The sequence below is a fragment of the Rhinatrema bivittatum genome, chromosome 2, assembly GCF_901001135.1.
Source record: "Rhinatrema bivittatum chromosome 2, aRhiBiv1.1, whole genome shotgun sequence".
In the NCBI taxonomy this organism is placed as follows: domain Eukaryota; kingdom Metazoa; phylum Chordata; class Amphibia; order Gymnophiona; family Rhinatrematidae; genus Rhinatrema; species Rhinatrema bivittatum.
Window position 1 is genome coordinate 727,452,349 of NC_042616.1, and position 1,003,284 is coordinate 728,455,632.

A 1,003,284-nucleotide genomic window follows, 5' to 3' on the forward strand; every position below is an offset into this window, starting at 1 on the left:
CTTTATTATTTATTATTATAAAATGAAGCGCGCATCTCTGAACGGGTACCAGATTTTGTAACATGTGCGTGTCGATGCGCGCATGTTATAAAATTGCCGCGTCCATGTGCACGTGCTGGGAACTGCGCACACATGGACACCCGCACATGGGTTATAAAATTTACCTTTTAGTTTCCTAAATACTTCCACTCCTATAATGTTAACTATGAAAGAGCTATTACATTCGTCAGAATTGCTGGCTGTATATGAGCACAGTTAGCAGATATTAGTTGTAAAAGTAGAAACTAATAAAATATGAACACTGAGCTATCCATTATGATGGGCAATTTCTTCCATAATATTGTAGAAACTTGTATAGCAAGCCACTGATGGTTGATAACAGTATTTTGGATTTTTTCATAAGTCCATGACTTGCAGAATGATTTAACACCAGCTCCGGAGCTGAAATTAAATCTGCTGTGTTAAAAAGTATGCTTTGGGTGCCCAAGGATTTACTGCATCAGGGTTTAATACCTAATAGCCTTATTACATGAAATTTCCATGTGATGACCACCCTCAGTTATGCAGTTGTTTGGGTACGTATTTTGGACGTGCTAACCCCCTTATTGCAACGGGTGTTAGTCTAGCATCCAACCATTTGTTAACCTGTGCACTAGGCTGGGTGCACTTTATTGCATCGGCCCCATAGCTCCTAAATAGACTGGTTTACAACAGTTGTTATTCCGCAAAATTTTAATCTTCTCAAATGTTTACCCTCTGGCACCCTAAATTGCCATCCTGAATTGACCAATCTAGTTTTATACAGATTTAAAAATCCAGAGTATTTTCCATGGTTCCCATTACTGATAATGGGGCTATTTACTAATAACACACAATAATATGCGTTAACACAGTTTACATGGATCATAATTGAGTAATTACAGTATTTGAAATTCAAACTATACTTTTTAGAATATCTGAAAAATGCAAAAGAACTTCTTAGCACACCTCACGTATCTATTTCTTTTCAATTACATATCTCACACACCTGAGCTACAAAAATATTCTTGGTCTGAAGAAGAATCATGCAGTTAACAAAGCCAGTTCTTAGTAATGGTGTATGGCACTATTATAATGTTCTAATTATTTTTGCCTCCTATATGAAGGGAAAAAAAACTTTTAAGTTAAAACATAGATATGTATTATTCTCTGTGGTTCCTCCACAGAGAACAGTATATCTACAGGTTTCGGTGATTGACAATAAAAAATTAATGAAATGGATCGATTACAAAAAATATTTCTGGACACACGCTCCAGTCCGATTTCACCTCTTGCTATTGTTCGTGTATATTGTGCGTCCAGCAAAGTTTTTTTGTAATTGATCCATTACAGGAATTCTTTCTTGATCACTCGTAGCGATTGTACTGAGTGCCTGTAGCGATATGTAAGTGCACAGCCATGTCTTCTGGAACCCCGATATATTTGAGTGCTAGGGACACACAATTTCTCCCTGGTGCATCCCTTTTAAAATACCAGCTCATTTAAATATAGCATTGGGCACCCAGGAGAGGTGACTGTGCGCGCATTAGGAAAACGGGTGCTCAGTACAAGCGCCCATATTACCGCATTTTTTTATTGCATCGGCCTGCATGTGAGGTATCACAAAAGCATTTGACATAGCTCAAAGAAATTTAGGATGATAGTAATAGGAGGAGCATTCATTGACTCTTTTTTAATGCCCTCTTTTCTACCCTGTTTTATGTGCCTTACAGAGCCCTCAACATTGAATATGTTTATTCTTGATTACAAAAAAATGAAGTGCTGGATAAGAATCTGAAAAATTGCCCTACAACCTTAATAAAGTAATATGAAATAAAGAGCTATCATAAATGAATGACCATTATCCAAACAAATCTTTGCTTTGTTATTTGTTCAGAGGCCTCCTTAAACAACTTTACAGGGTCAGTCATCAAAGTGCGTTATGGCATTAACTCCCCTGATGATGCCATAATGCCAGCGATATTTATCACAGCGTGAGGTGTGAATGCAAATTTGGGAAATTTATTCAAAGGGGTGAGATTGGGGAGGGATTTGGATGGGATTAATGAAAATGAGGGGCATTATCGCACTGTAATGCACACTATCACGCACTTTTAATGCCAGAAATAACTATACCTCTCTCTCTCTCATGCAATAATAGCCTGAAGTACAAGTATTGTGGGGTGTGAAAACTTTACCTATGTGAAACGCTAACATAGCACGTGGTGCGGTAATTCTAAAATTATCATAACCATGCCTCTTTTTCTTATCGCAGGCATTATCCAAGCCAAAATTATAGTATTTTGATGAATCTAGGCCTTAGTTTGACCAATTTGAAGGGGATTAGGCTAAATTAATTAATGAAAATAATGTCCATGTATTATCAAATAAAATATTATTATAAATTGTTTTCAAATGGCCTTAGATGCATAGATGAAATCATTAATTTTTCCAGTAAAGCATATGATATTATATGTGTAATAAACTCCCAAAACAATATTCCTTAATTTTACAAATTTTTGATTCAATACAGCACAAAGATGCATACCAACTTGAATACATTTCATTCTCATTAATTTAGCTTAATGTATGCTGTTATATTTGATTACAACTCTAGGCAATATTTGTACATGTAACCCCTTGTTAGGTTGAAGTCTTGTATACAGAGGTCACACAGATCCAGGGCCACACTCATATTCAAACAGAGCCGGTTAGGTTTTCCGTTGTCTGATTATATGTAGCCAGATAACTGTAGGCAAGCATATTCAGTAGGAACTTGTTCAATTGCTGAATATGACCCTCAGCAATTGAAAACCAGAGTTCACTATCCCTCTCTTAATTAATATTAGAAAATTAAATAGATTTGAAGAATGCAGTACTACAGCAATATATAGTGGGCAATTTTATAACAGTCTTGTATGCATACACTTTGAAAATTTGCAGGTGTCCCCAGTATGTACACTAATATGTACATTAAGTTACATGTACTCCTGAGCAGGTGTAAATTTGTGTGTGGAGATTTATGTACATACTTTTGAAAATCTAAAGCATTCATATAAATTCTTTTTCCTGCCCCCAACTCTGCTCCTCAGAACGCTTCTTTCTACGGTTGGTAAAAGTACATTTGAAGAGAGCTTTGCATGGACTTCTACCTGGATTGATTTTTAAGGCATGATTTACATGCATAAAAAAGTGTTTTGAAAAATAAGCTCTTAAAGATCAGTATAGCATATAAATTGATCCAGTTCATATTTACTGATTTATATATATATATATACATTCTAAAATAAAACAATTTACGGTATGAAAAAATAATTCTCTTTTTCCTAATTATATTTTTAATTTGGATTTAAGAAAATAAATACAAGAATACTCTTATATAGAAAAAACTTTTTATAGTATACCATCATAAAAAAAAGCATTATTAAAACAAAAGAAACAGTTTAGACACTATCAAACATTTATCAAGCCCTCTGTAACTTGCAGAATCCAATCTCAGATATGAAAAGAAATTATATTGTTGTAAAGAATGCTTCCACACTGCAATTAATTTAATATAAGATGCTGATCTATAAGTCCCAAACTCCCTCTGGGACGCTTAAGAGATGCTGCTAGATTCTACTTGGGATACTACATTTAGTCTTCAAGAAGACTAGAAGTTATTTCAGCATGATAAAAATAAATTGATTCTCCTCATAAGTAATTAGGCACTTACAAGGGGATTATAAAAAAACCAACCTCCTCTTTTCATAGCAACTTTGGACTCAGAGCCAAAATTCTCTTGCACCTAGCTTGTGTTGTGTAGGAAAAATCCATTCTCTACAAACAAGGAAAGTACTAACCCTTACATTGAAAAAACACTAGAATCAATACTTTATCAGATTCCATTGCCAGTGTCACTAGAAAAGTAGCCTTACTGGAGCTTTCTTCTAATGATGACTCTAACTAAAAATAAGGTGAGCTCCAGTCTATCAACTGTTTGATAGATTCTGCTTGTTGATTTTTTACTTTGACGCTTGGCAACAAGGAGATAACTTTTAGTCAATGATGACATCCCTTTTTCGAGGAAGTCTGTGGTCTTACAATGATAACATCTAAACATCTCCCATGGTGAAATAATAGGGGATTTGGGAATGTTTATCAAACACAGGGGGTCATTTATCAAAGTGCTATATGGCATTTTCACATGCAAAAATCACCTTTAAACGCATGCGAAAATGCCATTAACTCATGCGAAAGCACCATAACGTTTGGTGAGATGCACATGAAAAAAGGGGAGGGAATTTTGGCTGGGCTCATTGTTTTGTGAAGCTGTATTGCATGGCTTTAATATGAATTTTAATTATACCTTTTTCATATGTGTAAAGCTTTGTGATAGGGCTTTATTGTGGTTGTGATGTTTTATTCACATCCTGTTTTAAGTTCCTAGAAAGCCAGCCAAGCTATCAGGGGGGAGAAAGAGCAAGTGCCTGACTATAATGCCTGTACACTAGACAGGTATTTATTTCTCTATGGGAGGCCCACCTAGTCACTTGAGGTGAGGTTTAGGTATTAGTGTAGGGGGTTAGGGGCCACTTTCACATTCAACATGAGACGTACGAACAGAACAGCGCTCTCTTGTGAAGATTTGATGACTTTCGGAGTGAGGAAACTCACCCAAAGATGAGATTTGTGCAGTGTTCTCTCAACCTAGCTTGATGTTACTTAGGTAGGGAGAACATTGCACAAATCTCATCTTTGGGTGAGTTTCCTCACTCTGAAGGTCCCTGAACCCAATAGGAAAACTCCATGAAATGTTTTGTTAGGTTCTCTTATTGTTTTGGATGGGGGGGGGGGAAGAAAGGGCACTTAAAAATAAACCCCAAACCCACCTCAATCCTTTAAATTTAATTATTTCGTATCCCCCACCCTCCCGACTCCCCCCCCCAAAAAAATTTTTTAAGTACCTGGTGGTCCAGCGGGGGTCCTGGGAGCAATTTCCCGCTCTTGGACCGTCGGCTGCCACTAATCAAAATGGCGCTGATGGCCCTTTGCCCTTGCCATGTAACAGGGGCTATCGGTGCCATTGGCCAGCCCCTGTCACATGGTAGGAGCACTGGATGGCCCGAGCCATTTTTAAAGATGGCGCCGGCCGTCCATTGCTCTTACCATGTTACATGGACCGGCCAATGGCACAGATACCCTGTCACATCCTAAGGGCAAAGGGCCAACGGTGCTATTTTGTTTACTGGCAGCTGACAGGGGGGTCGGGAGGGTGGGGGGTGCAAAAGAATTAAATTTAGAGGGTCGGGTGGTTTTTTTTTTTCGGCATGATACAGCCGATTAAAACATGTAAGAACTGCTGGAACAAAGATTTCCCGCAGTTTTTACCTGAACTAGATACCGGAAATGAGTCCGGTACTGATTCACATCCCTACTATCTAGTGTGAGGGCATTATAGCTAGGTGCTCTTTCTCTCTCTCTCTCTCTCTCTCTCTCCCTGATAGCTTGGCTGGCTCCCCAGAAGCTTAAAACTACTAAACATGATCCCCCCCCAGTGGTTGTATGTAGTAAATACAACAATTCTGGCACTTGTCACAAAGTGTGAAAAAGTTATCACAATTTGCACTAAGATAGTGTTTCACATAGGTATTATTGCAATAAACTGCCTATTACCAAAAAAACACACCCCTTTTCCTATTGCATTCCTTATTTAGTGCATTTTGATAAATCCAGGCCACAGATTGTTCTTGTTACTGGTGTTTTCCAATTAATCTACTTTGGCAGGAAGGACTGTATTATCACGTATGAGGAAATATTCTGGGCTTTAATTGTCCACCATTTGGTCTTTGAAAGCCTCACAAGGTCTAATATTTCTAAAGTCATTTTTTGACATCTTTTTAGCTCAGGAAGAAAAAGAGTATACACTCTCCTGACTTATTGAGGCAGGATTGTATGGTGACATGATTTCATGTATTTGCCCATTGAAAATAAGCCTTGACTGCTAATTATGGCAGATGATGGCAGGCTGCAGCAGCATTTATCTTGGACAGTTGTTTAGGAAACCATGATGCAGACTAACTTTCAAGAGCTAATACTCTCTTTGTCTGTTCAGAATTCAAATGAAAAAAAGATGACCTTTACCAGGAAATATAAAGTACACACTGATAGCAAAACAGTACAGATCTCATTTAAAGAAATCTACTAACACATAAAGCATCTGCATGTTGAAAATATATGTCTCAACTAGAACCTGACTGCATAGAACGCCTCTTTTTTATTTTCAGTCATCTACAAACAAATATGTTTTCATTTTAAGTAATGCTTCTGGGAAATTTGAGAGTTTATATAATTTTTTTAAAAATCAGAAAACTGCTTTGGAGCTTCAAGGAGGATATTACATAGAATTGATCTGTTTTCATAGACAATTCTAGTATTTGACATTCGTGAGCTCCATATATGTACATTTCAAATCATCTGGATGCTTTGTTGCTATTTTAAAAAAGCTCTATTGTAACCTGCAGACTCATACAGTTGATACCAATTGATGTTTCCATAACTATAAGCAAGTTTGATCTGTTTTATGAAAACTAGCGATTGCTTTTGGTCACAGGTAGACCATGCCTTCTATATACTGTGGATACAGTAGATTGGCTTCTGTGTTAGTCCACTTGAATGCACAAAAATAAAGGTTAACAAACAAATACAAAGAAAAATATAAGGTGATACTTTTTTTATTGGACTAACTTAATGCATTTCTTGACTAGCTGTTGAGAACTAATTGCTCTCTTCTTCAGATCTGAATTCAAATGGTAATATTTTTTTAAAAAGCACCTATTAGTTATCGAATGCTAGTCAAGAAATGTACTCACCTACAAGTGCATTTACTCTGCAGTTCCTTATTACCTTTCTTCTCTTATCTCTCGCTACACCTCCCCTCCTGAACTCCATTCATCGGGTAAGTTGTGCTTCTCTGTGTCTTTCTTCATCATTGCTGACTCTGCTTTTCACGTCACTGCATTTTATGCCTAGAACAGCCTTCCTGAGTTGGTGTGTCATGTTCCTTCTATGACAATATTCAAATCTCACTTTTTTGAGGTTGCTCCCTTTTAATGACCTTATTCATTGTAACTATTTCTCCATAATGAAAAGTTAGCCTGGGATAGCGTTCTTGGGGCTGGCTGGTATTATGTGCTTTCCAAGCCATGGGCTCATGCACCCTATTTTCCATGCCATTTCTTCTCCCTTCCCCTCTTGCAGGCCCATTGGCATTGAGGTTGAGATGGGGTGAGGAGGAAGGGAATATTTCCTTTGGTCCATGTGTTTTTTTGAACCATGCAGTAGGAACATTGCCTGCAAGTTAGCTCAGAGAGGGGGCAATCAAGGGAATTGGGAGGTGCAGAATGGGGTCTATAAAGGGGGAGGGGAGCATTCTCCCCCCTTCCTTTTACCACCCCAAGGGTTGCTTCCTCGCACCCACTCTTTCTTTCAGCCTTTGTATTGTATTTGTTCATTTATTGACATGATTGTGTTTATTGCAGTGGGGGGTACCCAAGCATTGGATCTTTGTAAAGTCGTGGGAATGGTTCTGTCCCTAGAGGTTGGGGGTATTCAGGTTGATTGGGTGCAATCAACCCGAGTATGGGACACCTTGTTGTCTGTGGCGGGTGCCCTGTTCATGATGCACTATTCTATGCCTTCAGGTTGGGTGATCTGGGAGTAGGATATCCTGCTAAAGCATGACAGATAGACTGGGGCAATCCATGGTGGAGAGTAAAGCAATGGGATGTTACTGTTGCCAGTGTTTGCTCAGGTATATCATGTTGTTAATAAAGCTGAGACCTTTGACCTCCAAATCTTATCTTGTATTCTGTTAACAGTGGTGTTTTGGTGAATGTATGAGAGGATAAGTGCGAAGTAAGGCAGATGGTCCACAATACCCATATTATAAATAAAGTTCCTGAAATCTATTTGTTTTGGTTATATACATTATCTTCACTAGATTGTAAGCATCACTGGGATTTTTTCTTATACATTTAATGTCTGTATAGCACTGCATATATCTCGTGCATTATAGAAAAAAGGAATAGTTACAGTATATATTAAAAGAGATGCACATTTTAATAGTTTGTGTGTTTACTCTAAAAATGGTATTTCTTTCCTGTTTTGATTAACATGTAGTTGCAGACATTATAACTTTTGACCTTGATTCATGAAATATCTGTTTGTTACACTATGCCAAAGTTACTGCCTCAACCAGCTAAAAAAAAAATGGTTTGAAGCATTTGCTAGAGAGTCAGGACATGTAATTCCAAACTTTACCAGAGGCATCTGATTAATAGAGTCATTATTGTTTTATTACTTATGAGTCCTCTGTTAGTGTTACTCCTTTGGCCAATAATACTTAAGGAATGAATAGAAATCACTAGATAACCTAAGTCCAAAAACATGAGCAACACTTTTTTGTGTGTAAAATCTAGACTTGATTTGCTATTTAAATATCCCATTTTGAACTATTTTTGGTTGACTAGAATCTAGTGATGAAGGGTTCAATAATTAATGAACCAGCTACTAGTTTACACAGGTTTTTATTGAGGTGTCAAAGTGATGGAAAGTCCTCTTGCAGTGAACTTTCCTGCTGCCACTCCAGTTTACTGAATCAGCAGATGGAGGGCATGATGCCTGGGGGTATACGTGGAGTGCACATTGTCAGGGATTGATGATATTGGGGATTTACTGCACTGATGCGTTTTCTAGTCCTCAAAGCACAACATTTCAGCAGAGGAGTGAGTCTATTTTGTGATTGCTGCAGTTTATAAGCCATATCTTGAGGAAGATGTTAGTTCTTGTTAATTAAACGTTATATGCTTTATATGTGGACAATAGTCTTCATAGAAAAAGAAAAGAGTTGTTGAAAATTACTGTGATTTCTTATCAGAGCTCATATTTTCTCATAATAAATAACATCAAGTTGGATAGACGATGATTATAATTAATCTCTTCTCTCCCTTACTTATTTAATAGTAATGTAAAATATGTAGGATTTTCTGTACAAAGCTGCAAAGTATAGGAAAGAAAAAAAAAAAAGAGACATCAGCATGGTAAAGAATATACCATAGATGGAGAATGGAGTTAACTCTTTCAATTTAAATTAGAGAATGTTACATTTATTTTCCATTATCTATATACTTATTTGCATATATAAATATATTTCTTATATTTAGGATAGGTTTATTAACTTTTCTCAGAATGCTTTAGAACTTTTATGAATATCTATTTATAATGAAGTATGAAAGCTGAAAAATTATTGTTGTGATTATCTCTGTATATAGTCACCATAAATTCTTAATTCATTAAGTAGTGTTCTATACAAAGAGTCCAGCTAAGAGGATATTATCTCTCTTTATGTTAGAAATGAGAGAGCATGGACAGAAAAATGCTTGCACTTTGTCAAAAAGGAGAAAACCAGAACTGATGGATAATATAACTAGCTGGTCTCCAATTACCATATATAGATTAACCATTAGTTTCCAGATGGGAATTGATTCCAGATGATGAGTTTCCTATAGTAATGGGCATCTATATGAGCAGTGTTTCCTTGCAGCAGAATTAACTCGCTCATTCATAAGGAATCTAGTGAAGTAAATTAGAATCAGATATAGGCTACCAATGACCAAACAAAATCTTTCTGCTACTTCTTACTGATGAGAAACTGAAAATCTCAAAGTTATGGCTGCATAAAGTGTTGAAGGCATTTGGGTTCAACTAACATGTTTTTACATTACAGGAAGTCCTCAACTTAAGGTGTTTCAAGTTATACTGATTCAGTTACCCAGGGATTATTGGCAAGCCTTGGGGGGGTCAGGAGGCCCCCCCAAGCTGGCCAGAAGTCCCTGGGGGTCCAGCGGGGGTCCGGGAGTGATCTCCTGCACTCGTGCCGTTGGATGCCAGGAATTAAAATGGCGCCGATAGCCTTTGCCCATACTATGTCACAGGGGCTACCGGCGCCATTGGTCAGCCCCTGTCACATGGTATGAGCACAAGATGGTGCCGATGGCCATGTGACAGGGGCTGACCAATGGCGCCGGTAGCCCCTGTGACATAGTAGTTCAGAGGCTATTCGGCACCATTTTGAGCACGGCTGGCAGTGGCACACCGGGCACGGAGGGACAAATGGAACCCGGAATCCCGCTGGACCCCCAGGGATGTTAGTAAGTCTTCGGGAGGGATCGGGATGGGGACAGGGTGGTTGTATTATAGTTAATCTTAATGTTTGGGGTGGTTTTTAATTTAAAAAAAAAATGTGCCCCTCTCCCCACACAAACCCGAAAAACGAATTTTCCCCGAAGTTCGGGGAAAATTCTTTTCGGATTTCGGGGCCCCCGAACCACGACGAATTAGGCAATTTTGTTGCAATTGCCTAATTCGTGATAAACATCTATACATGGGTAGAGCCCAATGGAGCCTGAGGTTGCAATGGTTCAAGGCCACTCAGAGCCTCCAAGATTGCATCTGAGTCATCTAGTCTCTCTGAGACTCATTGTCCTGGTGGCGGGTACTTTCAGATCTGGAAAGGTGGATCTTTTTTTGAAGTTCCCCTACCCAAATTGCCCTAACCAGGGATGCATCTACCCTGGGGTGGGGAGCTCCTGTAGATGGATTCAGCACCTAGGGTCTCTGATTCGCTCAGGAACGCTCTTGTCAAATCAACTTTCTGGAGCTTTGGGCCACCAGGTACTTGCTATGGGCTTTCAGAGATTGGCTGTCCAACAAAGTTTTCCTGATCTAAACTGACAACCAGGTAGTCATGTGGTATGTCATCAATCACGGAGGCATGGGATTGTATGTCCTGTGTCAGGGAGCAGTCCAGTTCTGGTTATGGGCCCTGTCCCATGGGATGGTACTCAGGGCCATGTACCTGGATGGGATGGAGAACATGGTACCGACAGGCTGAGTTGAGCCTTAAGACCCCACGAGTGATCCCTGGACCAGAGGGTAGTGAATTGGATATTCAGCCACTGGAGGAGCCCAGATGTAGATCTGTTCGCATCTCTTTGCAACAGAAAGATGCCTCAGTTCTGCTCCCTGTACAGGTCAGACTGCAAAGCAACCTTGATTGCCCTTGCCCGTCATTGGGGCAAGGGTCTTCTGTACGCATAACCTCTGATTCCCTTAGTGGTGAAGACTCTCTTGAAGCTTCACGCGAACAAGGGGACTATGATTCTCCTTGGCTGAGACAGGTCTGGTTTCCTCTCCTACGGGAGTTGTCCATCCAGAGACCAATCAAATCTCATAACGCATGATCGAGGCAGGTTGCGGCATCCCAACCCCCAGGCCCTGACACTCACAACCTGGATGTTGAGAGGTTAATCCTGCAACCGCTCAATCTCTCAGAGATGTGTCTCAGGTCCTGCTGGCTTCTAGAATGGTTTACACTAAAATGTCCTATGGATTAAAGTGGAGGAGGTTTCCCATGTGTTGTGAGCAGAAGGCCTTAGATCCGTTCTCCTGCTCCGCACAAAAACTGCTTGATTACCTTCTACACCTATCGGAAGTTGGCTTAAAAACCAATTCCGTTAGAGTCCATCACAGTGCAATTGGTGCATATCACCAAGGTGTAGATGGTACGCCCATATGTATACGGCTTGTAGTTGTTCAATTCATGCAGGGTATGCTTCAATTGAATCCTACCCTAAGGCCTCCCACTGTGACTTGGGACCTCAACGTAGTGTTAGCTCAGCTGATGAAAGCTCCTTTTGAGCAACTGCACACCTGGGACCTGAAGTACCTGACTTGGAAGGTCATATTTTTGGTGGAGGTCACCTCATTGCGCAGTATCAGCGAGCTCCAGGCCTTAGTGACTTATCCAACTTACACTAAGTTATACTTATACTACATGTCACAAGGCTGTGACGTGGAGTTCTCTTTACACATTCACATGTCATTATTGTCTGGATAGGGATGGCTGACACAATAGTAGTTTCAGCCAGTTTGCCCTTCGGAACTTGTTTGAGGTGTAGAACCCAACTCTCCCTACCTAGGGCCCGTTGATGGGTTCAGGCTTTCTCCCCCATCTGTCACCAACAGCACTGTGGTTGTGTTGATTGGCACTTGGTTGGATATCTGTTGGTCCCCTTTTGTGTTGGGAAGCAGCCTGTAGCTAGGGATTCACCCATGTGTGAGGACTACCATCCTGCTTGTCCTAGGAGAAAGCAGAGTTGCTTACCTGTAACAGGCGTTCTTCTAGGATAGCAGGATGTTAGTCCTCACAAAACCCACCTGCCTCCCCTGAGAGTTGGTTTCTCCATATATTAGCTATTTCATGGACTGAGGGACTCTGCCTTGGGGCCAGGGTGATAACTATAGCTGCACATTCTCACTAGGGCATGTTTGAAAGTTCTAGAATCTTTGTGATCAAAGTTCCTTGCCGGGCTCCATCCGATGATGTCACCCATGTGTAAGACTAACATCCTGCTGCCCTAGGAGAACACCTGTTACTGGTAAGCAATTCTGTTAATCACATGCTGTTATGATCAGGGGTGTGGACCCTTGGTCCGGCGATGTCTGATTAGGCCACCGCTGGTAGGCGAGGCTGATCCTCGGGATTGCAGGTAGGACGGAAGAAGATCTGGATGCAGGCGCCTCCTGCTGGTCATGTAATCCAGATGCTGGCGCCTCCAGCAGGTCGAAGAGCCAACCCCGAGGATCCCTCAGAAGTCCAGTCCACAAGTCGAGAGCCAGAGAGGTCCACAGCCAGTCCAGGGGTTGAGAGCCAGAAATGTCCACAGCCAGTCCAGGGATCGAGAGCCAGACATGTCCACAGCCAGTCCAGGGGTCGAGAGCCAGAGATGTCCGCAGCCAGTCCAGGGATCGAGAGCCAGAAATGTCCACAGCCAGTCCAGGGGTCGAGAGCCAGAGATGTCCGCAGCCAGTCCAGGGATCGAGAGCCAGAGAGTATCGTCGCCAAGCCAGGGATCGAAAACCAGGAGAAACGTCAGCCGGTCCAGGAATCAAACACAGGGAAGCCAAACAGGAACCAGGAACAGAACAAACTCAGGAGCCAAGAAGTCAAGGCAAGGTCTGAGGGTACAGACCTTGCTTAAATAGTCTCCAGCCAATTAGAGTGCAGCAGGAAGGAACCAGCTCACATCCTGTGAGTGTTCCTTTAATTCAGGGTCAGAGCCGCCTGCGTGGCCCTAGCAAAAGTCAGGGGGCGGAGCTTAGCCGCACGGGGAGAAACGCCGTGGCCATCTTGGAACGGCAGCGGCTGCTGCCGCTGAGGGAACACATGAGGTCCGCCTCAGTGCCGACGGTCCGTCCGGCCCCTGGGGACAGTGGTAAGTCCCGGTTGCGGCTTGCCGCGGCTAATATTCATAACAGTACCCCGTCCTTTAGGCCTCCCCCTAGAAGGCTTGGGTTTTTCCGGGTGGCTGTTATGAAAATTCTTGAGAAGATCCTTGTCCAGGATATTAGTAGCAGGTTCCCAGGAGTTCTCCTCAGGCCCAAATCCTTCCCACGCCAGGAGATACTCCCATCTACGGCCTCGTCTCCGAACATCGAGGACCTCTCGGACTTGATACGTCGTGTCTTCCTCCAGCCGAACGTGTGGTGACACAGAAACCTTCCGAGATGGCCATTTGAGGAGCAACGGTTTCAACAGGGATACATGAAAAACCTGTTTAGTCACAGGAAAAGGACCGATATACCAAGGAGCCAATCTCATAGAGGGAACCCTCAAATGAATGTTCCTGGTGCTCAGCCACACCTTATCACCTTATCACCCGGATGAAATTGAGGTGCAGGTCTCCAATGTCCATCCGCAATCTTCTTAGCCGTTAGAGCTGCTTTACAGAGCAACGGTTTCAACAGGGATACATGAAAAACCTTGTGAATGCGAAGGGAGGTAGGTAAGCGTAGTTGGTAAGTTACAGGACCTATCTGTTTAGTCACAGGAAAAGGACCGATATACCAAGGAGCCAATCTCATAGAGGGAACCCTCAAACGAATGTTCCTGGTGCTCAGCCACACCTTATCACCCGGATGAAATTGAGGTGCAGGTCTCCGATGTCCATCCGCAATCTTCTTAGCCGTTAGAGCTGCTTTACAGAGCATGCGTCGAGTGTGCACCCATAACTGCTTGAACTGTGTGGCAGTGAGTTGAGCTGCCGGAGAGGGCACCGCCAGGGGTAGAGGCACCGGTGGTGTAGGTTGATAGCCAAAAACAACTTGAAACGGGGAGGATCCGGTCGATGTACATGTGTGTTAGTTATGGGAAACTCCGCCCATAGCAACAACGCCGCCCAGTCATCCTGTCGAGTATTAATATAAGACCGTAGGAACTGTTTGAGAGTACGATTGGTTCGTTCTACTTGACCATTGGCTTGCGGATGGAAGGCGGTAGTGAAATCTAATGCAATGTGAAATTTGGCACAAAGATTCCACCAGTATCGGGCGGTGAATTGTGAACCTCGATCGGAAGTAATGTGCAGAGGTAGGCCATGAAGCCGGAATATATGTGACATAAATAGTTGAGCCAAACGAGGAGCAGAGGGGAGGGCGGGCAGGGGTGTAAAATGAGCCATTTTTGAGAAACGATCAATCACCACCCAGATAACTGTGTGTCCTTCAGAAGCAGGTAAATCAACCACAAAGTCGGTGGAGATATGAGTCCAAGGTTTGGTCGGTGCCGGCAATGGTTGTAGTCGTCCCCACGGCCTCCCCACCAGATTCTTATGTTGGGCACAAACGGGACAGGAGTCTACGTACGCACGAATGTCTTTGCACATCCCTGGCCACCAGTAGAATCGTTGAAGGAGGTCCTGTGTTCTCTTACATCCAGGATGTCCAGCGAATTGGGAATCATGTCCCCATTTCAGTACCCTGTTGCGGAGTCTGCTGGGAACCACGGTTTTCCCCTTCGGAACAGAGACGGTAGCTGCAAGGATGATACGGGCTGGATTGATGATATTCTGCAAAGTCTCTTCTTCATCCTCGCAGACAAAGGACGGGATAGTGCATCCGCCTTGATATTCTTACTTGCTGGTTGATACCGGAGTTCAAAATCAAAACGTGAAAAAAATAATGCCCAGCGAGCTTGCAGCAGGTTAAGACGTTGAGCTTGTTGTAGGTAAATCAGATTCTTGTGATCTGTAAAGATAGTGATTCTGTGCTGGGCCCCCTCCAGCCATTGATGCCATTCTTCCAATGCGAGTTTAATGGCCAATAATTCTTTGTCGCCAATAGCATAGTTGCGCTCAGCAGAAGAAAATTTTCTTGAAAAATATGAACAGGGATGAGACGTACCTTTATCATCATTCTGACTTAATATTGCTCCTACTCCCTCGGTGGATGCATCGACTTCAACAGTAAATGGGCGACTTGGGTCAAGATGGCGGAGACAGGGCTGTTGTAAAAATGAGTCCTTAAGAGCCTGAAATGCTTCCTGTGCGGCTGTGGACCAACTGGTGATATTAGCTCCTTTACGTGTAAGCGCGGTGAGTGGTGCAGATAATTTGGAAAAGTCCTTAATGAAATGACGGTAGTAATTGGCAAAACCAAGAAATCTCTGCAAAGCCTTTAGACCCTTCGGTTGTGACCACTCTTGTATGCTTTTTATTTTTGTTGGGTCCATTTGGAAACCTCGTTTAGAAATAATGTAACCCAGGAATGGCAAAGACTGTTTCAAAAACGCATTTTTCCAGTTTAGCATACAATCGATGGTCCCTGAGTCGTTGTAATACTTGTAGCACATGTTGGCGATGAGTTAGTAGGTCCTTAGAAAAAATCAGAATGTCATCAAGATATACCACAACACAGGTATATAACAGGTCTCTAAAGATTTCATTAATAAAATTTTGAAAAACCGCAGGAGCATTAGTTAAACCAAACGGCATTACCAAGTATTCATAGTGTCCATCTCTGGTGTTGAAAGCAGTTTTCCATTCATCCCCTTCTTGAATTCGTACCAAATTGTACGTACCACGGAGATCCAACTTGGAAAAAATTTGCGATCCTTGCAGACGGTCAAATAATTCCGCAGTCAGAGGCAAGGGATATCGATCCTTGATGGTAATAGCATTGAGTCCTCGATAGTTGATGCAAGGGCGTAAAGTCCCGTCCTTTTTCTCCACAAAGAAAAATCCAGCCCCTGCAGGCGAGGTGGATTGCCGGATAAATCCTTTTTGTAGATTGTCCTGAATATATTCAGACATAGCTCGAGATTCAGCAGCAGACAAGGGGTAAACTCGCCCACGCGGAGGTGTGGAGCCAGGAACCAACTTGATTGCGCAGTCGAATGCTCGATGAGGCGGCAAGACATCGGCCACTTTCTTAGAGAATACGTCTGCAAATTGTTTATAAGGAGTGGGTAATTCCCCCAGAATTGAAGCACATATGAAATTGGAAGCGGAACCTGTGTCCTTCAGACAAGACCCAGAACATTCAGGACCCCATTGTGTCAGCCATAAGGAAGCCCAATCGAATTGGGGGTTATGACGTTGCAACCAAGGTATGCCCAACACCATAGGGTGAATGGCTCTCTCGAGGACATAGAAAGTAATTAGTTCATAATGGTCCGGTGCAATATAACAGTCCAGGGGTTCCGTCTGATGCGTAATCCTTCCGGGTAGAGGTTCCCCGTGGATGGAGGAAATGACTAGGGGTTTTTGACAAAGTCAGACTGGGATGTGGAGTTTATCCACAAGTTTTTGCAAGATGAAATCTCCTCCGGCTCCTGAATCCACCAATGCCAGGGTGGTAAACTCCCGTCCGTACATGCAAAGAGTTACTGGTAGCGTGAGTGGGGGTTTTGGAGAAGAAAGGCCCAGGGAAACGCCCCCCAAAGTTCCTAGGCTTTGAAGTTTCCCGGACGAATAGGGCAGTTTGCTAAACGATGTCCGGAACCATCACAGTATAAACAAAGACCAGATCTGCGCCGTCTCAAGCGTTCCTCCGGTATCAACGGACCTCTTCCGAGCTGCATAGGTTCGTCCCTCGGACCCTCACCGGTAGGGGTTTCCCTACCGGTGGAGGTGCCAGCATCTGGATTACACGACCAGAAGGAGGCGCCTGCATCCAGATCTTCTTCCGTCCTAACTGCACCATTGAATTGGCGGAGGGGCCTGGGAAAACGTAGACCGTCTCCTCCAGTTACCACCCTCTCGTGCTCTCTCTTGTAACCGGGGGGTCGATCCTGGTGGCCAATTCAATGGTGCCATTTAAGGAAGATGGAAGTTCTCGAGCCGCCAGCTCGTCTTTGATTTTTGCAGTAAGTCCTACTAAATAAATGGTCCGAAGAACGCTTTCCTCCCAATGGAGTTCGTTGGCTAAAGTACGGAAATTGATATTACAATCCGTGAGAGAACGTCCCCCTTGACGGAGATGAAGTAAGACAGTAGCGGCAGCAGCTTGTTTCTCAGGTTCCTCGAAGGTAGTCCGAAATAGTTCAATAAACTGAGAATAGTTCTGCAACACTGGATCCAACCGCTGCCATAATGGAGAGGCCCAGGTGAGAACTTTGCCTTCCAACAAGGACAGAATGTATGTGGTTTTGGTGACGTCATCTGGAAAGAAGGGTGATTGTAGTCGGAAATGCATCGTGCATTGATCCAAGAAACCCAGGCAGAGACGGGGATCTCCGGCGTATCGTGGTGGTGCTAGGAGTGGAAGAACTGGACGAAGGCTGCTCTGTGCTGGGAGTGGAACCGGTGCCACCGGTGGAGCTGTGGCGGACATACCAGGCTGGTTGGCCACTACCGCATCTAGCCGAGCGTTGAGCCATTCCATGGAGGCAGCCATGGATTCGAGCATACTCTGTTGCTCAATGATTTTCTGGGCCAGGCCTAGAATGGCTCGTAAAGCTGAGGCCTCTGCCGGGTCCATGGCCTTGACTTGCTATTATGATCAGGGGTGTGGACCCTTGGTCCGGCGATGTCTGATTAGGTCACCGCCGGTAGGCGAGGCCGATCCTCGGGATTGCAGTTAGGACGGAAGAAGATCTGGATGCAGGCGCCTCCTTCTGGTCGTGTAATCCAGATGCTGGCACCTCCAGCGGGTCGAAGAGCCAACCCCAAGGATCCTTCAAAAGTCCAGTCCACAAGTCGAGAGCCAGAGAGGTCTGCAGCCAGTCCAGGGGTTGAGAGCCAGAAATGTCCACAGCCAGTCCAGGGGTCGAGAGCCAGAGATGTCTGCAGCCATTCCAGGGATCGAGAGCCAGAAATGTCCACAGCCAGTCCAGGGGTCGAGAGCCAGAGATGTCCGCAGCCAGTCCATGGATCGAGAGCCAGAGAGTATCGTTGCCAAGCCAGGGATCGAAAACCAGGAGAAACGTCAGCCGGTCCAGGAATCAAACACAGGGAAGCCAAACAGGAACCAGGAACAGAACAAACTCAGGAGCCAAGAAGTCAAGGCAAGGTCTGAGGGTACAGACCTTGCTTAAATAGTCTCCAGCCAATTAGAGTGCAGCAGGAAGGAATCAGCTCACATCCTGTGAGTGTTCCTTTAATTCAGGGTCAGAGCCGTCCGCGCGGCCCTAGCAGAAGTCAGGGGGCGGAGCTTAGCTGCGCGGGGAGAAACGCCACGGCCATCTTGGAACGGCAGCGGCTGCTGCCGCTGAGGGAACACATGAGGTCCGCCTCAGTGCCGACGGTCCGTCCAGCCCCTGGGGACAGCGGTAAGTCCCGGTCGCGGCTTGCCGCGGCTGATATTCATAATATATGCTGCCTTGTGGAATACTTTTAGTCCTGGAGAGAACTGGATGCATTTCTCCCATTTTCCTGCATTGAGAAAAAATGTATTTCCTTTTTTTTGTGTGATGGCATCTTTAAAGTTGGCTTCTTTAACTCTTTATTAATACAGTTAATACCACTAGTCATATTTTTCTTGCCATTTTTAAAGTTTTCATTGTTTTTTCTGCATGGTCTCGTGGTCCCAAGGTGTTTGTTTTAATGTTTCTTCTAAGGAGCAGCATTCTAGGGTGGGCGCAGTCGGTCTCAGTTGGTCTACCTTTTTTTCCAATGGAAACATTTTTAGTTTTGATTCTGCTTTGACTGTTTTCTCACAATAGCCGAAAAGAAAATCAGCAGCTTCAGTGTTGCCCTTTCTGCTACTTCAAGATGTCCGTCACTGATCATCACAAAGTCTGTATGCATTGCCTGGGGCTAGAGCATGATGTCCCTGGTTGTGGAATCTGTTGAATGATGTCATCTATTATTAGAAAGTTCACTGGCAATGTATTGGGATCAAGGGAATTTTACAGTCCTCTATACCAAAATCAAAGCATAAGCCCAGGAACAGGGAACTTTCCCTTTCTTGCTGTTCTTACCATGTGACATCCAAAAAAGGTTCTTAGGATTTGGGCTTATATTCAAGAGTAATGGCACCAAAAATTGAGTGAGTTCCTAGCACTGCTTTCCTTTAGTGGATGGACCCATGAGCAGGTACATTTATTTATTTAAAATCATATATTTCTCGCTTTATTCACAGTTCAAGGCAGGGTACATAAAAGACAATCATAATTTATTTATTTTATTACAAATCTGCATATAATACAAACATAAGCAGAGACAAGAAGTACGGTAAAGTGGCTTTTTGCATCTGCTGGCTCATAATGGCAGGTTGGTGGTGATAAGGTTCCATCTGGAAAGGCCATGGGGACATTCCAAACAAGATATTCAGGCAACAGGTACACTGGTATTACTAGCTGTTTAGATTATTAGAAAGCTTTGTGGTTAGACATGGGAAGGGTGGGGACTAATTAGGGGAGTTTGCCTGTTCGTATGCCCAAGAAGTTGGATTATAAAGGAGAAAAATGAGAAATACTGTTATAGATAAGAAATAATATCTCATAAGTGGTCTGATTAGTAGCTAGTACAGGAATAACTAGACAAGCTAGGTTTGGCCAGTGCTTTTTTTTAATCTGCCATCTAGTATGTTGCTATGGACATGTGGAAATTTTTTATATGTATAAATAGGAATAGAGTTATTGTGTAATGCTACTAAAAAGGCTACAAGGTGAGATTGTGATGGAGTTCTGAATGTATAGTGTAAGCTCTGGGTTAATAATCTCAGATAAGGTCCAGGAGCCACACCTCAAATACAGTCTCCAAAAGTTTAACTCTTCCCATGTTGTTATTTCAGTCTGAGTGTCTAAGATTCCCTGAGCGGGGAGAAAATAATCTTTTAAGCCTTGTGCATTGTATTGACTCAATTCCCACTATAACATTCTTGTAAACAGCACTAATGATCACAGCAGCAGTAATCACACTGGAAGCATTGGAAGGTTTCCAACATAACTGTTACTGATAAATGATGTAGTTGATGGAAAATGTTCTTTACAGCTTTAGTCGTTTCAATATACGTTACAAATTTAGTTCTTGAATAAATTTGTGCTTTGGCTTTTATTAAATGAATTTAAGTGATAAAACCCATTTTAATCGTATTTTGGCAATTCTTCCCTTTCTTATGGTTTAGGGCAAGTGAAAACTTCCTTCCCATATGGCTAGTAAGCATAGTCTCTTTCTCAAATTTGAAAGTTACTTAAAGTATAGGTCCACTTCTCATACCTCTCTTGTACATATGAACATAAGAACATAAGATATGCCTTACTGGGTCAGACCAAAGGTTCGTCAAGCCAGTATCCTGTTTCCAACAGAGGCCAATCCAAGTCACAAGTACTTGGCAAGTACCCAAACATTAACTGGATCCCATGCTACTAATGCCAGCAACAAGCAGTGGCTATTCCTGATTGATTAATAGCAATTTATGGACTTCTCCAGAAACTTATTCAAACTTTTTTTAAACCTAGTTACACTAACTGCCCTAACCACATCCTCTGGCAACGAATTCCAGAGCTTAATTGTGCATTGCATGAAAAAGAATTATCTCTGATTTGTTTTAAATGTGCTACTTGCTAAATCACGGAGTGCCCACTAGTCCTTGTATTAGCTGAAAGAGTAAATATCCAATTCACATTTACCTATTCAAGTCCTTTCATGATTTTGTAGTTTTTCTTCCTTTGCCTTACTCTTCACATGATACCTGATGGGTACCTGGTTTACTCCTCTTCTCCTGTCATCATCTTGAGATGATAGTGAACTTAAAGATGGGTCCACATAGTCTCCTTCTCTCTCCTTTACTCCTTTCTCCAGAAATGGGTGAAAACCTATTTCTTCTCCAGGACTCCTTACAGTCTACCCATGCTCTCGGAGTGAGACACACTGCTTTTCTAGTTGGCACTCAGCCCCTGGGTGAGCCTCAGGCATGTTAGAAAAATACATTTTTCAAAAAGGGAAACAAAAACTATGAGATGAGAAGGGTGGAAAAACTCATCTCTCAAGGAATAAAAAGGGTCTTTAAATGAGTAAATGCACTCTGTCTTCTTTCTCAAACTAAGAGACCTCAGAGGCCTTCCTCCTTGAAAATAACAAAAACTCCAGGGATGAGCCATGAACATGCTGTCCTTGGAAGGGTCAAGTAAAATTCCACGCCTTAAAATGGTGGTTTATATATTCTAAGAGCATACAATTCTAGGCTCCCACAAGGGGGAGCTATAATCAAACCTAATTTATTTTTTGTTTCCCCTATTCCAATAATATAATCCTTTGGGTTTCTGTTAGAGATCTGCTAGGATTTCTACATACAGAACAGTGATGTGTGGCTGCAGTGAATGTATGCTTTGCTGTGCACAAGGTCAGAAATTAATTTGAGTCAAATGACTGTGTCTGTGCTTGAATTATGGGTGCCAGTACAAAGCATTTATGCTTGTATACAGCATGAGTAGAAGTAGTATTTGTATGTGAGAATTGTGTGATGATTAGCTGAGATTGTCACGTGTAGTAAGTGGGTGTGTATTAGCTGTGTTACAGGTAGTGCCTGACAAAGCGCTTTAAAACACAAATGTCATGATCTGCTGTGGAGAAAGTGGTACTGTTTCTTTAAAAATGTCCTTTTCAATAAGAAAGTTCAGCCAATGTTTTGCTGGCACATTAGTAGGTTGTGTCACCTTTCTTTCTCAAGTCATGTCACAGGTTATATGGCATGGCATATTTAAACTAGATTTTCTGAATAGGTTATGAAAGGAAATGAAAAGAATAATGACAAAATTATTTCCATAGAGAAATGGTTCTCATCCCAGTCCTCAAGGCACACCCAGCCAGTCTGGTTTTTCAGAATATCAAAAAATGAATTTTCATGAGATGGATTGTTATGCACTGCTCCCATTGTTATGCACTGCTTCCAAAACCCTCCTCAACATCCCAAACATCATCACCAAACCTATCTCAAATATAATCAACAAATCCATCACCCTTGGCATTGTTCCCAAAAACCTGAAACATGCCATTATTAAACCCATATTGAAGAAACCTACACTTGATCCTTACGACCTCGCAAACTTTCGCCCCATATCCAACCGTCAATTAACCGATTACCTAGATGATCACAACATTCTATCGCAGTCACAATACGACTTCTGACGTCATCACAGCACGGAGACCTTACTCATCTCTTTATCTGATTTCCTCCTCAGAAGTCTTGACAAAGGTCTTTCACATATCCTGGTACTGCTTGATATTTCAGCTGCTTTAGACACTGTCAATCATAAAATATTAATACAGCGCCTCAATGATATTGGCATTACAGGAACAGCCCTCCAATGGTTCCAATCATACCTGCAGGACAGGCAATACAGTGTCCAAATAGGCGATTGTACTTCCAAACCCATCCCCCTCACACATGGTGTTCCCCAAGGCTCCTCACTATCTTCCACATTATTCAACATCTACCTCCTCCCCCTATGCAACCTTCTATCTACTCTAGGCCTCCCGCACTTCATCTATGCTGACGACGTGCAAATCCTTATACCTGTAAATGACACATTTATCAAAGCCACCGAGACTTTGCATTCCACCTTAGCCCTCATTAATACACTACTGACAAGCAACTACCTCGCACTGAACACCGCCAAAACTGAGTTGCTCCATATCACACCGCAAAACATACCTGCACCCCTGCAGCTAGGCAGCACTTCTCACACCCTCACTGCCTCCAACCAACCGGTGCGCAGCCTTGGCATTACTATTGACAATCACCTTACATTCAAAAAATGTATTAACAACACTCTCAAAGACTGTTACTTCAAACTACACTGCCTTAAGAAACTTAAACCCCTTCTACACCTCAGCGATTTTCGCACCATTCTTCAAGCTTTCATTCTATCGAAAATCGACTACTGTAACGCCTTACTCATAGGCCTACCCAAAAGCACGCTGCAACCGCTACAATTGCTACAAAATGCAGCTGCACAGATCCTTACAAACGCCCACAGGAACGACCACATAACTCTAGTACTGAGACACCTACATTGGATACCAGTCACTGTGAGAATAGCATACAAAACTCTTACGCTAATCTACAAAGCCCTACTCAACCAAAATATGCAATGGTTCACAGAACACCTGAGCTTTCACAACACAAGTAGACCCACAAGACATCAACATAGAGCAACAGTATTCACTCCATCACCTAAACAATTTAAACTATGCTCCACCAAAGCTCGGGCCATATCATTAGCGGGGCCTATGCTATGGAACATCCTACCATCCTCCCTTCGGCAAGAATCTTGCTCCAAAAAATTTAAACAAAACTTGAAAACCCACCTCTTCAAGCACGCATACACCTAAAACCTCACTCTGACTCATATGACTCTCTGACTTTATTCTTGTAAATACTTATACTGTTAGTAGTATCCTTCGTACCATTTTATTGTTATTATGCACTTTATTTTAATTTTATGTAATTTTATGCATATTGTTCTCTATTTCACTGTAAAGCTCTTTTAGCTGCATTTTGTTTATTGTGAACCGATGAGATGTTCCCAACGTTCATCGGTATATAAAAGCTTCTAAATAAATAAAAAATAAATAAGTGGTATGCAAACCTATTTCTTGCATATTTATTATGAATATCCTGAAAACCAGACTAACTGGGTATGTCCCAAGGACTGGATTGAGAATCGCTTTCTTAGAATACAATGGGAGCAATACAGTTGCAACAGAGGCATCCTGCCTTGATTTGGATTAAATATATTTGGATTTTAGGGATCTGGAAAGAAAATAAAAAAGTTCCAGGCATGTGGGTAAAGAACTATTTTTTTTTTTTGGGACAGTCTGCACGGGTGACAAAGAGTATTGATGGAGTGTCTGTGCTGCTCCTCTTCCTATGTGCCGTGAATTTTTCTTTTTTGAGCTTTCTCAAAAACACTCCAAATACTACCTGAATACATTATTTTTTTTGATAGTTATTTAGCAAAACCCAATTTCTCCCAAAATTTGGAAAATAAAACAAAAACACTCCAAGCACGTGGGTAAATAAATGTTTTTTGGGACAGTCTGGAAGGGCAGCAAAGGGTAATGGGCTGCTCCCCAGCACGGATGTGTGGGTGCCGCAAATAATTGGGCACTTGAAGCACCCATGTGGGTGGCCACCCCATGCCCCCACCCTGCCATACTTAGCTAGGTCATGGCGATAGTCCAGGGTCCTCCATAATGTCACTGGCAGCGTGGAGGAGATTGGAATCTTGGGCATTGTGTTGCGTGCATCAGGGGCAGTTGGCTATGGTGTGGCCCCTCCTGATTGGTCCAGCATCGAGCGCAGTGAGATCATCTAGATGTGACCCGGCGCTGGACCACCTCTTTGGGTGGGAGGGACGGCATGATGATGTCGAATTAAGGGCAGGCCGGCGGGAGATTTAAATCCTGACGGCTTTTGCTGCATGTTCTCTTCCTCCTTGTCACAGCAAAGTGGCGATACCCATCTAACCCACATGCACAGTAGTTAGGAGAAAGCGTTAGTTAACATGCATTTCTCCTAGGACAAGCAGGATAGTAGTCCTCACACACAGGTGACATCATCAGATGGTGGCATGCACTATACCACGTGTCCATGAGGGGTCCCTTTTCAGTCTCACTAAGGATGATCAAGACAGGGAATTTCAGGCCCAGGGTTGGGCCTTGACATGTTGATGGCTGGGTATGACCAGGAGGAGCTCTGGTAGGCCTGCTGTGTGATGACCCGCACGGGACCCTCCGGGGAGAGGGTCCCGATGCATGTTGGGGCTTGTGGGAGCGAGACCCTACATTATCCACTTGGGCATAGGAGAATTGGACTATATCAGCACCTGCCCTGAAGGGCAAGAGGAGGAAGAAGTGACAGGACACCGCGACTAAATTAGACTCCCCTGTTAGGGTCATCTAATAAATTACTTTGCTTTCAGTGTTAATTGGTTTAACTGGTTTACCCCTCCTAGTTTATTGTAAACCGGTACGATAAGACCTTGTCTTGAGCATCGGCATATTAAAAGAATTTAAATAAATAAATAAATAAATAAATAAATAAAATACTTCCAAAAATTATTACGTTATTTTTTGTTTATTTGTGGTGTTTCATGGGGCGTTACGCGAGAGGGAGGGGGAGGCGCCACAGGTGTCTAGGCTGCCTTCTCAAAAACACCCCAAATAGCTCCTGAATAGATCCTTTTTTGATAGTTATTTAGCAAAATCTAAATTTCACCCAAAATAGGGAATGTGAATTGAGCTCCATGAAAATGTTTCCCTTAGAAGCATTTGCTGTAATACTATATTCTTGAATCAGCTAACATTTTTGTATTGAAGATCCCATTCAAAGCCTATAGCAAAGTCATCAGACCAAAATCTCAGGTGATTTCCAGATTCAAAGCTACTAACTAGTTTTCTCAATCATGTTCTAAATTGTTTATTTCAAGGTTGAAATATTGCATTCTGCTTATCCTTCATTTCCCTATGTATTTTTCTAATGGAATTCTATCTTCTGATTCATTTACAAGTTTTGTCTAACATGCATAAATAACAAAGATAAATAACAAGATAAATAACAAAGAGTCTCACGCCATCGAATCCAAGAGGGGGGTACCGCAAGGATCATCCCTCTCTCCGACTCTTTTCAATATATATCTTCTCCCGCTCGGTCACTTACTCACCAACCTCAAGCTAATACACTTCCTATATGCGGATGACTTACAAATTCTCATCCCTATAGAAGACTCACTAAACAAAACCATGTCATACTGGAATAAATGCCTTTCAGCTATCAACAACCTACTCACCAGCCTCAACCTGGTCTTAAACACAAACAAAACCGAAATCCTCATTATAGCACCGGAAAACTTTGTCCCACCCACACCTCCTATCGCTAGCCAACGTCCGGATACCTCCGTGCACTCCACCTCGCAACAAGTAAAAGACCTGGGGGTCATCATAGACAGCTGATTCAGCCTCAACAAATTCGTTAATAACACAACAAAAGAATGTTTCTTTAAACTACAAACCTTAAAGAAACTAAAGCCACTCCTTCTATACAGAGACTTCCGCATGGTGCTACAAGCCATCATACTCCCGAAACTGGACTACTGTAACTCTCTCCTCCTAGGCCTACCAGCATGCACCACCAAACCACTTCAGATGGTCCTGAATGCCTCAGCAAGAATTCTCTCAAACGCCAAAAATAGAGATCATATCACCCCAATCCTTCATCATCTCCACTGGCTTCCGATTAAATACAGGATCCAATTCAAGTCCATAATGCTGATACACAAGGCCTTATATAACATCGCTCCTCTCAAACTTAACGTTTCAAATTCAGCTACACACATCCGTGAAACCGACTAGAAGTGCGTATCAGAACAGACTAATCACCCAACCGGCGAAATCCTCTCTGAGGAAACGCGCACTATCCACAGCGGGCCCTTCACTCTGGAACTCGCTACCTCCAGACCTTCGCCTTGAACCTTGCCACGCTACATTTAAAAAGAAACTTAAGGACTTGGTTGTTCAAACAAGCATTCCCTTAGAGCTAAGAGCAGGAAGAAAGACATTTTCAAATTATTCGTTCTTTCCCCAGCCCCTAGCATATAACTTCCCGAAGAGATCATTATTGAATTGTACTTAATCATATAATCATGTTATTTATTTATTATATAATCATATATACATATAATCATGTTGATAATCATATAACCATTTTATTTATTAACTCGCATGCTATTTATTAACTGTTTAGCAATATATACTAATTTGTTAATTTGATTAATCTGTTCAATGTAAACCGCTAAATGAAGCGATAGTTCTTGTTCCTTGTAAACCGGGGTGATATGTATATTATACAGGAACTTCCGGTATATAAATCCTTTAAATAAATAAATAAATAAATGTATGCAGAATAGTGGTTAGAGCACAGAGGATGAACCTGTAAACCTCAGTTTGAATTCTTAGTCCAACACTTTAGTGCAGGGCTGGCTGTAGGCTAATCAGCACCTTCTGCGAAAACTGAAGTTGATGCTTCTCTCTTCCCCTCTTTGGTAATGGCAGATCTGGCATAGCCCTTCCTCCTTTCATAATGGCAGTGGCTTCAGCACAGTTATAACCCTTTCTCTCTCTCCTATTCAGCATCCTCTTTTCTCCTGCCCCCTTCCTCCCACCCTGTACCCAGCTCTGTTGTCCCCCTGACCCCCCCCCCCGTTCTCCTTCTGCCAACATGATGTGGAAGGGTATGGGGTGGGGCGGGGTGCCAGCACTTTGGCACCCCCTCATATATGTCACCTTGTGCAGCTGCACAAGTCACAGATGCCAAAGTCCACCCTGGTTTAGTGTCACTATGTCATACGACCCGTATGACATAGTGAGGGCAAAAGTAGCGCCGGCGCCATTTTGAATATTGGCAATATGGCCCGAGTGCAGGAGGTTGCTCCTGGACCCCCGCTGGACTTTTGGCAAGTCTTGTGGGGGTCAGGAGGCCCCCCCAAGCTGGCCAAAAGTCCCTGGGGGTCCAGCGGGGGTCCGGGAGCGATCTCCTGCACTTGTGACGTCGGGTGACAGGAACCAAAATGGCGCTGGCGCTACATTTGCCCTGTCATATGGTAAGGGCAAAGGGCCACTGGCGCCATTTCTATTAACGCAGCCGTGGCCCGAGAGTGGGAGATCGCGCCGGGACCCCCCCTACTGGACCCCAGGTAATTTAAAACATTTTGGGGGGGTTCGGGAGGGTGGGGGATTTGTTTTAAAGGGTTGGGGTGGGTTTTAGGGTTGTTTTGGTGTGCCGGTTTTCCCGCCCTCCCCCGATTTACGATTTTTTTGACTATAAATCGGGGGAATTGCTATTGTATCGTGGCTGTAACGATTTTTGACGATTTAAAATATATCTGATGATTGTTTTAAATCGTCAAAAAATGATTCACATCCCTATTAATTATTTTATATAATGTTCACTCTGTACTGTGCAATGGTGCTATAGAAACAATACATGCTGTTATTGTTATAGGTCATCGTTTTTATTTGTGATACAAGCATCTGAAGAATAGGTCTATTATGTCTTTAAAGCTCATATATTACAAAATCATTTTTGTTGTTTTATTTTTTTATAAAGGTATCACAACCTACAAAAACACCTTCATGCAAAAAGAGATGTTTTTGTTAAATTCTCTCCAATCTGTCTGCGTTTCATGTCTGCTGCTGTAAGACCAACACTACTTGATCTCTTGCTTTTTACCCTCACTTTCCAACTGATAGCTTGTTGTATGTCTATGTGAGTTTTTGATTGTCATTATGACCCTATTAAGAGGCTGTTCCATGTAGGTGAGGAAAACATGCTTAAACTGAAAATTATAAACCAAGACATGATTGCTTTTCTTTGCACCTAAGGTAACTCTAAGATGGCTGGTATCTTTTATTTATTTCTTTGTTTTTTATTTTCTGTTTTGTTTACAACATGAAGCTTTCAGTTGTAAAGGCACTAGTACTGAAGATGAATTTTAATATTGTTTTCCATGCTCAGGCTTAATTCCATTTATTGTTGTTACTATATAATGCATTTGCCACCTGAAATTGTTATCACAAAATATTACAACCTATTTATTTTGTTTGCATACACTAATACCTTGTTTTATAGCACTGTGAAAAGAACATGTTTTTTTGGTAAAGCCAGTAAGATGAACATTATTTACAATATTGCAGAAAATGATTGAATAATGTTTATTTACAGTAATACTAATTGGTTACATTGTTTGCTTCAAAAAGTTTATTTGGTTTTATATTTTAATTGCTTTGAAAAAAATATAATTTATGCCAAAATCTTTTTAAATTATATTTTGCAAAGATGAATGTTTGTAAATGGAAACTTTAATGATTACATATTTTGAGTGCTTGTCAAACTATATTGTCTTATTTGGGGGGGGGGGGGGGGGGAACCAACCTTGTTAGCTAGAGCAGAAAGAAAGACAACAAATTTAAGCTAGAAGTAGAATTATTTCTCTCTCTTCTGTCAAACAATATTTTTAATGTACTATCTTTCTACTTTTTTCCTGGTCTTTTTTTTTCATTTGATAATTAAAGGCTCTTCTCCTATGAAATATTAGCCAAGTCTTAATTTGCTCAAACACAATCTGCCTCTGTGCACCTTTAATATCTGATAGAAAATCAGTCATCCCTTTTAACATTATTTCTATTTCCAGTAATATAGTTCTGTATTTAACCGTCCTCATAGCCTATTATGGGATTCTGAATTTTTCCCCTTTTATTTTCAGATGTTATATCTGTAACCTCTGACTGGCATCTTATTGTGTGGTCACACACTTAATACTGGAGCTATTATTTTCACTACCTCCCGTATATTTCTAATAGCTCCAAGCCTACAGGATTCCCCATGGGGTGGGTGGGGGGGAGATAACCTCCTAGATCACAAGCATTATCTTCTCCATAGTGATGGTGAAATTCACACTGGAAAAAATGTGGTGTTCCAACACAACTTTACTGAAAAATGTCTTTAAAGATAAAGCATATTACTTCTTACAAATCTCTTTCCTCTCACCACATTCATAAAACCAATTTACTTTTCAGAAATCTCTGAGTGGAGTTTCTTCAGTAATAAGTTCTCAACCAAATCCCTCTCTACCCTATTGGTAATTGAGATAACTATACTGGTAGGGTAGCTGACCACAAGTTAACTCCCCATTTACCATTCCTTGAATCAGATGTTCTGGTCCCAACATCTTACTCCTCTTCTACCTGAGGGGTTTCTCTTTTCTCCAGTCCCTTGGTACTGAGTAGGTATTTGCAGGGATATGCACCAGGTGGCTGCTGCTTCTCTTTTTTTTTCTTACTTCTTTTACTCCCCTCAGACTTTGGATGAATATCCAGGCTTCCTCTGAGATTTAAGTTAGGTGGGTGCTGAATCTCTCTGGTGAGAAGAAACAGATAAACAAGGAAACAGAAATCCCAATGTTCAAAAGGGAAGGAAGGGTGAAAAAATGTCCTTCAAAGAAATTCCAACTTGAAAAATCCTCTTCTCCTTAAAATAGAAAACTAAAAAAAAATGAAACCCCAAAAAACCCAGAAAGTCTCTTAGCTCTTTTCCAAATCCAGGGCCTACGATTTCTTCTTGATAAGAACCAGGAATTCAAGAGAAACACTCCTCACTCTCTGACTTACAACTATGAAATCCACCCATTCCACCAGGGGTCTTGACCTATATCTGGGAAGAGGCAGCAGGCAGCAGGAGCTGTAAACGCCTGTGCAAGGGGATTCTGTGGCCACTGCTACTCTAGCAAACTATGCATTAGTAGGGTCCAATGAGGTTCTACATATCATTTGTCTTCCATTGCAGGTGACAGGAACCTTATTTTGCCTCTTATCCATATTTCAAACACAAACTTTTGTTAAAAGAGGGGCTTCCCCTCTATCTAATTACAGAATGAATACCAAGCTTCAAACAATAATAAAGAAAGAGGTTATTGATAAAGATAATTAATAGAGGAAGGCGGACTGTTCCTCTATGGAGCATAAAAAGATACAGAGAAGGCAATACAAGCAAAGGTGTAACAAAGTCTGTTCAGAATCTGCTCAGAGTTCTAAGATGTGTGCTTCAGCTTATAAGGGGTCTTGGGTCTGCTATTATCAATCATCTGCATAATCCACACCCATTACCTTTAATAGCCAATCGATATATATTTTAACATGTGTACAGCAGCTTGCTCTTACTTATAGGCCACAGGCCTCTTCTTATCAGTTAGAATAACAAACTTAGTTCCATCCTTCCAGGAATGATGTCATCCGTGCTGGATGATTCTCTGGTAAGTTCAGTGATCATAGTGCTTCACAGTGCTATAACTACATGTGTGCAGGATATATGCAGTTCACTATTCTACACTTGCATTGGAGCTCTTTTTGTAGAAACAAAACATGTGCAATTGGTGTACTAAATTAATCTCATTGCTCTTGTTTTTCAACTGCCCATAGGATACCTTTTGATATATTTTATTTTACAAAGACCTCCCCCATCCCACATGAGATACACTATGTAACTGCACATGCTCTTTCTGGGTCTCATAAATGCTCTTCTTCAGATGTCTCTGCAGCAGTGCAAAGCAAAGCATCTGGAGAAGGGCACCTAGAAGGTTTTGAAAAGGTCAAATGCAGTAATATTTGTATGTTCAGTTTTTGTTTATATGTTAAAAAATATAAGACCAACATCATGACATCCAAAGTATCCTATTGTGTCTGTTATCAAAGTGGCAACAGAACATTTTTATTCACGGTTTGACAATCTTCCATGTTTGAAATGTTTCCATACATAGTTATATAGTGGATGTTGGCAAATAAAGACCACTTGGTTCATTCAGTCTGCCCAGTTGTTCCAGTCTGAACTGCTAAGAATAAATCCCAACCATCAGCCATATAAGCTCAACTGACCATAGATATATTGCTTCAATTTTAAGTCAGTTTTTTTTGTCTTCCGCTTTGGTTCTCTACCAGTTTGAGTAGATGAACACAGAGGCTCCATATTATATCTAACACCTAGGTTCACACACGCCCATATCTTATTATTAAGTTTTTTAGTAATATAAACAGCTGCCAAAACTATTGAGGCTATATGTTACCTAAACATCTGACAGCCTAGGTCCAGCAAACTTGCTGGACTGTAGCTGGCTACCACCAGCTTGCCACATCAATCTGGGTGTTTTCTGAATTGTTTTAGCCTGTTGGTACCAACCCAGCTAATCCTTTACTAGGTTATGCCCCTTATTTTCTTTTTATTATCTTCTTGGATGATACTGCCAGCATTAACCTGTTTGCATTAATTTGGTTGTTTTTGGGGGAGTTATATTAGCCTGCTGCTTCCAACCTGACTACCATGGCATGCGGTATCATCCTGTTACTGCCCCTTATTTTCTTCCTATCACATTTTCCCATGCCTCTGCTCTCAAGTGAGAGAAGGGTGAGTTGTTTGCAATACCATAGTCTCCCAATTTTGGGAACAGTAAAATCCCACTGGCATAAGGCTCAGTGGGGTGCTCTCCCAGAGCCAATACTGCCAAAGAAAGAAGCCACTGCTGCCGCTAGGAGGGAGCGCTGTACTGGAGCTGCTGCCAACAGATAGTGGAGGTGAGTGCATGACCAAAGGTTCACCTAGTATTCTCCAAATACTCTTGCACTAGCTCTGAAATTCAGCCAATTAATGTATTGGATTTGGATTTTCAGAAGGCATTTGACAAAGTTCTTCCAGAGGGATTCCTCAGGAAATTCAAAAGTCATGGGATAGGAGGCAGTGTACTGATGTCAAGTGGTAAATGGTTTAAAATGCAGGAAACATGGGATAGGACTAAATGATCAACTTTCCAAATGGAGAAAGTCATTAGCAGAGTACCACAGGGATCAGAACTGGGATCTGTGCTGTTTATCATATTCAGAAATGATCTGGAAATGGGAACAATGAGTGAGGTGATTACATTTGCAGATGACACAAAATTATTCAAAGTTGGTAAGGCAGCAGTGGATTGTTTTATTTATTTTGCTTTTCGTGAATGGTCTGCTACTTCAGAGTGGATTACATTCATTATTTATCCCTGGGTGTTAGCAGCATGGGATCTACCTACTGTTTGGGATGCTGCCAGGTACATGTGACCTGGATTAGCTACTGTTGGATACAGGATACTGGGCTTCATGGATCCTTGGTCTGACCCAGTATGGCAATTCTTATGTTTTTATGTACCATCGGTATTTCCCTGACCCCAGAGGGCTTGCAGTCTGAGGGCCTGATTCATCAAAGTCTTTTCCCATAGACACAGAATGGGAGAAAAGCTTTAGTGAATCAAGCCCTGAGTTTGTACCTGAGGCAGCGGAAGATGAATTGAGTTGCCCAAGATTACAAGGAACAGCAGTAGGATTTGGCTTCTGTAGTTCGCAGTTTGTTGCTTTAGCAACTAGGCTATTGTGAGGAAATGCAGAAGGATCTTGTAAGACCTGGCATCTGAATGGCAGCTGAAATTTAATGTGAAAAAAATGCACAGTGATGCACATAGGGAAAAATAATTCCAACAACAGGTACATAATGATGGGTTCCTGGTGGGTTCACTACCCAGGAGAAGAACCTTAGAATCCTTGTGGACAATATATAGAAATCCTCAGCTCAGTATGAGGCTGCAGTCAAAAAAGCAAAAATAAAATGTTAGGAATGATCCAAAAAGGAATGGAGAATAAAATGGAAATATTATATTGCTATTGTACCATATATATCTATCAATCCATGGCACAATAGCACTTTAAGTATTGTGTGCAGTTCTGGACAACCCATTTCAAAGAAGACACTGTGGAACAGGAAAGGTGCAGAGAAGGACAACAAAAATGATACAGGGCATGAAATGGCTCTCTTATTAAAAAAGGCCACGCAGCTTTCAGCTTGGAAAAGAGATGACTGTGTACAATTCTGGTCGCCGCATCTCAAAAAAGATAGAGTTGCGATAGAGAAGGTACAGAGAAGGGCTACCAAAATGATAAGGGGAATGGAACAGCTCCCCTATGAGGAAAGGCTGAAGAGGTTAGGGCTGTTCAGCTTGGAGAAGAGACAGCTGAGGGGGGATATGATAGAGGTGTTTAAGATCATGAGAGGTCTTGAACGAGTAGATGTGAATCGGTTATTTACACTTTCGAATAATAGAAGGACTAGGGGACATTCCATGAAGTTAGCAAGTAACACATTTAAGACTAATCGGAGAAAATTCTTTTTCACTCAACGCACAATAAAGCTCTGGAATTTGTTGCCAGAGGAGGTGGTTAGTGCAGTTAGTGTAGCTGGGTTCAAAAAGGTTTGGATAAGGTTCTTGGAGGAGGTCCATTAATGGCTATTAATCAATTATACTTAGGGAATAGCCACTGCTATTAATTGCATCAGTAGCATGGGATCTTCTTAGTGTTTGGGTAATTGCCAGGTTCTTGTGGCCTGGTTTTGGCCTCTGTTGGAAACAGGATGCTGGGCTTGATGGACCCTTGGTCTGACCCAGCATGGCAATTTCTTATGTTCTTATGTTCTTAGATATGATAGAAGTTTATAAAATCATAAGTGAAATAGAATGGGTAAATAGGGGACACATAGTTAACCTTTCAAATAATACCAAAACAAGGTGACATGCCATGAAATTAACAATCAGCAAATTTAAAGCAAACTATAGAAAGTACTTTTTCACTCAATGTACAATCAAACTGTGGATTCTGTTGCCAGAGGATGGGGTGAAAGTCAGTAGCACAGCGGGGTTTTTAAAAGGAATGGACAAGTTCTTGGAGGAAAGGTCATAAAACATTATTAACCAAGTAGACTGGGTATAAACTTAGGCCCTGATTTACTAAGATTTTCTCTCATTGGCCTAGATTTACAAAAATACCACAGCATCGTGAATCTGCGGTGACGGGAGGCAGGGGTGGGTCCTGCGATAGCCGGGAGCGATCGTAACTCCATGCGTGTAGTTATTTGGAGTGAAACTGGCAGCGATAAAGAGAAAGAAGCGTACCTTTCACTGTCGGCAAAGTCTTCGCGGCGTCAGCCCCAGTGCTACCCCGACTCCTCCTCTTCCGGGGCTGACGCCACCCCCAAACTCCGCCCCGATCTCCGTGCAATCCACATAGAAAATGACCCCCATTATGTGTCTATTGGAAAATTGCTTCGTGAATTGGTCCCTTAGATTGTGAGCCTTCTGGGCACAGGGAAATACCTCAAGTACCTGATTGTAATCTCCTTTAATTGCCTGTAAAGCGGAATATAAATCAAATAAATAAATAAGTAGGGAAACCCATCTCTGTCTCTGGGAGTGATAAACAGGAAATAGATTTACGTTTGGGATTTGCTGGGTACTTGTGACACAGACTGGCCAGTGTTGTAGACAGGATGCTGAGCTCAATGGACCTTAGGGAATCATTTTCTAAACCATGCTATTTTACCTTGGGGGGGGGGGGAGAAATATCTGTATATGTATGGGGGGGCATTTCTTTGATATTTCTACCCTCCTCAGTAAAATATTGCAGTTGTTTCTCTAATATTTTTTCTCAAGCAATAATTATGCGAGAAAAAATATCACAGAAAAAGGTAAAAAATGCACAATTTTAGTCCCCTTTGCACAGGGCTGCCATCTTCTAAAAGAGCCATGCAGCCAAAAAAAAACCCCTCCCAATGAACAAAATTTCCCCTAGGGGTCTGGGTAGACTACCACCCACCCCCTAGCACCTCTACAGGCAGCCCAGTAGGGCCAAACGTGTAAAAAATGGAGCAAGTTTCCCATGGTGACACATCGGCCTCATACCGAAACCTTTCCCTTTTTCATCAAAGTTTACTTACCCCCTCCAACCAAATAGCCCCCAATCCAAATACCTCCCCTGCCCCTCCAGTAGCAGGTCCCCCCACCCCCTCAGACCTTCCTCTTACAATCAACCTATTTTCTGGTAATCTAGTGGCATCTCCACCGCCTCATATATAGAATAACCACCTGGGTAGTCTAGTACCCCTGCCCAGGACTCCCCTCACCCCCAGATCCCCCTTACATAGTTAAAGTTTCCTTGGTAGTCTAGTAGCTCTGTGCCTGCGTTAGACTACCAGGGAGACATTTTCTATGTAAAGGGATTCGGGGGGAAGGTGGGGGCCACTAGTCTGCCTGAGTGGGGATTCTTTGTAAGGGTTTATTTGGATTAGGGGTTATTTGATTGAGGGATAGACTTTGGTGAAAAGGGGAGGGATTTGGGTAAGGGATGGGACATAGGCACATGTATATGGCTTTTATTTTTTTAATTGTTTTCACTATTGAGCCTTCTCCACACGCATGGGTCTATCTAGACCCCTGGGGTGATTTTTGCATATTAGAACGTAAGAACATAAGAAATTGCCATGCTGGGTCGGACCAAGGGTCCATCAAGCCAGCATCCTGTTTCCAACAGAGGCCAACCAGGCCACAAGAACTTGGCAAGTATGCAAACACCAAAAAGATCCCGTGCTACTGATGCAATTAATAGCAGTGGCTATTCCCTAAATCAACTTGATTAATAGCAGTTAATGGACTTTTCCTCCAAGAACTTATCCAAACCGTTTTTGAACCCAGCTACACTAACTGCACTAACCACATCCTCTGGCAACAAATTCCTGAGCTTAATTGTGCATTGAGTGAAGAAGAATTTTCTCTGATTAGTCTTAAATGTGCTACTTGCTAACTTCATAGAGGCCCCCTAGTCCTTTTATTATCCGAAAGTGTAAATAACCGATTTACATCTACTCGTTCAAGGCCTCTCATGATTTTAAAGACCTCTATCATATCCCCCCTCGCAGTCTCTTCTTCAAGCTAAACAGCCCTAACCTCTTCAGCCTTTCCTCATGGGGAGCTGTTCCATCCCCTTTATCATTTTGGTTGCACTTCTCTGTACCTTCTCCATCGCAACTATATCTTTTTTGAGATGCGGCGACCAGAATTGTACACAGTATTCAAGGTGCGGTCTCACCATGGAGCAATACATAGGCATTATGCCATTTTCTGTTTTATTAGCCATTCCCTTCCTAATAATTCCTAACATTCTGTTTGGTTTTTTGACTGCTGCAGCACACTGAGCCGATGATTTCAAAGTATTATCCACTATGATGTCTAGATCTTTTTCCTGGGTGGTAGCTCCTAATATGGAACCTAACATCGTGTAACTTCAGCAAGGGTTATTTTTCCCTATATGCAACACCTTGCACTTGTCCACATTAAATTTCATCTGCCATTTGGATGCCCAATCTTCCAGTCTCACAAGGTCCTCCTGTAATGTATCACAATCCACTTGTGATTTAACTACTCTGAATAATTTTGTATCATCCGCAAATTTGATTACCTCACTCATCATATTCCTTTCCAGATCATTTATAAATATGTTGAAAAGCACTGGTCCAAGTACAGAGTGGAGGAGTGGTTGGATTCCAGGCCACGTGACCATTTAAGAAGCAAGCCAGAAGCATCGGGACATGCCTTAAGATCCTAATGCTTCCACGGAAATTTAGCTACAATTCCTGAGTTGTAGCTATCTTTCCAGGAAATAATGCGGCTTTGGCCAGCCGCTTTATTTTATTTGCATAGGATTACCTATGCATTACCTGCTTTGCATGCATTTGAATATTGTATGCGTGCAAAGCAAGTGGTTTCAATAAGGAGTGGTATTTTGGCCTAAATATCAGGTGATATCGCCAAATATGCCAATATCATGTAATAAACAAAATTGCTGTCCTTTGCATGTTACTTACTTATTGTGGCTTAGTGAATGACCCCCTTAGTTAGAACGAACATGGAATATCTTATCTTCTCATTGTAAAATTGTTAGGGCTTCAAGTGAGCATCATGGTGCAGCTGCACATGCATGTGTCTAGAAATGCTCATCAGGAGCTACTGGGGACCCAGTCACTATTGAAGGCTTCTGGCAGTAAGGCAGGAGCACCAGGATCAGCATAAGAACATAAGAACATAAGAAATTGCCATGCTAGGTCAGACCAAGGGTCCATCAAGCCCAGCATCCTGTTTCCAACAGAGGCCAAAACCAGGCCACAAGAACCTGGCAATTACCCAAACACTAAGAAGATCCCATGCTACTGATGCAATTAATAGCAGTGGCTATTCCCTAAGTAAAATTGATTAATAGCCATTAATGGACTTCTCCTCCAAGAACTTATCCAAACCTTTTTTGAACCAGCTACACAATCTGCACTAACCACATCCTCTGGCAACAAATTCCAGAGCTTTATTGTGTTTTGAGTGAAAAAGAATTTTCTCCGATTAGTCTTAAATGTGCTACTTGCTAACTTCATGGAATGCCCCCTAGTCCTTCTATTATTCGAAAGTGAAAATAACCGAGTCACATCTACTCGTTCAAGACCTCTCATGATCTTAAAGACCTCTATCATATCCCCCCTCAGCACCGCAAGGCTGGCAGTGAAAATGATTTTAGGGTTTCCAAGGCACAACTAGCAGGTGGAAGGTGGAAGGGGAGGGGGATTAGGAGAAAGAGGAGAGAAGTGGAGTTAGGGTAGGATCAGCATCATGGCTGGGGGCTGACATCAGAAAGTCTGATGGGGTTTCCCAAGCCCCATGAGCAGCAGGAAATAGTTTGACATGGGAGTGAGAGTGTGTGTGGGGTAGGGAGTGTGACAGGAAAAGAGAGGTTTGTCTTGGGAGGAAGGAAAGGAGGAAGAGAGAGACAAAGGAAAATGGTGAGGCAGTAATGAGTGCCAAGGTGTAAAGGGAAGGGAGAGGAGGGGAATCCCTAGTGGGAGGTGATTGATAGCAGCAGAGTGATGGAGAGGAAGGAAGGGAAAAGAGAGAAATGAAAACAGGAGGGAGGGGAAGAAATGTGCATGCACCCACACATACCTCAAACCCCACCCTACAACCTACCCCTCTCCATATACACCCCTGTCACCTCTCCTCCTCAAGCACAAATCCCATGCACCCCATCACTACTACCCACATATACACATGCCTCCCCACATACCCCACACACATAACTCACACATTCATAACCCACCACCGCCTCCATTCCCCCCACTCCTAACACACATATGGGGAGAAGAGCGGAAGAAATTGAAGTGTGCAAGGTGGAAAGGGTGCTCCCAGCCATATACTCATTCACCTTGACATTCTTGCCCCTCCATATCACTCACACCCACACTCCCCAAAACACCCACACATGGGAGGAGAAGGAGAGAGCTACAAAGTGGAGAGTGCAAAGGGGACAGAGTGCACATATATACACACACACACACACACACACACACACACACACACACACACACACACCTCCTTCTGCTCACTCCTGGACCACCACCTACGTACACCCCAACTCCACACATATACAGGGACGAGGGACGTGGAAAAAATGTACCCATCCACACTCCCCATCCTCCCCATGAGAGGGGGGCTACAAACCAGAGAGTGCAAGGGAAGATTGCATGTGTCAGTAGGGGAAGAGGAGGTGTTGAATTAGGAGTAGGAGAGGAGGGGAGGGAGAGATGAACAAAATGGTCAATGAAAATGGAAGGGACGTGGAAAAGAAGAGTGTACACACACACACCTATACCCTCACTCACACTCACCTACACCATCACCTTCCTCTGTTTACACCCCTCACACACATAGAGCCCCCTTCTCTCCCCCCATAAACATAGAGGTGAGTAGTAGGAGAGATAGGATTTTCACCCATACATCCCCCATGATACATCATACTCCCTCCCCTACACCCAGGGATGAAGAGATGGGGACAAAATGAAGAGTGTGAGGATAAGAGATTGTGATTAGAAAAGAGTGCCCTCACCCATATACACACAAATGCCTCTCACACATACTCCATATACACTACTATCCTCCCCTCCACTGAAACATACACATGGAGGAGGAGGGGGAGACGGACAGTGCACATACACACACATCCCAGCACAGACATCCCACCAACACTACCAACTCCCCCCCCCTCAAACAAAACAGGGGTGAGAAAATAGTGTCCCCAATGTAACGCACCTACCCACCCCCACCACACACACAAATCTCATCTGTACCACAAGGTGGATATTATGAGGGGAAAGAGAGTGTGCCTACCCTGTCTCACACCCCTACTTATCCCCTTTCACACCACCTCATATCCATTCTCTGTCTCAAAACCCCGACCCACTACATAGATGAGGAGATGGGGAAAAGAATGCCCCCACCCATATACACACATACACAGCTACACAACTAACCCCTCCTCTGCATACACATGGGGAGAGGGGTACAAATTGGCGAGTGGGAGGGGCAAAGTGGAGAATGTGAAGGGACCTGCACACATCACCTGCATCCTCCTCTTCAACACACACACAATGCGGTGAGGAGACAGGGAGAAAGTGCAAAGGGGAAAGAGTGCCCCCAGCTATACATATACATACTCCCCACTCACGTCATACACACTATGGGCTCAGTTTTAAAACCCGTATGTGCATGTCCATGTGCATGCGGTTCCTGATATGCACACATGGACGCGATGATTTTATAACATACATGCACTGGCACACACATATTACAAAATATGATTCCCACGTGCTCACATGCACTGGATTTTAATATCCACATGCACATGTGTGGGCGGGTGTTGTTGAGTGCGCAAGGGGGGAGAATTAAAAAAAAAATACATGCAGCGACACAAGTAGGCCTTTTCCAGTTCCCACCCAGTCCGCTCCCAATGTTTTGGTTTTATATCTTACTGCTCCTTTGGAGCAGAAGTAACTTCCGGCCGGCGCACACTTCCCTGGCCCGCCCATGCCCCGCCCCTTTTGATCTGCCAGCACTTCTGGGCGTACTGGCAGATACGCGCATGGCCAGGCCGTTTATAAAATGTGCTCGGCGCATGCACATCCCGGCCATGCGTGTATTTCTAGGATTTTATGAGCGCCGGTGTTTGAAAATTTGGGTGTTACCACACACATTCCCCCAAAACCCTTAATAGATATATATATATCTTCATTTATAGATTAAATATATAATAATAAGAAAACAATAAAAGAACCTGTCCAAAAAAGGTTTAACCAGAACTTTCAAAAATTTCCTAGCAGATCCAGAGAATATCTTTATCTAATGTTATCCTCTCCCTTTCTTTCTCTACTCCCAGTTCTAGTACCTTGTTATTTGTAACTGCTTCCTCCTCACTAAAAGGTTACTCATTGTTCTTTGTACACCCCTGTTCTATGTAAACCGGCATGATGTGATTGTATCATGAATGCCGGTATATAAAAATTTTAAATAAATAAATAAATAAATAAATATTCATTTAACAGAAGATTTTAACTCTAAGAAATCTAACTATGGGAGGTCATTTATCAAAGTGCTATATGGCGTTTTCGCATGCGTTAAGGCGTTTTACACATGAAAAAAATGTCTTTAACACATGTGAAAACACTATTTAACGCATGCGAAAACGCCATAATGCATAGTGCGATGCAAATTAGAAAAAGGGGAGGAGTTTGGGGTGGGATTGTGGCCAAGCTTCATTAATTTGCGAAGCCATATCGCACGGCTTTAATGTGTATTTTAACTACACCTTTTTCTGTTGGCGCAAATGCTGTTTTTAGTTTAGTTTAGTTTATTGTTATTTATATACTGTTACATCAGACAAGCCTTCACAACGGTTTACAAAAGCAGAGCTCATACAGAATACAAAATTTTTGATAATATAGTAATAACAGCTAAATTACAAAGAAAAGATGAATAAATAAGCTGTTATGAGAAAAGATAAATAAAATAAAATACACATACTAATTAAATTTAAAATAGCATTACCAGAAAGCCTAAAATTAAAAATAATAATAAAATAAAACAATTCATAGAAGTTAGCACATAATATTAACTGAAGTTTTGCGGCTCATATCTATTGATTCCTGTTCAGTTCAGAGGTTTCATACTCTGCAAATGCACATTTAAATAACCAAGTTTTTAGATTTAAATTTCTTTTTTCTGATAACAATCTCAAGTAAGTGTGGTAAAGAGTTCCAGACTTTTGTTCCTGCAAGGATAAACATGATCTCTAACATGGCTGAGTCTTGCTGATTTAATAGTAGGTACTGATAGTAGACCCTTTTAGTAGTTTTAAGCTGCTGGAGATCCAGCCTAGCTGTCAGGGCCTTTCTACAACCAGTGAGAGAGAGAGAGAGAGAGAGAGAAAGAGAGATAAGGAGTGAGTGAGAGAGAGAAAGAGAGAGAGAGAGAGAGAGCCCTAGCCATAATGCCCTCATACTAGGTAGGTATTTATACCTCTATATGAGGCCTTACCTAGTCATTCGAGATGAGGTTTAGGTATTAGTGTAGGGGTTAGGGGAAACTTTGACATTCGAAGTGAGACGTACGAACAGAACAGTGAACATAAGAACATAAGAAATTGCCATGCTGGGTCAGACCAAGGGTCCATCAAGCCCAGCATCCTGTTTCCAACAGAGGCCAAAACCAGGTCACAAGAACCTGGCGAGTACCCAAACACCAAGAAGGTCCCATGCTACTAATTCAGTTAATAGCAGTGGTTATTAGCTAAGTAAACTTGATTAATAACAGTTAATGGACTTCTTCTACAAGAACTTATCCAAACCTTTTTTGAACTCAGCTACACTAACTACACTAACCACCTCCTCTGGCAACAAATTCCAGAGCTTAATTGTACGTTGAGTGAAAAAGAATTTTCTCCGATTAGTCTTACATGTGCTACTTGCTAATTTCATGTAATGCCCCCTAGTCCTTCTATTATCTGAAAGTGTAAATAACCGATTCACTTCTACTCGTTCAAGACCTCTCATTATCTTAAAGACCTCTATCATATCCCTCCTTAGCGTCTCTTCTCCAAGCTGAACAGCCCCAACTTCTTCAGCCTTTCCTCATAGAGGAGGTGTTCCATTCCCTTTATAATTTTGTTTGCCCTTCTCTGTACTTTCTCCATCGCAACTATATCTTCTTTGAGATGCGACGACCAGAATTGTACACAGTATTCAAGGTGCGGTCTCAGCATGGAGCGATATAGAGGCATTATGACATTAACCATCACCTTCCTAATAATTCCTAACATTCTGTTTGCTTTTTTGACTGCTGCAGCACACTGAGCTGATGATTTCAGAGTATTATCCACTATGATGCCTAGATCTTTTTCCTGGGTGGTAACTCCTAATATGGAACCTAACATCGTGTAACTACAGTAAGGGTTATTTTTCCCTATATGCAACACCTTGCACTTGTCCACATTAAATTTCATCTGCCATTTGGATGCCCAATCTTCCAGTCTTGCAAGGTCCTGTAATATATCACAATCCTCTTGTGATTTAACTACTCTGAATAATTTTGTATCATCCGCAAATTTGATAACCTCATTCATCGTATTCCTTTCCAGATCATTTATAAATACATTGAAAAGCACCGGTCCAATACAGATCCCTGAGGCACTCCACTGTTTACCCTTTTCCACTGAGAAAATTGACCATTTAATCCTACTCTCTGTTTCCTGTCTTTTAACCAGTTTGTAATCCACAAAAGTACATCGCCTCCTATCCCATGACCTTTTAGTTTTCTTAGAAGCCTCTCATGAGGGATTTTGTCAAAAGCCTTCTGAAAATCCAAATACACTACATCTACCAGTTCACCTTTATCCACATGTTTATTAACCCTTTCAAAAAAATGAAGCAGATTTGTTATGCAAGACTTCCCTTGGGTAAATTCATGTTGACTGTGTTCCATTAAACCATGTCTTTCTATATGCTCTCTTGTGAAGATTTGATGACCTTCAGAGTGAGGAAACTCACACAAAGATGAGATTTGTGCAGTGTTCTCTCAACCTAGCTTGATGTTACCCGAGTAGAGACTCCATCAAGCTAGGTTGCGAAAACATTGCACAAATCTCATCTTTGTGTGAGTTTCCTCACGCCGAAGATCATCAAATCTTCACAAGAGAGCACTGTTCTGTTCGTATTTCTCACTTTGATTTTCAAAGTGGCCCCTAACCCCTACAGTAATACCTAAACCTCACCTCGAGTGACTAGGTAAGCCTCATATAGAGGTATAAATACCTACCTAGTATGAGGGCATTATGGTTAGTCTCTCTCTCTCTCTCTCTCTCTCTCTCTCTCTCTCTCTCTCTCTCTCTCTCTGGGCCCTGATAGCTAGGCTGGATTTCCAGCAGCTTAAATGGTCCCCCTAGCAGCTGTATGTATGAAATACAACAATTCTGGCACTTATCACAAAAACAGTTTGTGCTAATACCTATGCAGAGCACTTTGCAATAAACTGCCTATTACCATAAAACACACCCCTTTTCCTATCACATGCAATATTTAGTGCATTTTGATAAAGCCAGGCCTATATTTGGTCAAAAAAGATAAAGCTGTTACCCTTAAGCATAACAATACATTTACAGGGTATTTTACATAATACTCAGCACCAATTTCTATAACATGAGAATGCAATTACAGCCCTGCAAAGGCTTCCTTCTAAGTTGGGTAACTCTAGAAAATCCAGGAATAATCTAACTTTATGTCCAAAGTTAAGCTTTCTTTTGGAAAAAAAAACCCCAAACATTTTAACCCATTATGTCCCCAGTGTCCTATTTAGAGGACAGCTTCTTAAAAATTTGCGATATAATGAGTTAAATGCCCTATCTCTTTCCAGCTTTGGGGCTAGATAAAAAACAACTCAACTGCTCTGTACATAATTACCTAATAGCCTATGTACATAATTTACTCATAAGACAATTTCTTCGTTCTCTTTCATATCTACGTTATAGGTAAAGAGACATTTATTATCTTAGCAGTTTTATATGCATCAGTTTTATTAAGTTACTTGTCAACTGCATCCTAACCGCAGTGTATCATTATTCTGTTAATTGTTAATTGTCAAGCGCACCTTCTGGCGCAGTTTCTCGTTTTTGTGAACCGATGTGCTATCCCTGATGAACGTTGGTATATAAAAGCACTAAATAAGTAGATAAATAAATAAATACATAAATAAATAAATAAATAGAGTGACCAATAAGTTGGCCCATGTAGAAATCTCCTTCTTGGTTGTTTCCAGTATAGTTGACAAGTCCAAATTTCAACTTAACTCAATTACATCCATACTACCCCTTATAACTAACTAGTCCTGACATTGGCAAGTTATAGAATCTATCAGTATGGGAAGAGATTCTGCTGGAAAGTTTACTCAATTAAGTACTTCTTGAACCTCTCATAAAGAGAATAAAGTGGAGATTTTGGAAAGTTCGAAAATAAATTATTTCTATTTCTAACTCTATTTTCTAGATGTTTCATCTTTGAAAGAAGTACTCAGTTGTCCTTAATTTCAAGCACTTTTGCTTATTGTAATGTTTTTTTTAATCATAATCTCCCAGTCTCTGTTCCTGGATTTCAAATTTAGGGGCTGCTTCTTTAGTAAAATTACACAATTGTCTTAAACATTTAGAGCAAATTCCTAGAGTTTTACACATGCTTTGCAAGACCTCCTCTAAGGTGGGGATCCCTGGGGGAAGAAACACACTTACACATCCCCCACTCCAGGGTAAACTTCTGGTGACATGATTGAAATCCTCCTGCTGACTGGATTTGGAGGGCTGCTCACATCCACCATTGTCCCCCCTTCATTGACAAAGAAGCAGAATCTTCAACCTGAATGCCAGATTAAAAATCTTCCTACCAAGAGCATGCATGCTAGAGGAGCCAGCTGTTTTCTCCCACTGAGACTGTTTTTCAGCTTTGCTACCTCCAGGTCTGTGGGTGTTGGGAATGATGGCATGATTCCACCACTATGCATGAAAAGAGGCATTCTGCTAGGTGGACTTAAGGACACTGCCAAGGCATTAGGATCAGCATCTTTTTGGTTTTCCTGCAGCCCCAATCCTTCTTCCTGATTTCCATTCTGACCTGGTATGATAAGACATATCCATTGGACCTCAAGTAGATGTTGAGGGATCCATCTGGTAAGATTTCACCTTACTTTTTCTCTTCCTAATTCTGAATTTTAAAAAGAGCAATTCTTTGCAGAAAACATGAGGAATTAATTTAGGTCAAAGAGCTAAAATGCCTTTTTTGGGCAGCTGTTATTTTTTGTCCATCATCCTCTAATGAATCTATGGCCGTCTTCTTTCTAGTGGTTATGCCTCTCCCCGTGTACACTAACTGTTTTCTAGTTCTGACTACTGCCTTTGCACAATATTTCATTATCTTAAGATTATCAGATATGGTCACCCCAAAATCTATCTCTTGTGTAAAACAGTACCTCATGACTCATTCCAAAGTGCTGTCTTGAATTTCTGTTTCTCAGATGCATTACTCTGCTCTTTTTAGCATTGAAACATAGCTGGCATGCACTCAATCACTCCTTGATCTTTTTTATATTGTTCCTCCTCTTTTCTACTCCCTCAAGGGTGTGAACTCTTGCAGATCTCAGTGTCATCAGCAAAAAGCCCAACTTTTCTAATAACCCCCTTTGTAATACCACTCATGAAGATATTGAACAGACAAGTGAAGGGTAACCAGCAAAAAGCAGACATCCTAAAAAAATATTTTAGTTCAGTAATCACTGAAGAAGGGAGAGGAGAAGAACCACCATTTCTTTTGAACCAGAGCCCTTAATTATCATTGTTGATATCAATTCATTGTTAATTGGCCAATCACTTATGTCTGATTAGTATGTATGTCTCCCAAATCAGTAAAGCATTAGGTTTTCCATATTATGTGTTAATGAGTACAAAAGCTGAAGGTTTTGAATCAGACAGGAGTACCAACATAAAGGAAAATGTGTATTATATCTTTGTCTGTCCTTTCTTCACCTTTCCTTTACTGCGCTATCTTGTCTGTCTGATTCTCACAGGGGACATGGATTACAACTGGTTGGACCATACGTCTTGGCATAGCAGTGAGGCATCCCCAATGTCTTTGGTGAGACATGTGGAGCCTTACCATTCAATTTCCTTTATCATTCCACTTTTCCTTTGTTTTATTTACACCTCTGCATGTTTTCTTTTTTGTATCCTTTTTTTATCCCACACCTGTAGGGGGCAGTCAAAGGGGAAAAAGAAAAAACTAGTGAGCAGGCAGTTTTGTCGGACTCTAACACCTTGTCTGAGAAACAAAAAGAAAATGGTGTGCTTTGGTGGCCACTCTTTGGAAGAGGACTTGGAATGGTCTGAGCCTCAGATTAAAGGACTCTGGGGTAAGATACGTGTAGTAGCACGACCCTTAACGAGGAGCATAGCCTATAGCGGACAAGGTACTGAGATTGTGGAGCCTGCATTTTAACTTGCTCATTTGGTCTTCGTTTGCTATCTGTCACTCATTAAAACAGTATTTACCATGAAGATGGGGTATTTCCTAGACAATGTAGCATTTCTTAAGGTGCAGAAAAGAAAAACAAAACCAAAAACTTCTGTTTACTTTGCTGTTTTTACTCTCTTCAGCAGCATAAGAATCAAAATTAATCATAAGGCACAAAGGAATGTTTTTGGTCTTACATTGCATGGTAATATTTTATGTTGCCCCTAATTATAAGTTATTAGTACTTTGGAGATTCCATTGGATTGGCTTGTTGCTTGCATACATGTCCCTGGGGAATGGAATATGAAATTAAATTTAAAATAGTTGAATCCCAGGTTAAAAGGAAGAAAATCTGGGTCTGATTGCACAGAAAAGTTGTTTTTCTTTTTTTCCATTTCACTGACATGTTTCTTTTTTGATTTTGTTGTTATGGCATTTTGGCGCAGTTTTGTATAGTCAAATAGTCTTTGCCATCTGCTTTATGTGCTTTTGTGCTTTCTGTGTGGTGGGATGGGTTATTTTTTTCAGTGGGGAAAACAGGAAAAAATAATTGCCTGTTATCTGATACTTTTGCTATGAATTTGAGCATGGAACTATATTATAACCTGTATATGGATTTGCTATGATACACAATGTATGCGTAATACATTTTAAAGCATGTAGTTCTACGATGATAAATAAATATAAGATTGTATATTTATGAGTGGTACGAATATTAAATATAGTTACATTTGGTAATGTAGGCTATTTTCCTGTAACTTTAATTTTGTATCCTTAATAATTGCACTTTTGGTTCTTCATGTGTGAGGATTAGCAACCCATGTTCTATAAGAAATATGTTGCTCTAAGCATTAGTTTGCTGTATAGCATTTTTTTCGAGCAATGAGAAACTTGAAATATCCACACAAAGACAATTTTTTAGGGCCTAATGATTTCTGCAGGATAAAATACTATAATAGATTAGAACCTTTTTGAATCTTTACGACAGACTTTTCTTAATAAATGGTTTGTTGTGTAGGATATCTCACTCATTCTGTTGCTTCTGGTAAGATCTGCTTAAATTAGATCCCTGTAAGTGTTACTCTTTAAAATAAATATGAATAGATTTCTTGAAATAATGCCAGAAAAACTATAACAATTGTGTAATCATAGTATTTCATAGTACATTCTGAATTTTGTAAAGTAGAAATTTATAACTGTTTTTATAGATATTTCATAGACAAAGATAACTTTTATTTTTACATTAACACCATAGCATCCTGTGACTTGGCAGCCATCCAAAGATGGAGACCGTCTAATTGGCCGGATTTTGTTAAACAAACGATTAAAAGACGGAAGTGTTCCTAGAGATTCAGGCACAATGCTTGGGTTAAAGGTTAGTACTATTTTTAGAACATTTTTTATATTTAACTGTTGATTCTTTGTTTGTTCATCAAAAGTAAAATGTACAGTATGTTAGAAATGTAAAAAGTATTTGGATTTTTAGTCTACCTTTCCAAATAATGCTTAAGGTGGCTTACAACATTAGTAGTATTCAGGTAAAGTAATTCCCTGCCCCAAAAAGCTTATAACCTAAGGAATGTTCAAAGAGGTTGTACACGTAAAAATAGCATATGTGTATGTAAGTAGCATGTGCACACATATATGCCATTTTTATAAATGTCGAGAGTATGCATATATTTTTTATTGTACATGTAATTTTACCAGAGAGAAAAAAGGGACGATCTAGGGATGTTCCAGGGCAGGATTCTGAAGATCTCACAGTAGTTATTTTGTAAGAAACATACTCAAATATAGTTTCTTACTAACTGTGGAGTTTATAAAGTATTTATATATATATATATATATATATATATATCACTGAACTTATTTGTACATTTTTACACTTGCTATGTGGATGGGAGATCTGGGTCAAATAGTGGAGGTCCAGTATGCAGTGGAGAAGGACTAGGTGACCTGGCAGAGGTATCAATGAACTAGAGGTTCCAAGTATGTGCATAAGTATTTTCAAAACAATATAAAATTCTGGAAGTTTATTCAGTGTCATAATTATTTTGCACATAAAATATAGAAGGTGAATTTTAAAAGCCTGGTACTTATATCAATTAGGGGATGCATCTCAAAAATGTCCAAAAAGGGGTGGGATGTGGGCATTTCGGGGCCTAGCCAAGAGATGACTGTGTAAATACTTGTGCACCCTGGCGCACAGAGGTTCCCTGCCATGTAATGGATGACCTGTAGCTCATAAAATAAAAGAATCAAGCCATTTCTGAGGGGTTTAAAGGGTCTGCGATAATGGGGATTGGTGGTTGGAGGACCTGTTAACTGGGTGAACTGGTGGATGAACTGCTAAACTGGAAATGGCATGGGCACATGTTCCTTTAAAATCCCCCATCTTATGCGGTAGAATTGGTGTTTGCACACCCATGCTTATGGCCAGGCTGTTTTAAAACGTGCACATATACACACATGTTATAAAATAGATACATCTCTGGATGAGGGCCAATGCACGCACACAAATATGCACCCGCCTGTTGGTTTGAAAGCTACCATCCCTTGTGCGTATGTTTATAAAATGGGTAGAGAAAATATGTGTTTTCTTGCACTGGAAATATACACATGTACTTTCAGGGCAGAAATTCGCTCCAGCTGCACAGTTTATAAAATACTAGTATTAATCTCCATTTAGGTGTGCAAATGCTGTATTACTGATAGGTTTGCAAGTTAGGTCCTAATTGGGTATATGAGGTAACAGGAGATAAAGTGACTAACCCAAGATCACAAGAACTGTCAGTGAGATAAGTGGGATTTGAAACTTAAGTTTCTTGGTTTTTAACCCATTGTTCTAACCACTCATCCAGGGTAGGCAATTTAAGCTCTTGAGTACTCAAGTCAGTTGAATTTTCAAGATATCCACATTTGTTTGCAGTGGAGACAATGCATGCAAATGTATCTCATTACATATATAGTATGGATAACTTGAAAACCCAACCTGTTTTCAGTACTTGAGGACATGAGTTTCCTACCTCTGCCTTAGGCTGTGTAATTAAGAAAAAATGTTTCTTACATTTACTATAATTGTATCCAGTAATATAAGTTTGTTAAAATCATATGCAAAGTTTACAAGGTGACTGCTTTAAATATTCTAAGCATATTTTGTATAATGCATTTTATATTACATCATCATATATTTATTTATGTAGCTTTATTAATTGCCTTCTATATATTCAATTCAAAATGACTTAAAACAACCCCCCCCCCCCCCCCCCAAAAAAAAGGCATCATCATATAACCACCATAGAAGAGAGCATAGCGCTATAAAGGTTCATGGATCCAATTTTTAGGATTCAATAAATCAAACTTGAGAGATTGATGAAATCAGCATATCCTTCATTTATTAAGTAATATACGTGCAAAGAAATCTTTAGGTCCCCCGAAACGGACAGTGTTTCGTCACAAGAGATGCGTCGGGAGGGACAAAGCCCAATGGTAAAGCGGTGGGATAGGTGACTTGAAATATGTTGAATGTTGAGCGTTGGAGATAATGAAAATGTAGAGGGAATCCAAAACAACTTGCAGTTATTAGCAGCAGCATCTCCTTAAGGAAGAGTTTCAGAAAGGAACATACAATTTTTACCGATTCTCCACCATACTTTTTCATCGAATCGGTAAAAATTGTATGTTCCTTTCTGAAACTCTTCCTTAAGGAGACACTGCTGCTAATAACTTCAAGTTGTTTTGGATTCCCTCCATAGGGCTCTACATTTTCATTATCTCCGAAGCTCAACATTCAACATATTTCAAGTCACATATCCCACCACTTTACCATTGGGCTTTGTCCCTCCCGATGCAGCCCTTGTGGCGAAACACGGTCCGTGTTGGGGGACCTAAAGACTTCTTCGCAAGTATATCACTTAATAAATAAAGGATAAGTTGATTTCATCAATCTCTCGTTTGGTTTATTGAATCCTAAAAATTGGATCCAATAATCTTTATAGCGCTATACTCTCTTCTATGGTGTTTACCTAACTGTATACCGCTCAACATCTCCACTCCTTATTAGCCATCATCATATAACCACCATAGAATAGTCTTTAGATACAAAATATGAGTTTGTTAACATGCAATTATATTGTTTATTCAATTGCGGGTAGATTTTGAAAGGTGCACACACATGAATGCGCCGATGCAGGCATGTTATAAAATCGTTGGGCCATGCGCATATGCGCGCCGGATTTTGTAATCAGCGCGCGCATGTGCACGCGGTGCGCGCAAGGGGGGGTACAGTTTTGCAAATTTTGCTCGGCGACACATCCCGGCCTTCCCCAATTCCCTCTCAGTCCACTCCAAATAAGGAGCAAACTGGAAGGGAACTTCCCTACTCCCTACCCTAACCTCCCTTCCCCTTCCCCTTCCCCTTCCCCCCAACCCCTAATTCCTACCTTTTTGGGTTTATTTTTTTTTCCCAACTTACTTCAGGGCCCGACCTGAAGTAAGTTGCACGCACCGGAAGCCGGGACAGCGATCAATGCTGCTTTCCTGGGTCCGGGAAACTTCAGGATGACCTGCAGTTAAAGAGTCGTGAGCCCACGACAATACTTTCTTGCGCAGGCGAGCAGGCACTACCGTCTTGCCTAGGGCAACTACCTCTGAAGGTGCAAGGACGATCTTGGCAGGGTCTAAGATGTATTGAGGCGTATTGGGGGTATCTTCAGTCTCCGCGGTGTGAGAGAGGGCATCTGCCCGAACATTCTTAAATGCTGGTCTGTAGTGGAGGAGAAAGTTGAAGTGGCTGAAAAATAGAGACCAGCGAGCTTGCCAGGGATTGAGGCACTGGGCCCGGTACAGAAACTCTAGGTTCTTATGATCCGTATAAACAATTACAAGGTGTTGGGCCCCTTCCAGCCACTGATGCCACTCTTCCAGTGCCAGCTTAATAACCAGCAGCTCCTTGTCCCAGATACCGTAATTCTTTTCGGTGGGTGAGAACTTCTGAGAGAAGTAGGAGCATGGCAACAATTTACCTTTATTGAATATTTGGCTTAGGACCGCTCCTACCGCAAGGTTAGATGCGTCCACCTCTATGACAAACTGACATTGAGGATCTTGATGATGGAGACATACGTCCCGAAGAAAGGCTCTTTTTAGCTCCTGGAAGGCTTCTTGCGCCACCTGAGACCAATTTCTGGCGTCTCTCCTTTTTTGGTTAGGGCAGTGAGCGGGGCCACTATCTGGGAGTAATGTGGTATAAACTGGCGGTAAAAGTTGGGAACCCTAAGAAGCGTTGAAGAGCCTTCATCCCCATTGGGCGAGGCCAATCCTTAATAGCTGCTACTTTATCCGGATCCATGTGGAAGCCCGTGGAGGATACAATGTACCTAAGGAACAGCAGGGATTCTTGTTCGAACTGGCACTTCTCCAGTTTGGCAAAGAGACGGTTGTCTCGTTGTTTTTGTAGCACTTGTCGAACGTGCAAGCGATGCGTGGCCAGATCCTTGGAGTAAATCAGGACATCATCTAGATATAAGATGACGGAAGTATGCAACATATCTCTCAACACTTCATTCATAAGGTTTTGAAAAACCGCCGGGGCATTACCCAAGCCGAAGGGCATGACCAAATATTCATAATGTCTGTCTCTCGTGTTGAAGGCGGTTTGCCACTCATCGCCTGGTTGTATCCTTACCAGATTGTACGCACCCCGAAGGTCCAATTTGGAGAAAATCTGGGCTCCTTGCAGTCGGTCTAGGAGTTCCGGAATTAGCAGCAATGAATACCTGTCTCGTCTCGTAATGGTGTTGAGGCCACAATAGTCGATACAGGGCCTAAGGGATCCATCCTTCTTCACTATTAAAAAGAACCCGACTCCAGCTGGAGATTTGGAGGGTCGGATGAAACCACAATCTAAGTTTTCCTGAATGTAGCTAGACATAGCCTGGGTCTCCGGAAGTGATAAAGGGTATACGTGCCCCCCTGGGGGGTGTGGTACCTGGCGACAAGTCTATGGCACAATCAAAGGGCAAGTGTTCTGGAAGGAGTTCAGCTTTTTCTTTAGAGAAGATGTCCTTGTAGTTCTGGTAGGCTTGGGGTATAGACACCGAGGTGGTCAACAGCAGAACACATGGCCGTGGGACTATGGCCAAGCAGGAATTAAAACAGGAAGGACTCCAAGATGCAATTTGAAGAGTATCCCAGTGGATAACCGGGGAATGCTTCTGGAGCTAGGGCAGACCCAAAATGATCAGATGAATGGCTCTCTCCAATATAAGAAACAATATTTCTTTGGTGTGCAGGAGGCCTGTGCAGAGAGTTAAGAGCTTGATGATGGTGGAAATACTCCCTGGAAGAGGGGTTCCCTGAATAGAAGAAACTCAGAGTGGAGGGTGAAGTGGCTGTACGGCAAGCTGTAATTGCTGGAAGGATCATAGAGAATAAAGTTCCCTCCGGCTTCGGAGTCCACAAATGCTAATGTAGCGAAGGAACCGCCAGGGTATTCTAAAGTCACCGGTACAGTGCATTGGGGAGCGATATTTGTAGTACCTAGGGTCAGCTCCCCGATGAGACCTAGGACCTGGCGTTTCCCAGCCGTTCACCACACTGAGCCAAGAAGTGCCCCTTGTTGCCGCAATATAAACAGAGGCCTAGGGAGCGTCGGCGTCTTTTTTCCTCCTGGAGAGGGGACCTCGCCCCAACTGCATGGGTTCCGCCCCTTGGCTACCTGAAGGCTTTGGAGGGGATGCCATCGGCCGAGAAAAATGCAGGTGCTAAGTTAGTCAGTCTTCGGGTAGATCTTTCCTCATGGAAGCATAGTTGGAATCGACGGTCAATCCATCCAGCCAGGTCAATCATCCCATCTAAATCGTCGGGAAGATCTCTTGCCGCTAGCTCGTCTTTGAGGCGTGGGGACAGACCTTCCAAGAATATCCCGTGAAGGCTGTCCTCCCTCCAGTCTAGCTCGGTAGCCAATGTGCGGAATTCAACCGCGTATTTGGCTAGCGAACAGGTACCCTGGCTTAACCGTAGTAATTCCGCAACTGCCGTAGACTGTGAGTGGACTCATCAAAAATCTGTCTAAAGATAGTCACGAATTGTTCCAGTCTCCCAGGATGGGATCCTTTCATTCCCATAACGGCGAGGCCCAGGCTAGGGCCCTGCCCTCCAACAGGGAAATGATATAGCTGGTCTTCACTAGATCTGACGGGAACTGTGATGGAAGCAGGATTAAGCGTACGAAGCATTGGTTGAGGAAACCACGGCACTGTTTTGGCCTCCCCCGAGTACCTGGGCAGGACCGGCACCTGTGTGGAGGTCGCAGGTCCGAGGCTTGGCATCAGAACAGGAGCAGGGGTTGTTACCGGGGATGTAGCATCCAGACGGTTTGCCAGTCTCTCTACTGTGGCCGTCAGTACATCTAAGCAGTATTGCTGCTGTGTAGCCGCTGAGCGATACCAGGAATGGCCTGGAGGCCAGCAAGGTCCACCGGGTCCATGGCCTTGCAAAACTGTTACATTCATGGACCCTTGGGCCAGCTAGAAGGTGATGATGCAGTGCTAGGAGAAACCCACAGTGGAGTTGTAGCCGGGAGGCGGACTTGCAGAAGAGATCTGAGAGTTGAAGTAGAGATCCTAGGGAGTCTTCACCATGGAAGCCCGCGATCCCCCCAGGAGGAGCCCGTGAGGACCTGAGCCACTTGGACTTAGGCGCGAAGAAGAAGTTGGAGCTGGGAGACCAACAGGAAGTTCACACCACTGGAAAGCCCACGGTTCCTCCGGGAGGAGCCCGTGAGAACCCGAGCCACTTGGACTTAGGAGCAGTCTCCGAAGGATGACAAGAGAGAAGTACTCTCCAAATCAAGACAAACTGTAGAGATGCTAGAAGCAGGGTCAGGCAAGCGTCAGGGCAGGCGGCAGACAGCAGTAGCCAAGGACGAGCCGAAGTCAGGAACCAGGGAGATGATCCGAAGTCAAAACCAGGAGACAAGCCGAGGTCAGGAGCCAGGAAGACGATCCGAAGTCAAAGCCAGGAGACAAGCTGAGGTCATGAGCCAGAAGATGATCCGAAATCAAAGCCAGGAGGAAAGCCAAGGTCAGGAGCCAGGAAGACGCCGAAATGGTGACTAGACAGCAACTAGAGAACTCAGAAAGTGGAACCTCGCTGCAAGGCAAAGAAGAAGAGTGTGAGCAGGATTTAAATAGTTTTGTCAGCGTCTGACATCAGTTCAGAGGAGGAGTAGGTTTTCCTCACGCTGGTCCCTTTAAATTTGCAGCCCTTGTGCGCGCTCGCTTAGTGGGCGGAATCTGGGCCGAAGCAGGAAGTGCCGGGGCTTGGCTGCGGAGAGGCTTGGCTGCGGAGGGCTTGGCTGTGGAGAGGCCAGGCTGCAGGCCGCGAAAGAGCGGGGGAACTCCGGGAGACACTTCGGAGCTGGACTGGAGGGAGATAGGAGCCTGGCCGCGGCACTCCGCGGGCCCAAAACGCAACAACCAGTGTGGGCAATTATATGGGAAATAACAACACCTTTTCCCAGGGTGCTATGGAGGCGATAATGACTAGTGCAGCCGATATCGCTGCGTATGATAACCCGGCACCGTGTGCGTTACCATACACTGTGATGCGGCCAGGTGCTCATTTGCCTCCCCATGCCCATTTTTCCTACTGTGGGTGATCATTTCGCTATAGTATAGCAAAATGATGAATCTAGGCCTTAGTTTGGAACCTCAGTTATCATCAATGAAATCACATCAGATCAGTTTCCTCTCATAGACAGAGGGAGGTCACTCCATAATTTAGGTGCTGTCATGGAAAATGATCAGTTTTGGAATCTGACATTTTGAAATCTTCTAACCGAATAGCATTGTAGTTGAAAATCATATTTTAAACATATATTTCTGATTGGAGATTTCCATGATATTTTATTGGACATATGTGGTGGACCCAGACATTGAATTATACTGTAACCCCACTGGCAAACAGTGCAATTTCACAAGAAGAGGTGCAGCTGATTCCTATTATGAACAACCCAAAACTAATCCCATAGCCATGTTTTTACTACTTGAAGCTCCCGAAGTAAATTACCATGAAGTCCCCAGTAAATTAGGTTACAATAATCTAATATCACAATAACTAGGACATAGACAACAGATTTTAACATTTGAAAATTCAAAAGAGATTTCAATTGCCACACTAATATCAGTTGTCCATATGCAGTGCAGAGCACAGCATTAATTTGACTTTCCAGTGACCAACTAGAATTTAACATGACCTCAAGAAATCTCTATCATCGCTAGCTGTGACTGACTGCCCCTCAATTTGGAGTTGATATTTTTCCAAATTGGTTCCCACTTGTAGAATTTCAATTTTCTTAATGTTCAAAAACAGATAGTTTATACCTTAAACCAATTACCAACTACTTTGATACAATTGTGAAATTGGAAAGATCCTGTCTCAAATCAGCTCCCAGGGATACTGAATTTGAACGTCATCAGTGTATATGAACAGGTAAACCAAATGAATGAATAATGTCTCTCAATGAGATTAAACTGACATTCAACAACAAAGGAGATAATGAAGATCCTTGTGGAACTCCCCAATTTACAGAACACAAATGAGTATATTGCCCAGAAATATATAATTGCTTCCTATTTGTTAAAACACTGGAAATCCAGCTCAAAACACTTCCTTCCAATACCAACACAACTGACAATGAGTCTCCAAGAATATCATGATCAACCAAGTCAAAATGCTTGATAAATCCAGTAAAATCTATCAGTACTGTGAATCAGCTATGTAACTGTGGCAGTACGGAGTCCATCAACGCCACCATAATGGTCTCCATACTATAGCCCTTATGAAAGCCAGCTTGGGCTAAATCCAATCTATTATTATTTTCCTAAAATTCAGAAATCTCAGAGGTCATCACCCTTTCCAGAACTTTAGCTACAAAGGTAAATTAGCAACAGGTCTATAAGAACAGACTCTAGGATCTACTTTAGCATTTTTTAAAATAGGAGACATCACAAACTTTTTCAACTGATCAGGGACCAACCCTTCAGACAGAGAAGAATTGATCACCATCCACATCCCTTCAATTCTGGTACAGCTAATAAGTCAATTAAATATGATGGGCAAGGATTGAAAATATTTCAATTTCTTTACCCAGTTTACCACCAATTTAATTTCCATAAGAGAAACTGATTCAAATTGTCTAAAACCTTCAGAACTCTCCAGATCGGCCAAATTAGGTTCAGGAATAACATCAGAAACTTCTTCCTGTAATAATAATCCATTCACATCCTCAGTGATAACTGATGTTTAAAAGTCAAGTGAGTCCACAGTTCCAGTTACCTTTTCCCCACCTCTATTGATAGATTTTCTCAAATGTGATACTTTTTCCTCAATAAAGGAATGAAGTGAGTTTACAGTCAGGAACATCTTCATAAACAAGATTCTTTATTATCCTCCCCTAACATAGTACCTATAATCTAAAAATTGTTCTTGAGTCATTATTGGGCTTTCTCAATAGTTTCTGACTAAAACTGTACACCACTGTTATACTCTACTATTCATACATGGAATTTCTGTCCATAAGATTCCACAGTGTATTTTGTTTCCTGTGGGATTTGTATCATGCTTCACTCAATGCCATCATTTACATATAGTTCCACCCCATCCACGAATTTGATCTACTCTGTCAAGTTGATATAAAGTATACTCTAGCATTACAGTGTCCCACTAGTTATCCTCCTTGCTCCACATCTCTGAAATTCCTATTTATTTATTTATTTATTGGTTTTTATATACCGGAAGTTCCTGTATACAATACATATCACTCCGGTTCACATTTAACAGAGATAACTATCGCCGGGTAGGCGGTTTACATGGAACATGTATGTCTATATAGGAATATTGTTATGTATTCTAAATCTCTAGTCCTACTATTCTAATTTCTGGCATTTGCATGCATGCATTTTATAATATGTTTTTTATTTGAACTTTCATTTGTATTCACCATCTGCTTATTAGCAGATGATACAGGCAGAGTAGAGTCATTCACATCTAGGTGTCCTTTATCCACATCCATCTGGGCTACTTCAACCCTAACCACAACCTCTTTACTAGGATATTCCAACTTCCCTGTTTTGCAAGTATCTTTGGAAAATACCTCCCTCCAAATTATAAACTGCTGAGAGACTTTCAACATTTTCCATGTTCTAATTTAAAAACTGTTTTTTCTCCTTTTTAAACATTACTGCCTGCAACTGTTTTCCACCTTGATTAAGGTAGAGCCCATCCTTTCAGAATAGTCTCATTCCCCCAGAATGTTGCCCAGATCTATCAAATCTAAAGCCTTCTTCTATGTAGCATCATCTTATCTATGTCTTCAGACTCTGAAGCTTTGCCTGCCTCTGGGGCATTGTGCTTGTAACGAGGAGCATTACCAAGAATGCAGCCCTGGAGAGATACTAGATTTCAATTTCTTTCCTAAAAGCCCAAATTTTGCCTCCAGAATCTTCTTCCCACTCCTTCCTATTTTATTAGTACCCACATGTACCACGACAGGGGGCTCCTCCCCAGCACTCTCTAAAATCTTATCTAGGTGATTTGTAAGGTCTACCATTTTTGCATCAGACAGTCAAGTTAATAAGAAATCCTCATTTCTACCAAGATCTACATTCCTAATGATTGAATTGTCAACTTCAGTGGCTGTCCTTACCCTTTCCTCCTGGCCACAAGCCCTTGGATACCCAATCTTGATGCAAGAGGATACTGCATCAACTAGAGAGTAGGACCTAGCTACAAGATCACTTCATGCTACACCACAGTGATGCTATCCTTCCAGGTGATCTTACTCCTCTAAGGTAATACAAGGCTGCCAGACTAGAGTTGGTACTTTACTAGTCTTCTCTATTAATCTCTCTGTCTGTCTCAGCTCATCCATGTCTACCACTCTAGGCGCCAAAGATCAGACTTGTTCTCTGAGAGCCAGGAACTCTTTGGATGAAAAACACCTATATAACGTCTTGCCTGCTGGTAGATAATCAGATATGTGGCATTCAGTGTGAAGGACTGGATAGCCTGCATCTTGTTACTGGACTGTTGTCTGCATTCTAATATTGTTGAGTTCATTTATTTATTTATTTAGAAGTGTTTCTATACCGCTTTTACAAACAGAGTTTAGTCAAAACAGTTTACATAAATGTAAAAAACATAAAAATAATACAATAACTAAAAAATTACATAGACCACAGTTGTTAGATATGTAAATTTACGAAGGGAATAGGGATGTCTAATCTATTGTAAAGTCCTACAAATTTATTTTATATATTTTATATTGGTTAGTCAAAGATTTGCATGGGGACTGCATCTAATCTATTTGTTAGGTCAGGGTTATAATTCTTATTGTCTATAATTCAAAGAATGTGCCTGGGATGGGTGGGAGTTGGGGAGGGAGGCAAGAAATTAATATATATAAAAACTAAAGTCTAGGGTTTTTTTTTTAAGTACTCCAACACAAAGAGAAAATAAAGTCTTGGGCTTTTTTTAAGTATACAGACAGACAAGGAAACAAAAATTTAGGGCTTTTTAAAGCATTCAAACACACATGGAAACTAAAGTATATGTTTTTTTTAAAGTGTACAAACAGGGAAACTAAAGTCTAGAGATTGTTTACATGTACCAATACTCATGGAAACTAAAGTGCAAAGTTTTATTACGTGTACAAACAAATAGGACTTATTAAAATGTGCAAACATAGGGCAAATGAAGTCTAGAAATTTTAAAATGCACATACAGCGAAATCAAAGTCTTAAGGATTTTAAATATTCTAAGACACAGGGAACCTAAGAATTCAACCCTCTATGTCTATCTCCTCACACAGGCTTTAAGTTATAATTTCCCAAACAGCAATACTTAAAATTTGTGCAGCAGAGTCAGCTCTTTCTCTTAGTAGTCCCTCCGGATTAAGGCAGCTGAGCTTCTACCTTGCTATATTTTTTCAAACAAACTCCTTTGAAGACTCACATTGCAATTGGTTTGACAGTGATTCCCTTGGCTAATGTTCCTTCCAAACAATACTTTAGTTAATAGCTATTGAAGTGAACATCACACTTCAAACAGTTGTTCACTCAGCAAGCACACAGAGAAACTAAAATATAGGGCTTTTTTTTAAAGTGTGCAAACATTCAGGGAAACTAAAGTCTAGGGCTTTTTTAATGTGTGCAGACATACAGGGAAACTAAAGTCTAGGGCAGAGATGGTCAACTTTGGTGCTCAAGAGCCACAAACAGACCACATTTTCAGTATATCCACAATGAATAAGCATGAGATATATTTGCATACAATGGAGACAATGTGTGCAAATCTATTCATGCACATACATTGTGGCTCAACTGAAACCTGGCCTGTTTTTGGCTCTTGAGGACTGGAGTTGGCCACCCCGGTCTAGGGCTTCTTTGGCCTGCCCAGATAACAGCACTACATAGCCAGCAGAGGATGAAGCCAAAGGAATGCTGGGAGACCATTTAAGGTAGAAATGGCACAATTTGGCTGGCTTTGTCTGATTGTGCGGGATGAGAATGGCCAGGATTTGGAGCCAGGAAAAGAGGAGTGCATCTGTCAGCTCTTTACTCATTTCTTCTCCTGAAGAGTTAGTTATCAAGAGAGAGACAGAAATCGGCACTGTGAGGAAATAGAAAGTCAGACAGCTGTTCTTGCCTCATAACTGAGATACATGTAAAATCCCATTAAGGGACAGAGGAACCAGGAGCTAAACTTAAGAAAACTGCAAGTTTCTATTATACTTCACTACATTAAATTTTCCCATTTAATGTTCTGCTTGGATTTGTCTACTTACATAATACTAGTAAAAGGGTTAATTACTGTTTTTTTCTGGTGTGATGATTTTTATCTGGTCTATGGTGCAGAGAGGTTGTTTGGGATGGCACAGAATTGTGGTATCGAGGTGATGGGGAACCTGTGTCATCCCCCACTCAGGCTACAAGCCTGAAGATAAATCATATTAATGAATATAATCTCTCATGTGGTACTCCCCACCCCAAGCATAGGGGTAATTCATAGTCCAGACCAAGGAGGCCACATCCAATTGCCAGTTTCAACTACGGGGGCCCTGATGAGTGTCAGGTTGTACTGCAACTGAATTTAAATACTCTACCCTCATGTCATAACTTATCAAAGAACTTGAACAGCCTTTCATACACAAATAAAACTTCTAACATACGTTAGCCACAAAAACCACATGCAATAAAATGTCACTAACACCAAAAAGAAATACATCATTTACACTTGTTATCACTTATGCACTCGTAAACATGTACCCACACAAACTTTTCATTCTGTCACTATGCACTTCAGTATGCTTTTCATCCCATAATTTTTGATTGGCTATTCCACTAGTTATGGAATAAAGACCAAATATATATTCTTCAAATGATTTAATATAAAAGAAAGCTATAACTATTAAGTCTTAGATCATCATTTGTTGAGTCACTATTGTGAAAAGTTGACAAGAAGTTTCATTAATCCAGTGTTCTGAGATCAATAAAATACTGGCTTCATCTCAAATACACAACTTAGGCTGTGATAATATATAGTAAATAGGGGTTATACAAATACAATTCATTTTGTTGAATAATTAAAACATGGTTTCATGTTGAAATGACAAGGTCAGTGAAAATGGAAACTTGAAGCATTGTGTTTAAGGAATGAGCCTTATTGTGGGAAATCGACAGCAATATACATGCTCTATCTATTAATTATGTTAATTTAGTCACCACAGAGATCAGACTAACCAGCTTGTAGTTCCCAGCGTCCTCCTTACTAACACTTTTGTGAAGAAGAATGATATCCCCCTGTCTCCAGTCCTCTGGAACTACTCCTGACTCTAAAAAGAATAATTGAAAAGGTTATTCAGTGTAGCTGACAGAACCTTTCTTAAGTTCATTTAAAACCCTTGTATGCATCCCCTCTAGTCCCATCCCTTTATCACATTAAGTTTAGCTAGCTCCTTAGAAAAATGGATACATTTATCCTATAAACTTTGGCAGTATATTCAGCAGTGCAGTCACACCATTGAATATACCCAATTATCTTAAAGTTATCTGATAACTTTATCCAGCTAACTTTAGGACTACTCTCCAGTATAAGATATACAGCTAATTGAATATTGGAGTAAGCCAGATAACTTATCTGGCTAACTTAACTCCGTCTCAGAATGCCTTGGAACATTCCTATCTTATCCAGCTAAATTTTATTCAGATCATGAGTTATACAGTTAAATTTCAGTTGGATAGGAGGCTGGAATATTTAAAAGGTGGAATTTAGGAAGATTAACTCACAATCCAGTGGGAGCACTGAGAGGAGAGGATCACCTTGCTGGTGGCTGGAAAGAATCAGTAAGTACTGCTTGGAGAAATTTTTAAAACTTAAAAGTAATGTAGATAAGTAAACTATTGGGGTATATTATTTAATGTGTTCATGTGTTTGGTTTTAAATAGGTAGTTAGAAAGTCAGGTAACAAACAGAAGTTTGTGTGTTTTGTTTTAAATAGGTAGTCAGACAGATAAGCAACAAACAGAAGTTTGTGTGTTTGGTTTTAAATAGGTAGTCAGAAAAGCAGGCAACAAACAGAGGTTTATGTGTTTATATTTTCCAACCCATCCACCCCTAGCTCATCCTTTAATTTATAGGCAATTGCCACTTTCACACTTAAAAAAAGAAAAAACAGCCTTTTAACTTAGACTCAGAAATTCTCCACAACTTATCAAGAGTTTGTTCATTCCTTTGTAGGTGACTACCAAATATATAGGGGTAGATTTTCAGAGAATCTCGCAGGTGTAGATTTGTTCGCGCAACCCGTGCGCAAACAAATCTATGCCCGATTTTATAACATGCATGCGCAGCCGCGCGCATGTTATAAAATCCAAGGTCGGCACGCGCAAGGGGGTGCACAATTGTGCAACTTGCACGCAACGAGCCGCGTAGCCTTCCTCTGTTCCCTCCACCTCCCCCCACCTTCCCCTCCCTTCCCCTACCTAACCCGCCCCCCAGCCCTATCTAACCCCCCCTGACCTTTATCGTCAAAGTTACGCCTGCCTCTTGGCAGGCGTAACTTGTGCACGCCGGCTGGCTGCCGGCGTGCCATCCCTCAGCAAGGCCGCAACGGAGGAGGCCTCGGCCCCGCCCCCGGAATGCCCCCAGACAGGCGCCTCACCCACGGCCCAGACCCAGGACCAGCGCCCTGCCCACAGCCCCGCCCCCGGAACGCCCCTTTTTCGAAGCCCTATGCAAGATAGGCTCGGCGCGCGCAGGGGCAAGCAGGGGCAGGTTTTCGGGGGTTACGAGCGTAACCCTTTGAAAATCTGCCTCATAGTGAATACACTAATACATTTAAAGGACCCTCATTGTACATATTCCTACTCCCATAGCTACCTAAAACTTAACTAGGAACTGAACAAATTTAAGATTAAGGCAGCAGTCCAGTAGCAAGAGAGGGGCTGCCCAGTCTTTTTCATCGAGTGTCACATGTATGATTTTTTTACCTGCCGTGAGAAATTTTACATGTGCATCCGATGCAAAGAGCTCCTGTCTCTCAGAGAACAAGTCTGATCTCTGGAGGCTAGAGTAGCAGAACTGGAGGAGCCGAGGCAGACAAAGAGGTATATAGATGTGACCTTCAGGGTCATAGTAGCCAAGTCCCAACTCCAGTCTGGCAGCCCTTGGAGGAGAAAGGTCTCATGATCAGAGAGCATCAACCTGGTGCAGGAGGAAATGATCCTGTAGTAAGAAGCTGCTCTCCAGGTGGTGCATTGTCCTTTCGCACCGAGGATGTGTCTCCCAGGGCTACTGCCCAGGAGGGAAAGGTTAGGTTGGCCGTCATAGTTAGTGATTTGATTATTAGAAATGTAGACAGCTTGGTGGCTGCTGGGCATGAGGATCACCTGGTAACATGCCTACCTGGTGTGAAGGTGGCAGACTTCACGAGTCACCTAGTTAGGATTTTAGATAGTGCTGGGGAGGAGCTGGCTGTCATGGTACATGTGGGCACTAATGACATAGGAAAATGTGGGAAGGAGGTTATGGAAGCCAAATTTAGGCTGTTAGGTAGAAATCTGAAATCCAGAACTTCCAAGGTAGCATTCTCTGAAATGCTTCCTTTTCCACACACAGGTCCCCAGAGGCAAGCAGAGCTCCAGAGTCTCAATGCGTGGATGAGATAATGGTGCAAGAAAAAGGTATTCAGTTTTGTAAGGAATTGGGGAACCTTTTGGGGAAGGGTGAGTCTTTTCCGAAGGGATGGGCTCCACCTTCATCAGGGTGGAACCAGGTTGCTAGTGCTAACCTTTAAAAAGTAGATAGAGCAGCTTTTAAACTAGAGCAAAGATGAAAGCCAACTGTCGCTCAGCAGTACATGGTTTGGAGGGAGGTATCTTCAAAGGATACTAATGAAGCATTAGAGTTAGGGCATCCCAACAGAGAGGTTCCAATAATAAGAAAATTAGTCCAAGTTCCTATATTTAAAAACTCACCTGAGCTAAAAGATTCTAATTTATCCCTGTCAACTGAAAAGCAGAATGTAAATACAAAGAAAAAACACACTTTGAAATGTTTGTATGCTAATGCAAGAAGTCTAAGAAGTAAGATGGGAGAATTAGAGTGTATAGCAGTAAATGATAATATAAACTTAACTGGTATATCAGAGACTTGGTAGAAAGAGGATAACCAATGGGATTGTGCTATAGTGGGGTACAAATTATATCACAATGATAGAGAGGAACATCTTGGTGGCAGGGTAGTGCTTTATGTCCGGAATGGCATAGAGTCCAACAGGATAAAGATCCTGCCTGAGACTAAGTGCACAATTGAATCTTCATGGGCAGAAATCCCTTGTGTGTTGGAGAAGAGTATAGTGATAGGTGTATACTACCGACCACCTGTTTAAATTGATGAGAAGGGCAGTGAAATGCTAAGAGAAATTAGAAAAGTTATCCAAAGTGGTAATACAGTAATAATGGGAGATTTCAATTACCCCAATATTGACTGGATAAGTGAAACATCAGGGCATGCTAGAGGGATAAAGTTCCTGAACAGAATAAATGACAGTTTTATGGAGCAATTGGTTCTATAACCAACGAGAGCGGGAGCAATTTTGGATCTAATTCTCAGTAGAGTTTAGGATTTGGTGAGAGAGTTAACGGTGGTGAGGTTGCTTGGCAATAATGATCATAATGTGATCGAATTTGAATTAATAACTGGAAGGGGGATAGTAAATAAATCCACAGCTCTAGTGCTAAACTTTCAAAAGGGAAACATTGATAAAATGAGAAAAATATTTAGAAAAAAATTGAAAAGTGCATCTACAAAGGTAAAAAGTGTGCAACAGGCATGGACATTGTTAAAAAATACCATCCTAGAAGCATAGTCCAGATGTATTCCACGCATTAAGAAAGGTGGGAAGAAGGCAAAATAATTACCAGTATGGTTAAAAGGTGAGGTGAAAGATGCTATTATAGCCAAAAGATCTTCATTCAAAAATTGGAAGAAGGGTCCATCAGAAGAAAATAGGATAAAGCATAAGCATTGGCAAGTTAAATGTAAGACATTGGTAAGACAGGCTAAGAGAGAATTTGAAAATAAATTGGCCATAGAGGCAAAAATTCACAATAAAAACTTTTTAAAATATATCCGAAGCAGAAAGCCTACGAGGGAGTTGGTTGGACCATTGGATGATCAAGGAGTTAAAGGGGCACCTAGAAAAGATAATGCCATCATGGAAAGATTAAATGATTTCTTTGCTTCGGTGTTAGAGAGATACCCATTCTGGAGAAGGTTTTCATGGGTGATGATTCAGATCAACTAAACAAAATCATGGTGAACCTTGAAGATGTGGTACACCTGATTGAGCAACTGAAGAGTAGTAAATCACCTGGACCAAATAGTATACATCCCAGAGTTCTGAAATAACTAAAAAATGAAATTTCAGACCTATTTCAATTAATTTGTACCTATCATTTAAAACATCCAATGTACCTGAAGATTGGAAGATGGCTAATGTAACCCCTATATTTAAAAAAGGATCCAGGGGTGGTCCAGGAAACTATAGACTGGTGAGTCTGACTTCAGTGCCAGGAAAAATCATGGAAATTGTTATAAAGAATAAAATCATAAAACATTTAGATAGACATGATTTGATGGGGCACAGTCAGCATGGATTTACCCAATGGAAGTCTTGCTCACAAATCTCCTACATTTTTTTTAAGGGGTGGACAAAGGTGAACCAGTAGATGTGGTATATTTGAATTTTCAGAAGGAGTTCGACAAAGTCCCACATGAGACGCTTCTAAGAAAACTAAAAAGTCATGGGATAGGAGGTGATATCCTTTTGTGGATTGCAAGCTGGTTAAAAGACAGGAAACAGAGAGTAGGATAACATGGTAAGGTTTCACAGTGGAAAAATGTAAACAGTGGAATACCTCAGGAATCTGTACTTGGACCGATGCTTTTTAATATGGTAAATAACTTAATGACGGTATATAAAAACCTCTTGTATATAAAAACCTCTTAAATAAATAAATAATATATTTATAAATCATCTGGAAAGGGGTGCAATGAGTGAGGTGATCAGATTTGTGGATGACACAAAATTATGCAGAGTAGTTAAATCTCAAGTGAATTGTGATGAATTTGAGGAGGACCTTGCGAGATTGGAAGATTGGGCTTCCAAATGGCAGATGAAATTTAACGTGGACAAGTGCAAAGTGATGCATATAGGGAAAAATAACCTTTGCTAGAGTTACACAATATTAGGTTCTATCTTAGGAGTTACCACCCAGGAAAGTGATCTAGGTGTCATAGTGGATAGTACATTGAAATCGTCGGCCCAGTGTTCTGGGGCGATCAAACAAGCAAACAGAATGTTAGTAATTTATTAGGAAGGGAATGGCAAATAAAAGAGAGGTTGTCATAATGCCTGTGTATCCCTCCATGGTGAGACAGCATCTTGAATACTGTGTGCAATTTTGGTCACCACATCTCAAAAAGGATATGGCTGAACTGGAGAAAGGGCAGAGAAAGGCGACCAAAATGATAAAGGGCATGGAATGGTTGCCCTATGAGGAACGGCTAAAGAAGCTAGGGCTGTTCAGTTTGAGAAGAGACAACTGATAGAAGTCTACAAAAACCATGAAAGGACTTGAACAAGTTAATTAAATCTTTTAATTACCATGTCTGATAATAGAAGGACCAGGGGGTTCTCCATGAAGTTAGCAATTAGCTCATTTAAAACAAATCAAAGAAAATTCTTTTTCACTCAGCTCATAGTTAAGCTCTGGAATTCATTGCCAGAGGATGTGGTTACAGCAGTTAATATAACTGGGTTTAAAAAAGGTTTGGATAAGTTCCTAGAGGAAGAATCCATAAACCGCTATTATGGTAATTAATAAGCAATAGTAGCTTGTGATTTAGGTAATGTTTGGGTACTTGCCAGGTGCTTGTGACTTGGATTGGCCACTATTGGATACTGGGCTTGATGGACCCTTGGTCTGACCCAGTATGACATATTTATTTTCTTATGTAAATGCTGCTGAATATGGATCCCAAAGTAAATCAAGCAATGATGCTGGATTTAAGGAAATTTAAGGAAATTTTGAGAATTTCTGGCAGTTACACTGGGTTACCTTTTCAATGCTTTTTTAGTGTCAGGATTTGTCCGGAGAACTGGAGACAAACAGAAGTAGTTCCTCTTCACAAAAGAAGTAAGCCAGAAGCTAGGAACTATGGGCCAGTTTGTCTGACATTAGTGGTGTATAAATGTATTTATTTATAAAAATACTATCTCACCCATATCAGAAAAGCAGTATTGGGTGGATTACATAAAAACATATAACAATTTAAATCAAATAACATTAATAGCAATCATCACTCAGAGAAATGAATAACATGCTTGACTATACTCCAAATGACTAAAAGATCCCTCATCATAACAAATCAGGCCTTAAAAACATGTTTCCTGAAATAACGGTGCCTTAAACATTTTCCTAAAGATTGTAGGTCCTTTGGCCAAAATTCCACATTGTGGGCCCAACCACAGAGAAGGCACAACTTTGTGTCTCCTTTAGATGGGCCTGGTTAACTGATAAAATAGTTAATAAAATACCTCTGAGAGGACTGCTGCTAAAACAGAGAATAATGCAACTTCTGGAATTCAGTGGATTACAAGATTTGAGGAAACATGATTTCACCAGAGATAGGTCTTATCCAATGAAATTGATCTATTTCTTTGGGTGACTTGTGAGTTGGAGCAGGAGGGCCTTTGTCACAGTTCTGCATAGGTGACTTGTAAATAAACTGAGCACCTTTGGTAAGTGCCCTGAAGTGACTGACTGTGTTAGAAACTGATTGAGTGGGAGGAGACAAAGGATGGTGGTAAATGGAGTTCACTCTGAGGAAAGGGGCATTACTAATGGTGTGCCACAGAGATTTTAGTTTTTGGACCGGTTCTATTCAACATTTCCTAAATGATTTTGCAGAAAGACTATCAGAAGGGTGTGCCTTTTTGCCATTTATATCAAAATCTGCAACAGGGTAGACTGCCAGAAAGGTTTGGAAACCCTGATAAGGAGTCTAGCAAAGCTTGAGGAATGGTCTAAGATTTTATGCTAATAATGCAAATTCATGCATTTGCGCTGCAAAAACACAAGGGAGTGGAACAGTATAGGATAAGAAATTATTCTATGAATATAATAGGAGCGAGATCGGGAGGTGATCATATCTGATGTTTTTAAGGTGACCAGACAGGTGGATAAAGTGATGGTAAAATCGAGAATGATATGTATGTGCAATAGGAGAGTAGTGATAAGCAGAAAAAAGTAGGTGATATGTCATTTGGAATACAGTATACAATTCTGAAGACTGCTTCTACATAGGGATATAAACCAAATGGAATTGGTCCAGAGCAGTGGTTCTCCACCCTGTCCTGGGGACCCCCCCAGCCAGTCGGGTTTTCATGATATCCACAATGAATATGCATGAGAGAAAATTTGCATACACTGCCTCCATAACATGCAAATTTTCTCTCATGCATATTCATTGTAGATATCATGAAAACCTGACTGGCTGGGGGGTCCCCAGGACAGGGTTGAGAACCACTGGTCCAGAGGATGGGCTACTTAAATGGTCAGTGGTCTTCATTGTTAAGCATATAGTGTGACTTAAGGATCTAAATGTATATCCTAGAGGAAAGGTGAGATAAGGAAGATATGCTAGAAACATTTAAATATCTCAGAGGTATCAGTGTACAGGAGGCATGATCAAGTTTTTCCAAAGATATTGAAGAAATACTAAAAAAAAAACAGGTGGGGAATAAGCTTGATGTTTCTCCACATGAATTAGTATTCATCTGTTTCTTTCTTTTGCCTCTCACAAACATTATAATTATCTGGAGTTTGTACATACAATGCAAGAAACATTTGTTAAACATTTGAGCCATGTAAATTAGCCATGTCCTTTTGGCTGTCTTGTTATGTCTATTTGCTTAAAATATATTTTTAAAATATACACATTAGTACAGCTTTGACCCAGTTCCTTGTAGATTCCAAGACATTTTCAGTATATTATCTTTTTGGAACTATTGATTTAATCTCCAATTACGCTCCTTCTTCTTCTGCAGGGGTGGCCAACTCCAGTCCTGAAGAGCACAAACAGGCCAGGTTTTCAGGATATTCACACTGAATATGCATGAGATAGATCTGCATGCACTGCCTCCATTTTATGCAGCTCTATTTCATGCACATTCAGGGCCAGATTTTTAAAGGGGTACGCGCATAAGATACGTGCATACCCCCCGAAAACCTGGCCCAAACACCCCCTGCACGTGCCGAGCCTATGTTGCATAGGCTTCCGGCGTGCACAAGTCCCGGGGCTTTCCTGGGGGGGGGTGTTTCGGAGGGCGTGTTGTGATCTGCGCGTCATCGGGGGGCATGTCGAGGGGGCATGACACGTTCAGCTCGTCATCCGGGGGCGGCGCCGTGGGCATGGTTTCGGCCCGGGGGCGTTCTGGGGGCATGGCTGTGGCCTCCGTACCAGCCCCTGGACCGGAACATGGAGCGCGGCAGCTGGCCTGGCGCACGCAAAGTTACATCTGCTTCGAACAGGCGTAACTTTCATGATAGAGGTGGGGGGGGGGGTTAGATAGGGCCGGGGGGGGTGGGTTAGGGAGGGGAAGGTGGGGGGAGGGTGAATGAAAGTTACTCCCGAGGCCGCTCCGATTTCGGAGTGGCCTCAGAGGGAACAGAGGCAGGCTGCGCGGCGCGCACAGGCTGCCGATTTTGGGCAGCCTTGTGCGCGACAAACCCGGATTTTAATGGATACGCGCGGCTACACGCGTATCTATTGAAATCCCGTGTACTTTTGTTCGCGCCTGGTGCGCGAACAAAAGTACGCGTGTGCGCAGATTTATAAAATCTGCCCCTCAGTGTGGATATCCTGAAAACCTGGCCTGTTTATGGCTCTTGAGGACTGGAGTTGGGCACTCCTGCTCTACAGTTTTGTTAGGGGCCTTCGTTTTCAATTTTTACTTTATTTTTCCTGTGAATTTATCATTATTTATTATAATGAAAAAGGGAGAAAATCAGTGGATAGAAATGTCATTTTCCACTGATTTTTTCCCCATTTTTATTCTGTATAATAAGCATTGCTAAATTCCCCAAAAAAATAAAATAAAGATTGAAAATGAAGGTCCCTAAGTATTGGGTAATCTCTTGTGTAACACCATGCCACTCACTAGAAGGTTATAGAAATCCTTTACAAATTCTCCACCAATATTTAATCAATGTTACTATGTGGATAACCAATAAGATCTGTGATTTTACTTTTTATTGAGCCTTAGTTCTTTACTGAGATGTGTTTTGGGGCCTCAGACATTTGAATGCAGTAATAATGATGCTTGTCCATTGTACCTGAAGCCTTCTGTTACAAAACGTATATACTTATCTGCCCTGTCTTAATTTAGAAATGTAGACTATTCTGGCTTTAAAAAAAAGATAGTCAGCATTCCTTTTTCAGAGCTACATTGGTAAATTACATCTTGTTGTCACATAAATATTAGTTATGCTATTTTTACTACTAAACAGTTTTATGTATTAAAAATTGTTTTGCTGAAAGTGCATTTTAACTGCTTTTGCTGAAGTCATGTCCCTATCAACATAGGTGCTTTCCTGTGAAGCTCTAGATTTGCAGATAAAATATTTTTGATACAGTTCAAGCACATTAATTTGAAAAAATACCCCAAAAAATAAATTAAAGTAGCAGTTGTCAACGTGGGCAGTGTTGGTGCTACAAAAGCTCTGTAGAAGACATGTAAACTTTAATAATTAATAATTATATTAATAATTATTTAATAATTAATAATATTAATAATATTAATAATATTAATATTAATATTAATAATATTTAATCATTTCCATTTCTTCTCTTCTCCCAGTTCTATTACCTTGTTATTTGTAACTGCTTCCTTCCACACCAATAGGTTACTCAATTGTTCATTGTACACCCCTGTTATATGTAAACCGGCATGATGTGTTTGTAACATGAATACCGGTATATAAAAATTTTAAATAAATTTTTAAATAAATAAATTATAGATTTACTCAGACACAAGCTTTACCATTTAAAAAATCTGTTGAGGAATTGACTGTGTTTCCTTTCCTATCTGGTTCCTTCCCATACATGGGAAAATGTTTGCACTTTCACCATGTTGAGCTAATTCCTACAATATATGAGAATGCATCAAGAGAATGATAATAGAGATTTTGTCTCCAGGATCTGGTCTCTCAACAATGCCCTGTTTGTTCCCTGCATGTACTTCAAAGTTTCTCTTTTCATAAACAACATTTACTTATTTGTAAAACAGTCTTATTGTGGCCAGTATCATATACTATCGGCAAAAAGCCATATTTAAACACTGAAATTGATGCTTGTATTTTTTTTTTTAGTTATTCTGAGCTTTTCAAATTTCACTGATATAATTCCATTGTATGCCCTAGGGTGAGGGGAATATCAAGGAAACATGATCTTATATTTTTAGCTTTTATCCAGCTTTGGAAAAAGTTTATGTTCTACATTATCTAGGTCATTATCATTATGAAATAAGAACTGAGTCTTTCTATATTTGATATAAATTCAGATTTATTTGGTTGAACTTTAAAAAAATTTATAAACATTATTAAAAATCTGTCTTATGACAGAAAAAAAACAGTGAGCATTTTACTGATAGAATAGAATCCCTAGGGCATTTTGATTTATTGTTTGTCACTGTTAAGTAATATAATTTTTATTTTTGTTGCTGTTTCTGTTGTCAAAATATTTCAAGAGAGAATATGTAATACTTTAAAGCAAAGATCACAAGTTTACTGTCCCTATAGGATGCAAATTATTTCTCAGGAGTAATCTTAACAAATATTTCTTTACAGAGAGGGTGGTTGATATGTTGGACAGCCTCTGAGTGGAAGTGGTGGAGACAAAAACAATATCTGAATGAAAAAATACAGGAAATCACTAAGGAAGTGATGAGAATTATAATGCTAAATTAATTGGACGAGTGGGCAGACTGGATGGGTCAAATGCACTTTTTCTGCCATCATGTTTCTATGTTTATTTGGCTGCACATAAAAAGTAAGTTCACTAACTTTTGCTTGAAAATTGAGACTTAACTGATAATCGTGTATGTTTCAAACAGGTTGTAGGAGGAAAAATGACAGAATCAGGTCGACTCTGTGCTTTTATCACCAAAGTGAAAAAAGGAAGCTTGGCTGATACAGTGGGTCACCTAAGACCAGGTATGTTTTAATTTTGAGAAACAATTTGAATTTCTGCTGTTGTAATTTGGATCAGCCGGAAACCTGTGACCTGAATTTCTGACAATTATAGTTTTGAATTCTCTGACTACATTAGGAAAGTAGAATCAACTGCAGTCATTTAGGGCTCCATTCATTTATTGTGAGATAATCAACCAAAATAAATGATCTTAGCTTGAGAAAAAGATATGTGTGCAGGAGGAGGCTCCAAGTATGCTGTCTATCCTGCCCAGAGATGCTCATGAACCAAATGCAATCACATCTTTTATTCAGATCCTTCAGACCTGAATATTTTTATTACTGTGGAAGGCTGCTCGGACCAGACCATTGCCGCAGCTGCACAGTTTCCGTTACTTCCTGTGGGAAACATTTTGATACTCTTAGAAATTTTTTGTTCTTTGGGCAAAATAGAAAGGTAAATAACAACAATCTATTTTAACTCAATAATCTAACACTGAAAATGCAGTTTCAATAATGATCTCCATCTTTTTAAACACAGGTTAAATTTTCTCATACAAGACCAGTGCCACTTTTCCCCAAAGAATTACATCTCATCTTTTAAATATTGTTTGGCCTACACTAATGACTATTACGTTCTTATAAAAAAAACCCATACATATTCTTCTCCTAATTTAAACTTACTTTTCCTTAAATTCACATCTTTGCTTCCTTGTCTTTTACACATATTCATTTAGTCAAATATTACATATTTTCTAAATGCGTGCATATACATATTATACTGGTATACAAAATTTTAGAAGTTATCTGCCTTAGCAGTAATATGTGCTATTTATTATAGCTGTTGATATGTTGAATTCAGATATGAAAATTAAACCAGATGATTGGCTACTGTTTGCATGATATTTAAGTTTTTACATTTTATGTCTATTGTATAGATAAGGGCAGATTTTAAAAGCCCTACACGTGTAAATCCAGCTGGATTTACACGCATAGGAGGGTTACGCAAGCCGAGCCTATTTTGCATAGGCCCGGCGATGCGCGCTGAGCCCCGGGACGCGCATATTATTATATTTGTGATATTTGTGGGTGGATCCTTGGGCTGGTGGCAGATGATCATGCCCTCGGGGGAAGATACCAAGAGGGACCACCGGTCAGGCTCAGAGTTGGGAGACAGACACACACAAGTTCTTTTATTAAACAGTTTTTGAGAAACACCAGAGGTGGCAGTAGTGAGCTGGAATAGCCTGGCTGGGCTGTAGTCCCTCAGGCACTGGAACCGCGATCCCAGGAAGGCTGAGCTGTAGAGAAACTGAGATAGTGAGTAGGCAGAGTATGCAGAGTTTCAGGAACAGAACCTTGATGTAACACTCACACTGTAGTCTCTTAGAACAGCCCAGGATGCTGGAATGAAGTAGGCCCTCGAGGAGCAAGTACCTGGTTCCAGGGAAAGCTCTGAGAGAGAGATGGTAACTCACTGTGTTGTAGGCAAGGGTGACTTCCTGGCAGAAAGTTATATTCAGTAGCAAGTCCGGGAACGTGGGCCCTTGAGGAGCGAGCACTGGTTCCAGACTGCGACCTGAAAAGTAAAAGAGAGAACGAGGCCTCCGAGGAGCGGTGTACCCCTGGTAAAGTCCGAGGAGACAGAGTAGCAAGGTATGCGGAGAGCGAATCCCATCTGCCAGCAATACCTGGAGGCAGCTACATAGGAAACCCTTTGCTAACTCGATTAGTTAGCAAAATGAAAGACCTTAAAATATCCCGAAGATGATGACGTCATCTCAGGGGGATTGCCCCTGAGGTTCACACCACTGCTGGTGCTTGAGTCGGGGCCACGCCGCGCGCCCCCTAGGCCTCAGGAGAAACATGGCGGAAGGCAGTGTCTAGCCGGTCTGGGAATGCGGAGGAGGTTGGCAAGATGACGCCGTGGCAGCCAAACTTCCATCAACCCAGGAGGGAGTCGCCAAGAGGTATAAGGAGGGCGGAGTGGAGACGTCGGGCAGCGACGGTTCGCAAAACACATATGTCCCGGGGCTTGAAAAGGAGCATGGGCGGTCCGGGGCAGGCGAGGGCGAGGGCATGGCGAGAGGCTTCCATAGGGCTGCTAGGTCAGGGATCATGCTTCGGCACTTGGCCGGGGCACGCAACCTAAGCCTACCCAGAGGCAGGCACAACTTGTCAAACAAAGGTTGGGGGGGTTTTAGGTAGGGCTGGGGGGTGGTTAGGTAGGGGAAGGGAGGGGAAGGTGGGGGGGCGGAGGCAATGGAGAAAGCCATCGGGGCTCTCCTAGGGCTTGGCGCACGGAAGTGGGTTGAGAATCAGAGAAGCCAGGGTACAAATCTCACTTCTCACACTGACCTCCATTGTGACTGTGAGCAAGTCACATCACCCTCCACTATTTCAGAGTACAAAATTTATTGTAAGCCCCACTGGGGACAGGGAAATACCTCTCCTGTATCTAACTTGTATTGAGCTGCCAATGAAAAACGCATGAGCTAAATATAAATAAATTTATATATTCAATGCCATCTCAAGTCACATGACCAGATAAAAATACAAAGGCAGAGAAGAGCCATCTACAATGCTTACAAGGCCTTAGAACATACAGAAAACGGAATTCTTTCAAACTTATAATAATACAGTACAATTCAAATTTAGTTTTATCTTCTTCTTCCTCTTAATTAAAAAAAAAAAATTATGGAGTTGGTCACAGCTTTTCTATCTTCTATCTATCTACAATACATTTAGCCCTCTAGATGGTGTCCGGATTAGCAACTGATGGAGTGCACAAGTAAGTGACAGCATCCACCATCCAGTGAGGAGCGTAGGCGTGTATACCTACACATGTGCATAGTTTAGGGGCTGGCATGGAGAAGATATGCACAAAAGCATTCATGCACTCCCCGCTGCTGTGCATGTAGCACAAGATGTTGGCATAGGATTGCCCAGGGCCAAGGGGACCAGAGGGAGGAAGAGAAACCTCCAGGCCACAAGAGTGGAGGAGGCAGAGTGGAACTCCCAGACATTAGCAGATAGGATGAGAAAGAGAGAACAAGTGCTTGGATTGGGCTGGGGAAAGAATAAGAATTCTCTGGTTAGAGAAGGGGATAGCATGTGTCAGCATGCTGGGGCTGAGCAGTGATGGGAGTGGTGTTTGTCACTGCCCCACACATTTTTTTTTTTTTTTTACTGGCATCTACTAGTAAGACAAAACATGTTCTTGCAAGAAAATTTTTAAAAAGTTGCCAATTAATATTTCAGACTATTGACAGCCATCAACAAACCATCCCAGCAACACTGGCCCGAGAGTACCCAAAGTCAATAGATCTTGGAAGTTAAGCAGGACTGGCAAATACCTGGATTCAGGGGGGGGGAGCCACTAGGGAAGACCGGGTGCTAGGGACTGTAGATAGCTACGGTAAGCCTCTGCAATATCCTGGCAAGAAAACCAACAACAACAACAACAACAAAATCACAGGCACTGGAGGTGGGGGAGCTGTGATCATCGACTTACTCAACACCCAGAAACAGATAGAAAGAGGAAGGAGGAAAAAAAAACAGTTTAGTGGCTCAAAGAGAATAAGTTGATTCTTTACAGGAAATAAAAAGACCCTCTGAAAAAGAGGAAGTATGACATGAAAACCAGATCCCTGCTTGTTACAAAATTGAAAAATCACAAAACAAACATTGGGGGACTTAGAATAAAACAGAAACCTCAATTTATTATGAAACACTTCCAAAGGACCCTAGTATTAATAATTACTCGGTTTCACCGAAACGTGTTAACGTTATTTTTAAAGTTCTTAAACAGCTCACTGACATTTCATTTGATCCTCTAACAGTAGCCAAAGGAAGAAAGCATAAATGATCTCAAACTGGATTCCATTAGGTAACATTAGCTATGATGTCACAAATGACATCACACACTGCTTGTGCGAGCATGCTGGGGATAGGAGGTGGTGTCCTTGCATGGATTACAAACTGGTTGAAAGACAGGAAACAGAGAGTAGGATTAAATGGTCAATTTTCTCAGTGGAAAAGGGTAAACAGTGGAGTGCCTCAGGGAGCTGTACTTAGGACCAGTGCTTTTCAATATATTTATAAATGATCTGGAAAGGAATAAGATGAGTGAGGTTATCAAATTTGCAGATGATACAAAATTATTCAGAGCAGTAAATCACAGGCAGATTGTGATAATTGCAGGAGGACTTTGCGAGACTAGAAGACTGGGCATCCAAATGGCAGATGAAATTTAATGTGGACAAGTGCAAGGTGTTGCATATAGGGAAAAATAACCCTTGCTGTAGTTACACGATGTTAGGTTCCATATTAAGAGCTCCCACCCAGGAAAGAGATGTAGGCATCATAGTAGATAATACATTGAAATCATCAGCTCAGTGTGCTGCAGCAGTCAAAAAAGCAAACAATGTTAGGAATTATTAGGAAGAGAATGGTGAATAAAACAGAGAATGTCATAATGCCTCTATATCGCTCCGTGGTGAGACCGCACCTTGAGAAACATGTACAATTCTGGTCGCCGCACCTCAAAAAAGATATAGTGTGATGGAGAAGGTTTCAAAAAAGGTTTGGATAAGTTCTTGGAGGAGAAGTCCATTAACGGCTATTAATCAAGTTGACTTAGAGAATAGCCACTGCTATTAATTACATCAGTAGCATGGGCTCTTCTTAGTGTTTGGGTAATTGCCAGGTTCTTGTGGCCTGGTTTGGCCTCTGTTGGAAACAGGATGCTGGGCTTGATGGACCCTTGGTCTGAACCAGCATGGCAATTTCTTATGTTCTTAAGGTGCACTAGTGTGCACCCACTTTTGCGCGCCGACCCTGGATTTTATAACATGCGCGCGGCTGCGTGTGCATGCTGCATGTTATAAAAACAGGCGTACATTTGTGCGTGCCGGGTTGCACGCACAAATGTATGCACGCGTGTATGTCTTAAAATCCGGCCCGTAGTGCTTAGGTAATAGAATTTTAATCAAAAATTGTAATCTTACCTCTTTTCATGTATGCCATAACACACTTAAACTAGATGATGGGGGAGGCAGAAGGAAATTAGAATGTTTCCTTCAAATACAAATACAAAGGAAATGGGTGAAGTGGATTACAAAACTCAGCTGAATAAGGTACAGAAGAAGTCCAAGAAAATCAGTAACCTGAATGAAAAAAGCTGGAAAGCTATGAGCACAAATGCTCTTAGGCCTGTATTTATCAAAATGCACTAAATATCGCTTATGATAGAAAAAGGGGTGTTTTATGGTAATAGGCAGTTTATTGTGCTAATACCTATGTGAAGCACTAAGGTGCTGCAAATTGTGATAACTTTTTTGCACTTTGAGATAAGTGCCAGAATTGTGGAATTTCCTTCATACAACCACTGGGGGGACCATATTTACTATCAGGTCAATACAGTAAAGTGCGACCGTTGTTACCCTGCTCCTAACCCGCTTTCTACTCACTTTCCGGCCGCGTTAGCCCTTCCTGCGATGCACAATCCCCTTTAACCGATTCTTACCGCCTCTTTAAATCACCGGGTAACCCCTTCCGACCGTGGCATGTATATTTGATGTAAACGATTGAATTAGCTATTCCCTCCCATACAGTAACGCGCGCCCCGACTATCGCTTTTTTACCCCTGCCGTTTTGCCATGCGTTTTAACCTGCTAACTTACCGCCTACCCTTACCCCTGCATTAGAGGCAGGGGTAAGGGTAGGCGGCAAACTTACCCCCAGCTCCCGCTCACCTGCCCTGGCCGCGTCAATGGGTGCTGGTCTCCGGGGCAGCCCCAGTCCTCTCCTCCCTCCTCCTGAAGCAACGAAAGCGGAAAAAATCTAAAAAAGCCAAAAAAAAAAAAAAGTAGCTACGAAGTGGACGGTTCTCCTACGCTCGGGATTGCCAGTCCTCTCACCCCTCCTCCCGAAGCAAGGCGCGTAAAGCAGCCTTGCTTCGGGAGGAGGGGAGAGAGGACTGGCAGTGTAAAGCAACGACTTACTTTTTTTCCAGCCCTCCTCCGGAGACGGATCGCAGCTCCCCTGCCTCCAGCTGCCAGCGAAGATGGATGCCTGTACGGGCGAAAGCGGCCCCTGTGCGTGCAATTGGGCCGCTCAAGGCGTGACATCACGATGTTTGGCGTCACGACATGTGACGTTACGTCTTGAGCGGCCCCAATTGCACGCACAGGGGCCGCTTTCGCCCGTGCAGGCATCCATCTTCGCCGGGAGGCAGGGGAACCGTGATCTGTCTCTGCCGATGTCTGTCTCTGGAGGAGGGCTGCGAAAAAAGTAAGTCGTTGCTTTACACTGCCAGTCCTCTCTCCCCTCCTCCCGAAGCAAGGCTGCTTTATGCGCCTTGCTTCGGGAGGAGGGGAGAGAGGACTGGCAATCTCGAGTGTAGGAGAACCGTCCACTTCCTGGTATCTGTCATTTCAAATGACATTTGAAATGACAGATACCAGCGTGTCCAAGAAGCGTTAGGCCAGTGCACCCAGGATACTGAATAGCGCTCTATACAGTAAAATGGGTTGCGTGGGCCTAATGCTTCATGGATGTGGCTTGCATTTGAAGCAGTTTAAATGCAGTATTGAGCAGTAGGTGAGCTGGACTGTGTGTGTGGCAACTGTGGGTGTGCCTGGCACTAACACAGCTCTTCCTACTGCTCCTTACTGTATTGGCCTGTATGAGAGAGAGAGAGAGAGAGAGAGAGAGAGAAAGAGAGAAGGAGAGAGAGGGAACCTAGCCATAATGCCCTAACACGAGATTAGTATTTATATCTCTATGGGAGGCCCACCTAGTAACTCGAGGTGAGGTTTAGGTATTAGTGTAGGGATTAGGGGCCACTTTGACATTTAAAGTGAGACATACGAACAGAACAGTGCTCTCTTGTGAAGATTTTATGTCCTTCAGAGTGAGGAAACTCACTCTAAGATGAGATTTCTGCAATGTTCTCTCAACGTAGCTTGATGTTACCCAGGTAGAGAGTCCATCAAGCTAGGTTGAGAGAACATTGCACAAATCTCATCTTTGAGAGTTCCATCAGGAACTGGCCCCATCTTGAGGGACTCCGAGCTCTACAAAGAATCTTAGGATTTGCTAATTATTATCATCAGTTTATCTGAAACTACTCAACTGTAACAGCATTACTCACTGCCTTTACCCACAAGGGTACCAATACAAAAGACTAGCCATTCAAAGCTCTGGAGGCATTTCAGAAGTTAAGGAATGCCTTCACTGATGAGCCATGTCTGTGTCATTCAGATGCTACATAGGATTTCGTTCTAGAAGTCAATGTCTCATTACTGGGCATGGGCTATCCTTAGCTAACACTCTCCAGAGGGAGTCCTTCAGGAAGGTTCCTTCTTTTCTAAGAAGTTCTCTCCAGTTGAATGTAATTATAGTATCAGAGACCGAGAACTTCTGGCTGTCAAACTAGCTCTCAAGAAATGGCAGGAACTACTCAATGGAGTTCAACATCAAATTACAATATATACAGACCACAAGAACCTCAAACATTTACACCAAACTCAACAGCTTAATGCAATACAAGTCCATTGGTTCTTGTTCTTTGCTCGCTTTGACTTAAATTGCAATAACGACCAGCACTCAAGAACCTATAGGCAGATGCCCTCTCACTACTTTCAGACAGAGGATGTTCTAGAACATCCCATAAACATCATCGACCCCATAAGAATATGTTTAGGCACTATGGTAAACCGTCCCTTCAGGGAAGATTGTCGTACCCTCCAGAATCCATGATAAAGTGTTAAGATGGTTCCATGACTCATATGTCGCAGGTCACCCTGGGAGGGCACAAACTTCTTGAGCGACACTCTTGGTGCCCAATATGAAGCAAGATATCAAGGCCCATGTTGATGCATGTACTACCTGCGCACAGTAAAAATTGCTGCATAGCAAACCCTGGGGGCTGTTACAGCCATTGCCAGCCTCCAGGGAACCCTAGACCCACCTGTCCACAGACTTTATCGTGGAACTCCCACTCTCAGATGGCACCACCGTAATTTGGTTGGTAGCAGACCAATTCTCTAAGATGGAACACTATGTTCCCCTACAGAGCCTTCCATCCACACCACAATTGGCATGCCTATTCACTTTCATCTGCATGGCTGACCCAAGCACATACTGTCGGACAGAAGAGACCAGTTCACTGCATGCTATTGGCACGCCCTCTGCAAGAAATTCAACATTATGCTTAATTACACCACAGTCTATAACCCTCATGGGAACGGAAGAGCAGAGCGCACCAATCACACCCTCAAAATCTTTCCCCGCTCGTGCATTAACTAGTGCCATTATAACTGGGCCACCCTTCTGGCATGGGCCGAGTTTTCTCACAATACCCATAACAACGCAGCCACTGGATCTTCTCCATGCCTTCGCCAATGGCTTAACTCTCTGGCCAAAAATTGCATGAACTATGAGAGTGGACCAATCATCAGATTGAGAGAGTTGCTGACCAAGTAAAGAAGATGGCAGATTCCCATAGCAGACCAGCTCCTCAATTCAGAATTGGAGAAAAATTCTTGCTAAGCACTTAGCATTTATGCTTGAGACTCCCTTCCATGTGCCTGGCCTCATGCTACGTCGGCCCTTTGCCTATACTCTGGCAACTGGGTACTGTCACCTATCAACTAAAATTACCACTGACATTAAAGAGCCACAATGTCTTCCATGTATCACTCCTCAAACCAGTGGTACTCTTATAGTCCTCTAGAGCTCCACCTGAACCACAGAATTTGTCCATCAATGGGAATACAGTATAAGAAGTTGAGGAAGTGTTGGACTCCCTCTGCAGGGGCAAGAGGATCAAAAACAATCTTTCATGGAAGAACTATGGATTGGAAGAAATTTGCTGGGATCCAACCTCCAATATCTTGGATCAGAACCTTTTAAGAGATTTTCACCAGTGGGATTCCAGGAAACCCAAAGTCTCAGGGGGGGGGGGAGCTTAAGAGAGGGGATATTGCTTGGTAGTCTGTGGACTAATTTTGAAAAGCTCCGCCCTCACTTTCAGTTTCAGGCCAGGCACATTGTCCTCCGTTGTGACAGGACCCCTCTGTCCCTTCATGCAGAGGGATGCTTCCTCCGGATTCAGCAAGAAGCCACTGGGCCTTCACGCAGCAGGAGTCTGTTGACTTCAGCGCATCGTGCTTCTCCCTAGGCATGCATGTGTTGTGTCCGTCGGTTCCTGACACACTCTCTCCGCACTCCTTACCTCTTTGGCGCCTCCTTCTTCGCCCGCGGTAAGATTGGCTGCCGCGGCGTTCTTCTGCTAAAGTCCTCCAACGTCCCCGGACTGGCTAGATGCTGCAAACTGCCATGTTTCCTGGAGGCCTAGGGGCGCTCGCTGCGTGGCCCCCATCTGAAGTACCGGCGATTGGCATTCCCCGAAGATGACGTCACCCGTGATGGATATATAAGGTCTTAGAATTTTCTAGCACATCGAATTAGCAAGGGTTACACTACCTAAGCTACTCTGCCTCCTCGGACTTACTAGGGGTACCCGCTCCTCAGGGGCCTCGCTCTCTCCTTTGTTTTTCAGGTGATAGTCTGGAACCGGTACTCGCTCCTCGAGGGCCCTCGTTCCCAGACTTACTCGGTACTCTCTTCTGCCTGGAAGTCATCACTGCCAACTACATCAGTGAGTTACCATCGCTCTCTCAGAGCTTTCCCTGGAACCAGGTACTCGCTCCTCGAGGGCCTATACATTCCAGCTCCTGGGCTTCTATGAGACATTTTGTGAGTATTACCATCTGGTTCAGTACATGAACTCTGCATACCCTGCCTACTCACTATTTCAGTTTCTCTACAGCTCAGCCTCCAGGGATCATTGTTCCAGTATCTGGGGGACTACAGCCCAGCCGGGCATTCCAGCTCATTACTGCCACCTCTGGTGGTTCAGTATACTGTCTAATAAAAGAACTAGTGTGTGTCTGTCTCCGTACTCTGAGCCTGACCGGTGGCCCCTCTCAGGATCTCCCGCCGGGGGCGTGGTCATCTGCCACTGGTCCAAGGATCCACCCACAATTCTCCTAAATAAGAACAGATTGCTAATCCCAAGCAGACTGTTAACGCCGAACTGAACAGCATGTCACACAGAAACATTTAAAGGGACCACAGCAGGAAATCCCCTGCGGCTTCTGGAGATAATGTCACTGGTTTTGACCTATAAAAGACCAGCTTCCCAGCTGCAACACACCTTAGCAACAGGTCCCACTACTCTGAGAAGAGCATGTTACTACATTGTCTTGTCTTCAGCCCAGCCTTGTGTTTAGTGTCTTGACTTCAGAGACTTGTTTTCAGCCTAGCATTGTCTTAAGGGTCTTGTCTTCAGCTCAACCTTGTCTTCAGCATTTTGACTCCAGTTCATGCATTGTCTTCAGTGTTCCTTACCTTCTATGTTTCTCCTTGCCTGACCTCCCTGCCTATCCATCCCTTCTTCCATTTGGACGGATACCTGGATTGACCTCAGCCTGACTTTGGATAACGTTAACTGCTGTCTGCCACTGACCTCTGCCTGCTTCTCGACATGCTTCACCGCTGCCTGCTTTTTGACACACCTGATCGCTGCCCAACTACAACCCTGCTATCTAAGGACCTCAATTTCTGCTCATAGCAGCGACCCTACCTATAACCTGCTGGATCCGGAACCCAAAAGCTCAACTCAAGGAAAACAAGGGCTGTATGGCTAAAGCTCCAGCGAGGTCTCTGCTTTGTCCTGATATACCAGCTGATGGTGGGAACCTGCAGGGCTCATCATTGCAGGCTGCGCCAATCCCACCTCATTCCAAGGATTCACGAATGCAACATTAATTAATTGTCTCATATATAAAGGTTTTCTTGGAATTTGCGGCATTAGCAGCCTTGTGTGTGTTCTAAGAATATTTTTTAGAACTTTATGAGGCAGACCTTTCCAGTTTGGCCATCAGATGTTGCTGTCCTTGTCTTAGAACACATTTTGTAAGGAGTCATCAATACCTCTCAAGCCCTCCCATCTGGAGAGTCTGGATTGAATGCCTGAAGACTATTTAAGCCAGCCATTTTAAATTACTCAGGGTTCAGTTTGAGGAAGCAAGGAAAGAGTAAGGATGTTTAAGTTTTACACTCTGGTGAGGCTCCCAGCTTCACCTAAAAGGAGTTTCTTTTAGAAGTGATACCTCATGTGCACTCCATACTAGAGGGTCCTTCATGTAAATTACAGAAAGACAGATTTTAATACTGATGCTCTTTAGGGGCGAAAGGGCTCTCACCAGGGGACCAAATACCTATGAGCCTACTCTAAACCCTAGGTAGGCAAGCATCAGTGATGGATCCTGCTCCAAGAGACAGTAAAAAAACAAAATCACAACCCCACTAAATCTCAAAAAAAGTTCAAAAAAATATTTTTAATAAACAAAATACTGCACTGTTTTGTTTTTTTACTAAAAAAATACAAAATTTGTGAAGATGGATAATGGTGGTTTCATACATATACACATCTTTCAGGTACCTAACCAGGTTACCCAATGGTTAATCTCATATAATCATTAACTAACCGCCAACCACCAATTTTTTTTTGGAAACAGATACAGTGTTTCAATAAATATGTGATATTCTCAAAAAACAATATATTAAAAGTATCCATACAATGTGTCTGTCTTCCCAATAAACAAGGTGCAAATAAAAAAATATTAATTGCATCGATAAACTTAGCTCAAACAGTATATAGACAATTCATTTTCTATAATTAAACAAAACAAATACAGTCCCAAATGTCATCCCAACATGGCCAAGTTTCGGAGAAATCCTTCTTCAGGGGATGTATGAGTGACAAACAAAGAAGCAAAACTTCATATATAGTAGTTAAGTATAAATCGGACAAATCAAGTGGAAACTTCTCAGTAAATCCTCACATCAAACAGCATCAAAATGGCTGAAGTAACATTCAATTCTAATGCTTATTTAAATAAATGACCATGGGACTTAGAAACAACCAATGGTAACTTCTAAAGTCAAATGAGAGATGACCAATCACATTCCTCATTTAATCCTTTAGGATGCTTTGCTTGTAATGTGAATATCCAAAATTGCTCCCAGTAATCTTTCTCCAAGAGAAAGCAGAAGATGTATCCAGTTTAACTTTTAAAGTTTTTTTTTTAATTTAGCATAGTGGGGAGGTTTTTGAATCCCCCTTCCCCACTGGGATCACAGAGCTGAGAACTTGCCTGATCCACTGACTTTTCCCCAAGAAAGTCCCCAGAAATATTAGTAAATACAGGCTGAAAGAACCACTGAGGAAGAAAGAACAAGAGCAGGAGACCCCAATCGGATCACCAAACATCAAAGGACCAGGATGGTCTTGGTGTCCAAGGAGAAGATGACCAAAGGTAGGATTTTTGCAATAAAGTTGGGGACCCTCCACTAGAATTCCTATACAGCTGCTGGGTATGCTGCATGCATTAAAAATCGCCATGGGGTTACCCAGATGCATGAAAAAAGGACACCTACCTACCTAGACCCACACTTATATCAACATTCAGATGTAACTTCAATATTATAAGATACATTTTAAAAGGAGCGCATGAGAAAATATATGCTCAATTTTATATCGTGCGTGCAAGTACGTGTAACATTTAAAATATCCCTGCCATGTATATATGTGCAGCCTTTACACGTATACTCGCACAAATGACCTTTGGGGGGGGGGGGGGAGAAAGAATCTGACACGCTATATATCTCTCAATGTAACGGGACACTTTCAACTCAGGATGGGTTTTTGGGGGGGGTAGTGTTACAAGGGTCTACAGACCCTTGCACCCTAGGCAAACCAATGCAACATTGCCCCCCCCCCCAAAAAAAAAACAAACAAACAAACAACCTTCAGTTGAAAGTGTCCTTTTACAGTGGGCGATATATAGAGGTCAGATTGTCTCTCTCTCTCTCTTTCTCTCTCTCCCTCCCTCCCCCTCCCAGTGTTCAGGATCCCTCTGGCTCAAAATCTCCAGACTTGCGCCTCATCAGGCCCAGTAGTAAAGTTACACAGGTAATATGGGGCATGTTGCCATGTTCAGCCTTTCAAAATTCGGGGGTTATGTGCATTATTCATGGCCTGATGGCCTTTACCTTTGCAGGGTCCATGCAGAATCCATCACGAGATTTTGATTTTAATGTTTTGCTCTTTGTAATCCACTTAGCATGATTTTATTATATGAGTGGAATATAAATATTTTTCAATAAACAATAAGGGGCGGATTTTAAAAGGCGCGCGAATAGCCTACTTTTGTTTGCGCTCCAGGCGCAAACAAAAGTACGCTGGATTTTAGTAGATACGCGCGGAGCCGCGCGTATCTGCTAAAAACCTGGATCGGCACGCGCAAGGCTATCGATTTTGTATAGCCGGCGCGCGCCGAGCCGCGCAGCCTACCCCCGTTCCCTCCAACGCCCTCCCCTCACCTTCCCCTCCCTTCCTCTACCTAACCCACCCCCCCGGCCCTGTCTACACCCCCCCCTTACCTTTCTCCGGGGATTTACGCCTCCCTCTGGGAGGCGTAAATCCCCGCGGGCCAGCGGGCCTCCTGCGCGCCGGGCCGCGACCTGGGGGCGGGTACGGAGGGCGCGGCCACGCCCCCGGACCGTCCCGGGCCGTAGCCACGCCCTCGTACCCGCCCCCAAAACGCTGCCGACACGCCCCCGAAACGCCGCGACGACCGGGCCCGCCCCCTGACACGCCCCCGACACGCCCCCCCTCGGAGAACCCCAGGACTTACGCAAGTCCCGGGGCTCTGCGCGCGCCGGGAGGCCTATGTAAAATAGGCTTCCCGGCGCGCAGGGCCCTGCTCGCGTAAATCCGCCCGGTTTTGGGCGGATTTACGCGAGCAGGGCTCTGAAAATCCGCCCCTAAGTGAGACATTATGTATCCCAGAAAGGGAAGTTCTTCTTATTTGAAAAGACATTTTTCCAACTTGGCATAGAGGTTGTTTTCTTCCAGATATTGGATTATGAGGCGGACATATCGGTGGTGGGAGTTTTGTTTTTGAGAAAAGACACAGGAATAGAGAAGGTCGCGAAAGATCCCATTGACCATTTCTGAAATCTGTGGAGGTGTTGCAGAGCCAGAATGTCATCACTAAGTATTCCTAGTGTTTGTCACAAGTGTTAAATGCTGTCTTCCACTTGTCACCAGCCTAAATATGTATAAGGTTATATGCTCCCCTACGGTCCAACGTGGTGAATATGTTTGCCCCTTGCAACCAATCAGAGTTCTGTTATTAGTGTAATGGATACCGGTCCTTCTTGGTGATGTTGTTCAGGCTGTGATAATCGATGCAGAGCCTGAGGGAGCCATCTATTTTTTCAATAAAGAAAATGGTCGAATAAATCCACAATTTCCAGATTTTCTCAAATATAGTCGGACATAGCCTGAGCCTCAGGAAGAGATAGTAGGTAGACTTTTCTACGTGGGAGCTTGCTTCCTGGAGGAGTTCAATGTCACAATCATGGAGGTGGTACAGTGGAGGAACTTATGCCTTCTTCTTTGAAAGATGTCTGAAAAATCCATGTACTGTGGAGGGAACCCAGGACATATCATAGCCACGGTCATAGCGTGAGGAGGCTCAATGTCTTCCAAGCATTATTCCGAGCAGTTGCATTCCCAACGGGCAAGTTTCAGGGTAGACCAGTCGAATTGCTGTTGATGCCGCTGGAGCCAATGTAGCCCCAAGATAATAGGATGGATGGCCCTGGAGATTATGTGTAGGCTAAGCTTTTACAGATGTAGGAGGCCTGTGTGTAACATCATGGGTGTCATCGTTAGAGTGACCTGACCAGGAAGCAAGTCTCCGTAAATGGAAGAGATGACTAATCAAGAGGTCATACTGACCGTGGGAATCAAAGTTGCATATAATTTCTTTCAGGATGAAATTTCCCGAAAAGTCAGAATCTATGAAGGCCTGGGTGGAAAAGCATATGGAACCCAGCACCAGGGTCAACTGAACCAGTAGTTTGGGAGCGGGAATGGTGAGACAGGTAACCTCCACAGGACCCTAACCGTGGAATTTTCCCAACCTCACTGGACATTGATCCAGCAAATGTCCCCAACCAGCACAATTTAGACAGAGGCCCTGCTGCCTGTGGTGAAGCCTCTCCTCTGGGGCTAAGTGACATCACCCCAGCTGCATGGGCTATTCTTTAGTAGTCAAGGAGGATGGAGAAGTGGTTGGGGGCGACAGAGGGTTCTGGAACCTAGGTGCCAAAGCAAAGCTCCTTCTTGCTGGATAGGTCTCATGGGCTTTTTGTTATAGCCGGCAATCTATTTTCCCAGTCAGGACAATTAGTTCCTCCAATGAAGAGGGCAGGTCTCAGGCAGTTAGCTTGTCCTTGATTCTGGGCGAGATACATTCAAAGAATCTGGCGATCAGACTATCTTCCAGGCAGTTTAATTCAATGGCTAGTGTCCAAAATTCTATGGTGTACTCCACCAGGGCTCTAGAGTCTTGATGTAGGTGGAGAAGGTCAGATGCCATCGCTGCCACATGGCCAGGCTCCTCAAAGACAACCCTGAATTGTTCTGTAAATTGTTGTAGAATGAGCAGGAGTGGGTCTCCCATCTCTGAGAGGGGATATGCCCAAGTCAAGGCAGAGCCATCTAGCAGGGGCATTATGTAGGTGGTTTTTGCCTGATTGTTCGGGAATAGTGGCACTTGCAGTTGGAAATGAATATGGCACTGATCCAAGAATCCCCAACAACGCTTGAGGACCCTTGGATAGCAGGGTCTTAGGTGGACGTCGATCAGGCAGTGGTTGGTGGCTGGCAGCAGTCAAGCATGTTGAGAAGCAAGCAGAGGTTGGTGACAGGCTAATCCAGATATCCGTATGGAAGGAATAAGGGTGTATAAGTGCGGTGAGGAGAAGTACAAAAAGTAAGAAACAGCCTAAACTGAAGGTAACACGGGTTTGGAGACCAGATGCTGAACACAAGGCTGGGCTTAAGACAAAACTCCGAAGACAAGGCTCTGAAGATAAGACACTGTAGCAACACGCTCTACTTGGAGTAGTGGGACCTGTTGCTGAGGCATGTTGCAGCTGGAAAGCTGCCCTTTTGTAGGCCAGTACTGGTCCCTTTAACTTTTCAGTTATCTGTCTAAATGGCTTTTGAATATCGACCTCTGTATTTTTTCACAGAAGGGGAAAGGCCAAGATAAATATAAGTAAATAAATAAATAAATAGATAAATAAACAAGCTAATAAATAAAATGCATGTAATAAGCATGCTTTCTGATGTACTGTCTTCTATTGTTAGCTTTTTCTGCTACCCTTTATAATATGTATTTGTAACCCTAATGTAGTTTTATCAGGTTTTTGTTTAAATTTTACAAATATGAAGACATGGGATTTGGACTTTGTAGTAGATTTGAAGTTAACTATTAAAGCTCAAATTAAAACCATTTCATAAATCTGTTTTTATTAATAAACATTATTGAGATTTTTAACAATTTAATTCTTATAGAAGAATTCAGAACGGTAGTGCAAACACTGATATGATTAACTTCGGATTACTGTAATTCTTTATGTTTAGGGACACCAAAATAATCCATTCAGGTCTTGCACCTTATTCAAAATGTGGCAGCTATGATAATTATAGGATAGAAAGTAACAGAATTTCATCATAGCTTAAGGAGCTATAATTGTCCGCCAGTCTCTCAACACATTCTATTTTAAAAAATGTCCTCCTTGGTCATTCCTACAGTACCTGTTATGACCCGAAGGCTAGAAGGCCTTCGGATCCTGTTATGAGTGTGGCCTTCTGGAGCCTGTTACGAACCGAGGGCTTGGAGGCCTTCAGCTACTGTTACGAGAGCGGAGGCGCGGTCGTTTCTGAAACGGGTGTTGTGAGCCCTTGGGCCATGACATCACTCAGGGAGGAGCCCCAAGACACACCGCGGGAGATGAACTGGGGCGAGCATGGGTAACGAGTAGCAGGACAAGGCTGAAGCGAAGACAAGGAGACGGAGGTCTGACCCTCTACCGAACCTGCACGCCCCAGGATGACCAACAACGCAATGTTGATCAATGAACAGTCCTCTGATCGTTCCAAGCCCCATTTGGACCTGCCGCTGGATAACGGCAAAAGGCAGCAGGCCGGACAGAGGATGAGGGCAGACGGAGTCCTTAGAACACAGAAGACTGTGGATGAAGACTCAGGCGAGGACACTGTAGACGAAGACTCAGGCAAGGATCAAGGCACTGTAGACGTAGGATCAAGGATCAAAGCACTGGGTTGAGACTGCAATGCAGTGCGCCCTACACAGGCCACCTGCGGGACTGGTCGCAGACCATGCTGGGCTCGAAGCAGACTCTAGGAGAGATAGTGGAAGCTGATACCGGAACATGACGAAGATACTGAAGAGGCCTGCACCGGGGCGCACCCTACACAGTCCACCCGCGGGACTGGTCACGGACCATGCTGATGCGGAGCAGGTTCAAACAGAGTCTTGCCATGGACAGACGCAAATGCAAGGAGCTCCGAAGACCGGGACAAGTTTCAAGCACAGGATTCAAGATTCTCAAGGATTCAAAGACAACTCAGGATTCAAGACTTAGGACTGAAGCAGAAGTCTTTCGGAGGCTAGCACTGCAGAGAAGAAGATGGCCATTGTACCGTGAGGTGCCCTACACAGCCCGCCCGTGGGCTGGTTGCGGACCACGACAACGGCACGCCAGGAAAGTGGACATCAAGGAACCAAGGCATGGAGGCAAAGGCAAAAGGCATCAGAAAGGACCTTGGACATCAGGAAGTACGAACGAAGAACATCAGGAACATAAAGACATCTGAAGTCACGGACGAAGGACATCTGGAACCTGGAGACATCTGGAGGCCCGGGCGAAGGACATCAGGAACATGAAAACGACTGGAGACCTGGACGAAGGACATCAGGAACATAAAGACGAAGCCGTCAAAGCAGGAGAAGACCACGGAGGACCTGGACCTGTCAGAAGACACAGACAACTGTGGAACTCGATCTTAAGGCCAAGAGTGACTGAAGAAGATGCCCTCTTTTAGGGCAGAAGCAGAAGTTGTCATCAAGTGGAGCCCGGGGCATATCTAGCCGCGGGGCATTAAATGAAGTGAAGAGGTGTGTGCCTAAGAGGAAGTAGGAAGAAACAGGAAGCGCAATGGACAGCGGCGCCCAGCCGCACAAAGGAAACAGAGCAGGGAGGAGCAGGCATGCCTCAGGATGGCCTCTGACCATCCGACGAGAACCCCAGGGATGACGTTGCGGCTCCCTGCCATGGGAGGAGCTGGAAGGCATGGCCTCCAGGCTGCATGGAGATAGCGATGGCAGCAACCTGCCGCAGGTCCCGGCAACGGCCCTGCCGCATGGGTCCCGGCGTGAGCGTCGGCAGGAGCGGCACCAGGCCGCAACGAGGGAGGAATCAGGTGACTTGGGCCGCGGAGAAGCGGCAGTCACAGCGGGTCCCAGCTGCGGAAGGCAGCGCAGCGGTCAATAGGTGAGAGGCCTGCTCGCGTTGAGTAGCTCCGCGGGCAGGGATCGTAACAGTATCTGAATGTAATCCACTTTGAAGTGTCTGAAAAGTGTAATATAACTAAATATTAAACTTATGCAGAAGATGCACATTATTTATCAATTTTTTGTACACTTTATTTTCCCTATAGACCCTTGCATTCATCTGCTGCAAATTTGTTTATTGTCCTCTGGATGCCAGAAATAAAATTCCAGGAGACACATTCAAGGGAATTTGTTGTTGCTGCCACTGTCCTGTGGAATGCATTACCAAAGACTCTTCAACTGGAGAATGATTATTTGGCATTCCAAAAGTTATTAAAACTATGAGGCCCATATTCAGACACAGTCTGGATAGCATAGTTAGCCAGAAAAACTTATCCAGCTAACTTGGAAGGTATATTCAATAAAGTTATTAGCCGACTATCTTAAAGTTATTGAATATAGCCAGCTAACCATGCTCTTTGGCATGGCTAAGTCATCTGGCTAACTCTGAATATTGAAGTTAACCAGTTAACTTAGCAGGCTAACTCAACTCCTCCCTGTTACGCCACCAAAATTACTTATCTGGCTAAATTCTAGTCACCTAACTTATTAGCCAGCTAGAATTTATCCAGATATATGCCCAAATATTCATTTAGCCGTCTGTCTTCTCAGTTAGTCAGTTAAATGCTTTTGAATATGAACCTCTATTCTATTTAGTCAAGCGAAAAGTGGAATATAAAAAAATTTAAATAAATAAAGCATTTGATGAGATATTGAAGCCTGTTGTTCTTAGATAACATTAGGGTTGTGCTGTTTTTAATAGTCAATTTAAAAACATGAATGTTTGTTATGTATGGTTTCTTGATTATGAATGTATTAGTTTGTGATCCACATTGTACACTGTATGGATTTTGTGAAATATAAAAAGGTTAAATACATAAATAAAATACAAGAAAATGACAGTTATGTTTTTCTTATATACAATAACTCACTTGTTTATTGTTGGGTTTTAGTTTACTATTTGTAACATTTGCTGCAGTGTTACTACGTGGTTTTTCAATACAAAGTTTTTGTTTTGGAAAAGTATGTGTTTATTTTTATTGCGTGGATCTGGGTGTTTGGGGAAGGGACCTTTCTTCCGTATTTCTCCTTCTCTCAGAAGTCTTTTCGCGGATGACACTAAGATCTGCAACAGAGTGGACACGCCGGAAGGAGTGGAGAGAATGAGACGGGATCTAAGGAAACTGGAAGAGTGGTCGAAGATATGGCAGCTGAGATTCAATGCCAAGAAGTGCAAAGTCATGCATATGGGGAGTGGAAACCCGAATGAACTGTATTCGATGGGGGGGGGGGGAAGGCTGATGTGCATGGAGCAGGAGAGGGACCTTGGGGTGATAGTGTCTAATGATATGAAGTCTGCGAAACAATGCGACAAGGCGATAGCAAAAGCCAGAAGAATGCTGGGCTGCATAGAGAGAGGAATATCGAGTAAGAAAAGGGAAGTGATTATTCCCTTGTACAGGTCTTGGTGAGGCCTCACCTGGAGTACTGTGTTCAGTTCTGGAGACCGTATCTACAAAAAGACAAAGACAAGATGGAAGCGGTACAGAGAAGGGCGACCAGAAGGTGGAGGATCTTCATCGGATGACGTACGAGGAGAGATTGAAGAATCTAAATATGTACACCCTGGAGGAAAGGAGGAGCAGAGGCGATATGATACAGACTTTCAGATACTTGAAAGGTTTTAATGATCCAAAGACAATGACAAACCTTTTCCGTAGGAAAAAAATCAGCAGAACCAGGGGTCACGATTTGAAGCTCCAGGGAGGAAGATTCAGAACCAATGTTAGGAAGTATTTCTTCACGGAGAGGGTGGTGGATGCCTGGAATGCCCTTCCGGAGGATGTGGTGAAGACCAGAACTGTGAAGGACTTCAAAGGGGTGTGGGATAAACACTGTGGATCCATAAAGTCAAGAGGCCGCCAATGAAGAGTGGGTGACTCGCCAGAATGATGGCTACTGCCTGGAGACAATACCCTTATTCAATAAACGTACACATGCTTACTGTGACTCCAACATCGTTCTAGCTTCAACAGCAAGAGGAAATGTGGAATAAAGGATCTGCACTCACAAAGGGGGGAGTAGCTGGCTTGTTACGGCGGTTACTACCCCAAAGCAAATAAGCCTTACTTCAATTTCTATGCATATACAGCATAGTTCTCTGCTTCAACGGCAGGGGAGAAGAAAAAACTGATACTACACACATCCAGCAGAGCTCTCTGCTTCAACGGCAGGGGAGAAGAAAAAAGGGTTCACACTCACAAAGCGGGGAGTAGCTGGCTTGTTACGGCGGTTACTACCCCAAACCAAATGTGCCTGATACTTCACTTTCGATGCATATCCAGCATGGCTCTCTGCTTCAACAGCATGGGAGAAGAATAAACTGATACTTCAAGCATATCCAGCATAGCTCCCTGCTTCAACGGCAGGGGAGAAGAAAAAACAACCAATAAGAGCTGTATAACATAGTCTGAGTAAATAATCATGGGTGTAGCTTGCTTATTGCGGCGGTTACTACCCCTACTGCCCCTAACTAATCAAGCTAGATATTTCACTTGGATGCAGCTCCATCACTGCTCTCTACATTAATGGTGGGGGTGGAAGGGGAATAGAACAAAGAGCTAAAAGAAACAGATAAGTATGAGAGAAAAAAGTGTGTGAAGCTTGCTGGGCAGACTGGATGGGCCATTTGGTCTTCTTCTGCCGTCATTTCTATGTTTCTATGTTTCTATAAGTGATTGAGGATGGATAAGACAGAAGATGTTTGTGACACTTGGGGATATGCAAGGTTTCTTCCCCTCTCTTCTACATGAGGTCCAGCTTCTGATTCCTTGTTGCTCGCTGAGTGGCATGGTAAGTTAGAAAGTATCAATGGAAAGTAAACAGTTAGGACTGGCATTAGAAAGAGGGATGGATGGTATTGTTGCAAGCATCAGGTTGTTCTGGGCCTGAAACTGAGGACACATAGATGGCCTTTTTGTCTTGTCTGCTGTCTCGCCCCTTCTTTTCCCTCTGTTCTTTGTCTTTCCCTTTATTCTCTTCCTGGCTTCTGTCCTCTCTGTCCAGCTCTTCTCTTTTTTTCCTGTAGTAATCAAAACACCTGCATGTTCCTTCTCATACTTCCTTCAGCCAGATGATGGCTTTTATAGCATGTGCGATCAATGCCTAACATGTGGGCTTGGGTGGGTGATAACATTTCCATATTATGAGATTGGTAAACAGCACATGGTTAAGTGAATAGGGTAATGACTTTAGTGTGCTCTTTATGTCATTTTTTTCATGTCTATGATCATTAGCATATGCTTTACATTATGGTTTACCTTCCGCTGCTAAAGCACATGGTGGTTGTCTTAGCATGAATACTTAAGCTTTTGTGAATATGTTGCTATTTATTGTGTATGCTAAACCAATTTAGCATGCATACTTTTAGTGACTTTTCTTGAATCTGCCCCTTAGAACACACCATGTATAATAAGCATTTTAATAAGTTTGGCAGTAGTGTATGTAAATCTCCACAATGAATGTATTACCTACTATTTCCATTATCATAAATCTCAGGGCTGGAAAAACATTGAAAAGTGGATTGCAAATACTTTTCTGAGTTACTCCATGACTTAGAAATAGATATTAATCTCCAAAAAATGACACTAATTTGAAGAAAAAATAACCACATTACAGATTTCTCTGTCAAAGATCTACCAATCTCTCCAGAAGCATAGCTGTAGGATTATCTGTTGTCTGCTCATTAATATTGTTGACATAGTATTTGGATGGATATTTATTTAAAAAATTGTTTAAGGTAGGATATTTTTAACCTTTATTCTGTAATACAGGTTATTTTATTCATTGTGTTTGCTCAGGAGATATATTTTGGCCCATTTTTAAAAATAATTTTCTGTTTTTTGTTAATCCTATTATTTGGTGAGCTGTTAAGCCTGAGCTCCAGTGCTATTGGATGAATCTTTTGCAAGCACAGATAACAGAGGATGAACTTTTACTTTATTTATATTTGCAATTATGATGGCAGAAAAATTACATAGCAGAAGAATTAAGTTGCACATACCTGTCTATACCATTTGCATGCTCCTCCCTGTTTCCCCACCACATCCTGCACAATCCACTTTCTTCCTGTATCCTTAATTGTTCTACTAATTTGTGCTTTATAGGATGGCAATCTGGACTTGTATATAATGCATTCAAAATCATTAAAATAGAGCATTTAGGACCTCTTTATGAAGGCTTTTTCCTCCATAGATAGAGAATGGGAGAAAAGCCTTAATGAATCCGGTCTATAGTATTTCATGTTGAGATATAATTTTTAGGTAGAAAGAGGGTATTATTGAACATAGCCGTAGAAGTCCAACTACAGAGAACATATTTTTTCAAAGGCATAGTCATCTTGCTTTCTAAAAGAGAAAGGTTTGTACTTTATAAAGCAGGGCTTTCCAAGCCTGTCCTGGGGACCCCCACAGCCAGTTGAGTATCAGGATATCCACAATTAATATGCATGAAATAAATTTGCATATCATGGAGACTCAGTATATACAAATTTATCTCATACATATTCATTGTGGATATCCTGAAAAGTGACTAACTGTGGGGTCCCCAGGACATGTTAGGAAGCTCTGGTATAAGAAATGCTAGCAGAACAGATGTCATATAGGTAATGGTTGTATATTAGTTTAGGATTGTTAAAAGTAGAGTGGAAATATTGCTTTCAGCTAAATGCTGACTGAATGATTCTTCTGTGTAGATTACTCATAAATCCATTTAATCATTTCTATAGCTCAGTAAGGGCCCTAGCTACTAAGCATTTTTCCCCACAGTGAGAGAAAATCTTTAGTAAATAGGCCCCAAAATTTGTTGTAGTCCCTGGAAACAAGCACATGAAATTACTCTTTCTCTATAAGAAAGTTATTATTACTTCAATATAGGTGATGAAGTACTAGAATGGAATGGAAGACTATTGCAAGGTGCTACCTTTGAGGAGGTCTACAACATTATTCTAGAGTCCAAGCCAGAACCACAAGTGGAACTTGTAGTGTCAAGACCCATCGGGTAAGTGTACCTTATTCTTGTTTATTTTTTGGAGAGCATGTTTGGAGTCCAGCAGTTTCTTCCTACTCCTTTGGCCTTCTAGTTCAGTAGAACTGAGGCTAGAGTTCATTGCCATGAGCATTCACTGCAACTATTTATGGTTATTTTTAGCCTTATTTTATGTCCCCTCTAACATACTTTGCCCAGTCATTGCCCTAAATTCAGCTCACAATGAGACTCCCCTTGGGTTATAAATGCTACTTTCATAGAATCCCAACCTCTGGCAGGCTTATGGAACAGAAGACCTGCCTCGGGAATTGAACATAAGCATTCTGCACAACTTTACACAACACTGCCAGTGAGCCACAGAGCTGGCCAATTATTGTTTTCTTTATTCTTGTACATAATAAACTTTTGTAATGCTCTCCCATTTTTCATGAACTCAAGCTAGCTTCTAGATTTCTCTGAATTGGTTCTAGCCTATTTATGTCCTTTTAGAGGTAAGGACTCCAGAACTGGGTACAGTAGTCTAGGTGAGGTCTTACCAGTGATTTGCACAAAGGCATTATCACCTCCTGTTTTCTGCTGGTTATGCCTGCTTTTCTACTTTGAGATCATCAGATAAAATCACCCTAAGCTCTCTCTTCTGGCTGATGCTCATCAGGTTTTCACCTCCTCCCCTGAATTTCTGCATCCCAAATGCATGTCTGTACTTTAATATATTGGATCTTGATTAGTTATCTGGCAGTTAAGATTAAAAACAAAAAAGTGCAATGTAATGCATTAGGAGTGCATAAATCTAAGGGAGCACTATACAATGGGAGTTGAAAAAATGATGTTCAACAGCCAGGAGAGAAACCTTGGGATCATGTCTGATGACCTTAAAGTAACAAAACAATATGATTGATGGTGAGCAGATCCAAATGGATGCTAAATTGCATAGGGAGAGATTTAAACAGCAGAAAAAGGTTATAATGTCTTTGTACAGGTTGTTGGCAAGACCTCATCTGGAATATTGTGACCATTTCTGGAGGCCATACCTCTGAACAGACATAGACAAGATGGAGGTGGTTCAGAGAAGGGCTACCTCAATAGCACAGAGAGTATACCAATAGCCATATTAGATGAGACTGAAGGGCCTAAAAAGGTATATCCTGGAGAAGTGGATAGTCAAAAGGATATGTTAGTGACTTTCAACTACCTCAAGCACAAGAAGCAAAAATGTTTCAGTGGAAAGGAGATTCTAGAACAAGAGGTCATGATATGTGGTTTAGAAGGAATAGACTTTTCTCACAGCTACAACCATATGGGACCTCCTCATTATGTTTTTGTCTGTGGAGGCACTGGTTATATTTTTCTTTGCTCTTGGAAGAGAAAATTGTTTTTGCATCAGACTGGTCTCCCAATCCTTTAATAGCCGATTAAATATGTTTTTGGCCCTTCTCAGATTTTGTTCTTCTCATTGCTGATCGCTCTTCCCAAGTGGGTTTCTTTGTATGTATTACCTTGATTCAGCCTCTCATAGCAATTTAAACTGTTTCACAAATATAGCTGAGTTTAATTTCACTTGTCTTTCTATCTTACTATGACCGAGAAGAAGACCAGAGGCTGCAAACACTGCTCCCACTGCTACTTCAAGATATTCTTTACAGATCATCACAAAGTTTGCATGCTCTTCTTGGGGCTAAGGTATGATGTCCTTTTGTGTGGCATCTGCTCATATGTGTTATCTAGGTCCATAAAATCCTGACAGCTGCGACTGCAAAATATCACTGCTGTCAAAGAAAAGTCAGGTTCATTGACTTTGGCACCAAAGGCTATGATTCTGAAGGATCCTTGCCACTGACACATTGAACTTTGTGTCAGTGCCAAGGAAATCTCCTCTTGCCTTGGCTTCAATATCAATGCATGAGCCTAAGAGTAGTGAGCACTCTCATGCTTGGCATTTGGCACCTGAGCTGGGTTCCTCAGATCATATTCAGGTGTTAGAGTACAATACACCAAGCACCAGAGACCCTCTGAAACATTAACATCAATATTCTTCAATTGAAAGACCTGAGAGCAAAGAGGCTGGATCATTGTTCTATATTCTTCTAAAGCAGCTGCATTCAGAGGACAGCTCATCCATTCTTAGTCCAGTCAACCACCATTGATTCTTCCCCTTTGGCCACTAGGATTCTTCACTTTTGGCTTCACCACCTGAGTCCACTTAGGTTTGAGATTTTTGAAAGAAAGTGGACAACAGTATCCTTGGAGGCCCTCGATCATCACCTAGTGGATCTAGATACCAGCACTGCACACCTCAGTGAAAAATGTGCCAATTGAAGTGATCCTTGAGATCTTTGACCTGGTGCCAAGCAGTTTGGCACTGAAATTGGCATTTTAATGCCAGGATTCAATGTTGGCATTTTCTGCACCATGTTGAAGCTGAACTATTTTAGAGATGAAGCCTCATCTGTTGCTCTGCAAAAATCGACCCCAATTCTAAAAAGTCATACAAGGATCATATTACGTCCAAGAATCAAGGATCAGTGCTTTCTGAGACTTCAGCTCCTCTCTTAATATCAGCCTCTACATTTGAACAGTCTTGGAAGTCACCTCATAGATTATGGATCTGAAGAGGAATATTCTCTGTGTCTCTCACTGGCCCAAACAAGAAACAATTTTTTTTTCCATGAACGAGATGGTTTCCTCATTCTACTCACCCTTGTCAGCAATTGAGATACAGATCACACTCTAATGATTGCAGAAGCTCAAGGTCCCAGGGAGTAATGTTGTCAAAAACAGGGATGTGTTCTTGACTAGATCCAGAGGACGTAGAATTCCAGTCTCTATGCCAGGGAATCTACCTGTAGAAAGGCTAAGGTTTTATGAATATTGCTGGTCCTCTGTAACCTCTGACAGTTGGGTTCTCTGAATTGTAAAGGAAGACTACAGATTATATTTACTGGAGATTCCTTCAGGTCATACACCAGCCTCCCTGGGATTTACTGCAAATAGAGCAGTCCTCTCTTATATAGTCCTATGTGGTCAAATCTGTCCTACCACAGGAGAAAGGGCAGGGATTTTGTTATGCCCAGGCAGGCCTGTAACTTGAAAGGCATGTCAAGACTCATAGGTGTCGATTTTAAAAGGAGCGCACATACGTCCATGTGCACATGGTTCCCATCACATGCACATGGACACACCGATTTTATAACATGTGCGTGCCGGCACACGCATGTTATAAAATCTCATAGACTTGTGTGCTGGATTTTTAAAAGCCTTGCGCGCATGCGCGGGTAGTGCACGCGGGGGCGTGAATTGTAGAGCGGACTGGGAGAGAACTTTCGTATCCCTAACCTTTCCTTTCTACCTCTCCTCTCTCCTCCCTGACCCCTAACCTAACCCTAACTAATCCCATTTTTTTTTGTTTTTTGCCTTAATGCTCTGTTAGTGCAGAAGCAACTTCCGTGTGCCAGCCCGGCGTGCACTTCTGCAGGACAGCAGCTAATGGTGCTGTCCCTGCCCGCCCCCTGCCCACCTGGCCCGCATCTTCTGACAGGCTTAGCACTTGTGCACATATCATGGTTCACGTGCATGGCCGGGCCTGTTATAAAATGTGCACAGTGCACGCAAGGCCCTGCTACAAGTTGTAAACTCCGAAATTACGCATGTGGGCCTTTGAAAATTTACCTGATAATGTTAGAGTCTTGGCCAGTGTTGATTGCCCATATGAGACTGGTCTCTTTTGAGGAAATTTGCAGGGATATAATGAGCTCAGGTTACACATTCACATCACATTGCGGCTTGGATGCTACATCTGATACAACAGTAGGTTTGGTAAATCTGTCCTTCAGTCTTTGTGAGGTGTTTAATCAAACTCTATCCCACCTAGGATTTGATTTTATTATTTTAGGTTGTCTTCCAAGAAAAATGATAAAATGCAAAATAGTCAACAAAAAATATGTTCTCTATCAATTGGTGTTTTTTTCTAGACATTTTCCCCTTTTTGGAAAGGTACCTCTTAGACAGCGTGTCATACTTGTGTGACTAATTATGTTTGCTTGTCTTTGGAGAAAACTAATTTGCTTACCTATAGTGGGTGTTCTCCTTGTATAGCAGCATAATCAGTTACACACACGCTCCCTCCTCTCCTTAGAGTTTGCTTTTTCTGAAAAGGTATTCTATAAAACTGAAGAGGTCCTGAGCGATGGCACCTATGCAGGGAGTTTGGCACATGCCCAGAAAAGCCTTCTAAGCTTACCCAGAAGTGCTTAAGAAGATGCTCTATGTCTTTCTTGTTGGATGACATCACTCACTTGTGTGGCTGATTATGCTGTTGTCAATGGAGAACACTTGTTTTAGGTAAGCAACTTAGTTTTCCTGTGATATTTTAGTTGCATTTTGGATACAATATAGATTCACATCAATCTCACAGGACAAGAAGGATGGTAGTCCTCACATATGGGTGACATCACAGGATGGAGCCCTGTATGGAAAACATTTCTTTCAAAGTTTCTGTAAAGCTTTGACTGACACTGGCACACTGAGTGCCCTGAGCATGCTCTGCCTGCAATTATCCCTGTGACCACAGATGTCTCCCTCAGTGGTCTCTGTGAGAAATTCTAATATTTTTTCCTTACGGAAACACTTAAACTTTTACTTCACAAACACTTTTTCCCTGCACGGGTCTCCCTTCGCGTACATTTATTCGACGCTCGGTGAGTACTATGCCCTGTTTTTTGGTCGGTTCCTGTCACCTCTCTGGCCTGCCAACCGAATTGCGGCCTTCCCTCTCCCTGTGTTTTCATAGTTAGCCACACATAGCCTGTGAGCGTCCCTCTGTGACACTATGCCTGGTTATTAGCGCTAGTGGGACAGGGGCTTCCACGGTTTCTATTGTCGCCAGGGCCTCTGTCGAATCCAGGACCTTCGATTTCCTCGGTACCCTCGAGCTGTCGATGCTCCCATCGCTACCGTAGGTATCCCCTTCCCGACCGTCCTGCATTTTTCGATGCCATCGGTACCCCTCCCCCATGGCACATTGATGCCATCGTTCCCTGCATCGATTCTATCAGTGCCATCCATGTTTTCATCCATGGCACTGATTTTTCCCTGGGTTTCATCGATGCCATCATTGCTCGGATGGATGCCATCGATGCACACCCTTGTGTTGTCGATGCAATCGATACCTGGGTCTATGCCATCGTCTCCCAGAGCATTTCCATCGATGCCAGGGTCATTTACATTGATGCCATCATTTATTTTATCGATGTCATCGATGCCAGGACACTTTCATCAATGCCATCGTCGATTCCATTGGTGCCATCGATGCCCAAGTGGATTCTATCAATGCCGTCATTGATTCCATCTATGCCTAGGTCAATTCCTTTGGTGGTGTCAATGCCTGGGTCGATTCCATCGATGCCATTGATGCCTGGGTCGATTCCATCGATGGCATCGATTCCAATGTTGATTCCATCGGTGGCATCAATGCCAATGCCGATTCCATCGATGCCAATGTCGATTCCATCAATGGCATCGATGCCAATGCCGATACCATTGGTGCCCATGTCGGTGCCATCGATGCCTATGCTGATACCATTGATGCCAATGATGCCATTGGTGCCCAAGTCAATCCTATCGATGCCATTGATGCCCATGGCCATGCCGTTGATGCCGTCTGCACCCGCCTCCATACATCGATGCCGTCGACACCCACGTCATTTCCATCGATGTCTTTGATGTTCCTATCGATGCGGTCATTGACTCCATTGATGCCGGCATCATTTTTTCCGATGCAACGATGTTTTTCGATTTCTTGATGCCACATCGTTTCCATAGATACCTACGCTGATGCCATCAGTGCTTTTGTCACTATTATCCTTGCTCTGCCTGGGTCATCGACGTTTTTCATATATATATTTTTGACGATGCCCTCGAGGCCGCTTCGGCCACCATTGACACCGTTAATACCAACATAGCACCTCCACATAATGCCCTTGCCTAAACACAGTGCTCCATGCTTTGGGTTCTTATTAAAGCCCCGTATTAGTCTACGACACTACATAGTGCCAGGAGCAGTGCAAGCATGCTGACAGTCCGTCAACATTCGCCATCCAAGACATCGAGGGCATCCACGTTGGCGCTGGGGAAAGACCGGGCCGAGCACTGTGGCACTCATTGTCACCGGCACAGTGACCGTCCGCCACCGACGTCATCCAGCACATCGGTACTATCCTTCTCGGTGCTGGAGAATGCCCGGGCCGAGCAACATCACCACTGCCATCGTCCCTGTTCTGCACAATGCTGGCAGTCCTTCGTGCTCCAGAAACACCGGAACGAGTTCCGAAGAATTCTGGACTGGTGTCACGACACATCGAGCTGCTGCAACGAGGGCCGGGTTCACGAGTCATAATGACTCCCCTGAACTGAGACGTGCCCCACCGACATTGGTGCGGGATTGTGGCCCTCCACAAATTACTGTGGTAGCACCAGCCATTCTCAGCCTGTCTTCCCTATACCTGCGCTACCATACCAGGTTTCAGAGTTGAGACGGACGTTATGTCTGACAGGCTACCCCTCGATGATTCCTGAAATCCACGGAGCCATCAATCTTCACCGGCTCATCCTTCTATGATCCACGTCGGATGGTAAGTACTCTAATTCTGCTTCAGCAGCATTCCCAATGAGATCTGTTCTCTAATTCGAGCCACATGGTTCGAAAGGTTCTAGGTTGTCTGTCTTCCAAGAACCATATTAGTGTCACATATCCTATTGCCAGCTGTGTTAGACACCATACCAAGAGAACCTCTCTACCAATTATTTGGGATTGCATCAGGATATCCTCCCGTTGTCAGCAACGGGACCCTGTACTGATTAATACTCTGGCTTCTGGTTCCTAATTCAGGACTGAAGTTCCAGATGAATTCGCTGATCTGCTAAACACGAGATCCAGCAAATACTGCCTCAAGTGTAAGTCCACCTCAAAACCTGGCAACAGGTCTCGACGTTTTCTTGTACAGCACACAGAAAGGCGGGTAAGACTTTACTGCTTACGCTCCCTTGGGAGGTTACATGATATCCAGGTTACATCAGCCCCGCCAGTTGGACACCTCCGGGTCTCTCAACTTGCCAGATGTCAGAGCGGCCACCCCACTCTGTACCAAGATTCACGGTACACTCCCCCGGACGCTACAAAGTGCAGGAGGGAGGGGGGTTGGGGAGTTTTAATTTCACTATTCTTTCTTTCAACAGAAAGTAGTTACTCTCCGCCCATCCTGGACCTCAGAAATACCAACTTTCTTCAGAAGGCATAGGTAAAATGGTTTCTCTCGTCACCATGCTTCCATATCGCAGTAAGTAGATTGCCTCTAATCTTTCTATGTGCTTCATGGTGAGTCAACAATATTACAGTCCCAAGCTCTGCCGGTTGCACCAGCTTCGGCAACTGGGGTATTTCATTAAATCACTATCGGTGACTGCTGTTTCTCTACGGAGTACAACATCATTCACATTTTTCCTTGCATGGACAGCTGCATAACCACAGTCAATCCAAGCAAGGAGCTCTAACTTGTTCATGACTCACTATAAATCTACTACCTGGGATTGCTGTCACTGCCATAAATCCCTTATAGAACACTTCTGGACACCACAGTCACAATGACCTTCCTGTCCAGCAACCGCGCAGACATTCTAACAAATTCTATATGTCCCTGCGTGCATATTCCATAACTTTAGCCCCTCAGTTCTTTCATTGTCGGACCATGGGGTTTTTTCACTATGCACTTTCCTCATAGATCCAAAATTGCTATGGGTTAGGTTCAGTGAAATTTTATTATCAGTGGGTCTAAGCTGTTCAACCGCTTTCGTCCCTCATCCATATTGCAGATCTAGAACCAAAACCTAGTCTGCTCCTGCTAATGCTCGCATTTACTCAGGGTTGTGAAGTTTGACCTAACATCTTCTCAACCAAATATGCGTTTATTCCGCTCCAGGCACAGTTTCACATGAACTTCCTGGAGCTTGTAGCCATGAAAATAGGGATGTGAATCGTTTTTTGATGATTTAAAAAAATCGTCAGATATTTTTTAAATCGTCAAAAATCATTAGAGTCGCGATACAATAGAAATTCCCCCGATTTATCGTGAAAAATCGTAAATCGGGGGAGGGCGGGAAAACCGGCACACCAAAACAACCCCTAAATCTACCTCGACCCTTTAAAACAAAACCCCACCCTCCCGAACCCCCCCAAAATGTTTTAAATTACCTGGTGGTCCAGTATGGGGGTCCCGGCGCGATCTCCCCCTCTCGGGCCATCGGGGCCATTTTAGCTGCCACTAATATAAATGACGCCGATGGCCCGATAAAAATAAAACCCAACCAACCCTTTAAAATGACCCCCTTGACCCCCCCAAAACCTTTTAAAATTACCTGGTGGTCCAGCGGGGGCGCGATCTCCCGCTCTCGGGCCATCGGCTGTGTTAATAAAAATGGAGCCGATGGCCCTTTGCCCTTACCCTGTGACAGGGCAAAGATAGCACCGGAGCCATTTTGAATATTGGCAATATGGCCTGAGTGCAGGAGATCGCTCCCGGACCCCCGCTGGACCCCCAGGGACTTTTGGCCAGCTTGGGGGGGGGCCTCCTGACCCCCACAAGACTTGCCAAAAGTGCAGCGGGGGTCCGAGAGCGACCCTCCTGCACTCAGGCCGTATTGCCAATATTCAAAATGGTGCCGGCGCTACCTTTGCCCTGTCACAGGGTAAGGGCAAAGGGCCATCGGCGCCATTTTTATTAACGCAGCCGATGGCCCGAGAGCGGGAGATTGCTCCCTGCGCTCCCGCTGGACCATCAGGTAATTTTAAAACCTTTTTGGGGGGTTCGGGAGGGTGTTTTGATTATCGGATCGGGCGCAGCCGATAATCAGAACTCAAATCGGGCTGGGCGATAAAAATTTTAAGATTTGGATAGGAACCAGAACCGATCAGATTCCGGTTCCGATTCACATCTCTAATGAGTTATGCCCTTATGCCTTCCAATACTGCCTCTACAACAAATCTTTGAGCATACAGACAGACAGCATAGGGACAATGTGCTTTTCCAACACACAAGCATGCATAACCTCTTAGCTGCTCTGCTAGGAAGCTCCGCAGCTCTACCCTTGGCCCTTGCTTGCTCCATGCATCCTCGGGCCACTTATCTAACAGACTTACTGAACGCACTATCAAACCTTCTCCATATAGGTTTCCATCCTCTTGAATGGTCTCGGACTACATGTGTAGTGAGAGAAATCTTCTAGCGCCAAGGTCAACCTAACTTGCCCTCTGCGTCTGCATCGAACCATACAATGCACGGATTCTCCTCCCTACACATGTTTCCAATGCATTCCCATAGGCGCCTTTGTTCCATCAAGGCCCTCTTATAAGTGTCTCTTCCGCTGCCTCTCATAGGCAGCACTCTTCTAATGCTGAAACGGGACAGGGTTCACTGTTCCTCAGACCCACGTCCTGGCCGAGACCAGTATGCTTCCCATACTTCTTGGTCTATCACACCAGTAACCAATTCGCCTTCTCACAAGTCAGTCTCATATCATAGACTCACTGATGTTCTCAGGTACTAGTAGCATCACAAAAACCCTTCCACACCCAAATCCTACCATTCAAAACGGCAGGATTTACCACATGACACTTACAAAAGGGTTTTACTCTTTTTCTTTTTTCTACACCACTCTTTTTTCTTACTCCCTCGGATTCTGCTCCCCAGACATCCTTCACATGGGTACATCTCGGTTCAAATTGGCGTACCACTTGGGAGTGGGGATACCCATTTAACGGTCAACCCCTTCTGAGTCAGCTTACCATGGCTTATCCACTGATCAAGCCGCCTCTGTTTTCACTAGTCATGGAATGGGATATGTAATTCGTGCATACAAGACTCATACGTTCTCCATTCGAGCCTTTCCGTTCCTCTCACTTAACAGTCTGCCATGGGGAACTGTTTCCCTCATAGACATCACTTCTACCAACAGGGTCAGTAAGTTACACACCTTGTTAGATACGCACCCGACCCTGCGTTCCTCCGTGAACGAGTGGTTTTACGTTTTCAACTTCATATCCTTCTTAAGGTAGACGTTGCATCTCACCTTACTCAGAATATACTCTGCCCACTTTCCCAACACCTCTCTCTCACCAAAGCGAGAGGGTTTTTCCACTCCTTGGACTGTAATAGTGCACTTGCATTCTATCTAGACAGCACTACACTCCATAGGAATTCCACCTAACTCTTTCCTTCTGTGGCAAGAGCCAAGCTACGAATTCCAGTAGGCTAACAGACCTATTCCTCCTAATTGACAGTCTGTATCTCTTTTTCCTACCAACAAGCAGGCATTTCACTACAACACTGTGTGTAACCACACTCTGTTCTATCCGTCCCAGCCTCCATAGCTTACCTTCGGCCGATGCTGCTTGTACATATTTATCAGGCTGTGACCTGGAGCTCTCTCCATACCTTCGCAGCCATTATTGCTTAGATACGACTAGCCGGCATGCTCCATGTTTGGCCAGTCCGTCTACTCCTATTCTTTTCGGTTTAACTACCCAACATCCTTCCACCAACCTGTTAAGGATTTCAGGATGCTCTCTGTTCCAAATTCCACCCCCGTCATTGCGCCTTTTTCACATCTTGGGTGCATTTGGTGCATTCTCAGGCATCCTCAGCTCGGTACTCACCTATTTGTGAGGACTACCATCCTGCTTGTCCTGTGAGAAAGCAAATGTTGCTTACCTGTAACAGGTTGTTCTCACAGGACAGCAGAATGTTAGTCCTCACGAAACCCACCCGCCACCCCGCGGAGTTGGGTCTATATACGTTTTTACTTTTATTTTAGTTTCGCTTGCGCTTTTTGCTATAAGACGAGACTGAGGGAGGCACCTGTGGTCACAGGGATAATTGCAGGCTGAGCATGCTCAGTGCACTCAGTGTGCCAGTGTCAGTCAAAGCTTTATAGAAACTTTGACAGAAAAGTTTTCCATACAGGGCTCCATCCTGTGATGTCACCCATATGTGAGGACTAACATCCTGCTGTCCTGTGAGAACACCTGTTACAGGTAAGCAACATTTGCTTTTGTTCAGTTTCTATACCCTTTCTTGGATTACCCAATTATTTTTATTATTTTTTTTCTCATGTTTCTAATTAGATTTTAGTCAGACATGAGGTAGTAGTGAGGAATTTCGTTGATTGGGAGGTGGTTGAGAGCAGTGGGGAGTGTCTAAGTGGTTATTATAATGTTTTTATTGTGTTTTATTGTTTGCATTTTTTTGATTTACACCTAGGATCTGGTTCTGTGGTATATAAGCAATAAATGAAATGTATTTATTATCATTAGGTATTCTTGATTAATTGCAATGTCTTACATTTTTATGTTAATGCAACGTGCATTGAATAAATTTCATACAAACCATTTATAAAAGCATTATAGCAAGTATAATCCTAATACAATTAGAAAAAAGCTAAGAAGCGGAATAGACTTTCTTAATAAGACATGGTCATAATATCAGGTCTAAACCTAAATAAAAGCAAAGCCCTAAATATTAATAATCAATAATAAAACATTATTGTGGATACAATCACAATAAACTAAATAAAACATAACAAACTAGTAACTTTCTAAAAAAGACTATCATAAAACAGGTCTGTTCAAGAAATGGCTTAAACTGAGCTAGACACCAAATGGTTTACTTATGTTACGTATTTTCTATTTTACTATCTGATATTTCATTGATCAAATGCTTGACTTTATCCTTCTATATAGGACTGGCTATTTCCACCAGTAAAACATTGTTTTATCAGTGGAAATGGCTCTTTGATTATTTCTTGCCCTCATCGAATGTACTTTACCTGGGAAAGGAAACTACATGCATAGTTTCCAATGGAAAAATGACCCACAGAACAAGCAGGCACACATTTCTATGAGTAATTTTTCTGGGGTCAGTAATCAAAGCTAAACAACTCCCATAGTTTTACTTTGATTATTGGTACAAACCATGGTGGTAAAAACTATCACTGTATTTTTTAACAAAGGATGTAATCTGATTATTTACCCCTTGTTGGCTTGTGGTTCAGTTGCTCATTCACTTATTAAAATGTTCAAGTGATACCCTATACATTCACTATTGCTTACTATAACAAACATATGCAATACTGTACAGTAATGAAAGACTGTATTTAATGAATGACAAGTAATCAGTCTTCTATGCTTTCTAATATTTCAGAGATATACCTAGAATACCTGATAGCACACATGCACAACTGGAGTCCAGTAAGTTTCATTCTAAGGTTAAATATATTTCTATCTATCCTATATGTATGTTTGATCTGTTATCCCTTAAATGGCCAATATTCAGTCTTTATGTCTGGCTAAGTTCAGGATGGTATTTCAAATTCCCCACATGATGAATACCTTTGGTTTATCCAGCTAAGTAGTTAGTCAAACAAAACTTAGGTGGATAACCTGGAGGTGTTTCAGGAGATGGAGTTAAGTTATCTGGCTAAGACCTAGATTCATCATTTTGCTATAAATTTCACACGAATAGCACCCAAGCTAAAAAAAAGTGGTGTAGTTAGGATAATTTTTGAGCTACTGCAATACATGTTAAATTTATCACACCTATGAAGTGTCCAGACAAGCATTTCCTTGTTTTGGGCTGCTTAGAGAGAGAGAGAGAGAGTCAGACTCTTTTTAAGACTCTCATATTAGTCAACTATTTATACCACTGTAGGACAGGCAACTAATACTCGAGGTGAGTTTTTGCTGGTGTTTTAGGGTTGGGGGGCAGTTTTACATGCACAGTCAGAAGTACGAACAGCACCCCAGACACACTCTCTCTTTCTCTCTCCCTCCCCCCCCCCCCCGAAATGGATTTGCACAGCATAATGCCAGGAAAAAAGGTATAGTTATTTCTGACATTTTAAATGCCCTTCATTTTCATAAACTCCTCACTTTTGACTAAAATTAAAAAATTTGCATATGCATCTTGCGATGCAATAAATAACGCTTGAGTTATGGCATTATCGTGGGCATTAGGGTCCTAACGCCCGTGATAAGGCCCTAATGTAATATGATGAATGACCCCATAAGTTAGCTGGACATCTTTGGGACTACTTGAAATATGCATCTGACAAAGTGGACTCTTTTCTCGAAAGCCCATGCCTCAATTAATTGGTTAGTCTATAAGATGCCACCTGCCGCTTGTCAATTTTAGCCGGATAAGTTTATCTGGCTACTTTATCCACTTTCCAGCCAGCTGAATATTGGCCTGTTAAAGTCTTTTGATATTTTTTTCCTGCATAGACAAACAAAAACAATGATATAGTAATTAAAGAAAGATACATTTGGGTAAATTTTAAAGATATGAAGCATTTTCTTCCATTTATATCTATGGGAAAAATCCTTAATGAATCAGGCCTTCATTTGTTATGAGGTAAAAACAGATTCAATTGTGAAAGTCAACTGTTTTCAGATAAGTGGATTTCAGCCAACTAAAACTATGTAAATACTTTCACAACATGCACAAACTTGCCTGCATAAAACAAGAGGGAACATGGTATACATAGGGTATACATTCATAATTTGTGTAACCTGTCCTAATTTCTGGCAGGGCACAGGTGATTTCTGGTTGGAGGTCATCCCTCCTGTGGGGGTTTTCCTGACAAGGGGGAATGAATCAGTCTTTCAAGGCCCTCAGATATTTTCTTCTGTCCTGAATATCTTCTGCAAACTAGTCCAGGAAAGCTCCCAAAAAACTACAAACCACATGGTTGATGATGTCCAGCAATTAAATCCTTTACACCCATTTTCAGCACCATCTGTCTAATATAGCTGGATAACTTTAGGGCTCCCGAATAGCAGCCCTAAACTTAGCCAGATAAATTTATCTGGCTAACTTTGACAAAGCTGGGTATATTCAGTGGTGTTCCTGCAACGATGAATATCCCCGCAAACTTAGCCAGATAAATTTATCTGGCTAGCTTTGCTAGCCAGCCAGTGTCTGAAAATGAACTTCTTTATATTCATTTTTTTTTATTTTGTCACTCTTTCTTTTTCTGGCCTGTCATAGTAAGGTTGAGGCTGTCAGGCTTCTTTTCCTTTAAATATTTCTACACCTCTCATTTCTTATTTGCTATTATGTCAATAAGAACTTGCAATGAATAATGCAGAAATTGAGGTACAGCTCAAACTGGAAAAACTGGGGAATGCAATAGAAAATATCTTTAAAGTATTTTTTTAAAAACTAGTCTTAAAAACACACTAATTCTGAGAAACATAGGAATAGTCAGCCAGAAGGTTGGATAACTTTGTCCCACTAAAATTTGACCGAAATTCAATATGTAGTAGACACTGCTTCATCTGATGCTATACAATTTTTACTTGTTTGCAATGGAAATAATACTACTACTATTACTACTCCTCATGCATGTTTATCTTAATCTTCTAAGAATGCATGTAGGATTGTACATGGGTTGCAGGGTGCTAGAAGAACATTGTTCCTTCCTTGAAGGTCTGTATTATCAGAGAAAGTCAGGAAAGTGATCTCTTTGGGGAACTCAAAGCAGTCTCATAGAAATTTATTTTTATATCGCTATAAGTAAACTGGATAATCGGTATAAGGCTGCAAATCTAAAAATAATACAATTATTGCATTTATTTTATCTTACTAAGGAAGAAAGGTATATACAATTATTTTTAAGCACCATTAGTTGTTACTGGAATTTCTTAGCTGCTCCAACTCTTGAGTGACAATCTGTATTATTCATGCGTCATTCTTTTCTGCACATTTCATCGCTTTTTCAAGAACATCAGTTTGCAGCTGTAATAAAATGTTCCCCAGGCTCCAATCTTCCTTTTATTATCATCATGCCATGATCATCTCTTAAATCCAGAAATTATGGATTCAAATAATTATGCTCTGTAGCCTAAAAAGGGCCCTATAATTTCTCAAGAGAACATCTATGTGGTATACGTCTTAGTTTTATTGTTTAGCTTAGTCATTGTTCAACAATACACAGTTAATGTACAATCTTTATCCAAACTGAATGAGCCCACAAAGATACATTTAACATACTTTAGATAAATTAAACTGGTGAAATACTGATATAGGAGGGAGGGATGAAATGGTATTTCTGCCCAACTCCTGTTATGACAGTTGATACTTGAAAGAGTGCTAGAGGTACAGTCGAGTGGTTTCCAAGCATTTTTGGATATTGAAATTCTAAACTGCACTTGGAATTTCAAAATGTAACATTTATGTCCAGCCAGTCAATGGGTATTGACAGTATTGTCTGACTTCAACATGCCGGCTGAATTGCTGGGGATGGGGGTGAGGAGTGGATATGTGGATATGTGGATATGTGGAGAGGCTTAGGAAGAGTTTGGGAAGGGTATTTGTGAGATTCTGTGTTGGAATATGAGTGGTAGTAGGTGGGTGTTTTGTGTGGGAGCAGGGGAAAGGCTGTGATGTGTATTTCTGTGGAGGTGCCTTTTGATACCATCCTTTGCCAGTTGCTTCAGTTATTTTCCTTGTCTTTGACTCTTTCTGCCTGTGCTACTCTATCCCAAAGTGCTGGTAGGTTTTTTGTATGTGTGTGTTTTGGGGTGAGGGAAAAGGGAAGAGGGAAGAGGGAAGAGGTGGTGGGCTAGGTGGTGGTGCGAGTGTTTGGAATTGTTGCTACACATGGACCCTTGGCCCAAGGTGGAGTTGGCGCAACCTGTTGGGCAAACCCTGCAGGTCCCCACCGCCAGGAAGCAAGGCCGGTCAGGAAGCAGAGGCAAGCGGATGCTTCACCAGGGCCAGCCCACGTTCCCCGCAGGTTGAGCCATTGGATGCTGGGGCCGGTTGGTCTTAGGTAGCCTTTCTGTATGACTGGTCCCGAGGGCGGCCAAGGAAGTAGGGCGAGGTCAATTCCAGTCCGAGTTCTGGGCAGGTGGCTGAGGGCGAGGTAAGTTCCGTTTCAAAGTCTGGGCAGGTGGCTAAAGGCAAAGTCAGCTCCGTTCCGAGGTCTGGGCAGGTGGCTAAAGGCAAAGTCAGTTCTGGTCTGAGGTCGAAGAGAAGGGAGAGACACAAAGGCTACTTGGAGGGCTAGTCCACACTGGAGGCCAGAAGCACGTAGAAGAACTTGTTGCCAAGTCGTAGGGCAACCGGAGAAGCTCCCTTAAGAAGTCCAGGGTTCCTGACATCAGCTAGGGGCTGGGCCTGGTTTTCCCGCCGTGGCCCTTTTAAGGGGCGGAGTCCTGGCATGTGCGCGAGCTAGGGGAGGATCGGTTTTGGCTGTGTCGGAGGCATTATGTGGCTGAGGGAAAGCCCGGGCAGCCGGGGAACAGCAGAAGCGGCTTGCCGCTGCGGCAAGAGCCCCCGAGGGAGCCAGGACAGCCAGGCCGTGGGTAAGAGGAAGCGCCCATGGTCTGTTGGCACCGGCGGCGCTAACAGGAATGCTGCATTGGTAAGCATTCTAACATATCAACAGCTTCTAACGGTTTCCTGTAGAAGAAATGGGCAGTTTTTGGGGAAGGCTTGGTTCTTTGAAAATACTCAGCTGATATTTCTGGTTTTTGATCTTTTCTGAGATATTTACATTTTCTTCTTGCATTTCAAATGTGTTGAATTTCTGTCCATTTTATGGAGAGTATTTTATGGAGAGTTATTGTGTCTGTGGACAGACAGACTGACTTCCCTTTTATATAATTCTTTTCAACATTCTATATGTTGGAAAGCATAAAAATGCCTGGCAACCATTCTTTCAAGTATGGATACCTGTAGTAGCCAATAGAAGGCAACGTTTGTATCACTGAAGTAGGGCAGAAAGTGCACATGCACATGAACTGTGCAAAAGTACCTGCCAGCATCCAAACCATGATTTGCTGTGTCAATTATCTATTAACCATCCTCTATCCCTTTACAGGTGTCTGAGGCCATAGGAACTTAATAAGTTAAAACAGTTAGAGATCATCATAGCAGCATACTGAATTTTGTTATTTGTTAACTGGGTTGTTACATTTTGTTCAGCATGATCTGGCTAAAAATAGAATACTTAACCATTTGTATAAATTATTCATTATGTCCTTCAGCTCCACTACCTGCATAATTCTTTCTGTATTTACATATTTGTTTAAATGTGCACACTCATAATAATCTTCCTACATTCATAATTCTGTACTTATTTATTCACAGGTTCTAGCTCATTTGAATCTCAGAAAATGGACCGCCCTTCTATATCAGTGACGTCTCCGATGAGTCCCGGAATGTTGCGGGATGTACCCCAGTTTTTATCTGGACAACTTTCAGTATGTACAGATTTGTTAAATGTTCTTATTCCCTTTTTATCTGTAATAGATTAATATTAATTGACAAATTCCTTGCAGAAAAATACAGTTTATATTTAATTTCAGCTATCATTTGGAGAGCTGTATCTTGGAAAAACAAATCTTTTCTCCTTACCTATCCTTCTGCTTCACTATCATTGGGTGTTGCTTTGTGCTGATCAAAGAGAAACTGGAAAACCATCCCAGACTTGCCTCATGAATAAAGGAAAATAAACCCTTTGTTCAAGTTACAGTCTAATTAAAGAATATTTATTTATGAACAATTGATATTCTACTATTTACCAGGTTTGTTCTCAAGGCGGGTTACAGAAATTAGGAATTAGACAGGTATAACTTGGTTAAATGTAGTTAATACTGAGCACTATTGAATGGCATAAGGACCAAGTATGGGGAAATCTTTAATATTCCTAATGAGCCGGCTGAGAAAAGGCCTGGTTGAATAGCCCTGCCTTAGTTTTTTTCCAGAAAGCGAGGTTGTTTGGTTCCTGGTGGATGGGTAAAGGAACCTCAATCCAAATCTTGCCTCTTCATTTGAGAGCTTGCTAGACCAGATATTACTAACAGTTTTCTTATCATATTTTTTTTACTAGATTATGGTTTTTAATAGGTTTATATTCTGAATATCATTAAAAGGTAAGACTCCCACTGTTGATGAGTACACATCCTGTCAGAGTTGTCTGTATCTCTTAACTTTCTTCACTGATAAAAACTCTGTATTACAGTATAACAGAGCAAGTGCAAGGGTATAAGACATCTTATGCAAAACTTCAGTCATGCTCCCCCTACCATGTGTACTTTTGTTCCTCTCTCCACCCCTGCTCAGCCCCTGGAGTATTCCTCTTTTTTCCTTTTGACACTGATGAAAGTCACCATTACAGAAGAGAGCTGGCAATGTGAAGGGTATAGAAGAAGCAGCAGGGTGCACATTGACAACCACCTACCACTATGACAAGGCTCGGGCCGTAATTGTTGCCTGCCTGGTCTAGACTGCTGCTGCTACCCTCATAACTGACTTTTCAGCTCCCGCTTTTTTAACACATACATGGCGTCCGCAAGGGCGACCCGCTGCGGCTGCCGGTTATGAAGACCGACTCCGGTAAACTCTGCCTCGATTTTCATAACCTGCCTATCTGCCGGTAATGAAAACGGCCGTCACACTCGCGTTAAATAGGCGCTAATCCCCCTATTGCTTTAGGGGGTGGATTAGCGCCTATTTATCCCGTGTCCGAATGTGGGTTAACAGTGCATCGGCCCCAATAGCAGCAGTAGGAAAATGTCAGCTATCCCTTTAGCTTTAGGGCCCTTACTTGAAAATATGCAGGACTGACAAGATTCTTTACATTTTCCTCAGCTGCATTTTTTCTATTAGTTCTGACATAGATTTTCTAATGGGGCATTGTCAGGGGATTCTCTAAGATGAGCCATCTCCTTGAACTCAATGAAAAGGAGTTGTTGACTGCTGCCTCAACCTTAACTTTTCCCTTAGTAATTTGCTATTAGATGCTGACGTCCAGTTAAGGTTGAGGCCAGAAATGGTATCTTCAACAGTGCTGATTTGAGTTCTGAGGCTGACATTTAGAATTGACAACAGAGAACTCAGCAACTATGTCATCACCAGAATTGACATAAAATTCACCAGGGAGATTAACTTCAGTAATAGACAACTGCAGAAGAAGTGCCAGGTATCATCATATGATTCTTTACTCTCATTACCTTTTAGCTTGTACAAAGTCAGACACTAAATAATTCTGAAACAACCATCTGTCAAAGTGGTATGAGATATGCTTACCATTTGTTTTCTAAATACAGAAGACTTTTCCTAGATCTTGATGGTAGGGAACTGTTTATGTGTGTGTGGTGGAAGTAGGGGATGGACGGCTAAGACCAGGGACTACGCAGGGTCTATGGTTCTGTAATTAGAATGGGAAATTAGCAGACTAGATGGATTTTTTGGGGGGGGGGTTTCTGCTATCATAGGGCAGATTCATCATTCCTTGCGGAATGATGAATCCTTGCGGAATGATGAATCCCGCGAAAAAGGGAGAAGGGGAAGGAGGGGCGGGACTGTGAAAGGCTGCAGCCGTTCGCACCATGGCAGTGCAATTTCACTGTAAAAGGTGTAGCTATTCGCCGCGCTACTGCTGCGATAATGTTCCTCACATTATCTCCGGCAGCGGTGCTGTGGCCGACTCCTCCCCCTCCCCGCCCTGTCTCCTCCCCTCCAGCTAATTTAAATCCTATCGCACGCGAAAAGACCCTTTTTGCATGCGATAGGGGTTTATCGTGTGTGATAGGGCCTTATTGCGTGTGAAAAGGCCCTAACGCACGCAATAAACCTTTAGTAAATAACCCTCATAGTCTGTTAGCTTTTTTTAAATGTATGAGTAGAGCTATATAGCATTTTGGTAATCCCAGTATATTTTAAGTCATGCCAGTCAAAGATTAAGGTAGATACAAGTCTAAGAAGGCTGAAAGTAAAGACAAGAGAAACTTACTGGGACCATGGTGAATCATTCAACTTCTGGCTTGGTTCAGGAATGTCTGACCTTATGATGTACACAATTGCTTCATAAAGTTGCTGACCATTTGCAGATATTAATGCCTTTGGTCAACTAATTATAACCAAGCCTCACTCGGAGAAGAAACAATTTATTTTCACTAGACAACTACACTCAGTTATATCTTTCAAGCAGTGGTGTGAAGTTAGGGCCTTCAAGCGATTCAGTGAATCCCCATCCCATAAGCTTTGCTATGGATGGCAAGTGCCACTCCAACTTTAAACATCAGATCGGGCAGAAATAAAATAAACCCCTGCCTGATCTGATCAATGGTGACATACCTTCCTACTCTAACCCCCTTCCCCTGGCGGCAGGAGTCACATGTAACCAAATGTCATCTCCTTCTGCCATAGAGCCAGTCTCGCACCTCTTATCACGAGACTAGCTTGGCAGCAGTAGGAGATAACATTTGGATAAATGCGATTCCTGTTGCCATCCAACCCACAAACTGGCGGGGCCATGAGCGGATCCTATCCTGTTCAGGGCCAAAGAAGAAGAAAAAGGCCTGGTGGAGGCGTGAGCCCACCTGCTTGAGGCCGAAGAAAAAAAAACTGCGAGCAGAGCCCACACGCTGGAGGCTGAAGAGAGAAAAAGGCTTGGTTAAGCTGTGAGCAGAACCCATCCTGCTTGCAGCCAAAGATGAACCAGGACCAGCAGGGCCAGGAGAGCTGCTTGTGTGTGTGCCTGTGAGAGAGAGAGAGATTGAGAGCCTGCTTGTCTGTGTGCCTGCGAGAGAGAAAGAGAGACTGGGAGCCTGCTTGTGTGTGTGTGCCTGCGAGAGAGAGAGATGGAGAACCTGCTTGTTTGTGTGCCTGTGTGAGCATGTGTGCCTGTGAAAGCAATGTGTCACATACGGGCGTTCATAGGCACACACACACACATTATGCCTGTGAGGGAGAGAAAGGGAGTGTGTTTGAGAGCATAGGCATCTTTATAAGAGAGGGATTGACTGAGAGAATGAATATGTTATTGTGTGTGTGTGTGTGTGGATTTACCCAAGGGAAGTCTTGCCTCACAAATCTGCTTCTTTGTTTTGAAGGGGTTAATAAACATGTGGATAAAGGTGAACTGCTAGATGAAGTGTATTTGGATTTTTAGAAGGCGTTTGACAAAGTCCCACATGAGAGGCTTATCAGAAAACTAATAAGTCATGGGATAGGAGACAATGTTCTTTTGTGGATTGCAAGCTGGTTAAAAGACAGGAAACATAAGAACATGCCATACTGGGTTAGACCAAGGGTCCATCAAGTCCAGTATCCTGTTTCCAACAGTGGCCAATCCAGGCCATAAGAACCTGCCAAGAACCCAAAAACTAAGTCTATTCCATGTTACTGTTGCTAGTAACAGCAGTGGATATTTTCTAAGTCAACTTAATTAATAGCAGGTAATGGACTTCTCATCCAAGAACTTATCCAATCCTTTTTTTAAAAAAGCTATTCTAACTGCACTAACCACATCCTCTGGCAACAAATTCCAGAGTTTAATTGTGCGCTGAGTGAAAAAGAACTTTTGTCCGATTAGTTTTAAATGTGCCACATGCTAACTTCATGGAGTGCCCCCTAGTCTTTCTATTATCTGAAAGAGTAAATAACCGATTAACATCTACCCGTTCTAGATCTCTCATGATTTTAAACACCTCTATCATATCCCCACTCAGCCGTCTCTTCTCCATGCTGAAAAGTCCTAACCTCTTTAGTCTTTCCTCATAAGGGAGCTGTTCCATTCCCCTTATCATTTTGGTCGCCCTTCTCTATACCTTCTCCATCGCAATTATATCTTTTTTGAGATGCGGCGACCAGAATTGTACACAGTATTCAAGGTACTTTCTCTCCATGGAGCAATACAGAGGCATTATGTCAATTCCAGTTTTATTCACCATTCCCTTTCTAATAATTCCCAACATTCTGTTTGCTTTTTTGACTAACGCAGCACACTGAACTGACAATTTCAATGTGTTATCCACTATGACACCTAGATCTCTTTCTTGGGTGGTAGCACCTAATATGGAACCTAACATTGTATAACTATAGCATGGGTTATTTTTCCCTATATGCATCACCTTGCACTTATCCACGTTAAATTTCATCTGCCATTTCGATGCCCAATTTTCCAGTCTCACAAGGTCTTCCTGCAATTTATCACAATCTGCTTGTGATTTAATTACTCTGAACAATTTTGTATCATCTGCAAATTTTGATTACCTCACTCGTATTTCTTTCCAGATCATTTATAAATATATTGAAAAGTAAGGGTCCCAGTACAGATCCCTGAGGCACTCCACTTCCCACTCCCTTCCACTGAGAAAATTGTCCGTTTAATCCTACTCTCTGTTTCCTGTCTTTTAGCCAGTTTGTAATCCACAAAAGGACATCGCCACCTATCCCATGACTTTTTACTTTTCCTAGAAGCCTCTCTTGAGGAACTTTGTCAAACGCCTTCTGAAAATCCAAGTACACTAAATCTACTGGTTCACCTTTATCCACATGTTTATTAACTCCTTCAAAAAAGTAAAGCAGATTTGTGAGGCAAGACTTGCCTTGGGTAAAGCCATGTTGACTTTGTTCCATTAAATCATGTCTTTCTATATGTTCTGTGATTTTGATGTGCACTTTCCACTATTTTTCCTGGCACTGAAGTCAGGTCTGTAGTTTCCCGGATCACCTCTGGAGCCCTTTTTAAATATTGGGGTTACATTAGCTATCCTCCAGTCTTCAGATACAATGGATGATTTTAATGATAAGTTGCAAATTTTTACTAATAGCTCTGAAATTTCATTTTTGAGTTCCTTCTGAACTCTGGGGTGTATACCATCTGGTCCAGGTGATTTATTACTCTTCAATTTGTCAATCAGGCCTACCACATCTTCTGTTCACCGTGATTTGATTCAGTCCATCTGAATCATTACCCATGAAAACCTTCTCCAGTATGGGTACCTCTCCAATATCCTCTTCAGTAAACACCGAAGCAAAGAAATTATTTAATCTTTCCGCGATGGAAACAGAGAGCAGGATTAAAGGTCAATTTTCTCAGTGGAAAAAGGTAAACAGTGGAGTACCTTAGGGATCTGTACTTGGACCAGTGTTTTTCAATATATTTATAAATGATCTGGAAAGGAATACGACGAGTGAGGTTATCAAATTTGCAGATGATACAAAAGTATTCAGAGTAGTTAAATCACAATTGGATTGTGATAAATTACAGGAGGACATTGCGAGACTGGAAGATTGGGCATCCAAATGGCAGATGAAGTTTAATGTAGAGAAGTGCAAGGTGTTGAATATAGAGAAAAATAACCCTTGCTGTAGTTACACAATGATAGGTTCCATATTAGGAGCTACCACCCAGGAAAAAGATCTAGGCATCATAGTGGATGACACATTGAAATCGTCAGCTCAGTGTACTACAGCAGTCAAAAAAGCAAACAGAATGTTAGGAATTATTAGGAAAGGAATGGTGAATAAACCGGAAAATGTTATAATGCCTCTATATCGCTCCATGGTGAGACCACACCTTGAGTACTGTGTACAGTTCTGGTCAGCACATCTCAAAAGAGATATAGTTGCACTGGAGAAGGTACAGAGAAGGGTGACCAAAATGATAAAGGGGATGGAACAGCTTCCTTATGAGGAAAGGCTAAAGAGGTTAGGGCTGTTCAGCTTGGAGAAGAGATGGCTGAGGGGGGATTTGATAGATGTCTTTAAAATCATGAGAGGTCTAGAATAGGTAGATGTAAATTGGTTATTTACATGTTTGGATAATAGAAGACCTAGGAGGTACTCCAGGAAATTAGCAAGTAGCACATTTAAAACTAATCGGAGAAAATTCTTTTTCACTCAACTCATAATTAAGCTCTGGAATTTGTTGCCAGAAGATATGGTTAGTGCAGTTAGTGTAGCTGAGTTTAAAAAAGGTTTGGATAAGTTCTTGGAGAAGAAGTCCATTAAATGCTATTAATCAAGTTGACTTAGGGAATGGCCTCTGCTACTACTGGCATCAGTAGCATGGGATCTTCTTAGTGTTTGGGTACTTGTAAGGTTCTTGTAGCCTGGTATGGCCACTGTTGAAAACAGGATACTGGGCTTGATGGACCGTTGGTCTGACCCAGTATGGCAAGTTCTTATGTTATTATGTTCTTATGTGTGTGTGTGAGAGAGAGAAGATAATGTTTGTGTGGCCCTTCCTCCCTCAAGTCACAATTTCAGAGTGACTTGAAATAAAAAGATCCTACGTATGAAGAGCAGGAGTTTTTAAAATCCTTTTTATTTTAATTATTGGGTGGTGTTTGATGTTTCTGCTGTTTTGAAATATTTTATTGGTGTTTTAGGAAATGTATATAAGTTTTTTTAATTATTGGATGTTTGTCATCTGTTTTAACATTTATTCTTTTTATTAGTATGATTTTAATATTATGAATATTTTATGTTTTGGTTTTATTGCTTGATGTTTTGTGAGTCATGATAATGTTTCTGTTTTTCCATTGTTGCACTTCCTAATACAGTCGTGCTTGTGGTTTCCAGTTCAGTTTTTGTTCGTGCATTTGTACTTTTACTTTATAGCCTTTCTATTTTGTTTTGGTGAGGGTAAGTCTTATGTAACTTTAATTCTTGCTGTGAAAATGATGGTACATATCATTACTGGCTTTTATGGCATTCTGGTCATCCATTCTTCATTTCTATTTTAACAAAAGTTTGCTCTTTATTAATTTCACCTGCATGTGGAAAGCAGTTTTGAATATTATTGCTGAAAATATTTTTTCATACACATTTTATTTTCACTGCTGTTAGTAGATATTATTTGATTATTTTAAGTAAGGGATGGACTTAGCTAATGTTTCCTTTAAGGATTGGATTGCTGCTAGCATAAAATTGACAGGCTTTTTGCATCAAAGAAAGTAGTGCTCACAGGTAACATGTGAGCAGTAGTGCTCACATGTAACCAAAACGTTTACACACAGCAAACCAATCCTTTAAGGGAACACTGGGCACTGGGGAGAAATGATTGGGAATGGATTTTGAAGGAGGTTGGGATTAGAAAGAAAAGGAATGCTGTTTGGATTGGCCCTTGGGGAGGGGAAGGTAGTGTTGTTTAATTTAGTTAAAAATACATTTTCTGGCATTTTCATAGTCACACGACCAGTGGGTATGAATATATGCGACATTGTAAAATTTGGTTTGGTGCACCACGAGGATCAAGCAAACATGAATGTGTGCCCTGATAGAAAAAAGTTTGAGAAGTTCTGCTGTAGGGGAGAGGAGGTTGAGGGCATGAGATTGCTGTAGACCAGGGAGGGAAGGTAGGGAGAGCGGGCAGCACATGTGGGACGGGAGAGTGAGACTGAATCCCTTGCTATAAATGTCCCTGCACGCCACTGCTTTCAAACCTATAGAGGGTTATTTTCAAAGCTATATCCATGAGTAAAACAGTGTTTGAGCTGTGGAAATGGGATGTTTGAAAACTCTCATTGTAGGTAAAAGTATATAAACTGTTTACAGCATATATACTGTTACCTGTGGCAAAAAGGAGGGGTGGGGTTAGCATGTGGGAGAGAGATTTTATTTTGAAAGCAGGTGTAAAAGTACATGCATGAAAAGAACCTGTTTTTCTGGAGTTGCCTGAATTTTGAAATTTAACTTGCAGACCCATAGGTACAATTTGGGCTATTCAGTTATTATCTTCTCAATTATTAATATTAATATTTGGACACCGGTAAAGAAATCCCCAAATTCAGTGCTCAAGAAAATAACAAGTGTTGAGTTTGTCATATTTGTTCTATTTTTATAACACCTTAAGGAGCCCAGTTCAGGTTTTTAACTCAGATCTCCTTAAGACAGAAGGCTGCAAGGGATTCTGGGTGAAGGGAGGGTTCCTTCATATGAGCCCAGGCCTAGAGAGCTTGAGGAGGCCCTAGGGAACTGGTAGGATCTCACGATATGCTCAGACACTGGAAGTTTGCCAGTTAGTTGTGACTGATGTAAGGTGAGCTACTCTTTTGATTCATTAATCTTTGAAGCACTGTAATTAAATACCTGCACCATAACTAAACTGATCCAGTCTTATTGCATTGCTTAACCATTCCTGAAGCTGTAGCAGACCTGAATATGCTATATGTTGGATCAGTACAAGGATTTTTTTTTTTTGCTTAACCAGGAAGCACAAGTAAAAACCCACAGCTTCCAAGAAGAAAAAAACTTCTTGCAGAGTTTTTTTCCTGGGGCCTTCAGACTTCAATTCCTTCTACAGCAGGCCAATGGGGGCTATCTCTGCCTAATCAGTCAGTGGTCAAGTAGTACGTTAGGGCCAGACAGGCCAGCAGGTGTTTTTTGTTTTCTCTGCCTTGTAGGAGTTATCCATTTGGGAGCTGGCCCCAAAGGGAGATAAAATAGAGCAAGTAGTACAGGTCCTGGCCACAGGACAACAACAGCTGCAAAACACTGTACAAACACAAATAGATAAATAGCAGCAGCTACAAGACCAATTAACGCAATAAGGTTAACTGAGGCCCTGCAATCCACTATTTCCAGAATACCTCAGGTGACTTCACCTTCGCATATCCTGTTTAAGATGATGGGAGGAGAGGACCCTGAGGTCTTTCTTTCTAAAGAACTTTGAATGGACCACTCACCTAACGGTCTGGCCGAAGAGATGCTGTTGGAGATGGAACATGCTGTATCCACTCTGATCCTGGGCGTTTCTCTCAGTCCTGGAGCAGGGACCCTGCTGCCCCTGCCAGTAGGATTTCAGTGTCTCGGTTATGACTCTACGTTGAAACAAGCTAGTTGTGGTGACTATAAGCTGGAAAGACGGCTGAAGCACACACTGGATTGAGGCTTGACATGCAAAAGTTAAATGCATCAGTTCTTCATGATTCAGCATGAAAAAAAACTTTAAAAATTGGCACAGAGGGCAGGGTAGGACAGTCATGGTGAATCATGTGCTGTGATTCCATTTTGAAATCCCCATGCATTCTTTATCCTATGTAAACTGCATCTACAAAGTTCATGGGGTAAAGCATCCATCTTGGGATTTTCATAGGGAAACTCTGTGGGTACATTCAAAATTGTCCTTCCATCCTACCTCATAGGTTTGTGGTACAGACCTGGGGACTACCTTTACTCTGTCTATATCCTGTTAGAGATGATGCTTCCAGACCTGGACACTATGGAAGTAATATTGTAACTTTGTGCATAAGTTAACTGACAAATATGCACATGACTTATACCAGATTTCAAAGCATAAATCCCCTTTGGAAATCATTCCACCAGATCTACTCACATAGTTACACCAGCCAAAATGTATGCAGAAATGTTGTTGGAAAATGTATGTGCATACATTTTAAAATTCCAAAAGTATGCTTCTCCCCAACTCCGCCCCCTGAAATACCTCTGCTCAGTCTGGGTGAACTTACGCATGAATAGAACATACTATATACATGCATAAGTGTACTTGCATGTTGTGTGGGCAATTTTTAAAAAGCCCATTTCTGCATGTACAACACTGGTTTACTAGGGAAATGATTTTCCCTTTCTCCCTAGTCTACATAATGTCTCACTATTGTCATTTGACATATACAGAGTTTTCTGTGGCAGATGCCCAAGTCTAGGCAACCTCACATGGGTTTTCAGGATATCCCTGATGAAAATGCTTGAGATATGTTTCCATACACTCAATGCAGGGTGCATGCAACTCTGTCTCATGCATATTCATTAAGGATTCCTCGAAAGCCCAAGCGGAGTGGTGTCCTTGAGGGCTGGAGATTATCTATATCTGCAGCTGCACCCACTTTCAACTATCTCGATGGCAGATTTTGGCATCTTAGAGATGCTGGCACAATATTAGAGTTAAGTACATTAAATTTAGCCCTCTGGAAAGAAACTTTAAAGCTATTGAGTTTTTCCCTAGGAAAGCTCAGTCTCAAGCTCAGTTGTAGTGGCTGAACAAATTAAGGAATATGTTTCTGACCACAAAGCTAAAGAATGAAGCTTTGTTGTTTTTTACAGTGGTAGTGCACGCTATATTAATCTAATCATCATGAGCAGCAGAGAAAACCAAAGTTATGTATTCCAGAGAAATCCTTGTTTTTTTTCTCAAACAAATTTTATCTTTCTCAGTACTTAAATTGCATCCTCTCATAGTCACATGACATTTTTCATTCTTGTCTTAATTCTGTTGAGCTTAGAGTCAAAGCATCTTCCATGAAGGATATTCTGTTTGCTGAACTATGCAAAGAAATCTATGGTCAGAAAAAGAGATAGATATATCTTTTTTTGTGAAAAACCTCATTTTTTTCCATTGTGAAATATGTTAATATATAGGGATTAGAAGTACCATTTTTAGGAAACACTCTAAAGATGTTGAGTTTGGTTGTCTTTCAGGCAGAAAATGTAGCTTTAATTGTATATTAGATGGGAAAAATGTCCACAAATAACAGAAACTCAATCCAATCACAATAATGATTTAGGGTTGCTTGATGACCATCCTTTTATGGAGGGAGAAAGGAAGTAACTGTATTTTTAAATTGATAATTATTTAGGTTTTTGCCAACTCACTGTTGCGCCGGAGGTGGACCCTTGGGCTGAGGTGGGGTTGACGCTACCCGTAGAAGGAATCCTACGGCTCCCCACTGTCGGCAGGCAGAGAGAGCTGATGGACGGAAGCCGGCTGGCGCTTCACCAATACCAGCCCTCATTCCCCGCGAGTTGAGCCTTTGGGTGCCGGGGCTGACTGGACTTAGGTGGCCTCCATCAGTGGATGTTGATGGGTGGATCGAAGACAGCCCAGAGGCAGCAACCAGTGTAGGTATCAGTCTGTACTGGACGAGGTGAAGTCCCAGAGATCCGGGCGCCAATAGGAACACAGTCTGGCAGAGGGCGCCTGAGCAAGAGCAGGCCAAAACTTGAATGAACCACGTCCAGGACAAAGGCTGAAGAGGCGTCTTTAAGCGAGCTGGGATCAGGGCTGGCGGCAATCTGGGAGCAGTGGCAAGCAAGGCTGAGGTCTAGACGAGGATAGAGTCAAAGGATGGTCAGACGAAGCAGAAGTCCAGGGCTGGAGAGAAGCAACGGAGTAGTCAAGCAATGCAGAGGTCTGGGGCTGGAGAGAGGCAACGGAGGAGTCAGGCGTTGCAGAGGTCCAGGGCTGGAGAGAGACAACGGAGTAGTCAGGCAATGCAGAGGTCCAGGGCTGGAGAGAGGCAATGCAGTAATCAGGTGATGCAGAGGTCCGGGGCTGGAGAGAGGCAACGGAGTAGTCAGGTGATGCAGAGGTCAAACCAGGTCAGCAATTCGAAGGAGAGACGAGGAACTGGAACACAGTAACAAGGAAACAGGAATGAAGGCAATCAGGATCAGGAACCAGGAACTGAAGAGGCTACGAGTACTTGACCAGCCTGTTGCAAAGGCAATTTGAGAGAGCGGAGCCCGGGCTTATATACCAGAGCTCCACCGACGTCATCATCCGGGGCTGCGGCCAGGTTCCCGCTGCGGGCCCTATTTAAAGACTAGCTGTGTGCGTGCGCCTAGGGAGGGGCGCGGCACTGATCGGGACAGCGTCTCTCCACGGGCCACGTGGAGAGGCCCGACATGGAGCATCAGAAGCTGTAGCAGAGCCGGAGGCACCAGGGACTGTCCGAGGATGGAGCTGGCGGTCCACAGCCGCCAGAGACGAGGGACCAGATTCTGGAGTACTTTGAAAGAGGTGAGGGGGCTGAGCCGTGGGTCTGCTGTGGCCGGCACGCGTAACACTCACTTTAAAAAAGTGCATTGTATAAGTTTGCTCACTGACAGGCCAATACAGTAAAGCGCGGCCGCAGTTACCCCGTTTCTAACCCGCTGTGTACTCACAATTTGGCCGCGTAAGTCTAACCCGCGATTCACTATCTGTTTTTACTGATCCTTACCGCTTCTTTTACTCGACACGTATCCCTTTCCGCCCGCGGCATGTATATGTATGTAAATGATCCGATTAGCTATTCCCTCCCATTCAGTAACGTGCGCCCCGACTATCTCCTTTTTAACCTGCTATCTTGCTGCGTCTTTTACCTGCTAATTTACTGTGTTAGAGGCAGGGGTAAGGGTAGGCGGCAAACTTTCCCCCAGGCCCCGCTCACCTGCCCTGGCCGCGTCCATGGGTGCCGGTCTCTGGGACAGCCCCAGTCCTCTCTCCCCTCCTCCCGAAGCAAAAGAAAACTGTCAATTTGGAACGGGCGCTCAAGGCACCGAAAGCGTATGGACGAAAGCCGTGATGTCATGCACGCCCGTTCATGCGCCTTTGCTGGCTTGAGCGCCCAAATTGCACTCCGGGCGTGCGTTCATCCATCTTCGCCGGCGGGGGCTGCTTTCGCCGCCGGCTGCCCCCGGGATGCAGGGGAGCCGCGGTGCGCGCCTCCGGAGGAGGGCAGAGAGGACTGTAAGAAAAGTAAGTTAACTTTTGTTACACTTTATTCCCAATACTTTAATAGCATGTCGAGTCGCTTTTCGCCCTGCGTCTTGCTTCGGGAGGAGGGGAGAGAGGACTGGGGCTGCCGCGGAGACCAGCACCCATGGACGCGGCCAGGGCAGGTGAGCGGGGGCTGGGGGATGGGATTAGTCGCGATCTGAAGAGTGGCTTTCCTGGTGCGTTGGTTTTAGCTTTTTAGGTTTTCTTTTGCTTAAAGTTGGGATCCACTTCCTGGTACCTGTCATTTCAAATGTCATTTGATGACATTTGAAATGACAGGTACCAGCGCACCCAGGATACTGTATAGGCGCTGTATACCACCTATACAGTAAAATGGATTGCACTTCATGGACGCACGTTGGACGCGGTTTGCATTTGCATGCCATTTAAATACAGTATCGAGCGGTATGTGATCTGAACTGTGCGTGTGGCAAACGTGGGTGCACCTGGCACTAACGCACCTCTTTCTACCGCACCTTACTGTATCGGCCCGTGAATTGGTCAATTAATTGGTCAATTAAGCTCTGGAATTTGTTGCCAGAGGATGTGGTTAGTGCAGTTAGTGTAGATGGATTCAAAAAAGGTTTGGATAAGTTATTGGAGGAGAAATCCATTAACTGCTATTAATCAAGTTTACTTAAGGAATAGCCACTGCTATTATTTGCATCAGTAGCATGGGATCTTCTTGGTGTTTGGGTAATTGCCAGGTTCTTGTGGTCTGGTTTGGCCTCTGTTGGAAACAGGATGCTGGGCTTGATGGACCCTTGGTCTGATCCATCATGGCGATTTCTTATGTTCTTATGTTCAGTTTTATTTATGGCAAATGGATGAACAGTATATTTGAGTACATAAGTTGAACTATTATCAGCAGGGAGAAAGTAATATTACCCTTGTATAGGTTACTAGCGACATCCCACATTAAATACTGTGTTCCTTGCTGGAGGCCAAATCTTCATAAAGACAGTGAGTAAAGGGATACCAAAATAGTACTAAACTAGTGCAGGGCCTGCAACATAATTTTTTAATAGAGGGACTTAAGACATTCAAAATGAGCTTTCTAGAAGAAAGAAGGGAAAGTAGGCATATGAAAAAGACATTCAAATATTTAGCAAGCTTTAATAAAGTACACTAAAATGCAATTTTTCATTCAGAGAAAAATTCCCTGGCAAGTGTTCGTATTGTGAAGTTGGAGGGAGTCTTAAAGAAAATATTAAGAAATATTTCTTCACTGAGAGGGTGATATATGCCAGGTAGGAACCAAATGTGATGGAATTTCAGAATGAGTGGGATGAATTTTGAAAGCAGTGAAAAGTACAGGATTGAGTAGTTGGATAACAACAAAAGACATTGCAGGGGCACAGGAGGGTTGGATGTTGGTTTAACTACAGGAGGTTGAATGCACGTCTACCCAGAAAAGTAGAAGACCAAAGAGAGAAGACAAAAAAACTGACTTGCACAGGGCCGGATTTAAAATTTTGGCACCCTAGGGCAGAGTGCAATGTCAGCACTCTTTGAAGCTCCATCGGCAGATGGCCCTAAAACAAGCAAAAACAGATTCCTCTTTGGCCTGGATTTTTGGCATCTTCAAAATCTGGCACCCTAGGCAGTTGCCTGTGCCTAAATCCAGGCCGGGTCTTGCAGTTAGTTCAGGTTGTATGGCTGATAGCTGTAGTATATCATTAGCTAGAGCAGTATAGACAGTAAAAGCTGGGAAGACTATTGGGCCAATTGATAATTTTCTGCTGTCTTTTACTATATTAGAAAACTGGTTATTACTAATCTGTAATATCCAGTTGAACTTTTAAGTCACTTTCTTGAAGGATTTTAAGTAGAGGAAGCTCTACTGGCTCCCAAAACCTGATCGCACATGAAAAGAACCTGCCTGTACTGACTTATTCAATCTCTTTGGACCATCAGGCCTTTCACCATCCTGCCTCTTTAGGGCCTGATTTAAAAAGCATTTACATGCATAAAACTGGGTTTTACTTGAGTAAATGCATTTTATTTAAGTAAGTGGGCTTTTGAAAATTGCTACGATATATGCCATTGAATTGTCCATAGAATTTACTTGCATAGGGAAATACCTACAGTACCTGAATGTAAACCGATGTGATATCTCAATTGAGATTGAATGTCGGTTTATAAAAATAATAAATAATAATATAAATAAATAAATAAATAAGTGTACTTTACGCGAGTAAATGGCTTTTGAAAATTGCTATGATGGTATGTTACATTTACACGCATAACTCCTTTAAAAATTCACCTGTTAGTGAGAGAAACAGCCTTGATTCCAATATTACTTCCCATTGGCTAATCCATCAATGGGCTTCAGCCCTGCACCACTGCTGGTTCTCAGCGGCACAGGTGAGACAAGAGCTAGCTGTCACTACCACAGAGATGATTATTCTGGGAAAAGAACCTGCTTGTACTAACTTATTCAATCTCTCCAGACAATCGGGGCTTTCACTACCTTGCCTACTTAGTGAGAGAAACTGCCTTCATTCCAGTATTATCTTCCTGCTGGCTAATCCATCATCGGGCTTCAGCCCCACCTCCCCCGCTAATAGCCATGCAGGGGGGGTCAAGAGCCAGCTGTCACTAGGGATGTACATTAATTTATCATGAATTAGGCAATTTCAACGAAATTGCCTAGTTCGTCCTGGTTTGGGGGAACCGAATCCTGAAACGGATTTTCCCTGAAATTCGGGGAAAATTCGTTTTTCGGGTCAGCGTGGGGGGGGGGGAAGGGGCACATTTATTTAAAAAAATCCCCCAAACTCAACCCAACCCAGTCCTTCAAATTTACTTAATTACAACCCCCCCTCCACCATCCCGATCCCCCCCAAGATTTACTGAAAGCCCTGGTGGTCCAGCGGGGGTCCCAGGAGCGATCTTCTGCTCTCGGGCTGCCAGGCCTGCCAGGAATCAAAATGGCGCCGGCGGCCTTTTGCCCTTACCATGTGACAGGGGCTACCGATGCCATTGGTCAGCCCCTGTCATATGGTAGGAGCAATGGACGGCCGGCGCCATCTTAGAAAATGGCGCGGGCCATCCATTACTTCTTCCATGTGTTAGGGGCTGACCAATGGCACTGGTAGCCCCTGTCACATGGTAAGGGCAAAGGGCCACTGGCGCCATTTTGATTAGTGGCAGCTGACGGCCCGAGAGGGAGAGATCGCTCCCGAGACCCCTGCTGGACCACCAGGGCTGTCAGTAAGTCTTGGGGGGGATCGGGATGATGGGGGGGGGGGGGGTTGTAATTAAGTAAATTTGAAGGGTTGGGGTGGGGGATTTTTTTTGCGATTTGTTTCGCCGAAAAAAAGTAAAAACGACCTGTTGGAAAATGAAGTTTTCCATGAAGCGCCCGACCTGAAAGCTAAAAATGATGCACATCTCTAGCTGTCACTACCTCAAAGATGCTTGTTCTAAGAAAAGAACCTGCCTGAACTGACATATTCCATCTCTCTGGACCATCAGGCCTTTCACCACCCTGCCTCCTTAGTGAGAGAAACTACCTTGGTTCCATTATTACCTTCCCGTTGGCTAATCCATCATCAGGCTTTCATCCCACACCCTGCTAATGTCAGCCATGTGGGTGGAGGGGGAGGTATCAAGAGCCAATGGTTGATGCCAGAGGTGCTGCGCACCAGTGGTGCGTGCACAAAGGAGCAATGAGCCAGAAATTATACCAATATGGCCATCGCTCAGATTATTGTACTATTTCTCTTATCATGAATCTAGGGAGATATGGCAATCTCCATTGCATTGGCCGCTCACGGAGAACTAGTCGGCCATTTTTCTAATTCCTATTCAATGCTCCAGTATGGTCTCTCCTTCCTATCCAGCGGATGTTTTAGTAATGATGATAAATGATCAGGCTGTTAGAAGAAAATTACATATTATTCATGATTTAATTAGTGAAAACAAACCTGATTTATTTTGCATTACAGAATTCTGACTTTTAAATTCTGCTTTTGTTTTTCTTAATCAAATTAGTCCCCCTAGATATCTAATTGATTCCCAACCAAAGAAGAAAGGGTGAAGCAGTGGTCTGTTGATCATTTACAGGGAGCACTGGAAGATGGCTGTTGAGGACCTGAGTGATGATTCACTTTATGAAATGCTAGTTCTTCATTTTAATTAATTTAGTTTATGCCTGGTATATTGTCCTCCTTCCCTGTTGCAACAAGATATCTCCCCTGTTTTTGAACAGTCGATTTCCTCCAAGGCTAACCTAAATAATATGATTATCTTGGAGATTTCAACTTACATATTGACCTTGATTTTATTTCAGTACACTGTTCTCTGTTTCTTGATATCCTATCTTCTCGAAGATGGGAACAACTTATCCAAGAACGGACTCACTTTGTATTTCTTAATCAAGCCTATATTAACAGATGTAGGAGCTCTGTCACAATTCAGTCAGTGCCATGGTCCAACCATTCCTTTATTATTTTCACAGCCTACTTTTCAAAGCAGCTCATATAGTCAATAGTTTTTCATGTGACTCTGTTCTTTGCAGGGGCCATGTTGATAGCCAAGAATTTTCAGATCTGATAGGAGCAGAAGTCAGCTCTTTTCATCCAGATGATATTTATTCTGGAGTTTCCAGTTTAGCATCCATATTATCTAACACAATTGATAAAATCACTCCTCTTTGGATGAAACATAAGTCCCAGTCAAAATTTCTTCCATGGCTGACTCCTGCAGTTAAGGCACACAGGGGCTGATGCAATATTTGTGCGCAGAAGTTTTTCTAACGCATGCCCAGCTACCTCTCCTGGGCTCATAATGCAATATTTAAATTAAGGGTTGCACAAAAAATGAGGCACTATGGAAAATGTGTGTGTCCTAGTGCCTCCTCAGAATTGTGCACACAGGAGAGGGGGCTGTTAAGCTGTTTGGGAAAGTGGATGCTCAGTCTACGAGGCTACGTTTTCTCCCACTACTGGCATAGGCACATACAAGATACATGCTTGGACCGTGGATCTTGTGTGGGTCTACTGGGCATCCAGAATTTTTTTTTTCAAAACTTTTTTTTTTAATTAAACCTGCTTTATTTGGTTTCTCCTACTTAGTATCGCTACAGTACAACTAGGAGGAATCACAGAAAGCAGGATTTTAATTTTTTTTCAATGTGCCCTTGAGTATGGCATAACTTTACGCCAGCACTGGGCTGGCATAAAATTTACCACATTGCAATGGGTACATTGGCCGAGCAGGAAATGTTTTGCATCATGGGGATTAGTCCAATAGCCTCATTGACTTGGAATTTACATGTGATGACAGCTGTTAGCTATGTAGTGATTTGGACGCGCATTTTGGACACGCTAATCCCTGTATTGCATCGGGGTTTATGGACACGCATCCAAAATGCATGTCCAATCATGTGTTAAACCCTGCACTGGCTGCTTAGCACAGTATTGCATTGGTTTCACAGACAGTTACATCATAGAAGTAAGCGTAAGTGGCGTAAACTACGAAATGACTCATTAGCTCACTACAAGTCATTATTAAAATGTTATCATTCCCTGATAAATGAGACCAAACAAGAATATTTTCTAAACACATTAGAGAAATTGGCTACAACACAACCCCAAACAACTATTTAGAATTGCGATGAAATTGACAACCAATCTGAACAGCTTAACTACGAAATCTACTCCTGCAGCAAACAATATTGATGGCAAGGCCTTCATGTATCATTTAAAATCTAAGGTTTCAAATATCATTGCCAGTTTTGCAGAAGTTCCTGCCTAGTATTTAAATAAGAACATTGATCAAGCTTCTACTTGGAATGAGTTTGACAATATCTCCATTACTGAGATTACTCAAAACATTTCAAAATTAAATTCTTCATACTTCTCATTGAATCCTTGTAGTATACCAATTCTTAAAATAGCTAAGGACATCCTTGCAACAGTTCTGTGACAGTCAATCTATCTGTATCTCAATGTAAACTTCCAGCTTAATTGAAGAGAGCCGCTGGAAGACCTCTTTTAAAAAAGTGTGTAGGATCCTAACAATTACAGATGAATTTCCTCATTGCCATTTTTGGCAAAACTGATTGAAACCGTGGGCTTGACAAAACTTACAGATTTCATAGAAGATAAACAGGTTCTTAACCCCCACCAGCATGAATTTAGAAAATCTCACAGTACTGAATTGTTATTATCTTTGCTAGATACTTTGTGGAGAGGCCATATTGCAGGCAAGAGCTATCTTTAAGTTTCCCTAGATATCTCTGCAGCCTTTGACACAGTTGACCATTACATTTTACTGTACCATTTGAGAGAATGCAGTATAGCTGATTCTGTTTTGCACTTGTTCAGCTCTTTTTTTTTTTCAACATATTCAGTGTGTCAAGCTCAACAATCATTGTTTAAACTGGTCTGATATCATTACAGGGGTTCCTCAAGGTTTGGATTTATCAGCAATGCTTTTCAACCTTTACCTAGCTCTGCTATGTAAAATTCTTGCCAGCTTTTGTGATGGATATAAACGTTATGCTGACAATATCCTGTTCTTTATTCTTGTCTGTTCATCTTGGTCACAAACAGTTGAACTTGTATACATTTGTTTGCCTAGCATCCAGAAATGGCTCTTTTACAATAAACTAACGCTAAATATTTCCAAAACCTAATTTTTACTGATTTAGAGACCTCATTCTAAAGTTCAACATACAACCATTACATTAGAGCAGAGATTTCCAAACTTTTCATGTTGGTGACACACTTTTTAGACAAACATAATTTCGGGACACAGTAATTAGTCTACAAGCAAACCGGAGGTTAAAGGTTAAATGAACGAAATGCATTTCGACAATTTATGTATGTTTCCTTAAATATATACATAATAAAATGTTTCACGACACAACATATCTTGTGAAAACCTTTCGTTTATATTAAAAATATATAATATTCCAAGATTAATGTTATTGTTATAATTTATGAGTAACAATAATAAAACAAAGTTATTGTGTTATTCAATTTACTTCTTTAATGAGATATATGATCTTGATGGGATGAACACAGCTTTTGAATATTTGGTGTTAATAAAAAAGTCCAAAGGGTCTTCTGCATAATTTTAAAAAGCTGGCCAGTTTCACACTATAAAATTATTTGATAGCCTCATTCAACTAATTCTATATGGCTATGAGAGTGAAATCTGGAATTTATAGGAAGGGACAGAATGTCAATATAAATTCTGCACCTCCAGCAACTCTGTGCATCCACTGAAATTCCCCCAAACAATGGAGCTTGGATGTTTCCCTTACAGCTCATCATACTAAAAGATATTTTCAAATGCTGGTGTCACCTCACAGTAACAGCAGCACAAACACCTTCCACTGCCAGGCACATTGTGAACTAACACAAAACCTCGCAAAAAAGACACTCAAAATCTATACTGCAATCCCATTGTAACATAACAGTAATAACACCAAGGACTCAAACAACAATAACCCTACCTGTGAAAAAGCATGGGTAAATATTACACTGGGTCCTAGAATACCAATACACCACCTACTGAGGAAACAAAACAAACCCGATTGCTATAGAATCCTATGCTAGCAGAATCTCTCATCATTGTCACACACACAGAGCAGAGACAGACCCTCACCAAATACAGAATACAAAATAAAGGAGCACAAATTGGACAAAAACTGAAATGGAAACTCCAAGAAGCCAGACTCTGTGTATTAACAATGGAAAAACAGAACCACCATTCCTCATAAAACAAACAAAATCAAGAAACATAAAGCATCAGTTATAACAGTAAAACCATACTAATAAAAAAATATTTTAAAACTACTGATAAATAGAATTTCTATTAATTAAAATCATATACATTTTTTACAGTTTCCCAGAGGTTATCCTCTCTCACACAGACTCACATGTCCATTCTCTCTCACACATACACTGTCACATACATACACATTCATGCTCTTATACCCACCATAACCTCTCGCTCTCACAGACACTGACACACTCTCAGGCTCTAAGACACTCTCTCCCCCTCCACACACACCCCACACACAAACTCTTACTCCCCTGGATTTTCTCATTCACACTCTCTCTGGCTCCCTCACATACAAACACACACACCCAAGCAAGTTCCCAATCATTCTCACACAAACACACACACCCAGGCAAGTTCCCAGTCATTCTCACACAAACACACACAGCCAGGCAAGCTCCCAGTCATTCTCACACACTAAAACTGACCCCCAGGCAGGCTCCCATTCATTTTCACACCACTCCCTCACCATCCCCCAGGCAGGCACCCATCCATTCACACACATACACCCCCAGGCAGGCACCCATTCATACACATGCACACACTAAAGGCAGACCCCCCCTCTCTTTCTTTTGCCAGCAACCTCGGAGCCTCTCTCATTCCTCTGCTGCCACTGATGCCACATGGCTATTGGGGAGGCGCTGATTGCTGCTATTGGCACTGAAGCCCATTCTGCTGCCTCCTCTGTGCAGGCCCCGTGGGTTTCCAGTTCCTCCATGTTGATCTCGTACATTGTGAGATCCGCATAGAGAAAGTGCTACTCTTGACATTAACAAAGATTACATGTGCCAATCAGTAAAAAGTAGTTTCTTTTTTTTTTTTTTACTTTTGCTGTCTGATCTTAGTTTTCTAATCGGTTGTTCCCAGGCTTTTTTGTTCCACCTCCCCTTTCTTATTTTTTTGCCAATTCATTTCATATTGTCTTTTTTTCTATTTCTTTTCTCTCCATCTATCTTCTTCCCTCAAACATACAGTCAGGTTCTCATTCTCACATGCCTTCTCTCTCTCTCACACACACACAGGCTCTCACTCTCACATGCTCTCTCTCTCATACAATCATTCATACACAGTCTCTCTCTTGCACATGCTGTCTGACTCTCACACACCCAGGCTCTCTCTCACTCCCACATGCTGTCTTGCTCATGCACAGGCTCTCACTGGCACATGTTGTCTCTCTCTCACACACACACAGGCTCTCACATGCTGTCTCTGCAAACATTGAGATCCTCACTCCCACACCCAATCTCTCAACTCACACAGGCACCCAATCTCTCAATTCAGCTCATACAGGCACCCAATCTCTCAACTCAGCTCAGCTCATACAGGCACCCAATCTCTCAACTCAGCTAATACACGCACCCAATCTCTCAACTCAGCTCATACACGCACTCTACGGGCCCTCAGCCTCTCTCTTACCTCTGGGCCTCCTCTTCACGGGTCGCTGCAGGATCGGCTCTGCAGCGGCCCTGATCTTCTCGGGCCGATCCAATCCGCGGTGGGGCCCCTGCTACCGGGCCTCTTCTCGCCCGCTGCAACAACGCGGCTCCTCTTCTGCACACGGCTGCTTCATCTCCTTCCTGCCCGTGCGGCTCTGGCAACATTTTTCTTCCGGGGCCGCGTGGGCAGGAAGGAGGCGGAGCACCTGCACGTTTAGACGTGCCCTTTTTCTTCGGCCGTGGTGACGTGAACTCACCACGGCCTTACCGATCTTCCAGCTGCGATTCTTCACTGCTCAGCCGCCAGTGGGATGAGCTCCACCGGCGGCCGCATTGGCTCCCACTTGCCGGTGTGTCACGTGCACCGGGCTTGCGCGACACACCGGCACACCTCAGGCGACACACCAAAGTGTCGCGACACACACTTTGGAAAGCTCTGCATTAGAGAATATGAACTTTCCTTTGAGCCCCAATATAAAAAAATCTAAGTATACTTCTTGACTCCTCTTTAACATTTCATCCGCAAGTGAAAGCAGTTACTAAATTAGGTTTCTGCAAGCTACGAGTATTATGTGTCCTAAAACATCTGCTGGACAAGACTTCCGAACGATTATGCAAGCTTGTATTCTGCCTCTTGTTGATTACTGCAGTTCCATCTACTTAGGTCTCCCTGCAAAGACGCTAAAACCTTTATAGTTACTCTTGAATACAGCAGCTTGCTTAATATCTGGTAACAAGCACAAGGACCATATTACACCAGTTTTAATTGACCTTCACTGGTTACCAATTATCCAATGGATACAGTATAAGATTGGTACTACAGTTTTCAGATTGATTTCTTCCTTAGCCTCTCCTTGGCGCAATGCACTGCTACATGTTTTTTGCCCTTCTTGACAGCTGAGGTCTTCCCAAAGAGGTCTCTTGGATATTCTATCACTACAACATACTTGGCTCAATACAACAAGGGACTGTTCCTTTTCAGTTGCAGCCCCTATTGTCTGGAACTCTTTCCCTAAGGTACTTTGCCTGTCAGACAGTTTAAAAACATTTAAGAATCTGTTAAAAGACACTTTTGTTTAATCAGATCTATTATTAATCTTGCCTGTCAATTCAGTGTATAAGAGCAGAGTAACATAAAATTTGATACAGAGATTTGTTTTATGTGACATTGTTTTGTGAGTCTCCACTTTTATGCTTGTTCTTTTGTATATTGCTTAGAGTTACATTAAGTGATTCACAAATTTTATAAAGATTAAAGCTTAAAGATTATAAGGACTTTTAACTCATGTTATCATATATTGTATTAAGTTTGCTAGAGTTGCAACTCATTTAATATTTGAAAACAGCAAAATTCAGTAACAGCAGAAAGAAAAATGGCAAGAGGATATGAAGGCTTATATTGCTCTCCAAGAACAAACAAGATGAATCTGCCATAAATGTGGATGATGATATCTGACATAATTGAGGTGGAGCATTGTGCAAGGCCCTTTAGTCCTTATGGGAATAATTTTCAATACTTTTTATGTTTGTAAATAAGAGTTAACCTGCATAAAAAGCTGTTGTGAAAATTGCTCCTGCCTCCTAGTGTGAGTAAAAGAATGTGTGCTGTTGATACCACAAATATTTTTATGTTAGTTTTGGGGGGGGGGGGGGGGGCACTGAAAGTAGGCATGGAGATTTCATTTTTAAATCCCTGCATGTACTTTCATATCTGTACTTTGCACTTCAACAAAGTGAAAGTGAAAAGCAAACAAGTACAAAATACCTACATTCACTTACTGGCCCAAATTTTCAAAGGGAAACTCTATGGGGAGTAGTGAAGTAGGTGAAACTTTGTACAAATTTCAAACAACAAAATTATGTGCATAAATCATGTCTGTTTCCCAGCTCAGTCCCCTGGAAGTCTCTTTGTAGTGCATGTAAAATTATGCATAAAATCAACTTTTTGTGTTCTGTTCCATATACAACAATTCTACTTGCCCTCTCTCCCTGTCCCAGCCAGGTCATTTTTGAAAAGTTATTTTCTTGCATAAAACTGGGTTTTATGTGCATACATGGCTTTGAAAATCCCCCACCCAAGGAGTTTTGTTGCTTTTAATCCTCTGTGACGTTTTTGAATCTCTGAGCCTGCTTTGGTTTATGTTCCTACCTACTCAGCCCACTCCCTCCCATCCCACTTCAAAATGATCCTGTATACTTTCTGCAAGTTTTCTCAATTTGCATTAAGTAAGTAGTACCTGTTCTTAATGTTCTCTTGCTTTTTGGGAGGAAGTTCAACATCTATCTGTGCTCGGTTTAAAGAAATCCATGATAATTAGGGTGAACTGCTTGCTAAATGATTCTAAGTGATATTTACTTGTCTTAGAATTTATATTGTTAATGTTTCATACCATTTTATTTGAGTAATATTTTTCTTTCACATTCTAGCTAATATTTCTCTTAATGTTGTTGCTATCTTATTAGTATGTAACTTAATTGGATTAGTATCCAAGTAAGCCTTTTTAAATGTCTGTTTGCCACATAAAATCTTTTACCCCTAATTTTATATATATATATATATATTTCCAAGGGCAGAGGTAGGTTCTTTTTGAGACAGTCCTCACTTAAATCTAACATATTTCAGGGTATTTCTTACAAAATACAAGATTTCATATAGAAATAAAAAATTTGTCACAATAGAATTTATTCACTGCAATAATGGTTGACATTTGGTCCATAGGCGATCTTCTGGAAGCTTATAGCTTGCACCATCTATCAACAACTATCTTCATTGAAAAAAGAGTTAGCTTAAGGAGGAATTGGCTAAAATCAGTGACCTCTGCCAATATACAGCATCCTGAAAATCTGCCTCTACTAACACTAGCAGTAAATGGATTACAATGGGTTCTGATAGTATAAGACTTGTGACACATAGACTGTGCCCCCATCCATAAGTGCCAGCTCTGTGGTTAAGTCCTGGGGGAATTCTGCACTACTGCAGAGTGCAGAATTTGGGCAGAATTCCCATCTTTCACAGCTGCACAGAAATTATGTTTTCTGTGCAGAATTTGGCAGGCCCTGGCATGCTGCGAGCGAAGCCCGTCCCACTCATGGCAAAAATGAAGCAGGCCCCAGCATGCTGTGAATGAAGGCTGTCCCACTCATGATGAAAGAGCAGAATTTGACATGCCACATGCAGAGGCCATCCCGCTCACAGCGAAGAAAGAGCAGGCCCCAGCATGCCATGAGTGGAGCCCATCCCACTTGTGGCAAAGATGAAGCAGGCCCACATGTGCCATGAGCACATGTGGGCCTGCTTCATCCCGTCCCACTCATGGTGAAGAGGTAGCAGACTCCGGTGAGAGTGAGTCTATGTGTGTCTGTGTTTGTGTAAGACTATGAGCCTGGGGGATGTTAGAGAGAGAATGTATGAGGGTGTATAGGTTAGGGTGCTAGAGAGAGAGAGAGAGCCTATGTGAGGAGATTGTGAAAGATTGTGTAATTGTGTGCGAGATTGGGAGCTGATGTGAGTAAAAAGGGGATTGTGCATATGTGAGGGTGCTTGTTTGTTTGTTAGACTGGGAGCCTATGTGAGGGTGTATGTGTGTGTGAGAAAGAGCCTGAGTGAAGGGAATTGTGTGTGTTGTGAGAGAAAGAGGGAGCCTATGTGTAGGGAAAGTGTGAATGAGAGAGGGAGCCAGGGTATAGGGGTATGTGAGAGAGAGAGAGACATAGGTAGCCTGTGTTAGGGTATATGTGTGAGAGAGAAAGGGAGCCTGTGTGGGTGTGTGTGCGAGAGAGAGAGGGGGGGCCTATATGAGGAGATGTGTATGTGCATTAGAGAGAGGGAACCTGTGCATGCGTGTGTGTGTGTGTGTGTGTGTGAGAGAGACAGAGAGAGAGAAGAACAGAGAGAGCCTGTGTGAGGGGGAGTACTGAGAGAGGGGTCAAACTCTTGGAGTGGAGATAGAGTGCAAAGGATTGAGCCTAGAGGGGGAGGGGAGAGATAGTGGCAGGTGGAGGAGTTGGCAAAGTAAAAGGAGACTGGCCAGGGGGGTAGGAGGAAAGGGTGTAAAAACACTTACAGTGAGCATCTAGGGAAATTCTGCTCAAAATATTTAAAATTCTGCATATTTAAATAATAACTTTTTCTGTATTACATTTTAAATTGATTACTAAGACTGTCATGTATATTGCGTTATTGTGACCAAATAAAGGGGGTCATTTATCAAAATGTGATAAGGTGTTAAGGGCTTATCGCATGCGATAGCACCATATCGTATGGTGCGATGCAAATTCAGAAAATAGGGGTGGAGAGTGAGCTGGGATAGCCTGTCTGTGAAGAGCTATTGCACAGCTGTAATGCTGATTTTAACTACACCTCTTTGAATTAGAGATGTGAATCGTGTGCCAGATCGTCTTAACGATCAGATTCGGCTGGGGGGGGGGGGGGGAAATCTGATCGTTAAGATATGTGAATTGGAATTGTTTCCGATTCCAATTCACATCGCTAATTTTTTTTTTAGGGAGGCCCGCGCCGCTAAAAAAAAACTCCACCCGACCCTTTAAATCGACCCCCCTTAGCCTCCCCCACCCTCCTGACCCCCCCCCCCAAAACCTTTTAACATTACCTGGTGGTCCAGGGGGGCCTCGGGGGACGATTTCCCTTTCCCAGGCATCAGCTGCGCTAAAAAAAAATGGTGCCGATGCCCCTTTGCCCTTACCATGTGACAGGGTATCCGTGCCATTGGCCGGCCCCTGTCACATGGTAGGAGCACTGGATGGCCGGCGCCATCTTTAAAGATGGCGCCGGCCATCTTTACTCATCAGCCCCTATTATACTATACTCTGGTGACATCTTTAGCGGCCCAATTGCATGCACAGGGGCCGCTATCGCCCGTGCGATGCGTCCGTCTTTGCGGGCAGCTGGAGGCAGGGGAGCCGCGGTCGTCTTCGCCGATGTCCGTCTCCGGAGGGGGGCTGCAAAAAAAGTAAGTCGCTTCGTTGCTTTACACTGCCAGTCCTCTCTCCCCTCCTCCCGAAGCAAGGCTGCTTTTCGTGCCTTGCTTCGGGAGGAGGGGAGGGAGGACTGGCAATCCCGAGCGTAGGATTGCCCGTCCTCTCTCCCCTCTCTCTCTTGCTATTTTTTTTTTTCGCTTTTTCGATTTTTTCCGCTTTTGTTGCTTGCTTCGGGAGGAGGGGAGAGAGGACTGGCAATCCCGAGCGTCGGAGAACCGTCCACTTCCTGGTACCTGTCATTTCAAATGTCATCTGAAATGACATTTGAAATGACAGATACCAGCGTGTCCGTGAAGCGTTAGGCCAGCACACCCAGGATACTGTATAGCGCTCTATACAGTAAAATGGGTTGCGCGGGCCTAATGCTTCACGGACGCTTCTTAGACGCAGCTTGCATTTGCAAGCTATTTACATACAGTATCGAGCGGTAGGTGAGCTGGACTGTGCGTGCGGCAACCGCGGGTGCGCCCGGCACTAACGCAGCTCTTCCTACCGCTCCTTACTATATCGGCCCGAATGTGGCACAGTCAAGAATATCAGAGGAGGTCTCAAGGAAATCAAACAAATCAGGAAATCCAGAAGCTACTTGATTATTAAGATCTTGAGAAGAAACAGAAGGAAGAAAAATCATTTTAATTATTGACAGAAGACTATCAGTTGGAAATTTCAAAACCTCAAGAAGATATTTTTTAAAGGTAACATCAAGTATTTCCCCAATGACTTTAGGGAAATTCAAGAAACATAGGTTCAAGTGCCTGGTTTGATTTTCTAATTGTTCAATCCTTCTAGATAGTGCATTACGGCCTTTAATAAAGGTGGACTGAAAACCTTGAATAGTCGATTCCATCTGTGAGGTTTTCTGAGAGAGAACAGCAAGCTGATTATCATAAGAAATCCCCCATCTGATCCAATTGAGAAGAAAAAGAATCCATCTTTAAAGGACAGGCATTTAAGGACACTCCAAAACTCACCATGAGTTCCCAAAGAGAATCCAGAGTCATGAATGCAGGTTGACTAACCATTACAGGATAGCTCATTGAAGAAGGGGTTTCCTGAGTCGAATCTGTGGAGGGCACCACCACAGCTGTGTCCACCTTGGCTGAGACTGGAGCATTCAAGGAACGCCAAACCCACTCTAGAGACTCACCCCAATTCATTACAGGCTGCAGATCTACATTCTGTGAGACCGGCTCCGGCATCGCACCGGTCCCCTCTGGAGTAGTTGCACTGAAAGCGTCATCATCAGGCATTATCATGCTGGTAGGGAAGAAAGCCACTGCACCAGTGGAAGCCATTGATCCAGCAGGCTTAAGGAAGCCTTTGCTGTAGACATCCGCAGTGCTCCCTCACCGTGGGTGGTATCAGACTCCTTGGCTCCTTCGGACAAAGTCGACTGGATGGCAAAAGAAGTGCTTAGCTGCTGGCTCATAGGGAAGGATTTTGGATGATAAACCCTCACCCTACCTTTCCTCTTAGAAAGCATTGAGACAGGTAAAAACTGAATAACAATGCAAGGAAGACACCAGGAATAGAGCAGAGCAGCCAACCTTCACTTCTAGCATGCCACCATCTTGGCTTCCCTCGATTTTAAATTTTTTTGCGCAGAATTCACTCAGGAGTTGTGGTTGCTTGATCACCCCAATATTGAATGAATTTTTTCTCTGTATCCAGGGAGGGGTATTTTGTGATGAGTTTAGCACCCTCAATCATTTTGAAAAAGAAGGCCCATGCGGACATCCATGTGCGCGCAGTTTTCGGCACATGCACATGGACGTGGCTATTTTATAACATGCATGTATCAACGCACGCATGTTATAAAATACGATAACTGCATGCACATGTGCGCCAGATTTTAATATCCACGTGCTCACATGTGGGCGGCTGGCCCCTCGCCCGCATTTGGGGGGAATTTTGTAAAGTACATGCGGCAACGTGATCAGGCCTTTGTCCAATTCCCTCTCAGTCCGCATGGGCCTTCAAAAATCGACCCCAATATGCGGAGGAAAATAGCGCCAATTTTAGCGCAGATCTTATTACATCGGCCCCTATGCATGTATGTGCTGAGTTATGCACACTATTGAAAATTACCCTCTTTACCTTTTTGTTTCTCCACTAAATGTACCCCAAGTTAATGCCCTTGATTTTAGAGCCCACTCCAATGAAAGAGCAGACTGGGAGGGAACTTTCCTCTACTACTACCTAACCTTCCTCCCTTTTCCCCTCTCCTCCCTGACCCCTAACCCCTACCTAGCTACTCAAATATTTTTTGTTTTCTACCTTCCTGCTCCTTTGGAGCAGAAGTAACTTTGGCTCACGCCGGCCGGCTGCCGGCGCATGTTTCCTTGCAACAGGGCCAAATGGCCGCTGTCCCAGTCGGCTCCCACCCCACCCCACCCCTCCCCTCCCCACCCAGACTCCACCTCCCAGGCCTGCCCCTTTTCATTGGCCTGGCACTTCTGCACATACCGGGGTTATGCATGTGGCTGGGCCGTTTCTAAAATGTGATCGGCGTGCGCATGGCCTGGGCAATTGGATAACCCCCAGATATTATGCGCCCAATGCTTTGAAAATTTGGGAAATTAATTTTACGCACACAACAAAAGCAGGTGCCTCTGTAGGATGTAATAAGCTGATGGCATGCAAATGAGATACATGCAAAAAGACACGCAGAAATCCTAATATATGTGTCAATACTTGCATAAAAGCCCAGATGCAGAAAGCCATGGGAAAACAGGCACTAAAATAGTTGCTCATGGAAAAATGTAACTGGCTTATTTCTAATGATTTCAAATTACTACTGTTACTACTATTTTTACCTCCTACCAGACCTTTTATTAAAAAATAAATTGTTTAACCTCCTACCATTTTAGAGGTTCACCAAATCTAGGCATAGGGATAGTAGCTAAATTTAATCTAGCAATCCATACACCTAAGTTTGGACAGCTGAGGTATGTGGATAAAGCTGAAAATCAGCACTAGCTGCCTGATTCTGTCCTTTTTTTTACTATTCCCAGGGCCTCAGTTTTTGAGCAGCTACATTTACCAACTCAGACCATCTCAGTTTTCAAAGGTGCCAGTTTAGCTGCCAAAAGAGTCTCCCAAGAGGCTACTGAAGTGCACAGAACTCCACACATTATTTTAGTTTTAGCGAGAGATATTTTACTACAGAGATACATAAACCCAGTAGCAAAATAGCACATAAGGTTTTCCTATGGAAGATTTTGCAAAAGCTTTAACTAGACCTTTTGTTGGAAGAGAAAGGAGAAAGGGGAAATATGACAGTAACATTTAACAGCCTTCAATAAAGTACAAGAAGGAAATAATTTCCATAAAAATATAAATTCAAGGATAAGGGATCATGATAGAGGAGATACTCACTGTAAGGGTGATAACTAACTACAATAGTCTACCAGCAGAGGTAGGAGTACCAAAACCCTGACAGAATGTAAGCATGGTTAGTCGGTGGTAAGATCAGGATGGTAGGTGGTAGGATAAAACAAAAGGGACTCTTGACGTTGGACTAGCTATGGAAACATACAGATATACCCAGAAGAGGAAGGGCCAAAAAGGGGAGCTGACAAAGTCAGCTTCCACAGAGCATCAGGTAAGTTACATCAAGCCCTCATAAAAAGCAGACAAGGTTAATCAACTTGCAGCAACAGGATGGCTTTGGTATGTTGTCAGATGTAATCAGTGGGTGGAAGCAAATGACCTTGCCTAGCAAGTTGGCTGATTTGGCTATATTTCCTAGCTAGTGTCAGAAAGGAGAAATATTGATAGTCATGATCAGAGTTAAAGCAGTATAGGCCATGCAGCTTGTTTGACTGACAGCTGAGAAGTATCACTGGAGCCGGCGTTATGAACAGGCAAAACAGGCATCTGATCTTCGTATCTGGGAACTGCTGTATACTACTCCAGGCCCTCCTCTTCAGACTGCATGCAGGGAACAGGAGGAAAGGGCAAGAAAAGGGAGCAGATCCATTATTTTCTGCTCTGATGCCAGCTTCAGCTTTACCTCTCCATTCCTATATCAGCAGGCAGCATGTGGTGAAAAACAGAAACGGAGGAGCTGGATCAGACGTAGCTCAGATTGCAGCTGCCAGTGATCCCTGAATTTGGAACTCAGCTGATGGAAGGGTAGGGGAGGAGATAAGAGACACCATGAAGCACAGATCAGGGAGCCTTGAATGATTTAATTAGGGGGGGAGATGGAGTAGTGGAGTCAGGGAGGGGTGAAGGGAAAGAGTGCTCTGGTTATGCCTGGGGAAGAGTGTTAGATTATCCCTGTAATGGGGTGGGGGGGGGGGGTGTGAGAGAGAGTGTTTGTATGAGAGTATGTGGATAAGCAGGGGCAGAGAAAGAAGAGTGGGGTGGGAGTTGATGGGCTTAGAAAAGAGAAAGCTGATATGCATTCTACCCCTTCCCCCTTCCTGCTAAAATGAAGAGCAATATCAAGGTGATCACAACTCAAAGGTTTCCAGGTTTGCTGAACCCATCTCAGGTGCTAGCCAAGAACTTGAAGCATGCCAGCAGGGATCTATATAGCACTGTGCCCTTCCTCTGCCCAGCCTATAGCACTAATGGAAATAAATTAGCATGGGTCTATGAGCAGGCATGCAACCCCACCTCCTGCCATACAGATATCCTTAGTAACAAAAAAATCTTGTGAAGAATTGGTGGAGGTCACTAAAGGTCTGTGAGCATACACCACCTTATAGGCACTGCAGTATCTCCTTTGCATTATTTCCACAGGCTGGGCAGAGGAGAGGAGAGGAGAGAAGAGAACTAGGGTTGGGTATGCAAAAGGGGAGGGTTTGGGCAGACTTTTCTCTTTCTGTCCTCTCCCCTCCCCCACTCTCCAGTGTCCAGGTCCCCTCACCATCTCGTTCCAAGAGTGTCTATGGGCAGCAAATTCCCAAATCCTGTCTTGAATATTTTTAGCTAGAGCAGTGTAGGGAGGAGAAACTAGTCAAACTAAATGACAATACATCTACTGTTACTATGTAATTATGCTATGAATATTGAATGTCATTAGGAAAAAAAATGTAATTTATAGAAAACTGACAGTTTTTCAAAGCTGAACTAACTAAAAATAATTTTAAAATTATATTGCAAAATTGAATATTTAATGAATTGGCAGAAGAAAATGCCATTTCTTAATGATGATGTTTGTCAATTCACTTGTAGCGTTGCCTTTTCTCTTTCAGTCATCAGTAGTTTGGTCAACAACAGCAATCAGATAACTGCTAAATTTGCAATACACTATTATGACTATTACATATATCTTTTCAAGTTGTGATTCATTTGATTTGGAAGTAGAAATAAGAAAAGAAGGAAATCAAACTAGATTGGAAAGGTATCCTCCTTAGAGTGCACAGAATGTCCAAAGGCATTCTTTACTTTGAGTGTGAGTGGGGCCGATGTGGCAAAACAGGAGCTAGTTATGAGTGCGGGTTTTAATCACCACGCGCAGCTAAAGCTGGCTCCTCCACGAGATGTGTGTTGGATGTGCCCAATAAATATGCTGGAGCCACTAGATTAGGGTACAAACTCAGGTGAAATATGGCACAATACTTTCTTCCCAGCACCACTGAATTTCTCTCTTGTTATTTATTTATTTATTTATTTAAGAGTATTTATATACCGCTTTTTAAAATAAAATTTTATCAAAACGGTTTACAACAAGTTAAAATAAAGTGAAATAAAATATAAATAAAATAAAAATAATAAAAGTACATAAATTTAGCTAAATAGCTAGATAATTGCTAGCTTAAAACAAAAGTATTAATTAAAAAATAATAATAATAATAATAAAAGTAATGTGCCATGGGTAAACAGAATAGGGAGGGTAAAAGGTGAAGAGGGGGGAAGGGGAGGTGATAAAATTGTCGGATTGAGATATCCTAAGAAGAAAGCAGGTAGGATGATTAAGCGGAAAATGAGGTAATATGTGTCAGGTGGGTGGAGTTGAGGAGATGAGAACTTCATTTTTGATGGGGGGGATGCTTAGATGGAGTATTAAATGCATGTTGAAAAAAGAATGTTTTTAAAGCTTTTTTGAAATGATGAGGATTTGTTATTAACCGGAGATGGTTGGGTAAAGAGTTCCAAAGAGACGGTCCTGCTACTGAAAATGCTCTCTTTCCGGTAATGTCTAATCTAGCCTGTCGTGGTGATGGAATGTCAGGAGATTTTGAGTAAGTGATCTTAAATGTCGGGTGGGTTTGTAAATGCGGAGTAAGGTGCATAGCCAGGTGGAAGAAGAATTATAGATTAGGCTGTGAATAATTGAGAGTACTTTGTATTGTATCCTGTATTTTATGGGTAACCAATGAAGAGATTGTAAGGTAGGAGTTATATGATTGCGAGCGGAGATACCGGATAATAAGCGAGCTGCACTGTTTTGAACTAATTGTAGTGGGTTAGTGGGTTACAGTAGTGGGTTACAGTTCTTGCCCTCTATAACAAGTGTCTCTATTTCCAAGACAAGGGAAACATCCACCCTCTATGGCTTGGCTAAGTGGAGATCCCTGGTGGGTAAGGGATCCTTTAGTTGGGCAGGAAAAACCCCTTCCAAAGATGGTAAAGAGGTAAAATTACTATCTCTGCCCAGAGAGTCAAAAACCTCTCTGTCCCTAGGGTGAAGATCTTCAGTACTCTCTTTATTTCTGATGTATCCCTGATGGGAGGGATCCACTCTAGAACAAGCAGCTCTGGTTCTTCCTTCTAATAGGCAGGAAGAGGGCAGCCAAAACTTCCTCCCAGATCGTCTTAAAGCCATTTCTTCTTCCTTAAAAGCACGGTAAACACCAGAACATCCTGGCACTGGTTCACCATCCACCTCTTGTCTCACCGAGGTGCAGAAAGGCAGGACTTCCCTAGCCTGGGACTCCCAGAGGGAGGCTGCCCCATGCCTTCTCCCCAAGCAGAGTCCAAGGGCCTCACTAGGCTTCTTACAAATAAAAAGTCTCTCCCTGAGCAATCAATGGAAGAGAACCCATTCCTTTTAAGAACTCCTCACAGCCCACCCATATTCTCACACTGAGAACACCACTGTTTTGCTTTACATACAGTGAGCCTCTGGGTGAGTACTCAGGCATGCTGAAAAAAATAAATGTTTCAAAAGGGAAATAAAAAAATACATTTTAAAAGGAACATGCATGCGCCCATAAACGTTCATATTAGGCATGCAAGCAAATATATATTGTGCGTGATCCCTACCATGCGCGGAGCCTTTACGAGAGAGAGAGAATCTGACACTATATGTCTCACCCTGTAAAAGGGGCACTAGGTGGGTTTTGGGGGAGAGGGGGTGGTGTTACAAAGGTCTATAGACCCTTGTGCCTTAGGTAGACCAATGTAACACCACCTCCCCAAAGCTAAAATTGTGCTTTTAATACTCATAAGCTGGCATTTAGCCAAAATAACTATACATTCCCTGTATGTACCTGGATCAGTCCAGACAGTGGGTTATATCCCCCGACCAGCAGATGGAGTCAGATCAGAGTTTGAGAGCGTCAGCATATAGAGTAGTGCACCCTCTGCTGGAGCTCAGTATTCTTCTGACTCCAGCAGATGAGAGTGGGGGGATCCACTAGCTCCCCCAGATTCACAGGGTTTCTTCATTTTTGGTTATTTCTTTCTTTTTCTCCACAGTATTTCCCTGTCTTATGTTTCTCTTCATTTTGGATCCTTAAAAAAAAAAAAAAAAAAAGACTTTTCAATTTTTGAGGAGGCGTGTGTCTGTGGCTCTGCCTTCTCTATTCTGTACTCCTTTCCTCTTCCGTTGGGGTAAGTAGAAGTTTTTTGAGTTTCTTTCTCCACAGGTTTGCTTCTTTTTGGTGGTGCCCCGTGGATGCCGGTGGTTCCGGCCGCTCCACGCGTCGTTTGTGGGTCCCGCGGTTCGCAAGCTCCGCCCGCGGGTGTGTGCTCAACTGAAACGGGGGTTTTCCCCCGCAGTTCCTGGACCCCCTTCGGAGGGTTGTTAGGGCCATTCCAGGCCCCCCCCGCGGCACTAGCTCGTTTTTGCCCCCCCCCCCCCCCGAGGCTTTTTTCCCAGTGCTGACATGCTGCGGTCCTCTAGGTGTGAGGCCTGCGGCGAACCGGGGAATCAATTTCTGAGGGAGGGGCTTTGTGAGCAGTGCTTCCCCGATGGGGAAGGCACCCTGCAGTCCTCCGGTGCGATTTCGGACCTGCCTCCTCCTCAGCCCGGGCGGCGCGGGCCGGCCACGACGCCGCCTTTGGCGGGAATGGCGGCCATTTTAGGGGGACAGCGTGAGACGGACTCGCTCCCAGATGCAGACAGGATTGGTTGCACTGGCTCTCAACAGGCTTTGCCCCCGGCGGGGGGTTTGCCTGACCGGGGCTCCCAGGACGGTCCCCCCCCAGGGATTCCAATCAGCTCCCCGTTTTTCTCACCTGATTTTATTCTGGCAATGCACATGGCTTATTTGCAGGGTATGAGAGCGCAGGCGCCGAATCCCCTGGGGGCCCCTCCCCCCAAGGTTCCTAAACTTGCTGTTGGTCTCACCGCCTCGCCCGTTATGCCTGGATCCCTGCCGGGTCCCTCTCCCGTGCCACCCCGGCGTACCACGGGGGCGGCTTCGCCGGTGAGAGACGACTCCCCGGAACCCCCGGAGGCGCATCCGGATGGACATACGGAGGGCGACGACCCTCTAGCCCTACGGATTTTTCAAAAAGAAGAGCTGGATGAACTCATCCACTATATTATTCAGGAGCTGGACCTCGACCCACCTCCAGATCCGCCGATCCCTGTGGCTCCTGCCGTCGCCACCTCTTCTCGCAAAGGGGATCCAGTACTTGCCACCCTCCGTCCTAGGGCAAGGGCTTTCCCTATCCATGAGTCCTTCCTACAGCTTCTCACCAGGGAGTGGGACACTCCCGAGGCGTCCTTGAAAGTCACACGCGCCATGGAAAAGCTATACCCGCTCCCTGAGGATTTTTTGGATCTTATCAAGGTGCCCAAGGTGGATTCAGCGGTGTCGGCAGTGACCAAGAGGACGACCATCCCGGTCACGGGTGGAACGGCCCTGCGGGATACGCAGGACTGTAAACTAGAAACCTTCCTCAAGAGGGTCTTCGAAGTCTCCGCCCTAGGTATGCGGGCCGTGATGTGCAGTTCGCTCGCGCAAAGGGCCAGCTTACTCTGGGTACAGCAGCTTCTCACCTCTCAGGAGTTGCCCCCCGAAGAGGCCGACCAGGCGGACCGTCTGGAATCTGCCATAGCATACGGGGCGGACGCCTTGTATGACCTCTTTCGCGTAATGGCGCGGTCCATGGTTTCGGTTGTAGCAGCCCGACGGCTCTTGTGGCTTCGCAACTGGGCGGCGGATGCTTCCTCCAAGTCGAGCCTTGGCTCCCTCCCCTTTCGGGGGAAGTTTTTATTTGGAGAGGACCTGGATCAGATCATCAAGTCACTGGGGGAAAATTCGGTGCATCGGCTGCTGGAGGATAGACAGCGTTCCTTCAGGTCATTTTCTTCCGGTAGGGCCAGGGCACAGCGACGTTATAGGTCTTACCGGCAGTCCGGTTCCCAGACACAGCCGACAAGATCCCAGCCTTGGTCTCGTTCCTTTCGTGGGCAGAGGCCCGCGAGAGAGGGTCCAGGGCAGGGAAATCCGCCCACAAAGTCCTCCCAATGATGCCAAAGGAGCCCACTTCTCACCTCCCCAGATCGGAGGCCGCCTCATGGACTTCTACGAGGAGTGGGCAGTTATCTCCACGGACCAGTGGGTGCTGGACACCATAATAGACGGTTACGCCTTGGAGTTTGTCCGCCCCCCGAGGGACCGGTTCATCTTCTACCCGTGCGGTTCGGATCTCAAGAGGATAGTGGTTCAACAAACACTAGACCGACTGCAGGAAATAGGGGCCATCATTCCTGTCCCCTTCGACGTGGGCTTGGGCCACTATTCCATTTACTTCATCGTTCCCAAAAAGGACGGTTCCTTTCGGCCCATCCTGGACTTGAAGGAGGTAAACAAGGCCCTCAGGGTCAGCCGGTTCTGCATGGAGACTCTTCGATCAGTGATTGCCACAGTGCACAAGGGAGAATTCCTCACTTCACTGGATCTCTCGGAAGCATACTTGCACATTCCCATCCTGCCGGCTCACCGGCGGTATCTTCGCTTCAAGATTCTCGGTCAACACTTTCAGTTCAAGGCGCTTCCCTTCGGTTTGGCGACTGCACCTCGGACCTTCACAAAGATCATGGTAGTGGTGGCGGCGGCCCTCCGCAAGGAGGGTATCCTAGTACATCCGTACCTAGACGACTGGCTGATTCGAGCGAAGTCCTTCTCACACGGTCAGACCTCAATTGCCAGAGTAGTACAATTCCTACGCTCTCTGGGCTGGGTGGTGAACCTTCCAAAGAGTTCCCTTGTGCCCTCGCAACACCTGGATTTCTTAGGAGCGAGCTTCGATACCCGGCGGGGTATGGTGTTCCTGCACCAGGACAAGGCGCAAGCCCTGAGGGAGCACGTGTCTCGGTTTTCGGCTTTGGAAGAACCAACCGCCTGGAATTATCTGAGGCTCCTGGGAGTAATGCCCTCCACCATCGACATGGTACTCTGGGCGTTTGCACACCTGTGTCCACTGCAGGCGTCCCTGCTATCCCGTTGAAAACCAGTCTCCCAGGAGTATCAGGTGATCCTGCCGCTTCCACCATTAGCCAGGAAAAGCCTGGATTGGTGGCTTGTCCCCTCGCATCTGGCTTGGGGAGTCTCGCTCGAAGTTCCCAATTGGGTGGTGGTGACCACCGATGCCAGCCTCGCGGGATGGGGCGCCGTCTGTGAAAGAAGCGCCACGCAGGGGACTTGGACGCCAGAGGAGGCAAAGTGGCCGATCAATCGCCTGGAAACAAGAGCCGTGCGTTTCGCTCTCCAGTGTTTCCTTCCCCTGGTGCGACACAGAGAGGTGAGGATCCTCTTGGACAACGCCACCACCGTGGCCTACATCAATCGTCAAGGGGGGACAAGAAGCAAGCATGTCTCCCTCGAGTCAACTCCCCTGATGGAGTGGGCGGAGAGCAATCTCGTCCGGATAGCGGCCTCTCACATCGCCGGGGTGGACAATTTTCAGGCGGACTTCCTGAGTCGTCAACAGTTAGACCCCGGCGAGTGGGCTGTCTCCGACGAGGCAATGCATCTCATCGTCCGTCATTGGGGGACTCCACGCCTCGATCTAATGGCGACCTTTCTCAACGCCAAGGCTCCACGCTTCTTCAGCCGCAGAAGAGAGCGCGGCGCGGAGGGGGTGGATGCCCTCGCCCTTCCGTGACCGTCGGATCAACTGCTCTATGTGTTTCCTCCTTGGCCTCTGGTCGGCAAGGTTCTCCGCAGGTTGGAACATCATCGAGGGACTGTAATTCTCGTCGCCCCGGAATGGCCCCGTCGGCCATGGTTCGCAGATATACTTCAGATGATGGTGGACGGCCCACTTCGCCTGTCCCATCTTCCTCATCTTCTACGTCAGGGGCCGGTATTTTTCGAGCAGGCAGAACTCTTCTGTCTTGTGGCCTGGCTTTTGAACGGCGCCGTCTCCACCACAGAGGCTACCCGGAGACAGTGATCTCAACGATGCTTCGTTCCCGCAAGCCTTCGACCTCCGTCGCTTACGTTCGAGTTTGGAAGGTCTTCGAAGCCTGGTGCTCCGACCGCGGGGTCCAAACCATGGAGGTGACTGTCCAGCTGATCCTTCATTTCCTACAGGATGGTCTGGATAAGGGTCTCACCTATAATTCGCTCCGGGTTCAGGTGGCGGCCTTGAATGTCTTGGTACAGAAGGACTGCTCTCTACCCCTTCAGCCGTATGTCGCACGTTTTCTGAAGGGTGCCAAACACCTACGGCCACCGGTCAGGGATCCTTTCCCTTCTTGGAGCCTCAACTTGGTGCTGCGAACGCTGTCGGGCCCTCCTTTTGAACCCCTGAGGGGGTCCTCCCTCAAGGACCTGACCCTCAAGACGGTTTTCCTGGTAGCCATCTCTTCTGCTCGCCGGATCTGAGCTCCAAGCCTTGTCCTGCCGGGACCCTTATCTGCGTTTCTCCGACTCCGGGGTTTCCCTTCGTACGGTGCCATCCTTCCTACCAAAGGTGGTCTCGGCCTTCCACGTCAATCAAACGGTGGAGCTTCCAGCGTTCGCTCGAGAGGAACCCCGGTCTCTCCGGCTCCTGGACGTCAAGCGTGTGCTGCTCCGTTACCTGGAGGTTACCAATGACTTCCGGGTATCCGATCATTTGTTTGTCCTCTGGTCAGGACCGAGGAGAGGTTCTCAGGCATCCAAGATGACTATTGCGCGCTGGATAAAGGACGCCATCTCATCGGCTTACATTGCAGTGGGGCGGGTGCCGCCTCGCAGCGTGTCGGCTCATTCCACGCGATGCCAAGCGGCGTCCTGGGCGGAATCTCGCTCCGTTTCCCTCCAGGAAATCTGCCATGTGGCGACGTGGAAGTCGTTGCACACTTTTTCCAGACATTACAGACTACACCTGGCGCCTCAGTACACGGGTTCTTTTGGCGATCAAGTTCTCCGAGCAGGTCTCTCAGGACCCCACCCGGTTTAGGGAAGCTTGGGTACATCCCACTGTCTGGACTGATTCAGGTACGTACAGGGAAAAGAAAATTATTCCTTACCTGCTAATTTTCGTTCCTGTAGTACCATGGATCAGTCCAGACGCCCGCCACTAGGGGTTTCATTAGGTCCTGCTCGGATTCTTCCAGGTAACTTTCATTCTGTTTGTCTCTGATTATTGTTACTGTTGACTGTTGGTGGTCCCGTTAACCGTTTGTTTACTTATATCTTTCTCTGTTCCTTTTTGGGGACGGATCTGGATCCAAAATGTTGTGTTTTGCTTTTGGGCTTTGCTATGCGTAATACTGAGCTCCAGCAGAGGGTGCACTACTCTATATGCTGACGCTCTCAAACTCTGTTCTGACTCCATCTGCTGGTCGGGGGATATAACCCACTGTCTGGACTGATCCATGGTACTACAGGAATGAAAATTAGCAGGTAAGGAATAATTTTCTTTTATCTGCCTAAATGCCTTTGAATATCAGCCTCTCCATATATTGTTTAAACATTTCTAACTGAAAAAATTATTTCCCAGCTCTCCTTCTTGGGGCACATACAAAGGGGTTGATGCAATACAGTGTGCTCACACGAGCGCACTGTTTAACCCGTTGTCGGACGTGGGTTAAATAGGCGCTAATCCACCCCCTAATGCAATAGGGGGATTAGCGCCTATTTAACGCATGTCCGACATAGAGTGAATGAGTTAGCGCTCATCGCATGCAAATGCAATTGAATGAGGCTATTACTCATTCACTCCACATTCAAAAAAATAAATGTGTGTCTCAGAGCAGGCATTAATAGCTGAGCGCACGTAGAAGAACTACAGAAAAGCAGAAAAAACTGCTTTTCGATAATTCTTCAATAAAAAAAAATAAATAAATACCTCGGCAGACTGCCGAGTTATAAAGACTGACACCGGTAAACCCGGTGTCAGTTTTCATAACCGGCAGCCACCGCGGGGTCGCGTTAGCAAGGAGGCGCTAAGGTCAACCCTAGCGCCTCCTTGCTAGTGCGACCCACTAATTTGCATATTGCATGGTGCCCCCCCTTGTGGGCGCCAAGCGTGTACTAAGAATGCGGGTGCTGAAAAGTCAGTGCCCACTTTCCGCAAAATTTATTGCATTGGCCCCAAAGAAAGTTCCTGGTCTTTAACTGCCATCCTTGAGTATAGTTTAAAACCCTGGTCCCCCAAATGGCAGTATTAATGATGCAAGTTTGGGCCATTAAAAGTTTGACTTGAATTTTCTGTTGGTTTAGATTGATACCTTTTGCTTGTAGCCCAGTATTAGAAGTTTTCAATTGAGAGTTAAATTTTCACAGATGGAATGGTGTAGTACTATGGTGTACTGAAGTGAAGGTGAGACCCTCACTTACAGAAATAACATACATTATCAAATATACTATAGCAAAATGTATATAAGCTGAGAAAAACATTGAGCATAATGCAAAACTGAGCACTGCACTGTATAAACCATTGAATGATTTCCAAAGAAGATACGTAGTACTGCCATGTGGATATCAATATCATGCTAGGCTTATTTGTGACTGCTGGAAAAAATGGTTGCATTGATGTACATTTCTGTACATAGACACGCTTGCACTGTTCCTAAAGATTTAGCTTTAGCTGTACTCATCTTCCTATTTTATATTTGAATACTGGCAGCACAACAGTGTTCATAAGTGAAAAATGACCATTTTGTATGCATTGGGAGAATACATTTATAACAATCTGTGTAAATTTTGCATTGCCAAAGTGCATTAGTTACACCAATTTTCAAAGTATGCACCACATTCACTTTCAAATGCACACAACTTGTGCAAGTTATTGTATGCATATTCTTTTTAAAATCAAAGGGGCAGATTTTGAAAGGGGTATGTGCATATGCCCCATGCTCTCCCTGCATGCACCGAGTAGCCGGACCGGCGCGCACAAGTAAGGCAGGCGTAACTTTCGCGATAAAGGTGTGGGGGGGGGGGAATTAGTTAGAGCCGGGGGGGCGGGTTAGTTAGGGGAAGGGAGGGGAAGGTGCGGGGGTGGTGGAAGGAAAGTTCCCTCCGAGGCCGCTCCAATTTTGGAGCGGCCTCGGAGGGAACAGAGGCAGGCTGCGCGGCTCAGCGCGCGCAGGCTGCCGATTTTACGCAGCCTTGCGCGCGCCGACCCCGGATTTTAAAAGATATGCGCAGCTACATGCGTATCTATTAAAATCCAGCGTACTTTTGTTTGTGCCTGGTGCATGAACAAAAGTACGCGTGGGCGTACTATTATAAAATCTACCCCAAAGTATGCGTGTAAACCTTAACTTCACCTGAACTCCAACCTCAGGCCTCCTATTTGTTGTATGCATAAAATCTGGCTACTCACATAATTTTTATGTACACAACCCCTACCCAATTTTATAACAAGCCATTTAAGCAAATAGACCCAAGTTTTATGCATGTAAATGGCTCTGGAAATTACCCATTAAATTGCAGCATATGTTGTACTTCAGTTTCTCAAAATATACTTTTATAGATCATCTGATTTATGTTTTTAACATATTTTCTAGACCTCCTTATTTTTGCACTGTAATGACCCAGTTTTCATTTCTCACTGCAGTATTTTAATTACAAGATATGTTTTAAATTAAAGCAATCTTTCATTTTCTCCAATAGGCTTGATGTCTTTTACAAGGTTTTCTGGACAGTATTACAAAAATGTATTCATTTTAGGTGTGCATCAGTGGAGTATACTATGTTTTAAGGTTATAGTGTGTGTCTTTGTTTTTTACTTTTTGTGTTCTTTGAGTTCTATTGTGTTGTCTTTTTTGGTTTTGTTTTATTGCTTTTTTTCTTTGTTTAATTTTGCTTACCAGAGCCAAAGCCTTAGTAGAAGAACACCGCCTTTTGTTCCTAGGGTTCAGGTAAAGGCCTCATCTGCCTGACAGAAACTAAAGTTGTGTTTAATTTTGGTTTTGGAAAATGCACAGTAGGAAAACGTCCCATTTGGTCCGTTTTCCTTTTTTTTTTTTAGTGTGTTGCTTTAAATCATATTAACAAGTTTCATGCCATTGGGTGGATAGCTTGTAAAGTTCTGCATGGGGGGGAGGGTTAGTAACAATATATTACAATTTAAAGAGACAATTATTTTCCAGTTCCTCAGATTTATATTTAAAGTCCCACATGTTTCAGAAGTGATAATGACTATATTTGCTATATATATAAATTCATATTTCTAAAGTTTTCAAATTTCTTTAGAAATCTTTGGGTAGTTTCATTTAAAGCACTGGGGTTTCCTATGGACCTCTACTGCAATATAGTTGCAGTCTGCACATATATTTGGTCTTGATTTCCTAAGGCTTTGCTAGCCCATTCTTTCAGGCCGATACTGTAAAGTGTGCTCAGCTGAGCACACTGTTTAACACGCTTTTGGTTGCGCGTCCACAACACCTTATACAATAAGGGGTTTAGTGTGTCCATACCGCGTGGCCAAACTCCACCGAAATGCATGTTGATGAAGCTATTAGTAATTAATCCCAGATACCAAAAAAATTGTTCACCAAATCCAAACATTTTACGCTCAGAAATTAGAGCTTTCTCAAGGGCAGATGCTAATTTCTAAGCATCCCAAAAAATTGTACAGAAAAGCAGAATATACTGCTTTTTTTGTACATCCTCTGACTTAATCTCCTAACAATATTAAGTCAGAGGAACCAAAAAGGTTAAAAAAAAAATTCCCCAAAAAATGTGCCAGCGGGTTAGGTTAGGAAAATGGACGCTCAGTTTTATGAGCATCCATTTTCCTAACCCATGATGTCAGCGGGTTCAAAAAATGCACACTTTCCAAACCCGCTGACATCCACATCTCCTGGGTTTCTGCTGTTAAAGACGTGCTATTATCCCTAGTGCCTCCTTTTTAGCGCAACCCCTCATTTAAATACAGTATTGCATGCCCAGGAGAGGTGGCTGGGCGTGTGTTGGGAAAGTGGGTGCCCAACACCGAGTGCCCGTTTTCCTATGCACCTTACAGTATCGGCCTGTTTGTCAATTAGAAGAAAAGAATAGTGAATTAGGTACAATGCTAAAGAATTTGATGGATTTATCCAAGGTTGATGTCTCTTTAAATCTTTCATCACCATTCCTTAACACTTATATCCCTTTCTTTGCATTTTCCAGTTGACACTGTTTCCCTAAGTGGGATGATTGGCAAATACATTTGTACCTTGTCTAAAAAGGATTTGCATGCTTTTTATGTGTCTTATCTTACCTTATAAACTTAGTGTGCTGGGCACTCTAAATGTAATCTCGGTTAAAATAAAATTATTTTATCTTTATTGCACTCTTGAACATTTTTATCTTTAAAATCAAATTTAGGTACAAATTATTTGCCTTTTTCATTAGGAAACCTTTATTGTAGAATAACCCATAAGTAGGTTTATCTAGTGCTTAGCCTTCTTTGCTGCATGTTTTCGCAAGTTTTTTTGTATGCAGAATATTTCCTGCCTTCATAAAGATGAATTTTTGACTAAAAGTGTCAATATTTGTGCAAGAAACTTACAAATGCATTTCCTGGTGCTCAAGCTGTGCTGTGGGATGGACAGAAAATTTACACAACAAAGGTCAGAGTAAACTAAATGAAAATACCCAAGAGTTTTGTCTCTGACATCGTACTGGTAAATATACTGACAAATGATAAAACTATTTAGGGCATTACTCAAAAAGTGGCATTTGATTTAAATGTCTGCTTTAAATATGTAAGACAATTGATGAGAGAAAAAGGAAAACATTTCAAACATGTCTTTAAGGAAAATTGCACAGTACACTTTAGTCATGTTCATTAAATTTCTTTCCAAAGTCTCAGGCAGGTTGCTAATGGTGACAGTTTATGCTTCAAAACAAAAATAAGAAAAAAAAAAATCCCAAATGCAGGATAAAAAAATATGCAATGTTGGAATGTCAGTTTTCTTTTTGTTCAGCAGTATATTAAAATATAATCATTATGCTTTAATACTTTTCAGTTGAGATGACCAAATATTTTTCCAAAGTTGAGAGCCAGCTTAAATCATGTGGTTTTGATGAAGTTTTGGTTTAAGGTGGAGAACTAGAGTTTATGAGCTAATAATTCTTAAGGTTATTTACACTTATTTACAAAGATCACTGATAAGTGTCTGGTAAAAGATCAGTTTTGCTATTTTAGTATTTTTATCCATTGTTGACCTCTGTAATTCAGGCACAGAAAATGTAAATTGTTTGAATGCTCAATTGCCTCTGATTAGCTTTCCAAATTTTAAATGTTTCTTATTGATACTGTAGTGGTTAGCATAGTGGGTACAAAATCAGGTTAGGGAACACTATTTTCCCCACTGATTAGTAATTTACTGCTAATTAAGTCCTTCTTTGTGGCCAAGGCTGAGTTTCAGCAGTTTTGTCCACAAAAGCTGTCTAGTTTTCCACAGAGCCTAAATTAGATTCCTATGCTGGTGGTTGTTTTATATAGATAGCACTTCTATCTCATTAACTTGGAGAACAGAAAATTGCACTTCACATGCCTAAACCAATTTACTCATCCAGGTATGCACAGACAACAGTGGTGTCCACAGGAGAGGTGGAGTCACTAAAAAAGGGTAATACTCTCAGATTTGCACATTTAAACATCCTTACAACTTGTTGCTTCTTAAGGGTAATAGACATATTTCTTTGACTCTGTGATTTGCTACCAGAAATTGTCAGATTGTAAGCTATGATGGTTTATTCTCCAGTTGTTGATATATTTCTATGCACAATTTTTTGTCAAAAGGTGACCTACAATCTTTGATTGTATGTACATTTTACAATCAGTGGTATTTCTTTTGCTAAAAACACAAGGGTAATCTCTTGATTTACTTTTGCACATCTTGTGGTTGGCCAGGTCATGGTATTGCCCTTTTCATCTTAACTTGTATCTTGCTGCTTATTGTATTTACTCCTTTGTAGTTCAGGTTTTTTTTTACCAGTACAGTTGGGTGTTCTGGACCTCTCTTGACACACTGTGTTTGTTTACTGTCATTTTGGATAGTGTAAAATTTACATCAGGCTAAAAATATCTATGAACACTTTTTTCATTCATACATTTGTTGAGGTACTCTTTTTTTAAATCAAGGTATAATAAAATGCAGGTAGAGTCAAATATACATATTAAATCCTGAGAGATAGAGAATACTTTGTAGCAGGGATGACACTGTAGAAGGGCTGCAGACTTTATATCTGCACACATTGGGAGTCATTTTCAAAAGGATTTATGTGCTTAAAACTGGTTTTATATGCGTAACTGCATCTTAAGGGCCTGATTTTCAAAAGCATTTATACATTTAAACTGGGTTTTACCTGTGTAAATGCAATTTACCTGTGAAAGTGGGGTTTTGAAAATTGCTGTAATTCCTTTTGAAAATTACCCCATGGTGATAATTGTCAGAAGATATCAGGTTATCTTAATGGATTGGCATGAGCATGAGAACTTAACACATCTTATAATATACATGCATTAAATAGCATGATCATTTGCTCTTAATGTTAAAATGACTGGAGTACATAGTTATAATTGATTTAGTACAAAGTGTTTGGCTCTGCTGAATTCAAGTATAATGTGAAAAGGTTGAAGGATGAAGCCTTTCTGATGAATTCTTTGTGTCTCCTTTGAGGAATACATATTTAGGAATGCATAAACAAATTAGCTGCCATATTTCCTTTTTCCAATACTTTTGGGTAGAAGAAAACACAATGTATTGGTTTTGGGGAACTTCTATCCACAGAAACAATTCAGAGAACTAAATGTGAGCAACCATTTAGCCAAGACTTCCATGTCCTCAATTTGCCTTGTTAAGAGAAGCAAATATAGTGTAAAGTTGTGCTTTACCTTGCATTATATCTTAGTAATATTGAGCCACACTTTCCATAAACTAATATTTATATTCCAAATGGTTCATCACATAAAGCTTACTGAATGCTGTACATGATTTCTGGAAATGAAAAAACTCCTACTAGAAAAGCAAAAACTGCAAAATTAATCTGTACAGTGAAAGCTAGATTAACTCAGACTTAGGTTTAAAATGGTGGAGCTTATTCTTCATTATAAAAACACATCACCTGCTACAGGGTGTATATTCAGTCATCTGAAAACACTTTCTGGTTCAAAAGAACTCTTCGTCCATACCTCTTCATTTATGTTAAAATGTTTTTTTGTTTGCTAAACCAAGATATTGGTCTGAGTACTTTCATTATGGTATATTTATTTTTTACTACAGACTATATTCTTCCAAAATAAATCTCATATATTCTCTGTGCTCTAGAAATCAGTGAAGTGTGTGAGATCTGAAGGATTAAAAAAGCAAAACACTTTTGTGTTCAGAGTATTAGTAGTTTACCTTACGTTAAAGAAATGAAGTAACTAATGAATACTTTTGCTTTCCAGATAAAACTCTGGTATGACAAGGTTGGTCATCAGTTGATAGTAACAATACTTGCAGCAAAGGATCTTCCATCAAGGGAAGATGGGAGACCAAGAAATCCTTATGTTAAAATTTACTTTCTTCCTGATAGAAGGTAGGATAAAAAAATTTAAAAACCCTGATAAATATTAAACACAAATATTTGAATGTATTAGGAACCAAAGAAGAGATATCATACCAAATGATGTCAAAGGCTACAAACCTTTTAATAACTAATATTGGGGCCTATGCACTAAAGTCGTTTAGCAGAAGTATGTGGTATGCACATTAAACCAATCCTGGAAGATGTTAAGTTATAGAGAGCAAGTAGAAAGATCATGTACTCATTATTTAGCTGTCACTTGCTAAGGCTTAAAATTTACACTTGCCTCAGATCAAGTTAAAGTTTAGCCAGTGAGACCTGATATTCAGTTCTACCTGGCAAAAATTAGCCGGATAAGTATAGTCAGTAAAATAACATCCTTAAAGTTACCAGGATAGCATTGTTATGGCCACTGGCCACGGCGGTCCACGACTGGGGCCGGTCACTCACCTGCGGCGTCGGGTTCCCCTTGGAACACCTGCGGGAGCCAGCAGCTGCCACTCATGTCTTCTTCACGGCTGTGGCCGCTTCCAAGATGGTCGCCTGTTCCTCCTTGCTGACTCTGCCCCCGCCGGGTCTCCTAGAGCCATGTGCGCGGCTGCTAGGGTAATTTAAAGGGACCATTACAGGAAATGGTCATGGCTCCTCTCTAGGACTCCTTCCTGGTCTCCTGTATTTAAGGCAAGGTCTGCTCCTCAGACCTTGCCTTGGTATCTTGCCTCTTGGTCCTGTGAGTTCCTGTGCCTCGAGTTCTTGGTCCGCTGCCTGTTCGTCTGGTTCCTGTTCTTCTTGGTCCTAGTTCCTGATTCTCCTCTCATTGGACGGATTCCTCTGGCTTCGACCCCTGGACTGGCTTCCGACCATTCTTCTGGCTTAGACTCTTGGACCAGCTTCCGACCATCCTCCGGATATCTACACTTGAAGTGACTTTGACCTGCTGGAGGCACCAGCTATCTGGATTACACGACCTGCAGGAGGCGCCTGCATCCAGATCTTCGGTCTCCAGGGAGTCTCCTAAGTCCCAGCAGCCGGGTTCCTATGGGCTCCTCCTGGGGGAATCGTGAGCCTCCAGGGTGAAGTCTTCATTTCACGTCTACATCATCAGGCCTTGCCTTCCGACGGTAGGGACCTAAGAGGGTTTACTCTCCTAGGTATCGCTAACTCTACCTCGGACCTAGGGTCCACTGCCAGATCAGTAACAGTATACTAAGGCCATGGATCTGGTAGAGGCCTTTGATCTGCAAGCCATTCCAGGTTTCGCCCAAAAGATGATGGAGCAACAGCGGATATCGGAGTCCTTGGCATTTTCCATAGGTCGACTCCATGCTCGCTTAGATGCAGTGGTTGCAGCTCAAGCCAGTCCTCCACCAGCATTGACAGCATCAGTAATACAGACATACCCTCGTCCTGTAATTCCACTACCTGCTCCGCCACGTTACTTCGGCGAACCTCGTCTGTGTCTGGGGTTTCTCGACAAATGCAACATGCACTTCCGTCTTCAAGCTAACCTCTTTCCAGATGATTTGATGAAGACAACTTACATCTTGTCCCATTTAGAAGGCAAGGCATTGGCTTGGGCCTCTCCGCTGTGGCAGAGTTCAGATCCAGTCCTATAGGAATTTCCTCATTTTTTGGAGTTATTCAGAACTGTGTTTGAGGAACCCGGTAAAGAGGTAGCTGCAGGGGCCAATCTGCTACATATCCTTCAAGGAGGACTTACTCTCACCGACTACATGATTGAATTCAGAACTTTAGCCTCTGAACTCCATTGGGAGGAATGCGCTCTTTGGACCATCTTTCTTGAAGGACTGTCAGATAAGATTAAGGACGAGCTGGCAGCTCGGGAACCTCCTTCTTCATTGAACTCCCTCATTGAACTAGCGACCAAGATGAACTGCCATCTGCAAGAAAGGGCTCGAGAGGCTCTGGGTTCGAGAAGGCATATGACAGCTCCTTGTCCTCCACACTCCTCTTCTTCTTCAGTTCTCTGCACTTCATCAATCTCTGAAGGAACTACAGAATAACCTATGCAGTTAGGATGTGGTCCTCTCTCCCAGAGGAACGACAAAGGCGTCGCAAGGCCGACCTTTGCCTATATTGTGGAAGTTCGGGTCATTTCATTGCTGTCTGTCCTTTACGTTCTGGGAAATTACAAAGTTTAGGGACCACCGGGGGAATAACCCTAGGTATAACTTCACCAGCCCCTCCACTCTCCTTGTCTGTTACCTTTTGCCTCGGAGGTCAGAAATTCATCATGCTGGTTCTAGTAGATTCTGGGGCCAGAGAAAATTTCATCTTGCAAGATATTGTGAAACAACTGCTCATTCCTATCCATCCGTGCCTGAGACCACTGACTATCTCCTCTATCCACGGAGACCCCTTGCCAGGGAGAATTACACACCAAATGGTTCCTCTGCATTGCTTCATTGCATCTAACCACACAGAACAAATTTCTCTTTATGTCATCCAGAAAGCCATCCACCCAGTCGTTCTCGGTATTTCCTGGTTGCAATGCCATAACCCCCAGTTCGACTGGACATCTTTAAAATTAACTCATTGGGGTTCTGCATGTCACGAAACCTGCCTTAAGGGAACTGCCTCTTCCTGTAGCTATTTGTGTACCTCTGTCCTGGAGGGATTGCCGGCTTGCTACAATCAGTTTGCGGATGTATTTTCCAAGAAAGCTGCTGATGTTCTGCCTCCGCATCGAGAATTTAACTGTGCCATTAATTTAGTCCCTGGAATCACTTTGCTTCGTGGAAGAGTTTATCCCTTATCCGTCCCAGAGACTCAGGCTATGACTGAATATATTCAGGACAATCTCAAGAAGGGGTTTATCAGACCGTCCAAGTCCCCAGCTGGGGCTGGTTTTTTCTTTGTTGGGAAAAAGGATGGGACTTTGCGACCCTGTATCAATTTTCGGGGGCTTAATGCTATTACTATTAAGGACTGCTATCCACTGCCATTAATAGCCAAACTCTTTGACCGCTTACAAGGAGCCAGGGTGTTCTCAAAATTAGACCTACGAGGAGCATACAATTTGATCAGGATATGAGAGGGCAATGAGTGGAAGACAGCTTTTAATACCAGGGACGGCCATTATGAATATCTCGTCATGCCGTTCGGTCTAACTAATGCTCCTGCAATCTTCCAGCACTTTATTAATGAAATATTTCGAGACTTGCTCTATGTATGCATGGTAGTCTACTTGGACGACAAATTGATTTTTCTCCCAGGATCTACAGATGCATCGACAACATGTTTTATAGGTTTTGCAATGCTTAAGAGAGAATAGACTTTTTGCCAAATTTGAAAAATGCGTCTCTGAAAAAGAATCTCTAATCTTCTTGGGTACATTATTTCCAATCTTGGCTTTCAAATGGATCCCCCCAAGTTAAAATGTATCCAAGAATGGCCTCAGCCTACTGGGTTACCTACGCTCCAGCGCTTTTTGGGTTTTGCCAACTACTATCGTAGTTTTATCCGGAACTTTTCCAAACCGGCTGCTCCCCTCACTACTCTAACTCGTAAGGGGGCAGACATCAAGGTGTGGCCTGTTGAAGCGGAAGAAGCCTTCTGGGACCTAAAGAAGTCCTTCCTGCAGAAACCTTGCCTTGGGCATCCGGATCCTAGATGTCCATTTACGGTAGAAGTAGATGCCTCTGCTGTTGGAGTAGGAGAAGTGCTCAGCTAAAATGACGCATCTGGAACATCTCACCCATGCTCCTATTTTTTTAGGAAATTCTCTCCGGCTGAACATAGTTACTCTATTGGTGACAAGGAGTTCCTAGCCATTAAGCTTGTGCTAGAAGAATGGTGTCAGTGGCTTGAGGGAGCACAGCATCGTATAACCATTTTCACTGACCATAAGAACTTGATATATCTCCAAGAGGCCCAACGTCTTAACCCGCGCCAAGCTTGATGGGCGCTCTTCTTCTTACGTTTTAATTTCGAACTCCACTATTGACCCGCTAGTAAGAACATTAAGGCAGATGCCCTGTCCCACTCTTTCTCTGCAGAAGACTCGGATGAACCCATTCAGCATATCATCAACCCGGCTCGTGTCATCATCTCTGCTACCTTTACGGTACCAACGGGGAAAACGGTGGTGCCTAAGATGCTCCATAGCAAGGTGCTAGCCTGGGCACATGACTCCCAGTTGGCTGGACATCCAGGACGTGACCGGACTCTGAATCTTCTTAGGCAATATTATTGGTGGCCTGAGATTCGCAAGGATATTCGAGCGCATGTCGATTCTTGCCCAAGCTGCGCCCAACATAAAATTCCAACAGGAAAATCTTGGGGTCTCTTACAACCGCTTCCTACGTCCATGAAGCCATGGACTCACATTTCCACAGACTTCATCCTCTGAGGGCAATACAGTAATATGGGTAGTAGTGGACTGATTCTCTAAAATGGCCCATTTCACCCTGCTTCCCTCCCTCCCATCTGCTCCTCGCCTGTCCCAACTATTCATGTCTCATATTTTCCGCCTCCATGGACTGCCACAGCACATCGCAACTGATCGCGGACCTCAATTCACGGCCCGATATTGGTCCAACCTCTCAAGATGTTTCGTATTTCTCTGGACTTTACCACGGCATTCCATCCACAAGCCAACAGTCAAGCTGAACGGACTAATCATACCTTGAAACAATTTCTACGCTTATATGTTAATTGGGCAGCACTTCTTCCTTGGGCCGAGTTTTCTCATAACTCTCATGCCAGTACTTCGACTGGGGCTTCTCTGTTTCAAATTGTTTTTGGTCGACAACCCAGGCCACCTTTACTCCTGCCATTGCCTGTTCCCTCACCAGCAGCACAGCTAATGGCAACACAATTGAAAGACTCTGGGTGTATACTCAGCAAATGCTACTACGGGCGGCTCGCATCGCAAAACAATTTGCAGACAAACACCGAAGACCAGCTACTCATTTCCATCCAGGAGAAAAGGTGTGGCTTAGCACCAGGCATATTCATCTACAGGTTCCATCCATGCGACTTTCTCCTTGCTACATAGGTCCCTTCCCGGTGCTGCGGCAACTGGGTCCCGTGACCTATCAACTTTGTCTGCCTGCCACATTAAGAATCCACAATTCTTTCCACGTGTCTCTTTTGAAGCCCTTAGTTCTTACTTGGCCTACTCGGAAGGTCCCTAAGCTTCGCAACCCACAGCGGAGGAAGACCCTATATACCAGGTTCGTGAAGTTCTTGATGTCCGGAGACAAGACAGGAAGTGGGAGTATCTCCTAGTTTGGGAGGGATTGGGCCTGAGGAGAATTTCTGGGAGCCTGCCAAGAACATTCTAGATAAGAACCTCATATACAACTTTCACATAGATCACCCAGGAAAGCCCAATCCTTCTAGGGGGAGGCCTAAAGGAGGGGGTACTGTTATGGCCACCGGCTGCAGTGGTCTGCGACCGGGGCCAGTCACTCATCCGCAGTGTCGGGCTCCCCTTGGGACACCCGCGGGAGCCGGCAGCCACCACTGATGTTTATTCATGGCTGTGGCCGCTTCCAAGATGGCCGCCTCTTCCTCCTTGCTGACTCCGCCCCCTCCAGGTCTCCTAGAGCTGCGCGCGTGGCTGCTAGGGTAATTTAAAGGTACCATTACAGGAAATGGTCATGGCTCCTCTCTAGGACTCCTTCCTGGTCTCCTGTATTTAAGGCAAGGTCTGCTCCTCAGACCTTGCCTTGGTAGCTTGGCTCTTGGTCCTGTGAGTTCATGTGCCTCGAGTTCTTGGTCTGCTGCCTGCTTATCTGGTTCCTGTTCTTCTTGGTCCTGGTTCCTGATTCTCCTCTTGTTGGACGGATTTCTCTGGCTTCGACCCCTCGACCGGCTTCCAACCATTCTTCTGGCTTAGACCCTCGGACCGGCTTCGGACCATCCTCCGGATATCTACACTTGAATTGACTTCGACCTGCTGGAGGTGCCAGCTATCTGGATTACACGACCTGCAGGAGGAGCCTGCATCCAGATCTTCTTCGGTCTCCAGGGAGTCTCCTAAGTCCCAGCAGCCGGGTTCCTACGGGCTCCTTCTGGGGGAATCATGAGCCTCCAGGGTGAAGTCTTCATTCCACGTCTACATCATCAGGCCTTGCCTTCCGACGGTAGGGACCTAAGGGGGATTACTCTTCTAGGTAGCGCTAACTCTACCTCGGACCTAGGGCCCACTGCCAGATCAGTAATATGCATTTTACAGAGCAAAACAAAAATATTTCCTGTACAAACCCTGAGCACCTTACCCAGGCAGCTAAAATTTGACTGCCCAGGTTTAGGGAATTTTCGACTGAAAACTTAGGGATCTAAGTTTAGCTGAAAATTCCTCCAAATCTAGACAGTAAAAATATGGTTTAGACCATAGCTAGCATTAGCTAGCATTGAATATCAGCACTAGTTCTTTCCCAAGAAATCCCCCCTCCCCCAATGACAAGCTCCATCAAACCCACCCCATTAGAAATCTTTCAGTCTAATCTCCTCTCCACCTTCCCAACAAATCATCAAAAACCAAACTGCTTCCCCAGATTCTCAATCCCCCTTCCCACTTAGTCCCTTCTAACTAAAGTAGACCTCATGTAATGGCATCCCCCAGTCTTTCCTGCCTTCTACTTAATCTCTTTAAACAGAAGCTTGCCTCAGGTGGCAGCATCTCCTGATCCCTCCCATTTCCTGTTCTCTAAAGCACCAAAAGTTCCCGAAGCCAAGCTAGGAGGAGGACATAGACTTACCTCCTCCCAACCCAGCGTCCAATATTGCTCTGTTAGCTGTTAGGTGTTTGATGTGAAACTGTGAGGAAGTAAGCCTGCGTCTTCTTTCAACTCAACTTGGGGAGCATTTGATAGGGATTAAGGAGCTGATAGGGAGAATCGGGAGAAGTTAGCTCTCAAGGGGGAGTGATTGTTTTGTTTTAAAAAGATCAGGATAGATACTGGTACTCTTGGGGAGAGAGGGTCTTTTGCTTAAAAGGACTAGGATTGTGTAGGCATCAGGCATTAGAACAGGCTGTTATGATGTTTATTTGGGAGCTGGAAAGAAGTGAGATCAGGGGGCCAATGGAGTTTTTTGTGAGCTCAAGGCTTCTAGCACAAATTCTTTGGACAAGTTAGGCATCTAGTGAATGCCAGGTTCCAAACTTGGTTCCCTGCCCTAACTCTACCCCTGGTGCCACTCAGCTTTTGGTTACCTAAATTTAGGTCCTTTTTGAAATTGTGTCTAAATTTAGCAATTCAACCCAATAAAGTTTTCAAAGAGGCTGATTTAGACACTTAACTCACAAATAGACCAATGTACTTAATAGCCTTGTTATTTTATACTCACTTGTTTGATGTAATTTTCCTATTTTCCTATTTTGGTTCTATGTAAACCGGAGCGGTATGTACTAGTACATGAACTCCGGTATATAAAAGCCTTTAAATAAATAAATAAATTTAAATAAACTGTACTGATGTTTACAGTAATGATAATGCACATTAAAAGTTGTGTTAATGTTGTTTACATTGATTACACATTATCAGCACTTTTAACATGGGTTATTTAGCTATCACAATTATTTATTATTTATTTATTTATTTATCTATTTATTTATAGGCATTTATTACCCGCTCTTCCTACGTTCAGAGCAGGGAACAGTAAAATCAAACATAATTAGACATAAAAGGGTAATATGACAGTACATATATCATACAGGTAAAACAGTCTATACAATAGTGTAAGATCCTAAGGTAGGAGGGGAAGGGGAGAAGAATTAAAACATCTGAAGGGAAGTTCATGCAAAGCTGTGCAGGTCCAAAGAGAGGATGGGGGAGGGAGGGAGAACTAAAACATCTGAAGAGAAGTTCATATGTTCGAGAAAGCTAAATTCTGTCCTTGCAAATTAGCTCATTTCCTATGAACATATAGTAAAATAATATGAATAATAAGATACACATGTTAATGCAGACTTATTTCTGCAAGAAACTTAACTTACTTTGAGAAGGTGTATTAAACATTTTTTTTCATTAATGTCAGTATCAATATGCCTACTTTAACGCAGCATATTTTCTGCATAAAGATATTAATCCACATTATGAGTCCTTAGTAAATCAACATCTTAGGCCTGGATTTTCTAAAATTGCAGGCCTTAGTGAATCGCGTGGTACTGAGGGGCGGGGGGGGGGGCGAAGCAGGGGGTGGGCCTGCTATCACTGCCAGCTATCACAAACCAATAGCGCCTGCTATCACTGCCAGCTATCGCAAACCAATAGTGCCACCATGAAAGGTGGCGGCGATAAGGGGCCTTACCTTTTCGCCGTCAGCGATGTCTTCGCCGCGTCTGCCCCAGTGCCGCCCCTATTCCTCCCCTTCCGGTGCCGGCTCTGCCCCGATCTAGCTATCGCGTGCGAAAGCTATAGAAAATGAACCCCTTAGTTAGATGCCAAAACCTTTTGAAAATTAACCACAGTGATTCAACTGTTTCTTATAAAAGGCCATTCAATGAGCTCTTGTATAATTGCATGATTATGATGGTCACTGTTGTCCTTGATGTGGTTCGTCAGTCCAAAGACCACTGCAAGTATTCTCTGTCTTGAAGCAGAACAGCAGTCTGGGCAACAAGGACTTCTTTGAGGTCCTTGTTTGATTGCAGAGCTCCTTTTGGAGAGCTTTGAAATCATTCTGGATTGTGTCCTTCCTGCTGTTACATGCTCGGGAAGGGCAGCAACTGTCCCACTCATACCACTAAATATCTTTAGGTTGCACACATCAGACACCAGTGGGGCTAAGATCAGTTGAGGTCCTCATACTGTGTGGTAAGATGCAGGAATTGGGGCTGGCTTCAATGCATGGATGTGCTGGAGCTGGCCAAGGCGCCTTCTGTTATCAATCCTTCTCTTCCTTGCACATTCTTCTAGCTAGAATTCACGCAAGAGTAAGGGTCAGCTATCCTGGATGTATGGCATACAGATTCAAAGGATGATGCCTCTTCCTCATGGGTAGGCAACTCCGGTTCTGGAGTGCCACAAACAGGTCTGGTATTCATGACATCCACAATGAATATGCATGTGCTATATTTGCATGCATTGCAGGCATATTCGTATGGATATCTTGAAAACCAGACCTAGTGGTGGCATTCCAGGACCAGAGTTGCCTTCCATTGCTGTAATATTCTGCCTCCTCTGCCTCCTCTGGCTCCTTTGCAGATAACTAAGATGTTTGCTTGTGGTTTAGTTTTTCCTCTACTAGAATTCTCTTCTCTTCTTTTACCCCCTCTTCTGGAATCCAAATGTGCTCCTGCTTCTGCTCTCAGCACTGACAGCTAGCCCCATGTGCCAGACTTAATTTTATACAGAATTGCAGCAAGAAAGCTTTTTCTTGAGGAAAAGAGGACTATGCGTGTTCAGTCTAGATTTGTGTTTCATTTTCGTGCTATTTAAAAATCAAGGGGAATTAGCATCAAATACCAAGGGCTGGAATATTCAAAGCGCATTTAGGATTAGATACCCTAGTAAGTATGGCTTATCTGGTTATTTAGCAGCTACTGAATATCCAGTTACATTCAGTGCCTGCTAGATAGCTGGATACGTTACTTATCCACCTGTCTGAATAGCTGGATAGTGAGTAGGTGGGCAGTGGGCGAATTGGGGAGGTGCTACTTATCCAGTTAACTTAACCAGATAGAGCAGGTCTAGCTTAGCCAGATGTACAGTAACTATCCAGCTAAGTACTGACGTCTACACGTATGTTCAGTGACATAGCTTTTCCGCTGAATATCCCTTGAAATTTAGCAAGATAAGTTATATCCGGCTAAGTTACATATCCATACAGATTTCAATATTGATCTTTATGCTTTTTGGGTTAGCATGCACATTAATAGCACGTTTACACTATTGAGACTAATTTTAGTTCAAGTAGTAAAAAATCAAGTATATTACATGTTAAGTGATGTATTAGTATGCATTTGGACATTTTTATTGTGTACATTTAAAAAAATATGTTGTATACATTTTAGTGCATAGGCCTCTATGTGCCAAAAATGCAATTAGGGTTAATTTTATGTTTTTACCAAATTTATAAAAAAAATTGGGTGCAGTATTCTGCAAATAAAGCTTATACTTGTTATAGGTCTGATAAAACTGTGTTTGCAAAAACATTTGGGTTTATGGGTAAGCTTAGTGAATCATGTACCTGACTGGCATACTGTGCTGAGGGATTAAAATTTCAGATGGACTGGCTAGACTTTTCCTTAACTTCTTTTCCGTTAATATAACTTGAAGGCATTTGTTTTAAGGTTTTATTAGACTTAAATCTAATTGTGAAATTCTTCTTTGGACTAATGCTCTATTTTACTCAGTTTAATATTAAAATCAGATGGTGTATTTATAATGTTACATATGACAATCTGAAATGGTATGTATCAATTTTATTCAATCTATTATTATTTTACAGCTCAATTTATTACATAGACCAATAGTTTAGGTGCCTTATTTTGTAAAGAATTTGTACAATTATTTAAGATTTTAGAGGCCTTATTTTATAAGATTGCTGTTCCATTTTATTTTGTTGGTATTTTTACTATTGAGTGTTAGGATAATCATTGAAGGACATATTTTCAGAAGTACATATCTTGTAGTTTGTTTGTTTAAACTGGACTTTTAATACCTTTAATTTCCAGTGGTTACTGGAATGCATTTGTATATAAAATTGAAACAGTAACTTACCTTCTTGGCCTGTTTTGCTTCTGATAGCCAGATTGCTTTTTCTTTCTAGAGAGGAATGGAACTGGTAAGAAGATATGTATCTTGTGTACTGTGTAGACAAAAGGTATTCAACTAAAGTTCCAATTGCAGTTAAAAAGAAGTCAAAATTATAATTAGGTGTATATCAATTGTATTGACAAATCAAATGTCACTGGTTCTCCTTCAACAAGGACGGCTGAATTGGCCATGACACGTGGGTGATGTCATACAATAGCACTAAATGGATCCCTCTCTTCAAGCTTATGGAGCTAGTGCTCTACTAAGCCTGCACAGAAGTTCCTGTTTGGGTGCTACCTCATGAGCCCCTCAGTCTTTTTTCATCCAAGCTCCTGCATGGACATGTACCTTCTCTCTCTAATCTTTTTGTAACTTCTAGTTTTTCAGTATTTAACTCTCTTGCATTGCCTCACTGTCTTGGCAGCTCATTGCCTCACTGTCTTGGCAGCTCCTCACTAGCACTTTTCAGTGCTACCAAAAAAAAAAAAAGATAACTTATCATGTCTGGCTTTAAGAAGACTATACTCACTGGCTTCAAAATCTGCATATGTGGCTGGAAGATATCCAAAACCAATGGTCATGACATTTATTATTGGTGTCTGGGGCCAGACCATGATGCAGCTAACTGTTACAATTGTGTCTGGATGTCACAAAGGCCCCAGACAACATTGTTCTCCGCTTCTATGACAAGAAGAAAAAAGGGGAATTGGATTCAGACAACAACTAATGAGGGCCCCTACTTTTATGGTCTGGGGTACTGATAAGCATCGGGTAACCTGTATGGAGTGGCAGTTACTACCCTTAACAGAAGACATAGGGACCTTAACCAGTAAGCCTTGATACTTTTTACCCAACTGAAATATCACTCTCCGCTTTGAGGGCAGGGGGAAAAAAGGGGAATTGGATTCAGAAAATAACCAACATAACAACCTTTACGGTCTGAGGTACTGATTCGCTGACATAAGGTTAAAAGCACAGGACTGCTTCTAGGCCAAGTCCAAAATCAAAGTACATCAAGCAGCATTGTCTGAATTTTCAAGAAGGCTCCTCATCCAGTAAAAATGTTGGTAGGAGTAATTTTTATGGGTTTGACAGTTGCTTGGTTTTGATTGTAAATATTACTATCCTTATAATAAGGCTTGGGGATAACTGCCCAGAGTGGCAGTTACTACCCATAAGAGAAAAATGGGGGTAACCTTCACAGTACAGCAGATAGTAACTTAAGAAGCTTGCTGGGCAGACTGGATGGATCATTTTGTCATTTTCTGCCATCATTACTATTTTCTGTGTTAGAAGAACAGGGCCTGTAAGATGAAGGAACTCCTCAGGTCGATGAAAAGCCAAAGTCATTCCTCTTCTTGGAGTGGGGCCTCTTCGGGCTCCTTCTGTGCCAAGTTGAGCAGGAGCTCATCAAGCTAAACTCTCCCTTCTGCAGTCCCAGGTCCACTGCTCCACTGAGGTTGAGCAAAGACTGGAAGTGCCATGAGCAAAGGTCTATGATCTCTTCCCAGACCCCACAGAACTCATCAATGCATAAGAAGAAAAAGTGTCATGTGTCAGAGCTGGCAGCACAGTCAACACTGTCAAAGCTGAGAATAGGATCCATTCCATCAATGCACACAGCGCCATCAACGCATCGAACATCAGTGCCATCCTGGAATGGTGCCATTGAGGCATTGGTTGATGACACCATAAACTCACTGAGCTTTGTTGATGCACCACCCCTCAGCACCATTGATGCACCAGCCTTCAGGGCACTAATCTATGGCATCATCAATGCAGTTGGTACATCAGGTTTTGATTTAGCCGATTCAGCTGTTTGCTCCATCAGTGCATTCAAGAACAGATCCTTCCACGCTCCAGGCCCTGGCACAATTGAAGAACAAATTCTCAGCTCTGAAAATGCACTCAATTCATTCAAGAAGGTCAGCTAGAGGCGCCAAAGGGGATTCACTAACTTACCTCCCACCGTCTTGAGAGCCGTATCTCTATCTAAGCTTCTTAAGCAAGGACTTCACCTGGATATGCCTAATCTAATATGCTCTGGGGTGCCTTTAGACTTCATGCATCCACCCGTTCACTTGACTCAAGAGGACCTCTCCCTCCCAGAGTCCAGTGGGTGCTTCACAGGAAGATAAACTTACAGTACATTGATCTTGGAAGAAGAAATCTCTCCTTCAACTCCTGGTCAGAGAACACAGCAGCTCACAAACCAAGTAACAGATTTGGAGAAAAATGTATTTGCCTCACTGGCAGCTAGGAAGAGGGAGGCACCTTTCAAGCTCTCCTGACCAGAGGGTCAGATTTGTTATCTCTAAGGAGAGTCCCTCTTTCCTCCATGCCATGGGAGCTCCCATCAGAAGTCCCAGGGGTGAGATCTAGTCCCCGATTATCCCATGCTGTGGAGTCTAGCCAGTTTGAGGAGGGACCTCAAGGAACCTCAGTCTGTAGCATGCCCCACTAAATTCCCCTCTGAGATGACCAAGGTCCTTGCCCCAATTGTTTTCATTATCATTGGGGTCCTGGGTTAGTGTTCCCTCACCTTTCAGTTCTGAACAAGGCTTTATGGGGACTCCCTCCCACACCCTACCTGATCCACCGAAGCACTCTTTACTACCAGAAGACTTCTCATATTCCAAATTCATGGATAAATTGGGTTAGGCACTGGGAGATAATGACCACAAAAATACAGATCCTTACTCCAAAGTATTTGGTTTCCTCTGGATCCTGTAAACTCCATCTGAGCCTGCCACAGTCCTGGTGCACTTAATGCTATAGGATCTATAAGCAAGAATTTTGGAGATTCTGGCATCCTGCCCCCCCCCCCCCCCCCCCCCCCCATGAAACTGCACCTTAAATATAAAGTTCAGCAAACCCCAAGGTTTGGGATAGTCCAGCTACCACAACAGTCAGTAGTAGTGGAATCAGCTCTGAAACAGGCAAAGAAGTTTAGGATTTTCTCTCAACATCTCACTGGGAAAGGACCCTAGACTACTGGATAAGTTTAGGATAACAGTTTTTCAGTGCTCAATGTTCAGTGCCCTCATCACAGCCCATCAATTCTGCATGGTTCAATAGTTACATGATTGCATTGAGAAGTTAAAACTCAGAATCACTGGACAGAGAACAGTTAGACTATCAGCAGACCCTTTGGAATTCAGAGGAGTGCGAGCATCATCTTCTCCACTCCATAGACAAATCTTTTGATACTGCAGCCAGATCCTTGGTAATAGCCATTGGAGCATGCCAAATGGTTTGGTTGAAAACCAGCAGACTGCCAGAATCAAGAGGCAGCAGCATGTTGCTGTCCAGTCTCTCTCAATTGCATCTTAGTAACAGTCTTCTTCTAAGCATCTTTACTTCACTTTTAAGTGTTTCTACTTCCAGAAATGTCCCTTTCTGCCAATTTCAATGGTTTCATGCACATCTGCACTTCTGAAGTAGCAGCTTCCAGATATTAGTTGTCAGCATGAGAAACAGTTAAAATATCGCAACAAGCCCAATCCAAGCCTGGGCCTATTTTTTGACCAGACTCAACCCTCAATCCTCGACTCCTCTAATGGGGGAGGGGGGATCCACCTTTATCCGGAAGAGTGACAGAAAATCATCATGACCATTGTGTCCTCAAAATTGTGGAGTCTGTTACCACTTAAGATTATCATACCCTCTAGTGTTGCACCGTTGTTTGATTTTCAATCCAGATCTGTCTCAGGCCAGCTCTGTCTCAAGGTGGAGTTACTTCTCAATCAGTGGGTGATAGAACCTGTCCCCACAACTCGCCATGGCAGGGGCTTCTAATTTCACTATTTCCTTATCCACAAGAAATCAGAGAGATTGAGACCCATCCTGGATTTACAAAGACTGAACAGGACCCTGTTATGGGAGACGTTCAAAGTGAACTCCTTCCGACCATCAGCCCTTCATTCGAGCAGGGGACTGCATTTGTGCCCTGGATCTGAAGCATGCATATACTTACATACCCATACATTACTCCCATTGTCAATAATTTAATTTCATGGTGGATTCCTCTCACTATCAATACAAGGTCCTCCCTTTCGGGTTTTTGTCACCCTAAGGATCTTCATCAAATGCCTAGCAGTACCCTTCCCCTTCCTAGATTTTTGGCTAGTGACGGAGCCTCCCTATGCAGTGGTGTGAGATTCCCTACAGAAGACGAAACAGTTTCTTCAGTCATTGGGGCTCATTGTAACCTTTGCCAAATTTAATTTTATTTCTGCCCAAAGAATCAAGTTTGTAGGAACATGGATAGACTCTCTGGAAGAGGGATTGTTCCTTCCGTCAGAACGAGCATGCTTCCTTTGATGCTTAATCCAGAGCCTTATGCAGACAGAAGCACACATGGTTCCCATGACCCACCTGAACATGCAGTTTCTCCAATGGGGCCTTTAGACTCAGTGAAATCAGTTGCTTTAGTCCTTATCATCCCCAGTTAGGGTCATGGCAAAAACAAAGGGTTCTCTCCAGTGGTAACTAGACCCAGAGTTCCTGGAGATGAGAGTCCCCCTTCAGTTTCTACCTTAGATGACAGTAGCAACAAATACATCCATCAAGTGATAGGGTGCACTCACAAGTCCTTTCAGAATCCATGGAGCCTGATTGCAATAGAGTATCTGTTTCAAATCAGTCTTCTGGAGTTATGAGCCATCAGACATGCATTGAGAACTTTTTCATATCTCCTTCAAGGAAAGAGAAGTCTGATCCAAACAGACAACCAGGTAGCAATGTTTCTACATCAACAAGCAAGGGGCACAGAGTCATGGACCCTTTGCCCTCTGAGAATTTTGGAGTGGGCTTGCAGCCACAAAGCCATCCTGCAAACAACCTACCTTCCCAGGATTTCCAACACAGTTGGTGATTCAACTCATCAGAGCGTCTCGTCCTCATGAGTGGTCTCTATATCAGATAGTGGCAGACAGTTTATTTGATCTGTGGAGTCACCTGTTAACCAGTTTGTTTACATCAGAGGACAACAGTAGAGCAGAATGAATCTGATCCATTATTCAAAACAACTTCAAGTCTGCTCCGGATGTTTTTTCTCAGATGGCATGAATATCTATTTTATCCTTTTCCATCACTGCCATTAATGGCCAGAACAGTGCAGAATGCACTTAGAGGATCAGTCACTCTTGATCCTCATTGTTCCAGTGTTGCTATTCAAATATGGTTCCTCATCCAGTTGTCAGTCAGGAGAGTTATCAATGGCATCTGAATCTTTCCTTTCTCAAGTTGATGGCATGGATGTTGAGCATTCACTAATTCATTGCTGTCATTATTCAAGGAAGTTGAGAGTATTATAATCTTCATCAGGAAGCCTTCATCAAAGAGAGACTACAGTTATAGATGGAAAAGCTTTTTATCTTGGTGTCAAGCCAATTAGCTTGCTAGCCAGAGGAGTTACTCCAGTACTTATTCTTCCTCTCCTCAAAGTACATCTCATGCCATTGTGACTTACCATGTTCAAGTGAATGGCAAACTGATCTCCATACATCCTTTAGTGTCAAAATTCACGAAAGACTTTCTGCATATGAGACTTCCAGTCACCAAATTAACAATGCCATGGGACATCAATTTGGTATTAGTACAACTCATGAATCAGTTAGGGTTGGCCTCTTTAAAGTTCCTCACCTGGAAAATAGTGTTTCTAGTCACCATTATATGTGCTAGAAGAGTCAGTGAGCTTCAGGCATTGCTTAATTACTCACCATACATGCAGTTTTTCTTCAACAGAGTGGTACTGCACTCTTACCCCAAGTTTCTGCGAAAACTGTTTTCTGCTTTTCATCTGAATCAAGCCATTGTGTTCCCCATGTTCTACCTAAGGCCTCATGCACATGAAGGGGAGAAAACCTGCCATTCACTGGACTGCAAAACAGCTTTAGCTTATTATATAAAGAGAGCACAACCACATTGTCAAGCTTCTCAACTCATCATCAGATTAGGAATAGCGATTGCCAAGCATACATTGTCCAACTGCTAGCAGACCATATTACATATTGCTATGCTCTAGTTGGCCTCCAGATCAGATTCTGTCAGGGCTCCTCTAGTGAGAGCCATGGTTACCACAGTGGCTCATCTGTGAGCTATGCCTTTTAAAGACAAATGCAAAACTACAACTTGGTCATCAGTTGACACCTTCACGTCCCATTACTCTCTGGACAATCTATCAAGAATTGACAGTAACTTCGGACAAGCATTTTTGCACAGCCTGTTCATCCAGAAGTAGGGATGTGAATCGTTTTTTGACAATTTAAAATATCATCCGATATTTTTTAAATCGTCATTAATCGTTAAAGAGTGCGATACAATAGAAATTCCACCGATTTATCGTGAAAAAATCGTTAATCGGGTTAGTGCACACTAACAGGAGTTAGGACACAACCTAAAAACCCACCCCGACCCTTTAAAACCGCTCCCTTAGCCTCCACCACCTTCCCGACCCCCCCAAAAACGTTTTAAAATTACCTGGTGGTCCAGCGGGGGTCCCGGGAGCGTTCTCTCGCACTCGGGCTGTCGGCCCCAAAAACGTTTTGGGGGGGGGGGGGGGGTCGGGAGGGTGGTGGAGGCTAAGGGAGCGGTTTTAAAGGGTCGGGGTGGGTTTTTGTTTATCGGATCGGGCGCAGCCGATAAAAAAAAACAAACGATCAGGCTGGACGAAAAAAAATGCACGATATGAATTGGAACCGGAACTGAACCGATTCCGGTTCCGATTCACATCTCTATCCAGAAGTCCAGCGTTTCCCAACCAGTGTGCCATGGGTGTAGCTCTGGTGTGCTGCAGACTTTTCTTCCAATTGATAGCCAGCACTAGGGCAGTCTTCATTTTAGCTTTCCCCTATAACTGCTGGCCTGCAAGATATCCTCTGTCAACAAGGGAAGTCAGAAATATTCTTATCTGCTGTTGCTTCTACTTTACCCTCTGCTGGCTCTTTTCTGTAATTGAAACTGCACAGACACTGTAGTCTCCCAAGTCCTGTGCACTCCATGCAATTACAACTGCAGAAGGAAATAGGCAGAGGAAGAAGAAGTAGAACCAGCATGTCCCAGGACATGGCAGAAAATAGAGAGCTGAATGTGCTAGGTGATGGTAGTGTTGCCAGGGGGCTGGAGGAAAGGGAAGGGAGGGGAAGGTCATTGTGAAATAAAGTGAGTGGAGAAATGCAGGGAAAGTATGATGCCAGTAGGTGAAAGGAGAGAAAAAGGAAGGGAAATTGATAACAGGGAGTGGGAAGAGAGGGAAAGGTAAAGTGGTGATGCCAGGGGGTGGGGGAAGAGAAGAGAAGGTGATAATGATACTGGGGATAGTATGGGGAGAAGGAAAGCAGAAAATGGTGATGATGCCTGTGGAGTGGTAATAGAAGGTGATGTTGGTGATGATAGAGGGGAGGTGGAGAGAGGGAAATTAAGAAAAGAGAAGGTGATGATGCTGGGCATGTGTGGGGGACAAGGAAGGGAGGAGAAGGTGGTAAAGCCAGGGGAGAGGGAAGAGAAGGTGATGATTGGAGTGGAGGGAGAGGGAAGAGAGTGAAGACATGGTGATGATGTTAGGGGGTGGGAGATGGGGAGAGGGAAGGAGGAAAGGGGAAAAGAAGATGATCATGCGAGACAAGTGGGGAAAGTGAAGTGAAAGTGATGATGCCAGGAAGTGGGGGGAAGGGAAAAGAAGAGAGAGTGATGATGCCAGAGATGTGGAGGATAGGGAGGGGTATGGTGTGCCACCATGAAATAAGCCCTATGCCAGGTGTGCTGCAACACAAAAAAGATTGGGAACTACTGCAGTAGTCCACTTTCCACAGGGGTGGGGTTGGGGGTTGCTTTTCAGTAAGTGCTACACTGCAGCCTTCAGTTTGGGACTCCCCATGTGTCATTGCTAATTGAGCCCTGCTTGTCGATGGAGTTCTCCGTGGACAACAGGAGGAATTAGCCATTCTTAATATCCACCTGCCTCTCCGGAGAGTAGACTACCAAGCTAAAGTTAAATAAATTCTACAATCAATTGAGGGGCTCATGAAGCAGCACCCATGAAAGAATATCTGTGCATGCTCAGTAGAGCAAACGCTCTGAGCTAGGAGAGAAGGGTCCATTACGTGATATCACTCACATTTCATGGTTAAATCATTCTGCTGTCTACAGAGGACCCCATTTACGGTACACAAACTCGCTATATACTTGTTCAGTGCAATTTGATTAGATTACTGTGTAGAGTGGTACAGTACTTTAAAGGTTTTACTCCATATTCCCTTTGAAAATTGTTCTGGGAAAAAGTACACTTACATTTTCCTTTCAAAACATACTGTCAGTTTGCTAGCCAGGAAATGTTAAACATAGCTCATGCAGGTTCGACTCAGCATTTATTTTCATAACAACTAAACACTTGGATACTTTCACCTCGAACAAGAAATGTTAAACTTCCTCTATGCTTTGAATGCAGCAGTTTCTCTATTTTTAACAGTTAGTTCATTCAGATCTTAGCAGGAAGGTCTAGTTCAAGTCAGAATCTGCATAGCCAGTTCAGGAAGTACACATCCAGGCTGGGGGATGGGGAGCATGGGCATGGGCATGGAGGCGGATCTCCTGATATGGGCTCTATTGTACAGCTCACAGTCTTCAAGGTGCAAGAACAAAGTATTTTTTCCAGCAATCCCATTTTTAATTCCTGAGGATCAATCTGGATCCTCAGAGGTATGACCACAGATTTGGGCTTCAGAGAGTATGCAACCCAGATAAATTACTTTAAAGATTGTCATCTAGGACTTTTAACATATTACAAAATGACCCACTTGTTCAGGGACTATTCTGTGTACAAAGCAGGACTTCTCTTCAGCCAGTAGTGAAGGAGGAAATATAATGTAGAAATTACTGCTTTTGCAATTACTTTTCTAAATACTTTTTTTACCATGTTGTGCAATTTAGCCTCACCCACTGAAATGATAGTTATTCATGTTAGCTGAAGAAATGTGAAGAAAATGGTAAACATAAGGGATAGGCTTTGAAGTTTTTTCTGATTACCCATTGCAGTGATAAAAATAAAAGAAGAACAAAAACAGTGAAAAAGACTTTGGAACCCAAATGGAACCAAACATTCATGTATTCTCCGGTTCATCGGAGAGAATTTCGGGAACGGATGTTGGAAGTTACACTTTGGGATCAAGCCCGAGTTCGGGAAGAAGAAAGTGAATTTTTAGGAGAGGTATCTTAAACTGTTTTCACACTATAATATTTTACAGTGTGTTGTGTTATGGGAAGAAGATGACGTTACAACTGCTGTAACTTTTGTAATTCATTGCACTATGCTTATGAAAAATAGTGAGATTAAATTTAAAAAACATTTTTATAGATAGATTTTACTTTTTAGAATGACTTGCTACTTACATACACTTGTATGAACTTGACACTAATAATATATTACTGTTGTTCTGTGAGCCAAATGCCTGCATTTAAATAAATATTTTCCCAGACAGAAAGTTTGGAGAAACCACTTAGAACTTCTCGCAAAGTGTGTTTTTCCATTAACAGCTCTTAAATGCTGTTAACAGCATATAAATAAAAAAGATTTAACATTTTTTAAGCAGTTCCTCTGAGTAATGTAGTCACAATCATGCTAATATCTGGTGTTTCAGGAAATTACTAGTGGACATGATCTTAAAATATCCCTGAGAATCTCACAGTCTTCTTGCTTTCTGTGAGATTTGCATTCTCACTTCAGCATTTTGTGACTGTGCTGCCCATTCACAAATCAGAGATAACGGGATTTGAGCTTTCAATTCTTTAACTACAAACACAAATTCCAGATTTGAACTGTAAGGAACAGCACTATAAAATATTAAGCTAGAACTCTCACATAAGGTACTAAAGTGGGGATCTTGAGTCAGTCTGCAGAGATATGGTAAGTATTTATCTATCCTCTCCAGTAGTTTGTGGTATAGAGTACGGATGAGCAGGGACATTTTTTTTTTTTTAATTGTTTCTGTTTCCCCCCACAAAGGGTATCATTTCGCTTAACATTTATTTCATTCTCTGGTTTACAGAAATGAAATAAACATTAAAAAGCAAAATACAAAAAACAAAACAAAAAAAGGGGCCTCCCCAGGCCCAACTATACTGCATATCTCTCATCCCCCAAAATTGCAGAGGTCAGGAACCTCCCTGGCCCCCACTTAGCACATCTGTGGCAAGTCCTGTCGAAATAGCCGGCCTGAGGCCTAGAATTAATCCCGGCCCAAGGTACGGCATGTCACTGATGCTTAGACCTGGTGACGGGGCCTGGCCAGAAGCCTAAGCCTAGGCTCAATATTGGGACCTAGTCTAGAGGACAGGTACTGTTGCTGAAGCTGAGACCAAGGCCTAGCCTTAGGCTCGATGCCAGGAACCAGAGGTCATGTGAAATCATTGAAGCCTTTGCCCAGGCCTAGCCCAGAGGCTGGGTCTGGTCACTCAGGTATCCATTTAGACCCACGATCAGGCCCGGTTTCAACACCTAGACCTGGTCTAAAAACTGCAATCGCTAGGACCTAGATCAAGATCCAGAGGCTGGGAACCAGATCTCCAGACGTCTTTTTCCTTCCAATGAAATAAAGAGTCACAACGTATTAATGCACTACAGTAAGCAACCTGGAGAAGATCAGTTAAAATGTATGGCCATACATCAAAACAGCATTCTCTGCTTAGGAGGAAGGCACTCTGGCAATCACCTAAGCAGAGGGCATCATTTCAAGAGAACTTTGAATGGAAGAGGATGTCTGGAGTCCTAATCTTTGGCTCCAGGCCTGGGCCTAGGCTGAGGTTTAAACCCTGGCAACAGGATCTTCCCTCCTGTCTTGGTCCCAGCATCAGACCAGGACCTAAGCCTAGACTGAGGCCTTGACAATGGTACCTGATTTCCAGGCCAGGCCATGGTTCTGGGCCTGGGCCTTGGCCTGGATCTGGCCTTAGGCCTCAGTCTCTCCTTCTGTGATGGAATCCAGCCTGTGGGCCAGGCCCTGGCATTGAGCTTGGGTCTGGGCCTAGATGGAGGTCTTAGCAATGGACCCAACCTCTGGACAGGGCCAAGCATTGGGCTTAGGCCAGGGCCTACACCTGGGCCTAGTCCGAGGCTGCGGCTGTGGAACAAGACCTAGTCTCCAGCCCAGGCTCTGGTGTTTCATTTTGGCCTGTGCTGGGTCTGGGTCTAGGGCAAGGTCTCAGTGCTGTAACCCAAACCCTGGGCCTGGTCCTAGTGTCATGTTTAGGCCCAGGCCTCGGCCTGGGCCCCCAAGCTGGGCATAGGCCTAGGTCTAGGCCTCAGTGACAGGACCAGGCCTAGGGCTGAGACTAGGCCAAGACCTCGGTCCGACCTCATCAACAGGACCCCCCACGGATAAGGTAAGTGGGGCCAGGGAGGTTGCTGGCCTTGGCAGTTTTGAGGGCATGTTTCAAGGTGTTTTGTTTTTTTTTTTCAAAACAAAAGGAAAGAAAACCAATGAAATATCTTCTTTTTCTTTCTTTTCGATTTGAAAACATAAAATGAAATCGGAAATGTCGTTTCTTTTCCTATTTCATTTCAAACAAATGCACATTTCTAATAGATAGGGATATCCTATGAATTCAGTTAGGATTTCTTTATCTTTAGTACAGTGATAGTGTCTCTGCTGAGATGGAAAGATAACCTTTAAGCTGATTTGTGCTGCACTAAGGGTGGAACACTTATTGTGTCTAAATCAATGGTGCTTTAAACTGCGGACATTGCACCAATTCTCAAAGATAAGAATTGCCTAGGGAAAAGTATCCGCAGAGATTCGTGCTCACTTGCATACTTTTGAAAATATAAAACTATATGAGTCGTTGTATTTACTGCCCTAATTTCAACCCTTCCCAGTAGCACCTCTGCTCATTAAGGGTAAAAAATACATGTTGTGGAAAAATGTGCATAAATCTATGCACAGAGAGGGTGGCCAATTTTCTGATAGCTGACCTACAGGCCGATACAGTACAGTGCCCTCCAATCGAGCGCACTGTTAACCGGCATTTGGATGCACGTTTTTGACACACTAGCTTTACCCCTTATTCAGTAAAGGGTAATAGCGCGTCGAAAATGCACGGCCAACCCCCCCCCCCCCCCAAGACTAATAGCGCCCGCAACATGCAAATGCATGTTGATGGCCCTATTAGTCATTCCCACGCGATACAGTAAGTAAAATGTGCAGCCAAGCTGTACATTTTACTTTAAGAAATTAGCGCCTACCCAAAGGTAGGCGTTAATTTCTGCCGGTACCGGGGAAGTGCACAGAAAAGCAGTAAAAACTGCTTTTCTGTGCACCCTCCAACTTAATTTCATGACGATATTAAGTCGGAGGTCCCAAAAGTTAAAAAAAGTTTTAAAAAAAATGTTTTTAATGGGCCCGCGCTCGCGGGTTGAAAACCGGATGCTCGTTTTTGCTGGCGTCCGGTTTCCGAACCTGTGGCATTCAGTGGGTTTGAGAACCGACACCGGCAAAATTGAGCATCGGCTGTCAAACTCGCTGACAGCCGCCGCTCCTGTCAAAAAAGAGGCGCTAGGGACATGCTAGTGTCCCTAGCGCCTCTTTTTACCGCGAGTCCTAATTTAAATAAATTAAGTTACTGAATCGCGCGCACAAGAGAGCGGGCGCTTGCCCACTTTCCCGCGATTTTTACTGTATCGCCCCGTTACATAGGTAAATGGCAATCTACCTGCATAAATGGCTTTTAAAATTGCTCTCTCTTTATATGCAAAGTCTTCAACTGAAGTTTTCAATTTTTCTTTATACCCAATACATTTACTAGTGTTCATTCACCTACTTAAATAATGACAGCATTATGTTGTATATAATCCATGTATGTCTTCATTTTTGCACCTTTAGATTCTTATTGAATTAGAAACAGCACTATTAGATGATGAACCACATTGGTACAAACTACAGACGCATGATGTCTCCTCATTGCCACTTCCTCATCCTTCTCCGTTCATGCCACGCAGGCAACTGCATGGAGAGAGCCCTACAAGGAGGTTGCAAAGTAGGTCTTTGATAATCACTTATGCTATGTACAGTGCAGTCTGTGCTGTTGGAATAGGTACATGTCACCTTTTAGTCTGTGACGTCAGTAGCTGCTGATTGTGTGTAATCTCTAACTGTTAATTTATATTGCTTTATTCTCAATTAGCCATTTGGATTGCAGAACATGGTAAGATTTATTTTAAGTTTTAAATATTCAGTATATTCTGTTTGCAGATATCATACAGAGTCATTCATCAAACTGTGTTATGGTGTTAATGCCCTTGATAGCACATTAACACATGCGTTAACGCCATAACTCATGCGATAGTTATGGTATCGTATAGTGCGAATGCAAATTTTTCAAGGGGGTGGGATTGGGGAGGGATTTGGGTGGGATTCATGAAAATAGGCCATTATCTCACTGTGCGGTAACGTAATGCACACTTTTAACGCAGGAAATAACTACACCTTTTTTCCTGGCATTAAGCTGTGCATCATGCCCAAAACGGCCGTAATGCAATTCACACTAAAGATTGCAAATTGCATTTTGAGCATTTTTGGGCTTGGGGAGAGGGAGGAAAGTAGAGAGAGAGAGAGCCTCTGCGGTGGCACATATACTAGTCACCTCTCGCTCTCTCTCCACTTCGCGAGTAGCAATGTGCAAGTATCGTGCCCCTTTTTCTTATCACGGGTGTTATCCATAAAAGTTATAGCATTTTGATGAATCTAGGGGATAGTTTGTACATGATGTATATATTTAAGCGCTTTATATACCATTGTTCCAAAAGAAGATCACTACGGTTTACATTATCAGCCTTCATATTCTTGATCAACAATCATATACTGTGGGACAACATTTACATTCTAGGTTAGCACCATAACAAATACATATTCTAGATCATAATCATATGTATTCTAGAACATTGCATTAATAAGTATAGAATCTAGGCCATATTTATACTTTTTTTTTTGGTCGACACAAATCCCAATCCTGATTCTGCTAATGTTACACTTCACATGTATGTGTGATGTTTACATAATTCATATAAATTCACCATAGCTTTGTGGTGTCGTGACAGTATGCGTGTTGATTTTAAAGTCATTTGACTTGTATACACATTTATAACTTTTTATCTTAATCCAGTAAAACGTATACTTTGAAGGCAATTTTCAAAACCCATTTACCTGAGTAAAAGAGCTGCCTGAAAATTGCCCATCTAGTATGCAAGCTAGAATATGTGTAAGGATCAACAGCAGGTGTACTTTATCCAGTGATAAGTAAGTGGGATTAGAGGCAGGGCTAGGTCTGGGGAGGCAACAATGCATATAGTTTTGCATTGTGCATATTGTATTTAAGGAAAAAGCATCCACAGAAAATGTAGGTGCAAATCTCTGTGAGTACTTTACCCTAGGCAATTTGCAAAGGGAAAGAGCATGTATATTTTCCCTTTGAGAACTGGTTCAGAGGCGCTGGGAAAAATATCTACAGATTTTATAATAATCTGCAAAGAACAGAGAATTGCACCATAATCTTTGTAGTTACAGTAAAAACTGACCTTTAGTGTATTATATATTATTATATTATATATTACATTCCCAGAATACTCACAAATCCAGTTTGGCACCTGATTCCTTTTACCTAATTACTGATTTGTTTATGTTACCTATTTTATTTTTAAACAATTTATTATTTTATATTAATGAAAAACATTTTTGTAATTTTATATTCACTATAAGTTAATTTACTCTTAATTAACCCTCTGCCTTTTTATTATTACTATTTTTATTATGTAATTTCTATTTTTATTTGAATACATGTAAACCGTTTTTATTAAACATTGTTTGTAAAGACGGTATAGAAATACTTTTAAATAAATAAATAAATAAATATCATCACTTAATTTCATGCTATATGCATATCTGTCAAAGATGGGTGCATGGGGCTTAAAAGAGCTTCACTACAGTGTAATGAATTAATGATAGAATGAAGTTATTAGAAATGATAAAGATTATTATATTCTAAATATTTATGAAAATGACTGATTTTAATACAAGCACCATTAAATTAGTACTCAGTTTAAGGACAACTTAACCCAGAGGAAAGAGATTCTATTAACTGTAATTCCCATCTCTGTATTCCATAAATTGATTCCCAGGTGTTTTGCAATTTTAGCACTTCAGAATATGCATACCACCACTTCTGAAAGTCTAGTCCAGATGTCCACAAGCCTGTTAATGAAAAATATGTAGATTTTATCACATTCCCTTTAATCTTCTTCTTCTCCAGCTTCATATAATGACCTCTAATCTTTGGGTTTATCATTTTTAGAAAATATTTATAATACTTTATTGAAGTCTGCTAAATATTTTATTGTTTCTATCGTATCTCTCTTTTCCTTCCGTTCTTCTAGAATGTGCATATATAGCACCTTAGGTATCTACATATAAAATATACACTGTGTAGACCATACAGTCTATTAATTAGTGACCCTCCTTTGGTAGCCTATGAGCTGGTCACCCTCCTTTGAATTAGCTCTGCCTTCTTAATGTCCTTTTGTAGATGTAGTCTCTTTGTTCCAACTACTGAAGCCTCTTCTGTTATAACCGAGCATACTGTTAGCCTTTGATATGCTTTGATACCGTCTTCAACTCAGAAATGGTGAACCCCATGTTCCTTTCCTATTTGGTGACTGCCAGGTTTTCATCTTTCAAATGATATGTGGCCTTTGAATTTCTAAACCCCAAAAGCATGATGTGTATTATTTTGGATTTACATAGGGTCCCCTAGGGTCACCAAAAGTATTTCAATTTTTAGCATATCAATTCTGTAAACAAATTTCATGTCATTCACAAACAGATATGCATTCACTAATATAGAGATTGAATTGGCTTGGGCCTAATACTGATTCTATATGGCTTAGTCATCTTCCCTTCACCAAAGGGTACTGCATTAACCCTCATTATCAGAGTCCTATTGCTTAACATTTCTCAAAAATTCACTATTTTTGTTACCCCTTCCAGAATGACTAGCTTGCTTATTAGACGTATGTGTGAAATAGTGTCGGTAAACTTGCTGAAAAAAGATAGGTCAGATCTATTGCACCACATGTTCTACTGCTATGATCACTTAATTTGAAATGGCAGTCCTTTTATTGTGAGATCTTTTTGTGAAATCTTGTCTAGGAACTTGCAATTTACTAGCTTCAAGATAGTGCATTGCTCTTACTTCCAGTAACTTTTTCATTACTTTGCTTTCCTCTGATGTCATAACAGATCAGAAGTTTTCTGCTTTCTCTGTGCATCCTTGTAGAGTGATACTTTATCTGATCATCTCCAGTCTCTTGGAAACATGCATGTTTCTAGTGATAAACTAAATATAATTTTGAGGATTGAAGTCAGTATCTCGAGGTCCTTCAATTTCCTCTAATGTATATTATCAAGACGCATAACCTTGTCTGCCTTTAGTTGTGCCAATGTCTAGGATAGTACCTCATATGGAAATTACTATATGTTGACCCTACTTTCCAATACTATCTCTTATTTTTGTTCATCAACCTCAAGATATCTGTTTTCTTCTGATCCTCCTTTTCACTAAAACAGTTCTCTCCTTTAACTTTTAATCTTCACATTTTCAGTTTCCTCCCTTTGCACCTATATATCTAAATAATGGTTCAACCTCCACCCCATGACTGGGTAATATATTCCCTTACTAACGAAAAGTGGCTGGTGTTGCTCGGATTGTCTGTTCCATAACAGATGCAGTATAAATTTTAATCTCTAACAAAAGTGACAATGATATATATTGTTGTATTTTATTAACAGAAAGCATATAGAAACTTAGATAATTTCTCTATAAACTATATTGACAGTATATGAAATGTCTCCTGTTCACCTGGAGACATCCAGAAAATTTGCAGTCTTTGACCAAGACATGCATAATCTTTATGAAGAACAAAAAATTTGAGTCTCATTCCTGAGAAGAGCAAAGGTAACCACAAGAGTGGCCATCATTAGATCCTTGCTTGGAGAAACAACAACATATGAGAAATATCCAGACTATCCATAGACTATCTATCCAAGGACAGATCTTGTAAAACATCTATGCACCTAGCTGATGGTGGAGATTATATTGTGCTGAAAAAAATCTCTCTCAGGACCTTTAGAACTTATTTATTTATTATTTGTATATACCGACATTCGATCTCAATTGAGATATCACAACTTCATGGAAATACCTATGAAAGTTAGTAAACTTCAATGTATTCCTTCTCAAGGAATTCTTCGGCATCTCAGTTTTGTTAAGTTCTTTAGAAATGAAGTTTGAATAATATTTAGGGCTGAGACTTATTTTTTTGTATATTTATTTATATTCTGCATTTTGGTGCTTCAAAGCAGATTACATTCAGGTACTATAGGTATTTCCATATCCCCAGAAGGCATACAGTCTAACTGGGAGATGCATCAAGCCTCAGTAGTGCTCTAACGTGTGTTAAAAAGCGTATATTTATTTATTTATTTATTTATTTATTTACGGATTTTTTATATACCGGGGCACGTAAGTAACATCACCTCGGTTTACATTCAAACATTAATTCAGCATAGTGCTTTACAATATAACATTATAACTGAAAGAGTACAAAACCATGTATAACTTTGTATAAAGAAAATAAATATCAAATTATGAGTGTCTGTGGAAATAAGCTAGAAAGCAAAGAATAGGACTCAGTTCAGGAATAGTAGGCTTTTTTGTATAACCAGGTCTTTAAGTTTCGTTTAAATTTTTTTGTGGCAAAATTCCTGGCGTAATTCTGATGGCATGGTGTTCCATATTGTGGATCCAGCAATGATGAATGAGCGTTCTTTTGTAGTAGAAAGATTAGTCAGATTAGGTGCAGGGATCTTCAGTTTAGCTAAATGCTGGAACCTAGTTGGGCGGATTGATGTTTTGAATTGTAGGTGATCAGAAAACCAGTGCATATCTCTGTTGTGAATGGCTTTATGTATAAGCGTCATGGATTTATATATTATTCTGGATGCCACGGGTAGCCAGTGTAATGATTGAAGTGCTGGAGTGATGTGCTCGTGGCGGCTTGTGTCGGTGATGATGCGGGCAGCTGCGTTTTGTAACATTTGCAAGGGTTGAATTGTAGTTTTAGGTAGACCTAGTAGCAGTGCATTGCAGTAATCAATCTTCGATAAAATAGTCGCCTGTAATACAGTGCGGAAGTCATATTGGTATAAGAGAGGCTTAATACGTTTTAGTGTATGTAGCTTAAAGAATCCACTTTTAACTGTATCCGCAATGAATTTTTTAAACGTGAGATTGCTGTCAATGATGATGCCAAGGCTGCGTACTTGCTGTGTCATAGAAGAAATGTCTTGTGAAGGACCATAGTAGCTCGGGGTTGCATTTTTTGGAGGTGAAATAATGATAAGCTCGGTTTTATTGGTGTTAATAGCCAATTGGTTGTCCATGAGAATTGTTTTAATTTCTAATAAGGCTGCATTCCAAGTGTTCAAGGCATTTGTGATTGTGGTGGTAATTGGTATGAGTATCTGAACATTATCTGCGTAGATGAAGTGTTGAAGACCCAGTTTTGAAAGTAGTCGGCATAGTGGTGTAAGGTAAATATTAAATAATGTAGAGGAAAGAGAGGATCCTTGGGGAACTCCTTGAGAGAGATTTCTTGTTTTGGATTCACTTAGTCCACTTTTAACACTGTAAGTTCTGTTGTTCAGGAATGACTGGAACCATAGTAGTGCTGAGCCCGAAATACCTATTTCAGAGAGGCGGATTATTAGGGTATTGTAATTAACTGTGTTGAAAGCTGCTGATATATCAAGAAGGGTGATGAGATATGAGTTGCCAGCATCTAGAGCTTTTAGAAGCACCTCTGAAAGTGATATCAGAAGCGTTTCCGTGCTGTAGAACTTTCTGAACCCAAATTGAGAAGGGAAAAGTAGTTGATGTTCATCTAGGTAATCAGTTAGTTGTTTGTTGATGACTCTTTCCATGATTTTTGAGAGGAAGGGTAGGTTTGATACTGGGCGATAGTTTGCTGGATCAGATGAATCAAGGTTTGGTTTTTTTATCATAGGGGGTCCAGGAGCGGTCCGGGATCGATCTCCAGGGCGTGGGCCGTCAGCTGCCAGTAATCAAAATGGCACTGACGGCCCTTTGCCCTCACTATGTCACTGGGACCGACCGCTGCTATTGGTCGGTCCCAGTGACATAGTGAGGGCAAAGGGCCGTCGGTGCCATTTTGATTACTGGCAGCTGACGGTCCACGCCCTGGAGATCGATCCCGGACCGCTCCTGGACCCCCGCTGGACCACCAGGGACGTTTGGCAGGTCTTGGGGGGGTCAGGAGGGTGGGGGGTTGCGGTAAATTAAGTCGGCAGGTCTTGGGGGGGATTCAGGAGGGTAGGGGTTGCGGTAAATTAAGTTGGCAGGTCTTGGGGGGGGGGGGGTTGCGGTAAATTAAGTCGGCAGGTCTTGGGGGGGTCAGGAGGGTGGGGGGTTGCGGTAAACTAAGTCGGCAGGTCTTGGGGGAGTCAGGAGGGGGGTTGTTAGATTTTTGTTTGTTTTTTTTTATATTCGCTCCATAAGACGCACATACATTTTCCCCCCACTTTTGGGGGAAAAAAAGTGCATCTTATGGAGCGAAAAATACGGTATTTGTACTTGTATTCTATGGTCATTAGAATGTAAAGCTAGTTGCTGAATTATTGTTTAATGTAAACCAAGGTGATGTTTATAACGTGCCGCGGTATATAAAAAATTTCTAAATAAATAATTAATAAATAAATAGTGATCATAACATTATCAAATTTGATTTAATAACTGAAGGTGTTGCGTGCCCCGGCCGCGCTAAGAACACTGCCGGGCCTGCTCATCTCTCTCTTCCCTCCGGGCGTCCTGGTCCCTCCTCACTGGCTGCCGCGGCAAGTCACCTGAGCCCCAGATGCCCGGCGTCCGCATCTCCGGCTCCTTCCAGCTCCCAGGCCTCACAGTTTGGCTTGTGTTGGGGGTCCGCGGCCTCGGCCTTCTCGGCCCCACCCCATGGCACTCGTGCACGCAATAGGCTGACCTTTAAAAGCGCCGCGGCGGGAAACCGCTCCGTGGCACCCGGCAATGACATCACCTGAGCCCTGCATATGAGGCAGGGCTCAGCCACTCACTCTTCGCCTTGGCAAACAGGTCGTCACCTCGAGTGAAGCTAGTTTCCGTCCTTGCCCCTTTGCTTGTTCCAGTGTTCCTGCATTCCTGTGTTTCTGTGCCTGTTCCAGTGTTCCAGCATCTGTTCCTGAGTTCCTTTGTTCCTGTGTCTTGTTCTACATTCCGCTACCCAGGTAGTACCTCCTCAGACTGACCTCATCCTGCCTCTGAACTCGCTTGGACTGATTATCTGGAACTGACCTCTGCTTGCCTTTAACCACGTTTGGACTGATACCTGGATCTGACCTCTGCTTGCCTTTCACCACGTTTGGACCGATACCCGGAACTGACCTCTGCTTGCCCTGACCACGCTTGGACTGATTCTTGGAACCGACCTTTGCTTTGGCTGACCACTCTCAGATGGATACCCTGGCTTTGACCCTTGCGCTCCATTCGGACACTCTCTTTGCTCCTCCTGCGACCACCAGGTCCACCTGCCTTGAAGCTGTCTGCGGCCTTCCTCGAGCTAGACCACTAGGCACTGCCTACCCTGCCCGTAGGACCTTCAGTTCCTGCCTCGTACCCGTGGTCTCCGGTACTCTATGTTCCGGTCTAGCTCGCCTGTTCACCGACAGCCGCGCACCTCTTCTCTTGGTGAGCACATCTCTCCATCATCTCTCCGGGAGACCCCCAGAGGCCCACCTAATCCCAGGCGGTCTGGGAATCCAAGTGCTCAACCCGCGGAGCCCCCGGACAATTATTGGTGAAGTTCCTGTTAGCCGCTGTCTCCTTGTGTGCTCCACCTCCTGGCGGCAGGCACCCTCTGGGATACCATTCCTGCGCCAGGCCAAGGGTCCACATCCAGTGCACATCCAGTGCAACAGGTTGCCAAGGCCATGGACTTGGCGGAGTCCTCCGCCCTGCAGGCTATTCCGGGCCTGGCTACATGTGTCTGGGAGCAGCAGCAGCAATACCTTGAGGCATTGGCCATCTCGATCGATGAACTATAATCACAACTTGCAGAGTCCGCTATGGCCAACCCTGGGACTCTTGCTAATAGTGCTTCCTCTGGTTCATCGCCCTCACAGGCACTGCTGGCCTTACCAACTACTCCCCAATTCAATAGGGACCCTTGTCTCTGCCGAGGCTTCATTAACCAGTGTTACATGCAATTTGCGCTACAACCTTCTCTGTTTCCAGATGAAGTGACAAAGATCACTTTTATTCTCTCGCTTTTGGAGGGGAGGGCCCTGGCATGGGCCTCCCCGCTTTGGGAGAGTTCTGATTCCCTACTACAGCAGCTCCCTCACTTCATTTCTACGTTCCGACGCACATTTGATGACCCAGGCCGTCAGGAGATTGCCGGACACTTCTCTTCCACCTCCGCCAGGGGTCCCATTCCCTCACAGAGAACACCATGGAATTCCGAACTCTGGTAACGGAATTGGGATGGCAGGAAGACTGCCTGCAGGCACTTTTTCTCGATGGGCTGTCCCCCGCTCTGAAAGATTTACTAGCAGCCCGAGAGGATCCTGCGTCATTGTAGGACCTCATCTCCTTGGTCGGGCGGATTGACCACCGCCTCCAGGAATGGCATCAGGAAGTAAAGGCTATTCGACGAGTGAATCCAGAACACCTCTGTCCACTAGTCCTAGATCAAGAGCACTGCCAACGGTTTCCTCACCTAAAGAAGAACGATGCAGATTAACCGCAGTCGTCTTACTCCCGAGGAACACCTCCGAAAGCGGAAATCCCGTCTCTGTTTATACCGTGGGGGTTCAGGCCACCTTATCCAGACCTGTCCGGTGCGTCAGGGAAACTCCAAAGCCTAAGCCTGGCAGGGGTCCCGAGCTTGGGCACTACAGTTACAGGCCCTCAATTGTTGCTTCCCCTCTCCCTCATCTGGGAAGCACATTCGTTCTCTACCACTGCCCTCATAGACACGGGGGCTGGTGGGAATTTTATTCTTAAAAACTTGGTCACATTACTCCATATTCCTACTCAATCCCTGGAGGTACGTTTAAGAATAGCCTCCATTCATGGAGAACCCTTACCTGATCGTATTACCCATCGCACTCTAGCCATCCGGATGACCATAGGGACTCTCCATGATGAAAAGATTCCTCTCTTGGTCTTGAAACGGTCAGTACATCCCATCATCCTCGGTCTACCCTGGCTACAATTACACTTCCCACACTTCGACTGGGAGTCACTCCAGCTCACCGAGTGGGGTTCTCATTGCCAGACACATTGCTTACAATGGGTGTCCCCATCTGTACCTGTGTTAACTTCCACGACCCTTCCTGGACTACCGGCGCCCTATGCTGACTACCAGGATGTCTTCTCAAAACAACAGGCCGACATCTTGCCACCTTTCCGGAAGTTTAATTGCCCAATTGATTTATTACCTGGTACTACGCCTCCCAAAGGAAGAACATACCCACTCTCGCTTCCCGAGACTCAGGTCATGTCGGCCTACATCAAGGAAAACCTGGCCAAAGGATTCATCAGGCCTTCCACGTCCCCTGCAGGTGCCGGATTTTTTTTTGTAAAAAAGAAAGACGGTACCTTAAAGCCGTGTATTGACTACCATGACCTGAACGCCGTCACCTGCAAAAACCGGTACCCACTCCCGCTCATCAGTGAGTTTTTTGATCGGCTCCAGGAGACCCGGATTTTTACCAAGTTGGACCTGCGTGGGGCCTGTAATTTGGCCCACAATTTGCTGCCAACTATTGGAGGTCACTTTGTCGCAAATTCAACATTACTTTGAATTTAACCTTTGTCTGTCATCCTCAGGCGAACGGCCAGTCTGAATGTACAAACCAGTCCCTAAAGGCCTTCCTTTGATCCTACATGAATGACCAGCAGAACAATTGGACCGATCTCCTTCCATGGACAGAGTTTGCTCATTATACTCACGTTACAGCCACCACAGGAAGCTCCCTGTTTCACATTGTTTTCGGCCAGCAGCCCTGTCTGCCACTTCCAGTTCCTTTGAACTTGCCAGCTCCGGCATCCCAAGCTATGGCCCAGTCGATTCAGCAACTCTGGGAGCAAGTCACTCAGAGACTGGGTCAGGCTGCCAAACGAGCAAGAAAATTTACGGATGCTCATCGCCACACTGCCCCAACGTTCCTTCCAGGCCAGAAACTGTGGCTCAGCACCAGGCACATTCACCTCCATCTGCCCTCACAGTGACTAGGACCAAAATATGTGGGACCCTTCACAGTACTACAACGAGTCGGAGCTGTCACGAACCAACTCCGACTTTCTCCAAACTTGGGGATACATAACACATTCCACGTGTCCCTCCTCAAACCTCTTGTTCTGTCATGGCCTTCTCGACGTCTGCCACCTCCAACCCAAGTTTCCGTTGAACCTGACACCAATCTCCAAGTAAAAGAAATTCTGGACAGCGAAGAAGACGTTAGGAGTACTTCCTATCTTGGGACGTGTTCGGCCCCGAGGAAAATTCTTGGGAGACCTCACATAACATCCTCGACAAGGCTGTCCTACAGGATTTCCATCACTCCCATCCTGAAAAACCTCGACCGAGAAGGGGGAGGCTTGGGGGGGGGGTGGGGTACTGTTGCGCGCCCCAGCCGCGATAAGAACTCTGCTGGACCTGCTCACCTCTCTCTTTCCTCTGGGGGTCCCAGTCCCTGCTCCCGGCTGCCACGGCGAGTCACCTGTGCCCTAGACGCCCGGCGCCCACGTCTCCGACTCCTTTCAGCTCCCAGGCCTCACAGCGTGGCTCACATCGGGGCTCCGCAGCCTCGGCCTCCTCAGCCCTGCCCCTGGGCACGCGCGCACAATAGGCCGACCTTTAAAGGCGCCGCAGTGGGAAACCACTCTGCGGTGCCCGGCAATGACGTCACCTGAGCCCTGCATATAAGTCAGGGCTCAGCCACTCACTCTTCGCCTTGCAAATGGGTCATCACCTTGAGTGAAGCTAGTAGCCGTCCTTGTTCCTGTGCTTGTTCCAATGTTCCTGCGTTCCTTGTTCCTGTGCTTGTTCCAGTGTTCCTGCATTCCTTGTTCCTGTGCTTGTTCCAGTGTTCCTGCATTCCTGTGTTCCTGGCCTGTTCCAGTGTTCCAGTGTCTGTTCCTGAGTTCCTTCGTTCCTGTGTCTTGTTCTACGTTCCGCTCCCAGGTAGTACCTCCTCGGACTGATACCCTGTACTGACCTCAGCCTGCCTCTGACCTCGCTTGGACTGATTACCTGGAACTGACCTCTGCTTGCCTTTGACCACATTTAGACCGATTCCTGGAACTGACCTCTGCTTGCCTCTGACCACGCTTGGACCGATACCTGGAACTGACCTCTGCTTGCCTTTGACCATGCTTGGACTGATTCCTGGAATGAACTCTTGCTTTGGCTGACCACCCTCGGACGGATATCCTGGCTTTGACCCTTGCGCTTCATTCAGACACTCTCTTTGCTCCTCCTGCGACCACCAGGTCCACCTGCCTTGAAGCTGTCTGTGGCCTTCCTCGAGCTAGACCACTAAGCGCTGCCTACCCTGCCCGTAGGACCTTCAGTTCCTGCCTCGTACCCGTGGTCTCTGGTATTCTCTGTTCCGGTCTAGCTCGCCTGTTCACCCACAGCCGCGCACCTCTTCTCTTGGTGGGCACACCTCTCCGTCATCTGTCCGGGAGACCCCAGAGGCCCACCTAAGCTCAGGCGGGCCGGGATTCCAAGGGCTCAACCCGCAGAGCTCCCAGACCGTTATTGGTGAAGTTCCTGTTAGCCTCTGTCTCCTCGTGTGCTCCACCTCCTGGCAGCAGGCGCCCTCTGGGAAATTTCAAGAGGATATTGCAAAATTGGGAGACTGGGCATGCAAATGGCAAATGAGATTTAATGAGATTTAATGTGGACAAGTGAAAAGTGATGCATTTAGGAAAGAGTAACCCAAATTATATCTACATAGTGCAAGGTTCCACATTAAGAGTCACCACTCAGGAAAAGGATCTAGTTGTCATCACTGAAAACATGTTGAAATCTTCTGCTCAGTATGCAGCAGCAGCCAAGAAAGCAAATAGAATGCTAGGGATTATTAAGAAAGGAATAGAGAATTAAACAGAGAATGCCTCTGTATTTTTATTTATTTATTTATTTATCTATTTATTTATTTATTTAAAATTCTTATATACCGCACAAATAAAGCAGGTGTCTGCCCGTCTAGGTGGTTTACAATATTACATTCATAAAAAATTAAGACAAACAATCATTTAAATTCATTTGGGTACTTCAGGTACAGTATGTATGTCTAGTTAGATTTGTTAAATTACTGGATGTTGAACGCTTTGTTAAACAGGTAAGTTTTCAGTTTTTTCTTGAAATCTTTGTGATTTGCTATCAATCTTATATGATCAGATAGGGCGTTCCACTGAATTGGGCCTGCTACAGAAAATGCACGTTTTCAGGTTAAGGCTTAGTTTACTGATTTGACTGAGGGAATTTCTAAGATACACTTGTTCATCGAGCGGAGTTGTCTGGATGGTTTGTATATACGTAATAGAGAACAAAGCCAAACAGTGTTATGGATAATGGTTAAAAGTTTATAGGTAATACGGTGTGTGATCGGAAGCCAATGTAATTGTTGTAATATTGTAGTATTGCTCCAGGATGCAACATCATCTTGAGTATTATATGTATTTCTGGTCACCACATCTCAAGAAAGATATAGCAGAATTAGAAAAGGCATAGAGAAGGACCACCAAGGTGATAAAAGGGATGGATCAATTTCCCTATGAAGAAAGGCTAAAGAGGTTAGGACTCTTCAGCTTGGAGAATAGACAGCCAAGGGGAGTTAAGATAGAAGTCTATAAATTAATGAGTGGAATGGAACGAGGAAATGTTAATCAGTTGTTTAGTCTTTCGAAAAGTACAAAGACCAGGGGACACACAATGAAGTTACTAGATAATATTTTTTTACTCAATGCATAATTACACTCTGGAATTTGTTGCCAGAGGATGTGATGAAACTTATTAGTGTAGCTGCATTTAAAAAAGGTTTGGGCAAGTTCCTGGAGGAAACGTCCATTAACCATTATTATGGTAGAGTTGCAGAAATTCACTGCTTATTCTTGGGATAAGCAGTTTGGAATCTATCTACCCCTTGGGATCCTGCCAGATACTTGTGATCTGGCTTGTCTTCTGTTGGAAACAGGATACTGGGTTTGATAGACCCTTGGTCTAACTCAGTATGTCAAGTCTTATGTTCTTATGACTAATTATGTTGGACAGCCAATTCCAAGGTTCAGGTGGTACCAGGATGGCCCACCAAGCAGGAATGATGAACCTACTGAAGAGCCTTTTGCCGTAGGCACAGAGAAGGCACCATCTTCCCAGGGAGCACTGTGAATGTGGCAGCAACCACAATCTTTGCTGGGTCGATGATATGCCATGGAGACTTTAGAGAGTCTTCAGTATCACAGGAACATGAGGGGTCATCGGCTCTTTGGTCCTTCTCAGCAGATCGGTGCCACAACTCTGTCTAATCAATTAAAAGACAATGACCTGCGGGCTTGCCAGGGATTCAGTCTCCGTGCTTGTGCTAGATGTTCTAGGTATTTATGATCCATATAGATAGTTACTAGATGTTTGGCTTCTTCCAGCAGGTGTCACCATACTTCTAGGGCTAGCTTAACTGCTTGCAGGTCACAATCACCAGTGGTATAGTTCTTCTCTGCTGGAGAGAATTTTTTTGAAAAATAGGAGCAAGTCACAAGTGTACCATTATGGTTATGCTGCAGAAGGACAGCACCTACCCTGAGGGTTGATGCATCTATCTCCAGGATGAATGGCTTAGACGTATCTGGGTGATATAGGCATGGATCAAGAGCGAACTCCTCTTTGACATACTTGAAAGCTTAGATAGCATCCCTGTTCCAGTTTTGGTGTCGGCACCCTTTTTAGTTAGGGCTGTAAGCAGGGCTGCCAAGGAGGAATAATCATGAATAAATTGCCTATATTAATCTGTGAATCCCAGGAAGCACTGCAGCACCTTAAGGCTCACCGGCTGGGGCCACTCCTGTATGGCCTTTAATTTATCTAGGTGCATACGTAGACCTTGGCGAGAGATAATATATCCCAAGAAGCAAAGTTCTTCCTGTTTGAAGGTACACTTCTCTAATTTGACGTACAGGTGGTGCTCATGGAGTCTCTGGAGGTCTTGTTTCACATGACGTTAATGCTTTATCAAGGACTTAGATTAGATTAGGATATCCAGGTAGACTATTCCACAGGAGTAGACTCCTGGAAGATCTCGTTGACCATAAATTGGAAGACTGCTAGGGCATTGCATAACCTGATAGCCATCACTAGGTATTCATAGTGTCCTTTACAGGTGTTAAAGGCTTTCTTATATTTGTCACCTTCTTGGATCATTAAAGGCTAGAGGTTGGAAATAAAGAAAAGAGTACATGGGGGTAACTGGGGTAACTTGCTAGTGTGGCAGTTGCTACACTTAACAAATAAGCCTTGATAATTTTAATGCAACTATATCATTGCTGTCTGCTTCAACGGCAATGGGAAAAGGGGAATTGGATTCAGACAGCAACAAACAACACCCCAACGTTTATGGTTTAGAGACCAAATAAATATGGGGGTAACTTGCTGATGCGGCACATACTACCCTTAATCACTAAGCCTGATATTATTGATACAACTCCAATATTGCTCTCTGCTTTCATGGAAATGGTTAAGTGAAATTGGATGCAAACAGCATGTGAGGGCCTTGACTTTTATGGTTTGGGAAACTGATAAGTATGGGGGTAACCTGCATAGTGCAGCAGATACTGGCATAAGCTTGCTTGGCAGGCTTGGTGGATCATTTGGTCCTTTTCTGCTGTCATTTCTATGTTTCTATGTTAGGTTGTATGCCCCGCAAAGGTCTATCTGCATGCGCCAAAGTGGATGAAGGTCAAAGAGCTTGTAGATCAAGGGAAGAGGATAGCAGTTCTTCTTGGTAATGGAGTTAAGTCCACAATAGTCAGAGATGTAATGATCTGTCCTTTTTCCCTATAAAGAAGAATCTAACTATGGCAGGTAATGAAGTGGGGCAGATTAAACCTCTGTCCAAATTCTCTTTAATATATTTGGTCATAGCCTCTGTTTCCCAGGCAGAGAGCAGGTATACTTTGCTTCTAGGTGGAACCTTGCTGGGTTCAAGTCTATGGCACAATCGTAGGACTGATGAGGCGGCAGGACCTTCGCATACTGTTTACTGAACACATTTGTAAACTTGATATATTAGGACGGCAGTCCCAGGAGCTCTGAAGTAAATGTCCGAGTCAAGAGTACAACAGGTGCATGGATGACCTAGAATGGCCTCTCCCACCAAGCCTATGTTCTTGACCTTCCTGGCTTATTCGGGCAGTGACCTGTGAAATGCCCAGAAGCGGCACAATATAAACAATAGCTTTGGGTACTTGCCAGGTTCTTGTGGCCTGAATTGGCCACTGTTGGAAACAGGATGCTGGGCTTGATAGACCCTTGGTCTGACCCAGTATGGCATGTTCTTATGTTCTTATGTTATGTTCTTATGCTTCTCCTCGGTTGACAGCTTGAGGTGGTCCACCTGCACGGCCTTTACTTGTGCTAGTCCCAGTTGTGGGGGCATGCGGAAGGTTACCAGATGCTGGAAATTTGGGGCAAGGCGGAAGGGATGGCAAGTTGAGCCTCTCTCTCTGGCCCTTTCTGGGAACTTCAGGTCTAGCCATAATGCTAGGCTTATTAAACCCTCTAAGTTATCCGGCAGGTCCTGTGCTGCCAGCTCATCTTTAATGCGATCCGAGAGTCCTTGCCTGAAAATTGAAACCACTGCCCACTTAAATTCAGAGGCCAGGATGCAGAAGTGCACTGCGTATTCCCTCCACAGGCTGAGAGCCTTGTCTCATCTGGAGGAGTCCAAACACCTTAGAAGCCATGTAACTGAGCTTACTGAAAATTTGCCAGAATTCTTGCAGGAAGCAATCAGATCCTTCAAGAGCAAATCATCCCCTTCCCAAAGAGAAGAGGTCCAGGCCAGGGTGAACCCGCCCAACAACAAGAGAATATAAGTCACCTTGACTCGATCTGTCAGAAACAAAGATGCTTGCAATTTGAATTGTATCCGACCTTGATTTAGAAAGCCTCTTCATTTCTGTGGATCTCCATTGTATCTCAGGACAGAGGCAAGTGAAGCATGGGAGAAGTAGGAAGGATGGAAGCTGGAGCAGATTGGGCTGCCATGCTCTGAAGGTATCTGGCGATAGGGTTCAGCTTATCCTGCTGCTGTTGGAGCTGGTGTGCTAAGCCAGTGATAGTGGAGGCTGGAAGCAAGAAGACCAAGCTCATGGCCTCAGCAAACTGCGATGGGTAGTGGAGATGTGAGTCCTTTATGCTGTGGCATAGTTGATGCCGCCTCATAGGCAAACCTACGAAGCCTACGGCAGCAGCTGACGAATATGCCCTGTGGGGGGACAGTCTGGAGCTTCACTTATACCAGCCACCTCATTAGCAGGTTGAGCCCTTGGATTCTGGTGGCCGGCAGGACTTAGGCAGATCCCTAGAGTGGCGAAGAGAGTCACAATCCAAAGACACACCAGGGTCAGGACAGGCAGCAGACTAATGGAGTTGGAGACAGCCAAGGTTGGGGCAGGTGGCTAACAAGGATGGTCAGGTCCATTCAAGCTGTTAGAGCCGGGTGGCATGGAACTGTGGTCAGGTCCAAGCAAGAAGATGAGATACAGAGAGACATGCTAAGAGTGGGCAGACACACAGAAGACACTGGACAAAACAGACAGAAAAAGGCTGGATGAGGCAAGGCTGGAGAGGCAAGAATGGACAAGTCAAGGCTGGATGACGCAAGCTTGGAGAGACAAGGCTGGATAATGCAAGGAATCAGAAACACTGAAACACTGTGGACACATGCACTGCTATTAGGCAGGAGACCCATTTGCTAAGGCAATGACAGGGAGCATGGGCTGCACTTAAGTAGAAAAATAGTGCCGATTTCATCGAGTGCCGCAGTGCCTTTCCCTCCAAAGACTCTTTAAATATAGGCTACGCATGCCTGCCTAAGGGAAGGACCCGTAGGAGCTGGAAGATGGTGGCATCCAGCTGCAGCATCTATGCACGAGCTGTGCGAAATGGTCTCAGTCACAGGAGGCAGTGCCCCAGCCACGGAGTAGCTGGTGCTGTATCGAGGGTGAGTGAGATGGCTCACAGGGTCGTCCCGCGAGCAGCAGATTGTGACACATGCTATTTTATTAACATCAAAGATATGGACATATTTTAGGCTTCTTGCCCACATTTATCTGTTCAAAAAATGGGTGATCTAGAGGCATTTTGGGGCAAGGTCAAGAGGTATGCATGTAAGTTACTATATTATAAGAGAATTACATGAATATATTAGGCAATTTATTTGTGTAATTTTACACCTACTAATAATCTAGCACAATAGATATCAGACTCATCTGTTGTCTGCTATTTTTGGCTGGGAGGTCTGGGTGAACTGGGAAAAGTTCAAGGTAAAGTATTAGGGGGGTTTCAATGAACTGGAGATGGATTGGGTGAACTGGTGGAGGTATCTGGAAACTGGTGATTTCAGTTACATGCATTTTTAAAAATGAACCTACTTCCTGAATAAATCAGGGTTTTACGCAAACAGATAATATTTTTTTCACGCATAAAATATACACATGTATGTTTATAAAATAGGTAGAAAAAGTATGCATTTTCAATGCATTGCTGATATTCGCAAGAATGGACATATTCATATTTTATAATCTGCTAGGTCCAAGTACGCATAAATTATAAAATACTTTAGTAGATCTCCTCGTGCCCATATATGCACGTATATCGGACTGTTTAGAGTTGTTTGAAAATTGTCCTCCTATTTTTTAATAAACATATGGCAGTAAAACAGAGAGGCAGCAAAAGACCATATGGAGCCAAGGATCAATTAATTCTGAAGAAAGCCATCATGACCACCTATAAGAAAGTTTGAAACCTCAGTGTAGCATGGATAGATTACAAAAAAGCTTTTCATAGTATTCCACTCTCTTGGCTTATCCTTTGCCTTGAAATGTACAGAGTGAATCCTGTATTCATTGAGTATATTAAGTTTACAGTGAAAATGTGGCATACTGTACACCCCACCTGAATTATGAGGCTGGACAATATGTTATATCTAACACCAAGATTCTGTGAGGCGTACTTCAGAAAGATTCCCTGTCACCATTCTTATTTTGCTGGTGTTAAATACACTGAGTATTATGAATTCTTTGGGCAATGGATTGCACCTTAATTGCAGAGACACTAATGATCCACAGACAGATAACTGGAAGCTTTATTGCTCCTGTGTTCATGAATTAACAGAACAACTCAAGAGTAGTGACATCAGGATGCAGTTTGCCCTAGATAAATATGCTAAGGTGACTTTTCTGTTAAAGAAACTTAAGTAACACTGAAAAGTTCTCTCTGACAGAGGACTTTAACTTAAAAGAACCTGAATAGGAAGACACATACAAAATCTAAGAGGAATGAAGGTGCACAAATTACTAAGATAAAAGATCGGTAAAGAATACTATAGGACAGTGGTTCTCAACCTTTTTCCCATCGTGACACACCGGACAGGCCACGCTCACATGTGTGACACACTGCTCTTTACAATTCACGGCGGAAATAAAAAGTAAAGGTCTGGCAATTATTTTTATTGTTTAAAATGACACAAGGAAAAGATACATATTCTGTCTGAACAGAAATTGCATAAATAGTGAACATCCCACACCAAAACAGCACCAATTTCCAGCACTTAAACAGTAACCACCTTACCTAAGAAAAGGCAACACTGAAATATTACACCAGGCCTTAAGACACCAATACATCTCTATTAGGAAAACGGATCAAGTCAAGCTGCTATAGAGCCCTACACAGAAACTACACGTCAGTAGAAAACCTCTCCTGAGTCACATGTGCTGACCCTCACCTAACAAAGAATAAAGAGACCAAAACGCATAACTAGAAGCATGCAGACAAAAACTGAATTGGAAACTGAACAAGCCAGAGTCTCTGTATGCAGTGTAATAAAGGAAAAAAAGAAACATCACCCATCCTTATAAAACAAATCAAGAAATATAAAATCAGTAGCAATAAAATCATACTAACAAAAAGAACAGATTATTTCGAAACAGCTGATGAGTGGAATATCCAATAATTAAAAACTCATAAAAAATTTCTAGATACCAATAAAATATTTCAAAATAGCAGACACAAAGACCCAGTAATGAAAAATAAGGATACAAAAATGTTTTTGCTCTGCATACCTGGAAACGTTTGATATCCAGGTGTCCTGAGATTGTTTTGAATTAGCAGGAGGAGGGGTGGTTTGCTTGGAACTTTCTCCGCTCTCTTTCACACTGGCTCTCAATTTCACACCTATACACACATGTTCTCAGTCACTCACATATACACATGCTTTTTCTCTCACTTTCTATCTTTTCACACTTACACACAGACTTTCAATAACACACATATATGCTGTCTTTTTCTCTCACACACAGACTCTCATTCACATGCTTACAAACATGCTCTCTCTCTCTCATTTACACACAGGCTCTCAATCACATACTCACATGCTCTCTCACCTAGACCAGCTCTCAATCTCACACAGACATACATGCTCTCTCTCTTACTTATACACAAAGGCTCTTAATCATACATACACATGATCTCTCTCACACACAAAGGATCTCAATCATACACACATACTCTTTCACCCAAACAGGTTTGCAATCTCAAACTAACACGCACAGGCTTTCAATCACACACATACATGCTGTCTTTTTCTCTCACACACAGACTCTCATTCACATTTATTTTTATTTTTATTTTTTATATTTTTTCTATACCAACATTCCTGTAAAAATATACAAATCATATCGGTTTACAATGTAACATCAACAATCGCTCAGGGGCGGTACAAGGAACATTGGTGACAGTTAACAGTAGAAAACAGGTCAAAAACTCATCTTAACATAACATAAAGTAAACTATAATAAAATGACATGAAGACCTCTCATATCATCTCTGAATGCTTACAAACATGCTCTCTCTCTCTCTCTCATTTACACACAGGCTCTCAATCACATACTCACGTGCTCCCTCACAACATACAGACACACATGCTCTCTCCCTTACTTATACACACAGGCTCTTAATCATACATACACATGATCTCTCTCACACACAAAGGATCTCAATCATACACACATACTCTTTCACCCAAACAGGTTTGCAATCTCAAACTAACACGCACAGGCTTTCAATCACACACATACATGCTGTCTTTTTCTCTCACACACAGACTCTCATTCACATTTATTTTTATTTTTATTTTTTATATTTTTTCTATACCAACATTCCTGTAAAAATATACAAATCATATCGGTTTACAATGTAACATCAACAATCGCTCAGGGGCGGTACAAGGAACATTGGTGACAGTTAACAGTAGAAAACAGGTCAAAAACTCATCTTAACATAACATAAAGTAAACTATAATAAAATGACATGAAGACCTCTCATATCATCTCTGAATGCTTACAAACATGCTCTCTCTCTCTCTCTCATTTACACACAGGCTCTCAATCACATACTCACGTGCTCCCTCACAACATACAGACACACATGCTCTCTCCCTTACTTATACACACAGGCTCTTAATCATACATACACATGATCTCTCTCACACACAAAGGATCTCAATCATACACACATACTCTTTCACACAAACAGGTTTTCAATCACAAACTTACACATATAGGTTCCCAATTGTAAATTTACATTCATGCTCTCTCTCTCAAAGGCAGGCTCTCAATCACAGACATACTCTCTTTCACATATACAGGCTCTCAATCCTTCGCATACATGCTATCTCACTCACACACAAACACACATGCTTGCTTGCTCATTCACTCTCTCTCTCTCCCCCCAGAACTAGCGGCAGCAGCAGCCTCCTCCTAACCCTAACCTCCTTCATTTTCATTTTCAGCCCTCGCGGAGGAGGAGTCCCATCGGCCGCCGGGGTTGATGCTCTTCTTCATTTTCCTCCAGCCGCGCTGCACATTCTTCAGACCGTGCCTCTCTTCTGTTCTTCAGGCCGACGCTGACCACACTCGCATGGTCTCTTCTTCCCGCGCACGCACCCGATGCTCACCTCTTCCTCTTCCGGGCCACGGGGGGACGGGAAGAAGAGACCATGTCGATGCCGCTTACTCCAGCTGTCCTGCTGCGTTCCACCCGGGCTGACAGCATTTTAAGCCTGGGCAGAGGAGGACCGGGGAGCAGCGGGGGACCGGGAAGTGTGGCGACACACCTGCGTGTTCTTGGCGACACACTGGTGTGTCACGACACACCAGTTGAGAACCACTGCTATAGGAGACTGAAATTGATTTTGAAAAGTTCTTTAACAACCCGGAATAAGATATAAGCTATCAATCAATTTGCAATTCCTGTGCCCTTCTATACTTTTGGATTACTAGACTGGCCCAATAACGATTTTAAACAGTTTAATGTAAGAACAAGAAAACTTCTTCATGCACATCAAGTAATCTATAAGAATTAGTGGATGTCGAGATTGTTCATTCCAAGATGGGCCTTAGAGAAAAAGATTTCATATATAGAACTGCTATTGTAGACCTTCAAGCATACCTAATAGCATCAATGAACCTAATGCTCAGAAAGTGATAAACTATGAAAGTAAATGGCCCAAATCACTTTCCATCCTTCATCTTCAATGATCTTTTTGGGGAGTGGAAGAAATGAGTGAGAATCTACCAGCACATGATGAGAAAGAAGTAACATAATTCGCGTAGCCTAGTGGTTAGAGCAGCAGGTTACAAACCAGGAAACCAGGGTCCAAATCCCTCTGTTGCTCCTTGTGATCTTGAGCAAGTCACTTCATACTCCATTGCCTCAGGTGCAAAATTAGATTGTAAGCCTCCTGGGGGAAGGGAAATTCCTACAGTACCTGAATGTAATCCACTTTGCAGTGTGAAAAGTGGAATATAAAAATCTACATAAATAAAAAACAAGAGAAAAAAAAACTCTTTAAAGATTCCGACTAGCAGATAGGAAAATTCAATTGGCAAAAGCATAAATATAGTGGGGAATATAGAGAGTTGCTTCAGAAATCCCTTTACAGAAAGACACTTTAGCATATTTATCCAGGCCAAATATCTTGATGTTACTATTCTGAGCTGTTCTGCTAAATGATGATTTTAGGATCCAGTGTATTGTAAAATGAGTGTAGTGTATGATACTGGCACAGCTTGCAACAGAAGCTGTGCTAGATTGCTGGGAGCAGGTACGTTTGGACCTTGCTTCCATAAGGAACTTTTTTTTGTTTCGGGAGATGAAGGATGTCCCACCACATTTTTCGACTGGGACGGTGGGAGGGTCCAATGGCAGCTCCACATTTTACTATTTATAGAGACAGGAAAGGGGGTGGGGGAGCTAGCAAGGGATCCCAAGACATTTTTTTTTATATTTTGGAGGGGATGTGGGGTTGGGGTGCACAGCTCAATAGGGCATTTAGAGGCCAGGAGAGAGGAAATCAGGCCACAGGCCCCTTAACTTTTTATTTCCATAAGAAATTGCTACTTAACCGGATATCTTTTGAAGATATCCGGGTAACCAATATGATATCAGGCCTATTGCAAAGTGTGTTCGATGTGGGCCTGGCTGTCAGAAAACCATGAATAAACTGTATTACAATTTCAATATAGTAAATCTCTAATACCAAAACAACACTAACTGCCAGCACTGAAACAGTAACAACCCTTCCTAAGAAAAGACAACATTGCAAATATTACACCAGGCCCTAAAATACCAATACACCGCCTATTAGGAAAACTGAACAAGCCAGACTGCTATAGATCCCTACATCAAAACTACATGCCAGCAGAATATCTCACCTCAGTCATACATGCAGCACACAGTCAGATCCTCATCAAATACAGTATAAAGAGGCTATAGTGTATAAACTGAAACATATAGTCAAAAAATGAATAGGAAACTGCAACAAGCCAAACTCTGCATATAATTAAAAAATGAAAAACAGAAACATCATCATTCTTCACAAAACATCATGTTATGATCCTGGAAGTGGATCCCTGTTCCAAGGTAGAGTTAGTGCTACCCGAAAAGGGTAAAACCCTTTAGGTCTCTACCATCAGAGGGCAAGACTGAAGATGCAGATGTTGAAAGAAGACTTCACCCTGGAAGCACGTGGTTCCCCCAGGAGGAGCCCATAGGAACCTAGCTGCTGGGACTTAGGAGACTCACTGAAGAATGATTGTAGGTCTGGATGCAGGTGCCTCCTGCAGGTCGTGGATTCCAGATGGCTGGCGCCTCCAGCAGGTCGTAGACAGTCCAGGAGTCAAAGAATAGTCAAGAGCCAGTCCAAGGGTCGAAGTCCAGAGAAGGGTCGTATGCCGGTCCAGAAGCAAGTCAGGAGAATGGTCCGAAGCAGGTCCAGGATCAAAGCAGGAGAAAGGTCCGAAGCCAGTCCGAAGGTCAAAAGCCGTGGAGCAGGAAGCAGGAACAAGACTTGGAGCGGAACCACGAACATGGAGCGCAGACAAGCTCCATCCAGAGCCTTAATACCAAGGCAAGTTCTGAGGAGCAGACCTTGCCTTAAATACCTACGATGAGGGAGGAGTCCTGGGAAAGAGCCACAACACTTCCTCTCATGGCCCCTTTAAATCATATTTTCAGCCGCACGCGCGGCTTTAATTCAGCCAGCAGGGGGAAGAGTCAACACGGCCATGGCCGCGGGGAGAGCGTCGAGGGAGGCCGCCTGCTCCGTTAGGAGCCTCTGAGCTCACCCGACGCCGTGGGTGAGTAGTAGCTCCCGACCGCAGACTGCCGCGGCCGGCGGCCATGACAATCGGCCCCGGTCGCAGCTTCCTGTGGCCAATGGCCATAACAGTACCCCCTCCTTGTTATGAGTTAGCAATCTGTTAGGGAGTTAGCAAACAGATAGGGATATTTGTGGGTGGATCCTTGGGCCAGTGGCAGATGACCACACCCCTGGGGTAAGATCCCGAGAGGGACCACCGGTCAGGCTCAGAGTTTGGAGACAGATACACACTAGATCTTTTAGTAAACCATATAAGAAACCACCAAAGGTGGCAATAATGAGCTGGAGTGCCCGGCAGGGCCGTAGTCCCTCAGGTACAGGAACAGTGATCCCTGGATGGCTGAGCTGTTGAGAAACTGAATATAGTGAGTAGGCAGGGTATGCAGAGTTCAGGTAAGGAACTTTGACAGAACACTCACACAATGGTCTCATAGAAGCCCAGGAGCTGGAATGTATAGGCACTTGAGGAGCGAGTACCTGGTTCCAGGGAAAGCTCTGAGAGAGCAATGGTAACTTACTGGTGAAGTTGGCAGTGATGACATCCAGGCAGAAAAGAATACAGAGCAAGTCTGGGAACAAGGCCCTCGAAGAGAGAGTACTGGTTCCAGACTGTCACCTGAAAAACAAAGGAGAGAGCGAGGACAGAGGAGAGAGCTAGGCCCCTGAGGAGCGGGTGCCCCAAGTAAGTCCGAGGAGGCAGAGTAGCTTGGAATCCGAATCCTTGCTAACTCAATGTGTTAGAAAATTCTAAGACCTTATATATCCGTCGCAGGTGATGTCATCTCAGGGGGACGGCCCTGAGGTTTGCGCCATCGCCGGTACTTACATCGGGGCCATGCCGCGCGCGTGCCCCTAGGCCTCCAGGAAACATGGCGGGTTGCGACATCTAGCTGTTCCGGGGATGCCGGGGGACTTCGGCAGAAGGACGCCGCAACAGCCAATCTTCCCGCAGTCGAAGAGGGAGTCACCAAAGAGGTAAGGAGGGCAGAGAGAGGGCGTCGGGAACCGACGGATACAACAGTATCCCCCTTGAAAGGGCGATTTCCTCTTCGGGTACCAGGTTTAGGTTTTGAAGGATGCGCGCGGTGGAATTGACGAAGCATCTCTTTGTCCAGGATATTGGTCTGAGGCTCCCAAGAGTTTTTTTTGGGGCCGAAACCTTCCCATTTTAGAAGGTATTCAAAAGTATTGCCTCTTTTACCAATGTCCAGGATCTCTTTGATCTTGAGTTCTAAGTTGTCTTCTGCATTAATGATAGGTGGATCTTGAAATATTGAAGAACATTCACTGAATAGTGTATCGTCTTCGTCTTGAGATATTGAAGAATATTCACTGGTTAGTGTGTCGTCTTCGTCTTGAGATATTGCAGAACATTCACTGAATATTGTATCGTCTACCTTTCCCCCCAAGCAAATGTCCGCACCAGCTGGCGACTCAGATGGTCAGATAAAGTCCTTCTGGAGATTTTCTTCAGTGTCTTCCGACATTGCTTTATTCTCAAATGCTGAGAGAAAGTGCACCTGTCCTTTCTGAGGCTCAGTTTTAGACTTCTGTCGTATGGCACAGTCATAGGGCTCCAGGGGAGGAAGAATATCAACTACTTCTTTGGAAAATATATCCCTGAAGGGGTGTACTGGAGCGGCAGTTCCGGTACTGCTGGAGTCGCAGGCATGCCTATAATAAGCGATATCTCCTTAAGGCATTTCCCATGACATTCTGGGCCCCAGTGGGAGAGATCTAAAGATGCCCAGTCGAATTGGGGTTGGTGTACTTGCAACCAGGGTAACCCCAGGACGATAGGGTACACAGCCTTTTCCAGTACAAAGAAGGAGAGCGATTCCATATGAAGAGCTCTGGTGCGGAGAGTAACTGGTTCAGTTTGGCAAGTCACATCTCCCGGTAAGGGCTCTCCATGAATGGAGGACAACTATAGTGGATCTTTCAACTTGAGGGGGATCCTTAAATATTTCACTAATCGTCTGAGAATGAAGTTACCTCCTGCCCCCGAGTCCACCAGGGCAGGAGTCCGAACCGTGACTGGTCCGTAGGTCAAGGAGACTGGGAGTGAGAGCGTACAAGAGGGTGCAGTAAGACCTAAGAATAGTCCTCCAGTAGGACTTTGGCCCGTCCGTCCTTTCGGACGAATCGAGCATGTAGAGACATCATAGCCGGGCTGACCACAGTACATGCAAAGGCCGTGCTTCTTCCGAAATCTTCTCTCCTTGGAGGTCACGAGTCCATGACCAAGTTGCATTGGTTCATCTTTATCAGCAGCAGGGGTTACTGGAACCATCCGAGGTGCATAGACAGCACTAGCCTGTTTTAACCCGGGTGACACCTTGTCACGGAGTCGAATTGGTGTCACCCGGGTTAAAGCAGGCTAGTGCTGTCTATGTACCTCGGATGGTTCCAGTAACCCCTGTTGCTGATAAAGATGAACCAATGCAACTTGGTCACCATTTTAGAAGGTATTCAAAAGTCTTGCCTCTTTTACCAATGTCCAGGATCTCTTTGATCTTGAGTTCTAAGTTGTCTTCTGCATTAATGATAGGTGGATCTTGAAAATAGTGAAGAACATTTACTGAACAGTGTATCGTCTTTGTCTTGAGATATTGAAGAATATTCACTGGTTAGTGTGTCATCTTTGTCTTGAGATATTGCAGAACATTCACTGAGTATTGTATTGTCTACCTTTCCCCCCAAACAAATGTCCGCACCAGCTGGCGACTTCACCGTGTCCCGGAGTCGGTGATCAATCCGAGTGGCCAAGGCTATTAATTTGTCCAGCGAGTCAGATGTTTGGCGGGCAGCCAGCTCGTCCCTCAAACAATTATCCAGGCCTCTGCAAAAGAGAGTCTTGAGACATTTGGGGCCCCAGCGGAGTTCTGCCACAAGAGTTTTGAACTCTATGGCAAATTCAGCCAATGATCTGTTGCCTTGCTTCAAATCCACTAAAGCAGAACTGGCTACAGACGTTCGTGCAGGGTCATCGAAAACAGATTTAAACAAGTCCATAAATCTTTCTATGTCCTGCAAAATGGAGTCCTTGCGTTACCACAAGGTGGATGCCCAAGACAAGGCTCTACGATCCAGGTATGAAAGGATGTAGGTAGTCTTGGAGAGAGCTGTAGGAAATAGAGACAGCTGTAAGGCAAAATGCATGCAGCACAGATTCAAAAAGCCCTGGGTCTTCTGGATTTCTCTGGAAAAGCGGATTGGAGCCGACAGTGGTACAGCAGACTTTAAAGTTACCTCCTGTAACTGTGTGTGTAGCTGATGAAACGCTGAAGTAAGTTTCTCCAAGGCTTCTTGCTGCTCCGTAATGCGCTGGGCCAGGCCCGGAATGGCCCGCAAGGTATTAAGTTGTACCAGATCCATGGAGTTAGGAACCTGTTAGGAGTTAGCAATCTGTTAGGGAGTTAGCAAATAGATAGGGATATTTGTGGGTGGATCCTTGGGCCAGTGGCAGATGACCACGCCCCCGGGGGAAGATCCCGAGAGGGACCACTGGTCAGGCTCAGAGTTTGGAGACAGACACACACTAAATCTTTTATTAAACCATATAAGAAACCACCAAAGGTGGCAGTAGTGAGCTGGAGTGCCCGGCAGGGCCTTAGTCCCTCAGGTACTGGAACAGCGATCCCTGGATGGCTGAGCTGTTGAGAAACTGAATATAGTAGGTAGGCAGGGTTGCAGAGTTCAGGTAAGGAACCTTGATCGAACACTCACACAATGGTCTCATAGAAGCCCAGGAGCTGGAATGAATAGGCTCTCGAGGAGCGAGTACCTGGTTCCAGGGAAAGCTCTGAGAGAGCGATGGTAACTCACTGGTGTAGTTGGCAGTGATGACTTCCAGGAAGAAGAGAATACAGAGCAAGTCTGGGAACAAGGCCCTCGAGGAGGGAGTACCGGTTTCAGACTGTCACCTGAAAACAAAGGAGAGAGCAAGGCCCCCGAGGAGCGGGTACCCCTGGTAAGTCCGAGGAGGCAGAGTAGCTTGGAATCCGAATCCTTGCTAACTCGATGTGTTAGCAAATTCTAAGACCTTATATATCCGTCACGGGTGACGTCATCTCAGGGGGACGCCCCTGAGGTTCATGCCATTGCCGGTACTTACATCGAGGCCACGCGCGCTCCCCTAGGCCTCCAGGAAACATGGCGGGTTGCAGCATCTTGCCGGTCTGGGGACGCTGGGGGACTTCTGCAGAAGGACGCCGCAGCAGCCAATCTTCCCGCGGTCGAAGAGGGAGTCGCCAAAGAGGTAAGGAGGGCGGAGAGAGGGTGTCGGGAACCGACAGACACAACATTCCTTTAGGCCTCCCTCTAGAAGGCTTGGGTTTACCTGGTTGTTCCAGGTGAAAGTTCCTGAGAAGAGTCTTATCCAGGATGTTTTTAGCAGGCTCCCAAGAATTCTCCTCAGGTCCGAATCCTTCCCACTAGAACAATAGGGACCCCTCTTATAAGAAAGGGATTCCGGGCCTTAACTGTCTACCAATGTCTTGGGCGGCCCAATAAAAGAAGGCGGGCTCCAGAATGCATCACGGACCCACAGATGGGTGCCGGAACGAGTCACAGCCCCATTTGCACCACTCCTGGGTGCTGCTTACCGACTCCAAACATGCCCGAAGCGTTGGGACCGAAGGTAGCGATGGATAGCCGCTGCCTGTCCAGTACCAGAGACAGACCACCCGTAGAGGCTTGCGCAGGGCCCCACGGGGAGGGTCACGAGTCACGGCACCATATGAAAAACCTCGGACTAGTAAGACCAATAAAGACCAGCTTTAAAAGTCAAAACAGTGAAAAGTTTATTATGAAGAAGTGCATGAGGTTCTTCACAAGTAGCAAGCAATACAAAGCAAGTGTCATATGCTCAAGCCTACTCAGTGCTCTTCTGCTAGTGCACAGTGTTATAAAGGGTTACCTTCAGCCAATGAACAGGTGTCTACGTTTGCCCAGCCCTTATCCCTTGTCCAATTAATTATTTGTGCATGTATACCTACTTTGTCACTAGGGATAGCTGTATTTGCCCTGTTTTCCAGGAAATCAGTCCATTTTAACTTTCGTTTTTGTCTGGTCTGACGTCACTTCAGTCCACTAGGTTTCGTTTTGTGCTGGCTATTCATATACCATGCTAGGAGGTATTTCCATGTGTTGCTTCGTTTCCGGACATCTAGTACTTCATGCACTTGATATATATTATCCTCCTCTGCCCTGAACTGATGTGCTTCAGGAACCTTCTGAGTAGGCCAGGTGAGGACCAAAGGCTTCAAAAGAGACATGTGGAAGGAATTGTGGATCTTTAATGTGGCCGGCAGACGAAGTTGATAAGTCACAGGTCCTAGTTGTTGAAGAACCAAAAAGGGTCCAATATAACGAGGAGCTAATCACATGGACGGAACTCTCAGGCAGATGTGCCAGGTGCTCAGCCATACTTTTTCACCCGGACGTAACCGGGGGGCTGGTCATCGCTGCCTATCGGCAAAGTGTTTGGCGGTTAGAGCCGCTTTCCATAGCATCTGCTGAGTATGGACCCATAGCTGTCTTAATTGTGTAGCCGTGAGCTGGGCTGCTGGGGATGGAACTGGTAACGGCAAAAGCAAGGGTAGCCTGGGTTGCCGTCCAAATATGATTTGAAAAGGTGAAGCCCTTATAGAAATTCAGGCGTGAGAATTATGGGAAAATTGAGCCCAAGAGAGAAGAGTTGCCCAGTCGTCTTGACGAGAATTGACATATATTCACAGAAATTGTTTTAATGTATGATTTGTACATTCAGCCTGTCCATTGGCTTGCGGGTGAAATGCTGTAGTAAAGTCCAAGGAAATGTGACATTTTTTGCAGAGATTACGCCAGTAATGTGCTGTGAACTGAGGACCACGGTCAGAAACAATGTACTGCTGCAGACCGTGAAGTCGGAAGATATGGAGCATAAACAGTTGAGCCAACTGAGGAGCAGACGGGAGGGAGGGTAGTTGGGTAAAGTGGGCCATTTTAGAAAACCGATCCACCACTACCCATATTACCGTGTTGCCCTCCAAGGTCGGAAGGTACACAATGAAATATGTGGAGATGTGTGTCCAAGGTTTCGAGGGTGCCGGTAACGGTTGTAACAGTCCTTGCATTTTTCCAGTAGGAGTCTTATGTTGGGCACAGATTGGACAGGAAGCCAAATATGCTTTTATGTCCTTGCACATTCCAGGCCACCAATAGTACTGTTGTAGAAGTGTCTGAGTCCGGGCTTGCCCTGGGTGCCCTGCTAGCTGAGAATTGTGCCCCCAGACCAACACCTTATTACGTAGTCTCATGGGTACCACCGTTTTACCAGGTGGAACCGTGAAGGTTGCAGTTAGGGTGATACAGGCCGGATCTATAATATGCTGAATAGGTTCCTCTATGTCATCAGTGGAAAACGATCGGGATAAGGCATCACCTTAACATTCTTGTTGGCTGGGCGATATCGCATTTCGAAGTGAAAACGTGTAAAAAAAGAGTGCCCAACGGGCTTGGCACGGGTTCAAACATTGATCCTGCTGTAGATACACCAAATTCTTGTGATCCGTATATACCGTTATACGGTGCTGAGCTCCTTCCAGCCATTGCCGCCATTCTTCAAAAGCAAGTTTTATGGCAAGCAATTCTTTGTCCCCGATGGAGTAGATATGTTCCACTGATGAAAATTTCTTAGAAAAATAGGAGCAAGGATGAGAGGTCCCCGATATGTCATTCTGGCTTAACACCGCTCTTACTCCTTCAGCAGAAGCGTCCACCTCCACAATAAATGGATGTTTAGGATCGGGATGTCGAAGACAGGTTTTTGGAGAAAAGAGCTTTTAAGCGCTTGAAAATCCTGTTCAGCCTCAATAGGTCATTCCTTGATATTCGCCCCTTTACGGGTAAGAGCGGTAAGAGGTGCAGCCAGTTTGGAAAGGTTCTTGATAAAAGTATGATAGTAGTTTGCGAATCCAAGGAAACGCTGAAGTGCACGTAATCCTTTTAGCTGGGTCCACTCTTGGATACATTTTAATTTGGAAGGATCCATCTGGAAACCATGTTTGGAAATAATGTACCCCAGAAAGGGTAAGGATTCCTGTTCAAAGATGCATTTTTTTATTTTGGCATATAAACCGTTCTCTCTTAAGCGTTGTTAACACCTGAACAACATGTTGCCGATATGCCTGTAAATTAGAGGAAAAATTCAAAATGTCATCGAGGTAGACCACTACGCACACATAAAGTTGATCTCGGAATATTTCATTAATGAGATGCTGAAATACTGCAGGTGCATTAGTCAATCTGAAGGGCATAACAAGATATTCATAATGACCGTCTCTGGTGTTAAAAGCGGCCTTCCATTCATCACCCTCCCGAATCCTGATTAAATTATACACTTCACGAAGATCCAATCTAGAGAACACTCTGGCTCCCTGAAGGCAGTCAAAGAGTTCCGCTATCAGTGGTAGTGGGTACTGATCCTTGATGGTGATTGCATTAAGTCCACGGTAATCAATACAAGGGCGTAATGTACCATCCTTTTTTCCAACAAAGAAAATCCCAGTCCCTGCTGGGGATTTGTATTGTCAAATGATTCCCTTCTGTAGATTGTCTTGGATATATTCTTTCATGGCACGAGTTTCCAAGGCGGATAGCAGATAGACCCTACCACGCAGTGGGGTAGTCCCAGGAACCAAATTAATGGTACAATCAAACTCTCGGTGCAGGGGCAACGTATCCGTGGCCTTCTTAGAAAAAACATCAGTGAATTGTCCATACTGGGAAGGGAGGCCCACCAGACCAGTGGTGCAGATATGAGTACTAGAGGCATCTGATCCTTTAATACAAGTTTCATGACATGTAGGACCCCAATGAACCAGTCTAAGAGATGTCCAGTCGAACTGTGGATTGTGACATTGCAACCAAGGAATCCCAAGAACAACTGGGTGAATGGCTTTCTGAATAATATCGAAAGTGATACTTCCGGTATGATTCAGTGCAATATGGCAATCCAGGAGAATCGTGTGATGAGTTATTCTCCCTGGCAAAGGGTCTCCGTGGATGGATGAAATGATTAATGGCCTAGGGCATGGCCGGGTAGGAATATGTAGTTGTTCTACCACATCTTGCAGGATGAAACTTCATCCAGCCCCGGAATCTACTAACGCCAGCGTAGAAAATTTGTAGTCTCCAAGGAGCAGAGTGATCTGAAGCGTGAGTGGGGGAGCCAGAGTAGTGGTGCCTAGGGTTACTCCCCCAATAGGACCTAGGCTTGCCAGTTTCCCGGATGCATAGGACAACGTGCAATGAGATGGCCCGATCCTCCGCAATATAAACAGAGGCCTGCCTTACGTCTCCTTTGCCTTTCTTCTGGAGAGAGAGGTCATCGACCCAACTGCATGGGTTCTTCGCCCGACCCTTCCGTGGTGGGCGTAAGTCGAGCTGCTGGAGTAGAGGACTGCAAAGGACTAGGCACAGTTACGTGTCGTCCGGTACTACGTCCTTCGTGGGCTCTTTCCTGTATACGGCGATCAATTCTGGTGACTAAGTCAATCAAAGAATCCAAGGAGTGAGGTAACTCACGAGCCGCCATTTCGTCCTTGATCCTGGACGACAATCCTTCCAAGAATATGGTCCTGAGACAGCTCTTCTCCCAATGGAGTTCTGAGGCAAGAGTTCTGAATTCTATAGTGTAATCTGCCAATGGCCGAACTCCTTGGCGAAGTTGTAGAAGTTTGGAACCAGAAACTACTTGTTTTCCTGGATCGTCAAATACAGTTTGGAACACTTTCAAGAACTGAGGTAGATTTTGCAGGATTGGATCTGACCGTCTCCAGTAGGGGGAGGCCCATGCTAGGGCTTTGCCTTCCAACAAGGACAAAATATATGTAGTCTTAGTCAAATCATCCGGAAATAATGAAGCTTGTAAATGGAAATGCATACTGCATTGATCGAGGAATCCTTGGCATAAACGAGGTTCACCAGCGTAACGTGGAGGAATAGGCAAAGGAATCATAGAACAGGTATTACCCTGTCCCACGGATGGTAGTGGTAAGGATGGAGGAGCTGTCTGAACTGCCGTAATAGAATCCAGACGGGTGTTGAGTCGCTCCAGGGAGGCTGCCAGAGATTCTAGGATCCGTTGTTGCTCCATGACTTTCTGGGCCAGTTCAGGGATAGCCTGACGAGCTGAAGCCTCTGCCGGGTCCATGGCCTTGGTATTCTGTTACGATCCTGGAAGTGGACCCCTGTTCCGAGGTAGAGTTAGTGCTACCCCAAAAGGGTACAACCCTTTAGATCTCTACCGTCGGAGGGCAAGGCCTGAAGATGCAGATGTTGAAAGAAGACTTTATTTATTTATTTATTTAAAGGCTTTTATATACCGGAGTTCATGCACTTGTGCATACCACTTCGGTTTACACAGAACAAGGAACAGAAAATTACATCAAACAGATTGAACAATTAAACAAATATACAAATTACATCCAACAATTGGGTATAAATAACATGGCTAACTTAGTAGGAACTTAGAGTTTGAGGTAAAGGAGAGAAATAGTACCAAGTGGTAACAGAACAATGTTAATGGCTAAATAATAAATATAAATAGTAAATACAAATTCTTATAATAAATACAGGTGTTTACAGATTACAGTCTTCATGAAAAGTTTACGTCTACAGAATAGGGTTAAGTAAATAAGAACTGGCGGTTATTTCTATAGGAGTGAAGACTTCAAAAACTGAGGTTACATCTGGATTAAGAGGTATTGGAGTAGCATGCTCAAATATTTAATGATTTGGAATTGTGAGACCAAGGATAAAATTAGGAGTTGTTTGATATGATTATAAAAGCGAGAATGATTCAAGTTCTGGGATGTGGTTCTGAGCTAGACCTTTAAGTGTAGGCTTTTGTAAAGAGCCAGGTCTTGAGTTTCTTTTTGAATGTTCGAGTACACGTTTCGAGGCGAATGTCCGTGGGGAGGGCATTCCAATGAAGGGGGCTGGCAGTCGAGAATGCACGTTTCTTGAGTGAGGACTTGGCTGAAGGTACGTGTAAGGTGCCTAAGAATCTGTTTCTGATTGGTCTTGAAGACTCGTGTAGGCGAAGTGGAAGGCTTAGATCTAGCGACGTTTGTGAATGGATGTTCTTGTGTGTTATAGTTAGCACTTTGAAGATGATTCTGGATCTGATGGGGAGCCAGTGTAAGTGTTTTAGTATGGGTGTTATGTGTTCACTTCTGCTGGTGTTAGTAAGAATCCTTGCGGCGGAGTTCTGCAACATTTGTAGAGGTTTTGTGGTTATGGTTGGAAGGTCTATAAGCAGAGAGTTGCAGTAATCGATCTTGGAAAATAGTATTGTTTGGAGGACTGTTCTGAAGTCCTGAAAATGCAGGAGAGGTTTCAGCTTTTTCAGAATATGTAGTTTATAATAGCATTCTTTCGTTGTGTTCTTGACAAATTCTTTGAGGTTCAGCCTTTTGTCTAAGGTGACCCCCAGGTCTCTTACTTGAGTGGAATTGATCATTGGTGGTAAGGTTAGGTTGTTGGTAGGCTGAAGGTTTTCATCTGGAGTGATAAGCAAAAGTTCTGTTTTTGACGTATTAAGTACTAGGTTAAGGCTAGATAGGAGTGAGTTTATGGACTGTAGACAATTGTTCCAGAAGTTGATGGTGCTGGAGATGGAGTCAGTGATTGGCAGCAGAATCTGAACATCGTCTGCGTATATGAAGTGTGTGACCTTAAGACTTGAGAGTAGATGACATAGGGGGAGAAGATAGATGTTAAAGAGGGTGGGGGAGAGAGAGGATCCTTGGGGAACTCCGAAAGAGGATTTGACCGGGAGGGAATCCTTGTTGCTGATTCTGACCTTGAAAGTCCTATTGTGTAGGAAGGATCTGAACCATTCCAGGGCTGATCCTGAGATGCCTATGTCTGAGAGCCGGTCGATCAGGATAGAGTGTTTTACGGTATCAAACGCAGCTGATAGGTCGAGGAGAATCAGGAGGTATGGGGTCTTTTTCTCCAGACCTACGAGGACTCTGTCAGTTAGAGAGGTTAGGAGGGATTCCGTACTAAGGGATTTGCGGAATCCGAATTGGGCTGTTGTGAGTATTTTATGCTCTTCTAGGTATTCAGATAACTGTTTGTTGACTATTCTCTCCATAAGTTTGGCTACAAATGGAAGGTTAGCTATGGGGCAAAAATTAGCTGGGTCTGTAGGGTCCAAGTTGGGTTTTTTGAGGAGAGGTTTGAGGGTGGCTAGTTTCAGGATGTCTGGTACTAGTCCTTGGGTTAGCGAGCTATTAATTATCTCTGCTAAGGGCTTCGCTATGATGTTCGGGATGGTGAGTAGGAGTTTAGAAGGGATGGAATCTGTCGGGTGAGTGGAGGGTTTCATCTTTTTGAGAGTCATTTCGATTTCAAGTGAGGAGATAGGCTCGAATGAATCAAGGTTTATGTTCTGGTTGCGTGAAGGAGTGATGATAGAAGGAGGTACTGTGTTACTGGTTGCCAGAGGGGCCATTAGCTTGAGAATTTTGTTTTCAAAAAATTGAGCAAGCTCTGTGCATCTTGATTGTGCTTGATCATCTGGGATAGTTAGTGAGGTGGGTTTTGTGAGCTCTGAGACATATGTGAACAGTGCTTTGGGATCAAAGGAAAAATTGTGAATTTTGTGTGCATAAAAATCTCTCTTTGTGCGAAGGATGTTGTTTCTGTAGTTGTGCATGAGGGTTTTGTACTCATTCAGTGTAGTGTTGGAAGGATTCCTCCGCCATGCGTGTTCTTTTTTTCTCAATTCTAATTTGATGGTTTTTAGTTCCTGCGTGAACCATGGTTTTTTGGTTTTGCAGGCTGGGTTGATCTCTTTGGTTTTTTGAGGGCAAAGTTTTTCTGCCACCTTGTTCGTAATGTTGTGCCATGACGAGGTGGCTGTTTCTGCGTCTGAAAGGTCAAGATTGGTGAGTTCCGAAGATAGGAGAGAGGTGAGGTCCTCTCTAGAGCATGAGTTCCTGTAGTGAATTGTGGTTTTGGTGTTTGGAGATATGGGGTTGTCCTTGATACAGAGATTAGTTGTTATCATCAGGTGATCTGACCATGGGATAGGGGAGCATTGTGGTGGGGAAGATTGTGAAAGGCCTGAGTTGATGAATATAAGGTCCAGAGTGTGCCCTGCTTTGTGCGTGGGACCTTTAACAATTTGAGAGAAGCCCATAGCCTTAAAAGAAGATAGAGGCATATCGCAATTTGCGGATAAAGGGATCACGTCTGTGTGAATGTTAAAGTCTCCTAGGATGACAGCTGGGGTGTCATTTTTTAGGTGTTTGGCGATTAGTTCAATGAGTGGTGATGGATCTGAATCCAGGAGACCGGGAGGGGCATATATTAAACAAATTTGGAGCTGTTTAGAGCTGAAGAGGGCAAATTCCAGTCGAGAGGAGTGAATAGTGGTCTGTAGGGTTAGTCTGAGCTCCTTCTTTGCAGCTAAGCAAAGTCCTCCCCCTCTTTTTTTGGGTCTGGGTATGGAGTAGATGTCGTAGATGTGAATGGGTAGTTGGTTAATTAGAGGTAGGTCTGTGGGTTTCAACCATGTTTCTGTCATAGCACATATATCCGGTTGTGTGTCCTGGAGATAGTCATTGATTATGTGAGTTTTTTTTGAGATTGATTGAGTGTTAAAGAGTGTTAGAGAGAATAAGGATAGTCCGAGGAATTGGGTGAGAGGGGTTGTCATTATTGGTATCAGACGTTTGTGTTGGAAGACTGAATGGTTGGCTGGTTTTATCCGGTTGTTGTAGAGGTTTTTGATGATTGGGATAGGGAAAATGAGCATGGCTGAGGTCCCAGAAAATTGAGGCTGTACAAGCGGGTGTGTGCACAGTGGTTGAGATGAGGGCACTTGGAATGCTGTTTGGACGCAATGCTGGGGTTGAGTGCTGGAGTTGAGTGCTGGATTTGAATGCTGGATTAGGGTGTTGGAATTGAATGCTGGAATTTAATGCAGGAGTTGAATGCAGTTGAGTGCAGGAGTTGAATGCTGGAGCTGAGTGCAGGAGTTGAATGCTGGAGCTGAGTGCTGGAGCTGACTGCAGAAGCTGAGTGCTGGAGCTGAATGCTGGAGCTGAGTGCTGGAGCTGACTGACTGCAGGAGTTGACTGCTGAAGCTGAGTGCTGGAGCTGACTGACTGCAGGAGTTGACTGCTGGAGCTGACTGCAGGAGCTGAGTGCTGGAGCTGACTGCAGAAGCTGAGTGCTGGAGCTGAGTGCTGGAGTTAGATGCGTGCTGGAGATTGCAGTGAAGAGTGCAAAATTAGGGTAAAGGTGATTGCTTGGGCTTTGTAAGAGATGTACTTGGCATTCTAATGACACGGCTGTGGGGTGTCCGATTGTGTCTGGGGGCGGCGTCCTGACCTAGAAGGATTTTGAAAGAGCTCTGGAGGTACTGGTGTGAATTTTCACTTGGCTCTGGGACGCTCCAAGGGGCGCTCTAAGGGGCAGGCCCCTTAGATCGCGCTCCTTCGTCTCGCGCGACGCCCGGCGCGAGACGCCGGAGGACGGCGTGTCTATTTAAGTCTGAGGGCACTTCCTGTCTACGTGTTGGTGCGTTTCCGGCCGACGTGAGACGCAGTGATTTAAAGGCCTTTTAGCTGCCTTCTGATGGGCTGCTTCGTTCACTTCGCCCTGCTTCGCAGGGTCCCACGTGGTCAGCTGGTTCTGGGCTCAGGGCTGCGATCGGAGGTCGGCGGGGCTTGGTCCCAGGACGGGGCGGCGCCGACTAGGCTGGCTGGAGGGCAGGTGAGGCGCAGCAGAAAAGGATCGCCGGAAGGGAGAGCCGCAATTTATAGGGCTCTTACCTTGCTTTTTTTTAATTTTTTCTCCGTCAGTTCCTGCTTTGAGCTGCTTTCTGTTTTCTGCCTGCTGATTGGTGGCAGCGGGGAGTAGGCCGGCTTAGGGTCCCACGTTCACTTCACCTTGGAAGCTCGTGCTTCCCCCAGGAGGAGCCCGTAGGAATCCGACCGCTGGGACTTAGGAGACTCACCAAAGACTGATTGCAGGTCTGGATGCAGGCGCCTCCTGTGGGTCGTGGATTCCAGACGGCTGGCACCTCCAGCAGGTCGTAGACAGTCTGTGTCAAAGAATAGTCAAGAGCCGGTCCAAGGGTCGAAATCCAGAGAAGGGTCGTATGCCGGTCCAGAAGCAAGTCAGGAGAATGGTCCGAAGCCAGTCCAGGATCAAAGCAGGAGAAAGGTCTGAAGCCAGTCCGAAGGTAAAAGCCATGGAGATAGGAAGCAGGAACAAGACGTGGAACGGAACCAGGAACACGGAGCGCAGACAAGCTCCCAACAGAGCCTCAATACCAAGGCAAGTTCTGAGGAGCAGACCTTGCCTTAAATACCTAAGATGAGGGAGGAGTCCCGGGAAGAAGCCACGACACTTCCTCTCATTGCCCCTTTAAATGCTATCTTCAACCGCATGCGTGGCTTTAATTCAGCCAGCAGGGGGAGGAGTCAACCCGGCCGAGCAGAGACCTGCGGCCGCCCTCAGCAGCGGCCATGGCCGCAGGGAGAGCGTCGAGGGAGGCTGCCTGCTCTGGCAGGAGCCTCTGAGCTCACCCGACGCTGTGGCTGAGTAGCAGGTCCCGACCGCAGACTGCCGCGGCCGGCGGCCATGACAGTCGGCCCCGGTCGCGGCTTCCTGCGGCCGACGGCCATAACACATCAAACAATAAAGCCAAGAAATATTAATCAAATTACTGAAACCATACTAATAAAAATAATATTTCAAATCATAATGAATAGAATAACATCCTATAATTAATAACTCTTTTTAAAAAGTTTTTAAAATTACAAAATCAAGAACATATTTCAAAACAGCAGCAGACACATCAAATAAAGACCAATAATTAAAACAAGGAGGGACACAAAATATCTCTCACTCAGTATAACTGGGAACTTTGGATTTCTAGTCACCCTGAGATTGTTGTGGATTAGTCGGGGAGATTGAAGGTACACACTTTATCCTCTCTCTCTCATATACATAAACTCTCTAATAAACACATATTCATTCTGTCACCCACAAACACACAGGATATCTCACACTCACTGGTATCTCACTCACAGGCTCTCTCTCCCTTCCTCCCTTCCTCCCTCACACACACATACACACAGACATTCACAGGAGCTCTCTCAATCACTGTCTCACTCACTCTCTCCCTCACATACACACACAAGCTCCCACCCTCACACACACAAACAGGCTATCTCTCACTCACTGGCTTTCCCTCTCTGTCACACACATACCTGCTCTCTCACTCTCACTGGCTCTCCCTCTCTCACATACACACAAGCTCTCACATTCACTAGTCCTCCCTCCCTTCCTTACACAGACACACATATGCTCTGTCATCAACTCTCTCTCCCTCCTTCACACATACACACAGGCTGTCTCACAATCATTGGCTCAAATTTCCTCACACACCCATACTCTAAATTCACTGGCTTTCCCTCAGATACACAGGATCTCTCACATTCACTGGCTCTCACTCTCTCTCATATACACAGGCTCTCTTGCATTCACTGGCTCTCTCTCTCTCACATACACACACACAAACAGGCTCTCTCACCCTCACTGGCTCTCCCTTCCTCATACAGATACATAAAGGCTGTCTCACCATTTCTCTCTCCCACCTTCACGGACTCTCACACCCTTGCTGACTCTTTCCCTCTTACACACATAGGCAGGCGCTTTCACACTCATTGACTTTCTTCTCCTTACACACACACACACACACACACACACACACACACACATATACGCAGGCTGACTCATATTCACTGGCTCTCGCTCCCTCACAAAAACACACATTGGCTCACTCACCCTCCCTAACTCACAAATATGCACACACACGGACACACTATCCCATATTCACTGGGTTTCTCACCCTCCCTCACATACAGACTCTCTCACCCTTCCTCACACTCTCTAGCTCTCTCCCCTTTACACACATAGGCTCTGTAACACTCACCGGCTTTCTCTCCCTCACACATATATACAGGCTCTCTCACAATCAATATCTCGCTCTCTCCTTCATACACAGGCTCTCTCACATTCACTGACTCTCTTGCCCTCTCTCTCTATAACACACACACTGTCTCTCTTATCCTCACAGACTCTCTCACCTGCCATCACACACTCACAGGCTCTTTCACACACCCTGGCTCTTTCCCACTCAATTGCTCTCCCCTTCTCATACACATTCATGGGCTCTCTCACATATAGGCTGTCTCACACTTATTGACTCTCTCTCCCTCACACATAGACACAGACGTTCTCATGCTCCCTGGATCTCTCTCTCTCACACACACACACACATACACACACACACACACACGCTATCTCATACTTATTGTCTCTCACACATATACACACGTCAGGCCTCTGTTTCAATAGCCAAAGATGTTGAAAGCCTGGTTAGGTCTCTTGCTGTTGCACTGCAGATGGATGGGGAAGTGCTGAAGCCATACAGCCCCCAAGCCTCTTTATATTGTGCCACTGGCAGGAGGGAGGAGAACCCAGTGGCTTTGCCAAGCTTCTTTCTCTTGCACCACGAGCAGGAAGGAGAAAATGCCGACAGACCCTCCTGGCCTCTTTCAGTTGCGCAGCCTTATTAGTGGCAGTGGGATGGTGCATCATTTAATTAATGCACTCATCCTCCCTGATCCTGAAGAATAGAAGGATCGTGGCCTTGCAGTGTGGGCTGCTTCCCCTCTCCTGGCTGTCAGTGCCAGAGTGATAAGAACATAAGAAATTGCCATGCGGGATCAGACCAAGGGTCCATCAAGCCCAGCATCCTGTTTCCAGCAGAGGCCAAACCAGGTCACAAGAACCTGGCAAGTACCCAAACACCAAGAAGATCCCATGCTACTGATGCAATTAATAGCAGTGGCTATTAGCTAAGCAAACTTGATCAATAGTAGTTAATGGACTTCTCCTGCAAGAACTTATCCAAACCTTTTTTGAACCCAGCTATACTAACTGCACTAACCACGGCCTCTGGCAACAAATTCCAGAGCTTAATTGTGCGTTGAGTGAAAAATAATTTTCTCCGATTAGTCTTAAATGTGCTACTTGCTAATTTCATAGAATGCCCCCTGGTCCTTCTATTATCTGAAAGTATAAATAACTGATTCACATCTACTTGTTCAAGACCTCTCATGATCTTAAAGACCTCTATCATATCCCCCATCAGCCGTCTCTTCTCCAAGCTGAACAGCCCCATCTTCTTCAGCCTTTCCTCATAGGGGAGCTGTTCCATTCCCTTTATCATTTTGGTTGCCCTTCTCTGTACTTTCTCCATCGCAACTCTATCTTTTTTGAGATGCGGTGACCAGAATTGTACACAGTATTCAAGGTGCGATCTCACCTTGGAGCGATATAGAGGCATTATGACATTTTCCGTTCTATTAACCATTCCCTTCCTAATAATTCCTAACATTCTGTTTGCTTTTTTGACTGCTGCAGCACACTGAGCCGACGATCTTTTTCCTGAGTGGTAGCTCCTAATATGGAAGTTAACATTAGGGGTCAACAACCAAGGTAGAGACCGCATTGTACAAATCAACTCCTCTTGTTGTGCTTTCCATCAATTCAAATGATAGAAATTCTTCAGTGATTTCAAATTTGCAGTTAATTCCTCTGACTGTGTATGTAACACCACCCCCCAAACTCACCCTGAGTTGAATGTGCGCATCTACAGTGCTAGATATATATAGAGTCCTATTCTTCCTATTATAGTGCCCTTTCTCTCTCTTTCTGATGTGAGCAATAAAATCAATTTTCTCCTCTACCATACAAAAAAAAAGGTGTAGTTATTTCTGATGTTAAATCCCACATTAATCTACCACATTCCATGATAGAGGATCCCAATTTGCATGGTCCCACTTGCATAACAAATTTAACTTGCATTGTGATATTTATCATTTGTGTTAGACACATTTGACATGCATTTTGGTCTTAACTGTTTTGATGAATGACCTGATAAATTAGGTCCCTAGTTCTGAAAATCAGTTTTAAGCTCCTTTGTTTTTCCATCATATTCCACCCCATAGCCACCCCTTTTTAAGAACCTAATTTTAGGAGCCTAATGAAATTAGGAATGTAAATTTAGGTACTTAATTCTATTACTTTTTATAAGGATCAATTTAGGAAGTTAACTCCAAAAGTTAGGAGTTTTGTTGTGTACGGTGTTTTTCGTGTGCCCATGGGCCTCAGCCCGACCCAGACCTTCCGGACTGAGCCAAGGGTTGACGGTGGCTCCGCATGGCTGAACAATCTTGCCCTCGGCCAGGCCGGCAAGCTCCCTAGGCCAACATCCAAAGATGTTGGAAGGTGAATGGTCCTCCGACCATTCCGGCCCTTTCGGACCTGCTGCAAGCAGCATGGAGCAGCAGGCCTGGCCTGAGGTTGAGGTTGAGGGCAGATGGGCCTTGACACGAAGACACTGAGGTTGATGCAACGGCATCATATGGCACGAAGACACTTGGGCAGAAGACATGACACCAGGATTATGAATATGTGACACCAGGATCGATGCAGACAGCATCGCAGACGAGACACTTGGGATTGATGCGGACGACATTGCAAACGAGACACTGGGGATCGATGCGGACGGCATCGCAGACGAGACACTTGGGACTTGACTAAGGCTGGGAAGACGTTTGCATTGTCTCTCAGGGTGCCCTACTCAGCCCACCTTCACGGGCTCACCCAATGGGCTGGTCGCGGACCTCCATGTCCGCTATGCGCCCCACACAGCCCCAAGAGGCTGGTCACGGACCACGAGAGGAACGGGACAGATGCAGGAAAGAGTCAAGTCACGGCCGAGCCACAACGACGGAGCCATAAGTCGCCCGGAGCTCCGCAATGGCTGGCGGGGCATGACGGCTCAGGAGCACAGGACAGATGTCCACCAGCAGGCTAGTCCACTCAGGCACACAACATCCGAGGGACCCTCGGCCTACCGGACTAGAAGGCTCGGGAGCGAAGACGAGACACAGGAACAGGACATCAGGATGAGACACCAGGATATGAAGATCAGAACACCTGGACGAGGACCTCAGGCCCGAAGACTGGACATGGAACAATTGGACAAGACAAGGAGCTCCTTGAAGACTGGAAGACCTTACACAGGCTCTGGCAGGCAGGAGCCTCCAGAGCGCAGTCACCACGATGCAAGGCCTGAACAAATGACGGAGCAGCCCTTTATAGGGCTGAAACAGGAAACAGTCACCAAGGTGGGGCCAAGACACTTCCTGTGTCTGGCCCTTTAAATGTTGAGAGAAGACGCGGCCGCGCGCCTAGGACGAGAGCAGGAAGCTGTGCAGGACTGCGGACAGCGGCCTGCACCGACGTCATCACGGCAAACGCAGGGCAGGGCCTGAGGAACAGGCCCCAAGGTCGGCAGCGGCTCCAGCTGCTGCGAGGAGCCCCGGGGCAGCTCCAGCCGCCGGGCCAGCCCGGGGATACGGCCTTAAACGCCGCGAGATGGCAAACAGTGTCGGGGGCGGTGCCAGCCCCGAAGAAGGAGAAACAAAGCCGCGGCTCCGACCACGGAGCACAGGAGAGACGCAGGCAGCCTCCAGGCCGCGTGGGCAGGCCGGCGGCGTCCTGCCGCGTCGGCGAAGAAAAGAACCGCATGGTGAGTCAGCAGAGCCTGCTCGCGGGGGAACCCGCGGGCAGCGTGGTTAATAACAAGTTTAAACCCTTTGAAAAATGGCTCCTAATTCCCCAAGTCAGATATCTAAATTCTTTGAAAATTAACCTGTTATAAATGACAGTAGATAAAGACCAAATTGGTCATCTAGACTGCCCAGCAAGTTGTTTAAAATTGTTGCTGCCATTCCATGCAGATTACCCTCATGTTTTCATGGAAGCACAGTGCAGTCATTTCAATGCTTTTAGGTCTGAACCATCACTCCGTGCATTACCTCAGTGCTTCATTATCATCCTGCTGGCACTAGGGATATCCTGTGTATCCCATGCCTTTTAGTATTCTGTTACTGTTTTTGTCCCCTCTACTTCTTCATGTAAGGCATTCTAGGCATCAACCACCATTTACATGAAAAGTGTTATGTCTTCTCTTTTTTTTTTCCTCTTCCAAGGTGTCTATTCTGTTACATATTTTCCCTCAGGACCTTCCACAATGTCACTAATAAAAATTATGAAAAGAATTGTTCTCAGTTCTAAGCCCCGGGCTACCATTCTGTTTACTTTACCTTAACTAGCCTGGATTTCATTGACCACCACTCTTCATACCTCAGAACTTTTGAGTTGTGGTCATCCTGAGATTTCTGTTTAGCTGGAGTAAGGATTTGGAAATAATGTGCAACATCTTTCCCTCTTCCATCCCTATCCCTCCCCGTCCCCCAAATCCACACTATCTCTCTCTTCCCTCCTCCTCTTCCATCACACCACTTTTCCCCCTTCCAGGGATGGTCTCAACTTCCTTCTTCTTCCTTTCTTCCTGACCACAGCAATCTTTATTCCCATCCCCCATATAAGTCAAGCTCCCTGTCCTGTAAATCCTTACTCTAGCCTCTTTTTAAGTGAGTCACAAGTCCTGAAATCACAACTGCAGACTGAGCTGTATCTGTTGCAGCCCTTTTCCAGTTTCTCCCCATGTATTGCCTGCAGTGTCTTCTCTAGGCTTACCTCTCCTTTCCTTCCCCTGTTTAGTTTCCTGAGGGTGCATGGTTCGAGCTGTAAACAAGAGAGGTCCAGAGTTTTCTGGTGTTTCCCTAGAGCTGGTAATTGATACAATTTCCCCGAGTCGTGGAATGCGATCTAGAGTGTCCCCAAATATGTCACTCCCTCCATTCTGCTAACTAGTTCTTCATCCACGTGGAGTGGAGAGTACAATTTTCAAAGTCTTTTACACATGCAGATTGACCTTCTGAAAATGTACCTATCTCAATATAGCAAAAACATGCATGGGGATCTACAACACATGTACATTTAGTGACAATTATAGGAAGCATTTCTAGGTGGGAGAATGTTGAGATTTGGAAGGAAAATAACAATCTTAGGCCTGGATTTATCAATTTGCAATAGGTGACAGACCTGTTGTATTTCCTGCATATGACCATGAGAGAGAGAGAGAGAGAGAGAGAGAGAGAGAGCAAGCCTGGCCATAATGTCATTCCCATAGGTAGGTATTTGTATCCCTATGGTAGGCCCATCTAGTAACTTGAGGTGGGGTTTAGGTATGAGTGTAGGGGGTTAGGGGCCACTTTGACATTCTATGTGACACATACGAACAGAACAGTGGTCTCTTGTGAACATTTGATGACCCTTGGAGTGAGGAAACTCACTCCAAGATTAGATTTGGGCAATGTTCTCTCCACCTAGCTTGATGTTACCCAGGTAGAGAGTCCATCAAGCTAGGTTGAGGGAACACTGCACAAATCTCATCTTGGAGTGAGTTTCCTCACTCCGAAGGTCATCAAGTCTTCACAAGAGACCACTGTTCTGTTCGTATGTGTCACATAGAATGTCAAAGTGGCACCTAACCCCTACACTCATACCTAAATCCCACCCCGAGTTACTAGGTGGGCGTACCATAGGGATACAAATACCTACCTATGGGGATGGCATTATTGCCAGGCTCACTGTCTCTCACTCTCTCTCTCTACATCACAATTGGCAATGAAATCTTACCACACAGTCACAGCAGCCATCACACAGCCTAACACAATTCAAAGAGGTGTAGTTAAAATTGGCATTACAGCTGTGCAATAGCTCCCAAGTGGTAAACTGCCATGCCATACTGTATTTAAAATATTGTGTGTTATTCTTCCCTTGGCTCCACAAGCATGCTAATGAGCTGATTATCACACAAATCCTAAGTATTGGTCTTGTAAGAATCAAACTTGAAGAAGAGAAGGCCTGAAATGGCCTTCTAGCAAAGGTGGTTGTTATGTCCATTCTCCTCCCAGCTAAGTTGCGGCCACTGATATCAGTCAAATGTTTATGTGCTATTTTGCCAGATAAGTCAGAATTTATCCAGCAGTGGCACTAAATATGGACTCTTATAAGTTCATCTACCCAAAGTGGAAAAATCTTAACTGAACAGACTGAATGGACCAGTTTGTTCTTTATCTACTGCCATCATCTATATTAATATGGGATTTGAGGAACTAAATATCTGTATGTTAGAGAAGACGAAAGAAAGTGGAAATATGATAAAGATATTCAAATACCTGAAAAGTATTAATGCATACAAAGCAAACTTTTTTCAATGAAAAGAAATTCTAAAACTAATTGCCTGGTTAGAATTTAGCCAGATAAGATGGGAGCATTCTGTGGGCAAGCAAGTAGCGTTCCGAGGAGGAGCGGAGTTACCACATAACTTAAGCAGCCAACTCTAATATTCACAGTTAGCCACTTAACTTATGTGGCTAATTCTGGTGGGCTGTAGGGCTGTCCTAAAGTTAGCCAGTTAGACATAATCGGCTTACTTTAAGACAACTGGGTATATTCAGTGGCGCGACCGCATCGCTAAATATATCCTGCTATTTAGCCGAACTAAACACCAAATCTATTCTACCCCAAAATCTCGACTTTTACCTAACCTCTCAACCCTATTCCCACTTCCACCCTCCATATCTGTCCCAAACATGCACAAAATCCACTAAAACAGTTGTTCACTACCACCTTTGCTAGAAGGCCATTTCAGGCCTTCTCTTCTTCAAGTTTGATTCTTACAAGACTAATACTTAGGATATGTTTATCCGGCTAACTAATCGAGCCACACAGCAACTGAAAATGAACCCCTTAGTTAGAGGTTCTACAGAGGAACAGATTTGAGAGGAACAGAATTGAAAGGAAAAAAAATGAGAAGATTCTTCCTCCACAAAAGATACTGGGAGGGCCCAGGGAGAAAGGGTACCGGCTGTAGGAGTTCACCTGTTTAGGAGAGATGTGAAGACATGAAAAGACTGAAACCTGTTTTGATGTTTTTGGTCTTTCTGTTCCTGCCCCCAGTTTGCAGTAAAGACCTTTATTTTGAACAACAACTTTGGCATGGAGTGTGCTTTTTGGTATAATTGGATTAATGCACAGAAAAGCCCTAAAGTATGAGTAAAACCCTAAGGGCCTTGAAAAGTTTGTATTTCCCTCCTATGTAGGAAAACCAGGATGTCAGGGAGCCTTGCATAATCCATGAGCCCAAGAGCTGGTCAAGTTGGGGTCTACAACCAGAAGGTAGTGTTTTTCATGAAGCTAAAAGCTCCAGGACAGGAAAGTCATCATTTGAAGCTGAAAGGGTGGAAGTTCAAAAGGAAAATGAAATGTTCAAAAGAAATGTTTTCACTGAGAGGGTGATAATTTAAGAAATTCAAGCAGTGGCATTATGCAATGGCATAGTTGCAAAGAGACCTTAGTGGCAGAGGAAGGGAGAAGACCACAGATCAAGTAACACCTTTGACAGTGCAATAGGTAGGCACACATGGACAGATTGGGTGGACGAAGTGGTCCTTTTCTGAAGTCATCTTTTTTGTTTCTATGATGACTTAGAGACAGGCTGGCAACTCTAAAAATATCTACAGTAGCCTGTTGGCAGTTTTGTTGAAGAAATCTCATGAACGTTCATTCATAGAGTACTGTCTTGCTAAACAGTGAATTATTTTCTTTATAGGTTGTTTCTGAGATTAGAACCTACCTAATCAAAGTGATGCTTTATTAATTATTCAGAAATTAATGTCTTACAAAATCTAGATCTTGACTGTTCTACTTTGAGTTTGCATGTACTCAGTATGTGGTTCATAAGCCATGATTATAAATATCTTAATACTTGGATACTTATTTAAATTCCTTTTCCAAAAGATATTTAACATGAAATAGGGATGTTTAAAAGGCATTATAAATTATTGAATTGCTTATTTACCGCATCATACATTTTAACCTAGGAATTATCTTCTATAACATGAATTATTCATATTACAGCAAGTTAAAAGAGTAACATTGGTTTATAAACTGTAAACATCCCTCTTTCATGTATTGTTTTCATATGTGTTGTCCCCTGACATCAGTTCATTTTTAAATTTGTTTTCCAGATAAAGGCTCATATTCTTATAATTCAGGTAAATTTCCAGCATGCCAGAATTTATTATGCATGTATACATATGCACAGTTTGTGTGATATCATGAATAGTATGTTTATGCTGCATAATGTGCATATGTTGAATTTTTAGAGAATCTCTCAGCTTTCCCTGCTTGCTTTTGCTAAACGTTTCCATTTTAATGGCTTCATGCTTTCATTTTCAGCATTCTAGTCTTTAAAACCATCTGAAAGTCACTTGTTGCTTAAATACTGACGACAATGAATTGAACATTATTTAGAGGTCCATGAGTATGCTGTTGAGTAGCAACATTATCTTGGTAAAATTGCCTGGTTGACTTTAGCTGAATATTCAGCATAATGTGTCTTCCATTCAATACAGTCAGCTAAAGTTACTTAGATAAATTTATCAGGGTAACGTTACCACTCGCTAACAATGAATATTTTTAAAAATAAACATTATGAGCCTTAGCAATCCAATCTTCCCTGACTGGTCAGCTGTCAGTGAACTGACTAGTCCTGAAAAGAGTGCAGTGGTATTGGTACTTGTCAACTATACCAGTGATTAGATATTCACCCCTGGAAGGAGGTAAGAACTTCTCTTCTCCTGCTAGGTTACAAGAATAATTTCTGGAGGTTTGGGGTTTGGGTGAGGTCAATTGATGAAAGACTTTAAGAAGCAGAAAGGAGACTGAGGCCCCAGCAGCCACCTTTATGTTTGAAACTTGGGGGGGGGGGGGGGCTTTGGCGCCTGGGCCGACATTTTTCTAATTATTTTGGGAGGGTGGGGGAAGGATAAAATCAAGCTTTTTTTTTTTTTTTACTTACCCAGCTATATGCTGAATATAACTGGTTAGGTTGTAAGTTATCTGGGTAAAATTATCAGGATAACTGTAAATCTGCTGTCCACCATGACCAGACTTACTCAGCAGGGTAGAGTTGACAGTCAAACAACACTGCTAAGTTTAATCCTTGCCCATGGAATTCCCATGCTCTGCCTCTGTTTTATCTTGGTAAGTTTTAGCCAGATAACGATTTACCCACCTAAAAATCTTACCCATCTAATGGAGCAGAAAATTCAAAACTCAGAGTTTGTCCAGCTAAATCTGAATTTAGCCAGATGAACCCCTTTGAATATGGATTTCATGGGATTTAGTCAGTTTCAGTTTGAGTATACCTAAATTTCTGGTAGAGAAGCTATAATCAACACTGTAGAAATACAGGTAATTGTAGCGCTATAAACCAAACATCCTTAGATTTAGAGATAGTTGCACTATGATTTAAGGCAGATTTATGTAAATTAAAATACAGGGCCTGATTTACAAAATCTTTTCTCCTAGTCTGTGACTATGTTCATAAAGCTCAGTTATTCAGACCCTTACAAAAACATCTGCAAGTAATACTTGCACAGCTCAAAGGGGGTGAGTATTTCAGAAAAGAATCATAACACACCTTTACATGACATTTTATGTGGGTTCTTACTCATTTTAATATGCTTGAAGTTGTACACATTTGTACAGGGGCACTGGAACCTCATGAAGCAACCTGATGTTAACTTGGAAGAAAGATCTGAAGCCAAAAACAAACACCCGTACCCCATACATTGAACAAACGCTTTTTAACTTTTCTTCCCCACCATTTTTGGACCCTTTTCCCTAGATAGCATTCACAGGCACTCTGGGCCTTTGCCATTTGAGGGCTAGAGGCATCTTAGTGGCAGTCATCTTCTCTTCCTCCCTGGCCTGAGGATGCCACCTCCACACTGCATCCACCTTTTAACTCTTTAAGAGCCAGATTTACTAAAGCTTTAATCCCATTCTAGGTCTAACAGAAAAATGCTTAGTAAATCAGGACCTAAATGCAGTTGTAGGCATCTAGATTCATAGGAATCCATGGGAAAAGGAGACATTTAAAATTATAAAGTAAACAGGTTTTCCATCTATCACAAATCATAATTTTCTAAATATTACAGTACAGAGCATTCTGTAAGTTCATGTACTTATATTAAAATCTTTCAGTGAAATAGTTATTTATTCTTTTTTCCCATGAGGCACTTTGCATTGTTTCTCACTTCTGACGAGACAAGCACATTTTACATGACCATAACATCACAAATCTTCATTTCCCAACTCAGAAGCTACATTCTCCACTTTATTGCTCCTGTGCTAGAATGCACTGATATCCCTCTATGCCGAAAAAAAATATAGAACAAGCTATTATAAGGGGGATGGGGGAAAAGATCAGTATTTGGTTTGTTGACCACAGCCATCCTTATGCTCACACCCAATTGCATCTGAAATAGAAAAGCACAGAAAATAAAACACATTAGGAACTATAGAGCAACAATACCTACATACATTTATGTCTAAATAGAATTACCATCTTTCTGGGAGAGAATGATTCAATCCTGGTTTTATGCCACTGTATAAGCATAGGCCCATGGGTACAGTGGGCAACACAAGAGCAAGACCAACCTGTCCTGAAAAAAATAGAGCCATTTGGCAACACTATACACAACCATGATTTTAAAGACCACTGCTTGTAGTTTGGAGAACTTTAGAATTTTCTTTTAGAATTCAGCTAAAGTACTGAGTCACAAACTGGAGTCTTGAAGATACTTCTGGGTTACTTGAAGTCTCTCCCTCTTAATCTTCCTTTTTATGGTCCTCTGCCTCCACACCTGCATACTCTGGCAAAGATAACTGGTACTGAGTGCAACAGACATTTTTTTAGGTCAGAGTAATAGAGTAATATGTTTCAGGTAACTAAACCAAATGTATAGCAGCCCATATTTGGATTGATGAGTTGAATTTTATTGCTGTTCAGAAGCATTCCCTTAGTGCAGGAAAAAGGTCTACATGCTATGCAGCAGACAATAATCATAATCACCTATAAACACACAATAATAACTAATCTCTGGTAATGCTTCCTTTATATAAGAAGTTTGAGGTGATTCTCTAAAAAAAATAAAAAAGACACCGAGCCAAGGCCAGGGCAGCCTTCATCTTCCACTCTGGCTTCAATGGAGAAAAAGCAATTTGCCACAGGTCAGAAAGGTTCCAGGTCAATGATATGGCAGAAAATCAGTACTGGGGCAGTGATAGTGAGAGGGAAGGGTTTCTGCTATACTTGGTAAATGAGATAGTATCAAAATGTGTCTCCCCATTTAATTATGATTAATTGATTATGCAGAAATAATGAAAGCTAACTATTAATTATTTTGAAAATACAAAGAAAGTTACTGATTTGTGACAAAGACTTTGTTGTCATAACTAGTTAAGATCAGCTGAGAGTAGAAGATATAAAAAATTGTGGTGCTGGATTAAAAGGCACTTCCAGTTTGATCCAAAGCCTATGTAGTGTCTTTCCAGTGCAGAATCCCTAAGAGACATTTTCTTTCTTAGAATTGCTCAGGTTTATAGAAAATTAGATTTTCCTGCAGATGAGTAGGCTGAATTAGCCATGTTGTCTAGGATGTCCCTCCGGGATGGCCGAGGCGGAGCTTCCAAACATGACAGAGCTTTGCTCTGTGTGCTGCTGCATGTCCTTTCCCGTGCTGATCCATTTTCTCTTCAGTCTATTTTTCCACGTTGCAGGCTGCACACAGAGCTTCACATCTCCTTAGAGATCACCTTTCATTTCTACGGTGATCGCTTCACATGACTTCAAGATGCTTCCCAGACCGCCTGGCTTTAAATTCTGCCAGTGTGGAAAAATTATGTCCGTCACTGGTGGACATTATTACTGTTATCCTTGCCTGGGACCGAATTATGACCAGGCCTCCTGTAGAAACTACGACCACAGGTCCCCCCTGGCTTAGCGCCAATGGGCTGCAAAAATAGCCCAAGAGGCTTCGAGAAGAAGAATCAGAGTCCCATGCCCCCAGCATGTAATGCCTATCTGCCCATTCTTCTTCAGGGCTGTGTCAGGATTGCTCCAAGAAATCGAAGAAGACCACCTCGTTAGGACCGCTGGATAGGCGGCCTATGCAGGTATCCGTGCCTCAGCTTTCCCATGACTCCAAGGTGCGTGGAACGTTGGGTGATGTGCTGCCACCTGCAACGAAGTCAGTGGCTTTGAGTTTCGAGGCTTCAACGCAGCCGATGCAGTCACTGGCCCTGCAACACAGAGGCTGAAACACCGCGCACGGGATGTGCCAATAATGCACTCCTCGAAGCCTAAGCCTCCATGCAAGGAGGAGTCGGGGCCCAATGCGTCAATGCGTCATCACCCTGCATCATCCATCTTGATGCATGTTCCGGTCTCAATGCAAAAACCGATGCAAGGGAAGAGGACGTCGACACACTTGGTGCAAAAGACATCGAGGAGTCACCAGCATCAGTCAAACTCCTCAAAGAAATCCACTAAGAAAATACACCTGCAGGTGGTCTTTACACTGGACAAATTGATCGAGCTGGGATTTTCCGATGTGGAACGGGTATGAGAATCCCCATCAGGCTCTTCTGAGTCCTTGGAGAGAGTATTCTTAGACTTTTCATCTGTATCTAGGAAGAAATATTCTTTGCCTCAACTCCAGGAACCCCTTCACAAGAGGCAGAGGCAGAACAGTAGCATGGGATCTTCTTGGTGTTTGGGTAATTGCCAGGTTCTTGTGGCCTGGTTTTGACCTCTGTTGGAAACAGGATGCTGGGCTTGATGGACCCTTGGTCTGACCCAGCATGGCAATTTCTTATGTTCTTATGTTCTTAAGTCTCAGCCAGGATAGAGCAGTCGCAACTTCGTCCCAGGGGCCCAGACTCTAACAGCCTTGCCCCCGAGGACTTCCACAGGATTGACACCTCGTCATGGGACGAGAGACCTCACCTCACAGGCAGTGTCTCAAATATCTCAGATTCTATCTCAATTCTTCACCTCAGTAGAGGATCAAGGAATTGACCAGCCTCACTTTACTTGGCGTGAGGCTTCCCCTCAGAGAGGTGCCTCTTCACCTTTACATGAACACTGCAGTCCGGAGCTTAGGCCCAACAGTCCGACCCTGCAGCCTTCTCCACAGCTGGACATTTCCCCAGAGTTTTTGCCAACTGACTTCAAGGAAAACAGATCTCAAGTTTTGAATGTGCCAGCCTCCATATTTCAGTACACTCCAGCTCTCACACGCCTCGATAGTGGTCTCCATAAGGAGAGCCAAAAAGTCCTGCCTTCACTCCAACACCACTCCGGGCCATGATTGCAAATATCTTGACAACTTTGGCAAGTGAGTGTTTCAGGCTGGTATGCTAAATGCAAAAATACAGCATCACCAGTTCTACATCACTCAGTACCTGTACAAGTGCTTGCAGTCATTGAAGCCGCTTCTAACATCTATGGCCCCGGGTGAAGTCCCACCTCAGCAGTTCCACGACTTCAAGGAGGGGCTGAGATATGGGTTATGGACAATATAAGAGGCCTTTGAGAAGTCTGCCTGAACCACCATGGGAGCCATAGCGGCCTGAATGATGGCGTGGCTCCAAGCCAGCACCATTTGGGAAGATGTTTATGAGAAATTGGCAGACCTCCCCTGTCTACCAGACAACTTGTTTGGAGACAAATTATGGGAAATAGTAGCATGGTCCTATCCCTGGTGTCCAGGTCCTATCCCTGGGGTCTCCAATGGACCAACAATCATCGGCAAGGAAGTACTACCCTATTTTTTTGATAGCCTATTACCAGCGGCACCCATACAGACTATATCCAGCCTTTCGACCGCCGGCCTACCCACAGCTTAAGACCACCAGTATTAAAGCCACCTGTACCGTTGGACCTCAACATGGTGCTGGAGCAGCTCATGCTCTCCCCCCCTTCGAGCCTTTGAAAAGTAGCCATATGAGATATCTCATGTGGAAAGTGCTGTTCTTTGTAGCCCTAACCTCAGCAAGGAGAGTCAGAGAGCTGCAAGCTTTAGTTCATACCTCCTTACTTACAGTTCTACCATGACAAAGTGACTTTATGAACTCATCTCTCCTTCTTACCCAAGGTTGTATCGACATTCCACATTAATCAGACCACCACATTGCCCACCTTCTTTCCAAAACCTCACAAGAATGAAGGTAAGTGTTAGCTGCACACGCTAGATTGCAAGAGAGCCTTTGGGTACTATAAACGTAGGATGCATTTGGAGGCTAGAGATTCACAGCTGTTTATTTCCTTCAACTCAAATGCCCTAGTACTTCAAATATCCAAAATAACTCTCTCCAATTGGATTTCACAGTGCATTCACTTTTTCTACAGTAAAAAATCAGAGACCCTGACTAGTTCGGCAATGACATCTTCGGTGGCTCACCTCTGCTGGGTCCCTTTGTTGGACATCTGCAAAGCAGCCACTTGGTCCTTCATGCACACCTTTATGTTGCACTACTGACTTCAGCAGCAAGCCACGTTGGATGCAACAATGGGCAGGACCATACTCCAGTCAGTTAACCATTCATGAGACTGTCCACCTGTAACAGGGATCAGGTTATGCGCAAGTATTGTACCCAGTCTTGATAAGAAAACTACGTTCCTGTGATGAATTCTCAGTCTGCACTCTCAATCTTCTGCTGAGGACTCCCAGACAGCATGGCTAATTCAGCCTGTTTATCTGCAGGAAAAAGCAAATTTGCTTTCTGAAAACTGTGTTTTCCATAGATAGCAGGATGAATTAGCCATGCTGACCCGGCCACCTCCCCGGACATTCTCCACTTACAGCTTCACTGATACGCTTTGAAATAGACTGAGGAGAAAATGGAGCTGCACGGGAAAGGACACTCAGCCACACACAGAGTAAAGATCTGTCATCTTTGGAAGCTCCACTTCGGCCGCCCCAGAGGGATGTCCCAGACAGCAGGGATTAATTCATCCTGCTATCTACTGAAAACACCATTTTTGGTAAGAAAACTTGCTTTTTCTTGATGTTGCTACCATTACTCAGTTAAGTTGGAAATTTTTTTTGATGAAAAGACAGAGTATGGTAGCACATGATGCCTCCTTTGTATTGCATTTTCCTTGCATTTGTCAGGTTAGATTGGCTAATACCAAGTTTGTGTTTTTTGATCTAAATCAAGCAGATGGTCTTCTTCATAATAGGGAGCTGCCTGTGGTAAGTTCTCCCCAGATGGTTCATTAATAGCCTAGTCAATGGTGATCATGAACACTAGTTTATATTTGTTTTACCAATATGTTTAATTTATTAGTTGTTTTTTCTTGAGTCTCTTTAATTGATGTAATTTACTAGAGATCTTTATATATTTTTTATTGTTTTATTTTTCTTCTCTTTGAAGTTAAACTATCTTGATGTAATATTGCTTTAAGTAAGTAAGTAAATAAATAAATATAAATGTAGCAAGCTACTATAAACCAGGTTCCTGACCCCCATGAGCTTATCATGTATTGGAGCCTTAGAATGTGGACCAAGCTTTGTCTGGATCTGAGTGATGTGTTTTGGATCTGTCAAAAAAGGGTTTTCAACCTTGCAGAGACTGCAAGCTGCCACAGCCAGGGTGAAAGAATATAAAAATACATTTAAAAACCCTGTATGCCTCCTGGAAATGACAAATGTTCTGCAAGAACCAGCATCCACCACTTACAGTGTTAACAAGTTGGGAAAAGGGCTGTACTGTTTAGCCTGCCCAGAGAATAGCACTACATAGCCAGCAGAGAATGGAGCCAAAGGAATGCTGGGAGACCATTTAAGGTAGAAAAGGCACAATTTGGCTGGCTCTGTCTGTGTGCAGGATGAGGATGGCCAGGATTTGAAGCCAGGAGCCAGGAAGAGAGGAGTGCATCTCGCAGCCCTGCAATCAGTTCATCTCCTGAAGAACTAATTATCGAGAGGGAGAGATAGAGGTCTGCACTCTGAAGAAATAGAGAGACAGATAGCTGTTCTTGCTTCATAGCCAAGCTATATATAAAAATCCCAACAAGGGACAGAGGAGCCAGCAGCTGAGACACTGAGAGACTTCTTTCAAGAGATATCCAGCCCCAGGTGCATATGGCTGGATCACCTCCTAAGAGACTGAGTTAATTAATTTAAACATTTGCACAGAGAGTATTTTAGTAGACGAGGGCAAATGTATATTTCCTTGCCTTTTGTCATCTAGCCAGCTCCACCATCAAGAGTCATTTCTTCATTTTCTTGATTGTTTTTTTTTCTTTTTTCCACACAATTTTGTGTTTGGGACAGGGTGCAACCTATACAAACTGGTGACATTGGGGTGGACTGTTTCTCCCACCCCTTTTTTTGAGTACTCAGAAGTAAAGACAATTTTTGAAAGCTATGTACTTCCTTTTTTTTTTTTACTATCCATATGAGTAATGTTGGTTGCCCCAGTTAATGGGCCATACCCAGTGTTATTTTTGCATTGCTTGATTTAAAATAAGAAAACTGCAATTTTATATTATACTTCACTACTGTATTTTTCCCGTTTAATGTTCTAGTTGGATTTACGGTCTACTTACCCAGTACTAATAAAAGAGTTAATTACTGTTTTATTCTGGTCTGTGGTGCCATAAGCAACACATTGAGAAGGATACAGAATTCTGGTATCGGGGTGACTGGGACCCTGTCTCATCCCCCATTCAGGCTACGAACCCGAAGATAAATCATATTAGTAAATATAATTTCTCATGTGGTACTCCCCACGTTAAGCATAGGGATAATTCATAGTCCAGAACAAGGGGGTTCTCATAAAGTTAGAAAAAAAGTAGTTTAGTTTTGGTCCCGTGACTCATTACATAGTAATATAGTAATGACAGCAGAAGAGGACCATATGGTTCATCCAGTCTGCCCAGCAACCTTCTTATAGCATCTGCCTGGCTGGGCTGAAACTCAAGCGAGTTGGGTTTGTTATAACATAACTTGATAGGTTGTATTCAGTAAAAATCTTTTGTCATTTTAATGGATTATATACCATATAATAGTTTTTTGGGCTCTGATTTTCAAAGCCATTTACGCACATAAAACACAGGAATGTTGGAAAGAATTATATAAAAGGGGTCTGTGGCCGTTTGTCTATCTATCTAGGGCAAAATAGTGTTGCAGGAATAAAATAGGAATATAGTGGACCGATTTGAAAATCAGAAACATTGCGTCAGTGTTTTAGCAATTAAAACTTCCCAAGAAATCTCCATTGCTTTATTATGGTAGGCAGTTAGAGGCTTTGGAATGTAGACAGATTGTTAAAAAAAAAAAATTGCAAAGGCTGGTGAAGGATTGCACATTAAGCCAACTCCCCCACATCACCTACTCACACCCTATCCCCACACAGATGCCTATAATATATCATACATGCCCTCAACATACCACACATGCCCTCACACCCACCTCTACTCATATATATCAACACATAGACCCTCATACCCACCCATACTACTTAACACCCCCCCTTCACACAGGACTGGTACTAGCATTTTTGTTGGCCTGTGCAATTAGTTACTGTGCTTCCCCCTCACCCCACCCCCCTGCCCCACCATTCTGTTTCTTTTTTTTACACAAAAGTTTTGTTTTCCAAATCACCAACATAGAATACAAAATATCAGATTCATGCTCTGTCCCAGAACCCCGTTCCCCACCTAAAACAATCCTTGCTCCCTCCAGTGATTCAAACTTTCAAAATTGACATACTTCAGGAATATATCTTGCTCCATCTGCATGTCCAAAATTCCTAACTTTTGCAGGAGTGATCCCCAGATGCTCTTTCCCCACCTACTGGTATGTAAAAATGTCACTGATGTGCCCTGCAGCCGGTACCATTTTGTTATTCAGAAAAACATGCACTGCTGTGGTACCTCCCAGAAAGTTCTGCAAAAAAGATACTTGGAACCCATATATGGTATTAGGCCTATTATAACACGTTAGGTGTGGGTTTGGCTCTTGAGTAAACTGAATTATAACAATATAGTAAACTTCCCATACAAACAGTACTAACTGCAAGCATGCAAACATGAACAACCCTATTGATGAAAAGGCAATACTGCAAATATTATACCAGGCTCTAAAATACTTCCTATTAGAAAAGCAGAACAAACCAGTTAGCTATAAATCCCTAAGCAGAAACATGCTAGCAGAATACCCCAACTTTGTCACACGTGCAGAACATAGGCATGCCCTCACCAAATATGGAATAAAATATAAATAGAAGCATATACCTTAAATAAAACTGAACTAGAAAATGCAACATGCCAGACCTTGCATGCAATGCAGCAGTGGAAAAACAGAAACATCACCTGTCCTCATAAATAAAAAAATAAAATCAATAGAAATCAATCATAACAAACCATACTAATAAAAATAATATTGATAAAGAGCTGATGAACAGAATAACATTCAATAATTAAGAACACATATAAAAAGTTTTAAAAATTTTCCAAACAGCAATAAAATATTTCAAAATAGAAGACATAAATGCCCAGTAATTAAAACTAATAAGGATGGAAAAATACCAAGCTCCCCATACCTGAAAACTTTTCATTTCCAGTTACCCTTAGGTTGTTGTGGATTACTGGCATAGCATAAACTTTCACCACACACACATACTCAGGCTGGCTGGCTGCTATTCACAAACACACACACAAAACCCAGGATGCTATTCACACACACACACACACACACACACACACACACACATACACACATATACATATACACAGAAAACCCAGGCTATCATTCACACACACACACAAGATCCAGGCTGCCATTTACACACATAATCGAGGCTGCTATTCACTCACATACAGACAATCCAGGCTGCCAATCACAGGCACATATACACAATTCAGACTGCCATTCACACATATACACAAAATAAATGGGTGGCATTCTCACATACACACACAAAATCCAGGCTTCCATTCAAACACACATACACACACACACATACATGCACACAAAATCCTGGCTGCCACTCATACACACACACAAACACACACATACAATTCAGGCTACCATTCACACAATACATACACAACCCAGGCTGCCAGCTGTACATACACACACACACACACACACACAAGCCAGGCTGCCATTCACACACACACAAAAGCCAGGCTGGTAGGCAGGCTGTTTCCCATTTTCACACATCCCCCCCCCCCCCTTGCGGTTGACAACAGGATGCACAAGTCTTACACTGCTTCCCTTGCTCATCTCACTAGGCTCCCTATGTTGCTCAGAGCCTTCTGTTGCTACTCCTGTACTTTCTTTTGGGTGGACCCATGCAGCTTAAGCACTTTCAGCAGTCCCTGGCCTGAGGCAATTATACCTCCCCCTTCTGATGCAGGAACTGGCTGGCTAGGAAGAAAAAAAAAAGCTGCTGAAAGGGTTCAGCGTCTCCTAAGTTTCAGCAGGAAGCAATCATTGAAATCCAATCTTGTAAAAAAAAAAAAAATACTGGCTTCAATGACTGGTGTAGTGAGGGAGGAGGTGGTGAAGCAAGGACGTAGAGTCTACAACATTTGCTCTGGTTGCCATTGCACTGGACCACTGGGACTTGGGAAGACAAGGTCACATTAACTCCCCCTGCTGCTGCACCTGTCCCCCTCCCAGGTGTGCTGCCCCCATGCAATTGCAGGGTATGCACACCCAGTTGCACCGAGCCTGCCCTCATTGTCAGTCCAGTTCATCCAGGCAGAGTTTGCTGGTCTAGACATGGGACTGCATGCAAGTCTGTCTTATTTGCTCAGCTTCCTTTATCAGAGCCACATGGTAGCTCCAAGGCAGAATTCCAGTCTCTCATCCCACTAAACCACTGATTCAAGGTTCGCTAAAGCGCTTTTGCCTTGACAGAAATGAAGGGAAAACCAGAGCTCAACTAATATCTTTAACATTGCACCAGAAATGAAATTGGTCTAATGGTCTGTCTGCCATCATATTCTTTGTTTCTAGGTGGGAGGTAAGTGCCTCTACCAGACTATACAAACAAGCAATGCAGGTAACACGTTAAGCATATGCACTGTGTTTCAAAAAGAAATAAAAGGTGATGCACAAATCTTTAGAAAAATATAAATAAGCTTTTTATTCCAGCCGCTTACATGAGCTAATTATAAGAGTTGCCAGTAGCAATCCTAGACCTAAAAAAGTGTTAGTTATGTTTCATACTTCCTTTCCTTTCTTCTGAATTTGCTGGAATTGAAGGTTCTTCTTACTCTTCCCTACTTCCTCATCTCACTTTTATTGGAAGAGTATGTTATCATGTTTCTGCAAAATAAGAGAAACAATATAACAGTGCATATGCTTAAAGTGTTACCTAAACCATGTTTAACCCCTGTCACCTGCTATCATTAATACCATGTCTGCACGTGAAGAGAGGAAACAAATAGACAAAATGAATGGCCAAAAAAGGTAACAATAACCCAGTCAAGATTCCTAAAAGAATAACATAAAGTACAAACACAGGGGTAGATTTTAAGAACTTGCGCGCATGCAGCCATATGCACATGCTACCCGGTGCACACCCATGGACACGCGATTTTATAACATGCATGCGCCGGTGCGTGCATGTTATAAAATCGGGGGTTGGTGCACACAATGGGTGCACATTTGTGCAACCTGTGTGCGCCGATGCCCGCGGTCTTCCACAGTTCCCTCCCAGTCCGCTCCAATTTAGGAGCAGCCTGGGAGGAAACTTCCCTACCCCCTATTCTAACCTTCCTACCCCTTCCCCTAACCTTCCCACCCCCTAGCCCTATCCTAAACCCCCCCAATAGCTTTAATCTACCTTTTGTGCCTGCTTCGCTGTGCCGCTGTGCCGGGTGCCTCTAGCCCCACCCCCCAGACCGCCCCTTTCAGCAACCCCGGGACTTACATGTGTCCCGGGGGTTTATGCACATGGCCGGGCCTTTGAAAATTGGCCCGGCGCGCGTAGGTGTTTTACAATCTTGCCCACAGTGTGCTAGCACTGTTACCACTGATAGATATCCCACCATCTTTCCAACAGAGAGAGGACAGCTTGCAGCATTCCATATGTGACAAGAGTAAACTTTCTTGGAAAAAACTAGATGCTTTATATTTTGGATCTACATAAGAATTACTGTAAGATGTTCTAGTACAGAATCTTTTGAAACCACTGAGGTCTGTCTTCAGATGTGATTATGCCATATATAGAAAAACTCAAAATAAATAAAATAAAATAAAAAATAATCTCTCTGGATTATTCTTATATTGGTTTAATATTATAGCCTACAATGAATCTAGCTTTTTCTTTCACAAAGACACATATTTAAAATGTTTTAACATTGACAATGTTTAGCAGTGACTTTGATTGAACAGGGAGCACATTTTATGCTTTTTCTTTGGAAGGCATGATCTAATATAAAATTGGTATAGTTTTGATAAATATAATGTACATGTAACCCCTGGGCTGCTAGTCTTGGATAAAGGCTCTAGGAACCACACCTCAAAAGCATTCTTATAAATTCAAGTCTTCCTATTTCTGTTAATTCACCTGATTGTCCAAGATTCCCTAAGTGGGGGAAGGAATTATTTTCTAGGCCCTGTGCATTGCATGTGGTCAAATCCCAACTTTAAAGTTCATTGTAAACAACACAAATGATCACAGAAGCAATAATCCTGCTGGAAGCAGAGATGGTTTCTAACATAACTTTTACTGATGAATGATCTAATTGATGAAAATTCTTTACAGCTCTAGTTGTTTCAATAGTTGACATCACAATTTTAAAGTCTTTAGGTAGATTTGTGACTTTCTTTTTTTCCCAATAAATTTAGATAAATGGTTCAAATAATTTCCAATTAATAAATCAAATTTATCTTCCTCTGCAATCAATTATGGGGTAGTTTATATTCTCCATCCCTACTGAAAGGGGAAATTTAGATTTAGATTTTAGATTCTTTTATATACCGAGGTTTAGCAGACTGCCTTCACTCTGGTTTACAATGTAAACAACATAATACATACAACAAATTCATTATGAACATATTGAAACGTGTATAGACAACTATTAACAATCTGGCGTAAGTCAGAAGTGTGAAAATAGGTATAACAGAGTACAACTTACCAATAGGAATTGCAGTAGGAAAGCATGAATAGGTAAGCATTTAGATACATAACTTAAATGGAAACATGCTTGGATGTGTGAAAGAGGCTCATATAAGTGGTGAAATAGGAGAGGGAAGGAAAGGAGGGAAAGGGACTTAGGAGCCATGGGAGGAAAAAGGGTACCAAATCAGCAATTGAATAAGGGGTTAAAGAGGAAATGGCAAGGGAAGAAGGAAGAAATAGGGCCATAGCTAGAAGAGGAAGTAATTCTGAGCAGATGTGATTAAATTAACCAACTTCGTCTGGGAAAGTTTGTCTGAATAACCAAGTTTTCAGTTCTTTTTTGAAAGATTTGGAGTCTCTGATCGATCTTATAGGCTGGTAATGAATTCCATGCTTTTGGACCAGCAATCGAAAAGGCTCTATTCCTAGTGTTGGATAATTTAGCAGAGGGAAGGGAGGGAATGACTAGGAGTAATTTGCTGGTGTTTCTTGTCGTACGTGGTGTTTTGTGCAGTTGAATCATGTGGTCGAGGGCGGTGTTATCTTCTTTGTAGATTTCGTTGTGTAGAGTAGTTAACATTTTGTAATTTATCCTTTGAAGTATCGGTAGCCAGTGAAGAATCTTCAGTACTGGGGTGATGTGTTCAGATTTCTTCTTGCCAGTAAGTACCCTGGCCGCGGCGTTTTGTAATAATTGGAGTGGTTTTAGTGTAGATTTGGGCAGGCCAATGAACAGTGCGTTACAATAGTCGAGGCTTGAAAAAATGAGTGATTGTAAGACTGTTCTGAAATCATGCAGGTGTAAAAGCGGTTTAAGGTGCTTGAGTATAAGGAGTTTGTGAAAGCCTTCTTTTGTTTTCATTGTGATGCATTTTTTGAGGTTCAGATCATTGTCTATCCAGAAACCAAGGTCTTTCACAAAAGTTTTCAATTGGATATTACTGTTGTCGATTTTTATGGAAGGCGTAAGGGTTGTTTGATCTGGGTTGATTCTTTTTATGAGGATGCATTCAGATTTGTTCATATTGAGGCATAATTTTAGCTGGTTCAGTAAGCTTCTGATTGAGATTAGGTGGTTTATTGTGAGGTTGATTGCTTCGTCAATAGATGAAATTATTAGGATAAGTAATTGTATGTCATCAGCGTACAAAAAGAAAGAAATGCCTAGATTTGAGATGAATTGACAGAGTGGGAGTAGGTATATATTAAAGAGGGTGGCCGAGAGGGCAGAACCTTGTGGAACTCCGGTTTGTAGGGGAAATGGATCTGATGATATGTTATTAAAGGTGACTTTGAAGAACCTGAACCAGTCTAGAGTTTTTCCTGATAAACCTATGTTGGAAAGACTAGATATTAGTTTTTTGTGGTCAACAGTGTCAAAGGCCGCAGATATATCGAGTAGGATTAATAAGTGGTTTAAATTGTTGTCAAAACCTCTTATTATTTTGTTAGATAAGTTGATCAGAAGGGTTTCAGTGCTGCGGTTCTTTCTGAAGCCGTGTTGTGAGGGGTGGAGAATATTATTTGTTTCAAGGTGTTCGTTGAGTTGTTTTAAAGCAGCTTTTTCAGTCATCTTGGCGAGTAAGGGGAGGTTGGAGATAGGGCGATAGTTGTTCAGATCTTTTGGGTCCATGTTCTTTTTTTTCAAAATGGGGGTGATTATAGCGGTTTTCAGATTAGAAGGAAGTTGACCTTCTTCCAGAGATTTGTTAATAATGGCAGCTAGGGTTGGTGCGATAAAATGAGCCATTTCTTTTAATACGCGGGTTGGAATAGTGTCGAGATCATGACGCGCTGGATTTATTTTTTGTAGTATTTTTTCTGTTTCCGTAATTGAGATTGGTTCAAAGTTTGACCATGTTGATATAGATGATGTGTTGGAAGGTCTTTCATCATAAGAAGAGTTAATGAAGGTTTTAGTTATTTTTTCGATTAGGTTTTTAAAGAACATGGCAAGGTCTTGGCTTATGTTATTTGCTTCGGAAGAAGGGGTGACTTTGTTGTTCTCGTCTATTAGGTTTTTAACTATGTTGAAGATGGTGTTCGATTTATTTGAGGAGTTTTTTATCTTCATACTATAGTAGTCACGTTTGGCGTTCAGAATCGTTTTCTTATAATTGGAAAGTTGCATGCGGTATCTTTGAAGAGAAGCTTGGCATTTGTCTTTTCGCCATTCTTTTTCCAACTTCCTGAGGTTGGATTTCATGGATCTGAGTTGTGGATTGAACCAGGGGTTGTTTTTCTCTCTGTTTTGTTTTATTAATTTCATTTTTTCAGGATTAATATTGTTAGCAGATTGCTTTGTTAGTTGGAACCAGGATTGGGTGGCGTTATGTATATTGGATAGCTCCAAATTCATTAGTTGTCTCTCAAGTTCTTGTTTGATAGAGTCAGTTTGGAAGGGGGGTCTGTATCTGAATGAAATTTGTTTATTTGTTCTTGTCATTTTGTTGGAAATAATTTGTGTGCAGCATTGAATTAGGTAGTGATCTGACCAGGGAACAGGGTTGAGAGATATTTTAGTATCAATGAAGAGTTGGTTTGTGAAGATTAGATCTAGCGTATGACCTGCTTTGTGAGTGGGGTTGTTTATAAGTTGGTTCAGATTTAGGCAGGAGAGCATGTCAAGCATTGTTTGGCAGTTTTGAGATCTAGGGTTAGCATCAGGGTGAAGATTGAAGTCACCAAGAATAATGGATGTTTTTTTTGTGCTGATGTTTGTTACTAAGAATTCAAGTAGAGGGGAGATATCATTGTCAAGAAGTTTTGGAGGGCAATATACTAGAATTAATTGTAGGAATTCGGAGTCGAGCAAGGCAATTTCGTATTTCTCCGGGAGGTTGAGTGGGATCAGCTTCATAGAGAAATGTTTTTTTATTATGAGGAGTAGTCCACCTCCTCTGCGTGACTTTCGTGGAATTGAGAATATGTCATAAGCATTGTTGGTTAGGTGATTTGTAAGTACTTGGTCGGTATCTTTGAACCATGTTTCTGTTATGGCGAAGAAGTCAGGGGTTTTTTCTTGGATTAAGTCTGAAATTAACATAAGTTTCTTGGTCAGAGATTGGGCATTAATCAAGAAAAAAGTGAGGTAAAGTAGGTTTCTAGCTTGTTTTAGAAGAGGGATGTTGATCAGATGTTTTTTTCTCATCTGTTGGGTCGCTGAGGGAGGATCCATGATGGAGATGGTTTAATACTTCTTGATGAGTTTTCGTGTTCAACTTGTCAGGGTGATAGATATTGAAGGAGGTTGTGGTAGAGAAGAAGTGGTCCGATGAAAGGGTCGAGAAGGAGGTGATTGCAAAATTGACTCAAACAAGGACAGGTAGCGAAGAGGAGTAAGAATGAGACTTGTGATCTGATCTGTAGAATGATGTTGATGAGGGGAGTGTTTGGGAGATAGTTCAATTAAAGTTGTAGGTATGTGTGATTGGGAGCAAACTGGATGAATGCTGGTTGAGGATGGGTGTCTGTTGGGAAGAATGTTTAGTTGAATGAGGTTCTATGAGATTGAATTGTTGGAGGATATGAGTGCAACTGGATGTTTCCTAGATGCAAGAGTAGAAAATTCTCGTTGGGGGTGACAGAATAAGAGATGTATATTAGTGCAGTTGTGGGTTAGGGAGTGGGGGAGGGCAATATTGTAGAATCAGAGGATAAAATCCTGAGGAATTGTTGATGCGTAAGAAGATTTTGAGGGTGAGTTATCAGGGTTTGTTTGAAGTTGAATGGTCTTCTGTAGTAATGCTGGACTAGGCGTGATGACTCGTTTGAAGTTTGAGGTTGTGAGGAGCAGGTAGCGGTAATCAGAAACGTGGGATCCTGAAGAGAGCTGGATACAAAGATGAGAGCGGTATATGAGAGGTGGTAGAATTGAAGAGGATGGTAAGTTTGAGGAAGGAGCTATGAGTATCTATTGTGGTTGTTGTTATATGAAGACAGGCTGTTTCCAGTGATGGGGGGTTTAGCAGGAGTATATTTGTTGTTCGGGGTTTATAGTAGAGAATTTTGAGTAGATGAGAGTTGGAAGGGGGATGCCCTGGTCCTGGGGCACTCCAAGGGGCGCGCTAAGGGGCAGGCCCCTTCGGTCGCGCTCCTTTGGGCAATTTAGTGACTTCATAAACAAAGTCCAATTATTCATATGTTTCCTGAAGTTCTTCTTCCTTCTTTTTACTCATGGTCCTTGATAAGCACCTTTCTATTCCTCTTCTCCTTGAATCTCCTTGAGATGACAGTGAACCTTCTACTAGGTCCAAACAGACTCCTGTCATCTTCACCTTTTATCATCCAGGAATGGATGAGAACCCACTCCTCTTCAGAATGCCTTACATTTCACCTGTGTTCTCTGGCTAAGAAACACCACACCTATAGTTTACATACACTGAGCCTCTGGTTGAGTACTCATGCGTGTGGAAAAACACAAAAAGACTCAGAAAGGTGAAAACAAAACATGAGATGGCCAATCCAGGTCACAAGTACCTAGCATTGCCATAGCAATGGAATATTCCTTATAATTAGTAGTAGAAATCTGGTTCTGCTAGAGATCTGGAAGGATTTCTACATGGCATATTTCAAAATAGGATTTCCATATTAAAACAAATCTGCTCTTGCATTGAATATGAGTTTGAAACCATTTCAGTATAGATTACTAAATCAGTTTCAGTATTTTGCTTCCATTTTATTGTGAAAATGGATTTTGCCTTACATTTATCATGCTTTGCCTGCCTAAGATGCAGACCTTATGGTTCCTATAATAACAAGCCGTTAAGCCCGTTAAAACGGGCTACATTAACATTTTTTTTGGATCATTTCCTTCCCCCTCATTCTCCCTCCCACCTCCCCCACTCTCTCCCCTCAGTCACTCCTCTCTCTCCCTCCCTCCCTCCTCCCCTCAGTCACTCCCCCCTCCTCCCTCCCTCAGTCACTCCCCTCAGTCACTTCCCCCTCCTCCCCTCAGTCACTCCCCCCTCCCCCCAGTTACTCCTCTCTCCCCCCTCCCTCCTCCCCTGAGTCACTCCCCCCTCCCCTCAGTCACTCCCCCCTCCCCTCCCTCCCTCCCTCCTCCCCTGAGTCACTCCTCTCTCCCCCCTCCCCTGAGTCACTCCTCCCTCCTCCCTCCTCCCAGTCACTCCTCTCTCCCTCCTCCCTTCAGTCGATCTCCGCCGAAGACCCGGAGCGGCGGCGGCATGCGCGCGAGGGAGGGACAGACTTCCTGGAAGTCTGTCCCTCCCTCGCGCGCATGCCGCCGCCGCTCCGGGTCTTCGGGCTGCCGCTCCAGGCCGCCGCTGCCGCCGCTCCTGCCCGGGTCTTCGGGCCGCCGCTCCGGGCCGCCGCTGCCGCTCCCGCCGCTCCGGGTCTTCGGGCCGCCGCCGCTCCGGGTCTTCGGACCGCCGCTCCTGCCGCCACTCCGGGTCTTCGGGCCAGTGCCGCCACCGCCGCTCCCGCCGCTCCGTGTCTTCGGGCCACCGCTCCTGCCGCTCCGGGTCTTCGGGCCGCCGCTCCGGGTCGGTGCCGCCGCCGCTCCGGGTCTTCGGGCCGCCGCCGCCGCTCCGGGTCTTCGGCCGGTGCCGCCGCCGCCGCTCCCGCCGCTCCGGGTCTTCGGGCCGCCGCTCCTACAGCGCCATTTTTATTTTTAAGAGGCACACTGTGACCGACGTGCTCGCATGCGCGGTAGAGCTGCTCTCTACTGCGCATTTGCGGCACGTCGGTCAAGCTTCGTTTATTAGGTAGGATATTAGTGCACATATCTGCTACTTAAGCACCTGTTAGTGAGTTTGTTTTCTTAGGGGCTAAATATACACATATTCCACTCAGCAATAATCATCATCATTTTTAATGAGCTCAATAAATGTATAATTCAATAAAGATAGCAAATCTTTTAATACTGCATTTTGCATGATTACAGCACAAAGCCTATCTTCATTGTGCAGCATATCTTAGCCCTTTCACATTAAGGCAACAATTAAAGCATTTGTTCAGTGCCGCACTAACTTCCCCTCATTCCAACATTGAATTGAGGCCTTGCAATAAAGAAATCAGTTAATGAATCTCTGCTTAGTGACTTTTCTGTTCTACTAACCTTATAATGGCTTACCCTTTCCTGTGCTTTTCTGATGTTCTAGTTTCATAGTTTTATAATGCTTTGGCTTATATACAGTATATAGAAGTATTCATCCTTAATAACAGTGATTGTTTTGTGATTTTTTGTTGCAGGATCGAAGCGAATCAGTGATAGTGAAGTTTCAGACTATGACTGTGATGATGGAATTGGTGTAATTTCAGGTATGACTTTTAGAAAAAAATATGCTGTTCTCAATTTATTACTATTACTAGGGCTGATACAATACAGTGCGCTCAGCCGAACGCACTGTTTAACTGGCAGTTGGACGCGTCTAAGACATACATTTTTGCGCTCAGAAATTAATGCCTGCCCAGAGCAGGCTTTAATTGCTGAGCGCTCCCAAACGTTGTACAGAAAAGCAGAAAAAAATACTTTTCTGTACATCCTCCTATCTATTTATTTATTTAATTATTTATTTAATTATTTAAAAATTCCTATATACCACCTATACAATCACGTTGTAGATCTAAGCGGTTTACAATAGCGGTTTACATACATAAATAAAATTTCAATTACAAATCAAAAACAATAAAAACAAATTAGTACAAAAAGATAAACAAAGAACACAGGATACATTGAAAGGATTATGGTAAGTAGTTGATGAAATAAATGGATTTGTTAAGTAATATTGTAAGTGAGGGTGCAAAAATGTGTTTTGAGAACTTTTTTGAATTCTTTGGTATTTGATATAAGATGGATGTATTCTGGAAGTGAATTCCACAAAGTCAGACCAGTGACTGAGAATTCACGTTTGTGAGTTAACTCTAGTCTTGCCATCTTTATAGTAGGAATTTCAAGAATACGTTTGTCCATAGATCTTAGTTGACGGGATTGTTGGTAAAGCCTTAACATTGAACAAAGCCAGACTGCCAATGGGTTATGTATTAGTCAAGAAGTTCAGGTTGAAAGAATCCACAGTGGTGCTTAATTTTACATACATATGGGCTACAGTACAGTAAACACAGACAAATATTAAATACTGAGAAAAAAAAACCAGAAGACTAAAAATCTTTTTCCTGAAATGCAGTCATAACAAGGCTGATTACGGAAACACAACTTATCAAATTTCTCTCTTTCCCTATCCTTCCTGCTGCTGTCCTCTCTCCTCTTTCATTTCTGCTCCCCTTTCCCCATCCCTGTTTATTGTATTTCACTCGCTTGTTATTTTTGTTACAATGTAAACCGGTATGATATTCTGACGAATGTCGGTATATAAAAATCAATCAATAAATAAATAAATATAGCATAATCATCGTCCCCAAAATTAAAACAACTTAAATGTTTCAGTGCAGATAAAAGAGTCATGCTTCACAATTAGTGGATACAAAAACAGGGTTATTTAATTCATCAATCCCTGGAAAGTACAAAATTCCTTAGTAGCACAGGAAAGAACATGTCATCAACAAAGAAGAGCTGCCACTGGTATGCTCCAAATAGAGTGCTGCTCATTTACTCTGGTGCAGTATCTCTGATTACAGCTGAGAAAACTTTTTATGAAGGATTTCTTTCTAACTTCTTAAAGAACTCATTTATAACTCACATGTTCACTATCTCCAGGCATGGACGTGTTATCATAGGGCCCTTCCATTTGAACAAAACATCTTAGCAGTTCAAATTCCTTAGTAGCCTAATAGAGCAGCAAGCTGTGAACCAGGAAAGCCAGGGTTCAAATCTCACTAATGCTGCTTGTGATCTTGGGCAAATCACATTACCTTCTATTGCCTCAGGTTCAAATTCAGAGCCTCATTTCCTAAGCATTTTCCCCATACTCACAGAATGGAAGAAGAGCCTTAGTAAACCAGACTCTTAGATTGTAAGTCTTCTGGGGACAGATACATATCTACTGTACCTAAATATAATCTGCTTTGAAATGGCTGACCAGTCACAAAAAATACCCCCAGTGCATCCATGTAGACATCTTGTTCTCCATCCAAAAAAAAGGAGGAAGAGGTTCACATGGTGCAAACTCACCAATCGTTGATGTACATTTCAGTCCATTTAAGAAGTCCACTGCTATTAGTTGCAAACAAACAGCCATTAAATGGCCTAGTTACAATACCGTGCTCTTGCTGCATAATCATAATATATGGGGGTCTCAAAACTGCCTCTTTTTAGAGTGCATCAATAGGCTTAACAGACCCTGCATATAGTAGTGAGTGACTTCAGAGCAGAGTAGGAGTTTTTAGAAGAGGTTTGACTCTCCTCAGTGGGAGGTATCATGAGTTTAAAAAAACTCCTGTGCGCATGTGGTTCAGGGTAATTGCCAGGTTCTTGTGGCTTGGTTTGGCCTCTGTTGGAAACAGGATGCTGGGCTTGATGGACCCTTGGTCTGACCCAGCATGGCAATTTCTTATGTACTTATGTTCTTAGGATGTCTCTCTGGACAGAAGAAGTGCTGGTGGGGCAGTCTCTAGAAGGGGAGGGAAATGCCAGTCCTCTCTTCTATCCTGGGAAAGTGGCTGGGGCCCAGTTTTGGGGTGCCCAAATGTTCAGGATTAGGGAGGTCTTATCTTGGGGGCTCTAAGAGTAATTTCTGAGATTTTGTTGAAGAGTTCTAAGTTTCCTGAAGAGCCACAGCAGATGTATTTCCCCAGAGTTTGGAGGAAGACTATTTGCCTTTGGAGGAGTACAGAGGGAAGACTGCCTAACAAGGGAAGGTCCTAGACGTTGCTGATTGAAAAAAAGGAATCAACCAGAGTCTTATCTGCTTGTGAATATTGGAAGAGAAATAGAAAGAAAGCTGCACCCAGAGGAGCAGGCACCAGGGGAAGCTGACCCAGAGGACTATCTGCCACGGTGTGCAGCAGTTGCTACTGTTTGAGATTATGGTTTTTTTGTGTTAATGGATTTTATTTTTCTATAGTTATTGATGGACTTTGTTTTATCCCAGGACAAGCAGGATGCTAGTCCTCACATATGGGTGACGTCATCCACGGAGCCCTTAAGCGGGAAAAACTTCTGGCAAGTTTCTAGAAGCTTTTAACTGGCTGCCTGAGGCTACTGAGCATGCCCGGCATGCCATGATATTCCTTGCCACAGGGGTCTCACTCCAGTCTTCTTTTTTCCGCGCTGCTAGCTGCATCGCGGTTTCCAGGAGCCCCGTGAGTTACCTCACAACGATTAACTTAAATTCTCAACTTTTTACCCTTTACGGGTCTCGCTCGGTTTGTCACCGGCTGGTGACAAACACCATACTCTTTTTTCGAAAAAAGGAATCCGAATTCATCGACGGATGTCGACGGAGAAAACTTCCGGATTCAAAAAATGTCCGGCCTGCAACCGGACTATGTCGATCACAGACCCGCACGTCGAGTGCGTACGCTGTTTGGGTGGAGACCATGACATCGCCTCTTGTGCCCAGTGTCAAGAAATGACGGCGAAAGGTAGGAAACTTCGCCATGAAAAGATGGCTCAGATTTTTCAAATCCGAGCATCGCCGTCGCCTTCGTCATCGACTAAATCTTCACCGGTAGGCTTATCGAAGAAAATACTTCTCAAAACAAGAACCCCAGAAGGTTCGGGAGACGCTTCATCGCCAACACCATCCGTGGCATCGTCAAAGTCCGTAACTGAACTTCGCACAAAGCATAAGCACCGTAGACATCACTCGATTCCTCCATTGCCACCGCCGGAGGAACCGGTATCCAAACAGCGGAAATTGTCATCGACCTCCGTTACACCTACAGAGGAACCGATACCAACGACTTCGGTGACAGACTTAACAGCATTGATTAAGAAAATTGTCACTGATGCCCTAAAGGAAAGCATTCCGGCAACACTGCCGATGCCGACCTCCGGGTCGATGCCAACTTCTCAGTCGATGCCGGCCATCGGGCCGATGCCGATAATTCCATCGATGCCGACTATCGAGTCGATGCCCTCCTCGATATCGATGCCGGTGCCACCATCGGTGCCACCGTCGATCTCCATGCCGATATCGATGTCGGTGCCACCATCGGTGCCACCATCGATACCGATGCCGGTGCCATCGTCCATCTCGATGGCGAGGACGACTGCAGCGTCTCCGCCAACAACGCTCTCTATGCCGATGGAGGCGGCCTGCTGTTCTTCAGTGATACCGACTGATCCAACGATACAACTGTCACAGCCATCGATGGAATCGACTATTTTACAAACCTCGATCTCCACGATGGCTTCCAGGCCTATCTCCTCATTGATTCCCATTTCAATGTTCTCTTTTCTAACCACAGCACTTCCTACTGCTGCACAAACAACACCACATTACACCCTAGCTCCATCCAGAGCTCCAGGACAGGGAAAGAAGGCATCAAGAAAGTCTAAGCACACATCTTTGCAGGCTCCAGAAGTTTCTTCTGAGAGAAGACTACATGCAATGCTAACAAAAAGATATCAGGATCTTTTAGCTTCTTTGCCTTCACAACCTGAGGAGGAAAGTGATGCCAGTGAGAATGAACAAGACACCCAAGATCCCTTACAAGGGCCATCTGGGATATCACCATCGCAAGGGCTGGACCATCATGCATACCAGCCACCTACTGATACTTGGTCGGATACACAATCGGAGCATTCTTCAGAGGATTTTTTATCAGAAGGTACTCCGCCTCAGGCCAAGAAACAATCCCCTCCTGAGGATTTATCCTTTGCTTCTTTCATTCAAGAGATGTCAGAATCCATCCCTTTTCAGCTCCAAGCGGAGAAGGATGAAAGGCAGCAGACATTAGAGATACTACAGTTCGTAGCTCCCCCAAAACATAACCTAGCTATCCCAGTGCATGAAGTGCTACTACAACTTCAACAAAGGATTTGGGAGCACCCGTGTACAACTCCTGCAGTAAATCGTAGGGTGGACTCCACTTATTTAGTCCAAGCAGCCCCAGGGTTCGAGAAACCACAACTACCACACACCTCGTTAGTAGTGGAATCTGCACAAAAGAAGTCACGTAGGTCTAGAACGCACGCCTCTATCCCTCCAGGGAAAGATAACAGATTTCTAGACCTTATGGGACGGAAGATTTATCAGGGAGCGATGCTGAATTCTAAAATAGCAGCTTACCAGCTGTATATGACACAGCATCAAAGAAATCTGTGGAAGCAGATTGAGGAGTTCCTCCCATCTCTACCTCAACAACAACAGGAGGCAGCTCAACAGATTGTGCAGAAAGGTCTGGATTCGGGAAAACATGAGGTGCGAGCGGCATATGATGCGTTTGAGACTTCCTCCAGAACGGCAGCATCTGGCATCAGTGCCCGTAGATGGGCCTGGTTGAAGGCTTCGGACTTACGTCCAGAAATTCAAGATAAACTGGTGGACTTGCCTTGCCAAGGTGACAACTTGTTCGGAACAAAGGTGCAGGATGCTGTAACGCAACTTAGAGAGCACTCTGAAACATTAAAACAGCTCTCCACTCTGTCCCATGACCCTTCAACTCACCCTGCTCGCAGGCCGCCGCGTAGAGACACCAGACGACCTTTCTACCGGCCGAGGAGATATTACCCTCAAACCTCTAGACCACGCCCTACAAGGCCTCAACAACGGCCTCAACAGAGACAGCAGAGAGCTGCAAGGCCGCAGCCTCCGCCCCAAACAGCTTCCACCTCTGGCTTTTGAAAGCAGTCCCGGAGAACAAAGACCAAACCCCTTTCCAGAGTTACCAGTAGGGGGAAGGATTTCCCAGTTTTACAACGAATGGGAAAGTATCACCACAGATCAATGGGTATTATCCATAGTTCAACAAGGTTACCACTTGGACTTCACAGCTTCCCCGCAGGAGTTCCCTCCACAAAACTCCTATCTCGAACACATTCCTCAATTACAGATGGAATTATCTACTCTTCTGAAAGCAAACGCTGTGGAACACGTACCACACTCCCAGAAGGGAAGAGGATTCTATTCCCGGTATTTCCTCATTCCAAAGAAAACAGGAGGACTTCGTCCCATTCTAGATCTCAGAAATCTCAACAAATTTCTAAAGAAAGAAAAATTCAGAATGGTATCATTAGGCACCATGCTTCCTCTCATACAAAGGGGGGATTGGCTTTGTTCTCTGGATCTCCAAGATGCTTATACTCACATACCTATTTTCCCACCTCATCGCAAGTACCTAAGATTCAAGGTGGGACACCAGCATTTTCAATACAGAGTTCTACCATTCGGCCTCGCCTCAGCTCCCAGAGTATTCACCAAATGCCTAGCAGTAATAGCAGGACATTTGCACAAACAAGGGGTTCATGTCTTCCCTTACCTAGACGATTGGCTAATAAAAAGCCATTCGCACCAAGGAGCACTAACTTCTCTACGTTACACAATACAGTTACTTCACAAGCTGGGGTTTCTCATAAACTATCAAAAATCCCACCTTCAACCGTCTCATCTGCTACAATACATAGGAGCAGAATTAGACACAAACCTAGCACAGGCTTTTCTTCCAGAAGATCGTGCTCAAACACTGTCCCGGTTGGCGTACTCCATGTCCATACAACCACAAGTGACAGCTCATCAGTTTCTCATCTTACTAGGCCACATGGCGTCAACGGTTCACGTCACTCCTATGGCAAGACTTGCCATGCGACTAACCCAATGGACTCTTCGATCACAATGGATCCAAGCAATTCAACCACTTCACTCTCGCATCCAAGTAACCCACCAACTACGCTCATCACTACAATGGTGGATACTCAAGGACAATTTGCGCAAGGGCCTACCCTTCCAAAAACCGGTCCCTCAGATAACATTAACTACAGATGCATCCACCTTGGGCTGGGGAGCTCATGTGAACTCTTTCCAAACACAAGGAACTTGGACAAAACTCGAAGCCACTTATCAAATCAATTTTTTGGAACTTCGAGCTATACGTTATGCGCTGCATGCGTTCAAGGACTGCCTTTCACACAAGACTGTGCTAATCCAGACAGACAATACTGTAGCCATGTGGTACATCAACAAACAGGGAGGTACGGGCTCGTATCTCCTTTGTCAGGAAGCGGCACAAATTTGGGACTGGGCCTTAAACCACTCAATGTTCCTACAGGCCACTTATCTAGCAGGGATTCACAATGTACTAGCAGACCGACTCAGTCGCCAGTTCCAACCTCACGAGTGGTCTCTGAATCCCTCGATAGCGACAAAGATATTCCAACGTTGGGGACAACCAACAACAGACCTCTTTGCGTCGCAGCTGAACCACAAAGTGGACAACTTCTGTTCTCTGCACAAACAGAAGAACCAGCCAGCCAAGGACGCCTTTGCTCGCCCTTGGAATTCAGGCCTACTATACGCATATCCTCCAATACCGCTTATCACCAAGACGCTGGTGAAACTACAGCAGGACAAGGGGTCCATGATTCTCATAGCCCCCTATTGGCCTCGACAAGTATGGTTTCCCACACTGCTAGACCTGTCAATCAAGGATCCAATACGCCTGGGAGTGGCTCCCACTCTCATCACTCAGGATCAGGGCCGGTTGCGCCATCCCAACCTTCAATCCCTATCCCTGACAGCATGGATGTTGAAAGCTTGATCTTGCAATCACTTAATCTCTCATCTAATGTTTCTCAAGTGCTTATAGCTTCCCGCAAACCGTCCACAAGAAAGAATTATTCTTTCAAATGGAAACGATTTACTTCCTGGTGCAAGCAAAACAATACAGATCCTTTCACTTGCCCCACAACTACTCTTCTAGATTATCTGTACTATCTCTCAGACTCTGGTCTTCAGACATCATCAATCAGAGTACATTTGAGTGCAATCTCAGCTTATCATAACAAGATAGGAGACGCTCCTATCTCCACACAACCTCTCGTCAGTAGATTCATGAGAGGTCTAACTCAACTTAAACCACCAATTCGGGCCCCAGCTCCACAATGGGACCTAAATCTGGTCTTAACAGGTTTAATGCGTTCTCCCTTTGAACCTATAGATACCTGTGAACTTAAATTTCTCACATGGAAAACTATTTTCCTCATAGCCATTACATCAGCTAGGAGGGTTAGTGAATTACAAGCACTTGTCACATATGAACCTTATACAAAGTTTCTCCATGACAGAGTGGTTCTCCGAACACATCCAAAATTCCTTCCTAAGGTAGTTACGGAATTCCACTTAAATCAAACTATAGTTCTACCCACATTCTTCCCAAAGCCTCACTCTCATCAAGGCGAAAGAGCTTTACACACTTTGGACTGTAAACGTGCGTTGTCCTATTACTTAAATCGCACTACGTCCCTCAGAAAATCCAATCAGCTTTTTGTCTCTTATGACCCTAATAAGCCAGGTAAAGCAGTGGGAAAGCATACTCTATCAAATTGGCTAGCAGACTGCATACAATTTTGCTATACAAAAGCAGGCCTTCCTCTCCAAGGGCGAGTAAAAGCACATTCAGTAAGAGCAATGTCAACCTCAGTAGCACATTTTCGTTCAGTGCCACTCATTGACATTTGTAAAGCAGCAACATGGAGTTCTCTCCACACCTTTGCAGCTCATTACTGTTTGGACAAGGAAGGGCGACAGGATTCAGCCTATGGACAATCTGTCTTAAAGAACTTGTTTCCAGTTTAATCCCAACTCCTTCTACATCCAACCTGCTGTGATCCTCGGCTGACTCATTCAACAGAAACATTGCACTACACAATGACTCAGCCTCTAGCTTGCTAATCACCCATATGTGAGGACTAGCATCCTGCTTGTCCTGGGATAAAGCAAAATTGCTTACCTTGTAATAGGTGTTATCCCAGGACAGCAGGATGTAGTCCTCACGAAACCCACCCGCCACCCCGCGGAGTTGGGCATCAGACTTTATTATATCATTTTTAGCTAACGCTTATTGCTACATACAAGACTGGAGTGAGACCCCTGTGGCAAGGAATATCATGGCATGCCGGGCATGCTCAGTAGCCTCAGGCAGCCAGTTAAAAGCTTCTAGAAACTTGCCAGAAGTTTTTCCCGCTTAAGGGCTCCGTGGATGACGTCACCCATATGTGAGGACTACATCCTGCTGTCCTGGGATAACACCTATTACAAGGTAAGCAATTTTGCTTTCCTGTAACACTGGTAAACAAAGTTTGTTTCCTTCAGGCTTTTTGGTGTTCCAAATAGATTTTTTGATGCTGATCACAGATATTACTTTGAAATTTGTACATCACATAAGGTTTTTGAAAAACGGCCAATTTTGTGTTACAATAATTGTGACATTTTAAAACATAATCTCGTGTACATATATTTTCTTGCTGGACAGTAGGTGTTTTCGTTGGCCCACAAATCCGAGCTGTGATGAAGGACAGCCACTTTGATGGTCTTCTGCAAGGTATAGAACGGTTTGCATGGACAGCCTTCAAGAATGTCATTTGTAACTTTCTAGGCAACTATAAGGCAGCAGACTATGTCAAATAGGTCCTTCAGCCTCTCTATGAGGAGAGGCTGAAGGACCTAAATATGTACAATCTGGAAGAGAGGAGGTGCAGGGGAGATATGATATAGACCTTCAGATACCTGAAAGATTTTAATGTTTCATGAACCTTTTTCATTGGAAAGGAAACAGTAGAACTAGGGTTTATGAAATGAAACTTCAGTGGGGACGACTCGGAACCAACATCAGGAAATATTTCTTCATGGAAAGGGTGGTAGATGCCCTTCCAGAGGAGGCGGTAAAGACAAAAACAGTCAAAGCATTCAAAGGGGCATGGGATAAGCACTATGGATTACTAAAGGCTTAGAGGACAGAAATGAAGAAAACAGTGCATGGGGGTAACCCTCTTGGTGTGACAGTTACTACGCTTAGCAGAAGTATGGAGATTACTACCCTCAATCAATAAGCCTTGATACTTTTGACGCAACTGCAACATCACTATCTACTTTGATTGGGGGGTGGGGGAGGGCAGGAGGTAAAAAAAGGGAATTGGATTCAGATGGCAACAATATGGGCTCTGACTTTTACCATCCTGGGTACTGATACGCAGACATAAGGGGAAAAGCACAGGACTGCTTCTACGGCCAAATCCAAAAGCAAAGCAAGTCAGCATTGCTGGAATATTCAGGAAGCCTCCTCAGCCAGTAAAAATGTTGCTAGCAATAATGTTTTATGGGTTTGACAGTTGCTTGGTTTTTAATTGTATATATTGCTACCTTTATCATAAAGATTGGGGGTAAAGGCATGGACTACCCTTGAGAGAAACTTGAGAAACACGGCACAGTAGATATTACCATAAGAAGCTTAATGGGCAGACTGGATGGATCATTTGGTCCTTTTCTGCTGTCATTATTATGTTACTATGTTACTAGCTTGATTGTGATAAATACAGTAAAGATAATATTAAAACATATCAGTTTTGTGATATTTTTAAAAATATACTTTTTTAAATTGCTTGAAGACATATTTTGGTTTTTGATAACTAAAAAATTAGTGGAACTGAAATGCTTCTGTTTTTGTATAGTACTAAAATATAATTAAGGACCTTTGTTTTCAGTTTTTATTTTATTTTTCCTCAGAATTAATCAGTGTTTATTATAGCAAAAACAAAAATGAGAGAAATCAGAGGAAAAAATGACATTTTTTTTTCTTGGTAAATAAATTCCCAGGAGAAATGAAATAAAAACTGAAAACAAAGGTCCCTAAATATAACACTATATATTCTCTAAGGGAGATGATAGCTTATAATGAAAAGTTATTTCCTTTACTGTTTTTGATTGCTCTCATGGAGCCTATCAAGGAACTGCCACCGCTGCTGCAGCAGAGGCTTTTCCTGATAGCATATGCAGAGGGTTGGGAGCACACCAGAGAGGAAATAAGACTTCCTGTGGTTTGCAACAAACCCTGAGCCATGGAGAAACTTTTCTGGTGGCTTTTCAAGGTTGCCAAGATATTGAATTGTCAGAATTGAAATATCTCTTTGACATTTTAGAACTTGCCTTATTGCGTCCACTGTGTGTTCATCCAAAAATAAATGTGTGTGTTTTAGTACGTACACTCAGGGGTACATTTTAAAACACAGCGCGCGCGCGTACTTTTGTTCGCGCACCAGGCGCGAACAAAAGTACACCGGATTTTATAAGATAAGCACGTAGTCATGCGTATCTTATAAAATCCGGGGTCGGCGCGTGCAAGGGGATGCACATTTGTGCAACTTGTGCGCGCCAAGCCCTGCGCGTGCTGCCCATTCCCTCCGAGGTCACTCCGAAATCGGAGCGGCCTCGGAGGGAACTTTCCTTCTGCCTCCCCCACCTTCCCCTCCCTTCCCCTCCCTTCCCCTAACTAACCCACACCCCCCCCCCCCGGCCCTATCTAACCCCCCCTACCTCTGTCGCACAAGTTACGCCTGCTCAAGGCAGGCGTAACTTTGTGCGCGCCAGGCCGGCTGCCACGCACCATGTTCCGGTTCGGGGGCTGGTCCGGAGGCCACGGCCTCGCCCCCGTAACGCCCCCGGGCTGAAACCACGCCCGTGGCACCGCCCCCGGGTGACGCACCGACCACGTCACACCCCCCGACACCCCCCCGATGACGCGCCGACCGTGTCTAAATGGTCAATTTTTCCAGTACATAAATGACCAAGTGAACAAGGGAGCTAAACTGGGACCACTGCTATTTAACTTATTAATTAAGTATCTGAAAAGGAAGGAATGAGAGACGTGATCAAATTTGCCACTGACACAAGAATATTCAAAGCAGTTAAAACACAAGCAGTCTGTAAGAAACTGAAATTAGGGTTCCAGGCATCTAAATGTAGTTGAACGTTAATGTGGACAAGTGTAAAGTGATGCAGATAGGAAAAAAATAATTATAACTAGTACACAATGCTGTAATAGGAGTATTCACTCAGGAAAAAGATCGTGGAATCATTGTGGACAATACATTGAAATCCTCAGCAGTTTATGACAATGTTCAAAAAAAGCAAATAGAATGTTAGGAATTATTCAGTAAGAAATGGAGAATAAAAATGAGAATATCATAATGTCTCTGTATACTATGGCACCTGGAGTATTGTATGCATTCTGGTTTACTCATTGTAAGAATGATATAGCAGAATTAGAAAAGAGAGAAGAATAGGGCAGCAAAAATGACAAAATGGATGAAATGGATCTCTTATGAAGAAAGGCTAAACCAATTGGTGCTCTCCAGCTTGGAAAAGAGATGAACGAGGGAGAATTTGATAGAGGCTTATAAAATCATGAGTGGGGTAGAACAATTAATAGGAGATGGTTATTTACCCACTTAAATAGTACTAAGTCTAGAGGGACACTCTCTGAAGCCAGGAGTGCTGTTTTCCTGGAAGATCCCAGTAGACCCCACAGCCTACAGAATTGGGGAAACAAGGACAGTACTCTTAATAGAGCATCTATGGACCTAGAGGGACCTTTTCCTTGAGAGATAAGAAGAGAAGAGTTTTTTTTCTCACTTTTTGAGAGCATTGGATTTTTTTTTCTTGACCTGCTGCTAGCTCAGGAGGAACATCAGCCATGCCTAAGGGGAAAGGGATAGAATGCTACTTTGCCCTGCATCCAACTTAAGTAGGGATTGTAGTTGCCCGGGCATGAGAACTGATTGCAGAAGTTTCTTGTTTTTCCTATTTCAATAGAGAAAGCATTTTTAACACAGCTTTCCTATCCAATTTATGAGGAGAAAATTTGTCTTACTTTCCTGTTACGAGAAAGGTACAGTGATTCAGATGTTTTTGGCAGTGAGAAGATGAAGGCACTTGAAACTTTGTTAATATTGTACCAAGAGATTGCAAGATTCTTTTTTTATAATTTTATTTGAACACCACATCAAGTGTCCAGGCTTCTATTTTCAAGTTCAAGAACAAACCTGCTGAGACGACAAGGAGTAAGTATCATTGTGAGAAATATCAAGTGGACCTTGTGGGACCGGAGAGACTGTATAAGGATCCAGACTTTTGACCGCCTAGATCCCTGGAAGCTTATCATCCTCCTCCCTGCCAGTACAGCCTCGGCATCCAAGTGGCAGAGATTGCAAGCCCTGCAGCCAAGGTGAAGGAATATAAAAATATGTTAAAATCCCTGTGTGCTGTCCTGTGAATTTCAGATATTCTGCAAGAACCAACATCCAGCACTCACAATGTTAACAAGTTGAGAAAAGAGTTGTACTGTTTAGCCTGTGCAGAGAAAAGCACTATATAGCTAGCAGATGAAAAAGCCAAAGGAATGCTGGGAGACCATTTTAGGAAGAAAAGGCACAATTTGGCTGGTTCTGTCTGTGTGAAAGGGGCAGAGGCACAGGAGTTGCAGTTAGGAGCCAAGACGAGAAGAAATGTATCTGGCAGCTCTGCAATCAGTTTTTCTCCTAAAGACATATTTTTTAAGAGGTAAAGACAGAGGTCTGTGCTGAGAGGAAATAGAGAGACAGACAGCTGTTCTTCATAGCCGAGCTGCAAGGGACAGAAGAGTCAGCAACTGAGAGACTGAGATATTTCCTTTCCAGAGATCTCCTGGCCCAAGAGAACATAGCTAGATCACCCGCCTAAAAGATTGAGTTAAGTAATCTAATCTTTGCACAGAGAGTATCTTAGCAGAGGCAGGAGATGGGTTATTGCTTTTGTCACAAATTCAGTATCTCATCTTAACTGCTTCAGCCTTTCAGCCGAAGTCAAGCATAAACCCTTGCCATACCCACATGAGATAGGGCAGGGAAATAGAAGCTGATGGACAGTGGTTGTTGCGATTCCTCCTGTGTCCGGAGCCACGGGAGGCCTCTTACCTCTCCAGCCAGCCAGCCCTGACACCATCTTGCCCAGGACCCACAGCATGGTGCTGCCGTGGCTCCCTTGTGGGCGTGGCCCAGAGGCTGCTGAAGCCACGCTCACCAGGACTCTCTCGCGGCAGGAGTGCCACCGACGCCTCTCTCCTCTCAGCATTGTCAGCGGCGGGATGCCACTGTCCAGGGTCCTGCTTCCTGTTCCTGCTCCTCCTAGGGAGCAGGCCCGCAGCTCTCTCCCCATCTTAAAGGGATAGCAGAGGCGGGGGTCCTCCTGGCCCTTCTGTGGACTCCTCCCTGGGCATTGTCCTTCTCTGCCCTATAAAAGCGCTCCTTGTTCATTCACTTGAAGCCTTGGCAAGGAGCTAGTCATCTGGGACTAGTCCTCCCTAGGACTCCTCCGCTTCCTGTTCCTGCCTGGCATTCCTGGTCTCTGGATTCCATGTCTCGTCTTCCAAGTGGTCCTGATGTTTTTTCTTCCAAGTGGTCCTTATGCTTCGTCTTCCAAGTGGTCCTGATGTTCCGTCTTCCAAGTGTTCCTGACATCCTTGTCTCCTTGGCTGCTCAAGTCTCTTGTTGATCCCGGCTTTTTACCTCCCTTCCACTGAGTCCCGCCTCAGTGCTGCGGCTCAGAGTCCCGTCTCTGGGTACCTGGCTCCGAGTCCCATCTCCGAGCTTCTTCCTTGAACTATATCCGGGTCTTCGGAGCTCCTTGCTCTTGCCTCCGTCTCCTCAATGTGTGAGTTCCAAGTCCTCATCTTCATTCCAAAATCCAAGCTCCAGTGCTTTTGGCCTTCGTCTACCTTGCACCCTGCCTCATGACCGGCCTACCGCCTCTGCTGCTTCCTGTGGCAGGTCCGAAAGAGCTTGGAGTAGTTGGAGGACCACTCATAGGCCAACCTTGCGTGGTTGGTCTCACCAAGGCATACAGGCAGGCAGGGGCCTGGCCGTCTCCACTCCCAGACGAAGTACGTCTTACTGCAGGGGCACACACCTCTCGCCTCCTAGCGCTCTTCCCGTCCCAGCACAACGGTTTGCCAAGATCATGTGCCCGGTGGGACTGCCTTGTCCCGGGTTTTTTACATAAGAACATAAGAAATTGCCATGCTGGGTCAGACCAAGTGTCCATCAAGCCCAGCATCCTGTTTCCAACAGAGGCCAAACCAGGCCACAAGAACATGGCAATTACCCAAACACTAAGAAGATCCCATGCTACTGATGCAATTAATAGCAGTGGCTATTCCCTAAATAAACTTAATTAATAGTCGTTAATGGACTTGTATCCGAACCCCAGAATTTGTTTTGGGACTTCCTTCCTTCGACCTGCTGGAGGCGCCAGCTGTCTGGATTCTTTGACCTGCAGGAGGTGCCTGCATCCAGACCTCCTTCCTACATCATTCCCAGGTTGGAGCTCCACGACCTGCAGGAGGTGCCTGCACCCCACCTGGTGTTACCAGGATTGCCTGTTCCCACCCTAAATTCCCTCCCGTGTCTCCTTGAAGTCCCCAAGTTCCTTTGTTCCTATTGCGATCTAGGAGGAGCTAGCAGATCTATTACAGATCTTGCTAGGGTTTTAGCAATCTGATATGCTTCTGCTCCTGAAGAAGGAGGAATCAGCAATCTATTGTCACTCACCCTGCCAGGAGGGCAGAGTTAGCTATCTATTGTACTATGCTACGAAGATAGCAATCTATCATGCTTCCGCTACAGAGTAGCAATCTGTTATACATAAGGCTGCTGGCAATTTCCACAGAAAGAGGCGTTAGCGATCTGTTACAGAGTTGCTCCTCTAGGGGTAGATTTTCAAAAACCGCGAATAGGCGTACTTTTGTTGGCGCTCCAGGCGCCAACAAAAGTACGCTGGATTTCAGTAGATATGCGCGTAGCCGCTGAAATCCGGGATCGGCGCGCGCAAGGCTATCGATTTCGTATAGCCGGCGCGCGCCGAGCCGCGCAGCCTACCCCCGTTCCCTCCGAGGCAGCTCCGAAATCGGAGCTGCCTCGGAGGGAACTTTCTTTTGCCCTCCCCTCACCTTCCCCTCCCTTCCCCTACCTAACCCACCCGCCCAGCCCTGTCTAACCCCCCCCCTTACCTTTGTTGGGGGATTTACGCCTCCCGGAGGGAGAAGTAAATCCCCGCGCGCCAGCGGGCCGCTAGCGCGCCGGGACGCGATCTGGGGGCGGGTCCGGAGGGCGTGGCCACGCCCCCGGGCCGCCCCGGGCCCGCCCCGGAACGCTCCCGACACGCCCCAAAAACACTGCGCGGTTCGGGCCCGCCCCCCGACACGCCCCCTCCGAAAACCCCGGGACTTACGCGAGTCCCGGGGCTCTGCGCGCACCGGTAGGCCTATGTAAAATAGGCTTACCGGCGCACAGGGCCCTGCTCGCCTAAATCCGCCCGGTTTTGGGCGGATTTAGGCGAGCAGGGCTCTGAAAATCCGCCCCCTAGAGGGTAGGAGTTAGTAGTCTGATAGATATCTGCTATGGAGTTAACAATCTGTTCAATGCTGTTCCTCCAAGGGACAGAGCTAGCAATATATAATACTCCGTAAGCGGGGTTCATGATCTGAAGTGGTTGTCTCCCACGAAGTGGCAGTCTGTCTGATACTGCTAGTAGTGTAAGGAATAACCACTTAGAGGAAATAGGAATCCCTGGGCCGATGGCAGATGACAGCACCCCCAGCAGGAGATCCTGAGAGGGATCACCGGCTAGGCTGGAATATGAAACAAAACACAGAAGGTTCTTTATTAGACTGGAAGTTGAACCACCAGAGGTGGCAGTAGTGAGTCGATTTGCCCGGCAGGGCTGAAGTCCTTCTGATACTGAAATTATAATCTCTGGGTTGCTGAGCTGTAGAGAGAGACTATAAATAGTGAGTAGACAGGGTATGCTGGATACATAACCAATAGAAGATGGAACACTCACAATGGTAGATATCTGTAATGGTCTCCTATGCAACAGAGAGTCTTCAGTACATTCAGGAACAGGAGCTGTAGGCGAGCACTGGTTCCTATAGGCAGTCTGTAATAAGAACTCTCAATAGCTGTATATGGAATGGATTCTAGAATAGAAGAGAGTCTGTAAAGGATTCTAGGAACATGGGCCCTTGTGGAGCGAGTACCAGTTCCTAGCTGCAATCTGCAAATATAACTCACGATCTCCGTACCTGCGATAACATCTTAGACAGAAGGAAGCTTCAGAGATATAGGAATATAGGCCCTACTGGAGCGAGTACCGATTCCTATCTTCAATAGAACTCACAGTGTTCACATCTGCGATCACTTCCAAACAGTGAGGAGTCTTCTGAATATTCAGGGACGTAGGCCCTCGAGGAGCGAGTACCGGATCCCGTCTTAGCAATCTGAAATCAAGAGAAAAGAGAACGGAGCCCCCAAGGAGCGGGTACTCCTGGTGAGTTTGAAAAGGCCGAGCAGTGGAGAAAGATTTCCCCTTGCTGACTCGAATTGTTATTGCAAGTAGCGTGGACTGCCGAATCAAGTCCTGTTGGAGTTCCTTGCTAACTCATTTGAGGTTAGCAAACAAAGACCTTTTAAATGGAAAATGAATGACGTCATTATGGGGGGTGCCCCCGAGGTTCGCAACCTTGCTGGTACAAGTCTGGAGTACGCACGCATGCGCGCCCTTACGTCAACAGGAACATGACGGATCCATATTGTCAAGTCAGCCTGGGGATACTGGGACCAAGAGGCAGGGAGAAGCCGCAGCAGCATCTGTCCATCAGAGCCGAAGGGAGTCGCCACCAAAGTAGAGAGGGTGGAGCGAGGGCGAGAAGAGGCACGAACGCAACAGTTCCTTGTTTGTTCCTTGTTCCTTGTTTGTTTCTTGTTCTCCATTTGTTTCTTGTTCTCCATTTGTTCCTCATTCTTGTTCTGTTCCTTGTGCTTCGCCGTTCTTTGCCCCGCCATTCCTTGTTCTTTGCTGTTCCTTGTTCTTTGCTCCGCTGTTTCTTGTTCTTGGCTCCGCTGTTTCCTTGCTCTGTTCCCGTGTTTCCTTGCCTTGTTTCCTGTTTCTATGCTTATTTCTTGTTTCCTTGCTTGTTTCCTTTCTTGTTCTATTGTTTCCTTGTTGCCTTGTTCGGTGTTTGTCCATTGTTTCCGTGTTGCCCCTTCGTTCTTGTTTTTGCCAATGTTTCCTTGCTCACTCTTGTGTTCTCTGTCTTTTTCCATTGTTGTTCCCTGTCTTGTTCCATTGTTGTTCCCTGTCTTGTTCCATTATTTGTCCTGGTGTCCCTGTCCCAATTCCAGGCTCCACCTCCCTGGACTATGTCTGAAACCCTCCAAGTCTTCTTCCATTGGCTTTGGGAGGGCCCTTGAGGGGGGGTGCTGTTGAGAATCCTCCCGTGGCCAGAGCCACGGGAGGCCACTTACCTCTCCAGCCAACCAGCCCTGCCGCCATCTTGCCCATGGCCCACCGCATGATGCCACCGCCACTCCCTCATGGACACGGCCCAGAGGCCGCCGAAGCCGGGGTCTCTCCTGCGGCATGGAGCCGCGCTCACTGGGACTCTCTCACGGCAGGAGTGCCGCCGACGCCTCTCTCCTCTTCAGTGGCAGGGAGGCCGCTTCCAGTGTTGGGGCCTGCCTGTGGCCCAGCTTTCCTCTCAGCATCGTCGGTAGTGGGACGCCGCTGTCCAGGGTCCTGCTTCCTGTTCCTGATCCTCTTAGGGGGCAGGCCCATGGCTCTCTCCCCTTCTTAAAGGGATTGCAGTTGTGGGGGTCCTCATGTCCCTTCTGTGGACTCCTCCCTGGATGTTATCCTTCTCTGCCCTATAAAAGGGCTCCTTGTTTATTCACTCAGTGCCTTGGCAAGGAGCTATTCATCTAGGACTAGTCCTCCCTGGAATTTGTTGCCAGAGGATGTGGTTAGTGCAGTTAGTATAGCTGTGTTTAAAAAAGGATTGGATAGGTTCTTGGAGGAGAAGTCCATTACCTGCTATTAATTAAGTTGACTTAGAAAATAGCCACTGCTATTACTAGCAATGGTAACATGGAATAGACTTAGTTTTTGGGTACTTGCCAGGTTCTTATGGCCTGGATTGGCCACTGTTGGAAACAGGATGCTGGATTTGATGGACCCTTGGTCTGACCCAGTATGGCATGTTCTTATGTTCTTATGGACTCCTCCGCTTCCTGTTCCTGCCTGACATTCCTGGTCTCTGGATTCTATGTCTCGTCTTATAGAAACATAGAAACATAGAAATGATGGCAGAAGAAGACCAAATGGCCCATCCAGTCTGCCCAGCAAGCTTCACACATTTTTTCTCTCATACTTATCTGTTTCTCTTAGCTCTTGGTTCTATTTCCCTTCCACCCCCACCATTAACGTAGAGAGCAGTGATGGAGCTGCATCCAAGTGAAATATCTAGCTTGATTAGTTAGGGGTAGTAGGGGTAGTAACCACCGCAATAAGCAAGCTACACCCATGCTTATTTGTTTTACCCAGACTATGTTATACAGCCCTTATTGGTTGTTTTTCTTCTCCCCTGCCGTTGAAGCAGGGAGCTATGCTGGATATGCGTGAAGTATCAGTTTTTTTTTCTCCCCTGCCATTGAAGCAGAGAGCTATGCTGGATATGCGTGAAGTATCAGTTTTTCTTCTCCCCTGCCATTGAAGCAGAGAGCTATGCTGGATATGCGTGAAGTATCAGTTTTTCTTCTCCCCTGCCGTTGAAGCAGAGAGCTATGCTGGAAATGCGTGATGTATCAGTCTTCTCCCATGCCGTTGAAGCAGAGAGCCATGCTGGATATGCATCGAAAGTGAAGTATCAGGCACATTTGGTTTGGGGTAGTAACCGCCGTAACAAGCCAGCTACTCCCCGCTTTGTGAGTGCAAATCCTTTTTTTTCTCCCCTGCCGTTGAAGCTATGCTGGATATGTGTGAGGCATCAGTTTTTCTTCTCCCCTGCCGTTGAAGCAGAGAGCCATGCTGGATATGCATCGAAAGTGAAGTATCAGGCACATTTGGTTTGGGGTAGTAACCGCCGTAACAAGCCAGCTACTCCCCGCTTTGTGAGTGCGAACCCTTTTTTCTTCTCCCCTGCCGTTGCAGCAGAGAGCTCTGCTGTATGTGTGAAGTATCAGTTTTTTCTTCTCCCCTGCCGTTGAAGCAGAGAACTATGCTGTATATGCATTGAAAGTGAAGTATCAGGCTTATTTGGTTTGGGGTAGTAACCGCCGTAACAAGCCAGCTACTCCCCTCTTTGTGAGTGCAAATCCTTTTTTCCACGTTTCCTCCTGCTGTTGAAGCTTAGAGCGATGTTGGAGTCACAGTAAGCATGTATATGTTTATTGAATAAGGGTATTGTCTCCAGGCAGTAGCCATCATTCTGGTGAGTCACCCACTCTTCATTGGCGGCCTCTTGACTTTATGGATCCACAGTGTTTATCCCACGCCCCTTTGAAGTCCTTCACAGTTCTGGTCTTCACCACATCCTCCGGAAGGGCATTCCAGGCATCCACCACCCTCTCCGTGAAGAAATACTTCCTGACATTAGTTCTGAATCTTCCTCCCTGGAGCTTCAAATTGTGACCCCTGGTTCTGCTGATTTTTTTCCTACGGAAAAGGTTTGTCGTTGTCTTTGGATCATTAAAACCCAAGTATCTGAAAGTCTATATCATATCACCTCTACTCCTCCTTTCCTCCAGGGTGTACATATTTAGATTCTTCAATCTCTCCTCGTACGTCATCCGATGAAGATCCTCCACCTTCCTGGTCGCCCTTCTCTGTACCGCTTCCATCTTGTCTTTGTCATTTTGTAGATATGGTCTCCAGAACTGAACACAGTACTCCAGGTGAGGCCTCACCAAGGACCTGTACAAGGGGATAATCACTTCCCTTTTCTTACTCGATATTCCTCTCTCTATACAGCCCAGCATTCTTCTGGCTTTTGCTATCGCCTTGTCGCATTGTTTCGCAGTCTTCCAGGTGGTCCTGATGTTTCGTCTTCCAAGTGGTCCTGATGTTTCACCTTCCAAGTAGTCCTGATGCTTCATCTTGCAAGTAGTCCTGAAGTTTCGTTTTCCAAGTGTTCCTGACGTCCTTGTCTCCTTGGCTGCACAAGTCTCCTGTTGATCCTGGCTTTTAACCTCCCTTCCACTGAGTCCCACCTCAGTGCTCCAGCTCAGAGTCTCGTCTCTGGGTACCTGGCTCCAAGTCCCGTCTCCGAGCTTCTTCCTTGAACTGAGTCCGGGTCTTCGGAGCTCCTTGCTCTTGCCTCATCTCCTCAATGTGTGAGTTCCAAGTCCTTGTCTTCATTCCAAGATCCAAGGTCTAGTGCCTTTGGCTTTCGTCTACCTTGCACCCTGCCTCATGTCTGGCCTGCCGCCTCTGCTGCTTTCTGTGACAGGTCTGAAAAGGCTTGGAGTAGTTAGAGGACCACTCAGAGGCCAACCTTGCATGGTTGGTCTCACCAAGGTGTGCAGGTCGGCAGGGGCCTGGTCTTCTCCACTCCCAGACAAGGTACTTCTTACCGCAGGGGCACACACCTCTCGCCCCCTAGTGCTCTTCCTGTCCCAGCACAACAGTAGTCTTTCTATAAGAGACTGAAACCAGGCCTGCTTTCTGTTTAGTACCAAGTAAATCATTTGGGGAAGCTCCGCAGGAGAGAGAGAGAGAGAGAGACCTTCCACTCACTGCAGTACTCATCTACTGTATTTGGTTTGTCATCTAGCCATTTCCACCATTAAGAGGAATGACTTCATTTTCTTGATTATTTTTTTCCACACAATGTTTTGTTTAGGACAGGGTACACCCTTTAAAAACTGGTTGATCTGTATCTCCTACCCCCTTTTTTGAGTACTCAGAGTTAAAGACAATTTTTGAAAGCTGTGTACTTCTTTGCTTTCCCCTTTACCTTTCTCTATTAGCATTCCTTATTTTTTTTAACATCCATATTAGTATGTCGGTTGCCCTGGCAAACAGGCCGTACCCAGTGTTATTTTTATATTGCTTGATGTAAAATAAGAAAACTACAAGTTTATATTATACTTCACTACTGTACTTTTCAAATTTAATGTTCTGATTGGATTTACTATCTATTTATATAATAGTAATACAAAGGTTAATTACTGTTTTATGCTGATGTGATGATTTTATCTGGTCTGTTGTGCCACCCTGCGAGAGCACCATTGGATAGTGGGTCAACAATTGCCATCATTTTTGTTTACTGGTATGAAGCTCATCTAAGACACTTATCTGTATCCCATAGAGGCGTTTACCCTCTGGGGATTGAGTGAGTCAGACTACCCCTATCGAAGATATGTAGTAGTGGATGTAGAATTCCCATAAAATGTGATGGGGATCCAAGAAACTGTTATGGCATTGTCATTGGTGTGTCCTGAGGCTAAAAATCAAGACAATACTCCTTTCATCATTGGAACCAATGCCAATTTGTTCCAGTAGCTGGCTAAGAGATGTCAAGAGCTGGCAGGGCCCGACTATGCCAATGTATTAACCATCCACCCATTGTGATTAGCAGCCTATCAACAGGGAACACCATCAAACCCCCTATTGATTGAAGAGGATTTGGTACAATTTAGGGTGCTTAACCCAACCAGTTAAGTTACCTCCTGGAGCTTCCCCCAGAGACAAAGACACAAATTGTAATGGTGGAAGCCTTCCCAAATATACGACTGCCTGGAAAACTGCTAATTCAATGAGGGGTTATACCAGCCCAAAGTTTGAAGAGTGACCAACTGCAGGACCTAGGTGCAAAATGAGTCCAAAAAAGAAATCAACTTGGACATGGGCTCCAAGAAAGTCCGAGCTTACATTGTGGACACTGTAGGAGGTTCCCCACAGACGGGCCCCACCCCACTAATTGACTCCTCGCTGTTTAACATCCAGGACTCCACGATCTTCCCCGAGTGGAAAGAATGATTAATTCAGCAACTATCCAAGTGTGGCAATGTGTTTCCACCATGAGTGGGATGTGGGACTGGCCAAAGGATTAGAGCAACCTATCCACCTGTACAATACTCATCCTTTCTGTGAAAGGTCATGGTGACTAGCCCCAGGTGACACTGAGGATGTCTGAAAGCATCTACAGGACCTGTTGGCTGTTGGAATAATACAGGAATGAAGAAGCCTGTAATCCTCCCCTTAGTAGTGGCTAGGATGAATGGTACAGTTCAGAAGTTCATAGACATTGAACAAGAGAACTATTCAAGACCAGTACATCCTGCTGAGGATATATGATGTATTAGATTGTCTGACAAGAAGAAAATGTTTTTGTGTGTTAGATCTAAGATGTGGGTATTACCAGATCCCCATGAAAGAAAATGACGAGGAAAAAACTGCCTGCCTTCATCTCTTCGCTGGGTTTCTGCCAGTTCAAGTGGATGCCCCAAGGAGTTATAGTGTACCGAGTACATTCCAGTTACTTATGGGAAAAACTGTGGGAGACCTGAACCTCATGGAAGTGCTGGTGTACCTAGAAGACCTCATTGTCTTTGGAAAGACCTTAGAAGAGCATGACGCCAGGCTGATGAAGACTCTGGATTGATTGAATCCTGAGGGGCTCAAACTGTCTCTGGACAAGTGTCACTTCTGCATGCCTCAGGTGAATTACCTGAGGTATATTGTGATAGAGAAGGACATCGCTACTGACCCTGACAAGATTGCAGCAGTGGCTATGTGGTCGAAGCCCACAGATTTGAAGGTCCCAGAATCCATTTTAGGATTTTATGGCTACTATAGGAGATTTATTCAGAATTATTCTTTGATAATACGACCCTTGATAGATCTCACTAGGGGTTATCCCCCAGAAAGAAAAGATAAGACCAATGCCTCCGCCTCAGGAGTGAAGTATTTCAGCCCTCTGAACCTTTCCGTTCCAGGTAGACACAGACTGTGAAGAGGCTTTCAAAGAAATAATTTATTGAATACCGCTTGCCTTTGTGTTGGCTTTTGCTGACAACCATCTGCTGTATATCCTGCACACTGATACTAGCCTGGAGAGCACTCCAATTTCATCCGGCCTATTGCTTTTGCTAGTAGGAAGCTGACTGAATCTGAGAAAAAGTACCCAACATATCCACTAGAATTCTTAGCATTAAAATGAGCTGTAGTGGATAAATTCTATGATTACCTATATGGTGCCAAGTTGACTGTGTGCACAGACAATAATCCACTGACCTATGTACTCACCACTGCTAAGCTCAATGCAACAGGGCACTGATGGCTAGATGCGTTAGCCATATATAACTTTGACTTAATATCATCCTGATAAGGCCAACATTGATGCTGATGCTCTGTCATGAAGGATCTACAGTAAGGAGGAGTCAGACCAATGGATACATGTGCCAGAGGATGGCATAAAAACCTTGGTCAACCCCCAGATGAGGTAGAGGCAATAGCTTCACTGGTCGCTTCTGTCACTGCCTTGCCAGTTGCCTACACCAGTCTGAAAAGGGAAGGGTTACCCTCACTATGGAAAGCTGATCTTCAACAGGCTCAGAAATGTGATCCTTTTCTTGGGGTTGTCTGGTGAGCTAAGAAGTACCTCAGACTAACTACGTGTTACGTGAGGTACCCAGATGTTCGTGAGGTACCCAGATGTACGTGAGGTACCCAGATGTTCCCCTGTTGCATAGTGATGACTGATGACTGAATCACAGCATCTAAAGTAAAGAAACAGCTAAAATTGCCTCCGAAGTTCTGGAGGTGTACTGAGGTGCTTGCATGATGATACTAGACACATGGAGATAGATCATACTACTGAGTTAGTAAGGGGAAAATTCAACTGGCCCTGGCAGTCAGCAGATGTGGAAGCATATGTAAAGACCGATGGGAATTATATGGAAGACCCTGCCCGCTTGAGCTGCCCCCTTGATTAACATCAATAGCAAGGGCCCCCTTTATCTGGTTTGCATTGATTTCCTATGCTTAGAAAATGACAGCCACACTAGTGACAACATCCTGATAGTTACTAATCACTTCACTAGGTACGCCCAGGCATTCCCTGCCTAAGATCAGCGTGCAGCTACTATGGTCAAGGCTCCATGGGAGAAATATTTTGTCCATTATGGATTTCCTAATTGTATCCACTCAGATCAAGGATAAGGCTTTGAGAGCTGCCTAATTAAAGAATTGTGTCAGATTTGTGGTATCAAGAAATGACATGCCATCCCTTAGCACCCTCAATGTGATCCCCAGCCTGAGCAATTCAATTGAACCCTGTTAAACATGCTGGGTACTCTAGATCCACAGCAGAAATGTTAATGGAGCCAGCATGTAAGCAGGCTAAACAGTACAGCCCTTTTCTCAATTTTTAAAAAGATATCCAAAGGTGATCTAGGAAACCTTAGAATGGTGAACCTAATGACAATGCCAGATAAAAAGGTAGAAGCTATGCTTAAAAAACAAAATTGCTGGCCATAGAGATAGATTGGGCTTAATAGGGAAAGTCAAAATAGTTTTATCAAAGTAAAGTCTTGCCATACAAATCTATTATATTATTTCAAATTTGTAAATAAACATGTAGATAAAGATGAGCCAGTTGATATAGGGTATTTGAATTTTCAGAAAGCATTTGAGAAAGTCCCCCATGAAAGACAACTCAGGAAACTAAAAAATAATGTAATAGGAGACAGTGTCCTATTGTGGATTTGTAACTGGTTGAAACACAGGAAATGCATGTTTTTGCAGAAGGGATAGTCATATAAGATCATTAAATGGGATTTTAAAAGAGCTTTATATGCTAATGGAGAACTGCTTCTATCTTCTTCAAAGAAGGAATCCCTTGATCGATTGGGCCAATGCAATGTAAGATATAACAACTGAATTTATGAGCACTAACAGACAACATCATGAGAGGTTTTGACAATGGCAAACATTATATTTTATTGATGCTGGACGTGTCAGCAGCATTTGACACCGTAAATCACGACATACTTTTAAATAGACTAGAGGAAATAGGATTGAGCAACATAACTATCAAATGGTTCAGATCATATCTAAGTAACAGATATTTCCAAGTCCAAATCAAAGACATAATGTCAGAAAAAATACACCTACAAACAGGAGTACCACAGGGGTCAGTTCTATCCGCTACACTCTTTAACATATACCTGTTACCTTTATGCCACCTACTAGCCGGGCTAGGCATAACACACTATATATACGCTGACGATATACAGCTAATACTTCCCAGAGATGAAACTATTGAAAAAACATTAAATATCGCTAACATGTACCTTTATTTAAGGGTTTCTTATATACCGAGGCACGTTTGCAAAACATCACCTCGGTTCACAATGTAACAAATTCTGGTCTTCACCACATCCTTCCGGAGGATGTGGTGAAGACCAGAACTGTGAAGGACTTCAAAGGGGCGTGGGATAAACATTGTGGATCCATAAAGTCAAGAGGCCGCCAATGAAGAGTGGGTGACTCGCCAGAATGATGGCTACTGCCTGGAGACAATACCCTTATTAAATAAACATACACATGCTTACTGTGACTCCAACATCGCTCTAAGCTTCAACAGCAAGAGGAAATGTGGTAAAAAGGATTCACACTCACAAAGAGGGGAGTAGCTGGTTTGTTACGGCGGTTACTACCCCAAATCAAATAAGCCTGATACTTCACTTTCAATGTATATACAGCATAGTTCTCTGCTTCAATGGCAGGGGAGAAGAAAAACTGATACTTCACACATCCAGCAGAGCTCTCTGCTTCAACGGCAGGGGAGAAGAAATGAGGGTTCGCACTCACAAAGCGGGGAGTAGCTGGCTTGTTACGACGGTTACTACCCCAAACCAAATGTGCCTGATACTTCACTTTCGATGCATATCCAGCATGGCTCTCTGCTTCAACATCATGGGAGAAGAAAAACAATCAATAAGGGCTGTATAACATAGTCTGGGTAAAACAAATAAGCATGGGTGTAGCTTGCTTATTGCGGCGGCTACTACCCCTAACTAATCAAGCTAGATATTTCACTTGGATGCAGCTCCATCACTGCTCTCTACATTAAAGGTGGGGGTGGAAGGGAAATAGAACCAAGAGCTAAGAGAAACAGATAAGTATGAGAGAAAAAAATGTGTGAAGCTTGCTGGGCAGACTGGATGGGCCATTTGGTCTTCTTCTGCCGTCATTTCTATGTTTCTATGTTTCTATAACATAACTTAGCAACAAGCTTTACAATAATAATAATAATAATAATAATAACTTAGCAACAAGCTTTACAATAATAACATTAACAGGTAGCGGTTAATAGGGCAGGGGATGATAATACGAGAAATATATACAAATGTACATGTTAGTTTTAACAATAAAGTTATATAAAGCAATCAGGATAGTTAGCAGGGTGAAGTAATAGATGGAAGGGGAAGACGAGGAGAAGACCTATAGAGGTTGGGAGGAGGGGAGAGGAGATAGAAGGGGCGACATCATAAAACAATTACTAAAGCAAATGGAGCTAGTAATCAACATTGAGAAAACAGAATTCCTACATCTAGAATGCAAAAAGACAGAGATCATTCAAAACACTATCACACTCAAAAACAACCAAAAGATTGAACTAGCGGAGAAAGTACGGAACCTAGGAGTTATAATTGACACCGAATTAAGCTTAAAACAACATATATCCTTAAAAGTTAGAGAAGGATACACTAAACTTATGGTACTCAGAAGACTCAAACCACTTCTTTTTTTTTTAAATTCTTTATTTATCAACATTTCAAATAATACAAAGTAATTTTGTATAGAATCACAAGAGATGTAAGAAATTGTTCTTTACATGAAATACTTTAAATTAAATTAGATCCATTATTTAGGAAGCATGACAAAATCTTACAATCTCTATACTTCGTAGGAAACTTGGGAGGAAGAGAATACATAAGGAGAACGTAAGAACAATTTTAGAAGTAAGGCTGGGTTAGACATCAGATTCATTTACTGGATCCTGCTCTATAGGCTGCGGGTTCTGCTCTCGTGCCTCTAGGAAGGCTTGAAGTTGTTCCGGACTGAAGAACACGTAAGTATTCCCTAAAAGTTTTACTATGCACCTACAGGGGTACCGTAAAACATAGGTTCCCCCTAGTGCAAGAACTTTAGGGCGTAATGAAATAAACTTTTTCCTTCGCATCTGTGTTGGTTTTGCCAAATCTGGAAAGATACGAACTTGGCCACCCAGAAAGGAAACATTTAAATTTTTGAAATAATTCTTCATTATCATTCCAACGTCATTTTCTGAATAAAGAGTCACAAACAAGGCAGACCTCTCTATAATTTCCTCCGTTGATGTTTCTAGGAAATTGGATAGATTCTCCATGTCTATCCCTATACCAGGCAATCTTGAGGTACTCCTTTGTCTTAAGAAGAATATTTTTTTAACTGGCGGGACATTCTCAGGTAGTATCTTTAATATATCAATAGCAAATTTCTTAAAAGTCTGCAAAGGCAACTCTCCCATAACTTTGGGGAAATTTTAGAGTCTTAAATTTAAGTTCCTTAAATAATTCTCTACTGACTCCAATCTTCTTAAAGACAATAGTCTCTCATTAACAGAAACTGCACTTAAATCTTGCAACTTTTTCACGTCAACAGTTACCTTTGTTAAGACTTTTTCTAGATTCGTGTGGTCAGTTTCAATCTTATTCATTCTCTTGGAAACTTCCTCCAGTTTACAAGCCTGTCCATCGAGCTTTGCAGCATTCCCCGCAACCAAATCCCAAAAGGCATCGAGCATTACAACCACTGGTTTTGTGATTCTCTGTGGGGTAAATAGAGGAACCGGCTCTGATGTTCCTTCTCCACTGGCTACACTCCCTTCCACTCTCACAGCCTCAGCGGAGGCAAGAGCGCAAGTTGCCCCCCCCCCCTGCATCGTCTCTGGGCTTGCCTCCCAACTGAGCATGCCCGAAGGAAGTTCCCGACGGCGTCTCAGCAGGCACAGAGTCAAGCAGTAGAGCTGCCTGAACCAGCGTTTTAGGGTCCGGAGGCGTCAGCGATAGTTCCCCGGGTGAGTACTGGGCTCCTTTCCCTGCTTCACCAATAGGGGTAGACGTCTTCATTTCTTATGTCAGAGTCGCATATTGGTAAATCAGCCGCTGCCCTTCCAAATTCTCTGGTAAGGGAGGAAATATCCGGATTTTCCCCTTCCTCTTGTGTGGCATTATAAACTTCAAAGAAAAAAGACTTTGCAGAAAAATTGGGGACGAGGGCTTCGGAGCTACTCAATGTGCGTCTGCTCCTGCGGCCATCTTGGTTCCTCCTCTCCTTCTCAAACCACTTCTGACATCAAATAACTTTCGTTCAGTCCTACAAGCATTGATTTTTACAAGCACTGACTACTGTAATGCGCTACTACTAGGCTTACCATACACCTCACTCAGACCACTACAAATTTTACAAAACACTGCTGCAAGAATTTTGATCGGAAAAAAGTAAAAGAGACCACATCACTGAAAACCTAGCCGAATTACACTGGTTACCTGTTGAGCAGAGAATACAATACAAAACACTTTGCATCATACATAAATTAATACATAACGAAAATGCGGAATGGCTTAACACAGCCCTTCACGTACACGTACCAAACAGAAACCTAAGATCAGCGAATAAAGCACTCCTTACTATCCCATCAATAAAGACAGCAAGACTAACTCAAGTAAGAGAGAGAGCACTATCCTTGGCAGGACCCATACTGTGGAACACCATGCCACTAGAGTTAAGGTTGCAAAAAGACAACAAAACCTTCAGAAAAGGCTTAAAAACTTGGCTATTCAAGCAAGCCTACCAAACAGAGAAGGGAAAACAGTGAGGCAGGAGAAGTGAGAGGTATGAACAAATAAGGTGTGTAGCTGTATTTCTATCTGTTTTTACTTTACCTTCTCGTTCTTCACCAGAAGAGAAATTGACACTTATAAAGTTAGAATTGTTTTTAAACTGATAATTCCTGGACAGTAATGTATCACAAACCAATTATAGCATCTAGAAAACTATGTACCGAATCATTACGGCACTTGTGTAAATTAATATATCTCAGCATCCTTATGTTATGTGCCCTATTGTAAACCGTTGTGACGGATCCTTCTTAACGACGGTGCAGAAAAGATTTAAATAAATAAAAAAATAAATGCTAGGGTGGAACTATAGAATAGAAGAAGTAAATATCTGTTGACAGTTCTCAGAAGTCCATACACCAAAAACACTTCTAGCCAGATGCTCTTCATTAGAACTGGTTGTTCAGTTTTTTTTTTTCTTGAACTGGATTCATAAGCAATGTGACAATTAACCCCTGAAGAAGCCTTTCATAGGGCAAAACAAAGGCCTTTGTTGGGGTCTTGTAGATTCTTACAGGCTGTATTGTGTTTCAATTTCTTGAATTTAGTTTTCATTGTCTTTCAACTGTGGATTTTCTTACATTTTTCACAAAGATAGACCAACAGTAGATATACATATTGCTTATCTTTGGATATTTAGTGAAGCATGATGATATATTTAAATCATGATGGTAGCTTCAATGATCTGTTTATAAATGAGTGTCATTTTGGATTTTATATATGTATTCATGTGAATGGTGAACTGAATGGAGTGTTTGTTTTTTGTTTTATTTGATGATTATAATGTGTGGTATATTATGTGATTTAAGGGTATCATTTAATAATTTGTGTCAATAAGAATAAATAAATTCATATACAGTCGCTTAGAGTACCTTTATATTCTATCATTAAGGAAATTAGGTGGGATAATAATAGAAATTATAATTTTAAAAGAGGGGGATCTTCTGTTTAATTTTCATGTATTATACTTCATTGGAGTCCCCTAGCTCTAGAGGTAGTAGTGCAATATCTATATTTTTTTACTACATATATATACACACACAAACAGGACCACTTATGAGAATGGCCCTGAAAGAAAAGGATATTTACAGGAGACACTTCCCTCATCAGTTATTCTCGTATACCATCAGCCGTGTCTGATGAAAAAAAGTCATCTGAGAGGATAGTCAGTGCTGGGACACAGGACTTATCTGAACAGAAATAGAGGTCAATGTTCAAGCTGTGCCAATGTTCTCACTGTCTGTCTTAGCTTTATAACATTTTTCAGAACTGAATCTTGGCTGATTGCCTGGAGGCTTTCCATTTGTCTTATCAAAGAAGCTGCAGGTGTCTTGCCTCAGCAGCCACATAGTGTTACTCTCTCTAACTGCCTGTGTGTTTGCTTTTACATCTATAATGGTAGTGTGGTTATTGTTCTTTGATCAGGTTAGGTCTCCAGTTTATTATTATTTATATTCTGCTTTGTAGCACTTCAAAGCAGATTACATTCAGATATTGTAGGTATTTCCCTGTCCCCATAAGGCTCACAGTCTAAATTTATACATGAGGCAACAGAGGGTAAAGTGACCTACCTAAGGTCACAAGGAACAGCAGTGGGATTTGAAACCTTTTTTCCCTGGCTTGCTGCCCACTGCTCTAACTAATAAACTATTCCACTTTCTCTTATGGGGCTAAGCTATTCATGCTCCATCAAAATGCCTTCCACAAACCTGTCCTTTATCACTAATACACTCCTTCCCCTGGATCTTGAGAGAGAAATACAAGGAAACACACAAGAATAAGCTTCTGCAAGAGCATCTGAATACAGATAACAAGGAGCTCTAAAACAATAATAATGCCAAGACCAATAGCAAAGCTAATAACTAATTAAATATGAATCTTAAGGCTTTAATTCTAAAAGTGCATTAGGAAAATGTACTAACACTGAGTAAATGATCAACAGAGTCATGTGGGATTACAGAGTACACAGTGCAGCTCTTACTAATATTCTGGAAGCGAACATAAGTGAAAGAAAGATTTTGAAAAGAGTTCAGCCATAAGTCCCACATCAGACAACAAGATCCATATGAAAAAGCCTGACATTTATCAGTAAAAAGGCTAAAGCATTAGGCCAAATACAATGAATATAACAGTAACCATAGTCCCAAAAGAAAAGTTAAGACAAACACAATTGGGCATAAGAAGCAGGCATTCCAATCTGGTGGAACAAGTCACGGTCACCGATCCAGGCCAGAAGAATGAAGCCTCACTCTTGACTGCCTCAGTGGGATTTTTGCAGGCAGCTCCATTTCTTACCAGGCACACAGAGTAATAACATAGTGTACCCCTGACCCTCATTAATCACTTCCCCTGGCTGCAGAGATGAAAAGGGTAAGCAAAACACACAAGACAGATTATTCTCTCTCCTCCTGATCAAAATCCCTTAAATTTCTTGGGGTGAGATTCCACGTCTGGTCCCCTATCCTCATTCCCCACTAGAAGCTCTATGAGTGCTTGAAAGGAACATAGTAACTATGGCATAAAGAGACCAAATGATCCGTCCAGGCTGCCTAGCAAGTTTCATATGGTATTAGCTGCTGCTCCATGCAAGTTATCCCTGTGTCTCTGTTTAGAGTAGTAACTACCGCTTCGTGCTGGTTACCCGGAAGCCTTATGTTAAGGGTCACAATATTTAAAATCGGATATGCTGCTTGAACATGCTTGCTTTTGGTCTTGGCCTTAGAAATAGTCCTGTGCTTTTCCCCTGATGTTTGCATATCAGTACCCTGGACCGTAAAAATCAGAGTCCAGCATTGACTGTCATCTGAATCCAATTCCCTTCCATCCCTCCCCACCCGCCTAAGGATGCTAAGAGTATGCTAGCTAAGAGTATGCTCTCTGGAGAAGGCAACACGAGCCACTTGTGAAGCTCCACAGTAAGGATTTTCCTGTTTTGCTCTTGCTCTCTTCCTTGGGAGCATACAATGAGCTTTCAGTTTTAGGGCCTTAGCCATATGGTCTTGCATATGAGAATTGTGCCTAGTTGGAATAGCCAATGGCACTGTAGCATGCAAGGTCATATGGGTCCCAAACCTTTTACCTAGTGAACCCTTAAGTCAAAAACCACACAATAAAAGACACAACCAGAAAATTAAGTTTCAAAGCATGTGACCATTTTATTAACCAAAAATTGTATTCACTAGATACAAAGCAAGTCAATGGCTTTAGTAATCATATTCTGCAAGGACAAGACATCAAATAGCACATGACATTGTAACTGAAATGATCAGCACATTTTGTGGACACATGCATATATTGTTACAAATGTCAACATGAAATATACGGTATTATGCTCTTATCCTTTCAAAAATTATGATTACAGCAAAGAACAGCAAAGTCCAATCTTACCAAGCTGCCCTTCAAAAATTTGCTTTTATTTGGCAGTGAATTTGAGAAAATGGTGAGTAAATGGGGAACAACCCAGGTCCCTCGCTTAGCAAAGGTTAAGAAGCCGTTTTCCCGGACTTTTTCAGGATTAGCTTTGGATCAAAGTGTGTTCCAGTCAAAACCGCTTGCAAAAATGTGGCATCCTCCCTAACCTGAACATCTAAGCGGTAATGCTTGGAAAAGTTGTGCAAAGATGACCACATCGCTGCTAGCCAAATCTTGGCAGGAGACAACAAACAAAGTTCCGCCCATGATACCACCTGTGCCTTTTCCCTATGAGGAAAGACTAAAGAGGTTAGGACTTTTCAGCTTGGAGAAGAGACGGCTGAGGGAGGATATGATAGAGGTGTTTAAAATCATGAGAGGTATAGAACGGGTAGATGTGAATCAGTTATTTACTCTTTCAGATAATAGAAAGACTAGGGGGCACTCCATGAAGTTAGCATGTCGCACATTTAAAACTAATTGTAGAAATTTCTTTTTCACTCAACACACAATTAAACTCTGGAATTTGTTACCAGAGGACGTGGTTAGTGCAGTTAGTATAGCTGTGTTTAAAAAAGGATTGGATAAGTTCTTGGAGGAGAAGTCCATTACCTGCTATTAATTAAGTTGACTTAGAAAATAGCCACTGCTATTACTAGCAACAGTAACATGGTATAGACTTAGTTTTTGGGTACTTACCAGGTTCTTATGGCCTAGATTGGCCACTGTTGGAAACAGGATCCTGGGCTTGATGGACCCTTGGTCTGACCCAGCATGGCATGTTCTTAGGTTCTAACATAGAACGTGGAAGTGGCAACCCAATAGCAACAGCACAGCTCTAAAGTTAGAGCTGATGGCAGCCCAATTGTGTAATGACAAGCGAAGGCCCAGTCAGTCCATGTTGAAAGATTACACTCAAGGGGGACAGCTTAAGGGCCACAGCAGCAAAGTTCAAGTAGCAGGCAGCAGGACCAGGACTGGAGAGGGCAGTATGGAGGCAGCAGGACCAGGAGATGATACAGCAGCATGGAGGCAGGAGCCCCAGGAGATGAGACACCAGCATTTAGGCAGGAGCCCCAAGAAATGAGGTGAAGCATAGAGGCAGCAGCAGGATGAGTCAAGAAGTGACACCAGCAGGATGAAATGAGAAATTACACCATCATGGAGGTAGCAGCGGGATGAGATGAGATGACACAACAGAATGGAGGCAGCAGCAGGATGAAATGAGATGAGATAGTAGCATGGAAGCAGAAACAGGACCAAAAAATGAGATATGATGAGAAGAGTCACCAGCAGGACTGTGACTGGAGACCACATCAAGGAGGCAGGACTACAGGCAGAGTATAAAAGGAAGCAGCAGGACAACACTGGCAGACAGTAGACCATCCACATCAGCAATCTGGCACAGGAACTCTGTAGATAGAAAGGCCCAGCAGGTTTCTTTCATCTAGCCGGCACAGGAACTCTGAAGAGAGGCCCAGCCTGGCTTGTTTGGACAAGTCATCTTTCAGTGAAATGTTTTACCCTTTACAATCTTTCCAACTTGGAGGGCCTCATGGGCCTTTTCCTTGCCTGGGCTTTTTGGTTGGGGTGGCATCTGTTTGGTGGGCCTACCCCTGGCTCATCCTTCTAGTCAGAACTTCTGTATGGACTGAAGTAATGGGAAGCTGGGGAGGGCATGGGTGCAGACTGGCAATCTTTGAATGATTTATGTCACTACAGTCATCATATTATTTATAGATGTGGCAAGGGTGGTTAAGCCCTGGATAAGGGCTGCTGTCTAATCCTGCAGTGCTTGGATGTGGCTGATCTAAGCCCTTTTCAAGCACACCAGCTCTGCTGTATGTGGTGGAGGTGGAGCCCATACCTCCTTTCCATGTGGTTGAGCAACTTATGCATTTTTGGCTCCAGTGCCGTGGTTGGTGTTTGATCTGCTGTCTAGAGCTCCAAAGCTGGAATGTCCAGGCTGGTGGGCTAATCTTGCTAAGTGTGTGCTGCATCCTGCTTGTGATGTGGCAAGCTGGAGGCAGATGGGGACAAGTCAGCTTGCTCCATGACAGGGATGACTGAAGTCAGAGAGATTAAGATTCATGCTGAGTGGTGATACCAGGAGTACCAGTATCTGGAAGTGTTGTGTTGGTGGCTGCTGCCACTACTGATGTTCCTCCTCATCCTCTTCTTCACTCCACTAGGTTTGTGCATTCAGTTGTAAAGTTGCTGGGATCACTGGGGCTGTGTTGCTGGTTCCTGGAGCTGAGCTGCTGATTCTTGGGGCATTAAGGCTGGGACCATTCCTGAGTGAAAGCTGTGGAAACAAAGAAGATGGCATAAATATGAATGCTAAGAAATATACATGTACTGTTTGGCATAAGATGTAAACTTTGCATCAATCAATATGAGAATCTTATGCCAAAATATGTGGACTTCTGTAGCAGTCTTTAAATTTAAAGGTGAGGTGAACTTACCAGTCCTGGATCGCATGATGTCCAGCATCTCATCCATTCATGTCTAGTCTCAGCCGTTCAATCAGGTGCTGCTTCATGGGGCTCAGAACTATAGGACAAGGGGCTCCTCCTCCTGTCTGTTGGAGATACTTATTACGGCTCACCACCTTGTTCTTCAGCTGCACCTTTATGTCACAGTAGTGGTAGGCCACCTGCTCTCCAGTCCTTTTTATTCAGCTGTACAGGGATATGGCCTGGGCGATGTTGCTACACTGTCCAAAGAGCCTAGACTCTCCAAATGATTAGATCAAATGTTATGAGGAAACTCTCAATACCAAACAAATTATCGGTGATCTTGACTTGCATCGATAATAATCTTTAAATACTGCATCAGCAAGCCAGACAGTGTGCCCTGCAATGCATGGGCCACCAGACAGCTCAATCATGTGTGGAACAACTCAAAACCTTTTTTTTTTTTTTAGATTGCAATGTAAAATATTTTCTTGCTTGACAAAAATCAGTTATTTCATTATATTGTTATACCTGCTGATATAATTATAATTCAATCACAAATTAATTGTGATCAAAGCCCAAAAGCGGCCATTGTTTCACACCAAGCTTTATCAGCAGTATTATATGTCCACTTATCAATCCACGCTTAGTCAAGTGGACCTCCACTGCTTATAGATCCTTATTCGTTCATGTATTCATTCATTTAATGCTCCTGATAAAGCTTGGTGTGAAACAATGGACACTGTTGGGCTTTGATCACAATTAATTCGTGCTTGGATTATAATTATTATAGCAAGTATAACAATATAAAGAAATAATATATTTTTGTCAAGCAAGAAAATCTTTTTAAATTGCAACCCAAAATAAAAAACTTTAAAAAATTAGAAATTTTGAGTTGTTCCATACATGATTGAGCTGGCAGGGCACACTGTCTTGCTTGCTGATGTGGTATTTAAAGATTATTATAGATGCAAGACAAGATCACAGATAATTTGTTTGGTATTGAGAGTTTCCTCATAACATTTCATCTAATCACTGGGTGATGTTGCACCATATCTGGCCCTTGGCTGCCCCGGACATCTTCGCTGCACAGTTCCTGAACAGCATGCTTTAGTTTCAAGGACCCCGTCGATGATCTTGTTGTTGTCCTCAATGCTGAACTTTTACGCACAAAGACGAGTCCCACCTGCTGCTGCCTGGCTGCCAGATGAATGGGCTACCACTTCCTCTTCTGGAGAAGTGTCATTTTACTCACTCTCGCTCCCACTCCCTGCTCCCCTCCCTTTTGACACACCCCCAAACCTGCTCTGCCAGTAAAGTGACTTCCCAGGTCACAAGGAGTAGCAGTGGGATTTAAACCCTCATTTCCCTGATTTGTAACCCATTGCCCTAATCACTAGGCTACTCCTTCACTCCCATGCCTTCTGATTAAGGACAGTAACTGCTATTCCATGAAGGTTACCCCATGCACACTTTTCTTCATTTCCAACCTCTAACCTTTAGGGATCTACAGTGTTTGTCCCATGTCCTCTAGAATTCATTTACTGTATTCATCCTCACCACATACTCCAGAGGGGTATTTTAGGCATCCACCACCCTCTCCATGAAGAAATATTTCCTGACGTAGAATCTGAGTCATCCTCCTTGGAGTTTCTTTTCGTAAACTGTTGTTCTGTAGTTTCCTTTCCAATGGAAAAGGTTCAAAGTTCATGCATCATTAAAACCTTTCAGGTATCTGAAGTTCTGTTTCATATTTCCACTGCACCTCCTCTCTTCCAGGGTATTGTTGATGTTTTCAGTATACATATTCAGATCCTTTAGCCTCACCTCATAAGTTTTACGATAAAGACCCTACATCGTTTTGGTTGCCCTTCTCTAGACCGCCTCCATCCTGTCTCTATCCTTTTTAAGATAAAGGCTCCAGAACTAAACACAGTACTTCAGGTGAGGCCTCATCAAAGACCTGTAAAAAGGCATTATTATCTCCTTTTTCAGGCTGGTTATTCCTCTATCTATACAGCCTAGCATTTTTCTGGGTTTAGCTATGACCTTGTCACATTTCTTCGCTGCATTCAGATTGCCAGACATTATCATCCCAAGATCCCTTTATCAGACCGTGAGTATTAGTCTTTTCACCCCCCATCACATACAAGAAATTAAGTCAGCATCATCTGAGTCTTGATTGTCACTCTGGGGTGTGGTGGCTAACGCTGTCCATATCAGCAGGCCAATCTCAGTCATGTTGGACCCAGCCCTAGTCACCCATCATATAAAGTAACCAGCTGTCATTTTCCTCTCTAACATTCCCTGTATGGGACAGCGCATAATAATAGCAGAGAGTAGGGCCAGCAGCTGCAAGGCTTTAATGCTGTCAGCCAAGGTGTTCCATTCCCTTAACAGTTTCTCTAAAAGAAGTGAGCCCTCATCAGAGTACAGTTTCTGCAAGGATACCATGATTGCGCCCCCAAAGATAGGCAAGTCTCCCTCCCTGTCATCTTGATTAATTGTGGATCTCCGAATTGTAATGTCCAGACAGAGCTGGAGGTACATAGGAGGCCCAATAAACCTAGTTCATGGGGGTAAAAGAAAGTTGGGTTGCCACACATTCCCACAGTTTTAACAACCATTTGAGGAGAGACTCCCCCGCCAGTAAGTTTTTGCTTGGGACATTGACTTTTTTAAAAGTATTGGCAAAGTTTACTATTTGGGAATATTATTTAGTGTGTTTGTGTGTTTGTGCCTTTAATAGTCAGGCAGTGAATAAACAAGTTAGACTGTTTGCATTTTTAAATAGTCAGTCAATAAGGTAGCAGTAGGTAGGCAGTGAATAAACAAGTTAGACTGTTTGTGTTTTTAGTCAGTCAATAAGGTAGCAGTAGATAGTGTGTTTATTTTTAAAAGTCTGCAGAACTGAGTGTTCTCCAGACTTTTAAAGAGCTGACTGTTTGTTTTTAATACTAACTGAGTGCATTGTATTGAAAAAAAAAAAACCACAAAAAAAGAACCCCACAAAAAAGTAGCCAGAAGCTAGAAATAAGCTAGGAGCAGTATATACCAAAGTAAAAAAGTTGAATAGTTCAGCTCAGTTACTCACCTTGGAAAGGTGTTGAGGTAGTGTGATTGGGTTTGAATAGGGACCAACATTTGTTAATCAAGGGAGCAGTGAGTCACTCAGGCTGACTAACTGAAGTTAGACTGTTTGTATTTCCCAACCCTCCCACCCCTCGCCCACCCACCCCTAACTCATCCCTTAATTTATAGGCAGGTGCCACTTTCACAAAAAAAAAAAACAAAAAACCATCAACAAAAACTTTATTGAGAATTCGATCAGACCCCGGTAGGCCACTACCAGACACATAGTGAATTCACTAATACATTTAAAGGAAGTTAGACACATTCCTACTCCCATAGCAACCTAAAACTTAACTGGGAACTGACCAAAATTGAGATGAAGGCAGCAGTCCAGCAGCAAGAGGGGGGCTTCCCAGTCTTTTGCATCGAGTGTCACATGTATGATTTTTTACCCACCGGTGAGAAGTTGTACATGTGCATGCGATGCAAAGAGCTCCTGGCTCTCAGAGAGCGAGTCCGATCTCTGGAGGCTAGAGTGGCAGACCTGGAGGAGCTGAGACAGACCGAGAGGAATATAGATGAGACCTTCAGGGACATAGTAGTCAAGTCCCAACTTCAGACTGGCAGCCCTGGTGCTGCCTTGGAGGAAGAAGGTCTCATAATGGGAGAGCACCAACCAGGTGTAGCAGGAAAGGATCCTGTAGCAAGGACCTGCTCTCTAGGTGATGCATTGTCCTTTCGCACTGAGGATATCTCCCCAAGGCCTACTGCCCAGGAGGGAAGGGTTAGGTCGGCCGTCATAGTTGGTGATTCGATTATTAGGAATGTAGATAGCTGGGTGGCTGGTGGGCGTGAGGATCGCCTGGTAACATGCCTACCTGGTGCGAAGGTGGCGGACCTCACGCGTCACCTAGATAGGATTTTAGACAGTGCTGGGGAGGAGCCGGCTGTCGTGGTACACGTGGGCACCAACGACATAGGAAAATGTGGGAGGGAGGTTCTGGAAGCCAAATTTAGGCTCTTAGGTAGAAAGATTAAATCCAGAACCTCCAGGGTAGCTTTCTCTGAAATGCTCCCTGTTCCACACGCAGGTCACCAGAGGCAGGCAGAGCTCCGGAGTCTCAATGCGTGGATGAGACGATGGTGCAAGGAAGAGGGATTCAGTTTTGTTAGGAACTGGGGAACCTTTTGGGGAAGGGGGAGTCTCTTCCGAAGGGATGGGCTCCACCTTAACCAGGGTGGAACCAGACTGCTGGCACTAACCTTTAAAAAGGAGATAGAGCAGCTTTTAAACTAGAACAAAGGGGAAAGCCGACAGTCGCTCAGCAGCGCATGGTTCGGAGAGAGGTATCTTTAAAGGATACTAATGATGCATTAGAATTAGGGCATCCCAACAGTGAGGTTCCAATAATTAGAAAAGTAGTCCAAGTGCCTATAACTAAAAACTCACCTGACCTAAAAAATTCTAACTTATCCCTTTCAATTAAAAAGCAGAATAAAAATACAAACAAAAAACAAACTTTGAAATGTCTGTATGCTAATGCCAGAAGTCTAAGAAGTAAGATGGGAGAATTAGAATGTATAGCAGTAAATGATAATTTAAAACCTCAAAACGAATCCCTCATAGTAACTATAACCATTTATATTTGAACTCCTAAATACTCATGAAAAGAGTGAAAAAATTTTTAAACTGTTAGCAAGAAAATTTTTTTTATGGAAGGAGAGGAACGTTTCATATGCATGATCATAAATCCCCACCAGGGGTAATATGAATATCAATTGTAATCATAAACATCCCTCCTCCGACCAGTGTGTACAATTCATGTGCAAACAGTGCTACTATCAAAAAACTTTTTTTTAAATAATTTTGTATCGTATTGCTCTAAAACATTTTACATTTCAAAAATAGTGAAAAAAAATCACTCCACATATTCAAAATGCTGTCAATTCAACGCTCCACCCAGCCTTGTAAACTAATCCCAACAAAGGGTATGAATCTTGAAAAGCCGCTGATGGCGCGACCTAGATAGGCTTAACCGGCAGTCTCTTATGGCTTAGAATAAGCTCATGCAACACCCCGACTTATCTGATGGTTTGGCGGGTCACCGACGTAGCCACGTTTCAGGTCCACACTGGGACCTTTCCTCAGGGAATTAATCTTCTTACGATGTCTCGTCGGTCAGTGTTGAGCCATTGCCTGCTAGGTTCATAGCATGGGTCTTGCGACTCTATCCAAGGCTGACAACGCTGTAGGCTAACGGAAGCGTCAATTTAAACTGCCTATCGGGCTAGCTGTGCGACCAATCTCCATCAAGCTCTGAACAGATGACGTGTGCAAAAAAATTCACCCAATCAAAAAGTAGAAGTGGAAATGAAAACAGACTCCGTTCGGTGCGCAATCGTTCTGGATTGCATGATCACAAAATTGAATTCCAGTCTAACAGTTCATTCTCAGTGGAGCACAGGACTTGGTTAGAGAGGTAACGGTGGTGGGGCCGCTTGGCAATAGTGATCATAATATGATCAAATTTGATTTAATGACTGGAAAAGGAACAGTGTGCAAATCCAAGGCTCTCGTGCTAAACTTTCAAAAGGGAAACTTTGATAAAATGAGAAAAATTGTTAGAAAAAAACTGAAAGGAGCAGCTACAAAAGTAAAAAATAAGAACATAAGAGCATAAGAAAATGCCATACTGGGTCAGACCAAGGATCCATCAAGCCCAGCATCCTGTTTCCAACAGTGGTCAATCCAGGCCATAAGAACCTGGCAAGTACCCAAAAACTAAGTCTATTCCATGTAACCATTGCTAATGGCAGTGGCTATTCTCTAAGTGAACTTAATAGCAGGTAATGGACTTCTCCTCCAAGAACTTATCCAATCCTTTTTTAAACACAGCTATACTAACTGCACGAACCACATTCTCTGGCAACAAATTCCAGAGTTTAATTGTGCGTTGAGTAAAAAAGAACTTTCTCCGATTAGTTTTAAATGTGCCGCATGCTAACTTCATGGAGTGTCCCCTAGTCTTTCTACTATCCGAAAGAGTAAATAACCAATTCACATCTACCCGTTCTAGACCTCTCATGATTTTAAACACCTCTATCATATCCTCCCTCAGTCGTCTCTTCTCCAAGCTGAAAAGTCCTAACCTCTTTAGTCTTTCCTCATAGGGGAGTTGTTCCATTCCCCTTATCATTTTGGTAGCCCTTCTCTGTACCTTCTCCATCGCAATTATATCTTTTTTGAGATGCGGCGACCAGAATTGTACACAGTATTCAAGGTGCGGTCTCACCATGGAGCGATACAGAGGCATTATGACATTTTCCGTTTTATTCATCATTCCTTTTCTAATAATTCCCAACATTCTGTTTGCTTTTTTGACTGCCGCAGCTCACTGAACCGACGATTTCAATGTGTTATCCACTATGTGTTATCCACTATGACACCTAGATCTCTTTCTTGGGTTGTAGCACCTAATATGGAACCCAACATCGTGTAATTATAGCATGGGTTATTTTTCCCTATATGCATCACCTTGCACTTATCCACATTAAATTTCATCTGCCATTTGGATGCCCAGTTTTCCAGTCTCACAAGGTCTTCCTGCAATTTATCACAATCTGCTTGTGATTTAACTACTCTGAACAATTTTGTGTCATGGGATAGGTGGTGATGTCCTTTCGTGGATTGCAAACTGGCTAAAAGACAGGAAAAAGAGAGTAGGATTAAATGGGCAATTTTCTCAGTGGAAGGGAGTGGACAGTGGAGTGCCTCAGGGATCTGTATTGGGACCCTTACTGTTCAATATATTTATAAATGATCTGGAAATAAATACGACGAGTGAGATAATCAAATTTGCAGATGACAGAAAATTGTTCAGAGTAGTTAAATCACAAGCAGATTGTGATAAATTGCAGGAAGACCTTGTGAGACTGGAAAATTGGGCATCCAAATGGCAGATGAAATTTAATGTGGATAAGTGCAAGGTGATGCATATAGGAAAAAATAACCCATGCTATAATTACACAATGTTGGGTTCCATATTAGGTGCTACAACCCAAGAAAGAGATCTAGGTGTCATAGTGGATAACACATTGGAATCGTCGGTGCAGTGTGCTGCGGCAGTCAAAAAAGCAAACAGAATGTTGGGAATTATTAGAAAAGGAATGATGAATAAATCGGAAAATGTCATAATGCCTCTGTATCGCTCCATGGTGAGACCGCACCTTGAATACTGTGTACAATTCTGGTCGCCGCATCTCAGAAAAGATATAATTGCGATGGAGAAGGTACAGAGAAAGGCTACCAAAATGATAAAGGGAATGGAACAACTCCCCTATGAGGAAAGACTAAAGAGGTTAGGACTTTTCAGCTTGGAGAAGAGACGACTGAGAGGGGATATGATAGAGGTGTTTAAAATCATGAGAGGTCTAGAACGGGTAGATGGGAATCGGTTATTTACTCTTTCGGATAGTAGAAAGACTAGGGGGCACTCCATGAAGTTAGCATGGGGCACATTTAAAACTAATCGGCGAAAGTTCTTTTTTACTCAATGCACAATTAAACTCTGGAATTTGTTGCCAGAGAATGTGGTTCGTGCAGTTAGTATAGCTGTGTTTAAAAAAGAATTGGATAAGTTCTTAGAGGAGAAGTCCATTACCTGCTATTAAGTTCACTTAGAGAATAGCCACTGCCATTAGCAATAGTTACATGGAATAGACTTAGTTTTTGGGTACTTGCCAGGTTCTTATGGCCTGGATTGGCCACTGTTGGAAACAGGATGCTGGGCTTGATGGACCCTTGGTCTGACCCAGTATGGCATTTTCTTATGTTCTTATGTTCTTAGCCATGTAAATGCTTTGGAAAATTTCCTTACCTATGCATAGTACTTAGTGTTACAATAGCTTGTTTTTTATAAGGGCAATTATGATAGACTATATGACAGAAAGCCTCAGACTGCCTTAACGGACCGGCTCCAGCTATCTGGCCCAATCTGCCTTAAGACAGACAGGAAAGGGATCCTCGGGTGGAGGTGTTTCCCTGAGGTAAGGGATACAAAGGTGAGGCCCTGAGAGAGTTAGAAAGGCCCCAGGAAGAAGAAGGAAGCTGTAATTCAATGCTGTGTTTGTTCTGAACATTTTCTTTGCTTGTCAGTCAGCTGATGTAAGCAGCCATTTGCTTCTCTTCTGTTATATAATTTTGTAAATAAACCAATGAAAAGCAGACCATTCTCCAGCCTGGTCTGTTCTGCAGCCTACCGCAGTCCTAGACTGCTCCAAGGGCATCACATATGGTGGCAGACGCGGGATTACCTGTTCTAAGCGACAGCACAGACAGGGACCCACACTAGCAGAAAAAAAATAAAAATAAAAAAAAATTTGGGGGGCCTGGCTGCAACAGCAGCTACACAGGATTTTTTTTTTTAATTGTTTATTTGTACTGGCTAAGGAGAGAAGCTCCACCAGAGGGAGGGAACAGAAGAAGTGAGTCAGAGCTGGAGAAGCAGGCTTTTCTTTTGTTTGGTTATTTTCTTGAAAGAAGGGGAAAGGTTCCGGCCTTTGCAGGAATCTCCCTGAGAAATGGAACAGTTAACTGCAAGCCCTGATGGAGGGACAGCAACAGCTCCGGGCAGCCGCTCAGACCCAGTATGCACAGCACCAGCAGCTACAGCAACAATTACAACAACACCTGGAAGCCCAAGCACAGCTTAACGGCCAATTATTGCGAAGGACACAGCGCTAGGGACCGCTGGGGTACACACCGGATTGGAACAGAGTCCACCCCCACCAACACTGGAAATCCAGCTAACAAAGATGGGGCCCTAAGATGATACTGAAGCATTCCTGGTCACCTTTGAGAGGGTGGTGGAGGCCATGGCCTGGCCTAGGTCCCAGTGGGCCATGAGAGTGGCCCCACATTTAACTGGTGAGGCCCAGGCCGCATACCAGGCCCTTGACAACCAGCAAGCCCAAGACTATCAGGAGGTCAAGGCTGCCATACTCGATAGACTGGGGCTGTCTAAGGAGTCGTATTGGAAAAGTTTCCGGGGCTTAACTTTTACACCAGGAGAGAGACCCCGGGTTCTGGCTCAGAAATTAAAGGACCGGTTCTGGTGGTGGCTTGAACCTGATAATAAAAGGGGAGTTGAAGTTGCAGAGACTGTTGTGGCAGAACAGTTTGTGGACATTCTCCCCTCCCGAGTGCGTGAATGGGTGCGGCGACAGACAACGGTGACTCTGAAGGATGTGGTTTCCCTAGTAGAGCGTTATTTGGATGCGGCAGACACAGGCCGTGGGCTTACTCCAGCAGAGAAGAATTCCTGAATAAAGGGCTTGTAGAAAGAAAGGAGAGAATCGAGGGGTGGAACCCTAAGCCGCTATATCGGCCAAGAAGTTAAGAGTCTCCCTTCCTCACAAGACCCCGATAATATATTAGAGGGACCTGAGGGAAGAACAAGTAAATACCCAGAAGCAGTAATGCCCAAAGGGTCCTGCTTCAACTGTGGAGAGAGGGGGCACTTTGCTCTGGACTGCTATCGAGTGGAAGATGAATTTATGGACGTCAATTTGGTGGCCCTTCATTCCTGCTCGTTTGTGGACATTCCCTGTTCGGGGTTTACAACCTTCGTGGTTCTGGTGGAGCTAGATGGCGACCCGACCCAAGCCTTAGTAGACTCGGGAAGTGTAAAAACTCTCATTCGGAGGGATCTGGTCAAAAGAACACAGATTGATTATGAACAGACAGTGAAACTCGCTTGCATACATGGAGACCAGAGACAATACCCGACCAGTCAGGTCCTGTTGAAGACTCCAGTGGGACAAACTACAGTAGAAGTGGGAGTGCTCCCCTGGATACCATATCCTGTGATACTGGGATGAGATTATCCAGACTTTGGGACTCTTTGGGCCCGGCTCATGAGGGACCCAGATGACTTCAGCGAGGAAGAGACTCATTTCCAGAGGTCTTTCTGTTAGAAGACCTGGACTTGTATATTAATAATCCTAAGACACCCAAGCCTCATAGACAATGTAGGATAGAAAAGTATAATTATTCCCAAGGTTTAGAGGCAGTCGTGGAGTTAGAGGGGGCTCCCCAGTCCATAGAGGTTCCCTCAGACTGGATAGGCGAAGGAAACCCTGGGAATTTTAGGTGGGCCCAAGAAGAAGGTGGGACACTAAAAGGGGCCCAGGAGAATATACAGATGATTGATAGGGAATTAGTCTCTGGGGTGGAGGGTCAAAAGCCAACCTCCCCCCACCTTTTTTGTACTCAAGAAAAATTTAGTATACAGAGTAGCAAAGGGGAATCTAGACGGCAAAATGGTTGAGCAGCTTTTGGTTCCCCAGTAGTATCATCAGCAAGTGTTGCAGCTCACCCATAGTCATCTTTTGGGGGGTCACCTAGGGGAAGAGAAAACACGAGAAAAGATTTTAGCCCAGTTCTATTGGCCTGGCTTGTATCGACACGTTCAGGACTACTGTCAGTCCTGCCCTACCTGTCAGCTGACCAGACCAGCAGCAACACACGTAGCTCCCCTAGTGCCCATGCCAATTATAGAGACACCTTTTGAGAGGGTCGCTATGGACTTGGTAGGCCCCTTAGAGAGGTCTAGCCGCAGAAACAAATATATCCTGGTCATTCTCGACTATGCAACCAGGTATCCAGAAGCTATTCCCCTACGAGATATGAAGACTCAAACAATAGCCACGGACTTGGTGGAGGTGATTTCCCGGGTAGCGTTACCCAAAGAGATATTAACCGACCAAGGGACTCCGTTTGTCTCTAAAGTGATGAAACAAGTTTGCACATTATTGCAGGTAAAAACCCTGCGGACATCAGTTTACCATCCACAAACTGATGGGCTCATGGAACGTTTTAACAAAACACTCAAGCAGATATTGAGGAAGTTTATCGAGGAAGATGGCAAGAATTGGGACTTACTCTTGCCATATATATTGTTCGCCATTTGGGAAGTCCCTCAAAGTTCGACCGGGTTTTCCCCATTCGACTTATTGTATGGTAGAAGACCACGGGGAATCCAGGATTTATTTATTTATTTTTATTTATTTGTGTTTTTCTATACCGGCATTCACGGCAGTTCGTATCATGTCGGTTTACATAAAACAAGGGGTGAGCAATACATTATAACGTACATAGCTAAAACGTAAGAGTATACATTACAAAAGTATAACAAGTGCGTAGAAGAAAAAGTTACAATAAAACAGGGGTTATTCTAACTGGGATTAGAGTTAGAGGGGAGATAAAAAGTTTAACAAGAAGTAAAACATTGTAGTGATTGGTTGGTATTGTCTGTTTCAGTTTAATAGAAGATGCTCAGTGTTGCTGCATTTGATGGAAGTGAATCATTAAGGGTCCGGAAATGCTTTCATGAACAGCCATGTTTTAAGTCTCTTCCTGAAGGTTGGAAGACATGGTTCCTGTCGTAATTCTAAGGGGATTGAGTTCCATAGTGGGGGACCTGCTGTGGAGAAGGCCCGATCTCTCAATGTTATATGTTGGGTGGTATTGTTGTGAGGTACTTGTAGATATTCTCTATATGCTTCTCTGATGGGTCTGTTGGAGGAATGTTTTTTGAGAGCTATTTGTAGATGGAGTGGAGCCAGTCCATGGATATTTTTGTAGATTGTGGTGAGGGACTTATGAATTATTCTGTAGTGGATTGGTAACCAGTGAAGGTCTTTGAGGACTGGTGTAATGTGATCTCTTCTCCTTTTGTTTGTTAGAATTCTTGCTGCCGTGTTCTGTATCATTTGGAGAGGTTTAGTGTGGGATGATGGGAGGCCTAGAAGGATAGAGTTGCAGTAATCAATTTTCGCAAATATTATTGCTTGGAGCACTGTTCTATAATCATGGAAATGAAATAGGGGTTTTATTCTTTTTAATACGTGCAGTTTGTGGAAGCAGTCTTTGGTTGTTTGGTTGATAAACGATTTTAAATTTAGCCGGTTGTCTATAGAATCTCCTAAATCTCTTACTTTTGAGATTTGCAAGTTGGCTGGCGGGTTTGTAGTGATTTTGCAATTATCTGGAGAGATTAGCATGAATTAGGATGTAGTACGAGAGACCTGGGCGGAGGAACCTGGGAGGAGGAGGAACCCAACTCTGGACGGAATTTGGCCAACTATGTGATCCAGATGCAGGACCGACTGGGCAGGGCAGGAGAAGCTGCCTGACTATGCCTGGAAAAGGCCCAAGCTACCCAAGCCCGGCAATATAACCAGTCCGCTGTTCATCGGGTCTTCCAGCCAGGAGACCGCGTACTAGTGTTACTACCGACTTTAAAAAGAAAATTGCTATCCCATTGTCAAGGTCCATATGAGGTACTGGAGAAGATGGGCCCGGTGGATTATAAAGTGGTCCAACCTGACAAACGGAAGAAGGCCCAGATCTTCCACGTGAATCTACTAAAAAAATGGGTTGCTCCAACTTGCAGTCTGGTCCAAGAAGAAGACTTTGGTCCAGACATTTCACAAACTTCCGGGCCCCAGATGATCCCATATGGGGACCAACTCTCCACAATGCAGAAAGTGGACCTAGATAAACTGGTGACTCGGAATAAAGATGTCTTCTCGATTATGCCCGGGAGAACTCACTTAACTTGTCACGACATTATTACAAACCCAGGAGTAATAGTTAAACAACGGCCCTACTGGATTCCCGAAGCCAGGAGGCAGGTTGTAGAAGCTGAGGTGAAAGAAATGCTTCGACTTGGAGTAATAGAGGAATCCAATAGCGATTGGTCCTCGCCCATTGTACTAGTACCTAAACCGGACGGTAGTATTTGATTCTGTATTGACTTCCGGAAGGTCAATGAGGCTTCAAAGCTGGACGCAAACCCAATGCCCCGCGTGGATGAACTCATTGAACGGTTGGGAACTGCCCAGTTCATCTCCACGCTTGATTTGACAAAGGGATTCTGGCAAGTTCCCCTGGCGCCAACTGCGAAGGAGAAGATGGCTTTCTCAACATCAGAAGGACACTTCCAGTTTAATGTCCTGCCATTCGGACTTCATGGGGCTCCAGCTACCTTCCAGCACTTGGTAGACCATTTGCTACGCCCACATCAGAGTTATGCAGCGACCTATCTTGACGACATCGTCATTTACAGTGGAGACTGGGAGACACACCTAAGGCAATTACAGGCAGTACTTACAAGTCTACGAAGAGCTGGACTGACAGCCAACCCCAAGAAATGTAAATTAGGGGGTTAAGAAGTACAATATCTGGGATACTCCCTTGGGAGAGGAAAAGTCCACCCACAAGCGCAGAAAGTAGAAGCAATTACCTGAGTTCCGGTTCCACAGACAAAGAGTAAGGTGAGAGCCTTTTTAGGTCTCATCGGTTACTGTCGATGGTTCATACCAAACTTTTCAGAAAAAGCAGAGCCCTCACATGCCTTTTACAAAAGAGAGCCCCAGAGAATGTTAGATGGTCTGCAGAGGCGGAGGGAGCCTTCCTGGGTTTAAAGAAAGACATATGCTCGGAACCTGTTCTGCTAAGTCTGGACTTTACTACGCCGTTTATAGTAAAGACAGACGCATCAGAGGTGGGGCTAGGAGCCGGCCTCACACAAGAGAGAGAAGATGAAGAACACCTAGTAGCCTTCATTAGCAGGAAGCTACTACCCCGAGAGAGACGCTATTCAATGATAGAGAAAGTGGCCTTAGCTGTCAAATTGGCCTTGGAGGCTTTTCGTTATTATCTACTGGGCTGCCAGATCACCAACCCCTTGTCTGGGTCGCTCGGAATAAGGAGTCCAATAGAAAAGTAATGAGGTGGTTTCTGGAACTCCAACCATTTGACTTTAAAGTCCGACACAGAGCAGAGAAGGCAAATATAAATGCAGACTTCCTTTGTAGGGAAGTCTCTCTTGTAAAGGCAGGTGCTCAACTAAGGAAGATTGAGCTGAGGGGGAGGGAATGTGATAGAGTATATGACAGAAAGCCTCAGACTACCTTAACGGACTGGCTCCAGCTATCTGGCCCGGTCCACCTTAAGACAGACAGGAAAGGGATCTTCGGTTGGGGGCGTTTCCCTGAGGTAACGGATACAAAGGTGAGGCCCTGAGAGAGTTAGAAAGGCCCCAAGAAGAAGAAGAAAGCTGTAATCCAATGCTGTGTTTGTTCTGGACATTTTCTTTTGCTTGTCAGTCTGCTGAGGTAAGCAGCCATTTGCTTCTCTTCTGTTTTATAATTTTGTAAATAAACCGATGAAAAGCAGACCATTCTCCAGCCTGTTCTGTTCTGCAGCCTACCCTAATCATAAACCGCTCCAAGGGCATCACAGCAATTTTGAAATGGACTTCTGCGGGTAAAATACTGCTTTATCCGCAGACATGGCTCTGTAGAAAACTGTGCAACTGCTATCTGCATAAAATTACCCACACGCATACTTGTACATGTATGTGTGCACTGTTATGTACCTCGGGAGAGGCAAACCGGGGGTGGAATTTGGATGTGGTTGAGACTCATGCGCATGGGGTAGATTTTACAAATCTACGCGCACACGAACAAAAGTACGCGGGATTTTATAAGATATACGCGTAGCTGCGCGTATCTTATAAAATCCGGGGTCGGCGCGCGCAAGGGGGTGCACATTTGTGCACCTTGCGCGCGCCGAGCCCTATGCGTGCTGCCCGTTCTCTCCGAGGCCGCTCTGAAATTGGAGCAACCTCGGAGGGAACTTTCCATTCACCCCCCCCCCCCCCGCACCTTCCCCTCCCTTCCCCTACCTAACCCACCCCCCCGGCCCTATCTAAACCCCCTCCCTGCCTTTATCTTAAAAGTTACTACTGCCTCCGGGCAGTAGTAACTTACGCGCGCTGGCGCAGCAGGACCCGACACAGGCCGCTGTGTCGGGGCACTCGGCCACGCCCCCAAAATGCCCCGAGCCGGAAACACACCCCCGGATAAGCCCCAAAAATGCCGCATCACTCCCGACACGCCCCCGACACGCCCCCCAGGCAAGCCCCGGGACTTACGCGCGTCCCGGGTCTTGTGCACTCCGCCGAGCCTATGCAAAATAGGCTCGGTGCACGCAGGGGGGTTTTAAAAGGGTTACGCACGTACCTTATGCGCGTAACCCTTTTAAAATATGGCCCTTAGCTTTAGATTTTCAAATGTGCGTGAGTAAATTCTCTCCGCAAAACTACTTGCACCAACACTTACCTACAGTAACTGAATGTAATCCACTTTGAAGCGCTGAAAAAAAAAAGTGCAAAAAGCGAAATATAAATTAATAAAAAAAAAAATTGAAAAAAACTACTGATGGAATTGTGTGCACACATTTTTGCTGGGATAATTTTCAAGATGGACTTAAATGCGTAAGTCTGATTTGAAAATCGATGCAACTTATTCACATACTTACCAGCTAATTTGTGCACGATGTTACAGAAAATTATCCTCTATGTGTACAATGATATGACTTTCTTCAAAATTCATACACATCTGTTTTATTTAAACTTCACTTTTCTTGAGCGTTCTAATATTGTAAAATACATTGTTATTCTGGAATATGCTGATTTTAAGTTTACCGTAGTAATGCCTTATGTACTTATGGAGTCTGCAGTTATGTAGATTAATGAAAGCAACCATAAGAGTCAATTTCTTGCCAGTCATTTTGATCTCCAGGAGGCAAATAGCAGTCATAAACTGAATTTTCCCAAATGTCTACTGTTTAAAACAGGTGTAACTATCTGCTATTTGGATATTTTCATGTTTCAAAAGTTATTTGAGAGGCTCTGAAAAATTATATTGGAGTACAATGAAGGGGTGCCAAGCCTGTATTCTTTATTGTTGGACTCCTCTTTGCCTCTGTTCCTGGCTGGAAATGACTATTTGATTACCTAGATATGCAGTCTTTATTTGTCGTTCCCAGGCTTCTATCCCGAGTAATATGGTCAGCCTCAATTTTACCCATGTAGCTCCCTTTACTCTCTGAGGGAGGGGAATGTATTTTTTTATTTTATTTTATTCCCATGGAGGGTGAGAGGCAACAACTAGATAATCATCTTGCAAATATCTGAAGTACTCAACTTCTTAGTACTATATCCAAGGAGACATGTTTCCAGATGCTGAATGAAAGGCTAAAGAAAATAGCTAAGAAATATGAAATGAACATTCCAGCAAATAAGCCCCTGCTACCTGAGATTGATTTACTGTGGCACAGATGGAGATGGTGCATCTGTCTATGCATTGGAGTGGGACACTTCAAAGAACTAATGATAAACTTTATCACTCGTTCAACCATTAGCGACTGTGGCATTGAACCTTTGCTGTGGTGCTCCCTGCTTAAAGAAAAATGTATGGTGAAAGATTTCGTATAGTAGAGAAAACAAGCCCAGGCATTTGTGACAACATGTTCAGTTGTGATGTGAAGAAAAAGCTAGGCAAAACTCTGCTTTGCTTCTTTTTAGAGGATCAGAATCCAAAGTTGTATGACTCCAGATAATTCTATTTGGTTTATCTTGTTAACTCCACAATGAAAGTGGAGAAAGGCCAACCTCACAAGTAACCATATAATCAGAACAAGGTGAGGTCTGAAAAGTTCAATAAAATATACTCAATCTGGGAATAGAGAAACTGCAGAGTTCCGTTTATTAATAGTCAAGCAGTCTGAAGGAGAGCAATCATTTTTAATATAGACAGTCGGTCCCCCAACTCAACCATATTTCACAATTATGCTGCATCAGGAGGGACACTTTCCTTGACTGGCTTAACACACAAGACCCGCATTTACAATGTATCCAAACCATTAGCCGCACCTATTTCCTTTTTAGATATTCTTGTCACAGTTTGAGCATTTTCTCTGTTTACCTCTATATACCACAAAACCAGAGATAAAAACACATTGCTTGCATATAAGAGCCACCATCTGCAATCTTTGTGCAATAATATACCCTCTGATCAGTTTTTAAGACTCTGTTGTTTATGTAATCATGACGATTACATCCAGCACTCTGCTGTCATGGCTCAGCAATTTCTTGACTGGTTACCCCCTCCGTATTATTCAAAAAGTCTTCAAGCATTCTCTTTATATTCAATTGTTTCTTCCCTGGGCCCCCCTGACCTTGACACTTTTACATGCATTTTACCCTTTTTGGGATGGGTCCATTCTATTTGAAATATTATCAAGCAGCACTGGAATATTCTGTCCCTTCACTCAGTTTTTTCCTCTCCCCAGGAGAGGACTCCCTTGTTTCATCAGAATTCCATCCCCCACTTTCAATGACACCCCCGTCTGAACATCAACCCTGCGGCGCTTGCAACATGTGACCCCATTCCCTCACCATAAGCACATTCAGTCACCCCCATCACACACCACACGTGCAGTCTCTACTGCTTGACAGATTGCAGTGCTTCTGGTGCCATATACATTGTCTCATGCCCATGTTCCCTGCTTTATGCTGTGAAAATTATTCATAGAATTTGCACTCTCATTCTTGAACATTACAGCTGCTTACAGCATTCCTGTGAAGAAACTCCCCTGGTGTCACACTGGCAGCTTGCCAGTCATTCTGTCAAGATCCTCCATTTTTTGTCATCGACCAAATTACTGCCTCAGAGACAGTAATTTTGATACCCTGCTTTTACAGAGTGAACTGTGCTGGATCTTCTTCTTGAATTCCCTGCAGCTGCAGGGCCAAACCGATAGGTTCCTTTTTTTACTGATCTTTTTGACAATTTCTGACTCTTTAGTAGCCAGGACTCCTCTGTCTCCATACATGACCCTCTAGCCCATAATCTTTCCCAGACTGCTACCTTTACCCTTTCATGTTTATTGAAGCTGTTGTTAGCTCCGTATCATATATCCTTTGTCAGTAATTCTTAGATATGTTATTCGGTGCACTATAGACTATTTAGTTGCTATGATCCCTTTGTGTCTGCTTATAATTTTTTCCAGACTTCCATTTTGACGTTTATTGTTCAAGTCAATGTTAGAATCATATTGTACTCTCTTTGACAGTATTGTTTCTTCCCCCGTTTTTCTATCGCCTCCTATTACCATCCCTCTTTCTTCCCTACCCCACCCTTTATCCTTCTTTTTCCCTATCCCCATTCCTCTTGGTCCTTATGACTAGGTGATTATTTTGGCCCCTTTTTCAATCTTTTTAGCATCTACAGTTCTCATCATTGCTCCTGTCAGCAGTCTGATACAACTTGAAGTGATACTTGCTCCGGTGTATCCTTATTTTCTTTTTGGGTGGGTTATGGTTTCATTACTGTTTAAAAATATCTCTTTATGGCATCTTTTTGATGATATGACCTGTGTATTTTAACTTGCAGTTCCATGTCCCTCTTGATACAGCCTAAATGTAAAACACGGTCATGTCAGGGGCCTGACTGTCTGTGTTTAAAAAGATTGCTCTCCTTTGGACTGCTTGACTATTAATAAAAGAAACTCTGTGATTTCTCAATTCTCAAACTGTGGATACTTTTTTGAACTTTTCAGACCTAACCTTGTTCTGGTATCTTAGCAACTGCCTATATTTTCAGGTCTTGATTTAAGATTTATAATAGAAACGTGAGGGTAACCTGCATGGAGTGGCAGTTACTACCTTGGGAAGCTTGCTGAGTAGACTAGATGGACCATTTTGGTCTTTTTCTGCCGTCATTACTATGTTACTATGTAATACCTTCATATGCTTTTGATTTTTTGCTGTGATCAGGGGAGTTTTTTTTATAGTCTTGAGTTATACATTTTGAATTATATATAAACATCTTCATGTTAGAAAATGCAATATAGTTATGCCACTTTAGAGTTCTGCTAAAGGAATCTGGTACTTTTGCTCAAGTACAAGTGATTGGAATAAATCTAATTCAGAGAATACTATTGTAATTGTAAGAGGTATCATCTTCAGGTATTGAATGTCTTTAGAGCAGGATGGGAAAGCTATTGTATTTCAGTATTGGTAGTAAAGTTAGTGATTTTTAGAGTGTCTAAAATAGGGAAAAGCATTTAGCAAGACAACTAATAAATTATTAGCCAAAAATTTATTGGGTTTTAATGCTTTCATTCATAACTGATAACACATTACAGGTGTTCTCTTCAGCCCAGATCGCTCTCTACCTCCAATGGACACACACATATATTCTATAGATTGTAGTTTGTTTGCATAATAGTCCAATTTCTTAACAGTACAACTTGTGTTAGTTCAGATTTTTAGCAGAATATCTTTAGTCTTGCCAATATTTTTGCCGTTCAGATTATCGACACAATGGAAGAGACCTTCAGAGCTCAACATTATCAGTCCCTGAACAAGTGATGTCATCCAATCACTGCTCTCGATCAGGCTCTCCACACCGAGGAGATAGTATAGGAAGGACAAGATCATGGTCTCCTAGTGTTCCTCCTCCACAAAGGTAAAGAATCTCATTTTATCAGCTCAAGGTTTGGAAGTTTTGAAAAGGAGTGTGTTTGAATTTTACAAAGGTCCATATTCAGAAAAGTGGTGAGTGGATAAGTTATCTGCCTAAAGTTAGCCAGACACTATAATTTCTTCAGGATATTCATTAGGACAAGTCTTTATCTGAATTTTCTTCCCTAAAGTTTTCCAGGTGCATATATTGGGATAACTTCAAAGCTAACCCGCTATGTTTGAATATAGCCAGTTAGGTTTAAAGTTTTCTGATTATGTGTTTCTGAATAACTTTATCTTAACCAGCTGTATTCAAAATATCACTGGTTAAGTGGAAAAAAACAAAAAAAAATTAAATCCTTGCAGGTCTGCTGGCCCAATATCACCTCCCCTCCACATACACCACTAACTAACTGAAATTAATGTCGGGAATTAAGTCTTACCCCACCCTTCCACCAAACCCCTCCACAAGATTTTTAAAACATTGGCCCAAGGAATCCTTACAATGATTTCTACAAAAAATTAAATAATGCCTGGTCTCCCTCCAAATCCTCACCCTCCCTGACTCACCCTCACACCAACTCAAACCCTTCTGCCTCACTCACCACATCCAAAACACCCAGAGCCATGAGGAGCATGATAGAATTGTACTTCTCCCCGTGGCCACCGGGAAAGGCACAATTGTAGCATGGTCACAGTGGCCCTGGGGGTTTGGAATGAGTACCAGATGGGGTTAGTGTGGAAGGGTGAAGATGAGAATTTGAAGGGGGCCCAGAAGCCAGATATTTTGTCAGAAACTGAAAATGCTTGAGAGGCTCTTCGGATTGGTAAGCCCACGACTTTTTAAAGATCTTGTGGCGGAATTTGGGGAGAGGAAGATAGGACAAAACAGCTGACATTAGTTTTAGTCATTTAGTAGGATAGAGGGGGTGTTACTGGGCTTGCAGGCCCACAAAGATTTTAGTTTTTATTCATTTATATTTTGTCACTTAGCAGGCTATATTTTGACTATGGCTAGTTGACTAAAGTTATCCTGGTACCTTGATAACTTTAAATCTTCTGTAAGGATAGATAGACTTACTCAGCTACATTTAGCTGGAAGGCACTAATATTCATTGCTGCCTGAATAAGTTAAAGCCCTGCCTCCAGAACACATTGTTGTTACTCAAATGGTTTTTGCCAGGCAGTGACTTATCTAGCTAAAACTTATCTAGACAGCCAAGGAGTGCTAAGTTCCAATCTCAGCCAAACAGTTTTGAATGTATGTAGTTATTAGACATCTGCCTCTTTCCAGATTTGAAGAGAAAACTAATTAAATGAAGTCATCTTCTTTAAAAAAAAAATGTTACTATAGGGCTGCTGTTATCTCACCCCTTCTTTATGTTGTTCTCTGTTATGAACAGCTATTTTGAGTTCTCAATATGATGATACTGTATTCTTTGAGGCTCAAAGTTTTATGTTGCCTTATATCAAATTCTAGTTCTTTCATTGTGAACCCCTCTCCCCCCCCCCCCATTGGAGTGTACTTTATCCTTTTTATGTTTTAATATTTATCAGTCCTGCCTTAAGTTTGTTTACAACTTGCCAAAAACAAAACAAACAAAAATCTGCCTCTGTTCTCTGTGCAGTAATTTTCCAATATCTCCTGAGTGAAACATACACTAGGACAGGTTCTGTCCTCTGAATGCCATATTTTAGTGGGCAGGTTGCAAACAGATCCACCAGCAGGAAGGCTAGTAATTAAAAAAAAAGTCAAAAGTCATTTTACATCAGTCCTTGTTCCTTTTTTCTCTTTTTTTTTTTTAATGAAAGCACTATGATGAACATGATAATGTGATTTGTATACTGTAGCACATGCACGATGAAGACATAATGTGGCAAGCTTGATATGCAGTGATGCAATTTGGTATCATATTTTTTCTTTGGATTCATGCTACTCTATTCATTTCTATTGGAGGTTTGCATTGAACCCCACACATTTTATTTGGGAATTTGAAAAAAAAAACTAGGCAAACTAAAAATATCCCTGTGTCTTTGGAGCAATTTGATCAACCAGTGCTGACAACATACTTCTCTGTTTACTAATATGAATGGTATGCATGCTTAATGTATGTGGGAAATACTGATGAAAGCAGTGACACATTTTGTCTTCTGCAACTCCTAGGAACTATCAGTGCAGGAGCAGTGCTGCTTCTCTCCCTTCTCCCCACAGACCTGTGACTTCCTCCCCCTGCCCCGCACCACTTGATTCATTTCTCACTCTCTCTAACCACACGTTAAGTTCTTTCTTTACCACTGTCCCACCCAACCTATTGACCTTAAAGCTGCAAATCCAGTACATGCGCTGATCTTCTGACAAGGCAGCATGTGAGTGAGCCTGTGGTCTGGCACTCACAGGAATTGCTATATCCCCCATGCTGTTTGGGCTTCTATAAGGGAGTTGGATTCTCTCCGAACTGCTGCAGGCTCACTCAATTTCTGAGCATGCTGCCTTGGTAGAAGAGCAGCATCTGTGCTGGAGCCACAGCTTTGAGGTCAGTAGGGGCAGGGAAGAATCAGAAACCCAGCTGGAAGGAGGGAAGGGGGGGGGGGGGGGAGAGCGAGAGAGCGAGAAGAAAGTGGAAGATAGGATTGGGGGCCAGCAGAAAGGTAGAGGGCTAGAACTTTGCTGCTCCCAGAATTTTGCTGCCCTAGGCTCAGGCCCATGGCTCCTGGGTGTAAACCCAGGCCAGGTTGAAAATTCAAATTCAGATTTATGTTTCACTGCATTATGTGTACAAGATGCAGTTTTTAATGAAATGACTATGAATGAAAATCCTAATTAAGCTTGTAGCAGCTGACAGGAGAGCTAGTTTTACAAAGTATGGCTATGGTCCAGGACTCCTCTGCTGACTTGTTCTGCTGTTGTTGCTTTCCAGTAGGAATGTGGAACAGGGACCACGAGGGAATCGGTCTACCCCTGCACAATATAATACCATAAGCCGAGTAGACAGATATCGTGTGCCAGAGGACCACTACTCCCCAGAGAGAGAAAGGTAAATTAAATAACCAAAAAATATGATGCGAGGCATTAAGCTATCTTCAAGCAGCTTAGGATATAATTGCAGTCAATTATTTTTGTATCTGGAATTCTGGTGGGAAGAGTTTAAGAAAAGTATCTGATAGCCCTGTCCTATAGAATTTCATTAAATTTCAAAATTTAAGCTAATGTTAATGATTCTGTTCATATGTTGGACTGTTAAATGACTTAGGATTTATATGCAGCTGAGACAACCTCAGTAACCTGGTGTGTATGACTGGGTTAAAAACACAGGATCCTTGCTTGTATAATGTGAAAGGATAGTGGCAGCGTGACTTAGTAGTGCTATAATCCTTGAAGGTAGTTGAGAGGTAGCCTATATGGCGATTATGACCCTAATGATAGCGATATGACTGCTTTGGGCTTCCAAGAAGATATGGGGATGACCTACATGCCTATGCTTCATAAGAACATAAGAAATGCCATGCTGAGTCAGACCAAGTTCCATCAAGCCCAGCATCCTATCTCAGGCAGTGACCAGTCCAGTTCACAAGTACCTGGCAGATCCCATTAAGTAGATCTATTTCCTGCTACTCACAGAGACAGCAGTAGCATGGCTAATAATTTTTCTCTGGGAAATTATACGTACCTCTTTTAAGCCCACTATGCTAATTAGTAGGGATGCACAGAGGCAATTTTTTTGTTTTGATTTGTTCATTTGTTTCATTGGTCTCCAAAATTTGTTTGGTTCATTTTGAACAAAAAAGTGTGTTTATTCATTTTGTTCTTTCATTTGTTTTCCATTAAAGTCAAAGGGGGAAATAATGCAATCTATTTTGGGCTTCAACATTGGGGTTTTCTAATGCATTCTAATGAAACTTGTGGGTAGAAATCATCAGAAAAGGAACACACACTCCAAGGTACCAAGACTGTGTCAAGGTGGCACCAAAAGTGATATGAATACCACAAGGCACCGTAAATAGGCAAAATGGTACCAGCAGCAGTAGGAGTTCTACAAAGCACTATGAAAGAAGCAAAGCAGCAGCAAGAAAGGAAAAATCACTCCAATGCTCTTAAAGAGGAGCAAAGGGCACCAACAATGACATGAAGATCCCAAGACAGCACGAGAGGGGCAAGGTGGCATCACGAGTGGCATAAATGTGCCAAGGCACCATAAAAGGTGAACAAAGCAGCAAAGGGAGCAGGAAAAATTCAAAGGTACCAATAGAGTGTTAAAGCAGCATAAAGAGTAGCATGAAGATCCCAAAGCACCATGAGAGGTTCAAGGCAGCCAGCCACAGTGGCAGGAACTCCCCAAGGCTCCTAATGAGGTATAAAGGCATTAACAAAATTGGTAGAAGTCCCTTGGCAAAGTGAAGCCACAGAAAATCTCTGGAGGAGGCCTATAGCAATCTTAATTTGCAAATCAGACTTCAGACCTGCATCTTATATAGGCAAAAGACTAATCAAACTATCTAGTAGCCGGAAGATGGGAAACTTACTAACCCTGGGTCGAAAGAGGCCAGAAGAAATCCCTGAAGGAGGCCTGAGTGGTCTTGTTGTGCAAATCAGACTTCACGCTTGATATTAACACCCAGGTATATATATAGTTGCTTTATCCTCTACCTGGTTAATAATAGTTTATGGAGTTTTCCTCTAAGAACTTGCCAAACCTTTTATAAACCCAGCTATGTTAACTGCCTTTACCATATTGTCCAGTAATAGAAACATAGACATAGAAACATAGACAGTAATGGCAGAAAAGAACCAATCGGTCCATCCAGTCTGCCCAGCAAGCTTATGTTATCATCTGCCACGTAGCATCTGCCGTGTCATACAGGTCACATATTTAGTTTCCCAAAACGTCAATGTGAGGGCCCTTACAGGTTGCTGTCTGAGTCCAGTTTCCCGAAACCTCTTGCCGTTGAAGCAGAGAGCAATGTTGGAGTTGCATCAGAAGTATCAGACTTAGGGGCAGATTTTGAAACATATGCTCGGGCGTAGATTTGTTCGTGCAACCCGGCGCAAACACATCTACACCCGATTTTATAACATGCGTGCACTGCCGCTTGTATGTTATAAAATCCAGGGTCGGCGCGTGCAGGGGTGTGCACAATTGTGCAACCTGCGCGTGCCGAGCCGAGCAGCCTGCCTCCATTCCCTCTGAGGCCGCTCCGAAATCGGAGTCTGCCTTGTATTGGTCTCCACTTCAGTTTTTGTCTGCACATTTCTATTTATACATTATAGTCTCTTTATTCTGTGTTAGATGAGGGTCTGTCCATATTCTGCAAGTGTGACTGAGGTGAGGAAATCTATTAGCAGGTAGGATCTATGTAGAGATCTCTAGCAGCCTGCTAGAAAGAATAGAGCTTTGAGGGACTCCTGTTGACAGACGTCTAATCAGATATTCATTATCCCAAGCCACTAAAATGAACAATCCATGAAATATGATGCAAGATAATTAGGTTTTCCCCTTTATAGAACTTTGAATGTGAGAGAGAGCATGTGTAAGATTGAGTGCATGCATGTAAGAGAGAGAGAGAACATGTGGGGTAGATTTTATAAATCTATGCCCGTGCGTACTTTTGTTCGCGCACCAGGCTGCGCGTATCTTATAAAATCTGGGGTCGGCACGCGCAAGGGGGTGCACATTTGTGCACCACCTTGCGTGCACCGAGCCCTGTGCGCGCTGCCCATTCTCTCCACCCCCCCGCACCTTGCCCTCCCTTCCCCTACCTAACCCACCCCCCGTCCCTATCTAAACTCCCCCTACCTGTGTTTTAAAAGTTACATCTGCCAGAAGCAGGTGTAACTCGCGTACGCCAGCAGGCTGCTGGTGCGCGATTCCCCGGCCCGGGACCCGTTTCGGAGGCCTTGGCCATGCCCACGAAATGCCCCAGGCCGGCACCACGCCCCCCGGAACGCCCTGAATGTCGCGTCGGCCCTGACACGCCCCCCCGACACGCCCCATAGCGAATCCCCGGGACTTACGCGCTTTCCGGGGCTTGCGCACGCCGCCGAGCCTATGCAAAATAGACTCTGCGCATGCAAGGGGGTTTTAAAAGGGTTACGTGCATAACTTATGCACGTAACCCTTTTAAAATCCGGCCCTGTGTGTGTGTGTGTCTGTGAGAGAAAGAGAGAGGTAAAGTTTGCAAGCAAAAGCTCCCCTCCTCTCCTTCTGCTAAGTTATGACAATTTGGGAAAACTAAAGTTCCCAGATATAGAGTACAGAGATTTCTTTTTTCCTTATTAATTTAAATTTTTGGGTCTTTGTGTGTGCTGGTTTGAAATATTTTATTGGTGTATGGAAATTTTTTATACAAGTTTTTAATTATTGGATGTTTTGAAATGATTTGTTCATTTTATTGGTATGGTTTTACTACTATTGATTTTATATTTCTTGATGATTTTTATAAGTACTGGTGATGTTTCAGTTTTTCCATTGTTACACTGTATACAGGGTCTGCCTTGTATTGGTCTCCAGTTCAGTTTTTGTCTGCACATTTCTATTTATACATTATAGTCTCTTTATTCTGTGTTAGATGAGGGTCTGTCCGTATTCTGCAAGTGTGACTGAGGTGAGGAAATCTATTAGCAGGTAGGATCTATGTAGGGATCTTTAGCAGCCTGCTTGTTCTGTTTTCCTAACAGAAAGAGGTCTTAAATCATATCATGGATGTACTGGAGAGGACAACTTGGTGTTAGTATGAAACATATAAACAGTTGGTTGAATATTAAAATAGAAAATGGTTAAAAATGGAGAGTAAAATCAATAAATAAAGCTTTAAAAAGGAAAGAAATCACTTACTGCATGTCAGCAGGGCTGGTTCCAAAAAGTTATACTCCCGCTTTGTCTATAGCATATATGTTCAAGTTGTTCCTTCTTAGAAAAAATGACAAATGAAAAGAAGAATAAAAAATAAAAAATAAATTAAAAAATAAAAAACTATATAATAAAACCCTTATTAAAATAATTAGTGTGTATGTGAAATGTTAAAAATAATACCTAATAATTAAATAGAATAAAATGAATCAAATAAAGTGTTAAAACAAGTGAGGCACCTTAGTGTTATAAATCAGAAAAAATGCCTTCTATTTAGACTGGCTGTAATTGCTTAGAAAGTAAGTACCGATTGTAAATTATATCGGAGTGAACTACTTACGGACAAAATTTGAAGGGAGCACGAACTATCAAATAGTAAAATATTTGTTTTCATTGATTTAAAAATTGTGTACCTTAGTGGTTCAGCAGCCTGTGCGATCCGGACCGTGTCAATACAGTATTCAGCATGGGATATTATGATCACATTATTTTTCGTGTATATCTCTGGAGTTTAAATGCGTTTGTATTCCATCTGACTGTTTGAAAAACTAAACAAATATATATGTGAAACATTTGGTAAATATTAAAGAATCTATAAACCATTAAATTAATCAACTTGATGGTGGGAAAACATTGGGAAACGCTGAATGCATTGTACCCACGTAGTGAACAATTAAAATGACGCTGGTTCACTATGAAATTACTGAAAATGATGTGGAAGCTACAACAGATTGCTATATAAAACTATAACTGCTATAAATGAAAAAGTGAAAGCTAAACTGGACTGCTATAAAAAACTGTAACCATAAACAATTCATCCAAGTGCTGTTAATAAAAAAAACTATTTGTCCAAGTGCTGAAAATAAAAAAACTTAAATCTGAAATAAGTGGTCGAAGGAACCTCTGCACTCATTTAATAAGAACCAAACCAAAACTGCAAAAAACTGCAAGGATACGTTTGATATAAGCCTGAATAAGGTTGGCAAATGCCTTCATATTTTATGTCAATGGCTGGTATATACATATACTGAACAACCTGTAACTAAAAAAATCCTTATTGCAATAGTAGGGGAACATACAACCATAATACTAAATTATGTGTGCGGGGGTAATCACACCGGACCACTTCAGAAGGACTTGTTGTAATTGTATACTCTAGTGGCTTCAATTTAAACTAAAAATAAAATTAAAATTAAAAGAGGTACACAAAAACTATTTGTTTAGATTACCTGCGGTGTATATTCATAAACTGCTGCCGCTGTAGAGTGGTACAGCACATCTGAGTGGTATCTATAGGAAATCTCACATTGCTTCGATCATTGCCCGCCAAAAATAAAACTAGTTGGAGCTGGTGATTAATCCTACTATAAAATGGTGCAATGCTAAAATCTAATACTGATAATCTTCACAGAGAGTAATGGCCGGTGAATGAAAAATGATTAAAAAAGGACACAGACTAAATAGTAGGGTGAAGGAGAAAGGTGATCTCAGGTACTAAATAAATATGAAATTGTACTGCATAACCCGGGAAAGTGAGGACTTTGAACAACATATCTTAAAATATTATGCCAGGTTTATAAAAGGGTATATAAAATTATGACAGGTTTATAAAGAGGTGCTCTTGTTTGATTATATATAAAATAAGGATCAAAATCGAAAAAATAAAATAAATATAGAAATGACCCAAATTTCATCCATAAGCCTAAAAACAACACCTAGGAATGGGATTAAAATGAAAATTGAAACTGAAAAATAAAAACAACCACTATTGTAAACCATCTAAAACCTAAAATAAACTAAACTAAAACACACTAAAAACGATTGTAAGAGATACAAATGATACAATAATAGAATGCTAAAACAAACTGAAGTCAAATAAAATCAAAATAAGGCATGCTAAAATACAGACTAGAATAAAAAAAATTGAAAAACACTAAGACTAAGGGAATCAAAAAACATAATGGGAACATTATGTGCCTTGCTCTTTGGAGCAAGGCACAGTCCCTAATTTTCTCAAACAAGCAGTAGTGAAACCGCTACTCAAAAAACCCAATCTTGATCCTGCCACCTTGTCTAATTACAGACCTGTTTCCAACCTACCCCTCCTAGCTAAAATTCTTGAAAAACTAGTCAACTCTCGCCTCTCCCTTCACCTTGAACAACACAACATTCTTCCATCAACTCAACATGGTTTCAGGAAGCATCTAAGTACTGAAACCCTACTACTCTCTCTGTCCGACACACTTATCAAAGGAACCGACTCGGGCTCCTCTTATCTGATTGCTATGCTAGACATCTCCGCTGCGTTTGACACTGTCAATCACTCTATCCTCCTCAAAATCCTCAGAAGTATTGGGATTTCTGGAAATGCACTCTCCTGGATACAGTCCTATCTGCAAAATCGCTTTTTCACTGTCCTAGTTGATAACACTGAATCTGAACCTATCAGTCTTCCTCAGGGTGTTCCCCAGGGCTCCTCTCTCTCCTCTACCCTCTTTAATCTTTACATGCTTCCCCTTACCACCCTTCTCACCAATCTTCACATCAAGCACTTCATTTATGCAGACGATGTGCAAATTCTCTTCCCCTTTTCTGACTCCCTCCAAACTGCCCTACAAAACTGGGAATCCTACCTTTCCTCCATTAACCAACTCCTCACAGACATGCACCTGGCTCTCAATCCTAACAAAACTGAACTCTTAATCATCTCTAACAAACAGCCTCTTCCAGCTATCCCCCTCTCATATGCATCTACATCTTTCTCCTCACACACTCGCAACCTAGGTGTCCTCATTGATAACCATCTCACTTTCAAACCATTTATTAACTCTATCATAAAGGACTGCTATTTTAAGCTACAAACGATAAAAAAAACTCAGACCATTGCTACACTTTTCTGATTTTCGTACAGTTCTTCAGTCTATTATCCTTTCTAAAATAGACTACTGTAACGCCCTCCTCCTTGGCGTCCCCTCAATGCACACCAAACCGTTACAACTATTACAAAACGCCGCTGCATGTATCCTGGCAAACTCTAAAATAAGGGACCACATTACTCCCACGCTTATCAAACTCCATTGGCTCCCAATACCTTCACGAATACTTTACAAAGCACTCTCCCTCATCCCTAAAAGTCTGTTAAATGCAAACCTCAACTGGATCAACCCCCCTCTTCTCCCCCGCACTTCCAATAGACCTACTCACCCAGCCCTCCAAGGAACCCTCCGCACACAATCAATCAAATCTATCAAACTCTCCTCCACCATGAGCAGAGCATTTTCCCTTGCTGGCCCCACCATATGGAATTCCCTGCCTCCTGATATACGCATTGAGACCTCTACTCCTAAATTAAAAAATACCCTTAAAACTTGGTTGTTCCGTCAAGCTTACCCCCTTTCCCCTCCCCCCCTTAAAAAATACCTAACAGCAATCGAGTAGTTGACCTGTTTTTGCTTCCTTCCCTCCCCTTTTCAACTGACTTCGATTCTACCCTTCATCCTCCCTACCCCCCCTTTTTTAATCGCCTATGCTTCACCCCCCCTTTTTAGTCGCCTATGCTTCACCCCCCCCTTTGATATGTTTTACCCCCCATGAATCCTTTCAATGCTGTAGCTCCCCCTTTCCTCTTATTTCTGCTCTCCCTCCCGTGTGCTACTCGACCCCTGCATACTACCACCTCTTAAGTCTGCCCCCATCCCTGGCCTTTACCTCCTCCTTCGAAAATGATTAAGAACGCCTTAAGAACGCTAGCTCCTGTACATTGTATTTATTGTATTATAGTTGTCGTATTCATTGTTATGCTCCTCAGCATTATTTATAGTTCCTGTTACTGTAAATGCATATGATACCCCCATATTTAGTTCCGAGTCTTAAAACATATATTTTAACACACTTTTCCCCCTTATATTTCATTTGTTACTTGTCGTGCGATTGTTATTTGTAAGGGCCTCGCCCAAAAGTTATTTGTTTTATGTAAACGGATACGATGTGCAAACGGCTATTGGTATAGAAGAGACTTTAAATAAATAAATAAATAAAATAATAGCCGGGATGAATCAATGGAACATTAAAACTAAACAAAAAATGAATATTGAAAAGATAAATATTAAAAAATTAAAATGAAATGAAATAAAATGTGCCTGACACCAAGTTGTTCACAGGTAGACCCCTAAGTCCATATCACAATTGAGTCCAGAAGGGGAAATAGTGTTAAAATCAAATATGAATTTCTGTTTCCATCTGACTAATATATTATCAAAATTTCCTCCTCTCCAGTTAACATATGGTTTTTTCACAACATAAAATTTGAAATCTTCAAATAAGTGGCCCATCTCCATACAATGGGACACCAAGAGTTTGCCTTCACTGCGTCTATTGATAGCACTTTTGTGTTCAATAATTCTTTTGCTGAATTGTCTGTTTTGTCTACGTAAATCTTGTCACAGGGGCAAATGGAAATATAAATGACTCCAGTGCTTTTGCAATTGGTAGACTTCTGTAGTTTAAAAACCCTTCCTGTAGTGCCTATTGTCAGAGTATGTGTTCGCAGGTTCACAGAATATATACTACAGTTACCACAAGGTGTAAACTGTAGGACACCTGTGTCCTGCAGGTGTCTTGTCTATTGGCTTGTGTATGGGTAACGCTGACAGTGACAAAAATTATTTCAGTTCTTCTCACGTTTATTAGCTACCATGATGTCCTTCCCTTGGAATGCTGGGAGTACCTGCAATATATGCCATTGTTTTCTAATTACCTGAGTAATGGTTTGGGATAGGCCTGTGAACGTCAGTGGGCATATAATTCTGTCTTTTCTCACAATCTTTTTGTGAGTCTGTAACAAAGTGGAGTGTTGTTGTTTGTCAGCTCTATTGAAACAATCATTAATGCATTCCTTTGGGTATCCTCTCTCTTAAAACTGGGTCCTCATTTCTTTAGATTTCTTTGTAAATGTTTCTGTATCTGTACATAGTCTTTTCAAACGTAAAAACTGACTATATAGTAAATTACATAGGAGGGACTTGTTATGACAACTATCATAGGATAAAAATGTTTTCGTATCTGTTTGCTTATGGTATATGTCTGTTTCAAAACCAGTTTGTGTTCTCTTAATCAGTATATCAAGGAATGCTATTTCACTAGCGTCATATTGCATTTTAAAATTCAAATTAGGGTCTAAGCTATGTAACCAGTCTTTGAACCTCAAAAGCTCCACATTGCTGCCCTTCCATATTAAAAAAACATCGTCGATGTATCTTTTCCAAAGGATAATCTTGTCTGCATACATGTAATCTGTCAGAAATATTTTTTCAAACTCTGCGACGTATAGGTTGGCAATGGATGGGGCCATTGCTGATCTCATGGCTGCTCCCTTAGTTTGAATATAGTATTGTTGTTCAAATGAAAAAACGTTTTTGGTCAATGCAATGGTAGCTAGTTCTATAATGAATTGGGAACAGGAGACACAGGAGACGCTGGAACAGGAAATGCTGGAACAGGAGACGCTGGAACAAAAAACACTGGAACAAGAGACTCTGGAAGGCAAACTAAGGAAAACTGGAGTGTACGATCCGATTGCCAAGGCACCATTTACGGGAACGGGTCTTGCCTTTTGTACCTGGGTTGCATGATGTCATCAGGAAGCGTCGGGCTTGGGTTTCCCATGCTTGGTCTTTAAATAGGGCGACATCGGCCGCGCGCGCCTAGGGGCAGGGCCGAGGAACAGGAAGATGCTGAGCCCCTATGGGAGCTCCACTGTGAGGCCGGCATCGGAGACGGTGAGCGGGAGAGCTGGGGCCGCCATGAACTGGCTGCGGCTGTGGATGAGGAAAGCCCAGAGCTTGTGGACGGGAGAGAGAGGTGAGCAGGCCTGGCCGCGGAGCGGACACAGCTAGGAAACGCAACTCACATGTGCAGGTGGGTGGCGTCTCCCATGCATCACAGGGGGGTGGTTATAAAAATACATGCAGCGATGTGAGTGGAGTTTTCCCAGTTCCCTCCTAGTCTGCTCCAGATAAGGAGCAGCCTGGGAGGATACTTCCCTATCCCCCTAACTACCCTTCTTTCTTTTTCCCCTCTCCTCTCCTCTCCTCTCCTCTCCGACCCCTAACCCTTACCTAGCTAGCACAATTTTTTTGTTTTATTACTTACTACTCCTTCTGAGCAGAAGTAACTTTGGCATGCCGGCCGGCTGCCTGCATGTGCTTCCCCAGGACAGGGCCTAATGGCCATTGTCCCAGTTGACCCTAACCTGCCTCTCCCTGCCTAGACCCTGCCCCAAGGCCTGCCCCTTTTTGATGACCCAGCACTTCTTCACATATCGGGAGATACACAGTGGGTGGGCCATTTCTAAAATGCGCTCGGCGCACACACAGCCCAGCCACATTTGTATCCCCGGATTTTACATGTGCGGGCTTTTTAATATTCAAGCTTTAGTGAGGGCAATTTTAATAATTGCATTTACAATGATCTTAGCATTCTTGTTGGCTTATAATGCAATAAAACATTTGCAAGATAATTAGGCTTTCCCCTTTATAGAACTTTGAATGTGAGAGAGAGCATGTGTGAGATTGAATGCATGTATGAAAGAGAGAGAGAGAGAACATGTATGTGGATGTGTGTGTGTGTGTGTCTGTAGAGAAAGAGAGAGGACAAAGTTTGCAAGCAAAAACTTCCCTCCTCTCCTTCTGCTAAGTTATGACAATTTGGAAAATCTAAAGTTCCCAGATATGGAGTACAGAAGATTTCTTTTTTCCTTATTAGTTTTAATTATTGGGTCTTTTTGTGTGCTGGTTTGAAATATTTTATCGGTGTATGGAAATTTTTTATACGAGTTTTTAACTATTGGATGTTCTATTCATCAACTGTTTTGAAATGATTTGTTCATTTTATTGGTATGGTTTTACTACTATTGATTTTATATTTCTTGATGATTTTTATGAGGACTAGTGATGTTTCAGTTTTTCCATTGTTACACTGTATACAGAGTCTGCCTTGTATTGGTTTCCAGTTCAGTTTTTGTCTGCACATTTCTATTTATACATTATAATCTCTTTATTCTGTGTTAGATGAGGGTTTGTCCGTATTCTGCAAGTGTGACAGAGGTGAGGTAATCTATTAGCAGGTAGGATCTATGTAGGGATCTCTAGCAGTCTGCTTGTTCTGTTTTCCTAACAGGAGGTGTATTGTTTTTTTTATTTATTTTATTTTTTATTTATACGTTTTTATATACCGAAGTATTGGCGGGGGCCTTCACTCCGGTTTACAGTTATAACAACGCTATACATTGAAATCAGAAGAACAGCTTTAACAGAATTAAAGTTATAATGAATATATACAAAAGACCTGTTAAAGGTCTAAGTATGTCAGAACTGATAGAAACATAGACATACCTTAACATATTTACAATTATATCAAATATAAACAAGGGTAAGTAAAAGCTCTTGGGAGCAATACATTTAGATTAAATCTAATAATTTTAGAGCCTGATGTAATATTTGTAGTGTTGCCTTTTCATAGGTAGGGTTGTTACTGTTTGAATGCTGACAGTTAGTGCTGTTCTGGTATAGGAGCTTTAGTATTATTGTAATTTCTGTTCAGAGAGAGTACTCTTCTTGTTCCCTTGTATCATTCTTTACAATAAAAGTAATACTTTTTTTTTTTAATTTCGATTGTGGATTGTAATAAATAGTGTGTCTCGTATGTGAGCATTGTCCGTCAAGTGTGCCATGATGGGAAAAATGCTGAGAACAACTGGTCTAATGTATTTGTGTTAAATCTCTGCAATGTGTATCTCTTGGCCCTGCCCCGGAATGCCCCTAAACCATCTCTCTTTTTGTGCAGTTAAATGTTACCCAGGTAGAGTCCACCAAGCTAGGTTGAGAGAACATTGCACAAATCTCATCTTTGGGTGAGTTTCCTCACTCCAAAGGTCATCAAATCTTCACAAGAGAGCACTGTTCTGTTCGCACATCTCACTCTGAATGTCAAAGTGGCCCCTAACCCCTACACTAATACCTAAACCTCACCTCAAGTGACTAGGTGGGCCTCCCATAGAGATATAAATGCCCATCTAGTGTGAGGGTGTTATGGTTGGATTCTCTCTCTATTTCTCTCTCTCTCTCTAGCTTGGCTGGCTCTCCAGGAACTTAAAACTACTAAACATGGTCCTCCCAGTGGTTGTATGTAGGAAATACAAAAATTCTGGCATCTATTGCAAAGTGTAAAAAGGTCATCACAATTTGCACTAAGATAGTGCTTCGCATAGGTATTAGCAACAAACTGCCTATTACCATAAAACACACCCCTTCATCTATCAAATGTGATATTTAGTGCATTTTGATAAATCCAGGCCTAAGTAAGGAAAATAATGTAATGATAGTAATTAAAACTGAAATGTAATCTACTACATTTGAACATAGGGTACGGAACAGTTTTACACTCTCTGCAATGTAGTAACACTTATACTGAGGCTGATGTTTTACCTGCTTCTAATAAATGACACCACTTTAAAACAGGAAGGTCTCAGAGCAGGGTTGCCAAATGGCTCCATTTTTTCAGGATAGGCTGATCCAGTCTTATTTTTACCCCTGGCATATATGAACTTGTAGTTCTGCTTTTCTTAGAGAATTCCATTAAGGAAATGAGGATAAACCAGGACTAATTCAGTCTGTCCTGAAAAATAGAACCATTTGGCAACCTTATGTCAGATTATTGTTCTCAGAGACTTTTTGACCTTTTAAACAGCTGAATTCCATGTCCCTGTTTTGTGTTTAATACTCTTCCCCAACCTTCTCATTTCAATGTCTCATCTTTGTGTTGTTCTCATTGCTGCCATGACTACAGTCATTTCCTCACTCTACCTCGCTCCAGAGTCAATCAATCCATTGATCAGCACAAAAGGGATGTCAGGTACATATTTTCATGTGCGTGTGAAACTGTGTTAAACAATAAAGGTGTGGGCCTGTGTCAGTCAATTCATTTTAAAGCAGCATGCCATGCTTGCAGGATGTGTTTTTGAACAACACAAAATCTGCTAATAGATATGTGTAGCACTACTAAATTGTGATATGCACTTCTCTTTGAAAAAAATAAAGAGTTTCCATTATAGAAAATTGCTAAAAATCTGCATCTTTTGCTTTAACAGTCAGAAAGCAGCTGTATCTATGACAATTGGGAAGCTGCCATACAAAATGTGCATGATGTTCTTTCTTCTGTGGCTTATTTTCTACATTTTGTTTATGTATAGTGCTGCTTGGTGTTCTAGCACTCGCCTTGCTGTCAGAGTTTCAGCTGACTTTGAAACGTAACTAGCAATGGAGTGTGGCCATCTGCTTTAATGAAAGATGAGATGTTTCTATTTTCATCTTCAACAAGTCATGTAGATCAATAGTAATGTTTACTTTTTTCCTTTTTTTATTTTTAGAAGCAATTGTGTACCAGGCATCATTGTACTGTATACAGCTTGTAGTTATAGAATGTTTGTCTGCAGCAATAGGAAGAAATGAGAAACATGGAGCAGCTAACTAGCTCACAGAACTAGAACAGATGTGAGATATTTGATGAGTTATTTAACTACTGGGGTAAGAGGGCAGTAGAGTATGTTTTCTTAATTTTATTCTTTGATTTTCTAATATACTTATTCTGGGTACATTTTCAAAAGCTTAGTTGGGATAAAATAAGGAGTTAAAAATGTAGATTGGCTGAATGTTCTGAAATGGATTTCATCTACCTGTAACCACATGAATACTTTCATAACATGCACAAATATATTAAAAAGAGGCTTTCCAGGGCTATGTATTAGATGTACATGCATATCTTACATTTTCAAAAGATATATGCAAGGATAGTATGCCACTAACATATCAAACTTTACATCCCCATCTTACATCACCTAAATAGACATTCATATATTTTGCCACACTGCAATCCAATTTTCAAATTCAATTTAGATGGAATACCTTTTCTTTGAAAATCAGTTGTTTTGTGGGGACTTAAAAGTATGCAGTTGCTTTTGTAATTAGGCACACTAATGAAAATTTAAGGGTCAATATTCAGATGATTTGTCTGGCTAAGTTCAGAATTTAGCCAGACAACCTGTGGATTTTAAATTTCCCACCACTCAGAAAGGCTCTGACTTATCCAGCTTAGCCAGATAGACTCCAGATAAGTTGGAGGCATTGCAGGATGAAGTTAAATTAGCCAGTTAACTTATCTACCTAAGGGCTGGATTCAACATTCTTCACAGAATGATGAATCCAGCAAAAAAGGGGGCAGAGGGGCCGAAGGGGGGAGTGGGCCTGCAAAAGGCCGCAGCCTTTCACACCATGATGCTGCAATTTTGCCGGCTGCGGTGCGGCCGGCTGCAGCCTTTCGTTCAAATAGAGCCACCGTGAAAGATGATGCTATTCGCTGCACTACTGCTGGCGATAATGTTCCTCACATTATCGCCGGCAGCCGACTCCTCCCCCTCCCCACCCTGATTCCTCCCCTCCCCCTAATTTTCCTTATATCGCATGCGAAAAGGCCCTTTTTGCACGTGATAAAGCTTTAGTAAATAACCCCCTAAGTCTGTTCGTGACAGATAGCTGTCTGAATGTTAGCCAAATAAGTTTACCTAGCCAACTAGGACTTTATCCAGCTCTATTCAGCAGAGTGCCTAATTGGCAGAGCTCTGCTGAATATTCATCACAATTTATTTAGAAAACTTTAGTGGGATAAATTGTCCACTCCTTGCCCTGCTGAATATTGACCTCTTTGCCCTCTAAGTTAAGCTCGCCCAGATGGCATACCCATAGGTTAAATCTCTCATTCAAAGATCAAGGTTTCAGGAATTTGCAAAAGCCAAAAATCCTTAGAAAATGTTTTCCTTATTTTCAATAAAAATAATTTGTTTAGAACATATTCAGTGCTTATTAGAAAGACCCTCAAGTTTGCAATATTTTTGTTCTAATCCACGTTTTGTGTTCCACTCTAAAAACGCAATATAGATGTAATCTCCAGTGGGCATTTCTTGATGGATTTTGAATAAACCTATTTGTTGTTTCATTTGCTGTTAGCTTAGCCATCATTCTTTTGTCTTTGTTTTGTTTTGTTCTGTTATTAGTCTGTAATTAGAATATGTCTTTGCTTGCTTTTTTTTTTTAACCTTTTGTTCTATTACTTTGCATTATGTACTATTACAGGTCTTGCTCATTGTTTTAACAGTAAGGATCTCCCTCTCTGTTCTGTCCTTTGTGAAGATAATTAAAATTGCCACATCCCCGAAAGATGTGCATTATCATTTCTGAGGGCCCTTACTATGACCTGGAGAGACATAATTAGTGCAGAGCGTATTCATTTCCTATCTCCCTGCATTTCACACCGCAGAAATGCATCCAAAATAGACTGCTGAACAGCTGCAGATTCTTTGTGAAGTCTGTAGGACATTGTGGGCAGTGGTGATTCCATGTGAAGCAGGCCTGTCTCTTGGGTGCTTGCTTCCCAGAATTTGCATGGGAATATGTAGATTCTTAGCTGTTTGCATTGTACATCAATCAGTTAAGGAGTCAGACAGTACTTCACCATATATATTTTATGAGTTAGTATTTAATTGGGCAATACTTCTTGTAAAGGTTTGTGACCAATAACCCTCCCTCAAACATCCCTCCCCTACAAGCAACAACAAAACGTCATTGAGGATGTTTCACTTTGTGTGTTGTAATGAGGAAGGAAATGATTTCCAAAGAATTACTTAAACCAGTGGTTCAGTGACTTGAATTCAAACTTTGTTTCTTCTTAGACTCTTGCATGAAAGGAATATTCACACCAGTAAAGAACAGAGAGCTTAATCAGATTGACCAACATGGCTTTTTTGACACATTGATCCCCTCTGCATAAAGATAACTGCTGGAAATTAAAGTATGAAGTGACCTCTATTTGATTACATCATATAACTAGCCGTTAAGCCTGTAACAACGGGATACATTTAAAAAAAAATTTTCGGTCCATTTCCTTCCCACTCATTCTCCTTCCCACTCCCTCCCCCTCATTCTCCCTCCCACCTCTATTCTCCCTCCCTCCCTCTCACCTCCCCCCTCTAGTCTCCCTCCCTCTCACCTTCCTCCCTCCCCCCTCCCCTCACTCTCTCCTCCCCCCTCCCCTCACTCTCTCCTCCCCTCTCCCCTCCCCACTCTCTCTCCTCCCTCTCCCTCCCCTCACTCTCTCCTCCTCCCCCCCACTCTCTCCTCCCCCCTCCCCCACTATCTCCTCCCCCCTCACTCTCTCCTCCCCCTCCCCCTCTAGTCTCCCTCCCTCATCTTCCCCCTCTAGTCTCCCTCCCTCTCACCTTCCTCCCTCCCCCTCCCCTCACTCTCTCCTCTCCCCTCCACCCACTCTCTCCTCCCTCCCTCTCCCCTCCCCTCACTCTCTCCTCCCCCTCCCCTCACTCTCGCCTCCCCCTCCCCTCCCTCTCTCCTCCTCCCACTCTCTCCTCCCTCCCCCCTCCCCTCCCTCTCCCCTCCCTCCCCCCTCACTCTCCCCCTCACTCTCTCCCCCCTCCCCCTCCCCTCACTCTCTCCTCCCCCCTCCCCTCACTCCTCCCTCCCCTCAGTCACTCCCCCTCTCAGCTCATCCACAACCGCAGACGGAAGATCTCCGTGGGGGGTCCCCCCTCCCTCCCTCGTGCGCGCCACCACTACTGCTCCTCCCACTCCTGCTCCTCCCAGCACCATTTTATTTTGGGCACGCTCAGCTCTGACCGACGTGCTCGCACGCACATGCGCGGTAGAGCTGCTCTCTACTGCTCATTTGCGGGCCGTCAGTCAGAGCCCATTTATAAGGTAGATTTTCATTAATTTAGAAATGCTCTGGCAGAAGCAGATTGTACTTTAAGGGCCTACTGAGTTATATTTATTACAGGTACTCAGGATTTATTTTAGTCTACAGGAAAATGTAGCCCAATGATAATATTTTTGTTCTAATTTCATTTGTTTTGGAAGCTGTATTCTATAATTCTAATATATAATAATAGGGCTACTGTAGCTGTACAGGTATGCATGATGTATGTTTTAGTTGAGATCTGGCTACTATATTTAGTGACTTTGCCCATAAAAACTCTTGTGCCACCATTCAATCAGGCCGATGCAATTCTGTGCGCTAAGGCTAGTGCACGGGTTAACCCACGGTTGGACGCGCGTCCATAACCCCTTATGCAATAAGGGGATTAGCACATCCAAAAAGCATGTCCAAACACCGTGTAGCTAATAGAGCTCATCACATGCAATTGCTATGTTGATGAGGCTATTAGCTAGTATCTCCTTATGCAAAAAATCAATGTGCTTCCAACACACATTTTTACTCTCAAAAATTAACGTCAGACCAGGAGCTGGTATTAAGTCTTGAGGAGCCCCAAAGGTTTAAAGAAAAACAGAAAATAGTGCTTTTCTGTGGTTCCTCCAATTTAATATCGAGGTGCGACGCTAAGAGATATACGAGCGCAGCATGTAACCCGGTGCCACGCCAGCACCAGAAGACGGGCAGGGAGAACGCAGCCTTCTGCAGCACATCAGGCATCATCGCCACGGTATCGGTGCCACGTTATGATGCAATTACACTGCCGATGCCACCCAGCCCCCCACCCCCACCCCCCCACTGGCGCGGGCATGTGCAGCCAATGCTGCTATCCTTGTAGAGCTGCGGGCAACCAGGATCAGGTTCGTCCCAGCAGTAATCCGGGGAAAAGGGGGCAGGTTGGGACTCCCCATTGGACCATTCAAACCCCGCAGCTGTCCCAAGGGGCAGAGTCAACTGCACCTGAGAATATATGGCTGACACGCCCTACCTCTGGCCCCTTTTGATTACTGCCCTCTGTGCTGCTGCTGTCTTGGTTGCGATCTGCCTTCGGGTCTACATTGGTCCGCCGCTGCGAGGTCCTCACCTAGAGCAGGTAGGTCCCTTGGGGTGGTGGGCGGAGAACCGGCAGGGTTCTTCCAAAAGAGGCTCCGCTCCCTGGGCCGCGGAAGGGTCATTTATTGTCCCTTGAGCTGAGCCATGCCTCGCAGTCAGAAATCTAAGGCTCCGATTTGCCACCTGGTTCCAAGGGGGGACCCTGAGAGTGCAGTACCACTCAGAGATGAATTGCTGGGTACGATGATTTTCAGGAACCCCCAGGGGTGCAGGGTCAGGAGGCCACAAAGCTCCTAGGAAAAGAGCCAGATAAAGGTCTCATCCACCTCCTTGGGTCCCGCCAGCTGACGTTAGTGACCCAGCGAATTGCAGCGCAGCGAGGGGGATAGGAATGGGGCAGCCTAGGGGTAATTTCCCTGCTAGAGATGGCTATATCACTCTGCCCTCCCCATCATCTGTCCAGCCAATGGGGTGGGAAAATCATGGGGTCAAGCAGCCAGCCATCCAGGCGGTCTCCACCCCTTCAGGATCAGCATGGTTTGCAGCTGGGGGAGCCCAGCCATACAGCTAGCATGCCTTCCTGTACAGTATGCCATCAGCCCACGTGCTAGGCTTGAGGGCTGCAGAGGTGGTACCCCTACCTTGGCCTGCGTGGCCGTACTCGGGGCCTCCAAGCTTTTATCAGGGGGCCCAATCTCAGTTGCACCCACGGATGCCTTCTCAAACTAGCCAATGGGTTCCAGGGCATGCTACATGCCCACAGCCCCAGAGTACCAGCCTTCCTTCTCCCTTGCTCCTTCCTGCGCTTCAGTTGAGAGTAACCCGGTGCTTCAGACTCCCTGGATCTCCAGAATGCCACATATGCAAATCCAGATCAGCCCCCCCAGGGTGCGGTCAGTGGTGCCAATGTCTGCCGAAGGTGAGTCCAATGGGGTCACGTCAGCGCCTTGGGATGGGGAGTCCTCTGATCAACCACCAGTGGTGAAGTGAATAGCTCAACCCCCAGAGGATAGCAATAAGGCTGGAAGGAAGCATAAGAGGAAAAGTAGGAGACACTACTGCGCTCCGATTCCTCAGGTGTTGAGAGCTCCTCCTCAGTATTATCCTCTGGTTTCCATGGATCATCTGTGGTGGAGAGATCGTGGAACATCATTGCTGCCATCGCAGGTTTACCTGCTCTAAGCACGATTAAGCAGCTGTGACAGGGCATCCCGCATTCACTCTGGCGCCACATGTGCCATCGCCAATATGTGGATATTTTTAGCCTGATGGAAGGGTGCAGATGGGTGGAAGGGTCATGCAAGGAGCTCAGGCGGCACAAAGCCCCAATGGGCCCCAAGCTTATCGCTATAAATATTAACAACTGGGTGAGGTCCTTTGCACATTTGGCTTCTAGGGTAGCCGAGCTGATCCCTCTCAGCATTTGGCAATGTGGTTCTACTTAGACACCATTGTCAGTGCACACAAAATCTATGAGGGATTTGCCTGGTTAAACTATGATGAGCAGTTCAGAGAAAGGATGGCGGATACCCCATCCATGTCCTGGGGCACACATGAAGTTAAGTTATGGCTGACTCACATGATGGCATGAAGTTCAGAGGCTCAAGTGAGCAACCACTCCTTTCGTTCCCAGGGGGCACCCAAGGTCAGGGATGGGCAGCTAACTACATCGCTGAGGCCTGTTGGCGATATAACAAATGGGGCTATATGACCTAGGATTGCAAATTCAAGCTCATCTGCTCTTCCTGTGCTGCCAGTAACCCCGCCACCAGGTGTACAAAGAAAGCCCCCAGAGGTAAGGGCAATTAGCCCTTACTCGAAAGCCCATATGCCAGTAAGGTAGGAACAGTTGGCGTTGGGTCTTAGCATTTATCCCAATAGGCGTGTAGCAGTCACTTTATGTGAGGGTTTTAAGGATGGCTTCAGAATCCCTTAAGAGGGTCCTCTGAACCTGTCCAGCAACATGAATGTGCCCTCTGCAACCAGGTTTGCCGATATAGTGAGAAAGAAGCTGTTGGTGGGGATTAGTCTTGGCAGAATAGTGGGCCCCTTCCGTCTCCCTCCCTCTGACAGGATGATCTTATCATCTTTAGTGCTGGTGCCCAAGAAAGAGCAGAGTAAATTCAGGCTCATACACAACCTTTCCTACCCGGCCGGCAGGCAGTGAATAACTGCATCCTGCAGGAGGCCTGTACAGTCCAATATACTTCCTTAAACAGCACAATTGACCTCCTCAGGGAATGCAGGGAGGGGGCTCTTATGGCCAAGGTGGACATAGAGTCTGCCTTCCGGATCTTGCCAATGCATTCGGAAAACTTTCTTCTGCTAGGGTTTTACTTCAAAGCCGCCTGTTACTTTGATAGATGTATGCCCATGTGGTGCTCAATTTTGTGTGCACACTTTGAGACCTTCAGTACCTTCCTACATTGGGAGTTGTCCAGATGCACTGGCTTGACAGGAATCGCTAACTATTGGATTATTTTCTATTCGTCGGCCCTTGCGATTCAGAGATGTGTCGCGATCTATTCGATGGCTTTCAAAACATGGCCAGACTTTTTGGCATTCTGCTAGCAGTGGACAAGTTGGAACTGCTATCTCAGGTGCTTATGTTTCTTGGCATCGAGCTTGACACCATTCAAATGATGTCCAGGCTCCCGGCCAATAAAATCCTAAAGCTGTTCGAGCTGATCTGGTGTGGACCCTTGGACACTGTGGCAGCTGACCACGCCCACGGGGGGAAGTCCCATGAGGGGCCACAGGTCAGGCTTAGCTCAGGACACACAAACACAGAGTTTGATCTTTTATTAAACTGTGTAAGGAAGCCACCAGAGGTGGCAGTAGTGAGCAGCTGAAATAGCCCAGTAGGGCTGGTATCCCTCAGGCGCTGGAATAGCAACTCCTCCGGTAGCAGTGCTGTAGTGGAAAGAACTGAGAGAATGAGTACAATGGAGAATATACAAGACCCCAATATGGAGATCCCCAGGGTAGAGAGAGCAGACCCTCGAGGAGTGAGTATCTGAACCCTGAGAGCTGGGAGGCTTGCAGATGATGTACTCATGCAGCAGTTCCACAGAGATGGCACTGGGGCTGGAACGGAGGCAGGCCCTCGAGGAGCAAGTGCCTGGTTCCAGGGAACAGCTCTGAGGTGAAGATGGTAGTACTCACTGATGTTGAAGACTACCGAATCCTTCCAGGCAGAAGAGAAGGTAGGTGTAGGCAGTGAGTCAGGGAACATGGGCCCTCGAGGAGCGTGTACCGGTTTCCTGATAGCGACCTGGAAAGCAAGTGAGGCCCCCGAGGAGCGGGTACCCCGTTAGCGTTAGAGAGTCCAATAGAGATTGGAGAGGCAGAGTAGCTGGGTACGGAGAGCAAATCCCATCCGTAGGATTCCCGTAGGATTACCCTTCTAACTCAAAGGTTAGCAAACATTGTAGGCTTTAAATATCTGGGCATCATGACGTCATCACGGGGGGGAACACCCCGGAGGTTCGCGCCAAGTAGGAAATAAGAAGAAGGGCTGCGTGGTGCGCGTGCTCTATGGTACAAGCGGAGCATGGCGGGAGGCAGCACCCAAGCCGGTCCGGGGATGCCAGAGAGGATGGCAGGCAGACGCCATGGTAGCCAGACATCCATCCCCAGCATGAGGAGGAGCAAACAAAAAGAGATAGGCGGAGTGAAGCCGTTGGAAAGGGACGGTTGCAACATCTGGGGCATGCATCTGGCCCTCAAGGTGACCTGGCCACTGTGCAATCCCTAATTGGGAGCCTGGCCTTCACTTATCAGGTTATCCCAATGAGGCGGGCATTCCTATGCCAATTGATTAATGCTTCCATGACAGTAACGAAGAAGTACCACTGCTTGGAGTTACACTTGCTATATGTGAGGATCTCATGCTATAGGAGAAATTCTTTGCCGAATTCAATGGCTCAGTGGTATGGCTACCCCCACCAGTATTCAGCTTTGACCTACAGCTATTCCCTTATGCCTCGGGGGCACTGGCTTTGGCCTTTACTTTCAAGGTAGCTGGTGCACTGAGACATAGCCAATCAGCTGGGTGGATTCAGGGATCACGTCTAATATTACCTCAGGCGCCGCGCGACCAAAGGGGCATGCCCCTTAGAGCACCCCTTTAAGCAACTTCTTTGAGCTTCACCCACCATAGACAACCCCAACATCAAACAACAGTTACAGCCAGGATCCCTCAACATGTCCTACTCTAACAAGCTAAAGACGTCTCCCTCACCTATCAAGCCCCGACTTGAGAGATGCCGAAGATTGGTAAATATACCCATCAACGAAACTTTAGAAAACATGATCTTCCTGGTTTTCATACTCATTAACGCCCAATCCTTAGCAAAAAAATTCATGCTAACTTCAGATATTCTACAAGATCAAAAACCAGACTTTATTGCAGTAACCAAAACTTGGTTTAAAAAAACTGACCATGTATTAACAAATCAAAGTCGGGGAGGAGGAATAATGTTATTAATCAAAAAAAGTTTTGCAATAAAATTAATCCCACATACACTCCCACACCAATATGAAGTAGCTCTGTTCAACTCACCTGAGCTACAGATCTGCCTAGTTTACTGACCTCCTGGATTACTCGAATGCAATATCTCACCTCTTATAGAATTCTTTATATCAAATCTCAACCATAAAAAATCCACAGTTATTCTCGGAGACTTCAGTCTTCATACCGATGTGATCCCTCTATCCCACACATGCCAAACTCTCCTCAATGTCTTATCTGCTGTCAGCTTTTCATTACACTTAAATGATCCAACCTATAAAGCAGGCCACACGCTAGACCTAATCTTCACTAATGATACATTTTTTAGTAACTCTTCTTTCTCACAGGACAAGCAGGATGGTAGTCCTCACAAATGGGTGGCATCACAGGATGGAGCCCAATCATGGAACACTTTTGTCAAAGTTTCCAGAACTTTCACTGGCCCCTACTGGGCATGCCCAGCATGACACTAACCTTGCAGCCAGCAGGGGTCCCCCTTCAGTCTTCTTTTTTCCGCGCAGCAGTAGCCTCTCAGTAAAGGAGCTCTGCAGAGATTCCTGACAGGAATTTTCCACACGGAATTGCTAAAAGTTAATTTGCCCCACAGGGGTCCCTCCTTTAACTTTTTTCAGACTGCGGTACTCCGGTAAGTTTTTACCCATTTTCCGTCGATTACCGTCGAGTTTGGCCCTCGCGGCCTACTGGCCATCGACCGTACCGCGGCTCAATTTTTTCCATGGCCATGGCATCGGGGTTCCGTCGGTGCCCGGACTGTAATCGCACCATGTCCATCACAGACCCCCATAAAGTCTGTGTTATGTGTCTAGGACGCAAGCACCATGTCTTGTCCTGCACCAAATGTGCCTGGATGATACCAAAAGGTCACAAGGCCAGAATGGAGAAGATGGAACTTCTCTTCCATGCTCAAACCCCGACTCCATCCATTGCATCAACGTCGCCGGAACCGCCACTGTCAACTTCGCGCCAGCATCGACCACTGACTTGTGACCGTCCAGCATTGACGACATCTCGGCTTTTGATACCCTCTACTCCCCCTCAGGACTGAGGGGATCGTAGAGATAAACATCGCCATCGACACCGTAAGTCTCGGACCATCAAGGGAGCAAAATCATCAACCTTGCCATCTTCTGAGCCGCCGTTGAAGAAACCCCGTCCAGAAAAGGCACCGACCTTTTCGGCGACCGGGTCACCAAGGCAACCCTCACCCGTAAGGTGATCGGGAGCCGCAACTCCGCCTTTAACGGTGGTCCCTCCGGCTATGCCTCTGCCTCCTTCTTCTGTTCCGGAGCAGGGGCTGCTTGCTCCAGGTCTCCGAGAAGAACTAGACCGGATGGTTCAGGAGGCCATTGACAAGGCGTTGCAACGACTCCAGGTTCCTCCGGCACCGACACCGGTATCGATTGCAGAACCATCCACCGACCCAATTCCGGCAGCGTTGGCACCGCTGCTGTCCAGGATGGAATCGCTCATTGCCGCTTTTCCACCAATGGACCCCGGTCTCCGATGGCTCCGGTGCCCTCCCCGCTTACATTGTCATCGGGAGGAGAAATACTGTTCCGCATCCCTCCATCGGGAGTTCTGCCTCAGCCATCGATGCCGATAAGTCCCTCACCACCGATCCAACCATCAGCGCCGATATGTCCATCGGCGCCACCGAGCCATCCATTGATGCCTCGATGCCTGCGCCGGTGCCTTTGATGCCTTCATCGGTGCCTCCAATAATTCCTCCAATTTTTTCGGAGCCTAGACCAGGACCTTCAGGTATCCAACCACCCCATCCCCCTCTAGTTTCTAGAGGGACAGGTGCTGATCCCTACGACGCCTGGACTGATGATTCCTCCCCAGACACTGATGATTTACCTTCTCCACCTTCACCCACTGAAAGTAGGAAGCGTTCTTCTCCAGAGGACCTCTCCTTTATAAATTTTGTGAAGGAAATGTCTGAATTGGTTCCCTTCCAATTGCAGACTGAACAGGATGACAGACACCAGATGATGAAGTTGCTCCAATTCTTGGATGCTCCCAAGAAAATAACCTCCATCCCTATCCACCAGGTTCTTCTGGATCTCCTCAAGAAGAACTGGGAACATCCTGGCTCCATTGCTCCAGTGCATAGAAAAGCTGACACAACCTATTTGGTGCAGTCAGCTCCAGGCTTTCAGAAAACTCAATTGGATCACCAATCTGTAGTTGTTGAATCTGCACAAAAAAGAGCAAATAGATCAAAGCCTCACACTTATTTTCCCCCTGGTAAGGAACAGAGGTTTCTAGATGCCATTGGTCACCGAGTATTCCAAGGCTCAATGCTCATCTCCCTGATTGGAGCTTATCAGCTCTATATGACCTAATATTATAGGGTCATATTTAAGCAGATACAAGATTTGACAGATACCCTGCCTCAAGAATTCCAAGATCAGCTTCAAACCCTAGTAAACAAGGGTTTTGAAGCAGACAAGCATGAGATCAGATCATCCTATGATATCTTTGATACTGCTACCAAGAGTATCTGCAGCAGCTATTTCAGCAAGGAGATGGGCCTGGCTCAAGTCTTCCGACCTTCACCCTGAGGTAAAAGACTGGTTATCTGACCTACCCTGTGTAGGAGATAACCTATTTTGAGAACAGATTCAACAGACAGTGGCGGAACTTAAGGACCATCATGAGACTCTCAGATAGCTCTCTGATACCTTCTGACTACTCTTCAAAACAGCCCTTCTGAAAGGACTCTAAGAAGTCCTTCTTCTGGCCGAAGAGGTCCTACCCGCCACCAACCAGATCCCGTGCCACAAGACTTTTTCAAAAAGCCCAGTCTCGTCAGACACGGAAACAAAAGCCACAAGCAGCTCCTCAACCAGGTCCTGCTTCAGGTTTTTGACTTCCAACTAGAGAGCAGCAGCCAGCCACCATTGCCTCACATACCAGTGGGAGGCTGACTGTGCCATTTCAACAACATATGGCACTCAATTACCTCAGACCAATGGGTACTGGCAATAATTGCCCAGGGTTACCATCTGAACTTTCTCTCCTTTTCACCGGACTCCCCACCTCTGCTGACGTGGAGAACATCTGATCACTCCATCCTTCTGGTCAGGAGGCCTCCCTCCTTCTCCAATCCAAGGCAATAGAACCCGTACCCTACTCTCAGCACGGCCTAGGGTTCTATTCCCGGTACTTTATAATCCCCAAAAAATCGGGAGGCGTTCATCCTATCCTGGATCTACGGGCCCTGAACAAGTACCTCCAGCGAGAAAAATTCAAGATGGTAACCTTGGGTTCGCTTCTTCCTCTCTTACAAAGAGGAGGCTGGCTCTGCTCTCTAGACCTCCAGGACGCAGTCAATCATGTTGCGATAACTCCATCTCTTCGCATATACCTAAGGTTTCTAGTAGGCCCAAAGCACTATCAGTATCGAGTGCTTCCATTCGGCCTAGCCTCTGCACCACAAGTCTTCATGAAATGACTCGTAGGGGTTGCAGCCTTCCTAGGAACTCAGGATGTTCACGTCTACCCCTATCTAGACGATTGGTTAGTCAGGGCTCCCACTCAGCAAGCTGCTCTGTCGTCCCTCAATCTTACCTTACACATTCTAATTTCATTAGGATTTATCAACTATGGCAAATCCTCTGTAGTCCCATCTCAAACCTTGTCATTCACTGGGGCAGACTTGGACACCTTGCAGGCAAAGGCTTTTCTGCCTCCGACTGCGAGCGCACACTCTCGTGTCTCTTGCACACCAGCTGCAGTCTCAACAATCTGTGTCTGCACGTCACTTTCTCATCCTCCTTGGACACATGGCGTCCTCAGTGCAAGTCACACCAATGGCATGATTGGCCATGAGAGTCATGCAGTGGACTCTACAGTCACCATGGACTCAAAGCATTCAACCACTGTCGACCATGGTCCACATAACCATCTCACTCCATTAGTCTCTTGCCTGGTGGAGGCATCAGAACAATCTCCTCCAAGGCTTGCCCTTTCAGGCTCCAGACCCTCAAAGAACTCTCACCACCGATGCTTCCAACCTCGGCTGGGGAGCCCATGTGGCCAATCTGCAGACACAAGGATCTTGGTCTCCAGAGGAAGCCAAACTCCAAATAAATTTCCTGGAGCTTCGAGCAATAAGATATGCTCTCAGGGCATTTCAGTATCGCCTCTCAAATCAAGTTATCCTGATCCAGAATGACAACCAGGTGGCCATGTGGTACATCAACAAACAGAGACGCACGGGCTCCTTCCTTCTGTGTCAGGAAGCTGCACAGATATGGGCAGAAGCTCTCTCCCATTCGATGTACCTCAGGGCCACTTGGTTGCCAGGAGTGGACAATGTGTTGGCAGACAAGCTGAGTTGCATGTTTCAACCGCACAAGTGGTCTCTCAACCCCTCAGTAGCGAACTCCATCTTTCAACAATGGGGGATACCCTCAGATAGACCTCTTTGTGTCTCCTCAAAACCGCAAAGTAGAGAACTTCTGCTCTCTCATTCGCAGCAAACACTCTCAGCCCAGAGACGCATTCTCTCTCTCCTGGGCAACCGGTCTATTCTAGCATTCCCTCCACTTCCTCTTCTCTCGAAGACTCTCGTGAAGTTATGTCAGGACAAGGGAACCATGATCCTGATAGCATCTCACTGGCCACGCCAAGTGTGGTTTCCAATACTGCAGGATCTCCCCATTCGCAGGCGCATTCCCTTAGGAAAGGACCCACTTCTGATCACACAAAATGACTGGTGCCTCCGCCATCCCAATCTTCATGCCTTGTCCCTGACGGCATGGATGTTGAAAGGTTAATCCTTCAGCCACTTAACCTTTCTGAACCAGTTTCCCATGTCTTGATTGCTTCACGGAAGCCTTCCACGAGAAAAGCTTACTCTTACAAATGGAAAAGGTTCACGTCATGGTGCTCTTCTCAGTCCCTTGACCCTTTTTCCTGTCCAATCACGAAGTTTTTGGACTATCTCTGGCATTTATCAGAGTCAGGTCTAAAGACTTCTTCTATCAGAATGCATGTCAGTGCGGTAGCCGCCTTCCATAAAGGTATCGGGGATGTTCCTATATCAGTACAACCGCTTATAACACGTTTTTTGAAGGCCTTGCTTCACCTCAAGCCTCAACTGCATCCTCCAGCCCCTTCTTGGGACCTTAACCTGGTTTTGGGTTGGCTCATGAAACCACCATTCGAGCCTCTTCACTCTTGTGAACTTCAATATCTCACATGGAAAGTGATTTTCCTTTTGGCAATCACTTCAGCTCGCAGAGTTAGTGAATTACAGGCCCTAGTTACCTATCCGCCTTACACTAAACGTCAGCAGGACCGGACAGTACTCCACACTCACCCTAAATTCTTACCTAAGGTAGTTTCAGATTTTCACCTCAATCAATCCATCATTCTACCTACCTTTTTTCCCAGGCCCCATTCCAATCCAGGAGAGCAGGCTCTGCATACCCTTGACTGTAAATGGGCTCTAGCATTCTATCTAGACCGTACAGCTGCCCACAGGACAAGCACTCAATTGTTCATCTCTTTCAACCCTAACAAATTAGGGCAGCCTGTGGGTACGCAGACTTTCTCTTCATGGTTGGCGGACTGCATATCCTTTTGCTGATAGCGGGCATTCCATTTCAAGACCGTGTTAAAGTACACTCTGTGAGGGCCATGGCAACTTCAGTAGCACACTTGCGATTGATCCCGCTTCCTGACATTTGCAGGGCTGCCACCTGGAGTTCTCTCCACACCTTTGCAGCCCACTATTGTTTGGACAAAGCCGGAAGACAAGATTCCATCTTCGTGACGTACTAACACCCTTCCGCCTGCACGGTGGGGTTCAGGATGCCCTCTACCAAATTCAACCCCAGTTGTTGTGCCTGTTGCACGCCTTTGGGTACATTTGGTGCATGCTCGGACATCCTCAGCTCGGTACTCACCCATATGTGAGGACTACCATCCTGCTTGTCCTGTGAGAAAACAAATGTTGCTTACCTGTAACAGGTGTTCTCACAGGTCAGTAGGATGTTAGTCCTCACGAAACCCCGAGGTGCTGCCCCGAGGTGTTAAGTTCGTAACGTTTTATTATTTTATTTTTCAGCACTGCCTGTAGCTTTTAAGTAAGACTGAAGGGGGACCCCTGCTGGCTGCAGGGTTAGTGCCATGCTGGGCATGCCCAGTAGGGGCCAGTCAAAGTTCTGGAAACTTTGACAAAAGTGTTCCGTGATTCGTCTCCATCCTGTGATGTCACCCATATGTGAGAACTAACATCCTGCTGTCCTGTGAGAACACCTGTTATAGGTAAGCAACATTTGCTATATCATGCTCCCCAATTCCATGGTCAGATCACTACCTACTACACTGTCAGACAGTACTTGACACAAAACATAAGTCAAAAGCACTAATATTACCAGCTTTAAATATTGACCACCATTCCAATTAGATTTGCTACAACAGAAACTCAAAAAACAATTAACAAACATTGACCTTGCCAATATTAGCAGCGCCTCCCATTCTTGGCTTCAAATTACAGCTGAAGTTGCTAATGTTAACCCTGAAAAAACTAAACGTAGCGATTACACAAGAAAAACCTCCAATCCTTGGTACAATAAACAATTGAGAGATACTAAAATAATATTAAGAGGAAAAGAAAAAGCCTGGCGCAAAAAGAAATGCCCCTCAACATTAACTAACTACAACATTAACTAACTACCACACCTATTTAGCATACTATAAAAACTTGATAAACAAAACAAAACGAGAATACTATAGCAAAAAAATACAAAACCTCACACAATCCAAAGACACTATTCAATATAGTGAATGATCTAATTTCTGATATTAGCCCTGCGACTACGTACACAAATAAAAGTCTGAGCCAAGACCTGGCTCAATTTTTCAAAAATAAAATCAATAAAATAACCGAAAACATAAACAAAATCCTTCTCCAAGACACAAAACTAATTAATAAAGACGTAAATCCATGGTCCACCTTTGAATCTGTCTCGACCATTGAAATTGAAGGCCTAATTAAATCCTTAGACCCTGCCAACCATGAACTTGATAAAATCCCAATATGCACTCTAAAAAAATATCACATACCATTACTCCAGTTATCACAAAGATCATAAACATATCTCTGGAAGAAGGAGCTGTTTAAAAATGGCTATAATCAAACTCATTTAAAAATAAAAGATTCTAGATGCAAATTGTCCAAAATGCTACAGCTCGGATGTTATTCAACCTACCACGTAGAGAGCCCATCACACCTATCTTGCAGCAGCTTCACTGGCTACCAGTATCCCATCGCATCACCTCTAAAATTCTGACAATTATCCATAACCTGTTATACAATTCTAAATCAATCTGGCTTTGCTCCTTATTGAGAATCTACAAACCCACTAGACATCTTCAATCTATGGATAAATGTACACTTGAAATTTCGTCAGTAAAAATTGCAAGTTTAGCATTAACTAGAAAATGAGTCTTCTCCGTTGCAGGCCCGATCCTGTGGAACTCCCTCCCCGAACAAATCCGATTAACCGCAAATACCAAAGAATTTAAGAAAGTTTTGAAAACCTATCTTTTTACTACTGCTTACAACATTCAGTAACTATTACCCTCTACTCCGGAGACTGTTTTGTTTTCCAGATTAAATTTTAATGTAAATGTGATGAATTTTATAATTGCTTGTTTTGTCGTTGAACTATGAATGTTCTTCTGTAAACCACTTAGACTGTCAGACTACTTTCCTATTTTGTGGTATATAAAAACTTTTAAATAAAATAAATAAAAAAAAATAGATCCTGCCGAGCTTAATAATTACTGACCCATCTCAAATCTATCCTTTCTCGCCAAATTAACTGAAAAGGTAGTACTTAAACAACTCATTGAACATTTAGAACAGAATTACATTCTATACCCAACAACATGGTTTTCGGAAACACTTCAGCACAGAAACCTTACTTCTCACCCTATCTGACACAATTATAAGAGGCTTCAATAATGGCCAACGTTATCTTCTCATCTTTTTAGATCTATCCACGGCCTTTGACACGGTCGACCATAAAAGTCTGATACACAGGTTAGCTGAAATAGGATTAGCTGGGACAACATTAAACTAGTTCACCTCATTTCTCCTCAATAGATCATTTCAGGTAAATATTAATAATTCCAAATCAGAGTCAATATCGCTAGAAACCGGAGACCCTCAAGGCTCAGCCTTATCAGCCACACTGTTTAATATCTATCTCCTCCCATTATGTCAGCTCCTCTCTGGGCTCGGCATCACCTACTTTATTTATGTCGATGACATCCAACTAATAATACCGGTGACAGACACATTAGAGAAAGCATTCAAACTCTCAGCCATATATCTCAACGACATAAAAAAACTCCTAAATCAAATGAGACTCTGCCTCAACATGGACAAGATAGATTGCATACTCCTTGAAAAAAAAAAATCTCAACAAACAACCCAAATAACACTATGCAAATCGACAATACTATTATTAAACTAGGTGATAAAGTGAAGGATCTTGGTATATGGATCGATCCTGAATTAAATTTCAAAAAACACATATCCATGAAGATCAAACAAGGCTTCAATAAACTTTTAATACTTAAAAGATTAAAACCACTCCTAAATCAACCTGACTTTAGAACCACACTACAATCACTAATCTTTACAAGCTTTGATTACTGTAATTCACTGCTTCTAGGCCTACCCAAATTAACTGCAAGACCGCTCCAAATATTACAAACGCAGCAGCTAGAATCCTAACTGGTGACTGCTGAACATTACCTTCACTTCCTGCCGGTGAGCTGTGCACGTTTCCTCTCTGCCCTGGTACCTGGCTGGCTGGTCAGGGGGAGGAGTTGGGGATTACAAAAGAGGCACCGCTGTGTCTGTAATGCTGCTGCTGAACATTACCTTCACTTTCTGTCGGTGAACTGTGCACGTTTCCTCTCTGCCCTGGTCCCTAGCTGGCTGGTCAGGGGGAGGAGTTGGGGATTACAAAAGAGGCACGGCTGTGTCTGTAATGCTGCTGCTGAACATTACCTTCACTTCCTGCCGGTGAGCTGTGCACGTTTCCTCTCTGCCCTGGTCCCTGGCTGGCTGGTCAGGGGGAGGAGTTGGGGACTACAAAAGAGGCGCGGCTGTGTCAATAACGCTGCTGCTGAACATTACCTTGGCGCGCGGCTTAGCCTGGAGAAGCACGGAGGAGAATTAAGAGGTATATAATTACTTGGATGTATAGTGAAACTGTAAGTTTTGATATTTCCTGCGGCCATAGAGACACTACAGGTTTGACTGTTATTGGTTATCCTTCTGTGATCAGTCTCCTTCCTTGGAATTACCTTTCCATATTAGTTAAGGGGTAGATTTTAAGAGGCGCGCGAACAGCCTACTTTTGCTTGCGCATCAGACTCAAGCAAAAGTACGCTGGATTTTAGTAGATACGCGCGGAGCCGCGCGTATCCACTAAAATCCTGGATCGGCGCGCGCAAGGCTATCGATTTTGTATAGCCTGCGCGCGCCGAGCCGCGCTGCCTCCCCCCGTTCCCTCCAAGGCCGCTCCGAAATCGGAGCGGCCTCGGAGGGAACTTTCCTTTGCCCTCCCCTCACCTTACCCTCCCTTCCCCTACCTAACCCACCCACCCGGCCCTGTCTACACCCCCCCCTTACCGTTGTCGGGGGATTTACGCCTCCCGGAGGGAGACGTAAATCCCCGCGCGCCAGCGGGCCTGCTGCGCGCCGGGCCGCGACCTGGGGGCGGGTACGGAGGGCGCGGCCACGCCCCCGGGCCGTAGCCACGCCCCGTACCCGCCCCCAAAACGCGGCCGACACGCCCCCGAAACGCCGCGTCGACCGGGCCCGCCCCCCGACACGCCCCCCTCCGAAAACCCCGGGACGTACGCGAGTCCCGGGGTCTGCGCGCGCCGGTAGGCCTATGTAAAATAGGCTTACCGGCGCGCAGGGCCCTGCTCGCCTAAATCCGCCCGGTTTTGGGCGGATTTAGGCGAGCAGGGCGCTGAAAATCCGCCCCTAATAGTTTTCTATTGGTTTTTTCTGAGTATGCCATACAAAAAGGAAGGCACGTGTTAAAGAGATATCGTCAACGCCTAATGCAAGTATGAGTCAACCAAGGATCGAAGACTGTTTCATAAGAACTTCATCTTTAGCTTCGGGAGGAATCGCAGGGGATATCACCTTGGAGCAGGAGGTGAGCCCCAGGACATTTAAAACATCTTTGAGCCCCGGAGCCCCAGTAAAACCTGCCCCATCGTTGGATAAGGATGAGGGCAATTTTCAAGAACAGTTATCACTAATTGCAACTCCTGGTACTCAGAGAGGGGCAGATAGTATATCTGCATCCTCGGGGAGCCTCATAAGAGTGGGTTCCAGAGAACCAGGTGAAGTAACATTTACTAACCAGGTTGGGATGGCTACTATGGGGAAGAGAGATGAAGGTGTTCAGATAATAATGTCAAAAGAGGTAACATCTTTATCCTCAAAGAAATTTTCTTTAGAAGAGATAGGAAATATGATAATCTGAATGCAAAAATCTATTAATAATTTATATGAAAAAATACAGGATGTATTACAGCAAAATGGGGTAATTAATCAAAAGGTGGGGAAACTGGAATAAACTGTGAATATCATAGAAGGGAAGATTGTGGAAGATGAGAAAATTAAATCTAATTTGATTAGATCTGATAAAATATGTATGGATAACATAGAATCTTTGGAGAATCAAATTAGGAATTTTACACTTAGGGTTTTAAATTTCCCAAAGATCAATTTGATTTCTCCAATTGATCTGTTTAGAAGCTATTTAATTAATATATTGAAGTATTCGGAGTCTGTGATCCCGGCTATCTCAAGAATATACTATCTCCCCTTAAAGGGAGAAGAGAAACAGCAGTTGGAAGAACAATCTGAGATAAATTTAGATTTAACAGATATATTGGAGAAATCATTCGAAGTCAATATAAAATGTAGGGCTACTTTGATTGTGCAATTTGCGTTTTTGATGGAAAGGGACTCAGTATTGAAGATGTATTTCTGAAATCAAAAACAAAACTTCTATGGTGAAAATATAAGAATATTCTCTGACTTAGCCCAGAGTACTCAACTTCGACGAAGAAAGTTTATTTCAATGAGGGCTGAAGTACTTGGAAGAGGGGCTAAGTTTACACCTAAGTTTCCTTGTCATTGTCTGATTTTATATCAGAACACTAGGTATGTTTTTAACTACCCGGAACAGTTGAGATTATATCTGGACTCCCACTCTTGAGAACCCCATAGGTTTGGGAAAAAGAAAATTAGAAGATGATGAGATAACTAGGTTGTTGCTATGATTACCTAAATCTCTGCTCTAATTGAAATACCTGTAATGTCTCAAAGTTTTTTCCTTATGTTTAGGTATTAGTATAAAGAAGGAGTTTGTTGAATCCTTGGTTATTGGTTAATAAGAAACGATTGCAATATCCTCTTGTATACTGTCTTACTGTATCCTGTAAAAATATGAAAAGTTCAATAAAAATTAAATTATAAAAAAAAAAAAAGAATGCTAACTGGTCATAAAAAAACGGAACACATCACCCCTGTCCTAAAAGCACTTCACTGGTCACCCATTGACAAATGAATTGAGTTCAAAGTTCTTTCCATCATACACAAAACAATATATGGTAATGAAGTTGAATGGCTAAATGCTGTAATCCAGTTACATAGTCCACATCGTAACACGAGATCAGCAAATAAAGCCTTATTATCAATCCCCGCAGTCGCATCTGCCAGAATCAGCATGGTACGGGAGAGAGCGATTTCACTGGCTGGCCTGGCTCTATGTTATACACTACCAGAAAACCTAAGGCTGCAGAGCAATATAAAGCTGTTTAGAAAACGCCTCAAAATTTGGCTGTTTCAACAAACTTATAGAGACTGCATAGGTTAAACTACATTAACACACTTCCGCCTATCACACACTCCATCCTCGGTCTCTCTAACAATCCAGGTCTATCATGTATATAGCAGTTAATTCTAAGGTTCTTAATGATCTTATGATCTTTAAAGGTTAGATCCTCTATTCCCATATTTAACCATGAGAACAGATTATTTAGATTTCCCTTACTTTATCTTATACACTCACATCTATCCTATTTATATAGTTATAGTATGCTATTGTATATTTGCTAGATCATTGTTTTTTGTTATTTCTACAGACTGTAAACCTCCGAGATTGTATTGTTATACACGTTAACCCCTGTTTTGTTGGTCACAGAGTGTAAACTTTTTTATGTTTGGTTGTTATACCTGTAAACCGGTTTGCAGGCCAGTAACAAACAACAGTATGTAAAAGCCTACAAATAAATAACCTTCCTGGAGTTCTTCCCGATAGTGGTAGCGCTCCACATTTGGCATGAGCGACTGGCGAACAGGAATGTGATATTCTGGTGTGACAATCAAGCAATGGTACACATAGGCAATTGGCAGTCTACGAGATGCACCCCTGTTTCAGAACTCCTTAGGCCTATGGTCTTGAGGTGTTCGCAGATGAACATGTTGGCACGGGCAGAGCACATCCCCGATCTCACAACAAGATTGTTGATTGTCTTTCTCATTCTAAGTGGGAAGACTTCTGGAGACTTGCGCCAGATGCCGAGGAGCGAGCGACACCGGTTCCAGTACTCTTTTGGAACATTGGAGCCAGGACACTCTGAACCTGCTGCATCAGTCCATTGCCCCGTCTACCTAGCGAGCATACTTGAAGGGATACAATGATGTCATGGAATTCCTGGAAGCCTCCACCTGGCCTGAGGATCAAAGTCTTTTGCACAATATAGTGAACTACATTGCAGGTCAAGCAGTGCGGCGTATCTCGAGGCACAGTCCAAACCAGTTTGGCTGGCTATGCCTTTTTCTTGAAGGCTTAAGGTTTGCCCAACCTAGTAAGGGACTTTGCTGTTAGGAGCGTTCTTGCAGGTTGGTCCAAACACAATCCATAAGTTCTAGATGCACGCCATCCTATCTTTCACGACCATCTGCTTACCTTATGGTGCTGTTTGCCATCAGTCATTACAGACCATTTCGAACTGGTCTTGTTCCGAGCCACTTTTTGCATTGCATTCTTTGCTGCATGTCATGTCAGTGAGTTAGTTGCCGCAGCTAGTGTCAGAGATGATCAATCTGGTCTTCGAACCTGTGACGTTTCCATTGCAGATGGAAAACTGACTCTATGGAGTCGGCGATCAAAGACTGATCAGTTCGACCAGGCAGAATCAGTCACACTCGCTCAAATGCCGGGCTTGCCCATGTGTCCTGTTGCTAATGTAGAGCACTATGAGACACACAGATCCTCCGGGGAGATACAATTCCTATTGCATGCCGACTCATTCCCATTGAGCAAGTACTAGTTTAATACCATCCTCAAGTGCACCCAGGATGTGGCCGGTCTGAAGTCGGAACAGTTCGAGACCCACTCTTTTCGAATCGGGGTGGCCTCCAGCGCAGTTGCATTGGCAGATGGTTCTCCCCGGCATACTTATCTTATATTAGACAGCTGGATGGATTCCCGCATCTCAGTGCACCTTAGCCTCTAACCTATGGGATATCATGAGTGGTATTCCCCCTGTGACAATACTGTAACACCTTATGTCTTTCAGACTTCCCCTGTGACATCGGGTGATATGGATTACGGGACACTCTTGTGTTTTGGGTGGAGCAGTGTGCAAGGCAGGCAGCTGAGCGTTTCGCTAATAGACAGCATGGTGCAATGGTTAAGTTGGAGGGACATGCATTGGGAGCAGCTTGTCCCCCTAATACAGCAACAATTGACAAGATTTGCCCCTCTGGAGGTATTAATTTTACACCTTGGATGCAACGATCTGGGATCCACGTCCTGGCGCCTGCTCCTGGACACTATGAGAAATGACATTGTGATCATCCAGTCCTTAATGCTCAGCACCACTCTCATCTGGTCAAAGATCATCCATCTCCATCAGTCCCCCAAATCACCACTTTGGACGTGTTGGATGAAGAAATTAAACAAGCAAATTGGCACTTTTATTGAATGCTGGGATGGCGTGTACATGAGGCATCATGACTAGATGTGCATGGATTGCTTAGAGTTGTTTCGCAAAGATGGGGTGTATCTTTCAGATATGGGGCAGGACCTGTTCTTGAGCAAGATGAGACATGCAATCCACAGAATCCTGTTGGGCTCCTAGCCATTGGCTGCAGTTGGGTTGGGGGAATGACCCAGGTACCATCTGCCTACCCGGGTCCTATGGCAGGGGCAAGCCGGGAGGGAGGCCATTAATTGGAGGCAGTGCACAGCACATGGTATAACGTAATTTGATGCACCGGGGGGTTGTCTGCTGCCAGAGCATGCTAGCCTCAATGTGGCGGCGGATTGGATGCCCCCCATCCTTCGAGGAGAAAGTCACATTGATTGGGCACGGTGGGTGAACAGGATACTCTGTGATTACCTCCCAGAAGGCAGGGCCTTGCTTGGTTGCAGCGGGCCCCGGGCTGGAGGTAGCATGTTGCCTGCAACAAAAGGGTACACTCTTAGTTATCTATGTTATGGCTCGAGTATATGGTTGTGTTGTAAACTATCATTGTTATAATAAAGCTGTGGCCAATTTACTCCATTTATGGTTTCTACTGTCTTCTACTGTCTTCCCCCCCCGCCCCCTGTTCCTAGCGACAGACTGTCGCAGCTGAACTTGTTATGGTGATATTAAGTCAGAGTAACTATAGAAAGCAGCAATGTGAAAAAAAAAATTTCTTGCCAATACTCAGGTTAGAAAAATGGACGCTCAAATTATGAGCATCTATGTTCCTAACTTATGGCTGTGCACGAGTTAGGAAAAAACAGACACTCATAAAATTAGGTGTCCATTTACCTAACCGCGCACAGCCAATTTCTGGGCACCCGATAACATGGGTGTGCTAGAGACGCACAATTTATCCCTAGCACATCCTTTTTAGCACAGCAGCTCATCTGCCTATTGCATTGAGCACCTAGGACAGGTGATTGTGCTTGCATTAAAAAAAAGTGCATCCAGTTTGGATGCATGTTTTTAGCACATCAGTATTGCATCGCCTATATGTGATTAAAGTTAGCTATACTACAGAAAACCTAAAACAAATCCAAGGTAGTAGATATTCTTTAACAAATTGAAGCATAGCAAGGAAATTAATGCTACTAGTATTTAGTTTCACTTGACAAGTCTGTTAAACTCTGACTCAATTCAAATTCTCTAAACAGTACTGCAGACTGGTATACATGTTTAAGTAGGAAATGGTACAAAAAAAGCATTTCCACAAAATGTATTTAATCATAGTACAGTATTAATACTTTACAATTTAAAGGATATGAGGGCACTACTCAAAGTGCTTTCAGGGCCACATAAGCGAGAATTATACAGTAGGTGGCAGCCCGTTGAATATGTGTCTTCGTTTAAGGACGCCCCTTAGCTGCTTAAGTCACTTATGTGGTTAACTTTTTAGCCGCATAAGTTCTGGACGAGCAGTGGGCAGAACGGGGCAGAGCGACTTTGCCACATAACCTATGCAGCTAAGTAACAATATTTGGTCTTAGCCAAGCTTACTGCTTATGTAGCTAAGTGCGAATATATATATATGAGTATATTCAGCGACATAGCCATGCCACTGAATATTCCGTGTAACTTAGCCTGATAGTTATATCCAGCCAAGTTACTTAAATGACCAGTTTTGAATATTGACTTCATTATGTATAATATAACTTCCCTATCATTTTATTAAATTAAAATGTAATTCCTGTATTTATCAGATTGCATATGAATGTTGGAAGAGTACTAATAGACATATTAGTCCTAGAGAAAACTCTATGCTTTGTATGTTGTAATCCATTTTTTTGACAAATACAATAATTAACCAAAGATTTTAATCTTTAGGTAATTATTAAGTTAGTGTGATGAAAGGTATTACAATCTACAAAGAATACATAAATGTTGGAATACAGGAAAATCCTGACAGTGGGCCTTGGGTTAGCTTGTGCACGGTCAAGTGCAAGTGTGAAAACGTCCTACTAGCCCAAGGAGCTGCTGTTCTTCAAAGGTAACTCCTTTTTTCCTAGGATGTGTGTTCAATTGGATAAAATAATAACTGTCAAAAAAAGCAAACTGCAATCACATGAACTTAAATAATATATCTTGCTTTTATAATACAAATACCATCTAATTATATCTCATATCTGAGGGACCAGAAGTCACAAGCATTTTATTAGAATTGATAAAAGCTCTAAGCGCTTCAGGGGCAAAAAATACATAGCAATTTTGTTGGAACTTAACAACACACTTACAAGGATACTGCAGCAGGAAGGTAGCTCCTAAATCTCGGGTTTCCTGACAAAGCCCTTCCTCCTTTCCTGAGTTGCTCTGGCTAAATTAGGAAAAATCCTGATAATTTGACCCATAAATTGTTTATTCATATGTTGAAAATAAGTCTTTATAACATTACTCAAATCATTTTCAGAAAAGAAAGACACAAGCAACGTTAGTCTGTCCACAACCTCATATTCAGATGATTCTAAAAAGGCAGTAAGTTCCTCTTAAAAGAAATATAGAAACATAGAAATGATGGCAGAAAAGGACCAACTGTCCAACCAGTCTGCCCAGCAAGCTTATGGTAGTATCTACTGTGCCACACAATTCACCCCATGCTTATCAGTTTCCCAGACTGTCAAAGTCAGGGCTCTTGTTGATTTCTGTCTGAGTCCAATTCCCCATTACCTCTTGCTGTTGAAGCAACGAGCAATGTTGGAGTTGCATCAAAAGTATCAGGCTTATTGGTTAAGGGGTAGTAACAGTCGCATCAATAAGTTACCCCTAGGCTTATTTGTTTTCCCAGACCTTAAAATTCAATGTCTTTGTTGGTTGCTGTCTGAATTGAATTCCCCTTTTCCTCTTTGCCCCTGCTGTTGAAGCAGAGAGCAGGGGGAAAAGAGGCTTGGTTTACTTTGCCAGATAGAAAATAGACTTTATCAATAGTAGGAAATGAATCTGGGGAAATATTTAAGAGCTCCTGAAAATATCTATAAAGCTTAAATCGTGGAATTTCACCCACAACTTGAGGAAAACTTAATCAACAGAGGTTAAGGTGTCTCAGACTATTTTCTATAAATTCAAATCCTTTAGAAATATTTCCACGATCCTGAATAAGAGAAACCTGGATGGTTTTTATAAATGTCACCTCATCCTGTAAACCAGATATTTTCCCTGCAATATCCTGGTGCTGAGAGTCAAATGCTCCAATTTACTTGCTATGGAGCCTACTTTCACAGAGCAATGGGAAAATGTCAACCCAAATTGAGCCATTAGGGTCCAAAAAGCATCTAAAATTGCAATCTCCTGTTTAGGTGGAAAAACAGGTCCTAAATTTAATTAAGAAACCCCAACACTCACAGAAGATGGTATCAAGTCAGCAATAGCAGCCCCATCCGCCTCCAAAGATGAGTGTAAATGACCAGTGCTAACCACTCTCTCTCCTGGAGTTCCCCCACCGTCGGCATCTGCTATGATGTCATCCGTATGAGATGTGGTGCTTCAGGAGTGGAACTCCATGTAGCTGGAGGAAGACAGTCATCAAGGGGCTGAGGGAAACCTCCTCCACAGCTGATTCTGTTACTTCTCCAATGGATCAAGCAACATAAGATGCTGGGTCAGACCAAGGGTCCATAAAGCCCAGCATCCTGTTTCCAACAGAGGCCAACACAAAAGCAGGAGCAAGAAACTGCACTTCAAGGATTCAGTAACAACAGCAGGGGAAATGCAGTTAATTCAATGAGTCCCCACAGCATCAAATTAGTTTCATTTGTACTTTTTATTTTATTGGCGGCAACTCCTTTGCTTAGAAAAGCACAATTTTAAGCAGGGTCCCCCGACACAGACCCGTGTTTCGCCAAACGTGGCTGCATCGGGAGGGACTTTAATCGGGGTTCATAAGCTGTAACATGAACAGAAATTAACAAAATAGTGAGGGGGACTCTTAACACAAGGATCCAGTATTAAGCAACATACATTAAAACTGTGTACATCAAGAATAACAGCACACATACCTTTTTAACGCTGTGCTTACATTCAGTATGGTTCGCAAGGAGAGCAGGCAGTGCCGGCAAAACTCAGCGTTTAAAGATCCCAGGAAAATGGTGCCAAAAATTCAGCCAATCACAATGTATCAAAGTAACATACAACCAATAGAAAAGCAGATACGGGATGTACAGGAGAAACAAAGATTAATACATTAGCACTAGAACAATTACATGCAACAAGTGGAGAAAACAGTAACAGCATAATTAATCACGCTTTAAAATAGCACAGTGTGTAGAGGGATTAGATACACCGATAGACAGGAGTTATAAGGAGGACAATGTAAGAAATGCGGGGAAATTGTGTGGAACGGGCATGGTCTGATATGGTTCTGTTAAACAATTACATGCAGCTAATGGAGGGATTTAAATAGAAGATAATACTTTATGCTAAAACGTTGGAGTGTCAGGATGTGAAAAAATGAAAGGGGGAGTTGTATTACAGAAAAAAACGCCACTCAAATATCACAATTCAATCCTTGGGGAGCCAAGCTATTCAATTTAAAAATCCATCCGAATTGGACGGGAGGTTTTCCCTACATACAATTTGGAACAAGGGCATGAAATAACATAAATGACTCCCTGAGTCTGACATGTTGATGTGAATTTCAAATTGAATTTAGCATGAGAAATGGGATGTTCAAAAATAACCATGGAAAGTGAAAGAGGGCAAACTGAGCAATGCCCACAGGGTGCATGGCCCAAAGGTTGTTCAGGGGTACACTGCAACCGGTCACCGAGGTGGGAATGGATTAAGAAATCTTTCAAATTTCGACCCCTACAGAATGAAAACCGGATGGGGACATCAAATATTCTGGAATTGGATAATATTGGCCAAAAGTGTCTAATAATTGAAGTCACATTGTGTATATGAGTAGGATAAGGCAAAATGCAGTTAATACATTCCTCGGACGATTGATTTTGTGGCAAAAACAAATAATCACAATGTGCATATAATGCCTGCTTTAAAAGCTCTATGAAGTATACATCAAGGGTACCCCTTCACCTGAAACCTTAGTATCATCTGATTAGCTTTACAAATGAAATCCACTCAAGAGGAGCAGAGCCATCTTAATCTTAATAACTGACCTGCTGGAATATTGGTCCTTAAAGTGATGGGGTGGTGACTATCCACTCTTAAAGTATTACGGTCAGTGTCCTTGCGGAAAATAGATGTTTGGAAATTACCATCTATTAAAGATACAGACACATCCAAAAAAGCTACAGTCCTAGAGTCAATTGAAAAATTAAATTGAAGATGTTCATTACAATGATTTAGCCAGTCCAAGAAGACAAAAAATTGAATGTCAGTATCAGTCCATACCAGAAAAATGTCATTGATGTATCTGTACCAAACACAAAAAAGACAGAGCAGAATAATCTCCGCTGCTGTGCAGACCTGTGTTAAATCTGAAGATTGTTTAATTTGGAATAGAACCGCATCAGCAAGCCTGACGGCGGCAGTGCATATCACTTGCCGCCCGGACTACTCGTCACTTGCGGTGTAGAGATGTTAAGAATGATATTTAGAAAATAGTCTTAAGGTATCAGCTGGTCCCTGAAAGTATGCTTCAGAAGATAAATCCCCGACAACGGCCGGTGTTTCGCGATACTAAGATCGCTTCCTCAGGAGAATTTTATGAATGGTTAGCGAGGGTGCTGATAAACAAAGAATCAAATTGTCAATAAATTGAAAAGCAAAAGAACAAAAATACTTATCTTAAAGCGACACAGCATTCACACCTTCTATGCGGACGAAACCGTCTCAAGCGTAATTCCAAACGGGACAGCAGGAGCCTTGAAGACGCCGTGTCTTTAAAAAAGCCCGCGTTTCTGAAGCGTGATGACGTCAGAACAACGCAAACGGAACTAACGTTGTGTTGCCATGGTTGCAAATCAACCAGTTAGAGAAATACTTGAAGTTCCAGAGAAGAATTCAGACCTTCAGGTTCCACACATCCAAGTCGATGTATCCACCGTTGTTCGGCACGGAGGAGCCGAACGTTAAAATCCCCACCTCTCCAACGTTTCATTTAACATCTCTTCAGGAATATCTTCTTCAAAAAGGACTAACATTCATACCAACTCCTCGAGCTGATCTACTTCAGTTAGAAATTGCATTATTCAAATTTGTGCGGAAGTTATACATTAAACATTTTTTTACTAGCACACCATCCAGTTGCGATATTTCTATTCTACGTAACAAATCCAAGTGGTTTCCCCCGGGACCAGCTGACCCAGTCATCTACATCAAACCACTCTGCGAGATTTGAGGACAGCTTTCACCACTGATCGGACCTATACGAATTTGACTAGAGCAGAGGCATTAGCTTTGAAAGATTTACAAGCTAACAGTGCTCTTATTATTAAACCAGCCGATAAAGGTGGCAAGATTGTTGTCATGGACAGGACCCAATACACCGCTGAGGCTTTACGACAATTGCAGAATAATCAATTCTATTTACTGCTTGCTTCTGACCCCACAACAGATATTGCTAAATTGATCACACAAGTAGTTCAAAGTGGCATTGATCAAGGATTTCTTACTACTCATGAAATTAATTTTCTATTGAATAAGCATCCAGTGGTTCCTGTTTTTTACCATTTACCTAAAATTCATAAAAATATTCATAATCCACCTGGAAGACCTATCGTTTCTGGAAAAGGTTCGATCCTTGAACCATTGTCAAGATTCGTTGATCATTTTCTAGCACCTTTTGTCAGCACTCAAGCTTCTTATATTAGAGATTCACAACAGATTGTTCAATTTTTAGAATCATTTGAAGAAGACACTTCTCAATTATTGCTTGTTACTCTAGATGTTGAAGCGCTTTACACCTGCATTCCGCAACAGGGTATGTTACACATCGCAGCAACATTTTTTGAAGCCAGACCACGTCCTCATAGAATACCCACAAGTTTTTTGTCATCTTTATTGGACATTGCTTTGACCAAAAAATTTTTTGCCTTTGAAGGTACTTATTACCAGCAGATTTGTGGCACCGCCATGGGGGCGACTTTGGCCCCAGACCTGGCCAACCTTTATATGGCTACTTTTGAAGACACTTGGATATACCAAAATAATCCTTTTGAACAACATATTCACACATGGAAAAGGTATATCGATGACATTCTGCTTTTATGGCAAGGTTCATCTACTGTGCTTCAGGATTTTCTTACCTGGCTTAACATGCGGAATTCTCATTTGCATTTGACATTAGAATTTCACACCACGGTTATTCATTTTCTGTACATTAAGATTCTGAAAAGACCCTTCGGGTTTGACACCACCATTTATAGAAAACCAGTTGCTTGTAATACATATTTACATTACACCAGTGCGCATCCTCAATCTCTCAAGGTTAATCTTCCGGTCAATCAATTTTTTAGATTGAGGAGGTTATGTACCTCAACAGAAGAATTTAGTCATCAAGCTGGTTTATTGAAAGACCGTTTTATCAACAGAGGGTATCCCCCACGATGTGTGAAACGTGCTTACACACGAGCACGCTTCACCAATAGAGAGTGGCTTTTTCTACCTCGTCCAATAGAATCTGCAGATATTTTGACTTATGTGATGCCGTTTTCCACTATGACACAGACTATGAAATGCATTGTGCATCATAATTGGCACATATTACAGACACATAATGAATTTCAGGATGCTCCTAGATTTTCTTTTACTCGGGGCTCCAACATGAAAGATCTCTTGGTTCACTCCGATTCTACAGTTCCCCAAGCAGCTAACGCGATAGGAGCTCATACTTCTTGCGGCACTTGTACAGTGTGTCACGTGATGATTGACACATCAGCTATTTATTTTGTTAGAAAGGATTTTACTTTTGTTCTCAAACAATTTACAGACTGTCGGTCTACAGGGGTTGTTTATATTATACAATGCCCCTGTCATCTCCTATACGTTGGCAAAACACAACGGGCATTGAAGACTCGTTTGATTGAGCACCGGTCATGCATTTCCACAGGCAGGTTGACAGCTCCACTTACTGCCCATTGCTCTCATTTACAACATACCTTTGATGATCTCAAAGTCTGTGTGCTAGAACAACTCACTCCTAGTTGGAGAGGTGGGGATTTTAACGTTCGGCTCCTCTGTGCCGAACAACGGTGGATACATCGACTTGGATGTGTGGAACCTGAAGGTCTGAATTCTTCTCTGGAACTTCAAGTATTTCTCTAACTGGTTGATTTGCAACCATGGCAACACAATGTCAGTTCCGTTTGCGTTGTTCTGACGTCATCACGCTTCAGAAACGCGGGCTTTTTTAAAGACACGGCGTCTTCAAGGCTCCTGCTGTCCCGTTTGGAATTACGCTTGAGACGGTTTCGTCCGCATAGAAGGTGTGAATGCTGTGCCACTTTAAGATAAGTATTTTTGTTCTTTTGCTTTTCAATTTATTGACAATTTGATTCTTTGTTTATCAGCACCCTCGCTAACCATTCATAAAATTCTCCTGAGGAAGCGATCTTAATATCGCGAAACACCGGCCATTGTCGGGGATTTATCTTCTGAAGCATACTTTCAGGGACCAGCTGATACCTTAAGACTATTTTCTAAATATCATTCTTAACATCTCTACACCGCAAGTGACGAGTAGTCCGGGCGGCAAGTGATATGCACTGCCGCCGTCAGGCTTCCTGATGCGGTTCTATTCCAAATTAAACAATCTTCAGATTTAACACAGGTCTGCACAGCAGTGGAGATTATTCTGCTCTGTCTTTTTTGTGTTTGGTTTTGATTGACTAGACGAGTGCCGCAGTTCTTTGTTACATTGTATTGATGTATCTGTACCAGGAGAAGATGAATGGGGCCCAAATGGATGGATAAATATGTTCATCCTCAAATTTACTAACATAAAGGCATGCTAAACTTGGTGCCATTGTGGCCCCCATTGCTGTGCCCTTAATTTGTTGGTAGATAGTTGTTTCAAACTGTTACAGCTTATGAACCTCATTTAAAGTCCCTCCCGATGCAGCCACATTTGGCGAAACACGGGTCCGGGTCAGGGGACCCTGCTTAAAATTGTGCTTTTCTAAGCAAAGGAGTTGCCGCCAATAAAATAAAAAGTACAAATTAAACTAATTTGATGCTGTGGGGACTTATTGAATTAACTGCATTTCCCCTGCTGTTCCAACAGAGATCAAAACAGGCCACAAGAATCTGGCAATTACCCAAACACCAAGAAGATATCATGCTGCTGATGCAATAGCAGTAGCTATTCCCTAAGTAAACTTGATTAATAGAAGTTAATGAACTTCTCCTCCAAGAACTTATCCAAACTTTTTTTGAACCCAGCTACACTAACTGCATTAACATGGACTGTCCCCTCCAAATTAACAGGAACCACAAAGGTGTTAGGCGCTGACCCGACAAAGGTAGGGTCTGGGGGGATAAGTCCTAACCTTCCCCTTACTACTTGGGAACATAATGCTTGTCTTGAGACTCTAGAAGCAACAATTTCCAAAGGAAGACAGGAGTGCATCTGCAGGGGGAGGTAATTATTGTCGGGGCATTAGGGTCACCCACCTCGTCCAACCAAGGTGTCTGCCCAAGCAAAGGATGGGGGTGTCTGTTCTGCCGCCACTTTGGGGCCAGAGGGCCCTGATGACAAACAGCCCCATCGTACCAAAGTAGGGTATACCACATGCTGTGCACTGCTTCCAGCTGGTGACCCCTCTTCCATCTCTGGTACCCCCTTCTCACTGCGACTAGAAAACAAACATGATGAATTCTTACTAACAACAAGTCATCTGACTAGTTGGCAGAAGAATATCATTTAAGGGATGGGTGGGAGGGTTTCCAGCAAAGGCAGCAGTGCGGGGAGCAGGAGCCGAAAGGGACGGAGCCAGGGCGTGCTGCCCAGAAAATTCCCCAAGCCACTGCCTCCACCCCCCGGGATGGCCTGTGGGCTTCAAATGGCCTAATAGCCATCCCAGGATGTCCCAACCACTCCCCTGGGCCCTTCCTCCCTCCCTGTGGCTGGCTTTGCGGTGCACGGCCACGCATACTCCCATCGCGGGAGTGATGACAGCTCGTTGGCAACGTCAGTGTGTGGCGCCGATGACACTTCTGCTTGCTACAATTATGCCAATGCACGAGAGGTGATTGCCATGATCCCCTCTTTCTCCTTTGCTCCAGGCGTGGCACTGGATTATCGGCGGCATCCACACACCAGCCCGGCACCACGCCTTAACCCAGGCAGCCATGACCATCTATCGCTAGAGGAAGGTAGGACATGAGAGCAGCACACGCTACAGATTCAAAATACCATAGAGACCAGATGTGGAGTAAAATTGGCAGCAGCTTTATTAATAGCAATAACAAATATACAACCACAACTGTGTACCTGAGCTATAACATAGATATGGCTGTCCGAGCACTCCCTTCTGTGCAGGCAGCATGTCACCTCTGGCCCTGGGCCACTCCAACCAAGCAAGGCCCTGCCCTCTGAGAGGTGGTTATCGCCAGGGCATTCCAGTCATCTGCATCGCCCAAGCAAGGTGACTGCCCAAGCGAAAGTTGGGGGCATCTGGTCTGCCGCTGCTCTGGAGCCAGCAGGCCGTGGCGACAGACAGCCCCATAGCACCGAAGTAGGGTATACCATATGCTGTGCATTGCCTCCAACTGGTGAGCTCGGGTACCCCTACCATTGGCTTATCAGGGACCCTCCCTCACACAAACTGCAGCCAAAGACTAGAAGCCCAGCACCCTGTGAACAGCACGCTTCAAATTTTTCAAAACAGATCCTGTCCCATGTCTGAGAGATGCACCCCATTGTTGCGGAACAACTCCAATCAATCCACACATATCCAGTTGGAGTACCTCATATGCAAGCCATCGTTCAATGAATTTGCCAATCTGCTTGTTTAATTTCTTCATCCATCACCTCCAGAGTGTCGAGTTCAGGAACTGGCATCAGGGTATGATCTCCGACCAAATGAGCCTGGTGCAGGGCATTAAGGACAAAATGATTGTGATGTCATTCCTCATATTGTCCATGAGCAGGCGTTCCAGCTTGGTTCCCAAATTGTTGCCTCCAAGGTGTATGATTAATACTTCTGGAGGGTCAAATCTTGTTAATTATTGCCTCAGCAGAGGGACAAGCTAGTCCCAATGCCTGCCCCTCTAACAAAGCCATCACACTATCCCGTTCATTGGCGCTACTTCAAGCTGTCCAGCAATGATATTTTTCTTTGCACCCTGCTCCGCCTAAACGCCCAAAACAAAAATGAGGGTCCAGTGATCCATATCACCTGATGTTGCCGGTGGTCGCCTGAAAGACAGAAGGTGTTAATTGCCATGGGGGGGGGGGGGGGCAATCCTTGCTCGTGAGATTCCTTACCTAAATTGCTAAAGTGCAACAATCCTATGCATCCATTTTCCTGTTTAATATAGGCAGATATGCCAGGGAGCGGCCATCTGCTGGATGGTAGTTCCCGACAAACCAGATGCTGCTGCACTGGAGGCCACCCCAATTTGGAAAGAGTGAGTTCCAAACTGTTCTGACTTAAGTTCGGTGATGTCCAGGGTATGCTTAAGGATAGCGTTAAATTGATTCTTGCTCAGAGGGAGTGAGTTGGCATGCAATAGAAAATATATTCCCTCCGGAGGTCCTGTGTGCCTCATAGCGTGCCACGTTGGCCACAGGACCTGTAACCAGACCCGGTACATCAGCAAGTGTGACTGACATCCCATGGCCAAGCTGATCGGTCTTAGATCTCCGTATCTGGAGAGTCAGTTTTCCATCAGCGACGGAAACATCGCAAGCTCAAAGCTCGGTGCAGTTATGTCTACAACTGGCTGCGGCAACTAATTCACTCGTGTCATGTGGCGAAGAATGCAATATAAAAGGTGGTTCGGAACAAGACCAGTTCGAAATGATCCAGAACCACCAAAGGCAAACAGCACCATAGGGCAAGCAGGTGATCGTGCAGGATAGGACGGGTGCATTAGGGACTTGTGGCCTCTATTTGGCCCAACCTGCAAGGACCCGCCTAACCGCAAAGTCCCTTTCTGGGTTGGACAAACCTTGGGCCTTTGTAAAAAAGACAGAACCCGCTAGATTGGTTTGGACTGTGCCTCTGGATACACTGTGCTGCTTGGCCTGTGCAATATATTCCACCATCTTGTGTGACAGGCTCAGGTCCTCTGACTGGTCAGAGGTTTCCAGGAAATCCATGACTTCATTGTACCCCCTCAGATATACTCACCAGGTAGATGGTGCGATCGACTGGTGCAATAAGTGGAGTGCATTCTGGCTCCAATGCTCCAGAGGTGTACCGGAAACAGCGTCCCCCTCTCTTCAGTGTCTGGAGTGAGCCTCCGAAAGTCTTCCCACTTAGAACAAGAAAGACAATCAGCAATCTTGTTGTGAAGACTGGGAATGTGCCTTGCCTGCACCAACACATTTATCTGCAAGAACCTCAAGACCATCTGCCTCAGAACTTCAGAAACAGGAGTGCATCTCGCAGACTGCCAATTGATTATGTGCATGACCGCTAGGTTATCACAACAGAATATCATCTTTCTGTTCACCAGTCACTCGTGCCAGATATGGAGCTCCACCACTATTGGGAACAGCTTCAGAAAGGTGATCTTCGACATGATCCCTGAATTTACCCAATTATTTGGACATGTTTCCACGCAACAGCTGCCTTGACAGTATAGGCCAAAGCCAATTACCCCCAAGGTGTTGGAGAACAGCTCTAGGTCAAAGCTGGATACTGGTTGGGGTAGTCCCACCACAGAGCTATTGAAATCAGCCAGGAATTTTTTCCACACCCCGAGATCCTCACACATAGCACTGGTAACTCGCAAGTGGTGGTACTTCTTTGTGACTGTCATGGACGCAATAATCAATTGGCGTAAAAATGCCCACCACAATGGAATTACCCAACAAGCAAAAGCCAGGCTCCCGATTAGGGATTGCACTGTGGCTAGGGTTACCTTGCGAGCCAGGTGTGCGCCCCGGATCAGTTCAACCAGCTTCTGAATTTTATTGGCCAGGAAACTGGACAACATTTGAGTGGCTTTGAGCTCGATGTCAAGGAAAGTAAGCACCTTAGTAGGCAGTTTCAACTTGTCCACTGCCAGCGGAATGCCAAAATCTCTGGCCATGGTTTGAAAGCCATGAATTTAAAAGGACTTTTCTTCCATTTTGATTAGTTTTCAAGTATTCTCATCCCTAATTAGTCAGCCCATGATCCAAGTACGCTGTATAAACGTAGTCTTCAAAATGGTGAATCCTTGCTAAAACGCTGATGCCACACATTCAATCTCCAGCTAAGACTCGTATGTATCTCTCTTTCTAGAAAGTTTTCAAGTTCTTATTGGACACATACAGCATATTTTTTCTTTCTAGTGACACCAATAGCCCCTGACGAAGATACCGAAACACCTGCGGTGTTGGGCAGGCGTCACAGAGCTGTTGTATACGCTCCTGCGCTACCCTAAAGGATAAGTGTCTCTTTAAAAATCTTTTCTCAAAGTTGGAGTAACATATATGCATTTAACAAAGCATCAAAAAAAATTTAAAATTAAAAAAAATATATTAAAAAATTATATTAAGTGGCTCAAGAAATAGAGTGTTATTAAACCCCATGATTAAACAAATCAAGCAGGCATAACTGTTACACATTGTCAATAAGTGAACAAATTGGTAAAAACATTTTTTAGCGTTTGTGCCTTATGCTTATTTATGAGGGTTTAACACCTATTTAAATTATATAAGTGGCCTTTATGCTTACATGTGGTTTTTGCACTACTATTGATTTATTTACTACATAGTTATAAGTATTTCATTTTAAATTGAAGAAATCGCGGCATGCATCTGAGTTGCAAGGGCTCATGAATAGAAAATCGTCCAAGTAGTCAACAATGCCTGTCAAACCGGTGTGCCGGGACAACTCCCAATGCAAGAAAGTGCTGAAAGCCTCAAAGTGCACACACGAAAATGAGCACCCCATGGGCATGCACCTATCGAAGTACTAAGTGCCCTCAAAGAAGAACCCCAGCAGAGGTTGAAATGCACGGGAAAGAGCTGGAAGGCAAATTCAATGTCTACCTTAGCCTTAGGCATTGTGTACCATTCAGACCTCATGGGGGATGAAATTATTCACTGCCTGACCAGCCGGATAAGAAAGGTTGTGTATAAGCCTAAACTTACCCGGTTCCTTCTTGGGCACCACTTCCAAAGGTGATAAAGCCATCCTGTCGAAGTGGGGCAAAGGGAAGGGGCCCACCACCCTGCTGAGATGAATCTCCACCGATAGCTTCTCTCTCACAACCTTGGCATACCTGACTGCAGAAGGCACATTTGTCTGGCTCGACGGATTCAGAGGATACTCATAAGGGATTCTAAAGCCATCCTTAAAACTATCATGCACAGTGATTGCTGCGCTCCTATTGATGTAAAGCCTGAGACCCATCACCAGCTTCTCCCACCTAGCTAGAGTCTGGGCTCTTATGTAGGAACTACTTGCCTCTACCATCGAGAGCTTTCTTTGTACATTTGGTGGTGGGGTGACTGGGGACACAGGAGGTGCAAATATGTTTGTACTTAGAATCCTGTGCCATATACCCCCCTTTATTATATCACCAACAGGCTTTGGCAGTGGGGTTAGATGCCCGACTCTGAACTTGGGAGTCCTCCTGGGACCAAAGGAGTGATTGGCCACTTGAGCCTCCGAGCTCGCACAGTCATATGGGTCAGCTACAACTCTACGTCGTGAGTGACCCAGGATATGGATAGGGTGTTCACCATCCTCTCTGTGAACCACTCGTCATAATTCAACCAAGCAAATCCGTCAGTGGTGAGCACTGTCAATGGTGACTAGGTAGGACCAAAATGCCAAGTGCTGTGAGGGTTCAGCTCGGCCAACTATCGATGCCAAATGTGCAAAGGACCGCACCCAGTTATTAATAGTCCTCGACACCCTCTTGGGACCCGTAGGAGGTTCCTGCCATCTGCGCCCCTTATGCGATCTTTCCTCCTGTCTGCACCCTTCCATCAGACTAAATATGTCAACGTATTGGCAACGGCATATCCAGTACTGGAGTGAATGCAGGACACCCTGCCAAAGCTCCTTCTTAGTGTTGAGGGCCAGTAAACCAGTGTTAACAGCTGTGGTGTTACGTGACCTTTCCGACACCGACGTGGCTGCTGACTGTAACCTAGGGGCCAGTGCGGGATCCACATTGGTGGCATTCTGGAGGTCCAGTGAGCCCAAAATAGCGGCACTCTTGCTAGGTGCTGAAGCGCAGGCAGAAGCTGGGGCCGGGCATCCCCCCAAGTGCGAGGGAACTATCTCCGCAGGCTCATGCGATGCAGGCAAGCTGCTGCTGTGGGCTTGTGGGCATATAACATACCCAGAGGCCTATTGACCCATGCCAAGGAGTGCCCCAAGTTGCTATTGCAATTGGGACCCCTGATAAAATCCAGAGAGTCCGAGTAAGTCCACACAGGCCAGGAAAGAGGTACAACCTCTGCTCTGGAGGTCTGCTGTAAGGAAAAGCAGGATAGTTGCACAGCTGGGCTCCCCCAGCTGAATACCACTCTGTTCCCATGGGGGTGACACTACCTGGATGGCTGGCTGCAAGGTCCCCACCCCTCTGGCTGGAGGGCCGATGGGAAGGACTGAGGGATGCAACTGTCTCCAGCAGGGTGACTACCCCTAGGGAGCCCTGATCCCATCCCCTTCGCTGTGCTGCCATTCACTGGATTGCTAAAGTCAGCTGGCAAGTCCCTAGGAGGGAAATAACACCTTTATCTGACTTCCCCAAGATGCCTTGCGGGCTCCTGCCCCTGTGTCGACCCGGGTGTTTTTAGATAGCAGCCCACCCAGTGATTCCTCCTCGGGTGGGGCTGTGGCGAGCTGGGGCCAGGTGGCGAGCTAGGGCTTTCAGCTTATGACTGCATGCATGGCTACAAAATTAAGGGGCTTAAAAGCACCCTCTTCTAATTCCAAGCAGCCTGGGGATACCCCTGCCTCAATGAGAGTAGCAAGATTTGCACCCTGGCTTCTCTGGTACTCAGCCTCCTCTTCTGACCACAGACCTGCAGTTCACAGCAGGAGATTACATACCAGTGGAGCCAAAAAGGATGGAGCCAGGGTGTGCTGCCCAGAAAACTGCTCGTGCCACTGCCTCCGCCCCCCCCCCCCCCCCCCCCCCCCGGGACTGCCCGCTGGCTTCAAATGGCTCAACGCCTATCCCGGGATGTCCCAACCACACCCCAGGCTCATTTTGTCGTCAGGGCCATCCCCTTATTCAGCCCCTCTGCTCTTCCTCCGTCCCTGTGGCCGGCTTCGAAGCACGCAGCCACCCATGCCCGCACCGCGGGAGTGACAGCATGTTGGCAATGTCATTGCCCGGCGCCGAAGCCACTCCTGCCTGTGACACCAACACACGAGCGGTGAGTGTAGTGATTCTCTCATCCTCCTTCACTCCAGGCATGGCACCAGGTTACCAGTGGCATCCGCCCACCGGCCCAGCACCGCACCTTTGGCGCACAAGCAAGAATACGCTAGAATACGTGCATATGTTTTAAAATGGACCAACTGCACATAAGTATGCTCCTAATTTTAAGAGGTTACTTGAGCATAGCTAGCACGTGTGTGTCTTCAAAAGGATCATGTCAGCTTTTATGCGTGTATGTCAGCAAATTTTAAAATATGCTTGCACTGGGCACATTCCCACTTTTTCAATTAGTATACCATTTTGTCCACTTAATATTTATTTTTTATTTATTTATTTATTTATTTATTTATTTAGATTTATATTCCACTTTTTGCATTTTTTCAGCACTTCAAAGTGGATTACATTCAGGTACTGTAGGTATTTCCCTATCACCAGAGGGCTTACAGTCTAAGTTTGTACCGGAGGCAATGGAGGGTAAAGTGACTTGCCCAAGGTCACAAGGACCAACAGCAGGACTTGACCCTGTCTTTCAGATCCCTTTGGCTCTTCATCCTGCATGCTGCCCAATTGACCCAGATCCCTCAATCTTTTCTACAATCCTAAAATTTGAGATCTACAGACTTGCTCGATTTGCTCCTCATCAAGAGCAGAAGTAAAGTTACTTGGATATCTAGTGTATGTGCGCTGCGGGTTTCATTTTTAAAATTTGGATTTAATCGTGTAAGTTTTGGCCTTGTCCCAGAACAACCATGCCCCAACCCTTTTCTGCCCCCTTATTCCTCACACTCGCATGGGTACCTGTGTGCGTATTTTGCAGTTTTTTTTAAATCCAAATTGCTCACAAGTGCAGCTCACATATGCATGTATGTGGGCATTTTTGTGCAAGCAACACTTTTAAAATCAATCTGATACTTTATGAAATCTGGCAGCATGCACATAAATTTTCAGGAATAATTTCTGTGCACAAAATAGCAGGTATAACTTGTGCAGGGTAGTTTTGGTGAGATAATTTTCAAAGCGGACTTATGCACATCTAACTTTCTTTGTGGGCTATTTGAAAATTAGTCTTTTAATCACATTGTAAGTGTGAGATTTTATTCCCTTCTTAAGCTGAACATTTATGCTCCTAGCTTCCCAGATATTTCTGCTTCGCTTCTCTTCCCTCTGTGTATCATCATTCCTGCCACCTTATCCTCCCTGTTTTTTACACTTACCTCATTCATTTGTTGGGGCTGACAGTTTGATTCAACCAGTTTCCATCTGTCACTCCATTCATCTAGGTTAAACTCTTTTGAAAGTATTATATGAATGGCTCACCTAGTATTTTGGTTCCCATCTTAGACAGAGGCAGGCTATCACTCCAGTAAAATCTTTCAGCCCTCCAGATAGAGCTTCAGTCCCCAATAAATTCAACCTCCCTTCTGTACACTAGTTCTTCATGTACACATTGAAGTTCCTAGTGTGACATAACTTGTTATCTCTCTTGCTATTCACAAGTATTACTTCAAAAAATAACAGTCATTGACACGTGCTTAAGATTCTTCTAATTTCTTGGTTCCTAGCTATGTTTTATGTCCCTTCTGGACTACGGCATCAATTTTGTTTTCCATTCTTTATTGCCCAGAATACAAAGAATGCACTTTGCCTGCTAGCTAGCGGAGATATTTAACTACCTAACTTCCCTCCATTCCTGCCTCCAAATGTATTCCTCTGATAATCGAGCCTTTCACCAGATGTTATTCCTCTTCCTGTGGGATCCTCCAGCATTACACTTGAGCTTTTCTTTACAGTAGGCCTCTACCTTTGTGTTTACCATTTCAGAAGACGATTCCTCTGTGAGGGTTTTCATTTATTGCCATTGCCATAGGAAAGTTGGGATCTGGTTTTGATTTCTAGTTCTTTTCAGTCTGAACTCACTGCAATCTATCTACTCTTTTTGTAGATAGATTTTCTATCATTAGGCACTGGGAGAGGGGTTTTGCATTTTTTAATCCTCCCCTTGCCAAAACCCCACCTTTTTAGGATACAGGCGTCTTAAGGTATATAAACCTTGAGAGCATGCCCAGTTCTTTAGAGGGTTAGGCAGAGCTGTAAGAACCGAAAGGAAAGAGAAACACACAGAAGGTTGGAGATAGATTCCCCCAGAATCTCAAGCAAGAAGCTGTTGGAGAAATAGAGTTGGAGGAGAGAATCTTGAGATCCCTTCAGGATCTCCAAACCAGGGATTTTTAGAATTTTTGGACTTTGAGAAGTTTTTGAGGTTTTAGAGTCTTGGGACCAGGACTCAGAGATTTGAAAAAGATTTTTGGAAAGATTGATCAGTCCAGAGGGACTGTCAACCGCCCCCCCCCCCCCCCCCCCTTCCTTATCCCAACAGATTGGTTCAAGTTTCGTTTTACCCAAGTGACCAGAAAAGCAAAGGTGAAGAGATTTGTAGTTTGGACTCTTGTATTGGAGACATTGAAGAAGATTGGATGGACTCTTGTTTTGGAGACATCTGAACAGAATTGGATTTGGATTACAAATTGAGAGTTTTTGACCCAAGGTTTGGGATTTTGCTATGGATAATGGTGCAAGAGACATGGACAATGAAACCATTTTTTCAGTGTGACTATTAATTGAAGCTGATTTAGACTTTTTGTGATATTGGACTGGATGCTGTTTTTATAAGTTGCAGTAGAGACTTATTTTAGCACCACTTTGGCATCCTCAATTTATTTTGGAGATTAACTTCTGCCCTCATCTAGACTCAGAACCATGGCACCCCTGAATGGTGTTCTGAACTCAAGACAGGGACTGGCTACACTTGTTTATGTATTCTTTGTGAGAGGGGGGACAGACTTGTAAACTCTGGATATGGTGGGGGGGGGGGATGGGTGTAGTGGAGGGAAGAGAAGAGAAGAAGGAACCCAATTAAATCTGGCTGCTTTTATGCTATCTCCATCCTCAGTCTGGAGAGTTAGGTAGAGATAGGGCAATATCACGGCTTCCAGCTGTTTATACTTTTTATTTGTTTATTTGTTTTTACTTTTTATTTGTTTCAGTAAAAAAAGAATATAATAGATCTCAAAACTTTGCTTTCTAAATTGACCTTGTAACTGCTAAGAAATGTTGTCTTTTAAATACCAAAATGGATACAGGGACCACTTTACTCAACAGAGGGATAGGCTTACAGAAAAAGCCTATCCCCTTCACTGAGAAGAAACTATATGTGAAAAACCAGATGTAGGATAGGTGGCTGTCTGAGAGGGAATGAAAGACTGGTTAGCCAGCAGTAATAAAAAAAAAAAGCACTACATTAGAATCAGGGAGAAGCCCCACCTTAGAAAATAACTTTAAAACAATTGTGCGCGAGCCCATATTCATGCACATATGGGCTCACGTGCTCATGTCCATGTATTTTATATCATGTGCGTTCATTTCTGTGAATGATATAAAGTATGCATAACTTTAGTGTACATGTTGTGAGTGTACATTTGCATACATTTACACATCTACACCTCATTTATGTTCCATGTAAACCGCCTCCCCGGCGATAGTTATCTCTGTTAAATGTGAACCATGTAAACATGTAAACATGTAAACATGTTAAATGTTACATGTAAACCATATAAACCTCATTTATGTTCCATGTAAACCGCCTCCCCGGCGATAGTTATCTCTGTTAAATGTGAACCATGTAAACATGTAAACATGTAAACATGTTAAATGTTACATGTAAACCATATAAACCTCATTTATGTTCCATGTAAACCGCCTCCCCGGCGATAGTTATCTCTGTTAAATGTGAACCGGAGTGATATGTATTGTATACAGGAACTTCCGGTATATAAAACCCAAAAATAAATAAATAAATAAATTTATGTGCAACTTTGCATGTAAACCATGTACATATATACTTCGGCAATGCACAACTTCCAGTTCTTCTGGAGCAGGCTTATTCCACAATGCCACCACCAGCTCGGCAGCAAAACTTCACCGCCAGGGATGTCGCCCTCCTGACGTCCCTGGTGGGGGAGCATGATAAGCAGCTGTTCCCAATTCAGGGAGTGCGAAGAAATCTCTACTAGAACACGGAAGCCTGGCACTTGGTGAGAAGATTATTTAACCGGGGAACTTCCTACCCATGTCGGGTAAGTAAAATGTGGGTAGTGGGAGTGGGAATAAGTAAGGGTGTACATGGAGGGTCACTAGGAGGGGATAAAGTGGGTGGGGGTGTGCATGGGGTCACTAGGGGGGCTTTAGGGGGTTGAGGTGGTAGTGAATAAGAGTATGCATGGGGGTTATTTGGAAGGCTCTAGCGATGTGGGGGCTGGAAGCAGGTAAGGGTATACATGGGGGTCACTAGGGAGGTTTCTAGGGGTGAAGGGTTGGTGACAGGTCAGGCTGTGCATGGGGGTCATTAGGGGGCACCAATGTGGCCTACAAATAGGACAAGAGTCAATATATATGTCTAGACACAGTAACGTAATGTACATTCCATTAATACCATGATTTATGTACATGTGTTGCCAATGTAATATATTGCAAGAGTAAAATTATAAGCAAGGATGACTTAAACCAACAGTCACAAGTATGGTAAAGGTGCTGTTATAAGCTAGAACTTCCTCTGGGACATATCGTAGATTTAATGGTGGATCAAATAGCAAAAGAAACTACTGCCTCATTTTAAAAGGGAAACATTTGTCCCTGTCGCACAGATTATGTTACTCTCCAAAGCTGTGTGCTCCATGGAAAGGGGTATTACCATTGCCTGGACTGCCCAGCTTGCTCCCTCATGAAAAGGGGTATTGTGGTGGCTCATGGACGATCCATGCTTCTAGGTGCATTAAGGGAGTGTAAACAGCCATGCTAATTACTCCAGATGTTAGTAAAATACAGAGTACATACCAATATGGAGGTCATGGGAGCTGCTACAGTGCACACTCAGCTTGTATTCCTATTTATCTCTTTATAGATTGAGGACCTGAAGGAACAAAAGCAGCCCTGTACCAGGAATAAATACAACTCTGATAACAGAATTAGGAAAGACTGATGATTGAACAAGGATGCCACATCCATACTCAGATTTGCATCATACTGAGAAAGAATAAGCCCTTTCACATCTCTTGTTTCTCCAGCAGATTATAAGGATTCTGGAAGTAATGGAGAATGCCAGCAAGTATGGTATCCATAAAGAATTTGAATCATCTGGAGACAGGATTGAACAACTTTAGTTATGTCTTCTGTCATCTTCTGGAAGGTACCACTAGCAAGGCACCAAAGACCTCTCACTATTTTCATTACCACGCACAAATTGGTGGGGTGATCTATAAGATACCCCTGTCAGTCATGCAATTGTTTCTAAAAGTGACAAGAAGTGGGTGGCATCTTATAGACTAACCAATTAATTGAGTAATGAGCTTTTGAGGCCAGAGTCCACTTCGTCAGAAGCAGGATGAAGTGGACTCTGCCCTCGAAAGCTCATGCCTCAATAAATTGATTAGTCTATAAGGTGCCTCCCTCCTCTTGTCATTTTGCTATACCAGACCAACATGGCTATCCCTCTGAAGATTTTCATAATTGTTTATACAACTCCCAGATGACATGTCTGGTGATCCAAAACCTACCCAGATACTCTTATCAAAATCAGTTTGTCCAGATTTAGTCTAGGACCAAATGTTTTTCTGCTTGATACTTAACATTTTCTATGGTATTCATAAAATGGGAAAGTCATTTGCAATGTCACATATATATGCACAAATACAAACAAGTAGGTAGGAAGTTATATACTTCTTAGACCTCAAATGTTGACAGCCCTTTTTTGAAAACATTTATCCTATTATCTCTATTGCCTGCGTGAGCTGAACATGGAACCCTGCTCCGGTGGTCAAATATGGAGCTCTTATGTCTCCACTACCACTGCTACTACTTAACATTTCTATAGTGCTACATGACATATGCAGCGCACTACAAACATACAAAAAGACAGTCCCTGCTCGATAGAGCTTACAATCTAATGAGACAAACATACAGGACAAGAGACTTACAAGAAATTAGTTGAAGAATGATTTATAGTTGTAATATTGAAAATGATTAATAAAGAGATAATTGCAAAAAGACTAAAAGCAGACAATCAGGCATAAGATTTAAAAGCGGTTTCAAAAAAGTGGGTCTTTAGATGGGATTTAAACATGGCAAGAGAGGGAGCAGGAACCACCAGTTCAAGAAGACTAGTCAAAGCACACGCCACAGCCATGTGGAAAGCACGGAGTCTGGAATTGGCAGTAGAGGAGAAGGGCATGGATAGGAGTTACTTATCCGACAAGTGGAGTGCACAAGGAGGGGTTGTAGAGAGAGATAAGAGAGGAGAGGTAGTGAGGTGCCGCAGAGTGAAGGCATTTGTAGGTGAGAAAGAAGAACTTAAACTGTATGCGAGAGCAGATAGGGAGCCAATGCAGTGACTTCAGAAGAGGGGTTATGCAAGCATAACGACTTTAGCGAAAGATAAGTCATGCAGCTGTCACACCCATGATTGATTTTCATCATTGTTTGATTGACTCCTAACATGGCTGCAATAGGATTTGCATACTACATTTGTTCATCTTGTGTCCTGGTATCAATATTTGGACCAGGGAAGTATCCTGAAGGGTATTCCTGACAAAACATTGTAAGTACTTTGTATATGTTTATATTTGAACTTAGATTATTAAAAAGTTTACTGGTTTATCTATAGTTGATGCGTCCTATGGTTTTGTCGATGATCTAAGTTTTATAAGATATTCTTATGTTAGAATGCTTCTATATGTTGATTGATAAGCTTTTCCTTGTTTTCTTTTTCAAATATATTCCAGAGAGTTCAGGAGCATCTTCCTGTTCCAGGAACCTGCTTCCTGGAGGCTATGCCCAGGATCACATGGATGTCCTCAAGCAGGTATCTTACAGCACGAGAGCAGCTTTAGTGGATAATATACACCTATATGTGTGAATGGTTGCAACTGTGAGTTCACATGCTGCCTGTTTGTAATGTATGCTCACATGACAGCTTGTTGACTGTGTCTATTTCTTACATGTGAGTCTGGTTTTTGTTCATTTAATCTCTGAACACAGCCCTCCGCTTACATACCCCACACAGAAACCTAAGGTCAGCAAACAAAGCACTGCTAACTATACCATCAGTCAAAACAGCCAGATTAACACAAGTAAGGGAAAGGGCCCTATCACTAGCAGGACCGATAATATGGAACACCATGCCGGTAGAAATCAGATTAGAAAGAGACATCAAAACATTCAGAAAAAATTTAAAAACATGGCTATTTAAGCAAGCATACCACAAAGAGAATCAAGAGAAAAACCTAGGGAACTGTTAGTTGCGGTCAAGCAAACATCCACACAAACACACTCCTTCTTCTTAAAGTGTGTCTCCTCTCCTATATTCTAATCTCCACATCTATCTTAAACTTCAAAAAACTAAAGTTAAGTAACACCAAACTTTTAGCAGAGTTAGAAAATCTAGACATAACTTATAACACTCACCAAATAGTACTTATTATGATATATTGTTACAGTATTTTTGATGGCACCTGTATAAGAGTTAGAATTCCAGACACTTTATGCAACATAGTTTTTGTGCCTTATTGTGAACCGTTGTGATGGCACCCGCTTAACGACGGTATAGAAAAGATTTTAAATAAATAAATAAATAAATAAATAAATAAATAAATAAACTAAGGGGGTTTTATAACTGCTGTTTAGTTTGTATATGTACATGTTCTTTGGAATGTTATATTGTTTTCTTTGCCTCTGGTTCCAATGTTATCACTTTGAAATTTATTATGACTTCTGCATCTCTACCTGCTCTACTTTGTTTGTTATTTTTGCCTCCATGGATAAATCCTACTTTCTTATTTTCTCTTTAGGCATGTCTTAAGCAGGGTAGAAGGAAATATTTAAGACCTTGATTTCTTTTGCTGTTTCTCTTCTTTAGCAATCAAAAAATAGCATCCTGCTCCTGAAAACTGCAGGAACAATATAGCCAGAGGAGCTGTAGAACCAATCAAGCCCTCCCAGCAGAAGTGATCAGAGTGGCCGAGTGGGGCCCATCCACACCCCATGAAGCAGCTGAAAATAAAGCAGCTGAAATATTGTTTTTCTGGGATTATGTGCATGTTAATGTCTGCGACCCTTAAATATGGCTTATATCCAAGCTGAAAGTGTATTAAATACAAATATGAATGTATATGGTCTAATGAATGAGTGTGACATAGAGAGGATTACAGTTGTGACGGAAAGGAAATTATAAGCTTAAAGTAAGAGAAAAGAGATCTAGTGGAAGTTCTAGGTGTCAGGGAACCCCAAATTGCTTTTTAAAAGGTGAATTCCACTAACCTAGCATGGTAAAATAATGCTGACCCTTTTAGAGTGTAGTGTTGTAGCTGTGCACATTGGGGTAAAGTCTGTGCGTACCTTTTACTTTCAGATATTACCCCAAATTTTCAAAGCAAACTTATACATTTCAGTTTGCTTTGAAAATTCCCAGATAAATAAATGCCTTGGTACATGTACAAACTTGCTCACACAAAGTTACACCTGCTCTTTCGAGGGCATAACTTTTGTAGGATAACTTATGCACATTCTTTTTAAAATAAAAAGGTATGCACATAAATCACAACTCTGCCACCAACTTCATCACCTCGGAACACATATGTGTATAAACAAATGTACGGAATTGGGTTACGTGCATTGAGACAGGCTATTGTATAACAGCCATTTGTACACATAAAACCGGGTTTGAAAATCAGGCTGTAATAATGCATTTAAAATGGAAAACTGTAAGAAGCACTTTCAAAATTTTGTGTGTGGGAAAGGATTTTTGCATAGAGTTAAACATGAGAGTTGGATAATACAAGATTTCCTGGTATGCTAGCTGTGTTTTTTTGTACTCTGAAGGGGCAATTTTTGAAAAGATTTACAGGAATGAAAATAAATAAATAAATAAATATAAAATGTGCAAACCACAGTTTATACAATTAAATAGGCTTTTGAATATTCCCTGGGGTTTAGTGTGGGGAAAAATCTGCACATAACTCATTTACCCATATATTTTTTTTCTGCACTTGCAGTAGGCATTCCGGGGGAGGGTAGAGCTGGGTCAGGGAATGCATTTCTGCACATACTTTACAATTTTGAAAATATATGCAGAAATGTACATGCAGAAAGTTACTCCCGCTCTTACTGCAAATTTTCAAAGTGGACTTATGCACTCAAATCCACTGAAAATGTGGGCTAAAGTCTGCAATTATTTTGTACCCATAGATTTTAGATATCCACAGGCTATTTGAAAATTCCTCTCTACTAATAGTTCAGTTCCTATTGATATGAATGGAAGTATACACCTAGTATGGAGGGTGTTGATGGAGGGTCTATAGTACATCCCTCCTGTGCACTACATATATCTTTTTTAGCCTTGGCAAATCTTTTCTTTTCTGTTATTTCTGTGGGGGTTTTTTTTCATTATTCAATCTGCAGGTACTAAAAAGATTTAGGGCTGGATTCACTAATGCTGCATGGCATAGTGAATCCCGTGGTAACGGGGGGCGAAATGGGGGGGAGGTCCTGCGCTATCTGGCAGCGAAACTGGCAGCGATAAAGGTGCTTACCTTTCGCTGTCGGTGCAGTCTTCACGGCGTCAGCCCCGGTACCGCCCCAACTCCTCCTCTTCCGGGGCTGACGCCGCCCCGACTCCGCCCCCATCCTGGTATCGCGTGCGATCCGCTTGAAAAATGTACCCCTTAGATTGAATTGAGTCATTTGTGATTAAACTTTCCAAGTGTCAGTGGAATTCTTACTATTCCTTTCCCCCAGGGGTTAAAAGACTCTACAATATGGCCCCAAAATACTGGGAAAAGATAATGGGTATGCTAGCCAACACAAAAAAAAAGAATATAAAACCCTCCTGGGGCTTCAAAGACTTAGTCTTCTGGTCTACAGAATTGTATTATATTAATCTATTTTTTGGGACTTAAAATATGATTACTTTAGTAAATATGATGTGATAGGATATGTATAGAGATCTTTAAAATGAATCAACTAGAGCACTAGAAACTGAGAATTATGTAACTGGGGCAAGCATGGCAGGTCTACACTTCCCGGTCCTCAGTACAATCAACACCCAGAGGCAGAATTATAGTGGAACTTAAATAAAGACGCAGCTTTATTGGTAACCACAGAAATGAAACTAAGACAAAATAGGGTGTAGGAACAAGCTGCCCCCCTCCCATCCCACCCATCTGGCCCACCCCAGTCAAGTAAGGCTGGGGTTGTTGGAGTGAGTATGTAGATCTGGGCCTTCTGATCAGCTCTCTCTGTCTCTATGGGCCTACTTCTTGGCTGAAAGAGGAATCACCAGCTTGCTGCCAAACTGTATTCTGTTTCCCAGGTTGCAGATGACTCCAGCCAATCTAAAGAGTCTTTTTGCATAAACAGTGTCCAAATGTGCATATTCTCAACCTGCACCCTAAGGCTCAAGTGTCCCACCTCCCCTGCAACATATACACAGTAAATAAGAATTGAACTGGTTGTACATACTATGGGAATATGCTTGAGTTTGAAAACACACCATGAAGCCTAACTAATAATAGCATAACTACCTGCCAATCAGCCCAAACAACGGCAGGGGAGGGTAGGTGAGTGCAGCATGCAACAACCTGCTAGTCCCTGGAGGAAGGAGAAAGAGGCCAGGTTCACTGTGGCTCAAGCCTTTTATCCTTCTCCCAGTCCCCAGGTCCCCAATGAAAGCCCTTCAATGGGAGGCCTCCCCTTCCTTGGTGCAGGAAAGGGAGGGGGTGTCTCAGCCCACATAATCCCATGGGGCTCTGGGGTCACATTGCCCCTATCAGCCACTTTTATGTGGCTGGCATTGTGGGTTGATGATATCACCTGAGACAAAAGGAATGAGCAGGGCTGATGCAGCCACCAAACAAGCAGGCCACAGACTGCAGTGAAGGAGTTTCCACCTCTTCCTCAAGCATACCATTTCCTTCCCTTTCCATGCCACAGATTAGGGAGGGCAGCGGTTAGGCCACTGCAGAGGTACCCAGTTACTCTCGGTGCCCATGCACATGGCCCCATGCTTCTCATTTAGTTGAATTATTTTATATTTTACCTTACGTTAACAGCTGCAGTGTATATTACAAAAATACATTTCTCATTTATAATTCTTTCTCTTTAATAATCACTCTCTTGTTTGTTTCTCCACTGAAAATGACATTTTATTATACAGAAGAATAATTCCACTTAGTGAACAATCTATATGTATTTAGTTTCCGACTCTGGCTTCTCTTTGCTAATGTCTTTACTTTGCATGTATCCTTTTGTATTAAATGTTAACGAGTGAATTTTCAAAGGAGTTATGCATGTAAAAGTAGCATATATTATAGTTATTTTCAAAAGGCCATGTGCGTGTGTAAAGTCCATTTTCACACGTAAAACCTTTTGAAAAAGCATAGAGTGAATTTTCAAAGCAGTTATGCAAAGTAGCAATTTTCAAAAGTCCATTTAAGAGCATAAAACCCAATTTTATGCATGTAAATCGATTTGAAAATTACCTCTTGTTCGAATTTCAATAACATTTCTAAAAGTGTGTTTATTGGGAGGATAAGGAATACCACAAAGTGCAGGAGATTCCTCAAAAAACAATTGCTACATAGTTAGATGGTGGCAAAGTATTTGTAGTCTTACCATTTTATTGCTGATCAAGGAAAAGAAAAGAAAATATTGGATAATGTTTCTCAAATGTTGACTTTCTAGTGCTTCTACTATAGTGCAAAGCCCTCACCATCATCCTTAACGACATCTTTCATACATGCTACCTTTGTGGCTGTACTGTAGTCATGCGAGGTCTTGCTTTATTAACAGATTGTGGATCACAACTCTTGTTATCAAGTATTAATAGAATCCTCTTTGGGATTTTCTTACATGATTTGGATTCTATAAAAATCTCAAATATTCGTTTTAAAACATTTTAAGTTCTCCCTAACCTCGTTTTAGAAATGGTAGAATTATATATAGCAAAATATCATGAGGAGAGGTCAAATGATAAAATGTCCAAAAAATCTTTTATTCAAACATTCAAGTGCATCTCACATGAGAAGTAAAGTACTGGATTGCTTGTTTGGTGTCACATCGTTGAGATGCACTTGAATGTTTGAATAAAAGATTTTTTGGACACTTTATCATTTGACCTCTCCTCATGATATTTGGCTGTGACTAGATGGTTTGGTCTTTCACCTTTTCTACAAGCTTATATAATTATATATATTACATATACTTTAGTATTTTCTGATTCACAGACAAGAAAGAATTTAATATAACTCAGGCAACACTAAAATGTCTAAAATATCTGTGCTGTTTATTTCACATTTAGGAGGACTAGGCAGGAGAGAAGAGTGCCTAATACATATTATGATGACACTGCCCACTCTCCTGAAAGGTATTTTCATTTATATTGTAGAAATAACTGAGATTCAGTAGCATAATATCTCTTTCAGAGTTGAGTGACATACTGTACTACCTTCACTAAGAATTGTTTCCTATTCTTGCAATATTGTTCATAACTTGGAATCTACATCGGAAACCATTATAACTTGAATGCTATTATAAACATAAGGGACAGTTTTATTGACTATCAAATATATCATGTTAAACTCTGTCTGTATTTCCTGATCAAAACTCAATATTTGAACCACTAGCAAGGTGGTTTGCACAATATTTGATATCATGACAATGTATTTATGATTTAGAATGTAAGTGGTTTATAAATATAAGATGATGTTGATGACTTACACCAAACAAGTTGAACATTTTGCATAAACTTTATTTTTATAGTTACAAGATCTCCCAAACTTGTCATCGTAACTCCCCAACAAATATGCATGAGGGAAGTTTACGTACACTATTAAATGTAAATCAATACACATATTCATTGCGGATATCCTGAAAACTTGCCTTGCTGTGAGGCAATAGGTCATATTTCGAAATTGTTGTTCTACAGAATAGTATTATAGTACTTTGTAAAAATGTTTAACGTTTGAAGAGGCCTATGTATGAAGCATGTTTCTCATACACACAACATAAGAAAATCCTTTAATACATTTGGACTTTTGCTATAATCAACTCTAACATATTGCCTGTTATATATCTGTAGTAGTTCTCTATGAAGGAAATCTTACTGTATTTTATTAATTACATATTATGAGCTACTGTATATGTCATTTCTCAGATGTAAGAAAAGATCAATGGCATGGTTTGGTGTCACATTATTACATATAATGTCCCTCATCTCTTCTCATATACTGTAATATTACTACATTAATCAAATGAAAACAAAAGATTTATATAATTAATAGCAGAACTAAAAAAAATTGTGCATCTTGCATCTAGTATAATTGTTTGTTAGGCTATGTGTGGAGTCAGAAATAGGCAACTCAGAAGATCCAGAGAAAAATTAAAGTTAAGTCAGAGGGTTACACTTGACTCTCGAAGGATCTGATTAATGAAAGGGATTTTTCATGTGATGATTCCTGAAAAATCCTTTTCATAATTCATGTCCTTTGATGAGAGAAAACTTGATAAACATATAACAAATCAGATCTTAAAAATTAAATATAAGGTGACCCAGCTAATGGTCATTGATTACAGCTCCATCTAATGGTCAAAGATGTGATCCTGCAGTTTAACTTTTTATTTTCTGGTCTTGCTATCTAATGGATCTCTCTTTCTCTTTCTGCATATATATATATATCTACAGAGAGAAAAGGCTGCAGTATCCAGTGAGCTGAATACAAATTTCTTAAGAGTTCTGGCTTATGTACCCTAGTATTTCAATGCATACCCCAAAGCAGCAAGTTTTAACTTTCATGTTCATATTGAGTAAACCAGGGAGTGAGAAAGTTATCCAGGTAACCTTACTTGGATATTCAATAGAATATAACTGGTCACATGCTAAACTGAATATACCTGGCTAAAGTCAATGTTACCTAGATAAAGTTATCCAGATAATTTTAGGACAGCTCTCTGGCACAACCAAATTTATCTGGAAAAATGTATCAATATAGCACTAAATATCAGCAAAGGTTAGCTAAAGTTAAACCCTGCCTCTGGAACACCTCAACACCAGCTCTTTTTTTATTCAGCTAAATTTTGTGCAGATAATGAGTTACCCAGATAAAATGTAAATGGGGAATGGGGAAAAAATGTTTAAAACCAACATTTTATGTGGATAACTCTATCCAGATTCATCTTTTGAATATGGACCCTCTTAAGTTATGAGTCTGAATCATGGGGCCTTCTTAAAAACTTCATTATGATATTGCTTCCATGTACTTTGATTGCAGATATACCAAAATTGGTACAGTCACATTCTATACAAACTCTATGAAATCCCTCAGTATGCCTTGACACCCATTTCTTCATTATCTTGTTTTCCTCTCCTTTGCTTATGCCTTCTTTGTTTTTTGTAACATTTATTTATTTATTTATTTAATTCTTTTATATACCGACCTTCATGACATGGATCATATCAAATCGGTTTACAATGAACCAGGGGTTAACATACTTAACAATACTTAACAATTGATTAACAATAGGACTTTAACAGGAGGCAAAAGTTACATTTAACAAGGTGTAGCAAAAACTTGGAAACGGGAAGGAAGACAAGGAGGAAGAAGGGAGAGAATAACCATTTTGTATAGATAAAGGCAGATTAACTACATGTCCAGCGAGGAAAGTAGATTTAAAAATGTTTTTTTTTTTTTATAAAGTCGGACTGATTATAGGAAAGCTTGGCGGAATAGCCATGTTTTGAGTTTTTTCAGGAATGTTTGTAAGCAGGGTTCCAATCTGAGGTCTGGTGGGATAGAATAACAAAGGGTGGGTCCTGCTATCGAGAATGCTCGTTCTTTGGTGGCTGTGTAGCGAGATGCTTTGGAAGGGGGGATGTGTAGTGATCCTTTGTACAATTCTCTAATCGGTCTGGTGGAGAGAATTGGAGGTCTGGAGGTCAAGCTGGAGATGTTTGTGAATAGCTTTGTGGATTATGGTGAGGGATTTGTATAAAATTCTCTGGTTTATTGGAAGCCAGTGTAGGTTCCGGAGAACGGGTGTAATGTGGTCTCCACGATTGGTGTTGGTCAAGACTCTGGCTGCCACATTCTGGAGCATCTGTAGTGGATTAATGGTTGAATGAGGAAGTCCTAGGAGGAGTGTGTTACAATAGTCAATCTTGGCAAACAGTGTGGTTTGGAGGACTGTCCTGAAATCGTGAGAGTAGAGGAGGGGTTTAAGCCTTTTTAGAACTTGCAGTTTGTAAAAGCAGTCTTTAGTTGTATTGTTAATGGCTTTCTTTAGATTCATCCGGTTGTCGAGGATCACTCCGAGGTCTCTTACTTGTGTGATTTGCGTGGTAAGGGGGAGTTGAGGTGAGGTAAAGATGAGGTCAGAGGAGATGATAAGTATTTCCATCTTGGCTGCATTGAGGACTAGGTTCAAGCTGTTAAGGAGGTGGTTGATAGATTGGATGCAGTTTTCCCAGAAAATGAGTGTTTTTGAGAGTGATTCTTTTATGGGGATGAGAATCTGTACTTCGTCAGTGTAGAGATAATGAGTTAATTTTAGGTTTGTTAGTAACTGCAGAGGGGAAGGAGGTATATGTTGAAGAGGGTGGGGGATAAGGAGGATTATTTTTATTTCAGAACAACACATACAAAAACCAGCATAAATATAGGAATAATCATCCCAGAAGTCAGACATATCACAACCTTCTCATTAAGGTACTCAAACTTAACAGAAAGACCCATATAGAGCTTCGTTTTGGAACTAGAATGACTGAGCTAGATTTTGACCCTCACACAAAGTATATTTATTGAGGTAAATGGAAACTTACTTTATAACAACACCACAAAAGAATGCTTCTCTAAATTGCAAGTAATAAAGAAATTAAAACCACTACTACTCTACAGAGACTTCCGCCTGGTTCTACAATCCATCATACTCCCGAAACTAGACTACTGCAACTCACTCCTCCTGGGCCTTCCCGCTAGCACCACCAAACCACTCCAGATGGTCCTTAACGCTACGGCAAGAATTCTCACAAACACCAAAAAAAGGGATCATATTACCCCCATCCTCCAGCACCTTCATTGGTTACCGATTAAATACAGGATTCACTTTAAAAGCATCATGATGATACACAAGGCCCTACATAACATCTCTCCTCTCAACTTAACTTTTCAACTCCAGCTACACATCTCCAAGAGACCGACGAGAAATGCGTATAAGAACATGCTTGTAACCCAGCCAGCGAAAACCTCCCTGAGGAAACGCGCACTATCCACAGCGGGTCCCACACTCTGGAATTCGCTCCCACCGGATCTTCGTCTTGAACCTTGCCACATTACGTTTAAAAAGAAGCTAAAGACTTGGCTTTTCGCACAAGCATTCCCGGACATCTAAGAGTCGGAAGAATACATTTCCTGTATTCTTCCAAAGGATAGACCTTGAACCACCATCCCCCCCTGTACATAGGTTTCTGTACATAGGTTTCTGAGCAGTTTTATCACAATTAAATTGGACATGCCTATTACATGTCATTCTATGTAACCTCCCCTAACCCCCGTTATGCCCCTCTTTTTTACCTGTTATCTGTTTCAAGGGTATTTGTTTCAATGTTATTTGTTTCAATGTAATTCATTCTGCGAGGCAGTTTTATTTCTTTGTAAACCGGGGTGATATGTATATTATACAGGAACCTCGGTATATAAAAACTAAAAAATAAATAAATAAATAAATAAATTAGTTTAGTTTGACAATAATTTAAAACTGACAAAATTATGATTTTTGGGTTTGTTAATTTGAATAAAAGAAGGCATCGCTATTGTCAAACTAAACAAATTTATAAAATAAGTTTCCTTTTACCTCAATGTATATACTTTGTGTGAGGGTCAAAATCTAGCTCAGCCTTTCTAGCTCCAAAATGAATATGATTACCCCTAAACATATGGAATTTGACTTGTCCAGTCTCTCATCAGTTGATACAGCTTAGTGGAACAGCTCTTAGTTTTCTGAATAAAAGCAACATTTGTAAAAGGTTTAAATAAATATTTGGTGCAATATAAAAATGTGATATTTCAGGTTTCAAGATACAGGAAAGGAAAAAGCCTTAGGAGGACAGGTTGTAGATAAAGATAACAAACTAAAGGCATAAAGTAGCAGCTAATTATTGGGTGATATATTAAAACCCATGCTAAAATCTGAGTTTAATTTTAGCATGGGTTTTATTTAATGCATGCATTAAAAAAGGCATCCCCGTAGGATGTTAAAATCAATGCAATCAAACAGTATTAAAAAAAACCATGCTAAATGAAAAAATACACTAAAATGTGAGCTAATGTGAAAATTCCACACTAATGCAAAATGTGCTTTAAAACAGGAGCTAAGAGATAATTGTATGAAGTTGGAAGGACTTTGACCATAATGGCTTTGCCTGCAAGATTGGCACTGGATATCCAAACTTGGGTACAATCTCATATGCAAGACCATTTGGGCAAGGTATGCCAAGTAAAATCAAAGGGTAAGCTCTCTAGGTTAGGCACCTATAGCCAAACAGTACATACTTTGGTTCTATGCATAGCTGCCTATTCCAGAGAGTTAACCCTTTGATTTCACCTGGCATGCCTTGCCCATTGCCAGTTTTGCATACAAGGCCATTTTGATCATACTGTTTCCAACTTCAAGCACTTACCTCCTTACTCCTGTTTTTTGTTAACTCCTTGGCTTCAGGTGAAGTAAAGTTTAACTGACATTTCTAGTGGCCATGACATTCTACTGCTGTGCCCATGTGGTAGTGTCTAACTGTTTCTACTACACTGGGCACAGCAATAGAATGAGTTTGGCCACCAGAAATGTAAATTTACTCCACCTTAGACCAAAGAAGGAGTTACATTTCCAGTGGCATCTCTCTGGGGCTTGCACTTACAGCTGAACACAACATAAGCTCTCTGGCACATTCAGCTGAATAGTATGCATTTTAGTGTTGTATATTCAGACTTTGGCATACCTCTCAGCTGTAGCTGCCCTTTTCAGAGAGCTTACACATTGTTCATCTGTAAGTTCCAGCTCAAGAAAACTTACATTGGAAATGTTTTCTGGGTCTGAGGTAGACTACCCCAGTGGACATAACAATAGACAACATTGGCCATCAGAAATGTAAGTTTTCTCCTAGGAGAAGCAGAATGGTAGTCCTCACTCATGGGTGACATCATCAGATGGAGCCTGGCATGGAAAATTTCTATCAACGTTTCAAGAAACTTTGGCTGGCACACTGAGCATGCCCAGCATGCCACTGTCCCTGCGTCCATGCATGATCTCTCTTCAGTCCTTTCTTTTCCGCAGAGCTACCGTCTTGCGGAGGTGTAGCTCATGCTCTTTAGTTGGAAAATTAGTCTTTTCTTTGCTAAATGTTTTCTTTTTTTTTTGCATTTTTTCCTGCGCTGGGTCCCTCTTCAGTCCCCTCGGGTGAGTACTCTTTTCTTCTCCCCTTTCTGCCGGTCGTCGTGCCCTCTCAGTCTCTGTGTGCCTCATGGCTTCCTTGGGCTTTTGCTGATGCCCCCAGTGCCCCTGGACTATGTCCCTAACAGATCTATGTGAAGTGTGCATTCTCTGCCTGGGGGCATTGCACGATGACCGCGGCTGCAACTAGTGTGCCCAGATGACCCCAAAGGGCCTGCGGGCTAGGCTGGGTAAAATGGAGAAGGTATTTGGCTCGGGCAAGTCCGAGCCCTCTTCGCCATCGTCAGTGCCCTTGACTCCTAGGAACCAAGGGGAACTGATTGCCCTTGATCCCCTGGTCTCTATCCCTCCCCTGAAGCTCTCAAGGCAGGGGGGCTCCGGGTATCGGCCAGTCTCAGTGTCCTCGAAATCCCAGACATCCGGGTCATCTTCATTGTTTTCGGTGTCAGAGAAAGACCAGGCCGAGCACCATGGGAGATCCCACAAACATCAGTACCGGGCCGGTGAGGACCATGGCAATTGTCGCTCTGCCACATAAGTGGCCTAGACATGAGGAGGCCCCATCCTTCCTCGATCTCGTGATCTGGGGCTGTCTGCACCGATTCCAGTTCCGGACATCGACCCTTCTTGAGGCCCCGAGGAGGAGTTAGACCCAACCCTCCTCTCTCATCTTCCGTTCTCATCAGAGGCCTTTGAGGCGGAGTTGGAGCATCGGGCGCGTTTTGTGGTGGAGTGCTTTGTGCGAACAGGAGCCTGTGGTCCCGCCACTGATACAGGTGCCTTTGCCGATGCTTTCGAGGCTGGCTCCTGCACCGATGCTGGCACCCATGCTGATGCCGACTGTGGTGTCTGCACTGGAACCGTTGTTGGACCGCCTCAGTGTCCTCCCAACACAGTTGATGCCGATGACTTGCGATCCCTCGGAGTCCCGTAGAGCTAAAAAGCACAAGGCGTCCGAGTTGGTCCTCTTTGGGGACTCCTTGGGTGATGAGGGCCTGTCAGTGCCATCTGCACCTCGAGGTCCCTCAGTGCCACACTCAGCACCCCTGATGCCAGGGCCTAGCCCTCTGGCCCTCGTGGTTCCCTGAGCCTTCTGGCGCCTGAACCTAAGGCCATGCCCAGGGCTCCATGCCCCTCCTCTCTAATTGGTTTCAAAGAGCCCTAGGGCCCATATGACTCCTGGGGCAGGATACCTCCAACACCTCATCGGTGACTCTGATGACCTTCCATCAGATCATTCCCCTTCAGAAGAATGGCAGCATTCCCCATCGGAGGACTTGACTTTCGCTGGGTTCGTCCGTGCGATGGCCAACGCTATCCCCTTCCAACTTAGGATAGAAGAGAATGCCCGCCATAAAATGCTCGAGATCCTCCAGTTTGTCAACCCCTCCCCCCCAAAGGAGGTCATAGCAGTGCCAGTGCATGAGATCTTTTGGGACCTGATTCCCAGGCTGTGGGAACACCCCCTCTCTGTTGCCCTGGTTAACCGGAAGGCCTATGGGGTGTACCTAGTACAGTAGGCTGTAAGCTTCGAAAAGTATCAGCTCCCCCTTCAGTCAGTAGTGGTTGAGTCAGTGCTGAAGAAGGCAAAGCTGTCAAAAACTCATGTTTCAGCCCCTCCGGGTAAAGACAACCAGGCATGGGATGCCATGGGACGGAGGGTATATCAGGGATCCATGCTAATAGCTCAGATTGCCTCCTATCTCTTGTACATGACCCAGTATACCCGCAACCTCTGAAAACAAGTCCAGGAGGTGGCAGAGGGTCTGGGGCAGCAGCCCCAGGAAACCCTCATGTCCCTCATTCAGCAGGGCCTTGAATGTGGTAAGTACAAGGTGCGTACTACCTATGATGTCTTTGAGATGGCAGGGCGTGTAGCAGCAGCAGCAGGTATTTCTGCCCATCATCTCGGCTGGGTTAGGGCCTTGGACCTTTGTCCGGAGGTCCAGGACTGGATGGCAGACTTGCCTTGCACTGGGGATAATCTTTTCGGTGACAAGGTCAAGGAGGTGGTCGCACAGTTAAAGGACGACCATGAGACCCTCCTGCACTTGTCTGTCGGACCCTCTGCCTCACCAGCCTCTTCCAGATGGTCAGTCCATCCGGGACCGAGGAAACCTTTCTATAGGCCTAGAAAGTACTTTCCTCTGGCTCCCCACTCAGGCAGCAGCAAGTGAGTGCCAGGGGCAGATCCTACCAGCAGCAAGGCCCATGCCCAGAGCCAGTCCCTCAGGCCAATCCTGCTAAGGGATTTTGACTGGCGGTGAGGAAGCATATGCCAGGCATCTCTTGTGGTGCCAGGGGACCCCCCCCCCCCCTCCCTGTCAGTGGCTGGCTCTGCTTTTTCGCAGACCGGTGGCTGACCGTGACGTCAGACCGATGGGTCCTGTTCATCATCAGCAGGGTTATCGGCTGAATCTTGTGGACACTCAACCAGATTTTCTCCCAAGCCCACAGTGGGGTCCCATATTGCATCCATAGCTGCTTCAAGAGGAACTCATGGTCCTTCTCCGGGCCAGGGCAATGGAACCAGTTCCTCTGGGACAGCAGGGTCGGTGGTTTTACTCCCATTACTTTCTGATTCCAAAGAAAACAGGAGGCCTTCGATCCATTCTGGATTTGCGAGCTTTGAACAGATTTCTAAAAAAGGAAAAATTCAAGATGGTATCCTTGGGCACCATAATTCCCCTGTTGAACCAAGGGGACTGGCTTTGCTCCCTCGACCTCGAGGACGCATACACACACATCGCGATTCTCCCAAGTCATAGGAGGTATCTTCTCTTTGTGATGGGGCTACTACATTTTCAGTACCGCGTGCTTCTGTTTGGCTTCACCTCTGCTCCACGGGTCTTCACAAAATGTCTCGCTGTGGTGGGGGCTTATCTGTGCCAGCTCATAGTCCAGGTGTTTCCATACCTGGATGACTGGCTGGTGTAAAGCGACATACTGGCCAGGCACTGCACAGTACCATTCAGGTCCTGGAGTATCTGGGATTTTTAATCAATTACCCAAAGTCAAACCTCCGCCCCTCATCGTGGCTGGCTTTCTTCAGGGCTATTCTAGATGTGTTACAAACCAAGACCTTCCTGCCACATGACAGAGCATGTGCACTGGCCTCCCTGGCAAGAGAAATTCAAATGAGCAGCCTGGTTTCAGCACGGCACATGCTGCAACTTTTAGGGCACATGGCCATGGCCATGCATGTCGCTCCCTTTGCCCATCTCCATATGTGACGAGCCCAGTGGTCCCTGGGCTCCCAGTGGCGATAGGCCACCCAGGGTCTCCAGGTCCGCATTCAGGTGTCCCCATCACTCAGGACCTCCCTGATTTGGTGGACGTCTCCACTCAACCTGGAGCATGGTATTCCTTTTCAGGCACCCTCTCCTCAGGTTGTGCTGATCACGAACGTGTCCTACCTGTGGTGGGGAGCCTACTTCGATGGCCTCTGTACCTAGGGTTTCTGGACTGTGCAGGAGTCACAGTGCCAGATAAATCTTGTGGAATTGAGGGTGATCCAGTACACCCTATGGGCCTTCCAGGATCGCTTGGCCAGCAAGGTCATCCTCATTCGGACAGACAACCATGTGGTATATCAACAAATAGGGAGCTACCAGGTCCTTCCTCCTTTGTCAGGAGGCAGTGCAGATCTGGAGCTGGGCACTGGCACAGGGGATACTTCTCTGAACTGTGTACCTGGTGGGTGCAGAGAATGTCTTAGCAGACTGGTTGAGCTGCACCTTCCAACCTCACAAGTGGACCCTGAAACAGGAGGTAGCGGATCAGCTCTTCCGTCTCTAGGGGACCCCGGACGTGGATCTTTTTGCCTCCCCTGCAATGCAAAAGTGCCCCGGTACTGCTGTCTGACCAGGTCAGACGATGTGTCATGCACAGATGCCTTTGCCATCCATTGGGGGTCGGTCTCCTATATGGCTATCCATGTCTTCCATTAGTATTGAAGACTCTCCTGAAACTTCGCCACGACCAGGGATCCATGATGCTTGTTGTCCCGCATTGGCCATGGCAGGTATGGTTCCTGCTCTGCGGAAATTGTCCAGGCGGAACCTGATCCATCTGGGATGGCTCCGGACCTCCTTTCCCAGGATCAGGGCAGACTGCGTCATCCCAACCTCCGTGCTCTGTCTCTAACGGCATGGATGTTGAAAGGTTGATCCTGCAACCCCTGGCCCTTTCAGAGGATGTGACCAGGGTCCTGGTGGCTTCCAGGAAGCCATCCACCAGGAAATCTTATGCATTGAAGTGGAAGAGGTTCACCATATGGTGTGTGCATAAGGGTCTCGATCCCTTCTCTTGCCCCATCCAACACCTCCTGAACTATCTACTGCATCTTTTGGAGGCAGGTCTTAAAACCAACTCCATGTGAGTGCACCTCAGCAATATAAGTGCCTACCATCAAGACGTGGACGGTTCACCCATCTCAGTGCAGCCTATCATGGGGTGGTTCATACGAGGGATTCTTCAGCTGCGGTCTCCACTGTGGTCCCCTGCAGTTTCATGGGACCTGAATGTGGAACTAGCCCAGCTGATGAAACCGCCCTTTGAGCCGCTGCATTCATGCGTTCTCAAACATTTGACATGGAAGGTGGTCTTCTTGATAGCAGTCACATCGGCACGCAGGGTCAATGAGCTACACGCCTTAGTGACTTATCCACCCTAACTAGATTCTATCATGACAGGGTGGTTCTGCGCACACAACCCTTGTTTCTGCCCAAGGTGGTTACAGACTTCCATTTTTTTTTTTTTATAATTTTTTTTTTTAACATTATTCATTATACAAACAAGTACCACTTGCTATGAAATTTACGATACAGGAAGAAATTGTTTAACAAAACACACTAAGATTTCATATATTTTCATAATACTGTACTCGTAATGAAATAAAAGAAATATGGGAGAGCCCTCAGTAATAGAGCATTATATTTATCTGGAGAAATTAGAATACCATAATCTTAGGTAGCCTGAGAAGACCCAACACATAGCCTTATTTTACTTACAAGCAAACAATGGGATCTATCAGGTATGAGAGTCTAGGAATGCTGTTAGTTGGGGGTGGATCAAAAAACACATAGTTATGATCCTGAAATCTAATACAGCATTTGCAGGGAAAGCGCAGTTGAAACTGCACTCCCATCTGCACAACTTCTAATCTCATATTAAGAAATAACTTTCTCCTTGATTGTGTACTTTTGATTAAATCTGGGTAACACCATACTTTTTGCGCGAAGAACAAAGATTGACTATTTCTAAAGAAATGCATGAACACATTATTTCTGTCCATCATAAATGCAAATGACACCAGCAAGGGTCTCCTTTTTGTCACAGTTATCTCTTGTGATGTCTCCAGCAATGCAGAAATTTCTAAGGGCAAAGTAGGTTCCTCCACGTTCTCACGTTTGACTTCCCCATATGGCAAGTAATAAGCCTTAGCTACTACTGGTTTTGCAGCGTCAGGATTTTCAATATCTGAGATATATACATTCTGAAAAGTTCCAAAGGTGAAATATTGCTTATAAAGGAAAGTTTAAGAATCTCAGATTATGTGCTCTTAGACTATTTTCGATGTTTTCAAGCCTTTTATTATTACTTATTTCTCCTTGAAGCATTTTTATTTGTATACTAGCTGTACCCTGCCACGCGTTGCTGTGGCTGAGCCTGGTTAAGTTGAAAAAACAGAACAGAGCCAGGGGATATCTGTAATATGTTTAATTTTGCAATGCTTGTGGGTATACGACATTTTTTATTGTTCCATCGTTAGTGCAGATATACAAATTGTCAGGTTTGCCTACTCGTGAATATGCAACATACAATTGTCCATGTGAGAAGCAATCGGTTTGTAGATATAAACCACAGAGGTGTAAAGATTGTCCTTGAGCTTTGTTGATGGTTATTGCAAATGCCAATCTAATTGGGAATTGCAATCTTTTAAATTGAAATGGCATATCTGTTGGAATGATAGGGATGTGACGAATGAGTACATCTTCACCTTTGAAAGGTCCTGTCAAGATTGTAGCTTCTATGATATTGGTCCTTAAATTTTTGATAGCAACACATCCCCTTTGTTTCTCCCAGAAATTTCATAGCCTTGCAGTATGGACACACGTGTGTCATAGAGCCAATGAGAACATGCCGTATGAAATTATAAGCCTGATGTTGGTTGTATCGGAAAGAAAGTCGATTATAATGTTTGGCCAGTTGATGTGGATCCATGGCTGACGTTGAGGTGCTGTCGGTGTTAGAGGGATTTCAGCCACTGTCAGCGTTTCATGGGTATGGTATTGTGAACGAAGGAGATTGTGAGCAGCGGAACGTGCTTGCCGTGATCACAAGTGTGCCTCTAGCAGTCTGGATGCACGTTGCTCGGCCGCTTCCTGCTGTCTTCCTACAGCTATTCTTTCCTTGTTGTGCTGTTTTTTTGCTGCCCGTTCCTCCTCCGTGCGCCTAGTTCTAAGGCGTTCTGTCGCTAGCGCAGTGCGAGTATGCCGACGTAAGTTAGATTTTCTGCGAGGCATCAATTTGGTGAATTGCAAGAGATGTATGAATGGTGTGTAAAAGGATCAAGGGAAATGGGACTGTAATGTCCAAAGAGCAAGAGAAATGCATAGGGCAAAAATTAATGCCTTCTTAGGTAAGAGGATCCAGACCTTAAAAAGTAGTTACGATGCTGATAGATAAGAAATGAATTGGTGTGTATAAACATGGTCAGTCAGTGGGAGATTGTGATCCTTAGGGATAAAAATAGGGGAGTGCCTAATCCACCTAGTAATGTGTCTATAGAGAAGTTTCTTTTGGAGGGCTAATCCGCTAGCTTTCAGAGATCAGTAAAGGTTATAGTTTGTGTTTTGGTTTTTTCCCCCCCAAATGAACAGCACCGGCAAAGAATAGTTTAAATATGCAAGCACACCTTCCTGGCCCCCCCCCAACCCGGCGAAATAGAGCAACCCACGCTACAGCCCCCCTCTTGGGAGATGTGGAGAATGAGTGGCCCCCCCTGTGAAAAACGCGTGGCAGAAAATGAGAACGGTCCCCCACCGTGCTCCTCCCCGGCTACCTGTGTAAACTGCCAGCTGGTGGCCAGGGTGTGTGCTAGGGTTTGTTCCGCCGGTTGCCATGTCGCAAAACTTCACCGGTGAAAGTGGTGCGTCAGGATTCCTGACCTAGTAAGGGCAAATGTCCGCTGAGGATATGGCGCCGACGGGCTCTTGCCCTTACTATGTCACATGGTGTACCGACGTCATTGTTGTCTCCGTATAGCATAGTAAGGGCAAGGTTCGCTGGCGCCATTTTAGTTGCTGGCATCCGACGGCCCTACTGAATGCGATGTGTCCTGGACCGTTCCTGTGGTGCCGGCGGAGAAGCACGGACTTGTTTCAGGTGTAGTGTGTGATCGGAGTGCAGTGCGTGGGTGGGTGGAAGAGGGTACTTTATTTTAAAATCGGAGGGTGTGTGAAATGCGTGGCTTCCCAATGTAGCAGCCAGGAATTTGTGTTTTGGTGTGTTTTGGGAGGGTGGGTGAAGTAAGTGACATTGGCAGGCGTGTGGGTGGGGGTGTGTGGTGTGATGAGTGTGGATTTCTGTGTGTTATGAGTGAGTGTGAATGAAAGACAATAGCCCTGTGTGGGGGTGGGGTGTGGTGTGTGAGTGTGTGTGAAAGGTGTAAGAGGTTGCGCTTGCGCCTATGGCCACCAGATGTCGCTGTTTTGTGTAAGCAATTTTTAAACTTGTATTACCTGTCACAGGTGTGACCTATATGTAATGTAAGTGTATAAGATCCTTCCCGTATGGGAAGTGAATGTTGTGTGCAAATTTGAACGCATTCGGTTAAGTGGTTGGCGAGATTAGTGACGACATACAAACTATTTAACATTTTTATTTATATAGATTTTCAACCTCCTTCAGCCGTACATCCATTCCTTCAATTTTATTATTCTGTTTTTTTATCCCATTGGCATTTAAAAGGACTTGATTTTTCGTTTGTAAAGTCACTTTAGTAAGAGCAGAAATAGCCTTTTCTAGAGATTGTAATGCTGCGCAAATTGTGGATAAAGTTATTTCTGGTGGAGTTTGCAAAATTACTCCCAATTCGGGCATTACTTGGCGCTCACCTCCTCCTCCCATTATTGCACTGGACCCATTCTCCAAGCCTGAGGATCTCAGCCCTTCTGCTAGGTTCAGTCCCCATCCTCCATTCCCCCAGTGGGGCTGTACCTGAACATTCAGCTCCGAGGTGGCAAATCCTGCTGTTGTTGTTCCTTGCTGACCCGATAGGGCTACGGCCTCTTGCATCTCTCCAACTCCTTCACGGCATGGTGGGGCCGGCCTGCTTGTGAAGCCAGGGCTCAAAGATATGTCAGGGGTCAGAGGGGATGGCACATGCTCTACTGTCGTCCCCTCAGCGACTGGCTCATCCGGCATTGAAAGTGTTGCCGTTGCGAAGAAGCTTCCTATGCAAGGCTGGGTGGTCTCCCGCAGAGTAGAGGTATTCTCTGCTCCCCATACCCACACTTTCTTTTGGTATGGGGCATTCTTTGGAGTCAGAAAATGATTAGTAGGAAATCTTTCGGTAGCCTTTTGCTAGCGTGTCTCCTCAGGCGGCCATCTTGTGGGCGACTCCACCCGCTACAGACTTCCATTTTAACGAGTCCGTTGTGCTGCCTGCTTTCATTCCATGGCCTCATGCTGGCCCAGGAGATAGGACGCTGCACACACTGGATTGGAAGAGGGCCCTGGCCTTCTACCTGAATCGTACGATGGGCCACAGGCTGTCCACACAGCTGCTTATCTCATTTGACTCCAACCAGCTGGGCAGGGCTGTTACTAAGCCGTCTCTTTCTACCTAGAATGCAGACTGTATCTCTTTTTGCTATGACCAGGCGGGCCTGCACCTATAAAGCCCCGCCACGGCGCACTCCATAAGGGCCATGGCGACCTCTGTAGCCTACCTCCATGCAGTTCCATTGGGAGAGATCTGCAGAGCTGTGACGTGGAGTTCCCTTCACATTTTTGCTGCGCATTATTGTCTGGCAGGGATGGCTGATGGGATAGCAGATTCAGCCAGTCTGTCCTGCGCAACCTTTTTCACTGTGAACCCAACTCTTCCACTGGGAGCCCCTAGTTTTTGTTCAGGCTGTCCCCGTAGATACCACCAGCACCTCTATTGTTGTGCCTGTTGGCACCTGGTTTGGTCTCTGTTGGTTCCACTGGGTTGGGTCCAGCCTAAAGCTAGGGATTTATCCATGTGTGAGGACTACCATCCTGCTTGTACTAGGAGAAAGCTTACCTGTAACAGGTGTTCTCCTAGGACAGCAAGATGTTAATCCTCATGAAACCTGCCCGCAGCCCCCGGAGTTGGGTTCTTCTGGTTTTTCTTTGTTCTTGGATCTACATTCACGACTGAAGAGAGACGCCGCATGGATGTAGGGATAGTGGCATGCTGGGCATGCTCAGTGTGCCAGCCAAAGTTTCTAGGATCTTTGACAGACATTTTCCATACAAGGCTCCATCCGATAATGTCACTCATCTATGAGGACTAACATCCTGCTTTCCTATTACAGGTAAGCAACTGCACTTTCTCCACCTCAGACCCAGGAACTTTCTGAAGTAAACACCAGTTACAGGTTTTCTTTGATTTCTGGACAGTGCGCAAACAGTGTCAAAGTGTGAACTGTTCAGCTGTTGGTGTCTACCCAAACAGAACAATGATTTGTTCTTCTAACTGTAGGTACCTTTCCAGAGAGTTTATTCTTTCACTTTACTTGCCATTCCTTGTCAAACTGGCCTTGAATGAGAGGATGCACAGCACAATCTCACATGCAATGCCATTTTGGCAAGGCATGCAAGAAAAATCAAAACATAAGCTCTCTGGAGTGGGCACCTTCAGCTGAACAGTATTTCTAACTTGACTGCTGGCATCCGTTTTTTTTTTCAGGGTTCTCCTTTTTCTGTTTCTCCGACTTAATATTGCCATGATATTAAGTCAGAGGAGCTACAGAAAAACAGTATTTTCTGCTTTTCTGTAAAGTTTTTGGGCTGCTCAAGAATTAATGCCTGCTCCAAGGGAGATGCTAATTTTTGAGGGTAAAAGTATGCACATTGGGTGCATTTTTTTTTTTTTTTTTGCATTAGGGGGAATTAGCTAATAGCCTCATGAACATGAATTTACATGTGATGAGCACTATTAGCTACGCGCTCATTGGACACGCGTTTTGGATGCACTAAGCCCCAATTTGCATTAGGGGTTATGGACATGCATCCAAAACACGCGTCCAATCACATGTTTAGCCGTTTGCTGCGGTCAGTACACAATATTGCATTGGCCTGTGAGCACAGCAATAGTATAACATGGCCACCAGAAATATGAATTTACATTTACTCCTGCTGTGACCCAGGAGTTAAATTTCCAGCTTAAAGAAAATGTGCTTTAAGCTGTCTCCTCTTTAACACATCTGCCTTCATTGCTGGGGAATAGCTAATGCCTTCTTTTACAAGGGATCTGCAAGAACCTACACTAATTTTAACACTGGCTGTTACTCATGATATAACATGCAGTTTTTAGGAGTTTAAACCCCTGCAAAATACCAGCGTTAACTTACTGCAGAAAAGTGCGTGCTAAAACAGGAGTAAAAATCTGCACTAACGTTAGCACACCTTATGACATTGGCCCCAATGAATGCAGGAAAGGAACTGCTAGGAACCAGGTTTATATTTGTAGAGTTATTATGTATAGAGCTTGGCAAGCCATATAATTGATAACCGAACTGAGTAGTTTGACATAGCCAAGAAACAAGCATGAGCTGAGCTGAATTATACAGAGCAAAAACATTGCAGAAGGGCCTGATCTTATAGCTAACCTGTATTGCTGTGACACAGGACATTTCAGTTTCAGTCTCTCTTCTGATTTGAGCTGACAAGACTTGGATGTGTTCCAGAATCAATGCATGTGAGTTCCAGGAAGAGAGGAAAGCGCTAAAGGGTTTAGTCTCGGAGGAGAGTTTCCCTTCTAGCTATTGGTGACTGAGAATATTTGAACTGTGGGAGAAAATCACAAGGAGAGAGCATCAACAGGCAGTTCTGACCAAAATTAAAATAAGCCAGTTTCTAAACTTTTTGCATTTTTCATTTGATTTATCCTGTTTGTTTTTCCTTTCTCGATCTGTTCTCAGTTCTCTCTTTCATTCTGTCTCTTCAAATTTCTCATTTTTCTGATTTTCATTTCTTCAGCTTCTTTTTATGTTTTTTTTCCTGTTCTTGCCTTCTATGCTTTTGTCTATCTATTGCTGTTGCTTGTCAGTGCTACCTTACTTTCTCTGTTAAACTCAGCCTCTCTCCTCCTTTTTTATTCCCCAAGTCCAATCTGTTTTATTTTTGTATCTCTTCTTCAGCCCACTTTTCTCCCCTTCACTTCAGACTGTTTTCTCCCCTCTTCTCTTACTGTTTCCTTCCTCTGCTTATTTCTTCATAGCCTCTCTCCTTCAAATTGTTATGCCTGTCGGTCGCAGACGGTTGCAACCACGAGTACTCACAGCTTGTTCTGCTTTCCTACCCTCCCCGGGTCTCCTTGCTGCACGGGCCTCTCGGCATCGCCGTGTTCTGCAGGCCTCCTTGTGGAGGCATGGACGCCATTACTTCTGGCTCCGATGTCAGGTCCTCCTAGGCGTGTGCGTGCTTCACAAGTCCCACCTTTGAAGCCACTTCGGCGGGAACCTCGGGGGCGTTCCCTGTTGATGTTGTCATCGGACTCCAGTATTTAAGCTCCTGCTTTGCCCCCAGCAAGCTGACTTGGCAACAAGTTCCGAACGAGTCGTATGCCTGCCTTGTTCCTGAGACGCTGCTCCTACTTGTATCGTGGACCCTCTCTGGCGCCTGCTCCTCAGGGGTCAGTGTGCGCTCTACGGGGACCTGTTCCCTGGCCTACCCCGCTCCTTGGGCTGGCCCCACGCCTCTTGGGTTTCATCTGGCTTCCTGCTCTACCTCGGCTCTCCTTGGGAACTACTGCAGCGACTTGTGCATTTTCAGCCGGTCTTCCCCGCTCCTCAGGGTTGCGCCGTATCCTTCAAAGACTGTTCGCGCCTTCCCGCTCCTCAGGCTACTCACCTACTCCATGACAACACTGAGCTTCCCAGCTCCTCAGGGCTTGTTCCTTGTGATTCTACAATTGATAGCTATCCCGCTCCACGGGCCTGTTTCTCCATTTCTCAGACAGCTAACCTCTGATCTCCAGGTACCTATCTAAGGGGGTCATTTATCAAAATGCGCTAAGGCGTTTTCGCATGTGAAAACGCCTTTAACGCATTTGATAGCACCATATCATATGGTGCGATGCAAATCCGAAAAAGAGGAGTTAGGGGCGGGAGTGGGCTGGGTTTATCAGTTTGCGAAGTCCTATCGCACAGACTTAATGCCAATTTTAGCTACACCTTTTTCAGTAGCGTTAAGCTGTGCGATGTTACCCAGGTAGAGAATCCATCAAACTAGGTGGAGAGAACATTGCACAAATCTCATCTTTGGGTGAGTTTCCTCTCTCCGAAGGTCATCAAATCTTCTGTTCTGTTCCTATTAAAATTCTGCCTGTATAGCCTATATAATTACTGGAAAACAATCAGTTTCCATCAAAGTGATAGAATCTTCTTTCAAGCCAGCTATTATGAATCAAAAAAACTGTCAAGGAAATGTTTCTCCACTCATATCCATACTCCATTCCTCCATTTCTCTGTCTCTTACTTCTTACCTTCCTTTTATCATCCTTCCATCTCAGTGTGTTTAAAAAGTTCCACTTACCTCCTGACAGTGGAGGAAGTGGGGATCAGTCTACGTACGTGGGAGGTGGGGAGAGGGATTGACTTAGCATTTTGGTTGCAAGAATTAAACAGGGGCGGAGAAAGAGCAGGAATCAGGGTCAAGGTAAAAATCAGTGTCTGGACTGGCAGTTAATGACAGCAGGAAGAGTTAGATATACAGCTTGCAGTAGAAGGGGACAGAATGACCTGGCTCAGGATACTATTGGCTAGATTTGTTGTCAGGGGATGAGATGAGCCAGGACTGAACCTTCTAGAACTCTTACAGTTATAATAATGTATGAAATATAAATGCTAGTGGCTGGATCTTGCTACTTCGACCATTATAATACATTATGGATAGAGTTTGGAGTCCATTATCTCCTCTTTTAACCCTGATATATATCAAGCCCAGTAACCATTATCTAAAAAATTTTATTTTAACAGCCAATGAAATTCTTTAATAGTTATATTATATGAAGTTTATTTTCCTTTAAAATTTTTCAGTCACCTTTGGGATTGAATTCTAGATTTTATCTCTGGCCAACCAGCTTTGATCAGAATTGCAAAAACAGTAGCTCAAGAGAACATCTTTTAGACTGATTAATAACACACAAAATCCTTTGGCACTCAAACCAAAATTTCTTCAGAAGACTAATCAGGAATTAATTTTAGAATGGCTTAAATTAAATGCTAATTATATACAGTTGTATACAAAAGTATAGCCACCCCGATCAAATTGTATGTTTCATTAAATCTCTAACTGTGTATGGCGGCATATACGTGCATATATGGCCACAGACACTTTTAATATAATATTTTATAACCCACATGTATAATATATTAATGGTGGGGGTGGAAGGGAAATAGAACCAAAGAGCTAAGAGAAACAGATAAGTATGAGAAAAAAAATGTGTGAAGCTTGCTGGGCAGACTGGATGGGCCGTTTGGTCTTCTTCTGCCGTCATTTCTATGTTTCTATGTTTCTATGTTTGTATATACGTATTTTATAAAATATGTGTATCTCTCTGCGACAACATATATGAATATGTAGGCTTACACGTGAATACATGTAATGCAATGGAACACATAATCGGGTAGATTTTAAATAGGCTGCACATGTAAAATCCGGCCTTTACGCATGTGGCCGGGCCTTGCACAAGCCTTTTTCCAAAAGGCCCGATCATGCACGTAAAGGCCGGTACATGCATAAGTGTCGGTCTTTCAGGGAGGGGCAGGGCAGTGTGGGTGGGGCCAGGACAGCGCCATTGATCGCTGACCTGGAGCCTCACGCACCAGCAGGCTGCCGGTGTGTGGAACTTACTTCAGGTCAGGCCCTGAAGTAAGTTGGAAAACAGAAAAAAAAAGGTAGAATTTAGGGGTTGGGAAGAAGAGGGGAAGAGGAAGGGAAAGGAAAAGGAGGTTAGGGTAGGGGGTAGGGAAGTTCCCTCCCATTCCATTTCTTAATTGGAGTGGACTGGGAGGGAACTGGGGAAAGCCGTGATGCGTCGCCGCACAGTTTGCATTAATCTCCCCCCCCTTGCGCGCGCCACCCACACATATGCGTGCAGATTATAAAATCCGGTGCGTATGTGCATGCGGCCCACATATTTTATAACATGCACATGCCGGCATGTGTATGTTATACAATCGCCGTGTCCATGTGTACACTCCATGCACGCGCCTCTTTTAAAATCTTCCCCAATATGTATTGAAGCTGCAAATTTTTCCTACCTATTTTTATATTTAAACTTTTTATTAAAATGCAAATACACAAACCAGAACCCAGTGCACATTTGTTCCTTATGTACACCAGGCTATTTGCACAAATAGGGGTATAATTTTAAAAAGTATGCGCACGCGTCCATGTGCACCCGCTACCCAGACTGGATTACAAGCTAAGTACTGCTTTTGCCATTAGGGCTACTGCACTCACTTCAGACAACTTTGATTATGCTTGTTTCTATTATTTACAAGACAAGTGTCATTATTTTATTTGCAACAAAAATCTTTTCAAAAAATACATAAAAGTGGACCTAGGAGTTGAGTACCTGGCTATGAGCACATGCTCCCTTAAGTGATGTGAATTGACGCTGCATCAGTCCTACACATTTAATTAAGATAATTTAAGTCTAAGCTTTAGTATTGGTAGAAATAAATGAGCAGTAAACCAGTGCGTTTTGATTTTCACATTGTGTGACCGAGGTTTTTCTGGAATTAATACTACCAAGCATTTTGTGTGATTTTTCAATGGAAACTTAGTAAGCCATTTCAAAACCTTCATCTTTCTTTCCTTTAAGTACTTCATGATTGATTTTGAGATATGTTTAAAATCATTGCCTTGCTGAAATATGCAACTGCTTTTCAACTTCAGTTTCTCAAATGACTTTGAGACATTAGCTTCTAGAATATGTTGATATTTAGTTGGATCCATTCTTCCTTCCACTCACACAATATTTCCTGTGCCATTGGCTGCCACACAACCTACAACCCTAGAATAATAAGAGATCCAGCCCTGTGCTTAACAATTGGCAAGGTTTTCTTTTCTTCAAATTTTATACCCTTTTTTTGTCCAAGTATATCCTGTTTGGTTGTGGCTGAAAAATTCATTTTTCATTTCATCAGTTCAAAGCATTTTTTTCCAAAACGTTTCAAGCTCATCAAGGTTTTATTTTGCAAACTTTAGATTATAACATTTGTGATAAGGTCATAACAAAGGTTCTTTGTGACAACTCTCCCATGCAGATCATTGTTGTGTAAACAATTATATACTGTGGACAACTACTCCAAATTCAGATAAACGTTTCAGGAAGTGATTTTCAGCCATATTTGTATTCTTTTTTGTAGGTCTGACCAGTTTTTGGGTAGTTTTTGGATTTTTCTTGGTCTTCCTATTTTGCTTTGATTTCAACAGTTCTAAATTTTTTCAATTTCTTAACATTGTTTCTGACAGTTGAAATTGCTAACTGGAAGCTTTTAGAAATTTGTATAGGCTTTCCCTGCTTTATAAGAGTGAATTATCTTCATTTTCAAATGTTCAGATAACTGCTGTTTAGAAGAGCCCATGTTTGTTGAAAATAGACCAAACAAGTCACAACCTGAGAGGTTCAAAGTGTCAGAATATGTGAAAAGTGGCGTGGATGTGAGCCTTTTGTGCTGCGGCATAGTGGATGCAGACGATTAAGCAAACCTACAAGGCCTATGCTGGCAGCTGGCAAATATACCCTGTAGTGGATAGACTGGAGTTTCACCTATACCAGCCGCCTCCCCCTGAAGGTTGAGCCCTTGGATTCTCGTGGTCAGCAGGCCTTAGGTGGGTCCCTAAGGCAGTGGCTTGAGCAAGAGTCCAATGGCACACCAGGCTCAGGCAGGCAGCAGACTAACAGAGTCTGAAATAGGCCAAGATTGGGGCAAGAAGCAGACAAGGATGATCAGTTCCAGGCGACAGGCAATCATAGTCAGCTTCAGGCAAGAGGTCAAGTCCAGGTGGCAGACAATTATGGTCAGCTTCAGGCAAGAGGTCAAGATCTGGAGAGACAGTCCAAGGGGAGACGAAGACAAACAGAAGACACTGGATGACATGGCAGGACAAGGCAGGGCTGGAGAGACAAGGCTGGATGAGGTAAGGCTGTAAGAACCAAGGCAGGAATCAGGAATGCAGGACACTGGAACCAGGAACTTGAAGCAACACACACTGCAAGGTAGGAGACTTATTGCTAAAGCGAAGGACTGCTGCAGGGACTTTGCTTATATAGGCCAGGAGGCTGACATCATCTGGAGACACCGCTCAGGGATTCCCATCATAGGGTGCATATCTACAGGAAGGTGGCTGTGGCCTGACTGGGATGGTGGAGTCAGTGGTGGTCATCAGTATTTGGCAATGGTGGAATGCCGCCGCAATGCGAGGCCTCTAGCAGCATCTTGCAGAAGCAGGGGTGAGTGCAGCAGCTCGCATGGCCATTCTGTGAGCCACCAAATGTAATTGTAACCTCCCTCAAAGTCCCTTCCCTGACTTTTGGGTTTCGGCTTCCTGGGGAATCTCCTGTGGAAGACCGATATGAGTTGGTGGGCTTGCAGCTTGGAGGCAGGCTCCCATGAATTTTCCTTGGGTCCATAGATTTTCCAGGAAATAAAGTACTGTAACTGGTTTCAGTCCTTTTAGGAATCCAAAATCTCTGAGATTTCAAATAGAGTGTCTTCATTGGTAGCAAGTTTTGTGGTCTGGAAGGGTGATCTGCCTAGCCAAGAGAGGAACGCAGGTTTCAACAGAGAGATGTGGAAAACATCACAAATCCGAATGAATGCTGGTAACTTGAGCTTGTAAACCACAGGACCCAGTTGTTGCTCAATGGGAAATGGACCCAGAAAGCACAGTGCTGACTTTAGACATCTTAAAGCGCAGGTTTTTTTAGTGCTGATCCAAGCCATGCTTTCTGGGTGAATTTGAGGCATTGGGTGATGTTTTTTGTCTGTGTCTTTTTTTTAAACATTCTGCTGCTTACTCATAGAGGTGGTGTGTCTTCTTCCAAAGTTCCTGGAGTTCCTTTCCCATGAGGTTAGTTGTCGGGCAAGCAACCAAGATCGGAACAGGTCTTGGTTTATGAAGATGGCGCCCAAATATTATGTAGAAGCGTGATGGTCATGTGGAACTGTTCCTGTGGTTATTATGGCACAACTTGGCCTGTGGGAGGAGGGAGGCCCATTTATCCTGTGGTTGGTTCACATAACTTGTAGAAAGGCCTTGAGACTCTGATTTATCTGTTTGGTTTGTCCATTGCTCTGGGCGTGTTAAACTGAAGTAAAATCCAATGTAATTGCAAGCTTTCTGCACAAACCCTTCCAGTAGTGAGCTATAAACAGAACTCCCTGCTCTGAAAGGATGTGAAGAGGAAGTCTGTACAGAAGGAAAATGTTTTGAATAAAGAGTTTAGCCAGTTCAGGTACAGATGGGAGGCCTGGAAGGGGCATGAAATGAGCCACCTTAAAAAATGTATCCACTACTACCCATATGATGGTGTTGCTGCCAGAGAGGGGAAGGTCAGTGACAAAGTCAGTGGCCAAATGTGTCCAGGGTTCCATGGGGGCTGGCAATGGCTGTAACATCAACCAAGGTCATGCTCATACATTTTATTTTTATTCATGGCACATGTAGGGCAGGACTCTACATAATGCTTGACATTGGTCTTCATCTGGGGCCATCGGTAGTATAGGATGATTAATTCCAAATTTTTTGTGATACCTGGGTAGCCTGCCAAGCAGGAGTCATGAGGCCACTGAAGAACCTTCTGTCCTAGGTGATGGGGAACCACGATCTTCCCTGGAGGAACTGTGAATGTGACGGCAACCACAATCTTCGCAGGATTGATGACATTCCAAGGGGATTCCAGGGAGCTCTCAGAATCAAAGGAGCATGAGAGAGCATTGATTCATTGGTTCTTCTCAGCAGGACAGTACTGCAGGTTGATGTCAAACTGATTAAAAATTAATGACCAGCGGGCTTGCTGGAGGTTCAAACTTTGTGCTTGCACTAGATGATCTAGGTTTTTGTGATCCGTGTAGATACTTACTGAGTGCTTGGCTCTTTCTATTGCTCTAAGGCTAGCTTGACTGCTATCAGCTAACAATAACCAAAGATATAATTCTTCTCTGCTGAAGAAAATTGTTTTAAAAAGTAGGAACAGGTCACGAGTGTACAATTCTGGTTATGCTGTAGGAAAGCAGTGCCTATCCCAAGGGTAGACGCATCTAACTCCAAGATGAAAGGCTTGAATAAATCTGGGTGGTGTAGGCATGGATCAAAGGTGAACTCCTCTTTGAAAAACACTTAGATAGCATCAGTGGTCTAATTTTTGGTGTTCAAGCCCTTTTTAGTTAGGGCTGTGAGTGGGGCAGCCAAGGAGGAGTAATCGTGGATAAATTGCCTATAGTAATTTGTGAACTTCAAGAAGAGCTGCAATGCCTTAAGTCCATTCACAGGCCTTGGCGAGAGATAATATATCCCAAGAAGGGAAGCTCTTCTTGTTCGAAGATATACTTCTCTAGCTTGGTGTAGAAGTGGTGCTCACAGAGTCTCTGAAGGACCTGTTTCACATAATGTCGATGCTCTGCCAGTGACTTAGAGAAAATTAGGATATCATCCAGGTAAAATACTACAAGGGAGTAGTGAAGATCCTAGAAGATCTCATTAACCAAAATTGGAAAACTGAGGGTGCGTTGCACAATCCGAAGGGCATCACTAGATATTCATAGTTTCCATCACAGGTGTTAAAGGCGGTCTTCCATTCATAACCTTCATTATTTCTGATCAAGTTGTATGCCCCATGCAGGTCCAACTTAGTAAATATCTCTGCACCCCAAAGGCAGTCAAAGAGTTCAGAGATCAAGGGAAGAGGGTAGTGGTTCTTCCTGGTAATGGAGTTCAGACCACAATAGTCATTGCAGGGACGTATTGACCCATCATTCTTCCCTTCAAAGAAGAATCCAGCTCTGGCTGGTGACAAAGAGGGACAAATGAAGCCTCTGTCCAAATTGTCTTTAATATGTTTGGTCATAGCCTCTGCTTCAGGAGCAGAGAACAAGTATACTATATCTCTGGACAGAATCTTGCCGCTGACCAAGTTTATATCACAATCGTAGGAGCGATAAGGTGGCAGGACCTCCGCCTGTTGTTTGCTAAAGAACATCTACAAACTCTGAGTACTGTGGTGGCAAACCTGGAAGCTCAGAAATAATTATCTGAGCTATGGACACCACAGGCAAGACCTTGATAAGACATTGTTAATGACAGCTAGGGCTCCAGTTGGATATCTGTAATGTGGCTCAATCGGTGTGAGGCTGAATTATAAACCACAGTAGACCCAAGAAGACTGCATTGACTGCCTTAGGCAAGACATAAAGACTGATTTGTTCTTTGTGCAGAATCCCTGCTTGCATAGGGATGGGAGCAGTGGCTCTCATAACATGTCCAGGCAAGGGCTCTCCATATATAGAGGAAATTGAGAGCGGGGTTTCCAATGGGATAGTCGTTATGTGGTGTTGATGGACCAAAGCTTCATGGATAAAGCTGCCATTTGTGCTGGTATCTAAAAAGGCAAGAGCGTCTACAAGGATCTCCCCGTGAGAGAGATGTAGTGGAACTCGAAGTTGTGGAGAGGTGCAGGGATGACCTAGGGTGGCATCTCCAACCAGGCCTAGGTCCTTGAGTTTCCCAGCTTATTTGGACAATGGCTTACAATGTGTCCAGATGCAAGACAATATAGGCACAAGTTGAGATTGAGGCGCCTTCGCTTTTTGTCTGCAGATAGTTTGAATCGGTCAACCAGCATGGCCTCTACTGGTGCCAGTCCTGACTAGGGAGGTGAGCGAGGGTGTCGTTGGAAATTTGGAGCAAGGCGGATGGGGCAGCGAATCGAGCCCCTTTCCCGGGCCCTTTCCTGGAACCTTAGATCTAGACAAATGGCTAGTCTGATTAGTCCTTAAAACATCTCAAGCAAATCCCTGGCAGCCAATTCATCCTTTATATGTTCTGAAAGCCCTTTCCTGAAAATTGCAATCAGACTGTCACTGCCCCACTGAAGTTCAGAGGCCAGGGTGTGGAAGTGCCCTGCATCCCTTCCCGCCCCACACACACACTCATCCAGAAAGGATAGAATGTAAGTTATCTTGACTCAATCAGTGGGGAACATAGGTACCTGTAGGTCAAACTGCATGCAACACAGATTTAGGAAGCCCCTACATTTCATTGGATCTCCATTGTACCTTGGGGCTGGAGGCAGGTGAAGGGTAGGAGTAGTAGACCATATCACGGGTGCCGGAGCTGGGGCAGATCAAACAGCAAAAACCTTGCAGGTATCCGTGCATTGTATTGTGCTGGTCCTGCTGTTGCTGAAGCTCATGTGCTAGCCCAGCAATCGCGGAGGTCTGAGACTAGTCCACCAAGCTCATGGCCTCAGGAAACTGTGAAATGTGGCATGGATGTGAGCCTTTATGCTGTGGCGTAATTGTTGCAGACTCATAAGCGAATCTAGGAGGCTTACTCTGACAGCTGGCGAATGTGCCCTGTAGTGGAACAGACTGGAGCTTCACTTATACCAGCCGCCTACCCCAAAGGTTGAACCCTTGGGTTCTGGTGGTCAGTAGTTCTTAGGTGGTGGCTAGAGCAGGAGTCCAATGGCATGCCGGGGTCAGGCAGGCAGCAGACTAACAGAGTCGGAGACCAATCAAGGTCAGGGAAAGCGGCAGGCAATTGTAATCAGGTCCAAGCAAAAGGTCAGGTCCAGGCAGCAGGCAATCATGGTCAGATCCAGGCAAGAGTTCAGGTCCAGGCGGCAGGCCATCATAGTCAGGTCTAGGCAAGAGGTCAAGATCCCGAGAGGCAGTGCGAGGGAAGACGAAGATATACAGAAGACATTGGATGAGACAGCAGGCTGGAGAGACAAGGTTGGATGAGGCAAGGCTGGAGATACAAGGCTATATGAGGCAAAGCTGGAAAGACAAGGCAGGAATCAGGAACCAGGAACTCAAAGCAACACACATTGCAAGGCAGGAGACCTGTTGCTGAGGCGAGGGACTACTGCGCCTCCTTTGCTTAAATAGGTCAGGAAAATGAGGCGCCGCTCAGGGATTCCCACCATAGGGCCCATATTATGTGCACACATGTGCATGCGCACACCTACAGGAAAGTGGCGGTGGCCTAGCATGGATGGCGGTGGTCGGCGGCGTTTAGTAACAACAGAGTTTCACCACAATGTGAAACACCTGGTAGCACTAATCACCAGCAGGGTTGAGTATGGCGACTCGCAGGGCTATCCTGTGAATGCCAAAAGTAATAGAGTATTTGTTCAACCATGAAATTGTCTTCACCTGACTAATTATAGGCCTAACAACTCAATCAACTTTCTGGAGCTTATTAATAACTTCTTTAAAAAATTGGTAATAAATCAACTGAAATGTGTCCAAACTTTTGGACATGCCATAGTTAATGTTTTATTATTATTAGTCTGTGTCCCTAAATTTTTGCACACAACCGTATGACATACCCAGAATATCTACTAGTATGTTTTTATGACTTCTCTTTTTTTTGTAGAAGCTCTTTTCGTTATCAATGAAAATAAACCTTTATCTCAAAACCAATTATAAGGAGCACAATTTTCAAAGCAATCTATTCATATTGTCTGAAAATTGCCTTTCTCAGGTTTCTACTATGCACAAACGTTTAGCTGGATTGAGAGGAGGCATCTCCAGAAGCGTGTATATGTTGGAAGAGGAAAATAGCATGAGTATATAACCTTTTCAAAAGTGCACATACTATTTTACCCTTCTTGGCAGCCTGCACAAAGTAGCAGGTGAAAAATATACAAAGATGTTCTATGTGTAAATGTGACATACTATCACGCATAAATGCACTTACATGTTTAAAACGTATGGACAACTCATTGGCAAATGTAGCAATTTTCTTAAGCACATTTACATGAGTAAAGTCCATTTACACATGTAAGACCCAGTTTTAAACGTCTAAATGCTTTTGAAAATCAGGCTCTATGGGGAAAATTTTTAAAGAATTTACATGCTTAAAATTGAGTTTTATACCTGTAAATTCACTTTGCCCTTGTCATTGGTCTTTTTAAAATTGCTGCAATACATTCTATTAAATTATTTTATTTATTTATTTATTTATAACTTTTTTTATACCGAAGTTCAGGTAACAGAATTACTTATCACTCCGGTTTACATTATAACAAGTAGAAAACAATGACAACATATGTCTTATAATGAACAAGGGAGTGAACAACTTGGATAATATAACATAACATAACTAGGAACAGTAGTAGTATGCACTATTAGAGTGAAACTAGCGCATGGGGAGGGAGGTTTGCTAATGGGGGAGGAGGGGGAAGGAAGGTTGTTCGTGGAGGGGGGGAGGAGGGAGAAATTTTTTATTGATGAGTAAAAACATGAGCATAGGTTCTGGACGTCAACAGTATGAAAACAGTCTATGGGAGCTGTGGAAGACTAAGTAAGTTAAGGGAATGCTTGACCGAATAGATTATCCATAGATGCGAATAAATTATCCATAGGATTTATTCGCATTAAGTGTGCTTAATGGATTTTGAAAATTGCTACGATAGTATGTTGCATTTACATATGTAACTCCTTTGAAAATTCACCCTTACACATGTAAATGCTTTTTAAAATCAGGCTCTAAGCATCCATGATTTATGGTAATTTTCAAAGAAAAACTTCCTAGGTCGTAAAGTACATGTACTAATAGTGCCCCCATACTTTACAACTACACATACTATTTCAAAATAAACCCCTATGTCAGAGCTTTCCAAACTTTTCATGTTGGTGACACACTTTTTAGACAAACATAATTTCACGACACAGTAATTCAGTGTACTAGCAAACCAGAGGTTAAAGGTTAAACGAAAAAAATGTATTTCGACAATTTATGTATGTTTCCTTAAATATATACATACATTTTTGTGGATTACATAATATTACACCCACACTGACCCCCAGATAGCTCCCATTCTCACACCGCTCCCTCCCCAACCCCCAGGCATGCACACATTCATTCTCACACACACACACACACACAGACCCCCCCCCCCCCCCCAGGCAGGCAGGCACCAATTTATTCTCACACACACATACACTACACACAGGCAGGCACCTATTCTCACACAGTGAGACCCTAGGACCCTAGGAAGACACCCATTCGTTCTCATACACAGATACAGCCTCAGGCAGGCACCCATACATTCACACCCCTAGGCAGACTCCTATTCATACACTTGCACACACTGAAGGCAGACCCCCTCTCTTTCTTTTGCCAGCAACCTCAGAGCCTCTCTCATTCCTCTGCTACTGCTGTCACTGCTGCCATGTGGATATTTGGGGAGGTACTGATTGCTGCTACTGACACTGAAGCCCGTTCTGCTGCCTCCTCTGTGCAGGCCCCGCGGTATTAAATTTTTGCGGGCTTCCACTTCCTCCATGCCGATCTCTTACATTACGAGATCGGCATAGAGAAAGTGATACTCTTGCACATTTCCAAAGATAACATATGCCAATCACTAAAAAGTAATTTTGTTTACCTTTGCTGTCTGATCTTAGTTTTCTAATTGGTTGGTCACAGGCTTTTTTTTCCATCTTCCCTTTCTTGTTTTTTTGCCAATTCCTTTTACAGGGTCTTTTTTTTCCTATTTCTTTTCTCTCCATTTGTCTTCTTCCCTCAAACGCACAATCAGGTTCTCATTCTCACAGCAGCCCTACTACCAGGTTTCCTCCTCTTCTCGGGCCACCGCAACGTAGGATATGCGGTGGCCCATTAACGCTGCTCTTCTTCTGTATACAGCAGATGCTCTTCCTCCTTCCTGCCCATGTGGCTCCGGCAATGTTTTTCTTCTGGGGCTGCGCAGGCAGGAAGGAGGAGGAGTGAACGTGACCCTTTTCTTCGGGTCGTTGTGAGGTAAGCTCCACCACGGCTCCGCCAATCTTCCTGCTGTAGTTCCCTGCTTCCGCCAGCACTGCTGCTATGTGGACCGGGCGACACACCTTCACATTGCAGGCAACACACTAACATGTCACGACACACAGTTTGGAAAGCTCTGCCCTATGTATTCTAAATATATTACATATATTTTGTCTGTAGTTGTAAGACTTGACATTTTTTAGTTAGAAGACTATTATCTTTCAACACCAGATTCTAAGGAATAGAGATTTTGACTAATGGCAGTTGCCAGCCCGGGAGCAGGAAATCACTGCTGGGCCCTCCTGCTAGACCACCAGATAATTTTGGTGAATCCTGGGAAAGTCTGGAGGTAGGCTAAGGTGGGCGGGGTCAGCTGTTGTGGAGGGGGCTTAATATTGTAATAACGGGAAGGGTTGAGGTGGATTATGTGATTTTTTTTTATTAAAGAATATGTTGCTTTTTTAGCTATCAAAAAAAAACCCAAGAGGAGAAACAAAACAAAATTTAATGTTTTTTCCAGACATTTTTTTTTAATTCCGAAATGAAATGGAATAGGAAATATCATTTCTGTTTCCTGTTTCATTTCAAATGAATGAGCACCCCTATTAAGGAATTCATAGTCATATCTTGTTAACGTGGAAATGACTAGATTTTATAATTCTAACTAAAATATATAGAATTAAGCATATGATAGTTTTTTCTGTGATCCTTTTTTAATCACCTGCTTTATATCAAACCAAACTTTGTCCTCTGATGTAAATCCTATAAAGTATTTGCTATAACATCAGCTTGGAGAAGAGACGGCTGAGGGGGGATAAGATAGAGGTCTTTAAAATCATGAGAGGTCTTGAACGAGTAGATGTGACTCGGTTATTTACACTTTCGAATAATAGAAGGACTAGGGGGGATTCCATGAAGTTAGCAAATAACACATTTAAGACTAATCGGAGAAAATTCTTTTTCACTCAACGCACAATAAAGCTCTGGAATTTGTTGCCAGAGGATGTGGTTAGTGCAGTTAGTGTAGCTGGGTTCAAAAAAGGTTTGGATAAGTTCTTGGAGGAGAAGTCCATTAATGGCTATTAATCAATTTTACTTAGGGAATAGCCACTGCTATTAATTGCATCAGTAGCATGGGATCTTCTTAGTGTTTGGCTAATTGCCAGGTTCTTGTGGCCTGGTTTTGGCCTCTGTTGGAAACAGGATGCTGGGCTTGATGGACCCTTGGTCTGACCCAGCATGGCAGTTTCTTATGTTCTTATAGGGACCCGGCCCGCTTAGAATTAGGTGGGCCTCGCAGGGTCTCCTAGGAGAGTGAAAGTCCGGCGTGCCCATGGAGACAGGGGGAGTGCGATCGGATTCAAGAATGGCAACTGGTTGGAGCAGGGAGAACCAGAACAGAGTTGGTGATGATAAGGCGAGGAACAGAGCCAGAATCTGGAGACGAGGTCAGTTCGAGGAATGGTCAAACGAGCAGAGGTCAGGCACCTGAGATCAGGCGAGGTCTGAGGCAGGCTGAGGTCTTGAGGCTGGCGGCAGGCAGGTCAGGAACAGGCTGTGCTCTTTGAGGCAGGCGGCAGGCAGGTCAGGAACAGGTTGTGGTCTTTGAGGCAGGCGGCAGGCAGTCAGGTCAGGAACAGACTGAGGTCAGTACCAGTAAGATAGTCCGAGTGTACTACCTGGGTAGACAGACAGACGAACACAGGAACAAGCAGGAACAGGAACTAGGATGCAGGAACGAGTCAGGAACAGAACTGGAACAGAAGGATCCTGGAACGAGACAAGGACAAGCAGGAACAAGTACAAGCGCGGAGGCAATCTCAGAACAAACCGACCCGATTACCAAGGCAAGGAAGTGAAGACAGGAACTTCCTTATATTGGGGGATCAATCAGGGTGCTCCACAGAGCTAGGACCCGCCCTTGGCCCTACATGAGTCCAGGCAGTCCGTGCACATGCGCGTATGGATGTGGATAACATGGCCAAGGACGCTGAACCTCGGCGTGAGGCCCGACGCGTAGTGGAAGGCCCAGCGACCGCCGCCGCCGCAGGCTGCCAGGGCCTGGCAGGACTGGCAACCACCGCGAGGGAAGTTGTCCCAGGACCCGCTGTGGAACCATGGAGGTGAGCAGGTCCGCGCGCGGGTCGGCCGCGGACGGGGCGCATAACAGTCCTTAGTGGAACACAGGATTTGGTGCGAGTGGTAACAGTATTGGAGCCACTTGACAATTACACCTGATCAAATTTGACTTAATAATTGGAGGGAGGACCGTAAAGAAATCTACTTTAACAGCATTTAACTTTCAGAAGGGTGACTATAACAAAATGAGGAAAATGTTTAGGAAAAAACTTAAAGGAGCAGCTGCAAAACTTAAGAATTTACATCAGGCATGGACCTTGTATAAAAATGCCATCTTGTAAGCCCAGACCAGATGTATTCCATGCATTACAAAAAGTGAATGAAAGGCTAAACCCTGTTATGTGCACAAGTGCCAGGCCTCTCCAAAGGAGCGGCACATGCAACTTACTTCAGCTCCTGCCCTGAAGTAAGTTTAAAAACAATAAATAGGATAGATAGGAAGGGTTTAGGGGTTGGAGAGGAGAGGAGAGGAGAGGAAAGGGGACGAGGGAGGGAGTTTAGGTAGGGGGTAGGGAAGTTCCCTCCCGGTCCACTCTTCATTTTGACAATAGAAAGGTGCTCAACAAAATAGTGACTAAGTTCTTGCAGCTACTCTGATGTACTGTAAATCACTTTGGGTGGATTTCATATTCAGCAGGTGTTTGCGGGCAATGGAGCTCGGCTCTCTGGGCCCTTATTTTGTTTTTTGCACTGGGGGCTCTGTTTTTGGCAACTTGGCCTGCAAGATACTTTTCTTTATTCTTTTTGTCTGTTTACCATAATCAGCTATATTCAAAAGATAGCCTGTTAAGTTTAAAGATATTTGATCACAGATTGCTGGATAACTATAATCGAAGATATTCAGCAGGAAGTTTATCCTGCCAAATATTCAGTTAAAGTTTTTAAATGCAGCTATACTAATAGGTTTCACCACATCCTCTGGCAATGAATTCCAGAGCTTATTTATGTGTTAAGCAAAAAAAGTATTTTCTCTTATTAGTTTCTCTTATTAGATTATTATAATTTTCTCTTCATTGTGTGTACTCTTTGCACTCTTCAAAATGTTTGAAATGATATATACATTGTCAACAACATTGTTTATGTCGTCTCATGTCATTTTTTAAACTAAATGGTAGAAAAGCACAAAATGTGTTTTATTTTGTATCATTTTTTTAGTGCATTGAGGTAGATTTTAAAACCCTTGCGTGCGCAAAAACAGCCACTTATATGCGTAAGTGGGCCACACGGGAGCTACAGGAATTTTAAATAGCTGGGGAGGGTGCACATACATAAAAAGTAAGAACATAAGAATATAAGAAATTACCATGCTGGGTCAGACCAAGGGTCCATCAAGCCCAGCATCCTGTTTCTAACAGAGGCCAAACCAGCCCACAAAGTAGATTCCATGCTACTGATGCCAGTAATAGCAGAGGCCATTCCCTAAGTCAACTTAATTAATAGCAGTTAAAGGACTTCTCCTCCAAGAACTTATCCAAATTGTTTTTGAACCCAGCTACACTAACTGCACTAACCACATCCTCTGGCAACAAATTCCAGAGATTAATTGTACGTTGAGTGAAAAAGAATTTTCTCCGATTAGTCTTAAATGTGCTACTTGCTAAATTCATGGAGTGCCCCCTAGTCCTTCTATTATCCGAAAGTGTAAATAACGAATTCACCTCTACTCATTCAAGACCTCTCATGATTTTAAAGACCTCTATCATATCCCCCCTCAGCTGTCTCTTCTCCAAGCTGAACAGCCCTAACCTCTTCAGCCTTTCCTCATAGGGGAGCTGTTCCATCCCCTTTATCATTTTGGTTGCCCTTCTCTGTACCTTCTCCATCACAACTATATCATTTTTGAGATGCGGCGACCATAATTGTACACAGTATTCAAGGTGCTGTCTCACCATGGAGCGATACAGAAGCATTATGACATTTTCCATTTTATTAACCATTCCCTTCCTAATAATTCCTAACATTCTATTTGCTTTTTTGACTGCTGCAGCACACTGAGCCAACAATTTCAAATTATTATCCACTATAATGCCTAGATCTTTTTCCTGGGTGGTAGCTCCTAATACGGAACCTAACATTCGGGCCAATACAGTAAAAATCGTGGGAGAGCGGGCGAGCGCCCGCTCTCACGGCGCGCACACAGGACACTCTCCTGTGCGCGCGATACAATAAAGTAATTTATTTAAATTAGGGTCCATGGCAAAAAGAGGCATTAGGGATGCTAGCGCGTCCCTAGCACCTCTTTTTGGACAGGAGCGGCAACTGTCAGCGGGTTTGACAACCGACGCTCAATTTTGCCGGCATCGGTTCTCGAGCCCGCTAACAGCCACGGGTTCAGAAACCGGGGGCCAGCAAAATTGAGCTTCCGATTTTCAACCCGCGAGCTGCGGGCCCATTTACATTTTTTTTTATTTTATTTTTTACTTTTTTAACTTTTGGGGCCTCCGACTTAATATCGCCATGATATTAAGTCGGAGAGTGCACAGAAAAACATTTTTTACCTTTGGGTAGGTGCTAATTTCTTAAAGTAAAATGTGCGGCTTGGCTGCACATTTTACTTACTGTATCGCGCGGGAGTACCTAATAGGGCCATCAACATGCATTTGCATGTTGCGGGCGCTATTAAGTTCGGGGGGGTTGGACGTGCGTTTTCGACGCTCTATTACCCCTTACTGAATAAGGGGTAAAGCTAGCATGTCGAAAACGTGCGTCCAATCCGCTGGAGCACACTGTACTGTATCGGCCTGATTGTGAAACTACAGCAAAGGTTATTTTTCCCTCTTTGCAACACCTTGCATTTGTCCACATTAAATTTCATCTGCCATTTGGATGCCCAATCTTCCAGTCTTGCAAGGTCCTCCTGTAATGTATCACAATCCGCTTGTGATTTAACCACTCTGAATAATTTTGTATCATCCGCAAATTTGATAACCTCACTCGTCGTATTCCTTTCCAGATCATTTATATATTTATTGAAAAGCACCGGTCCAAGTACAGATCCCTGAGGCATTCCGCTGTTTACCCTTTTCCACTGAGAAAATTAACCATTTAATCCTACTCTCTGTTTCCTGTCTTTTAACCAGTTTGTAATCCACGAAAGGACATCACCTCCTATCCCATGACATTTTAGTTTTCTTAGAAGCCTCTCATGAGAGACTTTGTCAAACGCCTTCTGAAAATCCAAATACACTACATCTACCGGTTCACCTTTATTCACATGTTTATTAACCCCTTCAAAAAAATGAAGCAGATTTGTTTGGCAAGACTTCCCTTGGGTAAATCCATGTTGACTGTGTTCCATTAAACCATGTCTTTCTATATGCTCTACGATTTTGATCTTGAGAATAGTTTCCACTATTTTTCCTGGCACTGAAGTCAGACTCACTGGTCTATAGTTACCTGGATCGCCCCTGGAGCCTTTTTTAAATATTGGGGTTACATTGGCCACCCTCCAGTCTTCAGGTAAAATGGATGATTTTAATGATAGGTTACAAATTTTAACTAATAGATCAGAAATTTCATGTTTTAGTTCCTTCAGTACCCTAGGATGCATACCATCCGGCCCAGGTGATTTGATACTCTTTAGTTTGTCAATCTGGCCAGTTCGTCTGACTCATCACCCCTGAAAACCATCTCCGGAACTGGTATCTCCCCAACATCTTCATTAGTAAAAACGGAAGCAAAGAATTCATTTAGTCTTTCTGCAATGGCCTTATCTTCCCTAAGAGCCCCTTTAACCCCTCAGTCATCTAATGGTCCAACCGACTCTCTCACAGGTTTCTTGCTTTGGATATATTTTAAAAAGTTTTTATTATGAGTTTTTGCCTCTATGGCCAACTTCAATTCAAATTTTCTCTTCGCCTGTCTTATCAATGTTTTACACTTAACTTGACAATGCTTATGTTTTATCCTATTTTTTTCAGATGGATCCTTCTTCCAATTTTTGAAGTTTATTTTTTTGGCTAAAATAGCCTCTTTCAGCTCACCTTTTAACCATGACGGTAAACGTTTTGCCTTCCTTCCACCTTTCTTAATGTGTGGAATACATATGGACTGCACCTCTAGGATTGTATTTTTAAACAATGTCCATGCCTGTTGAACACTTTTAACCTTTGCAGCTGCACCTTTCAGTTTTTTTCTAACTATTTTCCTCATTTTATCAAAGTTTTCCTTTTGAAAGTTTAGTGTTAGAGCTGCAGATTTATTTATTGTCCCCCTTCCAGTTATTCGTTTAAATTTGATCATGCTATGATCACTGTTGCCAAGTGGCCCCACCACCAAATCCTGTGTTCCACTAAGAATTAAATCTAAAATAGCTCCCTCTCTTGTTGGTTCCTGAACCAATTGCTGCATGAAGCAGTCATTTATTACATCCAGGAACTTTATGTCTCTAGCAAGTCCTGATGTTACATTTACCCAGTCAATATTGGAGTAATTGAAATCTCCCATTATTATTGCACTGCCAAATTGGTTAGCTTCCCTGATTTCTGTAAGCATTTCATCATCTGTCTGACCATTTTGTCTAGGTGGATGGTAGTATACTCCTATCATTATACTCTAACACACATGGGATTTCTACCCATATAGATTCTACTGAGCATTTAGTCTCTTGTATGATCTTTATCCTGTTGGACTCTATACCCTCCCAGACATAAAGTGCCACACCCCCACCAAGTTGATCCTCCCTATCATTGCGATATAATTTGTACCCTGATATAGCACTGTCCCATTGATTATCCTCCTTCCACCAAGTCTTTGTGATGCCAATTATGTCAATCTCATCATTTGCTGCTATAACCTCTAACTCTCCCATCTTATTTCTTAGTCTTCTGACATTGGCATACAGACATTTCAAAGTGTGTTTTTTGTTTGTATTAACAACCTGCTTGTTAGTTGTTAGGGATAATTTGGAAATCATTAGCTTCGGTCATTTTTTACATATAGGCACATGGACTTTGTTTGCTTTTAATGGAACCTCTCTGTTGGGCTGCATTAACTCTCCTGTTTCATTAGTATCCTTCAAGGATACATTTATCTGAACCATGCACTGCTGAGTTACTGTCGGCTTTCCCCCTTGTTCTAGTTTAAAAGCTTCTCTATCTCCTTTTTGAAAGTTAGTGCCAGCAGCTTGGTTCCACTCTGGTTAAGGTGGAGCCCATCCTTTCGGAAAAGTCTCCCCTTTCTCCAAATGTTTCCCCAGTTCCTTATAAAGCTGAATCCCTCTTCCCTGCACCATCGTCTCATCCACGCATTGAAACTCTGGAGCTCTGCCTGCCTCTGGGGACCTGCACGTGGAACAGAAAGCATTTCAGAGAATGCCACCCTAGAGGTTCTGGATTTCAGCTTCCTACCTAAAATCCGAAATTTGGCTTCAATTTGTGTGCATAAGGGTGTCTGTGGAGATTTATGGTAGTATGCATATACTGTTCCCACTTCCACAGGGACAGGTTTATTCACAAAATGGCTGCTCCAGCGAGAAAGCCAAATTTCAGGGCTAGGGATATATGCAGGCTATCAGCCCTCGTAGGGAGGAATTAGGATATCCTTTTCACCTTTCTAGGGGTTTAGTTGAATGCCAAGAGGATAACCCATGCCTCATATGGTCTGCGCCCGGAATTCAACAGGTGCATCTCATACCCCGGAGAGGTAAGTGCCTAGAGGGAAGTAAATTTACAAGATACTCAATAGGATAGGGAAAGATGGGTTTGGGTGCCATACTAACTGCTCAGCTTGGAAGCTCTTGCATTCAGCAAGCTGTAGTGCACAGAAGAGAGGGGGAAAGGTCATCTGTGTAAAGAAGCTTTCTGCCACATGGCCATACTCATGTCAGCCAGCTGCCCCACATCCAGAGCTCTGGGAACAGTATAGCTACACAAACAGTAGAGCAAGAAGGTTGTGATGACATCTACAATAAATTTATGGCACTAGGGCAAACCCAAGGATGGTATCTTTATGCAATGGACTGGCAAGGAAAGAGCTGTAATTAAAATTGGGAAATATGTAGAAAAAAGCAGAGGAGAAACAATATATCATGCATAGATGCCTAAAGGACTAGAGAAATACTACAGTTATGGGGGTCTAGGGTAAGTTGGTACCAAAGGGAATGCACTATTGTGGATGGTGCTTAAGCAGCATATACATTATAGTAGCTTATCTTCCAATCCTTTTAACTCAACAGGTAAAAGACTTGAAGGAGAAGGCTCGGGAGATTTGTAATTAGAGGGGAGTGACTGTAGCAGGAATGGGCCTGAAGTACACATAACTCAAGTGGAAGGTTTCTCTATTATCCATCCATATGCAGCTTTCATCACTTAGCCACTAGTTCCCATCTAGTCAAAGCTACAGCTCTGATTTTTCATCTTGCCTTATTTAGAAAACTTACACTGTACCCATATAGCCTGCCATTCACAGGAATGGTGGTTAAATATACAAAGCCTGAGTCATTCTTAGCCTCTAACTACACTTGTGTACTTTTGGGGCCCAATATTCAAAGATATCCAGCTAACCCCTAGATTCTATGTGGTAACATAGCACTTTCCATAGGTAATATCACATGGTGTGGGGAGGGAGAGAGAGAGAGACTATCTAGAAGGCCTTCATAGTAGTCAAGTATTTATATCTCTAAAGGAGGGGCAGCTAATAGCTCAAGGTGAGGTACTGGTGGTAGTTTAGGGTTTAGGGGCCAGGTTTTCATGCATAGTGAGAACTAAGAACAGCACAGTACACCTTGGTGAAGATTTGACATCATTTGGAGAGAGGAAAGTCTCACAAAGATGACATTTCTACTATGTTCTCTCACCCTAGCTTGATGGACTAGGGTACCATTAAGCTAAGGCGAGATAATACAGTACAAAATTTCATTTTTGTGCATCTTTCCTCACTCCAAATGATGTCAAATCTTCACCGAGGTGTACTGTGCTGTTCGTATGTCTCACTATGCATAATACCTGGCCCCTAGAACCTAAACCACCACCAACACCTCAAATTGAGCTATTAACTGCCCCTCCTATAGGCATATAAATAGGTGCATTCTGTGAAGATCTCCCCAAAGGCTCTCTCTCTCTCTCACTCTCCCTCCCTCCCTCCCTCCTCCCAAGCCCAGAAATAGCCAAAATGCAATTTGAAAAATGTATTACAAATTGCTTTAAAGCTATTCAGTCATATCACACAGCTTAACAGCAGAAAAAAAGGTGTAGTTATTTCTTTTTTTTTTTAATTTTTAATTTTGCATTTTCAATATAACAACATTGTTATTTAAATATAGATGTAACAAAAATGATCCATGCAACAATCCTGACCACCATCAAATAAATCTTATATTCAAAAAGAAGAAAAAATGTATACAAATATAATAGCTCATGCAGACGGACGAATAAAGAGCAAATACTTAGAAGTAAATCTATAGGGAAAAATAACTTATCTGCCTAACTTAGAAGGGATATTCAGCAGCACAGCTATGCTTTTTGGACAAGTTCCTGGAGGAGAAGTCCAAAAACTGCTTTTAATCAAACTGACTTAGGGAATACCCACTGCTAATTACTGGCATCAGTAGCATGGTGTTTATTTACTATTTGGGTATTTGCCAAATACTTGTGTCCTGGATTGGCCACTGTTGGCAAAAGGATGCTAGGCTTGATGGACCTTCGATCTGACCTAGTATGGCAACCTCTTATGTTCTTAAGTTCTAGTTAGCTGGATAAGTTATATCCAGCTAACTTTAGATCTGCTATTGAGCAGGTCTGTCTTATTTGGTTAACTTAACCAGATAAATCCAAACATCATCATTTATCTGGGTAAGGTAACTGGATAAGTAGCCCCACTTATCCGGCTAAGAGGTAGCCGCTGAACATAGCTGGATATTCAGGGGCTGCCACTTGGCCAGATAAGTCCCTACTTATCTGGCTAAGAAGCACTAAATATAAGCCTCTTGGTGTCTATAGTAACTCCCCCCCCCCCCCCCCCCCCCCCCCCTTTAACCATGCACCATTTTTTTCCTACTCTGACGAGGTCTCTTTGCCAAGTCACCAAAGTATCCCCACTGGTTACACTTGGTAATAGTAAAGTTTTTAAATTATGTGAGGCATGTAAACATCGTAAAGATGTAAAATATGAAGCCCATAAAATATTAATCTTCCAAGATTTTTCAGCTTCAGTATCCGCACAGAGGCGTGCCTTCTCACCAGAGTGCAATGACTTGGCCAACTAAGGTGTGCAGTTTGCTATGTTTTATCCGGCAAGGTTAGAAATCTGGAAGGATGGGAAAGTTTTCACTTGCAATTCTCCTTGTAAAGTGCATGAGATTCTGGATGGAAAAGGAATTGTTTAATCTTCCTGATGAAGAGCTTGAAGTGAGACTGTGTGAAAAAGGCACAAAAGTCTAGAGAGCTGCGCTATTAACAGTCTGAGTGGAGTTTCCTTCATCGGTAGTGCTTGGCTGTGACTGGATACTTCTAAAGCTCTATATGTTTGTTTAATATGTTCATAGACTTCCCAGTTCTGAAGATCGGCAAGGCAAAGTGACTTTAAAGCCTTCTGTACTTCCTGGGTAGTGTAAAGTTACATGCTTTTTTGCAGCAAGGTTTTACTACCGATTCAGCACTACTGGCCTCACTGATGATTTATATGTTCCTTGTTTTTTCATTCTTAAGAATTACCCAATTGTTTAGGTATTGGGTGTAGGAGGTGGGGAAAACTTTGAATATATTTACTTTAGGAGGGGTGGCACCCAATCGCATGTTACACGGATCTCTTCCCAGATTTCTGTGGGACGTTAATCGGAATATGTTGTATTGCTGGAATTCAGGAAAAGCACCTAAAAGTGGAAGAGAGTAAAAGAAGAGGCTGGACTGAGCAATGTCTCTATGCTCCAGCACAGGGATGGAAAGCAGGGGTTGCATCCTTGATTCACAAATCTTTAAATTTTCAAATGTCTCAGCAAATTAGTGGTGGGAGATATCAAATATTGGTGGGTAAGATACAAATCAGGAAATTACTTTCTACAATGTCTATGCACCCAATGAATACAGACACGGATTCTTTGTGGAGCTGGTTAACCAGCTGGTACAGTCCATTAAAGGTCCTTTAGCCGTGCTTGGAGATTTCAATTGCATGCATGATCCCATTTATGTTAGATCCAATTCAACTAAACAAAGTAATGGGGGGAAATCAAAAGGGATCAATTATCTTTCTGAATAACTTTATTTATTATATTTATTTATTTAAACAGTTTTATATACCGTTGTGCGGACAGGTCCATCTTAACGGTTCACAATTTATCACAGTAAAAAAGGGGGAACATGGAAAAAATACAATTATTACATTATAAATATCATTAAAAATTAGATTTCTTTAAAACTATAAAATTACCAAAAGCTAAAAAGTAAAAGCAATATAACTAAAAGGTTAAAACACGCTAAAAATGCCTAGAGATTCCTATATTCACTTTACTCATCTGCATATGCTTGCCGGAACAGCTATGTTTTTAGTCCTTTCCGAAATTGTTTCTTATCTTGCTGTAATCTCAGATCGATCTAGTGGCATTTTGTTCCAGTGTTTGGGACCCGCAATAGATATAGCTCGCTCTCTTACTTCGCATAAGTGGGCTGATCTGATGTTCGGAATTGTGAGTAGTCCTTTATTTGACGATCTCAAATCACATTGCGGTATGTGTAATCTTATTGCGGTATTCAACCAATCTGTCATATCACCGTGTAAAATTTTGTGAATCATACCTGAAACCTTAAAAATTATCCTCTCTTCAATTGGCAGCCAGTGTAAATCTTTCAAAACTGGAGTTATGTGATCTTTCCTTCTAGTACCTGTCAGTATACGTGCCGCAGTATTCTGTAAAATCTGAATGGGCCGGAGTGCGACTTTTGGTAAGCCAAGCAACATTGCATTACAATTATCTAGACCTGTGAATATTATTGTTTGTAATACCATTATAAAATTTTCATGGGATAACAATGGTTTAAGACGTCTCAACATCATTAGCTTACCATAACCTTCCTTAACTTTCTAGACCTGGATTTATCAAAATGCAATAGTAAAAGGGGTGTGGTTTATGCTAATAGACAGTTTATCACAATTTGGCAAATTACCTATGTGAAGAGCTAAGTTAGCACAAATTATGATAACATTTTCAGACTTTGCAATAAGTGCCAGATGAGAGAGAGAGAGACTAACCAACTCGAGGTGGGGATTAGGTATGAGTGTAGGGGGTTGGGGGCCGCTTTCACATTCAACATGAGACTTACGAACAGAACAGTGGTCTCTTGTGACGATTTGATGGCCTTCGGAGTGAGGAAACGCACTCCAAGATGAGATTTGGACAATGTTCTCTCCACCTAGCTTGTTGTTGCCCAGGTAGAGTGTCCATCAAGCTAGGTGGAGAGAACATTGCACAAATCTCATCTTGGAGTGAGTTTCCTCACTCCGAAGGCCATCAAATCTTCACAAGAGACCACTGTTCTGTTCGTACGTCTCATGTTGAATGTGAAAGCGGCCCCCAACCCCCTACACTCATACCTAATCCCCACCTTGAGTTACTAGGTGGGCCTACCATAGGGATACAAATACCTGTCTAGGGAAGAGGCACTATAGCAAGTCTCTCTCTCTCTCTCTCTCTCTCTCTCTCTCTCTCTCTCTCTCTCTCTCTCTCTCTCTCTCTCTCTCTCTCTCTCTCTCTCTCTCTCTCTGAAACAGGCTGTCTGGAAACATCATGAACCACGATAAACCTTTACCGGCCTCTAGCGCACAACATACCGCAAATGAAAGAGGTGTAGCTATTGGCCGCGTTAGGAGCCACGCTAACACTGCGGCTGTTTCGCAGCACACAATAACTTTTTCCTACTTTACATATGCTCCGCCCCCTGAATACAAAATTAAGCATTCGCAAATCGCATTAACGGCTGTTAGCGCGATTTGCGGAATTATCTCCTGCGGTAACTCCTTGGAAAATGAGTCTCTTAGATATCTGGAGAACACTGCATCCTACCAAAAGAGACTGCATACATGTCTCAAGGGCTCACTCCACGATGTCCCGGATCAACTGTGTACTGATTTCTGATTCTCTCTTCCCAAAAATACAGCAAGCTAGAATAGGTGCTATTGAAATCTCCGATCATGCTATGATCTGGATTGATGATAATATTACCCCTGATGTGAAGATTCCAAAAATTTTGAGATTCCCAAATTTTTTGTTCAATGACTCTGATTTTAAGGATTTCTTAAAGTCAAAATGGGAAATTTTTTCAAGTCATAATTCCCAACATGAGGATAATCCCAGTTTATATTGGGAAACCAGCAAAGTGGTTATGAGAGGGGAGATCACATAAGAATATAAGAACTTAAGAACATGCCATACTGGGTCAAACCAAGGGTCCATCAAGCCCATCATTCTGTTTCCAACAGTGGCCAATCCAGGCCATAAGAACCTGGCAAGTACCCAAAAACTAAGTCTATTCCATGTTACCATTGCTAGTAATAGCAGTGGCTATTTTCTAAGTCAACTTAATTAATAGCAGGTAATGGACTTCTCCTCCAAGAATTTATTCAATCCTTTTTTAAGCACAGCTATACTAACTGCACTAACCACATCCTTTGGCAACAAATTCCAGAGTTTAATTGTACGTTGAGTAAAAAAGAACTTTCTCCGATTAGTTTTAAATGTGCCACATGCTAACTTCATGGAGTGCCCCCTAGTCTTTCTATTATCCGAAAGAGTAAGTAACCGATTCACATCTACTCGTTCTAGACCTCTCATGATTTTAAACACCTCTATCATATCCCCCCTCAGCCGTCTCTTCTCCAAGCTGAAAAGTCCTAACCTCTTTAGTCTTTCCTCATAGGGGAGCTGTTCCATTCCCCTTATCATTTTGGTAGCCCTTCTCTGTACCTTCTCCATCGCAATTATATATTTTTTGAGATGCGGCGACCAGAATTGTACACAGTATTCAAGGTGCGGTCTGACCATGGAGCGATACAGAGGCATTATGACATTTTCCGTTTTATTCACCATTCCCTTTCTAATAATTCCCAACATTCTGTTTGCTTTTTTTTTTTTTTTTTGTAATATATGTTTTATTGGGCAAACAGGTAATAACATTGCAGCAATCAAAAAAACAAAACAAAAACATAGGTGCAAATAACCAGCCTGTTTCACCCAAACCTTTTATCCCAATGTAACAATAGAGTATCTAACAATGTAAATTCAGAACGCAAACATCCCCCCCACCCCCCTCCCCCCGGTAGAGAGCCGTTTAATCTCCAATGTGAAAGGTAAAAGAAAACAATGTACTGAGGGAAATCAGTCTAACCCACCGACCTAAGCATAAGCATCAGCCTTCCCGGTAAGACCCACCCCCATAATGTCTCAAGTAACAGTTGATGTAGGCCGGTCACCACTGGTCAGTGGGGCAGAAAGTCGAACTGTCAAAGATAACGTCTCATAGTATGAAGCCCAAATGTCATGAAAAGCTTGCTTCTTCCGCGGAGAGAAATGTTTGTACATAGAACCATACTCCATTTGGTACAACTCGGTGAGTTTGGAAGACCATAGACTCAAAGATGGTGGATCCTTATCCAACCACTTCAGGAGAATACAGTTTTTTGCAATTAGGCAAGCTTTCGCGATAAACAGCAGATTGTCCACGTTCAGGCTCTCATCACCAACATCATTGTTCAGCAGGCACAGCGAACAAGACCAGTGAACCTCCAGTCGGAAGATAGTGGAGAGGGTTCCACGTACAGCATCCCAGAAGTCTCTGATAGCCGGGCAGTCCCACAGACAATGTATCAAAGTAGCAACAGGAGCAGAGCATTTTAGACATCTTGCCGATAGAATAGATCCCATATGAAAAGCCCTTGCAGGAGAAACTATAATCCTGTGAAAAATACGTTGTTGTAGTTCCCGGAGAGTCACATTAATAGTAATGGAAAATATGGAAAGGTAAGAGTTCTTAAGCATGTGTACTTGTAGCTCCTCATGACAATCTCGGGACCACTTGGGGAGAAGCCTCTGGAAGATTCGGTACGGTTGCACCACAAGATAAAACGAGTATAAACATGACAATGTACCTTTACGCATTTGTAAACAAGAAATTAAGTCTGTGTACAGTGGGCTAGACAATTTGTCCCCATCAGCTCCCAGAGCAGCGACCACTCCCGCTCGGACATAACCATAGAGCAAAAATTGCTTGGGCCGAAAGCCCAAATTAGTCTGACACTGAGCAAACGAGTAAGGTTGGCCTGTTGGGAGGTCTATAAAAGCTCCAAGGGGCCAGTTTGGAGCAAAGGAAAACCGGTGGTGAGAAGGCAACATCGAGAGGGAGGTTAGGGAGGACCCCCGCAGAGGGAACTGAGGGGATACTGTGGGAGACAATCCCATGAGGGTCCGCGTCCTCCTCCACACCTTTCTAACAGTGGTGACCAGTGTAAATTTAATATGCAAATTCTGAAAACTTTGTGACTGAGCATGTAAAATATAGCTTGGGTCGTAAGGAATACACATCAGGCGTATCAGTTCGGGAGCCGTGTACTCTGAGGTGCCAAAAAGCCAGTCTCCCAAAAATCTAAGATTAGCCGCTAAAGAGTAGAGGTAAAAATTGGGAAGAGCATAGCCCCCTTGTACTCGGGGAGCCATGAGAGTCTGATAAGAGAGTCGGGCTCTTTTATCTTTCCATAAAAATTTACGCAGTGCAGACTGCAATTTATGACCATCCCGCCCTAGAATAAGGAAAGGCAACATTAAAAGCTTATATAATAAGAGGGGAGCAATAACCATCTTTACCAATGCAATCCGGCCTTGCAAAGAGATAGGAAGTGAATGCCAGCCCTTCATTTTATGTAGCATCTTATTGATAGTAGGGGGTATATTGAGAGCGTACCATCGTTTGGGGTCCGGATGTATAATTATACCCAAATATTTGATGGTATCTGCCGCCCATTTTACGGGAAAATTGTCCCAGGTATTACGTAGGTTCCCCGCAACATCCAAAGCCTCTGTCTTATCTAGGTTTAATTTAAAGCCCGACAGTGACTGATAGACCCGAAAAATGTCCAAGGCTGCAGGAAGAGCCTGCCTGGCCTTGGAAAGCAGTAATAGAATGTCATCAGCAAATAATAGAGTGAGATAAGAGCTGGTTCCCACTGTGACACCCGTGACGGCAGGTGTAACCTTCAATTTACAAACCAGAGGCTCGACAGTCAAAATAAATAATAACGGGGATAGGGGACATCCCTGCCGCGTGCCCCGTTGCAAGGTAAACTCTTCCGACAGGTCGCCATTGACCAAAATGCGGGCTGTAGGATTCGAATATAGCAACATAATATAATCACATCTACCCCCTTTCAAGCGGACGCCGCCGAACGGAAAGGGCGAGTGGGAGCAGTGCAGGGCCTGCGCGATCGGCGCCGGAGGCCCGCCGGGGTAAGGCCTACTTGATTTCACTTACCCACGACCGCCTCCGACCCCGACCACGAGGCAGCCCCTGCCTTCCGCCGAGAAACGCTGACGTCATCGGGCCGACCTTCCTCCGCCTCCGAGGGACACGCTGCCGGCGCACAGCCAATCAGGGGACAGCCCTGATTGGTCTTTAAACCCGAGAGGCTCCCGGACTGAGCCCCTTTCAAGCGGACGCCGCCGAACGGAGAGGGCGAGTGGGAGCAGTGCAGGGCCTGCGCGATCGGCGCCGGAGGCCCGCCGGGGTAAGGCCTACTTGATTTCACTTACCCACGACCGCCTCCGACCCCGACCACGAGGCAGCCCCTGCCTTCCGCCGAGAAATGCTGACGTCATCGGGCCGACCTTCCTCCGCCTCCGAGGGACACGCTGCCGGCGCACAGCCAATCAGGGGACAGCCCTGATTGGCCTTTAAACCCGAGAGGCTCCCGGACTGAGCCCCTTTCAAGCGGACGCCGCCGAACGGAGAGGGCGAGTGGGAGCAGTGCAGGGCCTGCGCGATCGGCGCCGGAGGCCCGCCGGGGTAAGGCCTACTTGATTTCACTTACCCACGACCGCCTCCGACCCCCGACCACGAGGCAGCCCCTGCCTTCCGCCGAGAAACGCTGACGTCATCGGGCCGACCTTCCTCCGCCTCCGAGGGACACGCTGCCGGCGCACAGCCAATCAGGGGACAGCCCTGATTGGCCTTTAAACCCGAGAGGCTCCCGGACTGAGCCCCTTTCAAGCGGACGCCGCCGAACGGAGAGGGCGAGTGGGAGCAGTGCAGGGCCTGCGCGATCGGCGCCGGAGGCCCGCCGGGGTAAGGCCTACTTGATTTCACTTACCCACGACCGCCTCCGACCCCGACCACGAGGCAGCCCCTGCCTTCCGCCGAGAAACGCTGACGTCATCGTGCCGACCTTCCTCCGCCTCCGAGGGACACGCTGCCGGCGCACAGCCAATCAGGGGACAACCTTGTTTAGCCCTTTAATTTCAAATGTAACAGACTCCCAGGCGCCGCGCGCCTAGCGTCGCGCGCCTAAGGAGCACGCCAAAGGAGCCTGCTCCTTTGTGCGCTCCTTAGTGCACTCCCTTTGTGTACCCCGTATACTCCTCTGTCTTCACTGCTCTCCCCTCCAATCCCTCCACAGCCCCCAGCAACTGCCAGCCCCCATATATTCCTTCCAACACTCAACACATGAATCTCTAAAACAAAAAAACAAAAAAAAAAACCATCCAACACTCAACAACCTGACAACCCCTGCCACCACTCAAAACCCACACAATGGCCTCAGACCAATACATCCCCAAACTAATCCATCGCCACAACCACCACCACACTCCTAAAGCCACACCCACCACTAGACGCCTCACCAAAATTCACACCAACCCTAACATACCCTATACCACAATCACTCTCATCACCCTCCTCCTCATTAATGCACAGTCGATCACCAAAAAAATCCCAGTCATCCATGACATACTCACAGATGACCAACCAGACATATTCTGTATAACCGAATCCTGGCTGAAACATTCTGATACAGTCCTACTCAATCAACTGCCCAGAAACACATACAATATTTTCTCCATTCCCAGAAGCAAAAGAAAGGGAGGTGGCCTACTATTCCTAGCACACAAAAAACTTAAATTCTCTTCCCACTCCCTTAACTTACCACCTCCTATCGAGACCAACCTATTCAAATCAAAACATCTCCAAATACTCCTCCTATATGCCCCACCTGGTTGCCTACAACATAACCTTTCCCCCCTGATTGAATCCATCACAACCCACATAAACTTACAAGAGCCAGCCATCATACTAGGAGACTTCAATCTCCATATCGACACCCACCCTCCCTCCCCCACAAGCGAACTACTCCTTTCCACCATGTCTGCCATTGGATTCACCCAAATCATCAACACGCCCACTCAAAAATAGGGCCATACCCTGGACTTAATATTCATAAACAACAAAATATCTGCAACTGGACCACCCTCTACAACCCCCACCCCATGGTCCGACCACAGCCTCATCCAAGCCAAGCTTCAAATCCAATCCAACCCAATACAAACAAACAACCGAATCATCGAATTCACCAAACCATGCTCCAGTGAAGACATCGCCGAAGTGCTACCTGAGGCACTAAAAACAATCAACTTAAATGATGCCAACTCAGCCACAAACTCCTGGATAACCATCAACACAGACATAGCCAATACATTATGTCCCACGATAAGGAAGGAAATCAAGCAATCTACAAAGCAAAGAGCTCCATGGTACACCCCAGAACTGAAAACCTCAAAGCGAACACTGAGACAAACTGAAAAACAATGGAGACGAACCCCCACCTCAAACCTGAAAGACAAATTCAGAACACTACTACATAACTATACAACAGACCTCAACACAGCAAAGCGCAATTTCTACACATCAAGAATTCATGATTACCAATATAACCCGAGGACCCTCTTCGCCTATGTCAAAGACCTAACCAACCCCATCCAAAATGACAATAAGCCAAACTCCAGCAACATCTCAAGTGAAAAACTAGCACAATTCTTTAAGGACAAAGTTAACAACATCATCGCCAAAATTCCCCAAAACTACAACGACCCAGTTGACATCCCCCCTCCCATCCACACATGGTCACAATTCACACCCGTTGCTTCCACAGAAATCGAACCTATCATCAGAAAAACCAACCCTGCATCACACCCTCTAGACCCCATCCCCATCAAAACCCTAAAACTCATCAGAGAGATTATTGTCAAACCAATAACCTACATCATCAACTTATCCCTAGAACAAGGAATCTTCCCAGAAAAACTCAAAAACGCCATCATCAAACCAATCATCAAAAAACCTCAACTCGACAAATCCGACCCAGCAAATTACAGACCAGTCTCCAACCTCCCATTCCTAGCAAAAATCATCGAAAAAACAGTCAACAATCAACTCACAGAACACCTTGAAACCTATAATGTTCTACAGCCCGCACAACATGGTTTCAGAAAATTCTTCAGCACTGAAACCCTCCTCCTCTCTCTCACTGATACCATCCTTAGAGGACGCGACAAAGGCAAATCTTTCCTCCTGATACTTCTTGATATATCCGCCGCCTTTGACACCATCAATCACAGAACTCTCCTCACTAGACTTAAAGAAATTGGTCTCCAAGACACCACAATCAAATGGTTCAACTCCTACCTCTCAAACAGATCCTACATCGTCAAGACAAACTCATCTGAATCCTCTCAAGTGCCCCTCACTCATGGAGTCCCTCAAGGTTCTTCCCTATCCTCAACCCTATTTAACATTACCTCATCCCACTATGCAAATACCTTTCAGAGGCAAACCTCACCTACTTCATCTATGCAGACGACATACAAATATTACTCCCCATAAACAAGTCCATTCAACTAACCATGGAAAAATGGAACAAACTCAGCTCAAATCTATCCCACTTGCTATCTCAATTATCTCTATGCCTCAACCAAGCCAAAACAGAAATCATTCACATCCACGATGACCGACCCTCTCTTCCACTCAAGTGCACCCCCTCCGACCACCCAGGAAGCACAACCAACCCGGGAGTGCCCCAAATCTCACCCACGCCGTCCACAAGAAACCTAGGCGTAACAATCGACAGCCATCTCAACTTTAAACGACACATCTCCAATACAATCAAGGATGGATTCTTCAAACTCCAGACTCTAAAAAAACTCAAACCCCTTCTCCAAGAGCACGATTTCCGAACAGTCCTTCAATCAATTATCTTCGCAAAACTTGATTACTGCAACTCCCTCCTCCTTGGCCTACCAGAAATTCACATCAAACCCCTCCAAGTGCTACAGAACGCTGCCGCCAGAATCATCACTAACAACAAAAAATCCTCACACATCACACCCACTCTCAAAGAACTCCACTGGCTACCCATTACCCAAAGAATCCAGTATAAAACCCTCACCCTCATGCACAAAAAAATAAACAACAACAACATGAACTGGCTAAACAACGGAATACAACCTTACCCTACTCAAAGAACTCTCAGATCCACCAACACTGGCCTCCTAGCCGTACCCAATCTCAAATCTGCACACCTCAACGTCACCCGCAAACGAGCCATAACAATTGCGGGCCCCTCCTTATGGAACTCCCTCCCCACCTGTCTCAGAAATGAACCTTCATTGCAAGTCTTCAAAAAACACCTCAAAACATGGCTGTTCCTAAAAGCATTCCCACCTGACACGTAACCTACCCAAATTCAACTGCAACACACCACGCCCCCCTACACAAGCATCTCGCATCACCATCTTCCCTCCCTTGCACCACCTTCCCCCCTCCTATCCCCCCCATTCCCCCCTTCAACCCTCCCTGCCAACCTAACCTTAATATATCCTCATCAACAAGTCATTTATGTACATATGTTATATACTACATCAAATGTTCAACGTAATCCTGTTATTCCTGTTATAATTTGTATAATTTGTTATATTTATTACAATGTTACAATTTATTATTTTTATTACAATGTTATAATGTAAAATAGGGCTGTTACTACCCTATTCTTTGAGTTATCTGGAAACCGATGTGATATCTCGATCGAACGTCGGTATATAAAAGAAATAAATAAATAAATAAATAAATAAATAATCATAAATTCTCCCCACAAAACCCATCTTAGTAAGAACTTGTTGAAGAAAAGGCCAAGCGACTCTATCAAAAGCCTTTTCTGCGTCGCACGTAACTACTAATGGTTCTGGAACCTTAGCAGCCGCGCAGAGCTCCAAAGCAGTTAAGACTTTGTGGATGTTAACCGTAGAGCGCCTGCCAGCCACAAAGCCCACTTGGTCTGGGGAAATCAGTAAGGGAAGAAAAGGCTGTATTCGAGTGGCCAGAATTTTCGCATAAATTTTTATGTCTAAATTTAGTAGGGAAATCGGGCGGTATGACGAAGGTAGTAGGGGATCTCTGCCCGCCTTAGGGAGAACCACGATAGTAGCTGCCCTCAAGGTGCAAGGCATTTCCCGATTATCCACCATTTTCTCATATAGGGACCGCAAGACCGGACTAATCTCTGTCTGCAAAGTTTTATAAAATAGCGAGGTCAACCCATCGGGTCCAGGGGCTTTGTGATTAGGAAGAGTCTGGATTGCTGCAATCACCTCCGCCTCAGTTATAGGAGACTGCAATTTCTGGGTCTGGCCCTCAGTCAAACCAGGCAGGTTAATCCCCTTTAAAAACTCAGCAATTCTCCCCTCATCAACCGGCTCAGCCGAATAAAGGGACTTATAATAGTCTGAAAAAATTGCTGCTATTTCTCGGGAGGTAGATTTAATTTCCCCCTTGTCAGACTTAAGATTCGCTATAAATTTAGAGGCCTCTTGTGCTTTTAATAAGCAAGCAAGAAGGCGTCCCGCCTTGTTGCCATGTTTAAAAAAATTAAATTGCTTATACCTGAGGTGGCGGGCCGCCCTAGTATGAAGGAGATCATTTAGAGCTGTCTGGGTTTCCCTAAATTGGTCACTCCACATTTTATCCCCTGGCCCTAATCCCTGGCGTCGAAGTTGCCTAAGACGTTTTTCCAAATCTATTATCTCTCCATCCAGCTTCCTTTTCTTATAGCTAGAGTAGCTGATAATGTCCCCTCTGAGAACACATTTTGCTGTTTCCCACAGAAGAATCGGCTGGTCTTCATGCTGAGCATTAAATTCCAAAAAGACCCGCCACTTATCCCTTAAATAAACAGCAAAAGCAGGATCGTTGACTAAAGATGTGGGGAGACGCCATTGACCCCCTACACCCGGTCCCCCAGGCTGAAAAGTGCCAGTCACCGGGCAGTGATCGGAGATCACTAAGTTCTCAATAGAGGATCTAGTAAATTTAGTGAAGAGTGATTCAGATATAAGTAAATAGTCAATCCTTGACTGTGATGGGTGCGCTTTGGCCATATGGGTGAACTCTTTGTCCCCTGGGTGAAGTACCCGCCAGAGATCCAACAGATCCAAATGTTTGCATAAGTAACTGGGTCCCTTTCGCTCACTAATCTGGTGTCCACCCCTAGGAGGCAATCTATCAAGCGCCGGGTCTATTACGAAATTAAAATCTCCCCCTATGATTATGGGGCAGTCCCCAAAACCAGTGATAATGGAGAGCAAAGATGTATAGAAGGTGTGGTCATATACATTGGGAGCATAAATCGATGCCAATAGGATCGGTGACCCCCTCAGCAGCCCCTTCACCAACACATATCGACCCTGGGGGTCCGCCACCACTTGCTGTTTTATGAAGGGGACTGTCTGATGCAATAAAATGGCTACCCCTCTACTTTTAGAGGTTCCCGAGGCAGAATACACTTGTGCTACCCATTTTTTCTGCAGCTTAAGAGCCTCCTGGGGGGATAGGTGAGTCTCCTGGAGAAATATTATGTGAGCTCGAAGTCTGCCCAGGCGGGCTAATACCTTCTCTCTTTTTATTGGGGTGCCCAGGCCCGCTACATTCCAGGTTATTACTTCAAGAGACATTAGCATAGACTATCAGGCCACTGGGAAGCGCATGCCCACTCCTGTCTGTTTGCAACTTGTGGTCAATCAGCCAGCCCTTCTGAAGCTCAATCTGTGCCATACAGTACATATTACAAACCCAAAAGATGAAGATAATCCCATAATACACATTGAACAATATGTCAGCATATAGACTCTCTACCAGTTTTTCACCCTCCCCCCACCCCGACATTTCCCCAATATTGCAACCCAGCATGAAAATCCCCAAATCCCGATCCTCCTAAAACAGACCAGGAAATAGGGAGGAGAGCATGAAGATATATCCCTGTGTTCGGCCTCTCCCCGGGGCCCCTCGGTTAAAGTTTAAACAGAAAAACTTTCGAGCCCCTAGTCATATATCCCCAAGGGCACACATATTACCAACTGTGACGCAGTGTAAACAATTATCACAATTCCAACAGATTATGGCACCACAAACATAAAAGAAAGGCAAACCATAACCAGAAGAACTTAGCATAAACATTCATGACCAAGGCATGAAGAGAAAACTGCAGGCGTGCGTTGGTTAGACACCGGTGTAGTATAGCAAGCGCCTTCGTCAGCCAGCAATCACGAGGTAGACGGCAATTCCGGACCCGGGAGAGTCTGAACATAAGATTTTGCTTCCCCCGCCGAGTCAAACATTTTTGTCTGTCCTTGGTGCATGATCTTCAATTTAGCTGGAAACATAAGTGCAAACCTGATCTGCCGATTCACCAGCTCCGAACAGACCTCATTAAAGGCTTTGCGTTGCAGGGTAACTCTCGGCGAAAAGTCTTGAAATATCATTATACGATGCGTTTCAAATGTAAGATCACGGGCTTTCCGGAAGTGCTGTAACACAAGCGACCGGTGTGCAAAATGTAGAAAACGGGCGAGTATCACTCGTGGGCGGCGAGCAGCCTCTCCCTCAGGCCGCCGTCCCACCCGGTGTGCGCGTTCTAGTAGGCCCCCGGAGGGGGACGCCAAGGACGGAACAATGCTAAGCAGCCAAGCCTCAAGCAAACGGGGTAAATCCGCTTCCGAGAGGGTTTCAGGAAACCCCACAAACCTAAGATTGTTCCGACGGGAACGGTTTTCCAGGTCGTCAATTTTTTCTGCGCTTACCGCCACTTGTTTGGTCAATTCTTCCACTCATTTCTCTAAGGCGCCAATATCGTCCTCTGCTAGGCCCACACGGCCTTCAAGTCGTTCCGCCCGCGCATCAATTCTGTTAGTGATGCCCTGACATCTGCAATCTGGTCTGACAGCTGATGAAGGCAAATATCAAGCGCCGCCACTACCGCTTGAGAAATTTTCTCTTCCAAAGTTTCGCCTTCTTCCTCTGGTTCCATCTGCGCTGCGGCCGCCATCTTGGGTGGGGGAATCTTCGGCTTGTCTTTCTCTTTCCGAAGAGTCCTAGTAGCCATATAGCGCTATGTTTATAGCCCACGATAGAATCCGGCCAAAGCGAGTAAACAGTAAGACAAGTCCAGCTCGAAAAATCAATGGGGAAGCGAAAGATGGTGAGGGATCGCCGGGGAGACAGCCGGAGCTCGCAAGAGCACGTCTTAGCAAGCCCACCACATCACGTGATCTCCTGTTTGCTTTTTTAACTGCCACAGCACACTGAACCGACGATTTCAATGTGTTATCCACTATGATGCCTAGATCTCTTTCTTGGGTTGTAGCACCTAATATGGAACCTAACATAGTGTAACTATAGCATGGTTTATTTTTCCCTATATGCATCACTTTGCACTTATCCACATTAAATTTCATCTGCCATTGTGATGCCCAATTTACCAGTCTCACAAGGTCTTCCTGCAATTTATTACAATCTGCTTGTGATTTAACTACTCTGAACAATTTAGTGTCATCTGCAAATTTGATTATCTCACTCGTTGTATTTCTTTCCAGATCATTTATAAATATATTGAAAAGTAAGGGGCCCAATACAGATCCCTGAGGCACTCCACTGCCCACTCCCTTCCACTGAGAAAATTGTCCATTTAATCCTACTCTCTGTTTCCTGTCTTTTAGCCAGTTTGCAATCCATGAAAGGACATCACCACCTATCCCATGACATTTTACTTTTCCTAGAAGCCTCTCATGAGGAACTTTGTCATACGCCTTCTGAAAATCCAAGTATACTACATCTACCGGTTCAACTTTATCCACATGTTTATTAACTCCTTCAAAAAAGTGAAGCAGATTTGTGAGGCAAGTCTTGCCTTGGGTAAAGCCATGCTGATTTTGTTCCATTAAACCATTTCTTTCTATATGTTCTGTGATTTTGATGTTTAGAACACTTTCCACTATTTTTCCTGGCACTGAAGTCAGGCTAACCGGTCTGTAGTTTCCCGGATCGCCCCTGGAGCCCTTTTTAAATATTGGGGTTACATTAGCTATCCTCCAGTCGTCAGGTACAATGGATGATTTTAATGATAGGTTACAAATTTTTATTAATAGGTCTGAAATTTAATTTTTTAGTTCCTTCAGAACTCTGGGGTGTATACCAGAGTTCTGAAGGAACTAAAAAATGAAATTTCAGACCTATTAATAAAAATTTGTAACCATCTGGTCCAGGTGATTCACTACTCTTCAATTTGTCAATCAGGTCTACTACATCCTCTAGGTTCACCATGATTTGATTCAGTCCATCTGAATCATTACCCATGAAAACCTCTGGTACAGGTACCTCCCCAACATCCTCTTCAGTAAACACTGAAGCAAAGAAATCATTTAATCTTTCCGTGATGGCCTTATCTTCTCTAAGTGCCCCTTTAACCCCTCCCTGACAGGCTTTCTGCTTCGGATATATTTTAAAAAGTTTTTACTGTGAGTTTTTGCCTCTATGGCCAACTTATTTTCAAATTCTTTCTTAGTCTGTCTTATCAGTGTCTTACATTTAACTTGCCAACGTTTATGCATTATCCTATTTTCTTCTGTTGGATCCTTCTTCCAATTTTTGAATGAAGATCTTTTGGCTAAAATAGCTTCTTTCACCTCCCCTTTTAACCATGCCGGTAATCGTTTTGCCTTCTTTCCACCTTTTTTAATGTGTGGAATACATCTGGACTGTGCTTCTAGAATGGTATTTTTTAATAATGACCACGCCTCTTGCACAATTTTTACTTTTGTAGCTGCTCCTTTCAGTTTTTTTCTAACAATTTTTCTCATTTTATCAAAGTTTCCCTTTTGAAAGTTTAGCATGAGAGTCTAATTGCAAGATCCAAGGCTTTGCATAAACATATTCTCCAGCTGGAGAAACAGTTACAAGTGGCTAAAACAAATTTAGCGCACAATAATACAGCTAACGCTCAAGCAGAGTACAAAGTCATTCTAGTTGCCCTGAAGTCTTTGCTACACAAAAAAAATGCAAAGGTCACTTCAGTTTGAGGCTCATAGGCTTTTCCAGTTTGGGAATAAAGTGGATAAACATCTTGCAAATTTGGTTAAGTTTCAAAGGGGGAAAACTTATATAGATAAATGAAAAGATGAATATGGTCAGATTTTGATGAAGAGTGCAGATTTTGTGCCACTTTTTGTTCCTTCTATAGCATTTTATACCAAGAAGACCAATTGGGTGGCAGCCTTCAGGAAGAGGAGTTTTTAAGAGCCTCAAGCTTCCAAAAGTTCCGACACTACAGTTGGCAGTGCTTAATGGACCGTTTTAACTGCAGGAGCTCATTAATGCTATTAAAACTAGTAAGGGTCACAAGGCTCCTAGGCTAGACTATCTAAGTGCTGAATATTATAAGTTACTGGTGGTCGAACCACTACTAAAGTTTTTTAGGGATGCTCAAGTGAAGCATACATTCCCAGATGGATTCACCAGGGCTTATATTACTATATTAGAGAATCCCAGAAAAGATTTATCTTCCTCAGTGTCTTATCGACCCATAACTTTGTTAAATTTTGAAGCGAAACATTTTGCTAAAATATTGGCAGATTGGTTAAGCTTAACTTTTCCTTCAATTGTATCTCCCAATGAAGTAGGTTTTGTTAAAGGGTGTTCTATTAGTATTAATATGACTAAACAAATAATAGGCATGGAAGAAAGCAAAAAATACTGTTGCCTAGCCATGATAGTTGGGTTTGATTTGGAAAAAGCTTTCAACAGAGTTTCCTGGGCCTACTTGTTTTCAGTTTTAGGGAGATGTGGCATCTCCGGGGAGATCTTACATAATATTTCCATGCTTTACCAAAGTCCATGGTCTGCTATATTGGCTAATGGTTAAATCTCCACTGATTTCCAGTTATTCTGGGGAACCTGTCAAGGGTGTCCACTTTCGCCATTGGTATATATACTTTCCATTGACCCTCTTTTAGGTAAGATAGAAGTAGATCTCTTTATAAAAGGATTCAAAATGCTTTCCCAGGAGTTTAAGGTTGCTGCCTTTGTCTTGGTGTTCCTGACTTCTCCACAGGAGTCACAGTAAGGAGTTTTAAGACATCAGACTCTTTTTGGCTCATTCGCAGGGCTTAAAATCAATGTGACAAATCTGAGGCAATGGAAATTTATGGGGATTTAAAGAATAACTGGAAGGGAGCTTTTCCTTTGAAATGTGTAAATACAGAGATGAGGTATTTGGGGATTGAGCTTACTAAAGATTTGGATAAATTATATGATGCAAATATTATTCTCTTACTGAAATCAATGGACCACAAGCTTAAGAACTGGTTTGTGCTGCCTCTGTCATTGATGTGGTGAGTGTTCTTAATTAAGAAGATAGAATTGCCTAAGTGGCCTTATGTACTGAAGCAACTACCAATCTGGTTGCAGAAAGCAGATATTATGCTTATTAATACATTTCTGAGATGGTTCCTGTGGGCAGGTCACAAAGCCAGACTACCACTTAATTCTCTGATGCTGGATATTTCTCAAGGGGGTTTGCACTGCCCAGACTGGAGGGATTATAATTTAGCGTGTCTCTTAAGTCATGTTAAAGATTGATTGGTGGGCTCCCGGTTTTTTCCCCTTATAAGTTCTTACAAGAGTGGTTATTTCCATTGTGACCAGGAAATATCATTCAAGTCAAAGAATCAGAAATTCCAGTTAAATTCAGACAAAGTCTATTAATTAGGGATGTGAATCGAATTTCTGACGATTGAAAATATCGTATGATATTTTCAAAATCGTCAGAAATCAGGGGCTCCCCGAAACCGATAGGAAAACCCCACGATATTGTTCGTGGGGTTCTCTTATCATTTTGGGGGAGGGTGAGAAAAATAACCCTTAAACCCACCCCGACCCTTTAAAACTAATCCTTTAGCTTCCCCCACCTTCCCGACCCCACCCAAAAAACTTTTCACAGTTACTTGGTGGTCCAGTGGGGGTTCCGGGAGCACTGGATGGCCGGCGCCATCTTTAAAAATGGCGCGGGCCATCTAGTGCTCCTACCATGTGACAGGGGCCAGCCAATGGCATGGATACTCTGTCACATGGTAAGGGCAAAGGGCCATCAGCACCATTTTTATTAGTGGCAGCTGACGGCCCAAGAGCGGGAGATCGCTCCCGGGACCCCCACTGGACCACCAGGTACCTGTAAAAGGTTTTGGGGGGGGGGGGGGTGAGGGAAGGTAAGGGATTAGTTTTAAAAGGTCAGGGTGAGTTTTTTGTTTATCGGCTCGGACGCAGCCGATAAAAAAAAACCCGATCCGGCCGGACGAAAAAAAAATCACGATGTGAATCGGAACCGGAATCGGAACCGATTCCGGTTCCGATTCACATCTCTACTATTAATTAGGTCAGGATGATGGGCATGGGTTTTTTTATGTCAGAAAAAGTTGCTTATGGTGGGTATAATGCTCCTTTGTTGACTTTACAGAGTAATACCCCATTGACACCAGGTGTGGATAATCCACTGTTTCATACTTAGTTAAACAATGGTCTTTTGGGGCTCCATCAATTTTTTGAAGTAAATTCTAGTGTAGTTAAAGGTTTTCAGGAGCTATGTGATAATTATCATTTAACTTCCAAAGATTTCTATACATAGTTGCAAGGCAAGGCAGTACATTCCTAAGCTTTGTCAGAATAATGCAGGATTTCATACTTACATCCAGAATAATGCAGGATTTCATACTTACATCCAGCTATTCAAGATATTTTTAAGGTTACAATGGGGAAATCTAATTTTTGTTCCTCTTTAAATAAGGCTATCCGAAATATTGGCAACAATAAGGCTATTCTCGATATAGTAGAAAAAGGGGGAAAGCATGCTGGCTTTAATCTCGAGAAATCAGATGTCTTGTTAATATTACAGAATTGTTTTTCTACAGTAGAAAGTGTTATTTTACATGAAGTAGGTTACAAACTTCTCCATTGTATATACATATCTAGGGCATGGCCTTATGCAACTAAAATGAGTGACACAGATAAGTGTTTAAATGTCTTGTTGAAAAAGGAATTTTCTTTCACAGTCTATGGGAATGTGTATGGATTTCTCGGTTCTGGGTCGAACTTGTATTGGATTTGGGAACAACATTAAGACTTTCCAGAACAAAATCACCTTAAGTATGTCTTATAGGACTTTTCAGTGAATCACTGGAAGCGCTCCCTGATCCTAAGATATTATTTCTTCGAAAGGTTTTTAAACTGGTGATTCAATCCATTTTAGCAACGTAGATTTCGTCACAGCTGTCCAGAATGGACAAGTGGAGGGTGTGACTGTATAAGTTGTTACATTTTAAATACGTCAGCTAAAAGCAAATCTAAAACGTCACTCACTGCTTGTTTAACTATGTGGCAAGATTACTGGGTCACTCTCTCTCTCTGGCCATGCGTGATTACATAACTAACTTTTGAGCAGTTTTGGTATCGATCTTTTACTATAATTTTGTTTTAGGTCAGGCTATCTCTCTTCCTATTATCGAGTATTACCATCTACTCATGTACTAATGATAATTTTGAGGAGGGTGGGGGGTTTGTTCCGAACTTTGTTGGTAAGAGAGTAGTATTGAATAAAGTTAATTTTTTATGCTCTCTGTACATTATTTGACTTCATATGGATAACAATAAATAAATGACTGAAAAAAAAATATATATTGAGCATATGCATGATATCTAGATTGTACTTTTATACATACTGTCTAAAACAGTGTTATTTGCAAGGTGATATAATGTATATGTTTCAAATAAACAGATTCAAAACAAGAAAAGAAATAAAGCACAAGTGGGTCTATATTGAGCCACTGTGCAGCTTGGCAAGTTAGCCAAATATACTTAGCCAGCTAACTTAAGCCTGGATGCACTAAACCACGATATTATTTTGTTGGGGGCTTTAGCCGCAATAGTGGAACCCTCCTCTGAAAAAATATCAGAGCTGTATCACCACATTGTATTGTCTCATCACAAAATACCTTGATGGAAAAACAATGTGGCCTTGCCATTTACCGTGCAATGGTGACTCCCATCTCACAGGGCTGTCATTGCCTTAAATCACCTTAAAATAAAATTTGCAGCCAGAAAAAAGGAGAACATGTGTCTGGGTCAAACCTGAGCTCTGTCTTCACCCCGGGGCTGCCCCAAGTGGCAGTTCCGACATCCAAAGGATAAAATTGCATCAGCTGTTTTTGTGGTAATGGAGTGTGGAAGGAGTGTTGAAGATGGTTGCCTCCACTAGACCATAACAAGGATTTATTGGACTGGGAGGGGGGGGGGGTGCTCTAGGGATAGGAAGTTTTCCTATACATCGCTGAATATTTATTTTTTCATCCAAGTGGGCTGGGTTATGGAGGGGGGACATGCCAGGACTTGATTTTATTAAAAGGGGGTGGGGAGATACACAATTATTCTGTTTGACAGGGTTGGGTGGGGTTGGGGGTGCTGTCATCTCGTGAGCAGCTCATAGTATTTTTATACTTTGGATGTCAGGCCTGCCACTCAAGGCTGCCCTGGGGTGAGGAGAGGTATCAAGTTTGACCCCCGCAAACTTTCTCCTCTTTTGGCCACAAGTTGTTTTTGGTTTTTTTAGGTTGGCCCTTTAAATGTAATGTTGGAGCATCAGGACCCGCATTAGGGTCTCAATGCTGCTGTGTTAGATTAACTTTTTCCAGGAGCTATAGCTAAATTAACGTGGCTGACAACTGTCAAAGTTGGCCATGTTAATTTATTTACATGAGATTACCTATGTATGAGCTACTGTGCATGGATTTGCAAAATTTATGCATGAAAATCCCATGTAAAGCAGTTAATTAGAAAATGTAAATTATTGTGAATATCATGCGATATTACCATGATAAGGCTATTTTGCGTGATTATACAGCATATATTGCATAATATACACCTTTTAATGTGCATTATAGCCCTACTGCGGCTTAATGCATCACCGTATTACTCAGGATATTCAGCAGCATGGCAGCTGCTCTTAAAGTTAGCCGGATAAGTCTATACGGCTAACTTTAGGACAGCCCTATGGCCCGACCAGAGTTAGCCAGATAACTTATCTGGCTAATTCGACTCCTTCCCGATCCACCTATTCCCTGCCTCTGAGTTATCCAGATAAAAACTTAGCCAGAAAAGTGACTTATCCAGCCAAGTGGCATCCACTGACTGTAGCCAGATATTCAGCAGTGCCACTTAAATGGATAAGTCCAACAGTTTTTTTGGGTTTTTTTAATATTAGGGTCAAAAAGTTTACAGGCTGGAGCAATGAAATGTGACAACAGTGAGATTAGTGCTTGATTCAAGAAAAAATGCTTGTTGTGTTTTGAAAATATTCTAGACCTAATTAGTAAATTGTTTGGAAAAGGAAACAAAAAATAGCTCGTAAATTATTTAAAAACTTCCTGGACTCAGTAATGTAGGAAAATATTCATATAGCTATATACTCTTATAAATATGTTATGCTTATAGTTCATATATTTCTTTTTATTTTGACTGCATTACAAAGGTTGTACAATGGTGCAAGTTCATGGGCAGATCATGTAGTCAATGGTTCAGCTGAGAGCTACAGGTGAGTAGAGAGTGCAGTGTTTACAGTTACTGCCCTATTCTTTACTTCCCATTACCAATTTCTAATAGCTTGCTAACTCCCTTCTCTCTATTGTTATCTACTTTACATTTCTCCTGTATAGGAATTACATTTCTCTGTATGTAGAACTTTAGTAACATTTAAAACATGTGAATTTGTCATGGGAGTTCAAATTAGACTAAGGATCAGTTAGCTATTTGAGTCTTATTGGGATTTAGTTTTTATTTTTTAAGAAAAGCCTTACTAATTTGCATGTTTTGCATGTCCTGTCTAGGATTTTTTTTAATTTTCACTGCCTTCTACAAATAAAGATTTTCATTGGAATTTTTTATTAATTTCCATGAAAGTCACAGCATGAGTACCAGAACCCATGACAAAATGCTATTCTTACCATTTAGTTATCAGTTTTTATTTTATTTAGCCTGGGAACTTTAATATGATAACAAAAAAAAAAAAATCACTGATTTCTTTTTGTTCTAACATTGAAATTCCTAAGCAAAATAAAATAAAGATTGAACATGAATGTCCATACCAATAAGTGATCACATTGCTTTATTTCTGTGCTTCCCTGTAGCACAATAGTATACTTAATTGTATGTAGTTTTATTAAATCAAGCATGAGATTAAGCCATGATTAAAATTTTAAGAAAAGCCCGTGTTTTGGGAGCTATAAGATGAAGTATTTATTTAATTGGATTTAAGTATAAGATAGATAAGCAATAAATAAACTAGACTAGTTGGGGGTGATGTTCGCAATCATTTAAAAACATAAAAAAAAGAGTTTATGCATGTAAATACATTTTATAAAATTGTGTATAGTTTGTGCATTTAAAAATATGCATACTTCTATCACACAAAAGATAGGAGCTCTGGGGGCAGAATTGGGATTTACAAGCATACATTTGATTTTATAAAGCATATATATAAATTAATCCATTCAAGAATCGCATTGTGAAGAGAAGATGTAACTTTGTGTGGGTTGGTTTGCGCAGGTCATTCGAGATGATTTTCAAAGTGAAGTTACATGTATAAGTTTAGTTTGAAAATTTGGTGAAACTTATGCACCAAAGTTATATAGATTTTTCTAAAAAATGCCCTCTTAGAACCTTATTTTCAAAGCCATTTATGTGCATAAAACCTGGTATTATGTGCACGAATGGCTGTAAAAGTATGCAAATAACTCAATTTTGTACATACTTTTATGTACCCTGATGATAAGCATTCCGAGAGATGGCATTGAGGCTGAGTTGCAACTTATGCACATACATTTCATTTTCAAAAACATGCTAATATGTTAACACACAAAAGTTATCCCTACGAAGGCCAGATGTAGCTTCGTACAGATTATCTTGTGCATGGTGAATGGCATTTACAAAAGCATTTTCACAAATTATGCACATGCATAAACTTGCACTCTTAGGGCCTGATTTTAAAAAGCATTTACATGCATAAAACTGGGTGTTACTTGACTAAATGCACTTTACTCGCGTAAGTGGCTTTTGAAAATTGCTACAATAGTATGTTACTTTTACATGCGTAACTCCTTTGAAAATTCACCTGTTAGAGGATAACTTTCAAACAACTGTGCACGGTGGCATATATGTTTGTATGTGGCCTTGCATAGATTTACTATAATATTTTATTACACACATGTATGATATATGCACATGTTATAAAATATGTATATCTCTACTCTGCAACAAGTGCATGTGTAGGCTTACATGTGAATAAATGCAATACATTGAAACCACGTTTATCAATGCATTGAACATCCATACTTTACCCATCTATTTTAAAAATATATGTGCATATATTTAACATGTGAAAGTAAAATAGGATTTACCCACATAAATCCTGATTTACACATGTAAGTTGATGTATTTTACAACATGCATGCATCGATGAAATTAACAGTTTTGCCAATTAGTCCACCAGTTTGCCCAGTCCTTCTCCAGGTCATTGAGACTCTCCTGGTTTTTTAGCCTGAACTCCCCCTGTTCACCCAGACCTCCCACCCAGTCAATACTACACAATTAACATGTTTAGTATCACTTACACCAGATAATTAGCAAGTAAGTAGAAAAATGGTCTAGTGTATGGTCTTTTGATATATATAACTTAGGCATGTAACTTTTGGCCCCGCCAGGGAACCCCTCTAGACAGCCCCTTTTTTCCATGTATATAGGGGCGGATTTTAAAAGCCCTGCTCGCGTAAATCCGCCCGGATTTACGCGAGCAGGGCTATGGAAAATAGGCGCGCCTATTTTCCATAGGCCTGCCGGCGCTCGCGCAGAGCCCCGGGACTCGCGTAAGTCCCGGGGTTTTTCGAGGGGGCGTGTCGGGGGCGGGGCCGATCGGCGCGGCGTTTTGGGGGCGGGACGCGGCGTTTCGGGGGCGGGCCCGGGGGCGTGGTTTCGGCCCGGGGCAGTCTGGAGACGTGGCCGCACCCTCCGGAACCGCCCCCGGGTTGCGTCTCGGTGCGCTAGCGGCCCGCTGGCACGCGGGGATTTACTTCTCTCTCCGGGAGGCGTAAATCCCCTGACAAAGGTAGGGGGGGGTTTAGATAGGGCCGGGGGGGTGGGTTAGATAGAGGAAGGGAGGGGAAGGTGAGGGGAGGGCGAAAGCGAGTTCCCTCCGAGGCCGCTCCGATTTCGGAGCGGCCTTGGAGGGAACGGAGGCAGGCTGCGCGGCTTGGCGCGCGCCGGCTGCACAAAATCGGCAGCCTTGCGCGCGCCGATCCTGGATTTTAGCAGATACGCGCGGCTACGCGCGTATCTACTAAAATCCAGCGTACTTTTGTTTGCGACTGGTGCGCCAACAAAAGTATGCGAACGCGCATTTTTTGTAAATCTACCCCTGTATGTGTGTCTGAAACTGAAAATGCATAAGTATTTTGAACTTTTAGAAAATACAGAATATGCGAGTAGAAGCTATTTGCACACAAAGGGCCTGATTTTAAAAAGCATTTACTCGAGTAAAAACCAGATTTACTGGAGTAAATTCACTTAACTTGAGTAAGTGGGTTTTTGAAAATTGCTACAATATATGCCATTGACTTGTCTATAGGATTTACTCAATTAAGTGCACTTTACTTGACTAAATGGCTTTTGAAAATTGCTACAATAGTAGCTACATTTACGCATGTAACTCCTTTTGAAAATTACCCCCATATATGCTAATTTTTATGTGTGTAATGTTTTGAAAATTCATCTTTCAGTGGTCTGTAGAGGGTAAGGTTTTCATGTACAAAGTACTCACAGAATTTATCCTGAATTTTTAAAGCACTCATATGTATAAGCCTGCTCTGAAAATTAGCAGTACATGAGGAACCCAGTACTGCAAACATGCACACATTTACACTTACTTGTTAGTAGTTGAAAATATGTGAACACAGATTTACGCACATTAGAGATGTGCGTAAATCCGATGTGCGTAAAACCGGAATCGGTTCCGATTCACATCGTTAATTTTTTTTTGTGCGGCGCAATCGCAGTTTTGTTTATCGGCTGCGCCCGAGCCAATAAACAAAAAAACCCACCCGACCCTTTAAAACTAATCCCTTAGCTTCGCCCACCTTCCCAAACCCCCCCAATACTTTTTACAAGTACCTGGTGATCCAGTGGGAGTCCCGGGAGCGATCTCCTGCTCTCGGGCCGTCGGCTGCCACTAATAAAAATGGGGCCGATGGCCCTTTGCCCTTACCATGTGACAGGGTATCCGTGCCATTGGCCGGCCCCTGTCACATGGTAGGAGTAATGGACGGCCGGCACCATCTTTAAAAATGGCGTGGGCCATCCAGTGCTCCTACCATGTGACAGGGGCCGGCCAATGGCACAGATACCCTGTTACATGGTAAGGGCAAAGGGCCATCGGCGCCATTTTGATTAGTGGTAGCCGACAGCCCGAGAGTTCGAGATCGCTCCTGGGACTCCCACTGGACCACCAGGTACTTGTAAAAAGTTATGGGGGGTTTGGGAGGGTGGGCGAAGCTAAGGGATCAGTTTTAAAGGGTCGGGGTGGGTTTAGGGATTGTTTCGGTGTGCCGTTTTTCCCGCCCTCCCCCAAAATGATAAGAGAACCCCATGAACAATTTTGTGGGGTTTTCCTATCGATTTCGGGGAGCCCCCGATTTCTGACGATTTTGAAAATATCATACGATATTTTCAATCATCAGAAGCACGATTCACATCCCTAACACATACTTTAAAAAAATGGAACATATTCACATAAATGCTATCCACATATCAACTCCATTCCCCGGAGTGCATTGTTCTAGTGGATGCAAAAATACACATGGAATTGCTTTTGTATACAACACCTAAGGCAGTTTTCAAAAACTCATGTCTGCTTTTGAAAATCAGGCCCTTATAGTTTTTCATTTTTTGTTTAGTTATAAAAATCTGTAAAATTATAAATACAAATATAATATTTATATGTCTTGCATGTGCCAGATACTTCTATGAATGTAATTTTAAATAGTAGGGATATTAATTTTATAACTCCCTACATAGTGGCAAAATCTGCATATGCAATGTACACACAGGCTTTACTGAGGATTTTTAAAGCAAATGATTGCACCATGCATTTCTTTGAAATCCTTCTTTAATTGGTGGAGAGCTCACATAATTTTCCATGCACAAAGTTGTATCTAATCCAAGCAGGGTGTAACGTATGAGCGGTAACTTTGAAGCATGGATTTGAAAATATGAAAATATGCAGGTAAATCATATCCCTGCTCCAACTCTGCCTTGTGCAATGCCTCCTCCCACTGTGCCTAAAAGTATGCGTGAACCTTTGTTAAGTGCATACTTTTAGGTACACTGGCCCTTGGTTGATTTCCCAAGTGTCACCTACTCGCATTAACAGGGTTTATGTGTATAAGTCACTTTGACTTAGTTTTTGGGTACTTGCCAGGTTCTTATGGCCTGGATTGGCCACTGTTGGAAACAGGATGCTGGGCTTGATGGACCCTTGGTCTGACCCAGCATGGCAATTTCTTATGTTCTTATGTTCTTATGAAAATCAGGACCTAAGGATTTATAATAGCAAAATATTGAAGTTAAGCCCCTTATAAAATTGTGTCAATTCTTGCACGCATGCTTTTTTCATTTCTTTTATTTTCATTACATAAATGTAAGATAACAGACTTTTTCTACCACTAATCTTCAAGTGCTGAAGAAAGCATGGTTGGTGTAGTCTTAAAGGTGAATTTTAAAAGCCAGGCGCATGTCAGAATCTGGAGATGAATGTGCATGTAGCACAGGCAAGTGTCTAGCCGATTTAATAAGCCACCTACATGTCCTAATGTGCGAATATCTCACATTGGAGAAGAAAGAGGCCGAATGTGGACATTGTGAGGCTTGGGCGTGGACTTCCTTGGGTGGGGCCAAGAGATATGCACGCAAGTACAAAGCTGCACGTCCAGATACAACTGAGCATAAAGTTACTTCTGCTATGGAGGAGGTGTGTCTAAATTTTAAAAATTTGCAGACATCTATGAAGTGAAGAGGAGTCTGGGATAACTGGGAAGCAGACAAGCTAAAGAACCGGGGGGGGGGGGGGGGGCGGGTTTGGAGGACTTAGCTATAGACTGGGCAAACTGGCAAATGAAGTGATGAAACTGGCTATGGCTTGAACGCGCTCCTGTTAAAAAATTCCCTTATGTGCATGGCTCAAAGTCAACATTATGCAGCTGTGCACACACACTTCTAAAATTAGGAGCACACATATGCATCCCAGAGCTATTTTATAACGTGTGTGTATGTGCACACAGTATATAAAATTGCCACGTATCTGGTTGCTCATCCATATACACATGGAAATGGTTTTGAGCCCTTGTGCTTGTGCTTGTGGTTGACACAGCCTAGTAGGCGAACCTATTAGACCCACGCCGACACCTGGCAGACATGCCCTAGACTAGAACCAAGCTGGAGCTCAACCTTTACCAGCCCTGTTCCCCACAGTTTGAGCCCTTGGGTTCCAGGGGTTGGTAGGACCAAGGCAAATGTCCCTGAGGGCGATTAGAGCAAGAGAGTCCAGAGATGAGCTGAGGTCAAGGCAGGCAACAAATAAACAGTTAACAGGTCCAGGTTAAAGGTTAAGGCAGGTAGCGAGCAAAGGGTAGTCCAAGTCCATAGCAGAGGCCAATACCAGGCAGCAGGTAAGAGAGTGGTCCGGGTCCATAGCAAAGATCACTACCAAGTGGCAGGCAAGAGAAGGACCGAGACAAAATGAGGTGGGAGGCAGGAGTGAGGCAGGGCAGGCTGGATGATAGGTATGATCAGGGACAAGGCTGGAGCAGGAAGAGTAGCACAACAGGATCTGAGAGTAGCAACATGCACTGCAAGGCTGCAGAGGACCTGTTGCTTAGGCAAGGCAGTGCAGTGCTGACAGAGTTTAAAAACCAGGGCCATTGACATCATCAGGACATGCCGTGAGAGAGTGTTCCTACCGTGGGGCCTACATAACAGTGCGACTATAGGGGAGGCATGACGACCCAGAGGGGAGAGTGTTCTTTCCACGCTTGCATTAACCCAGGTACATGCGGGTGGTCGCAAGTCCATCCCATGATTGGCCAACATTACACACATGTATATGTGCACCTGCATGTCCATTTGAAAGTTACTGTCCCTGCCTCCTATGTTTTCAGAATATGAAAGTGAAAGTCTAAATATATTAGTAAAACTTTATATTAGTTACTAAAGTTAAATACATACAGCAATAAGCAATCTTTTCCAGGTATTGATGCCAACATGCCTAAGTGGTATGTGTATTTACAGTATCTCTCTTTTTATAAACTAATAGAAAAGACCATCTATATGATTGGGGTACAATAACATCACTCGTATTGGCTCCCCTACTTGCCTTGACATAATACACCTGACCTCCTGTGACAACAATGTGCAAGCCTGCTCATCATGTCAGGAACGCTGCCCTCCAGCCAACTTTAAAAAACTTAGAATGTCTTCTGCCTCACCCCCACCACAGCTACCACTACCCTCCTTCCTTTCCACAGGGCAAACTGGGGTCTTCAGTAGCTGGGATAATGCCCAATTGCTCCTGCCCTGCCAATTGAGCCATTATCAATTAGATACATTTTCCCTATGCAGGTCATTGCCAAATTAACATTAAATATACCAAATTTATTGGTTAATTGATTGATTTTTATGAAATGTATATTCCGTGTGTTCTCAGTCTGTTCCAACACAAATAACAAAAGAGACACTCATTTAAATTTAAAACAAACATTAAACTAATATAACATCAAATAATATAAATATAATACAATTCCATAAAACAATACAACCATGTATTTCAGTTATCACTGTGCCTTCAAATCACCTATATCAAACACTTTCTGAAATAGTTCTGCTTTTAATAACTCTAAATTTTAGATAATCAGTCTCACTACATAATCCAATAGTTAACTCATTCTACAAAGCCTGTGCACATATGGAAAAAGCTGTTGTATTAGTTTGGTGCATCCCAAATTGTTTTACTGTGGAAATCACTAAAAACTCATGACTAGAAAAGCAAAGAGTTCGAGTACCCCAATAGCTGCTCTGCACCTGTGCAAAAAGCTCAAAATCTTTTCTATTATCACATGCCATTTCCCAGTGGTGCATGAACAGAGCAGATACCCAGACAAACACACACACACATACATAACTGACAAACACCAGAAAATTTCCCTTACATATATTAATATAGATATATACACACTTATACATATGTACATATTGTATATACAGATAAAAATTGAATATATTCTTTATTTAGATCTCTTCTGAGAGATTAGGTTGTATGTAAATAATTATGTACATCAGTAAACCAAGAAACTATTAGGCTCTACTTCTCAACAGAAAAATCCAAACAAGGAAAACAAAAGACTTAGAAAATTTCAAATGATGCTATATATTCCAGTGAAAATAGGGTAGATTTTCCACTCTGCGCACGTGCATCCCGGCGCACACACATGGACATGCTGATTTCCTACCATGCGCGCACCGCGTGCATATGTGCAGGTGGCTCCAATTAAGGAGCAGACTGGGAGGGAACTTTTCAATCCACCTAACTGACCTTCCTCCCTCTTTCCCTCTCCTCTCCTCCCTGCTCCGTATCCCTATCTTATCTAACCCCAAATTTTTTATTTTACCTCTTGCTCATCTTTAGGAGCAGTAGCAACTTGCACGCGCTGACATGCTGCTGGCATGTGCTTCCCTGGCACAGCGGCAAATGACAGCTGTATCGGCCACCTCCAGCACAGCCCCTCCCTGCCCCTGGTTCACCCCTTTCTCAGGCTCGGCACTTCTGCGTGTAACAGGGTTACGCGCATGGATGAGCCTCTTTGAAAATGCGCGTGATGCGCGCAAGGCCCAGCCACACGTATAACCCCCGTTTTTTACGTGCAGGACCATTTTAAAATTCGGCCGAATATGTCTACTTTTAATATATGTTTTTAAGGAGAAATCTACATCCTGCTAAATTAACTCAATCATAGGTCTTAAAAAGCCTCCTATATTTTAATAAAGTGCAGAACTAATATAGAAAAACTAATATAGAAAATAAATTTGAAAAAAATGTCCTCAATTAGGTCTGATGTAATACACTGTTTTAAATATGCCTTTTATACTATTATATACATGCTGTGAATAGAGAGGCAGTTGATTAGCTTCCAGTGTTATAAATAGCTCTTTCCACAATTTCAGACTTGAACAAGCAAGCCATTAGCTTTCAGGGTTGTCAAAAAAATCCAAAATTGTGCTAATCTCTATAGATTGTAACACTTAAGACTTTTTCAAACAGTGGGAACCAAAGAGTATTCACAAGGGCTGTTCAATGCTCATTTTTAAACTGAAAAATAACTATTTGAACTAATACGATGCACGGCTATCAATATAATTTTTTTGCAATTGTGCAAATACTATAATTTGAGGAGCTGTCCAGGAATGTCCAATGTTATTAATGTTTGACTCTTTCCACTGTTTAATATATTTCAGACTTAACAAGCAAACCAATAACTTGCAATATTTTGTTGGCAATAAAACTTTAAACATACTTTTCTCGGTTAGTTATGGGCACAGATAACTATTGAAAGCTTCTTCAGCTTCTTGAAGCCATGGAGAAAACTTGTTCAATTCTCATTTTCAAGCTGTGAAATAACTTACATTGGCTGGTATTTCGCTGTCAAGCTGCATCAGAATGACCATCATTAGAAATGCAGCATTCTTTTAAGTACTGTAGTATGTCCAACTTTTTAGAATGAAACTCTCACTTACTGACAATGTCTTCCATGGCTGAGAGTCACATAGTTCTTAAGCTGGTCTGAATATCTTTTTTTCAATATGAAAAAAAATATTCTGCATTGAAAATCTCTGTATATTCAGTCATTTTTGAACTCTCAAAAGTTTGACTTGTTGTAGGCTTGACTAATTTTTTATGGGGAAACTTTTCAAACTATCAACTTTGGTGCCAAGTCCACAAGTAGTTCTTACCTACAGAGTTTGCACCAGATTTCAAAGGGAAAATACACCTAATTTTCACTTTGAAAATTATACTTGTGGAGGTGTTTTGTGTGGGTAGAATTTGTATAGAAAATATTGCACATAGATTTGAAAATATAATCCATGCATGTTATTTTCTTATCCTGCGCACAACATGCTCCCAGATCCTGTGCACAATGGGCTGGATTTTAAAAGCTCTACGCACGTAAATCCAGTGGATTTATGCATGTAGAGGGGGTTATGCGTGCCGGGCCTATTTTATAAAGGCCCGGTGACGCGCATAAAGCCCGGGCATGTCAAAGTCCTGGGGCTTCAAAAAAGGGGCGGTCCAGGGCAGGGGCAGGGCAGTCCGGGGACGAAGTGGGGTGCGGCCAGAGGCCTCCAGCACAGTGGCCATTTACCGCTGTGTCAGAGGATCGTGTGCCAGCAGGCTGCCAGTGCACACAACTTGCGCTTGCCTGGAGGCAGGCGCAAAAGGTAAGATAGAGGTCGGTGGGGGGGTTAGAATAGGGCTAGGAGGTGGAAAGATTAGGGGAAGGGGTGGGAAGGTTAGATTAGGGGGAAGGGAAGTTCCCTCCCAGGCCACTCTGATTTCGGAGCGGCCTGGAAGAGAGCGGGGAAAGCCGCGGGCGTTGGCGCGCACAAGATGCACTAGTGTGCACCCCCTTGAACGCACCGACCCCTGATTTTATAACATGCACGTGCCTGCACGTGCATGTTATAAAATCAGGCGTCCATGTTTGCACGCTGGGTAGCGTGCGCACATGTACGCCTGTGTGTACCTTTGAAAATCTACCCCAATCTGCCTCCAGGAATATCACCCCCAACTATTTTTTATTTTATTTAATTCATTACTTATTCTGTCTTTACAATCATACACTGGAGTGAGTCACAATAAAAACTTGAAACATTGCATGCATAAAAATAACAAAATACAAATGCCATTAAACAAACCATGTCAAGTAGTAGACAGTGCAAACAGTAAAAATAAAATAACTGGACAAATAAAAATAACAACAAATTCATTGATTCCCCTTACATATCCTCTGCTTTAACCTGCAGCAAAAAGGGAGGTTTCCAATAACTTTCTAAAGGTCACCGATTGTTAAATTAATAGCTAGGGGAGTTTATTGTGATCCCGTACCACAATCAGATTGAAAGCTCTTGTCTGAGGCACCTCCAAATAATTTTCTCCTTGGAAATACAGGGAATATGTAAGATGGGACTACACCAAACTTTTCATCAGGTAAATAGGGCCCATTTCATATATAACCAACTGTTGCAGTTCGGCTCGTGGCTCTGGCCACGAGCCGCCTCTTACCTTCTTTGGCCAGCTGACCCGACCCCCAACGTCATCTTGCCCGCACGGTAGGAGCTGTGCCAGGGTTCCTTCTCGTGGCAAGAGGCCACCATCGTGTCGGCGCGTCAGGAGGCCGCCATCATGCCAGCGCGGCAGGAGCCGCACCAGGGCTCTCCCTTATGGCATGGAGCCGAGCCGGTCTTTCCTCCATGGCCAGGAGGCCGCCATCTTCCCACAGGCCTGGAGGCCTGCTCTTCAGCAGCAAGAGCCGCCCGCCGTGCCCCGTTGCGGCAGGAGGCCACTGACACCGTCTTCCGCAGCATGGAGCCGCTGCCCACGCCGTCCTCGACAGGCCTGAGGCCTACTCTGCAGCGGCAGGGATGCTGCTTTGCTCCGCCACCCACGTTGGGGCTTGCACAGCCCAGGTCCGGCTCCTCCCTGCTACAGCGTCTCCAGGGCTGCTGTCCAGGTTCCTGCAGACTTCCTCTTCCTGCCTTTCTAGAGGCGGGCCCGCGTCTCCTCGCTCCAGAGTTAAAGGGCCAGGAGGGAGTGGTCCCTCTGGCCCCACCTGCAAGCTCCTCCCTGGGTGTTTCCTGCAGAGCCCAACAAAAGGGCTCAGTCTTCATTTCCAACTTGCCTTCCCAAGGAGCAAGTTCCCTCCAGGACTTCCGTTCTTCCGCTCTAGCTTGGCATCTGCTTGGGATCCCATTCCATGTTCCTGGTATGTTCAATTGATGTTCCGTTCCAGCCCTGATGTTCCACTCCAGTCTTCATGTTCCGTTCCAGTCCTGATGTCTTCTGTGTTCTTCGTCTTCAGATGCCTCCAACTCCGCTTGTCTCATCCCTGCATGGTCCGCGACCAGCCCGGCTGGGTTGTGTAGGGCGCGCAGTGGCCCAGTGGTCTGCAACCACCCCAGCTAGGGTGGGTAGGGCACTCGGTGGGACACTTTCATCTCTGTCATCGAGGAGGCCTGAGGTTTTAACCTGTTCCAGATGGCTTGGTTCCAGACTCGGTTCCTAAACTTCCTTCCATCCTCAGTCCAACATCTCTGGCCTGTCTTGCCAGGCCTATGAAGCTCCGTCCAAGATGGAGTTTGCTACAGACGTCGCCCTGTTTCCTTTTCATGCTGAGTTTTAGCCTGCTTTAACTTTCCACAAATGAACTCTTGTCTAAGCCTATCCGTGGCGTGGTCCATGCCTGGCCTTAACTGGCTGTGGAGGGCGCACTCTGCGCAGGTCTCTGAGAGTCTTTGTCTCTTCTGTGTCAAGTCCTCATCTCATCCTCCAACATCTGAGTCCTCGTCTCATCCTCCAACATCTACGTCCTCATCTCTTCGGATCTTCAGTGCAAAGTCCTCGTCTCACCTGATCTTCAGTGTCAAGTCCTCATTTCACCTGATCTTCAATGTCAAGTCCGTGTCTCACAAGATCTTCAGTGTCACATCCTCATCTCTTTGGATCTTCAGTTACAAGTCCTCATCTCGTCTCCTGAGTCCTTCCCAGACTTGGACTTGTCCCACTGCAGGGGCACACACCACTTGTCCCAGTGGGAGCACTGAGAGGAGAGGATCACCTTGTTGGTGGCTGAAAGGAATCAGTAAGTTTTTGCTTGGGACATTGTCTTTTTTAAAAGTATTGGGGCAAAGTTAACTATTTGGGAATATTATTTAGTGTGTTTGTGTATTTGTGCTTTTAATAGTCAGTAAGACAGTAAATAAACAAGTTAGACTGTTTGTATTTTTAAATAGTCAATAAGGCAGCTAGTAAGCAGTAGGTAGTGTGTTTATTTTTAAAAGTCTGTAAGGCAGCTAGTAAGCAGAACTGAGTGTTTGTATTTAAAAAAAACAAACAAACAAACACACACACACAAAAAAAAAAAAACAACCCAAAAAGTAGCCAGAAGCTAGAAATAAGCTAGGAGCAGTGTATACCTAAGTAAAAAGGTTGAAAAGTTCAGTTCAGTTACTCACCTTGGAAAGGTGTTGAGGTAGTGTGATTGGGTTTGAATAGGTACCAACATTTGTTAATCAAGAGAGCAGTGAGTCACTCTGTCTGATTAACTGAAGTTAGACTGTTTGTATTTCCCCCCACCCCTAGCTCATCCTTTAATTTATAGGCAGGTGCCACTTTCACAAAACAAAAAATAAAACCAACAACAAAAACTTTATTGAGAGTTTGATCAGACCCCTGCAGGCCACTACCAGACATATAGTGAATTCACTAATACACTTAAAGGACATTAATTAGACACATTCCTACTTCCATAGCAACCTAAAACTTAACTAGGAACTGATCAAAATTGAGATGAAGGCAGCAGTCCAGCAGCAAGAGGGGGGCTTCCCAGTCTTTTGCATCGAGTGTCACATGTATGATTTTTTACCCACCAGTGGAGAAGTTGTACATGTGCATGCGATACAAAGAGCTCCTAGCTCTCAGAGAACGAGTCCAATCTCTGGAGGCTAGAGTGGCAGACCTGGAGGAGCTGAGGCAGACAGAGAGGTATATAGATGAGACCTTCAGGGACATAGTAGCCAAGTCCCAACTTCAGACTGGCAGCCCTGGTGCTGCCTTGGAGGAAGAAGGTCTCATGATTGGAGAGCATCAACCTGGTGTAGCAGGAAAGGATCCTGTAGCAAGGACCTGCTCTCCAGGTGATGCACTGTCCTTTCATACCGAGGATATCTCCCCAAGGCCTACTGCTCAGGAGGGAAGGGTCAGGTCGGTCATCATAGTTGGTAATTCGATCATTAGGAATGTAGACAGCTGGGTGGCTGGAGGGCGTGAGGATCGCATGGTAACATGCCTACCTGGTGCGAAGGTGGTGGACCTCACGCATCACCTAGATAGGAGTTTAGACAGTGCTGGGGAGGAGCCGGCTGTCGTGGTACATGTGGGCACCAACGACATAGGAAAATGTGGAAGAAAGGTTCTGGAAGCCAAATTTAGGCTCTTAGGTAGAAAACTAAAATCCAGAACATTCAGGGTAGCATTCTCTGAAATGCTCCCTGTTCCACGCGCAGGTCACCAGAGGCAGGCAGAGCTACAGAGTCTCAATGCATGGATGAGACGATGGTGCAAGGAAGAGGGATTCAGTTTTGTAAGGAACTGGGGAACCTTTTGGGGAAGGGGGAGTCTCTTCCGAAGGGATGGGCTCCACCTTAACCAGGGTGGAACCAGACTGCTGGCAGTAACCTTTAAAAAGGAGATAGAGCAGCTTTTAAACTAGAACAAAGGGAAAAGCCGACAGTCATTCTTCAGTGCATGGTTCAGAGAGAGGTATCTTCAAAGGATACTAATGATGCATTGGAGAAGAGACGATGCATTGGAGAAGATGCATTGGAGAAGAGACGACTGAGGGGGGATATGATAGAGGTGTTTAAAATCATGAGAGGTCTAGAACGGGTAGATGTGAATCGTTTATTTACTCTTTCGGATAGTAGAAAGACTAGGGGGCACTCCATGAAGTTAGCATGGGGCACATTTAAAACTAATCGGAGAAAGTTCTTTTTTACTCAACGCACAATTAAACTCTGGAATTTGTTGCCAGAGAATGTGGTTCGTGCAGTTAGTATAGCTGTGTTTAAAAAAGGATTGGATAAGTTCTTGGAGGAGAAGTCCATTACCTGCTATTAAGTTCACTTAGAGAATAGCCACTGCCATTAGCAATGGTTACATGGAATAGACTTAGTTTTTGAGTACTTGCCAGGTTCTTATGGCCTGGATTGGCCACTGTTGGAAACAGGATGCTGGGCTTGATGGACCCTTGGTCTGACCCAGTATGGCATTTTCTTATGTTCTTATTAGAATTAGGGCATCCCGACAGTGAGGTTCCAATAATAAGAAAAGTAGTCCAAGTGCCTGTAATTAAAAACTCACCTGAGCTAAAAAATTCTAACTTATCCCTATTAATTAAAAAGCAAAATGAAAATACAAAGAAAAAACAACTTTGAAATGTTTGTATGCTAATGCCAGAAGTCTAAGAAGTAAGATGGGAGAATTAGAATGTATAGCAGTGAATGATGACATAGACTTAATTGGCATCTCAGAGACATGGTGGAAGGAGGACAACCAATGGGACAGTGTTATACCGGGCTACAAATTATATCGCAGTGACAGAGAGGAGCACCCGGGAGGCGGTGTGGTGCTTTGTGTCCGGATGGCATAGAGTCCAACAGAATAAACATCCTGCATGAGACTAAATGCGCAATTGAATCTTTATGGGTAGAAATCCCTTGTGTGTCGGGGAAGACTATAGTGATAGGAGTATACTACCGTCCACCTGGTCAAGATGGTGAGACTGACAGTGAAATGCTAAGAAAAATTAGGGAAGCTAACCAAATTGGTAGTGCAGTAATAATGGGAGACTTCAATTACACTAATATTGACTGGGTAATAAATGTATCATCGGGACACACTAGAGAGATAAAATTCCTGGATGGAATAAATGATAGCTTTATGGAGCAATTGGTTCAGGAACTGATGAGAGAGGGAGCAATTTTAGATCTAATTCTCAGTGGAGAACATGATTTGGTGAGAGAGGTAACGGTGGTGGGGCCACTTGGCAATAGTGATCATAATATGATCAAATTTGATTTAATGACTGGAAGGGGAACAGTAAGCAAATCCACGGCTCTCGTGCTAAACTTTCAAAAGGGAAACTTTGATAAAATGAGAAAAATAGTTAGAAAAAAACTGAAAGGAGCAGCTAGAAAGGTAAAAAGTGTGCAAGAGGCAGGGTCATTGTTAAAAAATACCATCCTAGAAGCACAATCCAGATGGATTCCACACATTAAGAAAGATGGAAAGAAGGCTAAACAATTACCGTCATGGTTAAAAGGGGAGATGAAAGAAGCTATTTTAGCCAAAAGATCTTCATTCAAAAATTGGAAGAAGGATCCAACTAAAGAAAATAAGATAATGATTAAACATTGACAAGTTAAATGTAAGACACTGATAAGACAGGCTAAGAGAGAATTTAAAAAGGAGTTGGCCGTAGAGGCAAAAACTTACAGTAAAAACTTTTTAAAATATATCCGAAGCAGAAAGCCTGTGAGGGAGTCAGTTGGACCGTTAGATGATCGAAGGGTTAAAGGGGCACTTAGAGAAGATAAGGCCATCGTGGGAAGATTAAATGATTTCTTTTCTTTGGTGTTTACTGAAGAGGATGTTGGTACCTGTACTGGAGAAGGTTTTCATGGGTAATGATTCAGATGGACTGAACCAAATCACGGTGAACCTAGAAAATGTGGTAGACCTGATTGACAAACTTAAGAGTAGTAAATCACCTGCACCGGATGGTATACACCCCAGAGTTCTGAAGGAACTAAAAAATGAAATTTCAGACCTATTAGTAAAAATTTGTAACCTATCATTAAAATCATCCATTATACCTGAAGACTGGAGGATAGCTAATGTAACACCCATATTTAAAAAGGTCTCCAGGGGCGATCCGGGAAACTAAAGACCGGTTAGCCTGACTTCAGTGCCAGGAAACATAGTGGAAACTGTTCTAAACATCAAAATCACAGAACATATAGAAAGACATGGTTTAATGGAACAAAGTCAGCATGGCTTTACCCAGGGCACGTCTTCCCTCACAAATCTGCTTCACTTTTTTCAAGGAGTTAATAAACATGTGGATAAAGGTGAACCGGTAGATGTAGTGTACTTGGATTTTCAGAAGGCATTTGACAAATTTCCTCATGAGAGGCTTCTAGGAAAAATAAAAAGTCATGGGATAGGTGGCGATGTCCTTTCATGGATTACAAACTGGCTAAAAGACAGGAAACAGAGAGTAGGATTAAATGGACAATTTTCTCAGTGGAAGGGAGTGAGAAGTGGAGTGCCTCAAGGATCTGTATTGGGACCCTTACTTTTCAATATATTTATAAATGATCTGAAAAGAAATACAACAAGTGAGTTAATCAAATTTGCAGATGATACAAAATTGTTCAGAGTAGTTAAATCACAAGCAGACTGTGATAAATTGCAGGAAGACCTTGTGAGGCTGGAAAATTAGGCATCAAAATGGCAGATGAAATTTAATGTGGACCAGTGCAAGGTGATGCATATAGGGAAAAATAACCCATGCTATAGTTACACAATGTTAGGTTCCATATTAAGTGCTACTACCCAAGAAAGAGATCTAGGCGTCATAGTGGATAACACATTGAAATTGTCGGTTCAGTGTGCTGCAGCAGTCAAAAAAACAAAAAGAATGTTGGGAATTATTAGAAAGAGAATGGTGAATAAAACGGAAAATGTCATAATGCCTCTGTATCGCTCCATGGTGAGACCGCACCTTGAATACTGTGTACAATTCTGGTCGCCGCATCTCAAAAAAGATATAATTGTGATGGAGAAGGTACAGAGAAGGGTGACCAAAATGATAAGGGGAATAGAACTGCTCCCATATGAGGAAAGACTAAAGAGGTTAGGATTTTTCAGCTTGGAGAAGAGACGGCTGAGGGGGGATATGATAGAGGTGTTTAAAATCATGAGAGGTCTAGAATGGGTAGATGTGAATTGTTTTTTTACTCTTTCGGATAATAGAAAGACTAGGGGGCACTCCATGAAGTTAGCATGTGGCACATTTAAAACTAATCGGAGAAAGCTCTTTTTCACTCAACACACAATTAAACTCTGGAATTTGTTGCCAGACGATGTGGTTAGTGCAGTTAGTATAGCTGTGTTTAAAAAAGGATTGGATAAGTTTTTGGAGGAGAAGTCCATTACCTGCTATTAATTAAGTTGACTTAGTTTTTGGGTACTTGCCAGGTTCTTATGGCCTGGATTGGCCACTGTTGGAAACAGGATGCTGGGCTTGATGGACCCTTGTTCTGACCCAGTATGGCATGTTCTTATGTTCATGCTGGGGAGCGCCCCCTAGTGCTCCCTTCGAAACACAGTACAACACAACTGTCAAAGCCTTAAACATAATGGGGCGGATTTTAAGAGCCCTGCTCGCCCAAATCCGCCCAAAACTGGGCGGATTTAGGCGAGCAGGGCCCTGCACGCCGGGAAGCCTATTTTACATAGGCCTACCGGCGCGCGCAGAACCCCGGGACTCGCGTAAGTCCCGGGGTTCTCCGAGGGGTGTGTGTCGGGGGCATGTCGGGGGCGGGCCTGGTCGTCACGGCGTTTCGGGGGCGTGTCGGCAGCGTTTTAGGGCGGATATGGGGGCGTGGCTACGGCCCGGGGCGGTCCGGGGGCGTGGCCGCGCCCTCCGTACCCGCCCCCAGGTCGCTGCCCGGCGCGCAGGAGGCCCGCTCGCGCGCGGGGATTTACGCCTCCCTCCGGGAGGCGTAAATCCCCGGAGAAAGGTAAGGGGGAGGTGTAGACAGGGCCGGGTGGGTGGGTTAGGTAGAGGAAGGGAGGGGAAGGTGAGGGGAGGGCGTTAGAGGATTCCCTCCAAGGCCGCTCCGATTTCGGAGCGGCCTTGGAGGGAATCCTCTGTCAAAGATCCTGGCTACAGAATTCTTTATGAGTGGTAAGTGCCTTGATTAAAAAATAAAGATACAAAAGTTTAGGAATTTCTTTTAATGTCTTTCTTTCCTCCCATCCACCCCTAAACTCATTCTTTGGTATATAAACTCTTATCCCATATAAAAGAACAAGAAACATTTTCAAAACAAAAATCAGTCAGAAATATAAATAAATAAATAATGTGAGTGACCTAGCTGTTATCAATTAGATTAATTTTGCCCATGTAGGTCACTGCCAAATTAAAATTAAATACACTTTATTTATTTATTTATTACAGTATTTATATTCCATGCAATCTCAATCTGTTTAGATGTGGATAAAAGGAGACATTCATAACAATTTAAAACAAACATAACAAATATAACATCCAATATTATAAATAAAATACAATAAAATAAAATTCCATAAAACAAAACAACCATATTATTTCAGCTATCACTGTGCCTCCAAATCACCCATATCAAACGCTTTCTAAATTTTAGGTAATTAGTCTAACTACATAATCCAGTAGATAACTCAATCCATAAAGCCGTTGCACATATGGAAAAAGCTGTTGTAGAGTTTGGTGCATCCCAAATTGTTTTACTGTGGGAATCACTAATAACTCTTGACTCGAAGAACGAAAAGCTTGAGTAGGAACATATTCCTTAATCTTCTTTTTTAGACTGATGGGTACATTTTAAAAAAGAGCATGCACGCGTACTTCTGTTCATGCACCAGGTGCGAACAAAAGTACGCCGGATTTTATAAGATACGCGCGTAGCCACGCATATCTTATAAAATCCGGGGTCAGCACGCGCAAGGGGGTGCACATTTGTGCAACTTGCGCGCGCCGAGCCCTGCGCGCGCTGCCCGTTCCCTTTCCTTCCATCCCCCCGCACCTTCCACTCCCTTCCCCTACCTAACCCACCCCCCTGGCCTTATCTAGGCCAGGTTAGGGTGGGTTAGGTACCCCCCTACCTTTATTTGAAAAGTTACTACTGCCTTCGGACAGTAGTAACTTACGCGCGCTGGAGCAGCAGGCCCCAACACAGGACGCTGTGTCGAGGCACTTGGCCACGCCCCCGGACCGTCCACAAGCCCCCGAACATGTCCCCGAGCTGACACCACGCCCGCTGGCCACGCCCCGACCGCCCCTTTTTGCAAGCCCCAGGACTTCGCGTGTCCCGGGGTGGCGCGCACCGCCGAGCCTATGGAAAATAGGTTCGGCGCGCGCAGGGCCGTTTTAGAAGGGTTACACGCGCACCTTATAGCTAATAGTTAGCTAGTGAAGCTTCTTTAAAGATGGTGTAATTGACACCCTCCAAGGTAAATAAAAAATTACCCAAGGCATTCAATTCTGTACCAGCTGCAAAACCCGTAACAGTTTTGAGGGCAATCCACAATACAGAGAATTACAATAATCAATTTAAGTTAAAACCAAGGATTGTATAGTCACCTTAAAATCTTCAGTAATTAAAATGTCCCTTAATGGCTTGATCAACTTCAAACTATTAAAAGCCAGTTTTGCTAACTTCATCACCTGAGAATTTTATGTTAAAAGGGAATCCAAGATGATTCCCAAATCTAGTATTTCCTGGATTAAGGACTGCTCAACATTTCCATACTGTATACATGTTGAAGGTGGCCACACAGAAAATATTTTCCTTATTAAAATTTAAAAGCAGCTAATTATGTAACATCCACTCCTCTACTGTAGATAGACAACACTGTAACTTATCCGAAGGAACCTCTCCTGGTACTTAGCTTGGAATAAAAATCTGCACATCATCAGCATAATACTTATACACAATTGCAAAATTAGATAACACCTTACCCAAAGGACTAAGAAAAACATTAATCAAACAAGGGAAAAGACCAGAACCCTGAGGAACTCCCACCTCCCAAGGGTACCATTCTGAAACATTGGTTTTTGGCAAATTCTTTGCATCCTGAAGCTCAGAAAGATTCAAGTTGAAGTCATACATGGAGTGATACAGAGGCATTATGATATTCTTTGTTTTATTCTCCAATCCTTTCCTAATAATTCCTAATTAACTAAGAACTCAATAATATTAAGAAGCAGACAGCAGTAAGATGGGCGCCTTCCACCTTTTTGCACTGAATGCCAAATGTATGATTACCTCCCAGTTGGTGAGAGGTTATTTGTATGGGTCTGGTGCAAAGAGCTCAATAAGGCTAGAGTGCCACACCTAGAGGAACTGAGGCAGATAGAAAGGTATATAGTAGGGATGTGAATCGTTTTTGAACAATTAAAATTATCGTCAGATAATTTTAAAACCGTCCAAAATCGTTAGAGTGCACGATACAATACAAATGCCCCCGATTTATCATCAGGGGCATTTGTATTGTATCGTTAAATAGGGCGCGGGAAAACCGGCACACCAAAAAACCCCTAAAACCCACCCTGAACCTTTAAAACAAATCCCCCACCCTCCCAACCCCCCCCCCCCAAAATGTTTTAAATTCCCTGGGGTCCAGTGGGGGGGTCCTGACGCGATCTCCCTCTCTCTGGCCACGACTGCGTTGAGAGAAATGGCGCCGGTGGCCCTTTGCCCTTATCATGTGACAGGGCAAAGGTAGCGCCGGCGCCATTTTGGTTCCTGGTTCCCGACGTCACGCATCCAGGATATCGCCCCCGGACCCCCGCTGGACCCCCAGGTACTTTTGTCCAGCTTGGGGGGGCCTCCTGACCCCCACAAGACTTGCCAAAAGTCCAGCGGGGGTCCGGGAGCGACCTCCTGCACGCGGGCCGTATTGCCAATCTTCAAAATGGCGCCGGCGCTACCTTTGCCCTCACTATGTCATACGGGCGACGTCTGGACCCCACTGGACCCCTGGTAATTTAAAACATTTTGGGGGGGTTCGGGAGGGTGGGGGATTTGTTTTAAAGGTTCGGGGTGGGTTTTAGGGTTTTTTGGTGTGCCGGTTTTCCCGCCCTCCCCCGATTTACGATTTTTAACGATTTTTTAAAAAAACCAAACACGACGATAAGATTTCCCTCCCCCCCAGCCAAAATCGATCGTTAAGACGATCGATCACACGATTCACACCCCTAGTATATAGAGAAAACCTTCAGAGACATAGTATTCAAGTCCCAGCCCCAGTCCGGCAGCCCCTGTGCTGCTTTGGAGGAGCAAGATCATCTGATTGGAGAGCATCACCATAGGGTAGCAGGAAGTGATTCTGTAGAAAGGACCTGCTCTCCAGGTGATGGATTATCATCTCACACTAAGAGTGAATTTGCAAGAATTAGTACCCAAAAGAGAAGGGTTAAGTCGGTCATCCTAGTTGATTCAGTTCTTAGGAATGTAGATAGCTGTGTGCTGCCTGGTGCAAAGGTGGCAGACTTCATACATTACCTAGATAAGATTTCAGGGAGGAGCCCGCTGTCATGGTACATATGGGCACCAATGACATAGGAAGGTGTAGGGAGAGAAATTCTGGAATCCAAATTTTGGTTCTGAGGTAGAAAGATGAAATCCATAACCTCCAGGGTAGTATTCTCTGAAATGCTCCCTGTTCCATGGAAGACTGGGTATTCAGATGGCAGATAAAACTTAAACTGGACAAGTGCAAAGTGATGCACATGGGGAAAATTAACCCACACTGTAGTTACATGATGTTGGGTTCCATATTGGGAGTTACCACCCAGGAAAAGGATCTGGGTGTCATAGTGAACAATACTTTGAAATCCTCAGCTTAGTGTGTGGCAGTGGTCAAAAAAGCAAACAGAGAAATGTCATAATACATCTGTATCGTTCCATGGTGAGGCTACACCTGGAGTACTGTGTGCAGTTCTGGTCGCTACATCTCAAAAAAAGATATATTTGCATTGGAAAAGGTACAGAGAAGGTCAATCAAAATGATATGGCTCCCCTATGAGGAAAAGCTGAAAAGATTAGGGCTGTTTAGTTTGGAGAAAAGATGGCTGAGAGGGGATATGATAGAGGTCTATAAAATCATGTGTGTAATAGAATGGGTAAATTTAAATCGGTTATTTACTCTTTCAAACAATACAAAGACTAGGGGATACTCCATGAAGTTAATAAGTAGCACATTCAGAACAAATCAGAGAATTTTTTTTTTACTCAATGCACAATTACGCTCTGGAATTCATTGCTGAAGGATGTGGTTAAGGCAGTTAGCATAGCCAGGTTTAAAAATGTTTGGACGTCCCTGGAGGAAACTTGCTTCTGTGTATAAGTAGGTACATTTTTAAAAAAAGAGTAGTTAGTGGGTTTTTAAGGGTCAGGGTTAGTAGGGTAAAAGGGAGGATAGTTAGGTAGGGGGTTAGGAAGTCCTCTCTTTTACTGAGGTGAAATGGGAGGGAACTGGGAAATAGGCCTAATGCATTGCAGCACGCATCTACTAAAATCCCCCTATTTATGTGCTGGAGATGGCATTCACATGCACATGCATGCGTCGATATAAAATCATGAGCATGTACATGCGGGTAGCAGATTTTATAATATGCAAGCATAAACAGTGCGTCACTTTGAAAATTACCACTTTAGGGAATATCCACTACCTATCACTGCACAGTCCCAGCATGGGTTCTATTTAGGATCTTGCCAGGTACTTGTGTCCTGGATTGGCCATTGTTGAAAACAGGATACTAGACTTGATGGACCCTCAGTCTGACCCATTATGGCAATTCTTATGTTCTTATGGCTAGTACGTTTCAACCACAGGCCTAAGTATAAGATGTTACTAAAATCAAGATGCAACATTATTATTTTGTACAGGATGTATACAAAACCTGTCTGGGAGAAAAAATGAATGAATTGTCATAAATAAGAAAAACAGTTTTTAATGACTGAAGACATTTGAGGAACTAGAATAAGGGAGAAATTGATCTCAACGCCTGGATTCTGTAATTGGTCCTTTGCTAGGATCGCCAAAACGTCCCAGGTCATAGATAGCCCTGGAGCTGCACATTTTTCCCAAAGCATTCACAATATATTGGTCTTCTGAGGATTAATTTATAGCTAATTAACATCAATCCATCACTGAATGTCCCTTAAACATTGGTTATACTTTCCCAAAGAAGTACATTGGTCTGGTCTCAATGGTACCATACAACAGGATCTCATATATGAATATCTAAAAATTAATTTCAACTTTCTTGATAATCTTAGGAGTGAATTTTCAAAGGAGATACAAAGAAGATACAAAGGAGATACAAAGGAGATAAAAGTAGCATATATTGTAGCAATTTTCAAATGCCCATTTTAACATGCAAAAGCTTTTGAAAATTCTGTAGCAATTTTTTAAAGGTCATTTACATATGTAAAACCAGTTTTACACTTGTAAATCCTTTTGAAAATTGCCTCCTTAGCTATGAGCTCTATATAAACAATAAATAAGTGAAAAAGCAGTGAACCTGAGGAGCATCACAAGTGATAAGGTACAGATAGGGATCCCCACACATACATTTTACTAGATTCAGGGATGGAATTTTCATACAGCTGAATGGCTTTGAATATTTCACTCTATATGGTATGTGCTAATTTTGTACAGCAGGTATATTAGAATATATTTGTCAACCTTTTTCTCTCCTAGCCTTCATTTTTCAATATAAAAAATGTAGTAAACCCCCCCCCCCCCCCCCCCACCCAGTCACTTAGCCAACCTTTGCTTTTCCTAAGAAAAAAATATTGTGACCTTTGTGGGCACCTTCTGCAAACCCCGTTGACCAGAAACTAAAATGAAAAGAAAGCTGGTGGATTTCCTGTTTTTCAGACCCCCTCCTTATATGCTGGCCAATGAGCAACTTAATCAGGCCAAGTGAAAATGTTAACACACTGGAAGATGATGGAAGTTTTATGAACTATTTGATTTTTTTTTTAATTATTTTAATGTTGTAATTCTCTTTGTATTATAATATTTTTATGTTGTTATTATTTTATATGGGTTATATGCTGATTATATATGTTTTTAACTTTAAACTGCCTAGATTATAGGATACAGCGGTATTAAAAAATGTTTAAATAAATAAATAGAATACATCTCCACCCTTTTTGCCCTCTTTCAGCTCCCCTCCATCATGTTTACTTTACTTAATTTTTAACCCTCTTTTCCCCCATCTCCCCTCCACCCTTTTCTGTTTATCCTTCTCTCTGTTCTTCTCATATCATGTTCCTCTTTCATGCCCACTGTTTTGACTCTCCATTATGTTGCTTTGCCGAGCTTTCAGCTCCTTCTTTTTGTCTTATCCTGTTTCAATGAGCGTTGTGCTTAGCAGTGAAAGTTCCCTAAGCTCCACCTTCCCACCCCACCGGTATGCACTTCCTTCCTAAATAGAAACTGTAGAAGAGTAGAAGGAACAGCCATGAAGACCATAAGTACATGCTCAGGATATTCCCACACCAGCAGTTTGCTGCCAGTTTCACTGTCACAGGGGTGGGATGGATGCTCTCATATCCTTAGGTAGCCTGAAGAATGGGCTCCATCGGGCCTCAGTTGCTTCTCTTTCCTTTGAATCTTCTGAGTAGCTCTCACAAACTGCCTAGAGGAATTGTGAGACCCAGGTTGAGAACTTTTGAAGACAGAAATTGTATGAAAATCCAAACAAGAGTGAATGACATATGTTGGCAGCAATTTGGGCTTGTCACTTTGTATGTATGTTATAGTCTGATGTAATTTTCGAGCAATAAAAATATATTTCACAATAAAATGTTTTGCCTGATTTCATTTCACATGTTTATGCCTTGTTGAGGGAGCTCTAGGGAGCGGTCCCAATTCTGGGGAGATTGGTGTGCCCTTGGACCACGGCGCGACTGCAGAGAGCTCTGTAGAAGCGCCGAGGCAGGCAAGACATGTCCAAGCATGGGCGGACAGGCTGACCACCAGAGCCCTAACCTCTGTGAACCTGCATGCACCAGGAGAGACCCAACAATGCAATGCTGGTCTCTGGGGTAGCCCTCCGGCCACTCGATAGCACTTTCGGACCTGCCACTTGGGAGCGGCAGATGCGACAGGATGAACAAAGGTCGAGGACAGGCGATGGTACTGGAACTTGGAACAAGACTGGAACTCGGAATCTTGGACAAGGCTTGAAGACTTGAACAAGACAAGGGTACTTGGAACTTGGAACTCAGACGAGACAAGGGGCCTCATTTTCTAAAGTATCGCAGGCCTGCGGTACTTTAGAAAAATGCGGTAATGAGGGGTGGGGGGGCCGAAACAGGGGGGCGGTCCTGCGCTAGCCAGCAGCGATCACACCTCCGCGGTGCGATCGCTGCCAGCATCGCGCCCAATAACTACTCCATAGAAGGTGTAGTTATTGGGCGCAAAATAGGCAGCGAAAAGGCTCCTTACCTTTTCGCTGTCCACGCCATCCTCGCAGAGTCAGCCCCGGTGACGCCCCGACTCATCCGGGGCTGACTCCGCCCCGATGTAGGTAGCGCAGGCGTACGCTACCTTCGCTAGCTATCGCAGGCTTGTGCTGTTAGCTCAAGCCTGCGATAGCCTTAGAAAATAAGGCCCAAGGACGCTTGGAACTTGGAACTCAGATGAGACAAGGACGCTTGGAATATGGATGAGACAAGGATGCTTGGAACTTGGATGCAAGATGCTCAGTCATGGATGGAACTACAGGATGCTCAGATGTGGACTCAAGGAAGTCAGATGAGGACTCCGGATCCTCAGACGAGAACGAAGACTCAGGATACTCAGACAAAGATAAAGACTCAGGATCTAGGTCGAGGACAGAAGCAGGCATCCGGGTAGTGCTCGAGGAAGGATCCAACCAGAAGAGGGCTCCAGCCACCGGAAACGGACACTGGATAGATACGAATTTACTCCCAGGAAGGTCAGCTGGCGACAAGGTCCAGGGCAAGGCAAAGCTGAATCCAGAGCTAGGAACTAGCGGTACTTCAGGATCATAATTGGTCAAAGGACATCAGGATCAGGACTCGGAACTTGGAACTCGGAACATCAGGATCAGGCCTTGGAACTTGGGAACATCAGAACTGGAATGTAGGGCATCAGATACAACAGGACACATGTACCTCTGGACACCAGGACATCATGGCGTCTGGACATCTAAGGCTTCTGAAAATGAGGGACCTCTGGAGATGAGGACATCAGGAACGTTTGGAGCATAAAGCATGGAACATCAGTTATTTCTGGACCGGGGACATCAGAACAAGGAACATCTGGAGACTCCATCAGAAGATGAAGACAACCGAAGACAGGAACATCTAGAAACAAGGACATCTGAACATCTGGAGACAAGGAGATCTGTACATCTAGAGACAAGGAGATGGGATATGATGAGAGACCATGACATGGAATGAAGATGAAGACGAAGGTTAAGGAACCACAAATGAAGACAAGGAACACCAACAAAGAACAGAGTGCCTTGAAGAAGCGAGGAAGGATCACAGAGGTCTCCTGGAATAAAGAGCTGGAACAGAGGATCCAGAAGCAATCCAACTCCATGACTGGCTCCTTGCGAAGGCAAAGACTGACTGAAGGAAGGCCCTCTTTATAGGGCTGAAGTGGAAACGCCTTGGAAACGTCAACAGGAGGAGCTCAGAGACCTGCCCACTGCTGGCCCTTTAAATGGAGAGAAGAGCGGAGCCGCATGCCTAGAGGAAGAAAGCAGGACCTTGGAGAGCGGTGTCCATGCCGCAAGGAGGAAGTAGGCCTCAACATGAGCGGCTCCCTGCCGCAAAGCAGGAAGATGATGGCGGCCCCCTGCCACATGAAGAAGAGCACCAGGGTGGCCTCCTGGCCGTGGAAGAGGACATGGATGGCAGCGGCCTCCTGGCCACATGATGAGGAGCTTCAGGGCGGCCTCCAGGAAGAAGAACAGAAGAGAAGAAGAACAGCGGAGTTTGGTGGCGGCCTCCAGGCCGCAGAAGAGGAGTGTCAGCGGTGGCCTAGCCACGAACAGCAAGTGGAGGCGGCACCCAGGCCGCGCGAGAGTGGCTGGATCGGTGGCGGCCTTCAGGCCGCAAGAGCGGACAGGGCGGCGCTCGGTCCGCAAGAGGTAGCAGAGATGGTGGCGTCCTCCAGGCCGCGAGGAGAGCAGGCAGCAGTTATCATCAGCAGTGGCGGCTTCCCGGCCACGGGAAGGTGAGAGGCTGCTTGTGGGCCTATCTCACAAGCAGAATCACAACATGCCTTGCATAAGTTTTAAAGCAAATGAAACTAAATAAAACACTAGCTTTATTATTTTAGATGTAATGATTGAATGAGGCCAAAAATGTTATACATATAAAAATATGTAAATATGGCTTTGAGTTATGCTAGCAATATCTTACTGTCCTCAGATACTAATTGTTTTGAAATTTATTCTATAAAAAAATCAGTTTTAATTTTTAGAACATGAAGGAGTTAGAAAATATCCTCACCTATGATATGGATATTTATTTTCTCCTGTTTCAGTCCTCTTTTTGAGTATTAGCTTCTTTCTTGGCCTCTGGGGTAAATGTTTGTTTAACTTGTTAGTTCAATATTGTGAGGGCAATTTTCAAACTTGCCTGCATGTCTTCAAAATCTACAGGTAATTTTTACCTATGGAATTTGCTCATATTCTCTTTTACTTTGAAAATTGCCCAGGAAAATAAATATTTGCACACCCTTGCACCCCCTTTTTGCACATGTGACCCTTTTCCCACAAGCTAACTGGGCTTAGAGACTCACTGGAGATTGATGGGCCAAATATGCACTCCATGATCCCAGGTTCTTTTCTTGGCAGGAGGGAAAGAATAAAGTCTTTCAAAGCCCTTAGGATTTCTGACATACAGTAAAAGAAACCACAGAAGCACGAGGTTGCTGTTACTTAAAAATAAATCATACTTGGGAATAGTGCATATCCATACAGAAAATAAAGTTTCAGAATTAAAATAACAGATACATTCATTGGCAAACTGCACTCCTTGATAGTAATTACACCTCACAAGAGACCTTCCATGGGCACTTCCACAATGATACCTGCAAACTGGATGCAGACTCCTTCACAGTAGGACACTGGAATTCATATGCTCATGCTTTCACTTAAACAGCAGCTGTATGGGACCTTCTCCCTGCAAGGCAGTCTTCCCTCTATTTCCCCACAAAGAAAATCCTGTGTATCCAACACATTGAAGAAATCTCTCTCAGACAGAAAGGGAGAATGGGACTAAGTCCCCTCTTCCTTGAGACCTCTTCTCTTTTTTTTTTTTTTTAATATCTCAGCAGTCTATTCTTGGACACCAGGTCAAATCTCTCTGATCCTAAGGGCCTGAGAACCCTACCTTTGGGCCACTTTCTTAGGACAGGATACATGAAAGACGGTCTTCTTCCTTAGAAAGAGCCCCCCCAGAAGAACCTAGAGCCAAAAGGCTCATTAGTTGTGTTAAACCCCTATTGCAGAAAGACCCTTCCCACCCACTGGAGAGTGTCAGACACACTGCAGCACTCCTGTTTCCTGTTACCTCATCTACCAGTGTCCATGGATACTCTAAAGTCAATAGTAAGGGCACTGTTGTGGCATCCTTATACATGGATATTTTTTTTAGTAAAACAAATGCCATACTTTTGAAAATTAAAAAAAATGCACATATTTTTTCAATTCCCACCTCTTAGAACACCATCCGCAGATGTGGGTAAAATTACACTTCCAATGGCATCCACTATATAGAGGGTGGGCAGTTTCCAAAAAAAAAAACCATTTCCACATGTACTGAAATGTGTTTGAAAATTTCCCTCTGTGTTTTCAGGGTTGTTATGCCTTTTCTATTAATAACATTTTCTTGTGTGCTTTAACAAATTACAAAAGACAGAGCTGCCGGCATTCATTGTTGGCATTCAGTGTTGTCATACACTAGTACATATTCAAGAATTCAAATATTTATAATGTCTATCTAACAGATGGTGGGTTTTAACTTTTTAATTTGTTATAGATTGTTTCCAATTAAAAGATTTGTAATTTTCTTATAAATCATATTCATTTGACAGATGTGGAAAGAAATACTAAGATGGCCTAAATATGAAGATTACATATTTTCTATAAATGTTTAGTTTAAGTATTGCAGAGCTACAGCATAGATATATTTTTGCCTTATCTACAATGTTATAAAGTGAGAAAGTGGATGCTGTGGCAGGTCATACATCTCATTCAGAAGCTAAATAAAATGTAAGCTAATCTTCATGGGTCTGCATCAGGCTTGTTGTAGTTCTCCCCCGAGATATATTTCCTTGTATCACAGTCTTCAGCTTACAATTACTTTGATTTGTCTCCATGTAGTACATTTGCCCGTTTGGGACTTTAGATTTTGGCAGTTTGTTACTTGTATTATTCTGAACATGTCTGGGAATTTCTTATATTTTATGAAACCAATTATTGGGTATAAGAGAAAGCATGCATTTTAATGACCCCGTTTCAAGCTGTGAGGCAAAGTTAGCAGCCCCAAAGAAAATGATGTTATGTCTGAATACATTCTTTCAGAGATGGAATACTATTTATGCTTACTATAAGACACTGTATTATGAGGCAATTGGTGATATTCTTTTGGGTACTAATTAGAATTTTGTTTCCAGTTGTAATGACATTAATCACAGAAAGCCTAAAAACTAGCCTGTTTCAAACATGTAGATTATGGGCTCTATGTTCTAAGCAGTTTCTTATGGACACAATATTGAGGAAATCTTTGAAAAAAACTTTAAAAAAAAAAAGAAAGGTTATTTCATATTCACTATTTCCCTTCCCCTTGCTTTCTTGCTTCTTCAGTTGTCTTTCATAGCTCTAGGTGACAAAAAATATTACAATATTTTCAGATCTTTTTCCTCACTTCTGTTTTTATCTCACTTCTCCAATAGGATTAGAGTAATAAAGGGTACAGAGTGGTTCAAATAGAAGCATAGAAACATATAGAATCATAGAAATGACAGCAGAAGAAGACCGAACGGCCCATCCAGTCTGCCCAGCAAGCTACGCACTTAATCCTTTTTTCTTTTTTTTTTATCTTTTTCTCTCTCCCACCTGTTACAATTGGCTTCCAGTACCCTCCAGCCCTAATTTCCCTCCACCCCACCACCAATGTAGAGAGCAGCGCCGGATCTGCATCCAAGTGAACATCCAACTCAATTAGGGGTAGCAACAAGCAGGCCACACCCCTGCCCCATACTCTTACCCACCCCTGTTTTTGTTTTTTTTGGAGATGGCAGCCTTCCATCCTTCCGCTCCGTGAAGTTGGAACACCAACCACTGGCATCCCGCTCCGTGAATGCCTCTGTGGCTACTGCCGCTCCGTGCAGTGTTTTGCTGCCTCCTCTTTATTCACATCCTCTAGACTTGATGGATCCACAGTGTTTATCCCACGCCCCTTTGAAGTCCTTCACAGTTTTAGACTTCACCACTTCCTCTGGAAGGGCATTCCAGGCATCCACCACCCTTTCCGTGAAGAAATACTTCCTGACATTGGTTCTTAGTCTTCCTCCCTGGAGCCTCAGCTCGTGACCTCTGGTTCTGCTGATTTTTTTCTGATGGAAAAGGTTTGTCGTAGTCTTTGGATCATTAAAGTTTTTCAAGTATCTGAAAGTCTGAATCATATCACCCCTGCTCCTCCTTTCCTCCAGGGAGTACATATTTAGATTCTTCAATCTCTCCTCGTATGTCATCCAATGAAGACCCTCCACCTTCCTGGTCGCCCTTCTCTGTACCGCTTCCATCTTGTCTTTGTCTCTTTGTAGATACGGTCTCCAGAGCTGAACACAGTACTCCAGGTGAGGCCTCACCAAGGACCTGTACAAGGGGATAATCACTTCCCTTTTCTTACTTGATATTCCTCTCTCTGTGCAGCCCAGCATTCTTCTGGCTTTTGCTATCGCCTTGTCGCATTGTTTCGCAGACTTCATATCATTAGACACTATCACCCCAAGGTCTTTCTCCTGCTCCGTGCACATCAGCCTTTCACCCCCCATCGAATACAGTTCATTCGGATTTCCACTCCCCATATGCATGACTTTGCACTTCTTGGCATTGAATCTCAGCTGCCATATCTTCGACCACTCTTCCAGTTTCCTTAAATCCTGTCTCATTCTCTCCACTCCTTCCGGCGTGTCCACTCTGTTGCAGATCTTAGTGTCATCCGCAAAAAGACAAACCTTACCTTCTATCCCGTCCGCAATGTCGCTCACAAAGATATTGAACAGGACCGGTACCAACACAGATCCTTGCGGTACACCACTTAAAACCGCTCTCTCTTCAGAGAAAGTTCCATTTACCATCACACATTGTCTTCTGTCCGTCAACCAGTTTGCAATCCAGTTCACCACCTCGGCACTCACGCCTAAGCTTCTCGTTTGATTCACCAGTCTCCTGTGCGGAACCGTATCAAAAGCTTTGCTGAAATCCAAGTAGATGACATCGAGCGCTCTTCCTTGATCCAATTCCTTGGTTACCCAGTCAAAAAAGTCAATCAGATTTGTCTGACAGGATCTTCCCCTGGTGAATCCATGCTGCCTCTGGTCCATCAATTCTTCTGACTGTAGATAGTTCACTATTCTCTCTTTCCTCAGTGACTCCATTACTTTTCCCACCACCAAAGTGAGGCTTACCGGTCTGTAGTTACCAGCCTCCTCTCTGTTCCCACTCTTGTGAAGCGGGACCACCACCGCTCTTCTCCAATCACTCGGCACCACTCCCGTTTCTAGGGATCTATTGAACAGGTCACACAGTGGACCCGCCAGCACATCTCTGAGCTCCCTCAGTATCCTTGGATGAATCCCATCAGACCCCATGGCTTTGTCCACTTTCAGATTCTTTAGCTCTTCCCATACATTTTCTACTGTAAAAGGATTTTCATCTATACCACTTCCCTCCAGTTTCTTATTGTGTAGAGATGGTCCTTCTCCAGGGTTTTCTTTAGTGAACACAGAGCTGAAGTATTCATTTAATATTTCTGCCATTTCTTCGTCTCTCTCCACACATTGATCATTTCCACCTTTCAATTTCAGTATACCACTTTGGACTTTTCTCTTTTCGCTGATGTATCTGAAAAATGTTTTGTCACCATTTTTTATCTCCTTGGCAATCCTCTCTTCCGCTTGACTTTTTGCTGACTTGATTAATTTCTTTGTTTCCCTCAGTTGAATCAAATATTCTTCTTTGTGCTCCTCCCTTTGGGATCTTTTATATTTCTTGAATGCTGTTCTTTTAGCTTTAATTTTGTCAGCCACCTCCTTTGAGAACCAGATAGGTTTCAATTTTCTTTTGCTTTTCTTTACATTTCTAACATATAGAGTAGTTGCCTTGGTGATTGCTCCTTTTAGATTGGTCCACTGCTGATCCACATCTCTCTTGTTCTCCCATCCTTTTAGTTCTTCCTCTAGGTACATCCCCATTTCCTCAAAGTCTGTGTTTTTGAACTGTAAAACTCGGGTCTTTGTGCTTCTTTTCCATATTCTTTTAGTGATATTAAACCATACCGTTTGGTGATCACTGGTGCTGAGGTGGGTGCCCACCTGGACATCAGAGATATTATTTCCATTAGTGAGCACTAAGTCGAGTATAGTTCCTTCTCTCGTGGGTTCCATTACCATTTGTTTGAACAAAGTTACTTGCATGGCATCCACTATCGCTCTACTATTTTTAGATTCTGCAGATGGGATTTTCCAGTCTACATCTGGCATATTAAAGTCACCAACGATCACCACTTCTCCCTTCTTACCTATCTTATGGATGTCTTCAACCAGATCTCTGTCTGTGGATATGGTGTACAGTAGGTGCATATACTGTGGTTAAGATACTGCAGGACATCCAGTACAGTTAAATACTAATCAACTGGGAGGAGCCCCAAAGAGTTTACATCATCTGAGAGGTGCAGTATAAGTAAGGACCTTCAATTTCATTTTTTATTGTACTTTATTTTTCCCTGGAATTTATCAGGAATTATTATGACAAGAATAATAACAGAAGAAAATTAGTTTGAGAAAAAAGATTCATTATTTTTCCGGGTAAATATTGGAATTTATTTTGGAGGACAGAAGCCAGGACAATAAAATAGTAAGCAGATTGTCCTACCCACCCACACACTAAGTAGCATCTGCATCCCCTTCCTAGCATGTTCCTCTCACCACCCCTGCCACCAAGAATTTCCCTCTCCCACTTCCCACCCCTCCCCATACTGCAACAGATTCATCCTTACCAGTGGTGGCTCCAGGCTTCTCCTTTCCTTCGCCAGCATGCTTACTGAAGCTCCTGTGCTCTGCAGCACTGCATTTCTGCTTTTTTTGCAGGGCAAGGGAGCATGCTGGGAAGTGCTTCTAGTGGACAGGACCTGCTTCAAATTCATTCGCAGCACCAGAGGGCAGGCACTTTGGCTGCTTGGGGGGTGAAGAGTTGGGACTTGAATCATTATATGGATGGTACTGGAGGGTGAGCACTTTCATTGGCGGGAGGTGGGACTTGAAAGATAGCATATGTTTTAGCCCTCATTGGTTGCCAACAGTGACTAGAGACCTAAAAATGTTGCATCTGCAACTCTGCAGCAGCTTTTTAATCAGCCTGAAATTAGGGTGAATATCAGTTAAAATGAGTTGTCACCTTTGGAAAAATCCAGACATTTATGGGTGAAAATCAGTTTAAACTGAAAACAAAGGACCCTAAATATAATGAATGAGAGTAGGGTATACTAATTAGTGTGTGGATATTGAATAGATAGATTGAACCATGCATATGCTGGTCCAGCAAATTCTTTACAAGAAAAACAAATTCTTAACAAAATCAACAAGATCATCCTCCAAAGAAAAAGGATGGTGTCCTTATATCCTGTTACAGCAGCCCAGGCAAATGGGCTGCTGTAACAGCCCATTTGCCTCCAGCCCATGGAGGCAGAGCATAGATGTCATCCTAGGTTGTTATGTTTGGTGAGGCCCAAAAAACTCCCGGTATTATTCAGGTCCTCCAGCAGATGGTAGTATGCTGTGATGTAGCAGATTTGATTTTATTGGCCTTCCTAACCTTTCATTATTAGACAGGGGTACTTTTTTTCATTAATCTCTGGGGCAAGCACCTGGTTTTTCAAGTGCAGCTTGCCCTAACATAAAACCTCACAGTTACAGGGAGGACTTGGTCAAGTATAGTGAGATATGGTCCTAGCACCTGGTTCTTTCAGTGTAGTGTGCTCTAATATAAAATCTCCCAGTCCCAGAGGGTCAAGTATAGAGAGGTTCCAGCCCCAGGGACCTATCCCTTGGGCAAACCTTAGAGGGGTTTTTCAGATATTGGCTTAAAAAAATAGATCCTTTGGTCTGCCACCCCTCTCTTTTTCTCATTTCTTCATGTATGTTGAAGATTTATGTGGAAGCCTTTTTTTCTTATAGTATAGTTTAGGTGGAAGGAAGGCTAAATGACTTCTGGCATGGTTAAAAGGGGAGATGAGACAGGTTATAATAGCTAAAAGAACATCTTTCAAGAAATGGAAAAGGGACACAAATGAAGGAAACAGAAAACAGCATAAGCATTGGTAAATTAGATGCAAAGCATTGATAAAGAAGGAAAAGAGAGAATTTGAAAAGAGGCTTGCCGAGGAAGCAAAAATTCATAATAAAGAATTTTACAAGTACATTCGAAGTTCATGAACGCTGACTTCCTATTTCAGATTTAATGCGAGAGAGTCTTGTGTAATGGACAGAGTATCAAAATCTGGTGAGAGGAATGAGTCTGGAGTCCCCATTCTGGATATTAATTGAATTGGATGCAAGCCTAGTAGGCTGGGGAGATCATTTCTGGATCAAGTAACACAAAAGCTATAGAACGAGCAGGAGGCCCCCTGGTCTATCAACAGATTGGAAACCTGGCTATTTGGCTAGTACTGTTGAGGTTTCTTTCTTTGGTCAAGAGAAAGGCAGTCTGGTACTCTTCAATAATGCTACAGCAGTGGCCTATGTAAACAGATAGAGGAACATGAAGACTCAGGAACTATCTGAAGAAATCAGTCTTCTGTTTCATTGGGCAGAGGAAAATCTTATATAGATTGTCACCAGAATATATTTCCTGTCAGGAAAATATTCAAGTTTTCTCACAGAAATTTACTGGATTCAAGTGAATAGGAGCTGAGTAAATTAGCATTTCAGAGAATAGTGGACCAATAGGATCTTCCTCAAGTGGACCTCATAATGACTCACAAGAATGTCAAGATCCACCGGTTTTTCAGCTGATGCAGAGAAGCTGGATTCAAAGAAATAGATGTATTAGTTCAGCTGTGATCGAAGGGACAACTGCTGTATGTGGCCTGTGATAGGAAAGACTCTGAGAAAATGAGAGAGAGAGAGCTATACAGTTGTTAGGGTTTTGAGGTGTTTGGGTGGATTCTTAGATACTGTGGCAGATTACCATGCCCACAGGGAGGAGCCCCATATGGAGCTACAGTACTGGGCTAGACTCAGGACGCACAAACACTGAATTGTCTTTTATTAAACAGCAGATGTAAGTCACCAGAGGTGGAAGTAGTGAGCAGGTTCTGAAGTAGAAGTCCAGGGACCCTCAGCAGAGGGACCCTTCTCACCAAGTTGGTATAGGGAGGTTCCGGTGTAGGGTTCCCAGCACAGCAAAGCTGAAGATGAGATAGACTGAGAATTAGATTACTCACTAGATGGTAGCTGTGATGTAGAAGGTTTCCACCAGGCAGAAGTAGATGGTTCCAGGCACCGAGGCAGGGAGAGCAGGCCCTCGAGGAGCGAGTACCTGATCCCAGTAAGGCACCTGAAAGAAGAAGAAGGACCCCCGAGGAGCGGGTACCCAGGTTAGTAGTTACCCTGAAGAGCAGAGGGAAAGCTTCCAGTGGCTGCACAGAAGCGGCAGAGCAGCGTAGACCGGAGGAGTCCAATCCGAAATCCAGTCCAATCCAGTCTTTGCTAACTCGATTAGCTAGCAATTGCGGGCAAGCTAAATACCTGGATGTTGTGACATCACTCAAGGGGGACGCCCCTGAGGTTCGCGCCATAGTCAGAATAAAGATGTGGGTAGCGTGAGCGCGTGCACCCAAGTAGGCCCTTGGGAGGAACATGGCGGGAGGCAACGCCATAGCCGTTCCGGGGATGCCAGAGAGGGCGGCTTGCAGACGCGGCGGTAGCCATTTTCCCAAAGTAAGTGGAAGGAGCCGAGAATAAGGTGAGGCATATGGGGCGAAGCCGTCTGAGACCGACAGACGCAACAACAGTATACTAGTGGCTCCAGTCTAGTATACAGATCTTATCAGATATCTCTTTCATTACAGTTCTTGGGAACCAAATGTGTGTTGGTACAGGGTTCAATCTTCAAGGAGGACCCATCTCCATTCTCACTTATGGCTTGGCTCTTCAGAGGTCATCACTTATGAAAAAAAGATCTTCCTCCTTGGTGATCTTTACTTTGCTGAAGATCCATAATAAGTATATGTCTCTGGCATAAGTTTGAGTTTAGCATCTTTTCGAAGTGTGTTGCAAGGATTGGATGATTTCTCCATGGCATGTTGATATTTCTTCCATTTTAGCATTTCTTCAGCAAGGTTTGGATAAAGTTTCATCTTTGAATTCTATGAGAGTCAAGGTGCTGTTATTTCTGGTTAGAGGAGAAAAGTGTGAAGGGTCTCTGTGCCTCCCATCCAGATCTGGTTCCTTTCCTTCGAGGAGTGGTTATCTTTCCTTTTAAGACTATAAATTCTTCAATGGAACCTTAATTTAGTGCTAAAGTCTTTGTTTCTCCACCTTTGCAACCCTTAAAGCATAAATGGTCTCTCTTTGAAAACTATGGGATAGATATTCAAATATTCAAAAGCCATTTAGATGGATAATGGGAAAGTTATCCATCTAAATGGCTTAGCTGCATATTTAAAAGGCTTATCCGGCTAAATTCTAGATGGATAAGTCAGGGGCACTCCTGGAGAAGGAGGTAGGTGTTCCAGGGAGGAACATAGTTAGCAGTTAAGTGGCAGGTTTTCTGACTAACTTAGACAGATATAACAGATTTGGCTAAGTTAGCCAGATAACGTTGGTGCTCCTCAGAATGCCTCTTTATTATCCAGCTATAATTTAGCTGGATAAGTGGCTGAATATGGCAAAACTTACTATTTAGATGGATAACTTGGTGGGGTGGAAGGGAATTGGAACCAAAAAGTTACCAATAAGGGCCCTGACTTCAGCAGTCAGAGTAACAGATAAGTATGAAAACAATTAGGTCTGAAAGCTTGATGGGCAGACTGGATGGGCCGTTTGGTCTTCTTCTGCTGTCACTTCTATGTTTCTATGAAATGGCTTTTGAATATGGACCTCCTCAAGACATAGGCTTGGATTTTCTAAGGTCTTAGAAAATCCGGCGGTAACGAGGGGCAGGGTGGCGAAGCGGGGGGCGGGCCTGCAAAAGCCGGCAGGGATCGCATCTCCGCGGTGCGATCGCTGCTGGCTTTCGCACCCAATAGCGCCATCGTAAAAGGTGGTGCTATTGGGCGCAAATCTGGAGGCAAAAAGGGCCCTTATCTTTTCGCCATCAGAGACGTCTTTGTGGTGTCCGCCCCGGTGCCGCCCTGATGCCTCCCCTTCCGGGGAACAAAAAATGAAAATCTTTGCAAATTTCAGCAATTCACTGGTATAACCTCTGTGATGTTTGAACCTGGATAACAGTTCCAGAGGCCAATTCTCATACTTCTGTTTAGAGCACTGTAGCTATTCCACAATATTTATGTTCCAGGGTTTCCTGCATGGGGGGGTGGGGGGGGATGTTTATTTTCAAGGCCTTCACATTGCTCTTTACTTTTTCCATAGTTAAGCCTCTTGAACAAAAAACTGATAATCTTGGCTTAGAGGATGATAAAGTCCTACTCAATAAGGCACATGAGAGTTGTTTGGTGGTTTCCAACATTTCTCTTTACTGATAAGGTGCAGTGATGAATTAAAGTCTTTACAGCTGTGTACTTCATTTTTAAAATGTTACAAGTTCTTTTAGAATGTTTGAGACTTCTTACAGTCTTTCTTAAGTTTCAGATGTTAATTCAATTGAAGCAGTTCTTTACATTCTTTAATTTACTTGATTTCTTCCCTCCCATTGGAATATAGGGCAAGTGTCATACTTCCCTCCTAATGTAGATTGATTTTGTTTTAAAGTTTTTAATCTTTTGCCTCCCCCTTCCTCTTGTAGTATCAAGGGTGATACCTCTTTTTCCTTCTTCTCATCTTCAGTAGATATTCATGGGTCATTTATGTGGTCCATTTCCTCTCCTTTTCTCCTTCCTCTTTTCTCTCAGGATGGCTGGAAGACATCCTCTCCTTGTATTCTGGTGACCTCAGCATCCACTTGCAGGAAGAGAACCTTTTCCAGTAGTTAGAAGAGAAAACTCAAAACAGTCTAATCGAGTCCAAAAAGGATTTAGCACTCCAAATTCAAATAAGTTACAGGTGGTGTGCGAGGGTGGAAAGAAACTCTCATCCAAAACCAAAGTAGCCATGGAGTTTAAAGTTAAGCATTAGAAAAATGAACATCTTAAGAAATGCTACTTCCTTAAAAGCCAAAAGGATCCACAAAGGTAAAATGGTGATCTCTCTGGAAAAACACTGAGGTCATTACCATAGCTAGCTGCCACATGAGGAAGCTATCAACACTACAGTCACCAACTCTGGCTACCCACACACTCAAATGGTATAATCCTGATCCAGTATTAGTAGGGAACTAACAGGATTCCTACATGGGCTTTTGCTTTTACTGTACATTTTTTATGGATTCCTTGCTAAACTGATATATGTTTAACATAAATATCAGGAGCTGTGTGTATTATGTAAAGCATTCAAAATAACAATGTAACAAAACTGGAAAAATATAACCGTACCTTTCTTGCTTTTATTTAAGTTCCTTTAAATTTGTCATTGTTTCAAGATGTTCTGCAGTTTTTAATAATGTTTAGACATAAGTAAAAATATTTTCTATGCTTCTGCATGGTATTTAATAACCCATTTTCTTCCTTGGTGCCATACTGTGAATAATCTTTATATTATATTGCACTCACCCACTCTTCAATTTTGCATATACCATCCACAAAACATATAGGGGTAGATATTCAAAAGCCATTTAGATGGATAACTGAAAAGTTATCCATCTAAATGGCTTAGCTGTGATATTTGGTGACCTATCTGGCTAAATTCTAGCCAGATATCTCTTTATCCAGCTAGAATTTAGACGGATATGTTGGGGACATTTCTGGGGCATGTGTTAGGCATACCAAGGAGGAGCAGAGTTAGCCGGTTAAATTTGATGTTTGGAGTTAGCCGGTTAACCTAACCAGCTATCCCTGGCCATGCTGCCAGCAGGTTTAAAGTTAGCCTGATATGCTCATCCAGCTAACTTTTAAGATAGCCAGGTATTTTCAGCAGTGGGGCCATACTTCTGAATATCCTGGTTAAGTTAGCCGGATAGGTGTATCCAGTTAACTTATCTAGCCACTCAGCAACTGAATATGGATCCCATAGTGGCTCCATGAGTCATATTCTGAAGAAGCAGCATGTCATAACAGATTAAATGAAAAAAAAAATCTGTTTTTCATATCTACGGTCACTTGCTACATTTATTTCAAGTTAATGATGCCAGTGTTGATATTGTCATTAACCTGGATATGACTTTAAGAATGTCTAGTTTACATGATAGATTCTGGAAAGATCTGTGTGCCTTATGGTTGTTAAGCTGGTCACGGTTCCATCAAAAGAACTAGATATGATATAACAAAATGGTATTATAAGATGATAGAATTGACAAAAATAGTGTGACTACTGCTGCAGTTTTAACACCATTATATAATTCAGCAGCCATACTGGAGACAGATGATGGTGTTGAATAGTTTTGGTAAGAAAATACAAGAATTAAAATATAGTTGGCCTGCTGTCTTAAATAGTTTAACTCAAGATTTTTAGAGGGAAACAAAAAGCCACCACAAGTATTCTTAAAAGACTAAATCAGAAAAATGGTTTAAAGAAATGTGCACTATCAAACTTTAGCTTCTATGACCTTGAATTCTATTCATCATTCACTTTGTTTTAAAAGTAGATTTTCTCAGCTAAAAGGTACAACATCATAGATACAAAATGTGCAGCAAAATTAAATCCAAAAGGGTTACAGGTCAACTGAGTGGCTTTTGACTAACGTTACAGGAATTGTGAAGCAGCAGATAGACAGCCATATCAAAGATCCAGGTCAACAGAACAGCGTCCCGTGCTAGAGCGGATCAACTCCCGCTCCAGATCCTCTGAACGTCCTGACTCGAACCTCATGAGGTCGATGCCTTCATTAATGACTGGAAGATCTGCCCCTCCTTCACCCGCCTTATCGAGGTGAAAAAGACAATCAATCAGACTAATCTCCCTTTTGCCCCACCAAATCACTTTTTCATTTTATTTTCCCAGTATCTAATTGGTATCTCTTTCCATTGTTGACTGATCACTAGTAGCAGATACTAACCTTCTTATTGCCAACACACTACTTATATTCTTCTTTGGATATAATGGTGTGGTTGCCATTGTATTTTGTTTACTAACAGAATTTAATTGCATTTGTTTTGGGATTTCTCATTTACCAGGCGTCCTGGGTATTTTTCCACATAAAGCACGTCATACTTATCATGCTTTTCTCTTACAGAATGAAAAATTGTTTGTGTTCATCAGACATCACTTATGGAACAATCACCATAACATCAAGTGATAGACTTAAAAAGTTTTTATCAGATTATTATAACTTTGCCTGTTCATTGTGATTTTCCAATTACATTTTCCATTTTATTTGTCTTGTTTTTTTTATTAACAAATTATTGCATATATTCTTAAAATTATATGAGTAGACTTAGATAAAAAAAAAAACTTAGCTGGTCTCTGTCCTGCTAATTTGAACTAGTTTAAGATTTTGTGAAACATGGCAACACGTTAACACTTGTAGATAGTATATTTTAGGTTTCAGTTGGTGGAATAATATATGCATATTGCGAGATGATTGTGAGTAAATGTGTGTTTCTTTGCAGGCAGAGGGATAGTATATGCTTGTAAATACAGATGCACATAGACACCTTTGCTTATCCATATCAGATATCGTGCTTTTCCAATCAAAATCTTATTCTTTATGAAAGAAATATACAGATACTCTAAGGTGCCGACATTTTACCAGTGGCTCTTTGTCCATCTGATTAGATGCTGAGGTTTCTGAAGATGACTATGGCTTTTAACTGCTGTATTTCATTTAATATATGTTTCATAGGTCACACCCCCGAACTGGGTCTGTCCAAACAAGTCCATCAAGCACTCCACTAGCAGGACGCAGGGGCAGACAGCTGCCACAACTTCCACCTAAGGGGACACTGGACAGAAGTAAGTGCTGTCTTTAATACCATCCCTAGTTAATATAGTTGAGGAGCGCTGTAAAAGCTGATGGCTATCTTTACATTTTTTTGTCTACCTTTCTGTTATAGCCAGCAGATTTGTTGTACTGTATAAATTAATTTCAGTGTTGGATGGACACTGATTATTTTTGAAGTTACAAGACAATATGTAAATAATACAGAATATGCAAATGCTTAAATTTTTTATTATGTTCTGACAATAAGTTGATCTAAACAGGATAAACATGCTGCACCCAAGACACTACATTAGCACATGGTAACTTTAAACGTCTGGTTGACAAAGTTTTACTGTGCGTCTCATCTCTTGCATTTTATTGGAAACTCTTCAAGAGAAATAAATGTGAAAATCATCTTTAACTCTAATTCTGCAAAGCAACAAATGCAAATATGGTTTCTCAAAAATACAGAGGATAATTTGGGTCATGCAGGTACGGTTAATTATCCACATTGAACCTGGGGTGACCAAAAAAGGGTCCCATTTCAGTAAAGCAAGAAAAGGGTTGTTTGGTGACCCATTTTGTACTAGTATTTATAGCTTCACATTTTGTAACGTGGTACAATGAAAAACAGTTTCCTGTTTAGTACATTTCCAAAGAAATCAAACACAAATTCTGTGGTTACTACATTATTATTTTCTTTGCCAATAAATATGGTTTCTAATTCTACCCCTGAAAATTAGTTTAACTGTAATTTGTGAAATCTTTCTTCAGCACTGCTGTACTTACGTTGCTTATGAAGATGCATTCTGTGCATTTTACAAAAGTGTTGTTTTCGCTCTTTTTATGATTTTATTATTATTATTATTATTATTATTATTGTTCTTCCTAGAAAATGGAGACAAGGAGCTAGAGCTTTATGAAGGTCTGTACCTAAAGGATGGTTTGTTTTGTGCTGAAAGCCTTGTTTGGGGGCTGTGTCAGCAAAAAATAAACCCAGCTGCAATTGATGTTTACATTATTGCCTAGGGAAGCGCTGGTGACTCTTCTGCAGATGCACCTTTTCTTATTTGTGTTGCATTTCTGCTCATAGCTTTTATAGTAACAGTGCTAGAAGATTCCTCAAAACATCACCTTGCCTATATCTTGGCTTTATTGTCTAATCGATCAATTTCATAGTTCCTTTTTTATCCTAATATACTTTATTTGTTAAATTTTGTTTTTAAAATAAAGTATATGCTATGCTATGACCTCTGGCTTGGAAAATCATGTTCCCTAAGACCAGACATTATACGTCATTCTCTGTTAGTACTTTATAGGTATCCATGTGATGCCTACATTATGATTAGGGTAGGTAAAGCTCCTCTGACTTGGATTGAATCCAGGTTGGATATGTTAATATATAATTCAAATGTACTCTATTGATGTATTTATTTTAAGTCTTATTTACCATTCCCTATAAGAATGTTGTCAGGGAAGTTTATAATAATCACATTCACAATATATAAACAATACTAAAATACAGTTACAAAAAAAGAAATAAAACAAAATATTTGAAAAATCAGTCAGCTTCAACCCAAATTAAAAATGGCTCTGATTTTTTAAATTTTATTTAAATTCAGATGCCAAAACTTTACTATCTTCTCAAAATAGAATGCAAATCAGAAGGAAAAGAAATTTATTGATTCAACTTGTTTTATCTGTAAACTGTCTTCTTAAAAAAAAAGTTGATTTCTAGTACCGCTACTTTAAAACTATACAAAGAAATGTAGACTTCAAGTTTGTGGCACTTAAAATATGATCCTCCTACAAAGGGGGAAAATTTTATGACATGATCTTTAACAGCCTCTGCATTGACTTTTTTACTTAACCAAATGATATCAATTGCAGTCTGTGTTTATGTTGTTGAGGGTGTGTGTGCTAGAGATAGTGATCTCTCCCTCTCATAAAGAGTTGTTTTTTGTCTTTAGGTCCATCCATTTAATTACTACATTGAGAACTTTTTTCTTGTTTTCTAAATGTTTGTAGTCACCTTAATATGTGCTCTCTTACATTTTATTAGGCTGATATACTAAACAGCGCAAAACTGCGTAAAGGTCACACGCTATTTGCCATTTTCGCATAAACAAATGTAGTTTTTTACTTTGCAAATAGCTATTTTTTTGCATGTAGTTTTACATATGCAAAATTTTATTTTCTGTAAATTTATAATTAATGGGAAACAGTTGTAAAATTATGCAAAACAATTCATTAACTATGAGCATATAGTAATACTGTGCACGAAAATAGCTTTTCAAACCGAATTTTGCAAAAACTTTGATTACATCTCAAAGAGGTGCAGTTAAAGATATGCAAAAACGTTCATAACAAACCTGTGCATATTTGCATGGACATCTTAGTAGAAAAATAGCATGTGCAAAATCCTAAATAGTGAATGCAGTTATGCACTAGTTAGTACATCGGCCTCTGTCTTGTAGGTCCTTGTAACAGACTGTATAGTGTATCATGTTTAAATTTGATCTATATGTAACATGTCATGGAATCCAATTATTTGTAATGGAACTTCATTAGAAAACTTGGAGTTATTGGAAAATAATTCTTGCTAAGCAGCTTGTGTCTTTTCATTGCTCTTTTGTCTCTTGTTGGAATAATGATGTTTAATAATTCTGGAATATTCCTTTCACCAGTACAGAGACATCATGTACTTTCTTTTAGGATGTCTAATGATTTTTTAAAATGTTTCATTTTTTCCTACAGCTTCTAAAATGTACATTCAAACTGTAGAAGCACAATTTTATTATATAATTCAGTGCTCCAGTTTTATGACAGTATTAGTAGTTGGAATCATGTTTGAAAAACAATGTGAAAATTACTTTTGAGATTGATGACCATTTTTTTTTAGATGGCCTTTCCTTGTTTAAAGTGTACATACAAGTTACTTTATTTTCAGAAATTCTGTTATTCTAGCAGCTTCTTTTAAATGGAGAATTAAATTCTTAAATGCATATGAAAGTGAGTAGACATAGAAGTGATGAAAGTATGAAAAGTCCATTAATTGAGCTTCCTTTAATAGTAGGTATTTCATGACCCTCATTTCAAAGAATTAAGGATCCATGTCTGATTTTTAACCAAGACAATGAAAAACCTACTTTAACTATAATAGGACAAGATCCTGAAAATGTATCCCCTGTCTTGCATAATTCCCACAGTATTACTGACTTCCACAGTTCAGTTATTTTTATTACTTCAGCCCTGAATTTGTAATGACTGCTGCTATTCTTTCAAACCTAATTGTGCTGTGGAGTTTGGTGTTGTCAGAAGTCTAGTAACTAAAGACCAGGCAGAACCCTCATGTCTTAAACTATAATCTAGATGGTTCTTTTTAGTCTTGAATGACTTTTGAAATAGCCACAAATAAAAATGAAATTCCATTCACTGAAAAACATATATACATGCAACATTACTGTTACTTATATATAAAATATGTGTGTATATGTATCTACTAATTATATAAAGAAGCCCTATATAAAATGTACCCTTCAAAAAATGTATACCCTTGCTTCCCAAATAGTATTTCTGAAAACACAGAAACATAGAAACATAAAGGTGATGGCAGAAAAAGACCAAATGGTCCATCCAGTCTACCCAGCAAGCTTATGGTAGCACCAGCCATGCCATACAGGTCTCCCTCATAATACAAGTTACCCCCCCATACTTATTTTCCAAAACCGTTAAAGTCATGGCCCTTGTTGGTATCTGACTGAGTCCAATTCCCCTTTATCTCTTGCCAATTGAAGCAGAGAGCATTGTTGAATTACATCACAGTATAAGGCTTAATTGGTTAAGGGTAATAACAGTCGCATCAACAAGCTACCCCCATGCTTATTTGTTTTCTCAGACTGTAGAATTCATGTCCTTGTTGGTTACTGTCCAAAACTAAATTCCCCTTTTTCTTTTTTCCCCCTGCCGTTAAAGCAGAGAGCAATAGTGAGTTTCATCAATAGTATGAAGGCTTGTTGGTTAAGGGTAGTAACCGCCACACTACAAGTTACCCCCATAGCATTATACTAGATAAGAATACTATTCATTTCCAAAAGGAGCCAGAGAACCTTGTAGAGATCACCAAATATGAAACAGAAAATCAGTCAGAAATATATTATGACATTCAGCGATAAAGCAAATTTCTGTGTATGCTGACATTTCATATACTTAGAAATTTGCTTCTGAATAGCATTAAACAACATGTTTAGAACAGAATGGACAGGGAGGACATTTTCCTTTTATTAGTAATGCCATTAATGGTGTTTATGCATGATCTACTCAGCCTAATAAAACATGGGATTCCTATCCCATTGTTCTTGTCACATGCCTTTCAGAGTATAATTTCTAGTAATTATATTACCATTGAATGAGTGTGGATTCCAAATCACATAAGCATATACAGCATTCTTTTATTTTTTGACTAATGTCATATTGACTAGCTCCCCATTCTTTAGTGAGAAAGATTTTGCAGCATAACATTATCACTCCACATAAAAGGCATCCCTACAAATCTCTGTTGTGATCGTATTTGAAACTTGAGTGAAATGCTATATAAAATGGAGTCATCAAGCAGTAAGCACACAAAGGTCCTATTTTCAACAATTTTTCCATAGGCCCAGTACAAGAAAAACCTTTTCTAAACAGAACCTTAATATTCTACTGGATCTTTTAACTTTGATTTTGAAAGGCCTCAGACCTGTTCATAAAGAGGGCCATATTCAACACAGTCCAGATAGCAAAGTTTGCAATAAATGTATTCTGCTAACTTTGCAGGTATATTCAATAGTGCAACCACATTATTGAATAAAGCCTGTTATCTTAAAATTAGCTGGCAAACTATAGCCAGCTAACTTTAGGACTGCTCTTTGGCCGACCAGACTTAGTTGGCTAAGTTATCTGGCTTACTCAAAATATCAGAGTTAGCTGGTTAACTTGGCCAGCTAACTCAACTCCTCCCAGTTACGTTCCATAAATGCCCTTATCTTATATGTTTAAATTCTAGCTTCTTAACTTATTAGTCGGCTCGATTTTAGCCAGAAATGTTCCCAAATATTGATTTATCCAGTTAACGTCTGAGTTAGCCTGCTAAATGCTTTTGAATCTGGACCTCCAGGAGGGCAATTTTATAACAGCTCATGTAGGGCTAAAGACCATGTATAGAAAGTGCATGCAGGTTGCAGCTGTAATTTTCATTTCAGACTTATGCATGTAAGTCCGCTTTGAAAATTAGCAGGAGTACACATACCCTTGTGTGGTTCATGCACACAAGTTTATACCTGCATGAGAGCAGGTGTAAATGTGTACGTATACATTTACGCACATACTTTCAAAATTCAAAAGTATGTATATAAATGGTTTCCTCACCCCAGCTCCGCTCCTGGAAACTCCTTTTTCAGGTACGCGTAAAAGTATGCACAAAATCGCTTCCATGTGTACTTTTATGTGTACATCTTCGAAAATTCCATTTACCTGTGCAAAACCACATTTTACACATATAAATGTTTTGAAATAAACCCTCACTAATTATACTTTCCACTCCAAGGACAAAAATCATTCACCTGCATGATTTTTACAGTTTTACCAGGAAATGTTACTAATTAGCCTGTTACTAAAGAGAGTATTATTGACTGTTAATGATTAAGGTTAGCAAAGTAACATGACATATCGTGGTCACAGTACAGCTGGACAGGATATCATTGGCAAAGATGAAAATTGCATCCCCACAACTGAAAATGAACTTCATTTATCATGGGTTTTTCTTGGAGAAATCCTGTCTTGATAGCAGGTACGTTGCCTGATTGTAATGCAAACAATCAGTGATGGAAGTTGTCTCTACCTGAAAGGCTCATCTCACAGCCATCAAAGCAGAAGTACCAGAACCATCAACTTGCCTGTTTGACTCTGATCCCTTTTTTTGTCCTCTTCCTAGGATTTCTTTATTTTGGGTTTTAATATATGATGCGTGTTTACATGGTGGTTTTTGGAATAAAGAGTGTCACTTTTACGAAGGCATCACCCCTTGATTTAAAAAAAATATTGCTTTCCTGAATCCACAGTTCAACAATTTGCCCTGTTCATATTTGGGGCGACAATTAAACTGCCCGCATTGATAGAAACACAGCAAACATGCACAGATTTGCTTTGATTTTTGCCACAGGAAAAAGGACCCAGAGAGATGTGCACCTGCCTTTATGCAAATACTTTTTCCTGGGAAATCAATGTACATAATTTTGAACATTCAAAAACTATGCATGTTGTTGCTTCCCCAACTTAAACCTGCCTCCTTCCCTCCCCCTCCCCCCTCCCTGGGACCACCTCTACAGATGCAGGTAAAAGAAAAATATGCTCATTATGGAACAGACATAATTTTACTTGCATAGAGGGTGAACAATTTTCAAAAAGCCAATATCCACAGGTAAAACAGCATCTTACACGCAGAAATGGCTTTCAAACTTGCTCTCAAATTAGCATGCATTATTTGATGCCTCATAATATTTCTTATGCAGTCAGCACAGAAAGACTCCAATTTTCCTAGATTCATAATGATAGGAATGATTGGGAAGAGCTTTCAAAATACTAATTGGAAGAGAGTATTTTAATGTGCTTCTTTACATGACAATCGAATTATTGAAAATAAGTATTTTTTTGTTCCATTATAGCTTTTTAAACAAGAAACCAAGGGTAGCTTAGAGAGAACATGAAATGGGTCTTTATTTATAAAGCTTTTATAGTTTTAGTTCCTGATGCTTTCTCCTTATGTATGTTAATTTGTTTACATTAAGCAAATAGGAGCTTAGTAGCATCAGAAAGGACAGGAACTCAGTTGTCAGGCTGGAAACACAACAGGGACTAAAACTGTGAGTAGGATCTGGAGCACTAAAAAATTCACTGAGCTCAAAGTAAAGTTTAAACACAATGAATTGCAGCATTAGGAAGCACATGTGGAGGCAAGGTTACTCGAGTTCAAACACAGGAATTCATGGCAGAAATGGAGACAGGGGCAAAGACTGAAACAGGCTTAGAGCGAGAAATAGAATGGAATAAAGGCTGGATCTGGAGTCAAGACTTGAAGCAAAAAAAAGCTACATAAAATAAAAGCCTGGCTCTCACTGAGTACTAGGTAAACTTTTTTTTTTTCTAACAAGCAACCAAGCAAAGAGTAAATCGCTTTCAACCTGTGAAAACAGACGGGGGAAAAATGAAATTAAGCACAGGTTACTTGAAAGACTTAGTAATGAAGTCTTGAACAGATTAAAAGAAACAGTCTTTTCACAGACAAGGCTAGGTTCCTCACTGGCAGGCAAGGTCCTCTGCAGCCAGAACAGATAATGGCTTGATATGCCCTGGGGTCAGAGTGAAAGTCCTGGCAGATTGTCAGGCTACTATAAGGTTAGAGCTTGGCAAGGCACAAGATACAGTTCCAAGGTACGTTTGATTCTGGGGTTTTATTCTTTAATTCAAACAAGGTAACTTCACTATATAAATCAAACACAAAACACAGCATAGTCTACCACTGCTGGTCTGCAATACAGGATAACTGCAATTAACATTAAAGTCTAGCTCAAATTCAAAGAGATTGTGTGTGGTCGAACCGGGGAAACCTCATACTGTGCCAATACTAGGCTAAATGAAAATGCCTATATGGCTACTTGTTTTGAAACTCTAACTCCAACAATGTGGTTGTTAGAATGCATGTATAATCATTGGTAACCCCAAAAAGATGCTACATCCGTCAGTTGTTTAAGGAAATAGTTAGACAGATTGATTTTGTTAAATCCAATACGGCCGACCGATGACGTACATACCCATTTTTGGTTAGATAGGGGTTTCCCTCCACATCCAAAATGGCGTTTGATTACGTAGATGACCATATATGGACACATACGTCACTTCCTTATTACAGAATCAGCAGGAGTTTTTCGCTTAAAGTTCAGCGTTTTCGGGCCGCCAACTGTCAGTGCCACAGCAGCGCAAGGAGCTGATCGCAAATAAACAGATCGCAACCGCGCAAGTAAGTTTTTCCAACCAGTTTTATTTTATTCAGTTACAACATTCTTGTTAGTCAGGTTGATAGTTGTTTCATCGGCAATAATTGTTTAAGAAAGGAAGAAGCACTCTGACCGCAAAAAGCCAGCATTCCGCCATCAGCGCATGTACAGAACTCGAATGAAGGAGCATATTTGCCATCACTTATCGAGTAAGTCTTACATTATCTGAATAATGTTGTCTCATAGATGTATTATACATCATTGCAAAGATTGTATGGTCTTCAATATCATTCCAGGTGTGTTATTACAGCCGAGACACATAAGTACATTCCATGCTTAAGAGTGATTCCCTGAGGAAGAAATCTTATTCGAAACATTGCAGTGTCGGGATCGTGATACTTACCGCATGGCGTCATAACTGAGTTGTGATTGGTATAACATTCTGCTTTTTTGTATACCATCATAGACTCCCACAACAGTGGACTTGCACTGGATTGTCAAGATAGCCAAATGGAGTAATTGACTAAGCATCTTGTCTTTCTGGGGTTACCAATGATTATACATGTATTCTAACAACCACATTGTTGGAGTTAGAGTTTCAAAACAAGTAGCCATATAGGCATTTTCATTTAGCCTAGTATTGGCACAGTATGAGGTTTCCCCGGTTCGACCACACACAATCTCTTTGAATTTGAGCTAGACTTTAATGTTAATTGTTGATATCACAAGTGTTTAGCATTTACTGGACCTTTTTTTGAGTATTTATACAGGATAACTGAACATAAGATTTCCACAGTACAAGGGATGGTACTCATATGGATATGAAAGAAAAGGTATACTGGCTCTGGATCCAAGGTACAGGACCAGAGACAAGGTTCTGGTTCAAGGATTCTAGACAAGATACAAGACTAGAGACAAAGTTTGGATTCAAGGATTCTAGATGAGGTGCAAAGCTTCCTCTGGGATCCACAACATGGCTGTCCTCCCAGGAGCTTTTACATTGCCAGAAACCTTGGGATAACCCCTTATGAACCCCTCAGGACCAATCTGAATCTTCAGGGGTAGGGTTGCAGTTGTCTACAAGAGAACCATCTGGTGGCTTGGGGCAGAGCTACAGCTCTACAATATGAAGACCTTGGTTCAGGACCAGGCCTGGCTCTTTTTTCCCTTATAGTGGGGGACCCTCATTCCACGAAATTGAGAAAGCATCTGCAGCCAGACTAGTATGCTGGAGCAGAATGAGGGAACTTTGTTTTTCAATAGTGTCGCAAATAGATCTATTGCCAGAGTATCCCAGAGGTAAAAATAATCTTGTGCTGATTGTCCTGCGACTACTCATGTGATTGTAATCGGCAACATTTTTTGTCTGATATTTGATTCTCCCTAGAAGCCAGACAGTTTATAATAAAATCTGTTGTGAAATTGTTCACATCTCCAAATTTTGCAGGCTTACTAAAAAGAATGGAAGAGCCTGTACTTTCTTGCTTGTTGATATGGAACATGGCTTCTTGATTGTCTGTACAGATTAAGATTATCTTATTCTTTAACCACAGACTGAATACTTTGAGAGCATTGAAGATGGCTCTCAAATCTAGGTGTTTTGTGTGGAGTAACGTGGTCCTTATGAGGATCAGTTGTTTAGATGTGCTCCCCAGCCTTGAATGGAAGCATCTGAGGGCGCTGAAAATGCTGATCTTTGAGAAAGTTTGAAGAATCTAGCCACCATGCTAGGGAATGTATGTATGAGAGCACTTAATATCTACACTTTGTGTGATAGAGATTGCAGATGTTGGACCCATTGAGATTTTAGGTTCTATTACACTTATCTCATGGTTAAAAATACAATAAAGGTAATATGAACTGTTGCTGCTATATGATCTAACATTTTCATGAAGAGACAGGAGTAAACATTTTTATGGTTTTAAAGCATTAGAATTTTATACATCAAGTCATGTGTTCTTTTCTGAGGGAGGAAAACTTTCCCCTGCATTGTGTCTATGTGGGTCACTATAAAGCCCATTTTATGAGAGGGTTTCAGACTAGAATTTTCAGAGATTGATGATGGATACTAGGGTTTGAACAGTGTTCATAGTAAGAATCATAAAGGAATGGGCTTATAGAAGAGCTTACCCTAACATGAGCCAGTTGTCCAGGTAGCGAAAGACAAATAAAACCTGTGTGAGGCATTTTGTGAACACTCTGAGTACAGCCAAGATTCCAAAGGGAAGAACTCAATACTATTAATGATCATTCCCTAAGGTGAATCAGAGAAACTTCCTGTGAGACCTATGAATTAGGATGTGCATATAAATATCTTTAAGATCCAGGTTGGATAGCCATTTAAAACAAATCAGAGAAAATTTATTTTTCACTCAATGCACAATTAAGCACTGGAATTCATTGCTGGAGGATGTGGTAAAGGCAGTTAGCGCAGCTGGGTTCAAAAAGGTTCAGACAAGCTCCTAGAGGAGAAATCCATAAACAGATAGTCTTGGGGAAAGACACTACTTATTCCTGGGCATTAGCAGCATGGGATCTATTTACTATTTAGGGTCTTGCCAGCTAGAGATGTGAATCGTGTCCTCGATCGTCTTAACGATCGATTTCGGCTGGGAGGGGGAGGGAATCGTATTGTTGCCGTTTGGGTGTTTAAAATATCGTGAAAATCGTTAAAATCGTGAGCCGGCACACTAAAACCCCCTAAAACCCACCCCCGACCCATTAAATTAAATCCCCCACCCCAAATGCCTTAATACTTCATCAACTTTGGGAGGGAAGTACTTACTTGCCCTAAACCAATGGCAGGAAAACCGGCACACTAAAACCCCCTAAAACCCACCCCCGACCCTTTAAATTAAATCCCCCACCCCCCCGAACCCCCCCCCCCAAATGCCTTAAATTACCTGGGGGTCCAGCAGCGGTCCGGAACGGGCTCCTGCAATTGAATTGTGTTGTCTTCAGCTGGCGCCATTTTGCAAAATGGCGGCCGCAAAATGGCGGCGGCCATAGACCAACATGATTCGACTGCAGGAGGTAGTTCCGGACCCCCGCTGGACTTTTGGCAAGTCTTGTGGGGGTCAGAAGGCCCCCCCAAGCTGGCCAAAAGTCCCTGGGGGTCTAGCGGGGGTCCGGAAAACGATCTCCTGCCGCGAATCGTTTTCCGTACGGAAAATGGTGCCGGCAGGAGATCGACTGCAGGAGGTCATTCAGCGGCGGTCCGGAACCCCCGCTGAACGACCTCCTGCAGTCGATCTCCTGCCGGCGCCATTTTCCGTACGGAAAACGATTCGCGGCAGGAGATCGTTTTCCGGACCCCCGCTGGACCCCCAGGGACTTTTGGCCAGCTTGGGGGGGCCTCCTGACCCCCACAAGACTTGCCAAAAGTCCAGCGGGGGTCCGGAACGACCTCCTGCAGTCGAATCGTGTTGGTCTATGGCCGCCGCCATTTTGCGGCTGCCATTTTGCAAAATGGCGCTGGCTGAAGACAACACAATTCAATTGCAGGAGCCCGTTCCGGACCGCCACTGGACCCCCAGGTAATTTAAGGCATTTGGGGGGGGGGTTCGGGAGGGTGGGGGATTTAATTTAAAGGGTCGGGGGTGGGTTTTAGGGGGTTTTAGTGTGCCGGTTTTCCTGCCATTGGTTTAGGGCAAGTAAGTAAGTTCCTGCCCTCCCCCTTCCCCCGATTTACGATTTTTTAACGATAAATCGGGGGAATTGGTATTGTATCGTGGCCCTAACGATTTTTGACGATTTAAAATATATCGGACGATATTTTAAATCGTCAAAAAACGATTCACATCCCTATTGCCAGCTACTTGTGATTTGGTTTGGCCACTGTTGGAAACAGGATACTGGGCTAGATGGACCCTCAATCTGACCTGGGATGGCAAGTCTTATGTTCTTATGTTATATTTTTATGCTATTAATCTCTAACTAAGAAAAGATGGATCCTAAAGATTTCAACCTAAATTTTTCTTTCTTTAGATAGGTGTTGAGTTTTCTAAGGTCCAAGATGGGACGAAAACCACCTTTCTTTGTTGGAATTAGGAAGTATTTGGAATAGAATCTTTATTTTCTTTTTGATTTGCATAGGTTCTGTTGTCTTTGATAGAAGTAGGACCGACACCTTTTTGATACAGAAATGTTAACTGTTTTGTCTTGAGAAAGTGTTTCTTGGAAGTTAGTCTTAGGGATTGGCTTTGAAATGTAACCTAATCCCCTGCTTTTGATCTTCAATACTGAATGATCTGTTGTTATCAGATATCATACAGGACTGAAATGTTGAAGCCTTCCCCCATCTGGAAGGTGAAGTCTGTCAACCTTCCAGAGAGGAAATAGGGGAATTGTATTCAGACAACAGCCAATCCTGGGTTCCAACTTTTTCAGTCTAGGGTACTGATATGCAGACATCAGGGAAAAGCACAGGTCTGCTTCTACAGCCAAGGCCAAACGCAAAGCATGTTCAAGCAGCATTGTCTGATTGGAAATATTACTGTGCTTAACATAAGGCTTGGAGGTGAGCAGCAGATACTACTCTTAACAGAGACATAGGGGTAACCTGCATAGTGCAATGGTTATTACCATATGAAACTTGCTGGACAGAAAGGATGGACCATTTAGTCTTTTTCTGCCATTGTTACTATGTTACTATGTTGTGTTACTAAGGCATGGTACATTTGTTTTTACAGCATGGTCAAAAATTTGGGTTTGATTTGGCCTGCATGTATTGCAGAGATTTGAGTCATGCCTTTTCTCTACCATGTGACCTTGTATGATACTGCTGCTATTGAGGACAAGGTCTTTGTTAAGGATAAGGTTGGCACCTCCTTTTTGAATAAAAAGACCGCATTCTATAATACTGAAGTTAAGGCTTTCTGGATGAAGACTGTTGCTCAGATGTTGCTATTAATATAGGTAAGGAGAATAGCACAGTGATCTTTGATAAGATCCACTGTCTCATCTCTTCTCTGAAGAGTTTGTCACCTGTGCCTCGGATATCAACTTGCTTCTCATGCACATTCTCCTGGAGTCCTGAAGCTTGAAGTTGGGTCAGTCTTTTAACTCTAGTAATTACTGCAAATATTCTGGATGAAGTATCATAAGCCTCATAAGCTGACCTAATGAGATGCTTTCTGCATTCTTCAGCTTCCTGGAAAATTGGAGCAACATGGTTCTTGAAATCTGATGAAAGGTCTTTTGAGATATTTTGCAACTTTGTAAACATGAATGCATATAGTGTACTATATATAGCTGGTGTGCAGCTATTCTAGAATTATAACATGAATGATCATAAAATATTTCCTATATTATCCAGCAATTTCTCATCTTTATTAGGAGGGGTGCCAGTTTGTGCTTTTGAATGCTTTTTTTTTTTTTTTAGTGCTGATTCTATTACCACTTATTTGTGAGGGAGCTGTAGGTTTTAATGGCCCAGACAAGGCTTAACTCTATATTTGATGTCAGTTTTCTTGATACTGGCAGTACTGACAGGGGCGTCTATCATATTCTTTTTTGAAGGTTCTACAGCAGTATGAATTGGGACCACACTTGGTTCCTTGGTCATCTTCTAGGCAAAGACAGGTTAGGCAGTATCCTCCAGAAGAGACATATGCCTTGGAGATTTTAGAGATGGATCTATTGTTCTATTCTTCATCAGAATGGAACAATTGAGAAAGATAAAAGAAGTCAGCTGCCTCCTGCAAATCAGATACAATTCTAGGCAAATCCTCTGGTACAGTTCTCTCCCTTGAAAAAGGTGAGCCAAAAGATTTAGATTGCAATAGAGTTTGTGTTTTTTCTTTCCTACACTGATGGGGAGGGATTGAAAATTCACTTTCCATCTTAGGTACCAGGGATTTTAAATAGGAGCAATATGCTCCAATGGTGGAGGAAGTAGTTGTGAAATATCAGTCAAGTAACTTTTAACAAATTCTAATCACCTTTTCTTCACAAAGGGATCGCACTTGTCAGGAGGAGCTGCAGTGGAAGAGCTATCTGAATCAAGTAGTAGAACCAGCATTGGTGTCAGACTTTTGCTTTATAGGGAAATATGCAGTCCACATTTTTGGCTTCTTGCTGCCAAAAACTGCATCTCTTCGCCAAGAAGTCTTCTATGCCAACAAAGGTCCAGCATCTAAACTTGTAGATGGCACTGATAACTTTTATGTGCCAAAGAGCAATTCCACTGGAGGTGATGGTCTCTGTGTTGTTCTATCAACAGCCAACACTGTGCTCTTGTACTTCAGTGTGGACAGTTTCCACCCTTTTTCCTGGAAGGAGTATAGCACTCGCACCAAACCTTTTAAGGCAATGGCACCAATAATCATTTGAGGACTAAACCTTTTTTTAAGCAACAGCCTTTTGACTGCCGAGGTAGAAAGTTGAAGGGATTCCATAAAGTCTCCCAGAGAGTAGTTTCTTGTTCTATCCTTCAGTAATATAAGTGTATAGACCATGCAATTTGGTACCTCATACGATGGGCAAAGACACCAAGTACATTTCTTGTGCTGATTTGATAGTGTCGTTTTATAAGAGCAACAGTGGCATCCTTTGAAGTTCAGTTTGTGGTCTGACATAGTGAAGAGATGAGAAGCTAGGTCTGACTTAATTTGAATGAGAAAATGTCCCTCAAAAAATAAAAAATAAAAAACTAGTTGAAAAGAAAAGAAAATGGCAAAATGATGAACAGCTTTAAAGAAAAGAGACAGGGCACATCCTTTTGTACTAATGGAATAAAAAAGAATGAAAAGACTCACACGATGGTGGCTGCATGGGAAGGTCCATGCATGCTCAGAAAAACTTCTGATTTTTCTGAGCTCTCAGAGGTCTTTTCATCTTGGAACCATTGGATGAGATCAGTGATTTGAGTGGCTGAATCTCATCCTGCTTGTTCCTGGAGAAATAGTTTGTTTTGGATAAGTTCAGTTTCTGATGCTCCAAACACTTGTGAGAGAATTGTGTATCTATTTAAAAGCAATATGGCATAGCTAGCTTTCAGTACTGAAGTATTTTAAAGTTTACAAGGACTAGGGTCACTCCAAGAAGTTAGCAAGTAGCACATTTAAAATAAATCAGAGAAAATTATTTTTCACTCAGTGCAGAATTACGCTCAGGAATTCATTGCCAGAGGATGTGGTTAAGGCAGCTAGTGTAACTGGCTTTAAAAAAGGGTTGGATAAGTTCCTGGAGAAGTCCATAACCTGCTATTAATCAATAGGGAATAGCCACTGCTTGTTATTTATTTTATTTATTTATTTATTATTTTTATATACCGACATTCGATCTCATTCGAGATATCACACCGGTTTACATTCAGGTACTGTAGGTATTTTTCTATCCCCAGAGGGCTTACAATCTAAGTTTGTACCTGAGGCAATGGAGGGTAAAGTGACTTGCCCAAGGTCACAAGGAGTGACTGCAGGACTCGAACCCTGGTCTCCTGGTTCATAGTCCACTGCTCTAACCACTAGGCTATTCCTCATTAGTAGCATGGGATTTATTTAATGTTTGGGTACTTGCCAGGTACTTGTGACTTGAATTTGGCCACTGTTGGAGACAGGATACTGGGCTTGATGGACCTTTAGTCTGACCCAGTATGGCATATCTTATGTTCTTTTTAAAGTTGATGTTGTTAGAATATTATATCATAGACTCATACTGAGTAAGTATTGTGTAATTCAGAAATATGCAAGCTTTAGAATACATTTTAAAAGCTCTGTGCACGTGAAAGCTGGGATATATGCGTGTATCTTCAAACGCCCGAGTATCTCCCGGTATGCGCAGAAGAAAGGGCGATAGAAAAAGAGTTGGTCCGGAGGCAGGGTCTGGGCAGGGCATGGGCGGGGAGCGTGGGTGGGGCATGGGTGGGCTGGGACAGGGCCATTAGGTACTGTCCCGCTGAAGCGCGTGCCGAGATCCCACCGGCCAGTGCAACCTGCTTCTGCTCGGGAGAGCGGGTAAGTTAAAAAAAAAACCAAACTAGGGTAGTTAGCGGGGATTAAGGGGTCGGGTCGGATAAGGTAAAAGGCAGAAAGGTTAGGTAGGGGGTTTAGGAAGTTCCCTCCCAGTCCACTCCTTTATTGAAGCGGACCGGAAGAGAACTGGGCTTAGGGCCTATTGCATCGCCATGCGCATGTTGTAAAATTCCCACTCTTACGCACATGATTCGATACTCGCGCGCACATGTGCGCACCCATATAAAATTGGGTGCGCATGTGCACGCGGGTAGATTTTATAACATGAGCGTGTCGATGCATGAATGTTATCAAATTGCTGCATCCATGAGCGCGCGCTGGCAACCGCACGCACATGGATGCCCTCTCGCGGGTTTGAAAGTTACCATCCTAGGTTTTGAACCTATCATTAGGGCTCAAGACTCTTACAGTAATGAGATAATCCACATTCTGGTCACCAAAACATCAACAGAACAAGACAGAGAGAAACAGCTATATGTTAATTGCCTTTATAGTATTAAAGTTGTGAAAACACCTGATTTTTAATTTGCATTTTGACATTATTTGATTATATGGTGAGCCACAGGTCTAATTTCCTTGTAACTTTGGTCATCTATTATTTCTTCAAACATTTGTTATGTAGTCATAGTAATTCCAGCTGCCAGGAAGATAAGAGGAGTTAAATACATTTTTTTTTCACATTACACTTTGAGCAGTGGTAAACTGCTCAAAACTATTTGTTCTCATGATGCTGTGGAGTCCTCTGGCTTGCTGTATGTTTTTTCATGTGATATGTTGTAAGTCTTTTCTATTGTCTGTCTTTTGTTAGCTCCTTTAACTTCTGTCCATATACATGTTTTGTCTCACTGTTTGCCTCTGCTCATATAAATGCAGATAGTAAAGAAGAAAATCAGCATTTGGAAGAGCAAGGGTCAAAGGTCGAGGCAGGTCGGTCTGTGTGCATCTCTGTTTCAGATGCTTTATTTAAAGCATTCTGATGTAATGCATACTATGCACAGGTGGCATAGATGAAGAATATAGGAAAAAGACAGATAAAAAGCATTTATACTTTTATCCTTCTCTAAGAAACATTCTCTAAATATCACAGCTTTGTATGTAAATCACTCTGCCTTTCCATCAATAGAAATTTCATACTACAGCACCTTTTAACTTTTCATACATTTATTTAAAACTCACAGGAAGCTATGTTCACCACAGCTTTTTATTTTGCAGAGATTATGCATGAATGCTGCCTTACATTGTTCATATGTTGTATCTGCCAGGGATTTAGGAATAACCTTACCTTAGTACTACTTTACTCTATGACCCAACACATTTAATTGCTGTAGGTTTCAAAATGGAATTGGCAGAACAAATCTGAGTTGTTTTTTTATAATTTCACTGCATTTAACTAAATGCCATTCTTTTGCAATATTGCAAATTTAACATTTCCTCTGTGACTTAATGTGTGTGATGAATAGAGTTTTGTAATAGCTTGGAAATAGTGCATGCTTTTGTTTGTACAACCCATTGTGATTTTCCTGGCATATATTGTGTGCATGCTTTGTTTTTATTTTATGCTGGCATTAGCTTAATTATTAATTATCATTGTCTGTTTTTAATGTTACAAAGATTTTGAGGAGAAACACCAAGGTCCACCTGTAAATGGGAGAAAAGGCAAGTTTATGACATATAGCTAGTAGCGTGAGGATGTGTTGGAGAATATCTAGTATTTTTGTGATGCATGTATTGTGTAGTTAATTGTGAATTCTCCTGTGTCTTATGTAATCACACCTCTTTCTTAATCATTTCCTGTGGTATTGTTTTGAAATCTTTGTGTCTGCAACACATTTTTCACCCTCAGTTCTTAGATGTCAAATTAAGGGAGAAATGGTTAATAGTTATTGGCCTCCAAGTCCTATTGTATGACCCACATGATATGAGAATTGATAGGTCAAAAATATGATCTTTGGGAAACTCTCTCTGGCAGTGAGCTACCCACGAGTATCTTGGTCATAATTCTACTGTCACTGTCAATCTAATGCAAGTGCTAAATTTGCAATGTAAACTGAATATAGTACTATTTTTTGGGTTTTTTGGATATTTTAATGACTCTTTTTGCACTTTGTATTGTTAATTTTTCCTGCCTCACGTATGAAACTTCTAGAGACAAAACATGAAAGCTTCTGCAGCATCAGCCATGGTATATATCAACTACATTGCATAGTACAAAAAACACCGACGCCAATAGCATGCCTCTGTTTAAAATACTGATAAAATAGGAATTATCTTCCAAAACAAAACAGACAAAGCTATGTAAGTTAGGGGTAGAACTTTCTAATTTAAAAATGTGAACAAATATAAAGAGGTCAATTTTAAACTCAGCGCATGGGTGCACGTATGCGTATGTGTCGGTACGCGCCTAGGGATATGGGCATTTTATAACATATGCACATATTGTAAAATAGACTGGCTGCACACACATGTGTGCCCAATTCTAAGTAGGCACGTGCCTGTGCTTACAAAAGCCTCTTCTACCACGTAAATGGGGGGATTTTAAAAGAGGCACGCTGATACCATTGCCACTAAAACCAGTTCATTCCCAGTTCACCCAATTAAGAGAGAGGTCTTCTAAACCCGTTGTTTAATAGCTTTTGTTCCCCCCAATTAGCCCTGACCCTTAAAACCCTGCTGATCTAACTAGTTTTCTTATTTTATCACTAACATGTCAGTCATAGCAGAAGTAAAGTTACGTGGCAGAGAATCTTGGCGCGTGCTGGGGCGCATAAGCATTTACATGCACATCTCAGGTAGCATGCCATGAAATGCCCATGCAGACCACATTCATGCCCCACCCCTTGTTGAAAATGTCTGAGATGTGCATGCCCTGGGAGATACATGCGTATCTGGTGGCTTTTAAAATCCGCTTGGGCATAAGCCCATCATATTCATATATCCCCTAATTGATGTGTGCACCAGGCTTTTAAAATTCACCTTATATTGTTTTATCACAATATAGAGTATATTATTCTTCTGGTAAATTGCAAACTATTTCCTGTTATGTCTTTAGTCCTTGATGAATCTCCATGGCTGCTACTGTGTGAATTGTTGACACCTCGTACGTAATCTCAACCCCATTTTAACAGGGGCGATTTACTGACTTAAAATTATTCTAAACATCTATTGTAGTGGTTTTATTTAACATAATGGCTCATTAACACATATCCAGGGACACTACAAAAATGAGCCAATGACTACTTCAAAAAGTAAAACCAGGTAAAAGGCTCAAAATGGAGCTCTTGTCATTCTAGAAAATGTGCACTTTCTGTTAGTCACGCTAGCTGAGACTTTAAAAAGTTGTTTCTTCACAACTACCTAGAGTCACAGTTTGGCCTGTTTAATGGAGTAAAGAGGCCCTTATTTAAAATAAAGGCATGATATTTTGGAGCTGTTATTGACTTGGGAGAGGTGGTAAGGGGCTACTTATCAGATTTTTTGAACTGATGCTTTTTTGCATTGCATGTCTGTTTTTACTTACATATTTTGAAGCAGTTGTTGGCTCATTTTTTATTGTTCCTGAAGTTATGATATACAGCCATCAGCCATTCTAATTAGTGTTATAGAAATATGGTCTAGGGTATGGAAAATAAGATCTAATTCTAAAAAATGCAGAGTTATGCATTTAGGGGCAGATTTTCAAAAGCCTATGAGCGCTGGGCCTATTTTAGAAGGGCTTGGCGACATGCGTAAAGCCCTGGGATGCGCATATGTCCTGGGGCTTCAAAAAAGGGGCTGGGCCAGAGGCCTCTGGCACAGCGGCTATTTGCCGCTGTGTTGGAGGATCATGTGCTGGCAGGCTGCCGGCAGGCACAACAGGTAAAACAAAGGTTGGGGGGGTTTAGGATAGGGCTAGGGGGTGGGAGGATTAGGGGAAGAGGAAGGGGGGTTAGGTTAGGGGGTTAGGAAGTTCCCTCCGAGTCCGCTTCGAAATCGGAGTGGCCTGGGAGGGAACGGGGGAAGGCCGCGGGCGTTGGCGCACACAAGTTGCACAGTTGTGCACCCCCTTGCACGCGCCAACCCCCGATTTTATAACATGCTCGCACATGGACGCTCACGTGCAACCTTTTAAAATCTACCCATTAGGATGCAAAAACCCATGGGAGAATTACAGTATAAAGGGTGAAATTCTTCTCATGAAAGAAAAGCAGGATCTAGGGGGTGATCATATCTGTTGATCTTAAGATGACCAAACAAGTGGATAAGAGGATGGTAAAAGCATGAAAGATGCTTGGCTGCATAAGGAGAAAAATGGTCAACAGAAAAAATGTGGTGATTTTGCCCTTGTATAAGACCCTGGTGAAATCTTATTTAGAATACTAAATATGGTTCTGAAGGCCGCATCTTCAAAAGGATATAAACCACTTGGAATCAAGAGGATGGCTATTAAAGTGATCAGTGGTCTTCTCTCTAAAGCATATGGGGGCAAACTTAAAGATCTAAACATGTAAACCCTAGTTGAAATGTTAGATAAGGGAGATATGATAAAGACCTGTAAATACTTTCCAAGGTTTCCATGTTGAGGAGGTGGGTCTCTTTGAAAAGAAAGGAGAATCTAGAATGAGGGATAATGGGATGAGGGTTATAGGGGGTAGACTCAGGAACAATCTAAAGAAATATTTCTTTACAGAGAGGGTAGAGGATGTATGGAACAGCCTCACCATGGAGGTGATAGAGACAAAGATCAGTATCTTAACTCAAGAAAGCTTGAGATAAACACATAGGATCTGTAAGGGAGTGGTAGGAATTGTAAAACTAAATAGGGATAGGAGGCGATGTCCTTTCATGGATTACAAACTGGTTAAAAGACAGGAAACAGAGTAGGATTAAATGGTCAATTTTCTCAGTGGAAAAGGGTAAACAGAGGAGTGCCTCAGAGATCTGTACTTGGACCGGTGCTTTTCAATATATATATAAATGATCTGGAAAGGAATACGATGAGTGAGGTTATCAAATTTGCGGATGATACAAAATTATTCAGAGTACTTAAATCACAAGCAGACTGTGATACATTACAGGAGTACCTTGCCAGACTGGAAGATTGATCCCATCAAATAACCCACACTAAAAAATGTTTACTATTTTTCTATTGTTTATAACTTATTTCAATTTCTAATTTTTTTAAATTTTTTTCTTATAATTAGTTGAATTAATCTCACTTGTATATCCTACTCAAACATTTACAAAAATTTTGAAAAAATATATAAAAGGTGTAAAGTGATGCTTCATAGAACTCAGGGACACTATCCAGTGAACCTTACTTGGTTTCTTGTTTAATCATCAGCACCACCATCCACCCTATAGTCCTTTAATTATTTTTTCAAAAAACTTCTTTTCTGTTATTCAACTATTTTTCAAAATTTAAAAGCTTTTTTTTATGTTTATATTCAAGAAACTTCCTTGATACAAGTGTGACCAAACAGTTTAGAACAGAGAAACTCAGGTCGCCCACTCGTCATTCAAAAAACGGAGCCAGCTTTAAATGTCACTTATCTCAAATTCAAACCCTCAGGCTTCGGTGTAATCCTTAGCGGCATGTACCCTACGGGGAACAATCTAAGGAACAATCTAAGGAAATATTTCTTTACAGAGAGGGTAGAGGATATATGGAACAGCCTCACCATGGAGGTGATGGAGACAAAGATCGGTACACACGCGTGTATCTGCTAAAAACCTGGATCGGCGCGCGCAAGGCTATCGATTTTGTATAGCCGGCGCGCGCCGAGCCGCGAAGCCTACCCCCATTCCCTCCGAGGCCGCTCCGAAATCGGAGCGGCCTCGGAGGGAACTTCCTTTTGCCCTCCCCTCGCCTTCCCCTCCCTTCCCCTACGTAACCCACCCACCCGGCCCTGTCTAAGCCCCCACCTTACCTTTGTCGGGGGATTTACGCCTCCCTCCGGGAGGCGTAAATCCCCGCGCGCCAGCGGGCCTCTTGCACGCCGGGCCGCGACCTGGGGGCGGGTACAGAGGGCACGGCCACGCCCCCGGACCGCCCCGGGCCGTAGCCACGCCCCCGTACCCGCCCCCAAAACGCTGCCGACACGCCCCGAAAACGCCGCGATGACCGGGACCGCCCCCCGACACGCCCCCCTCGGAGAACCCCGGGACTTACGCGAGTCCCGGGGCTCTGCGCGCGCCGGTAGGCCTATGTAAAATAGGCGCACCAGCGCACAGGGCCCTGCTCGCATAAATCCGGGCGGATTTACGCGAGCAGGGCTCTTAAAATCCGCCCCTTAGGGAATAGCCTCTGCTATTAATTGCATCAATAGCATGGGATCTTCTTAGTGTTTGGATAATTGCCAGGTTCTTGTGGCCTGGTTTGGCCTCTGTTGGAAACAGGATGCTGGGCTTGATGGACCCTTGGTCTGACCCAGCATGGCAATTTCTTATGTTCTTATGTTCTTATGTTCTTATGGTGTGAATAGAAAGACTAGATAGGTCAGTTGATCTTTTTCTGCCATCATGTTTCTATACGGACTGGAATAAAGTCATTTAAAAACTTAATTTTCCGTTCACACATTTCAACTGTAAGACTTACAGCTGTTTGTCCTGCATATAGATTTTAGCAAATTTCTTGTTTTCAATAATGTCCTTTTATAAATATAAACGAGTCCCAATTAATTGGTTGAGGTTATTAGAAAGAAGAACCGCTGCTCATTTCCAAATACTCTCCCACCTCCAACTTAATATATTATTTTATTTTTTGGGGGGGAGGGGTAAAAAGAATCACTGAGTTACAGCGGAAAATGCAGTGACTCCTTTAACCACTGAGTACTGATGATCACATTTACTAGTTTATGTTCCATGTTGTGATGACAAACAAACGTTAAATGCGTTGTAAGTACATGTCTAGTAGCATTCCGTTTCAGTCTGTGTAATCCTGGAGTTCTTGAGGTCTCTTCTTGAGATGTCGTAGCATTTTGTTACTACAGGGTCCTTAGGGCCAGATTTTTAAACCTTCGTGTGTGCGTAGATTTGTGCGCGCAACCAGCGCGTAGCTGTGTGCATGTTATAAAATCCGGGGTCGGCGCGCACAAGGGGGTGCACACTTGTGCACCTTGTGCGCGCCAAGCCCTAGGGGAGCCCAGATGACTTTCCCTGTTCCCTCCGAGGCCGCTTCGAAATTGGAGGGAACTTTCCTTCTGCACCCCCCCCCCCCCCCACCTTCCCCTCCCTTCCCCTACCTAACCCACCCGACCTTTGTTGAAGAAATTGCGCCTGCCTCTGGGCAGGCATAGTTGCATGCGCCGGCACGACTGCTGTGCCAGAGGCCTCGGTCCCACTCCGCCCCGCCCACTCCCCACCCATTTTTTCAAGCCCCGGGACATAAGTGCATCCCGGGGCTTGCGCGCGTCACTGGGCCTATACAAAATAGGCTCGGTGCGCACAGGAGTGGGTTTTCAGGGTTACGCGCATAATATACGCGCGTAACTCTTTGAAAATCTGCCCCTTAGAGCATATGATTATGCCATGTCCTGTCAAGAATATCCTTTTCCTGAGTGCAGTGACTCTCCCAGTCACTAGATGACAGTAGAAAGAAAGCAAAAGCTGACTGCAGCAAAACTTGCTCTCCTGGCTGTAAGATGACAGTTGAATGAAAGATAAAAGTTCATTACACTACTGCGGCTTCTCTCATTGTACTTTGTTATAATGATATAGAGAAAGGAGTTATATACATATATGGTCCTAACCTTATAGTGCAAGAGGGCTATAGTGTGTGTGTGTGTTGGGGGTTGGGGTAAAAGAGAGAAGAGTCTGAAAAAGAGGGTTAATTAGAAGGAAAGAAAGAACGAGAGAGATCCAGAGGGGAGAGGGGACATTTTAAATTTGACCCCTAGATTTAGCTGTCAATTGGACATTATCTTAAAACATTTTCTGAAATGAATCTTGCAGGATTTCTTCAGGGCTAGCATGACATGGTTTGGAACTCTGCCTATCTTACTGTATTTACAGAGCTGTTTGACCTATAATATGTGTTTTCTCTAATGTGTTAGAGTCTAGTTTGAAAAGGACATGTGCATGAAATTTCTGTCTTGGTATGTTTCCCATCAGAAGCCCTTCTAAAAGGAAGTGCATATGAGCAGCCATCAGTTACGGAGTCACATTGTCTTGTGAGAGGAGAGGAGAAGAACCAGAAGTCCACATGCCTAAAGGCAGCTGGAATTATAAATCTCCTGCTGGAGGTTCCTTGGAAGATGAGGGCAGAGAGATCCATAATTGTGCTGGGTAGAAAGGCAGGGGTAGTGTGTGTTTACTTGGGCCACCAGCATGAAAGTTAAATCCATCTCCTGAGATATAGTTAATTTTTCTGCCTTTTTTTAAACAGCTCTAAGCTTTAATTGAATGGTATTAAAACAGTTTGTGAATGTCTTGCTAAATAGATATATAAATGAGAGATATTGTTTTAAATATTCTTGAAAATTATATTAAGTTAGTGACACAAATTAAAATTTGTAATTCAGAAATTTGGACATGAATCTGTTTAGGAATCTATATACTAAAGGGTATCATTTAGTAACATGTATGCAATGGACCCCCCCTAAAAAAAAATATATGCAAACAAGTAGATGCACCAACAGTTTGTTCTTGCCTCAAATCTCATTACTCCTTTTTCCCTCAGTAATGAATTAATTATCTTATAGAGAGTTACATAGGAAAATAAGTGAATGCAAACTTTAATGCTAAAAAAGTATATGAAAAGCAGAGTATGGTAATTAATACTCATTGTTGGTCCTGGGTATATTTTCTAAAGTGCTGCTTTCATTTAACCAGAAGAGGGAGCAAAACTGCTGCTCTATAACATGCAGACAGAATTGCTTATGGGAAAAATGTGATAAAAATCTGGTTTAGCTTAATGATGTCTGAAAAAAGTCACAGCATTTGTTATTGCAGTATGTTACAGACAACCCAATATTTTAATTTAGCATTTTTTTTCTTACTATATCTCTGACATTTTTCAGTTGTGAAGCTGACATGAAATATTTATGTAGCAATACCCCTTGTTGGCTGCACTCAGGGCGCTGTGATGCTGAGGTTCCTCCAGCTGGGGGAAAGCTGAACTTCCTTGGCCCTTGGCATAGATATGGTCTGTGGTCACTAGCAGTCCTTCGAATACTCTCTGCTCTGCTGGATTGGTTCCAAGGGATAAGGCTGGAGGGCCAAAAATACAGCATAAAAAAAAAGAAAAAACACAAAACACACCATACTCTCTCTCTCTCTCTCTCTCTCTCTCTCTCCCCCTCTCCCCCTCTCACTCTCTCCCAAAAATCCCAAGTCCATGAAAAAGAAAATGTCTGAGAGTCCACTAAATGTCTGAGAGTCCACTTGGTGTTCAAAACAAAAGTTTATTTCAATTTGTAAATTAATATCCAAGCCAGAATGATGATTATCAAAAACAACATGAGGAAAATAAGAGTAAAAAATGCCATAGTTCCTGTAACCATGCCTCTTCTTTGCATCCATATCCAGTAGTCCTTCCCCTCTTAGGGTAGGATAACTCTTTTGTAATGACAACATTCAACCCTTGAATAAAAGATGGAAAAATCCCTAGAATCCAAAACTAGTCTCTCAAAAATCAAGAGCAATCCAGCCACTCTTTCTGGAATGTTCAACAATCTCAGCTGTCTTCACCTCTTGCTTTGCTTCTTCACCAGAGGCAAAAGAACATCACATCCAGTCCATCCAGATACCGAGGGGAATCCCTTCTGAAGAAACTGATGCAAATAGAAGTCTCAAAATAGACAAAACTCTCCAAAATCCAAAGCTGTGCTCTTGGTCTCCTCTACTACCAAGCAGAAAAACCCTCTCTCCTCCTGTTCAGTCCTCCTGGAGGATGGCAAAGACCCAAATCACATGCTTAGGTGGGGATAAGTGTAAAGGAGGCTCCCCAAAAATTGCCTACCCCCTACTGTGCTAGGAAAAAGATCAATAGCTTAGTGACAGGCAAAGCTGGGTCACATATATATGTATAATTAATTTTTAAAGTCCTCTGAAGGGTTTTTCCTTGAGCTGAAACAGGACATTCAAGTAAGTAAACAATCTATCCATAACAGAGGGGTGTAGGAAGAGAGGGGCTGAGGTTGCCACAAAGGGCTAAGAGGAGGAAAACTAACAAAGTTACAGGGGATTCTGTGTGTGCTACTATGAGGCCAATTCTAAAAGTGGAGTAAATAGTTTCTGGACTGTGTTTTCTTTTTGAGTTGCATATCTGCCTGCCTTCATCAGACTGTCAGTATGTTTTCCCCTGAAGAAACTGAATTAAACTACAGTATATTTTCTTTGGAGCACACTTAGAGCCTGGAGAGTGTCTTATTTACCTGGATTGTTCTCAGCCCAGCACTGGCCCTGCAGGAAAACCTACTCCCAGTCCTCGGCCCCGGAGCTTTATTTCCCCACCTCGGGACAGTAACTACAATGCTCCCTGAGGCTGGGAAGATGACCTCCAGTGACAGAGGTGTTACATTACATTATCAACATTATTTTACAGTATAATTAATAGAATGTATAATTTTATTTTTATTGGGTGAATAAACATGATCTTAAGTATCAGTACAGGGAAGAGACCTTAGGATGGGGAGAAGAAGGGAGGAGGATCAGGAATTGAGTGAGGAGAAAAGGAGAGGAGAGTGAGAAGGAAAGAGAGCTACAGATGGAGAGGATGGGAGAAGGGGAAGATTAGGAATCTGGGATGGGGAAGAGGAGAGAGAGAGAGAAGCTCTTGGATTGAGAAAGAGGAGGAGGAAGGGTTGGGGAGTAGGTTGTAGATATGGGACGAAGGGAGAGTTAGAAAGGAAGGTTCCAGGATCTGGTGGATAGAATCCAAGATCAAGGAAGGGAGGATTTGAATTGCAGTAGGTGGGGAGCAGAGGAGGGAGGTATCCCTACCATGCTCTGGTCCTGTACCTCCTTGGAACTCCTCTCTAACAGGCTAATACAATATTGGGTGCTCAGGTCAGTGCACCGCTAAATGCATGGTTGGAGGCACGTTTTGGACGTGCTAGACTTACACCCTATGCAATATCAGGATTGTGCGCATTCAAAATGTGCGTCTAAACCAGCGCATAGCTAATAGTGCTCATCACATGTAAATTCCACGTAGATGAGGCTATTAGCTATTATCCCGCGATTCAAAAACGTCCCACATGGCCATTGCACCCATTGAAACGTGGCAAATTTAATGACAGCCCGGGAGCTGGCATTAAGGCATGCTGTGCTTAAGGGCTCAACCAAAAAACAAAAATCTTACTTTCTGTGGTTCCTCCTAAAAGTATCGTTGTGATACAAAATAAGAGGAACCACAGAAAACAGAATCGTGCAAAAAGTAAAAAGTCTTTGAAAAATAAATTCTGGGTGCCCAATAAACACACACAGGGGTAGATCTGAAAAAAGTACGCGCTCGCGTACTTTTGTTCGCACAACCGGCGCAAACAAAAGTACACCGGATTTTATAAGATACGCGCAGGGCTTTTATAATCTACCCCAAGGAGGCAGAGGAGCGAAGGAATCATTTGCCCTAATTACCTGGACGATTTCGCTGCTGGACGAGGAAGGTGAGGTGGGAACATGGCCTTCCCTGAGTTCTACAGGTGCAGTTTCCTGATTTCCCGGCAGCGCCGACATCATCCAGAGGCGACTGGCTAAAGTTTAAAAGCCAGCCCCCTGCGGCGCATCTCCGAGGCAGAGGAGCGAAGGAATCATTTGCCCTAATTACCTAGACGATTTCGCTGCTGGACGAGGAAGGTGAGGTGGGAACACGGCCTTCCCTGAGTTCTACAGCTGCAGTTTCCTTATTTCCCGGCAGCACCGACGGCATTCCAGGGGCGACTGGCTAAAGTTTAAAAGCCAGCCCCCTGCGGCGCATCGACGCCGCTGGCGCGTTGCCGAAACCGCGCGCGCCAAAAGTGTGCGGCTTTGTTGGAAAAGAGACAAAATTTTGGATGGTCATCTCTATTTAACTCGTTCCTCTAAACGGAAGAATCGGAAGAATCAGAACTTGTGAGTAAAATACTCTTTATTATTTTTCGACCTCCGCTCCAAAGTCTTCAATTTTCTTTAACACAAGAAAAAGTTGGTTTATCATTAAGGTTTGTGGATAAGTTCGCTGGACTTGTGGTTTGAACTGTGTGGAATACCGTAAAACCTATGCCTCATACCAAAAGGAAGGCAAGGATCATGGAGATGATAACTTCATCTACAATATCCGAACCTTCGCAACCACAAATTTTAGCTTATTTTCTGCCAGCACCCACCAATGACCCGGTGAATAAGGCCATTGAGGAATCTGGAATAGAGCAGATCCCAGATCCTCCGGCTGAGGCATCTTTGAGTCCCGGGGCCCCTAACACTCCTCCTCCACCAGGAGAAGGAAACCAAGCTAAGGAGGGCCAAAGTGAACCAACTACTCTGAAAGGAAATTTATTTCAAGATTTAAAGCCCGAAGAGATTACAATGGACTCTATATGGTTAGCTATAAAATCATTAGAACAGGCTATTGTTAATTTAACCAAGGTAACAGAGTCATCTAACCAACGTTTTATAAAAATTGAGACTGAAATTTCAAAGTTGGAGGAAAGTCAACATGTAGTAGATGAGAGATTGAATAACTTGCATGGTTGTTATCAGAGATTTACGAAGGTTGAGATTCTTTATGATAAAAGGCTTGAGGCCATTGAAAATTCTCTGAAGTATTTAAATCTAAGGGTTTTGAATTTCCCAAGACATGATATGATTTCACCATTAGATATGTTTAAAGAATATCTCACTGGTGTATTGCAGATGCCTCAGAAATCTATCCCCCCTATATCAAAAATGTATTATGTGGCAAAAAAAAAAGAGACTGATGTAATTTCAAATGTTAAATCAATAGAACCACAGTTAGATCTGTCTGAAATAATAGAAGCAACCACCAGAAACAGTTATTGTAACCAGGTCGATATTGCATGTGTCGTTTGTTTTTGCATCAGATAGGGATGCTGTATTTCGCATCTATATGAGGAAAAGAATGGAGAAATTTCATGGGGCTCCAATATGGATATACTCTGATCTATCATGAGAAACACAGACGAGGAGGAAAAAATTCCTAGCTTTGAAATCAGAGATAGAAAAAAATGGGGGAAAAATGATTATAAAATTCCCATGTAGATGTGAGATATCGCGTAAAAACCAGAGATATATCTTTTACGAAGTTTCACAGTTAAGAGTGTTTTTGGATTCTCTAGCCCATGAATCCTTAGCATTGGGTAGTGAGGAAAAATAAATAGAGAGTGGGTACAGCCTTAATTTTTCAGTTGTTTTTCAGTGAATTTCATTGATTTCCTTTAACCGCTTAATGTTTTTTTACTTTTCTTGTGGATGACTATATTTACTATATACAGAATCAAATGTAATTGGAAATGGTTATTGCTGTATCAATTGTATTTCCTTTCTGTTATGAATAATTACTAATTGTATATTTGAAATGCATAAATAAATAATTTAAAAAATATATAAATAAATAAAAAAATAAAAAAAATCTACCCCAATATGTACAGGGTCCAGGCTGTGTATATTGTGCCGGTAGCGGGAGAACATGGACGCTTGTATTGAATGTCCGTTTTCCTAACCCGCACTGACAGCCACATCTCCTGGGTGCCCGACACCGAGAAGCTGCTAGAGATGCACAATTTCCCCTAGTGCCTCCTTTTTAACGCCACAGCTCATTAGCCTACTGCATCGCATGCTCGGAAGGGGTGGATAGGCATGCATTAGGAAAGCAGAAATCATGAGTGCCCTTTTTTCATGAACTGATATTGCATCGGCCTGTAACATTGTATCCAATATGACAAACACATACATATACACGGCCTGAATCACTCCTCCTCACACACATGAACATTGACCCCTAGTTTTGTTCTCCTCTCTCTCACACACAGACATATGCCCCCCCGGCCGATCCCCTTCTCATCCTCCAGTGATCTCTACTCAGGCCCTCCTAATGTCCCTAAAGTGATCCTCCTTTGCTGTCTGCTGCAGGCTGTCCTGTTCCCTGCATGATGCCTGGAGAGGAGGGACTGGATCAGGAGAGAGCTGTTCTCTGCCAAGTGAAATTCAGCACAGCTGAAAAGTAGAAATCGTCAGTCAGCTTGCTGTCCCCCAGATTTTTGCTGCCCTAGGCACAGACCTAGTGTGCCTACTGAGAAATCCAGGCTGGCTGGGAAAATTTCAGATTGTATGGCTAGGACAGCATAAGGGGTGGTGTGTACTGTGTGTGAATGGAAGAATAAAATTGGACCAATGGTTGAATTTGTGTTTATTTATTTTATGTATTTATTTAAAAATGTTTGTATACCGCCTTTACAAATAAAAATTTAGTCAAAACGGTTTACAGATTTAAAACATACATAATCGAAAAATAAAATAATTTATCAATAAAACAATACTCAGACAAAAATCTATAAAGCATACATTTTGTAAAAAAAATATTTTGTAAAAAAAACAATACTAGACAAAAATCTATAAAACATACGTTTCGTAAAAAATAAAGAGAAAGAGTGCCTCTAAGATATTATGGGGTGCCGTGACTGTTAAGGTTGTAATTCCTTGAAAAAGTATATTTAACTGGTATAAATCTGTATGTATGGCCTAAAACAGGGACCAGTCACTGAGGAAGGAGCTCAAGGTGTATGAGTGTCTTGGAGTGTCCAGGCTACAAGAGAGAAAGGAGAATAACAGGTGCTTCACCCAGAAGCACTGCTGGAAGTGTGCATGTGGATTATAAATATGAAATATCATCTTCGATTACCATCTGCTCTCTTGGAGTTAGAAAAGTGCTGCAGAAGTTAAGGTTTAATTGAGAGAGAGAAAAAAGGTTCTGAACTTGGAGATTTCTATGAGGTACTGTGTTGGGGAGGGGGCAGGGGTGGCTGGGCCTAGGGGAGATGCTGCAGCTAGCTATTTCTTCACAGAGCTCAAGACTAGCTCTATGCCCCAGCAGACTGGAGGGTGCACTGTCTCAGGAGTTGCTCCAGAATGAAAGTGTCTGAAATCCTAACAGCTTCTAAAGAGTGAGTAACAATTTGAGACTTCTGTATCAGAAAGAGAAAGAGATAATTATTCAGGAGTCCCAGGACCCCTCTTGTGAGAGAGAAAGTGAGCAGTAAAAGGAGTGAGGAGTGTGGAGTGGATTTGAGTGGGCCTTTTGTGGAAAACAAAAGTGAGAAAAATCAGAAGTTGTGTAAAGATAAACTGGGCCTTGTGTGTGTTGGGAGTAACCGCTACAAAAACTGACCACAGGGGAGGTGAATCAGGGTTTCTAAAGACTCGGGGAGTTACCTGCAGCCCAAAGAATACCTTTTGAAAAAGAGAGAGAATTTGGGACTGTCTTTTTGTGATTTGAACATAGTGGCGTGTGATGTAATTATGATTCTAGACTGTGGACTAACTACAAATCTGTTTTGGCTATCAATTTTTATTTTTTGTTGTTATAGTAAAATTGTTTAGTTTTGGAGCACAAGAGACTTGTGGACAGTGGAGTTTTTATAAATGTGTCTTCAGTCAGTTTGGCCTAACATTAGTGAGGGCAATAGCAGATTGGAAGGAGGTCAGCATGAATTTGAAATGTAAGAAATCAGCATGGTCACATGATTTTACTGAAAGACATTTTCTGCAGAGTGGACACAGAAACATAGGGAGCAAATTCTGGAGGTGAGCCAAGGCTGTGGTCTGGTGCACCTTAAAGGAAGGGGAAGAGGAGGAGCAAAAGTGTTCAAAGCAATGAGCTTTGATGCGTAAGAGAGTGGTCATCAGTGTGGAAGCTAAAATACTCAAGAATCAGGGAAGGGGAAAATGGTTCTACAGGAGGGGGAGAGTAGTAACTCACTACTGCCACCACAGCTAACCAAGCAAGGTTTATGAAAGAAAAGATAACATCCATGACAGAGGACAGCAACTGAGGCAGAGTCCTCAGGGGAAAGGCAGTCTCAGTTAAAGCAAGAAGATGGAAAGTATGAGAGATAAAGAGGTTATGACTGTATGCTTTTTGGAAATAAAATAGGTATGAGGATAGTCTGGGATGGCAGCAGACCAAGCCCAGCAGGGTTGTAGTCGACTTGGCAGTCCATCAGCGAGGTAGCTGGAAGAATTATGCAGATAGCTGCAATCTTCCCAGTCACTTGGCAAGTGCCAGAATTATTTATTTATTTAATACTCTGCTTTTTGCACTTTTTTCAGCGCTTCAAAGTGGATTACATTCAGGTACTGTAGGTATTTCCCTATCCCCAGAGATTAGTCACGCCTATTCACTTTTTTATTCTTAAATGGAGATCAGTTTGTGCTTTGATGAAGTGTTTGAACCAGCACTCAAAGTTCATAAAAATATTTTATTTTTTAATTCATAGATTTTAAAATGACTATGACAACCATTGCAATGTCATTTCACAAAAGTATTTATGATTGATTTATATTTTATTATATATTTTTTGATTTGGGAGAGAGATAGTAGATGATAGGGTTTACTGTTATAGTTTCAGAATTGGTATATGAGTTTATTATTGATATATAAAAGAGAGTGCCAGGATACAATTAAGCAACATTGTTCAAATAATGAACAACAGATCATGGTTTAAACTTTATATTCACATGTTATTACAATTTCTCAATAACCTAAATACAAAGGGAACACAATACAAAAATTGTAGAGCAAACTGGCTGGAAATAACCAATAACCCAAAAACACTTTTTGTAGTTTATTCAAATCAAGATAAGGTGTCAGTAAGCCAGTCAGTATGTCTAATAACTTAATACAGACCACCCGGACAAATCCAAAGTTTGAATAGCAACAGTCATTTTTGTTTGAAATGTTAGTATTTTGGCCCCTGAGGAAGCAGTGGCTGCGAAACACCGGCTGTGTTGGGCTCTTATAAAACATGATGTATTGACTGTTGTTCTTAAGGACATTTTTTTAGTTGTATTGAAAAATCTTTTCTAAAAATAAATTAAACAAGGTGAATGATTGATTTGTCTGGGTGGTGTGTATTAAGAGTTCAGACACACTAACTGGCTTGCTGACACCTTGTCTTGATTTGAATAAACTACTACGTTTTTTTGGTTATGATTGCCAGCCATTTTGCTCTACAATTTTTGTATTGTGTTCCCCCAGTCTTTAGGTTATTCTATACATGTGGGATTACACTTGAATCTTTCTGTTTTGTTCTAAATTACCACGTTTCAATCATAACTGAAAGTATTTTACCAATAATTCAATCTATCCATCTATCTGGGGGCATAATAACTTTTGTAAAGGTCAACACTGCTCCTGTGACTTACAGTATTGCACACGGGCAGTATCATATTAGTGGTACGAATTTCATAAAATAAAATGTTGAAAAGAACCAAATATTCAGATGCACACATGATTTTCACTACCTTGTTTTATTATAAAGAAGGGTCATATCTAAAGAGTTGTTAAAATCTTTCTTTTATCCCCTAAATTGGTTGCAACCCTAATGAGTTATTCAAAATCTCAAAAAAAATTTATCCTTCCCAGTTAACGATAAATATAATTCACACTTGATAGCAGCACCCAGTTGTGATGAATTTCTGAACTATTTTTCCTCTAAAGTTTCCACTATGGCTTTTGGTTTCTCTTCTGTTCCCAACTGGTTTGAGAATCCTCCGCCTGACAGCTTTCGCACTTGGGACCTCATTTTCTAAAGTATCACAGGCCTGCAATACTTTAGGGAATGAGGGGTGGGGGGCTGAAACGGAGGCGGGCCTGCGCTAGCTGGCAGCGATCTCACCGTCGCAGTGCGATCACTGCCGGTTTCGCACCCAATAGCGCCACCATAGAAGGTGTAGCTATTGGGCACGAACTCAGACGCGAAAAGGACCTTACCTTTTTGTCGTCCACGGCGTCTTCATGGAGTCGACCCCGGTGACGCCCCGACTCCTCCTCTTCCGGGGCCGACTCCGCCCTCATTTTGGTATTGCACGCGATAAGGGACGTTTCGCGTGCGAAACGTCCCTTATCGTGTGCGATCCGTTTAGAAAATAAGGCCCTTGGTCTCCTTTTCAGGATATGTTTGCCATTGAAGTTTCTCAGCAAATTTCAAAGCTTAATTCTTCATTTAATCCTTTTAATGTTTTCGATGTTACAGTTTTTAAAGCTGCCAAAGAGATTCTAGCTCCCTCTCTGGCAGTTATAATTAACAAGCCTCTTTTAACAGGCGTTGTTCTTTCAGTTTTAATGAAGGTGTCAGTCAAACCTTTATTAAAGAACACAGGTCTTGATCGTACTAATCCATCTAACTGTAGACTTGTCTCTTCTTTGCCCTTTCTGGCCACATTGCTAGAGTCTATTTGTAGCTGTGCAACTTTCTAATTATCTGGAGGACCAGGAAGTCCTTGTTCCCCATTAATTTGGTTTTCAGAAGGATTTAAGCGCAGAACTTTTAATAACTTCTTTATTGGACACAGTTAGAAGAGGTCTGGATGCTGGTAATGTTATATCCTGGTTTCTTTAGCTATGTCATCTGCTTTTGATACCATTGATCATAATATTTTTCTTTATAGATTGAAAGAATGTGGTATTACAGATGTGGTATTAAATTGGTTTAAATCGTTTTTATCAGAACGGTCTCAGCAAAATCAGATTGGCAATAAGTGCTCTAATTGGTTCACTTTGAAATGGTTCACTCTGAAAATGGGAGTCCATCAGGCTCTGCATTGTCTGCCTTTCTTTTTAATATCTAATTGGCTCCAATCTTAAACTCCTTTCTAAACTTTCCTATGCCTATAAGTTATATGCAGACAATATTATTTTTAATTCGGGTACAATCATCTTAGGCATCCACAGTTGAACTAGTACAAATTTGTCTTAGCAATATTTAGAAATAGCTACTTCACAATAAGTTAGCACTAAATGATTAACACAGATTTCATTCTGCTGCAAAAACTCTCTGCTAAACTGAATGCTTCATCAATTACTATTGATGGCCTCAATTTTCCTCTTCACTCTAGTATCATTAATTATGATGTTTAGATCATTTCTCATCTTTCCTTTCAATGTCACATTAAATCTGTTATCCATTCAGGATTTTTCAAGCTGAGAGTCTTATCTGGCCTTAAACATGTGTTAAATGATGTTGATTTTCATACAGTAGTTCAAGCTTTCATTCTTCCACTACTAGACTACTGTAACATCATCAATCTAGGGTTGCCTTTTTCTTCTTTATGACCAATTTAGTTGCTACAAAACTCTGCTGCTAGATTCATCACTGGAATTAAGCAGAGAGATCATATTACTCCCATCTTAGCCAGTATACACTGGTCACCAATTGTACTACATATACAGTACAAAACTGCAATGTTAACTTTAAATTGATCTCATCTGACAAATCTCCATGGTCAAATGCGCTATTCAGACTCTAATATTCAACAAGGACTTTGCAATCTCACCCAAGAGCGTTGCTTAATGTACGTTTGGTAAATCTGGCTTATTTGGCTCTTACCAGAGAATGTTCCTTCACTGTTGCTGCTCTAACCTTTTGGAATACATTACCAGAAGAAATCAGGCAATTAGACAGTGTTAAAACGTTTAAGTCAATGCTTTAGACTTTTTTGTTTAAGCGGGCTTTTTCTTGAGGTAATCATGTTTCCAGGGATTTTGCCAAGTTGGTTTGATTGCATCAGAGATATTTATTTATTTATTGTTAGTCCATTAAGATAGCTGTATGCATTTTAGCTGTCTTTATTTTATGGTAATTTTATCAGGCTAATAGTTTTACATTATATCAAACGTGTTATATTTATTTGCATTTACTTGTTTATTTTGGTTTTATGTTATTTATTATGCATGTTTTATTATGTACACCACTTTGTGCAATCTTAGGCGATTAAGACATTTTGATAAAGATAAAGAGATTTTCTATTCTTCATTTTATTATTTTTAATTTCAGAAGATTCTTTTCCATAGAAGTATAGAAATATGACAGCAGAAAAAGACCATATAATTTATCTCTTTTCACCATCATCCTACACTCCTTCATTTTAGAGTCTCTTTTCATTTAAAGAGTACCATTTCCTGTACATTAATACCTCTCAGGTATTTAAATGTCTTTAGCGTATCTCCCCTATCTTATCTTTCCTCTAGGATTTACATGTTCAGATCTTTAAGTATGTCTTCATATGCTTTACACCAAAGACCAATGTCTATTTTAGTAGTCACCTTCTGGACAGATTCCATCCTGTTTATATCCTTTTGAAGGTACAGTCTCCAGAACTGTATACGATATTCCAAATAAAGTCTTAACAGGAATGTATATAGGGGTAATATTGACTTCTTTTTTTCCTGCTGACCATTTCTCTCCCTATGCACCCAAGCATTTTTTAGGTTTTTGCCATCGCCTTTTTCACCTATATGGTCACTTTGAGGTCATCAGATAGAATCACTAGCAGATCTCACTCTTGTTTTGTGCACAGAAGAATTTCACCCACTAGACTGTACTGATCTCTTGAATTTTTACAACCCAAATGCTTGATCTTACATTTGTTAGCATTACATTTTAGCTACCTGACTCTAGACAATTCTCAAGCTTTTCTAGATCTTTCCTCATGTTTTCACACCTTCCTGGCTGTCTAAACTGTTGCAGATTTTGGTGATATCCACACAAAGACAACTTTTTCCCAATAGTCCTTCCACAATATCACTTACAAAACTGTTGAAAAGAACTGGTCCAAAGACCAATCCCTGGGATAAACCACTAGTACTGTTTTATATATATATATATATTTCTACCTTTCCTGACTGGTCAGCCACTTCAAAGTGGATTATATTTAGGTATTTCTCTGTCCTCAGAGGGCTTACAATCTAAGGGGCCTTTACAAAAGATGTGTTCTTGTTTTGTGACTATGGGAAAAATGCTTAGTAAATAGGGCTCTAAATTTGTACCTAAGGCGATAGAGCATGAACTTTCCCAAAGTCACAACATCATATCAGAGGCCTTACTGAAATCCAAATACACTACATCTAGCACTCTTCTCTGATCCAAATCTATTGTCACCCAATTGAAGGAATTGATCAGATTCATCTGACAAGACCTATCTCTGTCAAAACCATGCAGTCATGGATCTTGTAATTCAGAAACGGCACTATCGTCTGTTTTGGCAGTGATTTCATCAGAAATCAGACTAAAAAGGCTTATTTATTTTTATTTATTTATTTGTTTGTTTGTTTTTCTATACCGATATTCGATTCGAGATATCACACTGGTTTACATACAACAGGATGTCTCAAGGCAAGCCTTTTGGTGACATGATAAGGTATAACAGATTAACCGAGAAAAATATACAGATAACTTGCTTTACATAATAACTATCTTAACTGAAAACATGTTCTGAATTTAACTTACTATGTACAAAGGCAGAGGAGGGGGGGATTGGCTGTGCTGGGAGGGGGGGACAAGGAGCTAAGTTTTGAGATTCTTTCTGAAGAAAGGCATTGAGGGGTCAGTTCTGATGGAGCTGGGAGGTTGTTCCAAATGTGGGGGTCTGCTATTGAAGCAGCGCGTTCTCTTGTGGAGACTCGATGAACTTCCTTAATGGAGGGAGTTGCAAGTAAACCTGTGTTGGATGAGCGGAGGTTCCTTGTAGGGTTGCAGGGGTGTAGTGGTCCTTGTAACCATCTGGCCTTGTCATTGTAGATTGCTTTGTGGATAAGCATGAGGATCTTATATTGGGATCTGAAAGATATGGGTAGCCAGTGGAGTTGTTTGAGTAGGGGCATGATGTGATCTGTTTTTCTGCTGTTAGTGAGCTAGCGGCTGCGTTCTGAAGGATCTGGAGGGACTTGAGGATGGTGGCGGGCAAACCTATTAGGAGGGTGTTGCAGTAATCTAACTTGGCGAAGAGGAGGAATTGTAGTACTGTCCGGTAATTTGGAGGGTGTAGCAGGGGTTCGGGTTTCTTAAGGATTTGTAGTTTGTAGAAACCTTCTTTTATCAGTGGGGCGGATTTTAAAAGGCGCGCGAATAGCCTACTTTTGTTTGCGCTCCAGGCGCAAACAAAAGTACGCTGGATTTTAGTAGATACGCGCGGAGCCGCGCGTATCTGCTAAAAACCTGGATCGGTGCGCGCAAGGCTATGGATTTTGTATAGCCGGCGCGCGCCAAGCCGCGCAGCCTACCCCCGTTCCCTCCAAGGCAGCTCCGAAATCGGAGCGGCCTCGGAGGGAACTTTCCTTTGCCCTCCCCTCACCTTCCCCTCCCTTCCCCTACCTAACCCACCCGCCCGGCCCTGTCTAAACCCCCCCCTTACCTTTGTTGGGGGATTTACGCCTCCCAGAGGGAGGCGTAAATCCCCGCGCGCCAGCGGGCCTCCTGAGCGCCGGGCCGTGACCTGGGGGTGGGTACGGAGGGCGCGGCCACGCCCCCGGACCACCCCGGGCCGTAGCCACGCCCCCGTACCCGCCCCCAAAACGCTGCCGACACGCCCCCGAAACGCCGCAATGACCGGGCCCGCCCCCGACACGCCACCTCGGAGAACCCCGGGACTTACGCGAGTCCCGGGGCTCTGCGCGCGCCGGGAGGCCTATGTAAAATAGGCTTCCCGGCGCGCAGGGCCCTGCTCGCGTAAATCCGCCCGGTTTTGGGCGGATTTACGCGAGCAGGGCTCTGAAAATCCGCCCCAGTGTGTTGATATGACATTTAAAATGTAATTCTTTGTGCAAGGTGACTCCGATATCTCTAACCATCATGAGCGGTTTGTATTTGAGTGTGTTGTAGGGTCAGTTGGGGGTGTAGAAGTTTTGCTGGAAAGGTGGAGAATTTCCGTTTTGTTCTGGTCGAGCATGAGTGCCATTTGGGTTAGGATACATTTTATAATTATAATTCCCAAACTCCTCCTTACTTCTACTTTTATGAAGTGGAACCACATTTACCTGTCTCCAGTCCAGTGGAACTATTCCTGACTCTAAAGAAGCATTGAAAATGTCAGCCAACAGAGCTGCCAGAGCTTCACTAAGTTCTCTTTAAACCTTTGGATGTATCCTGTCCAGCCCCACTGCTTTTAGCAACTCATGAACATACTTCTCTGCAAATTATTTGGAATTTACCTCACTTCCAATCTTATTTGTGTCTATTTCATGCAGCCCTACTCCTGGCCCTTCCTCAGTGAACATTGAATCAAAAAATGTGTTAAGCAATTCCACATTTCCCTCATTAGCCTTTAAATACTCCTCTTCTTCTCCTCTGAGTCTCACAATGCCACTTTTGCACTTCTTCCTATCTCTATCATATCTAATAAAAAGTCTTGTCTCCCCATTTTATTGTACTTGCTATTATTTCTTCTATTTGCTTTTTTGCTTTATTGACTACTTTCCAACCTTCTCTTTTCCTGGTTAGTTCTACAGGAATCTGTGATTGCCATTTTTCCTGTCTGCTTTTGTCTTGTACATTTATTTATTTATTTATTTATTTATTTTTAATTTTTATATACCGATTTTCATGCATCAAATGCATATCAAACCGGTTTATAATGAAACAGTATAAGCAGGAAATAAAATTCCTTAGTCTAATACATTGAACATCTGTAACAAAATAATTGTAAATAAAGCAAAACGCTAAACAACAATACTAAAGGTTAAATTATTAACGAAAACATACATACAATTATTTTAAAAGGAGCACAAAGGTTAGCACGAAGGGGAGCACAAAGGGGAAAGACCCTTTGTTGCGCCCCTTCGGTGCGCGACGCAGGCGCACGACGCCTGGTGGACCGGCGTCGTTTACCGGCTGAAACGCTGAGCGTGGTGACGTCACAGTGGGCTGTTCTCATTTTCCTTCAGTTGTCAATATCTTCTTTGTTTCCCAGCGATTTTTCTCTTTTTTATGTTTTTTGTGACAGGGATTGTTTTTCAAGGTGCCCGATGTTTACACAAGTCTTCTTTTCTCAGATTTTGCAGGAATAGCATTTAGAAGATAACAACACACAGGTCTCTAACATCCTTGCTCCTGAGCACCAGTTTACCCTAAAGAAAGTTCTGTACCATGGATGGTTTAAAACATACCATAAACCTTAGCCTGCCTAAGATATTAATACTTATGACTAAATTACTATCTCTGTCTCCAACTTCATGTGATTTCCCTCTGTTTACCTCTGAAGCAGGCTCTGGCTAGAGGTCTGGAGAACCATCTGAGGAAAGGCTTGCTTTCTAGTCTGATACTGGCTGAGCTGCCGGGCTTCTCTCTCCTCCTGTATGCCTTAGACTCCATGCCACTGTCAGACCCCAGGCCAGGTGTTTCTTCTCTCTGGTCTCCTGGCCACACCTAGTCTTCTCCCTGTTCAATAGCAGGGGGAGCTGGGGCTGCTTCAGGTTGGCTCTCTTCTTTTTTTCTTATTTGCTCCATCTTATACTTTCCAGCTATTAAATATGCATAAGCTCATGCATAGTCATGTAGTCATTGGAGGGTCTTTATCGCATTGCAGGTCTCTTCCCCCTCCACTTTTCCTCAGGGGGGGATCCTGCCAGTCTGGATCAGCGCTGTCAGCTACGCCAGCTTTTTCTCCATTTCCATGTGCTTCCCATTCATCCTTGGGTGACCCACCTCTGCCCTATGAACTTCCATTGGCCAGACAGAGACTTCTGCCTTTTGAGCTAAAGCTGCTGTATTATCCCTCTGCCTTGGTTTATTTACACAAGAGCTTACAAACAAGCAGAACTTGATAAGTATCCTTCAGTTTTGGTTAAAGTTCTCATCTGGGCAAAATTTCTTCTTTTTCCACTGAGACAATGTTTTTGGCCTGTCAGCATACTTGTCAGCATCCCTCTTTGGCTATTATGATTCATATTGGGTGCTTTCAGTGGTTAAACATGGGATATCTCCCTACAAGTCTGCCTGGCTGCCTCTGCCTAGTGTGATTTCCCTCCCTTCCCAAAACCATCACTTCTTGTAGCTTTCCCATGTACCCTTGAGTTTTGTCAGTGTGTTGGTTATTTCACCTCTAATGGTAGGCTATTCCAAGCATCTGCCTTCCTCCCAGTGAGGGAATATATCTTCCAAGTCTCAGCATCTTGTATTATATCACAGCTTTATTTTGTCTATGGAAAATACAATCATTTTTTAAGGCTAGATATTTTAATATTTCAATTATAATCTCTCTCTCCCTTCTTTCCTTGAATTACCAAAGTCCTTCTGTGTATGACTTGTGCTTCGGGGCCTGTACTATTTTCATAATCCTCTGAAATACATCCATCCTCTAAAGGTTCTTCCAAAACTAACACCTCCACCTGAATACAGTATCTGAGGATAATTCTCACTGGTAACACATATAAAGATAATATTGTATCCTTTTTTTAACTTGACATGTTTTTCTTGTGCACCTGAATATTGTTATCTTTCCCCAATACTTAACCACACTGAATAACAACCTTAAGACCTATTTGATGCTTGGTGGTTACCAGTTCTTTTCCTAACAATTGATAAGTGGCTAATGATTTTTTATTTTCCATATGCATGATTTTATACTTCTTGCACTGTAGCACAAATTTCACAACATTGAACATTCATTCAGTATTTTGGTGGATAAGGTGACCACTATTGAAAATGTTTATTCTTCCTATGTCACATAGGGATTGTAATCCTGAAAAAAATCTATCCCTAAGATCCAGAGTGGAAAATCTGGAGAGAGAAATAAAGAACAAGAATCTTATATTGATAAACTTTTCTAAATTGAATTCAGCTCCTTGTTTGTGAATGCTTTAGACATTATAAAAGCATTGAAAATTACAGAAAGTTCTCGTTCATGAGTACCTGTTTTTTGGTTTTGATGTTTTTATCAACAAGGCAATAGAATAGAAAGAGCTCCATATAAAATAAATTATACAGTGAATTCTATGCTTCTCACCTCCAGATTAGAATATAGCTATAGGAGGCTGTAACTCATTCAGGAAAGGACAGGGTACAGTTTGAATTCTTTTAGGCAGAAAAGGGAGAGGAATAACATATTAATGATGGCGGTCCATCCAATCTGCCCAGCAAGCTTCTTATGGTAGTAACTGCTGCTCCATGCAGAATACCGCCATGTTTCTGTTAAGGGTAGCGACTAACGCTCTGTGCAGGTTACCCCTAAGTCTTATATTATGAATAGTAATTTTAACAATCAAAACAATGCAGCTGTCAAAACCATAATGAAATTACTGCTAGCAACATTGATGGGGGAGTATCTTGAATCCAGCAGACTGCATAATCCAAGGCAGTATGTCAAGCAATTCTAACCAATTAGTTTAATTGGAGACAAAGAATTAGATCTAAGAAAGGACTGGATACTGGTATTTCAGTAAAGCTTTTAACAAAGTCCCTCACAGGAGGCTGAAACTGAGCAACCTAAGAATGGGCCCTAAAGTGGTTGTTTGGGTTACTAAATGGTTGAGTGATAAGCTGAGGGTAGTGGCAAATAGAGGTCATTCTGAAGAAAGTGAAGTTATTAATTGAGTGCCTCAGGGATAAGTCCTAGGTAAAATCTTTTCAATATTTTCATAAATTCTACTGCAGAGAGCTTAGTAGAAAAGATCTAGGATTTTTTTACAGACATTACCAAGATCTGCAATAGGGTGGACACTCCTAATGCAGCAGAAACAATATTTCTCCAGCGACATGCAGGGCTGAATTAGCCATGACATGTGGGTGATATCATCCAATGATACCAAATGGACCCATCTCTTTGAGCTCACTAGAGCTTTTACACTACTGAGCATGCACAGAAGTGCCCATGTGTGTGCTGCCTCATGAGCCCCTCGGTCCTTTGTTGTCTGAACTTCCACACAGACATGTATACTCTCTCCCTCTCTATCTCTCTCGTTTTTTTTTTTTCTGCCTTTTGTTTTGCTTTCTCTTGATATTGTTTTCAATTGCTGGCACAGCAGCCCTAAGTTAGCAACACTGATGCTATTGATGCAGGAGGATCCAGTGCCACTGACTCGGACAAGTCCGTTTCCGTTGATGCAGGTGCGTCCAGCACTGTCAACAAAGGAGTCATCAACAGAGGCACTATTGATATAGTAGTTATGGCATATTGACTCAGGAGCATCCTGCCTTTGTATTGCTCAATGGTAAGACCACATTTTGTGTACAATTCTGGTTGCTGCATCTCAAGAAAGATATAGATGCACTGGAGAAGGTACAAAGAAGGGTGACAAAAATGATAAAGGGGATGTAATGTCTCCCCTATGAGGAAAGGCTAAAGAGGTTAGGGCTGTTCAGCTTGAAGAAGAGACAGCTGATGGGAGACATGATAGAGGTTTTTAAAATCATGAGAGGTCTAGAACGAGTAAATGCGAGTAAGTTATTTACTCTTTTGGATAAAGGACTAATGGCACTCCATAAAGTTAGCAAGTAGTACATTTAAAACTAATCGTAGAAAATTCTTTTTCGCTCAACGCACAATTAAGCTCTGGAATATGTTTCCAGAGGATATGGTTAGTGCAATTAGTGTAGCTGGGTTTAAAAAAGGTTTGGATAAGTTCTTGGAGAAGTTCATTAACTGCTATTAATCAAGTTGACTTAGGGATTAGCCACTGCTATTACTGTCAGCAGCAGCATGAGATCTACTTAGTATTTGGACACTTGCTGGGTACTTATAGTCTGGATTGGCCACTGTTGGAAACAGGATGCTGGGCTTGATGGACCCTTGGTCTGACGCAGTATGGCAATTTCTTATGTTCTTAGGATACTGTGATTTCATCCAGGAAGCCATCTATTAAAAGAGCATATGGCTTTTTTCTTATCTTGGTCCAGTAGCTCCCTGAAATTGTGTGCCTGTGCTCCAAAAGATCTGTGTCATTACCTGTCCCTGTCTTTATCGGGTCTCGGTGAATCATCAGTCAAGGTGTATATCAGTGTTATCACTGCTTACCACTTTGAAGTGGCTAAAAGATGGAATATAAATAAAATAAAATAAAGAAATCCAATCTTCATTCATTCTCTGGTATCAAATTCATGAAGGGCTTCAGACATATGAAGCTTTCAGTTGCAAAACCATCTGAGCCATGGATCTCAACGTTGTCATAACACAGCTGATAAAACCTCCCTACAAGTCACTGGAATTAGCTTTCTTGAAGTTTCTTACATGGAATGTGATATTCTTAGTCACAATCACTTCAGCTAGAATATGCAGCATGATATAAGCATGGGTTTCTTACTCTCTGTGCTTACAGTTTTCTAAAATAGGGTAATGCTCCACAATCATCCTAAATTTCTGCCTAAAGTGGTTTCTGCATTCTAACTGGTTCAATTCATTTTTCTGACTATATTTTTACAAGACCTCATGTACATAAAGGAGAGAAGGCCCTCCATTCACTGGACTTACCCTATTTTCTGAAGAAAACTCAAACACATCTTCATGCTCCTTAGCCTTTCATCTCCTATGAACCCAACAGACTAGACTTGTGCATATCTATGCTCTGGCTGGCCATCAGATTACAGACTCTGTTGAGGCTTATCAAGTGAGATCCATGGCTACCTCAGAGGCTCACCAAAGAGCTGTCTCTAACGAAGACATTTTCAAAGTTGCAACTTGGTTGTCAGATCACATCTTCATGTCCCACTACTGTCTGGATGACCTTTCCAGAAGTGACAGTAACTTTGGGCAAGCAGTTTCACGCAGCCTGTTCACCCAGTAGTCTTCTTTCCATGGGGTCTAGATTGCATATTCAGTAAGTGACCTGCCATACAACACTCAGTCTAGGACTCCTCACATATCATGTTTAATTCAGCCCTGCTTCTTGTTACAAAAAGCAACAAGAAGCAGGGCTAACTCTAACTTATCTGGGTTTATTCAGCATGCGGCTATGCCGCTGAATATCCCAGTTAAGGTAGCCAGATATGTGCATTCAGCTAACTTAACTAGCCACTCAGCAGCTGAATATTTACCCCTATGTGTGTAAGTGTACAGATTTAAGTTACACCCTACAAACAGTAAACAAGTCCTCAACCAATTATCTGAATATTTTCAAAGTGAAATAATGAGTGTAAGTTTGCTTTTAAAATACTTGGTAAAACCTATGTATACTATGAACATGCATACTTTATTGCTTATGCAGGCTATTAAAAATAACCATTTAAGGGTGCAATTTTCAAAGAGTTATACAGTGGTTACATGCGTGCATAACAACATAAGAAATGCCATGCTGGGTCAGACCAAGGTCCATCAAGACCAATAACCTGTGTCTGTCAGTGGCCAGGCCAGTTCACAAGGATCCAGCATATCCCCTTAACTAGACCTATTTCCTGTTACTCGCTGATTGGGATAGCAGTAACTTTCTTTAATCTACTGGTCCAAACCTTTTTTGAATCCCGCTATTGGCATATTTATTTTATTTATTTATTTAATGTTTTTTCTATACCGACATTAGTTGGAGAACATCATATCAGTTTACAGATAAACAATAAAATAGCAACAGCGTTTTACAGTGTAACAATAAAGAACAGAGGCAATGAGGGGGGGGGGGGATGGCTAAATCTAGGGGGATTGAAAGACTTGAGGATATTAATAAGATAGTCAAAAAGGAACAGAGTTAAAATTACTTAAAACAAATTAGGTGTATGCTAGTATTCAAGTCCATAGAAGCTTGGTGAAGGTAGTATGTGCTATTTTGGAAACATCATATGTTCTTGTGGTGTTGCATTTAAATGTTAACTGAGAATAAAAGGGACAGTTTGGAACATTCTAGGACAGGTTTCAGAAGTTTGCACAAAAGTTGCAATTTTTTAAAAATGATGTGTTTGTATGCATTACCATACTTATCCATACACTTTTACACCTGTTAATTACAGTATATATTATGTATATATTTATTTATTTTTAAATTTTATAGGCTGCCTATTATATCACTCTAGATTATTAAACAATCATAAAATATTTACAGAACATTCAAACAACTAAAGCAAAGACAAAAACAAGGTTACAATCCTCAATAAGCACAATACAAGACAAGAGTCTCAGTACTTGTCTTTTGTCTTCACCTTTTGGGTAGAAAGTCTGGGTTAAGTGATAGGGGGTCAAGACGAAGTGCAGGAGAATCTAGATGAACTAGTGGAGGTATGAATAAACTGGAGGAGGTGTCAGCAAACTGGTGATTCCAAGTATGCACACAAGTATTTTCAAACATGGAATATGCATATACGTTATAAAATATCTGCCTCCATGTATAACTGAGGATTATTATGCACCACCTAACATTACAATTATTTACCCACCTAACATTACAATTGTTAGGTGGGTAAAAATATGTGCACACCGTTATAAAATAGGTAAAGAAAGTATGTGACTCCTTGCATTGCAAAAATATGCATGTGCAGAAATATATGTGAACATAGTTTTGGGGAGAGATATGCAGAGTTTTATAAACTGTGTAGTTCCTGCCGCTCAGTTTATAAAATACTGCTGTAACTTTAGATGTATCGACTTACTTGTGCATGTGCTGACTTATGCACACTACTGAAAATTACTTTCCCTATGATATGTTTTTAGGGGAGCCTTTAATAAAAATCAGTAAGTACTGATTTTATAGAGCTATAATCATGACCCCAGTATCCTGTGATTCCATGTCTGTAGAATCCATCCCTTAGTGCAGAATTGACCAGTTCTCAGGAAATTGTGAGAGACTAGGGACCAAGTCAGGGAGGATTTGTAGCAGCTGGCTGGGTATATTTGCAAATGTGCAATTCCCTTCCCCTGAAGTGCAGTCAATAGTAAGAAGAGGAGAATGGTGATAGATAAGGCAGCCTCCTCCTCCTCTGTCATTGGGACCTGACTGGTGCTTTGAACCATGATGGGTTACAGAATTCAAAGTAATTGGCTTTCAAAGGAGGAGGATATGGCCTGAGGTATCACTGCTCTGCTTTTCCTCCTGCTAGCCTGAATAACACTTGGGGAAATTAGCTGGGCAATGAAGAGGGAGGGTGGAGAAGTGAAAGCATAACTTGAAAGATTGGATCAGCTTTAAGGAGGATGAGAAAGGTAATTGGCAAGGGAGAAATCTGAGAGAGGGGATTGGAAACAGGCAGGATGTTTGTGTGTGTGTGAAAGGGGATGGCGTGGTTTCAGTGTGTGTGAGAGAGAGAAAGAAGATCAACCCTAAGGGAAGAGGAGGAGTGAGAGAGAAAGGATCGGCATCAGGCTGTGTAGATGTGGGTATTTCTGCGAGATAAAGAGGACTGGCACTATGGGATGAGGAGGACATGAGAGAAAAAGAAGAGGGATTGTGCATTAGGGAGAGATTCACACCTATAGCACATTTAAGACTAATCGGAGAAAATTCTTTTTCACTCAACGCACAATAAAGCTCTGGAATTTGTTGCCAGAGGAGGTGGTTAATGCAGTTAGTGTAGCTAGGTTCAAAAAAAGTTTAGATAAGTTCTTGGAGGAGAAGTCCATTAATGGCTATTAATCAATTATACTTAGGGAATAGCCACTGCTATTAATTGCATCAGTAGCATGGGTTCTTCTTAGTGTTTGGGTAATTGCCAGGTTCTTGTGGCCTGGTTTTGGCCTCTGTTGGAAACAGGATGCTGGGCTTGATGGACCCTTGGTCTGACCCAGCATGGTAATTTCTTATGTTCTTATGAGATGTAGTCCCCAACTCCCAAGGACTACAGTCTTGTGGAATCTAAGTCCCCAGCACTAGAGAGACTCCATTGCTCATGACATTTTTACTGAAATAATGTTTTACAGTCAGATCATTTCTTCTTCTTTTTTCTTTTTTTTTTTTTTTCTGAACTTTGAGTAAATTTACTGGCAATTGGCAATCCAGCTGAGAACTCAGCAAAGAACACCAAAAACAACAGATGTCTAGGATAGCATTTATCAGAAGAATTGATAAACTTAAGCTTATTCTGTTTGGAAAGGAGAGGAGTTGTAGTGTAATTAAGATGTTTAAATTGAAAGGAAATGGTTACAGTACAATCGATTCAGCCAGACTCCTGACACTGCCAGAGACCTTGAAAACAAAATAGTTTAAGCTAACCTTTAGGTGCTATAGAACATTCAGACAAAAATGTTTCTTGCAGAGGATAATTAACATATTAAGCTAATTGGAACTTTAGAGCCAGTGAAGCATGGAGAATGCATTGCATGTGCCCAGGAGAGGACTGAGCTTGCCAAAGAGGCCAGTCAGGGGATAGAGAGGCAATCAAGCAAATGGAGAACGGAAATCCAATCAAGCAGACCGGTTAGGCAGAAGGTAATTGTCTTCCTGTGAGCTCCTGTACTCATGCTTATGAAACAAATAGAGAATTGCTTCTGTAGGCCACTCTTGGATCAGATCACTACTTTTCATGCACTAGTAAACAAAAATAAAGGTTAAAGTGTGGTTTTAAAATAGTAATACAATATAAATCTTGGTAACTATTGCTTTTTTAAGTCTTTCTGTTCATAATTCTGCATTTTGTATGCAAATTCTGCATATGTAGTATTCAAAGGTGTATCAGCAAAGTCACAAGGAGCAGGCTTCAGCTCTCAGGTACTGGTCTGTCAGGACTGTGCATATCAATTATGGTACTTACAGATTATCTTTGTCTAAAGCACTTCAGAGCTCTAAAACACATAAACTTCATAATTAGTATAGACTAATCAGTTCTAGATTATTTGTGACACACCTTGAATAACAGGTCCAGATTTAAGCTTCAGGTGAAAGTAGAGCAAAAAAAAAAAAGTGCAAAAATTTCCAAGTCAGTATATTGCATGATTTTGAAGCCTACTTTTGCCAAGGTTTCCTCCAACAAAGTGAAAAAACCCACAGAAAAGTAGTGCATGATAAAACCTGTGCTTGTTGGGATTCAGGTAAAGCAGTGATTAGGGGGCACATCAGTGCAAAAAAAAAAAGGAAAATAGAAAAAAATAAAAAATGATTTAAGAAATGAAATCAAAGCCCTTGTTAGAGATAATGCATTTCTCCAAAATCCGCCAAGAAGAACAGGAAAGTATTACACAAGAGAAGATTATTAAATAGGGATGTGCAATCATTTTTCCCGAATTAGGCAATGTCAACAAAATTGCCTAATTCGGAATATTTTCGTAGAACCGAAAAACTAATTTTTTCCGAAATTTCTCCAGCTCACGTTTTGTGATTAGCCCCTTAAGTGCATCTGCTTCCATATTGGTGACAGTAGTAATATTTAAATTTGGAAACTGGAGTGGTTAGAGCAATGGGCTATGAATCAGGGAAATCATGGTTTAAATGCTGCTGCTATTCCTTGTGACCTTAGGCAAATCATTTCACCTCAGGTACAAACCTAGGGCCTGATTCATCAAAGTATGTTCCCATAGACACAAAATGGGAGAAAAGCCTTAGTGAATCAGGCAGATAGATTGTAAACCCTCTGGGGACAGGGAAATATCTAGAGTCTCTGATTGTAATTTGTTTTGAAGTGCCTGAAAAGTATAATATAAATCAAATAATTAATTAATAAGAAAATATGCAGTATCTGCATTGCTTTTATATAGCTCAGAAAAGTAAAATTTCCTACATTATGCAGCAAAAGTATCACTGATTTCTTTAGGGTCTTTCACAATCACGCCATTCTTGGGAGATAACTCCTCTATGTATCTATGTGCTAGAAGTTTTCATTCCTTATTATGTTGTAAAAATTGTGCTTGTTTTTCTTAAAAACTTCTCTACCTTGTGGTCTACCAAAGCATTTAATAATAGAGATGTGCTGCAGGTAAAACATTTGTTCCGGGCTTCATTTCGGGGCCCCCTGCGGGAATTTCGTTTTTCCTGCGGTTTGTAGTTTTTTTTGGGGGGCCCCAATTTTCAGGTTAGTGCGCACTAACTCCCGATAGTGCACGCTAATTCCCAATAGTGTGCGCTAATTTGGCAGAGTTAGTGTGCACTATCAGGAGTTAGCGTGCAACCAAATCTCAGTTCTGGAAAGTATTCAGGTGAAGATGGCTTAACTCTTAACTTCTATAAAACATGCTCATATCCTGGTTCCAAGACTGACAAAACTTTAAATAGGGTGTTAAAGGGAGAGACCCTTTACCTGAGTCCATGGTGAGAACAGCTATCTTGGTCATTCCAAAAGTAGGTAAGGACCCAAAGGACTGCAGCTCATATGGATCCATATCTCTTCTAAACTATGATATTAAAATATTTGCAAAAAGTCCTTGTCAGCAGGCTAGAGAACACCCTCCAAAATTTGGTTCACTGAGATCAAACTGGTTTCAGCAAAGGCCACTTAGAAGGTCACTTAATTTAATCAAACAAATTAGTAAAGTAGGTCAAGTAGCAACTCTGCTTTCATTCAGTGCAGAAAAAGCATTCGACCTGGTGGAATGAAGTTAGGGGAAAATATGATCAAATGGTTAAGGGCCTATATGTTAGACCTAAAGCACAAGTCAGAGTTAATGGGGTTAGTTTTGAAGCATTTCTGCTAGTTGTGGTATGCACTATTTATGATGTCCTTGGAGCCAATGGCAGTTTTTAATTAGGGATCATCAGAAATATCCAGTATATATAGCAGAGAAGAGGCCGAGCATAAGATCATCATTTTTGTGGACGATGTTTTGTTTGTTATTAGTAATCCTCTCAGATCTCTTGATGTGCTCTCTGGGATATTAAGAAACACTGGGGATCTTTTTGGTTTGGTCAATATGATCTAAGAATCCCAGAACAATTTGTAAAGCAATTAGAGGTTTCCATTTATGTGGGCTCAAGGGTATATAAGAGATTTAGGGGCTCAGATTCCTAAAGAGAGGAACAGACTTTTCAATCTGCACTAACAATATTTAAAAATGACCTGAACACTTGAGTACCTTTCCAACTATCTTGGGGGTACATATACTAAGCCATTATAAGTGTTCAACGTGAAAAAACAGTGTTTATTGCATGTGGATTACTGTGTATTGCATAAGTGTCTCATATTGCATGATATTTGTAATATCATGCAATATATTGATCAAAAATTCACCTCCTATTGAAATTAGCTGCTTTGCATGCATTTGCATGCATACAATTTACTAATGCACGCAAAGAAGTTAATGCATAGGTAATCCTATGCAAATAAAGTAACACAGCCGGCCAATACCGTGTTATTTTCTAAACAGCACCAACAGAGGATTTGTAGCTAACTGTTCCCTGGAGCACTGGTACATTAATGCATGTCTCAGTGCTCTGGGGCTGCTATTAAAGGTCCACACAGCCCAAATATAAACCCCTCTCCTAAAGTGCTAAACCCCCTGGGGATCTGGGAGGACTCCTGTCCACCTCCCAGCCACTTATTGAGGCAGCTCAAAAGGAGATAAAAAGTTCAAAAATAAAAATATGTGCATTATGGCAAAGCCCTGCCTTCTTTCTAAAACCCCTCCCATTTCCACTAAAGTGAAGCCCCCCACTCCAAATACCCCTCGATTCAAACACATGACTTCATGACCAAGGATAAGATTTCTTATCAGCTATTTCCTCTAACCCCATTATGGAAAATCCCATGATTATCTACCTATCTTATCTGGGCTTCTATTAACTGGCTTCAGCATAAAGTTGTCAATCATATAGGTTAATTTTATAATGAGAATAGATTCTTCTCATTTCAGGGCCTAGAAATTAAATTTGGTATTAAGGAAATTCCACTCTTTAGTTATTTACAACTGAAAGAGTTTATCAGCTAGAACCCTGTCAAAAATATTTTAGCAGACATCTTACCATCTTTGAGAAATACACTTTTGAAATAAAGATGATATTTTGTTAGATTAATTTCTGCTGATGTATTTTTAGATTGTTTATGCTTATTGTACTTATATTTGTGCTGTAAACCACCTAGGGTCTCGTTTGGAGTGATGAAAGCAGTATATAAAAGTGAATGTTATGCTATGTTATGTGATCACTCTGCTCAACAAAGGACTTACATCTAAAATTAATCACAATATTATGGATGAGGAGAGCGAATCTGTAGAGAGATACAAAGACACATGATCTAAAGACAATGGTATTATTAATCAGGAAGAAGACTGGGACCAGGTAATCTGGAGGCCTTGTTTTCAAATTTTTATGATAACAAGGGAAATTGGGTATGTGGTTGATCAGGTGCAGTCGCGATTTGGGAAACAGAAGGTCAAACACTGACTGATTCCACACAAACAAACTCTCTATTTCCATAGAGGGGTAAGGAGAACTAGACCCAATCCTCTCCCCTGCCCCCACAAAAATAACAAAAATAATCATAAATCCAATTCTCCTGTTCAATTCCCAGAGGAGTTCTTTTGGGCCCACTTCTGTTGCCATTACTGAAGGGGGCAGTCCATCAATGGAAATAGGCCGCAAAACTACATGTGGAAATTGACATAACCGTATGTAAATAATAAACTCATTGTAGCATTTCAGTTCAGCATAAATGCTGATCTGCTAAAGGCATGATGCAATACTTATGCTAAAGAAAGTTCATTCTTTATACCATTGCTAGTGTATATTGGCCTGAACCGGTTATCTCTGTCAGCCAGTAGCTGAATTTGAGGAATGTGTTGAAAGAATAAGAGCAGAAGTAAAATAAAACTGCCTCAAAGTACTTAAGTGAAAGAAACACCTTACTTGCAAATTTCTAGATTAATATTGTAAATGTTAAAATATGATGACATTTGTACATTTCAGCAGAGAAATGCAAGGCAGATAACCAGTCAGTAGAATATGTTGCTGACATGTTGTTGACAAGTTATCAGAATGTATTAAATGTTTTTTCCCAATCAGACTGCCTCCATGCACAAAATCTTCTGTCTTCTCTTTTCTCATTCATTGGCAGACCAGTAGATCTCAAACCCACAACCTTGGAATTATTTAATCAGAATCTCATACAATGACTTGTAGTTCAAAATTATTACAACTTTTATTATTCTGGGGTACCAACAGTCAATTAGCCATAAAATTCACAAAAGGATGTCACAGGATTCCACTGCAAAAATAACAGCAACAAGAAAAATCCTACAACATTCTTTCTCTTCCTTTAGCAATGCATTAAGTTCAATATTGCTTCTCTTAACAATCCATGTACATTAGTTATTCTTCAAAAACAGGGGTCTATTTACTAAAGGTTTTCTCCCATTTTGTGTCTATGGGAAAAATGCTTAGTAAATGATCTCCATAATTTCATCAGTACTCACACAAATTCACTTAATTCTTCATGTGAGGAAATTTCCCAAGAACGGCAAAGAATCTCCAATTTGTAACATAGTAATACTGGCAGAAATGGCTCCAGGGGCGATCCGGATAACTATAGACCAGTGAGCCTGACTTCAGTGCCGGGAAAAATAGTGGAAACTATTCTCAAGATCAAAATCGTAGAGCATATAGAAAGACATGATTTAATGGGACACAGTCAACATGGATTTACCCAAGGGAAGTCTTGCCTAACAAATCTGCTTCATTTTTTTGAAGGGGTTAATAAACATGTGGATAAAGGTGAACCGGTAGATGTAGTGCATTTGGATTTTCAGAAGGCATTTGACAAAGTCCTTCATGAGAGGCTTCTACGAAAACTAAAAAGTCATGGGATAGGAGGCGATGTCATTTTGTGGATTACAAACTGGTTAAAAGACAGGAAACAGAGAGTAGGATTAAATGGTCAATTTTCTCAGTGGAAAAGGGTAAACAGTGGAGTGCCTCACGGATCTGTACTTGGACCGGTGCTTTTCAATATATATATAAATGATTTGGAAAGGAATACGACGAGTGAGGTTATCAAATTTGCAGATGATACAAAATTATTCAGAGTAGTTAAATCACAAGCGGATTGTGATACATTACAGGAGGACCTTGCAAGACTGGAAGATTGGGCATCCAAATGGCAGATGAAATTTAATGTGGACAAGTGCAAGGTGATGCATATAGGGAAATATAACCCTTGCTGTAGTTACACGATGTTAGGTTCCATATTAGGAGCTACCAGCCAGGGAAAAAAATCTAGGCATCATAGTGGATAATACTTTAAAATCGTCGGCTCAGTGTGCTGCAGCAGTCAAAAAAGCAAATTGAATGTTAGGAATTATTAGGAAGGGAATGGTTAATAGAACGGAAAATGTCATAATGCCTCTGTATCGCTCCATGGTGAGACCGCACCTTGAATACTGTGTACAATTCTGGTCGCCGCATCTCAAAAAAGATATAGTTGCGATGGAGAAGGTACAGAGAAGGGCAACCAAAATGATAAGGGGGATGGAGTGGCTCCCCTATGAAGAAAGGCTGAAGAGGTTAGGGCTGTTCAGCTTGGAGAAGAGACGGCTGAGGGGGGATAGAGGTCTTTAAGATCATGAGAGGTCTTGAACGAGTAGATGTGACTAGGGGGCATTCCATAAAGTTAGCAAGTAACACATTTAAGACTAATTGGAGAAAATTCTTTTTCACTCAACACACAATAAAGCGCTGGAATTTGTTGCCAGAGGAGGTGGTTAGTGCAGTTAGCGTAGCTGGGTTCAAAAAAGGTTTGGATAAGTTCTTGGAGGAGAAGTCCATTAATGGCTATTTATCAATTATACTTAGGGAATAGCCACTGCTATTAGTTGCGTCAGTGGCATGGGTTGTTCTTAGTGTTTGGGTAATTGCCAGGTTCTTGTGGCCTGGTTTTGGCCTCTGTTGGAAACAGGATGCTGGGCTTGATGGACCCTTGGTCTGACCCAGCATGGCAATTTCTTATGTTCTTATGTTCTTAAATGGTCCAACCAGTCTGCCCAACAAGTTTCTTATGATAATATCTGCTGTGTCATGCGGAATACCCCCATGTTTCTCTTAAGGGTAGCAATTGCCGCTCTGGCAGTTGTCCCTAAGCCTTATGATAATCCATAAAAAAAATCTACTGCTAACAACACTTTTACTGGGTAGTTAGCATCCATGACCTCCCAGTTCACCACCTTGGCAAATGCCTAGGAATATTCATTTTGCACAACTGCATCCATTGTAAAGGATGGCTCTACTGGACTGAAAAAAAAGCAACAGACCTATAGGGATTCCCAAGACCCCTCACTCAAAATCACACCAAATTCTCACACACGTCCACTCAGAACTCACACTTACATTTACACAGTGCACACTCACTCTAGAGGTCATCTCTTCATATGCTTAATTAAAAGGTTAGGCAAACAGTGGATTCCTATTATGCACCACCTGAATCCCAATATAACCAAAATGAGAAGTTAAGTGAGAATTTTGAGGGAAAGTTTAAGGTCACATTATTAGTGGTACTGGGACCAGAATTTAGGACCAGGGCCACACCTCTTTAATATATGTTTACCATCTTTCCATTTTTAAGGCCAAAAACGTATATTAGCTATAACCCTTCTCTTAAATAAATATATAAATAGATATATATACCAGAATTTTGCTTGATTATAGCAGTGGTTTCTGCTTCAATGAAGTGCACACACACATACAAACATTACGCAGTCAGTCTTGCAATGAACTGCTGTGCCTTACCTGGTTCTGACAAAAAAGCAATAAGTAAGAGAATTCTTAGTTGGACAACTTTTCCCCATGCAGATACCACACCCTATAACTGTATTTCTAGTTATAGATCTCTCATGTATATTACATTCATGGCATCCACCATGGAGTAAATACAGTTGCACCCACTGGACAAACTAATACCCATTGTGTGTCATGTCAACTTTGGTAGGATTCACTAAGATGGAATTCATTCAAACATGACTTTTCCACATTGGCAGTGAAACCAAACTGTATTCTACCTAAAGCTAGATATGATAAAATATTATTCTAAAACAGCAAGATCACTCATTCAACTACGCACATGTATTATGAGGTAGGGATATGCACTGATTTTTTTTGTGTCGTTTTTGTTTCGGGTCGTTATCTGTCAAATTTCATTTTTATAAAGGTTCAGGAGGTATTTATTTTGTGTTTCCCTCATTTCAGAGGTAGTGCGCACTAACAGGTAGATTTTAGATTGGTTCTGTGCATAAATCCCAGGGTTTACGCGCGTGGCTGGCCTTACACGCACCGGGCCAATCAAACGGGCCTGGCCACACGCATAAACCCCGGTACGTGATTAAGTGCCGGGAGCTGTAAAGGGGGCGAAAAAGGGCAGTCCAGGGAGCAGAGTGAGGTGGGACTGGAGGTGGTTGGAAGGGAATCCTGGTGCCCGCAAGTTGCTACTGCTCCGTTGGAGCAGTAAGCAACAAAATAAGGAAAAAAAAAGGTAACAGAAAGGGTTTATGGGGTGGGGAGGAAAGGGGAAGGGAGGTTAGGGTAGGGGATATGGAACTGGGGAAGGCCACAAAACTTGCATAATTCCCCTCCCTTGTGAGTGGATTACAAAATCCGGTGCGCATGTGTGTGCGGCCCAACGATCTTATAACATGCACACACCGGAGCACGCATTTTATAAATACTGTCTCCTTCTAAGGAGACAGTAAGGAGACAGCCAATGGGAATGCAGAACCATATCTCTAGATAACAAACTGCTCCCCAATTGACACTTTTTAATTATTGGTAACATTTTTTGTTAGTGCGCCCTAAGTCCTAAGTCCTATTAGGGCGCACTAACTCCGAAATTAGAAAACTAGGTAGTGCGCATTAACTGGATGTCCCATTTGTTACACCGGAGGTGGACCCTTGGGCCGAGGTGGGGTTGACACAACCCGTAGGAGGGATCCTATGGGTCCCCACCATCGGCAGGCGAAGAGAGCTGATGGACGGAGGCCGGCTGGCGCTTCACCAATACTAGCCCTCGTTCCCCGCGAGTTGAGCCTTTGGGTGCCAGGGCCGGCTGGACTTAGGTGGGCCTCCGTCAGTCGTCATCGATGGAAGGATTGAGATCAGCCCAGAGGCAGCAACAGGAGAGAATGACAGTCTGTACTGGATGAGACGAGGTTCCTGAGACCCGGGCGCCAATAAAACCAAAGTCCGTCAGGGGGTGCCCGAGCAAGAACAGGCTGAAGCCTGAATAGGCCAGGTCCAGGACGTAGCCTGAAGAAGCGTCATAGGGCAAGCCAAAGTCAGGGCTGGCGGCAATCTGGGAGCAGAGGCAAGCAGGGCTGAGGAGAGAGTCAAGAGCAAAGTCAGGCAATGCAGAGGTCCGGGTCTGGAGAGAGGCAACGAAGTAGTCAGGCAATGCAGAGGTCCGGATCTGGAGAGAGGCAACGGAGTAATCAGGAAAAGCAGAGGTCCGGGCTTGGAGAGAGTCAACGGCGTGGTCAGGCAGAGTGAAAGTCTGTGAAGGCAATCCAAGGAAGGGTAGATGATCAGGAACGCAGGAATGAGGAAATCAGAACAGGAATCAACGAGGATCAGGAACCAGGAACGAGGAAGATCACAAGGAGGCAACGAGTACTTGACCAGCGAGGAGACCTGTTGCAAAGGCAATCTTAGGGAGCGGAGTCCGGGCTTAAATACCTGAGCTCCACCAACGTCATCATCCGCCGCGGGCCCTACTTAAGACTTAGAGATGCGCACGCTCGCGCCTAGGGAGGGGTGCGGCGCTGAGAGAGGGTGTCTCTCTGCGGGCCATGCGGAGAGGCCCGACACGGAGCACCAGGATCTGTAGCTGAGCCAGGGGCGGCCCGAGGATGGAATCGGCGGCCTACCACCTCCAGGGATGAGGGACCAGGCACTGGATTCACTTGAAAGAGGTAAGGAGGCTGAGCCGTGGGTCTGCCGCGGCCGGCACGGGTAACACCATTAGTGCGCACTAACACGAAATACGAAATTCCTTGAAATTTCATCAATTTTCTTTTCATTTCGGGGTGCTCCCAAAACACAACAAAATAGACAATTTCGTTGCCATTGTCTATTTCATTTGAAATAAATGCACATCCCTATTATGAGGTCGAGTGGTAGAAAGTCAGATTATACATCCTGCACTCCTTATATCGGCAGTTCTTGATTGAAATGATTTATATCAGCTGTGTGAAAGGTACAGGGACCTTTTTTATTAATCTGTAGCACTGCCGTCATGGTCAAATGTAGGTCTCTCTGGTTCCTGCTATTATGTAATGTTTCTTCTTGTCTGACTGAAATTTTGAATGGCTGAAGTAGAATTGACATAGCATTTACCTTATGGAAAGGTAAATGTTATAAATGCTTCATTTCCTCAGCAAGTCATTCTTGGTCAATAGAGGAACACTTAGAATGCACCTTGGCAGATTTTCCTCTCTACCCTGTAAGCATTGGGGTAGATTGTAAAAGGTTGCGCGTGGGCATACATGTGCACACGCTACCTGGTGCGCGCACATGTACACCCGATTTTATAACGCGCACGCATGCACGCACAAGTTATAAAATCAGGGGTCAGCACGCACAAGGTGCAGCCGTACTGCCTTCCCCTGTTCCCTTCCCCCTAACCTGACCTTCCCAACCCTTCCCCTAATCTTTCCCTCCCAGTCCTATTCTAACCCCACTCAAAAATGTTGTTTTACCTTTTGCACCTGACTCTGGGCAGGCACAAGTTGCGTGTGCCGGCTGACTGCCAGCATGCGAACCCCGTCACAGTGGCAAATATGATTGCTGTGCAGGGAGCCTGACCCTGCCCTCCCAGACCGCCCCCCTCCCCGCCCTCTCCCCACCCCTTTTTGCAAGCCCCGGGACTTACACTCGTCCCGGGGCTTTATGCGCGTCGCTGGGCCTTTTTAAGTAGGCCCGGCGTGTGTAATCTTTTTAAAATCCGGCCTATAGTTTCTTTTTATTTTATTTTGGGTCTTGAAAGTCTTCTTTGTGGAGCATGTATGTATAATTAATGTGTAGTTTATGTGCAACATAGTTTTTATTAAGAATGTGCAGAGGCAGAATTTTTTGTTTTGGTTTATTCATTCCTTTCTTAAGTCACCAACATTCCTTTGGTTCATTTCAAACAAGTAAAAGAAAATTATTTATTCGTTCCATTCAGTTATTCCTTTCCCATTAAAGTCTCTGGGGGAAGCAATGCAGCATATTTTGGGCTCCAAATTTGGTGTTTTCTAATGAATTCTACTGAACATATGGGTAGATGTCATCAAAAAGGGGAAGAACATTCTAAGGCACCATGACTGTGTCAAAGCAGCATCAAAAGTGGCATGAATAGCCCAAGGCACAGTAAAGGGGCAAATTGATGCCAGCAGTGGCAGGAGTTTCCACGGCACTGTGAGAGGAGCAAAGAAGTAGAGTGGGTGTTGGTTTTGTAGGAACGAGGGTTGAGAATGGCGAGATCTGAGACAACCCACTAGCAGAGGGGGTAGAGACCATCACTGTAGTAGATTTTGGGCATGCTTGGAATGGATGTGAAGGATAGTGGTAGGATGGGGATTAAGATAGTGAAGGACATGGGGAGGGGAAGTTGGAATTTGGTTGTATAAGGGAATTTATGTGCGCATCTACTTTATTTGGACCAGTCTCAACTGGGCAGTCTGGAGTGGCTATTTATCTCTTTAACTGGCATCATTTATTATGTTTTATGGGCCATACAAGCTAAGTGGAAGACATTCTTAAATATACTTCAGGATACTGTTCAACTGAGAGCTGACTTTGTACTGAAATACTCATGTAAATGCCTGATGAAATACTGAGAAAACAGATATATCTTTTTTCCCCCCCCAATCAACTTGTGGTTTTCTGAAATATAAAATGAATAAGGAGCAGAATTTCTTAGCAAGCTTCCCTGCCTTTCTTTCCTACTGATGACAACATGAATTTATCTAACAATGTTTGTGAATTATTGATTTTTGAAATTTTAGTTTTTGCTGTTGCATAATGTGCAACCTTTCTATTTTTCCTTACTTTAAGAAAGAGGTCTTTTAAAAAATAGTTAACTTTTTGTTAATTTTAGTTAATTAAGTTCTGTAACTTTTTGTTACCTTCAAGATTGTCTTGTAATATTTATATAAAATTTAATAAACACAACGTTTTTTAAAAAAAGAGAATTGAACTGGCGATGAAGAACAAACGAGGTATAGAATATGCAGCAATATTGGAAGAAAACTAGCAAAAGGTGGTTAAAGTTGGAAGAATAATGAAGGGAGAAGAGGTAAGAAGCAGTGCTAAAGCAGGGTTCAGCCCTAACTTGTTTTTCCACTTCAGTCCATGACGCCACTACAACCATCACCACATTGTCTTATGTCAGTGTGCATGACTATGTTTCTGAGAAGGCATGAAACATTGCTAATTCATTAACTGCGACTTGGCTACTGAAATCTTGGGAGCCAAAGTTTTGTACTACACCTCACTGATTGCTTTCTTTCTCATCCTTTCTCCTCCTACACTGATTATGATATAGAGTTTCAGTAATCTAATGTTAATATGAATTGTCCTTGGCATATGGTTAATTCAAGCACATTGTTTGCTTTTCATAACTTTAAAATTGCTTGCATTAATGGTAAGTATTCTCATGAATACTATATTTCCAGCTGAGGGGCTTTCATTTCCATAATTTTTTATCCTTCCCTGCAAGGCTTTTTTGCCAAAACCTTCCTTTTGACTCTTCTTCATGTCCTATCCAAGCCCGCACACTATTTTTCTGGCCATACTTCTGAGGGGGAAGAAATCTTTAAGCATAGGTTAGTAAAAGTTAGTGTCCGTATAGTGATTATTTACAACCTTCATTAATTTTCCCTGATTATCTCTTTCAGATCCCTAACCTAATTACAGCAGTAATCTTATAGGAACTTCTCTCTAGGGTCTTTGATCATTAAGTGCTAAAATCCCTGGTTAGGAATTGTAAAACGTTCTGAACATGTGTAAGTAGAACATGAACATACTAAGACAAAGGTCCTGGGTTTAAGGAGGACTAACCTCAAGGTGATTAGTGATTGTGTTTGAGAGGCTCTAACAAAAATCCATGGTCTGAAAGGTGCAACGGAAAAAAGAGGAAAGAGTAGTCAACAAGTCTCTGTGTAAAGCAAATCAGGAAGAAGAAGAAGAAAAGAGGAGGTATCCTTACCTAAATGGTAAGGGCAAAAAACTACCATTCAGAAAAAAAAATAATTGCAAGAGAAGGAAGACTGTAAAATTACAGTGAAAACAAAGAGAGACAACAGACAGCTTGACAAGCAAAGGTCCAGAGGAGAAAATTGCCTAGTCAATAAAAGAAGGAAATAATGCCTTCTTTAGATACATAAGGGAAAGACAAGGAACCAAAAGAGGAATAGTAAAGATAAAAGGAGAAAGTGAGATTAGTGGAGAGGGGAACTGGCAGAAGGCAGAAATCTTAAACAAATTCCTTTTCTCAGCATATGGAAAATAAAGCAAAGATTGTCTAAGGCAATATACAGAGAAATATATATGCAAACCCAATTACAAATGAGAAAATAGGCTAATGGGACCTGATGAAGTATATCCCAGAATATTAAAAAGTTCAAGGAAGTACTGACTGCACTCCTCACAGCTCTGTCCAATTTGTCCTTAGAGACAACGGAGGTTCCAAGAGACCAGAGAAGAGCTGAAATAGCCCCACACTACAAAAGAGGGCGTAGGGTGGAGGCAAGAATGGTAACTACAGACTTGTCAATCTAGCTTTAGTAGTAGGCAAAGTTATGGAAACCCTAATGAAATTTAGGATGTGCAGTTCCTTGAAACAAAGATTGCAGGATTCTAGGCATCATGATTTTACAAGGAGGAGCTCTTGTCAAACAACAGTGAATGAGTTCTTTGATGAAATGGGATCAGTTTATTCTGAGCTCATGTCAGATGTTTCCCCCTTGGATCAGCAGAGGTCCTCTCCTCAGTTGCCTTCATCATCATCAGGGTCATAACTGAGCATATCATAGTGGTTGGGTAGGAGAAAAATTCCACAGGATTCCCAACCAGATATTCCTCAGATCAGCTCCCAATGCTTTTGTGCTAGACTGGAGGATCAGTCTATTCAATTCCTCCATTAGGGATGTCTCCAACTCTCATCACACAGGAGAATGGCAGGCCCTACCATTCAAACCTGCCATCACTGGCCCTTACTGTGTGATGCAAAGTAGTTTCCTCCTTACTCTTCTGAAAGAGTTGGAGGATATGTTGATGTATTCTAGAAAGCCTTCAACCCGAAGGTGCTACAATTTCAAGTGGAAGATGCTTTTGGCATGGTTTGGATCCAGCCAGCTGGATCCTTTCTCCTGTGGCCCAAGGGATCTAATTCAGTACCTATTCCTCCTCTTGTCCTCAAGCCTTAAAACACCTTCAGTCAAGGTTCATCTCAGCATCATTGCAGCATATCACCAGCAAGTGGAAGGGGCTCTGATTTCTCTCTACCTTTTAGTGTCAAAATTCCTGAAAGCTCTGTGGCATTCTAAGGAATTAGTCAGTAAACCTTCAGTGCCTTGAAACCTTAACAGAGTATTAGTTCAACTAATGAAACCTCCTTTCAAATCTCTTGCGTCAGTGGAATTGGGGTTCCTCATCTAGAAAGTATTGTTTCTTGTGGCTGTCAGCTCTTCACAAAAAGTGAGCGAATTACAGGTCCTGTTCTCATATTCACCATCCCCGCAATGTTTTCACAATAGGGTTGTTCTACAAATTTACACAAAGTTCCTTCCAAAAATGGTACCTGTATTCCACATTAACCAAGCTATTGTGCTGCCACCTTTCTTTCCAAGACTGCATGCTCACAAAGGAGAACCATTGGACTGTAAGAGGGTCCTTGCATATTATTTAAACAGGACTTAACCTCACTATCAAGTGTCTCAAACATCCATGTCCTTTGATTCTGATAGACTGAGAAGGGAAGCTGCCAAATATGCAATGTCTAATTGGCTAGCAGACTGTATAGAGCGCTGTTATGTACCAGCTGGTTTGCAGATTCCATATTCTGGCAAGGCTCATCAAGTGAAAGCCATGGCAACTTCACTGGCTCATCTCAGGGCCATTTCCATTGAAGACATTTGTAAAGCTGCTACTTAGTTGTCAAGTCAAAGCTTCATGTTTCACTTTTACCTATAAAGCTTGTCCTAAAGAGACAGTAAGTTTAGATAAGCAGTTCTGCTCAACCTGTTCACACAATAGTCCACTCTCTACTGGTGGGGTCTAGGTTGTCTGTTCAGTAGTTGTTCTGCAATGCAACCCTAAACTTGGAACTCCTCACATGTTCTGACTAATTCGTGCCTTCTTGTCAACGGAGAAAGCAAGTTTGCTTTCTTATAAACAGAGTTCTCCTTAGACAGCAGGATGAATCAGCTGTACTTAATACCTTCCTTTCTGGAGAGTCCAGTACCTCACTAAAGCTTGCGCGCTGGAAAAGACTGAGGGATGTGCAAGACAGTTATACATTCGTGAGAGCTTCCATGGTCATTGAAACATATATTGAGCTCTTAGAGCTCAATCTATGTTGGCGTGGTCGGATGATGTCACCTACATATTATGGGAGATTCATCCTGCTGTATGCAGAAAACTCAGTTTATAGGTAAGCAAATGTGCTTTAATCTAATAACGTCTTCATTTCTGCCCAGTTACTTTGGTATTAAAGAACTAATATAATGAGTCTTGAAGCTTTTAATGATATTAAAAGCATTTTTAAAAATGATTCAAACAGGTTTTCTAAAATAGTTTAAGTTCACTTATATAGTTTACATGTTATGTTTTATAGTTGAAAACTCCCACATTTAAATGTCTACACTTATTAGAATACAGGAATATATTATTTAATTTTATATTTTAAAAAATAGGTTACTATGCTCAATCTAGTAAGTTGTGAGCAAAGCTTTGTTCAAACAGTGGTACCACAGAGATAAAGTAATACTAAAAAAAAGAGACCTACTGAAAAATGTCCTACTGTTTCACAATGACCCAGCAATTCAGTAAGAAAATACAAATGAAGTCATGTTTTAAAAAGACATTGGGGCGGATTTTAAGAGCCCTGCTCGCCTAAATCCGCCCAAATCCGGGCGGATTTAGGCGAGCAGGGCCCTGCGCTCCGGTGAGCCTATTTTACATAGGCCTACCGTCGCGCGCAGAGCCCGGGACTCGCGTAAGTCCCGGGGTTCTCCGAGGGGGGCGTGTCGGGGGCGGGCCCGGTTGTCGCGGCGTTTAGGGGGCGTGTCGGCAGCGTTTTGGGGGCGGGTACGGGGGCGTGGTTACAGGCCCCGGGGCAGTCCGGGGGCGTGGCCGCACCCTCCGTATCCGCCCCCAGGTCGCGTCCCGGCGCGCTAGCGGCCTGCTGGCGTGCGGGGATTTACGCCTCCCAGAGGGAGGCGTAAATCCCCCGACAAAGGTAAGGATGGGGTTTAGACAGGGCCGGGCGGGTGGGTTAGGTAGGGGAAGGGAGGGGAAGGTGAGGGGAGGGCAAAAGAAAGTTCCCTCCGAGGCCGCTCCAATTTCGGAGCGGCCTCGGAGGGAACGGAGGTAGGCTGCGCGGCTCGGCGCGCGCCGGCTATACAGAATCCATAGCCTTGCGCGCGCTGATCCCGGATTTTAGCGGATAGGCGCGGCTCCGCGCGTATCTACTAAAATCCAGCATACTTTTGCTTGCGCCTGATGCGCCAGCAAAAGTAGGCCAAATTGCGCGGTTTGAAAATCTACCCCTATATGAATACCTCCAAGAAAACCAGCAACCATTAGCACTTATCTCAACCAGAATTTCTGAATTTACATTGGATCACCAGGCACCAAGATAAAATGCATTGTATTTATCACTATATTATTAGTAAACTGCAAAGCACTTGAAGAACATGAATTTCATCTGTTATTTATTTATTTATTTATTTATTTATTTATTTATTTATTTAAGGTTTTTATATACCGGCAATCATGAGGACATATCTTGCTGGTTTACATGAAACGGGGTGCATTAAATACATCAAACTAAAACTGTGGTGATCGAAGGAAACAGTTACAATTAACAAGGGTCACAGAACTTGGAGAAGAAGGAAGAGATAGGAAAGAATAACTGGTTAGACAAAATACAAATTAAATTAATTAAATACTATGTACAAATGGTATTGTTAATGGTTGAATGTTTTGGGGAGTCCTTGGATTGACTTTATATCGCATTCTTTACATTAACTTTATATCGCATTCTTTAACATTAACTTTATATTCTTTACATTAACTTTATATCGCATTCTTTACATTAACTTTATATCGCATTCTTTTTCAAATTTACTATTCAGCTACCTGTGAAAGAATGTGTTACCTAACTGTATCTAATTATAAAATTTAAGAAGCGTCTAATTTGCCATGAGATTTAATAAAAAGAAAATGAAAGAATGAGTAAAAATAAGAAGCAACAATCAATATGATTGTGAAGATAAAATATTTATTGCATCAAACACATACCCATTTTAAGTAAATGGGTATTTTATCCCTTGATTCTGATTATATTAATTTATTTCACTGCTAGAAACATAAAGAATTATTTAGAATTCATTATCTTCTTTTATGAATTCCAGTATGGTTCTAATCATGTAACATAATTATTAAAGATTGTCTCATTATTTGGTACAGTGAGCGGGTTTATTGGTCCTGCAATTACTCCCCTGTCTCTTCTCTTTTAACTCCAACCTGGCTCCTCCTCTCATTTTATGCTTGTAATCAACTGACCTGACTGATAACTTGTCCTACTTGCTCCACTCCCCAACTCTTCTAGATTGGGCAACCATTTGTTATTTTGTTTATATCACGTTGCATGATGCTTTTCTGTGTTTCTATTCCTATTATAGATTAGGAATAAACTAATCAGCATTTGAAATTTGTTTTCTGATAAAATCTCAGGAAATTACGTTAATTACAATAAGAAAAGCTATATGGTTGTCTTCCACTTAGCATACACAATGGAGATGGTCATAACAATAGCAGAATGAAAGATATGTGTTATTTTGAGTCAGGCTCTATTTGAAGATCTGAGCTTTTTGGTCAGATCACCATTTGAGTTCTCTGCTAGAATGTCTTGTGATAGTGCTTGGAAAAACACAAAAAGGAATATTAACCTCATGGTGGAGCTACTGGGTCAAGTCAATGTTGATGATGTGTTGAGACTGTTTTATGTATACAGTATATTTGAGGATTATTAAACTTGGGCCTGGATTTTCTAAGTTCGCAGAACTTAGAAAATCAGGCGCTGGCGGGGGGGCAGGCCTACGAAAGCCAGCAGCCATCGCACCACTGCGGTGCACTGGCTGCCGGCTTTCACACCGAATAACTGGCGAATAACTGGCGGTGATAAGGGTCCTTACCTTTCGCCATCAGCGATGTCTTCGCGGTGTCGGCCCCGGTGCCACCCCAACTCCTCCCCTTCCGGTGCAGACACCACCAAGAACCCACCCCGATTTAGGTATCGCACGCGAAAAATCCCTTTTCGCGTGCGATCCCTTTAGAGAATGACCCCCCTTAGTTAGGAGAATACCAACAATGCAGTTGGGGAGAGATAGGGCTAATGAATGTTTCAAGATGTAAGTTTTCAGGATTGGAGTAATCCTGAAAGTAGTTACCAGAGAATGAGACTTTAGTTGTACCAATCACTTGCATCTTGCTCCCACTAGTTCATTCTTTCTTCCTATTATAGTTTCTTATAAGATCTTATCTTTTGAATAAAAACATTTTCCTTTGCTCAGCACTGACAATTTCTTAAGATTTTTAAATTCTGCATAGTATATAGACTTTCTATTAACAATATTTTAATTCAAGCAGATATTTATAATTAAACAGTGTGCAGAATGTGTAGAAATAATACTGAGATACTGTTATTTTTATGAGTAATTTTGTATGTTTTATTTTGATTTGAGAACTGTAAAGCAAATAAGAGTACTTGTAACATGAAAAGAAACCAAGTAAGAAGAGGAATGGTACTACCTTAACATTTCAATTAAATTTACAAATCAAGTATAGGAAGAAAATCTGAGGCCCATAGAGAAGAAACTAATTTTTTGTCAAACTTATGTTCATTATCCTTTTTGTGAAACTCTGTCTTACAGTGTTATATAATATAGAAAAAATTTACTTTCCTGAATGTATTAGAACTCTTCATATAACACAAATTCAATAGACAAACATACTTTAGAAGTAAGCACAGGAAACATCATTTTTATAAGTTAGTTACAGTACTGTTTCAGCTTAACCCTGCCTCAGGAATGCCATCTTGTGCTCATGGTAGGAGCACAAGATGGCGCCAGCCATCCATTGCTCCTGCCATGTGACAGGGGCCGACCAATGGCACCGGTAGCCCCTGTGACATAGTACGGTCAAAGTCTATCGGCGCCATTTTGAATACCAGCAGCCGACAGCATGAGTGCAGGAGATGGCTCCTGGACCCCCCGCTGAACCACCAGGGAGTTTTGGTAAGTCTTGGGGGGGGGGGTCAGGAGGGTGGGGGGTTTGTTTAAATTCACTCCTTTAGACGGCCGAATAATTTGGTGAAGATTTGTTGTATTTGGGGGGAATTGCAATATGTTTCGCTTCTCCACGTATACAACGAATATGGCCCTATACGTTGCGGATTACCAATACGTTGGAAACGAATGCGCACCCCTAATATCTACTTTACACTTGCCTTACTACTCTATACACATAAGAACATAAGACTTACCATACTGGGTCAGACCAAAGATCCATTAAGCCCAGTATTCTGTTTCCAACAGTGGTCAATCCAGCTCACAAGTACCAGGCAAGATTCCAAGCTGCTTATTCCAAGCAGTGGATTTCTTCAATTTGACTTTAATAATGGTTAATGGACTTTTCCTCCAGGAACTTGTCCAAACCTTTTTTAAATCCAGCTACACTAATAGTTTTCACCACATCATCTGGCAATGAATTCTAGAGCTTAATTATGCGTTGAAAAAAGAAATATTTTCTCTTATTAGTTTTAAATGTATTACCTAGTAACTTGATTTTGTGTTCCCTGGTCTATGTACTTTTTGAAAGAGTAAACAACTATTAATTTGTACTTGTTTCATTCCAACCTCTTTAGCCTTTCTTCATACTAGAATTGTTCCATCCCCTTTATTATTTTAGTTGTCCTTCTCTGTACTATTTCTAATTCTCCTAAATCTTTTTTTAAGTTGTCATATGCATTTTTGAAGAGCTAGGTCTTTAGTTCATGTTTGAAACTCTTTCTTTCTTTATCAGGCGAAATGTCTCTGGTAGTGAATTCCACAACTTGGGACCCGCTATGGAAAACATTTGGTCTCTCATTAGCGGGTCCCGAGTTGTGGAATTCACTACCAGAGACAATCATTTGAAATACTACTGGGAGACTTGTATTGTTGGTGATGTGTTAGTTCCCAGACTACATTGTTTGGGCTCGGGTTTATTGATTTAACTAGCAGTTAGACATCAGAAGTGGGTGTCCATGAGTTCCCCCTCTTTCCTCATCACTGGATGTTGGGGATCTTGAAACGTGACATGTGGACGCTTAGAGGTAGCTTTTTTAGAATGCCAGAAATACACTCTTTCTGATTTATAATCTTGCTCGTCTCTCCGAAACTTTTGAATTTTGAATTGTTTAATTGAGCCTTAAACTGAGTGATGGTACTCTCCAATTGTTTATATGAAGCTTCAAAGACATCTAGATTCTTTGATGCTTGTAATTTTGCCTTCATTTCAGACCCCTCGCTCTGTAGACCCGATATTGATACTGCCATGCGTTCTACAGTCAGCACCATTAAATCTAGAGAGCATTTGTTCAGGACCACAATCCACTTTGACACAAAATCTGTATCTTCCTGAAAAACCCTGGGCTCCTTTTGCATCCGTAAACCCAGTGGGATCAGCTGTTGCTTAATATATTCAACCATTATTGCTTGATGCATCTACGAATCTAGATGTCTTTGAAGCTTCATATAAACAACTGGTTGGTACCATCACTCAGTTTAAGGCTCAATTAAAACAATTCAAAAATTTCTGAGAGACGAGCAAGATTATAAAGCAACCAAACATCTATCTAGATAAAGAGAATTAAGAAGATAAGATATGCTAAGCTGGGTCAGACCAAGGTCCATTGAGCCTGGCACCCTGTCTCAGACAGTGGCCAATTCAGGTCAAATATCCAGTAGATCCCAAAAAGAAGATCTATTGCTTGTTGCTTATAAGCAATGGCTTTCCCAAGTGTATCTGGCTGCTAATTATTTATGGACTTTTCCTCCAGGAACTTGTCCAGTCCTCTTTTAAGCCCTGCTTTGCTAGTCATTGTGATCACATTCTCTGACAACAAATTCTACAGCTTGACTGTACAGTGAGTGAAAAAAACACTTGCTATGATTTGTTTTAAATCTGCTGTTTGTTAGTTTTATTGCCTATCCTCTTGATTTAGTATACTTTGAAAGGGTAAAAACCATCCTGTATATACCTGTTTCTGCTCAGTCATGATTTTATAAAACTCTATCATATCCTATAAGCTATCTCTTTTCCTAAACTGAACAGTCCTAACTTGTCACACCTATCCTCAAATGAGAGAGGTTCCATCCTCTTTATCATTTTTATTGCCCTTCTCTGTAACTTTTCTAGTTTCATTATATATTTTTTGAGATGGGGCGACCAGAACTGCATGCAATATTCAGGTGCAGTCGCACCATGGAGCAATATAGAAGCATTATGATATTTTCTGTTTTATTTTCTATTCCTTTCCAAATAATTCCTAACATTCAGTTTACTTTTCTGATCAGAGCCACACACTGAGCTGATCAGAGTCACACACTGAGCTGAGGACTTCATAGTATTGCCTAAAAGGACTCCAAGGCCCTTTTCCTATGTGGTAATTTCTAATCCAGAACCCAGCATTGTGTAATGTAATTGGAATTATTTTTCACTACATGCGTCACTTTGCACTTGTCTACATTAAATTTCATCTGCCATTCAGATACCCAGTCTCCTAGATCAGTGATCACACTGCGTATGCTAAGAAAGGCTTTCTCTCTCCAAAGCTGTAGACCAGGAGTGGCCAACTCCAGTTCTCAAGAACCAACAGGCTCAGCTCCAGGATATCCCCAGTCAATATGCAAAAGATAGATTTACACACAATGGAGACAATGCATACAAATCTATCACATTCATATCAATTTTAGATATCCCGAAATGCCTGTGATTCCCAAGGACCAGAAGTGGCCACCCCTGCTGTAGACAAATTCATGTTGTACTATTGTGCTGATAACTCACTGAACTTTGATTTTCTGAGGAATTCTTATTGAACTGTAAGAACATAAGAACATAAGAAAATGCCATACTGGGTCAGACCAAGGGTCCATCAAGCCCAGCATCCTGTTTCCAACAGTGGCCAATCCAGGCCATAAGAACCTGGCAAGTACCCAAAAACTAAGGCTATTCCATGTTACCATTGCTAATGGCAGTGGCTATTCTCTAAGTGAACTTAATAGCAGGCAATGGACTTCTCCTCCAAGAACTTATCCAATCCTTTTTTAAACACAGCTATACTAACTGCACTAACCACATCCTCTGGCAACAAATTCCAGAGTTTAATTGTGCGTTGAGTAAAAAAGAACTTTCTCCGATTAGTTTTAAATGTGCCCCATGCTAACTTCATGGAGTGCCCCCTAGTCTTTCTACTATCCGAAAGAGTAAATAACCGATTCACATCTACCCGTTCTAGACCTCTCATGATTTTAAACATCTCTATCATATCCCCCCTCAGTCGACTCTTCTCCAAGCTGAAAAGTCCTAACCTCTTTAGTCTTTCCTCATAAGGGAGTTGTTCCATTCCCCTTATCATTTTGGCAGCCCTTCTCTATACCTTCTCCATCGCAATTATATCTTTTTTGAGATGCGGCGACCAGAATTGTACACAGTATTCAAGATGCGGTCTCACCATGGAGCGATAGAGGCATTATGACATTTTCCGTTTTATTCACCATTCTCTTTCTAATAATTCCCAACATTCTGTTTGCTTTTTTGACTGCCGCACCACACTGCACCGACGATTTCAATGTGTTATCCACTATGACACCTAGATCTCTTTCTTGGGTTGTAGCACCTAATATGGAACCCAACATTGTGTAATTATAGCATGGGTTATTTTTCCCTATATGCATCACCTTGCACTTATCCACATTAAATTTCATCTGTCATTTGGATGCCCAATTTTCCAGTCTCACAAGGTCTTCCTGCAATTTATCACATCACTTTTAGAGAAAAATTTATCACATCACTTTTAGAGAAAAATTATTTAAAAAAATGTAAAATTGTATAGTAATATTTTCTTCTTCTCCAATATATGCTTCCCACTCATGTAGGATCTGGGCTGCAGTTCTGGCCATCCTCCCCCATGGTACCCGGACAAGCAGAGTTCTCATGCTTGAAATACGAGCCTCAATTTATCCTGGTAAATGGTATTGATCCATTGCTTGTTGAACACTCCCAGAGATGAGCGGTGGCTTTCGCAAATTTACCTGGCTAATAATTGTTTATGGACTTTTCCTCTAGGAACATTTTCAAACTCCTTTTAGCCTCAGCTAGATGCCTTGACCACATCATTCGGCAACAACTCTGAAGCTTGATTTTGTGTTGCGTCAGAAAATACTTTCTACAATTTGTTTAAATTTACTACGTTAGCTTCATAGAGTGTCCCCTAGTCTTAGCACTTTTTGAAAGGGTACATAACCATTCCCTATTTACCTGTTCCACCTAACTCATGATTTTATAAATCTATCATGTTGCCTCTTCTTCAAGTGGAAAATTGTTAACCTGTTTAGCCTTTCTTCATAAGACAGCTGTTCCATACCTTTTATCATTTTTATTGCTCTCCTCTGTACCTTTTTCAGTTCTGCTATATATTTTTTGAGATGGGGCAACCAGAACTGCACACAATACTCAAAATGCAGACAATACACCATGGATCGATACAGAGGCATCATGGTATTCTTAGATTTGTTCTCCATTCTTTTCTGAATAGTGCCTATCATTCTATTTGCTTTTTTGACTGCTGCTGCACACTAAGCTGAGGATTTCAATGTATTGTCCTCAACAACTTCAAGGTTCTTTTCTTGGTTTGCAGCTTCTAAATTGGAACCCAGCATTGTTTACATATAGTTATGATTATTTTTCCCTTTCCCTATGTGCACTTGTCTACATTAAATTTCATCTGGCACTTAGATGCTCAGTTTTACAGGTTTCATAGTCTGCTCCTGTTAAAACAACTTTGAATAATTTTATATCATCTGCAAATCTGACCACTTGCAGCTTCCTTTTCCAGATCATTTATGTCCCAGTCCCAGTATAGATCCCTGGAGCCCTTGACAATTTATATCTCTCCATTGGCAAAACTGACCATTTAGTTTAGACTGACTCTGTTTCCAGTCTTCTAACCAGTTTCCATTTCACAACAGAACATCACCTCCTATTCCATGATTTTTTTAATTTCCTCAGGAGTCTCCGAAGAGGGACTTTGTCATATGTCTTCTGAAAATCCAGATACACTATATCAACCTGCTAATCCTTCTGTACATGTTTATTTACACTTTCAAAAAAATTCTAATAGATTAGTAAGGCAAGACTTCCTTTAGGTAATCCATGTCAGCTCTTTCCCATTAAGACATGACTATCCAAATGACTAGTAATTCTGTTCTTAAGAATTGTTTCAAATATTTTGCCTAGCACCAATGTCAGGTTCACCAATCTATAAATTCGTAGATCACACCTGGAGCCCTTTTGAAAATCAGGATTACATTGACCACCCTCCTCTCCTCAGGTACAGTAGCTGATTTTAATAAGTTGCACATTGTTAATAACAGATTTACAATTTCATATTTAAGTTTTTAGTTGATCTCAGTATGTATGAAGATATAGAGTGGCTATCACTTTCACTTCTACAGTCAAGCTCTAAGGATGATCTTTACAGGAGCCTAGATGTCACTATATTTATGACTCAACTAGGAAATAAGAGATTTCATCAGGGAGATCCTAGTAAAACTCTCTGAATCAGTTCTTCCAACTCCAGTCTGCAATGAAAGATTATCCTATGATATTCAGAAAAGATGAGAGCCACAATTGTGTACATCATAAACATCTGTCTGAGTTAGTCCAAGTTAGAACAGTATACATGCATACTGAGGCTGTGATGGTGCTTGCAGTTGTAATAGATTTCTGAACTCTCCAAAAAAGACCTGAACACATCATATACCTAACATTTCTCTTGCTTAATATATGACTACTGAAGGTATGGCATTCTTAATGGAGTTGACACAGATGGAGAAAGGGCAGATGTCACTTGTGCGTCCCCACTAATCTCTGGAAGTATCTAATAGTTAATGTAGTGTGGCCAGCACTTTCACCTCTACAATCAAGCTGTTAGGATGATCTATACAAATCCTTAATATCCACGGTATTTATCACACAGCAGGGACAGAGGTATCCTATACTGGAAGGAAGTCCTATCCCATATCCTGTCTCTGTATTGCAATCCAATATCCCATAATCAATATCAGCTGTGTGAAATTGTTTGAAATGGGCTCTTTAAAATTCTATGCAACACTTTTGTGGTCATATACAAGTCTCTTTTGTCACATGGTTTCATTTGTTGCCTGAGTGACTAAGATAGTAGCAGCACCTGAAGCTCCCCCAGTTTTCCTCCTGCCGACTATCCTAAATTTGTATGTGGACACCAGGGAGGCAGCTTGGAGGCTTATTCTCTCTGCCTTGGTATGTGTGTTTCTGTTTAAAATAAATTTTCTAATAACTTGTTGCTCAAAAGGTGCCACAGTATAGTTGATTTATCCTATCTGTGCAAAAATATATAAATTGGATTGAAATAGAGGTGTTATGTTAATATATCTATCTAAAAGCTATTTTATTACTTTTGTTTTTCAGAGCAGTTAGGGACCAACCACAACATTTGTCTTGCTATGAAGCAGAGACCAGGTCAGCACCTTTTTTGATTACCAGGATGGAGAATATGATGACCAGCTGCTGCCCTGACAACTAGAAGATACAGTCAGGTAATTCTGCACAGGAAGGTAGCTATAGTACATGGACAACTGCAGGGAGGAATTGCTAGTCCTTGCTTGTCATTTCAGGTGCTTGTCATTTCAGGTGTTGTCTAGTTGTTACCCTTATTTATGTTATAGCATGCCATTTGCATCTCTAATGTTTACATTACTCTGTCTAAGTTGTCATTTTATCATTTATTATAAACCAAGTGCAATGGTATGCCATCCACACCATGTTAAATAGTGTGCATTTCATGCTGTGTGTCTATGTTACATAGCAGTAGTTTTCTGTGTGGTAAGGAGTTTGGTACTTTCTGCTGGTCAGTGTTGTATTTCCCAATCTTTTCTCCATTATAATAATCATTTTTGCTTTCTTCATCATATGTTTTGTTACAGTCTTATTACTTTGTTATTTCTTCTCCTATTGGTATCTCTTGTATTCTTTATTCTGTTACTGTTTCTTCCCTGAGCCATTTACCTACATCTGCTTTGCTTCTTTGTAGGTATTTTGGTTAAAGATGGGTGTTGTCCTTTGTTAGATAAATTCTATGTACCTCCTATCTTACATAGTGTCTTTAATTTTGTAGTCGTACCAAGGCCTTTTGAGTGGATGAGCAAGAGGAAAAGGAGTCTTCTGGAAGCAGCAACTCTGAAACCTGGCTCAAGTCCAGCCACTTTTCAGCTCTATACCTAGATACAGACTCTGTGTCTAAGAGACCATAGATGTTTGTTTAATCTGTTTCATGTTATATTTTTAGGCATAAACCTTTAATTTCCTCTTATCTTATTATTTCATGTATTACAATTGTTTTTTATTGCTACATATGACAGAGATGCTATGAGTATTGAACTGTGAGTGTTGCTGGTATGTATGTGATTCTAAGGATTGGTATGAGTGATATATGTATGTGTAGCCCCTACTCTACTTGTTCTCTTGACTTAGGAGCTCATAGGGAGCTGAGGAGCCATTAATCACTCCATGGGGATTACGGATCCTCCTGAAAGGGGGGAAGACAAGTTTTTCAATGGCTTTAGGATTTGTATCACTTCAGTACCTCTCAGCACAAATCAGTCACACAAAGTTAGTGTTACTCCAAAATAAAGTTTGCTGAGGTACTCGAAAAGTTCTATCTATACAGAAGAAAAACAGTCATATATATAGTCAATTTTCAGACTTGGGGGTTTTCTTCTCTCCCTCCCCAGCACAATATTCTTTAGAGATGCTCCCACTGGTGGGACTTTCACAGTACTAGGGCCTGTGTAAGTTTACAGGTTTTTCTTCTCCAAGCAGGAACTTGAAATTTCTCCTGATTGAAAGTGAAATATCCTTCTATATCCTCTGAAGTTTCCTCTTCTAAGAATCTTCTGACACTCACACTCTGCTGCCACTCCTAGGTGCAGAAACCTCTGGGGTAAATCCATAGACCTGATAATTCTCCTTTGCTCCAGTTTGCAGTCCACCTCTTAAAACAGACAAGGTAATCTTCCTTGGCAACAAGGAGTATAGGATAAATAAATGGTCTTCTCTTCACTAAGGTTCCCTAATGATTTTTTAATTTAGAATCATCCTATACTCCAAGCTCTGCTTCCTCTCCTGAAGGCTTGGAAGTTCCATCCTTGAGCCCCAACCACCTTCCTTGGAGAAGAGCTAGAAGAAAAGATCAGGGAACCTTTTTTGGCTTCTCTACTATAGAGAAACTATGCTCTTTTTTCAGATCACTCCCAGAAGGAAGTGTCAGAAATTCTAAAAAATACCTCACACTAACATATTTGAGTCTGTGAAGGTACATACGCTTATAATAAGGGAACACATTTTGGAAACCCTTACATATGCAGTAACATTTTTGTTAGAGAAATGACTGTGAGGTAGATATTCAAAGTAAAATGGCTAGTTAATTAGCCAGATAAGTGTTATCCGAATAAGCTGGACCTGCCTTATGACAGATCTAACTTATCTGATTAACTTAACCGAATAAGTATGAATATCACACCGCCTCAATCCACTTACTGCCCACCCACTGGATATCTGGCTAACTACTTAGCCAGATAAGTGACTTATCCGACTAAGTGATGGCTGCTGAACATAGCCAGATATTCAGCGTCCACCATTAAGCCTAAGTTGCTACTTACCCAGCTAAGTTGTGCTGAATATCAGCCTTTGAGTGAGGTAATGCTCAATATGGGCAGGAGTTAGGCCTTCGCCCTTGCCTTCTACCCCAAGCCCTCCTTTCCCCCTTGTACCCCCTCCCCAGTCACCTCTCCTCGAAATTAAGCCTATCACACAAGATACAGTTCAAACAATGTTTTATGGACAGATTATGGCCGCAGCATCATAGCAATACATTAAACAAATTAGCAATCCAATTATAAGAGAACTAATACATAGAACATCCTGACTTATGTATCAACATATCATTGAAATCTCTCCCCAGGGAAACCAGCAAGCCATTGGAAGCCTAGACAAACCCAGCTGTAGAAGCCAAATGCATTTATAGAAACATAGAAACATAGAAATGACGGCAGAAGAAGACCAAACGGCCCATCCAGTCTGCCCAGCAAGCCTCACACATTTTTTCTCTCATACTTATCTGTTTCTCTTAGCTCTTGGTTCTATTTCCCTTCCACCCCCACCATTAATATAGCGAGCAGTGATGGAGCTGCATCCAAGTGAAATGTCTAGCTTGATTAGTTAGGGGTAGTAGGGGTAGTAACCGCCGCAATAAGCAAGCTACACCCATGCTTATTTGTTTTACCCAGACTATGTTATACAGCCCTTATTGGTTGTTTTTCTTTTCCCCTGCCGTTGAAGCAGAGGGCTGTGCTGGAAATACGTGATGTATCAGTCTTTCTCCCATGCCGTTGAAGCAGAGAGCCATGCTGGATATGCATTGAAAGTGAATTATCAGGCACATTTGGTTTGGGGTAGTAACCGCCGTAACAAGCCAGCTACTCCCCGCTTTGTGAGTGTGAACCCTTTTTTCTTCTCCCCTGCCGTTGAAGCAGAGAGCTCTGCTGGATGTGTGAAGTATCAGTTTTTCTTCAGCCCTGCCGTTGAAGCAGAGAACTATGCTGGATATGCATTGAAAGTGAAGTATCAGGCTTATTTGGTTTGGAGTAGTAACCGCCGTAACAAGCCAGCTACTCCCCGCTTTGTGAGTGTGAACCCTTTTTTCCATATTTCCTCTTGCTGTTGAAGCTTAGAGTGATGTTGGAGTCACAGTAACCATGTATATGTTTATTGAATAAGGGTATTGTCTCCAGGCAGTAGCCATCATTCTGGCAAGTCCCCCACTCTTCATTGGCGGCCTCTTGAATTTATGGATCCACAGTGTTTATCCCATGCCCCTTTGAAGTCCTTCACAGTTCTGGTCTTCACCACTTCATCCGGAAGGGCATTCCAGGCATCCACCACCCTCTCCGTGAAGAAATACTTCCTGACGTTGGTTCTGAATCTTCCTCCCTGGAGCTTCAAATCGTGACCCCTGGTTCTGCTGATTTTTTTCCTACGGAAAAGGTTTGTCGTTGTCTTTGGATCATTAAAACCTTTCAAGTATCTGAAAGTCTGTAACATATCACCTCTGCTCCTCCTTTCCTCCAGGGTGTACATATTTAGATTCTTCAATCTCTCCTCGTACGTCATCCGATGAAGATCCTCCACCTTCCTGGTCGCCCTTCTCTGTACCGCTTCCATCTTGTCTTTGTCTTTTTGTAGATACGGTCTCCAGAACTGAACACAGTACTCCAGGTGAGGCCTCACCAAGGACCTGTACAAGGGAATAATCACTTCCCTTTTCTTACTCGATATTCCTCTCTCTATGCAGCCCAGCATTCTTCTGGCTTTTGCTATCGCCTTGTCGCATTGTTTCGCAGACTTCATATCATTAGACACTATCACCCCAAGGTCCCTCTCCTGCTCCGTGCACATCAGCCTTTCCCCCCCCATCGAATACAGTTCATTCGGATTTCCACTCCCCATATGCATGACTTTGCACTTCTTGGCATTGAATCTCAGCTGCCATATCTTCGACCACTCTTCCAGTTTCCTTAGATCCCGTCTCATTCTCTCCACTCCTTCCGGCGTGTCCACTCTGTTGCAGATCTTAGTGTCATCCGCAAAAAGACAAACCTTACCTTCTATCCCGTCCGCAATGTCGCTCACAAAGATATTGAACAGGACCGGTCCCAACACCGATCCTTGCGGTACACCACTTAAAACCGCTCTCTCTTCAGAGAAGGTTCCATTTACCATCACACATTGTCTTCTGTCCATCAACCAATTTGCAATCCAGGTCACCACCTCGGCACTCACTCCTAAGCTTCTTGTTTTATTCACCAGTCTCCTGTGCGGAACCGTATCAAAAGCTTTGCTGAAATCCAAGTATATGATATTGAGCGCTCTTCCTCGATCCAATTCCTTGGTTACCCAGTCAAAAAAGTCAATCAGATTTGTCTGACAGGACCTTCCCCTGGTGAATCCATGTTGCCTCTGGTCCATCAATTCTCCGGACTGTAGATAGTTCACTATTCTCTCTTTCAGCAGTGACTCCATTACTTTTCCCACCACCGAAGTGAGGCTAACCGGTCTGTAGTTGCCAGCCTCCTCCCTGTTCCCACTCTTGTGAAGCGGGACCACCACCGCTCTTCTCCAATCACTCGGCACCACTCCCGTTTCTAGGGATCTATTGAACAGGTCACACAGCGGACCCGCCAGAACATCTCTGAGCTCCCTCAATATCCTTGGATGTATCCCATCAGGCCCCATGGCTTTGTCCACTTTCAGGTTCTTTAGCTCTTCCCACACATTTTCTACTGTAAAAGGATTTTCATCTATTCCACTTCCCTCCAGTTTTTTGTTGTGTAGAGATGGTCCTTCTCCAGGGTCTTCTTTAGTGAACACAGAGCTGAAGTATTCGTTTAATATTTCTGCCATTTCTTCGTCTCTCTCCACACATTGATCATTACCACCTTTCAATTTCACTATACCACTTTGGACCTTTCTCTTTTCGCTGATGTATCTGAAAAATGTTTTGTCACCATTTTTTATCTCCTTGGCAATCCTCTCTTCTGCTTGACTTTTTGCCAACTTGATTAATTTCTTTGTCTCCCTCAGTTGATACAAATATTCTTCTTTGTGCTCCTCTCTTTGGGATCCTTTATATTTCTTGAATGCTGTTCTTTTCGCTTTAATTTTGTCAGCCACCTCCTTTGAGAACCAGATAGGTTTCAATTTTCTTTTGCTTTTCTTTACATTTCTAACATATAGAGCAGTTGCCTTGGTGATTGCTCCTTTTAGATTGGACCACTGCTGATCCACATCTCTCTCGTTCTCCCATCCTTTAAGTTCTTCCTCCAGGTACTTCCCCATTTCCTCAAAGTCTGTGTTTTTGAACTGTAAAACTCGGGTCTTTGTGGTTCTTTTCCCTATTCTTTTAGTGATATTAAACCATACCGTTTGATGATCACTGCTGCTGAGGTGGGCACCCACCTGGACATCTGAGACATTATCTGCATTAGTGAGCACTAAGTCGAGTATAGCTCCTTCTCTAGTGGGTTCCAACACCATTTGTTTGAACAAAGATACTTGCATGGCATCCACTATCGCTCTACTATTTTTAGTTTCTGCAGATGGGATTTTCCAGTCTACATCTGGCATATTAAAGTCACCCACGATCACCACTTCTCCCTTCTTACCTATCTTATGGATGTCTTCAACCAGATCTCTGTCCAGCTCTTCCTTTTGGTTTGGAGGCCTGTAAACCACTCCAATATAAATGGATGCTCCGTCATCTTTTTTTAGGTCGACCCATAGAGCTTCTTCCTTGCCCCAACTTCCTTGCAGCTCAGATGCTTGGATGTTGTTTCTGACATAAAGAGCCACACCTCCCCCTTTTCTATCCTTTCTGTCCTTCCTTAACAAGTTAAAGCCTGGTATTGTTGTATCCCAATCGTGAGATTCTGTGAACCATGTCTCTGTGATAGCAACAATGTTCAATTCTGCCTCAGTCATTAGGGCCTGCAGATCTGGGATTTTATTTCCCAAACTATGAGCATTTGTGGTCATAGCCTTCCAGGTACTCTCTTTAAGGTTATTGCTTTTCCTGGACTCCTTATGAGATTTTATTTGAGATTTGTTATTCACTTCATTCTTTCCTTTTGCAGTTGTGCCACTGTTGACAGAGTTATCCATCTCAATTAGATTTTTCTTTTGTTTATGGATCTTGAAATTCTGCACGCATTGTGTTTGTTTTCTCTTTTCTGGTAACACTTCAATGTTTTTCTCAAGAACTTCTTCAGTTTTTAATATAGAGAAGCCTTTTTGTTCTTTTTGCATTCGGTACATTGTGTGTCTCCTCATCACAGGTCTAATTCTACCAGAGCCCACTGTAATCCTGGATTTTAAATAATTTTTTAATGACCTGTTTGAGTGGGAGGGTGTACCTGTTGGCTGCTCATCTGTCAAGAATGGGTGACTGTGAGTACTGCCTGAGCCTAATGAATCTCTTTTTCTTGACTTCTGGTTTTTCTGTGATGTTGGGGAATTATTTTCCGAGTAATGCAATGTGGGTGTAATTCTTGTAATTGAAGCTAATTGAGCTTTAACCTCATTCAGCTCCTTTGTCAAGGAACAGAGTTGTGCACAAATTGGGCAAGCTCTAAGTTTCCAGATGCTTTCCCTTAGAATAAAGGCTCCACAGCAGTTACATTGGATAATCCTCATTTTGGTAAGTTTTGACTTTTGATGAATAGCAATTATGGAAATACTAATTTACCTTGTTGCTATTTATGAATCTAGGCAGGGTATATAAGAAACACAAACCTAGGGGTGGGTGGGTAGAGGGGTAGGGTGCGAGGGTGTTAAACAGGTTAAAGCAGACTACAGCCCTCCCAAATATCTATTTCAGTTGTGCTTTTTTTTAAAAGACAGTGCACTAGTTTTGGCAGATAAAATGCCCTACTTCTAAGCACAGATAACAACAGATAACAACCAAAATGGACTTAACTTTAGCAGGAAAGGTTCTGGCTCTGGCTCATTGAAGATCCCAGCTCCAAAGTAAATTCAGTTCCCAATGCACATGAGGCTCTGGCAACTTAATCCAATTACTGCCTCCCCTTACAAACCCAGGCTGAGGAGGAAGGGCTGCTTTTGAACTAATGGCTGAAACAGTTTAAAGCAGACTACAGCCCTCCCAAATATCTATTTCAGTTGTGCTTTTTTTTTAAAAGACAGTGCACTAGTTTTGGCAGATAAAATGCCCTACTTCTAAGCACAGATAACAACAGATAACAACCAAAATGGACTTAACTTTAGCAGGAAAGGTTCTGGCTCTGGCTCATTGAAGATCCCAGCTCCAAAGTGAATTCAGTTCCCAATGCATGGCAAGCTGAGATCTTGACCGTAGAAGTCACCTGACTTCAACTGAGCACTGCTTATGTCCTGCCTCCTTTTCTTCTCCCCTGGCAGCCATCAAAGCACCAGGACTCCAGATCTGTCTAGTGGGCCGCTGGCCCTGTGAGGCACTTAACCCCCCATGCCCTCCCCCGCGGGTATCTGCCCTTGACTAAGATAGAATGAATGGGAGGTTCGAGAGGGCCCTCTTAGATTTTCTGGTCACCACACCCTGTGTTGCGACAGCTCCCTAACTAAGGCCCTACCTACCCTGCGAAAATTAAGAAAAAAAGGAAGGGGTAGGGTGGGATGTTGAATGACACACTGTGCCGAGGGGAAAAGGGTAGCTCCAGCCTGCTGGCTACTCATTTGAACTCCTACCTCCACCAATCCTGAGCTGTCCCATCTCCCCCTCCTTCCCAATCCCCATCTTCTCATCCTGCCCTCTCCTTTACCCTTAACACTTTCCTACCTACCTGCACTATTTGTAGCAATTCTGTCCAGCCTCTCCCACCCCTATTGTGCCCTGCTCCCTTCCCCCTCACACACCCCTCCTCAGTCACCTCCCCTCCGTTGGCCCTGTGACACACTTACCCCCCATTCCCTCCCCCGTGGGCAGCTGCCTTTGACTAAGGGTGAAAGGGAGGTTCGGGAGGTCCCTGTTAGATTTGGTGGTTACCACGACATTGTCGTCTGGCAATCCATCCCATTTGTCAGGGGAACCCCCACCTTATTCATTGCTGCATTGCAGCTCTTCCAACACATCCTGCAAATCAATTGAAGATATCCCAGCTTATGTCTGACAAATGCACCCTATCTGGCCGAAACAACGCTGGGCTCTCATCTAACAAATTGTGTCAAATATGCAGCCCCTAAATTGTGAGCATGAATCTGCACATCCACCTATTGATTCTTCTCCTAACCCTTGCCACTGACTGATGTGACTGTTCTCTTCTCCAAACCCATCTGGGGGTGATGCAGGACCATACAATGACTGACTGAAAAACCATCCTGAAATCTCAATATGATCTCTCAATTTTTTGAATCAGCTCCATGCTGCATGTCGTTCCCAAATCATTTCCCCTTAGATGGATAATCTTTGAAAGGGGGGATGAGAAAGCCTTGCTCATATGCAGAACTGCAGGCATCAGCTGTCCCACCCCATCCCCAGTATGCCCTTCCAAATCAGCATCAGGCGGTGCGGTGCCATACCCATGCTCGCCTAATGGATGGCCACTGGCTCTCTTATGTGCCCATTATGAGTGCCCTATTATCCAGACGAAGCGCATTCGGGCTGTCGGACCTGGAATAGACAAATCATATTAATTATGATTATTGAGGCAAGAAATATTCTTTTGGTCTCACATACAACTTGAACTTCTTTAATCGCCATCTACCTTCGTACATTATTTCTGCCAGAGGCAAGCCAAGCTCTGCAGCCATGGTGGCTGCACCAGTTCCGAAGGAATGTGTACCATAACTATCCATGGAAGCCCCAATCACCCGCAGGACTAGGTTGAGTACCTTCCTGAACTGGAATTGGGTCAACGGCCTGCCATCAGCATGTATCAATAGCTGCCTGTCAAGGGGCAGGTGCTGTTGCAAGTAAAGCCCTGTGCAATGAATTGGACAAGTTGTTTCCCCAGCCCATCTCTGCAAACCTATCTAGAACCCTTAGTACTCTGATCTGTTTTGGATCTTTGGATGTTAAGAACTAACTTGTCGTGCCCTAAGGTTATATCATACAGCTGTAAACAAGCTACACCTGGTCCAGCTACTGACTGAGCCACCAACTCACTCACCCGGAGTGCCACATAAAATGCAATGGAAAATGAGCAGTGAAAAAAAACAGGCCTTGAAACTGTTCAAACAAACACCATCCAATGCCTCAAGTAAGAGGGTCAAGGAGCTGTGTGTGATGGGTTGTCTCATGACGCTGGATCTGCTCTTCTCCCTGGCCCAGCCCATCATGAGCTTTTGACTCGAAATAGGGTAGAGAGACTGGGGAAACCCAGAGCCCAGGAAAAGAATGATAAGCCAGCCAAGCAAGTAGCCACCGAGGATCTGGCTATGCCACGGTCTTTACAGTTCAAGATGTATTACATCAAAGTGTGTAGTGGTATGAGCCAGACACCCGACCTGCCCTCATCTTCAAGAAAAACCTGAAAATCAGACAATGCTAACCAGTAGCTCCTCCTTGTGTTCTCTGCCAAGGAATCTAGGATCACCTCCCAAATGTTGGAGGGCCAAGCTGCCATATCTCCTCAGATATGGGGGTGGGGAATGATCGGCCTTCGGAGCAAAGCACCTGAAAGATGCACACTTAAAACAGGAAAGAGAATCAGCGATATTATTCTCAGAACCCAGGATATGTACTGTGCGACATGTAATATTAAACTGCAGGCAGGTGAGAACTAAGGGGCAGATTTTCAAAGGGTTACGCGCATAAGTTATGCGCATAACCCCAAAAACCTGCTCCTGCGCCCGCCGAGCCTATTTTCCATAGGCTTGGCGACGCGCACAAGCCCCGGGACGCGCATATGTCCCGGGGCTTTGAAAAAGGGGCGGGGAGGGCTGGGGCTGGGGCGGGGCACCAGTCTGGGGGCAGTCCTGAGTCCTCTGGCACAGCGGCAGGCGTAAATCCTGAAATAAAGGTAGGGGGGATTTAGGTAGGGCTGGGGGGTGGGTTAGATAGGGGAAGGGAGGGGAAGGTGGGGGGGAGTGGCCTTGGAGAGAACAGGGAAATCCATCGGGGCTCCCCTAGGGCTTGATGCGCGCATGGTGCACATGTGTGCACCCCCTTGCACATGCCGACCCCGGATTATATAACATGCACAAATGTAGGCCGCGCGCGCAGGTTATAAAATCTGCCCCTAGATGTCTAATGAGTACATTTGCTCCTATAGTTCTTGCAGATAAACCATTAATTACTTGCAGTATGGATATATTATCTGATCTAAAAATGATGCTGGCCCTATATATCTGTCTCCCCTACAACTTCAGAAAGAGCTCCAAAAATGTTAAGTCCCTAGTGATCCCACACTCATGCCATCTAGCCAGCCATGGTTTGGCACACCAGGCTCCCCTGAAGTATATGCCAAATTCTGTGCTCCCGGATGCATCAGTGAAGAGTTCCAACTCATTGCTACCCCTAGATGGGTCCTGCCAAAAACCACCCCATTGAAATCTCTGAGGAAAAGGACCCATATCCACATGTCCTGCCTGACTGCCCTCGTAATCCTGATGTGGTGATGTTTTCTTGCCACTCCTGCTGTTGCCAAGGCTAACCTGCATACCAAAGCTCTCTCCATTGGGATTACCCAGGAGGCGAAGCTAAGTAGCCCAGTGAGCGTCTGAAACTGTCACAATGTTGCCTTCCTAGCACTGCATATGTGTCAAATAGCTTTGCATAGTTTTTGTACCTTGTCCCTTGGTAGCCTAGAGATCTGTACCTGCACATCCAGCTCTATACCTAGGAAAATTATTGACCCAGATGGCTCTTCGGTTTTTTCCTTTTGCCAGTGGGATGCCAAATTCCACTACAACACCTTGGAATGTGGCCAATAGGTGTCACTGGTAAACAAAGTTTTTGTTTCCTTCAGGCTTTTTGGTGTTCCAAATAGATTTTTTGATGCTGATCACAGATATTATTTTGAAATTTGTACATCATGTAAGGTTTTTGAGAAACGGCCAATTTTGTGTTACAATAATTGTGAAATTTTAAAACATAATCTCGTGTACATATATTTTCTTGCTAGACAGTAGTTTTTATGATTTTTAAAATTCATGTTGTATTTTTGACGGCCATAAGCAACATAACATGTAACAGAGACTAACTTTTTTAAAATATACCAAGAAACTCTGCCTGATCATGCCAGAACTTGCTTGGGCAAGCTCCAGCTCGGCTGCAAGATTCCAACTTTTTTCCATGACAACGTAGCCTTATATAAGCAGCAGCAATGAGTAGTCTCCTATGCAACATCTGTGTGAATGAGCGAATCATATCGCTAAAACTGTTTAGTTTAAAGCTTGTGGATTTAAGTTCATATACTTTATGAAATGTCGCGCCAATGTCGTAATAACCGTGACACGTTTTGTTACATCTGTGGTGAGTTTACTCTGAAAGCACAGAAAAGGAGTATAACTGCATTCATTAAGAAGGCATACGAGTTATAGTTCGGGTGCAAAATTAGTGACCAGGACAAAGGATGGGCTCCTCATATTTGTTGCGCATCTTGCACCAGTAGTCTGCGAGCTTGGCTGAAAGGTGTGCGACCATTCATGCCGTTTGCCATCCCAATGATATGGAGGGAACAGAAAGATCATATAACTGACTGTTACTTCTGCATGACGAATGTATCAGGATACTCATCAAAGAACTGGAAGTTTATTGAGTACTCTAACCTTGCATTGGCAATGAGACTAGTGCCGCATGACGACAGTCATCCTGTTTCAAAACCGCCAGAGGTGTGGACACTTGATGATGAGGATGAGGAGGTAGGGGATGATGGCGAGCATCCAGCAATCCTCATTTAATATCTCAGACAGAGCTGAATGATCTGATAAGAGATTTGGCTTTATCGAAGAGTCAGGCTGAGCTGCTTCGGTCAAGGCTGCAAGGATGGAAACTTTTGTCATCTGATATGAAAATTTCAGTATTTCACAGCTGTCATGAAGATTTGACAAAATATTTCAACCAAGTAGACAGTCTGACTTTTTGCTGTGACATAAATGGATTGTTTTTTGCTCTCGGATGTGACCGCGACCCAGCAGAATGGCGACTGTTTATTGATTCATCATTTTTAAGTTTGAAGGCTGTTTTGCTGCACAACAGCAATATCTACCCATCAATACCTGTCAGACATGCTGTTCATATGAAAGAAACATATGAGAACATGCAGCTACTGCTGAACCACATTGAGTACTTGAGATACAACTGGAATTTGTGTGGTGATCTCAAAGTAGTTGTAATTCTACTGGGTCTGCAGCTTGGTTACACCAAGTATTGTTGCTTCCTTTGTGAGTGGGACAGTCGAGCAAGAGATTCGTATTACATCAGAAACGTCTGGCCTCTCCGCAAGAAGTTGGTTCCAGGGCAGAAGAATGTTGCACACAACCCACTGGTGGATCCAAGTAAGATATTTCTTCCACCTTTGCACATCAAACTTGGGCTGGTAAAAAACTTTGTTAAGGCAAAGAACAAGCAAAGTAAAGCCTTTGATTATTTACGGCAAATGTTTCCACGCATAAGTGATGCCAAGATAAAAGAAGGTGTTTTCATTAGCCCACAAATCTGAGCTGTGATGAAGGACAGCCACTTTGATGGTCTTCTGCAAGGTACAGAACGTGTTGCGTGGACAGCCTTCAAGAATGTCGTTTATAACTTTCTAGGCAACTATAAGGCAGCAGACTATGTCAAACAGGTTGAAAATCTGCTTCAGGCATACAAATTGATGAAGTGCAACATGTCATTGAAGATACATTTTCTTTATTCTCACTTGGACTTCTTCCCAGACAACCTTGGCGCTGTGAGTGACGAACATGGTGAAAGGTTTCATCAAGACATTGTCAAAATGGAGAAACGGTATCAAGGCAAGTGGAACTCCTCCAGGCTGGGTGACTATTGTTGGACTCTCATCTGCGAAACGTCGGACATTGATTACAAATGAAAATCTGCAGCAAAACCTTTTTAGTTTTGTTTTCTGGTGCCAACATTGCCATTATAGCTTATGCCACTACAGACACATAACAATACTTAATGAATATCGCACTTTTCTGGCAAACGGTACGTGATACAGACATAATAAATGCATATTTGTGTTCAGCTTGTTAAAAACTAATTGTTTCACCAAAAGTTGTAGAGGAAACAAAATGTTCCCAGAAATTTGTTTACCAGTGTGTCTGAAATACTGCACATGCTTACCCATGAAAAGGAAATCATCCAGGTAGTGTACAACACCTGTAGATCCCGACCACTGCTCAACACCCAATGCAGAAAGGAGCTGATCAGCTCAAAGTATGCACTTGAGATCGAGCAGCCCATTGGGATGCACCTGTCAAAGTAAAACTGACATCGGAATTGAAAACTTAAGAGGTGAAAGGAACCAGGGTGGACTGACAGCAGATGAAATGCAGATTCTATGTTGGCCTTCACCAACTCGTCACAGTCTCCCACTGCTCTGATAATAGCTATGGCTGAATCGAGGGAAGCATAAGAGACTGCATACAATTGAGGATCAATAAGATCATTCACAGAGTTTCCTGGTGGGTAGGACAAATTGTGAATGAGCCTGAACTTCCCAGGCTCTTTTTTTGGAACCATCCCCAGAGGGGACAGCATCATATTTGGAAAGGGCCCAGAACCCTACCAAGGGTGATTTCCAATGAGATCTTCTGATCTGCCTCAGCTTCATGGATAGATAAGGATTTCAGATTGTGCATGGGATGCATTTGTGCCAGGGGTTCGGAATGGCAGAGGATAGGAAAATCAGCAGTGAAACCCACCATGAGCTCTGCTGCCTCACTTTTCAATCGGTAGCAGTCTAACCATAACCTCATGGCTTCAATGTTGACTGGTGTGGGCGCTGAAACCCTCAGTGTTACGTGTGGGTTGTAGGGGGTTGCTGTCTATGATTCCTTGTGAGCTGGCATTGGGTTGCCAGGTGCGCAATACCACAAGAGAAGCAATGCCACAAGAGGAGCACACATGTTTGAATTTGCAGTGGGCCCATGTGCAGTATCCAGCATTGAATTACCTACAGGTGTCCCGACTCCCTCCACTGGGCAGTAGCAATCTATCCCAGAAACCACCCACACTGAAGTCTGGCTTGTCAGATACTGATGACCTATGCATAGTCATCTCGTCAAGCCAAAAGTCCTATACCTGGTGTCTCCAAGATATAGTGCTGGCCATGCTTCTCTGAAACTTGACATCATAATTCAGCCAAGCCCAATCCCTTCTTGTGCGCTTTCATAATGGTGTTTAAATCATTTTTAAATAAGGCGCCTGCTCTGGTTTGCGCTCCACTATCACACTCATAAAAATGTGAAACACTACCATGCAATTATGGATATTCTTTAAGATTTTTGGTCTCTTTTCTTTTACCTCACCTCCAGCTTCCTTTCCCTTTGCTTCACCCCCATCACTGTCCTGGTCTCTGATCAACAGGGAAAATAGGTCTATGAATTCCCACCTCCAAACTTTCTTCTTCATTTCTTAGGCAGACTACAAGCTAATGAGTTAACCCCCCATAATACTTCTTTGCGGTGCTGTGTCAAGTTTGACTGCCCAAGGGGAGCCCCCAAGGGGGAACTAATACTCTGGGATGCTGCTGAAGACCCGGCATCTACAGCCCAAACAGTTGCAGCTAAACCAGCTTTTCCAGCCATCCGCTTTTTCTTAAATGATTTTAAAGCATTCTGCATGACAGTGGCTAACGCCAGTTCATTTTCGCTGCTGTCAGGGTTTGAATCAGAGTCAGAGTCACTGTGCACCACAATTGTCTTACCTTGGTCCACTATCCACAGACCAGCCCTGCCCCTTGGGGTTGGAATGTCGCCAACTTGAAGGGGAACGCCGGCCCCATTTGCCTGCCAGCTATTGCCATGCCCAGCTGAGCCTAACATGCACTGCCAAAGCCAGTCCACACCGCACATCTCAGCTTGCTGTCAAAGTTCCAACATGAGTTCTTCAAGATCCTGCTGACTTGTATTGGAATTGGTTTCATCCCTGCGTTGCATCAGAACGTGTGGGGATTGATGGTGAAATGGTACCCCGAGGTGCCGTGTTGGGCGATGGGCTGGTCTTCTGCACTCTCCCCGCACCTATTGACCCTTTGCCCAGAGTTGCTTCCTGTGACTTTCTACCTCACACGTGGGATTTTAAGCCCTTGGGGACTATGTACTCGCTATGCTTCTTAGGTGCCATCTGTATTCTTCACTGCAGTATCTAGCTTGTAATAAAATTGTTGGGAGTGAAAGAAAGAAGAACATGTGAAATTGAATTATTCGGCCTTGACTTTTTTTTTTAATTTGTTATTTTATAAATTATAGCCATCTGAAAAGGGGAGGAAATAATAACTGCTCCTCCTCACACTGACAAACAAAATGTGTCCCTTTTGCAATACAAAATGTACTAGTGCTGACTCCTACCCACCCCCGGGCTGCTTTCAGCCTGCCCCTCCTCACGCGAGCCAGCTGGCAATTGAGCACTAGCTCCTGATATGAAGCCTGGATGCCCCGAGCCTGAAAAGCAGCCTCTTTTACTATGATGGCCGCCTCTGAGTGAGATCACGCTCAAACAAGATGGCTGCCACCATGAACAGTTGCACACAACAAAGATGGCCGAAGCCATGCTGAGCTCAAACTTCCTTTACCAAGATAGCCACTGCCAAATGGGAATAGCCCACAATCAAAATGGCTGCTGACTGGCCAAGCACCCACCACAAAGATGACCACTGCCAAGCTAAACCTGCAAAAGGGGGGAGGGGGGGGGACTGACTACCGCAAAAGAAAACTCCCTAGAACACCCACCCGGAGCTAATGACTTTTATCTTGGCATTGCCCCTAATGTCACTAACCTAGACACAAATAATTAATTGCATGCCAGCGTCACCAGAGAAAGGACCCTGCCGCTTTAATGTACTGCCCATGTGGCCATTATCTTACAAATCTCCCCTTCTGGCCCACCAGACCCTCTCAGCCACCAGCCTGCTGCAGCTCCCTGCCACTTTGCAGCTCCCTTAAACCCCCAGCCTAGGTCGCAGTGTTCACAGCGCCATCATTAGATGACCCCTTTTCTGCTTTTCTTTTTTTTTTTTTTTTGTTTTTGATTAATATGAAAATTGCCATACCTCGGCATTGCTGCTTCCCCCTTCTTGGCTCAGTCTCAAGCTCTCCTTTGCTGATTTTGTAATCGGCGACAGCGCACCCTAAAGATGCTAGTGAAACCCATCGCTAGCACTGCTGCACAGCATACCCCAGCTGGTTAAGTCTAAACGCCACTGAAACACAGAGCTAGCAGTGTGCTGCCTACACGCTGAAAGAGACACTGTGCCGAAGGGAAAAGGGGAGCTCCAGCCTGCCTGCTACTCATTGAACTCCCACCTCCATCAATCCTATGCCAAGGGGAGCTCCAGCCTGCTGGCTACTCATTTGAACTCCCGCCTCCACCAATCCTGAGCCATCCTGTCTCCCCCCTCCTTCCCAATCCCCCACTCCTTATCCCACCCCTTCCTTTACCCTTAACCCTTTCCTATCTACCTGCACTATTTGCAGCAGTTCCCTCCAACCTCTCCTGCCCCTATCTTGTACAGTAAGTACTCTGTATGAATGAGTCATGTTTAATGATGTAGTTTTATGCCAATAGTGTGTGCATTTTTAAATCTCCTTACAGATCCATTGCTCCCTGGATATGTATTATATGTATGTGTAGTGAGAAGTATATATGTTAAGGAAAGCTTTTTGTACATGTAGAAAGCATATGAATAGCTTGTCTGATGTAATAGAAGGAGTATTTTGGCAACCGAGGGTGAAGCAATTGTGATAGAAAAAATAGAGACCTGAAAAAAGATCAGAGAGATGTGGTGTGAATGTTATAGAGGCTAATATAGTTATTAGAGTACACCAAATAGGTTTTTTTTTTAAAGGTTAGTACATTTCATGGCAGGAAATGTGTCACTAGACACTTAAAAGTTATTTTTAAAGGAACATTTTAGCTAGTAGTTAAAGTTAGGAAAAGGGTCTTAACTTTTAATGGTATTATCTGTTAGGATAATTGGATCTTGTTGCAGCTGAAGTAATTTGAAATCTCAGTATCACTTCCATTTAAAATTCTGGGAGTTACATACTTTGGCATATGCAGTTCTGAAAGTTTCTGGAAGTGAATAAAATTTGCATATGTATTTGGGTGAGTAGATGTAAGCAAACATATATGTGAGCAAAATAAAGGATGTTAATTGAGTGCTTTTTGTGGCTTCTTTCTATTTATCTTTCTTTTGAGGCTAAGACAAATATGGAGGGGGGTTTTTTTTAACCAAAAATCTGCTTTCACAATAGTTGCCCTTCGATTTTTTCATGCTTTAGAGGCTAACCATTTAGGTGACTTGAGCCCTATGGGCTCGATTTTATTACTTGCATCAGACAGTTGGTACAGCATATTTAACTACTATTTGTCATACTTTGCATTTATTCTTGTAATGCATTTATTAAACTTGTGAAGTCATGTTTCCCTGTAAGTGATACAGTACCTCAGTACTACAGGTTTAGCTCCTCCAAAATTTGTTAGATATTTTATCATGCAAATAATTTCATGTTACTGATTAGCTCTGATCTCTTCTTTGATTTGTACTAGAAGTTACATGGGAAGACCAGCAGAGAAAGGCGAATGGTACAATAACCGATGAGAAACCATTGCCGAAAAAGAAACACCATTCTGAGACAGGTTTGTTAGGGTTTTGAAAACCATCTGAAAGCATGAGATTTAAAACAACATCAATAGTCATGCTTTTGTAACGAGTGTGTTCCTGTTGAGTGTGCGCTACTTTGGTGTGGATTGTTTAGCTTTAGTATGTAGAAATCTAATAGATCGGTGTTGTCTATAATTCCTTACCAAACACTTCAGGAATTTAAAGGTCACATTTGAAAGACCCACTTAGCTGGTATGATAACTGAATAATTTTACCTTGCTCTCCTTATTTGGATTTTTCACCCATATCTAACTTGCTAGATTTGTGGCATAAAATCTTTCTAAATCTAACCTGAGAAAATCTGTCAGGTTAGATTTAGGAAAGCATTTATGCAGTCAAATGTAGCTGGTTAGTGCTGATAATATGTGCTGATCAGTTAACTAAAAGACTTGACCCAGGAATGCATCTGCCTAGCCCCTTTTTGGCCAGCTAAATTTGTGCACAAATTTGTGCACAAATTTGTGCACAAATTTAGCTGGCCAATTTAGCACCCCAATCAGCTAAATTTGTGCACAAATTTAGCTGATTGGGGTGGGGAGTATGAGTTATGGTTATATTTATTTGGCTAACTTTCAAATTTGCAAGATAAGTCTTTTCAAAATCCATCCCTTTAGTTCTTTTGTCAAAGGAATATACCTGATTATCTTAAAGATAGCTGGATAACTTTATCTGGCTGACTTTAGGACTTCACTATAGCATGGCCAGAGTTAGCTGGATAACTCCATCTCAGAACTCTGAATAACATTTAACTCCACCTCCGCATGTCCCTACATTATCCAGCTATATTTTAGCTGGATAACCAGTTATTTGGCTAAAATGTAGCTGGATAAGTAGTGGAAATATTCAAAAGTTGGCATTTAGCTGAATAACTCACAAGTTATCTAGCTAAATTATGTTGAATATGGACTCCAATTATGTCTAAATCCTCAGTTAGCAGAGAGAAGAAAGGGGAGAGAAGAAAGGGAAACGTCCTGAGGTATTAAGTCCTTTATTGTTGTGCTTTTGATAGCAGATATTGTCTCAATAATAGACAGTTTACCCTCTTTTCAAGCTGGGGCACATTATCCTTGTAATGTAACTGTACCTTTAAAAAAATATTTTTTGCACCAAACTTCATTGTATCTTCCTCCTCTCTTCAAATTTTCCTGATTTGAAATACTGTGCATCATTGGATCCCAGTAAATGCACATAGCAACTGGTAATCTTGAGTATGCATTTTATCTCAGTTGTCTGCCATAAGAATGAATTTATGGTCAGCCTCTTAAGTTATTTCATATTCCATATGTAACTCTTGTAATTGGTGATTTCCAACTTTTCTCTTTATTGGTAAGATACAATTGATGAAATAAAGGTCTTTGCAACTGATTTATTCACTTTGGGGCGGATTTTCAGAGCCCTGCTCGCGTAAATCCGCCCAAAACCGGGCGGATTTACGCGAGCAGGGCCCTGCGCGCCGGGAAGCCTATTTTACATAGGCCTCCCGGCGCGCGCAGAGCCCCGGGACTCGCGTAAGTCCCGGGGTTTTCGGAGTGGGCGTGTCGGGGGGTGGGGCCGGAGCGCGCGGCGTTGCGGGGGCGTGTCGGCAGCGTTTTGGGGGCGGGTACGGGGGCGTGGCTACGGCCCGGGGGCGTGGCCGCGCCCTCCGTACCCGCCCCCAGGTCGCGGCCTCCGTACCCGCCCCCAGGTCGCGCCCTCCGTACCCGCCCCCAGGTCGCGGCCCGGCGCGCAGGAGGCCCGCTGGCGCGCGGGGATTTACGCCTCCCTCCGGGAGGCGTAAATCCCCCGACAAAGGTAGGATGGGGGTTTAGACAGGGCCGGGCGGGTGGGTTAGGTAGGGGAAGGGAGGGGAAGGTGAGGGGAGGGCAAAGGAAAGTTCCCTTCTAGGCCGCTCCGATTTCGGAGCAGCCTAGGAGGGAACGGGGGTAGGCTGCGCGGCTCGGCGCGCGCAGGCTATACGAAATCGATAGCCTTGCGCGCGCCGATCCAGGATTTTAGCCGATACGCGCGACTACGCGCGTATCTACTAAAATCCAGCGTACTTTTGTTTGCGCCTGGAGCGCAAACAAAAGTAGGCTGTTCGCACTCGTCTGAAAATCTACCCCTTTGGGCCGCTCCGAAATCGGAGCGGCCTAGAAGGGAACTTTCCTTTGCCCTCCCCTCACCTTCCCCTCCCTTCCCCTACCTAACCCACCCGCCCGGCCCTGTCTAAACCCCCATCCTACCTTTGTTGGGGGATTTACGCCTCCCGGAGGGAGGCGTAAATCCCCGCGCGCGAGCGGGACTCCTGCGCGCCGGGCCGCAACCTGGGGGCGGGTACGGAGGGCGCGGCCACGCCCCCGGACCGCCCCGGGCCGTAGCCACGCCCCCGTACCCGCCCCCAAAATGCTGCCGACACGCCCCCGCAACGCCGCACGCTCCGGCCCCGCCCCCGACACGCCTCCCGACACGCCCACTCCGAAAACCCCGGGACTTACGCGAGTCCCGGGGTTCTGCGCGCGCCGGTGAGCCTATGTAAAATAGGCTCACCGGCGCGCAGGGCCCTGCTCGCGTAAATCCGCCCGGTTTTGGGCGGATTTACGCGAGCAGGGCTCTGAAAATCTGCCCCTTTAGGTGGTGCAAGTGCTTTTTAGTAAGTTTGTGACTTCTTTCAATCTTTCTTAAGTCAGTTGATATAGTTCTTTATGTCATTGACTTCTCATAGTCTTTCTCAAGTTCAAGATATTAAAGCAGTTTCGTTTACTTCTTAAGTTGATTTAGATCTTCCTTCCCATTGGATATAAGGCAAGTTAATGGCCTCCCTCCCAATGTAGGTGATGTATCATTTGATGGAATTTATTTATTTATTTTATTTATTTCGGTGCTTTTATATACCAAGGTTTAGCAGTTAGCCATCACCCCGGTTTACAGTACACAAAATTGCTATGTAATTTATATTACATAGCAATTTTAGCCCCCTCTTTGAAGCTCCTTAGTTTTCTCACTGTACCTAAAAGGCACAAGTCATTCTCCTTCCTCTCCTATTCAGTACATTGATAATGTCTGTAACTCCTCTTCTCCTTATCTGTTGTAGATGTTCATGGGCCTGGTTAGGGTCCACTCCTACTCTTTTCTCCCCTCTCTCCTTCTTCCTCTCTTTAGCATGGCTGAAAATCATGCTCTCCTTGGATCCTGATGATCTCAGATCCATCTTGCATAAAGTTCAACTCTTTCAGTTGACAGCAGAGCAAAAATTAAACTAGCTCAATTGAGTCCAAAATATTGGGAAATCCAAAGTTAAATAAATTAAAGACTTAAGGATGGATTGGGAGAATTGAAAGAAACTCCCTTCCAAATAATATGCTCTGTGGAGACAGAAGTTAATTAATATAAAAATTAGAGAAGAGCACAGGACATGATGCCTCTGCAAAAGCAAAAGGGGAATCCACAAGGTAAAATGGTGCACTAGCTCTAAGTGCCAGAGGGACATATCATTCACCAACTTCCACATGGGGGAGTTGTTATGACTAAGTACTATCATCATAACAGGTTCTACACCTAGTATAGGCACTAACTGACGCATGTTCCTACTCCATCCTAAAACATTCGCAATATAAAGGACAGAAACATAGGCATAGAACATTATCAAATTATTGTAACCATTTGAGTCTGTTTCAATTGAGTGTCTCCAATAAATTACTACATGACTCAAATACCTCTCTGCATTGCAACTAAGTAATCTGACCAATACTAAACCTTCTGTGGTAATACATTCCATTGACATATCCCTTTAGAAACTCCCTTTTCTGTATCATGCATCTCCCCAAGTGGGACACTAAACAAAGTGATGAATGGAACATGAAGAACATGTCTGGGCATTCCTGCTTCCCAGCCCCATATGTGGAGTATAATATTCTTCTTAATACAGTGTACTGCCACTACACCATTATGGTGCATGCACTCTTATAGCAATGAATTGGAATCCTTTCACTATCCCTTAGAAAAAATTGAATTTATTAATGTTCTATATGTTATACATCACTCAAAAGAAACGACTCCATTTACATAAGAGTGACATCCCAAATCTGTGGACGAGAAAATATAAGCAGTAAACTAGTCTCCCATGCATTGTTATTTTCTTCATAAAGCCCATGGTCCATTACTAGAATGCAGTGGATTCAAAAATAAAAGATTAATATTGGAGAACTTCCAGTCCTGGCCAGTAATCAGAAACACGCCAGAAAATCTACAGAATAAGAAGATATTATGCTACAACACATAAATACATATTATTAATCCCCCCAACAAATTACTTGGTTGTAACATGTTTCAGTACTTCATTTCTATATCACTAAATGACCATAATATGTTGTAATAGCTATAATTACTATATATAGAGAGCATCCTGTTTAACTTTATTATACTCAATATTCCTTCTGGAATATATTTGCAGGGAATTATCCATCAGAAATATAGGTATTAATCATATTAAATATTTTATTTTAATATAAAATCACAATTTCATATAAACAAACTCTATTTCTTCTTTTAATATTGCCAACCAGTAGTCTCATCCAGTAATGCAAACATTTAGGAGAATGAAGTGATAGTTAATAGAATAAACAGAAATGGCAAAAGATTAATTGGAAATCTTTTATGGTATTTTTTTTATTTTTATTGTAAAGTTTTTATAGATTTTTTCAAACAACCATTTAAATCAAAACATTATCATCAATAAAGAAACATAAGCAATCTGCTTGAAAACATTGTACAAAATGATAATCAACCAAAGTGGAAATACAAAATATCCAAAGGTGTACAGACAGCACATGGTAATCAAATTATTTCCAATCTGTCAAGATCGATATAAACATTCCAGTCCAGTAAATATCAAGCATGTAGTAATAACTTCATCCCTTCTGGAAAATATGGATAACTTTCAAGATCATGTTTCTTCTTAATCTGAAATCAGAAACCATAGAACACAGAACAGCATGACATTATACAGTACTCCATCCCTCAATAGAAGTAGGACAGTCAATAAGCCAAATAGTGTCCAGAGTAGGGCTTCCTTATTTCTGTGCCAGCTGCCAGGATTTTACTTTCAAATGCATAGCAATGGCCTCTTCCAGGGACAGCATAAATCACATAATTCTTGTGGATGTTCCTTCTTAGTTTCATTTGTTTCACATGGAGATCTACTATTCTTAAGAACATTGGATGTTCCCATATATAGTTTATGTACATCTTATCTTTCAGCAATTGTTCTTCAATGTGGTCTCGCAGCCATTGATCTCACCACTTTTCTACAAAATCCATTACATTTAGGAGAACATATGAGAAATATGCTCCAAACAGTTCATAGACCTTGACTGCCACTAACCAGTCCACGGGACAGGCAGGTTAGTTGTTTATGTGTTGGAGGTTTCCCTTGACTCACCCACAATTATTTTTTGTCATGATTATCTCAGATGGCTTAGGAACTGTTAATGCAGCTGGTGGAAGCAATTGTTCCATTCCGCAGTTAAGGTAACAGTAGTAGTAGTAGTGGTTGGTATTTCAACAGTCACTCCACTAAAGCTGGTAGGCAAAACATGCAACAGATGCAGGGCTTCCAAGTCATTTGGGCTGAATGGTTCTGATTCAGTGTGGACCTTTATGCTACTAGACTCAGACGAGCTGGAGTTGTGGCACATAGCATGAGTGGTGCCACACATCTCTCACCGAACGACAGCAACATTCTGGATAGCGCGGAGAAAGTTTCCACAGGCAGCACAGAGGGTGCAGTCACTTCACGGCAAACAGCTTATTGTTGAAGCCCTCACATGCCGATAGCACTAGCAACCATCTTTGTCTCATCCTGCACATGTCACACTCATAAAAAATGAGTGGGTTGGCATCATCTAAGCCCAGTCAGACTTGTTCCTTCACACAGTAAGCATTGGCATTTTCATGACACTGATTGCAAGCTATACAGCAAGACAGTGCTGCAATGAAAAGATGGCAATGGGGCTCAGCATAGCTGACTTCTGTTGGCATCTTGCCATGATCGGCTGGTTGTGCCTTTTCTATAGCAGGTCCTAAGCTGGGGAATTTTATGCCTGAAGTATTGTACACATTAACTGATGGAAAGAAATTCAAAAGTGAATTGAAATCTTGGCTATTTAAGAATGCTTATGACCTGATATGAGAGAGTTATGGAGAGATATTTATGTGATTGATATTTTGAGACTGATGTAAATTTGATGTTTTTATTTTCTTTCTAAAATGTGTTCTTGGGTCTCTCTAACCCAGAGGTCCAGAGAAACTTCAAAGAGATTCCAGCCCACATTAGGAGCTTACTTTCTATCATCTGGAGGGTCAAGTTATTTTTTCCTAGTGCCTGTTATTGTAAACCCCCCCTCCCCCCTCCAATTGGGGGTCACCTTCCCAGCCTTGAGGAGCATTGTGGTTACTGTCCCGAGGTGGGGAAATAAGATCTCCGGGGCCGTGAGCTAGGGGCAGGATAACCTACAGGGCCAATACCAGGCCGAGAACACTCCACATAAACAAACCACTCTCCAGATTCAAGTTGTGCTCCAAATAATAAATAGTTTACTAAAGAATCTTCAGGATCAAACATAGTAACAGTGACAGTTCAGTTAGATGCAGAAATCAAACAGAATTACAGTTCCAGAAAACTCACTCTTCTCCTTATAGTTCCTCTCCTTAAATAACAGTATCTTCTTAAAGCAACACAGTAGTCCTAGTTACTTGGTTTCTCTTCTCCTTAGTCTTTGCACAAACTAGGTTGGTGCTCTCTTTAGTCTCCTTAGTTATGTCCTGCTTGGCTCAAGGAAAAATCCCTCTGGTGCAGCATTAGGATCCTCCGAGCCCCAAAACAAGTTCCCTCTGGCACAGTTTGGCTTCCTGGGAGAGATGAGTTCCTGCCTTGGTTAAGGCAGTTTTTATCTTATAGTCTGTTAACGTCCAGGCTGCCTTGCACTCTTCACTCCTTCTCTGATGACAAGCCTCTGGGGATTTTTAGGGGGAAATCCCTGCACTCTTGGCTGCTCCCTTCTGGGATCCCTTGAGAGGATCTTAGCTCCAATCATCCTCTGTCAGTGAAATCTCCAGCAGCCCCTGACTCAGGAGAGCCAGGGCTTCTTATTGTCTCTCCTAATTACCAGGCTCTTGAGGGGGTGTACCCCCCTTGTCTGTCAGGGGGTTGAGCAACATCCCTTGACACTGAAGATGATCCAGGCCTCTGGAAGATTCTTCTCTTATTTCCAACTGACCCCTGGCCTCGGTGCACATCCTGTGCACTTCCAGCAGATGTTTACTTAAAGAGATTAAAAGAATTATAGCACCCAGGCCTCTTTGCAAAAAGATACCACTCCTTCACAAGCACCACTGCTAACATAGTCAGCCATCAAATAGCTTTCTGTGGCGTAGGGGTCACATTACCAAAAGGGGTGTTGGCTTAGCTGGCAGGTCTGAGACCATCAAAACTTTTGAATTTGATTTTTCTGAACACTGATTGAAGATTTTGTGCAGTTGGATTGAAGATATTTTTGGCTGTAGTAAATTTTTCTTGGAACACTCCACCAGAGTTTCCAGTGTTTTTTGAGAGAATACAAAGACATCTTAAGTGTGAGTATATCTGCTTGTGTTGTAAACCTAAGGCCCCAGATGTTTAATCCCCCTCCCCACTGGAAAGAACCCCAGCACCTTAGGGCAAGGGGACTTCATGATATGAAAAGAAGGAGATCTTGGAAAAAGTGGCCCCGGGAGCAAATGTTTGCTTTACATTCAGACGATGACTAAAAAGGTTTACCGTTTTTCTTGATAGATCTTCTGTCTGACACACTGGTGTGAATTAGCTTCTTTATGCCTTGACTTCTGCAAATGTATAAAAGTGATGAAGGGTTAAAATTAACCACTACCACCCTCTCACACTGATAACTTAGGGGCCGATGTAATACAGTACACTCAGCTGAGCGCAGTGTATAACCTGCACTCCGATGCGGGTTAAATAGGCGCTAATCCACCCCCTAATGCAATAGGGGGTGGATAGGTCGGACGTGGAGTGAATGTCATAGCGCTCATCACATGCAAATGTATGCGATTGAGGCTATTATTCATTCTGCATGCAAAAAAAACTGCTTTTCTGTACTTCTTTTATTAAGTAAAAAATAAAAAAATTATATAACTCGGCAGACTGCTGAGTTATGAAGACCGACGCCGGTAAACTCGAATTTATGGGCGGCCATTTTCATTACTGGCAGACTGACGGTTATGAAAACCGATGCCGAGATTACCGGCTTCGGTCTTCATAACCGGCAGTCGCAAGCGACCCTAGCGCCTCCTTGCTAACGCGACCCCCTTATTTGAGTATTGCATGGCGCCCCCTTGCGGGCACCATGCACGCATTAGGAAAGTGGGCGCTGACTTTTCAGCGCCTGCTTTACACGCTTTATATTGCATCGGCCTTTCAGGGTATAATTTTGTATCAGCAGCATAAGAAAGTTGGCAAACATGTGCATAAGTTGCACCACTTTTCAAAGTGAATGTACACATATGTGTTTGCTTTGAAAATGATCACACCATACAATGGCACTTCCTGATTTGTGCACTGACATTTTTCACATATTTTTAAAAATGGAAACGTGTGTGTTTAAGTCCAAACCCCTCCCTAACTCTGCCTCCAAGACTGCCTCTGCTCAGTCCCTGTAAAGTTACAAGCATACAAGGCATACGAGAGTATGTTGATCTGCTTATTGGGTGTGCAATTTTATAACAACTCATTTATGTGAGTAAAGCATCATTTTACCTGCAGAATACCTTGGTTTGCTTAGTCAGAAGCTGTGTGTATGGCTGAGAAGAGGAGAAAATATGGTTGAAATAATTTAAAAAATATATTTTTACCCTTCCTGTCTGTCTGAATCCATCTTGCTACCATTTCCCAGGCACAGTGGTAGCAGTTCACTAGATTGTCTGATATAACAGAGAATTGCTATTTTTCATTATAAAGTTTTCTGTTTAGATATATTTTTTACCTGGCACCACTTGAACTTCTGCATGGGGCTGATGTAATAAGCCGCACTGAGGCAGCTGCAGGTTTATTCTCCAGTTATAGCGTGGGTTTTTGGTGCTATCATTACTCATCTATGTAGTATAATATAGGTTTTAACACTGAAAAAAGCCACGCTAAACCTGGAATAAAGACCTACAACCTGCTTAGTGCAGGTGCATGCAATGCCATGTAAATTAAGCTATTAGCTCGTCTGCTACAATTAGTTTCCTGCTAGAGGCCCTACTCAGAATTGAAAAATCAGGTTTGATGCTGTTTGACAAACTTCCCTAAAACAGTGTCTGTGTGTGGTGCCTGCAGATTCTTTCTATTGTAAACTCAGGAGTTTTGAGGGAATATTACTGGAGCTAGTAAACATGGTCAGCATTTTGTTTTCCCATACTGCTTATTATCTAATGTAGTCCTTTGTACGTCACCCATCCATATATTACATAGACAGCAGCTTTTCATGGGTAGCATTGGAGGTTATATGGCAAAATGCTTATGGAGCTGGTAAGCATTATTTTGTAGTCTTTTTGCAGCGTTCTCATTTAATGTTAGCAGTGGGAACCCATACTGTTGTTCACTTGATTATAGCACTAATTAATAATGGTTGCATATGATTTAATGGTTATATTAATGATTTCATTGGGGTCAGTACTGAAATATCAGTAACCATTGCTCTATTTTGTACATTATCAGCATTACAGTAGTTTTATTATTGCAGTAAGTATCATATTTCTCTGCTCTAAACATTGCTGCTCAAAATATGTTTTGACGCACAAACAGTACAATAAAACAAAATATATAGAATATTTGCGTCAAATATTGTCTGAGGATTTATGATGGCTCTATCCAAGCAATATGTTGTACTTTGAAACAGAATATGCCAGAAATATTTAAGAATTATTTTTTATTCCAGATGTCTGTTGAGAATCACACACTGACTTCCTTTTTTTTTTAATCACTTTTGTAAGTTTTTACAGGGACAGAATTTTGTGTTTACAAATACTTAGTCCTTTGGACATTTATATTAATGAGTCAGCTTATCTTTTAATGGTTGATGCATTAAATTGTGAATTTTGTTTACAAAATGGGTTTAGTATGAAAAATTTCATGAAACTCCTACATACACATTAAAACATGACAGTGTGTATGTTTTGTGCAAATTTTTCACAAATTCCCCCTTTGCAAAAAATATTTGCAAAAAATATTTGCAAATGTCTGCTTCACAGTAATAAACTTTCATGTGTAGTCTACTATATATGAATGGTTACTCAAATTCCCCAGTAATGAGCTGCTGTGATGCAAAATCAAATCATTTTTTTGCAAAAAAAACTAAACAAGATAGCTACATTTTAAGAGGTGTAGACCGGGGAAGTGGCAGTTTGCATAAGCCATCATGGGGATTTAAAGGGCCTCATGGCCTGTGTGAGGGACTAGTCTCACCCCCAGTAAGTGTAGTGGCCTCCCTACCCTGACCCCCGAGTCCCTTATGGGCCATAAATGTTAAATTAATACCTCTTTAAGATGCTTTACCACCTTCTGATCTTCCCCCTTGACCCTTAAGATGTGCAAAGGAGCTCATGAGGTCAAGTGGTACCATTTTGGAATTCGGTGTCAATGGGGCTGGAACGAGAGTGAATTTCTCCTGCCCATGATGGGGTAAATGTTTGGGGACATGGAGGATGGGGGCTCAACCTCAGTGAGGAATTTGCATGATTTAGGGAAGGGCAAGGAGGCAGGGCTTCTAAGTGGGTTATAAATTTTATATTTACAATCTGTGAGGGTCTCAGGGGTCATAAGAACATAAGAAATTGCCAAGCTGGGTCAGACCAAGGGTCCATCAAGCCCAGCATCCTGTTTCCAACAGAGGCCAAAACCAGGCCACAAGAACCTGGCAATTACCCAAACACTAAGAAGATCCCATGCTACTGATGCAATTAATAGCAGTGGCTATTCCCTAAGTAAAATTGATTAACAACCTTTAATGGACTTCTCCTCCAAGAACTTATCCAAACCTTTTTTGAACCCAGCTACACTAACTGCACTAGCGACATCCTCTGGCAACAAATTCCAGAGCTTTATTGTGCGTTGAGTGAAAAAGAATTTTCTCCGATTAGTCTTAAATGTGTTACTTGTTAACTTCATGGAATGCCCCCTAGTCCTTCTATTATTCGAAAGTGTAAATAACCGAGTCACATCTACTCATTCAAGACCTCTCATGCTCTTAAAGACCCGTATCATATCCCCCCTCAGCCATCTCTTCTCCAAGCTGAACAGTCCTAACCTCTTCAGCCTTTCCTCATAGGGGAGCTGTTCCATCCCCTTTATTATTTTGGTTGCCCTTCTCTGTACCTTCTCCATCGCAATTATATCTTTTTTGAAATGCGGCGACCAGAATTGTACACAGTATTCAAGGTGCGGTCTCACCATGGAGCGATACAGAGGCATTATGACTTTTTCTGGGAAGGGAAGGCCACTAGTCCACCATGCAATTTCCACTACACTTTGGAAGGGTGCTGTGAATGTATCTCACACAGGTCATGAGGCCCCTTTAAATCCACACACTGGTTCATATGTTGCCACAGCCAGGAACTCACCAAGCTCCTGGCTGTGGCAATGCATGAAAAAGATCTCATACAATTTTGCTACATTAGCACCCATAGCAAAATTGTGCTCAAACAGCGCTAACCCATAGTAAGACCACAGCTTAGTACAGGGGTAGGGAACCTATGGCTCGCGAGCCAGATGTGGCTCTTTTGATGGCTGCATCTGGCTCGCAGACAAATCTTTAATAAAAAAGTAAAAATCTTAACAAAACCCCCCACCCTCCTGACGCCCCCAAGACCTCCAAAATTAATTTACTACAAACCCCCACTCTCCTGACCTCCCCCCCCCCCCAAGACCTGCCAAAAGTCCCGGGAGGTCCAGCGGGGGTCCGGGAGCGACCTCCTGTACTTGGGCTGTCGGCTGCCAGTAGTCAAAATGGCGCCGACGGCCCTTTGCCCTCACTATCAGGTCAATCCAGTACCGAGCGGTAGGAAGAGCTGCGTTAGTGCCCGGCGCACCCACGGTTGCCGCACGCACAGTGCAGCTCACCTACTGCTCGATCCTGTATGTAAATAGCTTGCAAATGCAAGCTGCGTCTAAGAAGCGTCCGTGAAGCGTTAGGCCCGCGCAACCCATTTTACTGTATAGAGCGCCTATACAGTAACCTGGGTGCGCGGGCCTAACGCTTCATGGACACGCTGGTATCTGTCATTTGAAATGACAGGTACCAGGAAGTGGCCAGTTCTCCGACGCTCGGGATTGTCAGCCCTCTCCCCTCCTCCCGAAGCAAGGTGCGAAAAGCAGCCTTGCTCCGGGAGGAGGGGAGACGGGACTGGCAGTGTAAAGCGAAACAAAGTAGAAAGAGCGAGGGGAGAGAGGACGGGCAATCCTACGCTCGGGATTGCCAGTCCCCCCTCCCCTCCTCCCAAAGCAAGGCGCGAAAAGCCGCCTTGCTCCGGGAGGAGGGGAGGGGGGACTGGCAGTGTAAAGCGACGAAGCGACTTACTTTTTGCAGCCCCCCTCCGGACATCGGCGAGGACGACAGCGGCTCCCCTCTCCTGCCTCCAGCTGCCCGTGAAGATGGACGCCTGCACGGGCGAAAGCGGCCCTGTTCGTGCAATTGGGCCGCTCAAGACGTGACGTCACATGCCGTGACGCCAAACGTCGTGACGTCACTCCTTGAGCGGCCCAATTGCACGAACAGGGGCCACTTTTGCCCGTGCAGGCGTCTATCTTCGCGGGCAGCTGGAGGCAGGAGAGGGGGTCGTCCTCGCCGATGTCTGGAGGGGGCTGCAAAAAGTAAATCGCTTCATCGCTTTACACTGCCAGTCCTCTCTCCCCTCCTCCTGGAGCAAGGCTGCTTTTCGCGCCTGCCTCGGGAGGAGGGGAGAGAGGACTGGCAGTCCCGAGCGTAGGATTGCCCGTCCTCTCCCCTCTCTCTCTTTTTGGCGTCCATCATCGCGGGCAGCTGGAGGCAGGGGAGGGGAGCCGTGGTCGTCCTCTCCGATGTCCGGAGGGAGGCTGCTGCTCCCCTCGCTCTCTTGCTATTTTTTTTTTCTTCGTTTTTTCCACTTTGGTTGCTTGCTTCGGGAGGAGGGGAGAGGGCTGACAATCCCGAGTGTAGGATTGCCCGTCCTCTCTCCCCTCGCTCTCTTCCAACTTTTTTTTTCGCTTTTTTTTTTTTTTGCTGCAGGAGGAGGGGAGAGGACGGGGGCTGCCCCGGAGACCAGCAACCATGGACACGGCCAGGGCAGGAGAGCGGGGGCTGGGGGAAAGTTTGCCGCCTACCCTTACCCCTGCCTCTAACGCAGGGGTAAGGGTAGGCGGTAAGTTAGCAGGTTAAACGCGCGGCAATACGGCAGGGTAAAATAGCAATAGCCGGGGCGCGCGTTACTGGATGGTAGGGAATAGCTAATTCCATCGTTTACATGCAATATACATGCCGCGTGCGGAGGGGGTTGCCCGGGGATTTTAGGATGCGGTAGGAGTAGGTTAAAGGGGATAGTGTATCGCGGGTTGGACTAACGTGGCCGAAAAGTGAGTAGAAAGACGGTTAGGAGCAGGGTAACCGCGGCCGCACTTTACTGTATTGAGCTGCCAGTCACTGGGGGTCGACCAATGGCGGCGGTAGCCCCTGTGACATTGTAAGGGCAAAGGGCCGTCAGCTGCCAGTAATCAAAATGGCGTCGACGGCCCTTTGCCCTCACTATGTCACAGGGGCTACCGCCGCCATTGGTCGACCCCAGTGACATAGTGAAGGCAAAGGGCCGTCGGCGCCATTTTGACTACTGGCAGCCGACAGCCCAAGTCCAGGAGATTGCTCCCGGACTGCTCCTGGACCCCCGCTGGACCACCAGGGACTTTTGGAAGGTCTTGAGGGGGGGTAGTAAATTAATTTTGGAGGTCTTGGAGGACGTCAGGAGGGTTTTGTTAGATTTTTACTTTTTTATTAAAGATTTGTCTGCGAGCCCTGGACCCCCGCTGGAACACCAGGGACTTTTGGCAGGTCTTGGGGGGGTCAGGAGAGTGGGGGGTTGTAGTTAATTAATTTTGGAGGACTTGGGGGTTGTCAGGAGGGTGGGGGTTTTTGTTAGATTTTTACTTTTTTATTAAAGATTTGTCTGTGAGCCCTGGACCCCCGCTGGACCACCAGGGACTTTTGGCAGGTCTTGGGGGGGGGGGGGCGTCAGGAGAGTAGGGGGTTGTAGTAAATTAATTTGGTAGGTCTTGTATGGCTCTCACGGAATTACATTTTAAAATATGTGGCGTTCATGGCTCTCTCAGCCAAAAAAGTTCCCGACCCCTGACTTAAAGGGTGATGGATGCTTGGAAGAAGTGATAAAGGCCAAAACAGTAATAGAATTCAAGAAAACATTGGATAAGCATGGATAATCCTTAAATACTAGAATGCAAATGTAAAGCCAGGGATCAAATAGGATCTATGGTATTCATCAGGAATGGGCATACTAGATGAGTTTACCATTATTTTCTGTTTGTCTACTTATGGAAGAATGCATAACTTAGTCTTGTATGTATTTAGGAAGTCTGTTTTATAACTCTTTCCTTATCTAGTAGTTAAGATTTATAATTATGCCTACACATTTAACCTAAGTTTTGCATAATGCTTTGGTTCTATAATTACAGTTTGATTAAAGGTGCTAAATAAACAATTTGAATTAAGGATAAACTAAACATTAATGATCTGGATCCTTTTATTTACATCTTCTGTATTTTTGTTAAGCAAAGCCTTGTGACAGCTGTGGAGAAAATAATGGCAATATTGAGTTAAGCTTCCTTTAGTGTTTTTATACTTTAATATTAATAGTGTGTATAGGATATCTGTAAACAACCTATTTAAATTATATCTGATCTGAAATACTGAATAAAATAATAATCATTTGCATTTCATGTGAGATGCATACAAATAAATATATAGATTTGACAGAGCTGACCAAGTCACTGGCAAGCATATATCATACAGGAAACTAAAAGAATGAAAATCAGCATTTGTTTGTATTTGAATGCTTAAAAAGACATGGCAACTGAATGAGAAGCAAAGGTTTGGTCTGGCAGATACTAGATTCTTTATAAATTGAGATTTCTTTTTGTTAGAGCAACATAAACATAACCCTCAGATGTACTTATTCATGATCGTTCTGGATTATGTAGGTCCCCCTCTTCAGATGTCTGGTAGACACCAGACAGTTCCTGCACAGTCTTCCAGATATGATCTTATGTCCCAAAAGTAATATAATATTTTGGATTTTTTTTTTTTTATCAAGGAATCCCATTGCACTTTACAGTCATCTTTGTCACCCTTTCTATCTGAGACATACCCCTAGAGATGGGACAAAGGATGACAACACACTCTTAAGGTATGTAGTGTAGTCGTAAAGTGGGATGTTTGCCCTGTGTTACCCAGCGGAAATAAGGCACAAACACTGAGAGGAATTGGCAAAGGAGTGTGCGAGCATTTATTCCTATACAAGAGCTAGCAGTATTATAACTCGCAGTAAACACTTCCCCAAAATGTATAGGCAATGAAATCAGGAATGTATCAGCAAAGCATACAATAACGTAGCCTAGCAAATAACTAAATATATAAAAGCAATACCATATGAAAGAGAATTTATACAAGACCATGTAAGAGAATGGTCTAAAAGAATATTTACAGTAGGCACTTCCCTGAGCAATGACTCCCCCGTTTCATCCTCAACAATATCTATGAAGAAGGGTCTTAGTAGGGGAAGTAACAATGTGATAGGGCAAGTAACGAGGCAGTGGGCACTGTGGTTGTCATAAGCAGATATTGGGTCAGTTGCAAAGATCTGCTTCCAAATTTCCTTCTTTTATACACCTAATTGCAGAACTAGCACTGGGTTACCATCCACTTATGGGTCGACAGCCAAGTTTGGCTACAATCCAGGACTCTCTGTCTTGTGAACATGGTTTGGTTTCTTGTTCTTTGGCCATAACACTATGGAGTGTTTCTTGCCATTATGCTATGTGGGGCCTTTAAGTTATATGTATATGCTATCACCCGCACAAGTGTGTCTCAGCTCTTACAGAAAAATACTTCCTCAGTCCTGAGCTGTCTGAACTTACCATAGTTACTTCCTCTTTTGAGACACTATAATATATTTCTAAATGTTTCCTTTTTAAGTCACTGTAGCATCTTCTTAATGGCTCTTCTAAATGTAAGGGAAATATTCCAATATATTCTTATTGTTTCTTATTGTAAGGGAAAATGTTTCTCTCTTGATAAACACTTGAAAGAAATACATTTAAAGTATAAAATTTGATCTCAGAATATTTTCTATCTTTTAACTGAACATACAGGACAGTATATATTTTAAGCTACAGAAAGGTGTCTTCCTGCTTATCTGGGCATGCATTCAGCTGTAGATGAGTACTTCTCTTTTCTGGGACTTCAGAGTTCTGGGCAGAAGGCCAGTTCTAGACATTCAGCAGGGATGATATAATTCCCTAATTTGGATGGTATACTTCCTCAGTCTTATAGTACTTCCTGAGACTTACAGAAGCAGATCTAGGCCTAGATTTTCTAACGTACCACGGCGTCGTGAATCACGCAGTACAGGGGTGCAGGGGGGGCAAAGCGGGGGGGCAAACCTGTGATAGCCGGCAGCGATCACACCTCTGCGGTGTGGTCGCTGCCGCTTTCGCATCCAATAGCACCATCATAAAAGGTGGTGCCATTGGGCGCGAGATTGGAAACGAAAAGGCTCCTTACCTTTTCACCGTCCACGCTGTCTTTGTGGCGTCCATCCTGACTCCTCCTCTTCCGGGGCAGACACTGCCCCGACTCCGCCCCTTTTTGGCTATCACACGTGAAAAGGGACTTTTCGCGTGCGAAACGTCCCTTTTAGTGTGTGCTAGCTTTAGAAAATGACCCCCTTAGTGCTGTGAGCTCCATGCTGTCTTAGATGGTAGCAAAGATAGTAACAGATTTATTTTTTCTGTCGGGGAAAGATAGAAACATAGAAATGATAGCAAAAGAAGACCAATAAGCCCATCCAGTCTGCCCAGCAATCTTTCCCACTTATTTTCTCATAGTTATCTGTTACTCCGCCCACTGAGATCAGGGCCCTTATTGGTAACATTTTGATTCTAATTTCCTTCCACCCCTGCCATTGATGCAGAGAGCAGTATTGGAGCAGCATCAAAGTGAAGTATAAGGCTTAATGTTTGAGGGTAGTAACCGTTGTATCGAGCAAGTTACCCCAATGTTTGTACAGTCATACTGCTCAGATCAATGCGTTGTTAGATGTTGTCTGGATGTAAATCCTATTTCTTCATTCCCCTCTATAATTCTTTAGATCACAATGCAGTTTCATATGTCTAAAATCCTATATTAGCTGTAATAATCCTGTATGAATTCTAATGTTAGCAACATTTCTTTCTGCAATCTTGCTGTTTCTTATTAAATAAAACAATGAGTAATAGCATTTTATTATTTTTATGCAAGCAATATATATGTGTGTGGTCCTTGACAGTGACTCACTGTGATTCATTTTACTCAGGGGCAACCTGAGTCTCTGTATGCTTTTTTCCCTAATACCTAACTCCACAACAAGTTGTCACCTCATTTCCCTTGCCTGCTGAAGCTTGCTTGTGCTACACAATCCTTCACCCCTGTAGACCCTCTCCTTTGGAATGGTGCATTGGGCTGCTGCCTGTTGAGAAACCTTTACACGCGAAAATAAAGTAGGATTTATTCATGTAAAATCCTATTTATGTGCATAAGTCAGCATATTTTAAAACATGCACATAATTGAAATTAACCAGTTTGCTAATTATTCCATCAGTGTGTCTAGTCTTCCAGATTATAAAGCCCCTCCTGATTCTGTGGCCTGAATCTTCCACCCCCTCCAGTTCACCCATATCGCCCACCCAGTCAATAATAAACAATTCTAACAGCTGTTATGTCAGATAATTAGCAGGTGTAAAATTATGTGAGCAAGTTGCCAAATATACATGCGTGGCTTTTAAGATAGCAACTTACCCGTGTAACTGTTCCGCTTCCCTGGAATGACCCTAAACTGCCCCTTTTTTTTTATGCACGTGTATGTGCACGAGAAGTGTAAAGTATTCACATATTTTTTACTTTTATAAAATACCGATTACGTGACTACAGTCTTCATATACATGTATATGCTAATGTTTACGTGCATATCTCTTTGAAAGTTCACCCCAGATAGTTTATATGATAATGTTATCAAAACAAATATTGAGTCTCTGGTGATCTTGGATCACTGTCCAGTATTCTGTCTGTTAGAAATCAGAACCGAGATTCATAAAGAATCCAATTGAAAAATGCCTCCAGACCAAACAGTTTCAATGCCAAACAGTTTCAAGCATTTTTAATTGAACAATGGAAGTTTTTGAGTTTACAAATCGACAACATGAAACTAACTAATATTATACTGGGAAACAGCAAAAACAATGTTATTTGGATGCATTATAAATTACCTAATTGCTAAAAGGAAAATGATAAATGCTAAGTCTTAGAATTAGAAAACTTTGATAAACCAAAAAAGCACATGGCTATTGAGAATTCCAAAAAGGCTAAAAAAAATTGTATACATACTCAACAATTGCATCAGAGAGTGAAGTTAATCTTACAATCTCTGAAGAACAAATTTTACTTGTATGGTAACAAGGCAAATAAAATGCTGACTAACCTTGTCAAAACACAATCAGGTTCTAGTTTATTCCTTTAATTACAGATAAACAAGGGAAAAGTTGGAATTCACCATCTGATTAATGTCAGGTATTTAGGAATTTTTATGAAGGAATATACAAAGCAGCAAATGAGAATGACTCAAAAAGGATACAATTTAGGGACTTAAAACTCCCACCCATTTCTCAGGCAGATCTTGAGAAGCTGAACACCCCTATTACAAGTAATGAAGTATCCATGGTAATTAAAATGCTACCCAGTTTTACAGGCTAGGGTCCTGATAGCCTGGATACATTTTTCTATATGACAGTAAATGAATATATATACAATAATTTTATATGGTTGTATGAGAGAAAGATAGGGTATATGCCTGATACCTTAAAAAAAAACCCACTATTATTACAGTCCTTCCAAACCAGGTAGAAATCCAATGGTTCCTGGTTTTTACAGTCCTATATCTCTGTTAAATCAGAACATTAAGAGCTATGTTAAATTAATCACAAACAGAATGAAATATATAATAACAAATCATATTTCACTGGGACAGGAAGGTTTTTTGTTTGGCAGAAAATCCATAATAAACCCTTGCAAACTATGTATAGTGCTAGAAAAATATCATAGGGCTTTGATTACAGATCCCACTGAGAAAGCGTTCAGCCCGGTATCATGGTCCTCTTTGAAATATATACTTCTCTGTTATGGTCCCCAGACATCCTCCACATGGGTACACCTCAGTTCCATCTCAGTGTACCACCAGGGAGTAGGGGATGCCCTGTTAATGGCTTAACCCCTTATGAGTCGGCTTATCATGGGTTTTCTATGACTTAAGCCTCCTCTACGATCACCGGTTATGGAATGGGGCCTAAATGTAGTGCTTACAAGGCTCACGCGTTTCCTATTTGAGCCTTTGCATTCCTATAACGTTAAAATTCTAACATGGAAAATTCTTTTCCTCATAGCCATCACCTCTGCTAAAAGGGTCAGTGAGTTACAAGCCCTTGTTGCATACTCACCCGACACTAGGTTCCTCCATGATCGAGTGGTCCTCCGTACTCACCCTAAATTTCTTCTTAAAGTGGACACAGCCTCTCACCTTACTCAGGCTATAGTCTGCCCACTCTTTCCCAAGGCCTCACTCTCACCAGGGCGAGAGGGTTTTGCACACCTTGGACTGTAAGCATGCACTTGCATTCTATCTAGTCCGCACTGCACTGTATAGGAAATCCACCCAACTCTTTGCTTCTTTGATAAAGACAAGCTGCAAGTTCCAGTGGGCAAACAAACTCTCTCCAACTGGCTAGCAGGTTGTATCGAATTCTGCTATGAGGAAGCAGGCCTTCCTCTCCAGGGGTGAGTGAAAGCACAGTTTGTAAGGGCCATGGCAACATTGGTAGCACACTATCATTCAGTACCAATTGCCAACATCTGCTAATCTGCGACATGGAGTTCTCATCACACATTCACAGCCCTCCACTGCTTAGATAAGGAAATCCATCAAGACTCTGCCTTTGGCCAATCTGTCTTGAAAAACGTTGTTCCAGTATAATCCCCAACTCCTTCCACAACCACCTGCTGTGATTTCAGGCTGCCTCATCATTGCCAATAGCACCCCAATTATTGTGCCTGCTGCACAAGTTGTCTGCTATTGGCCTGTTGTAATATGAGTCAGCCTGTAGCTTGCTAATCACCCATATGTGAGGACTACCATCCTGCTTGTCCTGGGAGAAAGCAGAGTTGCTTACCTGTAACAGGTGTTCTCCCAGGACAGCAGGATGTAGTCCTCACGAAACCCACCCACCACCCCGCGGAGTTGGGTCCGCTTACGTTTATTATTTTATTTTTTTGCTCGCGCTTTTTGCTACAAAAGAGACTGAGCATGCCCAGCATGCCATGATCCCTGTGGACACAGGGATCATGGCATGCTGGGCATGCTCAGTGTGCTTAGTGTGCCAGTCAAAGTTTCTAGAAATTTTGACAAAAGTGTTCTGTAATAGGGCTCCGCTTGATGATGTCACCCTTATGTGAGGTCCACATCCTGCTGTCCTGGGAGAACACCTGTTACAGGTAAGCAGCTCTGCTTTATCTTGCACAATAGATGAAGACACTTGGGAAGACATTAGATGACAGATTGCTAAAACATCTCTCTCATTAGAGTTAGTAGAAAATTCCTTTAATTATATCTTAGGTGATATTACACACTTTTCTGTTGAAATGCATTTATAAAAGTATTTCTGACTAATGCAGGAGAGAATGTGGGGAGGTAGGAACAATGGGTCATATTTGGTGGTCCAGTTCCCAATTTGTCCTGTTATGGGACATAGTTAATTCTGGGTGTTGCCAAATTTCAAATGGGCAGATATGCAAAAGGGGAAGAGATGCCAAGAATATTGACAAGCTGGTAGTTCAAATGGCTGGCTACAAAATGTGAAGTGGCAGCACATTGTAAGCAGAAAGATCTACCCAGTATGCTTTCTTTATATAAGAGTCTATGGGAAAGTTATCAGTTGGAACAGTTAACTGCAATGAGAAGAAACTCTGCCTCTTCCTTTGTTCATGTTTGGGTACAATTTCAAGCTTGGGACAAAGAACATAGCTCTACCTAAGCAATTGACTTCAGATGGGTGTAGGGGATTTGCGGGGATACCTTATTCTTGGGGAAAATAGTGTTGTTTTCTAGTGTTAAATTTATACTTGAAATGCTTCAATAAAAAGAAAATTACAAAAACAAAACTTACAATGAGAAATGTATTGGTAAATCGTATCACAGAAAATGTAACATTACATGAGCTACAACTACATATTCTAAATAGGACAATATTCTCCCCTGTGATCAGAAGTTGTCTGAAAGTATTTCTGTTAGGCTCTTAGTGAATCATTTCTACAAGAATATCATTCTTTATTGGGGTTTAATTGGAGGAAGGTTCATAAAGGTGTCATTAATTCATTTTAACATCTTTGTATGAAAATCCTCTCTGTATAAAAGGTATCTCTGCCTTTTTTCATTGCACTGTCCTCCCTTTCTATCTGTTCATAAACTTGCCGTTGGCTTCCCATATACTTAGAAAATTCATGTCTATATTTGTAGGAATTGCGAGGACTGCGACTATCATTGATTCACTAAATTGTCACAGCCACCTTGCTGTTGAAAGGAGGCATATAATTTGCTAGTAAACAGCAGGTTGCTGTTACAGAAACTTTCTTGCAATTCATGATCCACTAGATCCATAGTTTATAGACAAGAAAAGAAGTGGGTGAGAGAACATAAATGAAAAACAAAAAAGAAATCTAAAGCACAGAAATGGAGAAAGTAAGAGGTCAATATTCAGTAAGTTGCTTAGTGGACAAGTTATCCAGCCAAAGTTAGCCGGATAACTTGTGCTGGATATTCAATGGGATAAACGTTTCACTGAATGTCTCTTATTAAAGATAGCTGGCTACCTGTAACTGGAAAACTTTAAACTTAGCGGGCCAAATTTTAAATATGTCTGATAATGTCTAAAGTTATCCTGCCTTGTGTGGCCAGATAAACTGCCACTTAATCGGATATCTTCAATCCTATAAAAAAAAACAAAACCGCAGGCCTCAGGGCCCAATTCCCACCCCCCCCCCCCCACCACTATTAATCATTGCCCCCACTGCTGCCAGAGCCCCTTCCCCAATCCCCTGCAACTCATAAAAACATGTCATAATGTTGCAGGCCATTCCCCCATTCTTCCTATCTCCCCGGATAAGAAAAAAATTCAAGCTCCTTGGCCCCCCCCCCCCACCCTTCCCCATGCTACTCACCCCCCTCTTACCCCCCAGTCCTTCACTCCCCCCATTACCTTACTCATGGTCAGGGGCGGATTGGCCTATCGGGGGATTGGGCATCCCCCGGTGGGCCGATCGCTCCAGTCACGTGGTCTGCCGTGTGCAGCCGTGACAGAGCCGCGCTCGGCAGACCACGTGATGTGTCCTGGGCCTGGGCGGCGAATACCCGGGCCAGTCTGACATCGTGAATCCGCCGCTGCTCACGGTCCCGTAAGAAATGCAGGCCCAGGATTGCTAAACGATGCAATCCCGGGCGCTTTCAGCATAGCTAAGGGCAGCCGCGCTAGAAGCGTAAGTTATCAGTGTAATTGCTCAGTGGACTGCAGGATGCCTTTCCACTTTGATTCCTCAGCAATGAATTACAGCCTCTTCCTATCATTTTCCTTTTATTTTTTAGATCATCTTTCAGTTGAAGATGGTTCTTCTATTTATGGTGGCCTTTAAATGACAAGATGTTTTGGAATGTAATGTTTGTTTTCTTTTTTGTTAAACAAATCTCACTAGTGTGTTTCTTGAATGTGTGATATTGAAAATTATGATAAATAAAAAGTCAAAAAATAAAAATGAATATAAATAAAAGATATTTAGGTGCATACATTAAAAAGGTTGCAAAACTATTTCACTCCTCTTTTTAAAGAAAAGATGTATAGGGTGTAATTTTCAAAGGAGTTACATGTGCAAATGTAACATACTATTGTAGCAATTTTCAACAGCCATTTACCCACATAAGTACACTTACAGGTGGTTTTTCAAAGGAGTTGCATGCATAAATGTAACATACTATTGTAGCAATTTTCAAAATCCTATGAACAGTTCAATGGTATGTATTATAGCAATTTTCAAAAGCCCACTTACATGGGTAAAGTGCATTTACAAGTATAAAACCAAGTTTTAAGCATGTAAATGCTTTCGAAAATCAGGTCCATAGCTTTTATATTTAAATTTACAAAATTGACTTTATATTCACATGCACATTTATTCAAATGTGTTATAAATTGTTGGAAATTCTCAAAAAATATGCAATAGACAATCAGAGCCTTTGGGTATAGATTAGAATCTTAGAAAGATTAATTTAGCCCTTGACCCTTCTGTGAGCTTATAAGATGCTCCTGGTGGGGAGGCTTTCTGAGTGTGTAAGAATTGTTTTAATAATTGTTGATAGATCTTACAATTTCCTAGGTCATACTAATTGTGAAGAAATATTTCCTAAGAGGTTTTTGAAGATCTGTTTGGTATAGCTTGGTACTCTGTTCTGTCTGTCGGTTTGTTAAAAAGTTAATAAAATAGACATCTAGCAAGACTTCATGGAAATATCTCTGGTATTGTAATTTTATTTATTTAGATTTTTTATATTCCACTTTTTTGCACCTTTTTAAGCCCTTCAAAGCAGATTACATTCAGGTACTAGAGGTATTTCCCTATCCCCAGAGGGCTTACAATCTAGGGCCTGGATTCATCATTTTTCGCAGAATGATGAATCCTGCAAAAATGGGGGGCAAGGGGGCAAAGGGGGGGGGGGGGCGGGCCTGCGAAAGCCTGCAGCCTTCGCACCACGGCGTTGTGATTTCAGTGGCCACGGTGTGCTGGCTGCCAGCTTTCACACCGAATAGTGCCACCATGAAAGGTGGTGCTATTCGGCACGCTACTGCCGACGATAATGTTAGTAACATTATCGCCGGCAGTGAAGCCACTGCCGACTCCGCCCCTCCCCGCCATGACTCTGCCCCTCCCCACTATGACTCCGCCCCAATCTAATTTGCATGCTATCGCATGGGAAAACGGCCTTTTCGCATGCGATAGAGGCTTAGCACTGAAGTCTGCTAGCTCATGAAGTCTGCTAGCCAGATACAATTTCCCTTATTTTCTTTGTTCTTTAAACATGATTCCTAAAGGCAGCTTCATAAGAGGAGGAGCCTAGTGGTTAAAGCAGCAGGCTATGAACCAGGAGGCCAGCGTTCAAGTCCTACTGTTGCTCCTTGTGACCTTGGGCAAGTCACTTTATCCTCCATTGCCTCAGGTACAAACTTAGGGATTTATTTTGTAAAAATGGGGGGCATTATTTATTTTGTAAAGGCTTATCGCACGCGATACGGCCAAGAGTAGTGTTTAACTCATAAAAAGGTTTACTTTAACTTAAAAAGTTATATCCAAGCTAGGATTCCAAAAGTCATAAATAAGATGAGAAAATACAAATAAAAACTAAGCATGTTTCTTTCTCCATGATGCCTGATATGATGACCCTCCTTCTCTCAATTATGGCCTGGTCCAAAACGCCTTCTCATATACGGGTGGGAATGTTCTTCTCCACTATCAATGTACCCCAAGGGGGAGATGGAAGAAAACCTCTTAGCTTCAAAATTAGATGGCTTCTCCAAAACACTTCTCAAAAATCTGAGCTACCTTCCATCTTGCTGTTAACTGCGTGCAAGGTGCAAAAACAGGGATCCAGCTCTTCCTTCCAGGGAGGTCTTCCCTCTCAGTCAGGAACTGGACCAGAATAGCAAAAACCACTCTCCAAACTTCTCAATTCTTTAAAAAAAAAATTATTGATCCCAAAAACCTTCTCAAATGACTACACCTTGAGGACCTACTCAAAAGTCTCCTCTACACAACACTCCTCTGCACTGTGAGATCCCAGATTGATCTCATCTGAGTGTGCTCAGTCCTACAGTATATATAGAGACAAAAAAAATCCCATAAAGAAGATGGCCCAAAAACCAGGGAAGGCTCAGAATATGCAAAAAGCCTACATCAAAAATCCCAAGATGACCCCTGGGAAAATACTTGTACAGGTTCTAATCCCCACTACAAAAGCATAGCAAATCAGGCACTCATCAGTAGGAGGTCAATATTGAGTGGTGCAGGCAGCAGGAAGTTAGCCGGCTAAACTTACCCAGCTAATTTTGGTTAAGATATTCAGCAGGGAATTTAACCCACTGAATATACTCAGTTGGCTTTAAAGTAATCTGGGTAAGTTTACCTGGGTAACTTTAGACCTACTCTCTACCATGACCGGACTTACCGAGCTAAGCCCTGCACCAGAATGGCTCTGTGCTACTTGTAATGACTTACCTGGTTAAAACTTAACTATTTGGTGGGGCAGAAAATTAAAAACTCAAGGTTTTCCTGGCTAAATCCCAAACTTACTTGGACAAACCCTTCAACATTGACTTCTAGCTTTTTAGAGACTGCAATTTTATGTTTACGTATATTTTAAGAGCACTTAATTGTATAGCACATGCTAAGATCTGGGCTTCAAAGGGGTATTAGAAATTATATATAAGCAGCTATAAGTGCTTCTATCATCTGTTTATTACAGATGGAACAAAGGCATTGAACAGCTCAAATGTGCATTTGTTTTCATTCCTTTCAGTAGTTTATATTTTTAAATATTTTATGTGCTTAACATTTGATTTTATATGTAAATACAACTTACATGCAAAATGACATTTATGTGCTTAAACTACCAAAGTGAATGAAAGAAAATGAAAAAAAGTGACAAATAAAAGGTGAAACTAATTAGTGAACTGAACTGAAAATGTTTTCTGTACACAACCTTACAGCTTAAATCTGTGGGATCAAGTGGGCTTGCTTTTCAAAGCAATGTACATGCACTAAGCGCTAATCTTTAGTTATAAGTGGTGTTTTGAAAATCAATCAGGGCCAATTGTGCCATAGATCAACACCCAATAATTTAGGATCAGCAATTTGGAACCTTACAGTATTTCCTTCCTTGGAAAATCCCACCCACTCACCCACTCTTGTCCCCCATCTCCCAACAGATAACAATATTGTCATACTCCTCACACTAGGAGAGCAGACTCCATGTCCTACATGAAACCTACCCTCCCTCCAGAAAATATCAAAAGAGGAAAAGAAAAAGGAGATGGAAAGAAAAACAAACAAACAAAAAAAAATAGAGTCCATTGCCAGGAATGAAATAGTCAAGTAAATGGCACTATAGCTCTTTAAGTTTTAATTCTTCAGACAGCGTTCATGAGCTGCAATGCACACAATCCAGACTGCACAGGCGGTGTAAGCAGCGAGTATAGTACTGAAACAAATCTCATAACCAAAGCTTCATTGCTGCAAAAACTTTAAATTCTCAATAACAACACAAATAAGGGCAGAAGCATATTAATCTCTCACTCTGGGCACCACATTTCCACAGTATGCAAGACCTTTAGTGCTTCATCTACCAAATTGTACATGCACCATTCATTTTGCCACATAACCTTCAGCCTGGCTGGAAACTGTAGTGTGAAAGGAATTTTGCGTTACATGAATTTTGCACAAACCAGGGCAAAAGCTTTCCTCTGCATCATCACCAACGTGGTGTAATTCTGAAAAATCAGGATTGGAGCACCCTCGTACTCAATTTTGCGGGGTTGTTTTTCTATATGCCTGGAGGATATCCATTTTATGTGCTGAATTAAGGAACCTGGCAATAACTGGCCATGGTTTGTTCCTGTCCACCATTTTCTGGCCCAAGTGATGAGCCCATTCAACCCAGAGGGGGCATGTTTAACGGGGAGATGAAAAATACATGGCAACCAGTTATCCAAAGTCTCTCTGCCAGGTCAAGCTCCTGAATAGTTTCAGGGAAACCAATAAAACATAAATTTCCCCGCCTAGATCTGTTTTCTAAATCGTCAAGCTTTTCGGCTTGTTTATCCACCTCTGATTTTAACTCAGCTGTTTCTCAAGATTATCCTCCCTGTCCTCCACTGCAGCTATGTGCACCTCCTCTCCTGAAATCGCTTGGAGGAGTCTGCCATCATCTGGTTTGTATTGTCAAATTTTTCCTAAAGGTTTTCAAATTTATGTCAAGTGCCACAACTACTGCCTCCACTACCTCAGTCACCTTTGTGTCTTGAGCCACTGGAGATGGGGGAGCACTTGAGCTCATCACCATCTTAACTTCTGTTGCTTAATTTTGTCCAGACCTCATTGTTGTGGTTTTGCAGCCATAGAATTAATAGTAAGTTCCCCGAGAGGTAGCTGAGAGTATTAGGTCACTTTGGTGAGCCCCACAAATATAAAAAAAAAAATCTGAAAAACAAAAATAATTAGCTTCTCTGGAGGGAGGGAACCCGGAGCTCAGCAGGAACACATCCTACTGCACGAGAGCTTGACTTCTTCATATATCTCCTCATTGATGCACATGCCAGGTTTTGAAAATTCACCTTTAAAAGTCTTTTGCTTTCTAGACTGTGGAGTGTTACATAATCTTCATCTGATAGCCACAATATTCCATGCAGGTAGCTGTGGTCTTTGAATAGCATGAATTTAGCCAAGGGAAGTCTTTCCTCACCAATCTGCTACATTTTTTTAGGGCATAAATAAACATGGAGATAAAGATGAGCCAAGTGATATAGTATCTGGATTTCCATAAAGGATTTCTAAAGTCCCTTATGAGAAACTTCTTAGGAAATTTAAAAGTAATAGGAGATAGGGGGCAGTAGTATATTATAGATTACAAACTGGTTAAATTACAAAAAACATGGAGTAGGACTAAAGGGAAAATATTCCCAAAGAAGAACAAGAATAGTGGAGTGCCCCAGGGATATTTTCTGGGACCATTGATTTTTAATATATTTATAAAAACCTGAAAATAGGAACAAAGAGTGAGGTGATCAAATTTGCTGATGACACAAAATTATTCAGTCATTAAATCACAAGAGTGAATGCGAGAAATTGCAAGAGGACCTTGCAAAACTGGGAGACTGGGCATGCAAATAGAAAATGAAATTTAAATGTACCTTCAAATCAAAATCTCCTGCTTCTAAGGAAGCAGCAGCACCTTCCCCAATTCCTAAGGCACCAGCCATGTTGACCAAAGCTGAGGTCCAGCCAGGAGTCTCAGCATATGTGGCAGGGAACAACGCCTCTTCTCTCTCTGTGGCCTCCTGCCCAAGGTCTTCCACCGACATTTCTCTGGTGCCTTAGTCCAACTGTAAAAGGTAGGAAGCCTGCCATGATGACAAATTGGAAAGCAGAGGGGTAGGTGAAATAGGTGCACCAGGGCTCAGAGATGTTCCTTCAGCCAGCAATGCTGACTCCCGCTCTGAGTAGGTACTTGCAGTGGCCATCTCTCCCAGCGGCGTTAACGGTGGAGCCGCAAAAAAGCTATCAATCCATTTGCTGGTGGTCAGCTTGTAGAGGAGAAGAGACAATATTGTCTCTAATCTTCACCTTCCTTTTGGTATGAGGCATGGTAAAGGCAATAATTTCTAAAAAAGAAGACAAACATAGAGCTAGCTTTTCAGCGTGCTTCCCGGGTAGCGGCCATCTTGTCTCCCCCAGTATTTGATTCAAAGGTACGTTTAATTTCTAAAACTCCTCTGACAAATCCTACCACGATTACATTGGACTCTTTATGGGTCTGCATTAGTGTCTTTGGAGTCAGCGATAACTACATTGACAAACATAACTCTGGACACTAACCAACGAATATTATCTACTGACAACATAGTCAAGAATTTTGGTGAGAAAGTTGAACAGATGAATACTCGTTTAACCATTGCAGAGAATATACAAGGTTTGGTACATTCAGAGTTCATTCATGCCAAAAGCTTGAAAATATGAAAAATGCTTTGAAAGCATTAAATTTGTGGGTTCTTAATTTTCCATATGTTAAACAGATAACATCTCTTCAAATGTTCAAGTCATATTTAACCCAAATATTGGGATTTTCTTTGAACTCTTCACCTGTGATTTCAAGAATTTATTATTTACCTGTGAATAAGCATCATAAGGGACAGTCCAAAGCCCAACAAATAGAATCTTCTTTAAATTTATCTGATATATTAGAACTTTCCATTGATACTGAATTGAAATAGAGAGCTACTTTACTGGTTTCATTTACTTTTTTGTCTGATAAGAATGCTGTATTAAGATTTTTCCTTCGTAAACGTTCCTTAATGTTTCACGGTCAGAAAGTATGTATCTATCCAGATCTAGCAAGGGTCACCCAATTAGTAGGAAAAAATTTCTTGAAATGAGAAAGGAAGTTATGTCACGAGGAGCCAAAGTATTGCTGAGATATCCATGTAAATGCTTGGTATTAAATATGTAGTTTTTGGAACCTACACAATTACAAGTATTTCTTGAATCACACTCCTGACAGACTCTTATTGGATTAGGTGCTATAATTATGTGGTAAAGTATTCCTGGGTTTCTTACTTTTTCTTTTTCCAATTTACATTGTAACCATGTATTACTCTTGTCTCCCCCCTATTTCCTGTAAATGGAGTCTCTGTTAATCAATATAGGTATTGATTGTTACTTCTTATATTATTTCTCAATATGATATGCTCCTTGTTTCTGTATGAGAGGATTCTTGTGGATTTTCTGCAAACTTATAAAAATAAAATTAAGAAAAAAAATGAAATTTAATGTGGACTAGTGCTAAGTGATATACTTACGAAAAAAGTAACCCAAATAATAGCTTCATAATGCAAGGTTCCACATTAGGAGTTACCATTCAGGAAAAGGAGATAGGCATCATCATTGAAAATATGGTGAAATCTTTTGCACAGCAATCAAGAAAGCAAATAGAATGCTAGGAATTATTAAGAAAGAAATGGAGAATAAAACAGAGAATATTACAATACCTCTTTATTGCTCCATGATATGACCTCACATTTGTCACCACATCTCAAAAAAGATATAACAGAATTAGAGTAGGTACAGAGAAGGACAACCAAAATGATAAAGGAAAGGCTAAAGAGGTTAGAACTCTTGGGCTTCAAGAAGAGATGGCTTAGGGGAGATATGATAGAGGTCTTGAAATAATGAGCGGAGTGGAACGAGTAAACATCAATTGGTTATTTACTCTTTCAAAAAGTACAAAGACTAAGGAACTTACAATAAAGTTACTAGGTGACATTTAAAACTAATAATAGAAAATAGTTTTTTGCTCAATGACTAATTAAGCTCTGGAATTCATTGCCAGAGGATGTGGTGAAAGCTATTAGGGGCAGATTTTCAAAGGCTTCGAGCTTAACATATGCGCGTAACCTGAGAAAATCTGCCCCTGCGCGCGCAGAACCTATTTTGCATAGGCTCGGCGGCGCGTGCAAGCCCCGGATCGCATGTATGTCCTGGGGCTCGCAAAAAGGGGCGGTTCGGGGGCGTGGCTAGGGGCATGACGGTGACCTGGGATGCGACCGGGGCGTGGCGATGGCTCGGGGCCTGGCCGGGTACTGCGGTGGCTGTGGGGCGTGGTGACGGTCCGGGGGTGGGGCCTAGTGCTCTGGCACAGGGGCCTGTGCCGGAGCATGGCGTGCCGGCAACCGGCCGGCGCGCGCAAGTTACGCCTGCCTCGGGCAGGTGTAACTTTTGCTGCAAAGGTAGGGGGGGATTTAGTTAGGAATGGGGGGTGGGTTAGATAGGGGAAGGGAGGGGAAGGTGGGGGGGGGGGCGGAAAAATGTTCCCTTCAAGGCCGCTCCGATTTCGGAGTGGCCTTGGAGGGAACGGGGAAAGCCTTCGGGGCTCCCCTCGGGCTCGGCGTGCGCAAGGTGCACATGTGTGCACCCCCTTGCGAGCGCCGACCCTGGATTTTATAACATGCACGCGGCATCATGCGCATGTTATAAAATAGGGGGTAGATTTGTTCACGCTGGGTTGCGCGAACAAATCTATGACCGCCCATAAGATTTAAAATTTGGCCCATAGTGTAGCTGCTTTTAAAAAAAAGTTTGGACAAGTTCCTGGAGAAAATTCCATAAACCATTATAAAGGTGAAGTTGCAGAAATCTACTGCTTATCCTTGGGATAAGCACCTTGGATACTATATAACTCTTGGGATCCTGCTGGATGCTTGTGACCTGGATTGGCCACTGTTGGAAACAGAATACTGAGCTTGATGGATCTTTGGTCTGACCCGATATGACAAGTCTTATGTTCTTATGTTCATGCAACAAAGATAACAGCTGCTCCGAGGCAGGTATTACATTTTTGGGTTTAGTGACCAAATGCTCAGTTGGGTTACAGAAGAGCAGGCAAACCATGTTATTTCCTTTTCACATGTTAAAGCCTCATTTGCAGGTGACATTCCTTCATTTATATGTCTGTATATGTATTTATTTATAATTTCTTATAACTTATCTATCTCAGTACACAGCCATTCTGAGTAACATGATCAGATAAATATAATTAAAATACAGATAAAAAAAATGATCAATATTTAAAAAAAACAAACATAATAAAAATAATAAAATTATTCACGCTAATGTCTTCTGACCCTGGTGTAACATGCAGATTAAGCTGTCATTGCATAGCTTGCTATTTTTAAGGCATGTGAAACAGCTTTATTATGCACACTAAATTTTAATATACTGAGTCCTTAATCTTATTCATTGGTCTCATTTTGTATTTTGCTTAATATACTTTGTCTTATATTTTTGTAGTTTTTTGTAGAATAAAATGTGTGCATCATTTATGATGTTCATACCCTTTGTTTTTAAAATATGCTGTTCCCTGAGCACATACTTCAATAGTTCATGCTGTATTCATCGTTTACTGTATGTTCATTTGACCTTCTCTTCTCAATGCTTTAAAAGTGACTTCTCAGAAAGCAGCTGAGGTGTTCCAAAGCTAATTTATAAATAGCACTCTAGTATCTAATGAGCTGCAACATTCTTTCCAGAACATTAACCAGTACAGGTGTATCTGTTCCTTATGGCAACTTCTGTGTGACTGGATAGGTTCTCACAGACATCATATGGTAACTGAAAAACTTCTGATCCCGAGATAAATCCCATTCTATAGAACACTGTATTTACATAAGCACCTACATAGATTTACTGTAGGTATCTTTGCCCTGTGTGACATATTTGTGAGCAGATTCTCCATGTCAAAAATTATACCTGCATGAGATTCTGATAAGATTTGAAACAGTATTGCCCTGATTTATTTGAATAAGTACAAGTATCCAAATAGGATGACCTTTCAAATCTTTGATGCAAATATCTTATCATCCAAGTGTTAAAAGGGCATTTTAGCAATTTGGTGTGCTAACTAAATTATCGAAAACATTGAACTTTTACTGCCCCTTTAAAATCATTATTCTGGATGTATGCTGATACTGTTGATCAGTTGTTATTAATTAGATCTACCAGGTAGTTCCATGCCATCTGGAACAGTCTGAGAGATTCCTTTTTCACCCATTACATTTTGAGGTTTGACAATTCCTTAGAAATGCAATGGAATCTTAGTTTAAAATTGATAATGAAAGTCAGATCTGCCTGTTTCGTGACTGTTTGAGGAGGAAATGTGTTTAATTTGGTTCATATCTGTAGACACAACATAAGATTTCCCTGTTTGAAACATAACAGGTGAATTTTCAAAGGAGTTACACGTGTAAATGTAACATCCTATTGTAGCAATTTTCAAAAGCCCACTTACATGGATAAAATGCATTTACATGTGTAAAACCCAGTTTTAAGATGGCAACTTTGATACTGGTGTGCAGGCGCACATGTATGCACATATGCTGACTCATGCCAAAGGACACGGCCATATAATTTCATATGCGCATATATGCGCACATGGTATAAAATAGGCTGTACACGTGTACATGTGCACACAGTTTTATGGATGCGCGTAAGTGCACGCAAATGCCACCTCTACCACTTAAGGGAGGGATTTTAGGAGGCTCATGTAGCGACACAATTACTAGTTTCCCCAGTTTGTTCCCAGTTTGCCCAGGTAAGGGGTCGGACTTCCTAACCTCCCCTAGTAAAATAGCCTCCCTTTTACCTTGTTAGCACCAACCTTTAAAACCCCCTTGACTAGCCGAGAATTTTTTATTTTATTACTTACATGCCATCCATAGGAGTTGTAAAGTTACACGGCAGGGGACCCCCCTTGTGCTCACATGTGCGTGTAAATACTTAAGCACACAGTTCATGTTAAAGTTCTGGAACACACATGTCCTACCCGTGTCTTGCCTCACCCAATGCCCGCCCCTTTTTTCAAATTCTTATTTGTGCGCCTATCAGGAGATACAAACATACTTGGGTGCCTTTTAAAATCTGCATAACGCGCGCCAGCTGGATATACTTTCATTTTTCCTTGTTTTGGCATGCACCAAGCTTTTAAAATTCGCCCTTAAGTGTGTAAATGCTTTTGAAAATCAGTCCCTAATTGTCTTCAATTAAGGGGATATCATTGTAACATGTGGAATATTTAATTTACCATAGCGATTTATACCCTGAGTGAAGATTACAGTTTGGCTCATCTCTGTTGTTTGAATTAAACACTTTGAGTAAAGCTTGTTCAATGACTGAATTTTTGTGATTGTTAGGAACGAATGTAATCATTTTGGGGGGATGTTCTTTCAAGTATTTGTATGCATTTTCTTTATTAACTCGTTCAGAAGCAGAAACTGGTTTCACAATTGTTAATGAAAATTGCATTTGTATTTATCACTATTGCTTAAAGAATAATTGATCCAAAATTAATGCTTTCTAATTTCTTAATGCTTAGGGAACGAAGGTATATTTGCTATTATCAGTAGTACTTATTATGAAGGTCCTTTTTGAAGCATATTATTCTGGTAACTACTAGTGGCATTTTCTGTTATTTTGATACTGGGTTTCTTTCTGATATCTAATTTCACCACAAAGTAATTACTATGCAAATCAGCAAGCTGCCTTACACTGCTGTTCAAATTAAAATGTTTTCTCTCTTAGAGGTGCAAAAATTAGGCTAACACAGTAGTAACATACATTTGGATTATGAGATAAAGACAGTTGTATAGTTCAGTTTACTTTTGAGATTGTCAAAAGTAACTTTGTTGTAGAAATCTAAATTCATATTGCTAATTTTACCTTTGCTTTAACTCTTGGTGTGTGACCATTATGCTTTATAGAGAAATGAAAATCACTGTCAAGAAAGATCTATTTTATTGAAGCGGCACAGCTGCCAGATATTGATCCCATGTGGAATTAGAATAGCAGTTTATGTAACCAGAAAAAAATTACAAAGTACATAAGGGGACAACTGTAAATAGCCAACATTGTTTGCAATATACATGAGCACTTTAGCCTGCATGCATTGCAGCCAATTTTTAAATGGAAGCCATTTACATTATTTCCCTTTGAAAATTAGTAACTTTAAAATATGGATGATAAAAATGGCTGTGTTGCACCTCCCATTTCTGCAGGTGGCTAAATAGGGGCAAAATAGCACATCTAGATTTGAAAAATGAACATGTTTGTGCTTTTTATTCCCCTGACCTAAACATGAACCTGGGAATGCCTCTTTTTAAGCCGATTCCAAGTCAGACTATGGAAACATGCTGTTAACCAGGCAGAAGAGAGTAATTTTCAGCAAAGCCATATTACCTGGGCAAATGGCTCTGAAAATTGTTCAGTATTGCATTTCAATACTACAACTATTTAACATGTCTACAGTGCTACTTGACAGTTTACAGCACTGTACAGACACATAAAATAGAAGCAAGCCCTGCTCCATGAAGGGTACAATCTAGAAAAACAGATAAGACAAATCATTTCTGGTAATCTCTTACTGTAATTGCCACATAGTATGTGATGGAGATAAAACTCATTGGTCCATCCAGTCTGCCCAGCAGGTTGTTTAGAGTAGTAACTGCTGCTCCATGCGGATTACCCCCTCCCCTCCCCCATGCCTTCTGTTAAGGGCAGTAACGCAGTAACTGCTGCTCCATGCGGATTATCCCCCACGCTTTCTATTAAGGGGAGTAACTGCCACTTCATTTAGGTTATCCCCATGCCTTCTGTTAAGGGCAGTAACGCAGTAACTGCTGCTCCATGCGGATTATCCCCCACGCTTTCTATTAAGGGGAGTAACTGCCACTTCACTCAGGTTATCCCCATGCCTTCTGTTAAGGGCAGTAACGCAGTAACTGCTGCTCCATGCGGATTATCCCCCACGCTTTCTATTAAGGGGAGTAACTGCCACCTCATTCAAGTTATCCCCATGCCTTCTGTTAAGGGCAGTAACTGCTGCTCCATGCGGATTATCCCCCACACTTTCTATTAAGGGGAGTAACTGCCACTTCATTTAGGTTATCCCTATGCCTTCTGTTAAGGGCAGTAACGCAGTAACTGCTGCTCCATGTGGATTATCCCCCACGCTTTCTGTTAAGGGGAATAACTGCCACTTCACTCAGGTTATCCCAATGCCTTCTGTTAAGGGCAGTAACGTAGTAACTGCTGCTCCATGCGGATTATCCCCCACACTTTCTATTAAGGGGAGTAACTGCCACTTCACTCAGGTTATCCCCATGCCTTCTGTTAAGGGCAGTAACGCAGTAACTGCTGCTCCATGCGGATTATCCCCCACGCTTTCTATTAAGGGGAGTAACTGCCACCTCATTCAAGTTATCCCCATGCCTTCTGTTAAGGGCAGTAACTGCTGCTCCATGCGGATTATCCCCCACACTTTCTATTAAGGGGATTAACTGCCACTTCACTCAGGTTATCCCTATGCCGTCTGTTAAGGGCAGTAGCGCAGTAACTGCTGCTCCATGCGGATTATTCCCCACGCTTTCTATTAAGGGGAGTAACTGCCACTTCACTCGGGTTATCCCCATGCCTTCTGTTAAGGGTAGTAATTGCTTTTCTGTAGAGGTTGTCTCTATTCAGAAATGTACACCTAGAGTTAACAAAAGTTACCCCATTTCCTCATTTCCATCCCGTAGCTACTATGGAACCTCTGTGTTTACTTCATGCCCTTTTGAATTATATTACCATGCTTGTCTTTACCACCTCTTCTGGGGTGACATTCTACCACCCTTTCCATGAAGAAATATTTTCTGACATTGCTCCTGAGTCCAACCCCTGGGAGATTCAGATATTGACCACTGGTTCTGCAGCTTCCTTTCCATTGTAAAAGGTTTGATTCTTGTGCATCATTTATACTTTTATGGTATTTAAAAGTCTGAATCATGTCTCTCCTTCCTCTTCTCTCCTCAGTGGTATACATATTTAGGACCTCTCCTCCAGTGTCATCTTATATGTTTTTCAGTACCGATACACCAGTTTGGTTGCCTTTCTCTGGACTGCTTTCATCTTGTCTCCATCTTTTTTGAGATATAGTCTCCAGAACTAAACATTGTACTCCAGGTGAGGCTGCACCAAAGACCTGTACAGGGAGTCTTATCACCTTTATTTTTCATGCCATTTATGCCTCTCTATGCAGCCCAGCATCTCTCTGGCCTTCGCCACTGCCTTGTCACATTACTTCACTATTTTCAGATCATCAGACACTATCATCTCAAGGTCTCACTCCCAGTCTATACACGTCAGACTTTTGCCCCGTCACCTACAGATCCTTTGGCTTATTGCACCATAAATGCATGACTGCAATTTTTAGCATTGAGACTTAGTCGCTTAGATTGCTTCGTATTCTCTCTATATGAAACCTCGTTATGTTAAAACCTAGTTATCTATTTCTTATCTTGTTAATCGTATGCTTTTGCTCTCTACCCTCCCACTCTGTAAACTCCCTGTTCATTGTAACTTTATCTTCATAGCTTATTGGTTACTCCTTGTTTCAATGTAAACCGGTACGATAAGACACTAGTCTTGAGTATCGGTATATTAAAAAGTATTTAAATAAAAATAAATAAATATTCCTTCAGGGTTGTCCACTTTGTTGCAGATCTTAGTGTCATCCGCAAAAAGACAAACCCAGTGGCATGCGATCAGAGCCTTCAAGGAATTCAGTGAATCTCAAGCTCTGGCCCTTTTTTGGGAGGACTTTTTTGTCAGTTGCACATCTCTGTGACCAATAGAAACAGCAGCTTGCACCTAAGAGGGAGCCAATTAGAAGAAGATTCAGGCAGAGCAGGTAGTGGGCTTCAAGGGTGGGACTAATCATGGGGACTGGATGCAGGCAAGTGGCAGCTCAGGCACTGATTGAAGCAGTAGCACAGCATGAGGAAGGAAAGACGTTGTTTCAGCTGGAAGAAGATCTGGCCTTCTAACCCACGTGAAAAACAAGCCAGCAAGGAATGTGAGACAAGATGTTTTCAAACTTGGAGTTAGTTTCTATGCCCATGTATATCCAAGGGCAGGCGGTAGGAGGATAAGTAAAGGTTGTGCGGCTATTTCTTCTAGGATCTCAGTGCCAGTGTTTGAGCTGAGCTGAGAAAAAAATTCAATGAGCTATGAGTGAAAGTAAGAGAGGAGGGGAGGGGAGACTGGAGAACAAGCAACTGGAAAATAGGAGGGGCTGGGAAGCAAGACTATTGGGGACTGGAGTGAGAGGGGCTGGAGAGCAAGGCTACTGGGAACTGGGGAGGGGTCTTTGTGGGGAGTAGGGGCTAGAGCACATAACTGCTGGGGTCTGGGTAGAGACACGGGACTGGGGATCGTGACAGTGGGGGATCTTGGAAGGGAGGGGCTGCGGAGCAAGACTGCTGGGGCTGAGTGAGGAGAGGGGAAAGGGGAGCATGAATGCTGCAGGATTAGGTAGAGGGAACTGGGGAGCATGACTGGCAGGGGATGGGGGAGGAACTGGGGAGCATGCCCGGGAGTCTTGGAGGGGAGGGACTGTGGAACATGACTACTGGGGGACTGGGTGAGGAAAGGGGACTGAGGAGCATGACTGCTGGGAATGTCAGTGTAGAGAGGAGACTGGGGAGTAAAACTGCTGGGGAATTAGGGGATCTTTGTGAGGAAAGGGGGCTAGGGAGCAAGACTGCTGAGTACTGGGGGTTCTGAATGGGGCTGGGGAGCAAAACTGCTCGGCTGTTTATGTGGAACGAGAGCACTGGGAAAAAAGACTGCCGGGGACAAGGTGGGGAGAGGAGCGTAGGAGCCAGGAAGGGGGTGCACTGTGTAAGTATTTGTGTGTATGTGAGACAGACAGAGAGGGAGTGTGAGTGAAATCATGTGAATGTGCATATGTGAGAGAGGATATGTTTGTGTGACCCCCTTCCTCCAGTCCATGAAAATATCAGGGTGACTGGGAATCAAAAAATCCCATGTATGGAGAGCAGGAGATTTTTTAATTCTTATAAGTTTCATTTTCAGATGTTGTTCGGTGTTTTGGGAAATTTCATGAGGTTTAAATTATTGGATGTTCTATTAGTATAGTTTTACTGTTATGACTGATGTTTTATATTTCTTGATTTTATTGTTGGTCGATCTTCCAGTGAAACCAAGGGCTAAGATTCTGCTAATGAGTAATTTTTGAGTAGGGGTCTATAGCAGTCTGGCTGTTCTGTTTTCAGTAGGAGGTGTATTGGTTTTCTAGGACCTGTTGTAATATTTGCAGTGCTATACTTTCCTAAGTTTGTTGGTAACTGTTTGAGTCCTGGGAGTTAGTGGTGTTCTGATGTGGCAGATTTGTTTCTTTGGGTAAACTGTATTCTTGGAAAGCTGTGATAACTTTTGCTAGGCTGTGTTTAAATATTACTGTATGTGAGCTATTGAGACAATGTCTTGTGAATGTCTCTGATCTGACATCTGAAGAAGAGATCTATGTAGTTTTAAAAGCTTTTCTACATTATTTTTAGATACATGTATTTTTTTTTACAGATATTTTTAGGCAGCCTGATGTTCTGTTTTTCTAATGGAAATGTATTGGTGTTTAGGGCCTGGTGTAATATTTGCAGTGTTGTCTTTTCATAGATAGGGTTGTTGTTGCTTGAGCATTGTTTTGGCATGGGAGGTTTACTATATTGTACTTCCTTATTCATGCCTTTCTGAGGGCTAAGCCCACACCCAGTTCATCTTAAAATGGGCCTAATGTCATATGGGTTCCAAATATCTTCTGTGTCTTGGGGAGTAGGGGTTGAAGGAGGGAAACTGCAGAATATCTGGGAGGAGAGAGTGTGAGAGGGGAGAGTGAACTGAACAAACAAGAGTGCTGGTGACTTTTGTGAGGGAAGGTTCAACTGAATCCCCTGCTATAAATGTCACCGCATGCCACTGGACAAACCCTACCTTCTAATCCCTTCACAATATTGCCTGTAAAGATGTTGAACAGAGCAGGTCCAGAATTCTCTCTCCAGGAACGCCTTATCAAATTGTTTCTTCAGTGTAGGTTTCATTTGCCATTACACAATGGCATCTGTCAGTCAACCAGTTTTTAATCCATTCCACCACTTTGGGATACATTCCCAAGCTTCTCATTTCATTCATGAACCTCCTTTGCGGGGCTGTATCAAAAGCCTTGATGATTTCAAGTAAACCTCATTGAGTGCTTTTCCTTGATCTAATTCTCTAGTCACCCAATCAAAAAAATCAATCAGATTTATTTAACACAACTCTTCTCTGGTAAAACCATGTTGCCTAGGATCTTGCAGCCAGCGGTTCATTATCCATTCCTTCAGCAGAGTCTCCATTATTATTCTCAATACCAAGGTAAGGTTAACTGGCCTGCAGTTTCCAACCTCCTCTCTGCTACCCTTCTCCAATCTAGTGGCACTACTTAGTTCCCTTAGTAGCCTGAGATGTTTCTCTTCCAGCCCCATGACCTTATCCATTTTCTGTTTTGCTAGTTTCAGCCAAACACACGCTTCTGTAAATGGTTCTTCCCCATAGTCCTCTTTAGTAAACACCAAATTGAAGCATTTGTTTAATATGTCTCCTATTTCCTTATCTTTCTCCACAGATTGCCACTTCTCTCCTATCAGTTTTAAAAATACCACCATTGGCCTTTCTTCATTTTCTGATATATTTGAAAAATGTTTTCTCTCCTCACTTTCCCTCTTTGACATTCCTTTCTTCCACTTGTGCTTTTCCTTTTGCTTTCCTTGTCTCTTTCATCTTTATTAGATAGTCTTCCCTATGTTCCTCTTTTTGATTGGACCCTTGGTCTGACCCAGTATGGCATTTTCTTATGTTACATAAGAACATAAGAAAATGCCATACTGGGTCAGACCAAGGGTCCATGAAGCCCAGCATCCTGTTTCTAACAGTGGCCAATCCAGGCCATAAGAACCTGGCAAGTACCCAAAAACTAAGTCTATTCCATGTTACCATTGCTAATGGTAGTGGCTATTCTCTAAGTGAACTTAATAGCAGGTAATGGACTTCTCCTCCAAGAACTTATCCAATCCTTTTTTAAACACAGCTATACTAACTGCACTAACCACATCCTCTGGCAACAAATTCCAGAGTTTAATTGTGCGTTGAGTAAAAAAGAACTTTCTCCAATTAGTTTTAAATGTGCCCCATGCTAACTTCATGGAGTGCCCCCTAGTCTTTCTACTATCCGAAAGAGTAAATAACCGATTCACATCGACCCGTTCTAGACCTCTCATGATTTTAAAAACCTCTATCATATCCCCCCTCAGTCGTCTCTTCTCCAAGCTGAAAAGTCCTAACCTCTTTAGTCTTTCCTCATAGGGGAGTTGTTCCATTCCCCTTATCATTTTGGTAGCCCTTCTCTGTACCTTCTCCATTGCAATTATATCTTTTTTGAGATGCGGCGACCAGAATTGTACACAGTATTCAAGGTGCGGTCTCACCATGGAGCGATACAGAGGCATTATGACATTTTCCGTTTTATTCACTATTCCCTTTCTAATAATTCCCATGTCCAATGTTCTTATGTTCTTAATGCTGCTCATTTAGAGGTGAATTTTAAAAGAGTTGCTTTCAGTTCACTCAGCCCATGAGTAAATGGGCCGAGTGAACTGAAAGCAGAAGCAGATAGGGAGCCAATGTAGATCCATGAGAGGAGGAATAACATGGTCATAATATAGAAAAGATTTTGGCCAGTTTAAATTAACCCAGAGCTTTGCATGTAGTTTTGCTTTGATGACTTGTCTAAGAAAAAAGTACCCACTGAAATTTGCGCCTGCTGTATCTGCAGGTATTTTCTCTGGCAAGAACAACATGCATAGTTTTGAAAATCCCAAACTGCATGTGTTATTTCTTCCAATGACCTACTCCTACCCTGTGGAATACCTCAAAACTGTGTAGGTAAAATTGCATGTGTTATTGAACAACACTTATAATTTTATCTGCATTGAGCATGGGCAATATTCAAAGAACCTATTTCTGTAGTTAAAATACAGTGTTACAAACTTGCTGTGCTCCTGGTACCTGAGAACTGAAACCTTTGCATGGGGATATGTCGGTAATTTGATAACTGACCTAAAAGGCTATTAGTATTTACTTCCCAAATTGTGTGACTGAAATAGTATGTTGGATGATTTAAACAAAAACAGAAAGAGAAATATATTTATGATTTATGACCAGCAACTGTTCTATATTTGTTTTGCATAATGCTAAGTATAAAACAATTATTGTATTGGATAGCATTCTCAAGCTATGACAAATCTAGCAGTTTTATTAGCAGCAACAAAATGCTAATCAACTAAAACTTTAAATATGATAAAAAGTACTATATGTCATATTCTTTTATTTATAATGCAGTATTCAGAAGAATATACAAACAAATATACTGAATAATGCTATTAAATTATTTGAGAAAACTCTACATTAGTGGTAGCCTTCATGACATAGACCTTTGGATGTGAATTCCCTAATTCAAGGCTTCTCAAACCCATCTTCAGAACTCCCATCCAGTAAGGATTTCAGGATATCCACAGTGAATATGCATTAAATAAATTTGCATACAGTGGAAACCCAGTATATGGAAAACGATCTCATGCATATTCATTGTAGGTATCCTAAAAACCAGACTGGTTGGGCAGTCCTCGGGTATCATGTTGAGAACACTGCCCTACGATTTCATATTACTTTTAGTGAAATGTTTGCTCTTCTTTTGGTGGAACTTGGGTTTACATAAGCAATGAAAACATGCCATCCAAAATATTTTTGGTCATCAAATAGTTCCTGATATTGATGACTGAGGCCTGAACTCAGAAGTTGTAACCTATATCTTCTAAAATTTCCCTTTGCTATGCTGTTATTGTTATATAGCAAAGATCTAGTATCTATGTTATAAATGAGAATCTGCTAACTACTCTTTTTATACTTGTATTTTTTTTGCTCCTTTTGACTGCTAGACTTGCTAACTATAACATCTGTTCTCTCTTCTTCGTTTTTTCCTGTACTAATTCTTTCTTTGTTATTCTATTCATGTATAGATTTAACCAGCTTTTTTTCCATTGTCTCTTTTCTTTTCTGGAATGTTCAGTGTTATCTTTTCCCGTGTACTAATTGTGTACTACAGGCTTTTCTCTAAAACTATTTTAGGCCCTTTCCCCTCAGTGTCAATTTTTGTCTTCTGAGTATATCCACTCACGCCCATCTCCTTTGTCTATGTCTGTCTATTACATGATGTGGTAACAGAAGAAGTGGACTCACCAAGAAGGAGAAACTCAGGTCTGTCTCTTCTAATGCTTTTCTTTGTTTTATACTTTCTTTTACTTGTCCTGTAGATTTTGTCATGAACCATTCTACACAGTTTCCCTCATTTTCCCTCCTAAGTATTGCAACACTGAAAAAACTTGTAGACTTTAATACAGGTGTATGCTGTCTTTTTTTAATTACAATATTGATGTTAGAGATCATTCGAATTTTAGTAGATTGTGATATCTTTTATTGAACTAACTTAAGAATAATCAAAAGATGTTATAGTAAAGGAGCTTTAAAGACCACATAGGTCATTTCCTCAATGTGATTGAAAGATTGACAAAAGGAAGTATTTACAACTAGATAAGGTTGTGAGGTAGCAGTTCCTAAAATACAGGTATTCAGGGGATCATGAAGTGCAGGAGGTTTTCTTTCATTTGACATGGGGGAAGATAGGAGAGATGATTGCGGGGCTGTCACAAGCTCATTTTGTCTGATTGGGTAAGGGATTGGGATAAGGGATTGCAAGGCTGTGGTGTAGGCTTTGTTTCATCTAACATGAGATAGAAAGGAGGAACATCATAGTACCTCAGCAGGATCTTCTAATTTTTTGATCAATAGAAAATGGGTTTTGTGATGTCCCATTGTGCAAGGATAGCACCTAGCTTTAGGTCAGCAATCCCTGAACCTAGGTCTGACTAGTTAGTCAGTTTTCTCAGTGGAGAAAAATAAACTGTGTAGCGCTTCAGGGAGCTATGTCCAAGAGTCCTCTCGGTCTCATCCCATACAGTAACTCAAAAGGGGAAAACCCCATTGTGGTACTTCGCAGACTGCAAACAGTACATAGGGTAGCAATGCGTCCCAATTCTTGGCGTCCTCATCCACAGATTTCCTCAACATTTGTTTGACCATCAGATTGAAGCATTTGACAGTGCCATCGGTCTATGGGCAATACACAGAGGCACACAAAGTTTTTACCTTGAGCAAGGTGCAAAGTTGTTTCATTACCTTGACATGAAAGAGGTTCCCTGATCTGTTAGGATCTCCAAGTCATGAAAAACAACCTCCATTAGGGCGGTTGCCAAAGTCAGGGTCTTTATATTCCATAGTGGTAATGTCTTTGGATACCTTGTGGCATAATCCAGAATAACAAGGATGATCTTATTTAAGAACATAAGTAATTGCCATACTGGGTCAGACCACGAGTCTATCAAACCCAGCATCCTGTTTCCAACAGTGGCCAATCCAGGCTACAAGTATCTAGCAAATACTCAAATACTAAGTAGATCCCATGCTACTGATGCCAGTAATAGCAGTGGCTATTCCCTAAGCCACCTTGCTTAATAGTAGTTAATGGACTTCTCCTTCAAGAACTTATCCAAACCTTTTTTAAACCCAGCTACACTAACTGCAACAAATTCCAGAGCTTAATTGTTCGTGATTGAAAAAGAATTTTCTCCGATTAGTTTTAAATGTGCTACTTTTTAACTTAATGGTGTGCTCCCTATTCCTTCCTTTATCCGAAGGAGTAAATAGCCGATTCACATTTACCTGTTCTAGACCTCTCATGATTTTAAAGACTTCTATCATATCCCACCTCAGTCATCTCTTCTCCAAGCTGAACAGCCCTAACCTCTTTAGCCCAGATCACCCCCCCCCCCCCTTTTCCCACTCAAAGGGACCAGGTAATATATTCTTGGTAGATTGCTGTTCTTCCTCTGACTCTGATCCTACTTTCCCAGTTGTCTCTAAATTATCAATATAACTGCATTTGTCCTGTTGGTGGTGCCTCCGGTACTTAGAAATCTTAGAGTCTTTATGATACAGATCTGGAAACTCCAATTCTTCATTGTTATAGGTGGACAAACATGTTGTGAGCTGGTTCCAGAGGCTCTTGAACTTTGGACAGTCCCATCCTATCACCACAGTATAGGGTAGCCTTCTCAATATTGTCTTGGCTTACCAGGGTCTTTACTTGTACCCAGCTTGCTGGATACTTGTTATTGTTTGTAAGGTTTTGGGTGGACCCTTGGACACTGTGGCAGATGACCACGCCGACAGGGGGAAGTACCATGAGGGGCCACAGGTCAGGCTCAGTTTTAGGACACACAATACAGAATTATCTTTTATTAAACAGAGTTGAGAAGCCACCAGAGGTGGCAGTAGTAAGTAGAGATGAAACTCGGCTGGGCTTGTAGTCCAAGGGTTCTGGTATGGAGACTCGTTGGTTGAATACTCACACAGCAGTTTCTCCCGGAAGGTAACACAGAAGCTGGAATAGAGGCAGACCCTCGAGGAGCGAGTACCTGGTTCCAGGGAACAGCTCTGAGAGAGTCTAGATGGTAATTCACTGATGGTGTAGGCAGCGGTTTCTTCCGAGCAGAAGTGAGCTCAGCAGCGAGTCTGGGAACATGGGTCCTCGAGGAGCGAGTACCGGTTCCAGACAGTGACCTGAAAGAAAAGAGAGAGGCCCCCAAGGAGCAGGTACCCCCAATAGAGTAAGTCCAATAAGTAGAGGCAGAGTAGCTAGGTACGGAGAGCAAATCCTATCCGTAAGGAGTCCCAATGCTAACTCAAATAGCTAGCAAACAGAGTAGGCTTTAGTATCCGGGATGCGTGACGTCATCACAGGGGGACGCCCCTGAGGTTCGCGCCAAAGAATGAATAAGAAGCAGGCCCACGCGGTGCGCGCGCCCTATGGCAGCTGAACAACATGGCGAGATGCAGCGCCCAAGCCGCATCGGGGACGCCGGAGAGGATGGAAGGCAGACGCCGCGGCAGCCAGACATCCATCAACCGAGTGGAGATGTCGGGCAGCGACAGTCGTAACAATACCCCCCTTCAAAGGGCGGTCTCCTCTGCGGGTACCAAATTTAGGCTTCAAAGGATGCACGCGATGAAATTGACGAAGCATGTCTTTATCAAGGATGTTAGCCTGAGGCTCCCAAGAGTTTTCTTCGGGGCCAAAACCTTCCCAAGAAAGAAGGTATTCAAGTGTTTTGCCTCGTCTTCGGACATCAAGAATCTCTTCGACTTTAAATTCTAGGTCATCTTCTGCGTTGATGGCAGGTGGTTCCTGAGTCTTGGAAGAGAATTCACTGAGTATGAGAGGTTTCAAGAGTAAAACGTGAAAAGCGTTGTGGATGTTTAGCTCGGGAGGTAGCTTCAGACTGTAAGTGATGTTGCCAAGATGTCAGAGGATTGGAAATGGTCCAACGTAGCGAGGAGCAAAATGAGTGGATGGTAACTTCAGTCTGGATAACCAGACTTTGTCACCAGGTTTGAAGACAGGCACTTGAGAATGGTGAGCATCATAAAACCTCTTATCATGGTCACTCGCTTTAACTAGCATGTCTTTCGTCTGAGTCCACAGGGTATGGATTTCATCAGCAGTAGATTGAGCTGCTGGGGACGTCACTGAGAGCTTCAGTGGAAGTGGCGGTGTTGGAGAGCGTCCATATACCACTTCAAAATGTGTTGATCCAGTTAATGTTGCTGGATGAGAATTGATGGCGAATTCAGCCCAAGGTAACAGTTCAGCCCAGTTATTCTGATCGTAACTCACGTAGGCTTGAATGAACTGTTTTAAGGTTCTATTCATCCATTCTGTTTGGCCATTTGATTGCGGATGATAGGATGAAGTGTAGTCGAGAGAGATGTCGAATATATTGCACAAGGCCCTCCAGAATCTTGCCATGAATTGAGATCCACGGTATGAAACAATGTGTCTTGGTAGGCCGTGAAGGCGAAAAATGTGCGATATGAAGAGCTTCGCAAGCTCCAAGGCTGAAGGTAAGCCAGGCAGTGCCACAAAATGGGCCATCTTGCTGAAGCAATCAACTGTTACCCAGATGGTATTCATTCCTCCAGAAAGAGGTAAGTCGACTACAAAGTCAGTAGTGATGTGTGATCAGGGCTGTTCCGGAACTGGCACTGGTTGCAGCAATCCCCACAGTTGGCCAGAAGCAGGTTTGTGTTTGGCACAATTGGTACAAGATGCCACATAGGAAAGGGTATCTTTCTTGATAGTAGGCCACCAATAGAACTTCTGGATCTTGAGCAGGGTGCAGCGTTGACCAGGATGCTCAGCCAGCTTGGAATCGTGCGCCCAAAAGAGCACTTTCTTCCTGAGGTGTTTAGGCATGGTCTTACCAGCGGGCACAGAATGTGTAGCCGCCAAGATAACTTTTTTTGGGTCAATTATGTACTGAGGTTCTTCAGGCACATCCTCCGAGAGAAAGGAGCGTGACAAGGCATCAGCTCTGGTATTTCTGTCTCCGGGGCGATATTTAAGCACAAAGTCAAAACGATTGAAGAATAAGGACCATCTAGCTTGTCTGTGGTTAAGACGTTGCGCATGGCGGAGATACTCTAGATTTTTATGGTCTGTGAATATGGTTATTTGATGTTGCCACCTTCGAACCAAGGCCACCATTCCTCAAATGCTAGCTTAATAGCCAAGAGCTCTTTATCTCCGATCCCATAGTTCTTCTCTGCCGGGGAGAAACGTCATGAGAAGAAAGAGCAGGGACGTAAGGATTTAGAGTCATCGAAAATGGATTTGAGTAAGTCCAAAATTCCATCTATATCCTGCAAAATAGGATTCTTGCATTCCCACAGTTTAGAGGCCCAAGACAAAGCCCTTCCATCAAGATAAGATAGAATATAAGTAGTCTTGGCAAAAGCTATGGGGAAGTGAGAAGGCTGTAATGCAAAATGCATGCAGCACTGGTTTAAAAATCCCTTGGTCTTCTGAATCTCTCCCGAGAAACGAACTGGAGCAGCCAGAGGTACAGCAGTCTTTAAAGTTACTTCAGGTAACTGACCTTCATTACTGGAAGTAGCGCCTTGGGTCTTCAGTGCATGTAGCTGATGAAATGCTGAAGTGAGTTTCTGCAATGCGACTTGCTGTTCAGAAATTCGCAGGGCCAGGCCCAGAATGGCCTGCAGGGCATTGAGCTGTACTGGATCCATGGAGTTAGCAATCTGTTATTGTTTGTAAGGTTTTGGGTGGACCCTTGGACACTGTGGCAGATGAGCACGCCCATAGGGGGAAGTCCCGTGAGGGGTCACAGGTCAGGCTCAGCTTTAGGACACACAATACAGAATTATCTTTTATTAAACAGAGTTGAGAAGCCACCAGAGGTGGCAGTAGTGAGTAGAGATGAAGCCCGGCTGGGCTTGTAGTCCCTCAGGACACTGGAACAGCAATCCCTCAATAGCTGTGCTGTAGTGGAGAGAAACTGAGATAGTGAGTACAGTGGAGCATACACAGGGTTCTGGTATGGAGCCTCGTTTCTCCTGGAAGGTAACACAGAAGCTGGAATAGAGGCAGGCCCTCGAGGAGCGAGTACCTGGTTCCAGGGAACAGCTCTGAGAGAGTCTAGATGGTAACTCACTGATGGTGTAGGTAGCAGTTTCTTTCGAGCAGAAGTGAGCTCAGGCAGCGAGTCTGGGACATGGGCCCTCGAGGAGCGAGTACCGGTTCCAGGCAGTGACCTGAAAGAAAAGAGAGAGGCCCCCGAGGAGCGGGTACCCCAATAGAGTAAGTCCAATAAGGAGAGGCAGAGTAGCTAGGTATGGAGAGCGAATCCCATCCGTAAGGAGTCCCAATGCTAACTCGAATAGCTAGCAAACAGAGTAGGCTTTAGTATCCGGGATGCGTGACGTCATCACAGGGGGATGCCCCTGAGGTTCGCGCCAAAGAAGGAATAAGAAGCAGGGCCGTGCGACGCGCGCGCCCTATGGCAGCTGAGCAACATGGCGGGATGCAGCGCCCAAGCCAGACTGGGGACGCCGGAGAGGATGGCAGGCAGACGCCGCGGCAGCCAGACATCTATCAACCATGGGAGGAGTTGCCAAAGAGGTAAGGAGGGTGGAGTGGAGACGTCGGGCAGTGACAGTCGTAACAATACTGCCATCGGTCCCTCTGGATGCATGTCAGGATCACCACTCTTTTGTAGTCAATCTGGACTTGCTTCACTAACTCTCTTCATACGAGTGTTTTCACACTCTCAGAGTCTTCTAAAGCCTGAGTTGGAACCCCATCAAGCTCAACCACAATCACAGAAGTAGAGACTCGCTGACTGGGAACATCCATCAAATTACAAAAGTGTGGGGTCATTGCATTAATGTCCATTGGTTCAACTTCCTTGTGGGGAAAATGTCTTCTTCTCTACAACTGAAATTTGGAGGTCCTGGTAAGGTGAAAGTTCTTCCAGATCTATGTTACTATTTCTCGAGACCTCTGACTCTTAGGACAATACCGTCCTCTATCTGGGTTGAGTGGCTTATCTGGGAACCGTGGCAATTCAGGCATGGTCTAGGCCTAATAATAAGCCTACAGTATTTTCAGTACATTTTCAACTAAAAGGTTTGGGCGTTGGCAAACCCATTGCCAAATAGGCCATTTGAGTAACTGTTCTAGCAGAAGGTCTTCTCTTCTGGGTGCAGCCACTTCCAAGTGACATCTTTAAGTCTGTGGAATAGGTTCCTTGGATATTCTTCCGCCTGCAGAACTCCCTGCCGAAATTGCTGTCAGTAGGTTTCTGGTGTGTGTCCTGCACTCTCTAGCATGGTGGCCTTGACTCCCTGGTATGTGGCCCTGCCTTCTGGATTGGCAGTCTGGAAGGCATCTTGACTACTTGCGGTGATTAGATTCTACAGATAGGTAGCCCATCTGTCCTCTGGCCAGCCTGCCAGTCATGTTGTATGTTCAATGTTTTTCAGAAAACCATCAAAATCTTCTCCTGGGGTCATCTTAAATAGTGTCGGTGAAACAGGAGGCGGGCTGGTTATGGTGGTTTGCACAACTTGTGCTACCCCCCCTCTCCTCCCCCCTCCATCCCTTTTACCCTCCCTACTCTTTACCCATGGCATGTTACCATTATTATTATTTTGTTATTTAATAATTTGTTTTAGCTAACATTTATCTAGCTATTTAGTTAAATTTATGTATTTTAAGTTTATTTTAGTTATATTTTATTTTTACTTTATTTTAACATGTTGTAAACCGTTTTGATAAAATTTTATTTTAAAAAGCGGTATATAAATACTTTTAAATAAATAAATAAATAAATAAATAAATATCTGCGTTTACACCATATCTTGCTGCACAACCTGCTCTCGCAATGCCTGCTGTTCTTCCATTTGCATTTGCACAGTGTTCTGTAATTGTTGGTGTAGCAAGGACCTGTATCACTTACTCCATTTTCCCTGCCTACCAAGCTGCCTCCAAGCTATGTACCTCTCTGGGGAAAGGGGAGGGAAAGGAAAAAAAATACCTGCTGGCCTGTCCGGCCCTTACTCACTGTTTGACCCTTGACTACTCAGGCGGGGCTAGCCCCCTTGACCTGTTGTGCGAAAGCTGACTGGGTGGAACTGGGAGGCCCCAAGAAAAAGAAACTATGCAGAGTTTTTTTTTCTACTGCTTTGGCTGTGCTTTCTGCTTAGGCAAATTATCCCACTCCTGGCACTATAGGTGTTAACATGGCCAACTGTGGCTTAGGAAAATAGCCAATGGAAATAAGGAGGCAGGTCTATCTGTTCCTTAGGTACAGTTTATTTACAGTGAGAAAACCAAAATTAAACAAACAATGCAGCTCACCTTAACTTCAGGTAACACACAGTCTTTAAATGCAGCAGGTTTTATCATAGGGTGGGTCTCTGCCTACTCCCTGGGGCCTCTCTAACCCTCCCAGGCTCTGTGTTCTTAAACTCTGGTGAATCCTTCACTCAGGATTCCTTGTTGGTCTGGATTTTAAGGAGGCCTGAGAGAGACAGCTGTATCCGGTCCTTTAAGGTAGTCTGAGGGAGTTTTCTATATACTCCCTCATAAGCACCTAATCCCATTGAAAATTGCCCCTCTACTTATCAGAGAAGACAGACAACTCAAATATTTGAAGCTATAAGATACCATATGACATGAATATACATATTACTCATTATTTATTAGAGATGTGCATTGGGTGCCAGATCATTTTCGGGTTCATGTGGCCGCAGAAAAATCTCGTTTTCCCGGGAATTGGCATTTTTTTTTGTCAAAAATCATTTTTCGGTTTAGTGCGCGCTAACGGGGGTTAGCGCGCACTAACAAAAAGTAGCAAAAATTAATGGTTTTAACTGTTTTTCGGCTTAGTGCATGCTAACTCCCGTTAGCGCGCACTAAGCCAAAAAAACGTTAATTTTTGTTACTTTTTGTTATTTTTGTTAGTGCACGCTAACGGGAGTTAGCATGCACTAAGCCGAAAACAGTTTTTGAATGAAAATTCGGGGAAAATACGATCGTTTTATCGGTTTCCCGATACATGACGATTCAGGAAATATCGTACGAATTTCCTAATCGTCAAAAAACGATTGCACATCCCTATTATTTATGACCTTCACTTGCAATACCCAAAATAACAGCAGTACAATCTTATTTCTACCACTCCAAGCATGAACCTGTGTGTATGAATGCCGAGTATAAGGAAATGAAAAACATTATGATGACAATATTCAAAAGAATTTGCTTGGGTAACTAAGCATTTAGAACAAAAGACCATCAAGCTCAGTACCTGTTTCCATCAGAGGCTAATCCAGGTTACAAGTACTTGGCAACATTCCAAAAGGTTGATAGATTCCATGCTGCTTATCCCAGGGATAGGCAAAGATTTCCCAAAGTCCATTGAATAATGGTTTATGGACTTTTCCTCCAAGAACCTGTCCAAACCTGTTTTAAACCCAACTACACCAATAGCTTTTACCACATTCTTCAGTAACAAATTCCAGCTTAATTATGCATTGAGTAAAAAAATATTTTCTTCTATGCCATAGACTGAAAATTGCCTTTATTTTAGTGGCCAAAAGAATGTGTGCTGTTTCACAGGTAAAACATGCAGGGGCAGGGGGAGATAGTGTAATTTTGAAATCCCTACACATATTTACTGCATGCATTTTGTACCCGGAGTCCCTGCCATCCCTAAATTTTCAAACAGTAGTTTCCTTTTGAAAATTAGCTTGCAGTTTTGTGAGAACTCGGGCCGCAGAAGGGGTTTTAAAATTGTCTCCTACGTGGATCTAATTTATTTCCTATTTTTTAAATATTGCGGAAGCCGGTGAGCAGAAATTTTATCCAGGCTAAGTTACCTGGATAATTTTAGCCAGGTATTCCGCGGAACTGAATATACCCGAATAAAGTTATCAGGATATCTTTAGGAGAGGTATTTGGACAGCACTGAATATCAGTAGAGAGTAAAACCACTTCCCAGGAATGCCCCCAGCATCATCTCTTTTTATCTGGATAAATTGTGCTCAGACAAAATTTAGCTGGGGGGTAGGGGAGAAATATTTGAATCTCTAATTTTGACTATCTAAGTCCTAAAGTTAGCAGGGCAAACCCTTTGAATATCAATATCATAGTGTTTATTTTCCTGTTTTATGTATCTCAATAGATGCTGGTATCAGTTTGCCAGCCTGGATAGGTTAAATGCAATGCCTGCAGGTTCAACTTGACATTTTTATTTTCAAAACAAAACCTAAACACTTGGTTGACTTTGCCTCTAAAAATAAATATAAAGTCCCTCTATGCTTGGAGTGAAGCAGGTTCACAATTCCTAACAGTTAGTTCAAACCTTAAGCAGGAAGGCTCAGTTCAGGTCAGAATCTGCTTAGTCAAATCAGGAGGTATAGGTCCAATCAAGTGGGAGCAAATCTTCTCCTATAGTTTCCGCTGTACAGCTCACAGCGTTCAAATTGCTGAAACAATATATTATTCCCAGCAATCCCTTTTTGAACCCCTGGAGGGCCAATCTGGATGCCTAGGATTGCAGCCATGGATTTGGACATCAGGAAGTCTACAACCCCTCTAGGTTGATCTGTTATAGTTCATATGAGCTGGGCTATAGTTCCAAGGCATAGTTTCAGTCTCTAAAGTCAACCATAGCTTAATTTTGACCTAATAGCTGGATGCATGCTTTTTGTAAACTTTTTAGTAGAATATCTGATAGAACACTATGAAAGGAGATAACATCCAGCTATATAAGTAGTACCCTTATTTTTCCTTCTAAAGCACAATTTATTTATGTTGTATTTAGTGCCGGGTAAGTATGTCAACTTGGCTTATCCAGTAGTTTTTAGAATATCCAAAATTACATTAATTGATTCCTGATAATTCAATGCATATACAAAAACATGCATCAATTTGATTCTAAAATGCAAGACTTAGAAAAAATTATAATAAGAATTAGTTTGTCAGGTTTATTAAATAAAAATAATCACATCCTAGGGCAAGGGTGGGCAAGTCCGGTCCTCGAGGGCTGCAAACCAGTCGGGTTTTCAGGATACTCCTAATAAATATGCATGAAATAGATTTGCATACAACTGAGGCAGTGTGTATGCAGGTCTCTCTCATGCATATTCATTAAGGATATCCTGAAAACCCGACTGGTTTGCAGCCCTCGAGGACCGGAATTGCCCACCCCTGTCCTAGGGTATAAAATCCCCACTCAGAGGCCCAGCATTTCTCATAAAAGTCATACAAACCTCCTTTAGATGCCTTTTTAGATTGATCCCTGTTTGGAATTATGTAATACATTATGAGCTTCATTTTAATAGGCACAATTCTCATTATTCCTTTTTCCCTATACAATCACTCTCCTGTTATTACTAACATTTGATTGAGGCATAGTAAGTGCTATGAGTATGCTTTTGCTGTAATGTTACCATGAAGTAAAGCTAAGAAACCAGGAACACTTGCTCATATTTTAATCACCATGCTATCTAATTTTATATCATTAAAAACACTAACAGCCCAATTTCATATGTTTCAGGTTAAAGGAGAAAGAAAAAAATATATATACATATATGACATTTGAAATAAAAAAAACAGTAAAATGTCATTATCTGGCATTCAGCTATTCATAATAGTCAACTAACTAGCATCTTGTCCGGATAGCACCATAGGTGATTGAAAGGGGAAGGAGGGATGATGAACAATGACAGAGAAGGAGGGTTGGATTAAGAAGCAGAGTAGCTTTTCTCTGTTATGCTCTTTCTACTGCAGCATTAGTCTTCCCCTTCTGTTCCCTGAAAAAGACAGAAAAGGATGGGAGAGGGTTTGATTAAGAAGCAGAGTAGATTTTCTCTGCAAGGTACTGTTCACTCCTTTATCAACCCCTCCCCTCTTGTTCCCTGCAAGAGACAGAAGGGAAGAGGAAAGCAAATGAAAGGAATCAGATGGTCTTTCAGAGGTGCATAAGACAGAAAGTTTGATAGGTATGCTGAGCCAAGTCATCTAACATAGCCCTAAGAGCCAAATATGAGCTTACTAAAATTAGGCCTAGATTCGCTACAGGGCATTATGGCCACAATACGTGGTAAACAGCATTTTAAAAAGCATTAAATGCTACTTATCACATATCGCCATATTGCAGGCATATCACACTATATCTTCAAAGATTTCTTCCCCCTATTGAAATGGACTGCTCTGCATGCATTTGCATGCATAAAATTGCCTAATATGGGCTGGATTTTAAGAATTGCGCATGGGCGCAACCCGGCGCACACAAATCTACGCCCAATTTTATAACATGCGCGCGCAGCCGCACGCATGTTATAAAATCCAGGGTTGGTGGGCGCAAGGGGGTGCACATTTGTGCACCTTGCGTGCGCCGAGCCCTAGGGGAGCCCCGATGGCTTTCCCCGGACTCGGAGGGAACTTTCTTTCCGCCCCCCCCCCCCACCTTCCCCTCCCTTCCCCTATTTAACCCGCCCCCCCAGCCCTACCTACATCCCCCCTACCTTTATTTTTTTTTATTTACTCCTGCCTCTGGGCAGGCATAGGTTGCGCATGCCGGCCAAGTGCCGGCATGCGATCCCCCAGCACGGTCGCTGTGCCAGAGGCCTCGGTCCCGGATAGCCCCGCCCCAGGACCGCACCACCCCGCCCACTCCCCGCCCCTTTTTTCAAGCCCCGGGACTTGCGCGCATCGCCAAGCCTATGCAAAATAGGCCCAGTGCACACAGGAGTGGGTTTTTAAGGGTTAGAATTTGATGAGATATCACACATTGAAGTCGAGAACATGATAAAAAAATTGAACCCTGCTCCCCATGTAATTGACACCATACCCATTATGGAATTAAAAAACACTAGCCAACACAGGAGCCCCAACATTAACTAAAATCATCAATCTCTCCCTAGATGAAGGATTAATGCCGGATACCTTGAAAGGAGCTATATTCAAACCAATCATTAAGAAAAAGAACCTTGACCCCCTAAATCTTAGCAACTATAGACCAGTCTCCAACTTACCCCTAATAGCCAAACTAATTGAAAAAACAGTACAAAAACACCTGTCAAACCACCTTGAAAGTAACAACATTTTATATCCAGCACAACATGGATTCCGCAAACACTACATTACAGAGACTTTACTATTAGCTCTATCAGATAATATCTTAAGCGGCTTCGATACAGGAACACATTACATTCTGGTTCTATTGGATCTCTCGCAGCATTTGACACTGTAAATCACAAAATACTAATCAATAGACTAAAAGAAATAGGACTCAATAACAAAACAATAAACTGGTTTCAGTCATACTTAAATAATAGATGTTTCCAAGTACAAATCAAAAACACACTTTCAGACAAAGTCAAACTACAAACAGGAGTCCCACAGGGATCAGCCCTGTCTGCAATACTCTTTAATATTTACTTACTTCCAATATGTCACCTATTCACAGGACTTGGAATCATACATTACGTATACACAGACGATATACAACTACTGTTACCCATTGTAAACACCATTGAAGAAACAATGAAACTAGCCAATATGTATCGTGAAATAATCAAACAGCTCCTAAACCAAATGGAACTGGTAATAAACATCGACAAAACTGAATTCTTACACCTAGAACAAAAAAACATATACTCTATACAACCTACAATCGCAATCAAAAATAATTAAGCCGTGAAGTTAGCAATAATTACGGAATCTAGGGATAATAATTGACCCTAAGCTAAACATGAAACAACACATCTGACAGAAATTAAAAGAAGGCTACGCCAAACTAATGACCCTGAGAAGACTGAAACCCCTGCTAACGTTAAACAATTTTCGCACAGTTATACAGGCAATGATATTTGCAAGCACAGACTATTGTAACTCCCTGCTACTAGGGCCACCTCAATCTACGATTAGACCACTTCAAATATTGCAAAATTCCACTGCTAGAATTTTGACTGGCAAAAAGAAAAGTGACTACATTACAGGAACACTTGCTGAACTACACTGGCTTCCAATTGAACAAAGAAAACAATATAAAGCACTGTGTATAATTCATAAACTAATCCACGATGAAAAAGCCGACTGGCTTAACACAGCACTGTGCGTACATGTTCTGCACAGAAACCTGAGATCTGCTAATAAGGTTCTACTAACTGTCCCCTCTGTTAAATCAGCACGCCTCACTCAAGTAAGGGAAAGAGCACTGTCACTGGCTGGACCTGTGCTATGGAACACCATGCCACTCGAAATAAAGCTGCAGAGAAATTTGAAAATAGTCAAAACTAACCTGAAAACCTGGCTCTTTAAACAAGCTTTTTATAAAGACAAAGGTAAGGAGAAAAGCAGTTGATAGATAAGGACACGCCAAGCAAGCAGTTGTTGTTTTTTACCTACAAATGCATATTAATGTTAGATTTGAACCACTTAAAAGTTTCCTAACCAACATATAGGCTTAACTTAAACACATAGTTTATTGTATTAAAATATGTTACCGTACTATGATGGCACATGTTTAATTTGTATTCTATATCACTTATAATTTTCTTTATCGTGCCTTTCTGTAAACCGTTGTGATGGTTATCTAACTTAACAACGGCATAGAAGAGTTTTTAAATAAAATAAATAAATAAATATTACGCGCATAACCCTTTTAAAATCCTCCCCTATGTGTAAAGCAGCTCATCAATAATCAATTCCATGCAAATTATATAACAAGGCTGTCTTTGAAAAAAATTCAGCCAAGATGTTTTATCGCATTTCAGGGAGATGTAATTATTTGTCACCAGGTGGCCTGTTAAAAAGACAGGCCTCCAAATAACTGCACCACCCCCCAAATGCAGAAATGATCCAGGGTGTCTGGGTAGACCCTCCAGCCATGCCTAGGCCACCTGCCGAGGCGGCCCTGCTATTAAAAAGTTTTTTAAAAAGGTAAAAATCATACAGCAACAACTGGTACCCCTTCCCAAACCTCTCTCCTTGGTCTTAAAACCTACCCCCTCTCCATGTAAAACCCCTTCCCTTCAAATAAAACCCCCTGCAGCTGCCCCTACTAATTCCCTCCTTCCTCCTCTGGTCAAGTTGTGACAAAATCCCTAGTCCCCCATGCTCCTCCTCCACTCCTACCATAAAAAACAGACCCTGGTGGTCTGGAGGCACTCAAACCCCCAAACCTGGCCCTCTCCCAACCTTGCAGAAGTCTCAGGTATAGTGGGGGCCTGGAGCTCCTGCTAGCTCCAGGCCCAATCAATACTATTTTTCAAAATGGCATCAACCTGACTTTATTTATTTAATTTATTTATACAGTTTATAGCCCACTGAGCCACAGACCTCAGTGGGTTACAGTAAACATACATAATAGACATGTATAATCCAACAATTACAGTTAAAACAAAAATCAAAATAAAAGCAACATAACAAACAAAGCAAAAAATAAAATATAAAAGCTTTTTTATTTAATCTGAAATGTCACATCCCAACTTATCGCAGGAGCTAAGGAGGAAACTCTAGTTGAAACAAATGAGTTTTCTAAAGTTTCCTGAAATGTAATAGATCCTTTTAAGCCTTAACAAAGGCAGGGACCTTATTCCACAACTGAAAGCCAGCAAGGGTGAAATTCGCTCATGACATTGAGCCAGGTGTATAAATTTGACAGTAGGAATGATAAGCAAGCCTTTTGATGCAGAGTGTATAGGGTGCACTGGCAGATAACTGACAGGCTTGAGTAAACAAGCCTGTCAGTGAACTGACAGGCTTGTTTACTCAAGCCTTCAGTGAACTGATTTAGCAATCATTCACTGCTTTGAGAATTAGTGTTAAGAACCTTAAAACATATATACCACTGATGGAGAGCCAGGGAAGATGAACTAAATTTGGAGATATATGGGAATGAAGAAGCATTCCCACAATCAGATGAAAGCTGAATTTTAAATAGCTTGTAAAGCTGTTAGAATAGACTGAGGGGGACCCAAATCGAGAGAATTACAATAATCTAATAAAGTAAGGATTAATGACTGTGCAACAAGGCAGAAGTCAGATGAAGATAATATAGGCTTGACAGTGCATAATATACAAAATTTGAAAAAACTGTTACGAAGACGAAGCTGAGATTATGAACGAAGAGAAAGAGATGAATCTAACTGAATTCCCTGGATTTTGTCTCTATCATGACTCTTTTCGTTTACTGCGCTGAATCATACCACTTTTTAACTGTTTGGATTTAAAACTTGTTATACAATCACTTATATTGTATTTGCTAGATTATTGCAATTCTTTATTTTTGGGCTTGCCAAAATCTACTGTAAAGACAATTCAACTAATTCAGAATTTGCCTGCTCCTTTGGTTTCAGGTACCCCACTACAGGCTCATATTTCTCTAGTGCTGGCCAAACTTCATTGGTTACCCATACATTGGCATATATGTTTTAAAATATTCACATTGGTCTTTAAATCAATCAAGGGTCTTATTCCAATATTATTTCCAAGTCCTGACCTTTATTTTCCTTCCTGCAGTTTGCGCTCTGCAGCTAATAGACTATTAGTAGTCCCCACAAAAAAGCAGATTCAATTAACTGAATCATGTTAACGTATATTTGGTGTGGCTGACTATTCCCTTTGAAATTAACTCCCTGAATGGCTTAAAGTGGAGCCTGACTTGTCACATTTTAGGAAACTATTCAAAATTTGTTTTTTTTCTCCATGGCCTTCCCCACTTAGTAAAATCCAGGAGTAGTTTTAGCCTGATGATGCTTCCATGTTCCATCATTTCAGGTTTTCAGTATGTGTGAGTCTGCAACAACCATTTAATTGCTCCTTGTGTTTTGAAAGTTTTAAGTTGTTTGTATTTTAAACTTTTATTTTATTTCTATCTTTATGTAGCTTTCATTGTATATTTTACTTTGTTGAAATTATGTATTTAATTTTTGTTAAATGATAAATTATGTGGATTATTAGGATATACATTTATTAAATAAATAGGGGCAAAGTCAGGTCAATGCCATTTTGAAAAATAGTGTGGACTAGACCTAGAGCTAGGGGGTGTTCCAGGCCCCTTCTATACCCCAAAAAGCCATCTCCAAAGTAGGGGGCAGAGGGTGGGGAGATTGGGGTGCCCCCCTAGAACACCAAGGTCTTTTTTCTGGTAGGGCTGGGAGGGGGGCATGGGGGACCACCAGACCCCAGTGATTTTGTCATATTTTGGCCAGGGGTAAGGGGAGGAGAAGGTGGGGGCTACTGACAGGGGAATTGGAAGGAAGTGGGTTCTGCTTGGGGAAGGAGCTAGATTTTAAGAACAAGGGGACGGGTTTGGGAAGGGAGACAGTTATCGCCATGTGATTTCAGTGCTTTTTAAAATTTATTTATTTTGGGAGTCTGCACTGCCTTGGAAGGGGGAGAAGCTGAGTTTCTATAGAACCTCTGGGGAGGAATTTGCCACTTGGTGGGTGATTTTAGGGCTTCAGGCCCTATAACATGATGGTGGTACTGGCCAAGGTAGGCTGCTATCGCATGAGTAGGCCCTGTTTCACTGCACAATTTTTGGTTGGGCATTTCTCCCACATTCAAAAATTGCATGGTGTGACTACTACAATATATTTGGCTCCTCCCATGATAAGTTTACCCATTAATTAGCACAGGAAAAAGTCAGGCAATACTAACCAAAACTAAAATTCCCAATCAAAAATATATCTAGGCACTCTGACCAAAACAATATAAAATGTTGATTTTTAAAAATGAGCAAGTCATCATGGATCATGTGACCACATTCATTGTTGAATTGTCAAAATCTTCCAGAGTTTTCTGGAAAAGTAAATAACCTTTCACTGTGCATGTACAGTAGTTTCTGTGCTGAAGCAGACCACATGACTCTTTTCAATTTGTTTTTCTCTGCCAAGTCCACTGGGCATCATTCTTCCTGCAGTGCTGCAGTTTGTATTTTAGAAGAGAGTTCCTTCAATTTCTTGCCTTGCTTTTCTGCTTAAGCTTCCCCAGTACATGACTTAGTTTACTTTGTTTTTCATTGTCTTTGTTGTATCAAACTGTGAGTTTTCATCTACAGCATAGCAAACCATCTGGTCTAAGTTTTCATTTCTCCATACTATCTTCTATCAAACGGAAAATGTCATCATCTGATTTCGCTTCAACTCTTTTGTTTACCATGTGCAAGAAGCATGTCAGTGGCTTCAGATTCTGTCCTAATTGCAACTAAAATATTTCCATTACCAACATTAACTAGGTTTACTACAAGTGCTTGTGACAAGATCACTAGTACTCTAGATATGATATTTGTACTAAAATGCTGGTCATTTATTAACATTTATAACTTGTTTATTTCATATTGTCATGCATATAATACAATACATAAATATAAAAAAACAATGCTAATCATAATCAATACTTCTTATCACAGACAGAGACGAAAACAATAAAACATTCAACAATAAAAGTGACATATAATAAAGCATTAGTATTAAACATATCTAAAATGTACAAAATTCTTGCTTAAAATCAAAACACCCATCAGAGCAGCAAGAATCACAACTCAAATACACTTGTGGACAATAAAGAGTTCGCATTTTTCCTAACACTCAATAAATTGTTTTGCAACTGAATATCATTTGGTAATGAATTCCAGGGCTTTGGGTCTGCATATAAAAAAGCCCTATTTCATGTGCACTGGAGTTTAATTATTGAGGCGTGAGCTTCTGAATCTTACTTCAGCAGATGCATGAGGTGAAGTTGAGGAGGTGTGTATATATACATGAAGATGAAGTAGATTGTTGGAGGGAGGATGCAAAGTACAGGGAGCTCATTATGGAGTATAGAGCAGAGCATGTAAAGTGAGAGATAATTTTAGCAAAGTTAAGCTAAACACCTATAGAGGGTGAAAGAACTATTAACATGGTAATATGAGCATAGGAAAGTCAATTCACACCTGTAATGGATTATGAAGCCTTCATCCCTATTTAGGCCTACAGAGAATCAACTTTTTGAAGAGTTTCACACTGGAATGTCCCTTTAAAGTTTCTTTGCAGGAGTATGGCAACCTTAAGGTCAGTTAAGGAGTGTCCTGGAAAGCTGAAAAATTCTCCTACTGGTTTTTGAATGTTGCAATTTCTGGTTTTTGAATGTTGCAATTTCTGATGTCAGATTTGTGTCCATTTATTCTTTTTCATAGGGACTGATCTAATGGGCAGTATTGGCAGGGGACAGCATATATTATATTAGAGAAAGAGCAAATTAGTGAGACCTGGATGTTATAATTGATGTGTTGGGTCCTGGAAAAGTGTTGCCTGAGTAAATATTGTAACAATTGTCCACTGGATTTGTAGCTGGGTATGATCTCTTAGTTGATGTCATGGTTGTGTGGTTTATGGTTATTGGTGAGTATCCATTTGAGATTAAGAACTGTTGGTAAACTAGCACACATCTACCACCCAAAGCTTGTGCGAAGGTGGAATCATTGACCTAAATGGCTTGTAGATCCAAGTTAATAGATTTTAGTGGTTTTAGCTGGGAACTATAGATGACAACCAGAAGTGTTCTGCTGATATGGATATTATTGGGCCAGGGATCCAAGATGGCAGTCTGACCCGGCTGTGCTGAGCATCTGTCCATTTTCTTCATAGAATTTCTTTCCTTCTTCTTAAGAATTAATGCCTCATTCAGGCCGTAAATGAAGGGCTTGGGAGAGGCTGGTTTTGGAAGCCCTCCTAGCAGGTCGAGCATTCGGCCCGATGGATGCTCATGTTATTCGTGGAGCTACCTACCTGGGTGAGAAGCAGTTCCTGGATGAGAACCAAGAAGGCATCGGGACATCAGACTCTCTTCTTGACTTGATAACCTCGTTGTCCCCAGTGCAAAGAACATCTCCGAAGAATCCTGCGGTAGTGAAAACAGCTACTTCAACAACTATCCCGTCACTCCCTGATGAGGTCAGCGACATAGGAGGAGTCTTGGGACCAACTTCGAAGTTTACCGTGATTGAAGCCACTGGAAGCGGCGTCTCTGGAGAAATTACAATGGAAGGATTGTTCCAGTTTCATGCCGATACTGACAATACTCTGCCAGACTCTTCTGAGTATGAAGTGAAATCATTAATGCTGGTAAGACCTTTGGTCTTTTCACTAGAGGCAATTTGGGAAACCCTGGTTATTCTAAATAACAATGTAATATCACAGTTGAAGCCTTTAACCAAAAAAATGCTGGACATTGAACTACAAGTTAAAAAGATACAGGAGGAGGATATTAAGAGGGATCGGGCATTGTATACTATCAGTCAAGACACAGTGAAATTGAATGAGCAACAAGCAACTTTAATAAAGGAAACTCAATATCTAACTAGAAGAATTGAAAATCTAGAAAACAAGATACGTGGGAAAAATTTAAGACTGATTAATTTCCCGAAAGTGCCATTAAATTCAGCTAAGGAAATGTGGAATAGGTATGCTGTGGAAGTTTTACAAATTCCCCAGCAAACACTCTCACCCATGTCGAGAATTTATTATGTACCTTCTTGGAAGACAAATTCCAAGGAAGGACAGGACTTTCAAGTATTAACACATTTAAATGTATCTGAAATACTAGAGTCCTCAGTTTCATTATCTGCCCAACCCGCTACTATGATTGTTTCTTTTTTACTTGATACAGATAAGGAATGGGTATTAATATTATACTTTAGGAATCGTAAAGAAATAATTTTCCAGTTGAATGTTCAGATATTTCCTGATGTAACTAGGGATACCCAAAAAAGAAGAAAGCAGTTTCTAATTATGAGACCTAAAATACTTCAAATAGGAGCCTCATTTACTTTGAGGTTCCCTTGCAAATATTTTATCAGGTATCAGGATGTAAAATATATTTTTTTTCTTACCATCTCAGCTCATAAAATTGATAGCTGATAGAAGTGTTGTCAATGGGCATGATTCGGTGACTCCTTAGAAGTTGTGATGTTCTTTATAAATGTAAATTTGGAACTCCACTCAGTTGGGTCAGCTAGAATTCTTCTTGTCTATCAATTATATGATAAAGAGCTTTCCATATGTTTTGGATATCCCCAGTTGAGGACTTTTATTTATAATGCCTTGTTATATATATGTATGTAAGATTGAGATATCTTTAGATTGCTTATGCCATTGAATTTCTGCTCTTTCAAGGATGTACTTGATTGTGAAAATGTTAAATTGTAATAAATATAAAATTAAATAAAAAAAAGAAGTGTTCTGCTATTTTATTTTTTGGAGATGGTTCTGGAGTTGGTTGTTTCTGTGTATTTGGTTCTATTGCTCTATTTTCCCATTTCATTTGATGGGTTTTTACATTTTCTGGAATGTCTGTTCTAGCTCATTAAGATAAGAATTCCTTTCAGAGGGGTTGGAACAAATGTGGTTAGACCACGTGCTTGGTTGTAAACATTGAACCTTGTGGATGTTGGGATGGTGGATGGAAGCAGGAAACATGTAGATATGTGTGGCAGTGATTAGGTTTCTGGTATAAAGTGGTTCTTATGTATCCCTAATGTAATTGCAAAGTGGTAACTGGAAACTGAACCTGCTATGCTGACTTTTCTAGGTTCAGGATGATGGTAGGGTGGATGTTGTTAAACGCCGACTCCACATTCCTTAATTTTCTCCTTACAGTTTCTCTCCTTATTCATCTCCCAGCATCCTCTCCATCTTCCAATGTATGTTTTATATCCACCTCCTAAAGTACACCTATTGCATATAATGAAGTGTACTCTTATCCGCAACTCTCATGCCTCAATAAATTAGTGTATGGCCTGCAGCAGAGGTGAAAAATTTTGTGCATGCTTAGAAAGATATGGTGGGCAATGGTAAGTAAAGGATTGAGAGGTTAAGTAAAAGACACGATGGGAGGAAGATGATGTGGGTTGCATAAGGAAATGTATACACTTATCTTCCAAAAGCCAAAGAATCTCAACTGGGCAGACTGTGTGGGCCAATTTGGAATTTATTTGCCATCATCTACTATGTTACTTATCTTCCATGATTGTCTATTTTTCCAAAGGCTAGAAATAGATCTCTACCTGTAGACCTATCTTTTCCACATTTTGCACAGATAACGGCAAAGGCTGTGCCATTTGATTTGCAGATTAAGGTTGAGGAGGCCCCTTCTCAGACTCCTCAAATACTTGGATGGCCCTATAGATTTGGAGGCAGTGCCCTTCTACCCTTTTTTGCAGGATGTATGAAAAAGAAGTGGAATATACCTCACATCATATGCCTGTTGGATACAAAGTATCATGTCCAGGTAATTGAGGGAGTAGACAAGCCCCAGTTATCGCATCAAAGTGTGGTAGTGAAATCTTCCTTGTAAAGAATGAAGAAGTCTAAAACTCATGATTCAATTCCTTCTGAACTTGAATCTTTACTCTGGACCTTAAGAGGGTAATTTTTTTACAGCCTGCCTAAATTATGTGGCAAAAATACACATAAGTTACACCAATTTTATAAAGTTACGCGCGGGTGTCCGTATGTGGCACTACCCGGCGAGCGCACATGGATGCCTGATTTTATAACATGTGCTCAGGTACGCACATGTTATAAAATCGGCGATCAGCGCGCACAAAGGGGTGCACAGTTGTACACACTACACGCGCCGACACCCACGGCCTTTCCCAGCTCCCAACCCCCTACCCTAACCTCCCTTCCCCTTAACAACCCGCCCCCTATCCCTGTCCTAATCCCCCCAAAAAATTATTTGACCTGCTGCGCCTGCCTAGGGGCAGGCGCAGGTTGTGCACGCCGGCACCCGATCCTCCGACACAGCGGCAAATGGCCACTGTGCTGGAGGCCTCTGGCCCTGGACCGCCCCACCCCCTCCCTGCCCCTTTCCCGAAGCCCCGGGACTTAGACATGTCCAGGGGCTTTATGTGCATCGCTGGGCCTTTGTAAAATAGGCCTAGCGTGCGTAACCCCACCTTCGCACATAAATCCTATGGATTTACGTGCGTAGGGCTTTTAAAATCTACCCCTAAGCTTTTACGTGCGTAGGGCTTTTAAAATCTACCCCTAAGCTTCTAGTAGGCTGGTAAAGTTTAAGAGCTACATTGATGCAGAAGGTAGATTAGTAAAGATGAAAGTGCTATTCATTGATTCCCTTGAATATGAACAGCAGGATTTTAAACTTTATCCGCCATGTTATGGGTAGCCAATGTAGTTGTATTAAAACAGAAGTAATGTGTTGCCAAATTGGAGTTCCAGAGGTTATACGAATGGCTGTATTCTGTACTAACTGCATTGCTTATAGTATTGTCTGAGGCAAATTGTACTACCGAATTTACTCACACATAATTACACCTGCTATAATATATATGGGAAATTTTATAGAAAAGATACAGGTATAGAAATGATGGCAGAAAAAGACCAAACGGCCCATCCAGTCTGCCCAGCAATCTCCCATACTTATTTTCCCATACTTATCTATCTCACCGACCACCAAGTTCAGGGCCCTTGTTGGAAACTATCTGACTCGAACTTCCCGCCGCCGATGCAGAGAGCAATGTTGGAGCTGCATCAAAGGTGAATCATAAGGCTTAATGGTTAAGAGAAGTAACCACCGCATCAAGCAAGTTACCCCAATGCTTGTTTACCCAGACTGCACAGATCAGAGCCTTGTTGGATGTTGTCTGAATATAAATCCGCTTTTCCCCCTGCCGTTGAAGCAGAAAGCAATTCTGTATATGCATTCAAAGTAAAGTATCAGGCTTAATTGGTTTAGGATAGTAACCGCCGCAATAAGCAAGCTACCCCCATGCTTATCTGTCTACCCAGACTGTGTAGTTCAGTCCTTGTTGGTTGTTGTCTGAATGAAAAATCCTCTTTTCCAAATTTACCCTTGCCATTGAAGCAGAGAACAATTTTGGAGTTGCATTAACTATGTGAAGGCTTATTGAGTAAGGGTAGTAATTACCAGGTAGTATCCACCATTCCAGCAAACCACCCCCATGGCTCTTCTCTTCATTCCCATCCTCTAGCCTTTATGGATCCACAGTGTTTATCCCATGCCCCTTTGAAATCCTTCATAGTTTTAGTCTTCACCACTTCCTCCAGAAGGGCATTCCAGGCATCCACCACCCTCTCCATGAAGAAATACTTCCTGACATTGGCTCTGAGTCTTCCTCCCTGGAGAAAAGGTTTGTTGTTGACCATGGATCAATAAAACTTTTCAAGCATCTGAAAGTCTGTATCATATCACCCCTGCTCCTCTTCTCCTCCAGGGTGTACATATTTAGATTCTTCAATCTCTCCTCATATGTCATTTTATGAAGATCATCCACCTTTTTGGTCACCCTTCTCTGGATCGCCTCCATCCTGTCTCTGTCCCTTTGGAGATATGGTCTCCAGAACTGAACACAGCACTCCAGGTGAGGCCTCACCAAGGCCCTGTACAAGGGGATCATCACTTCCTTTCTCTTACTAAATATTCCTCTCTCTATGCAGCCCAGCATTCTTCTGGCTTTAGCTATCGCCTTGTCACATTGTTTTACCGACTTCAGATCATTAGACATTATAACCCCAAGGTCTCTCTCCTGCTCCATGCACATCAGCCCTTCACTCCCCCCCCCCCCCCCCCCCATCAAATACAGTTCTTTCGGATTTCAACACCCTATATGCATGACTCTGCACTTCTTGGCATTGAATCTCAGCAGCCATATCTTCAACCATTCTTCCAGCTTCCTTAAATCCCATCTCATTTTCTCCACTCCTTCCGGCATGTCCACTCTGTTGCAGATCTTAGTGTCATCTGCAAAAAGACAATTCTATCCTGTCTGTGTCGCTCACAAAAATATTGAACAGGACCGGTCCCAACACCGATCCTTGTGGCACTCTGCTTAACACCGCTCTCTCTTCAGAGTAAGTTTCATTTACCATCACACATTGTCTTCTGTCCATCAACCAGTTTGCAATCCAGGCCACCACCTTGGCACTCACTCCTAAGCTTCTCATTTTATTCACAAGCCTCCTGTGCGGGACCGTATCAAAAGCTTTGTTGAAATTCAAGTAGATGACATTGAGCGCTCTTCCTCGATCCAATTCCCTAATCACCCAATCAAAAATGCAAACGTATGCACATAAGTTCAATTCTCTCTTCAACTTCACCTCTGGGAACATCTCCATTCAGTACAGGTAAACTTACATATGAGCAGGCAGTGTATACTCAAGTGTAGCAACTGCCCCAACTGATCCCCTATGGAAGCCTTTATGACTACAGATGTTATTTTGGCTACCCTACAGTTCTCAGGGACAGTGGCAGATCTCAATAATAGGTTATAAATTACCAGTAAAAGGTTTACAATTTCTAATTTGAGTTCCATCAGATCTCCGAGATGAATACCATCAGATCCTGGTGATTTGCTACTACTAAGTTTGCCAGTTTACTCTAGTACCTCTTCCAAGTTCACATTGATGTGTATCAGTTTCTCTGATACCCATAAAGAAGAGTTCTGGCATAAGAATCTTCCCAATATCATCTGCAGTGAAGGCCAAATAAGAACGTAAGAACATAATTTATTTAATTATTCAGCTATGGCCTTATTCTCCTGAATTCTTATTTTCTCCTTAATTGTCTAACGAGCCAATTAACTTTCTAACAGGTCTCTTGCTTTTGATATTCTCGAAAAAAAATTATTTAAAAAATAACCTCTTAGACGGTTCTCTCCTCAATTTCTCTCTTTGCCTGCCTTATTAATCTTTTACATGTAATTTGCCAGTGCTTATCCACTGATTTGTTTTTTGTTTGTTTTAGCTGATTTGTATACCAATTCTCAAAGGCTTTGTTATGCTCAGAGGTGGACCCTTGTCCTGGGGCAGTGGGGGAACAACTTCTGATAGGGATCAGGAAGGAACTGCCCCCAGGGGGTGGAGCACTAGAGGAGACAGAGGCTAGGATGAGCTTCACCACTGGAAGCCCGAGGTCCCCTTGGGAGGAGCCTGTAGGGAACCGGGCCACTTGGACATAGGTGGGCCTCGCAGGGTCTCCTAGGAAAGTAGAAGTCCGGCGTGCCCACAGACACAGAGAGAGCGCGGTCAGGTTCGAAGCTAGAGGTCCGATGGAGGACTGAGGACCAGAACAGAGTAGGTGATGATGAGGCAAGGAACAGAGCCAGAATCTAGGAACGAGGTCAGGCGAGCAAAGGTCAGAGTCCAGAGGTCAGTCCGTGGAATGGTCAACAAGGCAAGGTCAGGTACCGAAGATCAGACGAGGTCCACAGGCAAGCTGAGGTCAGGAGGCAGGCGGCAGACAGACAGGCTTGGTCGAGGAACAGACTGGAGTCAGAAGACAGGCAGTGAACAGGCTTGGTCGAGGAACAGACTGGAGTCAGAGGGTAGGCAGCGAGCAGGCTTGGTCGAGGAACGGACTGGAGTCAGAAGGCAGGCAGCGAGTAGGCTTGGTTGGAAACAGGCAGAGGTTGAGGAAGTCAATAGGAAGGAGTTCCAGAAGTCTACATTTAGCAGGGAGCCCAGACAACCTACAGAGGAAGCAGTTAAAAGGCAAGCTCTAGTCGTCGGAGCTTGCCTTAAGTAGGCCTGTGAAGATGATGTCATCTGGGACGGCCCGGCAACCCTAGCGTGCCGCGGCCCCTTTAAATCTTGGGGAGAGGCGAGCGTGCGTGCTAGGGAAGTCCCCAGCAGGAAGGAACTTCGGAGGCGGCGGATGAGCTGCATGATCGGGCCCGGAGGTGGATAGAAAGCGTCCCCGCCGTGCCGCGTGACCGACGGAGGTTGCCAATAGTGCAGGAAGAAGGTGAGAAGAACCGGCCATGGCACCTGTGGCTGGTCTTCGTAACAGGTTTTTATCATGATAAAAACCAGATTAGCAGAAAAGGAGTAGCTCTTTTAATAACAAAAATAAAAATCAAAGGTACTAAAATGCAGGAAACATGGGAAAAAGGGAGATGCTGTAAGCCTTCTTGGAAAGGGAAGATGGAACTTCCATCTTTACTGATCTACAGACCTCTGAGTCAGGCAGCAGAAATGGATGGAGATCTGATCAAAAACATCCAAAAGATTGGAATTTAGTGGGAGATGTTCTTTGTGGGATATTTTAACCTGCTGGATGCGGATTGGTGAGTATGCCAGCTTGCACAAATGGACGCAGCAGTTTTATAACATTTGCGTTTATATGCGCGCATGGTATAAAATCGGCTGCATGCTCATACATGTGCACATAATTTTATATGGACACAGGCATGTGCACGCAAATGCCAGCTGTATCGCGTAAGTGGGGGGGTTTTAAAAAAAAAGACGTGTTTATTTATTTATTTTTTATTTATGGCTTTTTTATACCGATGTTCGAAGGATATCACATCGGTTTACAAGTAACAGGTGTAGAAGCAAAACATAGAATAGAAACTGTTCAGTACATAAAACGGAAAATAAGGCAAACTAACAAGGTAGAACTGGATAAGGAGAAAATAGATAAATAACATTATAACATTATAAACTTGGAATTGACGCAATAGCCCTTTTTCCCAGTTTGTTCCCAGTTTGCCAGTTAACGGATCAGACTTCCTAATCCACCCTGTTATGTAGGTGCTCTTTTACCCTTTTAACTCCGACCCTTAAAACCCCACTGACTCGCCGAGTTTTTTAAATTTTAATACTTACATGCCGTCCATAGCAGAAGGGGACCCCAGTGCACGCCTGTGTGCGTAAAGTCTTGTGCGCTCATTTAAGTCATCTTCCAGAATGCCCATGTCCCGCCCATGCTCCACCAGTCCACACCCTTGGAACACCCCTTCTTAACTTTTTGATTTGTGCGCGTCCCAGGAGATATGAGCGGTCTTGTATGCTTTTAAAAATCCGCGCAGCATGCGCTGGCCCGAGACACGTACATATCTCCCTGCTTTGGCACACAAAGGGCTTTTAAAATTGACCTTTTAGTGGGCATTAAAAAAAATCAAGTAAAAAAAAAAAAAGCGAGAAAATTTAAAAATGAAACAAAACTGTTTTTTGGCTGCATACCTCTACTATCGACTGGATAGCCCGATTCTGATGCTGGGAAAATTAATGGAAACTCTTCTGAACATCAGGATAATGCATTTTGAATCTAGCTGGTTGCAGGATCTGAGGCAGCATGGATTTACTAGACCAAGATCATGTCAGACAAGTCCAATCAATTTGTTTGATTGATTGACCAGAAAATTAGATCAGTGTGGCTGCTGTATGTGATGCATTTAAAGCTTTGAATCTGTCCTGCAAAAAAGTCTCATGAATAAACTAAAGAGACCATGGGTGGGACCTACTTACTGAATTAGAGTAGGAACTGACTGAGGAATAGACAACAATTCTCAGAAATAATAATACCCAGGATCTGAACCTATTACAAGTCATCTTAAATAGTGAAAGACAATAAGGGATAACCAAGGCAGAGCCAACTGGTAAGAGTACCAAATAGATTTTTAAAATATGCAATTTTGACATGATCACCCTGAATAAATTGGAATGTGTGCTGCAATGGAAATTATTGTTAGAAGTTAAAGAAGGATACACTGATTTAATACTGCTACTGTAGTAAACATTGAGGAATAATTTTCAAAGGCACTTATGCATTTAAACCCAGTTCTATTTATATAAGTAGCTCTTTGAAAATAACTTTGGCTGATTTGTGCATCAAAATACATGCATAACACAATTTTGTGGTTAATTTTACATGCATATTAAACAGGCATTCTGAGGGAGGAATTTGGGCGGGATTAGGATTTATGCATATATTATTTATTTTCAAAAGTATGCCTGTAAATCCACCTGCACAAAGTTACATATGTAACTCTCGAGCAGGTGTACATTTGCACATCTATGCCACAGAAGTTCTGGACACACCTGCAAATTTTCAAAGCAGATTTATGTGTACAAATCCATTATGAAAATTTTGGCTAAAGTCTGCAGGTAAAAGTACTCAATCTTTAGCCAGTGTGGGCTGTTTGAAAATTACCTTCACTAAGAACATTCTCCTCACTGTATTGACACTATAAGAAATCAGCTGTTAGTTTGAATACAAAAGGAGAGTGCGTTAAGTGTGAATAGTATTGAAAGACATTGATTTAGCACTGTTCAGCAATGTCACATTTTGCTGGAAAAGTTATGTGGACTAATATATAAAAGCTCGGTTTACTAAAGACAAAAGAAGACAGGAACAAATCGAATGTTGTGGTGTATTTTGCAAGCATTTGAACTTTACAATGTATACATATATTTATTTATTTATTTATTTATAACTTTTATATACCGGCATTCGTAAAAAAAAAAACATCATGTCGGTTTACAGACAACTGAGAAAGGAAATTACAATGATAGATGGAGGAAGGATAGGAAGTTAAAAGGTGACAACTTTACTGTAGAGCCAACGGGCGCCACAGTTATTAAATGAGATTACATGTGGTTAACCAGGTTGGACATAAATTAATTATATACAAGAGGCGACAGAGTGGGGGGTAGCGCGGGGTGGGGGATGAAGCGCATAGGGGAGGCGGGGTGGGGTAGGAACTGTACAAGGGGGCAGGTGGTGGCGATGGGAAGGAGAGGTGGTGACTGAATATCAGGAAGCCATAAAATGGATGGGGTGGTGAGGGAGGGAGGGTGTGTAGGGGGGCGGGGGGACACTGTACTAGGGAGAGGGAAATAATGAGTGTTGAGGAGAAGTCAAATGCTAGGGTTGAGAGGCGTTGGGATAGGCCTGTTTAAATAACCAGGTCTTGATTCCTTTTTTGAATTGATTAAGTGAAGGTTCTAGTCGGAGCTCGGTGGGGAGGGAGTTCCAAAGGGTGGGGCCGGCGATGGAGAAGGCTCTCGCTCTGGTGTTTGTGAGGTGAGCAATTTTGAGTGAAGGGGTGTGGAGGGTGCCCGCAAGGGAGTTTCTGGTAGGACGGTTGGCCTGGTGGAAGTGTGGCATATCTTCGATCCAGGGGGAGTTATTTTTATATAGCGTGTTATGTATGATAGTAAGTGTTTTGTATTGAGAGCGATAGGTGATTGGTAGCCAGTGGAGGTTTTGTAATATGGGAGTAATATGATCAGTCTTTCTTGAGTTTGTAAGGATGCGAGCCATGGCATTTTGTAAGATTTGGAGGGGTTTGATTGTGGAAGCTGGAAGGCCTATTAGCAGTGAGTTGCAATAGTCAAGTTTTGATAGTATAGTGGTTTGCATAACGGTACGGAAGTCATGTGCGTGGAGGAGAGGCTTAAGTTTTTTGAGGGTTTGGAGTTTATAGAAGCCCCCTTTTAGGAGTGATTTGATGTGGGATTTGAAGCTAAGTTGTGTATCTAAGAGAACTCCTAGATCTCTGACAGTGGACGGAGGTGTGAGATTTTTTGAAGTGTTCTGTTGCAGTTGGTGAATGGATAAGCTGGGTTGATTAGTAATAATTAGGATTTCAGTTTTTGAAGTATTGAGTGCAAGGTGTAGGTTGGAAAGGAGGGCGTTGATAGATGTGAGGCATGTCTCCCAGAAGTGCAGGGTTTCGTTGAGGGAGTTTTGGATGGGGATAAGTATTTGTACGTCGTCAGCGTACAAGAAGAATTTTAGTCCCAGTTTGGATAATAAGTGGCAAAGAGGGAGAAGGTAGATGTTAAAGAGGGTGGAGGAAAGGGAGGAGCCCTGGGGTACGCCTTGTGAAAGAGGAATGTGTGTGGATTCGGATTTATCAAGTTTGACTAAGTACTTTCTGTGGTCAAGGTAGGAGGAGAACCATGATAGGGCTGTGTTAGAGATGCCTATCTCTGCTAAGCGTGATATTAAGATTTTGTGGTTCACCGTATCAAAAGCTGCTGAGATATCTAAGAGGGCTAGAATGTATGATTGGCCGTGGTCCATGCCTTTTAGGATGGTGTCTGTTATTGCAAGTAGGAGCTTTTCCGTGCTTCGGTTTTTGCGAAAGCCGTACTGGGCGGGGTGGAGGATATTGTTATCTTCTAGGAAGTCGGTAAGTTGTGTGTTGACCACTTTCTCCAGAATTTTAGAAATAAAAGGTAGGTTGGAGATGGGCCTGTAGTTTGCTGGATCATTTTGGTCGTGGGTGGGCTTTTTTAGTAGGGGCTTTACGATGGCGAGTTTAAGCGGGTCGGGAACCGTCCCGAAGGTAAGGGAGCAGTTTATGATATCCGCTAACGGTCTAAATGTGCATAATGTGAGATCATTTGTACCATTAGGGGTTCTATTTATCTTTTATTTATTTATTTATCTATGTATTTATTTATTTAACTTGTTATCTGTCTACATAAGATCATAAGATATGCCATACTGGGTCAGACAAAGTGTCAATAGTGGCCAAACCAAATCACAAGTATCTGGCAAGTACCCAGACCTGAAATAGATCCCATGCTACTAATGCCGACAACAAGTGGCTATTCTCTATTGATTAATAGCAGTTTATGGACTTCTTTTCAAGGTACTTATCTAAACCTTTTTTAAACCCAACTATGGGCCTTATTTTCCAATATCGCATTGGTAACGCATTAGGGGGCGTTACCAATGCAAATGAGGCTTCTTTCGTGCAGTGGGGAAAAATCGCGTGCGGCGATGTTTTCGCCATTCACGAAAACAGTAGCACCGCACGCGATGTTTTCCCAGTGCACGATGATTCTTTCAGAATTTTATCGCAGTGCACGATAGTTCCAGACAGCCTGTTTCAGGAGAGAGAGAGAGAGAGAGAGAGAGAGAGAGAGAGAGAGAGAGAGAGAGAGAGAGAGAGAGAGAGAGAGAGAGAGAGAGAGAGAGAGCACCTTACTATAGTGCCTATGCCCTACATAGGTATTTTAACCCCTATGGGAGGGCCACCTACTAACTCGGGGTGGGGATTAGGTATGAGTGTCGGGGGTTGGGGGCCACTTTCGCATTCCACATGAGACCTACGGACAGAACAGTGGTCTCTAGTGCAGATTTGCTGGCCGTCTGAGTGAGGACGCTCACTCCAAGTGGAGATTTGGCCAACATTCTCTCCACCTAGCATGTTGTTGCCCAGGTAGAGTGTCCATCAAGCTAGGTAGAGAGAACGTTGCCCAAACCACTTCTTGGAGTGAGCGTCCTCACTCCGACAGCCAGCAAATCTGCACTAGAGACCACTGTTCTGTCCGTAGGTCTCATGTGGAATGCGAAAGTGGCCCCCAACCCCCGACGCTCATACCTAATCCCCACCCCGAGTTAGTAGGTGGCCCTCCCATAGGGGTTAAAATACCTATGTAGGGCATAGGCACTATAGTAAGGTGCTCTCTCTCTCTCTCTCTCTCTCTCTCTCTCTCTCTCTCTCTCTCTCTCTCTCTCTCTCTCTCTCTCTCTCTCTCTCTCTCTCTCTCTCTCTCTCTCTCTCTCTCTCCTTTTCAGGCCCATAACGCGAGGTTTGAGTTGTAGTTATTAGCCGCGCTAGCACTGCGGCTGTTTCGCCGCACACGATACACAGGTTCCTGCTTTACATATGCTCCGCCCCCTGAATACCAAATAACTAATTTGCATTTGCAAATCGCGTTAACAGCTGTTAACGCGATTTGCGAATTGATCGCACGCGGTAAAGTGCTTGGAAAATGAGGCCCTATATTTGCTCTCTCATCTTATATTCCAAATGATATACTGGAGAGGGGGCTTAGCTTTGAAGTCACTATTGAAGGGTTTTGGATAAGATTCAATTATTTTTAAACATATTTCTTCATTGGATCACAATAAATGATCTTCTTTTTTTTAATTAATCATTTATTAGATTATATCATTTATTACAATGAAACAATCCAAGAAAAAGAGAGTATTACATTACATAAACTTGGAATATATCCAAAATACATATCCATAAATTCAAAATTATTAGTCCACATCTAGAGGGAGGAGAGAGAAAACAAGATTCATAAGTGAGTCAGTTAGTTTATTATACAGCCACATTATACCCTTCTAGCCAACACTAAGGTTTTAAAAAAAAAAAAGAAAACATTCACTAAGTCTTATCCCTTAGAAAGCGATCTAATTGCAAAGGATAAAAAAAAAATTTACTATTCTGATATGTTTTTAAACATTTACATGGAAATTTAAGGAAAAAACTAGCACCAATATCCAGAGCTCTTTGTTAACAAGAAAGAAAATGTTTCCTGTGGGCTTGAGTAGCCCTGGAAACATCTGGAAAGCTCTGAATTTTTTGCCCACAAAAAACCAAATCTTTACATTGGAAGTATTTATGAAAAACCAGATCTTTATCCTGCTTCAATGAAAAAGAGACCAATAAAGTAGCTCTAGTTAAGATATTGTCTAATGAATCTTCTAGGAAGGTAGAAATACCTGGACTTACCAGGACATCCATTTCCCCTTCCTGAGCAGGAATCACTTTCTTATTAGGAAAATAATACAATTTAGATAAAACACTAGGGACTTTGTCTTTATCAAAAGATAATACTTCACAAATATACATCCTAAATAATTATCTAGGCGAGAGCAATCTAGAAATAGGAGAATTTAAAAAAACGTAGATTGCATGATCTCATTTCATTTTCTAACACCTCAATCTGGTTATGAAGAATGAGATTATCCTTAATGAAGGATGTACAAGCAACTTGCAAAGAGGTGAACTGAGAATTAAATGTAGAGATAGAGCCCTCTACATTTTTAATCCTATTATCTTGATCTTCCATCTTGGCTCTCGTTTCTGTTGAAAAAATATGAATCTGGGACATTGAACTAGATACATTTTTATCTACCTTAGCAACCAATCTCCACACATCTAAAAGGGTAACATTATCTGGTTCTTCGGTTCCTTCAGCTAATCCACTCATAGAGGGGATTATAGAGGGAAAAGGTGCAAATGAGGGGTTACCCTCCGAAGCCAACAGTACTGAAGACCTAGGATTCAGCTGATTTTCCACTCCATAACTCTCTGAAGCCAGATGAGGTTGAGGGGCTACCACTGGAGTGTCAGAAATATTTCTAAACACAGTCAAATCATCAGAAAGTGACACTGCAGCAGGTTGAAGGGGTGGCTGGGTTGGCCCAGGACTTAAAGATATCCCCGAGGGTGAATTCACACCCATACAGTCTGTATTGGATGACTCACCAGTATAAGTAATGTGATCATACATGGGTCCATGTCTTGCTGATGAGGAAGGAACAGGAGAGGAGGTCCAGGCTTTAGATTTCCTTTCCTCTGCATTTGGACTATCCCTTTGGCGTGCGGCTTCAGCTGCGTGCCAGCAGTTGCATGCCACAGGGCCCTGGAATTTAAAGGTGTTCCAGGCGCTCCTTTATGATGTCAATAGGGCCCGACTTAGGGGGAAAGCCTCTCTACCTCTCTCAGGATGTCGGCACCGGCAAGAATGGTGTTTCAACCCGAGCAGCCTTCCATCACACAGAATCCTTCCTCTCCTCCCCAGCTTATGGGCCGCAGGGCCCCAGAATTTAAAGGTGTTTTGGGCACTCCTGGATGACATCAATAGGGCCCGACTGGGGGGAAAGCCTCTCCACCTCTCTCAGGATGTCGGCACCGGTAAGGATGGCGATTCAGCCCGAGCAGCCTTCCATCACACAGAATCCTTCCTCTCCTCCCTCAAATGATCATTTTTTAATCTAAAAATTGATTTTAAAAAGTCTCCAACAACTAATCCCATAGGGCTTAAGTCATCCAAATGATAAGTTTTGCCAAATAGCAACTGTTTTAAAAAACAGATATTAATGACAATAAGCAAAATATGTGCCACCTACAAGTAGGAACCACCACCAACACTACTCCAACACCCTCAAGTCCAGCTGTAGACTTGCCTCCCATGTCTGATTCCACAGGTAACTGGGGATGTTGTATTCTACCTGCATACTTCTTCTAGCATCTTCAGTGGTGGACTCTTAAGTCCACCGCAACCCAGCTGATTTTGAGCTTCTGCTACCCCTGATCCTTCTAGCCACTTGCCAGAATGTGCATTCCTCATCAACATTTCAAGTCAGTAGATTTTTTCTCTGTTTCATATGATTCTTCTACACTTTTTCTTCCTGAATCCTGATGCTAATCTGTCTCAGTCATATTTCTTACAATAATCTACTATGAACTTTAAATCTACTGTACCTCATTCACTACATTCTTCACCTCACCAGCCATTCTGTCTTCTGCACTATCCACTGCTCTTGAGTTTAAAAGTTTTTGTTTTCTTTTCCAGCCATCATCATCCTCTCTGAGAGTATTTCATCCTTGTCACTGTTGTCATACCACTTTTCTCTTCTTCATATTGTCCTGCTTATTATCCCCTCTGATCTGGGAATATCAATCAAATCATGGCTCCCCAATGCAGCTCACCACATCTGTGCACATCAAATTGTTATGCTCCACTCTTATCCCTGTCCCCATCATCCCTCCATTTCTCATGCTTCTTGTGGAATATTTGCTGTATTTCCAACAAGATTACCTATGATCATGACCTCTTTTTCTCCTATACTCTCCACCTTCCTGCTTTTTCTGAGACTTGACTTTCTGCTGAAGACTCTGCCTCAGTTGCTGTTCCCTATTTTCTATACACATTACTTGGTTGGCCATGGAGGTGGTGTGGACTTCTACACTCCCTTTCCTGAAGGTTTCACCTCTTCCACCTCATTCCCACTCCATTTCTTCCTTCGAAGTCCACTCCATCTACCTATTTACCCCACTATCTCTCTGGATAGCTGTCATTTATCGACACCCCCCCCCCCCCCCCTCCTTTTTCTTCAACTTTGACTCCTGGCTTTCTTTTTTCCTTGAACTATCATCCATTTCTCTTGTTTTGGGGACTTTAATTTCCATACTGAAGTCCCAAGAAACTATTATAGCTCATTATTCCTTGTTTTAACCTCCTCTCTTTTAAATTCCAGCTATGCTGCTCCATGCCTACTCACCAACAAGGCCACTGCCTTGACCTAGTCCTTTTCTCCAACTGCTCTCTCTCTCTCTTGAATTTCTCTACCTCAATATTTCCCTGCTCATCATCTGATAATGTTCACACTTAACCAACTTCTCCATAGTCTCATCCAACCACCACAAACATTTTTATAATCTTTAGGCTTTTGACCCTTGCACCTTCTCTACTCTTGTCTCATCTCTCATGTCTTCCACAACATTGTCAGAGTCTAATGAGGCAGTATTTTCTTATGCCACTATATTCTTCTCTGCTTTGGAGACTTCTGCTCCTCCCCTTCTGCATCCTGTAAGGCACGCAAATAGTTTTGGATTACCTCCAGAATTGTCACCCTATATTCTTGTATAAAGAAAGCATGGGATAAAATCCCATGCCCATGCTGATTTTATTCATTTCAAATTATATTGACTCCATTTGGTCTGCTATTGCATTTGCTAAACAAGACTACTGTGTCCATCTGACAAACTCCCTTGCCTCCAAACTTGACATCTCTTTGTCACACTCAGCTCTCTCCTCAATGTGTATTTGCCTCCAAATTCTCTTAACCCCCCATTTTATGCCTGACTACTTCCATAACAATGTTATGGAATCTTGAGTTTTCTATTGGGTAACCTGCACTTCCACTTCATTCCTTTCCCCTTCCTTTGACTCTTACTACAATGTCTTCTATTTCTGAAATCTTAGTAGAGCACAAAATTTGGTGAGAGATGTAACAGTGGTGGAGCCGCTCGGCAATAGTGATCATAATATGATAAATTTGAATTAATGACAGGAAGGGGGACAGTAAGTAAATCTACGGCTCTAGCGCTAAACTTTCAAAAGGGAAACTTTGATAAAATGAGAAAAATAGTTAGAAAAATAATGAAAGGAGCAGCTGCAAAAGTAAAAAGTGTGCAGGAAGCGTGGACATTGTTAAGAAGTATCATCCTGGAAGCACAGTCCAGATGTATTCCACACATTAAGAAAGGTGGAAGGAAGGCAAAACGATTAGCGGCATGGTTAAAAGGTGAGGTGAAAGAAGCTATTTGCCAAAAGATCTTCATTCAACAAATGGAAGAAGGATCCAACAGAAGAAAATAGGATAAAGCATAAGTGCTGGCATGTTAAATGTAAGACATTGATATGCCTGGCTAAGAGAGAATTTGAAAATAAGTTGGCCGAAGAGGCAAAAACTCACAGTAAAAACTTTTTAAAATATATCCAAAGCAGAAAGCCTGCGAGGGTGTCAGTTGCACCGTGATTGAGGGGTTAATGGGGCACTTAGAGAAGATAAAGCCATCATGGAAAGATTAAATGATTTCTTTGCTTCGGTGATTACTGAAGAGGATGTTGGAGAGATACCCGTTCCAGAGAAGGTTTTCATGGGTAATGATTCAGATGAACCCCACGGTGAACCTAGAAGATGTGGTAGGCCTGATTTGTTAGGACCACCGGCCGCGGCGGCCCACATCCGGTGCCTTCACTAAGAGCTGCGAGCGCGGCTGAAGAAGATATTTAAAGGGCCATGACAGGAAATAGTCATGGCCCCTCCTGGAACTCCGCCTCCTGGTTCCTGTATTTAAGGCAAGGTCTAACACTCAGACCTTGCCTTGGTATTGAGGTCCTGTACTCAGTTCCGGTGTTCCGTGCTCCTGGATCCGCTCTACATCCCGCTTCTGTTTCTTCTCCTCGTTGGATCGACTGTTTGGCTCCTGACCCTCGAACCAGTGGTGGTGATCTTCTGGCTTGGACCTGGACTGGCTTTGGACCCTTCTCCTTCTTTACTCCTGGATTGGCTTCGGACTATTCTCCTGCCTGCTCCTGGACCGGCTTTCAACCTCTCTCTGGACTTCGACCCTTGGACTGGTTTTGGACTATCCCTCGACGTATACTCCCGAACTGTTCATGACCTGCTGGAGGCGTCAGCCATCTGAAACCCATGACCTGCAAGAGGCGCCTGCATCCAGACCATCTTCACTCTTCAGGGAGTCCTCTAAGTCCCAGCGGATGTGTCCCTACAGGCTCCTCCTGGGGGGATCACGAGCTTCCAGGGTGAAGTCTTCTTTGAAACACCTTCATCATTAGGCCTTGCCATCTGATGGTAGAGACTGAAGAGGGTTGACTTCCTTTTTGGTAGCACTGACTCTACCTTGGAACAAGGGTCCACGTTCTAATTCATAACATGATTGACAAACTGAAGAGTAGCAAATCACCTGGACTGGATGGTATACACCCCAGGGTTCTGAAGGAACTCAAAAATGAAATTTCAGATCTATTAGTTAAAATGTGTAACCTATCATTAAAATCATCCATTGTACCTGAAGACTGGCGGGTGGCTAATGTAGCCCCAATATTTAAAAAGGGCACCAGGGGTGATCCGGGAAACTACAGACTAGTTAGCATGACTTCAGTGCCAGGAAAAATAGTGGAAAGTGTTCTAAAAATCAAAATCACAGAACATATAGAAAGACATGGTTTAATGGAACAAAGTCAGCATGGCTTTACCAAGGGCAAGTCTTGCCTCACAAATCTGTGTCACTTTTTTGAAGGGGTTAATAAACATATAGATATAGGTGAACCGGTAGACATAGTGCGTTTGGATTTTCAGAAGGCATTTGACAAATTGGTTAAAAGACAGGAAACAGAGAGTAGGATTAAATGGAGAATTTTCTCAGTGGAAATGGTATACAGTGGAGTGCCTCAGGGATCTGTACTAGGACCCGTACTTTTCAATATATTTATAAATGATCTGGAAAGGAATACAATGAGTGAGGTAATCAAATTTGCAGATGATACAAAATTATTCAGTGGTTAAATCACAAGCGGATTGTGATAAATTGCAGGAGGGCCTAGTGAGACTGGAAAATTGGGCTTCCAAATGGCAGATGAAATTTAATGTGAATAAGTGCAAGGTGATGCATACAGGGAAAAATAACCCATGCTGTAGTTGTACGATCTTAGGTTCCATATTACGAGCTACTGCTCAGGAAAGAGATCTAGGCGTCATAGTGGATAATACTTTGAAATCGTTGGCTCAGTATGCAGTCAAAAAAGCAAACAGAATGTTAGGTATTATTAGAAAGGGAATGGTGAATAAATATAATGCCTCTATATCGCTCCATGGTGAGACCGCACCTTGAATACTGTGTGCAATTCTGGTCGCCGCATCTCAATAAAGATACAGTTGTGATGGAGAAGGTACAGAAAAGGGCGACCAAAATGATAAAGGGGATGGAACTACTCCCCTATGAGGAAAGACTAAAGAGGTTAAGGCTGTTCAGCTTGGAGAAGAGATAGCTGAGGGTGGATATGATAGAGATCTTTAAAATCAAGAGAGATCTAGAATGAGTAAATGTGAATCGGTTATTTACTCTTTCGGATAATAGGACTAGGGGGCACTCCATGAAGTTAGCATGTAGCACATTTAAAACTAATCAGCGAAAATTCTTTTTCACTCAACAAACAATTAAACTCTAGAATTTGTGCCAGGGGATGTGGTTAGTGCAGTTAGTGTAGCTGGGTTTAAAAAAGGTTTGGATAAGTTATTGGAGGAGAAGTCCATTATCTGGTATTAATCAAGTTAACTTAGAAAATAGCCACTGCTATTACTAGCATCAGTAGCATGGAATAGACTTAGTTTTTGGGTACTTGCCAGGTACTTGTAGCCTGGATTGGCCACTGTTGGAAACAGGATGCTGGGCTTGATGGACTCTTGGTCTGACCCAGTATGGCAATTTCTTATGTTCTTATGTACAAAGCAGGGAACTGTGCATCTTTTATCCTACAAATTTTCTACATATTCCCCTGACCCCATTCCCACCCAGCTCCTAAACTCTATCTCCCCTCTGATCATTGCCTCCAAACCGTTCTATGTCTTCTTATGAGAGGTTTTTATTATTTTAATCAGTTACCTTGTAAAGCATTGTGATGGAATTTTTCTAAATGACGGCATATAAAACCTTCCAAATAAATAAATAGTTATGTCAGTCACATCTTCAATTTGTCATTTTCCACTACAACTATTCCTGCTGCCTTCAAACATCCTGTGATCACATCACTCCTAAAAAACAGTCTCTCAGCTCCTGGCTCCACTGTCCCTTCTTAGAATATTACATGTAGCTTGTCTATGAAGCAAAAGCAGCTGTCTGTTTCCTCAGAGTGCAGATACTGTCTCTCCCTCTTGATAATTAGCTCTTCAGGAGAAAAACTGATTGCAGGGTTGCCAGATACACTCCTCTCTTCCTGGCTCCTGCTTCCAACTCCTAGTAGTCCTCACCCCTCACACACAGACAGAGCCAGCCAGTTTGTACCTTTTCTTTCTTAAATGGTCTCCCAGCATTTCTTTGGCTTTCCCCTCTGCTGGCTATGTAATGCTATTCTCTGGGCAGTCTACAGTGCTTTCCCCAACTTTTTAACACTGTGAATGCTGGATGCTGGTTCTTGCAGAACATTTGTTTTTCACAGAAGAACACACAAGGGTTTTGATGTATTTTTATAATCCTTCACCTTGGCTGCTGTGTCTTGCAATCTCTGCAGGGTTGAAAAAGCCTTTTTAGCAAGACAAACACATCACTCAAATCCAGATGCAGCTCAGTCCACTTTGTAAGGTTCCAACATATGATACGCTCATGGGGAAAGGAACCTAATTTATAGTAGCTTGCTACAGAGATGAATGCTAGTATTTTATAAACTGTGTAATGAAAGATTCATAGTTTATAAAATACTATGGATTACTAACTCCAAAAGTACATGCATATGTTTCAATATGCGAATATATTTCCAATACGAGAAAACACATTTTTTCTACCCATTTTATAAACATATGTGCCTATATTTTATACACAAAATAATTGTGACTGTGCAAATAAAGAACTAGAATTAAACACAAAAGTAGGTATTTTATAAAGTATGTATATATAGAGTTTTGAAAATACTTGCACACATACTTTGAATCACCAGTTCTCCAATACATCCACCAGTTAACTCAGTTATCCTGTATTTCATCTAAACACGTTAGCACTTCACCCTGAACCCCCACAAGTTCATCCAGATCTCTCACCCAAAACAAGACTGATTTCATTTCTATGAGTCATTTAGCTGTTGCAAAAGTGTTGAAACATGTTTGGTAATGTATATTGATATATCTCTTAAAATGTAACAACTACTCCATCCTGGAATGAACCTGGACCACCCCTTTTTCCCTTGGTAAAATGTACACAGGAAACTGAAAATATGAGCTTACTCTTGACGTTTATACAATAGCATACTTTCATCCCCTGCCTAGAATCTCCCCTTCCCACCCACTCCTCAGCACTGCAATAGCATTCATCCTTACTGGTGGTGGCTTCAGGCTTTTCCTCTCTCAGCAGCATGCTTACTCCTGTGCTCTGCAGCACTGCATTTCTACTTTAGTCCAGGGTCAGGAAGTGCTTCTGGTGGATAGGGCCTGCTTCATTTGTATTTGTGGCACTAGACAGAAGGTACTTTGACTTTTTTGGGGGGCGGCGGGGGGGGGGGGGTGAGGAGGTGGAACTCGAAGCATGGCAAGGGCAGCACTAGAGGATGGGGCTTGAAACACAGCATGTGCTGTGGCCCACACTGACTTCCTGCAGTGGCTGGAGGTCTTGACATGCTGCATCTGCAGCTCTGGAGCAGCTTTTTAATTATCCTAAAGTTAGGGTGAGTATTGGTTTAAACTGATTTTCACCTTTGGAGAAATTTGGAAATTTATGGGTAAAAATCGGTTTGAACTAAAAATGAAGGACCCTATCAATAGTACAGCCACACTACTGCATATAACTAGCTATGCTAAGTTATCCTGCTGGAATGTAGCTGGCTAATTAGCCATGATGTCCTATGGTAGGCCCAGCTAGTAACTCGAGGTGAAGTTTAGGTATTAGTGTAGGGGGTTAGGGGCTACTTTGACATTCAGTGTGAGATGTACGAACAGAACAGTGCTCTCTTGTGAACATTTGATGACCCTTGGAGTGAAGAAACTCACCCAAAAATGAAATTTGTGCCATGTTCTCTCAACCTAGCTTGATGGACTCTCTACCTGGGTAACATCAAACTAGGTAGAGAGAACATGGCACAAATCTCATCTTTGGGTGAGTTTTCTCACTCCGAAGGCCATCAGATCTTCACAGGAGACCATTGTTCTTTCGTATGTCTCAAGTTGAATGTCAAAGTGGCCCCTAACTCCCTACTCTAATACCTAAACCTCACCTCGAGTTACTAGCTGGGCCTACCATAGGGATACAAATACCTATCTAGGGATAGGCCACTATGGCTAGTCAATCTCTCTCTCTCTCTCTCTCTCTCTCTCTCTCTCTCTGTCTGTACCAAAACCCTTATTCATCACCTCTCACTTAGACTATTATAACCACAATGTCTCCTACTGAACCATCTATTTACAATTCACATATACAACTTATCTTCCTTCAGTTTCACTAAATCTATATAACCCCTTTTCTCAAGTCCCTTTATTGGCTTCCTATCCATTCCTGCATACAGTTTAAGCTTCACTTTCTAACCTAAAGGTGCATTAATTCTGCAACTCCCCACTACATCTTTTCTGTTATCTCTCCCTACACTTCACCTTGTGAACTCAGCTCATCAAGCAAGTCACACATACTGTATATATACCCTTCTTTTCCATCATGTACTTCATACTCCGTGCTTTCCACCTTGCTGTACCGTACACCTGGAATAGACTTTCTGAGTAGGTGCATCTTGCTCCTCCTCCTCTGGCCTTATTTAAATACAGTCTAAAAACACACATTTTTGAGACTGCTTTTAAATCCTAACCCTGGTTCTCCTGATCATACTTTTGTTGGTTTAAAAAAAAAGTAGAGGAAGCTCCATAATTCATTACTAAAATGTGTCCCTTCCTTTCCGAGAATTCTATAAACACACTTATCCACTCTCTATCACCTCCTATTTAGACTACTGAAACTTGCTCTATGCAGGCCTCCCTCTGAACTTCTTTTCACCATTGAAATCTATTCAGAATTGAGCTGCATGGCTTATCTTCCCTTAATGTTTCTGTGACTATGTAAGCCCTCTCCTCAAGTTGCTTCATTGGCTCCATCTGCCTGTGCATGCAGGTCAAACATTTTTTTACTAATTCACACATACATTTACTCTGCAGCTCTTCTATCTTCATTTTTCTCCCCCTAAACCCTTTCTCCTGAACTCTGTTCATCAGGCAAGTCACTCTTCTCTGTTCTCTTTCTCTGCCAAATAAATAAATAAAATAAATACCCAATTATGTACTTTTCACTTTACTGCACTATATGTCTGGAATAGATTCCCTGGGTCAGGGTGTCATTCTCTCTCTTTGGCCAAGTTCAAATCCAATCTAAAACCTCACTGTTTTGAGGCTGCTTTTAATTCCTAACCTATTCTGCAAAAATGCACTTCCCATTAACTCTTGTTTATCATGTATTTTCATCTTGACTAGACTGTAAGCTCTATGGAGCAGGGACTATCTCTTTTATATCTGATAGCACTGCATATGTCTACTAGCCCTTTATAAATGTTAAATAAATATAATTATAACTTTGTAGTAGTAGTAATAATAGTACTTTTGCTGTGAAAATTGGGGCAAAGCCAATGGGTAACAATCACCCACAAACTTTCTCCCAAAACTCTTAGTTTTAAAATTGATCTATAAGGAGTTAGAAGGCTAGATCCATCAGGCAGAAAATTACCCCACTCCAAGCAGCTAAATATAACTGCATAGTTTCACTGTACAGAGCCATTTAGCCCTGTTTAAAGTAGGAATTCCCAAGGGCCTGTTTGGGTTTGGGGAGTAAACTACATGAGGCCAATATTCAGTACCACTTAGCCGGATAAGTAAGGACTTATCCAGCTAAGTGGTGGAATTTAAATATTTGGATGCGTTCAGCAGCCACTACTTAGCTGGATAAGTAATTATCTGGTTAAGTATTTATCCAACAAAGTGGTTAGCAGGACAGGGATGTGATGGGTAGAAAGATATTGTAATAATATCTTATAAAACAGTTTATGTACTTGGTTAGCTAGTTACTCAATTAAGCTATTATACTTTATCATGTCATTGTCGGCCAGCCTTAGACATCCTTTTATATGTAAACCGATGTGATATGTCAAATCGAATGTCGGCATAGAAAAATAAATAAATAGACAAACAAACAAACAAATAAATAAATATTTTACATATTTGCATCACGCCATACGATATGGTGCTATCGCATGCATTAACGGGGCTTTTAGCATGTGCTAAGCCCTTAACGCATGTGAAAAAGCCTTAGCGTATTTTGATAAATGACCCCCTGTTAGCCAGATATCTGGCTAACAGGGGGTAAATACTTATGATAACTTATGATAACTTATGATAACTTATGATAACTTATGATTTTTTTATGATAAAGTGTAACAGCTTAATTGAGTAACTAGCTAACCAAGTACATAAACTGTTTTATAAGATATTATTACAATATAACAGGCTTATCAGAATAACTTCTTACAGAGTATATCAAGAGTTAAATAAATTAAATATGTCTATGTACAGTGGCAGGAATGGGACTGGGGGGCGGGAGGGGGGTTGTTATAAGGTTGGGGGGGGGGGGCTGTGCGGGATTATTTATCTAGTATGAATGCTTTCCGGAAGAGCCAAGTTTTGAGGTTCTTTCGGAAGATGGGTGTAGAGGGGTCAGTTCTGAGAGCGGGAGAAAGGTTGTTCCAGAGGTGAGGGCCGGCTACAGATGCAGCGCGTTCTCTAGTGGAGACTCTATGCCCTTCCTTGGTGGGGGGAATGGGGAGTAGGCCTGTGTTGGTTGTGCGGAGATTTCTGGTGGGGTTGTGAGGGGTCAGAGGTCCTTGTAGCCAGCTGGCTTTGTCATTATGGATTGCTTTGTGTATGAGCATGAGCGTTTTGTATTGAGATCTGAACAGGATGGGCAGCCAGTGGAGTTGTTTAAGTGCGGGCGTGATGTGATCTGATTTTTCTTATTAGTTAGTGATTGAGCAGCAGCATTTTGTAGAAGCTGGAGGGGTGGCCAGTTAGGAGGGTGTTGGGAGGAGTGGGCTGGGTTTGCCTGTCTTTGACGAGCTATCACACAGTCTTAATGCCGATTTTAACACCTCTTTGTTAAAATCTCATCTCCATCAAAGGGGGGGGGGGGGAGGAGAGAGAGAGAGTGTCATCTCCCTAGATAGGTATTTGTATCCCTATGGTAGGCCCACCTAATAACTCGAGGTGAGGTTTAGGTATCAGTGTAGGGGGTTAGGGGCCCCTTTGACATTCAATGTTAGACGTATGAACAGAACAGTGGTCTCTTGTGAAGATTTGATGACCCTCGGAGTGAGGAAACTCACTCCAAGATGAGATTTGTACAATGTTCTCTCCACCTAGCTTGATGTTACCCAGGTAGAGAGTCCATTATAAGTTTGCATGTCTACAGGAAATGTGTCTATTGAAGGGAAGATTTAAAAGCAGCCTCAAAAAGATGCATTTTTAAACTGGATTTGAATATGGCCAGAGAGGGAGCATGACACATTGTCTCAGGAAGTCTATTCCAAACATACGGCACTGCTAGATGGAAAGCATGAATCAGAAGTTAGCGGTGGAGGAAACCGACTTGCCTCATGAACAGAACTTACGAGGAAGGGTGTAGGGAGAGAGAAGAGAAAATATGTAATTAAATGCTGCAGAGCCAATGTATGTGTAGGTGACCCTGAAATACATTCAGAAGTGGATGAGAGCTCAGTATAGTGACCTGAAAAGTAAAGTTACATGGCTGAATTTTAAATAGATTGCAGGGGAGAAAGGTGATTCAGTGGGAGACCCTTAAAAAGCAAGTTGCAATAGTCTGAACACAAAGTGATAAGATAATAGGAAAGTGTTTTGACAGCATACTCAGAAAGGAGGGGACAGATTTTAGCAATCTTATGGAGGATGAAACACATTTTAGGAGTGTTTTAGATGTGTGTGTGTGTAGAGAAGGAGAGAGAAGCATCAAAGAGGACCCCAAGGTTATGGACTGGAGGATAAGTGCTATTCTTAGAAACAGAAAACAAAGAAGAGGGGAATAAACAAGAAGTTCCAACCTGACCATGTTAAATTTAAGGTAGCAGTGTCAGACAAGGAGGCTGAGATTTGTGGTGAAATTTCTGCTACAGAAAGGTAGATCTGGCAGTCAGCAGCATAAAAATGGTACTGAATGCCAACTCACTTGTGAATAAAATGGCACTCTGCATGCTGCTGTTCTTTTATTTTCACATGTTCATGGTTGATTTCACTCATATCAGTAAAATGTTGCTCTGATATAGAAAGCACAGAAGTCATACAAAGCATAGAACTGTATCCTCCGGCATATCATGATAGCATGCCTATTAGTGAGATACTGAGACTACTGATTATGCTGAGGAATAATCAGTAAAATACTTCCAGTACGGCTAGCTGTCCTGAAGATCCTGTAAATGCTCCTTATATCACCTCTTTAGATCCCATAATGCTGAAGCATATTCAGTGATTGCCAAGCGGTGACGTTAACAGGTTGCTTTTAACCAGTTCACTTTATCCAGATATTCAGCTGCAGCTAATCCTCTAACCATGCAAAACTTCTGCAGTTAGAGTTAGGGCAGCCATCTGTGTGGCTGTACTTAGAAAACAAATTTATTCAATTAGTGCTGATTATCTCTTCAGCTGGCTAAATTTGTAAACCGTCTAAGGTACATACAACAGAGAATATATATTACAACCCCCACCAAGAGTAACAACTCATTAATCCTTACATGGGGGTAATTGCAATATTACATATTACACCAAATTATAAATACATTAATCCATTCAAACATGTATATATTAATTAAATGTTATTATGTTTTTTATCACAAATTAGAATAGTCTAAAAATATGCATACATATACGTGAATTAAATATATCCATATATCATATCAATTAGAGATGTGTGAAGCCCAAACCTATTGGTTCGTGCTTCATTTTTGGCCCGCCACAGGAAATCTCGTATTTCCCATGGTTCGGGCCTTTAAAATTTGGGGAGGCCCAAATTTTGGTTTAGTGCGCACTAACCCCGAAACAAATGTTTCCCAAAATTTCGGGAAAAATTCCTTCGGGTTTCGGGTTCCCCGATCCAGGATGAATGCACATCCCTAATATCAATAGTCCACATTTACCCATCATTCATACACACTCATTCATTCAACAACCCCATATTAAAATCACATAAATATTACCCATAACACAATACTATATCCCCATGGGGATATAGTTAAATTTGTAAACTCCCACTCTGGGCACACCACGATCTGCCCTTTTTTTAGTCTGGTGAAATCTGGGTGCACATCAGTTTTGTGTGGACAGATTTTAGCCAGAGAGGGAGCGGGGGATTGGATTTTTAACCGGTTAGATTTTCAGTATTACATTTGAGGGTTAAACTCTTTTATAGGACCTTCTCTTTGGGCTATCCCTTCCCCTGTGGACTGACTTAGGAAATACAGCAAAAAAAGAATGCAGATTGGGCAAGGGGGGACATTTATGGAGAGAGCAGTTCCTTCTCCTGCAGCGACTATAAAGAGCAATGTGCTCTCTTTGACCCACATCTGAACAGCCCTTTGTATGAGGAGTGTCGAGGACTGTGAAGAAGGTGATAGTTAACTATGAAATGCTTAAAGTGATTGCAATATAAGAGAAATCCCTTCTTTAGTCACACTGAAGTGTAGAAAGACCTCATAGTCCGCTGCTTCATTTTTTTCATGGTCTCCAGCTTGGATAACAGTATGGTCTAGAAATAAATGAGTTCATTATACAATATATAAAAATTGTTTAGGATGTGTAATCTAACAGTACCAACTATTAGCAACCATGTATACTGCTCCAGAAGTTTGTTATGTCTAATATACTATCTAGTTTATAAAGAGCTGTCATCTTACATGCACTTTTTTACATTATAAATTACATGAGTTCAAATGAAAGTAATTGTTTAACATTTTACATCAGAAATGCCAATGTACTAGATTCCATAGAATGGATATTTCCAACAACTAGACTAATTTATAACCACATACTATTTACATGTCAACTTTTTATTTCAATACCTGTACCCGGGGCTTTACAAAATGGACACGGTGGGGTGGGGGAGTGGCCAGAGGACTCCAGCACGGCTGCTGGGCTGGGGATTGCACGCCGGCAGTCGGCCGGCACGCGCAACTTACTTCAGCCCCAGGGCTGAAGTAAGTTTTAAAACAAAAAAAATTAATCAACAAAGGTAGGGGAGAAAGGGTGGGGGAAGTAGGGGAAGGGAAGGTGGGTGGGGGGTAGGGAAGTTCCCTCCGAGGCCGCTTCGATTTCGGAGAGGCCTGGGAGGGAATGGAGAAGGGAGTGTGGCTTGGAGTGGGCTTGGCGCATGCAAGGTGCACAATTGTGACCCCCTTGCATGTGCTGACCCCTGATTTTATAACTTGCGCGCGCACAAGTTATAAAATCGGGTGTACATGTGCACGCACCAGGTAGCACATGCACATGTACGCCGTGCACGCATGTTATAAAATCTACCCCTAAGTGAGCTCATTTTTACTGTTTTGCACTGTGAAATGCTTATGAAGATCAAAAATCTGTGAACTCTAATTATGCCAGTAGTTCTGTGGTGAGAAAGTAAGTAATTAACTGACACTAAAGTCTGAGAGAGTGAAGGCCACACAGCTGTGCCTGAAATTGATAAGAACACAGAGGGAGGGAACAGTTAGTGTAACTGGATTTAAAAAGGTTTGGATAAGTTCCTAGAGGAAAAATCCATAAACTGCTATTAATTAATAAGCAATAGTAGCTTGAGATTTATTTAATGTTTGGAAACTTGCCTGGTCTGAAAAAGTATGACCCAGTATGTTCTTACCTCCAAGACTCCTGCTGGGTCTCCTAATACTCCCTGAGAAGTGAGGTTCTTATGGTGGTAAGAAGTTGTGGTTGGCATGATTCATGTGGTTCTTCCAATTAACTATTGTTTCATAAGTGCGTGACTAGATAAAACCAGTAAGCCTGGAGCCAAGGGCATTATTGAAATATTGTCATTCTTTATAGTAATCCAAAGCATATCAGCTTCTGAATTTAAAGGAAAAGATGTTCCTAGCATGATAAGTCTGAAATGTCATTACATACTACCTCATAAATTGTATTGATTCCTGGATTTTATGATTGGAATGGGTCTTACATATAACTTTATTTAATAGAGATGGGAATCGGAATCGGAATCGGTTTGGATTCTGGTTCCAATTCACATGTGGGTTGTTTTTGATCGGGCCTGATCACGGTTTTGTTTATCGGCTGCGCCCGAGCCGATAAACAAAAAACCCACCCCGACCCTTTAAAACTAATCCCTTTGCTTCCCCCACCCTCCCGACCCCCAAAAAAACATTTTACAGGTACCTGGTGGTCCAGTGGGGGTCCCGGGAGCGATCTCCCGCTCCCGGGCTGTCGGCTGCCACTAATCAAAATAGCACCGATGGCCCTTTGCCCTTACCATGTGACAGGGTATCTGTGCCATTGACCGGCCCCTGTCACATGGTAGGAGCACTGGATGGCCCGCGCCATTTTTAAAGATGGCACCGGCCATCCAGTGCTCCCTCCATGTGACAGGGGCCGGCCAATGGCACGGATACCCTGTCACATGGTAAGGGCAAAGGCCATCGGTGCCATTTTTATTAGTGGCAGCCGACAGCCCGGGAGCGGGAGATCGCTCCTGGGACCCCCACTGGGCCACCAGGTACCTGTAAAATGTTTTTGGGGGGGTTGGGAGGGTGGGGAAAGCAAAGGGATTAGTTTTATTTATTTATTTATTTAACATTTTTCTATACCGACCTTCATGGTTAAAATACCATTTTAAAGGGTTGGGATGGGTTTAGGGGTTATTTTTGTGTGCCGTTTTTCCTGCCCTCCCCCAAAATGATAAGAGAACCCCCCACGATCAATATCGTGGGGTTTTCCTATCATTTCGGGGGAGCCCCCAATTTCTGACGATTTTGAAAATATCGACGATATTTTCAATCGTCCGAAGCCCGATTCACATCCCTATTATTTAATAATAGAGAAAGATAGTAGTCTTATCAGGTTGAAATGGGTGACTTTCTTGTAAACCCTGAAGAATTATTTCTAAAATGATGGTATCAGTGGTCATCATACTCAGGGGTTTGATGTCCATACTGGAAAGGTCCTTATAGACTGATCTCCCTCCATGACAGTGGAGTCTTAGCCTTGTCTGCCTTTTGCAGTCTCAACATATGCTTCTCTTATTCAACAAATGAAGGTATAAGGAGTATCCTAATTGTTTGAATATGAGTTGCCTTGAGAAAATCAATGAAAAAATAAGGTTTTCTACCATGTACATCTGATTTTTTTAATACAAACAAGTATGGCTTTTGAATGAAACAAAAATGCAAAGCCAAAACAAGAAATAATAGGAAAATGCATAATAGAATCAAAACATATTGGTGAGAACCAAGGAAAGCCTGGAAGAGGCAAAAAATAGAAAAAAGAAAAATGAACAAAGATAGGAATCCCCTACAAAGCTTTTAGTGAACTGTCTAACCCTAATTAAGTCTTCTGGAGCCAGAATTGGGGGATAAGTATTCCTAGGTTTCTTGGAATTGTTAATACAATCAAGCATTTTCACGGAAAGGTAACATAAATCAAGTATTTCCCCAAATCAAGTACTTCCTGTTACATAGCTAGGAATTTCTTTCTATGGTCCTGGGTGACCCTACATAAATCAGGAAATATCCATATCTTATAACCCATGAAAAAACCTGTGAATTTTGGAAATAATCATAAAACTGAATCCCAGTCATGAGGAAAAATAAAAAGTCATCAGTAAAGTGACCTTATGCGATTCATTGATCACTGGCCTGCAAAGCACCTCAGAGAGATTCAAGCTACCTGTAAATTGGTTAACATTAATTGCTCTATCATCAACATTCTCTAGTCCCCTAGCATTAGGAAGAAAACTTTACTGATAGGGGAATTGCTTCCTGAATGATCTTCAGAACTTCGTACATATATTTATTTATTTATTTATTTATAACTTTTATATACCGGCATTCGTAAAAAAAAAACATCATGTCGGTTTACAGACAACTGAGAAAGGAAATTACAATGATAGATGGAGGAAGGATAGGAAGTTAAAAGGTGACAACTTTACTGTAGAGCCATCGGGCGCCACAGTTATTAAATGAGATTACATGTGGTTAACCAGGTTGGACATAAATTAATTATATACAAGAGACGACAAAGTGGGGGGTAGCGCGGGGGTGGGGGATGAAGCGCATAGGGGAGGCGGGGTGGGGTAGGAACTGTACAAGGGGGCAGGGGGTGGCGATGGGAAGGAGAGGTGGTGACTGAATATCAGGAAGCCATAAAATGGATGGGGTGGTGAGGGAGGGAGGGTGTGTAGGGGGACGGGGGGACACTGTACTAGGGAGAGGGAAATAATGAGTGTTGTGGAGAAGTCAAATGCTAGGGTTGAGAGGCGTTGGGATAGGCCTGTTTAAATAACCAGGTCTTGATTCCTTTTTTGAATTGATTAAGTGAGGGTTCTAGTCGGAGCTCGGTGGGGAGGGAGTTCCAAAGGGTGGGGCCGGCGATGGAGAAGGCTCTCGCTCTGGTGTTTGTGAGGTGAGCAATTTTGAGTGAAGGGGTGTGGAGGGTGCCCGCAAGGGAATTTCTGGTAGGACGGTTGGCCTGGTGGAAGTGTGGCATATCTTCGATCCAGGGGGAGTTATTTTTATATAGCGTGTTATGTATGAAAGTTCAAAAAAAGTAAACATAGACAATCTAGCAAAATTCAGTACCCATTCAGAGAACTGGAGTTCTCCGGATTCTTAAGCAATGAATAACATTTCTGTCCTGTACAAGAGTTGCGTGAACAGCAGGCAGTTGATTTATACAGCATTCTAAATCACCAGTCTTCTCTATTTGGGAGGACAAAGTGTATTCCTGAGATTTTATTCTAGAATGAATATCTGTAGTAATGACTGCCAAAGAGAAAAAATCAAGACCTGAATAGTGTCTAACTGCAGCCAGCTCTTCAGAAGAGGAAACAGACCTACTCAGAGAAAATGGAACAGAAACAGTTCCAGTCCTTAAGGATTCACACCCTTCATCACAGTCAGCCACTTTTCCTCAACCTTCCGGTACAGTCTGCAATATCTGCAATGTCTGCAGCTTTGGCAAAGGACTCACATTCTCCACAGAATTTGTCATCGACATGCCCCAATCGACAGCCACAGATCCCCCTTGATATACAGGGGTCAGCACATCCAAACTCTGCATAAATACAGAAGAAGCTCGAGGAAGAGGAACAGCTTGGATGTTGGAGCTCAATGACACATCTGCATTGTCATATGATTATGCCACTGGCAGACACAATGAAACCAACCAACATCAAAGATACAAGGGACTATGGGAGAAGCTCAGGAAGAAATGTCTGGTGCATCAATGGGGTCGCTAGGAAGTAAGAGAATATCCTCAGAGTTTCTCCTCCCTTTGCATCATGTTCATGTCACAATGAAAGAAACCAAAGTTTATTATGTTCAGCAGCACAGGAGCTCTTTCCCACATGTTCTCTCAGTGAGCCGCCATCTTGTTTTTTGTTCATTCACGTGGTTTCTGTCTTCTGCATTTATGAAAGATGATTTTAGGTATGAGTCATTTCCTTTGGCACCTTTTCATATGCCTGTTAATGATTTCTGTATTTGAGGTAATTGTGCAGTCTTCATTAAGGTTGACATAACTAATGTTCTATAAAGTACTTTTAATAGTAAGATTTATTTTCCTTTCTATTATGTCTTTATCACAGTGCTTTGTGTCTGTCCCTCATTCTGCTTAAATTCTGTCATGGTTTTGGTTTCTACTATCCTTGTTAGTAGAGTATTCCAAGCATCCATTATCCTCTCAGTAAAGAAATATTTCCCCATATTTTCTCTAATCTGTCCTCCCTCCAGCTTCATGTCAAATCTCTTTTTCTTTGAATTTTGTTTCTTGGAAAATGACTCATTTTACTTTATTAAAGCCTGCTAAATATTTGAATGTTTCTATTACATCTCCCCTTTTCCTTCTATTTTCCAATAAGTACCCATTGAGTTTCTTAATCCTCTTTCTATAGCATTTTGGTGCCTTTCTCTGAGCCTCTTCTATCCTAACAATCAGGTCGATCCAGTAAAGTGTGCTCCGTCGGAGCGCACTGTCACCCTGCTCTGGACGCGTGTTTTCCCTTACCCCTTATTCAGTAAGGGGAGGAAAACACGCGGCCCACCCGCGGCACCAAATAGCGCCCTCAACATGCAAATGCATGTTGATGGCCCTATTAGGTATTCCCGAGCGATCCAGTAAGTAAAATGTGCAGCCAAGCCGCACATTTTACTCTAAGAAATTAGCGCCGCCCAAAGGTCGGCGCTAATTTCTTCCGGCGCCAGGGAAGTGCACAGAAAAGCAGTAAAAACTGCTTTTCTGTGCACCCTCCGACTTAATATCATGGCGATATTAAGTCGGAGGTCCCCAAAAGTAAAAAAAAGTAAAAAAAAAAATAAAAAAATTTTGAATTCGGCCCGCGACTGTCGGGCCGAAAACCAGACGCTCAATTTTGCCGGCGTCCGGTTTCTGAGCCCGTGGCTGTCAGCGGGCTCGAGAACCGACGCCGGCAAAATTGAGCGTCGGCTGTCAAACCCGCTGACAGCCGCCGCTCCAGGCCAAAAGGAGGCGCTAGGGACGCGCTAGTGTCCCTAGCGCCTCCTTTTCCTCGTTTGCACCGCGTCGCCTAATTTAAATACTGGATCGCGCGCACCGGCGAGGGGCCGGTGCGCGCGCCGGGAGAGCGGGCATTAGTCCGCTCTCCCACGGACTTTACTGGATCGGGCTGTAAGTCTTAAAGATATGGCTTCTAGCACTTAACAATGTAATCAAGCTTGAGTCTTACCAGGATAACTAAATAGCTACATGTCGGGGGGGGGGGGGGGAGGGGGAACGACACACAAGCTAAGCCAGTTGTGGTTTTACCCTGTTGTATTCTTGGAAATATAGTTTTAATTTCCATATTGAATTTCCTAAGAAAAGCAGGACTACATCACCATGTGTTCAATGAGGTAAAAGCAGAACTGGTTAGGCTTGTCTCCCTTTGACATGGAGCTATATCATCACTCTACCTACACAAGGGCAATATTACTTCCTTTTTCTTTTATACTGGCATTCCTAACCTTTTACTGTTACAAAGGAAAAGGGTTTATTTTTCTTTCAAGCTTTAGAATTTGACCACGGCTTCCTCCTCTGATCAACTGATCTCAATTTGTTCCAGATACTTTTGTTTTTAAAGAAAGTTCTAATCAAGCCTTACTGGCACTTATTAGTAGAGGTGTGAATCGTGTAATCGATCGTCTTAACGATCGATATTGGTGGGGGGGAGGGAAATCTGATCGTCGAGTTTTTTTTTTTCTAAAAATCGTTAAAAATCGTAAATCGGGGTAGGGCGGGAAAACCGGCACACCAAAAAAATCCTAAAACCCACCCGAACCTTTAAAACAAATCCCCCACCCTCCCGAACCCCCCACAAAATGTTTTAAATTACATGGGGTCCAGTGGGGGGGTCCCGACGCGATCTCCTCCCGCTCTCTGGCCGCCGCTGCATTGAGAAATGGCGCCGGTGGCCCTTTGCCCTTATCATGTGACAGGGCAAAGGTAGCGCTGGCGCCATTTTGTTTCCTGGCTCCCGACGTCACGCGTGCGGGAGATCGCCCCCGGACCCCCGCTGGACCCCCATCGCCCGTATGACATAGTGAGGGCAAAGGTAGCGCCGGCGCCATTTTGAATAGTGGCGCTACCTTTGCCCTCACTATGTCATACGGGCGACCCGTCGCCCGTATGACATAGTGAGGGCAAAGGCCATAGTGAGGGCAAAGGTCATTTTGAAGATTGGCAATACGGCCCGCGTGCAGGAGGTCGCTCCCGGACCCCCGCTTGACTTTTGGCAAGTCTTGTGGGGGTCAGGAGGTCAGGGGTCAGGAGGCCCCCCTAAGCTGGCCAAAAGTCCCTAGGGGTCCAGCGGGGGTCCGGGGGCGATCTCCCGCACGCGTGACGTCGGGAGCCAGGAAACAAAATGGCGCCGGCGCTACCTTTGCCCTGTCACATGATAAGGGCAAAGGGCCACCGGCGCCATTTCTCAATGCAGCGGGAGGAGATCGCGTCGGGACCCCCCCACTGGACCCCAGGTAATTTAAAACATTTTGGGGGGGGTTCGGGAGGGTGGGGGATTTGTTTTAAAGGTTCGGGTGGGTTTTAGGGTTTTTTTGGTGTGCCGGTATTCCCGCACCCTATTTAACGATACAATACAAATGCCCCTGACGATAAATCGGGAGCATTTGTATTGTATCGCGGATCTAACGATTTTGGACAATTTTAAAATTATCTGACGATAATTTTAATCGTTCAAAAACGATTCACATCCTTACTTCTTAGATTCAGATAACTTTATTGGCATAACAACTTTACATGTGTTCCCAAAGTAATACTTAAAAATGGTAATTTTTGAACAATGTGCATATGTCAACACATTAGGGATGTGCATTCATTTCTTGACAAATGGCTTTTCAGAACAAAAATAGACTTGTCTAAAGAGATCCAAAAAATATTGATATTTTCAGTTTGATCCCACCCACCCCCAATAAAGGGGGCCTCCCCTACCCATCACTTCTGTCTCAGGTCCCAGGGCTCCCCACCCTCTGCCAATAAGTCAAGGCTTCCCTGGGCCCCCCAACTACTGGTCAATAAGCCAGGGCTGAGGACTACCTGGCTGGGGTAAACTAAGCCCAACTGGGGCCTTCCCAGGCCCCTCTATTTCACTCATCTCCTAAAAAATAGTCCAGTGCCGGAGACCATCCCGATCCCACTTACTACTTCCATGGGTCTCTCAAGCAAACAAAGTGGCAGAAGTAATCCCCAATTACTCTTGCCTCTCTGGGATCCTTTTAAAAATGACATCAGTTGACCCTAAGGCTGGGGCCAATTTTATATACTTTGAATTTATTATCAATTTTAAGCTCAAAATGAAGAAAAACATTTTGTTCCAAATATATTTAAGAAAGAAATCAACAATAAACAGCATTAAGAAAGAAGACAAAGTATTCAATCAATTCACCAATTTACCTATTTAGAGGGGGAGGGATACATAGTTTCAGGCCATATCAAATCAATTGATCTAAAAGAAGAACAAAGGGGAAAAGGAATAAACCTGCTGTACCACTATTATTATCAGAATCAAGGAGATTAAATAGGAGCAATAGAAATGGGAGAAGAGGCAGTAAATGATTCCTGATCCAGTTTGTTATGCAAAAAAAAAAAAAAAAATACCAACTGAGAAGGTTCATAGAATATGAGGATGATTTTATAATAGCCAATTTAGGACTGAAGTCCTTGTATTATTTTTAAAGGCTACTTTTGCACGTTGGATTGTGTGTATCTTAGCATGCCATAGATGTACACATTTCCACCTGCTAGAGAACAGGTGCAAATTCTTGCATGAACATTTATACATTACATACTTTTGAAAATCAAAAATCCATGCCTTATTTATGTTCTCACTCTAAATCCACCACTAGGAATGCCTCTTTGCAGTATGGGTAAAATTACATGTGACATTACTTCTATATGGGCCCAAAAAACAGCAGGGTAGGCGATCCAGTGAAGCCGTGAGGAAAAGACAAAATGGTGGATGCCACACAATAGTCTTTTTCAATTTTTAATCAAGGGCATGTGTATAAGATTTTTACGTCTCCTTGATTAAAAATTGAAAAAGACTATTGTGTGGCATCCACCATTTTGTCTTTTCCTCATTACTTCTATATGTACTTTTACAAGTATCTACCCCATGTCAGTTTAAAAAACAATTACATAAGCAAAATAGTGTTATACTCACCTAAATAATTTTGAAAACCTGGCTCTATATATCTAACAGATAAGTACTTATTTGCAAGAAAAAATAAGCCAAAAAAGAGCACCAATCTGATGGACTCTCAGTCTTAACAAAATAGGAAAAATAACTTTGAAACAGTTGCATGTGTGCCCGTATTTGTGTTTATATGGGTGCACGGAAATCTACATCTATATTTTATTACCTGTAAATATATGATATGCACGGGTTCTAAAATACATGTAAAAGTATATTGTAACCTGTGTGCCTATGTACAAAATCATGCAAATACATAGGAGGTAATTTTCAAAGGAGTTACACATGTAAATGTAACATAGTGTCGTACCAATTTTCAAAAGTCCATTTACACACTTAAAGTGCACTTATACGTATAAAACCTATTGACAATGCAATGGAATATATTGTAGCAATTATCAAAAGGCCACTTACATGAGTAAACTACATTTAAACATGGAAAATTCTCTTGTAAGTGTGTAAAATCTTTTAAAAATGACCCCCATATTGCAGTTATCTGGATGAATTTCTATATATCCAGCTAAGTAGCGTCTTTGCCACTACATATTCAGATAAGTCTTAAAAGTACCACTTATCCAGATAAATTCTGATTAGCTGGCTAAGTAAGTCTGAAAAGTGCTACTTATTCATGTAAATAAGATAGATGGATAAGAGTCAATTGAGCTACTTATCTGGAAAAATAGCACTATTTACGATTTATCTGCCTGTCTTACTTGGATAAGTAGAACTTTTCAGACTTATCTGGATAAGTGGTGGCAAAGTCTCTACTTAGCTGGATAAGTTAGAATTTACCCAGATATGTGGTGGCAAAGCTGATGCTTAGCTGGATAAGTCAGAATTTATCCAGATACATGGCACTTTTAAGACTTAGGCATGGATTATCTAAGTAAGAGGGTTTCAGTGTTGAAGCGCTTGCGAAAACCGAATTGTGAATGGTGAAGGATGTTGTTTTCGAGGTAGTCCATGAGTTGGGAGTTGACTATCTTTTCCATGATTTTAGAAATAAATGGGAGGTTTGAGATAGGACGAAAATTGGATGGGTCATTGGGGTCTAACGATGGTTTTTTGAGCAAGGGTTTGACCACTGCATGCTTGCGTTTGTCTGGGACTATGCCAGAGGAAAGGGAGCAATTAATTATGTCAGCTAGAGGTTTGGTGATGGTGTTAGGAATAGTTAGGAGTGCTTTAGTGGGGATGGTGTCTGTAGGGTGGGATGCAGGTTTAATCTTTTTAAGAATTGATTCAATTTCCTTGGAGGTGGTGAGGTCAAGGGAGTCAAGAATGGCAGTAGTTAGGCTTCGACCAGGAAGGATGGGAGGTGGGGTGAGGGGGAATCTGAGGAGGATGTTTGCTATTTTTTTGTGGAAGTAGAGTGCTAGTTCTTCACATTTGCTACTAGCTTCATTGTCAGGGATGGCGGGAGGGGTGGATTTAGTGAGATCCGCAACATAGGAGAAAAGGGCTTTGGGGTTCTACATGTATTCATGTATTTTAGAAGTGTAAAAGTCATGTTTAGACTTAAGTGTGGAGAGTCTGTAGTAGTCTCCTAGTATAATGGCTGGGATTTCGATGTTGATGTTGTCAGAAATTAATTCAATAAGAGGGGAAGGGTTGAGTTCTAGAAGGCCAGGGGGGAGTAGACAAGGCAGATTTGTAGTTCCGGGAATTTGAACAGACCAATTTCAAATCTGGAAGGGGTGTTAATATTCACAGGTTTGAGTTTTATATGCTTTTTAACTGCTAAAAGGAGGCCTCCGCCTCTTTTCTTAGGTCTAGGGATGGAAAAGATATCATAAGAGAGTGTGGGGAGCTGATTGAGGAGGACAATGTCAGAGTCCTTGAGCCAGGTTTCTGTGACGCGCAGATTTCAGGCTTGCAGTCAATTGGTAGATCGTTAAGGATTGGGGGTTTTTTTGGAGAGAGATTGAGCATTGAAAAGAACTATGGATAGGCTTGTGAGTCCTAGTAGCTGTGTCAGGGGGGAGATGAGGATGGGGAAAAGGGACTTGCGATGGGCGGGTGAGTTGTAATGGGGGAGGAATGGGTAGTGAATGCGGTGGATTGGGTAGGTTGCCATTATAAGGCCAGGAAGAGGGAGAAAGGAGGTGACTGAGAATAATAGTAACAGTGATAGACAGCCAAAAGGGGGGGGGGGGGGGGGGTAGAGGAGGGGCAAATAAGTAAGAGAATTGAGTTAGTAGGGTCCAGTTAACAGTAATTAGCTAGGGTTACCTTAGGGATGGCAAATGCAGTCGCAAGAGAAATACAATTAACAATGGAGATACTGTAGTAGGGTAGAGGTAAACAAAATGATGCTGTATTTCAGAGGAGGTATAACTGCCGGGGGCAACGAGATATAGCAATGGTTCTAGTTACAATGGTTTAATCAGATAAGCATTGAAGGATAGGGAGGTTATAAGGAACAGGGAGGGAGAGGAGGGAAGAGGCTGGGCAATAGAGAATGTGGAGTAGGGGGAGCACAAAGGGGCACACTAAGGGGCAGGCCCCTTAGTTGCGCTCCTTCAGCGCGCGACGCCTGCGGTCGGTGCGGTTATTAAAAGTCCTCCGGCCCCGGTGATAATGCTCTCGGGGGGGGCGGGTCACAGGCCGTGTGTGGGGTGAATCTCCGGTGTGTAGGGTGCCAGGAAATGGCGCCTGTGGCTCGTGAGGAAGCCGCATGAAAAAATCTCTTATAAAATAGCAACTTACATGTGTAAATGTTTGCTCCACCTGGGAAAGCCCCTGGACCGTCCCTTTATTACATGCGTAGATTTACTCGTGCACCCTTACCTATATATGTATGTTGTGGGTTTCTAAAATAGCATATACACAAGTATTTACTTTTTATACAAGTATGTGTTGATTTTTATATGCACAACTTTTGAAAATTCACCTTAAATTGGCCACACTTCTGCATGATTTAGCTACATTTGGAAAAACTCTAAGCTTAAAATTCAGGGACCAGGCTTCCTGATGCTTAAAATCAAAGAACCCAGTCCCTATCTTTATCTAAAGCAAAACTGACAAACAAATTCACAGGAACAAATATCTCTTCATTTCTTCACAATACCTGTGATAGGATTAAAATCAAAGCAAACTTCTGAAATCTGGGCATGTGCTTCACCTTCCTTAAAGAATGGGGGAAGGTAATAAACTCTAGACACTGGAGAAAAGGACTGTTGAGGTTTTTCAAAACCTCAGACAATTCTAAAGGAGTTATATAGCCATCTTGGGAAAATTGATATACCTCAACATATGACACCTAATTATTATAAGCAGTAAAACATTATCTTTCATCAAGCAGGCCTCTTGATACTCAGTTATTTAACTTCTCTTTGATCACATTTAACTGCTTGATATTTTCCTCTATCTTGACTTTCAGATTAGTTATTCTACTAGTGAAACTCTGAAACTGAGTTGAGAGGTCTTCAAACAGGTGATAGCTTCTCCAAGTTTATCTAAAGTTACTGCCTTAGGGCCTAGTTTTAAAAAGTATTTACATGTGTAAAATTGGGTTTTACTCAAGTAAATGCACTTTACTTGAGTAAGTGGGCTTTTCAAAATTGCTACAGTATAAGCCATAGGGATGTGCAGAGGGACGCCATATGTTGCATTTGTGATTCGGATTTGTCAGGGAGCAGATACGTTGCATTCAGCCATATGGCGCCCCGATGCATTAATACGGCGATTTCTATTCATTTCCCAGCTAAAATTAAATTTAACTACAACCCCCCACCCTCCTGACCCCCCCAAGACTTACCAAAACTCCCTGGTGGTCCAGCGGGGAGTCCGGGAACCATCCCCTGCACTCTCACACCCTCGGTACCGGTTTCATCATGGCGTCGATAGCCTTTGTCACAGGGGCTACCGGTGCCATTGGTCAGCCCCTGTCACATGGTCATCGGCGCCATCTTGTGCTCCTACCATGTGACAGGGGCTGACCAATGGCACCGGTAGCCCCTGTGACATAGTATGGGCAAAGGTTATCGGCGCCATTTTGAGTACTGGCATCGGATGGCCGGAGTGCAGGAGGTCGCTCCGGGACCCCCGTTGGACCCCCAGGGACTTTTGGCCAGCTTGGGGGGGCCTCCTGACCCCCACAAGACTTGCCAAAAGTCCATTGGGGGTCCGGGAGCAACCTCCTGCACGCCGGCCGTCCGATGCCAGTACTCAAAATGGCGCCGATCGCCTTTGCCCTCACTATGTCACAGGTACCGATGGTCGGCCCCTGTGACATGGTGAGGGCAAAGGCGATCTGCTGCCAGTATTCAAAATGGCGCCGATCGCCTTTGCCCTCACTATGTCACAGGAACCGACCGTCGGTACCTGTGACATAGTGAGGGCAAAGGCGATCGGCGCCATTTTGAGTACTGGCATCGGACGGCCAGCGTGTAGGAGGTCGCTCCCGGACCCCCGTTGGACTTTTGGCAAGTCTTGTGGGGGTCAGGAGGCCCCCCCAAGCTGGCCAAAAGTCCCTGGGGGTCCAACAGGGGTCCCGGAGCGACCTCCTGCACTCCGGCCGGCCGATGCCAGTACTCAAAATGGCGCTGATAGCCTTTGCCCATACTATGTCACAGGGGCTACCGGTGCCATTGGTCAGCCCCGTCACATGGTAGGAGCACAAGATGGCGCCGATGATCATGTGACAGGGGCTGACCAATGGCACCGGTAGCCCCTGTGACAAAGGCTATCGGCGCCATGATGAAACCGCTACCGAGGGTGTGAGAGTGCAGGGGATGGTTCCCGGACTCCCCGCTGGACCACCAGGGAGTTTGGTAAGTCTTGGAGGGGGGGGTTCAGGAGGGTGGGGGGTTTGTTTAAATTTTTATTTAGGTGGCCGTATAATTCGGGGAAGATTCATGTATTCGTGGGGAATCGCAGTATGTTTCGCTTCCCCACGAATACTACGAATAGTGTAATATACGTTGTGGATCGCCAATACGGCGAAAACGAATGCACACCCCTAATAAGCCATTGATTTATCCATAGGATTTACTCTCTTAAGTGCATTTTACTTGAGTAAATGACTTTTGAAAATTGCTACGATAGTATGTTACATTTGCGCATGTAACTCCTTTGAAAATTACCTACTATGGTTTTACAAAGAAACCACAGAAAGGGGCAAACTTGCCTCTGGTCCAGATTCTTGCTTAGTTACTCGAATCAACATTCCTCCAACATAAGCTTCAGAGGTTCCAGGATCAGCCTGCCACTGTTATCTCCCTCTCTGCTGGAACTCTGCATGCCATTGTAACCATCTTTTGAAGTTGTTCCTTCCAGACTTCCTTCTCTGCTATCGGTGTCACCAGCACACCAAGAGGGATCCTCCTTTCATCACTTCTCTGACATCATCAAAGAGTACTCATGAGAGCTCTATGTAAAATCAATTTGCCAAATTCATAGGGCTGGTCCTGATCTCAGGAGATAAAGATGTCTCCAGTTGTGATAGGAGCAGCGGCACACCTTCTTCCACTGCGGTCCCCAAGTAGCTCTCACCAGAAATAGTAGGTGAATCCCCCATTCTACACCAAGAAAAAGTCAATAAGCCAGGATGGTGTCAAGGTTGCTTATTCAGTTGCAAAGACACAAGCTTTGTCTTTTCGTTTACTCATTTCAGAGCAGAAAAAGGAAAGAGGAAATGTTTTTTTCCAAGGTAAATCAAGACTGTACAGTATGTGCTGTTTCAGCAGCCATCCACCATTTAGCACCACCCCCTTTTTTTCTCTTTTGGTGCCATTTTTTAAGGGATACCAATGGGGCAGGAGTGACCAGGGATCACTCCTGCCCCTTTTTTGCTGAAGATCCCTACAGAAGGGGTAAGTGGAGGCCAGTGAAGTTCCTGGTCCTGATTTATTTGCAGGGGGTAGGGTATAGGCGCATTTCAGCTGGGCTTGGTTCAGCCTAGATGGGTAGGACCCCACCCTGACTTACTGTCAGGGGGTTGGGGGGGGGGCAGGAACTGTGTGTCCCCCCCCCCCTAACAGAGAGCCTGAGGAGGCCCCATTTTGATTCATTTTGTTTTGAGGAGGTTAATTAATGTTTATTTTGGTTTGGCAAATGAACCAAACAGAAATAACATTAAATTAACTGAAAGCCGATATCTTCTGAAACAAACAAAAACTAAATAGTCCCCCCTGCACATTGCTATAACACATACACGTACAAGTAAGGGCATATAAAGTTAAATACATGAATATGGATTGTGGAGTTTCTTGCCACATGAGTTATAGATAAGTGAATTGTTTTAACTGCAGAAGAAACATCTTGAAAAATATGAATTATACAATGTTTTTGTGACTGTAGTTCAGTGACTATATTTAGAATATATGGACAATGATTATAATTACCAACATTTTTGTTCTAAATATATTTTGATTCTATATAAATGCCCATTTATAACAATATTTTGCCTCATTTTTGGTTCTGCTGACCAATGGGATACTTTATTGGCATATTGTTCTGCAATGTTTATTATTTTGGTTGTGGGAAAATTAATAGAGAACCTATCTACAATCCAGTGATTTCAGGATCCAAAGCAGCTTGGTTTTACCAGAGGAAGATTGTGTTAAATGAATCTGTCTGATTTTTTTGATTGGATGACTAGGGAGTTAGATCAAGGGTGGGCAGTTGATATATTTTACTTGGATTTCAGCAAAGCTTTTGATACTGTCCCACATAGGAGGCTTATGAATAAAATAAGCAGCCTGAGAGTAGGCCCAAGGTGGTGGTGGAATGGATTAGAGACTGGTTGATTGATAGATAGTGGTAAATGAAACTCACTCTAAGGAGAAAAGGGTGATTTGTGGAGGGCTTGAAAGATTGGTTCTGGAGCCTGTTCTGTTCAATAACTGTGATTGATATTGCAGAGAGGTTAGAAGGAAAAGTTTGTCTTTTTGCTGATGATACTAAAATCTGCAACCTGAAGGAGAGAATGAGAAGTGATCTAAGAATGCTTGAGGTATGATAGAAGGTTTGTCAGCTAGGATTCAGTGGAAAGAAGTACAGTTAAGTATTAGGGTGTATAAATGCAAAGGAGCTGTAATTGATGAGGGTGGGGGTGAGAGGCAAAAGACTGATGTGCACAGACCAGGCGAGAGACCTTAATGGTGATAGTATCTGATGGTTGTGCTATGGTGAAGCAATGTAACAAGGCAGTGACTAGTGCCAGAGGGATGCTGGGCTGCATGAAATTTGGTCATTGATGAGGCTTCCTGTGTTTAGTTCTAAAGATTATATCTTAAAAAGGATAAAGTTAGTTTATAAGTTGCCCAAAGAAAGACAACCAAAATCTTATGGAGTCTGCACCTAAAGACATGAGTTGAAACTTGAGGAACTAAATATGGATAGGAGAGTAGCAACATGGGATATGATATAGACTTTTAAATATCTGAAAGGTATTATTAATGCACAGGAATCATGCCTTTTCCATTGGAAAGAAAACTGAAGTATTAGGGGGTCATAATATGAAGCTCCAAGGTTGTAGACTCAGGAACAATGTCAAGAAATACTTTTTCACTGAAAGAGTGGTAGATACCTGAAATGCCCTCCCGTAAGAGATGGTGAGGACAAAAACAGTAATGGAATTGTAAAAAAGGGCATGGGATAAACACAGAGGATCCCTAGTGGCTAGAAGAAGGAAATGAAGGTCCAAGATATCGAGTGGTCATTTTGATGTAACATTTCTGCATGAGTATAATCTCCATGGAGCAGCAATTACAACACTAAGCATAAGGCATGGGGTAATCGGCAGGGAGCGTCAGTACAAACCTAAACAGAAGGCATGGGGTAACCTCTATGGAACAGCATTACAATCTTTAACACCTTGCTGGGTAGACTAGATGGATCTTTTTGGTCCATATCTGCCATCAATTACTATGTTACTGTAATATAAGGGCCTTTTTCCTCAAGCAGCATAACAACAAAGAATTTGTGTAACTTTAGCTAATTTCCATATTACTTGGGTAGTTTCTGTTTGAAACTTCTCTAAAACCTGGGATGGTAACTTTCAAAGTGTAAGTGTGCTTTGGCACATGTGCGTCAGCATGCACCCAGATATGCAGCTGTTTTATAATGATTATATGAAAAATCTCATTATTTATCCAGAAAGAGAACTAAACAAAAAAAAATTTTGAATGACTATCATAAAGCACTGGGTCCCTTTTCGCGTGCGATAGGCTTAGAAAATGACCCCCTTAGTTTGGCTAAATATAGCCACCTAGCAATACTAGGTGGCTATATTTAGCTACTTTGCAGGGTACAGTTGTCACCGCAGGGGATCTAGTTACCAAAATGCTTAGCTGACTAGATTCCTTTGAAAAGTGCCTTCATAGGGCTGAATTTACTATGTCTTTTTTCATATTCTGTGTCTATGGAAAAACAGCTTACTAAATGAGACCCATACTGTAGAATTCTAGTAACCCTATCAGTCCTGGAGAGAACTAGATTTTTCGAAGGCTTTGATTGATTTTTTTAAGCTGATTAATTCAAAGTGGCGGTAGTTCTCGTGCTTTTTAAAGACGAGATCTTTATGATTTTCAAAAGCTCATGCATGACAACATTTTTGGATTATTATTATAATACTCCCATTAAAGGTATCACATCCTGCAAAACAATTCAAATTTTAATATAATAAAAGAGGCTAAAAAACATATACAATTCTGATGACATAACATTCATATATGGAAATTACTTTTGAGGAAGTATTCTCTTCCAGTAAATTTCATTTTATATTGTTTTATGATTTCCATTGATTATTATTCTCTTGTTCCCTTTCTGGAAGGTGTATTATGTATTTATTCTTGCTGTTTGAATCTTCTTCTCCATTCTTAATTTCTCCAGTTCTACCAGACATTGAGTTTCTGTAATCAAGAGGCTTGGGATTGATTTTCAAAATAATATAGCTTCCAACTAAGGCACTAGGTGGCTAGATTGGACTGAAAATTTGTTTCCCACAAAGGAGGGTTACATGAAATGGCTTGTTTTTGCTACATAGCTATATTTAGCAGTTTTAAAAATAGGCATTTCTAGGGGTATACATAGGCCATGGTAGACACTTAGCCAGTTACCTTGAAATTTTGACTTTAGCCAGCTAAGTTTATATTAGCAGACTAGATGGGCCGTATTGTCCTTATCTGCTTTCATATTCTCTGTTTCTATGTTATATTTCTTATGTTACAGTAAATCAGAATTTGCTTTGGTAAACCAATGTGAACCTGCATAGAGCCCACTTCTACTATAGGTGCATGAATGATGAGATAATACATGACAACCCTGCTTGATCTTCAGAGAATCGGAAATTTAGCACTCTGTATTCATTTTTTCACCTCATTGCTGAGTGTCGGATAGTACTTCTGATCATTTGTTTACATTCCTTTAAAAAATTAAATGTTATTCAAGTATTTTTCTAATGCTAGACTTAGGGGTCCAAATTCAACCAGTGGTCCAATAAACTTTATTAAATGTATAGACCAAATCCACTCCAACTGAATACATGGTATAAAGTTACCCGTAGATTTTCAAGAAACTTTAGGGCACAGTTAACTGTATAATTTTGTCCAGCCAGCACTGGACAAAATAAAACTGCATACTAAAAATGCCCTCAGTGCTTCCTCTTTTTATCTGATTAACAACGTGTCTGCACAAAAAATAGGCAGTGAGCAGGGGGAAATTTAAAATGTCAGAATCTGTCTAGCTAACTCCAAACCCTTTGAATATGGACTTTTTAGAAAACTAAGCTCAGACATAGAGGTCAATGCATTAATTTTGTCTGCACCATTTGTTTTGTTTGCATGTTATTTAGCTATTGCAAATTTCACCACAAAATCCATGGAACACTAGGTAACAAACTGCAAAATTATGTAATTCTGCTCATTACCTATGTCCACAAGGCTAAATAATGTGAAAAAAAAGTGCTAAATTCAATGCAGAGCCATTATCACAGGAAATCTAGTGTTCTTCGAGTTCTACAAATACCCGAAATGTAATACATATTTAGCTGAAAATGAGTTTACTCGCAATTTTATTTATTTGTTTATTCATTATTGTGTGTTCATTAACATGTGATAACCACCCATATTTTTGCACCTTAGTACATAGACATCAATGTTTAAAAATAATCTGACTTCTCTTAGTATTTTAAATTCTCTAATTACGGATATTATATATTGTGACTTTTTACTCCCCCTTTTATTTAAACTAACCTGTTAAAACTGGTGTTTTTATGTACATAGGTTTAAGCAGATATCTATTTCGGTATATGCTATTACTGCTATTAAATAGTCTAAGAGAACAACTGTAAAGTGATGATTGACAGAGATCAATTATGTGTTTTGTTACTCAACAGGTAATATGGATTCAGAAGAAAGAACTCGCCAAATGAAAATGAAAATGAACATGAACAAGTACAAACAAGTGGCAGGATCAGATTCCAGGCTGGAACAAGACTATCATTCAAAGGTAAGGGTTTTTATTAAAACAAATAGACTGTTGGTACAAATCAATAATGTTATTTGACCCAGTATTTCTGATTGCAATAAAATGGACATAAGCATTTATTTTGTGGTTACAGAGTAGGAGTCAAGTTGGTACTTTTACTCTATTATTTTACAGAAATCATTTCAGTTTTAAATCACATGCTTTCCTTCAGTATAGGATTTGTAGCATTGTAATACCAGTGAGGTATATCTTCATGTTTATTATTATTATTTAATGTTCACATTTTATTAACATTTAGAGTCAAGAACTTTTTCAAATTCTATCAAAGCAGCAACGCTGAGCAGGAAGTATATATTTGAAATGAAGCCAGACAATGCCTAGGTGGGAACAATAAGATTGATTTTCAAAGGGCTTAGGTGCCCAACATTGGGAAATAGGCCCCTATATTGGCCCATTTGAAAATTTACTAGGGCTGAGTTCCTAAATTTAGACTCCTAGTTTCATTAGGATCCTAAATTTATGGGCTTAGAATGGGTGGCTATCTGGGTGGCATTAAGGTAGGGAAAATGTTACATAATCAGCATTGATTTTAGGACCCTAAATATGAGCAAATGAATAGCAGGCCTAAATTTGGGAACCTAAGTTTTGGGACCTAAATTTTGGTGAATACTAAGCTTAAAGCTTAGGCTCCTAAATTTGACTGAAACTAGGCCCCTAACCTAGGTGCCTACATTTAGAATCTGAGCTTTTTTTGAATGTTTGTCTCTGTGTGGATAAAAAAGAGGTAAAATTTGTTGAATCCACCCAAGTGGATTCTCAGCTGGATTTAAGTTTGCACATAGATTCACAACGCATGTACTTTTAGCCACAGTAAAACAAGGCATTCCAAGTGTCTCTTGGTTGAGGGAGAAAACTAGAAGTATACATTAAAGTTTAAAAAATATGCATGTGTAGTTAAACTGTGCACTTTTATTATGTTCCCATTGGAAATAGCTTCATATACATACGTACATTTTATCTACATAACCAATCGATCTTTAACCATAAACTATGTGGGTACTTTGTGTTTAATGTTTAGGTAGGTTTGTACTGACTGAAAAGTATGATGGTAACTTTAAAACGAGATTGCGGGCACTCAAACATGCACATATGAGAGTGTGGCCACACAGACACTGGAATTTTAAATCTTGTGTGCAGTTGCAAGCGTATGATTTAAAATACGCCTACAGCGCTTATGTGTGCTCCTAATATTAAGTGATTATTTGAGCAAACATATTTTGCGTATCTTTCTTAGGACTTTGTTGGCTTTAACGCATGTAGATAAGTGGATTTTAAAGCATGCTTGTGTGAAGGACATTCCCAGTTTTACCATTTAGTCCACCAGTTTGTATACAGTTCATCTCAAGGTCATCCAGATCTCTATGGTTCTTCAGCCTGCACTTCCCCCAGACCCCTCCCACAGTCATTTTAGGCCTAAACAGATTTCTGCAGACTTACACTTCATCAAGAGCAGAAGTAAACATGTGACTAATAGTCCATCGTACGTTATGACCACTGGATTTTAAATTCAGATTTACGTACGTAACTTTTGGCCATGCACCTGACCCGCTGCAGTTCAGCCCATTTTTTATAATCACACATGGGCATATACACGCATAATTTGCAGCTTTTAAAATATGCGTTGCTCATGCACGGCCCAGATACTCATGGTTATAGGCCTTTTAAAGTGAGAAACCCTTTTAAAATTCACCCCTATGTGCGTATTTTGCCAATTATATTATTGAAAACTTATCCCAATCTTGTCATTCTCAGAAATATCATGAAACCAAGACATCACTTGCAAAGTAATATGAGATAATTTAGTTCTGGCTGCAGGTGGAAAAATATCTGTGATTGATTTGATAACCAGATTTTAAATACATATAGTGGTTTCAGGGCAGTTTCTATGTGTATGTATGGATATTTTACTGTGACTGGACTTTCTTGAGATTGTGATACTATAAGGTAATCTTTCTGTCAAAACAGGAGAACTGGCCTGCAAAATATAGGTCAAGTAGCTTCAAAAGCCACCTTTCTGTAAATTGTCCAAAACCCAAGAAATTGGTCTCATTATAGCAAAAATTCTAAAAGGATGGCGTGAGATGATTATGCAGCGATTACAACACATTTATCAACATGAGGCAATAAAAGGGAACTAGCATATGTACTGTATGCCAATTTGTCTCTGTATGACTGTTTATAAAAGGCAGCTTGTTTGAATGCAATAATCAAGCATCCATTTCAGGTTCAATGTATTGCCCTCCTGCTTTGGTATTTACGTCAGCCATAAGAATTTGAGTGCAATAGCACATACAGTGCAACTCTTTCACTGTTTTCTTTTTAATCCTGAGATTTAGAAAGGATATTCTGCTAAAGTGATTTATAATGTTCCATAGGATGCTTTACAAAGAATTCTATTGTTGTCTTCTTCTAACAATGAAAAATACAAGAAGACCAAGGAATGTAACAGCGTCAGTAGACACTCCATTGGCAATGTGAGGGCAGTAGGTTGAAAGTAGTATCCAGTAGCTTTTAAAATGAACAGCTTTTGAAGTGCATCCAGTAGATCAAATAATTTGATTTGAGAAGATTGCACAGGAAAAGAATTACTGAAATCATGATACTTTAATATTGCTGCACCTGGCTTTATCCAATGCTGTTATTTCCTCTCTTAAATTTAAGGGAGCATAACAGGGGAGGATTGTAGGAAAATATCAGCCCAGGGTTTTGTTTTGTTTTTAAACAGGTCCATGTGTTTCAATGACTCCCAAAATCACACCAAGCTGACCTTAGAGAGGTACATTATGTGACCTGGAACACATCTGCCTCTGCTGTCAGACTTGAGCCCCAAACTCTCCAACACCAGGGTTGCTCGCCCCTTCCCCAATTTCACACTTACCTTCACCCAAACCTCAGATTCCTGCTTTAATCCCCCAACCTCCACCTTAGTTTGTTTTTTTGTTTTGTTTTGGGTTTTTTTGCAGGTAACCTGGTACAGTCAGCTGCTGGGTTCCTAGGTACTTTATTGTCCTGGTGATAGTGGGAGAACTGCAATGTGATGGTCCTAGCCAGTCCTCTCTCTTTCACAGGTTTTTTTTGGTTTTTTTTTAAACTTTACTGGATTCACTGAGGCCAAGGAAAAAACCCGTTTCTTGTCCCAGGGAAGTGCTGTTTTCAGTCACAGTGCTGCCTGCCAGTGCTGCACAACCTTACTTCCCCTTCTTCCATCTCTGAGGCTACAGATGGAAACAAAGCTCTGTTACCACGGGACTGGCAATAGACTTTTTTTTCTTCCTAGGAAGGGCCCTGGGGCTGATAGCTCATCCAGTTAGTAAAAAAAAAAAGGAGGAGGGAGAGACAGGAAAGAGGGCTGGGGCCAGGACACTGCAGCTCCAACTGGAGCATCAAAGAGAGGCAGGCCAAAGGCAGGCAGTGCTCTGATTGGAAAACAGAGCAGCATTTAATTTTTTTTTTTCAAATATATGCAGCAGGCAGGGGTCATCAAGGTGCTGGCTTACCTGCAACAAGTACCAGCCTGCCTTTGCTCCCTCCGAAACTGAAGCCCAACACGTCTGCACACAAAGACAAGGAGCTAACTGCTAGTGCAGTTGAGCCACAAAGAAAGCAGAGGAATCTGAGAGGAAATGACACATGACCAAACTAACCAGCCCACCGGGGCATGCCCAATCCCCTGATAGGCCAGTCCACCCCGGAGCATAAACATACAAACAGAATTACTAAACTGTGTCAAACAAAGAGCCTTCTAGCTCAGTATTATTTCTGTGATAGTGGCAAGCAGTAGATGCTTACAGGAAGCTTAGAAGGAATAGGGCATGCATGAAGTTGTTCATCCTTTGTTATAGTTTCTAGAAGTCATGGTTAAGGAAAGTATTGTTAAAATTGTCTGCATCTTATTATTCATGTCCTTCAGCCAACTGGTGTGTTTCCAGATTTCTTCTTTCCAGGACAGCATCATTTCAGTAACTTTCATCCTTGTTGTATCACAACAGAACACTAAAGGGCTGTATAATGCATCATCATGCTGGCATGCATAATCATCTGAAAAATACAATGTACATATTTCACATACAAAGTAGTTATTCAAAGCCTAACTTTTTAAACCCACAGCAATTACCCTAACCTACCATGCATTGAACTCAGCTTTGAAGACCAAACATAACCAGGAACTATCTTATTCACTGTACATAAGCAACCAGCTTCCAATATGGTTCAGCTATTCAAAACACTCATAACTTTTCTTGTAGGCGCAGCTACTAACAAAGGATATTGAATAAAACTAAATAATGATTATAGCTTTGTCCAATCTCTAGATAGGAAAAGACAGGGAATCCAGGAGGGGACAGGAATACAGCAATAAGTGCAAGCTTTCTGTAAAAGGAGGCCTGCCTCTCCCTATAGGCACATCTCATAACATTTCCAGAAACCCTGACTCTTGGAGTTAACTGTCCATGAGCATAAGTCCTAGAGCGTAGGTGTGTATCCAATAGGAAAGCGAAGGTACAATAGCTCTGAGTCCTGACTGGTATATTCCTACCATGACTAAACTGAGGACCCAGAAAATCAAAATACTGCTCACTTGCATCCCTTCTTTTTCATCCTGAGTCATCCTGCATCCTAGGAAACAGTAGTCAGTGCCCCATAACACAACTTCACAAATTCACATGCAAAGTCTGCAGGAAGGTAGTATAATGCTGTTCCTTGTGATTCAGGTGTTGCTGAAACATCTGTAACCAGGGGCGGTTCTACAATGAGGCAGGGTGAGGTGGCCACTTCAGGCGGCAAACTTTGGAAGCGGCAAAACTGCCCCCCCCCCCCCGCGCAGCCGCCTCACCCTGCCCTCCAAAACAACAAAGGACTCGTGCAGAATTACCCCCCCCTCCCCCCTGCGCAGCCGCGCGCGGAGCCCATCCTGCTCGCGGCAAAGATGAAGGTGGTGCTGGTTCCCAGGTCAGCAAGTGTGAGGGGGCTGTGTGTGTCATGTTGGTTCCCGGGTCAGTGAGTGTGAGGGAATGGTGCTGGCTTTGCCTCCTCTGGGACTTTGCAGAGCAGAAGGCCTTGGTCAGGAGAAGTTGCTGAGCTGCAGCCCCGGTCGCTGCGGACTGCCTGCCTTGGAGGGAGCTGAGGAATCTTTGGTGGCCTTTTCTCGTGGAGCACGCACGAACGGGCTCTGGCTTGGGGTGTTTGTGTGTCATGCTGCTCATGCAGCCGGAGTGAGGAACCGGTGGGGGTAGCTCTGCCCGGTAAACGGATTTGCTTTTCTCCATGAGACTAGGTGGCAGCCAACCACCCCCACCCCTGTCCACCTTCAACCCTAAGCGATGGTGGCTGCCCTTCGGCTCCCAGGGGGTCGAGCAGTGCAACGGCAGCATCCCGGGCAGGCGGTGCACAGGAGAGATGCTGCCACTGCTCCTCCTCCTGCTCCTCCTCTCTGCCCATTGTAGGCCTCATCGTGGCGGGGGATGGTGGCCGAGATCCTGGTGCCCGGAGCCCAACACCGGCTGCGAGAGAGAAGGGGTGAGCCAGCGCCATCACTTGTTGCCTTTCTGCCTCCCCGGGTCTGGGAAGAGGGAGCGCTCGAGCTGCACGCTCAGTGTCTGAGCCGCCTCCTCTTCGTCCTCCCATCTCTGTGTAACTGCGCTCCAACTAAAAACTGCAGCCGCTGTATTTGGTTAAAAGTTAAAAACAAGAATTATAAAGAAAAAGAGACGTGAAAGTTCTGCTGCTCCAGCGTGCACAGGGGCTGCCCTTGAGCTCAGTTTGTCTGGTGCCACGAGGCTAGTGAGGGGTTAATCTGTCAGCGGCAGTACCACATGAAAAGCAGCTGCCCAGAGAAGTGTTATATTGGGTGTGGGGGGGGGGAGAGCATGGATAGCGTAGCTCCCAGCTGTACTGCCAGAGAGGAGAAGGTAACAGGTTATTGCCTGTGATTGCTGCGTTTCCCAGAAAGTCAACTCAGCAGCAAACAGGCCCTAATCCCCCCAAGCAAGAAACTCCTCGGGGGGAGGGAGCACCGAAAGCAAAGGCCCCGGTAAGAGTGAGTATATGTAGAGGGGTGTATGTGTGTGTATGCGAGAGATTGCGAGCGGGGGGGGGTAAGAACATGTGTGAGGGTGCTTGGAGGGTGTGAGAGAGAGGTGGGGGCAGGGGAGCAGAGAGACGGTGGGGGCAGGGGGAAGGAGGGCAGGGGGGGGGGGCCCAACTCATCCCTTGCCTCAGGCAGCAGATTGCCTTGAGCTGCCCCTGTCTGTAACATAGATGAAGCTATAGCTTCATGTAGCTCATGTGTGGTAGGCCACACAGCTGCATGTTGTGCCTGCTGATTTTCTTGAGCAGTCACTTTTCATGTAACAGTTTAGTTTATTGTTCAAAGCATGCAAACATTCATCATGTTTCCTTTCCAGATCTAAGTGCTGCTCTAGTTTTTGTTTAAAGATTTACTGTCATACAAGAATTTATCTAGGGCAATGCCTTTCCCCTTTCAACAGGCTTAGAAAAGGGTGGAGATCTATGTGAAAAGGCAACCTTTTTCTCATGCAAAATCTGTGGGAACTCCAATTAATTTTTCTCCTGTTGCAGCTCTGGGGGGGTTTTGGAGGTGGGGGAAGGTGGAATGACTTCCTTTTGACCCATATCTGTATCCTCTTCATTTTCTTATCTCAGGGGTGAAGAGAGGAAATGGTTATATGGGACAAATCTTGTGTAGCAGATGAAGATTGCCCCAAGGTTCTGAAGGAACTTAAAAATGAAATTTCAGACCTATTAGTAAAATTTTGTAACCTATCTTTAAAAAATCCATTGTACCTGAAGATTTGAAAGTAGCCAATGTAACCCCAATATTTAAAGAGGGCTCCAGGGTTGATCCGGGAAACTATTAGCAGGTGAGCTTGACTTCAGCGTTGGAAAAAATAGTGGAAACTATTCCAAAGCTCAAAATCACAAAGCATATAGTAAGACATGGTTTAATGGAACACAGCCAGCATGGATTTTCTGAAGGGAAGTCTTGCTCATAAATCCGCTTCATTATTTTGAAGATGTTAATAAATATGTGGATAAAGGGGAACTGGTATTGTATTTGGATTTTCAGAAGGCATTTGACAAAGTCCCTCATGAGAGGCTTCTAAGAAAACTAAAAAGTTATGGAATAGGAGGTAATGTCCTTTCGTGGATTTCAAACTGGTTAAAAGACAGGAAACAAACGGCTCGATACAGTAAGGCCGCGGTAAAAACAGTGCGGCAGTGTCAGGCGCACCCTTCCTCCCCGCACGCACAGTTCTCTTCACTAACTCCCCGATACTCTCCTCTAATCACATGCAAATGCATGCCGCGGCTGTGAAGCGTTAGGGAAGGGTTATGCCCGCGCAACCCATTTTACTGTATAGGTGCTGTAACAGCGCCTATACAGTAACCTGGATGCGCTGGTACCTGTCATTTCAAATGACATTTGAAATGACAGGCACCAGGAAGTGTAAAAAAGTGTAAAAAGTGTAAAAAACAAAAAACCTGTGTGTTATATAAAAAAATAAAACAATTTTAAATACCTGTCGGAGGGCCGTGGGTCCAGGCGGCCGGTGGGCGGCGGGCAGCCATCAGCGGCATCCGGTAGTCCCTTCTCCCTTCCTCCCTCCCTCCCCTGCCTGGATGAGCGCCAAAATCGCACGGGCGGGTCGGCAGCGGGGGGGGGGGCGGCAGCAGGATCCGGGAGCGGCGGGTAGGCAGCAGCGGGGTCCGGGGGGGCAGCGGCAGCGGGGTCCGTGGGGGCAGCGGCAGCAGGATCCAGGGGTGGCAGCGAGATCCGGGGAGCGAGTAGCGGCAGCGTGTGGGGGTGTGACGTCACGTCTTCAGCGGCCAATTGCACGATTTTCCCGTGCAGGCGGCCATCTTTATTTTGCCACCTACCTGCCTGCCCAATCGAACACGCTGCCACTACTCGCTCCCCGGATCTCGCTGCCGCCCCTGGATCCTGCTGCCGCTGCCCCCCCGGACCCCGCTGCCGCTGCCCCCCCGGACCCCGCTGCTGCCTACCCGCCGCTCCCGGATCCTGCTGCCGCCCCCCCCCCCCCCCCCGCTGCCGACCCGCCCGTGCGATTTTGGCGCTCATCCAGGGAGGGAGGGAGGAAGGGAGAAGGGACTACCGGATGCCGCTGATGGCTGCCCGCCGCCCACCGGCCGCCTGGACCCACGGCCCTCCGACAGGTATTTAAAATTGTTTTATTTTTTTATATAACACACAGGTTTTTTGTTTTTAACACTTTTTACACTTTTTACACTTACCGTAGCAGTCCCGAGCCTTGCTACTTTTTCGTTTGTTTTTTTTTTTTGCTTCGGGAGGAGGGGACCGGACGGGGCTGCAGGAGACCGGACGGGACCAGGGCGGGTAAGCAATGTTTTTACACTACACTACACTACACTAACTCCTACTAGGGGGAGGCGGTAAACTAGCAGGTTAAGGCCGCGGCAGAACAGCGGGTTACGGAGGAGATAATATCAGCGCCCGTTACAGTATCGCAGGGGAATAGCTAATTCCTTCATTATACAGCTTTTTCGTTCATTTACATGCTGGGTGCGGAAAGGGTTTAGGAAAGGGTTTAGGAAGCGCTAAGGACGCGTGAAACTGGAGACTGTATCGCTGGATGGCCTTACTTGTCTGTATTGTGCGCTCCCAGCATGTTACAGACCGGGAATCTTTAACTCAACGTTACTGTATCGACCTGAAAGAGATTAAATGGTCAATTTTCTCAGTGGAAAAAGGTAAACAGTGGAGTGCCTCAGGGATTTGTACTTGGATCACTGCTTTTCAATATATTTATAAATGATCTGGAAAGTGATATGATGAGAGAGGTGATCAAATTTGCAGATGACACGAAATTATTCAGAGTAGTTAAATCATATGCAGATTATGATAAATTGCAGGAAGACCTTGCGAGACTGAAAGATTAGGCATCTGTATGGCAGATGAAATTTAATGTGGACAAACGCAAGGTGATGCACATAGGGAAAAATAACCCAATATTAGTAGGCCCAGTGCCATCGGGTGTGCAAACCATTCAATTGCACAGGGCAGCACACCCGGTGGGGCAGTATCGGAAGCAGGGAGAAGCCCGTGCTGCCACCAGTGGACCCTGTCCCACTGGCCTCAAAAGAAGAGGAAGCCCATGGTGCTGCCAGTGGACCCTATTCCACCAGCGGCAGAAGAAGGAAGTCCGTGGTACCACTGGTGGACCCGATCCCACCAGCAACAGAAGAAGAGGATGTCTGTGGTGCCGCCAGTGGACCCAATCCCACTGGCGGCAGAAGAAGGAAGTCCGTGGTGCCACCGGTGGACCTAGTCCCACCGGCAGCAGAAGAAAAGGAGGCCAGTGGTGCCACTGGTGGACCTGATCTCACCAGCGGCAGAAACAGGAGGCCACAGCAGTAGAAGCCCTTTTGGTAGCTCCTCCAATGGTGCTGGCCTCGCTGTATTCAACATTCGTGGTGCTAGAACTTCCTGTATTCTCGCGAGATGAGAATACAGCAAGTGCTACCACCATGAGTGTTTGAATTACCTTGGAGCCAGCACAGGAAGAGGAGCTGCAGATCTGCTGTTCTCCACACAGATGGAACAGGCTAGCAGCAGCGGTGGAGGAGGAATGACTCATGAACCCTGACTTCCTGGTCTGCATGTGTGTGTGAGTGAATGGGAGGCTGCCTATGATGGGTAGGTGTGGGTATGTGAATGGGAGGTTGCCTGAAATGAATGGATGACTGAATGGGAGACTGCCTGTGATAGGTGTGTGTGTGTGAATGGGAGTTCCTAGGTATGGAGAGCGTGAATTTTTAAAATCCTTTTTAGTTTTATTTTTCAGTTGTATATGAATTTTTAATTATTTGATCTTTTATTCATCAGCTTTTTAAAAAAAAATATCATTAGAATGTTTTTAGTATTATGATTATGTATTTATTTTATTTTTTGATTTTATTGTTTAATGTTTGAGGAATGGTGATGGTTCTGTTTTTTCATTGTTGTACTGCATAGAGTGCCTGGCTTCTTGCGGTTTCCAGTTCAGTTTGTGTCTGTGTGTTTGTATTTCTACTTTATGGTTGCTCTGTTCTATATTTGGTGAGGGTCTGTTTAGTTACTAAGGTGAGGCATTTTCCTAATAGGAAGTGTATTAGTGTATTCGGGCTTTCAGAGGGTCAAGCCCACACCCAACACACATCACTATAGGCCTAATCTCATATGGGTTCCAAATGTATTTTTTGCAGGGATTTCTGTTTGGCATCACAGCAGTGCATGTAAATATAATTTAAGTGATATTTTTATCTCAGAATACTGTACTTTGATATTTTTTATGTAAAATATAAATGCATAACTCTTAACTGTGTATGTGGTATGGGGTGGTGGGGGGTGCATTGTGCAAGGCTATAAGTTTGCCCTTGCACCAGCCATGGGTTGGGGGGGGGGGGGGGTGTCAGTTTTTAAACTTTGTATCACTGAAGGGACCTGAGCTTTTTTTTTTTTTTTATGGGCCTGGGTCAGAGACTGAATGAACAGGGTGGGGAGGGAGGAGGGCAGCACAGTAATTGTTCACACAGTGCAGCAATAAACCTAGCACCAAAAAACCTAGCACCAGCCCTGGTTGTTAGGTTCCATATTAGGAGTTATACCCAGGAAAAAAATATAGGTGTCATAGTGGATAATACATTGAAATCATCAGCTACGGCAGTCAAAAAAGCAAACAGAATGTTAGCAATTATTAGGAAGGGAATGGGGAATAAAATGGAAAATGTCATAATGCCTCTGTATCGCTCCATGGTGAGACCACATCTTGAGTATTGTGTGGTTGCTGCATCTCAAAAAAGATATAGTTGCACTGGAGAAGATACAGAGAAGGGCGACCAAAATGATAAAGAGGATGGTATGGGTCCCCTAAGAGAAAAGTCTATAGAGATTAGGGCTGTTCATCTTGGAGAAGAGACAGCTGAGAGGGGATATGATAGAGGTTTACAGGTCTAGAATGGGTAAATGTGAATCAGTTATTTACTCTTTTGGATAATAGAAGAACTAGATGGCACTTGAGCAGCAGATTTAAAACAAATCAGAGAAAATTCTTTTCACTCAGTGCTATCGCTGCCGGCTTTCGCAAACCAATACCGCCACTGTGAAAGGTGGGGCTGTTGGCTGTGTTACTGATGGCGATAAGGCTCCTTACCTTTTCGCCATCAGCAATGTCTTCGCAGCGTCCACCCCGGTGCCGCCCCAACTCCTCCCCTTCCGGTGCGGACGCCGCCCAGAACCCACCCCGATTTAGATATCGCACGCAAAAAGGGACTTTTCGCATGCGATATTGTTGGAAAATGACCCCTTTAATTAAACATTTTGAGGGATAGCGCAAAAAGAATTCACCCTCTAGACCAAGAACAGTTTCTCTCAACTGGAGAAAAGCCTTTCGCTGGTTTTGAGTCTATCTTGAGACATCAGAGAAAATCCAAATTTTTTGACCCATGAAAAGGGTAGTCCTATTGGAAAAAAATAATCTCAAAATCAAATCTTTCTCTAATAACGAGAAACAAGAAATCAACAAGGTTGCACATTCATGAATCACTTCGTCAGATTGTTCTAAGAAACTAATCAAATTTAAAGATCCTGAGGAAATTTGTAACTCATCAGAATTACTATTAGCTAAACATTTTCACCCCTTTTAACAGAAGCATAATACATCTTAGTAAAAACAGGTAAATGATCTTCAGACAAGCCAAGAATTTCCTTTAAATATTTTTTAACTAACTCTTTAGGACCAATCGGGGGAAGTAGGAAAATTCAACAGACAGAGACTAAGAGACCTTCATTTGTTCCCAAACAACTCAAGTCGTCGATTAACAGAAGAACAGTCACTAATTAAAGTTTCCTTATTTCCTGGTTACTCAGATCATGAACTTCAAGGCTCTTCAACTTTTTATCATGATCTAGTGGTGAGGTGAGCTCTCAGGTGAGCTTTTCATTGCTGGCAGCATTAGTGGGACTATGCAGGGCCAGCCAAAGACTGAGACATCTCTAAACCCTGAGTTTTTCATTCCTCCTCCTGCTTCGGATTTTGATGGGGGTTCTTAGCCTCTTAGTGGACCTGTTGTTGAGACTGAGAGATTTCATCTCAAGAATTCCATCGCCCATTCAGACTGTGAAAACCCCCTCAGGGCCCATTTTGTAAAGGCCAGCAGTCATTGGCCTTGAGGATGTATGGCAGGCCTTAGTGCATTTGAAAAGTGCTGTGACAGAAAATTGATTCTTTTTCATCTTCATTGGACTCTCTGAAGGGACAGTTCGTAACTTCCCTCACATCATATTTTATAGTGGTACTTTGTCCTTGAAATTGCCATGTACCTCTTAGGCATGACACAATACATTTATATGTTCTGTGCCTATCTAAGAATTCTTATCACTGAGCCAGAAAGGTATTTATCAAGGAATGGTTGCCTCCAGAACTCTTTTCATCTGTTGTGAGGCTTTCTGCAGATAGATTAGGGTTGTGTGCAGGAAGAAGTAGAGAGTAGGATAGCTTATGTGTTTCTTCCAAGGAATGGTGATCTTGTAGATGCATGCACACAGAAATGAGAATACCCTAAGCCATGGTTTCCCAAACTTGTCATGGGGACCCACAGCCAGTCAGATTTTCAGGATATACACAATGAAGATGCAGGATATGAATTTTCATATACTGAATCTCCATGATATGCAAATTTATCTCATGCATATTCACTGTAGATATCCTGAAAACCCAACTGGGTGTGGGGTCCCAAGGACAGATGTGGGAAGCCCTTCCTTATGCCAAGTGTGGCCAATTCTGGTTCTCAAGAGCCAGAAACAGGCCAAGTTTTCAGGATATCCACAATGAGTATGCATGAGATAGATTTGCATGCACTGCTTCCATTCGGGCCGATACAGAAAGAAGCGCAGGAGAGCCGGCGAGCGCCCGCTCTCCCAACGTGCGCACAGGCCAGTGTCCTGGGTGCGCGATTCAGTATAGGCCCTCATGCAAATGAGGGCCCGTGGTAAAAGGAAGCACTAGGGACAATAGCACGTCCCTAGTGCCTCCTTTTTGACAGAAGCAGCGGCTGTCAGCGAGTTTCACTGCCAACGCTCAATTTTACCAGTGTCGGTTCTCGAACCTGCTGACAGCCACGGGTTCAGAAAACGGACGCCAGCATAATTGAGCTTCCGTCTTCCAACCCGCGGGCCGCGGGCAGATTTTTAATTTTTTTTTTTTTAATTTTTAATTTTTTTTTATTTTTGGGGCCTCCGACTTAATATCACTATGATATTAAGTCGAAGGGTGTACAGAAAAGCAGTTTTTTCTGCTTTTCTGTACACTTTCCCAGTGCCTGCCGAAATTAACACCTGCCTGCCTATGGGCAGGTATTAATTTCTGAAAGTAAAATGTGCGGCTTCACTGCACATTTTGCTTTCTGAATCACGCAAGAATGACTAATAGGCCCATCAACATGCATTTGCATGTTGCAGGCGCTATTAGTTTCGGGGGGGGGGGGGGTTTGGCCCTGCGTTTTCGACGCACTATTACCCCTTACTGTATAAGGGGTAAAAATAGCGCGTCAAAAACGCGCGGCCAAACGCGGGCTAACAGTGCACTCCACCGGAGCGCACTTTACTGTATCGGCCCGATTGTATGCATATTTGTCTTATGTATACTCATTGTGCATATCCTGAAAACTTGTTGAAGATCAGAGTTGGCCACCCCTGCCCTAAGTTGTACATCATTATAAGAAATATAGAAAAAGGACATAGTAACATAGTAATATAGAAAATGACAGCAGAAAAAGTCCCCAGTGGTTCATCCAGTCTTCCCACAAGCTTAATTAATTAATTTATTTATTTATTTATTTATTTATTTTAATTTGTTCATTTTTATTTTGTTAATGTAGCATCTGCTGATCCTTGCATGTTAGCCCTATGCCTTCCATCAGGGGCAACCTGCTCTGTGCAGGTTACCTCAATACAGATTACCCCTTATCTTAATTTCCATCCTTTAGCCACTAGGGATCCTCTGTGTCTATCCCAAGCTCTTTTGAATTCTAATACAGTTCTCATCTTAACTACCTCTACCAGGAGGGCATTCCATGCATCCATCACCCTTTCTGTGAAGAAATATTTCATATACAAATGTGACTGTGACTGTGTTTGCTTACCTGCTCAGTATTTACTTTATCTTTGTTGTTTTCATAGACTCTTAGAAGTTGTGGTCCCCCTGACGCAGCCCCTGATGCAAAACACGGCCGTGTCGGGGTCCTTGTGTGTACCATTGATTTATAAATGTATATCCAAATCAAAAACCTTGTGACATATCTGTGATTGTATACACTTTCTAAACAATTTACTGTAAATGATATTGACCAGTAAATAGTTTGCCACACATTATTTCTTTGTTGTATATTTAATTTATGTGTGTGCTGTTTACACTGCCTGTTTTGCGTGCTTTCGCCCAAGAAATATTTCCTGACATTGTTCCTGAGTCTAGCCTCTTGGAGCTTCATATTATGACTCCTAGTTCTACAAGCCTTTCTTCTAGTAGAAAAGCCTCGATTACCATGCATCATTTATACCCTTCAAGTATTTAAAGGTCTGTATCATATCCCCCTTGTCCCTTCTCTTCTCCAGGATATACATATTTAGAGCCTTCAGTCTCATCTCTAATGATTTTTGTTGCAGACTGCCTTACGTTTGACTGCTTCGATCCTCTCACTGTCTTTCTTAAGATGTGGTCTCCAGAACTGTACACAGTACTCCAGATGAGGCCTCACCAATGACCTCCTTATTCCTGCTGGCTATGCCTCTTTTGAAGTAGTGAAGCATTATTCTGACCTGAACCACCACCTTGTCTCTTTCCTGGTCCATGCACATCAGTCTCTCTTCCCACCCCATTACATATAACTCTTTTGGATTTCTGCATCCTGGGTGCATGACTCTGCACTTCTTGGCACGGAATCCCAGCTGCCAAACCTTTGACCACTCCTCAAGCTTCTTAGATTACTTTTCATTCTCTCCACTCCTTCATGCATGTCCACTCTGTTACAGATCTTGGTGTCATCTGCAAAAAGACAAATCTTTCCTTCTAACTCTTCTGCTATGCCACTCATAAAGATATTGGACAAAACTGGCCCCAGAAGCGATCCTTGAGGCACTCCACATATTACTCTTCTCTCCTCACTCCACACTCCCAGGCTTATCACTTTCTTCATGAGCCTTCTGTGTGGAACAGTATCGAAAACTTTGCTGAAATCCAGATAAATCACGTCAAGTGCTCCGTGATCCAATTCTCTAGTTGCGCAATCAAAAAGTCAATCAAATTTGTTTGTTACAAACTTCCTCTGGTAAAATGTACAGTGATGAATTTTGTCATCATTTAGCTGCATGTGCTACATCCTATTTCTAATATTTTTTCCCTTTTATGTATTTATTTGTTTATTTGTTTATTTGTTTGTTTGTTTGAGTTTTTTCTATACCGGCATTCGTGATGAGCATCACATCATGCCGGTTTACAATAAACAAGGGGGTGTAATAATAGGTTACAATAAAAAGAACAAATAACAGGTGCTGAGCGAAAACAATTGCAGTTACAATAAAACAGGGAAATGCACAACTGGGAGCAGAGAAAGGCGATAGGAATTTAACAGAATACATTTACCAAACTTTAACAGAATGCATTTACAGAATTTATGGTATTTACTGGGTTATGCCATTTGCAATTATAGTGTTCTGCGTTAGGGTAATGACTGAAAGTTGATTAGTGGTGAATTAGGATTCATTCGGTGTCTGGAAAGGCTTTTTTAAATAACCACGTTTTGAGTCTTCTCCTGAATGTTGGGAGGCAGGGTTCCTGCCGCAGATCCGGTGGGATGGAGTTCCATAGAGGAGGTCCTGCTGTGGAGAATGCCCTGTCTCTGAAGGTTATATGATGGGAGGTTTTGGAGTGAGGTACCTGTAGAGATTCTTTATAGTACTCTCTTATGGGTCTGGAGGAGGTATGTTTTCTGAAAGGGATTTGTAGATTAAGCGGAGCGTATTGATGGATAGCTTTGTAGATTGTGGTAATGGACTTATATATGATTCTATAATGAATTGGCAACCAATGTAGGTCTTTGAGGATTGGAGAAATGTGATCTCTTCTCCGTGTATTTGTCAATATTCTAGCTGCCGCGTTTTGAACCATCTGAAGAGGTTTAGTGTGCGATGATGGGAAACCTAATAATAAAGAGTTGCAATAATCTAACTTAGAGAAGATTATTGCTTGTAGGACTGTTCTGTAGTCATCAGCGTGGAACAGTGGTTTTATTCTTTTTAGGAGAAATCCAAACAAAAGAGGAGAATGTCTGCTCATCAAAAAGTGATTGACACACAAAACAAGAGATCGAGAGCAGGAACTTAATTAGTCCAAATCTTCGTTATTGTAAAATGATCAATATTTTATTGTACTTCAAAGCGGCTACTCCACAAGCTCCAATAGCACATACAGGTTTTCCATCTTGGCGAAACACAGTCCCCGACACGGACTGTGTTTCGCCAAGAGCTGCATCGGGAGGGATTGAGCACAGTGTATTATTCCAAACACTAGAATTGAAACAAGTCAGTAAATAATAGTCAAAACCTAAAGGACTATATAGGGCAATTATTAATGTATACGCCGGGACACATACCTTCACTCAGGTCCAGCTTGTTTTAAAGGGAGAGCGAGCAGTGCTTACAGAGACGCCAATTTAAAGAACTGTAAAATGGCGCGAAAGTAGGTAACCAATCAGGAAGAAGCAGCATGAATGACTACAACCAATCAGAGAAACAAGCATACAGTCATAGGAAACCGAACCATTCAATTTCATTATTTAACCCAATGGGGGCTGGACAATTTAACTGAAAAATCCATTTCTGTTCTCTAAGTGTGAGGATCTCTGAAAAATTCCCCCCACGTGAAAGTGGAGTCAGAATATCAATAACCAAAAATTTAAGATCAGTTTCCAGATGCCCCAGTGACGACCAATGAGAGGCTAAGGGAGCTGTGTCTCTGTTTATATGTATGTTTGATCGATGTTCCACCATCCTAGTCCGGATAGATCTAATCGTCTTACCTACATATAACTTAGGACACGGACATTTAATCACATAAATAACCCCCCGCGAAGAACATGTAGCTGAAAATTTCAGTTAAAAAATGCGCTGGGTGATAGGATGCTGAAAAGAATTGCCAGACAAAACAAGGGGACAAACTGAACAATGTCCACAAGGGTAAAAACCATGCATGGAAGAATGAACTACAGGAGTACTTGTGAAATGTGTGTGTACCAATTTATCTTTTAAATTCTGACCTCGTCGAAAGGAGAATCTTACAGGAAAATTCAGACATTGGTGCAATGATAATACATGCCAATGGCATTTAATAATGTTAGTCAAATCATGGGTATTAGTTGAAAAGGGCAGAATGCAGTTAATGTACCCATCCGATGACCGAGTTTGTGGTAAAAATAAAAAGACTCGATTCACAAAGAGTGCTCATTTAAATGCTTTTTTCAAAACATTCTGGGGGTACCCCCGCTCCTGAAACCGCGCTATCATCTGCTTGCAAAGGCAATGGAGGCCTAGAGCTTTTTCCGTAGACCAACTGAAAAGGAGACAGGTTAGTTGCAGAGTGTTTGTGGTGGTTATATGAGAACTCTGCCCAGGGTAACAAGGTGACCCAGTCATCTTGAAGGTCTCCGACGAAGGCCCGAAGGAAGGCCTTTAGAGTTCGGTTGGTCCGTTCAGCCTGGCCATTGCCCTGGGGGTGAAAGGCGGTTGTCAGGTCCAGTTTCACCCTGAATTTCCTGCAGAGGGCCTTCCAATACTTTGCCGTAAACTGGGGACCACGGTCTGAGGCGATGTGTGAAGGGAGTCCATGTAGTCGGAAGATGTGCTGTGTAAAGAGATTAGCCAATTCTGGCGCTGAAGGCAGTTTTGCAAGAGGCACGAAGTGGGCCATCTTCGAGAAATGGTCGACTGTGACCCAGATCACGGTCTTCCCATCAGAAACAGGCAAATCTACAATAAAATCTGTGGACAGATGAGTCCAGGGCTCAGTGGGAATGGGTAGCGGCTGAAGGAGCCCCCAGGGGTGTCCATGTAAGGATTTCTGCCGGGCACAGGTAGGACACGACTGAACATAGAGTCAGACGTCTTTCTTGACCTGCGGCCACCAGTAGAACTCCATCAGAAGTTCCAGGGTCCTGGCTGTTCCTGGATGCCCGGCGGTCAGGAAATCGTGGGCCCACGCTAACACTCTCCTACAGGAATGAGAGGGCACCACAGTCTTACCCGCGGGGGCCACCTTGTATGCGGCCAGAAGAACTTTGGCCGGGTCCAGAATGTACTAAGGCGGGTTGATGGTATCTTCTGTCTCCGTCGTGCAGGAGAGAGCATCCGCACAGATGTTCTTGGATGCCGGTCGGTAACAGAGGGAAAAATTGAAATGGCTGAAAAAGAGTGACCAGCACGCCTGCCGTGGATTAAGATGCTGGGCACGGCAGAGATACTGCAGGATCTTATGGTCTGTGTAAATGACTACTGGGTGCTGGGCCCCCTCCAACCATTGGCGCCATTCTTCGAAAGCCAGTTTGATGGCCAGCAGCTCTTTATCCCCTGTGCCGTAGTTCCTCTCTGCAGGCGAGAACTTGCGGGGGTAGTAGGAACATGGCAGGGATTTGCCTCCGTTGGACAATTGGCTTAGAATGGCCCCAACAGCTATGTCGGAGGCGTCAACCTCCACGATGAATTGGCTTTGAGGGTCTGTGTGGTGGAAGCAGGTGTCTTGGAGGAATGCGTTCTTCAATTCCTGAAAGGCTCGTAGAGCCATCGCCGGCCAGTTCCTGGACAACATCGGACCTTGCAGGCCCTTCGCCACTACTATTGGTGGCCCAAGGTCAATAAGGGCGTTCAATCTTATGTGGAATCCTGTCATTTGTGTGCCCGTCATAAGAGAATCCCAGGTTCATCTCCAGGCTTACTCCAGCCCCTGCCAGTGCCCACTGAACCCTGGACCCATATCTCGACGGACTTCATGGTCGATCTACCTTCGTCCGGTGGCAACACCGTCATTTGGGTAGTCATTGATCGATTCAGCAAAATGGCACACTTCATACCACTCCCAGGGTTGTCTTCCGCACCCCAGTTGGCCCAGTTGTTTGTCCAGCTCATTTTCAAGCTGCATGGGTTACCCAAAAGTATTCTCTCAGACCGAGGTCCCCAATTTACCGCAAGATTCTGGAGGGCTCTCTGCCAGAAATTTGATGTCACCTTGGATTATACCTCTGCATATCACCCACAAACCAATGGTCTAGCGGAGAGGACAAATCAAACCCTCAAACAGTTCCTTCGCATCTATGTTAATAATAAACAAGACGACTGGGCAAGTCTACTCCCATGGGCCGAGTTCGCTCTCAACTCGCATCCTTCCACTGCCACCGGATCTTCTCCCTTCCAGTTGGTTTATGGGAAGCAATCCCGTCTGCCACTGCCTGTTCCCATTACCATCACGTCTCCAGTGGCCCAACTCTCAGCGGACGAACTACATCGCCTCTGGATCTCCACATGGCACGCCCTGCTCAAAGCCAGTCAGATAGCGAAAAAGTATGCTGACCGCCGACGAAGACCCTGTCCTCCTCTGAGACCTGGTCAGAAGATATGGCTGAGTACACAATTTATCCGGCTGAAATTACCTTCCGTGCGACTGGCCCCTCGGTTCATTGGACCATTTCCCATCCTCCGTCGGATTGGTGCGGTATCCTATCAGCTTCAACTACCACTGTCACTTAAGATCCATAACACCTTCCATGCCTCTCTTTTGAAGCCCTTGGTGTTGTCCTGGCCTTCCAGCACGCCTCCAGCACCCCAACCCATCGCCTCTGAAGATGACATCACCTACCAGGTCCGTCAGGTGCTGGATGTCCAGAAGCATAGGAAGAGATGGGAGTACCTACTAGCCTGGGAGGGGTTCGGCCTCGAAGAAAATACGTGGGAACCCCTAGCCAACATCCTAGATCGGGACCTTCTTACTCAGTTCCATCTGGACCATCCGTCCAAACCCCGGCCTCCTGGGAGGTGCCCTAAAGGGGGGCTGCCCGCGACCGCAACCCCCTACCTGATCCGCGGCGTCGGGTCCACTGCGGCGGCAGTGGGGAATGCGGCCCGTGGAGGTGATGCTTCCCTACTACAAATCTGAGATATATATATATATATATTTTTTTTTTTACCAGGGAATATCTCTGTATTGGTACAGATACACATACACATACACACATACATATACATATATATACATATATATACACACATACACACACACACACACACACATGCAGCGCCAGGAACGGGTAAGTTCCTACCCCACTCCCAGCAAGGATTTGCATATGCAAAGGAGGGGGTTCAGTGCAACAACTTAAGACTGCAGGTTGGGTTACTGGGAGAGTCTGGTGGCAGCATCAGCATCAGAGTATAATATTGATAGAACCAGGCATGGGGGTGACAGGGGCACCAGTGGACCTCGGGACATTCTTTTTTTTAATTAAGAGGGGATTAGGGGGTGACAGCACCATATATGACATTTTGTAGGGGAAGAGAGAAAAATGAGCATCAGACACTGTACTTCGTCTTTTTTTATTTTCTAACAACACTATTTATATGAACATCTTTTGAAGTTATCCGGTTAAGTAGGAAGTTATCCAGTCACAGAAGGCTAGATACCTCTAGACCTGCTCTAAAGCATGTCTAAAACTATCTAGCTGGATAGAACTGAAATTCAGCTAAGTTAGCTAGATAACCAAACCTCTCCCAGAAATGCCCCCAGAACATCTCTTTTTTATCTGGCTAGATTTTAGCCAGATAATGGCTTATCCAGCTAAATTCCAGCTGGAGAAACTTGCCATGTAGATGGATACATTCTGAGTTATCCATCTAAATGGTTTTGAATATTGACCTCTGAATACCTAGATGGCTGAATAATCTCTCAGGGAGGAGGAGCTGAGCCCAAGGTATTTAAGAAGCTAATCCTCCTTCACATGATAAATATTTATTTTGAGGCATTTCCAAGTAAAGTTCTGCGTAATTTCAAAACATACTGAGTGAAATCAAATTATCCCCTTTTACAATAGGGGAGGGGTGTCCAATTCTGATCCTTGAAAGCCACAAACAGGCCATGTTTCCAGGAAATCCACAATGAATATGCATGAGATATATTTAGATACAATGGAGGCAGCACATACAAATCTATCTCTTGCACATTCATTATGGAAACCCAGAAAACCTGGTCTGTTTGTGGTTCTCAAGGACAGAAGTTGGCTATCCTCTGCAATAGGGAATATTTGCAAAAAAATGATTTTCAGATATTATGCACCCAGTTGAGGTCTAAACCTACTGTTATGTGTGAACCCTGGGCCGAGGTGAGAGGTGTCTCCGCCCACAGGGAGGAGTCCTGTGAACCTCACCGTCGGAAGGCGCAGTCTCAGTGGTGTCAGACACAGCTGTGGAATAGAGTCTTTATTAAGAGAAGAGAAAGGCACAGCCCGTGAAGCAGGAGGTGCAGCAAAAGTATAGTTCTGAGCAGAGGGGTATAACCAAGGGTTATACCTCTGATGTGAAGATCCGGTAGTGGCCCGCAGAGCAGGGTACGTCAGGAAGTCTTGCAGTAGTGTAGAAATACCTCAGACGTGCAGATTCGGTAGTGGCCCGCAGAGCGGGGTACACCAGAGAGGTGTCTCAGTAGTGGTAATGAGATGGTAGTCCAAGGTGCAGGAACCCCGATGAGGATCCTGTAGCGGTGGTTCGGTAATGACCTGCAGCACAGGGTATACCGGAGTGGTTCCTCCTGGGATGATGCAGTAGTGGCCTGAGGCACGGGGTACACCGAAGAGGATCCCACAATGAAGCTTGGGTTAGTTGAAGTCCGTAGTAGTAAGGTACTCACAGGAGGTAGTTCCAGTAAAGGTCCCGGGGAGTGGGACAGATAGACGTCCAAGGCAGGAAGGCCCTCCGAGGAGTGGATAACCCAGAGACAAGGAAGGGCCCCCGAGGAGCGGGTATGCAGAGTGTCTCATGCCAAGTGTAGAGTCTGGAAGCGAAAATCCAAGGATGGAGCAGAATTCAGCAACGAGGAAACTCCTTGCTAACTCGCCTAACTGAAAGGCCAGCCAGCTTACGTACAACAGATGGATGATGTCATCCAGAGGGGACACCCCCCGAGGTTCCCGCCATGACGTATACAAGGTGGCCCATGTGCGTGCGCGATTAGGTAATTCCTGAAACAAGATGGCAGTCAGCAGCGCCCATGCCGTCCCGGGAACGCCAGGCTGGTCGGCGGTGGTTGGCGGAGACTACCATTCTTCCAAGAGATGACAAGACAGCAAAGAAAGAGGTGAGCATTAGTGGTCACAGCCATCTGTGACCGACGGGCGTAACACCTACAGAGTTGAATTGAATCCTAAATCATTATGGGCTCAAATGGATAAAGCCATTCACAGCTTGACTAACATCTTCAAATTTTCCTGGTTCCAGTCTTTTGAATAAATAGTCAGAAAATCACAATTGTACTTGGATTTGTAGATTTTCAGTCTTTGAATACTTCATATAAAGTTCACTCTGCAGATATTTATATAAATCTGAGCCAATCTAAGAAAGACCAGATGATTTGAATAAGATTCAAGCCCAAATAAAACTAATTCTGTCTAAGTAAATTTGAATCAGCAGGTATAATGCAGGATTCAAACCCAGTTAGAGGAACTTCACCAATCTCTAATACAACCTGTGCTCCTAAAAATTAAAATTGTCAAACCAACCCAAACCCATAAAGATTGTCACAAGACAAACAAAACTGCGCAGATATTCAAACTCACTTTATAACGGTAATGAAATGTTCATTTTAAAACAAAAAAGGGTATCAGCAAGCTGGGACCAGTGTAAAACCTCCTGCGTAGTGCTAAGGACATAGCCCGGACTACTCAGTCATTCAGACAGCAAAGTTCAGAAAAACAGAAAACATTTTTTTTGTATAATTTTGTCTATGCAATAAAAATGCATAATGTCCTTGCACCTGCACAAGGTCATATCAACCCCACAAGATAAGCAGATTCCCAACAGACAGGACACAATAACTTGAAACTAAGCATAAGAACCTCAACTGTTGCGCTCCCGACCACCTCCCCGTCGGTCGGGCTCGGGGCCGCTTACCTTCCTCCAGACCGCGGTGCGGAACGCAGCTGCCCTGGCTCGGTAGGCCGCATGGTCTCGGCGTCTCCTCGTGGGGACACTGCTGAAAGCCCCGTTAAACTCCGCCCATCGCATCTGCCACGCTCACGTGCGTAAGCAGGGCAGTTAAGGTCCCGCACCCGGAAGTCCCGGACCGCCCTCGGAGTGACGTCAGACGCCGGCAGAGTATATTACCTGGCGTCTGGCTCCTTTGATTCGCCTTGCAACGAGGTTCCTTCTGCGAATTAGTTGCGTTCCTATTCTGCTGCTGCTGATACCTGGTTCCTGACTTCGGTTTGTTCCTGATACTCTTGATCACTGCCTGCCTCGACCTTGGACCTGCTCTTGACTTCTCTTGCCTCAGCCCTCTGGTCCTGCTGCTGATACCTGGTTCCTGACTCCGGTTAGTTCCTGATACTCTTGATCGCTGCCTGCCACGACCTCGGACCTGCTCTTGACTTCTATTGCCTCAGCCCTCTGGCCCTGCTGCTGATACCTGGTTCCAGACTCCAGGCTGTTCCTAAGACTCTTGAACACTGTCTGCCCCAGCTCCAGTAGCCACCGGCGCCCCGGCCTCTGGTAGTAGTCCCTGCGGCCCAGTACCTACAGGCTCCTCCTGGGGGGACCCTGGGTCCGTGAGGGTGAAGACCTCGCCTCTCCAGCTCCAGCTCCGCCTCCCGGCCTTCCTCTCTCCTTCCAGGCCGGCCCAAGGGTCCACTGCTCTCCCGAGTACAACATCAACAACAGACATTGTTTCAGGAAACCCTGCATCAGGGGGACTTATTATGCAAGCTTGTCAAAAGAATCACTGCTCAAACTTGGATCAGCTGATCTGCTTCATAAGAAGCATTATGAAACAATGCTTATGCTTCATAGCTGTTGAACCATTTTTGTTTATGCTATTTGATCTTTCCAAGACATAGTAAAATCTGACCTAAGCACTTCCAGTACCTCCTATAAAGATATCAAATCTGAGGACTTTATACAAGATTACGAACATACCCAAGATAATGTAGACCTGCTGGACCTTATAAAAAATTATTAAACATCATAAGACATCAGTCAAATAATTCCTTCTGATACCTGAATCCGTGAAAAGGATGGTCCAAAGAAACAAACCGGAAACCGATCCAATATTGCGAAGTCAAGACGAAACGAAGAAGATTGGTAAAACACCAAGGATTCTTTATTAGCACAAAATGTCATAAAAAGCCTGATTCAGGCTGAGTTTCGCTCTTATGTCGAGCTGCTTCAGGGGCTATGATGGTCAATATGATTTTAAAGGCTGTCTCCTTAGTAAAGTCTTGTGCGTTTCTCACAGAGTACACACAACTTCAAAGTTAGACCAATGGTTGCCAATATTCAATCCTCATGAGAATCTATCAAACTCACAACAGCACTTAAATGGATGAAGACGTTAGAGTATAATCAACTCCTTCAAAATTATGTCCACCAGGACATGTTAAGCGTCAGTCACAGCGTCCTCAAGTTTTTGTGAGTCCAGGCGGACATAAGCGAGGACGCCCACTTTGTGCGCACAGCTCCCGGAAGTCTGGCCCCGCCTGCGCTGATGACGTCACGCCCTAAGGCAGATATAACCGGCACCCGGACTCCTTCTCTTTGCCTTGCAACGAGGTTCACTACTGCCTAGTAGTTCTGAGTTGCGCATCGTCTGTTCTTCGTTCCTGCCTTTGACCCTTGGACTGCTTTTGACTCGCTTCAGCCTGCCGCCTGCCTCTGACCTTGGTTCGTTTCCGACTTCACTTCTGTCTGCTGCCTGCCTCCGACCCCGGCTTGTTCTCGACCAGGCTCCAGCCTACAGCCTGCTACAGACTTCGTTCCAGTCCACAGCCTGCTACAGACTCCATTCCAGTCTACAGCCTGCTTCAGTTCCAACCTGCTACAGACTCCATTCCAGTCTACAGCCTGCTTCAGTTCCAACCTGCTACAGACTCCATTCCAGTCTACAGCCTGCTTCAGTTCCAACTTACTACAGACTCTGCCTCAGTATTCGGTTAGCTACAGTCCCCACTGCCGCCCGCTGTCCTGCCATCAGCTGGCCCTCGGCCTGTACAGCCGATTCTCGGATTACCAATACCTTTGGACTTCCTTACCACAGCTCCGGCCATAGGCCATCCCTGCCACTGGACATTCAGCCTACTCCCCAAGTCCCAAGGTTCCAGGACCCTACGGGCTCCTCCTGGGGGGTTCCTGGTTCCCGGGTGAACACCGCCAGCCTGTGGCTCCGCCTCCCGGCCTACCCTGTCATCCTAAGTGGGCTGGCCCAAGGGTCCACTACCTCGCCTGCAGTGTCAGACTGCAACACAAGATACAATTTCTATTATAGCCAGCTTGTTTTTTCTCTGACCGTGTCAAGAGCACATATATACTCTCCCTGTTGGATGGTCCAGCTCTCATTTGGGTCTCTCCCTTGTGGGAACAAGATGATTTGCTTCTCAGGAATTTGGAAAATTTCATTCTGCAATTCCGTTTGACTTTGAACAACCTGGGCATGTCATGTCCGCTGCCACAGAGTTCCTTTGATTTCGTCAGGGGAGTCTTTCTGTTGGCGAATATACGGTAGAGTTCCTTAGCTTCCACACTCAGTTGTGATGAAGATAGCCAAACCACCATTTTTTGGCAGGGATTATCTGAGAGAATAAAAGATTAACTTACAGCCCAGGACCTTCCTCCGACTCTTGAAGCATTTATTGCCTTGGCTATTCACATTGACCTGAGATTCTTGGAACAGGCTTGTGAAAAGAAGAACTCTCAGCAGATCTTGCTTGTGGTTCCCAGACCTCTGAATCTCTCACAGTCCATCCTAGAACCACTGAAGGTGGCTGTCTTCGAAGAACCCATACAATCGCTTGATGAGAATCAAAGGCAAATATCGCAAACTCTCTGTCTCTACTGTGCCGCAGAAGATCATTTTGTCCGTCAGTGCCCCCTAAGACCAGAAAACTCTATAAAAAGAAGTCTCATCGGGAAGGCAGCCTTGCACCATCCTGCTTCCTCTCAGCTACTAACGGTTCTAGTGTGTCTTACCTACGGAAAACAGTCAGTTCAGACTGAAGTTTTAGTAGACTCCAGAGCCAGAGGCAACTTTATTCAAGAATTATTGTTACATCAATGTGCTTGCCCTATTACTAGATTAATCATCCCCTGTGTCATTTTGTCCATTCCCAGAGAACCTCTACCTGGTCATGTGACTACAGCTTCCTCACCCATCACGATGCAAATTTGGTCTCACCAAGAGAACATTCAGTTCTATGTACTATCTAAACCATCCAGCACTCTTGTACTTGGACTACCCTAGCTGAATGTTCATCAATCATCTATTGACTGAAATTTCTTAGAGATTGACCAATGGGGTCCATCCTGCCAGAAAACACTGTATCATTTCATCTTTGTCTCCAGCCTCTTCACCTCGAAACACCTCATCTGAAATGTAGTTTTCAGGCTTCAATGTACATTCTGTTCCAACATGAATTCTGAACTGTGTTGTCCTCCTGCCAAAGAACATCTGTTTGTCGATCAGGACCACTCTCAGTCCTTGTCCACGCTTTCAACCTTTTCTTCAGTTAAATCTGCTTTGAATGGTTTTTTAGTCCAGTCTCAAAACCAAAGAATCTCTGGAACCTGGGTCTGGACCCCTGAGCCCCCTGTTGGTAAAATATTACCTTCATTTCCTCAGAAGCTGAAGAGAAGAGGTTTGAGGAAGGGGGTATGGTTATAATCCAGCCACCTTCCCAGACTTCTCGGTGGCAAACATTCACCATGTGTCAGGGTGCCACCATTGCATGCTCTGATGCGTGTGATACTAGGACCCAGCGAAGAGATGCTTAGGCGTGCGTGCGCATTGGTTCACACAATTCAGCACATGTTGGTGGGAGAGTCTGTTACCTGCCCCGATGATGATGCCACACGCTCAAGACTACTTAGCCTGCCATGACTTGCGTTCATTGCCTTAGCAAGAAGGTCTCATGGTTCCTGTTCCTCCTGATTCTAGTTTTCAGTATTCATCAAGCTCTCTAGCCTAGTTCCTGCTTTTAAGCCATCAGCCTTGCTCAAGCTGTGAGTCTTGTCCTTGCCTGGTTTTAGCTGCAGCTGGTCTTTGTATAGACTTTTGGACTCAGTCATAGTCTGGCCCATGCCAAGATTTGCTCATCCACTGCTAGCTTGGGTCTCAGGACTCTACCTACGAGGTTGTGTCATGGCAAGAGGGGCTCATGCATATGCAGTTCCTTATACCCCCTAGCTACTATGTACATCAATATACAACTAGTTCCCATCATTGAGCAGGATGTCCAATCACCTACCAAAATGGAAGGCAGCACCTGGAATACCAGGTTGTCCCATACCAAACAATTCTTCCATTTGCTTTCCCCTTTCCCTCCAAAGGCAAGTCCTCTAAGTGCCTCAGTCCTCTTGTGCATCATACTCTGCAGCATGTAAGCACACATGATACCCACTTGCTTCTATCTTCACAGATTGCAGCTCCTCATCGTGGTCATCCTCCTTGGACAAGGAGGAATAAGATGGAGCAGGTGACAGCAGCAAGGCCCCAGCCCCACACCGTGCTGAAGCAGTAGCAGCCACTGCTGGGGAGGAGCAGGAACCAGTGGTGTTGGTCCAACACCTCTGTCTCCAGCAGGTGCATCCTGGGCCTGAACAGCCTCCAGAACCCTCCCTGTATGGTTCCCTCCCTGTTTGGCCCTGGGAATTTGGGATGCTGCAATTCATCTTGCCAGCCTTTGCTGGCCGAGGGAGGCTTACATCACTGTCTGCTGCCTCTGCCATCATCTGCACCCCAGCAGCCAGAAAGAGGCTCTTCAATGGGAACATCTCTTCCCTGTGAAGATCCTCTTTCTAGGCAGCAATATGAAGCCATGGTGCATGTGATGGCAGAGGAGCAGAGGAGGATGAAAGCATCCCTTGGGATTCTGCTCAAGATGGTGCACAGCTATGGTCATGGCCTATGGAGGCTGGGCATGGCCATGTGGCTTCAGGGTAGCAGCCATCAACCATCCTGAGAAGACTCCTAAATCTGAGCTTTTGGCTGTCCCTAAGTCCCTAGGGTTTTTTTGTTTGTATAATAGTTTTCTTCCTAGTTAGCCCTTTCCCATCCCATTTTATTTTTCTGTTTTTTAATATGTATTCAGAAAATGTTGTTTCTAACTAGTTAATAAAATTTTATTAAATGAGAAAAACCTTTGTCCGAGTTGACTTGTGCTTGTAGTCTCCATGAGGTGCTTAATCTAAAGTCAAAAGTTACATTGTAAACTTGGAGTTACATGGCTCACTTGTGAGCTATCCCTCTAAATAGCTTTGAATATTGACCTCTAAGGCTTTGTTGCTGTGGTAATAACCATGATAGCAGTTCACACTTTAATTTCATACTTAAGAGGTAGAGCAAATGGATGTTCTTCAATTGCTTTCCTTTGGTTCCCCCTCTCCACAGTCTCTCATTTTGCATAGCTTGAGCCAGAAGAGGAATGTGGTTATAGAGTGCTTCAAATGACAAAAGACAGATGATAGACACCAAGGGATAGTTTTCACCTTGCTCTGCAACTTCGGAGGAAGTTACTATATGTCAGCACCAGAGCTTCTGCTAATCCTGGGTGTGTGGCCTAAATATTTTTGAAGCTAGCATTCCAGGCCCTGTTTCCATGATTGCTGGTGACCATGAGTATGAGAGCGAAAAAAGAAGGCTAGTATATCTGGGGAATGGGGTGGGGGTGGAGGGGACAGATAAGGCATCACAGTGAAATTTGAAGAAGAACACCAGGTAGGGTTATTTCTATGCTTTAGGTCATGGGAGTGATTAGAAGGAACCAGACTGAGTGTGGTGATGAAGTGCTGAAGCAGACAAATTAGGTAAAGAAGGAAAAGCATAAGCCTGTAGTCCAAGAATATGCGACCACACTTAGGGGCCACAGATCAACTATAGAGAAAGTGGAAATGTGAGGCTGGGGCAGTTATACATAGTGAAGGCTGGATAATCAAATACTGGAGGAGTGGCTGAAAATACACAGCAACTTTCTCCTTATTGGATATCTCCCCATGAGTAAACACACTCATCGTTCTCCTGTAGTAGCAGTCTTACAGTGTTGCCTGCATAAGGGTCTTAGTAAAGGTATATACAATTCAGTCAATGTCCCCTGAGTGACACATCTGATAAGCAATCCATGCAACTGTTTGGTTTCCAATCATTAGCCAGGCTTTGTGACCATAAAGAAACAATATGCAGTATACCTCTCTCCTGCCTCACAAGGGTTTGCCTTTCAGCAAAGGCATCACTCTACAGCAGATAAATGATGACAACAACAATTCCCTTACAAGCGCAGCTCTAACTAGAGATGTAAAAAACCTACCATTTCCAGGTCCACCTGTACCATACTGGAGGAGCAGGCTATGCAGCCTTCAGAACTTATGTGGGCTGTTTCACCTGACATTCCTTGCTGGTCTTATGATCTGCACACCTGAAGCTCTTCCATATATGGATAAATGCAAGAAAGGGCTAAGTTTCCTGATTGCACCCAATTCTGACAGCAACCATCACTCCTGCTGGTTGATGTGATTTATCATTGGCAGCATCTCTTTAACCTCCTTAGGACCCCACACAGCATTAGGGGGGAGGGGAGGTCAAACAGAGAGACTTCCTTAAATTCCATCACTACACATGTAGACAGGTAATGCAGGTAAGAATTGCAATAACTTGAGCAACCATATACATGCATTACTATGCTTTCTATTTTAATTAATTGTGCGTATAACATTTACCCATGAATTTCCTGGCCACTAAACTGCAAATATACGCGCTAATTACCCTCATGTGCGCATAGGAAAATGCTTACTACGTGTCTTTGTGGAGATAAAAGCAGGGACAGGTACTTGTTTTTTCTTGCCACCATGTTTCAGAAGCGTGCAGCCCACATGCCAAAGCCCAACTTTCTTCCTAGGGAAGTTGGATATGCTAGTGAAGGAGGTGATGAGAGTGCACAGTGTTCTCTATGCGGTGGCAGCAGCAAAAAGAGTGGGCTCGTATCAGAAAGAGCAGATATGGGAATGCATTCATGCTAAGATCAACGCTCTGTTCAAAAACAGCAGAAGTGTGGGGGAATTGTGCTACAAGAGGCTTGACTTGCAGCATGGAGTGAAAAGGAAGCAAGCCAGGTTGCGAGCTGAGGGAGCAGACAGCCAAGTAACATTCAGGCGGCGGAACAGTTGGTGTTGTCCACCATAGCGGAGTCCACTGTGAGTGGTGTAGTAGAGCTGGACACCTCCCAGCAAGAGCAGCAGCAAGGTAAGCACTGTCTATAAGATACTTTGATTTATGTATGTCAAGAGCTAGCTTTCTACATGGCATATAGTTTTGTGCTAAAAGCAGGTCCTTCTAGATTTTGGAGAGTATATGTTCCCACAGAGAAGAGGCCAATTCACTCCTTGGCTACAGAGCACCATGTCTGTAGTGTAGGCCTCTGCACTATAAGATAGGTGTATATGTATGCTGTATGTACCATGATACTATATTTGGACCTATATTGCTTCCATATCTGTATGTACTCATGACCTAGTGATGTCCACTTTCCTCTCCACTCCCACCCCAAGTAATTGGAAAGTTCCTAACTCCAGTCCTTATTCCACCCTATGACTTGAATGTGAAAGATGAGCTTGCAGGGTGCCACATCTAGAGACAAGAAACCACCCTTGTAAAGAGTATATGCAGATAGTTGTTGCCCTCAGCAGCTAGGCAGGATCAGTAACTGCGTGTGTTTGGAGTGAAGATATGTTTGGAAGAGATATGTTAGATAGTTTCACTCTGGTATCTGAGGTGCTGAAAGAGGGCTTGGGGACCTGAACTAATTGTTCACATGGAAACATGAGATGCATACACACCTATGATATATACTAAAACAGATATCATTTTCCCTGTTGCAGTGAACCACTAGGAAGAGCAGCCAGGGCCAAGCTGGCTGCATGGGCTCGGTGCCACATACATCAGCTCCCTGATACATCATCATCATCTGAGGAGGAAGTGGGTCAGGAAGGTCCAACCACGAGGAAACTGGTGCATGAGCCATGTGGCAAGCAAGAGGAGGAGTCAGAGCTAGAAGAACAGCAAGCTGGTATGGATTCCTCTACAGAGGAGGAAGGTGGTGACCTGTCACAGAAGCAGGCCAGGCCAGCCAAGCTCCTCCTAATTGCCATGAATGCCTGTATCCTAGAGGAAATGGTGGCCCAATGGCCAGAGCTTCATGGCTTGTAGGTGGAAATGCGAGAGAAGGGAGATGCTCTCAGACAGGAAATGTGTGATATTAGAGAGAAGCTTCATGAGCAGACAGCTGTCTGGAGGGAGCTGCTCCAAATATTGCCTCTTGCCATCCACAGCCACCACCAGCTTCACCTTCCAACCTGGCAATCCCTCCTGCAGCCAACTTCCACAGGAGCCTGGTCCTGCACTCTCTGAGGGACCTGCATTGTGGAAGAGGGTGAGAGAAGAGAAGCCCAAAGCCCTGCAGGCTCTACAAAAACCACACGAGGAAGAAAGAAGTATTAAGTTTATTTTCTTCTGCACTCAGATAAGCACATGTAAATAAAAGCACTGTCATCGCCAATGAAAATATCTTTGTATCAGAGTGTTCCTTTTCTCTATAGCCTGTCTTTGACTGTCGTGATAATTTGCAATTCCTCCTGACTGAGCTCTTGTTCCTCCTCCTCTTCATCTGTATTCTCAGGCAGTCCCTCTGGCAGAGGTGTGTGTCTGGTTTTGGTTAAGTTATGTAGCATACAGCAGGCTAGGAAGATCTGACAGACTTTAGGTAGGTTGTAGAAAAGGCATCCCACAGATCTGTCCAGACAGTGAAAGCATGATATGAGTAGGCCAAAGGTTCTCTTAATGACTTCTCTGATCATCCGTTGGGTTCTGTTGTATCGCACCTCCGCTGGACTCTGTGGAGTGGCCACAGGGATGATGAGCCTGGTTTTGAGGGAATATCCTCTATCACTTGTAAGGGAGAAGCCAAAGCAGAACAGTTATATAGGCTTTTAGATGATTAGGCTGGGTCAAAGCTCTACCATGAGGTAGGCAGGCCAACTAGAGATGTGAGAAGACTGGTTGTGATATGATGTTATCAATGGATTGTTTCCTACCTAGTAGCCAACATGCCGTGGGGTGTCCTTCCTGAAAGTGGTCTGAATTCCTGATGCAAGAGGATGTAGGCGTCGAGAGTGAAATTTGGGCCTGACATCCAGGATGAGGCCTATAGCATCACAGACCACTTGCATATTGAAGGACTGGAAGCCCTTATACTTGTGGTAGGCAGCCACATCTCCCCCTGGTGCCCTTAGAGGGTTGTGAGTGCAGTTGATCGCCCCCAGGACAGAGGGAAAGTGTGCCTCCTGATGGAAATGCTGCATGATTTGTTCTTGCTGCCATCTGCTCTGAGGCACGTTCTCCTTAGCAAGGCGAACAGCACCTGATCGATGCACATGGCGATGGCAGGTTGGCTTATGCCAGCCATGACCCCAAGAGGAGTTTGGAAGGTGCTGGTAGCAAACAATTCTAGGACAGTGAGGAACTTGAGATGTGCAGGCAAAGCATGGCCCCTCTGTCTGGTGGGTTGTAGGTCTGCCTCTAACTGCTGGCATTGTTACTGTATGGTTTGTTATTTAAACCTGAACCTACGCACGTTTTCCTCCTCTGACAGATCTATAAATAGAGTCCTTGTCCTATAGACTCTGTATACAGGATACCTTCTCCTACTTCTCCTCCTCTCCTCTTTCTTCTGCACCATAAAGCCATGAGTACTCTTACAGTGATTATAATCATTTTGCTATGAAAGTGTGTCCCCGTGTCTCAAACCCCTTAATATGTGACTGCTTCTCCCCCTCAAACCCTTCCTCCATCGCCCTCAAGGTCCCTGTTTGATGCTGATTGGTCCTATAAGTCACAGTCGACTGCAGGATGCTGCAAGTATCTACCTGAGTGGTCCATGTATCCTTGATATTCTAAGGCCATTCCCATGGGACTCACCCTATTCCTGTTCCCACGATGAAGGGCAAGGCTTTCCCAGTGTCCCGCAGTGGGTCCTGGTAGGCATTGGAGATCCTGCCTCCCCTCCACTAGCAGATCCTACTTCCACGTGTCGACAGAAGGTGGCCTGGCAAAAGGCAAGCAGCTAATCCAAAGTCTATCTGGCAACCTTGCGTGTAAACCCCTTGTAGCAAGTCCACATCCGTAAGTGCATGCATGTCAGTGCATAGGTCGGTTTTAAAATATGTCATTACCACTCCCCTTCCATGCCCCTAATAAGCCCCTTTTCTAAATGTGGATGTTGTAGAAGCATGTGTATGTACACATGTTCATTGTGGCTTTTAAAATATGTGCTCCTCCTGCACAGCCCACATATATGCATATGTGACTGTTTTTGCATGAAGTAACACTTTTAAAATTGACCTGTGAGTGAAAAATAATTTTCTCTGATTTTTTGTAAATGTGCTCCTTGCTAACTTCATGGAATGCCCCCTAGTCCTTCTATTATCTAAAAGAGTAAATAACTGATTCACATTTACCCATTCTACTCCTCTCATGATTTTATAGACCTTTATCCCCCCTCAGCCATTTCTTCTCTAAGCTGAACAACCCTAATCTCTTTAGCCTTTCCTTATAGGGGAGCCGTTTCATCCCTTTTATCATTTTGGTAGCCCTTCTCTGTATCTTCTCCATCGCAATTATATCTTTTTTGAGATGCAGTGACCAGAATTGCACACAGTACTCAAGATGCAGTCTCACCAAGGAGCAATACAAAGGCATTTTGGCATTCCCTGTTTTATTTACCATTCCTTTCCTAATAACTCCTAATATTATTTTGCTTTTTTGACTGCTGCAGCACACTGAGCTTATGATTTCAATGTATTGTCCACTATGACTCCTAGATCTTTTTAGTGGGTGGTAACTCCTAGTATGTATCCTAACATCGTGCAACTACATTATGGGTTAGTTTTCCCTATGTGCATCCATTTGCACTTGTCCACATAAAATTTCATCTGCCATTTGGATGCCCAATCTTCTAGTCTTGCATGGTTTTCCTGAATTTATCACAATCCGCTTGTGATTTAACAACTCTGAATAATTTTGTATCATCTACAAATTTGATCACCTCACTTGTCATTCCCCTTTCTAAATCATATATAAATATATTAAAAAGTGCATGTCCAAGTACAGGTCCATGAGACACTCCATTTTTTTACCTTTCCCCACTGAGAAATCCATTTATTCCTATTCTCTGTTTCCATCTTTTAGTCAGTTTGCAAACCACAAAAGGAGATTGCTTCCTATCCCACGATTTTTTTAATTTCTTAGGAGTCTTCCATGGAAGACTTTGTTAAAGCCTTCTGAAAATCCAAATATACTAAATATACTTTCTCACCTTTATCCTCATGCTTGTTAACCTCTTCAAAAAAATGTAGCAAATTTGTGAGGCAAGACTTTCCTTAGGTAAATCCATGATGGCTGTGTTCCATTAAACCATGTCTATGTATATGTTCTGTGATTTTGCTCTTTAGAATATTTTCCACGATTTTTCACGACACTAAAATTGGCTCACTGAAGTCAGTTACCATTGATATCTCCAAGAGAGATATTTAGGAGGTATTTGTTGGAAATACTACAGTGCCCTGAATAATCTATTCTGCCTATATCTAAAACATATTATCTTCCCCCTTTCAAGAGAAGAGAGGATGCAACAGATGTAGGATTTCAAAAGTAATCTCCAGTTCAAATGATGAGACTAATTTGGACATGTCATCTTTACTTGAGACTTCAGATAGTCAATTGGCTAAGCTGGCTATTTTAATAATGTCCTTGGCTTAAATACTGTTGCGCTGCGTTGGAAGGGAGCGCTAGGGGGTGCTCCCCAGTGCTCAATCACAGTCACAGTCCCTTTGATATTTACATAGTAAAATAGTAAACTATGGCAGATAAATATAAAAAGGCCCATCAAGTCTGCCCAGTTGAGGTGTCGGGGGGCATGTCGGGAGTGACGCGGCATTTTCGGAGTGTGTCTGGGGGCGTGTTTCCAGCTCGGGGGCGTGGCCGAGTGGCCCGACACAGCGGCCTGTGTTGGGGCCTGTCGCGCCGGCGCGCGTAAGTTACTACTGCCCGGAGGCAGTAGTAACTTTTAAGATAAAGGTAGGGAGGGGGTTTAGATAGGGCCGGGGCCGGGGGGGTAGGTTAGGTAGGGGAAGGGAGGGGAAGGTGCGGGGGGGTGAATGGAAAGTTCCCTCCGAGGTCGCTTCGATTTCGGAGCGGCCTTGGAGGGAACGGGCAGCGCGCGCAGAGCTCTGCGCGCGCAAGGTGCACAAATATGCAACCCCTTGCGCGTGCCGACCCCGGATTTTATAAGATACACAGGGCGAACAAAAGTACGCGCGCACGTAGATTTGTAATGGGGTAGATTTGTAAAATCTACCCCATTGTTTCATGTGATGTTTTACAATTGTATTTTATGTTTCAGTTGTAATCTGCCTAGCATGACATTGTTATTATAGGTGGAATTTAAATATTTTTTAAATAAATAACCCATGCTATAATTACACAATGTTGGGTTCCATATTAGGTGCTACAACCCAAGAAAGAGATCTAGGCGTCATAGTGCATAACACATTGAAATCATCGGTTCAGTGTGCTGCGGCAGTCAAAAAAGCAAACAGAATGTTGGGAATTATTAGAAAGGGAATGGTGAATAAAACGTAAAATATCATAATGCTTCTGTATCACTCCATGGTGAGACCGCATCTTGAATACTGTGTACAATTCTGGTCGCCGCATCTCAAAAAAGATATAATTGCGATGGAGAAGGTACAGAGAAGGGCTACCAAAATGATAAGAGGAATGGAACAGCTCCCCTATGAGGAAAGACTAAAGAGGTTAGGACTTTTTAGCTTGGAGAAGAGACGGCTGAGGGGGGATATGATAGAGATGTTTAAAATCATGAGAGGTCTAGAACGGGTAGATGTGACTCGGTTATTTATTCTTTCGGATAATATAAAGACTAGGGGGCACTCCATGAAGTTAGCATGGGGCACATTTAAAACTAATCGGAGAAAGTTCTTTTTTACTCAATGCACAATTAAACTCTGGAATTTGTTGCCAGAGGATGTGGTTAGTGCAGTTAGTATAGCTGTGTTTAAAAAAGGATTGGATAAGTTCTTGGAGGAGAAGTCCATTACAGTCTATTAAGTTCACTTAGAGAATAGCCACTACCATTAGCAATGGTAACATGTTACATGCCAGGTTCTTATGGCCTGGATTGGCCACTGTTGGAAATAGGTTGCTGGGCTTGATGGACCCTTGATCTGACCTAGTATGGCATTTTCTTATGTTCTTATATTCTTAAATCCACTGTCCTTTCTGTGAAAAATTATTTTCTGAAGTTGTTCTATAACTTTTCTTCTGTTGAAAAAGTTTTACCTCTTGTGCACTATTAATAGCTTTCAGGTATTTAAATATCTCTGTCATGTTCTCCCTGTCTTTCCTTTACGGTATACATACTTAGATCTTTGGTCTCATATCATATAGTTTTTGGTGCAACCCCCACCACATTCTGGTTGCCCTTCTCTGAACCACATCTAGCATCTCTCTGTTCTTTTTGTATACAGTATTGCAGGTAAGGCCTTATCAATTATATGTTGATTATACCTATCCTTATGCACTTATGAGTCCTCCTGGCTTTGGCCACCACTTTATTATACTGTTTCGCTACATTGAGATCATTAGACATTATCACCCTGAGGTCTGTCTTCTGGTCAGTGCACATCAGTTCCACACCACCCAATGTGCACCAGTCCTTCATACCTCTGGAGAGATCTCCAGCCCCAATGCTGAAACTAAAAAGCTTGTAGTTTAAATGCCTACTGTAGGCACATAATCTAATTATTTTATCCTCTACCTTAGAAGGTCTGCAAAAATAACCCTTAACCTGTTAAAGACTTGATGCAAATCAATTTTATATGTGAATCTGAAAAAACAAAAAAGTTAAGATTTTCTTCAAAAAGCCAAAGAATCTCCAACACAGACTCAAATTGTACCTACATAACCAAAAACAACATATATTCTAGACTTTGTATATCTTGGCCTGATAATAAGTGCTTCTGGGAGCTTAAAACTGACTATAAAGACACTATAGGAAAAAGCTGTAAGGACTTTCTGTAAAATTTATAAACCCCCCCCCATCATTCAACCATTTCTCCTATAAGGAAGTGACGTCTATGGATTCTCATTAACTTTATACTATACAGAATGGGACACTATACAGAACTACATCTCCAGTTCTATAATCAAACACTCTGTGGGCCTAATTCAATACATTTTTTCTCCCATAGACATAGAATGGGAGAAAAGCTTTAGGGGTAGATTTTCAGATGTTGCGCCAGCGTACATGTGCGCTCGCTACCAGGCGCGCACACATGTACGCCCGATTTTATAACATGCGTGCGCAGGCGAGCGCATGTTATAAAATTGGGAGTCGGCGCGCACAAGGGGGTGCACAATTGTGCACCTTGCGTACGCTGAGCCCACGCCGAGCCACGCTGCCTTCCCCCATTCCCTCCCAGGCCACTCTGAAATCGTAGCCAACTCGGAGGAAACATCCCTATCCCCCCACCCCACCCCACCTTCCCTTCCCTTCCCCTACCTCCCCCGCCTTTTCTCCCTACCTTTTTCTTTTTTTTTCTTTTGTTTCAAAATTTACTTCAGCCCTGGGGCTGAAGTAAGTTGCGCGGGCCGGCCAACTGCCAGCGCACGATCCCTGGCACAGCAGCAAATTGCCACTGTGCCAGGAGCCTCTCACCCCGCCCTGCCCTGCCCCCTCCCCACTCCTTTTTGCAAGCCCCGGGACTTACATACGTCCCGGGGCTTTACGCGCATCACTGGGCCTTTTAAAAATAGGCCCGGCGCGCGTAAGACTGGTTACACGCGTAACCTTTTGAAAATCCTTAGTGAATCAGGCCCCATATCTACTAAAACTCACTCAGTAATAGATGCTAGGAATGTGCAGGGTAAAATACATTCATTTTTGTTTTTCAGTTCATTTTCAGGAGGTTTTTCCCCACAAATTTTGGTTCATGGAATGTTTGATTCATTTTATTCATGTGGAAAAAAAAGTCAGAAATCTAAAAATAAAACCAAAATTGGAGAAAAAATGAAAACGGGGCCTCCCATTCACTTGGAAAAATGCCGGGGCCATGATCCACCCCACTTACCCAATCTGTTGGGGATCCACCGGCAAGGCCTAGACCCAGGCTGAATCTTCAAGCTTCCGTAGGCCAACGTCATTGTAGGTCGCTGCAACCTTGGCCTCAGCTTACCCAAAGCCAAGGCTTTGGCCCGGCCTGGAGGTTGCAAATACCATACATCAAAATTGCACTGTCCGCTGGGGTGAATACGCTGGAGTTAATTATCTCTGGCACAACTCCAGCACACACCTTCAGAAGAAAGAAGATGAAGAAGATGGTGTCCATCAAGCTCCAAGGCCTGGGTTAACCCTACGCCGAGGCCCCGGTTTCAAGACATGGGCTCCGGGTAGGGATATGGAGGCAGACCCGGGCCCTGGCCCAGTCCAAGCCCCAGGCACTGGGACCGGGTCTCTGGACTGGGCTGCAGTGATAGGCCTGGGTACGGGCCAAGGCCCAGGTGCTCAGAACCTGGCCTCTGGGCCAGGCAGCGGCATTGGGCCTAGACCCAGGCGTCGGGACCTGGCCTGTCCATCAGATACCTGACAACTCAGGTAAGTACCTATTCAGGAGTTCGGATCATGGCCAAGGCCCTGAAATCAAACCAGGCTCAGGCTGAAACCCCGGCATTCCGCTCGGGCCTAGGTCATGGCCCCTGTTTTGGTACTTGGTCTGTGCCCTAGGCAAGGACCTAGCTTCAGGCCTAGGCATAGGACTAGGCTGAGGCACCAGCGTCACACTCTGACATGGTAAAACGTTTTGCAAAAAAAAATATCTTTCTCCACTTTATTATGCAAAATTACTTTTTATTTCTAATTTTAAAAGAGTGAAAATAGTAAAATAGTGTGCAAAAGTTTGGATACCCTTCCAGTAGACTCATCACTTTTTTTTTAAAGCTGTTAATAAGGCCCAAAAGGTTGATTGACCTATTAGGCCTTCAGTTAGTCAGGTGATGCTAATTCTATGGTTAAATAAATATCCTGATCATTCTAACCTCTCAGTTTGTGATTGTTGTTCTATCTGCTTTCAATAACCATTAGCTTCTCTAATAAGCAGCTGTGTGAGCATTTGAAAATGAATATAGTTCACTCTTATACAGGAGTAATTGTGCACAGGTCCACAGTAAAGCATTGCTTACACAACAGAAGAATCAGGGAGGCGGGAAGGAAAACAGACAACTCAGGAAACTGAGAAACAATCCAGGATATGTAGGCTGTCTGCATTTAGTATCTTATTGCCATTGTTTGCATGCAAGGAAAATATACGTACTATATAATTTATGCTGCTATATATGCTAGCAATTATTAATGGTATTTGGCATTTGCAATTTTAGCATTACCTGTTAAACTTCCCAAACTGTATTGCTACAGTTCTGAAAGTGTTCTCTAATTTTGCCTGTTCATTTACAATATGGCAGTTTCTTGAGAAGACATTGAAAAATGGATGAAATTATATGAAGATATTTTACACTCATGTGAACATTCTGCAAGCATTTTATTTGTTCTATAGTTTACAATCTACAGTATAGTAAGACGCCAGCAATCATGTTCTAGGTTTCTGAACATTCAAAGATGAATTTTCAAAAGCTACATACATAAAAATTAGCAGTTACACATGTAAACTAGCATATACACAAGAATATGCTATTTTAGAAACCTTAGCATACGCATGGAAATTAGGATGCGTGTGCAAAAAAAGGTCGGGCCAGGGGCATTCTGAGATACAGTCAACATTTAAGTGAGTAAGTTGCTATTTTATAAGCAATTTATGCATGTAAATTTGGCAACTTACTCGCATATATTTACTACAGCTCAATATCTGGAGTCAGTGATTGTACAGTAAGGGGTAGATTTTGAAAGGATTATGCACGTAAATCCTGGGGAGTTACGCGCGTGACCGGCCTTACGCATGCCAGACCAATTTTCAAAGGCCCTGTCAAACGCGTAAATCCCCGGGACGCGCATAAGTCCCAGGGCCTCGGGAAAGGGGTGGGGCAGGGTGGGGTGGTCCAGGGTAGGGCAGTCCAGAGAGCGGAGTGAGGCGGGGCTAGAGGTCCTCGGCACAGCGGCCATTTGCCATTGTGCCGAGGGATCACGTGCTGGCAAGGTGCTGGTGCGTGCAACCTGTGCCTGCCCTGAGGCAGGCGCAAAAGGTAAAACAAAGATTTGGGGGTGAGCTGGATTAGGGCTAGGGGTGGGTAGGTTAAGGGAAGGGGAAGGGAGGTTAGTGTAGGGGGTTTGGAAGTTCCCTCCCAGTCCGCTCCAAAATTGGAGCGGATAGGGAGGGAACTGAGGAAGCCCACGGGCGTCGGTGCGCACAGGATGCACAAGTGTGCACCCCCTTGCGCATGCTGACTCCTGATTTTATAACATGCACGCACCTGCTCATGCATGTTATAAAATCGGGCGTCCATGTGTACGTGCCGGGTACTGCGCGCACATGGACGCGTGCGCGCATTCTTTTAAAATTTACCCCTAAATGTTTTAAAAGTGAAAAAATAACTGGTTGGGGGGGGGGGGGTCTGGATGAAATAGGCGGATTTCAGGCTGAAGAGCCAGGAGGGTCTCAATGATCTGTAGATGGGCTGTACGAACTCGAAAACTAATTGGTAAAACTGGCAATTTGATTGCCGCATGCATGTTAGAAAGCCCGCTAAATTACGTGTGTGAAAGCTGACTTACCGAAAGTAAATGCATCTCAATAATGTATAAAATCTACTGGCATATCATTTTAAAATTTGAAGTTAAAATATGCAGGTATATCATTTTGCACACTTTTCCAGCTAAATTCTGACTTATCCGGACAAATTTGGAGTTATCCGGATATGTAGCACTTTTAGACTTATCTGTCTATCTGATTTAGCCGTATAAGTAGTGTTTTAAGACTTATCCATCTAAGTAGCATGTTTTCAGGCTTCTCCGACTATCTTACTTAGCCAGATAAGTCTGAGAAGCACTACTTAGATGGATAATAGTGGCTTGGCCACTAGGTAGCTGGTTAAATCTGAATTTATCGGGATAAGTGCCACTACTTATTTGGATAACTTCGAAGTCATGCAGTGCACGATATTTACACACACACACACATGTTTAAGCGCATATTTGTGCATATTTTATAACCTGGCAACATTAATACACGCTGCATCAATGCCTTCAATGCATGAAGCACTGGTAATGTCAAAACATGATGCATCAATGTCAATGCATGACTTACCTTCCTCTATGATGCATAATGCATCTAGGTGGCTGAAGTCTACCTTGAGGCCTCATTGCATTGATAATGCAAATAGTGCTGAAGCCTCAACTTCCAATGCAAGTTGCTGTGACTTCCTTGACACCAGTCCTTTGATGCACATCACTGCATCAGCCAGCACTGGAATTGCTTCCTTGATCAGGAGGAGTAGCCTGATGGTTAGAGCAGCATGCTATGACCCAGGGAAACAAGGGTTCAAATCCTCCTTGTGACCTTGGGCAAGTCACTTTATCCTCTTTAATGCCCAATCCCTCACCAAAAAATCACACATCCTAGATGACCTACTCATCGACTGCAAACCTGACATCTGCGCAGTCACTGAAACCTGGTTTAAGGACACAGACACCGTAATACTAAACCAACATCCCACACTCACCTACGACATTATCTCCATCCCAAGACCGAGAAAAAGAGGCGGAGGCATTCTACTAACGGTTAAAAAGAACCTCAAACTCAGCCTGCTGAACATTAGCACCCCACCCAAGTATGAAATTGGCCTATTCAAATCCCCTGAACTTCAAATCTGCCTTATCTACACCCCCCTCTGGCCTTCTGGAACACAACCCTTCCCCACTCATAGAATTCATATCCGACAATATTAATATTGATAAACCGGCCATCCTTCTGGGAGACTTTAATATACACGTAGATGCCACTCCCCTCTCCCCTTCATGTGAAACATTCCTAGAATCACTTCAGGCCATAGGCTTTAACCAGATCATTTCCTCCCCCACTCATAAAGCCGGGCACACCCTAGACCTCATTTTCATCAACTCATGCATCCACTCACTCTCCCCGGTCTCCTGCACCCCAGTACCCTGGTCAGACCACTCACTTATAGAGGTTCCCCTCAACATAAACTCCCCTAATATTTGCAACCCTCCCCACAACACCTCCTTCTCCTTTAGAAACACATGCCCCACTGAAGATCTCACAGCTGCCCTAGAGGAATCTCTGAACAAGCTTGACTGCTCCACTCCCGACACTGCCCTCAGCACCTGGTATAACCTCACCCTTAATATTGCCAATAAACTATGTCCTCTCACCTACCTCCCCCAGAACCCCTCATAGAAAAAGAACATGAAACCTTGGTTCACCCCAGAACTTCACCAAATGAAAAATAACCTCAGAATGAGAGAGAAAACCTGGCTTAAGAACCCTTCCCCACAGAACACCATCTCCTACAAATCATTCATGCACTCTTACCATACCTCTATTCCTAAAACAAAAAGAGACTATTACGCTTCCAAAATACATGAGTACATGTACAGCCCTAAAGCCCTGTTCTCATACATCTCAACCCTTACCAAATCCGCCTCTCCACCCATCCCTGACACTGAAGTCAGCAGTAAATGTGAGGAACTTGCCCTCTTCTTTCACAATAAAATCGCAAACATCCTCAGCCGTTTCCCGGCTGCATCCTCACCCATGTAATCTGCCCCCTGCATCTGCCCCAAAGCTACTTTAGAATCCATTGATCTCACTTCTTCCAAGGAAGTTGAGTCCATCCTCAAAAAGATCAAACCTGCCTCCCACCCCTCCGACACCATCCCCACCAAAACCCTGCTAATCATTCCTAACACCATTGCCAAACCTATAGCAGACATCATCAACTGCTCCCTCTCCAATGGTTCAGTCCCAGACTCCCTCAAGCACGCTGTGGTCAAACCCCTTCTCAAAAAACCTAATCTAGACCCCGCAGACCCTACCAACTACCGTCCCATCTTTAACCTTCCTTTCATCGCCAAAATCTTGGAAAGGGTGGTAAATGCCCAACTCATGGACTTCCTGGAAGACAACAACATCCTCCACCCTTCTCAATTTGGCTTTCATAAAAACCTGAGCACTGAAACACTCTTACTCTCCCTCACTGATACCCTCCTCATTGGCCTAGATAGAGGACACAGCTATATCATTGCCTTCCTCGACATCTCCTCAGCCTTTGACACTATAAGCCACAATCTACTCATCTCCCGCCTATCTGATATTGGCATCACAGGCACAGCCCTCCTCTGGTTCCAATCCTACCTGGCACACAGACAATACTCTGTTAAGCTAGGCAAAGCCAAATCCTCCCCTGTCAACCTCACCCAGGGTGTCCTCCAAGGATCCTCCCTTTCATCCACCCTATTTAATATTTACCTCCTGCCCCTCTGCCAGCTATTATTCGACCTAGGCCTAAAATTCTACATCTACGCAGATGATGTGCAAATCATAATACCTGTACAAGAATCCATCCCCGCAACACTGAAATTTTGGGAGAAATGCCTTAACTCAATCAACTCCCTACTCACCAATCTCCACCTCGCCCTTAACACAACTAAGACTGAACTGCTTCTTATCCACAGCCACCATACACACAAGCTATCCACAGCCAACGACCCTGTCTCTAACTCCTTTACAGCACAGCAACCAGTACGAAACCTTGGCATTCTTATAGACCAACAACTGAACCTAAAAAAACACATCAACTCTGTCCTAAAAGAAGGTTTCTATAAGCTCAATGTTATAAAAAAACTTAAACCTTCACTCCACACCCATGATCTCAGAACAGTCATTCAAGCCACCCTCTCATCCAAACTGGACTATTGCAACTCTGGGCCTTCCTCTCACCACAATTAAGCCCCTCCAAATGCTTCAAAACGCCACTGCCAGAATCATCATGAATGCTCGTAAATTCGACCATATAACCCCCATCCTAAATGACCTCTATTGGCTCCCTATTCCCTCACGCATTCTATTCCAAACCCTCACTATAATTCATAAATCCATCTACAAAAGCATCTCCATCTGGCTTAATGAGCCCTTCCAAACCACACAATCCTCCCGCCCTACCAGATCAAACCTTAAAGGCACCCTGCATATCCCATCTCTTAAGAATGCCCGTCTCACGTCGACAAGAGAACGTGCCCTATCTATTGCTGGCCCAGCATGTTGGAATGCGCTACCCATTAACCTCCGTCTTGAGCCATGCCCCTTCAAATTCAGAAAAAAGCTAAAAACATGGCTTTTCCACCTTGCATACCCAGACAAGTCTCCTCTATACCATCCCCTGCCACATCCCCTGCCACATCCCCTCTTCCCTTAAGCTCCATCCCTGTACGTTCCTTCCCACCCACTCAGTGAAATCGCCCATGTACAATATGTCACTATGTATTATATGTCAATATGTAAATAGGTTTCATAAGTTTACAGTATGTTAATCTGTAACCACTTAGTTATCTTCTATTTTTTCCCTCTACCTTGTCTTATAACTGTTATATCCTCTGCCCCAGCCCTGTTCTATGTAATTTCCACCTTATTGTTGATGTAAACCGATATGATGTGCCGACTAATATCGGATTAGAAAAGCTGTTAAGTAAATAAAATAAATAAATAAATACCCTCCGTTGCCTCAGTTACAAAATTAGATTGTAAGCCCTCTGGGGATAGAGAAATACCTATAGCACCTGAATGTAATCTACTTTGAAGTGCTGAAAAGCAGAATATAAAAATCTAAATAAATAAAATAAATACCCACTCTCTTCAATGCAGCCTTCATGGATGCAGTACAGCTGGGCACTGCCTTCTACCACTTTGTCTAAAAGGAGCTACTTGAAAAATTCTAAAATGTCTTTCTCCCACGCTTCAAAACCTTGGGACATAGAATGTCCACACCTACACATTGTCCAATGCCTCAGGACACAGAACAATTGACAGCTATGATTGCCTAGCTCCAATCTGCTCAGCCCAAGCCAAATGGAAAAGGTGATGTTTTGGCTCTGTCCCCTCCTAATAGAGTGCCTTTTCCCTGAACACACTGGTTGCAGCAGGGTACTGTCTTGAGAAACCAGACCCTTTCTGCTTTATACTGCCTCTCACTTCCAGGAGGTCTTTTGGTCAGGAACACAAACCGATACTAGTATCTGAGGAAGATGTGTCGCCTCCTGCACCAGGTCCAAGACCACAACAGTGTGTTGATCTGGTAGCCAGTTTGGAGAGGACCTTCTCTGCCTTTTTAACTGTTAAGACTCAAAGATACATTCATCCTCTGCTCTCCAGCATAGCCTTGATCCATTACAGCAGGATACTCACCAATCCCAGTGCTTACTTCTTTAGAATCCCTATTACTTGATTGTTCCTCTTCTTGTTCCTTTGCAGCAGAGTCAGCCAGTTGGAGATATTGGGCCAGGGTCTTCCCTTCAAAAACAACCAGAGGCTACCCTTGTTTCACTCTCATTATCCATAAGCTCCTAAGTTAGTGTGCCCTCACCTGTGGATTCTGAGGAAGTGTCAACAGGTATCCCTTCTCACCTGCTCCCAGATCCACTGGAACCTATGGCGCCACAGGAGGACATTTCTCACTCAAAATGTGTGGAGAAGGTGGGAGCAGTACCTGGGGTCCAGATATGAATGGATAAGGACCCATAGATCGAAATACTAGGTCTTTTCCATATTCTGTATACACTTTTAGACCCAGTGGCTCTCCCTATTCCACAGGTTTCACTTGCAGCCCTGCTGTGAGAAAATTGGATCTTAAATACTAGATACAGAAGTACCATGGCAGTGGGGTGGTCCAGGTTCCTTACCAATCGGTAATCATGGAATATGTGATGAGAAAGAAGTCATTTATGAGAACATAAGAACATGTCATATTGGGTCAGACCAAGGGTCCATCAAGCCCAGCAACCTGTTTCCAACAGTGGCCAATCCAGGCCATAAGAACCTGGCAAGTACCCAAAATCTAAGTCTATTCCATGTTACTGTTGCTAGTAATAGCAGTGGCTATTTTCTAAGTCAACTTAATTAATAGCAGGACTTCTTCTCCAAGAACCTATCCAATCCTTTTTTAAACACAGCTACACTAACTGCTCTAACCATATCCTCTGGCAACAAGTTCCAGAGTTTAATTGTGCGTTGAGTGAAAAAGAACTTTCTCCAATTAGTTTTAAATGTGCTACATGCTAACTTCATGGAGTGCCCCCTAGTCTTTCTATTATCCAAAAGAGTAAATAACTGATTCACATTTACCTGTTCTAGACCTCTAATGATTTTAAACACCTCTATCATATCCCCCCTCAGCCGTCTCTTCTCCAAGCTGAAAAGTCCTAACCTCTTCAGCCTTTCCTCATAGGGGAGCTGTTCCATTCCCTTTATCATTTTGGTCACCGTTCTCTGTACCTTCGCCATCTCCATGTATCTACTCAATTTTGCCTCCAGGGAGAGATCCTAAACTTCTGGATAATTTTGTCAAGATGGGTTTTCAGATGTTAACTGCTTGTATGGGTACAGAAGTGTTACGAGCGCGCGCGGGCGCAGTCATCTCGAGCTGGTGGTGAGCCCTTGGGCCACGGCGAAAGCTAGGGAGGAGACCCAGCCACACCGTGGGAGGTGAGCTGGGCAGGCATGGTGAGCCAGGCGGGTACAGAAGCAGGCACAGAGTCTGACCCTCAGCCGGACCTGCACGCCCATGGTAGCCAACACTGGGAAGTTGACTGATGAACGGTCCTCCGACTGTTCCCGGCCCTTTCGGACCTGCCGCTGGGAACGGCAATGGGCAGCAGGCCGGACAGAGGCGAGGGCAGACAGAGTCCTTTACACTGAAGACGTCAGACGGGGGCTGAAGCAGACATCCAAGACAGACTGAAGCAAGACGTTGGAGACATCAGGGCAAAGGCTGAAGCAGACATCGTAGACAAGGCAGGTGCAGACATCGTAGACAAGGCTGGAAGGAAACATGGCACTGTCCATCAGGGCGCCCTACTCAGCCCACCCGTGGGACTGAGTCGCGGACCACCCCGTCCCAGACGCGCCCTACACAGCCCAGGAAGGCTGGTCGCGGACCACGCTGAGGAAAGGAGGGTGCAGGGAAGACAAAGTGGAAGATCCAGGCGAACAGGAACTCCGATGCTGGGATACTGACATCCAGAGCCCCTTCGGCTGGCAGGCAGGGAAGCTCAAGAGCCCGGGGGACGAATCCCTCCTGTTGGCCACTCCAGGGCCCAACAGGACAGAAGGCTCAGGAACCAGACGAGGACATAGGGCGGAACACCTGGAACTGGAACAGGAACGGAATCAGGCAGCTTCAGGAACAGACATCAAAGCAAGGTCAGGAACAGACATCCGGACAGAGACAGGACAAGGAGCCATCAATACATGGAGGACCTGGATCGGCGAGGTTACAGGCGACTGTAATGCACAATCCGAAGGCAAGTTGCAAATGACAAGAAAGTCCTTAAATACTGGAGGTTGTAGGCAACTCCCTAGGAGGAGCTTGCCAGGACCGCCCACCGCTGGCCCTATAAGTGGTGTAGAGAGCTGCGGGCCGGCCCCTAGGAGAAGGGCGTCGCCAAACAGGAAGTCCAAACACAGAGGCATGCAAGCCACAGGCAGGCTACAGGAACAGCTAGGCCTCTCAGGCCCTGGAGCAAGTCCAGGATGGAACACAGGCGAGGCCCTGGCTTCGGAGCGGCCTCCGGTGGAAGGTGTAGCGCAGCAACAGGGGGGATCGTAACAAGAAGCTTAAACCTTTTTCTCCAACAGGCGGAGGGTGCTAACTACTATCAGCCTTGTCTGGATGCAGAATAAGACGTGAGACCATTTGGTCCTTTTCTGCCATCATTTCTATGTTTCTATCAGCTTTCCACTTCTAGGCATTCGTTTATGCTTACAAGTGACCATAATATCAAAGGTGTCCATTTTTCTCCTTTCAGAGGCATTGCCTCCCACCCCTTCTGACTCAGCACCAGCAACAACTTCCACAGTTAAGAACATAAGAAATTGCCATGCTGGGTCAGACCAAGGGTCCATCAAGCCCAGCATCCTGTTTCCAACAGAGGCCAAACCAGGCCACAAGAACCTGGCAATTACCCAAACACTAAGAAGATCCCATGCTACCAATGCAATTAATAGCAGTGGCTATTCCCTAAGTAAACTTGATTAATAGCTGTTAATGGACTTCTCCTCCAAGAACTTATCCAAACCTTTTTTGAACCCAGCTACACTAACTGCACTAACCACACCAGTGGGAATGTTGGTGACCCAAGGTACAACAGCAAACCCAACCTAAGTCAGGACCCAGTTTGTGATCATTCCAATTCTCCACCTGCCAAAGCCCCCAGTGGGGGGAAGAATTCTATCTTTTTTGAAGGTGTGGCTCATTGCTCAGTCGAGACCCGATGTTTCTGCAACAGCTTAATCTAGAGGCAGACAACCTTCTGCAGCAGCAAGCAATAGAACCAGTCCATCTGTCCCAGCAGGGGAAGTTATTTTACTCCTGTTATTTCCTTATTCCAAAAGAGATTGGGGAGTTGAGACTATTCTTGGATTTGAGTAAGCTGAGCAAGCACTTGCATTGGGAAAAGTTCAAGATGTATTCATTCAGTATGATTCTCCCTTTCATCCAGAGAGGGGAATGGATGTGTGCCCTAAATCTCAAGGATGCATGGGCACACATTCCAATTTATCCATTCCATTAATGCTACTTCTACTTCAGACTGGACTCTTTCCACCAATACCGGGTGCTCCCCTTTGACTTGTTGGTAGCACCAAAGATTTTCACCAAGTGCTTGCAAATGGTAGTAGCTCACTTTCTGGTCAAGGAATTCAGGTGTTCCCATATCTGGATGACTGGCTCATGTTGGCGTACTTCCAAGAAACAGTATTCACCTCTCTGCGGACAATAGTTCAACTTCTCCAGAAGTTGGGATTCCTAGTAAATTTTGAGAAATTGAACTTGGTCCTACACAGAGGATAAAATTCATAGGGGTGTGGATAGACTTTCTACAGGATAGAACATTTCTGCTACCAGAAAGTTCCACCATGCTAGTATCTCTCATACACAAGCTACTGTACCCAAGGACATCCATGGAGAGAGCTCTCTTGGTGATGTTGGAACATATAGTGGCGGTGGTACACGTGGTCCTGCTCACACATCTCCAAATTCGTCATCTGCAATGAGATCTATGCCCGTCAATTGGACCAGCTCCTACAGTCCCTGACCACAGTGGTTCATCTTTCCCTGTATATGGCAAAGGACCTCCACTGGTGGTTGCAACCCCGAGTACTTTAGCACACCAGGTTATTCTAGTGACAGATGCCTCCAAAGGATAGGGCATCCTTACAGGTTCACTTCGGATTTAGGGCACGTGGTCCCTCGAGGACAGTTGCTTCCAGATAAACTTGCTAGAACTGAGGCATTAAGATACACTCTTGTTACCTTCCAGCACACCATCTGGAAAAGTGGATCTTGATTCAAACCAACAACCAGGTGGCAATGTTTTATATCAACAAGCATAGGAGCACAGGATTGTGGCCCCTTTGCCAAGATATACTGGCAATTGGTTGCTGGGCAGCCAGGTTTCAAGTTACCCTTCAACCCACCTATCTTCCAGCACTGTCTGGCAGATTACCTCAGCAAAGTGTTTTGACCGCACAGGTAGTCTCTTTGTCAGTTGACAGATGACACTCTGTTTGAGTTGTGGGACCTACGAGTGATTGATCTGTTTGCAAAAGAACACAACAGGAAGCTGGAGACATTGTGCTCAGTTCTACCCAATGAATTCAGATTAGCTTAAGATGCCTTCTTTCTGAATTGGTGCACAGATCACATGTATGCTTTTTCACCAGTATTGTTGATCACCAGGGCAATCCAGAAAGTGTTTCAAGACAGAGCCCAACTGGTTCTCATAGCACCAGCATGGTCCAGATAAATGTAGTATCCTTATGTCATGCAAATATTCAGCATTCCTCTGATTTCTCTGGGAGTAGAGTCTTCCTTGTTGACTCAGGATGGGAGCTCCCTATTTCATCTGACTCTTCATTCGTTTTACTTGACGACTTGGAGGTTTAGCACACAGTAATCACATGGTACTCCTTTCCCAGGCAAATTGAGGACACCATAGTTTCAGCCACGAAATCATCTACTAGGAGAGCCTACAGTTTCAAATGAAAATTATTATTGGCATGGTGCCGTTGTCAGTCCTTGGATCCCTTCTCCATTGATCCAAGTCAGTTGCTAGTCCCATTCTGGTCTCACTACATCCTCAGTGAGAGTTCAAGTCACACCATAGTGGTCTACCATGCTGCAATGGATGATAAGCCCTTCTTAAGCTACCCAAAAGTCTCAATCCACCTTTAAGTTTCTTACAACAGTTGTTTTGGCTTTTCATATTAATCAGTCTATTATGCTACAATTCTTTTTTTCTGAGGCCTCACATGCATGAGGGAGAAAAATTCCTATATATACTGGATTGCAAGCGTGCTTTGGCGTACTATGAGAGGAGAACCGAGCCACATCATCAGGCACCCCAGCTTTTTGTCTTTTACAATCCCAGGAGGCTTGGGGTGGTGGTCACCAAGTGTACCTTGTCCGACTGGATTTCAGACGGAGAAGGTACACGTGGCAACTTATGTTCTTATGAATACATAATTGCCATACTGGGTAAAACCAAGGGCCCATCAAGCCCAGCATCCTGTTTCCAACAGTGGCCAATCCAAGTCACAAATACCTGGCAAGTACCCAAACATTAAATAAATCTCAAGCTACTATTGCTCATTAATTAATAGCAGTTTATGGATTTTTCCTCTAGGAACATATCCAAACCTTTTTTAAACCCAGCTACACTAACTGCTGTAACCACATCCTCTGGCAAGGAATTCCAGAGCTTAACTATGTGCTGAGTGAAAAAGAATATTCTTCGATTTCTTAGTTTCATGGAGTACCCCCTAGTCCTTCTATTATCTGAGAGAGTAAATAACCGATTTACTTTCGTGATTTTGTAGACCTATCATATCCCCCCTAAGTCATCTCTTCTCCAAACCGAACAGCCATTCCATGCCACTTATGATTTTGGTTGCCCTTCTCTGCACTTTCTCCAGTGCAACTATATCTTTTTTCAGATGCGATGACCAGAATTGCACACAGTATTCAAGATGCAGTCTGACCAAGCAGCGATACAGAGGCATTTTGACATCTATCGTTTTATTTGCCATTCCCTTTGTAATAATTCCTAACATTCTGTTTGCTTTTTTGGTTGCCACAGTACACTGAGCTGATGATTTCAATGTATTATCCACTATGATGCCTAGATCCCTTTCCTGGGTGGTAACTCCTAAGATAGAACCTAAAATTGTGTAACTATAGCAAGGGTTATTTTCCCCTATATGAATCATTTCATCTGCCATTTGGAAGCCCAATCTTCCAGTCTCGCAAGGTCCTCCTAGAATTTATCACAATCCACTTGAGATTTAACCATTCTGTACAATTTTGTGTCATCCACAAATCTGATCACCTTACTCGTAGTACCCCTTTCCAGATCATTTATAAATATATTAAAAAGCACTGGTCCAAATCAGATCCCTGAGGCACTCCACTGTTTACCTTTCTCCACTGTGTAAACTCACCATTTATTCCTACTCTCTGTTTTCTGTCTTTTAACCAGCTTGCAATCCACAAAAGGACATTGCCTTTTTAGTTTTCTTAGAAGCCACTCATACAGGACTTTGTTGAACGCCTTCTGAAAATCCAAATCCACCACATCTACCGGTTCACCTTTGTCCACGTTTATTCACCCCTTGAAAAGAATGTAGTAGATTTTTGAGGCAAGACTTCCCTTGGATAAATCCATGCTGGCTGTGTCCCATTAAACCGTGTCTATCTAAATGTTTCGTGATTTTATTCTTTATAACAGTTTCCACAATTTTTCCTGTCCCTGAAGTCAGGCTCACCGGTCTTTAGTTTCCCGGATCACTCCTTCCCTTTTTGAATATCGGGTTATTTTCTCGCAGGCCTTGAAATTTCAGATTCTATCATGGCTCATCAGGTGCAAACTATGGCCTATGAGGTTGCTCACCTTTGTGAGGTACCACTTGAGAACATTTGCAAAGCTGCCATGTAGTCATGTGTGTATACATTTATATCCTACTACTGTCTGAATAATCTCTCCATCAATAACAGCAGATTTGGATAGGCAGTTTTAGATAATTTTTTTCCACATAATCAACTCTCAATGGTGAGATCTGGTTTACTTATTAGTAATCACTCTATTGCAACTTTCAACTTGGGCTCCCTATGGGTTATGGTTAATTCAGCCTGCTTATGGATGGAAAAACCAAGTTTGCTTACCATAAATGGGGCTTTCCAATGATAGCAGGATACATTAGCCATACTTAATATCCATTTGCCTCCCTGGAGAGTCAACTGTCTGTCTAAATTGTCATTCATCAAAATGCATTAAGGCCCTAACAACCACATGAGGGAGAGAGAGGGAGGGAAAGAGAGAGAGAGAAACTCTATGGGGACCCACTGATTTTTGAACTATGTATACCACCATAAGAGGGGGCACTAGTAACTCGGGATGAGGTTTGTGGGGAGAGTTGGATTTTAGGGGGCAGTTTAATATGCATAGTCATACGTACGAACAGCAGTTACCATCAGTGAGGATTTAATGTGATTTGGAGTAATGAAAGGTGAAAGAAGAGTAGATTTGTACCGTGTTCTCTCTGCCTTGCTTGATTGCAGCTAGGTAGATAGTGCATCAATCTAGGTAAAGAGAACACGGTACAAATCTACTCTTCTTTCAACTTTCATCCCTGCAAATCACATTAAATCTTTACTGATGGTAACTGTGTTGTTCCTAATTTATTTATTTATTTATTTAGTGGGGGTTTTTTAATATTTATTTATTTAGTGCTTTTTTTATACCAATATTCATGATACAGATCATATCATATCGGTTTACAAGGAACAAGGGGGAAATAACGTTAACATAAACAAAGTTAGCGAAAAGTTACAATAAAACAGGGGTACTTGAACCGGGAAGAAGAGGAGCCAGTGGCAGAGGTAACTCAAAACTAAACAATATCAAGTCATATATAATATCGGAATTCGGATGCATTGACTAGAGGGACTTGGAGTGTTACTATAGCTGGGGAGGTCCCGGATCAAGGGAAGGCTTGTTGAAATAGCCAAGTCTTGAGTTTTTTTCTGAATGTCAGTAGACAGGATTCTTGTCTACGGTCAGGGGGCATAGCATTCCAGATGGTTGGCGCCGCTGTTGAGAAGGCTCGTTCTTTGGTGTATGAGTGGAGTGTGGATTTGGCTGGGGGAGGGTGAAGCAAGCCCTTGAAAGCTTCTCTGATGGGTCTAGAGGAGGTGTGTAGAGTGAGTGGGTAGTGGATGTCGATAGGGGTCCGGTTGTAAACTGATTTGTGAATGATGGTGAGACACTTGTGTAAGATTCTAAAGCTTATAGGGAGCCAGTGCAGATTTTTTAGGATGGGTGTGATGTGGTCTCTTCTGTTGGAATTTGTTAAGATTCTAGCGGCCGAGTTTTGAAGCATCTGAAGCGGTTTGGTGGAGTTGGCGGGGAGGCCTAATAGAATTGAATTGCAGTAGTCTAATTTGGAAAATATAATGGCTTGGAGTACAGATCTGAAGTCCTGAAAGTACAGAAGTGGTTTGAGTCTTTTTAGCACCTGAAGTTTGAAGAAGCAGTCTTTGGTTGTGTTGTTGAACTTCTTTAGATTTAACTGGTTATCAATTATAACTCCGAGATCTCTTGCTTGGCTGACCAGGGTGTTGGTGTGGGTCGATTGAAGGTTATGTTGTGGTTGGGAGATATAAGGAGCATTTCTGTCTTAGATTCAGAACCAGGTTCAGGTTAGTGAGGAGGTAGTTGATATCTTGGAGACAGTTGTCCCAGAACTTAAGTGTTTTTGAGAAGGATTCGGTTATTGGGATCAGGATTTGTACGTCGTCGGTGTAGAGATAGTGTTTAAGTTTTAGATTTGTAAGCAACTGGCAGAGGGGAAGATGGTATATGTTGAAGAGTGTGGGGACAGAGAGGAGCCCTGGGGTACTCCTCTTGAGGAGTTGATGAGTGGCGACTCCTTGTTATTGATTTTTACTTTGTAGCCTCTGTTACTGAGAAAGGAATTGAACCATTTGAAGGCCGTTCCTGTTATCCCAATGTCTGAAAGTCGTTTAAGGAGAATGGAGTGATACACCATGTCAAATGCGGCCAAGATGTCGAGAAGTACAGAAGGAACGAGTGTCCAGAGCCCAGACCCATGATGAGGTGATCTGTAAGAGAGATGAGGAGGGTTTCGGTGCTTAGTGATTTGCAGAATCCATATTGCGTTGGGTGGAGAATGTTGTGGTCTTTCAGATAGTCTGATAATTGGGTATTGACTAGTTTTTCCATAATCTTAGCCAAAAAAGGCAGGTTGGAGATGGGGCGGAAGTTGTTGAGTTCCCTAGGGTCTAGGTTTGGTTTCTTGAGAAGGGGTTTGAGAGTGGTGATTTTTAGGATGTCCGGGAAGATTCCTTGAGATAGTGAGCAGTTTATGATATCTGCTAGGTACTTGGAAATGGTGTCTGGCACCGATAGGAGTAGTTTAGTTGGGATTTGGTCGAGGGAGTGGTATGAGGGTTTCATTTTCTTTATTAAAGATTCTATCTCTAAAGCGGAAGTAGGATCAAATGATTCCAGTAATGTTCCGGTGTTTGAAGAGGGAGAGATGTAGATGGGAGTAGAGGTAGAGTTGGGGGGCAGGAGTGTTAATAGGTTAGATATTTTGTTCTGGAAGAAGATTGCCAGTTCATTTGTCTTTGATTGTGCGTGAGCGTCCAGGATGGACGGGGTGGTGGTTTTTGTGAGAAGCCCATAGCCTTGAGGGAGGTGAGGAGTGCTTCGCAGTTGGTAGAGAGCGGGATTGAATCGACGTGGAGGTTGAAGTCTCCTAAAATCATAGCAGGGGCGTCTAGGTTAATATTTTTGGTTATCATTTCTACTATGGGGGAGGCATTGGTGTCCAGGAGACCAGGCGGGATGTAAATGAGGAGGATTTGTAGCTGATCAGATTTAAACAGGCCTAATTCTAATTTAGAAGCAGACGTGGGTTGGTTGTAAAGTTAGCTTAAGTTCTTTTTTGGCTGCTAAGAGCAGGCCGCCGCCTCTTTTTTTTTGTCTGGGAAGAGAGAAGAAGTCGTAAAGATGTGTAGATAGTTGGTTTTTCAGGGCTATGTCTGTCGGTTTAAGCCAGATTTCCGTTATAGTGCAGATGTCTGGTTTTGAGTCGAGGAGATAATCATTTAGAATATGTGATTTCTTTGTGAGCGATTGTGCATTGAATAGAGACACTGAGAATAGTGCAAGGCCCAGAAGTTGAGTAAAGGGGGAAATCATGATAGGGATGAGAGATCTAGTAGCACGGGTTCAGAGTTGCGTGAGTGATTTTTCTTTGGTAAGAGCACTGTGGTGAAGGATAGGGATTGGGTAGCCTTGTGTCATGTTCCTTTTGTGTTCAGGGGATGGGCGAGCTTTGAGTGAGCGTCCGTCTGTTGGGGAGTGGGGGAGTGGATGGGGTTTGAGTGAGAGTCCTGGAGAGCTGGATGAGGATGAGTGAAGAGTGAGTGTCCGTCTGCTGCGTGGGGAGGATGAGTGTTGAGTGAGCATCCATCTGTTGGTGAGTTGAGGAGTGGCTGGAGTCTGGGAGAGATCCGAGAGCTGGATGAGGATGAGTGAAGAGTGAGCGTCTGACTGCTGAGTGAGGAGGATGAGTGTTGAGTGAGCGTCCGTCTGTTGGTGAGTTGAGGAGTGCCTGGAGTCTGGGAGAGAGTCCGGGTCCTGGTATGAGAGAGCTTCCAAGTGCTGGAGGATTGGGAGGATGGGTGCCTTCTTAGGTGTCATTCCGGTGCGCACGAAGGGGCGCACAAAGGGGCAGGCCCCTTTGTTGCGTTCCTTAGGCGCGACACCAGGCACGCGACGCCTAGCGCCATCGAGTGCCCTTTAAAGGACTCCGGGATGCCTGAGAGACGTAGGGTCGAGGTGGGCGGGCTTATCGCTCTCTTTCTTTCTTCTTCTTCGCCTCGGTCTGGGTTCGGTTCAGTGTGGGCTCTGGTCGCGTTGGGAGCAGGCCGCCTTCGCGTGCCTCAGGTCCACCTCCCCTGACCCCGACGGGTCAGCACCGAGAGTGCAGGGAGGGCCAACCTGGACGGCGAGGAGCAGGGAGCAAAGGGCACGACTAGCACCATCTAGTGCCCTTTAAAGGGCTGCGGGGTGCCTGAGTGACATCGAGCCAAGGTGGGCGGGCTTACCGCTCTCTTTCTTTCTTTCTTCTTCTTCGCCTCGGTGTGGGTTCGGTTCGGGGTGGGCTCCGGTCGCGTTGGGAGCAGGCCACCTTTGCCTACCTCAAGTCCACCTTCCCTGACCCCGACGGGTCAGCGCCGAGAGCGTGGGGAGGGCCAACCTGGACAGCGAGGAGCAGGGAGCAAAGCAATTTTACATAACTATGCATGTAAAATTGCCCCCCAGAACCCACCCCACCCCACAAACCTCACCCCAAGTTACTAGTGCCCCCTCTTACAGTGGTATAAATAGTTAACTTTTTTGTGAGCCACTTTAACGGCTCTCTCTCTCCCCTCCCCCCAAAAAAATGCCTGCTCAGACACTTCTCAGCTTGCAACATGAAAATAATGCAGGTGCAATAAATTTAATATGTATTGCAGTAAAATAGCTATGCGGTACCAGAAAAATTACCCTAACCATGCCTCTTTTATTGATGGTGCTATTCTTGCTATATTTATTGCCAAACAATGAATCTAGGCTTTAGTTAGCTATGGGATCGACTGAGGATGCTTATGAGGCAATGCCTGTGCAGTAACTCTCACCATGCTCAGTAGAGTTCAAAGCTCTACTAGCTAGGAGAGATGAGTTCATTTGGTATTGCCAAATGATGCAACCATATGTTATGGCTAGTTAATAACTGCTATTTATAGAAAAAAAACATCTAAGCCAATATGCTCTTCAGTAATGTCTTTCCTAATACACATTCAAGAGTGTGCTATTGCACTTAACTAAAGATTGTAATTTTAAAAATAATAAATGTGTACAACACATTATTATCTTGCTACTAAAGTATTGATTTTTTAATTGTTTTTATCAGGGCTAAATCAATAATTTCACAATACATTTCTCTATAGTTTAATCATAGTATTTTCCATTTAAAATCCCATATTGAAGCAAAATAAATATTGTTTTACAGCAAGAGACAGGCAGCTCTCTCAGGGAGCTGAAGCTCCATAAGGAATGAACAAGGGTCCCAGGAAATCTCCTCACCTCTTTTGCCTTCTTTCAACTGCACAGAGACAGTAACTTTGAACCAGCTGCACGGGCGCACATATACGCACATTTGCCGGTTCGCATCCATTGATGCGTCCATTTTATAACATACATGCATATATGCCCGCATGATATAAAATAGGTTGAACGCGCACACATGTGTGTGCAAATGCCACTTTACCGCGTCAGTGGGGGGATTTTAGTAGACACGCATAGTGTCTTTATTGTCCTTTTGGGATCCTGCCAGATACTTGTGATCTGAATTGGCTACTGTTGGAAATAGGATACTGGGCTTGATGGATTTTTGGTCTATTCCAGTATGGGAAATATTATGTTCTTATGTTCTTATCTAAAACAGGAAGAATTCAAAATGAATTCATTATCAATCATCCTTCCTTTTCAGGGCTAAATGACTGGTTAACTTCATTAGATCACAGGGGTGCTTATACTCACATTCTCATTCATCCAGCTTCATAGTAGAAAATGACCACTATCAGTACAAAGTTCTTCTGTATCTCAGCATCCCTGAGACTCTTTACCAAATACCTAGTGGTAATAGCAACTCATTGGAGAAAAACAATATGTTGGTATTTCTATACTTAGATGACTGGTTAATATCAAGCAGGTTCTTAAAAGAAGCCAAAGACTCTATGACTCACATCATTTAAATATTTGTCTCTCTGGGATTTGGAATCTATAGGGACTCATTTAGATACTCAGGAATGCAAAGTCTTCCCTACGATACAGAGGATGGCCAATCTTTGCTCATTTATAGAAAAACTTTTCAACCTGACATCAGAACCAGCAAGAAGATCCATGGAACTATAGAGTTAGAAGGCAGCTACCATACATTAAACTCATTTTGCATGGCATGAGGTTCCCAGAATGGCACCTAAAGAAACACTATAATCAGTGTTTTCAACTGTGTTCTTGCAAGATACCAATAACCCCTCAGCTTAGCAATTCTCTAAAATGGTAGAATCAACCATCCAATTTTCTACTGGATTAGTTATTTTACCCTTCTCAATTTTAGTTAACTTTAACTACAGATAAAGATTTCACATAATCATTATTGAAATGAAAGCTGTTTTCGAAGAGCTGGCAGCTTTCTAGTCATTCATAAAAGGAAATATCCTTTTCTCTTTGCCAAGCATATTCCTGGAAAACACAATATCATAGCAGACACTCTAACTTGCCTTCTTCAACCTCATGAGTGGACTTTTTACAAAGGCACTTTATAAAATATATTCCAGATATATGAATGCAACATCATTCAATCACAAGCTTCCAAAAGTCTAGATCCTGAAAGTATTAGAGTTGGACGCATTTGCAGTTCCATGAATAGATGGCCTAATGGATGCCTTTCTTCCAGTTCCTAGATGACAACAAAATATTAAATCCATACCAGTATGGTTTTCGCAGTCACCATATTACTGAATCCTTTTTGCTTTCATTTCAAGACTTTATGTTATGTTACCTTAAAAAAGGTGATGCAGTCATTTTGATCTGCCTAGATATTTCCTCTGCCTTCAGCTTGGTGAGCCACACTGTTCTACTTAGTATGCTGTATTCTCTTGGTGTGGGACATGTTGTCTTGAAGTGGTTTGAATCTTATGTGTCTGACAGCAACAGGTTACAGTGGGACAGTATCACTCCTTTTTTAAAGTTGTCACCTCAAGTGTTGGTTAAGGCTCTGTGCCTTATCCTGTGCCTTTTAATATTTACCTTCAATCACTTTGTGCCATCTTAAAGATCTATGAGTTTCATTTTAACTTATATGCTGATGATATTCAACTACTTTTTCTACTGGATGAGAATGCGTCAGCTACAGCTGCCACTATTGCTAGCTGCAAGCAGTTAACATACGGCTTCAATATAACAGTCTATTCTTCAATCTTTCTAAAACCATGGTTCTATGGGGGTCAAATGCAATCCCGTGATGACTTTCATCATCATCATCGTTTATTTATGAAATGCTTTTTTATCCAGAAGGTTCAAAGCGAATAATAATTAGTTAACTAGAAATCAGTTACAGAGCATCAAATAAGGAGTTAAGAAAAGATGAATATAACAATACTGTTAACTTTTTCCCGATGTTGATGAAGGGGGATGGATAGTGCCCAGTGGGGAGAGGAGATGCTTATAGCAGATTTGAGTTGGTGGTTTACCTTGTAAATTTGGTTAGTTGTTTTGAATTGCGCAGGAAGAAAGGGTTTATTCTGTCAGTTCAGGTGTCAGTGTCCAGACAAACAGGGTCATTCATCAAAATATGTTAGGGCCCTAATGCCCACGATATCACCATAATGCATGCATAATGTTTCGCATTGCATGATGTTTATGCAAATTAAGTCAAAGGGGAGGAGTTTATGAAAATGAAGGGTGTTTAACATTGCATAACACATGTTATAATGATGGGAATAACTACACCTTTTTTCCAGGCATTGAGCTCTGTGATATGCTTGAAACAGGATCCATGCTATATATCATAGGAGGGAGAGAGGGAGAAAGAGAGAATATATCTTTATAAGGTTCTAATATTAGTCAACTATTTATACCACTATAGGAGGGTCATCTAGTAACTCAAGGTGATATTTTGGTGGTGGTCTACAGTTTGTGGGCCGCTTTTACATGCACAGTCAGGCATATGAACAGCACAGTACATATCAGTGAAGATTTGATGTGATTTGGAATGAGGAAAGATACACAAAGATGAGATTTCTACAATGTACTCTTGCCCTAGCTTGATGCACTCTCTACTCTAATGTGTTATTGCATGCCATAAACTCCGCCCTAACTCCTCCCACATGAATAACATGCTTAATTTGCATATTAATGAACATTGTGGTAATTAACAAGCACGTTAGGGTCCTAATGCATGCGTTAAGTCATTATAGCAAAATGATGAATGACCCTGCAATTTTGCTATCCGGACTGTGTCTGAATATGAAACTTTGAAGACATAAACCTAATCCTAACAAGAATGCTTTGATGTGAATTAAACATAGTTCAAACAAATAATAACTGATTTACTAAGACTTTTGTCCCATTCTGTGTCTATGGGAAAACATGCTTAAGATAGAAACAGACCACAACTGCACTCAAGCACCTGATTTTGAAAGAGGGAGAAGCTGACCAAAATATAATAAATATATAAGCTACAATCCCACAGCGTAAAAACTATATAATGGTGTAGGTACACAAGGTAATCTCATTCCATGGCAGACCTCATACGGGGCATACGTATCTAATGCCAATTCGCAGTAGTACGGCAGCAATATAATCATTGGTCTATTGCCCGATGTATATTTTTTTTAAAAAGTTTTTCTCATGCGTGAGTGAACAGTAGAATAGCCCATTGGCATATCACAAGATGTATAGCAAGTGAACAGTTGAGTAGCCCATTGGCATATCACAAGGTATATAGCATCGCAACTTTTGCACTTATCTTTTCTGAAGCTTTGCCGGTTTTTTCAAGAAGTTAGCAGAGACATGGGCGTGAGGACATGCGCGGAGTCAAGCCCGACACGGACCGCGTTTCGGCTAAAAGCCTTCTTCAAGGGCCAACAATATGTGAAATTAAGAGTAACAGCAGCATCATTGACTCTTAATTTCACATATTGTTGGCCCTTGAAGAAGGCTTTTAGCCGAAACGCGGTCCGTGTCGGGCTTGACTCCGCGCATGTCCTCACGCCCATGTCTCTGCTAACTTCTTGAAAAAACCGGCAAAGCTTCAGAAAAGATAAGTGCAAAAGTTGCGATGCTATATACCTTGTGATATGCCAATGGGCTACTCAACTGTTCACTTGCTATACATCTTGTGATATGCCAATGGGCTATTCTACTGTTCACTCACGCATGAGAAAAACTTTTTAAAAAAAATATACATCGGGCAATAGACCAATGATTATATTGCTGCCGTACTACTGCGAATTGGCATTAGATACGTATGCCCCGTATGAGGTCTGCCATGGAATGAGATTACCTTGTGTACCTACACCATTATATAGTTTTTACGCTGTGGGATTGTAGCTTATATATTTATTATATTATAAGATAGAAACAGTCCAGTTGCCATTCAGCTATATCATGGTGACATTGGCACCTGCAGAAAATAATACAATCAGTTTAAATCACCCATATCAAATATGAAAGAATACTTACTAAATCGTAATAATTTCCTACCCCATCAAAACAAGAGCTGAACTGCATGGTGACACAAAATGGGTCTACATACTTATGCAATCTGGTTTGACAAATCATAACATAGTAATGATGGCAGAAGAGGACCAAATGAGCCATCCAGTCTGCCCAGCAAGCTTCTTATGGTAGTATCTGCCATACCATGCAGGTTACCCCCATGTTTTTCTTAAGAGTAGCAACTGCCACTTCATGCAGTAATCCTCAAGCCTTATGATAACCCATAAAAATTTACTGCTAGCAACATTTTTACTGGGTGATGAGTATTCTTGAAAATTCAGACAGTGCTGCTTGACATCCTTTACTTATGGACTTGGCCTTAGAAGCAATCCATTCAGGATGCCTCATTTCTCCATAGTATTTTATCGACTATGATAATGATTAGACCGTAAGAAAATACTTCTGATTGTTCTCATATATTTGGTATATTGGAATTAAGAACATTCTGTTTTACAGTATTTAGGGCCTGATTTATGAAGGCTTTTCTCCTAGTCTGTGTCTATGGGGAAAAATGCTTAGTAAATGAGGCCCTTAAACCGTTACAGCCTTCAGATAACTTCCGCAGCACACTTTTTATTAACTGGACTGACAGCTCTTATGTGTTTGATATGTTTACAGTATCGATCAGGACGGGATCCCCAGCGAGGCTCAGATAATGTTTCCAATAAATCATCCGACAGCGATGTTAGCGACGTGTCCGCTGTTTCGAGGACAAGCAGCGCGTCCCGTTTCAGTAGCACAAGCTATATGTCTGTTCAGTCTGAACGGCCAAGAGGGAATAGGAAAATTAGGTGAGTAACAGGAAACTGTAAAGGTAGCCACTTCTGAACAGCTTTTCAATTGCACTTACATAATTCTTATGAACAGATATTTGCAAGGCATAAATTAACATATTATAGTAACAAAAATAAACTAAAGTTTAGCAGTGTAAAGCACTGGCTGATATGATGACTTATTGAACACTATCTCTAGTAAGTTCCTAATTTTAGAAGACATGTAATTTTAGAAGACATGTAATATATTTAAAAATATCTTAAAAAGTTATTTTCTAAATATTTGCCAGCTGTTCCTAAAAAGTTCAGATAAGCTACATACCATAGTTCAGAGTACCCAATGCTTCTCCATTTTCCAATTTATGATAACAATATACTTCAAGCTTTAGCTGATAGATTCATGCTGCTGCTGGTAAATGCAACTGCAATAGCAATGAGCACTGGGAAACTTAATTGCCAGTACAAAGTATACAAGTATGGTGTGCTTAAGCTGCTAACTAATTCTGCATGATGTCTGTTGTCTGAGACAAGTATATATATACTATCAACTTGATTCACCCAAATGTATGACAGAAAATTTTCCAGTACAAAAATATTTGCCAAGTTGATGAATAAAAATAATTGCATCCAAGTAAAAAAATACTGCTTAAAAAAGGCAGTATATCTCCCACTGTTGCATAAACCTCCTTTACATGGCACTGTTTGATGACTTTTATTTCAAATTACACAATACATTGTCACCCTCCTTTCAATATACATAATAAATTCCATCTTTAATGAACATCTCTTCTGATGATGCTGTGTGCATCTGGAATGGTACAGAGTATTCACAGAGTGAAAGCAACATGGAGAACAAGAAACAATAATAAGTAACCATGTTTCAGCTTTTTAACCTTGCTTCATAAAGAAGAAACTTGTTTTATAAAATCATCTTGTCTGTGTCCATTTGTCCTTCCTTCCCTAATAACTTTTGAACCATTCATGCAATTTCATTTAGATTTCTACCACAGACAGTACAGCACTCAGTGATCTCCAGCCTACACTTTTCATATGCACCCAAACCTCTCTACACTTAGAATTACTGTTTTTTTTTCTTTTCCTTAGTTTCCTATAGGGAAAGAGGTCAGTTAAGTTCAGTTGTAGTCTCTGTTTGATCAGAGGCAGTGTAAACTGCCCTGCCGTTGGTTAGAACCTATAGGCAATGCCCCTTGCAACACATTTTTCAAGATTCTGAAGTGTTAGCAAATTCTGTGGCAGATTTTTTTTAAATTCTGTGGAATATTTGTATAATTTTGCATAGATTTGCATATTAAATGCATTTTATTTTTACTTTCTAAAATACTCATTTTCTGACATGTTTGTGTCTAGTGTATTTGGTTCTTTGAGGAAAAGGGTACGTGAATGGGGCTGGGGCTGGGGAAGAAGGGATCTGGCAATGGGGAGAGAAGACATTTCAGAAGAAGGAAAAGGGATCACAGGATCGGGCATTGAAGAAGGGATCACAGGCTGGAGAGATAAGGGGATAAGGATGCATGATTAAGGGAAAATAAAGAAAGGGAATGAGAGGACAGGAGGGAAGAGAGCAATTAGAAGTGAGAAAGGAGGATCAGGGATGAGGAAGTGAGAAGAAAGGAAAAGTGAGGATGGGGTGGAAGAGAAGGAGGGAAGATTGGGGATAGAGAGTGGAGAAGGAAGGAGGAAAGATTGGGAATTGGGAAAGAAGGGGAAAAGAACAGGAATGGAGGGAAGTCCTTAGATCTTAAGATGGGGTATTGAGGAGAAGGGAGTGCCCCTCCCCAGCTCCAGCCCTGCTCCCCCTCAATTCCCAACCCTTGATCCTTACTCTCTCCCTCTCTCTATCACCCTTCCCATCCTGTAGTCACTTCCTCCTATCCTCTTTCCACCTCCAATATTTATTGTCCCCATTTCACCTGCCCATACACACACCCATTCAACCTTCTCCAGCATCTCTCACAAACTCTGATTCCCCAGTTCCTCTATCATAACTCCTATCTCCCCCATCCTTTGTCACACAACCTCTCCATCCCATACCCAAGTCCCTTTCCCATAGGCCCTCTAAATTCTTTATCACAACCCCATCCCCTGTTTCCCACAACCCATATCCTATTTTCCTTATCTCCTAAGTTCTCCTATTTCACACAACTCCCATCACATCCCATCACATCCCTTTTCCCTTATTCCTCCAGCCTCTCTCATTTTACACAATCCCCCTCTGTTGCCTTTCCCTTATGCCCCCTCCCATTTTACACAACCTCACCCACCTTATCCTCTCCCCACAGCCATCCTCTCTAACTCCCTCACCATGCTGGTGTTGGTCAGGCTGCAAGAAGGAAGAAGAAAGCAGCAGCACATTTGCAGTTGAAAGCAGCTATCCAGCCCTCTTGCCAGAGGAGGAGAATGACACAACCCAAAGTGCTGCCACTCTCCTCCTCCTCACCACATGATGAACATGCAGGGCAGGAATGAGGAGCAAGAACCAGGAAATGATTTAGCAGCAGCAGCAGTAGCAGCTGAAAATGCTGCAGTGGGATAGCAGCTCTTCTTCTCTATTGGATTGGACCTGGCTCTCGGATCTCCCATGGTGCATCCATGAGGACCAGCAAATTCCATGGAAAAGGGCATATTTTGCGACCTGTGGCCATGGAATCATAGGAAACCAGGAGCCTTGCCTAAAGGTCCCTTATCACATAGGAGGTCATTTACTAAGCATTTTCCCCATAGACATAGAATGGGAACAAGCCTTTAACAAATAATCCTCATAATTTGAAATATGGAGCACATGTCGTGCAAGTCAATTCACTCTAAAGAAGACAAAGAGACGAAATCTCAGTGATATCATAACACAGGTGGTCAAAAGACCAATAGCCACTGCTGTGGTTACAGTCCCAATTTGAAACCAGTGGGTGCCCAATAGACATTCTTTTTTAGTGCCCACTGGAACTGAAATCTAGAGACTGGGAGACCATTCTTATGGAAAAACAGGGATTGCCCCACTGTCAGCCTAATATGAGATAGCCACTGAGGATATAAACTCTGCTTACAATTTATTTTATTTAAAACTTTTATATACCGGTATTAGTATGCAAACATCATACCAGTTTACATTATAACTGAAAGACTGAAAATACAAATAACAGGGTGGGGACGAGGAGGGAGTAAATATATAGGAGTAGGAAGAGTAGAAGAAGAGAAGAGATCAAATTTGAACGGTGCCAGGTAACAAAATTACTGGGACTATGTACAATATTTACAATGCTTTTATAAAAGCTTTCCTAACTACCTTAAATATTTGCTGTTGTTATTATTATTTGGATATTATATTTTATGTTTTATGTTGCCTAGAGTTCTGCTGGAAATAGGCAACTTATAAAAGTAAACACATTTAAATAAAATATTAATGAGGTGTTTATGAAGACATAGAATAGTGCTAAGTGTAAAAGTCATATTATGAATGATGACTTTTCAAAAACTATATTAAGATTTGATATATCTTAATCAATCTTTATGATGTGTATTTGTGAGTAAGGCAGTGTTTGATGAATGTTAGGTATTGTTATTGTGCTACCTCACATAGATTATAATGTCATGGAAACATTAGCAAATTTTACATTTTCAATATAATTACATGCATGCATCACTTTACAAAGTTAAGAGAGTTCCTCACCATATAGAAAGTGTAATTAGGGTGAATATGAAGGTTAAAGACATCCATATTGAGGGGTGAGCCAAGAGCACAACTCTTGCAAAAGGAAGGCTAAGGTGGTAGAAGAAACGTGAAGAAAAACTATTTATGGATTATGACTTTTCTCCCAGGACAAGCAGGATGGTAGTCCTCACATATGGGTGACGTCACTGGACAGAGCCTTATCACGAAAACTTTCTGTCAAAGTTTCTAGAAAGGTTTGACTGGCACACTGAGTGCACTGAGCATGCCCAGCATGCCATTATCCCTGTGTCCACAGGGGTCTCCCTTCAGTCTTCTTTTTTCTGCGCTGCAGTTAGCATCACTTTCAGGAGCTCTGTGAGAAATTTTTCACAACTTTTCCTCATGGAAACTCTTGAAGTTTTACTTCACAAATAATTTTTCCCTATATGGGTCTCCCTTCGTGTACATTTAATCGATGCTCGGTGAGTACTATGCCCTGTTTTTCGGTCGGTTCCTGTCACCTCACTAATGGTTTCCCTGGCTTACCAACCAAATTGCGGCCCCCCCCTTCTCCCTATGTTTTCATCCTCAGTTAGCCCCACAAAGCCTGCAGGTGTCCTCCTGAGATCCTCCACCGGGTTATTTGGGCTAGAGGGATAGGGACGTCCACAGATATCGTTGCCGCCAGGACCGCTGTCGAGGACATCAATGCTTTCATCCCATCCATGCCTCCGATTCCCTCAGTTTCTTCGTTGCAGTCGATGCCCCCATGGATACCGTCAGTGCCTCCATCCATACCGTACTGCCTCCATCCATGCCATCCTGCCTCCATCAATGCCCCCATCGATGCCATTGATGCCCCCATCGATTCTGTCAGTGCCATCGGTGTTTACATCGGTGACCCATCGTCGATGATCCATGCCTCCATCCATGCCGTCCTGCCTCCATCGATGATCCATCGACACCCACGTCGATGCCATCGATGCCCAGGTCAATTCCATCGATGCCCAGGTCAATTCCATTGATGCCCACGTTGATTCCATCGATGCCATCGAAGCCCAGGTCGATTCCATCGATGCACATGTTGATGCCGTCGATGGCAGTGTCAATTTCATCGATGCTATCGACGTCCATGTCATTTCCATCGGTGCCAACGTCGATTCTATTGATGCCATCAATGTTTTCATCGATTCCATCGCTGCCGTTGATGCCCTTGTCACCGTTGATGCTCTCGTCGATGCCATCAATGCCGCCGTTGATTCCGTCGATACCGACGTCAATTCCACCAAGGCCATCGATGCCACATCGATTCCATTGATGCCACATCAATGCCATCAGTGCTTTCATCGATGTTATCAGTGCTCCGTCCGTGCCATCAACGCTTCCATCGATGCCTTCGACAATACCCTTGATGCTGCCTTCAATGCCGCCATCGATACCGTCAATACTACTGGAGCACCTAAACGCAGTGCCCTCAACTAAACAAATTGCTCCATACTTTGGGTTCTTAACCAAAGCCCTGTATCATCCTAAGGCACTAGACAGTGCCAGGAGCAGTGCAGGTATGGTGACAGTCCATCACCACTCACCATCTGAGACAGCGAGGGCATCCACCTCGGCACTGGGGAAAGACCGGGCTGATCACCGTGGCAATCATTGTCACTGGCACTGTGACCATCCACCACCAATGCAATCCAGGACTTCAGTGGCATCTTACTCGGTGCTGGAGAATGACCGGGCTGAGCGCCGAGGGAGACATCACTACTGCCACCGCCACTGTTCCGCACATCGGTGGCAGTTCCTCGGTGCTGGAGAATGACCGGGCCGACCTTCAAGGGATACTTATTCCACACCGGCGTCAATGTCCATTGAGCTAGTTGCAAAGCGGGCCAGGGTTCATGAGTCCTGTGCTCCTCTGCACCTCAGGTGCTGAGGCGTTCCCCACCAACACCGGTGCCGGGTACTGAGTCACCACAAAATAATGTGGAGGCACCAGTAACACCTAGCCTGTCTCCTCTGTAGATGCGCTATCATACCAGCTTACAGAGCCGGACGTTTGTGTACCTCAGGCTGTCCTCGATGCCTCCCAGAATCCACGGAGCCATCGAGATTCACCGACTCATCCTTCTGCGATCCACCACGAAGGACGGTAAGTACTCTAATCCCTCTTCAGCAACAATCCCATCGAGACCTGGTTGCTAAATCGGGCCACATGGTTTCGGAAGGTTCTAGGTCATATTCTCCTCTAAGAACCGTATTAGTGCCACATATCACTATTAGAGATGAGTTTCATTGTTCTGGGTTGGGTCGGGTTTCAGTTCGGGTGCTTTGTGGGAAAACTCGTTTTCTCATGGATCGTTTTTTGGCAAAAACGAAGCTGAAACCCGACCCGAACCCAAAATAAAAATCTGAATCGGAAAAAAAGCACCCTAATCCTTCAAATTTACTGTATTACAACCCCCCACATCCCGATTCCTCCCCAAGACTTACTAAAAGCCTTGGTGGTCCAGTGGGGTCCCGTGAGTCATCTCTCCCTCTGGGCAGTCAGGCTGTTGGGTCTGCTACGAATCAAAATGGCGCCGATGGCCCTTTGCCCTTATGATGTCACAGGGGCTACCAGTGCCATTGGTCGGCCCCTGTCACATGGTAGGAGCAATGGATGGCTGGTGCCATCTTGTGCTCCTACCATGTGACAGGGGCCGACCAATGGCACCAGTAGCCCCTGTGACATCATAAGGGCAAAGGCTATCAGCACCATTTTGAATACTGGCAGCTGACGGCCCGCATGCAGATCGCTCTAGGACCCCCACTGGACCACCAGTGACTTTTGGCAAGTCGTGGGGGGCCTCCTGACCTCTCCAATTTGTCGTGGGGCCTCCTGACCCCCCCCCTAGACTTGCCAAAAGTCCCTGGTGGTCCAGCGGGGGTCCTGGAGTGATCTCCTGCATTTGCGCCGTCAGCTGCCAGTATTCAAAATGGCGCCAATAGCCTTTGCCCTTACGATGTCACAGGGGCTACCGGTGCCATTGGTCGGCCCCTGTCACATGGTAGGAGCAATGGATGGCCGGCACCATCTTCTGCTCTAGGACCCCCACTGGACGATGTCACAGGGGCTACTGGTGCCATTGGTCGGCCCCTGTCACATGGTAGGAGCAATGGATGGCTGATGCCATCTTGTGCTCCTACCATGTGACAGGGGCCCACCAATGGCACCGGTAGCCCCTGTGACATCGTAAGGGCAAAGGGCCATCAGCGCCATTTTGATTCGTAGCAGGCCCGACAGCCCGATGGCCCGGATAAATGAATGCACATGTCTAATCACTATTGCCAGCTATGTTTGACACAACACCAAGAGAACCTCTCTACCAATAATATGGGATTGCATCGAGATGTCCTCCCTTTGCCAGCAACACGCCTCCGAACTTGATGATACTCTGGCTTCTGGTTCCTAATTATGGCCCGAAGTCCCAGATACATTAGCTGATCTGCTGGACACAAGATCCAGCAGACACTGCCTCAATTGCAAGCCCACCTCGAGACCTGGTGACAGCTCTTGATGTTTTCTTGCACAGCAGACAAAAATGCGGGTAAGACGTTTACTGCTTCCGCTCCCACAGGAGACCAACTGATATCCAGATTACATGAGCTCCACCAGTTGGACAGCCTCCTGGTCTCTCAACCTTGCCATATATCAGAGCTGTCATCCCACTTAGTACCAGGGCTTGGGGTACAGTCCCCCGGACCATGCATTCCCGTGCCACTTATCTAACAAACTTACCGAACGCACTAGCAGACCTTCTCCATAGATGTTTCTATCCTCTCAAATGGTCTCTGACTACATGTGTTGTGAGCAAAATCTTCTAGCGCTGAGGTCAACTGACCTTGCCCTCTGCGTCTGAATCAAACCATACGATGGACAGGTTCTCCTCCCTAATCATGTGTCGGACTGCATTCCCATGGACGCCTTTGCTCGCTCTGCAACAAAGGCCTCTTATATGTGTCTCTTTCGTCGCCTCTCATAGCCAAAATTCTCATTATGCTACAATAGGATGAGGTTCACTGTTTCTCAGACCCATGTCCTGACCGCGCCAAGTATGCTTTCCCATACTTCTCACTCCAGTAACCAATTCGCCTGCTCACAGGTCAGTCTCATATCACAGACTCACTGATGTATTCAAGTACTGGTAGCGTCACAATAGCCTTCCACACGTAAATCTTACCATTCGCAATGGCATGATTTACCATATGGCGCATACAAAAGGGTATTAGCCCCTTTTTCTACACCACTCCTTTTCTCTTACGCTTTCTAACATACCCTCGGATTCTGGTCCCCAGACATCCTCCGCATGGGTACATGTTTGTTCCAATTCGGCGTACCACTTGGGAGTGGGGATGCCCGATTAACGGTTCAACCCCTTCTGAGTCAGCTTACCATGGGTTATCCACTGATTATGCCACCTCTATGTTCACTAGTTACGGAATGGGGCCTTCATTTAGTGTTTATAAGACTCATACATTCCCCGTTCGAGCCTTTGCATTCCTATAACTTTAGCAGTCTGACATGGGAACTTCTTTCCCTCATAGTCATCACTTCTGCCAACAGGGTCAGTGAGTTACACACCCTTGTTGCATACTCACCCGACCCTGTGTTCCTCCGTGACCAATTGGTCCTACGTACTCACCCTCATATTCTTAAGGTAGACGCAGCCTCTCACCTTACTCAGAATATACTCTGCCCACTTTTTCCCAACGCCTCTCGCTCACCATGGCAAGAGGGTTTTTCCACTCCTTGGTCTGTTTGAGTGCACTTCCATTCTATCTAGATCGCACTACACTCCATAGGAATTACACCTAACACTTTCCTTCTTTGACAAAAGACAAGCTGCGAGTTCTAGTGGGCAAACAGACTCTCTCCAACTGACTAGCAGACTGTATCGAATTCTGCTATGACGCACCAGGCCTTCCTCTCTAGGTGTGAGTACAGGCACATTCTATAACGGCCATGACAACATCGGTACACACTATTGTTCAGTACCAATGGCCGCTATTTCCTAGGCTGCGACTTGTAGCTATCTTCACACATTCGCAGCCCCCTTCTACTTATCAATGAAAGTCTGTCAAGACTCTACCTTTGGCCAACCTGTCTTGAAAGCTTTCTTTCATGATAAGTCCCAACTCCTTCCACAACCACCTGCTGTGATGTCAGGCTGCCTCATCTTTACCAATAGCACCCCAAGTATTGTGCCTCTGCACGAGTTGTCTGCTATTGGCCTATTATAATACGAGTCAGCCTGTAGCTTGCTAATCACCTATATGTGAGGTCTACCATCCTGCTTGTCCTGGGAGAAAGTAGAGTTGCTTACCTGTAACAGGTGTTCTCCCAGGACAGCAGGATATAGTCCTCAAGGAACCCATCTGCCACCCCGCGGATTGGGTCCGCTAACGTTTCTTTATTTTATTTTTTGCTCGTGCTTTTTGCTACAAATGAGACTGAAGGGAGACCCCGGTGGACACAGGGATAATGGCATGCTGGGCATGCTCAGTGCACTCAGTGTGCCAGTCAAAGCTTTCTAGAAACTTTGACAGAAAGTTTTCCGTGATAGGGCTCCATCCAGTGATGTCACCCATATGTGAGAACTACATCCTGCTGTCCTGGGAGAACACCTGTTACAGATAAGCAACTCTGCTTTACTGAAACTCTTTGGTAAAAAGAAGTATTTTTTAAAGATGAGTATCCCAAAAAATGGCATGGAAAAGTCTCAATGGCACTTTAAAAGAGACTTCAACAGACCAAAGCAAGTTATTAAAAATAGGGAGGTGTGTGAACATTTGTTAAGTAGGATTTTTGAATGGCATAAAAGATAAGGCATGGGTAGAGCAAGAGAAAGCAACTATGAAAACACAGGGTAAGATTTTATAAATGTTTAAAAAGTGCTCAAGGAAATGCATGAGGCTGTGCAGTGCCATGAGGCGAGTATAAAAATATTCAGATCAGAGGTCTCTTGAAGTGGCTTTCATGGTGTGTTTGGGTGAATCAATCCTGGGAGACTGCTCTAAGATCAAAGCTGCCGCTGTTTGTAGAGTGTCTGTGGTGCTCCATTCTACTACATAGCACAAATATCTTTATTCTGGCTGTGGCAAATATTTTTTTACAGCTTGTATATCTAATATTTATGATAGCTAATATTTGTCACTATTCTTCTCTCCTGTCCAAAACTTTGGGTAACTCAATCACTATGTATTTACAGCATAAATATATAGTACCACCAGTCCCACAACATGTATAGGGCATATTCTTAATCTTTATTCAAAATGTAAAGAAAATATGCATTATAGGTATTATTGAAAAAATGCTCACCTCACTTTGCTACTACTTTTCATGCTGGAAAATTGACAAGTTTGCTTTTTCTTTTTGTTTTCAATGCTACATTTTCTTTCTATTCTCCTTTTCATTACGTTCCTATGTGCATATTATTTGCATGCATTTTATTTTATGACTAATCTTTCTTTTCTTTTTTTTTCTGTTTGCATGCACCCTTTGTCATCAGAAAGTCAAGAGAAATAGATGAGAAAAGAGAGGGTGGGCAGAAAGGAAAGGATTATAAGGATCTAATATTTCCTGAGGAGGAAGAAACAACAAAGGAAGAAATAGTCAATAAAGAAAGGGTTAATGAAAAGGAGGGAAAGCAGAGGGAAGGTGAAAAGCACGAAGTAGCAGAAAACTGTGAGAAAGAAGAAAAGAAAGGATCAGGAGATAAAGAAAGCAACCAGAATGAGAGAGAAAAGGAAGGGAAAGAGAAAAGCGAGAGAAAAAAAGAGGATTTGCAAAGGAGATTCTCTGAAAATGATGTCAGGTAAAATGTATTTCCATATGTAGAGTATAGATCCTCCTAGGAATACTCTCTGTTTCCCATGCCTAAACCTTACATGTTTCCCTATTATTAGCTATCATTTTGTTTGCTGTTTCTTGGCCAATATTATTATCAATTATCTTTATCGGCAATTCTTTGCGGCCTTTCTCAATCAGTTTTCTGTCTGTAATTTAATAGTGAAATGTATGATATGAAGGTTACATAAGCATTACAACACATTTCCAGATTATTTTTAATTTACAATCATTATTCTAATAAAGAAACTGTCTATATAAGTTAGTCAGATAACACTTATCCAGCTAACTTACATGAGATATTCAGCAGCATTGGCTATGTTGCTGAATATCCCTGTATTTGGCAATACTTAGCCTGATAAGTTATATCCGGCTAAGTTAAACGTGCTTTATGGCAGGTCTAACTTACCTGGTTAACTTAACTAGATAAATCCAAATATTGTTACGTATCCTTCTTACCTTCAAAACTTGCCACACACTATTTTTATGCAAAATCCAAAGAGCCATGCCAGAATGTTAGTGAGATTTGGTGTCTGATTGCAGGCTTGGGCAGATATTACCTCTGAGAAAGGCATGGAGTTCCAAAATGCCATTGGTGTTGGGTGCAACTCAAATGAGCTGGCTGAAGTTTCATGGGAGTTTGTCTACTACTTTCTTTTAAGGGACAGATAAGTGTTTTTTCCCACTCAGGTTATCTCATTTTTTAATCTTTTGGGATTTGTATAAAATTAGTGTGTGGCACATTTTGAGGGATCATTGTAAGAGGATGTATTTGATTATAATTTAATGCTAAAATGATTCTGTCTAAAGCCCATTGGGGACATAAGATAGCAGATTGAATTTAACATATAAATACTGATACCGACCTTATTGAGCTTTTTGATGTAAATTGATTCAAATGGTTGAGTAATATATTTTTGCACTCTTGTGAGTTTTGGGGTTAAATCATGCTTAATGCAGAATGAGCTGCTTTTTCATTGTTATAGCTGGCAATTTTCAAAAGCAATTTACCCATTTAAATGCCTGTTTTCCTAGTTAAAAGGGCTTTTTGAAAATTGTCTATCTTATATGCAGGTAAAAATAAGTGCATTGAGCCACAAAACATTATTTTTACCTGCATTTTCATGGAGACATTCCTGGGGACAGAGGAGGCAACAAAACACATAGGTCTGCTATTTCAAAACTAAGCACATTGTTTTGGCCAAAAAAAGCTTTTGCCACTCCAGGTACTGTTTGCTAATATGTTCTGTCTGCAAAGCCCTGTCTCTTATGCTACCAAATACAAGTGCAGACAGGCATAGGCACATAAACATATGCTCATGCCAGTGTGCACAAGCTCTCATAAACATGCACAGGCTTGAACATACAGAGGCAGGCCCAGGCATATACAGACACAGATAGGCACAGGCACACACAGGCATAGGAACCCAAGCTGACACACATAGAACGCCACCAAACAAACAGACATATACACAAGCAGACACATATACACAGACAAAGGAAACCACACACACAAAGGCATATGCATGCACAGGCAAGACACACACCACAGGCACAGACCCCCCCAACGCAGAGGCACAGGCCCAAGCACACACATACAGGCTGTTATAGACCAGATTACTTGAGCAACTTGGAACATTTCACTAGTAGAAGTATAAAGAATCAACACTCATTTATTTTATTTATTTTTATTTATTTATAGTTTTTTATATACCGCCGCTCATCAAAGATATCACGTCAGTGTACAATGAACAGGAACTTACGCCGGAGCGTTATACATTTAACAGGATTAAATAAGCATTATACATTTAACAAAAGTAAGGATATATATATTTGAACATAAAACAAGTAGAATCTTTTAAAACAGAACTATCATTTAGGATTAACTGAGCTGAGTTAAACAGAGCTGGAAAGTAAAGGGATTTTAGGAAATTAGGTAAGAGGTTAGGGACAGGTTAGGAGGAGATGGAGTTATAAATTAGGGGTGATAAGAGAGGGGAGAAAGGCATGGTCTAGAGTCTGGCAGCTAAATGCAGTCATGCATTTGGATTGCAAAAACCCAAAGGAGATATACAGTATAGGCTGTGAAATTCTTCTATGTACAAAACAAGAGTGGGATCTGGGGGCGATCTTATCTGATGATCTCAAGGTGGAAAATCAGGTGAATAAGGTAATAGCAAAACCTAGAAAGATGCTTGGTGCTTAAGGAGATGACTGGTGTTGGATCTAGAGGGAATAATTGAATTGATTCATTGAGACTGACAAGGCCAGAACTACACAGTTAGAAATAGCTTAAGTTCCTTATTTAGCTATATGATTAAATAATGCAGAAACTGCTTTAAGGCTAGACATGTGACAAGAAGGCTATGTAGCAAGCACATAGGCATAAAGTAAGGAATAACTAGTTAACCAAGTTGTATACTGCAAAGGAAACCGTTAGGATTGTGTAAGTCTTGTTGCACCTGGGATTAATGAATATTAATAAGGAAAGTATTGCAATTCTGCTTTTTGTTAACCAATGAACAGAGAATAATTAATAAGAGAGTATAGGAACAGACATTTTATAGGACCATTTTAAATCCCTTACCGTATAGGTTAAATCTCAATTTTTTAACTTATATGTAAAAAGCAAAAGTTAAAAGATGTATTTAAACCTGCATTGTGTCTGCATAGCCAGGCATTGCTCTATGGAGTTTTGATAGCAGCAAGACTCTGTGTACACATTCTTAATAAAAGGGAAGTGGTTGACCGCTAGCTGACAGATTGTCTGAGTTATTTTTCTTAACAGTCTAAAGAGAAAAACCAGTGTTTTCTACACTGGTCAAAAGAAAACAGAAGGTGATATTGCCCCTGTATAAATCCCTGGTGAGACCTCATTTGAAATACTGTGTACAGTTCTGGAGACTGTACCCAGAATAATATAAACTGGATGAAGTCAGTACAGATGGTAACCACTTAAATGGACAACATGTTATGTTATGAGTAAAGTCAATAGTGGACCCTTGGGCCGGCTGAGGTGGACAGCGTCCACAGGAGTTAATAAGCCGGGAGGCGGCACTCAGCTGGAGCGGACTGATGGCGTCTTCACCCTGGAAACCCAAGACCCCCCAGGAGGAGCCCGTAGGGGTCCGAGTCGCTGGGACTTAGGAGAATCGTGAATGAGTCCAAGGTCTGTGGCTGGCTGAAGACAAAGGAGAATCGTGAAGAAGACCAAGGTTCGAGGCTGGCAGAAGACAAAGGAGAATCGTGAAGAAGACCAAGGTTCGTGGCTGGCTGAAGACAAAGGAGAATCGTGAAGAAGACCAAGGTTCGTGGCTGGCTGAAGACAAAGGAGAATCGTGAAGAAGACCAAGGTTCGAGGCTGGCAGAAGACAAAGGAGAATCGTGAAGAAGACCAAGGTTCGTGGCTGGAAGCAAGGCACGGCTGGAACAAGCTGGAACCGGAGCTGGAAGCAAGGCACGGCTGGAACAAGCAGGAACCAGGGCTGGAAGCAAGGTACGGCTGGAACAAGCAGGAACCAAGGCTGAAAGCAACGCTGGGAAGCAACTAAGCACACAGTAGAGTGACCTCGTTGCAAAGGCAAAGCAAGGAAGTCAGACGCTGGTTTAAATAGCCGGCCAGCGTCTGACGTCAGGAACGGGGCGGTTCAGCACTTCCGGGTGCTGGACCTTTAAGAGCCCCCTGCTCGCGCGCGCGCGTTGCCTGGCAGTGGGAGGAGTCTGAGTCGTCCCTCGGCAGCGTCTCCACGTGGAGAGAGACGCTGCCATGCGGCCCTGCAGGCCCCAGGAGCAACGGAACGCGGCGAGACCGGGAGAGGCAGCAGAAAGGTAAGGACCCGGTCGCTAGCCTAGCGACCGGGACCGCAACAGTACCCCCCCTTTTACGCCCCCTCTTCAGAGGACTAGGCCTGTCAGGATGGTCCAGATGATATTGCTGTAGGAGAGTCTTGTCCAAGATGTTGCGGGCAGGCTCCCACGTATTGTCTTCGTCTCCACAACCTTCCCAGGCCAGCAAATACTCCCAACGTCTGTTGGCGAAACGAGCATCCAGGACCTCTCGTACCTGAAACGTAGGATCCCCATCCGTGGTGGTAGAAGCGTCGTCCAGAGGCCTGGGGTGGAATCTGGAAAGAATTACTGGTTTTAAGAGAGAGACGTGAAAGACATCATGAATGCGTAAAGTGGTTGGGAGTCGTAGACGGTAAGAGACCAACCCTACTCTTTCTGCTACGCGGAAGGGACCACAGAACTTGGGAGAGAGTTTCTTGGAAGGTTGCCTCAAATGAATGTTCTTTGTACTAAGCCACACTCGATCGCCTGGGAGGAAGGTGAATGCAGGTTTTCGGTGTCGATCATAGTAGCGTTTAGCAGTGCGTGCGACCTTCTGAAGACGGTGTTGAGTTGAGGACCACAATTTACTCAATTGGTCCGCGGACAATTGAGCAGCGGGTGAGGAGGTTGGTACAGGTAGAGGTAACGGTGGTTTGAGCTGTTTACCGTACACAATTTGAAAAGGGGATTTCCCCGTCGCCGTATGTATCTGATTATTATAGGCGAATTCAGCCCAAGGCAAAAGCTCCACCCAATTATCTTGTTTGTGGTTAATGAACGCTCGTAGGAACAACTTTAAAGAACGATTCATGCGTTCAGTTTGCCCATTACTTTGCGGGTGAAAAGCGGAAGAGAAACTCAACTGGATCTTAAATTTTTTGCATAAGGCTTTCCAATACCTGGCTGTGAATTGAGGACCTCTGTCTGAAACAATGTCCTGAGGCAGACCATGAATACGGAATACATGGTGTGTGAACAGAGAAGCCAGTTCAGTGGCGGAAGGTAATTTGGGTAAAGGCACAAAGTGAGCCATTTTAGAGAAGCGGTCCACCGTGACCCATACCACAGTCTTGCCTTGCGAAGGCGGGAGTTCCACCATAAAGTCAGTGGCAATATGTGTCCAGGGTTCCGTGGGTATAGGTAACGGTTGTAGTAACCCTCTCGGGGGGCCATTAAGCGGTTTCTGCAGAGCGCAAGTGGGGCAAGAACTCACGTAAAGGGAAACATCACGTCGAAGACCTGGCCACCAATAGAAACGATTTATAAGATCCAAAGTTCTTAGTCTACCAGCGTGCCCCCCGGTCAAGGAGTCGTGGCCCCAAGACAGGACTTCCCTCCGAAGCCTTTTAGGAACCGTAGTCTTACTTGAGGAACAAATGGCAGTAGTAGTTAGTTGAACACAGGCAGGATCCAGGATGGTTCGTGGAGAGTCGTCCTCTTCCTCCGGCTGACAGGTACGAGATAGAGCATCGGCTCGAACGTTCTTCTCCGCTGGTCGAAACTTGAGGATGAAATTGAAACGACTGAAGAAGAGTGACCATCTTGCTTGCCGCGAGTTTAGTCGTTGAGCTCGGGCCAAGTACAATAAATTTTTGTGGTCAGTGTACACTGTCACCGGATGATTAGCCCCCTCCAGCCATTGCCTCCACTCCTCGAAGGCTAACTTAATGGCTAGGAGTTCCTTGTCTCCGATGCCATAGTTACATTCAGCAGGCGAAAACTTTTTAGAGAAGTAAGAACATGGCATCAATTTGCCCGAAGTATCGTGTTGACTGAGCACCGCTCCAACAGCCAGATTCGAGGCATCGACCTCCAAGATGAAGGGTCGTTGTGGATCTGGGTGTCGTAGGCAGGAAGCGGCTAGGAATGCTTGTTTTAAGTCTTCAAAGGCAGCCGAGGCGGTAGTGGACCAATCGTGAGCGTTAACCCCTTTGCGAGTAAGCGCCGTGAGAGGAGCTACCTTCTGGGAGTAATGTGGTATAAAATGCCTGTAAAAATTGGCGAATCCAAGGAATCGCTGTAGCGCCTTCAGGCCAGACGGGCGAGGCCAATTGACAATGGCCGCCACCTTCTCTGGGTCCATCTGGAAACCGGACGAGGAAACAATATATCCCAAGAACGGAAGCGACTCGCGCTCAAACTGACATTTTTCAAATTTAGCGTATAGATGATTGTCCCTTAGAGCCTGTAAGACTTGTTTGACGTGTTGGCGATGGGAAGAAAGATCTTGGGAATAGATCAGGACGTCATCAAGGTACACTATGACGAAGGAATGAAGCATCTCCCGGAGTACCTCATTCATCAGATTCTGGAAGACAGCAGGGGCATTACATAAGCCGAAAGGCATTACTAAGTATTCGTAATGTCCATCTCGCGTGTTGAACGCTGTCTTCCACTCGTCACCGGGACAAATACGAACCAAATTGTATGCTCCACGTAAATCCAATTTTGTAAAGATCTTGGCCCCCTGAAGTCTATCGAGCAGTTCTGGGATCAGAGGCAAGGGATAGCGATCTTTCTTAGTGATGGAGTTCAGACCTCGATAGTCTATGCACGGCCGGAGGGAGCCATCTTTTTTGGACACAAAAAAGAATCCTGCTCCTGCAGGGGAGTGCGAAGGACGAATGAACCCTTTGGCAAGATTCTCCGTAATGTAGTCTGACATTGCATGGGTTTCTGGCAGAGAAAGAGGGTATACCCTACCCGCGGAGGAGTGGAACCAGGTAGTAAATCAATGGCACAGTCGAAGGGCCGATGGCATGGAAGCAGTTCAGCCTTTTGTTGGGAGAACACGTCAGCGTAATTCTGGTACGGGAAAGGAAGGTCCAGGGCAGAGTGAGAGAGTAATATCTCCGGTCTAGGAACGGGATCCAGGCAATTCTGGAAACAGGAAGGACTCCATTGCGCAATTTGGAGAGAGTCCCAATGGATCACCGGAGCATGTTGTTGCAACCAAGGGAGTCCCAGGACCACAGGGTACACCGATTTATCAAGTAGCAAAAAGGAGATTGTCTCAGTGTGAAGCACTCCCGTCCGTAAAGTGAGAGGCATCGTAGTTTCAGAAATGGATCCAGGTAGAGGGGTTCCCTGGATAGAGGTAACCCATAATGGAGGTATCCGGCGCTTAGTAGGTAGTCCTAATTGGTGTACCAGTTCTCTCCAGATAAAGTTCCCTCCGGCTCCGGAATCAATGAAAGCTAGAGTCTGAAAGGAGCCACCTGGATACTCCAACGTTATAGGAACTGTACATTGAGGAGTAGCATTAACATAGCCTAGGGGAACCTCCTCTATTAATCATATAAATGGAAAAATCCAAACCATTTATCATATAACTTATAATATTGAAACATGTAACCGAAAAATGTATTGGCACTTTTTAGACAAATTGTAAACCAAACCAAACTTATTTTTACGTGCCTATTTGTAAACCGTTGTGATGGTGCATTACTAAACGACGGTATAGAAAAGTTTTTAAATAAATAAAATAAATAAATAAAAATACACCTCCTATTGAAAAAAAGAAGACAGACTGCTGTAGACCCCTAGAAACCATAAACTAGCAGAATCCCTCACTTCAATCACATATACAAAACACAGACAGATCCTTACCAAAGGCAAAATAAGAGACCAACCATAAACATAATAAAGAAATATAAAACATCAATCATAAAATAAAACCATACTAATAAAAATAAATATTTAAAAACTAATGAATAAAACATTCAATAATTAAAACCTTATAAAAAATGTTTATAGAAATTCCCAAAATACCAATATAATATTTCAAAACACAAACATATCAAATAACATCCAATAATGAAACTAAAAATCTCCTTCTCTTCACACCTGAGATGTTTCGATTTCCAGCCATTCAGGGTGTTGTGGATTGGGGTATGGAGAACTGTACAAACTTTATCTTCTCACCCACCTACACTGGATCTCACACACACACACACACACACACACACACACACATGCATGGGCTCTGACCCATACACACACACACACACATATGCACAGGCTCTCACCCACACAGGCATGTTAGGATTCGTGGGTTTCGTGGACCCTTGGCCCGAGGTGAGGGTTGATACCACCTGTGGGGAGGAGCCCCACAGGTCCTCACCGTCGGGAGGAGAGGTCAGCTGCAGCAGGAGATAGTAATAGTGGTAGAGGAATAGAGCGACCTGCATCACAGCCACATGATCGCAGGAGCCTGTAGAGAGAGTACTGTGAGGGATCCCGAGGAGTGGGGTGAGAGTTTGGAGGGGAACCCCCAGCATTCAGACAGAACTGGAGATACAGATACCAGTGCAGGAACCTCCAACAGGGAAGCACTAGGCAGCCCCCGAGGAGCAAGGAGCGCGAGGCAGGAACTTCTGGAGGAATGCAGCAGGGACTGTCCCGAGGGGTGGGGATGTGTAGCAAAAGAGGCTCTGGTGTGATGATGTAGGCTGTGCCATGGAGCGAGGACGCCCGAGTCGAATCTCCGAAGTAGTGACATCAGCAACCCCGAGGAGCGGGGCTGCGCATGAAGGAATCTCTGATAGAGAAACAGAGTACAGTTGCTGGTGTAGAACGTAGGCATTGCCCCGAGGAGCGGGGAAGTGCAAGTACAGTCACTGGTGTAGAACGTAGGCACTGCCCCGAGGAGTGGGGAAGAGCAGGTACAGTCACTGGTGTGGAACATAGGCACTGCCCCAAGGAGCAGAGAAGCGCAGGTACAGTCACTGGTGTAGGCACTGCTTCGAGGAGCAAGGAAGCGCTGAGTCGAGTCTCCAAAGCAGGAAGACAGTTCGAGGGACAACCCTGAAGAGCAGGGAGGCCGGCAGGCAGGACCTCTGGAAGGCGCAGGGCTAGCCCGAGGAGTGAGGGAAGCCTGGAGACAGGGTCTCCAACTGGAGCACAAGCAGGCCCCCGAGGAGCAGGTACCCGAGCCAGAGTCCAGAGTCGCAGGAAGGTCTGAAACAGGAACCACGATCCGAGGAGACAGGAGCAGTACCAGTAGTGAAGGAACTCGTTGCCAAGTCAGTTTGCAAGGGGCGAAGGTGGTGCTTAAGTATCCCAACCTAGTGATGTCATCAGTCGGGGATGCCCCTGATGTTCCTGCCATTGGGCCTTCAAAGGGAGACTCGGTGGCGCGCACACGCCTAGGAAGGCCCAGAGTTGGCGTGGGTGGTGGCGGCGTCTCGGCTGCCACGAGGAGCCCAGAGGTATGCGGCAGTAGCGGCTAGCCCTAGTTGCAAGCAGACCCGGAGAGGAGAGCAGGGAAGCACAAGACGTGAGTTGAATTGGTTGCAGCCTTCTGCGACCGATGGTCATAACAAGGCATTCACCCACCCAGCTAAACACAGATAGTCATCCAGCCACTCACGCACTGGCAGTCGCATATACACTCATATGCTTTCACCCCACCCACCCATACCCACACAAGCTCTCAACCTACCACACACATGCACATTCAGCCTCCCACCCACAAACATGCACCCAAGCCATCATCCATCTACCCAGGTAGTCATCTACACACACACAGGCAGACATATACCCATATCCACACAGTCACACATGCACACACTGGCTCTCACCTAGACACACATAAACACAGCCTCTTACCCACCCAGGCTCTTACCTCTCACCCACACAAAAGCAATCACCCACACAAGCAGTTACTCACCCACCCCTACACACACAGAGCCTCTCTCACACACACAACCCACACATACACAGATCTCATCTACCAATAAAAACACACCCAGGCTCTCACCAACCCATCTAGGTAGTCATACACACACACACACACACACACACACACACAGGCAGTCATACATACACCCCCATCCCCACAGGCTCTCACGCAACCACACTCACTCATCCACTGACATTCACCCAAAGAGGCTGTCACTCCTTCCTACATACACACAAGTAGTCATCCAGCCACAAATACACACACACACATACTCATATAGGGCCTGGCCCCCTCTTCAACTGCCAGCAGGATGGGGTCTGTTGGCGACCATCATGTCGTCCTTCTTTCTTTGAATGCTAGCGGGATGAGGTTCACCGGCGGCCATAGCGTCCTTCTTCTCTCTTCATCTGCCAGCAGGATGAGGTCTTTTGGTGGCCACATCATCCTTCTCTCTTCAGCTGCTTGCGGATGGGATCTGCTGGCAGCCACTGTGTCCTTCTGTCTTTGGCTGCCAGCAGGATGAGGTCTGCTGGTGGCCACAACATTGGATCTCTCTCTTCAGCCATCATGGGACAGGCTCCACAGTAGCCTGCTGAGTCATGGGGTGGGCAGCAGCAGGAGTCACATTTATTCAAACGTCATCTGCTACTGCCCATTGGGGGGGGGGGGGGGGGGAAGAGGTATAGCTAGTTGCTATGCAGTTGATCAGATCGAGTAGGGTTTTGATTTATCCTTGCCCGATCCAATGTATAAATTCGGGGTGGCACTTGCCACTCTGAAGTGATGCCTATGGGCTGGGAATTCACTGAATCTTTTGAAGGCCCTGAGTGCATGCTACTGCCTGGCATTAGTTCAAGCATCAGGTTCAGATTTTGGGGATATTGAAATATTGTCTCACAACCCAATTAACAGAGGCTGTTGTCATTTGTGGTTGATTTCCCAGGGTGGCAGACAAGGATAGAATCATATTCATTTAACAAAAAGCCTCCAACAAAGGGGCCGATGCAATACAGTGTGCTCAGCCGAGTGCACTGTAGAACCCGCAGTAAGACATGGGTTGAATAGGCACTAATGAATCCCCTAATGCAATAAGGGGATTAGCGCCTATTCAACGCGCATCTGACACAGAGTGAGTCTAATAGCGCTAATCACATGCAAATGCATGTGATTGAGGCTATTAGCAATCATTCAGATGCAAAAAAAAAATGTGCATCTAGGACGCACATTTAGCGTTCAGCAATAAACGCCTGCCTGGAGCAGGCGTTAATTGCTGAGCACTCCTTAAACCAGTACAGAAAAGCAGAAAAAACTGCTTTTCTGTACTGCCTCCTACTTAATATCCTTGCGATATTAAGCAGGAGGAAAAACAAAGTTAAATAAAGTTAAAAAATAAAAAAAAACCTAACAAAAACTGGCAGTTGGGTGCAGGAAACAGACGCTCGAATGACAAGCATCTGTTTCCTAAACCCCTGGCTGAGCGGCGTTTAGGAAATCCGACGCCAATAAACTCGACGTCGGTTTTATTTTATTCTTTTTTTCAAAATAATTTTTATTAATAGGAAGACGTTTCACAAATTTGAGATAACAATAGCAGATGCAAACAGAAAATAAAAATGCATACAATACAAGCGTTGCACAAAAATGTGTGGTTCAACAACCAATCCTCTGTCAACGTACTCCCCGGTTTTCCGTTTTTATACCCTCCATCCACTCCTGACCCTACCACCCCCACCCCAAATACCCAGCTCCAAAGCATCCTCATTCATACCACATGCATACCACAGACAGACCGCGCATCCCCCCCCCCAACTTAACCCCCCCTCGGAACCTCATTTAAGACCATATGGCCTTGTACCCAGTGTTATTAAGCTCAGTTTGGAGAGCCAGAGGAAACAGGGCATAACATGCATTCCAACAGGCAGTATATATCTTATCCGGTTTTCTCTTACCAAGGCGAAAATCCATAAATTCCATCTGAAGTAGAGAGGCCATTCTGCCAAACCACGCATCAACTGAAGGCTGCGCCAAGGGGTCAGTCCAGATAACAAGTATGGTACGGCATGCCATCATAACCACTAGGCATTCAAATCTTGCTCTGGAATGCGTACCAGGAACCTGAGAGGACTGTTCGTGTGCCATCAAAAGACAACCCGTATGAGGGAGGACAATACCAGTACTTTTATTAATCACGTCAAGGACTGACTTCCAAAAAAGCGCTACGTGCGGGCACGCCAACAAACGATGATATAAGTTGCCCTCAACAACGCCACACCAGCTACATAAAGAAGACTGGGTAAGCTTCATATGAAACCGGCAAACATCATCACAGAAAATATTATGAAGAATTTTGAATTGGACCTCAAGCAGCCCCTCATCTGGCAATAACTGGTAAAGAGCCGTAAAGTAGCTCTTCAGGTAGGACAGAGCCAACTGTGAGTCCAACAAGGCAGTCCAACGAGTTGTAAGATGCTGTAATCGGCCTGAGTGGCCCAAGGACTGCCCTAATTTTTTCCATCCAGTAATTGTATTATGGAGGCAGGCAGTGTCAAAAACCTTAGTAGCAAACGTCGTTTCCGCTGTCAGATTCTCTACAGACCATGCGAGGGATTGAATATAATGACGGGCTTGCAGGTACGCATAAAAGTACTTAGTAGACAGTTGAAACGTGCGTGTCAGAGTAGCGAAATCTTGGAGGACATGGGAATCGGGTTCAAACAAATGAAATATGTATACCACCCCAATGTCAGCCCAAGCCTGGAATACAGCCCGGCTATCCCTCCCCGGCACAAAACTTGCATTCCCTAGAAAAGGTAAAAAAAGAGATGCTATGCCCCTCAAGCCCCACTTTTGCCGCAACCAGCGTCAGGCTTGGATACAAGGTTGTAAAAATATTTGAGGGTACTCCATGGTACTCCGCAGCCCCGGGCGCATCTGATTAATACTTAAAGGGAAGCTAGGTTGAGACATCTTATGTAACATCCTTGAATCACAATAAGAGTAAGTTTCTGTAATCCATTCACCCACATACCACAACTGACAAGCCACATTATAGAGTCTAAAATCTGGTAAATTAAGCCCTCCCTGCTCCCGGGGGCGCTCCAGGACTGCATAAGCCAACCGAGCCTGTTTCCCCTTCCACAAAAACTTTTGTAAACTAGCGCGCAATTGCCAAAGATCCCCAGCTCTCAACCAACAGGGTATCATGTGCAGCAGATAGAGAAGCTGTGGCACCATTACCATTTTAATAAGAGCACTTCTACCAAACAGGGAAAGTGGCAATGGGGTCCAGAGCTGCAGCTGCACCCGAAGCTTAAGAAGACATGGGGCAATATTTAACTCATAAAGCTGTGCCAGCTTTCGGGGTATCCAGATGCCCAAATATTTGATCTTGCCAGGGGCCCACTGAAAAGGAAAGGGACCGTCCCAGGATCCAGGCAGGTGAGCATTTAGGGCCAAAGCCTCTGACTTTCCATAATTGATTTTCAGCCCCGCCACCAGTCGAAACTGATCAAAAAAGGTGAATAATAGTAGGCACACTGGTGCGGGGTCGCCCCACAAACAGAAGGATGTCATCTGCAAACAAAGCAGTCTTCAAAGGGTGGCCATCTACACTAATCCCAGTGAACCCCGGGTCTCCTCTTAGCCAAGTAGCCAGGGGTTCCAATGCCAACACAAATAGCAATGGGGAAAGGGGACACTCCTGCCGTACTCCGCAGTGTAAAGAAAAAGGGTCGGTGGATCCCCCATTAAGCAAAATAGTGGCGCTAGGGTTAAAATAAAGAACCTTCAGCCATTGGAGATAGGCCCTTGAGAAGCCGTAACGTTGCAGAGCCCAGAACAATTATTCCCAGGATAAGGAATCAAATGCCTTTTCCGCATCCAGACTCAAAACCAGGGCCTCCGGTTTCAATTGGTAGCTTAATACTGCCAGCAAGCGCCGAACATTGCAGACCCCCTGTCGCCCCTTAACAAACCCCGTCTGATCTCTATGAATAAGGAGGGGCAAAATTCCATTTAGCCAGGCTGCCAGGACAGCTGTCAGGATTTTAACGTCTATGTTTAATAAGGAAATGGGTCTATAAGAACCCACCTCCAAGGGATCTTTTTCTGGCTTTGGGAAATCGACAATGACAGACCGGTTAGAGTCCTCAGCCAGGCAGTCAGTGAACAAAAGGTCTGCATAATATTTCTGCAACGGGGACAAGACTGAAAATTTCAATATCTTGTAAAATTCGGAGCCTAGCCCATACTGGCCAGCTGCCTTGCCCAATTTAAGCTTGGAAATAAAGCACAGATTTCCCCCTCAGTGATAGGGCTGTTCAATGCAGTAATCTGATCTACAGTTAGCGAGGGCCATGAGATCCCCTGAAAGAGGGACTCAGCAACATCAGCGGCCATAGGCTTAGAGCCATAAAGAGACATATAATAGTCCTGAAATCTACAGGCAGTGTCAGGTGAGGTACTCAAGTGGACTTCCTGGCTATCCCAAATCCCCGTTACGGCTGCCCGTTGCCCCCTAGGCCGAATAAGGTGGGTTATCAGTCTACCTGCCCTGTTCCCTTGTTTATATAAGTGATACTGATAGTAACGGAGCGATTTAGATGCCCTTTGGTATAGTAAACCATTAAGAGCAGCCCTAGCCCTGTCAGCCACCGCCTTGGACTCCCCCTCATGGAGGTCATATGTTGTTGTTGAGCTTGTTTAAGAACAGCAGTTAACCTCAGAATTTCAGCATTGCATTTTTTATTTGCTCTAGCCACATACGCTATTATTGCACCTCGCATCACAACCTTACCAGCCTCCCACACAGTCGCGGTGCTCATATCTGGAGTCGCATTATGTTTTAGGTATTCCAGCCATTGATTTTGTAAATAAGTCTGGAATACTTTGTCCAGATATAAATCGGGACGCATGCGCCAGGAGAATGGAGGGCGAGCCCTGGATCCACATTGTATTGTTGCCGTCACAGGGGCGTGATCAGAGATAGAAATAGTACCAATAGTGGCCTCCGTCACCCTCGGGAAACAGCTATCCGATCTAATCAGGAATAAGACTGGTGTGGGTTAGAAAAAAACGTAAAGTTAGAGTCTCCGGGATGCAATACCCGCCAGATGTCCATTAATTGCAATTCATCACATAAGAGATTAACACCTTACTCCGGTCTTGATTTTGCATAGGCTTGGGGAGTCTAATATCTAGCTGCTTATTAGCCACTGTATTAAAGTCCCCCCCGACTACCAGGTGATAGGGAACTCAGCTAGACGACTCACCAAGGAAGCAAAAAATAGAGGAGAATATACATTAGGAGCATAAATATTACACAACACCATTTTCTGATCATAGACTGTACCTACAGCAATCACATATCTCCCTTCTGGATCCTGGTATGTGCGCGCTGGCTGAAATGGTAAATTTTTATGGATTAGAATGGCGACCCCACACATCCTCTAATTAAAGGAGGAAAAGTAGCATTGACTCACCCAGTCTCTTTGTAGTTTAGCGTGCTCCTTATCTGAAAGGTGCGTTTCCTGCAGGAATACCACCTGAGCCCGCATGCGCTTAAACATTGTGAGTAACTTCTTTCGCTTAATCGGGGCGTGAACCTTGTCCACATTCAGTGAGACAATTTTAACCTGCGCCATACCTTGAATCCAGAAGGATACATAAAAAAATGTCATTATTCACATTTGGACTTCCAAGGCCCCCCAGCCTGGGCCTTAGAAACAGCTTGGCATACAATGAAACAGCTGCAAATACACTATGTCCTGCAAACAGAAAGAGGTTCCCCCTACACCCCCCTTCCCCCCAGCCAGTTGCTCACTCACACACACAAACCACAGCCACACCCACACATACCCCATACACCCCACACACACTAAATACATCTACACCCAGAACTCCTTGCTCCTCAAGAGGCACAAAGTACCCAGAAGCCCTGGAGGGTTCACTGGCTTTCCTCTGCCCCTCCCCCCTTAGCATTTCTCCCATCCACCCCCCCCCCCCCCCGACTCTGATCTTATAATGTCAAGTATTTAGAACAAATTAAAGAGAACATGGGAGGTGAAACTACCAACAGAACCATAAGACAACGGCCCATTCCTCTGTATAGGACCAGAAACAGTCAAGTATGTAATCCATTGGAGGAACAGAAGAAAGACACTGGCATAGCGAAGCCAGTATAACTGTCCTTCAAGTAACATTGCCTGGCTCTAGCGAAGAGATAAATGAATTGGCATCTTCTTTTTTGCTGAAAAAAGAGGACAGTTCCATTTTATTGAACTCGGAACTTAGCAGGAAAAAGTAGGGCAAATGGTATCCCCCTTTTATGTAACTCTGTGCAGGCAGGAGACATGGCTTTCCGTTGTGCAGATACTGCAGCGGAGAAATCATGGAAACGCAGAATCTTATGCCCCTGGTACTCCACTCCAGAGTGCTGCCGAAAGGCTCGCATAAGCTGAATTTTGTGAGACCAGTTAAGAATTCTGGCCATCACTGGCCGTGGTTTACCAGCATCGGTTCTAGGCGGCCCGATTCTATGCACTCTTTCACAGCGCAAGCGGCCAGTATTCAAAGTCAGGCCCAACTGACTGGGTAGCCAGGTTTCAATAAGATCATACAGTTCCTGGTCTGGCACAGATTCGAGAAGGCCTATTATTTTAAGATTATTACGGTGATTCCTATTTTCTTCCTATTTTCTTCCTATTTTCTTCCTATTTTCTTCCTATTTTCTTGATCCTCTAGCCGGTCTAGCAATGAAGAATTCTGTGCAGTAAGCATTTGTACTTGCCTTTCTGCCGCATGCAGCCTGTCTTCCTGATCAGACAATATGTGCTCCGCTTCATCCAGCCTTTTAGCCTGCCCCTCAACAGCATTTACAACATCTTTGATGGAGGTCTGAATTTTAAGGAGCCTGGCCTCCACCACTTCAGCCACCTTTGCGAATATCTTGCACAGAACTTCCTCCGATACTTCAGCAACCAAAGTCGTGTGGTCTCCCACGTTTGTGGCAGCCATCTTGGCCACACTATGATGGTGCTGAGAGGATCTCGCCGATCTATGGCGAATTACGGGCCCAGGAGCACTCAATTCCGTCCCAAAACGCAGCGATTCCGAAGCCCCAGGCGTCCTCTGCAACCCCCACATATCCAGAAGCTAGATGCTAAATAAGGTAGGGAGGATGGCCGTCGATGCAAAGGGAGGGAGTTCAGGCCTGGGATACCGATACTGTGGGGAAGGCCGCACTGATTTTAGATCCGTACCTGCCTGAGAAGCTTCGTTTTTGATGCAAATCACGGCGAAACGGCAGCCCCCGACTCGCTGGTCAGACTCCCAACAAAAATGTTTAGGTATTAAAGCGTTCCAGGGGAGGATGGCCTCCGATTGAAAGGAGCGGAGTCTAGGCCCGAGACGCCGATGCTGTGGGGAAGGGTGCGCCGTTTTTAAGTCCTTATCGGCCTCAGAAGCTTCATTTTCGCTGCAGATCACAGCAAAATGGCTGCCCCAGATACATTGAGCCGACTCCCAGCAAAAAATTATGATATCAGAGATTTTCGGGAAAGGATGGCGTCCAATGGGGGGGAGGGGGTCCTGGAGCTAGCTAGTTATGCTGCCGACCCCGGTGATGTCATTTCGGAAGTCCCCGGCATCGGTTTTCTTAACCGGCAGACTGCCGACGCTGATCGAGTTCACGCTAGAAAGGAGGCGCTAGGGCGCGGAGGCAACCCTAGCGTCTCCTTACTAATGCGATCCCCTAATTTAAATTTTGCATGGCGCCCCCCTTGGGGGTGCCTGTGGCACGTTAAGAAAGCGGGCGCTGACTGTTCAGCACCCATTTTCTGCGCATATTTATTGCATTGGCCCCAAAGTGTTTGGGAAAACATTACTCGTAGTATGGCTTTGTCTTTGGCAATTATTGTAATAGTGACTGTTATCTGTTCAGTTATTTACATCATGGCCACAGACATAATGTCATATGATTCTGAATATAATAGTCAGTGCTTGATCTATTTCTGTACTGTTTCTTTCAGTAGATGTATGAGTCCTTGAATAACAGGCGACTTGGTTCCCTTTAGCATCTGTCTGCTCAGGATCACACCACACCCACACCTAAGTAAGAATTAGCAGTTTCTTGTCACCATTGCTGCTCCAGATGATATTAGTCGCTTCATTGAATAGAATGCATCTTAATGAGAACCTTTTAGTTTTACAGTGCTCTCTTGTCTGTAAAGTAGTGGAGAGACTGAACAACGGTAACTTGGTTTTTCAAAAAAGATAAAAGTTGAGGAACCGAAGGGAAACTAGAAACTGTTACCAAAAGTTGCTCTTCAGTCCAGGATATAGATCTTCCTTAAGACATATTGTAATTGTGACTTTTCAGTCAGACATGTATGTCTCTGTCTGGTTTCTGTGTTGCATCACAGATATTGCCCACTTTGGGACTGTGAGACATCTTGTGGATACTTGAATGTTTGGCTAATTCAATGACATGTGTGGAAGAAACATTTAGTCACATGACTCTTCTTTTTTCCTTGACTTTGATTGATATTGTAAAATATCTTCAGCTGCAATGGTATTTTCTTGGGCCTTCAGACTTGACAGCATGATATTACAGGTCTTCTTTGTAGATTCCGCAGACAAGACAAGCTCAAGTTCTAAACTTTTACAAAAGTTGCAACTTTCTCCCAGTTGGTAAAATTCAGCAATGAATACTTTGACACTTTCATCAAGGCATTACTTACTACTACTAGTCATGATAAGAGTTTATTTATTTATTTATTTATTTAACATTTTTTATATACCGAAATTCTAGCAACAATGTTGCTAATCATTTCGGTTGGAAATGAAATTGAATTCTTACATAAATTCAATATCTTTATGACTTCTAATATTTTAAAACTAAATGCAACTAAGACAGATCCTATGGATCAAAAGACCTCCTCTGCCTTTTTCCCCCCTGCACTAACTTTGGAGGATATTTCACATTTTGTATTTGACAACATGCTCATATCTTAAGTGTGATTATTGATTCTGAGCTGACTCTGCCCATATTTCTTCTGTGGTCAAAATTTCATTTTACTATCTTTGTATGTTTAGATAACTCCGTCTCTATCTTTCTCAGACAGATATGGCTATAATACTACCTTAATAGCTCTGTGACAGGGCTGAAGTAAGTTTTGAAACAAAACAAAAATGAAGTAGAAGGTTGGGGGGAAAGGGCGGGGGAGGTAGGGGAAGGGAAGGTGGGGATGGGGGGAGGGAACGGGGGAAGGCAGCACGGCTCGGCACGCGCAAGGTGCACAATTCTGCACCCCCTTGCGCGCGCCGACCCTGGATTTTATAACATGCGCCGCTTCCTGCCCCTCCCCCCAAGCAGGAAGATCGGCGGGCCATACGGCCCGACCCTGAAGATAGCAGGAGGCCGGTGGCAGCAGGAGAGGCCAGCTGATCTTCCTGCTTTGGGGGGAGGAAGCGGAAGCTGTGTACGTGCTTGAATGTGTATGAGTGGGTGAGAATGGGAGCCTGGGTTTGTGTGTGGGTGAGAATGGGAGCTTGAATATGTGTATGTGTGGGTGAGAATGGGAGTCTGGGTTTGTGTATGGGTGAGAAAGGGAGCTTGATTGTGTGTATATATGGGTGAGAATGGGAGCCTGGGTTTGTGTGTGGGTGAGAATGGGAGCCTGGGTTTGTGTGTGGGTGAGAATGGGAGTCTGGGTTTGTGTGGGTGGGTGAGAATGGAAGCTTGAATATGTGGGTAAGAATGGGTGTTTGAATGTGTGTATGTGTGGGTGAGAATGGGACCTTAAATGTGTGTATGTATGGGTGAGAATGGGAGCTTGAATATGTGTATGTGTGGGTGAGACTGGGAGCATGGGTGTGTAGGTGAGACTGGGAGCATGGGTTTGTGGGTGAGAATGGGAGTCTGGGTTTATGTGTGTGGATGAGAATGGGTGCCTGGATGTGCATCTGTGTGTGCATAAGAATATAAGCCTGGGTAGGGGTGAGAAAGTGAGAGCTTGTATGTGTGTCTGCAGAGAATGTAAGCTTGTGTGTGGGGGGGGGAGAGCGTATGAGAGTGAGAGTGTGTGAGGGGGAGTCTGTGCGAGAAAGCATGTATGTGTGTGTGTGTGTGTGTGTAGAAGGGAAGAAGACAGTAATAGAAGAAAGACACTGAAAAGGAATTAGGAAATGAGCGACAAGGGAAAAAATGGGAAAAAGAGACCAGGACCAACTGATTAGAAAAATACAAAGATCAGACAACAAAGGTAAAAAAAATATATATATTTTGAGATGTTAGCAATTTAAACATAAGCAACACAACTGCTCTCTCAAAATTTATGGACAGGTAGTAGCCAGGTATAAAATTGTAATAATAAGAAGGCTAAAGTACCACAAATCACCATGAATTATGTTTGTATCATTAAATAGACCTCATACTTAGGCATAGATGTGAATGCTATTCTGCATTAGGGGTGTGAATTCGGTCCCTACGATTCCCCACGAATACACAAATCTTCACCAAATTATTCGGCCACCTAAATAAATCAATTTAAACAAACCCCCCACCCTCCTGACCCCCCCAAGACTTACCAAAACTCCCTGGTGGTCCAGCGGGGGGTCCGGGAGCCATCACCTGCACTCTCATACCCTCGGTGCCGGTTTCATCATGGTGCCGATAGCCTTTGACCTTCACAGGTGCTACCGGTGCCATTGGTCAGCCCCTGTCACATGGCCATCAGCGCCATCTTGTGCTCCTACCATGTGACAGGGGCTGACCAATGGCACCGGTAGCCCCTGTGCCATAGTATGGACAAAGGCTATCGGCGCCATTTTGATTACTGGCACCGATGGCCCGAGGGCAGGAGATCGCTCCGGGACCCCCGATGGACCCCCAGGGACTTTTGGCCAGCTTGGGAGGGCCTCCTGACCTCCTGACCCCCACTTTGCCCTCACTATGTCACAGGGACCGACGGTCGGCCCCTGTGACATAGTGAGGGCAAAGGCGATTGCCGATTGCCTTTGCCCTCATCATAGTATTGACAACATTCAGTTTCTTAAGATAATGTAGCTACTAAGCTTTTTTTGCATGTGAAGAAACGCCTGAGAGTTAAAGGTATACTATCCCGACACGGATCGTGTTTCGGCGTCTGCCTTCATCAAGGAGCCGAATGTATGTGAGATGATTTTGGTGGCATTTTGACCAACATGGAAGTAATGCGTTTCCTCATTCCTACATTATCTTAAGAAATTGAATGTTGTCATTACTATGATGCATTAAGAAATTCTGCAACAATGAATACAATGAGAAATGTCATGCTACATCAACTTTGAATTCTTTTCACTTTGGACTCACTAAGCATATAAAATTCATTTCTGACCCATGATTATACTACTGGTGTAAAACGTTATGCTGAATAGCATTCACATCTACGCCTATGTATGAGGTCTACTTAATGATACAAAAAAATGTAATTCACTGTGATTTGTTTTGTTGATAATCTGTTGTACTTTAGCCTTATTATTACGAGCAATTTAAATATGTCATCTTTGGGAATGTGTATTTCTTATATTTTTGTATTTTGCTCTTTCTTACGTATTCCACTGTTCAGAAATTTTAGTTTCTCAGGTTTTCTATTTTGGTTTTATCTGCATGTTTCTGTTTCTAATTTATAGTCTCTTATTTCTATATTAGGTAAGGGTCGGTCTCAGTTTTGCCTGTGTGTGACAGAAATGCAGTATTTCTGCTAGTGTGTAGTTTCTCTGTAGTAGTAGTCCATCTTGTTCTGTTATTCCCGTAGGTGATGTATTAATGTTCTAGGGCCTGGTGTAGTATTTGCATTGCTGCTTTTTCATAAGTTTGCTGTTATTTGAATCCTGAGAGTCAGTGCTGTGACTGTATGGCAAGGTTCTAGATGCCTCTTTCTTTGCAAGAGTTTGTGTTACTTCACAAAATAGCACTGAAGGGTTATTTTTTGCTGAGGTGACACCAGAATTTGAATTTTTTGTTCATGTTAGTTGTAATGTGAATTGCAATTGCTCTGTGCTGCACCTGTTCTGTTGATTAATTATATTTTATTGTATTTATGAAGATTTCTGGGTTTCTGCAAAGATGGTTCATGAAAGAATACATTAATGTTTGTTTTATTACATGATTGGATCTGATTGTTTTCTATACTTGTACATTTATAAACTGCAATAAATATAAAATAAATTCTGATTAATAAGGAATTTTTAATGCTGGTAAGTGCTAGAAATAATTGAAGTAAATTATTTTAAAGTTTCATACATGATGCATACTGGCTGTTGCAAATTACTTAGAAAGCCATTCTAGGGTGCAGTATATGGCATTATTTATCAGTAAAAAAACAACTAGTAGACCTGCATGCCTACAGCCCACCCATGTTAACCTTGTGCCCACCCAAAAAATCAATTCTGCCTATGCTACTGCTTCTAGGTAGCTATTATGAATTACTAAAACTGTTCTAAGTGTGAATTTGTTTTAAAAAGTGAAAGAACCTAAAATTAGATTTGTATTAACTAGAAAGAGTATTGAGCATGACTAACAAGGATATTGACATTTACACTGCTTTATCTGTAGAGGAAAATAGTTTATATCTACTTTTTAATATAGTCACTGAAAATGAATTATAACACAAAAGAAAGCTGGATTCATTGTTTTACAGTATGTGGTGACTTTATTTTGTTGTGTCTAGACCATCATTGAATAATAACCTTTTGTATAGTGCATGTGTATCAAACATCATAATGAAACCTTTATTTGGACAAACACTAATTCAGCTGAAGCATTTCTTCATTTTTTTAATTTGTTTTGGATTCAGAATGTAATGATGTAATAGTCCATCTCTGTCTACTGAAATGTGACTGCCGGAACAAAATCAGCTGTTTTCATAGGAGTTAATGGAAAAGAATCTGCAAAAATATTAGCAGTAAATATGTTAATACAAAAAACTAGGGCAACTTTCAGCATTTTCCTCCTTATACTTGGAAATTCTCCCATTAAAGTCCCTGGCAAGCAGTTTTACATATATTACAGAATATTTGCAAAATGAAAATGTTACCATTTGCACATCCATATTGATAGTATGACAAAGCTACTCTAGCAGTTACAATTCTAGCCAAAAACATTTTCATAAGAAGTTTAAAATTATTTCAAACAAAATAGCATTCTTATATGCCATTAACAAAATATGTAATAATTGTGTAGTAAGGGCCCAATGTTCAAAAGGGTTTACCTCATTTTATGTCTATGGGAAAAATACTAAGCTGTAAGATATAGAGTATTTTTAAAGCTATTATATTTATTTATTTATTTATTTTTAATTTTTATATACCGAGGTTCCTGTATGAAATACAAATCACTCCGGTTTACATAAAACTGTAACTTAGCCAAAGGCTGTGCATAAAACTGTACATTAGCCAGAGGCTATACATAGAACAGTAGAATATGTTAAATATGTTTATTTATTTATTTATTTAAGGTTTTTTTATACCGGCATTCAAGAACTCGTTCTCATCATGTCGGTTTACAGAAAACAGGGGTGCAAAAATATAACCAAAAACATAAATAAACGTGGAGAAGAGAAGCAGTTACAATTAACAAGGGCTAATGAACTGGGATTGTAAGAAATAAAAGAGATAGAGGAGGATAATTATATACAAGTTTAATACAAGTTTAAACAAACCCCTCCCCCTCAACGTCTGATCCCCCTCGATTCTGTCCCTAGAGGGAAGGATCTGTCATAATACTTAACATAAGTATTTAACATAATACATAACATAAGTATTTAACATAATACATGTTAAATACTTACATATAACAAGAGAGAATGAGTATGGTGCATATAACAAGAGAGAATGAATACGGTGCATATAACAAGAAAATGAATAGGGAACATGTAACAAGTGCCTGAATACATAAAGCTGTATAATGAATAGAGATGTGAATCGTGTGATCGATCGTCTTAACGATCGATTTCGGCTGGGGGAGGGGAGGGAATCGGATCGTCGCGGTTTTGTTTTTTTAAATATCGTGTAAATCGTAAATCGGGGGAGGGTGGGAAAACCGGCACACTAAAACATCCCTAAAACCCACCCCGACCCTTTAAAATAAATCCCCCACCCTCCCGAACCCCCCGCCCCAAATGCCTTAAATTACCTGGGGTCCAGAGGGGGGGTCCCGGTGTGATCTTTTACTCTCGGGCCTCCGGTGCGTTGTAGAAATGGCGCCGGCGCTACCTTTGCCCTGTCAGGGCAAAGGTAGCGCCGGCGCCATTTTGTTTTTTGTCCCCCGACGTCAGGAGCGTAGGAGATCGCTCCCGGACCCCCGCTGGACCCCCAGGGACTTTTGGCCAGCTTGGGGGTGCCTCCTGACCCCCACAAGACTTGCCAAAAGTCCAGCGGGGATCCGGTAACGACCCCTGCACTCGAATTGTTTTGCCGTACAAAATGGCGCCGGCCTCCATACAGCGTATGGCCGGCGTATGGTCGGGGTGGGTTTTAGGGTTGGTCGGGGTGGGTTTTAGGGTTGTTTTAGTGTGCCGGTTTTCCCGCCCTCCCCCTTCCCCTCCCCCTTCCCCCGATTTACGATTTTTGACGATAAATCGGGGGAATTCCTATTAAATATCGCCTCTAACGATTTAAAATATATCGGACGATATTTTAAATCGTCAAAAAACGATTCACATCCCTAATAATGAATATGGAACATAATAGCCGGTGAATGAAAAAATCTAACCAGTGAAAGAATACGGTACGTATATCCGATGGGAAGATGAACTTAAGTCTGTACTCACACCATAGCAGTTTTAAGTGTCAGGGTAAGCTTGGATGAAGAGCCGGGTTTTTAGCTTTTTTTTAAACTCCAGGTGGCTTGGTTCTAGTCGTAGATCTGGAGGGAGCGCATTCCATTGATGGGGGCCTGCTGTAGATAGTGCGCGCTTCCTTAGTAAAATGACCCCGCCCCCTTCCAGCCCCTTTTTCAAAGCCCCGGGACATACATGTGTCCCGGGGCTTGCGCGTGCCGCCAAGCCTATGTAAAATAGGCTTGGCGCGTGCAGGGGCAGGTTTTCGGAGTTACGCTCGTAAGTTACGCGTGTAACCCTTTGAAAATCTATCCCTTTATGCGTGTAAATGACTTTTTAAAATTGGTACTATAGTATTTACATGTGTAAATCCTTTTAAAATTACCTCCAATGTGAACAAATAAAAATAGGCCTTTTTTTTCCTAAAATAGAATGTACACCCAAAGTTTCTATTCAAATGTAAATTACCTGATGAACTAGTAAAACTGATGCCCTTGTTTCTTTTCTTTTAATTGTTTTATTTTCCTTTATATGGTTTTTTTAAGTCACTGCAGTAAAACAGAAATGCTTCCATTCAGTTTTAGACTTGGGTAATTACTAGAGATGTGAATCGGAACCGGAATCGGTTTGGTTCCGGTTCCGATTCAAATCGTGCATTTTTTTTCTTCCAGCCCGATCGTTTTGTTTTTATCGGCTGAACCCGATCCAATAAACAAAAAACCCACCCCGACCCTTTAAAACCGCTCCCTTAGCCTCCACCACCCTCCCGACCCCCCCAAAAATGTTTTAAAATTACCTGGTGGTCCAGCGGGGGTCCCAGGAGCGTTCTCTCGCGCTCGGGCTGTCGGGTGATAAACAAAAAACCCACCCCGACCCTTTAAAACCGCTCCCTTAGCCTCCACCACCCTCCCGACGCCCCCCAAAAATGTTTTAAAATTACCTGGTGGTCCAGTGGGCCCCGGGAGCGATCTCCCGCTCTCGGGCCGTCGGCTGCTATTAATAAAAATGGCGCCGATGGCCCTTTGCCCTTACCATGTGACAGGGTAACAGTGCCATTGGCCAGCTCCTGTCACATAGTAGGAGCACTAGACGGCTGGCGCCATCTTTAAAAATGGCGCGGGCCATCCAGTGGATGGCTGGCACCATCTTTAAAAAGATCCAGTGCTCCTACCATGTGACAGGGGCCGGCCAATGGCATGGTTACCCTGTCACATGGTAAGGGCAAAGGGCCATCGGCGCCATTTTTATTAGTGGCAGCCAACAGCCCGAGAGCAGGAGATCGCTCCCAGGGCCCACTGGACCACCAGGTAATTTTAAAACATTTTTGGGGGGGGGGTTGGGAGGGTGGTGGAGGCTAAGGGAGCGGTTTTAAAGGATCAGGGTGGGTTTTTTGTTTATCGGCCGACAGCCCGAGCGCAAGAGAACACTCCCGGGACCCCCGCTGGACCACCAGGTAATTTTAGAATGTTTTTGGGGGGGGTTGGGAGGGTGGTGGAGGCTAAGGGAGCAGTTTTAAAGGGTTGGGTTTTTAGGTTGTGTCCTAACTCCCGTTAGTGTGCACTAACCCGATTAACGATTTTTTCACGATAAATCGGTGGAATTTGTATTGTATCGCACTCTTTAACGATTAATGATGATTTAAAAAATATCGGACGATATTTTAAATCGTCAAAAAACGATTCACATCCCTAGTAATTACACTGAGCAAGTTCAATTTGCAATCACTGAGAATTTTTCAATAACTGTATTTAATAGGTTGGAAATGGAGAAGGTCTCTTACAGAATATTATTTGACTGAAGTATTAAAGATACTTAAATGAAGAGAAGAGATGTATAAGCTGTTTTCATTCACTCTGTATGCAGATTCAGTCAGTTAATGCTTCCTTCAGGAGGCAGTTTGCACTTTTTGGCAGGGAATGATTAGTAATGTCTGAATCTGCCAGAAAAATAAGGAATATAATGTTTACATCTTCGCAAAAATTGGGGAGCACTCTTGTAGTCAACTCTGTGTTCAATGGAGGGAAAGGGAAAAGACTGGAACACAATGGGGTAGATTTACAAACACGGCGCGTTCGTGTACTTTTGTTGGCGCTCCAGGCGCAAACAAAAGTACGCGGGATTTTAGTAGATACGAGCGTAGCCGCGCGTATCCGCTAAAATCCGGGATCGACGCGCGCAGCCTACCTCCGTTCCCTATTTCGGAGCGGCCTCGGAGGGAACTTTCTTTTGCCCTCCCCTCACCTTCCCCTCCCTTCCCCTACCTAACCCACCCGCCTGGCCCTGTCTAAACCCCACCCTTACCTTTGTCGGGGGATTTACGCCTCCCGGAGGGAGACGTAAATCCCCGCGCGCCAGCGGGCCACTAGCGTGCCGGGACGCAACCTGGGGGCGGGTCCGGAGGGCGCGGCCACGCCCCCGGGCCCGCCCCCGAAACGCTCCCGACCCGCCCTGAAAATGCCGCGCGGATCGGGCCCGCCCCCGACACGCCCCCTTTGGAAACCCCGGGGCTCTGCGCGCTCCGGTAGGCCTATGTAAAATAGGCGCACCGGCGCGCAGGGCCCTGCTCGCCTAAATCCGCCCGGATTTAGGCGGATTTAGACAAGCAGGGCTCTTAAAATCCGCCCCAATGTGAGTGGCACTTTGAAAAGTATTCTGCATAGATGGCCCATAAACTGGCAAAGTGAACCATGTCAAACAGAAAGAGAAATGTGAAATGATCTGCATATACAGTAATCCTTCCAGTAAATGAACTAAAACCCTGATTTTTTTGTTCTATGACAATTGTTTCATGCTGTGGAGTTGTACTGTCACCGGTGACAACAGCAAACATGGCATCACCCTTCAGTTTGTTGATAAGTCAAGTAGACAGAATCTATGAGCCATCTACTTATCAGTAAATGCCTTCAGGTTCTGCAGTATCAATTCTAGCAAGAATCTGTAAGGGTCTGTTTGTAACATGAAGTCACCTTGAGGTCCATTATCAGCTGCTATGCGGCTGTGCTAGTTAGCCAGTTATGTCTAATCGGCTAACCTTAGGGCAGCTCTGTGGCCCGACCAGAGTTAGCCGCATAAGGTAACTGGCTAATTCTGAATATAAAGGTAACTCTTCTCCTCCTATCTGCTCCCAGAATGCCCCCTTCTTATCCGGCTAAATTCTAGCCAGATAACAAAAATGTAGTCAGTTAAGGGCGAAATATAGCCTGGTAAGCCATTTAGGTGGATCATTATTACATCATCCGTCTAAATGGCTTTTGAATATGGACCTCCTTATTTCAATACTTGCATGTCAAACAAATACTATGGAGCAAAATATAATGCAATAATGCTTTGAATTACTGATGGATTTTACTTTTCAGTTGATAAACATGAGTTGGAGTTATCTCTAATGGCTACATGAGACCGAAACTAAGTCCTTAAATTTTAAACTTGCAGTTCCTCCTTTTTATGTGAAATGGCAGATGCACACAGCTGCTTTGACCTAAAACATGGTTTCCATGGAGATCTTTTTGTCTACCTCAAAGCTGTTCCAAAAATGCTGTTATTGTTCAACTTCTTTTGCAAATCACCAAAATAGAAGGCTCTAGGAATAGAAAGCAGTTACAGCACAACTTAAACGTTCCATGGGGATGTTTTCAAAGCTCTGCTGACTTAATAGAAGAAATAATGATGTGATATCTCTAACAATTAAAGTTATTTAATGAGCTAGACCACAGGCATTACAGATTAGTAGTTCATTAACATATTCATTCTGTGATGAAAGGTAATAATAGTATCAGAACTATTTTCTGTCAAAAATCAAACACAAAGAATGTATAAAGATATATTACAACAAATACTGTTTATCTTTGGCATACAAATTAGGGATGTGCAGAGAAAAAGAATTTGGTTCAGTTTGTTCATTTGTTACATAGGACACCTAGATTTGTTTCATTGGTTTCAAACAAAAAAAACCAAACTATTCAGAAAAAAAAAAAATATTTATTTTATTTATTTATTTATTTATTATTTTTATTATACCGAGTTTCATGATAAGAATCACATCAACCCGGTTTACAATTAACATGTGTGTGGAGGCAGGGAGTAACATAGTGATAAACATTTCCCAATTCAACATTAAATATAGTGTGAAACTTAAAAAATATTAAAACAATAATTAGGACGTGAGAAAGTTACAAAAAACAGGGAATAATAACTAGGACCAGAAAGGGGGAGGGAATTAAAAAAGAGAATATGTACATTTCAGCCAACTGTTTCCAAATTAATAAATATGTATAATGTTATAAGCAAAAGATGTGTTGATGGGATGAAGTGTGGAGAATTTAATCCAGTTCTGGGAAAGCTTTTTTAAAAAGCCAAGTTTTTAGTCTTTTCCTGAAAGTATGAACGCATGGTTCTTGTCTTAAGTCCGGTGGGATAGAGTTCCAAAGGGTTGGACCTGCTGATGAGAGAGCTCTAGAACTGTAGGATTTATGTTGGAAGGTTTTAGCATGTGGAACCTGAAGTGATTCTTTGTAGTGTTCCCTGATGGGTCTGGCGGATGTGTGTTTTTTAAAAGGGATTTGTAGGTCGAGTTGAGTGTATTGGTGGATGTTCTTGTAGATCATCATGATGGTTTTATAAATGATTCTGAAGTGGATCGGTAACCAATGAAGGTCTTTGAGGATGGGAGAGATGTGTTCGATTTTCCTGGAGTTTGTAAGGATTCTGGCTGCTGTGTTCTGGACCATCTGCAGAGGCTTGGTGTAGGAAGCTGGGAGGCCTAGTAGTAGAGAATTGCAATAATCTAATTTGGAGAAGATTATTGCTTGCAGGATTGATCTAAAGTCATGTGCGTGGAAGAGAGGTTTTATTCTTTTCAGAATATGTAATTTGTGGAAGCAGTCTTTGGTAGTTCGGTTAATGAATGTTTTGAGGTTGAGACGGTTATCTAAGATGGCTCCTAGATCTCTTACATGGGTGGTTTGAAGGAGGGTTGGTGGCTTTGAAAGAGTGTTGTTTTCAGGAGCTATTAGGAGATATTCCGTTTTCGACGCATTAAGGACTAAGTTTAGGCTGTTTAGGAGGTGTTTGATTTCTAATAAGCAGCTGTCCCAATATTCCATTGATTTCGAGATTGATTCTTTTATAGGGATCACAATTTGTACGTCGTCAGCGAAGAGGAAGTGTTTCAGGCTTAATTTTGTGAGTAGTTGACAAAATGGTAGAAGGTATATATTAAATAGAGTAGGTGAAAGCGATGAACCTTGTGGCACCCCTCTGGTGGAGGGGTGATATTGGGATTCTGAATTGTGAATTTTGACCCTATATCTTCTGTTTTCCAGGAAGGTTTTGAACCATGTTAGTGCGGTACCTGTCACCCCAATATTTGCCAGCTGTTTTAGAAGAAGGTAATGGTTGACGGTGTCGAAGGCCGCCGAGAAGTCTAGGAGGATTAGTAAAAATGCTTTACCTTTATCGATTCCGGAGAGGAGGAAGTCTGAGAGAGAAAGAAGTAGAGTTTCTGTGCTAGCCGCTTTTCTAAAACCATATTGGTTTGGAGACAGAATGTTGTGGTCTTCCAAGTAGTTGGAAAGTTGAGTGTTCACTAATTTTTCCATTATTTTAGCTATGAATGGAAGGTTAGAAATGGGGCGGAAGTTGTTGGGATCATTTGGATTTAGATTCGGTTTTTTTAGGAGGGGTTTAATTGAAGCTGATTTTAGTTCATCTGGGTAGATACCCTGGGTCAAGGAACAGTTTATAATTTCAGCAAGGGATTTTGATATAGTATCAGGAATGAGAAGTAGCATTTTGGAAGGAATTTGATCAAAAGGGTGTGATGAAGGTTTCATTTTCTTGAGCACTGATTGTAACTCTGAGATCGTGATGTGTTCAAATGCGTTAAGTTGGATATTTTTGTTTGGGAGATGGTATGTATTATCTTGCGAACTAGTGGTTAGTGACAACTGATTGAAGAGGTCAGAGATTTTTTTGCTGAAATGAAGAGCCAGTTCGTCTGCTTTGGTCTGAGCGAGTTCGGGAGGTATATCTGGAGTGATAGGTTTAGTGAGATTGGAAACGAAGGCGAATAGAGCTTTAGAGTCAAAGATAAGGTGATGAACCTGACGGGCGTAGTAGTCTCTTTTTGTTTTTTGTGTACTGCTTTTGTATTGGTGGAGCGTGCGTTTGTAGTCTGAGAGTGAGGCCTGTGAAGGGGCTTTGCGCCATTTTCTTTCTTTCTGCCTGAGTAGTTGCTTGAGCTTTCGCAGTTCATCATTAAACCAGGGTTGTCTTTTGGATGCCTTTGAAGAGTGTTTTTTGGAGGTCAGTGGGAAAAGAGTGTTTGCTACTGATTTTGTTATTTTGGACCATGTTTGAAGAGCTGAGTTAGGTGTGGAAACATCGATGGATGGTAGTTCTAGGGCTAGATGATTGCTGAGGATTTCGGGTTTACATGATTTTCTTTAAATAAAAGTGGGTCTTGAGTCAGGCTTAACATCTGGTTGTTGTAGGGAAAAGCTGGTGGAGATTAAGGAGTGGTCTGACCATGGGACTTGTTGACAATCAGGTTGATTTGATTGAGAAATGCCACTGTTTGTGAAGAATAGGTCGAGAGTGTGTCCTGCTTTGTGAGTGGGTTTGTTGATTTGTTGTTTGAAACCCATTGCTGACATTGCGGTGAGGAAGGCTTCGCAGTTCGTTGAAAGGGGAACTTTGTCAACATGTAAGTTGAAGTCGCCCAAGATTATTGCTGGGGAGTCTAGGTTTAGGTGTAGTGTTATGGTTTCTAGAATAGGAGAGGTGTCTGACTCTAGCAGGCCTGGCGGGGCGTAGACAAGAAGGATTTGGAGATTTTCTGATTTGAATAATCCTAGTTCTAATTTAGTATTTGTGTTGATAGGATGGAGTGAGAACCTCAGGGATTTTTTGGCAGCTAGGAAGATACCCCCGCCTCTTTTTTTTTGTCTTGGGATAGAGAAGAAGTCATATATCTGTGTTGGTAGTTGGTTAATAAGTGCGATGTCAGTGGGTTTGAGCCATGTTTCTGTTATGGCGCAAAAATCCGGTGTTGAGTCCAGCAGTAAGTCGTTAAGTATTAAAGTTTTGTTGGTAAGTGATTGTGCGTTGAATAGAAAGATGGTAAATAAGGTGAGACCTAGAAACTGAGTGGTAGGGGAAATCATGATTGGGATCAGAGATTTGTAGGTGTGTGGGCGGTAGAGCATTGTCGGTTGCGTGAAGGCTTGTTATAGATACCAGGGAAATGGCTGTATGAATGCTGGTAGTGGTTGGATAAGAGTTGGATGGGTGCTGTAGTTTGCAGGTTTGGTGCTGGTTGAAAGATGTTTTAGGATGGCTGGGTGCAGGTTGGCTGGGTGCTGGTTGAGGTTGGCTGGGTGCTGGTTAAATGCTGCTGCAGGTTGGCTGGGTGTTTACTGTAGGTTAGCTGAGTGCTGAGTGAATGCTACTGAAGGTGGCTGGGTGCTGAGTGAATGCTGCTTGAATGCTGCTGCAGGTTTGCTGGGTGCTTACTGTAGGTTGGCTCAGTGCTGAGTGAATGCTGCTGCAGGTTGGCTGAGTGCTGAGTGAATGCTGCTGCAGGTTGGCTCAGTGCTGAGTGAATGCTGTTGCAGGTTGGCTCAGTGCTGAGTGAATGCTGTTGCAGGTTGGCTCAGTGCTGGATGAGTGCTGTAATGAGCTGGTATGGTGCTGGTTGAATATTGCTGAAGGTTGAATGGGAATTGGATGAATGCTGTTGAGAGGTGCCAAAGTAGGGGCAAGTATGCTGCTAAAGAGGCCTTGGGTCTGGTTCCTGGGTCTCTCCAAGGGGCTCGCTAAGGGGCAGGCCCCTTAGGTCGCGCCCCTTCGGACGCGCGACGCCCGGCGGGAGTCGCCTCGATTTAAAGGTCTTGTTGCCGCCTTGTGATTGGCCTAGTGCCTTTCGAGGGGCGCGGCTGACTCACCGGGTGTGCTCTGCGAAGGGATTTCTTCGGCTTTTTTTTCTGTTTTTTTCTGTTTTCTGTTCCGTTTCGTTTTTATTCGGTGGCCTCCTCTGCACGGCTCGTGTTGGGAGCGAGCGGGCTCTTGCCCCGATTGGGCCTCGAGAGCCCCGACAGAGGAGGAGGACGAAAGGTCTTGTTGCCGCCTTGTGATTGGCCTAGTGCCTTTCGAGGGGCGCGGCTGACTCACCGGGTGTGCTCTGCGAAGGGATTTCTTCGGCTTTTTTTTCTGTTTTTTTCTGTTTTCTGTTCCGTTTCGTTTTTATTCGGTGGCCTCCTCTGCACGGCTCGTGTTGGGAGCGAGCGGGCTCTTGCCCCGATTGGGCCTCGAGAGCCCCGACAGAGGAGGAGGACGAAAGCGGGTGCCGGAGTCCGCAGAGTAAAAGAGTAAAAGAGTAAAAGAGTAAAAGAGTAAAATATATATATATATATATTAGTTTGTTTTCCTTGTTCATTTATTTGCCATTATAGTCACTGGGGGAAGCAATGCAGCCTATTATGAGCTCACAAACTGGAATTTTCTAATCATTTCTAATGAAACTGGTGGGTAGACATCATTAGAAAGGTGAAGGCTGGAGGTGGAGGTGAAAGTATTGCTTCAAAGAATTTTTCCCGGAACTGCAGGGTAAGAAGCTACCTATCAGGTGGAATACTGGAGGACTTCTGGGTGTGACGTCAGCGAGGTAGTGCCGGCGAGGTCTTTAAAATCAGACCCCCTTGCGACTCAACCTGAGGTGGAGGAGAAAGTATTGCTTCAAAGAATTTTTCCCTGAACTGCAGGGTAAGAAGCTACTTGCCCGGTGGAATACTGGAGGACTTCCGGGTGTAACATCAGCAAGGTGGTGCCGGCGAGGTCTTTAAAATCAGACCCCTTTGTGACATGCAGCCGATGCCGGTGCACTGCCCAAGCCGTGCACGCCTATGGGGCGCGCGGCGTGCCTGAAAATCTGCATACTTTGCGAAGAAAATAGATCTTCTCCTACACTTAGTAAGTGACTTTTGCTTTAAAATTAGTTCCTATAAATGTTTCTCTGAAACCTCCATAGGCTGGAACTAAATCAAGGTACTGGACAGAGTTGAAATACTTTATATTTCATTTATTTTGTTTCTTTGGTATTGAGAGATGCCGCACACTAAATGGAAGGGGAAACTTAGGGTGGTAATGGCTACATCCTCTCCAGCAACCCCATCCCAGCTTAAAATAGAAAGCGCTACCTTTGCCCTCACTATGTCATAGGGCGACAGCCGGCACCATTTTCAATATTGGCAATACGGCCTGTGTGCAGGAGGTTGCTCCCGGACCCCCGCTGGACTTTTGACAAGTCTTGTGGGGGTCAGGAGGCCCCCCAAGCTGGCCAAATGTCCCTGGGGGTCCAGCGGGGGTCCGGGAGCCATCTCCTGCACTCGTGACGTCGGGTGCCAGGAACCAAAATGGTGCCGGCGCTACCTTTGCCCTGTCACATGGTAAGGGCAAAGGGCTACCGGCACCATTTCTATTAACGCAGCCGTGGCCCAAGAGCAGGAGATCGCGCCGGGGGACCCCCCCCCCCCCCCCACTGGACCCCAGGTAATTTAAAACATTTTGGGGGGGTTCAGGAGGGTGGGGGATTTGTTTTAAAGGGTCGGGGTGGGTTTTAGGGTTGTTTTGGTGTGCCGGTTTTCCCGCCCTCCCCCCTCCCCCGATAAAACGATTTTTTAACCAAAAAAACCATGACGATCAGATTTCCCCCCCCCCAGCCAAAATCGATCGTTAAGACGATCGATCACACGATTCACATCCCTAGTATATATATATATATCTTTTTTTTTTTATCTTTCACACTGCATTTGTGTACATGTATTGATTTCTCTGACCAGTAGATTATTCAGTTTAGTAGTGACACAAACCACTTATTTTTATCCTGTTTTAGATAATATGAATATTTTTCAAAGTGCTCATTTAGAATATATGTAGCAGACCTTTTCAGCCCTTACTCTGATACTGTATTTTTATCACGAGATTATCAACATAATGATCTTGTAACATCAAGAGAATACAAAGTAAGCAAATCTATTTTTGATGCTTGAAAATTTAATTTTTTAAGTTCAATGCCAAAATAGTATATGAAAAGGAAAATTATGAGCAGATTTACTTCTTCTAGTCGGTAGATGTATTGTTATGCTTATATTTCAGTCTCATATCTAGGCATGTTTATCTGACATAGCTGCCTGGACTGAATTTCCTGTATTTCCTCCAAAATTCACTTCCCCATCCACAATTTTCTGTCTTGGTGAATAATGCCATCATCCTTCCTGTCCCAACAGTTCCCAAGGCAGGTGTTGCAAAAGGGAGGTTGGAAGGCCACATTATATCTGGTGAAAATGCTGCAGTAATTGATTAGTAAAACCCTGTCTTAAGGCATACAGTTGGAATTAGGAAGGATGGTAATAAGGCAACCCCTTGCCATCAAACCTGTGTAGTCCTGTCCAACCATGGCACTTTTGATGTATGGCTGTCGTGGATGCTCTATATAGCATGGATGGAGTGGACGAGGTAGAACAGGATAGGATGACTGGTGGTGTCATTGGTTATCTGAAAAGATACATTTGCAATGATTAGTTTAAAGATTGTCAGAGCTATGCATCACTACATTGTTCAGGGCTTTGATAGCAACATTCAAGAGGCCTGTTTATGTCTTAACAACATGGAGTTCTTTTGTGACTGCTTTATGCTCCTGGTGGATGGTATCACTTGAGTGTTGCAGCTCCAATACTAAAGGGTCCTCCTAGAGGGGACATGGTAAGGTGTCGGTGCCATCCAGACTCCAATGTGGCAGATTACTGGTACACATCAAAGGAATGCTTCTGTTAGAGCTGCCTGAGGAACCCTCTGATGGGATGATGTTCCTTCCTGCAGACTGTCTTGGCTGCAGGTCTAAAGACACAGGTCAATCTTCCTGGTTGTGGTATAATAATCTCTAGCATGAAAACATCATCTCACTGTCTCATTTTGTGTCACTCTGTAGCAGCTGTGTTTGCAGCAGTTTGAGGAGGGGGTGGGGGGTGGGGGGAGATCTCAGCAAATCTAATGAAAATAGGAAAAGAATCATAGATGAATAAGTAATCTTCTTGGAGCACATGCATCCCTTTAGCTTCCATCAGATAAGGCTGGCTTATTTATAGCAAGGCCTCTTCTCTCGAGCTCCCTTGCCATGATAAATATGAGTACCCCAACAAATTTAAAAACTTCTGCTAAAATCTTGGCTCAAGGCTTCCCCAATCTTTCCTAAGCATCCCAGCCTCACTAGGCCCCCAACCCAGTCTACAGCTCGTCCACTCACAAGACCTCAATAACCAAGTCAGGTCCTATAAGGTAACCCTGCAGTTACTGGACTCTGGATACATTCCTAATTGGTGTTTGTTTAATGTCAGGAATTCATAATTCAGTAGCTTATCACTCCTCTTGTGTTATTGAAACTATTCTATTGCAGTCAGTGAGTTTGCCAATGACGTTTGGACTCAATTTTTCAGTAAGACATTCCTCCAGAGGTGTGAGGCATACTAGACAGACAAACTCACCTGATGTTTTCCTTCAAAAGCTTATATCTTGGTGGAATTTTCAGAAATATACCATTAGATTTCTTGATATCATTCCCAAATTGACACCTGGGTTGCCAGGCCTTTTTTAGTGTAGTCTTTTCCAAATAATAATTCCGGTATTACCTCCAGAAACTTGTTCTGTGGATGCAAGATGTGGTTATTCACCAGTCTGGGCCTATTCTACAGCCTTCAGCTCTGATCCTTCCTCCAGCTCATCAGCATTTTCCTCATCTACCTTCTCTTATGGACACTCTCAACACATCAGACATGCCTTGGTTAGTTCTGTTTGTAGATGTCTGTTCTTTGTTCACCTCTTCTTGTAAGGTTTTGTAGTTCTCTTGTTTCTTGTCTCAGCACTGACAAGCAGTAGTAGCATGTGCTAGGTTTACATTTATACTCTTTTGAAATTAAGAGATAGAGCCAAGAAGAAAAAAGAACTTTTCATGATGAGTTTAACTTTTCATACCATTTAACACTCAGCCAGTACAGTTTTTGCATTACCATGCATGCTAATACTGTGTACTTCTATGGAAGTACTTCTTTATGTGTACATTCTAAAATTGAGTGCATAACTCATTTTGTGCATTTTAGCATGCACATTAAGTGGGACATTTTCAAAGCTATATGCATAAACTCAATTTTCTTTTGAAAATTGGTAGAGAGGTGGAAGGTGTACTATTATAAGCACTTCAAACAGGCATTGTGTAGGCAGAGTCAGGTGGGGGGGAAACCTTTTATGCATACACTTTCGATTTTCAAAAGTATACGCGTAAATCTACATGACATATTTACACCTACTGTAGCCCAGGAATTTTCAAAGTGGACTTATGTGCATAAGCCTGTTTTGAAAATTTGGGCTGAAATCTGTACGGGCTCCTCCCGGGGGGACCCGGGAGGAGCCCGTAGGGACCCGGGCCGCTGGGACTTAGGTGGTCCTTTGAGAGGACAAGGAGTCATGAGATCGGTGCAAGGGCTAACTGGAGCTTCACCCCTGGAAGCCCGCGGTCCCCTCGGGAGGAGCCCGTAGGGACCTGGGCCGCTGGGACTTAGGTGGGCCCTTGGAGACGATGGTCCAGAAAAAGTCTGAGGTCAAGTGCCAGAGGGTCGTCGCTTACCAGTCCGAGGTCACACACCAAGGGATCGCCACTTGTCAGTCTGAAGTCACACACCAGGAATCACCGCTTGCCAGTCTGAAGTCAGGAACCAGGAATCACAGAGACGAGACAAGAACTAAGAAGCAAGGAACCAAAGTACACGAAGAGTCACCGAAGCAAGCAGACCTGACTAACCCGAAAGTTGCCAAGTCAAGGAATGAGCAGAGGAAGCCTCCTTTTATACTTCCTCTGCTCTGGCTCATTGGAAACAGCTGTAGATAGTTAAAGGGACCAGGTCCCTTTAAATCTAGTGAGGAGGCACGGCCTCACACCTAAAGATGGCGGCGGCCATCTTAGATTCCCGGCCCACAGGGGAAGCCGCCCGACGCCCTGAGGAGGGAGCAGGGACGGCTCCCAAGCCCGGCGACCATGGCGGACACTCGCACCGGCACACGGGGACCAAGGGCCTTAGCCTCCTGTGACCCACCCGACGCTGCCGCGGCGGCCCGCCGATCCACGTCAGGTAGGGGGACGCAACAAATGGAGTGACTTTTTCACTTCAAAATATTTTTATAGCTTTGAAAAATGTACAAATTGACTAGATCAAACCAAATAATTCTGATACCTTGAAATATTCTCTCTGGTCAGGTATCCTAGGCTTCTGCTTCTTGTTCATGAGTAAGTAACCATTCATCAGCCACAGCAATGGGTTTATAATCTTTGAATAGTCTTTCACAAACCATCTATAATAACACAAACCATCTATAATAACCATAGTCTTTCACAAACCATCTATAATAAATGGTAATGGTATAATAATGGTATAATATAATAACCACTAAATCCCAGAAAGGAACGTAGCTTTCTGAGGTTGGTTAGACATATCTTATCAGAGTCTGTGGCCACTCCCTCCTTAGAAGCAACATGCCCAATATACTTGAACTCAACCTGACAAAATGTACATTTATCCAATGATAACTTTAGGCCACATTAATCGTGCTTCTCTAGGGTTTTCCTGAAGACTCTCACGTCATCCAAGTACACTAGCACTTCTAATAGATTCTTGTCCCCCATAGTCTTCTCCACTAACCTTTAGAAGAAATCTGGGGCCCCTGAGACCCCCTGAGGGAGTCTATTAAATTTATAAGACCCTAGTGGACATATAAATGCAGTTTCCTCCTTGTCAGCTCACTCTTGGGTATTTATTAATACCCATCCAGGAGAGAGAGCCACTGATTTCCAGACAGAGAGTCAAGGGCATCCTCACTCATGAGTATACTGGTCAGGTATGATCCTGGAATTTAGGGAACAGTAATCAACACACAGTCATACCATCCCATCTTTTTTCCTGACAGCTACAATGGGGGAAGAATAAGGGCTAAGTGATTCAGAGATAATCCCTGCCTGCATGAGTTCTCCAGGTGCCTTGTCACATCACCTAAGTCACCTGGGGGCATCCTCCTTTGCCTTTCCCTGAATGGGGTATCATCTGTAAAACGCATCTGGTGATCTACACCCTTTGCACATTCTACATCTCACTCAGAACATGAGAACTCATGAGCTTGTTGTGCTAACTTTTGCTGTAGTCTGGCAATCCAAGATGGGGGAATTGGGGAGTCCCCAAACTGGAAAAAATTGAGGTTAATAGTCTGTTCCCACCCCTCTTTAGGTTCCACTCTCTGCATAGCCCCCACTCTGCTCACTGTAGCCACTCTGAACCCTGGGGGTAACTCGACAGGGTGGTCAGACTCATTTTTCAACCTAACAAACATTTTCTTTGTCCACCCCCCAACTAGAGTTAATACACCATTCTGCACCAGTAACCCTGCAGGCAATCAGTCTTTCACAAACCATCTATAATAACTATAAATCCCAGAAAAGAACATAGCTCTCTGAGGTTGGTTAGACATAGCCAGCTGTTGAGGGCAGTCATCTTTATCAGGGTCTGTGGCCACTCCCTCCTTAGAAACAAGATGCCCAATATACTTGGCCCTCAATAATCACTGTGCTGTGTGCAAGAGTGGCATCAACTGTCAAGTAGTTGTTTAACTCCTTGATACTTCCTGGGGATAATTCAATAGGGTTTTTGCTCTTTTGCCATATCTCCCCCACCAAATGCAGCCAAACGTGAATTGATGACTAATAGCACTAGGATATGGGCACACCAGTAACAGAGCCTCTAACTTCTGGGCTCACCCTGAAGGGGCTGGGGGAAACTCCACTGTCACCACTATATAGTCCTCATAGGGCAACTATGGCTACTTAATGCCCCTCAGCTCCAGTCCCTGCAGTGGTTGGAGTTGGATGTGTGGCAGCCTACCATTATAAAAGCTCTGGTATACAAGGGAGACTTGGGACCCATTATCTAAAAAGGCCTGGATGGCCAGACCTGCAATTCAGATAGGGACAATGATTTGAGGTCCCACTAACCCCTCTGGCAACTACCGATGTTCATCAGACATATCACACCGGTTTACAGTGAAGACAGGATGGGTTCTGGAGTAACTAGGAGATATAAACATATAGCCCTCCTGGGTGCTTTCCCTCCTTGGATGCTCCATGATTTCTCTAATTTGGGAATGTCTTTGCCCTCCCTGTGTGACTGGGGGAACCTGCATTCTTTCTTATAGTGTTCCGGCTTCTCATACCTGTAACACACACTATTTATTTATTTATTTAAAAATAATTATTACTCACACCCTCGAATGTTCAGGGCAGATTACAATAAAACCAGTCATAATCAGATCAAAATAAAAGCATGAGAAACATAAGAACATAAATTAAATGGAAGTAAGAAGAGATGGCAGAGATAGGGACTTGATGAGGGATAAAAAAGGGCAAACATTAAAAGATAATGGCCTGAAATTAGGATTCACGTAGGTCTTTGTGCAATGTTCTCTCAACCTAGCTTGATGGACTCTCTACCTGGTAACATCAAGCTAGGTTGAGAGAACATTGTACAAATCTCATCTTTGGGTGAGTTTCCTCACTCCGAGGATCATCAAATGTTCACAAGAGAGTACTGTTCTGTTCGTATGTCTCACATTGAATGTCAAAGTGGCCCCTAACCCCCTACACTAATACCTAAACCTCAACTCGAGTTACTAGGTGGGCATCCCACAGAGATATAAATACTTATCTAGGGTAATGGTATTATGGCTAGTCTCTCTCTCTCTCTCTCTCAGCATTGTTAGGAACTGGGGAACCTCTTCCAAAGGGATGGGCTCCACCTTAACCAGGGTGGAACCAGACTGCTGGCACTAAGCTTTTAAACTAGGGGAAAGCCGACAGTCGGAGAGAGGTATCTTCAAAGGATACTAATGATGCCCTAGAATTAGGACATCCCGACAGTGAGGTTCCAATAATAAGAAAAGTAGTCCAAGTGCCTGTAACTAATAACTCACCTGAGCTAAAATATTCTAACTTATCCCTATCAATTAAAAAGCAGAATGAAAATACTAACAAAAAACAAACTTTAAAATGTTTGTATGCTAATGCCAGAAGTCTAAGAAGTAAGATGGGAGAATTAGAATGTATAGCTGTGAATGATGACATACACTTAATTGGCATCTCAGAGATATGGTGGAAAGAGGATAACCAATGGGACAGTGCACTACCGGGGTACAAATTATATCACAATGACAGAGAGGAGCACCCAGGAGGAGGTGTGGCACTTTATGTCCGGGATGGCATAGAGTCCAACAGGATAAACATCCTGCATGAGACTAAATACAAAATTGAATCTTTATGGGTAGAAATCTCTTGTGTGTTGGGGAAGACTATACTGATAGGAGTATACTACCGTCCACCTGGTCAAGATGGTGAAACGGACAGTGAAATGCTAAGAGAAATTAGGGAAGCTAACCAAATTGGTATTATAGTAATAATGGGAGACTTCAATTACCCAAAACGCTGGTGCAGGATAAATGTTCAATCACCATTTAGTGATGTACTTTAATAGATTCCAAAATCACAAAGTAGGAATGTTTATATCGGCAACTCCATAGCTTCAAAATCAAACCATGTAAAAGAGGTCCCCCGACACGGACCCGTGTTTCACCAGGCTGCGTCGGGGGGGACCAAGGGTACAGTCAAATCTAAATGTAAAAACAAATCTATATTAGAATGGTGATACTGGTGGCTACATAATAACAAACGTAACAAACATGTACATACCTTTAAACAGATACCCGGAGCGCGCAGGCTCTCACAGGTGTCAGCTATTTAAACATAGAAAACGGCGCGAATGCGGCAACTCACGCGAGAACTGTGAAAGGTAACAGGTGTCAGCGGATCCGTCCCTTTCTTCCTGGTCACATTAGACGTGGTGTCCCTATATTCCAATATCCCACAGCACGAGGCCCTTCAGGTGATTTTCAATACCCTGGAAAAACGGCCACGCCCCCATCGTATTTCCACTCAATTTCTAGCTAGGTTATCCGAACTGGCCCTGACCAATAATTTTTTTCAGTTTCAGAATTTATTTTATCAACAAATAAAAGGGACAGCCATGGGGGCCACCATGGCCCCCAGTTTGGCCTGTTTGTTCATGGACCAATTTGAATGTCAGCACATTTACCCTTCCGAGTGGTTTTCTTTTATTTACATGTGGCGTCGATACATAGACGACGTCTTAGTCATTTGGAGGGGCACCGACGTCCAGTTCTTTTGCTTTCTGGACTGGTTAAACTCCTTAAGTTCGCACATCCAATTTAACTTTAGCATACATCCGCGGTCCATTGCATTTTTGGACACCATGATCACAGTAGAGGCGCAGGGTTTTGTAACTACAATTTACCGTAAGGACACTGACCGCAATACACTTTTACAATATCAGAGCTGCCATCCCCGACCCCTGCGGGACAACATCCCGACGGGACAGTTTTTACGGCTCCGCCGCTTGTGTACTACCCGTCCTGAGTTTTTGACACAAGCCCATATTATGTTTAGTCGCTTCCTGGAACGCGGCTATCCATACAGGGTGATCAGGAGAGCCTATAAAAGGGCTCTGTATGCCAACCGTGATTGGCTATTCAGCCCAGGTGCCAGCTCTACAGATGAGTCTAACAACTGCATACTTCCTTTTTCGATTATGGGGAGCGCTATAGCGTCCATGATAAGACGACATTGGTCTGCCTTAGCACTGACAGATCTTTTACATAGTTCCCTGCGCTTCACATATAAGCGTGGTCGGAACTTAAGGGATAGACTAGTGCATTCCTATTCATATGACACTCTACCCGAAGGTCTGGGGGGTCATGGCCCATGTGGGCACTGTACTATGTGCAGGCATACTGAACATATGGCCGGGTTTACGCATCCTTCTACCGGGCAACTATTTAAACTCCGTTCCACATCTGACTGTCTAACCAAAGGCGTGGTATATATTGTTAAATGTCCTTGTCCTCTACTCTATGTAGGTAAAACAACACGGATGTTAAAAACCCGCATGATTGAACATTGTTCGAACATCCGCCTACATAGAGTAGATGAACCCCTGGTCTCCCACTGGATCGATTGCGGCCACTCTATTTCTGATTTCAGCTTCACGGTTATTGAGGTGGTTTCACGCCCGGCTCGGGGTGGTGACTTCTCAATGCTCCTCGGGCGCCGTGAGCAGAAGTGGATTTTTACACTAAATACAGTGGCTCCGCAAGGTCTGAATAAGGAGATTGAATGGAACCTGTTTTACTAGGTTGCCATGGGGACTTCACCGGGACGGATCCGCTGACACCTGTTACCTTTCACAGTTCTCGCGTGAGTTGCCGCATTCGCGCCGTTTTCTATGTTTAAATAGCTGACACCTGTGAGAGCCTGCGCGCTCTGGGTATCTGTTTAAAGGTATGTACATGTTTGTTACGTTTGTTATTATGTAGCCACCAGTATCACCATTCTAATATAGATTTGTTTTTACATTTAGATTTGACTGTACCCTTGGTCCCCCCCGACGCAGCCTGGCGAAACACGGGTCCGTGTCGGGGGACCTCTTTTACATGGTTTGATTTTGAAGCTATGGAGTTGCCGATATAAACATTCCTACTTTGTGATTTTGGAATCTATTAAAGTACATCACTAAATGGTGATTGAACATTTATCCTGCACCAGCGTTTTGTGTGACTTACCTATGTGTATGGTTGCTGCTTCTTCTTCTGCATTTAGACTTCAATTACCCCAATATTGACTGGGTAAATGTATCATCGGGACACGCTAGAGAGATAACGTTCCTGGATGGAATAAATGATAGCTTTATGGAGCAATTGGTTCAGGAACCGACGAGAGAGGGAGCAATTTTAGATCTAATTCTCAGTGGAGCACAGGACTTGGTGAGAGAGGTAACGGTGATGGGGCTGCTTGGCAATAGTGATCATAATATTATCAAATTTGATTTAATGACTGGAAGAGGAACAGTGTGCAAATCCATGGCTCTCGTGCTAAACTTTCAAAAGGGAAACTTTGATAAAATGAGAAAAAAACTGAAAGGAGCAGCAACAAAAGTAAAAAATGTCCAAGAGGTGTGGTCATTGTTAAAAAATACCATTCTAGCAGCACAGTCCAGATGTTTTCCACACATTAAGAAAGGTGGAAAGAAGGCAAAACGATTACCGGCATGGTTAAAAGGGGAGGTGAAAGAAGCTATTTTAGCCAAAAGATCTTCATTCAAATATTGGAAGAAAGATCCAACAGAAGAGAATAGGATAAAGCATAAACTTTGGCAAGTTAAATGTAAGACATTGATAAGACAGGCTAAGAGAGAATTTGAAAAGAAGTTGGCCGTAGAGGTAAAAACTCACATTAAAAACTTTTTAAAATATATCTGAAGCAGAAAGCCTGTGAGGGAGTCAGTTGGACCGTTAGATGATCGAGGGGTTAAAGGGGCACTTAGAGAAGATAAGGCCATCACGGAAAGATTAAATGATTTCTTTGCTTCGGTGTTTACTGAAGAGGATGTTAGGGAGGTACCCGTAATGGAGAAGGTTTTCATAGGTAATGATTCAGATGGACTGAATCAAATCACGGTGAACCTAGAAGATGTGGTAGGCCTGATTGACAAACTGAAGAGTAGTAAATCACCTGGACTGGATGGTATACACCCCAGAGTTCTGAAGGAACTAAAAAAATGAAATTTCAGACCTATTAGTAAAGATTTGTAACCTATCATTAAAATCATCCATTGTACCTGAAGACTGGGGGATAGCTAATGTAACCCCAATATTTAAAAAGGGCTCCAGGGGCGATCTGGGAAACTACAGACTGGTTAGCCTGACTTCAGTGCCAGGAAAAATAGTGGAAAGTGTTCTAAACATCAAAATCATAGAACATATAGAAAGACATGGTTTAATGGAACAAAGTCAGCATGGCTTACCCAAGGCAAGTCTTGCCTCACAAATCTGCTTCACTTTTTTGAAGGAATTAATAAACATGTGGATAAAGGTGAACCAGTAGATGTAGTATACTTGGATTTTCAGAAGGCGTTTGACAAAGGTTCCTCATGAGAGGCTTCTAGGAAAAGTAAAAAGTCATGGGATAGGTGGCAATGTCCTTTTGTGGATTGCAAACTGGCTAAAAGACAGGAAACAGAGAGTAGGATTAAATGGACAATTTTCTCAGTGGAAGGGAGTGACCAGTGGAATGCCTCAGGGATCTGTATTGGGACCCTTACTTTTCAATATATTTATAAATGATCTGGAAAGAAATATGACGAGTGAGATAATCAAATTTGCAGATGACACAAAATTGTTCAGAGTAGTTAAATCACAAGCAGATTGTGATAAATTGCAGGAAGACCTTGTGAGACTGGAAAATTGGGCATCCAAATGGCAGATGAAATTTAATGTGGATAAGTGCAAGGTGATGCATATAGGGAAAAATAACCCATGCTATAATTACACAATGGCTCTGCACTGCTCTGGTTCAAATCTTTTCTAAACAATAGGCACTACAAAGTTAAAATTAATGACAAAGAATCCCACCCCATACCTTCAAAACAAGGAGTACCACAGGGTTCTTCACTCTCCCCTACCCTGTTCAATATATATCTACTCCCTCTATGCCAGCTTCTAAACAGCCTCAACCTTACCCACTTTATTTATGCGGACGATGTTCAAATCATAATCCCCATCTCGGACCCCATCTCATCTACTCTAAATTTCTGGAACAGCTGCCTACACGCCATCAACCTTCTTCTCTCGAGTCTCAACCTGGTCCTTAATACCTCCAAAACGGAACTCCTGATTATCTCCCCTAACGATGACAACCCCTCTGCCAATAATACAACTATTCCGCTAGCTAGCCAGGTTAGAGACCTTGGAGCCACCCTTGACTCTAGAATGAATTTCAAAAAGTTCATTAACGCTACAACTAAAGAATGCTTCTTTAAGCTACAGGTTCTGAAGAAGCTAAGACCGCTCTTACACTTCCAGGATTTCCGTTCAGTGCTGCAAGCCATACTGTTTTCAAAGATTGACTATTGCAACGCTCTACTACTCGGTCTCCCCACCTCCTCTACTAAACCTCTACAGATGCTGCAAAACGCAGCTGCCAGGATCCTTACAAACACACGTCGTAAGGACCACATCACACCTATTCTAAAAATCCTTCATTGGCTACCCATCCATTATAGAATACTATTCAAGACTCTCACTATCATCCACAAATCTGTATACCAGCAATCCACACTCCAACTCTCCATCCCTCTCGAACTACATTCTTCCGCAAGACCGATCAGATCCGCCTACAAAGGTTCTCTCAAGGCCCCCCCCCAACAAATCCTCGGTCCACAACTTCATTCATAAGCGAGCACTTTCGACAGCGGGTCCGCTTCATTGGAATTCGCTTCCCCCGGATATACGCCAGGAACAATGCCATCTCTCCTTCAGAAAGAAACTGAAAACCTGGCTGTTCACTCAAGCTTACGGTTGAAGGAACATTCTATCAAACACATTGTCTCTCACCCTTGAACGCCTCCCTACTCCCCCCCCTTCCCTGCCCTCCCACCTCCCCCCCTGCCTACCCCCCCATGCGTCCCCCGTCCACAAGATTTATGAATAATTGTGTATAATTACCTAAGATTAACCCACAGCCGAGCTTAATCTAGCGGATTTTGCATCGCTGTCTTGTGTTTTCATTGTTTTCAATGACTATTCTAGTACTCTTCAGTTATTATCGTTTTTAAAATATCTTTCCTGTCCTCCAGCTCCCATGTTTTTCGCTCCCTGTTCGATGTAACTTTTTTACCTTCTATGTAGTTGTTAATTGGTTTCCCCTGTTCTATTGTAAACCGGTACGATAAGACCGCGTCTTGAGTATCGGTATAGTAAAAGAATTTAAATAAATAAAATAAAATGTTGGGTTCCATATTAGGTGCTACAACCCAAGAAAGAGATCTAGGCGTCATAGTGGATAACACATTGAAATCATCGGTTCAGTGTGCTGCAGCAGTCAAAAAAGCAAACAAGGTTGGGAATTATTAGAAAGGGCATGGTGAATAAAACAGAAAATATCATAATGCCTCTGTATCGCTCCATGGTGAGACCGCACCTTGAATACTGTGTACAATTCTGGTCGCCGCATCTCAAAAAAGATATAATTGCGATGGAGAAGGTACAGAGAAGGGCTACCAAAATAATAAGAAGAATGGAACAGCTCCCCTATGAGGAAAGACTAAAGAGGTTAGGACTTTTCAGCTTGGAGAAGAGACGGCTGAGGGGGGATATGATAGAGATGTTTAAAATCATGAGAGGTCTAGAACGGGTAGATGTGAATCGGTTATTTACTCTTTCGGATAATAGAAAGACTAGGGGGCACTCCTTGAAGTTAATATGTGGCACATTTAAAACTAATCGGAGAAAGTTCTTCTTCACTCAACGCACAATTAAACTCTGGAATTTGTTGCCAGAGGATGTGGTTAGTGCAGTTAGTTTAGCTGTGTTTAAAAAAGGATTGGATAAGTTCTTGGAGGAGAAGTCCATTACCTGCTATTAATTAAGTTGACTTAGAAAATAGCCACTGCTATATTACTAGCAACAATAACATGAAATAGACTTAGTTTTTGGGTACTTGCCAGGTTCTTATGGCCTGGATTGGCCACTGTTGGAAACAGGATGCTGGGCTTGATGGACCCTTGGTCTGACCCAGTATGGCATGTTCTTATGTTCTCTCTCACACATTGTTTAGCTCTTCACATAGTGATAAAGTGCCTATTACCATAAAACACACCCCTTTTCCCATCACATGCAATATTTACTGCATTTTGATAAATCCAGGCCGTAGCTTTCAGTGATTTCAGCTAAGCTCATGGCTAGTTATTTGCTGTTACCCAGCCTGGATGGACCAAAGGGCCAAGACCCAGGCAAGATTAGGGAAAGAGAATAGGTGTGAGTTCTTCCATCTTTCCTGGCCTTTTTTTTCTCTGTTCTGAGAACTTGGATCCCAAGTGGTGAAAATCTTCAGAGGGATAAATGAATAGTCTAGCATAGCAAAAATGACAAGAGGCAGGTGGCACCTTATAAACTAACCAATTTATCGAGACATGAACTGTCAAGGATATAGTCCACTTCATCAGATGAGCTAATATTCAAACGGATAAAGCCAGCTAACATCTTAGCCAGCTAGATCCTTCAGGGTGAAATTTTTCCACACTGAGTGACTAAATCTAGTTTCATTGAATGGCTATATTTAGCTATTCAAATTCTGGGCAGTCTCAGGAGTAAGGTTAAGTCGGGGCACGAAAATTATTCAGCAAGCACTAATTGTCAGGGCTACTTGGCTTAAATCTAGCTGGTTATGCATTAAACAGCTATATTTAAATCTATTTTCTGCCCCAACCGAATCTGCTAGGTTGCAGCTGAATATTTCCCTAAAATAGCCCGCTAAAACATAGCCAGCTATCTTGATTTCTCAGCGGCATTTTTAAAATTGGCCCCAATATGTCAATTTACTTTACTAAATGCTACTAATGGATAAAGATACGCAAATCTAAAACAAAATATTATTCTTTCGTTTTTAAAGATATTCTTACGTCTTTCAAGGTCATCCGGAAGAATGTGTTCTCTTTCTATGCAGAAAGAGACATAAAAGTGATTGTTACATATGACTCAATACTGAAAAGAAATATTACTGTTAGCAGTGAAATGTTAAAAAAATGTGCAAGTTCATAAAGGAGCATACTAAACAATGAAGGTAAAATGTTTTTTTTCTATAATAACACCATTCTTAACAAACAACATGAATTCATTAATACAATGGAGTTTGCAACTTTTCCTCTATAGTCTATTGATGCAAAAATCACAAGATGTTGTCATAGCTACAAATGAAATTATCTGTTATTCTTAGCCACATTTAATTATATATCCACAATAGCCATAGGTTTAGAAAATATAGATATATATTGTATATAGCTAAGGATGTCATGGTTTAAATCCTAAATCACACAAAACAGGAGTCAAAAAAGATGAGCACAGAGTATTTGAAAAGAAAACTAAGGTAGCGCACAACAAAAGCATCCACAAATTTAAAACATGTATGATGCAATGTTATATATACGAGACACAGCTGATAAGGGGTTATAGCGGACCATCATAACACCCACGCACGTATTTTCAACAGCATTGCAAATGGCTCATGTTTAATCATGGGTCCAAGGCAAGAGTTCATTTTTTTAAAAATGTTTCCATTGCAAGTAAAAATAAGAAAATTGCTTCCCTTTTTCTTAAGCAGTAGAGCAGCGCCGTAGTAAACAAATCATTGAAGATCGCCCTGAAATTACCTGACACAACGTCGTGTTTCGATTGAAACTTCTGCTTCAGGGGTGCAAGAATTGCAGAGGTGTTGACTTTACTCTTACAAGCCAAGCGTCTGCAGCTCAGAGGCCTTTCTGCTTGCTTTCCATTTGCCACATAGAATGACATAAAACACTCTAATCTAAAGCACCTCCAGCGTAGCATCAGCATCATGCTGCTTCCAAAGACCATGGCTTAAATCCTACCTGTCCGACCATACACAGCAGATGAGAGTCACTTCTGAGGTTTTCTCATGGCTTTCAGTTACCACAAGTATTCCCCAGGGCTCAGTTCTATTTGCTCTTTTGTTTAAAATTTACTTACCCCCTCTATGTAAATTACTTGCAGGTCTAGAGATGAACTATCAAACACTGGTTATTCCATAATAAACGCGCTATGAACTTAGATAAAACTGAGCTAATGATCCTTAGTTGGTTCCCAATTTCAGATGCATCATCTTCTTTTGTTTTCAAGGGATGTGAGTTACCTACTGTAAAGCATGTGAGAAACCTGTGTGTAATCCTTGATCAGGATTAATCAATGCGACCTCAGATTAAAGCTGTGGTAGCCACACCATTCAGTAAACTATGTATGCTCTGTCGCTTGAAGCCTCTTTTGAACCTGGAGGATTTACAAACTGTTTTACAAACCCTCATATTTCCTGCACTTGATTATTGTAACTTATTGACTCTGGCCCACCTGCAAATTCTCTAAAGGGCCTTCAAATTGTGCAGAATTCTGCCGCCTGCATATTAAGGGGACTAGTATGAGGGACAATATAACCCCAATTCTCTATTCACTACCCTGGCTCCCTGTACAATGGTGAGTGAAATTTGAAATTGTGACACTCATACATAAATTAATAATGTCAGTGCACCATGAATTAATTCCATCTTGCGAATCTGCACCCCCTCCCAGGGCTTTTAGGGCATCTTGCTCATCTTATTGAGACGTGTGACCAGGCATTTTTGGTTGCCAGCCCACTACTGTAAAACTGTCTCCCTGAACAACTTCATACAATAGCTGATGCACAAGTGTTCAAAAAAGTGCTGAAAACCTTCTTATTTCAAATCACCTTTGAACTGGCAGATTAGACATCTTCCTCTGGATTATATTATATAGCCTTTTGTTCTTCAAAAAATTGTTTGTATTTTTTAATACCAAAAAGAAAAAATATTTGAGGGAAAACTGCACAATACAGAATTATCTTTATCCATACACTCTTAAAAAACCCGGGAATCGGTATCAGAAAGCTCAGTGCTTCAGTCTTATGGGCTCTTGCCCACATAGGGCTTCAACCCCTCTCCTTTGTTGGCACTTTTTGTCATGTCATCTACCTCTTCCCGTTCTTTATTTTATGTGAAAACCTCTTCATTTATTCCCCTTTTCCCAACACCCTTTTAAAATACCCTCCGGTAATTTTCCTATTTGTCACAAACAACTTTAACTCTGTTCACCGTTAACACATTGTAACTCTTCCTCAAAGTCTCAAATGATTTTATGACTTATCTTTTTCTGCTGTCACCACCTTCTTTTCTGTTACTCGTTTATTGCCCGCCCGACATTGGCAATGTTTCGGCAGGAAACTCATAAGAACATAAGAACATGCCATACTGGGTCAGACCAAGGGTCCATCAAGCCCAGCATCCTGTTTCCAACAGTGGCCAATCCAAACCATAAGAACCTGGCAAGTACCCAAAAACTAAGTCTATTCCATGTTACTATTGCTAATGGCAGTGGCTATTTTCTAAATCAACTTAATTAATAGCAGGTAATGGACTTCTCCTCCAAGAACTTATCCAATCCTTTTTTAAACACAGCTATACTAACTGCACTAACCACATCCTCTGGCAACAAATTCCAGAGTTTAATTGTGCGTTGAGTAAAAAAGAACTTTCTCCGATTAGTTTTAAATGTGCCCCATGCTAACTTCATGGAGTGCCCCCTAGTCTTTCTATTATCCGAAAGAGTAAATAACCGATTCACATCTACCCATTCTAGACCTCTCATGATTTTAAACATCTCTATCATATCCCCCCTCAGCTGTCTCTTCTCCAAGCTGAAAAGTCCTAACTTTAGTCTTTCCTCATAGGGGAGCTGTTCCATTCCCCTTATCATTTTGGTAGCCTGCTTCAGGGGCACTTTACAATATTCCTACAAGGAAAAAACAATTTAAATGCCTAATTTTTAACATAAAATAGAGAACAGGAAGAGGTAGATGACATGACAAAAAGTGACAACAAAGGAGAGGGGTTGTAGCCCTATGTGGGCAAGACCCCTTGAGACTGAAGCGCTGAGCTTTCTGATACCGATTCCCGGGGGGGTTTTAAGAGTGTATGGATAAAGATAATTCTGTATTGTGCAGTTTTCCCTCAAATATGTTTTCTTTTTGGTATGATAAATTGAGGGGTGTAGCCAGTATTTTTTACAAGTTTTGTATTTTTTAATGCCATTTAATTTTTTTTTTATTCTTTGAATGTATGAATGTTTAACTGTACCCTGCCCCAAACTTTGGAACATGTGGGCTATAAATTAGTTAAATTAAATAAATAATGAAGCAATTAAAACAAAATAACTCACTCTTGTAACATATGATATTAGGCAGTATAAAAAGATGCATATGTTAACATCACACTCAGCCACTAAGCAGCATGTACAAAAAAGAAGTAGGGAACTAGATGTGCACTTGCTCAATAATCAGTACTCACAGCCATCCACATTAACATATGATTCACTAGTTTGAAATGAATTACTCTCGATGACCTTCTGTTGTCCTTGTAGATCTCTAGCACCAAAATAAGCCACTTATGCATAAATGGGTCCTCGTTGTCCATCTTCTTGTTGGGGTGAGGTTGGTGGGGTATGATTCTGAGCCCTCTTCACAAGCTAGTATTATAAAGTATGCTTGTCTGCAACCATCCTGTTAAAAGGTTATAAACAGGTTTTTTAAACTGAGTATACAGAGGCTGGTTCAATTCCTGGTTCAGATCTTCCACTCCCCAGGTCAGCTAGGGCTGAGGATACTGCAGAGGCAGTACTCAAAGCTCCTGGTGGGGGTGGCGGGGCAGGAGACATTATTATCACCCATTAGCAACACTTACGGCTGAATTTTAAATCGGTCACACATGCAAATATCGTCACGTGTGTAGCCAGGCCCTGCGCACACCGCATGCATTTTCAAAAGGGCCTGGCCACACGTGTGACAATACGCCCATAATTGCTGGGCCCAGAAAAGGGGGCAGGCCGGGGGGGCATGGTCTGGGTGAAGAGGGGCGGGGCAGGATGGAGGCTAGCCGGGACATCGGACATTAACTGCTGTCCCGGGGAAGCATGCGCCGGCAGTTGGCTAGCACACACAAACTACTTCTGCTCCAGGGAAGCACTAAGTAGTGAAATGAAAAAATTGTAAGTTTTGAGGATGGGTTAAGGGGGTGGGGAGGAGAGGGGAAGAGGGAGGGGGTTTAGGTAAGGGGGTAAGGAAGTTCCTTCCCAGTAAGGGAATGGGGGAAGGCCCAATTTCGTCGCCACACGTACTTTCAGAAAATGTGCAGATTATAAAATCCGGCGTGCAACCCATAGATTTTATAACATGCGCGTGCCGGCACGCGGAGTTTATAAAATTGGCACATCCATATATGCGCCGGGAAGCGTGCGCACATTTTAATATCTACCCCTTAATGTCTGGATTTAGAGCCCATGATTGCAGGGTTATGATAGGTGCCATAGTACAGCTAAAGATTGTTGCTGCAACGACTTAACTAAAGTAAGAATGGATTCTGTATAAATTCCTGGATAATTTCAAATTAAGGCTCCTGGTGCCAGATCCCAACCCATATTCTGATTGAAGTGAAAACCAAACTGAGCAGGAGTAAAATGCTGGGTTAAAAAAAAAAAGTAAATAAGTACATTTTTGGTTTTAAACCAATTGTGGCAGATGGCAAAGATTAGTATCATTTCATTGCTGTATGTACAGCAGTAAAATAACAAAGGAAGACATTTTTTAATGTATATAACGTACAGCAATATGTCAGCCAATTTGCGCATCTAGCATGTTTCATGGGAAACTGGCTGTGGAAAAGGTGATTGAGATAGGCAGGCAGGGGCCTAGGTTCCTTCTGCAGCTGGTTAATGCAACATCTTCCATCAACCGTGGTGAGCCAGGAGATCATGCAAATTATAGTACCATCAGTATCAATAAATAAAGTGATTAAATTTATTCATCTCAGGTGCACACTGCTGCAGAGGATGACATCCATATCCTCTATTATAGCCACACTAGGAGAATACTGCTTGATTCAGATTGTCAGTTTTTATCTACAGGGGTACAGTATTGTATTTTTTCATTAATTATTTATTTATTTGTTATAATCAACTTAAAACAAATATGACAAGAAAATTATAAAAATAAAATAATACTATGCAAAATCTGCAACATTAAGCAAAACAAACTAACAAATCAAATGCCTTCATTAAAAAAGCTTGCTGGAAAAGAAAGGTCTTAAGGATAGATTTGAAGATCTTAGTAGAGGTCATGAAACAGAAGATAAGTTGGCTATGGCATGTTGCGATCGGAGGTGGATCCCTGTCCTGTGGCAGTACAGGGACTTGCCACAGGGGGCGGAGAATGGAAGGAGACAGAGGCAGTGTAGGTCTTCACCGCTGGAAGCCCAAGGTCCCCCCGAGAGGAACCCGTAGGGACCCAGGCCGCTGGAACTTAGGTGGGCCTCACAGGGTCTCCTGGGAGAGTCAGAGTCCAGCGTGCCCACAGACACTGGAAGAGCGCTATCGGGTTCGAAGCTGGAGACAGGTTGGAGATAGGCAAACCAGAAGAGTGTTGGTGAGGACAAGGCTAGGGACAGAGCCAGAATAAAGCAAGGTCAGGCGAGCAAGGTCAAAGTCCAAGAATCAGTCTGAGGAGTGGTCAACGAAGCAATGGTCAAGATCCAGAGGTCAGGCAAGGTCGAAGAGCAGGCTGAAGTCTTTGGCAGGCGGCAGGCAGGCAGGCAAGTTAGGAACAAACTGAGGTCTTTGGCAGACGGCAGGCAGGTCAGGAACAAGCAGAGGTCTTTGGCATGCGGCAGGCAGGCAGGTCAGGAACAAGCTGAGGTCTTTATCAGAAAGTCAGTCCGAGGTAAGAACAGGGAGACGAACAACATACACAGAAACAAGCAGGCAAGGAAGCAGGTACAAGCAGGAACGGAACTGAAACAGAAGGATCCTGGAACGAGACCATGAACAAGCAAGCAGGTACACGAGCAAGGGCATTCTCAGGAATAAACTGACCCGATTGCCAAGGCAAGGAAGTGAGACTAGGAACTTCCTTTTAACAAGAGTTCAATTAGGGTGCGCCGCGGAACTAGGCCCCGCCCTGGAACCTACATCAGGGCACCTGGTTCGTGCATGTAGGGGCGTGGCTAGCTGCTGAGATGCTGAGGCCTGGCATGAGGCTAGGCTCGTGACTAAAGGCCCGGCAACCGCTGCCTCGGGACGCCGGGCCGCGAGGGAGACAGGACCAGGACCCGCTGAGTGACCCCGAAGGTGAGGGGTCTCGTGCATGGAATGACCGCAGGTGGGGCACATAACATGGCATTTGGCTAATATAAAGTGAGTACCACAAAGTCCAACAAATTCCTTGGAGCTTTTTCTATTCTCCATTGAAAAGCAGGACATTAATCAGTTACATACTATAAGTAGGTGATGTCATTCAATGGCAGCAAGATGGTAAAACTCTTTCAGTGCTCAGAAAATCTAAGAAGGTTTTCTGAGCATGCATGTATGTCCCCATGCAGCCACAGCTATGCGAATCTCTTCAGACATTTTTCTTCCACACTTTTGGTTTCTCTTCTTGAGCAGCTAGTCATAATTTTTTGCTCTTACAGTTTTTTCTTCTTTATTATTTCAGCTTCCTTTATTGAAGTATTCTTCCAGTTTTTCTTTCTTGAGCCCCCCCCCCCCCAAAAAAAAAAAGAAGAACAAAAACAAAATGTTATGTTATTTTCAATTTCTTCAAGATTGAGTTCAATCTAGCCTCAGCTCTCTTCATGATGGCAGAGTGGACTCCAAAAGATGTTCCTGCTGTTCCTACAAGATGACTTTATCGGATCAGCACAACCACTGTGTTTGCTGCTTAAGGCCATCCCATGATGTTCCTGTTGCGGTCCGGTCCGTGAAGATCACGTCCCGGTCCTTACCTCGGGAGTTCCTGCCGGCTGAGAACAAAGCAGAGTCGGGATCTGGGCATCCCCACGGGGGAGACGCCATTGCTGGCCTGCCTCTAGGCGCGCGTGCATGCGGACGCCCCGCGCTTATTAATAGTATGTGTTTTGAAGTAGTTCTCTTATAAAACTGTTTTATATTTTGTTGCTTCTTTCTGTCTAGCATACAGACTGTTTTCTATTATGCTCTCTATACTTATTAGGAACAAGTCCTTTCTCTTTAGACTATTAGTTTAAATATGGTATTTCTTCTTTATGCAATGTAATCTCTAGTTTAAGACTAAAGTTATGATAATATTATCACACTTGCAGCTCAACTATAGAAGTGGATGATTTCTATTGTAATTCAGTTTTAATGTTATTGTTTGATTAACTAGTGAATGCCTATGCTTATATGAGTATCACTTACACTAATTAGGAATCTAGAAGAACACACACAACTGTGCTTTACACCTGATAAATACCAAGGTTAGTTGTTAGGAAACACTTTTTAGGCCCCTTTGCCATGGCCCATCGTCGTGGACCTGTTGGTGTGCCACTCTTGCCATTGAAGGTGGCACAAGAGGGAAATGATATATGGGCAGTCTAATATGGAGACTAATGCTAAGACTATTGCTCACTCCCAGAATCCTTCATTGTCTGTGGCCTGCTTGCAAATTTGGCCATAGGAACAAACCTGTAACTGACCTTAGATTCAAGACTTTGGAAGACATCTGGAATACATTTAGGCTCTGCAAAGCCTATGTTAAAAGGTCATGAGGTTACAGATGGCAAATGGCTCAGGACATATGCTCAGGATATACAGTCTCCAACTGAGAGGTCCAACTGAAATCAGAGTTTCCCACTACCCCATGGGGAGGAAATGATTGATCTATTGACAGAACAAAGAATCTCAGAAGAAGCTTCACACATCTGGCAAAAGCAAGGCTAGAAACAAAGGGGCCTTAATGTGGGTGGAGAGTTTCAGGTTAAAGTAGTTTATTCTGTTTCATTATGTCACACTGCGTAAGTGATCCTCGTCACAGGCATTCTCTGTATGGTTTAAACCTATAAAATACAGCTCTTACAAGATACTGAGAGAGACAGGCTGTAGTGCTTTCCTTGTGTTGAAGGTCTGGCTGTCTGTGTCTCCCAAGGATATGCAATAATAAATTTATATCTGCTTTTACTAAATTCTTTGTGATATCCTTGTGTCCAATATCTGCAGAGAAGCGCCTTTTACAGAGAGAGTTAATTTATACATTATCTAGACAGTTTCCCGCCTGAGGGTGGCTCCGCCCCCAGTCTGACGTCAGAAGCCGCGACCTACTTAGGGCCACCGCGGACACCCAATCAGTGCCTTGCAACAGGGTTCCTTCGGTCCCCCGTTGCCTCGAGCTCCGGAGTCTGCCAGCGTCCTGGCTACTCTGTTCCTGCCTGCCTGCCTGCCGGTTCCTGCCTGCCTACAGTCCGTGCCGGTTCCTGCCTGCCTACAGTCTGTGCCGGTTCCTGCCTGTCTACAGCCCAAGCCGGGATCCTACCAGCCGGCCCAAGCCAGGTTCCTGCCTGTCAGCCCAAGTCGGGTTCCTGCCAGCCAGCCCAAGCCGGGTTCCTGCCAGCCAGCCCAAGCCAGGTTCCTGCCAGCCAGCCCAAGCCGGGTTCCTGACTGCCTACAGCCCAAATCGGGTTCCTGTCTGTCTACAGCCCAAACCGGGCCTTTGCCTGTCTTCCGCCCAAGCCGGGTTCCAGCCCGTCTAAAGTCCTAGCCGGGTTCCTGCCTGCCTACAGCCTAAGCTGGGTTCCTGCCTGCCTACAGCCCAAGCCGGGTTCCTGTTTGCCTACAGCCCAAACCGGGCTCCTGCCTGTCCTCAGCCCAAGCCGGGCTCCAGCCTGTCTACAACCCTTGCCGGATTCCTGCCTGCCTCAGCCAAGCCTGCTACTCATCTGCTTCCTCTCTATTGACCGCCTTGCCTAAATCCCAGCGGTCGGGCCCCTACGGGCTCCTCCTGGAGGGGCTCCGACTTCCAGGGTGAATCTCCTAAGTCCCAGCGGCTGGACTCCCAAGGGCTCCTCCCAGGGGAGTACCAGCTTCCAGGGTGAAGCCGTTTCTACCTGCCCGCCAGGAGTCTGCCTCCTGGCCTGTTCAGTCGAGACCAGTGAAGTCCTTCCCAAGTCTCCTGTAGGCCGGCCTAAGGGTCCACTAGCCCCATGCTCACAACAGTTCCTAGCTGTGCTGCTTTTGCCTGGAAGTCTCCTAGGGCCAGAAGATCTAGAAGTTACACATTCCAAGAATTTTGCAGTTATCATCAAACCTCTGGGCCAGCGAAGAGGAAACCATCACCAACAGAGGGACCAACACCTAAATCAAAAAAGTCAGAGTCCTCTCATGCTATGCACAAGTCTCATTGCAAGTGAAATTTCCCATCTTCTAAAGAGGGACAGAAAATGTACTTTTTTTGTACAAAAAATTCAGGAACTAAAACAGGACCTGGTGTTACTTATAATATATCAATGCATAGACAAGTAACTTCTGTGCCATCAGTTTTCAGTGCAGTATATTCACCAATGCCATTGATAAGCAAAGATACAATATTTTATCAGTGCCATCAACTTCTCAGTGCTGAAATACAAATATCGGCATTGATCAATCAAAAAGGTTAATTTATTCAGAATCTACTTCTAAACATGCCCATTCTAGTTCCTGTCTTTTAAATTGTGGATGGTTAGTAGACAGTAGTCCTTTCTGGGTTTACGATCATTTATAATATCTCTGCTTGCTTTGGTAATTTTGCAGTTGGACTATTGTAATAACCTATGGGTGGAACTACCTGAGAGACTCACCCAAAGGCTGCATTTTGTCCAAATAATGCAGTTTGAGTGGTGCTGTATAAGGCATAATGGGTCAAGGTAACACCTCTTTTACTTAGATTACATTGACTACTGATCAAGGAGTGGGCTAAATTTACAATTTTCACATTAGTACATTTCATGATGAGAAGTAATAATCCTGAGTATTTGTGGTATAAATTATACTGGTATAGGCTGGGACAGGTACTCTTATCTAGCCAGGTGGTACAACTGGAAGTTTTACTATTTAGGGATGTAAGGAAAGCTCGGATGATAGCAAGAGCATTTTGTACAGTGGCATCTACCCATGGAAAGCAAAGTTCCTCATGTGTATTGGGTGTTCTCTGTAGATAGCAGGATGAATCTGCCACAGAAATGGGTGACATCATCCGACAACGCTAGCTCAGATGAACTGTCTCAGAAAGTAAAAGCCTTCTAAGCATGTGTGTGGTTCCCACGCAGTGGTCCTCAGTGAGTCTCTGCAGTTTTTTCTCTACCTGAGCTTCCATTCTACAGAAAGGAGGGTGGAATTGTGTGCTTGATTTGTCCTGCTATCTGTGGAAAGCACCCACTAAAGGTAAGCTACCTTTGCTTTCTAAATGGATAAGCAGAACGAAATGCAGCCAAAAAAGTGGGAACTCCCTAGATGAGGGTTGCTGAATACATAGTCAATTGAAGACATGAGATGAGTTGCTCGCCTGCCTGCAGGCAGAGCCACAAGCAGGCGCTTACCTTGCAGCCCGGAGGCCGCCATCTTGCTGCCGGCGTCCTCCCTCGTTTCACAGCCTTGAGGCCACTGCCATTGCTTCCGCCGTCGTTCTACCCTCTGTCTCTCCTTCGTGGCAGCAGGGAGCCGCTCCCGGATCTCCATGGCAGGGAGCCATCGTCGTTTCACTCCTACGTGTGGCAGGGAGCCACCTCCAACTTTGGGGCCTGATTCCTCGGCCCAGCCCTGCTTCTGCGCTCTGCAGCAGGACGCCACTGTCCATGGTCTTGCCCCTTCCTCCTAAGGGATGAGGCCGCATCTCTCCTGGTTATTTAAAGGGCCCGCGGCCGGATATGCCCCAGGCCCCACCTGGAACTCCTCCCTGGGCGGGGCTAGTCCTCCCTAGGACATCTGCTTCTTGCTCCTGCCAGGCTTCTCCTGTTTTTGTGGGATCCCTCGTCATATGTGTTCCTGGTCTCTTCACTGGAAGTCCATCGCCTTGTCCTTGTTGTGTTTGTGGCACTGTACTCCCTTGGTCGCAATGCAGATGACTCCGCCCATGGGGGGGGGGCCCCGTGAGGAACTACTGCGATAGGCTGAACTCAGATACCAGACACAGTATGGATAGAGGCTTTATTGTACTGCTTGTAGATAGATGGTAAAGCAGGAAGGTAAGGCACTGATCCCAGAAGTGCCCATATGTTCAACAGGCTCAGATGTGAAGTCTCACCCAGATGTTTTACGATAGGTGGAAGCCCGCAGTGCGTGTAATGTCGCAGCTGGTGGGTGGAGCTGGAGCACTGGATCGTAGAGGTACTCACAGGAATGATGGCATCTTCCTGATGGTGGAAAGTTGGGACTGAAGGTCCATGGTGCAGGATATAATGGCTGGTAGGCCCTTGAGGAGCGAGTACCCAATGGTCCAATATCCTGAAATGTAGAAGAGAGAGAAAGACCCCCGAGGAGCGGTTGTCTAGTTTGTGAGGACCCCGAAGGGTAGTTGGAAGCGAGAGACCCCCGAGGAGCGGGTATCTTGAGCTTCTACTGGAGCGAGGCCCTTGGAGTGAAGCAGCATCTAAGTGTGCAGCTTAGAGCGGTTGGAGTAGCTTAAAATGAAGTCCTTGCTAACGCAAGGTGGTAGTGAAAGCAGAGGCTAGATATACTGGAGGTACTGACGTCATGCCGTGGGGCTGCCCCCGAGGTTCCCGCCACGACGTGTATTTGAGCATAGGAGATGTGTGCGCTCGCGCCCTAGGAGCCACGCGAGTGACCATGACGGATGGGGACGCCCATGCTGGTTTGGCAATGCTGAGACCCTCGGCACCAGAGGCAGCCATCTTGCCCAAAAAGAGAGAAAGGGGAGAAAAAGAGATAAGGCAGAGTGGTCGCAGCCATCTGCAACTGATGGATGCAACAGTACCCGCTTTCAAAGGGCCCCCACCAAGACCTCTTCCAGGTGGGTGTGCCAGGTGGAATTGACATACCATCTCCTTGTCTGTAATATTAGCCAGTGGTTCCCAGGAGTTATCCTCTTGGCCATAGTTCTCCCATGAGATGAAATACTCCCACGTCTTGCCTCTTTTACATACATCAAGGATGTCGTCTACGGCATATTCAATGTCATCTTCTGTATCCATGCTGGTAGGCTCTGGGTCTTTCCTGGAGAACTCGGAGAGTATCACTGGCTTTAGTAGAGATACATGAAATGCATTGTGTAGCTTCATTGATGGAGGCAGTTTTAGACTGTATGTTAGATTTCCCAATCGCCTAAGGATGGCGAAAGGTCCCACAAAGCGAGGTGCAAATCTTGCAGAAGGAAGCTTCAGTCGAAGGTACTTGGTGCTTAACCAAACCTTGTCTCCAGGCTTAAACTGGGGTGCCTTCTGTTGCATCCGTCGGTCTTTGACGGCTTCGCCCCATCTACCTCTCTCTACTCTCAGCTCCTCCCACTCACCTTGGACTGATGGCCGCCACGGTGTCTGCTTGCCGTTCTCTCTGGCGTCCCCGGACCGGCTTTGGTGCTGCCTCCCGCCATTCTCCTTCAAGGTACCTCTAGGGCATGCGCGTGCACGCCACCCTCATCTTTAACTCTACGTTGGCGCGAACCTCAGGGGCGTCCCCCTGTTCTGACGTCATGACTTCCGAATATATCTGCCACAGTATTTGCTAGCTCGTTGAGTTAGCAACAGGATTCGTACGGATGGGATTCACTCTCCATTCCTAAGCTACTCTGCCACTCTAGCGCTATCTGGAACTCTTACTACCCTTCGGGGTCTCTAATGGGGTACCCGCTCCTCAGGGGCCTCTCTGCTTCTTTCAGGTGCTTTCAGGAAACTGGTACTCACTCCTCGAGGGCCCATGTTCCCTGTGTCGCTGCCTGCAACCTCTACCCTTCAACTTGGAAGAACTAACTTACAGTTTCCATCAGTGAGTACAGAAACCATCTCTCTCCACAGTACTGCTTCACTGGAATCAGATACTCACTCCTCGAGGACCTGCTCTCTGCTCCGGTGCCAGACCTCTCATCTAGTGGAAGCTCTGTTACTGCTAATCTCTTTCCACTACAGTACTGCCTTGCCAAGGATGCACTGTTCCAGCGTTCTGTGAGAGACGCGCCCAGCTGGGCTCTACTACCACTACTCACTACTGCCACCTCTAGCGGCTACTCAAACTGTTTAATAAAAGATTCAAATCTGTGTTTGTCTGTCCGGAGTCTAGCCTGACACTGTGGTCCCTCATGGGACTGCCCCCCCATGGGCATGGTCAGCTGCCACAGTGTCCAAGGATCCACCCAAACACCATTAACCCTAAAAGATTGCTAACTCCATGGATCCGGCTCAGCTCAACACCTTGCAGGCCATTCCAGGCCTGGCCTTGTGCGTTGCTGAACAACAAGACGCTTGGAGAAATTGACTACTGCATTTCATCAGCGGCACGCACAAAAGAATCAAGGTACTACTTCTAGTAATGAAGGTCAGTTACCTGAAGTAGCTATAAAGACTATGGTGCCTCTTGCTGCTCCAGTACATTTTTCTGGAGAGATTCAGAGAACTAGAGGCTTCTTAAACCAGTGTTGTATGCATTTTGCATTGCAACCCACTCATTTCCCCACAGCCTACACCAAGACTACTTATATTCTATCCTACCTGGATGGAAGGGCTTTGACTTGGGCTTCCGCGCTGTGGGAACGCAAGGACCCCATACTTCAGGATATTGATGGATTTATGGACTTGTTTAAATCCGTTTTTGATGATCCTGCCCGGTATACTGTTGCTCGTTCTACATTGGTGGACCTGAAGCAAGGCAACTGACCCCCTGGCTGATTTCACTATAGAGTTCAAGACTCTTGCGACTGAATTACATTGGGACCCTAGATGCCTGAAAACTCTCTTCTTCAAAGGTTTGGATTCCCACTTGAAGGACGAGCTGGCTGCTCGTGAAACACCTGACTCGCTGGATGAACTAGTGACCTTAGCTACTAGAATTGATCACCGGATTCGTGATAAGGTGCAAGTTCTCAAGCCTTGTAAAGCACCTGTTCAGAAGGAAGTTCGTGCTAAACCTGCACTCAGGATGATTCCTTTGATTCCTGTTGACAGTGGGGAAGAACCGATGCAACTTGGTCGCAGTTACCTGACATCCAAAGAGAGAAGACTTCGGAAGAGGAATGGATTGTGTATGTACTGTGGACAAGCTGGTCATGCAGTCTAAACATGCCCGATATGTCCTGGAAACGGATGGGCCTAAGTCCTGCGGGAGGACTCTTCTTAGGCCTCACTACGCCCTCTCCTCCGCTCTCTCTCCCTGTCTCTCTGATCTGCGGACCTCTGGAATTTCAGACCCTTGCCCTGCTGGACTCAGCGGTAGGAGGTAATTTTATTCTTCAACGTCTAGTGGAACACTTGAGGATTCCTCTCACCACTTTGAAGACTCCACTACTCTTATCATCTAAACACGGGGAGCCTTTACCAGGTAATGTTACCTGTTGTACCGAACCGGTATCCCTCCGCACCACTGAATTAATTTCCTTCTTTGTCTTGGAGAAGGCCATGCACCCTATCATTCTGGGGTTACGTTGGCGCGAACCTCAGGGGCATCCCCCTGTTCTGACGTCACAACTTCCGGGTATATCTGCCTACAGTATTTGCTATCTCGTTGAGTTAGCAACAGGATTCGTATGGATGGGATTTGCTCTCCGTTCCTAAGCTACTCTGCCACTCCAGTGCTATCTGGAACGCTTACTAACCTTTGGGGTCTCTAACAGGGTACCCGCTCCTCAGGGGCCTCTCTGCTTCTTTCAGGTGCTATCAGGAAACTGGTACTCGCTCCTCGAGGGCCCATGTTCCCTGTGTCGCTGCCTGCAACCTCTTCCCTTCTACTTGGAAGAACTAACTTACAGTTTTCATCAGTGAGTACAGAAACCATCTCTCTCCACAGTACTGCTTCACTGGAATCAGGTACTCGCTGCTCGAAGGCCTGCTCTCTGCTTTGGTGCCAGACCTCTCGTCTAGTGGAAGCTCTGTTACTGCTAATCTCTTTCCACTACAGCACTGCCTTGCCGAGGATCCGCTGTTGCAGCCGGTCTCTACTACCACTACTCACTACTGCCACCTCTGGTTGCTACTCAAACTGTTTAATCCACCCAAACACCATTAACCCTAACACCTTTTGATGTTGAGCGTCATAGGTTCTCTTTGCCTTTTGTCCTGCTTTGAGGAGTACTCCTTCGTCTGTCTCCAAAGTTGGGATAATTTTGCTGCGGTAGCCTGGGCAGCAGGAGAGGCTATTGACAATGGAATTGGCAGCGGAGGTAATGGTTGTCTTCCGTAGACAAGCTGGAAAGGGGAAGACCCCGTTGAAGAAGCAGGATGTGAATTGATGGCAAGTTCTGCCCAAGGCAGTAATTCAGCCCAGTCATTCTGTCTAGAGTTAACATAAGATCGCAGAAATTGTTTCAACGTCCTATTCATCCTCTCAGTCTGACCGTTAGACTGAGGATGTTAGGCAGAGGTTAAGTCCAAGGCGATGTCATAGCTTTAGTCTCAGCTACTGAAAGTGGGTAAACTCTCCCTTTGGGAGGTTCTGAATTTGGCTTCAGATTTATGCCACTATTGAACTCTCTGTGTGGCGGAAGAACATCATTTGCTTGCTTTGAGAAAACATCATTACCTGGCTTATCTCTATTGTAGAGGTAAGCCAGGTAATGATGGGGTAGTGGGCATGCAGATGAGCGGTGAAACTTCAGAAAGACACCGATCATGACAGTCTGGTCCCGACCGGGCCAGTTCCATGGTAGCCCAATTAAATTGTGGCATATGGTCTTGAAGCCACAGCAGCCCCAATACCACCGGATGCATGGCTTTTTCTAACAATAGAAAAGAAATTGATTCAGAGTGTAGAGCTCCAGTGCACAGGCTGATGCCCTGGGTGGTCAGTGAAACTTCTCCAGGAAGTGGTTCTCCATGGATGGATGACAATAGCAGAGGCTTAGCTATTGGTGTGGTAAGAATCCGTAGATGTTCAACCAAGTGCTTCAGAATAAAATTACCTCCGGCACCGGAGTCAATGAGGGTGAGAGTCTGAAATTTGAGACCTCCGCAGAGCAGAGATACGGGTAATGATAATGGAGGAGCAGGAGAGGTGAGGCCCAGGAGAAGTCCTCCTGCAGATCCCAGGCCAGTCAGTTTCCCGGACAAATGGGACAGGTTTGGACTGCATGACCCGATTGGCCACAGTAAATGCACAACCCATGCGCTTGCGATAACGTCTCTCCTTATAGGTCAAATGGCTTCGGCCTAGTTGCATAGGCTCTTCCTCCTCTAGGGGTGCAGATGGTAAGCAGGAAGCAATAAGCACAGGTTTAGGATGGTTAGCCCCCACTGTAGACTTTCGTGGACTCTTAGCCTCTTGAGTACGATCGTGGATACAGCGATCAATTCTCCCTGCTAGTTCCATCGGGGACTCAAGGGTATCAGGCAAGTCACGAACCACTAATTCATCCTTTACACGAGAGTTGAGTCCCTCCATGAATATGGCACGTAAGCATCCAGTGTCCCAATGTAGTTCGGATGCTAGATTCTTAAATTCAATAGCAAAGTCTGTAAGTGGCTTGTTACCTTGCTGAAGGTTGAGCAAAGCGGATCCAGCGATGGTCTGGCGAGTCGGGTCAACAAACACAGACTTAAAAAGTTTTAGAAATCCTGGTAGGTCATTCAGGATAGGATCTTCACGTTCCCATAACGGTGAAGCCCAGGCCAGGGCTCGTCCTTCTAGGAACGACAGGATGTAGTTGGTCTTTGAAGCTTCAGTGGGAAAGAGGGTAGGCTGTAATGAAAAATGCATGCTGCATTGATTAACAAACCCTCTGCACATCTTGGCTTCACCCGTAAAGCGGGTAGGTGTGGATAAAGGTACAGTGGAATTGAGGGTTACCACTGGAAACAGCAATTCCTTCATAGGAGGAGCTGAAGAGTTCAGTTGAGCCTGTAACTGATTGAAGGCAGTAGCTAGGCTCTCCAAAGAATTTTGTTGTTCCGTGATCTGCTGGGCTAGGCCAGGGATGGCCTGCAGGGTTGCGAGCTGAGCAGAGTCCATGAAGTTAGCAATCTGTTGTGTTTGTGGCATTGTGGACCCTTGGTCGCAATTGAGATGACTCCACCCACGGGGAGGGGCCCCATGGGGAACCACTGCGATAGGCTGAACTCAGATAGCAGACAAGTATGGATAGAGGCTTTATTGTACTGCTTGTAGATAGATGGTAAAGCAGGAAGGTAAGGCACTAATCCCAGAAGTACCCTACGTTCAACAGGCTCAGATGTGAAGTCTCACCCAGATGTTTCACGATAGGCGGAAACCCACAGTGCGGGTAACATCACAGCTGGTGGGTGGAGCTGGAGAACTGGATTGTAGAGATACTCACAGGAATGATGGCATCGTCCTGATGGTGGAAAGTTGGGACTGAAGGTCCGTGTTGCAGGATATAGTGGCTGGTAGGCCCTCGAGGAGTGAGTGCCCGATGGTCCGATATCCTGAAATGTAGAAGAGAGAGAAAGACCCCCGAGGAGCGGTTGTCTAATTAGAGAGGACCCCAAAGGGTAGTTGGAAGCGAGAGAGCCCCGAGGAGCGGGTATCTTGAGCTTCTACTGGAGCGAGGCCCTTGGAGTGAAGCAGCATCTAAGTGTGCAGCTTAGAGCGGTCGGAGTAGCTTAAACCGAAGTCCTTGCTAACTCAAGGTGGTAGTGAAAGCGGAGCTAGATATACCCAGAGGTACTGATGTCATGCGGTGGGACTGCCCCTGAGGTTCCCACCATGACATGTATTTGAGCATAGGAGATGTGTGCGCTCGCGCCTTAGGAGGCCACGGGAGTGAGCATGGCGGATGGGAATGCCCATGCTGGTTTGGCAATGCCGAGACCCTCGGCGCTCGGCACCGGAGGCAGCCATCTTGCCAAAAGAGAGAGAAAGGGGAGAAAAAGTGGTAAGGCAGAGCAGTCGCAGCCGTCTGCGACCAACAGACACAACAGTCCTGTTGGCTGCCAGATGTTCCTGATGTCTCTCCTGTTCCAGATATGTCCTGATGTTCCTGTCGTCCAGATGTCTGCCATAGCTCTGCTCTGTCTCGTCCCTGCGTGGTCCGCGACCAGCCCGGCTGAGTTGTGTAGGGCGCGCAGTGGTCCGTGACCACCCCGGCTGGGGTGTGTAGGGCGCTCGTGGGATAACTTCATCCACCGGGACTGAGGTTCCTCCATGATTCTTCGTCAGTTTCCTTCCATGGTCCAGAGTCCGCTGATGTCCTCGCCTCGCTCTTCCTCGCTGCCCTTCAGTGAGTGTCCTAGAAGTCCGAAGAAGGTGTCCCGAGCCTTCGCCATGGAGGTCTGATGTTTTAGCCTGTCCTGATATCCTCGTCTTCTATTTCCCTCGAATGTCCTGGTTCCAGATGTGTTCTCTGAGCAGGCCAGCCTCAGTCCTACTTCAGTAGACCTTCAGATGCGTCTTCCACGCCAGGTCAGAAGTTCTGTCTTCCTTCAACTGACCTGTCAGGTGTGTCGATCACGCCGGGTTCCCGAAGCTCAGTCCAAGGTGGTGCCACTTTGAGCCTTCTCCAGATACCTTCTCTCTGAGTTTTAACTCATCTTTGTCAATACCTGAGTCTTCGTCTTCTCTAGCACCTCTGACTCCAGTGTCCTTGCTTGCCAGATGTCCTTGTCCACCTCTGCCTCCTTTCCGGCCTGCCACTTCTGCCGTTACCCAGCGGCAGGTCTGAAAGGCTTGGAGTGGTCAGAGGACTACTCAGAAACCAACCTTGCGTGGTTGGCCTCCCGGAGGCTGTGCAGGTCGTCAGGGGCCTGGGCTTCCGCCTCTGCTCAGACAAGGCTCCGTCTTACCTGCCTCAGTGCTTCCTCAGAACTCCTCTCCCAGTTCGCCAAGGTCCAAGGGCACACTTCACACGTCCCAGCGCAACAGAGTGCCAAGGCCTCCGAGCACCACAGTTTGCCAAAGCCCTGTGTGCTCAACAGATCGCCAAGGACCCTTGAGTTCAACAAGATGAAAGGTTTGTGGGAGAGTTGAAGTTGTTAACTGAATAGATTTTTTAAATTGCCTGTCTTATGACGTTATAATTGTGTGAATAATGTTTGGTAAAAGTATGAACAGAGGACCAGGTTTATGCCTTTCAGACTTATTGTATCGATAGGGATTAATGGAAAGCCACAGAAGCTGTATTAGGTTGAATCTGATGAACCTTGAGTGTGGCCCTATTTATGTGAATCATAAGAAATGAATAACTAAGAGGATTTACGGAAAAGCTTCATCCTTTCTAAATAAAAAGGTTTAGTTCTTCTACAGTCCAAAGTATGAAGTGTCTGCTGCACCGAACTAGTGTGAGAATTTGGGAAAGAAAATAGAGATTGATTGATTGATTCAGATGGAACGGTAAAACAATCGAGACACAAACTTTGCGTGAGTTCTGAGCATCAATTTGTTTTGGAATATTTGCAAGAGATGTGAGTCAATTACTAATGCTTGAAGCTCACTGACTCTTCACACTGAGATTATAGCCACTAGAAAAAGTATATTCCATGAAAGATATTTAAAATCTTTCACTGTTATTGTTTCAAAGCTGACAAAACCAAGTTAATGTCCCACTGTTTTGGTGAAACTTTGATATGTAGTCAGAGATGGCTCAGGCCTTTAATAAATCTCCCTATTATCAGGATGTTAGATATTGGAAATTCATCTGACTGGTGATGGTACATTGTGATGGAATTTAAGTGCAGTCTGAATGAATGAAACTTTAAACCTAAATCTGATAGATGAAGATATTTGTCATCATCATTTATTTATATCAAGCTTTTCAAGCCAGAGAATTCAACCTTATCTAATAGTTCCAAACATGTGCCTTAAGCCAGAGATTTACCACTCAATGGCTGCAGCCTTTCATCGGATTCAGTGCACTGTCCTGACTTCTCTACCTCAAAACCTATTTTGGGGATTGCCAATTCCATGAAAAGAGATCCTACAGGACAGAGAACACAGTTACAACACTGCCTGTGTTTCTCTCACTGCCTGCATCTCTCTCTTAGGCTGAGGGGAATTCTAACAATCTCTATCTCTCTCTCTGTCCTCCTTCCAGCTTTATGTAGAATTAAAGACTGCTTTTTAAGGGGACACCGAGAGCAAGACTAAGGGAGAACAAGAGCAACGACTGTGAAAGAGGGAGGCAGTGACGTTGCCACGGGTGGGCCTGGTGGGCAGCTCCCCACCCAATTTGGACCCAGGCCCACCCAACTGGAACTGGAAGTGGAGCACCGGACCCGCAAGGCCATCACGGGATCCCATCTCCGTGCAGCAAAGAGGAGGACCCAGGGCCAGCGTGCCATTCCATGCATTTGCACAGCACACATGGGGAAGCGATCCTGCGGCCGTATGGCCCACCGATCTTCCTATTTTGGGGGGGGGAGAGAGCAGAAGTGCCGCACACAGCTTCCGCTTCCTCCCCCCCCCCAAGCTGGAAGTTCGGTGGGCCGTACGGCCCAAAGATAGCAGGAGGCCAGTGGCAGCAGGGGAGGCTAACTGATCTTCCTGCTTGGGAGGGGGAGGAAGCAAAAGCTGTGCGCGGGCTTGAATGTGTATGTGTGGGTGAGAATGGGAACCTGGGTGTGTGTGTGTGTGTGTGAGAATGGGAGCTTGAATGTATGTATGTGTGGGTGAGAATAGAAGCCTGGGTTTGTGTGTGGGTGAGAATGGAAGCTTGAATATGTAGGTGAGAATGGGAGCCTGGGTTTGTGTGTGGGTGAGAATGGGAGCTTGAATGTGTGTGTATATATGGGTGAGAATGGGAGCCCGGGTTTGTGAGTTGGTGAGAATGGGAGCTTGAGTATGTGTATGTGTGGATGAGAATGGGAGCTTGAATATGTGTATGTGTGTGTGAGAATAGGAGCATTGGTTTGTGGGTGAGAATGGGAGTCTGGGTTTGAGTTTGTGGGTGGAATGGGTGCCTGGATGTGCGTCTGTGTGTGCATAAGAATGTAAGCATGGGGAGGGGTGAGAAAGTGAGAGCTTGTATGTGTGCCTGCAGAGAATGTGAGCTTGTGTGTGTGGGGGGGAGAGTATATGAGAGTGAGAGCTTGAGAGTGTGAGGAAGTCTGTGAGAGAAAGCGTGTATGTGTGTGTGTGGAAGGGAAGAAGACAGTAGTAGAAGAAAGACACTGAAAAGGAATTAGGAAATGAGCGACAAGGGAAAAAATAGGAAAAAGATACCAGGACCACGCATGATGCATAATGGCTGTTGCAAATTACTTAGAAAGCCATTCTAGGGTGCAGTATATGGCATGATTTACCAATAAGAAAACAACTAGTAGGCCTCAGACCTGGATGCCTACAGCCCACCCATGTTAACATTGTGCCCACCCAAAAAATCAATTCTGGCTTCACCACTGGAGGGAGGACTCCGAAAGAGACCCTGACTCTAAAACTTCCCTCCATCTTCCAGTGTTGTGTTTGGTCCTGCACTCCAACATCTTACAAGTAGATGTTGCAGATTTTTTGGTACTTGCTCAAAAGTGATGCTAGTCCTTGGATCTTTGTTAGTTATATGATTTCATGATCATGGAGGTATTTGTTTTGTGGTTTAAATCAAGTTTCTACTAAGTGACTGCCATATGGCAGAACTACCATGCTTCATCTGAGTTAATAGAAATGACGGCTGTGTCTTAACAGGGAATTGCAGCCCTGAAAAGTGATATAGAAAGATAGCCCACAGGATGTGCAGCCTTAGAAGTTCTGAACTATTGCTGGCAGGCTTTTGAGACTCTAGAAAAGTACCACCTACCTGAACTGGCCTAGAGCCTGAAACTCCATCCTATCCCAGTTGTTGGCCTTGCAGAGGGAAGCATGTGCTGCAGATGCAGGGCAAGGCCAGGACCAGGTCAGTGCTTCCCTAAGACACACTGTCTCTGAGCAGCAGGGGCAGGATGCTGAGCCAAATATTTTTATGTACCAAGGTCTTGCACTGGGTGTGAAGCCAACTGGTTTCACAAACATTCAGGCCGATACAGTAAGGAGCGGTAGGAAGAGCTGCGTTAGTGCTGGGCGCACCCGCGGTTGCCGCACGCACAGTCCGGCTCACCTACCACTCGATACTGTATTTAAATTGCAGTAAACTCTATGTGACTTGGCAAGAGTACTGATGGCTAAAATAATATGGTAAGTAAAGGAAAAGATTAAATCAGAAGTTGTTTACCCTTGGCATGCATGAGAGACTGTGACACAATCAGGTCAATACAGTAAAGTGTGGCCGCGGTTACCCCGCTCCTAACCAGCTTTCTACTCACTTTCCGGCCGCGTTAGCCCTTCCTGTGATACTCAATCCCCTTTAACCGATTCTTACCGCCTCTTTAAATTACCGGGTAACCCCTTCCACCCGCGGCATGTATATTAGATGTAAACGATCGAATTAGCTATTCCCTCCCATACAGTAACGCGCGCCCCGACTATCGCTTTTTTACCCTGCTGTTTTGCCGCGCGTTTAACCTGCTAACTTACCGCCTACTCTTACCCCTGCGTTAGAGGCAGGGGTAAGGGTAGGCGGCAAACTTACCCCCAGCCCCCGCTCACCTGCCCTGGCCGCGTCAATGGGTGCTGGTCTCCGGGGCAGCCCCAGTCCTCTCCCCCCTCCTCCCGAAGCAAAAAGCCTCGCGAAAGCGGCCCCTGTGCAGGGGCCGCTTTCGCCCGTGCAGGCATCCATCTTCGCCGGGAGGCAGGGGAGCCGCGATCCGTCTCCGCCGATGTCCGTCTCCGGAGGAGGGCTGCGAAAAAAGTAAGTCGTCGCTTTACACTGCCAGTCCTCTCTCCCCTCATCCCAAAGCAAGGCTGCTTTTCGCACCTTGCTTCGGGAGGAGGGGAGAGAGGACTGGCAATCCCGAGCATAGGAGAACCGTCCACTTCGTTGCTGCATTTTTTTTTTTTGGCTTTTTCGATTTTTTTCCACCTTCGTTGCTTCGGGAGGAGGGGGGAGAGGACTGGGGCTGCCCCGGAGACCAGCACCCATTGACGCGGCCAGGGCAGGTGAGCGGGGGCTGGGGGTAAGTTTGCCGCCTACCCTTACCCCTGCCTCTAACGCAGGGGTAAGAGTAGGCGGTAAGTTAGCAGGTTAAACGCGCGGCAAAACAGCAGGGTAAAAAAGCGATAGTCGGGGCGCGCGTTACTGTATGGGAGGGAATAGCTAATTCGATCGTTTACATCTAATATACATGCCGCGGGTGGAAGGGGTTACCCGGTAATTTAAAGAGGCGGTAAGAATCGGTTAAAGGGGATTGAGTATCACAGGAAGGGCTAACGCGGCCGGAAAGTGAGTAGAAAGCTGGTTAGGAGCGGGGTAACCGCGGCCACACTTTACTGTATTGACCTGATTGTGTCACAGTCTCTCATGCATGCCAAGGGTAAACAACTTCTGATTTAATCTTTTCCTTTACTTACCATATTATTTTAGCCATCAGTACTCTTGCCAAGTCACATAGAGTTATACACCAAGTTTTGGATGTATATTTTTATATAAAGAAGCCTTGAAAATTAAATGAGCTTGTGGTAAATACCAACTGAGGATTTTTTTCAAACATGTCAAAAAACATTACACTTAAAAATAGATGCTTTATTTCTATTGTACCAAAATACTCCTTAATTAAAAATGTAGGGTCTGATTCTCATTGTCTTTTCCTATAGTCTCAGAATGGGAAAGAAGCTTTGATGAATCATGCCTTTAGTCAAAGGGTAATGCACATGCTGTCTATACTTCTACACTGACCAACACATTAAAGATAATCTATATTTTTTAATACCACAGTTTGGATCTATTATGCAGTATTTATTAATCATTGTTTCTGCAATTGAAAACAATATTAGCTGTTACATTGTGCTATGTTGTATTGTAATAAGGTTATATCCATAACAAAAATAACTGTTTATAGGTTTATACAAGTATCTTGTACTTCTGCATCCACTATTATAGTTAAGGCATAATTGATTGAGGTTTTTTCCCATTCTGCATCTATGGAAAAAGTCCTTGATGAATCAGACCCTTAGGATCATATATAAGAAATATTTCCCCCTTAGATACAAAAAAGGAGAAAGCCTTTAATATTTCTGACCCATAGTGTTAAACTACCTTCGGCAACATGTATACCAGATAAAAAGACAATTAAAATGAAATAGAACAAGATACACAGAGAAATAAGATAGAGTGAATCTACATTGCCTAAGCTTGTACAGAATTAACACCAGTGTTGAAGGCTAAATTCTTATTATTTTCCTGTGTAATCCCAAAGTAGAAAGATTTTCATCAGTTCTTTGTTAATGGGGAGACACTACTGTCTCTACTAGATTGACAATAAAGTGCAAATATTTCCATCTGTGCACATTATAGATCTATAGACCAGTGTTTCCCTACCCTTTTCAGTCCAAGGTACACTACATAAACAAAAACAAAAAAATTCATGGCACACCAGACTCATGCCCCCCACCGCCCACACCCCTCATCCTTCCCCCTCCACACATTGGCCCCAAAACATTATTAATAATAAAAACCAAAAATGTACTTTATTTTTTATTTTATATTTATTAAGTTTTATTAAACATCCAAGTAATAAACTTGAACAGAATATAGCATGGAATAACAGAACATTTGAAGAATAAAATTAGCTTTTAATGCAAAATCTGAGCTTGCTTTGAAGCACATAATTGCTTTATCCTAGCAGGAATTAATGATAGTGGCACTTGGAGCTCTTGCTCAACCGATCTCAGATACTCTCAGTGTTTGTTTTTTTATGTTTAATCACAATGAAGGCACTATTTGTATTTATATTTTCTCTTGCATCAATACATTTTATATACACCCCAAGAGAAAATAGTCATTTAAACTATCCTAACTGAACTTTTTAATGAGCATATATCAAAATCCTTACATAACATACATAAAATCCTATCTATACATGCTAAAAACTATCATACTCACCATCTTCATTCATACACGATTAAAAATACACTGTATCAAAAAGTACACAATTAATGAAAATACTGATAACATTTAAAGAATATATTAAACTTTTAAATATTTTAGAACATCATGTCTAATAATTATCACTTCTTGAGTCCAGTCAATTTCACCTAACTCTCTTCTTTTTCATACGATGCTAATTCAATACTGTTGACTCCAAATTTCTCAAAATATTTTCCCTCATTTTAATGAAGAATCTTCTATGATATCATCCTCTCTCTCATAGGAGGATATTAGGATCTTGGATCTCAGTTGGGATAGTTTAAATTACTATTTTTCTTGGAGCGTATATAATGGGGCAGATTTTAAAAGCTAGGCCCAGCGACATGCGCAAAGCCCCGGGACGCGCATATGTCCCGGGGCTTGAAAAAAGGGGCGGGGAGAGGGCATGGCCAGAGGCCTCCATAGGGCTCCTAGGCCGGGGGATCGCACGCCGGCCAAATGCCGGCGCGCACAATTTGTAAAACAAAGGTTAGGGGGGGTTTAGGTAGGGCTGGGGGCGAGTTAGGTAGGGGAAGGGAGGGGAAGATGGGGGGCTGGAAGGAAAGTTCCCTCCGAGGCTGCTCCAATTTCGGAGCAACCTTGGAGGAAACGGGGAAAGCCATCAGGGCTCCCCTAGGGCTCGGCGCACAAGGTGCATTAGTGTGCACCCCCATGCTCGCGCCGACCCTGGATATTATAACATGCACGCGGCTGCACGCGCATGTTATAAAATCAGGCGTCCATTTGTGTGCGCCAGGTAGCACGCACAAATGTACCCCGCGTGTGTATGTTTAAAAATCCGGCCCAATGTTTTTTATTTTTTATTTATTTATTTAGCATTTTTCTATACCGACTCTCCAATAACAGAATTATTGATCAATTCGGTTTACATTCTCAACAATAACAATGACAAGTAAATGTCTTACAATGAACAGGTCGAATTAACTTGGATTAAGATATATGGGGTTAATAACATAATTAAAAGGTACGGTGCCTAATGTAGTCTTTTTTTATGTATGTATTTTTTTTTTTATGTATGTATTTTTTTTTTTATGTATGGCATATTTGATAAACCCAACTCACAAAGGTAGTTTGTTGAAAATGGTAACAAAATTGAGATTGCAGTATCTGAGACTACTGGATATTCATTTGTAATAATTAACCAGAATGTGCCAATGACGCATCACCAAATTTAATTTTAAAACTACGATCCATCCTTAATTCTATAAGTTGCTCTTGAGCCAATATTGAAGTATTCATAGCCCTTTCCATTGCAGATGAGCTCCAGTGATCACAGACCCAGTCAAAATCTTCAGTTTTAACTGATGAGAAATAAATACTAAATTTCTCTTCAAGACTTTCCAAATGCTGAGAAATGACATTGGTCAAAATGCTGCTAATAGATGGATTTGCTGAGTTTGCCAGGGGAACATTTCTATTGTGCCTTTTGTCAGATTTTACACCTGAGAGCTAGCTTAGATCTAAACCCATGGGGTCTGATATTGAAAGCGCTCGGACCTTGTCCCAATATTGAAAGTGCCCAGTCTTTCCCTACTCATGTGGCTGGGGTGAAGTCAGGTCAATGCCATTTTGGAAAATAGCGCCGACCGGGCCCAGGGCTAGGATGAACCCCGAGCCCTTCTGCTGGCAGATTTTTCAGATTTTTAGGTCGTGGAGGGTGCCCCACAAGACCCCAACATTTGTTTTATGAAATTGTGGGGTCTGGGGGGAAAATACTACTATATCCAACAGTCCTTTTTTATAATTCGGTGGTTGAGGGAAGAAGGGGTATGGGGGTGAAATGGCTGGCTATTTTTTTTATGAAAGGGGGGCTGGAAGGGAATCCTGTCCCATTTATTAAATCTGTGTTGACTGGGTTGGGGATGGGGCCATCATCAGCAATCATCTGCTGCCGCTATTAAACTTTTGTTGTTGGCGCCACCTCGAATGGCAGACATGTTTGACTCGTGAACACTTTGTACTACTTTTGTTCCATATTTTTCAAGGTGCTGGGCCCTTTAAGACTAGACTTTTTAAGGTAAAGTGCAAGGCTGCATTGTTTTGCCTTGCAAAATTTTACCATGAAACAAAACACAGCGATACAGCTGCAATATTTTTTTTTGGGTAGAGGACCACTATTGCAGGAACAGCCCCCTGCGATAGTGGGGCCCCTCCCTGCAGAAAAATATCATGGCTTAATGCATCTAGGCCTAAGTTAGACTTGCTGTATGGCATGTTTAACTTATCTGGTTAACTTAACTAGATAAGTACAAATATCGCTACTTATCCAGCTAAGTTTATTTATTTATTTAACACTTTTCTATACCGACCTTCATGGTAATAACCATATCAGATCGGTTTTCATCGAACAGGGTAAAACTGAAACAAAAAAATAAACATATGAACAGAGGCGGCAAAGTTACATTCAACAAGGAGGGTAAACCTGGAGGCTTAATCAGCTGGAAAGAGAGGCCTAGTAGGGCAGTAACTAGTAATATAATACAATAGGGAAAACGGGCTAGTGCTTAATGAACTTAGAGGTACAAGGTTCCATCGCTCATGAAGAGTATTAGATCATCTAGTGTGTATCCGGGGGATCTGAGAAGGCTTGGCGGAAAAGCTATGTCTTAAGTTTTTTCCTAAATGTTGGGAGGCAGGGTTCCAGCCTGAGGTCTGAAGGGATGTTATTCCAAATAGCTGCTCCTGCTGTCGAGAAAGCTCGGTCTTTGGTCGAGGTGAGGCGCGTGGCTTTAGTTGGAGGAGCTTGCAGAGTTCCTTTGTGGATTTCTCTAATCGGTCTGTTGGAGGTATGTAGTTTGAGGGGGATTTCGAGGTCTAGTTGAAGTTGATTGTGGATGGATTTGTGGATTAAGGTGAGTGATTTGTGAAGGATTCTGAAGTTAACTGGTAACCAGTGTAGGTTTCTGAGGATAGGTGAAATGTGTTCTCCATGGTTGGTGTTAGTCAAAATTCTAGCTGCGGCATTCTGAATCATCTGTAGCGGCTTGGTGGTAGAGATGGGTAGACCTAGGAGGAGAGCGCTGCAGTAGTCTATTTTGGCAAATATCAAGGATTGGAGAACTGTCCTGAAGTTGTGGAAGAATAGGAGGGGTTTGAGTCTTTTTAGAACCTGGAGTCTGTAGAAGTAATCTTTAGTTGTGATGTTGACCATTTTCTTTAGGTTTAGGCGATTGTCGAGAATTACCCCCAGATCTCTTACATGCATATGAGTGAGATGGGTGTTGTGGAGGGACTGTGGGAGGGAGTTATCCTGGTTGGAGGAGATGAGGAGGAGTTCGGTCTTCGTGGTATTAAGGACCAGGTTTAGACTGTTGAGAAGGCTAGTGATGGATTGTAGGCAGTTATTCCAGTGAGTGAGAGCTTTTGAGATGGATTCTGTTATAGGGATCAGAATCTGCACATCGTCTGCATAGAGGTAGTTTAAGATCTGTTAGTAGTTGGCAAAGGGGGAGGAAGTAGATGTTGAAGAGGATGGGAGATAAGGAGGATCCTTGCGGTACACCAAGTGAGGAATTTGTCGAAGGTGATTCTTTATTATTAATTTTGACTTTAAAGCTTCTGTTTCTGAGGAAAAAATTGAACCAACTGTGGACTGATCCGGATATACCAATGTCTGATAGGTGATTCAGGAGGATGGAGTGGTTGACGGTGTCGAATGCCACCGAGATGTCTAGCAGGACTAGTAGAAAGGAGTGGCCTTTGTCTAATCCCATAATAATGTGGTCTGTTAGTGAGATGAGGAGGGTTTCCGTGTTGCGTGATTTGCGAAAGCCATATTGCGATGGATACAGGATGTTGTGATCTTCTAAATAATCTGAGAGCTGGGTGTTTACCAATTTCTCCGTTAGTTTGGCTAAGAATGGGAGATTAGAGATGGTGTGGAAATTGCCTAATTCTCTGGGGTCTAAATTGTGTTTCTTAAGGAGGGGTTTAAGGGAAGCAGTTTTTAGTCTGTCTGGATAGATCCCTTGAGTTAGCAAGCAGTTTATAATGTTGGTCAGTGGTCCAGAGATCGTGTTTGGGATAAGAAGCAGGAGTTTGGAAGGGATATTGTCTGCTGGGTGGCTGGATTGTTTCTGTTTCTTTAGGAGGGATTCGATTTCCCTGGGGGAGGTTAATTCGAAGTTGTCGAGCTTAGCTCCCGTGGGGGTGTGAAAATTGTCGCATGCGGCGAGGGGGGTAGTATTGGTAGGGAGTAGTGCAAGAGTATTCGAAATCTTCTGTTGGAAGAATGATGCGAGCTCGTTAGCCTTGGATAGTGCCTGTTCGTCTGGTATCGTCGGAGGGGTTGACTTTGTGATTTGTGATACATAAGAGAAAAGAGCTTTGGCATCAAATTGGAGATTGTGGATTTTATTGGCATAGTATTCTCTTTGGGGTAGATTTTTAAACTATGCGAATAGGCCTACTTTTGCTGGCGCATCAGGCGCAAGCAAAAGTACGCTGGATTTTAGTAGATACGCGAGGAGCCGCGCGTATCCACTAAAATCCTGGATCGGCGCGCGCAAGGCTATCAATTCTGTATAGCCGGCGCACGCCGAGCCGCGCAGCCTACCCCCGTTCCCTCCAAGGCCGCTCCGAAATCGGAGCGGCCTCGGAGGGAACTTCCTTTTTTTCTCTCCCCTCACCTTCCCCTCCCTTCCCCTACCTAACCCACCCACCCGGCCCTGTCTAAGCCCCCCCCTTACCTTTGTCGGGGGATTTACGCCTCCCAGAGGGAGGCGTAAATCCCCGGGCGTCAGCGGGCCTCCTGCGTGCCGGGACGCGACCTGGGGGCGGGTCCGGAAGCGCGGCCACGCCTCCGGGTCCGCCCCCGAAACGCTCCCGGCACGCCCCCTAAACGCCGTGCGGTTCGGGCCCACCCCCGACACGCCCCCCTCGGAGAACCCCGGGACTTACGCAAGTCCCGGGGTCTGCGCGCGCCAGTGAGCCTATGTAAAATAGGCTCACCGGCGCGCAGGGCCCTGCTCGCCTAAATCCGCCCGGATTTGGGCGGATTTAGGTGAGCAGGGCTCTGAAAATCCGCCCCTTTTTGTCTTTAGAATAGAGGTCCTGTAATGAGGTAAGGTTCCTTTGTATGCTGAAAGAGTAGATGAGTTGGGGGTTCTGCGCCATCTGTTTTCTTTGTGTCGTAGGTCTTGTTTCATCTGTTTAAGTTCGGAAGTGAACCAGGGTTGATTTCCTTTATTTGCTGGATTAATTGTTTTGGAGACTGCGGGGCATAGTTTGTTTGCTACTGCTTCAGTAATATTATGCCAGGAAAGTACGGCTGAGTTGGGATTGGATAGATCTAAGTTTGTGAATTCCTTGGAAAGCTGATCACTAAGTTTATCGGATGCGCATGGTTTCCTGAAGTGAATGGTGGAGAGGTGATGTGGTGTGTATGTCTGTTTATTTGTGGAGAAGGAGGAGTTTATCAGGAAGTGGTCTGACCAGGGGATTGGGGTACACGAGGGTTCCATTGTGCAAGAGAAGTTAGAGTTGATGAAAATAAGATCCAGAGTGTGTCCAGCTTTGTGTGTAGGGTTGTTGATGATCTGATTGAATCCCATTGCACTGAGGGAGGCGAGGAGGGCTTCACAATTGGCGGAGCGGGGTGAGGCATCAATATGGAGGTTAAAATCTCCCATGATCATGGTTGGAAGGTCTGTGTTGATGTGCTTCACTATAGATTCTATAAGGGGTGAGGAATCAGATTCTAGTACTCCTGGCGAGGCATAAACTAGCAGTAATTGAAGTTGTTTTGATTTGACTAAACCCAGTTCCAGTTGGACTCAGACTTGATTGTATGCGATGTAAGTCTGAGTTCTTTCTTGGTAGCTAGTAGAAGACCGCCCCCTCGTTTTTTGTGTCTGTGGAATGCAAAGATGTCATATATGTGTGTGGGTAGTTGGTTGATTGCGCAATGTCTGAATTTTTTAGCCAGGTTTCTGTGATGGCACAGATGTCGTTGAGGATGTGTGTCTTTTTAGTCAGAGATTGTGCATTGACTAGGGTTACCGAGAGAAGAGCGAGCCCTAGGAACTGGGTCCGAGGGGTGATCATGATTGGGATGAGAGATCTGGAAACTCTTGATGGTATTTCTTGAGCAGGAAGAATGCCAGAGTGGTAGCGGTGGTATCCGATAGGGATCTGATGGGTTAGCATTTCTTCCAGGAGCTCCGTTGGCGGGATTGGGCGTGAGGAACTGAGACTTAGATGCTGGAGAAGTGGGAGTCCAATTGGCTTTATATCTATAGAGGATGCGTTAAGGTTTGAAGCTCAGTATGTTAGGTGAGTGAGTGAAGGGTATGACTATGGGATGAGGTAAGGTCTGATCAAGGGGCGCTGAGAGTGGTCTGTGTAAGGCTCTGGCCTGCGGTACCTGCTGTCGTCGGGTTCTTTAGAAGGTTTAAGGTAGCATGGTCTCCGGATTCACGGGGTGGGCAGGCTTATCGCGCTGGAGGACCCTTCTCCTCTTCCTCTTGCCGTGGCGATCCGGATCGGGCCCAATGACTGGGTCGGAAGCCCCTACGCGGCTGCCGTCTGGATGACTGCTGGGATTGTCTGAATGGTGAAGGGTGAATGCTGGGAAAGGCTGGCTGAAAAATAGGGGTAGCAGTATGGATATTAAAAGAGCTTATAGATGTAAACGAGTTCTTCTGAGGGTAAGTAGTGCCACCCAATCTGCCTACTGCCCACCCACTAGATATCCAGCTATCTACTTAACCAGATAAGGGACTTATCCAGCTAAGTTGCGGCCACTGATCATAGCCAGATAGATATTCAGCTGCCGCTAAGTTCCACTGAATATTGGGTCCACTAGTAATAACTTGGGAAGCATATTTTTAAATGAGATTTAAAGTACAACCAATTGTTTTAATAATAGAGATGTAGGCATTAGTCCTAGGTAACATTTTAAAGATTTTACTCATCTTGCTTTTCATACCTTGGACATAGTTTTGTTTGACCAATTTTCAGAATTTGAACAGTGATAGAATTGTGGATAGATTTGTTTGGCTGTGAAAGTTGTTGCACTTATTCCAACAGATTGCAATAATTAGGCTTTAGCATCTAAGTAAATTTTGTTACAATGTAAACCGGCATGATGTTCCGACGAATGTCGGTATATAAAAATCAACAAATAAATACATAAATAAATAAATAAATAAATATAGAATAATGTGAGTTCTAGGAGGCACATACACCACAATCTAATGTTAAAAGCATCAGAATCAATTCAGTTGTATTGTACTGATATCCATGAGTTGATCTCATGATTGGACCAGTGACAAAATTACTGAGATTTGAAAGAAATTGAGAATACATTCTGGTCACTAAGATCCCTTTTTAATGAGCCAGTATTGAAAAATTATTTGTATTTAGCATATCTTTTGGAGATTTGTTATGTGAATGTTTCTTCAATTTAGGACAGGGATGGCAAACTCCAGTCCTCGAGTGCCATAAACAGGCCAGGTTTACAGGATATCCATAAAACTATGCATGAGATAGATTTGCATACAATGGAGGCAGTGCATGCAAATCTTTCTCATGCATATTCATTACAGATATCCTAAAAACTTGGCCTGTTTGTGGCACTTGAGGACTGGAGTTTGCCATAATTGAAAAATATGATTAACAAGTCCTGTGCAATGTATGATGTAACAAGAATCTAATCAAAATGCTTGACTATAAAATCTGTTTCTCTCTACCCCTAAAATTATTTGAACTGTGTGAATTAGCTGCTAGGCCCCTTTTGTTTCCCAAAATTTCCATCTAAATGCTGTCTTTTTTTCTCTTTTTTTCCCCCCTCTTTTTTTGGGTACAATATTTGTCCCTCCACTGGCTGACAGTGTCTTTACATCCAAAATGCAAAGCAGACAGATGGGCGCTTCTGGAAAGAACATGACTAAAAGCACGAGCATCGGAGGGGACATGTACACCTTGGAGAAGAATGATGGCAGTCAGTCTGACACAGCAGTGGGAACTGTGGGTACCAGCGGCAAAAAGAGACGTTCCAGCATTGGTGCAAAAATGGTAGCAATTGTAGGTTTGTCCCGGAAAAGCCGCAGCACCTCACAGCTCAGCCAAACTGGTAATATATTTTCTTTTGCTATATTTTTATGGGTTAAGTCCTTTCTGGAGTACGTATTGAGTTTAATAGAACAGAACATTTACACAAATTTCATTCTCATACTGAAATAGCTTTCATTTGTTTTGTGCATAGCTTTTTATCAAATTATGTTTTTTTCAGCCAAGACAAAACTTTATTCATTTGGAAATTATGGTTTTATGCTTACCACAACAAATCTAATGCAATGATTCCTTTTCTTCCTAGGAATAAATCTGAATATTTATGCATGTTTTGGGGCTATTATTTAAGCGCTTTTACCTTTAAAGGAGGAGTACTTGGAAAAACTGTTTACATTGTTTTCAATTGTCATAAAAAATAAATATACTAATATCTTTCTTTTTATGCTGATTTTTAATTAAGTCATAAAAAGATATTTATTTTGTAAGTTTTTGAAAGTTCTACATTCTCCAACTATTATGAGTTCAAGTATATTGGAACACGGATATGCAAATGCTTATCAGAACCTCATGAAACTATGGTTCTAATACACAGGGTCATTCATCAAAATGTGATAGGCCGTTATTACATGGATTAGGGCATTATTGCACGTGATAACGCCCTTACACACGCAATAACTATTGCATCACAATTTGAAAGGTAAGGAGTTTGGGTGGCGTTTAGGGAAACTAGGGGCCTGTAGAGCTGCGGGTGATAATGTATCGCACATTATCGCCCGCAGTAGTGCGGGAAATAGCTACACCTATTGCATTGGCTCATCTATGGGGGCAATAGTGTGCAGCATGGCTGCAACCGCAGCAGGCAAAAACACAGCGCTGTGATGTGGCCACCTGCTCACTATCACACCCCCCCCCCCCCCCCCGTCCCTTTTTTTCTCACAGCTCATCATTCCACTATATTTATAATGGAATGATGAATCCAGGCCATAGATTGAATGCATATACCAGTTCTCTCCAGGACTACCAATATTCCCAGACAATATGAAAATGTAAGAAATAAAATACTTAAGGTCAAGGACAAAAGAATAGCAAAAGAGGAAGCAATCATGTTATTTCCAGGAATTTAGCTAGTACTACTGTGATAATCACTCAGTAACTAACAGTTACTACAATTTTTAATTGTATCTATCTATAGAATTTTACTTTGTCTTGTTTCATGTTTAATCATGCCAAAATTGTTGATGTTGTTGGGGGGGTGGGGGGTTTGCAAGCTATGGTAATCTAAATAATGAGGGGTAGATTTTATAAAACAGCGCGAGCGCGTACTTTTGTTGGCGCACCAGGCGCCAACAAAAGTACGCTGGATTTTAGTAGATACGCGCATAGCCGTGCGTATCTGCTAAAATCCTGGATCGGCGCGCGCAAGGCTGCCGATTTTGGGCAGCCGGCGCGCGCCGAGCCGCGCAGCCTGTCTCCCTTCCCTCCGAGGCCGCTCCGAAATCGGAGCGGCCTCGGAGGAAACTCCCTTTCGTCCTCCCCTCGCCTTCCCCTCCCTTCCTCTACCTAACCCACCCCCCCGGCCCTATCTAAACCCCCCCCCCTACCTTTATCCCTGGATTTACGCCTCCCGGAGGGAGACGTAAATCCACGTGCACCAGCGGGCTGCTGGCGAGCGGAGACGCGATCCGGGGGCGGTTCCGGAGGGCGCGGCCACGCCCCCGGACCGCCCTGGCCCGAAACCACGCCCCCGGGCCCGCCCCCGAAACGCCGCATCCCGCCCCGAAACGCCGCGCCGATCGGCCCCGCCCCCAACATGCCCCCTACACGCCCCCCTCGAAAAACCCCGGGACTTACGCGAGTCCCAGGGCTCTGCGCGTGCCGGCGGGTCTATGGAAAATAGGCGCGCCAGCGCGCAAGGCCCTGCTCGCGTAAATCCAGGCGGATTTACGCGAGCAGGGCTTTTAAAATCCGCCCCTTTGTGTTTTACTGGGTCTTTGTTGTTATTTTTATTGTTGACTTCTTGCGTGAACATTTTGGTTTTATTTAGTATATGCTTTCAGTGTTCATTATTAATTGTTGCAACTTCACTATTAAGTATTTCAGAGAAGCAGGGCTGAAAAAATAACTAAGCCAATCCAGTGTCAACATATGATACCATAGTATACCAACTTTAAAAAATAACTTTTTCATCATTAAGGAGTATGTGAAATTTTAGAGTAATGTGTTTTTTGGAATGGGGAAGCCAATTTTATGACGTAAGTGATTAGTATCCAACTCTCACTAAAGAGACCAACTCTAGATGAGAGAAATAACTTCAATTTGTAAACATGTACAATAAAAGTATTGTTGGCTGGAGCCAGCCGGAATGTGGACCCTAGACCGAGGTGAGATGGGGCTATCAGAAGATGACCCCACGAACCCTCACTGTCGGAAGGCAGAATCAACAGTGAATATGAAACCCCCTCACCTGAATAGGTGGAATCCGGGTGTGGACTGGTCTCAGCGACAGGCAGAAGGAAGACAAAGTCCCGTGAAGTCCAGATCAGGGCAGGAAGCAGGCAATAGGCTGGTCAGATAATCCGAGTCAAAGGCAGGCAGCAGGCAAGCAGGCAAAGTCCAAAAGATAATCCGTATCAGGGCAGGCGGCAGGCAGGCAGCAAAGTCAGACAATCCGGGTCAGAGGCAGGCGGCAGGCAGGCAGGTAGAGTCAGATGATGTGGGTCAGAGGCAGGCGGCAGGCAGGCAGGCAGGCAGGCAGAGTCAGGCAATCCGGGTCGCAGGCAGGCGGAGTCAGGCAATCCAAATCACAACCACGGCAGAGAAACAGCTAGGCAGGAAGACTTGTTGCAAGGCAAAGACCGGCAGGCAGGTCCCAGGCTTTAAAGGAAGCTGTCAATGATGTCACTTCCTGGGGTGGCAGTATCATAGCCAATGAGGCAAAACTGAGGCGTGATTATTGCTAGTTGAAAACTTCCTGGGGTGGGACACTTCCTGGTCCCTGGCCCCTTTAAGAGGCGGGGTGAGGATCTGGAGGGTTGCTCATGCTCGTGTTCAGCGACGTCGGAGATCGCACTGGGGGAGATGTCCCGGATGCCTTGCCACCCAACTGCAGATCTGCCCGCACTGGTAAGCTGAGCCGGTTGTGCGGCTGCACAGGTGCGCCGCGCAACAAGCATAAAGCCATAAAAATATGTATAATAAATTTTTCTTACAAAAACATTCTCATTGGTACAAAATATACATATTTCAAAAATATCCCAAATAATTATACAAAAAAAACAAAAAGATAAATATACATAATACAATTACAATTAGTGACTATCATATATCTTGTGTCACACAAAACACATAAACTCACTCACTCATACACATCCATCCACATATATATCCTGCCCAAGCCAATTTCATCACATCTTTCTCTTATGTTTATACAAAACTGCTAGAGCAGAAATATCAAAGAATGGAAATATAAAAAATGTAAAATATATTAATCCATATTAAAGTTGTTTTACTTGCTAAAAAATGCAAGAGCTGATAACAAAGAAAGTGTCAGTGAAATAAATATAAAGAGTATATTTTCTTGCATTGTCTACAATAAATCCCTGTCATTTTATAGAGGTTTTCAGTTAATCACTTAAAAATATCTGCTAGTTTGAAATGCTACCTCTGGGTATAGGCCTACTTCAAAAATAACTTTTCTCCAAGCTATTCCTATGGAAAAAAATCTTTATTCCATTAATAATCAGACTGCATTAGCCATTATGTATTGGTGGACCCAAAAAACAACAGGGTAGGCGATCCAGTAGAGCCGTAAGGAAATAACAAAGTGGTGGATGCCACAAGAAGTCTTTTTCAAATATTTATTGATGGAGACGTTAAAATCATATGCAAGTGCCCGACTCTGGCAGAGTTTCGCCACTACAGGTGGCTGCCTCAGGGGCTACAAACAAACATGTAGAAGAATTTATGACATACATGTCTTAAAAATCAGTATCTCTCTCCGCTTGTGATGAGAAATCCAAATAAATGTACTCCCAAAATTCTGTGCTCTCACCTACTAAAAATGTGTTCGATAAACTATCTTATTTTTATTTGTATTGCCAATCAATTTTAATAAAATATATTGGAGAAAGAGGTAAGTTTCATATTACTGGTGCATGCCTCCACGGCCTTGCGCCCTTCTCGTAGTATAATCATTAACTTGCCTCCTTCCTCCTTTTGTAATTTTTGTGTGTTTTATAAATAATTTTAATATAGTATTTATGTCAAAAAAATTTTTTTAAATCAAACAAGATTTTTAAATTAATTGTAATCTCCACTTTGCATAATCGGGATAAAGCAACTTATATTTTTCTTCTATTGCTTTCAATATCTTATCAACTTTCATTGAATGACTAAAATTCATATATCCCTTATGCTCATGAACAATTAAATTTCAATCTCCTTTCAATTTATACGCCATCTATCTTAAATATCCCTAAAAGGGTTTTGTGAACGCCGAGTTCCTATATGTTAAACTACCACTATCAAAATGGAACTGTTAGGGACTTATCTCCCGACACAGCTGCGTTTCGGTCTTTCTTCCTCAGGGGAGAATGTCCATTCCTGTTATCCTTAGTTCATAACTATCCTCCGCGGTGATAAATTTGTCAAAAATTCCTCTGACTGACTATCAGACACAAGTACTGGAAAACGGACTTTCATTTGTTCCAACCCAATTTCATAAGCCTTTTGACACGCGTATTTGGATACACAGATTTATAAGGAAACTACAAGTTAAACTGTTTTTCAGTCTGCAAGAAGCGGCTTCGAGCTCCGTTGACTATTCTATTGTTCGCCCTAAATCACGTTGGGTGCCCCAGGGTCCGATAGACCCACACATTATCACGTTTAAACACATGATTTTAAGGGATCTTGAAATCATGGAAACGAAAGAAACCCCTAGATATCACAATCTTACTAAAGAATTGAGGACAGCCCTCCATACATTATCTAATGAAAGTCAACTAGTTATCAAACCGGCTGACAAGGGAGGCGCCATCGTTGTACAAGACATTACCACTTACAGAACCACAATGTTACAACATTTAGAAGATCAGAAATATTATCATATACTGGACAGGGACCCCACTCAAACGTTAGTTGAGTCCATTCAGGACCTTACAGAAGAAGTGCCGTTTTTGACACTTAAAGAGAAACGTTTTTTACAAAATAAACAACCTAAAATTCCATTGATATATTCAGTTCCAAAGGTACATAAAGATATTATACCGCCACCGATAAGACCAATCGTCTCACTTAGAAATACAGTGTTGGAGCCCCCGGCGATTCTACTTGACAAGATTTTACAACCTATAGTGATTAGAGCAAAATCTTATCTGAAAGATACGATACAGTTTTTGAAGGAAATTTCAGAAATTCAAATCACACAAGGAGAATGTTGGTTGACAACAATGGATATCCAATCCTTATATATGCAGATCCCGCAACAACAGGCTATACAAGCAGTGATGTCTCAGTTGGTCAAAGAAAGGAAGCAGCGTATACCCCTACAGTTTTTGCAACAACTTCTGGAATTGGTATTGACTAACAATTATTTCAGATTTGGTGACAAGTTTTATCACCAATCTCATGGAATTGCTAAGGGGTCATCGTTAGCACCTTCAGTTGCTAACATTTATGTGACACAATTCGAGGAATTGCAGGTATACAAATCTCAATGGTGGTCGAAGATTACATATTGGCGTCGCTACATCGACGACGTCTTTTTGATTTGGATGTCATCTAAAGAAGAATTGGATAAATTTGTACTGTGGATTAATACAGTGGATGAGAATTTAAAGTTCACAGCAGAAAGTAGCCAACAAAAAATATCCTATTTGGATGTATTAATAGAAAGAAAAGAACAAATATTAGAAACAACCGTACATCATAAAAAAACGGAGAGGAATACATTACTTAAATATCACAGTCATCATGCTGTATCCTTGAAGCAAGGATTACCAGCAAGCCAATTCTTTAGATATAAAAGAATCTGCTCCACCAAAGAAGAATTTGAAAGACAAGCGGAATATTTAAAGAATAAATTCAAGGATAGAGGATATCCTAATAAAATCATAAATAGAGCATATAAAAGAGCAAAATATGCTGATCGCAACCAATTGCTCCAATATCGAAGCAAGAAGGAGCAAGGTAGACTCACCTGTATTATTCCACAAAGTACAGCAACGGCATCCATTACAGCTTCCATAAGAAGACATTGGCCCATTTTATCTGTGCATGAAGCGTTTGGAGAACTCCCATTAATAGCAACAACGAGAGGTTGTAATATAAAAGATATGGTGGTTCATGCGGATATCATTAGAGAAACGGAAGAGAAAATTCGAGGTGGCAATCATAAGGCATGTCAACGCTGTGACATGTGTCAAACCACCATCGAGGGCAATGAATGGAAGGATTCCGTTACAGGGTACTGTATAAAGAGGAGTAGAGACACGGATTGTACATCGAAAAATGTGATCTATCTGATTCAGTGTCCTTGTCCTAAGAATTATGTGGGCAGGACATCAAGAGTCATAAGAATTCAGTTGATCGAGCATAGATCGAAATTAAACACAAAAACCGTGGAAGCACCTATGGTGCAACATTGCATGGAACACGATCACGTTTTTGATCAACTCAGGTGGACGGTTATAGACAAGGTTGAAAGTAATAACATCGGTGGAGATGAAAAGAAGAAATTGAATTACATTGAACAGCAATGGATTTTTAGGTTGAATACTGTTGTTCCACATGGACTTAACGAAGAGATAGAGTGGGCGAGTCTAATTTGAAATAGAATGGTAATTTACGTATGTTCACGTGGGACAAGCGGCCCTTTAATTTTGAGACCACCAATCAGCATTTGCTGGTGAATATGATGTAACACGTATCCAACGCCATTGGTTGAGCAGTGATCTGCTGACTAGCTTTTAAAGCAAAAAGAAAGCGCTCAGAATAACGCCGCCACTCGGAGCTTGTAAGCCGGAGAGAGAGAACGGATAGCCTGAAAAAACGCCATGAACTTTGGATCAACTATGAACTAAGGATAACAGGAATGGACATTCTCCCCTGAGGAAGAAAGACCGAAACGCAGCTGTGTCGGGAGATAAGTCCCTAACAGTTCCATTTGGATAGTGGTAGTTTAACATATAGGAACTCGGCGTTCACAAAACCCTTTTAGGGATATTTAAGATAGATGGCGTATAAATTGAAAGGAGATTGAAATTTAATTGTTCATGAGCATAAGGGATATATGAATTTTAGTCATTCAATGAAAGTTGATAAGATATTGAAAGCAATAGAAGAAAAATATAAGTTGCTTTATCCCGATTATGCAAAGTGGAGATTACAATTAATTTAAAAATCTTGTTTGATTTAAAAAAAATTTTTTGACATAAATACTATATTAAAATTATTTATAAAACACACAAAAATTACAAAAGGAGGAAGGAGGCAAGTTAATGATTATACTACGAGAAGGGCGCAAGGCCGTGGAGGCATGCACCAGTAATATGAAACTTACCTCTTTCTCCAATATATTTTATTAAAATTGATTGGCAATACAAATAAAAATAAGATAGTTTATCGAACACATTTTTAGTAGGTGAGAGCACAGAATTTTGGGAATACATGTCTTAAAAACATAAATTGTTCAGATAAAACATAATAAATAATAACTGATAAATAAATGAAACAATCAAATGTGAGTTAAATAGATATTAAAAATCCTCATAAAATATAAAATCACCATATGAATAAATAATTACAACAAATAATTAAATAATTAAAATGACAGGAAAATAAATAGAAACAAACAACATCTATGTGGACGGGATACACCGCATAGCCTTAGAATTAATCAGTAATACCTTTTGTATCAGAGAATTAGTGGACAGGATAAACTGCATAGCCTTAAAATAAATGAGTAATACCTTTTGTATCAGAGAATCAGTGGGATGATGGTCTAAATAGATTCCGACGTGCATGTATATCTAAGAGATATATCAAAAAATACTCAACAAGTTATAACTATTTGATCATAAATAGTAATCAATAATAAATAAATCTAGACCCTCATACATTCGATATATTCAAATGTAAAAAATAGGTTATCTACAGAAAATTTTTTTTTTTTTAAAAACCATCTAAAATCAATCACACCAGATAAAACCTCTGTTGATGTAATGATAAAAACAAAATTAAATAAAATTAACATAATTAAAAATAAATATAAGTGATAATAAATACATTTATTTGTAAAAAAGCAAAGTGCCTAGTGCATAGATAGCTGGTTTAGGTATCAAAGAACAAGGAAAATTGAAAAATGAAGATGACCAACTCTACTAATATATATTGAATTTAATTGAAAGTTCATTTAAAGGTTTTTACCCCAATGACATGACTTGCAATGAATCAGTAGTGCTGTAAACTAACCTTTAGCTGTATTATTCAAGAGGGTGTAAAAGTGTTGGCACACTGTATGTCAAAACGCAACTCAATATGATACATTAACAATTTAAGTACTTAATTGCCTTATAAACCCACACAACCTCCTGGATCTATTTAATTAGAGGATGCCTCCAAATTATACCAAGTAAATACGTGAAGCGATTTTTAGGAAAACGCACAAATGATATATTAGCAGGTGTCTCATTATTGCACCGGCACGATCCGTATCTAATCGCACACATCTTTTTGCACACAACTTTTAAGCAAGGACACTGAAACCGGACATTTGTAAGAGATGGTTATCGGCGTCAAATCAAACCAATCGGGCAGTAAATGGCATACTTGGGCAGTCAATTAAGACGAGTACAGTGCCAAAAACCAATATAAATTGTAGCAGTGTTGTAATCTATTAAAAAAAAATTTTTTGAGAATCAAATGTGAATAAGTGAATCGTGTGAAAGACTGCCTAAAACAGACTTCTGAAACTGTTTCACTATTTTCAAGTGACTACCGCAAAGTTACAACTTTAATGTATCAATGAAAACGTGAAAAAAACGTGTATTTAATCAATTGCTGTGTGAATGTGAGATACTGTGTGAATGTGAATGTGAATTACTGTGTGAATGTGAATAATATGGAGGTCGCATAAATAAATATTGTTCTGAGGTAAATCTGAAATTTATCAAACTGCAACTATGATGCAGTGTCAATATATCTCTTATTCAACCCAATCCGTCTTTACTCATGCAAAGCTTAATGTGAAAATACCAGAGTGATTCCCACCTAATTCAAGCTATGGTGGATCAGTGCCATTATGAAAAAAAAATTTTTTAATACTAAAGCGATCACATAGCTGGATAAATGCTATTTGGAAACAAATTTATGGTGAACATATCTTTTAACAATACAGCTAGCATCAAAATTTCTGCAACTAAAACAGTGATACACTTTAAGGACTTACATCTTATTTCTACACCGGCACGGTCCGTCTCCACTCACACAAAACTTCTAGGCAGAAACGCCGAAACCGGACATTTTTAAAGGGTGGATTTGGCGCCAAAATGAACCAATCAGGCATTGAAGGGCGTGGTTAGACAATCAATTGGGGCAGATCCGGTGTCAAAACTACCATAAAAAAATTATTTGGTACTGTGGTGTCATAAAAAAACGTCAATCTAATGTCTATAAATAAATTCTTATAAATATTTGATTAAACAAATTAATCAAACATTTGCCAAAGTCGCTACCATTAGGCTACACCTGTGATAAGTCAAATCTCTAGTGTCAAACCGCAACCATGGCAGCGGTCCTGTGTGGGTATAACTCTTTCAAGCCAGTATGCAAACATAATCTTATTTGTACATCGGCACAGTCAAACCGCAACCATGGAAGCGGTTCTGTACGGATATAACTCTTTCAAGCCAGTATGCAAACATAATCTTATTTGTACATCGGCACAGTCAGTTACTACTCACACAATATTTCTCGGTAAAATTGCCGAAACGGGCCATTTTTAGAAAGTGGGTAGTGATGCTGAAAAAACCAAATCAATCATTAAGGGGCATGGTCAGGCAATCAATTAAGGCGAATCTGGTATCAAACCACCCAAATGATAGGAATGTCACGGTTTGTGTAATTATATGACTTAAAAAAGATCTGATAAAAGTGTATATTCATGATGAAGAACTGTGTGTATACAAACATGTAATAACACAAAATTTTTTATTCAAACATAAACAAAGATTCTATTTTGGTCAGAGGATCAAAATTAAGAATAAAAATGAAAAATAAAATTAAATAGTAAAAATACTGGATGTGTAGATGGTTATATAACATAGAGGGTCAAAATTATATTAAAGAAAACGTCTCAATGAAAATTCTTATTAAAAGGTAAATATTAGAGTACAGTTGGATCTTTTATAAAAAAAAACAGAAAGATCAGTATCATTATTTAGACCATCAGGGATTAAAGTCTTAAAATCAAAAATGTATTTTTGCTCTAATTGCAAAAGGAGTTTATCAAAATCACCCCCTCTCTGATTTGGTATTGGTTTTTGCACAACACAAAATTTATAATCATGAAATTTGTTTGTAGCCCCTGAGGCAGCCACCTGTAGTGGCGAAACTCGGCCAGAGTCGGGCACTTGCATATGATTTTAACGTCTCCATCAATAAATATTTGAAAAAGACTTCTTGTGGCATCCACCACTTTGTTATTTCATTATATATTGGTGACATCATCCGGTGGCACTGAACACATTTGAGCTCTACTGAGCATGGTCAGGAGTTCCTGCACGGACATTGCCTTGTGAGCCTCCTTGGTCACTTTTTGAGCACAAACACGAACTTTTACTCAGTCTCTCCTCATAATTTTTCTTTAAACTTTAAAATGTAATATTTCTACCTCAGGTATACTCTTTCATAGTTCCCCCAATGCTATTGCAGTACCAACAAAAGCACTTTTCAGTGCTACTTAAAAAAAATTAGAAAAGGAAATTTTCTTTTCCAAAGGCCTTACCTCCTCCACATATCGGGGCAGAGTAAAAAAAAAAAACAGCATTGAAATTTTAAAAATTGCATCTGTGGCAAGATAATGTCCTTCACGAACAGTTATGTGCTCTACATTCAGTGCCTTGGGCTGGAACATGACCAGACAAATTGCTACACCTGTGGACAGATGTCCCCACACTCCCAACATTCCAAGGTGATTCAAATTGGGGAGCTGTGTAAATCTATTCAGAGTGACAACAGATCCTCTTCCCACGTTGCAGCATCATCTGCCTCACCAAAAAGAGTTGAGCAGGAGCTCCTCAAAGATTCATCCATTGGCTCAGGCCAAAGCCACAGGGTTGAGTTATGTCTGCCGCCCTGCATCAAAGAAGATGCTGCATCAATCGTTGGAGCCATTGAAGCCTGTGTTGACGATACACAAGGTCTCCAAGCACGGCCCATTGGCACCATTGCCAATACAGCCATTATTGGCACTGTCAACGCAAAGCATTAAAACACTCTGTCTATACCTTGATGCTCTCAATGCACAATGTACCAATGCATGTAGCCACAATGACCCAATGCACTGGATACATAACACATTGATGCATTCAACTCAAAGCAGACCAATGCACTCAATACATGGCGCACTGATGCGCTTAACACATTACATATCAATGCATTTGATCTATGATGTATTGGTGTATTAATGCACCATACCCCAAAGCCCGCAGTATCCATGGCCCATGCTTCATTGATGCTTCTGAGGCCTATATACACCAGCCGCACAATACGTCCAGTCCTCCACTGCATGACCCCACAATACATAGCACAAGAACATATGGAACAATCCCGATGCAGGCGAGGCAACATCCTCGTTCTGCACCAGCATCCTCAACACAACTTACTAAAGAACCATTGAAGCAATCAAAGGTACATTCTTCCAGAGCAAACAAGCATTCCACTCTATCAAAGCTTCTGATAGCATCAGGCCCACCAACAGGCCATCAGACTGCTCTACCAACACAGCTTTATGCAGCCCATCCTAGATCTGCAGCAGAGGGTGTCATGTTACCCCTGCCCCCTCCAATAATGAGAACCCTCACTCCTACAAGGATGCTATTGGAAAGTCTTTATTTGGAAACACTTGTCCCAGTATGCTCCATAGGACCACTCTCCTCCAATAAACCAACTATTCAGATACAAGAACCTATACTAGCCTCCAGAGAGGATGTTCCACTAACCCTCATTCCCCTCAGGTTGAGCCTTTGGGTGCCAGGGCCAGCAAACCTTAGGTGGGGGTCTCTGCTGATGGTAGATGGATGCCCCTTGGATAGCTTTGGTCATAGGCAGGTGGAGGTCAGGCAGGTCCAAAGTCCAGGCAATGGTCAAAGGTAGGCAGCAGGCATATCCAAAAACAGGCCAAGGTCAAACCAGATGTCCATCTGAGAGGAGAAGACAAAGGATGGATAGGCAGGGCAGGAAGGCCAGGGTAAGCACATCAGAGACATGGCTGGAGATAAGCAAATGAAGACAGAAGACAAACTGGACATGATTGAAGACAGGGCTGGTTTGAAGAATTGAGGACAAGGCTGGATCCAAAGACAAGCAGAAACTGAAGACAAGCAAAAACAAAGACAAAACACTGGGGCAAAATACAAGTTGCTAGACCTGTTGCTGAGGCAAGTTGTCTCTGAAGCATTCCCTTACATAGAGTCTGAGTGCTGATGTCATCATTAGGGGCAGTGGGGGATTTCCTGCCTGCAGTCCCTTTAATTAGTGGCACGAGACGCCACGCATACTGAACAGGAGTCATCTGCAGCATCCTACCGCATTGGGATCACTGGTGGTATCTCACCAGATCTAGGAATGGCGGGCTGGCCCAGGGCTGGAATCACTGTCAACATCCCATGGCATGTCAGGGTCATATGGCCTGGCTGCAACCAGTGGTGAGTGCAGTGATCCATGGGGGTAACCCCTGGACCGCCAAATGTAACAGGTTCTTCATTATTGCACTCTCTAGCAGTGGAGGCCAGTTGATTAGAGGCAATTGACCAGGGTATATCCCCTCAGGAATAAGCAGAAGAATCTCCTAGTTCACCCTCTTCATCATTGAAATCCTGGATAAGAGAGCCTCTGCCAGTAGGCTGAGAAGATTCTACAGGTATGCGTTCTGACCTATTTTCAGATCCTCTTGACCACAGTTCTCCCCCCGCCCCTCCCTCGAGGGCCTCACATACTCTAGGTTTCTGTATATCCCTTCTAAATCTCTGTTTCTCTAGTATCAAGGGGAACAGGATAAATTAAAGTCCATGAGAGAAGTTTATCTCCTGAGAGAATCTCTGCTATATGATAACTGGATTCTTGGTGAAAGGAGAAACAGTCAGTCTCCGTACTCTGTGACAAGGTTTCTGGCAAGCTAATATTGAGTATAAGGATCAATTTGCCTAAACTGTTGGTCAAGTGGCTGGTAAGGTAAATGAGTACCAGAACTCTACTATAAGACCTGTACTGCTAAAAAAAAATATAGAGTGCAGTATTTCAAAACAGCATCTCCCACCTGGTGTGAGAACATTACTCTAATATTAGGGAAACAAATCAAATACTGGAACAGATTAGTGTACACACAGAATTGTGAGTGTGTTAAGAAAAAACAGATATAAATACAGTGGTGTGATATCATATCTGTACTACAGAGCAGAGTATATAGTTTAATCCTAAGAGAGTTAAAGAAACTGATTCAGCCTTATATTACCTAAATTCCCAGCCAGGAAAATATTAAACTGGAATTAGCGTGTGTGAGTATAAAGAATATGAGAGAGAGTACTAAGCACACCGAAGACACTTGCAATCATTTCTCTGTGCATAGACAGAAGAGAGGGAAATTCAGTAATTTTTTTTATTTCGATCACTTAGCTAGCCGAGTTCAATGAGGCTTCTAGACCAAAGCTTGAGGGAACTCAACTAGAACACTTTCAGAAGATACTTTTGCTGTCAGGGTAATTAGGAATACACTATTTCTATTATTTAAAGCTTAGTTAGGCACAAGTCAAACCAGGAACTGCGCCCCTCAGTTGGATCCAGTGACAGGGTCCCTCCAGTTGCAAAAGCTGCGATCCCTAACAGCAGTTTAGCCAGATATGTTATCAATCATCAGTGGAGGGGACAAAGATTGACTGCAGAGCAAAGGAAACAGCTAATTGTATCCATCCCAGTATCAACACAGCAAGCTAGGCTAGGGAAAAACTGAGATATCACTAACATTTACCGGGGAATCCTAGGAAAAGAGACTGAGACCAGCGTACTTAGTTATCTGGATTTAAATATTATAAGGAGAGAAAGAGAATACTTACAGAGAGTTATAGTCTACAACAGAGACAAAAAGAGAGTATCACACACATATATAAAGAAAGTAACCAAGAGAGACACCAACATCAAATAACAAGGGAGAGTAACAGTTTATACTTATTTATTTATTTAAAAGTTTTTGTATACCGTCATTAAGTTATTTACCATCATAATGGTTTACAATAAGGCACATATATATATATATATATAAAAAAAAATAAATTGATCATACTTTACATAGAGGGTGCCAATATTATCCGGTAACAGCTACACATTAAGTACTTTTTGGTTTATGACATGGAGTTTACATTGATGAAATTCTCATGGGAGAGTATATGCTTTTGCTTTTCAACCTGTCAGTTGTTGACTGCTATTATCTAAGGGATAAAATAATTTCTGAAGACTATATGCTGGGTGCTGTATATCCGCGTATCCTTATTTATTTGCGTGCGTTGTTCGCTTTATAGAAGGCTTGTTTGAAGAGCCAGGTTTTGAGGTGTATTTTGAAAAGTTTATGATTTCTCTGAAGTCTTAGATCAAGGGGCATAGTGTTCCATAATATGGGACCGGCCAGAGACAGTGCACGTTCCCTAACCGTCTTCAGAAACCATGGTCATACTTTATGCCTGAAAAACAAGTAGTTACAAAGACTCAATTTCTTTAAGGAAAAGCAGTGAAGAAACACACTTTACAAGAGAATAAAGTAGTTTGTTTTAAAGAAGCCAAGTTATCTAATAAGTACTCTTTTGGGATAAAGAACCCATTCTATTCATTTCATTTTTTTTAAATGTGTAGCTATCTATTTAAATATAACATGAAAATTGTTAAACATTAATCCTGATAGTGTTATTGCTATTGCATACTTGTTTTTAAAACTTGCTAAAGTGTAATAAATACAAGTTAATACTTTCAGTTATTTACATATAACTGCATTCCATTTAAGTTATTTCCACCAAGATTCTGTCTTTCCTCTCTACCCCTGGGAGACTGCCTGTCCCATATTTTTTTGGAGGAAGACCCAGCAGGAAGAAAAGCAATCACATTTTTCCTCTCTCAGTTGGTACTTTGATAATATCTGATAATGACCCTCTTATTAACATTCAAAATCCTATTATATGAAATTTTCCACTCAGCCACCGAAGCAGGAGAATCTCTACCACAAAGTCTCTGATTGATGAGACTATGATGAGGAAACTTGTCCCTAAATACAGAGTTCAGAAATCTTTGGGATTCAGCATCGTCCAACTACCACACCAATCTATAGTAGTTAAGTTTGCTATAAAAAAAAAAATAATAGAGCAAAAAAGACCATAATTCACTCAAACTTGCCTCCAGGGAAAGATCATAGACCAAAGCTTTCAAAGCACCATGCTTTCCACTAGCATCATTATTCACCAATTTTATATGGTGCAATAAATTCACTAATGCATTCAGAAGCTAAGTCCTTTTCTATATTCTATGGATGTGGAAGAATGCATCCATCACCTTCTCAGATCTGTGTATGAGTATTCAATTTTGTTTCACGTATCTACTCAGCTTCAGTTGGGACTTGATGTATGGTGTGGCTTAGAATAAACAGCATATGTGAAGATGTGCAGGAAAAATTGGCTGACATACTTGTATAGGTCACAATCTTTCGGTGAGAAGCTCAGTCACTCAGATTAAAGATTCAAACATAGCAGTGCAATCTCTTTTGAAGGCTCCGGAATATCCCTCTGCTTCAAGACTCCTTCTTCATGTACAAACAACCATACTTCCACAGAGTACTTTACTGGTCTTTTCAGCAGTACCGTCTACTCCCTCTCACAGCCTACCATCAGCCGGTATTTCCATCCAGACCTCAGCAGTGGGAATGTCATCAATCAAAATCCACACAGCAAGCCCAACCCAAACCTAGGCTCAGTTTTGATCCCTCTGAATAATCCTCACCCCTCCATTCTGGTGGGGAGAAGAATCTAGACTTTCATAGATTTGTGGCATCAGATAACCAAAGACATCTGGGTCCTCTAAATTGTGCACTCTGGTTACCAGTTGTCGTCCTCCTAGCTACCATCCTTTCTTTATTCTGTGCCTTTCAGTCCAAATCCATCTCACCTGTTGTAGCTTCACCTTGAAGTCCATCCAGTTCTTCAACAACAAGCAATAGAACGAGTCCCTGCATCCCAACATGGGGGAGGCTTCTACTCTGGGTATTTCCTCATCCCCAAGAAGTCAAGAGCACTGAGGCCCATTCTGGACTTGAAATACTTGAACAAACATTTACTTTGAGAGAAATTAAAAATGAATTAATTCGCAGGATTCTCCCTTTGAAGGACAAATGGATGTGTGCCCTGCTCACATACCCATCTACCCTTCTCATTGGTGCAAACTTTGCTTTCAGTCAGATTCTTCCCACTGCTAATATGAGGTACTCTCATTTTGCATATCAGAAGCTCTGAGAGTCTTTATGAAATGCTGCAGAGTAGTATTGTCATCATCAAGGAATACATATTTTCTCATACTTGGATGACTGGCTGGTCACAATAAGTTTTTGGAAGGAAGTACTCCATTCTTTGCACAATTTGGGGTAGATTTTCAAAACGGCGCGTTGGCGTACTTTTGTTGGCGCTCCAGGCGCCAACAAAAGTATGCAGGATTTTAGCGGATACGCGCGTAGCCGCGCGTATCCGCTAAAATCCTGGATCGGCGCGCGCAAGGCTACTGATTTCGTGTAGCTGGCGCGCGCCGAGCCGCGCAGCCTACCTCCGTTCCCTCCAAGGCCGTTCCGAAATCGGAGCGGCCTCGAAGGGAATTTGCTAACGCCCTCCCCTCACCTTCCCCTCCCTTCCTCTACCTAACCCACCCCCCCCGGCCCTGTCTAAACCCCCCCCCTACTTTTGTTGGGGGATTTACGCCTCCCAGAGGGAGAAGTAAATCCCCGCGTGCCAGCGGGCCGCTGGCGCGCCTAGACGCAACCCGGGGGCGGTTCCGGAGGGCGCGGCCACGCCCCTGGACCGCCCCGGGCCGAAACCACGCACCTGGGCCCGCCCCCGAAACGCTGCATCCCGCCCCAAAAACTGCGCGCCGCTCGGCCCCACCCCCCCTCCCCCGAACGCCCCCGACACGCCCCCCTCAGAAAACCCCGGGACTTACGCAAGTCCCGGGGCTCTGCGCGCGCCGGTAGGCCTATTGAACATAGGCGCACCGGCGAGTAGGGCTCTTAAAATCCGCCCCTTTGTTTTTTACAACAGTTGAGCTTCCTAGTCAATTCCGAGACATCAAATCTAGTCATCACTCAGAGGATCAAGTTCTTTGGAGCATGGAAAGACTCACTGCAAGAGAAAGCATTCCTGCCTTCAGAAAGAATGTCATGAGATGACTCATTCACAAACTACTCTCCTCTCCACACTCAACATCTAGAGCACTGCTGGTGGTCTTAGGACAGGGGTCAGGAACCTTTTTGGCTGAGAGAGCCATAAAAGCCACATATTTTAAAATGTAATTCCATGAGAGCCATACAATATGTTTAAAACTAAATACAAGTAAATGTGTGCATTTTATGTAAGATCACGCTTTTAAAGTACAATAAGTCTCTGAAAATATTACACCAGGCCTTAAGACACCAATACATCTCCTATTAGGAAAACGGACCAAGTCAGGCTGCTATAGAGTCCTACACAGAAACTACACGCCAGCAGAAAACCTCACCTGAATCACGTGCTGTCCCTCACCTAACATAGAATAAAGAGACCAAAACGCATAACAAGAAGCATGCAGAAAAAACTGAATTGGAAACTGCAACAAGCCAGAGTCTCTGTATGCAGTGTAACAAAGGAAAAACATCACCCATCCTTATAAAACAAATCAAGAAATATAAAATCATCAGCAGTAAAACTGTACTAACAAAAAGAACATATTTCGAAACAGCTGATGAGTGGAATATCCAATAATTAAAAAACTCATAAAACATTTCCAGATACCAACAAAATATTTCAAAATAGCAGACACAAAGACCCAGTAATGAAAAATAATAAGGATACAAAAATTTTTTTGCTCTGCATACCTGGGAATGTTTGATATCCAGGTGTCCTGAGATTGTTCTCAATTAGCAGGAGGTGGGGTGGTTTGCTTGGAACTTTCTCCTCTCTCAGTCACATACCTGCGCTCTCTCTCACACTGGCTCTCAATGACACACCTATACACACATGCTCTCAGTACTCACATATACACATGTTTTTTCTCTCTCACTTATATAGGCTCTTAATTACACATTTACACACATGCTGTCTATCTTTTCACGCTTACACACACACACAGGCTTTCAATCACATAAATACATGCTGTCTTTTTCTTTCACACACAGACTCTCATTCACATGCTTACAAACATGTCCTCTCTTTCTCTCATTTACACACAGGCTCTCAATCATATACTCACATGCTCCCTCACCTAAATCAGCTCTCAATCACACACAGACACACATGGTCTCTCTCTCTCATTTAAACACAGGCTCTCAATCACATATTCACATGCTCCATCACCTAAACCAGCTCTTAATCACACACAGACACACATGGTCTCTCTCTCATTTACACACAGGCTCTCAATCACATACTCACATGCTCCCTCACCTAAATCAGCTCTCAATCACACACAGACACACATGGTCTCTCTCTCTCATTTAAACACAGGCTCTCAATCACATACTCACATGCTCCATCACCTAAACCAGCTCTCAATCACACACAGACACACATGATCTCTCTCTTACTTATACACACAGGCTCTTAATCATACATACACATGATTTCTCTCACACACAAAGGATCTCAATCATACACACACACTCTTTCACACAAACAGGTTTTCAATCACAAACTTACACACACAGGTTCCCAATGGTAAACTTACATTCATGCTCTCTCTCTCACAGGCAGGCTCTCAATCACAGACATACTCTCTTTCACATGTACAGGCTCTCAATCATTCACATACATGCAATCTCTCACACACACACACACACTAGTGCGCTCGGCATCGGCCCGAAGAAAAGAAGACTGCAGCGCGGCTCAGAGGAAAATGAAGAGCTTCAACCTCGGCCGATGGGACTCCGCCTCCGCGAGGGCTGAAAATGAAGAGGTTAGCGTTGGGAGGAGGCTGCTGCTGCCACGAATTCCCGGGGTGGGGGTGGGGGAGAGAGAGAGTGAATGAGTGAGCAAGCATGTGTGTTTGCTCGCTCATTCACTCTCTCTCTCCCCCACCCCCACCCCGGGAACTCACGGCAGCAGCAGCCTCCTCCCAACGCTAACCTCTTCATTTTCAGCCCTCGCGGAGGCGGAGTCCCATCGGCCGCGGTTGAAGCTCTTCATTTTCCTCTGAGCCGCGCTGCAGTCTTCTTTTCTTCGGGCCGATGCCGAGCGCACTAGTGTGGCCTCTACTTGCCGGGCACGCACCCGAAACTCTCCATTTCCTCTTCCGGGCCGCGGGGGGGGGGGGGGGGCAGGAAGAAGAGAGCACGCCGGTGCCGCTGACTCCAGCTGTCCTGCCGCGTTCCGCCCGGGCTGACAGCATTTTAAGCCCGGGCGGAGGAGGACCGGGGAGCAGCTGGGTCAGCGGGAAAGTGTGGCAACACTTGTCTGCGAGCCAGATGCAGCCCTCAAAAGAGCCATATCTGGCTCGCGAGCCATGGGTTCCCGACCCCTGTCTTAGGACATATGGTGTTAGCCATAAATGTGGTCTTGCTGACCACCTCCATATATATGTTACTTTTAGTGGGGCCTGCTTTGGCAATGGGATTAGCTAACACACCAACTATCGACTTTGGTATGCATCACAGAAGATATGAAGCAACAGTTGTAGTAGCGGTTACACCCCCCAGTTCTCAAAGAAGGAATCCCTGTTTGAGCACTCCCTCATTCAATAATACTGGCAATAGAGGCCTCCACCAAAGGACGAAGGGGGGAGGGGGCTCACATAGGATCCTTTCGAAAAGCCTTCCAGGATAATCAGCAGGTTGAAATGTTATTCAGATAGTCATTGCAGTCAAAGAAGAAATTAAGGTCTCTGTAGTTGATATTATCATCCATCTGGGAACCAACAACCTTGCTAGAAACAATATCCAAGTGGTACAGAGAGATTTCTAGACTCTGGCGAAGCAAATTAGTCACATGGTAAAGACTATTGCTTTTTTAGAAGTGCTACCTGTTCATGGAAAGGGGAAAGAGAGGCTAAGCCACATAGATAACTTCAATGCATGGCTCAAAACTTGGTGTAAGGAAGAAAGTTTTGGATATATTGGGGGCTGGGGCCAAATATGGAACAGTAAAAGTCTCTGCGTCAAAGATGGGTTACATGTGTCTGTGGCAGGAAAAAAGATCATAAGTGATAAATTCAAATTCTATGCCATAAGTCATTTAAACTAGAGGACGGGGGTGGCAGAAGGAAATTGGAATGTCACCCCCCTTCTCTGTTCCTTTTCTAATTCTGCTATATCTTTTTTGAGATGTAGTGACCAGACCTGCACATAATACTCAGGATGAGGCATTATGATATTCTCTGTTTTATTCTCCATTCCTTTCCTAATAATCTTCAGTATTCTAGTTGCTTTCTTGGCTGCTGCTGCACACTGAGCAGAAGATTTCAACATTATTTTCAACGATGACACCTAGATCCGTTTCCTTAGTGTTGACTCCTAATAACAAAAGTCAGCTGAATGAGGCACAAAAGAAGTCCAAGAAGAGCAGTAACCTGAAGGAGAGAAGCTGGAAAGCTATGAGCACAAATGCTCGTAATCTGGGCAATAAAATCTCAGACCTGCAGGCTCTAATGGTGGAAGCAGATCTGGACATCGTTGCTATTACAGAAACATAGTTTACGGAGTCACATGACTGGAATATAGCCATCCCTGGCTATAACTTATTAAGGAAGGACAGAGAGGACAGGAAAGGATCTGGAAAGGGGTATAACGAGTGAGGTGATCAAATTTGCAGATGACACAAAATTATGCAGAGTATTTAAGTCTCAAGTGAATTGTGATGAATTGCATGAGGATCTTGCAAGACTGGAAGATTGGGCTTCCAAATGGCAAATGAAATTTAACGAGGACAAGTGCAAAGTGATGCATATAGGGAAAAATAACCCTTGCTGTAGTTACACAATGTTAGGTTCTATCTTAGGAGTTATCACCCAAGAAAGAGATTTAGGAATTATAGTGGATAATACTTTGAAATCATCTGCCTATGTGCTGTGGCAATCAAAAAGCAAACAGAAAGTTAGGAATTATTAAGAAGGGAATGGAAAATAAAACAGAGGAAGTCATAATACTTCTGTATCGCTCCATGGTGAGACTGCAGCTTGAAATCTGTGTGCAAGTCTAGTCACCGCATCTCAAAAAGGATATAGCATTAAAAAGCACAATGTACACTAGTATGCAAATTTCACATTTTCTTTGCAAGTGGGAGGAGTTTGGGCAGAGTGAATGGTAATGAGCAACTCCTAATGTGGAATGTAATAGAGTAACGCACAGTAATCGGGTTATAAAGCCAAATATGTCTACACTTTGTTTTGTGCTTGATGCACTCTCTACCTAGCTTGTTTGAAGCTAGGTAGAGTGCATTGTACAAATCAACTCCTCTTGTACCTTTCATCAATTCAAGCGACAGAAAATCTTCAGTGATGTCAACTTTGCTGTTCGTACTTCTGACTGTGTGTGTAACCCCCCCCCCCCAAAAAAAAAAAAAACAACCTACCTGACCCTTAAATCCCACACCGAGTTAAAAGTACCTCCTCTTACAATGGTATAAATAGCGAGTGTCATATTTCTTTCTCTCTCACTCTCTCTCTCTCATAAATGACCCTGCTAAGTGGTACTGAATATTGATCTCGGTATCTTTATCAGTGATATTGTGGAGGGGTTAGAAAGAAAAGTTTGCTTTTTTGCAGATCACAATAAGTTCTACAACAGAGTGGCCACCACTGAAGGAGTAAACATAATGAGAAGTGATCTAAATAAGCATGACAAATTGTTGCATGCTTAGCAGTTTAGCTTCAATGCAAAAAGAACAGAATCATGAATTTGGGGTACAGAATTCCAAGGGATTAATACATGATGGGGGATGAGATTCTGATGTGCACTAACCAAGAAAGGGGGCTCAGGATAACTGTGATGATACCTTCAATGAAACAAAATAGTTTGGTAAGATGGTGACCAGAGCCAGAAGGCTGGAGGGTGCAGAGGTAATACCAGCAGAAAAAACAAGTTAAAACGAGAAGATAATGCCTCTGTACATATTATTGATGAGACCTTACCTGTTACGGGACCGGGCCATGCCCCGGTCCCTCCCCCTAACTCAGGGCCGGCCCGGCCCACGCGGACTCATCTTCGGCCATCCAGGCCCGACATGGCTGCCGCCGTGGCTCTCCCTTCGCGAGGGAGATGCCGCCGACCCGACGCGCTGGGTCCCGCCCCCTAGGCGCGCGCACATGCGGGGACTCAGCTCTTAAAGGGGCCAGCACGGGGAATCTAGTGGACGGCCTCCGGATGACGTCAGACGCTGCAGGGTATTTAAACCCTGCAGCTTGGACCAGTCCCTGCCTTGCAACGAGGTTCCCTCTGTTTTCGGAGTGTCTAGTTGCTGCGTGGGATCTTGGATCGTCTTTTCTGTCTTCTGGCTTTGACCCGGCTTCGTCTCCTGACTTGTCTTCAGCTTCCGCTCCTGGTCTTGGTATTTGACGTCTGGCTTCTGGCTTCCGACCTGGCTCCGTCCCCTGACTCTGTCTTCAGCTTCCGTCCTTGGCTTTGGTTTGGATCTCTGACTTCTGGTTTCTGACCCGGCTTCATTCCTGGAATCCAACTTCGGCTTCTTCCACCACCTCAGGTATCCGGTACTCGCTGGCCCAGAGGATTCTCCTAAGTCCCAGCGGCTCGGGCTCTCACGGGCTCCTCCCGGGGGAGCTGCAGGCTTCCAAGGGTGAAGACTCTTCCGGCCTCCTGGGTCCAGCCGTCCTCACCATCCACCTCTTCGGCTGCTGTCCGGATCCTTGGTTGCATAGGGTCCTGCCTAAGTCCAAGAGGCCCGGGTCCCTACGGGCTCCTCCTGGGGGGACCTCGGGCTTCCAGTGGCGAAGTCTCCTCCAGAGTCTCTTCAGCGCCACTTCCCGGTTGTGACACTTCCTGAGGGTCCCCACAGTATAACATCTACCGTCTCAGCCAGCCCAAGGGTCCACGACCATAACATTACCTCTAATATTGTGCATAATTCTGCAAGATGGAAAGCATGGAGAATGCATAAAACCACCTTCTAATAGGGCTGGTGGAGAGAAAAATAGTAACAAAATTAATTGAATAAGCTCAGATCTCTACTTGCGAAAATATTATAGGAAAACCAGATATCAATTGTAGTTACACACAGTACCAGGAAATAAATAGGGCAGATTAGGTGGCCCTATTTCTCCTCATTTGCCATCATATTCTCTGTTTCTATGTTGTCTGTTTCATATAATTGATATGTAAAAATAAGTCAACAAAAAGCTGTACCTACTCAATAAATAGGTATCACCTATAACTTGTTTGTTATCCATTATTTATTTATTATATTTATTTTTTTATTTATATTCAGCTTTTCAGGCACTTTAAAGTGCATTTACATATTCAAGTGGACTGACATGGTGACCACAATAAAGATTATAGAATATATCATTTTAGTAACTGCCTTGTAAGATAAGAAGGGAAGAAGATATTACATGCATGTCAAATGCTTTATCAAGGATGGAATTGTGATAGATGTAGGTGATCAACTGACACTCCTTTTCTCTGTTGATAAGCAGAGCTGAATTAGCTATGGCACGTGGGGGGTGTCATCTGATGGCATCAAACACATCTCTCTAGCTCAGTAAAGTTTTACTACTGTGCATGTGCATGCACTGCCTCCTGAGTCCCTCAGATGTTTTGTCCGAGGATCCACACAGACATGTACTATCTCTCTTTCAGAGGCTTTATCTCTTTTCTATGCTGGCAGTTACTCTGCCTTTCCTTTTTGCCTCACCTCAGCAGAACTTTTTAATGCTACAAAAGAAAAAGAAAGTGTTGTGTCGGAGGTGGACCCTTGGGCCGAGGTGGGATTGACGCAACCAGTAGGTAGGGATCTACGGGTCCCCACTGTTGGCAGGTGGAGTGGGCTGAAGCTAGAGGCTGCTGGAACTTCACCTATACCAGCCCTCGTTCCCTTCGGGTTGAGCCTTTGGGTGCTGGGGCCAGCAGGACTTAGGTGGGCCTCGAGGTTAGTTAGTAACGAGAAGTGGTTCAGCCCAGAGACAGCAGCTGGTAGATGGCGTAGTTCTACTCTGGGCTGGATTCGGTACAGTAACTCAGGCGCCAAAGGAACAACAGGTAACTGGAGGCACTCGAGCAAAGAAAGGCCGAAGCCTTGTAAGTCCACGTCCAGAGGATAGGTGAGAGGAGGCGTCACTGACAGGCTAGGATCAGAGCCGGAGGCAAGTGGAGGTCATGGCAAGCAACGAAGAACTCTGGACACAGAAAGGTCTGTAGCGTAGTCAATCAAGACAATGGTCAGGGCATGGAGAATGCTGGAGTAGTCAAGCAAGGCAATGGTCACGGCACAGAGAAGGCAGGCATAGTCAAGCATAACTGAGGTCTGGGGCTGGAGATAGGCTGAAGAGTAGTCAGGCGATGCAAAGGTCCAGGGCTGGAGATGAGCTGAAGAGTAGTCAGGCGTAGCAAAGGTCCGGGGCTGGAGATGAGCTGAAGAGTAGTCAAACAAAGCAGAGTCAAAATCCAGAGTCAGTCCAACACATAGATGAGACAGGAACGAGAAAGACAGGAACCGGGAACCACAGGAATCAGGAACACAAAGTAGAGTGGAATCTCTATCAGCAACGAGTACTCGGAGTAGAGGAGACCTGTTGCAAAGGCAATGCTATGGAGCGAGGCCTGAGCTTTTATATGCTGAAGAGTCTGACATCAGCATCCGGGGCTACGGCCAGGTTCGTATCTTCTGTGATGCATACCAAAGTCAATAGTTGGTGCGTTAGCTAATCCCATTGCCAAAGCAGGCCCCACTGAAAGTAACATATATATGGAGGTGGTCAGCAAGCCCTTTAAAAGAACTATCAATGCGAGCATGCGTGCCTAGAGAGGGGTGCGGCGCCGATGGCAGTGTCTCTCCACGGGCCATGCAGAGAGGCCCGATGAGCAAGGATGTCTTGGCTGGCAACACTGGGGACCATGGCAGAGCAGGAGCCACCAGAGGCGACCCGAGGTTAGAGCTGGCAGCCCACCGCTGCCAGTGAAGAGGAACCAGAAGCTGGAGTCCACAAGAGAAGGTGAGCAGGCAGGTCTGCCGCGGGCGGCACGCATAACAGTACCCTGCCCCCTTTATGCCCCCCTCTTGAAGGTTGGGGTTTGCCCAGATGGGCACAATGGAAATTCAAGAGGAGGGTCTTATCCAGGATGTTTCAAGCTGGTTCCCATGAATTTTCTTAGGGTCCATATCCCTCCCAGGAGAGGAGGTAGTCCCACTGGCGGCCCCTACGGTGCACGTCTAGGACTTCATGGACCTTGTACATTGTATCGGTTTCTGCCACCAAAGGAGGTGGCTCAGGGGCTTTCCGGGCAGGCCAGGATAAGATCACAGGCTTTAAGAGCGATACATGGAATTTATTATGTATTCCCAGCATAGGAGGCAGCCGAAGCTGGTATGTAACAGGTCCGATGCGGCGGGTAACATTGAAAGGACCAAGGTATCTAGGAGAAAATCTCTGAGACAGAATTCAAAGTCAGATGTATCGAGTACTTAACCAGACTTTCTGGCCAGGGAGAAATTCAGGAGCCGAGTGACATCGACTGCAGGCAGTTCTCTTGGCCCAGGAGGCGGCCTGACGCAAGCGGAGATTTGTCTGTTCCCATAGCGTTTTAAGGGCATCCGCAGTAGCCTGTGCCGTAGGGGACAGCACTGATAGAGGTATGGGTAATGGTGGTCGTGGTTGTTTCCCATAGATGACTGAAAATGGAGAAGTTCCAGTAGCAGTGGCAATGTGATGGTTGTGTGAAAACTCTTCCCAGGACAAGAGGTCTGACCAATTATCTTGTCAGTCATTGATATAAGCACACAGGAAGGCCTTCAAGGAGTGATTCATCTGCTCAGCTTGCTCATTGGCTTAGGAATGATAGGCGGTCGTGAGGCTGATGTTTATGCCGAACTTCCGACAGAGGGAGCACCAGTACCTGGCAGCAAATTTAGGAACTCGATCTGAAACAATGTCCATGGGTAAGCCGTGTAGTCTGAAGATATGATGGAAGAATAATCATCTAGTTCTGGAGCAGATGGTAGGCCTGGTAGAGGTACAAAATGTGCCATTTTTGAGAAACGGTCTATGGTGACCCATATTATGGTGTGACCCTTTGAAGGTGGCAGATCCACGATGAAATCCGTAGACAAGTGAGTCCACGGTTCTTCGGGTGCTGGAAGTGGTTGTAAAAGACTCCAAGGTCGCCCGACCGGGGGTTTTTGCTGTGTGCATATGTTACAGGATTCGACATACGCTTTCGCATCTGAGACTAAAGTAGGCTACCAGAAGAACCGCTGGAGCAGTGCCACAGATCGTGCTCGTGACCAGCAAATTTAGAATCGTGCGCCCAGCGGAGAACTCTTTGTTAAGGCCGTCGGGGCATGACCGTTTTTCCAGCAGGAACTGGATGAGTGGCAGATAAACAAATACAAGCCGGATCAATTATATGAGTCTGCTCTTCTGGAATATCTTCGGATTGTGATAGGGCATCTGCCTGGAGATTCTTGTCGGCTGGGTGATAGCGAAGTTCGAAATCAAATCTGGAAAAGAACAAGGCCCATCAATCTTCACGGGCATTGAGACGTTGTGCTTGACTCAAATGTTCCAGATTCTTATGATCGGTGAACACAGTAAATTTGTGTTGTGTGCCCTCTAACCACGGGTGCCACTCTTCGAGAGCCAATTTTATGGCGAGCAGCTCACGATCCCCGATGCTCTGCAGATGAAAATTTACGGGAGTAAAAGGAACAGGGAACTACGGTACCAGAGGCGATACTTTGACTCAGGATGGCCCCAGCCCCAGTAGCAGAGGCATCAACTTCAACGAAGAACAGGCGAGTCGGGTCAGGATGGTGCAGACAGGATCCCTTCTGGAAAGGTTCCTTCAAACGATGAAAGGTGGCAACGGCCTTAGGCGGCCAATTTCGTGGGTCTTGGCCTTTACGGGTCAAGGCAGTCAATGGAGCAGTTCAGTATAGAATAGTGTGGAATGAAGTGACGATAGTAGTTGAGGAATCCTAAGAAGCGCTGGAGCGCTTTGAGGCCCACTGGCTGTGGCCAATCCCGGATTCCCTTTAATTTGGCTGGATCCATAGAGAAGCCTTGCGAAGAAATTATATAACCAAGGAAAGGTAAACTGGATTTCTCGAATAGGCGCAATGAGTATTGAAGTCTTTGGAAAAGACAAGGATATCGTCCAGATAGGCCACAACTTTGCTGTATAGTAGATCTCTGAAGATTTCATTCATCTTTCGTTGGAATACCATGGGCGCATTACAGAGGCCAAAGGGCATCACCAAGTATTTCTAGTGCCCATCTCGAGTGTTACTGGCAGTTTTCCAAATGTAGTCAGGACGGATTCTCACCAAATTACACGCCCCACGTAAATCCAGCTTCGTGAATATAGAGGCACCCTGGAGGCAGTCAAATAATTCCGAAATCAATGGCAAGGGGTATTTATCCTTAAGGGTGATGGCATTCAGGCCACGGTAGTCAATACATGGCCTAAGTGACCCGTCTTTCTTGGTCACAAAAAAGAATCCCTCCCCAGTGGGAGACGTAGACAGGCGAATGAATTCCTTTGCAAGATTCTCCTGAATATATTCAGTCATTGCCTTTGTCTCGGGCAACAACAGAGGATAGGTGTGTCCTTGAGGAAGCGTGGTTCCTGGAAGGAGGTCGATTGGTCAGTCAAACCTTCTGAGAGGTGGAAGGAGGTCGGCCTTTTGTTTATAGAACATGTCCTCAAAGGCTGCATTCAGTGCAGGTATGCCAGAGGACGTAGTAGCCAGAGGGACCACAGGAGATGCTATCACTTTCTGGAGGCAGGACTGATGGCAGGTGGGACCCCACTCCACCAGTTGCAATGAAGCCCAGTTGAATTGAGGAGAGTGCTTCTGTAGCCAAGGAAGTCCAAGCACTACAGGATGGATGGATTTATCCAACACTGGTAGTTTGAGTTTCTCAATATATAAGGCCCCAGTGCGTAACTGGACAGGTTCTGTAGTCAAGGAAATTTGGCTGGGTAACAGCTCTCCATAGATAGAAGCTATGCATAGGGACATATCAAGCAAGCGGGTCTTTATGCCCAAAAGCTGAACAAGGTCCTTAAGAATAAAATTATCTCCTGCTCCGGAATCTACCAGAGCAAGAACTGGGAAGGACCGGGAGTCCCAGATCAGAGTAACAGGAACAGATAACAGAGGAGCCAGAGAAGTTGCACCCAAGTTCAGGACCCCTACTGAACTCGGGCCAAGGAATTTCCCTGACGGATAGGACAAGTCTGTAGATGGTGGCCAGGTGCTCCGCAATACAGACACAGACCGATTTGTCTCCACCGGAGGTGCTCTTCCGGTGTCAGCCGCCTAAGACCCAACTGCATGGGTTCTTCCATCTTGACCACTCTGACATCACTGCAGGAAGCAGGGTTGGTAGGAGGTGGTGAACGGGAATGAACCCGCGAAGGCTTCTTGGGCATCCAACTCTCCCAGTTATGCTCTTGAAGACGATGGTCGATTCGGCTTGCCAAGTCTATAAGGTCCTCCAGAGAGGAAGGGAGCTCCCATGCAGCCAGCTCATCTTTCAGCTGAGAGGAGAGACCATCCAGGTAGATAGCTCAGGGGCAGTCTTCCTGCCAAGCAAGCTCAGTAGGCAAAGTCCGAAACTCAATGGTATAATCAAAAAGATGTCTTTGTCCTTGACGGAGGTGTAGTAAACTGGTGCTTGCCACGGCATGTCAACCAGGATAATCAAAGGTTCATCTAAATACAGCCACAAACTGAGCTAATTCCTTCAACAAGGAATCCGAGTGTTCCCACACGTGAGAAGCTCAGGCCAGCGCCTTTCCTTCAAGGCGAGATAGGATGAATGTGACTTTTGTCAACACGTCCTGGAAGACGGAGGCCTGCAGAGCGAATTGCATATAGCATTGGTTAATGAACCCTCTGCAGAGTCTGGCGTCGCCGTTGAAGCGTGGGGGCACTGGAAGTGCCAACAAGGCTCGAGGCATTGATGGAGGTGGCTGTGGATGAGGGGGAGCCGAATTGGATATAGAATCATTAGGGCAGTCATTTAGCCAGATATGAAGATGTACAATGGAGGCAGCCAATGCCTCCAAGAATTGCTGCTGTTCTTGTACCTTAGATGCCAGGTCTGTTATGACCTGGAGGGCACGCAGCTCCACCGAGTCCATGGCCTTTGCAACCTGTTGTGTCGGAGGTGGACCCTTGGGCTGAGGTGGGGTTGACGCAACCCGTAGGTAGGGACCTACGGGTCACCACCGTCGGCAGGTGGAGTAGCCTGAAGCTAGAGGCTGCTGGAGCTGCACCTATACCAGCCCTCATTCCCCTAGGGTTGAGCCTTTGGGTGCCGGGGCCAGCAGGACTTAGGTGGGCCTCGAGGTTAGTTAGTAACAAGAAGTGGTTCAGCCCAGAGACAGCAGCCGGTAGATGGCGTAGTCCTACCCTGGACTGGATTCGGTACAGGAACCCAGGTGCCAAAGGAACAACAGGCAACTGGAGGCACTCGAGCAAAGAAAGGCCGAAGCCTTGTAAGTCCACGTCCAGAGGATAGGCGAGAGGAGGTGTCACTGACAGGCTAGGATCAGAGTGGCGGCAAGTGGAGGTCATGGCAAGAAACGTAGAACTCTGGACACAGAAAGGTCTGTAGCGTAGTCAATCAAGGCAATGGTCAGGGCACGGAGAGGGCAGTAGTAGTCAAGCAAGGCAATGGTCAGGTCACGGAGAAGGCAGGCGAAGACAAGCATAGCTGAGGTCCAGGGCTGGAGATAGGCTGAAGAGTAGTCAGGCATAGCAAAGGTCCAGGGCTGGAGATAGGCTGAAGAGTAGTCAAGCGTTGCAAAGGTTCAGGGCTGGAGATAGGCTGAAGAGTAGTCAGGCGTAGCAAAGGTCCGGGGCTGGAGATAGGCGAAGAGTAGTCAGGCATAGCAAAGGTCCGGGGCTGGAGACGAGCTGAAGAGTAGTCAAACAAAGCAGAGTCGAAATCCAAAGAGTCAGTCCAACACATAAATGAGACAGGAATGAGGAAGACAGGAACCGGGAACCACAGGAATCAGGAACACAAAGTACAGAGGAATCTCTATCAGCACGAGTACGAGGAGTACGAAGAGACCTGTTGCAAAGGCAATGCTATGGAGCGAGGCCTGAGTTTTTATAGGCTGAAGAGTCTGACGTCAGCATTCAATGCTGCGGCCAGGTTCCCGCCGTGGGCCCTTTAAAAGAACTAGCAATGCATGCGCACATAGGGAGGGGCACGGAGCCGATGGCGGCATCTCTCTGCGGGCCACGCGGAGAGGCCCGATGAGCAAGGACATCTAGGCTGGCAACACTGGGGACCATGGTGGAGCCGGAGGCCCACTGCCACCAGGAAAGAGGGACCAGAAGCTGGAGTCCGCAAGAGAAGGTGAGCAGACCGCGCTGCGGGTCTGCCGCGGGCGGCACGTGTAACAGAAAAAGGAAAAGTCAAGCAGTCTTCTTCCAAGAAGGCCATACCCAGTGGTTTCAGAAACTGCATCTTTGGACATAAGTTGTCTATTTCCAATGGACATGACCTCTGCTACAAGTGCCTTGGTCCTGATCATGGCTTTGTCAATTGCTATGACTGAAGACGGATGTCACCTAGATCTCAGTGGAAGCAGGCGTGGAAGATGGAGGAACTCCAATGATTGGTTTTGAGATTGAGCCATTCCTCCTCTGAGTGTGGCCTTCTCTAGCACCCTCTATGCCAAGTCAAGAAAAAACTCCTGTCAAGGGGCTCCATCAACTACAGCACCAGATTAAGGATCTTCCATAGCTCCAGGATTGAGCAAGGCACAGAAGTGCCGGGCACAGGAGCTACTGCACTTTGGGTTGCACTACTGAGCCTTGCCTCTTTCTCAAGGCTTACTGGCACTAAAGTAGAAGAAGTGCAATTCTGCTTAGTCAGCACCAGAGGTATGGAAGTCATCAGCACCATCACTGTGCTGATCCTCAGTGCTGTCGACACAAGGTCCCTGACATTGTCAATGCACAGGTCCCTGGCACTATCAACTCAGAAGTACTCAGCACTATTGATACAGTTGGCACAGAAGTCTGCAGAGCAGATAACACCATCGATGCTGAAGGCTCTGATGGGACCCGATGGGGATTCTTCTCAGGTGCCCTCCTTGTTTTTGGAACTGCTTTCACTATCTCAACTTCTAGGGCTTCGCCAACATCATCTGCCCAAGGCATCCAGCCAAGACTGCATCTCAAAACCCCATATCCCATTTGCTCCATCATACTTTTAGTCTCCATGGGTTCCCTGATGCACATTACCCAGGAGGATATTTCTACCTGGTGTCCATTGTTTTCTTCTCAAAGTGATTACCCTATTTTGTTCTCAGAGGAGGATCTCTCTTCTCCAACTCTGGCCCAGAGGACATATCACTCCATGGATCACAACCCAGAACTGGTGAAGAGTTTCTTTAGCAGCCTTTCTTCAGCCTCCCCTGTACAGGATGATGGTTTTGCTTCCTAAAGGGAGAGTCCCTCTTGCTTCCACACCTCGAGAAATCCCATCAGAAATCCCAGTGGAGAAGACCAGCCCACTTCCATCAGTCAGGAATCCAACCAACATTTAGAAGATGACGAGCAAAGCACAGCTAACTGGCATGTTCCCAGGGAGCTGTCCACTCTGAAATGACTGAAGTCTCTGCCCTGATCACCATTCATCAATCTTCATCAGGGTCATGGGTTAGCATCCCTCCACCATTCGATTTGGAGGAGGGGATCTACAGGGATCCCCTCAGACCCCTTACCTGACTTTTCAGAACATTTCTCTTCACCAGAGGACTTCTTGTACTCTAGATTCCTGAAAAAATGTATAAGGCTATCAGAGTCAATGTCCATAGGGATAAGAACCACTCCACCCTTCAATGAAGTCTTTGGCCTACTGGATTTTTAAAACTCCCTCCAAACCAGCAACGATCACCATTCATTAAATTCTATGGGGCCTGTAAGCGAGAATATGAAATAATCTGGCCTCCTTGTCCCATCCTCCAGTAGCCAAGAAGCTGGATCTCAAATACAGAGTGCAATCAGATTCCTGGTTTTGATGTAGTCCAACTGCCCTGACAGTCAGTGTGTTGGAGTCAGCTTTGAAGGAAGCTAAGAAGACCTGGATTTTCTCCAACACATCAATGGGTAAGGACCCCAGGTTACTGGACACTTATGGAAAGAAAGTCTTCCAGTATTCAATGCTGAATGCTTGCATTGTGGCCCACCAACTTTATATGGAGCAATATTTGCATGACCGCATAAATAAGCTGAAGTCTCTCATGGAGTACCTGGAAAGGAAAAGCAAGGGATATCGCCAGGCTCTCTTAGATGCCGAAGATTGCAAATGGCATCTCACCCTGTCAATGTATAAGTCCTTCGACACTGTGGCTACATCATTGGCAGCATGATGGATAGCCTGATTGAGGGCCAGCAGTCTATGGGAAGATGTCTATGAGAAGCTAGCCAAAGTTCCATGTTTTGTAACAAAGTCAGAGAAACTGTCATGCAGATTAAGGAGCAACATGTGGCCATTCAGTCCCTCTCAGTGGGGACCAACCAGCCTTCCACCTCCAGGTGGCATTACTTCACTTCTAAGCAGTCCTTTTTTCAAAAATACCTCTTCCTCCATTTCAAAGATACTGTCCCTTGATTGCGCTGCCACAGCAATAACTTCCAGCTTGAGAATACTCATAAGAAAGATATCAAACTAAACCACTGCAGCAGTCTCAGCCAGCACTTCACCAGTGTTTAGCCTTCAGTCTGGATCCATCTCATTTCACCCAACTTTGTCGCCAAGTGGAGTTGCTTCTCAGCTAGTAGGCAATAGATCCAGTCCCTCCTGACAAATGTGGCAAGGGGTTCTATTCCCAAATATTAGCACTTTGTCCGATTAAGGGCCTGATTCACTAAGAATTTTTCCCATAGACACAACATATGAGAAAAGCTTAGTGAATCAGGCCCTAAGTTAGCCAGATAAGTTACTCCTCCTCAGTCCTCCCACATCTTGCCCATAACTTATCAGGCTAACTACTTCGCCAGGTAAGTACTTATCTGGCTAAGTGGCGACCGCTGATCGCAGCTGCATATATAGCCGCCGTCACTTAACTAGATAAGTCACTGCATAGCCAGCTAAGTAATGCTGACTATTGGCCTCATTAATTTCTGCAATGATTTAAGCAACTCCTAAATTAGATTTTAGTCTCAAGTTCTGTAATACATTCAATTTTACCGTACTTTATTTATTGAATAAAAATTCTGTCCTTGTTATCACCATCAATTAAAGAGGCTAACTCTAAAGTACTGGCAAAGATGTGCTGAACAAATGCTTTTTTGATAAATCACTCAGTTCATCCATGAAGAGATAACTGAAGCATTTTATTCCAGTCACCACATTACTGGCATTTTGCTGTAGACCTGAAAAACACCATCATGTGAAAAACAGGTGCACTTGCTTTGGACACTTTATATATTGGGCTGAAGTTATAAATGAAAATGTATTTAGCTCAAAGTGTTGTCTGTGAATAATTTGCTCCTTATGGTTGAAGTATTTTCTTTGTGTTATAAAAGCCACTTAAAACTTGCTAACGTCAGGCCCAGGTGTATTAACAAAGATTGCTTTTATGGTAAACTCTTTCCCAGATGTTGTCTTTCATTTGTTTTTCACTGTTTAGTTTTTTTAAAATGTTGAAAGTAGTTCTCTCTTTCTAGCTTACAGAACTGTATTTTTCTTGAGCCAGGTGCATGGAAATAAGAACTGAAAATAAAGGTAGCACAACAGGTTTACCCAGAGATGTGCCCAGTGATCAGTTTACTTTGAGCATCTTGGATAGGACTAGAGGATATGAGGTAAAGTTAGCACAAGAAAGTGTTTTATAGTAATGGTTCCCCTGCGGTTGAACCCAGATAACAGTTCCAGGGGCCATATCTCAAATTTCAGTTTTAAATAGAATGTTGTTGTTATGCTACAAGCTACACTTTCCAGGTTTACCTACACTGAGGGAAACCTTACTTTCAAGACCCTTCACATTGCTTAGCTTTAAATCCTAGTTTTAAGTACTTGTATACTACAGTGATGATCTCAGCATTGATAATCAGAAACCCCACAACTCAATAAAAGACTTCAGAGTATTGGTGGTTCCAACGTTTCTCTTTTGCTGATAAGATGCAATTAATGAAATAAAGTATTTACAGCTGATGTATTCTCTTTTAATATGTTACAAGTGCTTTTTAGTAAGTTTGTACTTCGTTCAGTATTTAATAATTCAGATAACAAAGCCAATTAATCTTTTCTATAGGTAAATGACTTCTCATAGTCTTTTTTAAATTCTTGATATTAAAGCAATTTAATTTACTTCTTAAGTTGATTTAGATCTTCCCTCCCATTGGATGTAAGGCAAATTAACGGCTTCCCCCCCAATGTAGGCAATGTATCATTTGATGGAATTTATATTAACAGTCATTTTATCTCCTACCTTCTTCTTGTAGTATCAAGGGTGATGCCATTCTTTCCTCATCTCCCAATCTTCAGCAGATATTCATAGATCATTTATGTAATCCATCTCCTCTCTCCTTTTTCCCTCTTCCTATCCTCTTCTTAGATCTTGATGATCTCAGATTCCTCTTACTGGAAGAGAATGTCTCCCATTTGACTGAACAGCAAAATTAAGTAAGCCTAACTGAGTACAAACGAATTTGGCACTCCAAAGTCAAATAAATGGAACACCAAATGGTATCAACTTGACTAGAATTAGTAGGGGACTATCACGATGCCTACAGTAATAATAATACAGTGTCAGCTGTTAATTTCCTCAGCTGGCTTTGCATTTGCTGTTCATGATCACAGGAAACCTACATTTGAATTGATGAATATAAGTACAATCAGGTTTCTTAGCGCCAACCTCAACAGACAAATGGATCATCACAGGAATCCATACTTATTTAATAGATGACACCATACAATAACTATGGTTTAGTACTGACTAGTTGAAGATCATGGAGGCAACATTAGTAGAAATATTTAAGAGTTTAATTGCTTATTTAATGAGTTTCAGTCATGCAATTTCTATTACTGCCTAAAGACAGCAATATGAATTGCTGTTCAGCCTTATGGTGGTTGCAATACTGTGTTATGCTTAACAATCTTTATCAATTTTTTTTTAAGTTCAAGTACTGTAGGTATTATGAAAAATTAGTCTGTGTTACAGTGGCCATTATATTTGACCTTTAGAAAAGTCTACAATGTTGAGACTTTTAGAGAACAGTGTGACTTTTAGATTAATGTGGAGAAATATCAAACATTATACAGGAGCACAAAAAATAGGGTGAACAAGCTAAGATGGAAAAAATAAGTTGTGGAGTTGTTCATGTTGCGCTAGAGGTGGACCCTTGGCCTGGTGCAGGATTAGTACGGCCCTCCAATCAGACCCGGAGAGCACCTGCCACCAGGAGGCGGAGCACAGGAGGAGACAGAGGCTAGCTGGAGCTTGACCAATAGCAACCCGGGGTTCCCTCAGGTTGAGCCCTTGGTTATCCAGGCCACCTGGTCTTAGGTGGGCCTCGCAGGGTCTCCTAGAGAGGAAGCGCAGGGGAAGTCGGACGTAGCTGAGGTCTGGCTTGGAGAAGGCAGGCAAGGTCGGACATGGCTGAGGTCAAGCTTGGAGAAGGCAGGTGAGGTCGGACATAGCTGAAGTCAGGCTTGGAGAAGACAGGCGAGGTCGGACGTGGCTGAGGTCAGGCTTGGAGAAGGCAGGCGAGGTCGGACGTAGCTGAGGTCAGGCTTGGAGAAGGCAGGCATGGTCAAACAGGCTAGGGTCAATCCGAAGAAGAAATCCACTGGAAACAGGGTTCAGGAACCAAGAGATCACCTAGAAGGCAAAAGGAAGCAAAACCAACCTTGTTGCAAAGGCAAGCTCTGACTGTCAGAGCTTGCCTTAAATAGGTCCAACAAGATGACATCATCCAGGAGGTCCGACAGCCATCAGGTGCCACGGCCCTCTAAACAGAGGGGAGGAGCACGCACGCGTGCCTGAGAAACCCCAGGCAGGAGGAGAGATCGGCGGTGGCGTTTCTGCCGCAAAGAAGGCCCAAGAGGAGGGTGGCAGCGGCGGCGGCTCCATCATGCCACGAAGTCGAACCCTGGCTGGGCCGCGGGGGAAAGGGCAGAGCTGAACGTGCTCCCTTCGCGTCGTGGAGAAGGAAGGTAGGGAAGGCCTGGGGGCGGGCCAGGCGCAGCCGAGGCGCGCAACAGTTCATTCCGGAATGATAAGTAAATCTTCTCTCTTGATACTATATGGTAATGCCAAGTCTGAGTAGTTCTGAAATTTCATAATAGCTAAAATATGGAATTATACATTAGTGAAATTACACAATATTTGAATATATCTAAATGACCAATTTCTGGGAGAAGGACATTTCTGAAAACTATTTCAAGGGGGAGGTATTGAACCAGCTTAGCTAACCAATAGTGGCTACCTGATACTGAGTCAGATGAAGGTAAAAGTGAGACAAGAAAGGTCCTCTTTGACCTCTCTAGTGTCTTCCTTCTGTATGCACAGGTTTACTCACAAATGTAAGCACATTTTTTTGTGCTCAGAAAGGAGGTCTGCATGTAAAAAATGTATGCACAAACCTGTGTTAAAATGTGCACGCAAATTAGCACTCCTCCATTTACATCCCATGTTAATGAAGGTAGTAGCTATTATGCCCCGATGCAGAGAGGCAGGTAGGTTTAACGCATGATTTCTTAATGCTAGAAATAACTCCAGATCAGCGCAGGTGTAAAGTTACTTGGACTAATGTTAATCTAGAACCTGAAGTTCGAGGTGCATTGGTCCTGTCCTTAGAATTTATGCACACAAAACACAGTTTGTGCACAAATCATGTTTTTTGTCTATAGCGCCTGTTTAAATGCAAAGAAAATGCTTGATGTACAAAGCCTGTTTATAGGCAAAGAAACTACTTGGTGCACAAATTTTGTTATGCTTTTGTGTGCATAAATTAACCTTTATGACCAATAGGCACTGTGTGCACAAAATATTTTTTCTTTGGGAAAAAACATCAATTCTATTTTATACACCCTAAGCCTGTCTTCTACACACGTTTGGGTTAGCATGCTGTTTTAAAATCCTGATAAATTAGCATAACATTAGCTTACTGCATCGGGAGTTAATTCAATTTTTAATGCGTGAGTAAAGAAAATTTAACATTTTATACTCACTTTTTTAATTACATCAGGCCTTTTAATAGAATCATTTTAGAACCATCTGACTTAAAGCATATAGAAGTCAAAATGAAATATGACTTATAGATAAAAAGAAACTATGCCTCATTTCTGCAGTACTTAAATAATGAAATTAATTAGCATTTGTTTGTGGTATTTAAAAAATTCCCTGGGCTCCTGCATCTAAAGCCAATTTTGCACATAGCTGAATAGCTCTGTGGATTACATAATAATAGTCATATTTAAATTAAGTGTCACAAAACCTGAGCTCTAAGGTTATTTTAGGTGAAGTAATATTTCCAAATGTCTTTCTCATTGCTAAAATAATTTATTTTCAAAATCATTTATTGCTCCTTTACTCTTCCATAGTCTGGCCAACATTAATGTAAAATAACATGTTGGGCTTAGGTTAAATCCTTTTCCAAGCTTTTTTATTTGGTAAATGCCCTATGGTCTTAAAGTGCCTTATGAAGTTATTTTAGTTATAAGAGAAATACTGCAGCTGTGTTAATTATTCCTGCCCTGGCACGGAAGTCTTTAATACGCTGTAGCTCGTACACAATGTTCTGCTGCATAATAATCTATTAGTGTCTCTCTGGTATTGAAAGATTGTGACAACATTTTCACTGAAAAGGGTCTCACAGAACACACTGCTAAACAGTTCCAAATTTCCACTGAAATCTATGTTCAACTCCTTGGCAAGTAAATGAAAAATGTTCTTTATTTGGAATCAAGTCCTTAGAGTGCTGTAGATTAATAACTTCCCCAAAGAGAAAGACTAGGAGAAAATTATTACTGAAATGGACTTACAGTATAAACTGAAATTATTCGGGATTTCCTTAGGATCCATCAGGAAACTCTGTTTGGATGCTGCCAGTGCAGCAGGTCATCAAAGCAGATAATGATGAATCCAGGGTGCATAGAGCTGGGGCTTTTAACAGTTCAGTTTCTATACTCCCCTTTTGTCTGTTCTATCAAAGCAATGGATAGGACCTACTCACGGTGCAGAAATGCTTTAAAGTACCTAAAGGTGAATTTTAAAAGCCCGCGCACCTGTTTATAAGTTAATGTCATGCGTTTCATTTGACACTCGTTAGCATTCTGATTTCAGATTTGTCATTATTTTCTAAAATATGTTTGGCCAGCTTGATAGCACAATGCTTAGCATTTTTTAATGCTGAGCAGGAGATTTGGGTTTGTTTCTTGGATCACTCTCTTGAGGATGGAGAAGACGACAAACAATCAAGTGATGTTCTAAAGTGCACAAAAGGTTTTTTGCAAGCATTAACACTCTTTTAAAACACTGTTTACCTGCACAATCTAGTTTATGTGTGTTAACAGCACTATTTTTTTTATTTTTGCCGGTAGTTCTACCTTTCTCCTTTTATTTCCAACTCATTTAGAACCAGTTCAGGATACTGTTGTCATGAGTCTTCCTTCACAAGTTTGGCCATTCTTAGATAGATAACTATTTAGAATAGTAACTCACTTCCTGCTTATCTCACATTTGGACTATTGCAGCTATCTGTGGGCCTCCCTCAGAGGCTCACACACAAGTTGCAAAAATTCCAAAATGCGTCTGCAAGAGTTATTTTTGGTTACTCAAGAGGGACACCTGCATCTCCACTACTCAAAGCTCTGCACTGGCTCCCTATAGATCATCCAGTTCAGTCTGAACTTCTCTGTTTAGCCTTCTGTGCACTGAGAACAGATGATCGCTTTTATCTGAAACAGAAGTTGTAATGCTATATTTGGGTCTTTTCGTTTGAGTGAAACTGTGTTATAGTCAAACTGCATTATGTCACATTCCATCCTTAAGGAGGTGGGGAGATTATGTCTGAAAGATTGTATGTTCTCTTGGTGAGTCCCAAACTCTAGAACCATTTTCCCAAGACTTGAGACAAGAATTATCATTGGGGACCTTCAGAAAACATCTGAAAACATTTTTTCTTCCCCCCTTCCAAATTGAAGGCCCTTAAATAGGTTGCAGTCAATTTCGAGTTTATTGTTTTGCTGTGTTTTGTTAAACTTGGACAGATTTTCTTCTTTTTGGTTAGTTGCTATTATTTTATTCATGTATTTTATTATGTATTGTGTTGTTGTTGATTTTAATGTACTATCGATTGCTTTGGACAATCTTCTAAATGCTGGGAAGACACTATATACTGTAAATGACAAGTAAATGAAATGAAAATTAACTAAGCAAGGTTCCCCCTCCCTTTGAATAGACCCTCTCACTGTTCTTAATCTGGTCATTGCAGCAATGGCCCTGAGGCTAGGAGCAGTGCACCAAAACTTCTTCTGGTACCCTGTGCCATTGGCTTTAAATGCAGTCACCAATTGTCACCTTTAATGATGACCACAACTTTCCCACTCATTAAGACTGTGAATTCTGCCTTCACAGCATCCCCAGTTGACTTATGGTGCCAAAGATCCTGATCTGGGAATTGAACCAGAGACCTTCACTGAGCCAGCCCATTAACAGCACTTTTAGCACACTTTAGTTTTAACACAAAAAACTATGCTAAAGTAATGAGATGCAAAAATATGCAAAACAGCTCAGTAACAATTAGTACATAGAAAAATAATATGCATTATAATGGACACAGACCCACTGACACAAAAATTTAAGTGCATCTCAAAGTGGTTTTGTTAAGTTTTGCAATAAGGTCAGGGTTGTCACACTAACTTTACCATCAATAAATTAATGGAAAACTAATTGGCTTGTCATTAACATGGGTCATTAATACAACCTGATTATTGCATGTTAACTGATAATACTTGCATACTGTAGTACATTGGCCTTCTTATGTGGCAATATAATACAAAATGTCTTGTTTGCCAAAAAATCATTTTAGTAACATAGGAATAGGTTGGGCTTTCATTTTATGTCATTTTAAAAAAGAAATGATAATTTCATGAGGTCAGTTTTTAGCTGGTATGTGACTCAGCTAGTGAGCCGGATAAACATATCCACCTAACCTGCAGGATATATTCTTAAAGGCTAGACGTGAGCTATGCAGATATGCCTTACTCAACCACAATTTACGAGAACACACATTAAAAAAAATATCAATCTTCTGGCTTCTGTTAACTAAGCAGTAGAAGCTTGTAAGGGATCTAAGCCATATAAGGATACCTGCATTCTTCATATTTTATCACAAATTTAGCAGGATGGATATGAATCTTCCAAGTTCTGATTGTGCAAATTGTGGAAATTAATATTTTAAAACCAACACAAAATATTGAACTCAGCAGTCTGAGAATCCCTTTAATTTTCATACTGCATAGAGTTGCAGAAAAATTTTGAATCTTTTTTCTTTGCTATTGCCATATGTTTTTAATGGAATAAAATAAGAATGCAATTGATATTACAAGAAAATGATTACTACACAAACCTTTAGCACACATTCTGTTGCGCCAGAGGTTGACCCTTGGGCCGAGATGGGGTTGGCGCTACCCGTAGGAGGGATCCTACGGGTCCCCACCATCAGCAGGCAGAGAGGGCTGACAGACGGAGGCCGACTGGTGCTTCACCAATACCAGCCCTCGTTCCCCGCGAGTTGAGCCTTTGGATGCCGGGGCCGGCTGGACTTAGGTGGCCTCCGTCAGTGGTTGTCGATGGGTGGATCGAAGTCAGCCCAGAGGCAGCAACTAGTGTAGGTATCAGTCTGTACTGGATGAGGCAGAGTCCTGGAGACCCGGGCACCAATAGGAACACAGTCTGACAGAGGGCGCCCAAGCAAGAGCAGGCCGAAGCCTGAATGAACCACGTCCAGGACAAAAGCTGAAGAGGCGTCTTTAAGCAAGCTGGGATCAGGGCTGGCGGCAGTCTGGAAGCAGTGGCAAGCAAGGCTGAGGTCTAGACGAGGAGAGAGTCAAAAGGATGGTCAGATGAAGCAGAATTCCAGGGCTGGAGAGAAGCAATGGCATAGTCAAGCGATGCAGAGATCCGGGGCTGGAGAAAGGCAATGGAGTAGTCAGGCAATGCAGAAGTCCGGGGCTGGAGAGAGGCAACGGAGTAATCAGGCAATGCAGAGGCAAATGAGGTTAGCAATCTGAAGGAGAGACAAAGGAACAGGAACACGGGAACAAGGAAACCAGAACGAAGGCAATCAGGATCAGGACCCAGGAACTGAAGAGGCAACGAGTACTTGACTAGTGAGGGGACCTGTTGCAAATGCAATTTAAGAGAGCGAAGCCCGGGCTTATATACAGGAGCTCTGCCGATGTCATCATCCGGGGCCGCAGCCAGGTTCCCGCCGTGGGCCCTATTTAAGGACTAGCTGTGCGCTTGCGCCTAGGGAGAGGCGCAGCGCTGGTCGGGACAGGGTCTCTCCGCGGGCCATGCGGAGAGGGCCGACATGTAACATCAGGACCTGCAGCAGAGCCGGAGGCCCCAGGGGCGGCCTGAGGATGTAGCCAGCACTCCACAGCCACCAGAGTTGAGGGACCAGATGCTGGATCACTTTAAAAGAGGTGAGGGGGCCGAGCCACGAGTCTGCTGCGGCCGGCGTGCGTAACACATTCAAGGAACAGAGATACTGTTACTACCTTGGGAAGCTTACTGGGCAGACTAGATGAACCATTTTGGTCTTTTTCTGCCATCATTACTATGTTACTATATTGTTATAAACCATTTTATATATAACTGTAATTGTACTCCTATCATAAAAACATAAGTACAGTGGACCCTCGAGTTACAACTGGCTTGACATACGAACAACTTGGGTTACAACAAAAATTTTTGTTTTGAGTTACAACCTGAATGCCGGCCAAGGCCATATCAATCCGCTCGTGCATGCGGTTGCTTCTAATTGGGTGTTTTTTCCTGTCAATCACGTTTTTTTGGGCTTGGTGGATAGGACTTCTGCTCTGCTGTTGCTGCTGATGATGATGAGGCCTATCCATCTCAGGCATACCCAGAGCTGCAAATGTTCACAGGAGCACATAGGCAGATCCAGCACGGCATTGCAGCAAGCAACAGCATCACTGGTGACCAAGGAAGCTTCTGTGCAGCAGCAAAAAGGGAGTGTAGCACTCAGTTGGCTACAGCAAAGTATCAAGAGGGGAGGAATGAGTATGCTGGGAGGGGGAAATGAGTGTTTGGGGGCCAGAGATGGTCTCTGAGGGGGTGGGGACGGGGGAATCCTCGCCTCCTCCCTTTCTGCAAGCCAAAGATATCAACTTGAATGGTGAGTACAATATGAAATTGTTGTTTCTGGTAGGCTAGGCACATTTTATAACTTTTTGGTGAGTACACTAAGAAAATTGTAAGTGTTTCTGGTAATTATGCACATTATACAACACTTTTTTATTACGAAAATGTTAGGTAACGGGTGCTTTGGGAGGTTCGGAACGCATTATGGGTATTTTTATTATTTCTTATGGAAAAAATAGTCTTGACTTACAACTAACTTGAGTTACAACCAGCCCTCTGGAACGAATTGAGTTTGTAAGTCAAGGGTCCACTGTAGTGCCATGCTGGCTCAGACCAGTGGTCTGTCAAGCCCTCCCTTGATCAGGACCTCCCCAGCTACAGTAACATTCCAAGGCCCTCTAGTTGATGCACCCCATTTCCGATATTGTACATGATTTGATATTGTTTAGTTCCGAGTTACCTCTGCCTGGCTCCTCTTCCTCCCAGTTCGAGTACCCCTGTTTTATTGTAACTTTTCGCTATCTTTGTTTATGTTAACGTTATTTCCCCCTTGCTTCTTGTAAACCAATATGATATGATCTGTATCATGAATGTTGATATAAAAAAGCACTAAATAAATAAAATAAATAAATCCTGTCTCCAATAGTAGCCAATTCAGGTTACCTGCAAATACCCAGCAGATCTTAATGGGAAAACCCATTCTCTCGTGTGCATTCTTAGAAATAAAAAGCAGTGATCTTTTCACCAGCCTGGCTAATAATTATTAATGGATCTGTTTCCCAGAAACTTATCCAAACCATTTTTTAAACTCAGCTGTACTATTAATGTCATCACATCCTCCAGCAGAAAATTACAGAGTTTAATTGTGTTAAGTAAAAAATGCTTTTGTCAACTTATTTTAAATCTGATACCAGTTATGGTCATGGAGTATCCCTTTTTCCTAATACTGTTTGACAGGGAAATAACTATTTCCTGTTAACCACACCAGGAGCAGGTTGATTTTATAAACATCTATCATATCCTCTCTTGTCATCTCTTCTCCAAGATGAAAAACTTTAACCCTGTTTAGCCTTTCTTGATAAGGTTGTCATTACATTTTCTTTATTATTAATTTTTTTAAGTTTAAGAATCTTTCTTTACAGAAGTATACATTAGTACAAGGAAACACACCAATACAATAGGGATTACTACAGTTCTTTAATCAATACATCTTGAAGAAATAATGTCATGATAAATATTCCCTATAGGAACATGATAAAGGGATTTTTCCTAAGATTGTAGCAAAGAACTGAATGGAAAATGGTTGCTAGGAAATCTGTGGGATCGCTCAATAATACTAGCAAGCCTGGAAGAGGAGTAAAGACACCTGTTCTCTCTTGTCCCCAGTTTTTCTAAACCCAACATCCCAGAAAGCATAGGGGTCATTCACTTATGTATATTGCCACCATCCCTAAGTCTGAGACAGAAAATTTAAAAAAAGGATCACATATCCTTAGTACATTCTGTTAATTGCACCTCAGATAAGTCACTAGTTCCATCAAAAAGATTTTCTATCTAGCTGTGACCAGGAAGTGGATCACTAATGGTACTCCATCCCTTATGAGATGAAGTGATCTCTGGAGTCAGTAATCTCAGCAAAATAGTTGCTGGGTCCTTAGGAAGTAAAATCCATGTAACATTATGAATCCATGATATCACTTCCATCCAATATATCTTGATCAGGGGGCATATCCATCACATATTAAAAATAGAGTGTCCCTAGGATCCCTCCAAGTTACTCAGTCCTGTCCTATAAAGCCTTTCTGGGGTATAATATCAGTGGTATATTATTTTGTATCCATTATTTCTAATAGTCATACACAAAGAATTCCCATGGAATAATCTCCAAATGTTATGATCCCACTCTTCCTCATCCAAATCCTATCCCCCATAACGCTTTATACTCTGCAATAGGGTCGGGCATCTTATCTAACAATGGCCTGGATTTATCAAAATGCAAAGCAAAAAGGGCTAATAGACAGCTTATTGCAATTTGTGTTAATACCTATGTGAAAAGCTAAGTCAGTGCAAATTGACCATTTTTAATGGTTCCCAGGGAGCTCAGATGAGAGAGAGAGAGAGAACACCTAGCTGTAATGCCCTCTCCCTAGATAGGAATTTATATCCCTATGGGAGGCCCACCTAGTAACTCAAGGTGAGGTTTAGGTATTAGTGTAGGGGGTTAGGGGCCACTTTGACATTCAACGTGAGACGTACGAACAGAACAGTGGTCTCTTGTGAAGATTTGATGACCTTCGGAGAGAGGAAACTCACCCAAAGATGAGATGGTGCAATGTTCTCTGGAGAACATTGAAACCTCACCTCGAGTTACTAGGTGGGCCTCCCATAGGGATATAAATTCCTATCTAGGGAGAGGGCATTACAGCTAGGTACTCTCTTTCTTTCTCTCTCTCTCTCTCTCTCTGCAATAGGACCTACCAAACCCTGCTCCTCCTCTTTTTTGGATTTGCATCGCACCATACGATATGGTGCTGTCAAAGGAGTTTTCACATGCGTTAAGGGCTTATCGCATGTGAAAACACCTTAGCGCATTTTGATAAATGACCTCCAATATCTGATAGATTCTAGAGAGAAAGCCTCTATTCCTTAACTTCCCAAGCAGTAAGTTCTCAAATGCTTTCAGTCCCCTACCAAAATTCCCCACCCCCTTTCCTGAGGTAATAATACCTTGCAATTGCAAATATCTAAAGACTGAAATGTTGCCTCTTCCTATTTTATCTTGTAATTGCCGAAGTAAAATAAACTTTCCCTCACTAAACAACTGTCCCACATATTGTATGTCTGAGCTATGTAACCAAGCAAAATCAATTTTGTTACAATGTTTTGGAAAACATCTCTAACTCTGCAGGGAGGTTATTGGGGAAAATAGTAAGGAGATTTTCCCTCTGCAGGGAAATTGAACACTGTTCCTGAAGGGATGGTCCCCTAACATAGTACTGCTGCTTATAAGTGAAACTCAACATTGATTGAAAGGTCACTGTGGGAGGGAGACTAGATTTCTGTTGCGCTTGACAGCTTATGGCCTCCCACAAGCCACCGCATTCACCTCAGCCTTCCCCATCGCTGGAGACGTCAAGCCGAAATGGCTCTGAATGGAGCCCTCCTCCTGCTCACATGGCTACCACCACAAATCCTCCGGCCACAATATGCTGCTTCCCTAGGTGCATGCATGCCGATCTTGCCCCTCTTAAAGGTCCAGTGGCGGGAAATGGGGTCCGACACCCATTATTGGCCTCATCATCCCTAGATCTATTTAAAGCCGGCTCCTGCCTTCAACCCTTGCCTTGGAAATAGGTCGTCTCCTTTGGGAGTAGCGTTTCACCTGCAATCTTGGTTCCCAAATCCTGTTCCTCGCTTCCTGGCTCCTTCATCTGTTCCTGTTCCTGGACTCCCGGCTCTTCAATTTGTTTCCTGAGTTCTTGTCTTCCTGGCCCTACCCTCCTTTGTCTGGCTCCAGCGTCCTGTCCTTCATCTGTGGTCCTCACCTCCCTTTTTGCCTCCCCTTTGGATTGATCTTGGCTTGACTCTAGACTGGACTACGACCTTGGGCTTCTCGCCGCCTGGACTCTGATCTTGAGCTTCGCTGCCTGCCTCTGACCTCAGCCTGTGTACCTACTTCACATAAGCATCTTCTGACCCCTGGCTGTTCCTCTGCTGACCTTTCAGCATGCTGGCTACAGCATTCCTGACTACCTGGACTTCCACCACCACAGAAGCCCCACCTAAGACCAGCTGGCCCTGGCACCCAAGGGCTTAACCTAAGGGGAACGTGGGCTGGTATTAGTGAAGCTCCAGCTGGGCCTCTGAATCCACCGGCTCCTACTGATGGTGGGAACCTGTGGGCCTCCTCCCTACAGGTAGCACCAACTCCCCCTCGGTCAAAGGGTCCACCAGCACAACAATTTCTCTATCTCAGCTCAATGCTTCTAAGGAGATTTTCATAGCATAGTGATATTTTCTAACTGGATAGCTCAGCAGTAAGCTTCAAAATGAGGTAGGCCTAGCCCACCTCTGTCCTTCAGGCCCATTAAAGTCTTTTCTCTAACCTGCACATGCTTTTTCCTCCAAACAAATTCAAAGGTAGAACTCTTCAATTCCTCCAAAAACATGTCACGGAATTTGATCGGAAACATCTAAAAAAGAAACAGGACCCTCAGAAGAATATTCATCTTTATTGCAGATATTCTACAGAACGAGGAAGAGTAGGGAATCCATCTCTTCAAGTCCAGTTTGATAACTTTCAATAATGGTAAATAATTTAAAGAGAACAATGTATGCAAATTGGGGTAGATTTTCAAAAATATGCACGCCCGATTTTCTAAGATGTGCACGCAGGCGCGCACATGTTATAAAATTGGGGATCAGCGTGCGCAAGGCGGTGCACAATTGTGCACCCTGCATATGCCGACGCCGCGGGCTTCCCCCGTTCTGTCCCCCCTAAACTAACCTTCCCACCCCTTCCCCTAACCTTCCCCCCCAAGCCCTACTCTAACCCCCCCCCCCCCCAATTTTTATTACACCTTTTGCACCTGCCTGGAGGCAGGCACAGGTTGCACACACCGGCAGCCTGCCGGCCTGCGATCCTCCAACACAGCGGCAAATGACCGCTGTGCTGGAGGCCTCTGGCCCCACCCCCAGTACATCCCGCCCCTTCCCCGCCCCTTTTGTAAAGGCCTGGGACAGACATGTCTCGGGGCTTTACGTGCGTCGCCGGGCCTTTATAAAATAGGCCCGGCGTGCGCAAACCGCTGTACGCACGTAAATCCATTGGATTTACGTGCATAGAGCTTTTAAAATCCAGCCCATTATTTTGAATTTTGACCTCCAACTACTGCAAGGCATGCTAGCACCAGTAAAAAGGGAATTGAGCTTTAACAAGTGAGCTCACTTCCTGAGATATTCCCAGATCCAAGAGTTTTGTTGTATCCAGATTTACTTTATACACTGTTAACACACTAAAATCCAAAACAAGCTTACTCAAAGCTTTTGAAAAGCATTTTGAGTTCTTTATGAAAAGAAAGACGTCTTCTACAAGTAGACCAACCTTAATCTCTTTCCTCTCCAGCTTTTCCATACCCCTAATATCTAGGTGATCTCTAATAGAACAGGCTAGGGGCTGCAAAAAGTAAAGGGAATAGCAGGCAATCTTGTCTTATTCCTCTTTCCAAGTTGAATTAGTTGGACTTAACTCCATTGACTCTAGTATGAACCTTAGGTGCAATGTATAAACCATACATCCACTTAAACTTACTGGGGCCAAAGTTCATTTGCTTCAAAGCAGCAAACAGAAAGGTCCATTTGATCTGATCAAACCCTTTTTCTGCATCCAGGTGTAACTCCACCCCAGTGTACATGCCTGGCACAAGTGAAACCATAAAGTTATTTATAATCTTTTGGGGCCAGTTCTTCTTCCCTTAACTCCCTAGGTGTAGGTCCTTTTGACTGGGGAAAAAAGGAGTCCTCTCAGGTCCCAGTGTGGGTGACTGACTTTCTCCCTTAAATTCCCTAGGTGAGGTGTATTTTTACATGCTGTACGCCCAGATAAAATGCCCTGGATTAGTGTCCAAAATTATAACTTTATTGCAGAAAATAATGCATTGGTGGCACAATCAATATGAATGTTCAGCACCACAGTTTTTTCCCTCTTTGGTTACAAATCTCTGTCCTCTATCTTTGCAAGAGTCTTTTGAACACACCAGGAATCCAACCACCCTCCTGGCTTAGGTCAGGGCCCCTATATTAGCCTGGAAAACTCTTTCCAGATTGCAAAGATTGTATCTGCACAGAGAGTGATTTTGTTTCTCGCTCCCCAGGGTGTATGAAGACTCCGATTGGGTGTCCTCCAATTACAGATGAGTTCTTACTCACAGTTAGATGTCCTTTGTCCTGATGGAAAGGATCCTGGTTGGAACTGCAGGTTTCACAGGTCCATAGATGGGTAGGATGAGGGGCAGGAAAACACTTCCTCCCAGGTCTTGGAAAATCAACTTCTTCTGCATCCCCCAAGTAAATAACACCGGAGATACCTTGCAACAGGTCACCACCACTTCAGGGGCCGTTATTCCTATCCCTGGGCATCTGGAGCATAGGGTTCCCCATTCACTGTGTCCTGGAAAGGCCCAAGTGTTCAGTAAGGTCTCCTACCAAACAAAAGTCCAAAAATCCAAATTAATCCCTGGACAAGCACTCTGCACCTCGGGTGGACTGAACAGCCGTGGAGCTCTGACCTGCACAGGAGAATCTCAGATAAATTCCAAAGCTCCAGGTAGGCCCAAAATGTAACTCAGAAAAATCTCCAACCTTCCTCTCAAACTGCCAGCTAAGACTGCCCCCAAAGCCCTTTACGGAACTCTGCAGGGGATATCCATTACAGCACCCTCAATGGGAGGGTGCTGTAATGGATATCCTCCCCCTAATTCTCTCTCTAACTGCCCTAATATGTATTGTCCCAGGGCTTACTGGTAACCCAGAAAAGTGCCAGGTTACACAGGAATAAGAAAAGAGAATTAGAGTTACATTCTTTAGCCTTATATACCAAATTAACCACTTGCCTAATATTGTCTGCCTCCTGTTGCCCCTGAACAAATCCTGTCTGATCCTCATGGACCAGGTTGGGCACGAATCTTTCAATTTGGCTCACCAAAATTTTCTCCAAAGATCTTAACATAGTACCTAAGGAGAGTTATTGGTCTACATTTTTGTGGATTCTTCCCATCCTTGGGGATCATGGCAATTAAAGCCAACATCATACAGTCCAGGAGATTATCCCCCTTCAGTATTCCATTGTAAATCTCAGCAATTTAGATATAAGGACTGAAGCAAAAGTCTTATAATAAATGAGAATAAAGCTGTCCTCACCCAGGGATTTCCAAGCCCTTGTCTATCTCGAAGTATGACATTTCTCCCTCCAGTGCTTTGTCTTCATCCTCTATAAGAGAGGCCAATGGACCCCTTTAAAAAAAAAGCTTACTGTACAAGGTCCAATACCAGCTGACTCATGGGGGTCCAGACTACAAATTTTGATGTTAAATTAAATTAAACTCCCTTATCTTACCGAAGTGGGATTCTTGCATAAAAGTAATTGAAGGTTTCCAGGTCCACAGCTTTCTATACAGTTTAATTTGTTTTGATGGGTCATTTAATCCCTGGGCTTGTTTGGATCACAAGGCTTCAATGTCTAATTAATAGAAGCAGGGTTAACATTTAAGCTAAGTTAAAACTCTAATTCACTTGATATATGATATAAAAATACACAAAAAAATATATATGTTCACTACAATTTGACCAATGGGTAGAATGAGGGGCAGGAAAACACTTCCTCCCAGGTCTTGGAAAATCAACTTCTTCTGCATCCCCAAGTAAATAACACCGGAGATACCTTATATAAGGCTGAGTTATAAAGTGAGACTACTCCACGATGAAGCCTATTATGAAGGTCAATACTATCACATGCTTCTTGAAATATTTTATATAAGCAGGCACTTTATGGTATTCCATTGTTACATTGGTAGTCACCATAGTCCTCAATCTTTCTAAGAGAAGGGTTACCTGATGGTCGATCCAGTAAGGCCGCGGTAAAAACAGTGAGGTAGTGTCAGGCGCACCCTTCCTCCCCGCACGCACAGTTCTCTTCACTAACTCCCCGATACTCTCCTCTAATCGCATGCAAATGCATGCCGCGGCTGTGAAGCGTTAGGGAAGGGTTATGCCCGCGCAACCCATTTTACTGTATAGGCGCTGTAACAGCGCCTATACAGTAACCTGGGTGCGCTGGTACCTGTCATTTCAAATGACATTTGAAATGACAGGCACCAGGAAGTGTAAAAAAGTTTAAAAAGTGTAAAAAACAAAAAACCTGTGTGTTATATAAAAAAATAAAACAATTTTAAATACCTGTCGGAGGGCCGTGGGTCCAGGCGGCCGGTGGGCGGCGGGCAGCCATCAGCGGCATCCGGTAGTCCCTTCTCCCTTCCTCCCTCCCTCCCCTGCCTGGATGAGCGCCAAAATCGCACGGGCGGGTCGGCAGCGGGGGGGGGGGTGTGGCAGCAGGGGGGCGGCAGCAGGATCCGGGAGCGGCGGGTAGGCAGCAGCGGGGTCCGGGGGGGCAGCGGCAGCGGGGTCTGGGGGGGGCAGCGGCAGCAGGGTCCGGGGGTGGCAGCGAGATCCGGGGAGCCAGCAGTGGCAGCATGTTCGATCGGGCAGGCAGGTAGGTGGCAAAGTAAAGATGGCTGCCTGCACGGGAAAATCATGCAATTGGCCGCTGAAGACGTGACGTCACACCCCGTGACGCCAAACGTCGTGACGTCACGTCTTCAGCGGCCAATTGCACGATTTTCCCGTGCAGGCGGCCATCTTTACTTTGCCACCTACCTGCCTGCCCGATCGAACATGCTGCCGCTGCTGGCTCCCCGGATCTCGCTGCCACCCCCGGACCCCGCTGCCGCTGGCCCCCCGGACCCCGCTGCTGCCTACCCGCCGCTCCCGGATCCTGCTGCCGCCCCCCCGCTGCCGACCCGCCCGTGCGATTTTGGCGCTCATCCAGGCAGGGGAGGGAGGGAGGAAGGGAGAAGGGACTACCGGATGCCGCTGATGGCTGCCCGCCGCCCACCGGCCGCCTGGACCCACGGCCCTCCGACAGGTATTTAAAATTGTTTTATTTTTTTATATAACACACAGGTTTTTTGTTTTTTACACTTTTTACACTTACCATAGGCCCGAGCCTTGCTACTTTTTCGTTTGTTTTTTTTGCCCTGGTCCCGTCCGGTCTCCTGCAGCCCCGTCCGGTCCGGACGGGGCTGCAGGAGACCGGACGGGACCAGGGCGGGTAAGCAATGTTTTTACCCTACACTACACTACACTAACTCCTACTAGGGGGAGGCGGTAAACTAGCAGGTTAAGGCCGCGGCAGAACAGCGGGTTACGGAGGAGATAATATCAGCGCCCGTTACAGTATCGCAGGGGAATAGCTAATTCCTTCATTATACAGCTTTTTCGTTCATTTACATGCTGGGTGCGGAAAGGGTTATGCGTCTGTTTTCAGAAGCGATACGGACGCGTGAAACTGGAGACTGTATCGCCGAATTGCCTTGCGCGCCCGAATTGTGCGCTACGAGCACGTTACAGACGGGCAATCCTCGAGCGGACGATACTGGATCGACCTGATAGAGATTTGATTGTCATTTAATCCCTTAACATTCAAGGACAAGAATGAAACAAAAAAATCAGATCTATCAGAGGGTTGTTGACATATTGCCCCTCATTCATCTCTATTTCTTTTACAAATCTATTCACTATAAGGAAATTAAGCCTTCAAGCTAATAATCTTCCCATTTTATTCCCTTGATCATAAAATTTCTGCTAGGAATGCATTATGGAGGCCACTACTTTATGGTCAATAGTTGTATTTAAAAGTCCATGCTTATGAGCCAGCCTTCTCCTCAGAGATTCTAACATTCAAAGCTTTAATTTCCCCTCTGAGCCTATAGTCTTCTTCCGCCCTGCTGTTATTAAGAACACTTTTTAATGCATTATATGGCCCCTAATTACCACTTTACCTGCATCTCAAACAAGATTCCTGTGACTTTCACTGGCCTCTTTAAATCCAAAATATTTTTTAATGCAGTTCTCTATGGTGACCACATTATCCTTGTCATTCAAAAGGGAATCATCAAAGATCAATTTTTTGTGCAGAGAAACATTAGGCTGGAAATGACAAGTGACTAGGACAGGTATATGATCTGACCAGGAAATAGCCCCAATCTGTGTGGAAACTATGTCAGAGAGTATATCTCTACTGCATAATCTATCCTTGCATAAGTGTATTGGAGTAAAAAGTGTATTCCCTAACTTGTGGCTGGACATATCTCCAGAGACCAATCAGCTCCCCCAATTCCAATTCATGACAAAAGAGGTGGGAGAAGTGTAGAGACTATATCCATGTCCCACCTGTCCTCTTCAAGTCTGGATTTGCTGCCATGTTGACATTCCCCCCATAATTATTTTACCTTCTGCAAAAGAGAGACTTTTAAAAAGGTAGAAACACATTTTAACTGATTAACATTCAAAATGTACACTGAGACCAGTGTAATCATTTAGCTATGAAGAGTGCCCTTTATAATGAGGAACCTCCCTTCTGGGTTATCTATGCCCCTTAAGGGAAAAACTGTTGGCCATAACAATATCCACTCTTCTCTTCATTTTCCTCCCTGAGGCAAAGTAGGTCCAGACTACAAACTTTGATGTTAAATTAAACTCCCTTATTTTACTGAAGTGGGATTTTTGTATAAAAGTAATTGAAGGTTTCCAGGTCCCTAGCTCTCTATACAGTTTAATTCGTTTTGATGGGTCATTTAATCCCTTAACATTCAAGGAAAAGAACTTGAACACAATCATTTGAGCCATTATAATCTATGAAATAAAAACAAAATAAGCCCATAGTTATTAGGACCTACCTCTAAACAAGACAGAGCCCATTCCTCTCCTGAAAAAGCTTATTAGCAACCTGTATGAAATGCTTAAGCATTCACTAACTGCATCTGACATGAACGTAGATTCCCCAACCTCCCTTAACCTTAAACTCCGATATCCCTCACACCCATCCCCCTCCTTGACCCATAAGGCCATGCATCCACTTGGTGCACAGTCCACTCATCTCCTCTTGGAAAAAAATCTAATGTCCCCTCCCTTCCTTTAATGAACAACAAAACTAGCCCACATTTCAGAACCAGACAAGAGATATTAGAAAAATCGATGCCCTCTTACGGGTTTCAAAATCCCAGCAAAGAGAAGAAAGGGCAAAGACTTAAGATTCTTCATAAGGTTCAACTGATTATTATGTACTGAGACCCTAGCCACCCAAGAGTACAGTCCAAACATTAGGAAAATCCTGCCAATGTCTCAGGCCTGGACACATTCATTCTTCGTTCTCTCAGAGATAAGACTGGTGGACTTCTTCCTGAAGCTACCCACCAGCGCTAACTATAGGCCTCTCTCTACAAGTGCAAGTCAAATATGTCCTATTCTCCTTCTCTGTTGGCTGACTGGTCAGCCTTCAGCTATTCCAGGGTGTCAATATATTCTTGTAATCTTGTTAAGTGGAATCATCTTTTGTCATAAGTAAGGTTTAATGGAAAAGGGAAACCCCAGTTGTAGCTTATATTTCTGAGCCATAAGGTGAGGGGCTTAACATCTTTCTGTTTAGCCAGCATCTGTTCAGCCAGGACTGGGAAGATTTTGATTTGATTGCCCTTTTATATATAACATTTTCCTTGCCTCTGATTTTCTCCATAATTTTCTGCTTGTCCTTAAAAGATTGGAAACAGGCGACTATGGTCTGTGGATGTGAAGATACAATATCCCTTTGCTTCCTCACTCAATGTGTCCTTTCAGTTTTAATGAGGATGCTGCTTTCGCTGCCAAATAACTGATTGCAGATCTCCAGCAACAGACATAGACTGTCTTCCTGCTCCTGAGTGTCTGGAACAGTCAGAATTATTATGTTGGTTCTCCTCTGCCTATTTTCCATGTCTTCCGGTTTGTCTTTGTTACTAGGAAATCACCCCCCGGGCATATAATAATGTCCTCTAATATATGAAGCAGGGCAGAGGAAATGGCCTACACTACTGTGAGAAATAAGAAAGCCACAAGGAAAAGGAGTTAAAGCTCCAATGATCCAATATGAGAAATGTGCTGGGTTGTCAGCAAGGAAAGCATTGTATAGTAAGGCAAGACAAATTAATCAAAAGTTAAAACATAGTTCCTGGGCAAATAAAATAGCTTACTTAGGACTGTAACTTCCCCATGTTCCCTACCTGGCCTTCCTTTGACCCATTGTATGGTTCCTTTGATGTTTGGTTTTCTTTCTTTTCCCTTTTTTTCTTTCCTTTTTTGTATTTATTCTTAAAACATTGTAAGATTAGAATTATTTTCATCCCTCACCTTATTTTCTTATACTAGCTGGTTTCTGAGCATCTTCTCAGTTCCCTCCTATATGCCTTAGTTCAGGTAGGGCTGCCTGGATTCCACTGTGATTCTTCTTGTATAGGTCCTTGATGAAGCCTCACCTGGAATACTGTGTTCAGTACTGGAGCCTGTATCTCAGAAAGGATAGAGACAGGATGGAGGCAGCTCAAAGAAGGTTGGCCAAAATGGTACGGAGTCTGTATCAGAAGACATATGAGGAGAAGCTGAATGATCTGCATATGTACACCCTGGAAGAGAGAAGACACAGGGGAGATATGTTGAAGACTTTCAGATACCTGAAAGGTTTTAATGATGCATGTACTTCAAACCCTTTCCTTTGGAAAGGAAACAGTAGAGCTAGGGATTGTACTGAGACAACAGGTACACTCGCTGATATTAGCTGGAATATAGTTAAATGTAGTAGCCCCACAGGTAAAGAACCACCCTATGGGTAATATAATGTGAGCATAATTAAAGCTGACATTAGTATAATAGCTGCAATTCCAATTTCCCTCAGGGAGATTACGGCATTTACCGGCACCCCGTTCAGTACAATTTACAACACGAGCACAGGTACTATTATGGGGTTTTGCTACATACGGGGTATGGAATTCAAAGGCATCTGCAGGCAAGCGTTTTGTTATTCGACCCCACAATGGGAGAGAGGTGTATTGCCAAGCAGTAGTGATAAGTGGCAACTGAGTATCATTTACAATATCATTTATTAAAAAAAAAAAAAAAAAATAGTATCAGAGTTGTTCTTGTAAACAATAAAAGTCGAGCCTATGTTTTTGAACAGGATCATGAAATAAAACTCCAGGGGGATGACTCAGAATCAATGTCAGGAAATATTTATTCAAGGACTTGAACAAGTCAATGTAAATCGGTTATTTACTCTCTCAGACAATAGAAGGACTAGGAGGTACTCCATGAAGTTAGCAAGTAGCTCATTTAAAACAAATTGAAGAAAATTCTTTTTCACCCAGCGAATAGTTAAGCTCTGGAATTCATTGCCAGAGAATGTGGTTACAGCAGTTAGTGAAACTGGGTTTAAAAAAAGATTTAGATAAGCTCCTAGTGGAAAAATATCTGCTATTAATCAATAAGAACTAGTAGCTTGAAATCTATTTAACGTTTGGGTACTTGCCAGGTACTTGAGACTTGGATTGGCCACTGTTGGAGACAGGATGCTGGGCTTGATGGACCCTTGGTCTGAACCAGTATGGCATATTTTACATTCTTATGTTGGGTCCCAGGACGCGTTGAAAGATAAAGAAAATATAAAAACTAGATATCCTCCAATTTATTGAGGATAATAGTGACCCCTGCTCTGTATTGCACTTTCTCATTTGGTCACCCGATGGCCACATTGGCCTGGATCCACAGCTCTCTTCCAAACACCTGCAGCATTCAGAAAGGGCTTTCAACAGGCCGATGAGGCAGTTAATTTGAACAGATGGATAATGTCCATGATAAAAAGCAGTAAAGGTTAGAATCTTCTGTATGCCTGCACACCTATGGGAGCTGATGTGAAAGAAAATTCCTTAATTGCCATAATAAAGATGAATCATATTTAAGGGAAGGGAGAGGAGTTCAGGGACTAAGCTGCCATCTTGCATGCAAGCGCCCCCCTCTTTAAGTTTTTTATTGCTCTTCTCTGTACCTTTTCTAGTTCTGTTTTTTTATGACTTTTCACACAATACTCTCAATTTGTGAGGCATATACAGAGGCATTAAGATATTCTCGGTTTTACTCTCTATTCCTTTCAGAATAATTCCTACAATCTATTTGGTTTTTTTTACTTCTGCTGTATACTGAGCTAAGCTGTTATGGAGTGCTAGGAGAGCGGTCCCACTTACCAAGAGGTGTGTGTTCTTGGGCCATGGCTTGACCCCAGAGGAACTCCGAAGAGGTGCAGCGGTAGGCGAGGCATGCCCAAGCATGGACTGGACAGGAGCGAGGCTGGACTGAAGACTGGAGACACTGACCTTCCTCCGGACCTGCACGCTTCGGAAGACCAACAACGCAATGATGGTCTTTTGAACAGTCCTCCAACCGTTCCAAGCCCTTTCGGACCTACCGCAGAGTACAGCAAGAAGCAGCAGGCCGGATGGAGGCCAGGGCAGCAGAGACCGGAACATGGAGATTCAGACGAGACTCAGGAACGAGGTACTTGGATACACAGGCGTAGACTCAGGCACAGGCGAAGACTCAGGAACGAGGTTCTGGGACGCACAGACGAAGACTCAGGCATAGACGAAGACTCAGGAACGAGGTACTAGGCTTTCAGAAGATTCAGGGACAAGGTACAAGGCTTGCATCATGAAGCGCCCTACTGAGCCCACCCGTGGGGCTTGTCGCGGACCACAACATGGCTTGACACAAGGTACCAAGCGTACAGAAGATTCAGGAACGAGGAACCAGGGTTTCAGAAGAGCAAGACAGACTCACGGACTTCAGGATCTGAAGAAGCAACATCAGGCTGGATCACGGATATCAGGGACAAACATCTGGACTGGAACACAGATACTGGAACAGGAGATAAACCTTAGGGCTGGAACACGGACTTCTGGAACAGCAGGTGAACATCAGGACTGAAACGTAGACAATAGGACAAGACGAGGAGCTCCAACGAAGAACAGGAAACACAGGACCTTGAAGAAGTGCTGGAACAAGGACGACTCCTGGAGCAAGGACAGCAGGATCCCAGGAGTGACCAACTCCTTGCGAAGGCAAAACTGGAATGGACGCTGAGCCCTTTTGTAGGGCTGAAGAGGACAACGCCCAGGGAGGGGTCAGCAGAGGGCCACACCTGGCTGGCCCTTGAAGAGGAGGAGAGAGGTGCACGCCCGCGCCTTAGGAAGCTGGATGAGAGAGAGCTGGAAGCTGGTGGAAGGCCTGAGGAAGCCAGGCAGGCAGCGGAGCAGAGGTGGCCTCCAGCCACGGGACGAGAGAACTCCAGGCTGGCTGCAGGAAACAGAGAGGGCAGTAGGAGACTGCAGGCACCGGCAGGGACGGCCTCCCTGCCGGCTAAAGACCCCGGCATCGGCTGCAGCATGTCGGAAGGCACAGGAGTGGCAGGAGGGGTCCCGACCGCGAGGGAGAGCTCACGGTGAGTTGGCCCCGCTGTGCAGAGCAAAAGGCAGCCGGGAAGGAGCCCGGACACAGCGACAAGGCCGCCGCAGAGGCAGCAGCGCCGGCGGCCCCGACCGGCCGCGTGAGGTAAGGATCGTGCCCGCGCTCCTCGCAGGCAGGACCGCAACACTAAGCATTTCTACTTATTGTCCACAATGACACCAAGGTCCTATTCCTGAGGTTAACTTTGATAGGGCATCCTGCAGATATGCTGAACATGCAGAACTTCAAGCTCATTTTCAAGGAGAAACTCCTGGCAGATGGCACTTTGGGGCACGCCACCATTTACCTCTCTCCACAGGGATAACTTACCATTGAACCCCAATCTTTGTTCCATTTATTTTAACAAGTTACTATTCCACAAGAAGACATCACTTCCTAACCCATGTCTTTTTAATTTCCCCGAGAGTCTATCATGAAGACTTTATCAAATGCCTTCTGAAAATCCAACTGGCTCACATGCTTATTTACAAAGAATTCTAACAGATTAGAAAGACATGGTTTCCTTTTATAAATCCATGCTGGCTCTTTCCTATCAAGGCATGTTTATCCATCATGACCAGTAATTTTGTCCTTAATAACAGCTTCCACCAAGTAAGAATCAAATGACTTTTTCCACTTAAAACCCTGACATCGTAAATACAATTACAATTTGTGTCCTTCAAAATAATTGTTTAATGTGTTCTAAAACAGTTCTTCTTCACTTGATGAATTATCAAGCACCACAAGTCTGTTTGCCATCCCAGCTCTGGCCCCCTGAATGCCTACCAAACTGTGTGTAAAAGTGTGCAGATAATTAGGTTGCACCATTACTTTTACATGCATACCTTCCAGGGCTACTTGCTTGCATAAAATTGTGTTTTAGAGGAATCAAGATGGAGGACCTAAGTATATGGGAATGGAAAAAAACAAGAGAGAAGAAGCCCATGCACAAGAAGGAATCTACCTGCTAAGAATGTAGCAATCCCAAAGCAGAGTCTGAAAACTAGGTAACATAAAGACAGGTGTAATACTAAATAAGCCTGAACCAAGCACATCAAACTAAGGACCATTCATCATAAGTCTCTCAGTGCCAGAGCATTCTCAACCGCAGGTCCACCATTATGGAACTCCATCCCAGCGGACCTGAGACAAGAACCCTGCCTTCCAACATTTAGAAAAAGGCTGAAAACTTGGCTTTTTAAAAAAGCCTTTCCAATCCCTGACTGAGACCTACACCAGACACCGTAACCACACTATCCAAGCCCCGACTGAGACCTACACCCGACATCTCAACCACACTATTAAAAATGGTTTTAAATAACAAACTTTGTCATTCGCTGCCATCATTTTCACATTGTTAACACTATCATTTACTATACAAATCACATGTAATCGGACTCAATCTTTTAACCTTGTAAATAAGTTGCTGTAAGTTAAATCCCCCACTTCTCACCTCCAACTCCCAGTTATTTATTTCCCTGTTTTATTGTAACTGTCACTCTCCTTACAATGCTCTTGTTACAATTGTTTGAGTTATCTCTTATCTTCCACACTTTGTTAAATGTAAACCGGTTTGATGTGATCCATGTCATGAAAGCCGGTATAGTAAAAATAATAAATAAATAAATAAATAAATAAATAAATAAATAAATAAAAGCTTTTCTCCCATTTTGTGTTTATGGGAAAAAACCTTTGGGCCGGATTTTAAAAGGTACGCGCGGGCATACATTTGTGCGCACAACCCGGTGTGCACAAATGTATGCCCAATTTTATAACATGCGCGCACAGCCGTGTGCATGTTATAAAATCCAGGGTAGGCGCAACAAGGGGGTGCACAATTGTGCAACTTGCGTGTGCCAAGCCGCGCAGCCTTCCTCCGTTCCCGCCAAGGCCGCTCCGAAATCGGAGTGGCCTCGGAGGGAACTTTCCTTCTGTCCCCCACCCTCCCCTCCCTAACCCACCCCCCAGCCCTACCTAACCCCCCCCCCCCTTACCTTTATCCTTTAAGTTGCGCCTGCCTCTGGGCAGGCATAGGTTGCAAGCACCGGCCGACAGCCAGCCCGCGATCCCGGGCACTGCGGCAAATGGCCGCTGTGCCTGGAGGCTCCGGCCCCACCCTGCCCCAGGACCACCATGCCCCGCCCATTCCCTGCCCCTTTTTTCAAGCCCCGAGACATATGCGCATCCCGGGACTTGCGTGCGTTGCCGGGCCTATGCAAAATAGGCTCGGCGTGCGCAGGAGGGTTTTAAAAGGGTTACGGCATATATTACGTGCATAACCCTTTTAAAATCCGTCTCTTAGTGAATCAGGTACTAAGTAACTAAGAAGCAGAGAAAATAAAAGGTGAATTTTAAAAGCCCTATGCACACCAAAGCTGAAAGATTCGTGCAAAAGGCGGGCCAGCGCACACCACCTGGATTTATAAAAGCACGCGAATACATGTGTATCTCCCGGTACGTGCACAAAATATTTTTAGCAAAAAAGGGGAGGGGTGTGATCTGGGTGGGGCATGGGCTTTCCTAGATTTCTCAATGAAATCTGTGCATAAGTATTTACGTGCACAAGTGCACACCGGGGTCCCCTACCATGTAACTGTACTTCGGCTATATAAGTCCTGAAACAAAAAAAAACTAGAGTTTAGCAGGATTTTAAGGGTTGAGTCTAACAGGGCAAAAGGTAGGCTAATTAACTAGGGAGGGTTAGGAAGTTCTATCCTTTGCCTGGGCGTAACTGGGAACAAACTGTGGAAACTGGTAATTGCATTGCCATGTGTATCTACTAAAATCCCCACCCTTATGTGGTAGAGGCGGCATTTGCATTCGCATGCGCCCATTCATATAAAATTGCGTGCACATTTTATAACAGCCTATTTTATAACATGCACACATATACATGCATATGTTATCCAATGGCTGCGTCCATTGGCGCATGCTGGCATACATACATACGTGTGCGCTTGCGTGGCTGTTTTATACTTTATCAAACACATCCAATACATCGTGCAATAATAAAACTGATATCTGAAGAAAGCAAGAAATCCAAGAGTATTTATTTTAGTGGGAAAGTTCAGGAGAGGTTTTGCCCTCAGATAACTAAGTAATTGTCACTATGTATGCAAAACAGAAGAGCACCAGCAGTATTCAAGAAGTGTCCCACAAGATAGTTGTGTAATACCCAAATCCTGAGAAGCTGCAAAAAGCTAGAAAGACAAATATAACCCATACAAACTCACACTCTTAAGGACCTGATATACTAAAGAGTTTTTCTATTTTATTTACATTGAGAAATTGCTTAGTACATTAGGCCCTTGCAGAAAAGATATCAATGATATATTTCTAGAAATAATATATTCCCATATCAATGTGTAAACATTTAATTTCTGGATGTAGAATATCCATGATTAATAAATGACCATGTTCATTGTAGCATTAATCTTATAATCTTGCAATTAGATTGATGAATATAGCATGCGGCTAAGATGGTATAGCTATATCACGTTATCAGAACAAAGAAACTTAAATGAAAATATCTTATTTAATGTTTTTAATCTTACCTACAGTATTACATCATTTCTTATAAAATAATGAATTAGAGTAAAAACAGACCATTTAAAAGTAATTATCCTGAAATATATACATAATGGATGAGATATGAAATGTATTGCTTTATGCCTCATTATGAAATACTGAAACAACTCGTTCACAAATCCAGAAATTAGAGCCTACCTAGTCCAAAAGTGCATAATATGAATTAAATGAGACACTGAATCACACAAATATATGCTATCTTTCAGAAGTTAATCTGATGGGAATAGTGCCAAAAATATCACCTCAAACAAATCAGTCTGGAACATTAAAACTAAGCACAATAATATGTTATTAAAATATTGTAACTGCTTACTGATGATGACCAAGTTTAGATTAAGCAAGATAATCTCCCAACTGGGAAAAGTGTTTTGTTGAGTCTCTGTGCTGGGGAACAAACTGGACTGGATTTCAAGAAAGAAAGATCAAACACGGAGTGATGGTAAAGCCTGACATCATGTAGGGTTTTAGATAAAATGAGCAGACTCAATGGACCTTTTAATCTTTGAGGCTGATAAGCTAACAGGATATAAACTTTGCAAGTAGTGCTTTCTGTGCTAAAATCCCTAATAGTGTGTTATTTTCAGTAGTGTGTACTCTTTACTGTTTTAGTATGCAGAGTACCATTTGCAAAGTTTATTTCCTTCACAAATGGTAAAATTGCAAATGATGTAAAATTTTATTTAAATCAATAGTTAATGAGCTGCTGTGATGTAAAATTATGCAAAGCAGCTTGTTAACTTTTTATACATAGTAAAGTACTTCCAAATATATTTTGTAGAAAGTTTTTTGTGAAAAAAATTACACCTTAAAATTTGGCATACTATTTTTCTACTAGTCTCATATGAATAGGTAAAAATATAGTGCATCAAAACCTAAATAATAAGTGGAAACAGGCACACTTTAGTACAACAGACTGTTTATCTGCTATGATATTGTGTTCCTTTTTATATAATCATTATGGTTATTGTTTTAGTAATCTTACTGTAATCAACTGTAATTTACAGCATTTCCACTCACTGACTCATTTCCCTGTCAATGTGCCTTAGATTTTTTTCTACAAGGATCTTTGCAGTGGATGTGCTGGTCATATAGTTCTCCTATAGCTTCGATTTTTGGATTTTCTGCTTTCACTATATTAAAAGGGGTACAAATAAATGGCAACTGTGATATTGAGGGGTTTTTAATAATATGGATATGTGTTTGATGGCAACTAAAAAGCCATATAATGATTTTAACATGGTAAGAAATATACCAGGATGCATCCCAGACATGTCTAAGGGTGTTCCTCATGCAAAATTCAAGCTCACAAGGATTTCTCATGCATTCCATTGATAAAATTCCACCAAAGTGAAAAAAGGATTAAAGCTTGGTGCACAAAATGAGAGGTAGTCGGCTCCTTTGATATGTTATTACCGTATATACTCGTGTATAAGTCGTTCTCACAGGACAAGCAGGATGGTAGTCCTCACAAATGGGTGACATCGAGGATGGAGCCCTGTACGGAAAACTTTTCTGTCAAAGTTTCAACAAGCTTTGACTGACACTGGCACACTGGGTGCACTGAGCATGCCCAGCCTGCAATTATCCCTGTGAGCCACAGGTGTCTCCCTCAGTCTTCTTTTTTCCGCTCTGCAGTCAGCATAGCGGTTGGAGCTCTGTGAGGATTTTTTAACTAATTACCTCATGGAAACACTTAACTTTTCACTTCAAAAAACACTTTTCCCTGCACAGGTCTCCCTCCGCGTACGTTTTTACGACGCTCGGTGAGTACTAATTCTTATTTTTCGGTCGGTTCCTGTCACTATCTTAAGGCTGTTAACTGACTGAAGCCTTCCCTTCCCCCATTTTTCAGTTAGCTTTAAACAGCTTGCGAGTATCTCTGTGACACTCTGCTTGCTTATGCTAGTGGGGTAGGGATTTTTTCCTTAACTTTAGGACTTCTGTAGCTTCAAGTCCTTCGTTCCCTGGTACCCTCACGCAGTCGATACCCTATCGCTACACCGGGACCCTTCTAAACCGCCCTGGGCTTTTATATGTCATCAGCGCCCCTCCCCCCACGGTGCCCTGATGCCTTTATCCATGTTTTTTGCTTTTCAGTGCTACCAGGCTTTTTCCTCCTACGCACTGTTTTTTTCCTTGGGCTTCCTCGGTGCCGTCCCTACCCGGATGCATGCCATTGACGCACACGCTGTTAGTCACTGCCATGCATACTCGGGTCGCCGCCACCGCTGCCCGAGACACTTTTTAACGATCCCAGGGTCACTTCATCGATGCCACCCCCCCTTTTGGGGATGCCATCGATGCCCCATCCTCCCCACCGATGTCCAGCCCTTTTCCATCGGTGGGCATCGGTGCCACATCGATTCGTCGGTGGGCATCGATGCCGGATGGTCCCCATCGGTGGACATCGGTGCCGGATGGTCCCCATCGATGGACATCGGTGCCGGATAGCTTGTCCGTCGATGGCATTGGTGCCGGATGGCCGTCCGTCGATGGCATCGGTGCCGGGTCCTTTTGCATCGATGGACACCGATGCCCAGGTGTTTCATCCATGGGCATCTATGTTAGAATGCATCCATCGAGGGCAGTCGATGCCAGGCTGCTCCCATCGGTGAAATTCGATGCCCAGGTGGGTCCCATCGGTGGGTATCCATGCCGGCTCGATTCCGTGGATGGGCGTTGATGCCAATGCCAGCCTTATGGCTGGCATCGATGCCCATGCCGATTCCAGGACTGGCGTTGATGCCGGGATGGAATTCATCGACTGGGAGATCCATGCCATCGATTCCATACGTGTCCATATCGATGCCACCGACACACGTGTCTGGGGCACCGATGCCATGTACACTTGGAAATCTGAGTCTGTCCAAATCGATACCGTCAACGTCTGTGGCCCTATAGTTGATGCCCGTGGCCATGCCACAAACGGCATAAATGCCCGCCTCCATGCATTGATGCCCTCGACACCTCCGTTTTCCTTCGGTGTCCTTGACGCCCTATTGATTCGACTTCGACTCAGTCGATGCCGGTATCTTTTTCAATAACGGCAATGTTTTTCGATTATTCGATTCCACATCGTTTCAAAGATACCTATGCCACTGCTGTCAGTGCCCGTCACTGTCATCATTCTCCTGGCCAGTCATCGACGATTTTTCATACCCATTTTGATGATATCCTCGAAGCCCCTTAGGTTGCCTTCAATATCGTCAATACCGACATAGCACCGCCACATAATACCCTCGCCTCCTCACATTGGGTTCTTTTTTAAGCCCCGTATTAGCTTAAGACACTCCATTGTGTCAGGAGCAGAGCAGGCGTGCTGACAGTTCGTCATCGATCGCCTTCCAGGACGACGAGGGCTTCCATCTCGGCGCTGGGGAAAGACCGGGCCGAGCACCGTGGCACCCATCATCGCCGACATCGTGATCGTCCGCCGCTGACGCCATCCAGCACATCGGTGCCATCCTTCTCCAGGCTGGACAACGCTCGGGCAGAGCGACATCACCACTGCCATCAGCACTGTTCCTACAGTTTTGGCAGTCCTTGGTGATCCAGAACTTCCGGATCCAGGTCCGACAGCTTCTGCATTGGCGTCACGACACATCGAGCCGCTGTGACGAGGGAAGGGAACATGAGTTCCGTTAGGGCTCCTCTGTTCCTGGCGTGCCCCACCGTCAAGTGGTGTGGGACTATGGCCATCTGTTACACTTAGCAGTCTAAACGCCACTCACGCCTGGCCTGTCTCCTCTGTACCTGTGCCACCATACCGGGTTTCAGAGCGAGATGGACGTTTACGTCCCCGGCCTTACCCTCGAGGACTCCGGAGACCGTCGGGGTCAACAATCTTCACCGGCTCGTCTTGCGGCGATCCACGTCGGATGGTAAGTACCCGCTTCGGCGGCATTCCCATAGAGTTGTGTTCTCCCATTCGGACCGTGGTTCGAAAAGTTCTGGGTCATGTGCCTTTTAGAACTGTATTAGTGTCACATATCACTATGTTAGCTATGTTAGCCACAATATCAGGAGAACCCCTCTATCTTCTTGGGATTGCAGCAGGGCTTCTTCTCTTGTCAGTAACAAGTCCCTGTGCCGACCAATGCTCTGACTCTTGGTTCCCTCCCAACCAAGGTCCAGCTGCATTGGCTGATCTGCTAAACATGAGATTCAGCAACCATTGCCCCATGTACAAGTCCACCTTGAGGCCTGGCCACAGGTCTCAGTGTCTCCTTGTACAGCATACAGAAATGCGGGTACCACTTACCGCTCACACACCTGCAGGAGCCTACATGATATCCTCCATTGGGACACCTCCTGGTCTCCCATCTGGTCAGATATCAGAGCGGCCACCCCACCTTGTACCAAAGTCCCGGTACACTCCCCCAGGCGCTACGAAGTGCAGAGGGGAGAAGGGAGGGGGGTTGGGGAGTTTTAATTGCACTATTCTTTCTTTTAACAGAAAATAGTTACTCTCCGCACATCCTGGACCTAAGAAAATCCAACTTTCTTTAGACGTCACAGGTACAATGGTATCTTTGGTTACCATCACTCCATACTGCAGTAAGTACATTATTTTAATGTTTCTATGTGCTTTATGGTGAGTCAACATTACAACCCCAAGCTCTGCCGCTGGCACCAGCTTCGGTAAGTGAACTGTCTCTTGCATCACTGTTGGTGAATGCTGTTTTCTCTGCGGAGTGTAACATCATTCACTTTCCTTGCATAGACTACTGCTAACCACTTTCAGTACATGCAAGGAGCTCTCACTTTTTTCAGGACTCACTATACATTTACTAACTGGGATTACTGTCACTGCCATAAATCCCTTCTGTAACACTTCTGGTCACCACAGTCTTAAGACCCTCTTGTCCAGCATGCGCACAGACATTCTGATACATTGTTATATGTCCCTGCGCATATTTTCCATAACCTCAGCCTTTCAACTTTTCATGGTTGGGCTATGGGGTTTCTTCCCACTATGCATTTTTCTCATAATTCAAAACTGCTATGGGTTATATTCAGTGACATTCTATACTCAATGGACCTAAGTGGTTTCATTGCTTTCGTCCCTGATTCTTATCCCAGTTCGAACTAGGACCTAGTCTCCTTCGACTCATGCTCGCAATTCCTTAGGGTTATAAAGTTTCTCCTGAAAGCTGTCAACCCATTATGCATCTATTGCACTCCAGCATAGTTTCTCATAAACGTCCTGGACGTTGCACCCATGAGTTATGCCCTTATGCCTTCCAATACTGCTTTTGCAACAATTCTTTGTGCATACAGACAGACAGCATAGGGACAATGTGCTTTCCAACTCATAAGCACGCACAACCTCTTAGCTGCTCTGCTAGACAGCTGCGCAGCTCTACCCTTGGCCCTTGTTCACTTCATGCGTCCTTGGGCCACATATCTAAGAGATTTAATGAACGCTCTATCTGACCTTCTCCACGTAGGTTCTATCCTCTCGAATGGTCTCAATTACATGTGTACAGGGCAAATCTTTTAACGCTGAGTTTAACTAAACTTTCCTCTGCGTCTGCATCATTCCATACGATGCACAGGTTCTGCTCCCTACACATGTTTCCTATGCGTTCCCTTAGATGCCTTTTCTTCCATCAAAGGCCTCTTCAATATATCTCTTCTGCTGCCTCTCGTAGCCAGCATTCTTCTAATGTTGAACTGGGATGGGGTTCAGTATTCTTTTCCCCACTCCCTGACTGAGATCAGTATGCTTCCCATACTTCTCAATCCATCATATCAGTAACCTTTTATTCCCTCACCAGTCAGTCCCAAATCATAGACTTACTGATGTTCTTAGGTTCTGGTAGCGTCACAAAACCTTCTAAACATAAATCTTGCCGTTTAATATGGCAGGCTTTACCTCCTGACGCTAAAAAAAAAAAAAAAAAAAAAAGAGGTATTACCCCTTTTACTTTTCCACCATTTTTTCTTACTCCCTCGGATTCTGTTCTCCAGACATCCTCCACATAGATACACCTTTCTCTTAGGAGGTGTATCGTTTTGGGAGTTGGGTTCCCGTTTTCAGTAATCCTCTCTGAGTCGGCTTACCATGGATTATCCACTGATCAAGCCGCCTCTATTTCTCTAATCACGGAATGAACATATATATTCTCCTTATAAGTCTCATACATTCTACGTTTGAGCCTTTCCATTCCTCTCTTCCACAGTTTGGCAAGGGAACTTCTTTCCCTCTTAATGTCATTCCTGCCAGCAGGGTCCGTGAGTTATGCACTCTTTCCATACTCACCTGACTCCGTTCCTCTGCCACTGAGTAGTTCTACGCATTCAACTTTCTATCCTTTTCAGGTAGATGTTGTATCTCCTTTCCTCAGGAAATACTCTATTAATTTTTCCTAACCTCTCTCTCTCGCCCTAGGGAGAGACTGGGTTTTCCACATTCCTGGACAGTAATGCTGCGCTTACATTCTATCTACATTGCACTGCATTCCATGTGAATTCCACTTGACTCTTTCCTTCATGCAAGGGTCAAGCTGCTACTTCCAGTGGCCACACAGACCTAATCCTTCTGATTAAGTGGTCTATATTTCCTTTCCTACCAACAAGCAGACATTTCACTACAACACTGTGGGTATCCACATACTGTTGTGTCCGTCTTAGCCTTAACAGCTTCCCTTTGGTTACTACTGCTTGTACTTTTTTATCAGGTTGCAGCCTGGAGTCCTCTCCATACCTTCGCAGCCTATTATTGCTTACATTTGACTAGCCGGCATGCTCCATGTTTGGCCAGTCCGCCTACTCTTACTTTTTTCAATTCACTACCCAACATCCTTCCACGAACCCATTATGGTGTTGCGGATGCCCTCCGTTCCCATTTCCACCTCAGTCGTTACGCCTTTGCGCATCTGCGGTGTATCTGGTGCATTCCCGGGCATCCTCAGCTCGGTACTCACCCATTTGTGAGGACTACCATCCTGCTTGTCCTGTGAGAAAGCAAATGTTGCTTACCTGATGTAACAGGTGTTCTCACAGGACAGCAGGATGTTAATCCTCACGAAACCCGCCCGCCACCCCGCGGAGTTGGGTCTGAATACTTTTATTTTAGTTTCGCTTGCGCTTTTTAGCTATAAGACGAGACTGAGGGAGACACCTGTGGCTCACAGGGATAATTGCAGGCTGGGCATGCTCAGTGCACCCAGTGTGCCAGTGTCAGTCAAAGCTTGTTGAAACTTTGACAGAAAAGTTTTCCGTACAGGGCTCCATCCTCGATGTCACCCATTTGTGAGGACTAACATCCTGCTGTCCTGTGAGAACACCTGTTACATCAGGTAAGCAACATTTGCTATCTCAGCACATAGTTAAGCTCTGGAATTCATTGCCAGATGATGTGGTTATGGTAGTTAGTGTAACTGGGTTTTAAAAAGTTTTGGATAAGTTCCTAAAGGAAAATTCCATAAACTGCTATTAATCAATAAGGAATAGTAGCTTGAGATCTATTTAATGTTTGGGTATTTGCCAGGTATTTTTGACTTGGATTGGCCATTGTTAGAAACAGGATGCTGGGCTTGATGGACCCTTGATCTGACCCAGTATGGCATATCTTTTGTTCTTATGTTCTAAGTCAAGAGTATTTTTTGGGCCCCAAAATTAAGAAATTTCTGTGACCCATGGATAATTTGAGGGTAAAACTATGTGGTTCTAAGTGCGCCAATCAGAGCCAAACTTGGGAAGAGGGAGGATGTGCCAGCACAACCTCAAGTCCCGTTGTTCTTCTGATAGCAGTGAGCGGGTGAGTTAAGGGTTAGGGAAGGGGTGCTGTCAGAGTGCCCCATTGGGACACCACAAGGAAGGAGGAAGGATGTGCCTTAGCCACAGCAAGTGCAATCGTCATCCTGATAGCAACAAGTGAGTTAGGGATCAGGAGGGAGAGCGTGCAAACAATTCAATCATGCATTTTGAATTACCAGCATTAATGTGGATTGACCTGATTTTAAGGATTGATTTTTGGGGTATAATATTTCAAGTTATGCACGAGTATATACAGTACTCTCTTTTTGTGTCAATGGAGAGGTTCTTACAGAGTTACATGGTCAAAACCACATTTAGAATGGTAAAATGAAGCATGTGGTTTGGACTGGAATGTGTACCCTTTCTTGGTTTCATGCAATTCTTCCATGCTAACATCAACATGTTAGTATGGTCAATATGGTTCCACATGCATACAGTTATCTGGGGAGGGGATGCATATCAGAAATGCATGATAAGGTTTATACATATAAAAATGACAAGTGCATGGCATAATACATAATGGGTACTATCGAAAAGTGCCAAGTAAAAGGCATTTAGATGGAAATTCCAAAAGATGCACTCCATCCAAATTCTATGGGTAGATTTTAAAAGCAGCGCATGCGGTGTACATGTGCGCGCACTACCCAGCTGAAGTAAGTTGCGCGTGCTGGCCAACTGCTGGCGCGCGATCCCTGGCCCTATATTTTTAGCATAAGATGCACATCTTTTATTCAAAGCCCCAAATTTGGGTGAATTGAACATAAATGTAATGATATCTGGCAATGCCAGAAGCATTGATGTGGACATTCATTTTGAATCAAGTAAGTATTCACATACATAAAATTTGGTGAGATGCACCCTAATTTTTAGTATGGATTTTGATAATGACAAGGGTTTTCTACGAAGACTCGACATTTCGTAATGAACATTGTTGTTATATTGAATCTTTCACTATATTGAATCTTTCACTATATCATTTCTCTTTTTTCTTTTACTCTTACTTAATTGTCTGTATCTCTCTTTTGCCTCTCACAGTTTCTCACTAACAGCTAAATTTTCAAATGCAGGCGCACATAAAAACATGGAGATACGCACGTGGCCGGGCTGCGTATGCATCGCAGGGATTTTTAAAAGGCCCCGAGCACACCCGTATCTCCATTTATGTGCCAAAGACCGGCTCAAAGCAAAAGGGGCGGGGCAGGCTGGGACAGCACCATTTTGTGCTGTCCTGGTGAAGCGTGCTCTAGCAGCTGGACAGCACGCAGAACTTACTCCAGCTCCATCAAGCGGGTAAGTTCTTGTTGTGAGTCTACCCGCGTGCCGCGGGCAGCCCCCCACCTACCTGCTTCCTTGAACACGGCCAGCCAGTCCGCTGCTGATGCTGTCCCGCGGCAGGCCGAGCTGCGATGCTCCGGGCTTTTCCGCGGTCCTAGAGACGCCAGCGGGAGCCTCTTCTTCGTGGCAAGGAGCTGCTGCTGCAGCTTGTTCCTTTCTTCACGGCAGCACCTCCACCACCGATGCCACTGTCCTCCGGGTCTCCCACGTGGCAGGGACGCCGCCGATGTGCAGTCTTCTTCCTGCTTCAGTATAGGCGCAGGCGCATGCTTCACCTCGGCATTTAAAGGACCAGCGGCGGCCCTCAGCAGTGATGTCATCAACCTGTGCCACTTAAGCCCTATAAAAGGACCTTGCTGCCATTCCTCAGTGCCTTCGGATCGGGTTTGAACAGTGTCTGATCTCCCTTCCGATCCACGTCTTCCGTGGTCTGCCTTGATGGATCTTCGTTCCATGTTCCTCGTGCTCCTGAACCTCATCTCCTTGATATTCCTGGTCTCATCCCTCTTCAGAGCTCCCTCCTCGCCTGTCTTCAGTTCCTGATGTTCCAGATGTTCCGTGTCCAGATGTCCTGATGTCCCATGTCCTCAGGTGCCATGTTCCATGCTCCTGATGTCCGATGTTCCTGTCTTGACTTTTTCCCAGGTCCCTCGTCTGTCCACCTCTCTTGGCGTGCCATGTCGTGGTCCGTGACCAGCCCATGGGATGGCTGTGTAAGGCGCCTCGTGGTACAAGGCCTTCTTCTCGTCTGCAGCGCAAGCCTCCGAGAGACTTCTGTTTTTAAAGCCTTTTTCCTGAGTATCTTGTTCCCGGTCTACAGAGTTCCCTTGTGTCTGCATCTGTCCATGCCTAAGACTCTGCCAGAACCTGTTTCACTCTAGCGTGGTCCGCGACCAGCCACAAGCGGCTATGTAGGGCGCATCCCGGTGCAGGCCTCTACTGAATCTTCTTCATGTTCCAGTCTCAAGTTCCATGTCTTCGCCTGGAGTCAGCTTCGCGTTCAGTGTGGTCCGCGACCAGCCATGGGTGGCTGTGTAGGGCGGGCTGCGATGCAGTTCTCACCCAGTACTTTCGCCTGACTCCTGAATCCTTGCCTGAAACTTCCGAACAACTTGAATCCTTGTCCAAGTCTTCTGAATATACTGAGTCCTTGTTTGAGTATCCAATTCTTCGTCCGAGTCTCCTGAGAATCCAAGTCTTTGTCTGAGTCTCCTGAGTATCCAAGTCTTCGTCTAAGTATCCAAGTCTACATCTGAATCCTCCGAGTATTCTGAGTCTTCGTCCAAGTCTTCATGTTCCTTCCCTCAACCTCCGTCTGGCTCACGCACTCGTCGTTCTCTAGTGACGGGTCCGGAAGGGCTATCGAGTGGCCGGAGGGTTACTCTTGAGATCAGCATTGCATTGCTCGATCTCATTGGTACGTTTAGGTCCAGTGGAGGGCTGACCCTACCTAGTTCCTGTCCTGGATAATCCTTGCCTTGTCTTTACTCCAGCCTCACTCCTGCTCCACCCATGCTTGTACCAGCTCACCTCCCGCGATGTGTCTTGGGGCTCCTCCATGAGCCGTGCTGTGGCCCAAGGGCTCACATCCTACCTTAGATGGGACCACGCCTCTGAGCTCCTAACCGGGCCTGAGGGCGCTCTTTGCAACAGTTCTAGAACAACAAAAAATAGGATAGTTAGGGTAGGTTTAGGGGTCGGGGAGGAGAAGGGAAAAGGGAGGAAGGATAGGTAGGGGAACAGGGAAGTTCCCTCCTAGTCCGCTCCTTAATTGGAGTGTACTGAGAGGGAAATGGGGATGGCCTGATTGCATCGCCGCACATTTTTTAAATAAAATCCCTCCCATTGCGCATGTGGATAGAAAATTGGGCGCACATGTGTGCATGGGTATTGGATTTTATAGCATACATGTGTCGCCATGTGCATGTTGTAAAATCGATGCGTCCATGTGCGCGCACCGGGAACTGTGGGCACATGGATGCCCACACGTTTATTTTAAAATTTACCTTTAAGCTTTCCTCTCACTACTCTGCTGCAGTTGAATTTTTGATACTGCAAACAGAGCACAGAGTGAACACACATAGGGAGGCCAATTTTTAGAGAGATTTGCCTGAGTAAGTAGGTATCTAACCAGGTACATTGCCCTGGGTGAAAACTGCCCCCTCACCATGACTACAAGCACATGCTGATGCTGGCTTTCACAACACAGAATTTTAGCAAAATTAAAAAGATGTTTCCTGGGGTGTGTTTAGGTCAGGAGAGAAATCAATGCACATACAATGGCATTATCAAATGTACACATGCTGTTTTACCTCTGATCCCTTGTCCGACTCATTGTATGCACCTGGTTGTACCTAATTTTCAGTGGGAAATCACTGACTAGTTTCTCTTTGAAAACTGGGTGCAATGTACACATGTACTTTGCAACTCCGCAGGCCACTCAAAATTGCCCCCATCATGTGCCTGTTCTCACTTTAAATTTGTAAATATATTTCAAAAAAAAAAAATGCTATCACCCAATAATCATCCCATCCACAGTCCTCAAGGACCACTTTTCTCTTCCAAGATTAAACAGAAATGTTAATGGAGATTCCAGAGCCTCTCTGAGCCCCATCTGACCTCATTGCTTTTTCCACTCTGTTTTCTAATTGCATCTGTGTAAATAGAATGGTATCTACCCTTCTTTCATATTTACTCCTACCACCTAGCCGTTGACATTCTCCAGTCTATTCTTTGGTGAACACTGAACAGAAATATTTGTTCAATATTTCTGTTTTTTCTGTCAGCCTCCATTCAATTTGGGCCTGATTTTAAAAAGCATTTACACACTTAAAATTGGGTTTTACATATGTAAATGCACTTTATGCAAATAGCTTCATTGGCTACCTATAATCTGGTGCATCAAGTTTAAGATTGTGATGTTCATATTTAAGGGAATTTGTGATGTAGTGCCCCCTTCCTTTAATGCAGCTTTGAAGATTTATCAGCCTGCTAGGAGTTCGCAGTTCAAAGCCCAAAACTTGCTATGTGTTAGGAAATCAGGTTTGACAAATTTAGAGAATGCTTATTTTATGTGCAAGGGGCAATTATTTGGAACTCTCTTCCTGATTTGATGAAGACAGAACCCTCACTATTGAGATTTAGAAAACTTGTCAAATCATTCTTTTATAAATAAGCCATCCTACCGGGATGTGTTGATTTTTAGTTTTATTAATAAGTATTTCTTATTGGGATGTGATGATTATTCTTTTCCTTGAATAGTTAGATTGTTTTACATGTATTCGCTTTTTTCAATATGTTTTGAGTAGGACTGGGGTCAACGGCTATCATACATAAGGTAAAAACTGTGATAATGATCAGCTTGAGAGGTTTCGGCATCATGGGAACTTGTTGGCATTTATATCCATATTTTTAAATGATTTGATTTTGAGCTCAGTAGGTTTTGGAGATGACTATTAGGAAGGCTAATGATTGTTTTATTTTGTTTTTATATTGTCCTGAATTTTATGTATGTTTATATTCTCAGGATTATGTATGTTCTACTGTAAGGGCCGGATTTTAAAAGGGTTACACGCACCGGGCCTATTTTGAAAAGGCCCGGCGACGCACGTAAAGCCCCGGGACGCGTGTAAGTCTCGGGGCTTGCAAAAAGGGACGGGGAGAGGGTGAGGTGAGGGTGGGTTCAGGCTCCCGGCATAGCGGCTATATTTGCCGCTGTGCCGGGGATCGTCCACCAGCTGTTGGCCGGCATGCACAATTTGTGCCTGTCCGGAGGCAGGCACAAAACATAAAACAAAACTTTTTGGGGGGTTAGAGTAATGCTAGTGGGGGAAAGGTTAGGGAAGGGGTGGGAAGGTCAGGTTAGGGGGAAGGGAACGTGGAAGGCAGTGCCGCTCGGCGCACGCAAGGTGCACAATTTTGCACCCCCTTGCGCGTGCCGACCCCTGATTTTATAACTTGCACGCGCCTGCGTGCGCAAGTTATAAAATTGGGTGTACATGTGTGCGCACCAGGTAGCGCGTGTAAATGTATGCCTGCGCGCAACCTTTTAAAATCTACCCCTAAATCGCCAAGAAACAGCGATGGTGGTCTAGAAATTTTTAAATAAAAAAATAAAATGAATAAGGGGGCTTTTGAAAATTGCTACAATATTTGCCATTGAATTGTCCATAGGATTTACTCGCATAAGTGCACTTTACTCGAGTAAATGGCTTTTGAAAATTGCTACGATAGTTATGTTACAGTCCTTTGAAAATTCAACCCTATTCCTTTTAGCAATAAATCCACCAACATATTGTGAAATAAGTTTTGTCATCTTGTTTTATTGCATTAGGAATTTTTTCTCCAACTGAACCATTGCTGTCTTCATTATCTATCCTACTTCCCTCAGGTTTTCAAGATAATTTTGCCTCCTCTCTTTTATCTGAGATCCTTTGTAACTACTGAATGCTAATCTTTTTGTCCTTCCATTTTGAGCCACCCTGTTATTTACTGTCCTAACATAAAGATTTGATGCTCTTAAAATAACTTCTTTTACTTTAATAAACTGTTCTTCTGCTTCTCCAAGATCTTCCCTGCCAGTGCCTCCCCGCAGATTCCCTTAACAAAATTGGTACTCCTGAAGTCTTGGTCCCTGAACTTTTTGTGATTTATCTCTGCCTTTGATCCTATATTATCCCACACTCAGGTCGATGCACTATAGTGCGCTCAGCACTGCTTAACACATGCTTGGACGCGAGTTTTTGACGTGCGTCCAAAAACCTTTATGCAATAAGGGGTAGATTTTCAGACGCGCGAATAGGCGTACTTTTGCTGGCGCATCAGGCGCAAGCAAAAGTACGCGGGATTTTAGTAGATACGCGCGGAGCCGCGCGTATCCGCTAAAATCTGGGATCGGCGCGCGCAAGGCTATGGATTCTGTATAGCCGGCGCGCGCCGAGCCGCACAGCCTACCTCCGTTCCCTCCGAGGCCGCTCCGAAATCGGAGCGGCCTCGGAGGGAACTTTCTTTTGCCCTCCCCTCACCTTCCCCTCCCTTTCCCTACCTAACCCACCCGCCCGGCCCTGTCTAAACCCCATCCTTACCTTTGTCGGGAATCCCCGCGCGCCAGCGGGCCGCTAGCGCGCCGGGACGCGACCTGGGAGCGGGTCCGGAGGGCGCGGCCACGCCCCCGGACCGCCCCGGGCCGTAACCACGCCCCCGGACCCGCTCCCAATACGCCCCCAAAACGGCACTGCGCTCGGTCCCGCCCCCGACACGCCCCCTCCGAAAACCCCGGGACTTACGCGAGTCCCAGGGCTCTGCGCGCGCCGGTAGGCCTATGTAAAATAGGCTCACCGGCGTGCAGGGCCCTGCTCGCCTAAATCGCCCGGATTTGGGCGGATTTAGGCGAGCAGGGCTCGTAAAATCTGCCCCTAAGGGAATTAGCGCGACCAAAGCACACGTCCTAACCAGCGCGTAGCTAATAGTGCTCAACACATGTAAATTCATGTCACTGAGGCTATTAGCTATCACCCCGATGCAAAAAAAAAAAAAATGTGCAAGCAAATCACACATTTTTATTCTCAAAAATTAACATGTCCTGGAGCAGGCATTAATTCTTGAGGAGCCCTAAAGTTAACAGAAAAGCAAAAAATACTGCTTTTCTGTTCCTTATTTCAGTTCCTCTGACTTAATATCTTGGCGATATTAAGTCAGAGGAACAGAAAAAAGGAGTAAGGAAAAAAAAAATAAAAAAGTCGCCAGTGGTCAGGTTAGGAAAACAGATGCTCATTTACCTAACCCATGGCTGTGCACAGGATAGGAAAGCGGATGCTCGTAAAATTGAGGGTCCATTTTCCTAACCCGCACTAACAGCCACCTCTCCTGAGTGCCCGTTGCTGAGAAGGCTCTAGGGGCGCATAATTTTCCCTAGCGCCTCCTTTTTACTGTAGCAGCCCATTTAAATATTACATCGGGCACCCCAGCAAGATGCATCGGTGCGCGTTAGGAGAGCGTTTTCCACTCGCCGATATTGCATCGACCTGTTTGTTTAGTGATTACTAGAGCTCACGTGACCACCTACTGTGACAATAGAAATACATTCCCCATTTGTATCAGGTCCAGTGTTGCTTCCTTTCTTATGGGTTTCATTACCATTTGCCTGAGAAGCATCCCTCGAAGGGAGTCCAGAATCTCTCTGTTTCTGCAGATGGAAGGCTAAATCAAAAATCAGCAGATTAAGATCACCCATCAGCAACATTTCTTTTTCACTCCAGCCTTATGTATGTCTTTGACTAAATCTTTATTCAGTTCTTATTCCTGTCCTGAAAGTTTGTAAAATGCATGGGTATAAATGAAAGTGCTAGCTCTCCTTTTCAAGATAAGAAAATAAGAAATGCCATGCTGGCTCAGAAGAAAGGTCCATCAAGCCCAGCATCCTGTCTCCAACAGTGACATATCTGGATTCCTCTGACAGGCATTCTCAACCCAGTCCTCAGGACACACCCAGTCACACCAGAGAGATTTCCAGGCATTGCCTCCATTGTATGCAGATCTAGTATCTCATGCACATTCATTGAAGATATCCTGAAAACCAGCCTGGCTGGTTGTGTTCAAAGGATTGGGTTGAGAACTACTGCTTTAGGAAGTACCTGGCAGATCCTAAAGAGCGAATCCATTTCTTGTTGTCCACTCCTTAGGATAAAAGATGGCTTTCCCATGTCTACCTGGCTAATAATTGTTTATGGACTTTTCTTCCAGGTACTTATTTAAACCCTTTTTAAACTCAGCTATACTAGATGCCTTGACCGTATCCTGTGGCAACAATTCCACTGCTTAATTGTGCATTGAATGAAAAAAAAATGCTTTCTCCAATTTATTTTAAATCTGCTACCAGTTAGTTTCATAGCATGTCCCCTCTCTTTGTGCTATCTGAAAGAGTAAATACGCATTCCCTATTTATCTGTTCCACCTCACTCACAATTTTATAAACCCCTAACATCTCCCCTCTCAATCTTCTCTTCTCCAAGCTGAGGAGCTCTAACCTGTTTAGCTTTCCTTCTTAAGGGGAGCAGTTCTATCCCTTTTATCATTTTTGTTGCCCTTCTCTGTACCGTTCTGGTGTCTTATTGGAGATGGGGCAACTCAAACTACATGCAGTACTCAAGGGGCAGTTGCACCATAGATCTATTCAGAGGCATTATGATAGTCTCAAGTCTGTTCTCATTGTTTTCCTTTTACTCTCTGCATTTCAGTTGCTTTAATGTCACAATTTATATAAAGTACTCCTCCTTCCCCTTTCCTGCTACTCGAATCCTTCCTGAACAGACCATATCATGGTATGGGTATAGCCCAGTGATAGAAACCATTTGATCACATCTCTGTAACAGTTTCCCTCTCAGACCAGTGCAGTCCATTACTAGTCTAATGCCTTTATCCCACAGTCCAGAACCTTTCCTTTGGCCCAGCTGTTGATGTTTTATTACTTTGCTGTAAATCATGTAGCTTTATCATTCCTATGGAGATTTTTTCTATTTAATATTGTCAGTGATGTTTGGAAGAATGAAGCCAGGGAAGTGTTTTCTTATAAAGAAACACCATGGATATGTGCAATCCCATGTCTCTATTTTGTTTTAAATGTGCTTACTTTTTTAATAAAGTAATAGCTGAATGCTCATGCAGATTAACTGTTAAAAGGGTACATTTTATTATGCTATCTAGCTTCTTATTAGTTGGCCCTGTGCACCGGGAGTAGTTTTGTTTTTGTTTTTTGATGTTAAAAAGGAAAGTGATAAATATGATATGCTACATACTAACAGGGTCATTTATCAAATCGCATTGGGGCCCACCATAACGCATGCGATAAATAACACATTGCAAGATGCATATGCAAACTCTAAAAATGGAGTCAAAAAGGAGGAGTTTATGAAAATGAGGGGTATTTAGATCACAAATCCAGTTTGAGAGAGAGAGCCTCTAAGGAGGCACACATATTAGTCAACTTTTTATACCACTGTAAGATGGGCAACTCAGGGGCGGCTCAAGGCAATCTGCCGCCTGAGACAAAGGACAAAATGGCCCCCCGCTAGCCCCGCCTCCATCCCTCCTCCCTTCAGCCACTATCAGCCTGGCCTTTGGCAGGGGTGATCCTCCTCCATGCCACAGTCCTGGCCTATGCTGGTGGTGTCCCTCCTCCATGCCTCCAGCAGCAGTGGCCCTCCTCCATGCCGCCAACCTGGCCTCCGGCAGCGGCAATGTCCCTCCTCCAAGGAGCCAACCTGGCCTCTGGCGGCGGCAGTGGCCCTCCTCCATGCCGCTGACCTGGCCTCCAGCGATGGCGTCCCTCCTCCACGCCACTGGCCTGGCCTCCAGCAGCAGCCTGCGGCAGCAACCCTCCTCTTTTCTGCTGCCATCGGCCTGGGTTGGCAGCCATGGCAGGGGCAGGCAGGGTGAGGTGGACGCCACAGTGGGGTTCTGAGAGGGGCATTTTTTTGCCACCTCAAAATTCTGCCGCCTGAAGCAGCTGCCTCGCCCTGCCTCATTATAGGACCGCCCTTGGGGCAACTAGTAACTTGGGGTGAGGTTTTGGTGGTGGCCTAGGTTTTGGGGGGGCAGTTTTACATGCACAGTCAGAGGTGCTAACAGCACAGTAGACATCAGTGAAGATTTGATGTGATTTAGAGTGATGAAAGGTACATAAAAATGAGATTTGTAAAATGTACTCTCTTCCTAGCACTATTCTTGCAAAATGTGTTTGTTCTGTGTAATATATTTTACCTTGCAGGGTCTGCTAAAGGTTGTCTTAGTGCTGGAATAGTGTGCATACATCTAAAAGTCCCAGTTTCAGAATGTGAGGGGCTACACGACTCGATCTATCTTCCTGAAATCAGGAGATGTAAGCCCCTCTTGGTGTAGGTATAATATTGCATATGAATTCAGAAGGAGCAAGGGAGGAGAAAGACATATCTGTGATTTGGGAGTTAAACATAGTTAGTGCCTGTCCTGGGTGAGGGATACTGCCTTGATATACTGTTATAAGGAGTTGCTCTTTACATTTTATCATTCATAAAGTGGGTAAAGCAAAAAAAAAAAAAAAAATAGCAGCAGGAGCCAGTTGAAGGCGAGACTGCTGATTATTCCGAAGCGATCATTGGCGGTGAGAGGAAGCTGAATCGCTGCTCATCTAACAGGCTGCAGTGCCCTGCCCTGCCCACTCGCCAGCACCGAGCCGTGAGAGAGAGGCGAGCGAGTGCAGCGCCTCCATCGCCAGGGCCACGGACGAGGCGAGCGTCGTCGTGCGCGGGAATCGAGGGCCGGAGCCGTTCTACCTCCCGCCGCCCGTGCCCAGAGCCCTCGCCGGCTGAGTCGCCTGCCAGCGGAGCCCGCTAACCGCCAAGACGCCTCGCATCCTGTACCGCGTGGCCGGCGGCTCGTCCAAAATGGGCAGGCAGCAGCACCGGCAGGACGGCGGCGGCGGGGGGCTCCGCATGCAGCGCTCCCAGAGCCGCAGCAGCCTCTCCGCCTCCTTCGAGGCGCTGGCCGGCTACTTCCCCTGCATGAACTCCCTGGAAGACGACGAAGGTGAGCCCCGGGTTTCTGGGCGGAGGGAGGGCAGTGCTACGTGAAATGGGTGTGAATGAAGCGAGTTAAGAACAAAGGGGCGAACGGCGGGGGATTTGGCAGAGTCGCTCGCCTTGAAAAGAGGGAGCGTTAGCAGCTGCACGGAATAAGGTCTCCCAGAGCGCCCCTGGGTGCGCTTTTAAAGTCGGAGCATTAATCAGGTTGAAGGTGCAGACCCTCCTTTCTCAGGAGCGTGCATTGCACAAGGCTGGCTCTTTAAGTGCTAGAGCTCACTGTGCAAGACTGGTAGTCCAGTAGTTATTTTTTGATTGGGTGTCATGCAAGTATTAAAGTTGCATGGGAAGCACGGCATTGTTACAGTTCTAATTCCTATAATAATTGTGCCGTGCTCCTTGACAGAAACACAAGAGGTCCTTGACCTAGATCTGTTTCAGAAGAATGTCTTATAGCAGGATTGAACTGCCACAGCCCATACTGAACAGAAATTACTCTGGCCGAGGAAGCAAGGTTTCCGTTTGTGACCATTTAGATCTCAAGATTCTTAATGGAAAAAAAAAAAAGAACCACCGTATTAACTTCTGATTCTATTGAGAATTAACTGATTATTGGTATAGAAGGGACATGGTAGTTTTACATTTTAAAAATTAATATGGTTTGCCAGACTGCACCAATACTTAAACTACAGTACTTTAAAAATGTGCTACCAGCAATAACTGACATTAAAACATGTGGCTTCATGACCATTCCAAAATTTTGGATTTGACTCATGAATTGTAAAAATTGCTTTGATTTAAATTTTTTCGTAGGACTATAGACTTTTTTTATTTACGGATTTTATTGTATGTACATGACTGTAATAAACTGAATCATACGAATTCTTCCTGAAAAGGATGTCCTACTTGCAAAAGAGACAATATTGCCCTTCAGTTTATTGACACTCCATTGCATTCTTTATTGAGCGATTATTTATAAGATTCACTTTTAAGGATCACAACAAAATTAGGTGAATTATTAATAATTTCATAAGAACACAAGATTTTTTCTTTATCATTGCTTCATTGCTTGCAAAATACTATATAATCACCTAACAGGTGTGTTTCTTGCAGCATACATTCTTCTCCATTCTCCCTCATTTGCTGTAAATTATACATTTAATGCAGCTTCATCATTACTTGATTTTCCACTAATATTCGTGCTTGCAATTTTATAATACCATGACACTGTTTAAACTTCCCATAAATAGTCCAGTTGTCAATATTAACTTTTAGTTCAGTTTCTAATGTAGTACAATAGAAAGAAGAAAAACATTCGTCAGCTTGCAGTGACGCATAATCTCCTTGTCAGTTAGCAACTGAAGAAAATGTATTTTGAAAAATTGTAAACATTTTGTGTGTATTAACCTACTTCAGAGAAACATGCAGGAGCTGAAACCTTAATCAGCAGATTGCTGGCCAAAGGCCAATTTTTAGTTAAGAAGTTCAAGCTGTTCTTGCAATTACTGCCGGAAAACCTGTCACAGTTGGAGGAACTTGCAGCTTGAAGTCAATTTCCAGGAAAAGGCAAAGAGAATTGTTATTTAAGTGGCAGCTTTTTGCAGTGGACAAGCTGGCAGTTCTGGTGGCAATTATAGGTAATTTCAAGCAGCTGAAAAGTAAGTAAGTGGGAGGCAGAACTGTAGGACTTGCAAAAGTTACTGTCCAGGGTTAATGGAGACCAACGCACTTTTATTATACACATTCTGAAAAATATTTTCAGATTTCTAAAACACATTCTAATTGGCCTGCTTTTGTATTTATACCTTGATTGTAATACAGATTCCCCTACCATTGAGATATACTATATTATTTTTTGTTTTCTACGTACCACCGAATGTTGCCAATTTGGCAAATGAAAGTGCAGGAGCTGTAGGACTCTTTAACAATTAAACATGATCTATTCACCATATTACTGAATGTTCTGCTATGTTAGGTATGGAGAGAAGTTACATTGAAACGTTTTCTTGAGTTTCTAAGCACCAGTTTTCTGCAAAGTAAATATATAAGGCATGAAGAAGCAGTGGCACTGAGTGTATGTGTGGGGGGGGAGAGTTACCGCAGAAAACAATGACATTTTTACTACATTTATCATTCACTTTTTGTAAATGTAATTTCAATTTACTATAGAATCAGAAATAAAACTGATGTACTTGTTATTTAAATAAATGCAGCCTTCATTCTGAAACATATAACTCTTTATATGTATTTGCCTTTAAAGCAATCCTACCTAAATATTACCGGTAATTGTTGCATTTTTGAAATATTGAATCCAGATATGTGAGATATATAAACTCCAGTTATTGTAGAATTCTCATGTACTATTTGTCAGCACAAGTCACTTTGTTATAGCAATGTATTGATTATCATTCTGAGTGATAAAATTCAAGGAAATAAAGTGACATGTAAAGGTGAAGTATAATTTACTGTGCTATTTAGAGAAACACCAAAGCACTGTTGAATACCATTACTCAGAGGCAATTAGCTCATAGAAATGTGTATCTGTGTAAATCTTCAAGTACACTGCACAGAATCCAGGCTCTGCTGCAGTAAAGGTCATCAGCCTTGTGTGAAGAAATATGACTACAAAAGTAAATTGATTATTTAATAGACTTCACAAATGTTGATACAAATATTGGGGCCGATGTAATAAGCCACGCTAAGCCTACCACATATTTTTATGTGCATTTTAACAAAGATTTTTCAGCACAAATGTTGCCCTGGTACGTAAAAAGGGCTTTAGCACCAAAAAAATCCACACTAAAAAATGAATGGCAAGCTTAGCGCAAGTGCATGCAAATTACAGGGTAATAGTCAAATTAGCTATCACCCTGAAATGCAAGGAGGCACAGTAAGCAGGAGATTTCCTAACATGTCTCCTACTACCATGTGAAATGTAATGCTTGCTCAGAGGCAGGCGTTAAATTTCCCATGGGCTGGAGCGACACCTTTTTCCTCATTCCCCAGCAGTAAAACTGCTCCCCACTCTGGTCAGGCATTCTGGATACTTTGACCCTTCTTCCCTCCCTCGTAGTTTAGTCCAGGAGTAGTTGTCCTCCACCTACCCCATTATGCTTTCCCGGGAAAAAATAAAGCTGGTCATGGAAAGAAGGCATTACCCCCTCCCCTCCTGGCAGGGCTATTCCCTCACTGATCTCCGATTGGTCCTTTTGCTGACACATGTCAGTGGAAGGACTAATCCCCTTTCAAGAATTCTAAAAGGACAATCTCTGAAAGGGGATTGGTCCTTTTACTATGTGACAGAGGAGGGACCAGTCAGCAGTAGGGATGTGCATCGTTTTTATGACTAATTAAAATATCGTACGATATTTCTTAATTCGTCATATATCGGTAAAATCGATAAACAATACCATTTTCCCTGAATTTTCGACTAACGGAGTGCGCACTAAGCTGAAAAACGATTTTTTTTTTACTAAAAAAAATGCTGATTTTCCCGCGACCACACGAACCCGAAAGCGCAAACGATTGGGCACCCGATGCACATCCCTAGTCAGTGAAGGAGAGAATAAATTAATGTCACAGAGGCTGTCCTTTTAGAATTCTTGAAAGGGGATTGGTCCTTTCACTAACGTGCTTGTGAAAGGGCCAGTAGGAGATCAGTGAGGGAGTAGCCCTGCTGGGAGGAGTCTTCTCCAGCAGGGGCTCCCAGGAAGGGAGGGGGGAACTACCTTCTGTTCCATGGCCTACTTCATGTTTTTCTGGGAAAGCGTAATGGAGTAGGTGGAGGGCGACTACTGTTGGACTAAGATAAGAGGGGTGGGAAGGAGGGATGAAGAATCTTGGATCTGAAGTGCCTGGCCAGAGTTGGGTGCAGGTATATGTGTTGGGGAGGGAGGGAGGACTTGCCAGGCCGACCCGCATGTCTTGTCCAGCGACATCAGAGAACTCTGTTCTTGGGGGGTAATTTGTATTAGCTTGGGTTGATATGCAAATAAACCAAGGGTAAAAAAATTGTGCTTTTTCAGTGCAACATGTTTTTTTATGCATGGTCTGTTTGTATATCATTACCTTACTCCATCTCAGGGGGGCCATGAATTTTAGCACATGTGTAAAATAATATCCATGCTAAAATATAACTCCAATTTTAGCGCAGGTTTTATTAAATCAGCCCCATTGTCTTAGAGTAGGACCTTCTATTTCTTCAAGCTCTTGGAAAGATTTTCAAGTGGCAGTAGGTTTCAGCAAAAGTATTCTATGGCTTATACTGGGCTCCATTGTCCACACAGATTTCATTTGAACATGTACCAAGAATATTGTGGCTTCATCAAAGTAAGATTTCTTGGCCATCTTTTTCATTAAAAACAGAATCATACCTTGAATTCAGAATGCCAAGATATTATGTTGGCCCTTTAGATAATGAGGCGGGGAAGGGGGTGTTGCCATTCAAATAGGGAGATTAGGATGAATGTTCTGTCTAGTGCAGAGCTTTCCAAACTTTTCATGTTGGTGACACACTTTTTAGACAAACATAATTTCACGACACGGTAATTCAGTCTACTAGTAAACCAGAGGTTAAAGGTTAAACGAACGAAACATATTTCGACAATTTATGTATGTTTCCTTAAATATATACATAAATAAAATGTTTCACAACACAACCTATCTCATGAAAACCTTAAATTTATATTAAAAATATATATTCCAAGATTCATGTTATTGTTATAATTTATGAGAAACAATAATAAAACAAATTGTCTGTCCCCCACACACTCATCTCTCTCCTCCCCCCAGCACATGTCTGGCCCCCACACACTCATATCTCTCCCCATCAAGCACATGTCTGTCCCCCCAGCACGTTTGCCCCCCACTCACTCATCTCTCTCCCCCCAGCACATGTCTGGCCCCCACACTCATGTACCTCGTCTTTTTGATTGTTGCCAGTTAAGTGCTTCACTCCCTTCCATGATCACCAGACACTGCTGCTTGCAGTCAGTACTCCTCATGGCCAGGCCTCATCGGCAGCAGCAGCCAATGCAAGGATGGCTGGGCTCGTTCCACCCACCAAGCCCCCCAAAAAAACGCGATTGACAGCAAAAATCACCCAATAATAAGCAACCCATAAACTGAAAAAAAAAAGTGAATCTCTAGAAAAAAAAAAAAGCCCAAACTCGCATCAGAGTTGACCAGGCTTGCGCGACACACCTGCACACTGCAGGCGACACACTAACGTGTCCCGACACACAGTTTGGAAAGCTCTGGTCTAGTGATTCAGTTTGTTAGTACAGAGAAGAAGCACAAATTGTTAATTACAGTTTAGGAGCGTGATCCCTGAAAACATAGTTATGACTTCATGTTATTTTCAGTTTATTAAATATTTCTTCTACAGAAGGAGGCGCATAACTAAGTTAAAATATTTTATTTATTTTTATACCATTACTACGAATTCCTATTGTGCTACTAGGCAAAGACAGCACTGTACAGATTCATATAAGAGACAGTCACCACTGAATGGAGCTTACAGTCTAGCCAAGAGAGAGAGAAAAGGCAAATAAGAGGCTCTGGAAAATGTTTGTATTATGGGGCAATTTTCAAACTGCTCACATTGCTGCAAACTCTGCAGGAATTCTCTACCTACAGGCTTTGCACCAGTTTTCGAAGTAAAGGTACAAGGGTATTCTCACTTTGAAAAATTGCCCCAGGGACAAAGTATTCCCAGATATTTGCATCTGCTTATTCTACAGATTCTTTTCTCTTGGAAAATAATGTGAATGCAGTAGATTTGAAAAAACAAAAACAAAAAACAATCCACATGTATTATATTCCTCCCCTGACCTTAATATGCTCCCAGGAATACCTCCTGCTAAAAATGCAGAACAATGTATGTACTTTTAACTGACAAAGGGTGGGCAATTTTAAGAAAGCCCTCTTGCCCTGAAAAATTGCTTTTGAAAATTATCCTCCCTAATAAACCTGTTAACAGTTAACAAATCTTTGATCAGGCATAGCCAAGTTTTAAGATTTAAAAGCAACCTCAAAAAGGTAGGTGTAAAGGCAGCATTTGAATATGGCCAGGAAGGGAGCATGACATACCATCTCAGGCTATTCCAACCATAGGATACAACAAAGTGGAACCTTCAGAGTCAGCAGCTGGCAAGGGAGGGGAAGGGCGCAGATGAGAACAGGTTGCCTGAGCAACAAAGGTCATGAGGGTTATGGGATAGATGAGAGAGGAGAGGTAATGAGGAGCTGCAGCATGAAAACACATGTTGACAAGTGTGAGAAGCTTGAACTGTATGTGGAAGCAGATGGAGAAAGGGGTTACATGTTCACAACAGAATTAGAGGAAAATAAGTTGTGCAACTGAATTTTGAATCAACTTTAGTGGGGCTAGAATGGAGATAAGTAGTTTAGTGGAAGACCTGCGAAGAGCACACTGCAGAAGTCTAAGCAGGAAGTGATGGGAGTAGATAAAGATTTTGGCCACATATTCAAAAAGGAAGGGATGACTTTTGGTAAATATTGTAAGGAAATAAACAGCATCTTTTAGCAGCATTTTGGATGTGTGCAGAGAAGAGAATGGAGTTAACAGTGTTATCCACGGAAATATGAAAAGAGGGAAAGGGTGGAAGTGGGTTTGGAAGGAGAGATTAGAAGTTCTGCCTTAGACATGTTAAATGTAAGGTGGCAATGGGCCATCCAGATGATGCCATTTTGAAGTACAGCACCAACAGGGTAGGAATGACTGGAGATCACTCCTGCTCCGTTTGGATCCCGTGGATCTTGTAAATTGAAGGGGGGACTCGATAGGGTGGGAGAGGTGAAGACTTCCTTGCCTACCTCCGATTGGAAAAATCAAGTCCAAAGTTTTTGAACTAAAAGAGGATATTGAAAGTGCCAGATTAACAGCACAGGAAATGGAAGTCCACTTATTTATCCATGAAAAATTACAGAAGTAGCAGTGCAAGCATTCCCACACTGTCCTAAAGTGAGCCTCTGCCTTATTCTGGATGGGTACCACCAGCTCCTCGAATATAGATAATGACTGAAGAGTGATAAATGACTTTTGGTTTCAGTACACCTGAACCAGATTTGAACTGTTGACTGAGTGGTTAAAGTCTTTATGGGCATTAATTAGCAAAAAAAAAATTTCCCTAGCCATAAATTAGGAAATAGTCCTTTTTGAATACATTCCTATATATGGGATATTAATATCAAATATGAGAGTCTAGCATATCACTAAGGTAGACCTGGTAGCAGGAAACAACTAGAAAAATGAATGGATTCTATTCCCATTAAAAAAACAAAACAGTAATTTACATTTAATGTAACCTTTAACTTAACTGAACAAATATACTTAAAACAAATTGGAAAGCATCTACTGACAAATTCATTCCAGTTCCCAGTGAACTGATATCCCTTCAAAATTACCAACACAATTTGGCTCCCTTCATTGAAGTAAGGTTCAAAGACAGAAATGGCCCAGAGACAGAAAGATTCTCTCAAGGTTAACCGTACTTCCTCCAAAAAACATTTTGAGACACATTGACAGGACAGTATTGAGAAACTTGCACGGTTGCTGCTCATGCTGGATCTATTCTGGGGACCAGTGGATAAACTTGGTTTCCAGTGCTGTTAGCCCAGCACCTTTAGAAAAGGCTAGATTCAGTTGGAAAAAATATATATTTTTATTTTTAAATTCAAGGATATATCAAGTATCTCTTGTTGACAAATATTTATTATCTATTAATGGTAAAACATATCAGGCGTGCATTCCCTCAAGCCACGAAGAGACACATTGCTCGAATCTGACACATGGTAGTTTCTCCCATGTAAATGTTAAAAGAACTTGTTAGCCATTGGTTTAATATTACCTATATTGTGTAGCAATTTTACTAATTCTTGACTGTGTGCTCGAACTAATATAATCACTATTCTTACTATTCATAATCTAATTTTTATTAGTATATATCTAAAAAATGAAAGTTATGCATCTGGCTTACCATAAAAAAGCACCATTTTTGTGAAAACCTTCCAATGACCACCTTTTTAAAAATGTTTTCGTTTCCTTAGCTTGTAGTCATCGTCCAAAATGCTGTCACAATTTTTTATGATTATACAAGTTACAATAAGATATCACTAACCCATCTGGGATTTTTAATTTATTTTGTCACTATAGATGCGGGAGGTAAAAAGTTAAAAAGCACCATCCAGAGAAGTACAGAAACTGGGTTAGCTGTGGAGATGAGAAACTGGATGACTCGGCAAGCAAGTCGAGAATCTACAGATGGAAGCATGAACAGCTACAGTTCGGAGGGAAAGTGAGTAGAGGAATCACGCATCTGAAATATGAGACTGTATACTTTTCCACTACCTAGCAGTTCATTGTAATTTTGGCTTGATGCACTAATGAGTTTTTCACATTTTCCTGGGCTCAGCTATTGCTCCCCAGGTCGGTAGGGCCAGAGATGCTTAGAAGGCAGCATTCACAATCCCTGGGAGGAAGGGAGGGAGTTTCAGCTGTTGCTCAGTGGTAACACCTGTGCCCAGGGTACATGCAGATTGGGTTCTGAAAGGAGCTGTGACCTATGGTCCCTGGACAAGGACTGTCACTTGATAAAATATGGGAAATATTTGCAAATGAAGGTTCCTGTTGTAATAGCCCATTAGAGGCCAGATCCAATTGCCCTGGAAGCCGAAAAGAACAGGAGAAAGCTGCCAGGCTGAAAATAAAAGATAAAATGTCATAGAGTGCGTCAAGTTCCACCTTAATAATATTTTAAGTTTGCCTTTCTTTCTGGTTGACAGTTTGAGTTTCCTATTCAGCAGAGCTAGAATGCATCGGGGAGGCAATGCACTTGGGCTCTGGGGAGGAAATTGCTATAATAAGCTATCCCTGGTAGCACAGGAATGGTGCAGACATTTGTTGAAATGTTGATAATATTTTTCCCCCCAGAAAGTTCTCTGATTCGAGAACAGCTGTATTTGAAAGAGTGTCACAAACTACATGATTTATGTTGTGTATTTGACATCATTTATTACATCACATCTGAACAAACCAATCACGTGCAGGGGATATGAATATATTTATGGAAGTGTTTCAACATGGATGTATCTAGGGGTCTGGTGAAGTTATGGGGGAGTAGTTCAAACAATTTAATAAGTAACTTTTTGATTTATATAAGGTATTTTAACTTGTTAGGAGCTTTTGTTCACATATTGCACAGAAATTACAGTTGTATTTGAAGTTTTACCAGATAATACATATTTGTGACTTATTTTCTCTCTTATTTTTCTTAGTCTGATTTTTCCTGGTGTGCGATTAGCTTCAGACAGTCAGTTCAGCGATTTTCTGGATGGAATTGGTCCTGCTCAATTGGTAGGACGCCAGACTTTGGCAACACCATCTATGGGTAAGAACCTTTGACTGACTGCATAGTATCATTGAAAGACAGTAGATAACAGCAAAAACAGAAGTCCAGCTGCCCCATCCAGTCTGCCCAGTTATTTCTGTCCACAATTGTCAGGATACATCCCAACTGCCAGTCATAGAGCATGACCCCTTGTAAGATATTTCTGCTTATCTCGGACAGTTTTTGTCATCATCCTCATTCGTACTTTATTGTCTTTGGCAGACAAGCGTACGAGATTCTCTGCTTAGTTGAACTCCATCACCCCTACCTTCCTATGTATAACCACAGCACTTTGTAATAATTTTAAATAGCTGCCAAAAGAAGTGTGGTTGTTGTCTGAACATCTGGCCTCCTGAGTTCCTGCATAATCTGCCACATAGACTCTGCTATATGATTGCCTGTGGTTTGCTAGGACTTCTAGCATTTTATATTACCTAAGTCGTCATTTATCCGGGGAGCCTCAACATTTGTCGTACGGCACTTTAAATGCTTAAACCTCTACCACTAGGTAGCGCCATTGCAAGGAGAGGGCAAGTAAGGCAACTGCCCTGGGTGCCAAGCTGGGAGTTAAGGGCAGGGTTGATGGCACTACATCATCCTTTTGAATCAGACTCTGAGTGCACAAGCCTGAAGGAATACGGGGTACCAGAAGCAACCCTTAACCGGGTCACTGTTTTGTCTCTGTCACTAGGTTGTGCTTATCTGGTTTCTTCACTTTTTACCACTAAGAATCCTTTGTGCTTATCCCATAGGATAAAATCTGCCACTATTTTATCCTCCACCACCCACCCCAGGAGGGCATTCCATGCATTCACATCCTCTCCTTGAACAAATATTTCCTGATGTTGCTCCCGAGTCTACTCCCTCAGAGCCTCCTGTCATGAACTTCCTTTCCATTGAAAAAGGTTTATTTCTTGTGCATTATTAATATCAGCAGGCCTATTATCCAGCTGTAATCTATCTGGACAACGGCTTCCCAATCCACCACTAAGCTGTTCATGCAAGTTCCCTTTCCCCCCAAGTGAGTGCAGCAAGAAGCATAGCTGCTGTCTCATTACAGGCCTTGATTTGCTTCCTCATTTTGATTAGGATGGAGCTGTAATCTCTCTGGACCAATTTTTCAGTATGCCACTGAGCAGTTGGTATAAATCATGCCCCACGGAGTGGATGATGTCAAGAAGCATCACCACCTTCTCACTTCTTTGGGGAGGCCCGCAGGCCTTTGTGTGCCCCTAATGACTGCAGGTATTTTTTATGAGCACTTTCCTTGTCTAATTTGATCTGCTATATTGCAGTCTGGAACAATTACTACTAAAAACCCACTCCATTCTGGTTATTATGGGAAATGGCCAGTATAAAGGTCTTAAAAAGTGATTTAAAAGTTAAAAGCTCAGACGTTTTTCGATGTCTTGTTTAACCTGTGAGACATAAGATTGATAAGCCTATGGAAGAAGGAAAATGCACACTTAAAATTGGGTATATTAAAGCCAAGTCTTTGAGAAATAAAGCCATTCAGTTAAGAGATGTGGTTCTGCAACATGATTTGCATGTGTTATTAATCACAGACTTATGGCATATTGATACAGAGGGAGTATATCTTTAAAACAAGTGCATGCATGCCCATATACACAGCTATATGGATGCACGCGCACATGTACATATATTTATATCATGTGCACAAATGCATGCGCACTATATAAAATACATTTAAATATACCCAACAACATGTTCGCATATCTAAAAGATACACAGCATATATTTTCAACAGAGCCAGATAAGTAGCGTTTTAACACTTATCGGTTATCTTACTTAACCAGAGAAATAGTGAGTGATTCATGAGATTTATCCGGCCAAGTGTCAGCAGAAGTCAAATTTATCCAGATAAGTGAGTTCCTAATTTTAACCATTTGTAAGTGTAGATTTCACTCACATATTTTCCTTAGCATTTGTTGGCTTTTACACATGTAAATCATCAAATTGTGTAACATGCGCATATGAGGGAAAGCAGAGTTGCTTACCTGTAACAGTTGTTCTCCCAGGACAGCAGGATGTAGACCTCACATATGGGTGACAGCATCAGATGGAGCCCTGTCACGGAACACTTTTGTCAAAGTTTCTAGAACTTTGAGTGGCACGCTGAGCAAGCCCAGCATGCCACTAACCCTGCAGCCACCAGGGGTACCCCTCAGTCTCATTTGTAGCAAAAGCACGAGCGAAAAAATAAAATAAAACATAAACGAACCCAACTCCGCAGGGTGGCGGGCAAGTTTCGTGAGGACTACATCCTGCTGTCCTGGGAGAACACCTGTCACAGGTAAGCAACTCTGCTTTCTCCCAGGACAAGCAGGATGGTAGTCCTCACATATGGGTGAATAGCGAGCTACAGGCTGAGTCGTACGTATAGGGCCAAGCTGCACCGAACATGTGCAAGAGGCACAACAACTGGGTGCTGCTGGCAACTATGAGTCAGCCTGAAATTCACAACAGGTCGTGGTAGGACGAGTTGGGTTTTACAGATGGAAGAATTTCTTAGTACATACAGGGTAAATCCAGAATGGTGTCATTTGGCTTTGTCTAGGCATTAGCGGACTGCGAACGAGTGGAGATAAGTTCATGTCGCAGTCCCTTAGGTATTGGCAGTCAGATTTAGATGGTTGTATGTTACTGACGTTGCTATGGTCTTGTCGAAATGCCTTCACTTATTCCAGAAGTAGAAGGGCCGCTTGCTGATGGTAGAATGCAACGCATTCATTGAAGCAGGCAAAGAAGGGTGGTATATCCATCGTAACTCGAGGTTAGTTTTAGTAAAGAAACCAGAGTTGGGTGGATGTCAGGTGGACTGCAGATCTTGCAGATAACATGCAAGCTGTATGCTACAGTCCAAGGTGTGGAAAGGCCGAGCCCTCGAGTGAGTGTAAGATCCTTGAAGAGTATGGACTGAGTCTGTGGAAATCAGTAAACACCTGAAGAAGGTATGTAGGTGAGTACGGAGAATTATCAGATTACGGCTAGTACGCCACGAGGGGCACGAGTTACCAGCAGTGCGAGTAGATGTTATGGTTACTAGGAAATATTTTCGTAGTAAGATATCTAAACTAGCATGGTCGTAGTGCAAGGACTACAATACTGTGGTATGCCATGTCTGATGGTTGTAGAGAGCTTAAGGTGAAAATAAGCTTGTCATGAAGCAACTCACTAAGGAATGAGCCGATACGGAACATCCCTCATACCTGTATGAGGTACAGTAATGACACTGAGGTAACTTTGGCCAGAGGAAGTCTGGAGACCAATAATATCCGCCATATAAAGTGTACAAGTGGAATGTGGACCAGAATGGGATAAAGTCCTTCCATGTACACTACCATGTAGACCCCTGCCATATAGAGCGGTAAGGATTCCGCGTAGAAGTGCCGTGAAACTACAAGGATGGGAGGAACGGCCCCAGAAAGATGGGAGTTGACGTGGCACCATCTGAAGGGGCCATTAGTATCATGGAGCCTTTGTCATGTTGCAGTTTCACGAGTGTCTTGTTATAAGTTGCATCTGATGGGACAGCTATAGCAGACCTATATCTCAAGGAAGAGCTAAGGCATCCATGGATGATGCTCTTCTGTTCGTGTGTTAGGAGCAGAAGCATCTATTTTGCGGTTCAGATGGGACGCAAGAATGGATGATTGATAAAGTTTGCTAGTGGATGATTCTGCTCGCAACAGGGGATCCAAGCACCAACCAAGGGGCTGGAATTGTCAGCTGAGTTGGAGACGTTAATACATTCCATACGCGTACCGAAGAGTGGTGCATGGCACTACAGGGTACTGTATGGAGTAGAGTAAAACCTCTGTGTTTTCTAGCAGAGGTGGTAAGAGTTTGAACTGCCATGTGTGTTCGAGTATTAACGTGCAATCTGGTGGTCTACAAATGAAGACTACCTGGCTGGAGAGGCACTTCTTGAAAGCCTAGAGAACGTACCCACTCTTCTGAAAACTCCAGAAAATCGCCTTTATAGGGCACTGAGGGCCATATGTAAGTATGGAGTTAGAAGACTTTCGATCTGGGCCCTCCAACGTAGGAGGGAGATGTCCATAGTGTAGGTCACCCTAGTGCTATATGCCTGAAGGGTATATAAGCAATAAGATTTGTCTTGTGTCCATAAATAATGACACTGAGACTGAAAGTGCAACATGTTAAGCTTCTGGCCATTTGCACCAGTGTGGTGACAATAATTGTTGAGATTATATGTTCTTGCTAGAGTGACAGTTGAATCAAGGGTGTTGTTCGATTGCGAGTAGCTGGCGAATATGGATAGCGTGACTGTACAATTATTCAGGAGAATCCTTTGGCTGATGTAAGGTGTAATTCTGCTCTGAAAGAGGAGATGAGAAGACGGTGCAGAGAGAGATTTCGGATAAGTAATTAGAAATTCCCCTGAGCACAGTATCCTTATGAGAGAATTCTGATGAGTCAAGGGTACATACCTGGTCTAGCTTTTTAATAAAGCTGTCTAGATACGGAGAAGAAGGTGATACTTTGGAGTAACTGTGCAGTTACTACTGTCATATCTTTAAAACTACTCGGGTGCCGAGGCAACACCAATGAGCAGTAGTGTGTATATGAAAGAAACATATGTTTATGAATGTCCAAAGAGCAGATCCAGTCTCACTGACATATCAAAGGAAGCCTGGTGCCCAGTGACACCATTATAAGTCTTTTCTGACAAGGAAAGTGTATAAGGCATACAGGTGGAAAAGAAGTCGGGTCCGACTGTCTTTTTTTTTTTTTTTTTTTTAAGCAGCGCTAACTCCCCTGATAGGGAAATGGTTTATGGATCTGGGACACCGAAGGTACAGTACTCACGGCTTCACATTGAAAAGGTGAGTCCGGGGTATAGGTATCAATCTTTGTCAGTTTCCTACTGAATTCAAGTGAGAAAATAGATCTGTTTGCTGGAACAATTTAAAATGTAGCCGGAGAAACAGCCTGTGGAGCTGGCTGCACTCTAGGTGTTCTTGCTTGTCTTGTAATTCCCCTCTGAGGAGCCCTAGTTCCCCGAGTACAGGACGCAGTGGTATAGTACCTGCGTGGCCTGTAAAATTGTTTCCTGATGTCCCTTCGTGTTCCTCTGCGGGCATCAGAGGGCACTTCTGGGGAAACAGAGGACAATTGACATAGGGTGTCATGATAGTCTTTTAATTGAGCCACTGCATCTTGGATCTTGTCCCCAAACAGGTTGTCTCCTGTACAGGGAAGATCTGCCAGTTTATCCTGTACTTCTGGTCATAGATCTAAAGCTTTAAGCAAGGCCCAGTGTCTAGCACTTATGCCTGCTGCTGATACTCTAGAAGCTGTTTCAAATGAGTCATAAGGAGCCCTGACTTAGTGCTTGCCTGCTTCTAGTCCTTTGTATAGGATGGAAGTCAGGGAGTCTTGTTGCTGCTGTGGTAAAGTGTCAGCAATTTCCTGCACCTTTTCCACAGGTTTCTATTATATTGGGTCATATACAATTGATATGCCGCTATTCAGGCTATCAATATTGACCCCTGAAAGACTCTGTGTCCCAATGTATCCAATGCTTTTTGGTCCTTTCCAGGAGGAGCAGAGGAATGGGGACGCAACCTTTTGCCTTTTTTCTGTGCCGACTCTACCACTACAGAGTGGTGGGGCAGTTGTCTCTTCTGAAAGCCTGGGGCTTGTTGCACCAGGTACGTCGCATCAGTCTTCCTGTTGACTGATGGTACAGTACCTGGGTGGTCCCAGAGTCTGTGTAGAAGATCAAGCAGTACTTCATGTACTAGGATCGCCATTATTTCTTTTTGAGGATCCACAAATTGTAGAACCTCCAATATCTGGTCGCAAGCGTCTGCCTCCATTACCAATGGAAAAAGGATTGTTTCAGACATCTCCTTTACAAAATTGGCAAAGGAGAGATCTTCTGGAGGAGAACGTCGCCTCTCTTCTGGGGGTGAGGGCTCTGAGAGCAATTTCTCAGAAGTATGTGAAGAGTCATCGGAGGATTCATCTTCCCAAGGATTGTATGGGGGTTCCCCTTCTCCTTGAGGACCTTCCGAAGGAGTAAGCACATCAAATCTAAGAGGTCGAGAAGGCCTCGATGGATGGTGGAATGGCTTCGATGGAAACTGGTGGTGGCATCGATGGAATCGATGGTGGCATCAATGGCATGGAAGCCGAATGAAGTACACTTAGGCCTTGATATCCCCGATGGTCCCAGTGTAGGTTTCGGCATCAGTGGATCCCATGGAGGGATCTGGCCGGGGAACTGCCTCATCTTCTTCTTCCGAGGAAACCCGGTATGGGGGTTGGGACCTGCGGAGGTCTCGATGGACGAGTGGATGCCTGCATGTTCAGGCGTCATAGGACGAGTCGATACGGCACTAATGAGCGTATCTAGGCGCTCTAAAAAGCGGTGCAAACATCGATGGGGGCGCCAATTGCAGTGTCTGTATTGGGGGCTGACACCAGTGGCAAATGGATGTCCCTAAGGGCTTTTAGCACTGCCTCTTGGACCATTTCATCCAGTTCCCCCTTTGAGGCTGGCATAGTTAGCTCTGTGCCTGGGATAGGAGGCAGGCTAGGCATTACTGACTCCTCCACAGGGATCTGTGGAGGCTCAGTACCCGGCACCAATATCAGTGGGGAACGCCTCAGGGACCCGGGTCCAGAGGAGGATGGGAGCTCCTCTCCCCAGGTTTTCTTCATAGGTGGCTCAATAGCCATTGATGCTGCTGCGTAATCAGTGCCGGCACCGGACAGGGACTCATGACGGTGACGGTGTTTCCCTCGATGCTCGGCCCGGTCTTTCTCCGGCGCCGAGGATGATGACACAGATGTCCTTGAGGGGGTCGGTGACTGACTGTCACCCACTCCGCGATGCTGTTGGCTAGGCATCCCCATGGTCGATGGATCCTTTTTGGGACTGTAGTGCCCGAGTCGGAGACGATGGAGCCACGTGCTTTGTACCAAAGACCTGCCCCATTTTCTCCAATTGAGCACGGCGTCCCTTAGGGGTCATCTGTGTACAACTCTGGTAACGATGAACATCATGTGAGAGTCCTAAGCACAAAAAACAAGTTTCATGCGGGTCCGTCATAGACATGGTCCTCGGACATTCGGGGCATTTTCTAAATCCGGTCGCCATTAGAAAAATTTGGCACGCGCACGCAATCGATGACCGATGGGCACCGAAGAAAATGCCAGTGGGAATCGACCGCAAAACACAGGGATTTCACTTACCCGGGCTTCAGAGGGAACGGATGTCGATGGGGGACCTCGGTGAGGGTAATTTTATGCAGAATAAACCTCGAAGGTACCGTGAGGAAAAGTTGTGGGAATTTCTCACAGAGCTCCTAACCAAGAGGCAACTTGCTGCGTGGAAAAAAAGAGATTGAGGGGGGACCCCTGGTGGCTGCAGGGTTAGTGGCATGCTGGGCATGCTCAGTGTGCCAGTCAAGTTCTAGAAACTTTGACAAAAGTTTTCCATGACAGGGCTCCATCTGATGATGTCACCCATATGTGAGGACTAACATCCTGCTTGTCCTGGGAGAAATTACCAGTTTTAGCAATTAGTCCTCCTGTTTGCCCAATCAATCTTTAAGTTATCGAGACCCTCTTGGTTCGTCAGCCTGACACACCCCCCCCCCCCCCCCCAGTTTACCTAGACCCCTCATCAGGTCAGTATTTTAGCTATAAAGAATTTTATTCTGATTTACACCAGATAATTAGCAGATGTAAATATGCGCAGTAATGGCTGTATGTGCACTGCATTTGCAGGGTTATAAAATCGCAGCTTATATGCACAGATGTTGCGCCCGCCCCTTTTTACGAACAGATTTATTCATGCACCATTGCTTGCATGCATATGTTTGAGGTTTATAAAATATTAGTTTTATTATTATTTATTTTATTTATTTATTTATTATATTCTTTTATATACCGAAGTATAGCTGAGTGCCTTCACTCCCGGTTACAGTGAAACAACTTCATACAGAGAAACGAGTTATACAACTTCATACAGTTACGTGAATATGTGCTATTTATGCACACATCTGCTAATTTGTGCTCGCGCAGCTCTTTAAAAAAAACATCTTTATATTTTGCTTTTGAATCAGTTATGTCCCTGGCTTTTCTCTTGATGTGAAGAATAGGAGAGAAAATTTGGGAGTGGTATACTAATAATGTTTTAAAAAAAGTTTTATCGTTCAAGCTATTATTTTTAGGATGATTATAATGTTAATGCAGTTTTATTAAAAATCCAAGACTGGACTATTTGCTTAGTTTACTGACCTCCTGGGCAGAAAAATGATAAGGTTTTATGATTAGTTGAAGCCCAGTTTGATATGCAGATTAATTTGAAAAGCTTGGTTGTAATAAATTATTTAAACTTATATGAGTATAGATTTGATTTAACATATGCCAAAGAATTTTTAGCAATAATGCGTACCTAGGGTTCAGATCTCATACTAGATCTATTGCTCTGTCTTGAAATAATAATAAGCATTTTTATTTATATTCTATGACACTTCAAAGCGGATTAACAGTCAGGTACTGTAGGTTATTCCCTATCCCCAGAGGTCCTGCAGTCTAAGCGGGTCATTACTATGCTGCAATATTTTACTGCAGGAGGGGAAAGATACCATGGGAAAAACACAGCGGGGAGCATTGCCATGATATTTTTCCCTTCCGCAAAAATAAAATACCTCAGGAAAGGGGAAAAAAATTGCATGATGGCAGCCTACTTCACCTGGGCCACTGTCTTCTTAAAGGGCCAGCAGTGACCCTAGTATCCCAGGCCCCCCAATTTGCAAAAATTCCTCCCAGGGGTCTGGCTAGACCCTGTCCCCATCCCCACCACCTGCAAAGTTGGCCCAGCAGGGGAAAAAGTAAAAAACAAAATAGAATGTACCATCATTTAGTTAAGGGAATAGCCATTGCTATTAATTTGCATCAGTAGCATGGGGATCTTCTTTGTGTTGGGTAATTGCCAGGTTCTTGTGGCCTGGTTTGGCCTCTGTTGGAAACAGGATGCTGGGCTTGATGGACCCTTGGTCTGGACCCAGCATGGCAATTTCTTATGTTCTTACATGGCAATGCCCTACTACTTTCCTAAACCCTTTCTCTGTCAAGAGTCACGCCCCATCCCTCCCTACCACCTTAGCAAACTCCTCTCCCCCCTTAGCAATACCTAGTGGTTTAGGATAGTCCTGGTAGCCTAATGGAGCCCTTGATAGACTGATGGGGCTTGGAGCATCCCCTAGGCTCCGGGCCAGTCAGCCAGTCTTTGCCCCTATCACGTGATGGGGAAAAGGCTGGCCAGCACCATTTGGAAAATGGCAGCTGGCCCAGAACCTAGGGGGACACTCCAGGCCCCACTAGACTACCAAGGACCCCAATTAGGCTACCAGGGATATCCTACACAACCAGGTATGGCCGATGGGAGGGGGGTTGTAGGCTGGGTAGGAGGCCATGGGGGCTAGTAGATCCAGGCGACAGCTTTTTGAACCTGGGGGAGCTTTTGGAATGGGGGGGAGGTGTGACTTTTTTGGAATGGGTGTGGGAAGAGGGCAGGGTGTTGCCATGCAATAGTAAATTCTATTTCTTTTTTACTATTTCACCTGCGGGGTTTTAAATTTCATGCCTGGAGCATCGAGACATGCATTCATGTCCCGATGCTCCTGGAGAAAGTTCGCTACATTCCTGACTTGTCTAGCATTATAGATCATAAATAATCATAGCTCCAGTGAATTTTTTCTTTTTCAAAATATGCAAATAAAATATTATTTCCCTTCTCCATTGATGCCTGACATGACATGTTCCAGAAATACTGCTTCAGGAGCACATCATTACTAGATTTGCACACCAGTTTAATAAAAATCCCACCATGTAACATAGTAATGATGGCAGAATGAGACTAAATGCTCTCTCCAGTCTGCCCAGCAAGTTTCTTATGGTAGTAACTGCCGCTCCATGCAAGTTACCCCCAAGCCTTATGTTAAGGTCAGTAATATTTACAATCAAAACCAACAATTATCAAACCCATAACAAAATTAATCTAGCAACATTTTTACAAGGTGAGCAGTCTTCTTGATAATTCAGACAATGCTGTTTGAACATGCTTTGCTTTTGGTTGTAGAAGTAGTCCTGTGCTTTTCCCCTAGTGTTTGTATATCAGTACCCTGATGTTATACTCGTGGACCCTTGGGCCGGTTGGGACAGAAGATGGTGTGCTGTGTGCTTTGCAGCAAGTGTCCCAACCAGGAGGCGGTTCGGAAGGCCGGAGTGCTTTGAGACGCTGGACCACGGAGGAGTCCTATGCCACCAAGAACTCTGTACCCACTGGAAGGAAGACAGGCGTTGGACCCCGGAAGTCGAAGATTCTTCGCCCTGGAGACTGGTACTCCCCCTTAGGAGTCCAGCCGCTGGAACTTGTTGAGATTCACCCTGGAAGCCAAAGTCCCCCCAGGAGGGGCCCGTAGGGACATGGCCGCTGGGACTTAGGTGACTCCCCGACAGTGGAAGATGGTCCGGATGCAGGCGCCTCCTGCAGGTCGTAGGTTATCCAGAAGTCGGTCCAGGAGACTGAATCCAAAGAATGGTCCGCAGCCAGTCCAGGGGTCGTTGTCCAGAGAGCGGTCCAAAGCCAATCCAGGGGTCGAAGTCCAAAAGAAGTAATCCAGCAAGGAGGGCAAGGCAGAAGCAGGACGAAGAGAAGAACCAGGAACACAGCTACCGCAGGCCGAAGACCAGGAACCTTGTTGCAAGGCACAGAGAGAGCTAGTTGCAGGGTACTTGTACCCTGAGGGCGTCTGACGTCATTCCCGGCTCAGCTGAGGTATTTCCCGCGCTGGCCCCTTTAAATGGGGCTCCTCCCCGCGCATGTGCGTCAGGGGGCGGGGCCAGCCACGTCGGAGCGTCGGCGTCTCTCCCGAGGAGGGAGAGACGCGCTGGAAGGCCTGCAGGCCCGGGGCCTGCTGCAACCACCCCGAGGAAGGCTCGAAACGGCCCGGGCCGCCCCCGAGGTAGGTGGAGGGACCGGGGCACGGCCCGGGACCGCAACACCTGAACTGTGTGCTCTTTGTCCGTAGAATATACAGAATAGCATTTGGTGGCTTGAAGCTGGTATGCGAATCTAGTGATGATATGCCCCTTAAGCAGTACTTGTGAAATATATCATGGGCATCAATGAAGAAGGGAAGTAATCCTCCTTCTTTTATTTGCATATTTTGAAAAAGAAAACATTTGCTGGTCCTATGGTTATTTATGACCCTAATGCTATAAAGGTTTAATGTTTGTAACCAATGGCATGGGTGGTGTGACGGTCCTGCAGGAAAATCTTTATAAATGTTCATAGTATTGCTTGAAAGAGGGAAGATATATCAAGTGTTTTTCTGGTTGGTTGTTCCTTGTAACTCGCCATGACTTGTGGAATGTGCGAGTAATAAAATTGTATTATTATTACTAATCATATCAAAAGAAGCAGACATATCAAGTTTAACTACTAAAACTGCAGCTCCCCTGTTAATATGTGGAAAAGAACATCCACTAAAGTTGGCAACAAAGTTTCGGTATTATTTATTTATTTAAACATTTTCTATACTGCATAAAATTGGCCAAAGCCATTAGGGCAGTTTACACTAATTAAGCACCTTCTTTCATCCAAATTGATCAGGATTAAGAATATTCTGTTCTTCCAAATAATATTCCAGCTGGTTCAAAGCACACCTCTCGAGTAATGTGGCTAAAGAAGGCAAATTTGAAATTGATTGATAATTAGAGAGTACAGCTATAGATAAGGCTGGAGCTTCAACTGAGAAGGGAAGTAATCCTCCATATTTTATTTACATATTTTGAAAAGAAAACATTTGCTGGACCTATAATTATTTATGACCCATAATGCTTATAAAGGTTTAGAGGTGAATTATAAAAGCTGAGCGTGTGCCAGCATCAGGAGATGTACCCACATGTAGGACACGTGCATGTCCACCCAATTTTAAAAGCTACCTACATATGCGTACATCTCCCAATACTCAAATATCTCACGTCAAATGAAAAAGGGGTGTGGCCTGGGTTTCCTGGGGCGGTGCCAAGAGATGTGCTTGCTGATACCTACGCACCCGGGCACATGTCCCGGTCCAGTTCCTCCTAAGTTTACTTCTGCAGTGGAGGAGATCCAAATTAAAAGAAAATAATTACAGGCATCTCTGAGGGGTTTAAAAGGCCTGAAGTAACTGGGCAGAGTGCAAGCTAAAGAACAAGGGGGTTTGGAGGACCTAGCTCTAGACTGGGCGATGGTGAATGAACCTGTGAAACTGCTCATGGCATGGACATATGCCTGTTATAAAATTCCCCCACTTGTGCGGCTCAGTCCCAATTTTATGTGACTGTATGCACACACTTGCAATATTAGGCACACACATACACGCACCTAGGCTTTTTTATAACATACTCATGTATGTGCGCTTATGTTATAAAATTGCCACATCTCTGGGCGAGCGCTGACACACACGTGTACTTGTACGCCCACGCACCTGTTTTGAAAGTTAATTTTTTAACGCTTGTGACCAATGGCATGGGTAGTCTGATGATCCTACAGTAAAATCTTTAAAAGTGTTCATAGTGTTGCTTGAAAGAGGGAAGATATATCAAGTGCTTTTTAGTTGGCTGCTATTGTGCCTTTGATTTGAAAAGACTTTTTTTGTGATTGGAGTTACATGGAACATCCATAATAAAAACAGCATGCATTAGAACACAACTGATTAAAATCCTGATTAAGCACCCGTGATCACTGGGGATACCTTACTTGGTGTATTTCTTTTCTAACAGATAGACAGCAACAAATTTGCATGGGACTAATTACTTTATCATGGAAAACATTGAGCAGCAGTGTCAGCAGCATTGTTTAATGTTTACTTCCAGCCACTGTATAAAATCCTGATGGCACTGGGAGTACATTATTCTATATATGCTGATGATATACAGTATTTGTGCCCTGTCATTCAGATGGTAATCTTCCTGTGGAATGTCTTGCTTGATGTTTGAAGTCAAGGAACCAATGGATGGTTGCAAACAATCAAGTTTTAAATGTATACAAAAATCTGCTGTCCTTCAAATATCCAAGAGCTTTCCCTTCAAAAAATCAGGGGATTGCTATTGGGTGCTGTAAAATCACCAATAGCTGTAGAAACTAGGAATGTGGGTGTATTCTTGGATTCAAAATTAACTTTAAGAGGCCATATTAGAAAGGTTGCCAGCTTGACTTTCTTTAAACTTCAACTAGTAGGACACCTAAAGAATATCTCTAAAGAAGATGTCAGAATATTATACAGACATTTGTGTTGACCAATGTCGATAATTCTTTATATGTGGGATTTCAAAGGTTTTGCTGCGTGTTTTACAACTGGTTCAAAAAGCAGCTACTAGCTTCATTACTGTCACAGTATTACACCCAGATTCAAAGATTTGCACCGTCTACTCATGCAACAAAGAGCTCAATTTAAGTTGCTAACCATTATCCATAAAACTCTTTGGGGTAGATTTTCAAACCTGCGCGCGGGACTTACATGTGCGCGCACTACCCGGTGCACACACATGTATGCCCGATTTTATAACATACGCGCACAGGCGCATGCATGTTATAAAATCGGGGGTCGGCTAGCACAAGGGGGTGCACAATTGTGCACCTTGCGCGAGCCAAGCCCACTCCAAGCCGCACTGCCTTCCTCCTTTCCTTATCACCCCACCTTCCCTTCCCTTTCCCTACCTCCCCTGCCCTTTCCCCCCTAACTTTTTCTTTGTTTTTCTTTGGTTTTTTTTTATTCTTTATTTATAACTTTTTAGATTTTTACAAATCAAAAGATTCATAACAAATCACAGATGTCATACACCATTAATAAGATAAACTTATGAAATAACAAACAAAAAGGAAAACTTCATTTTATATATAACTTCTTACAGAAAACAGTCAATGATTCTAATTCTGGTTCTAATTCGGGCAGAAGAAGGGAGAATTTTTAAACAATCACAATTCAAGAAAAGGTAGAAGATTTTTTGCGGCATGATTCACCTACTAATTCCTAATTTAAGTCTCTGGGGATGACGTGGGCTGTTTTTTAAGATCAATAAACCCTGCCAATTGTTCTGGTGAAAAGAAAATATTGCATTCATCTCTTTTCACTAAACACTTACAAGGGAAACGCAACAGAAAGGTATATCCTAAAGCTATTACTTCTTGACAAAGATTTAGAAATTGTTTTCATCTTTGCTGCATTGCCAGTGCTAAATCAGGAAATATCTTTACATTAGAATTATAATACCTGATTGGGTATTTCCTAAAGTAAGTTTTCATGATTTTATTTACTTCGTAATTTGTAACCAATGAAATTAACAAAGTTCCCTTATTGATAACCACTAGTTCTGAATTTTCTAGAAAATTTGTCAGATTACCTTGAAAGGGCTCATTTGACATATTATTCTTAGAAATAGGCAAAAAATAACAGGTATTTACTATAGGCATATCCATATCAGAAAATCCTAATACTTCAACTAAAAATTTCTTAAGTGTAACATATGGAGTCTCTCCTACTATATGAGGAAAATTCAATAAACGCAAATTTAAACTTTTTAAATTATTTTCGAGTGACTCCATACGTCTGTCCAATCTCAAACGATCTTTGGCAACCACAGCTTTAAATTCTTTCATCTTTTCATCTTCCTTTTCTAATAAAGTGACCCTCCTATTTATCTCAGTCAATTTAAGATCCATAGCAGACAACTCTTGAAGTTGTTTAACATTGGCTTGGTTTAGTGTTTGGTAAACATTTTTCATCTCCAGTCTAAACCCCACAACCAAATCCCAGAGTCCTTGAGAGTCACAATGGCAGGACTAAGGAGGAGGGAGGGGGGGAGACACCCCCCAAGACCACCGGTATTGCTGCCCTCTCCCCTACCTGCTTCGACGCACTGTGGAAGATCTGCAGTGATTCCTCCGGCTGGTTGTACCGGCACCAACAGTTCTCCCTCAGCTACCTCCACTCCTCCTGCGGGTTCTGCAGTACTATCCACAGCCGTTGTTGAAATCATCCTCGGCGTCTCTGGGCCAATACTCCCCTCCAACACGAGAGCGTCCCCGGAAGCAGAAACATTTCCCGGGTCAACGCCACAGTCTCCTCCATCGCCTCTCCGTGCCGGCGGTCTCCTTTGATCGGGACTCAGTGACGCTTCCTCCAAGAGCGCAAGAGGCTCTCTCTCGTCTCTTCGCTTGACGGGATCCTCAGCTCCTGGACGGGTAGGTGCAGACAAAAAGCGAACTATTTCTTGCTGAATAGGTGAGGGTAGCGGTTCCATCGGAAACACCCTCACCTTTCCTTTGCGTTTAGGAGGCATAATTGTTCTCATAATTTTTTGCAGAGATTTTCAAGGCGTCTGATTCATGCCGCCATCTTAACCGGAAGGCCCCCCCCCCCCCCCCAGTACACTTTTACTGGTCTTCCCTTGTTTTTCTTTTATTCCCAAACTTACTTCAGCCCTGGGGTTGAAGTAATTTGCGTGCAACAGCCAACTGCCGGCGCGCAATCCCCGGCACAGCAGCCGTGCAGCGGCCTCTGGCCATGCCCCGCCCCCAGACCACCCCATCCTGCCCCCTCCCCGCCCCATTTTGCAAGCCCCAGGACTTACACGTGTAACCTGGGACTTACACGCGTCGCTGGGCCTTTTGAAAATAGGCCCGGCGCATGTAACCCTTTGAAAATCCGGCCCTTTATACTGAAAGCCGGGGGCGTGGGCATGGCCAGAGACCTCCGCATGGCCCTGGGCAGGGATTGCGCACCGGCAATTGGCTGGCGCACGCAACTTACTTCAGCCCTAGGGCTGAAGTAAGTTTGGAAATAAAAGAAAAACAAAGAAAAAGGTAGGGGGAAAGGGCGGGGGAGGTAAGGGAAGGGAAGGTGGTGTGGGGGGGGTAGGGAACAGGGGAAGGCAGTGGGCTCGGCATGGGCTCAGCACGCGCAAGGTGCACAATTGTGCACCCCCTTGCGTGCGCCAACCCCCAATTTTATAATATGCGTGTGCCTGCGCCCGCATGTTATGAAATCAGGCGTACATGTGTGCGTGCTGGGTAGCGCGCGCACATGTACGCCCGCACGCAGGTTTAAAAATCTACCCCTTAGGGCCTCGTATATTAAGCACTTTTCCCATAGACACAGAATAGGAAAAAAAGCCTTAGTAAATCGGGTCCTTAGAAAATTATTTATTAAAGGTTTTCTAATACTTTGTGTCTATTGAAAAAATGTTTAGTAAATAAGACCCTTGGATTTTAAGCCCTATGGGGATAGGGAACTACTGATAATAACTGAATGTAAAAACAGCATATAAATACATAATATATTATTTTCATCAACTAAGCTTTAGGGAAAAGATTAAAGCATTCTTTATGCAGGTTTCTGCATAATATTTTTATGTTCTTATTTTATGATTTGCTTGATTACTTCTGTCCTAGTTTGTTTTATAAGCAATGTATGAAAGTTTTTTATACAATGTTACATTGAACAATTTATTAGAAATTAGCAGAGCACAAGAACAAATAAATAAATATATCTTTCAGATATCTGAATGTAAAATATACATCTGCTCAGCAAGTAATGAATAAATCCATGACAATTAGAAACAGAAAAGACACTTTTCAAAATATTTTATATCTATTGTAAATATTAGACATACCTGGAATGGTTTTAAATAGGCATTTTACTTCTACTCTCCTATCAGTTCATTTTATTTTTAAAAGTATGGAGCAAAAGAGACATATGCAGTTTGAATTAGATTTAATTTTGGAGAGAAGGTTTGCATGGAGGAATTGTCTGTAGTGTCTATGCAAGGTACATTAGTGAAATGAAATGTAATAAACTGAAGTTCCCCTGAAAGCAATAAACACTGAGCCTCAAATTACTAAACTTAAGTACTTTCTTCCACCAGCATTCAGTCAGTTTATGGAACAGAGGGCATATAATAAGTAAGGTAAAGTAAGGTACTAAGATTGGTTCACGCTTTATATGTGAGTTTTGAGTTTGTTTATGGGAAAGAAGAGACATGTATAGCTATTGTATTAAAACACTTCCTCATGGATGACTAAAACAGTCAATGGTTCTATACACACTCGGTCAGATTTTAAAAGCCCTGCTCGTGTAAATCCGGGTGGATTTACGCGAGCAGGGCCTTGCGCGCCTATTTTCCATAGGCCACCGGCACACGCGTAGGTCCCGGGGTTTTTGGAAGGGGGCATGTCGGGGGCGGGACCCGATGATGCTGCATTTCGGGGGCGGGGCACGGTGTTTTGGGGGCGGGACCGGGGCGTGGCGCAGGCCCAGGGGCGTGGTCCAGGCCTCCAGACCAGCCCCCGGGTCTGAAGACGGCGCGCCAGCAGTCTGCTTCTCGCAGGCGTAAATCTAAGGACAAAGGTAAGGGGGGGTTAGATAAGGCCGGGGGGGTGGGTTAGGTAGAGGAAGGAAGGGGAAGGTGAGGGGAGGGCGAAAGAGAGTTCCCTCCGAGGCCGCTCCGATTTTGGAGCGGCCTCGAAAGGGAACGGAGGCAGGCTGCGCGGCTCGGCACGCGCAGGCTGCCCAAAATAGGCAGCCTTGCGCGCGCGCCGATCCAGGATTTTAGAGGATACACGCGGCTATGCGCGTATCTTATAAAATCCAGCGTACTTTTGTTTGCGCCTGCTGCAAAAACAAAAGTACGCGATCGCGCTGTTTTTAAAAATCTACCCCACTGGCTTTTCAAGAAGAACTTTCTCCGATTAGTTTTAAATGTGCCCCATGCTAACTTCATGGAGTGCCCCCTAGTCTTTCTACTATCTGAAAGAGTAAATAACCGATTCACATCTACCCGTTCTAGACCTCTCATAATTTTAAACATCTCTATCATATCCCCCCTCAGCTGTCTCTTCTCCAAGCTGAAAAGTCCTAACCTCTTTAGTCTTTCCTCATAGGGGAGCTGTTCCATTCCCCTTATCATTTTGGTAGCCCTTCTCTGTACCTTCTCCATCGCAATCTTCTCCGCCGCATCTTTTTTGAGATGCGGCGACCAGAATTGTACACAGTATTCAAGGTGCGGTCTCACCATGGAGCGATACAGAGGCATTATGACATTTTCCGTTTTATTCACCATTCCCTTTCTAATAATTCCCAACATTCTGTTTGCTTTTTTGACTGCCGCAGCACACTGAACCGACGATTTCAATGTGTTATCCACTATGACGCCTAGATCTCTTTCTTGGGTTGTAGCACCTAATATGGAACCCAACATTGTGTAATTATAGCATGGGTTATTTTTCCCTATATGCATCACCTTGCACTTATCCACATTAAATTTCATCTGCCATTTGGATGCCCAATTTTCCAGTCTCACAAGGTCTTCCTGCAATTTATCACAATCTGCTTGTGATTTCACTACTCTGAACAATTTTGTGTCATCTGCAAATTTGATTATCTCACTAGTCGTATTTCTTTCCAGATCATTTATAAATATATTGAAAAGTAAGGGTCCCAATACAGATCCCTGAGGCACTCCACTGTCCACTCCCTTCCACTGAGAAAATTGTCCATTTAATCCTACTCTCTGTTTCCTGTCTTTTAGCCAGTTTGCAAGCCACGAAAGGACATTGCCACCTATCCCATGACTTTTTACTTTTCCTAGAAGCCTCTCATGAGGAACTTTGTCAAACGCCTTCTGAAAAATCCAAGTTAACTACATCTACCGGTTCACCTTTATCCACGTGTTTATTAACTCCTTCAAAAAAGTGAAGCAGATTTGTGAGGCAAGACTTGCCCAGGGTAAAGCCATGCTGACTTTGTTCCATTAAACCATGTCTTTCTATATGTTCTGTGATTTTGATGTTTAGAACACTTTCCACTATTTTTCCTGGCACTGAAGTCAGGCTAACTGGTCTGTAGTTTCCCAGATCGCCCCTGGAGCCCTTTTTAAATATTGGGGTTACATTTGCTATCCTCCAGTCTTCAGGTACAATGGATGATTTTAATGATAGGTTACAAATTTTTACTAATAGGTCTGAAATTCCATTTTTTAGTTCCTTCAGAACTCTGGGGTGTATACCATCCGGTCCAGGTGATTTACTACTCTTCAATTTGTCAATCAGGCCTACCACATCTTCTAGGTTTACCGTGATTTGATTCAGTCCATCTGAATCATTACCCATGAAAACCTTCTCCATTACGGGTACCTCCCCAACATCCTCTTCAGTAAACACCGAAGCAAAGAAATCATTTAATTTTTCTGCGATGGCCTTATCTTCTCTAAGTGCCCCTTTAACACCTCGATCATCTAACGGTCCAACTGACTCCCTCACAGGCTTTCTGCTTCGGATATATTTTAAAAAGCTTTTACTGTGAGTTTTTGCCTCTACAACCAACTTCTTTTCAAATTCTCTCTTAGCCTGTCTTATCAATGTCTTACATTTAACTTGCCAACGTTTATGCTTTATCCTATTTTCTTCTGTTGGATCCTTCTTCCAATTTTTGAATGAAGATCTTTTGGCTAAAATAGCTTCTTTCACCTCCCCTTTTAACCATTCCGGTAATCGTTTTGCCTTCTTTCCACCTTTCTTAATGTCTGGAATACATCTAGACTGTGCTTCTAGAATGGTATTTTTTAACAATGACCACGCCTCTTGGACATTTTTTACTTTTGTAGCTGCTCCTTTCAGTTTTTTTCTAACAATTTTTCTCATTTTATCAAAGTTTCCCTTTTGAAAGTTTAGCACGAGAGCCTTAGATTTGCACATTGTTCCTCTTCCAGTCATTAAATCAAATTTGATCATATGAAATGCTGAAGTAATGATGGAATGAACAAGAGAGGGTATACAATCGGTTAAAAGAGGTGGTATGAATGTTATGTAAGCTATTGTAGGCATTTGGGTAGAATGATATGGCATATAGACAGCAGGAATTATCCCTTCTGCTGGATGGGGGTGGTCATTGGGACTCACATAAGGAGGAACTGTTGCGGTCCCGGGCCTTGCCCCGGGACCTTCACTTACCTTTGCCCCAGCCCGGGCTGCTGGCGCCTCGTTCGGGCCTGCTCGGGCCTCCGACGCGGCACTCCCCCCTCGAAGGAGACGCCGGTGTTCAGCCGCCGCTGGCCCCGCCCCCTACGCGTGCTCGCACGCCGGAGCTCCAAATTTAAAGGGACCAGCGCAGGAAACTCCAGCACCGCCCTCAAGCTGACGTCAGATGCTGCAGGGTATTTAAACCCTGCAGTTTCACTCCTACCTCGCATTGCAATGAGGTTGACTCTTCGGAGTAGCTAGTTGTGCTTCCTGCTTCTCGGTTCCCGGTTCCTGCTTCTTCCTGACGTCTGATTCCTGGCTCCTGACCTTGCTTCGTTCTCCGACTCCGGCTTCTGCTTCCGTCCCTGGTTTTGGCATCCGACATCTGACTTCTGGCTCCCGACCTTGGCTTGTTCCTGGACATCAGCTTTGTCTCTTCCCACTGCCGCAGGTACTTGTTCATCATCTGCCCGGAGGTTTCTCCTAAGCCCCAGCGGCTCGGGTCCTCACGGGCTCCTCCTGGGGGGACCACGGGCTTCCAAGGGTGAAGTCTCTCCTGACCTCCTGGGCACCATCTCATCGTTGGAATACCTCGGCAGGCTGCTCTTCTGATCCTTGGTCGCATAGGATCCACCTAAGACCAAGAGGCCCGGATTCCTATGGGCTCCTCCTGGGGGGACCTCTGGCTTCCAGTGGTGAAGTAGTCTTCGAAGCCTCTATTCAGCGCCGCCTGCCGGCTGCAACACCCACTGTGGGCATCCACAGCATGACACCTGCAGTCTCATCCGGCCCAAGTCTCCACGATCCTAACAGGCACGGTCTTTGTTTGTGCCGGGGAGAGTTCTGCCATTAAGGGAAGAGTTAAGGAAAGGGGGTGGGACAGAGCATCATTGTGTGTTTTAAACTCTGTTTTCGGTTTGTTTTTTTTTTACTCCTTTGAGGCCTGAGCAAGTTGCAGGTGGGGGTCTGAAAAGACCCCCAGGGTGAATTTTCTCAAGTTTGGGGGTGGGTTTTACGATGCTATGCCCTTTAAAATGATGGTGGCCCTATGCCATCTGGGCCACTATCACACATTTTTGTGGCCTCTGCCACGTCCTTTTTTTCTTGAGAAAAAAAGGACGTGGCAGAGGCCATGGACGTGGCAGAGGCCGGTTGCCACGTGGACGGCCGGCGCCATCTTTAAAAATGGCGCGGGCCATCCAGTGCTCCTACCATGTGACAGGGGCCGGCCAATGGCACGGATACCCTGTCACATGGTAAGGGCAAAGGGCCATCAGCGCCATTTTGATTAGTGGCAGCCGACGGCCCGAGAGCGGGAGATCGCTCCCAGTACCCCCACTGGACCACCAGGTACTTTTAAAATGTTTTGGGGGGGGGGGGTCGGGAGGGTGGGGGAAGCAAAAGCATGTGTTTTAAAGGGTCGGGGTGGGTTTTTTGTTTATCGGCTCGGGAGCAGCCGATTAAAAAAAAACAATCGGACCGCACGAAAAAAATTCCCCGATTGTCCCCTGATTCACATCTCTAGTTTTAATAGACACACTCGACAACAATATTACCAGTTTCCCAGTTCATTCCAGTTCGCCCATGTAAGGGATAGGACTTCCAAAGTCCCCTAGTTTAATAGCCTCCCTTCTCCCCTGTTAGCCCTGACCCTTAAAAATCCACTAATCTATTTATCTTTATTTTAATATTTACACGTCCTCCATAGCAGAAGTAAAGTTATGTGGCAGGGGACCCCAGCACACACATGTGTGCATAAGCATTTATGTGCAAATTTGAAGTTGAAATCCAGGAACATCCAGGCCACACCCCACCCCTTTTTTGGAACTTTTCATTTGGATGTGCAGCAGGAGATACGTGTGTATACAGATGGCTTTAAAATATGCTTGAGGCACGCCAGCCTGACATATTCGCATATCTCCCAGTTTTGGCATGCGCTAGCCTTATAAAATTCATCTGATTGCGCATGTATGCTACTTATGCATATATATGCTATTTTTACAAACAGAACCCCTTTGAAAACTCACCTTTAAATGTTATGGGCCAGATATTGTAATCTACGCCCGATTTTATAACATGCGCGCGCAGCCACGCACATGTTATAAAATCCGGGGTCAACGCACGCAAGGGGGGTGCACACTTGTGCACCTTGTGCATGCCCAGTTCTAGGGGAGCCCCGATGGCTTTCCCTGTTCCCTCCGCCCCTCCCCACCTTCCTCTCCCTTCCCCTATCTAACCCGCCCCTCAGCCCTATCTAAATCCCCCCCCTCACCTTTGTTGTATTATTTACGCCTGCCTCTGGGCAGGCATAGGTTGCGCACACCGGCCGAGCGCCGGCACACGATCCCCGGGCCCAGCGGCAGTGACGAAGCCTCTGGCCACGCCCCCCCCACCCACGCCCATTTTTTAAAGCCCCGGGACATACGCGCGTCCCGGGGCTTGCGTGCATCGCCGAGCCTATGCAAAATAGGCTCGACGCGCGCAGGAGGGGTTTTAAAGGGTTACACTCGTATATTACATGCGTAATCTTTTAAAATCCACCGCTATGTTTCCTCCTCCCAACCTAAACATGTCCCTAGGAATGTCACCTCTAAGTGTGACTAAAAGTATGTGCAGTGTATAACAAAACGCAGTCGTGCATGCTTTTAGCAACATTGAGTGGGTTCGTTTTCAGATTGCCACTGTGCAGTGGTAAATCACTATTCGCCTCCGTAAATGACGTTCACCAAAGTGAATTGTCCTTTCCAAGATAACGTTTTAACTTTTCCCCAGGTATAGAATAGTTTTAAAAGTGACCACAATAGCTCTGCAGTCAAACCCAGCTTATGTTACACCAACCTGGTCTAAATGCTTTCCAAGACAAATAAAAGTTGCAAAATGAATGTGAGTGAATTAGGTTTTTTTGGACATGCTTTTGGACAGAGTAGAGGGCATTAATGGAGTATCTATAATGGTTCCTTCTCCTGGCCATGAAATTTATATTCTTTTTTTTCCTGGTATCTGTTAGATATGTACTGTTATTACAGTTGCTATTCAGTTTTGTTTTGGTTTTTTTTTTACCTCCAGTATTTACCCTCCAGAGGCCAAAATTATTTGTGTCAATTGAACCCATAATGTGGGTAATTTTCAAAGAGGCTTCTGGTAAAACAGCGAGTTAGACACAGATATGGCCATTTTCAAAATTACCTGCCTAATATATGGGTAAACTTGTATGCATATGTCAGATTTGTGGAAAAGTAACCTGGCATTCATTGGGGTAGAGTTGGTGAAGGGTTTAGATGCATGCATAGTTATTGGTTTGTTTTTTTTAAAGCATGAGCCATACTTTTAGGGAAAATTTGACACATGTTTTAGCAGGTATAACTTAAATGGGTAGATGTGATTAGATCATTTTCAAAGCAGATTTAGGCATATAAGTCCACTTTCAAACAATGGTGTAACATGCGTGCATATTTGCTAGCTAACTTATGTGTAATGTTAGAAAATTACCCCATGATTTACACCCAATGGGTCCCTTATTCTTCCTTGGAAGTTGAGTTGTATTCTAGCTTTTCCCTTTATGTGTTTAGAAATAAAAAATGATTGCCATTTACAGGAATCCTTTCTAAAATGTGTTTCTCTTTGCTGAATTATCTATGTGTTGTGCTAATCTCCAACCTGCAAGTAATATTTCTTTGCCATTTGTTTTCTTTAGTTTGTTCTTTAGTTATTTTTTTAATATCCCAGGAATAACAGTTCTTTCTCCTTTACTTAAGTATTCTCCATTTCTACACAACAAGAACTGTTTTTTCTTCGAATGAGGTTAGCTTAGCAGTTCTATTCAAAGGTCAAAATAATAGTTGGTCAACTTTATCTACTATATTTCATTGCAAATTATTAGATATTTAATCAGAATTAGGAAAATATAGGGTTCTGGCGTAATACAGATTTAATTTTTTAATTTACATTTTTCCAATGCTATGTAAAGTTATTATATCACTGAAAATCAAGAAATATTCAACATACTTTTACTGTAGGTTTTAAGATTGTCATTTCTCTTTTTTAATGTAATATCGTTTGCCTTAGGTGACATCCAGGTTGGAATGATGGACAAGAAAGGACAATTGGAAGTTGAAGTAATCCGAGCTCGTGGCCTTGTTACAAAACCAGGCTCAAAGACACTGCCAGGTAGGAATGGAAAGACATCAATAGCTTGTAGGTAACCAAACTCAATGTTGAAAGAAATAAGTATGACCGGAGTTCATCTTAAGGACCCCACACTAATTTAAATAGACCCAAGAGGCCTGTGTCCCTTGTTTAAGAAACTATTTAATATATTTTTGAAGAAAATCCATTTTATAACTGTGCATGTTGCAGTAAATTAGCTTTTAAGCACAGATTTAACCCCAAGTTCTCAAAGCAAGCTTATGCACAAATTTCCACGCACGCGCATATTATAAAATCCGGGCCAACGCACGAGGGGGGGTGGGAGATTTGCCCAGATTACACGTGGCGATGAGATTGAGCCTCACCCAGTTCCCTCCCTCTTTTTTTAGTATAATGTGATATCTTTTGCCTTAGGTTTAATTAAGGAGTAAACTGGGAGGGAACTTTTCTACCCCCCTACCTACCCTCCCTCCCCCTCTCTTCAACAACCCCTTTTTGAAGGCCCTACCTTTTAGCTGTTTTCTTGTTTTCGAACGTACGCCTGAGCTGGCATAAGTTGCGTGCGCCGCAGGCTGCAGGCGCGCGATCCCCTGGCACAGCGACAAATGGCCACTTTACCGGCGGCCTCCAGCTCTGCCCTGTACCACCCCCGGACTGCCCTTACCCACTCCCGGGACCGCCCCTGGATAGAGGCCTGGCGCTTGTGCGCATAACCTCCATTTTCCCCACGTTCAGGGGATTTAAAATTTTAGCTGTTAATGTACACTGAACTGTGGACTATTTTATAAGAGCCATTTATGTGCCTAACACTGCTTTGAAAACTCACCTCTATATGGGCTGCAGTGAGAGCGAAATTAGGATACACGTGTGGCAACCTTAAATTTAACTTTCGAAATGCATAAAGGAACAAAAGAAATGACAGGCAATACTGTACCCATACAGATGGCGATTTTTGAAGCCACTTATGCTGGTAAATGGGCACAATAGTCTGACTGAAATTTTCCCTCCTAAAATTATGTGCAGCTGCCATGACCCAAAACGAAAGGGCTAGTTAGCCTAAGGAGGTTTGGGCCACAACTTGATTAGTCGTTAACCTTTATTGTGTTAACTTTATTGTGGTTAATCCCAGATCCACACTATTGAGGGAAAGATTTGCTGTGCCCTTGGTACATATTTTTGGATAGCACTTGAAGGACTTTTATAAATACATGGAAATTTCTACTGAGTTGCATGATTAAAACTTTAGCACAAGTTTTATTGCATAGGCCCCACTATAGCATCCCATATATGATAGGAAATCAGTATATAAAATGACATTCTCTATTTTTTAAATGATCACAAAATAGAAATTTAAATTAGAGAGGACCCAGAAGCTTCCAGCAGCACTTCATATGCTCTAAACTGAATGGGCTGCTGAAAATGTTGTTATGGAACTTGGGACATTTTGATTGAGGGTGATTTTAACCAATCTTTTGAAGAATCCTTCAAGATATCATAGACCAATCTCTATATCTCAAATTAAAATACAATTAGGATGAAATTAATTTCAAATTCCATCAATCTGAATATCTGTTTCAGCTTTCAAGAATAGTTCAAAATCTATCTGACCACTGCCACCACCCAATTCACTTTTCATTAACTTGTGTGTGTATATATATATATATATATAATATAAGTTGTGATTTGTAGGCGTTTGTCAGAAAAATGCAGGGCTCTACATCCATTTTAGGTTTTCTGCCATTGCAGTAGCAGTTTTCAAAAGTGAAATAATTTTATCTCTTTGGATGCTACTAGATGAATTTATCCAGTGATAATTATTTTTGGAAATTCTATAAAACACTCATTTTTTCTGAAGAAAATGTCATTTCTTGTAGCTGATAACTATTTTTTTAGTGAAAATGTATTTATAGCAAACAGTTAAAAGCTAGATATAATAAGAGATGTATCCAGGGAAGTAAAACTAATGAACTGTGTCATCATTTGCACACATGGTTAAACAAAAGTGTTTTCATTGACTGCATAATTGATACAGTTGTTTTGGAGGGCAAAATAGTTGAAGAAACTAGAAATGCTAGGCACAGTGAAATAAAAGGATTCAGTAGAGTATTCAATGCAATCAGTGAGTTAAAGTACAGTGCTATCATAAATTAAACAAAATTTAACAATAATCCATTTAATCAAATAAAAACCGGCATGATGTGTTTCACGAATGTCGGTAAATAAAAGTTAATAAATAAATAAATAAATAAATATCCTATCAAATAGCAATAATTTATATTAAAGATTTACAAAATAAAATTCTAAATTTTATCAAAATGTTATTAAATACCTTAACATTGTAAATATAACAATACAACACTGTGCACATCCGGTAGTGCTATAACAAATAAGAATTGTTATTATTATGCCTGATGGTCGCAGGTGGCTGCGACCGCGAGTACTCACCGCTCTCCTGCCCTCCCCGGGTCTGTTTGCTGGGCGGGCCTGCCTACAACGCCGCATTGCTCAGGGCTCCTCACTGCGGCATGGACGCCGCTACTTCCTACTTCGATGTCGGGCCTTCCTAGGCGCGTGTGTGTCATCGGCCCCGCCTTGAAGCCTCTTCGGCGGGAACCTCGGGGGAGTCCCTGTTTGATGATGTCATTGTACTCCCGTAGTTAAGCTCCACCTTCGCCCCCAGCTAGTCAACTTGGCAACAAGTTTCGTACAAGACTACAACTCCTGCCTTGTGTTCCTGAGACTTCGCTACAAGCCTTGCTCCTGGACCCTGTCTGGCACCCGCTCCTTGGGGGTCAGTGTGCGCTCCTAAGGGGACTCGCTCCTCTGGCCTATCCCGCTCCTTGGGCTGGCCCTGCGCCTCTTGGGTCCTACTCTGCAACAAGCTTCTGCTACTCGGGTCTCCTTGGAACACTGTGGCAACCTGTGAGTTCCTTGGCTAGCCTCCCCGACTCCTCGGGGTTGCGCTTGTGTCTAAGCAAGACTGTCTGCACTCTCCCACTCCTCAGGTCATGCTCTCTACTCAAGAGACTACCTAGAGACTCCCCGCTCCACAGGGCTTGCTCCGGTGTGTTCAACGCCTATCAGCTGTCCCGCTCCTCGGGCCTGCTTCTCTACTAGACTGCCGTCAATCCTCCGCTCTCAGGGTTCTTGCCTACGTCAACAGCTGAGACCGGCCCCGGGCTTCCGTGCTTCGTGGGTGGACCTACACCTCGAAACCTACACCCACTATACTGCAGCTCTGCCCCTTGGACTGTCCTTCCGGAGAACCCTCAGCGCGGCTAACCCTACGCCCACCACTTCGCTGTCTGCCTGGTGCCTCTCTCCTCAGGGTCGCATCCAGATACTACCAACTGCCAGTCTCTGCAGGGGTCGCTTCCAGGTTCCTGGGGGTCTCTCCACTACTGTGCCCAGAGCTCCCCGTTGTGCCTGTAACTCGCTTCCTGATGGTGCGGACCTGTGGGGCTCCTCCCCACGGGCTGTAACAACTTGCACCTCGGTCCAAGGGTCCACATATCTACAAACCATAACAGTTATTAAATTAGATATTACAAAGACAATCGTGTAAATATAAATACAAAAATAATATAAATGACAACCTAAATGAATCTATAGCTGTTAGCACTGGAGTGGTGGACCCTTGGGCCGGCCGTGCAGATGATGAATGGAAGAACAGCAAGTCTCCGCAGTGAAGAATGGCCGGGTTGCGGCACGGAGCCGGGAGACCAGGCAAGCGCTTCACCCTAGGAAGCCGGCGGTCCCCCCCGGGAGGAGCCCGTGAGGACCCGGGCCACTGGGACTTCGGAGCGGTCTCCCGGAGTAGACTATAGTCAGTTGGAGCAGTCAAAGGTCAAGGCTGGCAGCAGACAAGGGAACCAAAGACGTACCGGATCAGATACCAGGGAGACAGTCCGAGGATCAGGAAAACTGAAACAGGAGAAGGAACTGAAGCTGAAGCGGAGAAGGGCTCAGGAGCACCGGAGCTGGATCAGCAACACGGAAGCTGGATCAGGAACGCAAGGCAACTAGTAACTCCAAGGAGTGAACCCTGTTGCAAGGCAAAGTCTTCAGCCAGACGCAGGGTTTAAATATCCTGCCGGCGTCTGACGTCATCTTGGGGACCGGTCGCGGTTTCGCACCACTGTGCCTTTAATGGCTCCCCCTCGCGCATGTGCCTAGGGGGGCGGGGCTTGGCAGCGGAGCTCGGTGGCCTCTCCCTCGTGGAGACGCTGCCGTGGAGAGGCCGGAGAAGGCCTGGGAAACACCGGACCCCATCGTGAGACTTAAGGCAGAGAAGAGATAAGGACCCAGTCGTGAGTCCAGCGACCGGGACCACAACAATAGTTGTTTCATTTAAAGGGTTGTACAATTCTAAATTTCCAACAAACCTGCAGAGATAGATAAAACAAATTATATACAAACAAGAATAAAATGAGAGCTGCATAGCCACCAACTATCTTTAACATACATGTATCTAATTATCTAATATAATCAATAATTTGGTACTAGGTACAATAACTTGGGATCATCAGAAGCAGTAGAAATTATGGCAAATGGATTGCTATATCAAAATAAGACTTAATCACAAATGGGTAAATTTTAAAAGGAACACATGTGTGCCCTTAAACGCATATATTGCAGCGCGAGGAAAAATACGCATCATTTTATAAAGTACATAGCATCCACATAGCATATAAAATCCTGTTGCCACGTGCCTTTACATGCATAGGAGAGAGAGAGAGAGAGAGACTCTGTATAGAGTCAGTCTGACACACTGTATATAGAGGGGCATTTTGAATCGGGGTGGGTTGGGGTTAGCGGGAGTGTTCTTACAGATACATTCAGAGGTAGTCATAATAAAATTAACATCAGTAAAGAATTATAGCCCTTATACATGATGAAAAGTCTATATAAGGGCTATATAAGGTGGCGAGGGAAAAGGGAATAAAGGTTAGGCAGGGAGCTAGGGAACTGGAAAAAAGGCCGATCGCATTGCTGCGTGTAGGTCGAAAAATTGCCCCCCATGTGCGCGAGTCGCGGTCCTCCCGCATATGCATACGAGGCTGTTAAAATCTGGCACGTATTTGCTCATGGACATTGGATTTTATAACATGCGTGCGCCAGCACATGTTCATAGTAAAATTGACATCAGTAAAGAATTATAGCCCTATTCCCTTTCCCCTCTCCACCTTGACCCCTAACACCTAACTAGACATTTATTTATTTTAGTACTTCCTGCTCCTCCGCCCTCCGTCCTGCCCCAACACGCCCAGACCACGCCCCCGAGCTCACCCCTTTCTCAGGGCCCGGCAGTTCTGCATGTAACAGGGGTTAGGCGCGTGGCCAGGCCCGTTCTAAAATGCGCATGGCGCACACAAGTCCCAGCCACATGTGTAACTCCTGTATTTTATGTGTGCGGCCCTTTGAAAATTTGGGCAATAATGAGAAAGGCAGAGCGCAAACATTTCTATATCCATCTGCTGCTGAGGTGAAATATTGGGCTAGATTTTAAAAGCCCTGCACGCGTAAATCCTCCCGGATTTACACGCGCAGGGCACTCGTGCGCCGGTGACCTATTTTGCATAGGCCGCCGGCGTGCGCAAAGCCCCGGGACGCGCGTAAGTCCCGGGGCTTCGTAAAAGGGGCGGGAGGGGCGTGTCCGGGGGCATGTCTGGGGTCAGGGAGCAGTCCAGGGGCATGGCGACGGTTCGGGGGCAGGCTGGGAGGGCGGTCCCGAGTCCCCCGGCACTGCGGCCTGTGCCGGGGGATGCGAGGCGGCGCGCGCAAGTTACGCCTGCTTCAAGCAGGCGTAACATGCCCAACAAAGGTGGGGGGGGGGGATTTAGGTAGGGCCAGGGGGTGGTTTAGGGAGGGGAAGGTGGGGGGACGTGGAAGGAAAATTCCCTCCGAGGCCGCTCCGATTTCGGAGTTGCCTGGGAGGAAACAGAGGAAGGCAGTGTGGCTCGGTGTGCGCAAGGTGCACAATTGTGCACCCCCGTGCGCACGCTGCCCTGGATTTTATAACACGCGCGCGCCTGTACGCGCATGTTATAAAATCGGGCATACATATGCGCGCGCCAGGTAGCACGCGCACATGTATGCCCGCACGCAACCTTTTAAAATCTACCCCCATATGAATAAGCATTTTATTTTAAAATTAGTCATATGCTGTGAGGTAAAACACAGGCAATCACAGAGAAATAATCATGGGCCTTATCTAAAGGATTTTTCCACAGTCTGTTACCATGGAAAAAATCTCTTATTGAATAAGGTTGTATATTGTTTTGAATGAATATACTAATTTTCCACGTGCAATCAATTGCTTTTCTAGATTATAATAGTAATTGTCCTCCTTAACATGCCCTAGGCCAACCTTGCACAACATGGTAGATGAGGGGAGCAAGTAGGAATCTATACAAAGTATAGCCAGGACAAGGAGAAATAACTGGAAGGCTATGAGCACAAATACTCATTATGTAGGCAATAATATTCCAGATCTGCAAGTCCTAATGACAGAGGCAGACCAAGATATTATTACGGTCGTAAAGGCACAGTTCAATGAGTCTCATGAATCAAAGCAATTGAGATGCATGGGCAAAGGAGGAGGTGTGGCGGGGCATTTTGGAAAGGAGTGATGGCACTGCCACCTACGCCGATATGGTCTACAAATCTCTGGCCCTCCTCCAGGCAAAGGAACTGGATGGAGATCTGGGGTGTGAACAAAGCAGAAGGCATAGTGGTGGGAGGTTGAACCTGGCATTAGGGAATGAAGTATCCCCTCTACAGAATCATTGAAAGCATTTCTAATCTCCAGCTAGAAGCCCACCTGAGCCCCAGTAATTAACCAATGGTATGATGTGATATAACAACCAAGACTGGAAAAAGGCATATGAAAGTCCTGATCTGAATTTCAAAAATGACTGCTTTGGCTAAATAGGGAACTACTTTGCACCTGCGAGTTGAGTAGGGGGAAGGGGGAATAAAACACTTCATACTTTCTTGTTACATGCTCTCTTTTACTGCCCCCAACTTAAACGTGCCCAAAGGAAAGTCCCTGTTTAATGCATTTTGCGAGCCCCATGCATATGTTTTAGTGGCTCTGAGGAGGGCAGTTTTCAGACAGGCCAATTTTGCAGATCAATCGCTATTTTCCAATAGTAAAGGACTTTGAAAATTGCCCTCTTAAAGCCATAATGGGGTAAATTTTCAAAAGGACACTTAACTGTAACACCTATGCTTACTTTTCAGCCTTCACAAACCCAGCCAGTTTTTAGATATTGTGTTTGAATGGCAACCTACTACGCAGCTAACAGTACGTGCGTAGACTTACATGGTGTTAAGGGCATAAAACGTGTGCATTAGTGATATGTCTACTACATGTGACCAGTCTGGAAATTGAAATGGCCGCAGCTAGTTTCCTCCCAGGCCTTTGAATCACCTTCCCCACCCCCACCCCGGCCAAAAGAACAGTTGTTATAACTCTACATACATACTTTCTGATGGCTAAAAGTCCACTTAGCTGAATGACTTTTTTTACCCATGTAAAATTGCCCCCAATGTGTCTAATGCCTCTACTCTAGCACTAGTGCATTCACATTTTAAACTGAACATTGTAGTAAATATTCCCACACTTAGATATCCTTTAACTTCCTGTTCCTCCTTCTTCTCTTAGCACCCTACGTCAAGGTATATCTTTTAGAAAACGGAGTCTGCATAGCCAAAAAGAAAACCAAGGTAGCAAGAAAAACGCTGGAACCTCTTTACCAGCAGCTTTTGTCCTTTGAAGAGTCCTCGCAAGGAAAGGTTTTACAGGTAACCTCCTAAGCTTCTGTAAGCCGTATGCGTGCTTATGTAAACAGGACAAGGGGATGTGGGGGTTGGTTTCACACTGTTTCAGACTTTCAAAGCGTGATTGCCCCATTTTCCTCATGGATAAAGTCACTGCTGTATTGAAATCTAGCCAACAGGAGTCCTGTGCAGCACCCTGTAGCATGTTGTATCTCATCTCAGGGCCCAGTCATCATTAAACCGACTGTTCTACAGTGCATCCTGCTAAAATGTCCCTGACTTCAGTGAGCATTCTGCTGCTGCTGCTGCTGCTGCCCACAGGAAATGCCATTGCTTTGCATGGAATTGCCTGTGAGGAAATATCTCAGCCATGTCAGGAACCAGCCCTCTTCCGAGACTGAGACAGTAGCTGCACCAGTTGGACAAATGAACTGCACCTGTAGGGTTGCCAACTGACTGGCACGTGACTGGCCTGATTAGTTTTCATTATCTGAAACTGGTGGTTGGCACAGCTTTTAAACCTGCAGCGTGACTGCCGGTATATTTGAAATTTACAAAATCAGGACTGGGACCCCGGTTCAAACCTGCCCCAGAGAAGGATTGCGGCCAGTCAGCACCTCAAGAGGGTGGAGATTCTCTTCCTCTATGCTTCCTGCTAGGAACTGCACTGTCCATTCAGCTGGGGACAAGGAAAAGAGGATACACAGTCGGCTCTTGTGAATGCTGCTGGTATGAGTTGGAGGTAGAGGATACTCTTTCTCCTCAGTCATGTGGCCTTTGCTATCAGTACAGCACCTGCTCTTTGTGTGCCCAGTACACAGCCTTCCACTGCACATGGGAGTGGCAGGGGATCCCTTTCTTCCCTGCACCCATAGCCTGGCTTCTGCCAACAGTTTTTAAGAAGGGAAGAGGGACCCTCAGACTGCAGTTCTGGAGAGTAGGGGGGAATGGCTCTTGCCCACATCAACCTTTGTTGTTGCTTTGGGGGAACAGAAGGATATTGGTTTTCCCTGCACTCTGGCCTCTGCTGCTGCTTCTATGGAAAAGGGATCTCCTCCTTTTCCCGAAAGGAGTGAGGGATCCTTCATCTCTACTCCTACCCCTGCAGCATCTGCTGTCCCCACTGCTTCTTAGTTGGCAAGAAATCCCGCTTCTTTGCGTGCTGGAAGCAATGAAAGCCCTCTTGGAGAGTTTAGGGGAAAGAAAGAGAAAACAGATAGCTGGGGAAGAGGATAGATGAGAGACAACCAGGAGGAAGAGGGAGAGAAGGAACAGTTGAATGGGAGAAAAGATACAGTGGGGGAAAGAGAAGCAGGCTAGAGAGTAAAAAGGATGAATGGGGGTAAGCACGCAGCAGGGTGACAGTGAGGGGCTTTGAGACAGTTCTCATGGTTTCGGCATCAACCCTGTTCCAAGGCCTACGTTTTGGTTTCAGACAGACAGCGTGCAGATAAGGCGGGGACACTGCAGGCATTGTGCGCATGTACTGCCAGTCTGCTGCTACCATATCTTTTATTGCTGAAACGGTCTAGCGCAAGGGAATGTGGAGTAGAAGGCCAGTGGCTGGCATGGGGAAGGGAGAAAGGAGGTAGAGTAGAGACTCAGGGATCGGAGAACATCTGTATGTGGCCATTTTGTGTTTTTCACTGAACTGCTATCCCTATCCAGCTGCTAAACAAGCTAGAAATAAAGTGCACTTTCCTCAGCTGTTATCTCTCACCAATACAGACAACTTGTTACATTATCAGATTTCACAATAAATCAAGAATATTTTACCTTTTGCTCAAAATCAGACTCTCATTTTGCCAACTCCCTAAGATAGGGTTTTTAAGCTTAACAGTAAATAATTGGGAAAAAAAAAACTGCTGGCAGAAGAGACATTTTATGGGTACAACTGTAAGAGACAGCTTATTCCCCGGCTTCATAGCAGCTCCTCTCCAGCAATTCCCAGAACAATAGGAATAGCAGTGAGAATGCACTCACTGTCCCCATGGACATTGCTCTTTCTATTTCTTTTCTGACCCAGAAGTATTTAGTGCTAGAAGGGAGGAGGAGGAATAGCCGTGGGAACGGTGAGTGTGATGCTTCTCACTGAGATCTCACCACCCTATCTACCACTGCTGCCATTCCAGAGATCTCTGGGGAGGGGATTGGGGGGAGTAGGATGGACAGCACAGTGCAGAAGGTATCCCGACTTCATGACTGGAGACTTTGCATAAGATTCAGGAGGTGGAAGGGGGTAGCCAAAAAGCCTGGAGTCTCCTGAAAAATCTGAGTGACTTGGGTTTATCTGCTTTACAATAATAACTTTTGTGTGGGGCACCTCAACAAGTGTCACCAGTAAGTTTGGCAGTAATAAATTTGGTGAAACTTAACTGAATACCTAATTGTATTCTCTCCGATTCTAATGTGTTCCCATTTCTCCTAACAGATAATTGTATGGGGAGATTATGGACGGATGGATCACAAATCCTTTATGGGAGTGGCACAGATACTTTTAGATGAACTGGATCTGTCCAACATGGTGATTGGATGGTTCAAACTTTTCCCCCCTTCCTCTCTGGTAGATCCAACTTTGGCCCCTCTGACTAGAAGAGCCTCCCAATCATCTCTTGAAAGCTCAACAGGACCTTCTTATGCACGCTCATAGCAGCTGTGAAACTGTTGTCATTACAACCAGCGTTACAAAAAATAATTACAGGTTGCAAATCCTGTTAACACTGCATGCTTAATGTTGTGTCTTCTGAGCCTGTTTCTAGGGATACAAAGCGATCCTGTATTCTCAGAGGAAGTTGCACACATTGTGCCCTGAAGAAGGCTCTCAGGTGAAGGCGTGAAGCTGTAGAAGACTTGGGTTTGGAGTTCAGTGACCCTCGATTTTAATCCACTCTGAAGCCATGGATTACTAGAACTCAACAAATCAATTTGTCTCATGCAACAAAAGTCCTTTTCAATGGCATATCATTATTTGTTGCTCCCTTTTCTTTATGTATCAACCCCCACTCAAAAATACAAAAAGAAAAAAAACCAAACCCTGGTTATGCCACAGAAAGCCTTGTGTTGAGTCATGGAAGCAGGTGAAAATAGTCGAGCAAAAAAAGGTGATGGGAAAGAGAAAGAAAGTCACTAAGGAACAGCTTAAGGCCATCGCTCGGGACACGTGCAGAGACTGATCCTGGCAGACTTTGGAGCTCCACTTACCACTGCACTGACACCTAAAATGTGATGGACTTCTCTGGAAAAAAATTAAAAAAAAAAAAAAGGATTCTGTGGATTTACTGTACTGTATGAGATAGAAACTTTTTTTGCATGGACACAAATTTAGCTGGACACAAATTATTTTCTTGGGGCTGCAACTTGCAAAAAAAAAAAATTAAAAAAAATCAGCCATTTTCAACAATTTATATTATTTTTAAAAATAAATTTCACTAGTGCATGGTTTTAAAGGGGAGAGAATGCAACAGCGTGATACAAAGACACACCAGAATTATCATTCTTTAAACCAATCATGGTCTGTGTTTTGGCAGACATATATTAAAGAATAAAAATACTTTCTAGAAAATATTTAAAATTTTGTTTGTGACAAAAGATAAATGTAATATATGAAATTTATTTAAAGGTAAAAGCCTTGTAAAGTTCAACATTCTGTGCAAATTGTATATGTCCTTCTGGCCACCCTCTTTTCTTTCTGTCTTTCACTTTCCATGCATTTTCCTCTTTCTGGTTTGTTCTTTCTCCATCTACCTCTGTTTTCCTCCTTTCCCTAAAAGATCATAATAGTCCTAAACTGTTAACCTTGTCTTACTACGCTACACCCCCGAATTTGGTTCAGGGTTGCAGATTTTTTTCCTGCATTTCTGGATTCTTAAAGGTGACAATTGTTTAAAAACTGTCTTTATTTCAAGCATGTTGAAAAGGATTTTGCAACATGGTTTGGGAGTACATTAAAGTAATTCAGCATGTATTTGATTAAAAAAGAAATTTGATCTTTTTGCAACTTATTGTACAGTGCATGGTGATTTATTTTCATTTTTTCCCCTCACCATCAAACTGAATTTTTCGACAAAATATTGGAATCATGTTGCCATTGTACACTCTCGTCAATAAATTTGTTCTTAGCACCCAGCATCCTTCATTCAGGGGTTGAAATGTCATTTTCTCAAAAGCCTCTGAGGACAAAAGATAATATTGTTTCCTTTTAAATCTGAGCAAATTTTTGTTTTTACTATACCAGACCAATTACTACACCTTCACATCATAAATAGTAACAATTACTATTCAAGCTGTGAAGTTCTATTTTTCAGGAATTGTGTTTGCAAGGATAAATGTGTGATGATTTAATGAGCATGCAAAATGGTTTCTTTCGCAACTTGAATCAAACAAATTTGAAGACACTTTGAGTTCAGGTGGCTGATTGAGGCTATTGCCAGAGCCTAAGAGTGAAATTTGCAGTTGTTAGTACACCTTTTAATACAGCAGGATCCTTATTGTTTCCACTGGATGGTGATTCTTGTTTGCCTTCACCATCATTTTTGTTCTTGTAAGGAAATTAACTGGCTAACATTTAACATCGAGGTCCCCTTTTTTTTCTCGGGTCTTCTCATGCCTTTAATGCATTTACATGGTTAAATGTTGAAACATTACAATAATGTTTTAAATATATACATATTAACTGTGTGTTTACTTTTACGTTAATGCCATGCACACAGTTACTTTATTGTATCTTTTTAAGATTGCTTGAAATAATGCCCATTATAAAATACATCTGCCTCTTATGAGAGCATAAGTAGCAATGGGTAACACAATGCCTTTTACTTCATGTAGTGCAATATGACATACACCAAAACTATGTCTTAACATACAGTACTAAGACGATGAAGCAATGTTAAGTTTTTGAAGGAATTGCTAAAATCGTTTTTTGGAATAATTTAAATACCTATGTACCAGCAACAAATACAAAAGTTATACCATCTACAGTATCCCTTAGCTAAACAAAGAGAATACTTATACATAGTACCCTTTTCCCAATACTGAGAGATACAGTAATATGTTCTTTTGTTCATATCCCTAGAAATTGTCTAATTTTAATAAGAACATGATCATATGAAAGAATTGTACATATTTGTCATTATGCAGTATTTATTTAAAAGTTGATGTATTTTTTTTTTAAATTTCACATAACGTCTGCAACTCTGTTTATGATTTAGTCATGTAAATAGCACTATTCCAGTGCCCACTGCTGTCTTGTACATAAGAATGTTTTAAAAGCAAAAGGACATTTCAGTTGGGGGAAGAAAGGGCAGAATAGGCCTATACTGAACACTCAACTACTGTAAATCAAATTCATTCTGGTGATGGTATTTAACACTTTAAATAAAAGATTTTCTTTATAGAATTTGAATGTTATGTTTTCTTTGGTAAGTGAGAAAACCAAAGTCTTGAAAAGACAGTCATAAAAAGAAACTTTCAAACAACTCCACGCAGCCCCATATACAATGCATATATAGCCTTGCAGAGATCTACTACAGTATTTCATAACCTGCGCATATCAGGTATGCACACATTATAAAATACGCTTATGTTTACTTCAAAATACGCCCATATATTTCCTTACATGCAAATATGTGAAATTCATTAAAAATACATATTTTTTCCTAACCTTTTTTTAATTCAAAATTTGTTTTATTTTGAAATGATAGAACACAGCACACAGTTAAATTACTTTTGTGCACAATACAATAATCAGACATAAAAGCCTTCTCCCCATGAACTGGAATGATAGTATAAACTTCATCATACCATTTTCCCTAATAACCCTGCTGTTCATCTTACTCCCCCTGTATAAGCTCCTTCCATCCCCACCAGTCATTCCTCAGACACACTCTCTCTTATCCTACGCTGTTATCTTTTAGAAGTGAAAGTTTCCCACTGACACCTTTTTTCAACTTCCAATCTGAAGAATACCCCATCTGATGCAAAGCATTATAATCATTCACATTTAGAAGACTGAAAAACATTTCCAGGTCTGAACATGCTCTACAAATACTTTTCTAGCCAAACGTTGAACATCAAATCTTTCCATTCTCATTAGAAAAATCATCCTCTCTCACCACATAGAAAATAAAGGAAACTTATCAGTTGTCTATTCTCTGAGAATGCAATTACACGTCACCATCAGTGCCAAGGTAAGGAATATTAAATAGTGCCCTTTCTGGATATCTGGAGATAGACTTTATCACTCTCATGTCCCCCAAAAGCAAAATATCCCCTTTGAATGGCAGCTCTATATCAGTGCATTTATTCATAGAAACATAGAAACATAGAAATGACGGCAGAAGAAGACCAAACGGCCCATCCAGTCTGCCCAGCAAGCTTCACATTTTTTTTTTCTCATACTTATCTGTTTCTCTTAGCTCTTTGGTTCTATTTCCCTTCCACCCCCACCATTAATGTAGAGAGCAGTGATGGAGCTGCAACCAAGTGAAATATCAAGCTTGATTAGTTATGGGTAGTAGGGGAAGTAACCGCCGCAATAAGCAAGCTACACCCATGCTTATTTGTTTTACCCAGACTGTTATTCAGCCCTTATTGGTTGTTTTTCTTCTCCCCTGCCGTTGAAGCAGGGAGCTATGCTGGATATGCGTGTAGTATCAGTTTTTCTTCTCCCCTGCCGTTGAAGCAGAAAGCTATGCTGGATATGCGTGAAGTATCAGTTTTTCTTCTCCCCTGCCGTTGAAGCAGGATATGCATTGAAAGTGAAGTATCAGGCTTATTTGGTTTGGGGTAGTAACCGCCGTAACAAGCCAGCTACTCCCCGCTTTGTGAGTGCGAATCCTTTTTTCTTCTCCCCTGCTGTTGAAGCAGAGAGCTATGCTGGATATGCGTGAAGTATCAGTTTTTCTTCTCCCCTGCCGTTGAAGCAGAGAGCTATGCTGGATATGCATTGAAAGTGAAGTATCAGGCTTATTTGGTTTGGGGTAGTAACCGCCGTAACAAGCCAGCTACTCCCCACTTTGTGAGTGCGAATCCTTTTTTCCACATTTCCTCTTGCTGTTGTAGCTTAAAGCGATGTTGGAGTCACAGTAACCATGTGTATGTTTATTGAATAAGGGTATTATCTCCAGGCAGTAGCCGTCATTCTGGCGAGCCACCCACTCTTTATTGACGGCCTCTTGATTTTATGGATCCACAGTGTTTATCCCACGCCCCTTTGAAGTCCTTCACAGTTCTGGTCTTCACCACTTCCTTCGGAAGGGCATTCCAGGCATCCACCACCCTCTCCGTGAAGAAATACTTCCTGACATTGGTTCTGAATCTTCCTCCCTGGAGCTTCAAATCGTGACCCCTGGTTCTGCTGATTTTTTTCCTATGGAAAAGGTTTGTCGTTGTCTTTGGATCATTAAAACCTTTCAAGTATCTGAAAGTCTGTATCATATCACCTCTGCTCCTCCTTTCCTCCAGGGTGTACATATTTAGATTCTTCAATCTCTCCTCATAAGTCATTTGATGAAGACCTTCCACCTTTTTGGTCGCCCTTCTCACGTCAATTCTGCTTGCCAAAATGTGAAATTTTTGTGACAAGTGAGAAATACATGCACAAAAGTATCTTTTTCAGTTTTATACTTATGACAATCATCAGTGTCTACCAATTTCATTTAAAATAAATGTATCTATCCACTTGACAGTGATATAAAATTATATACTGCATTTCCTTGCAGTGTACCACTATTGGTAATCTGTGTAGGTCTTGAAACAAAACACTGAGTTGATCAAATGTATAAGGTCTTCTCATTTCTCTAGACCAATAATCCACCAAATTTTTTAACCCATCATGCCCCATATTTGACTTAAAGAAACCATACCATTGAGAAATAGAATTCTTCCCCTTCGCTATATGTTCCATCTCATTAATAATTTTGATCTCTCTCTTATGCTCAGGAATAAGTGCGAAACTAAAGATATAATGTTGAACTTGCAGATAACCAAAAAAGTGTTTGTGCAGGATTGAAAAGCTCTCTGCAGGCGCGCACATGTTACAAAATCCGAGGTCAGCGCACGCAAGGGGGTGCACAATTATGCAACTTGCCCGCGCCATGCTGCGCTGCCTTCCTCCATTCCCTCCCAGGCCGCTCCGAAATCGGAGCGGCCTGGGAGGGAACTTCCCCATAGCCTGACCTTCCCACCCTTCCCCTAATGTTTCCCCCCCCTAGCCCTACTCTAACCCCCCCAAAAGTTTTATCCTTCCTTTTGCGCCTGCCTCCAAGTTGCGTGCTCCGGCAGGCTGCCGGCACGCGATCCCTCATCACAGCAGCATGGCCGCTGTGTTTCAGGCCTCTGGCCCCACCCCGCCCAGCCCCTTTTGTAAAGCCCCGGGACTTACACGCGTTCTGGGGCTTTACGCACGCTGCCGGGCCTTTTTAAAATAGGCCCGGTGTGTGTAAAGCCTCCGGATTTACACGCGTAACCTTTTGAAAATCCGGCCCTAAGAGTAATGCCTTCCATAACATATTCTGCTGTTTGCCTGCTGATACTTGATTATCAGGAAGAAGAAACATTCCCATAGGGGCATGAGTAAACTGTAAAGAATCATATTTAAATTTCTTACTTATACATTCCCTGAGTTACCTCCGATGACAAGCACAGTTGTACAACTTAAAGCTAGGTGCATTCATTCCTCTCCAAACTTTACTTCTAACTAGCCTAATATATGCTATTTTAAGTTGACGCCCTTTCCATACAAATTTTACAAATATAGATTTGAGAGTAGCTAAATCCTCATTCCTCATCCAGCAGGGAAATCATTTATAATCTATATAAAATCTTGGGCATTAACACCATTTTGAAAATTGCATGACTTCCCCTCATTGAGACTGGCAATTCCCTCCAGAAAAATAGTTGATGCACCATCTCTTGTACTACAGCTTTTATATTCAGCTCATAGAATAAGGAAAGTTATTCAGAATCCAGACTCCTAAATATTTAATCTTTATAGGAGCCCTTTGAAAATGAAAAGGACCCTCCCATAACTCAAGCATACCAGTACGGAGAGGTAAAGCCTCAGATTATTCATAATTTATCATGAGACCTGCAAAGAATTGAAAAGTTATAAAAATAGCCATAATGGGCTCTATACCTTTCTAAGCATCTGCTAAGAACAGCAGAAGGCCATCTGCAAACAGACACATCTTAATTTCCTGATTCCCAACCACTAAACCCCTAATCTCCAGATTTTGTCTCACTTTAACCGCCAACAGTTCCATTGTCAACATAACCAGAAGTGGTATCAATGGGCAGCCCTGATGTAAATTCCCTAAAGCCATTTACAATGATATGTGCTTTTGGATCAGTATATAATAATCAAATCCAATTAACAAAATGTACCTTAATCCCAAATTTGGCTAATATCCAAAACATATAATTCCAATTTACCTTGTCAAATGCCTTTTCCATGTCTAAACTCAAGACCATACTCCTGTTATTCCGCAGCTTTCCATCCAACAGTACTTCTAATAATTTGCAAACATTTTTATCTCCATATTGTCCAGATACAAAATTGGTCTATCGGGCTCTGCTAAAGATGACCAAACATTGCACATCCGATTTGCCAATATGGAAGCCAATAATTTTGTATCTAATTAGAAGTGAGATCAGCTGATAAGAAGAAGGGGAACCCAAATCTCTACCCTTTTTTGGCAACACTATTATAACTGCTTGATTCATATGGGAAGTATCAAAACCATATAATAAAGCATAGTTAAACATTTCCTTAAGCGCTTTAATTTCCCAATAACTCTAAAGATCTCCACCTCAGAAATGGGCATATTAAGTTTATCCATTAAGTTCCCCTGCAATTCAAGAAGAGAAAGATCATCAAAAACTCTCTCTCATTAAAACATTAGTTGCCCCCACAGAATACAGTTCCTGATAGAAAGACCTAAAGACCTCTAAATTGTACTCATATCAGTTAGTGGGATACCCTGTAATATAGGTTTTTTGCCTTACACCCTTAACTAAGTGAGTCATCAATTTCCCAGCCTGTTCCCATATTTGTGAAATTGGAAGTGAAAATAATTAATGGAAGATTCTGCCTTTATATGAAGTAAATGATTTAACAATGCCTTTGTCTCCTCCATGGCCTTTTTAACCTCTCCAGAGAGAAAAGATATATGTTCCTTTTTTATATCCTGCATTCTTCTAGATAACTTCAGATCTCCAAATCTCTCTTTCTTTTGCTTACCATGTAAATCATTATCTCCCCCTTCATTACTACTTTCCCTGCTTCTCAAAGAAGCACTGGGGACACAGGAGCTTCATTAAATTTCTTGTACTCTGTCTACTTTTGACATAAGAAGTCATAGAATTCAGAGTCTCTAAAAGGGCCCAGGCTCATTTGCCAAGAAAAATAGTCTATACTTTCTTTAGCTACTTTTAGAGCCAATAAAACAGAAGCATGGTCTGAGATAGTAATGTTACCAATAGAAGCATTTAGAACTATATGAAACAAGTGCTCCGAAATGAGAATATAGTCTATTCTGGAGAAACTCTGGTGAGGATTAGGAAAACAAGTATAATCCTCTCCAGGTTGCAATAATTAGACACCATATGTATAGAACACCCAATTCCCTTTGCAACAAATGTATCTCCCTACAGTGTTCCTGCAGATTATGAGATCATGACAGTCTACCATCACAAAAATACCTGGCATCTCCCTGCCTACATGCAGAGTGCTAACCTTATAGAATATTCTTCCGATCCCACTCATCCAAACTTTTAACATCCTCCCCCAAAATCCTTCACCCCCACAAATCCTAAGCCCTTCTTCTTTCCTCCACCTCTATCTATTCCCAAGCATACACCATCCATACCACATTAAAAAAAAAAAAAGAACCCCCTTAATGTAGCCCCAAGGGACCTCTATCTTCCAATGTCTAGTATCTCCTTACAGCCAGAAATCAAAAGATGGGCCTGCAGGACCCCTCCGCTTCTAAGTCCCCTCATTGTAAGAAAACACCCTGAAATCTTTGCAAACATATCGATCCATGTTATACTTTCCTATAAGTGTGTTGAACATGTAAAATTAAGAAACAATAAGTGAAATGAGAGCATAACAACAATAATTCTCAGTAGATGCAAAGTATCATTGCTAGACTGATGCTTTGAAAATGGCCATCACCAAGTGGCTGATGCTCATTCAGACTGTAGACTTGTAAGATTTCCAACCTTGGTATCAAGGCCTATCACTCTGTTCCAATTGGCCCATATTTCCCAATTGCATTCCTCCAAATCTTGGAAAAGAAACTTGTTGATCTTCACTCTCGTCCCAACACTCTGAGTTTGCCTTGGAGACTTCATGATGTAGTAATAAAAAAAAATGCCTGTAAATGGTGGGATGAGTGGTAATATATTACATTATAGAACACACAACACAGATTTGTAAAAGCAAATACTTGGTTTACTAAATATGTAAAATATGGTAAAATCAGTCAATATTGTAAAAATGAGCAAAGGCAAACAGTATCTCAGTAAATATTCTTAAATCAATAATGTAAATAATATTGCTGTAATAAAAGTAGAGATATATACAGAGATACCTCCCTCACAGTCTCCCTATTGTAAGCAACATATCTGGGAATATTGAGAAATAAAAAAGCCTGGAGAAACACCATGAGATAGATAAAGGCACTCTCCCTCTGGCGATCTGAATGGACACTGTTAATTACATACTCTTATCTCTAGGTCTAGTCTAAGTTTTTTTGTAAGTCCAATTATCCTATTTTAAAATTCACAGTTTCAGCAACTTTATGCCTTAAGCTGTGGTCTTGCTTTGAAACATTCTATTGTTCCATGAGTCACAGAGAGTTCAAGTGCTGGCCTTATCAGGCAGTTAGCAGATGTTTCCTGTTCCTATTTCAGCTTGTTACTTACTTAGCAGACTAAACACGAGACAGCATGTATAATTAGCGTGGTTAGAAAAAAATCATATGCTAAGCTGTTGTGCAATTAATATTGATCCACATTTATTATTGGTGATTAGCTTTGTTCCACTATTATCCCCACCTGCCGCATCATGAAGAACTTCCTGCTGGTTTCCACACTCCACCCACCAAGTCTTGGAAGAAAGGAAGCATCCAAAAGACTGTCAAGAATATTTTAAAAATGTGCATTTTACTTTAGCCTTAAGTTACATTAGCAAAGCTAACTTAAATGAGTTTTTTCCTATTTTCATTAAAAGTTATCACACGTAACACACTGTAGCATATTTATTTATTTATTTATTTATTTAAAATCTTTTCTATACCGTCGTTTAGTAGAATACCGTCACAACGGTTTACATATAGGCACATATAGTAAATTGTACATGCAAACTGTTCCTATTATTAGTAATGGAGGTGCCTGATGATCTCGGTAACATCATTTCATAGTAATGGCTAAGAGTTTAGTGATGATTAATCTGACTTGTGACTTAAGATAAAGACTGTAAAATTATACATTTAATTTAAAAGTTGCAATAGACAAAACCATGACATACATACATAAAATGTGCTAGTGCTCTATGAAGATTTTATGTGTACAGCTTTCAGCGTTTTTCTCTCTCTCGCTCTCTTTGTGGAAAGGCTTCTCTAAAGAGCCATGTCTTTAAGCTCTCTCCTTTCTTTGCAGTAATACTTTCAAATACATAATAATAAAAGCCACTGCAATGCAACATGCAAACCCTATCAGGAAACAGATTAATACTTCTATTCCCCATACTTTAATCTGTTCCCATAAAGATAAAAAAGGCTTTCGCCGCTGTGGTTCAACTAGCCATTCAGGGGGGGCAGATTATAATTTTTCTCTAAATACTTGGTTAAATTAAGAATTATAGAGGTATTATCAGTAACTTCTACACATCACTGATTACCATAAGTTGTCTGACGCAGTGATTTTCAACTGGTATGTCGCCAAGCACCAGCAGGTGTGTTGCAGCGCCCAGCGTCCCCTTGCCCCAGTTGTTCTTCCCTTCTCCTCAGGGGCGGAATGGCCTATCATGGGATCGATCATCCCCCGGTGGACCGATGCAGTTAATAGCAGAGTTGCGTGCTGCCACCAGAGGCCAGGCCGATGGTGGCTGAAGAGCAGAGAAACGTTGCGTGCTGTCACCGGAGACCAGGCCGGTGGCAGCTGAAGAGTAGAGAGATGCTGCGTGCCACGGCTGGAAGCCAGGCCAGCGGTGGCTGAAGAGTGGAGGCCAGGCTTATTGGGCCAAACAATGAGAAGAGGCTCCACATAAGAGAGGAGACTTGCTTGTGTGTATATGTGAATGGCAGTTTGTGTGTGTGTGTGTATGTGTGTGAGTGGCAGCTTTGAGTGTGTATGGTAGAATGGGTACCTGAGTGGCAGCTTTGTGTGTGTGTGTGGTAGAATGGGTGCCTGAGTGGCAGCTTTGTGTGTGTATGTGTGTGTGTGTGTGTGTGTGTGTGGTAGAATGGGTGCCTGGGTGCGTGAGTGGCAGCTTTGTGAGTGTGTGGCCGAATGGGTTCCTGGGTGTGTGAGCGGCAGCTTTGTGAGTGTGGTAGAATGGGTGCCTGGGTGCATGAGTGGCAGCTTTGTGTGTGTGTGTGTGGTAGAATGGGTGCCTGGGTGAGTGAGTGGCAGCTTTGTGAGTGTGTGGTCGAATGGGTTCCTGGGTGCGTGAGCAGCAGCTTTGTGAGTATGTGGTAGAATGGGTGCCTGGGTGCATGAGTGGCAGCTTTGTGTGTGTATGTGGTAGAATGGCTGCCTGGGTTCAAGAGTGGCAGCTTTGTGTGTGTCTGGTAGAATGGGAGCAAGAGCATTTGTGTGTGATTGAGAGCTTGTATGTAAGTGAGAGAGCATGTGTGATCGAGAGAGAGACTGGTCAGAGGTGATGTGTTTTTGTGAGAGAGAGAGAGAGACTGCAGAAAGGTGATGTGTTTTTGTGAGAGAGAGAGACTACTCAGGGAGGTGATGATTTCTGTGTGAGAGACAGATTAGTCAGGGAGGAAACTGGTGTGTGTGTGTGTGTGAGAGATAGAGACTGGTCAGGGAGGTGACTGGTGTGTATGTGTTGGACAGAGACTGGTCAGGGAGGTGACGTGTGTATGTGTGAGAGAGACAGAGACTGTTCAGGGAGATGACTGGTGTGTGCTGGTGTGTGTGTGAGAGACAGAGGCTGGTCAGGGAGGTGACTGAGATAGACTTAATTTTTGGGTACTTGCCAGGTTCTTATGGCCTGGATTGGCCACTGTTGGAAACAGGATGCAGGGCTTGATGGACCCTTGGTCTGGCCCAGTATGGCATGTTCTTATGTTCTTATGGTGTGTGTGAGACAGAGACTGTGTGTGAGTGACTGGTTGTGGGCCCTAAGGAAGAGGTGTTGGGTTTGTGGCAGAGTGGACTCTTAGTCGCTGTGGAGATGACTCCTCCCATGGGGAGGGACCCCGTGGGGAACCACAGCGATAGGCTAGACTCATAGAGCAGACACTGGAGATGAAAAGCTTTATTGTACTGCTGTAGATGGATGGTAGAAATGCAGGAAGGTATGGCACTGAAGTCCAGCAAGGTGCCAATATGTTCAGACAGCCTCAGATGTAGAAGTCTCACCCAGATGTACAAGGTTGGTAGTGTTCCGCAGAGCGGGATAAGCCAAACCTGGTGGGTGGTATGGAGAGCTGGATCATAAAGGTACTCACTGAAGAGTAGTGCTGGAATCCTCCTGGTTGATGGTGAAGGCGAACCCGAGGTCCGTGATGCAGGATATGTTGAGCTGGATAGGCCCTCAAGAAGCGAGTACCTGGAAGCGCAGAATCCTAAAAAATAAGAAAGACCCCCGAGGAGCGGTTATCTAGTTAGTAGAAACCCCGAAGGGTAGTTGGAAGCGAGAGACCCCCGAGGAGCGGGTGCCCAGAGCTTCTTCAGGAGCGAGATATCCCGGAGGGTAGCGAGGAGTCTAAGCGTGCAGCTTAGAAGCAGTCAGAGTAGCTAAACCGAAGTCCTTGCTAACTTGTTTGTTGGAAGCGGATCGGAGGCTTAAATACCCAGAGGTATTGACGTCATGCGGTGGGGATGCCCCCGAGGTTCCCGCCATGACGTGTAGATAAGCGTAGGCAGCGTGCGCGTGCGTGCCCTAGGAAGCCACAGGAAGGAGCATGGTGGATGGGGACGCCCATGCTGAATTGGAGACGCAGTGGGTTTCTGCTCTCGGCACCGGAGGCAGCCATCTTACCCATGGAGGAGGAGAAAGGCAAAATAGAGGTGAGGCAGAGTGGTCACAGCCATCTGCGACTGGCGGACGCAACAAGAGGACTGTGAGGTCAGAGCTTTAGCAGCCACTGCTGCTTCTGCTGTGTGCTATTGGCCTGCAAGGAAAAGGAGTAGGAGAGTTGCTGGAGAGGGTAAGTAAAGGTGGTTTTTAAGTTTATTTTTCTTGATTGACTGCCATTTTAATTATTGGGCATTATGTGATGTATCTGCTGTTTTGAAATAATTTATTGATATTTGGACAATTTTTAATAATTTTTATGAGTTTTTAATTGTTGGATGTTATTCTGTTCTTCAGCTGTTTTGTAACATTTATTAGTATAGTTTTACAATTATTTCTGTGTGGGGATCTATAACAGCTTGGCTTGTTCTGTTTTCCTAATAGGGGGTGTATTAGGGGTAGAGTTTTCAAAACTTGCGCACGCGCATGGACGCGTGATTTTATAACATGCGCACGCTAGTGCGCACATGTTATAAAATCGGGGGTCGGCGCGCGCAAGGGGGTGCATGTTTGTGTAACCTGCGCACACCGACGTCCGCGGCCTTCCACAGTTCCCTCCCAGTCCATTCCAATTTAGGAGCGGCCTGGGAGGGAACTTCCCTACCCCCTATACTAACCTTCCTACCCCTTCCCCTAACCTTCCTGCCCCCTAGCCCTATCCTAACCTCCCCAAATCTTTGTCTTACCTTTTGTGCCTGCTTTGAGCAGGCGCAGATTGCACACGCCTGCATCCTGCCAGCATGTGATCCCTCGGCACAGTGGAAAATGGCTGCTGTGCTGGGCACCTCTAGCCCTGCCCCACCCCCAAACCTCCCCACCCCGCAGACTGCCCCTTTCAGCAACCCTGGGACTTACACATGTAGGTCTTTTAAAATCTGGTCCTTAGGGCCAGATTTTAAAATCTACGCCCGATTTTATAACATGCGCGCACAGTGAGTCCTGCCTTGTTTGTACGTGTACCTGCCCCAAAGAGCCACCTTTACTTACCCTCTCCAGCAGCTCTCCTACTCCTTTTCCTGCCGGGTTGTCCTCACCCGCGCCACCTCCCGGAGACGAGTTCCATTGGGGCAATCCCTCGGTGGTCATCACCACTCGCTCTGGCTCAAGGGTCCACAACCATAACAATTTCTCTGCTCTATCAATGTTTTTAATTGTACACCACTTTGGTCTGATTTGCAAATGTGGAATGACTGTTTAATAAAATAAATAAAATTATTATTGAGTTATACTTTTATTTATATGTTTTAAACTATAACGATTTAAAAATTATAAAATGTCTCACTTTGTGACTGTAACTAAATTGTAAAACAAAAGACTTTGAAGGGGCTGTAATAAAACCCATGGTAAAAACTGCTTTTTTATCACGGGTTTTACTTTACTTGCATCTTAGAATCCCGCAGCATTGCAGGATGCAGAAAGTTAATGGGATGCACATCAGGTTGGAGTAAAAAAGCATGCGAAATAGAATAAAATGGCTAAAGATTGAGTTACCCTGAAATCCACACTAATGCAGAAAAGTGTTTTAAATACAGGAGTAAGGAGGTAGGTGCTGCAAATTAGGAGTGTGATCAAAATAGCTTTGCATGTAAGACTGGCACTATGCATCCCTACTTGGGAATAATCTCATATGCAAGGCTATTTTTGGGCAAGACATGCCAGGCAAAATGAAAGGTTAAGGTTCTGTGGGCAAGTACCTACAGTAGATACTTCTAATGTCGGGTTCTCTGATTTAGGATTAAGAGTGTAAACTGTTTAGCCATAGCTGCCTGCCCCTGAGAGGTTATCCTTTCACTTGACATGTTTTGCCAACATGGCTTTGCATGTAAGATTGTGCCCAAGTTGGCATGCACAGTGCCAGTAAATTCTGTTCAGTTGTAGCCTGCCACAGATAGCTTTCTCTTTGATTTTATTTCCTGTGCCTTCCCACAGGGGCCTTGGATGCGAGATTGTGCCTCGTCTGCATGCACAGCACCAACCTTGCATGCAAGGCCACTGTGGAAAGGTTTGGCCAAGTAAAATTGAAGTGTAAGCTCTCTTGGGTGTTCACTTCCAGTCTTGTGAGTGAGAGGGGAGAAAAGGGAAGGGGGATAAAGGAAGGGAAGAGGGTTGTGAGTGAGAGGGGAGGGTTGGAAGCAGGTGGAAGAATTCCCCGGTGTGTGACAGGGTCGCCTGCTTCCTAGAAATATCACTGACATTTATCTGCCACTACTCTGGGAACCCTGACCCCCTACCTCCCCCCTTCCCCAGCTTTTCAAATCACTGAAAGGGCCAAACTCTAAGATAGACTCCTACTCTGCAAAACTCCATCAACCTCTTAGAGATCTGACCTGTGCGGGGCCTTGGGGTGGGGTGGTGTCATTTCATCCCTTGCGTGAGGCAACAGATCGCCTTGAGCTGCCCCTGCTGCTGGGGATAATTTATTATACTCTGACCTGTTTCACTTGCCAGTCCCAGCAGTGAGTAGAAGGATTGTGGGGATGGTGCGTATGTGGGGTGTATGTGTGTGTGTGTGTGTGTGTGTGTGTGGGTGGGTGGGTATGGGAATGATATGAGTGTATGGCTGGGGGCACTCTTTCCCTCTTGCTTGCTCCACTTTGTCTCTGACCCCTCTCCCCTTTGTGTTGGGGTGGGGATAGTGGATTGGGGGATCGTGGGAGTTATGAGTAGCGGGGTGTGTGCTTGTGTGTGTGGGGTGTGTGTGTGTGTATGTGTGAGGACACTCACCCCCCTCACCTCCCTTTCCTATGTGAGTATGTGGGAGGTGCTGGTACAGGTGGTGTGGTGTGGTGGAGTGTTTGTGTGTGTTGGGGGATGTTGTGGGGGGTAGGTGGTGCTGTGGAGGGGTGTGATTGAGGGTGCGGGGGGGGGGGGGAATGTTGTGTATGCATTCCTTTTCACTTTTCCCTTCTGCTGGCACACTGCTGGAAATTGAACTCCTGGGTCTGAGGTGGAGTATACTCACATTTCTGATGGCCAGTCTTATCTATTGCTGTGCCAGTGTGATAGAAGCAGGTAGACACTACCAGATGGGCACAGCAATAGAACAAAATGGCCACCAGAAATGTGAATGTGTAAGCTCTCCTGGATGGGCACCTTCAGCTGAACAGTATGCCATAGTTAGAATGCACAGCACCAAAATGCATACTGTTCAGCTATAGGTGCCTGCCCCAGAGATCTTACACTTCAGTTTTACTTGCCATGCCTTGGGTGTGTGCCCAAAAGTCAGGCTGCAAAGTGCTGAACTCACATGCAATGCCATTTGGACAAGGCATGGCAAGTAAAATCAAAGTGCAAGCTCTCTCTGGGGCTGCTACCTACAGCTGAACAAAGTGTAAGCTCTCCTGGGCGGGCACCTACAGCTAAACAGTATGACAAAGTCAGAATGCGCAGCGTCAGTGCATGCTGCGCTGCTCTAAGTGCTCGCCCCCAAAAGCTCAGGCTGGAAATTTTACTTTTGGATCTGAGGTAGTATTCGAATGCGGTTCTCAGTGCGGTGGAAGCAGCTGGACACTGCCCCTGTGGCACAGCAATAGAATAAAGTGGCCACCAGAAATGTGAGTAATGGGAAGGGGCTATTACCTACACTGTAGAAGGATTCAGCTCCGACTGAAAAGATAATGTGGGGGTAACTCAGAATCTTTGTTTCCTGACTTCCTGGAATTGCCTTGATTAGACTTAGTAATCTTCGCAACCCATAGCAACGGCAATTTCTTGCAAGACAGAAAAATTATATTTTCAGAAAACCTGCATTCTCAGAGTGTCAAAGTCCCATTGTCTCACGTAAAAACTCTTTCCGTGCTTCCAAGTTCTCTTTGTCTTACCCTCTTTCTGCTCTTTATCCCCTTGCTAGGTCTCACAGGTTTGCCGCAGTCGTTTGCTAAATTAGTGCTGCCCATTATCATTTTCCAGGGTTTCTGATTTCCCGATTGGCAGCAGTGAAAATGAACGTTTCTGTGCAGGCATTTTAGTACCCAAGCACAAGGAAGGACGAAATGCTTGATGTAGCGGGATGGCGCGCCATGGAGCTGGCCATCATGTAGGATGACAATGGACATCTTAGACAGATATTTCAGGGCATGCTGTCAAATTCTTCTGTGCGAGCAGTGTTTTATGGGTCTCAGCATTATACACACAAAAAGCCTTGACGTGAAAAGTTCTCCACCATTTTGGGAAGGAACCGCCTCCAGTGCTCCCTTCTTGGAAGAGATAATGGAGAGGGGAGGATGTCACCTGTGTTTTCTAAACTAAGCCAGTGCTGTTTATTACTTCTGTGATGGAGCAAACCCACGAAAGACCAGCAGGAAGACACCCACATTATTGTTGCCCTATTGTGGCGAACCCTGGTGGGAATACAGAAGACTCTTGCCAGGGAAGATCTGGGAAAACCATCAGGATTGGCAAGTTTAGAAAAAATATGTTAGATGTACGTATTTATTTAGACTTTTTATATACCATCGTTCCATTTAGAGATCACAACGGTTTGCAAAAATAAAATCCATAGCAATAAATCGGCAAATAATGACGGGTTACAGAGGTATTCATAAAAAGGCATTAACATCTATCAAATGAAATGTTCCAATACATATTAACTAAAGATCTAGGATATAAGACCTGAAGTACAGAAAATAAATGAAAATAACAAATTTCACATATTAGTCATTGAGCTCTTTACAATCTCTAGTTAAATTTGTTCCTCATGCATCAATTAGTATCTCTTGTCCTTCTTGTTATTGTAGATCTCTACATTCTGATGTTTCTAAGTTAGGTTGTATGCATTTACGAATAGCCATGCTTTTAACTCACATTTAAATCTCTTTCTATCTGGTATCAAACGTAACATCTCAGGTAGGGAATTCCAAAGTTTTGGACCCACTATGGAAAACACACAATCTCCTACATGCGTCAGGAGTGTGCTCCATATTGTGGGGAGAGCCAGTAGTCCTTTATTTTGAGATCTTAGTGTTCGCTGTGGTGTGTATGGTTGTAATGACATGCCTATCATAACGGTGTTACTCGAGTGAATGATTTTGAATATTAATGTTAATACTTTAAAATAGATTTGAGATTGTACTAGCAGCCAGTGTAGAGAAATCTGCGAGGGTGTAATGTGATCAGATTTCCTAGCTCCTAACAAAAGTCTTGCTGAGGCATTTTGTAGTTCTTGTCTTGGTTTTCTGAGACATGCAGGAAGACCCAGAAATAAGGAGTTGCAGTAGTCTAGGTTTGAGAAAATTAGAGTTTGCAATACAGTTCAAAAGTCTTCAAATGTTAATAAAAGTTTCAACCAATGTAATATACACAACTTGGCATAACCTGTCTTGATTAATTTATCGATGTTATTTTTAATAGTAAGATTCTCATCTAGCTGGCTACCTAAATCCTGTACTTGATTTGAGGGAGTAATTTGAAAAATTACCCAGGACTAGAGCTGGTAGTTTAGCTATTGAAGAGTTTCTACTTAACCAAATGATTTCAGTCTTTTTAGGGTTTAATGCTAGTTTAAGTTGAGATAGTTGCTGCTGTATTGCTTTCATATAAGTTGAACGTGTTTCATTTGCTGCAATACCACTAAAAGCCACAAGATAGCATGCTGGATGTATGAGCATTTTAAAATAGTTGATAATGTGATTTGGAAAAATGTGTGTCTGTTTCCCAAAAGGTTTGGTTTCTTTAATTGATTGCTGAAAGAAAAGTGGGCAGTATAAAAGGGGGAAGGTTTTGATGAGGTTTTGCCTTTTCTTCCTCTGCCCTTGCTTGCATAGGGTAGGGATTCGTGGCCTCCAGCTATACGATTGACTGGAATGCAGAGCCTGTGGGCTGGGAGGCCCAGAGACCTCCAAGGGGAGTGGGACTCTACAGGGGCTCTTCTCCTCAAGTGAAAAGGCCCAAGGCCAAGAAGAAGTGGAGAGGAGTATGTCTCCTTCATGGGGTTTGGAACAAAGCAGAGAAGCAGGAGAGTAATGAGGCTGAGGAGTGAGATTTTCTCCAGCCTGTGGAGCTACCATGCAGCAAGGAAGAGAAGTGCAGGATTGGGGTGATTTCATACAACTTGGGAATGCCCCTGGGGTGTCCTTTGATGTGAGGAGGTCCAGAGAACCAGCACAGAGAGAAAGGAGCGGTTTCCTCCTCTCCCAGAGAGGGTGGTGAAATGGAGAGGCCAAAGGCCTGAGCACAGAGTGGTTGTCTTTCCTCTTTCCTAGGAACTACCCAAGAGAAATGCAGTGTAGGAGCACGAGCAGGGTGAGTCATGTGGGTATGACTGAATAATCCAGCCCTCCCTTAGGGCTGACAGAGAATAAAGACAATGGAGAGGATAGTAGATTGACCTATCTGGTCAGCAATAGTGGGGGTGTTCACTGTTATGGAAGCCCATGATTTTTTTGACTTGTTCAGTAAAAATGTTGCAATACCTTCTCATCTCTGTGCCTAGTTTTGATTGACTGGATATTCCAGAAAATAAAGTTGCTTTTGGTTTGGAACTGGATACAATATGTCAGTCTCCATTATTATGCCAGTCTAATCCTATGGATGGAGTCAGAAATCATGAAGGGGATGTGAAATCAAGAAGGGGATGTGAAATAGATTTGTGCTAAATCTGCCGTTAACATCAAGGTCCTCGTCACCATCTGCATGTTGCGGTTCTGGCTGCGAGCACCGCGGCCAGGCCCTTACCTCCGGGCTCCCGGACCTGCTCCCGCTTCCAGAGGTCTGGTTTGCGGCCTGGTTGGCGGTGTCCCCGCTGGGGCTGCGCCACTGCGAGCCCTCCCATGGATGCCCGGCTCCTAGCCCCGTGCGCGCCACTTGGGTGCTTTTCTAGGCCGTTTCCCACCAGTGGTGACTCCGCCCAACTCCTGACGTCAGACGCCGCGGCCTTGATAGCCGGCTGTGGCCACCCAGTCTTTGCCTTGCAACGGGTTAGCCTCCCAGTTTCCTGTTGCGCTGTGCCCCGGAGTGACTCGCTTTGCTTCGTCACTCCGTTCCTGCTACAGTACCTGCCTGGTTCCTGCCTGCCTGCTATAGTACCTGCTTGGTCCCTGCTTGCTTGCTACAGTACCTGCTGGTTCCTACCTGCCTGCTACAGTACCTGTTTGGTTCCCGCCTGCCTGCTACAGTTCCTGCCTGGTTCCAGTACCCGAATCCTGCTACTGTTCCTGCCTGGTTCCAGTACCCGAATCCTGCTACAGTTCCTGCCTGGTTCCAGAACCCGAATCCAGTTACAGTATTGCTACTGTCCTAGTCTGGTTCCAGTTACCTGTCCTGATCCACAACCCGCCTAAGTCCCAGCGGCCGGGCCCCTATGGGCTCCTCCCGGGGGGGCTTCAGCTTCCAAGGGTGAAGCCACCTAAGTCCCAGCGGTTGGGATCCTATGGGCTCCTCCCGGGGGAGTACCAGCTTCCAGGGTGAAGAGCAACTACGTCCTGCCTGAACATCTGCCTCCCGGCCTGCTATTCACTAGAGACATTGGCCACCTTTCCCAGTCTCCAGCAGGTCGGCCCAAGGGTTCACTAAACAGAGACTCCCATAACAGATTGCAAGGTCTCGATAGTCTATGCACGGCCTCAGTGAGCCGTCTTTCTTGCTGACGAAAAAGAAACCTGCCCCTGCGGGTGACTTGGACGGGCGAATAAAGCCCTTGGCCAGATTCTCCGCTATGTACTCGGACATGGCCCGAGCCTCAGGTATGGATAAGGGATAAACCCTTCCTGGGGGAGCATGGTCAGTACGTGAAGCTGGAAAAATGTAGCTTTGAGAAGACGTCCCTGCCGTTCCTAGGCTACATAGTCTCTGCAGCTGGCTTTCGAATGGATCCTGAGAAAGTGGCGGCTATTAAGAATTGGCCCCGGCCAAGGGGTCTTAAAGCGTTGCAACGCTTCCTTGGCTTTTCTAATTTCTACCATCACTTTATTCCCAATTACTCTCGTATTGTGGCACCATTAACTGCCCTCACCCGAAAGGGGGCTAACGCGGTGGATTGGCCTGCTTCTGCCTGTCAAGCTTTTGAGGCCCTTAAAGAAGCCTTCTTGTTAGACACTTGCCTTCGCCATCCGGATCCCAGCCGGCCCTTCATGGTGGAGGTTGATGCTTCCAATGTGGCCGTGGGGGCCGTACTGAGTCAGTACTCTGATTCTGGACAGTTGCTGCCCTGTTCATATTTCTCAAGGAAATTCTCCCCAGCAGAGAGCAACTACTGTGTTGGGGACAAAGAGTTGCTAGCCTTGAAACTTGCCCTGGAGGAATGGAGACAGTGGTTGGAAGGAGCCAACCATCCAGTTACGATTTACACCGATCACAAGAACCTAGCATTTTTGAAGCAAGCCCAATGCCTGAATCCAAGACAAGCCCGGTGGTTGCTGATTTTTGACAGGTTTGACTTTACGTTATGCTACTGACCCGGCTCGAAGAAAGTTCGAGCTGACGCACTCTCGCGCGCTTCTGAGGTCGAAGAGACTCCTGATACACCCCAATAAATCTTGGACTCTGAGAAAGTAAGTCTTGCTGCAACCTCAGTGTCCTCCCAAGGGAAGACTATCTTTCCACGTCGCTCTCAGAGAGCAGTTCTCGCTTGGGCCCATGACTCCCTCACTGGGGGTCATGCAGGTTGGAAAGGGACTTTAGACTTGTTAAACCGTTTCTACTGGTGGCCAACGGTGAGACAGGACATCCAAGCTTTTGTGGGCTCATGCCCTACTTGTGCTGTTCAAAAGCCGCCCATTGGGAAGCCCAGGGGCCTGTTGCAACCTTTGCCCATCACGGTGGAGCCGTGGACACACATCTCCACCGATTTCGTCGTGGACCTTCCTGCTTCAGGAGGTAATTCGGTCATTTGGGTAACTGTGGACCGATTTTCCAAGATGGCACACTTTGTCCCTTTGCCTAAGCTACCTTCTGCACCTGACCTGGCTGGCCTGTTCGCCCAGCATATCTTTAGACTTCACGGTATCCCGCAAGATATAGTCTCCGATCGAGGACCACAGTTTACAGCTCGTTATTGTAAAGCCTTATGCAAACTCTTCAATGTGCAACTTAGTCTTTCGTCAGCGTTCGATCCTCAAAGTAATGGGCAAACGGAACGAACCATTCGAACCTTGAAGACTTTCCTTCGTGCCTTCATGAACGAATGTCAAGATAATTGAGCTAAGCTACTCCCGTGGGCGGAGTTCTCGTATAATAATCACACGCATGCTGCTACTGGAAGTTCGCCGTTCCTCGTTGTTTATGGGAAGCAACTTCGTCCGCCCTTACCTTCGCCTGAACCTAGTGCACTCCCGGCAGTGCAACTCTCAGCTCGCAGCTTCGTTCCTTGTGGATCTCTACCCAGGAAAAGATCCGTAAGGCCGCCCTGTCTGCTACGAAGTGGGCAGAAAGGCATCGTCAGCCAGCACCCATCTTCCTTCCAAGAGACCGTGTCTGGCTTAGCACCAGAAATCTACAGCTAAGTATTCCGTCCAGATGACTAGCACCTAAATTCTGTGGGCCTTTTCGAGTCGCTGAACGTGTGGGAGCAGTCTCTTACCGTCTGCGCCTACCCTCCTCCATGCGCATACATGATGTCTTCCATGTGTCATTGCTGAAGCCTCTTGTGTTATCCAGGTACCACTCCCGGGCTCCTGAACCATCGGATCCTTCAGTACCGGACGAGGTCATGTATCAAGTGCGTTAAGTTTTGGATGTCTGGTTTCATCAACGCCGATGGGAATACTTGCTTGCCTGGGAGGATTGCGGATCCGAGGATAATTCTTGGGAGCCGGCCCGTAACATCCTCGACAAGGACTTATTACGGCAGTTCCATCTGGACCACCCAAGTAAACCCGGACCGGCTAAGAGGGGGCGTAAGAGGGGAAGTACTGTTGCAATTCTGGCCATGAGCACCGCGGCCAGGCCCTTACCTCCGGGCTCCTGGACCTGCTCCCGCTTCCAGAGGCCTGGTTTGGGGCCTGGTTGGCGGCGGCCCCGCTGGGGCTGCGCCGCTGCGAGCCCTCCCATGGACACCCGGCTCCTAGGTGCTCGCGCGTGCCACTTGGGTGCTTTTCTAGGCCATTTCCCGCCAGTGGTGACTCCGCCCAACTCCTGATGTCAGATGCCACGGCCTTGATAGCCGGCCGCGGCCATCCAGTCTTTGCCTTGCAACGGGTTAGCCTCCCGGTTTCCTGTTGTGCTGTGCCCCGGAGTGACTTGCTTTGCTTCGTCGCTCCGTTCCTGCTACAGTACCTGCCTGCCTGCTACAGTACCTGCTTGGTCCCTGCTTGCTTGCTAAGGTACCTGCTGGTTCCTGCCTGCCTGCTACAGTTCCTGCCTGGTTCCAGTATCCAAATCCTGCTACTGTTCCTGCCTGGTTCCAGTACCCGAATCCTGCTACAGTTCCTGCCTGGTTCCAGTACCCGAGTCTTGCTACAGTTCCTGCCTGGTTCCAGAACCCAAACCCAGTTACAGTATTGCTACTGTCCTAGTCTGGTTCCAGTTACCTGTCCTGATCCACAACCCGCCTAAGTCCCAGTGGTTGGGCTCCTACGGACTCCTCCCGGGGGAGTTCCAGCTTCCAGGGTGAAGAGCAACTACGTCCTGCCTGAACATCTGCCTCCCGGCCTGCTATTCACTAGAGACATTGACCACCTTTCCCAGTCTCCAGCAGGTCGGGCCAAGGGTCCACTAAACAGAGACTCCCATAACACTGCATGGCCATTTTGAAGAACCCACAAAATAAATTTGGAGAATACCACTGCACAACAGGGAAGTCCCTTTCCATCATTTTATGTACTCAGTAAAGAGGGGGGTTGTACACACACATTTACATCACTTTGTTGCCTGACTGCAGCAAGAGTTGCTACTGCAGAAAATTGTAGGCGTTGCTTTCTTTGAAGAGTGTGAAACATTTGGTGCTTTATGCAAGGCTGAACCCTATGTGTGTGCCAGAGAGAATCATCTAGTGCAGGGCCCTGTGCCCCTCCTCCTGACATGGAAGACAGTCAGCTGTTCAAACCACCTTCAACCAATTCCTGCCCCATCCCTATCCAATATCCAAATTCCACTCTCCCTCCCAATAAATGAGTCTCCACTGTCCACCTTCCTCCACCCCCCAAAACCCCTCCTAATCTGAGTCCCCACCCTTGTTCTCTAAGTTCTCATCCTCCAATCCAGTCTCTCCAATAATTCCCAAGTTGCCACTTCTTCCTTGAGGCCCAAGCTCCCATTCTTCCCAGGTACCCAGTCGTGCCCCGTCCCTGAAGTCTCCTTCCTCACCAGAACTTGTACATGTTTCTCCCTCCTTACCTCTTTCCTCTGTGTCTTGGCAGTCCCAGGCATCTAACTTTGCAGCTCCTCCAGCTGCTGGCACCGCTCAGCCCCCTCCCACGCAATTCAATGATCGGCTTGTTCGAAACGCACGGGGCTCCATAGATAAAAAGAGCTCATTTGGTTCAAACAAGTGATCAGTGAACCACACACACGGGAGGGGGAAGAGCGGCACCAATGGCTGGGGGAGATGTGGCAGTAAGCGGACCATTGGCACTGCAGCTTTAAGCATAACATTGGCACCTGAGCATGGGACGGAGAGAGAAACAGGAGCAGTGGTGTGAGACCCCACAAAAAGCACGGGGCCTGGGATGATCACCCCCAACTCACCCACTGCCCTGGTTTTATGTCCTCTGCACGTAAAGAGCACACACTTCTAAGTCATGGTTCCCATTCAGTCACTCAGCTTGCATGAGTCCTGCCAAGGCACTTGACGCACATGAGCTTGCTGAGAATCTCACCCCCTTTCACCACCACAAGCATCCCGCCCGCTGACCTTTATTCAAACCCCTCTATCTCTACTGCTGGGGTAACTTCTTGGTATGCACTATTCTGCTTATGCAGTGACTGTCATTTTGTTTTTATAAATTTCTGTTTGTATAGAAAACAAATAAAAGATGGTCAAGACTTGATTATTTTTCTCGATATTTCTTGGCTTACCCAGCAAAGGAGAAAAGGATTTTTAGCTCTCAGAAAAGATAGCCTTGATTTAGGAGCTTCTTTTGTATTATGTTTTGTTAAGTTACGTTCAGATACTTTTGTTTTTGTTTTTTGTTTTTTGTTTTGCTCCTGAGCAGCTTTAATCCTTCTTTAATGCTAGGAAAATAATTACTTCTTCTCCAGATCTGCCAGATCCTTAGTTATTAGAGACCTTTATTAATGCATGGGGGTCCTTACTCGCTATTAGCCTTTCCTTGTGTAGCTTTACTGTTTACTCCCTGGAGTTTCTTCTCATCTTGTTCTGTTTCTTTTATGTTGGGGGATGATAATGATGGCATGTGTTTTGTTTCCAGGATGTTTTAGCGGAGATAATGGCAATGTATCTTTCTTGAGTTAAGATTGTTTTCTTTTTAGTTTTGTTATTATCCTCAGATTGCCTTTACAAAGATTTATGATGCTTTGTATATTTAAAATTGCATAAATAAAAAGTAAATAAATAAATAAATAAATAAATAAACGCCATCAGAAACAAACAAGCTTTAAATCCCAAGAAACCAAATTGACCAGGCCATATCAAACTGGATTATTTTTATGCTTTAAATCAATCGAGCTTTTTTCTGCAGCCTTTCCCAAAAGGTTGGGACCATTACCATCTAATGATGTCTTTCAAAAAGGATACTGCTTTGTTATTTCAAAACTGTGCTCAATTCAAACAGCTGAACCAAATTTTATAGGCCAGAACCCCAATCCCATTCTTTGTTCCCTGCTTGTGTGATAAAAGGACTGTGGCTGCCCTGTTAATCCACCTGGATGTACGGAAATAACAGTTAGCAAACACACACAAAGTAATATTAGGCATCACCATTTTATTGGGCTGACAGTGCATTTCTTGACCAGCTTTCGGAAGGGAATGCCAGCTCCTGAAAACTAGAAAATAAATACCTTAAGTACACCCAATGAAAAAGGTATCACCTCCTATAGCTTTTTATTTTGCCCTTGTTAACCTTTATTTCCTTGCTTGCGTGAGAATTCTCAGTGATCTAGTTCTTACACATCCGGAGTTATAAGTGCTTGAAAATCCCCTCCTCAACGAGGAGTCATCTGAAACCTGCGGAAACCCCGGTGCTACCAGCAGCAGGAGGAAATGGATCTCCAAGACTTCCAAACTAAAAATCCCCACAGAGGGCACTTCTGCAAAGCAATTTAAAAAGCATCTTATCCACATACATTGGCTGTCTGAATACTGCCCTCCTGCACGGTGGGTAAAAACCCAGGTGCGCCACACCCAGTGGTGTGTTTAGGTCCCGGGAGGAATGGCGTGCATGTAGAGGTCATTTTCCAAATCTGCGTGCCAGTGAAAATCCATCTGTAGAGAAAAGCATGTGCAAACGTTTGCGTGTCCTTTGTACCTGAAGCAATTTTAAAGGGAACATAAGAAATACCGACCTGGGACAGACCAAAGTTCCATCAAGCCCAGTATTCTGTCTCCCAAAAAACAGATTCCAGTCCCTCTTGCTCACAATCAGGGAAAAGCAGTGACTTTTCCTCCAGTCACTGACTTATTCCTTTTTTTTTTTTTTTTTAATACTTTATTGAGATTTTAAACAAATTACAATTGTAAAAAATCAAAAAGAAAACATTTTTCATGTATGGATAAACATACGGCAATCCTATTAGGAAAAACAAATACATCAAAAATTATTAGTCCACGTTATGGGAGGAACAATTCAAATCATTTTTAGGAAAATATGCAATTCAAATTTGCAAAACATTGGAGATAAACATTATTTATTTGCAGCTTATCTACCTCAGCCCTTATCTTGTAGGAAAGATTCCAAATGAGTTGGATCCTGGAATATAAATTTGTTTCTTTGTAGTACAACTAAACATTTGCACGGAAATTTAAAAAAAAAGGTTGCCCCTAAGGACAAAACCCTTTGTTTTAACATTAGGAATTGTTTCCTTCTTAATTGCGTACTACGTGAAACATCCGGAAAAACCTGTATCTACTGGCCACAAAACAAATAATCTTTATTCTTAAAATATTTCTGTAAGATTAGGTTTTTATCACTTTCCCGACAAAAAGTAACAAATAAAGTTGCTCTTTTAGGAATATCATCAATAGATGATTCTAAAAAAGCTGTTAAATTAGGGGAGTCTTGTTGGACCTGGTCCATACCCTCTTCACCCTCCTGTAATCTCAAACTAGTATTAACAATATAATATAATTTTGAGATATTTTTATCATCTATATTAGTATTTGCCAAAATTTATGCAAAATAATTTTTAAATAATTCTTGGGCTGATATAAGTCTGGTTACTGGAAAATTTAAAAATCGTAAATTTTTCATCCTAATTGTATTTTCCAGATTTTCTATCTGCCTCTGAGTTGACAAGCTATCCTTAATAAATGAATTATTAACCATTTGTAGAGAATTTATTTGTGATGTAATATTCTTACTAGTTTCCTCCAATTTATCTAATCGAACATTATGTTTTTCTACAACATTCTTAATCTCACTACAGGTTTTATTATTTTGGGCAATTGACATAGTCATATTTTTCTGCAACTCATTAACAGCTCGCCAAACGTCTCCCAAGGTAACATTTTGGGGATCAATATGTTCAGTGATTACTGCCTGTAATCCTGAATCTCCTATTGTCCCAATTACCTCTGTTCCCCCAGTGGTAGGGGGGATTACATGGTCCATATTTGTTGTTTCCTCCATTTCAGGCAAATTTTGATGGGAGAGGTCTGGCTCTTCAAAAATTTGCTGAGGTGGCTGCAATTGGCTAGGGCTCTGAGAAGTTCCTGATGAAAATGAAATGTCCGGAATCGAACTACGGGCAGATTGACTTACCCTTCTAATAATGTGGGAATCCATAGGTCCTCTAGTCTCAAGCGGTGCTGGAGAAGATGTCCAAACCTTGGTTTTCCGTTTTCTACCCATGCAGGATAGAGATATTAAACAACAAGAAAAAATTTAGAAGGGGCGTGCCCCTTTGGCGCGTGGCTTCGGATGCGTGCCGGCGGCTGTGCGCCGCCCTGCACCGAATTTATTCACCAGTCCGTCACCGAGTGATTACGTCACAAGGGGGCGTGTCCAGCAACGCCGATCCGATGGCACAAGCTCCCAGCTGGTAAAACAGGAGCTATCAGCGTTCCCTTCCGCCTTTCCTCTCCTTCGAGAGGTCTCTCCTGGTAAAAGTCCTCCGGTTGAGTGAACCACCCTGCACCGAATTTATTCACCAGTCCGTCTCCGAGTGATTATGTCACAAGGGGGCGTGTCCAGCAATGCCGATCCGATGGCACAAGCTCCCAGCTGGTAAAACAGGAGCTATCAGCGTTCCCTTCCGCCTTTCCTCTCCTTCGAGAGGTCTCTCCTGGTAAAAGTCCTCCGGTTGAGTGAACCACCCTGCACCGAATTTATTCACCAGTTCGTCTCCGAGTGATTACGTCACAAGGGGGCGTGTCCAGCAACGCCGATCCGATGGCACAAGCTCCCAGCTGGTAAAACAGGAGCTATCAGTGTTCCCTTCCGCCTTTCCTCTCCTTCGAGAGGTCTCTCCTGGTAAAAGTCCTCCCGACGTATTCCTTTTTTAACCCAGCTACACTATTTTCACTCATCCTTTGGCAACAAATTCCACAGCTGATTTGCGCACTGAGTGAAAAATACTTGCTCTGATTTCTTTTTTTTCAAAATATGTTTTGTATTTGGTGACACACAAACAAAACAAAGCCAACAATACTCAGAAACAATTGTACAAACATATGAGCAAGATCTTGCTACATAGGTGTCCCACTAAAAGCTTAAAGGTGAATTTTAAAAGCCCCTCATGCGCCGATGCCGAGATACATGCAGACGTCTGGCTGGCATGCACTGTGCAAATTTTAAAAGACCCACAAGTATACACGTATCTCCTGGTACGTGCCCAAAATTTTTTGCCTGGAAAAGGGGTGGGGCTTGGGCGTGGTCTAGATGGGGCATGGGTGGTCCTAGATTTATTAATGAAATCTGCGCATAAGTATTTTCCCAAACAAGCACCCGCTGGGGTCCCCTACCACGTAACTTTGCTTCTGCTATGGATGGCATGTAAGTCCTGAAACAAAAAAACTAACGAGGTTAGCAGGGTTTTATGGGTTGGGGCTAAGAATGTAAAAGGGAGGCAAATTTATGGAGGGGGGTAGGAAGTCCAATCCCTTAACTGGGCAAACTGGGAACGAACTGGTTTTATTGGTAATTGTATCAATGCATGTATCTACTAAAATTCCCCCACTTACATGGTAGAGGCAGCATTTGCGCGCACATGCGCTTGTCCATATAAAATAGCACACACATGTACATGTGTTCAGCCTATTTTATAATCATGTGCCCATATGTGAGTGTACATTATAAAATGGCCACGTCCATTGGAGCAAGCCAGCATACGTGCGTATACGTACACCTGCGCGGCTGTTTGAAAGTTACCGTCCCAGGATACTAACATACATACCTAGATATCTCTTACTCCGTCTTATCAGGTTGAGTAATGGTGAAGCCAGCCAAGCATTTACTGAACCACTGCTTCCCTAAATGCCAAATTATTTTTCTATAAACTGCTGCTACAAGCAAACACCTCCCTTCCCCACTTATACCTCATATAGAAACCACACCCACTCAACTCACACACCCACTCAACCCAAACACCCACACACACAAATGCACACACACGCACATATGTACACACCCATGTACACATGCACTTGCCAACCATCTCCTGTAAGCACAAATAATGGGGTGGATTTTCAGAGCCCTGCTCGCGTAAATCCGCCCAAAACCGGGCGGATTTACGCGAGCAGGGCCCTGCGTGCCGGTGAGCCTATTTTACATAGGCTCACCGGCGCGCGCAGAACCCCGGGACTCGCGTAAGTCCCGGGGTTTTCGGAGTGGGCGTGTCGGGAGGCGTGTCGGGGGCGTGTCGGCAGCGTTTTGGGGGCGGGTACGGGGGCGTGGCTACGGCCCGGGGCGGTCCGGGGGCGTGGCCGTGCCCTCCGTACCCGCCCCCAGGTCACGGCCCGGCGCACAGGAGTCCCGCTCGCGCGCGGGGATTTACGCCTCCCTCTGGGAGGCGTAAATCCCCCGACAAAGGTAGGATGGGGGTTTAGACAGGGCCGGGCGGGTGGGTTAGGTAGGGGAAGGGAGGGGAAGGTGAGGGGAGGGCAAAGGAAAGTTCCCTTCTAGGCCGCTCCGATTTCGGAGCGGCCTAGGAGGGAACGGGGGTAGGCTGCGCGGCTCGGCGCGCGCAGGCTATACGAAATCGATAGCCTTGCGCGCGCCAATCCAGGATTTTAGCCGATACGCGCGACTACGCGCGTATCTACTAAAATCCAGCGTACTTTTGTTTGCGCCTGGAGCGCAAACAAAAGTAGGCTATTCGCGCTCGTCTGAAAATCTACCCCAATATGCAGTAATCAAGAAGCAGTGGGTTAACATCATGCCATCTGGTACCACTAATAGCAGTCAGAATTCAAGACAACCCCACATATTCTGCCCGAGCTACTGCTCAGAGTCCAAGATATTTCCCCAATTTAGACCTGCTTTACGGCAGGTCTAACTTATAGGGTCATTTTTCAAATTGCGTTATGGCGTTTTTGCAAACGTTAACGCGTTTTCGCATGTATAGACGCCTTAACACATGCGATAAGCGCCATAACGCACCATGAGTTGCAAATTTTTAAAAGGGGAGGGATTGGGGAGGAATCCAGGGTGAGATTTCCGAAAAAGTGGGCTGGCTTCGTGAAGCCATAACACCAAAAGCAACTACACCTTTTTCAATTGTGTTAAGCTGTGTGATGTTGTGCATTATGACCATAACTAGGCTGGGAGAGGCAGAGGGAGAGAGGAAGAGAGCCTCTGGGGTGGCATCATAGTAAGCAGCTATTTATGCTACTATAGGAGGCCCACCTAGTAAGTTGAAGTGAGGTTTAGGTAGTAGTGTAGGGGTTAGGGGCCACTTTTTGATGCAAAGTGAGACGTATGAACAGAACAGTACACTCATGTGAAGATGTGATGTCCTTTGGAGTGAGAAAACTCACAAAAAGATGAGATTTGTACAATGTTCTCTCACCCTAACTTGATGGACTCTCTACCTGGGTAGACTGTGAAAAGTTAACACACTTTGTGGTAATACCTATGGGGTAGATTTTTAAAAACTGCGCGATCACGTACTTTTGTTTGCGCAGCAGGCGCAAACAAAAGTATGATGGATTTTATAAGATACGCGCGTAGCCACGCGTATCCTCTAAAATCCTGGATCGGCGCGGGCAAGGCTGCCGATTTTGGGCAGCCGGCGCGCGCCGAGCCGCGCAGCCTGCCTCCATTCCCTCCGAGGCCGCTCCGAAATTGGAGCGGCCTCGAAGGGAACTCTCTTTCGCCCTCCCCTCACCTTCCCCTCCCTTCCTCTACCTAACCCACCCCCCCGGCCCTATCTAAACCCCCCCTACCTTTATCCATGGATTTACGCCTCCCGGAGGGAGACGTAAATCCACGCGCGCCAGCGGGCTGCTGGAGCGCCGAGACCCGACCCGAGGGCGGTTCCGGAGGGTGCGGCCATGCCCCCGGAACGCCCCGGGCCGAAACCATGCCCCTGAAACACCGCATCCTGCCCCCAAAATGCCGTGTTGTTCGGCCCCGCCCCCAACACGCCCCCTTCCGAAAACCCCGGGACCTACGCGCGTCCCGGGGCTCTGCGCACGCCGGCGGCCTATGTAAAATAGGCGCACCGGCGCGCAAGGCCCTGCTCGCGTAAATCCGGGCGGATTTACGCGAGCAGGGCTTTTAAAATCCGCCCGTATATGTAGCACACATTGTGATAATTAACATAAAACACACCCCTTTTTCTACCACATGCGATATTTACAGCTGCTGTGCGCATGTTATAAAATACAGGGTCGGCGTGTGCAAGGCTGCGCAAAATCGGCAGCCTGTGCGCGCCAAGCCGCGTAGCCATCTCCGTTCCCTCCGAGGCAGCTCCGAAATTGGAGCTGCCTCGGAGAGAACTTTCCTTCCAGCCCCCCCACCTTCCCCTCCCTTCCCCTATCTAACCCACCTCCCAGCCCTAACTAATTCTCCCCCTACCTTTATTTTACAAGTTATGCCTGCCCGAGGCAGGCGTAACTTACGCTCGCCAGCCAGCTGCCGGTGCGCCATGTTCCGGTCCAGGAGCTGGTCCGGAGGCCACGGCCATGCCCCACGACATGCCCCTGGGCCAGAACCATGTCCATGGCCCCACCCCGGAACGCCCCCAATGACGCACCGCCCGCGACACGCCCTCCCCCGACACACCTCCCAGGAAAGCCCCGGGACTTACGCCCATCCCGGGGCTTGCGCGCGCCGCTGAGCTCATGCAAGATAGGCTCAGCCTGCGCAGGGGGTGGAAGGGGCAGCTTTTTGGGGGTTAGGCGCGTATGTTACGTGCGTAACCCTTTGAAAATCTGCCCCAATACGTGCAAATGCAGGTCAATGAGGCTATTAGTTATTCAGTCACTCCAAATGCAAAAAAAAAAAAGTGCATCTAAGACGCATATTTTTGCATTCAGAAATTAACGCCTGCCCGGAGAAGGCGTTAATTGCTGAGCGCTCCCAAAAGTTGTACAGAAAAACTGAAAAAACTGCTTTTCTGTACATCCTCCTTCTTAATATCGTTTTTTTCCTCCTACTTAATATCGTTGTGATATTAAGTAGAAGGAAAAAAATCTTTAAAAAACTTAAGTTTAAAAAAAAGTGCCAGCAGTCGGGTTCAGGAAATGGACACTCAGGGCCAGATTTTCAAAAGCATTTACTCGAGCAAAACTGGTTTTTGCTCGAGTAAATACACTTTACTCAAGTAAGTGGGCTTTTCAAAATTGCTACAATATATGCCATTGAATTGTCCATAGGATTTACTCAAGTAAGTGCACTTTACTCGAGTAAATAGCGTCTATATCCTGAACCCCTGGCTGTGAGCTGATTAGGAAAACGGACGCCGATAAATTTGGCATCTGTTTCCTAACCGGCGAATGGCCGACTGCTCGCGGCTTCCGCTGTCAGGGAGGAACTAGGGACGTGCAAGTGACCCTAGCGCCTCCTTGACAATGCGACCCTTAATTTAAATATTGCATGGCGCCCCCAGGAGGGGTGACCTGGGGGAGGGGGGGGCATTAGGAAAGCGGGTGATAAGTGTTCAACGCCTGCTTTCACCGCACATTAATTGCATCCGCCCCTCTGGGAGGCCAAGAGAAGACATCACAAATAACAAAATCCAATGTCCATACCAAATAAGAAACATTTATTGGAAATCCGAATGTAAACACTTCTTCACAGGGAAAAATTTTCAATCAAGTCACTGGACACAGTTCAAAATTCAAACAAGCTCAGCAGAAATCCTCTTCTTCAAATAGCTTTCTTTGAAGATGGAATTACACAAAATCCATATTAGCCTCAAGGCCTTTGGGGTAACATAAGTGAGAAAAAAAAACAACTTTCCTGGAACTTCCCTGGCAAGGACAGTACCCTTTGACTTTGACTTCTGGATGGCTGTAAGAATCCTTTTCAAACTTTAAGCTTAAATCACAATCTTCAGTAGCCCTTACACTCCCCAAACCTCTCTGCATCTCTGTTATAACAACCACTCCCAAGATGCCTGGAAAAGCATTCTTAAATAACCTCTTATCTCACCCATTACATCACTCACAGAGTCATTTATCAACTCATGTTATGGCGTTTTCACATGCATTACGGCGTTTTCACATGCGAAAACTGCTTTAACGCATGCAATAAGCACCATAACGCATGGTGTGATGCAAATTTTGAAAAAAGAAGGGATTGGTGGTGGGATTTCCACAAAAGTGGCTGGCTTCATGAAGTCATAACACATGATATCGTGCAGTTTTAACTCCGAAAATAACGACACCTTTTTCGATTGTGTTAAGCTTTCCTCAGCAATGTAATTTGCTGAATTCAAACAACTAATGTAACCCCTTTTCATTGGGGTCACCTTTGGAGGCTGCAGAAGGGGCCATTTGCACTACTGCAGCTCCGGGAACAGCCAAGGTTCTACAGGGATCACCTTTGGGGACCTGAGCAGTCTCTGGGGCCGATGCAATACAGTGCACAATTTGTGATCTTTTTCGCAAATTTCGTTTTGGGCATTTTTAGGCTGGGCAAGGACCTGAGAGGAGGAGAGAGAGAGAGAGAGAGAGAGAGTTTTTTCATTCTGAAAGACATAAAATCTTCACAAGAGTGTACTGTTGTGTTCGTACGTCTCACTCTGCATGTAAAAGTGGCCCCTAACCCCTACACTACCACCTAAACCTCCCCTCAAGTTCCTAGGTGGGCATCCTATAGAGATATAAACAGCTAACTACTACAAGGACTTGGTAGATAGTCTCTCTCTCTCCCGCCCTTGTGGTGAAATGAGCACTTTGCAGGTAGGAAAATGCAATTATCTAATTATTAGTAAAAAGTTAACATATTTTGTGGTAATAACTATGCAAAGCATGCACATTGTGATAATTAGGCTATTACCATAAAACATACCCTTTTCCTATCACATGCAATATTTACTGCAGATTGATAAATCTAGGCCTCAGTTTGTAGCACAACTTGCAAATCCCCTTTTCTGCCTCCTTAACAGGAAGGACCCTTGGAAAGTGCACAAACCCTGAAACCTACATGAGCTGTGCAGTACCAGAACTCTTTGACCTTTAAGTAACCTGGAAAGCTGGAGCCCTCCAGAAATTTCTACCTCACTGCTTGGTGACCCTAGTCAGGATTACACTAACAAACAAGAAGCTAAAAGAAACAGAATCCTGGCAATATTTCAGAATGAACCTGTGAAAATGAAAAATGAAAGATGAATACAAATCAACCATACATGAAGTCAAAACACAAATCACAGACTGGGAAAAGATCTCAAGAACTCCAAGGAAGAACTGTGAAAGATGCAACAGCAAGATTATAAAGTACAGTGAAAAGATGTGAATTTCATAGGAGAAAATATGCAAAAACTACAAACAATAGTTCATGAAACCCAATGGAAAATAATGAGCTTGAGACAGAGACAAAAAAATGGAAAAAGAAGATGTGAAATGATCTACAATGGAACAAGAAGCCACTCAAAACCCACAGGAGACTCCCCACCAGAGAACAAGAAGCCTAGTTTGGGGGCACTAAACTGAGACCAACAGAGGCTCAAGAGGCCAAGGAGAAAACAATGAAATCTCAGGATACACAGTAGAGCCCATCTGTAACTCATGTAGCAAGCTACTATAAACCAGGTTCCTGCCCCCATGAGCTTATCATGTGCTGTAGCCTTACAATGTGGACCAAGCTGTGTCTGGATCTGAGTGATGTATTTTAAACCTGTCAAAAAGTATTTTTAAACTCTGCATATACTGCAAGCTGCTGCAGTCAAGGTGAAGGAATATAAAAATACAACAAAAACCCATGTGTACTGTCCTATGAAAGACAGATATTCTGCAAGAACCATGGTGTTAAAAGGTTTGGAAAAGTTCTGTACTGTTTAGACTGTCCAGAGAACAGCACTACATAGCCAGCAGAGGAGGAAGCCAAAGGAATTCTGGGAGACCATTTAAGGTAAAAAAAAGGTACAATTTGGCTGGCTCTGTCTGTGTGTGAGGGTAGGGGATAGCTTGGAGTTGGAGCCAGGAGCCAGGGAGAGAGAAGTACATCTGGCAGCCCTGAAAATAGTTCTTCTCCTGAAGGCTAATTATGAGAGAGAGAGAGAGAGAGAGAGAGAGACAGAGAGAGACAGAGATAGACTGAAATCTGCACTATAAGGAAATAGACAAACAGCTGTACTTGTTTCATAGCCGAGCTACATGTAAAATCCTAACAAGGGACAGAGGAGCCAGGAGCTGAGAGACTGAGAGACTTCCTTTCCAGAGATATCCAGGCATAGGAGCACATGGATGGATCACCCTCCAAAGAAACTGGGTTAAGTAACCTAAACTTAGCCAAGGAGGGAGAAGGTTTATTTCTTTGCTTTTTGTCACAAATTCAGTATCTCATCTTAACTGCTTCAGCCTTTCAGCTGAAATGAAGCATAAGCCCAGGCTGGCAGGTAGAGCAACACAAGATAGCGCTGGGATAGAGAAACCGATGGACTGTGATCGTTCTGTAAGAAACTGAAACCAGGCCAGCTTTCTGTTTAGTGCCAAGTAAACCATTTGGGGAAGCTCCCCAGGAGAGAGAGAATTTTCACACACTGCAGTGTTCATCTATTTGGTTTGTCATCTAGCCAGCTCCACCATCTAGAGGGATCTCTTCATTTTCTTGCTTGTTTTTTTTTTTCTCTAACACAATTTTGTGTTGGGGCAGGTTGCACTCTTTATAAACTGGTGACATTGGGGTGGATCTCTTCCCTTCCCCCCTCACCCTTTTAGAGTACTCAGGGTAAAGACAAATTTGTGCTTCACTGCTTTACCCCCAACCTTTCTCTATTAGCGTTCCCTTTTTATTTTTTTTAAATCCATATGAGTATGTTGGTTGCCCTAGCTAACAGGCCATATCAGTGCTATTTCTGTATTCTTGATTTAAAATTTGAAAACTGCAAGTTTATATTATATTTCACGTCTGTACTTTTCCCATTTAGTGTTGTGGTTGGATTTACTGTCTACTTACACAATACTAGTAAAAGGGTTAATTACTGTTTTCTGCTGGTGCGATGATTTTATTTGGTCTGTAGTGTCACAAGTGAGAGGTTGTTTGAAAAGGGCACAGAATTGTGGTATTGGGGTGACTGGGACCCTATTTTATCCCCCACTCAGGCTATAAACCCAAAATAAATCGTATTAGTAAATATAATTTTTAATGTGTTACTTCCCACCCCAAGGATAGGGGTAATTCATGGTCTGGACCAAGGTGGGGCCTCACTCAGTTAACAAATTCTGCCAGAGAGCAGGTAACAGATCTACAAGGAGCACAACACAACTTACCTGAGTTCCAAACATACCCTACCTCCCAAAAAGAGCAAGAATCAACAATCCATTGCAGGGTTCATGGCAGAGATCACCTGAGACCTAGAAAACAAGTCCTACAAAGGGGCAGGTAATCCAGGTCTCAGAATACAGAACAAAACCCACCAGACCCCAGACCCTCATACCTTCAAAAAGATCCCTGGTGGGCCAGTGGTGGCTCAGATTGCCTCCTAGCTCTGGGGCAGTCAATGCCATTTTGGAAAATGGCATTGACCAAACTTAGCCCCTATCACCTGATGGGTCAAAGTCCAGGGACCAGACTTTTCCTCTATCATGTGGCCATAGTCTGTCCCTGGAATTTGTCCCATCACATGGTAGGGGCAATGTTGTCTCAATGCCACTTTCCAAAATGGCGTCAACCAGCCAGGAGCTAGGGGGCACTCCAGGCTACAAGTGGCCCACCAGGGATCTTTTTCAAGGGGAGGGGTGTTCCAGGTAGTGGCAGGATCCCCTTAGACCAGCAGGCCCTTTTTGGTGAGGGGGAGGGGGCCCACTAGGCACCAGGGATTATGTTTCCTTGGGGGGAAGGGCAGGGGATAATGGGAGGTCAGATGCCAGTGGTGTATTTAGCAAGGGGCTATTTTGTTGGGCCGGGGGGAGGGATTTGGCAGAGGGGGAAGGGTTTGTAAAGGGGCAGAGCATTACCATGAGACTATGTGCCTTTTTGAACTTTTGAGGGTCTTCACTACTCCTACAGGTGGCGAGCATCTTGATTAGGGAGTTGGCACTTTGGAGGGTGTCGGTTTTTGGAGGCCAGTACCTTTAAGAAGCCTCCAGTGACATCAAGATGTGCATTAGCATCCTTATGTCCCTGGGAACAAATAACTACACCTCCCTGAAAAGCAATAAAATAACGTGGCTGAATTTTTTCAAAGTCAGCTGCATTATTTTATTTGCATAGAATTAACTTTACACGAGCTGATTTGCATGGATTTCAAAATAGTTCATTTTAATAAGTGGTGGTTATTATATGCTAAAATATCAGGCGATATTGCATAACAAATAGCATTTAATACATGCATTACAGCCATAACGCCGTCTGGTAAATCTAGGCCAAAGTAAGATGGCAGGATAAGTTTCAAATAGTGCTGCTTAACCAGATAAACTGAAAATTTAAAATGCAAGGTCTCTTATCCAGCAAAGTGGCACTGAACTGCTGCTATACTTGTGTTTTTGAACTTTATATTTTAAAAATACATCTACAGAGATTTTACAAGTAAAATTTAAGCAGCATTTACCACAGGTAAATCATGATTTACGTGTGTAAGTTGACAAATTTTCTAACATACGCACATGAGCAAACTTACCAGTTTTACCAATTAGTCTACCAGTTTGCCCAGTCCTTCTCCAGGTCATCGAGATCCTCCTGGTTCTTCAGCCTGAACTCCCCCCAGTTCACTCAGACCTCCCACCCAGTCAGTCCTACACAATAAAGATATTCAATACCACTTACGTCAGATAATGAGCAGGTTAAATATATGCAAATGAGCTGCCAAACCTACACATGTAAGTCTCTTATAAATAGCTGCTCACATGCCTACATGTTGGCCCATCCACGGAAAGCCCCAGGCAGCTCTTTTTTCCCCACAAGTACCTATTTTTGCGTGTATATTTGAGGTTTATAAAATAGCATATACACAAGTACATGCCATTTACAAGCGTATCTGCTACTTTTATGTGCGTAATGTTTTGGAGATTCACCTCTTGGTGTTCCCTTTCTTCAGCTGAGGGAGCAGAGAGAGCTCGGAGTACACCTTATAGAATCTGGTCTTTGTGCAGTCAGTCAGTGTTCCTAATTAATGGTAATAAAATGCGTGGTGAACAAAGAAATCCTCTACTATGGGAATAGTTGGCCTTGAAACTGAACTTGGTTTCTCCCCACACCAAAAGTCCCAGCTAATAGTACGCAGTGTGATAAGTGTGATATCATAATCATGCTTCCCTACAGCCGGCCTGATAACCTGGAATTGGGGGGGGGGGTTACACGATGTCATCAGACATCTTTTGAAAAGCCAGCAACAAAACATCAGATTCACACTTTCCAGACTAAGAACTACAGTCACAAACAACAAAACACAGACCAAGCAGCTGTTGATATAAATACATTTTTCCACAGAGCAGCAAGGCAATCACCAACCACCAAAGCAGAATTTATAAAAAGAGATCAAACAAAACACATCAAAGAGAGCCTGGTTTGATAAGGAATATAAAAGACTTAGGATAAAAAGGTAAGACTACTCTTTAACAAAAATCCCTAGAAAGACACACAGAGTCACTCAGAGTAGTCGTATGTAGCACCCACTTTCACAATCATAGAAATTACCAAAAAAACAACCTACTGTCTGAAATAGAGGAGCTCCTCCTGGGATATGTGGAAGGGTCTTCAACCCAAAACCAAACCAGAACTAGCAAACCAAAGGGGAAACACTTTCAGCAAGAGATAGACCTGAAAATCTCATACAAGATCAAAAACACACCCAAGAGAAATTATACCTGCTGGAAAGGGCAAACAAAGAATATCAAAGCAGATTTTGCCACCTCTGTGACATTACAAGAAATCAAAGAAAAGATACCCAGAAAGCAAGTAGTCCTGAGCCCTAACAGAATACTAAATGAAATGCCCAAACCCCAGCATTGTACAAATCTAGGAAACAGGAGTAAAACTATTTAACCTGTTTCTACATTCTGGCCATGTCCCTAAGACATGGGCAGAAGGGTTAATTACACCAATCTATAAAAACAAAAAGGGAGATACCACTACTCCAAATAACTATAGAGGGATCTGTTTGAAGAGAACAGTAATTATCAGCAAACTGTTCTGCAATGTCCTCAACAAACGAAATATTAACATTCCTAGCAGCAAAAATCTACACAGAAGTCAGATTGGGTTCATCCCAAAACATAGAACCACTGACCACATCTTTACCTTATGTAACCCTATGGGTTGGCAAGTCCCGGATAGGGACCCACGAAACATCTCTTCTGATGTTAATTTATGGGTGGGTGCAGAATTCCCTGAGCAGAAGAAAGATTAACTTCTAGGCTCTGTGTAGTGCTGAAGTCTCACTCTATTATCTAAGTCAATGGAAGACAGCACTAAAGATCCCATGGAAGTGAACAATAGTAATGAGCATGCTGGAAACTGAGATGGTTTCCAAATTAACTTTTTCTGATAACTTTTGCAAAAGATTAAAGCAGTTCTTCACAGCCCTGGATCTTTCACAGTTCATGTTTACATTCCACATCTTTAGTAAATTTGTGACCTCGCACTTCTAGTGGTCAAGCTAATGCCAGTGAAGACCTTTTAGTCTTTCCCCCTTGCAATCTCTCTCCCAATAAATTGTAGGTTAAGTAGAATATAATATATCGAAGGTGTAAACAATTTGTGATGCTGTATCCCTTAGTGCAACTTAATACAATAATTCATTAAGAATTGCTCATAAATGACATTGCAAAACAAATTGAGAGGGAGTGATACCTGGAACATTCATAAGACACACTGCATTTAAACAGAAAGGAATCACCATTGTTTTGCAGTGAACTTTAGCTAATCATTACGTTCTGTGAGACACACTCCCCCTTTTTATAATAATTTATCAATCCCACATTCCCAGTCCTTACACGGGAACTCTTGGTTCACCTGTGTAGGCTTCTTCAGGGGTGCAGTTTCTAATAGAACAGCACCAGTTTCCAGCACTCAATCAGTAACCACCTTACCTAAGAAAAGGCAACACTGAAAATATTTACATCAGGCCTTAAAACACCAATACACCTCCTATTAGGAAAACGGACCAAGCCAGGCTGCTATAGAAACTACTGCCAGCAGAATACCTCACCTCAGTCACATGTGCAGATCCTCACCTAATAAAGAATAAAGAGACCTTTATAAATAGAAACATGCAGACAAAAACCGAACTGGAAATCGCAACAAGACAGAGGTTCTGTATGCAGTGCAACAAAGAAAAAAGTGAAACTTCACCAGTCCTCATAAAACAAATCAAGAAATAGAAACTCAATAGCAATAAAGCTACCCTAATGAAAAGAACAGATTATTTCAAAACAACTGATGAGTGGAATATCCAATAATTACAAATAATCCAATAATTAAACTTTTTCAGGCACCAATAAAATATTTCAAAACAGCAAACCCAAAGGCCCAATAATTAAAAATAATAAGGAAAAAAAAATACTCTGCTCTCCATACTTGGAAACGTTTGATTTCCAGGTGCCCTGACATTGTTCTGAATTAGGAGTGGGGTGGGGGTTGCTTGCCACTTTCTCCTCTCTTTCAGCCACACACAAGCTCTCTCTCTCACACCGGCTCTCAGTCACACACAGACACACATGCTCTCTCTCTTACTTATACACACAGGCTCTTAATCATACATACACATGCTGTCACTTACACATCCAGGTTCTCAATCCCACATACATGCTTTCTGTCGCAGTCACTTTCATAAACGCTGTCTCTCACACACAGGGTCTCGTACACATACGCTCGCTCGCTCACGCACTCTTTCTCTCTCCATCAAAGAAAGATAGCGGCAGCAGCAACCTCCTCTTCTTCCAGCCCTCGTGGCTTTGAGAAAGGAATCCCCCATCGGCCATGGGGGCTGACTTCGCTCCTCTTTTTTGCTCCGGGCCGCGCTGCCCTTCTCCTTTGAGCTGATGTTGCACGCACCTGACCCTAGCATGGCCTCATCTTCCCGCGTGCGCAGCCGCCGCACACCACTGTCTTTTCCGGGCTGCGCAGGGCGGGAAGAAGAGACCATGCTGCTACCGTGTTTCCCCGATAGTAAGACACCCCTGATAGTAAGACGTAGTGGGAATTTTAGGGGGGTCGGCTAATGTAAGACATCCCCCGAAAGTAAGACGTAGTGTTCAAAAAAAAATTATTTTTAAATACCTGTCGGAGGGCGTGGGTCCAGGCGGCTGGCGGCGGGAGCCGGGTGGTCGCGTGTTAAATCTAGGCCGCGGGCGGGTGGGCGCTTGTTCCCGGGGGGGGGGGGTGCGGGTGGACGCGCGTTAGTTCGAGGCGGCCGGCGGGCGGCGGGTGGTCGCGTGTTACATCTAGGCCGGGTCGCACAGGCGCGCATTCATTCACTGCCGGTGGGGGCTGCCCCGGCAGCCCCCCCCCGGCAGTGAATGAATGCGCGCACAGGCCCACAGCGCCTGTGCGACCCCTGCGATTCGGCGCTGGGGGCTGCCGGTGGGGGCTGCTTTCGGCGCTCAACGCAGTCACATGCTGTGACGTCACGGCATGTGACTGCCTTGAGCGCCGAAAGCAGCCCCCACCGGCAGCCCCCAGCGCCGAATCGCAGGGGTCGCACAGGCGCTGTGGGCCTGTGCGCGCATTCATTCACTGCCGGTGGGGGCTGCCGAGGCAGCCCCCACCGGCAGTGAATGAATGCGCGCCTGTGCGACCCGGCCTAGATGTAACACGCGACCGCCCGCCGGCCGTCTTGAACTAACGCGCGTCCACCCGCCCCCCCCCCCCCCCCCCGGGAACAAGCGCCCACCTGCCCGCGGCCTAGATTTAACACGCGACCACCCGGCTCCCGCCGCCGGCCGCCTGGACCCACTCGGCCCTCCGACAGGTATTTAAAAAATTTTATTTTTTTTTGAACACTACGTCTTACTTTCGGGGGATGTCTTACAGGTTTTTTCCAATATAAGACATACCCTGAAAGTAAGACATAGTGGGACTTTTTGGGGTAAAAAGAAAGTAAGACGCTGTCTTACTTTCGGGGAAACACGGTAGTACCGCTGAGTGCTTCTCCCAGCTCTCCTGCTGCGTTCCGCCCAGGCTATCAGCATTTTAAGCCCGGGCGGAGGAAGAGTTTGCATCTCGCTGGGGCAGGGGGAGCGGCTGGGCCAGTCGGGGACCGGAAAGTGTGGCCACACGCCTGCGTGTGCTTGGTGATGCACTGGTGTGTCGCGACATACCGGTTGAGAACTGCTGCTCTAGCCATTAAGAATCCTCTTTGTTTATCCCACAGCCTTTTGAATTCTGTTGATATTCTTGGCTTCACTGGGGCATGGAAAAAGTACCTGTGAATGTTGTCCTGATGTGGATAGTATAAAAATTGCTCCCTAAACGAGAGGAAACTACAAGCAAGGTACAGAGGTTTTATGGGAAAGAAGGAACTGATATCCAGCAAAAAAACAAACAAACAAACAAACAAACAAAATATAATAGCATTGAATTTCAATGTAAGTAAAGCTCCACCTCAATCTCTAGGTGGAAACAGTGAACTAGGATTGGAAGCTTAGCAATCATAAAGCTCCAGA

The 1,003,284-nt window shown here is 43.3% G+C and overlaps 1 protein-coding gene and 1 pseudogene across 2 annotated transcripts; both read left to right on the forward strand.

Moving 5' to 3' along the window:
* The first annotated feature begins 46,718 nt into the window (after positions 1-46,718).
* LOC115085620 (regulating synaptic membrane exocytosis protein 2-like) lies at positions 46,719-961,214 on the forward strand. Of its 2 annotated transcripts, XM_029591858.1 has the most exons (26): positions 46,719-46,782; positions 48,413-48,532; positions 72,902-73,001; positions 96,484-96,607; positions 108,841-108,887; positions 113,794-113,906; positions 161,185-161,315; positions 181,073-181,244; positions 184,912-185,065; positions 233,217-233,243; positions 253,402-253,470; positions 307,968-308,124; positions 311,039-311,155; positions 376,345-376,410; positions 438,750-438,812; positions 479,226-479,405; positions 480,319-480,428; positions 571,954-572,043; positions 681,367-681,479; positions 744,174-744,346; positions 835,774-836,015; positions 924,534-924,675; positions 925,655-925,767; positions 949,901-950,002; positions 957,651-957,790; positions 960,198-961,214. In XM_029591858.1, the coding sequence occupies exons 1-26, from the start codon at positions 46,720-46,722 to the stop codon at positions 960,414-960,416; spliced, it is 3,147 nt and encodes a 1,048-aa protein (XP_029447718.1). In that variant the 5' UTR covers position 46,719; the 3' UTR covers positions 960,417-961,214. The 2 variants fall into 2 exon arrangements, with proteins under 2 accessions (XP_029447718.1, XP_029447719.1); XM_029591859.1 differs by lacking the exons at positions 46,719-46,782; positions 48,413-48,532; positions 72,902-73,001; ... (16 more) ...; positions 744,174-744,346; positions 835,774-836,015 and adding an exon at positions 915,910-916,364 and having other exon boundaries at positions 960,198-960,416.
* On the forward strand, positions 838,854-839,010 carry LOC115086349 (annotated as a pseudogene).
* Positions 961,215-1,003,284: the final 42,070 nt, after the last annotated feature.

Bases quoted from the DNA above. Each gene is read 5' to 3' on its own strand.
- LOC115085620 (XM_029591858.1), top strand. From the start codon at position 46,720: ATGGATTACAACTGGTTGGACCATACGTCTTGGCATAGCAGTGAGGCA. The intron at 96,608-108,840 runs GTAAGTGTACCT...CTAATATTTCAG, and splicing joins GTAGTGTCAAGACCCATCGG to AGATATACCTAGAATACCTG. The intron at 185,066-233,216 runs GTAGGTCTTTGA...TTTGTTTTCCAG, and splicing joins CCCTACAAGGAGGTTGCAAA to ATAAAGGCTCATATTCTTAT.